Source organism: Ambystoma mexicanum, chromosome 11, assembly GCF_040938575.1.
Source record: "Ambystoma mexicanum isolate Mex_15411 chromosome 11, UKY_AmexF1_1, whole genome shotgun sequence".
In the NCBI taxonomy this organism is placed as follows: Eukaryota; Metazoa; Chordata; class Amphibia; order Caudata; family Ambystomatidae; genus Ambystoma; species Ambystoma mexicanum.
Genome location: NC_090934.1, coordinates 1,486,923,957 through 1,487,945,437, shown reverse-complemented (window position 1 = coordinate 1,487,945,437; position 1,021,481 = coordinate 1,486,923,957). Strand labels below are relative to the sequence as shown.

At 48.8% G+C, this 1,021,481-nt stretch overlaps 2 protein-coding genes and 1 non-coding gene across 4 annotated transcripts; 2 read left to right on the top strand and 1 right to left on the bottom strand.

The window, feature by feature from the left end:
* Window positions 1–214,040: 214,040 nt before the first annotated feature.
* Window positions 214,041–214,202, top strand: LOC138505298 (U1 spliceosomal RNA). Its single transcript, XR_011280112.1, has one exon. It is a non-coding gene; the product is annotated as a U1 spliceosomal RNA (small nuclear RNA).
* A 24,597-nt stretch (window positions 214,203–238,799) lies between these two features.
* Window positions 238,800–879,292, top strand: LOC138504634 (uncharacterized). Of its 2 annotated transcripts, XR_011279879.1 has the most exons (7): window positions 238,800–239,906; window positions 304,499–304,708; window positions 305,119–305,295; window positions 666,488–667,203; window positions 822,074–833,647; window positions 875,778–875,863; window positions 877,842–879,292. XR_011279879.1 is itself a non-coding variant. In XM_069625235.1 (6 exons), the coding sequence occupies exons 1-6, from the start codon at window positions 239,052–239,054 to the stop codon at window positions 877,843–877,845; spliced, it is 13,536 nt and encodes a 4,511-aa protein (XP_069481336.1). In that variant the 5' UTR covers window positions 238,801–239,051; the 3' UTR covers window positions 877,846–879,292. The 2 variants fall into 2 exon arrangements, 1 of the variants encoding a protein (XP_069481336.1); XM_069625235.1 differs by lacking the exon at window positions 875,778–875,863 and having other exon boundaries at window positions 238,801–239,906.
* Window positions 879,293–966,998: 87,706 nt separating this feature from the next.
* Window positions 966,999–993,030, bottom strand: LOC138504632 (zinc finger protein 271-like). Its single transcript, XM_069625231.1, has 3 exons — window positions 992,904–993,030; window positions 986,805–986,908; window positions 966,999–969,892 (listed from the first exon to the last, which is right to left on the bottom strand). Exons 2-3 carry the CDS (start codon window positions 986,821–986,823, stop codon window positions 968,169–968,171), a joined length of 1,743 nt encoding a protein of 580 aa, XP_069481332.1. The 5' UTR covers window positions 986,824–986,908; window positions 992,904–993,030; the 3' UTR covers window positions 966,999–968,168.
* Window positions 993,031–1,021,481: the final 28,451 nt, after the last annotated feature.

The following is a 1,021,481-nucleotide window of genomic DNA, read 5'->3' as shown; positions in this document are numbered from 1 at the left end:
CTCACCTGTCCTGTGTTCCTCGTGCCTGGCCTGTCCTGTGTTACTCGTGCCTGGCCTGTTCTTCGTGCCTCACCTGTCCTGTGTTCCTCGTGCCTCGCCTGTCCTGTGTTCCTCGTGCCTCGCCTGTCCTGTGTTCCTCGTGCCTGGCCTGTCATGTGTTACTCGTGCCTGGCCTGTCCTGTGTTCCTCGTGCCTGGCCTGTTCTTTGTGCCTCACCTGTCCTGTGTTCCTCATGCCTGGCCTGTTCTTCGTGCCTCACCTGTCCTGTGTTCCTCATGCCTGGCCTGTTCTTCGTGCCTCACCTGTCCTGTGTTCCTCGTGCCTGGCCTGTTCTTCGTGCCTCACCTGTCCTGTGTTCCTCGTGCCTGGCCTGTCCTGTGTTACTCGTGCCTGGCCTGTTCTTCGTGCCTCACCTGTCCTGTGTTCCTCGTGCCTCGCCTGTCCTGTGTTCCTCGTGCCTCGCCTGTCCTGTGTTCCTCGTGCCTGGCCTGTCATGTGTTACTCGTGCCTGGCCTGTCCTGTGTTCCTCGTGCCTGGCCTGTTCCTCGTGCCTTGCCTGTCCTGTGTTCCTTGTGCCTGGCCTGTCATGTGTTACTCGTGCCTGGCCTGTCCTGTGTTCCTCGTGCCTGGCCTGTTCCTCGTGCCTTGCCTGTCCTGTGTTCCTCGTGCCTGGCCTGTCATGTGTTACTCGTACCTGGCCTGTCCTGTGTTCCTCGTGCCTGGCATGTCCTGTTCCTCGTGCCTGACTTGTCCTGTTCCTCGTGCCTGACTTGTCCTGTTCCTCGTGCCTGGCCTGTCCTGTGTTCCTCGTGCCTGGCCTGTCCTGTTCCTCGTGCCTGACTTGTCCTGTTCCTCGTGCCTGGCCTGTCCTGTGTTCCTCGTGCCTGGCCTGTCCTTTGTTCCTTGTGCCTGACCTGTCCTGTTCCTCATGCCTGGCCTGTCCTGTGTTCCTCATGCCTGGCCTGCCCTGTGTTCCTCGTGCCTGGCCTGTCATGTGTTACTCGTGCCTGGCCTGTCCTGTGTTACTCGTGCCTGGCCTGTTCCTCGTGCCTGGCCTGTTCCTCGTGCCTTGCCTGTCCTGTGTTCCTCGTGCCTGGCCTGTCATGTGTTACTCGTGCCTGGCCTGTCCTGTGTTCCTCATGCCTGGCCTGTCCTGTGTTCCTCGTGCCTGGCCTGTCATGTGTTACTCGTGCCTGGCCTGTCCTGTGTTCCTCGTGCCTGGCCTGTTCCTCGTGCCTGGCCTGGCCTGTTCCTCGTGCCTTGCCTGTCCTGTGTTCCTCGTGCCTGGCCTGTCCTTTGTTGCTTGTGCCTGACCTGTCCTGTTCCTCATGCCTGGCCTGTCCTGTGTTCCTCATGCCTGGCCTGTCCTGTGTTCCTCGTGCCTGGCCTGTCCTGTGTTCCTCGTGCCTGGCCTTTCATGTGTTCCTCGTGCCTGGCCTGTCCTGTGTTCCTGGTGCCTGGCCTGTCCTGTGTTCCTCGTGCCTGGCCTGTCCTGTGTTCCTCATGCCTGGTCTGTCCTGTGTTCCTCGTGCCTGGCCTGTCATGTGTTACTCGTGCCTGGCCTGTCCTGTGTTCCCCGTGCCTGGCCTGTTCCTCGTGCCTGGCCTGGCCTGTTCCTCGTGCCTTGCTTGTCCTGTGTTCCTCGTGCCTGGCCTGTCCTTTGTTGCTTGTGCCTGACCTGTCCTGTTCCTCATGCCTCTCCTGTGTTCCTCGTGCCTGGCCTGTCCTGTGTTCCTCGTGCCTGGCCTGTCATGTGTTACTCGTGCCTGGCCTGTCCTGTGTTCCTCGTGCCTGGCCTGTTCCTCTGGCCTGGCCTGTTCCTCGTGCCTGGCCTGGCTTGTGTTCCTCGTGCCTGGCCTGTCATGTGTTACTCGTGCCTGGCCTGTCCTGTGTTCCTCGTGCCTGGCCTGTTCCTCGTGCCTGGCCTGGCCTGTTCCTCGTGCCTTGCCTGTCCTGTGTTCCTCGAGCCTGGCCTGTCCTGTGTTCCTCGTGCCTGGTCTGTCATGTGTTCCTCGTGCCTGGCCTGTTCCTCGTGCCTGTCGTGTTCTGTTCCTCATGCCTGGCCTGTTCATTGTGCATGGCCTGGCCTGTCCCTCGTGCCTGGCCTGTCCTGTCCCTCGTGCCTGGCCTGTCCCGTTCCTCGTGACACTCGCCAGTGTGTTCATAACCAGGGCTCTGGTCACGCAGGGCCTCAAGACTCGCCAGAGTCACTCAGAGTGACTGGGGGCCCAGGAGGCACGTGTGTCCTGCCCTGTGCTGTTCCTCGTGCCGGTCCTGTTCCTCGTGACGCTTGCCAGTGTGTTCATAACCAGGGCTCTGGTCACGCAGGGCTTCAAGACTCGCCAGAGTCACTCAGAGTGACTGGGGGCCCAGGAGGCGCATGTGTCCTGGCCTGTCATGTTCCTCGTGCCTGGCCTGTCCTGTGTTCCTCTTGCCTGGCCTGTCCTGTGTTCCTCGTGGCGCTTGCCAGTGTGTTCATAACCAGGGCTCTGATCACGCATGGCCTCAAGACTTGCCAGAGTCAACCAGAGTGAATAGGGGCCCAGGATGCGCGCGTGGCCTTGTTTCATTTACATAAGTTAATTGGTTTACAAGCATTAGGCCTTATGGGCTGCTAATATGACATTCTCTTAATTTCAGTGGAGCCCTTCATATTGAATTGAAAATTGGATATATTACTAACAATGAATTAGTAAGTGGTAATATTATTAAGGTATAGCCACTTATACCTTATGGAACGCTTGCTAGTTCAATTGATATATTTGACTATCATGCTTAATTCCTCCTTTTTAGCACTAATGGCGAATGACAAGGATTCTAAAGGTACATATCTTTTTAGTACCAAAATGTCTAACTATGTATTGCGTGCATCCTTTGTGTGATCACATGTTGAACCGCCTTGGGTTTCGTATTAACAATGCTCTGTTTCTTTTCTTCTGTGCTCATCGTACCTACGATCTGCGGCATACAATTGATGACCAATATCCTTTTTCTTTCCGCTTTCTTAGGCAAAAATTGATGGTTTTTCCTTTACAAATTGGTGGCATATGTTCCAATGCGGGGATATTTAATTTGCCTTGGTTACTGTTTATACATTGTATGTCATGACCATTGATTAACTACCCATTATCTGTGTCCCTTTTTGGTTGGTGGGAAAATATTGCATTGGATATTATCTATGCTGGAATATTGAATTACTGATGTATATGTTTTCTACAGCCTCAGAGGAAGAGCTTTACAGCTCGAAATACATGTCGGGCTGTTCCTGAAACTAATTAAATACATGCAAATTCTGCATTGACTCTTGTGATGAAGCAAACTTCTTCTTTGCAAATGTAACTTTTGACTGTGGGGAACTTGGCAGGCAACCCACACTGTGCTTTCATCTGCTGCCTATCAACAATTAAACTTACTGGGTCAAGCGCTGGATTCTCATCTTGTCTCTCTCTGCCAGCCCTCTTCTTAGCTTATGGATATCTATGTGTTACAACAATACAGCACAAGTGTTAAGCAATTACCTTTCTCATGGATAGCAAAGGTAGCGGGCGCCCCTCTCTCGATAAAACAAGGCTTGATAACCTGTTCAGTGCTTATTAACCACTTGAGAGTTCGCAGCTACTGCTTTTTCTCACTGTGCCTTTCACAGATGGGAAATATCCATTTGCATATCAGTCTTTGTCCTGCCCAGGGGCAGTCCAGCACCGAAATGCAATGGCAATTCCAACCTGAACGAGAGTACCACCAGCAACCCCATACACGTGTTTCACCCTTGTTGGGGATCATCAGTGAGGTGAAGCTGATGCCTCTCTAAGCACAGTGAGAGGGAGACCACGTCTGGTTGTCCCCAGGAGACCTAGGGTTACCAATCCCAGGTTCCTTGAAATTTGGTTTGCAAAGGTAGCGGGCGCCCCTCTCTCGATAGAACAAGGCTTGATAACCTGTTCAGTGGTTATTAACCACTTGAGAGTTAGCAGCCACAACAAGGGTGAAACACGTGTATGGGGTTGCTGGTGGTACTCTCGTTCAGGTTGGAATTGCCATTGCATTTCGGTGCTGGACTGCCCCTGGGCAGGACAAAGACTGATATGCAAATGGATATTTCCCATCTGTGAAAAGCACAGTGAGAAAAAGCAGTGGCTGCAAACTCTCAAGTGGTTAATAACCACTGAACAGGTTATCAAGCCTTGTTCTATCGAGAGAGGGGTGCCCGCTACCTTTGCAAACCAAATTTCAAGGAACCTGGGAACCTAGGTCTCCTGGGGGCAACCAGACGTGGTCTCCCTCTCACTGTGCTTAGAGAGGCATCAGCTTTACCTCACTGATGATCCCCAACAAGGGTGAAACACGTGTATGGGGTTGCTGGTGGTACTCTCGTTCAGGTTGGAATTGCCATTGCATTTCGGTGCTGGACTGCCCATGGGCAGGACAAAGACTGATATGCAAATGGATATTTCCCATCTGTGAAAAGCACAGTGAGAAAAAGCAGTGGCTGCAAACTCTCAAGTGGTTAATAACCACTGAACAGGTTATCAAGCCTTGTTCTATCAAGAGAGGGGCGCCCGCTACCTTTGCAAACCAACTTTCTCATGGATACCCACGTTTTAAATACATCGGAGCTCAATATGTAATAATGCAATACGCTTTCTAAAGGAAACCTGGAATTGAGCGCAATGTAAGCTGATGTCTTTTCATAGGGAGGTGCAATATGAACCAAGGCAATGTACCCTCTCGCTATAACTTAGTGTGGCAAGGAAATGTGAACACATCATAACACAATAAACAGACATTAAGTAAAAAGGAGCATTTGAGTACCTCTAGGTGACATTGAAAGAATCCCATATGCAAGTTAGAATTGTGGCACGTCATCTAAAAGCTATTGGTTCCCAGTAAGTAGCTCCTGGTTACCGATTGATGCCAGAAAATGCGTTTATCACCTACTAATCGAATCCTTATTTTGATCCCTGCATGGGATGTCCGTGAAATGCAAAAAGAGGACACACAATCAATGGAACACATAGGTTGGAGAGAGTAACAGTACATTCTAGGTATGCCTGTAGAACCAGTTGTTTGCCACTTGCCTGCCCACAAGCAAAGGGGCTTTTTGGAATGTAATAAACTATTAATTGAATTGATGTTTTATTTATATCGCGCTTAACACCAAAAGGACCAGTGGGGGGTCTCATACCTGAGTATACCCTTTTGTATTCACACATTAGAAGACTCAGGTTGGTCTATTTTGTGGGGGGATATTTGGGATTTTTTATTTTTAATTAAGATTCGCCCTCCTGTGAGATACCTAAGATTTCTTTAAAACTGCTTCATAGATGAAAAAACTTTCTTTATTTTGTTTCTCTATCCACAGGGTTTAAAAAAAGGAGAAAAGACGATATATATATATATATATATGTAACTTGGCTGGTGTGATGCTGGAAATGCATCGGAGGGACAGGACCTCCGTATCCTTGTCCTTTACTGCCTTTTTATCGTGTGTTCTGTCGTGTTTTCCATGCAGGTGTTCATGTGGGACTCCTGGCGGTGCAGCTCTCTCTCTTTTGGTTTGGTGAACAGACCCATGGGAAACCCTTATGGCACCCATGGGTGGGGGTACAACCCTGTGCCCCTAATGTATGTTTTTGGGCACCTCTGGGTGGCCCGCAGAGCAGGGTATGGGCTGGTGGCAGCTCCATGCTGAATTTGACAGGTGCTCTGAGTATCCTCCATTTTGGGATACCCAGGCCCTGCCACTGGAATCAGTTGATTCCTGATAGAAAACAAGATGGCCCCTGTGGCCTCTTGCTTTCTATTGCCAGTTACCTTGTTTTCCCAAAGTCCTGGGAAGCCCTGACTCTGTCCCTTCCCCCTGACTGGCTGTTGGGTGGAAGTTCCATATATGGTGTTGTTGTGAAGTCCAGACTGGCTGGAGCCTTCCCAGTGATTGTATGCTGTGGGTACACCCTGTGGGTGGGACCTGGGTGAATGGAGTGTGTGACCAATATGCACTTCTTGTTGTGGCTGTCTGGTTTCTGGTATGAGAGACAAAGACTGAGACAGCCCTGCCCGAAACTGGCCTGAATGCAGTGTGTTTAAAGATATGAAGGCAGGCGCTCTGTTACCAGTCTTAAGCTTCTCCTCCTAACGCATGTTTTCATGACTTCATTAATCTTCAGGTTATCAAGCCTTGTTCTATCAAGAGAGGGGCGCCCGCTACCTTTGCAAACCAACTTTCTCATGGATACTCACGTTTTAAATACATCGGAGCTCAATATGTAATAATGCAATACGCTTTCTAAAGGAAACCTGGAATTGAGCGCAATGTAAGCTGATGTCTTTTCATAGGGAGGTGCAATATGAACCAAGGCAATGTACCCTCTCGCTATAACTTAGTGTGGCACGGAAATGTGAACACATCATAACACAATAAACAGACATTAAGTAAAAAGGAGCATTTGAGTACCTCTAGGTGACATTGAAAGAATCCCATATGCAAGTTAGAATTGTGGCACGTCATCTAAAAGCTATTGGTTCCCAGTAAGTAGCTCCTGGTTACCGATTGATGCCAGAAAATGCGTTTATCACCTACTAATCGAATCCTTATTTTGATCCCTGCATGGGATGTCCGTGAAATGCAAAAAGAGGACACACAATCAATGGAACACATAGGTTGGAGAGAGTAACAGTACATTCTAGGTATGCCTGTAGAACCAGTTGTTTGCCACTTGCCTGCCCACAAGCAAAGGGGCTTTTTGGAATGTAATAAACTATTAATTGAATTGATGTTTTATTTATATCGCGCTTAACACCAAAAGGACCAGTGGGGGGTCTCATACCTGAGTATACCCTTTTGTATTCACACATTAGAAGACTCAGGTTGGTCTATTTTGTGGGGGGATATTTGGGATTTTTTATTTTTAATTAAGATTCGCCCTCCTGTGAGATACCTAAGATTTCTTTAAAACTGCTTCATAGATGAAAAAACTTTCTTTATTTTGTTTCTCTATCCACAGGGTTTAAAAAAAGGAGAAAAGACGATATATATATATATATATGTAATTTGGCTGGTGTGATGCTGGAAATGCATCGGAGGGACAGGACCTCCGTATCCTTGTCCTTTACTGCCTTTTTATCGTGTGTTCTGTCGTGTTTTCCATGCAGGTGTTCATGTGGGACTCCTGGCGGTGCAGCTCTCTCTCTTTTGGTTTGGTGAACAGACCCATGGGATACCCTTATGGCACCCATGGGTGGGGGTACAACCCTGTGCCCCTAGTGTATGTTTTTGGGCACCTCTGGGTGGCCCGCAGAGCAGGGTATGGGCTGGTGGCAGCTCCATGCTGAATTCGACAGGTGCTCTGAGTATCCTCCATTTTGGGATACCCAGGCCCTGCCACTGGAATCAGTTGATTCCTGATAGAAAATAAGATGGCCCCTGTGGCCTCTTGCTTTCTATTGCCAGTTACCTTGTTTTCCCAAAGTCCTGGGAAGCCCTGACTCTGTCCCTTCCCCCTGACTGGCTGTTGGGTGGAAGTTCCATATATGGTGTTGTTGTGAAGTCCAGACTGGCTGGAGCCTTCCCAGTGATTGTATGTTGTGGGTACACCCTGTGGGTGGGACCTGGGTGAATGGAGTGTGTGACCAATATGCACTTCTTGTTGTGGCTGTCTGGTTTCTGGTATGAGAGACAAAGACTGAGACAGCCCTGCCCGAAACTGGCCTGAATGCAGTGTGTTTAAAGATATGAAGGCAGGCGCTCTGTTACCAGTCTTAAGCTTCTCCTCCTAACGCATGTTTTCATGACTTCATTAATCTTCAGGGAGGCTGAGTTTCTTTGTTTTTTCAGGCGGGTCTGCATTTCTGTTTCAAGTGTGACAAGTTAATTAACTCTGAGGATTCTGGTACTTATATTTTTCGCGCTTGATTTTGCTGGCAGGTGACTGGAAACAACTCCCTCCATAGCACAAATCTTCGTCCTTGATGTGGGGGAGGGGGAAAGCCATGGTTGTGGTTCTCCAATGTAAAGCATGATGGCCCTGCTGCACTGCCTTGTGAGCCCGGGACTCCTGGAACAATGTTTAAAGATGCTTTCCCCCTCCCCCCATCAAGGGGAAGATTTGTGTTATGGAGGGAGTTTTTTCCAGTCACCTGCCAGCAAAATCAAGTGCGAAAAATACAAGTACCAGAATCCTCAGAGCTAATTAACTTGTCACACCTGAAACAGAAATGCAGACCCGCCTGAAAAAACAAAGAAACTTAGCCTCCCTGAAGATTGATGAAGTCATGAAAACGTGCATTAGGAGGAGAAGCTAAAGACTGGTAACAGAGCGCCTGCCTTCACATCTTTAAACATTGTTCCAGGAGTCCCAGGCTCACAAGGCAGTGCAGCAGGGCCATCATGCTTTACATTGGAGAGCCACAACCATGGCTTTCCCCCTCCCCCCATCAAGGGGAAGATTTGTGCTATGGAGGGAGTTGTTTCCAGTCACCTGCCAGCAAAATCAAGTCGAAAAATACAAGTACCAGAATCCTCAGAGCTAATTAACTTGTCACACCTGAAACAGAAATGCAGACCCGCCTGAAAAAACAAAGAAACTCAGCCTCCCTGAAGATTGATGAAGTCATGAAAACCTGAATGCAGTGTGTAGTGTTGAATGGCTGGGTACTTGTCCCAATGCACATTCCTTGTTGTGAGTGGCTGAGAGGGAGGAGGATGGCCTGAATGCACTGAGTGCCTTATTGGCTGACTGACTGCATGAATGCCCTTCTGTATGATTGGCTGCTGCGTGTGACCCAGCAGTGTGGATGAGAGACAGGATAGTATATCTGGGGACCTCTCACCACTGGCAATTGTTCAGAAGCTGTGTCTACACTTGAAGAGTAACTGGAACTGCTGATCCTCGATGCCCAGCTGGAAGAAGAAGACTTGCTGTTGCATTTGCTTCGACCTGATCTGAAAGCTGCCGAATTCGTCAAGGACTGATCCGAGAGAGGACCTGGTAAGGCGCCCTCTTCCCGTGCTCCAAGGGACCATCGAGCACCGCTAACCTTCGCCAAAGCTCCCTGGAAGTCAGACCCTCGAAAGGCTGCCGACCCGAGACGGGACCGCTGAGGAGAACGAAGCAAAGCACCCGGACTTAACAGCTGTCGAAGTCTATTGCCGTCGACCAGGGTTCGCAGGTTTGTGTAACCGCTGGAGGCCCGTCGAAGTTGTGTTGCTCAGTCGTGGGGACCACTTGACGCCATGCCGCCGACAACCGGAGCCGCCCGCTCCTTTGCCTAAGAACATTTGAATCGAAGAACTCCCTTGTCTGCAACGTCGACCGCTTTGTCCCGCCGGAGAAAGTCGAGGACGACCAACGCGCCGAGGAGAATCCGCCGGTGGGTTTCCCGCCACCCGAAGGCCACAAAGACTTCGACGACTCAACGCCCTTGCTGGGCCACAGTCCTTCTGAAACTCTTTGCGGTCCTGAACAATCAATCGCCGAGGTGCCCCGCACACCTCATCCTCGCAGGACATCGCTGACGAGCACCACCTGGATCGACGCTGTGGTCTCGGCACCCTTGAACTTCTCATCGCCGCCGTCAACGACAAGTTCACCATCTTCGACGCCTCTCGACGATCCGTGGCTCCTGCTTTAAAGGGAGTCACTCAAGACGGATCCTTCGACGCGTCTTCGAAGAACTCTACTCCACCAGGTACATTGGGGGGGTAAAACATTAGAGGAGGAAATAAGACTATTGAACAATATATGGACTGGGCTTGTGCTATATATCTTTATTTTACAGGTTGCCCAGGTGGGGGGTTCTCCACACAGAACTGTGTCTATTGTTAGGGGCCAGAAATCTGCCTAATGTTTCAACCATCTTGCGTTCTTTCCTATCTCTATTGCTGGTGTCCTTGTTATTGATCTGTGTGACATTTTAACCGTACATTTGATGCACTTTAATGAGATTTGATAACACTGGTGGTACCACTTTAGGATTGTAAATATTTATCATTGTTGATTTCCAAGTACAAAGTGCGTTATTGTGATCGTGTACATACCTTTGAATATTAATTATATAAAGACTGTGTTTTCAGTAATACAGTGTGTGGACATTCCTTTGTGGGGGTTCGGGGACTACACTGTACTTAAGAACCAGCCCGCATCACTTCCTGAGAAGCTAGATCTTCATTGCTCGTCCATTGCTACCACAATAGAGAATCTTGGCTGGGGTCCTCTGTGCCTCTCCTCTACCATATAGAGAGCGTAAGTACAGGCACCCCCCACCAGTATCTTTACAGCTGGATAGTAGGCTTGTTTGACTTGAGACATAGTATCAGGTGGTTTTACAGTTCTTCTGGAAAGACAGTTCTCCACGTCTTTTCTGTACTGGTCTCTTTCGGTATTTCTCCAGAATCCAGTTTCAGATTTGGATGGTTCCCATCTTATTCTGGGGGATCTTAGTCCAAAAAACACACCCACCGAGTTTTAGACAGATTCTCTACTCGTCTGTGTTGTTTTAGGTGAAAAATCTGCAAAACGCCTACCGGTTTCAGTGGCACTATCAAGTATGGGCCACATTCATCAGGGCTGGGCAGACACTCAGGATATGATGTGTCATCAAGAAGGTTGCTGGTCAAGAAGTGGATTTTGATAGGAGATCCCACCCAGCTGTAGGGGTCCCCCGAAAAATCTTTGTGGTCAGGAAGAGTAGATTTCACAATTCCTGAAGGAGCATGGAAAAGATGTCATGCTCTAGGATCTTCTCGGATTGAGTCAAAGTCCCAGGCACGTAGGCTCGTAAGTAGAGCCGTCCCGTGCACGCACAGATACCTGCGATCAGTACCGGTTTGGGAGGAGGCTACCACCATACTCGGAATGACCCCATCTGACCCTTATGTTCAGTGTTCTTTGATATGTAGTTACCGAGGATGGGGTGCTCTCCGTGATTTTCAAATTGATACATAAGATGGCCTAGAATCTGATTGTTCTGGGGAGTCCTGTTATACTTTCACAAATGAGTACCCAAGACATTTGTGGGGCAAGGGCGGACTTCAACCTTCTGCTGATCTTTCAAATGCTATTCAAAAGGGAGATCTGTTTTTTGCCTCCATGCTGGTAGATGTTCTGATGTTTGGGTAAATAAGGACATTCATTTAAAATGGGTAGGGTATCAACCCCCACAGCCAAGCTTTACTCTTTGGTATATTTATGCATGTGTGCAGGGGTTTTGTGTGAAGTGCATTGCTGTGACTTTTGTGGATGTCCTCCATCCTACTCTGGCACACCGATTTGGTTAAGTAACACAGCTTTGACGTCTTCCTTTGGCTTCACATTTGCTATTATGATCATTCTGCAGCACTGATCTCTTATGGGTGCTACTGTGAGTAGTTGATCTATGGCTAGTTCATTTAAGATCGTATAATGGATTATTAAATGTGTGAATAGCACTTTTGAAAGGACGAGGATCTTGTTCAAAACTAACAAAGGTGATTTTTTTCTGAAGAAATTGACCTGGTAGAGCATACCAATGGATATGGTTTAAATTAAAAGTACGACTTTGAGACATTTCATCCTTCAGTCGCTACCAACATGGATCCACAAATGTAATTTCAGGAGGTTAAATAGGATTCTGCCTGGATAACCTGTACACATTATCTGAGCTGTGTATTGGGGTGCAGCAACTTCCCACTGCCACCAAAGCCAGTTGGGTATGGGCAGCCAAGCTAAAGTGGAAGATTCATGTACATTATGTACATTAGGGGTCTTCTCTTTCACATTAAATGCCAATCTTCCCCCTATCCAACTTCTCTCCCCATCTTCCCTTCTTTTGAATACTTGTACAAATCCTTCACCTCTCCCCACGCTATATCCTTTCTAATTATTTACCGACGACCTGGCCCCCTCACCTCCTTCTATGATGACCTTGACCACCTCCTTTCCCTCATCTCACCCACCCCGTCACCCCTTCCTGTACTTGGTGACTTTAATCTTCATCTCCCCACCTCCCACCAAACATCCTCTCTTCTTTTTATTCTCCACTCCTACCTTCTCACCCCCCTCGCTACTTCTCCTAGACACTCTTCTGGCTCCACTCTTGATCTCATCTTTGTCTCCTCCTTCTCCTCCCCAGTCTCCACCCTTCCCAACTATCCTTCCGACCACGCTTTACTCTCATTCTCCCTCTCTCCCCCTCCTTCGCCCACCTCCTCCCTCTTCCTCATCTCTTTCTCTCAACGGAATCTCCATAACTTTAACCCTTCTCACTTCTGATACCTGTACCTCCACCCTCCCCCTCTTCCTCACTTTTCCTCTCTCTCGGCTAATAAAGCATTATCCACTCTATCTTCCTCCCTCTCCTCTAGTCTTGAACAACTTCACCCTCTCTCCTCCTTCCGCCCCTCCCGCAAACCCACCCAACCCTGGCTTTCTACTCACCTTCTGTCAATGCGCCGCTTTCTCCGTTGCCTTGAGAGACGTTGGCTTAAACATCGCTCACCTGCAATCCAAGCCTCCTACTTCTCTTACCACTCTCTTTATGGCTCCTGCCTTACTTCAGCCAAGCGTTTCTACTTCTCTAACCTTCTCCACTCTCAAACCTCTCACCCCCATCGTATCTTACAAACCCTAACTTGTCTTCTTTCCCTTCCTACTCCGGACCACTCAACTACTTCTTCTTTCTCCCTCCCACTTTGCTGGCTTTTTCTCTTCTAAGATACTCACCCTACGCCAAAACATTCTACGCCCCCCTCTTACTCCCCTCTTTCTCCATCTCATACCACCCCATCCTCCTATATGTCTAATTTCTCCCCTGTCACTCACTCTCTTTCCCTCCTGTCCAAAACTCACCCTAATGCTGCCCCCTCTGATCCTCTCCCCACCCCCCTGATTCCCAAAATCTACCCTCTCCTCATACCTTAACTCACCTCTTTCTTCAACAAATGCCTCACCACCTCTACCTTTCCTTCAGCCTTCAAACACGCTACTATCATCCCTAGCCTGAAAAAAACCCTCTGCTAACCACCTCCTGGCTTACAACTTTCGTCCCATCTCTTTTCTACCATTCCTCTCTAAGCTCCTAGAACGCCTAGTCTACTCTCAACTCTCAGCATTTGTCTCCAACCTCTGTCTCCTCCCCTCTACTCGATCTGGATTCCGCCCTAAACATTCCACTGAACCTGCTCTCACCTCTGATCTCAACTCCCTCCTCGCTGCTTGCTACTCCAAGCAATCCTGTGTTCTCTTTCTCCTAGACCTCTCTGCTGCCTTTGATACCGTTGATCACTCCTTACTCCTCAATACTCTTTCCTCCTTTGGTCTCAAAGGCTCAGTTCTCAACTGGTTCTCCTCCTAGCTTTCCAACCGTGCCTTTGCCGTCTCTTGGGGCAGCCGTTCTTCCCCTACACACTCCCTTGACTTTGGTGCTCCCCAAGGCTCTGTGCTTGGCCCTTTCCTCTTCTCATTTGACACCTCCTTTCTTGCCCCAATCATCTCTTCCTTTGGTATCTCTTACCATTTCTAAACCGATGACACCCAGCTTTTCCTCTCCTTCTCTTCCTTCACTCCTGACATCCACATCCACCTCAAACTCTCTTCCTGCCTCACAGCTATTAAAAACTGGAGGCCTTCCCACTTTCTCACCCTAAACAGTGACAAAACTGAAGTCTTTTTCCTTCCTGCCAACACCCTTCCTCCTCCCTCTCCCCCTCCTTTTATCCTCTTTCCCCCTGCTCATCTCCCCATTTCTGCCTCTGCCCGCAATCTAGGCCTCCACTTCGACTTCAACCTCTCCTTCAATCACCATATCTCTCTTACCTCACGAGCTTGTTGCTACCACCTCTACAATGTTTGCGAAATCCGATCCTCCCTCACCTTCCACACTAGCAAACTCTTCCCTTATCTTTTCACATCTATTCTAATGTCCTTTGGTCTCCCTGCCTCTCATCTTGCCCCCCTCAAATTCCTCCACCACTCTGCAATCCGCACTCTCTGCTCCCTCTCTCCTCATGGCTCCATCTCCTCTTCGCTTTCCTCTCTTGGCTGGCTTCCCTTTCACTCACAACTTAAATTCAACTTCCTCTATCTTGTTTTTAAATCTCTTCATGATCTTGCCCCTCCCTACCTTTCCTTCCTCCTCTCTTTCTACTCTCCCTCTCGCCCCCTCCGTTCTGCTGACCTCTTCCTTCTCACTGTTCCACCCTCACCTTGTGCCCCTTCCCGCTTCCGATCCTTTCAGCTCCTTGCCCCTCTACATTGGAACTCTCTACTTCTCCCGATCCGCTCTAGCTCCTCCTACTCTTCCAGGGTAAATAATACCGGACAATCAATACATATCATTCAGCGAGTTCAGCTGGACATGAGAGGGTGGATGGTAACCCTATTGGGGAACATCCTCTAGCTTGCAGATTGATCAAAGGGATACAAATCGTAAAACCCCCAGCACTGAAATACTCTCATCTGTGGGATGTTAGTGAAGTGCTGAAGTTATTCTAAACATGGCCGGACAATGAGAATGTGTCCAGGAAGGCTTTATGTGCAAAGTTGTCTACCCTGCTTTGTTTCATCGCGTGCAAAAGAGCTACCGATGTCAGAGAACTAGAGGTTGACAGGAGAACCTTTTTGCAGACAGGCGTCACATTTTATATTTGAAAAAGGACAAAAATCGGGCAAAAACAGCCAAATATGCAGCCTTTCTTGACAAGCCTAAGCTTTGTCCGGTTTGATGTCTGAAGGCCTATTAAATCATGTCAGCACAGCTCAGAATCTCAGTTATTAATTGCTGTGAGGAAACCATTTACTGTAGTCTCACCATCTACTTTAGCCAGATGTAGATGATTTTACCAAAAATAATAGATCGAAAAGTGCAAAGTGTCCTAAAATGACTATGGATAAGAGATCGAAAAGGTGATATTTTCGAAATTCCATTATGTGGAAAAAATGTATGTATACCTATTTTTTAAATACAGAAATAATATGAATACTATTTTATTTGCAACAGTTGGTGTGCAGGAAGTTAAACTGCAATAACGGTTTTAGTGAAGTCAAAACGTACCCACTGGCTAACGCGAAAACCATTAACACATTCCACAAAGGACGCAGAACAGCAAATAATGTTTGTGGGGGGTTGGTTACAGAGCCATGGAATAGGACATGCTTCTATGGTGCTCCTGCTGATCCTTCATAATCCGGATAAAAAATATGTGGTATATGCCGTACACAGCACTTTATTTCGACACTACGGATGTATGAAGGAGCAGGGAACACTATGACTGCATTTCCACAGAAGACCAACACATAATTCACGAAGGGTGGTCCAATGAAAGGAGACAGAGTCCTGTCGGCCGAAAATCAAGATGGAAGTGGAGTGAGAACAAAGGACTATGTCGACAGGCCCGGACACGGAGAGCAGAGGGGCTGTAACGCACAATGGCGGGCGAACGCGCCAGCGAAGGTGGCATGGCGGGCGCCGCCCCTTAGTGGGGGTTGCCCAGCCTACCTCCTCCCCCCACGACTCAAACAGGTCAGGGGGCGGGGATGGGGGGGAGGAACACGTTAGTACGCCCCCAGAAGCGGACGGGAGCGCATGAAACGTGAGGGGCGGGGCAGGGAACCGAGGGAGATGCAGGCCCCATAAAGGCACGGTCTTTTCTAGACACCATCACATTCTCCCTCGGTTTCCTGCCTCACCGGATCGTGGTTTTGTTTACTTTGGAATTTCCTCATTCCTGCCCCCAGAAGGAAGATGGGTTTGGTCCAGTGTTCCGGTCCTAAGAGTCCAGCGTTCCTGCAGTCCTGCGAATCCAAGTTCCAGTCCCTCGAGTCTGGTAAGGGTAGAAGAGAAAGGAGGGAGCGGGTTCAAAGGTGGCGAGTAGTCGGGCGTTACAGGGAGCCTATGCGCTGTATAGGTGTGGGGGAGGCCGGTATTCGGCATGCGTGTAAGGTGGGGGGTCTGAGTTGTGGCGAGCGAAGGGCAGGGGGAACGCGGCAGAAGTGGGAAAGGCAGGGTCGCGGTAGAGAGGCCAAGAGTTGGTATGGGCGGCCGCGTGGGTAATGGCGGCATGCCAACGACATAGGGAAAAGGCTGGGGGAAGGAAAAATGCGATGTAAAGGAATGAGGGAGAAATAAGATGCAGCCCTGCGTCATGCGAGGTAAGTTTAAACTTGTTACCAAGACGTGGGGGAAATAACGTCCAAAAGAGGGATGCGTGTTTTCCAGAGACAGCATAACGGGACACGGTTAGTTGGTGGGACATGAAGGAGACAGGTTGGCTCGGTGAGGGGACAGGAGTTAGCAGCATGAACATGGCGTGGACGACGGTGGGCCGAGTAATACAGCTCAGGGGAGGTGGGGGGGGGGAGGCGGCAGGGACCAGGGTGTTAGAGTAGGTTTTGCAAGGAGGTGCGGGGAACACCAAAATGCTAAGGCCCAATGCTGATGCTGCAGGGGCGGTGAAACTGGATGTTGAATAAGCTCAGGGATACACGGTACAGGGCTGCTATCTGGGCTATCGCATTTACTGAAGGGGTTTTTCAGGAGGCATTATTTGGAAAGTAGATAGTTGGCAGCCATCACAATTACCAGGAGTTACCGGAATTTGAAGTGATGGTCGGTTAATTGCTTGTCTTTACAGAAAAATGTGAAGCGATGGAATTGCATTTGAAATGCTTTGTTTGTTCCGTCGCCGGTTTTCGGCGCATGGCCATGTTGTGTTACAGGGGTTAGTATGGCGCGATGAACAAAGGGCAGAGTCTCAGGGTGAGTCTAAGTTCTTTTCAACTATGCACCATATTGTGTTGGGAATCCAGTATGGCGTGCTCGTTGCTTTGTTAGACATGGTTGTCCCGGTTAATGTGTGAGGTAGTAAGGGGGCAGCGAAGTAGGGGAAGGGGTTTGTTGGGGTACCCAGTGTGAGTGGTGGAATGCAGCATGTTGTTTCTATTTCGATGGCCGCCACGCCACGTGTTGTTTAAGCAAAGGCAGTATGTTTGTGTTGGAGGAATGCAGCATGCTGTTTCTATTGCAATGGCCGCCGCGGCACGTGAATTGTTTAAGCAAAGGCAGGTGGTTTCCCAAAACCGATGGCCGCCGCGCCACGTGTAGTAATGTCGAGTAGGGGCGGCCTGCTTTTCTTTGTTTTACGGCTGCTGCGCCACGTTTTCATAGGCTTGAGTAAAAGCAGCATGTTTGTATCTAATGTAAGAAAGGAAGACAGCATGTGGGTTCTATGGCTGCCGCGCCACATGTTAGTAAGTTCAACGATAGGCAGAAGGTTTTCCTCAAATGTAAAAATGCAATGCAGCAGGTTTTTCCGTGTATTCATGGCCGCCGCGCCACGGGTAGGGAACGGGGCAAGGAAAGGAGAGGACCGTGGGATGCAAGGGTCAACAAAGCCCACCCGCAACAAACCTCGTGTCCGATGGCTGCACGTTCAAGGTAAAGGGGTGAAGGAGGGAGTTTGGGTTGGTCGGTTTAGGCAGCGTTATGGCATTCACAACGCTCCCCGAGGCACGAAGGTGTTATGGGTGGCAGCGCGCCTTTTGGTAAAACGAAACATGGTGGGTGCACAGCAGCCGGTCTGCAAGCATGAGGTGTAACTGGGGGTTGCTACTTACATCATGCACCGCTACCAATGCTGAGCTCTACGGCTCGTAAAGTAGTAGGTCACCATTATGCACACACGAAAGAGGCCAAGCTTTGTATGGGCAGCGATTGCCAGGTTCAGTTATAAAGTTGCGGAAATCGGCATGCATGGGATAAGTTTAGGTGGGATAGTAGTGCATGCAGTTCCCTTACCACTGTTAGGGTTTCCAAGTTTCGTTGAACAAGGCGATTGGTGGTGCATTACCACAGCTATGGAGCGGCACATTTCAAACGGCTCCGGGTTTAGTAGGAACGGTATGGTGGATATCGAATGCATGGGCTTGCTAAATGGTGTTTACACGTGGCAACGTAGAGAGTTGGAGTATCATGTCACAAGTCTAAGAAATGTCTAATGGGTCACTCTGGATGGGCAAATCAGATACTGAAGTGCAGGGGGACGTTAAGGCTTTATTAGGAGTTTTGCTTTATGCCTTGCTCTGGCTGGGCACCACGTTGGGCCAAACCATGTTATAGCATTCACCCTTTTGCCCGCTGGCCATAGCGCTGCCCCCATGCAACAAATACAGGGAATGCGACATCGCCATTAATTAGCACCTCAATGTGAAATATGCACATTTCATTGAATTGAAATAGCATGATAAACCCAAAATGGCACGGGCTATGGGGGAAGGTGAACATGTTGCCCTCTTGGTAACCTATATACCACAGATCAATGGAGGCTGATGATGGTACACGCTTGCGTGCATACACACACACACACATGCAGTCTCTCTTTACGTTACAGGCTTTAGTTTACTTACGGGACATAAGGTGTTCAGTAATCATGAACATGTTACCCTTTGGTATGGCAGCAGGGAATACCCACAGAGATGAGTGATTTTCGTGGTGTGACTTATTACATGTAAATTCAATGATAGAACCAGGGAAATCCCCCATTTCTATGTTTAAAAAAACATTATCCATTACAAATATATAACCCCCAAAGCCGCCAACCCAAAGAAAAAACATTTTCCTTCTTGGCACAGTATTTATTCTTCCTATTGCTAACATATTGATTTTGTGTCCGGCACGGGTGGTGTATGGAATGGCATTATAAACTGCGCCAACTGAAACTACTTGGCAGACGGCACATCCAACAGGGGAAGACAAGACTGGGCAGCACTTGCTTACTGCAGCCTTTCCAAATCAGATTGAAAAGCTCACTTAACGGTATGAACGGTATAATCAACGTGACGGTTATTATTGTTCAATTAAGGGGTTCACGGTATCTTTAACGTTATACCGTTACATCCCGACGAGGGACCTGGGTAGCAGGCCCCGGATGGTAACACAAAGCATCACACATTCGCTTAGAGCCCCCCCACCCTGTGCAGAGAGTGGCTGGGGAGTGGGGTGCTCGGTCCGGTGCAACGGGGAGAAAGGGAGGCAGTACCGGACACCGCCAATTGGGGATTGCAAGGGTTAGAGCGCAAATGATGCACGTGATGGGGTACAGATCGAAAGGGCGTGGGGGGTAGGGGGTAAAGGGGAGGCAATTCCTCCTCTTACCACCCCCCATCTCCCAAACATCCACACGAATGAGCAGAAGTGGAGGCGCGGGGGCATGCTAAAGAGAGTCTTGGAGGTGTCACAGGTCAATCCCTTTAACGAAGCACTGGCAGACCCATAGGGGAATGATCAGCCAACAGATTATATTTACGGTGCCCCAAGAGTAATAGGCTCGGGGGAGGCCCTGGGAAAAAGGGGAGGGACGTAGGGGACTTGGGAGCCAATTCCAAGCCCAAAATTGCGCAGGGGGGGGACGAATAACAAACTCACAAACAAGGCCATCAAGGGAAGTTGGTCGGGGGGGAACAAGAGGAGACTACAGGGGGGTCAGGTAGCGGTGACAAAATAACAACAAGGGGAATTCTTCAACGAAGGATGGGGGCATGTGGGGGAAAAAAGGGGTTAGATCCAAGACAGGGCGGCAAGGCGAATAGAGGGAACAGGGGGGAGGAAGCCAGTCCCAAGGAAAGGGGGGGGGCAAGGACCAAAAGCTGGGGGGACAGGAGACGGGGTACTGAAGAACAGGGCTGGGAAGTCTGCCTCTGGGGGGAAATGGAGCTAGGATATGGAGGGGCAGAAACGACAGGGAGGGTTTTTTTTGGCGGGACCCAAAAAACTGGGGACCTGGTGAGTCGAGGAGCAAGCTTGGGAAAGGAAGGAAGGAGAAGGGAGGGATAGGGTACCCGGAATAGATATTACGCTGGCAGGGGAGCACTGGGTCAGACTTCACAGGGAGGCCTTGGGGGAGAGGGACTGGGAAGTTCTTAGGGGCTCGGCAAGATGGAAGGGAGACATGGTGGGCAGCATTGATAGGATTGGGCTTCCAGTACAAGTAGCAATTGGGGGACGAAGGGGGGGACAGAGTAGAGTAGAAACGACTCAAAACAGACGGGCATCGCAAAGCGATGACAATATAGGCAGGCAGAAAGGTGTGGGCCGGCACCGGAGGGCGGTGTCGGCCTTAACAACGGATGTGGGATATGTGTAATGTTGGGGCACTTGTGGCGGTGCCGGTATAGGAACCTGAACACTAGCGAGGCACCGCGTGGCTGCCGGTTTTATCTAGACCCAGACCCAGGACACGGGGTAAGTGTCAGGGTAGGAGGGGGGGGGGGCAGGGCATTCCCAACAAAGACCTAGAGCAAAAGAGGGGGCATATGAAAAAACTTGGTCATGGGAAATCTACAAACGGCCGGGGGTAGAGAGAGGTTATTAGCAAGGGCCGGGCTCAACCTGAGGCGTCCACCGGACGAGGACGGTAAGGGAGAGGGGGGGAGGGCAAGGGATACCTAGGTTGCCGCACACAGATTAGTATACCTGTGGTGGTGAATTACGGATCGCCTGTAAGATAACTCTTTATGCAAAATAAAGCTGCTGAGGCATTTTAATCTTCCAACTTTACAAAGTGTCTGAGTTGTTTTTTCCAACATGTGATGTATGACATATGCCGGGTTGCATGAGGGGAGGAGAGGGGGGGAGTGAGGGGCCAGGGCATGGAGGAGGGGGGAGGACAAGGCACTGGGATGCCCATGCTATGGCGGGCGAACGCGCCAGCGAAGGTGGCATGGCAGGCGCCGCCCCTAAGTGGGGGTTGCCCAGCCTGCCTCCTCCCCCGACGACTCAAACAGGTCAGGGGGCGGGGATGGGGGGGAGGAACACATTAGCCCGCCCCCGGAAGCGGACGGGAGCGTGCGAAACGTGAGGGGCGGGGCAGGGAACCGAGGGAGAAGCAGGCCCCATAAAGGCACAGTCTTTTCTAGACACCATCACATTCTCCCTCGGTTTCCTGCCTCACCGGATTGTGGTTTTGTTTCCCACCCACCCTCCCAAAAAACAAAATGTTTTTAATGAATTGTCTTTTGTTTTACAGGTCACTCAGCGGAGTTACATTGCGATCCCTTTAACGAAGCACTGGCAGACCCCTAGTGGAATGATCAGCCAACAGATTAGATTTACGGCGCCCCAAGAGTAATAGGCTCGGGGGAGGCCCTGGGAAAAAGGGGAGGGACGTAGGGGACTTGGGAGCCAATTCCAAGCCCAAAATTGCGGGTGGGAGGGGCCGAATAACAAACTCACAAACAAGGCCATCAAGGGAAGTCGGTCGGGGGGGATCAAGAGGAGACTACGGGGGGGGTCAGGAAACGGTGACAAAATAACAGCAAGGGGAAGTCTTCACGGAAGGAGGGGGGCATGAGGGGGAGGGAGGTGGCTGATCCAAGACAGGGCGGCAAGGCGAATAGAGGGAACAGGGGGGAGGAAGCCAGTCCCAAGGAAAGGGGGGGCAAGGACCAAAAGCTGGGGTGGCAGGAGACGGGGTACGGAAGAACAGAGCTGGGAAGTCTGCCTCTGGGGGGAAATGGAGCTAGGATATGGAGGGGCAGAAACGACAGGGAGGGGGGGTTTTGGCAGGACCCAAAAAACTGGGAACCTGGTCAGTCGATGAGCAAGCTTGGGCATGGAAGGGAGGGATAGGGTACCCGGAAGAGATATTACGCTGGCAGGGAGGCACTGGGAGGCCTTGAGGGAGAGGGGCTAGGCAAGACGGAAGGGAGACATGGGGGGCAGCATCGATAGGATTGGGCTTCCAGTACAAGCGGCAATTGGGGGACGAAGGGGGGGACAGAGTAGAGTAGAAACGACTCAAAATAGACGGGCATCGCAAAGCGATGACCATATAGGCAGGCAGAAAGGTGTGGGCCGGCACCGGAGGGCGGTGTCGGCCTTAACAACGGATGTGGGAAATGTGTAATGTTGGGGCACTTGTGGCGGTGCCGGTATAGGAACCTGAACACTAGCGAGGCACCGCGTGGCTGCCGGTTTTATCTAGACCCAGACCCAGGACACGGGGTAAGTGTCAGGGTAGGAGGGGGGGGGCAGGGCATTCCCAACAAAGACCTAGAGCAAAAGAGGGGGCATATGAAAAAACTTGGTCATGGGAAATCTACAAACGGCCGGGGGTAGAGAGAGGTTATTAGCAAGGGCCGGGCTCAACCTGAGGCGTCCACCGGACGAGGACGGTAAGGGAGAGGGGGGGAGGGCAAGGGATACCTAGGTAGCCGCACACAGAGTAGTATACCTGTGGTGGTGAATTACGGATCGCCTGTAAAATAACTCCAAGACTTTATGCAAAATAAAGCTGCTGAGGCATTTTAATCTTCCAACTTTACAAAGTGTCTGAGTTGTTTTTTCCAACATGTGATGTATGACATATGTCGGGTTGGATGAGGGGAGGAGAGAAGGGGGAGTGAGGGGTCAGGGCATGGAGGAGGGGGGAGGACAAGGCACTGGGATGCCCACGCTAAGAGCTGAGCAAGACATCGACCGGCTAGCGCGGCAGGAACAGAAAGGAGCAGTATGCAGATTAACAGATCTGCGCAGCGCTGACAAGTACAGAAGCCCCAGCCGAGACAACAAAGTGGACTGGTGGCCTACAACAGAGAGGAAGGACACACCGAACACTCTGGGTTGCAAGACCCTGACACCGCGGGACCTATATTTGTGACATGTAGACATAATAGTGTGAGCCCGTAATTGCTTCGCTCCGCTCATTTCACTCGAGCGAGGAGAGTGAAAAGAATCAACACTTAAAGGGCCGCTGGCAGGCCGGGACACTGTGAGGACCTAGATAAAAGGTAACAAGACAAGACGAATGAACTTGTGCCATCGCAGATCACTTGATTTCGGTGACGACATTGAGCTACACAACAGAAACCTGTGGGACAATTCAAAGTAATTATATTGGATACTTCGTGCTAGCTACTTTTGCCGCCACAGCACTTTATTTCGATACTACGGATGTATGACGGAACAAGGAAAACTGTCACCGCATTTCCGCAGAAGATTGTAACACAGTTCATGAATGGTGCGCCATAGTAGTGAGACTGAGTTCCATTGGCGAAAAATCAAGATGGCGGTGGAGTGAGAACAATGGACTGCACCAACGGGCCCGGACAAGAAGAGCAGAGTGGCCATAATGCTCAAAGTGGTGAGCAGGACGTTGACCGGCTAGCGAGGCAGGAACGGAAAGGAACAGAATGCAGATCTGCACCGAGCTGACATGTACAAAACCCCAGACGAGATGAAGAAGCAGAATGGGGGCCTACAATGGGTAAGCAAGACACACTGAAAATTCTGGGTTGCACGACCCTTACACTGGAGCTCCTGACACTGCGGGACCTATATGTATAACTTGCGGACATAATAGTGTGAGCCTGTAATTGCCTAGCTCCGCTCATTCCTTTTGAGCAGGGAGAATGAAAATAATAAACACATAAGTGCCTGCTGGCAGGACGGAATACTGCGAGGACCTAAATATTCATTGATTGATTGATATTTTATTTCTATCGCGCTCGTACACAAGTGTTTCAGAGCACGACAAGACAAGGGAGGGGAACAGGGGAGAACAGAACAGCAACCTTACTAGGCCCAGTGACATTTAGAACGCGCAAGTGCATGGGAGAGGGGGGGGGTAGTGCATGGAAGGGGGGAGAAGTGGAAAGTGCGAAGCAGAGGAGAAACAGATAAATAACAATAAATAAATAATAAAGGCAACAAACAGTGGTAATGCAGCCAGCAATTTGCAAGTGCTAGGTTTAAGGCAGAAGACAGGGTAGGTCTGATAAGTGCAGGAAGAAAAAGGGGGGGGCTGTATGGGTACATATACAGACCCCAGTGCAAGGGGTGGCCCTGAGGCAGTGCGGGAGGGTGGCAGGGTGAGCAGGTACCTGGGCCTGAAGGACAGAGGGTGGCCAGGTGCACGGTGCCAAGAGAGAACAGATCAGCAGGAGAGAGGGGGAGCGAAGGCAGAAGAAAAGAGGAAGGGCTTGAGGTGCTTCCGGAACCGGAGATGGTTTTCCTCAAGTTTTAGAGTGGCAGGGAGGCTGTTCCAGAGGGAGGCCCCAGCCGAAGACAGAGATCTACCCCCAGCTCGTTTCTTCAAAAAACGACTGACCCTGAGGGAGTTGGAGGTAGAGGAGCGAAGAGCACGAGAGGGGAGGTATTTGCAGAGGGATAGCTGAAGGTATTTTGGACCCAGGCCCCAGAAATCCTTGTGGACAATGCAGAGGGTTTTGAATTTAATCCTTGCATCCACTGGGAGCCAGTGGAGAGATTTCAGAGCTGGAGAGATACGATCCTATGGCTTGAGGCCAAGGACAAATCTCGCAGTCCTGTTCTGGATTAGTTGCAGAGGGCGGAGAGTAGAGGCAGGTAGATTTTGAAAGAGGCTGTTACAATAGTCCAAGCTAGAGAGAACCAGAGCTTGGGATACCATGAGTTTCTGGGGGAAGGAGATGAAAGGCAGAGTACCTCTGAGGAGGTGCAGTCGGAAATGTGACTTTTTAGAGACCTCAAAGATGTGGGCGGAGAAGGAAGGGGTGGAGTCAAAGATGACCACGAGGTTCTTAGCCTCGCAAGTGGGGGTAGGAGGAGGGCCAAGGGAGGCCAGCCAGAGAGTGAGGGGAAAGGATGCTGAAGGTGTGCCGATGAGGAGGATCTCCGACTTGCTGGCATTCAGACAAAGATCATTGGCGGCACACCAATCTTGAATGGCAGTTAGGCAATCAGAGATAAGAGAGGGAGAGGAGGTGGCAGAGGGCAGCCTGAAAATGAGTTGAGTGACGTCAGTGTAGCACTGGAAATTTGAGAAGAAAGTGGCAATGCGGTGGGCGAGAGTTTCCAGGTATTGGTTGAAAAACCAGGGCGAGAGGTTAGACCCCTGGGGAACACCACAGGTAGAGAGGAAGAAAGATGAAAGGAAGGACCCAAGTTGGACCTGGGAGGGTCGATCTGAGAGGAAGGCCAGAGCCTGATCAGTGATACCCAGGTTTTCACAGAGACGGTTTAGCAGGATGGTATGGTTGACCGTGTCGAAGGCAGAAGAGAGATCGAGGAGGATGAGGACAGAGGGAATGTTAGAGTCAAGGTTGGAGAGCAGATCTTCACAGATGTTCAGGAGAGCAGTTTCCATGCTTCTGGCAGCTCTGAAGCCAGACTGGTGGTCATGGAGACAGTCAATGGAATTGGAATGAAGGTTAAGCTGAGAGATGGCTAACTTTTCCAGGAGTTTGCCAAGAAAGGGAGTAATGGAAATTGGATGATAGTTAGCTGGACAAGAAGGATCAGCTGTGGTTTCTTGAGAAGAGGATGCACAAAGGAGTGCTTCAGAGGGGAGGGGAAGGATCCCGAGGCAAAGGAGTGGTTGCAAAAATCAGCAAGGGCCAGAGCGAGGGTGTCAATGTGGTCCTTGATGGTTTTAGAGGAAAAGGGATGAACCGGTTTTGACAAGGCTTTCATAGATCGGACTTGTCTAGCGACCTCGTCAGGGGTGAAAAGAGGAAAGGATGAGAAGGATGGTGGGAGGGTGGATAAAGGAGCGTCAGCAAGCACAGATGGAGAGGGGAGAGTAGGGGTGTGGGTGGAGAGGGTGGACAGGATGTCCTGGTTTTTTTTAATGAAGTGAGTGGCAAGGGCATTGCAAAGAGCCTGGGAGGCAACAGGAGGGGTAAAGACTGCAGCAGGGTTGGCCAGCTCCTTGCAGATTTTAAAGAGTTCGGCCGAGTTGTTAGATGCCGCAGAGACACAAGCTTGAATGTGGACTCTCTTCTTGGTGAGGACAGAGAGTCGGTATTGCCTTTGTAGCAGGCGATAGGCCAGTTTGTCAGAGGATGAACAGGAAGTCCTCCATTTCCTCTCAGCTGCCCTACACTTACGTTTAAGTGTAGCTAGGTCAGAGTCATACCAGGAATTTCACTTGGCTTTGGACTTCAAATGGGTCCTCATGACAGGGGCAAGATCATCAAGGGTATCAGAAATTGAAGAATAGAGCAGAGACAGGGTTGTGTCAGGATTGGGGCAGCCAAAGGTAGAGGGGGGAGAGAAAGTGGCGGCAAAAGCCTCAACTGACACACGCTTCATGGGCCGGATGTCCGAGAAGGTAGGTGGCAGTGTTGGGGTAGGCTTGGCTTGGGGGGAAGAGAGGGAGAGATGAGATGAGAGGAGGGCGTGATCGCTCCAGGAGAGAGGAGTGGTCAGAGGGATGGAGAGGGGGAGGTCAGAGGAGATCAAGATATCGAGTGTGTGCCCTGCAGAGTGAGTCGGGCCAGAGAGGAGGATGGGCAGGGAGAGGGAGTCACAGAGGTCACACAACAGTACACAGGAGGAGCAAGGAGTGTCTAAATGTATATTTAGGTCACCAAGGAGGAGGAGTTGAGTGGTAGTGTCCAGGAGGGAGGAGGAGAGGTCTGCCCACTCGGAAAGAAATGAGGTGATTTGACCAGGAGGCCGGTAGATGGTAACCACAGTAAGAGAATGGGTAGGCGAGAGAGAAAGCCCACAGACAAGGCATTCAAAAGAGGAGTAGATCTGAGTGGGAATGATAGAGGCAGGAATCGACTCAGGAAAGATCAGGGCTACCGCCCCACCGGACCAGGAGGATCTGGGTGCTGAGAGGATCTTGTAGCCATCAGGGAGGAGAGTGTCAAATCTCGGGACAGAGCTGGCCGTGAACCATGTCTCAGTAAGACCAAGGACATCAAGGTCTAGTTCTTCAAGTAGGTGGCAGATGTCAGAGGAGTGTTTGATGGCAGAGCGAGAGTTGAGAGTGGCAATATGAAGAAGGTTGCCAGCCTTAAAGACCTTCCGGGGAGGGGTACAGATCAGAGGTACGCCCTGCGGAGAAGAAAGAGCCGTAGGCGGGGCAGAGGAGGAAGAGAGAGAGGGCAAGGTAGCCAAGGGGGGAGAGGAGGGGACAGCAGTAGATGAGAGGAAATTGATGAGGCGAGGGAAGCGCCTATCAAAGAGGAGGAGATTGGCCTGAGGGCCTTGGACCATGACAGTGCCATTTAGGTAGACATTAATGATGACTTTAGAGGAGTCGAAGGAAGCCATCAGAACTTCCCAGCGAGTGCCACCATTAATGGGAGAGGAGGAGATAGGGCAGAGCACAGTGCCCATATGAGGAGTCCATAGATCTGGTGAAGGAATGACAAAGAGGATGTCGGGAAGGGTCTGTCTGGCAGAAGCATTGGAGTAGGTGTCGGCAATAGGAAGACCAGGGTTAGAAGCCAAGATATCCTTTTTGAACTTCTTCCTACCAGACATACTGAGAAGGGAAGGATAGTGTTGTAATAGGTTCTACATGTGGCGCGTGTGGAATGTTGTTCCGTGTTCAGGAACCAACATTCCACATGGGCCAGTTGGATTTCTGCTGTCTCCGGTGGCGGTGCCTGCTCCGGGGGTCCAGTGAATAAAGAAGTTATACACTTACCTTGTGTCAACTTACTTCACTGGCGACGAGGATGGACCCCCATCCCCACGCGTGCGGGTGTTAGAGTTCTGGCAGCCGCAATCCTGGTAGCAGCAGCAGCATGGAAACGCTTCGGAGCCTGATCGGGTCAGCGATCATCCGAGGCCCGGGACCGCGCCAGTCCTCCAGGTCCGTGTGGTGTGCTGCCCCCAGGAAGGGGGTGGGGGCAGCAGCTCTGTGCGGCGCAAACCTTTCCTGCCGTGTTGTACGAGTAGACCGCTGCAACCCGCCAGGTCTGTGTGGGCGGGCAGCCCCTGGGAAGGGGTGGACGCACTTGGACTGCGGCCACAGACGCGACCATTGCTACCGCAGGGTGCATCTGCCCTTGCTACAAGTGGTCCGCAGGTGTGGCAGCAGGCTGTCTCTGGGAGCGCTATTGGTTCCGGAGGCCCCAGTGACTTGTAGGGCAATCCCGGCGGCGTGGCCGGCGGAGGCCCGGAAGGAAGCCTTTATAAAGTTTATTCGTCTCGGCACAGTGCAGCGGACGGGACCAGGGGAGGTCCCACTGACGCGTAGTGTGGCCCTAGGGGGCGTGGCTGATGGAGGCTTGAGGGGAAGCCTTTGAACGTTGCCCACGCCTCTGCATGACAGTGGGTGGGGCCGGCATCAACGTTTGGACGTGGACTCATTCCTCCCTATGGGAGAGGGTGTCAGTGGCAAACGTTGCTTTAACTCTGGTGTCTCGGTTCTTGTGTGAACGAACTTGACACACATGGTTGATTGTTCTTGGGTGAGCCATGCACGACCTCGGGTGCAATCCATATTCCAGCAGGTGAGCGGATTTGTGTTTGCTGCAAAGTGACAGCTGCTGAACAAGAGAGGGTGCACATTGTGTAATTGTGCACTGCTATTGACCTCGTGAATTCTGTGCCATAAACATGCTGCATACGGCAGCCAGGCCCCCACCTGCCTTCTTGCCGACTCCAGGTGAGCCGACCGCTCCTTGGAACCAGTGGGTTGACTCGTTTAAGGTGTATTTGAGGGCGGCTGGTGGTGCCAAGTTCAATGATGATGAGAAGGAGGCAGCCTTGCTGAACTGCATTGACACTGAAGGATTAAGGGTATTCCGACACTTGCCTGGTGAGGATGTGACAGTTCCTGGCAGCGGGGAAGGAGAAAGAATAGTGAGTGCGTATGAGACTGCGTTAAGAAAGCTGGAAGTTTGCTTTGGAAAAAGGATTCATGTGATACTGGAGCGATACAAGTTTTTTTCCGGGGCACAAGGTTCAGGGGAGTGTATTGATGCTTATGTGACTGCATTACGTGCTCTAATGGCTACTTGTAGGTTTTTGGGGAACTTGGATGAATACATTAGAGACCAAATAATTATGAAAACTAGCAACCAGAAGATTAGGGAAAGACTCTGGATAGAAAGTGATCCGTCATTGGAAAAAGTGCTGGGGATTGCCAGAGCGATTGAAGCCTCCAGGACAAGTGTGCAAATTGTCACTGAAGGAGAGAATTCCAGGGATGGAGTTCAAGCTGTTTTGCCTCGGAATAGGGGTGGGGGAGTGGAAAATAAAAAAAGTGGGGAGAAGAATGGTAATCAAAGGGGAAGATGGCCTAAGGGGAAAGAATTTTGCAAGAAATGTGGTTGGTCAAGCCATTCTTCTGACTCGATGGTGTGCCCTGCGGGTAGCGTAGAATGTAGAAGCGCAAGCGCTTTGGACATTATGCCCGCATGTGTAAATTTAATGTGGTGGCCAATGTGGCATCTGAAGAGTGTGCTTTACTGCGAGAAGTTCCATCTGTCAACAAGCCCGAGCAAGCTGTGATTCTGCATGTTGAGGGGATGGCTGGCAAGGGCCCGTGGGTTTCTGTGCTGGTGGATGATCGTCCTTTGGAAATGTTGGTTGACTCTGGGTCACCATATACTTTGGTGGCTCCAGAGGTGTATGTGGAGAAACTGGGTAAAGAGATTTCGACTTTGCACGCGTCTGATATCAGCCCCACTGCCTACGGACAGAATCCCATTGAAGTTCTGGGTTATGATTGGTCCATTTTCAAATTCAAGGGCCGACAGGCCACTGGCAAATTATATGTGGCGCGCAGGGGTACGAGTATCTTGGTTTGGAATGAACAAGTGGCTTTGGGCATAGAGATACGCCCGGGGAAGGAGGTTCCTGTACTTGGCATTATGGACATGGGGGAGGAATGCAGTCATTTGACAGCTGATTCGCTCAAGGCAGAGTTCCCTGAAGTGTTTTCCAATGCCTTGGGTAAACTCAAAGGGTTCTCTCATCGCATTATTTTGAAGAGGGGTGCTGTACCCATAGTGCACAGAGTGAGGGGTGTTCCAGTTTCGGCAAGGGAGGGCTTAAAAGGGTAGTTGAACAAACTGGAGAATGCAGGGATCATTGAACCCATTGAGTCTTCGGAGTGGTTATTTCCAGCAGTTTTGGTTAGAAAGGTGGATGGGAATATCAGGATGTGTGTGGACCTCCGAGAATTGAATTAAAGTATTTGGGTTGATCGCCATCCATTGCCAAATATTAACAAACTGCTGTTGACCCTGGGTAGGGCTATGTGTTTTTCCAGGTTTGACTTGTCAGCAGCATACCACCAGATTGATTTGCACGTTGATTCCAGAACGCTTACTTCATTCGTGACTCCTTTTGGGGCGTATCGCTTTTGTCGCATGCCGTTTGGGCTGGCATCGGCATCAGCTGTGTTTCAACGTTTGATGCAAGAGCTGTTTGGTGGTTTGCCCGGGGTGTGTTACTTTCAAGATGACATTTTGGTGTGGGGTGGTTGTAGGGAGGAGCAAGATGTCAGGGTTCGGGGTGTGATGAAAATTTTGAAGGAAAAAGGTCTTACTGTGAAATTGTCAAAGTGTCAGGTTGGGGTGGATAAAGTGACATATCTAGGTCACACTCTTAGTGCGGAAGATGTCAGTCCAAAGGTTGGATTGGTTCAGGTGATAAAAGATGCCCTGGTTCCCATCAACAAGGATCAGTTGCTGGCATTTCTAGGTTTAGCGGAATATTACGTTAAATTCATACCTAATTATTCTGAGAAGACTGTGGCCATGAGGGCTTTGATGAAGAAATACGCCAGGTTTGTGTGGTCTCATAAATGTGGTGAGGAGTTCGATGCAGTGAAGAGTGATGTGGAGAATGTCCCATGTTTAAGGTCTTTTGATCCTAAATGCAAAACCATGCTTACCGTGGATGCCAGCGAGGTAGGTTTAGGGGCGGTTTTGAAGCAAAGGTGTGAAGGGGAGCGGAACCCTGTGGCATTTGCGTCCAGGACGTTGAAAGAAGATGAAAGTAGATTCTCTGTGATAGAGACGGAGGCTTTGGCTGTGGCTTGGGTCTCAAAACATTTCAGAACGTTCCTGTGGGGCATCCCATATGTTGTAAGGACAGACCATAAGCCTTTGGTACAGGTGTTTTCCACTTGGGTGTTGTGGCCGTATCTCTAAGCATAGCCAGGTGGTCTGTCGAGCTGCAAGAATACAACTTCACTATGCAATATGTTCCGGGGAAACAGAATGTTGTAGCGGACTGTCTGTCCTGTTTGTCTGCGTGTGAGCGTGCTGGGTGCTATGAAGATGAGGTTAAGAAGGAGCTTGAGTTGCAGGAGTATCAGGTTGCTTGTATTGTTCCTGCTGTTGATAAGTCTGTTTGGGACACAGAAAGCGACGCTGATGAAAAATTTAGATGGATCAAAGAAGGTCTCAGCAAGGGTTGGGAGGCGGTTAAGAATAGAGCGGAAGGCAGAGGTTATGCCCAAGTGCTAGATGAGTTAGCCGAAGGCCCATGGGGTATATCTAGAGGAGCTAAGCTGGTGCCACTGGTCAGTTTAAGAGATAGAATTGTGGAATTGGCCCATGTGGGACATCTAGGCCGTTCTTTGACCAAGAGGAGATTGCGGGAGGAGTATTGGTGGCCCTCCATGGATCGTGATGTTGAGGCAGTGGTGAAGGAGTGTCATGCATGTGCCACCAGTGATAAGAGCAAGGTGGTACATCCCCAGCCAGTACATCCTGTCGAAATTCCTAGGGAGGTCTGGTCTAAGGTGGCTTTAGATATCATGGGTCCCTTTGAGTGTTTGCAGCCAGAGTGCAGGTTTTTGTTAGTTCTGGTAGATTACACATCCAGGTGGATTGAGGTGGCGGCATTTGGGAGAGTTATCACCGATTGTGTCATTGCTTTCTTAAAAAAGGTTTTTGACAGGGAAGGGATACCGGCTAGTTTGGTCACTGATAATGGCGTGCAGTTTACCTCTAGGGCCATGAAGGAATTTCTGGGACAGTGTGGGGTAGAGCACCATCGCACGGCTTTGTATAATCCTAATGCTAATGGCCTGGTGGAAAGGGCGAATGGCACCATCAAGGGTGCCATACAATTGGCTCTGGCTAATGGACTGGATTGGCAGAAGGTTGTTTCTGAGTATTTGGCAGCATATCGTAGAACCCCGTCGGTTTCCACGGCAAGGTCACCCTTTGAACTCATGAGGGGAAGAAAACCTGGCACCACTCTCAGAACATTGGCGTTGGGGGGTGGCGGTCCATGTGAGTTGGACCTGGAAAATATTCATCGCAAGGTTTTGGCATGCCAGGAGGCTGTGAGATCCTCTCAAGGGAATAGGAAGGAGTTGAAAGTGGTGGTAGGTGACATGGTGTGCATAAAAAAATCCCAGATTTGTTCAGAAAGGTGGGAGCGCATTTTTATCTGCCAGGAGGGTGGTCAAAGTTGGCAAGGGTCATGTACGGTTGGAAGATGGCTTGACCTGGAGCAACAGACGGGTACTAGTCTCTGGTGGGAGATAGGATGATGACAAGGAAGTTGAGTAAGGTGATGTGTTTGATTTTGATCCTGTGAGAGTAGATGATGATGGGGTCAGAGAACTTGGCAGAGGTGTGAGTGAGGTAACTGTGGACCAGGATGTGGATTGTCAGTATCCACTGGAGGGAGAGTGTGTTGATGTGGGAGGTCCAATTAAACATTGTGGACCTCCTGTAAAACGTAAAGACTATGGGCCTCATTACGACCCTGGCGCTAATGGGTTAACGGTGCCGTAAAAGGCTGCGGCGCTGTTAACCCATTAGCGCCTAATTACGAGGTCCCTTTACGGGACCCAACCTTAACGGCTGATCTAGACCAGCCGTTAAAGTAGGGACCCGCAAAGGGACCTTCGCGGTAAGTATGGTACGGCAATTTGAGGTACCGTACTTAGCGCCTTCCCCATTCCCATTATGCCCTATGGGGAAAAAATGGGAATGGGGAAGGGCCATGGGGAAATGGGGAAATACCGCCCCGCCAACCTTGGAATGGGGCGGTATTTCCCCATTTCACCATGGCGGACACGTTACGATACCGGCACCAACCATGGTGCTAATAGCGCCAAGGTTTAGCGCCGGTATCGTAATGAGGGCCTATGTGTGTTAGTGCGTTTCTTGATTTATGTTATTCATTTGTCAGGTGTTGCCAGGGCAACACCCTTTAATTATCAACAGCTTATTTCTATTGGTGATTCCAATGCTGTGCTGCTTTTACTTTTATGCTCATTGCATTTCGCTTTCACATTGCATTTGGTTTTATTTGCATTGTTATTAATATCCTACTTTGCATCAAAATGTTATTTCTTTTCTTTGCATTATTGTGTAAGGGAAGAGGATATGTTGTAATAGGTTCTACATGTGGCGCGTGTGGAATGTTGTTCCATGTTCAGCTATCAACATTCCACGCGGGCCAGTTGGATTTCTGCTGTCTCCGGTGGCGGTGCCTGCTCCGGGGTTCCAGTGAATAAAGAAGTTATACACTTACCTTGTGTCAACTTACTTCAGATAGTCAATGGAGAAGCAGTTGGAAAAGATAGGAGAAACAGAAAGCGCCATTGGGGTGGAAGTGAGGAGAGGATGGAGATACTGGGGGGGCTAAGGCAGGTAGGTGTGGGACAAAAGAGAGTGGTGAGGTCACTGGGCTGGTAAGTTACAGAGAAGAAACAGTATACAACCAAAATACAGAGCATTTCGCAGTGGGCAGCAAGATTTGACTTTTTAGGGCAAAGCAAAAACAGCAAGATTTGACTTTTTCAGTCTTGAAATCGGATGTTAGCAAAGGGTTTAGGAAGCACTGCGCAGCAGGATGACAACATGGGAGTAACAAGCAGAAAGAACAGTGATAGTCAAAGGCAGTAGAAGTGAGTCCATACAGAGGGAACTAACCCATAGTTCTGGAGGTGGCAAAGTCAAGGCAGTCCGGATTTCTTAGAGGAGTGAGGTGGCAGCATCATTCCTTCCTCCTGTGTCATCCCTGCCAAACCAGAGAAGAAACAGTATACAACCAAAATACATACAAGGTAACAAGACGAGAGGAGTGAACTTGTTCCATCGCAGATCACTCGATTTTGGTTACGACATTGGGCTACACAGCAGAACCCTGCGTGACAATCCAAGTAATTATATTGGATACTTTTTATGGGCTACTGCTGCAGACACGGAAGGAGCGTATGAACCGGGCTGGCCGCAAAGAGGAAATTGACGAACATTAAGAAACTGCAGATTCTTATACACACTGGAAGCACTATCAGTGTACAACACTATAAGAAACAGACACAGGAAAAGACAACCACACATGGAGGAATATACTGCATACCCCTAAGAACAAATTGATATAAGGCTGCTATAATGCGCACGTATAAAGTGCAGGGGTGCCCTCACACCAACGAACGCTGCAACTAAAACATAGAAGAGGTATGGTGGCTCGGCCCAGCAAGTACGCAGGCCCAATACAGCACAATGGAGGAGCAGATGATGCCCTAGAGCTGGCCGGCATGGTTTGGCAGGGATGAGACAGGAGGAAGGAATGCTACGAATTGGCAGATGATATGGAAGCGGATGAGCTCAGACGGTTCAGTACAACGGAAGGAAGAGACTGTACACCTGACACAGCCATAAATCACAATCGTACTAATCCAGCTGCAGATGCCACGCAACATGCTGTGGCAACACTAAGACTCCAGAAAGGGAGACGACAAGAGCCAAAGCAGTATCCGGAGTGCTCCTAACACCTGGGAGAGACCTTCTGCAACCAGTCCATCAGGTGAGAGGTACTATACCTGTAAAGGGGCATCTGAGGGAGTGGAGCTGAGCATGGACCCTGTAATAGAGCCGCAGACCCTGGAAAGAGACACAGAAGGCAAGCACAGTATGAGGGACATTGGCCTCCCCGGAGCAGGGTAGCTCCAACCAGGCAAGGGTACATATTTACAGCTGCCAGCATTGAGACACGGAGTGCAAGCAGACATTGGCACCGAACACAGCATAGGGGTATCAGCGGTGGTGTCCTAGAATCAATGGCAAATACTAGTATAGAACTGCGAGGGCTTCTGGGGGAGTATGAGTGATGGAGCAAGTTAAAGGACAGAGCAGAATGGAACACTGCCAACAGACTCTGGAGATATACACCGAAGTGCCAGCAGACGTGAAGGCGATTGGAGGGGCGCTGGTGCGATAAAACAATAGGGCAGACCCTGCTATACTTTGACCTATATGGGGACGCCGTAGTGGGAAACAGGCTTAGCGATGGGTCCAAACCCCGATACAACACTAATAACAACAGGCTGTGTGGAACAACAGTACACGAATCCCACAACACAATACAACAGCGAACAATTACTGCCACCATGTTGATCCTAGTAGAGAAGAACGCGGCAGAACAAGTGAATGCAACAATGACATCCAAGGCAAACAAGGGCAAAGGGAAACAGTCATCGATTGACTCATTCGCCAAACCCGCACAAATGTCAGACAGTGCGAGATCGACAATGCTAAAGGCTCGAGGAGAGGAGGCTCCTGAGCGAAGTGACCAACAGATTCTGGACGCCATAGTGCAGCTGAAATCTGCATTGGAATTTAAAATCGAGGCCAGCAGCATCAATGTGAACCTCTTGAGAAAGGATGTCAGAGAATTAACGGAATACACAGGAGTGCTAGAGAAGGAGGTGAAAGCTAACACAAGCAGTTGCAATGAAAACTTCCAGGAAGTCTCTATTCTGCGAGAATAGGTGTGGAATCTTGAAAATAGGGCAGAAGAGGCGGAAGGTCGGGCACAGAGGAACAATGTACAGCTTGTTGGGCTACTGGAAGGCGAGGAAGGCTCAAACCCGACAGACTTCATTGAAAACATGCTCCTGCTAGAAATAGGAGCTGAGACGCTCACCCAGGGGTTCACTGTTGAGAGAGAGCACAGGGCCCTGACAAGGAAGCTGCCACCCGGCGCCCCGCCCCGGCTGATAATAGCCAAGACAAGGAGAGAATCCTGGAACACTTTCGGAAAGGAGGAACAATCAGCTGAGCATCAGCGACAATCACGGCATATCCTGACTATACTTTCCTGGTCCAAAAACAAAGAATGAGCCATGTTGCAGTCAAGAGGCGATTGTGCACAGCTAACCTCAAATATATGCTGTTGTACTCAGCAAAGATGAGGATCCTATATAAAGATCGTGCTGTCTTTTTCGAGACTCCTGAGGATGTAGACAAATGGATGGACACAGTGAACATGCCAACGGAGAAGGAAGACCAGGCGGGAGGCGGAAGTGATAAGTGAATTTAAGTTGGTTAAAAAAGTACTCTTGAACAGCACAAGGGCCATTACGTAATGATCAGACATTGACATTTAAATAGAAGGGCAAATACCACTCTTACTGTTAGCTAAATGCAGGAATCACTGGTGCAGCTCTGACGAGAGGCACCTGGAAGCACACTATCACCCACATTAGTTTAGATTAGTTGGGATACTATTAGCGTAGTATCCTCCTCCTGCTGCACTCCGAATACCGGCACTAAGCCGGGATAGGAGCAAGCTGCAGGGATGCCTGAGACTCAGATTTGAAGCTGGGCACGAGTTGGGAACTGGGGTGGGTGGGGAGTTGAGGGAGTTAGAGGGAAGTTGGCCTACAGACACGCACGGGGAAAGAAGGGTGAATGTAATAAGGAGGAAATGAGAGCGGGAACTGATAGAGAGAATGGGTAAACTCAAAATAACAACCTGGAATGTTAGAGGCCTGAACAGCTATATTAAAAGGAACCGGGTTATGACATATTTGACAAGCCAAAAAATAGACCTAGCTCTCCTACAGGAAACACACCTAACTAAGGATAGACAAGATACATTGGCACAGAAATCGAGGGGACCTTCCGAGACGGTAGGATGGTAATACTCCGGGGAATGGTGGAAAATAAAGAAGTGTGTGTTATCTATATGTATGCCCCGAATCAGGACACGACAGCCTACTTCAGATCTTTGTATCCTAAGATTAGCCCATACGGAGATTGCGCACCGATATGGGGGGTGGGGGGATTTTAATTGTATGGTGGACCTGATGAAGGATAGATCACCTATCCAACCCCCTCAGCTAAAGACCTAAATACATTACTGTGTACATTTAAGTTAGTTGATGTATGGAGTACTATGCACCTGCAGGACCATGTATACTCTCACTACACCGCCCGACAAATTTGTATACAAGGTTACACTATGTGTTTGTGGGGGAGGAAACGCTGGGGGAAGTCACACAGGCTGAATATAAAGCAAAGGTCCTTTCAGACCATGCCCCTCTGGTTGTTACATGGCAGATCCCCCCCCCCAAGCCAGAATCCCGACATGGAGACTTAGGGCCGAGGCACTGAGAGATACAGGGTTCCAAGAACATCTGAGGGAAGAGGTGAAAGAGTATTTTACGCACAACACAGGCAGCGTCACATCTGCAGGCATATTGTGGGAGGCCTTCAATGAGAGGGGCGGCCATTGCAAAACCGAAAGGAATGCAAGATGTGATTGTACAGGACTTGCAAAAAACGGAAAGTAGGATGGAAATTATAAAGCAGATAGGAAGCAGGTCCAAACAAGAGGCCCAGGAGGTGTCCTGCCTGCAACAGGAATGGAGGGAACACTGGAACAGGTTAAGCAAACTAAACTACAGAAAATACATTGAGAGACAACAAGCAGAGGGGGATAAACTGGGTCGCTTTCTAGCCTGGTTGTATAAGAGTGAAACCAAACGGGAGACAATTAGAGCAGTGCAGGGTAAGGAAGTGGAGCTGAAGAAGACACAAGAGGAAGTTAACAAGTGTTTTTATAAATATTATAAACATATGTACAGGCAAACCTCGAAGAGTGATATGTCCGAGATACACGAAGCATTGACCTAGATCTGTCTCACCAAACTAAATACAGAGGACAGGGGCAGCCTAGAGATACCATCACGATAGAGTAACTAGAGTATTCGATAGATGAACTACCGACCGGTAAAGTCCCAGGCGCAGATGGGCTTCCAAGTGAATTTTACAAAGAATATAAGACAGAAATCCTCACCCCACTACTAGAAATGCTAAACGAAGCCCTAGACATGGGCAAATTACCCTGGTCCGTGAGTGGGTCGGTAATTGTACCCCCTCTCAAACCAAATAAGGCAGATACCGACTGTGGCTCATACAGACCCCTCTCGTTATTGAACCAAGATGGGAAGATCTTCACAGCAGTCTAGGCGCATAGACTCAAACCGGTTATAGCTAAGCTTATACATACAGATCAGATGGGATATGTGCCACATATAAATATTACCAATAACCTGAGAAGATTGCACAATATTATTGATTACACCCAAGGAGGAACAAAGGAAGTGGCAGTGGCGTTACTTGATGCAGTGAAGGCATTTGACTCAGTCAGATGGCCTTGGCTGCTTGCGGTACTAGAGAAGTTTGGAATTGAACTCACATACATTGAATGGGTGTGGTTGTACAATGAACCGATAGCAAGGGTCAAGACGGGCTAGAGTATCTCAGAACAGTGGCAGATGAGTAAAGGCATGAGGCAGGGATGTCCATGGTCCCCGATGCTTTTCATCCTGGCGTTAGACCCACTAGAATCCTACCTAAGGGAAGAATACAGAGAGGCGGGCATCAGCACACCGGGAGGGAGGCATTTGATCTTGTTGTATGCGGATGATATGTTTCTTTACTTGCAGCACCCTCAGACGAATTTACAATACATTTTGGACGTGATGGAGTGGTATGCTGCACTGTCAGGCATAACTATTAACCCACAAAAGTCCAGTCTGTTCCTTTGGGGGGATATGCAGGGAAGCCTATGCGTGAACTGCTGGTGTTACCAATTAAATGGGGAATAGACACGTTTAGGTACTTGGGGGTAGACATCTACCATGACCCCAAGTTAGAATATGTACTGAACACAGTGAGGGCAGTTAGTAAAACTGAAAACAGCATGTCTTTTTCGGCTAGATTGCCATTGTCCATGATGGGACGTGCAGCATTACAGAAGATGGTGGTTCTACCAAGACTCCTACACTATTTTGCAAACATTCTGTTTGCGATACCGAAATCAATTTTCAGGAAATTGAATAGTATATGTAGGAGCTTCTTATGGCAGAACTCAAGATGTAGAGTGGCCCTGTCACAGCTCCAGGATCCATACGAACAAGGAGGTATAAAAGTGCCCAATTTCAAAGTATAGCACCCAAATATTCGGTGTACCGTGGTGAGAAGTAGCAGACTCGGGCACAAAATAAACGGATACAAAGAAAGTAGTACTGCTACTGAGAAAGGTTCATCTTGATTATTTGTCATTGAATAAAGCGTGACCAATTTGTAATATCAAGGTACCTTAGCTGATTTTACTAATAGAATATATCTTAAAAAGATAAACCCAAAGAAAATGTCCAGAAGGAAAGCCCACATACACACGAGGGGCTGTGAAACTAAATGACTTGTATTGAAAACGCACACTTACAAATATGTACAAAACATGTTTCATTGATTACAAACAAAAACAAATCATAATGTTTTCGAAAAACAATAATACAACTTAAACATAGTGTTGTAGAGAGAAATTCTAAAATTGAACATATAACAAGAAAAAAGCAAAAAAGTGTTTAGAATATGCAAGTAATATAGCACATATCTATGTTAATCAACAACTTGTATTCTTTAGGAATATTTGTGTGGAAAAGAATTCCTGAGTCGTTCCAGTAATCTTCAAACTGTCTAATTGAGTGGGTTCTATCTGATTCCCAATGTTTGGATGTCTGTTCTGGTAAGTTCTATTGGGACAAGGTGATCCCAACTAGTTATATGCCAACGTCGCAGGGGGTATATTGGTGGGGGTTCCACATGAAAGTGTAACAATCAACATGCAGTATTGTCTCACTGAACCTCGATAAGTCCCCTTTGCTTGAAAAATGACATTTCGGAGGCCATGGCGTCCATCTTGTAACTAAATTAGAGGGACGTGGAAGTCACCTTCTTCAGGGCGATTGAGTGACCCCACAGAAACCCTGTGGACACACTCTTGATCGTGCAGGCTCTCTGGACTGGGCGTAGCAGGATGCAGGACTGGTTGCTGTGCTCGAAGGGAGGGGGGAAGAAACAATGTCGACCACCCTGGTCTGAAGTGTGCTGATCACGCTCCAGAAGTAAATGGTGAAACTCTGGGTACGGAGGTTTGTTTGGAAATCTGTACGTTCCTCTGTGATGAAGAACCAAAAGTGGGGGGGTTCAATCGTATATTGCTGTGAGTCCTTCGTCATGCGTTTCTGAGGTTAATCTTCGCTGTGTGCAGAATCTAATCTGTATTGTCTGCCTGCTGCCGAAAGTCATTCGAAGTATATTTTGTAGTGAGCCAACTGCAATTTGTGTCCAATTGCCGGAATCAAGGTTACTGTGAGCTGAAAGTACTCCATTCTTTTTTGAACAAAGTGATATGGACAGCTGATATAAGTGCAATTCACTCACCTTTTTGCTATTAGAGAACCCGACACTGTATTGTCTGCTGATCCCGCTCGTTAAACTTGAAGAGGTGGACGAACAATCGAGGTTAAACTTGAGGAAGTTCCGGGAACCAAAGGAAGTAGCGATGGTGGAAGATGTACTGCAGGAGGGGAAGCCCAAAGATTTTGAGGAAATGTAAAATATACAGGAGTGCACAGAGAGAAACACCTAAAAAAAACACACGCCTCCAGAAGAGTCTTCGGCACAGATGGCCAGAAACCTCAATGTCCTTACAAGCAGACAAGACCATATCACCATTTATGATGTGGCAGAAGGAGGGCACGAAGTCTCGTGGATATATGAACTAATAATGTCTAAGATAGGAGGGGAATTAAGATGGACAAGGCAGAAATGGGAAGCGGGCTTACCAGAACCAATGTCGGACAGCAGGTGGTGCGGAGTCATGGGTTATCATAAAAAGGTGTTGTGGAATAAATGACTACAACAGATCCAATTTTATGTTACTCACAGGGCATATCTGATCACGAGCGTAATTGCCAAATTTAGCCAGGCAGCAACACAAGCATGCCCGAAATGCGGGGAGATAAACGTAGGCCTAGTGCATATGTTTTGGACATGTATAGAAATTAGTAGATTCTGGGGAGAAGTAGCCCAGGCATTGGCAAAGGTAGATATCACCCTAGACAGTGGATCCCCCATGGCTTGTCTGCTACACAGATTCCCAAGGCCCAAAAGGGCTAGACATGTAAGCAAGCTCAAGGACCTGGCATGCATACATACTGGCAAAACACAGGATAGCGATGGGGTGGAAAGCACAGACAAGGCCAGCTATACCGACGTGGTGGAGGGACTTTCTGTAATGGGCAAACGCAGAGACGATGGTGTGGCAAGAAGCTACAGGTCCGAACACGGAACAGCGAGGGGGGTGGGGGATGGATGTTTGGAGACAATTGGTAGCGGATTTGGTCATCTTTGAACAGAGAGACAAAAGATCGGGAAGAAAGTGTCATACAAGAATCTATCCGGACTAGAGGGGGGATGAGGAACAAAATAGGAATCTAGGAGTATGGGTGTGGAGTAGGCCAGGGGGAAGGGCAGGGGTTTGGGGGCAGACTCTCAATATTTGATGTGAAATGTTGAACAATGATGTAACATGTCTGCAAGTTGCCATGGTAATGTAAAACCCAATAGAAATTGTTTTTTAAAAAAAGAAAAACAGCAAGTAATGTTTGATCATAATAGATCAGGGCCAGAAGGGAACCAGCAAACTAGGAATTAATGCGTGTCTATTCCAGATCCAAATGGTTACCCAGTTTCCCCAATACACACATCCGGGGCCCCAAAGAGTATTATTGCATTTTTTTTCTCATTGGAAAAAAAGCCCAATTTCTAAAACAAAAAAGACAAAAAATGTTTGCTATGTGACGAAATCTTTCTTGGTGTAGAGTTTCCTTGCAGCCACCAACAGGAATGCATAATTCCAGTCTTAATATTTCAACAAGTGGTTCACAAGGGTTATCAACCACAATGAACAAAACAGGAAAGTAGTTTTAAGCTTCAGTTCTGAAAACCTATTGAATGTCTGTTGCATTGTTGGAGTATATCCTCTTTCTTCCAGTTATTTGATTATTTGGTAGCAGAAAGAAATCAACAGAAAACATACATGTTCTCCAGGTCTAGATATAAAACTGATGAAAGGCAAGTTGATCCATGAAAAGCTGCACTAAGATGTCTGTAGCAAAGTAGAACACAAGGCCAAAAGTAATCAAAATTGGGAGAGCTGGTAATGCCTTTTTGAAGATGGCAAGAAGCAGCAAATGGCTACAAAACATGCCAGGTGTTCCAGTCTCCACTGGCGGTGGCTGAGGATTTCCATACAAGAACATTGTAGAAGATGAAGTCTCCAAGTCTTCAATAAACCTGGATACACAACCTGGATACACAACCCCATGTTTGCAAGCTAGAGTCCTCGAAAAGCACTGCCAAACAAAAGTGCACATATCACAGACTTGGAATATAAGATCCGGTGACTATTCAAAAACAATGTATATTTTGAATAAATCGTTTTCGAAAAAGTGGGATTTGGTCAAATTGCATTCGGTTTCTGATACGGAAAGGACTTTAGACCAGCAGGCATTGACATTGAACAGCATGGCGCTCATTCGATCAGAGGCGCCATAGCATTCAAAGGCATTTAGGATGGCAGCACGATTGGAGGACATTTTGAAAGCAGCTGACTGGTGGAGCGAGTTGATTTTTAATGGAATGGCATGGAGTGAATGAATAATATAAGTGGAAGGAACAAATTATACAGTTGATGTATTATTTATGTGATTGCCCGTACAGTGAATGGTTGGTCTCAAAAAGGTTTACATATGTTTCGACAGGTACAGATCCCAAAACTTCAGGATCACGAAGGATAGGAGAGGATAAAAGTTCACGTTGTGGCGTTAACTGGTTGGGACGCAAGTTACAAGTTTGGTGAAACAGCTAAAGAAAAAGGAAGATGTAAGGAAGTCAAAGGAAGTTGTAGGTGATTAAAGACTGTGATTGGATACAAAAAGTCACATAGAAAACATGTACCAATTAAGACCAAGCTACAAAATCACTAAATGTTCGAAGGGAACTGTAGTTCTTTGAAGTTTGTACTTAATGTTATGATTTTTTTTCAATTTGCTGCTCGAGAAGTAAAGTGTTGAGTTGGGCATAATCCTTCATCTCTGTGTCTTTAATAGAATCAGTTATGGTCACTAATGAGGACAAAAATAGAAACAGAATCAGTTGAAATGGACAGCGACAGTGAAAAAATTCAAACAGGTCCGGCGAAAAGAGAATCATTAGAAAAGCAGATAACTGATGAAAAATCTGCACAATTGAGACAGACTGGGCCTCATTACTATTTTGGCGGTAGCTTTGCCGGTAAAACTTGCAATTTCTTCCGGCACCCGCAAATGGGCAATTACTGGTTCATTACGGCCTCGCCGGACCCAGTAATTGCCCTTTCGCGGGTGCCAGAATGAAATGCTCCCCATTCCCATTGAGCCCTATAGGGCTCAATGGGAATGGGGAGCATGCTAGCACTGGCACCGTTAATAACGGTGCCGGTGCTACCGTCAAGTTCTGCTCGTGGGTGCCGGTATGGCCGCCAGGTCAGACCTGGCACCCGTAATGGCACCCACGAACAGAACTCATAGTTTGCCGGTCCGGGACCTTACGGTACCTGCAAGCTTACCGGTACTGTAGTTCCTGGACCGGCAAACTTATAATGAGGCCCAGAGGCAACCAGTTTTGAAGTTACAACCTAGGTCCATGTACTCTAAAATTCAGCATCGAGATACAGACAAAAGTAAAGGGGTTGCTTGATTAAGTCATGATGTTAAGAAACAACTTTGTGCTGAAGAAGGCCCGAAAAAGGTTTATCAGTAAGCATTAGAGGTAAAGCCTAAAAGACATAAGGGCCGAAACATATGTAGACCATACTCAAGGCCATACTCAAGAGCCTGAACCATCTCGGAGGCCAGATTTAAAGGGCCACCGATAACACCAACCACTCTGACTTTAATGGACCTCTGACATCACTATCTGTAAATAAGAAGTGTTTTGGAAAGTAAGGCTTAAGCCTATTTTTTCGTTCTGTATGACCAATGAGAAAATATTGTATACTTTGTACAAGAACTAATGTCACGTACTAACCCCCCACACAGATATATCTTTGATGTATGTGAAAAATCAGAAGTGAAACAGTATCATTTGGTGGTTTTCGCAACTTATAATCAAAGCAACTGTGTTTTTTTTAGAAAATGTAAAAATGTGTCTTTTGTTTTTAGAATTGAATGAAAAATGTGTGGCATGTAAGCACTTGTTGGAATACAGTGTTATAATTATACAGAGTATTAAGGTGCCGGCCGACACCAAGAAAGTGGGTCTAAGGGAGGGGTAACCCGTCCACTCTTTTGTTTTATATATTTTGAAATCTTCTCACAATTGTACTGTCCCCTGACAACAAAAAATAGAGAAGTACCCAATACCAGACCACTTTAATAGAATCATGACTTTTTATTATGTTAGTACTGAAAATCTGTATTTTTTACTTTCTCCTGCCTAAAATAATTCTAACCCCAATGTAATTGAATGTCTCCTGCTTTCTCTGATGAAATCTCCCTCCCTGGTGCTTCATAATCTTGATGGAACATTAAAAGTTGTGTTGCCCACTGACACATACGTACAAGAGGTAGCAAGATGCGCAGAACACTGTTCTAGTAAAATGTTGGTGTCTCTGTAGCTGCTGCGCGCAACATTCAAAATAGCCACGAAATTCAGCAGGGGTGTTTAACGACAAGTCTTGCTTTGAGGGCCAGCTAAACTGTCTGCATCCATTAAGACATGTGTGTCAATGTATGTAACAACGAAAATTAGTTGACTTTTCCCTGCGAGCACTATAGGAAATCCTATTTCACAAACGGAATGTAAATTGAGGACATGCAGTACAACATGGCAGCCAGTGTGTTCTAACCACAAAAGAATGCACAACAGTTGAAAAGGAAGACAGACTGGAAATACTGTTCCAGGATGAACTCCCTCTCTTCGGCCGTCCACAGCCCATACCAACAACCAATGTAGGGAGAAGTCATATGAATCCCAACAGAAAAATGTATTACACTATATCAGTAAACAGTCGCCGTTTACAAAGCATACACATATTTCATTTGGTTAAATACATTATCCATGTTGTATGTTGCAATATATTGCCTATTTGAAAATGTAGCAAGTGTTTGTCCCACACTATCGATACCTATGTGTAAAATGTCCACCAAAAATCCTCCTGACCACCTAAGGTCACATTGTTGGCAATAAGCATTATATTTGAGGATTTTGCCAGCGTTTAACATAAATTCTCTTGTGAAACAGTTAACTGCAAACATTATTTAAATAGCTTCAGCCTGGAAACAGACAGAATGTCCTTTCCCAGTCGCAGCTGTTGGGCTTGGGGTTCTTGGACCACGTACAGGATTAACCAGGTTACTCACCGTAGTGACCACCTTACTCCTAGCCCATAGTCCCATTTCCTCCATACTTATGGGACATTCCTCTGTCCTGTGGGATGGGACCAGAGCACTTTGTAAAAGCATAAAAATTTTGCAAATATTTTAGTCCTTCCTCTCTTTTACGCGGGGTACTGCACACGGCCGTAACCCCGCCCATCTTAGCTCCACCCCGCGCATCGCCCATCAGTCCTTTTCTATCGCCAGGTCAGAGACCTTTAAGCAATAATAGAGGAACCTTATTAGAGGGGACGGCGGGCGTTTGGAGGAAAGGGGACTATAGACTAGGAGTAAGGTGGTCACTACGGTGAGTAACCTGGTTGTACTCCTACGTCCCGTCCCCTTTACTCCATACTTATGGGAGATTCCCAAGCACTCATCACAGGGACTACAGATGGATGGAAAATCCCTTATTGAAAAAGGTTCTTCAGCACAGCCTGGCCAAACTGAGCATCAGATCTGGAGCTCAGGTCTAGACAATAATGTTTACAAAAAGCCGATGGGGGGGCCCATGTAGCCGCCTTTGCGATGGTCTCCCAGGGGACATATTTCTGAAAGGCAACTGCAGCTGCATTGCCCCGCACCAGGTGCACATGAATTCCTTTAGGAGACTGCAGATCTTGGACAGTGTAAGACTCTGTAATACAAGCCGCAATCCATCTGGAGATAGTCGCCTTAGAGGCCTGCCTACCTTGTGGATTACCAAAGGTCACCAATAGTGGAGAAGAGCTCCTAAATTCAGATGTTCTGTCCAGATAGAACTTAAGAGCCCTTCTAACATCCAAGCAATGTAGAACCCTTTCCGCTTCTGGAGGTGGGTTTGGAAAGAAGACCGGCAGGGAGATTGACGGATTCAGATGGAAATCAGAGACCACCTTTGGCAGGAAAGAAGGATTTGTCCGTAGGACCACCTTATTCGTGTGGAAAACCAAGAAGGGATGCTCCACCGACAGAGCTTGGAGCTCACTCACACGCCTTGCTGAAGTAACGGCAACCAAAACAGGCACCTTCCACGAAAGGTGCTTAAAGTCCACTGTGGCCATAGGTTTAGAACGGTTTATGGTAAAATGTCGTAAGGACCACATTCAGATCCCACGTCGGGTACGGTTTGTAAACCGGAGGATAAAGACGTGTCAAACCCGTGAAGTGCCTCCTAATCACCGGATTTGACAGTGAGTAAGAGCACTGGTCCGTGGATTGGTAGGCGCCTACCGCCGAAAGATAAGTTTTGCATGACAGAACATGAATGCCCAATTCTGCTAGATGACACACGAAGGACAGCACTGTGTCAATCATAGCCACTTTGGGGTCCAGCTGTTTGGCTAAGCACCAGTGACAGAATCAAAGCCACTTGCTCTTATACTGAGACCTCGTCGAGGGCTTCCTGGCTGCCTGAATTATTCGCATGTTATCAGCAGACAGGTTGAGATGCTCTAAAGACCTGAACTAAGGCACCATGCGGCCAAGCTGAATGATTGTGGGGAGGTGTGTCACAGCTGTTGATCCCTCTGGTGAAGCAGATCGGGACTCACTGGTAGCCTGATCGGTGCACACACCGACAGATGCTGAAGTTCTGAGAACCAGAACCTGGCCGGCACCCACGGGGCTATGAGCAGAAGAGAACAGTTCACCGTGTTCCTCAGCATGCAAATTGTCTGATGAATCAGAGGCAGAGGTGGGGAAGCATAGGCCCTCATGTTGTGCCAAGGGATCTCAAGAACATCCCCCAGAGAGTAGGCCCCCCAGCCCATTTCTGGAGACATACACAGGAAGTTTCTTGTTTGCCGATGTTGCGAAGAAGTCCACTTCCGGAGTGCCCCAACACAGGAATATCCGTGAGAGGATCCCCGCTTTCAATTCCCACTCGTAGCTGACCATTGTCTGCCGACTGAGGGCATCCGCCGTGACGTTCACCTGGCCCGGGATGTGTACTGCTACCAGCCAGACACCATGACGAACCGCCCACTCCCAAATTTGGATGGTCAGATCCACAAGAGGAGGAGACTTGGTGCCCCCCTGCTTGTTGATGTAATACATTGACAAAACATTGTCCGTGCAGATACGGATCACCTTGTTGACAATGACTGGCCTTAAAGCCTTGAGTGCTAGGAAAATTGCCAGAAGCTCCAGATGATTTATGTGAAGAAGCTTGTCCTGGGGCGACCAAAGGTCTGAGACCTGAAGAAGATCCAACGTCGCACCCCACCCTAGGAGGGAGGAGTCCGTCATGACCGTCACCATCGGGTCGGGGTCTTGAAACCCTGCACCCGCTGACAGGTTGCTGAGAGACGACCACCACACCAGGTCCGCCCTCATGGAAGCCGGAATCAAAATCATTTTGGAGTCCGGATCCACCGCCTGACGCCAAGAGCTCCGAAGAGCCATTTGAGTCTGCCTCATCTTGAGTTGAGCAAGAGGAAGAGCCAATACGCATGAGGCCATGAGGCCCAGAAGCCTCTGGAACTACCAGGCCAACATGCTCTCCGACTGCGCAAACATCTGACACGTGGCCAGCAGATCCGCCATTCTGTCCACGGTCAGGTAAACTCTGCAGTCTATCGTGTTCCAGCGAAACCCAGGAAGATCAAGTCCTGAGAGACAGTCAAGGAAGATTTCTGCCAGTTCACCGACAGCCCAAGGTGGAGCAGGAGCTGGAGGAGAGACTGAAGATTGCACGGGGCTTTCAGCGGGCAAGGGCTGCGCAACAGCCAATCATCCAACTAAGGAGACACATGGATACCCTGCAGACGAAGATAAGCTGCAATCACCGACATCATCTTGGTTAAGACATGCAGTGCCAAGCTGAGGCCAAAGGGAAGCACTCGGAAGTTGAAATGCTCCTCTCCCACAGAGAAATGCAGGTATCTCCGGTGTGGATTCCAGATCAGAATATGCATGTACGCATCCTGAAGGTCCACCACGCTGAGCCAATCGCCCATCTGTAAAGAGGACTTTAATTGACCAGGTGTGATCATCTTGAATTTCTCTTGGGGTAGGAAAATATTGAACTGGGAAAGGTCTAGAATGGTGCGCAGGCCAGCCTGGTTGGATTTGGGCACCGTAAACAGTCGGGAGTAGAAGCCCTCCCCTCGTTCCCCTAGCGGAACGGGTTCCACTGCTCTGAGATCCAGTAACATCTGGATCTCGGCCCTGAGGGAAGGCGACCCCAACTGCTGGAAAGGAGGATTGATGGGTGGAGTAGGGGGAAGGGGTAAGCGGAAGCCCGCCCGAGTGACTGAAAAGACCCACCGGTCCCCGGTGATAGTCTGCCACGCCTCCCAATGAGATACAATGCATCCTCCCACCGGGGTCTCGTGCGAGCGCAGAGAACCCTCATTTGGCTGGTTTTTCAGTGGCAGCCCCACCTGAACCTGAGGAGGAGGCTGAGGAGCGGGAGAAATATCAACTCCGTTGCTGTCATGCCCGCGCCGCTGGCACACACATTGGCAACCATCATGGACTACTTGGTACTCATTTATCCTCCTAATACTCCTTGAACAACTCCTTTTCACGCCTTGGACTTTTATTTCCATTTGCTCAACTTTGGTTCTTTCTTATTTTATTCAATTAACTACATTTACCATAATGCACCTGGCTACAGTCCTCAATTCCTGGCTATTCTCATTCATCGTTATTGGGACCACAATCCCCAGAAGCCCTAGCGGCCAGTGCTGCTTCCACCTGCTCAGGACCAGAGAGGGAGGAGGCAGATTGTCATCAGGTGTGCTGCCCCAGGTGCTGTCAATTAGACTGCCTCAGAACAGGGCAGGGCTGTATATAAGCAGCTGCCTGCAGGAGCACAGTGTCTTGCATCTTGAGATCTCCCCGCTCCTGTTTGCCTTGACCCGCTATTTTGTATGCTGTTCCTGTTGCTGCATTACCTTGTTTTGGTCCAGTGCCCTTTCCGGGCTCCCTGCCTTGCAGCCGATCACGCTCCGCTGCCTTCTACCTACAGCCCTTGTCCTCTGGGCTGCTTCCTGCCTTGCAGCCTATTACAGTCCTCTGCAGCCCTCTACAGTCAGCGGCCCTGCTCCTCCGGGCTCACTCCTTGCCCTGAAGCCTGCCTCACTCCGGCTGCCTACCGTCCTTGTCCTCTGGGCTCTTTGCCCTGCAGCCTGCCTCACTCCGGCTGCCTACAGTCCTTGTCCTCTGGGTTCCCTGCCCTGCAGCCTACCTCACTCCGGCTGCCTACAATCCTAGTCCTCTGCAGCCCGCCTTGCAGCCTGCCTCACTCTGGCTGCCTACAATCCTTGTCCTCTGGGCTCCCTGCCATGCAGCCTGCCTCACTCCGGCTGCCTACTGTCCTTGTCCTCTGGGCTCCCTGCCCTGCAGCCTGCCTCACTCCGGCTGCCTACAGCCCTTGTCCTCTGGGCTCCCTACCGTGCAGCTTGCAACCTTCTGCTGTCTCCAAGCCCTTGTTCCCTGGGCTCCCTACCTTGCAGCCTGCACCTCTTCGCTGCCTACAGCCCTGCTCCTCTGGGCTCACTACCTAGTGGCCCTATTCTTTTGGGCTCTTTCTGTCACCTACTACTAATCTCTCTATCCTGTTCTTCTGGACTCCCTGCCTTGCAGCCTACTACAGTCCTCCGCAGTCCAATACAGTTTGCCTGCACCTAGGGCCACTCTTGACTGCAGACCTGCTTCCTACTTTGCAGCCTTCTGTTTTCCTGACGGCTGCTCCTTGTTCTCTTCCTTGAGTCCTCTGTACTCCACCTTCGGTTATCTATTTCAGTCTAACTGCCGTTCCTTCATTTCCTTCTGCTAGATTGCTCATTGACTTCCTTTTCGCTGGATATTTCTGTTCTTGTCTTCTCATGTGTCTTATGTAATCCCTTTGTACAGAGCTTGCCTGTTGGTTTCCGGCAGGCAATCTCTGCCCCTTCCTTTGTCGCGTTTTCAGTGTTACAGACACCCACTGCTGTTGTTCCCAGCCATGAGCATACAGCGTGGGCCTCTGTTATAGCAATCTGTGCAGAAGGCTGGAGTTTCCTAAGGTTCGTGGAACGCTCTTTCCCATTTCAGCATACACCCCAAGAGGGAATCCAGTTTGTTTGTACCTTTGTATCTTTTGCCCCTTTTGGCTCACAGCTACAGTTTCCTACTCTTCTTTCTTGTTGAACTTCCTGCTGTGTGTGCTTATCTGCTACCTTACTTCAGCACAGCCACCCAAACCCTACCTGAGTACCCTGTGCCACTCTTGACAGAGTGCCATTCCTGACAGAATGCAAGACCAAAAAGATTCTTGTTCCATAGGCAGGAAGGGCACACACAGACCAAAGATGCTTTCTTTTCGGTTCAAGAAACCTCTGCAAAAATCTAAAGTTTTCTTAAGGACTGCAAACAAAAACCATAGTTTAAAAGACAGACTCGCCCTAGTAAACAAAGGTTTACAAGCACAGTACTACACTCACTGGCTCGCTGACCCTTCCATGTGTAACTACTATGACATTTGCAACTATGATCCGCGGTCTCTATCTATAGAAGAGCTACAGCAAGAAAATGAATTCCTGCAGATTTTGTTAGCCCAACCAGTGGAAAACACTCATGCGGTTTCTGGCATTTCTTCTGAAACTACATTCGACATTCAGACGGTACACGAACCTTGTATTCCTTTATCCCAGGCTACCCTGTCTCAGGACCAATGTCGTAACACTGCTACAGCCAAGGATATTGCACTCATTGTGGCAGACTCTCAACCTGAGTACGCTGTTGCCAAAGTGATATGCTCAAGATCAGCTTGGCAAGCTACACAACCTCCCCTGACTGCTGTAAACACTCATTTAACCGGACAAGGCATTCAGTATCCTGAGGTTAGTGCAGCAGGTTCTGGGTACAAAAGACCAATACTGACCATCGGTTGTCTTAATGCTTCCCCAGTAACTACTAACCATGATAACTCTAAGCTCAGTCTGCCTATTGCAACACCCAAATTTTCTGCTACACCAGATTCTGAAGCTGTAGAACAGGCTAATGGAACATACCTGTTACAAGAACAACCTTAAGCCTTAAAAGAGAAACCGAAGACCTCTATGATGAATTTCTCTACGTGTATTATAAGAATCTAGCTAAAGGACACAATCTACCAGACCATCTGACACTATGTCCAACACCCGACATTCTGTCTTTAGAGTTTAACAGATTAAGGCCTGTACTGGTAACACAGAAGAGGATACAGACTTATACAGAGCAGTTGGAAGACCTGAACTTGGCATATACATACCAGTTAAAGCTGGACACCGCTCAGTCACTTACTAGCCACAGTAACACAGGCTGTCGTTCAGATAGTGAAGAATGGACTCATCCAGTGGGCCAGATCGCTCACACGGCCATTACACCAAAGATCAAGTGTTATCATCTGACTGGACATTCCGCTGAGTCAAAGGATTGTTCCATTCTTGCCCTTGATGTCAGTCCTTTACTCCCACTTACAGCCTCTACTGAAGTGACCAGATCTGAGATGTACTCTGCTTCCATGAACATTGGCACTCCTGACCATGAGTCAGATCCTGAAACATACCCAGTACCTGTCTGGAATCCAACTTTGCCTACTGTCAATACCCCAGATCCATGTATAAACTTGGGCACACAAGACTTTGCAGGCCAGCCTTCGGAAGGCTTACCCTTTCCTGGTCCTACATCCACCATGCTACTTGTTACAAGATCTGCTAGCCCAATCTCTGCTGCTCCCCCTACTAGTACTCCTGAATCTGCTACTGATGCCTCGTCTCAGATCACTCCTACTGCAGGCGAAGCACCCCCTTCCTCTCTGCCTGCAAGGACAGTACCTGTTGCAAAGCCAGTTAAAAGTTCTCCTATTAAGGCTACAGCTCCGGTAGATCCTGCTGGTGCCTCTGCAGCACCAAAATTACCAGTCACGACGCCATCAGTCTCAGGTGCGTCCCTGTCGGCTGGTGCTCCTGTGACACCTATACTTCCAGCTGTTACAGCATCTGAACTTCCTACTGCCATTCCTGATCTTCCTGCAACTCATGGTGTTCCTGCAACTTTTGTTACTCCTGAAGTCTCTGTCGCAAATCTTCATGTTGCCATTGCTGATTCTGACAATTTGGACGACCGGCTTAGAGCAACCAATTCAGCTGAATCTCTGGTTCCACCTTTCAGCACTGTACCATTGCCAGTCCTAAGGAAGACCACTTCTTTCAAAGCAATATATACCATGGAGCCTGCAGCACATCTCCACAGTTCCTCAGTTCATGAACGCACTGTTGGATTTTGGGTCCCTAAGAAGTTGTCTTTTCTGAATTCTACCTCAAAGGTCCGAAACATTGGTAATGTCTCCTCCCTCCAAGACTCTCACCTTGCAGCATTAAACAGTTTTTGGTGCTTTGTGATGTGCCTTTTCGATATAAGACTCTCTCGCGGTGTGACAGGCCTTGGACGTGCTCTTCTTGTTGGTCAGTCTTCAGGGGGCCTGGAGAGGGGCATGGAGAGGGGCATACTGTCATACCCGCACCGCTGGCACACACATTGGCAACCATCATGGACTACTTGGTACTCATTTATCCTCCTAATACTCATTGAACAACTCCTTTTCACGCCTTGGTCTTTTATTTCCATTTGCTCAACTTTGGTTCTTTCTTATTTTATTCAATTAACTACATTTACCATAATGCATCTGGCTACAGTCCTCAATTCCTGGCTATTCTCATTCATCGTTATTGGGACCACAATCCCCAGAAGCCCTAGCGGCCAGTGCTGCTTCCACCTGCTCAGGACCAGAGAGGGAGGAGGCAGATTGTCATCAGGTGTGCTGCCACAGGTCTTGTCAATTCGCCTGCCTCAGAACAGTGCAGGGCTGTATATAAGCACCTGCCTGCAGGAGCACAGTGTCTTGCATCTTGAGATCTCCCCGCTCCTGTTTGCCTTGACCCGCTATCTTGTATGCTGTTCCTGTTGCTGCATTATCTTGTTTGGATCCAGTGCCCTTTCCGGGCTCCCTGCCTTGCAGCCGATCACGCTCCGCTGCCTTCTACCTACAGCCCTTGTCCTCTGGGCTGCTTCCTGGCTTGCAGCCTATTACAGTCCTCTGCAGCCCTCTACAGTCAGCGGCCCTGCTCCTCTGGGCTCACTCCTTGCCCTGCAGCCTGCCTCACTCCGGCTGCCTACCATCCTTGTCCTCTGGGCTCCTTGCCCTGCAGCCTGCCTCACTTCGGCTGCCTACAGTCCTTGTCCTCTGGGTTCCCTGCCCTGCAGCCTACCTCACTCCGGCTGCCTACAATCATAGTCCTCTGCAGCCCGCCTTGCAGCCTGCCTCACTCCAGCTGCCTACAATCCTTGTCCTCTGGGCTCCCTGCCCTGCAGCCTGCCTCACTCCAGCTGCCTACCGTCCTTGTCCTCTGGGCTCCCTGCTCTGCAGCCTGCTTCACTCCGGCTGCCTACAGTCCTAGTCCTCTGCTGCCCGCCTTGCAGCCTGCCTCACTCCGGCTGCCTACAATCCTTGTCCTCTGGGCTCCCTGCCCTGCAGCCTGCCCTACTCCGGCTGCCTACCGTCCTTGTCCTCTGGGCTCCCTGCCCTGCAGCCTGCCTCACTCCGGCTGCCTACAGCCCTTGTCCTCTGGGCTCCCTACCGTGCAGCTTGCACCCTTCTGCTGTCTCCAAGCCCTTGTTCCCTGGGCTCCCTACCTTGCAGCCTGCACCTCTTCGCTGCCTACAGCCCTGCTCCTCTGGGCTCCCTACCTAGCGGCCCTATTCTTTTGGGCTCTCTGTCTGTCGCCTACTACTAATCTCTCGCTGTCCTGTTCTTCTGGACTCCCTGCCTTTCAGCCTACTACAGTCCTCCGCAGTCCACTACAGTTTGCCTGCACCTAGTGCCACTCTTGACTGCAGACCTGCTTCCTACTTTGCAGTCCTGTTTTCCTGACTGCTGCTCCCTTGTTCTCTTCCCTGAGTCCTCTGTACTCCACCTTAGGTTATCTATTTCAGTCTAACTGCCGTTCCTTCATTTCCTTCTGCTAGATTGCTCATTGACTTCCTTTTCACTGGATATTTCTGTTCTTGTCTTCTCATGTGTCTTATGTAATCCCTTTGTACAGAGCTTGCCTGTTGGTTTCCGGCAGGCAACCTCTGCCCCTTCCTTTATCGCGTTTTCAGTGTTACAGACACCCACTGCTGTTGTTCCCAGCCATGAGCATACAGCGTGGGCCTCTGTTATAGCAATCTGTGCAGAAGGCTGGAGTTTCCTAAGGTTCGTGGAACACTCTTTCCCATTTCAGCATACACCCCAAGAGAGAATCCAGTTTGTTTGTACCTTTGTATCTTTTGCCCCTTTTGGCTCACAGCTACAGTTTCCTACTCTTCTTTCTTGTTGAACTTCCTGCTGTGTGTGCTTATCTGCTACCTTACTTCAGCACAGCCACCCAAACCCTACCTGGGTACCCTGTGCCACTCTTGACAGAGTGCCATTCCTGACAGTTGCTGCCTCCGGCGGCAATTTCCGAAGGGGTATCGACTCTGCGGGATTTTCGGTCCAAAAAACCCCTAAAGCCAGAGGAGGGCCGGGGCTGTGACAACGGTCTCTGTGTCCTAAAAGGTGGTTTAACCAGGACAGACAAGGACTTGGCGGTCTGGGTGCTGTCCTTCGTTTTGGTCAGCTCCACATCTGTTGTGGAATGAAAAAGCTCCTTGGCGTCAAACGGCAGATCCAAAACCTTACCCTGCACCTCCTTAGAGAACTTGGTGGCGTGCAGCCAAGCCTGACGAGAAGTATCCACTCCAAGCATAAGGGCTCGGGCCGAAGTGTCGACATGATGAACCGCCGCCTCCAGCAGATCCTGAGCCAAGCCCCTGGCATCTGACAAACCCGCCTTGAAGTCCTCAAGCTTTTCAGCAGGGATGAATTCCTCAAACTCCAACAGACCTTTCCACATTTTCATATTCGCCCCCGCTAACACTAGTTCTGCATTGGCCTGACGCAATTCCAGGGCCGAGTTAGCATAAATCTTCCTCCCAAGGGAGTCAAGAAGCTTATCCTCCTTGCCCAGGACCTGTGTAACCGTCGTAGAGGAGGATGCCGCAGGTCTGGACTGCAAAGTGGCTGCAGCCACCACCGTGGAGGAGGGTGGTGGACATGACGCTAAGGCCACCTCTTCCGAAGAATGAAGCCAGTAGCGCACGTCAATTTTCTTATTGACGAACAGTCCAGATTGTGGTTTTTCCCAGACGCTACGGACCTCGACCAAAATGTCCTTCTGCAAGAACAAGCCGGTATGCTCCTAAGGAGGCAAGGTGAATGCCCCCAATAGCACGCCCTCCTGCGGAGCGGGTGCCTCGGGTACTGGAACATCCAACAGACACAACATGTCCAGCACCCGGTCGTGAAAGGCTCTGATAGAGCGGGGCTGGTCTTCGCTGTCCTGATCGCCCAGTGCATCATCCGATAGATCTGGATCAGGCTGAGTCACATCTGGCACCACAATCGCCCTGTCCACTGGGGACAATGGAGGCGGGGGTGGAAGAGTAGGGGGAGGCCCAGCCGGTAAAGGCGGCGCTGGCAGAGGCACAGGCACCGTAGCCGGGACCTTTGGCACAGGCGGGCATATTTCCCTCAACAGGCCCCTAAAGTACTCCTTCATGGGGTCGGAACTCATACGTTTCTGTAACTTGCCGAAAAAGGCGTCCTCCGCCGATGACTTAGGCGTGACAAGAGGAGGCCTCTCATGAGGAGGGTAATTCCAAGGGCGCAGGGGAGAGGGTTGCCAAGAGGGCCCTTCCCCACTGTTGTCTACATAAATCAAGGGCGCCGATGCCGCCGGCAGCGAGACATTGTGCGGTAGAGGCATCTGAGCGTTCCAGTCATAAACTGGATGAAACGGATGTGCACAAGGAAACCGATGTTCACCTGAAAGAGCACCCCCTACACCTAAGGCCGATGGCGCAGTTGTAAGGGTTGTATCCAAAATGGCCGCTGTGGTCTTGGCGGGAACGGCCGCCATTTTGTTGGCACCTGAGGAGAACTGCGACACGTGTGGAAGTGAGGCAGGGGTCCCCACAAGTGGGTCAGGGGTCTTCATTTTAGCCTTAACAAAAGGAACCTCGGCCGAGCCGGTACTGTGTGGCCTAGGATGTTTTTGTGACATGCTAATAGCCAAACTAGCCTTTGCAGGAAGGACCTCAGCACTGCCGGTAAAGGAGGAATTACGGTTCGAAACCTCACTCCTTGCCCCCTCAACAGTTCTGGGGTCACTGCAAGAGCGGGAACGATGAGGAACACCTTTCAGAGACAAGGCCTTAACAGGCCTCTCCGAACTGTTGGTCACCTTAGCCTCTAAACGAGGGGTCTCGGACCCGAGTCCGGTAGAAGCCTCTTCATGCAAGGCCTTGAGCTTCTGTTCGGTACCGACAAGCCCACCGGAGGCCTCGGGGCGCACCCTGGTACAAATGAGGGAAGCTCCAATCAAGGAGGCCTTGGAGCGAGCTCCGGTACCCCACGGCTCAGTAGAACTAGGTCTACAAACATCCCCCACAGGAGGGGCCTCGGATTGTGATCCGGTGTCAACAGGCCCCTTACGGAGACCCTCAGAAAAAACTCTGGTACACTTTTTAGGCCCAGATGGCACCTCAGGGCAAGCCTCGGTAACAGAGCCCTTGATGCTCCTCCCAGACCGGGAAGACCCTGGAAAGGAGTGCCCGGCCGGGGTGCCCTAAAAAGTAAAGAACTTACCAGGCGTTTCTTCTTCTCATCGATGAAGGATTGTAAATGCGTAGGGGGAGTGCGCTGAAACACCTCCTCCCACCTCTCTAACCGACGTTGAAGAGCCCGGACTGAAAGGGAATCGCAATAAAAACACAAGTTCCTCCAGTGGTCAGGACCCAAACACTCTAAACAAAGAGGATGGGGATCTGCCCTAGTGAAGCATCGCTGACAGGAAGAACAATTTGGGAAGTCAAGCTGAAAAGGCATAGAGAGAGTATCACGCGATGGGAAGCGAGAGCCAGAGAGGAGGAAATTGGAAGAAAAAACCTTCCGCAGATGCAAGTGCGTCCAGCCTCGAACGAGTGGAGAAAAGGACTGATGGGCGATGCGCGAGGCAGAGCTAAGATGGGCGGGGTTATGGCCACGTGCGGTACCCCGCCTAAAAGAGAGGAAGGACTAAAATGTTAGCAACATTTTTAGCTTTTACAAAGGGCTCCGGGCCCATCCCACAGGACGGAGGAATGTCCCATAAGTATGGAGGAAAGGGAACGGGACGTAGGAGTAAATGTTAAAATAGCTCGGAGCAGCTGTAGCGGGTAATGTGAGACCCTGGCTTCAGTTTAATTATAGCAAAGTGAATAGCTGTTGAAATGTAATCTGCATTCCAACTTGTATTTAAATGCTTTGTGACTGGACGGACTGAACAAGAGTTCAGCTCAGAGGGTGACTTTACAGCGAACTGACTAAATAGCTGCAGCTGTTAAAATAAAACTCTCACTCACTGAACATAAATATTCTGTTTGGGTGCTTCATTATTTGTTAGACTCAACCAGAAGAATTTTCAGCGAACATCTGGGCTTCAACCCAGATGGAAGGGCCCGGCACAGGTGCTACTGACCACTCAGACTGCTGTGAAGGGCAGTGGCCATAATCTCTTAATCCACACCAGTCATGTGAAGCGTGCACCCTGTACATTGATACCTGCCCTTGTGGATATTACATTGCCCAGTAAGTGAGTGGTGGTGAGACTAGTGACCATTATTATAAATAAGGTGTGCCTGAGGACATTAGTGGACTAACAGAAGAACGATGATACAACCTGAGACCCAGGAAGCTGTAAGCGGAACTACAAACTGGGAAAAAACGAATAGCGGGCAGGTGGCAAGCCCACCATCTTTTGAACTATCTAAGGAGTGAGATAGAAAAGAAAAAAGAGACACTCCATAAAAATTGCAGTATTATTGCAGCAGCTTCCTTTGCCTCACCTATGAAGTGGTTGACAATATGCTACTTCAAGAGAATGCCGTTATATCACTACATAACAGTTCATCCAACGAGGAAACAAAAAAATGATACACAACCAAATTATGTGATGTTGATTTTCATCACACTATGGGCCTCATCACGAGTTGGGCGGTATCCCCGGCGGTACTACCACCGGGGCTATTAGCGTTACTGCCAGCCCCCCGGCGCCATTAGCGCCGGATCACGGGTTTGGCAGAACGGTAAGTCCCCATTCCCCATTGGGCCCATTTGGGAATTCCCCATTGGGCCTAATAGGGAATTTTCCACTGTATTACTGCTGGTGGTAACAGTGCTGAAATTTGCCAAAATCAGTTATTGGGGGGTGGTTATTGGTAGAATATATTGTGGATCCAGCTGTCTCCAATACCACTATTGTCATGGCTACTTTATCCACTGTGAAAAAATATCACATGGAGAAATTAATGGAGAAAAATACTTTTGTTTCACTGCTACATAACACACATGAAATCTTCAACAGAAGTAATTGTTATATCGGTTTAAATTACCCAGCCTATGCTGGTGAACGCCTACCATTGCAGCAGCTCCCACTACCATTCTCCACGTCATGTTATGCTCTGCATATAGCTGTGACCAAGAGAGGACCCCTTTTGCTAGCAGATATGCAAAAATAGGTGGCAGCAAGCAGGACATGCCAGAAATCCCATATCAGTATCTTAATGAGAATCTTCTTAAAAAGGAAGGTGTGAGGGTGTCACTATGCCTCATGGAGTTTTCCCCATTAATGGACCTATTTCCAAGGGAGTGGCAGCAATGGCGTTTTCTTATGAATGTTTTAACATATAGCAATCAAGCCTCCCATGCACCTACTCTCCATATAAGAAACAATACTGTCTTAGGCAGTGTGTGCATCTCCAGCGATGGTACAAGGGATATGGGGTTTACCTTGAATTGTAACTATACATTGCACCTGCCAGCTAAAGTGTTCCATGACACTCTCTATATAGGGGAATCAGTGGGCTTCATTATAACTATGATGGTACGGTATCAATGGTGCCGGTAAGTTATTGTACCGCCATAGTACGAGTTGTACTCGCGGGTGCCTGACAGCCCACCAGGTCTGACCTGGCGGGCTGTGTGGCAGTAGCGAGCACAACTCGTCAGATGCACCGGCACCGTTGTAAACGGTGCCGGTGCTTCCAACGCCCCCATTCCCATTGAGTCCTTTTGGACTCAATGGGAATGGGGATGTACCGAGCCCGGCACCTGTGAAAGGGCAATTACCCGATCCGGCTGGGCCTGGAATAGCCCGGTAATTGCCCATTCGTGGGTGCCGGACTCGGATGCAGTTTGGAGGTAGCCTTGCCGGTTTTACCAGCAAGGCTACCTCCAACCTTGTAATGAGGCCCAGTGTATTTTATTTGCGCTACTAATGCATATTCTTGGTTAACCGCCAACTGGGCAGGCCGATGTCATATGGGCTTTGTGCTGCCTGCTCTGATAGTGAAAGATAGCCAATGGTCTTCTCCCCCACGGCAAAACTGTTATGTAATACAGGATGATACTGGACTACAGGTAATGGCAGATATCCTTAAAGCAATAGTTCCAAGGTATGGCACGTCTGTTAATTCCAGAGATGTACGCAGATTGTCATGACTGCTAGAAGCCACTATAAATGAAACATCAGATGCCCTTATCAATATCACTATTGAGTTCAAAGCTGTACACCCGGTAGCATTACAGAACAGGGCAGCACTCAATATGATTTTGTCAGAGAAAGGAGGCATTTGTCAGAATTTTTAAGAGAAATGCTGTTCATTTATACCAGACTCTTCTGTCTCATTGTGGCAGGCCATTAATGATCTCCACAGCACTGCAGGTCATGCACATGTCCCCACTGGTACATTGGATATCAGTGGATCTTTATGCACCTTAATAACTATATTTGGGTGGAAACTATTTTCTGTTATTTTTGTTCTATTATCTATGTTTCTTTTTACATGCTTATGTGTTAATTGTTTGCCTGCCTTGTGCCATGCATTAGCCTCGAACCTCAGATCACAAGTAATTCAAAGACCCACCTCAAATGATGTGTTTCAGGAGATGTTAGCGATAGATCTGGAAGATTAAGTTAAATGATTAAAATGAGTTCATCGAGAATTATGTTAAAAAGGATAGATTGGAAGCAATAAGCATTATATTTGAAGTTTTTGCCAGTGTTTAACATAAATTCTCTTGTGAAACAGTTAACTGTGAACATGTTTTAAATAGCTTCAGCCTGGAGACACACAGAATGTCCTTGCCATGTCGCAGCGGTTAGGCTTGAGGTTCTTAGAGCAGATACAGGATAATGTTAAAATAGCTAGGAGTCGCTGTATCGGGGAATGTGAGACCCTGGCTTCAGTTTAATTATAGCAAAGTGAATAGCTGTTGAAATGTAATCTGTGTTCCAACTTGTATTTAAATGCTTTGTGAATGGACAGACTGAACGAGCTCAGAGAGTGTCTTTACACCAAACTAACTATAGCTGCATCTGTTAAAATATAAGTCTTGCTCGCTGAGCATGAATCCTCTGTTTGGGTGCTCATTATTTGTTGGGGATTATTTAACCGATGACCGCCCGCGTTCGGGTGTGGCTTATTAACAATGATGAGGCACGGGCAGTACTCAGCGGTCACGGCGGTTGCCATGAGGAATTCTGAGCAGCAGTAGGATGCCGGAGGAATGTTTCAGCATCTTCATCCCGGGCAGTGGCGGTGAGCGCAGAGCCAGTCCGGTGAATTCAACGATCTGCAGCGTCTGGTCCGGGTCGTCCCTCGGGAGGCCCGGGCCCTCAGTTAAGTGCTTGGGGAAAATGCTACTGTGATTAGTGTAGGCATATCTGCATCATGTTAACCCGCACCGATAGCCCAGTGTGGGAAAAAAGGACGACAGCAGGGATAAGCAAGAAGCCAATTACGAACTTAATTGATGGAATGGGAGTGCATAATGTGCTTATTTGCTCACGAGGAAATGCCGTTCATACTTGCTGTGAGTGAAAAGCGAACGGACTTCACCTCCCATTGAAAGACTACAAGTTCCATATTTAGTTAGGCAGCATTACATGAATCCAAGGGATGTCCTTTCAATGTCATGCTTGTCAAATTTGTTTTTGCGTGCCCAATGGACCATGTGTTTATGTCTATCATGAAGGGGATATCCCTGTGTGTGTTACATCCTGCTTGCTCTTGTGCTAAAATGTGCTTCATGTGCTACAGCTCAATCTCTGTTTTATATTCAAGTCAACAGGAATGCAAGTAATACATGCTGTTATGTGCTATGGGTTCTGGTGGCAGGCTTCATGTTCTGTATGCTTTATTTGTCAAGTCCTTTTTGGGGGAATACCACGCTGCCATGGGTTACATGGTGGAGTTTCCACACTGGAATAGGTAGGATGCCGGTTAAAGTAGGAGGCTATAAGAAGTTAAGAGCTAGAATGAACAGGTTGTCAGGCAGGACTGTGATAAGATATTTATTGCTATGTGTGTTTTGTGTTTCCCAGAAAGTCCCCAACACCCATCCAAGTTATGTTTCCCTAACCCTCTTTCCAGTGTTTCTATTACCCCCCTTTTCAAAACCATTCCCTAATCCCTCTTCCCCCCATTGGCTGCCATGTGGTCATCTCTGATTCTAACCTCAGGAGCCCGTGCTAACCACGGTGGGAGGGGTCGATCTATTTGGCTTCCATGGTTCAGGGGAGGGTGTCGAACCCTGACCCTTGTGTGATTCTGACAGAATAAGCCACCGCTGATTTTGGGGAATTTGAACCACCCATGCCAAATGGATTTGAATCCTCGAATCCTCCCCCTTAAGCTGAGGTGCTAAAGGCCTTGCAGGAAATTCAGGTGGAATTAGCGCACGCAAGACAGGAATCTAGTACATTGAGGGCCAGATACAGGGGTTGGTGGCTCAAGGTACTCCTTTGGAGACAGCCACTGCAAACTCTTCAGGCACAACCTCTACCGTCATTGTACAAGCACCTACATGTGTACCCTTAGCAGCGCCAGAAAGGTTTGCAGGAGACCAGCGAAAATATGTGATGTTCTTGACTCAATGTAGATTACATTTTGTATGTAAACAAGCTGCCTTTCATACCATTCAGGCCCGGACGACATTTGTGATTTCTTATCTGACCGGGGATATGATATGATAGGTTATTTATAAGGTGCTTAATACCTAGAGGTTTCTAAGCGCTGACCCAGGGATCGAACCTGGGTTGCTCCGTGTCGTCTTGCTTCCAAGACAAGCATGTTGCCCCTAAGCTATCCTCCCTAGAGCTTGGGCTAGGCCCCTGGTTCAAAAGGACAACCATTGCTGTACAACCTGGAGGTTTTTTGGTTGAGTTTGGGAGGTTATTTGATCGATGGTCGGTATCTCTGGCGCAGGACAAGGAATTACTGGCATTAAGACAGGGGACACAAAATTTGGTGTCATATGTGACTCAGTTCAATAGGCTGGTGATTGAGACAAACTGGCCAGAGAATAAACAGATGGTTCTGTTTTACCAGAGGTTTAGGGAGGAATTGAAAGATGCCATTGCGCAAGTGGAGCCCCAGCCTAGTAGTTGCACGGCTATGATAGATTTGGCTTTAAGATTAGACCATTGCATGAATGAAAGGAGACAAAAAGAAACCAGAAGGGGAACCCTTTGTAAGGTTGGACAAGGGGAGAGGGAGTAGGATTGGAGAGGGTGAGCCTATGCAAATTGGGAGTGTGAGAGGCCCCTTGTCGGTAGCAGAAAAGGAATTGCGAAACAGCAATAATCTGTGCCTGTATTGTGGGCAACCAGGACCTTAGATTCGAACATGCCCTAATACTCTAAAGAAAGTATCAGGAGGGGTCCGAAACAAGGAGGAGATGAGAAATGGGATGGGCCGGCCTTAGGGGGGAACTCAGGACAGTTCCCAGGCTGGGTAGCCAATACAGTTGGAAACAAGAATTCTAATTTGTGTATTTTGGTGACATTGATCTTTGCAGTATCTAAACAGGTGGCGGCAGCCATTATAGACTCTGGGGCTACAGGGAATTGTATTGACATCACTCTGGCCAGACAATTGGGGTTGCCTTCACAGGGCAAGCCACAGGTGGAGGGAGTGCAATCCATGGATGGGGCACCACTAATTTCAGGGCTGATTTGCCAAAAAACATCCCTACAGATGAAGTGTGGATCAGGGCATGTGGAGGAGATAGTTGTTTGATTTAATAGCGGCTCCACAGTTTGGTCTCATTCTAGGTATGCCATGGCTGGTTCAGCACAACCCTCGGATTGATTGGGTCCCTCAGGAGGTTTTTGTCGAGACACAGGATTGTGGGGGGCATATGGAGGGAGAAACAGGTCCCGCCATGTTCTTGGTTGACAGGGATACACTTATCACAGGTGGCTGGAGCAGTAGGAATGGAGGTTCCACCTCAGTACTCTGAGTTTATGGGGGTATTTGACAAAGGCGGGGCTGAGAGGTTGCCCCCTCACTGGCCCTATGATTGTGTAATTGATTTGGATCCTGGGGCAAAGTTGCCATGTAGCAGAATTTACACTTTGACTGCGGCCGAGAATGAGCATTTGAAAGAGTATTTGGACGAGATGTTGGAAAAGGGGTTTATTAGGCATTCCACTTCCCCGTATCCTCCCCTTATTTTTCGTGCCTAAGAAGGAAGGAACACTCATGACATGCGGGCATTGAATAAAGTGACAGTGAAAAATAGGTACCCATTACCGTTCATTTCTGGGATATTGGACCAAATGAAGGCAGCCGTGGTCTATACCAAACTGGACTTGAGGGGTGCTCATCATTTGATACAGGTGAAGGAGGGGAATGAATGTAAAATGGTTTTTAAAACTAAATTTGGTTTGTTTGAATATTTAGTTATGCCCTTCGTATTGTGTAATGCTCCGGCTGCATTCCAATATTTTATGCAGGAGGTGTTGAGTGAATTCATTGATGTATTAGCCATTGAGTATATTGATGGTATTTTGATGTATTCATCTTCAAAGGAACAGGAGGGCAGTGTTGAAAAGGTTGCAGGAATACCAACTGTATGTAACACTTGAGAAATGTGCATTTCACACAGTGCAGGTTGAGTTTTTGGGGTTCATTTTGACCCCCACAGGCATTGTTATGGACAAGGCAAAAGTACAGGCAGTCACAGAACAGCCTGTTCATCTATGTATCAAAGACATCCAGTCGTTCCTGGGGTTTGCCAACTTTTACCAAAGATTAATTTCTAATTTCTCACAAATTGTTGCTCCCATAACTAGGTTATTGAGAAAGGCCACACATTTTAGGTGGAGTCAGGAAGCGGGAGGAGCCTCCGAGGAGCTAAAGGAAGCTGTTACTTCAGCCCCTGTGTTGAGACACCTCAACCTGGGAAAACCGTGTCAGATGGAAATGGACGCATCAAACCTGGCAGTGGGAGCAGTGTTGTCACAGAAAGATGAGGAGGGGGTTTGGCATCCTGTGGCATTTTAATCTCGCAAACTTACCAGCTGCGAGCTGTATTATTCAATCACAGACAAAGAATGTTGTTGGCAGTCAGAGCAGCCTTGCTGGAATGGAGGCATTATTTATTGCGAGCAATGCATCAGGTAGTGGTAGTGACAGACCATAAAACTTGCAGTACTTTAAGACAGCCCAAACTCTCAGTCCACAGCAATTACGGTGGCCACAATATTTCAACGAGTTTGATTTTGTGGTGACTTCCCGACCAGGAAAGAAAAATGGGAAGGCTGCTACGTTGACAAGGCAACAAAATCTAGAGCTGCTAAGGGACCAGCGGGCCTGCTATTAGCGGGCCCGTTATTAGCTCCTTCCCCATTCCCATTGAGCCCTATGGGGGTTCGAATGGAAATGGGGAATGGTTCTTAGAATGGGGACTTACCGGGTCCTCCAAGGTTGGAATGACCCAGTAAGTACCCATTCCGAGAACCCAGACCTGGTATGCGGTAAGGTGAGGCTAATAGAACCATGGCTACCTCCTACCTCGTAATGAGGCCCATAGAGTGAGATATAATGCTACAGTATGCAGCAGTGAACCCCCACAGCGTACAGTAGCACCTCCTCCTTGTGAGATTATTTTTTGAGTACCCTCTTGTGAATGCAGAAATTACAAGTACCAGAATGTAAACTTAAGGAATCATAAAATCCAGTAGTGGCTCGTCATTTCATACCTGCAATTGGACAGGTTGCATTTTTGATAGCCGTTAAGACCCTCTGCAAAAGAGTATGTAAAAAATCCCCCTATATGTTCTAATCATTATTTGATGTAGCATTGTTATGTAGTTGAAGAAAATGAACAGTATAAGAAGGAAATTTGTTTTTTTTTACTTTTGAAACAAGCATATATCCTTGAAATGGGTGAGTCAGTGCAGAATGTTTATGAAACAGGCTTTCTGTGAAGTGAAGATTTTGGCTTTGAGAAGCTAATGTCTCCACCATGGGGTTAATGGCTCAAACATTAACACCCTTTTGTCTCCACTCTCTGTTCTGCCTGTTACAGTGCACGGCTGAGCCAGAATTCTTAGACCAGCCTTACACTGTAAAAGACACAACAGGAAGTGGAGACAAAAGGGTCTTAGTGGTGGGGACGCTGTGTTTCCTGCGTTGTGACTAACACAAGTGCCAGCCAGTCACAGCTGCACAATGCTGTGGCTGGCTGGTACATCTGTCAGTAACAGCTGCTGACTTCATGACGGCTGGCTCATCTCCCATCGCGCTGGGGCGGGACAATCACCCACCGTTAAGTGGTGGGACTGAGGCGCCCTGGCTCAGCCCCTCTTTTTGGAGACTGCTGGGGCTCACTTAAAGCATTGGCTACAGGTAGGCAGGAGGAGACACACCATATGAATGAAATGCATGGAATGATGAGGATAAGACATCATTGACATTAATTGATCAGTGATAGACTCTGTTACATGCTGTTAGTAAGGATAGTACAGATTTTCAACACATTCGTTATAGAAAGTCATGATTCTATTAAAGACTCGGAGACAAAAGATTATGCTCAATTCTCCTCTTTACTTCTCGAGCAGCAACAAAAATAAACATATTGTGCCTCATTCCGAGTTGGGCGCAAAGGGATTACCGGCACCGGTAAGGACACTGGTGCCGGTAATCCCTTTGCGCTCTATTCCGAGGTTCCTTAGTGGGTCCCTCCTTTAACGCCTGTTCTGACCAGGTGTTCAGGACGCGACCCGTTAAGGCACTTTGGGGCTTATAACGGTACCGCAATTTGCGGTACCATTATTAGCTACTTCCCCATTCCCATTGAGCCCTATGGGGGCTCAAATGGGAATGGGGAATGGTTTGGTGAATGGGGACTTACCAGTTCCGCCAAGGTCGGACTAGACCGGTAAGTCCCCCTTTCACCAAACCGGAGTCAGAACCGGTATGGGAGTTAGTCATGACGCAAATAGCGCCATGACTACCACCATACTCGAAATGAGGCCCATTGAAACAACAAACTAACAATGAACTACAAATCCCAAGAATAAAAGGTGAAACTGTAGTTTGTTTTTCATAGGTTTGATTCAACACATGTTTTTCTAGTCCAATCACGTTCAACCTTTCCACATAAACCCTGACAACCTCCGTGATTCCTCCTCTTTCTACCGCTGATCGACCTCTGAATAACTTGCGCCCCAACCGCTAGACGTCTTCTGTCATTTTAATAACCTGAAAATTCCTCACAAGGTCGCTGGCTTATTCTCTGCCCCTGTCAAAAGATATAAACCTCAATGAAACAACTCTTCCTGAATGGGTGGGCAATTGCATATAATAACAATACATGACATTTCCAATTTCTCAACAATGTATTGATAAACGTCTTGTTATAATTCATACACTAATAGCAATTGAAAGGGTGGAATAATCTTTCGCCTCTGAGTCTTTAATAGAATCATGACTTTCTATAAAGAATGTGCTGAAATCTGTATTCTCTGTCAAGACGTGGAGGATCTGATTATGCTTGTTTAAAGCAAATTTACCACCAACAAAGCTATCTGGTCTACTGGTCTAAAATAAACATTCTTAAAAGTCATTTCATTTGAACAGTATGCTGCCTTCCAAATATCCTCTAGGCGAGCCCCTAGTATAAAAGCCGTAGACACCATAGCACCTCTAGTCGTATGTGCTCCGAACTGACCCAAGTCAATGCTATGCACCATTCACCCATCTTGCTAATGTAGCTGACGCTACTGCCTTAAACGGCTTTCTCACCGCTATCAACAGCTGAGGTTCTCCTGCGGGTGTCACCCGATCTGCCATGGCCTCATAAGCCTTCAGACACCTAACCGGGCATAATCCGGGCCGTTCAGGCAAAGCAATATACTCTACGATCTTAATCCTTATCTTCATCCTCCTTTCTATGTAAAATATAACTCCTGTGGGAGAAAAAGATTTCCTGTCTACCTTTAAGGCTCTGATCTCCGACACTTTCTTACAAGAGATTAAACACAATAATGTAGTCAGTTTTGCCCAAAGAGCTTTCCTAGATAGATTTTCATTGTCCGGCCAGGACTCAAACATCCTCAACTCCACACTCAAGTCCCAGAGGCGTGATAATCTTGGTGCCGGTGGTCTCATGCATTTAACTCCCTTCAGTAATCTACAAATCAATGGGTGCTCCCACACCAGTTTTCCTTCTATATAATCGTGACAGGCAGATATCGCTGATCTGTAAGTGTATATTTTTCAATATGGCTTAGCGTGCGCTGCCTGGGCTGCTAAATAATTCACCATGTGAATCACATCCGTTCGTATGGAATGAAATTCCCTCTCCAAGCACCAATTACTCCATTTGCGCCATGCCATTCTATAAGCCTTCCCAGTCCCCGAGGCACTTAATTCTCTGATAAATTCTTGAGCTGTTCCCGAAAGACCTTGCTTGGCACAGGATCTCCTGAAATCACCCATTCTATCAGGTTCAGGTTCCCTGTTTGAGCCAGAGTGTGAAGTTCTCCAGCTGGACCCAGCACTATGTCCTGTCTGTGTGGCAATAGAATTGTAATGTCGTAAAACATCTCCAGCAGATCTGGGAACCATGCTTGCCACCTCCAGTTGGGTGTCGCTAAAATCACTGTCGCTCCCTGCCTCCTGATCTGCAACAGAGTTTGTACTATCATTGTAAATGGCGGCAACGCGTATTCCTTCGCTGGTCCCCAAACCTGGAGAGATGCGTCTGTTGCTGCTGCTTCTGGGTCTGGGCTCCAGCTGAAAAATCTGAAGATCTTTCTGTCCAACCTCGAAGCAAACAGATTCGTCTGACATGGACCTCTCCGATGCATGATCTCCTCGAATGCTGACTCCTCCAGATGCCAATCGCTGGTGTCCCTCTGGTGTCTCGAGTTCCAGTCTGCAACTTGGTTCTGTTCCCACACAGCTGCTCCGCCGTCAAGCTGACTCCCCTCTGGAGACATAGGTGCCGACATTCTTTGGCTATCACCGCCAGCATCTTGGATCTCGTCCCTCCTAGTCGGTTTATGTACCTGAATGCTGAGACATTGGGCCTCATTCCGAGGTTGGTGCTAGTCATGGTGCTATTAGCGCCATGACTAGCACCATTACCGGTACCGTGTTCGCCCTGGTTCAGTGGGGACTTACCGGTCTAGTCCGACCTTTGCGGGACCGGTAGGTCCCCATTGAAAATGTCAATCCCCATTTCCATTTGAGCCCCGATAGGGCTCAATGGGAATGGGGAGGGTGCTAATAACGGTACCGTAAATTACGGTACCGTTACTAGCTCTCAAGTCCCTTGGCGGGTCCCGTCCTTAACGCCTGCTAAAACCACATGTTAAGGAAGGACCTGCAAAGGGACCTCGGAATAGGGCGCAAAGGGATTACCGGCACCGGTGTCATTACCCGTGCACGGTATCCCTTTGCGCCCTACTTGTAATGAGGCCCATTGTCCATCTTGAGCAGGATGGCGCATCTCGCTCCTTCCTGAGTTAAGAAACAGACTGCAAAGGATCCCGCTAACAGTTTGAGAGAGTTGATATGGAGACCCAATTCCTCGCTCGACCATCTCCCCCCGATCGACTGTTCGCTGCACCTGGCCCCCCAGCCCCAGCGGCTGGCGTCCGATTCTATTACCAGGTCCGGGGAGGATCCAAATATCGCCCTGCCATTCCATGCCTCCATGTGGTGGTACCACCATTCTAGTTCCGTTCTTGTTTCCTGAGAAATGGGCACTTTCTGTTCGTAAAATAGACCTTTCCTGATATGTTCTATTTTGAAAAGCTGCAACGCTCTGTAATGCAGCAGGCCTGGAAAAATTGCCTGAATCGAAGATGACAGTCAGCCTACCAGCCTCGCTATCTCAGAGAAATAATTTGCCTTGTCATCAAGCTCTTTATCGCTCTCTTGATCGAGTTCACCTTCCTCAGTGGTAATCTGAGTGTGCCCTACACTGTCTCCAGGATGAACCCCAAAAATTCCATTGACTGGGCTGTATCTAATTCTGACGTCTCCCAGTTTATTAGGAATCCTAACTGCTGCAATAATTCTGTCATTATCCGGATTTGCTCTACTAAAGTCTTCTTGTCCTGGAACATTATGCAGATATCATCCAGGTATATAATCAGTCTGATTCCCTGCTCTCTGAGGTGTCCTACCACTGGTTTCAACAGTTTGGTGAAGCACCAGGGCGCTGACACTAGTCCGAACGGCAAGCTCGTGAATTCCCATTTCTCTCCTTTCCAGAGGACCTGTAACAACCTCCTCTGACTCTGATTGATCGGTATCGTCAGGTAGGCGTCCCTGAGATCTATCCACACTAGCCAATCCCCTCTCTGTAAGATGTCCTTCAGTAGATTAATTCCTTCCATTTTGAAGTGTCTGTATATCAAAAACAAATTCAGTTCTCTGAGGTTTATCACTGGTCTGAATTTGTGTTTGCCTTTCACTAAAAACAAGTTGCTTACAAAAACGTTCTGTCCCTCTCTGGCCGGGCTGATAGCCTTTTTTATTTTTAGCTGATCTACTTCTCTGTCTAGCAGTGCTTCGTCTTCCCCGCTGAATCTTATCTATTTGGGTCTGACTTCCTATATTAGTTCTTTCCAGAATTCTAACCGGAAACCCTGAACCGTTTGAAGTCCCCATACATCTGAGGATATTTCCTCCCAGCTTTGCGCGTGCAGCCTCACTCTCCCTCCTACTGGAGGTATGCCCGCTTTTAATTCTTTCGCTAGTGCTTTTTCTTCTCACCTGTGGCATTTTAATGCTGCTGTCTACTTGTTAAAACGGATTTCTGAACTCTGACCTGGTGGGCAGAGGTTCAGGAGGCCAACCTAGTTTCTTGGAACAGGATAACCTTCTGGACAAGCCATACCAATCAAGGTAGCATTGGCGGCCATCAAGACTAGGTCTCAGGAGGGGGGAGGGTGACTGAAAGACCTAAATGAGCACACAGAGTAAAGGACACTTACAAATCACTACTAGTCAGGTGTAGTTATAAAAAATACAATCACATTTATTTCAAGGCCTTTGAAATGTCAACACACAATAATAATCACAGTGAAACTAATCAACCAACACACTCCTATCAAAATACATACATACAAGACCAATGGGCCTAAAGGGTTAAATGCACGAAATGGATCCTCAACCTAGAATAGGGAAGGATGCAGGCAGTGCATAGAGTCTTTAGGCAATTTGACATCAATCACAGTCCTAACTGAAAGGCAGTCCAGTCCCTAAGATAAGGGGAGCCTATTGCTCAAAAGTACAGTTAGGGAGAATTCTCAAAAATGTGCTAATTCCCTCCACCTTAGAGACCCCCAGCGACTTTGCTGGATTTTGAGGACTTGATTTTTTAACCTGGAGAGAGTGTGACCCTTTTTCCCACTTTCTCGTGTGTTGTAATGTGATTGTCTACACTTTGTTTTCTTTGGTTATGGAGTCTGACAAACTCCATAGGCATCATCTTTTACATTGTGTCACCGAGCACCTTCAGTGCAGTGGCACAGGGAAGCCTTTCAGACTTTTCAAAGGTTTAACTACCTTCTCTGGGATAAACTACTGTTTCCCAGAGCAGTAAAGTGAAATGGACTTTACTTACCATTGTAACTTGCTAGACCCAGCACACACTATCTTACAATAGAGTACTGGAGGGGTTACTTAGTATCCCTGTGACAATAAGACTGCCAGCCGATGTTGAAAAAAAAATAAAATGGGTCTTTATTCAGACTTACAAAAATTTGGATGAAAAGAAAATAAGCTTTTGTTCAGAATTGTTCAACAATCTCTTTCTCTGTGCTGAGTCTGGATTTTTCCAATTTCCTTGCAGGGAGAGGGTAAGGACTTCTGGCCAGGCTTCTCCTCCTAGTCCTCACACGCCCACCAGCCTTCAGTGCTTCCTGGTGTCCTGACTGGTTCGACCTGCAACAAAGCCAAGAATGAGCACACTCTAGCCTTCCACTGCCGTCTTTAAATAGGTAAAACTCAACAGGCCAATCAGTTTTCACTTCCTTTTTGAGTCTATGTAAACCTTCCCAAGCCCCGCCCCTTTTTCCCTGGATGCATTGCACAGTATCACCATCCTCAACCTCCAGTCGCTCCCGGTCCCAGTCTCCTTTGGCTAGGTAAGTGTTTAATAATATTTCCCTGGAGGGTTTTGTGTGTGTCTCTTGTATCCTCGTTTTTGCTAGATTGTCAGGATCCTTGTTTACAAAATCCGCGGCTCTGTGGCACTCAATGCCGCGGAGCCCCCGCGGTTCTCCCTGGTCGGTATAACCCCTCCTGTCCCTGTTCGCAGCCCCTTGACTACTGCTGGTTGAGTCAAACGTCCGCGGTCTTGCTAATCTGCAAGCCGGTGACGTTCCGAATCACGTGGGTCCACTTGGCGTTTCTTTTCTTTCGCGACCGCCGCCCGAATCGAATGTCCGCGGGTCTGCTAATACGCAGACCCGCAGCGTCCCGACTCGTGGAAGGCCGCCGAAGATCTCCAACACTTTCTGATTAACGCCGGAGTCGGGCGCTGGCGTCTCTGTTAACCTGCAGAGAGGCGTTCCCATGCGGACATGTCGTCCGTGTAGTTTCAACCCAGAATTCTCATTTTGCTTACCTCCAGGATATCGCGTCTCCGGTCCCCACCATTCACCCACCACGTGGTCTTCGGTGTCCTGAGTTCCCCCAAGGTGGAATTGTCCATCTTGCTTGTTACAATCCCCTTTGCCTAGCTACTCATGTAACATGTTTTATGTTATCCTTTCCTCACTGAATGGCTGCTGGCAGCGGTTTAGTTTGAACTGCCATGGTTGTCTTTACCGCGGGCTGCGTTTGCAGATAAAGTAAAGCAACCGCAGGAGCCATCTTTGTCGAAATGGCGCCCAGTCGTATTTTTTTGCCATCTCTTTGTGGAAAGGTCCTTCTTGAGATTTTCTCTGCGTGCCAAACCAGGTTTGGTCTCTTTGCTCATTTGTGCCTTTGGCTGGGTTCGGGAGTGAAACCAGCCTCTGGCTGCAGAGTGTCTGGCTTAGGCAGGAAGTGAGGGAGGTGGCCCTAACTCCCTGTGCTTAGTCTCACAGGAGACCAAAATGCACTCTGCAGTGATTGGCTGGCTGACTGTCCGGCAAGGGCAGCCACCCTGCTGGGTGAGTGACAGCTAGGCTGGAATGAATGGGAGAGAACTGAATAAAAGGCGAGTCTTTTGGCTTGGAAGGCAGAGTCCACCACTGGACGAAGGAACCAAACAAGAGCTTGAAGAGGACGTCTGCTGCAACTCCTGGAACGTTGGTTTGCCCGGTGAAGCCCTGCTGCAGTGCCGAAACGCCAAGTTCGTATCGACAGAGAAGCCCCTGCGAGGACAACTTCTCCCCTTGAGTTGGTGGGACCAATCAACTCCAAAGTAAGCCACCTGGACATCCATCTCGGAGCTGGTTGAATTTCAACAGAGGTGCTGCTGAAAACTGTATAGCCAAGGAGAGGAACCCCAGATTGTGTGTGTTGCTTTTAAGCTGACCTAGAGCTTTTGGAAGATCCTCCGGACTCCCACAAAGCAGGACTGACCAAGCCTGAGCCCCCCACACCGAGTGTGGGATCCCAGAAGCCAGTGAGGTCCATTTCGACAGTCAGGAACTGTGGTGGTGCTACTTGCTGTAGTCCCGAGAAGCCAAAACACGAAACAGCCACTGCAAGTGAAGTTTGCCGGTTTCGGGCTTTGACCATCTCAGTGCATTGCAGGAGTCCCCCGACATCCTCCCTCTTGTCCCCATGACTGAGGACCAGGTGCAGAGAGATCTGCAGGAACTGCCAGGAACAGGAGTCATCAGCTGCATCTTTTTCTTCATTACTAAGGTACTGCAAAAAGCCTGAGAAAGTTTACCTATTACCTGTAAAGTGCTTGAAACTTCCACAACTCACAAGTCTAATCAGCTTGTGGCCCATAATTTGATTCTTCTTTTTTATCAAAGACCTAAGAACTTGTGCCAAGACTTTTTTTTACTTACCAGAAGTGCTTTATTCAATACAAGACTTTCGCCTATTGACTTTGGCTTAGCCTTCTGCATTTAATGACTCTTCTGGGGGAATCTGAAAGTATTTGCCTTCTTATGACTATTTGTGGTCTCTTGTTGTTCTAGCAACCTTTTCCTTTTACCAACTTCTAAAAGTATTCTGAATGCCAACAGTAAGATATCAGTGTCCCCAGCTCCCTTGTTACTGAAGTCACCTGTGGGTGTAGGTTATCTCTGTGGGTCATCCCAAGAGGGTCTTTACTAATTCAGAAACTAAGAGTATAAAGTATTGAAATTTATTTGTGTGTTACTATTCTATTGCTCCCTTCTAGGGAAGGCTTTATAACTGACTGATACTCATTACGAGGTTGGAGATAGCCCTGCCGGTTTTACCTCCAAACTCGCATCCGGGTCCGGCACCCATGAATGGGCATTTACCGGTCTATTCCAGGCCAGCCAGACCCTGTAATTGCTCTTTCGCGGGTGCCGGGCCCGTACATCCCCATTCCCATTTGTGCATCCGACGAGTTGTGCTCGCGGGTGCTGCACAGCCTGCCAGGTCAGACCTGGCGGGCTATCGTGCACCCGAGACCGCAACTCGTACTAAGGCAGTATGGTAGCAATGGTGCCGGTAGCTTACCGGCACCGTTGTTACCGTACCGCCATAGTTATAATGAGGCCCCTTGAGTATAAGAGTTTATTTGAATACTTGTAACTGTGAACCTCTGTGTAACTCCCTTACTGCTCACATTTCCCCTCTTGAGATAAGCCTGGCTGCTCAACACGCTACCAAAACTGTGTAGTACAAGTTTATACCAAAGGTTGGTTTGCCTATACCTGTAGTCATAGTTGTTTGTAGTGTTCCCAGAGGGTACTGCATACAAACTTTGCCTAACACTGGTGGTAGGCAGTGAGGATAAATTGTAGAGTTGTTACACTGAGAGTTTGCTTTACCTTTGTTCAACTAAAAACTTCACAAGGCTAAGCTCCAGTAGAAAAGCAATTGTAACATGCCAGATATGTATAACTTCAGGCAGGAAGCCCTGATCATTTTGACAGTAGAGCAACTGAAAGAAATGTGTAAGGTCAGGAATCTCCCCGTTAAAGGAAAGAAAAATGAACTAATTGGAAGATTGTTGAATAATCAAAGTCTGGGTAGTAGGCCTGCCACACCTACTTGCCCTGGAATGTGGAAAATGATGATTACGATGATAATACAGAGTCTAGCTCTAATATTGTTGAAGAGTCAGAAGAGTTAGAGGAGTGTCAGGAAGAGAGCCCCTCTTTACCTCAACAGGCCCTTATGCCTCAACCTTTAGCCACAGGGACCCTCCCAGGTCCAGTACTGAGTCCAGAATGTGTCTCTCTTGAAAGAATGAGACTTGAGTTAGAGTTCAAAAGATTACAACTCCAAGCTGAAAGCAAACATCAAGACATCAAACTAAGGGAAATGGAAGTGCAACATGCTCTTGAAGAAATTGTCTCTTGAAAATGTTTCTATCCCAGAGTCTTCTAGGTCTTCCAGTCCAAAGAGACCGTGCATGCCTAAAAAAGCACTGTGTATGTATGATGTGAAACTTGACATTCTGGATTGGTTTGGTGCTTTCGAATATAATTATGGGATTCAGAGTTTCACAGGGAATCAGTTGATTCTTTGGCTTTTGTCTAGGCTCCCCCAGGTTGCAACTGATGCTGTAATGGAGCTGGGGGAACTTGAAAGATTGGAGTATGAAAATGTGAAGCTAGCTTTAATAGCTAGATTTGGGAAATCTCCTTCCCAGTACCTTAAGAGGTTTAGGACCCTCAAAAAGACTGATGGTACCCCTTGGGCTACCCGGGTTTGTGAATGCTTGAAAAACTTTGATGGTTGGGTTAAGGGTTACAGAGTGAACTCTTTTGAAGAAATGAGAAATCTGTTTTTGTTGGAATCAATTTTTGATGCCTGCTCTCCTGAGCTGAGACAGCACTTGGCTGACCCTAAAGAGATTGATCCCAAGAAGTTAGCAAAGGCTGCGACTTGTGGGTAGCCAATAGTGCCACTCGCAAAAAGGATGAGGAGAAGCAGCACAAGAAAGATGCCAAAGAGAATTCTAAAACCGTGCATCCAAAAGAGGGCCACAAACATAAGAAGGGTAAGACATTTGGGAAATCAGGTCAGTCTAGTGAAACCTCTGGTGTCAAACCAGAGGGTGGTCAGTAGAAGCCCCCATTTGTCAAACATTTTGGAAAATGTTATACTTGTGGGTAAACTGACCATGTGAAAGGGGATCCCAGATGCAAGGGTAAACCTTTAGGGGTCCACACTGCCTCCTTAGCCTTGATCCCTGAGGGAGAAGTTCATATGGCAAGTGGAAACATTCAACTATTGGCTGAAGACCCCATTGGAGTTGCTGCCAGTGTTTTTCTAGTGTCCCTGGGTCTGTGGGAACAGCAGAATGTAGATGTGCATAACTCTATAACAGATAACACAAAATAATACTACAAGGACAGTGTACTTGTAAATGGTCAGGAGACCCCTGCCATTAGAGACACTGAGGCCAGCATCACATTGGTTTATGAAACCTTTTTCAAACCTGAGGATGTTGCTAAGGCACCCAAAGGACCCACTAAGCTTGCTGTAGGCCCTATCCAGATGGTACCAATATTACCAGCTCTCATCCAGTGCAACAATATGACTGTAAGAATACCTGTCAGTGTACAAAGTGAGGCGCCTGGGGGAGTCCTGCTGGGGAATGACTTTAAAACTCTTGGAGTTGTATTAAGCACCCCCAGGCCTCCCAGTAAAAGGAAGCAGGAGCAGACTAGGAAGGCCATAGAGCTCACTTTAAATGACTCTCAGTGGGTTGTTACAGAAGAACCTATAACACCCAGTCCACAGGAAGAGCCAACTTCTATTTCCAGGAAGAAAGAGACAAAGGGGAACCCCAAGGTTGTCGTGACTTGAGTGTCGTGAAGATATTAGAGACCTCCGTCCCCAAGTGCCGCACAGAAAGAAACCAAAGCCACTCTCTGCACAGCCCTTGAGGCCACAGGTAGGAGATGTTGAACTCCGGAACCATGGAACTCTGGAGACCCCGAAACCGCTGCAAAGGAAACAGCAATAACTACCAGGCAATGACAGTATTATTAGTATGCAAAGAAGTGGAGAATGGCTTACCAGGGAAGGGCAGTAAGGGCACTGCTAACCCTATGGGGCAGGGATCAGGAGGTTCCGGGACTCTACGTGGGCAGCAGCTCCAGATGACAAGGTTGACGGTGGAAAAAACCCACTGAGGTGTTGTGAGAAAAAGCCCACCTGAAAGGAAGCTAAGAGCCAGGTATCCGTGAAAAATTTCCCAGAAAGTCAGGATAACAAGATGCCAAAACAAGAGGGAGTCCGAAGAAGTCCAGAAGGCAATCCAAGGTCCGTTACCAGTGAAAACGAGTACCAATAACCAGTAAGGGCAATCCAAAGGAATCCGTGAAGTCAAATCCAAGGTTGAGTTTTCCAGAAGAGCAATACAGGTACGTGACGCCAAACAGAGTTTCGGAGAACAGCTGTGAAGCGGTGTTACTCACCACTCCGAAGTAGGCCCAAGACGTGGATGAGTGACCTTGGAGATGATGGTTGTACAAGAATCAATATTCAGCCTTCCATCCCAGCTCCCCTGAGTACAAGACTCCGGCTTCCTCAAAGAGGGGCTCTTTTCTACAATGTACCTCTCCGCTGTTTCGATTGGGACAGACAGAGGTGTCAATTGAATAAAAGAGCGGGGAGAACACACACCGCCAATACCAATGCTGCAAAAGAATACAAAGATATTATACAGTGTTTGGAACAAACCAAGCAATCAGAACAGCAGTATAATACAGAAAATACCTAGGTAAGTATTGTAGTGGAGCTTCCCTGGGGTGAATCTACTAAATATGAATAAGCACAGTGAGTGGAAATAATTCTAAAGAGACTTCCTAAAGTATTCAACCAATGACAACCAACCTGAAATATGGGTATTTTGAGGATGGATATTAGTCCAGGAAACAGAAGACAACGATAGGAGAAAACAACAAACAGGAATGTTAGTATAGGGAAATAAACCCGAGCGGCACGAGGGTCGCACTAGTGCCGGGTTGGTGCAGAATCAGCAAAGCGTTTATATGCACTTGAAGACAAGTTCACAAGACAGTCACTCAATGTCCCAAAATCCAACAAAAGGAAAAATCCAATCAAGGCCGTGGAGAAATGATTACAAATAGCAGAGATGGAGTTGCCAACTACAAATATGTACCTGAGCACACACGCATCCAGATAAGGCGTGGAAGAGTTCCGGATGGTTGATAGCAAGTCACCTGCGAGGAGGGCAAGTCGTACCGTGTCTGGTAGCAGCTAGCTGGGATGAGGTACCGCAAGAGATAGCAGGAAGCAGGAAGAATAATCCAATAAGGTTCCGTGTCAAAAGCCAGGTGAGCACGACAGGAATAAAGGAGGCGGCAAGCCAATCCAGAAGCCAGGCAAAGGTCGGAACCAGGTAAGCAGATTAGGAATTTGTGCGAAGGAAACACAAAGGAGTAAACGGACGTAACCTCTGTAGCTTGTAACGCTAATTAGCAGCAACGAGCCCCTTGAAAGACGGCGGTTTTAAAGCCGTATGGGGGCATGTCTTGCCGTACGTCTTCCACATACAGGACGTGTCAGCTGACACGGACTCCGTCATAGTTTGTACAGGCGCCATGGCAACCTGTATCTGCTCCACAGAGGAGCTTGTAAAGGAGTCGTGTTCTGCAAGGAAGCCCGCAGGGAAGCCCGAAGTGTAACAGCAGCGACCGTACTTTAATACTCGCTGCTTCCTGGTCACGTGCCACGTAACTTCATCACGTGAACTGGGTCCCGGATCATGTGAGTGGGAGCAGGCCGACACGCAAAGCGAAAGCGCTCGTGTGATTCTGCCGTCTCTCAAGCGCCAAGGCAATTGCCAATGAAGAAAGGGGCGCAATCTGGACTGTGCAATGCTGTTGGCCTGGGGCGCACGTCCTTGAGAGGCAACCAGATGCGATCGTGAGTCCAGAACCTTATGAGGGAAATGTGGAGCGGGTGAGGATCATGGTCGAGCTAGGGGAACCCTAAGGTTGCTAGTGGTGTGGGCCCCGTGTGTGGCAGCAGAATGCGTGACAGAGCCCCCCCCCCAAAGGCCCACGACCCCGTGGGCAGGACGGATTGTCCCGATGAAAACGGGCCACCAACCGGGGAGTGTGAACATCAGCAGCAGGGACCCAAGAGCGCTCCTCCGGGTCGTAACCTGACCAATCCACCAAATACTGCAAATGACCCCTACAGACACGGGAGCCCAAAATGACAGCGACCTCAAACATATCAGGGGCATCCAGGGAAATGGGGTGGCCGGGGCACAGAGACGGGAGGGGCCGGGTCATGGCTTGAGCAGGGAGGTGTGGAAGACGGGGTGAATCCGCCAAGAACTCAGGAGCACGAGGCGATACGTCACCGGATTGATCACCTGGGAAACCGCATAGGATACAACAAAACGGGGCAGTAGTTTACAACAACCCACCAAACGAAGATGTCGGGTGGGCAACCAGACACGGGAACCCACAGAATGGATCGGGTCCGTCACCCGCTTATGGTCCGCCAGGTACTTCATGGACGCCTGTGCTTCCCGAAGGTGAGTGATGGTCTGAGCATGGACAGAGGACAGGAATCCGTGAAGTCAAATCCAAGATCGAGTTTTCCAGAACAGCAATACAGGTACGTGACGCCAAAGAGAGTTTCGGAGAACAGCTGTGAAGCGGCGACCGTACGGTAATTCAGCGCTTTAATATTCACTGCTTTCTGGTCACGTGCTGTGTAACCGCATCACGTGAACAGGGTCCTGGATCACGTGAGCGGGAGCCGGCGGTCACGCAGTGTTAGGGAGAATTCTCTCATAAGGCTAATTTCCCAAACCTAGTGAGTCCCCCAGCAGCTTCGCTGGATTTTTGGGGTTTGTTTTTTCTCCTGCTAAGAGTGAGACTCTTTTACTCCCACTCTTAGGCATGATTTGAGGTATGTTGTTAACTTGTTATGTGCTTATGGGCTATGGGGTTTCTTTTTACTCCATAGGGTATCATCTGTTTTTCTGTATGTGTGGTACACAGCACCCTCAGTGCAGTACCACAGGGGTGTCACAGTGACCCCCAAACATAGACTCCATACCCTGAGACTGACTACTGTCACCCAGGGCATGTAAAGTCACCATTGGCTTTACTAGTCCAAAATTGTGAACAGAACCAGTACAAATCATCATATTGTGGAAGTACTGGTAAGGGGTAATTCGATTGCCACTGTGTCTGTTTTCGAGGGGGCACTGTCCCGTCCCCCCTCGTTGAGTTTCTGGCTGGTGGCAGTGGTTACCACGTGAAATATTCCACCGGATATTCTCTATGGGATTTTCCCATTCATTTTAAACGCACCACTTTTTGGTGCAATGTTAAAGATACCACTGGTTTATTTATTTAATATTAAATCAACGGTTGGGTATTTTTGCCAGAACTCGGTTCTAAAATGGCGGTTGTGTCCGCCTCTGTAACTCTGACCAAGGTCGAGCCCTTTGTTCCACTATTTTGGCGGGCTTCTCCACAGAAGCCCTCCAAGTGGTGCCACTCTGTCTGGGTTCCATAGGAGGGGCGGAGGGGGGGGAATAGGCACCCTGGACTGCGTTGCCTTAGCAACCCAAGTCACACTCTACTCTGATTGGCCCAGTGGTGAGCCGCCCAGCTCACCACTTAGCATGTGTGCTTGACAGCTAGGCTGATGAATGTTTTTTTTTTCTGCATAAAAGCAGGGCCTTTGGGACTGGAACCTCAGAAGTCGCCACAGGACCTAAGAATCCGAAGAGGGATGAAGCTGAGCCATCTGCAATGACGACACCACTGGTGAAGCCTTGCTGCAGCTACCTCACCACTTTCACGACGACAAGAGAAGATCTTCTGCTGGATGAGTCTTCTTCCTCTGAGCTGGTGGGACCAACCAGTTCACCCTTTTCGCCTTCCAAAGACGGCCCTTGGTCGAATCGCCCGTGCCAAGCACCCCGGCGGCTGGATAGCCAAGCTCACCACTTTTGACCATGAATAAAAGGACTGCACCTTTTAATCGGGAACTCCGCGGCTTGTTTCATCCCTGTGCAGTGCAACAACTCCAGGTTTCCTCCTAGACGAGATCCTCTCTTCCCCTGGTCGGAACGATGAACTGCAACCACTGCCAGGAACAACTGCCCCCACTGGAGCTTCCTTTCTCTTTAAGGTACTGTGTCCTGCCTGGCCTCCCCTTTCTATAGATTGCTAAAGGTGACCCTTAAATCCTTGACTTCTATACTGGGTTGGCTCTAGACCTCTAACTATATCTTTTGAACCACCCCAACCTCTTTTGAACACTCTGCAAAGACTTTCAGTGCACTTTAAACCGTGTGATCCTGGGCACATTTCGCTTTTCTCCATTTAAAGTGGGCCTGGCCTATGAACTTTGACTCTACAGTATAACCTGCCTTTCTCCACTTGCTCTGAACCCTTAAAAGTGTTGGGAACTGTTTTATTTTATGCTCTGCCTTTTATCTCCCTTTTTAACCTAAACTATTGGAGTACCATCTAGGTTAAGCACTCACTCCTGTCTTAACAAATAGTTGTGCTTTAACCCTGACTTGGCTGATAGTTATCAAGGGAGGTGTATATACTTACCTGACTGTGTTTTAGATTACTTTTCATTGAGAGTGCTAGTGTATTACCTAAAGCGTGTTTTAAATAAATAACTATCTACTTTTTATACAACGCTCTGGTCAGTGTTTGTTTGCTCTACTGTGTTTTGGCCCTATTGTGTATACTCTGCATACTGCCCTACTCTTCTTGAGAGAAGTCTGACTGCTCAGCCACAGCTACCAGGTAAATCTGGGTGGTGCAGACTGCTACCAATTGGGTTTACTGCTGCTCCTGTAGTCTTAATCTTTTTGCAGTGTTCCCCAAGGGAACTGCACAGGATTCTGCCTAACACGTGACGCGGAAGCGCTCGTGTGATTCTGCCGTCTCTCAAGCACCAAGGCAATTGCCAATGAAGAAAGGGGCGCAATCGGGACAGTGCAATGCCGGTGGCCTGGCGTGCACGTCCTTGAGGGGCAACCAGCTGCGAACGTGAGTCCCGAACTTTATGAGGGGAATGTGGAGCGGGTGAGGAACATGGTCGGGCTAGAGGAACCCTAAGGTTGTTAGTGGTGTGTGCCCCGTGTGTGGCAGCAGAATGCGTGACAAAGGTCTCAGGAAGCAAGAAAGATAGCACTCCTGTGCATCAAACCAGGACATCCCTGAGCGTACTGTCCAAAGTCACACCTGTGACTACTGCACCAGCTGAGGCTGAGTGTGAGATCCAACCAGAAGAGGTTGAGTCAGCTACTGATGACACAGAGCAGGAAGAAGACCTTCCCCCAGTTGGAGATCTGGATCCTAAAGACCATCCTGAGCTGTAGTCTTTACTGGCAGAAGGTGGCCTCTGTAGGGCAGACTTCAGCAGAGGTCAAAGAGAGTGTCCTACTCTTGAAGGTCTTCGCCAACAGGCAGCTTCCCAGCTGGAGGCTTGTAGTGCCCCAGGAGGTGAGACACCAGTTTCTACAGTTAGCCCATGAGATTCCTTTGGCTGGTCACTTAAGTTTTAAGAAGACCAAGGAAAGGATGTCTCTTTATTTTTACTGGCCTAAGTTGGGGTCTGATGTAGATACATTCTGTAGAAGCTGTCACACTTGTCAGACATCTGGCAAGAGTGGAGCCAAGAATGTGGCACCTTTGGTGCCTCTCCCAGTGGTGGGAGTTCCTTTTGAGAGAGTAGGAATTGACCCTACAACATCTTCAGGCAACCAATTTATATTGGTTGTGGTAGACCATGCTACCAGATATCCTGAAGCAATACCTATGAGAACTATTATAGCTCAGGCCGTGGCTAAGCCCCTACTTGGTATTTTTACCAGGGTAGGTTTTCCTAAGAAGGTTATCTCTGACAGGGGATCACATTTTATGTCCCACTACATGCAAGCCATGTGGAAAAACTGTGGAGTGACTTTCAAGTTCTCAACACCCTACCATCCCCAGACCAATGGATTGGTAGAGAGGTTTAATAGAGCATGATAGGTGCTTTCGAAGAACCCCTTAGAAGAAAGTGGGACCTTCTACTGCCATGCCTTCTCTTTGCTTATAGAGAAGTCCCTCAGGAAGGGGGGATTCAGTTCCTTTGAGCTTCTCTATGGTCGTCCGGTTAGAGGTCCAATGGCCCCAATGAAGGAGGAGTTGGAGAATGCTCCTTCCCCCAAGCCAGTGAGAGTCACTGACTATGTGTTAGGTCTCAGATGGAAAATGACATACATGATGACAGACGCTTCATACAACTTGAAAGCAGGTCAGGCTCTGGTGAAGCATTGGCATGACCAGAAGGCCAACATGGTTGAGTTTACTCAAAACCAGCTAGTTCTAGTTATGGTGGACCCTTCAAGGTTGTGGGAAAACTTGGAGAGGTCCATTATTTGGTGGACTTAGGCAATCCTAAGTAGGACCCCAGGGCCTTTCACACCAACCATCTAAAAGCCTATGTCTCTAGACCAGAACTGGGAGCTTTGCTTCTAGCCTCTGATCAGGAGGAGGAGGGGAGTGAACCTCTACCTGACCTCCTCAGGGGACAACCTTTAGATGAGAAGATACAAGGGGTTAATCTCTCTTCTGACACTGGAACAACAGGAGGAGTGCAAATCTCTGTTAAATCATTTTGTCCCTGTTTTCACAATCACCAGGCTTGACCCCTTCGGGCCAACATGAGATCAGCAGAGCTTACAGAATGTCAGACTATGTAAGAACCCACATAAAGGAAGAGGTCAAGAAGATGCTTGATCTTGGGGTAATAGAGCCATCTACAAGTACATGATCTATTCCAGTTGTACTAGTACCAAAGGCAGGATCCAAAGAGTTGAGATTCTGTGTGGACTTCAGAGCCCTTAATGCAGTCACCATGACTGACGCCCATCCTTTACCTAGGACAGATGAGCTGGTGGACAAACTTGGTTCAGCCAAGTACCTCAGTACATTTGACCTAACCTCAGGCTATTGGCAAATAGCCCTTACAGACCATGCCAAGGAGAAAAATGTATTTTCAACCCCTGGAGGTCTCTACCAGTTTAAGGTTATGCCTTTTGAATTAAAGAATGCACCTGCTACATTCCAAAGGATGGTGGATCCTGTTCTGAATGGAATGGAGGACATCTGCATGGCATACTTTGGATGACATTGCAGTGTTCAGCCCTACATGGAAAGAACATATTGACCAACTAGGATATGTATTGCAGGCTCTTGAGCAGGCCAATCTGGCCATAAATGCAAGTAAATGTCAAATTGGTCAGAGTAAAGTGGTCTACCTTGGACATGGGGTAGGAGGAGGTGAAATAAGGCCATTGCCTAGCAAAGTACAGGCTGTACAAGACTGGGCCACCCCTACTACTCAAACCCAAGTGAGCGCCTTTCTAGGTCTCAGAGGTTACTACAGGAACTTCATTGAGAACTATGGGTCCATAACTTCTCTCCTCACCCAAATTCCTCAAGAAGGTCAGGTGGAATGAGGAGTGCACTAAGGCATTTGAAGGACTTAAACAAGCCCTTTGTTAAGCTCCAGTCTTAAGAGCTCCTGACTACGGTGTCACGACCTTAACCCCTGGCCGGGGAACTCAGGGCCTCTGGCCCTCGCCACAGTATTCCTGCAAGGCACCACGGGCCCATTCATGCCCCTCTTGGCTGTCCTGGAGCCAGTCCTGGCGCCGTTGGCGCCAGGCTCATATGGCTGGTGGAGTTTCCATTGGGCAATGGACCAACATGGCTGCACCCACAAGGATCAACGTGGAACTGCATCATGCAGTCTAGCATCCAGGGCGTGGTCCGCCCTGAAGGCACCTGGGATACCTGCTGGCTATTTAAGCCACACCCGAGCTGAGGCACGCGCTTCGCGTTGTTCTGCACTTGCAGCGTGACGTTCTCCGAGACCTGCTTGCAGCATCCTTGGCCTGCATCTCCGGGGAGAAGAAGAAGAAGAACACTGTTATTCATCCTTACCTATTCTACCTCCAGTTCCTCGATTAATCCAGAACCTTCCCTGGAACTCGTCTTCTTCCACCAGTAATATCCTAGAGAGGAGAAACAAGAAGAGGACAGTTAATAAGCCGGACATCTTCCATTCTACGCTCCGCTTCCATCTGGCCACATTTCTTCCAGGAACTTCTTGGCGACCTGCAAGGAAGGATATCACAGGTTAGCCTTATTCAAGGATGCTCATAGCGCCGCGCTTCGTGCATTCTCTTACCTAATCGAGCACTGCCCTCTCCATCAGTTCATCGTCTCCATTACCCCTTCTGCATCTACGAGAGAAGGAGAAGGTCAACAGGGCAACAACTATTGCGGACACTCATTCTTTAAAAAGACTAAAGACTTACCTCAAGAGTGGAGTCACAGCCGGTCTGGACTCCCGGCCCACGCCAGTGAAGTAACTCGGCGGAAAGGTGCCCAGCCACGACACGCCCCTGCACAGAACGGCAGGACGGAGAGCACACCTTATCGAAATACAAAGTGAGAGAGGCTCCAAGGGGGTTGCAAGGGGACACTTGGGAGGTGGACCCCAAGAGAAGGTGTCTGTGGCTAAAACTGAACTCCTGTCTTCCAGACTAAGCCCACGGCAGCGTGAGTCCCCGTGTGAGGTGCATCCGTCCCAGAAGCGCTCCAGACCAGTCGGGTGGCATCCCTGTGGATACAAGGTGAGCATTACATACTGCCAATCCTTTATTGCACAGACATATGCTTCCAATACAGATATAGGTGCAGTTATGAGTCAGCTGGATGAGAAAGGCAGGGAAAACCCAATCTGCTTCATCAGTAGAAAACTGAAGGAACCTGAGACAAAGTGGGACACCATAGAAAGAGAATGTTTTGCCATTGTGTGGTCTTTGAAGAAGTTTAGACCATACTTACATGGATCTACTTTTGTGATTCAGACAGACCACCAACCCTTGAGATGGTTAATGCAGATGAAGGGGGAGAATCCTAAATTGTTAAGATGGTCAAGCAGCCTACAGGGGTTTGATTTTACCATTGAACAAAGGTCAGGGTGTAATCACCAAAATGCTGATGGTCTCTCCAGAAAGTATGACCGACTGGACTAAGGAGATTCATCCAGGGGTGGATTAAATCCTCCTGTCCCTCAGTCTGGGGGGACGAGTGTTAGGGAAAATTCTCAAAAATATGCTAATTCCCTCCACCTTAGAGACCCCCAGCAATCTTGCTGGATTTTGAGGACTTGGTGTTTTAACCTGCAGAGAGTGTGAGCCTTTTCCCTCTCTCATGTGTTTTAATGTGATGTTGTACACTGTGTTTTCTTTGGTTATGCAGCCTGACAAAATCCATAGGCATTGGGGGTCATTCCGAGTAGGGCGGTAAGGGTTAACGGCCACCGTTAACGAGACCGGTGCCGTTAACCCTTACCGCCCTATTCCGAGATCCCTTTGCGGGTTGGTACTTAACGCCTGCTTTTTGCAGGCGTTAAAAAACCAACCCGCAAAGGGACCTAGGAGCTAATTACGGCACCGTAATTTACGGTGCCGTAATTAGCGCCTTCCCCATTCCCATTGAGCCCTATGGGGCAAAAATGGGAATGGGGAAGGGCCCTTGGTGAATGGGAAATTACCGATCCCGCCAACCTTGGAATGGGGCGGTAATTCCGCCATTCACCATGGCGGAGTCGGAAAGATAACGGTGTCAACCAAGGCGCTAATAGCGCCTTGGTTAACGCCAGGATCGGAATGAGGCCCATTATCTTTTACATTGTGTCACACAGCACCGTGCAGTGACACAGGGAAGTCTTTCAGATCCATCCCTGTATTCTATCATATATTGTGCCAAGGGTTACCAGAACCGGTGCAAAAACAGCTCAAGAAATTGTTGGGAATAGAAGCTAAACAATGGGCTGAAATACAATTGACAATCGCGCACTATTGTAGATTGCTACAGGAAAAGAATCGGAAAAAGGAGGCAACGCATAAGGGGGAGGAGGCAAAGCTTGTGCAAAGGAAGCTCTCGAAGTATGCTCTCGAGGGAGCAATGCTCACCAGCCCAGCCAAACCAAGCATACAGCAAGCGACTAACCCCTCGCAGAATAATCAAGGTAGCACAGGATTTTACCCGAGGGGAAGAGGATTTGGAAATAGAGGATGGCAGAGTAATCAGGGAGGGTTTCGAGGTAACCAAGGAGGGTTTCAGAATGTTCAAGGTGACTTCCAGAACACACAAATGGGCAATCCAACTATGCCAGATGGACAGATGGCCCGACCACCGCCCGTATGTTGGTTGTGTGGAATGACTGGACACATGGCGCGCATGTGCAGAAGCCATGGCATGTGGCAAAATAACCAAGGGATGGGGGCAGGCATGGCGAATCAATCTGTCATCCCGCAACAGGGCGGTGCCCAAAATTACACCGTGCAGCAGCAGGCGGCAGGCTTGCAGCAAGGTGCACAGCAAGTGGTTCAACCACTGAACATGGGGAATATGCCACAAGGACAACCCCAGCAGGTACCGCCGCAGATGTCTCAGGGCAATAATCCCGGAGGGGGAATTAACCCTGGAAATGGGGGAAACCCACAAATGTACAGTGGACCGAACCTATATATAAAATAGGACAGCTCACGGGAGACCCTGATGTGTTCTATCCTATCAGTGACACCAGGCCCTAATAGGGAACCTAGGGTGAATGTCACCATAGGGGGTAAAGAATATTCCTTCCTAGTTGACACGGGTGCAACGCGTTCATGCATACGAGAAGGCACATTTTCCTTGTCCGGCGAGGCCATAGATACCCAGAGTTTCACTGGAGCTCATAGTAGAGTTCCCTTTACAGATGCACTCCCAGTCTCAGTGGGAGAGCACAAAATGAATGTACCTCTATTATATTCATGCCAGACCCCAGTAAATATTCTGGGTCGGTACCTGATGACTAAACTAAACGTTTACCGAGGATGGTATAGTATGCTCCACTCCAGGAATGCATTATTCAAACGTGTGCGAAATGATCAGAGCATACTCAGGACGTATAGCTATCAGAGCTATACCGTTAGAACCAGAAGTCTTAGCTTAAGGCATGCGGGTGCTTATGGCGGGACTGCCAGGCCTCGCAGACAAATCTATGAGGACACCTGATGAGTTTCTATTCAGGTCAAGAATACCCATGCATGAAGAGGAGGGACAAGTATTTCCCTTGGTAACACAATCTGCCGCAGTGCGAGTAAAAGTGGTATTGGTTGAAGGATATGACGATGAAGGCAGACAATGGTGTGCGATTATTGCCATTGAAGAAGGGTATCGAGTGACTGACGTCACTGATGACAATCTGTTCGAAGAACACCCTGACCTAGAAGAGACAAGGGTGGAGGTGAGTCTCATATTTTGGGTCAGAATGATCAAACGAGAGGTGCCACAGAGAATGATGTTGGCACTAGTACGCCCAGAATACTTTGAGGACGGCATAGCCCAAGTGCCTGCCGCAGTATGGACTACAGGGCCCTATGATGTAGGTCTCCTGAAAGGGGCGGGAGAAGTGAAAATCAAACTGAAACCAGGAGCAATTTTACCACGAGCGCGACAATATCCCATATCCAGAGAGGCAGATGAAGGAATAGCGAAGACAATCTCTGCCATGATGGAGCAGGGTATCCTAGTGACGTCAGAATCACCTTGCAACACAGTGATTTACCCTGTCAAAAAATCAAAAGGAGGGTCTTGGCGTTTAATCCAAGATTTACAAGCATTAAACGATATAGTTGAAGCCGAATTCCCTCTAGTCCCTAATCCATCCACAATTCTGTGCAACATACCAACTGAGGCAAAATATTTCACGGTGATCGATTTGAAAAATACACTCCTCTCAATCCCGTTGCACCGTGACTCTCAAGACCTGACGTCACTTACTTTCAGACAAATGCGCCTGAAAAGTACGAGGCTGCCACAGGGGTACTTTGAGTCTCCATCCATTTTCAACAGAGTCCTGCAGATCGACCTAAGCAATATTGCGGTGGACAGTGTTGTTTTGCAGTATGTAGATGACATTCTGATCTGCAGCACCACTGAAGAGCAATGCAGGCATGACTCTGTGCAGCTATTGACTATACTGGCTGAGAAGGGATACAAGGTTGATAAAGAGAAGTTGCAGTACTGTCAGCCAGAAGTGTTATAAATAGGCCAACTGATCTCTCATGAAGGGAAAAAGGTAACCCCAGAAAGGGCTGAAGCTATCATGAACACGGCCAAGCTGCGCACAAAAAAACAGATGCAAAGCTTTTTAGGCCTGTGCAATTATGTCAGAGCGTGGGTCTTTGACTACAGCTCTTACACCAAGCCCTTGCTTCAGGCCCTAAAAAAGGCCCAGTCAACAAGGGAAAATATTGAATGGAATGCAGCAATGGAGAAAGGGTTTACAGAACTCAAAGGGGCAATTTGTAAGGCCCCAGTTCTCAGGATTCCTAATTACGCAGAGGAATTCTACTTGTTCTCACATACCGATGGCAGTTTTATGACGGCAGTGCTCGCAAAGCGAACCTCGCTGGGGTACAAGCCCCTAGCATATTACAGCAGGAATCTGGACCCAGTCATGAAGGGCCACTTCCCATGCGGAATAAACCTAGCTGCTGCCGCATTCGCTATCGAAAAGGCATCGTCCATTGTGATGGGATGCTCCATGACATTGTATTTTGAGCACTCACTGTTTGCCATACTAGAGAGGCCAAAGGGCACGCTGACATCTCAAAGAGCATCCGCCTATGAGGTGATTACCTCCAACCCATCAATCAAAATAGTGCGATGTAAAACTGTGAACCCTGCTACATTCATAGCTGAACCAGTCACAGAGGGAGAACCTATAAACGACTGTGCAAACTATGAGGAATTCTATGATGAGATCCCCAGGGTAAAAGAGAATGCCTTGGCGAGTGGGGAGATCGTCTTTATTGATGGGTCTTCATGAATCGACCAAGAAGACGGACAAAGGTATACAGGCGTTGCCGTGATAAAACACCTAGCGATTGGGGAGTTTCGAGTACTCGTTAGTGCACGAATACCATCTCATTATTCAGCACAAGCTGCAGAGCTGTTGGCACTGATACTCGCCATTGAGAATCATGCAGACCAGGAAGTGACGGTGTACAGTGACTCCGCCTATGTGACATCCACAGTGCACGCAGGCCTAGCACCCTGGAAAAGGAGGGGCTACCTCCGAGCAGGTGGCACACCAGTGCAACATGCAGCCTTATTGGACAGGCTGATAAAAGCACTACAGCTCCCAGTGAGCATAGCGGTCGTGAAATGCGCCGCTCATACCAAGGGGACAGATTTCGTGTCACATGGAAATCATGAAGCAGACATGGAAGCCAAGCGCATGGCATCCAAAACTGAAAAAATCTTGGACGTGGAGGTGGCACGTACCCATGAACGAATGATGGTAGCGCGAGCCACACTGGAGGCCTATAGCAATATGGGACAGACCCAGCTAATGGAGCACCAAGGAGAGACACCACAAGAGGAGAAGAATTTATGGAAGCGTCAAGGGTGTTCTTTAAACCCCTCTGACGGCTGTGGAGGCAAGACAGCACTGGTAAACCAGTAATGCCTGTCGCCCTCCTGAAGGTAGCATTAGAACAACTGCACTACCCCATCCACATGACAAAAGAGAATCTTGCTGCAACGCTCGCAGAAGACTGGTTCAAGCCGAATTTAGTGGAGCATGTTGCATTTTTATGGTGAACTGCATTATCTGCCAGCAATTCACCGCTGGGCACACATTAAAAGCAGTGAGAGGAATCATTCCCAGACCAAATGGACCATTCCAGCACTTAGATATCGACTACGTCGACATGATTCAAGTGTGCAACGGGTACAGGTATTTAATTGTGGTGGTGTGTCCCTTCTCTAGATGGATAGAAGCAGGCCCCTGTACACACCCCGACACTGCCTGTGCTGCTAAGTTCCTGGTAAGGGCAGTCTTCCCTAGATGGGGGGTGTGCGAGGTAATGAGATCAAATAATAGGGCCCACTTTGTAAATTCAGTGTTTGAACAGATTAGTTAATTGCTTGGTATAAAGCACAAGTTCTCATCGGAGTATCATCCAGAGGGGAATGGGATATGTGAACGGATCAACGGCTTGCTTAAAGAGAGGATAGCTAAATTGAAGCTCACATTAAAGAAGGGATAGCTGCACTGTCTACCATTGGCATTATATGCACTTCAGAACCAACCAGGCTCTGACCATCACCTCATGCCGCACAAGATAGTTACAGGCAGAAGGATGAGGACCCCTCTAACCCCCAGTGATAGAACTAGTTGTGATGCCCAGCCGACTAGGGAGATTCTGGGAACAGAGATGGAAAGGTACCAGGACTGTTTGACATCCAGTTCCTCTGTCATTTCAGGCCAACTGCAGCAACGACGAAAAGGAGGTGACGCAGCACAGGGCGCAGCAGGAAATGCTGAAGCAGACACCGAACAAGGTGTACATGTGCCCCTCGTCTTCCCTCGTGACAGCGTTTTGGTGAAGAACTTTACCAGGAAAAGGTGGGACGAGCCAAGATTTAATGGCCCTTTCATTGTAGAAGACTGCACCCCCTCCGCCGTCAGGCTCCAGGGCAGAAGGGCATGGATCTTCATAAATTATATTAAACCCTACATAGGAGAGATCCCTCCTGCTGCATCCAACTGCGAAGAAACCACAGACAACAGGGAAGAACCTCAACACGTGCAGACAAGATCCATGGCGAGGAAGAAGGATGCATGAGCAGCACAATAAAGGCAAAAGGAACACTGATTTGAATTGAGGCTTATAAACTAGACAAAGGTCATAAAACGAACACTCTGTGCATCCCAGTTGCAGGGTAACGTTAATAGGATGAACTGTTGAAAGCACGACATACCCAAAGTGATACAAAGAATCAAGACTCTGATAGACTACAAACAAAATATTTCTGAGAGTGTAACACAGTATCCTGAAGCAACCAGTATCAAGACTTTGATCATAGAATTCATGGTACATTCCAGCAGAAATTTCAAGTGGGATGTGCTAACCTACTTTCAACTGGTGGTGTTGTCATACCCATCACTCATAGGGAGAGAAGACAGTGTCACAGACTTTATCCAAGATCCGGCCAACAAGAAAATAATCTGGCAATTACTGACTGTCATCACGGAAGCCTTCATTGTACTACCAGAGTACAGTGATAAGGGTACAGATGCTCGCACCTGAAGTGATTATTGATGACCTTACATATACCCTATTTTTCCACATCATTGAGGAATGCCCAGGACTCGTCGGGAGAACCACAGATACCCTAACCCTAATCAGGGATCCAAGAAACAACAAGTTCCTGAACCAAGTGTGGTACAAATTAAATTACGTGGTTGCAATCCACGCAGCAGGAAAGTGTAAAAACTGTGTGAATCAAAAGAAAAGCTCGTGATCAGGACATAACCAAACAGGGCAAATGTCCCTATCACCCGAGGACACCCGGCTGGCGCACAATGTCCTGTTTAGACTAGTCACAGGCTACCCGGAAATGGTGGGGAGGCCTGCAGATGTTGATGTCATCACCTTTCTTAGAGATCCGGCCAACACCCCACACATGGGCACACTCCTCCAAGGCATAATGCTCCAGGTGGAGCTGTCCAACTGCCAGCGAGAATTCCTAAGGAGATTCCAGTGAGACCTTTAGCCGAGGGACAGATCGAGGAGACAAAGACTTTTCACGCTGCAAGTAAGGCCTGAGATCTAGAGGCTAGAGCAGGGGTCTCCAAACAGTTGATCGCGAGCTACCAGTAGCTCGCCAGAGCCTCTGAAGTAGCTCACGTTCGACTTTCAGAAAGAAAAAAAAAAGGATTCAAGGAAGTGCTCTGACCAATCACAGGCCTGCAAATTTGTAAAGCATATGAAATGCGTCCTGTGATTGGCCACAGCAAGTTCCTTTGGGCTGTGTGAGAAAGCCCGGGCTTTCTCTTTTAAAAGCACCGTGGCGCATGTATTATTTTTTCTATTTTGGAGCTGCCCTGGTGCTTGGAAGTATGCCTGAAGTGGATTTTGAGGTAAGGTGAGGTCGGGTGGGTCGGGGGAGGTGAATTGTGATGTGTTTCTTTGCTTTCTGTGTCTGTGCACGCCGAACTGCGGCCCATCCTCTCATGTGTGCACATGTTTATGCTGTCGGAGGAGGGGTGGGCAGCTTGGCAGAAAGGAGCCCAAGGTGAAACAAAGCATTCAGCTATGCTGATTACTGTCTCCGCTCGCCCTGGGCTCCTTTCCAGTCATGTAAGTTATTTTTAGAAGGCAGGGCTCTGGTGAGCAAGCCCCCCTCGGGACTTCCTCACCAGAGCCCTGCGTTTCTAAACGTACTTCATATGACTGACACAGAGCCCAGGGGGAAATGGAGACATTCAGCATGCTAGCTGCATGTCTCCGTTTCGACCCTGGCCTCATTTTCAATCATCAGAACTATTGAGCAAGTCTAACATCAGAATAACTCAATACTGTTGTGGTTATACAAGAGCTAATATATTTGACGGTATGGAATTACTCAGAATGTAACAGTGGTATTCAATAACCCAAAGTGCTTAAGCATAGTTAATGTGAAAATACTACATTTCTCACCATTGGGACAGTACTACCACTTCTCACAGAGGCTTCTACACCTTTTATGGGGCAGCACTGATCCAGCCTATTGGACAGTTTCACTTTTAATTGCACTTCTCAATAGGGCTGCTATATTTCAATAGGAAATTACCAACACTACCCTGCAGGGAATTGCATACTCTTGATGCCACTGAAGCAGCTCCTCCACACACCAGAGCTTCTTTATTTTTAATGGCACAGTGCGTGTACTTCTCAGCCACTCTGCTTTACATTTAAGCAGACCGAATTGTCATTTCTCAGCAGGACTGCAACACTATACCATTGTGTTCTGTATGTTGAGTGCTTCTTCACCACCAATGTGAGTTCATGACACTGGCCCCATGTCTAAATAGTAGATCTGGCTGCATTCAATTGGCAACAGGCATGTCCCGAGCTGCCTGCTGTCCATAAGCTGCCACTCAGGATGTTGGAAGCCGTGATTGGGCAAGGGATAGAAGGCTCAAGTCTGTAGGATAGCAGAAACAGCAGGGTTTTAAAACCTGCTCACTCATTCTGCAGTGAGGGACCATGGGGCAAAAAGAGCCTCATCCCACATAACCCTTTATCACTCCTGAATGAAAGAATCAGCTCTCTCAGACACAAGTTATCACCCCTGCACACACAATGAATGAATATGGTATGGATCTATAGATTGAGAAAACTGGAGTGAGAATTTAGAGTGTTTTAACAGAAATATAATTGTCTTCCCAGATGGGAGACTGACTCCATTAATATACATGGGGTCACTGAGATGACCAAGAGTGAACCTGCACGTTTGCAGTTATGTATCGGCTGGCGCAATATTTGCTGAGGAATTGCATGCATCATTTGCCCACATTCAAGTATTGAATTGATGAAACGGTTGTGCATTTATTTATAAATGTCGGGACTTTCAAATGTAGTTTAAAGAAATTCATATATTTCCATAAAATGGAATTGTTCTCTAATACCAATAAAAAAAGATTGCAATAAAGAGGTTTTTGAACTTTATTAACGTAATCATGAAGTATATGTTATTCCCTCTATTTATGAAGAGAATATTAGCAGCTAAAAAAGAAGTTCCAATGTTTATGAACATCCCCCACCCCGATCGCTGGCAAGTAGCTCTCCACTGTTGGCCCTCCACTGAAAGTAGCTCACGCCAATGAAAAGGTTGGAGACCCCTGGGCTAGAGGATCAGAGCAAATGTCATTAACGCCAGAAGACAGCCAATATGCATAATGTGTTTTCTTCCACCTCATTGAAAACTTTCCAGAACTAGTGGGTAGGCCCAGCAATGTTGACATACCCGCATTCCTCCGAGATCCAGCAAAAAACATGCAATTAAATAGGCTCCTGAGGGCTATCATAGCGCAAATAAGAAGCAATTATGGACATCCACTACTGAGAAGAGCCTTAGAAGGAGAAAATCCAAAATAGAACTTTGTCGTCATTGTTTCACCGTGGAGCAGATAGAGAAAAGAGACACTGTTCCTCAACTTGTCGCAGAGAGACCAGACGAAAGGAGCAGACACAAGAACTTCACCATCGTATTTTCCTGTTCTGCATCCTTCTCATTTTTTCCTATTTTTTCATATATTGACTTCTGCTTTCATTTTTTGTTCCCGTTGGTATGACATCCTATTTTTGCGATTTTGACTCATTTGCTATTTTTTCATATTTTTATTTGTATTTTTGTTCCTATTTTTACAACTTTATTTTTGTACGATTAGCGCATTCTTTCCTATTTTAGCCACACGCTCATTTTTATTTTTATTTTTATTTTCATTTTTGTTTTTTTTCATGTTCGCTTTTATTTTTATTTTTACTTTTATTTTTACAACATTTTATTTTAGTGTGATTTTTAGCAGTTCCATCTTTTCATTCCTTTGCATTGAACAGGTTCCAGCATGTCCTCAGGACCAAAACAAATTTGAGGAGTGCACTGGGACCTTACCTACTACAGATATGCATAATAAATGTGATGTATCAGAACTGCTATCCTAGCCCTTTTCCTTAGTCTAGCACAGGAAATGTACTAAGGACCCAAAGACTTCCCACGTCACTTACGCAAGGGGGGACATTGGAGAAGCACTCGTCCCTCTGATAGTAACAAACTCTCGAAATACGAGACCAGAGCAAAAGAAGGAATAAATAACTGACTATGAACTAATTTGAAATGGGGGCCCAGAAGAGTCACTTGGTTTTACGCCCAACAGAAGGGTGCCCCCGCTTTCCTGGAAGGAAATGCTGCAAACTTTCACTCAGAACGATTATTTGCATATGTACAGTGATCATAATTGTTTTTCTATTATTAACAATCAGAACTGCTTTCTTTATTGGTGCACAAAGTGTCCCCCTATCAGTACACCCACTGGATAACGAACGTCAGGGGCCTACAAGAGCACCCAGACCCTATATAGTAATTCCAGTTCCAAGAAAAGCTAATGATGAAGCAAATGTCTTAAATTTGAATGTAATTAGCAGCGATACGTATACACATGAGGTGATGAATGAGAGAAAAAGCTGGAGACAGGGTCAGCACGGAATGAATGATAATGTAGCACTGGCCACGGCACGCACACACACACAGAATGCACGCAAACAAGGGCAAGTGTCAATGGCTACAAGGCCTCCAACGAAGGCAGCAGAGAAGGAGAGACTGCCTGCCGAACTTTCAATTCCAGAGAATAGTGGAGATAACCAAGAAAAGCCAAGTGAAATGCCAAAGAAGTGGCCACAAAAGAACTCACAGAGAAGACCCACATGAAATAGAGTATTTGTTCCCATTCATAGTCCAAGCAAAGAAACTAGACGAGGAGCTGAAAAACAGAACTAAAGAAACTATAACTGCAAGCACACCTGCTCCAACGAAAGTAACAAGCTGCAGGCCTACAACACAGCCACAAGTTGGGAGGTTGATGAACCAATAGTGGTTACGGGAAGTTTATGGCAGACTGCAAAAGGGAAGGAAAGGAAGCACAAATCCTCCCCCTACTACAGCAATGCAGTCGAGGCAGCCTGCTCCATCGAGATACCCGAAGTGGAAAAGCAGCACAGATGCACTACAGAAGAACGCTGAGAATCAAGAGAAGCCTGCATGAAGATAACAATAAACTTAATGACTACCTGGACAGCATAGCCCATCTCGGAAACAACATATGGTATCAACACATGAAGGAAGTAGGACGAAGGCAGTCAGAAGGAGAATGCTTCGTCTGTGCACTCCTACCATACAGCATGGGAAAGTCCAAGATCTTTGTGGCTGTAGAAATTGATGTCCCTACAGCACACTGTATGTCGCATGTAGCAATGTGCAACACCAGAGGACAATTTATGGGAAGAGATGCCTCGTTGATATGGGCCAACGAAAAGGATTACCCGGATGAAGATGGCTACATCTAGGACATTAAAACAAGAAACCAAGCACACACCAGAAATCATGTGATCAGGTACGAGAACCCTGGCGTCAAAGGATCTAGGATAAGATGGGAAATAAACCCAAGACTGAACGTTCAAGGGAAAACTGCAGAGGAGGCTCACATCTGGAAGAACAGAGGCCAAATGCAGATCTGGGGGAAAGTGGTCTCCCCAGATGGATGGGAAGATGGAGTAGTAATCTGCAGAGCGTGATGGTCCTTGGCGCATGCAAGGAAGCAATAGAGAATTCACAGAGGTTATGCAAACCTCTGTGGCCAAAGCTAGTAAAGTTGCTAACATGGGTCGAAGATAGAGGGGGACCCCTACAGATAGTGCCACTGGAGAGCCCGAAACTATGCTTCAGAAACACTGGCACAAGGAAGATGGGAGAGAATCAAAACTGCGGACGAATCTTTGAAGCTCCGGGAATGACACAAGGAACCACAGTTGTTATGGACCATTACTGGGCGTGTGGATCCAAGGCATAGATAAGGCCGCCGGAAAACTGGGGAGGCATATGCACACTAGTGAACGTCCACGTTCCCGCACTAGTGATCCCTAAGAATGACCTGAAGTTGGACAGTTTCCCGAAAACAGATGCTCATCTAAGAAGAAGAAGATCTGTGGAACTGATGTCCAGGATGAAGAGGGAAAATTACTTTTCTCCCAACTCATAAGAGGCATTCCATGCAATCCCATATGAACATAGGCTGTTCAGCCTCACCTCAACAGTATTCACAACACTACTCCTGCCCCACATCCAAGTTGGAGTGAATGCTAAATGGTTACAGATAACCAGATGGGAGTTATTGCAGACACACAATACCACTATAAAAGGATTCAACGCGATCAAAGAAGAGCTCAGAACAATCAGACTGATGACCCTCCAAAACAGGTATGAATGAAGGTGTTTGTGCAAAAATCGGAGAATCATATTGCAGATTCGTACCATCACACGATGAAGAAAATGGAACCCTAACAGAGGCTATAAGCATGCTGACAAGCCTGAAAAACCAGATGATCGATGAAAGTGACGAAGTAGACGATGACAGCTGGTTTGGAGACCTATTCTCATGGGTCCCACAATGGATGGCAGATATATTTCAGTTTCTGGGAGCTCTACTAGCAATGGTATTGCTAGGATTCTGTGTTATCAAAATAATCATGACACAGTGCCAGAAAACTGCGAAGAAAACCATAGGGATGAAAATAATGGTTGATGTCGAACCAGGATGGAAGCCCAGAGACCTGACTGATGAAGAAATAAGAGACTTTGTGAAGGCCAGCGAATTTGCGCCAGAGGGAACAAAGTTCACATACCCTAAGAAACAAAGAAGGTATGAAGGAACATGGATCTACTGCAGCCCAAAATGGACAATGTCAGCTAATGACATGGAACAAAGATGAACATGTGAAGACAGCAGGGAGTTTGAAGGGAGTGATAAAAATATGGACTACCAACGCAGAGGACGATGAGCATAACACTGAAGAAGCAAAAGAAATGAATGCAAAGGAGGTTGCAGAAGTGGTCGATGAACCGACCAGAGTAAAGGAGGTCCCAGACATGGCCTGCACCCTTTCCCCTCATTTCGAGGTACCAGGAACGCGCTTGCCAAGGTATGTGACGTATGAAGAGCAAATGAACCTTCAAAGAGCTGCAGTGGGACTCTGCCCAGGATATATCAGAAGATCCATACCGGTTGAGGCACCCATAACCAGACAACCCTGGGCAGCACAGTACCCTATCAGATAGCCATTCCAGCCGCTGATACGAAATGAGGAGTACCTACACATAGTCCACGAAGAGACCCCAAAAGCCTTAAGGGAAGGCCAGTGGAAATGACACAAGGGCCTGAACAGATTCGAGAATGAACAAGAGCAGCTATCGAAGATAATGTGCCAGTGCGAGTAACTACGAAATTGAATGGAATAGGCACAGAGAGGAGACAATGTTACAACGTGAGGAAACAGTGTTACGAGACAAGATGGAAGCAACCATCCTGTTAAACGTGTGTAAATAGGCTTGAAACGCAAGATGCTAAGAAATCGATATTGCTTGCAATGCTTAGTAGAAGATAGAGCGGCAAGCGCCAACCGTATATCTACCTCAATAAGGCACATTATACAAGTGCAACTCCATTTTGTAAAAGCAGAAAGTTACCGAGGCGGCCAGAGGTGTGCCAGGCCAAGTTTCGAAACCCAGCCAAAGGCAAGAGAAGGAACCGAATCGAAACTCAACAAAGAGCGGATCATGCCTAAGAAATCGAGGTCAACCGGAGAAGGGGAGGAGAGCGTCAGCTCACAAGACTCCAACTTCAGAGCATACCAGCCTGCCTCATGAAGATCAAGATAAGGGGGCCCATGCAGGTGGCTAGGCCGACACAGAATTAAATGCACTAAAAGCTGGAAACTGAAGCAGATTCATGGTGAACTAACACGTGACCAGCCAGGCGCGAAGAAGTACCATCGCCTGATGTCATCCAGGACCCGAGGATGCCATAACTTTTCCTGATAAGAGGCTACAGTTTCGAGGTCATCCTTAGCCAACTAATTGACACGTCGCCCTAAAACACTGATTGATGGAAGGGAGGCAGGGTGAAACTTGGGACACCAGGCACAGGGGTGTCCATTATGCATGCTGCTAATTAAAAGTGGAAATTTATTTCTAGGGGTGTAACCTGCCCAATCACAATGGGCCAAGTTATCTTAAGTCCTATAGATATTGTAACCAATAGGATGTCGTAGTTGTAGTGACGTCTATCACGCGTGATGTAGAGGGATGGGTGTAGACGCCCACCCGATAAGAGTCATCCAATCCGTATGCCCTATTATCATATACAGATATAACACCTATACTTAAGTTACCTTTCCTAACCAATTATATTGCATGTCGAGTTTTAGACGTCAATGTGTCAGGTACTGTCAGGTTGGAGCGACATATTCTTTTACATACAGTGTCATATACTCATTTACATTGGGTCAGGGGAGACACATATTTAGTATAGAAAGGTTTTGGGAAGTTATTATGGGTTATATTTTTAAACAGCCAATTTTGCCCTTAACCTTCATTGCAGTCTATGGAAAATGCCCCAAGCCAAGATGGAGGTTCTCAGTCTAAATTCTAATTGGCTGGAGATTGTTTATAGGGAGGACAGTGAACATTCTAAACTGCCTTTCATCGTCTTTGCCCAGCTGAGAGGTTGTGTGCTTTGCTGCTCCTGCTTAACTTGTTCAAGGGTGTCAAGTTTCAAGCAGTCGAGCGGCATCTTTGAAAATATAACAGGAGTCGTGTATGGAGTTTGGTGGAGACACAGGACAGGAGTGAGAAATTTCTAATTTTCTGAGAAAAGAAGTTTTCAAGTCTCAATCACAAGATAAGTGACTTTCCATGTTTTGATGAACTTAGTAAAAAGGTTATATCAATTTAAAAGGATTGAAATCCCAAATCTGTATCTAAAAACTGAAGCGCGTACGTTTGTTTTCTTTCCTACGTATCATTTCAAACTAGCGCGTGATTTTTTTCCCGTTACCTTGAGCCTGCGCGTGTGACTCTGCGCGTGAGAGTGAAGCGTGAGCGTGAACTTTGGACTCGAGTTTACTGTTCATATACGCGAGGGTTTTTTCTATGTAAGTTCGCGTGTGTGTTATATTACGCGTTTCGTATCTGCGCGTGCGCAAGAACAAATCTATGTGGAGCTTTCGCGTGAGCTCTCATAAGTGTCACGTGATAAAATAAAAGCGCGTGTGCTTTTTTCCCGCGATTTGGTTTTTGCGCATATGCGTATTTTTCCGTGGGTTGGACTTTAGCGCGAGTGAGTTTTACTCGCGTCTTGGACTTTAGCGCGTGTGAGTCTTACCCGCTATTTGGATTTTCAGCGCGTGTGCGTATTTCCCGCGGCTTGGATTAAAGCGCGTGTGTTTTATCCTGCGATTTGGATTTTCAGCGCGTATGCGTTTTACCCGCGGTTTGGATTTTAGCGCGTGTGCTAGATTTTCCACGTGAAGATTTCATCGCAAGTTTAAAATTCGTTCCGGAGTAAAAGACACTCTAAAAAGAAAATATAAAAATAAATACAAGAACTTAAAAGAACTTCCTTAAACTTATTTGAAGAACTTTAGACCTTGTTCAAGAATCTTGAGGTTGAGAAGACGAACTACAAAGTTAAATATTACATTCATGGACCTGCTAAAAAGGCTGAATGATCTTTAAGATTCTGGTCAACAAGTAAGGAAGTCTTGTCTGCTTATCACTTCTCTGGGCATACTGAAGAGAAGTACCAGGTATGGTTTTTTGACTATTTTGGTAAAGGATATAGAGTTTTAAGGTTAGTATAGTAACCCATTGAGTAATGAGGTGTATTACATGTTTATGTTTTAACTACAGGTGAAGAACCAGCGAGTTGATAGCTTCCAGCCTGGTGTTTGTTTATTTGTCCCTTCCCCCTTTCCCCTGGAAGTGAGGTAAACAGAGCGGTTATATATATTATCAACTCAGAGTGCCACATTTTGGGTGGATTGTCGGAGGTTCAGCAGCTTCCGCAGACACCAGGATCTCAGCCTGACAGAATGAAAGGCCTATAAAAAAAGTGTCTGCCCAAGCTGTCATGAACCCCGACGAGACAGCCATGGAGGCATTGGGAGTAATGGTTAGGGAAATGAGAGAAGAGTTACGGGTGGCTCATCAGGAATATTCAAGTCTTTGTCAAAGAATGGATCAAGAAGTTGAAGTTTCGGAAGGTGCAGGAAACCCACCTGAGTTGGTGAGAGTAGGAGAAGAACAAGAACCTAGACTTCCCAGAGGGGCAATGGAAGGTTTAGGAACTTTAGTTATGCCTGTTCCTTTGGCCGCTCCCGAACGTTTTTTAGGAGATTCAAGAAAGTTTCAAATTTTTCAGACTCAGTGTGAATTGCATTTTTTAAGTCGTCCAGAGTTGTTTTCCACAGATGCTTCAAAGGTAACATTCACCTTATCATATTTATCTGGAGAAGCTTCTGCGTGGGGAAGTCTTTTGGTGAGTCAAAAGAGTTTGGCTTTGAATAATTATTCCCTTTTCCAGACCAAATTTAAGAAAATGTTTGATAAGAGACAGTTATCTTTAGAGGTTGATGGAGAATTACTGGAACTGCGCCAGGGAGGAAAGGAGTTGATTTCTTATATCACTCAATTTAGAACTTTAATTTTAGAAAGTAAATGGCCAAAGGAGAAGAGGGCTTCCTTATTTTATAGGGGCTTAAAGGATGAGTTAAAAGATGCTCTGGCTGGAGTTTTGGAGCGACCAAATACTTTAGATGCCTTAATTGATTTGGTAGTTCAGTTGGATTTTCGTTTAACAGAAAGACGTTTAGAGCGTATACGTTCTCAGGGAGAGGTTAGGTTTCCAGGAAGAATGGAGAGGCCTAAAGTTGAGGTGGTGAACAGAGAAGTGAAGTCAAAGATAATTGACCAGCAGAGCCGGGTGAGAGGTCCGTTGTCCAAGGAAGAAAAGGCAAGAAGAAGGGAGAATAATTTGTGCTTATACTGTGGTAGGAGTGGCCATTTTCTTGAAAACTGTCCTTTTACCTCCAAGAAGATCTCCAAATCTTCAGGCAGAGTACAACAAGTGGCTAACACAATACAGACAGCGGTTCCTCACATAACTGTGAATGTATCCTTGATGTTTGAAAAAGTAATTTTAGGTTCTGGGCCAATTATTATTGATTCAGGAGCTACGGGTAATTTCATGGATAGGGGATTGGCAAAAACTCTAGGTGTTCCTTTAGTTGCAAAGAAAGAAATGGAGCAGGTCAGGGCAGTTGATGGGACATCTCTTTCTTCAGGTCCAATCACTTATAATACAGAGTTACTTGAGATGGAGATGACTGGAGGTCATAAAGAAAATATCTCTTTTGAGTTAATTGACGCGCCAATCTTGAAAATTATTTTGGGCATGGCCTGGCTTACACTTCATAATCCCAGAATTGATTGGAGTGCATGAATTATATCCTTAGAATCAACCTTTTGTCTGGAACATTGTTTTTCAGGAAAATCTTTTGAAGAGAAAGAAAAAGTTGTGAATTCCGTTTCATTTTCGCTTGCAGAAAGAGGGGCTATAGGTTTTGACGTTGGAGCAGTTGTGGGTGAACTTCCAACTTGTTATCAGGATTTTTGGGATGTATTTGATGAAAAGGAAGCTGGAGAGTTGCCTCCTCATAGACCTTTTGACTGCAAGATAGAGTTGGAGCCTGGAGCTATTTTACCTAGCAGTAGGGTTTATGCCTTGACAGAAAAAGAGAATGATTATTTGAAAGAATATTTAAAGGAAAATTTGGCTAAGGGATTTATTCGGCACTCTCAATCGCCGGCAGCCTCACCATTGTTCTTTGTGCCTAAAGCTGATGGTTCTCTCAGAACTTGTATAGATTACAGGGCGGTAAATAGAATGACAGTGGAAAATCGGTATCCTCTCCCTCTCATTTCAGAAATGTTAAATCAAATCCAAGGTGCTACCATATTTTCTAAGTTGGATTTACGTGGAGCTTATCATCTTGTAAGGGTCCAAGAGGGGGATGAGTGGAAGACGGCATTTAAGACCAGATTTGGCCTGTACGAGTACCAAGTGATGCCTTTCGGTCTTTGCAATGCCCCAGCGGATTTTCAATTTTTTATCGATGAGGTTCTTCGGGAATTTCTTGATGTTTTTGATATCGTCTATATTGACGACATTTTGATTTTTTTCCCAGAATTTGGAGAAACACAAAATTCACGGTCGACAGGTCTTAAGAAAATTAAGAGAGAATAATCTTTACGTTAAATTGGAGAAGAGTCAGTTCCATACGGATTCGGTAGAATTTTTAGGATTTGTGATCACTCCTTGTGGCCTGGAAATGAATCCAAAAAAGGTGGAAGCGGTTCGTGATTGGCCTACTCCAACTAAGGTGAAGGAGATCAAGAGCTTTTTGGGATTTGCCAATTTTTACCGAAGATTCATTGAAGGCTTCTCCAGTTTAGTAGCTCCAATTACTCAACTTTTAAAAAAAGGAGTTCCATTTGTTTGGGAAGCTAAGGCTGATGAGGCTTTTCAAATTTTGAAGGAGAAATTCATTACCTCTCCTATCTTGATTCATCCTGATACTTCCAAACCATTTTTTGTAGAGGCTGATGCTTCCAATGTGGCAATGGGAGCAGTGTTGTCTCAGAGGCATAATGTTACAGGACAATTGCATCCAGTGGCCTACTTTTCTAAGAGATTTTCACCTGTGGAAGAAAATTACACCATTTCAGACCGAGAGCTTCTTGCTATCAAAGCAGCATTTGAAGAATGGCGACATTTTTTAAAAGGAGCACGTCACACTGTGACAGTATTAACTGACCACCGAAATTTACTTTTTTTGAAGACAGCAAAAACTCTGACCCCTCGACAATTTAGGTGGTCCTTATTTTTTGCGGATTATGACTTTATAGTTACTTTTAAGCCAGGTAATCAAAATAAAAAAGCAGATGCTCTGTCACGGCAGTTTCCAGAAAGTGAGGTGAAGTCGGTCTGTGAGCCTCTTCCATTGATCGATCCAGAACGTTTTGTTCTTGCTGGGATTGAAAAGGAGAACGAAATCTTCAAGAAAGTACGGGAATCCATTTCTGAGACACAACTTGAAGATTGGGTTTGTTTGGATACAGCTCGCAAAATTAAAGATGGTTTACCTTATTTAGATGACAGACTCTATTTACCATCAATTGAACTTAGAGAAAAAATGTTGAAGGAGTGTCACAAATCAGTTTTGGCAGGACATCCAGGGTATCGGAAGACTCTTGAGTTGGTCAGAAGAAATTTTTGGTGGGAAAGAATTCGACAAGATACCCTTAATTTTGTTAAGACCTGTGAAGTTTGTGCTACATCTAAGAATCTCATCGGAAAGCCTTCTGGGTTATTTCTAGCCGTTACCACTTCCACCGCGGCCTTGGTACTCAGTGTCCTTAGATTTAATTACGGATCTTCCCCAAGATAAAGGGTGTACATCGGTATTGGTTGTAGTTGATTTACTCACTAAAGAAGCACATTTCATTCCAATGAAGGGAGAGGTTACCGCTGATAGTTTAGCTCACAGTTTCTTGCAAGAAGTGGTAAGATTACATGGAATTCCCAGTCAGGTCATCTCAGATAGAGGGTCTCAATTTATTTCTAAGTTTTGGAGAGCTTTTTGTAAGAGATTGGGAGTTGAGGTATGTCTATCATCAGGTTACCACCCCGAAACCAATGGGCAGGTAGAAAGGATAAATCAGGAGTTGGAAAAATATTTGAGGTGTTATCTGCAGACAGGTGTAGAGTGGGTAGATTTGTTGTGGGTTGCAGAATTCGCATATAACAACTGTAGTAAGGATGCCACCTCTATGTCTCCGTTTTATTTGGGACAAGGTTTTCATCCTCGTTTTCTTAGTATTGAGATCAATAATGATTCAGGAAACCCAGAAGTCAAAAGGAGACTAGAAGTCATGAAAAGAAACTTGGAAAAGGCAAAAGGGGTGTTGGTGGAGAGTAAACAAAAATACAAAGGGTTTGCTGACCGTAAAAGAAAGATTAGTCCTCAATATAGTGAGGGAGATTTGGTGTGGTTATCAACCAAGTTTTTGAGAATTAAAAGAAGAAATAAGTTTTGTCCTCGTTTCGTAGGACCGTTTGTTGTCGAAAAGGTGATTAATCCAGTGGCTGTTCGTCTTAGATTACCCAGACATATGAAAACTCATCCAACTTTCCATGTTAGTTTATTAAAACCTGTAGTTAAAGGAACTAGATTGACACCTACTCCTTCAGCAGTTGTGATTGAGGAAGATGCTTCAGAAGAATTTCTGGTTAAGAGAATTCTGGACTCTAGAAGAGTAAGAGGAAAGCTACAGTCAGGGTAATTCATAGAATTTCGCAGAAAAGTGTCGCAAGCGGCTGGCGCAGAGTGTCCGCGTGCGATTGTCTGCGCCAGGCACGTGCGCTAAAACCGATTTCCGCGCACAGCGTATTCATGGATTTTAGGCTCCCAAACCAGCCGTGGCGCAGAGAATCGCAGCAACCCTGCAGCAGCGCCAGTAACACCCCCAAGAACGCCCTCGCGCAAGGAAAAGCCATCAAAATCGCTAAATCATCGCAAAGGGCTGCGCTAACCCTGGACCAGTTCACCGGGCTGGCAAACAGCAAACGCCAAACGGGGAACGTGTATTTCAGGGGTGCGCGGGAAGTTCCACACGCATTTGGCCCCGTGCAAGCAGGGTACGTGTATTCCATGGGTGCGCGGGAAGTTCCACACGCGATTTCAGCAGGGTACGTGTATTCCAGGAGTGCGCGGGAAGTTCCACACGCGATTTCAGCAGGGTACGTGTATTTCAGGGGTGCGCGGGAAGTTCCACACGCGATTTCAGCAGGGTACGTGTATTCCAGGGGTGCGCGGGAAGTTCCACACGCGATTGGGCCAGTGTACGTGTATTCCAGGGGTGCGCGGGAAGTTCCACACGCAATTCCAGCAGGGTACGTGTATTTCAGGGGTGCGCGGGAAGTTCCACACGCGATTGGCCCAGTGCGAGCAGGGTACGTGTATTCCATGGGTGCGCGGGAAGTTCCACACGCGATTCCAGCAGGGTACGTGTATTTCAGGGGTGCGCGGGAAGTTCCAAACGCGATTTCAGCAGGGTACGTGTATTTCAGGGGTGCGCGGGAAGTTCCACACGCGATTGGCCCAGTGCGAGCAGGGTACGTGTATTCCATGGGTGCGCGGGAAGTTCCACATGCGATTTCAGCAGGGTACGTGTATTTCAGGGGTGCGCGGGAAGTTCCACACGCGATTTCAGCAGGGTATGTGTATTTCAGGGGTTCTGGGGAGTACTACACGTGAATTGGCCGTGTGGGTCCTCCCAGGTGTACGCTCCACAACCTCCACGGCCCCTGCAGGCAGCCCACACCACGGGGGACTACCCTGCACCCCTGCTCATGTCCCGCAGGCAGCCCATCCACCATGGGCATGCCCCCCAGCCAACCCACATGTCACCTTGCACTACTGATCAACAATGCATGTCTCCCACCACCCCCACCCCCCAGCAGTGCAGGGGCAGCCTCCACCAGGCCCCCACTCATGTCTCCCACCACCCCCACCCCCCAGCCACCAGGGGCACCCTCCACCAGGCCCCCACTCATGTCTCCCACCACCCCCACCCCCCAGCAGTGCAGGGGCACCCTCCACCAGGCCCACACTCATGTCTCCCACCACCCCCACCCCCAGCAGTGCAGGGGCACCCTCCACCAGGCCCCCACTCATGTCTCCCACCACCCCCAGCAGTGCAGGGGCACCCTCCACCAGGCCCCCACTCATGACTCCCACCACCCCCACCCCCCAGCAGTGCAGGGGCAGCCTCCACCAGGCCCCCACTCATGTCTCCCACCACCCCCACCCCCCAGCAGTGCAGGGGCATCCTCCACCAGGCCCCCACTCATGTCTCCCACCACCCCCACCACCCAGCCACCAGGGGCACCCTCCACCAGGCCCCCACCCATGTCTCCCACCACCCCCACCCCCCAGCAGTGCAGGGGCACCCTCCACCAGGCCCCCACTCATGTCTCCCACCATCCCCACCCCCCAGCAGTGCAGGGGCAGCCTCCACCAGGCCCCCACTCATGTCTCCCACCACCCCCACCCCCCAGCCACCATGGGCAGCCTCCACCAGGTCCTCACAATCCCCAATCATGTGCGTTATGGTCAGCCTCCACAGCCAAAAAGCCCTACCAAGTAACCCATTCACCCACATGGAAATGGAAATTACATGTTACACCCCCAATGTTCATAAAGCTAATGAACCCATGTCCGTCACAAACAATGGTTGCAATTGAATGGGAAAACACCCAACATGACATGCATGAAACCAATGAGATGATACCACACAGTGAAGTATGAAAACAAAATTGTATTAAAAAAAATAAGAATGCAAAAGAAGTGAAACAAACTACAATGGCAATGAAAAAAAGATAAGCTGCATGTCCGTTTAAAAAAATAAAAACACCAAATCCTAATCCAAAAAAATGCTGTCCAAAGTCAAATGAAAAATAAAATCAATCCAATCAAGAACTATGTACAATACTTCCAAGGGTCCATGAGCCAAACTGAACAAAGCAAACCTACAAAAAACCCTAACTAAAATGCAACTATATACAAAAAGTGGAGCAGTGTCCGTCGACTCCAAATCATAAGAACAAACAAAGGAAACCTAAAACTAAAGAACTATATACAAAGGCGGCGGGCAAGTCCAGCGGCTCATTCCGTGGTGTTCCGGGCCAGGGCACCATCGAACTCCTGTTCGATGTCCCGGAGGCGGTCCTGTTCCATGGCCCCGAGGGTCCGCAGGGACGACGCCGTGTCCTCCTCCAACCCCCTGCGGATTGCCTCGAGGCACTCGGCCCGCCTCAGGGCCCTCCGCATGGAGTTCTCCGCCCTGACCATTGTGAGCCGCGCCTCTTCCGCCCGCCGCCGCTCCGCATCTATGGCGTGGCCCAACCGCTGCCACACGGAAGACACTCTCTGTCCTGGGTCCTCCTGCCCTCCGGCCGATGCCTGCCCCTCCGATGTCGAAGGCCCCGAGCCTTCATGGCTCCCACCATGTTGCTGCTGCTGCTCTGCCTCTGCCCGTGCACTGCCTCCTGCTGCCTGCACATCCTCCGCCGGCTGGGGTGCAGTCGTAGATGTGGCCACCCCTGCTGGACGTCCGACTCCCGACTGTGGCAGGGATGCCTCCTCCACCAGCCTGGCCGCACCGTCAGAGGCAGCTCCACAGGGCACCCAGGTGACTGATGGGTGGGAAGATGACACAGAGGACGACTGGCGGGTAGGGGGTCCAATTGAAGAGGGGGTCGGAGCAAGCCCCATCAGACGGAGGAATCCAGCCTGGGTGACCTGTCCCAGCAGGCTGACGTGGTCAACGAGCCATTCGAGATGACGTGCAGTCTCTCCATGAAAAGACTGCAGGTCACCTCGCATGGCCCGTTGACGCAACGCCACACCAGCCAGGACAGGCTCAACCCGGACCTGGATAGCCACGTCCGCAGGCAGAGGAAGGCCAGTTGATGTCAGCTCATCTCCTCCCTGAAAACGGGTCTGGACATAGGCATCCCTGCTGGTGCAAGATGATGCAGGGACAGGATCGGGGACAGGATTGCACACAGGCACCTCCGCGGTGGCCTGTGCTGCCTCCTGTCCCTGGTCCTGCACTGCACCACTAGCACCAGTGGGATCCCCACCTCCAGACCCCGTCTCTGGTGCTTGCACGGCCTCCTCCTCCACCAAACCCCCCACCAACCTGGATGACTCTGTGCCATCTTCCCCTGTAGGGCCCTGTGGGGTCCCAGCTGCCCCTTCTGCTGCCGAGGAGTCCAACTCCAACCTCCGCCTCTTGGACCTCCCCACGGCAGCTGCGGCCTGGGACGCGGCACTGGCTCCTCACTCCCCGACGAGATGACAACATGGGAGGGGAGCCGGGCCTTGCGTCTCCGGCTGGCGGTGGGATCCCCGCCGCTGTGCTCCACAGCACCTTCTCCGCCCTCTTCATCAGTTGACGCTGCAGACAGGGAGAAACAAAACACAGGCATCAGGGCACTGTACAATGGACACATACACACATGACAGTTGCACATGAGTGGCATTGGCAAACCTCAGACATGTCATCACAATCCCCAACAAACATGTCATTACAACTCGCACACATGAGCCATACCACAGCCATATTGCAACTGCCACCACCATCCCTACACATACAACAGCATGAGCAGCCAAAGGTGAGCCCGACATCACATGCAACACAGGAAGTGCACCACACATGTACACACACCACCACACTTGCATGCATGTGTACACCTCTGCCAAGTGTCGCACTGTTCAGACGGGCATCCATGTCACATCTGCCAATCAGGCTTCCACATACCGCTGTCACATGCATCCATGTTGCATCACTGTTGCACCCTTGTCAAATACACACACATGCACATGTACACAGTGCTGATACATGCAGCCGAAAACAACATACATGCGTGACATCACGGACATGTCTACTTACATACACATTCATCCAAACATGTGTGCCCACACAACTGCATTTGGCATGCAAGCCTACACACACAAGCACCATCCATGTCTCACACATTACAGCCCTCGCATGTGTCAGCCCCACGGCCCTGTACACCCCCAGCCATTCTCGACCCCATACAAACAGATGTGCAACCTGCACACTACCGAATAATCACCACACACACTGCTCACAATCAGGATGCATGTACACTCACCGCTCGACTCCAGACGGGTCTGCTTCTCTAGGACCTGGACGTGGAGCGCTGGGGATATGCGTTCCAGGACCCTCATCTGTTCTTCCGACAAGTGGCCCCTGCGCCCCTTGGCATCCGCTGCCTTCAAGAGGCGCCGGGCCTTGTTCAGGGTCCTGGACCTGATGTCCCCCCAGCGCTTCCTGACATGTTGTAAGTCGCGGACTGCCACCCCCTCCGCGTTGATGGCAGTCACGATGTCAGTCCAGATCCGAGTCCGTCCTTCCTTGTCGGCGCGGGAACTTCCGAAGAGGGCATCATACTGCCCCAGGACTTGCTCCACCAGGACACCAACTTCGGAGGCACTGAAGCTGGTGCCCCTCTGCCTCTCTGGCCGGGGGTTGTCAGTGATCACAGATGGTGTTTGCCCCGACATGACAACCCCAGAGGCAGGAGTGGGTGGGCAACTGGGTCCTGGGGCTGGGCTGTGGAGCGATGGAATCCCAGTCGGGAGTCTTCGGTTCCAGCAGAGGTGGTCAAAGCAACAGCACCCCTGGCTGATGTGCAGGCAGCAAATGGCAGTGCACGTGGGCAGCAGGCAGTCAGGCAGCAGCAGATGACAGGTGGGAGCGTGCTCTGGGCTCTGGGGGGCAGTAGTTCGGCCTTCTGGGCAGGAGCGTGGTCTTCCGTGTGCATACGCGTGGCCAGCTTGATACAGAGTGATTTGGCACGTGAAAAATCTGCACGTCAGCGTGTAATTCGAGGAAAGGCCCTTAGCGCGTAAGCGCGTCTGCACGCATACGCATTTTCATTGGACAGAAGGCCCCTGAAGCGCAAGCGCCCCTGTGACGTGACGCTTACAGACGTGCATGCGCATTTCAGCGCGCGTGAAAAAATGCACGTCCGCGTGTAATACGAGGAAAGGGCCATGCGCGTATGCACGGCAGCACGCATATGCGATGTCATTGGACCAAAGGCCCTTAGCGCGTAAAGGCGTCGCCAGCGTATGCGCGTCTATGAAGTCACGTGCACGTTGAATTGGGCACACGTTTGAAAATGTTGCGTGTTAAAAAAATGAAAGACACGTCCGAGTGTCAAAGCGTGTAATTGGTGGGAATGGGCCTAGCACGTACACGCGGCAGTGACAAAGCGTGTAATTGGTGGAAATGGCCCTAGCGCGTACACGCCGCGTAAGTGACGCTGGACGTGTGGGCCTGTATAAAAGGTACGTGTAGAACACCATTTCCTCGTACGTGCTTTTCGTGGAGAGCGAGTGGGTGAATTCTGTACTTCTTGTCGTTTCACACGCGATTTACTTCACGGCGTTTCAAGTTCGTATTCCCTGTTGCCTCTGACAGCTTTTTCTCTTTTTTCTCTTTTACTGGTTTACCTTGGCCTGTTCCCTCAAACAGTGTTCCCTTCTACTGTTGTCCTGTCTCCTCAGACAGCGTACAAATCTTCTTTTGGCGGGGGTGTTGCCAACCAAACGCGCTCCTTTTTCACGCTCTTTTACCTGGCAGACGGTGAGTCACGCACATATCTAACATCTGTGCTTGCCCCGTGTGTAGCCTACCCCTTCAGAGGTCATTCTAGGCTGCGTGTGACACGCATATGTTCATTCTTGTGTTACTGGGTGCCACAGCGTAGTGCAGGTTTTTCTTTCTGCACACGTGGTCTAGGAGGGGTTGCGTGCACGTCATCTCCCTTTTTTGGGGCTCCTGTGCGTAGCGTGACCCGTCATCTTTCCCCAGGGGTTACATTCAGCCTTGCTAGAGCACTAGGGTACAATTAGCATCTGGTACCCAACCCCTTTGACCCCCAATTGCCCAGGTTTACAGCCACTCCCATACGCACATTAACATCAGTGCCATGGCTGGGAGGCGAGGATTCTGTAAGGGTGGTAAAGGTGGAAGAGCCACAAGTGGTGGCCGTGGTGGATCCGGTAGGGGACGTGGTCGTTACTTGCAGGGTGAGCCTGTCCCCCCATGTGTGGAGGACCGGTCAAGGGCACCCATAATCCCCCCCCTCTCCCGTTGAGGCTGATGTGGCTGACACCATCCATGCTCAGCCCTTGTTGGACCAGCCCATTGTGGCACCAGACCTGGCTGACTCCATGGCTGACTTCCAGGTCAGCAGGCCTATGACACGTGCGCTGGTGCACCTTGATGTCATCATGCCACGTGCATCTGGGGCAGCAAGGTCATCTGCTGCCCCAAGTAGGCAGGGCGGAGAGGCTGCAGGGCCAGCTGCGGCTCCATCCACCCCAGCTCTCAAACACCCAGCCAGGACAGTGTTGGTCCTAGTCCATCCTGCTGACATTCCCCCTGACACCATTACACTTGAGCCAATGCCTGCACCAACTCACATGCTGAGTGTGCAATCCCACACTCCTGATACAGAGTCCACCAGGGCTCCTGCCCCTAGTGTCCAGAGCGGAGCAGGACACTCAGGATCACCACCACCTTCCAAGCGGAAGAGGAAGAGTGCTCGTCCGGCACAGGCTGATGCCCCAGACATGGCTACACAGTCCGGCCCGTCGAGGAAGCCCAGCTTCACGGATGACGAACTGAATGCACTTGTCGAGTATGTGTCCGCACATGATAACGAGATGGTCATTGTTGCAGGATCCAAGACCACACCTGCACAACGCCAGGCACACTGGCAGACCGTTGCGGACATCGTAAGTGCCCTTGGAATCGTGAGGCGCACAGCCAATGATTGCTATAAGCGCTGGAATGACCTAAAGCGCAGGGCAAAGAGTAAGCTGGCCTCAAGTCATGCCGCAACTCTAGTGACTGGAGGTGGGTCTCCAGTAGTAGACATGGAACTCACTCCACATGAGTCAGTCGCTGGGACCTACGTCACGGAGGAACAGATCCAAGGCGTGGGAGATCTGCCTGATTACGAGGCATTGTCCGGTGAGTGCACATGCATGTGTGTGTCATCCATGTGCATGGTGTGTGTGTGAGGGCTTCTGTTTGTGTGCCAGGTGAGAGTGTGTGCGCCTGAGTCATATGGGTCAGCCATGTGCTTCATGCAATACATCCTGCGCAGCTGCATTTAGCCATAGCAGTATCCCTTCTGCCAACAGTAGACATCTAGCCCAACTGCACGCCAGTTGCCCTTGAAGTGTCACCTTGCCACAACATTGTTGCTTATTTTTCACTGTTCATTCACTCAGATTGTTTGCATTCCACCACTTTTACTAGGCATTTCGCAGTCCTCTAGTCACATGTCTGACATGGCTATGGTAAAGTGGAGTGACTTTGTTACCTGGATATCATTTGTTCACACATGTCCCTGTGCAATTGGACCATTTTGGACTGGCAGCTCCAGGTGAAAAATCTGACCTGTTAGAATTAGAAAAGCAATTACATGCGGGAACTGGACTGAATGAATAGGTGCTGCCCTCCTCTCCATCTTCACTCAATAGCAATGGTACATGCCATCTGTGTGATGGCATGTGTGTTTCACCTGGCAATCACAGGCCAATGTGTGATGCCACTGCCAGGCAGCATGCAGAAAATGTGTTCATCTTCCATCTTGGTGTCATCAATGTGTGCCATTTGCCTCCCCTTCATACGCAGTGAGGGTGCATGCATGGGAGGGTTTTAGTCATGTGGGACATGTGTCAATCAAGTACTGGTTCTCTTGCTTCTCAGCCCTCATTGTGTGCCATGGTGCTAATGCCTGTTTCCATTTCTTTGTTTTTATGTCTTTGCAGGGGAAGACGCACCTGATACTGCTGGGGTTGTGGAGATGGTGCAGACCCAGGAGGGGTCCGAGGGCCGACCAACCACCAGTGAGGGACGTGGTGTGGTGGTGGGTGAGAACCCACAAGTGCTGCAGGTCGTGCTCTCAAGGGGTGTCTCTGGCTGCACCTCCCCCGAGCTGTACTCAGGTGTTGATTCGGATGATGAGACCTACGTGCCGTCGCAGGTGAGTGTTCCAGGGAGGGATTCTGTTCTGTCCCACCCACCTGCACCAGGGTCAGAACCCTCAATGGGGATGTCAGTGTTGGCAGCTACGCCTTTGGTGGTTACGGATGCAGGGTCACACTCCGCGACATCTGATCCTGTTCCTGGGCCAGCAGATCAGAGGGGCAATGCAGTCCTGCAGCCTCAGGCAGTGCCGGCACAACAAGGCGCAGTTCGCCTTGCCCCAGACAGGTGTGGTGCCCGCCGACGTGGTGGCCGTACGCCACCTGGCAATACCGCATGGGAGCAATCCATTTACGGTATGGCAACCCAACAGGCAGCATCATCCGAGATGATGGCTCAGGCCATGGATAGGGTGGCCACTTCCATTGTCCCCCCTGAAAGGCTGATGGAGTGACTACAGCAGGCAACCGACTCCATCTGCCAGTCACACAGGGAGGACATGCTGGCGTCCAACAGGGACAGGCGGGCGGCACTGGCGACTCTGCAGGAGTCCATCTCCATAGAGTCCCAGGGCCACAGGGAAGCCCTGAGGCAGGAGCTCCTTCACCTCAGGACGACTCTTGTTGAGCTTGAGGCTTCAACACACCAAAGGACAGAACAGCAGCTGGAGCGTCTCACCCGTACGCTCTCAGCTGAGATGCAGGCAACGAGGGCGGAGGTCCGGGCATCCCGTGAGTTGTTGCATGGGGACCTCCGCACACTCATCCTCCAGAACGAGACCTACCACACCCGCATCCTTGCAGCCATGGAGGAGCAGACTAGGGCCTTGCGTGGGCTGCCTCCCATAGTGCAACCACCTCCGGATGCAGCTGCACAGGGTGATAATAGCGACAGCAGTGATACTCCCACAATAGGGTAGCCGTGTGGGCCATCAGCCCATGGAGGTGTTTTTTTTCCCAGGATCCACACAGGTGGGTTTTGGTGTGCACCCTGTCCTCGGACCTCCTGGGTGGCCTCCCCAACCCCCCCGGGCCCATCAATGGCCATTTTTTATTTTTTTTTATTTTTATTTTTATTTTTATTTTTCCCAATTTTTTTGGGACAATTTGTTGCCTTCCGTGGTTCCTGTGGGCATACGCTGCATTGTGGCTGGGCACATGCAGGCTTGTCATGTATTTGGTTCAGATGCTTGGGTTTGAGTCACACACACCCCTCCTGCTTCCCGTTTCCATGGGCTTGCAAAGGGTGTGCCCAAGTGACATTGACGTACATGGTGACATTGGACTCCCACTACATGTGTGGGTAGTCTAGTCAATACTGTGTATACATTCCTAGTGCATATTGCTGTTGTGTTGTACACTGCATGTTGCATTGATGTGTAACTCATCATCTGTGTCTACCTCCCAATTTGCAGGTCCCTTCCTCATGTCTACACAAGGCCCTCTAGTTTGGAGATGGGGTCCATGTTGGCAGCAGTGCACCTACAACTCTACATGGCACCAACACTGCACAGTTGGTAGTGGTGGGAGTGCAGGCATTTCCAGGTGGTGCGACTACTAATTTATTACATTTGTGATGTCATGTTAATGGTAGTACCTGCTCAAGTTTGTTGTTGGTCCTGCATTACTGTGAGCATTTCAGGTGTTGCAAGTTTCAATTAGGGACACTGTACATTGTGACACTAGTGTCATGTTGTGGGGATTACTTTGTTTACCTGCAAATAGCATGACATGGCACGGTGTGTCGTGTGGTGGTGCTGGGGATGGGTTGGCTGACATGGCACTGTCCTCTTGTTGCATTTTGCAAGTGGGTATTCATTTTAGCTGCTTGAATGTGTTTCTTCGCAAAACTGCATTGGTGGTGTCTGTGTGGGTAGGGATGCACACATTGTAACACTTCCAGGTGAACAATCTCAGGCTGATATGGTTTTCACGGTTGATTCTCCAGACATTCAGGATCAGTGTCAGGTTGAGTCATCATTGATTGTCAGATGGAATGTGCCAGGGCAGTGTGCACTCCACAGGGGTGTGATTTCTATGTGAAGTAATTAGTCACTAGCTGTGTACGGGCTGCCTCCCCCTGTGCCCTTTCCCCTCCCATGCGCAGCGGCTGTGCATGTGGTTGGGGATGTGGGGCCACCACCATGTCCACGGCCAGGCCCCGGCGTGTTGCAACGTTGTGCAGGACACATGCTGCCACTATGATCCTGCACACTACTGGGGGAGCGTACAACAGCTGCCCGCCAGAACGGTCAAGGGAGCGAAAACGTGACTTTAGCACTCCGAATGTGCGCTCCACTATGCCCCGGGTTGAAATGTGGGCTGTGTTATATCTTACCTGGGGTGGCGTGGTGGGGTTCCGAATTGGCGTCATCGTGTGGGGGCTGAGAGGGTAGGCACTGTCCCCTGTGGAGGTGGTGATTGGTATCATTGGTGGGGTTGTGACCTCGCTCAGTATCTGACATGCATGCAGGTGCAGTGGCATTCATACTCACCAAGCAGCCATGTATCGCCATGCCGCCCAGCTTCTAGGTCCCGGCTTAGGGTGGACATTCGGTAAATGAAGCTGTCGTGGGTGGAGCCGGGATAGTTGGCATATACTGAGGTGATGATTCCCTTGGCATTACATACTACCTGCACGTTGATGGAATGCCAGTTCTTGCGGTTCCTATAGATGTGCTCTGATGCCCTGGGGGGACGTAGAGCCACATGGGTGCAGTCGATGGCACCTAGCACTTTGGGGAATCGTGCCACACCGTAAAAATCCAGGGCGGCAGCATGCCTTTCTGCAGGTGTTCTGGGCAGGTATATGTGCCTGCGGACTGATGGGCGTGCAGTGATGATGTTCAAGACCTGGTGTAGGCAGCGTGACTGGGTGGCCTGTGATACCCCACCCACTATGGCACTTGTCCGCTGAAATGATCCAGTGGCTAAGAAGTGCAGTACATTGAGGACCTTCTCCAGGGGGCTGAGTGCTTGGGAGCACAGGGTGGGTGATGTGAGGTCATCCTCCCACTCACTCACCAGGTCCAGTATTATGTGTGGTGGAAACCTGTACCTCCCATACACCTGGTCATCAGGCATCCCAAAAAGGCTGGTTCTGGGTGTGAATATTCTGGCCCTGACTATCCTCCTCCTCCTCCTTTGGTAGCCCACGCCCACTGCTGCTAGGAACGGTATGTTCATCCTGGGTCTGAGCTTGTTATTTTGTTAGCGCGCAAATTTATGCGTTGCGCGTGTTTTAGGCGAGCGTGTGACCCGCGCACCCCTGAAATCCAGTACCCAGTCCAATAGCGTGTGGTAATTCCCGCGCACCCCGGGATACAGGTGTGCTGACGTACTTGCGTGTGTAAGTGCCCGCGGTACCCCTGATATACACGTACATAGGTCAATCGCGTGTACGCGCACTTTTGTCCAATTACACGCGATGACACTCTGACGTGCTGTCCAATTACACGCGATGACACTCTGACGTGCAGTCTTTCCACGTGTGCTCTGTCATCACGTGCTGTGTGGGAAACACCCGTGCGGGTCACGTCACAGATGCGCTTACGCGCTGAGGGCCTTTGGTCCAATAGAATCGCGTATGCGTGCTGACGCGCTTACGCGCTAAGGGCCTTTCCTAGAATTTCACGCTGACGTGCAGGATTTTCACGTGCCAAATCACTCCGTATCAAGCTGGCCACGCGAAAACACACGGAAGACCACGCTCCTGCCCAGAAGGCCGAATTACTGCCCCCCAGTGCCCCGAGCAGCCTCCCACGTGCCATCTGCTGCTGCCTGCCAGCCTGCCTGCCTGCTGCCACCGTGCCCTGCCATTTGGTGCCTGCACATCAGCCATCTGCAGGGGTCCAGTTGCTGTGTCCACCCCTGCTGGAACTGAAGACTCCCGACTGGGATTACATGGCTCCACAGCCCAGCCACAGGACCCAGTTGCCCACCCACACCTGCCTCTGGGGTTGCCATGTCGGGCACTTCCACATCTGGCACCAGTGGCAACCCCAGGCCAGAGGGGCAGAGGGGGACGAGCTTCACTGCCACCGAAGTTGGTGTCCTGGTGGAGCATGTCCTGGGGCAGTATGATGCCCTCTTTGGATCGTCCCGCGCCAGCAAGGAAGGACGGGAGAGGATCTGGGCCGACTGTGTGGTTGCCATCAACGCGGAGGGGGTGGCAACCCGCGACGTCCAGAAGATCAAGAAGCGCTGGGAGGACTTGAGGTCCAGGACCCTCGTGAAGGCCCGGCGCCTCGTGGAGGGGGGCCGGGGCCGCATAAGTTCCATCCAGATGAGGGTCCTGGAACGCGTACGCCCAGCGCTCCACGCCCAGATCCTTGAGAGGGAGACCCGTATGGAGTTGAGCGGTAAGTGTCCAAGCATTGCTGTGTGAGACAGGGCATGTTGCGGTGTGCTGGTTCTCTGATACTTGCCTGTATGTGTGACATAGGCCATGTATGCACGTATGTGTGCAGGGACATCATGCTAATGCATGTGCGACCAGTGATGTGTGAACCACATGGTTGTTGCATGTGTTTAAATGCCACATGGGGAGCCCTATGCAGATTTTAGACATGAGAGCATGCCAGTCTCTGTTCCTGGACATGGGTGGGGGTGAGGGATGGGTGCTGATGGCAGGTACATATATGGTAGCCATGTCTGTGTGCCTGACCTGCGTGTCTGTGTCTTGTGCATGCCATGGATGCATGACACATGTGTGTGACAATGCACAGATTCACTGATGCAGCCTAGTTACCCTTGTATCCGCTGTGTTTGGGGTGTATGGGGCCAGATGGATGTGACTGAGGTGAAGTGTGTGCATGTGATAGGCATGACCCATGATGCATGTGAGTTCCATATCATTGTATGTTTCAAGAGTCCATTGGACATGTACGGAAATGTCCATGGCATGCGCCATGCCTGTTACTGTGTGTGTGTTTGCCTGGACTGACCCATGTGTTGTGGAGGGACATGATGGAAGTGTACTTTGACAGTGGTACTCATCTGCTATTGCTTCCTGTCTAGGGGACCATTGTACAGTACCCTGATGCTTGTGTTCTTTGTCTCCCTCTACGCAGCGGCTAGTGAAGAAGAGGGCGGAGACGGCGCTGTGGAGCAAGGCGGCGGGGATGCCCCCACGGCTGTAGCGGAAGGGGTGGGTGAGCCCCCACAGGGGCCTGCAACGGCGATGAGGAGCCATCCAGGTTGGTGGTTTCCACAGAGGAGGAGGAGGCCGCCACAGGGGCACACATGGGGCCTGGTGGGGGCATCCCTGCTGGTGCAAGTGGTGCAGTCCAGGGCCAGGAGGCAGCACAGGTCACCATGGAGGGGCCTGTGCATGTCGCTGTCCCTGACCCTGTGAGTGCACCACCATGCACCAGCAGGGTTGCCCCGTCCCAGGCCCGTCCGCAGGTAGAGGGGATGTCCATGTCACCTGACTCCCCTCCACCTGCGGACGAGGGGACCCGTGTCCGTATGGAGAAGGTCCTGATTGGGGTTGCGATGCACGCGGGTGCAATTTGTGATGACGTGCGTGCTTCCCGGGAGGAGCGCGCACATCATCACGAAGAGCACCGTGCCGACGTGGCCCAATTGGGATCTTCCATGTTCGGGGGTTTCCTGCATGTGTCGGCCAATCTGGCGGCCCTCTCCTCCTCTGTGGAGGCTATACACCAGTTGTTCTCCTTGCCGTCTTCCGGCCCAGATGCCACCAGGGCCCCCTGTGGACCTGCCCTGACCTATGCAGCCAGCTCGGTGGGGATCCCATCCCTGCCACAGTCGGGAGTCGGAGGTCAAGCAGGGGTGGACACCACAGCAACTGTACACCAGCAGATGGAGGATGTGCTGGCATCATCAGGCAGGGCACGTGCACGACGGCGTCGGTGGATTCCATCAGCCTGGATGCCGTCGTGCTGGCAGAGGCAGTTGCGTCGGAGGCAGCAGCAGAGTCAACGTGGGAGGCAACATGGCTCGGGGCCATCAACATCGGAGGGGCAGGCATCGGCCGGAGGGCAGGAGGACCCTGGACAGGAAGTGTCTTCCGTGTGGCTGCGGTTGGGCCAGCAGATAGGTGCGGAGCGGCGGCGGGCGGAAGAGGAGCGGCTCACGATGGTCAGGGCGGAGAACTCCATGCGGATGGCCCTGAGGCGGGTCGAGTGCCTCGAGGCAATCCGCAGGGGGTTGGAGGAGCAGATGGCGTCGTCCCTGCGGACCCTCGGGGCCATGGAACAGGACCGCCTCCGGGACATAGACGAGGAGTTTGATGATGCCCTGGCCCGGAACACTACGGAGTGAGCCGCTGGACTTGCCCGCTGCCTTTGTATATAGTTCTTTAGTTTTAGGTTTCCTTTGTTTATTCTTATGATTTGGAGTCGACGGACACAGCTCCACTTTTTGTATATAGTTGCTTTTTTGTTAGTGTTTTTAGTAGGTTTCCTTTGTTCAGTTGGGCTCATGGACCCTTGGATATTGTGTACATAGTTCTTCATTGGATTGTTTTATTTTTTAATTTTATTTTTTCTTCTCCATGGAGCAATGGTGTTTGGATTTTATTTTTTTTTCTGTCGGATTGATTTCATTTTTAATGTGACTTTGAAGTACATTTTTTTTGGATTTTGTGTTTTTCATTTTTTGGGACGGACATGCACCTTTTCTTTTTTTCATTGGCATTGTAGTTTGTTTCATTTCATTTGCATTCATATTTTTAAAATACATTTTCGTTTTCATACTTCACTGTGTGGTATCATCTCATTGGTTTCATGCATGTCAAGTTGGGTGTTTTCTAATTCATTTGCAACCATTGTGTGTGACAGACATGGGTTCATTTGCTTTATGTACGTTGGGGGTGTTACATGTTATTTTCATTTCCATGTGGGTGAATGGGTTACTTGGTAGGGCCTTTTGGCTGTGGAGGCTGACCATTACGCACATGGTTGGTGATTGTGAGGACCTGGGTGATAGGGGCCATGTGTGGGGGCCTGGTGGAGGCTGCCCCTGGATGCTGGGGGGTGGGGTGCAGGGGGACATGAGTGGGGGCCTGGTGGAGGGTGCCCCTGGTGGCTGGGGGGTGGGGGTGGTGGGAGACATGAGTGGGAGCCTGGTGGAGGGTGCCCCTGCAGTGCTGGGGGGTGGGGGTGGTGGGAGACATGAGTGGGGGCCTGGTGGAGGGTGCCTCTGGTGGCTGGGGGGTGGGGGTGGTGGGAGACATGAGTGGGGGCCTGGTGGAGGGTGCCCCTGCAGTGCTGGGGGGTGGGGGTGGTGGGAGACATGAGTGGGTGCCTGGTGGAGGCTGCCCCTGGTGGCGGGGGGTGGGGGTGATAGGGGCCATGAGTGGGGGCCATGAGTGGGGGCCTGGTGGAGGGTGCCCCTGGATGCTGGGGGGTGGGGGTGCAGGGGGACATGAGTGGGGGCCTGGTGGAGGGTGCCCCTGCACTGCTGGGGGGTGGGGGTGGTGGGAGACATGAGTGGGGGCCTGGTGGGGGCTGCCCATGGTGGCTGGGGGGTGGGGGTGGGTGGGAGACATGAGTGGGGGCCTGGTGGGGGCTGCCCATGGTGGCTGAGGGGTGGGGGTGGTGGGAGACATGAGTGGGGGCCTGGTGGGGGCTGCCCATGGTGGCTGGGGGGTGGGGGTGGGTGGGAGACATGAGTGGGGGCCTGGTGGGGGCTGCCCATGGTGGCTGGGGGGTGGGGGTGGGTGGGAGACATGAGTGGGGGCCTGGTGGGGGCTGCCCATGGTGGCTGGGGGGTGGGGGTGGGTGGGAGACATGAGTGGGGGCCTGGTGGAGGCTGTCCCTGCACTGCTGGGGGGTGGGGGTGGTGGGAGACATGATTGGGGGCCTGGTGGAGGGTGCCCCTGGATGCTGGGGGGTGGAGGTGCAGGGGGACATGAGTGGGGGCCTGGTGGAGGCTGCCCCTGGTGGCTGGGGGGTGGGGGTGGGTGGGAGACATGAGTGGGTGCCTGGTGGAGGCAGCCCCTGGTGGCGGGGGGTGGGGGTGATAGGGGCCATGAGTGGGGGCCTGGTGGAGGGTGCCCCTGCACTGCTGGGGTGTGGGGGTGGTGGGAGACATGAGTGGGGGCCTGGTGGAGGCTGTCCCTGCACTGCTGGGGGGTGGGGGTGGTGGGAGACATGAGTGGGGGCCTGGTGGAGGGTGCCCCTGCACTGCTGGGGGGTGGGGGTGGTGGGAGACATGAGTGGGTGCCTGGTGGAGGCTGCCCCTGGTGGCGGGGGGGTGGGGGTGATAGGGGCCATGAGTGGGGGCCTGGTGGAGGGTGCCCCTGGATGCTGGGGGGTGGGGGTGCAGGGGGACATGAGTGGGGGCCTGGTGGAGGGTGCCCCTGCACTGCTGGGGGGTGGGGGTGGTGGGAGACATGAGTGGGGGCCTGGTGGAGGCTGTCCCTGCACTGCTGGGGGGTGGGGGTGGTGGGAGACATGAGTGGGGGCCTGGTGGAGGGTGCCCCTGGATGCTGGGGGGTGGGGGTGCAGGGGGACATGAGTGGGGGCCTGGTGGAGGCTGCCCCTGGTGGCTGGGGGGTGGGGTTGGGTGGGAGACATGAGTGGGGGCCTGGTGGAGGGTGCCCCTGGATGCTGGGGGCTGGGGGTGGTGGGAGACATGAGTGGGGGCCTGGTGGAGGCTGTCCCTGCACTGCTGGGGGGTGGGGGTGGTGGGAGACATGAGTGGGGGCCTGGTGGAGGGTGCCCCTGGTGGCTGGGGGGTGGGGGTGGTGGGAGACATGAGTGGGGGCCTGGTGGAGGGTGCCCCTGGTGGCTGGGGGGTGGTGGTGGTGGGAGACATGAGTGGGGGCCTGGTGGAGGGTGCCCCTGCAGTGCTGGGGGGTGGGGGTGGTGGGAAACATGAGTGGGGGCCTGGTGGAGGGTGCCCCTGCACTGCTGGGGGGTGGGGGTGGTGGGAGACATGAGTGGGTGCCTGGTGGAGGCTGCCCCTGGTGGCGGGGGGTGGGGGTGATAGGGGCCATGAGTGGGGGCCTGGTGGAGGGTGCCCCTGGATGCTGGGGGGTGGGGGTGCAGGGGGACATGAGTGGGGGCCTGGTGGAGGGTGCCCCTGCACTGCTTGGGGGTGGGGGTGGTGGGAGACATGAGTGGGGGCCTGGTGGAGGCTGTCCCTGCACTGCTGGGGGGTGGGGGTGGTGGGAGACATGAGTGGGGGCCTGGTGGAGGGTGCCCCTGGTGGCTGGGGGGTGGGGGTGGTGGGAGACATGAGTGGGGGCCTGGTGGAGGGTGCCCCTGGTGGCTGGGGGGTGGGGGTGGTGGGAGACATGAGTGGGGGCCTGGTGGAGGGTGCCCCTGCAGTGCTGGGGGGTGGGGGTGGTGGGAGACATGAGTGGGGGCCTGGTGGAGGGTGCCCCTGCACTGCTGGGGGGTGGGGGTGGTGGGAGACATGAGTGGGTGCCTGGTGGAGGCTGCCCCTGGTGGCGGGGGGTGGGGGTGATAGGGGCCATGAGTGGGGGCCTGGTGGAGGGTGCCCCTGGATGCTGGGGGGTGGGGGTGCAGGGGGACATGAGTGGGGGCCTGGTGGAGGGTGCCCCTGCACTGCTTGGGGGTGGGGTGGTGGGAGACATGAGTGGGGGCCTGGTGGGGGCTGCCCATGGTGGCTGGGGGTGGGTGGGAGACATGAGTGGGGGCCTGGTGGGGGCTGGCCATGGTGGCTGGGGGGTGGGGGTGGTGGGAGACATGAGTGGGGGCCTGGTGGGGGCTGCCCATGGTGGCTGGGGGGTGGGGGTGGTGGGAGATATGAGTGGGGGCCTGGTGGGGGCTGCCCATGGTGGCTGGGGGTGGGGGTGGGTGGGAGACATGAGTGGGGGCCTGGTGGAGGCTGTCCCTGCCCTGCTGGGGGGTGGGGGTGGTGGGAGATATGAGTGGGTGCCTGGTGGAGGGTGCCCCTGGTGGCGGGGGGGTGGGGGTGATAGGGGCCATGAGTGGGGGCCTGGTGGAGGGTGCCCCTGGATGCTGGGGGGTGGGGGTGCAGGGGGACATGAGTGGGGGCCTGGTGGAGGGTGCCCCTGCACTGCTGGGGGGTGGGGGTGGTGGGAGACATGAGTGGGGGCCTGGTGGGGGCTGCCCATGGTGGCTGGGGGGGGTGGGTGGGAGACATGAGTGGGGGCCTGGTGGGGGCTGCCCATGGTGGCTGGGGGGTGGGGGTGGTGGGAGACATGAGTGGGGGCCTGGTGGGGGCTGCCCATGGTGGCTGGGGGGTGGGGGTGGTGGGAGACATGAGTGGGGGCCTGGTGGGGGCTGCCCATGGTGGCTGGGGGGTGGGGGTGGGTGGGAGACATGAGTGGGGGCCTGGTGGAGGCTGTCCCTGCACTGCTGGGGGGTGGGGGTGGTGGGAGACATGAGTGGGGGCCTGGTGGAGGGTGCCCCTGGTTGCTGGGGGGTGGGGGTGCAGGGGGACATGAGTGGGGGCCTGGTGGAGGCTGCCCCTGGTGGCCGGGGGGTGGGGGTGGGTGGGCGACATGGGTGGGGGCCTGGTGGAGGGTGCCCCTGGATGCTGGGGGGTGGGGGTGGTGGGAGACATGAGTGGGGGCCTGGTGGAGGCTGTCCCTGCACTGCTGGGGGGTGGGGGTGGTGGGAGACATGAGTGGGGGCCTGGTGGAGGGTGCCCCTGGTGGCTGGGGGGTGGGGTGGTGGGCGACATGAGTGGGGGCCTGGTGGAGGGTGCCCCTGGTGGCTGGGGGGTGGGGGTGGTGGGAGACATGAGTGGGGGCCTGGTGGAGGCTGCCCCTGGTGGCGGGGGGGTGGGGGTGATAGGGGACATGAGTGGGGGCCTGGTGGAGGCTGCCCCTGGTGGTTGGGGGGTGGGGGTGGGTGGGAGACATGAGTGGGGGGCTGGTGGAGGGTGCCCCTGGATGCTGGGGTGTGGGGATGCAGGGGGACATGAGTGGGGGCCTGGTGGAGGCTGCCCCTGCACTGCTGGGGGGTGGGGGTGGTGGGAGACATGAGTGGGGGCCTGGTGGAGGGTGCCCCTGGATGCTGGGGGTTGGGGGTGGTGGGAGACATGAGTGGGGGCCTGGTGGAGGGTGCCCCTGGTGGCGGGGGGGTGGGGGTGATAGGGGCCATGAGTGGGGGCCTGGTGGAGGGTGCCCCTGGATGCTGGGGGGTGGGGGTGCTGGGTGACATGAGCAGGTGTGCAGGGTAGTCCCCTGTGGTGTGTGCTGCCTGCAGGGGCCGTGGAGGGTGTACAGGGAATACCTGGGAGCACACAGCCAAATCGCGTGTGGAATTTCCCGCGCACAACTGAAATCCACGTACACTGACAAATCGCGTGTGGAACTTCCCGCGCACACCTGAAATCCACTTACCCGGCCAAATCGCGTGTGGGACTTCCCGCGCACCCCTGAAATCCACATACCCTGACAAATCGCGTGTGGAACTTCCCGCGCACCCCTGAAATCCACATACCCGGCCAAATCGCGTGTCGTACTTCCCGCGCACCCCTGAAATCCACGTACACGGCCAAATCGCGTGTGGAACTTCCCGCGCACCACTGAAATCCACGTACCCTGACAAATCGCGTGTGGAACTTCCCGCGCACCCCTGAAATCCACGTACCCGGCCAAATCGCGTGTGGAACTTCCCGCGCACCCCTGGAATCCACGTACACGGCCAAATCGCGTGTGGAACTTCCCGCGCACCCCTGTAATACACGTACCCTGACAAATCGCGTGTGGAACTTCCCACAAACCCCTGGAATTCACATGCCCTGCCAATTCACGTGTGAGACTTCCCGCGCACCCCGGTATACACGCACACCTATTTTTTGTCAGCGGGTGTCCGTGTTTGTGGATACCCCTTTGCACGTCATTTGTCCTGGAGGGCCACAGTATGGGACATTCATCATGGCAGTATATAGGTGCTATTTTTTGCCGCACCTTTTGGCGCACATTTCTTACAGGCGCAGAGACGCTACCGCCTGCTTTCTTGTGGCGGTCGTGTTTGTGCCTGTGCGCTGGTTTGAGCGTGCGCTTTTTTGCCCTATTCTATTCCATGAATATGTGTTGTAGGCGAGCGTGTGGCCGTTCCGCGCACTTGTACCCTGTACTTCCCCCGTGAGGCCCACATTTTGGCAAGTTGTTCCCCATTCCGAGTGTTACGCCCCGTGTTCCGCCTACTTTTGTAGCGTGCGCCGCGCTATGTGCGATTTTCGCTGTGGCCTGTGCGATTTTCGCTGTGACCTGGCGCACGCAGTTAGATGGCCTGTGCGCCAACGTGCGCCGCGCACTTTATTATCGCACATCCAATGGTTTTCTCGCGCACGGCCTTCCATGAATCGATGTGCGCTGCTTTTCGTGCGATTTTCGCACTTGCACTGCGATTTTCGCTATTCCACTGCGATTCGCACGTTTTTGGCCACTTGCGCCGCGCTAATTATTCCATGAATCGGCCTGAGTATCTCATTGATTGGGAGGGTTTTGGTCCTGAAGAGCGCACTTGGGAGAAAGCAAGTGATGTGCATGCTCCTCGTTTGGTTGAAAGATTCCATAAAAAAATTCCATTGAAAAGTGGCCCAGGGACTGGGTGTTAGGAGGGGGGTACTGTCAGGTACTGTCAGGTTGGAGCGACATATTCTTTTACATACAGTATGATATACTCATTTACATTGGGTCAGGGGAGACACATATTTAGTATAGAAAGGTTTTGGGAAGTTATTATGGGTTATATTTTTAAACAGCCAATTTTGCCCTTAACCTTCATTGCAGTCTATGGAAAATGCCCCAAGCCAAGATGGAGGTTCTCAGTCTAAATTCTAATTGGCTGGAGATTGTTTATAGGGAGGACAGTGAACATTCTAAACTGCCTTTCATTGTCTTTGCCCAGCTGAGAGGTTGTGTGCTTTGCTGCTCCTGCTTAACTTGTTCAAGGGTGTCAAGTTTCAAGCAGTTGAGCGGCATCTTTGAAAATATAACAGGAGTCGTGTATGGAGTTTGGTGGAGACACAGGACAGGAGTGAGAAATTTCCAATTTTCTGAGAAAATAAGTTTTCAAGTCTCAATCACAAGATAAGTGACTTTCCATGTTTTGATGAACTAAGTAAAAAGGTTATATTAATTTAAAAGGATTGAAATTGCAAATCTGTATCTAAAAACTGAAGCGCGTACGTTTGTTTTCTTTCCTACGTATCATTTCAAACTAGCGCGTGATTTTTTTCCCGTTACCTTGAGCCTGCGCGTGAGAGTGAAGCATGAGCGTGAACTTTGGACTCGCGTTTACTGTTCATATACGCAAGGGTTTTTTTCTACGTGAGTTCGCGTGTGTGTTATATTACGCGTTTCGTATCTGCACGTGCGCAAGAACAAATCTATGTGGAGCTTTCGCGCGAGCTCTCAGAAGTGTCACGTGATAAAATAAAAGCGCGTGTGCTTTTTTCCCGCGATTTGGTTTTTGCGCGTATGCGTATTTTTTCGTGGGTTGGACTTTAGCGCGAGTGAGTTTTTCTCGCGTCTTGGACTTTAGCGCGTGTGCGTCTTACCCGCTATTTGGATTTTCAGCGCGTGTGCGTATTTCCCGCGACTTGAAGTAGAGCCTGTGTTTTTTCCCGAGGTTTGGATTTTCAGTGCGTGTGCGTATTTCCCGCGACTTGGAGTAAAGCGCGTGTGTTTTTTCCCGCGGTTTGGATTTTCAGCGCGTGTGCGTATTTCCCGCGGCTTGGATTAAAGCGCGTGTGTTTTATCCCGCGTTTTGGATTTTCAGTGCGTATGCGTTTTACCTGCGGTTTGGATTTTAGCACGTGTGCTGGATTTTCCACGTGAAGATTTCATTGCAAGTTTAAAATTCGTTCCGGAGTAAAAGACACTCTAAAAAGAAAATATAAAAATAAATACAAGAACTTAAAAGAACTTCCTTAAACTTATTTGAAGAACTTTAGACCTTGTTCAAGAATCTTGAGGTTGAGAAGACGAACTACAAAGTTAAATATTACATTCATGGACCTGCTAAAAAGGCTGAATGATCTTTAAGATTCTGGTCAACAAGTAAGGAAGTCTTGTCTGCTTATCACTTCTCTGGGCATACTGAAGAGAAGTACCAGGTATGGTTTTTTGACTATTTTGGTAAAGGATATAGGCCCTCATTACGACCCTTGCGGAATTCGACCGACCGGACCGCCATAGCGTAAATAGCGTTTCCGCCATTGCACGACGGAGCAAAGTGCGGCTCATTCCGACCCATCGGGCACGAGCACCACGCCATGGCGAAAGTGCAAAGTCCGCGATGGCGGAAATGTCCCCAAAACGCCCCTCACCGCCGTCGTACGGCGACCTAGGTGCAATACCGCCACCGGACATAGCGGTCACCGCAAAGAGCGGCAATCGGAAAATACGGTGACCGTAAATATACGGAAACGGAAGCAAAAACATGGACCCGGAACGGGAAGCAGCACGCCATACACCTATAAAACCAGAACATACACACAACCATTAAAAATACTACCCTGAGAGACATCCCAACCCGACATCCACCCTCGTGAAACCAAAACAATGGGAAAAGTAGCGAAAAAAGCGTGCGACCGCAAGCGGCAGGTCCACTTCTCACGTGAGGAACTCACGGTGCTCACAGAGACCCTCCAGGAGAATGCTGCCGTCGTCTTCTCGACGCAAATGACCAGGACGGCACTTACGAACAAGAAGGCCATATGGGCCCTTGTGGCACAGCGGGTAAGTGCGGTGGGGACCGCACCCCGCAACCCACAGCAATGCAGAAAGCGATGGGATGACCTGCAGATCCGCGTCCGTAGCATACTTTCTGCAAACCGAAACATTGCCACAGCTACCGGGGGAGGATCGGAATCACCCATCAAGCTGACCCCCTGGGAAGAAATCTGTGCCTCCACCATTGGAATGGAGACCATAGAGGGAGTCGGAGGGATGGAGAAAGGAGTGCAGACATCCGAAGAATCAGGTAGGTGGCCCGAATAAAACTATGCTAAAACCACAATGTCCAATCATGTGAAGTACCATGTGTCCACATAGTGCAACAGAAACACATGTCCAGGAGAACGTCCACTTACATTGGCCTGATATCGGACATTAAAAGTCACATTAAATAAATAAATAATTAAAATCCCTAAAAACACCCTCTACACGTGCAGCAGGCACCCCCTAACTGCAGGCTGCAATACAACTGCACCCTCAATCCACACAAAAATGAAACTACCTCCAAGGCCCTGACCCAAATCACCCTCAGGTACCACCCCAATGCATGTGATACATTGCCATTCCAATTTCCACAGACCCATTAATAACGCTCGCCCTCCTTTACTCCACCACAGGGTCCGATTCAAACGACGAGCACCAGGACACCCCTACCAGCACACCTGCAAAGAGGGCCAAGACCAACGGCCAAAGACCCTTCACCTCAGCCGCATGCATCAAGACACGGCTGCAGCACAAATCAAGTGGCAGCACACAGGAGGGGACTTCAACAGGCACCCCAGCAGCCAGCATGGCCACAACACCACCACCACCACAGGCCCCCCAATGGATGCCACAGAAGGCACTGCTTCTGGTGGCAGCAGCACCATAGGTGACACTGCATTAATGGCAGCATGCTCCGACACAGAAAACGGTGATGTCGATGTACGATCCATCCATGACCTGTCTCAATCCCCCTGTTTGTTTCATCCCGTACAACATGAGGATACCACGCAGGGGCACTCACAAGACGACGACTGGCCATCCCCCACAAGCCCTGTGGCAAGGCAACATCAGGTGATCAGCCCCTCTGTGACACCACCGCAAATGGCCATGGCCCAGCAGAGGCAACAGTCCCTCGACCAGGTGATCGAGCAATAGCAGCAACTGGTCACGCTCCTCAAGGAGCATGCTGATGAATGTGGGGGTACCAAGGCAGCCATAGAAACATGTACAGAGACACTAAGGGCAGAAATTGAGAGAAGCACCGAGAGCCTGAGAGAACAAATGGAGAGAAGCACCGAGAGCCTGAGAGTACAAATGGAGAGAAGCACCGAGAGCCTGAGGGGGAACTGCATGCAACGTCCAAAGACGTATGTGCTGAACTTGCCGCTGTGCGCCGAGTGCTCACTGAGCTCTCACAAACCCTTAGGGACATGCATGGACGTGAGCAGGCAGAGACATCATCCGTTGCAAGTTCCGTCCAGGGCAGCCCCCAACGTAGATCTGGGAGGAACCTGCGCTCCACAGGCAGGGGTGCCCCTGATACCCGCAGAGGGGGCTTGCAATAGCGACAGGCCACTGACAATGAGCATCCTTGGACACTGGTGTTCGGGGGGGAGGTAGGAGGGTGGAGGGGGTGTGTTGGGCTCACTTGGGTGGCGGGTCGATGGGGTGTGTAACACAATTTCACATATGCTATAAACATTTCACAATCATCCAATGAGAAGTGTGGACATTGATCTTTGTGTACGAGGCCATCATAGGCGTACTGTCCATATTGTGCATGTTCCGGACACACACAGTGCCACAACTCCCGTGTCCATGTATCAGCCACCAGGCGTGAGTGCTAGAAGCATGAATCGATGATAATCTGACGAATTTCACGGCCCTCCTGTGCCTCGCGGACTCCTTCAGGTTCTGCCACATCCCCACCCACATCATGACCATAATCTGGTGGTTGCAGTTCTGCGTCAGGGGGCATGGGCACATTTCTACGTATGCACATGTTGTGTAGCATGACACATGCCATGACTGTGATGCTGGAAATGTATCAGAGGGACAGGGCCTCTGAATCCTTGTCCTCTTCTGCCTTTTATCGTGTGTTCTGTTATGTTTTCTGCCCAGGAATCCATTTGGGACTCCTGGCAGTGCAGCTCTCTCTTTTGGTTTGGTGAACAGACCCCTGGGATACCCTTATGGCACCCATGGGTGGGGGGGTACAACCCTGTGCCCCTAGTGTATGTTTTTGGGCACCTGTGGGTGGCCCACAGAGCAGGGTATGGGCTGGTGGCAGCTCCATGCTGAATTGGACAGGTGCTCTGGGTGTCCTCCATTTTGGGATACCCAGGCCCTGCCATTGGGATCAGTTGATTCCTGATAGAAACAAGATGGCCCCTGTGGCCTCTTGCTTTCTATTGCCTGTTGTCTTGTTTTCCCAAAGTCCTGGGATGCCCTGACTCTGTCCCTTCCCCCTGACTGGCTGTTGGGTGGAAGTTCCATATATGGTGTTGTTGTGAAGGCCCAGCTAGACTGACTGGAGCCTTCCCAGTGACTGTATGTTGTGGGTACCTCCTGTGGGTGGGACCTGGGTGAATGGAGTGTGTGACCAATATACACTCCTTGTTGTGGTTGTCTGGTTTCTGGCATGAGAGACAAAGACTGAGACAGCCCTGCCCGCAACTGGCCTGAATGCAGTGTGTAGTGTTGAATGGCTGGGTACTTGTCCCAATCCACATTCCTTGTTGTGAGTGTCTGAAAGGGAGGAGTGTGGCCTGAATGCACTGTGTGCCTGATTGGCTGACTGACTGCATGAATGCCCTTCTGTGTGATTGGCTGCTGTGTGTGTGCCAGCAGTGTGGATGAGAGACAGAATAGTATATCTGGGGACCTCTCACCACTGGAAATTGTTCAGAAGCATTCAGAAGCTGAGTCTCCACTCAAGAGTAACTGGATTTGCTGATCCTCGACGTCCAGCTGGAAGAAGAAGACTTGCTGTGGCATTTGCTTCGACGGAACTGAAGGTTGTCGAAATCGTCGAGGACTGACCCGAGAGAGGACCTGGTAAGGCGCCCTCTTCCCGTGCTCCGAGGGACCATCGAGCACCGCTGAATCTTCGCCGAAGCGCCCTGGAAGTCAGACCCTCGAAAGGCTGCCGACCCGAGACGGGACCGCCGAGGAGATCGAAGTGAAGCACCCGGACATCGACGCTGTCGAAGTCCATTGCCGTCGACCAGGGTTCGCAGGTCTGTGTAACCGCTGGAGGCCCGTCGAAGTTGTGTTGCCCAGCCGTGGGAACCACTTGACGCCGTGCCGCCGACGATCGGAGCCGTCCGCTCCATTGCCTAAGAACATTCAATCGAAGGACTCTCTCGACCGCATCGTCGACCGCTTATCCTGCCGGAGAAAGTCGAGGACGACCAACGCGCCGAGGAGAAACCTGCCGGTGGGTTTCCCGCCACCCGACGACCCCAAAGACTCGGACGACTCGACGCCCTTGCTGGGCTCCCGTCTCTACAATCTTTGCGGTCCAGAACTATTGTCATCGAGGTGCCCCGCACACCTCCGCCTTGCAGGACGCCGACGCCCCGACGCCGACGAGCACCGCTCGGACGGAGCTGCCGCCTCTTCGACAACGTTCGGCCTCGTTCGTCGACGGACGTTCGACGCCCCGTGCCTCCCGCCTGAAAAGGAAGGCATTCAAGAAGGGCCGTCGATTCCCCGTCGCCGAACAGCGAGTCCCTCGACGCTTGTCGACGCCTTTTCGAGGAACTCGACTCCACCAGGTACATTGGGGGGGTAAAAACATTATAGGAGAAAAATAGACTATTGAACAATATCTGGACTGGGCTGGGGTTATATCTCTTTATTTTGCAGGTTGCCCAGGTGGGGGGATCTCCACACAGAACTGTGTCCAGTAGCAAGGGCCAGTATTCTGCCTATTGTTTCAACCCTCTGTTATCTCTCCTCTCTCTATTGCTGGTTTCCTTCTTATTGATCTGTGTGCCATTTCTACAGTATTGTGAATGCACTTTAATGAGGTCTAATATTAGTGGTACCACTTTAGAATTGTAGATATTTACCATTGCTGATTTTCCTGAGCACAAAGTGCGTTATTGTGATAAGTGTACATAACCCTTGAATATTAATTATATAAAGACTGTGTTTTCAGTAATACAGTGTGTGGACATTCCTTTGTGGGGGCTTGGGGATACACTGTACTTAAGAACCAGCCTGCATCACCTCCTGAGAAGCTAGGCCTTGATTGCTCGTCCATCGCTACCGTATTAGAGAATCTTGGCTGGGGTCCTCTGTGCCTCCCCTCTACCATATAGAGAGCAGAAGTACAGACCCCCCCACCGGTCTTCTTTACAAAGCTGGTGGCAGCGGTGGGATGCTTATGGTTTTAAGACTCAGTGTATAACCGTGCCACTTACAAAATATCCGCACTTTTATTAGATTAAGGTTTGGGTGTGTACCAAATAACTGCATTACAAGCAATGGAGGCCATTGCAAATGGTAAATTGACTCGGATGAGCTTAGAGGCTCTCCAGAGTGCTTGTGAAGCCAGGGAGTTAGACTTTGTGGATAAGTCTAGGGCTGAGCTGATAGCTGCCCTGGTGGATTACCAGACTGATGGTGAAACTCTTGAGGAAGGGGGGGATGCAACCAGTGAGGACTCTGCCCCTGGGGTTGTCGCTGAATCTGTTTCTGGGAATGCCACCATTCCTGCTGCCTCTGTTCCAAACCCCAGCAATTCCATGGAACTTGAGTTATTGAGGATGAAGTTAGCCTTTGAATATCGCAAGTTGGAAATAGAAGCTGAGCTTAAGAAAGAGGAGCTGGCACAGCAAGTGGAACTCAAGAATAGGGATCTTGAACTCAGAAATAAGGACCTTGAACTCAAAAGCCAGGACACTGAATGTCAGAGAATCCAGCTAGAGAAAGCCAGAGTGGAGACTTCAGCTAGATCCAGTGAGAGTGTCAGGTCCCCAGCCACCAAGTTTATGAAAGATTTGGTTGGTGTGTTTGTGGAGGGTTCAGATATCCTCCAATGGATTGAAGCGTTTGAAATGGCTTGTGCAATTCATGATGTAGATAAAAGAGATTGGGCTAAGTGTTTGTTAAGCAGAGTGCCTCAAACTGGATATGACTGTATTCTGAAGCTGAGTGTGGAAGAAAGGGGTCAGTATGAGTGTATGAAGTCTGCTTTGATTGCCAAGTTTGGCAAGACACCTGCCCAATACCTTAAAAGGTTCAGGGAATTTAAGAAAAGAGAGAATGTGTCTTGGGTTGACTGGGTGAGTACTGCGCACATGAACATGATGGGGTGGATTGATGGATACAAGGTGAAAACTTTTGTTGAGTTGTCCCACCTCTTGTTTTTTGAGCATTTTTCTGAAGCCTGTTCACCAGAGCTGCGTCAGTATGTGGCTGACCAGAACATTTTGGACCCCTTTAAGCTGGCTAGGTTGGCTGACAAGTGGGTCTCCCACCGGGTGTCCCCTAAGGACTCCAGTGGGAAGGACAAGGACAAAGAAAAGGGGGCCTCTCAGAAAGCTGAGGAGTCCCAAAAGCAGTCACAGTCGGGTAAACCAAAACCTTCCTCTCCTAAGACCCAAAAATCTAGTGGGGATAAGTCCTCTGTGGGTGGGAATAAGAGTAGTGGTCCACCTGCTGCAAAGCAGGCTCCCAGTGGTTCCAGTACCGTACCCCGCACTCCTGGCACTTGTTGGGATTGTGGGGCTCTGGATCACAAAAGGGGTGACCCCAAGTGTAAAGGTAAGGCACTTGGAGTACAGGCTGTCAGCCTGACCTACCCTTACCCCGTGTCTGAGGTGGAGGCCACTGTCCTCCCCTCCTCTACAGGAATCACATTTGGTGCTCCAGTAGAGATTTCCTTAGTGTCCCTTGGGGCCTGGGACCAGTACGCAGAAGTACTGGCGACTATCCCGCAGAACACCCGTAGGTTTTTGAGAAGTGTCCTCTTGAATGGCCAGCCTTCTACTGGTTTGAGAGACACTGGGGCAAGCATGACAGTGGTGGACAGGACCCTGCTCAAGCCAGAGGACTATGTAGGTGCTCCTCTGAGAACCACCAGGTTAGCTGGTGGGCCTCCCAAATTATCGCCTGTAACCCTAGTCACACTCATGATTGGAGACAAGACAGCAAAGCTTCCTGTCCTGGTTCAGGACAATGTCCCTGCTAACATTCTGTTAGGAAACGATCTAGTAGAGTTGGGGTTGATCTCGGATGGTCTTCCCATGACTGCTGCTGCAGTCACTAGGTCACAGGTGACACCGGGTCTGGCTGTGAGTCAGGTATCCGAGCCAAAGGCGAGGCCTAAGGCAAGAAGAAGGAAGACCAAGAAGGCCACCTCTGTGGAGGGAACACCTTCTCTTCCTGCTGTTCCGACAGCACCCAATGGGATCCATGCTCCGGACGGGCTGGGTCCAGCGGAAAACCCAAACTCAACTCCTGTGGGAGAAGAGACAGAAGACTCTCCTGTGGGAGAGGTTCTCAACCCGGAGGATCATCCCGACCTTCAATGCTTGTTAGCTGAAGGGGGACCCTCCCGGGCAGACTTCTGTAAGGGACAGAGAGAGTGCCACTCTCTCGAGGGCCTGAGGAAACAGGCCCTGTCCCAGGCACAAGGTGAAGTGCCTAGGACATTCAAGATTTATTGGGAGGGTGAGCTCCTTGTTAGTGAGCCCACTAAGCCCGAACCTGGTGCCCGCAAGAGGTTGGTGGTACCCCAGGTTTACAGGCCCTTCCTACTGCAGTTGGCGCATGAGGTGCCCTTGGCTGGTCATCTTGGGACCAAGAAGACTAAGCAGAGGCTCTCTGCCCATTTCTACTGGCCACGGATGGGAGTAGAGGTGGAGTCCCACTGCAGGACCTGCCCAACTTGTCAGTTGTCTGGCAAGACTGGAGGCAGGGTCATTGCCCCACTGCAGCCATTACCAGTGGTTGGCACCCCATTTGAGAGGGTGGGCATCGACATCGTCGGTCCCCTTGACCCTCCCACTTCAGGTGGACATCGGTTCATCCTGGTCTTGGTAGATCATGCCACCAGGTACCCTGAGGCAATACCCCTTCGGACTGTTACTGCCAAGGTGGTTGCCAGGGCTCTCCTGGGCATTTTCACCCGTGTTGGATTCCCCAAGGAGGTTGTCTCTGACCGAGGATCCAACTTCATGTCTAGTTACATGAAAACCATGTGGAAAGAGTGCGGGGTAACCTACAAGTTCTCCACCTCTTACCACCCCCAGACCAATGGTCTGGTTGAGAGATTTAACAAAACTCTCAAGGGCATGCTAGGTGCTTTGGAAGAGCCCCTAAGGAGGAAATGGGATCTCCTCCTGCCATGCCTGCTGTTTGCTTACAGAGAGGTACCTCAAGAGGGTGTTGGTTTCAGCCCCTTTGAGTTACTCTTTGGACATCCCGTGAGGGGGCCCCTCGCCTTGATCCGAGAAGGCTTGGAAGCCACCCCTCCAGGTCCCGCCAAGCAAGTGGGGGACTATGTGTTAGGCCTCAGGCGGAGGATGACACAAATGATGGGACAGGCAACAGCAAATCTCAAGGCCAGCCAGGAATTGAATAAGTACTGGCATGACCTGAAAGCTTCGCAAGTGGATTGGACTCCGGGACAGGAAATCCTTGTGATGGAGCCTACCAAGCCTAGAGCTTTGGCAGACAAGTGGACTGGACCCTTCAGGATCATCTCCAAGATGGGCGAAGTCAATTATCTGGTGGACATGGGAGCCTCTGGGGTAGCCCCCCAGGTATTCCATGTCAACAGGCTCAAGCCTTTCCACAGGCGAGCAGAAGTCTCATGTCTCTTGCTAGCTTCAGGGCAAGAAGAGGATGAGAGTGAGCCCCTTCCTGATTTGCTGCATAGCAACCCTCAGGATGGCTCAGTGGAGGGAGTACAACTCTCTCCCGATTTGACAACAGAGCAGCAGAGGGCCTGCCGGGCTTTGCTCCAGCAGTATGCCCCTCTGTTTTCACTGACACCGGGCCTTACACCGTGGTGTAAGCACGAAATTGACACTGGTGACAGTGTGCCTGTCAAAAGCAGGAGCTATCGTATGTCAGATACCGTCAAAAACCACATCCAGGCTGAGGTCGCCAAGATGTTGGATCTGGGTGTTATTGAACCCTCCACCAGTCCCTGGTCCAGTCCAGTGGTCCTTGTCCCCAAGGCAAGTTCCCCGGCGGGTACCAAGGATTGGAGGTTCTGTGGGGACTACCGAGGAGTCAATGCCGTCACCAAAACTGACGCGCACCCATTGCCCAGGGCTGATGAGCTCGTGGACACTATAGGTGCTGCCAAATTTGTGAGCACCTTTGACCTTACCTCAGGCTATTGGCAAATAGCTCTGACGGACCATGCCAAGGAAAAGACGGCATTCTCCACACCTGAGGGACTCTACCAGTTTAGGGTCATGCCCTTTGGGTTGAAGAATGCCCCTGCCACCTTCCAGAGATTGGTCAACCATGCGCTCAGTGGGCTGGAAGCCTTTTGTGTGGCTTACTTAGACGACATTGCCGTCTACAGTTCCACCTGGGAAGAGCATTTGACACATCTGGATAAGGTGTTGCAGGCCTTGAAAAGGGCTAACCTCACTATCAAGGCCACCAAGTGCCAGATAGCTCAGGGGAAAGTTACCTATCTTGGTCATGAGGTAGGAGGGGGTCAAATCCAACCTCTCTCCAGTAAAGTACAGGACGTACAGAACTGGGAGACTCCCACTACTCAAACCCAGGTGAGAGCCTTTTTGGGCCTCACTGGGTACTATCGCAATTTCATGGCAGACTATGGAACCATAGCTGCACCCCTGACAGCTCTAACTTCACCCAAACAGCCTAGGAAGGTTAATTGGACTGAAGACTGTCAGAGGGCCTTTGATGGCTTGAAAGAAAGTCTGTGTAGGGCACCTGTGTTGAGTGCGCCTGACTACAGCCGACCCTTTATCGTCCAGACGGATGCCTGCGACACCGGAATTGGAGCTGTCTTGTCCCAGTTAGATGACAAAGGGAGAGAACATCCTATCATATTCATCAGTAGACAACTCAAGGGTAGAGAACTTAGGTGGGCTACTGTTGAAAAGGAATGTTTTAGTATAGTTTGGAGCCTTAGGCGTTTTAGGCCCTACCTTACGGGGTCCACCTTCAAGGTCCAAACAGATCATAAGCCCCTGAAGTGGCTTATGCAGATGAAGGGTGAGAATCCGAAATTGCTCAGGTGGTCGATTAGCCTACAAGGGCTAGACTTCACCATAGAGCACAGACCAGGGAAGAGTCACGATAATGCAGATGGCCTTTCCAGAAGGTATGTTGACCGTCTGGATGAGGGTGTCTATCCCGTGGGAGATTAGGCACCCTCCACCTCAGTCTGGGGGGGGCGACTGTGATGCTGGAAATGTATCAGAGGGACAGGGCCTCTGAATCCTTGTCCTCTTCTGCCTTTTATCGTGTGTTCTGTTATGTTTTCTGCCCAGGAATCCATTTGGGACTCCTGGCAGTGCAGCTCTCTCTTTTGGTTTGGTGAACAGACCCCTGGGATACCCTTATGGCACCCATGGGTGGGGGGGTACAACCCTGTGCCCCTAGTGTATGTTTTTGGGCACCTGTGGGTGGCCCACAGAGCAGGGTATGGGCTGGTGGCAGCTCCATGCTGAATTGGACAGGTGCTCTGGGTGTCCTCCATTTTGGGATACCCAGGCCCTGCCATTGGGATCAGTTGATTCCTGATAGAAACAAGATGGCCCCTGTGGCCTCTTGCTTTCTATTGCCTGTTGTCTTGTTTTCCCAAAGTCCTGGGATGCCCTGACTCTGTCCCTTCCCCCTGACTGGCTGTTGGGTGGAAGTTCCATATATGGTGTTGTTGTGAAGGCCCAGCTAGACTGACTGGAGCCTTCCCAGTGACTGTATGTTGTGGGTACCTCCTGTGGGTGGGACCTGGGTGAATGGAGTGTGTGACCAATATACACTCCTTGTTGTGGTTGTCTGGTTTCTGGCATGAGAGACAAAGACTGAGACAGCCCTGCCCGCAACTGGCCTGAATGCAGTGTGTAGTGTTGAATGGCTGGGTACTTGTCCCAATCCACATTCCTTGTTGTGAGTGTCTGAAAGGGAGGAGTGTGGCCTGAATGCACTGTGTGCCTGATTGGCTGACTGACTGCATGAATGCCCTTCTGTGTGATTGGCTGCTGTGTGTGTGCCAGCAGTGTGGATGAGAGACAGAATAGTATATCTGGGGACCTCTCACCACTGGAAATTGTTCAGAAGCATTCAGAAGCTGAGTCTCCACTCAAGAGTAACTGGATTTGCTGATCCTCGACGTCCAGCTGGAAGAAGAAGACTTGCTGTGGCATTTGCTTCGACGGAACTGAAGGTTGTCGAAATCGTCGAGGACTGACCCGAGAGAGGACCTGGTAAGGCGCCCTCTTCCCGTGCTCCGAGGGACCATCGAGCACCGCTGAATCTTCGCCGAAGCGCCCTGGAAGTCAGACCCTCGAAAGGCTGCCGACCCGAGACGGGACCGCCGAGGAGATCGAAGTGAAGCACCCGGACATCGACGCTGTCGAAGTCCATTGCCGTCGACCAGGGTTCGCAGGTCTGTGTAACCGCTGGAGGCCCGTCGAAGTTGTGTTGCCCAGCCGTGGGAACCACTTGACGCCGTGCCGCCGACGATCGGAGCCGTCCGCTCCATTGCCTAAGAACATTCAATCGAAGGACTCTCTCGACCGCATCGTCGACCGCTTATCCTGCCGGAGAAAGTCGAGGACGACCAACGCGCCGAGGAGAAACCTGCCGGTGGGTTTCCCGCCACCCGACGACCCCAAAGACTCGGACGACTCGACGCCCTTGCTGGGCTCCCGTCTCTACAATCTTTGCGGTCCAGAACTATTGTCATCGAGGTGCCCCGCACACCTCCGCCTTGCAGGACGCCGACGCCCCGACGCCGACGAGCACCGCTCGGACGGAGCTGCCGCCTCTTCGACAACGTTCGGCCTCGTTCGTCGACGGACGTTCGACGCCCCGTGCCTCCCGCCTGAAAAGGAAGGCATTCAAGAAGGGCCGTCGATTCCCCGTCGCCGAACAGCGAGTCCCTCGACGCTTGTCGACGCCTTTTCGAGGAACTCGACTCCACCAGGTACATTGGGGGGGTAAAAACATTATAGGAGAAAAATAGACTATTGAACAATATCTGGACTGGGCTGGGGTTATATCTCTTTATTTTGCAGGTTGCCCAGGTGGGGGGATCTCCACACAGAACTGTGTCCAGTAGCAAGGGCCAGTATTCTGCCTATTGTTTCAACCCTCTGTTATCTCTCCTCTCTCTATTGCTGGTTTCCTTCTTATTGATCTGTGTGCCATTTCTACAGTATTGTGAATGCACTTTAATGAGGTCTAATATTAGTGGTACCACTTTAGAATTGTAGATATTTACCATTGCTGATTTTCCTGAGCACAAAGTGCGTTATTGTGATAAGTGTACATAACCCTTGAATATTAATTATATAAAGACTGTGTTTTCAGTAATACAGTGTGTGGACATTCCTTTGTGGGGGCTTGGGGATACACTGTACTTAAGAACCAGCCTGCATCACCTCCTGAGAAGCTAGGCCTTGATTGCTCGTCCATCGCTACCGTATTAGAGAATCTTGGCTGGGGTCCTCTGTGCCTCCCCTCTACCATATAGAGAGCAGAAGTACAGACCCCCCCACCGGTCTTCTTTACAATGACCATTTTAGCAACCTTCTCATGGCGGTACAGGAGTGCCCCGCCAGACCTGCTGAGGCAGCGGAAACGAGCCTTCAGTAGGCCGAATGCCTGTTCTATGACTACACGGGGACGTGAGTGGGCATGGTTGTAGTTCTCCTCATGCTGGTCCTGTGGGTTCCGGAGTGGTGTAAGGAGCCATCTCTTCAGTGGATACCCGGCATCACCTGTATGTGGACAATAAAGGATGTTTGAGGAATGACATTGCTACGTAAGCACCCCCCCCCCTCCTGGCAGGTCATTGCCGCATCACATACCCCACATTATCATGCATGAAATGAGACTCACCGAGTAGCCAGGATCTGTTCCCTGCATGTCGCTCCATGTAGCGTGGTATTGTAGAGTTCCGTAAGACCATGGAATCATGGGTTGATCCAGGAAATCGGGCACAACAATGTGTAATGATCCCGTTTTAGTCACTCACCATTTGTACATTAAGTGAATGATATTGTTTTCGGTTGCGGTACTGGGCCTCCATGGCATGTGGGACAACCAATTCCACAGGGGTGCAGTCGATGGCACCAATGCAACCCGGTATGCCGGCAAGTGCATGGAATCCCACTTTTGTGTTGGTAATTTCCTGCTCCGAGCGTGGTAGAGAGATGTAGTCGTCTGCGTGCTTCAGGAGGGCATCGGGCACTTGCAATAGTGTCCGTGAGAACAGTGGCTGTGATATGCCATGCAACTGTCCGACTGTGTGCTGGTAGGTGCCTGTGGCCAGGAAGTGGAGTACAGACACCACCTTCAGTAGGGGTGGGATGGCGGTTGGGCTATCTATCATGCTGACAAGGTCAGCCTGTGTCATGTCCACAATGGCGGTTATGGTGTCCCGGTCCAAACGGTAGAGGGTGTGGATCTGCTCATCAGTGAGGTTGGACGGATGTGCTCGGAGGCGTGGGATTGCGGGATGCCTGCGTGGTGGTAGTGGCTGTGCTGGTGGGCCTTGCTGGCCCTGCCTTGCCATCCTTCTCCTCCTGCGTCTCCTCTGTGCGGCCGGTTGTTGTAGTAGTTGGTGTTCGTCTTCTTCTTGAAGTTGGAGTACTTGCAGTGCTATCAGGTCCCCCAGGGCCAACATCGCAAGTCCTGCCGGCAGCATTTTGGAGTGGGTGTGGTTGTGGGAGGGGTTTGGGTGTGCAATTTATGTGTTTCCAAGCTGTATAGCCTCCACCTGTGGTGATTCATTCCACCTGTGCAAGCTGCTCTCCCCTTTGGGCGAGCACGTCCCGCACACAACGCTGCAAATCGACGCATGGCATCTTGCTATTACAATCATGTATTTCATCCCGAAGGCAGTGAGATATCGCTTCATATGTTGATTCTGCTATGCTCCCATTGTTTCACATACTATATTCGCTGTCGGGTACAAACTTGTGAGGGGTCAGTGGAATGTAGTACTCGATTGACGGTGGACCCTCATGCAGCTCTGTACCGCGGTTCACCGACGGGCGGGGCGTCCCATTTGTGAGTGTAGCCAGTTGCCATTTTCACACACAGCCGCACTAGATGGATTATTTTGTGATTTCAAGCGGCCACAGATGCCTTTTCGACGTGATGTTGCAAATGAGGAATTCGAAGGGCGGCGCTTTCGGTTTTCAGCTAGCGGCGAGGAGATGGCCACAGGTCTGACTGCGAATATTACGTTCTATTGTTCAATGTCCTTGGGACAGGGGCCATGGCGAGGATGCAATGATTGATATTAATAGTATGGGATGCGCAATAGCGAAGTGGGCGATAAGGCCGGACGTTCCCAATTACATATTGCTTCACAACACTGGAATTACGGGCTGGGGCACAGTGGATTTTGCAGGCTGCATTACGCACAGTCTCAATGGAAGTTTCACATGTCATGTGAGTATGGAAGCTGGCGTTTGTGATAGTGTTTTCACCTCGATATAGATAGTTATGATTCGCTAGTGGGTTTTGGTTGGTGATGATCCTTTGGAGTGGGCTAGCATGCATATGGCTGTGGATTTGGTGTGATCATTGAAGTGGGTAATTCAAATGTAGTTCTGATGGCCATACTATTCTTTTTCATTTCGTTTGGGTGACAGGTGTCTCCTCCCCTTTTGCCACTGCCATCTGTATGCCACTCCTGCAGATGGATTTTACTCCCGACACCTGCTGCTTCGTGTTAATCAGTGGAGCAGCATTACGATCTTATGGGACGATCGCCAATGGGCCACATGCCCTAACGCTGTACTAGTGGCGAGGAGCAACATTTCGGCCTTTCAGCTGGACTAGTGCCTCCCTATTGGGACGGCCCTGCGGGTCGAGGCGCTTCCATGTTGCCTTTTCGTACGAGAATGTAGCCCCTGTGTGCCATGAGGGTACAGGGCGTCACACAAGAAGTAGCTGGTCATTTCTTGCGGATGCAGCCCACAATGGTGAAATGTATTTTGGAGTTCATGGCCTGATGGCTGTATGGGCTTGGTGAATTTGTTGTGCATTTATTCCTATTCTGATATGAACCGTGTAGCGTTCTTCTTTGCAGGTGGTGTGTCATATTCCTATTTGGGGAGCGATGTATTGTGAGGAGATCTGCATTGGGTTCCAGCTTCGGAGTATAGTTGCGTGGTACTGTGCTGGGCGCGTTTGCCTACGAAGCCCAGTGAGGTCAGGGATGAGGGCTGCCAATGTGACTGTTTTGGTGATGTGATGCTCAGGGGCGGGGGAATGGCTTTTGTGTAACAGATGCCGGTCAGCCAGTTGGATTGGTGGTATGATGTGATTATCAGAATATGGCTGGTCACAGGTGCCTGTGTTTGCGTGCGTTTCTTGGAGGGTGACTGAGGTCATGTCCATTTGTGTGGCTTCTGTATTCGTGCCATCTGTGCCCTGCAGCTTCCATTGGCCCCTCTTGAGATTCATTTGTTCGTTGGCAGGCATGGATGACTTGTACATTTCACTGGTTGCATTGTGTGGCTTCATTGCACCTACGGGGAGTTGTACTATGTGGCCAGGGAGCGGTGTACAGGCACTCAATAGGGCCGTTTACGGTTGGTTCACGATGCCGTACTTCTCACCATGGCGGAATGGTGCTTTCCGCCGTGCTTGATGGCGTTAGGTGCATGTCCGCTGGGGTCAGAATTCGCGTACCGTTGCGCCATGGTGGTAATTGCGGTTTGGCATGGCGCGCACGCGCGTACTTGGTGCAGTTAGCGTTGGCGTTCACTGCGGTGTCGCTAATGGCATCGTACTTTGCGGTGGCGGGTCATAATCGCACCGAGCGCTATTCGATGGCGGTATTGCATTTCCGCCATCGTTTTTCCATTTCCGCAAGGGTCGTAATGAGGGCCATAGAGTTTTAAGATTACTATAGTACCCCATTGAGTTATGAGATGTATCACATGTTTATGTTTTTTTTTTTATTTGTTTATAGTTCAAAGAACCTTTACAAAATAGCACATTAATAAAAAAAAAAAAAAACAGAGAAAAAAAAAAAAATTCAAAAGACCAAACAGAATACAGAACATCTCATTAAAATTATAAAAGTAGCACAAAGCATTAACACAATTTCTATATGAAAACAACCCAATAAAAACAAAATTTTAACACTGAAATAACAAAATCTCTTTCTCAATTACTTTCAAAAACTCAACCAAGGCGAAGATTAATGCTCTCTCATTTCCTTGCATCAATCGAGTCCAAAGAGATATCATACAATCTTCGTAATTCATATTTATGAAACGTAGAAAATGCTTTGTACGTACATCTCTAAAATGTGGGCATTCTAAAATTAAATGTTTTAGAGTTTCCTTCTGTTCGGTACACCTCGAAAAGCGACACTTAGTGACGCCTAGATTAGTTCCTGCTGTTCGCCAGAATTTTGTTCGTTCAAGGGTATGAAATTGATTTAATCTAAATCTCATGTAATACATTCTGATTTTATTACACGGAAACAACGCTATATAATCACAACAATCATCTCTTTTGTGAAGGAATTTTGCATATTCCTTATAGGTACTCAAAGTTGATATTTCATCTAGAGTTTTACACCAGTCGTTCGCAAACAATTTATGTTTAACATAGTTAGGACGTATAAGCAAATCATCATTATCGGTGCCCAAGTTATTTAAAGTTTTAGCCATGGTTTCAAGGTAGCTGGTGAATGAACTGGATGAGCAACCCTTTGTAAATTCAAAAAGATCCTGATATAAAGAATTATCAGGATAGTTAAGAATTTTGGAATAGTTTGAGAGAGCCCGCCAGGTAAACCTAGTGGACAAGGAAATCAGTCCCAACTCATGTCTAATAACACAGTTCGGGATTGATATAGATAAACATAAAGCTCTCTTCACTAAAGTACCCTGTATGGAATCAAGTTGCCTATGCAAATTACTGACACAAATATCCATGGCATATAGAAGAATAGGCTCAACCTTCAATGTAAAAAACTCTAATAGCGGAGTCATTGAAAACTTACACAGCTTATGAAAGATAAATTTCATCTGGCTTAATAGTGGTCTAGCTTTCATCTTTATATATTCCACCCATAAGTTTATGCTATTCGCACTGCTCAGGCGATATCCTAAATAAGTAGATTCTTGTAGTTCACACAGACGAGTCCCCCCGATATTCCTGTTGAACTTTTTGAGTTTCTTATTTGATTTAAAAATCATTATACATGTCTTGGATGGGTTAGGTCGAAGATTATGTTCATACGCAAAATCTATGAATATATTTAACTTAGCCTGAAGACCAGCAGGAGTTAAATCGAAAAAAATGAGGTCATCTGCAAAGGCTAACCAGTGTATTCTTAGTGAGCAAAGCCTTGCTGGTATCATGAGTGTGGATTCCCAAAGTTTATCTATGTCAGAGAGATAAAGATTGAACAGCAGGGCTGCAAAATTGCAGCCCTGTTTTAAACCAAGATGAAGTTGCACTGGTTCAGTTAAAGAACCGCCCTGAGTTAGACGAATTCTACAAGATGTATTGGTATGAAATTTCTTGATCCAATAGATCAAATATTCCGGAATTCCAGACTTACGCATTTTGGTCCATAAAACATTGCGCACAACGGTGTCGAACGCAGAAGACATATCAATGGATGCAATGTAAATTGTGCTCAGTTCATTATTATTCACTCCGGCAATCAGATGTTTCATTATAGTTGCATTTAGTGTTGTTCCCATTTGACGTCTAAATCCCACTTGGCATTTCTAATATATCTTATCAGTTGCTAGATGTTTATTAAGCTCATAGATAACTAGTATATCGAACACTTTTGCCGCCGCATCTGTTAGCGATATCGGTCTATAATTCTCGGGCAATCGAGGGTCACCCTTTTTATACAATGGAATAAGAATGGAAGTAACCCATGAAGACGGGATAGTGCCACTCACTAAGATACTATCAAACTTAATTTTTAGGATCATACTCCAAAAAGTAGGATCGGACCTATATACGCAAGATGGAATCCCATCGGGGCCAGGGGCACGAGAATTAGATAGTTTTTTGATGGCCCACATAATATCAAAAGTAGTCCATACAAATTGTATGTCAGTAAATGATAACTCTACTTCATCTTGGTTTATTGCAAAGCGTTCTGGTAATTCATATTTTTGTTTAACATAAGCTATCCAAGTTTCAGCGTTGATTAAAGATTCATTACATAAATCCGCCGTATCCCCTTTTTTTAGGGCAGCCAGATATCTCGGGAATTTCTACTACAAATAGCTTTGATCATCTCACAATTTTCTTTGTTATATTGCTCTATATGTACTCCCTTTACATTAAATTTGTATTCTTGGATTATATTCTTCTTTTTTAGTGAGTAAAGTTTAGCAGGTAGCTTAGCTAATTCTAGCTTTCGTATATCACGATTTTTATTTCTTTTCAGAATTTTAATCTTATAATTAAATCTATGTTTGTGATTTGTCGCAATAGAAGCTTGTTTTATTCCAAGTTTTATAAGAGTTTCTCTGATACACTCATTTATCATCTGATTTAAACATTCTATAGAGTATAATTCCGGCATTAAAGGATTGACCTCATGTTTTAGATGGTTTGAAACATTCTCCACTAATCTCTTACATAAGGTAGGATTCCATCTAAGTGATATATTTTCTCTTTTCGTCTCTAAGGCTTGCAAGCACTGATTAGCATGCCATTGATTCGTAACCATGGAAGTGTTAAGAGTAATGGAGGCATGATCACTATAAATAATGTCCCCAATTATAACAGATTCAATGCATGGTAACAACAAATCAGAGACGCAGAAGAAATTAATCATTGATGTAGTATCGCCCCTTTTCCAAGTATAATTGTTAGAATCCATAGCGAACTTCACAAACGACATACCCCAGTCATCAAAATAATTCCGAAATGTAGTTCCTCTCTTAAAGCTATTTGAATTTGCCTGTTTGTGGTCTTTATAATACACTGGCGTTCCAATACAATGTGAATTAAAATCTCCACCCATAATAATGTCATATTCGGGGTAAAGTGTTGACGCTTGGTCAAAACAACAATCTATGTCATCAAGTATCTCCAACAATTTATACTTCAAATGATTACAATATACATTCATAACTAGAATAATCGTGTTTATGTTTTAACTACATGTGAAGAACCAGCGAGTTGATAGCTTCCAGCCTGGTGTTTGTTTATTTGTCCCTTCCCACTTTCCCCTGTAAGTGAGGTAAACTGAGCGATTATATATATTATCAGATCAGAGTGTCACATTTTGGGTGGATTGTCGGGGGTTCAGCAGCTTCCGCAGACACCAGGATCTCAGCCTGACACAATGATGACGAACATTGCCTATAAGAATCTCTGTTCAATTGAAGTTCGAGGAAGTCGGAGCGAGACCGGTGATCGCACTACAGCTGATTCCCATTTGTTTCCCTGTTTGATATATGTATCATTAAACAGACTTCCCTTTGCCAAACTACTGAGTCCTCGTTATTGAGTCGTGTTGGAGTAAGTGAATCCTGCACCCCCTGTCCTCACATGGAGCCTCTATCTTGTCTTACATGTTCTAGAGGGTGAGTGCTGACCAATGGGCCCATCAGCGAATTCCTCTCCTCGTGAACAACGCTATTTGTCGAACAAGCATTATTTGTGATTTTAGAGAAACCAAAAGGCACATTGACTTCAGAGAGGGCTTCTGCCTATGAGGTAGTCATAGCAAACCCAGCTATCAAAATAGTTTGAAGTAAGATTGTGAACCCAGCTATGTTTATAGTCGAGCCAGTTACTGAACGAGAGCCAATACATGATTGCATGAATTATGTAGAGTTCTATGATGAAATTGCTAGAATAAAAGAAAATGCACTGGCAGAGGGAGAGGCTGTCTTCATTGATGGGTCTTCGAGAATCGATCAAAATGACGGACAAAGATATACAGGCACCGCTGTGGTAAAGCACACGCAGATGGGGAATTTCGAGTGCTTATCAGTGCACGTTTACCGTCTCATTATTCAGCACAAGCTGCAGAGTTAGAAGCGTTGATACTCGCGATTGAGAGGCACAAACACCAGGAAGTAATGGGGTACAGTGACTCTGCCTATGTGATGTTTACAGTACATGCAGGCTTAGCGGGCTGGAAAAGGAGGGGCTATCTCTGAGCGGACGGCACACCAGTACATCACGCCGCTTTATTGGACAGGCTCATTAAAGCACTAATACTCCCAATGGGCATACCAGTCGTGAAATGCACAGCTCACACGAAAGGGACAGATTTGATCTTGCGTGGAAATCAAGCAGCAGATGCTGAGGCCAAGCGTGTGGCAACTGAAGATGATATAATGATGGATGTGGAAATGCCTGATGTGCATGAGAAAATGGTTGTTATGAGAAATGGGACAGAATGTTACAGTAATTTGTCTAACATGCAGTTGATGGAGCTCCAGGGAGAGGCACTGCAGGAGGAAAAGAATCTTTGGAAGCGAAGAGGGTGTTCTTGAAACCCCTCTGAGGCTTTGTGGTGACAAGACAGCACTGGTAAACCGGTGATACCTATAGCCTTATTAAAAATAGCACTGGAACAGTTACACTACCCAGCGCATGTAACAAGAGAGAACCTAGCAGCAACTATTGCTGAAGATTGGTTTGTACCAAACCTAGCGGAGCATGTTGCATTTTTTATGATAAATTGTACAGTCTGTCAGGTGTTCACGGCTGGGCATATACTATGTGTAATCAGGGGAGTCATTCCAAGGCTTAACAATCTTTTCAGCACTTGCATATCGACTATGTCGACATGATACAAGTGTGTAACAGGTACAGGTATTTAATTATTGTGGTGTGTCCATTCTCTAGATGGATAGAAGCATGCCCATGTACACACCCAGACTCTACTTCTGCAGTCACATTTTTTGGTAAGGGAAGTGTTTCCTAGATGGGGAGTTTGTGAAGTGATGAGATCAGACAATGGTCCTCATTTTGTTAACACAGTATTTGAACAGATCAGCTTGTTGCTTGGTATAAAGCACAAGTTTTCTTCAGCATATCATCCGCAAGGGAATGGGATCTGTGAGAAGTTCAACGGCTTGTTAAAGGAAAGGATAGCCAAGCTGAAGCTTACTCTGAAAAAAGGTTGGTTGCATTGCCTTCCATTGGCATTATTTTTTTATTTGTAACAATTAGTTTTATAACAAAACTTTAATTAAAGAAACATTGGCAATCACGTATACGTCAATCACTGTACTAAACTCATTTCAAATCAACTCTGATGTAGACAACTCCATTTAGTTTCCCAATTGTAGTTCATGATCTAAGATCTTATCAAGAAAATAAACCACTGCACATACGAGTTGGGGTTTATGTCCAGACAGTAATGTAAACCACCATTCCTCAATATTTGCATAACCTGGAATAAATCTTCCCAAAAAGAGTGAACGATGAGCAGATAATAAGCTGCACTCTGTGATCAAATGTTTTAGTGATTCTGTGGTGTTTGTACAGAACCTACAAAATGTGTCTTTTGTATCACTGTCATGTTTCATCATTAACATCTCTTTTGTTTTGTATGCATTCAGGCAAATTCTGAGAAATTTGTTGCGATGTGGTGTGGACGGAAATCTTTCAGGATATTTTGGCAATTTGTCCAAACTGTTGCATACCGGACCGGTATACAGGGAAGTCGGCATAGACTCCCTAATTTCGTCATTCTTTATCAAGTTCCACTGTCGTAGTTTTTTTTGGCTAATTGAGGTGTGTCCATAACCATGTCCCAGTGGATGTCTGCCACTTCTAGGATCTTGCTGATTTTGGTGGCCCAACTCAGCAGAATTCCAGAATGGGGATTATTGACTGACGATTTTAATATTCTACATGGTGGGGCAGCCATGGGCAATTGCATTTTGCGCAACACAGCTATTGATTTCCATTGAATGATCCCATGTAGAGGCTCTAACCCCAGTTCATGTCTGATAGCTACTGTGGAAATACTTAAAGGCAATCTCAACACACCTCTCCAAAACTGGCCTTCTAATGTCGCCCAAATAAGATGGTCGACATTTAGGCCGGCCTCTCCTCCATGTGTTAATGCCGGGATGACTTTCTGTACATAGAATGTCCGTAGTGGAGACAGAGTACATTTGCCGTATTCAGAATGTAGTTTTCGACCTTGAATAGTAAATGTTGCCATACGGTGCTTCATATCTGCTACACAATCCCATTCTCTGATAGATGTATTGATTTGCACTCCCAGATAACATACCGATGAAACAGACTCGATTGTTTCTCCTGCTACGGTCCATCTGAAGGAATTCCTGGAGTGTTGATCGTTCATTCCAAATGATATAATTTTTGATTTACCAGCGTTAATTACGAGATCGTTGTCTTGTAGGTAGGAAGCCAATTTGGACAGTAGTCATTGTAACCCAATCTCAGTTTGATCCAATAACACAATATCATCAGCATAAAGCTCTAACTGATCTGATGGCCATTTAACTTAGGTGGAAAGCAGTGGGCACTGCTGATGGCTCCAGAGATATCTGAGATATAAAGGTTAAACAATAAAGCTGCCAGAGGTAACCTTGTTTGACACTATATACACTTAGGAACCAGCCAGGTTCTGACCACCATCTTACGCCGCACAAGATTGTGACTGGCTGAACAATGAGAATACCTTCAATGCCTCCAACTAGAGCTAGATGTGATGCTCAGACTAGTGCAGAAGTTTAAGGCTTGGAATTGCAAAAATACCTGAACTGTATGACATCTAGTTCTTCCGTAATTTCAGGAAAGTAGCAGAGACGCGGGTGCAGGGCAGTACAGAACACAGAAGAAGATGCTCCAACAGACAAGCTTCCGGAACTACGTGTACCCCAATTATATCCTGGGGATAGAGTCCTAGTAAGGAACCACACAAGGAAAAGGTGGGACGAACCTCGGTTCAACTGACCTTTTATTGTGGAGGATATCACGCCATCTGCTGTCAAATTGCAGGGTAGGCGAGCCAGGATTTTCCTCCGCGACGTGAAACTGTTCACTGGAGAGACCCCTCTGCCCTCACCCAACATGAAGAGACTACAGACAACGGGGAAGAACCACAGCACGTGCAGATAAGATCTATGGCGAGGAAGAAGGACGCATAACAAGACAAGTGGAAAGTGTGATGCTGGAAATGCATTTGAGGGACAGGGCCTCCCTGTCCTTGTCCTGTAGTCCTTTTTCATTTGTGTTCTGTATTGTTTTCTGCCCAGGAGTCCATGTGGGACTCCTGGCAGTGCAGCTCTTCCTGTTTTTTGGTTTGGTGTACAGACCCATGGGATACCCTTATGGCACCCATGTGTGGGGGTGCAACCCTGTGCCCCTAGTGTATGTTTTTGGGCACCTGTGTGCGGCCCACAGAGCAGGGTATGGGCTGGTGGCAGGTCCATGCTGAATTTGACAGGTGCTCCGAGTATCCTCTATTTTGGGATACCCAGGCCCTGCCATTGGAATCAGTTGATTCCTGATAGGAAGCAAGATGGCCCCTGTGGCCTCTTGCTTTCTATTGCCTGTTACCTTGTTTTTCCAAAGTCCTACGAAGCCCTGACTCTGTCCCTTCCCCCTGACTGGCTGTTGGGTGGAAGTTCCATTTATGGTGTTGTTGTGAAAGCCCAGGCCAGACTGGCTGGAGCCTTCGCAGTGACTGTATGTTGTGGGTACACCCTGTGGGTGGGACCTGGGTGAATGGAATGTGTGACCAATATGCACTTCTTGTTTTGGATGTCTGGATCCTGGTGTTAGACACAATGAATGAGACAGCCCTGCCCGAAACTGGTATAAATGCAGTGTGGAGTGTTGAATGGCTGGGTACTTGTCCCAATACACATAACTTGTTGTGAGTGTCTGGAGAGAAGTGAATGGCCTGAATGCACTACGCACCTGATTTGCTCCCTGCCTGCATGAATGCCCTTCTGGCCGATTGGTTGCCTGAGTGTGACCCAGCAGAATGAATGGGAGATCAACTAGTATATCTGGGGGCTTCTCACTGCTAGAATTCGTGTTCGGAAGCTGAAGTCCACTAAGAAGAGTAACTGAAGTAAAACTGAAGCTTAACCTTGAAGCCGTGCTGGAAGAGAAGTCTTGCTGCTCCTCTACTTCGTCGATACTTCGTCGATCTGAAAGCTGCTATGTCTCCAAGGACTGACCCAGAGAGGACCTGGTTAGGCGCCCTCTTCCCAAAGTATGAGGGACCATCGTGCACCAAAGCTCCCTGGTAGACAGACCTACGACAGGCTGCCGACCGGAGACGGGAACTGCCGCAGAATCACAAGGAGAAGTGCCCGGACACTGTTGTCCATCACCATCAACGACCAATGTCGCTGACCGGAGCCACCGTGCTCCCTTTGCCTAAGTAACATTTGATCCAAAGACGCTCTCGCCTGCACTGTCAACCGCTTTGTTCAGCCGTAGAAAGTCGAGGCCGCCGACACACTGAGGAGCATCCGCCGGCGGGTTTCCCGCCACCTGACGATCGTAAAGACGCCGGACGACTCAACGCCCTTTCTGGGCCACAGTTCTAAACAATCTCTTTGTGGTCCTGAACTATCATCACTGAGGTGCCCCGCACGCCTCTTCCTTGCAGAACGCCAACGCTCCACCATCGACAAGCACCGCTAGGAACAAAGCTGCCACCTCACCGACGTCGTTCAACCATTTTTCCTCGTGGGATCTCGACGATCCGTGGCTCCTGCCTTAAAGGCCGCCACTCAAGAAGGATCCATCGACGACAAACTCTGCTATTCCAGGAACATTGCGGCTGTAGAACTATCCTAGAAGGAAATAAGACTTCTAGAACAATATATGGACTGGGCTTGTGATATTCTTTTCTTTACAGGTTGCCCAGGTGGCGGGAACTCCACACAGAACTGTCAGGTGAGGACAAAGGCAGTGAATATGGCAAGGGAAGTGTGCACAAGATCACACAGTGAATAGCTTTGAGTCAAACAACATGCCCACAGTAACCAAAACACATGTATACTAAAACCCAGGAGTGAAAATAGAGTGTGACAACAATACAAATATATGAAAGGGGATGTGGGGTAAGCACTTAGAAGCTCCTTATGATTACAAGGAAAGTCGGCAAGCTCCTTACCCACAATTGCTGTTACAGGTAATGACAGTGCTAAGCCCACATACAGGGCAAGCAACGACAGGATCTGTGAGCTAACACTCTGGATGGTATTGAATAAGATAACTTAAAAACAGTACTCACAAAGACAAGAAATACCACTTGAATGTCAGCAAAGCCCGCGGACCCTGGTGATCAAACAGGGACCCAGAAAGGCTATAACAGCAATGGGAGGATAACTAAATACATAAAACTCAAGACAAAGGGCAAGTAGGAATAGTGATTACAGAACAGCGAGTAAAACATAGGCATTCACACAGGAGCTAACTACACCAGCACACCACACCTAATAATCAATGGGAAATAAATGCAGAAGTGCAAGGAATAACCTGGAATGGATTCCAAGAGAAAGTAAAGGAACAGGAGCAGAGAAAACGAAATTACAAAGGCAAACCTCCCCCACCCATCCAAGAAAAAAGGCAGGAAGCTAAATCTATAAAGAGGAAAGACTAAAGCATCAAGGTTTACAGCCGCAAAGGACAAAGGGCCTCATTACGACCCTGGCGGTAAGGGGTTAACGCCAGCGTTAGCTGCGCCGACCCCTTACCGCCAATTACGAGGTCCCTTAGCGCCATGGCGCTTTTAACACCTGCTTTTAGCAGGTGTTAAAATCCATGGCGCTAAGGGACCATGGAGTTAATTACGCCACCGTAATTTACGGTGGCGTAATTAACGCCTTCCCCACTCCCATTATGCCCTATGGGGCAAAAATGGGAATGGGGAAGGGTAAATGGGGATTGGGGACTTACCGCCCCGCCGACCTCGGAATGGGGCGGTAAGTCCGCCAACCACCATGGCGTAAACGTAGTTTACGCCATGGTGGTAAAGTCACGGCCCAGGCGGTAACTTAGCGCCTGGGTCGTAATGAGGCCCAAAGTCAAAGGAATATAGAACACAGGCAAACTGGGCTGCACCTAAAGGGAAAGCACTGAGAAATGCTGCCTGCAAACAGAGGAAGACAGAAAGGGAATCTAGGAAGCAGAAATCAATTAAGCACATCAATTCGAAATCCAGGGATAAGGAACAAGAAATAGAAACTTGGAACTAGGCACAAAGCGAAGAACCAGGAACAAGGGACCAGTTACAAACAGGAACACTGCATCAATGACCAGCGCTGTACTGAAGCAAACTGAGGCTTTTAAAGCTGCTTAACGAGCACACGCCTCAGGTGTGCTGCTTGCTGCACCTGCAGCCACAGGTGTTGCCTATCCTCCACCCAACCTTGCCCTGCAGGGCTGAAGATGAAGCAGTGGCCCAGACATTCTGGGAAGCATAGTCATTTCATTAAAGCAGCATGCTGGCTGCCAAAAACCTGGAATGGATCCGGAAGGGAAGTAGCTTGGAAAATAAGGATTTAGCGCTCCCAATTCATCACAGCACTGTAGCATAAGGTTCAGAACGAAAGTCCAGTAGGGAGTAAACCCCAAATCATGCCCCCAACTGGTGGGAATGGGAGCGATGGGAGCAAATCGTGACAGTATACCCCCTCCCACAACATTCTTCAGGTGCCCGCCACCTGCATGAGGAATCTTCTTTCCATGATAGGAGTGCTTTTTCTTTGGAGGTGGCACTGATGGAAATGGTGGCATGTGGGCAAAGGCAGATGGACTGTAATACATAGAATCAGGCTGCAGTCTAGAAGAGTCATATGCAGGTTTCTGGTGAGGAAGATACTCATGAGTCGAAGAAAGACATGAAGGACTTGCAGGATCTGAAGCTGAGTTGGAAGGCCCAGGAAACTCACTCACTGGGACTGGACACTCATAAGTCCTTGAGGAGGAAGGCAGGTTATTGCAACATGCATTAGACAATGGTAGATGATCTGTTAGCCTTTCTGTCGCGAGCGGACATGCAGGAAGTGAGGAAATTGCAGACATGCTGGCAAAAGTCACAAACTCTGATGCTGCATATTCGGGAGGCTCTGATGCTAAAGTCAAGCAGTTGGGAGAATCATCTTGTGTAAAAGGCAGGCATTCTGGTGATCCCCCTGAAGCATAAGAAGGGCAGGCTGACGTTCATCGGCAGTAAATGGTTGGGATTCAGGAGGAATCTTTGGAGCAGAAGAAAATGCAGCAGGATCTGACGGTGTAGACAGGTATACCCCTGATATTGGCAGCGAGGCTAAGCAGGATACAGGTGTCTCATGAACTGAAGGCAAACAAGCAGTAGGCTCTGGGACTGAAGACATGCACTTATGATGGACTACCAGAGGCTCTATGGCTGAAGGATGATCTGCTGAATGAGTCACTGTAGCTGAAGACAGGCATGCCAGAGGAAACTTTGAGGCTGAAGGCATGCAAGCTGGAGCAATCTCGGTAGCTGGAGACAAACATATCAAGGTATTTGGGACTGACCATGTGCATGGTAGAGGCTCTTGAGTAAATGGCAGACATGGCAGTGGTCCATTGATTCAAGACACGTGTGCCAAAGATGAATGCAGAGCTGTGGACTGGATCATAGAAGAGTCAATGGGCCTCATTATAACATTTGCGGAATGGGTTAACAGGTGCCGCTAATGGAGGCGGACCCGTTAAACCCATTCCGCAAGATTACGAGGTTCAGTCGCGGGACACGGCAAGGACGCCTGGTGAAACAAGATGTCATTACCGGGTCCCGCGAGGGGACCAGGGAGCTAACAACGGGCCGGTTGTAATCAGCCCGTTGTTAGCTCCCACTCCCATTCCCATTGAGCCCTGTGGGGGCTCAAATGGGAATGGGGAAGGTCCGGGCCCAGGTTCCCTGAGGGAGGAATTACTGGGCCCTCCAAAACTGGAATGGCCCGGTACTTCCCCATTCAGGGAACCCGGACATAGTTTTGGAGGCAGCCATGCCCTTACTAAGGGCATGGCTACCGCCAAACCGTAATGAGGCCCAATGGCTGTAGGAGGACAGACTGAAGTCTCAGAAATCGACAGACACATTGATGGCTCAGGAATGTAAGGCACCTTTAGAGCAGTAGACTCCTTGGCACCAGTAACCAAAGACTCAGCTGTACCCTTGCAGTCCCTTTCCTTAGTGGACGACTCAGAGTCTCTTTCTTTGTAGAAGTCAAAAACAATCAGAGGAATCACCATAGTAAGGTCTCTGTTAATCAGGATTTCGTCAATTGTCCATTATTCTGTCTTAGCTTCTGAAAGTGGCAGATTAACAATCAACAGTTCAGGAATCGCATGCCAGGTTTTTGGTTCTGTATGCTGTGGAATGAGTTCATCATAACATGGAATCTGTACTGTCTCTGACTGTTCTTTGTGACCAAAATTGGCAGAAGGAATAGTGAACTCAGAGGTAGCATCGTTTTCCACATCAGCTTGAACATCTACATCAGTCTCAGCAGCTGGATCAAGAGCAGAGCCTAAGCCTACTGTAGTCACTGATTCTATGTAGGCCACCATTGTGGATTGTGTTCGGAAATCAGAAGCTTGCATGTGTGCTAGCTTGGGGTTATGACGAGCTGCTACAGTGGAATTCTTAGGTAAAGGAGTGCCTAGTAACTCTTCAGCTGACTGCAATCCCTGACAAACAGTAAGACGATTGTCAGAAACTGTGCCCTGATTAAGCGCTGCGCTAGAAGAAAGATTTACACTCCCAGTAGATCTTACATATATACAAATATCATGGTTTACTAAGTCTCTGCACTCAGGGACTGAACAGTGTTCACCTCATCAACATAAACGGATAAAGTCTGAGGTGTAGTCAGTAAAGACTGCAAGGTTTTATTCTCCTCTTGTAAAGAAATAAATTCTTGCCTTAACTCCTCAAGCTTAGCTTTTGGCATGCCCTGCATTAACTGTACATCACTATCAGAGGCACAGTGGGAGGCATGGTGGCATCAGGGCTGGATCCTGCACTAGCAATCTGGATGTGCACCGATTGTACATTGTCATTTACTGCTTGCAGGTTCTGTGACTTATTCTTTCTCTTACCAACTTGGTCCGTGTTTCCCTTAAGAAAACTACTGACATCAGACCTCTTGGCATTAGGGACTACAGTATGTACTTGTGCAGAGGCGTATGCAATAGACTGAGGGTAGAAAACAGAAGTTATGCAAGAAACCCCCTCCACCCCCCATTCTTTATGTTTGTATCATGAAACTGTTCAATCTGAGGTGAAGCATAACTGGAATCATGGGGTTCAACAACAGAGGGACGCTTTTGTAATAAGCCTTATAGTGTTGAAAGGGGCCCCTAGGGGTCCCTTACGTCTATGGAAACAAGGCGAGTCACCACACACGATAGATACGCCAGACACGAGGTTGTATTCCCAAAGCTAGGGTTTATTGCAAAGCAAAAAGTCTCAGTTAGCCAACTCGGTCTCACGCCTCGCGACGTGTATCTCTAGACCTCGAGGGACGCAAGAGAGTGAATTACGTACATCAGTTACATATATACAAAATGCATATCAAACAATCAGCTATGACATGTTTAACACCCCCGTTTATTGGGTTTCTTTGAACTCGGTGTGATGATGGACACTTTCGACAATTATGACACCTTCAAATATCTATTCTAGTAACAATATGCAATTTGTAAGTGTGGAGGCATCTTTCAGTTGTTGAACAGAACGCAGTGCTTCTTTTCTTGGAAGCGAGCTACAAACGGGGAAGAGTCGCATTCCAGACCTTGCTATCTATGAGGTGCTATTCGTGTCCTGGAAGCCGACACGCTCTAACAGGGCTCAGTAAAGGGGGGCCGTAAGAAGAGCATAATTCAAGCCTTTAGCTGCTTTATTCTAAACATATTCTACCATATAACGAGACTGGCTGGCAACTGCAAAATGATTAAATGCCCTGCAGCTCTGCTTCAAGGCTACATTCGGGAGGGAGCCGGGCATTCTTCCTGGCGCTGCCTACGTTGTGTTTCAACAAACTCTTGTTATCCTTGCAGCTCTGCGGCCTTGTCTTTTTACGTGCAGACAACAATGTTTTACAGTCGAGCAGTGTAAGCAGAAAATGTACTGCGAAGCAATAAGAACAGAAAGCAATGAGCAATGGTTAGAAAACAAAATGGCGATTCTTGTTACATCAAAATGGCCGTTCATTGGCAAACTCGGAAACCTATATGTCTGTCATATCGTGCATGAGACGGTTGGACCACGGCCATCAAAATACGTTTGCCGTTACATATGAGAGGTATCCATTTTTCTAGACTGACAGTGAATTGTTTTCGGCTGCTAAGGCTTGTGCTGACATAGAATCTGGATCAGAATAAAAGACAGAACTAGGATCTGGCAATGTAAGATGGGCCATCCTGTGGGAAAAATACTCTGCACGTAAATGCCCATTCGTGACAAGGAGTTCATTTATGTCAGGACTAGTGATTTGATCGTCACAGGTAAATGTAGGGGAAACTTTCTGTACAAACTTGTTAGAGGCCTTGCTGCCTGTCTTTCTTAAATTTGCCATATTTAATGGGAATAGTGGGCTGGTCATTCTGTCAGGTGAGGACAAAGGCAGAGAGTATGGCAAGGGAAATGTGCACAAGATCACACAGTGAATAGCTTTGAGTCAAACAACATGCTCACAGGAACCAAGACACATGTATTCTAAACCCCAGGAGTACAAATAGAGTGACAACAATACAAATATGTGAAAAGGGATATGGGGTAAGCACTTAGAAGCTCCTTATGACTGCAAGGAAAGTCGGCAAGCTCCTTACCCACAATTGCTGTTACAGGTACTGACAGCGCTAAGCCCATGTAGAGGGCAAGCAAGGACAGGATCTGTGAGCTAACACTCTTGATGGTATTAAATAAGGAAACTTAAAAACAGTACTCACGAAGACGAGAAATAACACTTAAATGTCAGCAAAGCCCACGAACCCTGTTGATCAAACAGAGACCCAGAAAGGCTATAACAGCAATAGGAGGATAACTAAATACATAAGACTCAAGACAAGTGGCAAGTAGGAATATTGATTACAGAACAGCGAGGAAAACATAGGCATTCACACAGGAGCTAGCTACAACAGCACACCACACCTAATAATCAATGGGAAATAAATGCAGAAGTGCAAGGAAAAACCTGGAATGGATTCCAAGAGAAAGTAAAGGAACAGGAGAAGAGAAAACAAAATTACAAAGGCAAACCCCCACCACCCCCCACCCATCAAAGGAAAAAGGCAGAAAGCTAAGTCTATAAAGAGGAAGGACTAAAGCATCAAGGATTACATCAGCAAAGGACAAAGTCAAATAAATATAGAACACGGTCAAACTGGGCTGCACCTAAAGGGAAAGCACTGAGAAATGCTGCTTGCAAACAGAGGAAGACAAAAAGGGAATCTAGGAAGAAGAAATCAATTAAGCACATAAATTCGAAATCCAGGGATAAGGAACAAGAAACAGAGACTAGGAACTAGGCACAAAGCTAAGAATCAGGAACAAGGGACCAGTCACAAACAGGAACACTGCATCAATGACCAGTGCTGGACTGAAGCAAACTGAGGCTTTTAAAGCTGCTAAACGAGCACACACCTCAGTTGTACTGCTTGCTGCACCTGCAGCCACAGGTGGTGCCTATCCTCCACCCAACCTTGTCTTGCAAGGGTGGAGATAAAGCAGTGGGCCAGGCATTCTGGGAAGCATAGTCATTTGATTAAAGAAGCATGCTGGCTGCCAAAAACCTGGAATAAATCCGGAAGGGAAGTAGCTTGGAAAATAAGGATTTATCGCTCCCAATTCATCACAGCACTGTAGCATTAGGTTCGGAGGGAAAGTCCAGTAGGGAACAAACCCCAAATCATACCCCCAAGTGGTGGGAATGGGAGCGAAGGGAGCGAATTGTGACAAGAACTGTGTCTAGTTGGTAGGGGCCAGTATTCTGCCAATTTTTTTAACCAACTGCTTTCCTCCTATGTCTAATGTTGGTTGCCTTTATTAAGTGATCTGTGTGCCATTTGACCAGAGTATAGGTGATACACTTTAATGAGATATGATAATAATTGTGGAACCACTTTAGAACTGTATATATTTGCCATTGTAGATTTTCTGAGCACAAAGTGAGTTATTGGAATAGTGTACATAATCTTGAACTTAATTATACAAAGACTGTGTTTTAACTAATACAAGGTGTGGACATTCCTTTGTGGGAGTTTGGGGACTATACTGTACTTAAGAACCAGCCTGCATCACCTCCTGAGAAGCTAGGCCTTGATTGCTCGACCACGTACCAATAATAGAGAATCTTGGCTGGGGTCCTCTGTGCCTCTCCTCTACCATATAGAGAGCAGGAGTACAGACCCCCCCCCCCAAGTCTTTACACTAGTGGCAGCAGTGGGATGCTTATGGTTTTAAGAATCAGTGTATAACCGTGCCACTTACAAAATATCTGCACTTTGTTAAATTGAGGTTTAGTTGTGTACAAGATAACTGCATTACAAGCAATGGAATCTATTGCGAATGGTAAATTGACTAGGATGAGCTTAGAGGCTCTCCAGAGTGCTTGTGAATCCAGGGAGTTAGACTTTGTGGATAAGTCTAGGGCTGAGCTGATAGCTGCCCTGGTGGACTACCAGACCGATGGTGAAACTCTTAAAGGGGGGATGCAACCAATGAGGACTCTGCCCCTAGGGTTGTTGCTGAATCTGATTCTGGGAATGCCACCATTCCTGCTGCCTCTGTTCCAAACCCCAGCACTGCTCTTCAGGGGGAAGCCCTGAAGATTGAACTTTTACAATTGGAGCTACAACAGGAACAGTTAGGCTTTCAATACAAAAAGTTGGCAACAGAAACTGAGTTGAAGAAAAAGTAGTTGGCACAGCAAGTGATACTCAAAGATAGGGACACTGAGCACCAAAGAATCCAGCTAGAGAAAGCTAGAGTGGAGACTTAAGCTAAACCGGTTGAGAGTGGCAGGTCCCCAGCCACCAAATTAATGAAATATTTGGTTGGTGTGTTTGTGGAGGGTTCTGATATCCTGGATTGAAGCATTTGAAATGGCTTGTGCAATTCATGATGTTGATAAGAGAGATTGGGCTAAGTGTTTGTTAAGCAGAGTGCCTCAGGCTGGATATGACTGTATTCTGAAACTGAGTGTGGAAGAAAGGGGTCAGTATGAGTGCATGAAGTCTGCTTTGATTGCCAAGTTTGGCAAGACACCTACCCAATACCTTAAAAGGTTCAGGGATTTTAAGAAAAGAGAGAATGAATCTTGGGTTGACTGGGTGAGTGCTGCGCACATGAACATGATGAGGTGGATTGATGGTTACAAGGTGAAAACCTTTGTTGAATTGTCCCACATGTTGTTTTTTGAGCATTTTTCTGAAGCCTGTTCACCAGAGCTGCGTCAGTATGTTGTTGACCAGAACATTTTGGATCCCTTTAAGCTGGCTAGGCTGGCTGACAAGTGGGTTTCCCACCGGGTGTCCCCTAAGGACTCCAGTGGGAAGGACAAGGACAAGGACAAAGAAAAGGGGACCTCTCAGAAAGCTGAGGAGTCCCAGAAGCAATCACAGTCGGGTAAACCAAAACCTTCCTCTTCTAAGACCCATAAATCTAGTGGGGATAAGTCATCTGTGGGTGGGAATAAGAGTAGTGGTCCACCTGCTGCAAAGCAGGCTCCCAGTGGTTCCAGTACCGTACCCCGCATTCCTGGCACTTGTTGGGAATGTGGGGCTCTGGATCACAAGAAGGGTGACTCCAAGTGTAAAGGTAAGGCACTTGGAGTACAGGATGTCAGCCTCAGCTACCCTTACCCCATGTCTGAGGTGGAGGCCACTGTCCTCCCCTCCTCTACAGGGATCACATTTGGTGCTGCTGTAGAGATTTCCTTAGTGCCCCTTGGGGCCTGAGACCAGTGCGTAAAAGTACTGGTGACTATCCCACAGAACACCCGTAGGTTTTTCAGAAGTGACCTCTTGAATGGCTAGCCTTCTATTGGCTTGAGAGACACTGGGGCAAGCATGACAGTGGTGGACAGGACCCTGCTCAAGCCAGAGGACTATGTAGGTGCTCCTCTGATAACCACCAGGTTAGCTGGTGGGCCTCCTAAATTATCGCCGGTAGCCTTATTCACACTTCCTGTCCTGGTTCAGGCCAATGTCCCTGCTAACATTTTGTTAGATAATGATCTAGTAGAGTTGGGGTTGATCTTGGATGGTCTACCCCTGACTGCTACTGCAGTCACTAGGTCACAGGTGACACAGGGTCTGGCTGTGAGTCAGGTACCCGAGCCAAAGGCGAGGCCTAAGGCAAGAAGACGGAAGAGCCAGAAGGCCACCTGCGTGAATGGGGCTCCTTCTCGTCCTGCTGTTCCTACAGCACCCATTGGGATCCATGCTCCGGACGGGCTGGGTCCAGTGGAAAACCCAAACTCAACTCCTGAGGGAGAAGAGACAGAAGACTCTCCTGTGGGAGAGGTTCTCAACCCGGAGGACCACCCCAACCTTCAATGCCTGTTGGCTGAAGGGGGAGCTCCCTGGCAGACTTCTGTAAGGGACAGAGAGAGTGCCACTCTCTCGAGGGTCTGAGGAAACAGGCCTTGTCCCAGGCACAAGGAGAAGCGCCTAGGACATTCTGGATTTATTGGGAGGGTGAGCTCCTTGTTAGTGAGCCCACTAAGCCTGAACCTGGTGCCCTCAAGAGGTTGGTGGTACCCCAGATTTACAGGCCCTTCCTGCTGCAGTTGGCGCATGAGGTGCCCTTAGCTGGTCATCTTGGTACCAAGAAGACTAATCTGAGGCTCTCTGCCCATTTCTACTGGCCCCAGATGGGAGTACGATTGGAGTCCCACTGCAGGACCTGCCGAACTTGTCAGTTGTCTGGCAAGACTGGTGGCAGTGTCATTGCCTCACTGCAGCCATTGCCAGTAGTTGGCACACCGTTTGAGAGGGTGGGCATCGATATTGTCGGTCCCCTTGTCCCTCCCACTTCAGGTGGACATCGGTTCATCCTGGTCTTGGTTGATCATGCCACCAGGTACCCTGAGGCTATACCCCTTCGGACTGTTACTGCTAAGGTGGTTGCCAGGGCTCTCCTGGACATTTTCACCCGTGTTGGATTCCCTAAGGAGGTTGTCTTTGACAGAGGATCCAACTTCATGTCTAGTTACATGAAATCCCTATGGAAAGAGTGTGGGGTAACCTATAAGTTCTTCACCTCTTACCATCCCCAGACCAATGGTCTGGTTGAGAGATTTAATGAAACTCTCAAGGGCATGATAGGCGCTTTGGAAGAGCCCCTAAGGAGGAAATGGGATCTCCTCCTGACATGCCTGCTGTTTGCCTACAGAGAGGTACCTCAAGAGGGTGTTGGGTCTGGGGGAAATAAATCCTTGCCGGATTAAAAAAAAACCTTTCTTTGCTATGCTACAAACTATTACTTTGTTTCCTTTGAGTATTCACTTGCTGTTTCTGATTAATGTTCTCTATGTTGGCATGTTGCAGATTTCTTAAACAGTTAGATACCTGTTGGCGTAGTCTAACTGTATATGTTTTGTTACAAATCTGTGGTATTCATTTATCTGTGTGGTTGGTATACAATCTTGGGCAGTTAGATACCTGTTGGCGTATTCTAACTGTTTATAGTCTTTTACTTGAATTTTGTTAATGTTGAAGTACACATTAGTTATTAAATTTTGGCTTTAACCCTTTAAGTGCCAAGGACGAGGTATCTCGTCCTTGGAAGTGCACACGCAGTGCCAAGGACGAGATAGCTCGTCCTTTTTGGCACCTTGTTTTGAGCGATCCCTGCAAAGCAGGGATCGCTCAAAACTGTAATCCAACCCCCGGGCTATGCGAGGGGGAGGTCCCCCCTCACTGCCCGGGGGTTGGATTTCCTTCAGTTTCACGCCGACGTGCGTTACGCACGTCGGCGTGAAACGGAAAGTATTTCCAACGCAGCAGCCATTTTCGGCTGCTGCGTTGGAGAGAGAAGGTGAGTGCCCTTCTTGTTCCGCCTCGATCTCCGGCTGTATTTCAAGCCGGAGATCGAGGCGGGTACCGTTGGAAAGGGGAGATTCTCCCCTTTCCAACGGTACCCATTGTGTGACTTTGCTGCCCGCGGATCGGGCGCAGGGCGCCTCGATCCGCGGGCAGCAACGTCACGGATCAAACGAAGATCCTTTTGTGACGCGTGGGGGAGGGGGGGCTGCTTACTAGGTAAGCGGCCCCCTTCCCCCGTGGCCCCAAAGCATGGGGCCACAGCGCCAGGGACCCCTGGGGGCAGATGATCACTGCCCCCGGGGGTGGGGGGGAAAAAAAAAAAAAAAAAAAAAAATCGAGGGAAGGAGGGAGGTGGGAGGGGGTTTTGGGCCCTGGGGCCCACTGGGCCACCAGCGATTGACCTAAAAGTGGTGTCCCTGGAAAGGGGACTTTCTCCCCTTTCCAGGGACACCACTCATATGCCGCATTGCTGGTCACGGATCAGCGCAGAGCGCTGATCCGTGACCAGCAACCCACTGAACCACCATGGATCTGTTTGCGAGTTGGGGGGGAGGGGGGCTGCTTCAGGTAAGCAGCCCTCTCCCCCCCCCCCCGGCCCCCAAAGCATGGGGACACATGAAAATGTACCCTGGGGGCAGATGGCTGGCCATCTGCCCCCAGGGAAATATATCTAAAAAAAATAATAATAATCTGAGGGATGGGGGGAGGTGGGAGGGGGTTTGGGGTCCTGGGGCCCACTAGGCCACCAGGGATTGAACAGAAAGTGGTGTCCCTGGAAAGGGGACTTTCTCCCCTTTCCAAGGACACCACATATGAGGCATTGCTGGTCACGGATCGGCGCAGAGCGCTCGATCCGTGACCAGCAACCCACTAGACCACCATGGATCTCTTTGTGAGGTGGGGGGTGGGAAGGGGGCTGCTTCAAGTAAGCAGCCCTCTCCCCCCTCCCGACCCCAAAGCATGGGGGCACGTGTATGTGAACCCTGGGGCAGATGGCTGACCATCTGCCCCAAGGGAATGTAAAATAAAAAACAAAAATGAAATGATGGGAAACAGGGTTGGGGGAAGGGGTGGGGGCCACTAGCCACCATGGATTTTTTACTGAATGAAAGGGAGGGGGTGTCCCCCCATAGGGGCGGGTGCCCCCCCAACCAAAGTAGAAAGGGGGCACCCCTTGTAACCCTCCCTGGGGGCAGATATCTGTTCCTAGGGAGGGCCATCTGACCCCAGGGAGGGATGCATGAGGTGGGGCCCCCCCTATCTGCCCCCAGGGAGGGTTGCATGAGGTGGGGCCCTCCATTTGGGGTGGGGGGGGGTTGAGGGCCACCCCCCGTTGCGGTACATCATGCGCTGCCAATTTAGGGTGGCCCTCAGCCCCCCCTAAAAAGCAGCCTGTGGTTTTGTAATTTTTTTTTTGTTTACCCAACTTTGCTTGGTGCAGATGGCCACATTAGTGTGGCTATCTGCCCCCAGGGTGCCCAAACCCTACTGCCCCATCTATTGGGGGTCCAGCCCCACCTTTTGGGGTGGCCCTCTCCCCCCTCACCCCAAATGGAGGTGGGGTGTACCTCACGCAGCCGTTTGGAGGAGGCCCAGGGAGGCCTGCATGAGGTGTGTCCCCCAGCCATTGGGGGTGGGGTGGGGGGGGGCACCCCAAAAGCTGGGGCAGGACCCCCAATAGATGGGGCAGTAAGGTTTGGGCACCCTGGGGGCAGATAGCCACACTAATGGGCCCATCTGCACCAAGCCAAGTTGGGTAAACAAAAAAAAATATACAAAAACACAGGCTGCTTTTTAGGGGGGGCTGAGGGGCACCCTAAATTGGCAGCGCATGATGTACCGCAACGGGGGGTGGCCCTCAACCCCCCCCCACCCCAAATGGAGGGCCCCACCTCATGCAACCCTCCCTGGGGGCAGATATCTGCTCCTAGGAAGGGGCATCTGACCCCAGGGAGGGATGCATGAGGTGGCCCCCCCCCTATCTGCCCCCAGGGAGGGTTGCATGAGGTGGGGCCCTCCATTTGGGGTGGGGGGGGGTTGAGGGCCACCCCCCGTTGCGGTACATCATGCGCTGCCAATTTAGGGTGGCCCTCAGCCCCCCCTAAAAAGCAGCCTGTGGTTTTGTAATTTTTTTTTTGTTTACCCAACTTTGCTTGGTGCAGATGGCCACATTAGTGTGGCTATCTGCCCCCAGGGTGCCCAAACCCTACTGCCCCATCTATTGGGGGTCCAGCCCCACCTTTTGGGGTGGCCCTCTCCCCCCTCACCCCAAATGGAGGTGGGGTGTACCTCACGCAGCCGTTTGGAGGAGGCCCAGGGAGGCCTGCATGAGGTGTGTCCCCCAGCCATTGGGGGTGGGGTGGGGGGGGGGCACCCCAAAAGCTGGGGCAGGACCCCCAATAGATGGGGCAGTAAGGTTTGGGCACCCTGGGGGCAGATAGCCACACTAATGGGCCCATCTGCACCAAGCCAAGTTGGGTAAACAAAAAAAAATATACAAAAACACAGGCTGCTTTTTAGGGGGGGCTGAGGGGCACCCTAAATTGGCAGCGCATGATGTACCGCAACGGGGGGTGGCCCTCAACCCCCCCCCACCCCAAATGGAGGGCCCCACCTCATGCAACCCTCCCTGGGGGCAGATATCTGCTCCTAGGAAGGGGCATCTGACCCCAGGGAGGGATGCATGAGGTGGCCCCCCCCCTATCTGCCCCCAGGGAGGGTTGCATGAGGTGGGGCCCTCCATTTGGGGTGGGGGGGGGTTGAGGGCCACCCCCCGTTGCGGTACATCATGCGCTGCCAATTTAGGGTGGCCCTCAGCCCCCCCTAAAAAGCAGCCTGTGGTTTTGTAATTTTTTTTTTGTTTACCCAACTTTGCTTGGTGCAGATGGCCACATTAGTGTGGCTATCTGCCCCCAGGGTGCCCAAACCCTACTGCCCCATCTATTGGGGGTCCAGCCCCACCTTTTGGGGTGGCCCTCTCCCCCCTCACCCCAAATGGAGGTGGGGTGTACCTCACGCAGCCGTTTGGAGGAGGCCCAGGGAGGCCTGCATGAGGTGTGTCCCCCAGCCATTGGGGGTGGGGTGGGGGGGGCACCCCAAAAGCTGGGGCAGGACCCCCAATAGATGGGGCAGTAAGGTTTGGGCACCCTGGGGGCAGATAGCCACACTAATGGGCCCATCTGCACCAAGCCAAGTTGGGTAAACAAAAAAAAATATACAAAAACACAGGCTGCTTTTTAGGGGGGGCTGAGGGGCACCCTAAATTGGCAGCGCATGATGTACCGCAACGGGGGGTGGCCCTCAACCCCCCCCCACCCCAAATGGAGGGCCCCACCTCATGCAACCCTCCCTGGGGGCAGATATCTGCTCCTAGGAAGGGGCATCTGACCCCAGGGAGGGATGCATGAGGTGGCCCCCCCCCTATCTGCCCCCAGGGAGGGTTGCATGAGGTGGGGCCCTCCATTTGGGGTGGGGGGGGGGGTTGAGGGCCACCCCCCGTTGCGGTACATCATGCGCTGCCAATTTAGGGTGGCCCTCAGCCCCCCCTAAAAAGCAGCCTGTGGTTTTGTAATTTTTTTTTTGTTTACCCAACTTTGCTTGGTGCAGATGGCCACATTAGTGTGGCTATCTGCCCCCAGGGTGCCCAAACCCTACTGCCCCATCTATTGGGGGTCCAGCCCCACCTTTTGGGGTGGCCCTCTCCCCCCTCACCCCAAATGGAGGTGGGGTGTACCTCACGCAGCCGTTTGGAGGAGGCCCAGGGAGGCCTGCATGAGGTGTGTCCCCCAGCCATTGGGGGTGGGGTGGGGGGGGGGCACCCCAAAAGCTGGGGCAGGACCCCCAATAGATGGGGCAGTAAGGTTTGGGCACCCTGGGGGCAGATAGCCACACTAATGGGCCCATCTGCACCAAGCCAAGTTGGGTAAACAAAAAAAAATATACAAAAACACAGGCTGCTTTTTAGGGGGGGCTGAGGGGCACCCTAAATTGGCAGCGCATGATGTACCGCAACGGGGGGTGGCCCTCAACCCCCCCCCACCCCAAATGGAGGGCCCCACCTCATGCAACCCTCCCTGGGGGCAGATATCTGCTCCTAGGAAGGGGCATCTGACCCCAGGGAGGGATGCATGAGGTGGCCCCCCCCCTATCTGCCCCCAGGGAGGGTTGCATGAGGTGGGGCCCTCCATTTGGGGTGGGGGGGGGTTGAGGGCCACCCCCCGTTGCGGTACATCATGCGCTGCCAATTTAGGGTGGCCCTCAGCCCCCCCTAAAAAGCAGCCTGTGGTTTTGTAATTTTTTTTTTGTTTACCCAACTTTGCTTGGTGCAGATGGCCAACTTAGTGTGGCTATCTGCCCCCAGGGTGCCCAAACCCTACTGCCCCATCTATTGGGGGTCCAGCCCCACCTTTTGGGGTGGCCCTCTCCCCCCTCACCCCAAATGGAGGTGGGGTGTACCTCACGCAGCCGTTTGGAGGAGGCCCAGGGAGGCCTGCATGAGGTGTGTCCCCCAGCCATTGGGGGTGGGGCGGGGGAGGGCACCCCAAAAGGTGGGGCAGGACCCCCAATAGATGGGGCAGTAAGGTTTGGGCACCCTGGGGGCAGATAGCCACACTAATGGGCCCATCTGCACCAAGCCAAGTTGGGTAAACAAAAAAAAATATACAAAAACACAGGCTGCTTTTTAGGGGGGGCTGAGGGGCACCCTAAATTGGCAGCGCATGATGTACCGCAACGGGGGGTGGCCCTCAACCCCCCCCCCCCACCCCAAATGGAGGGCCCCACCTCATGCAACCCTCCCTGGGGGCAGATATCTGCTCCTAGGAAGGGGCATCTGACCCCAGGGAGGGATGCATGAGGTGGGCCCCCCCCTATCTGCCCCCAGGGAGGGTTGCATGAGGTGGGGCCCTCCATTTGGGGTGGGGGGGGGTTGAGGGCCACCCCCCGTTGCGGTACATCATGCGCTGCCAATTTAGGGTGGCCCTCAGCCCCCCCTAAAAAGCAGCCTGTGGTTTTGTAATTTTTTTTTTGTTTACCCAACTTTGCTTGGTGCAGATGGCCACATTAGTGTGGCTATCTGCCCCCAGGGTGCCCAAACCCTACTGCCCCATCTATTGGGGGTCCAGCCCCACCTTTTGGGGTGGCCCTCTCCCCCCTCACCCCAAATGGAGGTGGGGTGTACCTCACGCAGCCGTTTGGAGGAGGCCCAGGGAGGCCTGCATGAGGTGTGTCCCCCAGCCATTGGGGGTGGGGTGGGGGGGGGCACCCCAAAAGCTGGGGCAGGACCCCCAATAGATGGGGCAGTAAGGTTTGGGCACCCTGGGGGCAGATAGCCACACTAATGGGCCCATCTGCACCAAGCCAAGTTGGGTAAACAAAAAAAAATATACAAAAACACAGGCTGCTTTTTAGGGGGGGCTGAGGGGCACCCTAAATTGGCAGCGCATGATGTACCGCAACGGGGGGTGGCCCTCAACCCCCCCCCACCCCAAATGGAGGGCCCCACCTCATGCAACCCTCCCTGGGGGCAGATATCTGCTCCTAGGAAGGGGCATCTGACCCCAGGGAGGGATGCATGAGGTGGGCCCCCCCTATCTGCCCCCAGGGAGGGTTGCATGAGGTGGGGCCCTCCATTTGGGGTGGGGGGGGGTTGAGGGCCACCCCCCGTTGCGGTACATCATGCGCTGCCAATTTAGGGTGGCCCTCAGCCCCCCCTAAAAAGCAGCCTGTGGTTTTGTAATTTTTTTTTTGTTTACCCAACTTTGCTTGGTGCAGATGGCCACATTAGTGTGGCTATCTGCCCCCAGGGTGCCCAAACCCTACTGCCCCATCTATTGGGGGTCCAGCCCCACCTTTTGGGGTGGCCCTCTCCCCCCTCACCCCAAATGGAGGTGGGGTGTACCTCACGCAGCCGTTTGGAGGAGGCCCAGGGAGGCCTGCATGAGGTGTGTCCCCCAGCCATTGGGGGTGGGGTGGGGGGGGGCACCCCAAAAGCTGGGGCAGGACCCCCAATAGATGGGGCAGTAAGGTTTGGGCACCCTGGGGGCAGATAGCCACACTAATGGGCCCATCTGCACCAAGCCAAGTTGGGTAAACAAAAAAAAATATACAAAAACACAGGCTGCTTTTTAGGGGGGGCTGAGGGGCACCCTAAATTGGCAGCGCATGATGTACCGCAACGGGGGGTGGCCCTCAACCCCCCCCACCCCAAATGGAGGGCCCCACCTCATGCAACCCTCCCTGGGGGCAGATATCTGCTCCTAGGAAGGGGCATCTGACCCCAGGGAGGGATGCATGAGGTGGGGCCCCCCCTATCTGCCCCCAGGGAGGGTTGCATGAGGTGGGGCCCTCCATTTGGGGTGGGGGGGGGTTGAGGGTCACCCCCCGTTGCGGTACATCAGGCGCTGCCAATTTAGGGTGGCCCTCAGCCCCCCCTAAAAAGCAGCCTGTGATTTTGCATTTTGTTTTTTGTTTACCCAACTTTGCTTGCTGCAGATGGGCCCATTAGTGTGGCTATCTGCCCCCAGGGTGCCCAAACCCTACTGGCCCATCTATTGGGGGTCCTGCCCCACCTTTTGGGGTGGCCCTCTCCCCCCTCACCCCAAATGGAGGTGGGGTGTACCTCACGCAGCCGTTTGGAGGAGGCCCAGGGAGGCCTGCATGAGGTGTGTCCCCCAGCCATTGGGGGTGGGGCGGGGGAGGGCACCCCAAAAGGTGGGGCAGGACCCCCAATAGATGGGGCAGTAAGGTTTGGGCACCCTGGGGGCAGATAGCCACACTAATGGGCCCATCTGCACCAAGCCAAGTTGGGTAAACAAAAAAAAATATACAAAATCACAGGCTGCTTTTTAGGGGGGGCTGAGGGCCACCCTAAATTGGCAGCGCATGATGTACCGCAACGGGGGGTGGCCCTCAACCCCCCCCACCCCAAATGGAGGGCCCCACCTCATGCAACCCTCCCTGGGGGCAGATAGGGGGGGCACCACCTCATGCATCCCTCCCTGGGGTCAGATGCCCCTTCCTAGGAGCAGATATCTGCCCCCAGGGAGGGTTGCATGAGGTGGGGCCCTCCATTTGGGGTGGGGGGGGGTTGAGGGTCACCCCCCGTTGCGGTACATCAGGCGCTGCCAATTTAGGGTGGCCCCCAGCCCCCCCTAAAAAGCAGCCTGTGATTTAGCATTTTGTTTTTTGTTTACCCAACTTTGCTTGCTGCAGATGGGCCCATTAGTGTGGCTATCTGCCCCCAGGGTGCCCAAACCCTACTGGCCCATCTATTGGGGGTCCTGCCCCACCTTTTGGGGTGGCCCTCTCCCCCCTCACCCCAAATGGAGGTGGGGTGTACCTCACGCAGCCGTTTGGAGGAGGCCCAGGGAGGCCTGCATGAGGTGTGTCCCCCAGCCATTGGGGGTGGGGCGGGGGGGGGCACCCCAAAAGGTGGGGCAGGACCCCCAATAGATGGGGCAGTAAGGTTTGGGCACCCTGGGGGCAGATAGCCACACTAATGGGCCCATCTGCACCAAGCCAAGTTGGGTAAACAAAAAAAAATATACAAAATCACAGGCTGCTTTTTAGGGGGGGCTGAGGGCCACCCTAAATTGGCAGCGCCTGATGTACCGCAACGGGGGGTGACCCTCAACCCCCCCCCACCCCAAATGGAGGGCCCCACCTCATGCAACCCTCCCTGGGGGCAGATAGGGGGGGCACCACCTCATGCATCCCTCCCTGGGGTCAGATGCCCCTTCCTAGGAGCAGATATCTGCCCCCAGGGAGGGTTGCATGAGGTGGGGCCCTCCATTTGGGGTGGGGGGGTTGAGGGCCACCCCCCGTTGCGGTACATCAGGCGCTGCCAATTTAGGGTGGCCCCCAGCCCCCCCTAAAAAGCAGCCTGTGAATTTGCATTTTGTTTTTTGTTTACCCAACTTTGCTTGCTGCAGATGGGCCCATTAGTGTGGCTATCTGCCCCCAGGGTGCCCAAACCCTACTGGCCCATCTATTGGGGGTCCTGCCTCACCTTTTGGGGTGGCCCTCTCCCCCCTCACCCCAAATGGAGGTGGAGTGTACCTCACGCAGCCGTTTGGAGGAGGCCCAGGGAGGCCTGCATGAGGTGTGTCCCCCAGCCATTGGGGGTGGGGCGGGGGGGGGCACCCCAAAAGGTGGGGCAGGACCCCCAATAGAGGGGGCAGTAGTGTTTGGGCACTCCGGCGCCAGATTGGCACACCAATGTGCCCCTGTGCACAAAGGGGAGTTGGGTTACCAAAGGAAAACAGTGAAATTGTTGGAAGGTTTTTTAGGGGGGGCGGTGGAGCACCCCAAAGGGTTGGGAAAGCTGAATGGGGTGTTAACCCCCCCCCTGCCCACAATGGAGTGGGTGCCATGTCATGCAGCCCTCCCTGGGACCAGATATCTGCTCCTAGGAACGGACGCCTGAGCCCAGGGAGGAGTGCAGGACAGCCTTCCCCCTTATCTGCCCCTTGGGAGGGCTACATGAGATGGGCCGCCCCTCAAATTGGGGTGGTGGTGGAGAGGTGCAACCCCCCTCACGTTAGAAAATTCCACAGCGGTGTAGGGGGCCCCTCCGCCCTCACAAAAGGGCAGCCTGCCATTTTGAATTGGGTTCTTCGTTTACTATACCTGCCTTTGCGTAGAGGGGCACATTGGTGTGCCAGTCTGGCGCCGGGGTGCCCAAAACGTACAGGCCAATGCTACAGTGGGGCCAATATGGGTGGTCTGGTATGTGGGTGGGCTGACACAGATAATATATGTTTTGTTCTTCCCTTTACAGGTCTTGAGCAGTTCAAGCTTCTCCCTTGTTATGTACGTATGAAATTTTGCTTATTCCAACATTTGATAGTGGGTGGAGGGCACATTGCTATTGGGGTGGGGGTGAACAGGGCCTGTAGTGTTCTGTTGTGAAGGAAGTGGGTGCTCTGGGGAGGTATTGGGGTGGCCAGGAACACACTTGTCCAGGTTGCGGACAAAACGCCCCCCAGTGCAGCTGAACAGTGCTGTTTCCCTGGGAGGGAAGTTTGCCAATTAGCCATCTGTGCAATGTTTGTTTTGTGTGCTGGGGGTTGCCATACACCCATTGGTCTTAGGCCAGTTTGCTATCACTGTGCAGTCCAGCCTTCTGTGGAGGTAGATGACAGAGAAGTTTCATGTATGTGGTGGAAGGAGCTGAAAAATGTACAGATATATGCCAGACAGTTCGGATGTGTTATTGGTAGGCAAAGCACTGAATGTAAATCTTTTATGTTTCTGTTGCAGTTGTGGCTACAGAAAAGCTTATGCTGACTTATGTAAGTACCACATATATTACTTGGTAATGTGCGGGTGGAGGGTTACTGTGGTGGAAGAAACTGTGGCTGCAGTGTCAGTGGTATGGGGGAGAAAGGGTAGGAGGGCGGTTCGGGGGCCAGTGATGGGAGTGCCTTGCATTGAGGAAGGTGGCTGCTTTGCAGAAGGAAAAACTGGGCAACATAAGTAGCAGCTCCTTTTCAAAAATGTTGCCGGTAGTAATGCAGATGGTCATTTTGTTATGAGCATGGTACGCGTACTTGATACAGAGAACACTACTTTTACTGCAACGATCACCATTTCTGTGGTCCTTTTCCAGCAGTCGTCCCAGTGAGCCCCGCCTGGCTCCCCATCCTTTTGCAGGGGGAAAACCTGTAACGCAGGGTAGCTAGAGGGGCAGGAGGGGTGGGGGATTAAGTCATTGCCCTTGGGCGTCCATCTCCCAGATGGATATTTTGTCCCTCAAAAGCAGCAGTGGGTGCAGGGTGCCCCGGCACGGTCCCCATCCCGTCCTAGAGGGGAAAGCTGCAGTGCTGGCCAGGCAGAGATGTAGTGTGGTGGTGGTTGATGTGTGTGACCTTGGCTGCCTCTCGGCCTTGGTAGTTGAATGGCCCCAAGTTCACCAGTACTTTAGGAGCTGCGCCCCAATTTCTCACAATCAAAGAGTCCAAATGTGCATGCATGTGTAATGAAAGGGGCACATTCTGTCAGAGGAACTATATTCGGAGAGGTTACAAAACACCCTTGCTGCACAGGTCATATCCTCTGTCAGACTAGTCACCCTGCCAAAGTGTAATGGTGTAGCATGTGGAAGTCACTTTACTACCGTGCAGTGCAGGCGGTGGGCCACAGGAGCAGACAACCTTTACTGATTACAATTGCCCCAGCAGAACTGTGTTATTGGCACAAGGTGACATACTGTCTTCCTCACCTCCTTCCCCTAAAACACAAGTGCCAATTACGTAATGACCTACTGTAAATTCACATGAGAGGTGCATGTCCGAATAGGTGAAGTGTGTGTCTGGGAGTGTTACAAGAGCCATGTGTTCACACAATCATTCAGCTAGTTGGTAAACTGTATGTATAGGCATATTCATGGGGGTTCACTTGTTTCCATATCATAGTGACGATGAGGGTTGTGTAGATAATTGCCTACTCTTTCACCCAAAGGGCTGCACGATTTTCCGAGGGCCAACCACATCTGGCTCTCAAAGGGATGCCCTCCTGGTACATTGGTTTGGGGTTAGGGGGAAGTGCTTTCACCAGCTCAGAGGAGCCATCAGCGATGTCCATGCAAAAGGAGATGCAAACCCAACACCCTACAGTGGTGCACCTGGGAGGAAAAGATTTAGCGTCTGTGGGAGGGGAAGGGATACATGAGCTGCTAATGGAGGAACTGGAATGGATAGCACAGATGTTTCCAAACAGTGATGGGTTGGTGCCAGATTTCCGGGATTTATTTATTTTTATGTTTTTTCTGCAGGATGCCATATGCCCACTTGTCTTATTTCCATTTCCAATCCGTCTGCAGTCTAGCCTTCCGTAGTGGTAGATGACTGAGAAGTGTCATGGAAGTGGTGGAAGGAAGTGAAAAATGTACAGATAGTTGCCAGACAGTTTGGATGTGTAATTGGTAGGCAAAGCATTGAATTTTAATCTTTTATGTTTCCTTTGCAGTTTCGGCTACTGAAAAGCTATTGCTGACTTATGTAAGTACAACATTTATTACTTGGTAATGTGGGGGTGGAGGGTTACTGTGGTGGAAGGAATTGTGGGTGCATTGTCAGTGATAAGGGTGGGAAAGGGTAGTGGGGAGGGTCGGGGGCCAGTGATGGGTGTGCCTTGCATTGAGTAAGGCAGCTGCTTTGCAGAAGGAAAGGTTTGGCAGCAAATTTTAAACATTTTTTTCCAGTAGTTATATAGATGGTCATTTTTTCTGAGCATGCTATGCACACTTGTTACAGAGCTCATTCCTTTCACTGCAAAGTTCACCATTTCTGTGGTCCAATTTCAGCAGTGGTCGCAGTGTGCCCTGTCAGGGTCCCCATCCTTTTGCAGGGGGAAAAAACTGTAACGCAAGGTAGCTAGAGAGGGGGGTGTCATTGGCCTTGGTCGTCCGTCCCCCAGGTGGATATTTTGCCTCCAAATTCAGCAGTGTGTGCAGGGTCCAATCCCTTCCAGGAGAGGAAAGCTGTAGTGCTGACCAGGAAGCTATGTAGGGTAGTGGTGGGTGATGGGTGTGACCTTGTCCACCTCCCTTCCTTGGTAGTGAAGTGGCCCCAAGGTCACTAGTGGTCCTGGAGCTATGGCCGAAACACTCACATTGAAAGTGTCTGAAGGTGCACCCATTTGTGGTAAATGTGGCACATTCTGTCAGGGTACCTATATTCACAGAGCGTACAAAGCACACTTCCTGTGGACTTCATATCCTCCGTGAGACTAGTCACCCTGCCAAATTGTAACGATGTAGCATGTGGACGTCACCTTACCACCGTGCTGGGCAGGCGGTGGGCCACAGGAGCAGACAACTTTTACTGATTACAATTGCGCCAGCACAACTGTGTTATTGGCACAAGGTGACATACTATCTTCTTCACCTCCTTCCCCTGAAAATAACGTGGCAATTATGTGTCGACCTACTGTTATCTCAAATGAGAGGTGGTTTCCGAATGGGTGAAGTGTGTGTCTGGGATTGTTACAAGAGTCATGTGTTGGTGCAAATGTTGTGTAATGTGGTAAAATGTATGTGTAGCCATAATCATGGGGGTTTTCCTGTTTCCATTTCCTAGTGAGGATGAGGGTTGTGTGGATTTTCGGCCACTCTTATATCCAAAGGGCTGCACGACTTTTCCGAGGGCCACCTACATCTGGGTCTGGAAGGGATGGCCTTGCGGTGCATTGGTTTGGGGTGGGGGGGATGCGCCTTCACCAGCTCCGAGGAGCCATCGTCGCTGCCCAAGAAAAAGGAAAGGCCCCCCCCCCTGACCTTATAGTGGTTCACCTGGGAGGAAATGATTTTGCGTCTGTGGGACGGAAGGGGGTACGCGAGCAGCTCATGGCAGACCTTGAATGGATTGCAGAGAGGTTTCCAAACACTGTGGTGGCCTGGTCCCAGATGATTCCCAGGATGGATTGGAGAACTGAAGGGAATAGAAGGGCCATCAACCGCTCGGTGTGGAAAATGAATGGCGAGTTCACTAAACTGACAGAGGGCAACACCAGAATACGGACCATTCACCATGGCAATATCAAAGGTGCTGTGATGTTTCACAGAGATGGGGTGCACCTTTCCAAAACAGGCATGGAGCTGTTCATTGGAAACATAATGGATTTTGCCCAGACGCTATTTTAGGGGGAGTTTGCCCAGTGACTGATGGACACACTGGAAGATCTGAAAGGTGAATAGAAGTGGTAGTAAGTATGTTGGCAGTGAGACTTCCACTTTCTAGCAATTGTTTGCATTCATGGCATGTCAAAGCATTTAGTATGTTTCTGCTACTTATTTCTTTGGTACCCATCACTACTTGCTTCAGCCTACATCAATTTGCTTGGCCTTGCAATAATTTTGTCCATGTGAGCTTTCCCCTTACAATAGACACCCCTATATGAATGAGCAGGTGTTATTGTCAAAAGTGTGCCAGCAGTTGGCCGGAAGGGCCAGCCGTGTACTGTATTTATCTTCCCTCTCTGCTTCTTCATTGCCTATGGCTTTTCAACTCACCCAATCACTAATACGTTGCATGGTTCCTTCTCACCTCGATTTCCCATCCACAAGCATCCCATGGGGGAGGGCATGGTGCAAAGCATGTTGGCTGTTTCTGAATAGGTAGTGTGGCTGAAATCCTCGTCCCCACGCTTGTATTTCTGTACAGTTTAGCGGAATAGTACATTGGCCATAGATTTTTTGTTCTCTTTCTTTTAGGTGCAGGTGTGTTGTAGCTGTCTACACACTTGTAGGAAAGCAGTCAGCTGGTCCTTAGCATTTCACGTGAGTGTTTGCAAAGTACTACTCTGTTTATTGTAGCGTGCAGGGAGTACGTCATATTGCAGAGGGCTGCTACTGTTAGTGAGCAAAGTCTGGACCTTTTGGTGTACCTGTGTGGAGTAGGTTTGTGGCACTGAATACCACTTACTGTGCTACGTTCCATACTTTCAGAAGCACACATACTTCTTGTTTCAGTCTTCATCTGGTCTTTGGGCATTGAAGGGTTCCATAGCGAAGGTACTCATGGCTTCTCGGCGATCAATGTCTGGTGCGGAGGCATTAGCTGTAGTGATGGAATCTGGCTCAGAGCAAGGCACAGATGTGTACATGCATTCTGAAACAGATAGTGCTTCTGAGGGGCAGGAGGGAAGTGATTGGGGAAGTGAGATGGCCATTGACGAAAGTCCCTCCTCCCACTCATCATCGTCATCATCTGATGATGAAGAGGAAGGAAGAGTGCGTCCACCTTTTCGCACACTTCCCACACGCAGGGGACCTGTAAGGGGGAGGGGACGTGCAAGACTGCCACGCAATGTGGCAGTTCCTGACATGACTCAAGAGTCGCTCTGGGTGCCTCCAGCAATGGCTCAGCCTGTTGTGCCCCCTTTCACTGGTATATCAGGGTGCACAGTGAATACAGAAGGGTTTCAGCCTATTGATTTTTTCAACCTTTTTGTTGATGATGGGTTCATTGCAGACGTGGTTGAGCAAACCAATTTATACGCTGCACAGTTCATGAGGTCTAGGGGTCCCACTCTGAAACCCCACTCCAGAGCACAAGCATGGGTACCCACAAACGATGTTGAAATGAGACAGTTTTGGGGTCTCATTTTGCTCATGGGAATTGGACACAAGCCGTCTGTCGCAATGTACTGGACTACTGTAGCACCACTTTATTGCCCGTTTTTTTCAGCTACAATGAGCAGAAATCGCTTTCAAGCACTGCACCGTATGTTGCACTTCAATGACAACTCGGCAGCATTACCCAAAACGGACCCAAACTTTGATAGGCTGTTCAAACTTAAGCCATTTCTGGACCATTTCACTCACCGATTTGCAGAGGTGTATGTTCCTAGCCAGAACATATCCATTGATGAATCGTTGGTGTTGTTCAAAGGTCGCCTTGTATTCAGGCAATACATTCCTAGCAAGAGATCACGATATGGGATTAAAATGTACATGTTGTGTGAAAGTACCACTGGGTATGTCAGCAGCATGAGAGTCTACACCGGTAAAGACTCTACCCTAAACCCTCCGGGCTGCCCAGCCCATTTAGGGACAAGTGAGAAGATTGTTTGGGATCTTCTCACACCATGGCTCCACAAGGGACATCATTTGTATGTAGACAATTTCTACACCGGAATTCCACTGTTCAAGGAATTGTTCAATGTGGGCACACTCGCATGCGGTACAATCCGCAGTAACCGCAAACGCTTCCCCAGACAACTTGTGTGTAAGAAGTTGGCTAAGGGACAATGTATGGCATTGCGGCAGGATGAATTGTTAGCAGTGAAATTCTGCGACAAAAGGGATGTGTACATGCTAAGTACTATTCATGATGAAAGTACTTCAGCTGTCCCTCTGCGCAGGCAGACTCAGCAAGTGTTGAAACCCAATTGCATTCTGGATTACAACAAGTACATGGGTGGAGTAGACAAAAATGACCAAGTGCTTGAGTCATACCACGCTGAACGCAAGTCGCGTTTCTGGTACAAAAAGTTAGCCACACACATTGTGCATATGGCAACGTACAATGCTTATGTGGTGTACCGTGCAGCTACTCCACAAAACAAGCTCTCCTTTTTGGATTTTGAATTAGAAATTGTTCAATCTCTGGCTAATGTTCATGTACAAATTCCCTCCTTTCCAGAGGTCGAAGATGTAGCCAGATTGCAAGAGCGACACTTTGGTGATTATGTTCCTCCCACTGCCACGAAGGCACAACCGTACCGAAAATGTAAGGTGTGTACAAAACAAGGAAAGAGGAAGGATACTCGGGTGTACTGTCCCCAATGCCCTTCCCAGCCTGCCCTCTGCTTTCAGCCTTGTTTCCTTTTGTATCATACAAAGGAAAAATATTGGGAGATCGACTGATTTCCGAAAATGCCCATCATTCCTTGAAAGGGACCCTTAGCCCCTGAAATCGTGCATGTCTTGTAAAGGAATGGCACTCTTGCACCCTGCCCTGGAGGAGTACCTTCAATGAAAATGCAACAGGATGTCAACTCACTTCACTTGATTTAGCGTGCATTCACGAGCATCGCTAGTCCTGCTTCCTCCACTCGAGGCCTGCCTTGGAAAGGCAACCACAGCCGTAGCTTTCCCTTGAGGCCTGCCAAGAAAATGTACATCAGTCTAGATCCCTCAGCTCAAAGCGTGACTTGCAAAGGAACGCTAATCAGGCTCCTTCCATTGGAGGCGTGCCTACGAAATAGTAATCATTATGAGTCCCTGTACTTGAGTTGTGCCATGCGGGTCTTTCCCCTTTGGCGTGCTTTGGCAAGCAATGCTAGTCCTGCCCCCTCCACTTGAGGCCTGCCTGGGAAAGAGACATCACCCCCGGTACCTTTCCCTTCAGGTCTGCCTCCTAAGGAAAAGGCAGTCTAGCTCCCTCTGCGCGTGGTGTGCCTTGCAAAGTAACGCAATGCTTGTTACGTCCAAAGCAGGCGCATCTTTGAAAGAAATGCCACTCTAGCTCCCTCCACTTGAGGTGTGCCTTGGAGTAGGTGGGGACAGCACTCTGCTTTACTCCCCTTTGGCGTGCTTTGGCAAGCAATGCTTGTCCTGCCCCCTCCACTTGAGGCCTGCCTGGGAAAGAGACATCACCCCCGGTACCTTTCCCTTCAGGTCTGCCTCCTAAGGAAAAGGCAGTCTAGCTCCCTCTGCGCGTGGTGTGCCTTGCAAAGTAACGCAATGCTTGTTACGTCCAAAGCAGGCGCATCTTTGAAAGAAATGCCACTCTAGCTCCCTCCACTTGAGGTGTGCCTTGGAGTAGGTGGGGACAGCACTCTGCTTTACTCCCCTTTGGCGTGCTTTGGCAAGCAATGCTTGTCCTGCCCCCTCCACTTGAGGCCTGCCTGGGAAAGAGACATCACCCCCGGTACCTTTCCCTTCAGGTCTGCCTCCTAAGGAAAAGGCAGTCTAGCTCCCTCTGCGCGTGGTGTGCCTTGCAAAGTAACGCAATGCTTGTTACGTCCAAAGCAGGCGCATCTTTGAAAGAAATGCCACTCTAGCTCCCTCCACTTGAGGTGTGCCTTGGAGTAGGTGGGGACAGCACTCTGCTTTACTCCCCTTTGGCGTGCTTTGGCAAGCAATGCTAGTCCTGCCCCCTCCACTTGAGGCCTGCCTGGGAAAGAGACATCACCCCCGGTACCTTTCCCTTCAGGTCTGCCTCCTAAGGAAAAGGCAGTCTAGCTCCCTCTGCGCGTGGTGTGCCTTGCAAAGTAACGCAATGCTTGTTACGTCCAAAGCAGGCGCATCTTTGAAAGAAATGCCACTCTAGCTCCCTCCACTTGAGGTGTGCCTTGGAGTAGGTGGGGACAGCACTCTGCTTTACTCCCCTTTGGCGTGCTTTGGCAAGCAATGCTAGTCCTGCCCCCTCCACTTGAGGCCTGCCTGGGAAAGAGACATCACCCCCGGTACCTTTCCCTTCAGGTCTGCCTCCTAAGGAAAAGGCAGTCTAGCTCCCTCTGCGCGTGGTGTGCCTTGCAAAGTAACGCAATGCTTGTTACGTCCAAAGCAGGCGCATCTTTGAAAGAAATGCCACTCTAGCTCCCTCCACTTGAGGTGTGCCTTGGAGTAGGTGGGGACAGCACTCTGCTTTACTCCCCTTTGGCGTGCTTTGGCAAGCAATGCTAGTCCTGCCCCCTCCACTTGAGGCCTGCCTGGGAAAGAGACATCACCCCCGGTACCTTTCCCTTCAGGTCTGCCTCCTAAGGAAAAGGCAGTCTAGCTCCCTCTGCGCGTGGTGTGCCTTGCAAAGTAACGCAATGCTTGTTACGTCCAAAGAAGGCGCATCTTGGAAAGGAATGCCACTCCACCGCCTCTAGTTGAGGCGGGCCATGGAGAAGAAGGGTGGAGCACTGTGGGTCACTCCCCTATGGGAGTGCAGCTTGCTCCTGTTCGGGATTGCCTTACAAAAAAAAAACGTCTGGAAAACCCCATCCGCTTCTGGCGTACTTTGGACAGGAACCCAAATCTGGCTCCTTCCACTTAAGGTTTGGCAAGCAAAGAAAGGCCAGTCCCGCTCCCTCTACTCAAGCCGTGCGTTGTGGAAGACCAGAACGGCATTCAGGTTCCCTCCACTCAAGGGGTGTTTTTTCAAAATATTACACGCCACTTTGGCTCCTACCCTTGAGGTCTAAGTGTCATGAAAGTGGTACTTGGACACCAACTATATGGCAGCGGTGTCTTGCGTACCTCGTAAGATCCTGCCTTGTTTATTGTTTTACCTCGAGTAATGTTATGTGTGGTGTAAGTGACACGTCATCTGTAGGAATGCATTGGATATGATTGGTGTGTGAATTAGGTAAAGATACAAAGAACATGCAGTTGCAATTTCTGTGAATGGACTTTTCCAGCAGTGACGAAATGATTGTCATTTTGCAGGATGGCTGTTTTGTGTGGGTACGGTGGGACATAAGAATGTTTGGCCATAGTTGCTATGGGCATACTGAAAGCTGGTGTGGAAGATAGCGCCTGTAGGGCAGGGTAGTGAAGTCAGGCAGTATGCACTTGCTATCACTGTCCACATGTGATTGCCAGCACATAAAGTTTGCATGCAGACACAGTTGCTATGAAATTGATGCCAAATGATAGTTAAGATATTGCTAGAGACACAGTTGCATTGTACACAGATGTCCATGTGGTATAAGTGTGTAGATATGCTCATGTGTAGATACACTTGCTCTGGTGCTAGTGATTTCGTAGAAGTGCAACTGCTGAAATGGATGCCAACTGACTGCAGACACGAAAGGGATACGAATGGCCAGTGATCCGGTGGGTGCCTTGACGTGGCATCACTGCTCACAAGGACAAACCTTCTTGTGCAATACAAGGAGGTTGGTCCTTGTGCTAAATCCCACCTTGCGTGTCTAACTGCATTGCGTCTGCTATGTATGGGAAGTGTGAGGAAAGGTGCATGTGAAATGGCTTACTGGCAGTACTTTACTGTTTCCTAAGCGCACTACAGCGAAGTTACTATACTAAAGATGTGCCCATTGTCACTCAGGTACCACACCTGCACACAAAGAGGTCAGCCTCTCATTGGGACACGTGTGGCGATGCGGGAAGGTAGGCCACGTGTTGTTGGCGGTGTGTTTCGTTGAGTGGCCAGAGGGAAATGTCTGAGATTTGTCTTCATTTCCGGCCAATTTCAGAGACATTTCCCTGTGTCCACTCACCGAAACACGTCGCCAACAGCAGATGTCATACCTTCTCGTGTTCCCACAGGTGTTCCGACGAAAAAGGTACCTCGCATGTGTGGGTGCACCTACCGGGGTCGCAAAAGGAAAAGGGTAACCCGCTGGTAACCCCAAGCCTTTCGCCACAGCACAATTTGTTCATGTGGGCAACCTACAGATTTGGGCCTAGGGTGTCGAAGCCAGCAAGGAAAACAGGGAACCCCATGCATTTCCCAAAAGAGGACACCCGTGGGAAAGCACAGAGGTCTGATTTGCGCACATCGCCCCAGATTTTTTTACCCAGACAGCCCTGCAAAGTCGGAAATGTGGGGAAAAAACCGCATTTTCCGCACATTTCGCTCGCCGCACCCATCGAAACGCGCCCCCCACAACACATGGCCTACCGTCCAGCGTTCCCACAGGTGTCCCGATGAAAACGGTACCTCACATGTGTGGGTGCACCTACCTGGCCGCCAAGGGGAAAGCCTAAAACACAAGTAACCCCAAGTCTGTTGTCAGAGGGAAATCTCAGACATTCTGCCGACCGGCGCAACTTACAGATATGGGCCTCGGGTGTCCAAGCCACCGAGGAAAACAGGGAACCCCATGCATTTTCGAAAAGAGGACACCCGTGGGAATCCGCACAGGTGTGATTTGCGCCCATCGCCCCAGATTTTTTTACCCAGACACCCCCGCAAAGCGTGCCCCGGCCTTTGCGGGGGTGTCTGGGTAAAAAAATCTGGGGCGATGGGCGCAAATCACACCTGTGCGGATTCCCACGGGTGTCCTCTTTTCGAAAATGCATGGGGTTCCCTGTTTTCCTCGGTGGCTTGGACACCCGAGGCCCATATCTGTAAGTTGCGCCGGTCGGCAGAATGGACAACAGACTTGGGGTTACTTGTGTTTTAGGCTTTCCCCTTGGCGGCCAGGTAGGTGCACCCACACATGTGAGGTACCGTTTTCATCGGGACACCTGTGGGAACGCGGGACGGTAGGCCATGTGTTGTGGGGGGCGCGTTTCGATGGGTGCGGCGAGCGAAATGTGCGGAAAAAGCGTTTTTTTCCCCACATTTCCGACTTTGCAGGGCTGTCTGGGTAAAAAAATCTGGGGCGATGGGCGCAAATCACACCTCTGCGGATTCCCACGGGTGTCCTCTTTTCGAAAATGCATGGGGTTCCCTGTTTTCCTCGGTGGCTTGGACACCCGAGGCCCATATCTGTAAGTTGCGCCGGTCGGCAGAATGTCTGAGATTTCCCTCTGACAACAGACTTGGGGTTACTTGTGTTTTAGGCTTTCCCCTTGGCGGCCAGGTAGGTGCACCCACACATGTGAGGTACCGTTTTCATCGGGACACCTGTGGGAACGCGGGACGGTAGGCCACGTGTTGTGGGGGGCGTGTTTCGATGGGTGCGGCGAGTGAAATGTGCGGAAAAAGCGGTTTTTTCCCCACATTTCCGACTTTGCAGGGCTGTCTGGGTAAAAAAATCTGGGGCGATGGGCGCAAATCACACCTGTGCGGATTCCCACGGGTGTCCTCTTTTCGAAAATGCATGGGGTTCCCTGTTTTCCTCGGTGGCTTGGACACCCGAGGCCCATATCTGTAAGTTGCGCCGGTCGGCAGAATGGACAACAGACTTGGGGTTACTTGTGTTTTAGGCTTTCCCCTTGGCGGCCAGGTAGGTGCACCCACACATGTGAGGTACCGTTTTCATCGGGACACCTGTGGGAACGCGGGACGGTAGGCCATGTGTTGTGGGGGGCGCGTTTCGATGGGTGCGGCGAGCGAAATGTGCGGAAAAAGCGTTTTTTTCCCCACATTTCCGACTTTGCAGGGCTGTCTGGGTAAAAAAATCTGGGGCGATGGGCGCAAATCACACCTCTGCGGATTCCCACGGGTGTCCTCTTTTCGAAAATGCATGGGGTTCCCTGTTTTCCTCGGTGGCTTGGACACCCGAGGCCCATATCTGTAAGTTGCGCCGGTCGGCAGAATGTCTGAGATTTCCCTCTGACAACAGACTTGGGGTTACTTGTGTTTTAGGCTTTCCCCTTGGCGGCCAGGTAGGTGCACCCACACATGTGAGGTACCGTTTTCATCGGGACACCTGTGGGAACGCGGGACGGTAGGCCACGTGTTGTGGGGGGCGTGTTTCGATGGGTGCGGCGAGTGAAATGTGCGGAAAAAGCGGTTTTTTCCCCACATTTCCGACTTTGCAGGGCTGTCTGGGTAAAAAAATCTGGGGCGATGGGCGCAAATCACACCTGTGCGGATTCCCACGGGTGTCCTCTTTTCGAAAATGCATGGGGTTCCCTGTTTTCCTCGGTGGCTTGGACACCCGAGGCCCATATCTGTAAGTTGCGCCGGTCGGCAGAATGGACAACAGACTTGGGGTTACTTGTGTTTTAGGCTTTCCCCTTGGCGGCCAGGTAGGTGCACCCACACATGTGAGGTACCGTTTTCATCGGGACACCTGTGGGAACGCGGGACGGTAGGCCATGTGTTGTGGGGGGCGCGTTTCGATGGGTGCGGCGAGCGAAATGTGCGGAAAAAGCGTTTTTTTCCCCACATTTCCGACTTTGCAGGGCTGTCTGGGTAAAAAAATCTGGGGCGATGGGCGCAAATCACACCTCTGCGGATTCCCACGGGTGTCCTCTTTTCGAAAATGCATGGGGTTCCCTGTTTTCCTCGGTGGCTTGGACACCCGAGGCCCATATCTGTAAGTTGCGCCGGTCGGCAGAATGTCTGAGATTTCCCTCTGACAACAGACTTGGGGTTACTTGTGTTTTAGGCTTTCCCCTTGGCGGCCAGGTAGGTGCACCCACACATGTGAGGTACCGTTTTCATCGGGACACCTGTGGGAACGCGGGACGGTAGGCCACGTGTTGTGGGGGGCGTGTTTCGATGGGTGCGGCGAGTGAAATGTGCGGAAAAAGCGGTTTTTTCCCCACATTTCCGACTTTGCAGGGCTGTCTGGGTAAAAAAATCTGGGGCGATGGGCGCAAATCACACCTGTGCGGATTCCCACGGGTGTCCTCTTTTCGAAAATGCATGGGGTTCCCTGTTTTCCTCGGTGGCTTGGACACCCGAGGCCCATATCTGTAAGTTGCGCCGGTCGGCAGAATGGACAACAGACTTGGGGTTACTTGTGTTTTAGGCTTTCCCCTTGGCGGCCAGGTAGGTGCACCCACACATGTGAGGTACCGTTTTCATCGGGACACCTGTGGGAACGCGGGACGGTAGGCCATGTGTTGTGGGGGGCGCGTTTCGATGGGTGCGGCGAGCGAAATGTGCGGAAAAAGCGTTTTTTTCCCCACATTTCCGACTTTGCAGGGCTGTCTGGGTAAAAAAATCTGGGGCGATGGGCGCAAATCACACCTCTGCGGATTCCCACGGGTGTCCTCTTTTCGAAAATGCATGGGGTTCCCTGTTTTCCTCGGTGGCTTGGACACCCGAGGCCCATATCTGTAAGTTGCGCCGGTCGGCAGAATGTCTGAGATTTCCCTCTGACAACAGACTTGGGGTTACTTGTGTTTTAGGCTTTCCCCTTGGCGGCCAGGTAGGTGCACCCACACATGTGAGGTACCGTTTTCATCGGGACACCTGTGGGAACGCGGGACGGTAGGCCACGTGTTGTGGGGGGCGTGTTTCGATGGGTGCGGCGAGTGAAATGTGCGGAAAAAGCGGTTTTTTCCCCACATTTCCGACTTTGCAGGGCTGTCTGGGTAAAAAAATCTGGGGCGATGGGCGCAAATCACACCTGTGCGGATTCCCACGGGTGTCCTCTTTTCGAAAATGCATGGGGTTCCCTGTTTTCCTCGGTGGCTTGGACACCCGAGGCCCATATCTGTAAGTTGCGCCGGTCGGCAGAATGGACAACAGACTTGGGGTTACTTGTGTTTTAGGCTTTCCCCTTGGCGGCCAGGTAGGTGCACCCACACATGTGAGGTACCGTTTTCATCGGGACACCTGTGGGAACGCGGGACGGTAGGCCATGTGTTGTGGGGGGCGCGTTTCGATGGGTGCGGCGAGCGAAATGTGCGGAAAAAGCGTTTTTTTCCCCACATTTCCGACTTTGCAGGGCTGTCTGGGTAAAAAAATCTGGGGCGATGGGCGCAAATCACACCTCTGCAGATTCCCACGGGTGTCCTCTTTTCGAAAATGCATGGGGTTCCCTGTTTTCCTCGGTGGCTTGGACACCCGAGGCCCATATCTGTAAGTTGCGCCGGTCGGCAGAATGTCTGAGATTTCCCTCTGACAACAGACTTGGGGTTACTTGTGTTTTAGGCTTTCCCCTTGGCGGCCAGGTAGGTGCACCCACACATGTGAGGTACCGTTTTCATCGGGACACCTGTGGGAACGCGGGACGGTAGGCCACGTGTTGTGGGGGGCGTGTTTCGATGGGTGCGGCGAGTGAAATGTGCGGAAAAAGCGGTTTTTTCCCCACATTTCCGACTTTGCAGGGCTGTCTGGGTAAAAAAATCTGGGGCGATGGGCGCAAATCACACCTGTGCGGATTCCCACGGGTGTCCTCTTTTCGAAAATGCATGGGGTTCCCTGTTTTCCTCGGTGGCTTGGACACCCGAGGCCCATATCTGTAAGTTGCGCCGGTCGGCAGAATGGACAACAGACTTGGGGTTACTTGTGTTTTAGGCTTTCCCCTTGGCGGCCAGGTAGGTGCACCCACACATGTGAGGTACCGTTTTCATCGGGACACCTGTGGGAACGCGGGACGGTAGGCCATGTGTTGTGGGGGGCGCGTTTCGATGGGTGCGGCGAGCGAAATGTGCGGAAAAAGCGTTTTTTTCCCCACATTTCCGACTTTGCAGGGCTGTCTGGGTAAAAAAATCTGGGGCGATGGGCGCAAATCACACCTCTGCGGATTCCCACGGGTGTCCTCTTTTCGAAAATGCATGGGGTTCCCTGTTTTCCTCGGTGGCTTGGACACCCGAGGCCCATATCTGTAAGTTGCGCCGGTCGGCAGAATGTCTGAGATTTCCCTCTGACAACAGACTTGGGGTTACTTGTGTTTTAGGCTTTCCCCTTGGCGGCCAGGTAGGTGCACCCACACATGTGAGGTACCGTTTTCATCGGGACACCTGTGGGAACGCAGGACGGTAGGCCACGTGTTGTGGGGGGCGTGTTTCGATGGGTGCGGCGAGTGAAATGTGCGGAAAAAGCGGTTTTTTCCCCACATTTCCGACTTTGCAGGGCTGTCTGGGTAAAAAAATCTGGGGCGATGGGCGCAAATCACACCTGTGCGGATTCCCACGGGTGTCCTCTTTTCGAAAATGCATGGGGTTCCCTGTTTTCCTCGGTGGCTTGGACACCCGAGGCCCATATCTGTAAGTTGCGCCGGTCGGCAGAATGGACAACAGACTTGGGGTTACTTGTGTTTTAGGCTTTCCCCTTGGCGGCCAGGTAGGTGCACCCACACATGTGAGGTACCGTTTTCATCGGGACACCTGTGGGAACGCGGGACGGTAGGCCATGTGTTGTGGGGGGCGCGTTTCGATGGGTGCGGCGAGCGAAATGTGCGGAAAAAGCGTTTTTTTCCCCACATTTCCGACTTTGCAGGGCTGTCTGGGTAAAAAAATCTGGGGCGATGGGCGCAAATCACACCTCTGCGGATTCCCACGGGTGTCCTCTTTTCGAAAATGCATGGGGTTCCCTGTTTTCCTCGGTGGCTTGGACACCCGAGGCCCATATCTGTAAGTTGCGCCGGTCGGCAGAATGTCTGAGATTTCCCTCTGACAACAGACTTGGGGTTACTTGTGTTTTAGGCTTTCCCCTTGGCGGCCAGGTAGGTGCACCCACACATGTGAGGTACCGTTTTCATCGGGACACCTGTGGGAACGCGGGACGGTAGGCCACGTGTTGTGGGGGGCGTGTTTCGATGGGTGCGGCGAGTGAAATGTGCGGAAAAAGCGGTTTTTTCCCCACATTTCCGACTTTGCAGGGCTGTCTGGGTAAAAAAATCTGGGGCGATGGGCGCAAATCACACCTGTGCGGATTCCCACGGGTGTCCTCTTTTCGAAAATGCATGGGGTTCCCTGTTTTCCTCGGTGGCTTGGACACCCGAGGCCCATATCTGTAAGTTGCGCCGGTCGGCAGAATGGACAACAGACTTGGGGTTACTTGTGTTTTAGGCTTTCCCCTTGGCGGCCAGGTAGGTGCACCCACACATGTGAGGTACCGTTTTCATCGGGACACCTGTGGGAACGCGGGACGGTAGGCCATGTGTTGTGGGGGGCGCGTTTCGATGGGTGCGGCGAGCGAAATGTGCGGAAAAAGCGTTTTTTTCCCCACATTTCCGACTTTGCAGGGCTGTCTGGGTAAAAAAATCTGGGGCGATGGGCGCAAATCACACCTCTGCGGATTCCCACGGGTGTCCTCTTTTCGAAAATGCATGGGGTTCCCTGTTTTCCTCGGTGGCTTGGACACCCGAGGCCCATATCTGTAAGTTGCGCCGGTCGGCAGAATGTCTGAGATTTCCCTCTGACAACAGACTTGGGGTTACTTGTGTTTTAGGCTTTCCCCTTGGCGGCCAGGTAGGTGCACCCACACATGTGAGGTACCGTTTTCATCGGGACACCTGTGGGAACGCGGGACGGTAGGCCACGTGTTGTGGGGGGCGTGTTTCGATGGGTGCGGCGAGTGAAATGTGCGGAAAAAGCGGTTTTTTCCCCACATTTCCGACTTTGCAGGGCTGTCTGGGTAAAAAAATCTGGGGCGATGGGCGCAAATCACACCTGTGCGGATTCCCACGGGTGTCCTCTTTTCGAAAATGCATGGGGTTCCCTGTTTTCCTCGGTGGCTTGGACACCCGAGGCCCATATCTGTAAGTTGCGCCGGTCGGCAGAATGGACAACAGACTTGGGGTTACTTGTGTTTTAGGCTTTCCCCTTGGCGGCCAGGTAGGTGCACCCACACATGTGAGGTACCGTTTTCATCGGGACACCTGTGGGAACGCGGGACGGTAGGCCATGTGTTGTGGGGGGCGCGTTTCGATGGGTGCGGCGAGCGAAATGTGCGGAAAAAGCGTTTTTTTCCCCACATTTCCGACTTTGCAGGGCTGTCTGGGTAAAAAAATCTGGGGCGATGGGCGCAAATCACACCTCTGCGGATTCCCACGGGTGTCCTCTTTTCGAAAATGCATGGGGTTCCCTGTTTTCCTCGGTGGCTTGGACACCCGAGGCCCATATCTGTAAGTTGCGCCGGTCGGCAGAATGTCTGAGATTTCCCTCTGACAACAGACTTGGGGTTACTTGTGTTTTAGGCTTTCCCCTTGGCGGCCAGGTAGGTGCACCCACACATGTGAGGTACCGTTTTCATCGGGACACCTGTGGGAACGCGGGACGGTAGGCCACGTGTTGTGGGGGGCGTGTTTCGATGGGTGCGGCGAGTGAAATGTGCGGAAAAAGCGGTTTTTTCCCCACATTTCCGACTTTGCAGGGCTGTCTGGGTAAAAAAATCTGGGGCGATGGGCGCAAATCACACCTGTGCGGATTCCCACGGGTGTCCTCTTTTCGAAAATGCATGGGGTTCCCTGTTTTCCTCGGTGGCTTGGACACCCGAGGCCCATATCTGTAAGTTGCGCCGGTCGGCAGAATGGACAACAGACTTGGGGTTACTTGTGTTTTAGGCTTTCCCCTTGGCGGCCAGGTAGGTGCACCCACACATGTGAGGTACCGTTTTCATCGGGACACCTGTGGGAACGCGGGACGGTAGGCCATGTGTTGTGGGGGGCGCGTTTCGATGGGTGCGGCGAGCGAAATGTGCGGAAAAAGCGTTTTTTTCCCCACATTTCCGACTTTGCAGGGCTGTCTGGGTAAAAAAATCTGGGGCGATGGGCGCAAATCACACCTCTGCGGATTCCCACGGGTGTCCTCTTTTCGAAAATGCATGGGGTTCCCTGTTTTCCTCGGTGGCTTGGACACCCGAGGCCCATATCTGTAAGTTGCGCCGGTCGGCAGAATGTCTGAGATTTCCCTCTGACAACAGACTTGGGGTTACTTGTGTTTTAGGCTTTCCCCTTGGCGGCCAGGTAGGTGCACCCACACATGTGAGGTACCGTTTTCATCGGGACACCTGTGGGAACGCGGGACGGTAGGCCACGTGTTGTGGGGGGCGTGTTTCGATGGGTGCGGCGAGTGAAATGTGCGGAAAAAGCGGTTTTTTCCCCACATTTCCGACTTTGCAGGGCTGTCTGGGTAAAAAAATCTGGGGCGATGGGCGCAAATCACACCTGTGCGGATTCCCACGGGTGTCCTCTTTTCGAAAATGCATGGGGTTCCCTGTTTTCCTCGGTGGCTTGGACACCCGAGGCCCATATCTGTAAGTTGCGCCGGTCGGCAGAATGGACAACAGACTTGGGGTTACTTGTGTTTTAGGCTTTCCCCTTGGCGGCCAGGTAGGTGCACCCACACATGTGAGGTACCGTTTTCATCGGGACACCTGTGGGAACGCGGGACGGTAGGCCATGTGTTGTGGGGGGCGCGTTTCGATGGGTGCGGCGAGCGAAATGTGCGGAAAAAGCGTTTTTTTCCCCACATTTCCGACTTTGCAGGGCTGTCTGGGTAAAAAAATCTGGGGCGATGGGCGCAAATCACACCTCTGCAGATTCCCACGGGTGTCCTCTTTTCGAAAATGCATGGGGTTCCCTGTTTTCCTCGGTGGCTTGGACACCCGAGGCCCATATCTGTAAGTTGCGCCGGTCGGCAGAATGTCTGAGATTTCCCTCTGACAACAGACTTGGGGTTACTTGTGTTTTAGGCTTTCCCCTTGGCGGCCAGGTAGGTGCACCCACACATGTGAGGTACCGTTTTCATCGGGACACCTGTGGGAACGCGGGACGGTAGGCCACGTGTTGTGGGGGGCGTGTTTCGATGGGTGCGGCGAGTGAAATGTGCGGAAAAAGCGGTTTTTTCCCCACATTTCCGACTTTGCAGGGCTGTCTGGGTAAAAAAATCTGGGGCGATGGGCGCAAATCACACCTGTGCGGATTCCCACGGGTGTCCTCTTTTCGAAAATGCATGGGGTTCCCTGTTTTCCTCGGTGGCTTGGACACCCGAGGCCCATATCTGTAAGTTGCGCCGGTCGGCAGAATGGACAACAGACTTGGGGTTACTTGTGTTTTAGGCTTTCCCCTTGGCGGCCAGGTAGGTGCACCCACACATGTGAGGTACCGTTTTCATCGGGACACCTGTGGGAACGCGGGACGGTAGGCCATGTGTTGTGGGGGGCGCGTTTCGATGGGTGCGGCGAGCGAAATGTGCGGAAAAAGCGTTTTTTTCCCCACATTTCCGACTTTGCAGGGCTGTCTGGGTAAAAAAATCTGGGGCGATGGGCGCAAATCACACCTCTGCGGATTCCCACGGGTGTCCTCTTTTCGAAAATGCATGGGGTTCCCTGTTTTCCTCGGTGGCTTGGACACCCGAGGCCCATATCTGTAAGTTGCGCCGGTCGGCAGAATGTCTGAGATTTCCCTCTGACAACAGACTTGGGGTTACTTGTGTTTTAGGCTTTCCCCTTGGCGGCCAGGTAGGTGCACCCACACATGTGAGGTACCGTTTTCATCGGGACACCTGTGGGAACGCAGGACGGTAGGCCACGTGTTGTGGGGGGCGTGTTTCGATGGGTGCGGCGAGTGAAATGTGCGGAAAAAGCGGTTTTTTCCCCACATTTCCGACTTTGCAGGGCTGTCTGGGTAAAAAAATCTGGGGCGATGGGCGCAAATCACACCTGTGCGGATTCCCACGGGTGTCCTCTTTTCGAAAATGCATGGGGTTCCCTGTTTTCCTCGGTGGCTTGGACACCCGAGGCCCATATCTGTAAGTTGCGCCGGTCGGCAGAATGGACAACAGACTTGGGGTTACTTGTGTTTTAGGCTTTCCCCTTGGCGGCCAGGTAGGTGCACCCACACATGTGAGGTACCGTTTTCATCGGGACACCTGTGGGAACGCGGGACGGTAGGCCATGTGTTGTGGGGGGCGCGTTTCGATGGGTGCGGCGAGCGAAATGTGCGGAAAAAGCGTTTTTTTCCCCACATTTCCGACTTTGCAGGGCTGTCTGGGTAAAAAAATCTGGGGCGATGGGCGCAAATCACACCTCTGCGGATTCCCACGGGTGTCCTCTTTTCGAAAATGCATGGGGTTCCCTGTTTTCCTCGGTGGCTTGGACACCCGAGGCCCATATCTGTAAGTTGCGCCGGTCGGCAGAATGTCTGAGATTTCCCTCTGACAACAGACTTGGGGTTACTTGTGTTTTAGGCTTTCCCCTTGGCGGCCAGGTAGGTGCACCCACACATGTGAGGTACCGTTTTCATCGGGACACCTGTGGGAACGCGGGACGGTAGGCCACGTGTTGTGGGGGGCGTGTTTCGATGGGTGCGGCGAGTGAAATGTGCGGAAAAAGCGGTTTTTTCCCCACATTTCCGACTTTGCAGGGCTGTCTGGGTAAAAAAATCTGGGGCGATGGGCGCAAATCACACCTGTGCGGATTCCCACGGGTGTCCTCTTTTCGAAAATGCATGGGGTTCCCTGTTTTCCTCGGTGGCTTGGACACCCGAGGCCCATATCTGTAAGTTGCGCCGGTCGGCAGAATGGACAACAGACTTGGGGTTACTTGTGTTTTAGGCTTTCCCCTTGGCGGCCAGGTAGGTGCACCCACACATGTGAGGTACCGTTTTCATCGGGACACCTGTGGGAACGCGGGACGGTAGGCCATGTGTTGTGGGGGGCGCGTTTCGATGGGTGCGGCGAGCGAAATGTGCGGAAAAAGCGTTTTTTTCCCCACATTTCCGACTTTGCAGGGCTGTCTGGGTAAAAAAATCTGGGGCGATGGGCGCAAATCACACCTCTGCGGATTCCCACGGGTGTCCTCTTTTCGAAAATGCATGGGGTTCCCTGTTTTCCTCGGTGGCTTGGACACCCGAGGCCCATATCTGTAAGTTGCGCCGGTCGGCAGAATGTCTGAGATTTCCCTCTGACAACAGACTTGGGGTTACTTGTGTTTTAGGCTTTCCCCTTGGCGGCCAGGTAGGTGCACCCACACATGTGAGGTACCGTTTTCATCGGGACACCTGTGGGAACGCGGGACGGTAGGCCACGTGTTGTGGGGGGCGTGTTTCGATGGGTGCGGCGAGTGAAATGTGCGGAAAAAGCGGTTTTTTCCCCACATTTCCGACTTTGCAGGGCTGTCTGGGTAAAAAAATCTGGGGCGATGGGCGCAAATCACACCTGTGCGGATTCCCACGGGTGTCCTCTTTTCGAAAATGCATGGGGTTCCCTGTTTTCCTCGGTGGCTTGGACACCCGAGGCCCATATCTGTAAGTTGCGCCGGTCGGCAGAATGGACAACAGACTTGGGGTTACTTGTGTTTTAGGCTTTCCCCTTGGCGGCCAGGTAGGTGCACCCACACATGTGAGGTACCGTTTTCATCGGGACACCTGTGGGAACGCGGGACGGTAGGCCATGTGTTGTGGGGGGCGCGTTTCGATGGGTGCGGCGAGCGAAATGTGCGGAAAAAGCGTTTTTTTCCCCACATTTCCGACTTTGCAGGGCTGTCTGGGTAAAAAAATCTGGGGCGATGGGCGCAAATCACACCTCTGCGGATTCCCACGGGTGTCCTCTTTTCGAAAATGCATGGGGTTCCCTGTTTTCCTCGGTGGCTTGGACACCCGAGGCCCATATCTGTAAGTTGCGCCGGTCGGCAGAATGTCTGAGATTTCCCTCTGACAACAGACTTGGGGTTACTTGTGTTTTAGGCTTTCCCCTTGGCGGCCAGGTAGGTGCACCCACACATGTGAGGTACCGTTTTCATCGGGACACCTGTGGGAACGCGGGACGGTAGGCCACGTGTTGTGGGGGGCGTGTTTCGATGGGTGCGGCGAGTGAAATGTGCGGAAAAAGCGGTTTTTTCCCCACATTTCCGACTTTGCAGGGCTGTCTGGGTAAAAAAATCTGGGGCGATGGGCGCAAATCACACCTGTGCGGATTCCCACGGGTGTCCTCTTTTCGAAAATGCATGGGGTTCCCTGTTTTCCTCGGTGGCTTGGACACCCGAGGCCCATATCTGTAAGTTGCGCCGGTCGGCAGAATGGACAACAGACTTGGGGTTACTTGTGTTTTAGGCTTTCCCCTTGGCGGCCAGGTAGGTGCACCCACACATGTGAGGTACCGTTTTCATCGGGACACCTGTGGGAACGCGGGACGGTAGGCCATGTGTTGTGGGGGGCGCGTTTCGATGGGTGCGGCGAGCGAAATGTGCGGAAAAAGCGTTTTTTTCCCCACATTTCCGACTTTGCAGGGCTGTCTGGGTAAAAAAATCTGGGGCGATGGGCGCAAATCACACCTCTGCGGATTCCCACGGGTGTCCTCTTTTCGAAAATGCATGGGGTTCCCTGTTTTCCTCGGTGGCTTGGACACCCGAGGCCCATATCTGTAAGTTGCGCCGGTCGGCAGAATGTCTGAGATTTCCCTCTGACAACAGACTTGGGGTTACTTGTGTTTTAGGCTTTCCCCTTGGCGGCCAGGTAGGTGCACCCACACATGTGAGGTACCGTTTTCATCGGGACACCTGTGGGAACGCGGGACGGTAGGCCACGTGTTGTGGGGGGCGTGTTTCGATGGGTGCGGCGAGTGAAATGTGCGGAAAAAGCGGTTTTTTCCCCACATTTCCGACTTTGCAGGGCTGTCTGGGTAAAAAAATCTGGGGCGATGGGCGCAAATCACACCTGTGCGGATTCCCACGGGTGTCCTCTTTTCGAAAATGCATGGGGTTCCCTGTTTTCCTCGGTGGCTTGGACACCCGAGGCCCATATCTGTAAGTTGCGCCGGTCGGCAGAATGGACAACAGACTTGGGGTTACTTGTGTTTTAGGCTTTCCCCTTGGCGGCCAGGTAGGTGCACCCACACATGTGAGGTACCGTTTTCATCGGGACACCTGTGGGAACGCGGGACGGTAGGCCATGTGTTGTGGGGGGCGTGTTTCGATGGGTGCGTCGAGCGAAATGTGCAGAAAAAGCGTTTTTTTCCCCACATTTCGGACTTTGCAGGGTGTCTGGGTAATAAATTCTGGGGCAATTTGGGCATATCATACCTCTGCGGATTCCCACGGGTGTCCTCTTTTCGGAAATGCATGGGGTTCCCTGTTTTCCTCGGTGGCTTGGACACCCGAGGCCCATATCTGTACATTGTGCCGGTCGGCAGAATGTCTGAGTTTTCCCTCTGAAAACAGACTTGGGGTTACTTGTGTTTTAGGCTTTCCCCTTGGCGGCCAGGTAGGTGCACCCACACATGTGAGGTACCGTTTTCATCGGGACACCTGTGGGAACGCGGGACGGTAGGCCATGTGTTGTTGGGGGCGTGTTTCGATGGGTGAGTCGAGCGAAATGTGAGGAAAATGCGTATTTTTTCCCACATTTCGGACTTTGCGGGGGTGTCTGGGTAATAAATTCTGGGGCGATTTGGGCATATCATACCTCTGCGGATTCCCACGGATGTCCTCTTTCCGGATATGCATGGGGTTCCCTGTTTTCCTTGGTGGCTTGGACACCCGAGGCCCATATCTGTATGATGTGAGAGTGTGACATTTCCGGTGTGAAAACAGACTTGGGGTTACTTGTGTTTTAGGCTTTCCCCTTGGCGGCCAGGTAGGTGCACCCACACATGTGAGGTACCGTTTTCATCGGGACACCTGTGGGAACGCGTGACGGTAGGCCATGTGTTGTGGGGGGCGTGTTTCGATGGGTGCGTCGAGCGAAATGTGCGGAAAAAGCGTTTTTTTCCCCACATTTCGGACTTTGCAGGGGTGTCTGGGTAATAAATTCTGGGGCAATTTGGGCATATCATACCTCTGCGGATTCCCACGGGTGTCCTCTTTTCGGAAATGCATGGGGTTCCCTGTTTTCCTCGGTGGCTTGGACACCCGAGGCCCATATCTGTACCTTGTGCCGGTCGGCAGAATGTCTGAGTTTTCCCTCTGAAAACAGACTTGGGGTTACTTGTGTTTTAGGCTTTCCCCTTGGCGGCCAGGTAGGTGCACCCACACATGTGAGGTACCGTTTTCATCGGGACACCTGTGGGAACGCGGGACGGTAGGCCATGTGTTGTTGGGGGCGTGTTTCGATGGGTGAGTCGAGCGAAATGTGAGGAAAATGCGTATTTTTTCCCACATTTCGGACTTTGCGGGGGTGTCTGGGTAATAAATTCTGGGGCGATTTGGGCATATCATACCTCTGCGGATTCCCACGGGTGTCCTCTTTCCGGAAATGCATGGGGTTCCCTGTTTTCCTTGGTGGCTTGGACACCCGAGGCCCATATCTGTATGATGTGAGAGTGTGACATTTCCGGTGTGAAAACAGACTTGGGGTTACTTGTGTTTTAGGCTTTCCCCTTGGCGGCCAGGTAGGTGCACCCACACATGTGAGGTACCGTTTTCATCGGGACACCTGTGGTAACGCGTGACGGTAGGCCATGTGTTGTGGGGGGCGTGTTTCGATGGGTGCGTCGAGCGAAATGTGCGGAAAAAGCGTTTTTTTCCCCACATTTCGGACTTTGCAGGGGTGTCTGGGTAATAAATTCTGGGGCAATTTGGGCATATCATACCTCTGCGGATTCCCACGGGTGTCCTCTTTTCGGAAATGCATGGGTTTCCCTGTTTTCCTCGGTGGCTTGGACACCCGAGGCCCATATCTGTACATTGTGCCGGTCGGCAGAATGTCTGAGTTTTCCCTCTGAAAACAGACTTGGGGTTACTTGTGTTTTAGGCTTTCCCCTTGGCGGCCAGGTAGATGCACCCACACATGTGAGGTACCGTTTTCATCGGGACACCTGTGGGAACGCGGGACGGTAGGCCATGTGTTGTGGGGGGCGTGTTTCGATGGGTGAGTCGAGCGAAATGTGTGGAAAATGCATATTTTTTCCCACATTTCGGACTTTGCGGGGGTGTCTGGGTAATAAATTCTGGGGCGATTTGGGCATATCATACCTCTGCGGATTCCCACGGATGTCCTCTTTCCGGAAATGCATGGGGTTCCCTGTTTTCCTTGGTGGCTTGGACACCCGAGGCCCATATCTGTATGATGTGAGAGTGTGACATTTCCGGTGTGAAAACAGACTTGGGGTTACTTGTGTTTTAGGCTTTCCCCTTGGCGGCCAGGTAGGTGCACCCACACATGTGAGGTACCGTTTTCATCGGGACACCTGTGGGAACGCGGGACGGTAGGCCATGTGTTGTTGGGGGCGTGTTTCGATGGGTGCATCGAGCGAAATGTGCAGAAAAAGCGTTTTTTTCACCACATTTCGGACTTTGCAGGGGTGTCTGGGTAAAAAATTCTGGGGCAATTTGGGCATATCATACCTCTGCGGATTCCCACGGGTGTCCTCTTTTCGGAAATGCATGGGGTTCCCTGTTTTCCTCGGTGCCTTGGACACCCGAGGCCCATATCTGTACATTGTGCCGGTCGGCAGAATGTCTGAGTTTTCCCTCTGAAAACAGACTTGGAGTTACTTGTGTTTTAGGCTTTCCCCTTGGCGGCCAGGTAGGTGCACCCACACATGTGAGGTACCGTTTTCATCGGGACACCTGTGGGAACGCGGGACGGTAGGCCATGTGTTGTTGGGGGCGTGTTTCGATGGGTGAGTCGAGCGAAATGTGAGGAAAATGCGTATTTTTTCCCACATTTCGGACTTTGCGGGGGTGTCTGGGTAATAAATTCTGGGGCGATTTGGGCATATCATACCTCTGCGGATTCCCACGGGTGTCCTCTTTCCGGAAATGCATGGGGTTCCCTGTTTTCCTTGGTGGCTTGGACACCCAAGGCCCATATCTGTATGATGTGAGAGTGTGACATTTCCGGTGTGAAAACAGACTTGGGGTTACTTGTGTTTTAGGCTTTCCCCTTGGCGGCCAGGTAGGTGCACCCACACATGTGAGGTACCGTTTTCATCGGGACACCTGTGGGAACGCGTGACGGTAGGCCATGTGTTGTTGGGGGCGTGTTTCGATGGGTGCGTCGAGCGAAATGTGCGGAAAAAGCGTTTTTTTCCCCACATTTCGGACTTTGCAGGGGTGTCTGGGTAATAACTTCTGGGGCAATTTGGGCATATCATACCTCTGCGGATTCCCACGGGTGTCCTCTTTTCGGAAATGCATGGGGTTCCCTGTTTTCCTCGGTGGCTTGGACACCCGAGGCCCATATCTGTACATTGTGCCGGTCGGCAGAATGTCTGAGTTTTCCCTCTGAAAACAGACTTGGAGTTACTTGTGTTTTAGGCTTTCCCCTTGGCGGCCAGGTAGGTGCACCCACACATGTGAGGTACCGTTTTCATCGGGACACCTGTGGGAACGCGGGACGGTAGGCCATGTGTTGTTGGGGGCGTGTTTCGATGGGTGAGTCGAGCGAAATGTGAGGAAAAAGCGTATTTTTTCCCACATTTCGGACTTTGCGGGGGTGTCTGGGTAATAAATTCTGGGGCGATTTGGGCATATCATACCTCTGCGGATTCCCACGGGTGTCCTCTTTCCGGAAATGCATGGGGTTCCCTGCTTTCCTTGGTGGCTTGGACACCCGAGGCCCATATCTGTATGATGTGAGAGTGTGACATTTCCGGTGTGAAAACAGACTTGGGGTTACTTGTGTTTTAGGCTTTCCCCTTGGCGGCCAGGTAGGTGCACCCACACATGTGAGGTACCGTTTTCATCGGGACACCTGTGGGAATGCGTGACGGTAGGCCATGTGTTGTTGGGGGCGTGTTTCGATGGGTGCGTCGAGCGAAATGTGCAGAAAAAGCGTTTTTTTCCCCACATTTCGGACTTTGCAGGGGTGTCTGGGTAATAAATTCTGGGGCAATTTGGGCATATCATACCTCTGCGGATTCCCACGGGTGTCCTCTTTTCGGAAATGCATGGGGTTCCCTGTTTTCCTCGGTGGCTTGGACACCCGAGGCCCATATCTGTACCTTGTGCCGGTCGGCAGAATGTCTGAGTTTTCCCTCTGAAAACAGACTTGGGGTTACTTGTGTTTTAGGCTTTCCCCTTGGCGGCCAGGTAGGTGCACCCACACATGTGAGGTACCGTTTTCATCGGGACACCTGTGGGAACGCGGGACGGTAGGCCATGTGTTGTTGGGGGCGTGTTTCGATGGGTGAGTCGAGCGAAATGTGAGGAAAAAGCGTATTTTTTCCCACATTTCGGACTTTGCGGGGGTGTCTGGGTAATAAATTCTGGGGCGATTTGGGCATATCATACCTCTGCGGATTCCCACGGGTGTCCTCTTTCCGGAAATGCATGGGGTTCCCTGTTTTCCTTGGTGGCTTGGACACCCGAGGCCCATATCTGTATGATGTGAGAGTGTGACATTTCCGGTGTGAAAACAGACTTGGGGTTACTTGTGTTTTAGGCTTTCCCCTTGGCGGCCAGGTAGGTGCACCCACACATGTGAGGTACCGTTTTCATCGGGACACCTGTGGGAACGCGTGACGGTAGGCCATGTGTTGTGGGGGGCGTGTTTCGATGGGTGCGTCGAGCGAAATGTGCAGAAAAAGCGTTTTTTTCCCCACATTTCGGACTTTGCAGGGGTGTCTGGGTAATAAATTCTGGGGCAATTTGGGCATATCATACCTCTGCGGATTCCCACGGGTGTCCTCTTTTCGGAAATGCATGGGGTTCCCTGTTTTCCTCGGTGGCTTGGACACCCGAGGCCCATATCTGTACCTTGTGCCGGTCGGCAGAATGTCTGAGTTTTCCCTCTGAAAACAGACTTGGGGTTACTTGTGTTTTAGGCTTTCCCCTTGGCGGCCAGGTAGGTGCACCCACACATGTGAGGTACCGTTTTCATCGGGACACCTGTGGGAACGCGGGACGGTAGGCCATGTGTTGTTGGGGGCGTGTTTCGATGGGTGAGTCGAGCGAAATGTGAGGAAAATGCGTATTTTTTCCCACATTTCGGACTTTGCGGGGGTGTCTGGGTAATAAATTCTGGGGCGATTTGGGCATATCATACCTCTGCGGATTCCCACGGGTGTCCTCTTTCCGGAAATGCATGGGGTTCCCTGTTTTCCTTGGTGGCTTGGACACCCGAGGCCCATATCTGTATGATGTGAGAGTGTGACATTTCCGGTGTGAAAACAGACTTGGGGTTACTTGTGTTTTAGGCTTTCCCCTTGGCGGCCAGGTAGGTGCACCCACACATGTGAGGTACCGTTTTCATCGGGACACCTGTGGGAACGCGTGACGGTAGGCCATGTGTTGTGGGGGGCGTGTTTCGATGGGTGCGTCGAGCGAAATGTGCAGAAAAAGCGTTTTTTTTCCCCACATTTCGGACTTTGCAGGGGTGTCTGGGTAATAAATTCTGGGGCAATTTGGGCATATCATACCTCTGCGGATTCCCACGGGTGTCCTCTTTTCGGAAATGCATGGGGTTCCCTGTTTTCCTCGGTGGCTTGGACACCCGAGGCCCATATCTGTACCTTGTGCCGGTCGGCAGAATGTCTGAGTTTTCCCTCTGAAAACAGACTTGGGGTTACTTGTGTTTTAGGCTTTCCCCTTGGCGGCCAGGTAGGTGCACCCACACATGTGAGGTACCATTTTCATCGGGACACCTGTGGGAACGCGGGACGGTAGGCCATGTGTTGTTGGGGGCGTGTTTCGATGGGTGAGTCGAGCGAAATGTGAGGAAAATGCGTATTTTTTCCCACATTTCGGACTTTGCGGGGGTGTCTGGGTAATAAATTCTGGGGCGATTTGGGCATATCATACCTCTGCGGATTCCCACGGGTGTCCTCTTTCCGGAAATGCATGGGGTTCCCTGTTTTCCTTGGTGGCTTGGACACCCGAGGCCCATATCAGTATGATGTGAGAGTGTGACATTTCCGGTGTGAAAACAGACTTGGGGTTACTTGTGTTTTAGGCTTTCCCCTTGGCGGCCAGGTAGGTGCACCCACACATGTGAGGTACCGTTTTCATCGGGACACCTGTGGGAACGCGTGACGGTAGGCCATGTGTTGTGGGGGGCGTGTTTCGATGGGTGCGTCGAGCGAAATGTGCGGAAAAAGCGTTTTTTTCCCCACATTTCGGACTTTGCAGGGGTGTCTGGGTAATAAATTCTGGGGCAATTTGGGCATATCATACCTCTGCGGATTCCCACGGGTGTCCTCTTTTCGGAAATGCATGGGGTTCCCTGTTTTCCTCGGTGGCTTGGACACCCGAGGCCCATATCTGTACCTTGTGCCGGTCGGCAGAATGTCTGAGTTTTCCCTCTGAAAACAGACTTGGGGTTACTTGTGTTTTAGGCTTTCCCCTTGGCGGCCAGGTAGGTGCACCCACACATGTGAGGTACCGTTTTCATCGGGACACCTGTGGGAACGCGGGACGGTAGGCCATGTGTTGTTGGGGGCGTGTTTCGATGGGTGAGTCGAGCGAAATGTGAGGAAAATGCGTATTTTTTCCCACATTTCGGACTTTGCGGGGGTGTCTGGGTAATAAATTCTGGGGCGATTTGGGCATATCATACCTCTGCGGATTCCCACGGGTGTCCTCTTTCCGGAAATGCATGGGGTTCCCTGTTTTCCTTGGTGGCTTGGACACCCGAGGCCCATATCTGTATGATGTGAGAGTGTGACATTTCCGGTGTGAAAACAGACTTGGGGTTACTTGTGTTTTAGGCTTTCCCCTTGGCGGCCAGGTAGGTGCACCCACACATGTGAGGTACCGTTTTCATCGGGACACCTGTGGGAACGCGGGACGGTAGGCCATGTGTTGTTGGGGGCGTGTTTCGATGGGTGCGTCGAGCGAAATGTACGGAAAAAGCGTTTTTTTCCCCACATTTCCGACTTTGCAGGGGTGTCTGGGTAATAAATTCTGGGGCAATTTGGGCATATCATACCTCTGCGGATTCCCACGGGTGTCCTCTTTTCGGAAATGCATGGGGTTCCCTGTTTTCCTCGGTGGCTTGGACACCCGAGGCCCATATCTGTATGATGGGAGAGTGTGACATTTCCGGTGTGAAAACAGACTTGGGGTTACTTGTGTTTTGGGCTTTCCCCTTGGCGGCCAGGTAGGTGCACCCACACATGTGAGGTACCGTTTTCATCGGGACACCTGTGGGAACGCGGGACGGTAGGCCATGTGTTGTGTTTGTGTGGTTTTCATAACGTTTTGACCCATTTGCTGGAGCCCTTTGTCTCACAACCCTTTCTTTTCCCAAATGTGACCTACATTTAGTCGCTGCTTTAGCCACCATACACTTTTGTAACCTGCACAAGTCACCTACCCTTGAAAAGGTCTGCCTGTGCTCTTTCAAAAAATGTATGGCTGCCGTTCCTCACCACATTGGTTTTCCCAATTTACACATGCTAAGTGCGTCTGGTCAGACCGTGAGCGTAAAACTCCTGTGTACCATGGCTCAGTGTTTGGCTTGTGGTATTGCTTGTTTTGTACAAACACTACAAAAATGGTATGCTCTCCTAACTGCAAGAGTCGGGGGAATGTAGCGGAGCATTGCTTTTCTCAAAATTCATAGAAGCCATTGCCGTACCAAGCCAACCATGTCCAACACATACCTTTTTTTTCAGTCATTTTCCCGCTTTTCCCCCATTCGATGGCAGTTTCCCCTACCTAGTTGTTGCCTGACCTATACAAATCACCCCTTCCTAAACTTGGAATTTTGTCTACTTTTCAGAAATATATGCCTTTCTGTCCTCCAATTTGGCTTTCCTGCCCTTTTCTTCCATTCCGTCCATGCATGTCCAATTGGCAAAAATGGCAAAAATCGCCTACCTCTCACAAAACGGTTGATATCCCCATCAAAATAATTTTTTTCCATTTCCACTCAACCTGTTCCTGAAAGCCAACACATTGGGGAACTCAGCACAGCAAACCATTTGTTCCTAGCTCTTACAAGGAAAAAACCACTGGCTTCTTTGTGCATCATTTTATTGGCATTTTTTGAAAAAACCCAAAATTTTCGCACATTTTCCTTATTTTCTCTCACCCCCCTACAGCAACCTGGGATTCCTGGGTGGCGTTACGACCGCCTACATGTGGGAAGAAAAGGAGCCAAATTTGGCCGAGATATCTCATGTAACAAAAAAGTTACAAGCCATTGAATGGCCACATACCAAAATCACCAAAAAAGGCTCTGGCACTGGGGAGAAATACCCATGGCACTTAAAGGGTTAAGAAGATTAAGTACGCGTTTGTAAGATTTGCTGGTAATCTCTGCTTTAGAGTAATGCTACTATCATTACATTCAAACCATCCACATTTCTTTTTAATATATGCAGTGTAGTGACCTGCATTGGTTGTGGCTCCTGCGTGGTAGATTATACCTATTGTTGTGAAGGTTTTCTTACCAAGTGACACTTGACCATGCGTGAATCCAGTCAGCTTGCAGTTGTTTTTGGTACCATCTGCATTGTAACGTAGAAGCATTAGTATTATGTAGTTACTATGTGTTTGTATTAGTAAGGTGGAGCGATTATCTGAATTGCAGATAGTAGATAATCTGCCATGGTTTACATTTTGTAGAAGTTGCTGAAATGGAATGGATTCACAATAAGGTATGGATACATACACAAATCGCTCATTAGGGATTTCTTCCTGTGTCACATTGTTACAGAGAGTGCATGTATGTTTCCCCATGTATGAAATCTGGAAGATTTCATTTATAGGTATGTTTTTGTTTTCGAGTACTTGCAGTAAGTACATTAGAAATTCTTGTGGATCTTCTTGTCGGTTTATAGTGCATCTCACCATTACAGCACAGTAGTCCAATTCTTGTCTTATTCCGTGACCACTATACGTGTTGTCAGTATTGTTTGTTGCGTTTCTATGAAGGACTAACATTTGCAAACACAATTGGTCTGTACTGTGTCGGAAAATGTTGTTCACAATTGGTGGCAATTGAAATAGAATATTCATTTCTACATTTGCGTAGCAACTTACACCAGTTTCATTAGAAAATTTGAATGGACCAGATAGTTCTGTCTCCGAGTGATTTTTTCAGAGTTTCTGTTCCTTCTTTGAAGAAGTACCTGATTTACTTTCCCTAATAGGTTCTTCTTTGCTTGTGGTAATTGATGAAGTATTAGCTTCTTTTTTTTGAAGGATTTGCAGTTAGATCCTGTTGCATTTCTATTAGACCTAGTTTTCTTTTACGTTTTCCTTTCTCTGCAACAGGATATGATTTCAGATGGGGGGTGTACAGTGAACGCAGTCGATTGTATTCTAAGATGCAAGGAATATCAGCGTTCACTTTACTTGCATCAAAGTTGATTAGAAATAGACTGTCAAGTATATGTAATCGTGATAGTGCTACGTAGCTCATGCCTTCTTTAAGGACTGTGTTTCCTACATCCATCAATGCTTTGTCTAGGGTAAGACCTTGGGATTTATGAATGGTGACTGCATATGCAACAGTTAGAGAAAATTGTTCTCTACGTACATACATGTCTTTGAAGAGAAGGAATCGAGCTGTTGAGCGCCCTATCCTTTTTACTTCTGAACGTTTGTCAAAGAGAATATTGACAAACTGAATGTTGTTGTCACATGGGTATGTTTGAAAACCAACAACTGTACCCAGTGCCCCATTAACTAGTCCTTGCTCCACATCAAGGTTACGTTTAAGCATTACTCTACAGTTTAAAGATAATTTACTTATAATATTTTCTCCAAACCAGCTGTTGGAGATTGAATTTTCTAAGTTATTTAGTCTTGTTGTGGCCTGCTGACACATAGGTAGTGTCATACCATGTATGTCCAGTTTGTCTGCGGAGCAAATTTAATTATTGGTTGCATTTCTTTTTTTAACATTGTTTCATTGAATTTGAAACAGCTTGCAAGAGTTGGCATTAAGGCCATACAATTGACATTTTTCTGCGCTAATTTTTCCATAACATCAGTAGCACATGCGTTACCACCATAAAGTGCATGGATGTGCCGGTTTTTCAATATTGCTTGTGCTTCTTGAGATAGTATACCAATTCTAATACTTTTTAAAATGTTGGCATAAGTGAGGTCTGCAGATTGACGCATGTTTTCTGTCAATTCTCTGTATTGGAAATGTTGCCACAGGTTGACATTTCCTATGCTGCCAACAGTTTTACGAAGAGTTTGTGTCCTAAGGTTTTAAAAATAGGTTCACCTTTCACTGGTGTCAATTGTAGAAGATCTCCAAAAACGATAATGTGTTTTCCTGCAAAGAGTTCTTCGTAGTTTGTTTTAAGTACTTCTTGCAATCTGGGGTGAATCAAAGCCAACATTAGGTTAGAAACCATCCTCACTTCATCTATTGGTAGCATTTTCATTTGTTTTAATACTCTGTGTAGCTCCATTGCAGCTTCTGCAGAAAGTTTGTAATAGTCTAATTTGTTTTGGTGTTCTACTGGAAGGAGTAGTAATCAGTGTAAAGTGACACCGCCTATGTTGTAGGCAGCTAAACCTGTGGGGGCAGTTACAACAGCTGACAGTTTATTGTTTGTCAATTGTTGAAGGAACTTGCTGATGATTTCGATTAAGAATGGCTTTCCTGAACCAGCTTCACCAGTGACGTACAGCAGTATAGGTTTGTAATTTTGGCAGGTACATTCTTTATTTTCGTGTTGTACTAGGCCACCAGGGATAGAGGAAAAAGTGGTGTCCTTGGAAAGGGGAGGTTCTCCGCTTTCCGAGTACACCTCATATATGAGGCATTGCTGGTCACGGATCAGGGCAGAGCGCACGATCCGTGAGCAGCAACCCACTGGACCACCATGGATCCGTTTGTGACTTGGGGGTAGGGGGGCTGTTTCAAATAAGCAGCCCTCTCCCCCCCTGCTCCCCATAGCAGGGGTGAGGCGGGAGAGGGCCCCCAAAAATGATGGGACAGGCCCCCCAGTGGGTGGGGCAGTAACGTTTGGGCACCCCGGGGCCAGATTGGCACACCAATGTGCCCCTCTGCGCCAAGGCAAGTTTTGTAAACAAAGAAAAAAATGGAAAATGATGGAACGCATTTTAGGGGGGCTGTGGGGCACCCCAAAGGGACGGGGAATTTTCTTTTTTTAAAACTTTTATTTATTTAGCTTGGCAGCACAACATAGGCGAGCAACATAAAAGGCAAGTACAGTGTAATTACAGTTGAAATAATACAGGCGTACAGCAACTGCTTCAATGTGGATGTGTTCTTCAAGCACACATGCAGAGTAGGTGTGAGGTAGGGGGAACTGTGATTCAGGATGGGGAACTGGGGCTAGTAGGGGTAACAGCTGGGGAAGATGCATCCGATGCCGCATTTAAATCGAACATATAGGATCAGAATTTAAGCCAGACATCTCTGGGTCTTGAATGAGTGGCTTGTAGAGAAGACTAGGTTTCCTCAGTGTCTGAGGCCCAAGTGATAGCCTTGAGCCACTGTGCGTGAGTGGGGGGGTGTGCGGCATAGCCAACAAAGTATAATGGATCGCACTGCGAGAAGCATGCAAAGGCCAGCCAGTTTTTTGGAATCCCGGGGGAGTTTGGGGAAGTCGTGGAAGAGGTACTTTACTGGGGAAGGGTTGATAGGATGTCCAAGGACAGCGGATACAGTTGAGCACACCATACCCCAGAATTGGGTAAGGCGGGGGCAGGACCAAATCATGTGAATATAGTCTGCAGTATCCTGGCCACATCTCGGGCATCTTGGGGAGTGATCACTAAGCATAAGATACAATCTGCTCGGGGTATAATGAAACCTATGTAGTACCTTAAGATGAATCAATTTGAAGCCAGAGTTAAAGGATGCCCCATGTATACGAGCGCACATGTGAGCCAAGCATTCGTCAGTCACCTCCACCCCGAGGTCGTCTTCCCATGCTCGCCTCAGTTTAGTGAATTCCGGGGTAGATCTGGATTGCGCCATGGTGTACAGTCTAGATATTTTACCTCTAGTGGGTGTAGAGGAAGTCAGTTCTTTAATAGCGGGATCGTCTGGCGGTATCGCTGGGAAAATGGGGTATTTTTGTTTGAGGGTTTTTCGGAGGGACGAATACTGGAGCCATGCACACGGGCCTCGTCTCAGGGACAATGGGAGGTCCAGTCATTCAATAAAGCTGCCCTGCTCAAAGACGTCCCGAATCACCTCATATCCCGCATCAGCCCAACGGCGCACTATTGGCGGCGGTACTCGTGGGACCCCCCGGGAGAAAGTTCCAGAGCGGGAGGTTGCCATGGAACGGGTGGGCAGTGTCAAACAGTTTCCACTTTTTCGTTAATGCCAGGGACCTGCAAGCCACCGGGTCCAGTGAGTCCAGTGCTGAGGGGATGGGTTGTATCACCAGGAAGCGGATATCCCGGTCACTAACCGTTAGTTTTTCGAGTCTGACATGTGGAGCGGGGTCTGTCGTCTTAAACCAGTATGATGAGTTTTTGATTTGGGAAACCAGCCAGTATTTAAGAAAATCAGGGGCTCCAAAACTGCCACTAGCCATAGGGGTAGACAAGGTTCCAAATTTAAGTCAGACCGCACCCGAGTGCCACAAGAAGGAGTTGATAGTGCGAGTCAGTGTTCGAAAGAAGCCCTCGCCTGGCCATAGGGTGATGTTGGTGAACCTGTAGAGTAGTTGGGGCAATACTATCATCTTCAATAGCCCTATTCTGCCTGCAAGGGAGATCGGTAACTTGCATGTCGGCAGAAGGCTCTATTGCTATAACGAAGATCAGGGGAGAGAATGGACAACCCTGCCTCATCCCCCTAGCGATCTTAAAGAGGGGGGAGCATCGGTCTTCAGTGCGAACCCTGGCCACTGGATCTGAGTAAAGGAGTCTGACCCAGGAGAGAAAGGTGGGTCTAAATTTGCATTTTTCGAGGACCCGCCAGAGGTATTTCCACGAAACCGAATCAAACGCTTTTTGCATGTCGAGTGTGGCGGCCACCGCGTGTACATTGGGACTTATCCTGCTAATTATGTTAAAGAGGCGCCTCAGGTTCAAGGAGGTGGAGTGTCCTGGGATGAAGCCCGCTTGATCTGGGTGGATAACGGATGGCATACAGGGGGAAAGTCTTATCGCTAACAATTTGGCATATATTTTGACATCACAATTTATGAGCGAGAGTGGGTGGTACGAGCCGCATTGTGTGGGGGATTTACCAGGTTTAAGTAATACAGTTATCGTAGCTTCTCGGAGTGATGGGGGAAATTTGCCTGTCTCCACTGATTCCTCCCAGAGAGCTATTAGGTGAGGGAGTAGAAGAGATTTATAGCATTTGTAAAATTCAATCGGGATGCCATCAGAGCCAGGAGTCTTCCCAGAGGAGAGGGAGTCTACAGCATCCGAGAACTCCTCAGTGGTGAGTGGAGAGTCGAGGGACCCGACGGTCTCAGGGGAGAAGCCGATAGGGGGAGGGCATCAAGATAGAAGTCGACTTCCGCCATCGAGGCATCATCTGCGTTGGAGTACAGGGCTTCATAAAATGTAAACAATTCTGAGTTGATATCCTGTGATGAGACAGCCAAAAGAGCCATCGGGCCTCTCGACCCCGGGGATATGCGGAGCTACCAGCTCACGGCGGATGAGCCTAGCAAGGAAGCGGCCAGGACGCTCGCCCTCTCCATATTTCCTTGCCAGACCAGGGTTATCCAAGAATTCTTGCTCACGATCCGCCAGGGACCGGAATGTGTCAAGTTCCACTCCTATAGATGCCTGGGTCTCAGGAGTTGAGAGTAGTGAGCATTGGGCCTCCAGGATCGATAGTTTGGATTTGCTTTCAGCAATGTCCTCCGGATTGTTCTGAGAATGCCATTTTCCTTGGACAGCGCTATACCCCTAATGTAAGCATTAAAGGATTCCCATAGAATGGCCTTTGAAGACCCCAAATCTGTATTTATTTCAAAGAACTCTTCCATAGCCACCTCGAGTTCAGAGCTAAACAGGGGGTCGAGGAGAGAGTGGGTTTTCATCCTCCAGTGTCTAGTACGGTCGCGGTCCGGGCCCCAACCCATGGTAATGGTCACTGGCGAGTGGTCAGATAGGGTTCTAGGAAGAATCATTAGTTGTGTCACATTTTTTATCAGTACATCGGAGATTACCCATCTATCAATTCGGGAATAGGAGTCGTGCACCGAGGAGTAGAAGGAGTAGGAGCGGGAGTCAGGGTAGAGGAGTCTCCATGCGGCAATCATAGCGATGACAGTGTGGTGTAGGCTGCCTTGGTGAGTTGGCGGGGCCTGGACCCAGATCTGTCGAGATTTACATCGGAAATTGTGTTGAAGTCACCCCCCCAAAGGGTTGGAACTAGAGGGAAGCCATCGAGAAGGGATGTGAGATGTGTATAAAATTCAGGGTCATCTATGTTAGGGCCATAGATATTCAGTAGGACCACCTCTCTGCCCTGAAGCGTGGCATGGAGTAGCACATATCTGCCCTGTGGGTCTATCTGTGAGGATATAAGAATGAATTTAAGACTCTTGTGGATAAAAGTCATGACCCCGCGGCTTTGGGTAGAGAAGTCGGTAAAGTATCTTTGGGGGCCCCACATTTTGGCAAATCTCACACATTGTTCGGCACAGGCATGTGTCTCTTGCAAAAAGAGTATCTTGGTCCCATGACGTTTGGCCTGTAGCTGGAGTTGTCTCATTTTCTTAAAATTGCCTAATCCCCGCACATTCCAGCTCATGAAAGTCAGGTTATTTTCAGTCAACGATGTAGCAGTGTTCGTATCAAGAGAGTGTTGATATCTGATGGGCCGGTTTAGCAGCCCTGCAGCCCCAATCGTTCAATGTTACCCTGTGATCCGCCCCTGCTGCCAATGCCAAGCTTTTTATAACATAACACCCAACGTATCCCACCACCACCCATATCCCTCCCCCAACTAGAGGAATGACAATCCCAAAACCCCTTAACCACATCCAAACCAGTGGCATCAACGCCAGGGGGCCTGTGGGCCGGACTGGTGGTGCCGCTCTGGGCAATGGCAGATCAGGATAAAACATAGTGCCTAAAATGAAGCTTCGTACGTAGCTTGAAAAAAGGTTTTTGCACGTATTAGTGTGGCACAGACGTGTAAAGGTGAACCAAACTGAACTTGTTGAGGAGTAAAAGACTAATATATTCCTGGCACAGAGAGGTAGTCGGTGTTGGCGACCTCTCAGCGGGACAGCTTCATAGTTGTAGGAACATGGTTGGAGAGGAGGTTCAGCCTGGGAAGTGTTTGTCGATGAATCTGGAGGCTTCCTCTGGGATCGTGAAAAAAACACCTGGTTGGCGTGCTCTATGCGCAGTTTGGTGGGATATAGCATGGAATATTTAATTCCATGGTCTCTGAGCCTTCTCTTTACCGCCAGGAAAGTCTTGCGCTCCCGTTGGACAGCCACCGAGAAGTCGGGGTAGAGGTGTATCCTTGCTCCACCCAACAGAAGTTCTCCCTTAATTCTTGCGGCTCTGAGGAGGGCATCTCAATCCCGGAAGTACAGACCCCTAGCTATAATGGGTTGTGGAGGCGCGCCCGGCTTAGGTTTAGCTGTCAGGGCTCGGTGCGCCCGCTCTATAGCAAACTGTGGGGAGAGCTTCGGTGAGTCGAGGAGCGACAGTAATGTATGTTCGGCATAGTCCTCCATCGGTTCATTGATACCATCCTTGGGAACACCAATAATGCGGAGGTTGTTACGCCTCGATCGGGATTCCAGGTCCTCATTTTTCTTCTCCACCTCGATGACTCCGTTGGAAAGGGCAGAGACCTCCGCACGTAGAGCACCCAGACCGTCCTCGGCAGAGCTCACCCTTGTCTCGACCTCCAACACCCGACTGTCGGTCCTCTCGATATGGGCCTTGATGGAGGATATGGTGCCATTCATGTCGTCTAGTTTCGAGTGGAGTGTGGTAAAGCCCTCGCTGATGAATTCCATCATGTTCTGGGAGTCCAAGGGGACAAGGGATGATGAGTTAGTGGGGACCTGCTCAGGGACTTCTTCAGATGATCTCAGCTGAGTCTTTGCAAACATGTTAATGGAGCACTGCTTTTTCCCGGCTCCTTTGGTCATTGTGTCGATTACAAGGGTCGAGAGGAGTGAGGAAGGACTGATGGCACCTCAGTCAATGTGGGAGGGAGTCCAGGAGGATACAGCACTCTGGAGGACCAAGCCGCGCACCTCCGCAGAAGGCGGTCGCCCAGGATGACAGTAGGATATTGTGTTTGCCCCTTTAATGAGACGGGGGTCTCCCGAATTGTGCAAAAGGTTGAATTGGTGTGCCACAGTAGGCAGCCCTATTTGCTTGAAGGATCGAGCAGGTGATCGGGGGGGTCTGATGACCGCACTCTCGTCTACACAATAGATGTGACTACCAATGTAGCCTGTAGGATCTCGGTCTATAACGGGTGAGCTGGGGATGAAGCCTTCAATCCACCTGTGTGTGAGTAGATAGGGCAGGGTTGTCCAACATACGGCCTGCGGGCCACAATGCGGCCCTCCAAGCCATTTTATGTGGCCCGCGAGGCCGTATGTTGAACAACTCTTGAGTAAAAAAAAAAAAAAAATTTTAAAAATGTGCCTGTGCGTAAAACTGTAACTTCCTCTGGTGACCCCAAGGGGTCAACAGAGGTAGTTACAGTCCTCAGCCATGACGTGTTAATTTGTTTATTTATGCAATGTTTGTCGGATAGCCGACAAACATTGCATAAATAAATAAATTTGTCAACCCCGCTGGCACATCAAAATGCTGGGCGCTTCTGCCAGCTGCGACCAGGGAGGCTGCAAAAGGAGCACCAGCGTACTGGCGCCTGCAGAAAAGGGAAATGGAATCTCATAAGGCCAGAGGGGGTGAGGAAACCACGGAAGCCTGGAGGGCCCGCGCAGATGACTGCCTTCCTAAAATCAACGTGGGCTTCATTTGGAAGCAGGAACACAAGGGGCCACAACACATTGGGAGATAAGCAGCCGCAGGCAGAAACTGCAAAGTATTGATGCCGCCAGGCGCATTGTGTGTTGGAACAGCAGAGGGAAAGCAGGCGTGACCCCTCGACACGGCAGGTCGTAAATTATACGACAACCACATTTTAAAGCGCATAGCCATCTGAAAAGAAGAAAGAGGAATACCGTGTGTACACAGCAAGCTGAAACGTCACTGGAATACCAGTTTCACGGGGGCATACCCCATAGAGTTTTCTGGCACCTGAGCCAGCACAAAGGGTGACTGAAAGACCCTACCCTTTTGGACATACTACGGTTGAGCAGCAAACTACACTTAACTATGGCAGATGGGGGAAAAATGTATAGAAATAAACACACGCATGCGGAACAAATGCATTTTCTGTATCAGCTCAGGCACAATTGGAAGCAGGACGACACAGAGCTGAAAACATTGGGCGCAAGTTGGTGCACAGTTCATAACGGAGATCTGAATAAGAATAACAATGTGACCAACACATTTTTTTAACAAAACGCGGAGGAAGAATGCTGCCCCGACTCAAAGCACAAGCGGCGGGGAAAAGGAACACCAAGGGCTAGCGCACAATATGTTACCCTAGTAGTGCCCCAATAACACACTGCAACCTGCAAATGGGCCTCAGTGGACCACCTGCCAATGTTTCTGTAAATTGCTTATGAAGGTTACATATATTTTATTCAGATCCACATGGGGGGTGGGGTGGGAGCTTGACATATCGCAGATGGGAGCCCCAGTCCCTTTGCCAATTCAGTCCTACACCTTGCTGTGATGTATGATATGATAGTTTATTTATAACGTGCTTAATACCCATGCAGCAGTGATCCCAATCATAAAAGTAAAACAGGCAAGCCCAACAGGTATAACTTATTTTCACTCTTTTGGTAGCGCAGTCTGAGGGCAGCCTATACCCTTCAGGAGAGGTGTGAGCTGATACAGTTGCAACACAAAAAACAATAGTACTATGTTCCCAAAATACCTTAGTTCTTGTCTTTCGGATCTCAGCAGAGCCAGGATTGTCAGCATCACACCAGGAGCATAGGTGCCTTTGCACTGGGCTGGGGTCAAGTCGGAGAGCAGCAGCCAGGGGCCCCAATGAATGGGCCCCAATGATGCAGTTCTGTTTGGCAGTGTTGCTGATTTGCGGGTAGAAAACGCTGGGGACAGTAGGCCGTGCCAAGTGGATGGCACTGGAAGACTCAGTGACCTCTGGGCCCGGACAAGCGAATACTTGCCTTTGGCGCTGTGCAGGCTCGGCTGACACAACATGGCATATGGTTACGGCAAAGATGTCAAAGTTTCAGCATTGTCATTGAGCAGAACTCTGAGATTCAGGGGTGGTGGAGCGTCAAGGTCCAGGATGATTATGATGGTGTCAATGGGCCCAGCGCTGAGTAGCTCCGCTCAGGAGGGCCATGGGCCCATGTGAGGCCGTCAGACCAGTGGGCAGACTGCAACAGACCTGCTCGAGCCATCCTGCTATTTATACAAATCTCGGGCCGAGCAGGGCCTGATGGGAGAAAGGAACTGCGCTACAATCTGCTCTTCTGCTGTGCTCTGCCTGCTGGAGCTTCCCCCTGCACACGGGACAGGCAGCTCTGCAGACGCTCAGAGCTTCCGGGGGTGGAGGGGCTGGGTCAGGGCCTGCCTTCTCACCCTCGCTTAGCGGGGCTTCCAGAACTGGCACAACCCCTGCCCTCTTGCATGGAACTCATACTTAGCTGGCAGGGGAGAATCTGATCTCAAGGGCAGATCTCCCAGGGTGAGGCTTACCCATTGCACATCGGATTTGCTGACCCCTGCTATGTTCCCAAATGCGGGATACACGACTGCATTATTTCTGGTACTGGGGGACTGCGTTCGCGCTCTCCCCCTGATTTATTGGTGAAAGAAAAGGTAAGGTGTGCACTAGGCCTGCTAGGTTGCATACTTTAAGATTGTGCTCACATTGCGTTTCTTCAATTAGGTTCACCTTTGGGTGATCGCTTTTCCGCATTTCATCTGTTGAATTGAATTATGCTTCTTTCATCACCACAGAAGTAATGTGTATTACAGAGATAAGCTGCCATATGTATTGGGCACACTGCACATGCTCAGGCAGCATCAATCATGCTTTGTACAGGACAATGCTGGCCTAAATTGGGAACGGCCAGCATAGACAAGTTGCTTCAGAGGCATATTTTGGGTACAACCAGCATGCCAATGTGTTACATCAGTGACAGTGCTGTTTTACACTGTGGACACATTGATCATTAAAATGTGTTGTGCTGTAAAATGTTCTTTTCTGCTGTTGGTGACATGGAATTTTCATGTTCCCCTTTAGAAATGATTGTAAACTTATGGCTTTTTGGTCACCTTTTCTGTTGTAAAATGCACCATTTCAACCCCATATTTGAAAAAAAATTCTTGGGTGGAAACCCCCCAAACCCTCCCTAGATCCTTGTAGCTCCCTCGCTACACTCGGTCGCCCCCACCATTTCAGAAAAATATGAACACATAGACACTGAAAGAAATCACAAGCAACTAACCTTTGATCACTGCCCATGACACCAAAAGCTATCTTTGGGACTGCATGGCTATCACTGCCTGTGATGCTATTGTGTCAAAGGTCACAGAATATCGCTTTTTAATATACTGCTTTGGGTGAGGTTGTTGACTTTTGGCTCGCCGGCCCACTGGGTGACAAAAAGTTAATACTTCGGCCCCACATTAAAAAAGGTTGGACAAGCCTGCGATAGGAGTACCCGCTGTTGGTCACCGAGGGTCTAGGCGAGGTGTCCCAGCTCCACCTCTCTGGAGGTCAGCAACTCAAGAGCAGGCGTCCAGTTGCATTTGCTGGTGGGGCGAGGAAGACTACCTCTCCGCTTTGTAGTATTATCTATAGGAAGGTCGGGATGTGCATTCAATTGTTAGTGGATCCCATGATGTTATCTCAGGAAGAGATGATATGGTCTGCGGGAGGTTCCAGCCAATGTATGGGGCGTACAGCCAGGGTGGACAGGAGGCCGCAACGATGCAACCAGGGACCAGGACCCCTCCAGGCACAATGCAAGAGTCTAATGCGGTCTAAGCCGCGTGTAGATGGAACGGGAGGATTTAGGCAAAATTACGCCACAGGGGGCACCTTGAAGGGAGGAGGAGCGGAGCCGGGACAGGGTCTGGGCCACAGCACATTATCAGGCGCGAGCTACAGTGTCACAAGGCGTCCTTTATCGAGTGTGGACAGGCGGTGTCTCCCCCAGGGTGGCGCAGCCCAGTGTTATTATCTTGCCTTGCGGCAGGGAACTGCTGGCAGTCAATCTGTGGAACACTTTAGGGTGTAAATGAGGTAGTGTCCATCCATGGGGGTGTTTGGGGGCTCTTATCCCCCACGTACCTTATGACCACAAGGATCTGGTTGCTTAGCCAACGTTGCCAGGGGAGCGCAGCACCTGGTGTCCGTTGTTGTGCCGCAGCTCTACCCCGAGTGTTGAAGTCTGGCTGACGGTGGGGGGAGGCCCACCACCGAATCGCTCATCCGATAAAATGCAGCCACCGAGGGGGAGGGCCGGACAGGGCCGATGCAGGAGCAACCCACTTCCCCAAGCGGGCGCCGGCCCAGCACCCAAGGATCAGAGCCCGCCTCAGGCCGTACAGCTCCGATGGCCGCGTCCGCCTGCACCGGTGATGCGCAGCCTCAGTGCCCGCATAGTCCGCTCCTGGTCCCTGCTCCTATGCGTAACTGCGGGGGTGTGCCATCGCCCGACGGGCCTCCGTGAGGGTGGCGAGGTGTGTGGGACGGATCAATTCGTCTCTCCTGCGGCGCGGGATTTTGGCATGTACGTGCACTGCCGTTGGGGGATGGTCGTGGCGGTACCCGATTACAGGGTTCCGGACACCGTTTTCAGTCGGGATTTGGACCGGGTGGTCCCTGGGCCAGCAGCTCGCAAATCGTGACAGCTTGGTTCAAGTCGTTGGTCGCAGAGGCACAAGATCAGGATTGTGTGGTCTGCCTGCCGCAGAGCTCGCAATTCAGGCGGGCATCGTGTTCGGCGAACAACAGCACCCCTGACGGGGAATTTTCTAATGGGATGGGGTCGTGAACCCATCACCCCCACCCGCAATGGAGTGGATGCCATGTCATGCAGCCTCCCTGGGACCAAATATCTGCTCCTAGGAAGGGACGCCGAGCCCAGGGAGGAGTGAAGGACAGCCCCCTCCACTTATCTGCGCCCCCGGGGAGGGCTACATGAGATGCACCACCCCTCCAATTGGGGTGGGGGTGGAGAGGTGCACCCCCCTCCACAGTAGAAAATTCCACAGCGGTGTAGGGGGCCCCTCCGCCCCCGCTAAAGGGCAGCCTGCCATTTTAAATTGTGTTCTTTGTTTACTATACCTGCCTTGGCGCAGAGGGGCACATTGGTGTGCCAATCTGGCGCCGTGGTGCCCAAACCTTACTGCCCCACCCACTGGGGGCCTGTCCCACACTTTTTGGGGACCCTCTCCCCCCCACCCCAAATGGAGGGGGTGTACCTCACACAGCCGTTTGTAGGAGGCCCAGAGAGGCCTGCATGAGGTGCCCCCGCCACCCATTTGGGGTGAGGGAGAGAGGCCCCCCAAAAATGGTGGGACAGGCCCCCCAGTGGGTGGGGCAGTAAGGTTTGGGCACCCCAGGGCCAGATTGGCACATCAATGTGCCTCTCTGCACCAAGGGGAGTTGGGTTGCCAAAGGAAAAAAGTGAAAATGACGGAACGCTTTTTAGGGGGGGGGCTGTGGGACACCCCAAAGGGTCGGGGAATTTTCCAATGGGATGGGGCGTTGACCCCCTCCCCCCAATGCAATGGAGTGGGTGCGATGTCATGCAGCCCTCCCTGGGACCAGATATCTGCTCCTAGGAACGGACGCCTGAGCCCAGGGAGGAGTGCAGGACAGCACCCCCCCTTATCTGCCCCTGGGGAGGGCTACATGAGATGGGCCGTCCCTTCAATTGGGGTGTGGGTGGAGAGGTGCACCCCCCTTCACATTAGAAAATTCCGCAGCGGTGTAGGGGGCCCCTCTGTCCCTGCTAAAGGGCAGCCTGCCATTTTGAATTGTGTTCTTTGTTTACTATACCTGCCTTGGCGCAGAGGGGCACATTGGTGTGCCAGTATGGCGCCAGGGTGCCCAAACCTTACTGCCCCTCCCACTGGGGGCCTGTCTGACCATTTTTGGGAACTCTCTCCCCCTCACCCCAAATGGAGGGGGGTGAACCTCACGCAGCCGTTTGTAGGAGGCCCAGGGAGGCCTGCATGAAGTGCCCCCACCACCCATTTGGGGCGAGGGGGAGAGGGCCCCCAAAAATGGTGGGACAGGTGTAAAGACTGGAGGGGGGTGCCTGTACTTCCGCTCTCTATATGGTAGAGGAGAGGCACAGAGGACCCCAGCCAAGATTCTCTATTATTGGTAACGTAGTTGAGCAATCAAGGCCTAGCTTCTCAGGAGGTGATGCAGGCTGGTTCTTAAGTATAGTGTAGACCCCGAACCCCCATAAAGGAATGTCCACACACTGTATTACTGAAAACACAGTCTTTATATAATTAATATTCCAAGGTATGTACACGATCACAATAACGCACTTTGTACTCGGAGATCAACAATGATAAATATATACAATTCTAATGCAGTACCACCAATGTTATCAAATCTCATTAAAGTGCATCAACTGTACGGTTAAAATGTCACACAGATCAATAACGAGGAAACCAGCAATAGAGATAGGAAGGAAAGTAAGATGGTTGAAACAATAGGCAGAATGCTGGCCTATAACGATAGAGACAGTTCTGTGTGGCGATCCCCCCACCTGGGCAACCTGTAAAATAAAGATAGATAGCACAAGCCCAGTCCATATATTGTTCAATAGCCTTATTTCCTCCTATTAAGGTTTTACCCCCCCCAATGTAGCTGGTGGAGTAGAGTTCTTCGAAGACGCGTCGAAGGATCCTTCTTGAGTGACTCCCTTTAAAGCAGATCGTCGAGAGACGTCAAAGATGGTGAACTTGTCGTCGACTGCGGCGATGAGAAGTTCAAGGGTGCCGAGACCCCGATGTCGATCCAGGCGGTGCTCGTCAGCGATGCCCTGCGAGGATGAGGTGTGCGGGGCACCTCAGCGATGGATTGTTCAGGACCGCAAAGAGTTTCAGAAGAACTGTGGCCCAACAAGGGCGTCGAGTTGTCGAAGTCTTTGTGGCCTTCAGGTGGTGGGAAACCCACCGGCGGATTCTCCTCGGCGCGTGGGCCGTCCTCGACTTTCTCCGGTGGGACAAAGCGGGCGACGTTGCAGACAAGGGAGTCCTTGGATTCAAATGTTCTTAGGCAAAGGAGTGGGTGGCTCCGGTCATCGGCGGCACGGCATCAAGTGGTCCCCACGGCTGGGCAACACAACTTCGACGGGCCTCCAGCGGTTACACAAACCTGCGAACCCTGGTCGACGGCAATAAACTTCGACAGCGGTGAAGTCTGGGTGCTTTGCTTCATTCATCTCAGCGGTCCCATCTCGGGTCGGCAGACTTTCGAGGGTCTGACTTCCAGGGAGCTTCGGCGAAGGTTAGCGGTGCTCGATTGTCCCTCGGAGCACGGGAAGAGGGCGCCTTAAAAGGTCCTCTCTCGGATCAGTCCTTGACGAGTTCGGCAGCTTTCAGATCAGGTCGAAGCAAATGCAACAGCAAGTCTTCGTCTTCTAGCTGGGCGTCGAGGATCAGCAGTTCCAGTTACTCTTCAAGTGTAGACACAGCTTCTGAACAATTTCCAGTGGTGTGAGGTCCCCAGATATACTATCTTGTCTCTCATCCACACTGCTGGGTCACTCTCAGCAGCCAATCATACAGAAGGGCATTCATGCAGTCAGTCAGCCAATCAGGCACACGGTGCATTCAGGCCATCCTCCTCCCTTTCAGACACTCACAACAAGGAATGTGGATTGGGAAGAGTACCCATCTATTCAACACTACACACTGCATTCAGGCCAGTTTCGGGCAGGGCTGTCTCAGTCTTTGTCTCTCATAACAGAAACCAGACAGCCACAACAAGAAGTGCATATTGGTCACACACTCCATTCACCCAGGTCCCACCCACAGGGCGTACCCACAGCATACAATCACTGGGAAGGCTCCAGTCAGTCTGGACTGGACTTCACAACACCATATATGGAACTTCCACCCAACAGCCAGTCAGGGGGAAGGGACAGAGTCAGGGCTTCCCAGGACTTTGGGAAAACAAGGTAATAGGTAATAGAAAGCAAGAGGCCACAGGGGCCATCTTATTTTCCATCAGGAATCAACTGATTCCAATGGCATGGCCTGGGGATCCCCAAAATAGAGGATACTCAGTGCACCTGTCAAAGTCAGCATGGAGCTGCCACCAGCCCATATCCTGCTCTGCGGGCCACCCACAGGTGCCCAAAAACATACACTAGGGACACAGGGTTGTACCCCCACCCATGGGTGCCGTAAGGATATCCCACGGGTCTGTTCACCAAACCAAAAGAGAGAGAGTTGCACCACCAGGAGTCCCACATGAACTCCTGCGCGGAAAATACGACAGAACACACAATAAGAAGGCAGTAAAGGACAAGGATACGGAGGCCCTGTCCCTCCAATGCATTTCTAGCATCACAGTCGCCCCCCCCCCAGACTGAGGTGTAGGGTGCCTGACACCCTCATCCAGATGGTCAACGTACCTTCTGGAAAGGCCATCTGCATTATCGTGACTCTTCCCTGGTCTGTGATCTATGGTGAAGTCTAGCCCTTGCAGGCTAATGGACCACCTCAGCAGTTTCGAATTTTCACCCTTCATCTGCATATGCCACTTCAGGGGCTTATGATCTGTTTGGACCTTGAAGGTAGACCCCATAAGGTAGGGCCTAAAACGCCTAAGGCTCCAAACTATACTGAAACGCTCCTTCTCAACAGCAGCCCACCTAAATTCTCTACCCTTAAGTTGTCTACTGATGAAGATGATAGGATGTTCCCTCCCTTTGTCATCTAACTGGGAAAAGACAGCTCCAATTCCGGTGTCGCAGGCATCCGTCTGGACGATAAAGGTTCGGCTGTAGTCAGGCGCACACAACACAGGTGCCCTACACAGACTTTCTTTCAAGCCATCAAAGGCCCTCTGAGAGTCTTCCGTCCAATTAACCTTCCTAGGTTCTTTGGGGGAAGTCAGAGCGGTCAGTGGTGCAGCTATGGTTCCATAGTCCGCCATGAAATTGCGATAATACCCAGTGAGGCCCAAAAAGGCTCTCACCTGGGTTTGAGTAGTGGGAGTCTCCCAGTCCTGTACATTCTGTACCCTACTGGGGAGAGGTTGGATTTGACCCCCTCTTACCTCCTGACCAAGATAGGTGACTTTCCCCTGAGCTATCTGGCACTTGGTGGCCTTGATAGTGAGGTTAGCCCTTTTCAAGGCCTGCAACACCTTATCCAGATGTTTCAAATGCTCTTCCCAGGTGGAACTGTAGACGGCAATATCGTCTAAGTAAGCCACACAAAAGGCTTCCAGCCCACTGAGCGCATGGTTGACCAATCTCTGGAAGGTGGCAGGGGCATTCTTCAACCCAAAAGGCATGACCCTAAACTGGTAGAGTCCCTCTGGTGTTGAGAACGCCGTCTTTTCCTCGGCATGGTCCGTCAGAGCTATTTGCCAATAGCCTGAGGTGAGGACAAAGGTGCTCACAAATTTGGCAGCACCTATGGTGTCCACAAGCTCATCAGCCCTGGGCACTGGGTGCGCGTCAGTTTTGGTGATGGCATTAACTCCTCGGTAGTCCACACAGAACCTCCAATCCTTGGTACCTGCCTGGGAACTTGCCTTGGGGCAAGGCAAGGACCACGGGATGGACCAGGGACTGGTTGAGGGTTCAATAACACCAGATCCAACATCTTGGCAACCTTAGCCTGGATGTGGTTCTTAACGGTGTCTGACATACAGTAGCTCCTGCTTTTGACAGGTACGCTGTCACCGGTGTCAATCTCGTGCTTACACCATGGTGTAAGGCCTGGCGTCAGCGAAAACAGAAAGGCATACTGCTGGAGAAAAGTCCTGCAGGCCCTCTGCTGCTCTGTTGTCAAATCTGGAGAGAGATGCACTCCCTCCACTGAGCCATCCTGAGGGTTGCTATATAGCAAATCAGGAAGGGGCTCACTCTCATCCTCTTCTTGCTCTGAAGCTAGCAAGAGACATGAGACTTCTGCTCGCCTGTGGAAAGGCTTGAGCCGATTAACATGGAATACCTGAGGGGCTACCCCTGGGATTCCCATGTTAACTAGGAGATTATCCTGAAGGGTCCAGTCCATTTATCTGCCAATGCCGAGGCTTGGTAGGCTCCATCACGAGGACCTCCTGTCCCGGAGTCCAATCCACTTGCGATGCTTTAAGGTCATGCCAGTATTTGTTCAATTCCTGGCTGGCCTTGAGATTCGCTGTTGCCTGACCCATCATTTGTGTCATCCTCCGTCTGAGGCCTAACACATAGTCCCCCACATGCTTGGCGGGACCTGGAGGGGTGGCTTCCAAACCTTCTCTGATCAAGGCAAGGGGCCCCCTCACGGGATGTCCAAAGAATAACTCAAAGGGGCTGAAACCAACACCCTCTTGAGGTACCTCTCTGTAAGCAAACAGCAGGCATGGCAGGAGGAGATCCCATTTCCTCCTTAGGGTCTCTTCCAAAGCACCTATCATGATCTTGAGAGTTTTATTAAATCTCTCAACCAGACCATTGGTCTGGGGTGGTAAGAGGTGGAGAACTTATAGGTTACTCCGCAGTCTTTCCACATGGTCTTCATGTAACTAGACATGAAGTTGGATCCTCTGTCAGAGACAACCTCCTTGGGGAATCCGACACGGGTGAAAATGCCCAGGAGAGCCCTGGCAACCACCTTGGCAGTTACAGTCCGAAGGGGTATAGCCTCAGGGTACCTGGTGGCATGATCTACCAAAACCAGGATGAACCGATGTCCACCTGAAGTGGGAGGGTCCAGGGGACCGGCAATGTCGATGCCCACCGTCTCAAATGGTGTGCCAACCACTGGCAATGGCTGCAGTGCGGCAATGACACTGCCTCCAGTCTTGCCAGACAACTGACAAGTTGGGCAGGTCCTGCAGTGGGACTCCACTTCTACTCCTATCCGAGGCCAGTAGAAATGGGCAGAGAGCATCTGCTTAGTCTTCTTGGTACCAAGGTGACCAGCTAAGGGCACCTCATGCGCCAACTGCAGTAGGAAGGGCCTGTAAACCTGGGGTACCACCAACCTCTTGAGGGCACCAGGTTCAGGCTTAGTGGGTTCACTAACAAGGAGCTCACCCTCCCAATAAATCCTGAATGTCCTAGGCACTTCTTCTTGTGCCTGGACAGGTCCTGGTTCCTCAGACCGTCGAGAGAGTGGCACTCTCTCTGCCCTTTACAGAAGTCTGCCCGGGAGGGTCCCCCTTCAGCTAACAAGCATTGAAGATCGGGATGATCCTCCGGGTTGAGAACCTCTCCCACAGGAGAGTCTTCTGGCTCTTCTCCCACAGGAGTTGAGACGGGGTTTACCACTGGACCCAGCCCGTCCAGAGCATGGATCCCAATGGGCGCTGTAGGAACAGCAGGAAGAGAAGGAGCTCCCTCCACAGAGGTGGCCTTCTTGTTCTTCCTTTGTCTTGCCTTAGGCCGCGCCTTTGGCTCGGGTACCTGACTCACAGCCAGACCCGGGGTCAACTGTGACCTAGTGACCGCAGCAGCAGTCATGGGAAGACCATCCGAGATCAATCCCAACTCTACTACATCATTACCTAACAGAATGCTAGCAGGGACGTTGTCCTGAACCAGGACAGGAAGCTTTGCTGTCTTGTCTCCAATTACGAGTGTGACTAAGGCTACAGGCGATAATTTGGGAGGCCCACCAGCTAACCTGGTGGTTCTCAGAGGAGCACCTACATAGTCCTTTGGCTTGAGCAGGGTCCTGTCCACCACTGTCATGCTCGCCCCAGTGTCTCTCTAACCAGTAAAAGGTTGGCCATTCAGGAGGACACTTCTCAAAAATCTACGGGTGTTCTGTGGGATAGTCGCCAGTACTTCCGCGTACTGGTCCTAGGCCCCAAGGCAAACTAAGGAAATCTCTACCGGAGCACCAAATGTGATCCCTGTAGAGGAGGGGAGGACAGTGGCCTCCACCTCAGGCATGGGGTAAGGGTAGGTCAGGCTGACAGCCTGTACTCCAAGTGCCTTACCTTTACACCTGGAGTCACCCCTTTTGTGATCCAGAGCCCCACAGTCCCAATAGGTGCCGGGAGTGTGGGGTACGGTACTGGAACCACCGGGAGCCTGCTTTGCAGCAGGTGGACCACTGCTCTTATTCCCACCCACAGATGACTTATCCCCACTAGATTTTTGGGTCTTAGGAGAGGAGGGTTTAGGTTTACCCGACTGTGACTGCTTTTGGGACTGCTCAGCTTTCTGAGAGGCCCCCTTTTCTTTGTCCTTGTCCTTCCCACTGGAGTCCTTAGGAGACACCCGGTGGGAGACCCACTAGTCAGCCATCCTAGCCAGCTTAAAGGGATCCAAAATGTTCTGGTCAGCAACATACTGACGCAGCTCAGGTGAACAGGCTTCAGAAAAATGCTCAGAAAACAACAGGTGGGACAATTCAGCAAACGTTTTCACCTTGTAACCATCAATCCACCCCATCATGTTCATGTGCGCAGCACTCACCCAGTCAACCCAAGGCACATTCTCTCTTTTCTTAAAATCCCTGAACCTTTTAAGGTATTGGGTAGGTGTCTTGCCAAACCTGGCAATCAAAGCAGATTTCATACACTCGTACTGACCCCTGTCTTCCACACTCAGCTTCAGAATACAGTCATACCCAGTCTGAGGCACTCTCCTTAACAAACACTTAGCCCAATCTCTTTTGTCAACATCATGAATTGCACAAGCCATTTCAAACGCTTCAATCCATTGGAGGATATCAGAACCCTCCACAAACCAAATCTTTCATAAACTTGGGGACCTGCCACTCTCAACTGGTTTAGCTGAAGTCTCCACTCTAGCTTTCTCTAGCTGGATTCTTTGACATTCAGTGTCCTTGTCTTTGAGTTCAAGATCCCTATTCTTGAGTTCCACTTGCTGTGCCAGCTCCTCTTTCTTAAGCTCAGCTTCTATCTCCAACTTGCGTTATTCAAAGGCCAATTTCATCCTTAATAACTCAAGTTCTATAGAATTGCTGGGGTTCGGATCAGAGGCAGCAGGAATGGTGGCATTCCCAGAAACAGATTCAGCAGAAACCCCAGGGGCAGAGTCCTCATTGGTTGCATTCCCCCCCTCATCAAGAGTTTCACCATAAGTCTGGTAGTCCACCAGGGCAGCTATCGGCTCAGCCCTAGACGTATCCACAAAGTCTAACTGCCTGGTTTCACAAGCACTCTGGAGAGCCTCTAAGCTCATCCTAGTCAATTTACCATTTGCAATAGACTCCATTGCTTGTAATGCAGTTATTTTGTACACAACCAAACCTTAATTTAAAAAAGTGCAGATATTTTGTAAGTGGCACGGTTATACACTGATTCTTAAAACCATAAGCATCCCACCGCTGCCACCAGTGTAAAGACTGGAGGGGGTGTCTGTACTTCCGCTCTCTATATGGTAGAGGAGAGGCACAGAGGACCCCAGCCAAGATTCTCTATTATTGGTAACGTAGTCGAGCAATCAAGGCCTAGCTTCTCAGGAGGTGATGCAGGCTGGTTCTTAAGTACAGTGTAGCCCCCGAACCCCCGCAAAGGAATGTCCACACACTGTATTACTGAAAACACAGTCTTTATATAATTAATATTCAAAGGTATGTACACGCTCACAATAACGCACTTTGTACTCGGAAATAAACAATGATAAATATATACAATTCTAAAGTGGTACCACCAATGTTATCGAATCTCATTAAAGTGCATCAACTGTACGGTTAAAATGTCACACAGATCAATAACGAGGACACCAGCAATAGAGATAGGAAGGAACGTAAAATGGTTGAAACAATAGGCAGAATGATGGCCTATACCGATAGACACAGTTCTGTGTGGAGATCCCCCCACCTGGGCAACCTGTAAAATAAAGATATATAGCACAAGCCCAGTCCATATATTGTTCAATAGCCTTATTTCCTCCTATTAAGATTTTACCCCCCCCAATGTACCTGGTGGAGTAGAGTTCTTCGAAGATGCGTCGAAGGATCCTTCTTGATTGACTCCCTTTAAAGCAGGTGCCACGGATCGTCGAGAGGCATCGAAGATGGTGAACTTGTCGTCGACGGCGGCAATGAGAAGTTCAAGGGTGCCGAGACCCCAATGTCAATCCAGGCGGTGCTCGTCAGCGACGTCCTGCGAGGATGAGGTGTGCGGGGCACATCGGCGATGGATTGTTCAGGACCACAAAGAGTTTCAGAAGAACTGTGGCCCAACAAGGGCGTCGAGTCGTCGAAGTCTTTGTGGCCTTCAGGTGGCAGGAAACCCACCGGCGGATTCTCCTCGTCGCGTAGGTCGTCCTCGACTTTCTCCGGCAAGACAAAGCGGGCGACGTTGTGGACAAGGGAGTCCTTGGATTCAAATGTTCTTAGGCAAAGGAGCGGGCGGCTCCGGTCGTCTGCGGCACGGCATCAAGTGGTCCCTATGGCTGGGCAACACAATTTGGACGGGCCTCCAGCGGTTACACAAACCTGCGAACCCTGGCTGACGGCAATAGACTTCGACAGCGGTGAAGTCCGGGTGCTTTGCTTCGTTCTCCTCAGCGGTCCCGTCTCGGGTCAGCAGCCTTTCGAGGGTCTGACTTCCCGGGAGCTTTGGCGAAGGTTAGCGGTGCTCGATGGTCCCTCGGAGCACGGGAAGAGGGCGCCTTACCAGGTCCTCTCTCGGATCAGTCCTTGACGAGTTCGGCAGCTTTCAGATCAGGTCGAAGCAAATGCAACAGCAAGTCTTCGTCTTCTAGCTGGGCGTCGAGGATCAGCAGTTCTAGTTACTCTTCAAGTGTAGACACAGCTTCTGAACAATTTCCAGTGGTGAGAGGTCCCCAGACTACCTTGTCTCTCATCCACACTGCTGGGTCACTCTCAGCAGCCAATCATACAGAAGGGCATTCATGCAGTCAGTCAGCCAATCAGGCACACAGTGCATTCAGGCCATCCTCCTCCCTCTCAGACACTCACAACAAGGAATGTGGATTGGGACGAGTACCCAGCCATTCAACACTACACACTGCATTCAGGCCAGTTTCGGCCAGGGCTGTCTCAGTCTTTGTCTCTCATACCAGAAACCAGACAGCCACAACAAGAAGTGCATATTGGTCACACACTCCATTCACCCAGGTCCCACCCACAGGGCGTACCCACAACATACAGTCATTGGGAAGGCTCCAGTCAGTCTGGACTGGACTTCACAACAACACCATACATGGAACTTCCACCCAACAGCCAGTCAGGGGGAAGGGACAGAGTCAGGGCTTCCCAGGACTTTCGGAAAACAAGGTAATAGGTAATAGAAAGCAAGAGGCCACAGGGGCCATCTTGTTTTCCATCAGGAATCAACTGTTTCCAATGGCAGGGCCTGGGGATCCCCAAAATGGAGGATACTCAGCGCACCTGTCAAAGTCAGCATGGAGCTGCCACCAGCCCATACCCTGCTCTGCGGGCCACCCACAGGTGCCCAAAAACATATACTAGGGGCCCAGGGTTGTACCCCCACCCATGGGTGCCGTAAAGGTATCCCACGGGTCTGTTCACCAAACCAAAAGAGAGAGAGCTGCACCGCCAGGAGTCCCACATGAACTCCTGTGCGGAAAATAAGACAGAACACACTATAAAAAGGCAGTAAAGGACAAGGATACAGAGGCCCTGTCCCTCCAATGCATTTCCAGCATCACAGTTTTGCACTATGGTGCTTGCCATTTGGGCTACGTGAGTTCCCCTACTTTGTTGGGAGAATTTTGACATTTGGTTCAAGCAGTCATCTCCATCTTTCCAAGTGGGAAAGTAATTTTTTCTGGCTTACTCCAGTTCTGTGTTTTGTCCTGATCAAAGTATTGGTAGGTTTGCAATCAATCGCGGCATGCATGCTTTCATGTTAAGAGCTTGTATGTTTTTCTGCAGCCACGAGAACATCGTTTCCAGTAATGCGACTTTTTTTGAAGCAGATGGTGTTTCTTTATCTTTTTTGGGAAATGCCATGTTCTTTTTGAATGTAAGACTTGCTTTGGAGAAGGTTATGTAATGATTGTAGGAGTAAACTAATAAGAGAAAATCCCCCAAAAAATACAAAATAACACATGTCTGTCAGGCATCTGCAAAAAAAACCAAAAAAACAGCTATTTTCAGAAACCACTTTAAAGGGGAAAAGGGGAACACTATTTAAATGTACAGTCGTCACGCTCAGATCCTCTACATTTCCGCGGACATGGCGGTAGTCTGCAGGCAGCGCATACTACATACAGGGATTCTGGGGTGAAGAGGCATGCAAATGAGAATGAGCGGAGCTAGGGATTGGTCAGTAAAGTTCAGTGGGTGTGTTGTGAACTGAGAGATTTAGTGAGAACGTCTTTTCCCTGAGAGGAGAACAGACAGCTATGGCTGTGTGTGCTCGAAAACCAATTATCTGGATTTTGGGAGACTCATGGATACATTGGTTGAAGGTGCATGCAGAACATTGCGGTATATCTACAAATCTTGGATTTCCGCATGTGTAAGTGCACTGGCATGGAGTGCGTGCTACTTTACAGACAGAGCGTCATCCTGATATAATTATCATTCATTGTGGCGGAAACAGTTTAGGGCATGTGTCTGGAATTTCTTTGCAATTTGCAATGAAGAGGGGTCTTGAGAAGGTCATGGACATGTTTCCAAATTGTCAAGTAATTTTTTCACGTATTGCACAAAGACAAATGTGGCTGCGTTCTTCTTTATATGGTCCACAAATCGAGAAAGCGAGGCACAATGTGAATAAGGTTGTGCATGCCTTTCTAAGAGATGTTGGTATGTCCTCTTTCCACAATGAAAATATTATGTTTCGTAGCACATTCATTTTTCGCAGAGATGGAGTCCATCTTACATATGCTAGCAATCAGATTTTTCTTCAAAATGTACAAAATGCATTGCAACCTTTTTTGCCGTTATAGTCACCTATTTTGCATTTCATGTTGAGGAATCCAAGTTTTTCAAACACACACAACACCACCAAAAGGCTCTTTTCAGAGTCACCACTTACTGCCAGAGAAAAGTGCATTGGTTTTGCTACCGTTGCACCCTAACATTTTGTGTGTCCTAGGACTGTCTGCAGACTTTTAAAAAAATGCACAGAGGCCTACACCGTTTACTTGATAGTTCCTTTTTTAAACTGAGAAAGGCGGCTCTGAAAAGAGCCTTTTTTTAAAACGTTTGTTGTTTTATCTTTTTTTGGGGATATTTTACACACAAGAGGAGGGGAAAGGAGGGTAAGGAAGGGACACCAACCACGGTGATAAGAAAGGGCAGATGGAGAGAGAAAGATGTAGCGTGGCCCTTATTTAGGTAGGTAGCAGGCCTTCTGGTGCTCCGAGACCGAAGTCTCAAAAGCACTTTGAAGACTCTCCCCTCTGCAGAGTACTGCGTCGTGGTACATACACAATATTGTGACATTTGAAAGATAAGGGTCAACAGCATTGCGAATAGCCTGTGAGGCAGCTGGAGGGATGCGCTCTCCCACAGGAGTGTCTCTTGTGGAGAGAGGATCGGACACGAAGGATGCTGCGGAGGAACTCAACCTACTACGTTCCTTACATGGTACCCCTTGCGAATGTCCGCAACGTGGAACGAAGTTAGCTGTCGCTTCATGGTTGTCGTACCAAAGCTGTACGCACCAGGTCTCCCACGACTCAGCACCAAATTGCACTTTTTACATGCGACCAGGTTCGCACGTGCTTTTGGGACGTTACAAAACAGTAAACAACCGACACACCCACGACTCCCGGCGAGTGGTGGTAGTAGGGAGTTCCCCCACCTCATTCTTTTCATCCTCTTCTTCCTCGCTCTCTACATCCTCACGCGTATTTCCCTCTGCAGGCCCTTGAGGATGTGGTGGCTGGGGAGGGTTTGCGGGTGGTGCTGAGGCTGATGTAGCAACAGCAGCCATGGATGCCATTAGGGTTGGTGAGATAATCTCCACTAGAGCACTAAAGGCAGCAAAACTCAATCTACAATCGCCAGAACTACAATGAAGATAAGCTCGGGTTGTGCCCTTTTATAGGGGTGGAGGGGTGCGCCTCGTGACCATATCGATCACTCAAAAGCATTCAAAAAGTTCCAAACAATATGTGGAAAGCTAGGGCTATTGTATGGGATATGTGAAATGGTGATTTTGTATTGTAAAATAACTTTGGCTTGTCTGCATAAGTTCTTTTGGGATGTTGCGGAAGCAGACAAAGTGCTCAAATTAGGGCACAGGCTCAGCGTGGGTGCGGTCACATGATGACGTCGTGAACACATCCGCGAATCAATAGGTGCCCGCAGGAGACCAAATGCACAGGAACGGTGGTGCACATGCGCGTGGGTGTTCAACGGACAGTGTTCGGGTCCTGAAACTAATTAAAAGTGCGACACAAGTGAGAAGGACAGTTACGGACAGGTGCGATGTTCGCAGGACTTACAGGTGTGGTGCGCATGTGCGTAGATGTTCTGCTCACTGTATGGCTAGGTACAGTGTCCTTAGGACACCTCCATTTTGTTTGACTACGGAAATGCCAGACACCACCCCTGTTCCACGGACAGTTCCATCTTCGCTGCGGAGGGTACGGACAGGTATAGTGTTCTTAGGACATCCATATTTTATTAATTACGGACAGGCAGAGCAGGCACTCTGTCCGCTGACATTTTAACTATTTTTTTTTAAAAAATGTGATGTACAAAATTCCATTAAAAATAACATTTTTTTTATTAAACACATAGACAGCAATTAAGACAGAGAGGGGGAGGCAGACACTGAAACAAATATAGGGGAATGAGGGGTTTCCAGGGGCTGGTTGTGAGGGGATGAAGGGATGGAAGTTTCGTCGAAACGTTTATATTGTTCTTTAGGGTTTGGGGATAGTTCACTGGGAAATGGAGAAGGGGACAGGTAGGGCAGTGGTACCTTATTTTTCCTTTGATGTGGTCCTCCACAAATTGCCTTAACCCGTTAAAATTCTCTTTTAGCACGTCCACTTTGCCTTCTATGCGTTTCAAGGTGTCTACTACTGTGTCTTTTGACTTTGTTCATTTTTTACCTGATCTGTTAAAAATAAATATATATATAAATATGTTAAGTATCCATAAAGTACTGACTACTAATTTGCTTATACAGAGAAGTGTGCACCATTATTATCGCTATCTTCCGACATTTCACCATGTGTAAAATTCTCCTCCAGCCAGTCCAAAGTACTGCACATTTCTGTGTGAAAACAACAGAAATACATTATTTGTTCTGCACCACATACAAAAAGTGTACCAACATACACAAAAAATGAAGTTCACTTACTAATTTCTTGTAATTTGTATTCGTTGTATTCATCTACTGTCGCTCCTAGCTGTAGTTTCTGTAAGGTAATTACGTTGGAGGCATCTCTTTTTTTGGTATGGTATAATCCATTTCATTACACATGGTATTTATATGGCTGGGTTATGGGTGAGACGTGTAGGATCCAATGGTTATTTATTACTACTTACAATGTGTTTATGTGCTGCTTTTTAACCTTGTGCAGTTTTTATATGGCATGATAGAACAATTTCAAATACCCCCTGACTGTTTGGGTAGTGTTGCTCTCGTCCACGCCCGTCCGCGGACAGACGCTCAGTCCGTGCCCTTCAAATATCATTAGCAAAGGAGGTTCAGTATGTTCTACGTTACATGTACACAAAGTAAAGGAATCCTAGCAATTATCTTCCAATTTCACATGATGAATGTGTATATTCAGTAAAAAAAACTTTGTTAACGGGACGTTAGGGTTAAGTTACCCTACTAAAAACCTGTGAATTTCAGTGAAACAAACTTTGTTAACAGGACATTATGGTTAAGTTGCCCTACTAAAAACCTGTGAAATTCAGTAAAAAAACGTTGTTAACAGGATATTATGGTTCCAAGTAAAACCGAAAAAACCCTGAAATTCGCCAGTTATGGTAAGCTAAGCAACGATAACTCGCGCCACCACTGTGCACTGCTAACACTAACACCTAGGACATCAAAGATGACATCAGAATTGTCATTGATGACATAACTCATGATATCACATGTCTGGCTCCCCCTTCTTTCCTTTACTGACATATCTAGGCCACATGGTTTTCTTCAGTAACAGTCAGGAATTAAAAATTGAAAAGGTACTATATTTTTAGACTTATCCTTTAAGTATTTTCTTACAGTAATTCCCTTAGAGTCCAGTCAAATCATGTGATACATATGCATAGGGTAAGTAGCACCTTTGAAACAGAGCAATCATTTCTCTGCATAAAGATAATCAGTTAGGTTATGGACACTTTCTGCTACTACCGCTGTTTATTTTCTTACTTCAATTTTTGTGTAGATACTCATATTTGTATCTGATGATGTCTCTTTGTGTTGTGTCTATGATAATGGCATTTTGTAGTAAGTTGTTTTCATTACCTACTTATCACATGTTACACAGTAGCCAAAACTCTAATAAGAAAACAGTTAGCAATTTACTGTTCAACATGGCAAGCTTATGAATATTGCACCTCCATCATGTATGCTGCACACAATGCTTATATTCCTACAGGAGTACCTTAGTATACTGCATAGAATTTCATAATAGAATGTTACGTATATCAACACATTGCTTAATGCAATTAGCACTTGATAGTTATTCCAATGATCCTTGACACTTTTTGGTCAACATTATAATAAGAATACCTTCTACAGAGTTTTCATTGAAAGTAAATGTGCATGTGATGTCATCAGTGATGTCATCAATGACATTTCTGATGTCATCTTTGATGTCCCGGGTGTTAGTGTTAGCAGTGCACAATGGTGGCATGAGTTATGGTTGCTTAGCTTACCATAACTGGCAAATTTCAGGTGTTTTTCGGTTTTACTTGGCACCATAACATCCCGTTGACAGTTTTTTTGACTGAATTTCACAGGTTTTTAGTAGGGCAATTTAACCATAACGTCCCATTAACAAAGTCCTTGGAGATGTTTCTCACAGATGGGTAATCACCTCTATTCCTTTGATTATTTTCTGATATAGAACATGGATTTGTTCCTGGTGCACTGGCCACAGTGGGTACCCCTTATTGGGGAGCAACGTTTATGAATACCTCAGATAGTTACATTTGAACTACTCCAGTTAGGATATACCTATATATGTGAATTCGATGTGGGTTCAATAAGGACCACTATGTTTGGCACTTTACATGCGTATGTTATGTTTGTTTAAATGTTGTTTTTCATGTCTGTTTAGGTTTTGCAGTCCAAACCCAATAGGCTCAAGAAGAAGGGATGAAGATCCCGAAACGCGTCAGCCACGAATTGTATAAATGGACTATCATTGTTTACTGTTTTCATGTTTTTTTGTAGACAGTCATTTTGGCTTTTTCACTTCAAATCTGTATGGTGAATTTACTGTGACATTAATTAAAAACCTCCCCCTGTTTTTGGGTTTTTTTACAAAATCACTGAGTGTTCAGTCTTACTACTAACTTGATCAGAATATTATTAATTAACTACAACAAATGCATTTAAAATTGCTGAACCATCAATTGATGGACTTATGATAGAGTGCAGGGGACGGGAGGGTTCCTAATTTTGGATCCTCGTCTTTTGTTCCCACTGGAAGAATCCTCACCAAACTTTGCAAAAAAAAGTATATGGGCCACTCTGAATTTCTTTGCAAAGTTCGGTGATGTTTGGTCCGGGGGGGGGAGTTATAGGGGGGTCCCAAAACGTCTTTTTTTCCCATAGACTGAATGGGGTAAAACTTTGCGCACGCTTACAGCCCAAACCGCTGGACGGATTTTCACCAAATTTGCGGCAGGAGCAGCGGCTTGGTCCTAAAAGTGTGCTTTTGTACATTTGGTGAAAATCCGTCCAGTAGTTTTCTTTAAAACGATGAAAAAGAAGGTCTCAAAAAATATGTGATATCTATGTCCGCTCTGCGGTCACACTTCCCTATTCGCTTCGCGGACAAAAAATCGATTGGCTAATCTGTAGCGTCATGTCTGCGGACATGTGGCGCTTTCACTGATTGGTTGTGGAACAGCGTGAAGTGCGTCACATTTCTACGCTGCCTCTGCCATCTTTCGTTCATGTTGTGGTGTACAAGGACATCGCCGGTAACACATACAAAACAAGACACCTATGCACTTGTTATACTTGTGAAAAACAGTTTCCGAAGGTGAGCTTTAATTAGCTTGGGATGGAATGTGGCAGCGCAAACTCAAAAAGTGGTGTTTTCTTGCCACCAAATTCATACTGTAAAGTGGAAGTTGGTGCTCAATGTACGCCGACCAATGCCTGCGTCTGTGTTACAATGTTTTCAGATTAATATTGAAGTCGGACTGGCGTCCTTTATTTTGAAATCTGAGCCCGCCACCTGGACTGTTTGTTGGAGACAGTGGTTCTGGAGGTGTATGGGAGTAGAGGATCTCATGATTGCATTGTCATATGTTGTTGCAAAGTGAGAATGTATTTGCCTTCTGAGTGAAGGTCAGTTGATTTGCTTTTTTGGTTGCAAGCTGAGTAGGCCCACGCATCCAAGTCAATCCATAAGGGCCTATTGTTTTTTGACCTTCAGCGAAAGGGAAACTTCAAAAGCTATGCAAGGAATGAGAGCTTGGAAAAACATACCATTTGATAAGGTTATGTTTTAAAATCGTTTGTAAGAAACATGAAATATCAGTTCACAAAGATTCTTTGATGCAACCACATTGCTGTCTGACTTTGCGAAAAGCAATGGAGGCTGTCAAGATCATGTAAGTTTAATTTTGACAACTAAACACCGGCCCGCGTTTTAATTGTATATTACCAAACACTAATTGTGACAATGTAACTGAAGTATTATCTTTTTGCGCAGTTGTATTTTTCCTTCAATAACAGAGATTGCACATTGTTCGCGTTTGCAGGCTATGAGTAGAGTCTCACTTGTTGACCGTTATTTCTTGTTCTTTCAAATGTTATGCTTCCCCCATAGCTTTGTGTATCAGTTTGCACGTACTTTTGGTCTTGTGTAACATCAAGACATGTAATTTTTTCTTGCTTGTCCATTCATGTTGGCTTCATAACTGAATTACCGTCTCACTGTGTAGTTGCCATTTTTTAACCCTTACGGCGACTGCTGTTTCGCGGCCTTTGTAGGCTTGCACTATATGTACCCATGGTCAACGCCAAAAATTCTTTAAAATGTCATGTTTGCCCACTTCCAATTGTGTACTACTTTCCACAATCTTTGTGTCTGTTTTGAAATTTTTTCCTAAAGGTTGGGTAATGACACAGATTTTCTCTTATGTTTTCCGCCTAGCTACATATTGCCGTACTGTGTGTGCCATGGTTTCCAGATGCCAAGTGACGGCTTCTTTCAACGCCAGATGTAACTGCTCGCAACCGGCTGCCTGTCCATTATAATGTTGTGGGATGACAGGCCTGGCCCCCCCTGTCCCTACGCTGAACTAGCTATTAGGAGTGACATGACATCATTTATGGTGGTGTAAGGCAACGGTCATGGCGCCGTATTGCAAGTACCTGTGCAAACAAAGCGGGTGCTTTAACAGAAACGCATACTTTGTGTATGCGAAAACAACAGCGTGTGTCTCACCATGAACATTTTCAATCTCGCCCGTAGAACCATTGTTACAATGTAATTGGAAATGGAATTAGTCTGTTGGTCTGACAGTTTGTTAAATAAAAGTACTTTACAAATTCTTAAATGTTAACGTTTTCTTTTAAAATCCTGTGTATCATTTCGAAATGTAAGGTACCACATTATACGTCGCTGTATATTTATTTACAGGTTCTCCGTCACGGCACATACTTTTGTTTTTTGGAGGCAGTCATGGAAAGCGAAGAGGGGCAATCTATGTAACAAACACTTTCCCTTTCTATGGTGGCCATCTTGTTTTGGAATCGCTGTATGTTTATGTACAGGTTCTGTGTCTCGGCACGTACTTTTGCTTTTAACTTGCTGCAATGGAAAGTGAAGAAGGCCATGTATGGAACAACCGCCTTTCCTTTCGATGGTGGCCATCTTGAAAAGGATTTTGTTTTGGAATCTCTGTATGTTTATGTACAGATTCTGCGTCTCGGCACGTACTTTTGCTTTTAGCTTGCTGCCATGGAAAGTGAAGACGGGCCATGTATGGAACAACCGCCTTTCCTTTCGATGGTGGCAATCTTGAAAAAGGATTTTTTTTGTAATCGGGCCGGATTATAATCAGAAATCCTATTTTTCCGTAGCACACGTTACTTCTTTGCACATCTATACTATTACTGATAACTCCTATAGCGTCTATATCCTTAACTAAGAAATATAAAGTACATGGAGTGAATGCGATTTTTTTTTATACATTTACTCTGTGAAAGGTCTTAACGCAACAGTTACTTTGTTAACAGATGGCTTTGTTTTTTGGTAGGACAGCTAATAAGGCCATTTGCGAACGGAAATGAGGAAAGACGCATAAAACAGTGATATGGGGGGGTGGGTGCCCGGTGCAAAAATATTGTGCGTTCGTTATTTCTAAGGTAGGGGCAGTGTTTGTCATGCTCCTTTATTACAGTAGTGCTATTGTTTCTTGGGGAGGAGGGCTGGCCTTAGCTGATGTCATTTTCAGATAACTAAAACTTTTGCTAAAAGTATGTAATGTGTACTATATTGTTAATGGCTGACTACCAATACGTGTTGGCGCTGTGCAAGGCAAATGTTGCAGGTGGACGTGCCTACATCAATATAAAATCTGTTTCCACATTGTCCATGAGGGAAACATCTTACTGTTAAGTGTTTACGGATTCTGGGACACGTTACCGTGCTGTACATGAGCATATTGTCAAGTGCTATTCTCCGCAAGGTGTTTAAATAAGTCAGAAGTTGCTTTACATTATGGTTACGTAGCACTACTATAAACCAATCTTCTTTACAAAAAAACTTTGTAAAAGGGACGGTATGGGTAAGTTGTTCTACTGAAAACCTGTCAAATTGAGTAAACAAAACTTTGTTAGACAGACGTTATGGTTAAGTTGCACTACTAAAAAGCTGTAAAATTCACTAAAAAAACTTTATAAACGTGACCTTATAGTTCAAAGTAAAACCGAAAAACCCCTGAAATTCGCCAATTATGGTAGGCTAAGCAACCATAACTGCCCGCACCACTGTGCACTGCTAACACTAACACCCAGGACATCAAAGATGACATCACAAATGTCATTCATGACATCACTGATGACATCACATGTGCATTTACTTTTCAGACAATGGGTTGTGAATGTAATTTTAGCAAAACAATATCAGGGATTATCGGGACATGTGTAATAAACTATATACTTCATCACGCAAAGTAGTGTTCTAAAGAAAATTCCATTGCAGTGTTCTTTGTAGTACAGGAACCCACTCATACAAAAATGTCAGTATTGGCTGCAGCATACACCACAGAGGTGCCAAGTTTGTACTTTCCAAAGTTGTATAATAAAAAGGTGACTGTTTCTGAAGCACACTTTTCTGGTCTGTGAAACATGTACTAAGTCGCTAATAATGCATCACTTACTACATATTTCTAGTAATACACACAAAACATAAATAGACTACAATACATACAAAGATGGGGCTTATATGTTGAGAGTAAAGTAAGCATACAAGAGGCAGTATCATTAGTAACTGTATATAATCTACATGGTATGATATTTTATTTATATCGCGCTCTTACACAGGTGTTTCAGAACGCGACCAGGCAAAGGGAGGGGAACAGGGGAGAAACAAAAACAACGATCTTACTAGGCCCAGTGACAATGAGAACGCGCAAGTGCATGGGGAATGGAAAAAGGGGTAAAGTGCATGGGGAAGGGAAAAAAGGGGAAAGTGCAGAGCATAGGAGAGAACCAAAATAAATAGTAAGTACATAAATAATTAAATAGAGTGTTAGCAGTGGTAGTGCAGCCTGTAAGAGGCAAAGGTGCTAGGTTAGTCAGATAGGGAGTATCTGATAAGTGCAGAAGAAGAGTGGGTGGATAACTGTATGGGTACAGACACAGGCCCCAGTGCAAGGGGTGGCCCTTTGGCAGTGCAGGAGGATGGCAGGGTGAGCAGGTACCTGGGCCCGAAGGGCAGAAGGTGGCCAGGTGCAGAGTGCCGAGGGAAAAAGGTAGATCAGCAGGGGAGAAGCGGGGCGATTGGACATGATTGGATTCACGCACCAAAATGATTGCTGTGTTTCAGGCCTGCTTTTTCCGCTATATATGTACATCAAACAATGCTATTAAATTGTAAGGAAAGTAGTGTAAGAACATGTGAGAATAGCAATATCTATGAATGTAAAACCTTTTGAAAGTTAAGTTTCTGACTGTTAGTAATTAAACACAACTGGCCTAGATATGGCAGTGAACAAAAACGAAGGGGCGACACATGTGATGTCATCAGTGATGTCATCAATGACATCATCATTAATGACATTTGTGATGTCATCTTTGATGTCCTGGGTGTTAATGTTAGCAGTGCACAGTGGTGTGGGCAGTTATTTGCTTAGCCTAACATTACTGGCGAATTTCAGGGTTTTTTGGTTTTACTTTGAACTATAAGGTCACGTTTATAAAGTTTTTTTAGTGAATTTTACAGCTTTTTAGTAGTGCAACTTAACCATAACGTCCGTCTAACAAAGTTTTTTTTAGTGAATATATATATATATATAATTTATATGTTCGCGTGTGTGAACTACCTAACTCTCTGCCCACGGAAGTTCTCAATGGTGCTGGAACCCCTGCACTCCTGTCGCACCCGGTACAAAGTTCTGTGTGGCAGTGCCTCCTATCGAGGCTTTGGAACACAGGATCTTGAACGCCCTGTCGCTTTCCGTATTACTAATGCAGATATGCTCCGCCACAAGTTTTGTCCTGGTCACAAGCATCACGTTAAATATATAAACATAATCCTAAACGTTCTGTCACCATCACACAATAAGTTGTAAAAAAAAAAAAAAAATGTAAACTTAGCTCTGCTGCTCCAGCAGCAAAGAAAGAGGAGGTATCAAGGAAGTTGTCAGGGTTTATATGGAAAGGTTGTCCATGATTGGACTAGAAAAACACGTCGAGTCAACCCTAAGAAAAGCAAACTACAATTTCCCCTTTTATTCTTGGGATTTGTAGTTCATTGTTAGTTTAGAGGAATTGAGCATAATCAGAGCCTCGGGGGTCTTGACACAGAATACAGGTAGAAGAGTGCTGTACTATGCGTCCCAACCAGGTAGGCCCTGCGTGGCGCCTTGACGTCACGGGAACCGCGCGTCACGCACGCTGTCTTCCGGCGGCGGTGTGGCACGCATTCAAGTGAGAACCGTGTGCGAGTGCTGTAATACTGTCTGGTTCCAGGTAGGCCCTGCGTGGCGCCGTGACGTCACGGAAACCGCGACGTCACGCACGCGGACTTCCGGCAGACAGTGTGGCGCGCATTCAAGTGGTTACCGCGTGCGACTAGTGCCTGGAACCTTCCAGCCCCCCCCCCCCCCCCCCCCCCCCCCCCCCCCGCCGCTACACTTACCATGTACCCGGCCTGGGGCATATACGCGGCGCCCCCCACAGGGGCCTCGCCGTATCCCTCGGTCGCTCCCACCTACCCGGCAATGTCCGCGTGTCCAGCCGACACCGCGGCCCCCGTGTACCCTGGGGTGGCCGAGGCAGTAGCGCCCGCTGCCGGCACAGGCGACGGCCTCCGCGAGGAGCAGCAGCAGCAGCAGCAGGCCGCGCCTGCAGCGGGGGCGCCTGGGGGCCCTCCGCCCCCCCTGCCGCCTCCCGCTGCGCCGCCGCCCCCTCTGCCCCCCAGCGGCGCGCACCCCCCGCCCCCTCCTGCAGCAGCAGCGCCTTATCAGGTGCCCCCGCAATACATGTGTGCGGCTTACGGCGGGTACCCCCCCTCCTATGAGCAGCCTCAGGCCGCCTACATGGGCGGCTACTACCCCCACTACTCCCAGGCCGCCTACCCCCCGCCTGACTACCCCCCTCCTGCATACCCGCCAGTGTATCCGCCTGCAGCTGCCGAGGCCTGCGCTGCAGCGCCGCCCCCCTACCCGCACCCCCAGGCTCCACCCCCGCAGCCTGACGCCTGGGCAGCAGCAGCAGCACCACCGCCTGGGGGGGCTGCCCCTGCCAGTGCGGAGCCCCCACAGGCAGCTGCCCAGCCTGCAATAGACTATTCCTCCCATTCCGGCTACACGCCGCCCCAGCCCCCCTGCACTTCCTCACTCCAGGTGGCGTGCGCGTCTTCAGAGCCAGTCACGGCTGCCCCCCCGGCGGGCTCTGCCCACCCCACAGAGCCTGAAGATTCCCAACAGAGTGGAGTACACGCCCCCGGGACCGAGCAGGAGGGGCATTCCAAGCCTGCGCCCCCCGAGGCACAGGTACGGACCTAAAGCCTATTCTTATTTTTAACGCAAGTTGTTTGGAATAGTGCAGCGAAAACGTGCTTGTAAATGCACACGTTTGGTCTAAATGCACTTGTGTATTCTCGACAAGTTGGTAGGTACTAATTATTTCCAATATGTATATGGATTCCAAGGGGTGTGCGTTTGTAAGTATGAACGCTTGCATAAAGTCACTCAATGTGGTTACCGTGGCCTTTTATCTGCAATCGTATTGGGCCATAGCTGTTCAGCATTTCCACTGTGCTTCCTTGTGTGTAGCATGGCACTACATGGCTTTTGCAAAGACGTGTTTATTCTGCAATTCTTGGAAAATTAGACCATCGGCGCCCGCTGCCTATTTTTTTGCAAGCGTTGCTTGTGCCACCTATAAACCAGAAACCATTGCTTTGGCAGCCTGCAAAACCCTATGAACATATTACCACAAGCCCTTTTTTTTCGCCTTTCAAACCTATCCTACCTTCGAATAACTTTACCACATAGCCGGTCCCAGGTAGACATATCCACTTTAACACAAAGCGGTCATGGCCAGTAGCCAGATTGTCTGTCATAACCTTATGCCATTACCCAGACAATCTGGCTACTGCCCACGTCCGCCGGCTATACCTCAGTCACCAAAGGTATCACACATTTTTTTTTTTTTTTTTTTTTTTACTTACATAGTTACACTTGTCAAAAAATAAAACACTGGCACATTTGCAAAACCATGCTTTAATGTCCTTGCCAATGCTCCTCACGAGCTTGCTCGAAATCTGCCCATGTTTTATATTTTTAAGTGTCAACATGTATGTACATGCAGTAGTCCCCACTTGACAAAATCCATTCAGTCTTTACACAAACATTGAAGGTTGGGTCTATAATCTGTCTCGAAACTTTTGTCCACATTCGTCAAATAGCAACAAAGTTAAAGCCATCAAAAAAATGTTGAGACCCCCCTCTAATTTGGCCCCCTCTTGAGAAAAGCCCACCAAACTTCTGAAAACCATTTATATCTGGATCCAAAACGTTCCCAAATGTTGTACAGATTCGTCAAATGACACCACATATATATCCCTTTACAATATTTTGGGACCCCCCTCTAATTTTGCCTCCTCTTGACAGAATCCCCAAAAATGTTGCACAACCATTCAGGATTAGTTCTAGAAGAAAATTTCAAAATTACATGCAGTTTCGTTGAGTGGCGCAAAAGTTATAAGCCATCCAAAAACTGCTTTTTCGCAATACTGTAATGCAGAAATAGGTACAGATGTCTTATTTCCATAGCTGGAAATGCATTTCCTTTCATGGGAGGACGCAATAGTCCAGCATAGAGAGAACCAGGGCTTTGGAGACAATGAGGCAATTTTGAGGGCTGGGGGGGTTGAGAAAAGGTAGAGTACCTCTGAGGAGGTGCAGCTGACTTTTTAGAAATGTGAGATAAGGAGAGGGTGGAGTCAAAGATGACCCCAAGGTTTCTTGCCTCACCCGTGGGTCCAGGTGCAGGGATAAAGGAGGCCAGCCAGAGTGAAAGTGGGAGCAGGGGTCCCAATTAGAACGATCTCAGTCTGGCTGTTGAGGCAGAGGTCGTTTACAGCACACCATGACTGAATAGTGGACAGTAGGGTATGAGCGAGGAGGAGGCGGCTGAGACGAGCCTGAAAGATAGTTGTATGTCATCCGCATAACATTGGAAGTTGGAGGAGAAAGTGGCAAATCGCACGTGCCAGGGCAGCCATATAGACATTGAAGAACCAGGGGGATAGGTTAGGTCCCTGGGGAATGCCATAGGTTGATATCCAACATTTTTGATATTGGATTTCAAAATGGAAAAAAAAAATCTATTTATCAAAATAAAAGTTTTATCAACATGAAACATTTTTTTAATACACAAATGCTGCAATTTTTTTACTCAATTACAAACCTTTGATATCAAAATTATATCTGTTTTTTATTTAAAAAAAAACAAATCAATTATTTTAATAACCCTTTGAATAATTTTATATAAACTTTAATTTTTAAATTTGATTGAAAGGGCTAGGGTGACACAGGAGTGGACTTCAGTTTTTGCGACGGGTGGAAAACAGCTCTTTCTGGGTTAACCAAGAGCTGTTCAGAAAATGGCTACTATGGTCCGCTATAGCTACGACGCGGGGAGAACACCGCCAGGAATTCCTGGGGGATCAGAGGATACTTATTGTTTTATGGATAATGATGATCTGGAGATTGAGCAGGACTTGCAGAGAGAGCGTGAGAACGGGAAGCTCTGAAAACCATGGATACACTTTCTGTTGACAGCCAGCCACCGCTGCTTACTGTTATGCCTGTGAGGGAGTCTGTTGAGCATGTGCCCATAACAATCGCTAATCTGGGGATGGTGACCTGGAATGGCGATGGAGCGCTTTATGGTACAACGTTCGATGCGGGTGCCGAAGACGCTGGATATGAATCTATGGTTTTACAGGCTGCCGTGGTGACGCCGCCAGAGACTGCTAATGCTGTACTGCCCCATCAGAAAAAACGGGGCCACGCGCCCAGGATATCGGACGGCATGCTACCTGGTATGTTTTAAAGTGATCATGTTTTATTTCTTTTTTTAGGGCGTGAGAAGCAGCCGTAGGTAAAACTGTGCATATGTTTTCAGCCTTCAACCTATGAAGTGGATGGCATTGAGAACCAAGATGTAGCAGAGACCATCAATGATACTGTTGTCTTCATATGTATTTGCAGGAGATAAAAAAAATGATCTGCTGAGAAGTGATCAATTTAATGTGAAACCAGCCGTTGGCTGTTGAAGGCGAGCGTCCCCCAGCCAGCACGATCCTCCCCGCAATGAGAGACAATGAAGGATTCTCCCAAGTCGGGAATAAGGCCAAGACAGAGTGCGGGTGAGCTTAAAGGGGAGTTTATCAATCAGAATATGGCATGCAAAGAACTCTGCAAACTCCGAGAGCGCTCTGTCTGACAATAGCAAAGACAGGCGTATATATTTACAAAAAACGTCATAAGAACCTACATACTATAGGGGGCACAAGTTCAATGGGATTGGGTGGCGATGACTAACTATAGGTGCTGCTGCGATGTGGTTGGCCGTGGCTGGAGAACGTCACTGGTCAGCCTCGTGGGTTGGGCTGGGCCTGGCAGGTTGGCAGAGTTCATCCGGGCGGTGTTGTTGTGCCATCGCGGCCAATGTCGGAGATGAATGTCTTTTCCTGACTTATTTGCCCTAGGCCATGCACACCGCAGTCATTCAGTCATTGCAATATTATCTTCTTTAGTAAATCTTCCAATAGGTTATTCTACAGGTTAATGCAACACAGGAGGAATGCACCTTGTGAGGGGTCTGATGGTCATTCGTCAGGGCATGGTTACCAGTGTCCTGTTGACCGGAGCCATGGGTTGAGGGGCTAAGCTTCAGGGCATGGGACGGACGGTACAAGCCTCCCTGTCTTGTTAGATGTGGTTATAAATGTGCCGCTGTGTGTTGCCACAGTGTTGGGTGTCCTGATTGCACAGGGCCATAAGTCTAAGATAATCTGGTGGGTTGTGGGGTTTACGAGGGGGCGCCTTTGGAAGTGTGGGTTCAGGCAGAGGTTTACTGCTGTGCTGTAAATAATGCAGGTGGCGGCCCGTGGCCTTGGGTGCTGCAGAGGGGGCTACACATCTTCGAAGCGGCTCCAGTCTAGTTGGGGGAGGTGGGGCAGCGCAGCGCGGGCCTCTGCTCTTATGTTTGGCAGTCTCCGCAGGGTGGGAGGGGAAATGGCCTTGCACATATTTACAAAGGTATCTTCCTCGCGTGTTGCCGGTTTTTGGAGGCGAGAACATCACAATCATTAGAACACTTTATAATATTTGTTTGAATTACTTAAAAACATACATTTCACTTCGCTGGAGGCGTTTCAATTATATTAAGTCTGAGCACCTTATTCGTACACTATGTTTCAACAACTACAGTATTTAGCTATATGCATATACATTTGCAGTAAGTGAGGTAGTATTGAGGTTGGTGGAGTACATAGAAAATGACCCGCCACCGTATGTGACGGTGGTGACATATAAGGGGCTTAGACATACAAGCGTGACAAGTGCATTCTCGCACACCCTTCACATGTGCCCCTGTATGGTTACATTCGCTTTCATGTGTACTCTAGCAGCATTAGTTCAGTTATGGCGCGGGACCGCGGGGTGTACGGTTTTCAATGATACATATAAGGAACACTCCCCCGGAATTCTTTTATCATTTGCACACCCCTGCAGGGGTGTGGGTCCTTCATGGCTGGTGTCATGTACAATAATTACACAATTTTACAGGTTTCTTTAGTATAAGTGGTTGTATGGAAAGGATACGCGTATTAAAAGTGGTTTTTGACATTCATATTTGGGTACCTTTCTGCTTTCATCGGATGACCATTCTACAGATCTTCCCATCACCCAGGCCTCGCTGACCGGGTCACTCTGGGAGCAGTGATACACTGCGGACGGTGAATTGTTAGTGTTAGTATCTTATGCTAGCTCATGTCCGTTCTGTTCGTGGGAACGTGCTCACAGCGGATCTGCCAGGGTGCTGCGGTGACAGGGATAATTGAAACTCTCTGAGGGTGGGGGCCGCGTTGCAGTGCGCTACGCTCACACCATCTTTATTAGACAAAATGGTTTCTGAGGCCTAGCTAAATTCAATACGTGTGTACGTGTGGGCAATGTCTTCAGCAGGTGAGCCATCCACCACCTGGGCCCGGGTGGTAAGGAGGGGATGCCCGATGAGCCATGGCCCTCACCTGGGGTGGAGATGTAGGCCAGGGGGGTCTTTTGGACCACTCCTCCCCTGCATTTCCCCCCTTTCGTTAAAGTAACGAATACTTTAACTCCTCCAGCCTTCTGCATTCTGCTTCGTCCATCACTGCCTCATCCCATGCAGGTGTGCCTTTTATGGGCATCCATGCTCTACACACCCCCCCGTAAGCTTTCCCCTCTTCTGGCATATTCATCTGGGGTACAAGTCAGGTATATACATCCGCCAGATCTACCCACACCTCTTGGTACCATTCTAGTACACGGGGCTCTCTAATGGTGGTGTGCCATGCTTTATCTACGATATCCTTGTCGTGATAGATAGGCACCAGCTGATTTCTTGGTGTTATCTGTTCCTGTTTGTACCTGCACTTCCTGCGTGTTATGCATTGTTCCACGGGTGTTGCCCATTGTCACCATCATCATTGCACCATTAGGTACTGCGTTAGCACAACATCGAAGACCCACCTGGCACAGGCAAAAAATAAAAAGGAGGAACACCACAGCTGGCATCAAAAATTTCACAGTTGTTCCAAGCCATGAGGGGACCGAGGAGAAAATGTTATCGAACCACGTACTGTCTTCTGCTCCACCTTCCATTTTCATTTTTTCTCCTAGGTTGTGGACTGCTTCGATCACATGGGACAGGGAGCCGTTTTCTGCATCTTCGGAAGGTACGAAAGTGCAACAGGCACTTCCAATTTTTCGGCAAACACCTCCATCCATCGCCGTCAACAGGTCCAAGACATACCTGTTTTGCATTGTCATCAGCCGTAAAGCCCTTAGTTCCACTCTTATTACGTTGAACCCTTCTTCAGTGTCATTGGCCAGCTGAATCGGTTCCCAACGTGTTATCTGGAGCCATTTTGCGTTTGCCCTTGCTTGGACACTTGAGATGAGTGAGGCGAAGAATGTTTCTGCTGAGCTGAATAATCGATATCTGTCTGGGATCTGAGCCAACAGTTCTGATGATGCCTTTGATATGTAATTTGATGCTCTTCTGTTACGGATCAGCACCTCTCCCTTGTTTCCGGAAGACAGGACATACATTTGTGACTCCGCAGTCGGCTGGGCTGCACTCTGTTGTCTGCGTTCCTGTGTCCTTTTGCTTCCGTCGATGTGGCTTTCTGGTATTACCATTAGGGCTGAGTGCAGAGTGGCCATTGAGCAGCTGCCACTCCATGACGGGGGAAGGTGCAGGTATGCCTGATTGCCGCATACCCAGTACGTGTCCATTAGGGCCGCTGTCCTTTTTCTCAGATCTGGGATGGTGAGGGTCTTGTTACAGTTCTTGTTTGTTCCCATGGCTGTTTTCCCCTCTCCTTTGAAACATAGTTCATAGTCTACTTCGCTCTGTAGTTTGAAGGGTTTTTCAATGGCGGGGACCCAGGTTAGTTTTGAAATGTGTTCCTTCCATACTGGTGTGCATGTTTCTTCTATCCACTGCAGTTTCTCTGGTGCCACACCTCTCAGTGCTTCAGCTTTACACATTACTTCTTCATCCTTCCACTTGTTGTCTGAAAAAAAGTGTCCCTTGTATTACAAAAAATGGTTCCTCCAGACACACCACCCCTGCCGTCTTTGGATAGCAAGTTTTCTCGTCCTGCAGCATTTTAAAAGTAACTTCATGTGCCTGGAAGGTGTTCTTAATCCTGCATAACGTGAGATGAAGGAGACATTGGGCATCTATAATTGGCAACTCTTTGGGTAGCAATACTTTGGGTGTACCTGAAGCATGAGGAATGAGGGAGCAGACATAACAGCTCTCATTTGTTGTTTGTTTTGCGGTGGCACTCATATCTGCATACCACTTATTTGTCTGGTGGGGGTGTCGTGGGTCTTCCATTTTATCTAATCCTAACCCATAGTACTCATCATACTTCCTCCTCCCGGTTTCCCTTTTCCGTCTGTTGTTCTTGTTCCTTATGTACTTCCCAGCCTCCTGGGCGAGGGAAAAAATAGACCCCCCTTTCTCATTCCCGCCCCCCTTGGCCCATTCATCGTATAAGATTTCGTGTGCTGCTAGCATCTTTTCCTTTTCGTCCCTGAGTCTATCTTGCAGGTTGTTTTTTAAGATGGGGGCAGGTTGACTGGTGGGGGTATCATACAACCACGATATGGCAGACGGGTTTCGGTCATTTAAACTGCGAGCATTATACCTATACATCACTGGTGGAGACACTGTGTTGTTTTGCATTCCACCCTGTGGCTCTTTCTTTTCTGATATGACAGCATTGGATGGTGTGGTGTGATAACCCCATACAAGTTTAGTTCCATCCCATACCAGAAAATCACCTTCCCTCATATTGACACTTGCAGTTACATTGGTCCCAGTGGTGCTGTTAATCCCAGTGCTGTTAATCCCTCCCCCCTCGTTCATCTCGATAGAGATGAACGCTACAAACCAATATGTCACCAGACCAAACATTAGCATAAAAAACATCGTAATGCACACAGATAATCCGCACTCATACGAATATCTGCATCTCTCATTTAATAATTCTCTCATTCTACTAATTCTATCCGTTGCAGGCTGCCTGTTAGATGCCATGGTAGTTCCTGTTTGAGATATAAAAGTGCATTAAGTGCATGCATGTAAACATTTTGTTATATTGACGGTTAATGGAAGCGGGTAGGGTTGTAGGGAAGGGTATTCACAGACAAGGGTGTAAACATGTCATAATTTGATCACTTCATTAATTACATATAAGTCCAAAAAAAACCTTTTTTTTTTCCAGTAATATATAAAAAGAGAATGCAGGAATACTTCATCAGTCACTTTCCCATTCACGTTCATTGCTGACGCACAAACACAAGTTAATATTCAGACATTCTGTTCAGTTGAGTCGGTTACTGTTGTCTGTGCCTCCTCATCTACCTCCTCTTGCACATTACTATATGCTTTTCGTACATCTGTCAAGTGTACCCAGTACCTCAAGCCCTTTACTTTTACAGCTGTGGGCGTGCAGAACACTACCTCGTATGGGCCGTGGAACCGTGGTGCATTCCATCGACGCACAAAACTTCTGACATAAATTAATTCGCCCGGCATCAGCTGTAGCTGTTGCTCAGGCTCTGTGACAGACCCTGTTATGTTTCCCTCCTCTCTAGTGAAGGGTGGGGAGAGCTGCTTTGATATTGCGCGCGCTGCCCTTGTTAATTTTTTCAAATAGTCTGTGAATTCTTCCCCCAATATCGCGGCGCTCCTGTGTGCATCTGAGTGTTCGCGCAGTGGAGAGTGTGCTGTGTGCATTCGTCTCCCAGTCACGATTTCGTGCGGGGACAAATGGTGATCTTTACTTGGCTGATTTCTCAGTTCAAATAGCGCAAGGGGCAGACAGTAGATCCAATTCTTTTTCAATGAAAAACATAGTTTTGATAATCTGCCCTTTAACAGTCCGTTCATCTTTTCCACTACGCCATTACTTTGAGGATGATAAATCGAACACAATTTATGTTTTATTCCCAATAATGTAGTGACTTCCTTGAAAAGTTCATTCACAAAGTGAGTGCCGTTGTCTGAGCGAATCACGTCACAAATTCCCCAGCGCGGGAACACTTCCCTCACTAGGAACTTTGCAGCGCTTTTGGCATCAGGTCGTGCACATGGTCCTGCTTCCACCCACCTTGAGAATGGGTACACAACCATGATCATGTACTGTGCGCCATTACACCTTTCCCCCATGTCCGCGTAATCGATATGCAGTTCTCGGAATGGGCCAATGGGTTTAGGAATTGTTCCCCGGAGCGTGCGTAATGTCATTCCTGAATTGTAGATCTGACATGTTGTGCATTCCATCGCTAATCGAGATACGTGCTCCTGGAGACAGGGCACAAACCATTCTTCCTGTATTTCTGCTGCAATGTGCTGTTTGGTATTATGTGCAGGGAAGTGTAGTTGGAACGCAATTTCTAGTAACTTGATTGGCATTACCACTTTCCCTGAGTTATTTTGCCGCCACAGTAAGTCTGTTCCCGACTTGCTGCACCCTCGTTTTGTCCACATCAATTTTTCGTCTGCACTAGCTCCTTCCTGTAATTCTAGTATTTGTGATATGGGCATCATGTTGTACCCTTCTGGGGGCTCTTCGTTTGTCTTGTGCTGCAGCATGTACTCACCTGCTTCATATTTCTGAAAATAGGAAGCTTCCTTGGCGGCAGCGTCCGCTGCCGCGTTCCCCAAAGACACAACGTCTGTGTTGGATGTGTGTGCTTGGCACTTAGCTATTGCTACTGCAGTAGGGTTTTGTAGGGCCTCAACTCTTTCAACAATTCTGCATGCTGTACTGGTGTTCCGTCTGCCCGTCGGAATCCCCTCCGCCCCCATCTCGCTAGACCTCCATGTACTGTCGTCATGTAAGCTGAGTCTGTGTATATTGTCACTGCGCAACCCTTTGCTGCATGTAGTGCTTCTATGAGCGCAATAAGTTCTGCTGCTTGTGCAGAGTAATGTGAGGGGAGGCGGTACTGTACTAATGTTTCATACTCGCCGTCTTCTAACCTCACCACCGCCATACCAACATGCTTTTCTCCCGTGTCCACTGCAATGGATGCAGACCCATCCACGAAGTACAATTCCCCCTCGCTCAGAGCGTTCTCACACACCACTGTGTCCTCCCCTTTTTCTCCTGTGTAGGTTGCGCAATCGTGGTCCTGCATGTCCTCCAGTGTGCTTGCTTCTGTAATGAATGTCGCAGGGTTTACTGTTTTGCATCTCACCACATGGATGTTGGTGCTGGACAATATGATTTCATAAGCTGTTGCCCGCGGTGTTGTCAGTGTGCTTTTTGACCTCTCAAGTATTGCAAATAATGAATGTTCCACAAACAATGTTACAGGGCAACCCATTACTATTGTGGCACTTTTCTCAATCGCGAACGTGGCTGCAGCGAGTGATTGCTCGCACGCGAAATGGCCTTGCATTACGGCATCCAAAGTACCACTATAGTAAGCCAAAGGCTTGTGTCCTAGGGATGTCTTTTGTGTCAGAACAGCTGTCATGAGTGTTCCCTTGCAGTGTGAAAATAGGTAAAATTCACGTCCATAATCAGGGTTGGCTAGCACTGGAGCGCTTGAAATTAACCTTTTTAATGATTTGAATGACGTGCTCATTTCTTCTGACCATTCGATCTTTTTATTTTCCTGTTGTGCTTCTTTGAGTGCTTGTAGTAGGGGTCTCGTTTATGCTGCATAATCTAATATCCATGCTCGGCAATAGTTGCACATTCCCAAGAATTTCTGCATCTCTTTCACTGTTGTGGGTTCTGCTACTGATCTTATTGCTTCTACCCTGTCGGGGATTATTCTTTTTCCATCTTTTGATATCAGCTGTCCTAAGTATAAGACCTCTGTCAGGCAGTACTGTAGTTTCTCCTTGTCTACCTTGTACCCCTTATTGGCCAATAGAGTCAGGAGCGTTGTTGAATCCTTTCTACATGTTTCTTCGTCTTGTGCACACACTAGCAAATCGTCTACGTACTGAATGATTGTACTCACAACTGATAGGTTTCCCAAGTCTTCATGCAATATGCGGTTGAATATGCTTGGGCTCTCACAGTATCCCTGTGGTAGTCTGCAGTGTTCATATCTTTTTCCCCCCAGTGTGAATGCTGTCGGGTATCTACTCTCTTCAGCCAGGGGTATTGAGAAAAATGCGTTTTTCAAGTCTACTACTGTGAAATGTGATGCCAGTTTCGGGATGCTGCATAATATTGATGCAGGGTTCGGGACCAAAGGGAACTCTTTCTGAATTACATCATTTAGGGGGCGTAAGTCCTGTATCATCCTCCAAGACCCTCCTTTTGCTTTTTTTTTTTGATTGGATAAATACATGTGTTACATGGGGAGGTTGAAGGCACTATTATCCCTTGTGCTAGTAGTGCATTTATGGTCTCTTTTATCCCGTCTTCAGCCTCACGGGACAATGGATACTGTTTCACTTGGGGTAAAATTGCTCCTTGCTTTAGCTTTATTACCACAGGTTGTACTCCATGCAACAGCCCTACATCATGGGGGCCTGTCGTCCACAAATTATTTGGTACGAGCCTCATGTCGTCATCAAAAAATGACGGCGGTGCTCCTACCACTGCCATCAATTGGACGGGGGTTTCCCTGGCTTGAATCAAAATGTCACAGGGCATCGCTATTTCCATTACTATCTCACCATCCCCTTCTGTGTCTGAAAAGAGATCCTCATCTGTTAACTCTCGTAGGGCGATGTTGGCATTTGTACACAGCACTGTACGCCACTCACATCCTTCCCTATCCACTCCAATCACAGCAATCCTTTTCGCTGATACCTGTACAGCTTGCAAGTCTAATGATACCACTGATCCTGGTGCTGTGTCGGGGCACACTATGGGGCGGAAGAGGAACTCCGCTGGAATCCTCCAGTCCATTCTTCTTAGCTCTGGAATTATGAGGGCCAATGTCTTTAGCCCTTCAATAAACATTTCCTCATTTTCCGGCAACCCTCGTACTTCTTGTGTGGTTGTGTAGGCTTGCACTACCAACATTGCACGCAAGGGGCATATCCCGGGTGTAGAACACACTATTCCTCTCTCGGTAAATGATATGGTCATGTTAAGTTTACTCGGGAGATCCCTCCCTAATAAATTTATTGGTGAGTGTTCATAATACAGTAAGGGTGTCTTTACAGTTTTACCCCCCACTGTTACATCCAATGCTTCTGTGTAAGGAACTTCAATTACAGCCCCAGAGAACCACTGCGTCTCTAACTTCCTGTTAGATAACGGTAACCGGCCCTCCCGGATACATGATTTCTCTGCTCCCGAATCAACCATGAATATGAACTGCTTGTCTCCTATCTGCGCCCCTACCAATGGTTCCTCTGCTGCATTGTAGGTTGTAGATAGAACTGGACACGCTGTGGGCTGTCCTATGCGTGGTGTCTCATCGCCCCCCCCCTGATTAAAGACATTTCCTGAAACCACTGACATGCCGTTGTAGGGTGCTGGTGCGGGGGCCCCGTTTGCTGTTGTTGCGAAAGGGTTGCCTGGCGTGTTCTGCATATTGTCATTATTTTGTGGTTGGTTCTGTGTTCTATACTGGTGCCCCTGTTGCTGCTCATTATTACCCTGGCCTGGGTTTCTCAGTTGTTGTTGTCCCATTGGAAGGCCATATGGGCTCCCCGGGTGGGGGTGGCCATACTGTTCTACCTCTTGGAACCCGTTGCTGGGTCTGGCTCTGCACTCCCTAGAGTAATGCCTCCATTTTCCACAGTTCCAGCAACTCCCTTGTGCACCTCTAGGGCCCTGCCATCCATTTCCTCCCATTCCTCCATATCCCGGTCCACCTCCTCTTCGGCCCCTGTACCCACCTCGTCCCCCTCGAGGGGTCCACTCTTGCCACTGCGGACCTCCGCCTTGCTCCTGCTCATTCCACTGCCGCTGTCCTGCTCCAACCCAATTAGTTGCCACCCTTCCTTGTATTGCTATTGGCCCCTCCTCCTCATCTCCCTCCCTGCTGTGGGGGAGTGCAGCTATAGCCGCTGCGACCTTCACCAACTTTGTCTGCACTAGTTTTGCTTCGTCTGCCAATCTCTTCTGCGCCACCTCCTTCTCCCTTTCCTTCTCTTACAATGGTGTACTATTATACTCTGAATTTCAGGCCATCCCTTCGCTTCAATACCAGCTATCTTGTCGAGCGCCTTTTTGCACTTCTTTGGGGAGCCCTCTTTTTATAATGAAGTAAAATAAAGATGTCGATTGATACCAGGGCGTGCCCGTTTCTGCTCTCCACATCTCTTGGACCCGGAAAATGTAATCCATAGCCTCCTCCCCATCATTCATTGTGCACTGCATTACTGACTGTAAGTCTGGCGTATCTGGAAACGTTTCTCGCAAGGCATCCCACACCCTTGCACGCACTGTGTTAAAGGAGGCCCCGTCATGGCGGTCGCAGTCTGTTACTCCTGGGAAACCAGCCTTGACCCATACTCTATCAGCCTGATCCCCCACTGCTGATGCAAGCTCTTCACATCTCCTATCGCTAGGGGTACCCCGGCAGTGTGTTTCTCAAAGGCGTATATCCACTTACTTGGATAACGGGGGCAATAGCTTTAATAAATTGGCTTTATCCATCTGGGCCCATGGGATATAATTCGGCCTCCCTCCTCCCCTATGTATCAATGGGAACTGTAGCCTTCCTTTTGTCGCATCTGGACCCGTTTTGGCTGCTGAGGTCCCCAGTGATGCCATTTTCCCCACCCTGTTCCTTAATCGCCCCGTCCACTCATCCAGTGTTCTCATTGAACATGTACCATCCACCCCTTCACTTCCCCCTCCCATTGCCATGCTCAACCTGTCGCTTTCTTCTAAATCGTCCCTTATATCACATAGTAGTTCCTCTGTCCCCTATAGGCCTTTCTTCATTATCAATACCTCCCTCTCGTGTCCCTACTTTGATTATTCGTGTTGGTTCTTCCTCAATTCTGAACAGTATCTCACCTTTATTCCACCCGTCTTCAAGTGTTCTATTCTCACTCGGCGCTCTAGACGTGCGCCCTGATCTAGTTGTATTAAGTGCTATTTGTTCACATATGTCTTTTATCCTTGAGAGCTCATCTTTTGCTATTGAGAGTCTTGATTGTAAATCATGTGTGAGCTTCTCTATGTCCACCCTTTGTGTACTTGCCTGGGCTCGCTCCCTTGTACTTTCATATGGCGGGGGTGCCGTAGGCCGGCCGGGTGTAGTAGTTGTCGGGGGAGGCACGTAAGTGGGGTCACTGTACCCTTCTGCGGGCACAGGCTTGTTTAATATCGGGTACAAACTTATTACCTCTATTGGTGGCGCTACACTTGACAATTCTTTAACATCTTTCTGTATCATCAGTGGATTGTCGGTGGTGGACGGGAGGTCAGGATTTAATGCTGGTGCTTTAGGCGGTGGTATCTCTTCAAATAACCTCCAGATATCTAATACTTCTCTCCTATTTTGCAACTGCTTCCCCTTGTACTTCAAACAAATGCATGTGGCCACCATATCCAGAACGCTTTTATCAAATGACCCTCCCTCGGGCCATATCTGGGGTAACCCTTCTCCCTTCAACTCGGTTATCCATTGGTCGTGATATTTCTTAATTCGCTCCGCGTAGCCTGGTAGGTTTTTAAAAATATGTGATAAGGGTGTTTCGGCCCCCATCTTTGTATTTTCCTAGTACTTGTTTCTGTGTGTGTCCACAATTACAATGTAAACCTCTTACCAATAAGGGTTTCGTCTTTTACTTCACATTCAATAATGGGCTCCTTTGTGCTCTGCCCCCTGCCTGCGCAATACAAAACTGGCTGTACACAGTCTCTATTGTATTCTCTTTGGGGGGGCACATACAAGAGCAAACCATCAGTTATTACGACAACATTAACCCGGGAATCAAATAGGTACACACTCACTCCACCTTGTCGTTTTTCTCTTCAAAAAGTTCTATCCGGTCACACTTACCATGACCATTCGATTTCTATACATTTATAGCCATTTTACACACTCGCAACATCAAATTGTGGTCTGACACATACGAGGTGCACACACCTCCCGGTAAAACTCTATTCACAATTCAAGCTGCCCTCCCTTTCCTCCCTAGCCGGCTGTCCCTGTCCGTCTTATTCGGTTATATGGATGCGCATATATATATATATATATATATATATATATATTGGTCTGCTCTTCCCTCTTATAGTAGGTCTCTCTCTCTCGCTCTCGCTCTCGCTCTCTCTCTCGCGCTCTCTCTCGCGCTCTCTCTCGCGCTCTCTCTCGCGCTCTCTCTCGCGCTCTCTCTCGCGCTCTCTCTCGCGCTCTCTCTCGCGCTCTCTCTCGCGCTCTCTCTCGCGCTCTCTCTCGCGCTCTCTCGCGCTCTCTCTCGCGCTCTCTCGCGCTCTCTCTCTCTCGCGCTCTCTCGCGCTCTCTCGCGCTCTCTCTCGCGCTCTCTCTCGCGCTCTCTCTCGCGCTCTCTCTCGCGCTCTCTCTCGCGCTCTCTCTCTCGCTCTCGCGCTCTCTCTCTCTCTCGCGCTCTCTCTCGCTCTCGCTCTCTCTCTCTCGCGCTCTCTCTCTCTCTCGCGCTCTCGCGCTCTCTCTCTCTCTCACTTTCTCCCTACGTTTGGTACTAATCTCACTTTTATTTTCCCCCTAAAGAAAGAAGTAATAGCGGTCACTAATATATTCTCAGTGCCCCCTTTTGCTGGACACTTTTATCTTATATTCCACTTCTTCATATATTCCCAGTACTAGTCAAGATAGCACTATGCGGCGCCGCCTTCCACCCCCTTTCGGAGCTAGGTTCCCGTCACTTTTATCTCTTATTCACCTCTTAATCCTAATGGCCATATGCAAAGAAAAAGCAAGGAAATTTTAGGATGATCCTTAGTAGATCTGCGTACCCCCTCTTCGTTCCCTGTCCTACACTTCTTCCCCCACTCCCTTTACAATCGCTCGCACTCAATACTCACGTGCCCGTCTTGAACCGATAGTCTCCGAAACTGGGTCCGTCCAGGCAGTGTTGCCGTCAGCTCAACAGTCAGCCCCGGCTCCGGCGTGCAGTACTCAAAGGGGATTTTTCAACTGGGATCCCGTACCCTCTCTCTTTTGAGTGCGCACTTCTTAGTGTACCGGTCGCCGTTGGCGGCCAGCCTCCCGGAGCCGGCTCACCGTGCGTATCCCTTTTCGACCGGAGATTCTTGTGCCAAAAGGGGACGGTAATGTTAAATCGGGAAAAAATAATAGTAACGATCACGCTTTCGGGGTCACCACTGAAGGCGAGCGTCCCCCAGCCAGCACGATCCTCCCCGCAATGAGAGACAATGAAGGACTCTCCCAAGTCGGGAATAAGGCCAAGACAGAGTGCGGGTGAGCTTAAAGGGGAGTTTATCAATCAGAATATGGCATGCAAAGAACTCTGCAAACTCCGAGAGCGCTCTGTCTGACAATAGCAAAGACAGGCGTATATATTTACAAAAAAACGTCATAAGAACCTACATACTATAGGGGGCACAAGTTCAATGGGATTGGGTGGCGATGACTAACTATAGGTGCTGCTGCGATGTGGTTGGCCGTGGCTGGAGAACGTCACTGGTCAGCCTCGTGGGTTGGGCTGGGCCTGGCAGGTTGGCAGAGTTCATCCGGGCGGTGTTGTTGTGCCATCGCGGCCAGTGTAAGAGATGAATGTCTTTTCCTGACTTATTTGCCCTAGACCATGCACACCGCAGTCATTCGGTCATTGCAATATTATCTTCTTTAGTAAATCTTCCAATAGGTTATTCTACAGGTTAATGCAACACAGGAGGAATGCACCTTGTGAGGGGTCTGATGGTCATTCGTCAGGGCATGGTTACCAGTGTCCTGTTGACCGGAGCCATAGGTTGAGGGGCTAAGCTTCAGGGCATGGGACGGACGGTACAAGCCTCCCTGTCTTGTTAGATGTGGTTATAAATGTGCCGCTGTGTGTTGCCACAGTGTTGGGTGTCCTGATTGCACAGGGCCATAAGTCTAAGATAATCTGGTGGGTTGTGGGGTTTACGAGGGGGCGCCTTTGGAAGTGTGGGTTCAGGCAGAGGTTTACTGCTGTGCTGTAAATAATGCAGGTGGCGGCCCGTGGCCTTGGGTGCTGCAGAGGGGGCTACACATCTTTGAAGCGGCTCCAGTCTAGTTGGGGGAGGTGGGGCAGCGCGGCGCGGGCCTCTGCTCTTATGTTTGGCAGTCTCCGCAGGGTGGGAGGGGAAATGGCCTTGCACATATTTACAAAGGTATCTTCCTCGCGTGTTGCCGGTTTTTGGAGGCGAGAACATCACAATCATTAGAACACTTTATAATATTTGTTTGAATTACTTAAAAACATACATTTCACTTCGCTGGAGGCGTTTCAATTATATTCAGTCTGAGCACCTTATTCGTACACTATGTTTCAACAACTACAGTATTTAGCTATATGCATATACATTTGCAGTAAGTGAGGTAGTATTGAGGTTGGTGAAGTACATAGAAAATGACCCGCCACCGTATGTGACGGTGGTGACATATAAGGGGCTTAGACATACATGCGTGACGAGTGCATTCTCGCACACCCTTCACATGTGCCCCCTGTATGGTTACATTCGCTTTCATGTGTACTCTAGCAGCATTAGTTCAGTTATGGCGCGGGACCGCGGGGTGTACGGTTTTCAATGATACATATAAGGAACACTCCCCCGGAATTCTTTTATCATTTGCACACCCCTGCAGGGGTGTGGGTCCTTCATGGCTGGTGTCATGTACAATAATTACACAATTTTACAGGTTTCTTTAGTATAAGTGGTTGTATGGAAAGGATACACATATTAAAAGTGGTTTTTGACATTCATATTTGGGTACCTTTCTGCTTTCATCGGATGACCATTCTACAGATCTTCCCATCACCCAGGCCTCGCTGACCGGGTCACTCTGGGAGCAGTGATACACTGCGGACGGTGAAATGTTAGTGTTAGTATCTTATGCTAGCTCATGTCCGTTCTGTTCGTGGGAACGTGCTCACAGCGGATCTGCCAGGGTGCTGCGGTGACAGGGATAATTGAAACTCTCCGAGGGTGGGTGCCGCGCTGCAGTGCGCTACGCTCACACCATCTTTATTAGACAAAATGGTTTCTGAGGCCTAGCTAAATTCAATACGTGTGGGCAATGTCTTCAGCAGGTGAGCCATCCACCACCTGGGCCCGGGTGGTAAGGAGGGGACGCCCGATGAGCCATGGCCCTCACCTGGGGTGGAGATGTAGGCCAGGGGGGTCTTTTGGACCACTCCTCCCCTACACTGTGTACAGCGGTTATTGATGGATGTACTTAAAGAGCGGCTGGCTACTATATGTCCAAGTCTGCTGTTATCTGGAAGCTCCAACGATGATGCACAGAAGGAAATATATTCATCTTTTATGCATCACAAGCATATGCGTCAACAGCAATCACCACTAATGAACAACTACTGGCAAAAGCATCACAAAGGAGGTCACAGCGATTTAGGGTTGTCGGTCGTGCCCTCATTGCGAGTAAATGTGGCCAACCTGCAACAAAGTTTTCAATGTGTTAATGGCCACTGGTTGTTAGACAGAAATCCCTAAAGTACCCTGTCAAACGTCTCTATTATGTATATCTGCTTATCGACACGGTGAGGCAGGCTGTCTAAGAAGTAATTGATGCATCGAAAATTGTATCGGAGGATTGTTGTGCAACAGTTATTCTAAAAACACATGTTTTAAATATGAATAAAATCTGCTGTTTTATAAAACCTCGTTTATTTTTATTTTAACAGTTACGGAGGGCAAACACGCCCTGTATACAAATGGTAGAGATATCTGATGACATAAAGATGTCGAGCGTTTATAACCACTCAATAAAAATTAAAAAAAGTAAACCTATGAAAACAGAATTCTATAGCAAGCTTAACCAGTCTCTCTAAAAGTTGATGTCCTCAAGCACAACATAGCTGATGGCATGTAATTGACAAGTGATGTGTAGTAAAAAGGACAATGCAATAAAGAACCAGACCAGTTTTGTGAATTGTAAAAAGTTTATTTATATAAAAAAGATAGTATTAATACTGAAAGGAAAAATACATGTGTAAAAACATTTACTGTGATCGAGAGGGGGTGGGGGGACATGTTGCTGCAAATATCCAAACTGACACTCCTTTGTGAATTGTAAAAACATTTAACTTCTAAAAAATAAACTTAAGGGAAAAATACATGTGTTTCAAAAAAAAAAAGTTTTACTGTAGAAAAAATAAACCTGCAGATGCAAACAGTCAAAAGCTCAGAAACTTAACTCGAAGGGATGCGCCACAATTAAATAAGCGGCATGAAAAAGTGAGAGGGGTTGGTAGAGGTACTTGTTAAAATATTTAATAGCCATAGGGGTGGGTCAACCCATCTGCTGTCTGTGTTCTTTTATCAAACAACCACCCTGAGCGTCTTTTGTACAGTGACGGTGTTAATTTCCCACTGTTTATAGCGCACTATATACGGACGTGTAACTACGATAGACTGTGGTGTCTCGCATCTCCCTGCACAAAGGATTGCACCAGATCTTTGAAACTGTCAAAGTGTATCTGGGCCGTGTTCACATTGACATTATACGTTTTTACTTTCATGTTGACCATTCCTAGTGATGGGCGTGTGTTTTGTACCCCGCAGAAAGGGACTCCACAATCTATTCTTCAGGAGCTAGCTCAGAATAGTGCAAGTGGGTTGATATCCCCAAGGCGGCTGACAAAAAAATGTGTGTCTGAACTTGTTTGGTATTCCACGGCAGTGCACCAGCCGTTTAATCATCTATGAACCCGCATCTGCACACGTCAGAAGAATTTTCAAATAGCTAGGCGTGAAGCATTTCAGGGTCTGATGATGGCTGTGTTGGGAAAATAACTCTTTGCGCAAACTTAGCACACAAAGAATTAAGATTTTAATTTTGCCAACTGCAGCAGAGTGGGGTTGTCCTCAATGTGTTCAATATGCGAGCGCATGCCCTGATGTTTATAGTATCAATGTAAGCCCACTTCTGAACCACCACATAGCCGTCCAACCAAGACTGTCCACCTCGTTTTTCACCACCGCCAGTTAGGGCGTGCTGTATAGAGATGTAATCTGTTTTTGAGATGTATAAGAGCCGTGGAATAGTGTTTTTGCATGGGGCAACAGCGCGATTGTTTTGGGTTTTAGATAGTTGTCTGTAGAAATGCATACAACTACTAGCCAGCGTGAAAAGGGTCTATGTATGACACATGTATTCCACCCTTTTTAGGTGTTTCATGGCGAGTCGTTTGAATGATGCCGCCCTAAAGAAATTACAAGCTTGTCTTAAAATGTTCACGTCTTCTTTACAGTAGGTCCTTAACGCTTGTCAAACAGTGTTTATTCGCCTTGTACTAGGCCATAAACTAGTCTTTCTCTCTAGGCATCATATATTGAACCCCGTATTGATCTTGGGGTGGGAATGGGCCTAGGTAGTTTTGGTTAGCGGCTGTGTTAAAAAGTTGGGGCAATAAACCTTTCGAACCTGGAAAGCTAAATGTTTTTGGAAGCTTGCTGAGTTTCATGGGCAAAAAGTTAAAGGAATCAATGAAGCATATTTGTAGATGCACCCCAAAGATGGTAATTAGCTAAGCACCTTGGGTGATATGTTTTATTTAAAAAAAAAAAATCCAAACTGCCACAAGAGTATGAATCATATCCTTTGGCATTATGGGCTGGAAGGGTACAACCCGTGAATTAGCTTGTTACAAAGGTGCTTATAAAGGTAGCTACATAGGTGTCCTCTGTAAATTTTCAACTATCCGTCATCGGATATATATATAGTTAGGTTGGTGTTATATTTTCTTGGCGGCCCTTCATGTTGTGTATATAATGTAGTTCTCGGTTTTATTTTGCAGTCTGCCGGCCGTCATGTAGCATAGGTGTTCCGATGTGTTGACAATGTAAACTTTGCACACTCTGCAAATCATCATGACAGTTGTGACTCTAGGGAAGACATTTTTGACGTGCTGGACAATCCGTGCGCGGCTCGCACACGACTGACCCCAGTGCTGCCTTTTGAATGTGTTCTAGACCGGGTTGAGACCTTGTGAACGCGTGACACTGAGGGAATTTGGCAGGCTTTTTCCTCTCCTAGACATGAGACAGTGGTATTGGCAACTGTCTGTTTTTGGAAATGTGGTGACGATGCCGACAGATGTTTGGCAACCAGAAAACCTTTTTAGGTTCAATAACTGTGGAACTGGTTGTCGTGGTGTAAAACATATATAAAGTGGTTTTGGCTGTTTTAGCCGTTGGTGGGAAATACCACCACACACCGTTATTAAAGAGTATCTTGATGGGTCTATTGAGATGCTCTTTAAAGAGATTCAGCTACCAACTTGTCTGGTAGTCCCAACTCGGTGTGCACTCGCAGAGCTTTCGCACATATGGCAGCATCCGTTATGCTTCGTGGCTTGATTGAACCTGAGACTAGATGCCAGGCGGGGATTTAGGGGGCCGTGATCAAAATTTAGCTGCCATCTGCCTTTGGATTTTATGATGTGGCCGGGCAGAATCTTGCTCAGGGGATTATAAGCACTGCTTGAAAGGGGAAACTAACACAACTATTTTCCAAGGCACAAAACACAAATTGTCAGTTTTACTCTGCAGAAGTCTTTGTAAACATTTACAGGGTATCACAATTTGCCTTTTTAAACAAGTGTCTATATATACATAATCAGCCTCTGTTCTTTTTTGCCCAATATCATTGGGCCTACATCTACCGGGCTAAGGTTTTCACAGCATCCGTTATGTCTGCTATTCTGTGCCCCAAAGGAGCGTAAGTGATCAAGTTTATGACTCTAAATTCCTCGTAATGCTCAATGGCTGCAAATGTTTTATACATTTTTTGATCAGTTTGCACCATTTCCAAATGCAATGGGGCATCCCGTGTCTGGGGCATTGATATCTGCGGCATCGTAGCTCCATTGCCTCTGGCTATAACCAGTCATGCCTTTTAAGATTTTAAATGGGCAACGCCTCTGAACTCGAGATCCAGCCCATTTTAAGTTTTTTTTCCGCCTGTTTTTAGAGCGCTGTCAAACAGATAAATCAGCCTCCGCTTTGAACAATTAGCCGATCTGTAAGGATGGGTTTGTTAGCGGTTGTGTTTTAATTTTACTAGATCTCCTGGCGCAACAGGCGCTGTGAACTTGTTCTTGAGTGGTTTGAGGGGGCTCACTAATTGCTAGTCATCACTTCACGGTGGCCCTCTGATATGTTTAATATTTGGGATATTTCTAGATCTGGTGCAGGCAGAGATCCGATTGGGTCCCGTGAATGTTTGTGGAATATCTGCTAAACAATCGGCTGAAAAATCACTGATGGCTGGTGCTCTGTGTTCAACAGCACGGGCCTTATTTAGCACTGTAGTGAGATGTGTCTCTATGAATCTTTCATGAAATGCATTATAAGACCCTATACCGATGGTGAATCTGACCATCATCGAGCGTAAGATCTGCCTGCAAACCTATAGCTAATTCACAAGCCTCTACTGCTAAGGCGCTAGTATCGACACCCATGTGCTCTAGTCACGTCAAACAGCCCCGTCTGCATTTTCAAAAGCGCTCTGAACAATCTAGTATAATCTGCTTCTTTTTACAGTAGGGTTTTAAACTTTACACAATGGTCAGTTGTTTCCTATATTTTTTTTACATTGGGATTCCACATCTGATTTTTGTGACTTTTTGCCATTCTGTTGGGCGTCTATTTGAGCTATGCTGTGTGTTAACTCGATGGTTGCCCCGACTGGTCTTATACATAGAACCACCGCCCGCAAAACACATTTTTACTCTTACTCAAAGATCGCCAGTCACAAACAACATAGAATGCATTTTTATTAGCCTCTAGCCGAGTTGGTTTTGTATGATGCCTCTGTAAAACACTTAGTCACCAAATGCTATGATGTAAGTCAACATTTCAGCTTTAAAGTGTGATAATTCCATGAGTTGCTGCCAACGGATGTTAAGAAAAATAGCTGTTTAATAACTGCACATAAGTATATTCAGACAATTTCAATATTGAAAACAAACTCCCTTCAGCAGTAGTTGCACCGCAACCACGCTGTGACTCAATTTTGCTAAACACACCAGAACCTGCCTTAAATCACATTTTCCCTACCGACCATGAACTACATACAGGTTGTACATTTTAACCGTTTGATTTGCTGTCTCATAAGCAAAAGTGTTTCATAAATAAAAGGCCCTATAGCGGCAGGTATTTATTTTACCTGTTGTCATGTAGGCAGTGCTAAAAAGTTGCATACTTTAACACTCTAGTGTTCATCTCTACACTGGGCCATCTAAATGTCACTCTTGGCTACTTTGGCCAGATACGCTTAAAATAAATTCAACATGTTTACCTGCTGTGTTAATAGCGAACAGGGCTCTACAAGTCTTTAGACTTTTCATAGTGACACAATATTTGAGCATTAACGAAACATGTACTCTACACGCTTCTCAGGTGAGTTTAAATCACTGCAGGTGGATAGCCTTTCAAGCTTCTAAAAGTTGATAAAAACCAACATTACTATATCTTTACATTTCTTTTTACTGTTTGAGCGCTACATGGAAACGTACACTAAATAGTAAATCTGTAAATAAAAAAAACATGATGCAGTATGTAGCTTAAACTATAAAACACATGTGTATATATCACACACAACATAGCTTTAGAAGTTATAATAAATCATTCAGTAGATAGCGCTCAGTCACACTTGTAAAAAAAATACTAATCAATCCTGTACAAAACACTGGGTTGGTATTGGCGTCATGACAGAATTCTACTCGTTGGGGCCTCGGAGCCCCTCTGGATGAATCAAAAACAAAAAAACTCCCGCAGACATTCATCGGGCCCCTGGGGAGGAACCAAAACAACAAAAACCAACTCCAATGGGTGCAAGCTGTAATCTAGGCATGCCTACTGATGAGATTACAAAACTGCTTAGCTTCAGGATCCATCGGCCTTTTGCCGATGCACCAAAAACATTGGACCACTCGTCCTTGGGGCGTTTAAAACTTTCATGATTTGTTGATCCCAAGAGAGCCTGGCGGGCCGATTGATGAATTCACAAGAGAACTCTGCGGCACATGCCCCCCACATCCATTGGGCTTTATTGCTGTAACCTTCAGAATATGCTCATCCACACAAAGCACTCCACCTCATGGAGATTTTTTGATAACTCGTTGGGCCCAGACTATTCCGGTCGGTGTTACAAAAACTCCAGAACCAAGCGGGCCCAGTGATGATTTCACAAGAGATTTGTCCTGTCGCAGCAGGCCCCCAAATCCATAGACCCTTGCTGCTGTAAAAAAACTATTAGACCTTGTCCTGGGTCGTTAAAACATGCAAGGTTTGTTGATCCAGAAACAGGCTGCCCCATTCCAACATCCCTGAGTTGTCCATCGCTGCAGGCTGTTTTCCAGAAGTGCCCTGTTGCAACATCCAATTTTTCTGTAAAAAATAGTCTGCATCAACATGTTAAACCCGTATAACAGCCAAACGCAGGATCCTGAAAATTAAAATCCATACATATACCCAAGACTCTAGGCCCTGGCCACAACCACTGCTGCATATGACACTTATAGATACACCCATAGAATTGAATATATATCGGGTGGTTGTTGGCAGGGTCTAGAGTCTTGGGTGCATGGTCGAAGGCCATGCAGCCATGACCGAAGTTATAAGCAAAGAGTTATAAGCCACAATGGGTGTGATATGTTGCGGTGGTTTTGATGAGGACCTACAGTCTGATACATGGCTGAAGGCCTTGCACACGAGCAAAGTTATAAGCAGTGAAGTTGGGTGCATGGCCGAGACCAAAGTTATAAGCCCTGAAGTTATAAGCGATCATGGATTTCATAAACTGTAGTGGTTGTGTCCAGGATCTAGAGTCTTGGGTGCATGGCTGAAGGCCGTAGGCTATACATCCAAGACTATAAGCCCAGGCCACAACCACCGTACCATATTACAGCCATAGATCACACGTATAGATTCGAATATGTACGAAATGTTTGAAAATGTACTTACTGTTTCATTGATTGAGATTCAATATTTTTTTTACATGACTTTAGTACTTGGAGGAAATATTCTTTCAATTTCTGTGATGAAAAGAGCATGTTGGTGTGTGTATTTCATAAAGACTTATTACATTGCATAATAGACATTTTAGCTTTTTGTCGACCCTCATATTTAGTTTACAAACCAGTGTATTGTGCATTTTGCTCAGTTTCTGTGTTTTTCAAATCATTGGGTCTGGGGGGGGGGGAAATCCTTGTCGGATTAAAAAAAAACAACCTTTTTTTTGTTTTGCTACACACTATTTGTTTTGAGTATTCACTTGTTTCTGGTTAATGTTCTATCTGTTGGCTTGTTGCACATTTTTGAAGCAGTTGGATACCTGTTGGCGTATTCTAACTGTTTATTGTCTTTTAATTGCACTTTTGTTAATGTTGAAGTACAGTTATTAGTTATTAAATTTTGGCTTTAAGAAGATTAAATAAGCGATTGTAAGATTTGCTGGTAATCTCTGCTTTAGAGTAATGCTACTATCATTACATTCGGACCATCCACATTTCTTTTTAATGTATGCAGTGTAGTGACCTTCATTGGTTGTGGCTCCTGCGTGGTAGATTATACCTATTGTTGTGACACTTGACCGTGTGTGAATCATCTGCATTGTAACGTAGAAGCCTTAGTATTATGTAGTTACTATGTGTTTGTATCAGTAAGGTTGTGCGATTATCTGAATTGCAGATAGTACGCAATTTGCCATGGTTTACATTTTGTACAAGTTAATGGAATGGATTCACAATTGGGTATGGATACATACACAAATCGCTCATTAGGGATTTCTTCCTGTGTCACATTGTTGCAGAGTGCATGTATGTTTCCACATGTATGAAATCTAGTTCATTTATAGGTATGTTTTTGTTTTCAAGTACTTGTAGTAAGTATATTAGAAATTCTTGTGGATCTTCTTAGTAAGTACATTAGAAATTCTTGTGGATCTTCTTGTGAGTTTATAGTGAACCTCACCATTCCAGCACAGTAGTCCAATTCTTGTCTTATTCTGTGAACACTAACGTGTTGTCAGGATTGTTTGTTGTGTTTCTATGAAGGACTAACATTTGCAAACACAATTGGTCTGTACTGTGTTAAATGTTGTTAACAATTGGTGGGAATTGAAATAGAATATTTTTTGCTACATTACACCGGTTATGTTTGAATGGACCAGATAGTTCTATGTCCGAGTGATTTATTTTTTTTTTTTTAAAGTTTTCCCTCAGTTTCCTTCTTTGAAGAAGTACCTGATTTACTTTCACTAATAGGTTCTTCTTTGTGGTAATTGATGAAGTGTTAGCTTCTTTTACTCTCTTTGAAGGATTTGCCATCAAATTCTGTTGCATTTCTGTTTGAATTATTTTTTTTACATTTTCCTTTTTGTGGAACAGGGTATGATTTCAGATGGGGGGGTGTGTGTACAGTGAACGTAGTCTATTGTATTCTAAAATGCAAGGATTATCAGCGTTCACTTTACTTGCATCAAAGTTGATTAGAAATAGACCGTCAAGTGTACGTAAGCGTGATAGTGCTACGTAGATCATGCCTTCTTTAAAGACTATTCCCAATATCTATCAATGCTTTGTCTAGGGTAAGACCTTGGGATTTATGAATGGTGACGGCATATGCAAGAGTTAGAGAAAACTGTTCTCTAAGTACATACATGTCTTTGAAGAGGAGGAATCGAACCGTTGAACGCCCTATCCTTTTTACTTCTGAAAGTTTGTCAAAGAGAATATTGACAAACTGTTGTCACGTGGGTATATTTGAAAGCCAACAAATGTACCCAGTGCCCCATTAACTAGTCCTTGCTCCACGTCAGGGTTACGTTTATGCATTACTCTACAATTTAAGGATAATTTTAATATTTTTTTTCCAACCCAGTGGTGTTGGAGAATGAATTTTCTAAGGTATTTAGTCTTGTTGTGGCTTGTTGACACATGGGTAGTGTCATACCATGTACGTCCAGTTTGTCTGTTCAAATTTCAATTATTGGTTGCATTTCTTTTTTTAACATTGGTTCATTGAATTTGAAACAGCTTGCAAGAGTTGGCATTAAGGCCGTACAATTGACATTTTTCTGCGCTCATTTTTCCATAACAGTAGCACGTGCGTTATCACCATAAAGTGCATTGATGTGCCAGTTTTTCAATATTGCTTGTGCTTCTTGAGATAGTATGCCAATTCTAATATTTTTTTAAAATGTTGGCGTAAGGTCTGCAGATTGACGCACGTTGAATTCTCTGTATTGGAAATGTTGCCAAAGGTTGACATTTCCTATGCTGCCAACAGTTTTACGGCAGAGTTTGTGTCCTAAGGTTAAAAAATAGGTTCACCTTTCACTGGTGTCAATTGTAGAAGATCTCCGAAAACAATGGGTTTTCCTGCAAAGAGTTCTTCGTAGTTTGTTTGAAGTACTTCTTGCAATCTGAGGTGAATCAAAGCCAACATTAGGTTGGAGACCATGCTCACTTATTAGTATTTTCATTTGTTTTAATATTCTGCGTAGTTCCATTGCAGCTTCTGTAGAAAGTTTGTAAAAGTCTTTGTTTTGGTGTTCTACTGGAAGGAGTAGTGATCGGTGTAAAGTGACTCCGCCTATGTTTTAGGCAGCTAAACCTGTGGGGGCAGTTGCAACAGCTGACAGTTTGTCAATTGTTGAAGGAACTTGCTGATTTTGATTAAGAATGTTTTGGCTGAACCAGCTTCACCACTGACGTACAGCAGTATAGGTTTGTAATTTTGGCAGGTACATTCTATATTTTCGTGTTGTACACCATGTGCAATTTCCTTGGTTACTTCAAAAATGGTGCGCTGGTCTTTAAGTTTTGATTGTAGTACAGTTAAGCCTTCTGTATCTTCTTCATAGTGACACATGCTGTTTTCTACTTCAGTCATAGCTCATTCTGCCTCATTTGGTATTAGTGGCTGTCCCAGTGGTTCTTGGCTTCCTGTTAGAGAAGGTTGACTACTGTCGGGAGTGTCCTTCTCTAGTTGGGCGTGGAGTTCTTCTTCGTGTTGCTGTTCATTGTGCAACATTGTTTTGTACTGCGTAAAGTTCACATCGGTGATGGTGGTTTCATTTGCTTTGAAAACGTCTTCATAGCAGTCAGTTATCTAGTATCTCCTTTTCTCCATGGTTTAAAAAGTTGTAGCAGGGACATGTAATATAGTTTCTGTTGGAGTTGACAATTTGACATGATTGATTAAGCTTCGTTTGGTAAATTTCACTAAGCTGCCTCCACAATCTGTCAATCTATATCTACCTTTTTGCTTTCATCGGGTTTTATATTTTTGTATGCAAGTTTTGGGCTATGTGGTATGGTTTCCAAAGTGGTACTCCTGTTCGGGTAGTATGTGTCTAGTAAATTGTTTTTCAAAATGTCTTGATGTTGGGGTCATTTTTGGCTATTGTTTCTATGTCCTCATATGATTTGAAAACTCTTTTTCTAGATTTAGCAGGACCAAGACTTAGCCATAGTATATTCAGATTTTCCATACAAAGCAGCACCGGTTAAACGATCTGCAGCTTCGTAGGCGACACATTCTCAGAGCGTTTTTATGCCTAGACTGTACAATTTCTGAGTGTTTTGTCTGATAGGTCATTCCAGAGGTCAACTGCAGTGGAATTGTCTGCAATGTACTGCACATCTGTTTGCATTCCATAAGAGGGCACTGATTGCATTGTAATCATTGATATATTTTGATTCTTCTGTTCTTTTTATGTAATACGTGTTCTTGGGTGATTTACCTTTAACACTTTGTCGAACTGAGGACATGAAGTTGTTCACTTCACCTGTTTCTGTAACTGGTCTAGGGAAACCAAAGCGGCATTTGGTGTAGTATTTCCCTTTGTTTTTGTATTTGCGACGACATATTTGCCACATTTGTGTCTTTGAAATTGTACTTTGTCTATGAAGGTCACTGTCGTTTGTGAAGGGATTTCACAAGTGACATATTTTTGGATGAACTGCAAAACAGTGGCATCAGTGTCCTGACCAAATGTAGGTGCAACTTTAATCCATAAAAGGGGGGGGGGAACAGTTTTATTACAAAAAGTGTAGCATAGCAATGAAACGATGGTGGAAATATCTTAAAACATTAACAGGATCTAGAGAGCAAAGTTCTCCAGGTGTTAGTATATCTAAGTTGGTTTTGTTGTTGTTTGATATGCGTAGGAAATCATGTAAATCTTCCCATGCATATTTTGCACAACTTAATGTAACAAACCAAGTGGGCGGTCCAAGGTTTCTGATCATAAAACGTACATCTCTGTGACGTTGGAACCAGTATTCTTTCGTTCCGCACATGTTTGCAAACAGATTAGTTATGCTTGATTGTAAAACGTCATCTTTTTCTTGCACTTTTTGTATTAACCCTTTCAAGGACGAGTATACTCGTCCTTTTTACATCGACTTCAATAATAGCCTGGCACTTAAGAGGTTAATTGAGTAGCTGACATATTTTGAAGTGGGTTGCAGATTTCAATGTGTGCAACTCCCTAACATAGGGTTGCTAGTTCACTTTCAAAGAGTAGGTGGAATGTGTTGTCCCAGATTTAGACAAAATGTGGATCTTCAGAATACATTCGTAGTGAGCGGTTTTCTGATATCTGAGTGGGTCTATCATCGTATCTTCCTCCTTTGCCAGTAGGAAAAAGTAGTGGAAAAGCATGTGCTTCTATATTTTTTTCCCATATGCTCATTGGTGAACCTTTGGTTTGTCGCATTTGTTAAGTTTCTAGTGCATCATCTATGCTCTCATTAGAGTGCAGTGGATGAATTGTATAATGGTCCAAAAGAGTGGATACTGCAGCAGGATCCGGAAGTTCAAATTGACCAGTTTCTGATGACTCTTGAATTATTTCAGTTGTTTCCCTTAAGCTTTCTTCAATATTTATTTCTTCGTAGTATTCATTGTCTCAGATATTGCAAGGCTTGTCTAACTTTATGTAAGTCCACGAGTTGTTGCCAATTCTTTTTCTTTTGTTGGTACACCATTTACTAAGGCAATTAAAGATTGCTCTATTGGACGTTGCACTCCTAGAGTGTGCACATTTTCTGTCAGATCTAATGGCAAATTAACTACTTTGCCACATTCAGAGGGAGGTAATGTTGCTGTTTTTGGTTGAAGGTGTATTGCTTGAAATGGGTGTACTGTTTTGAATTATGATGCTCTCATACAAATTGAGTTGTTGCAGGGGTTTTAGTAGTGGGAATACTTCCAAGCGATTTGTGATGGCACGTGAAGGAGTTTGGTTAAGTTTTGTAGTGCAGTAACTGCAACATATTAGGGGTTCACTTTTCTGCTATAAGGTAGAGAGCTAATTCAAACCATTTGGAATCTTCATTGTCTTCTATTTTGTATGTTACATCTATAGTTTGTTAATTTTGTAAAAAGTTCTGCAGCCACACACACACATGGTTTGGTACTTCAGCGGATGTACTTTACATTTTGTTCTTTTTTGTATATGTGTGATAGAAGGTTGCCATGTTTGTTGCTAGTCTGTTCTAAAGCTATTGCATTTTGTAAGTGGCTTTCACTTCCAAAATATTTTCTCTTGATAGTCGATTTCTTCCTGTAGGTATTTGGGTGTACCATGCAGAAGAGTGTTATTTAAATTGGCTAGTTCTATAGCTGGACTTTTAGCACAGTACAGTTTATACACTAGATTTCTTACATTTGAATGATGTGTTGATATCATTTTGATATCGAAGGTGCTTTTGCAAATAGGTCCTGAAATGCAGGCTAATGAATGTCCTTGTAGTCCTGTGTATTTGCGCACTGGACAGGTATCCATATTTTGCAGCACTTTCATTTTGATTGTCTTTACCTTTCACATACTGATTGAGGAACTGGCGTCAAGATTTGTTGGGAATGTTACACATTGACGTGCACGGCCATTTGTATATTGGACGTTCTGGTTCCGTCGAATGGAGAGGTAATTCTGAGTTTTCTGGGGATACTTTTGTAAGCAGTGTTTCTTGTTCAATGATGGTATTGATTTTTTTCATATCCTTGTCCACTGCTATGGATGGCAATTGTTTTTGTTTGTATGCTTCTTCATTAAAATATGGTTCTGTGGTCGTCGTGACTCCATTCACCCCCACAATTATTTAAGAAGTTATTTTTCGTTGACATTCCGTTTATTGAGAAGTTTCTTTTGTAATTTAGTACTTAGTTTTGTTAGTGGTTTCATCCTGTTTAAAACTAAAATTTCCTTTTGAGAAGGATTGCACTGTCTACGAGAGCTTCTAGAATACATTTTCTATGGTAGGTTTTAAGGGTTGTGGATGATTTCGCTCCTCTTATTAGATACTGAAGGACTCTGTGGCAGAACATTTTTGCTAAAATACTTTTAATTTTTATTTTTTTAACTATTTTTTTTTTTTACTATGGTTTCTTGCTAACATATGAGGATGTATAGGAGCAGTGTTGGCAGTAGTGGTAGCCAAATTCTTAAGCATTTTCTGTTTCGTGCCACATTTTGATAGAGGAGGCAAAGTTTCTGTAGTTGAAGATTTTTTTGTTTCGCTAAATGACTGCAGTAGTTTTGGTTCAAGGTTTTGTACAAAATCTGGTAGAGATGGATGCTTACTTTGGACACTTTTATTTTCATTTGCTCTATTTCTGTGTTCCTTTCTACGGACTTGCTTTTGGTAGGCATTCTTTGGGGTCTGTTACAATGTATGTGTGCTGTGTGTATGCGTGTATGAATTTGATGGGGGAAGATGTTTGTGGTGGTGTGTGAATGTGCATTGGTTAGTCCCAATGAGTTGGGAAGGCTATTTTTCTGTTTGTATGTTTCTACACTGTGCTTCAGGTGAGAGTAGAAAGTGAGCTAGTGGTGAGGAGAAGCATTAATAGTAAACGTAATGGTATAAAATTAAAACCGGTATTTGTTTTGTAGTACTAACATTCTAAGGCTTGGGAATGAAACAAAAAAAACAGGGATTTGTGTGCCGTTCTGCCTGTTAATCTTTGTTTAATAAATGGGGATTTGTGGGCAGAATTGTTCAGAAATCAATGTTTTTTTGGTGCGCAAATAACATAAATGACCCACAGTGTCTTTGAGGAACAGTAAGAATATAAAGGTAGTATTGTACTTACTTTCTTTTGTGGAATGAGCAGGTGTCTTCGGATATGTTTGTAGTGTAGATGCTGTTGATTTTCAGAAGAGTGGTCTTCATTTCACTGCAATTGTAAAAGGAAGAAGTTAGTAATTTGTGTTTATATCAGTGATAATGTAGACGTTCATTTTTATTCTTTCGTGGAAGTATTCAGTGTATGCGTGCATTTCATTTGACTATGTGCAGCATTTATATGTTTGCAGTATGTTCAACCTGCTTCGCAGATGATTACAACTTGAAATTCCCTTGTTTTTTGGAGCTGTGTTTTAGATGGCAGAGAGGTTTGGAAGTGATGGGTCATAGATATGGGGGGGGGGGGGGAAATGTGCCTACTTTCATATTGTAGGTAGGCATGCAAAAAATCGGGAGCACCTGAGAGGTAGATGTGACCACAGCAATCGGGAACCTTTATTTTTCTCATACGATCGCATTGGGAGTAGCATTAATTTAGGAGGAAGACAGTAAAAAAAAGTTTTGCGCATAAATTTGGGAGTGTTGGTACGTATAGGTTATGCGGGAGATAAAATCATGAGTCTCGCGTTTAAAGCGGGAGCGTTCGTATGTATGTTTTGGCTATGTAGATTGTTGTACATGTACTCTGAATAAAATATGCATACCTGTACTTTGTAATCATGCATGTGGGTATGCATGGGGCTGTAAGTAGAAATCCTCAAGACTTGCACAATAGTTTTTGTAGTAGGTGCTTTGCAATGATATGAGACTTGTATTCAGAGTGATCAACAGTGCATTTAAAGTGCGGAACTCTGATGATGGAGGTAGATGTAGATGTCTTGGATGTGATTGGTGGATGGTTGTGATTGCTTAGCTGTGTCCAATGATGGAATGGATACGCGAGGGTAGAAGGACTGCCTAAGAGTTACGTGCCACGCGGACACCGCGGGTAGGGCGTGCCACATACAGGGTTTTACAGCAAATCCAGCATGGAAAGGGGACTGTAGGGATTAGCCAATCCGATGTTTGATTTGTGTAGAAAGAGTGTGTAGTGAAGATGGCAGATGTGGAGACAGTCAGGGTGTTGGTGCTCAGATGTTTTGTCCATGGTTTACAGCACTTCTCAATGTAGGCATGTGGCAAACAATTTTGAGGAGTGGAGGTGGTGTGGAGTGCTGCGACTGACTGCAATGTAGAGGCAATTCTCCAAGTTTGCAGAGATATGCGTAGGATGAACAGTCCCCATGTGGTAGTTTTGCACTATGGTGCTTTCCGTTTGGGCTACAGGAGTTCACCTACTTTTTTACGAGATTTGGAACAGTTGGTTCAAGCAGTCATAAACCTCTTTCCAACTGCGAAGTAATTTTTCCTGGATTACTTCCTAGAGCAAAATGGGACAACAGTTCAGTTTTTTTTTGTTGTCCTGATCAAAGTATTGGTAGGCGTGCAATCAGTCGCGGCATGCGTGCTTTCATGTTAAGAGCTGGTATGTTTTTCTGTAGCCACGAGAACATTGTTTCCAGTAATGCAGCTTATTTTGAAGCAGATGGTGTTTATCTTTTTTGGGAAATGCCATGTTCTTTTGGAATGTAAGGCTTGCTTTGGAGTAGGTTGTGATGATTGTAGGAGTAAAGTAAGAAGAACCCACCCCCCAAAAAAATACAAAATAACAGGTGTCTGTCAAGCATCTGCAAAAAAAAGCTCTTTTCAGAGCCCACCTTAAAGGGGAAATGGGGAACACTATTTAAATGTACAATCGTCACGCTTAGATCCTCCACATGTCCGCGGACATGGCGGTAGTCTGCAGGCAGCGTGTATTACATATGGGGATTCTGGGGTGGAGAAGCATGCAAATGAGAATGAGCGAAGCTAGGGATTGGTCAGTAAAGTTCAGTGGGTGTGTTGTGAACGGAGAGATTTAGTGAGAAGGTCTTTTTCCTAGGAGGAGAACAGACAGCTCTGTGTGCTCAAACAGATTATCTGGATTTTGGGAGACTCATGGATACATTGGTTGAAGGTGCATGCAGAAAGTTGCGGTATATCTGCAGATCTTGGATTCCCTCATGTGGAAGTGCACTGGCATGGAGTGCGTGAAATGAAGTGGCAGGACTTGGTACCTCTCTGTGCTACTTTACAGACAGAGCGTCATCCTGATATAATTATCATTAGTTGTGGAGGAAACAGTTTAGGGCATGTGTCTTGGAATTTCTTATGAAGGAAGGACTTGAGAAGGTCATGGATATGTTTCCAAATTGCCACATTTTGTTCACGTATTGCGCAAAGACATATGTGGCTCCATTCTTCATTTGGTCCACAAATGGAGAAAGCGAGGCGCAATGTCAATAAGGCTGTTTGTGCCTTTCTGAGAGATGGTGGCATGTCCTCTTTCCACAATGAAAATATGTTTCGTAGCACGTTCATTTTTCGCAGAGATGGAGTCCTTACAAAAGCTGGGAATCGGATGTTTCTTCGAAATGTACAAAATGCATTGCAACCTTTTTTGGAATTCTAGTTGCCTATTTTGCATTACATGTTGACGAATCCAAGTTTTTCAAATGCACATCAACAAAAGGCTCTTTTCAGAGCCACCACTTCCTGAGAAAAGTGCATTGGTTTTGCTACAGTTGCACCCTAACATTTTCTGTCCTAGGACTGTCCGCAGACTTTTGGAAAAATTCACAGGGGCCTACACAGTTTACTTTATAGTTCCATTTTTAGAGAAGGGCAGCTCTGAAAAGAGCTTTTTTAACAAAAAAAGTTTTAGACACACTAAGAGGGGAAATGAGTATAAGGAAGGGACACCAACCACGGGATAAGAAAGGGCAGGTGGAGAGAGAAAGATATAGGGTGGGCCTTATTTAGGTAGGTAGCAGCTCTTCCGGTGCTCCGTGAGCGCAGTCTCGAAAGCACTTCAGACTCTCCTCCCTGCAGAGTACTGTGTCGCAGTACATACACAATATTGTGACCCTCGAAGGTAAGGGTCAACAGCATCTCGAATGGCCTGTGAAGCAGCTGGAGGGATGCGCTCTTCCACAGTCTCTTGTGGTGAGAGGATCGGAAACGGAGGATGCTGCGGAGGAACTCCACCTACTACGTTCTTTACATGGTACAACCTTGCGAATGCCGGCACCGTGGAGTGAAGTTGGGTGTCGCTTCATGGTTGTCGTACCAAAGCTGTACACACCAGGTCCCCCCCCCCCACCCATGATTCAGCACCAACTTGCACTGTTTACAGGTGACCTGGTTCGCACATGCTTTTGGTACGTTACCATAAACGGTAAACGACCGCCACACCCACGACTCCCGGGCGAGTGCTGGTAGCAGGGAGTACCTCCACCTCATTCTCTTCATCCTCGCTCTCTACATCCTCACACGTATTCCCCTCTGCAGGCCTTTGGGGGTGGTGCTGAGGTTCATGTAGCAGCAGCAGCTATGGATGCCATCACTTGTGGGACATCTCTCCGTCCTAAGGGCCGGGACCGGAGAGGACCTCTCTCCATCCTGTGCGACAGGACCGGAGCACTTTGTAAAAAGCATCCACCCTTTTTTCAAAAATGTGTCCCTCTTTCCTGCGCGGGGCCTGGCAAGCGGCCGTAACCCAACCCACCTTGGCTCCGCATCGCCCATTAGTCCTTTTCTCCGCTCGATCGGGGCCGGACGCACTTGCATCCTTGGAAGATTTTCTTCCCTTTTTTCCTCTCTGGCTCTCGCTGGCGTTGGTTTACTAGTCTGTCTTTCAAATTAGACTTTCCAGATTGTTCATCGTGTCACCGTCGCTTCGCGAGGGCGGGTCCCCATCCTCTTTGTTTAGAGTGTTTGGGTCCGGAGCACTGTTGCGACTCCTGTTTTTACTGACCTGTCAGGACTGGCTGGGTTAGTAACAGGAAGAGTAACAAGATTAACATTGTGCCTTCGGAACTGGCTGGGTTAGTAACAGGAAGAGTTTGTACATAGAATTAACATTGTGCTTGCCCAAGTCAAGATGGAGCGAAAGACTTAATCTGATTGGTTAAAGGAACAATGATATGTTTGGTTTGCCTGATTGGTGGAGAGGACAATGGGTTTGATTCTTGGGAGGTGAGCAAGATTCTAAACTGCCTTTCATCCAGAGAAATTCAGTGGCTGGTTGTACATTAGTTAAGCTCCTTAAGTAAGGCCTTTTCAGAGCTCAGAAAATCTACCAAAGAAGTAAGAATATCGTTTGCTGATCCAGTTTGAACAAGAAGTCATCAGGTGGGATCGTTCTTTTTAAGATTGTCACAGTGAACTTTCATTTTCTTTTATAAGAAAACAGTTAACAAGTTTCAAATTCATTTGAGAAAAGAGACATTTACAGTTAAAGTTATTATAAGGAAAACAAGCTTGAAGATAGTGTGTAGGAGTTTAAAGTTAATTAACTGCGTGTAATGTTCTTCTGTTTAATGTGTGCGCGAGCTCGCAAGTCATTTACGTGTTTTTGAAAGCGCGCGGGTATTCAGAGCGATAGAGCGCGTGCCCAAAAGAATTGCGCGAGTGAATTTTAGCGCGTGTACATTTTTTACGTGAAAGACGTCTCATGAGAAAGCGCGTGTTGGTTTGCGATAGAGCGAGAGTCCATTTTGATGAAGCGCGAGTTGTTTTAAACGCGTAAACTGTTTATCATGAAATACGTTTCGTTTCTCCACGTGAGTTCGGTAGCGATAGAGCGCGAGTCCATTTTAACCAGCGTGTTATTTTTTTATCGCGTTTACGTATTTTTTTCACGCGCGCGGGTTTTGTAAAGAATCGCGTGTGTATTTTAAACGCGAGGACAATTCTTCACGTCTTCTGATTTCACATGTTTTATCGCACACGCTTATTAAGGAAGAAACTATACGTTCTTTGTGTAAATAAGGAAACAATTCACACGCAGAAGGAAAGCAGTATTCCAGGAAGTTAAAGAATATCATTTAATGTAATTTATGCAAATGGAATTCAATACTTCAGAGAAAGACTGCAATTTATGAAAGCATTGAAAACTACATAAGGTTAAAAGAACTTTGAAGCAAGAAGAATATCTAGTTCTGAAAAGGTGTTTGCAAAGGCCATCACTTTAGTATCCTAAAGAGACTTGAGTGGCTTGAACTATATGCACAACACCAGATATATTTACAAGATATTCCACACAGATTACTAGCCTCTAAGTCTTTTACTGAGGTTTAAGAGGTAAAGAGTTTAGAGTTTATTTAGAATAATTTTAGAAAAGTTGTTTTTCTTATCATATAAGTAACCAGGTGTATTTGTTTACCACAGATACCAGAGCCTACCAGACGGTTGCAGGGCTGCAGTGTCTCCGTTATTTTCTCCAAATTCCCCTTTCCCTTAATTGGGGTTTTCAGCTCAGCTTATATTTAAGGGTTGAGAGGTGAACTCCTGGTGAGGGCCTGTGGGGCCAGCATCAGCTCCTGTGGAATTCAGTCAAGCCGGACCCTGACAGACTCCCTTTCGGTCCGGGCACTTCAACGTCGGTGGGAGGAGGTGTTCCGACTAACTCCTTTGCATTTTCAGGCATTCATCGAAGGGAAGAAAAAACGCCCGGTAAGTGCTTTACTTTTCAGAGCACCCTGACCGGGGGATACCTTCCCGGGTTCCTCTCGGTCCGGGAGGGGCGTTGATCGCTCTGTTACCGGGGTTCGCCCTGAGGTGCCCTTTGGGCCTAATAAGTCTATCGTTTTCTCTGAGGTTCTCCGTAAGGGGCCTGTGAACACCGGAGTACGCTCCGAGGCCCCTCCTTTGGGGGCGGTTTGTAGACCCAGTTCTACTGAGTCGTGGGGTACCGGAGTTCGGTCTGAGGCCTGTCGGCTTCCCTCAAAAACAAAACCGCGGTGCGCCCGAGGCCTTGGCTGGGCTTGTAGTTACCGAACGGATGTTCGAGGCCCGCGCAGAAAAGGCCGTTACCGGGCCTGGGTCTGGGTCTGAGGTCCCTCGTACAGAGGCTAAAGGTACCAACCGTTCTGAGAGGCCGGTCAAGGCTTTGTCGGTGAAAGCGCACCGTTCCCGCTCTTGTGGTGACACCAGATCTGTTGAGGGGGCAAAGAAGCAAGGGTCTTCTTTTACCGGCAGTGCCAAGGTCCTTCCTTTGAAGGCTCAGTTGGCGGTTGGTATGTCACAAAAACATTCCAGGCCTCATAGTACCGGCTCGGCCGAGGTTCCTTATGCTAAGACTAAGACCCCTGATCCATCGACAGGGACCCCTGCCTCACTTCCTCACGTGCCGCATTTCCCCTCAGATGAGGACAAAATGGTGCCCGTTCCCGACACGACCACGGTGGCCATTTTAGGTGCTACCCCTACAACTACGCCATCGGCCTCTGGTGTAGGGCTCGGCCTCTTTGGTGAACCGAAGGTCCCTTGTGCGCATCCTTACCGGCCGGTTTATGATTGGAACGCCCGGATGCCTCTTCCTCACAATGTTTTGTTGCCCGCGAGGGCGGCACCTTTGATTTTATGTGGATACGTCAGTGGAGGGGCCGGTGTGGCACCCTTCCCGTTACGTCCCAGGATTTGTCCACCTCATGGGAGGTCGCCTCAGGTTCCGAAACAGTCTCCTGAGGATGCCTTTTTCGGTAAATTTCAGGCGCTTATGCGCACCGACCCCATGAGGGAATATTTCAAAGGGCTTTTCAAGGAGATGTCCACCTGCGTCTCCGGCTCCACCCATTCCTCCGGTGGTGCCTCCCTTGCCCGTGGTGCCTCCCCCGGCTCTTCCGCCTCCGTTGTCCCCAGTGGACAAGGCAGGACAACTCGGCCTTGCAGCTCAGGCAGGCCAACGCCAAATTGATATTGGCGGGAGCTAACATGTGGATCCTGATCTGTCAGATGACCCTCAAGGCGATCAGGACAATGAGGACCTCCCCCGCTCTATCAGAGCCTTTCATGACCGGGTACTGGACATGATGAGTTTCTTAGATGTTCCGGTGCCCAAGGCACCCGCTCCGCAGGAGGTCGTGTTTTCTGGGGCGTTCACCCCGTCTCCTTTGGAGCGTATCGGCCTGTTCCTGCAGAAGGACGTTCTGGCTGAGGTCTGAAGAATCTGGGAAAAGCCACACTCGGGACTCTTTGTCAATAAGAAGATTGCCGCGAGGTACAGGCTACATTCCTCGGAAGAGGTGGCTCTGTCGTGTTGTCCGCCTCCCTCTTCCACAGTGGTATCTGCGGTCACTTTGCAATCCGGGCCTGCAGCATCCATTTCCAGGACGCCTACACGGGTCCTGGGTAAAGACAAGCTCCTTGACTCCCTAGGGAGGAAAATCTTGGCCTGCCTGAGCTGCAAGGCCGAGTTGGCAAACGCCAAATTGATATTGGCGGGAGCTAACATGCGGATGTGAAAAGGTCTGTCAGAGTTTGAGGAGCACATCCCGGTCGAGAAGCTGGAAGACTTCAAAGGAGGCCTTTCCGATGGCAGGGTCTTGGCCCAGGATCTCCTGGAGGCTGCGGCTCACCACGTAACACCTCAGCTCGCGGCCTGATGCTTGGGGTTGATACCTCACAATTTTCTATGGAAGTGCAAGACAAGGTGTTGGACCTTCCATTCGATGATAAGGAGCTTTTTTCATTCTTCTACTGATGTAGAGCTCACCAAAACCAAGGATAGCACTTAGACGGCGAAATCATTGTCTGTTCTGGTTAAGGCTCCTTTCAAATCCCAGAGACCGTTGTTGCAAAGTCGACCTTCCTCTGGTTTTAGGGGCTTCCTCGACCGCAAATCTCAGAGTGGATACTCCTGCGGAGAATAACTGCCGTAGACCACAGCGTACGCGGTTTTCTCCCGCTCCTCAGCCTCATCAGGTTCAGGTGGCACCGCCACCGATAAGTCTGCCAAATGAGGGTTTTCCGCGCTCGCTCGAGACCCCGCTGGGAGGTTGCATTGCGTCTCATTGGGAGGCGTGGCAGACCATCACAGAAGACAGATGTGTCTTGTCAGTCGCTCGAGCGGGCTTCCGCTTACCTTTACCCCCTACCCCACCGCTCAACCCTCTTTTTCAGCTGTCGGGCTCACCCTCCCTCGAGGCCGAGGTTCAGAAACTTCTGGACCTCGGGAGCTGTGGAACCCGTTCCCCTTGGGGAGCGAGGTGAAGGCTTCTACTCCCGGCTGTTTACGGTGCCCAAACCCAACCAGGCTGGCCTGCGCACCATCCTAGACCTTTCCCAGTTCAATCTTTCCCTACCCCAAGAGAAATTCAAGATGATCAAGCCCGGCCATATACGCTCCCCTTTGCAGATGGGCGATTGGCTCAACGTGGTGGATCTTCAGGATTCGTACATCCATATCCTGATTTGGAATCCACACAGATACCTCCGCTTCTCTTTGGGAGAGGAGCACTTCCAGTTTTCGGTGCTTCCTTTTGGCCTCAGCTTGGCGCAGCGTGTCTTCACGAAGATGATGTTGGTGATTGCGGCATATCTTCGTCTCCAGGGTATCCATGTGTATCCTTATTTTGACAGCTGGCTCTTACGCAGCCCTTGTCCGTTGGCAGCAGCGGGCAACCTCCGGTCTCTCCTTCAGCTCCTGTTCCATCTTGGGCTGTGGGTGAACTGGCGGAAATCCTCTGACGGTCTCACAGGACCTGATCTTCCTGAGTTTTCGTTGGAACACGATCGACTGCAGAGTGTATCTGACCGGGGAAAGAATGACGGATCTGTTGGCCACGTGTCAGATGTTTGCGCAGTCGGAGAGCATGTTGGCCTGGTGGTTCCAGAGGGTTCTGGGCCTCATGGCCTCGTGTGTACTGGCTCTTCCTCTTGTCTGTCTCAAAAAGAGACAGACCAGATGGCTCTTGGGAATTCATGGCGTCAGGCAGTGGATCCGGATTCCATGCGGATAATGATTCCGGATTTCAGGACCCATCCCCCATGGTGACGATCACAACCGACTCCTCCCTTCTGGGGTGGGTGCGACGTTAGATCTTTTTCAGGTCTCGGACCTCTGGTCGCCTCAGGACAAGCTCCTGCACATAAATCATTTGGAGCTTCTGGCGATCTTTCTGGCGCTCAAGGCGTTCAAACCGCTCATTTTCAAGTAGGTGGTTCGCATAAGAACGGACAATGTGGTATCAATGTATTACATAAACAAGCAAGGGGGAACCCAGTGGTGAAGAGGCATTTTGCTGGCTTGACATGCCTCTACCCTCCAGTTCGTAATCCGCACCCGCCATGGGACCTAAATGTAGTCCTGACGGCGCTGTGCCATAAACCCTTTGAACCAATGGCTATGGTAGACCTCAAGTGTCCTTTCTGGTCGCCGTTGCTTCAGCGAGGAGAGTGGGTGAGCTCCAGGCATTGTCGGTGGAGCATCCTTCCTTGGTCTTTCACAAGGACAAGGTAGCCCTTCGGACAAACTCAGCTTTTCTACCGAAGGTGGTGACCGAATTCCATCTGAATCAGTCTATCTCCCTTCCGGTCTTTTTTCCGAACCCTGCCTCAGAGGCTGAAAGGGTTCTACACTGTCTTGATGTCCGAAGAGCTCTTAAGTTCTACCTGGACAGGACTTCCGAGCTTAGGAGTTAACTTTTTGTGACCTTCGGTAACCCTCGGGGCAAGCCGGTGTCTAAGGCAACTATTTCTAGGTGGATCGCCGCCTGCATCAGTCTTTCACCGTCCAAGGGCTGAAACCTCCTAAGGGTATCCATGCACACGGGGCAAGGCAGCCGCGGTTGCTTTTCAGAAATGTCCCCTGGGAGTCCATCGCTAGGGCAGCTACTTGGGCCTCCTCATCTGCTTTCTGTAAGCATTAGTGGCTGGACATGAGCTCAAGAGCTGATGCTAAATTTGGTCAGGCTGTGCTGAAGAACCTGTTTCAGTAAGGGGTATTTCCATCCACCCGTAGTTCCTGTAAGGAGTGCTTGGGAATCTCCCACAAGTATGGAGGAAAGGGGACGGGTCACCACCTTACTCCTAGTCCATAGTCCCCTTTCCTCCATACGCCCGCCGTCCCCTCTAATAAGGTTCCTCTGTTATTGCTAATGGGTCTTTGACCTGGCGATAGAAAAGGACGCGACCCAAACACTCTAAACAAAGAGGATGGGGATCCGCCCTCGCGAGGCGACGTTGACACGAACAATCTGGAAAGTCTAAATTGAAAGACACAGACTAGTAAACTAACGCCAGCGAGTGCCAGAGAGGAAAAAAGGGAAGAAAATCTTCGAGGATGCATGTGCATCCGGCCCCGATCGAGCAGAGAAAAGGACTGATGAGCGATGCGCAGGGCGGAGCCAAGGTGGGCGGGGTTACGGCCGCGTGCCGGGCCCCGCACAGGAAAGAGGGACACATTTTTGAAAAAAATGTGGATGCTTTTTACAAAGTGCTCCGGTTCCGTCCCACAAGTATGGAGGAATGGGGACTATGGACTGGAGTAAGGTGGTCACTACGGTGAGTAACCTGGTAAATCTGCTGGAGCATTAAAGGCAGCAAAACTCAAACTGCAATCGCCATAAGTACAATGAAGATGAGCTTGGGGAGTGGCCTTTTATAGTGGTGCAGCGGTGCGCCCCGTGACCATATCGATCACTCAAGTGTTCAAAAGGTTCCAAACAATATGTGGAAAGCTAGAGCGATTGTATGGGACGTGTGAAATGGTTATTTTTTTATTGTAAAATAATTTGGCTTGTCTGCAGAAGTTCTTTTGAAATGTTGGGGAAGCGGAAAAAGTGCGCAAATTAGGACACCCGCTCAGCGTGGGTGCGGTCACATGATGACGTAGTGAACACATCCGCGAAGGAAATGGGTGCCCGCAGGACACCAAATGCACAGGAACGGTCGTGCGCATGCGCGCGGGTGTTCTACGGACAGTGTTCGGGTCCTGAAACTAAGTGCGACACTAGTGAGACAGACAGTTGCGAACATGCGCGATGTTTGCAGGATTTACGGGTCTGGTGCGTATGTGCGTAGATGTTCTGCTGACTGTACGGACAGGTATAGTGTCCTTAGGACATCCATATTTTATTAATTACGGACAGGCCGAACAGGTGCACTGTCCGCAGACATTTTCTCTTTAAAAAAATAAATGTACGCAAACAATTCCATTAAAACTAACATCTTTTTTTATTAAACGCATACACAGCAATTAAGAGGTACAGGTAGTACCGTGGTATCTAATTTTTCCTTTGTCGGGGTCCTCCACACGTTGCTGTAAACTATTGAAATGATCTTTGAGCATGTCCTATTATATATATATATATATATATATATATATATATATATATATATATAATATTTTGCTTATGCAGAGAAGTGTGTACCATTATTGCTATCTTCTGGCATTTCGTCATGTGGAAAATTCTCCTCCAGCCACTCAAGTACTGCACATTTCTGTGTGAAAACAGATACTTTGCTTAGCACCTCATACAAAAAGTATACAAACATATAAGAAAAATGAAGTTCACTTACTACTTTCTTGTACCTTGTATTCGTTGTGTTCGTCTGTTGCTCCTAGCTGTGCAGTTTCTGTGAGGTAATTAAGTTGGAGGCATATCTTTTTTTTGTTATGGTATCCTTTTCATTATATATGGTATTTAAATGGATGAGGGATGTGTTAGACGTGTAGGTTCCCCTGCTTATTTATTAATACTTGTGTGTTTATGTACTGCTTTTTAAACTTGTGAAGTTTTTATATGGCATGATAGAACAATTTCAGATGCCCCCCTGAGTGTTTGGATAGTGTTGATCTCGTCCGCGGACATACTCTCAGTCCGTGGCCTTCAAATATCATTACCGGGGGGGGGGGGGGTCACTGTTCTATGTTACATGTATATAAAGTAAGGAAATCCTAAATTCACATGATGAAAGTGTATATTCGTGAAAAAACTTTGATAAAGGGATGTTATGATTAAGTTGCGCTACTAAAAAACTATGCAATTTAGTAAAAAAACTTTGTTTAAGGGATGTTACGGCTCCAAGTAAAACCGAAAAAAAAACTGATTCGTCAGTCATGGTAAGCTAAGCAACCTTAACTCGCGCCACCACCGCGCACTGCTAAGACTAACACCCAGGACATCAAAGATGACATCACAAATGTCATTGATGACATCACTGACATTTGTCTGGCTCACTTTTTTCCTTTACTGATATATCTAGGCCAGTAACAGTCAGGAACTAAACATTCACTATACTATAGTACAAAGTACTATATTTGTAGACTTGTACTTCAAATATGTTCTTACAGTGATTCACTTAGGGTCCACTCAAAGCATATGAAACATATACAAAGGGGGAAAACCGACTTGGAAGACAGCAATGCTTTCTATGTATGAAGATGATTAGTAAGGTTATCAACACTGTCTTATAGTTCTGTTTTTTTTTTATTACTGTACTTTTCCTGGATATGCTCATATTTGTACACGTTGCACTTACAGTACATTCTTTAGGGTCTATTCATAATATGTGATAGTTATACATAGAGAAGTAGTAGCTTTGAAGCAGAGCAATCATTTCTGTGCATGAAGATAATCAGTTTATGAAGATTGTCGGGTAATACTAAGTTTTCTTTTTTTTTTGTTTACCTCATTTTCCCTGTATATGCTCTATTTGTATGTGTTTTGTGTGTAATGCAATTATGTAATAAGTGGGTTTTATTATTTACTTATTACATGTTTCACAGTACGCAAAACTCTAATAAGAAAACAGTTATCATTTCACTATTCAACTTGGCAAGATTATGAATATTGTACCTCCATGTATGCTGCACACAATGCATGTTTCTACATAAGTAGCTTAGTATTCTGGATACAACTTCATAATGGAATGCTATTTATATCAATGCATTGCTTAATGCGCTAAGTAGCTCATGATATTTATTCCAATGATCCTTGACACTTTTTTGTCAACATTATAATAATCCTTTGTACAGACTTTTCATGAAAAGTAAATGCACATGTGATGTCATCGGTGATGTCATCAATGACATTTGTGTTATCTTTGTCCTGGGTGTTAGTCTTAGCAGTGCACGGTGGTGGCACAAGTTATAGTTGCTTAGCTTACCATAACTGGTGAATTTCAGGGGTTTTTTGGTTTTACTTGAACCATAACGTCCCTTAAAGTTTTTTTTTACTGAATATATATATTTTAGTCGGGGCTCACCACAGCCATTTGCTTTGTCACAGGTCCACAATTAAAAACCACAGCACACAAAGTGCCTGTAGCATGTGTGCACAGCTATTTTCCCAGAGTCAAAAGTGTTGTGCCCTTTCTAAATACTGAGGTCTAATACCCGCTCCACAACCAAAAAAGAGATGGTTGAAAGGTTGTGAATGAATCTGAACCACTGGCACTGCTCTCGGCAACCTTCCACACCTGGTTTATTTTTATTTTTTTTTTGCCCGGCTGCACCATTGCAAAAAGGGGTCCAGCCATATATCGGTCAAGTACTGCCACCAATGGTAGCAGCCCAGACCGAACTGCTAGGCCAGGTCCCCTCTGCACAGCAACACAAGCAACCCCAGACATGTTTCGGCCTTGTTGGACGTCCTCAGTGAGGTGAAGCTTGGCTCCCTGTGGTGCAGCGAGCAAGGGCCCCACGTCTGGGCATACCCTCTTTCACATAGTGAGACAAACTATAAACAAAAAAGTAATGGGTGGAAGGTTTTGAATTAATCTCAACCACTGGCACCCTCTCCAAGTTTTATTTTTTTTTTTAACATGTGTTATAATAAAACTGTGGCTGCTCTAAGCAATATTCCCTGTGTCTATATAAAGGCCCTGTCAGTTGGGTTTGTCAATGTTTGTTTTTCCTTCTAAAAATTTGCCAATTTGCAATACTGTTTAAATCAGCATTTTTGTTTTTTAGGGCTGTCATAAAGTGGGATTTCCTTCAAAATGGAGGCCTATTCAGACACGTGCTGTGTTCTAGTTCACAATGCCTCATGTTGCTTGTGTGCATAGTCGGAGCTCAGCATTTAAAAAGCCTAATTGAATAACCCCACCTGGCTTGTCACAATATTGTGCGCTCTGTGAGCGATGTGTGTGTGTCGGTAGACCCTAGCCCCAAGGCTTTCATTTTACACAAAGAAGGTCCTCTCTGCTGGAAGTTTCGTAAACCAGCTCGACTGTGTCAAGACCCTCTCCAGCAAAACATAAAATGCGGATTACAAAATTACCTTACTTAGATTCCAGAGACACTTTTTCCATTTCAGGTGCACTTTACCTCAAATATATAAAAATGCAGGCTGGTGGTTAATCCTGCCTGCAGCTAAAGAATACACACCTTGTTTTAAAAGCTGTTTGAACCGTTAAATAAAAATACACAGGGCTAGAATCTAGAACATACACTTTTAAAATGTTTTCACATCTTATTTAAATATTTTACACTTTTAAAACCCATGCTATTTATTTACAAGCTAGCAGTAAATACACAGAATCCACTCACTTTTTAAAAGTAGAATGCCTCTTTCATCACCAGGCTTTAGATGTCCTTGGGTCTTCAGTTTCAGCCAGGGCTTGCAAATGTCCCAAAATCTGCAACAATGTTCTGGCAGGCTTACAAAGCATGGGTTTTAAAGACATCCATCCCCCCCCCCCCCCCACCACCCCTCAGCAGAACACCCCACATTCAGCTTATTCCTGTGCAGGCTGCTGGTGTCCTTTGAAAATCACTGGGAGCTTAGAATGCAATTGGTCATTCCCATGTCCTTTAGGCATAGCAGTCACTTACCGACAATTTATTCAGGCAAGCTTTATAGAACATCGTGACGTCATACAAGGCCACAACATACTCCCGCTTCATCAAAGAGTCACCAACACTTGCTGGCTAACTCCTCACAACGACCTCGACCAAGCAACAGCGCACATGCTCCCCATATTAAACATTTGAATATAAACTTTATATAAAACTGATACAATTATACTGTGTTCATAATACTCTTCATATCAAATTTCCTATAAAAATACACATTTAATAAGTTTGTCTTTTTGATTTCAAACATTTTGTAAATGAAAATTCATATCAAAAGGTGTTGAGACTAGACAAAAAAGGGGGCAGTCCTACCTGTAAATTTACTTGAAGAGCAAAGGCCCCGCCCCCCAATCTACTACTTGGGCTCAATCAGCTTTTGATTTTTGTATAGGGGTTTGAAACCTTACTTCTAACGGTTGCCAGTGTAAATGGCTATTTCTGTAGACTGTTACTCGTAGCAGGTTTGCAGCCTCACACAGGTATCTCACTAAAGCATGCTGTGCTGCTTCGGAAACTTTTTTCGGCGTCGATGCGCCGTCGTCGAGGGCCTCCTCCGACGTCATCCGATGTGATAAGTAGGACGCACGACGCCCGTAGCCTCAGTTCCGTTTTTTCCGCGAACGTGTTGCTTCGTGAATCTCGGTTAACGCCTTGACTCTATGGAGTTCTGTTCTTCGAACCTGTTCGTTTTGTGAAAATCCTTCGTGTGAAGATGTCTTCTACTTCGTCTTCGACCCCGCGTCCGGGTTTCAAGAAGTGCGGGGTGTGTGGGTCCAAGATGTCAGTGACGCCTGCCTCTGGTGCCTCGGGGAGGCCCACGACACGGATGACTATCGACTGCCAGTCGCTCACGTCCAGAGCCTTACGTGAACGTAAGAAGAAGTTGTCGGTAGGTCGGGTGTCCAAGCCCAGGAAGTCGAAGTCTGCGGGGCTTTCGACGGATGATTTGAGGGGTAACTCTCCGCGTCATCGTCGGAAGTCTCGTGGGTCTCCTTCTAGGAGTCGGTCTCGCCACTCATCAGCCTCTTCGAGGCATTCTCGGAAGCGCCGACACCGGTCGTCTTCCAGGTCCTCTTCGGAGGACTCTGCCCGGCACGCCGCTTACCCCACCAGCCGTGCGACGCCGGAGGAATGGGCTTCCTTTGGGAAGAAAATGCTGGCGATTCTTGAGTCGCAGGGTACTAAGCCGTCTGCGCCCCCGAGTGGGGTCGGTCGTGAGAGGTCGAGAGACACCGCTCGCAAGAGTGGTCGGCACGAGTCACGGGAGAGGTCCCGTTCGGACAAGGAGACTCATTCTCGACGTACCCGTACCCGTTCCAGGTCCCGGTCCTCGACGCGTTCGAGACCGCATGCACCTGTGAGGTCTTCGAGGAAGACATCGACGTCTGAGGCGTTGAGGGCGTCGACAGGCTTTTTCGAGGCTCCGGCTCCGAGGAAGTCGTCGAAGCCGTCGACGCTCAGGTCGTCGAGGGACACGCTCGGGGGCTCCGGCTTCGAGGGCTGTGTCTACGCCGCCGATGCTGGAGGCGCTGCATCTGACGTCGACGCCGATTCTCTCGGCGCCGATGCCGGTTCTCTCGACGCCGATTCGCTCGACGCCTTTCGTGTCGGAGGTACCCCGTGGCATGGGAGAACCCCCTAGGAAGGCTCTGGTTAAGAGCAAGCACTCTCGGGTGCCTTCTTTTCGCCACCTGGACTATATTTCAGAGGAGGATGAGGATTCTGATGGCCTGGTTCCTAGTCAGGTTCCAAATGAAATTGTCTCGGGCCATAGTCAGTTTGACGATTTGAGAGTCACTGCATGATGCCAGTGGTCTCGACACCTCTCCGGAGGTGGAGTTTTGTAGGCCTGAGCCTGGCTCTCATGCCGATTCCTCGTACCGGCGCCTTATGGCTAGGGTTTCTGAGTACTTGGGATGGTCTGCTCCCCCAGGGGAGTTTGTGCAGGATGATCTGACGGACATCCTTGATGTTGGTCCCCCAACTGATCCGGTACTGCCGTTCCATATGGCTTTACAGAGAAGGGTGGCGGCGGCTTGGACTGTTCCGGAGAGTCTCCCGGCGGTGGGCAGATCCTTGTCGCGAAAATACCGTCCAGCCAGTAGCGACCCCTGCTACTTGACCAGGCACCCCACTCCGGAGAGTTTGGTGGTGCAGGCGGCCACGGCCCCGGCAAAGCAGGCGTCGTACCCTACCATCCCTCCTGATAGGGACGACAAACGTTTTGATGGCTGGGCGAAGAAAGTGTTTTCTTCTGGTGGTATGGCGCTTCAGGCGGCCAACTCCATTTGTGCCTTGTCTCGTTTCACACACACTCTGTGGAACTGTTGCATTAGCGGCTGAACATATTCCCGAAGGGGACGAACGGGATGGTTTCCTTGCTATGGTCCAGGATGGTAAGGATGCCATGTGTGAGTCCGTTCAGTCGGGTTTGGACTTAGCTGAATGCATCAGTAGGTCCATGGCGGCGAGCACTGTAATACGCAGGTTTGCCTGGTTGCGGAAGTCGGGGTTTGCTCCTGATGTGCAGTCCCGGCTCCTCAACATGCCCTTTGACGGTGAACACCTTTTTGGCAGCAAGGCTGACGAGAGCCTTGAGAGGTTGCAGACCTCAAAAGCTGCAGAGAAGTCGTTGGGCGCTGCAGTTCGCCAACCTCCGCCTTTTCGTCCTAGGGGACAGCAGTGGAGGGGTGGTTCCTTTCGCTATTACTCCTTCAGTAAAGCGAGAGGAGCTGGCAGTCAAAGGGGCCAACGCAGGGGTACCAGAGGTGGACGACAGGGTACCCGTGGTGCCAAGGCCGCTCGGGCAGTTTCTTTGCCCTCAGGTAACGCCGCAGCCGCTCCCATTCAGTCATGAGGCCATGTCCCATGGTTCGCCGGTTCGGGGAAGGCTGGCGCAGCATCTTGTAGAGTGGCAAGCCATTACTTCAGATGTGTGGGTTCTGGAGATCATAACCCACGGCTACTGTCTTCCCTTTCGGCACAGGCCTCGCGACAATCCACCGGGGAACCTCTTTGCAGAGTCCGGATCCGCTCCTTGCGCAGGAAATTCAAGCCCTGCTGGAGAAAGGCGCCATAGAACTGGTGCCTGTAGCGGAGAAGAACAAGGGATGGTATTCCCCTTATTTTTTTATTTCGAAGAAAGACGGGGGATTGAGACCCATCATGGACTTGCGCGGTTTGAACAAACTCCTCAGGAAGGACAAGTTCAAGATGGTTACTCTCTCTCAAGTCCTCCAGGCCCTTCAGCTTCAGGACTGGTTGGTGTCGCTCGACCTCAAGGATGCTTACTTCCATGTGCCGATCCATCCCAAGCACAAGAAGTACCTGAGGTTCGCGGTTGGCGACTCGCACTTTCAGTTTCGGGTCCTGCTGTTCGGATTGACCTCCGCCCCGAGGGTTTTCACCAAGCTCATGGTGGTGGTGGCAGCGCATCTCAGGCAAGGGGGATTCACGTCTACCCCTACCTGGACGATTGGTTGATCAGGGGGAGCTCTCCCGAGCAAGTCCTGGATCATCTGTCCGTCACCTGCCACTCCCTTCACAGGCTGGGCTTCTCCCTCAATTTAAAGAAGTCCCATTTGACGCCAACACAGCGGCTCCAGTACATCGGAGCAGTGCTCGACACTTCCCTGGGGCAGTGTTTTCCTCCCCAGGTGAGGGCTCTTCACATTCAGCAGATGGTGCACAAGTTTCAGCATGCCCAGACGCTCCCAGCGTTCGAGTTCTTGAGGTTGCTCGGCCTCATGGCATCCTGCATTCTTCTGGTGCCAGAGGCTCGCCTGCGGATGAGATCTTTGCAGTGGGCGCTCAAGATGCAATGGTGGCAGTCCTCCGGCAGGATGTCGGACCCGGTTCAGGTGCCGCCCGGGTCCTTCTGTGGTGGGCCGTCGAAGGCAACTTGATGAAGGGGGCTCCATTTTGGCTTCCCTGGCCGGATGTGACTATCGTGACGGATGCATCCCTCACGGGTTGGGGAGCTCATGCCAACGGGCTGACAGTCAGCGGTCGTCGGTCTCCGTCGGAGTCCAGACTCCATATCAATCTGTTGGAGCTGAGGGCCGTCAGGCTAGCCCTGAAGGCTTTTCTGCCGACTGTGCGAGGAAAGAGTGTCCTGATCCTGACGGACAACACAGTGGCCATGCACTACCTCAACAAAAAGGGGGGGGGCAGGGTCACTTCCTCTGTGCAGGGAGGCGATGCAGCTCGAGTTCTGGGCCATCCAGCAGGAAGTTTCGATCTCGGCAGTTCATCTGGCCGGAGACGAAAACGTGACGGCGGACGCTCTGAGCAGGCAGAGCACGATCTCTCAAGAGTGGGAGTTGGCTCAGGAGATTCTCCTGGAGACCTTCGCCCTTTGGGGGACCCCTCAAGTGGATCTCTTCGCCTCCAGTGTCAACCGGAAGTGCGAAAGGTTTTTCTCGCGGGAATTTCCTCCAAAAGGAGCCTTAGGAGACGCGTTCATGGTGGAATGGTCATTCCCGCTGCTGTACGCGTTTCCTCCAGTCCCCGTCATCCCGCAAGTGCTGCGGAGGTTACGGAAGTTCGGTTCCCGGATGATCCTCATTGCTCCGGCGTGGGCTCGGAGGACGTGGTACCCGGACCTTCTCGACTTGTCCATCTGCTCTCCGCGTCGTCTTCCCTACCGAGACGATCTGCTCTCACGGGAGGGGGGTCAGGTTCTCCATCCAGAGGTCCGATCCCTCAACCTTCACGCTTGGCTTCTGAAAGGTTGAGGTATAGGGATTGGGACCTCCCTGAAGACGTGATGGAGGTGTTGCTTTTGGCCTGAAGGCCAGCAACAAAGTCTCTGTACCGTTGGCGTAAGTTCTGCGACTGGTGCAGAGTTCAGAATGTGGATCCTTTTGCATGTGACATCCCCATGGTTCTGTCCTTTTTACTTTCTTTGGCCCACAGGGGCTTGCAAGTGGGTACCATTAAAGGTTACCTGGCGGCGCTGTCCATCTTTAAGCGCTCGTCTGAAGAGTGTTCTTACTTTAAAATCCCTTTAATTTTTCAGTTTCTGAAAGGGCTCACTAATGTGTTCCCTCTGTCACCTTTCCTGTTGCCCGGTTGGGATTTAAACCTTGTTCTTGAAGTTTCTTATGGGTGCTCCGTTTGAGCCTTTGCATTCTTGCCCTTTGAGGCTGTTAACGCTGAAAACTGTGTTTTTAGTTGCGGTTACTTCCGCTCGCAGAGTGAGGGAGTTACAGGCACTTTCAGTTAAGCCACCCTTCACTGTATTTCACAAGGACAGGGTTGTCCTTAGAGTTCGTCCTTCTTTTCTTCCGAAGGTAGTGACGGGATTTCATTTGGCCCAGAAGTTTGTTCTTCCGGCATTCTATCCTCCTCCGCATCCTGGTACGGAAGAGGAGAGGCTCCATAGGCTTGATCCTAGGAGAGCTTTAAGCTTTTATGTTTCACGCATGTACGGGTCAGAGTGGACGATCAACTCTTTATTGGTTACGCTGGAAAGCGTTTGGGGCAAGCTGTGACAAAACAGACTTTGCCTCGCTGGATTATTTTGGCCATCTCGGAGTGCTACCGCTTGGCGGGTAAGGACCCACCGGCTGGCTTGCGGGCCCATTCTACCAGGGGTATGGCTGCGTCTACTGCCCTGCAGAGGGGTGTTCCTATTCGCAACATCCATGATGCAGCCACCTGGGCTTCAGTACATACATTTGTACGTCACTATTCCCTCGATTCCATCCGAGCACAGGATCTGGCCTTTGGCAAGGCGGTCCTTTGCTCTGCTATTTGATTGGCTATTCTAAATTTTGATTCTAAATTCTTTCCCTCCTCCTTGCTCTGGTACTGCTTTGGGAGTCTGTCATAGATATGGAATACGTCGGAACTTTCTTACCTTGTAACGTTCTTTCGATGGGATGGTCCGACGTATTCCATATCGCTCCCGCCCTGCCTTCCCCGCTGCAGAATTTCTTTTGCGATTGCAGCTTACGTTCCGCAAGGCTTTGTCTGACTGGCAGTTGACTAGTGTCACACGTTCTGGGGGAAAAAACTACAACTGAGGCTACGTGCGTCCTACTTATCACATCGGATGACGTCGGACGTCAGAGGAGGCCCTCGACGACGGCGCATCGACGTCATCGACGCAGGACGCAGAACGCAGACGCCGAAAAAAGTTTCCGAAGCAGCACAGCTGTGGTGATTACATGTCATAGATATGGAATACGTCGTCGGACCATCCCATCGAAAGAACGTTACCAGGTAAGAAAGTAACTTGTTCTTCTCGGTCAATGTTACTTATGGTGCAACTATCCTCTTCCGTGTCTTGCTGGGTTTCTAATTTAGGTTACTTCTATTAGATTACAATGATGTGCACCGATGTGGTGTCTTGCTTGATGCTGTTAATCCTGTTTAGTAAATGGTTGCCCAAGTAAGAACTGGCAAGGTAGACTGAGAAAGTGATAATGGCCTGAATGGTTTATTATTCAAACACGTTTTTCGGAACTCCTGTCCCCTGCACACCTGTATACACGAACAAATTTATAATAAAAAAATTGCAATATTCTAGTAAATATAACAATTTGAAAAAAGTGTGAAAGTCTCTCATATATATATATATATATATATATTTTTTTTTTTTTTCAGGTGATTGTTTTATTTTACACAATTCAATCTCGTGGAGTTACAAAATCAAACTAATAAGTTTGATACATAGCTCTACGTGTTTCGAGTGTAAGCTTCTCTTCAGGAGCAAAAGTAAGATTTCATATTCAAAACACTTTTTGTACTACTTTTTAAACAGCTTATTCAAACATGATCACAAATAATTTTATCTTCAATGTTCCTCAATTTTGTTGTGCCTTAATGCAAGCTTCATCTACTGTTGTCACAATTTGAATCAGTGGTTTAATTTACAGCTGGTGCTGTACACCTGTGGATTATATATTGAGTATACATTAGTGATTGTGAATAGAACAATCAAATAGATCCACGGCTAACGAGTCCTGTTACCTGTCGGTGAATTAAATCTTCTCTTTTATGAACGGGACGATAGCCCATGTTGATTGGATGCAAATTCCTGTTACCTAAAATACATTCGTGAAAAACCATTACTCTGTCTAATTCTAGTATTAAGTGGAGTAGGATACATGGTAATGCATTACTCACCCTATGGGTTGCCAGTATGTAGATGCAACTTCAGACGTTATCTCGCGTGTATGAGATCGTGCATATTCTAGAAACTTCTTTCCAGTGTTGACCTGTTGTAGCAATAATATATATTTTAAATGAGTGACTTTATATTTCACTATTGGTACATCTGTCTATCGCTGTGATGGGCGAGGATATGCACCATTCCATCAACAATTGAGGAGATGGTAGCTACCGTCCGTATAAGAGTACCCATTGACTATGGGTACTCTGCTGTTTTTCATTATTGTACTGATTTTTGATGCCGGTCCTTGTTTTCTCCCCCGCACCCTTAACATTCATTAAACTACAGGGAGCCTTAGGAGCTCTAAATTAATGAAAACCATCACTTAGGGTGCGTTTTCTCTCATAGCTTTGTGTAGGTTTGTACAAACATGTCTTTAGTCATTCGTACCTTCCTCGCACTGATTCATTTGCATACTTCCAGCGATTGGGTTTAAAAGGTTTGGGTTTAAAAGATTTGGGGATATCTGCCACGTGCAGTGTTACATTTGTTATTTTGTATTTATATAGCGCCTTATGTACCATTGGTATGGTCTCAAGGCGCTGGTAGGTTGAACGCCTTCGGGAACCGAAGTTCATGTCGGTAGTGGGGTTAGAGGGAGTCCAAAGGTGCGTGTGAGCACCTTATGTGTGCAGCTGGTGTGGCATTCAAAAGTGATAGCTGCCTCATAGCGGTAGGTGTGGTGGTTGAGAGATCAAGCGTATGTTTCTTCAAGCTGGTTGTTATCCAGACCGAAACTGGCTGCGTTAGGCCCGAGGAGAACGCCTAGGCTGGAAGGTGCGTAACCAGCAGTGATTAGTTAAGGTGATGGGCGGTATGGGACAAGTGATGGTATGAGAACAGTTATACCAAATGGTGACATAGTATAGCTGTATTCTATTTGAGTGGTGGTGTAAAGATGAGTAAGCGTGGGGTGTGATATGGTGGTTTATTTTGGTGGTAGAGATTGCTTCCATTCCGCTCCATGCCCTCATCCATTCTGCGCACCCATTTGCTCCACGCACCCATTTGCTCCAGGCACCCATACGTAATTACTCGGTTTTAACCACGCTACCGACTTCTTCCCCTCCATTTACTTAGTTTATTCATCATGCATTATCGGTTGGCATACGCTAATCAGTGGGGTGGTTAGTCTGCTCCATACACATAGGTCATCTGCTCCATACACATACGTCATCTGCTCCATACACAATTCACCCTGTTTATCCGTTGCACCCTCCTCATACATCGTCTGTATACTCCACACTCGACACCTGATCCGCTCTCTACACCCGTTCCTTGCTCCGCATTCTATAACCACTCTTCGCATTCTACATCCGCTCCGCAGTCTACACCCGCACCATACCTCCGTTCAGCACACTGCACCATAGATCTGCTCAACACCCTACATCTGTTCAACACTGTCACACGCTACATCTCCTCAGCACCCTACACCCACTCTATTCTATTATCCGCTCTTACCCTGCATCTACACCACAACCTTTATCTGCGCCACGCCCTCATCCACTCTACGCATTGGTCCGCCCCCCTTTTTTTCTCAATTTTTTTTTTTTTATTTTTTTCATTCATTTTAATGTTTGTCCATTTTACCTAGCCAATAAGTTATTAGTTTCTGCTTTCTCACTCTGATCATGATGCTGATTTTCTATTTATGCTCAAGCATTTGGTAAAGTAATTGCGGTGCAGTTATCAGGATGGAGTTATTTTTAGTTGGTGGTTGGTTTATTTTTTTTATTTTTTTATGGGAAGAGCCAAGTTGTAAGTAATTTGCGGAAAGACCAGAGGTCTTCAGTGAGTCTGATGTGGGGTGGGAGTGCGTTGCACAGCGTGGGGGCCAAGGCTGAGAATGATGATCCGCCTAGCCTGGCGGAGTTTGTTTTTGGTATGACTAGGAGGCCAGCTGAGCATGATCTTAGAGTATGTGCACGGTGATAAGGTTTTAGTTTGTCTTGAAGATATTGAGGTCCGGTTTTATGCAGTGCTCGGTGAGCAATGCATAAGGTTTTGAAAGTCATCCTTTGGGCAACCGGGAGCCAGTGCAGAGTTTTGAGGGCTGGTGAGATGTGGTCTCTCGGGCCAAGCGCCATTAGCAATTTGGCTGCAGCTTTTAGCGTTCTCCTTCCATAGGGAGGATATTGAGCACACTTCCAAATCCAACTTTGCACAGGGAGGATATTAGGTTACCAAATTCACTTTGCACAGGGAGGATATTAGGTTACCAAATTCACTTTGCACAGGGAGGATATTAGGCAACACTTTTAAATTCAACTTTGGACAGCGTGGATAATTAGGCACACTGCTAAATTCAACTTTCCACAGGGACGGTATTATGCACACTTCAAATATTTCACTTTCCACAGGGAGGATATTAGGCACACTTCTAAATTCAGCTTTTTACAGGGAGGATATTAGGCGCACTTCTAGATTCAACTTTGCACAGAGGATATTGGACACACCTCTAAAGTTGGCCAGGCTATTTTGCACACTTCTAAATTCAACTTTCTACAGGGAGGATATTATGCACACTTTTTTAAATTCAACTTTGCACAGAGCGGATAATAGGCACACTTGTAAACAACTTTTCAACAGCGAGGATAATGGGCACACTTCTAAAGGGGACCAAACCAGGCCAGGCTATTAGGCACACTTCTAAATTCAACTTTCTAAAGGGAGGATATTGGGCACACTTCTAAATTCAATTTAGAGGAAGTGGAGAAGCAAGTGGTCTGTCGTGGTTTGTTAATTTCTCTGTGTGAGCAAACGATCGACGTGGCTACGACATAACATCTAGTGACCTCCATACTTATGCAGTGATTTGAACGCAGTCTGCAAAACACAGAAGCACGATCGAGCAACAAATTCAAAATCTGCCGCAGAACGAGGCAAAGTATGGCTCAATTTTACCAACTCACGCGAGCTACACAATTTGAGGCGTTGCCACAAACAAATACAATGCCAACCTGGGAGCAAGCAAATTCCGCATCGATTGATTACATCTTCGTCTCCCAGCCGCTCCTATGTATCACAAACTCGTTCAAGGTACGGCGCACATCAGCAAGTGACCATAATCTGCTAGAGACATCCTGGCAATTGCCAAACAGCAACAAAAACTACACAAATCTACAAATTGAACCAAATGCTCAAGGTACCTGGCTAAAACTAAGTGCCGCTGCCATTAATGACTTGACGTCAAAATACAAAGCAAAAGTAGAACTAGAAACAAGTAGTGCAATTGACTATCAGCCCTTGCTAATGTCACATGCAAGCAAATAAAAACCTGAATGTAACAAGACCCAACACAAATCGCACAAACAAAGAACTAGTCGAAAAAAGACGTGATTACAGAAGTGCTGAGAGCGGCAAAAAACAACCCTCAACAGACGTGCACGCAAAAATTGAAGGCTTGAAATCCGACTATAAAGCATGGTCGAGATTCCATAGACAAATTAGTCAGACGTGGCACAGATCACAAAAGCGCTCGTAACGAACAGACTTTTGGTCCCTATTGAGAGCTATAGACAAACCGCTGGATAACCAAATTTTGAACATCAACTCCCATGGGAAAACCACTTTGCAGGGGTGTTACTTTGCAGGGGTGTTCAAAGCGGTAATCGCGGGAAACACCAGTGACCAACGGGGAACCTCGAATTGGGTCAATCTAGAAAACGGAGATGATATCCTGGACATAATCAAAAAAATTAAATTCAAGAGCACCGGCCTGGACGACATTACCAACTTTGAACTCAAGACTCATCCAAACGAGTGGGCAGACCTTGAGTGTCATCTTTCGGCGCTGTGCTGAAACAAGATCCATACCAACATCATGGACAAAAGCCACCATCATACCAATTTACAAAAAAGGCGACCTTACGGATCCCTCTAACTTCCGTTAGATAGCCCTACTGGATGCCGTGGGCAAGGTATAAGCCACACTAATCTTGAGGAAATTCCAATCGTGGGCAGCAACTGCAAAATGCAATGACTAGCTCCAAGCAGGCTTTAAAAACAAATGCAGGCACCACGTGTAACATCATGGTCTATAGCATCCTAAAGAGCAAAGCCCTACAACGCAATCCACGCCTGTTTGCAGTGTTCATAGACTTCACACAAGCATTCAACCGCGTCGAAAGATCTCTCTTGTGGGGAAAATTAAAATCCTGGAACTGTCCAATCCAAGCCCTTCATCGTAACACTACGATGAGGGTGCGCCTGAGTCGCAAAGGTGAATTGTCAGCAGAAATTCCCAGTACACGTGGAGTAAAGCAGGGGTGTCCGCTAGCTACATCCCTTTTTCTTGTTTACACCGGAGATCTCCAAGAAATCGAGGACAAGAGCACTCCCCACCCCCCCCCCACCTCCTAAAATAGGAAACGCAACAATCGGATGGCTCCTTTACGTGGACGACCTCACGTTGTTTAATCAGACATCAATAGGGCTGCAACACCAACTAAATGGCCTCCAACAGTACGCAAACAGTCATCTTGAAATCAATAAAGACAAAACCAAAATCATGATTATACATAAACACGAAAGAAAAAAGATTAACTGGCATCTGGGTCAAACAAAAATTGAGATCGTCAAAACTTTCAAATATCTAGGAGTCTACCTGGACAGCTTGCGGCACAATACCACCATGCAAGCAGAGCTGCAAGCAAAAACCGACAAGTTAGTGGCCCAAGCAAAGGCCATAGACAGCAAATTTGGGAACTATTCCCTCATTCCAACCATTAACTTCTATAAAGTGAAGTTTGTGTCCGCTGTCACATATGGCACCGAAGCAATGCCGACCATCCCCAAGTCATTTTGTTCCAAACTCGAAGCCTTGTTCTGGCGACGGGTACTGAAGTTACCCAACTCAACATCGGGAGTGGCTATAAGACGCGAATTAAGCCTCCAGTCCCTAGAATGTACTGTGACCTTTAACACCATCATGCAGTTCAGGAAATGTAGAATGGACGACAGCAATGAAACGTTCAGGATGATCAAACTGGAGATGGACACATGCAAATCCGACATGCTGGCAAATTGGCAAAGAGAAAATCAAGCCCTACTTGCATCCGATGAAGAACTCGTCCGTAACCCATGTAGAGTCTTATGTAAAATCAAAGATGCTGATTGGGCAAATAAACTAGACACTGCAGCTAAACTACAGCTTACCTCACATCTGCCAAGCAACACCCTGAAACGACAAACTGCAACACCTAATAAAGCAATTTCCGAACAGACAGGCTCTTAATCTAATTTTACGCATTCGTCTAAACCTATTAAAAACAAATGAAATACTCCATATCGGAGGTTTTGCACAATCGGCCAGCTGTCGATTCTGTCATGAAATCGCATCACCGGTAAAGGAAACAGTACAGCGTCTACTGATGTTCTGTCCAGCAACCGAGGCAATCGGACCTCGATCTCTTCCACTTATGGTGGGCTTCGACATCTTACAAGAGGAAGAATCATGGTGGTGCAGGCTCATTGGCGGCGATGGAACAGCCTGGCAAATTGCCACAGCAAAAATCTTAGAATACATCGTAAACAATTTACTCAGTCAATTTGTGATCACAAGTAAAAGACTTGCTGGTGACAGGATGTACAACATAAGATGGAGAGAAAAAGCCGAACGATCAAACATTATTGTAAAAATCTTCTTTTTTGATTTAACAAAAAAATTCAATTTTCCGCAGGGAGAATATTTAGGCACACTTCTAAATTCAACTTTGCACAGAAGGGATAATAGGCACACTTCTAAATTCAATTTTTCAGAGGATAATGGGCACACTTCTAAAGTTGACCTGACCAGGGAAGGCTGTTAGGCACACTTCTAAATTCAACTTTGCACAGACGGGATAATAGCCACACTTCTAAAAACAACTTTCCACAGTGAGGGTATTAAGCACACTTCTAAAGTCAACAATGAATTCACGCTTTATAAGGGCAACTGTACCACAGACATGCTGCAAGGAGAGCTTCTTAATGCAATGGTACCATAGTATGGAGATTTTTACAATAGTTTAGCATCTAAAGGTGAGTGGTAGGGTAGTATGGCTTGAAGTAATTGCTTCTGTCCCTGCCCTTGCCACACTTATTTATTGATGGCTTCTTGCTTCTCCTGCAGATACGGTCAGTAGGTGTCGAAAAGGAGCCATCATTTGCCTTGGGTCCTTAGCTGATGGGCTGCCAGGCAGAGGGCTGCCCTGGGAGGCCTGGCAATGAGGGGGGTGGGGGGGGGGAAGATCTCCTTGCCAGGACCAATCAGAATGGGGAGGCGTGTTGGGATGGATTTACCAATGGAAGCTGGGTGCGTGGGAATGGGAGGCAGGAGGGCCGGGGAATTGGGAAGTGGGTGCGGGGAGGGAGTAGGGGAAAAGGGGGATACCTGGGGTGCAGGGGGACCGCAGATGCCACCAAAAGGTGGAAAACAGGCAGCAAAGCGTCTGGGCGCACTCACCGAGCTCCGACGGAGGAATTATGAAAATGATGGTTATGTTGTCGATTCAGTGTATGTTCTATGTACAATTATCATCATCTAATGTGTCTTTTGGAGTTGGCGCTACAGGTTAGTAAGGACTTAAACAAACCAACTAATTGGTCAATGAAGCAAATTGGGCATAGGTGGGATTTAGCTAGTCATGTATGATATGGCATTTATAACGTGTCTATACACAAGTGTTTCAAGGTGCGACAAGGCAAGGGAGGGAAGACGAGATAACCATCCTACTAGGCCAGGTGGCCTTCAGATCGTGCAAGTGCATGGGAAGGGTGAAGGGTTAAGTGCGGGCGGGGAAGGACAGTGCAGTACATGGGATAAATGGAATGAATAAACAAAATTACGGCCAGCTGGTGGCAAGTGCAAGGCTAAGTGCAGCCATCAGGCGTCAGGTAGTGGCACTGTAGGGATACAGAAAACAGTCCCTCTAGGTGTGGGGGTTGCATGGAAGGCAGTGCAGGTGTGACTGGTGGGGAGGGGACCTGGGCCCGAAATCAGCAGGGGCAAGGGGTGCAGGTAACCGGTGCCTTTTCAGTTGGAAAATCAGCAGGCGGGAGGAGGAGAGAAAGCAGAAGCAAAGAAAGGTTTTGAGGTGCTTCTGGAACCAGAGATGATTCTCCTCAAGTTTCAGGGAGGCTGTTCCAGAGGTAGGCCCCAGCCGAAGAACTACCACCAACTTGTTGCTTGCGGAAGTGACTGACCCTGAGGGAGTTGGAGGCGGATGAGCGGAGAGCTCGAGAAGAAAGATATTTAGGAATAGAGAGTTGCAGGTATTGAGGCCCCAGAAGACCTTGTGGACAATGCAGAGGGTTTTGAACTTAATCCTCGCAGCCACTGGGAGCCAGTGCAGGGATTTCAGTCCTGGAGAGATACGATCACTGGGCTTGAGGCCAAGGTTCAACTCATCCATGTCAGTCTCTCAGTCCTGTTCTGGATGAGTTGCAGAGGGCGGAGAGTAGAAGCAGACAGATTTAGAAAGAGGCTGTTGCAATAATCCAGTTTAGAGAACTAGAGCTCTAGAGACATTGAGCTTCTGGAGGAAGGAGAGGAACAGAAGAATACCTCTGAGGTGCAGCTGGTAGTGTGACTTCTTAGAGACGTCAGATGTGAGGAGAGCCTGTCGTCAAAGATGACCCAGAGGTTTTGGCCTCGCAGGTGGGAGCAGAGAGAGGCCGGCCAGAGAGTGACGGGAAAGGAGGGAGTGGGTGTGCCGATGAGGAGAATCTGCCTATTGGCATTAAGGCAGAGATCATTGGCGGCACACCACTCCTGGATGGCGGACAGTCGGAGATGAGGGGGAGAAGAGGTGGCTGAAGGTAGCCTGGAAATGAGCAGTGTCATCGGCATAGCGCTGGAAGTTGGGGCAGAGTGTGGCAATGCGGTGGGCAAGGAGTGCCAGATATTGGTTGAACAGCCAGGGAGAGGGGGGTAGACCCCTGGGGAACAACACATGTAGAGATGGAGGAGAGGAAGGACCCAAGTTGGACCTGGGAGGGTTGATCAGAGAGGAAAGAGATCAGCCACGCCAGGGCCTAACCAGTGATACTCGGGTTATCAGACTGTTGAGCAGGATGGCATGGTTGACCATGTCAAAGGCAGAAGAGAGATCAAGTAAGATGAGGACACATGGGGTGTTGGAATCCAGGTTGGAGAGCAGGTCCTCACGGATGTTCAGGAACAGTTTCCGTGCTTCTGGCAGCTCTGAAGCCAGACTGATGATCATGGAGACAACCAACACATTCAGTGTGAAGATTGAGCTGGGAGATGGCCAGTTCTTCCAGGAGTTTGCCCAGGAAAGGAGTGATGGAGTTTGGGCGATATTTAGCTTGGCAGGACTGGTCGGCCGAGGGTTTCTTAAGACGGGGGTTTCTTAAGAGGGTGCACAAGGGAGTGCATCGGTGGGGGATGGGAAGACACCAGTGGCGAAGGAGTGGTTGCAGAAGTCATCCAGAGCAGGAGCCAGGGAGTCAATGTGGTCCTTGATGGTTTTGGAGGAACAGGGATGAACCTGTTTTGACGAGACTTTCATAGATCTGACTTGTCTAGAAACCTCATTTGGGGAGAACAGGAAGAGAAGGAAGGAAGGAAGGAAGGGAGGAGAGGTGGCCGAAGAAGGGCCAGAGGAAGAGCAGGGAGTAGAGAGAAGACAGGATGTCCTGAGTTGTAGAGATGAAATGAGAAGCCAGTGCTGTGCAGAGGGCCTAGGAAGGCACAGGAGAGGTAGATTGCAGCAGCATTGGCCAGTTCCTTGCAGATTTTAGAGTTCAGCCGAGTTGTTAGATGCCGCAGAGACGCGGGCTTGGATGTGAGCTCTCTTCTTGGTGAGGACAGTCAGTAATGCCTTTGGAGCAGGCGGCAGGCCAGTTTGTCAGAGGGTGTACCAGAAGCATGCCCTTTCCTCTCAGCCACCCTGCACTTGCGTTTGAGGCTAGCAAGGTCCGAGTCGTACCAGGAGTTGCACTTGGCTTTGGGCTTCAGGCGGATCCTCATGACTGGGGCAAGAACATAGAGTATCAGCTAAACAGAGTGAAGCGTGGAAAGGACTGTCAGGGTGTGAGTCAGCCAAAGGGAGGGTGGGGTGGGGGTGAGAAAGTGGTGGCGCAAGCCTCAAGTGACCTGCATTTCAGGGGTCGGATAACAGAGTAGGTGGGTGGCTGTTTACATTTGTTTTGCGCTCCCGACCCGCGGGTATCGGGGCGCTTAGTTACACAATAGATTATATATACATACATGTGTTACACAGTACAGATACATTTCAGATATAGAATGACGGTACGGTTAAAATTACATACATTACAGATACTATATACATTGCAGATTCATACATATGTTAGCTTCGAAGGGGAATGATGCTGTGCAGATGACGGCTTTGGGCCCCCGTGGGGATGGTTGAGAGAGCAAGGTGGCCCCATTATGGAGGATGGCAAGCTGGTGTTGATCAGAAACAACTGTATTAATTGGCTGAAATCCTCTGAAGTTCTGATTGAGTTTCCAGGATTGCAGGTGGCAGAGGGTTCCAGAGCTGGACCGCTTTGATGGGGAAAGCTGTTGCCTCCCACATTGGATAGTTTGAATCTGGGACATGGAGGCAGTTAGTGTATGCTTGTCTGGAAGATCTATTAGAGGTTCTTCTGTGGAATCTCTCCGATAGGTAGCTGGGGGCAGCGTTATTCAGAGATTTATGCATAAGATGCGGTTTTTAGCTTGATTTTTGTCATCAGTGGAGAGCCAATTGTTTTGTTGTCTAAGCTCGGAAATGTGAGCTCTCCTAGCCACTCCAATTTAAAGGGCGTTACAATAGTCAAGTCTAGACAAAATTAAGGCTCTGGCCAGGATGATGCAGCTGTTATTGGAAAGGAAGGGTTTGCCGGTTCTGATACGTTTGCAGTTGTGGAGGCCAGGGTGTTACTTGCTTAGTAAAGGAGAGGGTTGAGTCGAGGTAAAATCCCAGGGTTTTAACCTCGTTGGCCACTTTAATATGGTGTCCATCGATTGTGAAAAGTGTATTCAGAGCCTAGTTTATTAAGGTTAGTTGGGGTACCCAGGATGATCGGTTTATCGTCAGCCAGGCATAGACCATGAGTGGCCATCCATTCATGGATGATGAGAGACTCTATTCACCAAGACCAAATCCTTAGCATAATCCCCTGAAAGTAGGAGGAGAATCTGTGATCGTTGCTGGGCTTGGCTTCAGGCGTAGAGAGGGTGAGCTCGGAGGAAAGGAGAAAGTGATCACTCAAGGAGAGAGAAGTGGTGAGCGGGATGGGAAGGTCTGAGGAGATCAGAACATCCAGAGCGAGTCTGGCCAGATGGGAGAATGGAGAGCGAGAGAGTTGCAGAGGCCGCGAAAGAGTTGAGGAAGGACAGGAAGCATCCAGATGTTGGAAGTTTACGAGAAGTAGTTGAGTGGTCGAGACCAGGAGGGAAGAGGAGAGGTCTGCCCACTCAGAGGAAGGAGATGTGACCAGGTGGCCGATAGATAGTAGCTACAATAAGGGAATGGCTAGGAGAGAGCCTGCAGACGAGGCATTCGAAAGAGTAGGCCTGTGTAGGCATGACAGACGCAGGAATCCACTCGGGGAAGATAGAGCCACACCCCCTCGAACGGTTGGACATGGGTGCGGAGAGGATGTTGTAGCCGTCATGGAGAGTGTCAAAGTTCATGGCTGTGAACCATGTCTGTCACTGAGGACTTTGAGGTAAAGTTCCTGCAGAAGACAGCAGGTGTCTGAGGACTGTTTAACAGCTGAGTGAGAGTTTAGAGTGGCAATATGGAGAAGGTTGCCATCCTTGAAAGATTTCCAGGGAGGGGTACAAATCAGAGGTACGCCTGTCGTACTAGCACCAATCTGATTTAACACCCATCTGGCAGATTTAGCAGTGATTCTTGTGCTGTGCTAATATTGTTAGCACTTGTGAAGCCTCTAAAATGTGTTCTGACAATATCTCATCGAGTGGCCTCGAAAAATAATTATTGGTCTGTACTTAACTGTTTGGGTAACACTTGTCTTGATTTGGTACACTAAGTAGCCTAAAATTGGGTTCCGCAGTAAACCTTGTTGTACATGTACCACAATTCCCCCCCTAACCGGAATGTTTGCATTTTCAGGTTTGTTTTTTCATTTATTGTTTAAAGGATGGGCCTAGCTCTAGAGCAGCAGAGCGCTGTATATAGTGTGGGTAGCCGGTATTAGGGCTGGCATCTTGACAGTAACGCAGTATTGTCATGGTTTTCTTTTGGTAATGCTTACAAACGAGTCTGTTTTTGTATCAGGAACAGCCACAGAATCTGTTGAACCTGCAGCATCAAACGAGTAATACTCCGGCATTGGAGACGGGTTTGGGAGATTTGAAGAGCGCAGCTGAACAGACGCAAGCAGACGACCAAGGGTTGGCATCTGCTCCCCTTCCGTCCCCTCATGGGCCGCCTCCTTTACCGCCGCTGGATGTGCTTCCACCACCACTCCCACCTGATGACGCTATGGTATGATTATAGAAACCATGTTTTCGATATAAATGATTCTCCCTGGTCATGAGTTTGCTCCTTTATGGAACTTCAGTGTGAAGTTGTTCATGCTGCTGTAAAAAAAAAAACTCCAACTGGGCCTGTTGCATACATTAGAGGGGTGCTGGTGTGTATCATTTCATTACATTTTATGATGGTGCTGTTGGATTCAAAACCCGTCCTGTGCTTTCATGCGGAAAACAGATTTTATAGTACTGTTTTCTAATGTTAATGCAGACTTTGCATATTTTTTTTGGTGGATATGATTGCAGAGATCTAGAAGGTAATGTTTCTGAAGTGAAGCCGTGCTGCTTAGATGTGCCATAGACAAATACTCGATGCTTTTTTTCAGTTTATTTTAAATGGAGCAACTGCTTTATTCTTTGTAGGTGGGTGACCCTATGGAGCAGCATAGATTGCAGCAGTTGCAAGCAGCAGCACACTGGCAGCAGCACCAACATCACTGGGTTAGCTACCAGTACCAGGGAATAATGCATAAACATGGTCAGCTGCAGCAACTTCTACACCAGTATCAGCAAATAATTCAGCAGCCTCCTCACATACAGGTGAGGCCCTCTAATGATGAATGAAACTATTCAAAGATGTTAATGCTATTGACAAAAAGGAAATGTGTGCTTCAAGTCTGAAGCACATATATTGCAATCCACTCGTTACAGAAATACGAATATTGGCCGGAGGATAAGTTTCTAGGTCTGGAGCTTAAGGTAGGCTACGACTGTCAGAGCTAATGCAATGCTCTCATTGTTTGATTTGAGCACACTTTGCTTCACCGGATGGTGGAGGTGTGACTAAGCTAGCGAGGCAAAGTAGTTGGCGTGATATGAAAGCCTCATCCTACCACGCTTGCACAAGAAACAAGTCTACACAGGTTGGTGGTAGGTATCCTTTTTGTACCGGGGATGAGGCCTGCTGTATCACTAGAGTATCCCCACTGGAAACGCAATGAGAAATCAAATATCCAATAGCTACAACCTGTTCTATAAGGCACCAGGCAAGCTACATATGTGGACATATATGGTCCTGGTTGATCCCTTCTTGGGTCTCCTTTTGGAAGAACCAGGTATGGCCTCTTTGTGAATGGTGTTTTCCTGCATTGAAGCTTGACTACATTTGAGTCTGGGCACAAGTCTTCAAAGATTGAATGTGTTCATCACTGATAGGGTAGCATTTGGGACACCATAGAAAGGCCACCTAAATAATGTGATGTATGTAATTGTAGTTTGTATAGCGCCTTTCACCATTGGTATGGTCTCAGCGCTGTAGGTGAATGCCCTCTGGGAACCGAAGTCCAGGTACAGGAAATTCGTCAGGGGTTTAGAATGCGTGTGTGCATTTTAGCCAATATGAAGATGGGTGGGTGTGGCCAAGTCTCTATCAGCCCATGTCGAGCTGGCATGTGAATGGGTGCTGTGTGGTCGTCTGAGGAGTATGCAAGAGCAGGACACTCATGTGCGCAGCTAGACTGATTTTTGTTATGGGTAGCTGCATTCTATGGCAGTGCTGTTGTGGGTTGCGACTTAGAGTAGCGTATGGTAGAAGAACTGTGGGGGGGGTTGGCAGGGGCTGCCTTCAGCCTTCTCCAAAATCCTGGCGCGTGTCCTGGACGGTTTCTTGTTTTCGTAGATGCATCTGAATTTAGAAGGGGCAAACGCAAAGCGCACGACTGAATTCTACACAGTGGCTGTATTCGGATCAGCGAACTATAATACAGGGGCTATACTCCAAAGAATGCAGATAAATGTAATGCAGAGGTTTTACACAAAGAATGAATCGAAAGAATGCAGCTAAACATACAACCGTGGCTGTACTAAAAATGCAGCTAGATGCAACGCAGGTTATACATAAAGGCGGCTAAATGTACCACAGTGGATGTATGCAAAATTGCAGCAAAATTGCTGCTAAGTATGACACAATGGCTATACTCAAATGCAGCTAAATAGGATGTACACTTGAGTACATCCTATTTAGCGGCATTTGAGTGTAGCCACTGTCCTACTGAGCTGCATTTTTGAGTACATCCGAAGTATGACACGGTGGCTGTACTCCAAAAGAATCCTGATAAATATGACACGGTGGCTGTACATGGGAATGCAAGGACTCGCCAGGAGGCAGGGTGGTCCTTGATGCGTCGTATATTAAGGGGCAATGGGGTCCAGATAGGGGACTTGGACGGAGACGGCTCCCCCCGCCCCCCAATCTTGATTTGAAATGATGGATCACGAGTGTAGTGCCTGAGAGCAGGTTTGTGATGGGTTGGTAGAGGGTGTGTTTGAAGGTATTCTGGTCCTGTTTTGTGGGTGATGCACATGGCTTTAAAATTGACCCTTCACCCGAGGGTGAGTCTGTGGAAGACAAGTGTGATGTACTCAACTTTCTAGGGGAAGGTGAGCCTGAACACATAGAGGGTGTTAATGTGAGTGTCAAGTCGGTGTCCATGGTACATCCTAGGTTCTTTACTGAGTTTGATGCAGTGGGGATGGGGGGAGGCTAGGGAGGATGGCCATGAGGTGGGTTGGGGGAAGAGGGCAGTCATGGTTGAGCAGGTGGTGTTTGGCTGTCATAATGTCAGGGTGGGGCAGGGAGACACTTGCACATCTTAAAGATGTTCTGGGTATCGTCAGCGTAGTTGTTGCAGGTAAGGTTGTGTGAGCGGATAATGGCTGTTAAAGGGCTCGGGTAGGGGAGAAAGTGAGACCACATGAAGACTGGGCAGGGGGCTGAGGGGAAGATTTGTGATTAGCCAGGAAAGGAAATCCACCAAAGAGTTGTCTCCCTTATGCCCAGTCAGTGGAGTCTTGTTAACGAGGATGTCAAAGGTCTAGGAGATTGTGCGGCACAGGCTTCAGTGTTTTTGAGGTCATCCCAGATGGAGACATGGGGTGATTCTGTTACGGATTGGTCTGAAGCTGGACTGGGCAGGGTCGATGAGGATGGTTGGATTATGCGAAGAGGTAAAGCTGGGAGTAGGCTTTTCAGTCATTCAGCTAAGAAGCGGTTGCTGGAGGTGGGTCTGTGGTTGGCTGGAAAGACGGGGCTCAGGGAGGGTTTTTTCCACAACCAGGCTTGAGTCGGCCAGTGTGAGGACTGTCAACGTCCAGCCTGGTTGTGGAATACCCACCATTGCTATCCATTGGAGACCCCTCCTCCCCCATCTACCACAGAATAAGCCACAAGAGCTTAGAAGAATTCATGGCTTTGAAGATGACCTGGAAGGTTGAAACATGTCGGCAAATACAAGGAAAGCAAATCTTTTGATAAATAATATATGGTTTTTGAGTGTGACTAAAAAGAATAAATTTGAACAATACAAGAAATTATTCAAGAACTGTTGGTCTCAAATCATTGCCTACCGACAATAGGATGTGCCCAATGCAGCAGAATATATAACCTTTTTACTAATGAGCGCGGTGCTCCCACGGTTCTATTGCTCCCATTCTTTAACACTGACCACCGCGGCTCATGCCCAACCTCCACAATTCCCTCCGCTATGGAATAAAGTCGTTATCACCCCAGATCTAGCCAATTCCCTCCTCTCTCCCCCAACACTATCCCTCCAGAAAGGGCCGCCGCCCCCTCCCCCCCCCTCCCCCCCTCCCCCCTCAAACTCTTCGACCTCTGGCTCTCAAAAGGCCTCATACCCCTCACACCAACTAAAAGGACCTCTCGGAGATCAGGACCCACACCCAGATGGTACACCCAACTTAAAATTGCTAAAAACCTTAAAGCAGAGTCTGAAACGGACCTGGAAAACCATCCATACAGCCCAGATAAAAACGCCTTTGCAAGAATAACCAGAGCATATAGACTGGAAAGGCATTCTATGGGAACAGAATCGTAAACTCCTGCAGCCCGAGCAAGGAGCTGCCTAGAATATTTCCGAATTCAAATTTCCGGCCGCCTCTAACCTCCCAGCCCCCATGGGCGCAAAGTCCTAACAGGTTCTGGATTTCTCCCTTGTAGACCTGAATCTGACGGGGGTGTGGCTAATGGAGGTTGGCCCACCCACAATGGGCAAATTTAGAAGGTTGGAAAGCGGAATTTGCCAGGTCTGGGGATACTGTGACCATGTTCTACAGCAGGAAACAGGTGGACGTTCTGGTCCTGACCAAGCGGGGAGTTGAAAGCGAGAAGATGACTGCTTGGTCCGCCCATATGAGTAGTCGGTGGGATTGGGGGGGCAATTGTGGATATAAGGCAGGTGGTAATGAAGATTGCGTCAAGGGTACGTGTGCAGGGTTTGTGGCACTGGCTGTTGTCATGTTATGGGTTTCCAGGTTGTCTAGAAGAGGTGGTGTTTTGTGGGGTATCGAACCATATGTTGAAGTCTCAAAGCATGGTGGGAGAGGGGTGGGTGACTAGGATGGCCAATAGGCCGTAGCTTGGAGCGTAAGAAGCTTGGGAAAGGGGGTTTGATGCAAGACGTCATTAGCAGGGATTTACAGTCCGCGTTGCAGGCTTGTTCCTCAGTGTGATATAGAGAGGTGTGCTTTGTGGAGGATGGCTATGCCGCCTGCTCGGTCTGACGATCACTGTATAACCTCAGGAATGCTTAGAGTGCGATGGGTCAAAAGTAATCAGAATCCGGTTTCTGTGATGAAAAGGATGTCTGGGCTTTCATTGGAGAATTGGTCAAATGTGTTGTTGGTTCTTGGAGATCGATTTAGTGTTGATGAGGATGCAAGAGTAAGGAGGGTTGGCTGGGCCTGAAGGCCCTCTGAGAGGTGTGTGGCAGGGGGACGGAATAGGAGGGGAGGGAAGGTGTTGGAGAGGTGCCCCTGGTGGATGCAGTGTGGAGTTGAGGTATAGGAGTGTATGATGGGTGGAGGCAGCCCCACAGATAAGGGGTGTATAGGCCACTTTTACTCCCTAAAAGTAGTTAAATACTCCAAAAAATTAAATAACAGGAGTACAAAGACCAACCACAAAAAAAGGGACATGGACACTTGATAGCTTTTACGTTGTGCTGGAACATTAGACATGTAACAAAGGCAAACGTCTTTCCTTGGTAAGATGGTTTGGACTTTATTTGTATCATAAATAAGAAATTGCTTTGTACTAAAGGAGCTCAACAAGCTGTAAGGAATTCATGGTGGCAACAGTCAAGACAGACGCAAGTGATCACAGTTCAAACTTTACAATGGGTGAGAAACGCCTAATCTAAACCTAAGATGGGAGCAAGCTACGACCATCAAATAATAAGGCAATCCTAGTGGTATCTTGTCAAATAAAAAGGGCCTATACTATTAAAAAAAATTGCCAATCCTTGCTTCTAAATTACATGTGTCGGATAATGTTCACCAGAAAAGAAGTGTTGACAAATAAGTCGGGATGGTATGGCTGGGGTCTCCCTTCCCCATGTTTTAAACACGGTACAAGGGGGGGGACTCCTGGGCTTCATCAGCGAGGTTCACAGTTCCAGTTCAACGATTTCAAAGACCTTCAGAGGCGAAGTGTCTTTCCTGCAAAAGTCTCTTGCCTGTAGAAGGCCTGCTGATTCACGACGACGAAACAAAAGTTCTCTGATCTTGCACCTTGGCCGATTGCTCTACGCCCCCAGCATCTCCCTCTGCCAGGCTTGAATCCTTCTTGCAAAAATGGGCCTCACTCAGTTTGGTTCGGTATGGCCTTCTCGAACACAGTTCATGTATTTTCAGCACAGTTCATGTTTAACTCCATTTCATCAGAAAGCGTTGGTTTCCTTCTATCTTTCTTTTGTATCTCCATCCGCCGGGCTTGGATCCTTTATTGCAAAAATGGGCCTGCCTCCGTCTGGTTCATTCTTGCCTCACTCCACAGTTCAGTCTAATCGGAAAGCGGGGTTCCTTTCCACTACCTTTTCTCTTGCATCAGGTCAGACTCTCAATTGTACAAGGGATGATGCCTCTCGCCACTCTTTCCTATGGCATTCTGGTTCTTGCAGTTTCAAAAACATGTCCCTGTCAGTATTTCAAAGGAGCACCTACGTGGCACCGGACCCCCCTGTACCTCAACTGGGCTTTCTTTAAAGTTCAAACACCTACACAAGTTCTTTCTCTTACAGATTCCTTGCATTCAAAAATGTTGCCACTTGCAACCTTGGGCTCAACACAGTTTGGTTTACTATCGGCTTCCTCCGACTCATCGGCTGTGCTGAACCAGTTGGCTTCTTTGTTCTCTGGAGTCAAGGATAGTACCACGGTAGCCAGCATGCCTCTCCGCCTGCGTTATCAAAGCGGGAGGCCCCTGTGTAGCTCCCGGTCTTACGATTTCCCTTTCGGAGGCTTTGTGGGTCTGAGGTGAAAAGGGCATCTCCCTTTGTCATCCTTCCAGGTCTCAACGTCCGTCTTCTCTGTTTGAACTGCCTGTTTAGTATAACTGTCTTCTCGAGCGTTCGACCTAGCTCAACGTGTGCTTCCGTGCACCGCCTTATATCCCTGTGGGTATAGTAAAGGGCCGTCGGATGTGTGAGATTTGGGTTAATTGTCTGACTCTGCCAGATCCTTGTGTCTGGACACGTCGGGTGAACAACTAAAGTGTTTTGTTGGAAAGGGGTGGGGGTGGGGGGGGGGAGGAGTAAAAGTTTAAAGTATCCTACTGGGTAGGATGGGGAAAAGGTGTCATGAGGAATCCTATTCTTAGTCCTAGGGCGGTAGGTGAATTCGGAAGGGTAAGTTTGGTAGGGTTTGTGAAATTAATGGGGGGGGGGGGGGAACGGTGGTGTTTTTTCAAAGCAGATCGTGAGTTTCAGAAATAATTTTCTGATGCTTGTTAATCTGCTTAGAATCACATGCTGTGCATATGGTCAGACATCCAGTGGTAACTGCTGAGTATTGCATCTTCCCTTTCGGGGACCGAAAGGGGACGTCGGTACAGGCGTGTCTGTAACACGATCCCTACCGTGACGTGTAGTGTACCCAAAATGCCTCACGCGCCGAAGTTCCTACCGATTCTTTTTTTCCACCCAGATAACTGGTCGCCCCATTGCAGAGCTCTTCATAAGAGACATTGTTTCTCCTTGTTTACTGACTTTGTCGGTTATTTTCCTTAAGTCATTTCGACGGTGCTTCAAGATACTATGATGAAGACTGCGGGAACTTTCGACGGCCGTGGACCTTGACGCCTAAGATCCAGTGGCAGTCTTCCATGTGGCCGGCCTACACAGTAGGGAGAGTAGGGTCGGGGTGGTCGTATCTTCCGCTATGTCTCTCCTCTTCCCCATCTAGGTCTAGTCATCATTTTCATTACCTTGTGCTTTGGAAAGGACACCATGTAGGTTTTGCCCCTCTTGCAGGGTCGGATACCTGTGGAAAGACGAGCATGAGAAGTGCAATAATTGTCTGCCCTTTGACCACACCAAAGCGCAGTGCGCGACTTGTATACTCCTTCGACCCAAAACTCTTAAGGAGTGCTGCATTAAGCAGTGGGCTGCCTACGTCATGTCGTGGGCTGGATCTTCCCCCACCGCCGCACCTGCAGAAAGTGACCGGGGGGGTACCAGTGATGACCAAGCACCCGTATCTAATGCGATTGACCTGACGGACCCTCCTAGGTCCGCCTCACCCGTCTCCGACCCTTCCAGGCCTGACGCAAGTCACGCTACAGGGGCAACACCCGGCGACGGGCGTTCATATAACCCACACTAAACACACAACCACTTCCCCAAATTTCAACGGGTTCGTCAACTGGTGAAAGCGGCAACGGGGCCCCTGGAAAATTTCAACAATTCCTCTGATCTGGCAGATCAACAGCCTTCCCCGCATCAGCAGCAGCGTCTTGCGACTGGGCCTTTGAAAATTAAGAGCGCTACCTCAAAATCATGTTTGGTCGGCGAAGCATGCTCATCCGACGCCCCTTAAGGCCTGGTATACAAAAATCTACCGATAGGTGAAATACCTACCGCTAGGCCTACGGCATGCCCCGATTTGCCAGCCATCACCGATAGTATCGCGAGGATCACTTTGGCAGTGGGCTTGATGCCTAAGGAACCATCGAAACGCAAGGAGCGTGCCGCGGACACGTCTGAAGATGCGCCACAACACCCCAATGCTCGCGAAGACTGAGGATAGTCTGGAGCATTTGTCTAGCACTATTGCTAATAAATTTCAGCACCAAAGGCGGGAACATTTACTTCCATCTAAATGGACAAGGGAAACATGTGAAGGGTGCATGGACCGCCTGGAAAGGATTGTCGCGCTCAGAGCACCCTACACTTAAGAGACCTTGTGAGGATTCTCTTTCTATGTCAACCCTAAGATTTCCTGGAAATTTTAGAATCTTCTCAGGGCCATTTAATGTCTACTCACCCTGAGGAGGAAATTCAAATGGACACATACCAAGATATCTATGATGAGGAAGAAGACAATACCTTCCTACAAGACTATACTGCAGATGTCACGGACAACTGGGAGGACTCTCACCAAGTTGACACAGAATTTTGATAGGCCCTGAAGACCCTTGTGCATGGAAACAAGGCACAAACACCATACACAAACTGATACGCCAGACACGAGGTTCAATTCCCAAAATCTAGGGATTAGCAAACTGTGTTCGTAGGAGAGACATTCCAAGGCATGCTATCTTTTAGTTTCTATTTGTGAGCTAGAGGTCAGCTTGATCTAAGAGGGCACAGAAAGGGGGGCCGTGAGCAGAGTATGATTCATGCCTTTAACAGCCTATTTCTACAGTTTCAGCAAGACCAGCTGGCACCTGGCTTGGTGATTTAATGCCTCTGTGCTCCCCTTCAAGGACGTGCGAGGGAGGAAAACAATGTATTTCTGTCTGGGCTGGTCTCTTAACATGTAACTTGTGGCCTTGCTCTGTGCAGGAGCGGAACGAAATATAATTAATTTTTGCAAAGCGTTTGAACAGAAAAGCAAGAGAAAGCAAAATGGCGGATTCTGTGGGCACAAAATGGACGCTCTTTGGTTATGCTGACGATTCTGTACTGGTGATGCTGGGCATATGTGATTGGTTTTTGGCCAACATAATATACCATCTATGCTATGGTAGGGTATTTTCTGGACTAACAAACCCTCCTTTTGGCCGTAAACCAATCGCATCAACCATACATCGCATCTTCCTCTGACCATGTATCTAATTCTGAACTATGCATACTACTGTAATCGTCATCAATGTCAATTGACGTAAACTTTCATAGTTTGTTTCGTTATTTGCATTCATAGCAACTTTGGGAGTCCTTTCCACTTTGGGAGTCCTTTCCTCTGTTACCATGTGTATGCATTCATCACTTATTTCAGAGCAAATAATTGGCAGGCAGTGTATGCAAAAACATGTCATGAAGATTCAGAGTACCGTTTCCAAAAGTGCAACTAGTTTCCATCCCCATGAGTGTGGTACCTCCCAAAACCAAGAACTTATAGTTTCCAACCACCTGTCGGGGGATGTAGGTCAGAACTCGGAGTGTAACTTCCTTTATTGCCTCAAAAATGGTGAGGGAGGAGTCACTTACAAATGCACAGGCCGCTGACCCCACTATTTTGTAAACGCCTCCACTGTCGGCCAGAACTATATCAAGAGCCATTCTATTCTGAAGTGTCATTAATCTAATTGCCTTCTCTTCTAGGGTCATATTATACAATATATCAGTCGTTCCATTTATCGTTTTTCTAAAATTCTTGACAATCTTCTTGTATTATGCGAGTTCATTGCTTGGCCCCAATATGGTATAAATGATTTTGCTATGTCTCCCGCAATAAATCCAAATATGTCTGATGTTCGGGAAAGGAATACCCCGGGGAAGAGGATCCCCAACTAACAGGTTCCACCCCAACTAACAGGTTCCACCCCAACTTCTAGGTAACCAGGGATAAGCTTTTGTTACACATACAAAATAAACAGGGTCACCTACATATATCGGTGGTTCTTCTCTCTCAAGTACTGCAATATTCATACATCTATCGGATGTCCCTACTGAATAGGAACCTTTCTTTCATAAGCAAAATGCAACAGTGCGAAGATTGTAAATTATTGTATACGAGGGGGGCACTACATCTTGGTTCCCTACTAGGTTCATGTGAAACATGATTACAGATGACTTGTAAGGCGCATACAGTCTGTCTACAGGCGTTACTACTTGTTTTATTACTCTTGCTCTGTTAAATATGGAACAACCTACAGGTTCCATTACCAATTTCTCAAATTCATCTGTTTGTCTTGTCTAATTGACCTGTGTCACTCTTATTCCACTTTCCATAAAAGAGTGCACTTATTTATTTTTGGATTTGTAAAGTGCACTGCAGCCCTCTAGGCAACGAGGTGCTATAAGTAGACTTAAGAAGGCTTGCTTGTGGGTTACAGTAAGCGGCCCAATGTGTGAAGCTTAACATAGTTATTTATACAGTTGAGTTACTGAATACAGTGTTCTACAATACAGAGTAAGTCGCGTTCAGGTTATAGCGAGAGTAGAGACATTATACATGAGGAATAGACTCTTTAGACAAAGCCTTGTTTTTAGGGCCTTGCGGAAGGCAGCATGGGACTCGATAGATCTAATCTGGTCTGGGAGTTTGTTCCAGAGAGTGGCGGCCATAGTTGGGAAGCTCGATCCTCCAGCACACACTCTGCGTGAGTGAGGTACTGTGATGCGTTTGGCAAAGGCAGATCTGGCAGGTCTGGAGACTGTTTGTCTGGAGATCCTTTGCGTAAGGTATCTGGGGCGCGAGGTCGTGAATACATTTGTGGGTTAGGGCTAGTGTTTTGAGGACAACCCCTTTACTTGATAAGTAGCCAATGTTCCTGTCTTCTGATCGTGGAGATGTGATCCTTGCGTGAGGTTTGGTTCAAGGTACACGCCTAGTGTTTTAATGGTTTGTGATACTGTGATGGGGATGTTATCAATTGTGAATGTTTGATATACTTTGGCAAGTTTATTTGGGGTGAAGGCTGATCCTATCAGCAGGAGTTCCGTTTTGTCACTGTTTAAACAAAGCCAATTATCTGCCATCCAAGATTGTATGGTGGAGTAGATGAGGTTGAAGGTGTTAGTCATCTAGATAGTCTCCTGTGAGAGGTATGAGCACCTGGGTGTCATCTGCATAATTGGTATGAGATGCCCAGCGAGTCTAAGATTTTGAATAAGGGTCTGGTAAATAGGTTATACAGCGTAGGGGCTATGCACGAGTCCTGTGGGACTTCACATTTTGATAGGACTTGGGGTGGCATTAGCTGATTCAGAAAATACCTTCATTACTCTCTCCTGAAGGAAAGAGTTGATCCAGTCGCAAGCCTTTGGAGAGAAGTTTGCCGTGGAGGTGAGCTGGTGACATAGGGTTTTGTGCTCAACGAGGTCGAAGGCAGCAGAGTGGTCTAGTAGCAAGAGGAGCGCAGGTTTGCCTGCATCTCTGAAGTCATGTATTTGTTTTTTTAAATCTAGTAGTGCAGTTTCTGTGCCATGGTGAGGACGAAAGCCAGACTGGCGTAGTTCAAGCAGGTGATTGTCCTCCATGTATTTTTGAACTTGCAGGCAGGCTGCTTTGTCCAAGATTTGTAATAAGAATGGAACCGTGATGATGGGTCTATAGTTCCCCGGTGTCATTGGATCGAGAGAGGGTTTTTTAGTAGGGGTCTGACCCAGGCTTCTTTAAGGGAAGTGGGTACATGAGCTGTTTGGAAGGACGAATTGATGAAGGCAGTAACAAACGAGAGCTGGTGCACATTCTTTGATAATGTGAGCCGGGCATGCGTCCCCCTTGCAGTTGGAGGGCTTAATGAGGGCCGTGACATCTGTTTCGCTCATGGCAGTGAATTCGAATTTAGGTGTCTGGTAGTCTGCATTGCATGTGTGGGGGGTGCTGTGTGGGAGGCTATAAGGGAGGCAAGTGCTTCTTGCTGGGCAAGAATTTTGGTGTGCAGGGTGTCAAGCTTGTTAAGCAAGGCAGATTTAATTTGGCTGCACCACGTCTTGTCTTTAACAATTGTGGAAGGTGGAGATGATGGTGATTCTAGTTCCCTAAAAATCGCGAAGATTTCTTTGGTACCTGAGTTAACATCGTTGGTCATAGTATTGTAAGAATCAACTTTGGCATGAATGATGGCTGTTTTATATTCCCTCGCAATCGTCTTGAATGCGGTTTTGTTCAGTTCAGTAGGGTTTCTTTTCCATGTGGCAAGCGATAGCCTTTTTTTTGTTTTTTGGCTCGAAGATCCATGAGTGCTTAGGAAAACCAGGCATTAGAGTGCTTGTTTTTTTTTGGCTGTAAGAGGGGCAATGATGTCTATAGCTGTTGTGATCACCTGGTTGAAGGTGTTGGCTAGGATAACAGGATCATTTGGAAAGGGAGGTTGCAGTGCTGCAACTAGAAGGTGCGGTAGGAGAGTGTCTTTTGCCAGCTTTTTGGAGCTCCTGGAGAGAGTAGCAGGGAGAAGGATAGAGGGTTTGAATGGAGCTGGGGACGTGTCAATGTGAAAGTTGATATAGTAATTATCTGACCAGGGTAAGGGGGTGGTGGAGGAGAATGGGATGGGCCAGTTGTGATGTGCAATCCAGTCCAGTGTACATCCTTTGTGAATGGGCTCGGTAATGCTTTGAAGAAATCCAAGGGTGGCTAGTCCTTTCTGAAGTGTGGAGGCATTGGAATTGTGGGGGTCGCCTAGGCTGTGATTGAGGTTGCCGCGTAATACTAATTTAGATGTAGTTTTCAGGTTGTGAGAGAGTGGATGATGGATTCTTGGAAATCACCTAGTGGGCCTGGCGGGCGATATACGAGGTGGAAGGCAATGGAGAAATTGGGGGTACTCTTAAGTTTAATGAGGAGGTGTTCAGCATTATGACAATATCATTCTGAATTCTTTTAATGTCAAGAGTGTCCTTAGCTATGATGGCCACACCTCCCCCACCCTTTGATCTAGCTGGACTTGCCTGAATATGGTGTATCCTATTGGGATAGCCAGCGACAGGGCGGGTCCAGAGGTGTCTTGCAACCAGGTTTCGCACACAAAGAGAATGTCTAGCTTATCTTTGGAGATGAGATCATGCACATCAAGTGTGTGTGTTTGGATGGAGCGGGCGTTGAACAAGGCGCATATGAGGAGTTTAGAGTTGGGACTGCAGTGTTTGGTTGGTGTGGTAGATGTGGGCTTGGGGGCAGCAGAATCTAGCAAGGCATCATTCAAAGCATTTACTGGCATGGTGCTGGGGGCAACAAAAGCTAGCAAGGCATCATTCAAGGCATTTACTGTCATGGTGCTGGCGGCAACAAAATCTAGCAAGGCATCATTCAAAGCATTTACTGGCATGGTGCTGGGGGCAACAAAATCTAGCAAGGCATCATTGCCGGATGGGGCATATGATAAGGCAGATATAGTTGCGCAAGTAGCACTTACATGATGTGCTGGAGGAGCGTCAGTGCGTGTATCCGCACGGTTGCCATGGGGGGGGGGGATATGGTGGCTTGGGCCGAGAGCACCCGCAGCTAGTGGAGGCGAGTCAGGTGTGAATGTCTGGCGATGCGTTGGATGAGGAGCAGTCTTCTTGTCACAGTCCGGAGCAACATGCGCTCGGTTTAAATGTTTGCTGGTCGTGTGGGCGGGATCCTTTTTAGTTCCGGCAACGCAGGTAATTCGTGTGATGGTGCAGTAAGCGAGGCGGTGTCATGACCACAGGCCAGTCTAGGGGTAAGGATCACCGTAGCTCTAGAAGGGTTAATAGTTATTAGTAAAGTGCACTGAGGCAGTCTAATAGATTCCCCTCGAGTTATTTAGGATTGCCTGTTTCCAGGTAATGGCCGCAGCTTAGTGCCATAGAAAGACAATCCTCACCGGTCTAGTCTTTCTCAATGTATCCCTATATTAAGCGAACTCTCCTGAGACGTGCGCTTCGCGTTGTTGACTGAAGTTCATTACTGACGCTTACCACGTTCTTTCCAAGATTTCCTCTCAGTTCCCTTTTCATTGCCCGCTGCCTGTGCCCTTGCCAAAGCGTATTCTTGTCCTTCCTTAGCTCCGTTTTGTAGTTTCCCTTCCTATTTATGTATTTCCTCATTTCCCCGTTCTGTCACGGAATGTTCGTTTCTCCTCCGTGAACTACGAGGAAATTCCACGCACCCGCAAGTATTCCTCAGAATTGTTTGGCGCAGTTCTTTTTGGTCATGTGCACGTTGTATTCATGCCGCCGTGCAGAGGAGTATTTCGAATTTAGTTTGGTATTTTAATGACGGGAACACATGTTGTTGTTGTTGCTTAACGTTACTGTGGTGTCGGGGTTTTCTTCAAAGAACCACGCATTCACAGGGCTTTGAGTGCTGTCATATTTGTCAAAGCCACACTCGTATTTCTGTCAAGTGAATTAACTTGTATCTGTGAGGTACTTTATTAGCCTTGTTGCAATTTTGAGAGTTTTTTCTCCTCCGCCTAGTTTACAGAAATCATTTCAGTACTTCCCGGAGTGATAGCATATTTAGTTTTCTTAGGCATTTCATTAGTTTTATTGTGACTATTTATACCCGCAGGTCATTTAGGGTTTCCCCTTAGTCACTGACACAGCTCATAGGTTTTTAGGCTAAGTATAAGAGAGGAAGTTTCAGATTGTTCTTTTCAATTACATCATTTTAAGAATCCATTTTCCCTAGTCACATAAGCCCCCATATTGTTGCAGAATCCATTGTATCAACTTTCTTCAGAACTAGCGCCCCTGTGTTAAGAAGCAGGATGGAGAGCTCACCCAAATAATCAGGTTATTCTGAGTGGGCAAGTACGAAGTAGCGGAGGTGCTGACATTTGCTTTGGATAGGGCATGAAGTCCTGCATCGAGCAGTGGAGAGCTGCAGAGAGGGGCGACGGCCTTTCCTGTTGGCCTTCCCTCGTCGGCTGTTCCTCGCGGCATGCCTCCCCTCCATTTAAAGCAGGAGGGGAGGTCGGCGCGAGGTGTGCGACCCTATCGGGTTGGACTTGGAATACTTGTTTATGCCTGGTCTCCATGGCGACGATCTCGGCGGTGGCCATCTTTAGTTGAACCACGCTCTTCGTGGTGTGCAATGGGTGCAATGAATGCTAGCACAGGCTTCAGCAACAATGAAGCAGAGATTGCAGGCATGGTGGATGTGACTCCTGTTGAGTCCCCTTGCAGCGGAGCTGCAGAGAGGGGCGATAGCCTTTCCTGTTGGCCTTCCCTCGGCAGCTTCTTAGTGATGCATAGCATGCTGTATTAAGGGGTAATGGCTGTACATACCAACTCATTCCTTTTCCGCCATGCTGGGGTAAATGGGTGCAGACCCAGCAGTTAGTCTTGTTCAAGATTGTGAGTCATTCATAATTAAAAGCAACGTGTTATTACCATAACCTTCCCTGTGTCTTTCTTCTATTGGAGGGAGAGTATAAGAGTACATGGACTGGCCTGTCTGTCACAGGTGCTTTCGTGGCAGACAAAAGTGAACTCCATGGATGCACGCTCTCCAAATACCATAATACTGGGATAATGGTACACAGAATACACAGAAGTGTTGTAATCATTAGCACTAATTTCTTACACCAACTCTTTCTAGACTTTTTTTTTATAGTCTCTATCTATTACATCCTCAGCATTGGTGCAGGAGGGGACAGAAGCAAGTATGGGCATTGTGTGCGATTCTTCTCCAATGTTCGTCATGAATACTTCTCACAGCAGCGCTCGTTGAAACACCAATATGTTCAGAGGTTCAGTTCTCAGCAGCCTGGATTGCTAAATGTGTGGCAAGGTTATTGTGCCTCTGCACATTGCTCAAAAGACTCCAGAGCAAACATCAATTGCCTTTGTACCATAAGCACCCCGCTTGTTTGCACGGGGTGATCAACAAATTGATTTTTAACTTCAAAGATAGCACCGGGAAGCGGCTTCCAGAGCTCCCGGATTGGTACAGCACCCACGCTCCTTCCCTAGGCCTCCGATTCCCAATGAATCAGTGATGGGAATAGAGGCAACAACAAACGCAAAGATCAGATTACTGTAGTTTTTTTTGAGAACGTAGGTTGTACCTTATTGCTCCAGGTACTGTGATCAATGAACAGTGCAGATGCACTTCGAGATGCAGGCTTTGTCAGCCTGTGATGATTCAGATTCAGCTGGGCATAGTTGGGGGCACATTTAGCCCTCCTCCTTTTTAGCAATCTTCTCAGGCTTTCTCTTAGGCAGAATTTGTGGCAGAGAACTGGCAATGGTGTCTTTCGAGTCGGGGGCAACTGTTTCTTTCTGGTCGTCTGGATCGGGCAGTTCTTTCAATGGCAATGGAATTCTTTTTGTGTGGGTGACATGGATCCACGCTTTACGACCATCCACACGGACTGCAGTCTGTGTTGCCAGGAGTATCTGATAAAGGCCCCGCCACCTCGGTGCAAGTGAAAACTTCCTCTTAATTTTTCACCAGGATCCACTCGCCTGGCTACAGACAATGCCCCAGGCATGTATATCTGACCGGAAGAGCCTCTTGCACCTGCTGATGAATCAAACAGAGCTTCTGCATTAAAATGTCACAGTATGTACTAAGCACAGGGTATTCTACTTCACTCGGGCGCCTAGGTTGTAGTGCACACCAAACATTAGCGGGTCTCCCCATGACAATCTCGTATGGGGAGAATCCAGTCCTTGCTTGCACAGACGTGTGCATGCACAACAAAGCTAAAAGAAGCGCGTCTGTCCCTTTTAATTGACTCCCTGAACAGATATCACTTTTTTGTTCTTTAAAATGCCGTTTTGATGCTCAACAAGACCGGCACTCATCGGGTGCCTGGAAGAATGGAATGGAATGGTTTATCGATCTGAAGGCCTGCACAAATCTGTAATATCACGGCAGCAACAAAATGTCGGCCGTTGTCTGACCATATGACCCGTGGCAGGCCGAATCTGGAGAAATACTTTAGCATCACTTGCTGTGCAGTCTTTGAGCGGGTATGCTTCCACCCATTTACTGAATGCATATACTAACACCAAGATGTATTTAAGATTCTGGCATCTTTCCATTTTATGTCATCAAAATGGATGACTTCAAAGGGCATAGAAAGGGGGGGGAGGAGGGCTAAACTACCTGTTGGAGTGGCTGTTCCTTTTCTAATATTATGTTGCAAACAGGTCATACAATTCTGAACTAGCCTCTCAGCATTTTTTCTAATGTGTGGGTTGTGCCATACTGTAGCCAGATGCTGAATCATTTTTGTGTGTGGTGCCGTGGCCCATGATGACCGTTGCAGTTATGAGTTGGGCAGCATCCACCTTCTACTTTCTTTGTCCACCCAGCAACCTTCTACGTCTACTTCTGTGGAGCCCTCAGCCCACCCTTTTAATCAGCAGTTGCTTCCGCCTGCATCTCTGACTGTGGCAATCCCATTCTCTATCATGCAGGGCACTTCTGACTGTGAACTAACAACATGTGTGTGTGTGTAATCAGTGGCTGCAAATGCGTTTCCTTTTCCAACGTTACATGTTATTTTCTTATGCGCCTCGCATTTCATTATTGCTAGTCGCTTTGGACACTTGAGTGCAGACAACAATCTTGCTATCAAAGGGCCATGTTGAATTTTAGTTCAATGTGATGTTGGGAAACCCCTCTCAGCCCAGAGTCGACCAATTGTGCACCACCCCAAATGCATACTGACTGTCAGTATATATGTTTACATTCAAATTTTCAGAAATTTCACATGCTCTTGTCAATGCTATTCTCTCTGCGGCCTGCACTGAATTGTATGGAATTCTTTTGCTCTACAATACTCTTCAGTGTCGTGATGGCATAGGCAGCAGTGGACATGCCATCAGGTAATTTAAAACGGGAACGGTCACAAAACCGTTCTCCGTCTGGCTTTTTCTGTGGGTGTCTGTTAGGTCAATTCTCCCTTTCGTTTCTTGTTCAGAAACCATTATACAATCATGGGGTGGTGATTTCTTCTCACCCGTATCTTCATTGGGAGGGGGCATTAACTCTGCATGATTCAAAGCGCAACTTCTCTGAATTTGGATATGTGGTGCAAAAAGGACAATTTCGTATCTAGTCAATCTAGCTGACGGAAGATGTTGCGTTATATTTAAAAGAACGTCTCCTGTGTGAGGCACCATTTAAGGTTAGGGCGTGACCCAAAACCATTCCCTCGGTTTGTTTTACTGACGCGGCAGCCGCAGCAACAGCTCGCAAGCAGCGCAGCAGAGCGCATGCAACAGGATCAGCACTTAAGAAAAATAACTGCATGGTCTATTTCTTCCTCCTTGTTCCCGAGTCAAAAACAGCCAGCGTACAACCATCACTCTCATGCACAAATAACTTAAAATCCTTTTCATAATTTGGTGTGCCCAAAACTGGAGCTGAGCACAACGCAACTTTGAGCAGATCAAATGCATTCTGACATCCACTGCCGGCAATATGAAGCCATGCCTATTATGGTTCTGACTCCTTTGTGTCTTTGGAATAGGCATACCAGGGATGCTTTCTATCCTTTCTGGTCTGTCTTCTTCCCTCTTTCGAGTAGGTAGCCCAAATAGGCCACCTCCTTTCGACAATACTGGAATTTTTCAACAAAGCTTTGTCCATGCACTGCTAGATGTGTCAATATAGCTGTACCTTTGCAAATGTCTTCTGAGTCAGCAGCAATCAACAGGTCATCAATATACTGCAATAGTACACAAACCCAATGGTAGCTCTAGCATGTCAAGTTCTTTTAATGCTCTGCTATAAATACTTGGGCTCTCAGTGTAACCGTGTGGAATTCGTGTGAATGTGAAGGAACGCCCACCTAGCGTGAAAGCAAATATCTGCTATCTGGATGTACTGGGATGCTAAAAAATGAATTTGTAAGATCAAGAACACTAAAATGTGAAGCAGAGGCTGAAATCATTGTCAAAATGGGAGTGACATCTGGGACCAACGGAAATTGGGCATCAACTACTTTATTCAACGCGCGTAAATCAATTATGAAACGATATGGTATTTCATTACCTGCTTTTTTATAAACTGGGAGAATCGGACTATTGCAAGTGCTACCAGTAATCTCTTCAAGCACGTTTCTTTTAACCAAATCCAAAACCATGCATTTCAAAGCTTTCTCACCTTCCACCAAAATTGTATACTGGGGGATACGCGGCAATGTCACTCCCTCTTTCAAAACAACTTTCACCGGCTCCATTTTCAAACAACCAACATCGCTATCATTCATCGCCCATATGCAAGTCAGTACCTTACTTAACTTTGTTGGCGGCTGTTTGGACAGGAATTGGGACACTGGCATTTTTTTGTGGTGAAATCGTCAAACACTCCATCAGGAGAACAATGAATAACCACTCTTAGTTTCTTTAATAGATTTAAACCCAATAGATTCTCGCCACAATTTTGTGTCAAAAGGAACGTGCAAGACTCAGTGAATGGACCTAGTGTTATAGGCACTGACTGTGACATTGGACTAATTACTGGAGTGCTTGCGAACCCTACTGAAACCTTCTTTTGCCCTGACAGTGGTAGATCTGGAACCAAGTGATGGTCTATTGAGCATTTCTGTGCACCTGTGTCCACTAGTAAAGTGTTTGCCTTATTCCCAATTTTCATTTTTACGTAGGGTCTTTTCTGATCAACGGGAATAGACCCTAGTTCTGACCCCAGTGTTGGCCTGTCCTAGCGGAACAATACATCATTCGATGTGAAGTCACCAGAATAGTATGTATTGGACTGAGTATCAAAAATATTTCCATCCCCTGTTCCATTCTGCTGGTTCTGGTTATTTCCCTGGTGATTCTGATTTTGTGGCATACTAGTGTTTCTATTTTGCCCTTGTGTTCCTGGGGGACCTCTGTTCTGTCTTCTCGGGGCAGTCCCATTTTTATTCTGCAAATGTGGGCACTGTGCTCGCCAGTGACCCTCTTCTTTACAATATGCACATTGCGTTACTCCAATTGGACCTCTGTGCATGTTGGAGTAATTACCTCTCCCTTGTGCATTCCATCTGCCCCGTTATTCGCTACCTGCTGTAGTAACACTCTTGTTTTTAGATTCACTCTATCCCTCCTCTTTCTCTGAATTTACTCTATTCTTGTAGTATTGTGCCATATGTAACACTTCACTCTGACTTTGCTTGCCACACACTTTCAGACGTAATTTGGGTTTTCGGTAACAACCCTCGCACACATTTGTCAACAAATAGTCCTTTACCCGGGTTCAGTGCTTAAATCTCGACCGCTATAATCTGCAAATACTACTTCAAATCTATTGAAATAGTCAGTAGCCAATTCATCTTTGCCTTGCACACATGCAGTTAGTTTGTCCCATATAATTCTCCTTTCAGGTACTATAACCTTTCATTTCTGTACTATTCGTGCAGGTAATGCTAACCTATTAGACAATGGCTTTTCGCCAGCTTTTCTGTGTCTATCCTCTTTTTTTTTTATTAAATTTTCCCAAGTAGCACCCAACGCTTCATGATCATCTACATTCCTAATTTGTTTCCATATAGCTGCTGGGAAAATTACAGGGAATAGGTCAATATCGCTCATTAAAAATTGACCATTTTAAATAAGATTAAATTTCTTTATAGAATCCCGCTGGATTCTTTCTTGTATCAGGGATTGTTTTATATTATTCATCTCTTGTCTAGAAAAAGGGACATGTACATATTGTGCTGTATAATGTGCTTCAGTTACCTGCGGTGGTTGTCCATTAATACCAGGAACTTCTACTTTTGGCACAAAAGTGGGAGGGACTTCTCTCATTGGCAATATATCGCGCTGGCCCTTCCTCCTTCCTCTTATTAAGCACTATAGCTAGATCAAGGGATAGAGCAGTCTTTCCAGTTTCAGTTAAACCCACTCTTGTATACTGTCATTAATTTAGAGGGACAGCAATCATTTCCCTCAACATATTTATCCTGCAAATATTCAACCATTACTTGCAATACTTTCCTTTGCATCTCTATCCTATACAGTTCAAACATATCATACACCTCCATTATAGGAATAGTAGCATCCATAATCCATCTAAGCGCTTCTCGCGTACACTTTCATTTCTTCATTAACAGGTTTTGATGGTGGGAAAAATCGCCGCTCGACATATGTTGCCGTCTCTTGCCTCCCTCTTTTTACCGCTTTATACCGAAACCCAGGAGCAGACAACATCTCTGAATATAATTCATCAAGTTCACCTTTTAAACTCAAATAGCCTGTCCATGTGCTCCTTCATCTCGGACTCACTTTCCCTCAAATGTGAAAAGGCATTCAAACCCTGTAACTTCTGCGGCGGTACCATACCAGTTAATTGCTTCCATCTATCCATAAGATACTCTCCCATGCATTCCAACAGTACCTGTTTTTTACTGAGCAGCTTGTAGTCCTACATTGAACTCGGCATCGATTCCTCGTCATTGCCTTCAATGTACATTTCTGCCTGTTCTTTCAGCTCTTTCTCACCCTGCTAATTGTACTATGGTGTATTCTAGTGCTTCCTCTCTGGACAGGCCCCGCCTCCGCAGCGCTGCCTGCTCGGATAGCTGCTGATTCAAGCTTGGTAGGTGGAGGGGGAAATGGGATCACGTGTTCAGGAGCGGCTGGTGCAGATGGAACAACTGGAAGGGGGGTGACAACTGACGTTGAGCAATGGGCACTGGTGCAATTGTGTCAATTATACTTTTAGGGCGTTCTTGCCTTTTTTCATTTAAAATCTTATTGATTAGTTCATCTTGTTTTATGCATGCAACTCTTGTTGTGGATATATTTTTTTGTATGCCTAATAAGACTCCTATCCCCCCTTCTGATATCCTCTTCCCATTGCTTTTCTTCCAGTTCTAGCGCTCTGTCTGCATTTGATTTGTGCCTCTGCATGTTTCTCTACTTAAACGGAGGTTAGCTTCCTTCCTCCAGTCTCTAATGACGTCAAATGCCGCAGAGCGTGCTTACTTATGCAGCAATACTGATTCCAAATGTTCTATTTGAGGCACCTCAAAACTACTATCCTTTGGCCATTGCAAATCTTCTACGTGTCTGGTTTGCCTATGCCAAATTTCATTAAACATTATTACCCCTACTCCATAATTCACATACATCTCGAACGCTGGCGACCCTGGCCAGTTTCCAAAAATTGTCTACCGCAGTGGAAAATTCCCACTAGACAGGAAGACAATTTCCCAGGCATGTTTGATGTTATTCGTACCTTACACTGGGCGTTTGATGTTGCAAGAGCAACTCTCAACCAATATCAGGGCTGTTAAGAATTGGGGGCACGACTCACCTGATCAGCTTGTCTCTCAAGACGCAATTCGTCCGTATACAGACGCAACCAAGGATGATCGTGACTGCATATCTGGCTCAATCTGCCTAGTTTCGGGACCCTCGCCTTCTTGCTCTCTGGCCGGACGCATCGATCAGGGACCGGTTGTGTACAGATCTGCAAAGGAGTCATCACTTTCACAGGGGCGCCCCGAACACCACTCGATCCAGGCTAGACGGCCTCGTCCTCGATTCGTTTGTTCTGCTTTCTTCAAATTCAACGTACACGATGGAGCAATATAGGGGAGGGTCCCTATTCGGGCGCCATTATTTGATAGGCCCTGAAGACCCTCGCGCATGGAAACAAGGCACAATCACCATACACAAACTGATACGCTAGACACGAGGTTCAATTCCCAAAATCTAGGGTTTATTGTAAAGCAAATAGTCTCAGTCGGCAGACTGGATCTCACGTCTCGCAACGTGTCACCCAGACCTTGTGAGATGCAAGAGAGCGAGCATTCTACAACAGTGACATATATACAAAAGGACCATCAGTTTGACACGCATCAAAACCGCCCATAATGTATCTTCCTGAACAATTATGATGAATATGACACCTTCTAAGATGTTTCTTTCTTAATCTATATTACTAGATTCAGTAACAGTTGCAATTTGCAAAGGCACAGACAGGATTCTGTTAAAGACAACATAATGCTATTGTTCAGTGAGCAAACTGTGTTCGTAGGCGACACATTCCAAGGCATGCTATCTTCTAGTTTCTATTCATGAGCTAGAGGTCAGCTTGATCTAAGAGGGCCCAGAAAGGGGGGCCGTGAGGAGAGTATAATTCATGCCTTTAATGGCCTATTTCTACAGTTTTTGCAGTTTCAGCGAGACCAGCTGGCACCTGGCTTGGTGATTAAATGCCTCTGCTCGCCTTCAAGGACTTGTGAGGGAGGAAAACAATGTATTTCTTTCTGGGCTGGTCTGGTCTCTTAACATGTAACTTGTGGCCTTGCTCTGTGCAAGAGCAGAACGATATATAATTCATTTTTGCAAAGCGTTTGAACAGAAAAGCAAGAGAAAGCAAAATGGCGAATTCTGTGGGCACAAAATGGACATTCTTTGGTTATGCTGACGATTCTGTACTGGCAATGCTGGGCATATGATGCAATTGGTTTTTCGGCCAAAATAATATACCATATATGCTATGGTAGGGTTTTTTCTGGACTAACACCATGGGCACTCTCTACTCACAATCGAGACACAGAAGTCCTATGTGTGGACTCCCCTCCTTCCGGCCCGCCAAGCGTCACCAATAGACGATCAGATGGGCTTTAATGCAATCTTAAGGAAGGCAGCCAATCGCTTTCAGATCGCCACCCAAGAAGCCATACCTGAACAAGATTTTGTGGAGGACATTCTTAAAGAAAACAATTCCCCCCCCCCCCCACCCCAACACCCCTCCTCCAGTCAAGCCATCGCTCTCCGTAATTCCATTAAGAGGAGGCTGCCGACCAGGGCAGTCCAAGGGTGGAGAAATTATTTCGGCTATCGCCTACGGACCCTCAATATATTAAAGGCCGCGCCACCCACCAATTCCATAGTGGTCACCACCACCCGGAAACTGGCGGGAGTACCTCTTGCTATGGGAGAAGCAGCACCAGCCGGCCCCGATAAGGAATCAAAGATTATATGCCTTGGGTAAACTTGTTACCACGGCAGCAGCATTTACCCACACGCATAGCAAATAACACGACTTTGCTTGACAGTTATGCTGATGCGCAATGGAACCTTATACAAGGTCTCCAGGAGGTGCCTGAACCTGCAAAATCCAGATTACTCACCATCGGCTGAGGGCAGACAAGTCAATCAGAATGTCTTAAAGAACACTCTGGATACTGCAGAGACAGCAGGAAGATCCCTGGCACAAGGCACTCTGCTTAAACGACACGCTTTGGTATGAAACTTGGGCTTCAAATCGGAAACCCAGGCTGCTCTCATAAAGGAGCCCGTCGAAGAATCGAATCTCTTTGGTAAAGCAGTCGACAATGCTTTGGAGACTGCCAAAAAAAGAGCATGAGACTCCCCTGCAACAGATCACACAGAACCCCCTCCCAAAGGGGAAGTGGTTCCCGCCAGTCCTTTCAAGGCCAATCCCGTTCCGCCCAGAATAGCTACAACACGGGGAAACTGGGATGCGAATAAAGCATCCAGCACCCCCGCCAACTATCCACCTAGGGGTCAGCGACACAGGAAGGGCAGAGGCCCCAACTCCAGTGGTATGGCAGCCTCCAGTCAGAAATGACCTACGGATCCAGGTCCCCTCCCATGTCATCTCACTAGGGGTGGGGGGGTGGCGCATAACATCTTTCCTTTTGGCATGGGAGGAGATTACTTCATACCAGTGGGTTCTACAGACTGTCGCCCACGGGTACTGCGTGGAATTCGCCCGGCCGCCACAGTTCTGACCGCCCAAGACTATGCCTGACGCCAGATCATCTGAGAATCCTGAAGCAAGAGGTGGAAGTAAGATGAAGCCGTCCCTACTCTGCACGTTAACAGCATTTATTCAGTGTACTTCCTTGTACCCAAAAGGACCTCACCATGCGCCCTGTACTAGACTTGCGCCCAGCGAACAAATTTTGTATGGGAACACTGCAGGAAGTAATTCCACTGCTGATGCAGGGGATTACATGGCAACATTGGACATGAAAGTGCATACTTTTCATATTTCAATGTAGCCGGCGCACAGAAAATACTTAAGGTTCGTGATGGTGCTTGTCCTCTATCAGTTCAAAGTACTCCCCTTCGGCATTGCCTCAGCGCCATGGGTGTTTAAGGAGGTACTGGCAGTGGCAGCAGCACACTGGCTCATAACTGGACACTCTTACGAGACATGCCTAAGAAATACACAGAAGATAATAGACCTCCTATTCACGCTAGGATTCTCCATAGAGACGAAATCCAGCTCAGACCCCTGTCAAGCCAAACAATTCCTGGGTGCTATGATTCAGACAAAGGAGGGTCTCCTTCCCCTCTAACGAGAGGGGTTCAGAACATGCTTTCTCAGATCCCTCAATATGTAGCCAGTTGTGAAGTGACGGTACACAAGGCTACGCGCCTGCGAGGTATGATGGCGTCATGCATTTAGCTGCACATGCATCCTATGCAAGGGTGGCTCAACAGCCAGTGTTGTCAGGCCAGCGGACAATGGGAAGATCTGGTAGTTGTCTCGCCAGCCCTCGTTCTCTCGGCAGTGGTGGTCGAGGGGAAAACCTCTTAGAGGGGAAGACCTTCTCCACCCCCGCAGTGGAAGCCACTCTCATGACAGATGCATCCATCACAGGGTGGGGGGGGGGGGGGTGGCTCACCTACTTCAGCAGACTGCGCATGGAGTGTGGTCCCCACAAGTAGCGTCCAACCATATAAATCTGTTAGGAGCTACTAGCAGTACTCAAGGCATTGAAGGCCTTTCAGACTCCACTACAAGGGAAGACAGTTCTAGTCCTGACAGACCGCACCACAGCCATGTATTACCTGAACAAACAAGGGGGTACCCACTCTCCAGGGCTTTCCAAGCTGTCCCAAAACATTTGGATGTGGGCTCTCAAACGCAAGATGTTCCTGTTGTCCCAACACGTTCCAGGGGAACTCAATCTTCTGGCAGACATGCTCCGCAGAGATTTCCCACTGCCCTTGGAATACAAATGGCGTCTACACGAAGACATCGTCTTCGCAGATTTGGGTTTCCCAGAGATTGATCTGTTTGCTACTCGGGAGAATGCCCAATGCCAAGATTACGCCTCCAGGTATCCCCAAAACAGCTCCAAGGGGAACGGACTCTGGATAGCGTGGTCAGGGAATCCTCCACCCCCCGACTCCCCTTCTCAACAAGATACACCAGGAAGCAGTTATCATACTGGTGGCCCCGCCAACCCTGGTTTGCTCATCTAATGGAGATGTCATATACCCCCCTACCCTGCCTGTACAACGTGTCTCAGGATGAGGGGGGGAGGGGGTGAGACCCAACACCCGTGCCCACAAACTCTGAACTTAGCAGTCTGGCTCCTGAGGTTATAGTTTGGACACCTACAGCTCCCTCAGAGATGCATGGACATACTCGGGGAAGCTAGGACCCCTAACGCGCGTTTTTCTATTCTAGTAAATGGAAACGCTTTGTCATCTGGTGTAATACCAAGGGCGTCAATCCTATTGATTCCTCAGACACAAATTGTGCTGCACCCAACCCATTTGTTAGACTCGGGACTGGTCTTCAATTCCCTAAAGGTTCATCTAGCTGCTGCCCTCAGTCTACACTACGTCACAACAGAGTGTTGTGGTGGAAAATACCTGTTAAGGCTTTTATGGAATTGGTGATGAAAATCCATCCCCCAATTCTCATCCAGCTCCTGGATGGGATCTAAATGTGGTTTTAACCAGACTCGTGAGATCTCCCTTTGAGCCAGTGCATAAAGCAAGTCTAAAAGACCTTACTTGCAAGACGGCCTTCCTAGTGGCTATCACTTCTATTAGAAGGGTTAGCGAACTACAGGCCCTTTTAGTCCTAGACCCTTTTGTTACAGTCCACAGGGATAAGGTGGTTCTGCGCACTCATCCCAGATTTGCTCTGAGTTCATCTCGAAGTTCCATGTGAACCAATCGATCTACCCTCTTTCTTCCAGAATCCCACTAGCATGGCCGAAAGAAGCATACACACATTAGATGTGCGCAGGGCAGTCCTGTTTTATCTGGAAAGAACGAAACCACTGAGGAAGACCAACCAGTTTTTCATTCAGTGGCAGCTTGTAGAGAAGGAGATCCTGTCTCTAAATCAGCCATCTCAAGGTGGATTGTCAAATGCATCACACGGTTTCTCTTTCTGAGAGAACTGCCCTTCAAGCCTAGAGCACACTCCTCGGGGCACTGGGGCTTCCGTAGCATTCATGGCAAATGTTCCCCTAGAGTCCATTTGCAAGGCGGCAACCTGGAGTTCTGTACACACCTTTACAAAACCCTATTGCCTAGACACACATTTATTTTAATTTTTGTAACGTGCCAACATGCCCGTGGGCCTCAGGGCGCACAAAGAACAAGACAAACAAGCATAAGAGGCAGATGGAGAAGCGAGTCAGGAGATTATTCCAAGTTAAATAAGTGAGTCTTTACAGCACGTTTGAACGCTGTATAGCTCTGGATCTGCCATATACCAGCTGGAAGTGTGTTCCATAAAAGGGGACCCTGAGCATCCAATGTACTACCTCCAAATTTTGCTGTCCTAAATTTAGGATAATTGAGAGTGACCACAGAAGAAGAGCGAAGGTTCCTCACGTTAGGTTTGATGCCTATACGGGATGACCGATAGGTTGGGCCGCTGGGACTGAGGCATTTATGGGTCGTAGTAAGCATCTTATGCGTTATGCAGTGTTTGACGGGTAGCCAGTGGAGTTTTTTCCTAAAAGTAGAGATGTGTGCGACATTCTACATCTGATTCTCAGGTGGGACAAGCAGTATTAAGACATCTTATCTACTGTTCCTTCTCACAACCCAACTCTGGGTACTGCTCGCTAGCCTATGCACAACATGTGATTCTAAGCAGATTAACAAGCATCAGAAGACATGCATTACTCACCATAATAGCTTTCTGATGATTGTATATGCTTAGATTCACATGCTCCCTCCCAGCTCTGGGTGGAAGGAACACTCTTTATGTACTCACAAATAATAGCCTGGGGCTTCCTCATGGCAGGAATAAATACAATCGGAGGGACCTCGACGTGTGAGGGATTTTGGGTACACTACACGTCATGATGGGGATAGTGTTAGACATGCCTATGCTGACGTCCCCTTTCGGTCCCCGAAAGACAACATGCAATACTCTGCGGTTACCACTGGATGTCGGACCATATGCACAGCATGTGCATCTAAGCAGATACAATCATGAGTAATGCATGTCATCAAAGGGACGTGGAGAACGACGGAGTATTCAAGTAGGATGCATGTAAATGGGGATTCTGGGAGAGGGAGCTTGGTTACTAGGGGATTTGTCATATTGAGAGTTTGTTATATCTGGGAAAGAGTTTCCTCTTGAGGATGGGAGACAGATGTGGTACAGCCTACAAAGGTTTCTGGGATCTTGTCCTCTCCTTCTGCGGTATAGTACAGCATCTCACCTAGGGTATATCCCCGAGCCTCCACCGTGCTCCCCTACCCAGGTGATCCTCCCTTGCCGGTCCATCCCCAGGGCTGGGAGCGCCAGCCCTTCCCTGGCCACTTGGATAAGGGATTCTCGAGGTATACGTGGGAGAATACCCTTAGGTTTCACAAAGCATTACAATTGTATAAAAAAGAAAACCAATGATTTTTCTTTTTCACTTGGAAAATTGAGCACTGCTATTAAATAATTTTCTTCAAAGAAGTGGGTAGGAGAAGCTTTGTGGACAGAACCTTGTGGTTTAGCTTCTTCAGTGTCCAACGTAGGCACGTGGGTGCTCTGAATAAGGGTAAAAGTATTCAGTGCCTCTAGTGGCAGTCCGTCTGGGGATGCACAACTACGGGGATGGAAGGTGTAGCTGGGGGTCCAAGGACTGCAGTTGGAATTTGAATGCTTGGGTTCACTTGTGGTAGTGTTCTTTGGGGGCTGGTTCTGCATTTTAAGGGCTCCTGTTTGCTGGTGTGCCTCTAAAGCTTGCCTGAAGTGCTTCCTGTGGGCTGGCACTGGGAGGACAAACGTTGAGTGCAGGTTTGTGGTAGGGTTGGTTTAGTTTCATGGTCCCCATCTTCTACACTGTTATGTAACTAACTTGGGGCATGCTTGCATCCAGGGCTCCAGGTAAGATTTCAGAATGGTAGTATTTTGCTCCCTATTTTTGTGATGATTTAAAATGCCTTTTAGTTGGGAGTATTGTAAAAAAAATCTAAAGTGTGTACCTTGAACTTGATTAAATCAAATTCATTGTAGTGTTTCATATTGAAAAGCACCCAGGCGGGCAGTGTTGTGTTCGGGATTTGGTTGAAATAAGGCAATCCAAAAGGGCCATGAAAGGTTGTTTTGTAAAATCCGTACAGGTGAAGGCCATCAATTTTTCTGGGGTACAAGATATAAGCAGTCTAGATTCACTCAGGCTAGCGATTTCATGAGTTTCTCTCGGAGAGGGGAGGGAATGGGGGGGACGTTCCAATTTGAGTTTCATTAAGTTGATGATGAATCCCAGGGAATACACTCCTTTCCAACACGTGGAAAAAAAGGTTTCATTTGCTTAGTACTGAACCTAGTTTTACCATGGCAATGCATTCATGAAGCATTACCAGCAAGGTCATGGAAAATTTTCTATAGACAGCGAGTACAAGAGGCCCCACATTTGCTTTAGGTGGTCATGCGAAATCACAGGTGGCTTAGGCAAGCCATAAATACATCACCAAGCCCTGCAAACATACCAGGGGCAACACAGCCTTCAGATTATCGAGTATGCAGACTGAACACAACCTAGAAGTACAATTTCCTCTGGTTTAGTTTCTAAATGAACTGCTGTCTGTAATTTCCCTTTCTGACTCTGCAATATTAAGCGTTCAATCAAGTAAATCACCTTCAATCTTTAAATAAATGACCCAGGCCCACCCATAGTACCAGATGAGGTCACCAAGACAGTCTGCTATATGAAAGTCTCCTCCAAACCGGTGCTTCCCTTCTCCAGAACTTCAAGGACAACATTGCCCATCACGCCGCTGTTAGGAGCATCAGGAGCCAGGGGCCACGGACCCTGCCCTCACCATTCCGGCCGCAACAGCACACAACGGACTAGCCCCTGAGCCGAGGAGCATCTTCTGCTACACACGGTTCGGCCGTGCTTAGATCACCCTGCCTCATCGAACTCCCTCAAAGGCGAGGGTTGACATCATCTCACAGCCAGGTATGCCCATCGTGCACACTCATTATTGCCAGCTGTACGGCGAGTTCTGAGGCGTAACGCTTCTTGAGTCTCGCCCGACCTCCTCAGATTCTTCTGCCTGGCCCAGCAATGGCGGGCGCATAGCGGCACCAGAGCGAGGCTCTGGCGCCCAGAGACCACTGTATTATTGCGTAGTGCCTTATGGTCGCCCAGAGACCACTGTATTATTGCGTAGTGCCTTATGGTCGCCCAGAGACCACTGTATTATTGCGTAGTGCCCTATGGTCGCCCAGAGACCACTGTATTATTGCGTAGTGCCTTATGGTCGCCCAGAGACCACTGTAGTATTGTGTAGTGCCTTATGGTCGCCCAGAGACCACTGTATTATTGCGTAGTGCCTTATGGTCGCCCAGAGACCACTGTATTATTGCGTAGTGCCTTTTGGTCGCCCAGAGACCACTGCATTATTGCGTAGTGCCTTATGGTCGCCCAGAGACCACTGTATTATTGCGTAGTGCCTTATGGTCGCCCAGAGACCACTGTAGTATTGTGTAGTGCCTTATGGTCGCCCAGAGACCACTGTATTATTGCGTAGTGCCTTATGGTCGCCCAGAGACCACTGTAGTATTGTGTAGTGCCTTATGGTCGCCCAGAGACCACTGTATTATTGCGTAGTGCCTTATGGTCGCCCATAGACCACTGTATTATTGCGTAGTGCCTTTATGGTCGCCCAGAGACCACTATATTCTGACATCCTCTAGGCAACTAGCGCCTTGCACTACTAGAACCATCGCTGCTCAGTCTCGCCTCCCTCCACGTGCACTACAGAGTATTCCAGCATGCTACCAGGGCTGCACCACCAGATTAGCACACTACTACTCATAGGCGCACTCCTCGCCAATGCAATATATGAACGACACTATCTACACTCGTGCTTACCTAGCCCCAGCATCATGATGCAGTCCAACACAAATTCAACACCTCACCCCAGCCCCAACACCGCGCATCCTCACACCTCTACACCTAATAGCTGCACCAGACTGTGCAGACTGAGGACACGCACACTACCTAGGTCCTTCTCATCGCAACACATCCCAGCATCACTCAGAAACTATAGATTAGGTTCTCGCACATCTGTCTCTCACAACTTTGTGGGTAGGATTCCCCACATCCCCACACCGTGTTCCAACCTCACACCCACCACTATACCATCCACCCCACCCAACTTCAAGCTGAAAAAACAAACAAAACAGCGGCCTCCCAACAGAAGTCAGGTAGCACCTACACTCAAATGCGCATTACTTAACACTCGATCGCTCACTGCCCATGCCTTAGAAATCAACGAGCTCATCTCCAGCTTCGACCTAGATCTGCTAGCCATCACAGAGACTTGGCTGCATGAAGCCTCAGGCCCCGCCATTACCCTAGCTGTACCAGTAGGCTACTCCATCCTTAGACAAGACAGACCTACAAAATCAGGGGGAGGGGTTGCCATAATCTATAAAGACATCCACCATATCAGGCCCACACCCCACACATGGGAAGGGAATGCAGACATACTATCGGCCAAACTATCCCTCTCTCACAACAACACCATTAACATTCACGTCATCTACCGGCCTCCAGGACTCCCAACCGATTTTCAAGGGCAAATCACGCATATTCTCAGCGAAAACCTAAAAAAATCCACCAAAACCTTACTCCTAGGTGACCTTAACCTAGGCTATAATGACCCAAAGGACAAAACAGCAACCTCCTTCCTCAAGGACCTCTCCAACCTAGACTTCACACAAAAAATCCTGTCACCCACCCACTCCAAAGGCAGAACTCTTGACTGGCTGGCCGACCATAACTGTAACTCCTCTATCACATCCAACACATTCCTCCCTTGGACAGATCACAGCTGCATACAATTCTCTATCCCTACATTACCTACCAGAAAAACACCAGTACATAAATCCGCCACCCTAGCCAGAAGCTCCAAAAAGTTAACTGCAGACAATCTACTCCCCCTTCTCAACACCCCATGCCTCGCCCCTCCTTTCCCTCAAGATCCTAACATCCTAGCAGACATACTCAAGGATACGCTCACCAATGCTATAAACTCCATCGCTCCTCTAGAAGAGAAAAAAGAAAAAAAATCCTTCCACTCAAACGCATGGTTCACAGAGGACCTCCAAGCTCTGCGTGACAAAAAGCGCCAAGCACTTAAAAACTGGCAGGCCAACCCATGCGACATCACCAAAGACTTATTCAAAGTCACTGCAAAAAAATACAAAACCGCCATCTTCAATGCCAAATCTGAATCATACAACCGTCGAATACTAGACTCAAAGTGCCACTCAAGAGAACTCTTCTCTATCTTTAAAGAGCTCACAGTGCCTCCCACTTCCTCTGACGAGATCATCAAGGATGAAGGCTGGTGCAACAGTATCCAAGCCGCCATGCTCAACAAAATAGACCTCTTACAAAACAAAATCCGCGACCACTACAATACCTTGCCAAAACAGAGTCGACACTTAGATTCCCAATCCCATAGCAAAACCACTAACATTCCCAAATTTGCCTTTAAAGAAGTTTCAGAACTAGAAGTCCTGGACATACTGAAACATCTGAAACCATCGACTTGCAAAGCCGATACATGCCCCCCTAAATTAATCAAGGACTGCGCTGAACCACTTGCCCCAATCATTACCGCATTCATTAATGCCTCATTCAAGTCCTGCTCTGTCCCAGACAGTCTTAAAGAAGCCTGGGTGCGCCCACTTCTAAAAAAGCCCACTCTCGACCCCACGATGCCCAACAATTACAGACCTATAACAACTGTCCCCTTCCTTCTCAAGATTCTAGATAAAGTGGCACACAGCCAAATCCAACTATACCTCGAATCTAACTCCATCCTAGGCACCAGACAGTCAGGCTTCCGCAAAGGTCATGGAACAGAGACTGCTTTGCTGGACCTAAAAAACCAAATAACCAAGATATTGGACAAAGGTAAACCCGCCCTTTTACTTCTCCTCGACCTCTCTGCGGCATTCGACCTAGTGGACCACAAGACCCTCACCTCACACCTCTCCCACTCCGCACATTTCTCTGACCAAGCCACCTCCTGGATAACCTCATTTCTTGAAGGGAGGGCCATGAAAGTCTTTTCAAACATTTCGAGCGCAACACCATCCATAATACACTGCGGTGTCCCTCAAGGCTCCTGTACAGCACCTACGCTTTACAATCTATTCACTAAGCCCCTATTCGAGAAACTTGATGCACTTGGGATTGCCTACACCAACTACGCCGACGACACCCAAGTGCTCCTCCCTCTATCAGGCTCATACCACAAAGACGCCCTAGCTCTAAAACTCATATATGCCACCATTCAAGCCTGGATGGCCACTAACGGCCTATGTCTTAACGGGGATAAGACTGAAATCCTTATCCTCGGCCAAAAATCCACACTGGCCAGGCTAGACAGCTGCTATGCCAATTTCAACATCGACAACTGCACTATCCCAGTCCTATCCTCTGTGAAAACGCTAGGGGTCTACATTGATGCAACCCTGTCCATGGACAAACAAGTTAGTGCCATTGTCTCCGCATCTGCACTAAGCACTAAACTCATCAACGCCATTAAACCATTCCTTTCCAAAGAAAACTGCCTTTCAATAGCAAGAGCTACCATAGGCGCTAAACTTGACTATTGCAATGCACTTCTAGCCGGCACCTCTGAAAAAAACCTAAACAAACTCCAGGTCACCCAAAATAACGCTCTAAGAGCAGCATTAAACATCTCCAAAAGGGACCACATCTCACTGGCAAGGCAATCAGTTCACTGGCTCCCTGTCAAAGAACGCATCACCTTCAAGGTACTGACTACTACCCACAAATGTATCCACCACACTGCACCATCATATCTCTCAGACACCATTCTCAGACAGACCTCATCCAGACCTACCAGACTCTGCTACACTAACCAACTCACTGTACCACGCATCCACAAGATTACAGCCGGGGGGCTGGGTTTCCCCTACATAGCACCAAAACTTTGGAATAATCTCCCCCACGCTCTAAGAGCAGAAGGCTCCCTCACAGCGTTTAGAAAAAAACTCAAAACCTCTCTCTTTAACTAAAATTCCTCTACCTACTGCCATTCAGGCACACACTGCTAACTATTGCTACTGCCCAAACTGTATGCATGTATGCCTCTGTATGCTGTAACTAAGACGCGCTTTCCCTGTAACCAGCGCTATTCTGTAACCAGCGCCACAATGCCTCAGGGCTGATTCTGTGCGCTTAACAAATGCGAATAAATAAAATAATAAAATAAATTGCCCTTGCTTTCTCATTGGCTGAGTTCTGGAACCCCTCTTTTGTTACTGGCTCCTTCCCTTTACCCCTCAAGCACTCCCTTGTGCACCCCCTCCAAAAAAGTCTGCTGCAGACCCTTGCTGCCCGATTACTATTCCCTTGTAGCCACTACCCCATTCATGGGTAAACTCCTGGATATCTTGGTCATCTAAAAACCTGCATGTCCGCTTCGACTCCTTTCCTTCTTACCTCATATTACGGACCTTGCCAAGAAGGCCCACTATCAGCTTCACTTCCAGTCTCATGCTCCTTTTCCTCCCCTTCTCCCAGGAACTCCATGTCTCCAGAGCTCTGGCTTTCTCAAGACTTGATTACTGCAACACCCTCTTCCTTAATCTGCCTCTTTCTCACGTTGCCCGCTTCAACTATTCCAGAGTAGGACTACAAGATTTAATCATGGCCTTGTAGATAAGCCCCTGAACACTCGTATCAGAAGAAATACAATCCTCTAGTGAAAAAGGCTGCGCACACCTCTTGCTAAGACGTTTTACTTCCAAAAATACCAAGTATGTGCCAGCAAAGAACTCTGCTGCCACGGAGTGCTCTGACTAAAACGGCATGAACACAGGATTATAGGGATACTGTGTCGTCAATGATGTAGGGTACAAATCCAGGTAGCTGGTTGGCAAGACCCTATACATGTACTACCTGCTCCATTCCATCATCTTCCACGTGGGGATCTTCGGTGGATGTCATCCAGCTCAGCGCTCCAACTGTTACTTATTAAACAAAGCAGCACATTCTATCTAACTAGGGCCTAATGTGCACCTGGTACTGCGGACATGGGCTCAAGGGGATACATTTATGCACTTGAGGTCATATTCTCCTTCCCAGCTCTTCCCACCCTCGTTTTGGATGTTACTTTTTTCCCCCTTGGCACCTAGCATCACAAATCGCAGGGACTATTGCTATGATTTTATCGATAAGTTGGTGCTGTAAAAGGTTTGTGGTCTGGTTGGGCTTAGAAATGCTGAGGTCTTGGGATGGGGGTATCGGGGTGCTGTAACTTGGGGTTTATCCAGAGTGAGGCCGGAGGCCCATGCCCTCCCCTTCAAGGGATTACTTTGCCCAAGGAGCCCTCAGTCCTTGCGTGGCCTTGCAGGGGGCATTCTTTCTGGGATACGAAATGCTAGTTCTCTAAGACCATAGGTTTATGGATCCTGGACCTATTGTCTCTTCTGCAGTGATGAGCCTAGATTTCAAAATGGCTGCTGTTCCCCAAAATGCCACCTCGCTTCCACTACACCGATGTAAGCCCACCCAACTGCTACCCTTTCCATAACTTCTACTTGCCACCCATCTACCCCATGCAAAACCTCTTGGGAGGGTTGGGGGAGGGGGGCCTCAGACGATCAAAAATATGGCCACATTCCTGGCTTGGGTACCCACGCTCTACATAAAAATCCTGAGCTGGCCCCCCACTTTGCATACTACTCTGGAGTACATGTCATGTATATGAACCCTCCGTCCCCTGCTAAATCGATAAAGTGCTCCTCGTCCTTCTCTGGGGTGTGCAGGGGTATGGTGGTAGTACCATTGGGGTGGAGTGGTCGCTGTAAGCGAACTGTGCAGGGCCTACAGGGCTCATCAGTTCGGTACCCCAATTGAAACCTCATCATTGCACTGCCTCGAAGTCCAGTCTGGCATGTGCAGAAGAGATCACCAACACGAACACCATCACTGGCACCAGTATTTTCACGATGGCCCATGTCCAGGAAGGTGCTCGGGTGAAAGGGTTGTCAACCCAGTCACTTTTCTGAATGCTGACCTCTGTTTACATGCGAGTGCCGAATGTGTGCAGGGCATGTATTTGAGTTGGATCTGTTCTCCGTGTCATTTGGAGGGCTGTATGTACAGCAGGATTCAATCTTCTTGCAAACGCCTCCCTCCAAGGCAGTAAGTATGTCCAGTACATGATGGTTCTGCAGTGTCATCAAGCGGATGGCTCTCATTTCATCCTTTGTGTTCAGGCCCTGCTCGGTATCATTAACTGTATCCCTTCCAGTGCACGATCTGGAGCCACTTGCCATTAGTAGCTGCCTGTATCCATGGCACTAACAAGGATGCAAAAAAGTCTCTTCCTTGCTGTTCAATTTATATTGGTCTGGTATTTCTTTCAGCAAATGTTGAAGCACAGGTCATGTGCTGCATGTTTACTGGCTTCTCCATCGCCTCAATCAACGTGAGGTTTGTCACTTGTTCGCTCCAATACTTTTGGCACGCGCCACTCACTCTTTGAATCACTTTTTCCCCAAAGCCGATGAGGCCTCCTGCCATACAGCTCCTAGTAGTTTCCTGCCATCTGCTTGCCACAAATGTTACTCCTTCCTGCTTCAAGTATGGCCTCTATATGCATTGCACGCTTTTGGGATTCCAAGCACACTGCAGTTTATCTGGTTCCATCATAACGAGTTTGCCTGGAACATGCTTCACAGCCTGCACAATGCATTGGGCCTCCAAAAGCAGAGTTTCTTGTGGCAATAACACATGGGGGGAGCCCCCGAAGCGTGTGTTAGCAAGGAGCAGATGTAGCAACTCCCATTAACCATCTTCCATCCCACGGCGTCCATATCATCAGCTTTTGCATAATTCGGGATGATGCGAGAAACCAGAAGGTCTCACTAGTCCCTGTGGATCTGTCATCCAGGTGGCCAGGAAACCACCATCGTTTTTTTAATATAGATATATTTTTTTATCCACTTCCTGGGGGTGGACCAGTGCAGGAGGATCACCTCGGTGGGGCGTCTTTGGGGATTGGGATGCTGGATGGTTAGAAACAGTATCCCCTTCCCTTTACCCTCCTTCCCCCGCCCCATCCTACCCGGTAGGATATTTAGGAACTCTGGGATCCCCCCCTCTCCCAGTTGACAACATTAACACTTTCTTACGGACAGCCCGCTATAGGGGAAAACAGAACAACACCCGAACCATATACTACCGGACCTGTCCCAATACTGAGGTCAGGCAATTATTGACTCACTCACACCCGATTTCCATTACACTTCACCACACGGATAAAAGGCGGAGCACAAGAGCACACTCTGAGCAAGGCAAATCCACAAGTGGAAACGGCAGTTTCGAGACGGCAGCTGAGCACGAAGGGAAAGACCGCAAAACCATAGGGGATCGCAAGGAGGGAAATTCCATTTTCTCCAGCATGGGGTCTGGCATGGATTCACATGCTTGTGAATATTCCCAGTCAAGCTGTGAATCCTCAGTACTGAAATCAGTTTCAGTTTCACTTCTGAACTGTCCCTCCTAACAACCAATCACTGGTCTCTGGGTCATACTGCCCCCATCAATGACTGCCCTCTACCCCAGCTCCTCCTCTTGCAGCCATCTTCCGATTTTTAGCACACGTTCATGTGGTGGGAGTCCTCGTTCTTAGCGCTCCTGGCTTTTTGCTGCTTTTTGCACTTTTTCGAAGAGTTTCAATTTGTTTCGATCAATTGAGCCTCAAGCTCCATCGATCCATCATCCGAATTACGGGGACCCGTTTTCGGATTCTTCAGCGCCCCTCAAGTACAGATTTCGTTCAACTTTTTGAGGATTCCGGAAGCTCAAGGACTACGCCACGCGATGTTAGGGAGAATTCTCATTCTATGGCTAATTTCCCTTACCTATGGAGTCCCCCCAGCAGCTTTGCTGGATTTGAAGGGTTTGTTTCTTTTCTCTGTGACTTTTTCCCACTCTTAGCCTAGAACACACATAGCAAAAAGGCCTATTTTTGTGTTTAATGTCTATGGGATTTTCCATAGACATTAAACACAAGCACCCTCAGTGCAGTGACACAGGGGTGTCGTAGCGACCCCCAAACATAGACTCCATGCCCTGGTACTGACTACGGTCTCCGAGGGCATGTAAAGGCCCCATTGACTTTACTAGTCAATTTTTATGAACTAAACCAGTACAAACCATCTTACTATGGAGGTACTGGAAAGGGTTAATAGTTGTTACCTTATGTTCATTTTCGAGAGGGTACCGTACAGTCCCTCAAAGTTTCTGGCTGGTGGCAGTGGTTACTACGTAAATATTCGACCACAAATATTTCCCTATGGGATTTTCCCATTGTTCGATGTTTCTACCACATTTTCTGACAGCCTCTAACATACCGCCGGTGTATTTTAATAACTTTACTCCGGTAGGTTTTTATTGCCAGAACTTTAATATAACTTCTCTCGTGTCTTTCGCTATACTCCTAACTCAGGTTGAGGATCCTTTGTTCGTCCTTTTGGCGGGCTTCTGCCGAGAAGCCCTCCTTTCGGCGCCACTGAATCTGGGGTGGGTCCATTGTGTGGGAGGGGGAGTAGGACCCATGGACAGGGTTGCCTCAGCAACCCATGTCGCACTCTATCCTGATAGACTGGAGGGTCTCCCGCCAAGATGACCACTCCACTGTGTGACAGCTAGGCTGAATGAATGGGGATCTTTTTTGCATAAAAGCAGGGTCCTGAGGACTGGAAGAGCAAGACGTCGGTACTGGAACTAAGAAGCTGAAGAGGAGAGAAGCTAAAGACATCTGCAATGACTGACCACCGGTGAAGCCCTGCTGCAGCGTCTCACCACTTTTCTCCACACGACGATAGAAGATCTTCATCTGCAAGAGCCTTCTTCCCTTGAGCTGGTGGGGCCAACCAGTATCGCCTTCCCGGACCTCCCTTGGTCGAATCTCCCGTAACCTGTACTCGGAGGCCGGATAGCCAGGCACCAATCCACCCGGACCGTGATTTTAAAGGAGCATAACTTTTATTCGTCGGGCAGCACCGCGGCTTGTTTCATCCCTGGGTAGTGCAGTAACTCGAACCTTCCTCCACAACGAGAGCCTCTCTTCCTCTGCTGGATCACCCAAGCTGCAGGAACTACCAGGAACAACCGCCACCGCAGGAGCCACTTCATATTAAGGTACATTGTTCTGCCAGGCCGCCCTTTCTTCGCGGTAGCGCTAAAGGTGTTTTAAATCCTTTACCTACCTGTTGGGTTGGCCACCCCTCTCTCAACCTTGTCTTTTCAACGTCTGCATCCACCTTTTCAAAATCGTTAACCAAAGACTTAACTGCAGCTACGAGGAACATTTTGCCCCTGGGCCCTTTCCCTGTACCAACTGACTTCGGCACAGGCCTACTGACTCTGGTCACATTTGTTAGATCTGCCTTCTTTAGACTGATTCTTAGCGAGAACTGTGTGGTGCACCTATTTTCTTTAACTACCCTTTCCTTCCCATTTCTTAACCTTGTGAAATGCCATTTTGCTCAGCTTTCATTTTGCTTATACTGATACACTGACTTGCTTAAAATGGTTTACAAACTGACGGGAAGTGTTGCTACGGTGTGTAAGAACCTATTTCTTTAACTTGTGCTTTCCCTCTCTTGTGAGGAATTGTTAGAGGATCCCTTGTGTTTAGTTGTCACACTGCCGTTTTGCTCAGTTTTCACTCTGGTTCACTTGGTCTACAATTTATAACTTGGGAGTGTGTATATTTTTCCCTTGACTTAATTTAACTTGCTTGATGACTGTTACATGTGTTTTAGAAGTGTGTAAAATATATAACTACTTTTTAAATACAAGCTTTGATCAGTGTTTCCTTGTTCCATAGTCCAGTGGGCCTATTGTGTAAACCCTAAATACTGCTCATCTCTCGAGATAAGTCTGACTGCTCAGCCACAGCTACCAACTAAATTTTTGTGGTACAGACTGATACCAAAGGGGATTTATTGCTCTCACCTGTAGTCTTAATCTTGTGTAGTGCTCCCTAAGGGAACTGCACAGGATTCTGCTTAACACGCGAACATGGCGGAGGAGAAAAAGGACTCTGCGCCTTTGTTCAAGATTTTCCCAGGTTGCGGCCTGTGGAACATCTTTTCGGACGACTGGCACTCCCTGTGCCTTTACTGCCTACACTCGGACCCAACGCACATGGAGGAAGGCTGTGTGTTTTGTCGGGACATGGTACCCCGCACTCTGAGTGACCGACGCAGGCGACTCAGTGAGTGGCTGCAGGCCAAGGCCCCTGCTATCGGTGAGTCCCGGCAGCATGCCTCTGCTGCCCAGAAGAAGAAAGTTGAGCGGTCTAAGACCTTTGAGGGCACCCCAACATAACGCTATGCACCACAGTCCACTGCCACTGGGAGCGCTTTTGCGGCAGGCTCCTCTGTAGCCAGGACGAGTGCAGCATCTCAGCACCTTTGACCACGAGCCAACGCTCCGGATCTTGAAAAGTTGGACCACCCGGGCAAGCTCTTGAAGAAGACCCAGGCGGGCCCTACAGAGAAGGCCAAGGGGGACCATCCCCTGAAGGTGAAGACCGCAGGCTTGACCAAGGCCGTGAAGGCCCAGGTGAATAAGGTCCAACCTTCCATTGAAGGGGTGGTGGCGTCCCTCGCGAAGACGGGATGCGGCCCCGAAGGCGAGTGCCCCTGCCTGTCAGGAGGGAGTCCTCTTTTCAACCCATTGAGAGGACACCGGAGAAAGTGATGCCTATCACTTCACCGAAACCGTCTCACTTGATCGCAGAGAAGGTGGTGTGGGGGGGGGGGGGCGCAGTAAGGTATGGACATCTCCTCTGAGGAGTTTAACATTCCGTTCCAGGAGGAATGATGCATCGAGAGAAGGCTCTACGGGAAGGATCCTGACAAAGGTGACGAGGAAACCTAGGAACAGCAGGGCAGTGAGGGCGTAGAGGACCAACCTCAGCCGCAGATGCCCTCTGCCCTGTCGCCGCATCCCCCTCAGCAACCACCTGGAGATATCTCGGACAGTCTCACGGCTTTGCACACCCTGTGCTCGGAAATCCAGACGAGGATGCCGCTTACACCGGCGGCCGCTCCCGCTGTGCCGGGATCTTCAGGGGAGCCACCAGTCAAGAGGCGGGTCCACCTTCAGCCTCCCTTCCACCTCTCACCTCCCTCTCTGAGGGATGAGACTGAACCGGACACATCGATGACGGGAACATGGGCGACGGCAGGTTGGGAGAGATCCCGTCCCGCTCCGCCCCCCCCCCACCCCAGATCTTTGCCACCCGACGAGATGGGCTCCTTCCAAACCCATGATCTCTGGCCTCGGAACTGTTCCAGCTTGTCCCAGAGGAGAACAAAGAAGGGTTCCTATATCGGCGCAGTGAGGCCAAGAGGAAAACCATGCTTTCTATCCCCCTCTTGGTTGACATTTGGATGAGCGGTTGTCCCTCATGAAGAACCCATCCTCGGCCCCGGTACAAGAAGAAATACAGGGTGCCGGACACTGCGCCCGATTTCAACCGTTGCTGGACTCTGGTTCCAGCGGCAGCGAAGAAGTCTTCTTCGGGTTCTTCTGCGTCAGCTGCCGTCTCCCCTCCACTCCTGCCCCAGACAGTGAGGGGGAAAAAGTTGGATGCCAAGGGACGAAGAGTGATCTTGTCAGCGGCAACGACCAAGGCTCCTAACACCCTTGCAATAGTGGCGCGTTACGACCGGGAGCTCTGGTTTAAAATCGCTCCCTCCTGGACTTCCTTCCAGACGACAAAAGCAGAAGCCCTGGACATCTTACAGCAAGGCGAAGTGGCTTCGGACCACGCCATTAGTGGCGACGGACATCGCCGACACAGGGCTCTGCAAAATTGGCAACAGCATTTGACTTTGTCTGCGGGGTTAGCTGCGGGCCACTAATTTTTGTCAGGATGTGCAGTCTAAAGTATTAGACATGCCCTTCGACAGAGGATTTGTTTGGTAAGACGGATGATTCGCTGCAAGCCATTAAGGCGGGCACTGATGTGGCTCGTGCCTTGGGCACGCTTCAACAGCGACTGCAGTTATTTCGGACCTCAGCGGAAAATTCCAAGGTTCTTCCAAAGGACTCCGTGGAGGTACTTCATTCTACCAGCAACCCTCCCGTTCGTCGGGCCAGGAGACCTACAGAGGCCGTGCCAAGTCTGGAGGACGTCGTAGTCAAGGCCCCCAAGGCAGCGCCTCGTCGGCAAAGCAGGATTGAACGGGCCGTGGCATCCACGTGCACCCCGGTGGGAGGCCGGCTGGCAAACTTCGTCACTGTGTGGAAGGTCTTGCCCAAATATAGACCCTGGAATTTCAACGAAAGTGTCCGCGTATACCTCCGGTGGCCCGCAGGAAAACCGGGTCCCTCAGCTGTTGTTGGCGGTGCGGGCCATGCTAACAAAAGGTGCGATAGAGCTCGTCCCAAAGAGGCTCCGGAGTGTACTCTGGCTACTTCCCAGTCAAGAAGAAGACAGCGGTTGGAGGACCATTCTGGACCTCGTCTGAATAAGTATTTCAGGTCCCAAAAGTGACTATTCAGCACGTTCTAGGACTGCTGGAAGTGGGTGGGATGTCCTGTTGTCGCTGGACCTGGAGGATGTCTACATTCACATCCCCATCCACAAGGGGCATCGTAAGTTTCTTCGCTTTGTGGTTCAAGGGCAATATTACCATTTCTAGGCCCTTCCCTTCGGATTGTCAGCGCCAAGGGTTTTCACAAAGTGCCTGGCCCTGGTGGCGGCACAGCTGCATCTACGAGGGATCCACATGTACCCTTATCTGGACTGGCTTATCCGGGCCAGCTCGAAGGACATCGCCGTCGACTACACGGCGAGGACCGTCTGGCTCATCAAGGACCTGGTGTTCTCGATAAACTAGGCAAAGTCCTACTTGATTCCATTGCAGGACGTGCTGTTCCTGGGAGCCCGACTCAACAGTGTCGTGCCTGCAGTCGGTCAGGGGAGATAGCAGCCATCTTGGGCAAGGTACAATGGCTTTTGGCCATGGGGGTCGTAAGAGAAAGGTCCCGGCTCGGCATGATGTCGTCATGCATATACCTCATTCGATTGTGCAGGCTGCAAATGCTTCCACTGCAGGAATTCCTCGACGCCGGCCGATACAAGTGTCGGGAAGCTTTGAGGATCACGCTGAGTTTCCGTCGAGCGATATGGTGGTGGGGAGTTTGTGCACATCTAGCCGGAGGTGCAGATTTCCAGACCCCGCCGCACCAGGACACTGTTAGGATGGGCGCCTCCCTGGAAGGATGGGGAGCTCAAACCGGAAGTCTCCATGCAAGTGGCCTGTGGCTACCGGAGGAGAAGACTTTGCACATCAACCTGTTGGAGCTCCGGGCAGTGTTTTGGGCCCTTGAGGAGTCCTTCCTTGCCTCAAGGGCAAGGGGGTACAGGTGTTCACAGACACCACCACAAAGTTCTACATCAGGAAGCAGGGGGGCACCAGGAGGTGCACAAGCTTTGGCACGGAGCTGTCGCCCAGGGGATGTTTCTCCTTCCGTTCCATCTGGTGGGAGTGAAAAAACACCATTGCCGACTCTCCGCAGGGAGCTAAGAGCTTGCCACCATTGGGAACTTCTGCAGGACCAAGTAAGTCTCCTGTTTTGCGAATGGGTCAATCCCCACATCGATCTATTTGCGACAAACGCCAAGTGCCGGAGGTTCGCCAGCAGGTTTCCCCAGCCGTGGAGTATGGGAGACATATCATTCCCCTGGGATGGCCTGTTTCTGTGTATCCCCCCCCCATTGCCATTGCTTCTTCAACAAGTCAATCAACTCAGACGGTCCCAGTGCAGGATGAGGCTCATCGCAACAGCATGGCTGAGACAGATCTTCTCGCCAGGGAAGGAGGCACAATCCTGCCCCACAACCCGGGATTGCTGAACCTGCAGGCTTGGCTCCTGCATCGTTAGAATTCGGTGGCTGCGATCTCCCAGCGGACTGCAAGGAAGTGCTTGCCAAGGCCTGATCGTCTCCTCTTAAATGCTCTGGCCACAAGTGGAGGTTCGCCGTCTGGTGCTGTGCACTGAAGATCGATCTTGCTGTCGTTGGCCAAGGCTGGACTGGCCCATGCATCCATAAAAGTTCATCTGGCTGCTATCTCCCGCTACACCAGATCTCTGGGACGGTCGTCGTTATGGTCACACCGTCTGGTTAAGTAGTTTATTAAACGACTGTTCAGTTCGTTCGCGCTGGTTAAGGCCCCCTGCCAAGGCGTGTGAACTCAATGTGGTGCTGACTAGGCTCAGGGGTCTGCCGTTTGAGCCTATGCATTTGGCGCAGCTGAGGTTTGTTAGCTTTTCTTGTGGCCGAGTGTTAGGCAGAAACCTGTGCAGTTCCCTTAGGGACCACTGCAAAAGGCTTAAGACTACAGGTGTTGGCAGTAAACCCAATTGGTAGCAGTCTGTACCACCCAGATTTACTTGGTAGCTGTGGCTGAGCAGCCAGACTTCTCTCAAGAAGAGTTGGACAGTATATAGAGTATACAAGATGGGTACCAAAATACATTAGCACAAGCAAACACTGACCAGAGGTTTGGTATCAAAGTATATAATTATTTATTTAAAGACACACTTATAGAAACACTCCAGCACTATTATTGTAAGCAAGTTCAAAAACAGTCACTTTTAATATATATACATCCCTTATTCCTTATTAGACAAGTATTAGTGAACACCACTTATTTTCAGAAAGAGGTGAGCGCTTAACTCAAGATGGCACTCCAATAAGTTATTAAAAAAAGGGAGGGAAAAGGCAGAAATTAGAAAAGCACACAACACAATACTTTAGAAGCACTCAGCAAGGCAGGAAAGTCAAAGTCTACTTGTGAGCAAAAAGTTCAGAGGCCCGGCTCCCTCTTAGAGAGAGTAGAACACCAATGCGCCCAAGATCACACAGTTTAAAAGGCTTGAAGTCTTGCAGAGAGTTTAAAAAGGAATCAGTTCAGCTCAGAAAAGTTCAGTTAGCTAACCTAGGGCCAACCCAAGTGGTAAGTTGAGGATTTACGAGACACCCCACACAGACGTTGCGAGGGATGCCAGGCGGACAAAGCACCTTGAAAGTGGAGAGGAACCTCCAGCGGGGGCAGTTGTTCCTGGCAGTGGGTGCAAGTCGTGGCGTCTTCCAGAGGAACAGAAGATCTCGACGTGGAGGAAATCTGAAGGTCGTTGCACTGCCAGGGAAGAAACCAGCCGCGGAGTTCTCTGATTAAAAGGTACTACCCTTTTATTCGCGGTAGTGGTAAAACGTGGTATCCCGGTTGCCGGGGTGCTTGGCACAGGCAAGGCGGCCACGAGATGATCCGGGAAGGCGAAAAGGCAGGCAAACTGGTTATCCCCACCAGTCAAAGGAAGAAGACTCTTCGGGATGAAGATCTCCTCTGCCGTTGGAAGAAGTGGTGAGTCGGTTCAGCAGAGCTTCACCGGTGGTGTCGTCGTTGCAGGTCGGCTCAGCTTCTCCCTTTTCGGATTCTTTGGTCCTGTGGCAACGTCTGAAGTCGCAGTCCCCCAAAGTCCTGCTTTTATGCAGAAAACCCCCATTCATCAGTCCTAGCTGTCACTCAAACATGCTAAGTGGTGAGCCGGGCGGCTCACCACTCGGCCAATCGCACAAGAGTGTGACTTGAGTTGCCGAGGCAACTCAGTCCAGGGTGCCTAAACCCCCCCCCCCCCCCCCACATCCTGTAGACCCAGACAGAGTGGCACCACTTTTGGAGGCTTCTGTGGAGAAGCCCGCCAAAAAGTGGAACAAAGGGCTCGACTTGGAGTTACAGAGGCGAACACAAACACCATTTTAAAACCGAGTCCTGGCGAAAAGACCCAAAATAAATAAATAACCCGGCGGTATCTTTAACATTGCACCAAAAAGTGGTGCGTTTTAAAATGAATGGGAAAATCCCATAGTAAATTTTCTTAAGGAAAATTTCGTTTGGTAACCACTGCCACCAGCCAGAAACTCGACGAGGGGGGGGACTGCACAGTGCCCCCTCGAAAAACAGACCCAGGGGCAATCTAATTACCCCTACCAGTACTTCCACAATATGGTTTGTACTGGTTCTGTTCCCAATTTAAGACTAGTAAAGTCAATGGTGACTTTACATGCCCTGGGAGACAGTAGTCAGTCCCAGGGTATGGAGTCTGTTTGGGGGTCACTAGGACACCCCTGTGTTACTGCACTGAGGGTGCTGTGTAACACACTTACCAAAAACCACATGAAACCCTATGGAGTAAAAGACCACATAGCCCATAAAACACATTCCAAAGACAAAGGATATCTCAAATCATGTCTAAGAGTGGGAGAAAGAGTCTCACTCTTAGGAGAAAAAAATAAACCCCAAAAATCCAGCAAAGCTGCTGGACTCACTAGGTTTGGGAAATTAGCCTTAACAGAGAATTCTCCCTAACGAGTGAGAGATCCAGGCCCTCTCATGTAAACCACTTTCTCCAGCATGGGGTCTGGCATGGATTCACATGCTCATGAATGTTCCCCGTCGTCCGGCTGGGAATCCTCGGTAAAGAGAATCGGCTTCAGTTTAGTTTCTGAACTGTCTTTCTACTAGTAACCAATCACTGGTCTCTGGGTCATACTGCACCCAGCCAATGACTGGCCTCTACCTAAGCCCCTCCTCTGGCAGCCATCTTCAGATTTTTACCACATGTTCAGGTGTTGGGATCCTCGTGCTATAGCTCTCGAGCTTTTACTGGGTTTTGTGATTTATTTTTTTTCGAAGAGAACTTTTTTTTTTCTTTCCCCAGTCAATCAAGCCTCAAGCTCCACCGATTCTACTTCTGATCAACGGGGACCCGTTTCGGAATTTCTATGCTCCAGGGTGAATTTTCGTTGAGTATTCGCTTCTTGGACAACTACAAGATCTTTGAGGCCTACCCCGCGTGGATATGGCCCAGGACAAAGGAGAAACACCGCCTGGATCCAAGCTGTTCAGGAGCTGCCCTGGATGCGGATTGCAGAATGTCTTCAAGGAAAATGAGCACTCTCTGTGCCTCTACTGCCTTCACGATGACGAATCGCACGTGGAGAAGGACTGTGCGTTTTGTAAGAATGTCTGAACGGACAATGAAGGAGCGTCGCGTTCGACTAACCAACTGGCTGGAGGGGAAAAGCCCAGCAGCAGGTGAGAAGAGGAGGAAGTCAGAGCGGTCTTCTAAGACCTTTTGAGGGCGCTCCGGCGATGGGGGTCCAAAAAAAGGCAAAGCACCGCAGGCACCGGAAGCACCGATGGTTCGGGTTCCTTGGCTGCCAGGCAAGGCGCGATGTCAGACGCCATTCCTCGGTGAAGAGTAAGTCTGAGAACCCGGTCGATCCCGACGGCGGCAGAGAGGCAGTGACCACCCCCCACATCCCCAGGTGAAGGCCTCGGGCGCGCCCAAAGTCGCAAAGGGCCTGATTCACCCGACTAACGCCTCGATCGAAGGAGTCGTGACGGCCCTGGAGAAGCCTGTTGAGGTACTACGACCCCCCCGCCCCTCCCCCTGCCTCCGCCTAGAGTTTCCCTGCCACCCCAGAGGGAATCATCTTCAGCCTATCAATAAGACCCCCATGAGACCCCAGGTGGAGAAAGGGGAGGCGTGGGGGGGGGCACGGTAGCCATAACGGACACTGATACCTCCTGAAGATGAGCTGGTTGGTGTCACAAAGATCCTGGACAAGAAGTTCAAGGAAGTCTGGTCCTACGGGAGGGATCCTGACAAGGCGGATGTAGAAAGCGATAAGGACAAGGCTGCCCTTAACCCCAGCGGATGATCCAGCAGCGCCTGGACCGTCGGGAAGCCCACTGAACAAGCAAAGGCGAATCCATCCCCCCCTCCCCCTTCCTCTCCCCCAATGGCGGGAACTGGAACGGAGACAGTGACCACCGGGACAGACGAGGACGGTCAGGACGACGGGATTGATCTCCCAGCACCTCCTAGCCCCCCTCCCCCTGTCAAAATTGGCTCTTTGAACGCCATGATCGCCAGGGCTTCAGAGCTCTTCCAACTTTGTCCCGAAGAACAGGAGGAGGGTTTCCTCTACCAGCGACGGGAGGCCAAGAGGAAGACCGTCCTCTCAGTACCGTTATAGACTACATCTGGGACAAAGGACTGGCGCTACTCGAGAACCATCCATGGCGCCTGCAAAGAGGGGCCGGTATGAGACGTAATGGGTCCCAGATTCCGCCCCGATGTGCCTTAGAGCTCAGCCGTCCCCAGATTCGGTGGTCTCCGCAGTGGCCAAGAAGAAATCGGCAGGGGTGACTGATCAACTTCTACTTCTCCACCTGACAGCGAGGGGAAGAAGCTGGATGCCATGGAGCGACTATTCATCTCGTCGTCGGCGGCGATGACCGTCAAAGGGCGGAAGCCCTTGAAATCCTGCAGGAAGTCGATGTTAGGGTGAATTCTCTTCTATGGCTAATTTCCCTTACCTATAGTGTCACCCAGCAGCTTTGCTGGATTTGAAGCGTTTGTGTTTTTACTCCTGCTAAGAGACTCGATAGGAAGATCCGTATTTTCCTATGGGATCTTCCCATTGTTCGAGGCTACCAATTTTACTGACAGCTTCGAACATACTGCTGGTTTATTGTTGGGGAGAATTCTCCTTCTAGGGCTAATTTCCCTCACCTGGTGAGTCCCCCAGCAGCTTTGCTGGATTTCTGGAGTTTATTTTTTCCACCTGGTAAGAGTGTACATCCTTTTTCCACTCTTACATGTGTTTTTACTCATTGTGTGATCTTGGGCACTGGAGCACACCACTCCAGGTGCCCCTGTTCTTGTATGGGGTTACACCGCGCCCTCAGTGTAGTAACCCAGGGGTGTCTTTAAGACTTCCCTCTGACTCCATTTCGCTGGGGCTGACTACTGTCCCCCAGAGAAAGGTAAAGTTGCCATTTACTTTACATATTCAATTTTTACCACAGACCCAGTACACCCCATCTTACATGGAGTACTGGAAAGGGCTAATCTGTACCCCTTTTCTGTCTGTACCTCCCTGAGCATTGTTTCGCTCTTTTAACATTTAGACTTAGCTGGTGGCAGTGGTATCTACCCTAACTTTTCTACCGTGATTATATTAGATAAACGTCGTACTGTTCTTGGCTATTATATTAGCCTCGAACATAAACCCGCTTGACCAAATCGTCTTTCTTTTGGCTCTGGTTGGGTTTATTCACCATTTCTTTTTGTTAAAGTCCTTGTGTTTTACTTTGCGCGGCAAACTAGGTTTGCCTTCTTTGTTCACCGTCTTTTGGCGGGCTTCTGCAGAGAAGCCCTTCTCTGGGCTCCTGGGTGTCTCGGTGGGCTGAGTGAGGGAGGGGTGTAGTCACCCACTGCACAGGGTATCCTAGGAAACCCAAGTCGCACTTTGCCATGATTGGCTGAGGTGGTTTTAACGGCTGGACAACTCCCCCAACAGAAACAACTGCCAGGGCACCAGCTGCATCACTGGAATAAGGTACTGTGCTCTACTCGAGGAAACTGGGTGAACCCCTTTTTTCTTCATCAAGGCTCACCCTTGTCTTCCCTCCTTCTTATAACTTTTTCTTCCGAACATTGACAATATCAAATATCAAAGTACTTTTGAGCTACACTGAATAGTGAACTGTCTAACAGTGTGATCTTTGGCAACAGGTCTCTGGTGTCACTTAACCCTGGCTCCGACCCTTTGACTTTTGAACTCCTGTTTCTGAGTGTTTCTCAATGCTGTCTGCCTAACCTAAATATTTCCTGTGATTTTTGCCTCCAATGCCCTCTGGGTATCTCAGGCGCTAAGTGTGTTTTTGCCCCGGGAGCATTTCATGTCACGGATACACGTTTATTGAGTAGACCGAACTGTCAAAGTGATCGCAACCGTGTCCGTGGTATCATGTATTGTTCATAACACCGGTTCATTCAAACACAGAGTACTTACCTTGAGACATACTCTACAAAGTGAATTGGTTAGCTGTATTATATTTAACATGTGGTTTTGTTGAAAGTTTAATAGAAGTGTTGTGTTCATAACTGATGGTTTAAAAATAAATGTACTTATATTTTTTACTTGAAACCTTGAGTCCGTGTTTGCTTGAGCCACAGTAATTGTGGTCCCTTTGTGTAATATCTGCTACTGCTCATATACTCTTGATGAGCCTTGCTGCTCTGCTACCACTATAACTTAGTAGTACAGGCTTGTAACAAAGATCTAACTTGTATTGCCACCTGTGGTCTTAAATGTGTGTAGTGGTCCCTAAGGGCACTGCACAGGATTCTGCCTAACATTTATCTTTTTATTAACTTTACTCTGTAGGTTTTTATTGCCAGATCTTTGATAATATTTCTTTCTCGTGTCCTTCTCTGTAATCCTAACCCAGGTCGGGATCCTTTGTTCGTCCTTTTGGCAGGCTTCTGCACAGAAGCCCTCCTCTCGGCGCCACCGAGTCTGGGGTAGACAGGATGTGTGGGAGGGGAATAGGCACCCTGGACAGGGTTGCCTAAGCAACCCAAGTCGCACTGTGCCCTGATAGATTGGGGGGGGGTTTATCCCACCAGGATAACCACCCCGCTGTGAGTGACAGCTAGGCTGTTTGAATGGGGGTTTTTCTGCATAAAAGCAGGGCTCTGAGGACAAGAAGTCGCCACTGGACCTAAGAAACCCGAAGAGGAGAGAAGCTGAAGACACATGCAACGACTGAACCACCGGTGAAGCCTTGCTGTAGAGCCTCACCACTTTTCTCCAACGACCCGAGAAGATCTTCACCTGCAAGAGTCCCTTGAGCTTGTGGGGCCAACCAGTTTGCCAATCGCCTTCCAGGACCTGCCTTGGTCGAATCGCCAGTGCCAAGCACTTGGAGACCGGATAGCCAAGTACCCGTCCACCACGACCCCGATTTATTAGTTTTGGCAGCGCTGCGGCTGGTTTCATCCCTGGGCAGTGCAGTAACTCGAACCTTCCTCCACGATGAGAGCCTCTCTTCCTCTGCTGGATCTCCCGAACTACTGCCACCGCAGGAGCCTCTTCCACTTTTAAGGTACATTGTTCAGCCAGGTCTCCCGTTTCGCTGGGTACTGCTAAAGGTGTTTTAAATCCTTTACATTCTGGGTTTGCCGCCCCTATCGTCTAACATTGTCTTCTTTACATTCTGCAACCGCCTTTTCAATCGTTAAACAAAGACTTGACAGCTGCTACTAGAACCATTTGATCCTGGCACTTTGCTTTGTACCACTGACTCTGGCACAGGCCTATTGACTTTGGCTTACTCCTACGTCCCGTCCCCTTTCCCTCCATACTTATGGGATATTCCTCCGTCCTGTGGGACGGGACCGGAGCACTTTGTAAAAAGCATCACAAAAATTTGCAAACATTTTGTCCTTCCTCTTTCTTGCGCGTGGCCCGGCACGCGGCCGCAACCCCGCCCATCTCCGCTCCACATCGCCCATCAGTCCTTTTCTCCACTTGTTCGGGACTGGACGCACTTGCATCCGCGGAAGATTTTCTTCCCTTTTTTTTTCTCTGGCTCTTGCTAGCGATCATGTACTACTAGTTTGTCGTTCAAACTAGACTTTCCAGATTGTTCATTGTGTCACCGACGCTTCGCAAGGGCGGACCCCCATCCTCTGTCTCGAGTGTTTGGGTCCGGATCACCGGTGGGACTCCTGTTTTTACTGTGATTCCCTTTCGGTCCGGGCACTTCAACGTCGGTTGGAGCGGTCGGAGGAGGTGTTTCAACTGATGACTCCTTCGCATTTGCAAGCGTTTATCAACGAAAAGAAAAGACGCCCGGTGAGTGCTTTACTTTTCAGAGCACCCCAGCCGGGAGACCTTCCTGGGTCCTTCCCGAGCCGGGAGGAGCGTTGATCGCTCTCACCGGGGATTGCCCCGAGGTGCCTTGTGGCCCTAATAATTGTACCAGAATTTTCTGAGGGTCTCCGTAAGGGGCCTGTGGATACCAGAGTGTACACCGAGGCCCCTCCTGTGGGGGCAGCTTGTAGACCCAGTTCTGAGTCGTGGGGTACTGGAGCTTGCTCTGAGGCCTCTTTATCGGCTTCCCTCAAAAATAAAACCGGGGTGCGCCCCAATGCCTTTGTTGGGTTTGGTGTTACCGAACGGATGTTCGAGGACCGCGCTAGTAAGGCTGTTACAGGACCTGGGCCCCCGAGGTCCCTCGTACAGAGGCTAAGGTTACCAACATTTCTGAGAGGCCAGGCAAGGCCTTAACGGTGAAGGTCGTTTCTCACCGTTCCCGCTCTTGTGGCGACACCAGAACTGTTGAGGGGGCAAAGAAGGAAAGTTCTTCCTTTACCGGCAGCGCCGAGGTCCTTCATGGGAAGGCTAATTTGGCTATTGGTATGTTGCAGAAACATTCCAGGCCTCCCAGTACCGGCTCAGCTGAAGTTCCTTATGTTAAGGCTAAAGTTAAGACTCCCTGATCCATTGATGAGGACCCTTGCCTCACATCCTCACGTGCGGCAGTTCACCTCAGGTGATGATAAAAAGGCAGCCGTTCCCGCCACGACCACGGCAGCCATTTTGGGTGCTACCCCTACAACTACGCCATCGGCCTCAGATGTAGGGCTTGGTTCTGTGGGTGAACATAGAATTCCTTGTGCGCATCCTTTTTTTCCAGTTTACGACTGGAAAGCTCGGATGCCCCTTCCGCACAATGTTTCGTTGCCTGCAGGGTTGGCACCTTTGATTTTTGTCGATACATCGGGAGATGGGCCTGCGTGGCAACCCTCCCCATTGCGTCCCTGGAATTATCCTCATGAGAGGCCTTCTCCGGTACCAAAACAGTCCCAGGAGGACGCCGCCTTCGGCAAATTTCAGACTCTCATGCATACCGACCCCATGAGGGAATATTTCAAAGGGCTTTTTAGGGAGATATGTCCACCCGCTCCTCTGTTGGCTCCTCCGGCACCGCCCTTGCCTACGGTGCCTTGCCCGACCCTTCCGCCATTGCCCCCATTGTCCCCTGTGGACAAGGCAGTGCCAGACACGGTTCAGCAAGATCCTGACCTGCCGGATGAGGGGTGCAGGGCGATCAGGACAACAAGGACCTGCCCCGCTCTATTAGAGCTTTTCATGACCGGGTACTGGACAGGATGTGCTTTTTGGATGTTCTGGTGCCTGAGGCACCTGCTCTGCAGGAGGGCGTGCTTTTTCACCCTGTCTCCTTTGGAGCATACCGGCCTGTTCTTTCAGGACGTTCTGGCAGAGGTCCGTAGGGTCTGGGAAAAGCCATACTCTGGACTTTTAGTCAATAAAATTGAAGTGCCGTCTTGTCTCCCCTCGCCTACCCCACCCACCCTCCTCCACAGTGGTGGCTGTGGCTACTTTACAGTCCAGGCCTGCAGCATCCTCTTCTACGACGGCTACTTAGGTTCTGGGGAAGGAGGCCACGCTCCTCGACTCCCTTGGGAGGAAGATTCTAACTCTGCCTTGCAGCTCCGGCAGGCCAATGCTGAACTAGTGTTAGCGGGGTCGAATATGAGGATGTGGAAAGGTCTGTCTGAGTTTGAGGAGTTCATTCTGGTCGAGAAGCTGGAAGACTAGAAGGCGGGATTATACGATGCCAGGGTCTTGGCCCAGGATCTGCTGGAGGCTGCGGCTCACCACGTAGACTCTTCGGCTCGGGGCCTTATGCTGGGGGTTGATACTTCCAGACAGGCGTGGCTGCATGCCACCAAATTTTCAAAGTAAGTGCAGGACAAGGTGTTGGACCTTCCTTTTGATGGTAAGGAGCTGTTCCATTCTACAATGGATGTGGAGCTGACCAAGATGGACAGCACCCAGACAGTTAAGTCCTTGTCGGTCCTAGTTAAAACTCCCTTTAAGACCCGGAGGCCGTTATTGCAAAGTCGGGCCTCCTCTGGTTTCAGGAGCTTCCTAGACCAGAAATCTCGTAGAGTGGATACCCCTTCGGGTAATAACCGCCGGAGGCAACAACTGTTTTTCTCCCGCTCCTCAGCCTCCTCCTCAGGTGGCAATACCACTGAAAATCCTACAAAATGAGGGTTCTCCGTGCTCGCACGAGACCCCGGTGGGGAGGACGCATTGCGTCTCATTGGGAGGCGTGGCAGACCATCACTGAAGACAGGTGGGTCTTGTCAGTCGCTCGGACGGGCTTCCGCTTAACTTTACCCCCTACCCCACCCTTCAACCCTCTTTTCCAACCGTTAGTAGTCCTCCTAAAAGCCGAGGTTCAGAAACTGCTGGAACTCAGAGCTGTGGAACTCGTTCTCCTCAGGGAACGAGGGGAGGGCTTCTAAACCCCGGTGTTTACGGTGCCCAAACCCAACCAGGCTGGTCTGCACACCATCCTAGACCTTTCCCAGTTCAATCTTTTCCTACCCCAAGAGAAATTCAAGATGATCACGCCCGGCCAGATACGGTCCTCCTTGCAGATGGGCGATTGGCTCAGCGTGGTGGACCTTCAGGATGCGTACATGCATATTCTGATCTGGAATCCACACAGGAGATATCTCTGTTTCTCTGTGGGAGGGGAGCACTTCCAGTTTCGAGTGCTTCCTTTTGGCCCCAGCTTGGCGCCGCGTGTCTTTACGAGGATGTCAGTGATCGCGGCTTATCTTCGTTTGCAGGGTATCCATGTGTATCCGTATTTGGACGACTGGCTCTTACGCAGCCCTTGCCCGTTGTCAGCAGTGGGCAATCTTCAGTCTCTCCTTCAGCTCCTGTTCCATCTTGGGTTGTCGGTGAACTGGCGGAAATCTTCCATGACGGTCTCGCAGGACTTGATTTTCCTGGGTTTTTGCTGGAAACCGATCGACTGCAGTGTGTACCTGACCGGGGACAGAATGGCGGATCTGTTGGCCACGTGTCAGATGTTTGCGCAGTCGGAGAGCATGTTGGCCTGGTGGTTCCAGAGGCTCCTGGGCCTCATGGCCTTGAGCGTATTGGCTCTTCCTCTTCTCAAGATGGCTCTTCGGAGTTCTTGGCGTCAGGCTGTGGATCCAGACTCCAAGCTGATGATTCCGGCTTCCATGAGAGTGGACGTGGAGTGGTGGTCGTCTCGCAGTAACCTGTCAGTGGGTGCGGAGTGTTGGGCAGAAACCTGTGCAGTTCCCTAAGGGACCACTGCAAAAGGCTTAGGACTACAGGTGTTGGCAGTAAACCCAATTGGTAGCAGTCTGTACCACCCAGATTTACCTGGTAGCTGTGGCTGAGCAGCCAGACTTATCTCAAGAAGAGTTAGACAGTATATAGAGTATACAAGATAGGTACCAAAATACAGTAGCACAAGCAAACACTGACCAGAGCTTTGGTATCAAAGTATATAATTATTTTTTTAAAGACACACTTATAGAAACACTCCAGCACTATTTTTGTAAGCAAGCTCAAAACAGTCACTTTTAATATATATACATCCCTTATTCCTTATTAGACCAGTCTTAGGTAACGCCACTTATTTTCAGATGGAGGTGAGCGCTTAACTAAAGATGGCACTCCAATAAGTTATCACAAAAAGGGAGGGAAAAGGCAGAAATTAGGAAAGCACACAACACAAATACTTTAGGAGCACCCAGCAAGGCAGGAAAGTCAAAGTCTACTAGTGAGCAAAAAGTTCAGAGGTCAGGCTCCCTCTTCAAGAGAACAGAACACCAATGCACCCAAGATCACAGTTTAAGAGGCTGTGAAAGTCTTGCAGAGTTCAAAAAGGAATTAGTTCAGCTCAAAGTTCAGTTAGCCAGCCTAGGGGGTAAGTCGAGGATTTAACGGTCACCCCGTACAGACCGTTGCAAGGGAGGCTAGGCGGACTCAGTACCTTTTAAAATGGCGTGGATCCTCCAGCGGGGGCAGTTGTTCCTGGCAGCGGGTGCAAGTCGCGGTGTCGTCCAGAGGAAGAGAAGATCTCGACGTGGAGGAAAGCTGAAGGTCGTTGCACTGCCAGGGAAGAAACCAGCCGCAGAGTTCTCCGGTTAAAAGGTACTACCCTTTTATTCGCGGTAGTGATAAATCATGGTATCCTGGTTTCCGGGGTGCTTGGCACAGACGAGGCGGCCACGAGATGATCCGGGAAGGCGAAAAGGCAGGCAAACTGGTTATCCCCACCAGTCAAAGGAAGGAGACTCCTCGGAATGAAGATCTCCTCGTCGGGGGGGAAGTGGTGAGGCGGTTTAGCAGGGCTCCACCAGTGGTGTCGTCGTTGCAGGTCGGCTCAGCTTCTCCCTCTTCGGATTCTTTGGTCCTGTGGCGACTTCTGAAGTTCCAGTCCCCAAAGCCCTGCTTTTATGCAGAAAACGCCCATTCATCAGTCCTAGCTGTCACTCAAACATTCTAAGTGGTGAGGCGGGCGGCTCACCACTGGGCTAATCGCACAAGAGTGTGACTTGAGTTGCCGAGGCAACTCTGTCCAGGGTGCCTAAACCCCCCCTCCCACAAATCCTGTAGACCCAGAGTGGCACCACTTTTGGAGTCTTCTGTGTAGAAGCCCGCCAAAAAGTGGAACAAAGGGCTGGACTTGGGTTGGAGTTGGAGGCAAACACAAACGCCATTTTAAAGCCGAGTTCCGGCAAAAAAGACCCAACCGGGGAATAAATATTAAATAACCCGGCGGTATCTTTAACATTTCACCAAAAAGTGGTGCGTTAAAAATGAATGGGAAAATCCCATAGAAAATATTCCGAGTGGTAACCACTGCCACCAGCCAGAAACTCGACGAGGGGGGACTGCTGGTGCCCCCTCGAAAAACAGACACAGGGGCAATCTAATTACCCCGACCAGTACTTCCACAATATGATTTTGTATTGGTTCTGTTCCCAATTTAAGACTAGTAAAGTCAATGGTGACTTTACATGCCCTGGGAGACAGTAGCCCATCCCAGGGTATGGAGTCTATGTTTGGGGGTCACTATGACACCCCTGTGTCACTGCACTGAGGGTGCTGTGTAACACTTACCAAAAACCACATGACTCCCTATGGAGTAAAAGACCCCATAGCCCATAAAACGCATTACAAAGTCAAAGGATATCTCGAATCATGTCTAAGAGTGGGAGAAAGAGTCTCACACTTAGCAGGAGAAAAAAAATAAACCCCAGAAATCCAGCAAAGCTGCTGGGGGGACTCGCAGGTTTGGGAAATTAGCCTTAACAGAGAATTCTCCCTAACACTGGGTTTCAGGACCCAGCCCCTATGGTGACGGTCACGAGGGACTCCTCCCTTCTAGGGTGGTGTGCAACGTTGGATCTTCAGGTCTCGGATCTCTGGTCGCGTCAGGACAAGCTCCTCCACATAAATCTTGAGCTTCTGGCGATCTTCCTAGTGCTAAAGGCGTTCAGACCGATCATTGCCAACAAAGTGGTCTGTATCTGCACGGACAATGTGGTGTCGATGTGTTACATCAACAAGCAAGGGGGGAACCAAGTCTGCCCCCCTCGTGGACCTGTCAGCCAGATTTGGGAGTGGGCTGTTCTTCATGGTGTCTGGCTGCTTGCAGTACACATCCCGGGCCAGCTGAATGTCACGGCAGATGCCCTCAGCCGGCGGACAATGGTCAGCTACGAGTGGGAATTGAAGGCAGAGGTCCTCTCATGGATTTTCCTGCGTTGGGGCACACCGGAAGTGGACCTCTTCGCTACGACAGCAAACAAGAAGCTTCCTTTGTATGCCTTCAGAAGCGGGCTGGGAGATGCTCTCGAGATTCCATGGCACAACATGAGGGTTTATGCTTTCCTTCCTCTGCCTCTAGTTCACCGGACAATTTGCAAATTGAAGAACTCGGTGAACTGTTCTCTTCTAATCATAGCCCCGTGGTGGCCGGCCAGGTTTTGGTTCTCAGAACTTCAACACCTGTTGGTGTATCCGCCGATCAGGTTACCGGTGACCCCGATCTTCACCAGGGGGAACAGCAGCTGTGGCACCTCTCCCCACAATCGCTCAGCTTGGAGGCATGGTGCCCGAGTTCAAGTCTTAGAAAATCTTAATTTGTCTGCAGATAACATGCGTATTATCCAGGCAGCCAGAAAACCCTCGACTATTTTTATGTATTTATTACATTTGTTATACGCCCAGACCCGGGGGTATCACGGCGTAGTTACAGACAATGGGGGAATGCAATCTTAGAAAGTATACAGAGGAAAACGCAGGAATAACAGTCAGTAATATACAATAATATGCGAGGCAGTCAAGAATATACAGCAAAATGCAAAGCAGTCAGATATGTACAGTTGGAGCGGATTAGTGCTCTAGTTCAGTTAGAACTTATTGAAGAGCCAAGTCTTCAGGAAGCTTTTGAATTTAGGGAAGGAGGTTTCGTTCATAATGTGGGTAGGTAGCGCATTCCAGTGTCTAGGTGCCAGTGTTTTGAAGCTACTACCCCCTGCTTTCTCTCTTTTGTATCTGGGGGTTTCGAGGTATGCGTTTTTGTTGGACCTGAGAAGTCTGGTCTGGGGCTTCATCGTGACTGTATTGTTGAGGTATTTGGGTGCTTTGTTAGCCCTGCATTTGTGGGTGATGCTCAGGGTTTTAAATAGAATTCTGGCTTGGATGGGGAGCCAGTGGTGGTCTCTTCTGGTGTTGGAGATATGTTCAGATTTTTTGATGCCTAAGGCTGCTCTGAGGGCTTTGTTCTGCATGAGTTGGAGTTTGGCTAAGTTGGCTTTGGACGTGCCCAGGAAAAGGATATTACAATAGTCTAGCTTAGACAGTATGAGTGCTCTGGCTAGAGTAACACAATTTTTGGCTGAGAGGAATTTACGGCTGAGGCAGATGAGTTTGGAGGTGTAGGAGGTGGACGAGGCTAATGTTTACTTGTTTGGACATGGATAGTGTTGCGTCTAAGTAGACGCCAAGGGTCTTGACTTGTTTAAAACAGGGATTGTGGTTCCATTGATGAATGATTTGAAGGCGGGCTCAAGGGTGTTGATTTTGCTGGAAGAGCCTAGTATGAGGAGCTCCGTTTTAGGTCCCAGTACAGAAGCAAATGGCTCAGGTTCTGTCATTGGAGTTTAAGCAAGCAGTTGGACCGAAGGGGGGGGGGGCTACAATTGACACAGTACTGTCCTTTGTAACCTTCTTAGCAGAGTCGGGCGTCCACGTTGTGTCATGCAGAGAACTTCTTTCAGCGGTTTGCTCTTACTCTGTGTGACCCAGTGGTTAAGAGGCATTTTGCAGGCTTGATGCGCCTTTATCCTCCGATTCGTAGTCTGCACCCGAAGTGGGATCTAAATGGGGTCCTGACGGCGCTGTGCCATAAACCTTTCGAACCGATGGCCACGGTGGACCTCAAGCACCTGTCATGGAAGGTGTCCTTTTTGGTCGCTGTTACTTCAGCAAGGCGGGTGAGTGAGCTCCAGGCTTTGTCCGTGGAGCATCCCTTCTTGGTTTTTCACAAGGATAAGGTGGTTTTACGGACAAATCCTGCTTTCCTGTCGAAGGTGGTATCGGAGTTCCATCTGAACCTCGATCTCCCTGCCAGTCTTTTTTCCGAACCCTGCCTCAGAGGCAGAAAGGGTTCTGCATTGTCTTGATGTCAGAAGGGCCTCTTAAGTTCTATCTGGACAGAACATCCGAGCTTACTTAACCGTTTGTGAACTTTGGTAACCCGCAAGGTCAGAAGGCGTCTAAGGCGACTATTTCTCGGTGGATCGCCGCCTGCATTGCGGAGTCTTGCACCGTCCAAGGGCTGAAGCCTCCTAAAGGTATTCATGCACACCTGGTGCGGGGCAAGGGAGCCGCTGTTGCCTTTCAAGAATGTCCCCTGGGAGACCATCGCGAAGGCGGCTGCTTGGGCCTCCCCCATCTGCTTTTTGTAAGCATTATTATCTAGACATGAGCTCAAGATCTGATGCTCAGTTTGGTCAGGCTGTGCTGAAGAACCTTTCAGTGAGGGTTTTTTCCATCCACCCATAGTTCCTGTAAGGAGTGCTTGGGAATCTCCCATAAGTATGGAGGAAAGGGGACGGGGCGTAGGAGTGTAACCAAGTTACTCACCGTAGTGACCGCCTTACTCCTAGTCCATAGTCTCCTTTCCTCCATACGCCTGCCCGCCGTCCCCTCTAATAAGGTTCCTCTGTTATTGCTAAGAGGTCTTGGACCTGGCGATAGAAAAGGAATGGGCGATGCGGAGCCGAGATGGGAAGGGTTGCGGCCACGTGCCGAGCCCCGCGCAAGAAAGAGGAAGGACAACATTTGTGGATTCTTTTTACAAAGTGCTCCGGTCCCGTCCCACAGGACTGAGGAATGTCCCATAAGTATGGAGGAAAGGGGAATATGGACTAGGAGTAAGGTTGTCACTACGGTGAGTAACCTAGTTAATTTCAGTTACCACTGCCTTCTCTAGATTGCTTTTCATCAAGAAATGTGTTGGTGTACCTAAAACTCTTATAACCAGCTTTCCTTCCCCTTTATATATTGTTGAAGTGCCATTTTGCTCGGTTTTCATCTGTACTGCCTTGCTTAACTTGTTCACAATCCATTTGGGAAGTGTTGCTGGTGTGTTTAGGAGTCTAGCCCTGTATAACTTGACCTTTCCCTCCCTCTGAGGAAATTGTTAGTGTGCTTGGTTTACACTGTTTGCTCAGTTGTCACTCTTGCTCAAACTTGTCTACAATTTAATTAGGCAGTTGTGTATTATTTATTGACTGTTTTAACATGCTTTTAATACTAGTGACTTGTGTGTTGAATTGAGTGTGTAAAATATATATACTTGTTGATAGAAAGCTTTGGTCAGGGTTTCTCTGTTCCATAGTACTTTAGCCCTATTGTGTAAACCCTGAATACTGCTCATCGCCCTCTTGAGATCAGTCTGACTGCTCAGCCACAGCTACCAACTAAATCTTTGTGGTACAGGGGATTTATTGCATATACCTGTAGTCTTAATCTTCTGTAGTGCTCCCTAAGGGAACTACAGGGGATTCCGCCTAACGGGCGAGGTGGCTTCAGACCATGCCATCACGGTGGCCACAGACCTCGCCTACACTGGCTTTTGCAAGATGGGCAACAGCATTTGCCTTCGCTGGCGCGGTTGGCTTAAGGCCACCAATTTTCCATCAGGACGTGCAGACCTGGGTGCTGGACATGCCTTTCGACGGGAACAACCTGTTCGGCGAGGCAGTGGACAAGTCACTGCAGGCCATCAAGGCAGACACCAAGACGGCCCCGGCCTTGTGTTCTCTGAATCAGCGACGGACGCCCTTTCGGACCTCCGGAGGCAAGTCTCAAGGTGCCTCCAAAGGATTTGGCGGCGGTTCCTCCTCGTACCGCCAAGCAGCCCGTTCTTCGTCGCAGGAGGCCTACAGAGGCCGCAGCAAGGCTGGAGGACGTCATCGTCAAGGCCTCGGCGAAGCAGGATAGAACCGGCTGCGGCATCAGGCCCCCACCAAAGCACCCCAGTGGGAGGCCGGCTGGCAAAATTAGTCAGCGTGTGGGAGTCCATCTCAATCGATCGCTGGGTGCTTGACTCGCTGGCCCAAGTCTCCCAGTGTACCACCTGTGACCAGGAAGGAAAACCACGTCCCACAGCTACTTCTGGAGGTATGAGCAATGCTGAAAAAGGGCGCGATAGAACTAGTCCTGAAGAGGCTCCGGGGCTCCGAGTGTACTCGCGGTACTTCCTCGTCCGAAAGAAGACGGGTGGTTGGCGACGCATCCTGGACCTTTGTCGTCTAAACAAGTACATCAAGTCCCAAAAATTCCGGATGGTCACACTCCAGCACGTGCTGGGACAGCTGGAGGAAGGCCACTTCCTATTGTCGCGGGACTTGCGGGATGCCCACTTCCACATCCCCATTCTCAAAGGACATCGAAAGTTCATACGATTCATGGTACAAGGGCGACACTATCAGTTCAAGGCTCTTCCCTTTCGACTGAAGTCGGCACCCAGGGTCTTCATGAAGTGCCTGGCACCAGTGGTGGCACGGCTGCACCTGCAGGAGATGCACTTCTACCCCTACCTGGGCAATTGGCTCAGCCGAGCAAAGTCAAGGGAACTTGCCGTTGATCACACAGCAAAGACCATCCAACTGCTCACGGATCTGGGATTCTCGATCAACTTTGCGAAATCCCACTTGGTACCATCGCAAGACGCCCTGTTCCTGGGAGCCAGACTCGACAGTGGCGCAATTGGCTTCGCCGTCGGAGGAAAGGACGAAAGCCATCCTGGGCAAGGTACAACGGCTGTTGGACGTGGCCAGGGTGAGGTCCCTACTCGACATGTCCTTGTGCGCCTATGCAGGTTGCGGATGCGCCAACTGCAGGAGTTCCTCGACGCCCGTTGGATGCAAGCAGCGGGCAGCTCTCACTCAACGAGTCTTTCTGCCAATCGATAGTGGTGGGGCACCCGCGCACATCTAGAGGCGGGCATGGACTTCCAGACCCCAGCACATCAGGAAATGGTGACGATGGACACCTCCCTGGAAGGATGGGGCACACACCAGAGATCTCCACGCAAGAGGTCTTTGGCTACCGGAGGAGCAGTCGCTACACCAATGTCCTGGAGCTCTGAGCCGTGTTCTGGGCCCTCGGATCGTTCCTTCCGTCTCCAAGGGCAAGGTGGTGAGGGTCTTCACCGACAACACCACCACAATGTTCTACATCAGGAAGCAGAGGTCCAGATCCCCAGCCCTATCCAAGGAAGCGCAGGATCTGTGGCTCTGGGCTGTTGCCCAAGGGATGTTACTGGTGCCCTTCCATCTGGCAGGAATGAAGAACACCATCGCCAACTCACTCAGCAGGGAGCTGCACTCGTGCCACGAGTGGGAACTTCGGCAAGATCAAGTGGATCTCCTATTCCGATGATGGGGCAATCCCCAGATTGACCTATTGGCGACGAATGTCAAGTGCCAGAGGTTCGCCAGCAGGTTTCCCCAGCTGGGGAGTATGGGTGATGCCTTCTCATTACCCTAGTCCAGCCTGTTCCTGTATGCGTTTCCCCCCCCCCCCCCCCGTTGCCTGATGAGTCGCAGCAGCAACTCAGACAGTCCCGGTGCAGGATGATCTTCGCACTGGCGTGGCCGAGGCAGATCTGGTTCCCGGACCTCAGTGTCTGCCAAACACCCCCTCCCAGCCCCCCCCCCCCTGGCTCCTAGCACCCTCCCCGCCAGTCAAACTTCTGACAGACACGGATCTTCTCGCCAGAGAAGGAGGCACCATCCTCCGTTACAACCCAGGATCGCTGAACCTGTAGGCCTGGCTCCTGCAGCACTAGAGTTTGGAGGGTACGATATCCTGGCGGAATGCAAGGAGGTGCTTGCAAAGGCCTGGGTGTCCTCGACTCTCGTGCTATGGACACAAATGGAAGAGGTTCTGTGTCTGGTGCCGTGCACAGAAGATTAACCATCTGCAGATTACGGCCCCTCAAGTGCTGCCGTACTTGCTATCACTGGCCAAGGCCTCCATCGAGATCCGTCTAGCGGCTATCTCCCGCTACAGCAGACCTCCGGGGCTTTCATCCCTGTGGTCTCATCGCCTGGTGAAGGAGTTCATGAAAGGACTGTTCTGAAAGTTCCCGCCGGTGAAGGCTCCGGCCCCGACGGAGCTCATCGTGGTGCTGACCAGGCTGATGGGGCCGCCATTCGAGCCTTTGCATTCGGCACCGTTTAAGTTCCTGTCGTGGAAGACGCCGTTTCTTGTGGCCATCACCTCTGCACGACGAGTGGGAGAGATCAGGCCCTCTCCTGTAAACCTCCATACCTGACATTCCACGAGACGAGGGTAGTGCTGAGGACGCACCCCTCCTTCATGCCCAAGGTGCCATCGGACTGCCATCTCAACGAGCCCTTGGTGTTACCTTTTTTCTTCCCTTCGTCGCTGGCTAAGAGGACTTTGCACTCGCTGGATGTGGCTAAAGCCCTGAAGTTCTACGTGGACCGCACGAAGAGTCTTCGGAAGACATCACAGCTGTTTGTAAACTTTGGACCTGTGAACCAAGGGAAGGCCCTTGCAAAGGCTTCTATTTCCAGATGGCTCTCCGGCTGCATCATGCACTGTCACCGGTTGGCAAACCGACTGTTGCCTGGCCGTCCGAGAGCCCGTTCAACCAGAGCGATCACAGCTACCACGGCATTCTTGTCTGGTGTGCCCCTACTAAACATCTGCAGGGCTGCTACATGGAGGTCGACGCACACCTTCACGAGGTTCTACTGCGTCCACCGGGATTCCAGGGAGGAGTAGAGTTGGCCAGGCAGTGCTGCGCAACCTGTTCGCTTGAAGGTGAGCCCGGTGAGGAGGTAAGAAATGCTTTAATGTTGAGCCTTGCCACCTCCCGTGGTTGTGCATGTGTGTACTGCTATGTATTCTTGTATTCATGAGCATGTGAATCCATGCCAGACCCCATGCTGGAGAAGGAACAAGTTACTTACCTGTAACTGTTCTCCAGCATGGATGCACATGCAAACCCTGCCCCTCTGCGGCTCTTCTGGTTCCACTGCTACTTTACTTGCTACCAAATCTGTAGATTGGCTGCTAGAGGAGGGGCATGGGTAGAGGGCAGTCATTGGCTGGGGGCAGTATGACTCAGACCAGTGATTGGTTGTTAGGAGAAAGACAGTTCAGAAATGAAACTGATTTTTTTTGTTAGAGGATTCCCAGCCTGACAGGGAATATTCATGAGCATGTGAATCCATGCCGGACCCATGCTTGTCAACAGTTACAGGTAAGTAACTTGTTCCTGCTCCAGCATGGGGTCTGGCATGGATTTGCATGCTCATGAATATTCCCTGTCAGGCTGGCAATCATCGGTAACAGAAAAAAATCAGTTTCATTTCTGAACTGTAATTTTCCCACAACCAATCACTGGGCTCTGGGCCATACTGCCCCCAGCCAATGACTGCCCTCTACCTAAGCCCCTCTTCTGGCAGCCATCTTCAGATTTTCTTACTGCACGTTAAACTGTTGGGAGTCCGCTCTAGTGCTTTTACTGTGTTTTTTCGCTTTTTGGAAGAGTTTACTCTACTCTATTTTTCGGTCAATCAAGCCCTTGTGCTCCATCGATCATCCTTCCGATTAACAGAGAACCGTTTTCAGATTCTTCTGTGCCCCTCAACGTGGAGGCTTCCTGAAGATTTTTCAGGGCCTACACCACGTGAATCATGGCAAACAAGGTTTCGCCCTCTTTTTAAGCTTTGTAACGACTGCGGTTTGCAGAATGTTTATATGGACGATAAACACACCCAGTGCATCTACTGCCTGCAACCGGAGCACAGGGAAGATTTTGCCGTGACCATTTGTCGCGCACGGTCTGCGTAAATGGCTCGAAGAGCGGCTACAGGCCAAGACCTCTGCCCTGGGTAATACCCAGGGTCATGCCTCTCCCTGTTCCGGGAAAGCTGAGCGGTCTTCTTCAGGGCGCCCCTCCCACGGGGGTCCGACAGAAGGCCAAGAACTGCGGGTCTGCTACCGTCAGGAGCACTGTTGAGGTGGGCTCCTCGGCGGCTAGGGTGCATTCTACATCTCAAACTGCTTCGGTCGCTAGTCAACGCTCTGGATCTTCATCCAAGAGGAAGTAAGACCACCCAGGCAAGCTCAAGGTGGTACCATACGTGACCAGAAAGACCAAATAGGGTGTGGCGTCCGGCCTACCCTCGACGGAGCAGGCTAAAGGGGGACAGAGCCTCCGGCCTATACCCTAAGGAGAAGGCCAAGCAGGATAAGGTGCCTGGCCTGACTGAAGACCAATGTGCCCCCTCCGAGGGCGCTGCCTTCCATACAGCTGGTGGTGGTAGCGTCCCTCTCTAAAGCCGTGGGGCGGACCCGCAGGCTAAGGCAAGAGTGTTCCTCCCTCCCATTTGAGAGGCTACGTTCCAGCCGATTCAGAAAGCCCCCAGAGAAGGGGATGCTGATCTTCCCCTTGCCGTGAAGAAGAGGGTGGGTGGTGCAAAAGTCCTCCAGGGCACGGATATCCTAAGAGAAGGAGCTCGTCTACCTACAGCCCGTCCAGGAGGGCTAGGACGACGAAAGAAACTGTGTTGCGCCCTTCAACGAGGAAGGCAACGAGCCTCAGGACGGCGAGGGCCTTGTCTCAGCCCCTGTGCCCCAGCTTCCCAGGGGCCCGCCACCTCAGCTGCCACCTAGAGACCTTGCAGTGGAGATTTTCTCTACTCTGCATATGCTGGTCTCCAAGATGCAGAGGATGATACCGGTTACGCCAATGGCCCCTCCCCCTGGCTCTGGCCACGGCCGACCCGCATCAGCCAAGAGGAAGAGGCACCCCTTGCCTTCCTTCACTGCCATCAACCCCCCAAGATTAGACTGAACCAGACACAGCATTGACGTCTGGCACAGACGACAGCGGGATAGGGGACCTCCTGTCTCCTCCGCCCAGATCTTCTCCGCCAGAGGAGGTAGGATTGTTCCATGCGATCTCCAGAGCATTGGAGCAAACGCTGCAAGGCGAAGAGGAAGACCATCCTTTCAGTCCCTCGCTAGGATGACATTTGAGATAAGGGGCTGGCGCTCATGAGGACAGCCCTGGCGAAGAGGGACAGGCTGGAGAAAAGTACAGGGTGCCAGACTCTGCATCTAAGTGCTTGCGGGCCCAACCGGCGCCAGACTTGGTGGTTTCAGCGGCGGCCAAGAAGTCGTCATCTGGCTGTACTTGTTTTGCTGCGTCCACCACTCCCGACAACGAGGGGAAGAAGTGGGATGGGAAGGCGAGTGATCTCCTCTACAGCGACGACCATCAAATCCGCCAATGCTTTCGCTAGTTTAGCTCGATACGACCGGAAGCTATGGTTTAAGTTCACACCCTTGCTGGACTTCCTTCCCGACAACAAGAGGGCAGAAGCCTTGGAGATTTTGCAGGAGGGCGAAGTGGTGTCGGACCACGCCATCAGTGGCCACAGACATGGCTGACTCTGGTTTCCGCTAGATGGGCAAAGGCGTTGTTGGCTCAAGGCCACTAACTTTCGTCAAGAGGTCCAGACCAGGGTGTTGGACATGCCTTTCGACAGTGACAGCCTCTTCGGGAAAGCTGTGGATGAGTGCCTGCAGGCCATCATGGCAGACACAGAGACGGCTCGTGCCTTGGGCACGCTACAACAGCATCGTCCATCCTTTTGGTCCTAGGGAGGCAAGTCTGCCCGCTCTGCGAAAGGCAGGGGCTCATCGTCGTCTTCCCGCCAACCTCACTGTTTCTCGGCTCAGGGGAATGATGCTGTTCCAAGTCCTTCGTAGGAGAACTCTCATCGCCACGGTACCCAAGACGGCCGGTCTACCTCCAAACCTGAATGAACCGGCCGGGACGTCGGGCCCCCACACATTCACCCCGGTGGGAGGCCGGCTGGCGAACTTCATCGGTGCGTGCAAGACCATCTCCAACGACTGGGTGCTGAATTCTCTCGCCCACGGGCAGTCAGGCACACTTTGGAGTGCCACTGAAAGTGTGCGTGAATAACTCCAGTGGCCCAGCAGGAAAACCACTTCCCTCAGCTGCTGCTGGAAGTCCCGGGCATGTTAAGGGGATTAAGGGGATGATGGAGCTAGTTCCGAAGAGTCTCTGGGGCTCTGTGTTCTTCTTCTTCTTCTTCGTACGAAAAGACTGGGTGCTGCAGGCCCATTCTAGATCTGCGACGACTGAACAAATGCATAGTCTCAGAAGTTCCGAATGGTCACTCTTCAGGTGCTTGGACAGCTGGAAGAGGGGGACTTTCTGTTGTCGTTGGACCTGGAGGATGCGTACGTCAACATCCCTATCCACAATGGACACCAACTTTCTGGGCTTCGTCCAAGTGAAGCATTACCAATTCAAGGCCCTTCCCTTCGGACTGAAGACGGCACCCAGAGTCTTTACCAAGTGCCTGGCGCCGTTGGCAGCACATCTACGACTGCAAGGGATCCATGTCTACCCTTAGACTGGCTCATCTGGGCCAGGTCAAGAGAAGTTGCCGTCGACCACACGGCAAGGACCATTCGCCTTCTGATGGATCTGGGGTTCTCAGTGAACTATGCAAAGTCCTGCTTGACTCAATAACAGGACGCACTGTTTCTGGGATCCCGACTCAGCACTGTTCTGCCTGGTGTCCCCTTCTGAGGAGAGGATGGCGGCGATCCTGGGCAAGGTGCAGCCGCTGCTAGCACTGAAGATTGCCACAGTGGGGACCATCTCTCTGCTCGGCATGATGTTGTGCATCTATCTTATCCGGCTCTGCAGGCTGCGGATGCGACAACTGCAGGAGTTCCTCGACGCCCATTGGATCCAAGTGTCAAATTTTCCAGGACAAGATTGCGCTCGACGAGAGCTTCCGTCTGGCGAGAAGGTGGTGGGGCGTGTGTGCTCATCTGGCCAGAGGCACAGATTTCCAGACCCTGCCGTACCAGGAGACGGTCACAACGGACGCATCCCTGGAAGGATGGGGAGCTCACACCGGAAGTCTTCACGTCAGAGGGCTGTGGCTGCCGCAGGAGAAGACGTTGCACATCAACGTTCTGGAGTTAAGGGCAGTGTTTTGAGCCCTCAAATCGTTCATTCCGTCCGTCCCTCAAGGGCAAGGTGGCGCGGGGGGTTTCACAGACAATACCACGACAATGGTTTACATCCGGAAGTTGGGGGCCACCAGATACCCAGTGTTCTCCAAAGAGGCGCAGGACCTATGGCACTGGACCGTCACCCAGGAAACGTTCCTCATTCCGTTACTCCTGGCAGGAGTAAAGAATAGTCGTTGACTCTCAACAGGGAGCTATGCTCTTGCCACAAGTGGGAGTTTCAGCAGGGCCAAGTGGACCACCTGTTCTGCCAATGGGGCAATCCCCAAATGCACCTATTTGTGATGGCGACCAACATCAAGTGCCGGAGGTTCGCCAGCAGGCTTCCCCAGCCGGGGAACATGGGGCACGCATTCTCATTCCCCTGCGATGGCCTGTTTCTGTATGCATTCCCTCTTTTGCCGTTGCTTCTTCGAGTCATCAATCAACTGACAATCCCGGTGCAGGATGATCCTCGTCGCACCAGTGTGGCTGAGGCAGATCTGATAACCGGACCTTGTCGGCATCCCCTCCAGTCAAGCTTCCAGTGGTCGTGGATCTTCTCGCCAGGGAAGGAGGTGCAATACTGCACCACGACCAGGATTGCTGAACCAGAAGGTCTGGCTCCTGCAGCTTTAAAGTTTGGGGGTGTACGATCTCCCGGCAGACTGCAAAAAGGCGCTTGCCAGGGCATAGTCTCATTTAAAATGCTATGGGACAGAAGTGGAAGAGATTTGCTATTTGGTGCTGTGCTCAGATCGACCCTCTTGAGGTCACGGCTCCTCACGTGCTACTGTATTGCTGTCTTTGGTCAAGGCAGGGCTCGCTTACGCCTCATCAAAGTTCACCTGGTGGCTTTCTCCCGCTGCACCAGATCTCCGGGACGGTCACCGTTGTGGTCTCACCATCTGGTTAAGGAATTTGTCAAGGAACGATTTTTTGTTCCCACTGGTAAAGGTTCCGGCCCTGGCGTGGGAACTCTATGTGCTACTGACTAGGCTCATTTGCCCTCCCTTCGAACCTATGCAAACAGTTGCGATGAAGATTTTTGTCGTGGAAGACAGCGTTCCTCGTTCTCATCAACTCTGCACGACTGGTGGGTGAGATTCTGGCCCTGTCCTGTAAGCCACCTTACTTAACATTCCATGAGACATTTGTGGTGCCGACGCACCCCTCCTTCATGCTCAAGGTGCCGTCTGACTTTCATCTAAACGAGCCCTTGGTGTTGCCTTTATTTTTTCAAGCTCCTTAGTTGCCGGCTGAAAGGACTTTTCCCTCGCTGGATGTTGCTAGAGAGCTGGAGTTCTACCGCGTGAGTTTCTGGAAGACGTCTCCACTCTTTGTGAACTTTGCCCCTGTGAACCATGGGAAGGCTCTATCCAAGGTTTCCGTTTCCAGGTGGCTCTCCGGCTGCTTCACTCACTCAACGGTTGGCAAACTGGCCATTGCCTGGCTGTCCGAGAGCTCATTGTACCAGAGCGATCGCTGCCACAACAGCATTCCTGTCTGGTGTGCCCCTGCTGGACATCTGCAGGGTGTTATACTGCATCGATCAGGATTCCAGGGAGGAGTCCAGAGTCGGCCAAGCAGTGCTGCGCAACCTGCACTCTAAGGCAAGAGATGCTTATGTTGAGCCTTGCCACCTCCCGTGGTTGTGCATGTTTGTACTGCTATGTATTTATTCATGAGCATGTGAATCCATGCCAGACCCCATGCTGGAGAAGTAACAAGTTACTTACCTGTAACTGTTGTGCTTCGGCATGGGTTTCGCACAGGTTCACTTGCGAACCCTCACCCCTGCCCCTCTGCGGCTCTGTTCTTGGGCCTACTGCCACTTTAAGTGCTACCAAATCTGAAGATGGCTGCCAGAGGAGGGTCTTAAGTAGACGGCAGTCATTGGTTGGGGGCAGTAAGACCCAGAGCTCAATGATGTTTCATTTCTGAACTTTCATTTTCCAACAACCAATCTTTTTTCTTTTTTTTTTCTCCTTCTGTTACTGAGGATTCCCAGTCTGACGACGGAATACTCTGGAGCATGTGAAGCCATGCCAGACCCATGCTGGAGAACAACAGTTATAGGTAAGTAACTTGTTGTCCTTTTCGAGAAGGAACCATTACTTTCCAGAGACCATGAGAATAGAAAGCCTAATACCAGACTGAAGAATCCTGCATTCTGTCTGAGATACCTAGGGCCCCTCCTGCGTCAGTAATCAAGGTGGGGAGAATCGCCAGCTACTGTGGACTGTCCTTGGCGCCAAGAACAAAGCGGCATCAGTGAAGTCAATACAGCCGGTGAATTGGGGAGACCTATGCAAAACTGTTGAAGCCAAGGTTGCCAGCAGCAATATTGTAAGGCGAGCGCTCGAGTGAACATTGCTAAAACTCATGTGATAAGAGTCGCGTGTGAAGTTTAACTGTGAGTGAACATTAAAGGGCTCAATCGAAGGTCTCTGTAAGATATCCAGCTGAGAAATAATAATAAATAAATAAAATCCAAGCCGGGCGGAGGGAGACCAATTGAAAGGAAACTAATAAAATGTGAATTGAAGTGGTCCTGCGACGGGACAAGCAAAATCCTGCACACAATCGAAAATCTTAGATTTTGATCAAATAGCGAAAGTTCCGAAAAGTGTGTGAATTTGGTCTGAGCCCAGCAGAGGGGCACCCGGGGTGAATTGAAAATCACCCAAGAAGTTGTACATGAGAATCCAGAGGAGAAAGGAACTTTTGATGTTTGTCGTGTTGCATCAGGCCCTCTGGAAAAGACTTTGAATGGCAAACAGACTTTTCTGCCCAGATAACTGGTCGCTCTAATGCGGAGCTCTTACATAGAGATAGCGTTATTGTCATATTTCTCCAGCATGGGGTCTGGCATGGATTCACATGCTCATGAATATTCCCCGTCGTCAGGCTGGGAATCCTCGGTAAAGAAAAACCAGTATCAGTTTCGTTTCTGATCTGTCTTTCGTAGTAATAACCAATCACTGGTCTCTGCGTCATACTGACCACAGCCAATGACTGCCCTCTACCTAAGCACCGCCTCTGGCAGCCATCTTCAGATTTTTACCGCACGTTCATGTGTTGGGATCCTCGTGCTATTGCTCTCGAGCGTTAGTGCTATTTTTTCGCGCTTTTTCACAAAAACTTCGATTCTTTCGGTCAAAAGAGCCTCAAGCTCCACCGATCCTACATCCGATCAACGGGGACCCGTGTCGGATTCATCTGTGCCCCTCAAGGGTGAAGATTTCGTCGAGCTACGCTTCGGAGGACTCCAGAAGCTTCTCAGGCCCGGTCTCGGAGATGGCCCAGGAGAAGGGAAGCTCGACGCCCGGAAAGCTGTTCAGGGCCTGCCCTGGATGCCAGCTGCAGAACGTCTTCAAGGAGGACGAACACTCTTTCTGCCTTTACTGCCTTCATGGGGACAAGACGCACGTGGAGAAGGACTGTGCGTTTTGCGGCAACATGTCGGAACGGACCATGAAGGACCGCCATCAACGTCTCGCCAGCTGGCTGGAGGGTAAGAGCCCGTCTGGCGAGAAGAAGAAGAAATCTGAGCGGTCTTCTAAGACCTTTGAGGGCGCCCCGGCGACGGGGGCCCAACATAAGGCCAAGCACCGCGAGTCCGCTGGCACCGGGAGCGCCGAACGGTCGGGCTCTACGGGCGCCAGGCAGGGCGCACCCTCCCCGGCACCATCAACCACGAGCCAACGCTCTGGGTCGGGTAAGAGGAAGGCCGAGCACCCGGCGAAGCTCCTGGAGAGACCCCGGTCGAGCTCTAAGGCAGAGGAGGAGCGTGGCAGTGCCCCCTCCCTCAAGGATAAGGCGGTGAGCGCACCTAAGGTGGTGAAGGCCTTGATCCATTCGACCAAGCCCTCTATCGAAACGGTCGCGGCGGCCCTGGCCCAGCCTGTGGAGGCTGCACCAGTGGTGGCGGCCTCGGGGCCCAGAATCTCCCTGCCTCCTCGGAGGGAGTCTTCTTTCGTGCCCATCGATAGGACCCCCGTGAAACCCTCCGTGGGGAAGAAGGGGGGGCAGGGCGTCGGCGTAGATTCGGCCTCAACCTCAGAAGAGGAACTGATCGAGGTCTTAAGCCACGGCCTAGGCGTGGAACAAGACCAGCCCGTCGGAATGGGCCCCGACGCAGGTGACGACGACGACATCGTCGAGGATACCGACGGGGCCCCTGCTCGCCCGTCGGATTCCCCTCTGCCAGCGCCGCAAGACAACTCAGCGGCCATTTTGTTGGCTATACAGTCCTTATGCTCCGAGATAAGGACGAGACTACCGTTACCGACGGAGGAACCTCTCCCGTCGGGGGATCCAGAACCGGGACCTTCTGGTGTTCCCCCTACCAAGAAAAGGATTCATCCACCGCCTCCTTTTCAACCGTCGCGCCCCGTCCAGCCCTCCTCCCCGTCCACCCGAGGGGATGATACGGGGACTGACACGGCAGCGACGGGTACGGACGAGGCATACGACGAGGATTTTCCGTCGTCGCCTCCCACCAGGGCTTCTCCGCCCGACGAGATTGGATCGTTCCACTCAATGATCGCCAGGGCATCCGAGCTTTTCCAACTCTGCCCTGAGGAGAAGAAAAAGGAAGGCTTCCTTTACCAACGGCGCGAGACCAAGAGGAAGACGGTCCTCGCAGTGCCTCTGTTGGACGACATTTGGGATGAGGGCCTTTCCCTCCTCAAGAACCCTTCCACGACGCCAGCGAAAAGAGACCGGTACGAGAAAAAGTACCGGGTCCCGGACTCAGCCCCCCTATGCCTCCGGGCGCAGCCTACCCCGGACTCCGTCGTCTCCGCGGCAGCCAGGAAGAAAGCGGGGGGGGGGGTGCGGCCTCCACGTCGACTTCCCCGCCGGACGGCGAGGGAAAGAAATTGGATGCCATGGGGCGCAGAGTCATCTCGTCGGCGGCGACGACGATTAAAGCGGCCAACGCCTTGGCTATCGTGGCCCGCTACGACAGGGAACTCTGGTACAAGATAGCTCCCCTGCTGGATTTTCTGCCGGACGACAAGAGGGCGGAGGCCCTTGAGATCCTGCAGGAAGGTGAGGTGGCCTCGGACCACGCCATCACCGTGGCGACGGACATCGCCGACACTGGGTTCCGCCAGATGGGCAACGGCGTTTGCCTTCGACGTCGCGGATGGCTCAAGGCTACGGACTTTCGGCAGGACGTCCAGACCAGGGTCCTGGACATGCCCTTCGACGGGAACAACCTGTTTGGGAAGACAGTGGACGATTCCCTTCAGGCCATCAAGGCGGATACTGAGACGGCCCGGGCCCTTGGAGTACTCAGCAACGGCGGACGCCCTTTCGGAGCGGCGGAGGCAAGGGCGCCTCCAAAGGTTCCGGCGGCGGTTTCGCTTCCTACCGTCAAGCGGCCCGCTCGTCGTCGCAAGAGGCCTACAGAGGACGAGGCAAGTCTGGCGGACCCCGCCGTCGTCGCCAAGGAGGCCAAGGCGGCAAGGCCGCGTCCAAGCAGGATTGAACCGGCCGTGGGGTCGGGCCCCCACCGAAGCACCCCGGTGGGAGGCCGGCTGGCGGGCTTCGTCAGCGTGTGGGAGTCCATCTCCACCGACCGTTGGGTGCTGGACGCCCTGGCCCGGGGCCACGCGCTCGAGTTTCAAAGAAGGTGCCCGCGCGTCCCCCCCGTGGCCAGGAAAGAACTTCACGTCCCTCAACTTCTCCTGGAGGTAAAGGCGATGCTCAGAAAGGGCGCCATCTAACTCGTCCCAAAGAGGCTTCGGGGCTCCGGAGTCTACTCGCGTTACTTCCTAGTGAAGAAGAAGACGGGAGGATGGCGCCCCATCCTGGACCTGCGACGCCTGAACAAGTTCATCAAGGCGCAGAAGTTCCGGATGGTCACCCTCCAGCACGTCCTGGGTCAGCTGGAGGAAGGAGACTTCCTATCGTCGTTGGATTTGGAGGATGCCTACTTCCACATTCCCATCCTAAAGGGGCACCGAAAATTCCTCAGATTCGTGGTCCAAGGGCGTCATTACCAGTTCAAAGCCCTTCCCTTCGGACTGCGGTCGGCACCCAGGGTTTTCACCAAGTGCCTCGCACCGGTGGCGGCGCAGCTGCGCCGCGAGGGGATTCACGTCTACCCCTACCTGGACGACTGGCTCATCCGCGCCAAGACGAGGGAGCTCGCCGTGGTCCACACGGCAAGGACCGTCCAACTCCTCACGGACCTGGGATTCTCCGTGAACTACGCCAAATCCCACCTGGTGCCCGCGCAAGTCGCACTGTTTCTGGGAGCGAGGCTCGACACAGTGTCCCTTCTGGCCTCCCCGTCGGAGGAGAGGACCAGGACCATCCTGGGCAAGGTGCAACGGATGTTGGTGGCCGACGCGGCCAAGGTGAGGTCCATCAAGTCCCTCCTCGGGATGATGTCTTCCTGCATCTACCTCATTCCCATGTGCAGGCTCCGGATGCGCCCGTTGCAAGAGTTCCTGGATGCGCGCTGGATCCAGACGACGGGCAGCTTCGAGGAAAGGATCAAGCTCGACGAGGGTTTCCGACGAGCGATACGGTGGTGGGGCACCCGCGCGCATCTGACGGCGGGCATGGACTTCCAGACCCCAGCCCACCAGGTGACTGTGACCACGGATGCCTCCCTAGAAGGGTGGGGAGCGCACACCGAAAACCTGCACGCAAGGGGACTCTGGCTCCCGACGGAGAAGTCCCTGCATATCAACGTCCTGGAGCTCCGTGCAGTGTTTTGGGCCCTCAGGTCCTTCCTTCCGTCCCTCAAGGGCAAGGTGGTGAGGATCTTCACCGACAACACCACCACCATGTTTTACATCAGGAAACAGGGCGGAACCAGGTCCCCAGCGCTGTCCAAGGAGGCGCAGGACCTGTGGCATTGGGCCGTCGCCCAAGGGATTCTTCTGGTGCCGTTTCATCTGGCAGGGATAAAAAACACCATCGCCGACTCACTCAGCAGGGAGCTGCGCTCGTGCCACGAGTGGGAACTACGGCAGGATCTGGTGGATCGCCTCTTCCGACGGTGGGGCACACCCCAGATCGACCTGTTCGCGACGGCGACGAACACCAAGTGCCGGAGGTTCGCCAGCAGGTTTCCCCAGACGAGGAGCATGGGCGATGCTTTCTCGTTCCCCTGGGAGGGCCTGTTCCTCTACGCGTTCCCTCCCTTGCCTCTGCTAATCCGGCTCGTCAACCAGCTCAAGAGGTCACGGTGCAGGATGATCCTCGTCGCACCTGCGTGGCCGAGGCAGATATGGTTCCCGGACCTTCTGGACTTGTCGGCGTCCCCGCCAATCAAGCTGCCGGCGGACGCGGATCTACTCTCCAGGGAAGGAGGCGCCATCCTCCACCACGACCCGAAGTCGCTGAACTTGCAGGCCTGGCTCCTGCAGCGCTAGAGTTTGGAGGATACGACATACCGGCCGATTGCAGAGAGGTTCTTGCAAAGGCCAGGGCGTCCTCGACTCTTAAATGCTACGGACACAAATGGAAGAGGTTTTCTGTCTGGTGCCACGCACAGAAGATTAACCCTCTACGGATTACGGCTCCCCAAGTGCTGCCGTACCTGCTGACGCTGGCCAAAGCTGGTCTGGCACACGCGTCCATCAAGATTCATCTTGCTGCGATCTCCCGATACACCAGAACCACGGGCCGGACGTCCTTGTGGTCTCATCGTCTGGTGAAAGAGTTCATGAAGGGACTGTTCAGATCGTTCCCGCCGGTGAAGGCTCCGGCCCCGGCGTGGGAGCTCAACGTGGTGCTGACCAAACTTATGGGACCTCCGTTCGAGCCTCTGCACTCGGCCCCGTTGAAGTTTCTATCGTGGAAAACAGCTTTTCTCGTGGCCATCACCTCCGCACGACGAGTGGGAGAGATCCAGGCCCTTTCCTGCAAGGCCCCGTACTTGACTTTCCACGACACGAGGGTAGTGCTCAGGACGCACCCCTCCTTCATGCCCAAGGTACCGTCGGACTTTCATCTCAACGAACCCTTGGTGTTACCTGTGTTCTTCCCGTCGCCTTCGTCGCCGGCTGAGAGGACTTTGCACTCGCTGGATGTAGCTAGAGCGCTGAAGTTCTACGTGGACCGCACGAAAGGTTTTCGGAAGACGTCACAACTCTTTGTGAACTTTGGACCTGTCAATCAGGGGAAGGCTCTCTCGAAGGCTTCCATCTCCAGATGGCTCTCCGGCTGTATCATGTACTGTCACCGGTTGGCAAACCGACCGCTGCCTGGCCGTCCGAGAGCCCATTCCACCAGAGCGATCGCAGCTACCACGGCGTTCCTATCTGGTGTGCCCCTGCTGGACATATGCAGGGCTGCTACGTGGAGGTCGACGCACACCTTCACGAAATTCTACTGCGTCGACCGGGATTCCAGGGAGGAGTCCAGGGTCGGCCAAGCAGTGCTGCGCAACCTGTTCGCCTGAGGTGAGCCTGGTGAGGAGGTAAGATGCTTAATGTTGAGTTGATGTGATGCTTAATGTTGAGCCTTTGCCACCTCCCGTGGTTGTGCATGTGTGTACTGCTATGTATTCTTTATTCATGAGCATGTGAATCCATGCCAGACCCCATGCTGGAGAAGGAACAAGTTACTTACCTGTAACTGTTGTTCTCCAGCATGGGTCTGGCATGGATTCACATGCGAACCCTCCCGCCTACCCCTCTGCGGCTCTTCACTTGGTCATACTGCCACTTCACGTGCTTCCAAATCTGAAGATGGCTGCCAGAGGCGGTGCTTAGGTAGAGGGCAGTCATTGGCTGTGGTCAGTATGACGCAGAGACCAGTGATTGGTTATTACTACGAAAGACAGATCAGAAACGAAACTGATACTGGTTTTTTCTTTACCGAGGATTCCCAGCCTGACGACGGGGAATATTCATGAGCATGTGAATCCATGCCAGACCCATGCTGGAGAACAACAGTTACAGGTAAGTAACTTGTTCCTTATCGACTGTCGTTATTCCTGTTAAGTCACTTCGATAGTTGAATCCTGTGCAACAACGCGAAGACTGCTGCAGACTTTCAACGCCCGATTGATCCTAGCGGCGTTGCCGCCACGTGGCCGGGCCTTCTGGCCGGCCTACACAGTAGGGAGAGTGGGGTCGGGGTGGCCATATCCTTTACAAGTATGTCTTTCCTCTTTTACCCTCTCTGCTCCCTGGGTTTTGTCATCGCTGTACCTGTCTTTCGCTATGGAAAATGCGCCATTTAGATTTTGTCCCTTGTGTAGGGCCAAATATCCTTGGAAAGACCAGCACTCTTGGTGCAACAATTGTCTTCCCCTCAACCACAAAAAAGTGGGTTGCACGGCCTGTAGACTCCTGCGCCCTAAGATGCTTAAGGAGCGCCGTTAGATCAATGGCTTCCGACAGGGAGGCCTGGTCATCGCTAGTTCCTCATGCCCCAATTCAGGCACATACAAAGAGAGGGCCTTACTTTTGCCCCCTAACCACAAGAGATGCACTAGTGCCCATATTCAGGCACCTACCAAAGAGAGGGGCTCACCTCTGCCCCTAACCATAAGAGATGTACAGGCACCCCGGTTCAGGCACCTACCAGAGAGAGCGGCGCCCGTCCCCACCAACACCCGGCGACACCCAACACCCGGCGATGGGCGCACACGATCATAGCACCAAACGCACAACTCAAGGTTCTGCTTCGACAGCATTGTCGAAGCATACCAAAGCGCCAACGGAACCGTCAAACTTCGACGGGATCCTCTGATCAGCAGCCTTCCCCCATAGCCGCGGCCTTCGACTGGGCAATCCAAAGTAAAGGACGCTAATGCTAATGAACATGTAGTCGAAGCGCACCAGGACGATGCGCAGATGCCACTAAAGGCCCCGGTGGCGCCAAAATCCACCGTTCAGCCGGTAGATCGACCAGATTCCCTGAGTATCGCAAGGATTGTTTCGGCAGTTCGACCAAAGGAACGTCGAAGGAGGCGGCGAAGCAGAAAGAATGGCCTAGAGACGTGCCGAAAGTCACGCCACAGTGCCCTGGACCCTGCCAGGACTACACTGAGTTCTATGCCTTTGTCTAGTACTTTAGGGGACAAATCTCGACGTCATAGAAGAAAATGAACCCTTTCCTCCCCTGGACCCCTCTGGTTCATCCTCATGGACCAGGGAGAAATTTGAGGGATGTATGGACAGATTTTTAAAAATGTCTCATCTGAGATGCTTGCTCCCAAGTGACCTTGAGGACCTTCCTTTTACGCCTTTATCCAAGTTCCAGAGGACCTTGGAAGATCCACATGAGTATACCTGTGTCCTCACAGATGTTATGGACACATACGAGCAGGTTGAGGATGCCACCTTTCTGGAGAACTATGTGGATGAGCAGGCAGATCTTATAGACAACACAGTAGTCGGGTTGATGCTCAACCTTGGGCGTCCCCTTCTTCCACACAGGACCCCGATGTCCTGTGCATTGATTCCCCCCCCCCCCCCTCCACTCCGGCCCGCCAGGTCTCCCCAGTGGACGATCAAATGGCATTGAACGCCATCTTGAAAAAGGCTGTCCATTTTCAGATAGCCACTCAAGAAGCTTTACCAGATTATGCTTTTGTGGAGGATGTACTCCAAGAAAAACCTCCGGCCTGCTATGCCATCCCTTTGTTAGACTCTAAGAGGAGATGCCAAACCAGGGCGGTGAACCCTAGAATTGAAAGTTGTTCCGTCTGACTCAAGATTCTCTAGTGGTTACCACTACTAGAAAACTGGCTGGTGTTCCACTGTCTACAAGAGAGGCACCACCCGATAAGGAGTCCAAGAGACTATATGCACTGGGAGAGTTACAACTGCTGCATTTTCCACACAAATAGCTAATGACACCACGCTCTTGGCCAGCTATGCAGACGCCCAGTGGAACCTTAGGCCTTCAGGAAGTGCCAGAATACACGGACCAAGTTGCTCGCCATCGTTTCGGAAGGCAGGCAAGTCAACCAGAATGTGCTTGCTTTCCCTCCCCGACTCCCTTACTCAACAAGATTGTGCACAAGATGCACCAGGAACCAGTCACCATGATATTGGTGGCCCAGCCAACCCTGGTTCTCACGATGGTGATGTTTCTCTCCTGTCCTATGAAACTACCCTGCCCGTTCAACATTTTATCTCCGGACAGTGGGAAAAACATTGCACCCATGCCCGCAAACTCTGAACTTAGCGGCCCGGCTCCTAAGGTCATGGAGTTCGGACACTTTCAACTCCCTCAGATGTATGGACCTACTCAGGGAAGCGAGGAAACCCAACACCTGATATTGCTATTCCAGTAAATGGAAACATTTTGTTATCTGATGTAAGGCCAAGTGACTCACTAGATTCAGGCCTGGATTTTAATTCCTTGATGGTGCACTTGGCTGCTCTCTCAGCCTACACTACGTCACAACAAAAGGTGTTGTGGTAAAACATACCAGTTATCAAGGCTTTCATGGAAGGGCTTAAGAGGATTCACCCCCCCCTCCCCACCCCCCCATTTCAAACCCAGCTGCCGGATGGGACTTAAATAAGGTTTTGACTAGACTCATGGGGGGGGGGGGGGAGTTGTTCCTTTTGAGCCTATGCACAAGGCACGTCTTAAAGACCTTACCTATAAGACAGCCTTCCTAGTGGCTGTCACTTCTATAAGGGTTAGTGAACTACAAGCCCTTTCAGTAATGGATCCCTTCGTTGCTGTTCAGAGAAGGTGTTTCTGCGCACTCGCCCTTGATTTTGCGCCCACATTTATTTCTGAGTTCCATGTGAACCAGTCAATAGAATTGCCCACTTTGTTCCAGAACCCCTCTAACATGGCCGAAAGAAGCCTACACACGTTAGATGTGCGCAGGGCAGTCATGTTTTATCTGCAAAGAACTAAACCACTGAGAAAGACAAACCAATTTTTCGTTTCAATGGCGGCTGGCAGAGAAGTAGATCCTTTCTCCAAGTCGGCAATCTCAAGGTGGATAGTCAAATGCATCACAATTTGTTTCTCTTGCTAAGAGAGAACTTCCCTTCAAGCCTAGAGCAGATTCTACTCGAGGCACTAAGGCTTCCATAGAATTTTATTGAAAATGTTCCCCTAGAGTCAATTTGCAAAGTGGCAACCTGGAGTTCTGTACACACCTTTACAAAACACTATTGCCTAGACCCTCATTCTAGTTCTGATTCTCAAGTGGGACAGGCAGTACTAAGACATATTTTCACTACTGTTCATTCTCACAACCCACCTCCAACTCCGGATACTGCTCGCTAGTCTCTGCACAGCATGTGATTCTAAGCAGATTAACAAGCATCAGAAGACATGCCATTACTCACCGTAATAGCATTTCTGATGATTGTATCTGCTTGGATTCACATGCGCCCACCCTTCCTCCCCGCTCGGGTGGAAGGTACATAGCTGTCTTACTACTTTCTCTTTTATGTACTCTCGGTAGTCCTTGGGCTCCCTCATGGCGGAAAAAATACAATTGGCGGGACCTCGGCGCGTGAGGAATTTTGGTTACACTAAACATCACGTTGGGGATAGTTGGACACACCTATGCCAACGTCCCCTTTTGATCCTTGAAAGACGAGATGCAATACTCTGCACTTTCATTGGATGTTGGACCATATGCACATCATGTGAATCTAAGCAGATACAATCATCAGAAATGCTGTTACGGTGAGTAAGAGGATTGGCAATAGGTTTACTAGTATGGAACCTTTTTTATTTTGTCAAGACGACACTAGTACTGCGTTACTATTCGATGGTTGTAGCTTGCTTCCATCTTTAGATCTAGGATTAGATAGGTGTTTTTTCAAATCCAGTTGAAGTTCAATAAACACCCTTGGACTGTGATCACTTGCGTCTGTCTTACTGTTTGATGCCATGCCTTCCTTACAACGTCGTCTGACATCTAACCCCAACCCCGGTATTCATCATGCTTGGCTCTTTGCAGTTGTCTTTTAAAGCGGTTTACTGTATTGGTGTGGGCAACAGTAGATTGGAAAAAAGTAACTTGTTCCATTTGTTGTTTTACTGAATACCAGGTTAAGAAATACGATTGCCATATCCGGCTTAATATACTTTCCCAATTCTGTTTGAGCAGCATTTATATTTACATTTGTATGGGTTGTGATGTGAATAATGATGGTGGTGTCCTTCTGATTCCAAAATCCATGAACACTGTATCCTAACTCATTACTTGCATTTCCCTCCCCCCCCTTTTCATATGCTCCATCCATATAAAAGACAGCACTAATAATAAATCCCTAACGCTAGTGTGAGCAATGCACAGTCCAGCTATGTAGTGCCTGCCCCAATCCTGGGTGGGATGGAATGTAGACCATTTTGCATTTCGATGCATGCTATATGCTTGATTATTGGGGGTGTTAACCTCTAATTGCATTTGAACACATACTTGGTCATCGGGGGCATTCATGTGTACTGTCCTTTGCATATACTCTGGGTCAACGGGGCATTCACATTTAGTTGCATATACATTTTAAAAGAGAATAGAGAAAATAACAAACTGAAAAGAGAAAAAAACAATGTAAAGCGTGCAAATTGTGCATAGCAGCTTTGGAAAGGTAAGATGTAAATGCATTGTTAACCAACATAAAACAAGTTAATGTATGTTCAAAGATGGGAACTGGATGACATTTGCATGTTTCTCTTTTGCACTTCCTGTCAGTTTATTTGCATTATTCTGCAACAATTATTCACCCTGTGCAGTGGGTGCGGCATCGGGCCCTACGAACATCCGAAAGGTACACCCAATGCCCCAGATCCTTAACTTTTACCGCCAGGGGAGTAGCATAGATGACTGAATGGGCCGTTATCTAGGCTCTCCACCGAGCCACAACATTCCTAATAAAAAGGTAATACGCCAGGAAGAGCTGGGGAGGTGTTGGCGTTTACATGTTCGTTGCAGCACTGCGTGTCTTTAGATCTTAGTGGCACTATCTGTTGAGAAATACATTTTATGGCTTTGGTTAGCGCAGAAAGATAGGCCCCAAAATGGACACATCCCTATGCGCATCTTTTGCCTACCTGATGGGCAGCAGGGGCGTGTGCATCTGCCGCCTCGTTATCACCTCATGTGACAAATGGTGATCCTTGCAGGGCTGCATGCGCATGCTGAAGAGTGTCAATGGCAAGCAGTGCACCCAGTTCTTCAATGTGGTGCACAGCTTGGACTTTGCTTTTTTATTCTGCTGATCCTCTCCACAACTCTGTTGGCCTCAGGGTGGTAAATTGTGCACACCTGATGCTTAATGCCCAATAATACTGCTATCCCTTTGAACAGCTCATTAAAAAGTGCATGCCATTGTCTGATCTTAATACTTCACACATCTCAACAAGGGGAAAAGCTTGCGCACCAGGAACCTGGCAGCAGACTTGGTGTCTGCATGTGCACAATGGCCCGCCTCAACCCATTGTGAAAGGAACATACAGCGGTCATGTACTCATTCCGTTGCACCTCTCGCCCATGTTGACATAATCAATGTGCAACTCCCTGAACGGGCCAGTAGGGCGGGGGCACAGTACTGCTGGTTGTTCTTAGCATGAGGCTAGTACAGTGATGCAGGGGAAGGGGGCTAGCTCAGGGGCAACGTGTTTGTCTTGCAAGCAAGACAACATCGCACAACACGGATTTGAATCCCATTCCTGCGCTTAGAAACCCATCTCTGGTATTACGCATGATATAAAACGGTTAGAATTACAATTACTTTAAAATTTACTACCATTTTATTTGACTTTTATTGCAGATTTGGGACAAACCTGTCCTTGTGTACATTTGCAGCAATATGTTTTGATAGGTGCGCGGGGTGGTCAGAAGCAATCAGCAGTTTGTGTGGCATAACCACCATGCCAGATGTTTTGTCGCCATAAGTCGGTGGGTGACTGCACACACCCTCTCCTTAGCCAGTTCCTTCTCTTCCCTCAGGGCTGCGACTGCAGTTCAATCATCTGCTCAATGGGCAGTGTGTTAAATGATTTTTGCAATTTTGCTTGCCCCATGCTACAACAGGGTACCCGGCAACCTGGGGTACCGGAGGCTAGACTGCTTGTTTTGCGCCCGCATCCACATCGGAGTTCCTGAGTGACGCCTCATCAGTGGCATTTGTGTGGGCGGTGCATTTCACCACTGCCGTCATGGTGGGCGGGCTGGAGCTTCAATTGGTCTGTTAACAGGCCACATGTATAAAGACTGGAGGGGTGGCGGGAGGGGGGTCTGTACTCCTGCGCGCTCTATGGCAGAGTCGAAGCACAGGGTGCCCCAACCAAGATTCTGTGGTAGCTATGGTTGAGCAATCCAGGCTTAAGATCTCAGGAGGCGATGCGGCTGGTTCTTAAGTACAGTGTAGTCCCCTAGCACCCACAAAGGAATGTCCACACACGGTTTGTGATAACACAGCTCTTTATAAAAATAAGGCTAGCGTTGTTACCACGCTGTTCAACTAACCCTGCCTCACCTGTATTCTCACCACTGTATGTTTGGAAATAACAGCAATTGTATGAAAATATGCTTCTATGCAAATCTGTGTATCAGTATATTCACTATGTATGCCTGTAACAAATAAGACTTCTTTAGCGCCACGATGCCCCCGGGCAGATGTGCGCTCTGTAAATCCAAATAAATAAAAATAAATAAATATGTACACAATCAAAATAGCACAATTTGTTTGTACTCTTGTATAGCCTTGCCATTATAGATTTACCAGTCTACGTGGTACCATTCTCTTTAACAATCGATTCCTGTGAAATGCATCAACTGCTAACAATTCGAGTGACATACAAATCAGATTGTAAGATGAATCCACGATGGACACAGAAAGAAGGCAAGGTGAATCAAGTAATGGCATAAGTCTCCCGTCTACCTAGAGACAGTTCGGTGGGAGGATTCCCACCACCTGGGCAACCTGTATATAGAGAGTCGACAAGCCCAGTCCAATTATACTTCATTTAGTCTCAGATCTATCTAAAGGTTCTACGACCCCAATGTACCTGCTTTCGTAGAGTTCTTCGGACCGTCAACAGGCCCTTCTTGAGCGCACTCCCTATGGAAAAGTGACACATCTACCTTTGGCCTACCCCTAGTGGTCGACCATGCATCAGTCTTGGACAATCTCCTAGGGGGGTGTGGATCACTATGGACCCCCTGCTCTTACATCTCAGGGCCTTTGTGCACTGTTACTCCATTACTCCGATCTTCTAATGGACACATTGACATAAAACGCAACACATGAATCTATTTAACAATAGAAACACTTTTATTCACACATAGCAATGGATGATGCAAACACTATTATAAGGCAAATCTCGAATTTGCACCTTTTTATGCTTTCGGTGCAAATCTACCAGCAATGCAATTATAAGCCTTAAGGCTTCTAATGCAAGCGATCTAATAAGCACACATTCCTCTCCATTCCACACCATACTTCACACTCTGACAAACCCTGCCTGATTACCCCATCTATAGCTCTGTGTGAGTGTCTGTTCTAAGACACATGCACGTCTTATTCAGCAATACTCCCCTTTTTCCGTTGTTTTGCTATGTCTCTCCTCTCCCGCTAACTGCAGCCAGTCAGGGCCAGGCCTCTCTCTGCTAGGTCCCTGCCAGGTCGATCTCATCAGCTCGGCATAGAATGTTTCCCCAAGCTTCCGAACTCCCAAAGCCATCCAAACATCCCTCCTATGCCACTGCCAAACATCTCTCTTCCATCTCAGTGTCGGCTCCCTCGATCTCAAAACTCCATCTCCAACAACTAGAATCTCAACTACCAACTCCCTCTCTCCTCAGAGCAGACCAGCAGAGAGTAGCAACTACTTCAAAAATCTCAGCCTCACCTCTCATTATACTGTTCAATGACGTATACATATCCATGGTTACACTCGTTCTCTCCAAGCTAAAATGCCTCTTTCTCTGTCAGAAATTCTAAATGAGCAGTGCCTAAATGTCTGTTGCATGTACTTGTACTTTTTCAATCACTGCGTGTTCTGGTCAACGTGACATTTTCTAAATCTATGCCATATCTATCTTCTGTCTGCCTGCACCATCTCCTCATATTTCTCCATTTAAATCCCTCTATCCTCCTGCCTGCAAAGCTCTGCCTTCACAAGCTCTTCTCCATGGTGCTGCGTACCCCCACCGTCCCTGTCTGCGCGAAGCACCAGCCATGCTGAAAAGGCCAGCATCCCGCTCCACTCGGACAAGGGTCGTTAGGCAGAATCCTGTGCAGTTCCCTTAGGAAGCACTACAGAAGATTAAGTCTACAGGTATGAGCAATAAATCCCCCTTGGTATCAGTCCGTACCACAAAGATTTAGTTGGTAGCTGTGGCTAAACAGTCAGACTTATCTCAAGAGGGAGATGAGCAGTATTCAGGGTTTACACAATAGGGCTATAATACTATGGCACAAGGAAACAAGCTTTGTATTAAAGAATATATACATTTATTTTACACACTTCTAAGATAACACATTAATAATTTATTAAAGCAAGCTAAACTCAGTCAAGAAAAGTATACACAACTCCCTAGTTAAATTGTAGACAAGTTTGAGCAAGACTGAAAACTGAGCAAAACGGCACAGTGAAAACCAAACACAAATGGCACTCTAGCAATTTCTCACAAGGGAGGGAAAGCACAAGTTATACAGGAATATATTCTTAGACACCCTAGCAATACTTCCCATAAGTTTGTGAACAAGTTTAGGCAAGGCAGTACTTTAGCATGTATAATACTTAAATGAAAACCGAGCAAAATGGCACTTCACAAGTTTGAAAAGGGGGAAGGAAAAGGTGGTTATAAGAAGTGGGTGCACCAACACAGTTCTAGTTAAGAAGCAATCTAGCGAAGACAGTTCTAACTAATTCAGCCAGAGTTAATAGGCCTGTGCCAGAGGTACAGGTCAAAGAGTCCAGGAGCAAAATGTTCTTGTAGCTGCCGTAAAGTCTTTGTTAACGATTCGAAAAGGTGGATGCAGAAGGTAGGGCGGCCAACCCAACAGGTAGGTAAAGGATTTAAAACACCTTTAATACTACCACACGAAAAGGGAGGCCTGGCGGAACAAAGTACCTTAAAATGTAGAAGAGGCACCTGCAGTGGTGGTTGTAGTTCAGAAGATCCAGCAGAGGAAGGGAGATTCTCGTGGAGGAAGGTTCAAGTTACTGCACTGTCCAGGGATGAAACCAGCCACGGTGCTGCCCAGCGAATAAAAGGTATGCTCCTTTAAATCGCGGTTCGGGTGGACGGGTGCCTGGCTATCCGGTCTCCAAGTGCAGGGCACGGGCGATCGACCAAGGCGGGTCCAGGAAGGCCATTGGAAAACTGGTTGGCCCCACCAGCTCAAGGGAAGAAGGCTCTTGCAGATGAAGATCTTCTCTCGTCGTGTGGAGACAAGTGGTGAGACGCTGCAGCAGGGCTTCACCGGTGGTTCAGTCGTTGCAGAGGTCTTTGGCTTCTCTCCTCTTCGGCTTCTTAGTGGCGCCGTCTTGCTCTTCCAGTTCTCAGGACCCTGCTTTTATGCAAAAAGATCCCCATTCATACAGCGTAGCTGTCACTCGCACAATGGAGTGGTCATCGTGGCGGGAGACCCTCAGCTTATCGGGGCAGAGTGCGACTTGGATTGCTGAGGCACCCCTGTCCAGGGGTCCTACTCCCACACCATGGATCCACCTCAGACTCTGTGGCTTCGAAGCCTGCCAAAAGGACGAACAAAGGATCCCCAACCTGGGTTAGGAGTTTAGAGAAAGACACGAGAGAATTTATATAAAAGTTCTGACGAATAAAACCTACAGAGTAAAGTTAATATAAAAATAAACCGGCAGTATGTTGGAGGTTGTCAGTTAATGTGGTAGCCTCGGACAATAGGAAAATCCCATAGGGAAATATTTGCGGTCTAATATTTTTGGTAGTAACCACTGCCACCAGCCAGAAACTTTTGAGGGACTGTACAGTACCCTCTCGAAAATGAACATGAGGGAAAAATTAACCCTTGCCAGTACCTCCATAATAAGATGGGTTGTACTGGTTTTGTTCTTAAAGATTGACTAGTAAAGTCAAGTGGGACCTTGTATGCCCTGGGAGACAGTCAGTCCCAGGGTATGGAGTCTGTTTGGGTGTCGCTACGACACCCCTGTCACTGCACGGAGGGTTCAGTGTAACACGTGGATAAAGATGGTTCCTGTGGAGGTGAGATAAACCCCATTGACATTAAACACAAGAATAGCCTGGAACACACATAGCAAGTATGCCTAAGAGTGGGAAAAAGAGTCGCATTCTTAGCAGGAGAAAAAACAAACCCTTCAAATCCAGCAAAGCTGCTGGGGGACCTATAGGTAAGGGAAATTAGCCATAGAATGAGAATTCTCCCTAACAGTCGTGTTCTCTCGCTGCCAAGCAAACTGTTTACGAATACTTGTACACTGTAACTCATAACAATCTCACTGCACTGCGCAGTGCTTCTGAGACCCATTGGAATGGCTTCATAAGCCATAGGCCTCATGCTTTCTATTCTCGAATGTAGTGCCCAACACATTCATACCAAGCACTATAATCAAAGCTCAATGCATATTCTAAATGCACTCAATGTGTCTCTACATGCATACCTAATACATAACATATCTCTACATGTGTAACGTGTCTCTAAATGGCACTTCAAATATAAAAGGCCTCATTCTATTGCAAATGGCTACATGCATGTGGCAGAATAATGTGGATAGTCTAATGATGTCACTACTAATCAGAATGTATGATGGATAACTAAACAGGATGCTATGATGGATAACTAATCCCTAAATGGGTAATGATTCTCTAATAAACCAGGCTTCTCCATGCTATCAGGTTTCACATCCCTTTTAAAGCAGAAGCTGTGGGTCGTCGAGTTTCCTTGATTAAGGAAAAGGTGAACTCTGTTGTCGAGGGAGCAGCTTCGATCCTCGCGGTGCTCGTTGATGAATGTTCGTGAACCTGCTGGAAAGATGAGGTGTGCGGTGCACCTCCACGACGATCGCCGCAAAGAGTCAATTAAGAACTTGGCCCAGCAAGGACATTGGGTTGTTGACATCTGCTGTCGCGATCGGGACGTAACCATGGCTGGCGTCTATCTTCGCTGGCGTCTTTGAGGTCTTCGGGTGGCGGGAAACCCACTGGTGGTTTCTCCTCAGTCAGCGATGACCTTGACTTTGTCCGGCAGGACGAAAGTGGTCAACAGTGATGAGCAAGGGAGTTGTTGGTGCAAAGTGTTTATGGGCAAAGGAGCGTTGCGGATCCGGTCGACAAGATCACTGCAGTACCTTGGTCGACGGACTTCAGTGTCCTCAGCAATTTTTTTTTTTTTAATTTATTTCTTTTTTTCCTCTCCCCTCCCCCCACCCCCCCCTTCTCCAGTCGGCAGCCTTTTGAGGGTCTGCCTTCCAGGGAGCCTTGGTGAAGATTAGCTGGTGCACGATGGTCGCTCGTAGCTCGGGAAGATGTCTGCTAGCCAGGTCCTCTCTTGGATCAGTTACTTGACAGTCACGCAGGTTTCAGATTAGCAAAGGACAGCAGCAGCAATGCTTCTTCTTCCAGCGTGTCTCGGTTAAGCATTAAGTATCTACTTCAGCTTCTGAACGATTTCCATAGTGAGAGGACCCCAGATATACTGTTTGGTCTCACCCTGCTGGGTCACATTTGGGCAACCAATCGCTCAGAAGGGCATTCAGGCAGGCAGCCACCCAATCAGGCTCGCAGTGCATTCGGGCAATTCACTTCCCGCCAGACACTCATAACAAGGAATGTGTATTGGGACAAGTACCCAGCCATTCAGCACTCCACACTGCATTCATACCAGTTTTGGGCAGGGCTGTCTCATTCATTGTGTTTCATACCAGAAACCAGACACCCATACCATGAAGTGCATATTGGTCACACTCATTCACCCAGGTCCCACCTCAGGGGTGTACCCACAACATGCAGTCACTGACTGCTCCAGCCAGTCTGGCCTGGACTTCCGCACAATAGGGACTGTGTCGGGGCGTCTCGGAACTTCGGGAAAACAAGATAACGGGCGATGGAAAGCAAGAGGCCACAGGGGCCATCTTGTCCATCAGGAATCCAGATTCCGCTGCCCAGGCCTGGGCATCCCAAAATGGAGGATACTCGGGGCACTTGTCAATTAGGCATGGAGCTGCCACCCGACCGCACCCTGCTGTGGGCCACACAGGTGCCCAAAAACATACACTAGGGGTTCAGGATTGTACCCCCACCTATGGGTGCCATAAGGGTATCCCAAGGGTCGGTTCACCATGACCAAAAAGAGGAAGAGCTGCCCTGCCAGGAGAAAACCATACAGAACACACAGGAAAAAGGACTACAGGACAGGGAGGTCCTGTTCCTCCAATGCATTTCCAGCATCACATGTTGCACCAGGGATCATTCAGCCCTCTGCAATCAACCCTCGCTCCACCTCTCACCCCTCACCGTTGCGGGCCCCTCATCGGCTGTCCCCAGCTTGGACCCCCAGTGCGGCCTCTTCCCGCTCACATCTGTGCCTGCCAGCCCAGTCGGACTCTCCTTCATCTAGTCCTGGCTCGGCCCCTCGTTGGGGCCTCTTCCCGCTCCGTTGTTGGTGAGCCCGCCCTCCACCACGGGTCGGGGCTTCCTACGGCAGGAGCCGCCGCTTCCTACCCGACCCCGTCTGGGCTCTACAGCTGAGCCACTGCCCGCCTCCATACCGTTGAGGGCCCCACATCGGCTGATCGCAGCTCGGCCCCCGAGTGCGGCCTCTTCCCACTGATTTACCTGCGCGGGCACTCCGGACCTCTGTGCCTACCAGCCCTCTTCAACGGCCGGTTCTCCGGACCAGAGTGACACTGCCCGGCCTCCTCCACGAGCCGGGACATCCATCGTCCTGTCCGCCATCCTGGTCCCAGGTCGGGACTGCTGCTGGGCCTCCACCTGCTTCCTCATCAGCGCAGGTCAGTCAGGGTCACCCTCACGGCTCATGTTTGTGCTCTGTCTCCACGGGCCGGGGTCCATCGACCTGTCCCACCATCCTGGACCCGGGTCGGGTTTGCTGCTGGGCCTCCACCCACTTCCTCTCCAGCGCGGGTTCAACCAGGAACACGCTCACGGCACCTGATCAGGCCCTGCCTGGATCCTAGCTCACCATCTGTCGCACAGTCTCGCTGCTGAGCCTACTCCCGCTTACTCATCAGCGCGGGTCAGTCAGGATCACACTCGCGGCTCCTGATCGTGCCTGCCTGGCTCCTTGCCTACCACCTGCTGACTGCTCCCGATTGAACCCCGCCCCGTCACTTAAGCCACTACCACTACTTCGCTGATACAGGCCTCTGACCTGGCTGGCTCCCTTCCCCTGCTTGCCAACCCAGCTTAACTCGGCGCTGGCCCTTCTGTCTGTCCTTGCCTCCAACCCCAGCTAAACGGACACCACATACCGCCTGACTCCTTCAGCAGTGTTTGTCTCTGTCCGATTCCTCCAATGTATCTCCGACCTCCGTTCCCGGCCTCTGTCCTCCTTGCTACCTCCCAGCTCCAACTGCACAGGAGCAGTGCGCCTCCACAACTACTCCTGAATGACCCCGGCTCCCTTCCCTTCGCCGACCAGTTCTCCTCCAGTGCCCTATCGCTGTTCTTCGCCACTCCTAGCCCACATCGTGCTAACGTTCTACTCACGGACGCGTTGCAGCTGCGGTCTTCCTACCCGGTCTTCCTTTCTGAGCCTATCCACCATTTGGCCACATCCACCCATCATACTCCCCACCATCTCCTTGACTGTGCTGCCTACGTTGGACCCTGGTCTCACCAGCCTAAAGATTCAACTGTGGCGGATCATCTCAGCTCTTCGTTCCTCCTGATCCCTCCACCTGTCCCTAGCTGCCTGCCTCTCTCTAGGCCCTCCACACCCTGCTTCAGTTCCCAACCTGCCTCCTGTGTCACTCACCCTTTCTGCTCTAAGACCTTCTGTTGCCTACTTTGTCACTTAATCTCTCCATCCTAAAAAAATCAACTACCTCTAACTTCTCCTCTTGCTCTGCTACTCCCTCCTGCGCTATTCCTAGTTTCTTTCTCACCCTCCTGTTTGACTCCCCTTTACACCTTCTCCCTCTCCTCCTTCCTTCTTCCTCTACACCCACCTTTCCTTCCCTACCACTTTATTCCCTCACCTTACCATTCTCTTTCCCCCTGTTATGCGTTCTTCCAAAACTTTCTCACCATCCTTATTACCTTCCCCCCTTTTGCCCTCACCCCACCTTCCCCTTACTCTCCTACTCTCCTTCTCCCTCCTCCTCATGTCATTCCCCTCCTCAATCCCCTCCCCCACTCTTACTGTTCTACACCTACCCTCTCACCGTCCTAATCTTCTCTACCCCCTACTGCTCAACCCTCCAGCCTCATGAACATTGCCCTCTGGAATGCCAGATCCCTCTGCTATAAGACTGCAGCAGTTTTTGACATGTTCTTTCGTCTCAACCTTCATTTCCTATGTGTATCTGAAACCTGGATCCCCCTCAACACTACTGTCCCCGCTTCCCTAACCACTTCTACTTCTTACTTCTCTCATATCTCTTGCGCTACTGGCTGTGGCGGAGGTATTGGCCTCCTCTTCCACCCTAAATACCTTTCTTCTACCTCCTCTCCATCTCTTCCTTCCTTCGAATGTCTTTACAAATCCTTTTCCTCTCCTCACCCATCTGCTGAAATTCCTGGCTGAAACTGCACTGGTTACCTGGCCACCCTTTCTGATCTTGGTTCCAGGCCAGGCCCCGCTTTCTGCACACTTGCCCTGCCCCCCTGGCAACCCATCGCACCTGGGGACTGTTTTCTGTATCCCTACAGTCCCCTACAGCACTTATTCTGCTCTTACCCTGCACTTGCCACCATCTGGCCTCTTTTATTATCTTATTTATTCTTCTATCCCTTGCACTGCACTTCCCCCTCTCCCTTCCCCCAGGCACTTGCCCTTTCTCCCCACCCATGCACTTGCGCGATCTGAATGACACCTGGCCTAGTAGGATCGTTGTCCGTTCCCCTCCCTTGCCTCGTCGCGCCCTGAAACACTTGTGTATGGGCGCTTTATAAATTCCATATCATATATCATATCTCCTTTCTAATCATATATCAACCCCCCTGGCCCTCTTTCTTCCTTCGACCTCGATCACCTACTCTCTCTCTCCCTCCCTCTCTCCTCTAACAGTTCTTGGCGACTTTAATCTTCACCTCCCTTCTTCCCCTCATTCCGCTCCCCTTTTCTCCATCCTCAACTCTTACCTCCTTTCCCCTCTTCCTTCCTCTCCTACTCACTCTTCTGGCTCCACTCTTGACCTTATCTTCAACTCTTCCTATCACTCTTCTACTGTCTCTACACTACCTATCTCTCTGATTATGCTTTACTCTCCTTCTCCCTTACTCCCCTTCCCCATCCTTCTCCTATGCCCTCCCCTTCCATCTTTTCACGAAGTGATCTTCGCAACTTTGACCCCTCCCTCTTTCTTGACACTTGCTCTTCTCTTCCCTCTCCAAGATTTCTCTTCACTATCAGCCAATGACGCAGTTTCCACACTCTCCTCTTCTATCTCCTCCTCGCTTGATCTACTTCACCCACTTTCCTTTTTCCGTCCAAGCCGGAAAGACTCAACCGTGGCTCTCTCCTCAATTTCTCTCCATGCAGCGTCTCCTCTGACGTCTTGAGAGACTCTGGCTCAAATCTCCTTTGCTCTCCAACCATTTCTCTTACCACTCTGACTCGTCTCTCCTCAGCGAAACGCTCCTACTACTCTAACCTTCTCCAATCCCCGAGCTGCATCTTCCAAACTCTCTCGTCTTCTCTCCCCTCCTACCCCTGATCCCTCAACCTCTTCCACCTTTTCTCCCTCTGACTTTGCAAACTTCCTCTTCCAAGATTTTTGCCCTTCGGCAAAAAATCAATTGCTCTTCTTACTCCCTTCCCCTTCTCCCTTCTGCCCCTCAACCTGCATGTCCGACTTCTCCCCTGTCTCCCCTTCTGACGTTTACATCCTCTTCTCCAAAGCCCACCCCTCGTCTGCTCCAACTGACCCTCTACCCTCCCTTCTTATCCCTACGGTCTACCCTCTTCTTTTTCCCTACTTAACTTCCTTCTTCAACACTTGCTTTTCCTCAGCTACCTTCCCCTCTGCTTTCAAGCATGCCACTATCATTCCGATTTTTGAAGAAACCTTCTGCTGATCCCCTGCTCACCCCTAACTTCCGGCTTCTCTCTTCTCCCATTCCTCTCTAAGCTACTCGAGCGCCTTGCCCGCTCGCAGCTCTTTGTCACCAATCTCTCCTCCCCCCACCCTCTCAATATGGCTTCCGTCCTAAACCTTCTCCTGAAACGGCCCTCACCTACATCCTTAACTCCCTCCTCTCGACACTCTAAGCAATCCTTTGTCCTTATTCTTCTTGACCTCTCTGCTGCCTTCGACACTGTCGATCACCCCTTCTCAACACTTTCATCCGTTGGATTCCAAGGCTCTGTTAACTGGCTATCCTCCTACCTCGCCTCCCGCTCTTTTACGGTTTCCTGGGGAGGCCGTTCCTCACCTTCCCAGCCTCTGGAATACAGAGTGCCCCAAGGTCCAGTGCTTGGGCCTTTCCTTTTCTCACTCTACACCTCCCTCCTTGCCCCTGTTATCTCCTCATTTGGCATTTCTCACCGCCAGTGGGCTGGACACCTCTCCGGAAGTGGTTCTGTAGGCCTGAGCTTGGAACCCATGTCGAGTCCTCGTACCAGCGCCTTATGTCAAGGGTCACGGAATACTTGGGGGTGGTCTGCGCCCCCAGTGGATTTTCTGCAGGATGACCTGACTGATATCTTCGACCAAGGTCCACCAACTGACCCGGTACTGCCATTACATATGGCCTTGCAGAGAAGGGTGGCAGCAGCTTGGACTGCTCCGGAGAGTCTCCCGGCTGTGAGCAAGTCATTGCTGCGAAAATACCACCCAGCCAGAAGCGACCCCTGCTACTCGACCACGCACTCCACTCCGGAGAGTTTGGTGGTGCAGGCGGCTAGGGCCCCAGCAAAGCAGGCGTCGTACTCTACCATCCCTCCTGATAGGGACGACCAGCGTTTTGATGGCTGGGCGAAGAAAGTGTTTTCTTCAGGGGGTATGGCTTCACAGGCAGCCAACTCTGTGTGTCTCGTCACGTTTCACGCACACTCTGTGGAACTGTATTTAGTTAGCGGCTGAACATATTCCCGAAGGGGAAGAACGGGATGGTTTTCTTGCTATTGTGCAGGATGGCAAGGATGCAATGTGTGAGTCCGTTCAGTCGGGTTTGGACATGGCAGATTGTGTCAGCTGGTCTATGGCGGCGAGCACCGTAATACGCAGGTTTGCGTGGTTGCGGAAGTCGGGGATTGCTCCGGATGTGCAAGCCAGGCTCCTCAACATGCCCTTTGATGGTGAACATCTTTTTGGCAGCAAGGCTGACGAGAACTTTGAGAGGTTGCAGACCTCCAAAGCTGCAGCTAAGTCGTTGAGTGCTGCAGTTCGCCAACCTCTGCTTTTTTTGTCCTAGGACAGCAATGGAGGGGAGGTTCCTTTCGATATTACTCATCCTTTGGTAAATCGAGAGGAGCTGCAAGTCAAAGGGGCCACCGTAGGAGTACCAGAGGTGAAAAACTGGGTCCTCGAGGTGCCAAAGTCGCTCAGGCTGTTGCCTCTTTGCCCTCAGGCACTGCCGCATCAGCTCAGTCATGAGGCCCTGCCGCAGCCGCTTCAGCTCAGTCATGAGGCCATGTCCCATGGTTCGCGGTTGGGGGAAGGCTGGCGCAGCATCTGGTAGAATGGCATGCCATTACTTCAGATGTGTGGGTTCTGGAGATCATAGCCCACTGCTAATGTCTTCCTTTCCGGCAGAGGCCTCACGACAATCGACCAGGGAATCTCTCTTTAAAGAGTCCGGATGCGCTCTTTGCCCAGGAAATACAATCCCTGCTGGAGAAAGGCGCCATAGAACTGGTGCCTGCAGCGGAGAGGAACAAGGGATGGTATTCACCTTATTTTTTGATTTCGAAGAAAGACTGGGGATTGAGACCCATCATGGACTTGCGAGATTTGAACAAGCTCCTCAGGAAGGCCAAGTTCAAGATGGTTAATCTTTCTCAAGTCCTCCAGGCCCTTCACCTTCAGGACTGGTTGGTGTCTTGACCTCAAGGACGCTTACTTCCATGTGACGATCCATTCCAGGGACAAGAAGTACCTGAGGTTCGCGGTTGGCGACTCACACTTTCAATTTCGGGTCCTGCCGTTCGGATTGACCTCCGCCTCAAGGGTCTTCACCAAGCTCATGGTAGTCGTGGCAGCAGATCTCTGGAAAGGGGGATTCACGTCTACCCCAACCTGGACGATTGGTTGATCAGGGCGTGCTCTCCAGAGCAAGTCCTGGATCATCTGTCTGTCTGTCACCTGCCACTGCCTTCACAAGGTGGGCTTCTCCCTCAACTTGAAGTCCCACTTGACGCCAACTCAGCAGCTCCATTACATCGGAGCAGTGCTTGACACGTCCCTGGGGCAGTGCTTTCCTCCCTAGGTGAGGGCTCATCACATTCAGCAGATGGTGCACAAGTTTCAGCATGCCCAGAGTCTCCCAGCATTCGACTTCTTGAGGTTTCTCTGCTTCATGGCATCCTGCATTCTTCTGGTGCCAGAGGCCAGGTTGCGGATGAGATCTCTGCAATGGGCTCTCAAGATGCAGTGGTCAGTCCTACGGCAGGATGTCGGACCCCGTTCAGGTGCTGCCCTCGGTCGCCCAGGACCTCCTGTGGTGGGCCGTCGAAGGCAATCTGATGGGGGGGGGGGCTCCATTTTGACTGCCCTGGTCGGAGGCGACTATCGTGACGGACGCATCCCTCACGGGATGGGGAGCTCATGCCAACGAGTTGGCAGTCAGCGGTCGTTGGTCTCCGTTGGAGTCCAAACTTCATATCAATCTGTTGGAGCTGAGGGCCGTCAGGCTTGCCCTAAAGGCTTTTCTGCCGACCGTGCGAGGGAAGAATGTCCTGATTCTGACGGACAACACAGTGGCCGTGCACTACCTCAACAAAAAGGGGGGCAGGGTCACTTCCTCTGTGCAGGGAGGCGATGCAGCTCTGGTTCTGGGCCATCCAGCAGGAAATTTCGATCTCGGCAGTTCATCTGGCCATAGACTAAAACGAGACGGCGGACGCTCTGAGCAGGCAGAGCGCAATCTCTCACGAGTGGGAGCTGGCTCAGGAGATTCTCCTGGAGATCTTCGCTCTTTGGGGGACCCCTCAAGTGGAATTCTTCGCCTCCAGTGTCAACCAGAAGTGCGAAAGGTTCTGTTCGTGGGAATTTCCTGCAAGAGGAGCCTTGGGAGCGTTCGGGTGGAGTGGTCATTCCCACAGCTGTACGTTTCCTCCAGTCCCCGTCATCCCGCAAGTGCTACAGAGGTTCAGTTCCCGGATGATCCTCATTGCTCCGGCATGGGCCCAGAGAACGCGGTACCCGGACCTTCTCCACTTGTCCTTCTGCTCTCCACGTTGTCTTCCCTACCGAGACGATTTGCTCTCAAGGGAGGGGAGTCAGGTTCTCCATCCAGAGGTCAGATCCTCAACCTTCACGCTTGGCTTCTGAAAGGTTGAGGTATAAGGATTGGGACCTCCCTGAAGACGTGATGGAGGTGTTGCTTTCGGCCAGACGGCCTGCAACCAAGTCCCTGTACTGTTGCCGTTGGAGAAAGTTCTGCGACTGGTGGAGGGTTAATAAAGTGGATCCTTTTTCATGTGGCATTCCTGTGGTTCTCTTTTGCTTTCGTTAGCCCACAAGGGCCTGCAAGTGGGTACCATTAAAGGTTGCCTGGCGGCGTTGTCCATATTTAAAGGAATGGTTTGGTCAACATGTTTACTGTCCCTACGTGTCGGCCATGTGTTTTTAAGCCTAAGTAGCTCGATTTTCGAAAAATTTCCTTTGGGCCTTACCCGAGTTTCCATCCATTAAACGCACACGAAAACAGGCACCAGGGCGCTGCCATTTTGTGATTATCCTATCACTTGCCCCATCACCCTGGCTGAACTGCTCTTGCGGCACTAAATCATATCCCCTGCCCCTGACGACATAAAAACATTCATAGTCCCCGCCTCTCCCTGTGACGTTTCTGTGCTGCGTAGGCAAACGCGCCCAGTCGTCTTCTACGTGACTTCACACAGAACCCGGAAACCAACAAAGATCAACTCCCAACACAGCGCGCCACAATTCGGAATATGAAACTGTACTTTAAAATCCAACAGCAATACGGTACATTTGGTAAAGCACATTTATTTGACATTAAATGTTTAGAGAATACTCGGCAATTGGCATATTAAATCGGAATGGAATTTTTTTTCTTTTCTCTCGATCCGCAAATCCAGAAAAGTTTATCGTGAGTCACGCGCTGTTCCTTTATGGTACACAGGGTGTTTTTTTTTTGTTAAAAGAAGCACTTTGGACACACGGTGAACTGCAAGGCTGTTCCATCAACTGGGCACTAGACCACCGTAAAGGTCGATATGTTGCTTCTAGCCGCTAGTACCGCATAAGGGCATATGGCCCCTTGGCGATCGTCCCATAAAATGGTCAACATTGTGCAGTTGTTTACAAGAAGCTGCAGCTGGCGGTTGAAAAATCTGTCTGCTGGGGTGTGGAATAGGTGGCAGTACGGTAGGATGTACCTGTTTAGAAAACATAAAAATTGAAATTAGTCTCGCCAGCCGATCTTTATTACTATTATTCATTTTATTAATTACGGGCGAGCTGAAACTATTTGCTTGCGAGGATAGTGCAATGGAGTATGTTCGGCTCTAAAAGCAATGCGAAAACTAACGAAATAAATCGAGGGAAACACACAACACTGTTGAACCACTGAGAAACGACTGTCTACATGCGTGTCGAATGGGCACATGCATGCCCATGTGCCCGGTAGAAAGACGATCCCACAAATGTTGGACTTGATCTTTATTCATTCCGGTATAAAAGCGTCTAAAGAGTTACTTACATTATATTTGCCATTTCCATTGTTTCTCTGCATAATGCAGTCCGTAAATACCACTGTGTTCGTGCCAACGATTTTTCATATACTGAACTAACCTGAAACTCAGTCTAGTTTCAGAATTTTGAGCCTCATCGTCTCTTATGTTATTGTCCCCCTCCTTCAAATGAAGTCCTTTCGGCATGGTCCCTGTCTCTCAAGATAAAAAAACAATAGAACCTTATACTGCCAGTGCAATTCGCGGGCCTCTTAAGCCCGTGAGCAAAAAAATCAAAGCCGCTGACCTTCACTCTGAATGAGCGTTCATTCTTACTTTGCAACATCCCGCCTAAAGCCATCTGTGAGAACTTGAATTTTCGACTCTTTGTACTAGGCCTCAATGTGCAAATGCGAACTGGCTTCTCTACCATCTGCAACGCCTCGCTTGGTGCATTCTAAGGCCCCCAATTTTGTCCTGGTTGTCCGCGAGCTTTGCAGCCCTAGAGAACAATAACTATGGAGACATTATACTTTCCCTGACCTTCCCCCAAAAAGTCAAAGTACCCGAGGCGTTGAGTTGAAAGTGAGATTTATTGTTTGTTTTATTATTTGCAATACGCAAGCCTCCCCTCGGTTAACAGTGCGCAGCATTTACATGAGATTGTGAAAATGAGTTACATCAACAAAAATATATACATACACATATAGACAAGGTCAGCAATATGAGGTGAATAGATGGAGAATTCAAAGATGACACCCAGGTTGTTCGCCACCCAGGATGGTGAAGGTAGGGGTTAGGGTTAGCATACTTTGTATGTACACTGTACAATAACATTTATTTACAAAAAGACAATCGTATTACAATTATTTAAACCGGGATTTGTTCTTCACAACCAGCTCTCCTTTGGGTGGACATGGCACAGTGGTAATGTTTGGTGGCAATGGATCAGTACTCTGCACAGAAACATTCAAAATTCCATATCTGTGCTTCTCTAATACAGCAACAATAAGGCTTTTGACAAAGTCGAACTCCATTTCCTTATAGACTGGTTTGATCACCCATTGCTTACTTCTTTTTGAAAAGGCCTTAGTGTAGCGAGGCATCCTTACATTACCCGTAGTCCTAGATTGTTTGCGGCCGAGATTCTCGTTATGGGCCAAGACGGCAAGTAGAGTCCTATGTCTCATGCCCTGTATGCTGAAATGCAAGCGCTTTGGCCTGTACTTTAGGCACATATTGTGGAACACCTCCAAACCTCCTGTGTGACAGAATTCTGTCAGTCCCCTCAAATCTCTTGATAGTTTTATCAAACAATCTTCTCAATGGCTTTGTGTGTCGGTGAAGATGGAATCAACCACTTCTTCTTCCGTGCCTCCACTGGGGACAAAGGGCCATGTTCACATTGGTGGAAATGTAGGTTTTCTGACCAGTGGTGCACGTTGGTACAGTGGTGCATCAGTGACCGCCATTTTTCAAGTAATATTTCCACTGACCCTTCACAAGTTTTGGAGCTCCACCAAAGATGGTTGCTGATAGACTGGGACCACTCTGAAATACTTTCCAAAACTTTTGTTTTCCCTGCCGCCGAGATTTTCTTATTTGATTTAGCAAGATGCCATACGTCAAATTGATGTTTAATATGTGGGAACTGCTCTCTCATTGTCTTGGCAATTGAAACGTGTCTGTCCGTGGCTATGAGGTCGATGTGCATTCCCCTCGATTGTAGATATTGCAATGATTTTATAAATCCTAGTTTCTCCATGGCCACTGAGGATTTACATTGGGACACCTGCATGACCACCAAACCCACAATTTTCTTACTATCCATGTCCTGAAAGTGGTAGGTGCAGTACTTGGCAGAAAATCCAGGGCTGTCGCACTGTCCATCGGCTAGCCTGAATGGTTTCCCTTCGAATGTACTTGCTAGATCTAAAAACCCAAATTGAGGTATTGAAGGACAAGAGTAAACTAGCAATGCTGCTACTCCTCAACCTCTCTGCCGCATTTGATTTGGTCAACCACCAGATCCTATTCAGGCACCTCCACTCTGCTGCCAACTTCTCGTCCTCTGCTGCGGCCTGGATCAAATCATTTTTGAGCAGCAGATCCATGAGGGTCTTTGCCCCATCCGCAGCTGCGGACCTCTCCCCTATTCACTGCGGCATACCTCGGGGATCTTGCGTGTCACCTACACTTTATAACATTTTCACGAAACCACTCTGATGTGCTTGACTATCTGGGTGTCTCGTACACCAACTATGCGGATGACGCCCAGATACATTTTCCCATCACAGGTGATTATCTAGCTGACACCAAGGCCCTTAACGAGGTCTACCTGGTCATCCAAGCCTGGATGGCCCAACACCAGTTATGCCTAAATGACAATACAGAGCTCCTCATCCTGGGCACCTCAACGCCTGAGCAAACTAGAGCCGTCCTGTCAGTCATTTACCATAGACGGTAATACCATACGAGTCTCGAAAGATACCAAAACGTTAGGTTTTTACCTTGACGCCACCCTATCCTTATCTCGACAAATAAATGCAGTCAGATCTGCCTCTGCATACACGTGTAAACTTATTGCAGCTTGCACACCGTGCCTTACCACCCCCTTACAATGTCACACTTGCTAGAACTCTCATTATGGCCAAAATTGATTATTGTAGTGCTCTTTACTTGGGTACTAGCCAAGAGAACCTGAATAAAATTCAAACTGCACAGAACAATGCCATTCGAGCTGCCCTAAACATCCCCCGCAAACACCACATTTCAGAATCCAGAACCAACCTAAAGTGGCTACCTGTTAAGCAGAGAATCTCACTAAAACACTTGCCCTCACGCACAAATGCTTGGCTAACAAGGTCCCGATCTACCTCTGCAGTCGGCTCTCGCCACGCGACCTCCCGACCTCTAAGAACTGCGCAGACCCACTGTCTATCGATCCCTAGGTTTAAACTTCAAAAAGCGGGGGGCACCAGCTTTCCTGTCCTATCCTCTAAGCTATGGAACTCCCTCCCTGCTGCAATCAGAGCTGAAGACCCATTCAACACAGTCAAGGCCAAAACCAAATCTTGTCTTTTTGACCAGCACTAAGACATGTTCTGCGCCCTTGACTTGCATACTCTGGCCCGCTGACCTCCGTTACTATTCTCTGTACACCCTAGGGGTATATCTACTGTTAAGCATAGCGGCATTGTAATTACTGTAATGTTTGTAGATCAAAACACTGTGTATTCTGTTAATGTAATTTTTATGTCTGAATATATGCATTATTGTAACTTTGTGCAAATTGCGCCCTGTTGCCTCCGGGCCTAATGGCTTGCGCGTTATAAATAAAACAAATACAAATAGACAATTGTTCAATTTTCCAAGCATCACTAATGGCCGGAAACAGATAATCATGTTGGTATTTGTAGTACTGCGTTTTAGAAATTAAATGGAGTCCCACAAACTGAAAGAAAGACTCACTTTCTAAAACTGGACCCACTAAAAAGTGAGGCAGCTGCACACAGATTGCCTGCTGGCAGCTTCCCCAGCATCGCTTGTGCAGAACATGAGAACGCGTGATTTAATCTACAGGCGGCATGTATTTTGAAGTTACTGCCTTGTTTTTGACGAGTCACATGAATCAATGGCTTCCCACATACTTCCCCCTCCAACTGAATGCCCACATTTCAGCATACTTATAATATCCATCAAACTGTCAAATACTATGTATTTGCCCTCTCATTAGACTGTCATCCGGCGTGAAAGTTGTTTCGGACTGTGCCGTTGAGGACATAACAAATATGAAAGAAATATCGCCGATATCAAGTTCTGATGCGTCGTTGGGTGCTGCTGGTTCATTCTGTCATTTCAACATCTGTTACTTCAGCATTGATGGGAGAACACAACAATGTCGACATCTTTTTGGGTGGCATTTTTTTGGCGGGTGTAGATTGTGTGAATTGATCTGCGACTACTTCAGAGCTATCTTCAATACATTCAGTATCCTCTTCTTTTGGTGGTGCGGTCGAACTGTAGCAATGGTCCAATAAAACTTTAATGGATTCTCAGGACAGTCAATTCATGTTCTGGCCATTGGACATGAGCATCTTGAGTCTCAACACACCGCATCTGAATTAATAGTTCCTCCATAGTGTAAATGGTCTGGCAAGCAACATCTCTCATTTGCTTCACTGTCTGCGTATGTATAGTGCGTACACCCACGGGTAACTAGAGGACAGATTGGAAAAGGGATGCTCATTTTAAACACAATATAAAGTATAGTACAATTAACAGGAAAAAAACAATGTAGTCCCCAACACAATTCCTAAAATTATGGACTGTTTGTAACTAACCTTATTTTTGTTTCTTTTCTTTGCAACTTTCTTGACTCGAACTTCAACATCTGCACGCTGTTGCTCCGATTCGTTTCTGCATGTCTTCCCTTCCTCTTGCACTGCAACGACTATATTTTCTGGATCCGCATAGACAGCACGGAATGACGCTCCATCGACTCCCTGAAACACAGTACTTTCATTACTATGTATCACAATATTGAAAACCTAAAACACGTGAGGACGAACACACAGGTACATCTCAATAGCTAAACACGAATTAAACATTCTGTAGAACAATCAAACAAGTATTCAAGCTCTGATGATCTAGTTCGATGGAACTGTCAGTATCCATACCTCTGGCTCCGCATGGACTGCCATGAATGGTTGTATTGGAGAGGAGGCATCAGCAACTCCCTGAAACACAGTACTTGCATTAGTATGGTTTTAAATATTGGAAACAACGCACACTTGGGGTTGACGGCACAGGTACATATAAAGAGGTAACCACAAATGATGCATTGTCTAAAAGAATCAAGGAATATCTAAATATGATCAGATTTCATCGACTTATTTCTCCGATTTATTTACATCTGCATCATCTAAATGGGATGTTATTGTAGTGGAAGCTCTGTCTCCCTGAAACACAGTACTTGCGTTAATAGGGAAGAAAGTATAGGAAATGGAATCATGTTATATGATGCTCGATGGAGCTGTCAGTATCCATACCTCGTGCTGCCGAAGAATATGTGGGGATGTTGTAAATGTAGTGCACACTTCCGAAATCTGTTGCGCCGATTCGTATACGCAAGGTCCCGCTTCTACTTCCCCTGGAATACTTGAATGTCAGGCTCCGCATCAAGTGCAGGGGTTGACGCTCCAACTGCTTGAAAGATAGTACTTGCATTAGTAAGGATTACAATATTGAAAACATAACACACACTTGGGGTCGACTGCACAGGTACATATCAATGGCTAACCACAAATGAAACATTGTGTAGAACAATCAAACGACAAGTATTCCAGCTCTGATCTAGTTCGATGGAGCTGTCAGTATCCATACCTCGTGCTGCTGAAGAACATCTAGGGATGTTGTCAATGTGGTGGACGCTTCAGCATCTCCCTGAAAGACAGTACTTGCATTACTATGGATAACACTAATCATAACTGAAAACAAACGCCAGTGGACGATAACTTAGGTGTATATCAATTGGAAAGCACTAACCAAACATTCGGTAAAATAATTACACGATACAATAAAAATATTACTTGACATGCATAAAATAAGTCTGTAGCGGAATAGCCAAGTAAGATTACCTGATACGCGTTAGAAGTGGTTGATAACTGCGAGCACGTCACGGATGTAGAATGTTCTTGCTTCAGATTCAAGGGATAGTCAAGCAGTTGTAAAGGTAAATTATTGATTGATGATGAAATGCCAATATTAAAAATTGCCATCTAAGGAGACAGAATACGAGAGTAATGCTATTGAAAATGCGCAATATAGCAGTTACCTGTGCCATATATAGATTTTGTTTGTGGGTTATGAAATCGAAAAAGAATATATCGATAAATATTATTCAAAAAGCTATACACTCATATCAATGTCGAAAGTATTACAAGGGACACAACACCTAAAATATCAATAAATCCATTCGACTACCTACACACTACCGCAAGGCCTAAAGCTAAATCCGGACACTTGACTCACCAGTGGCGGAATGTGGACGAATAGAGTGGGAATAGCGTTCGCGAGCAATTTTTCGTGTCGTTCGCCGTTTATTCTTCTTTGTTACCCAAGATGTTCTGCACATGTTCGAGGAAAAGTGCCGGCTGCAGAGGCGGTATCGATCACCCCTCTTGTCCTCTAAGACTTGTTGGACTCTACTTTCCAGCTCATCCAGTGGATATCCGCAATGTCTGACCCATTCTCTTATTCGATCAACAGTTTTCGGGAATACATGCATTGTAGTGCATTCAGATTTAGCATGGGTCTTCGAAGGGCAACCACTAATCGAACAGGCAGGTATTGTTGAAAATTCTGAAAAGTAAATATCGACATTATACAATCTTGATGAATAAGAATGTGATACAAAAGTAAATGAACCATACAATGTTCAATGCAAGCTTTGTTTTGGTCGCAGGAACTATACCAGTTCATCATGTGCGGCTTAGTATTTGCATAAATTGCAGAAATTTTATAAATGATGTGACTAAACTCTGAACATGTGACTCGTCCCTTGGATGTTCTGTCTTGCACGAGAAGGAAACATGCTTACATTATAGACTGGACCCCCGAAGGATGCAATTCGATGACAATTGACACAGATGAAAATAAATAGATCTATGGATAGCATAACAATGGAAACTCAAGTCAATATGAATGAGACCAATGAACCTAGCACTATTGAGTACTCTCGTCGCAAATAGATAGAAATTTAAAAATCAATGAAATATGACTAGGATTCATGGCCTTACCTTGACCAACAAACAGTTGGATTCAGCATGCAGAGCAGAATGTTGCAGGAGAACAGGTAGATGGCCACAGGTAGCACACTGACGAGTTTGCTCGAAGCGGTCACAGAAGTTCACGGATAGCACGACGACGAGCAGATTAGCATAGATTTCAGTGGTTCTCAGGTAGCACGTTCAGGAGTTGACTTGCAAAGCACAATGATGTTCTCATGAGACATCAAGTGGTTTATAAAGTATTACAAACAGGGGTGTGTTTGTGAATGAATGAATGACATGCATGTCATGGTATGTGGTTTTCCCGGGGGCCGGCCAGCGTGAGGGGGGGGTCCTGGCTGGACACACAGGGTCTGAGGAGGCCATGGGAGCGATGGGCCCTTGGCGTGGGATGCCTTTTGAAGTGTACATGCTGTTTGGCACCTTGCCCGTTCGCGCTCCTGACAGCCCCCCATGGCAGCGCGCATCCACTGGCACGAACCGCCTTTGTTAGAGGGGGGTGGGATGGATGGGCCTGAGGCGTGCATATAAGGCACAGGAAGACTGCTGAATGGAGACACACTTATGTGGATTGCAGGGGGGCGGCTTGCTTCAAGGGAATCCCTGCCTGGAGACAGTCTGAGGAGGCCATGTGAGCGATGGGCCTTTGGCGTGGGATACCTTTTGAAGTGTACATGCGGTTTGGCACCTTGGCCGTTCACGTCCCTGACCGCCCCCCATGGCAGTGCGCACCTACTGGACTTGTTATGGACTTCTGTTTTTGTTAAACTAACCACTTTTTTATACTTTTATATAGTTATACTTCGCCTTTGATAGGGGAGGGGGGTGGATGGATGGGCTGGTGGGCGTGCAGACAAGGCACAGGAAGACTGCTGAATGGAGACACTTGATTCATTTAAAAAATAGAAACTGTTAAAATATATGTGGGGTTTTATTTTGTTTCTTTTTTTGATGGCACAAAAATACAAAACTTTACACATTCTACAGGTCAGGTGTCAGCACAGTGAGGGAAAATCCCCTGTACAGACCGCTGTCACTCGGGAAAGTTTCTCTTATGGCACGAACGGCACAGGCGGGTATTACTCTTCGAATGCGGTGTCCAAGCCTCCCGTGAAGCCACCATGTAAAGGAACGATAGGCCACCAGCCGGTACCACCTGTGAAAAATGATACAAACTGTTTTAAAATGACCAAGATAAGTTGATTAAACGTTTGTTGTCAATGACCATTCGTATAACTAATGGCATTCTGCTCGGACCAATGCTATCTAGACACTGCACACTATTGAATGACTTTCATGCGTTACAATGATATGTAGATGTAATTTTGGATATAGGAGACAACATGAAATAGTTGTGGCATCACAAGCAGATTATACTTACTCGTTACTCGGATTACGAGAACGAAGAGTTGCGCGAAGTTCGTGCATACGCACCATCATTCTCCTCAACACGGACCGTGTGAGGCAGGCTGCCCTGAAGTCTGGCAGCTCGGTGATGCATTGTGGTCGTGGCTCGCCTTCCCATATGTAGGCCACGCATCCCGAGTTTTCACAGCAGAAGCAGTTCTCCTCGGTTGGCATTAGCTTGCACCGATTGCATGTGCACCAGGTGGAAACACCGTCCATGCGACTAGGTCCAGTGTCTTCATCAATTGATTCGTCCTGCCAACTGCTGTCCGAAGCCCCATCGTTTTCGCGTGTTTCCCTTTCCAGTAGTTCCTCCTCGGTATACTCTGGCTTGTACATGTAGGGCATTATTGTAGCCATTGTGTGGTAAACAAACTAAAATAATTTATAGCGATGGTACAGGGGTTCACACGGGCTACAAGCGGCAAAGGTAGCTGACCAGAGTAAAGAAGTAAAAAAAGAAGGAATGGAATCGAAAATCTGCAGCTGTGTGTTGTGAAACGGTCTGCTTATACTTATTGAGGAAAGAGGCGTCTTGCCATTTCCATGGCGACACGTCATTAGCTGAAGCGCAGCGATTGTCGCGAGACGTGCTTTGGTGTTGTGAAATGGGCGGTACGCGTCTACTGATGACAGGTTCAGAGGCGGGGGATATGATTTAGTGCCGCAAAAGCAGGTCAGCCAGGGCGATGGGGCAAGTGATAGGATTATCACAAAATGGCAGCGCCCTAGTGCCTGTTTTTGCGTGTGTTTAATGGACAAACTCGGGTAAGGTCCATAGGAAATTTTTCTAAAATCGAGCGACTTAGGCTTAAAAACACATGGCCCACCCGTAGGGACAAACATTTTTGACCAAACCATTCCTTTAAGCACTCATCTGAGTGCTCTGATTTCAAAATTCCTTTAATTTCTCAGTTTCTCAAAGGGCTCACTAATGTGTTTCTGCCGTCACCTTTCCAGGTGCCTGGTTGGGATTTGAACCTTGTTCTAAAATTCCTAATGGGTGCTCCATTTGAGCCTTTACATTCTTGTCCTTTGAGACTTAACACTTAAAACTGTATTTTGTTGCGGTTACTTCTGCTCGCAGAGTGAGTTGCAGGCACTTTCAGTTAAGCCACCCTTCACTGTGTTTCATAAGGACAGGGTTGTCCTTCCTTTCTTCCGAAAGTGGTGTCGGAATTTCATTTAAGCCAGGTTATTCTTCCGGCATTTTATCCTCCTCCGCATCCTGGTAAGGAAGAAGAGGGGATCCATAGGTTGGATCCTAGGAGAGCTTTAAGTTTCTTCATTTCACGCATGTCCCGGGTCAGAGTGGACGATCGGCTCTTTATAGGTTACGCTGGAAGGCGTTTGGGACAAACTGTTACTAAGCATATTTTGTCTAGATGGATTATCTTGGCAATTTCAGAATATTACCGCTTGGCGGGTAAGGACCCTCCGGTTGGCTTGCGGGCCCATTCTACTAGGGGTATGGCTGCCTCTAGTGCCCTGCAGAGGGGAGTTCCTATTTGAAACATCTGTGAAGCAGCCACTTGGGCTTCGGTCCATACTTTTGTACAACACTAATCCCTACATTCTATCCATGAACTGGATCTGGCCTTTGGCAAAGTGGTCCTTTACTCTGCAATTTGATTGGACATTCTAAAATTCTATTTTCTCAATTTCAAATTGATGGAAAATGTACCACATGAAAAACGAGCATATAACAAAATCCCAAACTACCTAAAATTATTTCCAGAGACAAGGCGACGTGATTTATACTTTAAATTCAAATTGAATCTATTTAAGACACAAGAGCGAAAAAGCTTATTGCAGAAAAATAAAAACATGACAAAGATCTGCAGATTCTGTGGGCTACGTGAGGAGACGTTAAAACATCTTACTTTGCTATGCACAGCCCTCACAAGGGAACGAACAAGAGGTCTCGGAGACTTGATCAACAAAAGACCCTTCCTAAATGCTGACGAGTGGTGGCAAATCCTGTTTGATGAGACAGATAGGAAATTAACTTTTGCCCTTACCTTTTTTATAGATATTGTGGAAATTAAATTAAATAGCTTTGAAAAGGAAACTGCTTAAGCAAAAGGCCGGAAAAAACTGCTGAGTAAAACTGCAACAAGCTGTTGAATGAACATTTTTATGATATGCTGTGTGGATTCGATTATGTAATCATATTTTAAAGGTTTGTAATAAACCGTATAAAATAAAAAAATCTATTTTCTATATTCTTTTTTCGTCCTCCATACTTTGGTACTGCTTTGGGAGTCTGTCATAGATATGTAATACATCGGAGGACCCAATCCCCTCGAAGAACAAGTTACTCTCTTACCTGGTAACGTTCTTTCGATGGGATGGTCCGACGACGTATTCCATATTGCTCCCTCCGTACCTGCCCCGCTACAGAATTTCTTAAGCGATTGCAGTTTACGTTTCCGTAAGGCTTTCTGTGGTCATACTGGCAGTAGTTTGGTGCCACACGTTCTGGGGAAAAAACTACAACTGAGGCTACGGGCATCGTGCGTCCTACTTATAACATCCAGTGACGTCTGCTCGACGGAAGCCCTTGAGGACAGCGTATCGACGTCATTGACGCAGGACGCTGAATATTTTCCGAAGCAGCACAGCTGTGGTGATTACTGTCATAGATATGGAATACGTCGTCTGACCATCCCATCGAAAGAACGTTACCAGGTAAGAGTAACTTGTTCATCCTAGGAATTTTTGCATGTGTAACTGTTTTTGGGCTGGAAAGTGCTGCGCTCGTCTGTGGCGCATGTTAGGGAGAATTCTCATAAATGGCTGATTTCCCCTATCTACTGAGTCCCTCAGCAGTTTTGCTGGATTTCTAGGGTTTATTTTTTGCACCTGGTAAGAGTGAGCCTTTTTCCCACTCTTACATGTGTTTTGCTGTGTGTGGTTTTACCATTTGTGTGATCTTGGGCACTGGAGCCTCACCTACTCTATGGCCTCACATTTTCATGTGTTACACAGCACCTTCAGTGCAGTGACAAAGGGTTGTCTTTCAGACTTCCCACTGACTCCATTTTTCTGGGACTAACTACTGTCTCCCAGAAACATGTAAAGTTACCATTAACTTTATGTAGTCTCTTTAAACCACAGACCCAGTACAGCCCATCTTACATGGAGTATTGGAAAGGGTTAATTCCTATCCCTTTTTGTCCGTGTTTCTTGGAGCAGTGTTTTGCTCCCTTTACATCAAGACTTGGCTGGTGACAGTGGTAACTACCTTAACTTTTCTACCGCGGTTATCTTATATAACCATGGTATTGTTTTAGGCTATTATATTAGCCTCAAACCGAAACCCGCTCGACCAAATACATTTTATTTTGGCTCCGGCTGGGTTTATTTGCCGTTTCTTTTTGTTAGTCTTTCTCGTGTTTTACTCTGCGTGCCAAACCGGGGATGATACCTTTGTTCGCGGGCTTCTGCACAGAAGCCCTCTTTAAGGTGCCTGAAAGTCTGGGTAGGCAGGATGTGAGGGAGGCATCTTCGGACCCCTGCTATGGGTTCCCTTGGTAACCCAAGTCGCACTCCTGTTTGGCTGAGGGGATTGTCCTTGCTAGGACAGCCACCCTGCTGTGATTGACAGCCAGGCTGTATGAATGGGGGAAAACTGCATAACAAAAGAACTAACGAGGAGCTGATGGAAGAGGACCCCTACAACCAATGAACCACCCAGTGAAGCTCTGCTTCAGGTCCGAAGCTTCAGAATCCGACGACAGAGAAGATCCTCCAGGAAACTTCTTCCCTTGAGCTAGTTGGACCAACCAGTTCACCCAAACTGCAAGCCAGGACCCCTCTTTGGTCAAATTCGCTATACAGAGCTACAGTGGGCCGGATAGCCAGGAAGGTCAGACCCTGCTTGAGTTTTAAGGAGCGCACCTTTTATTTGTTGCTTTGCTCTGCTGCTGGTTTCTTCCCTGGGTAGTGCAGGACCATCCAGTCTTCCTACTTGTCAGTCCGACAGTCGCTTCAGGAACCATGAGCCTGCAGGAACTACCAGGAAAATCCGCCTCAGCTTCCTCTCCGTTTTAAGGTACTGTGCAAATCCGGTTGTTAGTTTCGTTCAACCGCGGTGAAAGTGTTTGAAATTTTTCTCCAACCCGAGGGCTTGTCCTTCTCTTCTCTTTGAACTAACTTTTCTGCCAAACCACCTCGTCTGGAATCCGTGGCACAAACTTTCCCGCGAACTATCCTGAACCATGTGATCTTGAGCAAGACCTTTGACCCATTGACTTTGGCCGTAAGCCTTTTCTACCTGATTCTATCATTGTAGTCCCTCTTGTTCAATTGCCCCGAGTACTTACCTGTTGGTGTGATTTAATTTCTATTAACTTTGTCTTTCCCTCCCTTTTAAATAGCTCGAGTGCCATTTTGCTCCCACTTCATTTTGTGAGCTTAACTTGTCTGGAATTTAAGGGAAGTGGTGTGGTCTTAAGAGTGATTTTTAAACTGCTTATAATAGTGTAATGTTATACAACTGAAGAGTAAAATAAATGTATATGCTTTTACTTGAAAACCTTGAGTGCGTGTTTGCCTGAATCATAGTAATTGCTGTCCTTTGTGTAACTATCTGATACTAAGGCCCAAAAACTACAGCTAGGCCTCTAGTTGAGAATCCAACCGCTAGACCCTCTAGCGCTGCGGAAGGTAATACACCTACCGATATACCATCGGTGCAACTATCTCACGCCGATTCCGTGACTATCAAAGACAGCATCGAAAGAATTACAGCGGCAGTGGGTCTTACCCCGGTTCCGCCTAAAATCATGGGACAAGCCGTGGAAAAATCTTAGGATGTGGTTTGGGATCCTTGCAATACGTATAGTCAAGAGCCTCTTTCCGACACCCTAAGACTCTTTTCAGCGCCGTAGGGTGGAAAATAACACTTTTCCACCCGTAGGTCAGCCTCGGTCCTTTAAATGGACTAGAGAGAAGCTCGAAGGGTGTATGGATCGGCTGGAGAAGATTATCTGTTTTTCTGATCATCCATCCCCGAAAAGGTCTCGTGTAGAGCCTAAACTCCGTTTTTCTTATTTTCAAGATCGGCCTTCTGTCCCCGTCCAGCAGGAAGACATTGTCCACATGGACACATATAGGGACATTTATAATAAAGAGGAAGAAGCTTAACTTCTGCAGAATTGAGGAGGAACAGCATGGTACCACAGACAACTGGGAAGAAACCCAGCAGGAAGGAACAGACCCATGGCCACATCAAGATCAGGACACTGATGTTTTGTGCCTAGATTCTCCGCCCAGTCCGGCTCGCCAGGCATCACCTGTAGATGACCAAATGGCCTTCAACTCCATGTTGAAAAAAAGCAGGTAAACAGTTTCAAATCTCCACTGAAGAGGCTGTGCCTGAGCAGGAGTTTGTAGAGGATATCCTTAAGGAGAAGCCTCGATCTAGCCAAGCCCTCCCCCTCCTTAATTCTATCAATAGAAGGTTGGCCCCCTCATTGGTATCACCAGCTCAAACTCTGGCAGTGAACCCAAGAGTGGAAAAACTATTTCGCCCTTCTCCTTCCGACCCTCTATACATTAGAGGGCAGGCCATCCCAGATTTGTTGGTAGTGACTACCACCCGAAAAAGGGCAGGGGTACCCCTTGCCACGGGAGAAGCACCTCCGGACAAGGAATCCAAAAGACTGTATGCTCTAGGCAAATGAGTCACTTCGGCTGCCGCATACACCACGCTGATTGCTAATACCACACTATTGGCAAGCTATGCTGACGCTCAGTGGAACCTGCTCCAGGAAGCCCTCCAAGAGGTTCCTGAACCCACCAAATCCAACCCCCTCAACACAGCTGAAACAGCAGGCAGGTCTCTGGCCCAAGGGACCCTACTTAAAAGACACGCTTGGCTGCGTACTTCAGGTTTTAAACGGGAGACACAAGCCTCCCTCATCAATAAGCCCATTGAGGAATCTAACCTCTTCGGGAAAGCAGTTGATGAGGCCTTGGAAACAGCTAAAAAAGAGCATTAGACTTCTACGTTTCTGCAACAATTTCAACACAGGACAAACTTTGGGAAGCCCTGCATACTACCCTTCAAGGGGTCAGACGCGACAGAGGTAGAGGCCCCAATCCCAGAGGAGCCGCTGCCTCTGGTCAGAAATGACCACCAGATTCTGGTCCTTTGCCATGTCACCCCAGTCGGGGGGGGGGGGGGGGGGGGAGGGGCGATTAACATCTTTCCTCATGGCATGGGGCGGATAACTTCAGACCAGTGGGTCATAAAGACGGTCGCCCACAGGTACTGCGTGGAATTCGCCCGACCTCCACAATTCGGACTGCCGCGCTCACGGCGCCTTTCACCGGACCATCTGGAGATCCTGAATAAAGAGGTGGAAGCACTGCTGGGAAAGGACGCCATAGAAGCTGTCCCTAGTCTGCAGGTAAACAAGGGTATTTATTCAGTGTAATTCCTTGTACCCGAAAAGGACCTCCATGCGCCCTATTCTAGACCTGCGCCCAGCGAACAAGTTCATAAAACCCCAGAAGTTTCGCATGGTAACACTACAGGAGGTGATCCCCATTGCTGAAACATGGGGACTACATGGCAACATTGTACATGAAAGATGCATACTTTCATATTTCAATGTTGCCAGCGCACAGAAAATATCAAGGACAGGCATTACCAATTCAAGGTACTCCCCTTCGGCATCGCCTCAGCACCAAGGGTGTTTACGGCAGTGGCTGCAGCACACCTGCGCAGACAATCTGTCCCAGTTTACCCTTACCTCGACGACTGGCTTATCACAGGGGACTCGTAAAACGCATGTTTTTCGAACACCCAAAAAACAGTAGATCTTCTCTTCAGGCTGGGTTTCTCAATCAACGAGAAGAAATCAGTCTGGTCCCCAGTCAAACAAAACAATTTCTGGGAGCCCTAATTCGGACGGAAGACTGTCCCGTCTTCCCCTCCAACGAGAGGGTTCAGAAAATGCTTTTTCAGATCCCTCACTATGTGGCCAGTCGAGAGGTGACTGTGCGCAAAGCCATGCGCTTGCTAGGAGTGATGGCCTTGTGCATATACTTGGGTCCCCTGCAAGAGTGGCTCAACAGCCAGTGGTGTCAGGCCAGCGGACAATGGGAAGATCTGGTAGTTGTCTCGCCAGCCCTCCTTCTCTCTCTGCAGTGGTGGTCAAGACAAAACCTCTTGAAGGGGAAGACCTTCACCACCCCTGCAGTGGAAGCCACTCCCACGACGGACTCATCTCTCGCGGGGGGGAGGGGATCTCACCTGCTTCAGCAGACAGCGCACGGAGTGTGGTCCTCTCAAGTAGCGTCCAACCATATAAACTTTCTGGAGCTATTAGTGGTGTTCAAGGCTTTGAAGGCCTTTCAGGTGCAACCACAAGGGAAGACGGTTCTGATTCTAACAGACAGCACTACAGCCTTGTATTACCTGAACAAACGGGGCACTCGCTCTCCAGGGCTATCCAAGCTGTCCCAAAACATTTGGATATGGGCTCTCGGAAACAAGATGTTTCTGCTGGCCCAACATGTTCCAGGGGAACTCAATCTTCTGGCAGACATGCTCAGCAGAGATTTTCATCTGCCCGAAGAATACGAATGGCGGCTACACAAAGACATTGTGTCCAACGTCTTCGCAGAATGGGGTTTCGCAGAGATCTACCTGTTCGCTACTCAGAACGCCCAGTGCAAAGACTACGCCGCCAGGTACCCCCAGAACCGATCCAAGGGGAACTGTCTCTGGATAACATGGTCAGGGAAATTTGTCTATGCTCAATCCCCCCCCCCCCCTCGACTCCCCTTCTCAACAAGATAGTGCACAAGATGCACCAGGAACCAGTTACCATGATACTGGTGGCTCCCATGTGGGCCCGCCAACCCTGTTTCGCTCACCTGATGGAAATGGCCCTCTCCCCACCAGTGAAACTACCCTGCCCGTACAGCATGTCTCAGGACAGGGGGGGGGTGACCCTACACCCATGCCCACAAACTCTGAATTTAGCAGCTTGGCTCCTGAGGTCAGAGTTTGGACACCTACAACTCCCTCAGAGGTGCATGGACATGGTGTCCAGTCAACTGGTCGACAACAAACTGGTCGACTGCAATTTGGTCGACACCATTTGGTCGAATGCCAAATGGTCGAATTTTTTTTTTTTATATATATGTGTTTTGTGGGTTTTCGTGTGGGGAAAAAAAAAGAAAAGAAAAAAAAGGGGGTGGGGGGGGGGACCCCCCCAAAAAAAACCAAAAAATGGGTAAAAAAAAAAATTCGACCATTTGGCATTCGACCAAATGGTGTCGACCAATTGTCCTGTCGACCAAATGTTTTCGACCATTTGACTGGTAACCCATGGACATACTCTGGGAAACTAGGAAACCGAACGCACGTTATTGCTATGCCAGCAAATGGAAACCTTTTGTCATCTGGTACAATTCCAAGGGCGTCAATCCCATAGATTGCTCAACCGCACACATTGTGCTGTACCTAACCCATCTGTTGGACACTGGGTTAGTCTTCAATTCCCTAAAAGTTCATCTGGCTGCACTGTCAGCCTACACCACATCACAACAAAGTGTGGTGGAAAATACCGGTGATCAAGGCCTTTATGAAAGGGGTTAAGAGGATTTATCCTCCCATTTCTCACCCACCTCCTGGATGGGACCTAAATGTGGTTTTGACCAGGCTCATGGGAGCTCCCTTTGAGCCTATGCATAAAGCAAGTCTGAAAGTCCTAATTTATAAAACGGCCTTCCTAGTGGCTATCACTTCTATCAGAAGGGTTAGCAAACTAGAGGCACTTTCTGTTCTAGACCCCTTTGTTACAGTCCACAAAGATAAGGTAGTTCTGCACACGCACCCCATATTTGCGCCTAAATTCATATCGAAGTTCCATGTGAATCAGTCCATTGAACTATCTACATTTTTTCCAGAATTCCACAAGCATGGCCGAAAGAACCCTACACACGTTAGATGTGCGCAGCGCAGTCATGTTCTACCTGGAAAAAACTAAACCACTGGGGAAAACAAACCAATTTTTTGGTTCACTGGCAGCTGGTAGAGAAGCTGATCCTGTCTCTAAATCAGCTATCTCAAGGTGGATTGTCAACTGCATCACACTGTCTCTTGCTAAGAGAACTGCCGTTCTAGCCTAGAGCACATTCTACTCGAGGCACTGGGGCATCCATAGCATTCATTGCAAATGTTCCCCTCGAGTCCATTTGCGAAGTGGCAACCTGGAGTTCTGTACACCTTTACAAAACACTATTGCCTAGACACTCATTCTAGGTCTGATTCTCAGGTGGGACAAGCAGTACCAAGACATCTTTTCTCTACTGTTCCTTCTCACAACCCACCTCCTACTCCGGGTACTGCTCGCTAGTCTATGCACAGCATGTGAATCTAAGCAGATACAAGCATCAGAAATGCATTACGCTAAGTAATGCATGTCTTTCTTCCCATGCACTGATATCCGCTGTCCCATGTAAAGCACTTCCAGGACACCGTACTGTAATTTTGCCTTGTCCACCATGTACCCCTTGTGTGCCAACATCTGTAGAATTGCTTTGGCACTGATGTTGTTTTTCACAGATCATTGACTTATTGAATAATGTTACTGGGTAGGATTGTTTACCAAATCTGCGTGCATCACTCTTGTTAAAGATACTGGGGGGTTCACAGTACCCCTGCGGTAGTTTCTTGTGTTCGAATCGCATCCCGACATGAATAAAGGCGATGAGATATTGCGAGTCAGGGTTTAACGGTACAGAAAAGAAGACGTTCTTCAAAATCTACCACCGTGAAGTGTGTGGCCTTCTTTGGGAATACTGCGCAAAAGGATTGCAGGGTTAGGTATAACAGAAAACTCTGCCTGCACAATATCATTCAAAGGGCGGAGATCCTGGCTCATTTTCCAACTGCCCTCTTTGCCGCCTTTGCGGGGTATATCGCTGTGTTGCACAGGGAGGTAGACGGCACAATTATGCCTTGATTGAGGAGTGCACCGACTGACTCAAATGCCCTCCTCCACCTCTCTGTAAAGCAGGTATTGCTTTAACCTGGGCAACACTGCACCTGGCTTCATTGTAATGCACACAGGTGCCACTCCCTGCAACAGCCCCACATGTGCGCGTTGGTTGTCCACAGCCCCTCGGATCTGTTGTAAATCCACCTCCATAAAGGAGGGTGGGGCAACCAGAGCCGTCAAAGAGCCGTCAAAGAGCATTGAACCTTTTGATGCGGCACCATTAGTTCACAAGGGAATCAAATGGCCAACACTATTTCAGTCATCAGGCTTGTCCTCAAGCAGCTGTCTGTCAATTCTCTAGGGGGCGCTGTGGGGTTAATGCATAACACGGTTGTCGGGGAGAATTCTGGAGTTTATTTTTCCACCTGGTAAGAGTGTGGACCTTTTCCCACTCTTGCATGTGTTTTGCCATGTGTACATTTACTTGTGTGATCTTGGGCCCTGGAGCACACCGCTCCATGAGCCCAACTTGTTGTGTGTTGCACAGCACCTTCAGTGCAGTAACACAGGGTTGTCTCTAAGACTTCCCAATGACTCCCTTTTTCTGGGGCAGACTACTGTCCCCCAGAAACATGTAAAGTTGCCATTGACTCTATATAGTCACTTTAAAACTGCAGACCCAGTACACCCCATCTTACATGGAGTACTGGAAAGAGTTTATTCTTGCCCCTTTTTGTCTGTGCCTCTGAGCTTAGTTTTGCTCTTAACATCTCCGAAGAAGCCCTCCTTTGGCGCCTGGGTGTCTAGGCGGGCAGAATGTGAGGGAGGAGTGTAGTCCCCCCCCTGCACAGGGTCACCATGGAGACACAAGTCTCAATTTGCGTCCATTGGCTGGAGGGGTTGTCCGCCCCCCCCGCTGTGTGATTGACAGCCAGGCTGTGTGAATGGGGTATTTTCGCATAAAAGTCAGGACTCTTGGGCTAGAAGTCAGTTGCCACTGGAACTGCAAGGAACCGAAGAGAAGCGGAGAAGACGGCTGCTGCAACTCCGAGTCCCAGTGAAGCCCTGCTGCAGTCCTGAGCTATCTACCCTTTGACAAGAGAAGATCCAGTCCGGAGTCGTCTTCCCTTGTTCCTGGTGGGATCAACCAGCTCACCTTCCAGTCAGAGGATCCTCTTCTTGGTCGAAATAGCTGCACACAGCTGTAGTGGTCCAGATAGCCACCTGAAGAGCCGCTCTTGTTTTAAAGGAGCGCACCTTTTATTCACCGTTGCTTTGCTGCTGCTGGCTTCATCCCTGGGTTGTGCAGATCGCTCCAGACGTCATCCTTTTTGTCCCCATGACTGAAGCTCCAGTAACCGTGAGCCTGCAGGAACAACTGCCATAGCAACAGCTCTTAAGTTTAAATAAGGTACTGTCCAGCTTTGAGGAATTGGGGTGAACCCTTTTCCCTCTACCAAGGCTTGCCCATGTCTTCCTTCCCTCTTATAACCTTTGCTTCCCTTTTGACAATATCTTAGTACTCCTGGCAATCTCGAATTGTGAACTGTTTAACCTTGTGATCCTCCACAACAGGACCCCTGTCCCATTGACACTGGTGCAGGCCTATTGATTTTTATCTAAGGTTTAGAAAGTGCCTTTTGATTCTTTCTGCCTTGATTGCCTATGATTTTAACCCCAATTTTCTTGTGCTAATTCATGTGCTAAGTGTGTTTGACTACGGTAACATTTCTTCTCGCGGTACGATTTTCTTTCGTAAGACCGAACTGTCATTACTGTCAAAGTGATTGCGTAACAACCCCGGTAACGTCTTTGTTTCACATCACCGGTCTGTCAAAACCAAAGGTACTTACCTTGAATTGTTCTACACAAGGGGAATTGGTTGTAAGTGTGGTTTTAATATTAATAGAAGTGAAGTGTTTTGTGAGCAGATGATTTAAAATAAATGTACTTTTACTTTTTACCAAAAACCTTGAGTCAGTGTTTGCTTGAGTCACCGTAATTTTAGTCCTTTGTCTAACCTCTACTACTGCTCATTTGCTCTGGAGATAAGACTGGCTGCTCCGCTACTGCTATCACTTTAACAGTGTAGTACGGGCTTGTACCAAAGGTGAACTTGTATTACCACTTGTAGTCTTAATTGTGTGTAGTGGTCCCTAAGGGCACTGCACAGGATTCTGCCTAACGGTGCACCACTCTCATCCATGTGTGTCCATCCTGACCACAACTATTTTTGTTGACGCCACCAGCGCCTGCATATAGTAATGTCCCTACCACAAGCTCTGAGGTCACAACAGGCCTAAAAATAAAATAAGAGCGCACCCGCTATCATGTCTTCCCTATCTGGGGCACTGCATCAAGTAAAACCGTGATCCAGTACCCACACCTGTCTGGATGAACAGGGATGCCGCGAACCCCCACCTCCCATGGCTTGCATAATCATCATTGCCCTCATAATGCACATTTCTGGGGTGGCACACACCACTCTGTATGTGAAAGAGATGGTCATGTTGAGCTTGCTCAACAGATCACGCCCTAACAAATTTACTGGGGAGGTCTCCGACGATGACAGCAGTGCTTGCACCCTTTCCTCCTATTTTGATGGCCAAATTCTTTGTATTGCTTATTTCCAATCTCTGCCCCCACCAAGGGTTCCTCAAGGATTCCTCTGTGAGTTGTCCTAGTCTGGATAGGTGTTGGTGCTTTGAAATGTGAAGGGGTTCCCTTCCATTATGCTCGCTCCCTGGTAGGGTGCTACTGTACTGTTTGGGGGCTGGGTGGGTGTGGTCATGGGACTCCCATATGGGTTGGCTGGTGTGCTTGAGCCCCTGACTGGGTTGGCGGTTGTGCCCCTGGGTGTTGTGGGAGCAATGGTGTATAGTCCTGAGGTATTTCATAGGGTATGGTGCTGGGAGATATTGCGGCTGTTGCTGCTGGCGAGCGTATTGATTATATCCTGCACCCATTCTGCTTCTGCATTACCTTGCGAAGTGACCTCACTTTTCACACACCCAACACTGCGCTGGTCCCCCTCTACCTCTTTGCACCATGCTTCAAACCACCACTTAATCCTCTCCCCCTTGAAACTCCCCTCTGCCCTGCTGCTGACCTCATTTGTATCACTCCGCCTGTTGCTGGGACCCACCATTCCATTGTTCCTGTGTTATACTGCGCCACATCACGGCTATGCGTGCATCTATCCGCCCTGCTGTTTGTTGCGTCAAGTCTGTGTGCTACCACCCCCACAGTCCCTTCTACCCCAATCTTAGCCAGTTTTTTCTGAACTAGTTTTGCTTCCTCTGCTGTAACCTCTGAGCTGCTTCCTTCTTTTGCTTGTTAATTCACCTGCAATGATGAATAATTATTGCTTGTATCTCTGCCCATCCCTTCGTTTCAATGACTACTTTTTTGTCGGGGGCTTGGATTTCTGAACTCTGACCTGATGGGTAGAGGTTCAGAAGGCCAGTCTAGTTTCTTGGAACAGGGTAACCTTCTGGACAAGCCAGACCAAACAAGGTAGCATTGGTGGCAGTCAAGACTAGGTCTTCAGAGGGTTGTAGGTGACTGAAAGCCCACAATGAGCACACACAGTAAAGGACATTCCAAATCACTCGGAGTCAGGTGTACATGTGTTAAAAATACAAAAACATGTATTCAAGGCCTTGGGTTTCAACACACAGGAATACTCAAAAGCAATACCTTTTAAACCAATGCAATCCTTCTAAAATGCATATATACAATACTAAGTGTCCTAAACGGTTAATGCACGAATGGGTCCACAACCTGAAAGGGAACAAGTAGTGCAAATAGTCTTTAGGCAATTCTGCAGTGATTAAATCCTAACTGAAAGGTAGTCCAGCCCCTACGAAGAGTGGAGCCTATTGCTCAAATGTCCTTTTAAATGCTAGTGCACGCGATAGTGCAGAAGGGTGAAAACAAGGTCTCTTGTAGGGTCTGTAGCAGCTCAGGAAGGTGGGTGAGGTGAAGTACAGATTATTCGTGGAGGTTCTCCCCAAGAGGGCCGAACGGGTTCCAGGAGTTGGGAATGGGGTGGTAGCTTGGACTACCTGTGGAAAGATGAGTGGCCCTTGTGCATAAAAATTGGATGCGTTAGGGGCCACCGGTAAGGGTTACAAGTACTCACCGACCCCTGGTGCACTCTGGACCAGTCGCGTCCACTTGGGCTGCAGGTTCAAATGCGGCAATTATGCAGCTTTCAGCAGCGAAGTGACAGCGTTGACTCCCTGGCGGGACAGTGGCGATTTCTCAGCTCCTTGTGGATGGATCAGGCCAGTTTCTCTGTAGCAGGCTTCAGGGCAACGAGGGCGTTAGGCAGAAACCTGTGCAGTTCACTTAGGGAGCACTACAGAAGATTAGGACTACAGGTGAGAGCAATAAATCCCCTTTGCTATCAGTCTGTACCACAAAGATTTAGTTGGTAGCTGTGGCTGAGCAGTCACTTATCTCAAGAGGGAGATGAGCAGTATTCAGGGTTTACACCATAGGCCTTCAGTACTATGGAACATGGAAACAGACCAAAGCTTTGTAGTAAAATGAATATATATTTATTTTAATGACTTCTAGTTAAACACATATATCGCAGTTCTTTAGCAAGTTAAATTCGGTCAAAGTGTACAGAACTCCCTAGTTAAATTGTAGACAAGTTTGAGCGTAAACTGACCAAAACAGCACAGTGAAAACCAAACACAAATGGCACTCTAGCAATTTCTCACAAGGGAGGGAAAGTACAAGTTATACAGAAATATCTTCTTACACACCCTAGCAACACTTCCCATAAGTTTGAACCAGTTTAAGCAAGGAAGTACATCAGTATTGAAAATACTTAAATGGAAAACTGAGCAAAATGGCACTTCACAAGGTTAAAAAGTGGGGAGAAAAGGGTGGTTATAAGAAGTAGGTGCACCAACACTGTTTTAGTTGAGAAGCAATCTAGAGAAGGTAGTTCTATCAAATTTAGCCAGAGTCAGTAGGCCTGTGCCAGAGTCAGTGGTACAGGGCAAGGGCCCAGGAGCAAAATGTTCTTGTAGCTGCAGTCAAGTCTTCGGTTAACGATTTTGAAAAGGTGGATGCAGAAGGTGGAAGACAATGTTCAGAGAGGGGCGGCCAACCCAACAGGTAGGTAAAGGATTTAAAACACATTTAGCACTACCACGCAGAAAGGGCGGCCTGGTGGAACAATGTAACTTTAAAATGAAGAAGTGGCTCCTGCTGTGGTGGTTGTTCCTGGTAGTTCCTGCAGTTTGGGGGAATCCAGCAGAGGAAGAGAGGCTCTCGTTGTGGAGGAAGGTTTGAGTTGCGGCACTACCCAGGGATGAAACCAGCTGCGGTGCTGCCGACGTATAAAAGGTACGTTCCTTTAAATCGCGGTCCAGGTGGACTGGTGCCTGTCTATCCGGCCTCAGAGTACAGGGTACTGACGATTCGACCCAGGCAGGTCCGGGAAGGCGATTGGCAAACTGGTTGGCCCCACCAGCTTAAGGGAAGAAGGCTCTTGCAGGTGAAGATCTTCTCTCGTTATGTGGAGAAAAGTGGTGAGACGCTGCAGCAGGGCTTCACCGGTGGTTCAGTTGTTGCAGATGTCTTTGGCTTCTTCTTCGGCTCCTTAGTTCCAGTGGCAACGTCTTGCTCTTCCAGTCCTCAGGACCCTGCTTTTATGCAAAAAGATCCCCATTCATACAGCCTAGCTGTAACTCACACAGTGGAGTGGTCATCTTGGAGGGAGACCCTCCAGCCTAGGGGTCCTACCCCCCCCCCCCCCTCCCTCCCACACAAAGGACCCACCCCAGACTCAATGGCGCTGAAAGGAGGGCTTCTTGGGAGAAGCCCGCCAAAAAGAAAAAGGATCCCAGACCTGGGTTAGGAGTTTTGAGAAAGACACGAGATAGAATTTGTATTAAAGTTCTGGCAAATAAAACCTACCGGAGTAATGTTAATATGAAAATAAACCGGCATTATGTTAGAGGCTGTCAGAAAATGTGGTACCCTCGAACAATGGGGAAAATCCCATAGGGAAATATTTACGGTAGTAACCACTGCCACCAGCCAGAAACTTTGGAGAGAGGGACTGTGCGGTACCCTCTCGAAAATGAACCTAAGGGAAAAACTATAACCCTTCCCAGTACCTCCTTAGTAAGATGGGTTGTACTGGTTTAGTTCATGACATTTGACTAGTAAAGTCAGTGGGGACTTTACATGCCCTGGGAGAAGTCAGTCCCAGGGTATGGAGTCTGTTTGGGGGTCGCTATGACACCCCTGGGTCACTGCCCATAGGGTGCTGTGTAACCCATGTGAATAAAGATAGTTCCTATGGAGGTGAGAAAAACCCCATAGACATTAAACACAAAAATAGCCTAGGAGACGCATAGCAAAAATGCCTAAGAGTGGGAAAAAGAGTCTCACTCTTAGCAGGAGAAAAAAACCAACCCTTCAAATCCAGCAAAGCTGCTCGGGGACTCTAGGTAAGGGAAACTAGCCATAGAATGAGAATTCTCCCTAACAGAGGGGCACCACAGCAAGGCACCTGCAAAGGTCGTCACCACGGCTGGGCAATGCAGTAATCGCGTGTACTCCAGTTTGGGCGGTCTTTACTTCACACCTGGGAATGCCAAGTGTATGAAATTCAGCATGAGTGCTGTGAATAGAGCGTGTGATGTAGCAAATTCCAAGGGTCTACTCGAAACGGTGGCGGTGTCAGAGCAAAGGTCCTGCGCAAGCTGGTCAGCCCACTGGTTGGCCCAGGGACATGTCCGAGAAGGCTTACTTGCAGGGTTTGATGAAGGTGCCGAGAATAGTTGGTCCCACTATTGTAATGGGTCGAAGCGTCTTTGCAGACCTAGTGTGATCAGATGCAAAGGGGTCCAGCAGGACGATAGCGGGCTCAGGGTGCCAAACCTTTCAGCGGGTCACCAGCGGTTCCTCGACTCTGCTTCTTAATTTCAGGATACTTTGATCCTATCCTAGGTTCAGTGAGAACTCGAGAGATGGACCTGGTATGGGTGTTTGGAGCCTTCTCTTATCCAGAATCTCCATGGCGCCAAAATGGAGAGGATCCAATGGGAGATCTGCTCGCTTAAAGGCACACCAGATGTTGATTAATCATGGACCACAGTGGTCCCAGTCATTCACAGCACACCAGACTCTGGCACCCAGGATGTGTATTGGAACTAGACAGTCCAGCCCACATCCTGGGGGGGGCACATACAAGGCATGTAGAAGCCCGCAAAAGCTTGCCATTTCGCGGGAGAATGCATGTCCAAATAAGGACTGACCTGGGTCGGCTCGACCTACTGAAGGTGAAGGAGCAAGATGGCCAAAGGACAGGACAAAGAACCTTGTGGCATGGCCATTTTGGAGCCAGGCCACCTTCCAGTGCCAAACGCGGTTTGCATGGCAAGAAGGGGTAAATGTGTGAAAAGATAAGCCGCCACCAGCCCTGTAAAAGGCACATCTGCACTTATCCTAATTACTCCTACGTCCCGTCCCCTTTCCTCCATACTTATGGGACATCTCTCCGTCCTGTGGGACGGGACCGGAGCACTTTGTAAAAAGCATCCACATTTTTTTCAAAAATGTCCCTCTTTCCTGCGCGGGGCCCGGCACGCAGCCGTAACCCCGCCCACCTTGGCTCTGCATCGCCCATCAGTCCTTTTCTCCGCACGATCGGGGCCGGACGCACTTGCATCCTCGGAAGTTTTTCTTCCGTTTTTCCCTCTCTAGCTCTCGCTAGCGTTCGTTTACTGGTCTGTCTTTTAAACTAGATTTTCCAGACTGTTCATTGTGTCACTGTCACTTCACGAGGGCGGAGTGTTTGGGTCTGGACGTTGGGACTCCTGTTTTTACTGTGACTCCCTTTTCGGTCCGGGCTCTTCAACATCGGTTGGAGCGTTGGGAGGTGGTGTTCGGTCGGACTCCTTTGCATTTTCAGGTGTTCATCGACGAGAAGAAAAAACGCCCAATAAGTTCTTTGATTTTCAGAGCACCCTGGCCGGGGGATACCTTCCCGGGTTCCTCTCGAGCCGGGAGGGGCGTTGATCGCTCTGTTACCGGGGTTCGCCCTGAGGTGCCTGTCGGGCCTAATAATTCTACCAGAGTTTTCTCCGAGGGTCTCCGTAAGGGGCCTGTGTTCACCGGAGCGCACTCCGAGGCCCCTCCTGTGGGGGCTGTGTAGACCCAGTTCTACTGAGTCGTGGGGTACCGGAGCTTGCTCTGAGGCCGTTTTTCAGCTTCCCTCAAAAACAAAACCGGGGGACGCCCCGAGGTCTTGGCTGGGCTTGAGGTTACCGAATGCATGTTCGAGGCCCGTGCCGCTAGGGCTTCTACCGGGCCTAGGTCCGAGGTCCCTCGTACAGAGGCAAAGGCTACCAACAGTTCTGAGGGGCCGGGCAAGGCCCTGTCGGTGACAGCACACCGTTCCCGCTCTTGTGGTGACACCAGATCTGTTGAGGGGGCACAGGTTTCTTTTACCGCCAGTGCCGAGGCTCTTCCTTCGAAGGCTCAGTTGGCGGTTGGTATGTCGCAGAAACATTCCAGGCCTCATAGTACCGGCTCTGCCGAGGTTCCTTACGTGAAGGCTAACATTAAGACCCCTGATCAATCGACTGGGACCCCTGCCTCACTTACTCACATGCCGCAGTTCCCCTCAGATGAGGACAAAATGGCGCCCGTTCCCACCACGGCGGCCATTTTAGGTACTACCCCCCCCCCCCCACCCCCCTACAACTACGCCATCAGCCCCTGGTGTAGGGTTCGGTCCTTTGGGTGAACCTAAGGTCCCTTGTGCGCATCCTTACCAGCCAGTTTTTGATTGGAACGCCCGGATGCCTCTTCCGCACAATGTTTCTTTGCCCGCGGGGGCGGCTCCCTTGATTTATGTGGATATGTCGGCAGAGGGGCCTGTGTGGCACCTGTCCCCGTTGCGTCCCTGGATTTGTCCACCTCATGAGAGGCCTCCTCAGGTTCCGAAACAATCTCCTGAGTATGCCTTTTTCGGTACGTTTCAAGCGCTTATGCGCACCGACCCCATGAGGGAATATTTCAAGGGGGTTTTCAAGGAGATATATCCACCTGCGCCTCCAACCGTCCCGTCGGTGGTTCCGCCGGCACCTCCCTTGCCCATGGTGCCTCCCACTGCTCTTCCGCTTGTGCCGCCATTGTCCCCAGTGGACAAGGCAGTGTCTCACTCGGCTCAGCAGGAGCCGGACCTGTCAGATGACCCTCAAGCCGATCAGGACAAAGAGGACCTGCCCTGCTCTACCAGAGCTTTCCATGACCGGGTACTGGACATGATGAGCAGCTTGGATGTTTCGGTGCCCGAGGCACCTGCTCCGCAGGAGGGCGTGCTTTCTGGGGCGTTCACCTTGTCTCCTTTGGAGCGTACCGGCCTGTTCTTGCAGAAGGACGTTCTGGCCGAGGTCCGAAGAGTTTGGGAAAAGCCACACTCAGGACTTTTTGTCAATAAAAAGATTGACGCAAGGTACAGGCTACATTCCTCGGAAGAAGTGGCCTTGTCGTCTTGTCCGCCTCCCTCCTCCACAGTGGTGGCTGCGGCCACGTTGCAATCCAGACCTGCAGCTTCCTCCTCCGTGACGGCGACTCAGGTCTTGGGGAAGGAGGACAAGCTCCTGGACTCCCTATGGAGGAAAAGCTTTGCCAATTCGGCCTTGCAGCTCAGGCAGGCCAATGCAGAATTGATTTTGGCGGGAGCTAACATGCGGATGCGGAGAGGTCTGTTGGAGTTTGAGGAGCATATCCCGGTCGAGAAGCTGGAGGATTTCAGAGGAGGACTTTCCGATGCCAGGGTCTTGGCCCAGGATCTCCTGGAGGCTGCGGCTCATCACGTAGACACCTCGGCTCGGGGTCTGATGTTAGGGGTTGATACCTCGCGGCAAGCATAGCTGGATGCCACTAAGTTCTCGAAGGAGGTGCAAAACAAGGTCCTGGACCTTCCATTTGATAAGGAGCTTTTTTACTCTTCTACTGACGAAGAGCTCACCAAAACCAAAGACAGCACTCAGACGGCTAAATCTTTGTCTGTTCTGGTTAAACTTCCCTTCAAGACTCAAAGGCTGTTGTCGCAAGGTCGACCTTCCTCTGGTTTTAGGCGCTTCCTCGACCGCAAAAATCAGAGTGGATACTCCTGCGGGGAATACCCGCGGTAGACACCAGCGTACGCAGTGTTTCTCCCGCTCCTCAGCCTCATCAGGTTCAGGTGGCACCGCCACCGATAAAACCTGCCAAATGAGGGTTTTCCGTGCTCGCACGAGACCCTGGTGGGAGGACGTATTGCGTCTCATTGGGAGGTGTGGCAGACCATCACAGAAGACAGATGGGTCTTGTCAGCCGCGCGAGCGGGCTTCCGCTTACCTTTACCACCTACCCCACCTTTTCAGCTGTCGGGCCAACCCTCCCTCAAGGCCGAGGTTCAGAAACTTCTGCTCCTCAGAGCTGTGGAACCCGTTCCCCTTGGGGAGCGAGGGGAGGGCTTCTACTCCCGGCTGTTTACAGTGCCCAAACCCAACCAGGCTGGCCTGCGCACCATCCTAGACCTTTCCTAGTTCAATCTTTCCCTACCCCAAGAGAAATTCAAGATGATCACGCCCGGCCAAATTCGCTCCTCTTTGCAGGCCGGCGATTGGCTCAGCGTGGTGGACCTTCAGGATGCGTACATGCATATCCTGATTTGGAACCCACACAGGAGATCTGTTTCTCTCTGGGAGAGGAGCACTTCCGGTTCTCCAGCATGGGGTCTGGCATGGATTCACATGCTTATGAATATTCCCCGTCGTCAGGCCGGGAATCCTCGGTATAGAAAAAAAAATCAATATCAGTTTCGTTTCTGATCTGTCTTTCTTAGTAACCAATCGCTGGTCTCTGGGTCATACTGCCCCTAGCCAATGACTGCCCCCTCCCTAAGCCCCGCCTCCGGCAGCCATCCTCAGATTTTCACCGCACGTTCAAGTGTTGGGAGTCCTCGTGCTGTAGCTCTCGAGCTTTTGCTGCATTTTCGCGCTTTTTCAGGAGATTTTTCTCATTTTTCGGTTAAATAGAGCGTCAAGCTCCACCGTTTCTACATCCGATCAACGGGGATCGGTTTCGGAGTTTTCTACGCCCCTCAAGGGTGAAGATTTCGTCGAGTTACGCTTTTGGAGGATTCCAGAAATTCCGAGGCCTACCCCGGACATGGCCCAGGAGAAAGGAAGCTCGACGCCCAGGGAGCTGTTCAGGACCTGCCCTGGATGCCAGCTTCAGAATGTTTTCAAGGAGGACGAGCATTCGTTATGCCTCTGTCTCCATGAGGACAAGACGCACAAGGAGAAGGACTGTGCGTTTTGTGGGAACATGTCGGAGCGGACCATGAAGGATCGCCACCTCCGTCTCGCCAACTAGCTGGAAGGGAAGAGCCTGTCAGGCGAGGAAGAAAAAGAAGTCTGAGTGGTCTTCTAAGTCCTGTGAGGGCGCCCCGGCGACGGGGGCCCAACAAAAGGCTAAGCGCCGCGCGTTCGCGGGCACCGGGAGCGCCGAACGGTCGGGCTCCTTGGCTGCCAGGCAGGGCGCATCCTCCCCAGCGCCATCAACCACGCGCCAACGCTCTGGCTCGGGTAAGAGGAAGTCCGAGAAACCGGCGAAGCTTCTGGAGAGTCCCCGGTCGATCTCGGAAGATTCCGGCAGAGGGGGAGCGAGGCTCAGACCCTCCCCCCAAGGTGAAGGCCCCAGGCGTCCAGAAAGTGACGATGGCCTTAATTCACCCTGCTAAGAACTCGATTGAGGATGTCGCCGCGGCCCTGGCTCAGCCTGTGGAGGCTACACCAGTGGAGGCGCCCTCAGGACCCAGAGTCCCCCTGCCACCGCAGAGGGAGTTGTCTTTCAGGCCCATTGAGAAGATCCCCGCAAAGTCCTCGTTGGAAAAGGTGGGGGAGGAGCTGGTGGCCATCATGGTTACGGACACGACCTCTGAAGAAGAGCTCATCGGAGTCGTGGAATAGGCCCAGCCCATCGGGAGGGATCCCGACGAGGGCTACGAGAGAGCGACGGTGTCGCTGACGAGGCTCCTCAAGAGCCCTCGCGCCCGTCGTTTCCGGCGCCGCAGGACACCTCGGCAGCCATTTTGTCAGCGATTCAGTCCTTATGTTCGGAGATAAGGACAAGGTTGCCCCTCCCCCCGACGGAGGTACCTGAGCCAGACCCGACGGGGGAACCGGAGCCAGGACCCTCAGAGTCCACCGCATAGGAGGACGCATCCTACGCCACTTCTCCCACCTCTGCGGCCTGCTCTGCCTTCCCCGGTCTACTACCCACAGGGATGATACAGGCACGGACACGGCTACGACAGGTACAGATGACGACGGAAGCGACGTGTCCCCCGTCGCCCCCTGCTCGGGCGTCCCCACCCGACGAGATTGGATCCTTTCATGCCATGATTTCCAGGGAATCCGAGCTTTTTCAGCTCTGCCCAGAAGAAAAGAAGGGTTCCTTTACCAACGGCGCAAGGCTAAAAGGAAGACGGTCCTCACCGTACCGCTTCTTGAAGACCTCTGGGATGAGGGGCACGCCCTCCGCAAGAACCCTGCGAGGGCGCCGGCAAAGAGGGACCGGTACGAGAAGTACCGGGTCCCCGACGCTGCCCCCTTGTGCCTTCGGGCACAACCTACCCCAGATTTGGTCGTCTCGGCGGCGGCAAAGAAGAAAGCTGGGGGGCATCGGCCTCGACATCAACTTCCCCGCTGGACGGCGAGGGCAGGAAGTTGGACACGATGGGACGACGGATCATCTCATCCGCAGCGACGACTATTAAGGCGGCCAACGCCCTGGCTATCTTAGCCCGCTACGACAGGGAGTTGTGGTTCAAAATCGCCCCTCTGTTAGACTTCCTTCCGGACGCCAAAAGGGCTGAGGCCCTTGAAATCCTACAGGAGGGGGAGATTGCTTCGGACCATGCCATCACGGTGGCAACTGACATCACCGACACCGGTTTCCGTCAGTTGGGCAACAGCGTTTGCTTGAGACGACGAGGATGGCTCAAGGCCACGGATTTCCGCCAGGACGTACAAACCAAGGTTTTGGACATGCCCTTCGACGGGAACAACCTGTCTGGGAAGGCGGTTGATGAGTCCCTTCAGGCCATCAAGACATACTGCCCGGGCACTGGGAGTGCTTCAACGACGACGGCCGTCCTTTCGGAGCTCCGGAGGCAGACAAGGTGCCTCCAAGGGATCCGGCAGTGGCTCCTCCACTTACCGCCAAGCGGCAAGATCTTTGTCCCAGGAAGCCTACAGGGGACGCGGCAAGTCAGGTGGTGCCTGTCGTCGTCAAGGAGGCAAGGCGGCCTCCAAACAAGATTGAACCGAAGCACCCTGGTGGGAGGCCGGCTGGCGAGATTCGTCAGCGTGTGGGAGTCCATCTCCACCGACCGTTGGGTGCTGGACGCCCTGGCCCAAGAGCACGCCCTCGAGTTTCAGAAGAAGTGCCCTCGCGTTCCACCTGTGGCCAGGAAGGAAAATCGCGTCCCTCAACTACTGTTGGAAGGTAAGGGCGATGCTCAAGAAGGGTGCCATTGAGCTCGTCCCAAAGAGGCTTTGGGGCTCTTGAGTTTACTCAAGGTACTTCCTCGTAAAAAAGAAGACAGGAGGATGGCGCCCCATCCTGGACCTACGACGACTGAACAAGTACATCAAGGCACAGAAGTTCCGTATGGTCACCCTCCAGCATGTGCTGGGACAGCTGGAGGAGGGCGATTTCCTGTCGTCGTTGGACTTGGAGGATGCCTACTTCCACGTCCCCATTCTAAAAAGACACCGAAAGTTCCTCAGGTTCGTGGTCCAAGGGCGGCACTACCAGTTCAAGACCCTCCCGTTCGGATTGAAGTCGGCACCCAGGGTGTTCACCAAGTTCCTCGCACCGGTGGCGGCGCGGCTGCGCCTACAGGGGATCCACATCTACCCCTACCTGGACGACTGGCTCGTCCGGACAAGGGAGCTTGCCGTGGAGCACACTGCGAAGACCGTCCAGCTGCTCACGGACCTGGGATTCTCCATCCACTTTCCAAAATCCCACCTGGTTCCGTCGCAAGTCGCCCTGTTTCTGGGAGCCAAGCTCGACAGTGGCGCGGCTGGCCTCGCCGTCGGAGGAAAGGACCAGGACCATTCTGGGCAAGGTGCAGCGTCTGCTGGCCACGGACATGGCCTGGGTAAGATCTATCAAGTCCCTCCTCCGGATGATGTCCTCCTGCATTTATCTGGTGCGCCTTTGCAGGCTTCGATTGAGACCCTTACAGGAGTTCCTCGACGCCCGCTGGATCCAGTCGACGGGCAGCTTAGAGGACAGGATACCTCAACGAGACGTTCCGTCAGGCGATCCGGTGGTGGGGTACCCGCTCCCATCTGTCGGCGGGCACGGACTTTCAGACCCCAGCTCACCAGGTGACGGCGGGCGCCTCCCTGGAAGGTTGGGCAGCACACTCCGGAGACTTCACGCGAGAGGCCTTTGGCTCCTGGAGGAGAAGTCTCTCCACATCAACATCTTGGAGCTCCGCGCGGTGTTCTGGGCCTTCAGGTCTTTTCTTCCGTCCCTCAAGGGCAAGGTGGTGAGGATCTTCACCGACAACACCACCACGATGTTCTACATCCGGAAGCAGGGCGGAACCAGGTCCCCGGCCCTATCCAAGGAAGCCCAAGATCTGTGGCATTGGGCCGTTGCCCAAGGGATGTTTCTGGTGCCTCTTCATCTGGCAGGAATAAAAAACATGATCGCCGACTCACTCAGCAGGGAGCTGCGCTCGTGCCACGAGTGGGAACTACGCCAGGATCAGGTGGATCGACTCATCCGACGATGGGGCGAACCCCAAATCGATCTCTTTGCGACGGCGACAAATTCCAAGTGCCGGAGGTTGGCCAGCAGGTTCCCCCAGCCGAGGAGCATGGGCGATGCTTTCTCGTTCCCCTGGGACAGCCTACTTCTTTATGCGTTCCCTCCGCTGCCGTTGCTGCTCCGGCTCATCAACCAGCTCAAGAGGTCCCGGTGCAGGATGATCCTCGTCGCACCGGCGTGGCCGAGACAGATCTGGTTCCCGGACCTTCTGGACTTGTCCACGTCCCCACCAGTCAAGCTGCCGACGGACGCAGACCTTCTCTCCAGAGAAGGAGGCGCCATTCTTCACCACAACCCGGAGTCGCTGAACTTGCAGGCCTGGCTCCTGCAGCACTAGTTTGGAGGGTACGACATCCCAGCCGACTGCAGAGGTTCTTGCAAAGGCCAGGGCGTCCTCAACTCTCAAGTGCTACGGACATAAATGGAAGAGGTTCTCCGTCTGGTGCCGTGCACAGAAGATTAACCCTCTGTGGATTACGGCCCCTCAAGTACTGCTGTACCTACTGTCGCTGGCCAAAGCTGGACTGGCTCACGCCTCCATCAAAATACATCTGGCTGCAATCTCCCGATATACCAGGAAGACGGGACGGGCGTCCTTGTGGTCTCATTGCCTGGTGAAAGAATTTATGAAGGGACTATTCCGATCATTCCCGCCGGTGAAGGCTCCTGCCCCGGTGTGGGAGCTTAATGTGGTGCTGACCAAGCTCATGGGGGGGCCCCATTCAAGCTTATGCATTCGGCGCCTTTGAAGTTCCTGTCATCGAAGACGGCTTTCCTCGTGGCCATCACCTCCGCACGACGAGTGGGTGAGATCCAGGCCCTATCTTGCAAGCCTCCATACTTGACTTTTCATGACACGAGGGGGTGGTGCTGAGGACACACCCATCCTTTATGCCCAAGGTGCCGTCGGACTTCTACCTCAACGAGCCCTTGGTGTTGCCAGTTTTCTTCCCGTTGCCTTCGTCGCCGGCCGAGAGGACTTTGCACTCGCTGGATGTAGCTAGAGCTCTGAAGTTCTACGTGGACCGCACGAAGAATTTTCGGAAGACGTCACAGCTGTTTGTGAACTTTGGGACTGTGAATCAAGGGAAGGCTCTCTCGAAGACTTCCATTTCCAGATGGCTCTTCGGCTGCATCATGCACTGTCACTGGTTGGCAAACCGACAGCTGCCCGGCCATCCGAGAGCCCATTCGACCAGAGCGATCGCTGCTACCACGGCGTTCCTGTCTGGTGTGCCCCTGCTGGACATCTGCAGGGCTGCGACGTGGAGGTCGACGCACAACTTCACAAGATTCTACTGCGTCGATCGGGACTCCAGGGTCGGCCAAGCAGTGCTGCGCAACTTGTTCGCCTAAGGTGAGCCTGGTGAGGAGGTAAGAGTTGCTTAATGTTGAGTTGTTGTATTGCTTAATGTTGAGCCTGTTGCCACCTCCCGTGGTTGTGCATGTGTGTACTGCTATATATTCTCATTCATGAGCATGTGAATCCATGCCAGACCCCATGCTGGAGAAGGAACAACTTACTTACCTGTAACTGTTGTTCTCCAGTATGGGTCTGGCATGGATTCACATGCGAACTCTCCCGCCTACTGCCACTTTACGTGCTACCAAATCTGAGGATGTCTGCCGGAGGCGGGGCTTAGGGAGAGGGCAGTCATTGGCTGGGGGCAGTATGACCCAGAGACCAGTGATTGGTTACTACTAAGAAAGCCAGCTCAGAAACGAAACTGATACTGATTTTTTTTTTTCTATACCGAGGATTCCCGGCCTGACGACGGGGAATATTCATGAGCATGTAAATCAATGCCAGACCCATGCTGGAGAACAGTTACAGGTAAGTAACTTGTTCCATGTTGCAGGAAAGTTACAACATTGCAAAGGACTAAGGGAAACAGTCTCCTTGTACTGTCGGTCTTAAAGGGCATGTCTGTTTCCCTATAATAAAGTGAGCGAAAAGCCCAGTGGAGTACAGCTGAAGGCTGCGCTCCATTGACAAAGTCGGACTGTGGTGTTCAAACAGCAGCAAAAAGTTGGGGTGGGGGGGTGGGGTTACACAACTAAAGGGATAATTGCACATAAATGGGAATGTTTCCTAACAAGCTTTCTGCACTTTCCGGGATAATCCCCTTCTGATAAAGTAAAAAAGTGCAACTGATTGTTCCGACTGCTCCCCCGTCTCCACCCTCAACATCACCTGAACCCTCAAAATATACTAGGTGGGGTCATCCTCTCATCGTATGTTGCATTATCGATTGTAAGTCTTCAGTGTCGGGATACACCAGCTGGAGCACATCCTGCACCTGTGCTCTGATATCATTGAGGTGGGCTCTGTCATGAGTGTCATTGTCTATTTTAACTCCAGGTTACCCGGCCTTAACCCAAATATTTGCTGTTTTTCAAGCATGTATTTCCATTTACCCACACTGGCAGTAAGGGTGGGAGTGCCTTATAGGTTATTTGTATCCATCTGTGCCCAAGGGAAGGTATTGCGCTCGCCCCGGCCCCTTATACAATAATGGTAATTGCGTGCTCACTCCCTTCCTGTGCTTCTTTCCTTCACTCGCTTTCCTTCACTCGCCTTCTTCCTCACCACCGCCACCTGTCTGACTCTAGTCCTCCATTGCGGAGCCCACAAGCACTCTATCCTCAGACACTTCAGGTGTCTCCTGACTTGCCACACTCCATAGAATCCCACTCTTCTTCCTGAAGCTCTCTACTTGATTTTCCCATCTGACCTCACTGTTGGTTCCCCACACTCTCGCTCGGGTCCCTGTCAAGTTTTATCTTTATGTGCATGCCCTTAATCGCTGTACTATCCAATGTAAACAAACTATCTCCATATAGGGGCATTCCCCCCTTGTCTCCTCCACCCACTGTCTGTGGTATTTCACTCTTGTCCCTATACAATGGTATGGCCCCACACATGTACTCGAATGGAGTCTCCACCCCATGTCACCAATCGTATTAATAAATCATAATTTCGAATGGATTGTGTCCTCCCACGTATTCCTCATCTTGTGATAAATCGTTATCTCCAGCTTTGCTGCTTCAGAAAAAAAATTTCTCGGCAGAGGGCGTTGTGCTCGAGGTCATGGCGTCGATTGTCCCTCGACGTACTGTCGACGTCACCGATGGTATAAGTAGCTCGAGCCGCGCCCGTTGGTTCAGTTCCGTTTTTCCGATCGCTTCGCTGTCGAACGGCGCGCTTCTATTTTCTGTGAAGAAAATGTCATCTTCGACACCCAGAACTGGGTAGATTGTGGATCTAAGATGTCGATTACCGATCCCCACCGGATTTGTCTCTGGTGTCTCGGTTCCAGTCACCGAACCGACGACTGCGGCTCCTGCCAATCGATGACCGAAAAAGCTCTTCGTGAGAGGAGAGGTAAACTGTCGGTGGGGAGGGAGGCCTCAAAAAAGATTTCGTCAAAAAAACATATGAAAGCGACCGATTCTAAGGGATCGGATCGCCATCGGCACCCGAAGAGATCTAGAAGTAGATCGAGACATTCTTCGTCATCGAAAAAAATGAAGAGGAGACATAGATCTCCTTCATCAGGGTCGACCGAAGAAATTCGTTGTCCGACTAAATCGGATTCTCCCAGTAAGTGGGAAGAATTCCGCAAAAAGGTGATGGAGGTTTTCGAGAATGCGGCCTCGACCCCCTCGAAAGAACCTTGAAAAAGCCATACCCCTAAGGTCGCTCCGTTGGACGACAAAGGAAGTCCAAGGCTACTGTGGCTAAGACCAGTAGCGTCGAGGAATACAAAAAAACCTCGAGTCGACGTAAAATCGTCAAAGAAACCTCGAGAGTCGAGCACCTCTCCAGTGCCGGCCAAGAAACACAAATCGTCTTCGACTTCGTCGACGCCCTCGACGTCGATAATTTCGACACCAAAACCACATGCGTCATCAACGCCATTATCAAAGTCATCTTCGAAGACTTCGAAGACACCCTCAAACTTCGAGGGATTTGCCATTTCCTTCGAAGCAGATGGAAGAGGAAGAAAGGAGATTCACTCCTTTGCCCAGATTAGACTTTTTCAAGTCTATATCTGCAATTTATGAAGTCTGCTTCAGTAGAAGAAGACTAAGTTACTCCTTTGGGAGTTACTTATGGGACAAGACAAGTTACTGAAGAACTTATTGACCAGGAATCCAGAATGAGACCCGAGTGATGCTCTACATTCTGCCAGTGGAGTTGACACATACCCAGAATTAGAGTTCGCCAAACCTGATCCTGCTGAGCATGCAGATGCTGGGTACAGGGATCTTATGACCAGGGTAGTTGAATACATGGGTTGGGGTAATACTTCACCCATTTTTTAACAAGATGACATGATGGATATTATCGTCAAGGGACCTCAGAAGGATCCTGTTCTCCCTTTTCACAGGGCCCTTCAAAGGACTGTGGAGAAAAACTGGGAGAAACCAGAAACCATTGCTGCTGCAGACAGCACTTTTCCAAGAAAATACAGACCAGCTGGATCAGATCCTGAATATTTGAATAAACATCTGACTCCAGAGAGTTAATCATTCAAGCAGCATCCACTTCAAAACAAACTGCTTATCCAACTATCCCTCCAGATAGAGAGGATAAAAAAAATTGACGCCTGGGCACGTAAAGTTTTCACATCAGGCAGTATGGCACTTAAGTCGGCAAATGTCACCTGTACCCTAGCCAGGTTTACCCATACCCTGTGGGACTGTATTTCGGCGGCGGCTGATCATATTCCGGAAGGCGAGGAAAGGGAAGGCTTCTTGAATATAGTCAAAGACGGGAAGGAGGCAATGGGGGAATGCCTCCAGTCTGGACTGGATACTGCTGATAGTATCAGCAGATCCATGGCTGCAAGTGTTGTGCTACGCAAATTTGCGTGGTTGAGGAAGTCAGGATTTGCACCGGATGTGCAAGCTAGACTCCTCAACATGCCCTTTGATGGCTCGAGGCTCTTTGGCAGAAAGGCTGATGAAAGCCTTGAAAAACTTCAGACCTCGAAAGCGGCAGCTAAATCACTTAGCGCCTCTTTGCGCCACCCTCTTAAACCCTATTCCGGCTCATCTTCCTGGGGGGTCGTTCTTTTCGATACTACTCCTCTTTTGGTAGAGGAAGAGGACAGGCCTCTCAAAGGGGCAAAAGGAACTTCCCTCGTGGAACACTGAAGAGGTGCAAAATCAGCCTCAGGAGCGGCATCTGTACCCTCAGCCGCTCCTGCAGCCGCCTCCAAATCCCTCTGAGACCTTGTTACACAAAACACCAGTGGGAGGCAGGATCTCTCCATCTGAAGGAATGGCGGGGCATTACCTCAGATGCTTGGGCACTGGAAACAGTAGCCCAAGGTTACTGTCTCCCCTTTCTAAAAAGGCCTCAATCATCCACCGGGAGCCAATTCCGTTAAAATTCCGGATCCGCTCCTGTTAAAGGAAATGTTAACCCTGCTAGAGAAAGGTGCCATAGAACTGGTAGCGGAGAGGAACAGGGGATGGTACTCCCCATATTTTCTCATCCCAAAAAAGGACGGAGGACTGAGACCTATCTTGGACTTGAGAAACTTGAACAAGTTCCTCAGGAAGGACCAGTTCAAGATGGTGACTTTCTCAGATCCTTCAGGCTCTCCAACTCCAAGATTGGTTGGTATCATTGGACCTTCAGGATGCTTACTTTCATGTGCCAATCCATCCAAAGCACAAAGTACCTGAGGTTCGCGATTGGCAATTCTCATTATCAGTTTCGAGTTCTGCCATTCGGGTTGACCTCCGCCCCGAGGGTTTTCACCAAACTGTTGGCGGTTGTGGCAGCAAGTCTCAGGAAAGGCGGTATTCACATATATCCCTACCTGGACGACTGGTTGATCAGAGCAAGTTCTCCAGAACAAGCTCAGGAACCTCTTTCGATCACCTGCCATTTCCTCCACAAACTGGGCTTCTCCCTCAATTTCAAGAAGTCCCACATGATATCATCCCAGAAACTCCAGTTTATCGGAGCAGTCTTGGACACTTCATCGGGAAACGCCTCGCCTCCCGAAGTGAGAGCTCTCCACATCCAGCAGATGGTAACAAAATTCCAGAATGCCCAACGTCTACTGGCCTTCGATTTTCTCAGGTTGCTCGGCCTCATGGCATCCTGCATTTTTCTAGTACCAGAGGTCAGATTGAGAATGAGATCCCTTCAATGGGCACTCAGAACTCAGTGGTCCCAGTTCTCAGGGAATATGTCGGATTTTCTGCAAGTCCCGAGCGCAGTTGCTCAGGATCTACTATGGTGGGCTTGCAATGACAACATTCTCAAGTGAGTCTTTTTGGCAACCATGGCCGGAGATAACGGTAGTGACGGACGCCTCACTCACGGGGTGGGGAGCACACACCAATGATCTGACAATCAGCGGTTGTTGGTCTCCATCGGAGTCCAAACTACACATCAACCTATTAGAGCTGAGGGCAATCAGACTAGCTCTGAAGGCCTTTCTGCCCTCTGTACAGGGAAAGAATGTTCTGATAATGACGGACAACAGTGGCCATGTACTATCTCAACAAGAGGGGAGGAGTAAGGTCACTGCCACTGTGCAGAGAGGCAATGCCGCTCTGGTTCTGGGCAATACGAGAAGGAATCTGTCGGCAATTCACCTAGCTGGAGAGAAGAACACGGCGGCAGACGCTCTGAGCAGGCAGAGCACGGTCTCTCACGTGGAAGCTGGCTCAGGAAATCCTTCTGGAGATCTTCGCCCTTTGGGGAACCCCTCAAGTGGATCTGTTCGCCACCGCGATCAACCGGAAGTGCGATCAGTACTGCTCAAGGGAATTTCCTCAGAGGAGCTCTGGGAGACGTATTTGTAGTGGAGTGGAAGTTTCCACTACTGTATGTGTTTCCCCCAGTCCCCTTGATTCCTCAAGTAATCAGGAGGTTAAGAAAGTTCAGGAAAACCATGATCGTAATTGCTCCGGATTGGGCCAGGAGGACGTGGTACCCGGACCTTCTAGACATGTCCATCTGCCCTCCAATACGTCTTCCGCAAAGAGGATCTTCTCTCGCAAGAGGAAGGTCGGGTTCTCCATCCAGAGATCAAAACACTCAACCTTCACTCATGGTTTCTGAGAGGTTGAGATACAAGGATTGGGATCTTCCGGATGACTTGATGGAAATCTTGCTTTCGGCCAGAAGACCAGCAACAAAGTCTTTGTACCAATGTCGCTGGAATAGGTTTAGTAACTGGTGCCAAGACAAGGATGTGGACCCTTTTCAGTGTGGCACCCCAATGGTGCTTTCCTTTCTGCTACATCTAGCTAATCTGGGGCTCCAGATAGGAACAATAAAAGGATACCTTGCTGCGCTATCCATTTTCAAGCGCTCCTCGGAAGAGGTTTCATATTTCAAAATACTGTTAATAGTTCAATTCTTAAAGGGGCTCACTAATGTATACCCTCCAGTCCCTTTTTATGTACCAGCCTGGGACTTAAATTTAGTATTAAAATTCTTGACTTGCATACCTTTTGAGCCTCTGCACTCAGGTCCATTGAGGCTTTTGACTCTAAAAACTGTCCTACTTGTGGCCCTACCATCAGCCCGCAGGGTTAGTGAACTTCAGGCTCACTCATGCAAACCACCATATACTATTTTTTTTATAAAGAAAAGGTAGTCCTTAAAGTTAAACCTTCATTTTTGCGAAAAGTAGTCTCAGACTTCCATTTGTCTCGAAAAATAGTACTTCCTACGTTTTATCCTCCTCATCTGGGCAAAGAAGAGGAGAGATTACACAGATTAGATCCCAAGAGGGCTCTTAGTTTTTACATATCTAGGATGGCTAAATTGAGACAAGATGACCAACTGTTTGTGGGTTACACTGGTCAAAAATTAGGCTTATCTGTAACAAAACAGACCATTTTCCGCTGGATCCTATTAGCCATAGTTGAATGCTACAGATTAGCGGGAAAAGAACCACCAGATGGGATTCGTGCCCATTCTACAAGGGGAATGGCTACTTATGCGGCTCTAAAGAGGGGAGTCCCGGCAGCAGACATTTGTGCAGCTGCAACCTGGAAAATACATACCTTTGTTAAACATTAGTGTTTGGACACTGCCTCCTCTGAGGGTTTATTTGCAAGGGCAGTTCTGCATTCTGTCCACAAACTGAAATGGTACTCCCACCTCCAAAAATTGATACTGCTATGGGAGCCTATCACAAGATGAGGAATACGTGGGGGGACACAATCCATTCGAAGAACAAGTTACTTACCAACTGTAACGTTCTTTCAACTGGATGTTCCTCCCACATATTCCTCATCGACCCTCCCATCCAACCCCACAGTACAGTTTACGTGTTCTTACACTTTCCTCTCACGAAGAATGTATCGGTCATGGGACACGCCTGGGTGTTCCTCCTATATATATTTCATCGAAAAAAGAGAACTGAAGCAACGGGCGCGGCTCGAGCTACTTCTACCATCAGTGACGTTGACAGAGTATGGAGTACGTCGAGGGACAATCGACGCCACGACCTCGAGCACAGCGCCCTCTGCCGAGAAATTTTTTCCGAAGCAGCGAAGCTGGAGATAACGATTTATCACAAGATTAGGAATACGTGGGAGGAACATCCAGTCGAAAGAACGTTACAGTTGGTAAGTAACTTGTTCATTGTAACAAGTCTTCTCATAATAAACGTCCCTACCCATCCACCGTCTCCGCCACCCAATCAGTCGGCCTTTACCCACACCCTCACAATATACTTTCACGTACCCACACATGTACGCACCACACAGGCACCCACGCTGCTTTATACACCGGCCCTCCCTTGGCCTCCACCACAATGCAATAAATGAATACACAAACACAAGCTAAAACAACCAACACTATTTCACCTTATTCCCCCATCCGGCTACATTGGGCACAGTAATCCAAGATCACTGCTTATACGGAGCTCCTATTTTCTGTATTCTCTTTATCCTCATTAAAAAGTTATGGCGCCATCTTCTCTATTGTTACGGAAGGTTCCCAATCCTCGGTTTCCCCTCTTAATCCTTATGATGATTAAAAAGCTGCCATGTGGGCTTTTACACCCTACACACCTCTCTGCACATCAAATCAATCTCATTCCCTTCACTTTATAACACTCCCACCATTCCCATTCTCCCACTTACCGTCAATGCCAACCCCGATTGTTGTCTCCAAGAGGTGTACTCACTTCAGTGTGTCCAGCTGAGCTCCTCCATCGCGGTGTCTCAATAACGGCCTGCACCATCCTAAGAGCCGCGCCACGCTCCAAGGAGCAGACAGGAATTCTGTGAAAAAAAAGGCTCCTGCCGCTACGGGTTGCACACTTGAGACTGGTCACTGCAGGTGGGCGAAACCCCCCCCAGATATACGCCCTGGAAGCCTGTCCTCACGGAAAATTTGGGATCACATCCGGGTCATCAAATGTGGATAAGCCCCCGAGAGCTCACACCATAAGAAAATGCAATACTCTAGGGGAAAAAGGCCCAGCACTGCTTTCCTTCCCACCTCATATTACAGACCTTGCCAAGAAGGCCCACTATCGGCTTCACCTCCTCAGATGCTTTCTCAACTTCCTCCCAGAGCTCTGGTTTGCTCAAGACTTGATTATTGCAACAGCCTCTTCCTTAAATTGCCTCTCGCCTCACTGTGCCCTCTTCAACTAATCCGTAATAGGGCTGCAAGACTTATCCATGGCCTTGTGGATAAGCCCCTGAACACGCACCTCAGAAAAATATAATTCTCTAGGTGAAAAAGGCTGAGCACACCGCTTTAAAGGAGAACACTTTATTTCCAAAAATACCAAGTAGGTGCTGGCGAAGAACTCTGCTGCCACGCAGCACTCCGACCAAAACGGCATGAACACAGGATTAGAAGGATGGTGTCGTCAATGACGTAGGTTACAAATCCAGGTAGCTGGTTGGCAAGACCTTATATATGTACTTCCTGCTCCATACAGGATCCTAGGCCATTGGTCCCAGCTTCTTCAGTCCATCTTCCACGTGGGGATCTTTGGTGGACGTCATTCAGCGCAGCGCTCCTAATTGGTATTGATAAAACACAATAACGCATTCTCTAACTAGGGCCAAATGTGCACCTGGTACTGCAGACCTGGGCGCATGGGGATACATTAGAGGTCATAATGATCTCACAACCTCCTGCTCGATCTCGGACGCGTCGGTGCCTTCCCAGCTCTTCCCACCCTTGTTTTTGGAGAAGTTCCTTTTTCCGCTTAGCACCACGCAGCACAAATCACAGGGACCATTGCTCTGATCTTGTCGATAAGTTAGTGATCTAACAAGTTTATGGTCAGTGGTCTGGCCGGGTTTAAGAATGCTGCGGTGTTCGGACAGTGTTATCTGTGTGCTGTAACTTGGGGTTTGTCCTGACAGAGGCCCATGCCCTCCCCTTCATGGGATTACTTTGCCCAAGGAGCGCTCGGCACCTGTGTGGCTTTGCAGGGTGCATTCTTTCTGGTATACAAAATGCTAGTGCTCCAAGACAATGGAAGGTTTATGAATCCTGCAGGTTCACTCTTACCACCCTGCAGCTCAATTCTACATGCGCTCATTTATCTCTGGGCAACGGCCCTGGACCTCATTTCTCTTCAGTGCTAGGGCTCGATTTCAAAATTGCTGCTGTTACCCCCCCCCCCCCCCCCCCCCCCAAATGGCACCTTGCTCCCACTAATGTAAGCCCAGACTACTGCCATTTCCATAATGCGACTTGTACTAGCGCCCCACCCCATATAACCTCTGTGAACGTCTACAGCGCGCTCTTGGGCTTTCGCCTCATGAGAAACCCCTTGGGCGAGGGAGGGGGAGTTGCAGGGGGACAGGGGGTGGCTTTGGGACAATCGCCTGCCACTTCCGAACAGCATAAGCCTAGGGACTGCATCTCTCCAGCCCTTAAAGCTGATATCTGCTACTTTAGGTGCGTTTGTGTGTGATTGAATTGTAAATCTGCTGGGAATTGACTTTGTTGCTTCCGGCGAGCTTGTCCGCTTCAGAGCGGCCACTGTGTTCAGCAATTACTTTTGCATATTGCATCTGGCAGAGAGGGCACTCTCGCCCCTAGCTCTCATTTAAATGTGAATCCATTGTTTCGAATCTTGTGAGCATTATGCTCTGTTGGAGGACTACATCTCCCAGGTACCCCTGGGCCTCATTTACTGATATGTTGGGTGCTTCAGTAACAAGTCGGTCTTCGCCAGTCATCAGTGTCTCGGGGCCAAGAACCCTAGTAAGTTATTCAAACTGATTCCTTCCCCACTGTTCTCACTTGAGCTGTTCCCCTTAGAATCCACGGTAGCCAAGATGGGTCACCCACCGAGGGAATCGCCATCAGCGGCGGTGTTGAGAGCTAACCGGTTAGCCCTCATAAATAAATTTGCCTAAATTGGACGGTCTCTCTGAGCCCTAATGGAGAATAACCGATCATATACCGATCATGTACTGATAATGGGACAACAAAAGAACCTTTTAGTGCCATGAAACCATCACAGCTTGATGTCAATACATCCAGTTTCCACACTGTGTCCTTCTTGCATGAGGCTCTCTAGCTAAAAACCTGTTAATAGACCCAACAAAAGCCACAGCCCAAATGACAAATGTTTGGCTTTAGATGAACCCACTCATAACTCCACCAACCAGGGTGCAATGATCAAGGGATCCTTTAGCAAGCACGGTAAGGGAGATCAAAACCTCCCCTCTTCATAAAGAGACTAAACTAAAAATTGCCCTCCTGAATACAAGATCCCTAAATAAAAATGCTCTATTGTCACGACATTTGGTGGATTGTAACCTTGATTGTTAATCTGCTTAGAATCACATGCTGTGCATATAGTCCGACATCCAGTGGTAACCGCGGAGTATTGCATATGGTCTTTCTGGGACCGAAAGGGGACGTCGGCATAGGCCTGTCTGTAACCCTATCCCCATCGTGACATGTAGTGTACCCAAAATCCCTCACGCGCCAAGGTCCCTCGGATGTTTTTTTTTTTCCGCCCAGATAACTGGTTGCCCTATAGCAGAGCTCTTACAGAAAGACATTGTTTATCTTATACCGACTTGTCGGTTATTCCCAGTCAAGTCACTTCAGTCACAAGCAAATAACAAGGGGGGGTCCTGGGAGACTCTCTGCCAAACATGAGTCCTGGTTACAAGAGCCTTACCCAGAGTCTTTAGCTCACCATCTTTAACAGAGAAGAAATATCCCAAACAAAAGTTATTAGGGGAACCCAGATGTGGACCCCTTGCTCACTATTCTTAGAGAGGCACAGCTACACCCTACTGATGAGGTTCAACCAGACCGAAACACGTGCCTGGGGTTGCTGTTGGTACCCTTGTTCAGAGGCGAATTGCTTAGCATTTCGGTGCTGTCCTGCCCTAGGGCAGGACAAAGACTGATATGTTTGGGATATTTCTTCTCTGTGAAAGATGGTGAGCTAAAGACTGGGTAAGTCTCTCACTGCCAGACATTAGTCCTGGTTATGAGACTCCCAGGACCCCCCCTTGACAATTTGCATATTTAAGTAACTTTGGGTCTCACCCTAAGTTACTAGGTGAATCCAGACGTGGACCCCTTGCTCACTATTCTTAGAGGCACAGCTCCTCCCTACTGATGAGGTCCAACCAGACCGAAACACGTGTCTGGGGATGCTGTTGGCACTTTTGTTCAGAGGAGAATTGCCTAGCATTTTGGTGCTGGACTGCCCCAGGGCAGGACAAAGACTGATGTTTGGGATATTTCTTCTCTTTGAAAGATAGTGAGCTAAAGACTCTGGATAAGTCTCTCATAACCAGGACTAATGTCTGGCAGAGAGATTCCCAGAACCCTCCTTGACACTCCTGTAGATGACCAGATGGCCTTCAACTCTATGTTGAAAAAGGCAGCTGAACACTTTAAAATCTCTACTCAAGAGGCTGTGCCTGAACAGGATTTTGTAGAGGATATCCTTAAGGAAAAGCCTCCATCTAGCCAGGCTATTCCCCTACTTAATTCCATCAAGAGAAGGTTGGCTCCCTCCTTGGTGTCACCAGCTCAAACCCGAGCAGTGAACCCAAGAGTGGAACAATTGTTTCGACAGTCTCCTTCCAACCCTCTATACATTAGGAGGCACTTCATCCCAGACTCTCTGGTAGTGACTTCCCGAAAAATTTGCCAGTGCACAGGAAATATCGAAGGTTCATGATAGAGGACAGGCATTACCAATTCAAGGTACTCCCCTTCGGCATCGCCTCAGCGCCAAGGGTGTTTACAAAGGTCCTGGCAGTGGCTGCAGCACACCTGCGCAGACAATCCGTCCCAGTTTACCCTTACCTCAATGACTGGCTCATCACAGGGGGCTCATACAATGTATGTGTTTCGAACACCCAAAAAACATATCGGTCCCCAGTCAAACAAAACTATTTCTGGGAGCTCTAATTCCGACGGACCTCTAACGAGAGGGTTCAGAACATGCTTTTTCAGATTCTTCAATATGTAGCCAGTCGGGAGGTGACAGTGCGCAAGGCCATGCGCCTGCTAGGAATGATGGCGTTGTGCATATACTTGGTTCCCCACGCGCGTCTGCGCATGTGTCCCATACAAGAGTGGCTCAACAGCCAGTGGTGTCAGGCCAGCGGACAATGGGAAGATCTGGAAGTTGTCTCGCAAGCCCTCGTTCTCTCTGCAGTGGTGGTCAAGAGAAAACCTCTTGAAGGGGAAAACCTTCACCACCCCTTCAGTGGAAGCCATTTTCACGACACTCATCTCACGGGGTGGGGGGGAGGGGGGGCCCTCACCTGCTTCAGCAGACAGCACATGGAGTGTGGTCCCCTCAAGTAGCATCCAACCATATAAATGTACTGGAGCTATTAGCTTTGTTCAAAGCACTAAAGGCCTTTCAGATGCAAGTGAAGATGGTGCTGATTCTAACGGACAGCACTACAGCCATGTATTACCTGAACAAACAGGGGGCACTCACTCTCCAGGGCTATCCAAGCTGTCCCAAAACATTTGGATATGGGCTCTCGGACACAAGATGTTTGTTGTCGTCCTCACATGTTCCATGGGAACTCTATCTTCTTTCAGACGTGCTTAGCAGAGATTTTCCTCTGCCCGAAGAATACGACTGGCGTCTGCACCGAGACATTGTGTCCAATGTCTTCGTAGAATGGGGCTTCCCAGAGATTGGCCTGTTCGCGACTCAGGAGACCGCCCAATGCCAAGACTACGCCTCCAGGTACCCCCAGAACCGCTCCAAGGGGAACGATCTCTGGATAACCTGGTCAGGGAAATGTCTATGCCTCCCCCCCCCCCCCCCCCCCGCCGCCCCCCGTCTCAACAAGATGGTGCACAAGATGCACCAAGAACCAGTTAACCAGTTACCATGATACTGGTGGCCCACCTGTGGGCCACCAGTTAACCAGTTACCATGATACTGGTGGCCCACCTGTGGGCCCGCCAACCCTGGTTCGCTCACCTGATGGACAAATGTCCCTCTCCCCACCAGTGAAACTACCCTGCCCGTACAGCATGTCTCGGGACAGCGGTGGGGAGACCCTACACCCATCCCCACAAACTCTGAACTTAGCAGCTTAGCTCCTGAAGCCATCGAGTTTGGACACCTACAGCTCCCTCAGAGGTGCATGGACATACTCGGGGAAGCTAGGAAACAGAACACGCGTTATTGCTATGCCAGCAAATGGAAACGTTTTGTCATTTGGTGTAATTCCAACAGTGTCAATACCATGCCTAACCCATCTGTTGGACACTGGGTTAGTCTAAGTTCATCTGGCTGCACTGTCAGCCTACACCACATCACAAAGTGTTGTGGTGGAAGATACCGGTGATTAAGGCCTTTATGGAAGGGGTTAAGAGGATTTAGCCTCTAATTTCTCGCCGTACTCCTGGGTGGGACCTAAATGTGGTTTTGACCAGGCTCATGGGAGCTCCCTTTGAGCCTATGCATAAAGCAAGTCTAAAAGACCTGACTTATAAAACAGCCTTCCTAGTGGCTATCACTTCTATAAGAAGGGTTAGCTAACTACAGGCACTTTCTGTTCTAGGCCCTTTTGTTACAGTCCACAGGGATAAGGTAGTTCTGCGCACGCACCCCAGATTTGCACCTAAATTCATATCGAAGTTCCATTTGAACCAGTCCATTGAACTCCCTACCTTTTTTCCAGAATCCTACTAGCATGGCCGAAAGAAGCCTACACTAGATGTGTGCAGGGCAGTCATGTTCTACCTGGAAAGAACTAAACCACTGAGGAAAACAAACCAATTTTTTGTTTCAGTGGCAGCTGGTAGAGAAGGGGATCCTGTCTCTAAATCAGCTTTCTCAAGGTGGATTGTCAAATGCATCGCACTGTCTCTTGCTAAGAGAGAACTGCCCTTCAAGCCTGGAGCACATTCTACTCTAGGCACTGGGGCATTCATTGCAAATGTTCCCCTCGAGTCCATTTGCAAAGCAGCAACCTGGAGTTCTGTACACACCTTTACAAAACACTATTGCCTAGACAGTAATTCTAGGTCTGATTCTCAGTTGGGACAAGCAGTACTAAGACATCTTTTCTCTACTGTTCCTTCTCACAGCCCACCTCAACTCAGGGTACTGCTCGCTAGTCTATGCACAGCATGTGATTCTAAGCAGATTAACAAGCATCAGAAGACATGCATTACTTACCGTTATAGCATTTCTGATGATTGTATCTGCTTGGATTCACATGCGCCCTCCCTGCATCCCCACTCGGGTGGAAGGAACATGGATGTCTTACTACTTTCTCTCTTTATGTACTCACTCACTATAGCCTTGGGCTCCCTCACGGCAGAAAACATACAATTGGAGGGACCTCAACGCGTGAGGGATTTTGGGTACACTACACGTCATGATGGGGATAGTTTTAGACACGCCTATGCTGACGTCCACTTTCAGTCCCCAAAAGACAAGATGCAATACTCTGCGGTTACCACTGGATGTCGGACAATAAATACAGCATGTGAATCTAAGCGGTGTCCAGTCAAATGGTCAAAAATAAAAGATCAAATGACCATTTGATCGACAATCAAATGGTCGAAAAAAGTCGATTTTTTATTTTTATATTTTTTTAGTTTTGGTTGGTTAAATATTTTTAATAAAGAAAACGGGAGGTTGGGGGGAACCCCCCGCCCCAATAAAAAACAAACAAAAAAAATCAACCCTTTTTTTCGACCATTTGACTGTTGATCAAATGGCATTCGATCCTTTGGTTTTCGACCAAATGACTGGTAACCAATCTAAGCAGATCGAATCATCAGAAATGCTATTACGGTAAGTAATGCATGTCATACTATGCATTACCGAAACTTGGATTCGGGACACAAGTGACCCTACAATCAGCTTGGCAGTGCCAACAGGTTTCTCCTTTTTTGCCAATCACAGCCAAGGAATTTGGCATTGGAGTGGCAATTACTGCCAAAACAGAGTTGGGACTTTTTCTGGCCTCTAACATGTTTCTGCTGTGAAATCCTACATGTCAAAATGACCCGGACTATCATAACTGTATTAACATTGTTCTAATCTATAGACCACCCACCTCAATGTCTGACTTCAATGAAGAAGTCTCTTTACAGTCTGACCACCGCCACTCTCTTCTTGGGGGACTTGAACTGCTGGAGAGAAAGCAAACTGGATAAAGAAGCCATCAAGTTAAAATCCGCCCTGATAATCCTAGACCACGAGGTCCAGAACAGTGAACCAACTACAGCCAAAAGCATACTGGACTGGATAGTGACAAAGCTCATTGTCAATATCCGACCATTCCATCTATATGGTCAGACCATTATTTCATTGACTTTACTATACTAACTGTAGATCCCCTGTCCAAACCGAACAACCGGACGAAAACAGCAATTTGTTGGAAATTTAAAAAAGGTACTCCGGCAAGATTTCCAGTTTTATCTAGATACCTTCATGACCAATACACGTGCATATGACCTAGCGGACAACATGGGTGGCCTTTTTCAGACTCCTCACTGAAATGCTGCACTCAACGGCACCCCTTAAAGCCAAATTGGTTGGGGATAACCCAGGACACAAAACCAAAGCCAAACATGCACTAGAATCACGATGGCTGAAACATAAATCTGAGGAAACAGGAAAAGCCTGGAAGGAGGTAGACAAACTATATAAATCACTAATACTGGACACTAAAAAAACTTCAAAGCCCAAATCCAGCAATCCTTCAATTGTACAGGAAAGCTTTTCGAAATTACTTGAAAAACCAAAGGTATCTGTTAAAACTTTTGAGGTGCGAGTAAGACAACTCACTCAGTTTCAAACAGTAACCTTTATTAATATAACGGTAAAAGGATACGTTTTTCTGGTCTCCAGTCTTGCTCTTCTCTGAAGTGGAATAAACAGTCTGCACTAAAGGGGTGAACTGTCTCTTGTTTTCTTGAGATTCACCCAAAAATAACTGTTTCTGCTGATCAAGTATTCAAGCCTTTCAAAGTACTTTTTCCCCTTACAGCGGAATTAAAACCAGCTTTAATAGCCTTTATTTCAGTTTCTCAGTTCAAGTGTTCAGTGCCTTTACCCTGTGACATTCTTTATTATTCATCTCATTCAGGGCTACCCTTTCTGCCAACTCGCTGTTTCTGTTGCAAATGTGTAACGTTCTCCCCACTGGCTGGACGTTATATGCTCTACAGAAAGTCTCTTCTCTTTTACCTTACGAACTTTCTCCCTCTCGTATCCGGTGTCCGTAACACAGCTCAGCTGTATGACCTTCATCTGCCAGCCTTGGCGGCAGGGACGACTGTTGCTCTGCATTGAAATCAGCTGATCCAGAAGCGGCCGGCCCGTCAAGACACACCTCCCTCAGCTGATCAGGTTGGGTTCATTGCTTCGACTTGGGGCTGCTCAGCTGATCGTGCGTCGGCTTACCGCCTACAGCCATGCCCCTTCATGACTTCCTCGGCTTAGGATATGACTGTGCACGTCTATTTTGGAGCTGCGGAACGGCTTCTTGTAACTAGCAACAAACGTCACTTCCTTTAAAAAAAAAAAAAAATATATATATATATATATATATATAGCGCTGCTGTCTACGCCCGACCACGGGTTAATGCCATCCTTGTTCACCGCAAGCTTTCACTAATACGCCCATTCATAACGGACATCTTCACACGCATCAGCTGTTGCCTGTCAATGACATCATTCATTAAAGAAAAGCACCCAGTCTTATGAATACACATCTTATTGGAGTAATGGTTTGTCCATCGGCATAAGCCCCTCCCCCATGATGTCCCCCCTTCAGGTTCTCCCTGCCATGAAGCCTGATATTGCTGGAGACCTCCTTATTACTTAACCCCTTGGCATTAACCCCTTCACAGTATCCCAGACTGCTGTCTTGCCCACAAGCCTAGACTGCTCTACAGTGCAGGCCAGCTTTGAAGCTAAAATTATCAATGCAAGAAACAAAATAACTGCTCGGAGCTGGGCCTCCATACAGAGGGATCAGACAACCACTAAACCTAAGGGTCACGAACACACAGCCTCACACTCGCGCAAATCTGGCTCAGATATGCTCAGAATGTTATCCTGCATGCACCCACTTTATGCTCATATAATAATCTCCCCCAAAATTGATTCTAGAGCAGAAGGACCCATTTGCCCCATTTTTGACTAGATTTGTTAATGCCTCGTTTAGTGATGGCCAAGTACCCAATTTAGTCAGTTATCCCCTTCCAGAAAAAAAGAACATTGACCCTAGAGAACCAAGTAACTTGAAACCAATTACGAATTGCCAGTTCCTTTTCAAAATAATAATTTGCTACTTCCAGGCTCCAAGCCTTTGTAGAGTCTTATAACATCCTTCATAACCGACAATCGGGCTTCCGACCATCTTTCATCACTGAGACCACTCTGGACCTCCAGTCCCACATATAAAAAATTATGTATGAGGGAAAGCCGGGATGTTGATTTTGTTGGCTCACTCTGTGGCTTTTGATTTCATGGACCATGAATGTCTTGATTTTTCTGAGTGATATTGGCCAATGTTCCAAGGAGGCTGTGGGTTGGTTCCACTCTTTCCTCTCAAATAGAGTCCAGAATTCAGTGGGGACCAGCCTTTTCTTTAGCTCCTCTCAAATGTGGGGTGGCCTAAGGCGCATCCATCTCACCCGTACTCTTCAATCCTTACATTAAATCACTCTGCACTCGCCTTGACAATTTGGACACATTTCTTTTTACAAACTATGCAGACAACACCCAAGTGGTCATGGAAGTAAGTGGTGATCACGCCAAAGAATCGAACACCTTATCTAACATTTACTGTCAAATCAAAAGATGGATGTCAGAAAACTGGCTATGTCTGAATGGCAGCAAAGCAGAACTTCTAATCTTTGGCTCCAAACAGGCCCGGGACAAACTTAGCGCAGACTGCAGTGGTTTCCACATAAGCGAAAATGAAATCCAAGTCCAACAAAAGGTAAAAACCATGGTGATAAAATTGGATGCCTCTCTAAATGCAGATGCCCACGCAAAATACGTAAATCAAACCTGCAGCTACTGTCTGCGTCTACTAAGGAATATCCTCCAATACCTTAAAGGAAAGAATTGCGCCAACCATCGCCTGAGCAGCTATCCTAACCAGACTGATTACTGTAACTCTATGTGGAGCCTCAACTTCCAATCTCAAGAAATGGTGGGTCATTCAAAACGATGCTGTGCGTATTGTCAAAAATATCGCCAGCAGAATCCACATATCGTACCACAGAAGAGAACTTCACTGGCTACCTATACAGGAATGGATTTGTTTTAAAAAGGGCACCCTAGTTAATCGTGTCATCTTTGGCACAACCCCTGAATACCTTAAAACATTGGTTCCCCTGTATCTTTCCACCAGAACCATCCGCTCCTCCAACCAAGGTCAAATATAGGCCAGAGGGCCAAATGCACAAAAGGTCTAGGAAGATCACTTCCACTCGAACCTGATGTAAAATCATTTCGGAGATCACTGAAAACCTTTATTTTAACGTGACTTAAGCTCCTAACACAGCCAGCCACTTCAAGCCAACCGTCCTGTCTGTGTTTTTGTCCCATTGCGTTATGGTTTGCGCCCCAATGCCTGCGGGCAGCCGGCGCGGTAAAATTAGATGAAACAAAATCTCTCCACTGGCTCCCGGTGGTTAGAAGGATCAAATTCAAGACCCTCAAGTATCCACAAGGCTTTCTGGGGCCTGGGACCTTCATACATTCAATTCTCTCCCTAAATACCTCCCTGCTAGAGTCCCTTCGGTCCTCCAGCTCTCTGCAGATCAGTTCTCCAAGCAGAGAGTGGGGGTGGTAGAGCTCTCTCCAGCAGGAGGACCCCCCTCAAACGCCTCCCTGCCCCTCAGACTTGAGCCGGACCTCCTTAACTTCCAGAAGCTTCCCAAGACCTTCCTTTTCTCCTCCTTCCTCCTTCCCTCTTCCTCTCCTCCTGCCTCTACGACTAGATTCCTGTCTCTCCTTATGAATCTGTATAGGCCCCATACAGAAGCTCAATAAATGTAATGAATAAATATTAATAGCTCATGAGTACTCTTTTAGTGGTTTCCGCTCACCTGTGGTCTGCCTGTCATATTCCCTAAGGAGCCACCATTCGTATCAAACTAAAGGCTGTCACTTTGAATGTACTTTTGCTGTCCAATGACAGACCTGGGTGTTAAATTAACCCAGACATCTTCAGCCAGACCTTAATTCACCCAGGACAGCACCCCCTGAAAAGGTTGAGGACAGATACGTGCTGAGTAGTCGCAGGCAGACTACTTCCCATCACGTATTTCACTGTTTGTTTTAATTTCTCTGTTCCTACTGCAAGTCCAAATTGTGCCACTGCTTACTCATGTTCTATGGCATTTATAACGCACCTGTACACCAGTGTTTCTAGGCGCCACAATACTAGGGAGTGAAGACATAGGGAGGACAAGACAAACAATCCTCCTAGGCCATGTTGGGGTTGTGTAAGTGCGACAATAGAAGTGAAATGGGAAGGTGAAGAGGGGCGGGGGGAGAAGTGCAAGGGAGAGTTAAAGGGGGGGGAAATCTAGGTGGGGGGATGGGCGTGCGGCCGGGGCAGCTGCGCTCTGGTTAAGTGCATGGAGGCAGTGGGGCTGTGGGGGTTACATTTACAGCCCCTAAGTGTGAGGTAGGCCAGGAGGCAGTGCAAAGGAAGACTGGTCGTGGAGGAGCCTGGTACCCAGTGAGACTGGGGGGGACCAAGCAACCAGTTGCTGCAGCAGAGGGTTTAGGTGGCAAGGGAGCGAGAGGGGGGCAGAGCAGAAAAGGAGGGTCTTTAGCTGCTTGTGGAACTTCAGCTGGTCCTGGCCAAGTCTAAAGGGGGGGGGACAGGGAGGTCATTCAGAGGGGTAGCATCTGCAGAAGAGATGGACCCCCCCATCCCTCCTCTGCCTGGAATGTCTGACCCTCAGAATTGGAGGTAGCTGAGCAAAGGGCTCAAGCAGGAAGTTTTTGTAAAAGAGGTGGATGTAGTGCAGGCTCCATTCACAAAAATCCTTGTGGACGATGCAAAGGGTCTTGAACTTCATCCTTGTGCCAGTGAAAAGATTTCAGGGCTGAAGAGATACGGTCCCTGTGCAACTAATCCTGTTTGGGATTAGTTGCATGGGGCGAAGAGTAGAGGTAAGCAGATTTGAGAGAGGCTGTTGCAGTAGTCCAGCCTGGAGAGAACCAGGGCTCTGGAGACAGTGAGCTTCTGGGGGAAAGTGAGAAAAGGTAGCCTACCTCTGGTGATGTGCTGCTGGAAGTGGGCCTTTTTGGCAAGGTCCATGATGGCACCAAGGTTATTTGCGGGAGCAGGGATCCCGATGACCAGGAGCTCCGTTTTACTGGCATTAAGGCAAAGATCGTTGGAGGCGCACCAATCTTGATTCGTAGATGCAGTCTGGAATGAGTGAGGAGAGGAGGCTGAGGGAAGCCTGAAAAAGCAGTCATACGCATAACACTAAGTTGAAAAGTGAAGGTGGAGATCAATGGGGCCAGATGGGCGTTGAAGAGTCAGAGTGAGCGGGTAGAGCACTGGGGGGGGGGGGGAGGCACTGCATGCAGATAGGTGCGGTGGAGAGGAAGGACCCAAGTTGGAGCTGGGAGGGACGGTTCAGGAGGAATGAGGCCAGCCATGCCGGGGCCTGATCTGTGATGCCCAGGTTCATGCGGAGTCGGTTGATCAGGGTGGCGTGATTGACTGTGTCCTAAGCAGTGGAAAGGTCAAGGATGAGGACAGAGAGCTGGAGTCGAGGTTAGAGAGCAGATCTTCACTGATATTTCAGGAGAGCAGTTCCTGTGTCTCTGGCTGCTCTGAAGCCAGACTGATGGTCATGGAGGCAACCAACAGATTCAGTGTGGAGGGTCAGCTGGTAGATGGCCAGCTTTTCCAGGAGTTTGCCCAGGAAAGGAGTGATAGTAATTGGGCGATAGTTTGCCAGACAGGTCGGATCAACAGAAGGCTTTTTTAGGAGGCAGTGCACACGGGAGTGCTTGAGGAGAGGGGAAAGATTCGGTGGCAAGAGTGATTGCAAAAATTGGCCAAGGCTGGAGCGAGGGTGACAACGTGGTCCTTGATGGTTCTCGAGGAGCAGGAGAGCCTTGTTTAGACGGCACTTTTGTGGTAAAAATGCAAGTTAGTGCTGTAAAAAGGCGCAACCTTATCAGCCTTCGGGATAAGCCCACTAACGGGGTAGGTAACTTTGTTAGCCACACAGTATGCAATAGGCTGGAGAATGCCCTGAATAATTGTTTCAAGCAAATAACTGGACGGCGACAAGGTTTGGGTCAAATTAAAGGGAGATCTCCAGCAAAAATGGGAACTTGGAGAGACAATGTACACACAAGTGGGGGGGTGTTCCCATTGGGTATGAGTTATAAAGAGCAGATCGCAACAAATTCAACATTAAAAGATGTTCAGTGACAGTAAATCGCATTATTAGAGGTATACAAGTGCCTGAATTATTGGGGGCTAAATAATGTGAGCATACAACCAATGATTTTCTGAAAAATTCAATAATTTATTCAGATGTGAAATTGAGCAAAAACTAAGATAAAACAATAGATGTATACATAGTAAGAAAAAATCAATTGCAACATAAATTGCCTATGTACATTGTATGTATACCTTCTCACATCAGACTGAGACAATGTTTACTTGTACTCTTTAGGGTCCAGTAGTGGTTTTTCGGTCCTGAAGAAGGTGGCCTGAACTCACCCATTCCGCTGAAACGCCAGTGTTTTCTTCTGATACGAATGTCTTTTTTGACGTATGGTGTTGACCCTAACCATCACAATTGATCAACTATGTTAATGTGTATTGTCACTGTATTTTGATCTATGTATAAATCCACTCTATTTACGTTCTGTCTAAATCAACTTGACATGTTTATGGAATTAAGTTATTAAAACTCAGGCATTCTGTTTTTGTAATCTAGCTGTTTAGGTTAAGAATATATTAGTGGGTTTCTTTTCCTGTCCCTGTCTGCTTGTTTGATTTTTGCCTTATGGACATTTTCATGTATGCACTACCATCTGACACTGTCCTCCTTCCCCCCCAATTCATCTGTGTATATAGGCAATGTTGTAATTTATTTGTTCATACTATGTATATATCTATGGTTTGTCTTAGTTTATGCTCAATTTCATGTCTGAATAAATCATTGAATTTTTTATTAAATCATTGGTTGTATGCTCACATTACTTGTTTATGGAGAAGCCCAGACTGAAAAAAAGGTTGACCATCTTTTGAGTATATGATGGGCCTGTTTCGTAGGAGTCCCCTGTTATGAGCCAGTCGTCGAGGTAAGGATAAACTGGGATGGATTGCCTGCGCAGGTTAGCCACTACCAGTATCTTTGTAAATACCCTTGGCGCTGAGGCAGTGCCGAAGGGAAGGACTTTGAACTGATAGTGCTTGCCCTCTATCATGAACCTTGGGTACTTTGTGTGCCAGCAACATTGAAATATGAATGTATGCATATTTTAATGTCCAATGTTGCCATGTAATCCCCCTTCATGAGAAGAGGAATTACTTCCTGCAGCGTCACCATACAAAACGTTTGGGGTTTGACAAAATTGTTCGCTGGGCGCAAGTCTAGAACATGGCGTATGGTTGGATCCTTTTTGGGTACAAAGAAAGGCACTGAATAAATACCCATGTTTACCTTGTTTACCTGTAGAACGGGGATAATTTCGACAGTGCCCTTTTCCTTCAGGATCTTGACTTGTAGCAGGTTTTTGAGGTGTTCTGGTGATAGGTGCCGGAATCTTGGGGGGAGGAGGGGGTCTGTATCGAGGTGGCTGGCTGAACTCGATACAGTACCCATGGGTGACAGTCTTGAGCACCCACTGGTCTGATGTAATCCAGATTTGTGAGTCTTTTTTGACTAGTGGCCGGGGAGCGTCTAGAGGTGGCATTACAACTCATTCCCTTTCTCCGATGTGGTCCTCTGGGTGGATAATTATTGGGGGTGTTAGACCCTTTTCCCGAGGACCAATTGTTCCCCACATAATCAATATGGCTCAGGGAACGCAGATAGGCTTGGCCACAAAAGGAGCGGCAAGAACTCCCCCCACCTCCCTGTTGTAAAGGCCTTTGAGTAATCCGATTCAAAGATCGGAGCCTCTCATGTTCATTCTTTGCGGTCTCTAGTGCCTCGTCAACCGCCTTTCCAAATAGATTGCAATCTTCCACAGGTTTGTTTATCAATGACACCGGAGTCTCGGGTTTGAACCCGGAGTTCCTTAACCAGGCATGGCGCGTTATGGTATCAAAAGCTGTTTCAGCAGCATCCGAGGTGTTCTTGAGTATGTTGTGATTGACTTGTTTACCCTATGATACGATTGCCAGTAGGCGGGAAGTGTACTGGTTCTGCAACCTCCTGCAGTAGGTTCCATTGGACATCCTAATAACTTGCCAAGCGTGTAGTCTTATTGGCTATGCGCTTGGTGTAAGCCGCGGCAGTGGTGATTCTTTTACCCAAAGCATTGTTTTTTACACTTTGTCAGCGATTTGCCTGTAGACCAGGGGACCCCTGCCATTTTTCTGGTTGTTGTGACCACCAGAGAATCTGGGGTGGCATGGCCCCTAATATATATAGGGGGAGGGGGGTCAGTCGGTGAGGGTCAAAAGTTTTTCTTCCCTAGTGGTTACAGCCCTGGTCTGAGAAAGTGTCAATAAGGAGGGAGCAATGATCCTCTTGATGGAGTTGATTGGAGGAATAGCTTGGCTAGCAGGGACATTTTCGTTTAAGATGTCCTCCACAAAATCGGAGTCTACCACTGCCTCCTGTGTAGCTATCGAAGTGATCAGCCGCCTTCCTAATAATGGCGTTGAACGCCATTTGGTCGTTCACAGGCGAGGCCTGACGCAGAGAACGATACAAGGGAGGGTCATGGCAAATTGCATCTGGGTCCGGGGTATGGGTAGAGGATAGCCAAGGTAGGTTCTCATCAACTTGCTGGTCCTCTCCCCAATCTGGGGTGTGATCAACCTCTTCTGGATCTGAAAGACCGAAGACGACCTCCTGGAGAGGGTCTAAGGTTCTCTGATATTTAGTAAGAGTAGGTACATCATGAGGGATCTCCTCACGGGGCCTTTTTGGAGTGAACCTGAGAAATGTACACATTTCTCTAGCCTGTTCATACAACCCTCAAATTTCGCTGTAGTCCATATAGATGACCCAGAGGTGTCTAAAGGGGGAAAGGGTTACTCTAGAGGATCCTGCAGCCCAGAACGTCGATTTTTCACTGAGCATCTTAGATAAAGACAGGGGACTCTCTGTAAAGTCCTGGCACTCTTTAGGGTGTTCTGACGTCTTTCGATGTATCCTTGGGCCTATTCCTGTGTTTACTAGCTGCCGAAACAATCTTTGCAAGGCTTTCGCTGATGCTCTGCGTTATGGGGAGGAGTTTAGACTGGGAGGGCGGTTGCATCGAAGATTTTGGCGCAACTGTAGCTTTTATAAGCATCGGCGCGCTCTTGGAAGGCACGTCGATGGCCTTGAGGGATTTAGTGCTTGCACCTTAGAGTGCCTGGAGGGATGCCGTTGGTGCAGTTGCAGGGAGGGCTGCCTATCATGTGAATTGGTGGGTGTCGTCAAAGGAACCCGACTCACCCGTTGGTGCTTTGTACCGCTTCGACTGAGAGGCAGTGGCAGTACCGGGGGTTGTGGATTTATTCCCATATGAAGTGGGTGTGTCCTTGTTGCCGGGGTGTAACTTCCCTATAGCAGGACTTGGGTTGTGCCTATCTGAGCTGGGGACGGACGTCTTGGAGTGAGTCTGCTCCGTCGTAAGGTCAATGGCGTCTGTGCCGGAGCCATGGTCGTTGCTATGGGCCTCATCACTTTCGCCAGCTGTTGTGGCAGGGGAGCTACCCTCGGCTTGTGACATCGGCCGCCCACCGTTTCACACAATGCTCCTTTATGATCTTGGGACATAGGAGCTTACAGTGCTGACAGGACGCCTCGTTATGATTGAGGGGAGACACTTATTGCACTGAGGGTGCTTGTCTTTCCAGTGAAATGCTCCCTTACAGGAAGGGCAAAATTTAAATGTAAATAAAGGCGACAAAACCAAAGGGGTAAAGATAGGGGAGAAGGAAAGTCTTTCTTATTAAGAAAGGAAACCCTTAGATCCTACTATGTAGGCTGGCCAGACGGCCTGGCCACGCAGTTGACGGCGTTGACCGGAACACCAGCCGTCGAAGTCTGTTCTGTCTTCGGCGGTGGTTCAGCAATCGTCGGAGAGGGGACGAATATTCAAACTACCAAAGGTCAGGATTTTAACAAATTTGCAATTTAGGTGGAGCTCCACATAAGGCGACCTGCTAGCTGGGCAGAAGAAAACAATCAGAGGGACCTTGACGTGTGAGGATTTCAAGGTACACTACATGTCACGTTAGGGATAGTGTTACAGACACACCTATGCCGACGTCCCCTTTCGATCCTCGAAAGACAAGATGCAATATTCTGCGGTTACCACTAGATTTCGGCCTATATGCACAGCATGTGAATCTAAGCAGATCATCAAATGCTAATACGGTGAGTAATGCATGTCTTGCTGTCACTGAACATTTTTGTTATATTTGTCCTGATAAAGTTTGGGTACCGGCCTCAGAGCTTGCTTTATTACTAGAAAAAAAATTCACATTTTATTTGCTTGGTAGCCACAGAAGCTGACGGCACACGGCAAACTGCACATTCACAGGATCATACGCTTAGACACTTTCGGGGACACGAAGCGAGGCCTGTGTTGTGGGGGGGGGCAGTGAATGCACAATCCTTTTATAAGTCTGTATATAAGTTTATGAAACTGGTCTGTTTCAAAATGTCCCATGGTGGTTTCAAATTGCCCCTTTGCCCATGTGAGCCTGGGAAGAGGTTCAGAGTTCCTAGGTGCAACATCAAAACGCTAACTTGTCAATGGTTCAAGGCTCCACTAGTGGTATGATCGGCTGCATTTCCATGAGAAACTGATGGAGATGATTGGCGGCAGATGAATAAAGATAAGCTGGTTATCTCAAATGTCTAAATGTTTTGGCACTAAATGGGAATTGTGGGTTGGACTGTAGAGTCGCAGGTGGTCGAGGATGGTGTGGCAAGGTTTACTGGACCCAATCATTCCAGGATCATGTATGTCCTGCTATAAGGCAATGACGTAGCTCTACCAATTAGCCTCACATGGAGGACTAATATGTGGTTTGATGTGAATTAGTTTGTATGATTCTAAAAGCTCTTGTTTTAGGGGTGTCTGACATCGCCTTTCATGCACTTTTGTTCCGCATTCTGTCCATTTTGCTTTCCCAGCTGCGCCTGGACCCAGAATAAATGGCGTTACTGCTTGCTTGGTGTACACTGCTTTTTTGGATTACTTTTGTAATTTTGATGAGTTCTGAGTCAACCCGCTGTACACTTTCATAGATTGTACATGTGTAGAGACACTCAGGTGTTTGAGCAAAGGAAGGGGGGGTGGTCTAAAGGGGGCCTGAGCGAGGTAGAGGGATGGGAAGAGGAAAGCAAGGGCAGGATGTCCTCAGTTTGTGATGAAATGAGGCCAGAGCCATACAGAGGGCCTGGGAGGGAACCAGAGAGGTGTAGAGGTTGCAGTTGGACTGGCCAGCTCCTTGCAGATTTTAGAGTTTTGCCATGTTGGAGGATAAAGGCTTGGATATGGACCTTCTTGGAGAGGAGAGTCTGTATTGTCTTTGGAGCAGGCAGTGGCCAGTTTGTCAGAGGCTGCTTCGGAACCCCTCCACTTCCTTTGACCCACCCTGCACTTGCGTTTCAGGGCGGCTAGGTCAGAGTCCTACCAAGAGTTGCACTTGAAGGTAGGCTTCAGACGGATTCCCATCAGTGGCAAGGATGTCCAGAGTGTTGGAGATAGAAAGGTGCAGGTTACAGTTGGCTGCATCTGGATGCAAGTCAGCTGCAGGAGTAGGAGCAGAGAAAGTAGAGGCTAAGGCGTCTATTGACACACTCCTCACGGGCCGAATGACCGAGAAGGAAGATGGCGGTGTGGAGTATGCTTTGCTCGAAGGGCAAAAAGTATCAAGTGGGAAGAGCAGCAAGTGGTCAGTCCAAGAGGAGTGGTGAGAGGGTTAGAAAGGGATGTCTGCGATGAGAGCAAATTATAGGGGGTAGAGTCAAAAGCTTCCCTAGCCTAATGGGGGGTCAAGAAACCTTGCAAAAAGAACTGTGATTAATAGTTCTGAAGAAAAGGGGTCACCGTGGGGTACATAGAAAACAATGAGGATTTATTTTGACATCTTCTTTGTGCCGTAGCACAATACAAACAACATAGAAACGTGCATGTGTATTCTGCACAGTAGTTGGTTAGTATCTTTGTGACCGTCTAAACAATGTCTTATTACTGCACAGTTAGCATTCTCGTAGTGGTAACATTCTATTAATATATATTGTTCATAATCAAAATACATAGAAAACGTTGTCGACACTTTGATGTGTGTTTCTGGTTCGGTATTTGAAAGGGTGCAGTGGCTGATGGAAATGGAGCAGCGCTGCACAGTGGGTACCGAACCGTCTTCAGGACATGTAGGTCAAAAGTCAGACTGGATTAAAGGTGCGTCATCCTAAGGTAAGAAGGAAGGCTGTGTTTAAAAACGCTGACCTGGTTTGAGTACAAAAATTGTGGAAGTATGCAAGGAACTAAGACCTACCAAGGAGGAGTTTGTTCGACGCTCTGGCTATGGTCTTGGAGTAGTGCAGCTGCTTGTAATGCGGCTACCATGGCTATCTGCAGAAGTCAGAAGCCCAGATCTAAGTAAAAAGGTTCAATAAATGACTATTGGAGATGGAAATGCTAATTTTAAAACTGTCATTGAGACTGTGATATAAACAGGTTGAAGAAGGGGTGAGTTCCATGCGTTACCTAGCGTGCTTATTAATTAGCCTTATTGTGCTAAACGTGTAGGAACAATGACTGCCGTGGGGGAGGATGGCCCCATTTGTGCACGGTGACAAGTGTGCACAGTGACATAGTTGCAGGTATCAAATGTGCAGATTCACTGAGCAAGTAATCGTAGGCAGTGGTCCTAATCATATGGTGTCGGAGACGTGACTAGGTCAAAAACATCAAAAATGCGGTGCGTGGCATGCTTATTGGTCGTTTACCACGGATTACTGAGAGAAGGGTTTGCGTGTTGTGGGGGGCTGCTTAGTGCATGGGATCGTGAATCTGTCGTCTGAGGAGGCTCAGAGCAAGCGATCGTGTATGGTGAGCGTGTGGCCGCTGCTCGTTGGGAGATCGAGGGCAGAAGAGCGCGAGTAATGCACTATCGGAGTGCTGGGCTTGGATCGTGCATCAAGCCAGGGGGCGGAGTAGCGACTAGAGTCTTACCTTAGTCTGAGTCGGCGGGGTACTGTTGGAATCAGTCTATTGCGCATGTGCAGTGGTGGGTACTCAGTTTAAATCAGATCACGGCTGCTGAGACTGCATGCGTTAGGGAATAGTGCTGTGGATGCGAGCCGGAAGGTCATAATGGAGGCGGCCACTAATGCTGAGCGTGCGTAAAGGGAGTAGTGTCATCAAATGAGGGAAGAGTACTCATGGATACAGAATGATTGCCAAAAAGAGCGTGACCAAGAGCAGTAGTGAGCACAGGTGTATTTTCATTGTCACATCCAACTGTGCCTTACTGTAGGTGAAAAAACAAACTGCCAATGCACAATGCAAATTACAATTATTAACCTGAGTAGGCTGCAGTACAGAAAGAGGAAAAGTTTACATCTTTGTTTAAAAAGTGTAAAAAATGCATTTAATAACAATTGTACAAACATTTGGTATTAGTGTGCGAAGAGGCTGCTACTAGCTGAATTGGGGCGCCAGGATGTGAACCAATAGAGGTAATGTCAGTTATTGGTTGGGTAAGTTATCTGTTGAAAAAGAGGTTCCACTCGATTGAGATATTGAGGCTGTGTTTGACAGAGTGGAGGCAGTAAATCCATTTTTGCTCGAGTCTGCGTGGGGCCAGGTCTCTATTACCTCCACGGAAAGGGTTAGGCACTGTTTGTAATATTGCCCAGAAAATGTCATTGTGGGTGTGATTAATTTTCTTATAATGGGCTACTAGAAGTTTATCTTCAACTTGATTTCTTACGCACGACCAATGTTCGCAAATGCGTAATCTAATTTCTCTTTTGGATTTGCCTATGTATATGAGGTCACACGGACATTTTATAATGTAGACCGACCACTTGCAATTGGTGAAGGAGCTGAATGTCCATAGGTTCCCTTTTAGGTCAATACTCTTGAGGTTGGTTATTAGGTTGCAGACAGAGCAGTTGCCGCACTTGAAATGGCCTTTGACAGGCGGTAATCGCCAGAGTGTGGTTTGGATGTTGCTGGTGACCTCAGACTCTGTAGGTGTGTACGAGAAGGTCCTTGAGATTGCGATTCCGTTTGAATGCAAATCTTGGTTTCTCTGATTTGAAGCAGTCTGAAGTTTTTCCCAGTGTTTCAAAATCACTTTTTTCAAAGAGTTGCTCATGGGGGTAAAGTTGGTTACGCAAGTCATTTTATTCTCTGATCGGTCTCTGGTGGTTTGAGTGAGGCAGGCATCTCGATTGGTGTTTCAATCTTACGGGTTTGGCGAACAATATGGCTTGGGTATCCTTTCTTTTAGCTTTGTTGCTAGTTCTTTGCTTTTCGATTCATTTTCCCTTAAAGTGGAGCAATTTCGTCTGATGGCTAGAAATTGGCCGAAAGGCAAGTTAATCTTGAGGCCTGAAGGATGAAAACTGGAGTATTCCAGTAGCGTGTTTTTGGATGTAGGTTTACGATATAGAGTGGTACTGAGGGTCTGGTTGTTGTTTTTCGAGATTTCCAGGTCCAGAAAAGGAATCTGCTTCTTGCTGTAGTCCATAAGTGAACTTTATGCAGTCATTATGTACTTGAGTTTAACCATTGCAGGAAAATATGGAGGTTATCTTCAATGTCTTTCCAGATCATAAAAACATCGTCGATATATCGCAACCAACATCCAATTGAATCTCTGAAGGTGTTGTGTTCGTCATAGATGGAATTCTAAGTGTCCATGAATAGGTTCGCTATGTCAGGGGCGAAGGTTGCGCCCATGCTGGTCCCATGGCATTGTTGATAGGTTTGTTTGAAAATAAAGTAATTTTCCATTAAGGCAAGTAGAGTACACTCGAGGAGGAAGGCAGTCGGAGGATCCAGTGTACTCCGGTAATCTAGATAGGTTTTAAGTACTTGTTGTGGAATGCTTGTATATAGAGATTCGACGTCTAGGGTCACTAGTAGGTGGTCTTGGTTTGTTTGTACTGTATCTAATTTTTTTATCATGGATGTAGTATCTTGGACAAATGAAGGCATTTTACAGATGAATGGTCTTAAAAAATGGTCTATGTAGATGGACAAAGGCTCCAGGACTGATCCAATGCCTGCAACAATGGGTCTTCCCGGTGGGTTTGATGTACTTTTATGGATTTTGGGAAGTAAGTAAAAAGTTGGGATGATGGGGTGGGTGTTGACTAGGAACATTTTCTCGTCATCTATCCAGCCTTCATCATGGGCATGGCGCATCAGACTAGTCACTTCGGATAGAATCCGGGACGTTGGGTCCAGAGGTATTGGTCGATAGAATTTAGTATTGGACAGTTGTCTGTTGACTTCGGTGTCGTAAAGGATGTTGCTCCAGAGAACGATTCCTCCACCCTTGTCTGCTGGTTTGATCAAAAAAGTTGTTTTGCAAGGATTTTAGGGCCAGCCTTTGTTGTGAAGATAGATTGTTTTTGAAGCTAGTTTGTTTATCAAACATGTTGTGCATTTCTAAAAGAATGCGATTCTCGAAAGATAGAATTTCTGGACAAACTATTGAAGAGAGTGGGGTAAATGTTGATGGTGGTTTTAAGCCTGTTGATTTCGGTGGTTCTTTTTCTGGGCTCTGTGAAAAAGTATCGTAACCAGATGGTGCGAAAGAATTTTCGTAACTCGACTTCTGTATTGAACCTGTCAGAGCTAGTGCTCGGAATAAAACTTAGGCCTTTACTTAGAACATCAATTTCATTTGAGGACAGGACATGGTTACTAAGATTTTCTCGACAACCCCCGTTTTATGACCAAATTTAGTGGTGTCGGCAACAAATGTTCCCGGGACTGGGTCATTCTGGGTCATTCTAGTTATCGAAACAGCCGAGGAGGAAACCAAGAAACAAAACGAAGAACTCAAAACCTTTGAAGACAAAATCAAAACTGATTCCCTAATACCAGAAATAAAGACACATCTGGACAAAATTGAAGAGGAAATAAAGATCTTCAAAAAATTCACGATTGATAAACTGTGGAAGTTAAAGAACGACATAAAAAAACTACAAAGAGGAAAAAACCTACCCATACTTGGTCCCAGGATTCTACAACCAGGTGAATTCGCAAGCCTCCAACAGACAAAACCCACGAAGACTACAAAGAAAGAAATTAGTCACAATTTCAAATAGCTCTAACAGCAGTGACTCTGATTCTACCACTGGTGGACAAGGCAACGCACCACAGGCCTCAAGTTTTTAGGGGAGAGGACAACGGGGGAGACCATGCTACCAAGGCCAACAACCCATGCGCACCCGCAATTGGGTGCCACGACCACAACAAACATGGTGATCCCCATTTTCAATCTTAGTAACTATGTCCTGTCCTCAAATGAAACTGATGTTCTAAGTAAAGGCCTAAGTTTTATTCCGAGCACTAGCGCCGACAGGTTCAATACAGAAGTCGAGTTAGGAAAAAATGTTTGCACCATCCGGTTACGATACTTTTTCAGAGAGCCCAGAAAAAGAACAACCAAAATCAACAGGCTTAAAACCACCAACATTTACCCCATTCTATTCAATGGTTTGTGCAGAAATTCTATCTTTCGAGAATCGCATTCTTTTAGAAATGCACAACATATTAGATTGCTTTTGAAGCTAGTTTATCAATCTTCACAACAAAGGCTGGCCCTAAAATCCTTGCAAAACAACAAACTTTTTTGGATCAAACCAGCAGACAAGGGTGGAGGAATCGTTCTCTGGAGCAACATCCTTTACGACACCGAAGTCAACAGACAACTGTCCAATACCAAATTCTATCGACCAATACCTCTGGACCCAACGTCCCGGATTCTATCCGAAGTGACTAGTCTGATGCGCCATGCCCATGATGGAGGCTGGATAGATGACGATGAGAAAATGTTCCTAGTCAACATCCACCCCATCATCCCGTTTTTTTTTTACTTATCAAAATCCATAAAAGTACATCAAACCCACCGGGAAGACCCATTGTTGCAGGCATTGGATCAGTCCTGTATCAGGCATTTAAGACCATTCATCTGTAAAATGCCTTCATTTGTCCAAGATACTACATCCATGATAAAAAAATTAGATGCAGTACAAACAAACCAAGAAGACCTACTGGTGACCCTAGACGTCGAATCTCTATATACAAGCATTCCACGAAGGGAATGCATACAAGTACTTAAAACCTATCTAGATGACCGAACTACACTGGATCCTCCAACTGCCTTCCTCCTTGAGTGTACTCGACTGGCCTTAATGGAAAATTACTTTATTTTCAAACAAACCTTCTATCAACAATGCCATGGGACCAGCATGGGCGCAACCTTCGCCCCTGACGTAGCGAACCTATTCATGGACACTTTCAAAAGAATTCTATCTATGACGAACACAACACCTTCAGAGATTCAATTGGATGTTGGTTGCGATATATTGACGATGTTTTTATGATCTGGAAAGACACTGAAGAGAACCTCCATATTTTCCTGCCATGGTTAAACTCGAGTACGTAATGACTGCATAAAGTTCACTATGGACTACAGCAAGAAGCGGATTCCTTTTCTGGACCTGGAAATCTCTAAAAACGGCAACCAGACTCAGTACCACTCTATCGTAAACCTACATCCAAAAACACGCTACTGGAATACTCCAGTTTTCATCCTTCAGGCCTCAAGACTAACTTGCCTTTCGGCTAATTTCTACGCATCAGACGAAATTGCTCCACTTTAAGTGAATATGAATCGAAAAGCAAAGAACTAGCAACAAGGCTAAAAGAAAGAGGATACCCAAGCCATATTGTTCGCCAAGCCCGTAAAAGAGTGAAACACACCAATCGAGATGCCTGCCTCACTCCAACCACCAGAGACTGATCAGAGAATAAAATGACTTGCGTAACCACCTTTACCCCCATGAGCAACTCTTTGAAAAAAGTGATTTTGAAACACTGGGAAAAACTTCACACAGACTGCTTCAAACCAGAGAAACCAAGATTTGCATTCAAACGGAATCGCAATCTCAAGGACCTTCTCGTACACACATGCAGAGTCTGAGGTCACCAGCAACATCCAAACCACACTGGCGATTACCGCCTGTCAAAGGCCATTTCAAGTGCGGCAACTGCTCTGTCTGCAACCTAACAACCAACCTCAAGAGTACTGACTTAAAAAGGAACCCATGGACATTCAACTCCTTCACCAATTGCAAAACAAAGTGGTCTGTCTACATTATAAAATGTCCGTGTGACCTCATATACATAGGCAAATCCAAAAGAGAAATTAGATTACTACGCATTTGCGAACATCGGTCGTGCGTAAGAAATCAAGTTGAAGACAAACCTCTAGTAGCCCACTATAAGAAAATGAATCGCACCCACAATGACATTTTCTGGGCAATATTACAAACAGTGCCTAACCCTTTCCGTGGAGGTAATAGAGACCTGGCCCTCCGCAGACTCGAGCAGAAATGGATTTACCGCCTCGACTCTGTCAAACACGGCCTCAATATCTCAAACGAGTGGAACCTCTTTTTCAACAGATAACTTACCCAGCCAATAACTGACATTACCTCTATTAGTTCACATCCTGGCGCCCCAACTCAGCTAGTAGCAGCCTCTTCGCACACTAATACCAAATGTTTGTACAATTGTTATTAAATGCATTTTTTTATACTTTTTAAACAAAAATGTAAACTTTTCCTCGTTCTGTACTGCAGCCTACTCGGGTTAATAATTGTAATTTGCATTGTGCATTGGCTGTTTGTTTTTTCACCTACAGTAAGGCAGTTGGATGTTACACAATGAAAATACACCTGTGCTCACTACTGCTCTTGGTCACGCTCTTTTTGTCAATCATTCGGTACCCATAAGTACTCTTCTCTCATTTGATGACACTACTCCCTTTACGCACGCGCAACATTAGTGGCCGCCTCCATTATGACCTTCCGGTTTGCATCCACAACACTATTCCCTAACGCATGCGCAGTCTCAGCGGCCTTGATCTGATTTAAACCGAGTACCTGCCACTGCACATGCGCAATAGACTGATTCCGACAGTACCCTGCCGACTCAGACTAAGGTAAGACTCTAGTCGCTACTCCGCCCCTGGCTTGATGCACGGTCCAAGCCCAGCACTCCGATAGTGCATTACTCTCGCTCTTCTGCCCTCGATCTCCCAACGAGCAGCGGCCACACGCTCACCATACACGATCGCTTGCTCTGAGCCTCCTCAGACGACAGATTCGCGATCCCGTGCACTACGCGGCCCCCCACAACACGCAAACCCTTCTCTCAGTAATCCGTGGTAAACGACCAATAAGCACGCCACGCACCGTATTTTTGATGTTTTTGACCTAGTCACGTCTCCGACACCATATGATTAGGACCACTGCCTACGATTACTTGCTCAGTGAATCTGCACATTTGATACCGGCAACTGTCGCTGTGCACACTTGTCACTGTGTACAAATGGGGCCATCCTCCCCCACGGCAGTCATTGTTCCTACACGTTTAGCACAATAAGGCTAATTAATAAGCACGCTAGGTAACGCATGGAACTCACCCCTTCTTCAACCTGTTTTTATCACAGTCTCAATGACAGTTTTAAAATTAGCATTTCCATCTCTAATAGTCATTTATTGAACCTTTTTACTTAGATCTGGGCTTCTGACTTCTGCATATAGCCACGGTAGCCGCATTGGAAGCAGCTGCACTACTCCAAGACCATAGCCAGCGCGTCGAACAAACGCCTCCTTGGTAGGTCTTAGTTCCTTGCATACTTCCACAATTTTTGTACTCAAACCAGGTCACTGTTTTTAAACAGTCTTCCTTCTTACCTTAGGATGACGCACCTCCTTTAATCCAGTTTGACTTTTGACCTACATGTCCTGAAGACGGTTCGGTACCCACTGTGCAGCGCTGCTCCATTTCCATCAGCCACCGCCCCCTGTCAATTACCGAACCAGAAACACACATCAAAGTGTCGACAACGTTTTTTATGTATTGTGATTATGAGCAATATATATTAATAGAATGTTGCCACTACGAGAATGCTAACTGTGCAGTAATAAGACATTGTTTAGACTGTCACAAAGATACTAACCCACTACTGTGCAGAATACACATGCACGTTTGTTTGTATTGTGCTAAGGCACAAAGAAGATGTCAAAATAAATCCTCATTGTTTTCTATGTACCCCACGGTGACACCTTTTCTTCACAACTATTAATCACAGTTCTTTTTGCAAGGTTTCTTGACCCCCCCATTACGCATTAGGCTAGGGAAGCTTTTGACTCTACCCCCTATAATTTTGCTACTGCTACCAGCCACCCTCAAGAGTCAGGCCCCCCAAAAAAGAGGGTTTCGCCCATTTATATTTTATCCTGCGATGAGAGCATCCAAGGTTTGTCCCGTGGGGTGTCTCACCAGAGGGTATAATGGAAAGAGTTGCGTAGGTTATAAAGAGCCCAGAGGAAGGATGGTGGATGTTGAAGTCTCAGTGGAGACCTGTAGATGGTGGCCAGTCAGAGGCCAGGAGCGATTGAGAGCCTGCAGACTAGGCATTCAAAAGAGTAGGCCGGTGTAGGAATGACAGAAGCTGGGACCCACTCTGGAAAGATCAGGGCCCCTCCACTTCTGGGCTGGTTGGTTCTGGGCTTGGCGAGAATGGTGTAGCCCTCGGGGAGGAGGGTGTCAAAACTCGTGACTGAGCTGGCCGTGAACCATGTCTTGGTGAGAGCGAGGACATCGAGGTCCAGGTCTTCCAGGAGGTGGCATATGTCGGAGGTATGTTTGACAGCAGAGTGAGAGTTGAGAGTAGCTACTTCGAGCAGGTTGCTACATTTGAAAGACTTCCGGAGTGAGGTGCACTCAGCAGGAGGAAGGTCCCCAAGTGGGCAGAAGCAGTAGACTGAGGTGGCATAGGGACCAGAGCGCAGGAAGAGGTGGGCACCAGAGGCAGTGGAGGAAGGAGGTGGTGGCAGAGGGGCCAGTGAGGCCTTAAGAGTGGCAGGAGAAGGGAGGAAATTGAGACGCAGGAGACGCCTATCAAGGAGATTAGTCCTGGACCACGACGGTACCATTTAGATAGACCTTGATGTTAGTCTTGGATGATTGGAAGGGAGCCATGTGGACCGCCCACTGTGTGCCGCCATTAATCGGAGAGGATGAGAAAGAGAACTGAGCCCATCTAAGGGGTCATAGGTCTGGAGAGGGAACAACAAAGAGGATGTGGGTCTCCACGATGGGGAAGCCTGGGCTGGAGACAAGGATATCACTCTTGAACCTTTTCCTTCCAGACTTGGTAAGAGGGATAGAATAGGAGATAGAGTAGCAGTTTGAGTAGATGGGAGGGATTGAGAGCACCATTGGGGGTGCGTGGAGGCAAGCTGGGGGATTGCGGGAGGAAAAAGCACAGCACACACCACAGGAAGCACCAGGGCATTTTTTTTAGCATTTCTAAAGCGCTCACACAGCCCGCAGGCATCGAGGCGCTGTTACAGGATTTTTTTTTTCATAATTGTTTTTTTTTCATCTTAGTTGCATATTTATAACATGCTTAAATACCCAGAGGAACCTGTGTTGCTTTGTGTCGTCCTAAAAGGAGGGAAAAAAGCCTTGTTTCAACATGGAGGGCTAAGGGAGCCCTGACTCGAGGACGACCATCTTTAAGGCACTGCCCTCTCAAAGAGCTGGTATAGTAAGTTTAGTTTGCAGTAGCTTGTTAGTTCTAGTGGGGTTAAAATAATTTTAAATACTCCTACGTCCTGTCCCCTTTCTACGTCCTGTTCCCTTTCTTCCATACTTGTGGGGATATCCCGTCCTTCGGGACGGGACCGGAGCACTTTTTGTTAAAAAGCATCCCAAATGTAAAATGTTTGTCCTCTCTTCATACGGAGTACCGCACGCGGCCGTAACCCCGCCCTCCTGAGTTCCACCCCACGCATCGCCCTTCAGTCCTTTCCTCCGCACGGTCGGGGCAGGATGCACTTGCATCACCGGGAAAAGTTATTTTTCTTATTCCCGTTCTGTGGTCGTGTGTCTATGCCGGAGCGTCTGGGATTTGTGTCCTGTTCTTCATGCGTACGTAGTTTCCATATGGCGGATCCCCATTCTCTCTGCTTGGAGTGTCTCGGGCCAAACCATTCCTGGGATTCGTGCTTCTACTGCGATTGCCTTTCTGTCCGTGCACTCCAACGCAGTCTTCTTCGGTGGGAGGGCGTCTCTCTGCGTGTTACTCATCTTCAGCTTTTCATTGACAAAAAGGGACTCCCTGTGAGTTCCTTACTTTTTAGGGCAGCTCTAGCACCAGGGTTTCCCCTGAGGTGCCTCACTGGCCCAATTGGCGTACCAGAGTTTTCTGAGTTCCCACGACGGGCCTGCCAATACCGGATCACGGTCCGAGGTTCAACGGTCAGGTGCTAAACATCTGCCCAGTACATCTGTGGCTTTGGACACCGGAGTACACTTTGAGGTCTCAGTTTCTGGAGCTTTCTGTACCAAGCCACTGCTTGAGCTCCCTCATGAGGGAGCTACACATACTGGGTTGAAGCCCTAGGTTCCTCTTCGTGAGGCTAAGGTTTGTACCAACAAAACCGAGACCTGTTCTTAAGGTCTTGTCTATAAGGGTGATCCCTCAGCCTTCCTGCATTCAAGGTCGCGGTGATGGCGGTTCTGTCGAGGGGGCAAAGACGGTGGTAATGCACTGTAACTCCTGTCACCGGCTCTGCCGAGGTTCCTACTCTGGAGGCTATTTTGGGGGCCATGTCGAAAACGTCAAGTAAACGTCAGACTCCCCAGTACCGGCTCGGCCGAGGATCCTTGTGTCAAGGCTAAGGTTTTACTTGAGTCCCTTGACCAGCCTGAGTAGACGGTTGCCTCATATGCACATGTGACGTTCTCTTCAGGCATTGACATAATGGGCGCCCACCCCTCATGTACCATGGCGCCCATTTTGGATTCTTCCCTTACACCTACGTTAGTTTTGGGGCTGAGCAGCCTTTTTCACCTCTGGTGGAAGGTAAAAATCTGTTCCGCCCTTATGACTGGCGTGCTCGGATGCCGTTGCGACATACCGTCTTGCTTCCGCCTACTTCTGCTCTGCATTGGTGGTGGGCCTTCCTGGCAACCATCCTCATTGCATTTGTGGGGCCCCTTATGAGAAGCCTCTGCCTACCCCAGCGCCTAAAACCTTAATCCGAGGATGTAGTTTTCGGGAAATTTCAGAGGCTCCTGCATTCTGACCCTTTAAGGGTCTTCAAGGAAATCTATCCTGAACTTCCGGCTCCACCTTCCGCTCCAGCAGTTGTACCACCTCTTCCTATCAGTCTGCATCCAGCTTCCTCCCCTACCCCCTTTGTCTCCCATAGAGAAGGCACCGGTAGAGCGGGATAGCACTTTAAAACCTGTAGCGGCCCAGCAGTCTGCAACCGATCCGCTGGGTGACCCTCAAATAGATCAGGATAGCGATGAGCAGCCCCGCTCTGTTGGAGCATTCCATGACTGGGTGCTGGATATGATGGCCCTTATTGACATGTCAGTACCTGAAGCCCCTGCTCCGCAGGAAGGGGTGCTTTCGGGAGTGTTCACCTTGTCCCCACGAGCGCACTGGCCTGTTCCTCCAGAAGGATGTTTTGGCTCAGGCCCGTAAGGCCTGGGATAAAACCCACACTGGGCTGCATTTTAAGAGAATCGACGCCCGTTAGAGGCTTCCCTCCTCCGAAGAGATGGCCTTAGCGTCTTCTGCTCCCTTACTCAACGGTGGTAGCTGCGGCCACGCTTCAAACCAAGCCGGCCTCTGCAACCTTTACGGTTGCAACTGATTCTCGCCAAGGAGGACAACATTTTAGACTCCTGGTGCAAGAAAGTCTTTGCTTGGTGAAGTTGCGGTGCTAAGTTGGCAAATACCGAGCTGATCCTAGCAGCAGTTAATGTGAAACTGTGGCACGAGTTTGCGGAGTTCCAGGAGTGCATTCCTGGGGATAGGCTAGATGACTTCAAGGCCGGTTTGTTGAACGCCAGGGTGTTGGCACAAAATCTTCTGGAAGCCGCGGAACATCATGTGGATACCTCAGCTCGAGGCCTGATGGTGGGAATTGACACTTCCCGCCAAGCGTGGCTCCATGCGGCAGTTTTCGAAGGAGGTGCAAGAGAACGTTCTAAACCTTCCCTCCGATGGCAAGGAATTGTTTCATTAATCTAAGGATGACGAGCTTACAAAGACCAAGGCGAGCACCCAAACCGCCAAATCTTTGTTGGTCCTGGCAAAGGTCCCAGCTAAGGTCCCTTCTATGCAGAGGTCGGGGGTCTCAGTCTCAATCCTTCTCTGGCTTCAAGGGGTTCCTGGACCGCAGGGCACGTAGGACTGAACCCCCGGTTGGCGGCACCTGTCAAACTGCAACGTGGTCAGTCTTTCTCTCCGCCCTCAGCCTCCTCTCCGGGAGCAGTTAGTCTCCCTGCTGACAAGTCTGCAAAATTATATTTGTGTCGGTCGCACGAGACTCCGGTGGGAGGACGAATTTAGTCTCATCTGGAGGGCAGACCATCACCGAAGATAGGTGGGTTTTGTCCATTGGGTGGGCTTTCGCTTTCCCCCACCCTTCAATCTCCTCTTCAACTCCCCTTATCTCTCCTCCCTCTTCTTTCTACACTCTCTCCCGCGCCCTTCGTTCTGCTGACCACTTTTTTCTTACTGTTCCTCCATCCCCTTATGCCCCTCCCGTTTCTGCTCCTTCCAGCTCCTAGCCCCCCAGCTCTGGAACTCCTTTTCTCTCTCAATCTGCTCTATACCTACCTTCTCCTTCCGCACCTCCCTTAAATCTCTCCTTCTCCATCCCCCACCATGAAACCCTTCCCCCTCTCCCTCCTTCCTTTATCGTTTCCCCATGATCTCCCTCCCCCCTCCCACCCCATTCCGCCCTTATACCCCCTTCCGTTTCCCTCCTTCTCATCCTCACTCCTCCCTCTCAGTTCTACTGCCCTACTCTCCGTCTTCCCTTCAGTTTAATTGCTCTACTTACTGTTTTGTTGGTCTGATTCATAATTGTAAATTGCTTCTACTGTTATATGTATCCGGTTAAAATTGTACAGCGTTTTGGAGTAAAGAGCTATATAAACATAATAAATACAAGTACAAATCCTCCCTTCCAACAGACCGGGACTCCCTCCCTCAAAGCCGAGGTTCAGAAGCTTCTAGACCTCAGTGCGGTGAAACCCTCCCTACCCCCCCATAGGAGCAAGGGGAGGGCTTCTACTCTCGATTGTTCACGGTGCCCCAACCAGGCTGGCCTGCGCACCATCCTCTACCTTTCCCAGTTCAACCTTTCTCTTCCCCAAGAAAAATTCAAGATGATCACACCCTTCCAAATTAAGTCTTCTCTTCAGAAAGGGCGACTGGCTCAGTGTAGTGGACGCATACATGCACATCCTGACATGGAGGCCGCATCGAAAATATCTGCGGTTCTCCCTGGGAGGGGAGCACTTCAGTTCTGCATGCTCCTGTTTGATCTCAGCTCGGTGCTGCGTGTCTTTACGAAGATGATGTTGGTCATCACAGCTTTCCTTCGGCTACAGGGTGTTCATGTATATCTGTATTTGGACGATTGGCTCCTACGCAGCCCTTGTCCTCTGACGGCTTTGAGCAATTTTCAGTCTCCTCCAGCTCCTGTTCCATCTTGGGCTGTCGGTGAATTGGTGGGAGTCTTCCACGACGGTCTCCCAATACCTGATCTTCCAGGTTTTCCGTTGGAACACGATCGACTCCAGGTTAGATTTGACACCGGACAAGATTGTGGATCTCTTTACCACGTGTCAACTCTTTAGTCAGTACATGATGGCTTGGTGGGTCCAGAGACTTCTGGGCCTCGTGCGTGCATGCTCTTCCTCTGGCGCGTCTCAAAATGAGGCATATGCTGCGGAACTCCTTGTGTCAGGCTTTGGACTCTGATTCCAAGATGATCCCAGTTCCATCCTGCATTATGGTGGACCTCGACCAACAATGTTAGCGGGGACCCCCTTTCAGGAGCCCTGCCCACAAGTGACGATTACCACGTGGGGTGGGGCGTGACGCTGGGTCATCTCCAGGTCTCCGATCTATGGACTCCGCAGGACAGGTGGTTTCATATAAATTATTTGGAACTCCTTGCTGTTTTTCTGGCACTGAAAGCTTTCCATCCATCTTGAACCGGGTGGTCCACGTCTGCACAGACAACTGTGTTGATGTTTTATATCAACAAGCAGGGTGGTACCAAGTCGCCACCTCTTGTGGACCTTGCCATTCAGATTTGGGATTGGGCCATCCAGCACGGCATTTGGCTGCTGGCAGTTCACATTTTGGGGCAATTCAATGCGACTGCAGACTTGCTCAACCGACAGCGGTCTGCTACGAGTGGGAACTGATGCCTTCCAACATCTTTCGCCAATGGGGTGCTCCAGATGTGGACTTTTTTTTGCGAACGCCACAAACGGCAAACTTCCTCTCTGCATCAAGCAATGATCTCGCGGCCTCCTCTAGGGGATGCTCTTGAGATTCTGTGGCACAACATTAGGGCATATGCCTTCCCTGCCTCTTCCTCTGATTCATTGGTAACTCTGCAAGCTCAGGAATGCGTCAAATTGCACTCTCCCGTTCATAGCTCTTTGGTGGCCAGCCAGATTCTGGTTTTCAGAACTTCAGCATCTGTCGATTTGTCCTCTGATCAGACTGCTGTTGATTCTCAACCTGCTTCACCGGTGCGATCAGCAGATGTTGCACCCCTGCACAATCATTCAGCTTGGCAGCCTGGTGCCTGAATTCAAATCCCTAGCGCAGTTTAACCTGTCAGACAGTATGCGCATTATGCAAGCGGCCAGTAATCCTTCTACGAGGTCTCAGTATAGGAGCAAATGGTTCCGTTTTTGTCACTGGTGTTTTGCTAAGCAATTAGACCCCAGACATGCTACGATTGACACTGTCCTTTTGTTCATTTCTCATCCGGTTGCTTCGGGCATTCATGTCTTGTCCTGTAGGACTTACTTGTCGGCTATTGCCTCCTACCTGTCCACTGACGCCTGTTCCTTTTCTTTGACGAACCCAGGCATTAAAAGGCATTTTGCAGGTCTATTGCATCTTTTTCCACCTGTGCGCAATCCTCATCCAAAGTGGGATTTAAGCCTTATGCCATAAACCATTTGAACCCATGGCTACGACAGATCTGAAGTACCTTTCTTGGAAGGTTGCCTTTTTGATCGCAGTGACTTCGGCAAGGCGTGTAAGTGAGCTTCAAGCTCTGTCCGTGGAACATCCGTTCCTTCTCTTCCAGAAGAATAAGGTTGTGCTCCGTACTCCTTTCTTTCCTAAATTAGTGACTGATTTTTATTTGAATCAATCTATATCATTACCTGTCTTTTTTCCGAACCCAGCCTCAGATACCGAGCGCATTACACAATTTAGATTTGTGTTGGGGGGGAGGGCTCCTCAACTTTGTTACGTTCGGAGACCTAAAAGGGAAACCTGCTTCAAATGCTACTATCTCCTGATGGATTGCCTCCTGTATTTCAGAAGCATATACCATTCAGGGCATTCAACCTCCAAAGGGCATTCATGCCCATCTTGTACATGGCAAAGCGGCTGCTGTTGCCTTCCAAAAATATGTTCCCTGGGCAATCGTTGCCAAGGCAGCTACATGGGCTTCCGCATCAGCTTTTTGTAAGCATTACTGCTTGGACTTGAGCTCTAGGGCCGATGCTCAATTCGGCCAGGCTGTCCTCCAAAAACCCCTTTTCAGTAGGTAAGTTCCATCCACTCGTATTACCTGTGAGGAGTACTTTGGTATTTCCCACAATTATGGAGGAAAGGGGACGATGGACTAGGAGTACAGTAGTCACCCTGGTGAGTAGCTTTGTTAATTTAGGATACAAGTTGGGATTTGATTATCGCATACAGTAGCCCATAAGCCAAGTCCCAGGAAAGAGTCAATGTCCGTTATGTTGGCCATGAATTACAAGAACTATATACCATTGGACTGCGTTTCAAGAGAATGCAAGGCTTTGGCTTTTTCTGCATTCAGCCACCGGGTCTTCAGAACCACAGGCTCCTTGTGCATGAGGTAGGCATGCAACTGCTAGTCCCTGGAGCCCGGGACAGAGCATAGCTCTAGCTGCGTTCCGGCAAGTCCAGCTTTGCCAGAGCTTCTTTTTTGTTCCGAACCATTTCCTACACTACAAACTGGTCTAACTAAATGTCCACTCACAAGCTGTAGTCAACAAAACAATTTCATACTGTTGGCACCATATTCACTCAAATGGCGATCTGGTCCATTACTGTATGTAATTAAGCCAGGAATTTGCATCTTCAAGCTGCCAATATTGGAAGGGCAACATCTTAACCTGGTTTGGGGTGAGACATTGGATACCCCTCCACCCCAAATCCCTCCCACAGCAACATCTGGTTGTTTTGGGGCTGCAGCAGCCACTGATGGCTCAGGCACTGGTCGCAATGCAGCTGCCACCTCCTCCCCATCCCCTCGCCCAACTAATTTAGCCTGTCAGGAATGTACTAAACGGAGCCCATATGTCTGTCTTTGCCATTTCCTCAGAATTCCCATCCTTTCCATGACTCAGCTAGGCTCTGCTCTGTTCTTGCTCCCCACAATCTGTAGAGGCAAGTCTGGTACTTGCTGCTAAAGGTCTGAGCTTGGAGCCTAGGGAATCTATTGTCATGTCCTGCTCTGTCTGGTGTTGGATGATGCCTAGACTGCTGCTGGATGTTTGGCAATATTCTGCCCCTGTGGACACCAACTCCAACCTGATCCTTCCCTTCGGCCTCATCCCAGCTCAGTGCTCCACAATTAGAACATTACCAGGCAATGTTAATTTTCCAAGCCTTTTGCCATGCTTTTCCTTAACACCAGAGCATGGGTTGAGCCTGCTACACTTGGGTTCACCTTTATAATTTGGAAATGCACATGCATTGATAATCGTTTTGCAGACTAATTACACACGTCATTTACCAAATCATATTAATTCTGTGCAGCCTTCATCGCATAACCAAACATGTCAACAAGAAAGCTGCTATGTGGACACATGTGGGGTGGGGGGGGGGGAATCCTGATGTGGTGTATTTTGACATACTGACAGGTATAATGCAAGATCTCCATTCTGCTGCACCCGTTCCAGGCCATATGGATTCCTTTTTGTGCTAGCTATGTACATGTCTAAGTGATCACACCACTGTGATCTCCTCTTGGAGAAGGCATGCAGACACCTTGGCAGCAGATCGCCCCCCTCCCCACACGCATGCCCAAACACTTGACCCTTCACCAGGTTTGAATGGCAAACTGCCACTGATTGACGTCAATTGGGATTAACAGGTGCATCACCTAAATTTGAAATAATTGCTGTGCAATGTGGATGTTCCCTTGGAGCTGCAGCGTTTGGATGTTCGTTTCCTTTTCTGCCTTCCTGGCACTTTTGGCGTTCTTTTGCCCTGCCTCTTTGTTCTGCTTTGCCTTCCCAACATAGCTGCAGCATTCCCCCCCCCCCCTGCTGCCTCGGCTCCCCCTTCCCATTGGTTGCATTTGGCCCTATCTGAGCAACTGGGAGATGGGAGCCGACCCACAAACAAAACCTGTCTGCCACCTGAACGCTGCTTGATGGCCCCCCCCGTGCTGTCCTTTGTGCCCCCCACCCTGGTCCCCCATGCTGTCCTTTGTACCCCCGCCCCCTCCCTAGTTCCCTGTACTGTCCTTTGTGCACCCCCTTCTTCTCTGGGCCCTCATCCTGCTTTGCCCCCCAACTCTGCTTGCTGGATCTCCTTTCCTGCCTTCCTATTCTCCCCCTCCCCCTTTTCTCCTTAACTACCATGGGAGGAGTCTTGATTCACTATGGTTTCGCCATCACTGAATTTTTGCCACCGCTTGGATTTGACTGTGGACACTTTGACTTTGTTGCTTCGCCTTCTCAACTCTCATGCCGGACCTCCCCTGGATCTCGTACTCTGGGTGGGTCTGAACCACGCTCTGCCCATCGTCCTCTTGAATCCTTGCTCACATTTTCTATTCCCTGCAACATTGTGTTTTACTGACCTCTGCAACTGTATTCGCTTTCCCCTTTGCTTCTCAGCTCTTTCACTGTTTTATTCTCCTATCCCTCCTTTTACCTCTCCTCCCTCCCTTTTTTCTATGCACTTACTCTTTGAGAATTGTCCCTTGACCTAGTCCTTGACAGAGTACGATAGCATCAAATGTTTGTCTCCTCCCCTTACTCCCCGCCTCGCCGCAACCCAAGTCGCACTCTTGTCTGATTGGCTAAGGGGACTGGCCTTGCCAGGCCAGCCACCCTGCTGTGCGATTCACAGCCAGGCTGTATGAATGGGGGAAAACTGCATAAAAAGCAGGTCTCTGGGACTAGAAAGAGTCTCGCCACTGGAATGAGAACCAATGAGGAACTGGAAGAAGAGAACCCCTACCACGACTGAACCGCCTGGTGAAGCCTGCTTCAGGTCCTAATCTCCAAATCGGACGACAGAAGATCCTCCAGGAAACTTCTTGCCTTGAGCTGGTGGGACCAACCAGTTTGCCCAAACTACAATCTAGGACCCCTCTGGTCGAATTCGCTATACAGAGCTACAGTGGGCCGGATAGCCAGGAAGGTCGGACCCTGCTTGGGTTTTAAGGAGCGCACCTTTTATTTGTTTTGCTCTGCTGCTGGTTTCTTCCCTGGGTGGCGCAGGACCCTCCAGTCTTCATACTTTGCGTCAGTCCGACAGTCGCTTCAGGAACGTCCGTCTCAGCTACAACTCCCTCTCCGTTTTAAGGTACTGTGCAAATCGTTCAGCCGCTGTGAAAAGAGTTTGAAATCTTTCTCCAATCCGAGGGCTTGTCCTTCTCTTCTCTTCTCTTTGAACTAACTTTTCTACCAACCAACCTCGTCCGGAATCTGTGCCACGAACTTTACCGCAAACTAACCTGAACTGTGTAATCTTGAGCAAAAGGCTTTTGACCCATTGACTTTGGCCCCAAGCCTTTTCTAGCTGATCGCCTCACTGTAGTCTCTTGTTCAATTGCCCCGAGTACTTACCTGTTGGTTTTGCCTAATTTCTAATAACTTTCTTTTTCCCTCCCTTTTAAATTGCTGGAGTGCCATTTTGCTCCCACAAGGTGATAATACTGTCCCTATACTAACACAAAGTAACTCCGAGGAACTGTTAAAATTAAAGAAGAAGGGATTTAGAACAGAATTTACATGGGCATTTCTTGAGAGAGTACTTGAGAGCAAGCATCATACCAGCAGGACTGGTGATACGCAATGAGCCAGGCCTATTTTTGGAGGATGAGGAATATAAAACTGGCTTTAGTAAAATTGCCACAAAATGCAGCAGAGACCTCATGGCCCTAACGATCTCAACAGCACAGAGACTAGCAGTAAAAGTACAAAAAGAAATTGAGATAGATGAACTGAAATTTAAATCCAATCCTTTAATTGTTAACCCGGAGGATAAATTAAGAGAAATCGAAAAACTTTTTGAAGAATTTAAAATATCTACACTATCAAAAAAACTAAAAAACTCAAAGATATCCAAGAATTTAGATTATAGAGAATATATCCATATCTGAGTGCAGAATATCTACAACTAAAAAACCAGGAAAGAACGCAACAGACAGGACGAAATAGGAGAGGCCCTAGAAGGTGGGTCACATTTTCTGAGACTAGCAGCGACTCTACAGGGGAAGACCAATATCAATCGGGAGTCCAACAACACTTTAGACCTCATGGCCAAAGACCTTTTTTAGGGAGAGGCCCCTTTCAAGGCTACCAAGGGGACCCCTACAGTCAGCCATGGGACACACGGGGAGGTCTGAGATGGCAACGATCATGCAGGAGAGGCTACAACCAATAGTAGCCCCTGTCACTCCTCTGGCCACTATCTCGGAAGATCAAACTATTCCAGTTTTTAATTTATCAGATGTAATACTATCTGACGAACAACTTTTGCTCCTTACAAAAGGTCTTTCCTTCGTCCCCACCCACAGGACGGATTGGTACTCCACGGAAATCGAAATGAAACAATTCTTCAGAAAAATTAGATTAAGTAACTTTTTCTGCGAACAGGGGGAAAGTGAAACTACAGCAGACACAGGATTGAGGGTGCCATTTACCTTTACTCCATCAGACAATCAGGTGGCTGAGGAAATTGTCCTATTTGAGAAATGTGTTCTAAATGATCTTAAAAGACTTCAGAGCACAAATCATCAGGTTAGAAATAAACTTTCTAATAAAGAGCAGAAAGCCCTGGAAGAATTAACATCTAATCCCAATCTGATTATTAAACCTGCAGACAAGGTGGGAGGGATTGTCCTTTTCTCTTGGGCACGCTACAATCGCATGACGCTGGACCTCTTGGAGGATACCCAAAGCTATTGGCCGCTGAGGAAGGACCCCTCATTAGACATCGAAAAAGAGATTAGGGACGCCACCCAATATGCAGCAGATCGATCATGGATAACTAAGGAAGAATTTGAATATCTGAATAATTCAGAGAAAAGGACTCCCTCCTTTTACAGTCTACCTAAGATACATAAAGATCAAACACAGCCACCAGGTAGGCCGATTGTGTCTGGCTGTGGCTCCATTTTGGAACCCTTGTGCAAGTTCATAGATCTATTCTTGCAACCAATCAGTAAACAAACTGACACATATCTAAAAGATACTACAGCAACTATAAAAATCTTTGAGGGAGAACCATTTGATATAGTCCAGGACTTTTTAGTCACAATGGACATCACTGCCCTCTATACGAATATCCCACAGGAGGAGGCAATAGAGATAGTTCATCTCTTTCTTATCCACCAGGCAACCCAACATAGGGTCCCAGCGGCATTCATAGTCGAACTAATGACCATTGCATTACAAAGAAACTTTTTTGTCTACTCAGGACAGTTCTATTTACAAAAACGAGGAACTGCCATGGGGGCAGCCTTTGCCCCGAGCCTTGCGATTCTATTCATGGCCGCTTTTGAGATGAAACATGTTCTCTCCGAAAATAACATCTATAATCCACATATCGGAAAGTGGTATAGATACATTGATGACGTTATTTTTCTCTGGAGAGGAAATATCGAGTTCCTACAGGAATTTTTTGCCTATTTGAATTGCCAACATACTATCAAATTCACGATGCAATATTCCAAATCGACTATCAATTTTTTGGACCTATGCATTAATGTGAAAGTTGGACATTTGGCCTGTAATTTACATAAAAAGACCACAGACAGAAACACTTTTCTACACTTTAAGAGTTTCCACCCCAGATCTCTCAGAGAATTTGCCTTTCAGTCAATTTCTTAGACTCCGAAGAAATTGCACTGAGGTTGCTGACTATTATATACATGCTAATAAATTGGCCGGTGAGTTAAAGGAACGAGGATACCCCAAGAAATTGGTATCCCATGCATTAAAAAGAGCAAGATTTACGCCTCGTGAAAACCTATTGGAACCCTACCCGAAAACACAAAATCAGGATCGCATAACATGCGTTACGACCTACAGTACACAATCATTTGCTATTAAGAAAATCCTTTTGAAGTATTGGCCAATGGTCAAACTGTCTTCAAGACAAAGGCAAACCTCTGTTTGCATTTAAAAGATCGAGAAACCTGAGAGACAAATTGGTGCATTCTACTAGCCATGGCAAACCCAACATAAGTCATAGAATTCTTAGACCCCTGTTGGGACATTTCCCGTGTGGAAACTGCCGGGCATGCAAATACACAAAACGTCCAACTTTAAAATTGAGGAGAGAATATGGGACATACGTTTCTTGTCTAACTGCAAAACAACGAATGCAATTTATTGCATCCAATGTCCATGTGGACTGAGATATGTGGGCCAAACCACAAGACCAGTTCACATAAGGATCAATGAACATCGATCCAGGATTAAGTGCAAGAATCACCAAGCACCAATGGTGTCACACTATGTGGCTTTTGCCCATAGTTCTGAGGACTTACACTGGTGGGTTCTGGACACTGTCAAAAACAGTTCCAATCCAAAGAGCACTGAATGATCAGGAATCTAGATGGATCCATCGTTTGCAAACTTTGGATAAACGGAGAGGTCTGAATGAGGAAACTCCGCCATGTCAATTTCTACACTGACCTTGGGGACCCTCAGAGTTAAACATGGTTTTTGCTGTAGACCATTCTGGAGCACAGCTTTACTTTCTCTTCCCCACCTCTCTTGTCTCTAGCCACCCTCATTTTGGGACACTGCTGTTTAGACAAACTTCGGCTTTCCATTTGCCCTCCTGTGGCCCCAGAAGTCCCCTTTTCCACCTTCTGCACTCAGATGGATCAATAGCTGGAGTTTCTTAAGCTGCACAAACAGGACAAGCCACTGCCAATTGTCTCCACATGTATCATATGCCTTAATATACCTCAGACCTCTCTAATTTCCGCCTTAACTCATAGGATTTGAATATTGGCACTGATCCCCTTTCCATTTTCTGTTGAGACATCAGATAAGTTTTTTTCCTTCTCCCCCACAGCTACTATCAGCATGAGATTAGACTATACTCGCCGCATATGGGCAGTTTTTGTCTTCCAGAATTAAGCTGAGTGTTATTCCCTTTTCTGGCCACCATCATAACAATGGCGCACCCCCGGCTACCCGGACATTATTTCAAGTTCCGGGCTACGTTATTAACGTGGCCGCTCAAGCTGCACGTCTCTACACTCGCTGGTTCCACAGCCACTCGATTACAACTAGGATACATTCTGCCTGATAGAGGCTGCGCCCCTTACGTGTGGCGAGCACTACTGAGTCGCTTGCCGGTCGCAAATGAACCCAGCAGACCGACAGCGGCTACGAAGACGGCATTTGCCGTTTCTTGTTTCCATTTGACCTGTATGCCCGCCCTGCAGAGAAGACCTGAGTTCCCTCGTCTCATCTGCCCAAGGGAATCGGGTGAGTACAGGTTTACTTTTTCTTTCATCACCACGTGCTGGATTAGCTCTATATTAATACCGCTGGTGCCACACAGCGAACATGGCGCTTTAATACGCCTCTTTTGGCCTTTGTGTTACTCCTATTGTAGAGACACATAGCTTAGACGAGTAACCAGCAATTGAACTGCGGCATGCTGACTTTGACATGTGCTGACTTCAGTGCCCAGATAAGCTCATGATTTCAGGTACAGACCTATATTTTTTCACTTCTGCTATGTATTCCAAGTACATTTGTCACTATTTGGAACTCTGGATGCGGATTTCAGAGAGACACCTATTTTATGTGGCATGCATTTGTGTTTCCCTCTAGATAAGTGAAGTGTGTACACACGTTACTGGGCCCTCTGGTTATCAATACCTTCCAGAATACAGATACTATTCAATCTGGTAACACTGCATGTGACTCCAGACCTTTGTTCTATCGCCCCATTTGAGGTAAAGATACCCCCTCGATACTGAGCACAAGATTCTAACTCAAGGGTGATTTCTCACCAGCGGGTGTCACAAAAATGTTCCCATATCTGACTCTACTCAGATCATTTGGCTTTAATATTCATATTTATTTATTATCTCGGCCTACTCTGACAGACGATTGTTTCTTGCTTGATTCATTATTCACACATTGTAATATTTCCTCACGGTACTGGACTATGCACACTTATTGTATCTTGCTATGAACAACATTGTTTATTATTTGGCTCTTTACCCTGTGATGGGTTTGGGTGTTTTCTTTTTTCTGCCTTTTCTTTTCATGTCCGGCTTTTTCCCTTTACATTTATTATTTGAATAGAAACTGGCACGCCTCTAGTTTTTTAGCAGTCGTTTTTGGTTGGACTTTTAATCTTCCCAAAACTCTCTTTAACGTTATTTTTTGTTCCACTTTCTTGCCCTCTCTGTTTCTGCTTGTTTTTATAGGGGCTATAATTCTTACACATCTGACTTTTGGTCCTGAGGAAGGCGTTTTCTGTCCAGATCTCTACGCCGAAACGTATTTCAACTACATCTGCCTGACCCTCTTTGGCTGACAGTGCTGACCACTGGACTTACATCAGCTAGGCCAGTTTGCATATACGTAGACCTGAGCAGTACTGTAAGAAGCAGTAGTCTAGTGTGAATGCATAAGTCAAGTTGACACTAGTCATCTATTCCTAAACCCCATAAGGAACAATAATTGGCTCTTGTTTTCCTTTGTCTGGGGTTTCTTGGCGAACACATATGTGGATTTCCAGAACCAAAATAGGGTGAAAACTAAGCAATGCCAAACCAAAATAGGGTGAAAACTAAGTAATGTCATAATATCCCTCTGCCATAGGAATAGAATTTATTCTGTGTTGTTCATAGTTCTTGTCCAAATGAAAACTGTTTCTTATTGTTTTTTTTGTTTTTTTGTGAAAAATGTTTGTACGGTCTCTTTGTTTTACTTGTACTTAACTTTTATTGCTTTCTATGGTGCATGATTATTTCAAATGCTGACACTTTGATCGAAAGATTATATTCGAATTAATGTATATTTTGAAAAACAATAATTTTTATGTAAAATGTCAGAGGCTCTTGCACCAAAAGTTGTTTTATGTTTTCTATTAAAATAATGAGAATTATAGCCAAGACTTTGGTCAATATTCAAGTGTTAAATTTATAGCAATGATCCTCTGAAAACAGCTATGATATGACCACATGCTAACCAGAGGTAAAATACATAGAGCCAGAGTTAATTAGGACACTCTTTGGAACTAGAAAGTAGTATGCCCAATTAAGAGTGATCCTTTAAGGGAACCTTGTGCTAGACCTGTCTACTAGTCTGTGGCATTTTCTTGTATGCTACAGTGTTGTACATTAGTTGTTTGCTGTTTGAGGTTAGAAAAAGTGAGGTGAGTATCGGTAATTGGTATACCGCATCACCTGTATTTTACACCCTGTGGGGTCATTATTTGTTAATATAATAGCCTAAAACATTACCATGTTTATATAATCGCGGTAGAAAGGTTAGGGTAGATACCACTGCCACCAGCCAAGTCTTAATGTTAAAGGAGCGAAACAAGGCTCCAAGAGGCACAGACAAAAAGGGATAAGAGTTGACCCTTTCCAATGCTCCATGTACTGGGTCTGTGTTTTAAAGTGACTATATAAAGTTAATGGCAACTTTACCTGTTTCTGAGGGACAGTAGTCCGCCCCAGAAAAATGGAGTCGGTGGGAAGTCTCAAAGACAACCCTGTGTCACTGCACTGAAGGTGCTGTGTAACACACAAAAAGTGGGGCACATGGAGTAGGTGAGGCTCCAGTGCCCAAGATCACACACAGTGAAAATGCACACAGCAAAACATGTGTAAGAGTGGGGAAAAAAGGCTCACACTCTTAGCAGGTGAAAAAAATAAATCTCAGAAATCCAGCAAAGCTGCTGAGGGACTCAGTAGGTAAGGGAAATTATCCATTTATGAGAATTCCCCCTAACACCAGCGCACAGAAAATACCTCAGATTTATGAATCAAGACAAGCATTATCAGTTTTGGTACTACCCTTCGGCATAGCATCAGCACCAAGGGAATTTACAAAGGTACTAGCGGTGGCAGTAGCACATCTGCGCAGGCAGTCCATCCTGGTCTATCCTTACCTCGACGACTGGCTCATAACAGGGGACTCTTACGAAACCTTTGTCAAATACCCAAAAGACGATGGATCTTTTATTCAGTCTGAGATTCTCTATCAACAATAAAAAATCCAGCCTAGACCCCAGTCAGGTCAAGCAGTTCCTAGGGGCTCTAATTCGAACAAAGTACGGCCTTGTCTTCCCCCTCCGAGAGGGTCCAAAACATGTTTCAAACCCTTCAGTATGTAGCCAGTCTGTAGGTGATGGTACGCAAGGCCATGCGACTGCCACAAATGATGGCGTCATGTATCTACTTGGTTCCTCACGCGCGCTTGCGCCCAATGCAGGAGTGGCTCAACAGCCAGTGGTGTCAGGCCAGCGGACAGTGGGACGATCTAGTGGTTGTCGCGCCGACTCTCGTTGCAGTGGTGGTCAAGGGACAACCTCAACGGGAAATCCTTCACCACCGCCACAGTGGAAGCCACTCTTAACTAAAGGTACTTCTCTGACAGGGTGGGGAGCTCACCTGCTTCAACAAACAGCACACAGAGTTTGGTCGTCAGACATTGCATCCACCCACATAAACCTGTTGGAACTGTTGGCAGTGTTCAAAGCACTAAAAGCTTTCCAGACACAACTGCAGGGAAAGGCGGTCCTAATCCTCACAGACAGCACCACTGCCATGTACTATCTGAACAAACAAGGGGGCACTCACTCTCCAGGGGTGTCCAAACTGTCCCAGAACATTTGGAAGTGGGGTCTCAAACGCAACATGTTCCAGGGGAACTCCATCTTCTAGCAGATGTACATCAGTAGATCTTTCCCGTTGCCCATGGAGTACGAAGTGGAGTACACAAAGGCTTAGTCTCCATCGTTTTCGCAGAATGGGGCTTCTAGAGATGGATTTGTTTGCAACTCTGGAGAACGCTCAATGCCAAGATTATCCCTCCAGGTACCCCCAGAACCGTTCAAAGGGGAACAGACTCTGGATAACATGGTCAGGGACATTTGTTTACGCTCCCTCCCCTGACTCCCCTTCTCAACAAGAGTGCACAAGATGCACCAGGAACCCGTCATGATGATACTGGTGGCCCCCATGTGGGCCTGCCAACCCTGGTTTGCTCATCTGATGGAGATGTCCCTATCTCCTCCAGTCAAACTGCCTTGCCCGTACAACATGTCTGAAGACAAAGGGGAGACGCTTCACCCATGCCCGCAGACATTGAATTCAGCAGCCTGGCTCCTGAGGGCATAGTTTGGGCACATGCAGCTCCCTCAGATGTATGAAGCTCCAGTGGGGGCAGTTGTTCCTGGCAGCGGGTGCAAGTCGGGGTTTCGTCCAGGGGAAGAGAATCTCGACGTGGAGGGAAGCTGGAGGTCGTTGCACTGCCAGGGAAGAAACCAGCCACTCAGTTTCCCGGTTAAAAGATACTACCCTTATATTCGCTGTAGTGGTGCAGCGTGGCTATCCGGCGGCTGGGGTGTATGGCACGGGCGATTCGACCACAAGACTTTCCAGGAAGGCGAAAAAGGCGAACTGGTTGGTCCCACCAGCTCAAAGGGAAGAAGACTCTCCTGGAAGAAGATCTTCTCTGTCGTCGGGAAAGTGGTGAGTTTCGTACAGCAGGGCTCCACCGTTGGTGTCGTAGATGGCTCAGCTTCTCCCCTCTTCGGATTCTTTAGGTCCTGTGGCGACTTCTGAAGTTCCAGTCCCCAAAGCCCTGCTTTTATGCAGCAAAAGCCCCATTCATCAGCCTAGCTGTCAATCAAACATGGTAAGTGGTGAACCGGGCGGCTCACCACTGGGCCAATCAAACAAGAGTGTGACTTGAGTTGCCAAGGCAACTCAGTCCAGGGTGCCTTTTCGCTCCCCCCCCCCCCTCCCACACATCCTGTAGACCCAGGCAGAGTGGCACCACTTTTGGAGGCTTCTGTGCAGAAGCCCGCCAAAAGTGGAACAAAGGGCTCGACTTGGGTTGGAGTTTCAGAGGCTGAACACAAACACCATTTTAAAACAGAGTCCTGGCAAAAAAAAAACAACCGGGGAATAAATATTCAATAAATAACCCGGCGGTATCTTTAACATGGCACCAAAAAAGTGGTGTGTTTAAAATTAATGGGAAAAATCCCATAGGAAATATTCCGGTGGAATATTTTGCGTGGTATCCACTGCCACCAGCCAGAAACTCGACAAGGGGGGCCTGAGTAGTGCCCCCTTGAAAAACAGACCCAGGGGCAATCGAATTACCGCTACCAGTACTTCCACAATATGATGGTCTGTACTGGTTCTGTTCACAATTTAAGACTAGTAAAGCCAATGGTGACTTTACATGCCTTGGGAGACAGTAGTCAGTCCCAGGGTATGTTTGGGGGTCACTATGACACCCCTGTGTTACTGCACTGAGGGTGCTGTGTGACACACTTGCCAAAAACACATGAAGCCCTATGGAGTAAAATACCCCATAGCCCATAAAACATATTACAAAGTCAGAGTGGGAGAAAGGGTTTCACTCTTAGCAGGAGAAAAGATTAAACCCCAAAAATCCAGCAAATCTGCTGGGGGACTCACTAGGTTTGGGAAATTAGCCTTTACAGAGAATTCTCCCTAACACGTCACGTTGCAGGCATGCCCATGTCGACGTCCCCTTCCGATTCTCGAAAGACAAGATGCAATACTCTGCGGTTACCACTGGATGTCGAACCATATGCACAGCATGTGAATCTAAGAAGATGCAATCATCAGAAATGCTTTTACGGTAAGTAATGCATGTCTTCCCTTCGTCCCTCCCCTGACTTGAAACGCTTTGAAACAGTTTATTTATATAGCGCCTATACACAATCATATCATATGCTGCAATCTAGAGGGCAGCTGCAGACAGTGCAAACCGTGAAGTGATGCTCTACGACAAGGTAGAGTACCATTTTAATGGTACCCAGACAGATTGACATCTGGCAACGATGTGGAAGCCATGTCTTTTCTGATTTGTATTAAATAAGACAATTATGCGGGTAATTCCATCTCTGAAAGGTCGCAGTTGCCCATTTGACCACTGCCGTGACAGCGACGTCTCTGCAGAACACAGGGTTCATTTAAGATCTGCAGCCCTCTACTAAAACTGATGATCATAAATAGCCAAAGATGGTGGCAGGTTAATAAAGCGATGCATGAGATGAGGCATGGTGCATGGCGCTAATGATAAATGCAGCCACATCCAATTTGATATCATAGTTTAGCTCCTGTGAACTAACTCAGCTGTGGAAGGAGATGTGTATTCTGGCCAGACAGGCTGAACCTGCTAAATGACAGGAACCTGAATAGCCTTTGGAATTAGTGAGGGTAGGTAAAACACTGCGCCAGAGGCAGCTGCACACCAGGCAGCTGCTGTGGGTTTAGGCATCCAAGGAGCACACCCATTCAAAGGGTGTAGCCTCAAACCAGGCTGCTGTATTTCTAAATGCCTTCGGTCCTCGTGAGAAGGGACGGGGCAGGGTTAGAGTAGTCAAGCAGGCTCTGTACAGTGGAAAGATTTCTTTTCCAAGGCAGAGGAGACCTTACCTCCTACCCAGGGCATTTTGAGGGTGAACCTTGCTTTGGAGCAGGACCTGCCACTTTGCACCAGAAGCCCCCAAAGTTGGTAGGACATACCCTGAAAGGACTCGCCATATCCTCGAGCCCTTGAATTGGGTCTCGGAGCACCTAGAGGACCATATCTACAAAGTCTGCCTGTTCATCACTGTGAAACCTGTCACACAGCCATCAGAACAAACTGTGCCATAAACACTGGTGGATCCTGCTGGTTTTACTTTCTTGTACTCAGTATCTTCGAATAATTTCTTGTATATTGACCCTGCTCAACGCTTTATCTTGCTGTTGCTGCACCAGTCACCTTTTGGGCTCAAATCGACCGCTCGACACTGGCACCTAACTCGAGTGCCTGGAGTCATTTGCTGACTTGTAACAGGGGTTACACTATGACCCACCACTTGCAACTGCTGCTTTGTCAAACCGCGCGTTAGAGCAACAGGATCACTGCTTCGATCACACCGACTCGAATCGCATAAGCATCACATTGATCCTCCTGCCGTTACAACCCGACTGCAAAGAGATCCCAATGAACGCGCTGACCTGCATTGTTGAAAGCCACCTTTTGAGCCGCACAGAGCTGCCACATTTGAACCTTCTCGATACCTGCTGTGAAGGCATCAAGCAGACAGACCACTGAATAAAGTTTGGGCTATAAACATTTCTTAAAGAGAAACTAGGGTTGGTAAAAAGGCTTAACTTGCTCTAAGCTAAGGTGGGATTTCCCTACCTAACAAACTATTAATTGGTCTGTGTCAGGAAGTCCAAAGCAAATATGTGTCCAAAACCTATACTTGCCCTCACATCTAACTGTACACACTGTGTAATATGTTGGCATCAAAATGAAGTTTTAGAATAAAAGTTCAGCGCTTCTTCCAGCTCTTGATTGGAAAAAGTCTTCCGTTCTCCATGAATCAAAATGGTTCATGATACAAAAAATAGGGGTTCCCTTCTGTTAGGCAGAATCCTGTGCAGTTCCCTTAGGGAGCACTACACAAGATTAGGACTAGAGGTGAGAGCAATAAATCCCCTTTGGTATCAGTCTGTACCACAAAGGTTTAGTTGGCAGCTGTGGCTGAGCAGTCAGACTAATCTCAAGAGGGAGATGAGCAGTATTCAGGGTTTACACAATAGGCCCACTACACTATGGAACAAGGAAACACTGACCAAAGCTTTGTATTTAAAAAGTAGATGTATCTTTATTGTATACACTTCTAATAAAACACATGTATCACAGTCATCAAGCAAGTTAAATTAAGTCAAAGGAAAGCTATACACACTCACAAGTTAAATTGTAGACCAAGTGAACCAGAGTGAAAACTGAGCAAAACGGCAGTGGAAATCACACACGAGGGATACTGTTAACAATTTCTCACAAGGGAGGGAAAGCACAAGTTATATAGAAAGAGTGCCTTACACACCCTAGCAACACTTCCCATCAGTTTGTCAACCAGCTTAAGCAAGGCAGTGCATCAGTATGAGCAATACTTAAATGAAAACTGAGTAAAATGGCATTTCACAAGGTTAGACAATGGGAAGGAAAGGGTAGTTAGAAGAAATAGGTGCACCAACACAGTTCTCAGTGAAAATCTATCTAAAGACGGCAGATCTAACAAATGTGACCAGAGTCAGTAGGCCTGTGCCAGAGTCGGTGGTACAGGGCAAGGGCCCAGGAGCAAAATGTTCTTGTAGCTGCAGTCGAGTCTTTGGTTAACGAATTTGAAAAGGTGGTTGCAGAAGTTGAAAAGACCATGTTGAGAGCGGGGCGGCCAACCCAACAGGTAGGTAAAGGATTTAAAACCTCTTTAGTGCTACCACCAAGAAAGGGCAGCCTGGTGGAACAATGTACCTTTAAATGAAGAAGTGGCTCCTGCGGTGGCGGTTGTTCCTGCAGTTCGGGTGATCCAACAGAGGAAGAGGCTCTCGTCGTGGAGGAAGGTTCGAGTTACGGCACTACCCAGGGATGAAACCAGCCGCGGTGCTGCCCGACGAATAAAAGGTACGCTCCTTTAAATCGCGGTCCGAGTGGACTGGTGCCTGGCTATCCGGCCTCAGAGTACAGGGTACGAGAGATTTGACCAAGGCTGGTCCGGGAAGGCGATTGGCAACTGGTTGGCCCCACCAGCTCAAGGGAAGAACGCTCTTGCAGGTGAAGATCTTCTCTCGTCGTGTGGAGAAAAGTGGTGAGACGCTGCAGCAGTGCTTCACCGGTGGTTCAGTCGTTACAGATGTCTTTGGTTTCTCTCCTCTTCGGCTTCTTCGTTCCAGTGGCAACGTCTTGCTCTTCCAGTCCTCGGGACCCTGCTTTTATGCAAAAAAATCCCCATTCATATAGCCTAGCTGTCACTCACACAGTGGAGTGGTCATCTTGGCGGGAGACCCTCTAGCCTATCAGGATAGAGTGCGACATGGGTTGCCGAGACAACCCTGTCCAGGGGTCCTACTCCCCTTCCCACACAATGGACCCATCCCAGACTCGGTGGCTCCGAAAGGAGGGCTTCTCGGCAGAAGCCCGCCAAAAGGACAAATAAAGGATCCCCGACCTGGGTTAGGAGTTTAGAGAAACACGAGAAAGGTTATATTAAAGTTCTGGCAAATAAAACCTACTGGAGTAAAGTTAATATTAAAATGCACCGGCGGTATGTTAGAGGCTGTCAGAAAAAGTGGTAGCCTCGAACAATGGGAAAATCCCATAGGGAAATATTTGCGGTCGTATATTTATGGTAGTAACCACTGCCACCAGCCAGAAACCTTTGAGACCGGGACTGTACGGTACCCTTTCGAAAATTAACATATGCGGGGGAGGGGGAGACACACCCCTGTGTCACTGCACTATGGGTGCTGTGTAACACATGTGAATAAAGATGGTTCCTATGGGGTTGAGAAAGATCCCATAGGCATTAAACACAAAAATAGCCTACAACACACTTAGCAAAAATGCCCAAGAGTGGGAAAAAGAGTCTCACTCTTACCATTTAAAAAGAAACAAACCCTTCAAATCCAGCAAAGCTGCTGGGGGACTCTGTAGGTAAGGGAAATTAGCCATAGAATGAGAATGCTCCCTAACACCATCCCCAAGCTTTCAAGTTTCAAAAAAACCATTCCTTGGGATTTTCCCTAGCTCCGCTGGCTTGCTTGCCATTCATCAATTTCACCAATATCAAGTTCAGTTTCTTACTTTCAAATAATGTTTTCCTTTATGTTCAATCACAAGTTAGGTGGCTTTTCACTGGGTGGGTGTACTCGCTCTAGGGGCAAAAGTCGGACCGCAACGTCCACCCATTACAGGTCCCGCAACAGACGCACCTTACTTGCTGCTTATTTAGAGGCACACACCCACTGTTTCAGCTTCACTGTTATTTGACTTCTTATTTCACAGCCGGTTTATGCTTTACTACTTGTTTTGCCACCAGTCACTTGTACTTTCAAACTCTTCTCAGGACTTTTGCCAATGCTTTGAAATTAAACAGTTCCTTATATCTTTAGGGCGCTTCCCAATGCTTGTTCTCTCAGGTTATGCAGTTCATTTTTATCGGGGTGTTGTAACAAACTGTTTTCCACCCAACTACCTACAACCAAACCATCCTATAAGCACTAAATATCATAGCCCCATTGAAACGGAGGAAACCCAAACCCCATGCTCATCTTAAACTCGTGGTTCACACCACACCTGAGAGATTTACTTAAAGCTAAAAAACGCTAAGGCACGCTGGAAAAGTCTTTCTACGGATGACAACGAAAGCTCTCAGTTTATAGCCTCTTCCAATTACAGAGAAGCGATACTCCTAGCAAAAAAAGACACAACAAGTGTATCCTACAGGCAGAATCTAACACTAAAGAGCTCTTCAAGATTCTTAAAGAACTTTAATCTCCCGTAGCCCCTCAACAACTGCAACTCTGACACCACATGGTGTACTAATGTCCAAAAAGCACTCCTTGATAACATGTCCACACTGCAAAGTAAAATAAATGCCAAAAAATGAAGCCGCCTCATGGATTCGCTACCCAACACCACCTGTAACAAAACTCCCCCAACTGCAAACTCCTTCAAACCATTCAGCTTTTCACCTCTGTCCATCATGGAAGTGGAAAACATAATTAAAAAACTTAAACCATCTAACTGGCCCTTCTACTTCTGCTTGACCTGTTGGCAGCATTTGATTTGGTCAACCCCCAAATTCTCTGCCACCACCTCAAAATCGCTGCCCACTTCTCTGAAGCTACCCCCTGGATCAGATCCTTTCTGGCAAACAACCACAAGGGTTCCCCCCAATCCGCTTCTGCCGAACAATCGCCAGTCCTGTGTGGGGTCCCGCAAGGGTACTGTCTCACCCACACTGTATAACGTGTTCACAAAGCCACTCTTTGATATTCTTAACTATCTGGGTGTTGCCTATACCAATTTGCAGATGACACCCAGATACTCATCCCCATCACTGGTGACTATGAATGACTTGAAATCCTTCAACGAGGTTTACCTAGTAATTCAGGCCTGCAGGGCGCATCACGGCCTCTGTTTAAATGATGAAATAAGTTACTTATTCTAGGTTCACACCTTAGACTCAATAAATTGGATTCTGCCTTCAAATCATTTTATTGACGCCAATACCATCAAGGTATCCAGTGATAGAAAAACTAGGTATCTATCTCGATTCCACCTTTATCTCTTACGAGATAAACCAACGGTGTGGTCTTGGCTTCAGCCTATACATGCAAACTTATCACTGCATGCAGACCATTCTTCACTGCTGCTAACTGCATCATCCTTGCCAGAACTCTCATTATGGCTAAAATTGATTAATGTTATTTAGGGACTAGTCAAAGGAACATTAACAAGCTATAACTAACACAGAATAATGCCATCAGGGGTGCTCTCAATATTCCCAGGAAACTTCATATCTCTGACACTAGGCGCAGCCTACACTGGCTCCCTGTTGCTCACAGAATATCCCTCAAAACCCTTGCACTTACAAGTGCCAGTGTAACCATGCCCCTGTATATCTAGCCAACTGGTTTACCCCCCATTCCTCTACCCGCCCCCTTAGATCTGCCCAAGCCCACTCCCTATCCATGCCCAGATTTAAGCTGCAGAAAGCAGGTGGGTCGAGCTTCCTAGTCTTCGCCGCCAAATTATGGAACACATTTCCTAACCCACTCAGAGCTGAACCGTCTTATCATTAATTTAAGAGCAAAGCCAAAATCTGGCTCTTTGCACAGGATCACGCTCCTACATGTCCATAACCACCCACACCTTGCGCTGGTATTAGGTCCAAATTTGGTCACCCGAAATTGGACCTATACCTTTAATATGTATCACCTTGTAAATCTTGAGAATATTCTGCATACCTATCTGTAATTTTTTGCATTGTTTCCTATTTCACCTCTTGGAGGTGATTGTGTCCTCCGACGTATTCCACATCTATGACAGGTAATGTCCACAGCTGTGCTGCTTCGGAAGATTTTCGGCAGAGGGCGTCCTGCGTCGATCTGTTGTCCCTCGAGGGCCTCCGTCGGGTCGACGTCACCGGATGTTCTATATAGGACGCACGGCACCCGTAACCTCGGTTCTGTTTTTCCCGCAAACGTGTTTGCTTCGGAATCTCGGCACAGATTCTTCTCTTCGAAAGCAATGTCTTTGTCTTTTACTACCCCGAAGTCGGGCTTTAAAAAATGTTGCGACTGCGGTTCGAAGATGTCCATCACGGACCCGCATGACATCTGGCTCTAGTGCCTTGGCGAAAGCCACGCCACCGACGACTGAACGGATTGCTGGTCCCTGACGTCCAAGGCCTTGCGGGAACGAAAGAAGAAATTGAAGGTAGATAGGGTGTCTAAGCCCCATAAATCGAAGGTCGCTGGGCTTTCAACCGGTGACTCCGTGCTGGTGAAAATCCAGGGGGTCTCGGTCTAGGAGTGGTTCCCGCCATTCCTTTGCCTCGTCGAGGCATTCTAGGAAGCGCCTTCACCAGTCGCCTTCCCCGTCCTTGTCGGAGGAGTCCGCCAGACAGTTGACTTGTCCCACCAAGTCTTTGTCGCCGGCTGAATGGGATTCATTTTGCCGGCAGATGTTAGCGATTTTCGAGTCGCAAGGCACAGTTCCATCCGCGCCTTCGAAAGAAACGGGCAAGGAACGGGCTCTGTCCACCACTCGCACGCCTTCGGGCTGGAGCAGTCAGCGCGATCATCGGGAGCTCTTGCGGTCCCACTCGGATAAGGGAGATCGGCATAGACGCGCCAGATCCAGGTCCTGGCTCTCGACACCATCGAGACTGTCGGAACCTGTGAAGCCTTCGAAGAAGGTGTCGACGCCATCGGCGCAGTGTCCGTCGAGGGGCTCTCTCGAGGCTCCACCCTCGAAGATTTCGACGCCGATGCCCTCGACGCAGTTTGTGGCGGATTTGCCGGAGGTGCCCCTGAGGGCTGTGGAACCTCTGAGGACTTTCAGTAAGTCTGAGAGGCCTGTTTTTGAGCCCTGATCTGTTCTTCCTCCTAGATTGAAATTTTTCCAACCGTTACAGGATATTTCAGAGGTTGAGGAACTGTCTGAGGACATGGCTGTGCCTCCTGATGTCCCTGATGACCTTTTGTCTGGGTATAGTCAGATGGAGGAACTCCGTCAGTCATTGCATGACGCTAGTGGCCTTGACACCTCTCCAGACGTGGAGTTTGGCCGGCCTGGGGCGCATGTGGGTTCCTCCTATAGGCATCAAGTCAAGGGTAACCGAATACTTGGGGTGGTTTGCTCCACCTGTTTTTGCTCAGGATGATTTGACGGACATCCTGGATCAAGGTCCACCCACTGACCCGGTGTTGCCGTTTCACATGGCTTTGCAAAGGAGGGTGGCGGCGGCTTGGATTGCTCCGGAGAGTCCACCGGCAATTAAATCGCTTCTGAAGAAATACCGCCCATCCAGTGGTGATCCTTGCTACTTATCGACGCACCCTACTCGGGAGAGTTTGGTGCAGGCGACTACGGCCTCCTCGAAGCAGGCTGCGTACTCTACCTTCCCTCCTGATAGGGACGATAAGCGCTTTGATGGTTGGGCAGAGAAGGTATTTTTGGTTGGGGGTATGGCGTTGAAGTTGGCCAACTCCACTTGTGCCTTAGCAACATTTACACGCTTTCTGTGGAACTGTGTCTTTGGCGGCTGATCCTATTCCCTAAGGGGAGGAACGGAATGGTTTTCTAGCTCTCGTGCAAGACGGCAAGGATGCCATGCGAATCCGTTCAGTCAGGTTTGGACACGGCAGACTGTCAGCCAGTCCATGGCTGCGAGCACCGTGATCTGCTGGTTTGAGTGGTTGCGGAAGTCAGTGTTTGCTCCTGATGTGCAATCCCATCTTCTGAACAAACCCTTTGATGGTGTTCATCTGTTTGGCAGCAAGGCTGACGAGAGCCTTGAGAGGTTGCAGACCTCCAAAGCTGCAGCGAAGTCTAAGTGCTGCAGTTCGTCAAACTCCGCCTTTTCGTCCTAGGGGACAGCAATGGAGGGCAGGTTACTTTCAGTACTACTTTTCCTCTGGTAGATCGAGAGGAGCTGCCAGTCAAAAGGGCCACCGTAGGAGTAATTGGGGTGGAAAACAAGGTTCTTGGGGTGCCAAAGTCGCTCGGGCAGTTGCCTCTTTGCCTTCAGGCACTGCTGCAGCCGCGTCCGCTCAGTCATGAGGCAATGTCCCATGGTTCGCCGGTTGGGGGCAGACTTGCGCAGCATCTTGGAGAATGGCGGGCCATTACTTCAGATGTGTGGGTTCTGGAGATCATAGCCCATGGCTACTGTCTTCCCTTCCGTCAGAGGCCTCGCGACAATCCACTGCTGGAGAAAGGCGCCATAGAACTGGTGCCTGTAGCGGAGAGGAACAAGGGATGGTATTCCTTATTTTTTGATCCCGAAAAGACTGGGGATTGAGACCCATCATGGACTTAAGTTTGTTGAACAAGCTCCTCAGGAAGGACAAGTTCAAGATGGTAACTTTCTCAAGTCCTTTCGGCCCTTCAATTTCAGGATTGGTTGGTGTCTCTGGACCTCAAGGATGCTGACTTCCATGTGCCGATTCATCCAAAGCACAGGAAGTACCTGAGGTTCGCAGTTGGTTACTCACATTTTCAGTTTCGGGTCCTGCTCTTCAGATTGGCCTCCGCCCAGAAGGTCTTCACCATGGTGGTGGTGGTGGCAGCGTATCTCAGGAAAGGGGATTCAAGTCTACCCCTACCTGGATGATTGATCAGGGCGCGCTCTTCCGAACAAGCCCTGGATCATTTGTCCGTCACCTGCCGCTCCCTTCACAAGCTGGGTTTCTCCCTCAATTTAAAGATGTCACATTTGACACCTACCCAGCGGCTCCAATACTTCGGAGCAGTGCTCGACCCATCCCTGGGGCAGTGTCCGCCTCCCCAGGTGAGGGCTCATCACATCCTGCAGATGGTGGACAAGTTTCAACGTGCCAAGAGTCTCCCGGCGTTCGAATTCTTGAGGTTGCTCGGCCTTATGGCATCCTGCATTTTCCTGGTGCCAGAGGCCAGGCTGCGGATGGGAGCTCTGCAGTGGGCTCTCAAGATGCAGTGGTCAGTTCTCCGGCAGGATGTCGGATCCCGTTCAGATTCCGACCTCGGTCACCCAGGATCTTCTATGGTGGGCCGACTAAGGCAATCTGATGAAGGGAGCACCATTTTGGCAACCATGGCCAGAGGTGACGGACGCATCCCTCACAGGTTGGGGCGCTCATGCCAATGAATTGACAGCCAGCGGACGTTGGTCCCTGTCGGAGTCCAGACTCCGCATCAATCTTAGAGCTCAGGGCCGTCAGGCTAGCCCTAAAGGCTTTTGTGCCGTCTGTGCGGAGGCAGAATGCCCTGATTATGACAGACAATACAGTGGCCATGCAATAAAAAAAGGGTGGGGGGCAGGGTCACTCCCGTTGTGCAGGGAGGTTATGCAGCTCTTGTTCTGAGCCATCCAGCAGGAAATTTCAATCTCGGCAGTTCATCTGGCCGGAGACAAATGCGGCGGCGGAAGCTCTGAGCGGGCAGAGCAGTCTCTCGAGTGGGAGCTGGCTCAGGAAGTTCATTTGCAGATCTTCGCCCTTTGGGGAACCCCACAAGTGGATCTCTTCGCCACCAGTGTCAACCGGAAGTGCGAAATATTCTGCTTGCGGGAATTTCCCCCAAGAGGAGCCTTGGGGGACGCGTTCATAGTGGAGTGGTCCTTCCCCCTGCTGTACGCCTTTCCTCCACTCCCCATCATTCCGCAAGTGTTGTGGAGGTTCGGTTCCCGAATGATCCTCATTGCTCTGGCATGGGCAAGGAGAGCGTGGTACCCGGACCTTCTCGACATGTCCATCTGCCCTCCACGCCGTCTTCCCTACCGAGACGATCTACTCTCACGGGAGAGTTCTCCATCCAGAGGTGAAGTCTCTCAGCCTTCATGCTTGGTATCTGAAAGGTTGAGGTATAAGGCTTGGGACCTCCCCGAAGACGTGATGGAGGTGTTGCTTTCGGGCAGAAGGCCCGCAACGAAATCCCTGTTCCGTTGCTGTTAGAGAAAGTTATGTGACTGGTGCAGGGTACAGAATGTGGATCCTTTTCCATGTTCCATTCCTTTGGTTTTCTCTTTTGCTTTCTTAAGCCCACAGGGGCCTGCAAGTGGGCAACATTAAGGGTTACGTGGCGGCACTGTCCATGTTTAAGCGCTTGTCTGAGGAATGTTCTTATTTTAAGATCCCTTTTGATTTCCCATTTTCTAAAAGGGCTAACTAATGTGTTTCCACCGTCGCCTTTCCAGGTGCCGTGATGGGAGTTGAATTTGGTTTTAAAGTTCCTAATGGGAGCTCGGTTTGAGCCCTTACATTCTTGTCCGTTGCGACTGTTGTCCTTTTAAAACTGATTTTAGTTGCGGTTACTTCGTCACAGATTGAGTTGCAGGCACTTTCAGCCAAGCCACCCTTTACTGTTTTCCATAAGGACAGGGTTGTCCTCAGAGTGCGGCCTTTTCTTCCGAAGGCTGTCGGAATTCCATTTGAGCCATACAGTGAGTGATCTGGCGTTTTATCCTCCTCCACATCCTGGTAAGGAAGAGGAGCGGCTCCATAGGTTAGATCCTAGGAGAGCTTTGAGTTTCTATCTCTCATGGATGTCCCGGGTCAGAGTGGACGATCAGCTCTTTGTTGGTTATGCTGAAAGGTGCCTGGGTCAGGCTGTTTCCAAGCAGACCTTGTCCAGATGGATCATTTTGACGATCTGAGTGTTACCGTTTGGCGGGAAAGGACCCTCCAGTAGACTTACGGGCTCATTCTACTAGGGGTGTGGCTGCCTCCACTGCTCTACAGAGGGGCGTTCCTATTCACAATATTTGCGAAGCAGCCACATGGGCCTCTGTTCATACTTTTGTGAGACACTATTCCTTGGACTCCATCCATGGGCTGTATTTGGCCTTTGGTAAGGCAGTCCTTTATTCAGCTTTTGATTGGGCTTTCTAAAATAGTAAATTCTGTTCCCACCTCCATAAATTGGTACTGCTTTGGATTCTGTCATAGATGTGGACTATGTCGGAGGACACAATCCCCTCGAAGAACAAGTTACTTACCATATCTGGTAACGTTCTTTCGATGGGATGCTCCTCTGACATATTCCACATCGCCCCCCCAGCCTGCCCCTCTACTGAATTTCCTATGCAATTGCAGCTTATGTTTCCGCAAGGCTTTCTGCAGTCATACTGGCAGGTGATTGCTGCCACACGTTCTGGGAAAAACTATAACTGAGGCTACAGGCGCTGTGCATCCTATATATAACATCTGGTGACGTCCACTCTCTACGGACAACAGATCGACGCCATTGATGCAGGACGCCCTCTGCCAAATATCTTCCGAATCGGCACAGCTGGGACATTACCTGTCATAGATGTGGAATGCGTCGGAGGAACATCCCATCGAAAGAACATCCCATCGAAAGAACTTAACCAGATATGGTAAGTAACTTGTTCTTTCCTTGCAATTGAGCTGCACTTTATGCTTCGTGGTACTCTATGCGCTTTACATATTCTACCATGCATTGCTTTTATCTGTAACCTCAAGAAATTCACCCAGATGCCCTTGGGCCAGGGTGCACAATACAAATGAAATGAATACAAATGCACAAACTAGTATTCAACCACACTTGCTTTCTTTCAGTTCTGTATGCAAATCTTTGAATAAACCAACAAATTCCCAGTTTACTCTCGTGCTGGGAACTTGTACCCTGTTCACAGGCCTATTGACAAGTTCAGTTTCCCTGGCCCTCTCTTGGCATTGTCAATTTCGTCTTTAAGTTTATTTCCTACAAAAATCTTCCCTTTTCTCAGCCGCTTCGGGTTATCATGCTCATCGAGTATTAAGTTCAATCTTGACCGGCATTCATATTGCTCAAACGGTCTCTCGCGAGCGACCCGACCTGCAGAAACCACACGGTCCACACCTCAGCATCCCGGAGTCATTCAGGCTTCTTTGACTGTCTCCAGGTGCTGTTCTCTGTGGCTGCAGGCTTGATGTGGCTTTTGCTGCTCCCGTTTGGCACCTCTCCTCCAGGATCTCTTGTGTACAGAAGGGGGGGGGGGGTGTCTCAGTCACCAGGAAGTATGCAGACCAGCTCTGCTACCGGAGACCTTCCAAGTGCTCACGCCACAACGACTGCAGCTCATTGGCGCTTCTAGCAAGTTTCTCCCTGGTTCCACCTCCAGCCTCTCCTGCAAGCGTTCCAAAGGAGATCTCATTGGCCTCACCTGAGCGGCTCATTTATACTGCCCCCTTGGCCTCGGGTGCAGGCAATGTTAATCAGCTACATAACTGTTGGGGTAATCGGCATCCCTCTTCCTCGCCCCAGTGCTTGACTGGTGTGTACTGGAAAAATAGGGAAGTGACTGATAATACCCTACAAAGGCATAGAGTCTGACTCCTTATCAAAGGGAAATGGGGGCGGAGGGATACCATGTCTCACCCAAGGGTGCCTCATCCCCACTCCACAAGTCTCCTCCACCCAGATGATCCTCCCTCGCATATCCACCCCCAGGGTCAGGATCCGATGGCGACTGCTTTTTCCTGGCCACCTGGGAGGAGGATATATTTGAGAAAGAAATTAGGATGCCCTCGGATTCCTCACACTGCTTGCTGCTTGGGTGCACACATGATCCACTGTGCCAGAACTGAGCTCTATCCACTTGTGTTGGGCAGAATCCTGTGCAGTGCCCTTAGGGACAACTATACACAATTAAGGCTACAGGTGGCAATACAAGTTTTACGTTTGGTACACGCCTGTACTACTAAGTTATAGTGGTAGCAGAGCAGCCAGGCTTATCTCAAGAGTATGAGCAGTAGCAGAGATTACACAAAGGGACCACAATTACTGTGGCTCAAGCAAACGCTGACTATATTTTTCAGATAGAAAAATATAAGTACATTTATTTTTAAACCATTAGTTATAAACACAACACTTCCAATAAACTTTAAACAAAACCACACGTTAAATATACTACAACTAACCAATTCACTTTGTACAGTATGTCTCAAGGTAAGTACCCTGTGTTTGAATGAAACTGTTATGAACAAAACACGATACCGCGGATATGGTTGCAATCACTTTTTGACAGTTTGGTCTACTCAATAAACGCGTATCTGTGACATGAAATGCTACCGGGGCAAAAACACACTTGGCACCTGAGATACCCAGAGGGAGTTGGAGGCAAAAATCACAGGCAATATTTAGGTTAGGCAGACAGTATCGAGAAACACTCAGAAAAAGGAGTTCAAAAGTCAAAGGGTCGGAGCCAGGGTGAAGTGACACCAGAGACCTGTTGAAGATCACACCGTTGGACAGTTCACGATTCAGCGTAGCCCAAAAGTACTTTGATATTGTCACTGTTCGGAAGCAAAAGTTATAAGTAGGGAAGACCAGGGCGAGCCTCGAGGATGAAGGAAAAAGGGGGTTCACCCAGTTTCCTCGAGTAGAGCACAGTACCTTATTCCAATGATGCAGCTGGTGCCCTGGCAGTTGTTCCTGTTGGTTTCCCGCAGACCCACGATTCCTGGAGCTTCGTTGGGAAGGAGGATGCACCACATAGGGATGAAGCTGGCATCAGCGACAACGAATACAAAGTGCTCTCCTTAAAAACAGGAGAGACTCGGCAGGCGGCTATCCGGACCACTACAGCAGTGTGCAGCGATTTCGACCACAGCGGAGATCTCTGGCTGAAGATGAGCTGGTTATCCCCACCAGGCTCAAGCGAAGAAGACTCCGGACTGGATCTCGTCTTAGTCGTCGAAGGGTATATAGCTCAGGACTGCAGCAGGGCTTCACCGGGACGGGGTAGTTGCAGCAGCCGCCGTTCTCTTCGGTTCCTTGTAGTTCCAGAGGCGACTGACTTCTAGCCCAAGAGACCTGCCTTTTATGCGCAAAACCCTCATTCACACAGCCTGGCTGTCAATCACGCAGAAGGGGTGGTTGTCCAGGCGGGACAACCACCTCAGCCAATCATGGCAAAGTGCGACTTGGGTTTCCTAGGATACCCTTTGCAGGGGGTGACTACACCGCTCCCTCACATTCAGCCCACCTAGACACCCAGGCGCCTTGAGGAGGGCTTCTCTGCAGAAGCCCGCCAAAAGACGGTGATCAAAGAAGGCGAACCTAGTTTGCCACGCAAAGTAAAACACAAGAAGGACTTTAACAAAAAGAAATGGCGAATGAACCCAACCAGAGCCAAAAGAAAGACGATTTGGTCAAGCGGGTTTATGTTCGAGGCTAATATAATGGCCAATAACAGTACCACGTTTATCTAATATAATCGCGGTAGAAAAGTTAGGGTAGATACCACTGCCACCAGCTAAGTCTAAATGTTAAAAGAGCGAAACAATGCTCAAGGAGGTACAGACAGAAAAGGGGTACAGATTAGCCCTTTCCAGTACTCCATGTAAGATGGGGTGTACTGGGTCTGTGGTTAAAAATTACTATGTAAAGTAAATGGCAACTTTACCTTTCTCTGGGGGACAGTAGTCGGGCCCCAGCGAAATGGAGTCGGAGGGAAGTCTTAAAGACAACCCGAGGGTTGTCACTGTTACGTTGTTACGACACTGAGGGTGCGGTGTAACCCATACAAGAACAGGGGCACCTGGAGTGGTGTGCTCCAGTGCCCACGATCACACAATGAGTAAAAACACATAGGCCAAAACACATGCAAGAGTGGAAAAAATAAACTCCAGAAATCCAGCAAAACTGCTGGGGGACTCACTAGGTGAGGGGAAATTAGGGGGTGGGGGTGGCCTGCGCACGATGAGACATCCCTTCTCGGAGACAGCTGTCAAAGGGAGGCTGGAGAAGAAATTTAAGGCCCCGGACTCTACACCAAAGTGCTTAGTGTCGCAGCCTACTCATGAGTTGGCGGCGGCTAGCCATAAAGCCCAGAGTCAGCACAAGAGTGTTACCGCTCCGGACAGTGATGCCAGGAGACGGGATGCCTTCGGGAAGAAGGTTTTGACTGTTGTGGCGACGACGGTGAAAGCGGTCAATTCCTTAGCGATCATAGTTCCTCTGTTGGAACTTCTGCCAGAGGAACACCGTAAAGCTGCCATGCTGTTGGTACGCGAAGGGGATGAGGCGTCCAATCATAGTATTAACATTGCTGTTGACTTGGCAGAGTCTGGTTTTAAACAGATTAACACCGGAGTTGTGCTGCATCGATCAGCCTGGCTGAAGTACACAGACTTTTGCCTGGAGGTGCATTATAAGGTTCTGGACATGCTCTGTGAGGGGGAGCAGTTGTTTGGAGAGAAAATTGATGAGGCCCTCAAGGGTATGAAGGAGGACTCTGAGACTGCTAAATCGTTTGGAGCTTTACAGAGTGGGTGCTCTTTTCGTCCGTTCTGAGGGTCGTCAGGAAATGCCCCGTTTGCTTCTTCCAGAGACCGGGGTTACGGTCAGTCTGGTTACCCCTCCCAGGGGTATAGGTCGGCGCAGAAGATTCTGGACTTTCAGGCCTCCAGGAAAAGAGGTGCGCAGGCCTCCTCCAAGGGAGACCGGCTAAGCCACAGCAATGACTGTCTTCAGGGAAATCTGCTGGGGGGCAAGATAGCACTGCCCCCCTCTCGTCTATTGTTGCCCTCATTCTTTGATTCAGCCTCCACGCCTGCAGAACGGGCTTTGCACTCGCTGGATGTGAAGAGGGCGTGCAAGGTTTTTTTGCATCGTACTCAAGATTTCAGACTTCTAAACAGCTGTTTGTGGCTTATGGACCGTCCGTCAAGGGACGGGCAATCTCCAAGCAAGGACGTTCTCATTGGGTGTCATCTGCTATCTCATTCTGCCACACTAAAGCTGGGAAGCCTTTGGAGAGAAATCCAAGGGCACACTAGATGAGGTCTGACTTTGTCGGCGGCATTATGGTCAGGGATTCCGCTTGTGGACATTTGCCAAGCGGCCTCCTGGGCGGTGCCGCATACCTTTACTCTACATTACTGTCTGGAGCAGCAGCATTGTGAGGATGTACAGGTGGGACGGGCGGTCCTGCAACGCCTGTTTCAATAAGGTAAGCCCCGCAGCTTCGGGTTATTTGTTTGACCTTGATCACTGGATGGGTTTCTTTGTCTCATGTATGCGATTCTGTTTCTATATTGGTTTGCGTTTACACTCTGCCATGCATGATGGGTACTGCTATGTAATCTATTCACAGCATGTGAATCCAGGAAAGAGCAATGCTGGAGAAGGGAGTAGTTTCTTACCTGTAACTCCATTTCTCCAGCATTGGTATCTTTCATGGATTCACATGTGCCCGCGGGCTGCCCCTGCATGCAAACCTGGTTTGGGTTGCCTCTACTTTGGAGGTTAAAATCTGAAGGGAAGCTGCGGGGTGGGGTTATTTATAACCTCCGTCCTATTGGTGGGGACTAAAGCACCCAAAAAGGACAAAGATAGGACACTAAAGTGTCGAAGTTTTCCATAGGAAAACACTAGGTTAAAATGACCGAGGTTTCCAGCCTGACGGGGAATATTCAGAGCATGTGAATCCATGAAAGATGCCAACGCTGGAGAAATGAGTTACAGGAAAGAAACTACTCCTTTGTACTGAGTCACTGTACAACTGGTAGGGTCTACTGCCCTTGCATTACTGAATGTAATTGTGAAAGTAACCGTTGGTTTTTAATCCCCAAGAATGTGTGACCTATACTGAATGTGTATGAAAGGGTTTGACTTTACTAGAACTACTGTTAAGGTTTATGCTTTGGTCTGTGCACCTTCAAGCGTAGTGTTTTATAATTGTGATTGCATATACTGTGTGATAGTACTTATTTACCCCTAGATTTATCTGGGCCGACTTGTATTTAAATCATTTATTTTTACATACGAGTGCCAGGGGACCACTCGGTGATAGTGCGCGGTACAAATGTCCTTTAACATTAACATTGTGTTTCAGTGTTTCTTTGGACCATTTGTATTACAATTTCATTTGTACTGATTCTACAGCCCTCTCTCCCTCCTAAGGTAAGCCTGGCTGCTCTGTCTACACTACCATGTTCTCTGGTGGTACAGCCTTATACTAAGAGTGGAGTCTTGTACTGCCTCAGTTGAATGGTTACTAAGCTCTTAAGTGGACTTCAGAAAAAACTGTCCTAACAGTACAGATGCAGAGTTTTATCAATAAGACTTGTGCTGTTTTTTTAAAGATTTTTTCCTGCTGAAGTGTCACTTGTGAGTAATGAAGTTTTACTTTTGTTTCCATGGTGGGATGCAAGTTGGGATATGAATCCCAGCAATTCTGGTCCTTCGGTATCCAGAGAAGATGTATGGCAATTGTACAAAAAATAATTAGGTTAATTCTTAAAATGCTTAGGTAGTTTTGCCTACAGTGAACTACTTACCCCCTTCACCTGGTTAGTTATTTAGTGATGTACTGTAGGTGCACCTATCAGTGAATGTATATATGGCTTTGTGTGTAATTTCCTGCTAGTTTCATTTCCTAGTTTGTTGTAAACCCCAAATAAATAACTCGTTTTATAACTGTTTAAGTTGATTCATTGTTCTGTTGGGCCTCATTGGGACCCCTGCCCACTGTAACACACTCCTGAGACGAAGCCTCGACTGCTCTCCACTCTACCATGATTGATTGGGTTATGCCGAAACTTCACCAACGACCAGGAGTAGACTTTGTGCCCAAAGGTCGTATATAGTAGTCGGTCTGCACAAATTTGTGTTTGGAAGGCCTGGGTGCATGCATTGCATTCTGGATAGGAATGTTGAGTGCTTGGTGAATGTTATGTTGGATGTCCCTGGTGGATAGCTTAGCGGCAACATGCTCTCCTTGGAAGCAAGACACAAAGCAACACAGGTTCGATGCCCGTGTCCGCATATTAAGAACGTTCTAAATAACGATCATATCATGATAGCTGGTGAGTGAGCTGGCTGGGTGTGGATGTTATCAGCTGCTTTTCTCTTATATACTTAGCTGATGTATCCTAAGTAACCACCTGTATATGTACTATAAACTTCCAATTACATTGAGAATCCAGTGAGGAATCACCTAAAAAAAAGAACCAGATAAATTCACTGGTCTTCTGAAGGGGTGCCGAGGTGGAAAGTTGTGGTGAAGGGAGCAGCGAGGATCTTGGCAGGGCTCCTCTTCCTCACCAACCCAACAAGTAGGGGGTCAGATTTGAGGGGCAGGGATGTCCGCTGAGCTGCTGGGGGCAGTGCATGTGGCGCACAGCTCAAAAAGATATTGGCTCTAGGGCATTGCCTGTCTGTTGTTTTTGTCTAAAAGTTCTTTATTCTGAATGATATACCACTCATATCACGCCCTTCTCCTGGAACCCCCCCGCCCCCCCCCAGTCACACTGAACCGGGAATCAGGCTGGTTCGCAAAGGCAAATATTTATTTATATATTTAAATTTTAATCATGTGTTTTAATAGGTACACGACAATCGCCAATGGGGTGAATCTCTTTAATACACAAGGAGTAAGTAGTGAGAAAAACAATTCAGCACAGAAAATACTTGTTGGTTCAGATCAGATAGCACTGTGGTTAGAGGTTCCCCGTGCACTCCCCTCAACAGGTAATGTAAAGTGATAGGAGGAGAGAGCAGGTATTCAGGAATGGCAAAACTCTACAGAATATCAATCCCACTTCCCCCCAGCAAACACAAGAGAATTGACTGTCAAGCTGTCAGAATGGCTTTTAAGGTTGTCTTTAGAATGGACTGGGAAACACCAAATATGGTCAAAATGGCTGAAATTGTTATAAATTCTTATGGGTGCCGCTTTGCACAGTTGCACACAAATGCAAGCAATGATTTAATCCAAAGAAAACATTTGAAATCTTAAAATTAAGTCGGAAGCAATTAAAAGCTGTTTACACGTGTAAACATTTCCCAAAACGAAAATTTGCGACAAACTTTTCACTGCGCGATATTCGCGATAGAATCGCATTGATTTGGAGTGCGGTGGAAAGCTGTGGATGTTAGCTACAAGCAGGAGTTGAAATTTTGTTTATCACAAAAACTGAGGGAGTTAGATGTTTTAGTAGAGGTCGTTTTTCGAGATGGGCGTGAGAATGAAAAACGGGAATGCACTTTTAAAATGACAAATGGGTTGCTTAATGCTAGAGGATGACTATGAACAGAACAAATACCACACAGGAACAGTCACTTGATCAGGGTGACTGCCTGCTAAGGAAACTCGCCGCCTTTAGATGAGAAAAGGATCAGCGCAGAGATAGTTTTAACACTACTGGTTCTGGAGGAAAGATAGGATGGTTTGGGGAGAGGGTTCAGACAATGCAAAGATACTCCTAAAAATACAGGTTCTGAATACAAGATAGGATGGGTCTATGATAGGGCTAAGACTATGCAAAGTACATATGCTAGTGACACAATTCTTCCTATTTTCATACTCGCTGGATAATTTTTTTTAATGGGACTGTCAATTCTGGTCAGGGGATTGGATCTGGTTTAGGAAAGACGGCTGGGCACATCGGACTGGGCAGGGTCAGCAATGCGCTCTGGTCACAGCACGGGACAGGACTGGACTGGATCTGCAAGGCACTCTGGTCACAGGACTGGACTGGATCTGCCCTTCTTGGTTCTGAGGATATTTATTTTCAGCAGGCAAGCAGTAACTGCGCAGCCCGGCTGTATTATGATGCTTCCCCTTAGGCTTGTGGGGTTCTGTTCTGGAATTTGAGGCCTATCTGAAAATGGTTCAGCTATGCAGTGGGCCTTTTTCTTTGCCAAGTTTGTTTGTGGAGTCTGGAGCAAGGAAGATGTAGAGTTCAGCAGCAGGGTGCACCGCCAGCATCAGGATAGTGAGTGAATCGGTTTGTCCTTGTGTGTGGTGAGCTCTCTCTATGCTATGGAATGACATCATAATGGGGGTGTGTGGGCCGGGAGCAGTGTCATCCCCCTCTTTTGGAGGGGAGCACGGTGTGTAAGTGATGCTGGCTGAAATTGTGCACACACAAGACACCCCTTTAAGTATTGGTCGAGGTCCTGCCCCATGTGTGCCCAGTATGCAACCTCTTGCAAGATTTCCAGTGTGGTATGAAACCCCTGATGACTGGCTGTGGCCGCATCATGGGCGTGACTTAGCATCAGAATGAGGTAAGGACCACCCACTGGTCATGGCCAGATATGGATTTCCTCACCAACAAACTGTCTTGGATTCGGAAAATATTTGGACATTTCATCAACACTCTGAGGTCCTCGTTCCCAATATAATCAGTATCCGTCAGGGGAAAGTTCTCTGGGGTCCTCAATGTGTTGATAAAACGTACCAATTATTGGATCCCCTTTTTGAGCCGTAATCAAATCAGCTTCTGTGGTCTCCTTACTCTATTGTGCAGTTGAGTTCATTGTGAGCATGTGTCTGGGACCTAGTGATAGCAGTGACCTGGATTTCCCCAACAGGGACTCGACCTCAAGTAGATACTCTTGGATGGCTCTGGTTTTGGCCAGCTGACCAGCTAGGTCATTTCCAGTTTTGTCTGGTCCCTCTACTTTAGAATGACCCTTGATCTTTTTCCAGTAGATGGTCATCCCATTTGAGGTGACCAGATCATTATTTTGTATTAATTTTCCATGTTTCAATGGTTTATTATTAGCACATAGCATGCCTCTGGTTTTCCAGTTAACCAGGTGCTCCACGCACCCGTTCTGTACATAATCTGAATCGGTGATTATGACCAGTTCGTGGAGTTGGTGTTGGACAGCAGTGAGGATGGCTTGATGCCCAGCCATCAGCTCTGGCACTGGACTACTTCGAGGACTTATTATTATTATTTTTTATTTTTATTTTATTTTTTTACCCAGTGGAGGGTTCTGGGGCATCATTCACCCATGCATTCCCTACGCCGGCCACAAGTTCCTTTTCCCTGTTAACATGGTAGGAGCACCCATCCACATAGAGTGGGCATTCCCTCACACTGGTCTTCTTCATAGACTTTGTATGAGGAATTAAGGTAGGCCTCCATGTTGTCCTTGATTTTAAGACTTTCGTCCTCGAGACAGTTTTCTCTGGCACATTCATGCATGTCAGCCACACCTTGTGTGAGGGGACTCTTCTTGTTCTGGCCATATCTGACCTCCACAGGTAAGCCTTGCATTGACAGAATCCAGGAAGTAATTCGGGAATTACTCACATTTCCGGCCCGGATTCTGTCACTTTGAAGATATTTCAAAGATTGGTGTGGAGTCTCCACTATGATGTGTCCCCCCTGGATAAACTGGCAGTAATTCTTCAATGCCCACACCATTGCCAGAAGTGCCTTCTCACAATCGTTGAATTTTTCCTCCAGAGGATAAAGTCTTACTCGCATAGATTACTTTATTGATCTTGTCATGCTTTTGATATAATACTGCGGTCAAGCATGTATTTGAAAACCCTGTCTCCAAGAAGAACTCCTTGTTTTTGACAGGGTAAGCTAGGCAAGGCGCTTGTGAGAGGCTTCTTTTGAGTTGTCTTCTCCAGCATGGGTCTGGCATGGATTCACATGCTCATGAATATTCCCCGTCGTCAGGCTGGGAATCCTCGGTGAAGAAAAAATCAGTTTCAGTTTAGTTTCTGAACTGTCTTTCTACTAATAACCAATCACTGGTCTCTGGGTCATACTGCCCCAGCCAATGACTGCCCTCTACCTAAGCCCCTCCTCTGGCAGCCATCTTCAGATTTTTACCGCACGTTCAAGTGTTGGGAGTCCTCGTGCTATAGCCCTCGAGTTTTTGCTGCGTTTTCATGCTTTTTCAAGGAGATTTTCTAATTTTTCGGTTTAATCGAGCCTCAAGCTCCACTGTTTCTTCTTCCGATCAACGGGGACCCGTTTCGGAATTTTCAACGCCCCTCAAGGGTGAAGTTTTTCCTTGCGTGACACTACTTGGAGGATTCCAGAAGATCTGAGGCCTACCATGGACGCGGCCCAGGACAAGGGTAGCTCGACTCCCGAATCCAAGCTGTTCAGGAACTGCCCTGGATGCGGTTTACAGAATGTTTTCAAGGAGGACGAGCATTTGAGATGTCTCTACTGCCTTCATGAGGACAAGACGCACGTAGCAGACTGTGCGTTCTGCAAGAACCTGTTGGAACGGACCATGAGGGATCGTTGTTCCCGCCTCGCCAGCTGGCTGGAGAAGGGCCCAGCAGGTGAGAAGAAAAGGTCTGAGTGGTCTTCTTAGTCCTGTGAGGGCGCCCCGGCGACAGGGGCCCAACAGAAGGCTAAGCACCGTGAGTCTGCGGGCACCGGGAGCGCCCCCCCCGGGTGAAGGCTTCAAGTGCGCCCAAGGTGGTGAAGGCCTTGATTCACCCGGCTAAGGCCTCTATCGAGGGAGTCGCGGTGACCCTGGCGAAGCCTGTGGAGGCGACATCGGGGCCCAGAGTTTCCCTGCCACCGCAGAGGGAATCCTCTTTCCAGCCCATCAACGAGACCCCTGTGAAGACCCTGGTGGAAAAAGAGGGGGGGGGGAGCGGTGGCCATTACGGACACGGATTCAGCCTCTGAGGAGCAGCTTCTGGAGGTCGTGAAGAGCTTCAACGAGAGGTTCGAGAAGGTACGATCCAACGGGAGAGATCCCGAAGATGGCGCCGACGGCGCCGACGAGGCCCCTGTGGAGGAGCAGCCAGCCCTCTCGTCGCAGCCATTGCCCGAGCCTCAGGACAACTTGGCGTCCATTTTGGTGGTGATCCAAACCTTATGCACGGAGTTGAGGAAGAGATTACCACGAACCCCGGCGGACGATCCAGAACCGGGCCCGTCAGGAAGCCCTCCGAACAAGCGTAGGAGGGTTCATCCCCCCCCCCCCACCCCTCATGCCCTCGCGGCCCATGGAGCCTTCATCCCCCTCTCCGGATCCCAGGGATGACACGGCGACGGACACGACGATGGGGACGGATGACAGTGGTGACGGGATGGACCTTCCATCACCACCCCCTCGGGCTTCCCCGCCTGATGAAATTGGCTCCTTTCACGCCATTATCGCCAGGGCGTCCAAGCTCTTCCAGCTCTGCCCTGAGGAACAGAAGGAAGGTTTCCTCTATCAACAGCGAGAGGCCAAGAGAAAGACGGTACTCGCGGTACCGTTACTCGACGATATCTGGGACGAGGGACTTGCGGTCCTGAAGAACCCGTCCACGGAGCCTGCCAAGAGGGACCTGTACGAGAAGTAGTACCGGGTCCCCGACGCCGCCCCCTTGTGCCTCAGGGCTCAGCTGACGCCGGATTCGGTCGTCTCGGCGGCGGCCAAGAAGGCGGCAGGGGCGACAGCTTCGAGCTCCACTTCCCCACCTGACGGCGAGGGAAAGAAATTGGATGCCATGGGGCAACGGGTCATCTCGTCGGCGGTGACGGCAATTAAAGCGGCCAACGCCTTAGCGATTGTGGCCCGTTACGACAGGGAGCTATGGTACAAGATGGCTCCCCTACTGGACTTCCTGCCAGACGCAAGAGGGCGGAGGCCCTAGAGATTCTGCAGGAAGGTGAGGTGGTGTCGGACCATGCCATAAGGTTGGCAACAGACATTGCTGACACCGGGGTTTGCCAGTTAGTCAACTGTTTGCCTTCGACGAGGCTGGCTCAAGGCGACAGACTTCCGTCAGGACGTGCAGACCAGGTTGTTGGACCTGCCGTTCGACGGCAACAACCTGTTTGGGGAAAAAGGTGGATGAGTCTCTGCAGGCCATCAAGGCCGACAGACGGCCCGAGCCCTGGGAGTCCTTCAGCAACGACGGCCCTTTCGGAGCACCGGAGGCAGACAGGGGGCCTCCAAGAGATCAGGCGGTGGTTCCTCTACGTACCGCCAGGCGGCCCGCACCTCGTCCCAGGAGGCCTACAGAGGTCGCGGCAAACACGGAGGATCTCGTTGTCACCAAGCCCGCCTCCAAGCAAGATTGAACCGGCCGTAGCGTCGGGCCCCCACCAAAGCACCCCAGTGGGAGGCCGGCTGGCGAAGTTCGTCAGCGTGTGGGAGTCCATCTCCGACCGTTGGGTGCTGGATACCCTGGCCCACGGGCCATCTTAGGCTTAGTGCAGTGCCTGCTAGCCACTGACATGGCCAGGGTGAGATCCATCAAGTCCCTCCTCGGAATGATGTCCTCATGCATCTACCTAATGCGTCTCTCCACATCAACATCTTGGAGCTCCGCGCTGTGTTCTGGGCGCTCTAGTCGTTCCTCCCGTCCCTCAAGGGCAAGCTCGTGAGGATCTTCACCGACAACACCACCACAATGTACTACATCCGGAAGCAGGGTGGCACCAGATCCCCAGCCCTATCCAAGGAGGCCCAGGATCTGTGGCACTGGGCCGTCGCCCAGGGGATGTTTCTGGTTCCCTTCCATCTGGCAGGAATAAAAAACACCATTTCCGACTCACTCAGCAGGGAGCTGCGCTCGTGCCACGAGTGGGAACTACGCCAGGATCAAGTGGATCGGCTCTTCCAACGATGGGGCAAACCCCAAATCGACCTGTTCGTGACGGCGACGAACTCTAAGTGCCAGAGGTTCTACAGCAGGTTTCCCCAGCCGAGGAGCATGGGCGACGCTTTCTCGTTCCCCTGGGACGGCCTGTTCCTGTATGCGTTTCCTCCGTTGCTGCTGCTGCTTCAACTCATCCGCCAGCTCAAGAGGTCCCAGTGCAGGATGATCCTCATTGCACCGGCGTGGCCGAGACAGATCTGGTTCCCGGACCTTCTGGACCTCTCAGCGTCCCCACCAGTCAAGCTGTCGACGGACGCAGATCTTCTCTCCAGAGAGGAAGGCGCCATTCTTAATCACGACCCAGAGTCGCTGAACTTGCAGGCCTGGCTCCTGCAGCACTAGAGTTTGGAGGGTACGATATCCCGGCTGACTGCAGAGAGGTTCTTGCAAAGGCCAGGGCGTCCTCAACTCTCAAGTGCTATGGACACAAGTGGAAGAGGTTCTCTGTCTGGTGCCGTGCACAGAAGATTAACCCTCTACGGATTACGGCACCAAGTGCTACCATACCTACTGTCGCTGGCCAAAGCTGGACTAGCTCACGCTTCCATCAAGATACATCTGGCAGCGATCTCCCGATACACCAGAACTACAGGACGGCTGTCCTTGTGGTCTCATCGACTGGTGAAGGAATTTATGAAGGGACTGTTCCGATCGTTCCCGCCGGTGAAGGCTCCAGCCCCGGCGTGGGAGCTCAACGTGGTGCTGACCAGGCTCATAGGGCTACCATTCGAGCCCTTGCATTCGGCTCCGTTGAAGTTCCTGTTGTGGAAGACAGCGTTCCTTGTGGCCATCACCTCCGCACGACGCGTGGGAGATATTCAGGCCCTATCCTGCAAGCCTCCATACTTGGCTTTTCACGATACGAGTGTGGTGCTGAGGACGCACCTCTCTTTCATGCCCAAGGTGCCGTCGGACTTCCATCTTGACAAGCCCTTGGTGTTGCCAGTTTTCTTTCCGTCGCCTTCGTCGCCGGCCGAGAGGACTTTGAACTCGCTGGATGTTGCTACAGCGCTGAAGTTCTACGTGGACCCAACGCAGAGTTTTCGGAAGACATCACAGCTGTTTGTGAACTTTGGACCTGTGAACCAAGGGAAGGCTCTCTCGAAGGCTTCCATTTCCAGATGGCTCTCCGGCTGCATCATGCACTGTCATCGGTTGGCCAACCGACCGTTGCCCGGCTGTCTGAGAGCCCATTCGACCAAAGCGATCGCTGCTACCACGGCATTCTTGTCTGGTGTGCCCCTGCTGGACATCTGCTACGTGGAGGTCGACGCACACCTTCACGAGATTCTACTGCGTTGACCGGGATTCCAGGGAGGAGTCCAGAGTCGGCCAAGCAGTGCTGCGCAACCTGTTCGCCTGAAGGTGGGCCTGGTGAGGAGGCAAGAGTTGCTTAATGTTGAGTTTATGTAATGCTTAATGTATAGCCTTTTGCCACCTCCCGTGGTTGTGCATGTGTGTACTGCTATGTATTCTTCAGGAGCATGTGAATCCATGCCAGACCCCATGCTGGAGAAGGAACAAGTTACTTACCTGTAACTGTTCTCCAACATGGGTCTGGCATGGATTCACATGCAAACCCTCCTTCCTTCCCCTCTGCGGCTCTTCACTTGGTCATATTGCCACTTTACCTGCTACCATATCTGAAGATGACTGCCAGAGGAGGGGCTTAGGTAGAGGGCAGTCATTGGCTGGGGGCAGAATGACCCAGAGACCAGTGATTGGTTATGATTGGTTATTAGTAGAAAGACAGTTCAGAAACACACTGATTTTTTCCTTACCGAGGATTCCCAGCCTGACGGGAATATTCACGAGCATGTGAATCCATGCCAGAGCCATGCTGGAGAACAATTGCAGGTAAGTAACTTGTTCCTGCTTCGGCTTGTTCTGGACCCCACTCCCACTTGCCCCCCCCACCCCTTCAAAAGATGGATCAGGGGTCTTGTGATCTCTGCGTAATCCTCAATGAACTTTCTGCTGTAATTAGTCCAAGGAGGCTCCTTAGTTCCCGTAGAGTTGTGGGGTCTTTTATTTTCTGGAGGGCTTCTATCTTTTCCTGGGGACCGAGACCCTGAGGAGTTCTCATGCCCCAAGAAATTGACACTGGTTCTGCACCACTGCCTTTTTCAAAATTGCTCCGGCATAAACATCTCCGCTATCTGTCCCTCCACAGTTGAGCTTTTGACTAGAACATAGTCTACATAGGCCAGGTTACCCCTTTCACCCAGGTTGGGCATGGCCTTATGTAGAAAGATGTTAACTTAATTGCCGGAGTTGATGTATCCGAAGGGACTCCGGTTCCAAGTGTACTGCTGCCCCACCCCACCCACCCCCCCGAAGGTAAAGGCCAGCTTGTATTGGCATTCCCTACTGACAGGTACAGTTCAGTAACCATTGGCCAGGTCAATGGCAGTTAATACCTGTGACCCTTGGATCCAGATCAGCCCTTGGTCAATGTAGGGAAGAGGCCATCGGGAAGTATGGACCCGTTTGTTGAGCTCCCTTAGGTCAGCACAGTCTCTCCACTGGCCGTTTGGTTTGAAAATCCCCAGCACCGGATTATTGAAGGTGCTGTGGACTGGACAAATTATCCCACGGGACTCAAGGTACTTAATTATTTCAGTAAGGGACTCCATTGATGCGAGAGGCAAGCAATATTGCTTCACAAACACTGGAGACATGGCAGGGTCCGTGGGAATTGTTGTGTGGATGTCGGTGCGACCAGTCATGAGCCCACCGCAAAGATCTTGAAAATCTAAGAAAACTTGTTTCAATTTTTGCTTTGGCTCCAGAGTCTCGCAGGCATCAGCTAGGTTGACTATCTTCAACCATCTGCCTGAAGCCTAGAAAGACTTCTGGTTTGGCTATCCAGGCGGCCTCCTCCAGTTGGGTGGAGAAGTTCCTGGTCAAAGTGCTGATTTGGACTGATGACTTCAAGTGGGGAAGGCAGTCCTTGTGGACTTGAGTCACAGGTCACATCTTCCTTACCCTAAGTGCAGGAAGAGTACACCAGGAAATTCCCCCATGCCGTGTGAAGATCCTGTCTGGTGTGTCATCGTCGCCATCACTGTCAAAACAGTCCTTTGGGATTGGTCCTAAAAGTTTGTTACCTAAATCTATGGAAAAATGTCGGTTATCAACCGGCATTCCAATAATGGTGCCTGCACCTAGAGTGATACTCTTTAGGTCGCTGTTATCCACCTCTATTGGAATGGTGTTGTGTTCTATGTTGACTAGTGGTGTTGGGTTTACCCCCAACCCTTGCTGTTGGAAATGGGCATTGAGATGAACATAGGTGTCAGGATTTTTCAGTTTCTGTCCATTTAATTTTTACTTCCAGTGAGAATTGTCGGGTCCGTTCTGGGATGGCGACTTCCTCTCCAATCTGAATTTCAACTGCATATGGCAGCAGTTGAGCTGACTGAAATGCTTTCTCAGTGTCATCAAAGTACATGGGATTACTCGCTAATCGGGATCAAGGTTTGAAGTTTATTAGGTCCAAACTAATGGCAAAGCGATTGAGAATGTTGCTGCCTAAATAAAATGCAGCAGGGACATCTCGCACAACCCAACAATTATGGACTATGCTCTTGTTGCCTATGGAAATGTTGAGCATACACCTCCTAGGCAGTGATGTTTGGAATTGGGTGTTTCCAGGTCCATTTCCCATTTGTCTAACAGTTTAAATGTGGGAATGGCTTGGTCTTTTGGGAGTTTGCGTAACATGGCCTTGCTGATGAAGCTCTTACCGTTGTTCACACATACTCGGGCGAGAACAGTCCTTCCCCCTCATTTCACTGAATAGGGATGAACTGCTCTCCAATTTTCTGAATATCAGCCAAGCTTTGAGCTTATTTCTCATATTTTTGGACTATAGGAATGGGATTTCCTGATTGTGAATTTGTATAGAATTTCCGAGTCTTTCCATCGAGTGTGGAATGCCACCTTAGACTGGGAGGAAGGTTGATTTTCAGAAATGGAGAGGACTCCCCATCACCAGTTTGTTGTCCTACTGCAATTAGTCACGTCTGGGATTTGGTTATTCTGGAAGTGGAATTCAATTTGGTCAGGTTTTTGTTCAACCATGTGGCATGTGCCATTTAAACTCACATGGTTGACACTGTTTTAATTTTATCGTTTGGTTAGTCCGGGTCCAGAGGACCTTGTTTACACAATCTGAGGGGAGACAATCTACGCAGGATGTAATTCCCTAGTAAACATGGTGTGCCATCTGGAGTCACAACTATGACCGGGTGCTTCACCTTGTCGCCCAATTTTAATGTCTAAATCCGCAGTCCCCTCGACAGGAATTACCTTCCCATCGAAGTTCTGAAGTTGTCCAGGAAGAGGGGTGAGAGGAATTAGGTATTTCTTCCCCATCCCTAATTCAGCTGCTCAAAGGCCCTTTTTGACAGAAGGGTGGCTTGGGATCCAGTGTCCACCAGTGCCAAACTTGTACATTTCCCCTGTATTTGGACCAGGGCATAAAATCTTCCCTCCTTTTCCTCAAGGGGGCAAAGATAATGCACATTGTTGGCCAATTGGTGGGTTAATTTCTTTGCTTTGGATACTGACAGATGATGTGGGCAGGATTATGTGTGGGATCTTGGGAACCTGCAAGAAAAGTTGACAGCTAGATATGGGGGGAAGTTTTGGACTCCCCTGGTTCCGATTCTGGGCTGCCCCCCCTTTTGGAGGCAATCACCAGGATGGATTTGAACAAGGATTTTCGTGTTGGTCATTCTGGGGTTTGATGATGGGCGGTTTTAACTTGGTCCCCCCATCTACCCAGTCTTGATTGGGATCCTTTGGGAACCATTTTTCTTTGGGAGGAGTCCCCCTTCCCCCCCATCACTTAAGATCTTTTGCCCAGAATCCTCTGAGGACCCCTCTTTCAAACTGGAAGATTTGCACCTCCTCCACAAAATGGGCCCTTTTAGGTTCTTTATTTCTCCTACCCACATTCTGTTCCTTGGGTTGCAGACTTTCGGGGGCTGGAGATTTTGGTTCTGGTTCCTGGGTTTCCTGGGGCTTTCCACAAGTGGGGAAGGAAGCTTCCTCGAAGGATTTACACCTCCCCCTTCCCCTTGTGCCTCCTCCCTGGCAACCAGTGGGTTGTCAGGAGTTCTTCCCACATCATTTTTCTGGATCACCAGACCCCGGATTCGAGGAGTTCTGAGCCGCCATGCTCATCTGAGGGTTCTGTTGAGGCCTCAGCATGTGACCCAGATCCTGTGCCATGTTCTAAACTTGGTGCTCCAGTTGGGACACCTGCTCTGGCAGGTACGGGGTCCTTTGGTCTACCCTGGGTTGATCCTGGGAACAGTAACTATCCCTTCTCGCATAACCCTTGTTAGGACAGTTTGGGTACCCCTCCATCCTTGGCCTCCCAAGGATTGGGCTGTCTGGGCTCAGGAAAGTGGGGCAAGAAGGATGGGTGGTTTTGGGGGTTGAAGTTTGGCGGGTACCGGGGGAAAGAAATTTGGTCTGGCATTTGGGGTTTACTGCCCTCCTGGGGAAAGTGAGGAGGGAAGTTTCCTGGGTTTCCAGCTGTCTGGTTCGTCGTCCCCTTGGGCTGGAGGAGTCCACACAGCCCAGGATTGGTCTGTTGCCCTTGTAGCATGGGCTGATGTAGTCAGGGGAGTTAGGGGTCCCATTTGTGGGGTTACCTCTCCCTGATTCCCTGTTGGGGATTGGCCCGAGGGCCGTCTGGGGTTGGTCTGATTCTGCACGGGTAGGTTTTTAGGCCCCCCATCTCCAGATCTAAAATGGGGGCAACCTTCGCCACCTTAGCAGCAACAGGGGTGTTGGTTGATTTGGGGCTTTTGGTAATATTTTTACTTTCTAGTGGCTTCTGCACTTTTAGATGTGCCTCGCTTGTTCAATGACCCAGTCCAGTGATCTTTTCTCATGAAAGTCCCTCACTAGCTGCGTCATAATGTATTTAGGGAGAGCATGAAAGAAGGTGTTCACAAATTCCTTGCTGTCAGTGCGCTCCCTTCTAGTGGTCTGCGCAACAGCGCGTTTCAATTCCTGGACAAATTCTTGTGGGGCCTGGTCTTCCCCACATTGTAGGTTGTAGGCTGCCTTGGGGGCCTCTTGAGGGGGTTCCTATGAATAGAATTTTTTTTCAGGGTGGCTGCCCTATAGGTGGACCATCTGGAATGGTTCTGATCCTCCAGCCCCGCAAAGAAGCTGGAGTACTCGGGTGAAAATGTCCACTTTACATACTGAATACAGCTTTGGCTGTCCTTCAGGTGGAAAGTCTCCATCTGCTCAAACAATTCCAGGTGCTCCCAAACAGAATATTTGGCATTTTTGTGGTACGGCGTGATGATGCTCCTAATAGCTTTTATTTGCTTCAGGGGATCCTGGAGTAAAGCTCTCTTAACTTTGTTAGCCTTTTTAGTTCTGGTCACCCTGGTCCACTCATCCTCTGACTCAGAAGTACTGCTACTAGAGGTGGCTGTCTGATCATCTAGGCTCTCCCGGATTCTGCGAGCTTGGGAATGGCTGGCAGAATGTGGGGGCCTAGTCTCTTGGGACCTGTGGCACTCTGTCTTCTGACTCTTCCTTGCTCCCAGGATTGGTTGAGTACCTCCCCCCCACCCCCCAACTGTAATGGTTGGGAATAGGTTTTTAGTATGCTCTTAGTGGGCCTAGTCTCATGATATTCCCCACCAAATTTCACTGACTGATCCCTATGTATGTGATATTTCTGAGGTTCCAGTTCTCTGATTCTCCCCTCACTGGAGTCTCCCAGATCAGAGGAGATGGCCCTAGCACTTGGGATCCTGTACATAGACACCGGCCCATCCATTTCTGGGAGGCACTGACCTATTAGCCCCATATTTCCCATTGTGTTGAAGTCTACCATCCCGTGGCCCTTGGCTCATATGAGCCAGTGGACACTGGGGTGGCAGTCTCCATGGAATTGAAGGGATTAAAGTCCCTGATGCCAGGGTTCCTGAGGTTATGCTCAGTGGTTTCCCTCTCCCATCTGACCTAATCTTTCCGCCCCTACTCCCTGATGACGTGCAATAATCTGACCCTTTTGTTCCTCTAAGGCCTTACTGGTCTGAGTTGTTACTGCATGGCTATCTGTCTATGGAGCCTGTCATTCTTTTCACAGAGAGCCTCATTGTCTCAGTGCTTCCTGCCTGCGTTGGGAGTATTGGGCCAAAATCTCCTCGGGAGACTCACCTCCTGAGTTTGGTCCTTACTGGCCTGATTATTCTTTGCCAGAGCATCTTTCACCCTCTTGGTATGCTCTAACAGCTTTTCATAGTCCATTTTGAGTTCACCCAGTCCCTGAAGGGCCAGGTGATTTTCTTCTAACTTGGTTGTTAAATGGCTGACTTCCTGGCCTAAGGCATCCCTTTCCTGTGTTGGAGTGCTCCTCTGTGCAGCCAGGTCGTCACTTTGTTTTCTAATGGCATATCATTTCTGGCGCTCCTCATCAAATCTGTGAGTGTGGAGATCCTTCACTATTTTATTATTTTCCTCATTTAGTTCATCAGTCTGACTTTCTAGGGCAATTATCTGCCCTGTGCAGGCTCTATTATAATTTAATTGCTGCTCCAGCTTTTGTTGGCTCTGTTGTAGAGAATCCAACCTTTCTTGGCACTCTTTTTGCAGTGTCAGTAATTTGGTATCTTGCTCTGCCTTCTCTTGCGGCAGGAGATCCAGATCTTCCTTTACTTTTGTCAGGTACTGTCCGGTTTCTCTCTGATTCTCGGCTCTTTTGTAGCCTTTGCTCTGCAGAGTCCAGATCAGTTTGGGGTTTCTCTAGGGATTGTACTTGCCTCTTTGCCAGATCTAGGCTTTCGGCATATTTATCCTGTATTACTCCAATGTGGAGGTACAGGTAAGCCACTATTTTGGCAATTTTATGTTGCTCTTTTTATATTTGGGGCCATATATAATTCACTAAGTGCCTGGTGTAATGGACCCTGGCCCTACCATGCATCTAATTCTGTGGTAGTGACTTGTTGTTTGATTTCCTGCAGCCAGACTTTACCATCCTGCTCTACCCATTCACCCCTGACAATTTGTGCAGTAGGTGTTCCCTTGCAATATTGATTGCCACTGGGGTCGCCATTCCGGAAATATTCATTTCCTTCTGACTTATCTCTGGGTTACTTTACCTTTTTCAAAACAGGCCCAACTCCTTGGAGTATTTCTATTCAAGGGTGTGTTTACAGTGTTGCACAGTATGGTAGCCCAACAAGGTGTATGCACGCTGTGTTAGACTGTCGCAAGTGGTATGTCTAATTCAGGATCCCGGACGAGCCCCCAAGCTGTAAGTAATTTCAATCCGGCACACACCCAAGTCAACGCCTAGCATGTAGTGCACAACTGAAATCCTTATTTATTTTTGTCTAAAAGTTCTTTATTCTGAACGATATACAACTCAAATCACGCCCTTCTCCTGGAACCCCCCGGTCACACTGAACCGGGAATCAGGCTGGTTTGCAAAGGTAAACATTTATGTATTTAATTTAATCACAATATTTTTTAATAGGTACACAACGATCACCAATGGGGTGATGTAACACTGAATAATCTCTTTAATACATGAGGAGTAAGTAGTGAGCAAAACAATTCAGCACAGAAAATAATACTTTTGTGTTGGTTCTGATCAGATAGCACTGTGGTTAGAGGTTCCCCCTGCACACCCCTCAACCCCCAATAGTTAATGTAAAGAGATGGGAGAGAGCAGGTATTCAGGAATGGCAAAACTCTACAGAATATCAATCCCACTTTCCCTCAGCAAACACAAGAGAAAACTGAATTGACTGTCAAGATGTCAGAATGGCTTTTAAGGTTGTCTTTAAAATGGACTGGGCAAAAACACCAAATATGGTCAACATTGCTTAAATTGTTATAAATTCCTATGGGAGCCGCTTTGCACAGTTGCACACAAGCAATGATTTAATCCAAAGAAAACATTTGAAATCTTAAAATTCAAGTCGGAAGCAATTAAAAGCTGTTTTACACGTGTAAAAATTTCACAAAATGAAAATTCGCTGCAAACTTTTCACTGCGCGATATACGCGATAACTGAAGAATCGCATTGATTTGGAGTGCGGTTTTAGGTGCGATGGAAAGCTGTGGATGTTGGCTACAAGCAGGAGTTGAAATTTTGTTCTAAGATAGGGCTAAGACTATGCATAGTACATATGCTAGTGACACAATTCTTCCTATTTATACTCGCTGGATAATTTTTTTAATGAGACCGTCCATTCTGGTCAGGATTTGATCTGGTTTAGGAAAGACGGCTGGGCACATCGGACTGGGCAGGGTCAGCAAGGTGCTCTGGTCACAGCACGGCACAGGACTGGACTGGATCTACCCTTTTTGGTTCTGAGGATATTTATTTTCAGCAGGTAAGCAGTAACAGCACAGCCCGGCTGTATTATGCGTCCCCTTAGGCTTGTGGGGTTCTGTTCTAGAATTTGAGGCCTAGCTGAAAATGATTCAGCTATGCAGTGGGCCTTTTTCTTTGCCAAGTTTCTGGAGTCTGGAGCAAGGAAGATGTAGAGTTCAGCAGCAGGATGCACGCCAGCATCAGGATAGTGAGTGAATCTGTCTCACCTTGTGTGTGGTGAGCTGTCTCTATGCTATGGAATCACATCATAAAGGGGGTGTGTGGGCCGGTTTATCCTAAGCTTGCCCCTTTGAAAGGTGATTGGGTTAGAGTCTACTCTGTCTTGATAGGAGGAGAGAAACAGTGTCACCTTTATGGTGTGATTTTATGAGGCTGAGAATCCACCCCTAGCCCCTGGAACACAATCTACTTTTGGTAAAATACATATTTCCACATGTGCAACCTCTATAAAAATCACATATACAGATTACATATTTTACATAGCAGCTATTCCTCAAAACCCCGTAGCTGTGGGATCTTGACTTTGCCTTCCACATACTTTGTTCCTTTTCACTAGGAACACCATGTCCAATTTTTAAGCACATTTCTACAAGTGTGCGTGCTTGACATGGGAATGAGTGTATAAAGTTTCACAATCCTAGCGAATTACATTTAGTTTAAAATCACATTTCTTGCCATTGCTGTCCAGAACATGTCACACGGTTCTGGGGCCTCTTCACCCGTGCCCCAGAAATTACATTAACAATTTATTTTTATATTTTTCACAATTTTAAATAGTAAATTATCAGTCTTTTTAAAATGTGTTCTTTGTCCATGTTAAGCAACAAATGGTTGTTTGGCTCCACCCCTTGGTCTCTCCCTGGAAGCCCAGGCCCCATCCCCCATGTTTGTTCCTTGCAGAGGCCTTTTACGACTGTCTTCACACTTCGAATTTCCTAAGCTGCAGCTTGTCATTGTTCCTTTTGCCTCTGTAGACCAGGTTCTTTCCTAACCTGTAATTAACGCCTCTGCGTGATTTCCTGCTGGGGGGAAAAGACCTTCCTTCTGTGAGAAAAAGACCTGCTATTCCAGTTTGGCAGCTTCAGCCAGGTTTAATTTAATGAACTGACTTTTCCTTAGCACAAAACAACTTGTATCAAATAACAGCTAGAGCTCTCATTCAAGATTTTAAACCCATGGGATCAAAACAATTGCAATATGGGTTACTATCAGTAACGGGCCTCTTAGATTGCAAACATTTGATTTTCAGTTTATACATGTTAAAGTTTAATCATGCAGGCCCCTGACAGCTCTCATCCCAGCAGCCCTCTGCTGCACAGATTTTTGACAGATCCACAGACATGCCACTTTTGCTTTGAAAATCTCTATGCTTTCAGCCTTTCAGGACCTTGTAAGTTCACAATGATTTCTTAAACTAAGTGAATTGTAGCACCCAGCAAGAATTTTGAATATTTGAAAGGTGTTCTGTACCGACATTCTGAAGTTTCACCATCAAAGAAAAGGTGATTTTAAAGCAAGAATTGGAGTTCCATTTAGCAAAGCATTGCTTTTTCCTTCTGCACTCCACTTTCAATTGTTGTGGAGCCCAGTGACGCATTTCAGGAGTGAGCTCTGTTCCACCACTGACAACATGCGTGGCAGATTGGGCAGCCATCTTTTTGTGCGTTGAAAAGCGCGATTTTCAGTGGTTTTGGCGCCCACAAGGGTTTTGAAGCCATGTAGCTGTTTCTGGCACCACTATAACAGAGTGATGCTGCATAGCAGAGCAGAAGTGGTTCAATACATCCCACATGTACTACACACGCCCAAAGGGCTAGTGAAACAACTTACCAAAAAACTTGCACTCCCTTCTCTAATACTACAAACCCAATACCCGCAAACAACTAATAACTGGACCCCAGCGATATGTGCACAAGTCCCGTGCAAATCCAAAAGGCTCACACGGATAGGCACTATTTCCTCCTGGTTCTGCACAAATTCTATTCTATTCCCCCCCCGCTCTCCCTCAAGACCATACAAATGGCAGTGGTGTGCATAGAGGTGGGCTGGGAGGCAAGAGGTCCTGGAAACAAATTCCAAAGTGGCCCCATATTACGCATTTTCAGCAAGCCCAGCCCTTTTCCTGTGGGAAAGTTTGCAAATACTATGCAACAGAGGCCCAGGGTGCAGAGGCCTACCGGGAAATCGCCAGAGTTCCCTATATGCCAGTCCACCCCTGGGTGTGCAGTATAAATCAACATGAAAGATGCATACAATCATATGTCGGTGTTTCCATGTCACTAAAAGTATAGTCGAGCATTGCGTGAGCGTACATGAACTAGAGATTCTTTTTCCTACTTCTTTTTTGTCATTTGGAAGTATCAGTGCCTCAAACTAGATATGGCTTTTCCAGTTCAAAGGATTTCCTTTTGTAATTGCCTTGCTAGCTCGTGTATTCACCTAGATGATTGCAATCGTGGAACCCCACCTATGCAACAAAGGAATGCTATAAACCCACACAGACTGTCTCCTACACAAGTTTGGCAGGGACGTCATTGCACCAAAATGCCAAGGGTAGCAAGTGACACCACACAACCCTTGACCTGTCATCACAGGAAGAGATGTCATTTGACCCCACCTTGAAGTAATATCACGGGAAGTGATGGAACATGACCTTTCACCCCTCGACAAAACAGGAAGTGGCATCTGTTGGGCAGAAACCTGTGCAGTTCCCTTAGGGACCACTGCAAAAGATTTAGGACTACAGGTGGTTGGCAGTAAACCCAATTGGTAGCAGTCTGTACCACCCAGGTTTACCTGGTAGCTGTGGCTAAGCAGTCAGATCTCTCTCAAGATGAGTTAGGCAGTATATAGAGTATACACAATATGTACAGAGATACAGTAGCACAAGCAAACACTGACCAGAGCTTTGGTGTAAAAGTATATAATTATTTAAAGACACACTTGTAAATTACACTAGCACAAAAAGAGGTACGTAAATTCAACACAGTCACTATTATATATACAACCCTGATTATTTATTAGACAAGTCTTAGTGAGAAACACCACTTATTTTCAGACAGAGGTGAGCGCTTAACCTAAGATGGCACTCTAATAAGTTATTAAAAAAAAAGGGAGGGAAAAGGCAGAGTTATGAAAGCACACAATTTCAATACTTTTAAAAGAACCACAGTGAGGCAGGTTAGGCAGTCTACTGGAGAGCAAGGAAGTTCAAATGCCAGGCCCACTCTTAGAGAGAGCAAACGAAATGTGTCCAGGATCACACAGTGGGGTTATGCCCAAAGAGTCTTTGTAGATAGTTCACAAGAGATTGAGATCAAGTCAGGAAAAGTTAGTTAACAGGCCCCAGGCTAACCCAGGTTAGAAAGTCGAGGATTTACTGTCACCCCGAACGATCTGTTGCAAGGGAAGCCAGGCGGGACACAGTACCTGAAATGGGAAGGACGCTCCAGCGGGGGCAGTTGTTCCTGGCAGCGGGTGCAAGTCGGTGTTTCGTCCAGAGGAAGAGGAGGTCACGACGTGGAGGTAAGGTGAAGGTCATTGCACTGCCAGGGAAGAAACCATCCGCAGAGTTTTCCGGTTACAAGGTACTACCCTTTTCTTCGCGGTAGTGGTAAACCGTGGCATTCAGGTTGCCGGGGTGCTTGGCACAGGCAAGGCGGCCACGAGATGATCCAGGAAGGCGAAAAGACGGGCAAACTGGTTATCCCCACCAGTCAAAGGAAGACTCTCCGGACTGGAGATCTCCTCTGTCATCGGGAAAAGTGGTGAGAAGGTTCAGCAGTGCTCCACCGGTGGTGTCGTTGCAGGTCGGCTCGGCTTCTCCCTCCTCGGATTCTTTAGGTCCTGTGGCGACTTCTGAAGTTCCAGTCCCCAAAGCCCTGCTTTTATGCAGAAAACCCCCATTCATCAGTCCTAGCTGTCACTCAAACATGCTAAATGGTGAGCCGGGCGGCTCACCACTGGGCCAATCACACCAGAGTGCGACTTGAGTTGCCAAGGCAACTCAGTCCAGGGTGCCTAAACCCCCCCCCCCTCCTTGGTACCCAGACAGAGTGGCACCACTTTTGGAGGCTTCCGTGGAGAAGCCCGCCAAAAAGTGGAACAAAGGGCTCGACTTGGGTTGGAGTCACAGAAGCGAACACAAACGCCATTTTGGAACAGTTTCGGCAAAAAATACCAACCGGTGAATTTATATTAATTTAATAAACCGGCGGTATGTTCGAGGCTATATTAAAAAGTGGTAGCCTCGAACAATGGGAAAATCCCATAGGAATATTTGTGGCCGAATATAAAAAGTAGTATCCACTGCCACCAGCCAAAACTCAGTTGGGGGGGACTGGACAGTGCCCCCTCGAACAACAGACCCCGGGGCAATCGAATTGCCCCGACCAGTACATCCACAATATGATGGTTTGTACTGGTTCTGGTCACAATTTAAGACTTGTAAAGCCAATGGTGACTTTACAGCCCTGGGAGACAGTAGTCCGTCCCAGGGTATGGAGTCTGTGTGGGGGTCGCTACAACACCCCTGGGTTATTGCACGGAGAGTGCTGTGTAACCCACATACCAAAAACACATGAAACCCTATGGGGTAAAGGACCCCATAGCCCATAAAACACATACAAAGTCAAAGGAACACCTCAAATCATGTCTAACAGTGGGAGAAAGAGTCTCACTCTTAGCAGGAGAAAAAAAATAAAACCCCAAAAATCCAGCAAAGCTGCTGGGGGACTCGCTAGGTTTAGGAAATTAGCCTTTACAGAGAATTCTCCCTAACAGCATCACAAAGCATTGTTTCTAAGTACACTACAAAAAATATGGTTTAAGATATCACTGTGAAGTGATAAACATTTCATACAAGAATGGATAACCATATGTATCGTTAATATCAGTGCATATAAGGTCATATTAGAGGGAGGATAGCTCAGCGGCAGCGTGCGTGTCTTGGAAGCAAGACGACACGAAGCAACAACAGGTTCGATCCCCGGGTCCGCGCTTAGAAACCTCTGGGTGTTAAAGCGCGTTATAAATAGGTAACTAAGCCAATTACGCAACTAAGAAAAACAAACCATTCCTGTAACAGCGCCTCGATGCCTGCGGGCTGTGTGAGCGCTTTATAAATGTTAAATAAATAAATAAATATTACCAAATCACTGTGACTGCAAGCAGATGTCCAATGCCAAACGATAATGTGGTGTTATAGCACTTACGCTTAAGTGCTTCATCTAGAACAAATATACAGATCATATAATTGAACCTGTGTTGGTACTCATGTATTAACCTCAGTAGGATGAAAGGCTAAGTTAACCTTGCTGGGAGTCGAACCTGCAACGTGCAGATCACACACGCCCTGCAGCAGCCAGCGCTCAACCCACTTAGCTATCTTACTGGCTATAGCGATCCAAAAATGAGCCACTCAAAAACAAGTTTTTTTTTTTTTTTTTGGTAGAAAGGGAGAGCTCGGGGGTCGCAGATGCGACACATAAATTACGTCCATGACGTTTGTTTTTTTCCCATCAACCAAAAGAAATCCAGCCTCTTCCAGTCAAACCAGTTTCTAATGGATTGTGTCCTCCCACAGATTCCTCATCTTTGATATACCAGATATCCTGCTTGTCTGCTTCAGAAACTTTTCGACAGCAGAGGGCAACCTGCGTTGTTGACTCGATAACCCTTTGTGACTTCCATTCCTGCCCTCGGCCGTGAAGTTGACGCTGGTAGAAAAGGCAATCGCTGCTCCCATTGCCTCATATCTATTTTCCAGATAGAGCACACTTCGAACGGTTCGATCGCCTCAGTGAATTTTTCTACTGCGTTTTACCCATCTTTGAGGATGTCCACTCCAAAGACAGGTTTCAGGTGTGCGGACTGTGATTCAAAAATGTTGATCGGAAATCCCCTATTGTCTTGTACGGAGCACAGGGTCGACTATAGCGGGTCATATCAATCGATGACTTGTAAGGACTTAGAAGAGAGGAAGGTGAAACTAGTCTTAGGTCGGTTGGCTATTCCCTCCCAAAGGTGTCGTCTGAAGACCGTCCTGGGGGTGTTTCTCTGCAACAACCGAAAGTGCTTGATGGAGGAGCAACTCTCGCCATGCTTCATGGTCTCGAAGAGACGTCATCTTCGGTATCCTTGCCCGACAGGAAGAAGGTAAGGTTTACTCACATATCCTGCTTCTAAAGCAGAGTAGGAGGAGTTTCGACTTCAGATGGAGGTGTTTTCAAAGGTGGTTATTACCGGCCCCTCGAAGAAAGAAAGCTTCCGACCACAACACTCCTCAGCAGGCCAACAGGGATTAGTCAAAGGCTCCCCCCCCCCTTGTGCGCCCCAGGGTGGGGACGTATGCTGGAGGATCTTCGAGAGGTGTCGACGCTGTCTTTGTCTCAAAAGTCGGAGTGTCTGGCTACCTCTGCCTCGTCCTCCAAGGTTTCGACACTAGCACCTTCATCGACGCCAGAGACGTCTACCATCGACTGCTTTCAAGCCTTTGTTGAAGGACTTTTTCCAAGTCCATGGGGTGTCTATATTTGAGGAAGAGTATTTGTTTCTCATTTTGGCTATGCGTATGGCATCCAAAGGTGTCAGAGGAGCATTTGTCTGAAGCCAAACTGGAAGATTTGACAAGCTTGAGGAGGCTAGTGGACTTGAATTGCAGTTTGCCACACCAGATCCTTCTGCTCACTCTAGTTGGACTGGGAGATCTGTTACGAGTAAGGCTACAGAGTACTTTAGGTGGGGCCATCCTAGACAAGGGACCCTCAAGGAGCCCATTTTATTCATTAAGCCCTAAATAATAGAGTTGAGAACTGGCAAAAAAACAGATGCCATGCCTGCTGTGTACAAGGATCTGGCCAGACAATAGACCCAGAATTTCTCTCCAGGCACCCTACGCCTGAGAGCTTTGTAGTGCAGGCTGCTACCTCCTACATCAAACTCAGCTGCCTACCCTAAAATTCAGCATGACTGACCGACAAGAGGCTTGACTTCTGTGGTACAAGTCCTTTCTGCCAGTAGCATAACTCTGAAAGCCTTCAATGCTTCTTGTGCTTTAGCAAGATATTCTCACACGTTATGGGTTGTTGTGGCACAGGCAGCAGAACATGTCCCTGAAGGGGAAACGAGATGAGGCTTTCTCAGCATTATTCAGGTTGGCAAAGAAGCGGCGTGCCAATCTTTACAGTCCTGGGTGGATGCATCTGAACTGTGTTGGACGGTCTATGGATGTCCGCACAGTAACTAGATTTGCGTGGCTGCATAAAGAGGGCTTTGCCCTGGATGTGCAGTCTAGGTTACTTGACATGACTTTTTGATACAAAAGCTCATGAAAGCCCAGAAAATCTTCAGGCTTTCAAGGCAGCTGCTAAGTCTTAGTGTGGTTATTCGTCAGCCCCAACAGACTGTCAACTTCTCAAATTTTCGGGGGGGGGTGCGGCGAGTCAGTTCTTTCATTTTTATTCTTAATTTGGGAGAATTGGAGGACACATTTCTCAGAAAAGATTTCCACTATGAGCAAGAGGGCGTGGAGGTAGGACTTGCCCAGACAGTCTACCTTTCTCCATCTGCTACAGCCACAACTCCAAAAATACACAACACGTTGGTGGGAGGCAGACTGACCCAGCACTACGAAGAATGGTTAAAGATTACTTTTTATTACTTTGACACTGCAGACAGTGGCCCAGGGTTACTGCCGTCCTTTCATGAAAGGCCTCCAGATTGATCCCTGAGCAAACAATCTCTTCAGGAACCAGACCAGCTCCTCCTGCAAGCCATTTTCCCTGTTGGAGAAAGGTGCTGAACAAAGGGTACCCGTAACGGACCAATACCAAGGTTGTTACTCCACCTACTTTCTGGTTCCCTAGAAAGACTGACAACTGCAACCCATCTTGGACCCGAGACGCTTGAACAAGTCTGTCAGAGTCAAAATGGGCACTTGTTCGCATATCCTCCAGGCCCTTAAGCTTCAGGATTGGATGGTGTTGATCTTCTGGATGCTGAGCCCATACATCCCAAGCACAGGAAGTACCCGAGGTTCACCATTGGCAGTTTTCTTTTTCAGTTTTGGGTTCTTCTTTTTGGGCTCACCACCACCCTAAAGGTTTTCACCAAGTTGATGGTGGTAGTGGTAACAAATCTAAGGAGGGGACACACATCCTTTCCTATCTAGACAATTGGCTGATCAGAGCTTGCTACTTCGAAACAAGCTCTGGAACATCTCAGCAGTACTTGCCACTCTCTCCACAAACTGAGCTTCTTCAACTTCAAGAAGTCTCAGGTGACCCCTTCCCAAAATTTCAATTCATTGGAGCGCCCCTGGATTCTTCCTCTGGGAAAGCTTTCCCACCCCAGTTGAGGGCTCATATTTTGCATATAAGCTCAGCATCGGCCAGCCTTCCATTTTCTGAGATTGCTAGGCCTCATGCCATCCTGCATGTTTCTGGTTCGAGGCCAATCCGAGGATGAGGTCTCTCCAGTGGGCCCTCAGATCCCAATGGTTATATGATACTGCATTTATGACGCGCCTAAACACAAGTGTTTCAAGGCGCAACGAGGTGCGGGTGGGGGGGGGCGGGAAACAGAGGGAAGACTGACAATGATCTTATTAGGCCAGGTGAAATTGAGATTGCGCAAATGCTGGGGAAGGGGGGACCAGTGCAGTTTCAGTTTCATCCAGGAGTTTAGCAAGGGATAGGAGAGAGAGCAGAAGCAAAGAGGAAGGTTTTGAGGTGCTTCCGGAACCGGATATGGTTCGCAAGTTGCAGGGAGGCTGTTCCAGAGGGAGGCCCCAGCTGAAGAAAGATCTACCACCAACTTGTTGCTTGGAGAAGCGACTGACCCAGAGGGAGTTGGAGGCGGGTGAGCGAAGAGCTTGAGAATGAAGATATTTAGGAAAAGCGAGTTGGAGGTATTGTGGCCCAAGGCCCCAGAAGGCCTTGTGGACAATGCAGAGGGTTTTGAACTTAATCCTCGCAGCCACAGGGAGCCAGTGCAGAGATCAGTCCTGGAGATGTATGCAGTCTCTGGGCTTGAGGCCAAGGACAAATCTTGCAGTCCTGTTCTAGATAAGTTGCAGAGGGTGGAGAGTAGAAGCAGGCAGATTTAACAAGAGACTGTTGCAGTAGTCCAGCCTAGTGAAAACCAAAGCCCTGGAGATGGTGAGCTTCTGGGGGAAGGAGAGGGAGGGAAGAATACCTCGGAGGAGATGCAGCTGGTTGTATGACTTCTTAGAGAGGTCAGAGATGTGAGGAGAGTGTAGAGTTGAAGATGACCCAAAGGTTTTTAGCCTCACAGGTGGGAGGAGGAAGAGGGCCGAGCGAGGCCGGCCTGAGTGTGACAGGAAAGGAGGAAGCAGGTGTGCTGATGAGTAGAATCTGTCTTCTACAGCATGGATTCACATGCCCATTCCTCAGGCTGGGAATCCTTGGTAAAGAGAAAATCTGTTACATTTTCACTTCTGAACTGTCTTTCTCCTAACAACCAATCACTCGGCTCTAGGTCATACTGCCCCCAGCCAATGACTGCCCTCTACCCAAGCCCCTCCTCTGGCAGCCATCTTGAGAATTTTACTGCACGTTAGAGTGGTGGGAGTCATTGTGATAAGCTCTCAGGCTTTATACTGCGTTTTGTGCTTTTTCTGAGTTTACTCTATTTTTCCGGTCAATGGAGCCTCAAGCTCCATCGATCCATCATCCGACTAACAGGGATCCGTTTTTCAGAACTTTCTACGCCCCTCAAGGGCGATTTTTCGACGAGTTCCCTTCTTGGAGGTTTCCAGAAGATTCTTTGAGGCCTACGCAGCGTAGACATGGCTGAAGATAAAGGAGACTCGATGCCTCTGTTCAGGATTTGCTCTGGATGTGGCCTACAGAACATTTTCTTGGACGATGGGGACTCCCTGTGCCTCTACTGCCTACATTCAGACCAAACTCACGTGGAGGAGGCCTGTGCGTTCTGCAAGGATCTGGTGCCCGCAATATGAAGGACCGTCTGAAGCGGCTCTCCGAGTGGCTCCAGTCAAAGGCCCTGCTACAGGTGAGTCCCGGCAACATGCTTTACCCAGCCACAAGAGGAAATCTGAGCGGTCTTCTAAGACATTTGGAGGACGGTCCAGCGACATGGGCCCAACATAAGGCAAAGCACTGAAAGTCCACGGGCACAGGGAGCGCCGTTGAGACGGGCTCCTCAGTGGCCAGGTTGGGTGCAGCATCTCTGGCACCTTCGTCCACGAGCCAACGGTCCGGTTCAGGGAAGAGGAAGTCGGACCACCCGGTTAAGCTTCTGGAGAAGTCCCAGTCGGCTCTGACTGAGAAGGCCAAAGGGGAGTGTGGCGCTGACCCTCCTCCCGCGGTGAAGGCCTCGGGCACGACCAATGTCATAGGCCCAGGTTCACCTGGCAAAAACTTAAATTGAAGGTGTGGTGGCGTCCCTAGCGAAGGCTGCTGATGCGGGTTCTCGAGAGACGGCCTCCAAGGCGAGAGGTTCCCTGCCTGCCAGGAGGGAATCATGTTTTCTGCCCCTATAGAAGACACTGTTGAAGAGTGTTAGGGAGAATTCTCCTTCTAGGGCTAATTTCCCTCACCTAGTGAGCCCCCCAGCAGCTTTGCTGGATTTCTGGAGTTTATTTTTTCCACCTGTTAAGAGTGTACATCTTTTTTTCCACTCTTACATGTGTTTTGGCCTATGTGTTACTCATTGTGTGATCTTGGGCACTGGAGCACACCACTCCAAGTGCCCCTGTTCTTGTATGGCTTACACCACACCTTTAGTGTAGTAACCCAGGGTTGCCTTTAAGACTCCCCCCCCCCCCCCCCCCCCCCGACTCCATTTCGCTGGGGCTGACTACTGTCCGTCCCCCAGAGAAAGGTAAAGTTGCCATTAACTTTACATAGTCATTTTTACCACAGACCCAGTACACCCCATCTTACATGGAGTACTGGAAAGGGCTAACCTGTACCCCTTTTCTGTCTGTACCTCCCTGAGCATTGTTTCGCTCTTTTAACATTTAGACTTAGCTGGTGGCAGTGGTATCTACCCTAACTTTTCTACCGTGATTATATTAAACGTGGTACTGTTCTTGGCTATTATATTAGCCTCGAACATAAACCCGCTTGAACAAATTCTTTCTTTTGGTGCCGGTTGGGTTTATTCACCATTTCTTTTTGTTAAAGTCCTTCTTGTGTTTTACATAGTGCGGCAAACTAGGTTTGCCTTCTTTGTTCACTGTCTTTTTGGCGGGCTTCTGCAGAGAAGCCCTCCTCAAGGTGCCTGGGTGTCCAGGTGGGCTGAATGTGACAGAGGTGTAGTCACCCCCTGCACAGGGTATCCTAGGAAACCCAAGTTGCACTTTGCCATGATTGGCTGAGGTGGTTGTCCCGGCTGGACAACCCCCCGCTGCGTGATTGACAGCCAGGCTGTGTGAATGGGGGTTTTGCGCATAAAACGCAGGTCTCTTGGGCTAGAAGTCAGTCGCCTCTGGACCTACAAGGAACCGAAGAGAAGCGGAGAGAACGATGGCTGCTACAACTATCCCGTCCCGGTGAAGCACTGGTGCAGTCCTGAGCTATCTACCCTTCGACTAAGAGAAGATCCAGTCCGGAGTCTTCTTAACTTAAGCCTGGTGGGGATAACCAGCTCACCTTCAGCCAGAGATCTGCGCCGTGGTCTAAATCGCTGCACACTGCTGTAGTGGTCCGGATAGCCGCCTGCTGAGCCTCTCCTGTTTTTAATGAGCACACCTTTTCGTTGTCGCTGCTGCTGGCTTCATTCCTGTGTGGTGCAGACACCCTTCAGACGTCCTCCATCTCAACAAAGCTCCAGAAATCGTTGGTCTGCGGGAAACCAACAGGAACAACTGCCAGGATGCCAGCTGCATCGTGGAAATAAGGTACTGCGTTCTACTCGAGGAAACTGGGTGAACCCCTTTTCTTCTCCAAGGCTCGTCCTTGTCTTCCCTCCTTATAACTTTTGCTTCCGAACATAGACAGTTCACGATTCTGTATAGCCCAAGAGTACTTTAATATTGTCAAACGGTGTTATCTTCGGCACAGGCCTCCGGTGTCATCTAAACCTGGCTCCGACCCTTTGACTTTTGAACTCCTGTTTGAGTGTTTCTCGATACTGTCAGCCTAACCTAAATATTGCCTGTGATTTTTGCCTCCAACTCCCTCTGGGTATCTCAGGTCCTAAGTGTGTTTTTGCCCCGGTAGCATTTCATGTCACGGATACGCGTTTATTTAGTAGACCGAACTGTCAAAAAGTGATCGCAACCGTATCCGCGGTATCGTGTTTTATTCATAACACCCGTTCATTCAAACACAGGGTACTTACCTTGAGAAATATTGTACAAAGTGAATTGGTTAGTGGTAGTATATTTAACGTGTGTTTTTGTTTAAAGTTTCATAGAGGTGTTGTGTTTATAACTGATGGTTTAAAAAATAAATGTACTTATATTTTTTTACCTGAAACCTTGAGTTAGTGTTTGCTTGAGTCACAGTAATTGTGGTCCCTTTGTGTAATCTCTGCTACTGCTCATATACTCTTGAGATAAGCCTGGCTGCTCTGCTACCGCTACCACTATAACTTAGTAGTACAGGCTTGTACCAAAGGTAAAACTTGTATTGCTACCTGTGGTCTTAATTGTGTGTAGTGGTCCCTAAGGGCACTGCACAGGATTCTGCCAAACAAGGACTATGACTGTCATCTTCTCGACCAGGGTAGAAGGTTTCGGGGAGAAGGGAGGGGGGGTCACGGTAGTCCTGCAGGGCACAGACATCTCTGAGGAGGAGCTTTCTGCTCTTAAGACTGTACTGGATAAGAAATTCGTCTAGGCCAGGTCCTACAGGGACCCCGACGAGGCTGATGTAGAGAGTGGTGAAGAAACAGACAAGGAGGAGCAGTGCGTTGAGGATCCGGAGGTCATTACGCCACTGCCACCGTCGCTTCCACTGCAGCCACCAGCGGACATTTCAGTGGATATTCTTCAGGCCTTGCACACCTTGGGCTCAGATTCGGACAAGGATGCCCCTGTCGCCAGCGGGAGACCCTGCGGCATCTGGGCCGTCAGGAGAACCTCCGGCCAAGAAAAGGAGAGCTCATCCTCCACCTCCATGCCATCCATCGCCTCCCTTCCCTCCGCTGAGGTACGAGGCGGAGCTGGATACAGCGACGACTGGCACAGGTACGCACGATGACTGAGCAGATCTCCTGTCCCCGCTGCCCAGAGGCTCGCCTCCCGATGAGATTGGTTAGTTTCATGCCATGATATCTAGGGCCTCGGAACTGTTTCAACTGACCCCTGAGGAAAAGAAAGAATAAGGCTTCCTATACCGGCGCCGAGAGGCTAAGGGGAAGACCGTGCTTTCTATCCCGCCATTGGACGACATTTGGGACGAGGGACTGTCACTTATGAAGAACCCGTCCTCGAGCCCCGGCGAAGAGGGATTGGTACGAGAAAAAGTACAGGGTGCCAGACTATGCACCCAAGTGCTTGAGATCTCAGCCATCTCTGTATTCGGTGGTCTCGGCGGCGGCTAGGAAGAAGTCTGTGGGATTGTCTGCATCCGTTACGACGGAGCTCTGGTTCAAGATCGCTCCCCTACTGGACTTCCTTCCCGACGACAAGAGAGCAGAAGGTCTGGAGATCCTGCAGGAATTTTCATTGAATTTCACTTCTTGGAGGATTCCAGAAGATCTTGGAGGTCTACCCCTTGTGGTCATGGCCGAAGACAAAGACTCAACGCCTCTGTTTGGGATTTGCTCAGGATGTGGACTACAGAATGTCTTTGAGGATGGGCACTCCCAGTGCCTCTACTGCCTGCTCGCAGATAAATCGCACGGCGAGGAGGCCTGTGCGTTCTGAAAGGACATGTCCTCCCGGACCATGAAGGACCGTCACAAGCGACTTGCTGACTGCCTGGAGTCGAAGAGCCCGGCGGCAGGTGAGCCCTCCCAATGTACGTCTCCCAAGAGGAAATCCGAGTGGTCTTCTAAGACCTTTGAGGGCATTCTGGTGATGTGGGCCCAACATAAGGCAAAGCACAGCAAGTCCGTGGGCACCGGGAGTGCCGTTGGTACGGGCTCCTCAGTTGCCAGGGTGGGCGCAGCATCACCGACGCCGTCAACCATGAGCCAACGCTCCGGCTCAATGAAAAGGAATTCGGACAACCTGGGTAAGCTTCTGGAGAAGGCCCGATCGGTTCCGATCGGGAAAGCCAAGGGGGAGCGAGGCGGTGTCCCTCCCCCACGGTGAGGCCTCAGACGCGCCTAAGGTTGTGAAGGCCCAGATTCACCAGGCTAAGGTTTCGATTGAGGGAGTGGCAGCGTCCCTGACGAAGACCGCAGAGGTGGCCCCAGTGGAGACGGCCCCCGTGCTCTTCCCCTCCACCCTCCCTGGCGATATTTGCTCCTTTTACGGCATGATCGCTAGGGCCTCTGAGCTTTTTCAGCTATGCCCCGAAGAGCAGGAGGGATTCCTTTACCAGCAACGAGAGGCCAAAGAGGAAGTCTGTGCTCTCGGTCCCGCTGTTGGACGACATCTGGGATGAAGGGCTAGCCCTTCTGAAGAACCCAGCTTCGGCGAAGAGACCGGTACGAGAAGTAGTTCCGGGTTCCAGACTCTGCACCTGTGTGCCTCAGGACACAGCCGTCCCAGGACTCAGTGGTGTCCGCGGCGGCCAAGAAGAAATTTGCTGGGGCGACTGCATTGACCTCCACTTCCCTGCCGGAAGGCGAGGGGCAGAAGCTGGATAGCATGGAACGTCGGGTCATGGCGGCGGCGACGACCATTAAGGCGGCCAGCGCTCTCGCTATCGTGCTGCGCTACAGTAGGGAGCTTTGGTTTAAAATCGCCCCCCCTCCTAGACTTCATCCCAGACGGCAAGCGGGCGGAAGCCCTTGAGATCGGGCAAGAAGGTGAGGTGGCATCGGGCCATGCCATCACGGTGGCCAAACATCACCGACACCGGCTTCCGCCAGTTGGGCAACAGCTTTTGCCCTCATGGGCGTGGCTGGCTCAGGGCCACCAATTTCTGTCAGGATGTACAGTCTAGGGTACTGGACATGCCCTTCGACGGGAACAACTTGTTCCGCAAGGCAGTGGACAAATTACTGCAGGCCATCAAGGCAGACATTGAGACGGCCCGTGCCTTGGGGACGCTCCATCAACAACGGCTGCCCTTTGGGCCCTGCGGAGGCAAGTCGCAAGGTGCCTCCAAAGGATTCGGCGGCAGCTCTTCTTACCGTCAGGCGGCCCGCTCGTCGTCCCAGGAAGCCTACAGAGGCCGCAACAAGGCCAGAGGACATTGTCGTCGCCAAGGAGCCTAAGGTGGTAAGGCCTCGGCCAAGCTGACTGAACAGGCTGCGACTTCAGGCCCCCTCCCAAGCACCCCGGTGGGAGGCCGGCTGGCGAACTACGTCGGCGTGTGGAAGTCCATCTCCACCGACCGTTTGGTGCTGGATGCGCTGGCCCACGAACACACTCTGGAGTTTCAGGGGAAGTGTCAGTTTTCCACCTGTGGCCAGGAAAGAGAACCACATTCCACAGCTTCTGCTGGAGGTACGGCAATGCTAAACAAGGGTGCAGTAGAACTCGTCCCAAAGAAGCTCTGGAGTTTACTCACGGTGATTCCTCGTCCGAAAGAAGGCGGCGGTTGGTGGCCCATTCTAGATCTTCGCCGCCTCAACAAGTACATAAAATCCCAGAGGTTCCGGATAGTCGCCCTCCAGCACGTGCTGGGACAGCTAGAGGAAGAGGACTTCCTGTTGTCGCCTGACTTGGAGGATGCCTATTTCCACATCCCCATTCACAAAGGACATCGAAAGTCTCTGCGCTTCGTGGTCCAAGGACAGCACTACCAGTTCAAGGCCCTCCCCTTCGGTCTGAAGTCGGCTCCAAGGGTCTTCACCACGTGCCTGGCACCGGTGGCTGCGACTGCAGGGGATCCACGTCTACCCCTATTTGGACGATTGGCTCATCCGAGCGAAGTCAAAGGAACTCGCTGTCAGGCACACAGCGAGGACCGTCCGCTTGCTCACGGACCTGGGGTTCTCGATAAACTATGCAAAGTCCTGCTTGGGACAATCTCGGGACGCCCAGTTCCTGGGAGCCAGACTCAACACCGTGGCACGCTTAGCCGCACTGTCGGAGGACAGGATAAAGGCCATCCTGGGCAAGGGGCCACGGCTGTTGTCCATGAAGGTTGCCAGGATGAGGTCCATCAAGTCCCTGCTCGGCATGTGGTCATGCATCTACCTCATTCGGCTGTGCAGACTTTGGATGCGGCCGCTGCAGGAGTTCCTCGATGCCTGTTGGTTGCAGGCGACGGGAAGCTTCGAGGACGAGATCACCCTCAACGAGACATTCTGTTAGGCGATTCAATGGTGGGGGGTCTGCACGCATTTGGCGGCGGGCACAGACTTCCAGACCCCGGCTCATCAGGAGACGGTGACAACGGAGGCCTCCCTGGAGGGATGGGGTGCACACACCGGAAATCTCCACGCAAGAGGCCTTTGGCTCCCAGATGAGAGGTCGTTGCACATCAACGTCCTGGAGCTATGGCCCGTGCTTTGGGCCCTGAAGTCATTCCTTCCGTCCCTCAAGGGCAAGGTGGTTCGGGTCTTCACCGACAACACCACAACGATGTTCTATATTCGCAAGCAAGGGGGCACCAGATCCCCAGCTCTCCAAGGAAGCGCAGGCCCTATGGCACTGGGCCGTCGCCCAAAGGATGTTTCTGGTAACCTTCCACCTGGCAGGAGGGAAACACTGTTGCTGACTCACTCAGCAGGGAGCTGTGCTCTTGCCATGTGTGGGAACTTTGGCAGGATCAGGTGGAGCTACTGTTTCTACGTTGGGACAATCCACAGATTGATCTATTTGCGACGGTGACGAACACCAAGTGCTGGAGGTTCGCCAGTAGGTTTCCCCAGCCGGGTAGCTTGGGAGGGATGCATTCTCGTTCCCCTGGGATGGCCTGTTTCTCTATGCGTTGCTGTTGCTCCTACGACACATCAGTCAACTCAGACGGTCCCGGGGCAGGATGATACTCATCACACCGGCGTGGCCGAGGCAGATATGGTACCCGGACCTTCTGGACATGTTGGTGTCCCCTCGCCCCCAGTCAAGCTTCTGGCGGACTCGGATCTTTTCGCCAGCGAAGGAGGCGTGATTCTGCACCACGACCCGTCGTCGCTGCACCTGCAGGCCTGGCGCCAGCATCGCTCGAGTTTGGAGGATATGAGATCCCGGCAGACTGCAAGGAGGTGCTTGCCAAGGCCAGGGCTTCTTCGACTCTTAAGTGCTACGGACATAAATGGAAGAGGTTCACCATCTGGTGCCGTGCACAGAAGATAAACCCTCTACGGATTACGGCCCCCAAGTGCTGCTGTACTTGCTGTCGCTGGCCAAAGCGGGGCTGGCGCACGCCTCTATCAAGATCAATCTGGCGGCTATTTCCCGCTACACCAGTACTCCGGGGCAGTCATCGCTGTGGTCGCATCGCCTGGTTAAGGAGTTCATGAATGGACTTTTCCGCTCGTTCCTGCCGGTGAAGGCCCCGGCCCCAGCATGGGAGCTCAATGTGGTGCTGACTAGGCTCATGGGTTCCCCGTTTGAGCCTCTGCATCCGGCACCTCTGAAATTCCTGTCACGGAAGACTGCGTTCCTGGTGGCCATCACCTCGCACAACGGATGGGAGAGATCCAGGCCCTCTTCTGTAAGCCTCCGCACTTTACTTTCCACGCAACGAGGGTCGTGCTGAGGACGCACCCCTCCTTCATGCTCAAAGTGCCGTTGGACTTCCATTTCAACGAGCCCTTGGTGTTACCTGTTTTCTTCCTGTCTCCTTCGTTGCCTGCTGAGAGGACTTTGCACTCGCTGGATGTGGCTAGAGTGCTGAAGTTCTACGTGGACCACACAAAGTTTTCGGTAGACGTCACAGCTGTTTGTGAACTTTGGCCCTGTCAACCAGTGGAAGGCCCTCTCCAAGGCCTCCATTTCCAGGTGGCTCTCCGGCTGCATCACACACTCACTGGTTGGCAAACTGACGTTGCCTGGCCGTCCGAGAGCCCATTCGACCAGAGGGATCACAGCAACTACGGCATTCCTGTCTGGTGTGCCCCTGCTGGACATCTGCAGGGCTGCTACGCAGAGGTTGACACACACCTGCATGAAATTCTACTGAGTCGACCAGGATTCCAGGGAGGAGTCGAGAGTCGGCGAAGCAGTGCTGCGCAACCTGTTTGCTTGAAGGTCAGCCTGGTGAGGAGGTAAGAGATGCTTAATGTTGAGACTTTGCCACTTCCTGTGGCTGTGCATGTGTGTACTGCTATGTATTCATGAGCATGTGAATCCATGCCAGACCACATGCTGGAGAAGGAACAAGTTACTTACCTGTAACTGTTGCTCGAAGGGATTGGGTCCTCCGACGTATTCCATATCTGACTAATCGCCACAGCTGTGCTGCTTCGGAAAATCGTCTGCGTCCTGCGTCGATGACGTCGATACGCTGCACTCGAGGACCTCCTCCGATGGCGGTCGTCACTGGACGTTATAAGTAGGACCCATGACGCCCGTAGCCTCAGTTCCTTTTTTTCCGCAAACGTGTTCGTTTCGGGAATCTCGGCGTGCCTCGACTCTTTGGAGTTTCTGTTGCTTTCTCGGTTCTTCGAACCTGTTTGTGAAATATTTCTTCGTGAAGATGTCTACCTCGTCTTCCACAACGCGTCCGGGCTTTAAGAAGTGCGGGGACTGTGGGTCCAAGATGTCGGTCACAGACTCGCACGACGCCTGCCTCTGGTGCCTCGGGGAGGCCCATGACACAGATGACTGTGTCGACTGCCAGTCGCTCACGTCGAAAGCCTTGCGGGAGCGCAAGAAGTTATCGGTAGGTAAGATGTCCAAGCCCCGCAAGTCGATGACTGTGGGGCTTTCGACGGACGACTCGAGGGGCGACTGTCGTCGGAAGTCCAGTGGGTCTCGGTCCCAGAGTCGGTCTCGCCACTCCTCTGCCTCTTTGAGGCACTCCCGGAAGCACCATCATCGGTCGCCTTCCCAGTCCTCATCCGAGGACTCCGCCCGTCGGCGGGCCGCTTACTCCACCAAGCATGCAACACCAGAGGAATGGGCTTCCTTCGGGAAGAAAATGTTGGCGATTCTCAAATCGCAGGGCACTGGTCCGTCCACGCCTCTGAGTGGGGTCGGTCGTGATCAGCCGAGAGACACCGCTCGCATGCCTTCGGGCTCGGGTGGTCGTCACGATTCGCGGGAAAGGTCCCGCTCGGACAAGGAGAATCGTTCACGGCATGCCTGGTCCAGGTCCCGGTCCTTGACACGCTCGAGACCGAGTTAGCCTGTGAAGTCTTCGAGGAAGACATCGACGCCTGTGGCGCCGAGGTCGTCGACGGACTCTCTCGAGGCTCCGCCTCCAAGGAAGTCGTCGGCACCCAGGATGTCGAGGGACACGCTCGGGGCTCCGCCCTCGAGGCCTATGTCGACGCCGTTGATGCTGTCGGCGCCGTGTCGGTCATCGACGCCGATTCTCTCGACAACCTTAACACCTTTCGGGGCTGTGTCGACGGGGCTACCCCATGGCTCGGGGGAACCACCTAGAAAGGCTCTGGCCAAGGTCAAGCATGGCTTTGGTTCCAGTTCTGTGCCTTCTTACCACCATCTGGAATTCATTTCAGAGGTGGATGAAGGCTCTGATGATGGCATGGTGCCAGACACTGTGCCTGACGAGATTCTTTCGCGCCATAGCCAGTTTGAGGACCTGAGGCAGTCCCTGCATGATGCTAGTGGGCTGGACACCTCTCCGGAGGTGGAGTTTTGTAGGCCTGAGCCTGGCTCTCATGCCGATTTTTCGTACCGGCGCCTTAGGTCACGAGTCACTGAGTACTTAGGATGGTCTGCTCCCCCAGGGGAGTTTGTTCAGGATGACCTTACGGAGATCCTCGACATTGGTCCATCAACTGACCCGGTACTGCCGTTTCATATGGCTCTACAGAGGAGGATGGCGGCGGCTTGGACTGCTCCGGAGAGTCTCCCAGCAGTGACCAAGTCTTTGCCGCGAAAATACCGCCCAGCCAGTATTGACCCCTGCTACTTGTCCAAGTACCCTACTCCGGAGAGTTTGGTGGTGCAGGCGGCTACAGCCCCGGCAAAACAAGCGTTGTACCCTACCATCCCTCCTGATAGGGATGACCAGCGTTTTGACGGCTGGGCGAAGAAAGTGTTTTCTGCAGGGGGTATGGCGCTTCAGGCGGCCAACTCCATTTGTGCCTGGTCTCGTTTCACACACTCTCTGTGGAACTGTTTCCTTGGCGGCTGAACATATTCCCGAAGGGGATGAACGGGATGGTTTCCTTGCCATGGTTCAGGATGGCAAGGATGCTATGTGTGAGGCCGTTCAGTCGGGTTTGGACATGGCAGATTGCATCAGCCGGTCCATGGCGGCAAGCACCGTGATACGCAGGTTTGCGTGGTTGCGGAAGTCAAGGTTTGCTCCTGATGTGCAAGCCCGGCTCCTCCAACATGCCCTTTGACGGGGAACATCTTTTTGGCAGCAAGGCTGACTAGAGCCTTGAGAGGTTGCAGACCTCAAAAGCTGCAGTGAAGTCGTTGCGCGCTGCAGTCCGACAACCTCCGCCTTTTCGTCCTAGGGGACAGCAATGGAGGGGAGGTTCCTTTCGTTATTACTCATCCTTTGGTAAAGCGAGAGGAGCTGCCAGTCAAAGGGACCACCGTAGGAGTGCCAGAGGTGGAAAACAAGGTACTCGAGGTGCCAAGGCCGCTTGGGCTGTTGCCTCTTTGCTCTCAGGCAACGCCGCAGCCGCTTCTGCTCAGTCATGAGGCCATGTCCCATGGTTCGCCAGTTGGGGGAAGGCTGGCGCAGCATCTTGCAGAGTGGCGCGCCATTACTTCAGATGTGTGGGTTCCGGAGATCATAACCCACGGCTACTATCTTCCTTTCCAGCAGAGGCCTCAAGACAATCCACCGGGGAATCTCTTTGAAGAGTCCGGATCCGCTCCTTGAACAGGAAATTCAATCCCTGCTGGAGAAAGGCGCCATAGAACTGGTGCCTGTAGCGGAGAGGAACAAGGGATGGTATTCCCCTTATTTTTTGATTTCCAAGAAAGACGGGGGATTGAGACCATCATGGACTTGCGCGGTTTGAACAAACTCCTCAGGAAGGACATGTTCAAGATGGTTACTCTTTCTCAAGTCTTCCAGGCCCTTCAACTTCAGGACTGGTTGGTGTCTCGACCTCAAGGATGCTTATTTTCATGTGCCGATCCATCTGAAGAACAAGAAGTACCTGAGGTTTGCGGTTTGCGACTCGCACTTTCAGTTTCGGGTCCTGCCGTTCGGATTGACCTCCGCCCGAGGGTCCTCACCAATCTCATGGTAGTGGTGGCAGTGCACCTCAGGAAAGGGCGGATTCACGTCTACCCCCTACCTGGACGATTGGTTGATCAGGGCGCGCTCTCCCGAGCAAGTCCTGGATCATCTGTCAGTCACCTGCCACTCCCTCCACAAGCTGGGCTTCTCCCTCAACTTGAAGTCCCATTTGACACCTACTTAGAGGTTCCAGTACATCAGAGCGGTGCTCAACACGTCCCTGGCGCAGTGTTTTCCTCCCCAGGTGAGGGCTCATCACATTCAGCAGATGGTGCACAAGTTTCAACTTGCCCAGACTCTACCAGCGTTCGAGTTCTTGTGACTGCTCGGCCTCATGGCATCCTGCATTCTTCTGGTGCCAGAGGCCAGGTTGCGGATGAGATCTTTGCAATGGGCACTCAAGCTCCAGTGGTCTGTCCTCCGGCAGGATGTCGGACCCTGTTCAGGTGCCGTCTTCGGTCGCCCGGGACCTTCTGTGGTGGGCCGACGAAGGCAATCTGATGAGGGGGGGGGCTCCATTTTGGCTGCCCTGGCCGGAGGTGACGATCGTGATGGACGCATCCCTCATGGGATGGGGAGCTCATGCCAACGAGTTGACAGTCAGCAGTCGTTGGTCTCCGTCGGAGTCCAGGCTCCATATCAATCTGTTGGAGCTGAGGGCCGTCAGGCTAGCCCTGAAGGCTTTTCTGCCGACTGTGCGAGGAAAGAATGTCTTGATCCTGACGGACAAGGTGGCCTTGCACTACCTCAACAAAAAGGGAGGGAGGCAGGGTCACTTCCTCTGTGCAGGGAGGCGAAGCAGCTCTGGTTCTGGGCAATCCAGCAGGAAGTTTCGATCTCAGCAGTTCATCTGGCAGGAGACGAAAAAAAGACGGTGTACGCTCTGAGCAGGCAGAGCGCGATCTCTCACGAGTGGGAGTTGGTTTAGGAGATTCTCCTGGAGATCTTTGCCCTTTAGGGGACCCCTCAAGTGGATTTCTTTGTCTCCAGTGTAAACCGAAAGTGCGAGAGGCTCTGCTCGTGGGAATTTCCTCCAAACAGAGCCTTATGAGACGCGTTCGTGGTGGAGTGGTCATTCCCACTGCTGTACGCGTTTCCTCCAGTCCCCGTCATCCCTCAAGTACTGCGGAGGTTCGGTTCCCGGATGATCCTCATTGCTCTGGCGTGGGCCAGGAGGACGTGGTACCCGGACCATCTCGACTTGTACATCTGCCCTCCACGTCGTCTTCCCTACCGAGACAATCTGCTCTCACGGGAGGGGGGGGGGGGGTCAGGTTCTCCATCCAGAGGTCCGGTCCCTCAACCTTCACGCTTGGTTTCTGAAAGGTTGAGGTATAAGGATTGGGAGCTCCCTGAAGACTTGATGGAGGTTTTGCTTTCTGCCAGAAGGCCCGCAACTGAGTCCCTGTACTGTTGTCGTTGGAGGAAGTTCTGCAACTGGTGCAGGATTAGGAATGTGTATCCTTTTGCATGTGAAATTCCCATGGTTCTGTCTTTTTTGCTTTCTTTGGCCCACAGGGGCCTTCAAGTGGGTACCATTAAAGGTTACCTGGCGGCGCTGTCCATCTTTAAGCGCTTGTCTGAAGAGTGTTCCTATTTTAAAATTCCTTTAATTTCTCAGTTTCTGAAAGGGCTCATTAATGTGTTCCCTCCGTCAGCTTTCCAGGTGCCCGGTTGGGATTTGAACCTTGCTATCAAGTTTCTGATGGGTGCTCCGTTTCAGCCTTTGCATTCATGCCCTTTGAAACTGTTGACTCTGAAAACTGTATTATTAGTTGCGGTCACTTCCGCTTGCAGAGTGAGCGAGTTACAGGCACTTTCAGTTAAGCCACCCTTCACTGTTTCATAAGGATAGGGTTGTCCTTAGATTTCGTCCTTTTCTTCCGAAGGTGGTGTCGGAATTTCATTTAGGCCAGAAGGTTGTTCTTCCAGCATTTTATCCTCCTCCACATCCTGTTAAGGAAGAAGAGAGGCTCCATAGGCTTGATCCTAGGAGAGCGTTAAGCTTTTATATTTCGCGCATGTCCCGGGTCAGAGTGGACGATCAGCTCTTTATTGGTTACGCTGGAAAGCGTTTGGGACAGGCTGTGACGAAACAGACTGTCTCGCTGGATTATTTTGGCTACCTCTGAGTGTTACCGCTTAGCGGATAAGCACCCACCGGTCGGCTTACGGGCCCATTCTACCAGGGGTATGGCTGCCTCTACTGCCCTGCAGAAGGGTGTTCCTATACGCAACATCTGTGATTCAGCCACCTGGGCTTCGGTACATACTTTTGTACGTCACTATTCCCTCGATTCCATCCGGGGGCAGGATCTGGCCTTTGGCAAGGCGGTCCTGTACTCCGCAATTTGATTGGGCATGCTAAATTTGTTTTCTAAAATTCTTTTTCCCACCTCCTTGCATGGGTACTGCTTGGGGAGTCTGTCATAGATATGGAATACCTCGGAGAACCCAATCCCTTCGAAGAACAAGTTACTCTCTTACCTGGTAACGTTCTTTCGATGGGATGGTCCGACGACGTATTCCATATCGCTCCCTCCCTGCCTTCCCTGCTGCAGAATTTCTTATGCGATTGCAGCTTACGTTTCCGCAAAGCTTTGTGTGTCAGACTGGCAGAAGACTGGAGGCACACGTTCTGGGAAAAAAATACAACTGAGGCTGCGTGCGTCCTACTTATAACGTCCATTGACGTTGGCCGTCGGAGGAGGTCCTCGAGGGCGGTGTATCGACGCAGACGCCGAAGATTTTCTGAAGCAGCACAGCTGTGGTGATTACTGTCATAGATATGGAATACATAGTCGGACCATCCTATCGAAAGAAGGTTACCAGGTAAGAGTAACTTGTTCTTCTCCAGCATGGGTCTGGCATGGATTCACATGCAAAACCTCCCATCTACCCCTCTGTGGCTCTTCGCTTGGTCCTACTGCCACTTTACGTGCTACCAAATCTGAAGATGGCTGCCATAGGGGTCTGGGTAGAGGGCAGTCATTGGCTGGGAGCAGTATGACCCAGAGACCAGTGATTGGTTGTTAGGAGAAAGACCGTTCAGAAGTGAAACTGATTTTTTTCTTTACCGAGGATTCCCAGCCTGACAACGGGGAATGAGCATGTGAATCCATGCCAGACCCATGTTGGAGAACAGTTACAGGTAAGTAACTTGTTCCTTACTGGCATTAAAGCAGAGATCATTGGCATAACACTTCTGGTTGCAGTTCCCTGGCAGGATGACTGGTCTTCTCAGGTCCCGAGCATGGTTGCACAGGTTCTGCTGTGGTTGGCCTGCAAGGAGAATGTGTGAAAGGGGAACCTTTTGGCAACCTTGGCTGGAGATGAGTGGTCGGACTCCTTCATGGGATGGAGCGCCCACTTGAATGATTAGCAGTTGTTTCCATCGGAGTCCAAACTAAACATACTGTTTACACCTGAGGGCAATTGGACTAGCGCTGATGGCCTTTTTGCTAGCTGTACTGGGGGAAGAACGTCCCGGTGACTGACTTAGTGGCGTTGCATTACATCAACCAGCGGGGGTGTAGGCAGTGGCAGACTTAAGGCAAAGGGACTGTGGGCAAAAATGAGAGGGCCCCAAATGGGTGGGCCATGGAGGTGGAGGCTAGAGTGGGCGGAGTTGTACAATGATGAACTTTATGTATATATTTTTGTAATTATTTTAATTTTCCATCTAGCTAGAGACAGCTGGGCCTCCTCAGCAGGTTTTGCTGTGATTGATGGCAATATTGAAAAATCAAGCCTGAAGCCAATGTTGGAAATGATGAGCTCAAGCAATGGGCAATGGGAGAGGACATTACAGGAGAATTCCTACAGCATGCAGATCAATGTTGTGCATGTCGCCAGTGTCCTTACTTCACACAGTTAAATATCATTAAACATAGATGTAATTAAGGAGTGCGCCCAAACTATAGAGTTGTTACATATTAATAATAGTGTCCATTCATATATTGCGCACCACAAAATTCTCTTGGTTTACACAGGAAATCCTGGCATCCAGGATAGGGAAACTAAATGTGTAATTCTTTTGCATGATCTGTTTCTATAATGTGTGTATATATGTCAGTTTAATTTGTGTTTTGTGTACTATGTTTTGTGTTTTATTTTTAAAGCGCACATCGGCCCAAGGGCATCCTGGCGCTGTTACTTATAAAGGACATTGCTGGTTACAAAGGAAGGCTTAGTAGTTAAACTTGTACTTGCATTCATGGCTCATTTTGGAATTGCATATTACAGAAGATAGTATATATTTGCATTTACAGTTCATCTTGGGGTTGCAGAGTACATAGAGGATAGGATATAGCATGATTATAGAGCAGCTAGTGGGTTCGTCGTGCAAGGAGAATGCTGTGGCAAATCCGAATGGGTGACTCTGCATGGCTGAGTACTGCTATGCCCTGTAACAATCAAACTGGTGGTGGTACGTACAGTGTACCAGTTATTTATATTGCATTTCTAACTCTGGATTAAAGTACATCTGCTGAATGTGGGGGTAGGCCAGGGCACAGGGGCCCGCTAGCCATTTGTCTGCATGGCAATCATTAAATCCGCCTCTGGGTGTAGGGTCACTACCACTGTGCAAAGAGGCAATGCAGCCCTGGTTCTGGCACTTAAACATGGAATCTCTCTCGGCTGTTCATCCTTGGTGTAGAGAACAGAACTGCGGACGCTCTGAGCAGGCGAAGCAGTCTCCCACAAGTTGGAGTTGTAATTGTCTTTTACATAGCGCCCTTTCCCCATTTGTATGGCCTCCATGTGCTCTATGGTTGGAATGCCCCTGGTGGCCAAAGCCCAGGTGTTGTGGAGATTGTAAGAATTAACTATAAGATTTGTGTGTATGTTGCTAGGTTAGGACTTAGGAGGGCTGGCCGACTGGGCCCCAGTAAGTAGCCCTGAGGTCATGCACATGGGTGGGTGGTGTTGGTGGATTAGGCTAGAGTGCTAATGCAGGAGATATGATGCATGCCCAGCTAGACAACATTTATTTTCATAGGTTGTCGCTGTATATTAATTGTGAGGTGTTGCAGTACGTTGGGGGTTTCAGTGTGGGCGGCTAAGCTAGAAGCGGGTCCGATTTGCATAGCCATAGCTGCATTCTAGAGTGCATGGATGGGGAGCCATGCCTGCGGCGTTTCTACGTTATTTCGCCGCGGTATTTTTCATTGCGGGTTTTTTCATCGTTGTTTTTTTTCCAAAAAACTCGTTTTTTGTTTTTGGGGGGGTTTAGCCCCCCCCCCCGAGCTCCCCTTTTTTAAATTGTTTTATTCCTTTACACCCACAACCATATATTTAATTTTTTAACCCCCCCCCCCCAAAAACAAAAAACATTGAGTTATTTTTTTTCGAAATAAAAACAGCAATGAAAAATACCGCGGTGAAATGCGTGTATACCCCTGCGGCATGTGTCCACAGACTTGGTGCGAGTTATACATACCTTGGTTTTGGGCGGATTCAGTGTAGTTTTCTTAGGTCTCTCAGGATAGATAGTTGGAGTGCTTCTTTGGTGCTGTTAGCATGCTACCTTTTGTGTGGAGGACCTGGCTGGTGTCTTTCTTTGAGTGCAATAGGAAATAGTATTTTTCCCATCCCTGACGGAAAGAACAGTCCTAAATGTTACTTAGTGCGTCTCTGTTCCTACCCCCTCAGCCAAGTATGTTCGTGCCCAATAGCCCCGGTTGAAGGGGAGCGCACTCCTCACTCCCGTAGTGGGTTTAATGTTCTGTGTGCTTGGGTAAGCACTTTGATAATTAGACCGGGACCTCACGCTGAGTGTGCAACCATAGCTGTCCCCTGTTCAAAATGATCCTGCAACAGTTACTATCTCTAGTGGTCAGTCTGAACGAGCATTCTGTCCCTGCATCTTTTTTTAACATTAAAATTTGTATTCAAAAGGATACATGGCTTCGTCAATACAGAGTTAACAGACAGGTATGCAATAGCAATACAACATGAAGGAACATGGACCATCAACGCAAAGCATCATAAAAACATATGTGGAGGGAAAACACATAGCTTCCTGTTACAGCACAGGAAGTGCGATCGCACAAAAGGAAAAAAAGAAATAATGAATCGTAACAAAAACACAAATCATGGAGCGCTGGGGGGAATAGTCCAAGAAACATGATTGTTCAGTAAATCATTATTTATTTTTAATTCTTAACGCGCCACACACCCGCAGTCCTCAGGGCGCACAACTACACAACGGGACAAAACGAGAACAGAGTGGTCAGTAGGGGGTCAGATCAGGAGGAGACCAGAAGCTAGCCCAGTGCAAGATTGAAGAGGTAGGCCTTGATGGTTCTCAGATCCAGCGGGAGGGCATTCCAGGCTGCAGGGGCCATAACTTCAAAGCTAGTGCCATCAAATTTCACCAACTTAAACTGCAGCTGGAAGAGCAGCGATAGATCTTGGGACCGGAGGGCGTGGGATGGCTGTGATAGGCCATGATACGGTCAGAGAGGTATGAAGGTGCCTCAAGGTTCCTGCATTTAAGAGTGATGGCAAGCAGTGTGTGGTTGAAGCACTGCTTGACCGGCAGCCAGTGATGATTCCTTCTCGCAGTGGTGATATTGTGGATGGTAAGGCCATGATTTGCACGTACTGCCCCATTCTGGAAAACCTGCAAGTACACAATATTGGCCTTGGAGGTGCCCAGCAGCAGACTGTTATTGTAGTCCATGCGGGAGTTAATCAGGGCTGAGGCTAAGGAGGATCTATTTCTGAGGGAGATGAATGGGCGAATGTGATTGAGTAATTTGTTAATATAACCACAAGAGGCCTGGATATGTGCAACCTGGCATTTTATTTTGAGCTTGGCGTCTAGCACGACGCCCAGTGTCTTCACTCTTGGCTACAGTGATTTTGCTGTTAGTGATGATAAAGCTTTGAAAGTTAAAGGCCAGTTTCTTTAGCTTTGTAGAGCAACAATCAAAAGCTCAGTTTTTTCTGTATTCAGTGCAAGGGAGTTAGGGGACACCCAGGCCTGGATGGCATTCTAGATGGAATTAATGGCCAGGGAGTCCTGGATGTACGAGCCTGAAAGTTCCAGGACGACCTGGGGATCGTCCGCATAATTGGTGTATTGGACACACAGGTAATGAGCTTACAAGGGCCAAGTGTCATAACAGTGTGAAGGACATCATATCGTGTGGTTTATGGTGGAGTCCAGGGTTATCATTCTGAGCAACAAACTGAATGAAGGGTTCCCATTCAACAAATAGACCTTTCACCTTTCAGGGTGGTTTCGATTCTACACATGGCTGGAATAAAATGCATTTTAACCAACCATTCCTTTCTCTGGTGCGGTGGGAGACCTCGAATTTCATGCTATGACTAGCCTAGTGGCAACTAAAAAATGTGTGAGCACTGGGGCAGCTTTGGTGACAGCTTGTAATGTACCTCTTTCCTCATCCCGTAGGAGCCACACCAAAGGTTCCAGGGGGAGGTCTACCCCAGTAATCCCCTGAGTGTCAGCCAAGACCTCCTCCCAGTAGGTTTGAATTAATGCATAAGCCCACCAGATATGATGGTCCCGGGGCCTGTGCACAGCGCCAACAACTATCCAGGACAATGGGATCCCCCTTATGAAGTCGTGAGAGGGTGGGATACCAACGAAATAGCAATTTATATCGGTTTTCCTTCAACACACATCTGGAGGACTGTGTGACCCTGCTACATACATTGTATGATGTAAGGTCTCCTATTGGAGTATTCAGCTCCTCCCCCCAGCATGACATATATGCATGCGGGGGCTTAAAGCGGCAATCATTAAGAACATGATACAATGAGAACCCTACAAGAAGGGCGATGTCCAATTAAAAAGGTCTTCAAATGGTGTTTTAGCCCGCTTAGCATGTTGGGACACCTTTGCATTAGAGATCCAATGGCGAAGTTGTATATAGGCGAACTTATCAATGTCCCGAACCATAAAAACATTCTTGCATTTGTCAAAGGTTGTTGAGATTCAAAGAGCTGTTGCAAGCCTCCTGCACACCGTCTAGTAAACCTAGTCTGCTGACAGCCTGGTGGACCTTCTGGGGTATTCCATATGCGAGTGAGAGGGGAGGGAAATGTAGTCCCCTGGTACTAACAGGCTCCTTTGTCCCAATATTCAATCAACACTCTGGTTGATTGGAGAAGATCAGATGTTTTTCTGTGAACCTCCGGCGGTCTTCAGCACCACTCATGTAAGGGAACTTGAATCCTAGACTGTTGTATATCCAACCTGTGCTTGGGGTTTTGGCCCACATTCATTCACACTACCAAACAAGGGGGCTAGCTGCGCTGCATAAAGAGAACTCTACATCGGGGACCCCTAAGCCCGCTTTATCCTTTGCTGCCATCAACGTATGCCGGGGAACCCTCAGATTTCTTAGCCCAGATAAACTTAAAGATGGAAGTCTGCAAATCTCGAAGGGCCTGCTTGGGAATCCAAACCGGAGGGCTTGAAAAGCATATAATCATGATACTAGCACCATCTTAAGAGCTGCGACCCACCCCAGCCATGAGATATCAGACTGCACCCATCCGAGCGTGTCCACCCTGGAAGAAGAGAAAAGGTCTGGAATATTCTGCACATATAACTGAGAAAGCAAGGGTGTAATCCAAACTCTCAAATATTTAAGGGAAGTCTGTCTCAGAATCTGAACAACCTCTAAAGTTCCTGCTTCGTTTCAGGGCCCTCAAACATTCAGAATAGTGTATATGGAATAATTTATTTTGAAGCCCGAGACCTGATAAAAGTATAGTAAGGAAGCTATCTGGGGTAAGGTGCTCCAAGAGTGGTGCATATAGAAGAGAAGGTCATCGGCATACCTTGCAACCCTACGCTGATCCTCTGCAAATCTAATTTTATTTGCATACTGTTCCATCAATGATGCAAACAGTAAGGGGGACAACATACACCCCTGTTGAGTTCCCCTGGACAAAGCGAGCAGCTCAGACAAAGCCCTGTTCAATTTTGAATAGTTCTGGTGGCCAAAATTAGCCTCCCTGCATCTTTAAGTTGCCACATCTAAGGTGCATCAGATTTACTGGCATTGTATAGTGACCAGATTGCACTGGTTACAGAGTTGGTGGTTTGGACATGGGTGAGGTAGGGCTTGGAGGGACGGGATGAAATGTGATAGTCTGGAAAGGGGGGGGGGGGGTAGCTCAGGAAGTCCTTCTAGAGATCTTTGCCCTTTAGGGAACCCATAAGTGGATCGGTTTGTGTCTAGTATCTACAGGAAGTGCAACCTGTTCTGCTCCAGGGAATTTCCTCAGAAGCGCTCTGGCGGGCACGTTTGTTGGATTGAGATTTTCCACTCCTGTCCACGTTCCCACCAGTTTCGGTCATTCCTAATGTCATCAGAAGGTTGTGGAAGTTCGGGAAGTCCATGATTCTGATTGTTCCGGATTGGGCCATGAAAACATGGTACCCAGACCTTCTGGAGTTGTCCATCTGCCCTCCGAATTCGTCTTCACCAGAACAAATCTGCTCAGCCCAAGAGTGAAGCAATCTTTGCCAACCAGAGATCATGACACTGAACAGTCATGTATGGTTTGACAGGATAAGATACAAAGATTGGGACCTTTCCGGAAGAATTTGGGGAGCTGTTGCTTTCTGCTAAGAGGCTAATAACAAAAGCTTTACACCACTGCTGTTGGAACAAGTTTGACTACTGGTGTAGAGCTAAAGATATTGATCCTTTCATTTGACAGACTACCACTGTATAATCTTTTGTTAAATCTAGCCAACCAGGGACTTCAGGTGTCTCCTGGCTGTGCTGTCTATTTTTAAGCTAACGCGAGAACTGGGCTCTTAATTTTAGGTTCCCATTGTTATTCAGTTCCTTGAGGGACTTGCGAATATCTTCCCTCCGGTTCCATTCATAGTCTGGCTTGGGACCTCAATTTGGTTTTGAGTGTATTAAATGGAGCTCCATGTGAGCTTCTCCATTCTTGTCCACTCGGGTCAGTGACTCTAAAAACATTTTTTCTAGTAATTCCCTGCTCACTGTGTTGGTGAGCTTCACACATTGCCATGCATGCCTCCCTTCTCCATTTTCCCCAAGGAGAAGGTTCTTCTGAGGGTACGCCCTTCCTTTCTCCCCAAGGTGGTGTTGGAATTTCATCCATCTCAGGAAATGGTTTTACTGGCTTTTTACACACCTCCTTCCAGGGATGAAGAGGTTACACTGTCAAGATCCTAGAAAAGTGTTAAGCTTTTACATGAGCAGACTAGCATATGTCAGACAAGATAAACGTTTTGTTGATTATACTGGACATAAATTGTGACAAAGCAGACCTTGTCACGGTGGATCATTTTGTGTTCACAGAATGCTATTCCATGGCTGGTAAGGGTGTTCCGGATAATCTAACAGCACATTCTACCACTAGGGTGGTTACCACTTCAGCACTAGAAAAAGGTGTACTGGTGTAGGATATTTGCAATTCTGCAAACTGGTCTTTTTTTGCACACCTTCGCAAAGTATTACTCCCTAGGGTCGTTTTCGGGTCAGGATGCTAAATTTGGAAAGGCTGTTCTTCACAGCATTAATCAATGTCAAAATTATGTAGTCCTTTCTTGGTTTGCAAACTGATATGAGAGTCTTATCAAAGATGTGGAATCTGTGGGATGACCCAATCCATTAGAGCAAATTACTTACTCCTGGTAATGTTTCTGATGGATGTGCCTCTCATCGATTCTTCATGGCCCTCAGAGCCTACCTTGCTGGCCAGAAGTCAGTTTTGCTGTATTAGACTGTCCTCTCAATGCCTAGAGTTTTCTTTGTATGCTCAAGCTGGCTGTACAGGAAGAGGGGGAAAAACTGTAACTGAGGCAACGGGCGCAGTGTATGGTATTTATACCAGAGTTGATGTCACGGCCAAGGGCCGGAAAGGAAGCCACTGAGGGATATCCAGTCGACGCACAGCGCCATCTTCTCTCAAACTTCCAGAGCTGCAAACAGGATATCTGGTATATCAAAGATGAGGAATCTGTGGGAGGAACATCCATTAGAATATCTTCTAGGAGCCTTACTGGACACAATTTGCCACGGCTTAGCCTTCTCACGCAAGAATGCAAGCTCTACTAGCTGAAATCTCAGGTTTCATAGCTGGTCACCTGAGTAAAGCTACTTAGCAGGATGGCGTTCTGCATTTACATGAGCCCACATGCAAAGTATGTGTCCCAAACAGCAGTGACTAATATACTTGTGGTCTGAAGGTATTGGTGAGTCAGACTGTCTAGTGGTGGTCTTATAAAAACCAATGCTGGATCTCAATTGGTAGCTAAAGGGGAACTACATTCAACATCACAACAGACACATCCATGAACAGGTTGCTGGGGGGGGGGGGATATTGCCAATACCTCACCACAATGAAGGTGCTTGGCTCGACAAGCCCAACACAAACGTGCTCAAACTTAAGTGGTGGTTTCCTCTTTTCAGAAAGTTCTGAAGGCAAGAACGTTCTCCCTCCTCAGACAATACAACATGCATGTTTTTATCAACATGCAATGCAGAATGCACTCCATTGTTGTCTGGGCTTGCTCAGAAAATTTGGCAGTGATGTCTCAAGAGACGTGCACATTCAAGCGCAGCATGTACAAGGGGCGCCCAATTCTTTCAGACATCCTATGCAGAGTTTCAGTTGAAATATAGTGGTGGGTGAGGATCTTCAAAAAGGAATAGGCGATGGCTTTTAATAGGAAATATATGCATTTATGGCATCTGGGGATCTCAGCAACAAGGTTTCTACGAAAGGGGACAGCGTGCTGACAATATTTTTCCCCATGGCGGGATCAGCATAAAAGTTTGAATATCAATGCTGTAAGGTGAAGTGCGCTAAATTAAAACTGGAATCTTACAAGGGGACAGTATTCCCTGCACTCTTAACCATATGGAATGACTAGTGCTTCCAAATTAGGTGTGTTCAAGTAAAGTAATAAGACTTGCCTCGGTTTCCTTAATCTCTGATCGAGTTCCATTGATGTTGATGGAAGGAAAGTTGTAAATAAAATCACCACTGAGTGCCAGTGAACCAATATAAGCATTCTCCAGCATGAGGTCTGGAATGGATTCACATGCTCATGTATATTCCCCGTCATCATGCTGGGAATCCTCAGTAAAAAACGTTTTCACTTATGAACTGTCTTTCTCCTATAAACCAATCACTGAGCTCTGGGTCATACTGTCCCCAGCCAATGACTGCCCTCTCCCTAAGCCTCTCCTCCACCAGCCATCTTCAGATTTTTACCACAAGTCTAAGTGTAGAGAGCCCGTGTGTGCTCCATCTCTTCATCTGAGTAACGGGGATCAGTTTGACGGCATCTTTCATCGCCCCTCAAGGGCAGAATAATTGAGTGTTTTTTCTTCAAAGATTCCAGAAGGCCATCAGGCCAACACTGCACGCTGGACCATTTCAAGCTCTGTACCAGCTACGGTTTGAGGAATGTTTTCGTGGTAGGACCAGCATTTCCAGTGCCTTTCTTGTCGTCATCCGATGTACAAGGAGGATTGCGATATCTGCTGTGGCTTTACCAAGCGCACAATCAAGGATCCGCACAGCAGATTGGTGGCGTGACAACGCCATGGCCTCTACTCTGTGTGGTTCACAGGGGCAAGTCTTTTGAGGAAGCGCCATCAGTGGGGGCCCAAGACAATGCCAAGAATTGCAAGTCAGTTTCCGTCGGGGTCGCCGTGCAAGCGGTCCCGCGACGGGCTGGGCGCGTTCATCCTCATCAGCCTCAGTCTCGAGCCATTGCTCCAGTTCTTCGTTGAAGAGTCTGCTACCCCGGGGAAGCTGTGGTTGAAACGGGAGAAGGCCAAACCACAGGGTAAGGCTCTTGAACTACCCATGAAGGCTTAGGTGATCCTAGCTAAATCGTCCTAAATTATCGAGTTGGTGGCCGCTGTCCTTTCCAAAGCGAAAGGGGCTGACCCGGCTCAGGGTGCCCCGGTGGCAGCCAGAGTGGCTCTTCCTCCCAGGCAGGAGGCTTCGACCAAGCAAGTGGGAACAAACCCAGTGAAAATTATGTATTCCATGAGCTTGAGACCTCAGGATGCCAAAAGGCTGGGAGGGGGTAGTGGAAGTACTCCAAGGCACGGATATTTCTTCTTATGACGGAGAGGACATGGTTTCCGTCCACATGGTCCAGGAGGACCTTGGGGATGACGATAACGTCTAGGAGGAAATCGTTGAATGGGGCGCCTATGGTGAGGACGCCGACAACGCAGGCACTGGACACAGCAAGCCTGCGCCCCCTCCCCCCGCTCCCGACACCTCCAAGGGATTTGTCTTAAGCTATTCTTTTTACTCTCCATGTGCTGGTGTCGGAGATTAAAAAAAAGAGGCTGCTGATTGCATCACTGACACCGGGTCCACCACCGACACACGTACCTCCCCCATCGCCCCCCCCCACCGTTCTCCCCCACAGGGATACAGAGATGGACACAATGACACTGATGGTGGTAGTGGCATCTCTTCGCCTCCAAGGGCTCGCCCCCCAGCACACCCTACCCTCCTGGATGAGGTGGGTTCATTACACTGTATGGTCGCACACGCATCCGATCTCTTCCATGCTCACAGCGGAGGAGACTAAGGAGGGCTTCCTTTATCAATGCTGGGAGGCAGAACAGAAGAGAATCCTGGCGGGCCTCTCCTGGATGACATCTGGGATGACGGCTTGGCGCAGCTGAAAAATCCCACCTCGGCCCCAGCGAAAAGAGACCAGCTGGAGATGAAATACTGGGTGCCGGAGTCCGCACCACAAGTGCCTACGGTCCCAGCCATCACCTGTGTCGGCGGCTGCTTGGAAGAAGTCCTCCAGCCTGGCCTCCTCTGCCTCTATTCCCCCGGACAGCGAGGGGAAGAAATTGGATGCCGTCGGTAGAAAAGTCATTACTCAGTGGCTACGACGGTCAAGGCAGCAAACGCTTTAGCAATCCTGGCCAGGTACGACCGGGAGTTATGGTACAAGATGGCCACACTATTGGACAAAAACGTCCAGGCGTTGGAGATCCTCCAGGCGGGCGAGGTGGCGTCGGTCCATGCCATTACCCTGGCCCTGGATATTGCGGACACAGGGTTCCACCAAATGGGGAACAGGGTTTGCCTCCGCCGTCGTGGCTGGCAGGCCACCAAGTTTAGGCGAGATTTTCGGACGAGGGTCCTGGACATGCCGTTCAGGGACAATCTTTAAGGCCGTCGATGAATCACTACAGGCCATCAAGACAGGAGGCCTGTGTCCTGGGCACTCTGTAGCAGCTCCGTCCTTTCGTTCCTCTGGAGGGAAGTCTGGCAGATCAGTGAAAGGTTTTGGCGGAGTAACGTCCTCGTACTGACCCCTCCCGTTCCTCGGCCCAAGACCTTCGGAGGTTGCTGTTGGGGTAACCAAGGAAGCTCGCCGGATTCCAAGCAGGATTGAACTGGCCAATACGTTGGGCCCCCACCCCTGTACCCCAGTGGGAGGCTGGCTGGCAAACTTCATCAGCATGTGGGAAAACCTCTCCACCGATACATGGGTGCTGGATGCTCTTGCACACGGACACACTTTGGAGTTTCAGCAAAAGTTTCTGCGAATACAACCGGTGGCCTGGCAGGAACAACACATCCCTCAGCTGCCGCTGGAGGTTCGAGGCATGTTAAAAAAGGGGGGTGATAGAGCTGGTTCTAAAGCTGCTCCGGAGTTTACTCCAGATACTACTTAGTAAGAAAGAGAACCAGGGGCTCGAGGCCTGTTCTCGATCTATGACGACTCAACAAGAACATCAAGTCCCAAAAATTCAGGATGGTCACTTTGCAGCACGTGCTCGGCCAACTAAAGGAGGGAAACTTCCTGTTGTCGCTGGATCTGGAGGACGCATACTTCCACATCCCCATTCACGAAAAACATTGCAAGTTCCTGCGCTTCGTAGTGCAAGGGAAGCACTACCAGTTCAAGGCCCTCCCCTTCGGACTGAAGTCGGTGCCCAGAGTCTTTACAAAGTGGCTGGCACCAGTGGCGGCCCTTCCGCAACTACAGGGGGAAAATGTGTACCCATACCTCGCCGACTGGCTCATCTGTGCCAAGTCAAGGGAGATTGTGGTCGATCACACAGAGGACCGTCTGGCTGCTCACGGATCTGGGGGTTCTCCATAAACTTTGAGGTCCTGCTTGATTTCATCACAAGATGCTCTGTACCTGGGGTCCAGACTCAACACTGTCTCTTGCCTGGCGGCTCTGTCGGAGGACAGGATAGCATCCATTCTGGGTAAAGTGCGATGGCTGTTGGCACTGAAGATTGCCACAGTGAGGACCATCAAGTCGCTGTTCGGCATGATGTTGTTGTGCATCTACCTGATCAGACTGTGCAAATTGCGGATACAACCAGGAGTTCCGGACGCTCATTGGTTCCAGGTGTCGAGAAGCTTCCCCCACAAGATTGTCCTTGCTGGCGTTCCGTCGAGCAATAAGGTGGTGGGGGCGTGCACTCCAAAATCGCCAGGGGCATGGATTTCCAGAGCCCCCCGTACCAGGAGACTGTCACCACGGACACTTTCCTGGAGGGCTGGGGAGCTCACACCAGACGTCTCCACGCCAGAGGCCTGTGGCTGCCAGAGAAGGAGGTATGCATCAATATCCTGGAGCTGTGGGCGGTGTTCTGGGCCCTCAAGGCTTTCCTTCCGTCCCTCAAGGGCAAAGTGGTCATGGACAATACCGCCACAATGTTCTACATCTGGAAGCAGGGGGCCACCAGATCCCCAGTGCTCTCCAGAGAGGAGCAAGACTTGTGGCACTCTCCCAGGGGATGTTTCTCATTCAGTTTCACCTGGCCGGAGTCAAAACGTCACTGACACACTCAGCAGGGAGCTGCGCTGTTGCACGAGTGGGATCTCCGGCAGGATCAAGTGGACAACCTCTTCCTCAGCTGGGGCATACCTCAGATCCATCTATTTGATATGGCAGCGAACACCAAGTGCCAGAGGTTCACCAGCAGGTACGAGCAGCCGCGGAGCATAAGGGACGCGTTCTCCTCCCCGTGGGAAGGCCTGTTCCTGTACGCGTTCTGCCGTTGCATCTGCTATGTGTAATCAGTCAACTCAAACGTTGCTGGTGCAGGATGACCCTCGTCGCCCTGGCGTGGCTGAGGCAGATTTGGTACCAGGACCTTCTCAGCCTGTCAACGTCACGTCCAGTCAATCTACCATTGGTCGCGGATCTAGTTGCCAAAGGAGGCACAATCCTGCACCACGACCCAGGATCGCGGAACCTGAATGCCTGGCTCCTGCAGCTTTAGAGTTCGGTGGGTACGAGCTACCGGCAGACTGCAGGGATGTCCTTGCCAGGGCCAGAGCATCGTCAAGTGCAACGGGCGCAAGTGGAAGCGGTTCGCGACTTGGTGCTGGTCGCAGAAGATCAACCCTCTGAGGGCAATGGCCCCTCTGATCGATCCTTATTTGTTGTCGTTGACGAAAGCGGGGCTGGCACACTCCTCCAAAGTGCATCTGGCAGTCCTCGCTTTGGTCACACATTCTACTCCAGGAGTTCCACCAAGGACTGTTCCGATCGTTCCCGCCGGTGAAGGTGCCTGCCCCGGCTTGGAAACTCAACATGCGACTGACCAGACTCATGGGGGGGCCCCCTTCGAGCCTATGCATCAAGCTCCTCTCAAGTTCCTTTCGTGGAAGCCTGCATTTCTCGTGGCCATCACCTCTGCCAGGAGGGTGGGATAGATGCAGGCCCTGTCCTGCAAGCAGCCTTATTAGACTTTCCATGAAACTAGGCTGGTGCTGCAGACGCACTCCTCCTTCATGCTTAAGGTTCCGTCGGAATTCCATCTAAACAAACCTCTACTGTTGCCTGTGTTTTTTCCGACTTCCTCATCGTCGGCTGAAAGCACTTTGCACTCACTGAATGTGGCTTGAGTGCTGAAGTTCTGTGTGGCTTACACAAAGAGTTTCCGGAAGACGTCACAACTTTTTGTGACCTTTGGTCCTGTGAACCATGGAAAAGCTTTGTCCAAGGCATCCATTTCCAGGTGGCTCTCCAACTGTAACTTCAACTGTCACCGGTTGGCAAACAGACTGCTGCCTGGCCGTCCGAGGGTCCACTCCCCAGAGCGATCGCTGCAACAACGGCGTTCCTGTCTGGTGTGCCCCTGCTGGATATCTGCAGGGCTGCTACGTGGAGGACTACGTGCACCTTCACAAGATTATACTGCATCAACAGGGATTTCAGAGAGGAGTCCAGGGTTGGCTAAGCCGTGCTACGCAACCTGTTCCCTTGAAGGCGAGCCCAGTGAGGAGGTAAGAGTAATTGCTTCTGTTGAGCCTTGCCACCTCCCGTGGTTGCGTATGCATATACTGATATGTAGTCTTTATTCATGAGCATGTGAATCCATGCCAGACCCCATGCTGGGGAATGAACAAGTTACTTACCTGTAACTGTTGTTCTCCAGCATGGGTCTGGCATGGATTCACATGCAAACCCTCCCTCCTGCCCCTCTATGGCTCATCTTGGTCACACTGCCACTTTGTGCTACCAAATCTGAAGATGGCTGCCAGAGGAGGGGCTTAGGGAGAGGGCAGTCATTGGCTGGGAGCAGTATGACCCTGAGTACAGTGATTGGTTTAGAGGAGAAAACAGTTTTTAAGTGAATCTGTTTTTTCTTTAACTGAGGATTCCCGGCCTGACGGGGAATATTCATGAGCATGTGAATCCATGGCAGACCCATGTTTGAGCTCCATAGTTACAGGTAAGTAACTGTTACTTATTCCACCCTGTGCCTTGTGTGACAGTGTTATCATGGGATAAGGTGAAATGGTTGTGTTCTTTCAGATCTTTTATTGCCACTGGTTTTATGGTTGGTGATCTGAGGTCACCTACTATCGTGGAATTCAGGGGTCTGGGTTGGTTGTGGTTGCAATAATTAATAGTGGGTTGGAGGTCTTCTGGTGGCCGGGCTGTGATGAATGTGCGCAGCAAGGAGCCTGGTGCTGTCTCGTGACCTTACAGGGTGCATTACACTTCGGGATAACAAGTAGTTGCAACAGTTAGGGAACACAGGGAAGTGTCTTTGAGAATTAGCAGCACAGGTCCTTCTACCATCAGCTCTTGGGGCCTGCTCAGGTTTCTTCATCGGGCCGGTGTTTACCGTGTGGCCATGCAGGACTGAATGCATCTACCATAACTACAAAATGGCATCTCTATGTGCTCACTACGTCGAAACATCTGTTTCGTGCAATATTGTGTTCGTGCAGGGTTCCTTAGCGCGGCCCTCTCCCCCCTTGTACATTGCACGTCTTTATTTATGGGACTCGGCTCACTCTAAAGCGCCTAGGGGGTTGGGAAAGGTTATTTTCCTTACCAGCACCCACTCTGTCACAAGATTCGACTTCTAGCTAAAAGTACAGTCATCCATACTGTGTGTTACTGCCTCTCAAGATCATGTTGATCATTGGGGATAGCGCCAGATGATTGCCATGGTGTCACCAGTGAGGATACCCTTCTGTTAAATCATCCCCTAGAGAAGATAACTTCCAAAAAAGACCTGCTTAGCAGGGCTATAAAACGTTGGAAATAATCACCCAGGATTTAGAGTATAGTGTAGATTTTATTGGGACATTTTAAGAGAAACCGATTTCACACTGTATGCTCTTATTGGCATGCATAAATAACAATCACTCCCTCGTTGGCTCTTGAGCGCCTGATCCATGCTGGGTTTTCAGTTTACCCCTCAATCGTGAGAAATTGGCATAGAATGATTCCAAATGTATTCACATTTTTCCTCATGAATATTAATGAGGTTTATCCTGAAAACCTATCAGGGTTCCAGCCCTCGAGGCAGAGTTATACAACCCGGACTTTAGTCACTACTAAACCAATAAATCCCAGGCTGGAGAAAATAGTCAACAAAAGTGCTTTGCTCTAGAGGAAGGACAGGAGCAGAGAGAAACACAATGGTGGCTATCTCCTTCCAGTGCACACAGCCCCCCCGATCATTCTAACCCACCATCTTTGTTTCTCTCTAGGATCAAAGGACTTTAGAAATGCAGCACCCTGGTGAGAGGCTTTTCCTTTAGAATCCTTTGTATGTGCCCAAGGCAGCTGCTTGCTGGGCGTATGTCTCTGGCCGAAGGTGTTACCCTCATAAAGAGGTCACGTAGGGGCATGGGCTTCAAGTTCCTGTCATTTGGCAGTCTGGCCACAATACTCATCACCTTCCACAGCAGAGTGGACACGTGATATCAAATTGGATGGATCTGCAATGATCATATGTAGTGTCATGCACCGTGGCTTTGTTTACCCTGCCACCATCCAGGAGCTATTTATGATCATAATTTCAGTACAAGGGATGCATATCTTAAATGCAGCACCTGCGCTGCTGAGACTTGGCTATCACTGCAGCTGTAAAATGGTCAACTGTGACCTCTGAACCTGCTCTGCCACTGGTAGAGTAGGTGCTGCGGAACACGATTTTGATGCAGCAGGACCCAGATCCACACTGCTTTTTTAATTTCCCAGGCCTGCCATGTGGGCAAGACACACTTGGTACTGTTAACCGCTACAGTTCAGTACCACCAAACAAACTGACCACTTCGGCATCTAGTTGAGCAAGAACAGAAATTACAACTTTTCAATTTCCCCAATCTAGCAGCCTAGATCCTGAAGTCCTAATGGAGTTTGCCAACGAGATGCATGGATATGTAGGAAGAATGCAAGCCAAATGATGCTACTTAATTTTGTGGACCCATGTCCAAGGTGCCTCACCATTCTGTAGGTGCAGAGAGCAATTTCTATCCCATGGCACTGCAGACTAGTGGTTGGGGACCTGCTGCCTCCCACACAAACCCCTTAGGAATGCAGTCTACCAGCACTCTCACCCATGCATGTCCGGGAATGTATTAAGATGACAGTTTTTGTAAAATGAAATCCAAAGGGCACAAAACCTCAACAGCCTTTTCCAGTTGAAGAGCTTGGTAAGCTCACACCATTTGGACAGCTGGGCCACCTAGTCGGATGTCTCTGCTTTCTTTTGAGCTTCCTCCCACAGGCTCCATGTGTGCTCAGACCTGGCCTTAACCACAGTGTTAGGAATGTTTTTCTGGAGTCCTACCCAGACTTAAAAACAATCTGAGGCAATACAGTACTCCACTCTCAGTATAAGGCTGTACCACCTGAGATTGTGGTAGCATGGACAGAGTAGCCAGGCTTATTTTAAGTGGGAGAGAGGGGCTGTAGCTAAGTACAAAGAACCTGTAGCATTCAATTAGTTCAAAAGAAACACACCCAAAAGTATTGTAAAAATACATTGTTTATTTTAAATACAAGTAGACCAAGATAAATGTTGGGCAAAGTAAGTACTATAATATAAGCAAAAATCACACCTATAAAAAACAATATACTCATACGTCCCGTCCCCTTTCCTCTATACTTATGGGACATTCCGTCCATCTGGAAGGGACCAGAGTACTTTTTTTAAGCATCACAAATAAAATGTTTGTCCTTTTATTTTTTCGCGGGGGCCACCGCACGTGACCGTAGCCTCGCCCTCCTGAGCTTCACATCACCTTCAGTCCTTTTCTCAGCGTGGTGGGGGTTGGACGTGCTTGCATCACAGGGAATATTTTTATTTTTGTTTCCTTGTCCTTCATTCCTGCTCGGGTTCCACGATCATCTCTTCCTCTGTGCCGTAGCGTCTGGGATTCGTGTCCTGTTCCTCATGCAAACGTCACTTCATTAGGTGGATCCCCACTCTTTGCCTGGAGTGCTTAGGCCTGGAACACCATTGGGACTTGTGCTTCTACTGCGACTGCCTTTCCGTACGGGCACTCCAGCGTCACCTTGTCAGGTGGGAGGAGGTGTTCCAACACAGTCCTCCACAAAATTTACAACAGTTATTCGAAGAAAAAAGATAACTGGTAAGTCCATTCCTTTTCAGGGCACCCTGGCCAGGGGACTTCTTCCTGGGGTCTTCGGGGTCAAGGAGGTGCTCAAGTGGCCCTATTACCAGTGATTCCCCTGAAGTGTCCCGAAAGGCATCTAACAATCACTCTGGAGTTTCCTCCGAGGTCCCCTGCAAAGGGGCTGCCAAAACTGGATCTTCTGAGGTTCCCCTTTTAGGGGCTGAAGCTAGGCCCAGTACTTCAGTGGCTATTCTCACTGGGGTCGGCCCGAGGTTTCCACATCTGGAACTAAGTGTACCGAGCCTCGGCTTGAGGTCCCTGACAAGGTGACTAAACGTACCAGGGTTATCCCTGAGGTTCCCCTTTGTGGGGCTATATTTAAGACAAGCAAGATTGAGGGGGCCCACTTTCAGGGCTCTGGATTCAGGGGGTGACGCCAAGCCTTTCCACACTCAGACCTGTGGTGGAACCAATCCTGCTGAGGGGCAAAGAAGCTGGTCAAGCACCATAAGTCTTCTGATACTGGCTGTGCTGAGGTTCCCTCATTTGGGGCTAATTCATCAGCAGTCCCTAAGGTGTCTCAAACACTCTAGATCTGCTAGCACCGGCTCTGCTGAGGTTCCTTGTCACAAGGCTAAAATGGAGCATAAAACCCCTGACTCCCCTGTGGTGACATGGCCTCACTTACACCTGTTACGCAGACAAAATGGCGTTCCAATCCCTACGGTCCACGGCAGCCATTTTGACTACCTCTTACACCACCATTCACTACGGCTGGTGCTGAGGCACTTGTTTTTGGGGCTGAGCAGCCTTTTACGTGGTTTGTGGACAAGAACCCGTTCTGCCCTGCAATGGAATAGCGTGCTCGGACACCACTGCTGCATACAGTCTCGCTTCCTCCTACAGCTGCGCCTTTGATCTATGTTGATCCAGTTGGTGGGCGACCATCTTGGCAAGCATCCTCCTTGCAGTCCTGGTGGTCTGCCCCTTCCGAGCGGTCTCTGCCCACTCCAGGTCCTAGACCTTCATCTGAGGATGCGTTTTTTGGCTAGTTTCAGACGCTAATGGATTCTGATCCCATGAAGGCGTACTTTATTATTTTTCTTAAAGGAAATGCAGCCTAAACTGCCTGAACCAGCCCCTGCTCCGACAATCCTTATGCAGGTTTCGGTAGTGCCACCACCTCCTCCATTCCCTTTCAGGCCTCCTTCACTAACTCCTCTGCTTCCACATTCCCTTGTGGAAAAGACTCTGGTTTCTCTGACAACCACGCCCTCTGGCCCTGAGGCGCCACGTGCGGCGGGTCAGACTTATGCTCCCGCCTCAGTGGAGGAGGACCAGGACAGCGACGCCCCACTCTATTGGAGCCTTTCACAACTGGGTGCTTGATAGGATGGCATTGCTAGACATCTCGATACTCGAGCCCCCAGCTCCACAAGAGGGGGTGCTTTCTATTCTTCACTCTGACGACACAGGAGCGCACCGGCCTGTTACTCCAGGACAATGTCCTGGCTGAGGCCCGTAAGGTCTGGGAAAAACCTCATTCCGGGCAGCACCTAAAGAAGAAAATTGACGCTTGCTACAAGCTTCACACTTCTGAGGACGTATCCTTGTTGGCATGCCCGCTCCCCTCTTTGGTGGTGGCAGTAGCTATGCCCCAGTCAAAGCCGGCACATACATCCTCCACAGCAGCGTCTCGGATCCTTTCCAATGAGGACGAGCTTCTTGACTCCATTGGGAAAATGTTTTTTTCCATTTCGGCTCTTCAGCTGCGTCAGGGTAATACTGAGCTTATCCCGGCAGCTGCTAATGTCAAATTGGAAGGAGCTCGCTGAGTTTCAGGAATGTATTCCTCCTGATGGGCTTGAAGTCTTAAAGGGCGGCTTATCTGACACCAAGGTTCTGGCCCAGGATCTACTTGAGGCTGCGGCCCATCACGTAGACACTTAAGCTTGGTGGCCTTACGGTCGGAGTAGACCTCTCCCGCCAAGCGTGGCTGCATACTACAAAGTTTTCGAAGGGGATTCAGGACAAGGTGCTTGATCTCCCCTTCGAGGGTAAAGAACTGTTCCACTCCTTTAGGGATGAGGAACATGCAAAGACCAAGACAAGCACTCAAACTGCCATGTCATTGTTGGTCCTTGCGAAAACCACAAAGGCACCTTATACTCAGAGGTCGGGGTCTCAAACTAGGGCCTTCTCTGCTTTCAGAGGCTTTCAGGACCGCTGTGCGCATTGCGCTGAAGCTCCAGTTGGCGGCCCCTGGCGTAAGCAGCAACGGCAAGGTGGCTGGTTTTTCTCTTGGCCAGCAGTCTCCTCTTCACAAATTGGTGGTCTTTCTGCCGATAAAACCTCTAAATATTTTCAATTGGTCGACTCCGGTGGGATGACGAATTTAGTCTAATCTGGAGGCGTGCCAGACAATAGCAGAGGACCGATGGGTTTTGTCAGTCGTTTGGGTGGGCTTCTCTCACCTACCTCTCAAGCAGACTGGGTCACCCTCCCTCAGTACAGTGAAACCGGTTCCCTTGAAGGAGCAACGGGAGGGATATTACTCCTGTCCCCAAACCCAACCAGGCTGGCCTGCTCACTATCCTTGGCCTCTCCCAGTTCAGTCGCTTTCTACCCAAAGAGAAATTCAAAATGATTATGCCCTGGCCGATGATAGTCCTCTGTCTGGAAGGGCGATTGCCTCAGTGTGGTAGACCTTCAGGATGCATATTCTGATTTGGAGTTTGCATCGGAAATAGCTGCGGTTCTCCCTGGGAATGGAGCACTTCCAGGATTGTGTGCTTACGTTCGGTCTCAGATCGGAACTGCATGTCTTTACAAAGATGTGTCATTGCAGCATTCCTCAGACTGCAGGGAGTTCATGTGTATCCTAACTTGGACAATTGGCTCCTGCGCAGTCCTTGTTCACAGGCTGCTGCAACCAATCTTCAGTCGCTGCTTCTGCTCCTGTTCCATCTCGGGGTGTCGGTGAACTTGCAGAAAATTGTCTCTCCGGACCTGATATTTCTGGGTTTCCGTTGGGATACTGTCAGCACAAGAGTGTTCCTGCAGTCCTCCCATAGGTGGGCCTGGTGGTTCCAGAGACTTCTGGGCCTCATGGCCCCTTTCTTGCTTAGCTCTTCCTCTTGCATTTCTGAAATTAGACCCACTCATCTTGCTCTTCGGAGCTGCTGGTCGCAGGCTACGCATCTGGATTCCAAGATGATTACAGTTCCATCCTGCATGATGGTTGGATCTTCAATGGTGCTCATCCGCCAGCAACCTTTCAGCGGGAACCTCCTTCCAAGTGCCCTGCCCACAAGTAACGGTTACTACAGCCTCCTCCCTTGTGGAGTGGGGTGCGACACTGCGTCACCTTGAGGTGTACGATTTGTGGATGCCTCAAGACAGGCGGTTCCATATCAGTTAACTGGAGCTCCTACCAGTTTTTTGGCGCTCAAGGCTTTTCAACCCTCTATCAACAACACTGTGGTTCGAATTTGCAGTCATAATTCCGTAGCAATGTTCTACATCAAAAAATAGGGGTGCACCAAGCATGGGGTCTGGCATGGATTCACATGCTCATGAATATTCCCTGTCAGGCTGGTAATTCTCAGTAAAAAGAAAGTTTCACTTACTGTCCTCTAAACCAATCACTGCCGTCTGGGTCATACTCTCCCCATCCAATGACAGTCCTCTCCCTAAGCCCCTCCTCCGGCAGCCATCTGCAGAGATTTTCTGCACGCTTCAGTTTTGAGTACTTGAGTTTGCTCAGCGAGTGCAGGCTGTGGAACGTGTTTGTGGAGGACAAGCACCTGCAATGCCTCTACTGTCTTCATCTGGACCACAAGGAAGGAGTGCGAGATCTGCCTCAGCTTCTCCAAGGAGACTTTGAAGGATAGGCACAGTAGACTGACGGTGTGGCTGAACGGCAAGGCCTCTGCCCTGTGCTGTGCAACTCCGGTTCCATCGCGGTCGCTCTGCAAGCAGGTCCTGCGATGGACAGGGCGCCATTGACATCACCATCGGCCTCCATCGCCAGCTAGCGATCGAGCTCTTACTCAAAGGTAATCGTCTAACCCAGCTAAACTGCTGGAGATGCCTGAGAAGCCATAGACGGAGTAGAAGACAGCCAAACTGCCCAAGAAAGCCCAATCGGTTTAGGAGACGTCTTTGACGATGGAGCTGGTGGCGGCACCTCTCACAAAGGCTAAAGGGGCTGACCTGTGAAGGTAACCCCCACAGCGCAGAAAGTTTCCCTGCCTCCGAGGAGGAAATCACTGCAGTGACTGTGACGGTCTGCTGGCATGCCAGAGAAGAGAATGCAGTATGAGCCTCGTCCCGACCCTTCAGGTTGGAAAAAACTGGGGGCAGGGTAATAAGGGCCAGTACCAGCTGTGAGAAACCTGAAGGGTCTCACTCGCTTGTCCCCAGGTATCTGTCATCCAGGTGGTCAGGACATGGCCATCGCTGTTGGATCCAGTTCCTGGGGGTGGACCAGTGCAGGAGGGTACTTTGGGAAGTGGGACACCGAAGGGTGAGACGCGGTACCTTCCTTCCTTATGACCCCTTTTCCCCATCTGTTATCTAGAAACTCACCCCCCCCTTTAGACATGAACACTTTCTCACAGACGATTACCATGAAAGACAACGGACTAACACCAGAGCTGTATCCCAAAACAAGGGTCGGGGAATTGCCGATAATTACACACACCGGACTTCCCTTTTGTTTCCCTATAGGGATAAAAGGCGAAGCACGAAAGCACACTCTGAGCAAGGGCAAACACAAGAGGAAGCATCTATTCCTGGATGGCAGTTCAAACGGAGGAGAAAGGTGGCAAGACCTGAAAGGACGACTAGGAGGGAATTGCCCATGCCTTTTTCAACCCAGACCAGTAGAGCCTCTGAGAAGGGAAACGTAAGACCGGGAATTGCAGCTGGCGAATGGTGCAAAGGATGTCAGTGGTAAATGGGACCCTCCTGCACTGATAGCCAGGGCGAGAAGCGGTTGCCATTGTGGTACCATCCTTGACTCCAGAGGTGGGAGACGCCAACAGTTTGGCACAGCCGGTGAGTTGGAAAGAGCTAATAGATCAGACTGTGTTGGGCTCAAGGTTGTGAAGAGCAACATTGTATGACAAAAGAAGACTAATGTACAAAGGTCTTTTGGAAAGCCAATTTGGTATCAATTAGTGGCCTAGCGCCACATGGGCACTCAATCGAAGGACTCTGACTGGTGCCCTGCACCTGGACAAGGAGAATGTATTGAACTAAGAAATCTAAGTAGTCCTGCAGCAGGTTGTTAAATCCTGTGCATAGTCAAGTCTTCGGTTGTTTAGAAACTACAAGTACCAAGATGCCGTTGGGGAGGCTGGCGTAAGGTCAGTGGTCATACGAGGGTGAAGACAAACAGGTTGTACAGTTGAAAGTTTGTGGCACGTTGTGGAGGCAAATGTGAACCCGACTGAGGGATGCTTGTGAATTAGTGTTGGCAATAATACACCCGGGACTATTGTGATGGCAAGTATGAACCTGACGGAGGGAGGCTAATGTTGAGGGAAGGATCGGAGCCTGGCTGAAGGAGATCCAAGGATAAAGAGTAATCCCTCAACGTGAAGATTAACAGAAGGAACTTTTGTTTTGTTAATGGCAAATCGGGCCCTCTGAAGCAAGAGAATTTGCATGAAAGAGACTGGGACACAGAAGGTCCCGATATTGAGAAAAGGAAATGTGACTTCATGCCGGAGAAGCCCAGGATTGTTCTGTGCTCAAGAGTCTTGCCTTGTCGCATGCTAAAAACACGGGGAAGAGACACCTCGGCCAAAACATATATATTTATTTATATTTAAACAATGTGGTTGATGCACTTTTTTTACTCGCCACATGAAAACGTTTATATATTTTAAACAATGCGTTTGACACACATTTTCATTTGCCTCACGAACACCTTTTATTAATACACGCAAGTCTGTTTTCCATACGTGTTTAAACAGTCTCTTCATTTCCAGGCTTTTTCAAAGTTAAACGTTGGTGTTTAATGCTGACCTGGCGAGAAACATGAATGAACTAACTGCTCGGCATTTAGATTGCCACTTTCCCTTAAACCAATTTAGAATACGATTTTTCCGCGTTCACTGAATCGCAAATATCCATATTTTTCAACTATCTTGCAGCTGACAGAACGGCAACGCTCTTTGAGGCTCGTCAAATGCAGCAGTGAGACGAACGTCAAGACTGGATGCCTTGTTTTTATATTAAGTTAATTCATTACTTTCATGATTTCCAATCAGATGTATATTGATTTACATTTTTATTACAAATCTGACATGTCATGCTCACCTTTAAAAGGAAATAGTTGCCAATTCTCTGCTAAACTCGCTGCTCATAACTTTCTTCCCTTCAACACCAGTACAGATATGAACTTACACAGCAGCTGTTTTCTTTCACAGTTGGCTGGTTTCCTTGTACTTGAGACGCAAGTCCTTTGTAGATTTCCTACTAATGGACAAGCTGCTCCCTCAGTTTTTCAATTTCACTTTAAACACTTAAGTATAGCACAGATTGTATTTCAGTTCCATTTTAACTGCCTACAACCACTTTATTATTGCACAGATTGCTGTTAAGCAAGCATTTCAAAGGACCATTTTTTTTTGTAATGGCGATATGTCTGGGATATTTTTACATATAACTATTATTTGATGGTTGTAGCTCGATTCCATCTTAGATTTAGGTTTAGATTAGGCGTGTCTCACCCATTTTTACTGTTTATTAAACATCCTTGAATTGTGATCACTTGTGCGTCTTACTTTGATACCATGCCTTCCTTACAGAGCCCAAGGCTTTGTCCCAGGCCATTGCAGTTTTGTCCACGGAGGACTAGGACCTAAAGTCCTTGTACACGGTTCACGAGGATGTGGAGGACGATGACTGCGCGGGCCTAGCGTTCTGATCACGCCAGCTCAGCCGAGGGATGCATCTCTGGACATCCTGTCCACCCTCCACACTCTTGTATTGGAGATCCAGAAGAGGATGACTGGGCCTGTTCCAGCGATTTTCCCCAGGCCCCTTACCAACCAGAGAGGAAGTGCCATCTGACTCCATTTCAAACTACACATATGCGTCAGGCCCCCCCATCAGGCCCCGGCACAGGTACGTCCATGATGACTGACTGCATCGGAGCGGGCAGCGGGTACGCACAGCCTAGGGCGTCCCCACCAGATGAGGTGGGGTTGTTCCATTCCATGATCGCCAGAGCCTCCGAGCTGTTTCAGCTTGTTCCTGAAGAAACCAGAAAGGATGGTTTCCTGTACCAGTGGTGTGAGGCCAAAAGGAAGACTATCATGGCGGTGCCCCTCCTGGACGATGTGTGGGTGGGGAGGGCCTGGCCCTCTTGAAAAACCCTTGCATCGCTCCAAGCAGGATAGGCTGGAGAAGTACAGGGTACTGGATTCCGCACCCAAGTGCCTGAGGTCGCAACCATCACCGGATTCAGTGGTTTCGGTGGCTGCAAGGAAACAGTCATCTAACCAGTCCTCAACGTCTTCAATTTCTCCGGACAGCGAAGGTAAGAAGATGGGGAGGAAAGGGATTTACACTGCAGCGTCCACCATCCAGGTGGCCAACGCACTGGCGATCCTTGCCAGGTACCACATGGAGCTGTTCTGAGCGGCATCTGATTTTGGAGTTCCTCCCAGAGGACAAGAGGATGGAGGCCGTTGCCCTCTTCCAGGAGGGAGCAGTAGTGTCAGATCACGCCATCACTGTGGTGCTGGATGTTGCCGACACAGGGTTCCGACAGATGGGGAACAGTGTCTGCCTTCGTCACCAAGGCTGGTTGAAGGCAACAAATTTCCACAGGTTTAGAGGAGAAATACAGTTTGTAAGTAACTTGTTCTGTACTTTTAGATTACATTCAGTAATACAAGGGCAGTAGACCCTGTGCGTTTATGGCACAAAAATGGGTTCTAAGCAACTACTTGAATAGTAGTGACTTGCATCAACAATTGTGATATTTCTCTGAATAGTGGACACAAATTCATGGAACAGTATGAACCTACAACTCCATTTGGGATAACTACAAGTGGTGAGTAAAATCTAATGCTGTATATTACAGTTGCTTTTCAGATTGTGAAACACAGCCTAAGGTAAGCAATGGATGCACAAGGCAGACCAAGGTAAGCAAGACTTCAGTAAAATTATTTTAGATATGTTCTGAAAGCACATCAGGGAAAGCAAAAACCCACAGTACACTTATTTCTGGAGCTTGTGGATCTGCTTGGATCACATCCTCTGTAAAGTTCAACATCTAGTGGAAGTTGCAGAGTAGTACAAGATTTGTTTTTGAAACTCAAACTGACGTCGACAGGGCATGATTAGTGATGCTACCCCTAGTGTGACGTGTACTGTACCCATGGTCCTCCATGCGATCTGGTCCCTCTGATTGTTGTTTTCGCCATCGAAGTCTGCCGCAAAGTTATCTTCCAGGCTGTGGCCTTTGATTAACTGAAGTTCTCTCTAAGTTTTACTGTAGTATTCCTTCCTTTCCTTTATTGTTCGCCTCGCTGCACGACTGCACATCCACAGCGTGGACGATGCCCAGACGTAGCCTACGGGCCATTACAGTAGGGAGGGGGGGGGGAGGTGGAGTCTCTCAATACTGACTCCTTTTAGAGAATGTTTATTCCATTATCCCCTTTCTTTTATTTTCACCCAACTGCCCTGTAAAACATAATGGACAAAACCCCATTTAAATGTCCCTCCTACCTTCGTAAATTCCCGTGGAAGGACACGCACTGAGTGTGCAACCACTGTCTCCTGAGGAATCGCGCAGAAAAGCACTAAATTCTTTCTGCTTTTCCAGCCAAAAAAACGTAAAGGATTGGTGGACAAAACGCTGGACCGCTCCGGCCATGTAGGCCAAGTCTTCCATAGACATGACTGAAGACTCCAGCAAGGGCAGTTATTGACTCTTAGTGACGCTGAGGGCGATCGGGATCCGTCTGGACCCAAATTCCAGGCCAGTGGTCCTGTGAAGAAGAAACCCGGCGGCCACGGCACACAAGTGGCTGACTCTTGACGACACAGTTTAGCGTCGAGGTCCATGCTGTGACCGGGGATAAAGCCTTAGACTCCTCACTGTCCTCTAGGCCATCGCCCATGCTTTTGCCTAATGACAGCTCCTGAAAACCGAAAGCAAAGGTTGGTTCGGACACCGCATATAAATAGGCCCTACTTTTGCACACAGAACAGGCGTGGGAAGGCATCTCGACGTCTGCTAAAAAAAAGCGCCAAAAATTCAAGCATTAATTAAAAAAACATGTTCGTGCTTCACCACTAAAAGCAAGGTCGCCGAAAAAAAACATTTCGATGCCCTTTACCCCCATGGTCAACCAGAAAGATGGCTTCTCCAACATGGGGTCTGGCAAGGGTTCACATGCTCATGAATAGTCCCAGTCGTTGGGCCGGGAATCCTTGGTGAAAGTTTCACTTTTGTTTACAAACTGTATCTCCTATGAACCAATCACTGAGCTCTGGGTCATACTGCCCCCAGCTAATGGCTGCCTGCTCCCTAAGCCCCTCCTCTGGCAGCCATCTTCAGATTTCTACCGCACATCCAAGTGTTGGGAGTCCTCGTGTTTCACTTAGAGCTTTTGTGTTTTCGCTTTTTTGCTAGGAAATTCCTATTTTTGTTCGATAGAGCCTCTGTGCTCTTTTGTTTCTTCATCCGGCTAATGGAGATCTGTTGGTCAGGGTCTTTCAACGCCCCTGAAGGGCAGAATCGGCGAGTGTTTTTTCTTCGAAGATTCCAGGCGGCCATCGGGCCTACACCACACGCCGGACCATGTTGGAGGACAGTGGTTCTCTCTTTAAGCTCTGCGCCAGCTGCAGTTTGAGGAATGTTTTCATGAAGGACAAGCATTCCCAGTGCTTTTGTCTTCATCTGATGCACAAGGAGGAGCTAATGCGAGATCTGTTGTGGCTTTACCAAGTGCACCATCAAGGATCGGGACAGCAGACTGGCAGCGTGGCTCAACACCAAGGCGTCTACCCACTGTAGTTCAGGGGAATGCCTCACCCAGATCCAGCCAGTCTGAGCGGGCTTCTAAGTCCTTTGAGAGCACTTCATCCATGGGGGCCCAAGACCAGGCCAAGCACTGAGTCGGTTTCCATCGGGGTTATTAGGGAGAATTCTCATTTCATGGCTAATTTCCCTTACCTATTGAGTCCCTCAGCAGCTTAGCTGGATCCCTGGAGCTGTTTCTTTCCACTTGGTAAGAGTGATTGTTTTTCCCCCCACTCTTACTTGTGTTTTGCTATGTGTTTCGACCTGTTTTTTTGTGATTGTGGGCTCTGGAGTACACCACTTCAGTAGACCCCTTCTTTGTGTGTGTCACCCAGCACCTTCTGTGCAGTGGCACAGGGTTGTTTAGACTCCCCCCGACTACCGTCCCCCAGAAAAGGGTAAAGTTACCATTAACTGTACTTGGTCAAATTTAACCACAGATCCAGTACACACCATCTTACATGGAGTGCTGGAAGGGTTAACTCTTAACATCTGTACCTCACAGAGCATTGTTTTGCTCTTAACATTTAGACATGGCTGGTGGCAGTGGTATCTACCCTAACTTTCTACCGCGGTTATCTTATATAACCGTGCTAATATTGTAGGCTATTGTATTAGCCTCAAACTTGAACCCGCTTGACCAAATGCTTTTTCTTTTGGCTCCGGTACGGTTTATTCGCCATTTCTTTTTGTTAAAACCCTTCTTGCGTTTTACTTTGCGCGGCAAACCAGGTTTGCCTTCTTTGTTCACTGTCTTTTGGCGGGCTTCTGCTAAGAAGCCCCCCCTCCAGGCGCCTGGGTGCCTAGGTGGGCTGAATGTGAGGGAGGGGTGTAGTCACCCCCTGCACAGGGTATCCTAGGAAACCCAAGTCGCACTTTGCCATGATTGGGCAGGTGATTGTCTGGGCTGGACAACCCCTCTGCTGGGTGATTGACAGCCAGGCTGTGGGAATGGGGTGTTTTTGTGGATAAAAGGCAGGTCTCTTGTGCTGGAAGTCAGTCTCACCACTGGAACTACAAGGAACCGACGAGAAGTGGAGGAGAGGTTGACTGCTGCAACTACCCGTACCGGTGAACCCCTGCTGCAGTCCTGAGCTATCTACCCTTCAACGACTAAGAGGAGATCAAGTTCAGTCTTCTTCCCTTGAGCCTGGTGGGTATAACCAGCTCATCTTCAGCCACAGGTCACCTTCGTGGTCGAAATCACTGCAAACTGCTGTAGTGGTCCGGATAGCCACCTGAAGAACCTCTCCTGTTTTTAAGGAGTGCACCTTTTATTCATTGTCGCTGCTGCCGGCCTCATCCCTGTGTGGTGCGGACCCCCTGATCGTCCTTCGTGCTGAAGCTGCAGGAAAGCGTGGGTCTGCGGGAAACCAACAGGAACAACTGCCGTGGCACCAGCTTCGTTCTTTGAGAAAGGTACTTTGTCCTGTTTGAGGAATTTTGGGTGAAATCCCTAATTCTCTATTTTAAGGCTTGTCCTTACTTTCCCCTCCTTATAACTTTTGCTTCCGGACATTGACAATATCAAAGTACTCTTGGCAACGTTGAATCTCGAACTGTCCGACTGTGATCCTCGACAACAGGCACCCGGTGTCATTTGACTTTGGCTCTGGCCCCTTGACTCTTGAATTCCTGTCTGTGTTCTTCGGTTCTGTCTGCCTAACCAACATATTGCCTGTGATTCTTGCCCCCAACTCTCTCTGGGTATTTTGGGTGCGAAGTGTGTTTTTACCCCGGTAGCATTTCTTGCCACGGATACGCGTTTATCTAGTAGACAGAGCTGTCAAAAAGTGATTGCAGTTGTATTCACGGTAACGTGTTCTGTTTCATAACACCGGTCCATTCAAAGACAGGGTACTTACCTCGATTAATACTGTAAAAAAGTGAATTAGTTAGTTGTAGTATATTTAACGTGTGGTTCTTGAATTAATACAAGTGTTGTGTCGTTAACAATTGATTTAAAAATAAATGTACTTATATTTTTTACCTGAAACCTTGAGTCAGTGTTTGCTTGAGCCACAGTAATTGTGGTCCCTTTGTGTAATCTCTGCTACAGCTCATATACTCTTGAGATAAGCCTGGCTGCTCTGCTACTGCTACCACTATAACCTAGTAGTACAGGCTTGTACCAAAGGTAAAACTTGTACTGCCACCTGTAGTCTTAATTGTGTGTAGTGGTCCCTAAGGGCACTGCACAGGATTCTGCCCAACAGGGGTCGCCGCACAAGAGGGGTTAGCGACGGCAGGGCGCGCTCATCTTCTCCATTGGCCTCAGTCTCCAGCCATCGCTCCAGTTCTTTGAAGAGGAAGTCGGCTAACCCTGGGAAGCTGTGTGAGAAACCAGAGAAGGCCAAGCCGCACGGTAAGGTGTCCGACCTGGCCGTGAAGGCTCAGGTGATGCAAGCTAATTCGTTGTAAACTATCGAGTTGGTGGTGGCCGTCCGTTCTAAGGTCTAGGGTGCCCCGGTGGCGGCCCGAGTGACTCTACCTCCATAGTGGGAGGTTTCGGCCAAACCAGTGGAAAAGACCCCAAAGAAGAGGATGCCGTCCCTAAGTCAGATCAAGTCCTTGGGACACCAAAAAGGAGGGCGGGGTGGAAGTACTGCAGGGCACAGATATTACTACTTCCGACGAAGAGGACATAGTTTCCGTCCATACGGTCCCGGAGGATGTTGGGGATGATGGGAACGTAGAGGAAAAAAATAATTGAAGGATGCCGACGACGAGGTAGGCGCTGGGCCCAGCAAGCCTGCTCCCCCGACACCTCCCAGAGACTTTTCCCAGGACATTCTTTCGACTCTCCTCATGCTTGTGTCAGAGATATAGAAGAGGATGCCAATGGCACCACCAGCCCCATTGACATCGGGTCCACCACCGCTGAAGAAAAGGAAGCAGCACCCTAGGCCGCCTCACCAGACGCCACATGTATCCTCACCCTTATGGATACGGGGACAGACACTGGTAGGGAGAATTATCATAAATGGCTGATTTCCCTTACCTAATGAGTCCCTCAGCAGCTTTGCTGGATTTCTAGGGTTTATTTTTTTCACCTGGTAAGAGTGTGAGCCTTTTTCCCACTCTTACATGTGTTTTGCTTTGTGTGCTCTTGGGCACTGGAGCCTCACCTACTCCAGGGCACCACTTTTTGTTTGTTACACAGCACCTTCAGTGCAGTGACACAGGGTTGTCTTTGAGACTTCCCACTGACTCCATTTTTCTGGGGCTGACTACTGTCCCCCAGAAAAGTGTAAAGTTGCCATTAACTTTATTTTAGTCACTTTAAACCACAGACCCACTACACCCCTTGTTACATGGAGTATTGGAAAGGGTTAACTCTTATCCCTTTTTTTCTGTGCCTCTTGGAGCCTTGTTTCGCTCCCTTAACATTAAGACTTGGCTGGTGGCAGTGGTATCTACCCTAACTTTTCTACCGCAATTATATTACATAAATGTGGTACTGTTTTTGGCTAATATATTAGTCTCGAACATAAACCCGCTTGACCAAATACATTTTATTTTGGTTCTGGCTGGGTTTATTCACGATTTCTTTTTGTTAGTCTTTCTCGTGTTTTTCTCTGCGCGCCAAACCGGGGATGACTCCTTTGTTCGCCGTCTTTTCGCAGGCTTCTGCACAGAAGCCCTCCTTAAGGTGCCTGATAGTCTAGGTAGGCAGGATGTGAGGGAGGGATCTTCGGAACCCTGCCATGGGTTCCCTTGGTAACCCAAGTCGCACTCTTGTCTGATTGGCCAACTGATGAGGTCCAACCAGACCAAAACACGTGTCTGGGGTTTCTGTTGGTACTCTTGTTCAGAGGAGAATTGCCTAGCATTTCGGTGCTGGACTGCCCCAGGGCAGGACAAAGACTGATATGTTTGGGAAATTTCTTCTCTGTGAAAGATAGTGAGCTAAAGACTCTGGCTAAGTCTCTCGTAACCAGGACTAATGTCTGGCAGAGGGACTCCCAGGACCCCCTTGTTAATTTTTATTGGCTAAGGGGACTGGCCTGGCCAGGTCAGCCACCCTGCTGTGCGATTGACAGCCAGGGTGTATGAATGGGGGAAAACTGCATAAAAAGCAGGTCTCTGGGACTGGAAAGTCAGTCGCCACTGGAACGAAAGAACCAACAAGGAACTGGAAGAAGAGGACCCCTACCACGACTGAACCGCCCGGTGAAGCCCTGCTGCAGGTCCGAATCACCAGAATCCGACAGATGATCCTCCAGGAAACTTCTTCCCTTGAGCTGGTGGGACCAACCAGTTCCCTCAAACTACTAGCCAGGACCCCTCCTCTGGTCGAATTCGCTGTACAGAGCTACAGTGGGCCGGATAGCCAGGAAGGTCGGACCCTGCTTGGGTTTTAAGGAGTGCACCTTTTATTAGTTTTGCTCTGCTGCTGGCTTCTTCCCTGGGTGGCGCAGGACCCTCCAGTCTTCCTACTTCGTGTCAGTCCGACAGTCGCTTCATGAACAGTGAGCCTGCAGGAACCACCAGCAACGTCCACCTCAGCTACAGCTCCCTCTCCGTTTTAAGGTACTGCGCAAATCCGGTTGTCCGTTTCGGTCAGCCGCGGTGAAAGTGTTTGAAATCTTTCTCCAATCCGAGGGCTTGTCCTGCTCTTCGCTTTGAACTAACTTTTCTACCAACCAACCTCGTCTGGAATCTGTGCCACAAACTTTACAGTGAACTACCCTGAACTGTGTGATCTTGAGCAACAGACTTTGGCCCGAAGCCTTTTCTAGCTGATCTCCTCGCTGTAGTCTCTCTTGTTCAATTGCCCTGAGTACTTACCTGTTGGTTTTGCCTAATTTCTAATAACCGTCTTTCCCTTCCTTTTAAATTGCTGGAGTGCCATTTTGCTCCCACTTAATTTTGTGAGCTTAACTTGTCTGGAATTTAAGGGAAGTGGTGTGGTGTATTTATGATTGTGATTTTTAACTTGCTTAGAATAGTGAAATGTTATACAACTGTTGAATAAATATATATTCTTTTACTTAGAAACCTTGAGTCAGTGTTTGCCTGAATCATAGTAATTGCTGTCCTTTGTGTAACTATACTGCTCACTTACTCTTGAAATAAGTCTGGCTGCTCCGCTAGTGCTACCACTATAACTGTGTAGTACAGGCTTGTACCAAAGTTGAAAAATTACTGTCACTTGTAGTCTTAATTGTGTGTAGTGCCTAACAGACACGGCGGCGACAGACACGGACGTCTCCGCCCCAAGGGTTTCTCCCTGGATGAAGTGGGTTAATTCCACTCTATGGTCACTTGCGGAACTCTTCAGCTCTTGCCAGAGGAGATGAAGGTGGGTTTCTTTTATCAATGCCGGGAGGGGAAATGGAATTTGGGATGAAATCTGGGATGAGGGCCTGGCGCTACTGAAAAACCCTGCCTCGGCCCCAGCAGAAAGAGACGGGCTGAAGAAGAAATACCGGGTGCCGGAGTCCGCAACCAAATATCTGTGGTCACAGCCATCACCAAACTCTGTGGTGTTGGCGGCTGGCAGAAGAAGTCATCCAACCCGCAGTCCTCGGCCTCCGTTCCCCCGGACAGTGAAGGGAAGAAATTGAATGCTGTGGGTAGGAAGGTAATCTGACAGTCAAAGAGGCGACTGCTTTAGCGATCCTGGCCAGGTATGACCGGTAGTTATGGTACAAGATGGCCCTGCTACTGGAATTCCTCCCTGAGGACAAACTGGTCGAGGCATTGGAGATCCTCCAGGAGGGTGAGGTGGCGCCGGACCATGCCATCACCGTGGCCCTGGACATTGCAGACACAGGCTTCTGCCAAATGGGGAACAGGGTTTGCCTCGGTCGTCGTGGCTGGTTGAAGGCCACCAACTTTAGGCATGATGTTCAGGCGAGGGTCCTGGACATGCCGTTCGGGGATGATCTCTTTGGAAAGGCCATCGATGAATTGCTACAGGACATCAAGACCGACGGACGGCCTGTGCCCTGGGCATGCTGCAACAGCACCGTCCGTTCTTTCGTTCCACTGGAGGGAAGTCTGGCAGATCAACGAAAGTTTACTCCAAATACTTCTTAGTAAGAAAGAAGACTGGGGACTTGAGGCCTATTCTCGATCTACGATGACTCGCCAAGTGCATAAAGTCCCAAAAATTCAGTATGGTCACGCTGCAGTACATGCTTGTCCAACTGGAGGAGGGAGACTTCTTGTTGTTGCTGGATCTAGAGTACGCATACTTCCACCTCCCCATTCATGAAAAACATGGCAAGTTCCTATGCTTCGATGTACAGGGGAAGCACTCCCAGTTCAAGGCCCTCCCATTTGGACTGAATTCCGCGCCCAGAGTCTTTACGAAGTGCCTGGCACCAGTGGTGGCCCATCTGCAACTACAAGGGATACATGTGTACCCATACCTTGACAACTGGCTCATCCGTGCCAAGTCGAGGGAGATCGCCATCGATCACACGGAGAGTACCGCCCGGCTGTCCACGGATCTGGGGTTCCCCATACATTTTCCAAAGTCCTGCTTCATTCCATCGCAAGATGCTCTGTTCCTGGGGTCCAGGCTCACCATGGTCTCTTGACTGACGGCTCAATTGGAGAACAGGATTGCGTCCATTCTGGGCAAAGTGTGACCGCTGTTACCACTTTAGTTCGCCACAGTGAGGACCATCAAGTCGCTGGTCGGCATGATATTGTCATGTATGTACCTGATCAGACTTTGCAGGTTGTGGGTGCTGTCCCTTCAGGATTTCCTGGATGTTTGTTGGATGTGTGTCCGGAAGCTTTGCCGACACATTTGTCCTTGACAAGGAGTTCTGTTGTGCGATAAAGGGGGTTGGCTGTGTGCACTAACATTGCTGGGGACACAGATTTCCAGAGCCCCCCTTATCAAGAGATGGTCACCACGGACGCTTCCCTGGAGAGTTGGGGAGCTCACATCAGACGTCTCCACGCCAGAGGCCTGTTGCTTCCAGAGGAGGAGGATCTACACATCAATGTACTGGAATTGCGGGCAGTGTTATGGGCTCTCGCGTCTTTCCTTTTGTCCCTCAAGGGCAAAGTTGTGAGGGTCTTCATGGACAATACCACCACAATGTTCTACATCAAGAAGCAGGGGGCACCCAGTGCTCGCAAGAGAGGTGCAGGACTTGTGGCACTGGGCCGTCACCCAGGGTATGCATGTTCGTTCCATTTCACCTGCTGGGAGTCAAAAACAGTCGCTGATTCTCAGCCGGGAGCTGTGGTCTTGCCCCAAGTGGGAGCTTTGACAACTCTTCTGCAGGTGGGGCAGACCCCAGATCGATCTATTTGCGATGGTGGTGAACACCAAGTGCCAGGGGTTCGCCAGCAGGTTCCACCAGCCGGGGAGACTAGTTCTCCTTTCCGCGGGAAGACCTGTTCCTGTACGAGTTACTGCTGTTGCCTCTGCTACCACGAGTTATCAGTCAACTCAAACGGTGCTGGTGCAGGATGATCCTAGTCACCCTGGTGTTCCTGAGGCAGATTTGGTACACAGCCCTGCTCAGCCTGTCAATGTCACCCCCCCCCCCCCCCCCCCCCCCGGTCAATCTACCAGTGGTCACTGATTTGCTCGCCAGAGGACGTGCAATCCTGAAACCACGACCCAGGATCGCTGAACCTAAAGGCTTGGCTCCTGCATCCTCAGAGTTCGGTGGGTATGAAGTACCAGTGAACTGCCCAGAGCTGCTTGCTAAGGCTAGAGTCGTTGACTCTTAAGTGCTATGGGCACAAGTGGAAGCAGTTCAAAACTTGGTGCTGGTTGCAGAAGATCAACCCTGAGGGCCACGACACATCAGATTCTTTTGTATTTGTTGTCTTTGGCTAAGGCGGGGCTGGCGCACGCCTCCAAAGTGCATCTGGCGGCTGTCTCTAACTACACCAGGTCTCCGGGATGGTCTTTGCTTTGGTCACATCTAGTCAAGGAGTTCCTCAAAGGACTGTTTCGATAGTTCCTGCCGGTGTTCCTGCCCCGGTGTGTGAACTCCACATGGTACTGACAAGGGGGCCTTTTGAGCTTATGTATCAAGCTCATCTCAAGTTCCTTTAGTGGAAGACCACGTTTCTCGTGGCCATCACCTCTGCCAGGATGGTAGGAGAGATCCAGGCCCTGTCCTGCAATCAGCCGCTTTTGACTTTCCACAAGACTAGGGTGGTGCTGCAGACGCACCCCTCCTTCATGCCAAAGGTTGTCGGAATTCCATCTCAACACTTAGCTTTGCCTGTGTTTTTATCCGATGCCTTCGTCGGCGCGTGAAAGGACTTTGCGCTTTCTGGATGTGGCTCCAGCGCTGATGTTCTATGTGGCATGCACGAAGAGTTTCCGCAACACTTCTCAGCTTTTTGTGAACTTTGGTCCTGTGAACCATGGGAAAGCTTTGTCCAAGGCTTCCATTTCCAGGTGGCTCTCCAGCTGTATCTCTCACTGTCACCGGTTGGCAAACTGACCGGTGCCTGGCTGTCAGAGCCCACTCCACCAGAGCGATCACTGTGACTGGGTTCCTGTCTGGTGTGCCCCTGCTGGACATCGGCAGGGCTGCTACGTGGAGATCTATGCACACCTTCACGAGATTCTACTGCGTTAACAGGGATTCCAGAGAGGAGTCCAGGGTTGGCCAAGCAGTGCTACACAAACTGTTCGCTTGAAGGTGAGCCCGGTGAGGTAAGAGTAATTGCTTCTGTTCAGCCTTACTACCTCCTGTGGTTGTGTATGCATGTAGTGCTATGTATTCTTTATTCATGAGCATGTGAATCCATGCTATACCCATGCCAGAGAACTGTTACAGGTAAGTACATTTTTCAATTTCCTCAAAGCCCACCCCTACTAAAAATGTCCCTCCCAGGGCCCCGTCATCTCTGGCGTCCCACCAGAATGTCATTTTACTCCAGAACAATATAATAACATTTTAGGGAGAATATCCTGTTTCGTGAACTGAATGGAAAAACACCACAAGCAATTTACATTTCTTAGAGATGCCTCACAGTCGGGGGCATCAGCAGAGCCACCCCCCCTGCCAAGAAGTACCTCTACTCTATGTATTCCGGCGTCGGCATCCCAAGACATCACTCAATAACAAGACACATCTCAGGACTTCTATTATGAAGACCAAGCAGGGTCTCTAGGACCTCAATAGCCAGTACCAAAACCAGTACTACGATGACGATAACATTTACAGTTACCAGACCATCAGGACCAGCCGGTTGCAGACTCGCCAGTTGACAACCAACTCCAGTACAACAATTGTTACTGAAGGTGGGACGAGCTTGAACAATTATTGCAGGCCATCCCAGAACCATTGAAGGCCCAACTGCTTAAAACTGTTTAAGAAGACAAGCCAGTATCGAGCTGCATCCTAAAGAGCAATGTTTGATGCAGCGGACAACTCATGACGCATCTTAGCCGAAGGGACCCTCATTAAGCGGCATGCCTGGCTTAGGCAGTCAGGGTTTAAGTTGGAGACCCAAGCAACCCTCCTGAACATGCCAGTAGAACCAAATGTCCTATTTGGTAAGGCCAGAGGATGCCCTAAAGAGTGCCAAGGACAAGTATGACCCTCTTAAGTCCCTTGGGCAACTGACCAACAGACTTTATTCCCAACAGGGCTCCCCAAATTCAAAAAGGTTTCGGTACAGAGCAGTCAACTATCCTTGGGCTACTCTCCGTAAGGACAGTCCTTGTCTTGAACCAGTCTCAAAGCCAAGGTTCCTCAAGCTGCTTTCAGAGATGGAATAAAAGAGGTAGAGGCAGAACCTCACCTGGGAGAGGCTCAGCACCTCCCAAACAATGACACTGTTTCAGGTCCGCTCCCAAGCAACTCCAGTACAAGGCTGAATCTCTCAATTCACCCACGTGTGGGAGGGTATAACATTGGACAAATGGGTGTTGTCCACCTTAGCAGGCGGGTACTACATTGAGTTGATTCAGAAACCACATACCCAGAGGTTTCCAAGCGCAGACCCGGGGATAGAACCTGGGTCGCTCCGTGTCGTCTTGCTTCCAAGGCGAGCATGTTGCTGCTGAGCTATCCTCCCGGGACACCCCCCATTAGACTTGTTCGCAACAAAGCTAAACGCTCACTGCCCAGACTTGGTGCCCAGGTTTCCCCAGCCAGGGGAACGCCCTGTGGATGAACTGGTCAGGGAATTTGGCTTACGCCCACCGACCCCCGACACCACTCCTGAGCAGGCTAGTGCACAAGATGCATCAAGAGCAAGTAACCCTAATCCTGGTTGCTCCCATGTGGTGAGACAGCCTTGGTTTCCAAATCTGCTCAAACTGGCGATGTGCGACCCGATCAAGCTCCCTTGCCCCTAAAACATGTTGACACAACACAAAGGGGCATCCCTCCACCCACGCCCATAATCCATGAACTTGGCAACTTGGCTCCTGAAGTCCTCGTTTGGCCACTTAAACCTTCCACAAAGGCGTGTGGATATCCTCAAGGAGGACAAACCCAACACCAGGCATTGTTATTTTAAGAAGTGGAAAAGATTTGTGATATGCTGTACATCACAATCACTAAATCCATTACAATGTTCTCCATCTAACATTCTACATTACATGCTTGACTTACTAGACTCCGGCCTAGTATTCAACTCCTTAAAGATACATCTGGCGGCCCTATCGGCTTACACCACTTCATAGAAAAAGGTGTCCTGGTGGAAAGTCCTTGTCATCAAGGCATTCATGGAAGGGGTAAAGAGGCTATACCCCCCACCCCCCAATTTCCAACCCTCCCCCTGGTTGGGATCTCAATGTTGTGCTCTCCCAGCTCATGGTGCCACCGTTTGAGCCTATGCACAAGGCCAGCCTAAAGCATCTTGCCTATAGAACTGCATTGCTGGTAGCGATCACCTCCAGAAGACGAGTCAGTGAGCTACAGGCTTTGTCTGTACAAGACCCCTTTTTATTATAAACAAGGACAGAGTTGTCCTCCAAACATATCCTAGGTTCTCACCTAGGTTCATTTCAAAGTTCCATGTAAACCAATCCATAGAACTTCCCACCTTCTTTCAGAATCCATCAAACTCAGCAGAAAGAAGCCTCGATACACTTGATGTGCGCAGGGCGGTGTTAGGAGAATTCTCTGTTAAGGCTAATTTCCCAAACCTAGTGAGTCCCCCAGCAGCTTTGCTGGATTTTGGGGGTTTATTTTTTTTCTCCTGCTAAGAGTGAGACTCTTTTTCTCCCACTCTTAGACATGATTTGAGATATCCTTTGACTTTGTGGTGTGTTTTATGGGCTATGGGGTCTTTTACTCCATAGGGTTTCATGTGGTTTTTGGTAAGACTTACACAGCACCCTCAGTGCAGTAGCACAGGGGTGTCATAGTGACCCCCAAACATAGACTCCATACCCTGGGACTGACTACTGTCTCCCAGGGCATGTAAAGTCACCATTGACTTTACTAGTCTTAAATTGGGAACAGAACCAGTACAAACCATCATATTGTGGAAGTACTGGTCGGGGTAATTAGATTGCCTCTGGGTCTGTTTTTCAAAGGGGGAACTGTGCAGTCCCCCCTCGTCGAGTTTCTGGCTGGTGGCAGTGGTTACCATGCAAAATATTCCTTAAGAATATTTACTATGGGATTTTCCCATTCATTTTAAACACACCACTTTTTGGTGCAATGTTAAAGATACCGCCGGGTTATTTATTTAATATTTATTCCCCGGTTGGGTCTTTTCGCCAGGACTCGGTTTTAAAATGTAGTTTGTGTTGGCCTCTGTAACTCCAACCCAAGTCGAGCCCTTTGTTCCACATTTCGGCGGGCTTCTACACAGAAGCCTCCAAAAGTGGTGCCACTCTGGGTCTACAGGATGTGTGGGAGGGGGGGTTTAGCACCCTGGACTGAGTTGCCTCGGCAACTCAAGTCGCACACTTGTGTGATTGGCCCAGTGGTGAACTGCCCGGCTCGCCACTTAGCATGTTTGAGTGACAGCTAGGACTGATGAATGGGGGTTTTCTGCATAAAAGCAGGGCTTTGGGGACTGGGACTTCAGACGTCGCCACAGGACCAAAGAATCCGAAGAGGGAGAAGCTGAGCTGACCAGCAACGACGACACCACCGGTGGAGCCCTGCTGAACCGACTCGCCACTTCTTCCAACGACAGAGGAGATCTTCATCTAGAAGAGTCTTCTTCCCCTGACTGGTGGGGATAACCAGTTTGCCCGCCTTTTCGCCTTCCTGGATCATCTCGTGGCCGCCTTGCCTGTGCCAAGCACCCCAGCAACCGGGATACCACGTTTTACCACTACCGCGAATAAAAGGGTAGTACCTTTTAACCGGAGAACTCCGCGGCTGGTTTCTTCCCTGGCAGTGCAACGACCTTCAGCTTTCCTCCACGTCGAGATCTTCTTTTCCTCTGGACAACGCCGCAACTTGCACCCACTGCCAGGAACAACTGCCCCCGCTGGAGGATCCTCTCCACTTTCAAGGTACTGTGTCCGCCTGGCCTCCCTCGCAACGGTCTGTGTGGGGTGTCTAGTAAATCCTCAACTTACCACTTGGGTTGGCCCTAGGCTGGCTAACTAAACTTTTCTGAGCTGAACTGATTCCTTTTTAAACTCTCTGCAAGACTTTCCAAGCTTTTTATACTGTGATCTTGGGCGCATTGGTGTTCTACTCTCTCCAAGAGGGAGCCTGGCCTCTGAATTTTTTGCTCACAAGTAGACTTTGACTTTCCTGCCTTGCTGAGTGCTTCTAAAGTATTGTGTTGTGTGCTGTTCCTAATTTCTGCCTTTTCCCTCCCTTTTTCTTAACTTATTGGAGTGCCATCTTTAGCTAAGCGCTCACCTCTGTCTGGAAATAAGTGGTGTTCACTAAGACTTGCCTAATCAGGAATAAGGGATGTATATATATTAATAGTGACTGTGTTTTTAAACTTGCTTACAATAATAGTGCTGGAGTGTTTCTATAAGTGTCTTTAAATAAATAATTATATACTTGATCCCAAAGCTCTGGTCAGTTTTTGCTTGTGCTACTGTATTTTGGTACCTATCTTGTATACTCTATAAACTGTTTAACTCTTCTTGAGAGAAGTCTGGCTGCTCAGCCACAGCTAACAGGTAAATCTGGGTGGTACAGACTGCTACCAATTGGGTTTACTGCCAACGCCTGTAGTCTTAAGCCTTTTGCAGTGGTCCCTAAGGGAACTGCACAGGTTTCTGCCCTACAGGCGGTCTTGTACTATGTGAACAAAACCCCACCCCTAAGGCAAACAGACCAACTCTTTGTTTCCATAGCACCTGGTAGAGAAGGCGATCACTGTAACGCTTACCTGGACTCTGCGGGGACACTCTGGAGCTCTTAATATCTACTACCCTCTTTTATCTGAAGTGGCAACATATTCTGTGGAAAAAACTGTAATCGCCGCCTTAGTAAGTTTTCCGTGGCAACTAAGTTAAGGAAATAACTCTCGTATTTTTAAGCTCACCTTAGAATTTAATTTGTTGAGCTGTCCATCCTGTTCTTACAGGGGCGCATGTCCTGAAAAAGTTGGAACCAAGGTGGAAACAATATTAACGAGGGAACAAGGGTCCTAGCTGAATGAATGGAAGGGTAATTATGGAAGCTAAAAAAAAGGGGAATGAAAGGCAGTCTGAAGTCTGAACCTCTAGCCAAGTGAGCCTATGAGAAAAGAATAAGGCACACACCCATTTCAGACGGTACTAATCACAGTATAACCTCTCTCTCTCTCCCTAAACCTCAGTATTGCAGTGCTTCTGAGGAAAACTATCCCTGCAAACTGCAGAGAAAATTCCTTCAAAGGAATAGGAAACTAAAGGGTTAATTTCCTAAGGACTAATGGTAGACAGTGGAATTTTAGTGCAACAATAATGAAAAGGAAAAAATTTCAGGCACGCAAACTACCGCCTGTTTTTCTCCTCAAAACATGCTCAAGGCACTAATGGCAGTGTCCGTGTAATTATAAAGGTGAATGTAATACCGGCAGGGCACACCAACACACTACGTGTTTTATTTTCTCTCAAAATGTCAAGGCAATAAAGCTGTAAGCGCAACCAAAATAAAAAGGGAACGTGTCACTCAGGAAGCGCATGCGACCCAACAAGTCATGGAATTCACACCACTAAGATGCCACACACATCAATGAGCAACACTTCCGACAAAAACATGACTGGAAGGCAATTCAGAACTGAAACGCTTATGACTAAAGTGGTACTTGCGTGTGACAGGACTCCTCATAACTCGGAGGCGAAACGTTCGTGACGGGAAAGATTCACTGAATGAAAACGGAACTACGAGCAATGAACCAGGACGGGAGAGGGCTGCGGAGGGATAAACAAAAAGGGGTAGGAATATGGGAACTGTGAATTATTCTATGACATGGAATAAATCGTAAGATGAGGAATTCGCGGTAAGCGTTCTCTCTGCAATGCAGACTGAGACGCGAAGCGCGAGCCCCCAGGTGGGCGGGGCCTAAATTGGCTGACAGACAACTAAACCAGTAAGGCTAATTCCCTAAGGCACAAACAGGCGGCCATTTAGGAACCCCCGGGGCCGCTATTCTTCCATTAAGAATCTACAGTAATAGAATAGCTAAGGCAACAACAAAACCCAGTTTGAGAAAAGAAACCCCCTGAACCAGAATAGAGCCCTATCCTGTGATCATGACAATCACATATCAAAGGGAGCCATCTCCAGGTGGATAGTCGGATGCTTACAACTCTGCTATTCCGTATCCAAGAGAGTTCTACCTTTCACCCCAAGGGCACTGTACCAGAGGTACATGTGCTACCTTTGCTTTCATTGCAAATGCCCCTCTAGACGCCCTATGCAAAGCTGCTACGCACATTCTTAAAGCAGATGCACAGGTAGAACAAGCGGCCCTAAAACATCTTTGCTGCTGGACCTTCTAACTTCCCACCTCCTTCTCCAGATAATGCTCGCTAATCTCTGCAGAGCATGTGATCTATGCGGATCCACAAGCTCCAGAAGGGATACATCACTCTCCGTAATCATATTTCGAATTAATTGTCCTCCAACCTATTCCACATCTTTGACATGTAATGTCCGCAGCTGTGCACTACAGAAACTTTTTCAGCAGAGGACTTACTGCGTTGATGACGTCGGGTCAATGTCCCTTGAAGGCCTCCATCGACGGCTATGTCACCAGATGTTTTATCGGATGCACGGCGCCTGTAGCCTCCGTTCCGTTTTTTCCGCAAACCTGTTGCTTCGTGAAACTCAGCGTTCCTCGTGTGTTCACCGTTACGATGTCTTTTTCTTTGACCCCTCAGACTCTGCGGTCTGGCTTCAAGACCTGCCGGGACTGCAAGTCGAAAATGTCGATCACCGACCCGCATTGCATTTGTTTGTGGTGCTTGGCCGAGTCGCACGACTCCGATGACTGTTTGAAATGCCAGTCGCTGACTGCCAAGGCCGTGCAGGAGCAGAAGGGGACGCTCCAGGTAGGGTCTCTAAGCCTAGTAAGTCCTGAAAATCTAAATCGGTCAAGGGGGGTTTCCACCAACGACTCTGTGTCAGGAGGTGGCCCGGGGATCTCGGTCCTGGAGTGGTTCCTGTCATTCTTCCTCATCCCGGCACTCTAGGAAGCACCATCACCAGTCGCCTTCCCCGTCCTCCTCGGAGGATGGTGCCTCGAGGAAAGTGGCATGCCCGACGAAGACCTCGACTCCGGAGGAATGGGCTGCCTTTAAGGAGCAGATGTTGGCGATATTTCAATCGCAAGGCATGGTTTTGGTCGCGCCTTCTATTGAAGCCAGCAAGGAATGGTCTCGTACCGCGGCTCGCACGCCTTTGGGCTCGGGTCTGCGACTCGCACCGGGAACCGCAAGAGACGTGCCTCCAGGTCTCGGTCCTAGTCTCCGGCGAGACCACTGCAACCTGCAATGGGCTCGAAGCCGGCGTCGACTAGGTCGGTGCCGTGTCTGACTCAGACATCAATGCTTTGCCGTCTTATCAGCCCACAGCGCTGTCTGCACCAGTGTCGACGCCGAAGCCTTCGGCGCTCACCGCCGAGGTTGTCGACGCTCTCGACGTCGCAGCCTTCGGTGCCCTCGACACCTTCCGGTATTTTTGCCCGCAATTTGCAATTGCCGTACCTCCTAAGAAGGCTATTAAGTCTGTGAGGCCAGTATTGGACTTCAGGCCCTCTTCTGTCCCCAGGACAGGGTTTCAACTCCCTCTGGACGACATTTATGAAGAGGAAGAAAGGTCTGATTTTGAGGACCCTGGTGAACTTGATGTGGCTCCAGTTTTTTCTAGTGACAGTCAATTGGAGGAGTTGAGGCAAACCCTGCATGATGCCAGTGTGTTGGACACTTCTCCAGAAGTGGAATTTGGTAGGCCTGAGCCTGGGGCTCATGCTGAGTCTTCATACATGCGGCTCATGGCTAAGGTCTCGTAGTATCAGGGCTGGTCCAGTCCTCCTGAAGACTTTGTACAGGATGATCTAACAGATATCTTAGCTCAAGGTCCATCCTCTGACCTGGTGTTAATGTTTCATCTCACCTTACAGAAAAGGGTGGCAGATGCTTGGCAGTACCCGGAATCTCTTCCGGCTGTTAATAAATCTTTGAACAAAAAGTACCACCCTTCCGTTAGCGACCCTAGCTATTTATCCACTCACCCCACTCCCGAGAGTTTGGCGAGGCAGGCGGCGTACCCTACCACCCCTCCGGATAGGGACGACAAGCGATTAGACGGTAGGGCTCTGAAAGGTATTTTCTGCAGGGAGCATGGCATTGAAATCGGCCAACTCCACTCGTGCCTTGGCAAGGTTCTCACACACTCTGGAATTGTTTCTTTAGTGGCTGAGCATATTCCCGAGGGGGAAGAAAGGGATGGGTTCCTTGCTCTTGTGCAGGACGGCAAGGATGCCATGTGCGAATCCCTTGAGTCGGGTTTGGATACGGCTGGCAGTGTTAGCCGATCCATGGCTGCGAGCACCGTTAAACGCAGATATGCGTGGTTGCGGAAGTCGGGTTTTGCTCCGGATGTGCAGACCCGTCTTCTGAACATGCCCTTTGATGGCGCACATTTGTTTGGCAGCAAGGCTGACGAGAGCCTTGAGAGGTTGCAGACCTCGAAAGCTGCAGCTAAATCTTAAAGCGCAGCTATTCGTCAACCTCTGCCTTTTCATCCTAGAGGACAGCAGTGGAGGGGAGGTTCTTTTCGTTACTACTCCTCCTTTGGTAGAACGAGAGGGGCCGCCAGTCGAAGGGGCCAGCGTAAAAGTACCCGTGGTGGTCGGGGAAATCGTGGTGTCAAAGCCGCTCAGGCAGCTTCCTCTCTGCTTTCAGGCACTGCCGCAGCCACTTCCAAACAGTCATGAGGCCATGTGCCATGGTTCGCCGGTTGCAGGCAGACTGTCTCGGCATCTTGAAGAGTGACGAGCCATTACTTCAGATGCGTGGGTCCTGGATACCATAGCCCACGGCTACTAGCTTCCCTTCCTTCAGCGGCCTCACGACAATCCACTGGGGAACCTCCTTTGAAGCTTCCGCATCTGCTCCTTGCACAGGAAATCCTAACCCTGCTAGAGAAAGGCGCTATAGACCTGGTGCTTGTAGCGGAGAGGAACAAGGGATGGTATTCCACTTATTTTTTGATCCTGAAGAAAGACAGGGAATTGAGACCCATCATGGACTTGCGTTGGTTGAACAAACTTCTCAGGAAGGACAAGTTCAAGATGGTTACTCTTTCTCAAGTCCTCCAGGCCCCTCAACTTCAGGATTGGTTGGTGTCTCTGGTCTTACAGGATGCTTACTTTCATGTGCCGATTCATCCCAAGCACAGAAAGTACCTGAGGTTTGCGGCTGGCGACTCGCACTTCCAGTTTCGGGTACTGCCATTCAGATTGACCTCTGCCCTTGGGTCTTCACCAAGCTAATGGTGGTGGTGGCAGCGAGGAGGGATTCACGTCTACCACTACCTGGACGACTGGCTGATCCGTGCACGCTCTCCCGAGCAAGCGTTGGATCACCTCGATCTCACCTGTCGCACCCTCCACAGGCTGGGCTTCTCCCTGAATTTCAAGAAGTCGCATATGACAACTTCCCAACAGCTCCAGTACATCAGGGTTGTTGGACACGTCCTTGGGGAAGTGCTTGCCTCCCAAGGTGAGGGCTCATCACATTGTGCAGATGGTGGTCAAGTTTCAACATGGCCAGTCTCCAGGCTTTCAAGTTCTAACGGTCGCTCGGCCTCATGTCATGCTACATTTTTCTAGTGCCAGAGGCCAGGCTGCAGATGAGATCCCTGCAATGGGTCCTCAAGATGCAGTAGTCCGTGTTCTCATGCAAGATGTCGGATCCCGTTCAGATTCCACTCTGTCTCACAGGATCTTCTGTGGCAGGCCAATGAAGGGAACCTGATGAGGGGGGGAACCGTTTTGGCAACCGTGGCCGGAGTTGACTGTAGGGACGGATGCTTCCCTCACAGGGTGGGGTGCTCATGCCAACGATTTGACAGCCAGCGGTCGTTTGTCTCTGTCTCCGGAGTCCAAACTCCACATCAATCTGTTAGAGCTGAGGGGGAAGAGTGTCCTGATCATGAAGGACAACACAGCGGCCATGCATTACCTCAACAAAAAAGGGGGGTAGGGTCACTCCCGTTGTGCAGAGGCAATGCAGCTCTGGTTCTGGGCCATCCAGCAGGGAATTTCGATCTCGGCAGTTCATCTGTCCGGAGACTAAAATGCGGCGGCGGAAGTTCTGAGCAGGTAGAGCACGATCTCTCACGAGTGAGAGTTGGCTCAGAAAGTCCTTCAGGAGATCTTCGCCCTTTGGGGAACCCTGCAAGTGGATCTCTTCGCCACCAGTGTCAACCCGAAGTGTGAGAGATTCTGCTCCAGGGAATTTCCTCCAAGAGGAGCCTTAAGAGACGCGTTTGTGGTGGATTGGTCATTCCCACTGCTGTACGCTTTTCCGCCAGACCCCGTCATTCCTCGAGTGTTAACGAGGTTACGGAGGTTCGATTCCCACATGATCCTCTTTGCTCCGGATCGGGCCTGCAGAGCGTGGTACCCGGACCTTCTAGAAATGTCCATCTGCCCGCCACGCCGTCTTACCTACCGAGAGGATCTGTGCACGTGCTCTCTCTCGTGTGTGTGTGTGTTTGTGTGTGTGTTTGTGTGTGTGTTTGTGTGTGTGTTTGTGTGTGTGGGGGTGGGTGGGATGGGTGTTAGGGGGGTATGGAGTCAGGGGGTGTCAGGAGGGGAGTGGGTTCCGGGGGCAGGGTGGTGGTCTGCGGGGGTCGGGTCAGGTTCTCCATCCAGAGGTCAAGACTCTCAACCTTCACGCTTGGTATCTGAAAGGTTGAGGTATAAGGATTGGGACGTGATGGAGGTGTTGCTTTCGACCTGGTGGCCAGCAACAAAATCCCTGTACTTTTCAGTGCTCCATTCCTATGGTTTTGTCTTTCTTACTTTCTTTGGCCCACAGGGGCCTTCAAGTGGGTACCATTAAGGATTACCTGGCGGCGCTTTCTATCTTTAAGCGCTAGTCTGAAGAATGTTTTTTCCATAAGATTCCTTTGATTTCTTAAAGGACTGACTAATGTGTTCCCACCGTCCCCTTTCCAGGTGCCGGTTTGGGATTTGAATTTGGTTTTGAAATTTCTCATGGGTGCTCCGTTTGAACCTTTGCACTCTTGTTGTTTGAGATTGTCCTTCAAGACTGTTCTTGGTTGCGGTTACTTCCGCTCTTAGTGAGGGAATTGCAGGCACTATCCTCTAAGCCACCCTTTACTGTGTTCCACAAGGTCAGGGTTGTACTGCTGGTACGTCCTTACTTTCTACCTAGGATAGTATCTGAATTTCATTTGAGTCAGAAGGTGGTTCTTCCATCTTTCTATCCTCCTCCTCATCCTGGTAAGGAAAAGAAGCAACTCAATTGTTTGGATCCTAGGAGAGCTCTGAGCTTTTACATTTCTAGGATGTCTAGGGTCAAAGTGGACGATCAACTTTTTGTAGGATATGCTGGACACTGATTGGGCCAGGTGGTTACCAAACAGACCTTGTCCAGGTGGATTATCCTCACCATTACGGATTGGTGGGTAAGGAGCCTCCTGAAGGCCTGCAAGCTCATTCCACTAGGGGCCTGGCTACTTCCACCGCTCTCCAGCGGGGAGATTCTATTAGGAATATTTGTGATGCCGCTGCATGGGCTAATGGCCTTTGGGAAGGCGGTTCTTTATTCCGCAATCTGATTGTGTACTCTAAATACTTTTCCCTCCTCCATTTACTGGTACTGCCTTGGGAGTCTGTCAAAGATGTGGAATACGTTCGAGGACACAATCCATTTGAAGAACTAGTTACTTACCAACTGGTAAAGTTCTTTCGACTGGATGTTCCTCCAACGTATTCCACATTGCCCTCCCAGCCTGCCCCTCCGGAGAATTTCCTATGCGATTGCAGCTTACGTTTCCGCAAGGCTATGCGCAGTCGAGCAGGCATGAGACTGGTGGCACACGTTCTGAGGGAAGAAACTTAAATTGAGACTACGGGCACCGTGCATCCTATTTATAACATCGGTTGATGTCGCCCTCGACGAAGGCCTTCGAGGGACATCGACCCGATGTCATAGACGCAGAACGCCCTCTACTGAAAAAGTTTCCGAAGTGCATAGCTGTGGACATTACATGTCAAAGATGTGGAATATGTTGGAGGAACATCCAGTCGAAAGAACGTTACCAGTTGGTAAGTAACTTGTTCTCCTGGTGCTTGTATCTGCTTAGTTTCACATGCGCCGACCCTTCCTCCCCTACCGGAGTAGAAGGGACATAGATGTTGTCTGGGTTTTATGTTTCTGCTTTACAACATCTGTACTCGCGCTATACTGCATGCCACCTCCTATCAGAAAGAATCGGAGGGACCTCGATGCATGAAGTACCATGGGTACAGTACACGTCGCACTAGGGATAGAATTGCTAATCGTGCCTTGTCAACGACCGTTTTCAAGTTTCGAAAACAAATCTTGTAATACTCTGCGACTTCCACGAGATGTTGGACTATGAAGAGTTTGTGAATCTAAGCAGATACAAGCACCAGAAATACGGTTATGGAGAGTAAAGTATCCCATATTTCTGAGGCTTGTGGATCTGCTTAGATCGCATGCTGTGCACAGACTGACATCTAGTGGTAGCCACGGAGTACATTTTTTGTTTTCAAAACTCAAAAAGGGACGTTGACAGGGCATATCAGTAACACTGTCCTTAGTGTGACGTGTACTGTACCCATGGTTCATGCGTCGAGGTCCCTAAGATTGTTTTTTTCCACCATCAGTTGGACAAGAGTTGCAGAGTTCCTTCTTCTGGCTAACACCATTACTTAACTTTATTTAAAGTTTAAAAGTTGGACTTTCTGTCCTTTCGACGACTGTACACCGCAAGAACTCCAGCGACAGCTTTTGAGGACAAGACCATTTGTCGATGACTCCTGTCCCGACTACCTTTGTCTGCGGCCTACCTAGACCCCACTGGGCCTCTGCCTGAACTTTAGGGAGAGTAGGGGGAGGTCATAATTCTTCTCAATTAAAGAATGCCTATTCCCTTTTACTTCCTTTTATTCCACCAGGCTGCCATCTTTCCGTACTATGGAAAACGCACCATTTAAATTCTGTCCTTTCTGTAACAGGAAGTTTCCCTGGAAGGATTCACAGTGTGTAACCTTTGCCTCCCTACGGATCATTCCGAAAAATGATGGAAGTCCTGCACACTGTTTTGGCCAACAACTTTGAAGGACCAGAAAAGTAAACCCTGGGCTCACCAGGCCATGCAGGCTGATTCAACCATGGATGTCGAGGGAGTCTCCAGCGATGGCAGCATCAACTTTCTAAGTGACGCCGATCTGGACCCGATGGATTCCCCCATGCAACCCCCTTATCCCCTGACTCCAACAGGCAGGCCGGCGGTTCTGCTACGGAGACTACACCAGGCAGCTCAGGCACTCACTGCACGCCACACTTAACACACCCCCCATGACCGACATACGACTGCGTCGTCATCCGATAAGCCACGCGCCGTGTAGAATGGAAGGTCCGAAAAATACATGTCATCTATTCCATCGTGTTCACCACATGACATGCCCCTGAAACAGACTCCAAAGTCTGTGTCCGACACAGCAAACAAATCCGGAGAGCCCTCGGGCCCTGGCGAACATGCGTCGAAAAAAAAAACGACGGCACCCCTCCTTTTTTCTGTTGGTCTTAACTTTAGAAGTAACCAACATTGCTTTGTCTAGTTAGCTGCGGCGGTTCTTCTATTGTTAAATGTGGCCGTAGCCTCTGACCGCCAGCTGGATGATCCCCTTCAACCGGCATGACGTTCAGACTGCTTGGCTACATTAAGTTAGTGTTTACTGAATTATCAGTCGTGTTTTTAGAAAAGTACTGTGTTTTTCAATTTTCTAATTAAATGGTATTTAGATAATGAGCTCGAAACATGATTTAATATGTATATTTTAAACATACAATGAAATACAAATAAAATATTCATGGTTTCTAATTTCTCTGTTTTTGTTTTTGGCATGGTTTGATCTGTGGTTCCGAATTTGGGTGCCCCTCTCTGTTCTATAGACGGGTTCCTCCCTAATTTGTTTTTTTTCCGCTGACACACTTTGCGTATATTATGAACATGCGTCAAAAGACGCGCCGACGGTCCATGATAAAAATTCTAAAATTAGTGAACTTATTAAAAAACACGTCTTAGACACACTCAAAGCAAAGATGTCAAAAGTCAATCTTCAACACCCCTATACTCAATCACAGGTTTCAAAGGTTAAGGAATACTCTGGCCCTAGGGGCACCCTCTCGGGGGCAATGCAACACAAACCGCCCCCTGCTCCAGAGCGTTTGTCTGCACCTGCTCCCACAGTGTTACCAAGCTCCTCACAATGAACCCTGGAACAGTTTGATAGGGTTATGAGGAAAATGTCTAGTTTTGTTGATTTTCTTAATCAACAGCCTGATCAACTTGGGGCCCCCTCAAGGCGAAGCAGCTAACGAGCAGCCCAACGCCAAAAGAGCCTGCCTGGACCCAACACAACCTGGTACATCTACCTATCAAGACGTGTCTGATGACCTGTACTATTATGACACTCGAGGTTCCCAACACTCTGGCTCATTAGCAGACCAAGGTGACATGGAGGATACAGATCAATACAATGAAGATGACGACGATTTTTACATCACCCACTCCCCAGACCATATTGAACAACCAGTGGCTCAATCCCCTGTGGACAACCAGCTGCTAAATAATGATCTTTTAAAAGCTGCAGAACACTTTAAAATCGATACCCAGGAGGCACACGTTGATAGACTTTGTAGAGGACAGCCTCTGGGATAAATGATCTGCAGCACAGTTCATGCCACTGCTCCAATCTGTCCAAAGGCACATTTAGCCTTCTCTACTTACTCCCAGTCTGATAAGGGCAGTCAACCTTCGCATTGAGAAAATGTTTAGACTGCCACGTCAGACCCCTTGTACGTCGGGGGGCAGCTAAAGCCCAACTCTCTCATGGTGACCACCACAAGGAAAAGAGCGGGCACACCGTGAAACGATTTGCAGCCTAGGCAGGAAAGTAGCTTCCTCGGCCACTTACCAAGTGAGGATGGCTAACACTACGCTACTGGCAAGTTAAAATTGCCACAAGTGGGATGACTTATCACAACAAATAGACTTGGTCCCAGAGCCTCTAAAGAGACAGCTTTTACAAACAGCAGCTGAAGGTAAACGGGTGGCAAGCTATATTCTGAAAAACAAGATGCAGCAGACCATGCAGGCCGCATAGTAGCTGAGGGTACCCTCATCAAACGCCATGCATGGCTACGCCAATCAGGTTTCAAGCCGGAAACCCAAGCTACCCTTTTAAATATGCCAATTGTGCCGAACGCCTTGTTTGGCAAAGCGGTCAAGGATGCACTGAAGAGTGCTAAAGCAGAGTATGATGCCCTCAAATCCCTGGGATAACACAAACCCTTTGTGCAGAGAGGTGGGTTCAACACGTGTCGTTTTAGAGAACAAATCTCCCAGCGGTCTTCCAACTACAACCAAGGTGGGCAAAATTCATCTTGGGGTTCCTCTCAGGGGCAGTCCTACCAACAAAATGTTCAAAGTGGGCAAAGAAGATCCAGAAGTAGGGGCAGATCTACCTCTTCCAGAGGAGGCTCCACCGCACCAAAGCAATGACCACCCACTACAGGTCCTCTCCCATGCCTCTCCATCAGGTCGCATTTTCTATGAATGGGCGGGGATCTGTTGGGCAAGAATTGATGTAGTAACCCTGTGGGAGACTACACAACCCTTGTCCTCTTGGTATTAGGTAACCCACCTATTGGTTTAGGTCTGTACTACACAAGTTGGTAGAGTGACTGAGCAGCTAGACTTGCTTCAAAGGGGGTAAATGTGAGCTGTAGCATTGAAATTCACCAGTACAAGTATCCAAATAACACTTAAACTCAAGGTTTTCTAGTAAAATAATTATTTATTTACTGGTCAGTTTTAAGTAAGCATTCTTTAAAAAGGGCAATTTGAAACAATAAAAATACACTTCAAAATACTTTCTCGGAATTAAGGCAAAGCAATCAGTTACTCTTTAGAGATGCTTCATACACACTTCCCACACCCGGAGGTGACTGCACTAACTAGGACAGTATTTGCATTTATATATCACGTTTGCACTTTGTAAAATTCTGAGGTACGTAAAAAGGGAATAGTTAAAGGAAGGAAAAAGGTTAAACAGTTTCTCAGAGCATGTGAGCACTTTTAAATCTCCCAATGAAGTCTAGATAAAAAACTTTCCTAATAATACTAGTTGAAAACCAATGCATCACCTATGAAGGACAGTAAGAATCAAAGTCAATGGACCAGAAGAATCTGCAGGGAGCCAGAAAAGCCAGTCAATTGGAGCAAAGTCTATGGAGCTGAGGCACTTCTTAGATGGCAAAATGTCTTGCACAAAGCTGGTTTGTTGTAGAAAATCACTGTTTGGCCACAAGCTGTTGACCTTGTGAAAGTTAGAGTTGGACTCAACACTAGAAAAGCAGCTACTGCAAGTCTAACACTAAGTACCTCTTAGTCGGGACAGTACCTTAGGTTAGAAGAGGAGGATCCAGCTGTTTTCTGTCTTGGTTGCAGTGTTGCAGATGCTGTGTTCCTGGGCCTTCGTTGGGGGGAAAAGAGGGAGGACACCTTGAGGACTCCTGCACAGCAGTTCAGAGGTCGGCAGCAGCTACTGCTCTTTTCAATTACGCGGCACTGCGCAGTTTCAGTGCGCCGTAAACCGCACCACCGCGGATCCTGGCCACAGATTGGGCTCCTTTACTCCTTGAGTCCAGCACTCTGGTGAGGTGACTCGTGCTTGGGTTCTGCTTCGGCAGGGTCCTCAGGAGACTCTTGGAGCTTTTGGCGGGCTTAGATGTTGCAATCGACTACAATTTCCTCGACACTTGGCACTCGGTTCCAGCAGCAGCATAGATGTACATCCAGTCGGGGAAGGTCTTCCAGCAGAGTTAATCTTTGGGTTAGTTGGTCCCACTAACTCAAGGGAAGAAGTCATACTTTCCGGAGCTTCTCTTGTCGAGCAAAAAGGAGTTTCAGCACAGCAGAAGGGCTTCACCGGGCGATTCAAAGGTCCTGGAGGATGCAGCACGCGTCTGTCACGGGTTTGTCAGATCTTTCTTCCCAGTGTTAGACAGTCTTCAGTCCAAGAAGCCTCACCTTTTGTGCAGGTTTCTCCCATTCATGCACAGCCTAGCTGTCACTCACACAGCCCGCCAGCCAATCAGGACTGGGTGCTTTCAGGTTACCCTGGAGACAAAGGACAGGGAAGTTTCGGGCACCTCGCTCACTTATTGCCCTGCCAGAGACACTGGAGCCAGAGATGGGTTTCAGTACTGAAGCCTGCCAAAGGCAAAACAAAGGGGTTAAGCCTGGTTTGGTGCGCAGAGTAAAACCCAAGAAAGACCTCACACACAAATGTCTAAAAAAAGACAATGGTCACCCATGCGTGCTATACTGCAGTTGAGGATTTAGCCTGCGGTAGGGACGCACAATGGTAGGAAACTTAAACCAATGCCACCAGCCATTTAAAGTTGTGAGGGTAAGATACAAAAATATTAAGTAGGAAAAGGGGCTACTAAGTCACACCCCCAGCACTCCACATAAAATGGGGTGTGCTGAACCTACAGTGAGAAAAGGTAAGTGAAGTCAATTTCACTTCACTATTCTTGAGAACTGTAGTTGACCCAACAAAAGGTATTGAACCTTATGAGAAATCTAAAGGATTTCTCTGACACTGCACTGAAGGTGCTATGTGTCACCATGCAAAAAGTAGATGCCTATGGAGTTTGTCAGACACAAAAAACGGTTCTATGTAATAATGTCGCCACAAAAATCTCGCCATGCAAAAATATCGCTGAAAAATGCAGTTTTTGGTGCCGACATTATTGCATGGAACATGCAGGGGACAACCCCGCAACCCCCAAATTTTTTTATTTTTTATTTTTTGTATTTTTTTTTTTTGCCCGTTCCCATATATATGGTCACCCTTATAATATCGCCATGACCTTTTCCCGGCGACATTATTTACGGCGACCATATGGGGATAATATTACCTGATACCCAAAAAACAAAGGAAACACATAATCCAAAACTGATCAAAAATACATGAGAGAGTGAGAAAAAGGTCTCACTCCAGGATAAAATTAGTGTCCCAAAATCCAACAAAAGAGCTGGGGTCTCTAAGGTTGAAGGGAATTAGCACAGAAATGAGAATTCTCCCCAACAGGATCAAGTTGGACAAGTGGGTACTTTCCACTGTGGCGGGAAGCTATTACATAGAACTCGTACAAACATCACCAACCACCTGCCAAGACAAAGACAATGCAAGAGGAACAGCACATTCTGCTGCAAGAGGTCAAAGTACTGCTACTAAAGGACACCATAGTAATCGTCCAGGCAAACCAGGTAAACAAGGGTATCTATTCAATGTACTTGTGCCAAAGATCCAACAATGCATCTGCTACTAGACCTGCACCCTCTGAACACTTATTTCAAGCCTCAGAAATTTTGCATGACAACGCTACAAGAAGTAATCCCACTGCTAAAACAGGGGCACTACATGGCAACCTTGGACATGAAAGATGCTTACTTTCATATTTCAATGTTCCCAACGCACATAAGTCCTGCGCTTCAGAATAGCGAATCAACACTACCAGTTCAAGGTGCTACCCTTCGGCATAGCCTCTGCTCCAAGGGTATTCACCAAGATGGTGGTGGCGCACCTACCCAGAGAATCAATCCCTGTGCACCCTTATCTGGACTTCTGGCTGATAACAGGAATTGCCTCACATTTGGAAGCAGAATACCCAAAGAACAATCAGTCTTCTTTTCCAAGTGGGATTCTCAATGAGAAAATATCAAGTCTCGTTCCAAGCAAAACCAAACGGTTCTTAGGAGCTATCATAAAGACTGTAGAGGGCCTAGTCTTCCTGTCAAACGAAAGAGTACAAAACATACTACTGCAAATACCTCCGTATCTAGCCGTTCGCCAAATAATCATACGCAAAGCAATGTGCTTGCTCGGGATGATGGCTTCATGCTTTTACTTGGTTCTGCATGCACAGTTGCGCATGCGTCCAATGCAAGAGTGGTTATCGAAACAGTGGCCCCAGGCAAGTGGTCAGTGTGTCAATCTAGTGGTTGTTTCGGTAACCCTAGCTCAAGCGGTATGCTTGTGGACAAAGGAAAATCTGTTAAAGGGAAAACCATTTCATAACCCTACAATGCAAGCGATTATTATAACAGACGCATCACTTTCCGGATGGGGATCCAATTACCTTCACCACACAGCACATGGCCTGTGGACACAGATCACAGCCCAGAATCGTATATCCGTTTTTGGAACTGGTACTAGTGCTCAAAGCCCTACAAACCTTTCAAGTGCATCTAACGGGTCCAACAGTACAAGGAACATGTTCCTAGTGTCAACACCTTCCAGGGGGAACTCAATTCTCTAGCAGACTTGCTATGCAGAGATCTCTCTACCCAAAGAGCACGAGTGGGAGCTCAGCAGATACATTTTAGACAATATTTGTCCCCTCTGGGGCTATCCTCCTTTGGACTTGTTCGCCACAAGCCTAAACAAACGATGCCCAGATTTGATCTTGGTTTCCCCAACCCAGATCTAAGGGTAATGCCCTGTGGATGAGCTATTCAGGAAACTTTGCTTACACTCCCCCAACCCCACCCGTGACACCGCTCCTGAGCAGGATAGTGCACAAAATGTACCAGGAACAAGTAACTTTAATCCTGGTTGCTCCTATATTGGCGAGACAACCTTGGTGTCTGCATCTGCGCAAACTGGCTGTGCGATCCATTCAAGCTCCCATGCCCCTTAAACATGCTCACTCAACACCCACATCCTCAATCTATGAACTTGGCAGCTTAGCTCCTGAAGTCCTGACGTTTGGTCATTTAAAACTACCTCAAAGGTGTCTGGAAATCGCCAGAGACATGTAAACCAAACACCAGACACTGTTACTTTAGCAAATGGAATAGATTTGTGATATGGTGCCAGTCAAAAGATGCAAACCCGATCAATGTACCCCATTACACATTCTTCATTATATTCTCCACTTACTAGACTCTGGACTGGTATTTTACTCCATCAAAATTCACCTAGCTGCTCTATCCGCGTACACCACTTCTCAAAGTAAGGTGTCCTGGTGGAAAGTCAAACTCGCCTGCAGTGTGGGATCTCTGTGTGATACTCGCAAAGCTCATATGTCCTCCCTTTGTGCCTATGAACAAATCCAGCCTTAACACCTAACATACATAACAGCTTTTCTGGTGACCATCACCTCCATAAGAAGAGTCTGTGAACTACAAGCTTTGCCAGTGCAAGACCCTTTCTTTGTTGTTCACAAAGACAGGTTGGTACTAAGAACACACCGCAGGTTTTCACCTACGTTCATATACAAGTTCCATGTTAACCAGTCCATTGAACTACCCGCTTTCTTTCAAAACCCTTCAAACTCGGCTAAGAAAAACCTCCATAGACACTATGTAAGGAGGGCAGATCTTTACTATGTAAACAAGACAAAACCGCTAAGAAAAACAAACTGTCTCCATAGCACCTGGGAGGGAAGATCATGTTTAAAAAAAAAATACACCATCTCCAAGTGGATAGTGAAATGCATACACCTCTGCTACTGCCTATCAAACAAAACTCTACATTCCACACCAAGAGCTCTCTACCAGGGGTACAGGAGCTACTTTGGCCTTTATTGCAAACGTCCCGCTCGTCGCCATTTGCCAAGTAGCTACATGGAGTTCCATGCATACTTTTATTCCGCATTACTGCATTGACCCACATTCTAAAGCAGATTCACAGGTGGGACAAGCGGTACTAAAAAATCTATTTACCGCTGTACCTTCTCGCAGCCCACCACCTTCTCCAGATACTGCTCGCTAATATGCATAGCATGTGATCTAAGCAGATTCCACAAGCCTCAGAAGGCATACATTACTCACTGTAGTAGTAATTCTGATGCTTGTAATTTCTTAGATTCACATGCACCCACCCTTCCTCCCCTGTGGAGTAGGTGCACAAATATTTTCTCTGATCTGCTTTTACATCTGTACTCGTGCTACACTTCATGCTACCTCATGTCAGAAAGAAAACAATCCTGGGGGACCTCGTTGCGTGAAGGACCATGAGTACAGTAGTCTTCACACTATGGGTACTATTACTGGCACACCCTGTCAAAGTCCCTTTTTGAGTTTCTAAAACAAAAAACGTAGTACTCCGCGGCTACCACTAGACGTCGGCCTATGCATAGCATTTGAATGTAAGCAGATACAAGCATCAGTAATATAATTACGGTGATTAATGTATCATATATTTGTGTGCTCACATAACACGCTAGTAGTAGTTTTTCATTGTTATATGGCCATAAATAAATGTATTTTTGTAGGTGATTGTTGGGGAGAATTTTCCTTTGTTATAAATTACTCCAACCTTAGAGACCCCCCAGCTCTTTTGCTGGACTTTAGGACTTTTTAATTTTAACCCTGGAGTGAGTGAACCCTTTCTAACTCATGTGTTTTGACCTGATTTGGAGTATGTTTCCTCTGTTTTTCAAGTCTGACAAACTCCATAGGCATCTACTTTTTGGATGGTGACACACAGCACCTTCAGTGCAGTGTCACAGAGAAATCCTTTAGATTTCTCATAAGGTTTAAATACCTTTTCTTGTGTCAACTACAGTTTCCAAGAATAGTGAAATTAAATTGACTTTACTTTTCTCTTTGTAGGTCAAGCACACACAATCTTATGTGGTGTGTGCCATCTTGAGTGCTGGGGGGGTATAGCTTACCATCTTGATTGCTGGCGGCTTACTTAGTAGCCCCTTTTCCTACCTACTCATGTAAAACATTTTGTTACCCTCACTACTTTAAATGGATGGTGGCAGTGGTTTAATTTTCCTACCATTTTGCTTTTCTACCGCAGGCTGAATCCTCAGCTGCAGAATAGCACCCATGGGTGACCATTTTGTCAAAATGGCCCAGTCTTTTTTTCACAATTTTCTGTTTGTGAGGTCGGTCTTAGGTTTTACTCTGTGTGCCATGCCAGGTTTGAGCCCTTTGTTCGTTTTGCCTTTTGGCAGGCTTCAGTACTGAAACCTGCCTCTGGCTCCAGTTTCTGGAAGGGCAGGAAGTGAGGGAGGTTCCGGAAAACTCCCCCGTTCTTCGTCTTTAGGAATGCCTGGATGCACCCAGTCCTGATTGGCTAGCTGGCCTTTCAGGACATCCACACTGCTGTTTGAGTGACAGCTAGGGTGTGCATGAATGGGAGAAACCTGCTTAAAAGGCGAGGGTTTTGGTATTGAAGACAGTCTACCACTGGGAAGAACTACCTGACGAAGAAACAGTCAACAAAGCTTGGTGCATCCTCCTGGACTGTTCAACTGCCTGGTGAAGTCCTGCTGCTGTGCTGAAACTCCTTTTTCTGATCGATGAGAGAAGCTCCGGAAGGAATGACTTCTTCCCTTTTGATTAGCAGGGTCAACTAACCCCAAGACGAACTCCACTGGACCACCTTCCCCGACTGGCTGTACTTGTTTGCTGTTGCAGGAACTGAGTGCCAGGGATTGAGAAATCCATAGTCTAGTGCAACGTCTGTGATCCGGCCAGAAGCTCCAGGAGTCTCCCCAGGACCCTCCAGAAGCAGGACTACCTGAGCTCGAGTCCCCTCACCAGAGTGCAGGACTCGAGTAGTGAAAGTGGCCCGACCGGTATCCAAGATCCGCGGTGGTGGGGTTTACAGAGCGCTGAAAACGCAAAGTGCTGCTAATCTGAAAAGAGCCTGTAGCTGCCACCGACCTCTGAATTGCTGAACCAGGAGTCCCCTACGTCCTCTCTTGTCCGCACGACTGAGGCCCAGGAACTCAGGATCTGCATCGCTGCAACCAGACAGAAGCCAGCTGGACCATTCTTCTAAACAAATTTACACCTCAGTGCCTTTAGCTTTGCTCTTCGCAGTTGAGTCTTGCAGTAGCTACCTTGCTAGAGTCGATTTTAGCTCTACCCTTGTGACCCTACAGTCATTTTTCTTCAACAAACTCTCTAACTTTGTGCAAGACCTTTACTATCTAAGAAGTGCCTCAGCTCCATAGACTTTGTTCCAATGGACTTTGGCTGTCCTGACTCCCTGCAGACTCTTCTATTCCATTTGACTTTGATACTTACTATCCCTCATAGGTGATGCATTGTTTTTAAACTAATATTGCTGGGAAAGGTTTTTATCTAGACTTCGTTGGAAGATTTAAAGTGCTCACATGCTCTGAGAACCTGTTTAACTTTTTTCATTCCTCCAAATTTTCCTTTCTGCCAACCTCAATCTACAAAGTGTACTAGCGGTATATAAATGCCATTACTGTCGTAGTTAGTGAAGTCAACTTGGGGTGTAGGAAGTGTGTACGAGGCATCTCTAAAGAGTATCTACTAGCTTTGTGTTGATTCTGGAAAAGTATTTTGAAGTGCATTTGATTGCTGCATATTTTGTCCTTTTTAAAGAGTGCTTATTTAAAAACTATTGTTAAATAATTATTTATAACAAAAACCTTGAGTATAAGTGTTACTTGGCTACCTCTTGAGATAATCGTGGCTGCTCAGTCTCACTACCAACTTGTGTAGTACAGAGCTATACCAAAAGGTGGGTTACCTCATAACAAGAGGTCAAATGTTGTCGTCTCACAGGATTACTACATCAATTATTGCCTAACACTGATTGTCTAAGATTGTTCCTTGACTTTTCACTGTGTACTCATTGGGGGTTGCTTCCGAAGCTCCCCCCACCCCCCTGATGCTTGACCTTGACCGCTTACCTAGCTACCATGAACTTGTTTGGCTACAGCTCCCAGCGAGTTGTCCCTGTCACTAAACTAGGGTGGCCTCCTATCCATCTGTCCCCAAGACCAGAGACCAGTCTCTAAGCCCAGGACTGGGATTCAGACTTGTTTCTCTGTGCGCTCTTGCTCTCCAGAGCAACTTGTTGCCCCTGAGCGATCCTCCCTAGCTATAGAGAACAGGGTAACTGGTTGGCCAAAAACCAATCAGGGTGGCGCTGGAGAGCAGTCAGGGCTGTTCCTGGAAGAGCAAGAGTCCACCCATTGAAACACATAATTTAATTTGGACAGGAATGTGTGGAAATATTACATTGATTCTAGGCCCAAATCTCACACTTAAAAATGAAACAATCAGGTGATATCGCACAACACTCAAACTCCATAATAAATTACTTAAATTAGTCAAATAAGACAAGTGGAACTAAGTCGCAAGAAATATGCCCTTGCTTTGGAAGTCCAAGTGGGGCTCTATGCCCAAAAGTCACAATGCTTCTCCCCAGAATGTATGGGCCGCTGGAGGTTGGATTTCCTGCCATTGATTCTGGTGAGAGGTGCCCACAAGTAGTGGGTGCAAGGATTCTTCCAGTCCGGCCCAGGAGTACAGTGCAACCCTTTGAAATGGAGAAATGCAGAAAGCAATGATGCAGACCTTCAGGACACTTCCTGAGACTGAGGTAGAAGAGTTCCAGCGACGTCCTTCCACTCATGGTTGAATGTCTTCAGAACCGGATCCCTTGATGCTGGGATAGTAAAATTAAAGGCATGGTCTAGTAAAAATTTTTATTGTCCCTACGGGTCGGCCATGTTTTTTTAAGCCTAAGTGGCTCGATTTTAGAAAACTTTCCTATGGACCTTACCCGAGTTTTCGTCCATTGAACGCACGAGAAAACGAGCACCAGGGAGCCGCCATTTTCTGATAATCCTATCTTTTCCCCGATCGCCCTGGCTGACCTGCTTTTGCGGCACTAAATCAATTGCCCCGCCCCTGAGCCTGACATTATCAAAACATTCATATTCCCCGCCTCTCCCCGTGACGTTACTGTGCTGCGTAGGCAAACGCGCCCAGTCGTCTTCTGCGCGACTCCACACAGAACCCGGAAACCAACACAGATCAACTCACAACACAGCGCGCCACAATTCAGAATATGAAACTGTACTTTAAAATGAAACAGCAACACAGTACTTTTGGTAAAGTACATTTATTTGACATTAAATGTTTAGAGAATATTCAGCAATTGACATATGAACTCCGGAAGCCATTTATTTTCTTTTATCTGTATCCGCAATAACTGTTCTGTTTCATCTTGAGTCACGCGCTGTTCCTTTATGGTACACAGGGTGTTCATTTTCGTAAAAAGAATCACTTTGGAAGCACGGTGAACCGAAAGGCTGTTCCATCAACTAGGCACTAGTCCAGCCTAAAGGTTGATAAGTTGCTTCTAGCTACTAGTACAGCGTAAGGGCATGTGGGCCCTTGGCGATCGTCCCATAATATGGTGATCGTGCTCCAGTTGTTGACAAGAAGCTGCAGGTGTCTGCTGAAGAATCCATCCGCCGGTGTCTCAAACAGGTGGCAGTGGCAGAAAGGGATCAAATACCTGTTATGAAAACAAAAAAATGATAATTAGTCTCGCTAGCCGAACTTCATTAATATTACTCATTTTATTTATTACGGCCGATCAGAAACTATTTGCTTTCAAGGATAGTTCAATGGAGTATGTTCGTCTCTAAAATCAATGCGAAAAGTAACGAGATAAATCGAGGCCAACACACAATGATAAACGACAGTCTACATGCGTGAGGAATGATATGATATGCCATTTGTAACGCGCGTATACTCAAGTGCTTCTAGGCGTGACGAGGCAGGTGGGGAACAAGGGCAGACAGACAACGATGCTACTAGGCCAGGTGTCTTTCTAATCGCGCATGGGGAAAGGCTGAACATGGTTAGTTGAATACAAATTAAATAATAGGGCCAGCTGGTGGCAAGTGCAAGGTAAATGCCGGGTGAAGTGGCTGAAGGATACAGAGACAGTCCCGTAGTGCAGGGAAAAGTGGCTTTGCCAAGGACCGAGATCGGTGAGACCAGTGGACCTGCATGCCCATGTGCCCACTACGAACAGTTTTACTTGCTTTTCCTAGCTCTTCATTCATTCATTTATTCATGCATCCATTCATTAAATCTTCATTCCGGTATAAAAGCGCGTAAAGATTTACTTACATTATATTTGAAATTTCCATTGTGTCTCTTCGTAATGCAGTCTGTAAAACGGACCGTGCTCTTGACTATGATTTTTCGTATACTGACCTAAAACTGAAACTCGGTCTAGTTTCTGAATTTTCTGCCTTCGTCTCTTACGTTCTCCAGCATGGGGTCTAGCATGGATTCACATGCTCATGAATATTCCCCGTCGTCAGGCTGGGAATCCTCGGTAAAGAAAAAAACAGTATCAGTTTCGTTTCTGATCTGTCTTTCGTAGTAGTAACCAATCACTGGTCTCTGCGTCATACTGACCGTTCATGTGTTGGGATCCTCGTGCTATTGCTCTTGAGCGTTAGTGCTATTTTTTCACGTTTTTTCTCAAAAACTTCGTTTTTTTTTCGGTCAAAAGAGCCTCAAGCTCCACCGACTCTCCATCCGATCAACGGGGACCCGTGTCGGATTCGTCCACGCCCCTCAAGGGTGAAGATTCGTCGAGCTACGCTTTTGGAGGACTCCAGAAGTTTCTCAGGCCCATCTCGGTCATGGCCCAGGAGAAGGGAAGCTCGACGCCCGGAAAGCTGTTCAGGGTCTGCCCTGGATGTCAGCTGCGGAATGTCTTTAAGGAAGACGAACACTCCTTTTGTCTTTACTGCCTACATGAGGACAAGACGCACGTGGAGAAGGACTGTGCGTTTTGCGGCAACATGTCGGAGCGGACCATGAAGGACCGCCATCAACGTCTCGCCAACTGGCTGGAAGGGAAGAGCCCGTCCGGCGAGAAGAAGAAATCCGAGCGGTCTTCTAAGACCTTTGAGGACGCCCCGGCGACGGGGGTCCAACATAAGTCCAAGCACCGCGAGTCCGCTGGCACCGGGAGCGCCGAACGGTCGGGCTCTACGGGCGCCAGGCAGGGCGCACCCTCCCCGGCACCATCAACCACGAGCCAACGCTCTGGGTCGGGTAAGAGGAAGGCCGAGCACCCGGCGAAGCTCCTGGAGAGGCCCCGGTCGAGCTCGAAGGCGGAGGGGGAGCGAGGCAGTGTACCCCCCCTCAAGGAGAAGGCGGTGAGCGCACCTAAGGTGGTGAAAGCCTTAATCCATCCGGCCAAGGCCTCTATCGAGACAGTCGCGGCGGCCCTGGCTCAGCCTGTGGAGGCTTCACCAGTGGTGGCGATCTCGGGGCTCAGAGTCTCCCTGCCACCGCGGAGGGAGTCCTCTTTTATGCCCATCGACAGGACCCCCGTGAAACCTCCGACGGAGAAGAAAAAGGGGGGGCAGGAGGTCGTCGTGGATTCGGCCTCAACCTCTGAGGAAGAACTGATCGAGGTCTTAAGCCACGGCGTTGGAGTGGAAGAAGACCAGCCCGTCGGGAGGGATCCAGACGCAGGAGACGACATCGTCGAGGGTACCGACGGGGCCCCTGACCGCCCGTCGGATTCCCCTCTGCCAGTGCCGCAAGACAACTCGGCGGCCATTTTGTTGGCTATACAGTCCTTCTGCTCGGAGATGAGGACGAGACTGCCGTTACCAGTGGAGGAACCACTCCCGTCGGGGGACCCGGAACCATGCCCTTCGGGCAGCCCTCCTCCTAAGAAAAGGATTCACCCTCCACCTCCTTTTCAGCCGTCGCGCCCCGTTCAGCCCTCCTCCCCGTCCACGACTCGAGGGGATGATACGGGGACTGACACGGCCGCGACGGGTACGGACGACGAGGTGTACGACGAGGATCTACCGTCGTCTCCTCCCACCCGGGCTTCCCCGCCCGACGAGATTGGATCTTTTCACTCCATGATCGCCAGGGCATCCGAGCTCTTCCAGCTCTGCCCGGAGGAGAAGAAGGAAGGTTTCCTTTATCAGCAGCGCGAGGCCAAGAGGAAGACGGTCCTCGCGGTACCTCTACTGGACGATATTTGGGATGAGGGCCTAGCCCTCCTCAAGAACCCATCCACGACGCCGGCTAGAAGAGACCGGTACGAGAAGAAGTACCGGGTCCCGGACGCGGCCCCCTTGTGCCTCAGGGCACAGCCTACCCCGGACTCAGTCGTCTCCGCGGCGGCCAGGAAGAAAGCGGGGGGGGGGGTGCGGCCTCCACGTCGACTTCCCCGCCGGACGGCGAGGGAAAGAAATTGGACACGATGGGGTGCAGGGTCATCTCGTCTGCAGCGACGACGATTAAGGCGGCTAATGCCTTGGCTATCGTAGCCCGCTACGACAGGGAGCTGTGGTACAAACTGGCTCCCCTGCTGGACTTCCTACCGGACGACAAGAGGGCGGATGCCCTGGAGATCTTGCAGGAAGGTGAGGTGGCGTCGGACCACGCCATCATGATTGCGACGGACATCGCCGACGCTGGATTTCACCAGTTGGGCAACGGCGTGTGCCTTAGGCGGCGTGGATGGCTCAAGGCTACTGACTTCCATCAAGACGTACAGACCAGAGTCCTGGACATGCCGTTCGATGGGAACAACCTGTTTGGGAAAACAGTGGACGATTCCCTTCAAGCCATTAAAGCGGACACTGAGACGGCCCGGGCGCTCGGGGTTCTCCAGCAACGGCGGCCGCCCTTTCGGAGCGGCGGAGGCAAGGGCGCCTCCAAAGGTTCCGGCGGCGGATTTTCCACCTACCGTCAAGCGGCCCGTTCGTCGTCTCAGGAAGCTTACAGGGGACGAGGCAAGTCAGGCGGACCCCGCCGTCGTCGCCAAGGAGGTCAAGGCGGCAAAGCCTCGTCTAAGCAGGATTGAACCGGCCGTGGGGTCGGGGCCCCACCGAAGCACCCCGGTGGGAGGCCGGCTGGCGAGCTTCGTCAGCGTGTGGGAGTCCATCTCCACCGACCGTTGGGTGCTGGACGCCCTAGCCCAGGGCCACGCACTCGAGTTTCAAAGAAGGTGCCTGCGCGTCCCCCCTGTGGCCAGGAAAGAGCTTCACGTCCCTCAGCTTCTCCGGGAGGTAAAGGCGATGCTCAGGAAGGGCGCCATCGAACTCGTCCCAAAGAGGCTTCGGGGCTCTGGAGTTTATTCAAGATACTTCCTCGTGAAGAAGACGGGAGGATGGCGCCCCATCCTAGACCTACGACGGCTGAACAAGTTCATCAAGGCACAGAAGTTCCGGATGGTCACCCTCCAGCACGTCCTGGGGCAGCTGGAGGAGGACGACTTCCTGTCGTCGTTGGATTTGGAGGATGCCTACTTCCATATTCCCCATCCTAAAGGGGCACCGAAAATTTCTCAGGTTCGTGGTCCAAGGGCGTCACTATCAGTTCCGAGCCCTTCCCTTCGGTCTACAGTCGGCACCCAGGGTATTCACCAAGTGCCTTGCACCAGTGGCGGCGCAGCTGCGCCGAGAGGGGATCCACGACTACCCCTACCTGGACGACTGGCTCATCCGAGCCAAGACGAGGGAGCTCGCCGTGGAGCACACGGCAAGGACCGTCCAACTTCTCACGGACCTGGGATTCTCCGTGAACTACGCCAAGTCCCACCTGGTACCCGCGCAAGACGCACTGTTTCTGGGAGCGAAGCTCGACAGTGTCCCTTCTGGCCTCCCCGTCGGAGGAAAGGACCAGGGCCATCCTGGGCAAGGTACAGCGGATGTTGGTTGCCGACGCGGCCAAGGTGAGGTCCATCAAGTCCCTCCTCGGAATGATGTCTTCTTGCATCTACCTCATTCCCATGTGCAGGCTCCGGATACGCCCGTTGCAGGAGTTCCTGGACGCGCGCTGGATCCAAACGACGGGCGACTTCGAGGAGAGGATCACACTCGACGAGAGTTTCCGACGAGCGATCCGGTGGTGGGGCACCCGCGCGCATCTTACGGCGGGCATGGACTTCCAGACCCCAGGCCACTAGGAGACAGTGACCACGGATGCCTCCCTGGAAGGGTGGGGAGCGCACACCGAAAATCTGCACGCAAGAGGCCTTTGGCTCCCGACGGAGAAGTCCCTCCATATCAACGTCCTGGAGCTCCGTGCAGTGTTTTGGGCCCTCAGGTCCTTCCTTCCGTCCCTCAAGGGCAAGGTGGTGAGGATCTTCACCGACACCACCACCACCATGTTTTACATCAGGAAACAGGGCGGAACCAGGTCCCCAGCACTGTCCAAGGAGACGCAGGACCTGTGGCATTGGGCCGTCGCCCAAAGGATGTTTCTGGTGCCGTTTCATCTGGCAGGGATAAAAAACACCATCGCCGACTCACTCAGCAGGGAGCTGCGCTCGTGCCACGAGTGGGAACTACGGCAGGATCTAGTGGATCGCCTCTTCCGACGGTGGGGCACACCCCAGATCGACCTGTTCGCGACGGCGACGAACTCCAAGTGCCGGAGGTTCGCCAGCAGGTTTCCCCAGCCGAGGAGCATGGGCGATGCTTTCTCGTTCCCCTGGGAAGGCCTGTTCCTATACGCGTTCCCTCCACTGCCACTGCTGATCCGGCTCATCAACCAGCTCAAGAGGTCACGGTGCAGGATGATCCTCGTCGCACCTGCGTGGCCGAGGCAGATATGGTTCCCGGACCTTCTGGACTTGTCAGCGTCCCCGTCAATCAAGCTGCCAGTGGACGCGGATCTGCTCTCCAGGGAAGGAGGCGCCATCCTCCACCACGACCCGAAGTCGCTGAACTTGCAGGCCTGGCTCCTGCAGCGCTAGAGTTTGGAGGATACGACATACTGGCCGACTGCAGAGAGGTTCTTGCAAAGGCCAGGGCGTCCTCGACTCTTAAATGCTACGGACACAAATGGAAGAGGTTCTCTGTCTGGTGCCACGCACAGAAGATTAACCCTCTAAGGATTACGGCTCCCCAAGTACTGCCGTACCTGTTGACGCTGGCCAAGGCTGGACTGGCACACGTGTCCATCAAGATTCATCTTGCTGCGATCTCCCGATACACCAGAACCACGGGGCGTACGTCCTTGTGGTCTCATCGTCTGGTGAAAGAGTTCATGAAGGGACTGTTCAGATCGTTCCCGCCGGTGAAGGCTCCGGCCCCGGCGTGGGAGCTCAACGTGGTGCTGACCAAGCTCATGGGACCTCCGTTCGAGCCTCTGCACTCGGCCCCGTTGAAGTTCCTGTCGTGGAAAACAGCGTTTCTTGTGGCCATCACCTCCGCACGACGAGTGGGAGAGATCCAGGCCCTATCTTGCAAGCCACCATACTTGACTTTTCACGACACGAGGGTGGTGCTCAGGACGCACCCCTCCTTCATGCCCAAGGTGCCGTCGGACTTCCACCTCAACGAACCCTTGGTGTTGCCTGTGTTTTTCCCGTCACCTTCGTCGCCGGCTGAGAGGACTTTGCACTCGCTTGATGTGGCTAGAGCGCTGAAGTTCTACGTGGACCGCACAAAGTGTTTTCGGAAGACGTCACAACTCTTTGTGAACTTTGGACCTGTCAATCAGGGGAAGGCTCTCTCGAAGGCTTCCATTTCCAGATGGCTCTCCGGCTGTATCATGTACTGTCATCGGTTGGCAAACCGACCGCTGCCTGGCCGTCCGAGAGCCCATTCCACCAGAGCGATCGCAGCTACCACGGCGTTCCTATCTGGTGTGCCCTTGCTGGACATATGCAGGGCTGCTACGTGGAGGTCGACGCACACCTTCACGAAATTCTACTGCGTCGATCGGGATTCCAGGGAGGAGTCCAGGGTCGGCCAAGCAGTGCTGCGCAACCTGTTCGCCTGAGGTGAGCCTGGTGAGGAGGTAAGATTGCTTAATGTTGAGTTTGATGTAATGCTTAATGTTGAGCCTTTGCCACCTCCCGTGGTTGTGCATGTGTGTACTGCTATGTATTCTTTATTCATGAGCATGTGAATCCATGCCAGACCCCATGCTGGAGAAGGGGAGAAGGAACAAGTTACTTACCTGTAACAGTTGTTCTCCAGCATGGGTCTGGCATGGATTCACATGCGAACCCTCCCGCCTACCCCTCTGCGGCTCTTCACTTGGTCATACTGCCACTTCACGTGCTTCCAAATCTGAAGATGGCTGCCAGAGGCAGGGCTTAGGTAGAGGGCAGTCATTGGCTGTGGTCAGTATGACGCAGAGACCAGTGATTGGTTACTACTACGAAAGACAGATCAGAAACGAAACTGATACTGGTTTTTTCTTTACCGAGGATTCCCAGCCTGACGACGGGGAATATTCATGAGCATGTGAATCCATGCCAGACCCATGCTGGAGAACAGTTACAGGTAAGTAACTTGTTCCTTGTTGCGCACTCCCTTCAAATGTAGTTCTTTCGTCATGGTCCCCGTCTCAAGGTCAAAAAACAATAGACCCTTATACTTCCAGTGCGACTTGTGGGCCTCATCTGGGCGCTGTCCTTCGCATTCTTTATTTGCAACATCACGTAGTATAGGCATCTGTGAACTTGAAGTTTAGAATCCGTCTATGTAGTGCGCCTCAATGTGCAAATGCGAACTGGCTTCTCTCCCAAATGCCACGGGCCGCTTGGCTGGCGCGTTCTAAGTGCCCCAATTTTGTCCCCGTTGTCTGCAAGCTTTGCAGCCCAAATTGAGATTTAATTTTTGGCGGAAGGTCAGGGAAAGTATTAAGTACCACAGGAGTGGAGTTAAAAGTGAGATTTATTGTTTGTTTTATTATTTGCAATACGCAAGCCTCCACTCCGTTAACAGTGCGCAGCATTTACATTTACATGAGATGAGACATGAGAAAAATATATACATACACATATATGAGGTGAATAGAGAGAATTCAAAGCTGACACCCAGCTTGTTCGCCACCCATGATGGTGAAGGTAGGGGTTAGGGTTACAGGTACACTGTACAATAACATTTATTTACAAAAAGACAATCGTATTGCAATTATTTAAACCGGGATTTGTACTTCACAATCAGCTGTGCTTCGGGTGGGCATGGCACAGTCGCAATGTTCGGTGGCATTGGATCACTGCTCTGCACAGAAACGTCCAAAATTCCATATCTGTGCTTCTCTAACACAGCAACAATAAGGCCTTTCACAAAGTCGAACTGCATTTCATCATAGACTGGTTTGATCACCCATTGCTTACTTCGTTTTGAAAACACCTTAGTGTAGCGAGGCATCCTTACTTTACCCCTAGTCCTAGATTGTTCACGTCCGACATTGCTGTTATGGGCCAAGACCGCTAGTAGAGTGCGATGTTTCATGCCCCGAAAGCTAAAATGCAAGCACTTTGGCCTGTACTTTAGGCACATATTGTGGAACACCTCCAAATCTCCTGTGACAGAATTCTGTCAGTCCTCTCAAATCTCTTGATAGAGTTTTGTCGAAAACAATCTTCTCAATGGCTTTGTGTGTCGGTGAAGATGGAATCAACCACTTCTTCTTCCGTGCCTCCTCTGGGGACAAAGGGCCATGTTCACATTGGTGGAAATGTTCATTTGCTGTCCAGCGGTGAACGTTGGTACAGTGGTGCATCAGTGACCGCCATTTTTCAAGTAGTATTTCCACTCACCCCTCACAAGTTTTTGAGCTCCACCAAAGATGGTTGGTGATAGAATGTGACCACTGCAAAATACTTTCAAAACCTTTTTTTTTCCCTGCAGCCGAGATTTTCTTATTGATTGATTTAGCAAGATGCCATAAGTCAAATTGATGTTTAATATGTGGGAACTGCTCTCTCATTGTCTTGGCAATTGAAACGTGTCTATCCGTGGCTATGAGGTCGATGTGCATTCCCCTCGATTGTAGATATTCCACTGATTTTATAAAACCTAGTTTCTCCATGGCCACTGAGGATGTACATTGTGTTACCTGCACGACACCGAACTCACAATTTTCTTACTATCCATGTCCTGAAAGTGGTAGGTGCAGTACTTGGCAGAAAATCCAGGGCTGTCGCACTGTCCATCGCCGGCTAGCCTGAATCGTTTGCCTTCGAATGTACTTGCTAGAGACAATTGTTCAATTTTCCAAGCATCACTAATGGCCGGAAACAGATAATCACGTTGGTATGTGTAGTACAGCGCTTTAGAAATGAAATGGAGTCCCACAAACTGAAAGAAAGCCTCTAACTTTCTAAAACTGGAGCCACTAAAAAGTGATGCAGCTGCACACAGTAGATTGCCTGCTGGCAGCTTCCCCAGCATCGGTTGTGCAGACCATGAGAACCTATGATTTAATCTACAGGCAGCATTTATTTTGACGTTACTGCCTTTTATTCGATGAGTCACATTAATCAATGGCTTACCACATACTTTCCCTCTAATGGAATGCACACATTTCAGCATACTTATAATTTCCATCAAACAACTGTCGAATACAATGTATTTGCTCTCTTTCATTAGACTGTCATCCTGCATCAACGTTGTTTCGGCCTTTGACGTTGTGGAGATTTCAACACATTGGTAAGTAATATCGCTGATATCAAGTTCTGATGCGTCTATGGATGCTGCGGCTCGTTCATTCTGTCATTTCAACATCTATTGCTTCGACATTGATGGGAGAACACAACAATGTCGACAGGTTTTTTGGTGGCAAATTTTTGGCGGGTGTAGATTGTGTAAATTGATCTGCAACTACTTCAGAGCTATCTTCAATACATTCAATAACATCTTCTTATGGTGGTGAGGTCGCACTGTAGCTATGGTCCAATGCAACTTTGCTGTAGTCTCCAAACACAATTAATTCATGTTCTGGCCATTGGACATGAGCATCTCGAGCCTGAACACGCCTCGCCTGAATTAATAGTTCCTCCATAGTGTACATGGTCTGGCAAGCCACATCTCTCATTCGCTTCACTGTCTGTGTGTGTATAGTTCTGACACCCACGGGTAACTGGAGGAGAAATTGGAAAAGGGATGTTCAGTTTAAACACAAGATGGAGTGTAGTAGAATTGACTGGAAAAAAACATAAAGTAGTCCCCAGCACAAACATTTTTTTAAAGTTATGAACTGTTTGCAACTAACCTTTTTTTGTTTTTTTTTCTTTGCAACTTTTTTGACTGGACCTTCAACATCTGCACGCTGTAGCTCCGATTCGTTTCCGCATGTCCTCCCTTCCTCTTACGCTGCAACGACTATTTTCTGTATCCGCATAGACAGCACGTAATGAGGCTCCATCGTCTCCCTGAAACATATACTTTCATTACTATGTATCAAAATATTGTTAGCATAAAACACACGTGAGGACGAACACACAGGTACATCTCAATAGCCAAATACAATTTAAACATTGTGTGCAACAATTAAACGACAAGTATTCGACCAGTGATGATCTATTTCGATGGAAATGTCAGTATCCATACCTCTGGCTCTGCATGGACTGCCATGAATGGTTGTATTGGAGAGGAGGCATCCGCATCTCCCTGAAACACAGTACTTGCATTAGTATGCTTTTCAATATTGGAAACCCAACACACACTTGGGGTCGACGGCACAGGTACATATAAAGAGATAACCGCAAATGATGCATTGTCCAAAAGAATCAAGGAAAATCCAAATATGATCACATTTCATCGACTTATTTCAACGATTCCTTTACATCTGCATCATCTAAATGAGATGTTGCGAGTACTTGGATTAGTATGGTTTTCAATATTGGAAAAATAACACACACTTGGGGTCGAACGCACAGGTACATATAAAGAGATAACTGCGAAAGATGCATTGTCCAAAAGAATCAAGGAAAATCCAAATATGATCACATTTCGACTTATTTCAACGATTCCTTTACATCTGCATCATCTAAATGAGATGTTGTGATTGTGGTGGAAGCTTCGTCGTCTCCCTGAAACACAGCACTTGCGTTAATAGGGAAGAAAGTATAGCAAATGGAATCACGTTATATGATCACGCATGATGGAGCTGTCATTATCCATACCTCGTGCTGCTGAAGAATATCTATGGATGTTGCAAATGTAGTGCGCACTTCCGAAAGCTGTTGCGCCGATTCGTATACTTGAATGTCAGGCTCTGCATCAAGTGCAGGGGTTGACGCTCCAACTGCCTGAAACATAGTACTTGCATTAGTGAGGATTACAATTGTGAAAACATAACACACACCTGGGGTCGACAGCACAGGTACATATCAACGGCTAACCACGAATTAAACATTGTGTAGAACAATCAAACGACAAGAATTCCAGCTCTGATGATGACGCTCGATGGAGCTGTCAGTATCCATACCTCCTGATGTTGAAAAACATCTAGAAATGTTGTAGATGTGGCGGACGCTTCAGCATCTCCCTGAAAGACACTACTTGCATTAGTATGGATAACACTAATTATAACTGAAAACAAACACCAGTGGACAATAACTAAGGTGTATATCAATTGGAAAGCAGTAACCAAACATTCGGTAAAATAATTACACGATAGAATAAAACTATTACTTGACATGCATAAAACAAGTATGTAGCGGATTAGCCTAGTAAGATTACCTGATACGCGCTAGAAGTGGTTGATAACTGCGACCACGTCAAGGATGTAGAATGTTCTTGCTTCAGATTCAAGGGATAGTCAAGAAGTTGTTAAGGTCAATTAATGATTGATAATGAAATGCCAATATTAAAAATAGCCAAGTAAGCCGACAGAATACTTGAAAAATGCTCAATACAGCACAGTTGCCTGTCCCCATATATATATACATTGCGTCTGTGGGTTATGAAATCGAAAAAGAATATATTGATAAATGTCATTATTCAAAAAACTATACACTCATATCAATATCGAAATTATTACAAGAGATAGAACATCTACAATATCTATTAATCCATTCGGCTACACACTACCGCAAGGCCGAAAGCTAAATCCGAACACTTGACTCACCGGTGGCGGAATGTGGACGAATAGAGTGGGAATAGCGTTTTCGCGCAATTTCCGTGTCGTTCGCCGTTTATTCTTCTTTGTTACCCAAGAAGTTGTGTACATGTCCAAGGAAAAGTGCCGGCTGCAGATGCGGTATCGATCACCCCTCTTGTCCTCTAAGACTTGTTGGACTCTACTTTCCAGCTCATCCAGTGGATATCCGCAATGTCTGACCCATTCTCTTATTCGATCAACAGTTTTCGGGAATACATGCATTGTAGTTCCTTCAGATTTCGCATGGGTCTTCGAAGGGCAACCGCTAACCGAACAGGCAGGCATTGTTGATAAATCTGAAAAGTAAATATCGACATTATTATACAATTTTCAAGAGTAAAGATTTGATACAAAAGTAAATGAATCATACAATGATCAATGCAAGGTTTGTTTTGGTCACAGGAACTATACCAGTTCATTATGTGCTGCTTAGTATTTGCATAAGTTGCAGAAATGTATAATTGATGTGACTGAAATCTGAACATGTGACTCGTCCCTTGGATGTATGTCTTGCATGAGAAGGAAACATGCTTACATTATTGACTGGACCCCCGAAGGATGCAATTCAATCACAATAGTCACAGATGAAAATAAATAGATCTATTGATAGCATAGCAATGGAAACTCAAGTCAATACCAATGAGACCAATGAACATGGCACTATTGTGTACTCTACTCGAAAATAGATAGAAATTTAAAAATCTGCGAAATATGACCAGGATACATGGCCTTACCTTGACCAACAAACAGTTGGATTCAGCAGGCCGAGCAGTATGTTGCAGGAGAACAGGTAGATGGCTACAGGTAGCACACTGACGAGTTTGCTCGAAGCGGTCACAGATAGCACGACGACGAGCAGATTAGCATAGATCTCAGTGGTTCCCAGGTAGCACGTTCAAGAGTTGACTTGCAAAGCACAAAGATGTTCTCATGAGACATATCGAGTGGTTTTTAAAGTATTAGAAACTGGGGTGTGTTTGTGAATGAATGACGTATGTATGTCGTGGTATTAGGGGGGAGGCCTGCTTGAAGGGGAGGCCTGCCTGGAGACACGGGGTCTGAGGAGGCCATGTGACCGATGGCCCCTTGGCGTGGGACACCTTTTGAAGTGTACATGCAGTGTGGCACCTTGGCCTATCGCGCCCCTGACAGCCCCCCATGCCAGCGCTCATCCCCGGGTGTGAACCGCCTTTGATAGAGGGGGGTGGGATGGATGGGCCTGGGGCGTGCAGATAAGGCGCAGGAAGACTGCTGAATGGAGACACACTTATGTGGATTGCAGGGGGGCGGCCTGCCTCAGGGGAGGCCTGCCTCAGGGGAGGCCTGCCTGGAGACACGGGGTCTGAGGAGACCATGTGACCAATGGCCCCTTGGCGTGGGACACCTTTTGAAGTGTACATGCAGTTTGGCACCTTGGCCGTTTGCGCCTATCACAGCCCCCCATGCCAGCGCGCATCCACCGGCGCGAACCGCCTTTATATCAATATACAGTATATCAATGATAGTATATCGTTGCTTATCATTAACAAATGCCACATACCGGAGATTCTTGTGAGCACAGACCCACACTTCAACCGCTGTACTGACCGCTGTCACTCGGGAACGTTTCTCTAATGGCACGAACGGCACAGGCGGGTATCACTCTTTGGACGCGGTGTCCAAGCCTCCCGTGAAGCCACCATGTAAAGGAACGATAGGCCACCAGCCTGTACCACCTGTGAAAAGGAATGAAACAAACTGTTTTTAAATTACCAAGATAAGTTTAATAAACGTTTGTTGTCAATGACAATTCTTGTAACTAATGGCATTTTACACGGACAAATGCTATCTAGACAATGCACACTATTCAACGACTTACATGCGTTACAATGATATGTAGATGTAATTTTGGATATAGTAGAAGACCATGAAATAGGAGTGGCATGACAAGCAGAGTATACTTACTCGTTACTCGGATTACGAGGACGAACAGTTGCTCGAAGTTCGTGCATAAGCACCATCATTATTCTCAACACGGCCCGTGTGAGGCAGGCTGCCCTGAAGTCTGGCAGCTCGGTGATGCATTGCGGTCGTGGCTCGCCTTCCGAAATGTAGGCCAGGCATCCCGAGTTTTCTCGGCAGCAGCAGTTCTCGTCCTCGGTTGGCATTAGCTCGCACGGGTGCACCAGGTGGAGACGCCGTCCATTCGACTAGGCCCAGGCTCTTCATCTGTTGATTCGTCCTGCCAACTGCCGTCCGAATCCCCATCGTTTTCGCGTGCTTCCCTTTCCAGTAGTTCCTCCTTGGTATACTCGGGCTCGTACCGGTAGGGCATTATTGTAGCCATTGTGTGTTAAACAAACTAAAATAATTTATAGCAATGGTACTGGTATCTGTTCACACGGGCTACAAGCGGCGATGGTAGCTGACCAGAGCACAGAAACGGGTCACAGAATACTCAAAGTAACACAGAGAGAGGAATGGAATCGAAAATCGGCTGCTGTGTTGTGAAACGGTCTGTTTATACTTATTGAGGAGAGAGGTGTCCTGCCATTTCTATGGCGACACGTCATTAGCTGAAGCGCAGCGAATGTTGACACGAGATGTGCTTTGGCGTCTGCTGATGACAGCTCAGGGGCGGGGGAATTGATTTAGTGGCGCAAAAGCAGGTCAGCCAGGGCGATCGGGGAAAAGATAGGATTATCAGAAAATGGCGGCTCCCTGGTGCTTGTTTTCGCGTGCGTTCAATGGACGAAAACTCGGGTAAGGTCCATAGGAAAGTTTTCTAAAATCGAGCCACTTAGGCTTAAAAAAACATGGCCGACCCGTAGGGACAATAAGAAATTTTACTAGACCATGCCTTTAAGCAGGTGGGCGACTTGCACCACGAGCTGGCTACCACAGAAGTTCCAGCTGCAGACATGGAATGGCGACTGTTCCAGCGAGGTAGGCCACTGGAGAGCTGGCCAGTCTAGGGACCCTTCTGAAGGCTCAGGATGGCTGGATCTACACGGGATTCTTGTCTCCAGTGCTGAGCTCAAGAGGACTCCGGCAGACATTTCTTACTAAAATCCTCGCTGGACGCAAGTCCAAATCCTCCCTCCCTGTTAGGGAGAATTCTCTCTTTAGGCTGAATTTCCTAACCTAGTGAGTCCCCCAGCAGCTTTGCTGGATTTCTGGAGTTTGTTTTTTTCCTCCTGCCAAGAGTGAGACTCTTTTTCTCCCACTCTTGGACATGATTTATGGTATTCCTTTGACTGGTGATGTGTTTTATGGGCTATGGGGCCTTTACTCCATAGGGTCTCATGTGTTTTTACTATGTGTGTTACACAGCACCCTCCGTGCAGTAACACAGGGGTGTCATAGTGACACCCCACCATAGACTCCATACCCTGGGACTGACTATTGTCTCCCAGGGCATGTAAAGTCACCATTGGCTTTACTAGTCCCAAATTATTAACAGAAACCAGTACAAACCATCATATTGTGGACGTACTGGTCGGGGCAATTCGATTGCCCCGGGGTCTGTTAGTCGAGAGGGCACGTCTCCGTCCCCCCTGATCGAGTTTTGGCTGGTGGCAGTGGAAACTACTTTTTATATTCGACCGCAAATATTTCCCTATGGGATTTTCCCATTGTTCGAGGCTACCAACTTTAATTATTTAATTCTCATAGCCTCGAACATACCGCCGGTTTATTTAATTAATATTAATTCTCCGGTTGGTATTTTTTGCCAAGACTCGATTCTAAAATGGCGTTTGTGTTCTCTTCTGTGACTCCAACCCAAGTCGAGCCCTTTGTTCCACTTTTTGGCGGGCTTCTCCACAGAAGCCTCCAAAAGTGGTGCCACTCTGTCTGGGTACCACAGGGGGTGTGGGAGGGGGTTTAGGCACCCTGGACTGAGTTACCTTGGTAACTCAAGTCGCACTCTTGTGTGATTGGCCCAAGTGGTGAGCCGGCCGGCTCACCACTTGGCATGTTTGATTGACAGCTAGGCTGAGTGAATGGGGGTATGCTGCATAAAAGCAGGGCTTTGGGGACTGGAACTTCAGAAGACACCACAGAACCTGAGAATCCGACGAGGGAGAAGCTGAGCCGACCCGCCTCGATGACACCACCGGTGGAGCCCTGCGGAACCAACTCACTTCCCGACGACAGAGAAGATCTCCCGGCTGGAGAGCCTTCTTCCCCTGACTGGTGGGCACAACCAGTTTACCTTTCTTTCTTCGCACCCCAGACCGCTTTGTGGTCGAACTGCCCGTGCCAAGCACCCCGGCGGCTGGATAGCCACTCACCACTGAACCGCGAATCAACGGACCGCTCCTTGTACCTGAGAAACTCTGCGGCTGGTTTCTTCCCTGGCAGTGCAACAGACTCCTGTCTTCCTCCACGACGAGATCCTCCCCTCCCCCGGACGAAGCACCGACTTGCATCCACTGCCAGGAACAACTGCCCCCGCTGGAGTGTTCTCACCACTTTAATAAGTGTAATAATAACTCCTTAACCTTCTGGACTGGGCTGGCCGCCTTGACCCTCTAACTGGTCCCTTCCTTTGGTCAAACTCCTTTTTGAACCATTACAAGACTTTTGTGCACTGCAACCGTGTGACCTTGGACACATTTCGTTTCGATCCTCTTAAAGCGGATCCGGCCTACTGACTCTGAATTCACGGTTTTACTTTGCCTTCCTCTCTTGTTATGTTCTTGTAAAAGTGTTGGGATCTGTTTCAATTTGTTCTCTGCTTTTCTCTCCCTTTTTAAAACGAACTATTAGAGTGTCATCTACGTTAAGCGCTCACCGCTGTCTGAAAATAAGTGGGGCTTTACTTAAGACTTGTCTAATATTCTTTTAAGGGAGTGTATATCTTTTAGTGACCGTGTTTTTGAATTGCTTACTATTAGTACCTGTGTGTTTTTCTAGATGTGGTTTTAAATAAATAATTATATCTTTTACACCAAGCCCTGGTCAGTGTTTACTTGTTCTATTGTGTGCTCTTGACCTATTGTGAATACTCTGTATACTGCCTAACTCTTCTTGAGGGAAGTCCGACTGCTCAGCCACAGCTACCAAGTGAATCTGTATGGTACAGACTGCTACCAAGTGGGTTTACTGCCAAACACCTGTAGTCTTAAATCTTTTGCAGTGGTCCCAGAGGGAACTGCACAGGTTTCTGCCTAACACTCCCTCCCAATGGTAAGGATCTTCACCATTAAAACAGCTAGCAGTGTTCCAATCAGGGATCACTGGGTTTCACTCATCTCCTGCACCACAGATGTGGAGTGGGACCATATCCTCCCACCTCCTGAGTGCCACATACCAAGGCATTACTGGCCCTCGAAAGCTGGGTTTTTCCCAAGCAAGTGCATGACCTTGTATGGGATTTCCTGACCTGGCAAGGCAGGAAGAAGGCAAAACAATATGCCAAAGAACAAGTGAAAATTGTGCGGCTGTTTTAAGGCACTAGCCGCACACTAGAAATAACACACAAATGGTTCAAATAGAATTGTTGCCACCAGCTCGTCTTTATGCACATATAAAAGTAACCCAAAATCCCAAAGGTGAAAGACTAGGGTGTTTCAAAAGTATCCCCAATGCACTGCATTTTAAGGGCTGGGTGCAAGGTTAAAAAGTTACAAAATGTAAAAAGTCAAAAGGTAAACCTTGTTTCCCTATACTGATAGTCTGATGGTCCGGTCAGTTTCTCCACAACCAAATGAGCAAAATACCAGGGCAGTCAAGCTGAAGGCTTTACTTCCCTGTAAAATACCTAACCTCAATTATCTCAGACATCTACAGCTTCGATGAGAACAAACATGCAAAACAAGAGATAATGGCTGAAAGGGTTGGAATTAATCATAACCTCTGGCATTGTTTTGGGCAACCCTCCAGACCATAGTTCTTCGCTTGTCAAGCCATTACATAAGGGAAAAGACCATATGCGTATCTGGCTTGGTACAACCCCAAAAGGGTCTGTGCAGGCTGAGCCGCTTGGTCACATCCCTTCTGCACGAGACCACAAGCATCGCCAAACACGTTTTGGCCTTGTTCGGCCTCAACAGTGAGAAGTAGCTTGGGTCTCTAGGCCCAGCAGGCACAGGACCCTCGTCTGGGCATACCCATCCCACTTGGGGTGAATTATGCAAAACAAAAGGTGATGGCTGGAAGGTTTGAAATTAATCCTAACCTCTGGCATTGCTCTGGGCAACCCTCCACACCATCTTGCTTCACCTGCCAAGCCATTACAAAAGGCGAAAGACAATATGACCATGAAAAAACTCAAATTAAACCAGGCCATAACTGAAATAATAGTGTCCCCGCAGAAGGCAACTCAACCAATCCACACCTAGACTGCCCGCCAGCCATGGGAACCCAAGCGAAAACTTCAAACATGATGAATAACCTAGGGATACTGCTGGACAATGGACTATCCCTGGAAATGCAAGGCAGTGCCATCACAAAGAAGTGTTTCGAGGGGATTGGTTCCTCCAACGTATTCCACAACATTGACAGTAATTACCACAACTGTGCTGCTTCGGAAAACATTCGGCGTAGGCGTCCTGCGTCGATGACGTCCATACGTTCCCTCGAGGACCTCCTCCGACGGCCGACGTCACTGGATGTTATAAGTAGGACGCACAACGCATGTAGCCTCAGTTCCGTTTTTTCCACAATCGTGTTCGCTTCGAAATCTCGGCGCACCTCGGTTCTCTTGTGAATCGGTTCTTCGAATATCGTTGTGTTTACCGAAGTTATGTCTTCGTCTTCTGCTACCCCGAAGTCAGGTTTTAAGAAGTGTCGGGACTGCGGTTCCAAGAAGTCTGACAGACCTGTACAACGTCTGCCTTTGGTGCCTCGGTGAGAGCCATGCCACGGATGACTGTGACAAATGCCAGTCTTTGACGTCGAAGGCCTTGCGGGAGAGGAAGAAACTGCTGTCGGCGGGTAGGGCTTCAAAACCCTGTAAGTCGAAGTCTGCTGCACTCTCAACCGACGATTCGAGGGGCGACTCCGCATTGGCATAAGTCCGGGGGGGGGTCTCGTTCCAGGAGTGGGTCCCGCCATACCTTGGCCTCTTCGAGGCATGCACGGGAGAGTCGTCATCGATCGCCTTCCTCGTCTGAGGACTCGGCAAACTGTGGGTTGCTTGTTCCACCAAGCATTCATCTCCGGCGGAATGGGACGCCTTCCTTAACGAGATGATGGCGATTTTCGAGTCGCAGGGCACCATTCCGACAGCGCCTTTGAGAGAAGCCAGTACAGAATGCTCTAGAGCCACCGTTCGCACGCCTTCGGGCTCGTGCGGTTGGCGCGATCACCGGGAACCATCGAGGTCCCGGTCGGACAAGGAGGATCGCCATCGTGCCCGCTCGAGGTCCCAGTCCTTGACGCTGTCAAGACCGTTGGAGCCTGTGAGGGACTTTCCAGGGGCTCCGACTCCGAGGAAGCCATCGACGCCGAGGCCGTCGAAGGATGCGCTCGGGGCTCCGGCCTCGAAGCCGCTGTCAAAGTTGTTGGTGCCTCGGTCAACATCGACGCCACTCATATCGCCTCCCTTGATGCCTTTTGAGGATTTTTTGCCGGAGGTACCCCGGAGAGCTGTGGAAGCTCCTAGAAAGGCGCTCAGCAAGTCTGTGCGGCCTGTTCTCAACCCAAGCTCTGTTCCTCCTCCCAGGGTGGACTTGTTCCAACCCTTGGAGTACATTTCAGAGGTTAAGGTTCCTCTTGACTTGTCTGGATATAGCCAGCTGGAAGACCTGCGTCAGCCTTTGCATAACGGCAGTGGTCTTGATACCTCCCCGGAGGTTGAGTTTGGCAGGCCTGAGTCTGGTACGCATGCTGAATCATCATAAAGGTGCCTCGTATCGAGGGTGACAGAGTATTTGGGGTGGTCTGCTCCACCTGTGGATTTTCTGCAGGATGACCTGACAGATATCCTTGACCAAGATCCACCCACTGACCCGGTGTTGCCAAAGCTATATACCTGGGCTACAATGCAAGTCCGATTTGATCCAAGACAAACCGGATTTAGTAAGAATATTGGGACACATTTAAATATTCTACTACTAAACTGTTTGAAACAGGAAGCATTGAAGAATAACATCGCAACATTTGCAGTATTCGTGGACTTGAAATTAGCATTCGACATGGTCAACAGATTCAAGCTAAGGGAGAAACTCACAAAGTGGAAGTGTCCACTTAACATCTTGGAGCCTATTAAGGTGTTGTACTCCCAAACATCCATTAAGATCCGTTTATCATTAGATTGCTTGATGTCTGAATCCATTCCAACAAACAACGGATTGAAGCAAGGTTGCCCTTTGGCAGCAACACTTTTTGTCCTATACATCTTGGATCTACAAAGAACGGAGGTAGCAAATGTCGGTAATCCGTCTGTTTTGAATTCTATTAAAATTCCATATATATTTGCGGATGATGTCTTATTTTATAAGACTGAAAATGGTCTTCAGCAAAGAATGATGGCTTTCTTCAATATACAGAAATCTATAATCTAAAAATTAACATCAGTAAAACTGAAATGATGGCCCTTACAACATGAGCAAATCCTGCAAAAAGACCATTGACGATATTTATTAAAGGAGAGAGATTGCAACCAGTAAGAACAGTAAAATACTTAGGAATATGGGTAAATCAATCCTCAATTATAGATATCCAATAGGCGGAACACCTAAAAATGAAAACCACTTCTCTTGCACGTCCAGGCCTAGCTATCCAGAAAAAATATGGCAAATTTTCTTATACCGGTATGGACTTTTTATAAACAAAAAGTAACCCTGCTTATAAGATATGGTAGCGAATGATAAACATCTCAAAGCAACTATGGATGAAATTAGAATCTGTATTTTGGAGAAAAGTTCCTGGGCTGCCGAAATCGTATCCAATGCCAAAGATTCGAGCTGGGACTACAATCTTTAGCTGCCATAGTTCAGTGGAAATACTTGGATCTTAATAGAAAAACCTTGACAAACTAGAATAATCCATCGATTAAGATACTGCATGAAAATCCAGTAGCAATAAATGTGAAAGTGATAAACACCTGGAAATTATATTGCAAGCACATTCTACAAATGATGGATACTATGGAGGAAATGCTCATAAATAGGCCTCAGAAATTGAAAATAAAGAGGTGATTAGATTAAAACACAACAAACCAAATCAGAATATAAAATGAACATGCATTTGTTTATAGATGTAAGAGCAGTGAATGAATTGCCTCAATACCGAAAACAATTTCTAGATCGACGGATAAGGGATACATTCCTAAAACGGAGACTTAATGTGTTACCAACGAGGGACTATAAGGTGCAGATTCAGCAAATTGGCAAATAGTGTGTGTAGATTTTGTAAGGATGAAAAACAATTTGAATCTTCATTTCATCTGATTATGCAATGCAATGCGCTGGCTGATAAACGGCAAATATTTGCCAAGATGCTCCTGCAAACAGACATGGATATTAATGAACGTTGGGCATTGTTGGGCAAGATTTGTATGCAGTTCCCTCTCGGACCACTACACACAATTCTGTCTACAGGTGTAAGCAAAAACCAACCCTTAGTATAAGTCTGTACCACACACTTTTGGTAGCAAGCTGAGCAGCCAGGCTTATCTTAACAGGTAATGTGAGCAGTAAATGATGTTACACAGATGTCTTTAATTACAATTACTCAGACTCTTACTCAAGGTTTCTTGGTAAAACACTTAGTTAGTTCCAAAACATTAACTAGAAGGACGCAATTAATATCACACTACAGTACTGTACTCAAATAAGGTTCGGAGGCATTTACACTACTTTGAAGTAGGAGCAAAATGGCATTCAGGTTATTTAGATAGGGCAGTAAAAATGAAAAGGTTATTCAGAAAATGTACAGAAAGGATCACAAGTATTCTTAGACAGTTCAGCGTCTTTGAGTTCACCAGAAGGGTCAATGCAATTCAATAGGATAGGCCAAAGTCAATGGGCTAAAAGTCTTGTATAGGATAAAACAGTTCTGGATTTCAAATGTTAAAGTATCTGTAAAAGTTCTCAGAAGTAGTTTGCGAACAAAAGAATCATATTAGGGGTCACAAGCTGATCAGGCCTGAAAGTTGCAAAAGTTGTATGAACTTTTGTCACGGGAGATAAATTATCTCGATCAGGTTTTCACAGTACCTTTAAAATGAAGAAAAGATGCTGCTGAGATGTTTGTTCCTGGCAGCTCCTGCAGATCTCGCTGTTCCTGGGCCCCAGTCGTGGGGACAAGAGGGAGGAAGTTGGGGGACTCCTGCACTGCACGGGGACTGGTCCGTAAACTGACAAAACTTCGATACTGGGTAGCTGTTCCTTCAACCACACAAGCTGGTGTCCTTCTCCCTGGTTAAACCTAACCAGCTCAGAGAATGGTATCCAGGTGGCGTACAAGTTGATTGGTCCTAACAACTCAAAGGAAGAAGTCGTCCTTGAAGGGGCTTCTCTGTCGATGAGTTTGTGATTCGGACCTGCAGCAGAGCTTCACTGGGCAAACCATCAGTCCAGGAGTTGCAGCAGTCGTCTTCCTTCAACTCGTCTTCGGTTCTCTCGTTCCAGTGGTTGACTCTGCCTTCCAAGCCCAGAGACTTGCCTTTTATCCAGTTTCCTCCCATTCATTCCTGCCTAATTGCCACTCACCCAGCAGGGTGGCTGTACTTGTTGAACAGTCAGGCAGCCAATCACGCCAGAGTGCATTCGGGTCTCCTAGGAGACTAAGCACAGGGAGTTTCGGGCACCACCCTCACTGCCCACCCCAGACACTCGGGCGCCAGAGGCGGTCTTCAGTCCTGTAGCCCGCCAAAGGCGATGGAACAAAGGGACCAAACCTGGTTTGGCGCGCGGAGACAGACTAGAAGTACCTTTACCGAAAGAAATGGCAAAAAAGACCGGGCCCTGTTTTTACATAGGGGGCTCAGACACCATCTTGAAAAACATGGCTCTGGTGGATTTTAGCTACCGGAGCTACGAATAGGTTGCGGTCGGAAAAAATCATGGTAATACCACTGCCACCAGCTATTCATTTGACTGCTACATGAGTTGCTAGACTCGTGGGACACTAGGTATCCCCTCCAGCACTCTGTTGTAAGACAGGGTGTGCTGGGTCTAGGAATTTAAAAACACTAGTAAAGCCAATTTAACTTTGCATTCTCTGGGAAACAGTAGTTTATCCCAGAGAAGGTATTTAAACCTGAGGGTGCTGTGTGACACACATGAAAAGATGATGCCTATGGAGTTGTCTAAAACTCCACAATCAAAAGAAACAAACACAGAAAACACATTGAAATGAAAGTTCAAAGTCCCAAAGTTTAGCAAAAGAGCTGAGGGGCTCTAAGGTAGAGGGAATTGGCACATTTATGAGAATTCTCCCTAAGATTCGTACATCATGATGGGACATCACACTACACTGGTATGGAATTCTGAACTTTAGCTTGTGTCGCATCTAGATAGAAATATGATTCTTAGCATGCACCACACTTGGAATTATGAACATAGCTTGCGTCGAATCTAGATAGAAATGTGACTGTTGGCATGTACCGCATCTAGATGGAATCTCGCAATTGCAAGGACAGCAATGCCAACTAACCAACCGACAAACAATTTCATTCCTCTGCAGACACCTCTCAAACTATAACCAAACACAACCACAAGCCTAAAACGCAGCAACCCGCACAAACTTCACAACAATGCAACAACAAAACAAACCACACAAAGACTACGGACCATGAAACACCCCAAGCCCAGCCAACGGACCCACCGGGCTGAGGCTGCCAACAGCACATCACTGCTCTCTTGCACTTTTCCAGCTTATTCCCACTAACCCACTCCTCTCCTCCCCTTTTTCAGAGCCGCCAGAGCGCCAGGGACCACTTCGGTGGTGATAGTGCGCGGTACAAATGTCCTATAACATTAACATTCATATGGCCTTACAAAGAAGGGTGGCAGCAGCTTGGACTGCTCCGGAGAGTCTTCCGGCAGTCAAGTCGTTGCCGAAAAAATACCATCCATCCAGTGGCGACCCATGCTACTTGTCCACGCACCCCACTCCGAAGAGTTTGGTGGTACAGGCGGCTACGGCCCCAGCAAAGCAGGCGGCGTACCCTACAATCCCTCCTGATGGGGGACGACAAACGCTTTGACGGTTGGGCGAAGAAGGTATTTACTTCTGGGGGTATGGCTTTACAAGCAGCCAACTCCGGTTGTGCCCTTGCAAGATTCACGCACACTCTGTGGAGTGGAATTGTGGGTCTTTGGCTGCTGAACATATTGCCGAAGGGGAGGAACGGGATGGTTTTCTTGCCCTTGTTCAGGATGGCAAGGATGCCATGTGTGAATCTGTTCAGTCGGGTCTGGACATGGCAGACTGTGTCAGCCGGTCCATGGCGGCGAGCACCGTGATGCACAGGTTTGCGTGGTTGCGGAAGTCGGGGTTTGCTCCTGATGTACAAGTCCGGCTTCTCAACATGTCCTTTGATGGTGTCCATCTTTTTGGCAGCGAGGCTGACGAGACCCTTGAGAGGTTGCAGACCTCCAAAGCTGCAACAAAGTCATTGAGCGCTGCAGTACGTCAACCTCTGCTCTTTCGTCCTAGGGGACCGCTATGGAGGGGAGGTTCCTTTCGATACTACACTTCCTTTAGTAGATCGAGGGGGGCTGCCAGTCAAAAGGGCCAACGGGGTACCAGAGGTGGAAAACAAGGTACTCGAGATGCCAAAGCCGCCCCGGCAGTTGCCTCTTTGCCCTCAGGCACTGCCGCAGCCGCTTCTGCTCAGTCATGAGGCCATGTCCCATGGTTCCCCGGTTGGGGGAAGGCTGGATTAGCATCTTGTAGAATGGCGTGCCATTACTTCAGATGTGTGGGTTCTGGAGATCATAGCCCAAAGCTACTGTCTTCCTTTCCGGCACAGGCCTCACGACAACCCACCGGGGAAGCTCTTTTTGAGTCCGGATCCGCTCCTTGCACAGGAAATCAAATCCCTGCTGGAGAAAGATGCCATAGAACTGGTGCCTGTAGCGGAGAGGAACAAGGGATGGTATTCACCATATTTTTTTTAGCCCGAAAAAGGACGGGGGATTGAGACCCATCACGGACTTGCGTGGCTTGAACAAGCTCCTCAGGAAGGAAAAGTTCAAGATGGTTACTCTTTCAAATCCTCCAGGCCCTTCAGGTTCAGGATTGGTTGGTGTCTCTCGACCTCAAGGATGCTTACTTTCATGTGCCCATTCATCCCAAGCACAAGAAGTTCCTGAGGTTCGCGACTCTCATTTTCAGTTTCGGGTCCTGCCGTTCAGATTGACCTCCGCCCCAAGGGTCTTCACCAAGCTGATGATGGTGGTGGTGGCAGCGTATCTCAGGAATGGGGGGGTATTCACGTCTACCCCTACCCGGACGATTGGTTGATCAGGGCACGTTCTCCTGAGCAAGCCCTAGATCATCTGTCCGTCACCTGCCACTCCCTTCTCAAGCTGGGCTTCTCCATCAACTTAAAGAAGTCTCATTTGACACCTTCCCAGTGGCTCTAGTACATCGGAGCAGTGCTCGACAGGTCCCTGGGGCACTGTTACCCTCCCTAGGTGAGGGCTCACCACATTCTGCAGATGGAGGACAAATTTCAACACGCCCAGAGTCTCCCGGCGTTCGAGTTCTTGAGATTGCTCGGCCTCATGGCATCCTGCATTCTACTGGTGCCAGAGGCCAGACTGCGGATGAGATCTTTGCAGTGGGCTCTCAAGATGCAGTGGTTGCAGTTCTCTGGCAGGATGTCGGACCCAGTTCAGATTCCACCCTCAGTCGCCCAGGACCTTCTGTGGTGGGCCGTCCAAGGAAATCTGTTCAAAGGGGCTCCGTTTTGGCAACCATGGCAGAGGTGACGCATCGCTCACGGGTCGGGGGAGCTCATGCCAGCGAGCTGACAGTCGGCAGTCGTTGGTCTCCGTCGGAGTCCAGACTCCACACCAATCTGTTATAGCTGTGGGCTGTCAGGCTGTGCGGGGGAGGAATGTCCTGGTTATGACGGACAATAAAGTGGCCATGCACTACCTCAACAAAAAGGGGGGGGCTAGGTCACTCCCACTGTGCAGGGAGGCGATGCAGCTCTGGTTCTGGGCCATCCAGCAGGAAATTTAGATCTCGGCAGTTCATCTGGCCGGAGACGAAAACGCGGCGGCGGATGATCTGAGCAGGAAGAGCACGGTCTCTCACGAGTGGGAGCTGGCTCAGGAAGTTCTTTTGGAGATCTTCGCCCATTGGGGAATCCCACAGGTGAATCTCTTCGCCACCAGTGTCAACCGGAAGTGCGAAAGAATCTGCTTGCGGGAATTTCCTTCAAGAGGAGCCTTAGGGGATGCGTTGGTAGTGGAGTGGTCCTTCCCACTGCTGTACGCGTTTCCTCCAGTCCCTGTCATTCCGCAGGTGTTGCAGAGTTTTGGTTCCCGGATGATCCTCATTTCGAAGGGATTGTGTCCTCCGATGTATTCCTTATCTTAGATATCTCTTTCCAGGTTTGCTGGCCTCGGAAATGTTTTCTCTCTAGAGGGCGCTGCTCGTCGACGTCCGCCGAGTCGAAGTCCCTCGACAGCCGCCGTGTCGACGTCATCCTGCCTATAAAGGCCGCGCGCAGCGTCTGTTGCTCAGTTATGTTTTTCCGCGCTTACTCAGTGCCTCGGAATATCGTTGCTCAGTTTCGTAGAGATATTATTCCATTTTCCTCGAGATATTCGAGCCATACTCGATGGCTTCCTCGTCTGAACCGACGACCCCTCGGTCCGGCTTTAAAAAATGCCGAGACTGTGGAAAAAAGATGTTGCTGATGGACCCTCACAGGGTCTGTCTGTGGTGTTTGGGAGCTAAACACTATTGTTCGGAGTGCGAGGACTATATGTCCATGACAGCTAAGGCCCTGAAGGAGCGTAGGGGGAAGCTGGAAAAAGGTAAGACTTCTAAAGCTTCTTCTTCCTCGACGAAGTTGAGACATTCGTCTCCTTGTCGCCATTCGCGCTCCAGGTCTCGAAGCGGGTCCCATCACTCCTCGAGATCGAAGCACTCAAAGGAGACGCCGAAGATCCCCTTCTTCGTCCTCCTCTTCCTCTGTTTCACCTAAGAGAATCTCTTGCCCCACGAAACATAGTTCCCGGGCTGAATGGGAGGAATTCCGAAAAAATATGATGAGCGTCTTCGAGAAAGTGGCCTCGACCCCCTCGAAGACTGCCGAGAGCGATGCTCTGGTCGAAAGACCCGAAGGTCCAAAACGCAGCGAGTCGCAGCACCCAGCGAAGGAAGCTTCTCAAGCGTGTCACCAAACCCTCGAGTAAAGCAAAGACCTCGAATCCTTCTTCGAAGGTTCCGTCGACGCCGTCGACGAAGGTTCCGTCGGTGTCTTCGACGCCGTTGTCGACGGGACCTTCGACACATGGGTCTGTCGACTCGACGCCATCCTCAACACCGGCGTCGACGCCAAGGAAAGTCACGGTTGCGGCGCACCCAGTGGCTATTCCCAGGTCTTCGATGACTATGTCGTCGAGATTGTCGATATCCTCAAGACGAATCCCGATTCTATCGAGGACCTCGAGGCGTCCACCTTTGTTTTCAACGCCACGTTCGACGCCTTCGGCGTCGACGACATCGACGTTTCCTGGGCCGATTACGACAAGTTTGGCACCCTCTGCCTTGGAGATGGGTTTTACACCCTTTGTGAGTTCAGACCAATTGAGAACAATGTCCTCAATTATGGAAGAGGGAGAACTGTCTGACCAAGAAGAGACATTTGAGTTGCAGGGATCTGCAACCCCAGTTCAAGAGGAGTTCTGCTCAGAGGAACGCAGATTAAAGGAACTCCATGATTCCTTACATGAAGCAAGTGGTTTAGACACTTCCCCAGAGGTGGAGTTCGCTAGGCCAGGCCCGGGGGAGCATGCTGAAACCCCTTATAGAGCCTTAATGGCCAGGATTACAGAATTTATGGGGTGGTCAACACCTTCACAGGCTTTCCAACAGGATGACTTCACGGTTATTCTTGATAAAGGTCCACAGGAGGATCCTGTAGTACCTTTTCATAAAGCTCTTCAAAGAAAAATAATGACGAACTGGGAAACCCCAGATGTCGTCCCGGCAGTAAATAAAAAACGGTCTACTAAATACAGGGTATCTTCTGCAGACCCTGAGTTTTTGTCCAAACACCCATCCCCAGAAAGTCTGGTGGTACAGGCAGCATCTTCTACTGACATCAAGACTGCTTACCCTACCGTCCCACAGGACAGGGACGATAAAAAATACGATGCTATGGCTAAGAAAGTCTTTTCGGCATGTAGTATGGCGTTAAAATCCATTAATGCTACTTGCACCCTTGCTAGATTTAGCCATACACTTTGGGAGTGTGCTTCTACAGCGGCTGACTGCATCCCGGAGGGAGAAGAAAGGGAGGCGTTCCTAAATATCAAGGACGGTAAACACGCTATGTGCGAATCCCTCCAGACGGGCATTGATTCGGCTGACAGTATCAGCAGAGCAATGGCGGCAAGTACAACAACCAGGAGATTTGCTTGGTTGAGAAAGTCTGGTTTTGCCCCAGATGTGCAAGCCAGGCTCTTGAACATGCCATTTGATGGCTCTTCTTTGTTTGAGAAAAAGGCGGATGACAGTTTAGAAAAACTGCAAACATCAAAGGCAGCAGCAAAATCCCTAGGCGCTGCAATCCGTCCCACAGGAATCTCTGCGAGAGGCAAGTCCTTTTGCTTCTACTCCGCATTCGGAAGAGGTAGAGGACGACCGGCTCAAAGGGGACAAAGAAGAACTACCCGAGGTGGATGGGGTAGATATTCAAAAGCCGCAGCAACAACAGGTGCCTCTTTACCATCGGCATCTGCATCAACGCCCCAAAACCACTCTGAGGACTTCCCTCACAAGACATCTGTAGGAGGCATGTTAACTCAACATCTGGCGGAATGGCAGGCTATCACGTCAGATGCTTGGGCATTGAAGACAGTTGCACAAGGTTACTGCCTGCCTCTCCTACGCATACCTCAGTCATCCACCGGGGATCAGTTCTCAAAAAGCTCCAGATCCGCTCCTCTTGCAGGAAATTTTAGACCTGCTAGAGAAAGGTGCCATAGAACCGGTACCTGTAGCGGAGAGGAACAAGGGCTGGTACTCCCCTTACTTTCTCATACCAAAGAAAGACGGAGGACTGAGACCCATCTTGGACTTGCGAGTATTGAACAAATTCCTCAGGAAAGACAAATTCAAGCTGGTAACTCTCTCTCAGATCCTTCAGGCCCTTCAGTTCCAGGACTGGTTGGTATCTCTGGACCTTCAGGACGCTTATTTCCATGTGCCAATCCATCTCAAACACAGGAAATACCTGAGGTTCGCAATTGGCAACTCTCATTATCAATTTCGAGTGCTGCCATTTGGGCTGACCTCCGCCCCGAGGGTCTTCAAGTTAATGTCGGTAGTGGCTGCAAGTCTAAGGAGGGAAGGGATTCACGTCTACCCCTACCTGGACGATTGGTTGATCAGAGCTGTATCTTCGGAACAAGCTCAGATCCAGCTACATCATGTTTGCCACTCCCTTCAGAGACTGGGCTTCTCCCTCAATTTAAAGAAGTCACAAATGATACCATCGCAGAGACTCCAGTTCATCGGAGCGATCCTGGACACTTCCCTGGGAAAAGCCTCACCACCAGAGGTGAGGGCTCAAGATATTCTACAGATGGTCACCAAGTTTCAAAATGCCCAACGTCTCCCAGCCTTTGACTTTTTGAGGTTGCTAGGCCTCATGGCATCCTGCATTTTCCTAGTGCCAGAGGCTCGCCTGAGAATGAGATCTCTCCAGTGGGCACTGAGAACGCAGTGGTCACAATTCTCAGGGAGAATGACAGATCTTCTTCAGGTTCCCGACAGGGTGGCTCGAGACCTTCAGTGGTGGGCCAGTCAGGAGAACATTCTGAAAGGAGAGCAGTTTTGGCAACCTTGGCCGGAGATAACAGTAGTCACGGATGCCTCACTCACGGGGTGGGGAGCCGACGCCAACGACTTGACCATCAGCGGTCGTTGGTCTCCATCGGAGTCCAGACTACATATCAACCTGTTAGAGCTGAGGGCCATCAGACTTGCGCTGAAGGCTTTTCTGCCATCTGTACAAGGAAAGAATGTCCTGATAATGACGGACAACACAGTGGCCATGCATTACCTCAACAAAAGAGGAGGCGTAGGATCACTACCTCTGTGCAGAGAGGCGATGCAGCTCTGGTTTTGGGCAATCCAAGAAGGAATCTCTCTATAGGCAGTTCACCTAGCCGGAGAGAAGAACTTGAGCAGGCAGAGCAGTCTCCCACGAGTGGGAACTAGCTCAGGAAGTCCTTCAAGAGATCTTCGCCCTTTGGGGAACCCCTCAGGTGGATCTGTTCGCCACCAGTGTCAACAGGAAGTGCGATCTGTTCTGTTCAAGGGAATTTCCCCCGAGAGGAGCTCTGGGAGACGCGTTCATAGTGGACTGGGAGTTTCCACTCCTGTACGCGTTTCCACCGGTCCCTGTCATTCCTCAAATGATCAGGAGGTTGAGAAGATTCCGGAAAACCATGATCCTAATTGCCCCGGTTTGGGCCAGGAGAAAGTGGTACCCAGACCTTCTAGACTTGTCCATCTGCCCTCCAATTCGACTTCCACTCGGAGAGAATCTGCTCTCACAGAAGGGAGGTCAGGTTCTTCATCCAGACATCAAAACCCTCAACCTTCACGCTTGGCTTCTAAAAGGCTAAGGTACAAGGATTGGGACCTCCCTGATGACGTTATGGAGGTGTTGCTTTCGGCAAGAAGGCCAGCAACAAAATCTTTATACCGCTGCCGTTGGAACAGATTTTGCAGCTGGTGTAGGGAAAAGAATATCGATCCCTTTTCATGTGGTACACCAATGGTTTTGTCCTTCCTACTTTACTTAGCGAATTCAGGCCTTCAAGTTGGCACCATCAAGGGCTATCTCGCAGCGCTATCCATCTTTAAGGGCAATGCGGAAGAACCATCCTATTTCAAGTTACCCTTGGTAATACAGTTTCTAAAGGGGTTAACTAACGTTTATCCCCCAAGACCCCAAAGGTGGTTTCTGAATTTCATATCACACAGAAGATTACCCTTCCATCTTTCTATCCTCCTCCCCATCCGGGGAAAGAGGAAGAGAGGTTACACAGGCTGGACCCAAGAAGGGCTTTAAGTTTTTACATTAGTAGACTGGCTAGGATAAGACAAGCAGACCAGCTGTTTGTAGGCTACGCAGGTCACAAGCTGGGGCTACCGATAACTAAGCAGACCATTTCCAGATGGATTATTTTAGCCATTTTGGAATGTTATAAACTGGCAGGAAAAGAGCCCCCTCAAAATCTTAGGGCTCATTCTACCAGAGGTATCGCAGCTTCATCGGCCCTCAAAAGAGGAGTGCCGGTTCGAGACATTTGTGCGGCTGCCACATGGTCGTCCGTCCATACCTTTACACGGTTTTACAACTTGGATTCCTCCTCCAGTCAGGAGACTAGGTTTGGAAGGGCAGTATTGCACTCTATTCATCAATAAGAGGAAGCATGAAGTCAGTACTCCCACCTCCAATAACAGAATACTGTTATGGGAGCCTATCTAAGATAAGGAATACGTCGGAGGACACAATCCCTTCGAAGAACAAGTTACTTCTTACCTTGTAACGTTCTTTCGATGGGATGTTCCTCCGACGTATTCCTTATCGACCCTCCCATCCATCCCCGCAGTACTACTTCCCTTGTTGTTGCAGCTTACGCTCCTTCAGGGTGATTAGTTGAGTCCAGAAAGAATTATTGTGAGCTACAAAACGGAACTGAGCAACGGTCGCTGCGCGCGGCCTTTATAGGCAGGATGACGTCGATACGGCGGCTGTCGAGGGACATCGACTCGGCGGACGTCGACGCGCAGCGCCCTCTAGAGAGAACAAATTTCCGAGGCCAGCAAAGCTGGAAAGAGATATCTAAGATAAGGAATACGTCGGAGGAACATCCCATCGAAAGAACGTTACAAGGTAAGAAGTAACTTGTTCTTCTCCGGCATGGGCCAGGAGAGCGTGGTACCCGGACATTCTAGACATGTCAATCTGCCCTCCACGTAGTCTTCCCTACCAAGACGATCTGCTCTCATGGGAGGGGGTCGAGTTCTCCATCCAGAGGTCAGTTCTCTCAGCCTTCATGCTTGGTATCTGAAAGGCCGAGATATAAGCATTGGGACCTCCCTGAAGACATGATGGAGGTGTTGCTTTCGGCCAGAAGGCCCACTACGAAATCCCTGTACCGTTGCCGTTGGAAGAAGTTCTGCTACTGGTGCAGGGTGCAGAATGTGGATCCTTTCCAATGTTCCATTCCTTTGGTTTGGTCTTTTTTGCTTTCTTTAGCCCACAAGGACCTGTAAGTGGGGTACCATTAAGGGTTACCTGGTGGCGCTGTCCATATTTAAGCGCTCGTCTGAGGAATGTTCTTATTTCAAAATTCCTTTGATTTCTCAGTTCTTGAAAGGGCTAACTCGTGTTTCCACCGTCACCTTTCCAGGTGCCGGGATGGGATTTGAATTTGGTTTTAAAGTTCCTAATGGGAGCTCCGTTTGAGCCCTTACATTCTTGTCCATTGAGACTGTTGTCCTTTAAAACTGTATTTTTAGTTGCGGTTACTTCCGCACACAGAGTGAGTTGCAGGCACTTTCCACCAAACCACCCTTCACTGTGTTACATAAGGACAGGGTTGTCCTTAAGGTACGGCCTTCCTTTCTCCCGAAGGTTGTGTCGGAATTCCGTCTCTGCCAGAAGGTAACTTTTCCGGCATTCTATCCTCCTCCACATCTTGGTAAGGAAGAGAAGAGGCTCAAGAGGTTGGATCCTAGGAGAGCTTGAGTTTCTCTATCCTCCTCCACATCTTGGTAAGGAAGAGAAGAGGCTCAAGAGGTTGGATCCTAGGAGAGCTTGAGTTTCTATCTGTCACTGATGTCCCGGGTCAGAGTGGACGATCAGCTCTTTATTGGTTACGCTGGAAGGCGTTTAGGTCAAGCTGTTTCTAAGAAGACCTTGTCTAGATGGATAATTTTGGCGATCTCTGAATGTTATCGTTTGGCGGAGAAGGACCCTCCTGTAGGTTTATGGGGCCATTTTACTAGGGGTATGGCTGCCTCCACTGCACTGCAGAGGGGTGTACCGATTCGCAATATTTGCGAAGCGGCCACATGGGCCTCTGTCCATACTTTTGTGAAACATTATTCCCTGGACTCTATCCAGGGGCAAGATTTGGCCTTTTGCAAGGCAGTCCTCTATTCCGCAATTTGATTGGGCATTCTAAAATTTCTATATTCTTTTCCCACCTCTTTGTTGTTACTGCTTTGGGAGTCTGTCAATGATGTAGAATACGTCGGAGGAACCAATCCCCTCGAAGAACAAGTTACTTTCTTACCTGTTGACGTTCTTTCGATGGGATGTTCCGACGACATATTCCACATCGAACCCTCCCTACCTGCCCCTCTACAGAATTTCTTATGCGATTGCAGCTTCTGTTTCCGCAAGGCTTTCTGTAGTCCTAATGGCAGAAGATTGGTGCCACACGTTCTGGGGGAAAAAACTACAAGTGAGGCTACGGGCATCGTGCGTCCTACTTATAACGTCGGCCGTCGGTGGAGGTTTTCGAGGGAGCGTATCGACGTCATCGACACAGGACGCCTATGCCGAAAAAGTTTTCCGAAGCAGCACAGCTGTGGTAATTACTGTCAATGATGGGGAATACGTCGTCAGAACATCCCATCGAAAGAACGTTACCAGGTAAGAAAGTAACTTGTTCTTCTAGCTCCTGAGACTCTTCGTGGGGGGGTTGGGGGAGGGGGTTGCTCCCGTACCTCTTTCAACACAACCTTTAAATCATACACCTGATATACTATCAAGAATTGACTATTCAAACAGCCTCTACCTCGGAATGCCTGAAAGACTCCGTGAAAAACATCAACGCGTTCATAACACTGCAGCTAGGATACTCCTGAGATTAAACAGAAGAGACCATCACCCCATCTCTGAGAAGCCTACATTGGCTACCAGTGAAAAAAAAGCATTAAATACAAGGCCCTCTGCATTACCCATAAATCCTTAAACAGACAAGGAGCTGAATCTCTTCAGGCCAAGATCGGCCGCTACCAACCAAGAAAAGAACTAAGATCAAGTGACATCCTCCAAATGGAGAAAACTATTTCAAAAAAAGGAAATTTGGAGGAACTGCTTTCTCAAGCTTCATTGGTAACTTATGGAACACCATGCCCGAGGAAATTAGAACCAAAGGTCACCTTCAGGAAATGACTAAAAACATGGTTATTCATCTGTCAATGACAAGCACAAAGCAGCGAAATAGCAACGAAAGTGACGTGGACCAAAAGAGATGTTGAAAAGTACAATAACACAGACAAGGGACAACAGCGTTGCCAGTTTTTTTTCAAATGTAGCAAAGTCTCTGCAAACATAGGTTCTTCAGAGGTGATGTTTTACATTTGCAGGGCCAAAGGTCATAAAGGTCATGCATTTGCACTAGACATTGGCTAGTGATAAATGACACATGGAGAGTGAGAATTTGGGTAGAATTTAGATGGCAAGTGACTTTGACTGGCTAGTAGCTTGAACGTTGAAATTGTTAGCCCTGGGCATGCCAATTCTTGTTTGCATTTTGACGACTCGCAGAAAGACAGCCCAGTTAGCAAAGCTGGCCTTGCTAAATGCTATGCATACTAGATTTCTACCCAACAAAGAATTACCAGGTACCCAGAGCATACAAGGGCAACAGTAACAACCCTTGGCGTTCTTGCAAATGTTGTGTTAAACACTTGAGGCAAAGCAGCTACAGAGACTGCAGTGCTTGCTTTCACCAAATATTCTACTAGTGTCAAAGCCTGCGTGCACTTTGGCCCGTGTACAAGGCATATTTTCAGAGTGTTCTGTTTCTAAGGCAACTGTTCCTCTAGCGGGGGGCAACAGGCGAAGCAGGCAGTCTACTGTGCATGACTGCATAGGACAAACGTACATCTGACTTTTTATTATATTGTATGATTTGTACTTTTTAGAGCAGAGCCAAGGTGGACAGGCAGTTTAAGGAAATAATGTACCCAAGTGCATATGCCTCACCCTCCCCTGGAAGGAGAACTTACTGCTCAGTAGTCTGTACACAGTATGATATGCTGAAAACGGCAGAAGGAAAGCAGTTCTGTAGTTCCACAGACTGGTATTCTTTTTAGGCCCATTTATCCCCCACCCTCAATTAGGGGCGGGGGCAGTAGAGAATGTAAAATACTTCAGCTGAAACTTACTTCTAAATAGTACCTTGAATGTAGTAGTTCATTAAGTGGAACATTATGTTAACTTACTAGAATGGATATTTTGCAGTAAGGTCATTGTGTACATCAGCAGCAGCAGTGACGTTGGCAGTCAAGTCATACTGTTTTAAAAAGAATGCTTGAAATGCATTGGAGGCACAGGGCTTCCATGCCCTTGTCCTGTACTCCATTGTGTGTTCTGTGTTTTCTGCACAGGAACCCAGTTGGGACTCCTGGCAGTACAGCTTCCTCTTTTTGGTCATGGTGAACATAGACCCTTGGGATACCCTATGGCACCCATGGGTGGGGATACAAGGCTGTAACCCTAGTGTATGTTATTGGACACGTGTGTTGCCCACAGAGCAGGGTATGGGTTGGTGTTGGCTCTATGCTGAATTTGACAGGTACTGTGGGGATCCTCCATTTTGCGATACCCGGGCCCTGCCCATAGGAATCAGTGGATTCCTGATAGAAGGCACAATGGCACCTTTGACCTCTTGGTTTCTATTTCCTGTTAGCTTGTTTTCCCAAAGTCCTGTGAAGCCCCGACTGTCCCTTCCCCTGACTGGCTGTTGGGTGGAAGAACCATTTATGGTATTGTGGGGAAGTCCAGGCCAGATTGGCTGGAGCCTTCCCAGTGACTGTATGTTGTGGGTACACCCTTGGGTGGGACCTAGGTGAATAGTGTGTGACCAATACACATTCTATGTAATGCTTGTTTGGCTTCTCTGTGTGTGACACAATGAATGTGACAGCCTTGTCTGAAAATGACATGAATGCAGTATGATGTGCTGAAAGGCTAGGTGCTTGCCCCAATCCACATTCCTTGTTATGGATGTCTGGATGGAAGCGAATAGCCTCAATGCATGCAAGCCTGATTGGCTGCCTACCTGCATGAGCCTGGCTCAGCCAGAGTGAATGAGTGACAGATGTGTATATCTGCGGACCTCTCACTTACCAATTTGTTCAGAAGCTGATGTCGAAATTTGAAGCGCATCCTTGAAGCCCAGCTGGAAGAATTGCTGCTGCATTACCTTCGATGAAATCTAAAAGCTATTGAGTTTGTCGATGACTGATCAGAGAGAGGATCTCGCTTGGAGACCTCTCCCTGAGCTACGAGGGAACATAGCGCAAAAGCAGTTCTCCATCGAGGTACCCTGGAAGCCACTCCTGAAAAGCTGTTGACCAGAGAAGGGGTCCGCTGAGTGTCTTCAAGTAAAGTGCCAGGACATCAAGGCCATCAAAGTCCATTTCCATTGATGTGGTTTGGAGGATTTCCGTAAATGCTAGAAGCCAGTTGAGTCGTGTCGGACAGAAGCAGGGACAGCTTGACGCTGTGCTGCTCGACGACCAGAGCCGCAAAGCTCCACCTTGCCTAAGAACATTTGAACCAAGGACTCCCTTGCTATCACAGTCAACAGCTTTGTCCAGCTGGAGAAAGTTGAGGTTGTCTGCTACCGAGGAAAGTCTGCCAGTGGGTTACTGTTAGGCAGAAACCTATGCAGTTCCCTCTGGGACCACTGCAAAAGATTTAGGACTACAGGTGTTTGGCAGTAAACCCACTTGGTAGCAGTCTGTACCACACAGATTCACTTAGTAGCTGTGGCTGAGCAGTCAGACTTCCCTCAAGAAGAGTTAAGCAGTATACAGAGTATTCACAATAGGTCAAGAGAACGCAATAGAACAAGTAAACACTGACCAGGGCTTGGTGTAAAAGAGATATAAATATTTATTTAAAACCACATCTAGAAAAACACACAGGCACTAATAGTAAGCAATTCAAAAACATGGTCACTAAAAGATATACACTTGCTTAAAAGAATATTAGATAAGTCTTAAGTAAAGCCCCACTTATTTTCAGACGGCGGTGAGCGCTTAACGTAGATGGCACTCTAATAGTTCTTTTTTTAAAAGGGAGAGAAAAGCAGAGAACAAAGTGAAACAGATCCCAACACTTTTTCACGAACACAACGAGAGGAAGGCAAAGTAACACTGTGAATTCAGAGTCAGTAGGCTGGATCCGCTTTAAGGGGATCGAAATGAAATGTGTCCAAGGTCACACGGTTGCAGTGCACAAGAGTCTTGTAATGGTTCAAAAAGGAGTTGGACCAAAGAAAGGGACCAGTTGGAGGGTCAAGGCGGCCAGCCCAGTCCAGAAGGTTAAGGAGTTATTATTACCTTGTTGCAATCTTTAGAAAGGGAGGCCTGGCAGACACGGTACCTTAAAGTGGTGAGAACGCTCCAGCGGGGGCAGTTGTTCCTGGCAGCGGGTGCAAGTCGGTGCTTCGTCCGGGGGAAGAGTAGATCTCGTCGTGGAGGAAGACAGGGGTCCGTTGCACTACCAGGGAAGAGACCAGCCGCAGAGTTTCTCAGGTACAAGGAGCAGTCCGTTGATTCGCAGTTCAGTGGTGAGTGGCTATCCGGCCGCCGGGATGCTTGGCACGGACAGTTCGACCACAAACCGGTCTGGGGTGTGAAGAAAAGAAGGTAAACTGGTTGTGCCCACCAGTCAGGGGAAGAAGCCTCTCCAGCCGGAAGATCTTCTCTGTCGTCGGGAAGTGGTGAGTCGGTTCTGCAGGGCTCCACCGGTGGTGTCGTGGTAGGTCGGCTCAGCTTCTCCCTCGTCGGATTCTCAGGTCCCCTGGCGACTTCTGAAGTTCCAGTCCCCAAAGCCCTGCTTTTATGCAGCAAACCCCCATTCACTCAGCCTAGCTGTCACTCAAACATGCTGAGTGGTGAGCCGGCCGGCTCACCACTTGGGCCAATCACACAAGAGTGCGACTTGAGTTACCAAGGTAACTCAGTCCAGGGTGCCTAAACTCCCACACCCCCTGTGGTACCCAGACAGAGTGGCACCACTTTTGGAGGCTTCTGTGGAGAAGCCCACCAAAAAGTGGAACAAAGGGCTCGACTTGGGTTGGAGTCACAGAAGAGAACACAAACGCCATTTTGGAATAGAGTCTTGGCAAAAAATACCAACCTGAGAATTAATATTAATTAAATAAACCGGCGGTATGTTCGAGGCTATGAGAATTAAATAATTAAAGTTGGTAGCCTCGAACAATGGGAAAATCCCATTGGAAAATATTCGCAGTCGAATATAAAAAGTAGTTTCCACTGCCACCAGCCAAAACTCGATCAGGGGTGACGGAGACGTGCCCCCTCGACTAACAGACCCCAGGAAAATTGAATTGCCCCGACCAGTACGTCCACAATATGATGGTTTGTACTGGTTTCTGTTAATAATTTGGGACTAGTAAAGCCAATGGTGACTTTACATGCCCTGGGAGACAGTAGTCAGTCCCGGGGTATGGAGTCTATGGTGGGGTGTCACTATGACACCCCTGTGTTACTGCACGTAGGGTGCTGTGTAACACGCATAGTAAAAACACACAAGACCCTATGGAGTAAAGGACCCCATAGCCCATAAAGCACATAAGCAGTCAAAGGAACACCATAAATCATGTCCAAGAGTGGGAGAAAGAGTCTCACTCTTGGCAGGAGGAAAAAACATACCCCAGAAATCCAGCAAAGCTGCTAGGGGACTCACTAGGTTAGGAAATTCAGCCTAAAGAGAGAATTCTCCCTAAGACTCGCCCCCCCTGACACTAAGGGACCAGGAGGATTTAATCCACTCCTGGATGAACCTCATACCTCTAGTCGATGACATACATCCTAGAGAGTCCATCAGCATTTTGATGGTGACACCCTGACCTGTGCTCAATGGTGAAATCAAACCCTTGAAGGCAGATTGACCATCTCAATAGTTTTGGATTTTCCCCTTTCATTTGCATTAACCATCTCAAGGGTTGGTGGTCCGTCTGAATGACAAAAGTAGAACCATACAAGTATGGCCAAAACTACTTCAGTGCCCACACAATAGCAAAGCATTCTTTCGATGGTTTCCCACCTTGTCTCAGGATCCTTCAGCTTTCGGCTGATGAAGCAAATGGGGTGCTCCCTACCTTTCCCATCCAGTTGACTGAGGACTGCACCTATTCCTACATTTGAAGCATCTGTTTGCACAATGAAAGTTTGGTGATAGTCAGGAGCTCTGAATACTGGGGCTTGGCAAAGAGCCTTTTTCAGGGTTTCAAAGGCCTGATTGCATTCCTCATTCCACCTAACCTTTTTAGGGAATTTAGGGGAGGAGATGACATTCAGTGGAGAAGCTTTTGACCCATAGTTCTCAATGAAATTCCTGTAATACCCAGTGAGACCTAAGAAGGCTCTCACCTGGGTCTGAGAAATAGGTGTTGTCCAGTTTTGCACAACTTCAATCTTACTGGGCAAATGCCTTATTTCTCCACCTCCTACCTCATGTCGAAGGTAGACCACTTTACTCTGTCCAATCTGGCATTTACTTGCCTTTATGGTCAGATTGGCCTTTCCAAGAGCCTGCAAAACATCTCAGGTGGTCCACATGCTCTTCCCAGGAATTGCAGCCCACTGCTATTTCATCCAAGTATGCCATGCAGAAGTCCTCCATCCCATTCAGAACCTGGTTTACCATCCTTTGAAACGTAGCAGGTGCATTTTTCAATCCAAAAGGCATAACCCTAAACTGGTATAAGCCAACTGGGGTAGAAAATGCAGTTTTCTCCTTGGCATAGTCTGTCAGGGCTATTTGCCAATAGCCTGACGTCAAGTCAAATGTGCTGAGGAACTTGGCTGCACCAAGTCTATCCACCAATTCATCTGTCCTTAGCAAAGGGTGGGCATCAGTCTTAGTGACTGCATTAAGAGCTCTATAATCCACACAGAATCTAAGTTCTTTAGATCCTGCCGTTGGTACTAACACAACTGGGCTAGACCATGGACTAGTAGAGGGCTCTATTACCCCGAGATCAAGCATCTTGTTGACCTCTGATGTGGGTTCTTACATTTTCTGACATTCGATATCCTCTCATTTTGACTGGCAGACAGTCACCAGTGAGTATGTCATTCTGTCCCCATGGGGTCAAGCCTGGTGAAAGTGAGAACAGAGAGGCAAACTGATTCAACATAGATTTGCACTCTTCCTGTTGCTCAGGTGTCAGATTTGAAGAGAGATTTACTCCTTCAATTTTTTCGTCTAAAGGTAAGTCTCTGAGGAAATCAGGAAGAGCTTCACCCTCTTCTTCCTCTGATGATGCTAGAAGCAAAGCTCCTACATCAGGTCTGGAGACATACGCTTTTAGTCTGTTGGTGTGGAAGACTGTTGGAGCCTCCTTGGGGTTGTCCAAGTCCACCAGATAGTTGACCTCTCTGAGTTTACCCGCAACTTTGAAGGGTCTCATCCATTTGTCTTGCAAGGCCCTCTGCCTTGTTGGAATGATGACGAGAACTAGCTGGTCCTGAGTAAACTCAACCATGTTAGCCTTTTGGTCATGCCAGTGCTTGACCAATGCCTGTCCAGCTTTCAAGTTATCACTTGCTTCTGCCATCATTTGTGACATTCTCCTTCGGAGACCTATCACATAGTCAGTCACTCTGACTGGCTTGGGGGAAGGAGCACTCTCCAACCCCTCCTTGATCAGGGCCAATGGACCTCTGACCGGATGACCATAGAGAAGTTCAAAGGGAGAATAACCTACTCCCTCCTGAGGGACTGCTCTATAAGCAAAGAGAAGGCATGGCAGTAGAAGGTCCCACTTTCTTTTAAGGGGGTCCTCTAAAGCACCCATCATGTTCTTCATGGTTCTGTTGAACCTTCCAACCAGCCCATTTGTCTGAGGGTGGTATGCGGTTGAGAACTTGTAAGTAACTCCGCAGGTTTTCCACATAGCTTTCATGTAGTGGGACATAAAATTTGACCCCCTGTCAGAGATTACTTCCTTAGGAAACCCAACCCTGGTAAAAATACCAAGGAGGGCCTTAACCACAGCCGGGGCTGTAACAGACCTCATAGGAACTGCCTCGGGGTATCTAGTAGCATGGTCTACTACAACAAGTATAAACCTGTTGCCTGAGGAAGTTGCAGGATCAAGGGGACCAACAATGTCAATCCCTACTCTCTCAAATGTGACTCCCACAACTGGGAGAGGCACTAAAGGTGCCACATTCTTGGAGCCAACCTTACCAGAAGTCTGGCAGGTGTGGCAGCTCCTGCAGCGTTTATCTACTTCGGCCCCCATCTTTGGCCAATAAAAGTAGAGTGAGAGTGTTTCCTTAGTCTTCTTGAAACTCAAGTGACCAGCCAAAGTAATCTCATGGGCTAGCTGCAAGAACTGTGGTCTGTTCTCTTGGGGTACTACAAGTCGTTTGTTGTCCCCAGGTGCAGACTCGGTTGGTTCACTGTAGAAGAGGCCATCTTCCCAGTGTAACCTATATTTCCCAGGCTCTTGCCCTTCAGCCTGAGCATCTGCCTGGTGGCGAAGACCTTCCAGTTGGACATTCTCTGTCCCTTACTGAAGTCTGCCCTGTTGGGTCCGCCTTCTGCCAGTAAAGACTGCAGCTCAGGATGGTCAACAGGATCCAGATCTCCAATGAGTTCCTGGCCTTCTACTAGCTCTCCTTCAGAGTCTAGTTCAACCACACAGGGTTGTACCTCCCTCTCAGCCTCAGCTGGAGGGGGAGTTACTGGTGTATCTTTGGACAACCTAGGGGAAGTCCTTGTTGGCTGCACTGGACTGCTGGCTGTGAGGTTCTTTTTAGAAGTCTTAGGTTTCCCTTTTTCTTCTCTTTTCTTAGAGACCACAGCTGACATTTCCAGTGGAACAGGAGTGATCTCTTTCTTCATCATCTCCTTGGGAATACCTCTCATGGTTCTCTCCCTTGCAGGTCTGGTTAGCTCCTGTAACCTTTTACTAGGAGTTCGGGGGTATGTGACACTACTCAAAGTTTTCAAGTCATTACCCAGCAGAACCCTTCCTGGCACCTCACTTTGTATGCTGACGGGTATCTTCACAGTCATGTCATTACACTGGATGAGAACTGGTAATTGGGGAAGCATCTGCACAGGCCCTCCAGCTAACTTGGTGAGACGTTTGGGTGCCTTAGCAACATCCTCAGCCTGAAAAAACGATTTGTCCTCCACAGTTATTCTGGCCCCAGTGTCCCTAATGGCAGGAGTCTCCTGACCATTCACCTCTCCTGACCATTCACCTGGACACTGTCCTTATAATACTCTTTAGTATCATCTGGGATTGAATTATAGACATCTAAGTTCTGTTGTTCCCACAGACCCAGAGACACTAAAGAAACACTAGCTGAGACTCCAATGGGTTCATCGGCCAGTAATAGAAAGTTTCCACTTGCCATTTGTACTTCCTCCTCTGGAGCGAAGGCTAAGGAGACAAGCTGGACCCCTGAAGGTTTACCCTTACATCTGGGATCTCCTTTCACATGGTCAGTAGGGCCACAGACAAAGCATTTACCAAATGCTTTCTGGAATGGTGGCTTGTTCTGACCTCCCTCTGGTTTGGCACCAGGAGGTACACTAGCCTGATTTGGTTTCCCTGATGGCTTACCCTTTTGGTTCTGTTTGGGGCCCTCTTTGGGATTAGAATTCTCTTTGGAGTCCTTTTATGGCCGTTTTCCTTCATCCTTTTTCTGAGTAGCACCAGAACCCTTGTGAGTGGCCCTGTTGGCAACCCACAAGTCAGCAGCCTTGGCTAACTTCCTGGAATCTAATTCCTTTGAATCAGCCAAGTGCTGTCTGAGCTCAGGACAGCAGGCATCATAAATTGACTCCAACATTGCAAGCTTCTTCATTCCTTCATAAGTGTTAACTGTGTAACCCTTTATCCATCCCTCTAGGTTTTTCAAACTTTCACTCGCCCAGGTAGCCCAAGGGGTACCATCATGCTTTTTGAGGGTTCTAAACCTCTTAAGGTACTGGGAAGGGGTCTTCCCAAATCTAGCTATCAGAGCTAGTTTCACACATTCATAATCCTTCTTATCCACCTCCCACAACTCCATTACCACATCAGTTGCAACAGGGGGAAGCCTAGAGAACAACCTGGGAAGTAACTCATTCCCTGTGATGTCCTGGAGCCCATGATTATATTCAAACATTTTTAACCAATCCAACACATCCAATCTAGGTTCATATATACCCACTAATTCTTTAGGCATCCGGGGTCATTTGGGACTGGAACTCCTAGAAGAACCAGAGGAGAGAGAAGCATTTTCCACAGACAACTTTTTCATTTCTAAATCATGATTAAGCTCCATTTCTCTGAGTCTTAACTCAGCTTGCTTCTGCTCAGCCTAGGCATTCATCCTTCTGAACTCTAGCTCTTGGTTTCTTTCAGATTGAGCTAAAAAAGGTTTGTACTCTAATTCAAGCTTCATTTTTTCAAGTTCAAAATAAGCAGGGTTACATGTGGGACCTGGTATAGGCCCAGTAGGTACAGTAGGTAAGGCAGACAGAGGCTCAGAGTGGCTAACTTCATTAGGTTCACTTTCCTCTTCTGACTCATTCTATGACAAGACCGGAGGCGAGCATTATGCTTAACTTCTTTAATTACTGCTAACCACAGCTTTTTAAATCTTTCTTTTGTTTCAATGTATATTTTCATTTTTTTGTTTTTAATAACTCGTATAAACAGAAAAAATGAAACCTCTTAGCCTTAACTCGGCTAAACTACATCCCCCATGAGGCTCTTCAATATGGTAGTCCAATAGCCTCTCTCTCACTGTCCAATCAGGCAATCCCTTCTACTATAAGTCCCTGCCTCTCTGGGTCCCTTCCTCTTCTTTTTTGCTGCACCACAGATAAGTGACATCAATTCTAACAGTACCTTACTATGCTGTGTTTTTAGGATACTTAATTGTCGAAACGTTAAGTTTATATATTTGTAAAGCGCGCGCATATCATTAGCGCGAACGTATTAGTATTCGAGTTCGAAACGCACACGTTCATTTCGCGGACAAGCTAGACTTTCAGGGCGGTTGACTGCCGAGCCCGCGAGTGTTCTCACTCGCTCTAGGGTTCGGCCAGTCAGCCGCGAACGAACTCACACGAAAATAAAGAGTATCACAGGCAACGCGTAGTACGCGGTAAACCCCACTCCCCTTAGAAACAAGGGAAGCGCGCGCACGTGCATTACTGTATTCTTCTCACAGAGTTTTGTTCTCGCACGGAGAAAGCCAACGGCAATTCTACGCTCCAGTCCTTCGTTCCCGAACGCGCGAAACTTGTTATTTTGTTAGCGGGTCCCTTGCGCACATCAGAGGCATTCAAGGCAAAGAGAAACATTTTTTAAAAAAAGAATGAAAATATATTTTTTGTTGCCAGCAACAAAAGAGGAGCTGCAGTTCTCAACCCGATAGCCATCCTCTGTGAGGCACACACACACTACCATGGCATACAGCATGAATAACGAGGCTTGGAGTGAAGGGAGTGACAGAGAACCAGAGCAAGAAGTGGAATAAATAGGAGAAGATATAGACCTCTCCTACAGCTTCAAGAGAGTGCTAGGCGACTCATTGGTTCAAGCTGTAGCACTAGGAGTCAAGCCTCTACAAGACCGGTTATTGGTCCTGGAAGAAATACTGGGCAAAAAAGCTGGCACGCTCGACGACCCCGGCGAGGGAACCTCCACACAAGAGCCACCGAGACAAGTTGCGAAGGGGAAGAAAGTGGCCCGGAAGAGGAAACACTCTTCTACTCCCCCGGGCGCAGATACAGGGAAGGATAAGTCCCTAGAGGTGGCTGATGCTTTCAATAGGCTGAAAAGCGCCTTTCTTACTAAGACAGCCGTGCCCAACCTCGTACCCCCTACCCCAGGGGCGACAAATATAGGGGATACCTAATCATCCTCAGAGCATTCGGACCAGGAAAGGGGAGAGGATGATGGTCAGAGCATAAGCAAAGTGAGCGTAGTCTCGCAGAAAACTACAAGCGAGCCTAAAGCCAGCGGTGTGGAGGCCCCTCTGGACGAAGAAGACATGTCAGACATGTTTGAACCCGACACAATAAGGCACCCCAGATCAACGGACTGGATCCCATCGCCAAGAGTAGCCCTATATATGTCCCAGAAATTAAGAAATGGAGAAAGACATTAGATTCAGACTTAAAGCCGAGTGTCCGAGACCAGAGCTGACAGGGAAAGTAGCAGACTCCTGAACTCGACGCAAAAATGCTAACATTCATAACGAAGGCAGGAAAGGACACCAGGAAAGGCCATGGATAGGGCATGGAATACGTGCCAGGATAAACTGTTAGACCTAGCCGGCCCCATAGCGAAGATAATGGATTTAGCCGAGATAGCTAAGGACACTGGGGAGCCAGTCGACCCTCTCATATTGGCAGGATGGGCGCAAAGAGCAGTCTGCATGCTGGGCAACGCAAACTGCGCAATATCTTCAGAGCGACGCAGATCGGCTTTACGTAAGATTGATAAACTAGGAGACCTGGCGTCTTACGAAGCCGGGGGAAGCGCCCAAGGGCTCCTGTTCGGTGCCACTTTTGTGAAAGAAATGAACAGATTCGTCGGGACATACACAGCGCTGGAGAAAGCACAAGCCTCCATTAGGAAGGTATTCCCGGGGAGAGTTTTTTTAGGGGCAGGTCGATATAGAGGCCGCTCGACCGGCCGATTCAATAACAGAAGAGCACAAGGCCCCAGAGCCCAGTATTGGGAGACCCGGCAACAAGACGCCTTTTTCCCGAACAGAGGACGAGGTTCTCGGGGACGTCGGGGACGCGGATATTACCGACACCAGAACAATAACTCAGGTGAGAGAATGCGCAGCGACCTATCCCCCTGTGGGAGGCAGGACATTGCTTTATTTGCACAACTGGCACGATCTATCGTCAGATGCATGGGTTATTCAGACCGTACAATGCTTCATTCTAGAATTCCTAGGTCATCCGGTGCAAGATCGCCCCCTCACAGAATTCAAATGACACAGGCCGAAGAAGATTTACTAGACGCAGAGATCCAGGATCTTGCGTGGAAAAACGCGACAGAGGGCTACAGGGAGCGGCCAATCCTTCCTAAGCAATATGTTCCTAGTCCGTCGCAAGGACAAAGTTCGTCCAGTAATCAATCTGAAAGAACTCAACAGCTGGTTAGTGTACAAGCACTTCAAGATGGAGGGAATCCATCTGCTAGGGGACTTACTCAGAAAGGGGGACTGGCTCGCGCGCCTAGACCTGAAAGACGCTTATCTCACAGTTCCGATAGCTCCCCACTGTCGACCCTTTCTAAGATTCAGGTGGAGAAACGAACTCTGGCAGTTCAGATGCCTACTGTTCGGTCTAGCGTCAGCACCATGGGCGTTCACCAAGCTTATGAAGCCCATTGCGACAGCACTTCGGGAACAAGGGTGCCGGATGATTGTCTACCTGGATGACATCCTATTTATGGCCGAGAACAAAGATCGCTTACAGAAGCAGATTCAATGGGCGATAGAGCTAATTTCCAGCCTAGGATTCCTAGTGAACGAAGACAAATCAGAGCTTACGCCGACCAAGCGGCTAGAGTTCTTGGGTTTCACTATAGATACAAAGAAAGCTACCTTGGAGTTACCAACTCACAAAATGAGAGCTATCAAGAAAGATCTGAGAACAGCACTCAAGAAACCACTGATCTCTCTCCGTTATCTAGCCAGGATAGTAGGTCTTTTAGCAGCATCCATACAAGCAATATTTCCCGGTCCGTTACATTATCGAGCTCTTCAGAGGCTGAAGATCAAGTACCTAAGGAAAGGCTGGAGATACCATCGACTAGTTCCCCTAGACGAAGAAAGCAGATCAGAACTCACCTGGTGGCTCCACAATATGGAAGCCTGGAACGGCCGCGCCATCTTCGGAGACATACCAGGGTTAGTTATAGAGTCAGACGCCAGCAGGTCCGGCTGGGGAGCGCGATGCGGCGACATAGAAACAGGCGGGAAATGGTCAAAAGAAGAATTGGAACTACATATCAATTGCCTAGAATTACTAGCAGGGTCTTTCGCAGTAAAAGCGTTTACCAGAGACAAAGCGCACTGCAGCATCCTCCTCAAGATGGACAATATATCTGCAGTAAGGTATATAAACAAGCTGGGAGGTACCAGGTCCAGGATGTTAGCGGAATTGGCAAAGGATTTCTGGCACGACTGCCTACAGAAGAAAATTACAGTCAAGGCAGAGTATCTCCCAGGGGCCCTGAACTCAGTGGCGGACTGGAACTCCCGACACCTAGTAGATTTCAGCGACTGGAAACTGCACAGAGACATATTCAAGAAATTAGATGCAAGATGGGGGCTATTGCACATGGACCTGTTCGCCTCGAGGCTAAACACACAGCTTCCGGATTACTTCAGATGGAAGCTGGACCCGGAAGCCCAGGGAACGGATGCATTCATGCATCATTGGGGGTCGCAGAGACACTATGCCTTTCCCCCCTTTGCGATGCTGCCGAGGGTACTAGCAAAAGTGCGCAGAGACGAAGCTCAGATAGTGATAGTGACGCCAGAGTGGAAGTCGCACGCCTGGTTTCCAGTTCTGATGGAACTTTCTACGGATTTTCCACAGATGATTGCATACAGACAAGACCTGCTGACCGATCCAGCAGGAGCCCCTCACCCTCTGATAGTGGACCAATCCTTAACACTGATAGCGTGCAGAATTTCAGGCATAGATGGCGCTTGCCGGGCCTTTCAGAAGACGCTACAAGACTTATCAATCTATCATGGGCTCCATCTACGATCAGGAGCTATAATTCCGCGTGGCAAGCCTGGGACTTATGGTGCAGGGGGAGGAGTATATCTCCCATTTCAGCACCTGTAGTCCAAGTAGTGAATTTCCTAGCCAGCCTCCCGCCTGCAGGGAGGGTGTTCAGAACTGTAGGAGTATATAGGTCAGCGATCTCTGCTGGACACAAGCTAGTGGACGGAGTACCAGTAGGGGAACACCCAGCAGTGTCCCGATTGCTAAAGGGTGTAAAGATGAGCAAACCTCCTACGCCCAAGTACTCCTCGTTATGGGATGTCCAAAAAGTCATACATCTGTTCGAGCAGTGGCCGAGTAACAACCTTCTGTCAGATAAACAGCTTTCAGGCAAGCTAGCTACACTCCTTTGTTTAGTGTCCTGTAGAAGAGTTTCACTAGAGATAGACAGGAAGATGTACTACCTGGAAGAGATAGCCTTTACCATAGCGCAGCGTACAAAGACCAATTCTAAAGTGATCTCATACCCATACTGGCCGAATAACGAGAAATTGTATGTGGCGAATTGTATAAAGTGTTATGAAGCAGCGGTTAGACCGAGAGGGGTTACCCAGTTGCTTATACGGCTTATTAAACCATACAAATCAGTTACGTCAGCCACTATTGCTAGATGGGTGAAGGAAGTGATGGAGTTAGCAGGTATAGACACGTCTAAATTTGGAGCGCACTCTACCAGGGGTGCCATGGCTTCACAAGCTTTTGCAGTCGGAGTTCCGCTGCAAGAGATCATCAAAGCAGCAGACTGGTCGAGCGATTCAGTATTTAAAACATTTTACTTCAAACCAGTATCTAACCAGTAGCTGCTGTTGAAAGCTTTGAACAAGCATAATGCTCGCCTCCGGTCTTGTCATAGAATAAAGATTGCCCATGCGACTAGCGCAGGAAGTCTTGATTCTATTAAAGACACAGAGGCAAGCATTATCCCACCCTAAGGGAATACAGCTGTAAGGGGCATGGGATGAACTGTAAGACATATCGCAGCAAATCTATGTAAATGCCTGATTATAACATGTGATAAATCGTATTCCCCTCCCTAACGTGCACATTTCTCTTTTTGCATAGCAGAGGAGCAAAAGAATCACCGAGATTAGAGTGTACGAAAGCAGCAGAGCTGCAGAGTTAGAATACAGAGATCCTACCAAGAGTAGAAAGGACAGACTCAGTTGGATTATACGAGAGGCAGTTGGATTTTAGACATTTGTTCAGTAAAAGCGAGCTGCAAAAGAAGAGGAAGGGGCCCAGAGAGGCAATGACTTATAGTAGAAGGGATTGCCTGATTGGACAGTGAGAGAGAGGCTATTGGACTACCATATTGAAGAGCCTCATGGGGGATGTAGTTTAGCTGAGTTAAGGCTAAGATGTTTCATTTTTTCTGTTTATACGAGTTATGAAAAAAAAGAAAATATACATTGAAACAAAAGAAAGATTTAAAAAGCTGTGGTTAGCAGTAATTAAAGAAGTTAAGCATAATGCTCACCTCCGTGTCTTTAATAGAATCAAGACTTCCTGCGCTAGTCGCATGGGCAATCTTTATTCTCAAGACTTTGATTCAGATCAATACCATCACTATTTTCTACATTTGCTGGGGGGTAGATTCATCTGTACCACCCAGACTTTGGTTTGGTTTCTAACAATCTTTCTATAAGTTCCATTTTCTTGCCCTTCTCAGAGAGATTCTTATGTCTACACAATACTTTTAAGCAATCAGCAGTTTTGGCAGACAATGATTCTAGGGTATAACTCTCCATAGCAGACAGTTAGAAAATCGGCTTTTCAGTGCTAAGCTCTGTGGTTAGTTGTCCTAACGTGTTCAACAAGCACTCTAAAGTGTATACTCAATACAAATCCCACCGCTGTACACCAGTGTTAGGCAGAAACCTGTGCAGTTCCCTCTGGGACCACTGCAAAAGATTTAGGACTACAGGTGTTTGGCAGTAAACCCACTTGGTAGCAGACTGTACCACACAGATTCACTTGGTAGCTGTGGCTGAGCAGTCAGACTTCCCTCAAGAAGAGTTAGGCAGTATACAGAGTATTCACAATAGGTCAAGAGAACGCAATAGAACAAGTAAACACTGACCAGGGCTTGGTGTAAAAGAGAGATAATTATTTAAAACCACATCTAGAAATACACACAGGCACTAATAGTAAGCAATTCAAAAACACGGTCACTAAAAGATATACACTCCCTTAAAAGAATATTAGACAAGTCTTAAGTAAAGCCCCACTTATTTTCAGAAAGCGGTGAGCGCTTAACGTAGATGGCACTCTAATAGTTCTTTTCTTAAAAGGGAGAGAAAAGCAGAGAACAAAGTGAAACAGATCCCAACACTTTTTCACGAACACAACAAGAGAGGAAGGCAAAGTAACACCGTGAATTCAGAGTCAATAGGCTGGATCCGCTTTAAGGGGATCGAAACGAAGTGTGTCCAAGGTCACACGGTTGCAGTGCAAAAAAGTCTTGTAATGGTTCAAAAAGGAGTTGGACCAAAGAAAGGGACCCGTTAGAGGGTCAAGGCGGCCAGCCCAGTCCAGAAGGTTAAGGAGTTATTACCTTGTTGCAATCTTTAGAAAGGGAGAACGCTCCAGCGGGGGCAGTTGGCCTGGCGGACACGGTACCTTCAAGTGGTGAGAACGCTCCAGCGGGGGCAGTTGTTCCTGGCAGCGGGTGCAAGTCAGTGCTTCGTCCGGGGGAAGAGTAGATCTCGTCGTGGAGGAAGACAGGGGTCCGTTGCACTGCCAGGGAAGAGATCAGCCGCAGAGTTTCTCAGGTACAAGGAGCGGTCCGTTGATTCGCGGTTCAGTGGTGAGTGGCTATCCAGCCGCTGGGGTGCTTGGCACGGGCAGTTCGACCACAAACCGGTCTGGGGTGCGAAGAAAAGAAGGTAAACTGGTTGTGCCCACCAGTCAGGGGAAGAAGCCTCTCCAGCCTGGAGATCTTCTGTCGTCGGGAAGTGGTGAGTCGGTTCTGCAGGGCTCCACCGGTGGTGTCGTTGTGGTAGGTCGGCTCAGCTTCTCCCTCGTCGGATTCTCAGGTCCTGTGGCGACTTCTGAAGTTCCAGTCCCCAAAGCCCTGCTTTTATGCAGCAAACCCCCATTGACTCAGCCTAGCTGTCACTCAAACATGCTAAGTGGTGGGCCAATCACACAAGAGTGTGACTTGAGTTACCAAGGTAACTCAGTCCAGGTTGCCTAAACCCCCCTCTCACACCCCCTGTGGTACCCAGACAGAGTGGCACCACTTTTGGAGGCTTTTGTGGAGAAGCCTGCCAAAAAGTGGAACAAAGGGCTCGACTTGGGTTGGAGTCACAGAAGAGAACACAAATGCCATTTTGGAATCGAGTCTTGGCAAAAAATACCAACCAGAGAATTAATATTAATTAAATAAACCGGTGGTATGTCCGAGGCTATGAGAATTAAATAATTAAAGTTGGTAGCCTCGAGCAATGGGAAAATCCCATTGGAAAATATTCGCGGTCGAATATAAAAAGTAGTTTCCACTGCCACCAGCCAAAACTCGATCAGGGGGGACAGAAGTGCCCCCTCGACGAACAGACCCCGGGGCAATCGAATTGCCCCGACCAGTACGTCCACAATATGATGGTTTGTACTGGTTTCTGTTAATAATTTGGGACTAGTAAAGCCAATGGTGACTTTACATGTCCTGGGAGACAGTAGCCAGTCCCAGGGTATGGAGTCTATGGTGGGGTGTCACTGCACGGAGGGTGCTGTGTAACACACATAGTAAAAACACACGAGACCCTATGGAGTAAAGGACCCCATAAGCCCATAAAACACATAAGCAGTCAAAGGAACACCATAAATCATGTCCAAGAGTGGGAGAAAGAGTCTCACTCTTGGCAGGAGGAAAAAACAAACCCCAGAAATCCAGCAAAGCTGCTGCGGGACTCACTAGGTTAGGAAATTCAGCCTAAAGAGAGAATTCTCCCTAACAGTTACCTGCCACCCGAAGCTGACAGACGTCCCGAGGACACTGACTGAGAAGATCTGAAGTCCAGCCCCATGGTCGAGTCCCGATCATCGAAGCTATCCTGAGGTACGTGCTGCGGCTGAGAGGACTGCCGAAGCATCTCCAGACACCTGACCCCCGCTGCTGGGTCTACATCCATCATTCGTCTTTGCAGCACCCAACACATTGCATTGAGGTGGACCGCATGCCTCATCTTCCCAGGACTTTCTCAACTGATAGTTGAAGAGCACCACGACGATCGAAGCTGCTGTCTTGACACCAGTGTTCACTTCATCGAGGATCTCCACGTCCTGTGGCTTTTACTTTAAAGGGAGTCCACTCTTGATGGATCTGTCGACGAACCGCCGAAGAAAAACTCTCTGGTACATTGGGGTAGTTCAACATTTTGATTGGGAAACAAGATTGACTAAACATTGACTGTGGACTGGGCTTGTTAACACGTATTACAGGTTGCCCAGGTGGGGGGGTATCCTCACTCCACTAACCTGCTTTCCTTCCTATGATCTATGCTGTTACACGTTGCTGCATGAGTTGTATGCCATTATAACTGTCAGCAGTTCATGCATTTTAAAGCAATCTATAGCTCAGTGTGGTACCACATACTTTGTATAGATTTGCCATATTAGAATTACCAGAGTAGAAAGTGTTATTAATTGTGTATATATCTCTGAACCTTATTTTTATATAAAGAACTGCGTTAGCGCATAACATAGTGTGTGGACATTTCTTTGTGGGGGATTGGGGGCTCACTGCACTTGGAACCAGCCTGCATGACTTCCTGAGAGCTCAAGCCTTGGTTGCTCCTCCATTGCTACCACAATAGAGAACATTGGCTGGTGGGCTCTGTGTCTCTGCTCTGCCATATAGAGGGCAGAAGTACAGATGCCCCCCGTCCAGTCTCTCCAATTGTAATACCCTGAACCTGACCCTAAATGCCGATCAGTGCCCAGCATATAACTCTAAAACAGAACAGGTTGTAGAAATACTTCTACTGGTCGGTTTATTTTGTGTGTTGTTGCCACAGTCTTTTCACTTCTTGTCATGTCCAATAGATACCAAATATCTACGAAATAATAGATTCCCCATACATTTGATTTAAGCTGCCATAGATGCTCTCTTGTGTTCCAGCAATTGTAAACAATTAAGTTGACTTGTTGATGTGTTGAGTGCTCCAGGCAGTTAACTTCTTTTCATCCTTTTTTTGTTTTGTTTAAGACCATGTCGATAGATGTACAGATCCAACACCTCGATATGCAGCAGGGCCAGTTCATTGGTCTTTTCCGGGAATGGGGAAATCAGTTTGCACAGTGGCAAGAGCTCCTTCACTGCTATCCGCACAAGGACCAACTCCAGGAGTATGAGAAACAGTGGAAAATCTGGCATGAGCAGATGAAAGTCACTCAATCCCATCTACAGGAGAAGGCAAACTCGCTGCGGGCTATGCAGAACCCTTACATGAGTAATCCATATCTGTCTATAATGCCTCCATTTCCTGCATACCTGCCACCAACTCACATAATGCCCCCATCTTGTCTACCAATGCCCCCAGTTGCACATGCTCCTCCTATCCCTCCAGTAGTTATAGCATCGGTGCCACCGCCAGAACCAATAGCTGCACCCCCATCAACTGCCCCACCTACAGATCTTACTACTACTACTCAAGTAAGCAATGCGCTACCAGCATCTGCACCTGTGAGTTCCCATTCGATTGAAGGTGGCAGAGTATCATTATTTCCAACTCCAGATATGCCGCACCATCCAGGTTCTCTTCCATTGCCCCCTCCGCCACTTCCTGCTTCTGGCCAAAGAGAGCAGACACCATCAATTCCTCCAGCTATCCCTACAACCACTCTACTGCCACCACCTTATGGCGAAGCAGAATCATTGAGGATGACTGGCCCACCTCCTGGCTTCTTCAGACCTCCCCCAAGGTAAGCGGGCATACATTTAATGTGTTGTTCATTATAACCATTTTGTTCTTTCCTATTTACAGAATGGGTAGATTTGTGGTTTGTGTTCCACTGTGTTGGTAGATTTTCTAAAGCCCTGTAGACGGGATCTTTAGGTGTAGGTTCCTGAATTAGGTGCTGCTGGGGTTTCCTTCCAGCTGACCAGGTTCTGTGGGTTGCTAGGAAAGATTCCTCTTTATTGCACCTTTCTTTCCATTTTTATGGACCACCAAACCTTTTGCTTTTATGTGTATCTGACCTGCCCTTTTGACAGTGCAGTGAAGCCTTAAGCTTCATCACATTGACTTTTTGATCATCTGTTATGGGGAAACTGACATGTCCTTCAGGCTGTCAGTACTGCGAAACATGGTTTCCCTTGGTCTTGTTACTTGTACTTTTAGTAACGTATTATTGCTTGTAACTTTTATCATTGTACAATGCAGCTTACACTGCAGTACAATGGGGTACACGTTTTGTTTCGCCCTAGACTAACTCAGGATTTGTGGTTACTCTAGGTGTGTAAATGGACAAGCTGCTGGCAGCAGTTACTTTTTACCATTTATTTGGTGTATTTTGGTTTTAGCCTTACTGTGTTTACTACGTTTGGCTACTAACGGTGGCTAGTGGTCAAATATGAACAATAGAGAAAGCCGTATTGTTGCCAGTAGGTAACCCACATGCACTCCTGACGGACGTAGTCCTTCAACAAATATTGAGGAAATTGTCAAACAGATGCCTACATTCCTCAAAACAAAATGTAATCACATTATCAAAAAAATGCTGAACATTAATTTTAACACCTAATCCCTGGGTCAAAGTAAATGTCATGCGGTAAGTACCATAAATAAATTTGGAACTCATACAGCAATCAAAATTAGACAATCGGTACAGCTTAATCACAAAATAATGAAATCAGGTTCAATTTTAAATGCCAATGCGTTTCGGATATGCCCTTATAGCTATCTTCAGAGCTATTGGCTGTCTTTCACTGTTGAATAATAAGCTTGAGTTTTCATCTGTTATCCTATAAGTAGTACAGTGTTATAAATCTATGTTGCCGTTCATGAAATTGCAATCTATATACTATATAATATGAGAAGGGACTAAGCTCCAAAGTGCCTTGGTTTTCAGAGATGGAATCTGACCTGTAATGCACTATTTCCTATTACTAAAAACAATCGTATACAAGTAGTCTATACACTCTATCACCACAAGAAAATTGAGACTTGACCAGCAATTATCCTTGCTGGTAGGCTGGGTCTCTGAAGGTACTCGCTCTTCCACACTGTGAGTTACTGTCACTCTGTAATAGTACAGAGAAATGGACAAAGTTATCCTGTTATTTGAGTGGCCCGCTGGCAATTACCACCTTCACCCCTAGTTGTGACATCAACATGGCATAAAAAATGCGGCTTTACCTACCCTCGATGGGGATAGGTAGTGGTCAAACATGACCATGCCTTGAGGTTTTCACTTGTCCCTTGGCTATCTTGTTTTTCAGCCTCCTACCGCCCTGAGAGGCCAGGAACATCATTGTATGGGCTTTCAGTGCCCGGGAAAGCAGAGGCTTTTGCGGGCTACTGGAGGGCTATGTGTGTTTGGTGCCAGGAAGTGGCTGGTACTGCCTGGTCCCAATCCACATCCTGATGCCGGTATGTCTGGGTGCAATGAATTAGTTTTGCCACCAGTGGTCCTGATTGGACCACTGTTTGGGTGTGTATGGGGGGCTTGATCTGTCATTGGCTAGTAGGGCTGCTGCTCTTACCTGGCTTTTGTTATAAGAGGACCCCTGCACCCACCCTGGAGAGATCCTGAAAGAAACTGAGGAAGCCAAGTTTCCTGATTTGCGAGGAGACCGTAATCCTGTCAGAAGAAGGCTTGGTGACCAACTTCTGCTGCTGCCCTGGTAGATCCCAGTTCTGTGGAAGATCTCCAGCAGTCCTGCGAAGGAGCTGCGACCCTTGAAGTGGAGGGAACATCCATTCTCAACATCAGTTCGTAGTCCTGCAAAGAGCCTTCGGAAGTGCCCCAGGACTGTCCTGTGGCTGACAAGCTCTGAGTTTGGGTTACTGCGCTGCAGATGTCGCCGTTTCGTGTAGTTGCCTGGAACGTCTGAGGATCTTCAGTTTATCCTCTAAGATTTTACCTCTGTGAAATGGCGTGGTCCTAACATCAATGGGACCCCACATAGGAGGGAAGGTCTGACTGTGACAAGTGATTACCTTTGTGTTGCCGTGCATCATTGGCTGTCGTCCGAAATTGCTTACCTGCATCCATTATTGTCCTGAGGGGCCCTACATCACGTTTTGCTGCATTCATCCACTGAGAGACCTTGCACCAGACACCAACTGGAGATAAGCTCAAGCATGCAACCCCTGGGAATCCAGGGCTGAGGCTGATGGCAGGAAAAGCGACTTTGGACCTTTTTCCAACCGACCTGCCAAGTCTCATTAAGAATCTGAGTTTGGGGGGTGAGTTATAGTGATACTTGCACCCCTAACTCCCTTTAAAAGTTTTGATAACTTTTAGAAACTTTTGTCTTGCATTGGCTTTACCATTGCTTGTTCATACAAGCACTCTGAACATTGCGAATATGATTGTTAGATGAACTTGTCCCCTACCCATTGGAACTGTTCATTGGACCCCAAAGACCATACCTTCTTTTTTTTTTTTCCAGCTTCTCAAACTGTACGGAACTTTGCTGAACTTCCTAGGGGTGGACTTGGGAAGTTGGGGTTTGTTCTCTGTGGACCTGTAGTGCTAATACCAATCTGTACTGTCCTTTTCAGGGGTTTGATATGTATTTTGCCCTACCCTAATGATTGTGTATATGTATCATATTTTAGTATTGTGATATTACCTGTTAGTAGTCATTTTGTCACTGTTATTTTGGCCAGAAGTAAAGAAGTTTCTGATGTTTGTTAATCTGCTTAGAATCACATGCTGTGCATAGGTCCGACATCCAGTGGTCACTGCGGAGTATTGCATTTTGTCTTACGTAGTCGAAAAGGGGACGTCGACAAGGCATGTCTGAAACACTATCCCTATAGTGACGTGCGTTGTACCCACAATCCCTCACGCGTCAAGGTCCCTCAGATTGTTTTTTTCTGCCCAGCTACTGGTTGGCTTTACGCAGAGCTCCTCGAGAGACATTGCAGATTTGATCTCCTCGACCTTTGGTCGTTTTCTTATTAATATATAACACATAGATCCCTCCCTCGACGCAGTTGTGAAGCTGTTTCTCCGCCGAGCAAGATCTTCGACGGAGGGGACGAGCGGAGGAGATCCTTCGGCGTTGCCGAACACGTGGCCTGGCCTCACAGGCCAAATACAGTAGGGAGAGTGGGGTCGTGGGACATCTGTTTCCTTTCTGAGAATGCCTTTCCCTTTCCCCTTCCTTTCCCTTGGTCGTTATCACGATTTACTGCCTCAGCTATGGAGAGGACACCCTTTAGGTTTTGCCCGCGTTGCAAGGGCAAGTTCACTTGGAAGGACAAGCATTCACGGTGTAACCGCTGCTTGCCCCTCGATCACAAGGAGGAGGGTTGCACGGCTTGTCGGCTTCTTAAGCCAAAGACTCTAAAAGACAGTAGGGTCAAGAGGTGGGCGGCCTACGCTATGTCGAAGGCCGATTCCTCACCCGCCGCTGCTACCACCGACAGTGACGAGGAACGTGATAACACGACCTCCGCTACGGAAGTCGTAGACCCCTCTAAAGAGCACTTGCGCTCTTCGTCGTCTGTCCCCGGCCCCGACGGGCTCGGCTCACGCCCTGCTTATGGGGATGAACACCCCGGCGACACTGACGCACACGATACCACCCATAAGCACACAACCCACGGCTCTTCGTCGAAGACGAAGAAAGCATAAGCGCCCAAGGAGACGCAGGTTCCACCGGCGGCCTCCTCGGACCGTTCAGGTTCGAAGCCCCTCTCGCAACCGCGACCAGCGACTGGGCTTTCGGCAAATAAGGGCGCCGCCCCCAAACTCTCGGCCGGCGCGCACCAGCAGAGAGCGTACGCCGCCGTAGAACGATCGACACCTGTAACGTCGAAACCACAGCCCTCCTCTGACAAACTAGTCGCAGAGAGCTTGGCGAGGATCGTTGTAGCCGACGCCCACAAGCGTACGCCGAAAGACACGTCGAGCGCTACGCAAAGGTCGAAAGACACGCCGAAAAGGCCCGAAGAACGACAGGGACTACCCCCTTCAGTCGGGGGTACCCCCAGCACACCGGAAGGCTTTTCGGAGGGCGACGGGACACTTTCCTCGACGTTGTGGGAGAGGTCGAGCCGTTTTCAGGCGGAAGACACTAATTTTCCCCCGCTAGAACGCTCAGGGGTACCCCATGAGACCATGGAAAGGCTCCATCTCTGCATGGAGAGGATGGAGAGATTTATGAAGACCCAGAACCCTCCCACTCCCAAGAGAACAAGAGAAGGGCCTCAGGAGGACCCCAGGGCTAAATATCCGAGACTATTCAACCCCTCCCAGCAGGACACAGCCTCAGATTTCCATAATGTGTATGACCTCACTGTTGAGGAGCAATACTTGGAGGAGGAGGATGAATTTGTGGACGATGAAGAGGGACAGAACCAGGAGGAAGGTCTGGAAGACAGCCCAGACATGGTAGGAGAAGGCTTCGGAGAAAATCCAGAAGAAGGGCCTTCACATCCCTGGCAATCCCCATCAGTATATTCGGACACTGATGTCCTGAACCTAAATCCTCCTGACAATTCACCTGTTAGGAACACGTCTCCCATAGACAATCAGCCCACATTCAATGCCCTGTTGCGCAGAGCAGCAGCACATTTCGAACTGGACACTGGGGAGATCTCTCCTGAAATAGACTTTGTGGAAAGAGTAATTAAGGAGAAACCCCTGGTCAGCCAGACCATTCCCCTCCTCGCTTCAGTGAAGAGAAGAATCATCCCTTCGCTATCCACGCCCGCACTAATCAGAGGAGTTAATCCAAGAATTGAAAAACTTTTCACTCCTTCACCCTCAGACCCGCTGTACATCAGGGGACATTCTATTCCTGACTCCCTTGTAGTAACTAATACAAGGAAGAGGGCAGGGGTGCCGCTGTCCACCAGTGAGGCACCACCTGACAAGGAGGGCAAGAGATTATATGCCCTTGGAAAGAGAGTCACATCCTCGGCTGCCTTTTCTGCAAGAATTGCGAACAACAATTCCTTGCTAGCTAGCTACGCGGACGCGCAGTGGGCCAAACTGCGCAAAGACGCCGAAGAAGCGCCGGAACCGCTACGGACACGCCTGCTATCAACTATTGCCGAAGGAACCCAGGTCAACCAGAGCATTGTGGAGAACTCTCTGGATGCTGCAGAGACAGCGGGACGTTCCCTGGTTCAGGGAATACTCCTAAAACGCCATCTATGGCTGCGTAACTCAGGGTTCAAACCGGAGACACAGGCGTCTTTAATAAATAAACCTATTGAAGACTCAAACCTCTTCGGGAAAGCGGTGGATGAGGCTCTGGAGATGGCTAAAAGAGTTTGATACTATCAAAACTCTTGACCAGATCTCTAAGCCCACTACCAGACGCGGCTATGGCAACAAACGCTTTTTTCGTGGTCAACGCCAACAACAGAATCAGCAGTAACAGTACCCTGCCACCAATTACCATACCAATAGTGGGCAGTACAGCCAAAGAGGCCAGCTCCGTGGCAAAGGGAGAGGTCGGGGGTCCACCCCCAGAGGCTCCCAAGCCCCCAACAACACCAAGTGACGCGAAGATTCGCGTCCCCTCCCATGCAACACCGGTCGGGGGCCGGCTAACATCCTTTCTTCCAGCATGGGAGGGAATAACGTCAGACCGCTGGGTACTTTCCACCGTAGCCCACGGATACTGCATCGAATTCAACGGTTCCCCAACATACAGACCCCCGAGGGGACGACGCATGACACCAGAACACCTTGCCATCCTTCTCCAAGAAGTAGAACCACTGCTGGAAAAAGGAGCCATAGAGGTCGTGCCTCTATCTCAGGTAACGGAAGGTATTTATTCAGTGTACTTCCTTGTACCCAAAAAGGATCTAACCATGCGCCCTGTATTAGATCTGCGCCCAGCGAACAAGTTTGTCAAACCCCAGAAGTTTCGTATGGTGACCTTACAGGAAGTGATCAACCTGCTATCACAAGCAGATTACATGACAACACTAGACATGAAAGGTGCATACTTTCATATTTTAATGTTGCCAGCGCACAGAAAATACCTCAGGTTCATGATAGAGGGCAAACACTACCAGTTCAGAGTGCTACCCTTCGGCATAGCATCTGCACCAAGGGTATTCACGAAGGTAGTGGCAGCGGCCAACCTGCGCAGGTTGTCCATCCCAGTTTACCCTTACCTCGACGACTGGCTCATAACAGGGGATTCTTACGAAACATGCTTCTGCAATACCCAAAAGACTGTAGACCTTTTGTTCCAGCTGGGCTTCTCCATCGAAAAGAAGTCCAGCCTAGACCCCAGCCAGATCAAACAATTCCTAGGGGCTGTAATTCAAACAAAGGACGGCCTCGTCTTCCCCTCCAACGAGAGGGTCCAAAACATGCTGTTTCAGATCCCTCAATATGTGGCCGGTCGAGAGGTGACGGTACGCAAAGCAATGCGCTTGCTAGGAATGATGGCGTCGTGTATTTATTTGGTACCTCACGCGCGCCTGCGCATGCGCCCAATGCAAGAGTGGCTCAACAGCCAGTGGTGTCAGGCCAGCGGACTATGGGATGATCTAGTGGTGGTCTCGCAGGCCTTGGTTCTCTCGCTACGGTGGTGGACAAAGGAAAACCTGGTAAGAGGGAAACCCTTTGCCACACCCGCGGCGGAAGCCACTCTAACCACAGACGCATCCCTCACAGGATGGGGGGGGCTCACCTATCCCATCAGACTGCTCACGGAGTGTGGACTCCGAGCGTAGCATCCAAACACATACATCTACTGGAGCTACTAGCTGTGTTCAAGGCGCTAAAAGCCTTCCAGGAACACAACACCTACAAGGCAAAACAGTGATGGTCCTTACAGACAGCACCACAGCCATGTACTACACCAACAAGCAGGGGGGCACCCACTCTCCAGGACTGTCCAAACTGGCCCAAAATATATGGAAGTGGGCTCTCAAACAAAACATGTTCCTACTGTCACAACATGTACCAGGGGAACTCAATCTGCTGGCAGACAAACTCAGCAGAGATTTCCCCCTGCCCGAAGAGTACGAATGGCGACTGCACGAAGACATCGTCTTCGACGTCTTCACGCAATGGGGATTCCCAGAAATAGACCTGTTCGCAACCCTGGAGAACTCACAATGCCAAAGTTACGCCTCCAGGTACCCCCAGAACCAATCCAAGGGGAACGGTCTGTCGATTCAATGGTCAGGGAAATTTGTTTACGCTTTTCCCCCCCGACTCCCCTTCTCAACAAGGTGGTGCACAAGATGCACCAGGAATAAGTGACCATGATACTGGTGGCCCCAATGTGGGCCCGACAGCCATGGTTCGCTCACTTGATGGAGATGTCTCTATCTCCCCCAGTGAAACTCCCCTGCCCGTACAACATGCTGTCACAAGACAAGGGCAGGACTCTGCATCCATGCCCCCAGAACATGAACTAAGCAGCCTGGCACCTGAGATCATAGAATTTGGACATCTACAGCTCCCGCAGAGATGCATGGACATCCTCAGGGAAGCCAGAAAACCTAACACTCGCCACTGCTATTCTAGCAAGTGGAAGAGATTTGTCATCTGGTGCAGAGGAACGAGCATCAACCCGATTGACTGCTCTCCCACACATATTGTTCTATACCTGACCCATTTATTGGATTCAGGTCTAGTGTTCAATTCCATTAAAGTCCACCTAGCGGCACTTTCTGCATACACCACTTCCCAACTCAGTGTCGTGGTGGAAGATCTCTGTTATAAAGGCCTTCATGGAGGGAGTAAAGAGAATACACCCCCCGATAGCTGACCCAGCTCCTGGATGGGACCTTAACGTGGTACTTACCAGACTCATGGGCTCACCATTTGAACCCATGCACAAAGCATCTCTTAAAGACCTCACTCTTAAGACTGCTTTTTTAATAGCTATCACCTCCATCAGGAGAGTAAGTGAACTACAGGCTCTTTCTGTTATAGACCCCTTCGTTACAGTTCACTGAGATAAGGTGGTTCTACGCACGCACCCAAGGTTTGCACCAAAATTCATCTCGAAATTCCACTTAAACCAGTCTATAGAACTACCAACGTTCTTTTAAAATCCTTCCAACTTGGGAGAAAAAAGTCTGCACACACTAGATGTGCGGAGAGCGGTCATGTTCTACATGGAAAGAACCAGACCACTGAGGAAGACTAATCAGTTCTTCGTCTCGGTGGCAGCAGGAAGAGAAGGGGATGCAGTTTCAAAGTCCACTATTTCTAGATGGATTGTTCAATGCATCACTCTCTGCTATACTCTTGCTAAGAGAGAACTGCCCTTTAAGCCAAGAGCACACTCTACTCGAGGCACGGGGGCGTCCATAGCATTCATTGCAAATGTTCCCCTTGAGTCCATCTGCAAAGCGGCTACCTGGAGTTCTGTGCACACCTTTACGAAACACTACTGTCTAGATGCACACTCGAGATCTGACTCCCAGATGGGACAGGCAGTATTAAGACATCTTTTCTCTACTGTTCCTTCTCATAACCCACCGCCAACTCCGGGTACTGCTCGCTAGTCTATGCACAGCATGTGATTCTAAGCAGATTAACAAACATCAGAAGACGATGCATTACTTACCGTAAAAGCATTTCTGATGGTTGTATCTGCTTAGATTCACATGCGCCCACCCTTCCTCCCCGCTCGGATGGAAGGAACATAGACTTCCTTTTATATCTCTTTTCTGTACTCACTCACGTCTAGAAGGCTCCCTCAGGGCAGAAAAATACAAACAGAGGGACCTCGACGCGTATGGGATTGTGGGTACAACGCACCTCACTATAGGGATAGCGTTTCAGACACGCCTTGTCGACGTCCCCTTTTCGACTACGAAAGACAAAATGCAATACTCCGCAGTGACCACTGGATGTCGGACCTATGCACAGCATGTGAATCTAAGCAGATACAACCATCAGAAATGCTTTTACGGTAAGTAATGCATTGTCATTTTCGTTATACTTGTTTGTGTGTTCCTTGAGTGCTTCACTCTGTGTGCTCATTATGGACACCTTACCAGCTCACCACCTCTCGACATATCCTAGACCACTCACCTTGCTACCTTGCACTGGTTTGGCTACAGCTCCCCAGAGTTGTCCCTGTCACGATATGGGTTGGCCTTCTATACATCTGTCCACCAGGCCAGAATATAGAAAATCAGTCCTAACCGTAGTTCTGATAGAACAGCCCAAGCCTATCTTGCAGGAGGTGGAGTTTGGGTCAATAGGTTACGGTATACGTCATTTATACTCAGGAGTGGCCACACTAGGCTGCAAACATTTGTCCTTTAGGATCTATATTTCGAGGGGATTGCGTCCTCCGACGTATTCCATATCTATGACGGGTAATGTCCACAGCTGTGCTGCTCCGGAAAATCTTTGGCGTCTGCGTCGATGCGCCGCTCCCGAGGACCTCCGACGGCCGACGTCACCGATGTGAAAAGTAGGACGCACGACGCCCATAGCCTCAGTTCCGTTTATTCCGCGAACGTGTTCGCTTCATGAATTTCGGTACGCCTCGACTCGTTGGAGTTTGCTGTTTTCGAATTCTCGGTTCGTTGAACCTGTTCGGTTTTTTGTGTAGACCTGTTCGTGTCGATGTCTACTTCGTCTTCAACCCCGCGTCCAGGCTTCAAGAAATGCAGGGATGTCGGTCACGGACTCGCACAACGCCTGCCTCTGGTGTCTCGGGGAGGCCCACGATACGGACGACTGTGTCGACTGCCAGTCGCTCACGGCAAAGGCCTTGCGGGAACGCAAGAAGAAGCTGTCGGTAGGCCGGGTGTCTAAGCCCCGGAAGTCGAGGTCTGCGGGGCTTTGGATGGATGACTCGAGGGGCGACTCTCCGCGTCATCGTCGGAAGTCCAGTGGGTCTCCTTCCAGGAGTCGGTCTCGCCACTCCTCCGCCTCTTCGAGGCATTCCCGGAAGTGCCGGCATAGGTCGCCTTCCCCATCCTCTTCCGAGGACTCCGCCCGTCGGCGGGTAACTTATCCCTCCATGCAAGCGACACTGGAGAATGGGCTTCCTTCGGGAAGCAGATGCTAGCAATTCTTGAATCGCAGGGCACCGGTCCGTCCGCGCCTCCGAGTGGGGTCGGTCGGCACCGGTCGAGAGACACCGCTCGTACGCCTTTGGGCTCGGGTGGTCGGCACGGCTCGCGGGAGAGGTCCCGCTCTGACAAGGGTAGCCGTTCTCGCCATGCCCGTTCCAGGTCCCGGTCCTCGACGCGCTCGAGACCGCGTGATCCTGTGCCGTCTTCGAAGAAGACGTCGACGCCTGTGGCGCCGAGGTCGTCGACGATTTCTCTCGAGGCTCTGCCTCCGAGGGGGTCGTCGACGCCGTCAGCGCTTAGGTCGTCGAGACACGCTCGAAGCTCCGGCTTCGAGGCCTGTGTCGACGCCACCGATGCTGGCGGCGCTGCAGCTGACGTCAACGCCGATTCGCTCGACGCCGGCGCCGACTCGACGCCTGTCAAGGCGGTGGTGTCGGAGGGGCCCCGTGGCACGGGGTTTGCCCCTAGAAAGGCTCTGGCTAAGGTCAGGCACTGCTTTGGTCCCCAGAGGTCTTCCTCTCCACGTCTGGAGTACATTTCAGAGGGTGATGAAGGCTCTGATGTCGGCTTGGTTCCGGTTCCGGTTCCAGATGAGCTTATCTCGGGCCATAGCCAGTTTGATGACCTGAGGCAGTCACTGCATGATGCCAGTGGATTGGACACACCTCTCCGGAGGTGGAGTTTTGTAGGCCGTAGCCTGTCACTCATGCCGATTCTTCATATCGGCGCCTTATCTCTCGGGTCACCGAGTATTTGGGTTGGTCAGCTCCCCCAGGGGAGTTCGTTCAGGATGATCTCACGGACATCCTTGATCTCGGTCCCCCCACTGACCCGGTTTTGCCATTTCATATGGCTCTGCAGAGAAGGGTGGCGGCGGCTTGGACTGCTCCGGAGAGTCTCCCGGCAGTGGGCAAGTCTTTGTCGCGAAAATACCGTCCAGCCAGTAGCGACCCCTGCTACTTGTCCAGGCACCCAACTCCGAAGAGTTTGGTTGTGCAGGCGGCTACGGCCCCGGCAAAGCAGGCGTCGTATCCTACCATCCCTCCGGATAGGGACGACAAACGTTTTGACAGCTGGGCAAAGAAAGTGTTTTCTTCGGGGGGTATGGCGCTTCAGGCGGCCAACTCCATATGTGCTTTGTCTCGTTTCACACACACTCTGTGGAACTGTGTTGCATTAGCGGCTGAACATATTCCCGAAGGGGACGAACAGGATGGTTTCCTTGCTATGGTTCAGTATGGCAAGGATGCCCTGTATGAGGCCGTTCAGTCGGGTTTGGACTAGGCAGATTGTGTCAGCCGGTCCATGGCGGCGAGCACCGTAATGCGCAGGTTTGCGTGGTTGCGGAAGTCTGGGTTCGCTCCTGATGTGCAGTCCCGGCTCCTCAACATGCCCTTTGACGGTGAACACCTTTTTGGCAGCAAGGCGGACGAGAGCCTTGAGAGGTTGCAGACCTCCAAAGCTGCAGCGAAGTCGTTGGGCGCTGTAGTTCGCCAACCTCCGCCTTTTCGTCCTAGGGGACAGCAATGGAGGGGAGGTTCCTTTCGCTATTACTCGCCCTTCAGTAAAGCGAGGGGAGCTAGCAGTCAGAGGCCATCGTAAGAGTGCCAGAGGTGGAAACAAAGGTACTTGAGGTGCCAAGGCCGCTCGGGCAGTTGCCTCTTTGCCCTCCGGCAACGCCGCAGCCGCTACCACTCAGTCATGAGGCCAGGTTGGGGGGTTGGGGGAAGGCTGGCGCAGCATTTTGTAGAGTGGCTAGCCATTACTTCGGATGTGTGGGTTCTGGAGATCATAACTCACGGCTACTGTCTTCCTTTTCGGCAGAGGCCTCACGACAATCCACTAGGGAACCTCTCTTTGAAGTGTCCGGATCCGCTCCTTGCGCAGGAAATTCAAGCCCTGCTGGAGAAAGGCGCCATAAAACTGGTGCCTTTAGCGGAGAGGAACAAGGGATGGTATTCTCCTTATTTTTTGATTTCGAAGAAAGACTGGGGATTGAGACCCATCATGGACTTGAGCGGTTTGAACAAACTCCTCAGGAAGGACAAGTTCAAGATGGTGACTCTTTCTCAAGTCCTCCAGGCCCTTCAACTTCAGGACTGGTTGGTGTTTCTCGACCTCAAGGATGCTTACTTCCATGTGCTGACCCATCCCAAGCACAAGAAGTACCTGAGGTTCGCGGTTGGCGACTCGCACTTTCAGTTTCGGTTCCTGCCGTTCGGATTGACCTCCGCCCCGAGGGTTTTCAACAAGCTCATGGTGGTGGTGGCAGCGCATCTCAGGAAAGGGGGGATTCATATCAACCCCTACCTGGACGATTGGTTGATCAGGGGGAGCTCTCCCGAGCAAGTCCTGGATCATCTGTCCATCATCTGCCACTCCCTTCACAGGCTGGGCTTCTCCCTCAATTTAAAGAAGTCCCATTTGACACTAACGCAGCGGCTCCAGTACATCGGAGCAGTGCTCGACACGTCCCTGGGGCAGTGTTTTCCTCCTCAGGTGAGGGCTCTTCACATTCAGCAGATGGTGAACAAGTTTCAATTTGCCCAGGATCTCCCAGAGTCCGAGTTCTTGAGACTGCTCGGCCTTATAGCATCCTGCATTCTTCTGGTGCCAGAGGCTCGTCTGCGGATGAGATCTTTGCAGTGGGCACTCAAGCTCCAGTAGTCTCAGTCCTCCGGCAGGCTGTCGGACCCTGTTCAGGTGCTACCCTCGGTAGCCCGGGACCTTCTGTGGTGGGCGGTCGAGGGCAATCTGATGAAGGGGGCCACATTTTGGCTGCCCTAGCCGGAGGTGACGATCGTGACGGACGCATCCCTCACGGGATGGTGAGCTCATGCCAACGAGTTGACAGTCAGCGGTCGTTGGTCTCCGTCAGAGTCCAGACTCTATATCAATCTGTTGGAGCTGAGGGCCGTCAGGCTAGCCCTGAAGGCTTTTCTGCCGACTGTGCGTGGAAAGAGTGTCCTGATTCTAACGGACAACACGGTGGCCATGCACTACCTCAACAAAAATGGGGGGCAGGGTCACTTCTGCTGTGCAGGGAGGCGATGCAGCTCGAGTTCTGTGCCATCCAGCAGGAAGTTTCGATCTAGGCTGTTCATCTGGTCGGAGACAACGAGACGGCGGACGCTCTGAGCAGGCAGAGCACGATCTCTCACAAGTGGGAGCTGGCTTAGGAGATTCTCCTGGAGATCTTCGCCCTTTGGTGGACCTCTCAAGTGGATCTCTTCGCCTCCAGTGTCAACCGGAAGTGCGAAATGTTTTGCTCGCAGGAATTTCCTCCAAAAGGAGCCTTAGGAGACGCGTTCGTGGTGGAGTGGTCATTCCCACTGCTGTACGCGTTTCCTCCAGTCCCCGTCATCCCGCAAGTGCTGCGGAGGTTACGGAGGTTCAGTTCCCGGATGATCCTCATTGCTCCGGCGTGGGCCCCGAGGATGTGGTACCCGGACCTTCTCGACTTGTCCATCTGCCCTTCACGTCGTCTTCCCTACCGAGACGATCTGCTCTCACGGGAGGTGGGGGTCAGGTTCTCCATCCAGAGGTCAGATCCCTCAACCTTCACGCTTGGCGTCTGAAGGGTTGAGGTATAAGGATTGGGACCTCCCTGAAGACGTGATGGAGGTGTTGCTCTCGGCCAGGCGTCCGGCAACAAAGTCTCTGTACCGTTGCCGTTGGAGAAAGTTCTGCGACTGGTGCAGAGTTAAGAATGTGGATCCTTTTGAATGTGACATTCCCATGGTTCTGTTTTTTTTGCTTTCCTTAGCCCGCAGGGGCTTGCAAGTGGTAACCATTAAAGGTTACCTGGCGGCGCTGTCCATATTTAAGCGCTCGTCTGAAGTGTTCCTATTTTAAGATTCCTTTAATTTCGCAGTTTTTGAAAGGGCTCACTAATGTGTTCCCTCTGTCACCTTTTGTGGTGTCCGGTTGGGATTTGAACCTTGTTCTTAAGTTTCTTATGGGTGCTCCGTTTGAGCCTTTACATTCTTGCCATTTGAGGCTGTTAACTCTGAAAACTGTGTTTTTGGTTGCGGTTACTTCCGCTCGCAGAGTGAGTGAGTTACATGCACTTTCAGTTAAGCCACCCTTCACTGTGTTGCATAAGGACAGGGTTGTCCTTAGAGTTCGTCCTTTTCTTCCGAAGGTGGTTTCGGAATTTCATTTGAGCCAGAAGGTGGTTCTTCCGGCGTTCTATCCCCCTCCACATCTTGGTAAGGAAGAGGAGCGGCTCCATAGGCTTGATCCTAGGAGAGCGTTGAGCTTTTATATTTCGTGCATGTCCCGGGTCAGAGTGGACGATCAACTTTTCATTGGCAATGCTGGAAAGCGTTTGGGACAAGCTGTGACGAAACACTTTGTCTCGTTGGATTATTTTAGCTATCTCCAAGTGTTACCGCTTGGCGGGTAAGGATCCTCCGGCTGGCTTGTGGGCCCATTCTACCAGGGGAGTGGCTGCGTCTACTGCCCTGCAGCGGGGGGTTCCTATTCGTCACATCTGTGATGCAGCCACCTGGGCTCAGTGCATACTTTTGTACGTCACTACTCCCTCGATTCCATCAGAGGGCAAGATCTGGCCTTTGGCAAGGCAGTTCTCTATTCCTCAATTTGATTGGGCATACTAAATTTGTATTCTAAATTCTTTCCCACCTCCTTGTTTGGTACTGCTTTGGGAGTCTGTCATAGATATCGAATACGTTGGAGGACCCAATCCCCTTGAAGAATAAGTTACTTTCTTACCTGGTAACGTTCTTTCGATGGGATGGTCCGACGACGTATTCCATATCGCTCCCTCCCTGCCTTCCCTGCTGCAGAATTTCTTTTGCGATTGCAGCTTGCGTTCTGCAAGGCCTTGTGTGTCTGACTGGCAGAAAACTGGTGGCACGCGTTATGGGAAAAAACTATAACTGAGGCTATGGGCGTCGTGCGTCCTACTTATCACATCGGGTGACGTCAGCCGTCGAAGGAAGTCCTCGGGGATGGCACATCGACGCAGACGCCAAAGATTTTCCCGAGCAGCACAGCTGTCATAGATATGGAATACGTCGTCGGACCATCCCATTGAAAGAACGTTACCAGGTAAGAAAGTAACTTGTTCTTCTCCAGCATGGGGTCTGGCCTGGATTCACATGCTCATGAATTTTCCCCATCAGGCCGGGAATCCTCAGTAAAAAACACTGTTTCACTTTCACTTACAAACTGTATTTTTCCTCTAAACTAATCACTGCACTCTGGGTCATACTGCCCCCAGCCATTGACTGCCCTTACCCAAGCCCCCCCCCCCCTCTGGCAGCCCTCTTTAGATTTTTACTGCACGTTCAAGTGCTGGGAGTCCTCCAGTTTTGCTCCATGAGCGATTCTACGTTTTTTTCGTGGAAATAGTCCTATTTTTGACAATGGAGCCCATGTGCTCTTCTCTCCATTGGCTGACAAGCAGGGATCCATTTTTCGGTGAATTTTTCAGAAGGCCATCAGGCCTACTCCGCACCTCCCGACCATGTTGGAAGAGAGGGAAAGAAGCTCCCTTTTCAGGCTCTGCTCCAGATTCCGGATTGCGTAACGTGTTGTGGAGGACAAACACATTCAGTGCCTCTGTCTTCACCCGGATCACCGAGAAGGACATAGCGAAATCTGCCTCGGGTGCTCGAAGAGAACGATCAAAGATCGTCACAGTAGACTGGCGACGTGGCTCAGCGCAATGGCCTCTGGGTCAAAGCAGGGTCATGCCTCACCCAGGATCGGTCGGTCAAAGCTTCTAAATCCTTTGAGGACGCTTCACCCGTGGGGGCCCAAGATAAGGCGAAGCATTGCGAGTCTGTATGTCGGGGCACCGCGCAAGCCGGTCCCGCGATCGACAAGGGGACGATCAACCTCACCATCTGCCTCCATCTCCAGCCATCGATCCAGCTCCTCCTCAGAGGAAACTCGCCCAACCCGGCTAAATTACGGGAGAGGTCCAAGAAGCCTGGGGTGGAAGAAAAGGCGTCTGGCCTGCCCAAGAAGGCCCAGGCGGCACAAGAATTATCGTCGACTGTCGATTGGGGCAGCAGCTCTAAGGAAGGCCAAAGGGGCTGACCCAGTAAAGGTACCCCCGACTGCGCCCATGGTATTGCTACAAGAGGATGCCGTCGTTGAGTCTGACTCTGACCCTCAGAATACAAAAAAGGGGTGGGGTGGTATGAGGCGGCCTTGGGCCTGCCACAGTCCGTGCCCCAAGGCAGATGTTTCTTCCTCGGAGGAGGACCAGGAGTCAACATACACGATCCACGAGGACGTAGGGGACGATGATGGCGGAAACGCTGACGGCGACGACAGCGCTGGGCCTAGTAGGCATACCGCTCCAACTCCGACAAGAGATGTTACTCTGGACATCTTTCAACCCTACACATGTTTGAGTCAGAAATCCTGGAAAGGATGCCCCAGCCCCGGTGACCCCAGTCCGGGTAGCCCCGGATCAGGCTCTGACGAAAAAGAGTAAATCCATCCGATGCCTCTGCATCAACCTCCACACCCGCGTCAGGTACCCTCCCCCAGAGGGACCCAGACACTGGGACAGAAACAGTCACAGCGATGACGGACATCGTCATGGCGGGCAGATCGCCGCAGCCGAGGGCATCCCCACCGGATGAAGTATGGTGTTTCCATGCCATGGTCGCCAGAGCGTCCATGCTCTTCCGGCTGACCACTGAGAAGACCAATAAGGAAGGTTTGCTCTACCAGTGTCATGGCCACAGGCCCCAGAACACAAAAACCACACCATCTAGTGATGGGGACACTGGGTCACTTGACTCACTTATGTCCCTTTGGGACACACAAACACGGGCCCTGGCTGGACTCAGTCCTGGCGCCTTTGGCACCAGGTTCATATAGAGATGTGAGCAGGAACTCTTATTTCAGTGCAGGAGTGCTTTTATTTTACAAGAACTTTCCAGGAGCTGAAAGCCTTTATTCCAGAGAACAGCCTCATGTGCTCACTCATCGGGTGGGGCAGGCAGGCTGAACCTGGTGGGCGTGGCTTCAGAAGCTCAGCTATATAAGCTGCTCCATCCTTAAAGCCGGTGCTTTGTGACGCTCACCGCCGCTTGGACCAGCTTACTTACCTTTGAAACCAGGCGTTCTCCTGCATACTCACCTCCAGGAAACCGGTGCTTCATCGCTTCATCTGCAGACTCATCTCCTGACATCCAGTGATCTTGATCCTGACGCCGCAGCACCGCGCTCCGCATCCACAAACTCGCACCCTGTGAAGAAGAAAGACCAGGTTAGAACATCCGTCCTAGGGCTGCGCCGCATTTGAACCCCACGTGCCCCCTAGTTAACAACTTACCAGCTACTGTACCGCTGCAGCTTAGTTCCTCATTCCCCCCAGCTGCCGCCTCGAGCTCCGCAGCTTCTGCCGGGTCGGCAACATCACCTGCAATGGAAGAAAGCAAAAGAGCAAACATCAAAAGTGGAACGGACAGCAATACAACAAAAACAGACGAGGAAAGACAAAGGCAAACAGGAACACTTACCTGAAGTATAGTGGCTTCGTCGCAGCAGGACTGGACTACCACGTGCAAGGGACAAGTGAAGGAACTCGGTCCAGATCATACAAGCGCCCCTGCCAGAAGCAGCAGGATGGAGTGCTCACCAAAACTAATCAACAGGTGAGCTTTCCAGGGACAGCGCATCCCACGGGTACCACGGTTTGGGAGAAGGGGTCTGGAAGGGGGATCAGGCGCACAAGCTGGCATACTCGCGCCCCCTATTTTCCACGCAGGAGCAGTCCCGAGCAGCATCACCTATTACCACCAGTCACCACATAAGCGCAGAGGGCTAAGTCTGACCCGAGCAACCTCACCCCAGGAGGGCTGCAACCATGCCCCAACGCCTCTGCAGAGACAAGGTGAGCGTAACACAGAGGCGTGAGGCAAACAGGAAGACAATCATTGCGGTGCCCCGCGTGGCACTATTGAAGAATCTGGTCCCGGCCAAGCGGGACAGTGTAGAGAAAGTACCGGTGATGGAGTCCACACCCAAGTGCCTATGGTCGCAACCTTCACCAGACTCGGTGGCTGCAAGGAAGAGTTAGTTTAACCCCTTGTCATTGTCCTCAGTCCCTCCGGACAGCGAGGGAAAGAAGTTGGACGCCATGGGGAGAAAGGTCATCCACACCGCGGCATCTGCCATCAAGGAGGCCAACACACTGGCGATCCTGGCCAGATATGACAGGGAACTGTGGTACAAACTGGCCCCAATTCTGGAGTTCTTACCCGACGACAAGCGGGTGGAGGCAATAGCATTCCTTTAGGAGGGGGAAGTGGCTTTGGACCAGGCCCTCACGGTGGCCCTGGACATCGCTGACACAGGTTTCCGACAGATGGGGAACAGTGTTTGCCGCCATCGTCTGGGCTGGCTGAAGCCCACCAATTTCCACCAGGTAGGTCCCGACGTGGGTGCTGGACATGCCCTTCGGGGACAACTTCTTTGGGAAGGCCGTTGACTAATCCTTGCAGGCCATCAACACGGACATGGAGACGGCCCGTGCCCTGGGCACTCTCCAGCAGCACTGACCATCCTTTTGCACCTCTGGCCGAAAGTTGGGCAGATCGAAATGTTTTGGTGGAAGCTCCTTGTACTGTCCCGTCAATCCTCCCAGTTCATGACCCAGGAGGCCTACAGAGGCTGTTCTAAGGCTTTTGGTGGAGGTGGTCACTGCATTTGTTGCCCCCCAGGCAGAATGCAGGTGCCGAAGCAGGACTGAACAGGCCATGATGTTGGGGCCCCCCACCCATGCACCCTGGTTGCAGGCCAGCTGACAGGATCCACTGACAGATGGGTGCTGGATGCTCTCACCCACGGACATACCCTTGAGTTTCAGCAATTGTCCGCGGGTCCCCCTGGTGACCTGGCAGGAGCAGCACAGTCCTTAGGTCCTGCAGTAGCTATGGGCCATGCTATAAAAAGTGGTGCTAGAGCTAGTTCCAAGACAACTTCGGGGCTCCAGAGTCTGCGAGTGGCTGTATATCACCTGGTCCCCCATCATATGCGAGGGGCTGTATATCACCTGGTCCCCATCATATGCGAGGGGCTGTATATCACCTGGTCCCCCATCATATGCGAGGGGCTGTATATCACCTGGTCCCCCATCATATGCGAGGGGCTGTATGTCACCTGGTCCCCATCATATGCGAGGGGCTGTATGTCAACTGGTCCCCATCATATGCGAGGGGCTGTATATCACCTAGTCCCCCATCATATGGGAGGGGCTGTATATCACCTAGTCCCCCATCATATGGAAGGGGCTGTATGTCACCTGGTCCCCCATCATATGGAAGGGGCTGTATGTCACCTGGTCCCCCATATGGAAGGGGCTGTATGTCACCTGGACCCCATCATATGCGAGGGGATGTATGTCACATGGTCCCCCATCATATGGAAGGGGCTGTATGTCACCTAGTCCATCATATGGAAGGGGCTGTATGTCACCTGGTCCCCCATCATATGCGAGGGGCTGTATGTCGCCTGGTCCCCCATCGTATGCAAGGGGCTATGTCGCCTGGTCCCCCATCATATGCAAGGGGCTATGTCGCCTGGTCCCCCACCATATGCGAGGGGCTGTATGTCACCTAGTCCCCCACCATATGCGAGGGGCTGTATGTCACCTAGTCCCCCACCATATGCGAGGGGCTGTATGTCACCTAGTCCCCCACCATATGCGAGGGGCTGTATGTCACCTAGTCCCCCACCATATGCGAGGGGCTGGATGTCACCTAGTCCCACCATATGCGAGGGGCTGTATGTCACCTAGTCCCACCATATGCGAGGGGCTGTATGTCACCTAGTCCCACCATATGCAGAGGGCTGTATGTCACCTAGTCCCCCACCATATGCAGAGGGGCTGTATGTCACCTAGTCCCCCACCATATGCGAGGGGCTGTATGTCACCTAGTCCCACCATATGCGAGGGGCTGTATGTCACCTAGTCCCACCATATGCGAGGGGCTGTATGTCACCTAGTCCCACCATATGCAGAGGGCTGTATGTCACCTAGTCCACCATCAGATGCGAGGGCCTGTATGTCACCTGTTCCCCCCATCACATGGAAGGGGCTGTGTCACCTGGTCCCATCATATGTGAGGGGATGTATGCCAGAAATCTGAATTTCAGATTTTGCAAAAGCTGCAGTTTCAGGATTTGAATTTTACAGAATTCTTTTAGGAAAAACCCCTACAAATAATGCAGATGCAGCCGACGTTCTCTTTTTGCATTCTTGGACGTGCAGTTCTGAATTTATAATGCATAAAGGAAACCCAACGTGAAAAAAAGAAAAAAATAATCAAGTAAAGAGTTGAAGGGCCCAGTGCCAGACGCGGGTCAGTTCAAATACATTTTGCAGGGAACCCCAAGACATGCAATACACCATCTTAAAAAAGATAGTGCAGCACATTAAAAGAAGGGAAAAGGTGCCTGGGGACAGGTATAGGTTTAGCTGTATATTTTCAGATCTTGCAGGACTATGAACTAAGCCCACTTTAAAAAGCCGCTTGAAGAAGGTAGTTTTTCTTTGTTCCATTGGGCCAATAGAATGGCGAATAAGTGGAATACAAGGGGTCTCTATTCAGATCTTCCCTTTCTAGTGGATAACTGATTTAAGCACTGTAGCTTTGGTAATTAAATAAATTCAAAATGCTATTAATGGCTGCACCAGATCATTTTCAGGTATGAAAATGTCTGAAGAATGTCCACTAGATTCTACCTAGAGGACATTTTCGGGTAATGCACTACAAGATCGCATCATTTCCAGCGGCAGAAATTTTGCGAATCAGATTCCAAAAAGAACAATGTGACCTCTAAGCCAGCCCTGGCCAATGGGCTTCTCCCGCCGGATCCGAGATGCAGCACCAGACGTGTAGCTAGATCTCGGGATTCGGCCATCCTCAGCGCCAAATAGCCTATCCCAAAAATAGGGGTTTTGAAGAAAGAATGAAAAAAAGAATGCACTTTCCGCGATATGGTACGGAGTGGGGGGCGCAGTAGCACACAGCACACTGGCGCCATGAGTGCTTCTGGCTCTGCCCCCCACCTAGGCCACAGGCAGCAGGAGCCAAACAAACCCTCAGCAAACCTGGGAGCTTACCTCTGTGACCCATACTTGCCAACCCTACCGATTTAGGCGGTAGGATACCACTTTTTAAACAGTCCTACCGCCTACCGATTCATTGGCACCAAATACTGAGTCTTTCAAGGGCTAACTGGAGAAAGCGCGGCATGCAGGCTTTTGATGTCAAAGGCACCCAAGGCGGTGGGCTAAATGCGCCCCTCCACCGCGGGTGCCTTTCACAAAAGGCGCCATTAGCCCCCCACCGCGCCAACTCGGGGGAGTCTTTCAAGGGCTCCCCCGAGCTGGCGTGGTGGCAGAAGGCTTGGCAGGTGCCTCATTGTCATTGAATGCACCGGCGGCGGCGGGCTCATTCAATGACAATGGGCTGCTGACGTGCCCTATTCCTATCATTACCTCCTCGCCTGACTATTTTTGAAACTTTGATTCCTACAGATTTGTGTGACCCAATCTGCTCTGTGCGAGCGCACTGTGCACAGCATGCTCGCACGGAGCAGATTACATCACTGAGGCGAGCACCCAGGTTCGCAGTGGGTCAAAGACCCTGCGATTTAGCGGAAAGCAGAATCCAATTAAAAAAACACAAAGATCACCGAGCCCCAAGCTTCGCCGGCTCGGTGACAGTTGCCTTTCCCAAATGAATTCTGGTATTTGTATTTTGGAATGTGAATACATTTTGACACGGATGGTGCTGACTTGAAAAGTACACAAACCATAGCAAGTTACACTTACTATGGTTTGTGTACTTTCATTTAATTAAAGAAATTGCGCCATTTTGAAAACATTAACATTTCCTTTGTTCAGAGTTCAACTGGCAGCTCTGCCCCTTCTGAACTCTGCCTCCTCGGAACTCCGCCCCCCTCCTCCAAATCCCCATACCCACACGGCCCTTGTCGATCCCCTCCCATTTTTTCAATTTCCAACACTGCTCTAAGCCTAGTGAATTAATACTCTAAGAAAGGTTTGAGCTTGGCTTTAGCCGTATTCCCTCCCTTTACTTCAGCATACTGTAGCTTATATATTTACAATATCCCATGTACTGCACTGTCCCCTCTCCACCCCGTACTTCCCCATTTTCCCGCGTCCCATGCACTTGCGCGATCTGAAGGACACCTGGCCTTGTAGGCTCGTCTATCTGCCCTCTGTTCCCCCTCCCTTACCTTCGTCGCACCTTTAAACACTTGTGTATGGACGCGTTATAAATACATTATCATATTCATTTTGGCTAGTAGGACATTCCCTAAATGAGTGGGAATAAAGCAGGTGGTCGCCTCGATTGCCCCTCAAAAGATGCATACACTGTCGAATGGTGTCCTAAAAAGCAAGAAAGCCCCACTGATGGGACTCGGTGACATACAGCCCCTCGCATACGGTGGGGGACTAGGTGACATACAGCCCCTCGCATACGGTGGGGGACTAGGTGACATACAGCCCCTCGCATACGGTGGGGGACTAGGTGACATACAGCCCCTCGCATACGGTGGGGGACTAGGTGACATACAGCCCCTCGCATACGGTGGGGGACTAGGTGACATACAGCCCCTCGCATACGATGGGGGACCAGGTGACATACAGCCCCTCGCATACGATGGGGGACTAGGTGACATACAGCCCCCCCGCATATGGTGGGGGACTAGGTGACATACAGCCCCCCGCATATGGTGGGGGACTAGGTGACATACAGCCCCCCGCATATGGTGGGGGACTAGGTGACATACAGCCCCCCGCATATGGTGGGGGACTAGGTGACATACAGCCCCCCGCATATGGTGGGGGACTAGGTGACATACAGCCCCCCGCATATGGTGGGGGACTAGGTGACATACAGCCCCCCGCATACGGTGGGGGACTAGGTGACATACAGCCCCTTGCATACGGTGGGGGACTAGGTGACATACAGCCCCTTGCATACGGTGGGGGACTAGGTGACATACAGCCCCTTGCATACGGTGGGGGACTAGGTGACATACAGCCCCTTGCATACGGTGGGGGACTAGGTGACCTACAGCCCCTCGCATACGATGGGGGACCAGGTGACCTACAGCCCCTCGCATATGATGGGGAACTAGGTGACATACAGCCCCTCGCATACGATGGGGGACCAGGTGACATACAGCCCCTCTCATACGATGGAGGACCAGGTGACATACAGCCCCTCTCATACGATGGGGGAACTAGGTGACATACAGCCCCTCGCATACGATGGGGGAACTAGGTGACATACAGCCCCTCGCATACGATGGGGGAACTAGGTGACATACAGCCCCTCGCATACGATGGGGGAACTAGGTGACATACAGCCCCTCGCATATGATGGGGGAACTAGGTGACATACAGCCCCTCGCATACGATGGGGGAACTAGGTGACATACAGCCCCTCGCATACGATGGGGGAACTAGGTGACATACAGCCCCTCGCATACGATGGGGGAACTAGGTGACATACAGCCCCTCGCATACGATGGGGGAACTAGGTGACATACAGCCCCTCGCATACGATGGGGGAACTAGGTGACATACAGCCCCTCGCATACGATGGGGGAACTAGGTGACATACAGCCCCTCGCATACGATGGGGGAACTAGGTGACATACAGCCCCTCGCATACGATGGGGGACCAGGTGACATACAGCCCCCTCCATATGATGGGGGGCCAGGTGACATACAGCCCCCTTGCATATGATGGGGGACCAGGTGACATACAGCCCCCTTGCATATGGTGGGGGGACCAGGTGACATACAGTCCCTTGCATATGGTGGGGGACCAGGTGACATATAGTCCCTCGCATATGGTGAGGGACCAGGTGACATACAGCCCCTCGCATATGATGGGGGACCAGGTGACATACTGCCCCTCGAATACGGTGGGGGGACTGTGACATACAGCCCCTCGCATACGGTGGGGGACTAGGTGCAGTGGAGTAACTTTGCTGAAAATATTGGGGGGGACGGACATGACATCTGAAGAAAAGGTGCCCCAGCCAAATGAATGGGGACAAAATTGTGTGCCATGATAGTTGGGGGGACAAACACCCCCTGTCCACCCCCTAAAATTACGCCCATCACTAGGTAACATACAGCCCCTCGCATATGGTGGGGGACTAGGTGACACACTGCCCCTTGCGTATGATGGGGGAATAGGTGACATACAGCCCCCTTGCATATGATTGGGGACTAGGGAAGTAAGCATTAGGGCTTTGCTGTCTGTATTTTCTTGGCCATGACTTCAACATGCTCACCAGAAGGTGAGTACATTCCAGATGCATACCCCCTGGTGCAGCAAACACCTCTCCAGCGATTGTTAGGGAGAATTCTCTTCTTAGGCTAATTTCCCTTACCTATAGAGTCCCCCAGCAGCTTTGCTGGATTTGAAGGGTTTATTTTTTTCTCCTGCTAAGAGTGAGACCCTTTTTTCCCCACTCTTAGACAGATTGCTAGTGTATGTTTTAGGCTATTGAAAGGGAGCGTCCCCAGCCAGCACGACCCTCCCCGCAATGAGAGACAATGATGGACTCTCCCAGGTAGGGAATAAAGCCAAGACAGAGTGCGGGTGAGCTTAAATGGGAGTTTATCAATCAGAATAGGGCATGCAAAGAACTCTGCAAAACTCCGAGAGCGCTCTGTCTGACAATCGCAAAGACAGCCGTATATAATTACAAAAAACGTCATCAAAACCTACATACTATAGGGGGCACAAGTTCAATGGGATTGGGTGGCGATGACTAACTATAGGTGCTGCTGCGAGGTGGTTGGTGGTGGCAGAAGAACGTCACTGGTCAGCCTCGTTGGTAGGGCTGGGCCTGACGAGTTGGCAGAGGTCATCCGGGCGGTGTCGGTGTGCCTCCGCGGCCAGTGTCAGAGATGAATGTCTTTTCCTGACTTCTTTGCCCTAGGCCATGCACACCGCAGTCATTCAGTCATTGTGTTATTATCTTTTTTCAGTAAATCTTCCAATAGGTTATTCTACAGGTCAATGCAACACAGGAGGGAATGCACCTTGTAAGAGGCCTGATGGTCATTCATCAGGGCATGGTTACCAGCGTCCTGTTGACCGGTATCATAGGCTGAGGGGCTAAGCTTCGGGGCATGGGACGGATGGTACAAGTCTCCCTATCTTGTTAGATGTGTTTATAAATGTGTCTCTGTGTGTTGCCACAGTGTTGGGTGTCCTCATTGCACAGGGCCAGAAGTCTAGGGTGATCTGGTGGGTTGTGGGGTTTACGAGGGGGCGCCTGTGGATGGGTGGGTTCAGACCGAGGTTTACTGCTAGGCTGTAAATAGTTAAGGTGACGGCCCATGGCCTTCGGTGCTGCTAAGGGGGGCTGCGCATCTGTGGAGCGGTTCCAGTCTGGTAGGGGGAGGTGGGGCAGCGCGGCGCGGCCCTCTGTTCTCATGCTTTTGGCAGTCTTCGCGGGGTGGGAGGGGAATGGCCTTACATATTTCTTCAAAGGTATCTTCCTCCCGTGTTGCCGGTCCTTTGGAGGTGCAACCATTTACAATCGTTAAAACACTGTATAATATTTGTATGGATTACTTGAGAATGCACATTTTAACTTTACAGAACGTGTTCCAGTAATATTCAGTCGGAGTGCCTTATTAGTACACTATATTTCAATAATCACAACATTTAACTATATGCATAAACATCTTGCAATAAATGAGGTAGCATTACGGTTGGTGCAGCACACAAAGAATGGGCCGCCGCCGTATTGTGACGGTGGCGGTTATGCAAGGGGCATTTGAACAAACACATGGTGAGTACATTCTTGCACACCTCTCACAGGTGCCCCCTGCATGGTTACGCTCGTCTTCTTGTGTACTGTAGCAGCATTAGTTCAGGCATGGCGCAGGACCGCGGGGTGTGCGGGTCCCTGAATGCTGGTGTTATGTACACTAACTACACAATTCTACAGGTATCTTTGGCATGCATGGTGTGTATGGGGAGAATACAACAAGTAGTTTCTTTTACATGTATATCTGGGTACTTTTCCTCTTCCATCCGAGACCCGGTCTGCAGACCTTCCCTTCACCCAATACCTGCCAACCGGGTCATCCTGGGAGCAGTGATGTCCTGCGGACGGTGAAATGTTACAATGTCAGTATATTGTGTTAGCTCATGTCCGCCCTTCTCGTGGGAACATGCTTGCAGCGGATCTGCCAGGGAGCTGCGGCAACAGGGATAGTTGAAATCCTCCGAGGGCGGGGTCCGCGCTACATTGCGCTGAGCTCTCCTCATCCTTGGTGGGCGAAATTGGTTTCTAGGCCTAACTAATTTTAATACATATGTGGGTAATCGATACGTGTGAGCCATGTCGTCAGCAGGTGGACCCTCCACCACCTGGGCCCGGGTGGTATGAGGGGACGCCCAGTGAGCCAGGGCCCTCACCTGGGGAGGAGACGCGGGTGAGGAGGGTCTTTTGGACCAGTCCTCCCCTACATTTCCCCCCTTTCGTTACTAAAGTAACAAATTCTTCAACTCATTCAGTCTCCTGCACTCTTCTGCGTTCATAACTGCCTCATCCCATGCTGGGGTGCCTTTTATGGGCATCCAGGCTCTGCACACCCCCCTTAAGCTCTCACCCCTCCTGGCATACTCATCTGGGGTACAGGTCAGGTATATACACCCGCTGTCCCCTTCCAAGTCTACCCATACTTCCTCATACCATTCTAGTATGCGTGGTTCTCTGATGGTGGTGTGCCATAGTTTGTCTATGATGTCCTTATCGTGGTACCTAGGCACTAGTTGATACCTAGGTGCGTCATCATTTCCCGTTTGTACCTGTACTTCTTGTGTGGCTTGCATGGTACCCCTGGTGTTGCCCATTGTCACCATCATCATTGCTCCATTAGGCACTACGTTAGCACAACATCGAAGACCCACCTGACACAGGCAAAAAATGACGAGGAGGAACACCACCGCTGGCATCAAAAATTTCATAGTTACTCCAAGCCATGAGGGGACCCAGGAAAAATGATCATTGAATCATTTACTGTCTTCTGCTCCTCCTTCCATCTTCATTTTTTCTCCTAGGTTATGCACTGCTTCGATCACATGGGACAGGGAGCCGTTTTCCGCATCTTCGGAAGGTACGAAAGTGCAACATGCACTTCCGATTTTTCGGCAAACGCCACCGTCCATCGCCGTCAACAGGTCCAAGACATACCGGTTCTGCATTGTCATCAGCCGTAAAGCCCTTAGTTCCACTTTAATAACATTAAACCCCTCTTCAGTGTCATTGGCCAGTTGTATGAGTTCCCATCTCGTTATCTGGAGCCATTTTGCGTTTGCCCTTGCTTGGACACTTGAGACGAGTGAAGCGAAGAATGTTTCTGCTGAGCTGAATAATCGATATCTGTCTGGGATCTGAGCCAACAGTTCGGATGATGCCTTTGATATGTAATTCGATGCTCTTTTGTTACGGGTCAGCACCCCTCCCTGGTTTCCGGAAGACAAGACATACATGTGTTCTTCTGTAGTCGGCTGGGCTACACTTGGTTGCATGCGTTCCTGTGCCCTGTTGCTTCCATCAATGTGGCTTTCTGGTATTACCATTAGGGCTGAGTGCAGAGTGGCCATTGAGCAGCTTCCACTCCAAGACGGGGGGAGATGCAGGTACGCCTGGTTGCCGCATACCCAGTACATATCCATCAGGGCCGCTGTTCCTTTTCTCAGATCTGGGATAGTGAGGGTCTTGTTGCAGTTCTTATTTGTTCCCATTGCGGTTTTCCCCTCTCCTTTGAAACATAGTTCATAGTCTATTTCGCTTTGGAGTTTGAAGGGTTTTTCGATGGCAGTTACCCAGGTTAGTTTTGAAATGTGTTCCTTCCATACTGGTGTGCACGTTTCTTCTATCCACTGTAGTTTTTCTGGCGCCACACCTCTCAATGCTTCAACTTTACACATCACTTCTTCATCCTTCCATTTGTTGTCTGAAAAAAGTGTCCCTTGTATCACAAAAAATGGTTCCTCCAGGCATACCACCCCTACGGGTTTGGAGTAGCAGGTTTTTTCGTTCTGTATCATTTTAAAAATAACTTCATGTGCCTGGAAGGTGTTCTTAATCCTGCATAACGTTAGATGAAGGAGACATTGGGCGTTCACCATTGGCAATTCTTTGGGCAATAGTACTTTGGGTGTACCTGAAGCATGGGGAATGAGGGAGCACACATAACTTTCATTTGTTGTTTGTTTTGCGGTGGCACTCATATCTGCATACCACTTATTTGTCTGGTGGGGGTGTCGTGGGTCTTCCATTTTGTCTAATCCTAACCCATGATACTCATCATATCTCCCCCTCCCGGTGTCCCTTCTCCGTCTGTTGTTCTTATTCCTCATGTACTTCCCAGTCTCCTGGGCGAGGGAAAGAATAGACCCCCCTTTCTCATTCCCACCCCCCTTGGCCCAATCCTCGTATAATATTTCGTGTGCTGCTAGCATTTTTTCATTTTCGTCTTTTACTTTATCTTGCAGGTTGTCTTTTAAAACGGGGGCTGGTTGACTGGTAGGTGTATTGTACAGCCATGATATAGCAGATGGGTTTCTGTCATTTAAACTGCCAGTATTATACTTTGGCATCCCAGGTGGGGACATTGTGTTGTCTTGCACTTCACCCTGTGGCCCTTTCTTTTCAGATATGACAGTATTGGATGGTGTGGTGTAGTAGCCCCATACAAGTTTAGTACCATCCCATACCAGAAAATCACCTTCCCTTATATTGGCACTTGCAGTTACATTGGTCCCAGTGGTGCTGTTAATACCAGTGCTGTTAATCCCTCCCCCCTCGTTCATCTCGATAGAGATGAACGCTATAAACCAATATGTAACCAGACCAAACAGTATCATAAAAAACGTAATACACACAGATAATCCGCACTCATACGAATACATGCATCTCTCAGTTATTAATTCTCTCATTCTACTAATTCTATCCGTTGCAGGCTGCCTGTTAGATGCCATGGTAGTTCTTGTTTGAGATATAAAAGTGCATTAAGTGCATTTGTGTAAACATTGTGGTTGGCACCGTTGGTACCGTTGGTACCAGTAAACACGTTGACGGGGAAGGGAAGCGGGGAGGGTTGCAGGGGAGGGCTTTGACAGATAAAGGTATCAACATATTTTGATCACTTCATTAATTACCTCTAATTTCAAACAAAGACCCCCCTTATTATCATTTCATTATATATTGTTTTTTTTTAATATATATATATATATATATATATATAACCAAAAAAAACCAAAACAAAAAAAACCCCACAGGTATATTTTATCAATCACTTTCCCATTTACGTCCATTGCTGACGCACATACACATATGGTAAAAGTCATTCATTTCATTCAGTTGCATCTGTTGCCGTTGTTTGTGCCTCCTCATCTACCTCCTCTCGCACATTGCTATATGCTCTTCGCACATCTGTCAAGTGGATCCAGTACCGCAATCCCTTAACTTTTACAGCGGTGGGCGTGCAGAAAACTACTTCGTATGGGCCGTGGAACCGTGGAGCATTCCATCGACGCACAAAACTCCTGACATATATTCTCCCGGCATTAGCTGTAGCTGTTGCTCGGGCTCTGTTGCAGACCCTGGTATGTTTTCCTCCTCTCTAGTGATGGGTGGGGAGAGCTGCTTTGATATTGCGCGCGCTGCCCTTGTCAATTTTTTCAAATAGTCTGTGAATTCTTCTCCCAATATCGCTGCGCTCCTGTGTGCATCTGAGTGTTCGCGCAGTGGGGAGTGTGCTGTGTGCATTCGTCTCCCAGTCACGATTTCGTGCGGGGACAAATGGTGATCCTTACTTGGCTGATTTCTCAGTTCAAATAGTGCAAGGGGCAGACAGTATATCCAATTTTTCTTCAATGAGAAGCATAGTTTTGACAGCCTGCCCTTCAACAGTCCGTTAATCTTTTCCACTACGCCATTACTTTGGGGATGATAAATCGAACACAATTTATGCTTTATTCCCAATAATGTTGTCACCTCCTTGAATAGTTCATTCACAAAATGTGTGCCGTTGTCCGAGCGGATTACGTCACAAATCCCCCAGCGCGGGAAAACTTCCCTCACTAAAAATTTTGCTGCGCTCTTGGCATCCGGTCGTGCGCACGGGCCTGCTTCCACCCACCTTGAAAATGGGCACACAACCACGATCATGTACCGCGCGCCGTTACACCTTTCCCCCATGTCTGCATAATCAATATGCAGCTCTCTGAATGGGCCAATGGGTTTTGGGGATAGTTCCTCGCAGTGTGCGTAATGTCATTCCTGAATTGTAAATCTGACATGTTGTGCATTCCATTGCTAATCGAGACACGTGTTCCTGGAGACAGGGTACGTACCATTCTTCTTGTATTTCAGCTGCAATGTGCTGTTTTGTATTGTGCGCAGGGAAGTGTAGTTGCTGGAACGCAATTTCTAGTAGCTTCATTGGCATTACTACCTTTCCTGAGTTATTTTGCCGCCACAATAAGTCTGTTCCCGACTTGCTGCACCCTCGTTTTGTCCACATCAACTTTTCGTCCTCACTAGCCCCGTCCTGCAATTCTAGTATTTGGGATATGGGCATCATATTGTACCCTTCTGGGGGCTCTTCGTTTGTTTTGTGCTGCATCATATACTCACCTGTTTCATGTTTCTGAAAATAGGAAGCCTCCTTGGCGGCAGCGTCCGCTGCCGCGTTCCCCAAAGACACGACGTCTGTGTTGATGTATGTGCTTGGCACTTAACTATTGCTACTGCAGTAGGATTTTGTAGGGCCTCAATTAATTCTTTCAACAAATCTGCATGCTGTACTGGTGTTCCGTCTGCCCGCCGAAATCCCCTCCGCCCCCACCTTGCTAGACCTCCATGCACTGTTGTTGTCATGTAAGCTGAGTCCGTGTATATGGTTACTGCGCAACCTTTTGCTGCATGCAACGCTTCTATGAGCGCGATCAATTCAGCGGCTTGTGTGGAGTAATGTGATGGGAGGCGGTACTGCACTAGTGTTTCATACTCACCGTCTTCTAATCTCACCACCGCCATCCCAACATGCTTTTCTCCTGTATCTACATCAATTGATGCAGACCCATCCACGAAGTACACTTCCCCCTCGCTCAGAGCGTTCTCACATACCACTGTGTCCCCCTCTCTTTCTCCTGTGTAGGTTGCGCAATCGTGGTCTTGCATGTCTTCTAATGTGCAGGTCTCTGAAATGAATGTCGCGGGATTTACTGTTTTGCATCGTACCACATGGATGTTGGTACTGGACAATATTATTTCATATGCTGTTGCCCGCTGTGTTGTTAGTGTGCTTTTTGACCTCTCAAGTATTGCGAACAATGAATGTTCCACAAACAATGTTACTGGGCAACCCATCACTATTGTGGCGCTTTTTTCAATCGCGAATGCGGCTGCAGCGAGCGATTGCTCGCACGCGAAATGGCCTTGCATTACGGCGTCCAAAGTGCCACTATAGTAAGCCAAAGGCTTGTGTCCTAAGGACGTCTTTTGTGTCAGAACAGCTGTCATGAGTGTTCCCTTGCAGTGTGAGAATAGGTAAAATTCGCGTCCATAATCAGGGTTGGCTAGCACTGGAGCGCTTGAAATTAACTCTTTTAATGACTGAAATGACGTACTCATTTCTCCTGACCATTCGATCTTTTTATTGTCCTGTTGCGCTTCTTTAAGTGCTTGCAGTAGGGGTCTGGTGTATGCTGCATAATCTAATATCCATGCTCGGCAATAGTTGCACATTCCCAAAAATTTCTGCATCTCTTTTACTGTTGTGGGTTCCGCTACTGACCTTATTGCTTCTGCCCGGTCGGGAATTATTCTCTTTCCATCTTTGGATATCAACTGACCCAGGTATAAGACCTCTGTCAGGCAATACTGTAGTTTCTCCTGATCTACCTTGTACCCCTTATTGGCCAATAGTGTCAGGAGCGTTGTTGAATCCTTCCTACATTCTTCTTCATCTTGTGCACATACTAACAAATAGTCTACGTATTGAATGATTGTACTCGCAACTGATAGGTTTCCCAAGTCTTCATGCATTATGCGGTTGAATATGCTCGGGCTCTCACAGTATCCCTGTGGTAGTCTGCAGTGTTCATACCTCTTCCCCCCTAGTGTGAATGCTGTAAGGTATCTACTCTCTTCAGCAAGGGGTATTGAGAAAAATGCATTTTTCAAATCCACTACTGTGAAATGTGATGCCGTTTTCGGAATGCTGCATAATATGGATGCAGGGTTCGGGACCAAAGGAAACTCTTTCTGAATTACATCGTTTAGGGGGCGTAAGTCCTGTATCATCCTCCAAGACCCCCCTTTAGCTTTTTTAATTGGATAAATGCATGTGTTACATGGGGAGGTCGAGGGCACTATGATTCCTTGGGCTAATAGTGCATTGATGGTCTCTTTTATCCCTTCTTCAGCCTCACGGGACAATGGATACTGTTTGACTCGGGGTAAAATCGCTCCCTGCTTTAGTTTTATCACCACAGGTTGTACTCCATGCAACAGTCCTACATCATGGGGGCCTGTTGTCCACAAATTATTTGGTACGAGCCTCATGTCATCGTCAAAGAATGACGGTGGTGCTCCTACCACTGCCATCAGTTGGACGGGGGTTTCCCTGGCTTGAATCAAGATGTCACAGGGCATCGCTATTTCCATTACTATCTCACCATCCCCTTCTGCATCGGAGAAGAGATCCTCATCTGTTACCTCTCGTAGGGCGATGTTGGCATTTGTACGTAGTACTGTGCGCCATTCACATCCTTCCTTATCCATTCCAATCACAGCAATTCTTTTTGCTGACACCTGTACAGCGTGCAGGTCTAACGGTACCACTGTTCCGGGTGCGGTATCAGGGTACACTATGGGGCGGAAGAGGAATTCCGCTGGAATCCTCCAGTTCATTCTTCTCAGCTCTGGACTTATGAGGGCCAATGTCTTTAGCCCTTCAATAAACATTTCCTTATTTTCTGGTACTCCTCGTACTTCCAGTGTGGTCGTGTAGGCTTGCACTACCAGCATTGCCCGCAAGGGGCATATCCCGGGTGTAGAGCACACTATCCCTCTCTCAGTGAACGATATGGTCATATTGAGTTTACTTAGGAGATCCCTCCCTAATAAATTTATGGGTGAATGCTCATAATACAGTAAGGGTGCCTTTACAGTTTTACCCCCCACTGTTACATCCAAAGCTTCTGTGTAAGGAACTTCAATTACAGCCCCAGAGAACCCCTGCGTCTCTAACTTCCTGTTAGATAACGGGAACCGGCCCTCCCTAATAGATGATTTTTCCGCTCCCGAATCAACCATGAATATGAACTGCTTGTCTCCTATCTGCGCCCCAACCAATGGTTCCTCTGCGGCATTGTAGGTTGTAGATGGAACTGGACACGCAAGTGTTCTCTGTGGGCCGTCCTATGCGGGATGTCTCATCGTCCCCCCCTGGTTGAAGACACTCCCTGAAACCACTGACATGCTGTTGTAGGGTGCTGGAGCAGGGGCTCCGTTTGCTGTTATTGCGAAAGGGTTGCCTGGCGTATATTCCATATTGTCATTATTTTGTGGGTGGGCCTGTGTTCTGTACTGGGGACCCTGCTGCTGTTCAGTGTTACCTTGTCCTGGGTTTCTCGGCTGTTGCTGTCCCATAGGAAGACCGTATGGGCTCCCGGGGTGGGGGTGGCCATATTGTCCTCCTTCTTGGAACCCATTGTTGGGCCTGGTTCTGCACTCCCTAGAATAATGCCCCCACCTTCCGCAGTTCCAGCAACTCCCTTGCGCACCTCTAGGGCCCTGCCATCCACTTCCTCCCATTCCTCCATATCCCGCTCCACCTCCCCTTCGGCCCCTGTACCCACCTCGTCCCCCTCGAGGGGTCCACTCTTGCCACTGCTCGTTCCACTGCCGCTGTCCTGCTCCTGCTCAATTAGTTGCCACTCTCCCTTGTATTGCTGTCAGCCCCTCCTCTTCCTCATCTCCCTCCCTGCAGTGGGGGAGTGCGGCTACAGTCGCTGCGACCTTCACCAACTTTGTCTGCACTAGTTTTGCTTCATCTGCCAATCTCTTCTGTGCCACTTCCTTCTCCCGTTCCTTTATTCTTTTACAATGGTGTACTATTATGCTTTGAATCTCAGGCCACCCCTTTGCTTCAATACCAGCTATTTTATCAAGCGCCTTTTGCACTTCTTTGGGGAGCCCTCTTTTTATAATAAAATAGAATAAGGATGTTGATTGATATCAGGGCGTACCCGTTTCAGCTCTCCACATCTCTTGGACCCGAAAAATGTAATCCATAGCCTCCTCTCCATCATTCATTGTGCACTGCATTACTGACTGTAAGTCTGGCGTGTCCGGGAATGTTTCCCGCAAGGCATCCCACACCCTTGCCTGTACTGTGTTAAAGGAGGCTCCGTCATGGCAGTCGCAGTCTAGTGTTACTCCCGGGAAACCAGCCTTAACCCATACTCTCTCAGCCTGATCCCCCACCGCTGATACGAGCAAGCTCTTCACGTCTCCTATTGCTAGGGGTACCCCGGCAGTGTGCTTCTCAAAGGCGTATATCCACTTGCTTGCCCCTCCTGACAGCGGGGGCAATAACTTTAGTAGATTGGCTTTATCCATCTGAGCCCATGGGATATAGTTGGGCCTCCCTCCTCCCCTATGTATCAATGGGAGCTGCAGCCTTCCTCTTGTTGTTCCATCTGGACCCGGTTTGACCACTGATGTACCCAGTGATGCCATTTTCCCCACCCTGTTCCTCAATCGCCCCGTCCACTCATCGTCTAATGTTCTCATCGAACATGTCCCTTCCTCTCCTTCGCTTCCCCCTCCCAATGCCATGCTCAACCTGTCACTTTCTTCTAACTCGTCCCTTATGTCACATAGTAATTCCTCCCTAATCCCCCCAAGCCTGTCTCCGCTATCAACATCTCCTTCTCGTGCCCCTATTTCTATTATTCGTGTCGGTTCTTCCTCAATTCTGAACAGGATCTCGCCCTTTTTCCACCCCTCTTCGGGCTTTCTATTTTCACCTGGCGCTCTAGACGTACGCCCTGCTCTAGTTGCATCTAATGCTGTTCGTTCGCATATGTCTTTTATCCTTGAGAGCTCATCTTTGGCTATCGAAAGTCTTGATTGTAAATCATCTGTAAGCTTCTCTATGTCTACCCTTTGTGTGCCTGCCTGGGCTCGCTCCCTTGTGCTTTAATATGGCGGGGGTGCCGTTGGCCGGTGGGGTGTATCATTTGTAGGGGGAGGTATGTAAGTGGGGTTGCTGTATCCTTCTGCGGGTACAGGCTTGTTTAATATCGGGTACAAACTTATTATCTCTATTGGTGGTACTACACCTGACGTTTCGTTGACATCTTTCTGTATCATCAATGGATTGTCGGTGGTGGACGGGAGGTCAGAATTTAACGCTGGTGCTTTAGGAGGAGGTATCTCCTCAAATAACCTCCAGAAATCTAATACTTCTCTCCTGTTCTGCAACTGCTTCCCCTTGTACTTCATGAAAATGCATGTGGCCACCATGTCCAGAACGCTTTTATCAAAAGACCCTCCCTCTGGCCAAATCTGAGGTAACCCCTCCCCCTTTAACTCGGTCACCCATTGGTCATGATATTTCTTAATCCGCTCCGCGTGGCCTGGTAAACTCTTACAAATGTGCGACAAGGGTGTCTCGGCCCCCATCTTATGTGTTCCCCTAACGCTTGTTTCTATCTGTGTGTCTATAATTACAATGTAAACCTCTTACCAATATTGCTTTCGTTTTTTACCTCCTAGTCAAAAATGGGCTCCTCTGTGCTCTATGCCCTCCCTGCGCACTGCACAACTGGGTGTATACAGTAGCTATTCTCTTCTCTTTTTTGGGGGGGGGCACATACAAGAGCAAACCATCAGTTATTTTGTCAACATTTACCCGGAAACCAAAATAGGCACACACTCACTCCCCCTTGTCGTTTTGTCTCTCCAACAGAACTCTTATCCGGTCACACTTATCCTGACCATTCCATTTCTGTAGCCAGTTTACACACTTACAACATCAACTTGTCGTCTGACCCACACGAGGTGCACACACCTCCCAGTAGCATTCCGTTCACAATTCACGCTGCCCTCCCTTTCCTCCCTAGCCGGCTGTCCCTAACCTTTTTATTCCGATATATATTGATGCGCATAGGTATAAATATATGTATTGGTCTCCTCTTCCCTCTTGTAGTAGGACTCTCTCTCTCTTACTTTCCCCCTAACTCTAAAGAAAAAGAAAAGAAGTAATAGCGGTCTCTAATATATTCTCAGTGCCCCCTTTTGCTGGACACTTTTTCGTATGTTCCACTTATTTATATATTCCCAGTACTAGTCAAGATGGCACTATGCGGCGCCGCCTTCCACCCCCTTTCGGAGCTAGGTTCCCGTCACGTTTATCTCTTCTTCACCTCTTAATCCTAATGGCCATATGCAAAGAAAAAGCAAGGAAATTTTAGAATGATCCTTAGTAGATCTGCGTACCCTCTCTTCGTTCCCTGTCCTACACTTCTTTCCCCACTCCCTTTACAGTCGCTCGCACTCGGTACTCACGTGCCCGTCTTGAACCGATAGTCTCCGAAACTGGGTCCGTCCAGGCAGTGTCGCCGTCAGCTCAACAGTCAGTCCCGGCTCCGGCGAGCGGTACTCAAAGGGGATTTTGCAACTGGGATCCCGTACCCCCTCTCTTTTGAGTGCGCACTTCTTAGTGTACCGGTCGCCGTTGGCGGCCAGCCTTCCGGAGCCGGCTCACCGTGCGTATCCCTTTTTGACCGGAGATTCTTGTGCCAAAAGGGGACGGTAACGTTAGATCGGAAAGAAATAATAGAAAAAATCACGCTTTCGGGGTCACCACTGAAAGGGAGCGTCCCCAGCCAGCACGACCCTCCCCGCAATGAGAGACAATGATTGGACTCTCCCAGGTAGGGAATAAAGCCAAGACAGAGTGCGGGTGAGCTTAAATGGGAGTTTATCAATCAGAATAGGGCATGCAAAGAACTCTGCAAAACTCCGAGAGCGCTCTGTCTGACAATCGCAAAGACAGGCGTATATAATTACAAAAAACGTCATCAAAACCTACATACTATAGGGGGCACAAGTTCAATGGGATTGGGTGGCGATGACTAACTATAGGTGCTGCTGCGAGGTGGTTGGTCGTGGCAGAAGAACGTCACTGGTCAGCCTCGTTGGTAGGGCTGGGCCTGACGAGTTGGCAGAGGTCATCCGGGCGGTGTCGGTGTGCCTCCGCGGCCAGTGTCAGAGATGAATGTCTTTTCCTGACTTCTTTGCCCTAGGCCATGCACACCGCAGTCATTCAGTCATTGTGTTATTATCTTTTTTCAGTAAATCTTCCAATAGGTTATTCTACAGGTCAATGCAACACAGGAGGAATGCACCTTGTAAGAGGCCTGATGGTCATTCATCAGGGCATGGTTACCAGCGTCCTGTTGACCGGTATCATAGGTTGAGGGGCTAAGCTTCGGGGCATGGGACGGATGGTACAAGTCTCCCTATCTTGTTAGATGTGTTTATAAATGTGTCTCTGTGTGTTGCCACAGTGTTGGGTGTCCTCATTGCACAGGGCCATAAGTCTAGGGTGATCTGGTGGGTTGTGGGGTTTACGAGGGGGCGCCTGTGGATGGGTGGGTTCAGACCGAGGTTTACTGCTAGGCTGTAAATAGTTAAGGTGACGGCCCATGGCCTTCGGTGCTGCTAAGGGGGGGCTGCGCATCTGTGGAGCGGTTCCAGTCTGGTAGGGGGAGGTGGGGCAGCGCGGCGCGGCCCTCTGTTCTCATGCTTTTGGCAGTCTTCGCGGGGTGGGAGGGGAATGGCCTTGCATATTTCTTCAAAGGTATCTTCCTCCCGTGTTGCCGGTCCTTTGGAGGTGCAACCATTTACAATCGTTAAAACACTGTATAATATTTGTATGGATTACTTGAGAATGCACATTTTAACTTTACAGAACGTGTTCCAGTAATATTCAGTCGGAGTGCCTTATTAGTACACTATATTTCAATAATCACAACATTTAACTATATGCATAAACATCTTGCAATAAATGAGGTAGCATTACGGTTGGTGCAGCACACAAAGAATGGGCCGCCGCCGTATTGTGACGGTGGCGGTTATGCAAGGGGCATTTGAACAAACACACGTGGTGAGTACATTCTTGCACACCTCTCACAGGTGCCCCCTGCATGGTTACGCTCGTCTTCTTGTGTACTGTAGCAGCATTAGTTCAGGCATGGCGCAGGACCGCGGGGTGTGCGGGTCCCTGAATGCTGGTGTTATGTACACTAACTACACAATTCTACAGGTATCTTTGGCATGCATGGTGTGTATGGGGAGAATACAACAAGTAGTTTCTTTTACATGTATATCTGGGTACTTTTCCTCTTCCATCCGAGACCCGTTCTGCAGACCTTCCCTTCACCCAAGCCCTGCCAACCGGGTCATCCTGGGAGCAGTGATGTCCTGCGGACGGTGAAATGTTACAATGTCAGTATATTGTGTTAGCTCATGCCCGCCCTTCTCGTGGGAACATGCTTGCAGCGGATCTGCCAGGGAGCTGCGGCAACAGGGATAGTTGAAATCCTCCGAGGGCGGGGGCCGCGCTACATTGCGCTGAGCTCTCCTCATCCTTGGTGGGCGAAATTGGTTTCTAGGCCTAACTAATTTCAATACATATGTGGGTAATCGATACGTGTGAGCCATGTCGTCAGCAGGTGGACCCTCCACCACCTGGGCCCGGGTGGTATGAGGGGACGCCCAGTGAGCCAGGGCCCTCAGCTGGGGAGGAGACGCGGGTGAGGAGGGTCTTTTGGACCAGTCCTCCCCTACACTATCTTGTGTGCTTATGGTCTATGGGGTTTTTCTCACCCTCTTAGGAAACCCCTTCTTAACGTGTGTGATACAAAGCACCCTCCGTGCGGTACCACAGGGGTGTCGTAGTGACCCCCCAAACATAGACTCCATTCCTTGGGACTGACTACTGTCTCCCAGGGCATGTCAAGTCCCCATTGACTTTACTAGTCAATAATTATGAACTCAATCAGTACAACCCATCTTAAAATGGAAGTAATGGAAAGGGTTCATAGTTTTTCCCTAGTGTTCATTTTTCGAGGGGGTACCGTATGGTGCCTCTCGTTTCTGGCTGGTGTCAGTGGTTACTACCATAAATATTCGACTGCAAATATTTTCCTATGGGATTTTCCTATTGTTCGAGGCTACCACTTTTACCGACAGCCTCTAACATACTGCCGGTTTATATTAATAACTTTAATCCGGTGTTTGTTTTTTTTGCCAGAACTTTAATATTTCTTTCTTGTGTCTTTCTCTATAATTCTAACCCAGGTCGGCGATCCTTTGTTCGTCCTTTTGGCAGGCTTCTGCACAGAAGCCCTCCTCTCGGCGCCACTGAGTCTGGGGTAGACAGGATGTGTGGGAGGGGGAATAGGCACCCTGGACAGGGTTGCCTATGCGACTCAAGTTGCACTCTGCCCTGATAGGGTGGGGGGTTCTCCCGCCAGGAGAGCCACCCCACTGTATGAGTGACAGCTAGGCTGTATGAATGGGGGTCTTGCTGCATAAAAGCAGGGTCCTCAAGACTGGAGGACAAGACGTCGCCACTGGAACTAAGAAACCGAAGAGGAGAGAAGCTGAAGACATCTGCAACGACAACCACTGGTGAACCCTGCTGCAGATCCTCACCACTTTTCTCCAACAACTTGAGAAGATCTTCCTCTGTAAGAGTTTTCTTCCCTTGAGCTGGTGGGGCCAGCCAGTTCACCAATCGCCTTCCAGGACCTGCCTTGGTCGAATCGCCAGTGCCCTGCACTCGGAGACCGGATAGTCAGGCACCCGTCCACCATGACCGCGATTTAAAGGAGCATACCTTTTATTCATTTTGGCAGCACCGCAGCTGGTTTCATCCCTGGGCAGTGCAGTAACTCGAACCTTCCTCCACAACGAGAATCTCTCTTCCTCTGCTGGATCTCCCGAACTGCAGGAACTACTGCCACCGCAGGATCCTCTTCCACTTTTAGTACATTGTTCCGCCAGGCCTCCCGTTTCGTTGGGTATAAAGGTGTTAAATCCTTTACTTACCTACTGGGTTGGCCGCCCCTATCATCTAACATTGTCTTTCACCTTCTGCAACCGCCTTTTCAAATGGTTAAACAAAGACTTGACTGCAGCTACTAGACCAGTTTGATCCTGGGCACTTTGCCTTGTGCCACTGACTCTGGCACAGGCCTATTGACTCTGGCTAAATCTGTTACAACTGCCTTCTCTAGATTGCTTCTCACCTAGAAATGTGTTGGTGCACCTAACTCTTATAACCACCTTTTCCTTCCCTCTTTTTTAAACTTGTGAAGTGCCATTTTGCTCAGTTTTCACCTCCTGTATTGCATATACAAAAGTACTGCCTTGCCTAACTTGTTCACAATCTACTTGGGAAGTGTTGCTGGTGTGTTCGAGAGTCTAAACCAGTAAAACTTGTACTTTCCCTCCCTTTTGAGAAATTGATAGCATTTCTGCTTGGTTTTCACTGTGCCGTTTTACTCAGTTTTCACTCTTGCTCAAACTGGCCTACAATTTAAATAGGGAGTTGTGTGTACTTTTCTCGACTGATTTTAACTTGCTTTAATAGTGATTTGTGTGTGAACATCAGATTGTGTAAAATAAATATATATATTCTTTTTGATACAAATCGTTGGTCAGTGTTTCCTTGTTACATAGTACTGTAGCTCTAATGTGCAAACCCTGAATACTGCTCATCTCCCTCTTGAGATAAGTCTGACTGCTTAGCCACAGCTACCAACTAAATCTTTGTGGTACAGACTGATACCAAAGGGGATTTATTGCATATACCTGTAGTAGTGCTCCCTAAGGGAACTGCACAGGATTCTGCCTAACAGCGATCTCTTCTTTCGGTGGTATCCCCTATAGAATACGAGTACCACGATAAACGCAGTACAATTGTATGCATGGCTCCTGCATCTTTTCTTTCTCATGCCTTCCTAGCACTACTGCATGTTCCATCATACTCCAGGCCCTGCACCCTAGGCCTTCTCTTCTTGCACCCGGGGAGCGGGTGCCACCTGAGTCCAGGGCCCCCTGGCAGGAATAGGACAACCCCAGGTATGGCTATGGTGTAGGGTGAGGGCGCCTCAGGCTTTCCACGGGGGCGTGTGCCTGCTGCACCACAGCAGCAAAGGGGAGAGGTGACTGGACCTGCATTGACATGGGGCCCCTAATTCGTGAAGAGATGATACAGGAGGAATATAGAAGGACGTAGATGTGGGACAACTTCAGCAGTAGAGGAGGAATGTACAGGGGGGGGGTCCTTTCCACAGGGGCATGTGCCCGCCGCACCACAGCAGCAAAGGGGAGAGGTGACTGGACCTGCATTGACATGGGGCCCCTAATTCGTGAAGAGATACCGGAGGAATAGAGGACGCAGATGTGGGTCACCTTCAGCAGCAGAGGAGGAATGTACAGGGGGGGGCACTGCCTGCAGTGAAGGAGTCCGTCGGAAGGAGAAACAGGACTGCAAGTTCGTGCGTGGAGGTGTGGGCCCCCTGGGACAGTCCCCAGCCGCAGTCGGCTGGGGAGCCTGCAGGTGTGCAGGAGCTACATAGAGATGCCATCAGGCCTGGGGGGCATGCCAATTTCAGCCCAAGGCCCTTACAGCACAGGAGGGGAGTGGCAGTACATGGATGTGAAGAAGAAATTGCCCCCCTTTGAGTACACCCCACGAACCCCAATGAGGAGAACGCCCATCTGGGGCTAAGGGTCGACGATGGGGGAAGACTCCGGCGCCACCAAAAAGGAGCAGCCCTCCTTGAAGAGATTAGAAGCATGATGGTGGACATTGGGGGGGGGGGGGGGTCAGTCAATAAGATCATGAACAGAATTGACAAGATGGAGGAAAGATTGATGGAGGTGGAAGACAATCAGTCCTCCCTGGCACGTTGGAAACTCAGATTGATGTGAGGCTCTCAGAGGTTGAAAGAAGGGAGGAGGAAATCCTCCTGAAGGTGGATGACCTAGAGAACCACCAGAGAACGGGAGAGACGTGATAACCTTTGTTTGTTCCGGGTTCCAGAGAAAGCTGGGGAAACCATAGCTAAAATCATATTTGACAACAACGCCATTGATGAGGTCAAGATGGAGAGGATACACAGGGCTGGGGGGCCAGCCAACGGCCCCAGATCCGTGCTGGTTTGCTTACACAACTATAGTGATAGGCTCCAGATCCTCTAACAGTCAAGAAGGAAGGGTTCCATAATGTATGGTGCGGCAAAGGTGACAGTTTTCCAGGACCTATCGTCTCTCACCCTCTCCAAGAGAAGGCCTTTCACCTCCCTTACAAGGTGGCTAAGCAGAAAGAGAATCGGGTACAGATAGGGGTTCCCTTTCTCCATATCGTTCGAGAAAGAGGAGTATAAACACACTCACTTCTGACAGGAGATTAAGAGAGCTATGAGCGATTTGATGGGAGTAGAGGCCAACCATACCTCGAGGGAGAGTAAGTTGGACGCTGGGAAACACCGGGGGCGAGGAGGAGGCGAATCAAGGGTTCTCGGAAGTTCAAGAAGCTGAATACACCCTATCCCCCAACCCCCCTATACCCGCAGCAGAGGGGAACAAAGGCGACATGTAAAGGCAGGCCACTATGGGGTGGCACAGTGATTGATGAAGGCCCCAACAGGCCCAGACCGGCAGGCCAGGGTAACTTTTGCAGCCCCCATTTATGAGGGGCACTATGTTGGTGTATCTGCTGTCTCTGGGGGGCAGTTCATTTTAAGGTTCAGTTGGATGGGAGGGTGGGGGAGGTGTGGATTGTGTGAGCCAATTTTGGGGGAGTGACTGTCAATTTGTATGAGGGTGAGCTCAAGCACACGAGACGTGGAAAGATGGGGCCCTCCCAAGGAGGGGGTTCCCTGCAGGTGGTTCGGTTTTCACCCGGTGATGTCTACAGGGCAGAGCGGCGTGCTGGAGGGGGGAGTAGGAGGGCTGGTGATATGGTAAGGGGGGCAGGGGGGGAACCCAACTGGTACTGGGTGTCTCAGAGTTTGTCATGTTTGGGCAAGGTTCGGGCAAATAAACGGATGTCCAAGAGGCGGAGGGTAGACCACCCCCGGACGGGGATAACTTGAATGTCATTGGGAAATAGACCGGGGAACGATTGCCTACGGATCAGCACCCTGAATGTGAAGGGTCTGAACACACCCACCAAATGCTCCATGGTGGCAAGGGAATTCCGGAGGTCGGAGTTGGATGTTCTGTTTTTCCAGGAAACCAGGTACTCTAAAGGGGAGCAAAGAACGGTCCCTTGCGGGTGTTTGGGACGGAAATTCTGGGGCTCCGGCCCTCTGCGGAAGGCAGGGGTGTGTATTATGTTACAGGAAAGTTTGAGGATGGAGGTCACTAAGGTGTGGTCTGATGTAAATGGGAGAGCCTTACTGGTCTCGGTGGACATTGGGAAGACTAGGTTTACATTTGCCACTGTGTACGCACCCAACCAGGGACAGATTGTTTCTTGAAGGACACATTGGCTAAAGTAGCTGGTAGAGAGATCAGGGCACCTGATCACAGGGCAGTGACCTTAATACATGGGCAGATCCAGCCATGGTTAGGCAGGTCCTTGAGGAAAGGGCACAGGAGCCACTGGGTCCCAGACACTGCAAGTGCCACGTCTCGGTGTGGGAGTGGGGGTTGAGGGACATCTGGCACCAGCTCCACCCGGGTATAAGGGGTTGTATGTTTTACTCCCCACCCGATGGGACCTATACGAGGATCGATTATCTGACCATCTCGCGACATGTATGGGAGGAGGCTCGGAGCTCAGAGATCATCCTGATCTGGTGACACTGGGCGGGTATCTCCCCAAAAGGATCGAAATGGAGGTGCAATCTCTCTTTGGAGGGACCCTGTGTTCTCATCCGAGACGAGTGAGGAAATAAAGGAATACTTTAAGGTCAATGATGACGGGGAGGTGGACATGAGGACTGTATGGAGGCGGGGAAGGCTAAGTGTAGAGGCTTCCTAATCCTGGAAGGGGCACGTAAAAAGAGGGAAATGGCGGTATTTGAGAGGAGACTGCGAGAGGAGATGAGACACCTGGACGCAAAGGCCCACAACCCATCTGGGAGTTAGGAGGAGTGCATACAGGAGGCGTGGGGTAAGAGGGATGAACTGAGATTACTGAAGGAAAGGAAAATCACCCATAGCCTGCTCTTCCTGAAACAGAAGTTCGAAGGGATTGGGTACTCCGACGTATTCCATATCTATGACAGTAATCGCCACAGCTGTGCTGCTTCGGAAAATCTTTCGGCGTCTGCATCCTGCATCGATGACGTCGATACGCCGCCCTCGAGGACCTCCTCCGATGGCTGACGTCACTGGATGTTACAAGTAGGACACACGATGCCCGTAGCCTCAGTTCCGTTTTTTCCGCGAACGTGTTCGCTTTGGGAATCTCGGCGCGCCTCGACTCTTTGGAGTTTTTGTTGCTTTCTCGGTTCTTCGAACATGTTTGTGAAATATTTCTTCATGAAGATGTCTACCTCGTCTTATACACCGCGTCCGGGCTTTAAGAAGTGCGAGGACTGTGGGTCCAAGATGTCGGTCACGGACTCGCACGACGCCTGCCTCTGGTGCCTCGGGGAGGCCCATGACACGGATGACTGTGTCGACTGCCAGTCGCTCATGTTGAAAGTCTTGCGGGAGCGCAAGAAGTTATCGGTAGGTAAGGTGTCCAAGCCCCGGAAGTAGAGGTCTGCGGGGCTTTTGACAGACGACTCGAGGGGCGACTCTCCGCATCGTCGTCGGAAGTCCAGTGGGTCTCGGTCCCGGAGTCAGTGTCGCCACTCCTCTGCCTCTTCGCGGCACTCCCGGAACCACCGTCATCGGTCGCCTTCCCCGTCCTCATCCGAGGACTCTGCCCGTCGGCGGGTCGCTTACCCCAACAAGCATGCAACACCGGATGAATGGGCTTCATTCGGGAAGAAAATGTTGGTGATTCTCGAATCGCAGGGCACTGGTGCGTCCGCACCTCTGAGTGGGGTCGGTCGTGATCAGCCGAGAGACACCGCTCGCACGTCTTCGGGCTCGGGTGGTCGTCACGATTTGCGGGAAAGGTCCCGCTTGGACAAGGGGAATCGTTCTCGCCAGGGCCCGGTCCTCGACGCGCTCGAGACCGAGTGAGCCTGTGAAGTCTTCGAGGAAGACATCGACGCCTGTGACGCCGAGTTCGTCGACGGACTCTCTCGAGGCTCCGCCTCCGAGGAAGTCATAGACGCCGTCGGCACCCAGGATGTCGAGGGACACGCTCGGGGCTCCACCCTCAAGGCCTGTGTCGACGCTGTCGATGCTGTCGGCGCCGCGTCTGTCATTGACACCGATTCTTTCGGCGCACTCAACGCCTTTCGGGGCTGTGTTGACGGAGGTACCACCTAGAAAGGCTCTGGCCAAGGTCAAGCATGGCTTTGGTTCCAGTTCTGTGCCTTCTTACCGCCATCTGGAATTCATTTCAGAGGTGGATGAAGGCTCTGATGATGGCATGGTGCCAGACACGGTGCCCGACTAGATTCTCTCGGGCCATAGCCAGTTTGAGGACCTCAGGCAGTAACTGCATGATGCTAGTGGGCTGGACACCTCTCCGGAGGTGGAGTTTTGTAGGCCTGAGCCTGGCTCTCATGCCGATTCTTCGTACCGGCGCCTTATGTCACGGGTCACCGAGTGCTTAGGATGGTCTGCTCCCCCAGGGGAGTTTGTTCAGGATGACCTTACGGATATCCTCAACATTGGTCCACCAACTGACCCGGTACTGACGTTTCATATGGCTCTACAGAGGGTGGTGGCGGCTTGGACTGCTCCGGAGAGTCTCCCGGCAGTGAGCAATTCTTTGCAGCGAAAATACCGCCCAACCAGTAGTGACCCCTGCTACTTTTCCAAGCACCCTACTCCAGAGAGTTTGGTGGTGCAGGCGGCTACGGCCCCGGCAAAGCAGGTGTCGTACCCTACCATCCCTCCTGATAGGGACGATAAGCGTTTTGACGGCTGGGCGAAGAGTGTTTTCTGCAGGGGGTATGCCGCTTCAGGCGGCCAGCTCCATTTGTGCCTTGTCTCGTTTCACGCACTCTCTGTGGAACTGTTTCCTTGGCGGCTGAACATATTCCCGAAGGGGATGAACGGGATGGTTTCCTTGCCATGGTTCAGAATGGCAAGGATGCTATGTGTGAGGCCGTTCAGTCGGGTTTGGACATGGCAGATTGCGTCAGCCGGTCCATGGCGGCGAGCAGCGTGATACGGAGGTTTGCGGAAGTTGGGGTTTGCTCCTGATGTGCAGGCCCGGCTCCTCAACATGCCCTTTGACGGGGAACATCTGTTTGGCAGCAAGGCTGACGAGAGCCTTGAGAGGTTGCAGACCTCAAAAGCAGCAGCGAAGTCGTTGGGCGTTGCAGCTTGACAACCTCCACCTTTTCGTCCTAGGGGACAGCAATGGAGGGGAGGTTCCTTTCATTATTACTCATCCTTTTGTAAAGCGAGAGGAGCTGCCAGTCAAAGGGGCCACCGTAGGAGTGCCAGAGGTGGAAAACAAGGTACTCGAGGTGCCAAGGCCACTCGGGCTGTTGCCTCTTTGCCCTCAGGCAACGCCGCAGCCGCTTCAGCTCAGTCATGAGGCCATGTCCCATGGTTCGCCGGTTGGTGGAAGGCTGGCGCAGCATCTTGCAGAGTGGCGTGCCATTACTTCAGATGAGTGGGTTCTGGAGATCATAACCGACGGCTACTGTCTTCCTTTCCGGCAGAGGCCTCAAGACAATCCACCGGGGAATCTTTGTCCGGATCCGCTCCTTGCGCAGGAAATTCAATCCCTGCTGGAGAAAGGCGCCATAGAACTGGTGCCTGTAGTGGAGAGGAACAAGGGATGGTATTCCCCTTATTTTTTGATTTCCAAGAAAGACTGGGGCTTGAGACCCATCATGGACTTGCGCGGTTTGAACAAACTCCTCAGGAAGGACAAGTTCAAGATGGTTACTCTTTCTCAAGTCCTCCAGGCCCTTCAACTTCAGGACTGGTTGGTGTCTCTGGACCTCAAGGACGCTTATTTTCATGTGCCGATCCATCCGAAGCACAAGAAGTACCTGAGGTTTGCGGTTGGCGACTCGCACTTTCAGTTTCGGTTCCTGCCGTTCGGATTGACCTCCGCCCCGAGGGTTTTCACCAAGCTCATGGTAGTCGTGGCAGCGCATCTCTGGAAAGGGGGGATTCACGTCTACCCCTACCTGGACGATTGGTTGATCATGGCGCGCTCTCCCGAGCAAGTCCTGGATCATCTGTCAGTCACCTGCCACTCCCTCCACAAGCTGGGCTTCTCCCTCAACTTAAAGAAGTCCCATTTGACACCTACTCAGAGGCTCCAGTACATCAGAGCAGTGCTCGACACGTCCCTGGGGCAGTGTTTTCCACCCCAGATGAGGGCTCATCACATTCAGCAGATGGTGCACAAGTTTCAACTTGCCCAGACTCTCCCAGCGTTAGAGTTCTTGAGACTGCTCGACCTCATGGCATCCTGCATTCTTCTGGTGCCAGAGGCCAAGTTGCGGGTGATCTTTTATTTATTTATTTATTTATTCACATTTGTATAGCGCACTTGCAGCCCATGGGCATCGAGGCGCTGTTACAAGTAAGTGTTGGATTCTTAATTCAGCAGATATGCATGAGACGAGAGGTCTTATGGATACATAATTACAGGCATAGTTACAAGTGAAGAATGATAATCATAATACAGTGACAGAATGCAGTCAGATACTTTTCATACAAAGAGCTTGGTTTTAACAGCTTTGCGGAAGGCTTGGTGGGATTCAATCATTCTGATGTGAGGTGGCAGTGCGTTCCAGTGGGTGGCGGCCCGCGTGGGAAAGCTGGCACCACCGGCGCGCACCTTGCGTGATTTGGGCGTGACAATCGTGTTGGAATAGCACGTTCTTAATGGTCTGGTGGCAGAGTGCTTGGTGATTCTTTGGGTCAGGTAGGGTGGAGCAAGTTCATGGAGGCATTTGTGGGTGAGGGCAAGTGTTTTGAAAACAATCCTCTCTTTCACCGGAAGCCAGTGTGCCTGTCTTCTGACTTCTGATATGTGGTCTTTTCTCGCGGTGCCTGTGGCAGCCCTAAGTGCATTATTTTGAACTAGCTGAAGTTTGGCCAGGTTCTTATTGGAGGTCCCAACGAGTAGGGCATTACAGTAGTCCAGCCTAGATCCAATTATTGCCCTGGCAATGGTGAGGCAATTCTGGCGTGACAGGAGAGGTCTGGCAGCATTGAGGACTTTCGAGTAATAGGCTGAGGAGGAGGCAATGGCATTGACCTGTCTATCCATTGACAAGTCGGAGTCTAGGTAGACTCCGAGTGTCTTCACATGATTGGAGACCTTGATGGGAATGTTGTCAATAGTGAAGGAAGAGTACTGTACACCGAGGTTCCCCAGCGTGGAAGGTGCTCCTATGAGGAGGAGTTCGGTTTTTTCACTATTGAGGCATAGCCAGTTGTCTGCCATCCATGATTGGATAGTGGAGTAGATGGTGGTAAGAGTTTTAGTATCCGCCAGGTAGTCGCCTGTGAGTGGGATGAGGACCTGGGTGTCATCCGCATAGTTGGTATACGAGATGCCCAGGGAGTCAAGGATGCTGAACAGTGGCCTCGTGAAGAGGTTGTAGAGCGTGGGCGCGATACATGAGCCCTGAGGCACACCGCAGGTGATGTGGCTAGGGGTGGCACAGGCTGAGTCGGAGAAGACTTTCATGGCCCTTTCTTGGAGGAAGGAGGAAATCCATTCACAAGCTTTGGGGGAAAAGTTAGCTTGGGTAGCTAGATGGTGACACAAGGTGTTGTGGTCCACCAGGTCAAAGGCGGCGGATAGATCCAGGAGCAGAAGGAGAGCAGGTTTCCCTGCGTCTCTTAGATCGTCCATTTGGTTCTTTAGGTCCAAGAGAGCCGTTTCGGTGCCGTGTCGTGGGCGGAAGCCAGATTGCCGCAGGCCAAGGAGACGGTTTTCTTCAAGGAACATTTGGACTTGCAGGTAAGCTGCTTTGTCCAAGATTTTCAGCAGGAAGGGTACAGTGGTGATGTGCAATGGGCACTCAAGCTCCAGTGGTCTCAGTCCTCCGGCAGGATGTCGGGCCCTGTTCAGGTGCTGTCTTCGGTCGCCCGGGACCTTCTGTGTTGGGCCGACGAAGGCAATCTGATATAGGGGGGGGGGCTCTATTTTGGCTGCCCTGGCCAGAGGTGGTGATCGTGACGGACGTTTCCATCACGGGATGGGGAGCTCATGCCAACAAGTTGACAGTCAGCGGTCGTTGGTCTCCGTCGGAGTCCAGACTCCATATCAATCTGTTGGAGATGAGGGCCGTCAGGCTAGCCCTGAAGGCTTTTCTGCCGACTGTGCGAGGAAAGAATGTCCTGATCCTGACGGACAACACAGTGGCCATGCACTACCTCAACAAAAAGGGGGGGGGCAGGGTCACTTCCTCTGTACAGGGAGGCGATGCAGCTCTGGCTCTGGGCAATCCAGCAGGAAGTTTCGATCTCGGCAGTTCATCTGGCAGGAGGCGAAAACGAGACGGCGGACGCTCTGAGCAGGCAGAGCGATCTCTCACGAGTGGGAGTTGGCTCAGGAGATTCTCCTGGAGATCTTCGCCCTTTGGGGGACCCCTCAAGTGGATCTCTTCGCCTCCAGTGTCAACCGGAAGTACGAGAGGTTCTGCTCGTGGGAATTTCCTCCAAACGGAGACGCGTTCGTAGTGGAGTGGTCCTTCCCACTGCTGTGTACGTGTTTCCTCCAGTCCCCGTCATCCCTCAAGTACTGCGGAGGTTACGGAGGTTCGGTTCCCGGATGATCCTCATTGCTCCGGTGTGGGCCCGGAGGATGTGGTACCCGGACCTTCTCGATTTGTCCATCTGCCCTCCACGTTGTCTTCCCTACCGAGACAATCTGCTCTCACGGGAGGGGGGTCAGGTTCTCCATCCAGAGGTCAGGTCCCTCAACCTTCATGCTTGGTTTCTGAAAGGTTGAGGTATAAGGATTGGGACCTCCCTGAAGACGTGATGGAGGTGTTGCTTTCGGCCAGAAGGCCCGCAACGAAGTCCCTGTACCGTTGCCGTTGGAGGAAGTTCTGCGACTGATGCAGGGTTAGGAATGTGGATCCTTTTGCATGTGAAATTCCCATGGTTCTGTCTTTTTTGCTTTCTTTGGCCCACAGGGGCCTTCAAGTGGGTACCATTAAAGGTTACCTGGCTGCGCTGTCCATCTTTAAGCGCTCGTCTGAAGAGTGTTCCTATTTTAAAATTCCTTTAATTTCTCAGTTTCTGAAAGGGCTCATTAATGTGTTCCCTCCGTCACCTTTCCAGGTGCCCGGTTGGGATTTGAACCTTGTTCTCAAGTTTCTGATGGGTGCTCCGTTTGAGCCTTTGCATTCATGCCCTTTGAGGCTGTTAACTCTGAAAACTGTATTTTTAGTTGCGGTCACTTCCACTCTCAGAGTGAGTTACAGGCACTTTCAGTTAAGCCACCCTTCACTGTGTTTCATAAGGACAGGGTTGTCCTTAGAGTTTGTCCTTTTCTTCCGAAGGTGGTGTTGGAATTTCATTTAGGCCAGAAGGTTGTTCTTCCGGCATTTTATCCTCCTCATCCTGGTAAGGAACAGGAGAGGCTCCATAGGCTTGATCCAGGAGAGCATTGAGCTTTTATATTTCACGCATGTCCCGGGTCAGAGTGGACGATCAGCTCTTTATTGGTTACGCTGGAAAGCATTTGGGACAGGCTGTGAAGAAACAGACTTTGTCTCGCTGGATTATTTTGGCTATCTCGGAGTGTTACCGCTTGGCGGGTAAGGACCCACCGGTCGGCTTACGGGCCCATTCTACCAGGGGTATAGCTGCCTCTACTGCCCTGCAGAGGGGTGTTCCTATTTGCAATATCTGTGATGCAGCCACCTGGGCTTCGGTACATACTTTTGTACGTCACTTTTCCCTCGATTCCATTCGGGGGTAGGATCTGGCCTTTGGTAAGGCGGTCCTTTACTCCACAATTTGATTGGGCATGCTAAATTTCTGTTTTCTAAAATTCTTTTTCCCACCTCCTTGCATTGGTACCGCTTTGGGAGTCTGTCATAGATATGGAATACGTCGGAGGACCCAATCCCATCGAAGAACAAGTTACTCTCTTACCTGGTAACGTTCTTTCGATGGGATGGTCCGACGACTTATTCCATATCGCTCCCTCCCTACCTTGCCCGCTACAGAATTTCTTATGCGATTGCATCTTAAGTTTCCGCAAGGCTTTGTGTGTCAGACTGGCAGAAGACTGGTGGCACACGTTCTGGGAAAAAACTACAACTGAGGCTACGGGCGTCGTGCATCCTACCTGTAAAATCGGCCGTCGGAGGAGGTCCTCGAGGGCGGTGTATCGACGACGCAGACGCCAAAGGATTTTCCGAAACAGCACAGCTGTGGTGATTACTGTCATAGATATGGAATACGTCGATGGACCATCCCATCGAAAGAACGTTACCAGGTAAGAGAGTAACTTGTTCTATGAAAAAGGGGATAACGCAGACTACTTATTGGCCGCACAATTGAGAAGCCAGCGCGAGGATCAGTTGGTCACAGAAATAGGAGGGAATGACTGGTCTGCATGTCTAACAGGAGAGGGAATTCCAGAAGCTTTCGCAGCCTTCTATGAGAAACTATATGCATCAGAGGTCCCCCGAAGCACAGGACATTGGCACCTACCTGGAGGTCATTGACCTGCCTAAACTTTCTGCGGAGGAGTCCTCTGTACTGGAAGCCCCCATAATGGAGGTGGTGGTAAAAAAGACGGTGGCAAGGTTACCGGTGGGGAGGCGCCGGTTGAGGACGGCTTCACTTCTGGCCTCTAAAAAATATTCCTCCCTGCCCTACTCCCTTTCTTGACTAAGCTGTTTAACTATATACTTGATACAGGCAGGGCGCCGGGATCGTTAGCCCGCACTCTAATCACAGTGATTCCCAAGGAGTGTAGAGACCACAGCAGCTATGGCGCATATCGGCCAATCTCTCTCCTCAACAGACGCCAAGTTGTATACCAGGGTGATGGCCACTAGGCTAGAAGGGTACATGCCGCACCTGATTCACTGGGACCAGGTGGAGTTCATTCAAGTTTGACAGGGAGCGGATACAATGAGGAAGACCTTCCATCTCATACATGCATCCCGGGAAATGGGGGGGGGGGGCATCTATGCTCTCAATGAACACGGAGAAGGTCTTTGATTGGGTGGGATGGGGTTTTCTCAGGGCTGTCCTGGTTAAGTTTGGCATAGGGATACGGTTACTCCGGGGGGTCTTGGCAGTATATATATCCCCCATGGCATTGGTGATGGTGAATGGGGGGTTCTTGAGGTGGTTTGCGCTTGGAAAGGATACCAGGCAGGGATGCCCATCTCCCCAACACTATGTGCTCTGTTGATCGAGCCCCTTGCCCAGTTGATCAGGAGCAACCCAGGGGTGCGGGGCATCCAAATGGGAGGGGTGGAATACAAGGTTGCCTTGACGATATGTTGCTGCACTTGAGCGAACCCCTGATCTCTGTACCGGCTGCTCTCCGGCTGATTGAGCACTATGGCACTGTTGCCGGGCTAAAGGGAGAAATGGGTGGTCTTTCCCCTGGGCAGTGGCAGGGACGGGGATATTGGCCGGTTCGGCCCACTTGAGTTGGAGAATAACGTGTCCGTGATGTGTTGTTTGGGTGTAGATCTCACTGGAGACCTGGATAGCTTATATGGAGCCAACTTCCCCCCACTGATGCAGAAAATACATAAAGATATAGAAAAATGGCAAAAACGAATGATTTCCTGGTTGGGTCTCCTGAACGCATTGAAGATGGTGGTCCTCCCGAGGGTGCCTTATCTTTTTCAAATGCTGCTGGTACGTATAACCGAGGGGTTCTTTCGGGAGGTACAAGAGGTGCTTCACAGGTTCCTCTGTCAAGGGAAGAAGGCCAGAATCCCCAGTTCTGCCCTAACGTTACCACAGGAGAATGGGGGGTTGGCCTCCCAGATGTCCAGCTCTACTATAAGGCAACGCACCGAAGAGTCTTGATTCCCCCCCACTCCCCCTCCCTTGCGGTCCCAGACAGATCACCAATGTGTGGCGGTGGATAACTTCCACCTGAGCCCGGCCACGGTCAGAGAATGGTTGTGGGTCCCCAGGGACAAATTGCTAAGGCAAATACAGGATCACCCCAGCCTGTGAACTATATGGGAAATCTGGAGACTGGGTGGATATGAAGGGGGTCACGACATGGCCCTCACCTTTGAGACACCTGTGGGTATCCTGTATTAGAGACGACGTTCCCAACCCAGGAAGGATTCAGGAGTGGTTTGTAGCGGATAGTGCAGCTCTTCATGGGGGGGGGGGGACTTTCATCTCGATAGCGGGATTAGAAGAGGCACTGGGCATAGGCAAACGCCCCGGTTTCTTGTTCCTGCAACTCAAAGGGGCACTTTACAGACACAACGGTACAGGATAAGACTAGCGGGGAGCTCATCCCATTTGAGAAGCTGCTTGACAGGGGCACGGGGATGCAAGGGTTAATCTCTGCCAGGTATGGAGCGTTGGTTGGGGCGGGGGTGGCTCCACAGAGAACCTGAGGACGATGGGAAAAGGACATGGGGGTGGAGATTGAGTATCTCTGGAATAGGCTGTGCAGGGGCATCCAAAAGACATCTATATCATGCCAATAATATCCAGCCACGATCCAGCTCTTCCATAGATGGCAGTATGACCCGGCCAGACTGTCTAAGATGTTTCCCGATGTTAGCCCACAGTGTTGGAGGGGCTGTGAATGGAGGGCTGATTGACACATGTGGTGGGCTTGCCCTAGTATACAGGTGTACTGGGATGAGGTCTTTAGCTGGATCAGAGACCTTGAGGGCATACCTAGAGACAAAAATCCTCTTTTGGTGTTCGTGATGGAGGGGGAGGGGGAAATACTTCAGGCTTCCGAAAATGGCAGCAGCATTTCTCCTGGCCGCCAGGGCGTGCATCACCATCAAATGGAAAAACAAACTCGTACCCTCTGAGAGAAATTGGGTCAATATGGCTAAGAGCATTTATTTGATGGAAAGAAACACGGCAGGACTCCATGGTAGGATGGGGCCGAAAGATGGAATGGTACCCCTTTACGGCCAGATACTTGACACCGGATGGTCAGATGGGGTGAAGGGAGGTAGATCCCATGGGGAATGGAGTTGGTGTGGTATGCTTGGAATGAGTTGGAACAATGATGAATCACTGGGGACACCTAACCGTGTGCAATGCAATGGCCGCGGGACCGTAACCAGAACAGTAAAGGAGCACACAGTAACAATGGGTGGGGGGGGGAATTTGGGGGGGTGGTCCTTTTTTCGTTGGTTGATGTTTGATGTTTTCTGTTTCTTGAAACGACAAAGTTTTAACACTGTAACATTACGTTCTCCTGCAAAACAAAATAACGTTAAATGTGCAAAAAAAGGTGAAAAAGCAGTTTCCTGGCCTACAAAGCCTGAAACTGAAGGATTGCTATTAGATTGTATTTGGGGCAATCTCTAACCGGAAAGTTAGCTTTTGTGCGAAAAAGGGGTTCCTGAAGTTCTGGTGGGAGTGAGTCCCACAAGAGACTTTTGGTTATGTAGAGGCCCAGGAATAAGGAATTCAACGAAGAGACTATGCAGCAGCACTAGAGTCCGAGCAATACCCTGGGACCGAGATTGAAAAAGCAGGACAGGCTGTTTCTGGAGGTACCTTGCTGTGCATGTTGTTCAGTGACAACACTGGTGCGGCAAGGACATCAAAACCCTTGGGCGGAGGGAGGCCTGTTATTGAAGATTTTCTGATTTGGAGATTGAAGCTAGGAAGACAATTTAGCAGTCCTAGTCCATGCAGGGTTCCAGTATCTGGCTTGTGAGGATTGGGTCGGCTAGCATCATTGAGGATGGTGAATTGCATTTTGATTCACCTTGTTTGGAGTGAAGTCTCATTGGAAATTGAAACTGGCATCCCCTTTGATTTGACTCCTGACCTCACAGTGGCAATGCAGTCTCCAATTAAAAAGATGGAGGATGTCATTTCTGAAGTTGTGGGGAAAGCTGCATCAGTGAAAAGGGGGCTTGGTGATTGTTCACTTAATGTACTCTAATGGCAGTGCATTAAGGACCCCATTATATAGGGCCTTAATGCTTGCACAAATGTAGCTGAATTTAGTGCTTGGGTGGAGTCACTGGACACTACAGTCCATTTGGTACGCAAGCTAAGATTGGCTAAATCCTGTCAAACTGATCGGGCCCATGTAAAGGTTCATCAGATTTATCAAACAAATTCTGTTGAAGTTGCTGATATTAAATTGCTTATTGGGGAACCCAAGATCACTGTGATAAAGAAGGCTGACCAACTGATTCCTGTTAGAACATTGGCAGAAGTTGATAGTGGAGGGTCTCCCTCCCTTAGAAAAACTGTTGGTACTAAGGCTAATGCTAACATCACCTCTGAACCCTTTACCTTTTAAAGGATATCCGTATCGGAAAATCACATATGCTGATGAGTGACGATCCCTCTTTAAAGAGTTTTATTTTGGACTTGCAGAATGTTAGCCTTACCATTGTTGAGAAGTCCAAGGAGCTGGAATTAATAGAATCTCTCAAACAGTCTTGGCCTGGTTACATCTAATAGTTGGCCAAAGCTGTATTCGAAACTCAGGACTTGAGTCCTTCTTAGGGTGCATATTAATGGTTGGTGCTCCATGGCCAACACAGATTGCCTAGTTATTGGGTGTGGTCGCAGTAATTTACTTTTGTTTCTGAGTAAATGTATTTCTGATGTTTGTTAATCTGCTTAGAATCACATGCTGTGCATATGGTCCGACATCCAGTGGTAACCGCAGAGTGTATTGCATCTTGTCTTTCGAGAATCGAAAGGGGACGTCGACATGGGCGTCCCTGTAACACTATCCCTACGTGATGTGTAGTGTACCCAAGGTCCATCACGCGTCGAGGTCCCTCAGCATACTGGTCGCAATGATGTGGAGCTCGTCCGACATTACTTATTGTCCCCTCGACCTTTGGTTGAATAGTTATATAAAATCAGATCACCCTATCCGTCCCTTATTTTGACGGCTGTTCCAGACCTCCGCCGAAGACCTTCAGAGCTCAACGGACGGTGATCCAGTCGGCGCTGCTGACCACATGGCCGGGCCTTCCGCCGGCCTATACAGTATGGAGATTGGGGTCTGGGTGGACATTTCTATATAAACTGAGAATGCCTTTCCCTTTCCTTTCTTTCCTTTTTGGTCTTCGTCACTCTACACATCCTCAGCTATGGCGAGGACTCCATGTAGTGTTTGCCCGATTTGTAAGAGCAAATTCCCTTGGATAGATAAGCACAGAGAGTGTAACCGGTGCTTGCCCCTCGATCACAAGGAAGGATGCGCTGCTTGTGAGTTCCTCCATCCTAAGACATTAAAGGAGCGTAAAGTCAAACTGTGGGCGGCCTACGGTATGTCGAAGGCCGAATTTTCTCCCGCTGCCGCAGCCACCAAATGTGACGACGGCGAGAGTGACGATCAGACCTCCAAAACGGAGATTGTTGACCTTTCGACGGAACGCTCGCGTTCCGCATCGTCTGTCCCCAGCCCTGCTAGGCACAGCTTAGGCACTGCTATGGGGAAGTCACACCCCGGCGACAAAGACAAACATTTACACAGCACAAAACACACAACCCCAAGTCAGTCTTCTGCCAGGTTGAAGAATATTTAAGCGCCAACGGGTACACTGGAAGTTCCATCGGCACCCGCCTGCCGTCAGAATCGGCAGCCCTCCCTGCAGCCGCATATGCGCCCAGTGACTGGGCCATCGAAAACAAAGGGCGTTACCCCTAATGTACCAGGTTCCGTCGAGATGCATCACAAGAAGGCGTCCGGCGACAATAGGATTCCGGTTCCGCCGAAGGCGGCATCGCCAAAAAAGGCTGCCGTCGAAGACAAGGCCCCACTCTGACGAAAAGTACTCCCTCGCAATTGCAGGCTGAAGCTATGCGCCTCCCCACTGCAGAGGACGTCGCTGACAGCTTAGCTAGGATTGTTTCTGCCGATTCTCAAATAGCAGTCCAGGGATGCTCCGAGGCCTACGGAAAACGCCAAGGATCCACCGAGGTCCAAGGATGGCCTAAGAGGGGTACCGGAACCCACCCATAAGTCGAAAGAGAGGCACAGAGACGTCACACCCCTGTAGGTCCCTCGGGAGGAGTTCTCTGAGGGCGAAGAAGGGCCATCTTCGACATTGAGACTAAAATCTCGACTTCTTATGACAGATGAACATATTCGGGACCCTTTTCCACCTCTAGACCATTCTAGGTCTTCGGTTTGGACTAGAGAGAAATTTGGGAACTGCATGGAAAGGCTAGACAGGTTTGGCCCCGTTCAGAAAAACCCATGCCAAGGAGGCCACTGGATGAGAGCCCCGTGGATCCCAAAGCAAAATTTCTTAGGCTTTTTGACCCCTCTTTGGAAGAGGATATATACAACTACGACCTAACTGAAGAGGACATTCCTGCAGACACTCGGGATGAGGATTTCATCAACCCTGAGGACATTCATGATCCGATAGAGAGCTGGGAAGAGAACCCAGATGTGGGTGACCCTCAACCATGGTAGTCTCCAGATCCTCAAGGTCCTGATGCCCTGTCTCTGGATTCTCCCCAGTCCACCCCCACTAGGCAACAACCCTAGTCAGTGGATGATCAATTGACTTTCAACGTAATGTTTCATAAAGCAGCTGATCACTTTAAGATTGCTACAGATGAAGCTGTCCCGAAGCGGACTTCGTGGAGGACATCCTCAAGGAGAAGCCGCTGGCTAGCCAGGCTATTCCTCTCCTTAATTCAATTAAGAAACGTCTGGTGCCCTCCTTATCAACACCTGCTCTCACAAGAGGTGTCAACCCACGAATAGAAAAACTCTTTCGTCCTTCTCCCTCAGATCCTCTGTATATCAGAGGTTACTCCACCGCAGACTCTCTGGTGGTGACTACTACACGAAAGAGGGCAGGGGTCCCTTTGTCAACCGGCGAGGCACCCCCTGATAGGGAAGGTAAACGACACTACGCCCTTGGGAAGAGGATCAGTCGCAGCAGCGTTTTCAACACGTATTGCCAACAACATGACCTTGTTGGCCAGCTACACCGATGCCCAGTGGGCCTTACTACCGGAAGGCATAAAGGAGGTTCCCAAACCTCTACGTACTAGTCTCCTCACCACTGTCACTGAGGGCAGACAAGTGAACCAAAGCCTACTTAAGAACACTTTGGATTCTGCCGAAACGGCTGGTCCATCCCTGGCTCAGGGCACACTCCTGAAGTCTGGATTGAAGCCCGAGACGCAAGCGTCACTGATAAATACACCAGTCGAAGATTCCAACCTGTTTGGGAACGCGGTCGATGAGGACCTCGAGACTGCAAAAAAGGAGCATGACACCCTGAAAACACTGGCTCAAATTACACAATCCCTCTACAAGACGAGGATCTGGGTCCAAACAGCTTTTTTGTGGTCAACGCTTCCTTCAACAACAATATTCCTCGGGAAACAATTGGAACTCTCCACGGGAAATAGCAGATGCACCAACCTGTATCCCCAAAGGGGTCAGCATCGTGGCAAAGGAAGGGGCCGGGTCTCTACCCCTAGAGGCTCCCCGGCCTCAGGTTCGAAATGACCCAAAGATTCGGGTCCCCCCCCCATGCCTCCCCGGTGGGGGGCCAGCTAACATCGTTCTTTCAGGCATGGGAGGGGATAACTACAGACCAGTGGGTGCTAAAGACCGTGGCCCATGGGTAATGTATAGAGTTCAAGCGGTCCCCAACATTCACACCAGACCATCTTCGCATACTTCAAGAAGTCGAGACACTACAAGAGAAAGGAGCCATAGAAATCATATATCTGTCACAGGTAAAAGGTATTTATTCATTGTACTTCCTTTCACCCAAAAGGATCTTACCATGCGCCCTGTTTTAGATCTGCGCCCAGCGAACACATTTGTAAAGCCACAAAAGTTCTGCATGGTCACTCTGCAGGAAGTAATTCCACTGCTATCACAGGGGGATTACATGGCAACACTGGACATGAAAGATGCATACTTTCATATTTCAATGTTGCCAGCACACAGAAAATACTTCAGATTTATGATACAAGACGAGCATTATCAGTTCAAGGTACTACCCTTCGGCATATCATCTGCACCAGGGGTATTTACAAAGGTGCTAGCTGTGGCAGCAGCACATCTGCGCAGGCAATCTTTCCTGGTCTATCCTTACCTCGACGACTGGCTCATAACAGGGGACTATTATGAAACATGTCTGTCAAATACCCAAAAGACGATAGATCTTTTATTCAGTCTGGGATTCTCTATCCAGGAGAAAAAATCCAGCCGAGACCCCAGTCAGGTCAAACAGTTCCTAGAGGCTCTAATTCGAACAAAGGACAGCCTTGTCTTCCCCCTCCAACGAGAGGGTTCAAAACATGTTGTTTCAAATCCCTCAGTATGTAGCCAGTGGAGAGGTGATGGTACGCAAGGCTATCCGACTGCTAGGAATGATGGCGTCCTGTATCTACTTGGTTCCTCATGCGCGCCTGCGCCCAATGCAAGAGTGGCTCATCAGCCAGTGGTGTCAGGCCAGCGGACAGTGGGATGATCTAGTGGTTGTCTCGCCGGCCCTCGTTCTCTCGCTGCAGTGGTCGAGGGAGAACCTCTTGAAGGGAAAATCCTTCACCACCCCTGCAGTGGAAGCCACTCTAACCACAGACGCGTCTCTGGCAGGGTGGGGAGCACACCTGCTTAAACAGCGCATGGAGTTTGGTCGTCAGACTTCGCATCCAACCACATAAAGCCGTTGGAACTGTTGGCGGTGTTCAAAGCACTAAAAGCTTTCTAGACACAACTGCAGGGGAAGACTATCCTGATCCTCACAGACAGCACCACGGCCATGTACTAGCTGAACAAACAAGGGGGCACTCATTCTCCAGGGCTGTCCCGACTGTCACAGAACATTTGGAAGTGGGCTCTCAAACGCAACATGTTGCTGTTATCACAACATGTTCCAGGGGAACTCATTCTTCTGGCAGACGTACTTAGCAGAGACTTTCCGTTGCCCATGGAGTACGAATGGCGATTACACAGAGACGTCTCCAACGTTTTCGCAGAATGGGGCTTCCCAGAGATCGATTTGTTAGCAACTCTGGAGAACGCTTAATGCCAAGATTACGCCTCCAGGTACCCCCAGAACCGCCCCAAGGGGAATGGACTCTGGATAACATGGTCAGGGATATTTGTCTGCTCCCCTCCCCCGTGGCCCCCCCACCCTCCTGACTCCCCTTCTCAACAAGATCATGCACAAGATGCACCAGGAACCAGTCACGATGATACTGGTGGCCCACATGTGGGCCGCCAACCCTGGTTCGCTCGATGGAAATGTCCCTATCCCCTCCAGTCAAACTGCCTTGCCCGTACAAAATGTGGTCGCAAGACAGAGAGGAGACGCTTCACCCATGCCCGCAGACATTGAACATAGCGGCCTGGCTCCTGAGGTCATATAGTTTGGGCACCTGCTACTCCCTCCGATGTATGGGCATTCTCAGGGAGGCAAGAAAACCGAACACCAGGTATTGCTATTCCAGTACATGGAAACGGTTTGTCATCTGGTGCGACTCAAAGAGCATTAACCCGATTAACTGCTCTCCCACACGCATTGTTTTATACCCAACTCATTTACTTGACTCAGGCCCAGTCTTTAACTCCATAAAGGTGCACTTAGCTGCGCTTTCAGCCTACACTACATCACAACAGAAAGTGTCATGGTGGAAGATGCCAGTTATTAAATCTTTCATGGAGGGAGTGAAGAGAATTCACCCTCCCATTTCTAACCTGGCTCCCGGATGGGACCTAAACGTGGTGTTGACTAGGCTTATGGGGGCTCCTTTCGAGCCCATGCACAAAGCAAGTCTTAAAGACCTCACCTATAAGACTGCTTTTTTACTAGCCATTACCTCCATTAGGAGAGTAAGTGAACTACAAGCGCTCTCAATCCTAGATCCCTTTGTAACAGTTCACAAAGATAAGGTGGTTCTGCGCACACACTCTAGGTTTGCGCCTAAATTGATTTCCAAGTTCCATGTGAACCAGTCGATGGAACTACCAACGTTCTTTCAAGCCTGGGAGAAGGAACCCTGCACACACTGTTTGTACGCAGAGCTGTCATGTTCTACATGGATAGAACTCGACCACTAAGAAAGACTAATCTGTTTTTCGTTTCGGTGGCGGCAGGAAAAGGAGACGCAGTCTCCAAATCCACTATCTCTAGGTGGATTGTCAAATGCATCACACTCTGCTACACTCTTGCTAAGAGAGAGCTGCCCTTCAAGCCTAGAGCACATTCTACTCGAGGCACTGGGGTGTCCATAGCAAATGTTCCCCTTGAGTCCAGGTTGCCGCTTTGCACATGGAGTTCTGTACACACGTTTACAAAACACTATTGCCTAGACACTCATTCTAGGTCTGATTCTCAGGTGGGAAAAGCAGTACTAAGACATCTTTTCACTACTGTTCCTTCTCACAACCCACCTCCAACTCCGGGTACTGCTTGCTAGTCTATGCACAGCATGTGATTCTAAGCAGATTAACAAACTTTAGAAGATATGCATTACTTACCGTAAAAGCATTTCTGATGGTTCTATCTGCTTAGATTCACATGCGCCCACCCTTTCTCCCCGCTCGGATGGAAGGAACATAGACGTCTTACCACTTTCTCTCTTTTCTGTACTCGCTCGCGATAGTCATAATGCTCCCTCTAGGCAGAAAAAAACAATCTGAGTGACCCCGACACGTAAGGGATCTTGGGTACACTATACGTCACGTAGGGATAGTGTTACAGGCACACCCATGTCGACGTTCCCTTTCGATTCTCGAAAGACAAGATGCAATACTATGCGGTTACCACTGGATGTCGGACCATATGCACAGCATGTGAATCTAAGCAGATACAACCATCAGAAATGCTTTTACGGTAAGTAATGCATATCATGGAAGTTCTAAGTCATTTTTGAAAACATTTCTTCTCATATTATCTTGATCATAGTCTTAGCATCCTGTTATGATTGTTCTAGGTTTGTTCTTGTCTTTGTGCTTCAGTGCCCATGGGCTTGGTTCCAGCGCTCTATTTATAAAATAAAGACCACTAAAGGAAGCACTAATATAGAAAAATTACTGTAGAGGAGTCTGTCGTGGGAGGACATGGCAGGAGAGTGTGGCTTTGCATTTGCTGGAACAAAGGCAGTGCAGGCGGGCCCCTGAAGCATCCCAGTCATGGGAGATGCAGTCAGATTGTCAGTCCTGGGATGACGATTCACAGCACATTTTTAAGTCTTGGCTGAAAAAAGGCACTATTCTGGATCTTGGTATACAGGCACAGTCAGGAGCTGGTGTCCACTTGTCTCCACCGGATCTTGGAAAAGGGGACACAGAGTTCTTTCTGGTTTGCCTGGAGAAGCAGAGCTTTGCAGTCTGGTTCTTCTGAGTGGTAAAGGATGCTGGGGCAGAACTTTGGTTCTTCTCTAGAAGTTGGCCTTGCAAGAATGCAAATGTCGACAAAGGAGAGTGGGTAACCATCGGTTTTTATTCCGCTTGGGAGTCTGTGGACACAATGTCTGATTGCTCATCAACAAACATCCAACCAAAGGGGTTGGTAGCCAATGGCAGAGCATCTTTACAAGCTAACCCAGGCATTTTGGAAAGGCTCCTCTTACAAAGGAATGAATCGACAGTCCCAGAAATGCATCTGCCTATAACGTTCGAAACGGCCCCTAATTTTACGTAGACATTCAATGGCTCAAGATGTTCCATTCTCTCACACAAAGGCAAGAGTCATGTGATAATCAGTTGAAGGCAAAGCAAGACCACCTTCATTTTCTATAGATGAAATTAAGTGGTTGAGATTTAGAAGTTAAAATGGATTGCACCATGTAAAACCATTATTTCTTTTACAAACGACTAAGCCAACACCAGCCTAGGCTCATAACTAAGAGGGTACCTACTCTGGTATTGTAGGGGCGTGGCAGAATCTTCAGGCAGTGTACAAAAAAGACTCCCTGTCAGGCTTTGGATTAAGCCTGGCTAGAAGAAAATCAAAAACACCTAGTAAAAAGTATATGGGAGTACAGGGGGTGGAGGGGGTTAGTGACCTTTCTACCCAGCACACCTTCTGGGCGATGTTCTTTGTGATGGGGGAGTTTGATCTAAATATGAAACAGTTAGCCTCAAAGGTGTTCCTTTAATTCTGTCTGATAAGATTATATTGAAGGTAATTTTTCATTTGTCGTCCTGCTCACCCTCGAGACCAGACTAAAAAAGCCTTAATCATAGTAAGGGTAGACAAGCCTGCATATGATACAAATTGCGAAGCACCTCTTGGACAAAAGTAGCATCCTTCCTTGAAGACGTGTCTAGAGTGCACTGCTTGCAGAAAGCAAGAAGTATAGCCCATGTCGCAGCCCTACAAATTTCTGTAATAGGCACGTGCCTTATAAAGCTACTGATGTTGCTTTGCCTCTTGTGGAATTAACCCAAAGTCTCAGTGGAGTCGAAAGCCCCATAAATATAAATGTGGTCTGGGATGGAAAATTGGAAGGAACATCTCTTGGTAGAGCTGAAATTCTGATACTACCTTCGATACGGAAGGCACTGTACCCGTACGAAAGACCACCCTATCCCTGTGAAAAATCTGATCTGGTTCCTTTTGACAGAGCCTGATGCTCCCATACTCTTCTCGCTGATGGTAATGGCCACCAACAATGAAGTCTCCACATTGGGTCAATATCACAAGAGGCCATAGGCTCAAATGGTGTTTGCATTTATACGGACAACCAAATTTAGATGCCACTGAGGTGGTGGATCACGATTAGGTGGATGTAATCGAAGAAAGCCTTCAAATGCCTTCCGTATCTTGTTTGCAGCTTCTGAAATTTCTCAGATTGTTGCAGCGCGTTGACTCGATGTCCCTCAGCGGCGTCCATTGCACTCGCCACCATGACGTTGACACTGGTTGCACACCCCCCAGCCATTGCCTCAGTTTTGTTTTCCCCTTGCTCAGCATGCTTGGAACGGTTTAAAGTAGCCTCAGTGATTTTGTTTTTCGTATCGCGTTATCCTTTCTCAAGATGTCCACTCCTACTCTGATGACCGGGTTTAAAAGATGGATTAACTGCATGTAGAAGTTCTTTATTGCTGATCCTCATTGGATATGTCTTCAGTGTGTTGGCACTGATAACAAGGTCAATGATTCCGGCTCTTGCCACTCAATGGCTCTTGAGGCCTTAAAGGAGAGGAAGGGGAAGCTTGTCCTGGGTAGCCCCGCATCAAAGTCTCCCTCAACTACTCCCTCCAAGAAAAGGTTTTCTGTCAAAAGAAGCTCAACAGGTATTTTGGCTCAGCGAGAGAGGAAAAAAGCACTCAAAATATGGTAAGTGTACTTGGTTGAGAAGCGGTTCTCGACACTCATCCTCCCATTGAAAAGTTGAAGAGGCCATGTTATTTTGCATTTATATGGCGCCTTATGTACCATTGGTATGGTCTGAAGACGATGGTAGGTTGTACGCCCTCGGGAACCGAAGTTCAGGTCAGTCGAGAGAGTCAAAAGGTGCATGTGAGCACTGGATATGTGTGCAGCTGGTGTGGCATTCGTGGGATAGCTGCTTCTTAGCTGTAGGTGTGGAGGTTGAGAGATCAAGAGTATGTGTTCGTTCTGGCAGGTTATCTGTTAGGGAGAATTCTCCTTCTAGGGCTAATTTCCCTCACCTAAGTGAGTCCCCCAGCAGCTTTGCTGGATTTCTGGAGTTTATTTTTTCCACCTGGTAAGAATGTACATCCTTTTTCCACTCTTACATGTGTTTTGGCCTATGTGTTTTTACTCATTGTGTGATCTTGGACACTGGAGCACACCACTCCAAGTGCCCCTGTTCTTGTATGGGTTACACTGCACCTTTAGTGCAGTAACCCAGGGTTGTCTTTAAGACTTCCCTCCGACTCCATTTCGCTGGGGCTGACTACTGTCCCCCAGCGAAAGGTAAAGTTGCCCTTTACTTTACATAGTCATTTTTACCACAGACCCAGTACACCCCATCTTAAATGGAGTACTGGGAAGGGCTAATCTGTACCCCTTTTCTGTCTGTACCTCACTGAGCATTGTTTTGCTCTTTTAACATTTAGACTTGGCTGGTGATAGTGGTATCTCCCCTAACATTTCTACCGCGATTATATTAGATAAACATGGTACTGTTCTTGGCTATTATATTTTCCTCGAACATGAACCCGCTTGACCAAATCGTCTTTCTTTTGGCTCTGGTTGGGTTTATTCGCCATTTCTTTTTGCTAAAGTCCTTCTTGTGTTTTACTTTGCTCGGCAAACTATGTTCGCCTTTTTTGTTTACCGTCTTTTGGCAGGCTTCTGCAGAGAAGCCCTCCTCTTGGCGCCTGGGTGTCTAGGTGGGCTGAATGTGAGGGAGGGGTGTAGTCACCCCCTGCACAGGGTATCCTAGGAAACCCAAGTCGTACTTTGCCATGATTGGCTGAGGTGGTTGTCCCAGCTGGACAACCCCCCTGCTGCGTGATTGACAGCCAGGCTGTGTGAATGGGGGTTTTGCGCATAAAAGGCAGGTCTCTTGGGCTAAAAGTCAGTCGCCTCTGGAACTACAAGGAACCGAAGAGAAGCGGAGAGAACAATGGCTGCTGCAACTACCCCGTCCTGGTGAAGCCCTGCTGCAGTCCTGAGCTATCTACCCTTCAACCACTAAGGGAAGATCCAGTCCGGAGTCGTCTTCCCTTGAGCCTGGTGGGGATAACCAGCTCATCTTCTTCAGTCGGAGATCTCCGCCGTGGTTGAAATGGCTGCACACTGCTGTAGTGGTCCGGATAGTCACCTGCCGAGCCTCTCCTGTTTTTAAGGAGCGCACCTTTTATTCGTTGTCGCTGCTGCTGGCTTCATCCCTGTGTGCTGCAGACCCCCTTCAGACGTCCTCCTTCACAACGAAGCTCCAGGAATCGTGGGTCTGCGGGAAACCAACAGGAACAACTGCCAGGGCACCAGCTGCATCATTGGAATAAGGTACTGTGCTCTACTCGAGGAAACTGGGTGAATCCCTTGTCTTCCCTCCTTATAACTTTTGCTTACGAACATTGACAATATCAAAGTACTTTTGGGCTACGCTGAATCCTGAACTGTCTAACGGTGTGATCTTTGGCAACAGGTCTCCGGTGTCGCTCAACCCTGGCTCCGACCCTTTGACTTTTGAACTCCTGTTTCTGAGTGTTTCTCGATGCTGTCTGTCTAACCTAAATATTGCCTGTGATTTATGCCTCCAACTCCCTCTGGGTATCTCGGGCGCTAAGTGTGTCTTTGCCCCGGTAGCATTTCATGTCAGATACGCGTTTGAGTAGACTGAACTGTCAAAAAGTGATTGCAACCGTATCCGCCGTATCGCGTTTTGTTCATAACACTGGTTCATTCAAACACAGGGTACTTACCTTGAGACGTACTGTACAAAGTGAATTGGTTAGTTGTAGTATATTTAACGTGTGTTTTTTTTTAAAGTTTAATAGAGATGTTGCGTTTATAACTGATGGTTTAAAAATAAATGTTCTTATATTTTTTACCTGAACCCTCAGTGTTTGCTTGAGCCACAGTAATTGTGGTCCCTTTGTGTAATCTCTGCTACTGCTCATACTCTTGAGATAAGCCTGGCTGCTCTGCTAATGCTACTGCTACCACTATAACTTAGTAATATGGGCTTGTACCAAATGTAAAACTTGTATTGCCACCTGTGGTCTTAATTGTGTGTAGTGGTCCCTAAGGGCACTGCACAGGATTCTGCCTAACATTATCCAGACCTATTTTGGCTGTGTTAGGCCTGAGGAGAAACGCCTAGGCTGGAGGGTGTCTAACCAGCAGTGTTTAGTTGGAGTGATGGGGAGTATGCAGCAAATGATGGTATGATTACAGCTATACCGAATGGTGTCATAGTATCGCTGTGTTCTATTTGAGTGGTGGTGTAAAGAAGAGATTAAGCGTGGAGATGAGAATTTGGTGGTTTACTTTTGGTGCTTCACATCAACAGTTCCAAGTACTCAGATTGTTTCGAGTACTTCAAATCGTTCCTTTCAGTGCTCTTTCAAAACGTTCCATGTTCTCAAAACCATTCCATGTGCGCTCCAATCTGTTCCGTGCACTCGCATCCGTTCCGTGCACACCAACCCGTTACAAGCACTTCAGCCATTTCATGCACTCCAACCAATTTATCAGAAAAAACGTACAAGTCCTTCAGGCTGCCAGTACTGAGAAACATTGTTTCCCATAGTTTAGTTACTTTGTTACTACCTTTGGTAACATTTTACCACTTGTGGTAGTTTTCATAATTGTACAATGCAATACTATGGGGGTACACTTTGTTTTGCCCTAGACTAGCACTGGGGATTGTTGGGTACTCTAGGTGTGCTAAATGGACAAGCTGGTGGCAGCAGTGATTTTTGCCATTTTTTTTGGTGCATTTTGTTGTACCCTTACCACGTTTGGCTACCAACTGTGGCTAGTGGCCAAGCCACGAGAGGTTTTGCTTGTCCTTTGGCCATCTTGTCTTTTAGCCGCCTTCCTGGCCTGTGAGGCTAGGAAAATCCTCATAATGATTTCCAGTGCCTGGGAAAGCATAGGCCTTTTGCAGGCTACTGGAGGGCTATGTGCTTTGGCTGCTAAGAAGTGTGCTGGGTCCATCGGGTCCCAGTCCACAAAATGGCGCCAGTGAGTACCGGTGGCAGCACCACAGCTACGGTAATGCACAGAAGGGTCACCATTGACCGAAAATGGTGACTATACAGTTGTGCGCTTGCTCTTTCATGGTCCCTCCGCTATGCGAGGAGTCCTAGTTTGTCTGGGGCAGGAATCCTGTGCAACGCCTGCCAAGACTCTCAGGTGGCTGTTAAGACAGGCAACTAGGGAGGAGTCTGAAAATCTGCAGTTCTTGGTTTTCTGGCATGCCTGCCTGGAACCAGTTCCTTTGGGAGGGGGGCTGTCCTTTTAACCCCGCCACCCACCCAAGTTTGCATGTAGCAGGAGTCCCGATTGGCTAGTTTCCTGAATAAATGGCTTGGATCCGCAAAATGAAGAGGCAGCCATTGGAGCTGAATCCCAAGAAGAAAGACGCTTGCAACTACTTCCAGCGACCAGAGATGCACGCTGAGTGACTGCTGCTTTGCTGACTGTTTCTTCCATGCAACATCTCCTTCTCTTGGACTGGTGGGACCAATCAGTCTCGAGCCATCCCACGACAAGCTGTGACCTCCCTGGGCTGCAAAACGCCAATAACCTGGGACAGCAAGCCTGAGTGCAGTGCATAGTCTTTGGAAGAACAAAACTATGAAACTTGGATGGGCTCCTTCCGGGGCTCCAGAGGCAAGATTCCACTCATCAGGTATGCAGAATAAGTTACAAGAGTTACAAAGTCCTTACTGGCAATTGTATTGTCTACTTTTCTAGAAAGTATATGCCAGAGTGTTTTTACTGTTTCTTTGGACCATATGTATACTACAAGTTCTTTTTTGCCTCCTGCAGCCCTCTCTCCACCCTAATAAGATAAGCCTGGCTGCTTTGCCAGTGCAACTTACCTTGAGTGGTACAGACGTATACTACAAGTTGGAGCTCTGTGTTGCCAAGTAGTCTTCTAAAGTCCTTTGGGTGGACTTAAGGAAAAACTCCCCAAAAAGGCCATCCCTGAAAAAGTGGGCATAGTGCCAGAAAGTCACAAATCCCAGGTAGTTTTTCCACAGGGAGTCAGTCTTTGGAGGCATATAAACATGCTGTGACAAAGAATACAGGTAGGTAAGTGTTCCTACAGAAACAGGTCTAGGAACCAAATATGAAGAGCCCTATCTCAAACCAACCAAAGATGGGGATGGACAGGGGTGGGATACCTAACCAGAACTCCTATCAAGGCCAGGCAAGGTAAAGTCATTTTGTGGGCACAATCCTATTTGAGGGTTAAGATGTTTCCTAAATCACCATAGGGTGGATTTTGGCAGGCCACCATATTAAAAACGTCACTAAGAGAAAAAAAGGTTTTCAAATTTCCCACCACACTTCAAAGTGTACGTGCAGCTTAAAAACAAGGAATTTCATTGTCGGCCTTCGGGACTGACTAGTGCCCCTAATATGGATAACCAAAGAAAATAAAGCAAAAAGGCTTTTTTTTTTTTTACTTCAAAAAGTCAGGACAGGAATCAAATAGCAAAAGTTCAGGGTGTGGGGTGCATTTTCAGACTCGTCACCCGATACAGAACGGTTGGTTTCCCAGGTAAATTTGCCTCAAAGCCGAATAGGAGGATTTTTGCCACCAAATGATTGATTGAGAAGGCCGCCCCTTCCATCCCCTTAAAAAAAGCCAAAGGCAGATTAAGACCCCATCTTCAGAGTTGTCGAAGGATTACAGACCTCTCGATTTTTAAGGCAATGCAGATAGTCTCCTCTTGGAGCTTGGGAATGTACCCGAGGAGTTAATCTCAGAAGAGTTCAGATTAGAGCACCTTGTAGATTCCTTGAAGGATGCTAGTGAGCTGGATACCTCTCATGAGGTTGATTTTGCCACCCCAGATCCTTCTACACATGCAGGTGCTTCATACAGGTCTGTTTTGGGTTAGCTAACACAATATCTGTGCTGGCTAAGACCTGTTGCTGTATATGAACAGGATGACCCGACAGATACATTAAAGGTCCTCCAAACAACCCTGTCCTTCCTTTTCATGTGGTTTATAGTCATTTGGTCGAAAACAAAAATGTCGAAAGTCATAATGTAGAAAAAAAATGTCGAAAAAAGTCGCATTTTTTTAATACGTTTATTTTTTTCATTTTACCCATTTTTTATACTTACCAAACCCAAAAAAGACACATAAATAAAAAAATAGATTCCACTTTATTTTTCGACATTTTTGTCATTCGACTTTTTATTTTCGACGTTATGACTGCACACCTTTTCATGCAGCCCTGAGGAACAGGTGCTGGAGAATTGGAAGAAACCAGGCACTGCGCCAGCTGTTAATAAGGACTTTGCAAGTAAGTATATGCCCTCTGCTGTGCATCCCGATTTCTTATCAAAACCCCCACTCCCTACTAGTGGTTAAGGCAGCTACTTACCCCACGATTCCTCCGGATAGGGATGACAAAAAAATGACTCCTTAAGGAAGAGGGTGTTTTATTTGGTAAGCAGAATGGGTTTAAAGTCAATTTATGCCGCATATGCTTTAGCAATGTGCATGTTTACTTCGTGGGAGGTGGCAGCAATGGCTAGCAGATCACCATCCTGAAAGTGAAGAAAGGGAAGTTTTCCTGAACATGGTCAAAGATGAAAGGGATGTGTTGTGCCAGTCGTTAGTCTGGTTTGGACTCTGCAGATTGTGTCATTTGGGTGATGACAGCAAGCACTGTCTTTCGAACATTTGCTTGGTTGCATAGGTCTGGATTTGCTCCACATGTTCAAGCAAGACTTGTAGATATGCCCTTTGGCTCCCAACTATTTGACCCCAAGGCTGATGAGAGCTTAGAGAAGCTTCAGTTCTCTAAAGCAGTGGCTAAGTCGCTGAGTGCAGCGATAAGTCAACCGCAGCCAGCACTGGCGACCTCCTAGATTTTAAGTCGTTGTTGTTTTCGTTACTATTCGTCTGTTGGAAGGACAAGAGGCCAAAGCTCACAAAGGGGCCAGAGGAGATTTCCTTATGGTGGACAAAGACTAGGGGGTAAGCCCACTTTCACAGCTGCAACCTCTTTGCCATCCGTGACACTGCAGCACCAAAACCTTTGAGGCCTTAGTCCACAGGACAGAAGTGGGGGGCAGATTAACACAGTATGTGGAAGAATGAGAAGCATAACTTCCGATGCTTGGGCACTACAACCTGTAGCCCAGGTTCACTGCCCCCTATTCATAAAGTCTCCGGGTCACCCACCAGGGGATTCGCTCCTTTCCGGATCTGCTTGGTGCAATAGAGTAGGTACCTGTGGCGGAGAGGAACCAAGCATGGTACACTCCTTCCAAAAAAGGGCAGTGGGACTGTGACCCACCTTGGACTTGAAATGCATGAACAAGTTCCTCAGGAAGGACACGTTGAAGATGGTTACTCGTTTTGCAGATCCTCCAGCTCCTTCAGCTCCAGGATTGGATGGTATCACTCGATCCTCGGAATGTTTACTTTCATGTGCCTATACATCCCAAAAACAGAGTTCCTGAGGTTCGCCATTAGCATTTCTAATTTTCAATTCCAGGTTCTTCCTTTCGGCTCACCTCCGTCCCTCCCAAGGATCTTCACCAAGTTAATAGCGGTGGTGGCAGCAAGCCGAGCAGGAGAGTATTCGGTTCCACCACTAGCTGGACATTTGGCTGATCATAGCTGCTTCTCCCTTACAGGTGCTGGAACATCTCAGCGTCACTTGCCACTCCCTCCACAAGCTGGGCTTCTCTCTCTGTTTCAATAAATCCCACATGTTACCTTCCCAAAAGCTTGAATTTATTGGGGCGGCTTGGGTGCTTTCTCAGGGAAAGCTTTGCCACTCGAGATGAGGGTTCAGCACATTGTGCAGATGGGCATGAAGTTATCGGCATACTATTTTCCGAGGTTGCTCAACCTCATGACATCCTACAGTTTCTTGGTACCAGAGGCCTGTCTGAGCATCATATCCCTTCAGTGGGCCCTCCGATCCCGATGGCCGTAGTTCTTTGGCAGGATGACGGACCATGCCCCAAACAAGGTCATGCAGGATTGGGACCTCCCAGAAGATGTAATGGAGGTGTTGCTTTCGGCTGGAAGGCCAGCAACTAAATCTCTGACCACTGCCGTTGGAATAAGTGTTGCAGCTGCTGCAGAGATGAGGATATTGACCCTTTTTCTTGTGATACTTTTGTTGTTGTACTTTTTACTGCACTTAGCCCATCAAGGGTTGCAGGTTTCTATTGCAAAAGGATATCTGCAAGCATTATTCATCTTTAAGTGCTCGCCGGAACAGCGTTCTTATTTTAAAGTTCTCATTTTCATTCAGTTACTGACGTTGAATCTTACTGTCTTTTTTACGGTGATCACTTCAGCCCACAGAGTCACTGCGCTTAAGGCCTTGTCTAGAAAACCTCCTTTTACGACCTTCTACAAAGAAAAAGTGGTTTTGAGGGTTCGCCCCTCTCTTCTGCCTAAGATGGTTTCTTAATTTCACCTGTCACAGAAGATTGTTCTGCCTACTTTTTATCAGCCGCCCCATTTTTCTAAGGCGGAAGAGGCTCGCTTTGATCCCAAAAGGGTGTTGAGCTTGCTAAAATTGCAGGATGACCAGCTCTCTGTTGGGTATACTGGTCACAGGTTGGGATGGGCGGTTTCCAAACGGACCTTATCCCATTGGATTATCTTATGTATCAATGAATGCTACAATTTAGCGGGCAAAGATGTCCCTATTGATTTGAGAGCACATTCCACTAGAGGAGTGGCTGCTGCTTTGGCTCTTCAAAGGGGAGTACCAGTGCAGGACATCTGTAGTGCTGCAACTTGGTTTTCACTTCATTCCTTTACCAAGCATTGCAGCCTTGTCAGGAGGGTTCAGTTTGGAAAGGCTGTAACACACAGCATAAATCAAAAATAAATTCTCCTTTCCCACCTCCATCTTACATACTACTATGGGAATCTATCAAAGATGAGGACTATGTGGGAGGACACAATCCATTAGAAGAACAAATTACCTACCCCAGGTAATGTTTTTATCTGATGGATAACCCTCCCTCTTATTCCTCATCGCCCTCCCCACCTACCCTTCTATCTTTGGGCAAATATTACATTTTCTTCAGACATACTCTTTCAATGTCTGGGTTGCTGTTAACCTTCAATACAGCTGTGCATGGGGGGTGGAGGGGAAGAACTGAGGCAACTGTCGCAGTGTGTATTCATACCAGTATCATTGTCATGGTGGTGAGCATGATGGAAGCTTCTGAGGGACTTCTAGTCGACAACACACTACACTTTCTGCTGAGAAATTTCCGAAGATGCAAGCAGGATATCAGAGAATATCAAAGATGAGAAATGTCCTCCTTCAGAAAGATGATTAACGGGGGTAAATTAGTTGTATTCTGCGGATCCAATAGTTGGTTCCAGCAGCTGGCGGGGTGCCATTGAATGGTTCTTATCTGAAGTCTTGCATATGGGGCTAAATGGATGCAAGAATTCAACAGTCTTTAATACCACCAGGCTGCCTGCTTGACGAACATGAAAACTGAGATTACTTGTATTGCCAAAACCTGATCTAAAGGCGGTAAGTAGAGTAGTATCCATCACTGCTCGAAATAAACAAAATTCTCAAGGATTAATTTTGATTTGGCTACATTTATCGTGAATCCTAGATCTGACATTATTGCATGTCATCTGCACCACTTCTTTCCGGAGATTGGGCCTTTATCAGCAATTTTAGTTATGGGTAGTGATGTACCATTTTCAACCACAGGTGGGCTGCCCTTGGATCCGAAACTTTGGTGAATACGGAGTCGAATTTACTAAAAATAAGAAGTCTACTGGTAAAGTACTTTTCCTATAGTAAACCTCAGGTACTGACGGTGATCCTTCAGTATAGGTATATTGAAAATATGCGCCCTGAAGATCTAGACGTCGTCCCTCCTTTGTGTTGGAGTACAGCTAGAATCTGATGTACTGTTACCATGTGAACTGTCTTCACTGGGAGGAATTGGTTTGGTTCTGAAAGATCTAAGATTTGCCGTAATGTGACATTCTTTTTTGGAATGATGAACTACCGGGAGTAAAAAGCCAGACCTTTTCAATTTTTCTGGAACCAATTCTATCGCCCCAAAGTCGATGTTAATGAATCTTTGAGAAGGTATGGAGACGTTTTTGGAGCTTTGGCGGTCAACATGGTGATGTAGCAGAAAGGACCAAAGTAGCCCTGAAGAATGTTCAATGCCAAGTCCTCTTGCATGTTTTCCCACTGATGTAGGAATTTCGCTATCCTTTCTGCTACCGGGGGTGTGTTCTCCTCGATGTAGATCGGAGCACATGGTTTGTACATCCCCGTATTGAACAAACTGACTTATTTGAATCCTTTGATGTAGATGTTAAAGGTGTACTGCTTGATTTTACTTTCGATATGTAGCTTTTTTCAAAGCTGAGTAATCAAGCTTGATCGTAGAAGAGGAAGCGTTACTACTTCTTGTAGTATATGTTTTAAACTACCAGAAATGTTGATGGTAAGGTTGTCTCATTGAAATAGAACTTTAAGATGTAGCTGTCATTACACTTGCCTTACATTTTTACGAAGCCCTGTCAGTTGAAGATTCAAACAAGGTTTTTCCATCAAAGAGCAAGTCTGAACACCTTCTTTTGAATGTCCTGGTGCACAGAAGTAGTAGACAGACATGTCTGCACATGTAAACTGCCTCCGTCAGCCCTTGTTGTGGTGTCAGTCAAGTATTTTATGACTTGTAGCTGTTGTATAGCAGTCTCTCTCCCCTTTGAGACTTAGGTGAACTTGTCTGCCACTTCTTGTGGGAGAAATTCTGCCAAGCGACGTAATTTAGAATGTTCTGCCAAGCGATCCAGTTTAGAATGTTGAAACCCGAAGTACCGTTGCTGCATTGATCTGTCTCAGTTGTAGTGAAGCATTAGCATAGGACTTTTCCCCTTGTGCCTCCCAGACTTTAGCATTCATGCCCAACTCTGTGGTGTTGGTGCTGCCCCTTTGCCTTTTGATCCTAACTCTGCGGGTACCACTGAAGACTGAGTCTGTAAGTTCCACATTGGTACAAATGGTGCTTCCTTTGGAACCTTAAATTTGCCGTCCAGTGCTTTGGAGACATGTGGGCTTTATCCAAATGACTTAATGCTTGTTCTAGCACTGATGTTTCTACCAATAATGACGACTTTGCCTGCTGAGAAAGCACTTTCCTGAACATACTAGAAGGCTCCTGTTTGTGGTTTGGCACAATCGCCAGAGCCTGCATGGCCTCTGCCAAAATCTTAATCATTAAGAAGGTGAATAGAGGAATGTTCGTCTGAATCAGCGTCTGCCTCTCGAGACTTTCTGCTTGTTCGAAGGAGCAGCTTCCCCTTCAACAGTGATTTCAGGTGCTGGTTTAGGTAATATTGGTGTTTCAGTAAAACCCACCTTTTGTGGGACCTCCGGAAGCCCCATCTTCTCTTAAATCCTTTGTGCTAAAATCTCTAGGAAAGGTTCGAACACATGGTTTCAAGTACTGTAGCTGTGTTGTCTTTTGCCATTTCAGAGGGTTTGCCTTGACCTCACTCTGTTCTCATAGGCTATGTAGAAGAATCTACTTCATCCAGCTGGTCTATCATATTTGAGGGGTTTCAAAAGTTAAATACCACAGGTCTCAGCACCTGAATATTTGTCAACACCATTTGTGGTGTTTATTGATTAAGTTCAGCCAGAATTCCCCGAGTTTCAGGAGAAAACTGTGGCAAAATCTCGAGGGTCTTGCAACTAGTGCCAAAACATTTCCTCTGGTTGTAGTGTAAAGAGTTTTGATGCATTAAATTCCTGAATCAGAAATGAAGCCTGTGCCAATCTTGAACGCTCAGTACAGATGCATTTTCTTTGCATCTCACCTTTGAGGGTACTGACCAAGAATACCTTGTTCCTCCTGTGAGGTTTTTTCGCTTTTTTGGTACTGAAGATTTGTCTGTTGGGGCATTTTTTCTGGAGACCACTTAAGGCCTTCTTAAAAACAACTGAGGCAATACAAAACTGCACTCTTAGTATAAGACTGTACCACCTGAGAATGTGGGTAGCATGGACAGAGCAGCCAGGCTTATTTTAGGAGCGAGAGAGGACTGTAGGTAAGTACAAAGAACCTGTAGCATTCAATTAGTTTGTATGAAACACTTATATCCTGAAGTATTGTAAACATAAAAGGTTTATTTTAAATACAAGTAGGTCAATATAAATCTTGTGGAAAGTAAGTACTATAATATACACAATAAACAGCTCTAAAAACCAATAGAATAACACTGTTAGAATAGCATCCCCATTCATAGAGAGTTAAACCATACATTACTTTTAGAGTACGTACAGTAATACAAGGGCAGTAAACTCTGAGTTTATAACACAAAACTGGGTTCTAAGCAATTGCTTCAATAGTAGGGACTTGTGCCAGCAATTGTTAAACTGACAGTAGCGACAGGTCCACTGCTTAACTAATAGTGGTTTGCAACAACCATTTTTACAGTTACAGGTTTCTGAATAGCGGAACACAAATTCATGACACAGTATGAACTGACAACTACTTTTGGGATAATCACAAGTTCTACCAGGTGAGTAAAACCTAATGCTGTAACAATCTATTACAGTTGCTTTTCAGATTGTGAAACACAGCCTAAGGTAAGCAATAACTCTTTACACTCTTTTCGGGATGCTCAAGGCAGACCAAGGTAAGCAAGACCTTCAGTAAAACAATTTTAGATATATTCTAAAAACACCAGGGAACGCAAAAACCCACAGTACATTTATATGGCGAACATACGCACGCTGAGCGCTTCAATTATCAGGGTACCCTTAAGTAAAAAGAAGGGCCAAGGGAATTATCCCATAGATTTTCAATGGAGTAACTCTAACGAAGGAGGTCTACAATTATATAAGAATAACAAGCCCAGGTATGAAAAAGGGCCAAGTAAGGCCGGAACACATCACTTATGGGCAATGTTGAATGGACATTGTGCAAAATAAAATGTCCACCTCCAAATACGTCCTTTGATTTTAGTGCTTTTCATCTAATCAACAATTTATTGATCATATTAGAATGCCTTGCACACTATTGGGGTACATCATTATGTGTTACCTGTAAGGGCCGGTTATACCTTAAGGCACCCGCAAGGAGTGACGGGCAACTGGAGCAGAACTATTTAAAGGCCAGGTGGCGTAGAGCGACAAGTTATACCCAGCGTCTCTTCCCTTTTTTTAACACTTATTTAGAGTAGCACACAACTTTTCAAGGTCCGTAAAACCCAATGTAGACTATTTTAGAAATGCTCTAAAGCAAGTCAGGGAAAGCAGAACCTAAGTTGGTGAACTGTCACACTTATTTTCTGAAAGAAATAGTAAAGTGAAGCCAACAGTATTCCTTTTGAGAAATGTGGAACAGAATTCCAGGCTAGCCTAAATAACCTAATTACTTTTAAGAATGACAGAACACATTCTAGGGTAAATAAGAACTCTTGTAACTAATCATATTTTAGAAACCGTTACCAAGCCAACTCATAAGTACTTTATTTCAAGGCAAAGGCCCAAACCTTGTACGTCCTTCACTAATCTTGAAGCCATGAGTGTTCTCAGTGGCAGAAGGGGACACTAGTGGTTAGCTTTTGACAGGGTCAGGATAGACTGAGAATGCTGAAAAGTCAGAGTTCCTGAGGAAACTCATCAAACAAGTAAACACTTTACTTCAGAGTTGCAGAAAGTGTCCAGGGACTTTACAGAAGACACCCTAGAGGGATTCCAGCGTTGGTCCTTTGCGAACTGGATGAGCGTACTCCCAATCACAGAAATCACCTCAGCGCTTCACAGGAATCACACAAGACTTAAGGTAACTAATACGCAAGCCAACACAGTACCTCTGCAGTGACTGAGTTGGCAGGTGGAATCCTTCAGGATATGCAGCACAGGACTCGGTCCTTGAATTCTTGGTCATGGAGACTGAAGACAGGACTTGCAGCAGGGATCAACAGGGAAGATGCCAGGCAAGAGTTGTTTCACTGCTTCTAACGCCTCTGCAGTTTTGGCACCCTTTTTCAGGAGCCAGCTGAAGAACTAATATCGATGGTCAGATTCCCGTTGCTAATCTGGTCCAGCACTCTGGTGAGGGGATTTCAAGGAGTTGAATCAAGTCTCTGGAGGTCCAGCAGGATTCCACCAAAGTTTCTGTGAGATTCAGAATTGTGAAGACCATGTACTGCACGGTGGCTCGAGGTCTGCTGGTATTGGCGTTCTGCAGCCCAGCAAGGTCACAGCACGTTGAGGGATAACTTGTTCTGCAGATGTTCCTGAGACTAGTGGGTCTCACCAGCCTCTAGGTACTCGTTTTTGAGACCCCCAGGTCACTTGGAAGGAAGGTTGCCAGCAGGCACCAGTTACACAGCAGGCTCGCCAGTCCCTGGAAATCGACTTAGCTGGCGTTTCTTCATCTTCCTCTTTTTCATTCTAGTGCTCAACTAACCCTTCAGCTCCCAGGATCAGAACATTATACAGGAGCCCATTCAATCCGCAGGCTTAAAACATTCAAACCTGAGGAGCTGGATGCCATTTTAGGACAGCCAGCCTCTCAGTTGGAACTAGTTCCAGGCCGGCACTCTGGAAGACAAAGGGCTGCAGAGTTTGACTCCTCCCCAATTTCCTGATTCTCAAACACTCTGGAGCCTTAGCAGGCTTCTCGTGGAATTCCCGTCGAAGACCAACATTGCACAAATGCCTTTCTCGCCCTGAAGGGTAGGGGAAGGACCATGAAATCCTATTCCACTACTTTGGAACAGTAGTTCACCCAAGTATAGCAAGGGAAGTGCAAAAGCAACCCAGCAACACTGCCCATATGGAGCTGTGTGCTGCCATAGAAAAAGACATCAAGCCCAAAAGTTAAAGGAAAGCACAAAATCACACTGTGGAGAGACATGGACAGGTCACCCATAAAGAGTAAAAGACAGGTGGGGTGGGGGGAGGGGGTTCCACTCACCCAGGGACAAGGTAAAATAAATACTAAGTCCAAGCAAAAGGTTCTGGGGACAACACAGGTGAGTGAGATTTTCCCAAAGAGTGAAAATCTTACCTAACAGTAGCCAATTCGGGTACCGATGGTTATAGGGGAGCCAGTCCGTACTGATTTGACCTTGGAAGATCTTGACTCTTTAAGGCTAGTCTTGCGTGTTCTATGGTTATACAAGGCCGATGATCTCCTCCGCGATACTGTAACGATGGTCCGGAACAAATCCTCCAGTACTGTGTGGATCCTTTCAGAGCATTTTGCTCCTGGAGGTTCTTGTTTTTCCACCAAGAGGTAGTAACTGTTTTCCATCAAGGGGTTAATCACAGATGTAGATGCCTGGAGTTTCCGCCTAAACAGTCCTGTCAAGATCCCAGAATTGGGGTTGCAGTCTTCATCTGGGTATAGGGGGCCGGTACTGCAATACGTACCCAAACTGCAGATAATGTCTCCCTCTTACCAATGTCTCCATTTTACCAATATCTACCTCCTTTCTGGTCCTTATGAAGTCCTTGGTCGCCTTTGGTACCGGTCCTAGCGCTGACCTTAAAAGAAAATTACTTTGCAGACAACTTAGGTGAATGGCACAGCAACATATGCATGAATTTACCATATGATAGATCTGCCAGGCATCCGACACAGGCATGGTGAGGATCGGCTGCTGGGATCTGCTGCCTACAACTGATGCATTGCTTGAATCACGTGGTATACAGCATGTGTCAGAGGGAGGCAGCATGCTGAAGAAAAATAAACTTAACAATCTGGATAAAAAGGAGTGGACAGCCAAAAAGTTACATCCCCAAAAATGGTGTTGCCAGCAATTCTGACCCACCGAGTTGGCAGAAAAAACAGGAACTGGGTGTGGCTGTTGGTGACCATATACTCAAAATGGGTGGGCCACACTTTCTTTCGCCATATTGTCCTTTGGCCTTTTCACTTCAGAAAATGCTATATCAGGTCAGCCCTTTCCCGGGTTCTGTAACCTCTCATACCAGATGTAGTCTTAATGTGCCTCACTTGGTACATAAAACCAGTCCAGGTAATACAAAATGCTAAATGCAGTATAAAATTACCCACAGCTTCCATTTTACATCGGTTAATGCTGCATCAGCTAAGCACGGTCTGTCAGCAGAAATAAGGTACATTCTCCAGCATGGGGTCTGGCATGGATTCACATGCTCATGAATATTCCCCCTTGTCAGGCCGGGAATCCTCGGTAAAAGAAAAAAGTTTAACTTTCACAACTGTATTTCTCCTCTAACCCAATCACTGAGCTCTAGGTCATACTGCCTCCAGCCAATGACTGCCCTCTCCCTAAGATCCTCCTCTAGCAGTCCTATTCAGATCTTTACCGCCCGTTCAAGTGTTGGGAGTCCTCGTGTTTTGCTCTGTGAGCTGATCTACGTTTTTTCATGCTTTTTCAGTAAACATTTGATTCTTTTTCTCCACTAGAGCCCATGTGCTCTTGCCGACAAGCAGATACTTTCAACGCCCCTCAAGGGAAGAATCGACAAAGATTCAAGAAGGCCATCTGGCCTTCTCCACACTCCGGACCATGTCGGAGGAGAAGGAGGGAAGCTCCCTTTTCAAGCTGTGCTCCAACTGAGGAACGAGTTTGTGGAGGACAAACGCCTTCAAGGCTTCTACTGACTCCATCGGGATTGCAAGGAAGCGGGTTGCGAAATCTGCCTTGGGTTCTCCAAGCGAACCGTGAAGGATCGTCACAGTAGGCTTGTGGTGTGGCTCAACGCCAAGGCCTCTAACCTATGGGGGAATCTGGGCGCATGCCTCACCCAGGACCGGCCAGTCCCAAGTCCTTTGAGGGCACTCCATTCGTGGGGGCCCAAGACCAGGCCAAGCACAGAGTCAGTTTCAGGCGGGTCCTGCGACAGGTGGGGCACGTTCATCTTCACAGTCTGCCTCCATCGCTTGCCATCGCTCCAGCTCCTTCTCAGAGGAAATCGGCTAACCCAGTTGAAGCTGTGGGAAAAGCCAGAGAATACGAAGGCGCAGGAAAAGACGAACAACCTGCCCCAGAAGGCCCAGGTGAAGGCGTTGGCGATAGTTGGCGGTGGCTGCCCTCTCGAAGGCCAAGGGGGCTGATCCAGACAATGTAGCCCAGGCAGTGGGGGGGGGGGGGGGGGGACTGTGGTGGACGCAGACTGCGAAATTCCCAATGGGGGACGGCGACAACGGAGGTGACTATGGCGAACCTGCCGCCGACGGAGCAGGGCCCAGTAGGTACCGCTCAACCTAACCCCCCTCTTCCCCCCCCCCCCCCTGAGTTTCAGGTCCCAGTGCCGAAATTCCTGCAGGAGCAGACAAATAGCCCACCATATCCCCCTAACCAGTACACCCAACAGTTAATGGAACAACTATTGAGTTGACCAGCTAGGGGGAAAAGGGGAAGTGGAGAAAATAACGAACTGACAGGATTCTTCTGGTTCCCTTCAATTTCCTGACGACTCGGAACACTGGAACCCCTGCAAATAATAGTGATGATTAGCATAACCATACTATTCTTGCCTTCAATAAATATATATTCTTTTCCCTTTAACCACCTTTACCGGTCCGCCTCTGCTAACTGCCTAGAGGCAATCTTTGACGTGGAATTGCTTTATACTTCAATTGCTTGATGAACTTGTACTGAGATGCCAACTGTGACTTCCGTTTCCTATATTCTTAGACTTTGTTACTGAAACTATACACAGCTTGCTACTTTTGACATAAGACTAGACAATACTAATGTTCCTACTTGCTGCTTCTGGCACTAAGATTCACAAACTTGGCTTTGCTTCATAGTTATTGGGCTGCTTTCTTTCTGTATTTTTCTTTCTTTCCACTCAGACTCATGAAACTATTTAATATCACCTTAAACTTAACATTTACTTTTTATTCAGAAATTATTTTAAAACAAATCTATTGTCTTTCTTTTTTCCCCAAAAGTGTTGTTTATATCAGTACTACTCACTTTTTTCTGCTGCTTCAAAATTATCGAACGAAGAAACGTGCACTCATGCTGCTCGCCACGCTTGCCCACGCAGATAAATGGATTGCGTTGATCTGATCAAAAATTTCAGTGCGCGCTGTTAGGCAGAATTCTCATTTTATGGCTAATTTCCCTCACCTAGTGAGTCCCCCAGCAGCTTTGCTGGACTTCTGGAGTTTTCTTTCACTTGGTAAGAGTGCAAGCTTTTCCCCCACTCTTACCCCTGTTTTGCCATGTGTATTTTACCTATTTTATGATTGTGGACTCTGAAGTACACCACTTCAGTAGCCCCCTTCTTTTGTGCGTTACACAGCACCTTCAGTGCAGTGACACAGGGTTTTCTTTTAGGCTTCCCACCGACTCCATTTCTGGGGCTGACTACAGTCCCCCAGAAAAGGGTAAAGTTGCCATTAACTTTACTTAGTCAATTTACCACAGATCCAGTACACCCCATCTTCCATGGAGTACTGGAAAGGGTTACTTCATATCCCTTTGTATCTGTACCTCCTAGAGCATTGTTTCTCTCTTTTAATATCTAGACTTGGCTGGTGGCAGTGGTATCTACCCTAACTTTTCTACCGCTATTATACTATATAAACGTGGTATTGTTCTGGGTTATTATATTAGCCTCGAACTTAAACCCGCTTGACCAAATACTTCCTTTTGGCTCCGGTCGGGTTTATTCACCATTTCTTTTTGTTAAAGTCCTTTTGTTTTACTTTGCGTGGCAAACCAGGTTTGCCTCCTTTGTTCCTCTAGGCGCCTGGGTGTCTAGGTGGGCTGAATGTGAGGGAAGGATGTAGTCACCCCCTGCACAGGGTATCCTAGGAAACCAAGGCATAAAATAAGCAGTGGTGTGGAGCTGTTTGCTACGCAATTCTGTAGGTTTATTAATTAAATTGGCACTTGTGTAGCAAAGTTTAGCTATTTAAGTTACCCTGTTCAATGAAAGCACAACCCTGCCTTCAGAGCTCTCTCCACCCTCTTTTCCCTGTTCATTGAAGTTCAAAGGGGCTAATGGAGAGAGAGAGAGAGTGCAGCAGTAATCATCCACTTCTCTTATGTGCCAAAAAGCCTGTGCGGGAGTGCTATGCACATTATATTTTTATTTTACAAATAATTAACCAGAAATAATCGGGATAATACTGTTATTAAGCTTAACTGTATCCTGTCTGCCAAAGACCAGTATGTGTTAGTTATTTTTTTTTAGTTTTTTTTTTAAAGGCTTTCAATTCGGTTTCTAAAAATGTAATAGGTTACATAATTACAGAATTGTTACGGTAAAACACTAATTGTTTCCATGCTTTACAGTGAAGTGCATCTAAATCTCAGTGTCAACTAGATTTCATTTTGTTGGGGAAGATGCATCATATTGACGAGTGAACACCTTTGAAAATGTTCATGACCACGCGGCCAAATGCTTTGATGGCAAACCTAGTCCTGTGGCCTGCTGGTTACCTATAGCTTGCAACTGGTGCTCAACCCATGAGCTGATGCCATACTCCTTGACATTCTAGCTTACCATGTCGATTTATATCCGCTACCCTGAAAGTGACATGGTCGCAAACTATAATATTCTGCCTAGTTTGCCCAGTTCTCTGCCTATGCCACCCACTCTGCTTAGTCTTTTACATAATGAATACACAAAGCTAACTTGATATTTACTTAAATTAGCGATCAATAGTTTCATCCAGTCTGTACATCTCCAGACCTACTGAAAAACTGTACACTGTAGTTGGCTTCCAGCGCTCACTTTGCTCTAGGATTATGACTGTATTATATATTTGCTCCTGCAGTAGTGGGAGCTCGCCAAACTGTTTTGAGAGCATTTTTATCATATCTATTTATTTGTGTCCATTCATGCATCTAACCTTTTTACAGACACTCATCCAGGGCTCGCAAAGTATTTTCACCCACTCGCATAGTCTAGTCTAGTAGATTTTAAGAATGGCCAGTACCATTTACAGGGGATGTTGTAAACTTTTATTTAAACTTTACTTTGCTGTAAATGTCAAATAAAAGTTTTGCTGGGCATGGCTGTCCTCTGGGTGGCAGCAGTGTGCCAAACTAAAGTGGGTTTGTGGTGACATGCACCATTTTACAGAAAGAATTTGCAAGGCCTGATTTATCTCAGTACTATCTTACTTCAGCACTATACAAAACTGCTGTATTGTTGCTCCTTTTATATCTTGGTTACAAGTATCTTCTGGTGGCATTAAAAACATTAGTACAGAATTGCTAATCAAATCGGTTTGTTTGCTAATCAAGAACATTTTAATTAGCAAACTCTACTAATCAATTTTTGAAAACTAATTTTATGCCTTGGAAACCCAAGTCGCACTTTGCCATGATTATTGGCTGAGGTGGTTGTCCGGACCGGACAACCCCCCTGCTGCGTGATTGAAAGCCAGGCTGTGTGAATGGGGTATTTTCGCATTAAAAGGCAGGTCTCTTGGGCTAGAAGTGAGTGGCCACTGGAACTACAAGGAACCAAAGAGAAGCGGAGAAGAAGTCGGCTGCTGCAACTATCCCGTCCCGGTGAAGCCCTGCTGCAGTCCTGAGCTATGTACCCTTCAACGACCAGAGAAGATACAGTCCGGAGTCGTCTTCCCTTGAGCTTGGTGGGGATAACCAGCTCATCTTCTACAGCCAGAGGATCCCTTTCGTGGTCGAAATCGCTGCACACTGCTGTAATGGTCCGGATAGCCATCTGAAGAGCCTCTCCTGTTTTTTTATTTTTTAAAATTTAGTTTTATTCACATTTTCTTAATATAACGGGCCCATTGTAGATACAGATTTAACACCTTCATCAGACTCTTGAACCCAAACCCTTCCTCCCCAACTCCATCCCTCCCCCCAATTGGAGTATCCAATCAGAACTTTAACCGTAGGAGCTTCCATATGTCCACTTCTTCTCAGTTCCTGGAAGCTGAAATATGTGACATCTTTGTCGGCTTATTGCGTCTGCTCTCCCCCGGCCCGTAAGTCGCCCAATACACTTTAGATACCTCACATTCCCCTTCCCACCCTTCCCGAACCAGAGCATCCTCCTGGTGTCAATGAGCCTCCCATCCCCATGCCTGTCGCACACCGTACCAATTCGCTTGAAATGTGCCAGAATCATTGTTAACCATAGCGGTCAGTTTGTCCATGAGGAACATGTTCTTTAATTTTTTCAGCCAATCATCTTTGGAAGGGGTCACCGGACTCTTCATTTCTGCACCAGGGCCACCCTACCAGCCCTCAACATTGTTTCCCACATTCTTGGGTACCTGTATATTTCCGTTTCCTCCGGGGGGTGGCCCAACAGCATCGTCAGCAGATTTTGTGGGAGTAATTCTTCAGTGACCTCCGCGATCCATCCCCTTACATTCTCCCAAAACTTCTGAACTTTTGGGCAGTACCACCACATGTGGGACCTCGTTCCCACCTGGCCACATCCCCTTGGACATCTAGGTGACACCCCTGGGAACATCTTTGACAGTTTCAATGGGTCCCTATACCACCCCTGCAGGATCTTAAAATTGTGCTCCATATCTGATGTAAATAAGTTCCCGTGGAATACTATTTTGAATATCCTAGACCATGCGTCCTCCGAGAGGGCCTCCCCTGCTAATTCATTCCAGAACGTGCGGAATCCCCTCCTCACCTCTAAGTTGTTGGTGTTCAATATTTTGTACATCTTGGACACTGTCCCCTTCCTTCTTGTCGCCGTGTCCAATAGTTTTTCAAAGGGAGTCAACTGTCTCCTCAGGTTTTGGCCCCATGACTGATTGCAGGGAATGCCCTTCAGACGAAGGTATTCGAAAACGGAGAGAGACCCCCGCCCTAGAGCCTCCCTCATTTCCTCATACGCGAGGAACGCGCCCTCTTTAAACATTTGCCCCGCCCATTCCATTCCCATGTCCGACCAGGATCGGGCATTCCTGAACCCTTACTACCAAGTTTGAGAGGGTGACCCCAGAGTGAGGACATCGGAAAGGGCCATGAAGTGAGGTGTGCGGTCGGGGGCTCCTCTTTCCAAATCGCCCAGAGTACTCCCAAGGTTGGATGGGCTTTCAACCTGCTCGGGATGAACTTGCGTGGAATCCACAGGAGGTCACATACTTTAAGAGGGTGGGCGTCCATATCTTCTAGGTAGGACCAGTAGGTTCCCATCCCCTCTTTAATATGCTCCAGTAGAACACGCAACTGGGCGGCCCGGTAATAGAGAAGAAAATCTGGTAACCCGAAACCCCCCCCCCCCCTCCTCCCTAGGTAGAGTTAGAGTAGCCCCCCCAATCCTCAGGGTTCTCCCCTGCCATATGAACTCTCACACTCGGCAGGATATTCATTTTTACCGCAGCCATGCAACCATACTAGGACAGGATCATCCCACCCCATCTCCTCAGATCTGATGTAATCCCTACCATTATGGGGCCATAGTTAGTTGGAGCTAGCTTTGAAAGGTCCCTGGTGAGGAGACCGCCCAGGTATCGAATGGAGTCTTTCCCCACTACAATCCCCTTATACCTGCCCAAGGGATCCAGCCTCGGGTACCGAGCCTTCATGGGAATTAGTACTGACTTTGACGTGTTAATTTCTAACCCCGAAAATTGCCCAAAGGTGGTCATCAAGGACAGGAGGTGGGGGGGGGGGAGCGAGGAACTGGGCTCCACCAAGTATGCCAGGATGTCATCTGCGAACACGGAGAATTTGAACTCCACATCGCCTCTTATAATCCCTTTTATATCCGGGTGGGCTCTCACTGCTATAGCAAGGGGTTCCATCGTGAGGACATATATCAAGGGGGCGAGTTGGCATCCCTGCATTGTGTTAGGGAGAATTCTCTGTAAGGGCTAATTTCCCAAACCTAGTGAGTCCCGCAGCAGCTTTCCTGGATTTTTGGGGTTTATTTTTTTCTCCTGCTAAGAGTGAGATTCTTTTTCTCCCACTCTTAGGCATGATTTGAGAATGTCCTTTGAATTTGTAATGTGTTTTATGGGCTATGGGGTCTTTTACTCCATAGGGCTTCATGTGTTTTTGGTAAGTGTGTTACACAGCACCCTCAGTGCAGTAACACAGGGGTGTTATAGTGACCCCCAAACATTGACTCCATACCCTGGGACTGACTACTGTCTCCCAGGGCATGTAAAGTCACCATTGACTTTACTAGTCTTAAATTGTGAACAGAACCAGTACAAACCATCATATTGTGGAGGTACTGATAGGGGTAATTTGATTGCCCCGGGGTCTGTTTTTCAAGGGGGCACTGTCCAGTCCCCCCTTGTCGAGTTTCTGGCTGGTGGCAGTGGTTACCACGTGAAATATGGGATTTTCCCATTCATTTTAAACGCACCACTTTTTGGTGCAATGTTAAAGATACCGCCGGGTTATTTATTTAATATTTATCCCCGGTTGGGTCTTTTTGCCAGGACTCGGTTTTAAAATGGCGTTTGTGTTCGCATCTAACTCCCAACCCAAGTCGAGCCCTTTGTTCCACTTTTGGCAGGCTTCTGCACAGAAGCCTCCAAAAGTGGTGCCACTCTGGGTCTACAGGATGTGTGGGAGGGGGGAAATAGGCACCCTGGACTGAGTTGCCTTGGCAACTCAAGTCGCACTCTTGTGTGATTGGCCCAGTGGTGAGCTGCCCGGCTCACCACTTAGCATGTTTGATTGACAGCTAGGCTGATGAATGGGGGTTTTGCTGCATAAAAGCAGGGCTTTGGGGACTGGAACTTCAGAAATCGCCACAGGACCTAAAGAATCCGAAGAGGGGAGAAGCTGAGCCATCTACACCGACAACATCACCGGTGGAGCCCTGCTGTACGAAACTCACCACTTTCCCGACGACAGAGAAGATCTTCTTCCATGAGTCTTCTTCCCTTTGAGCTAGTGGGACCAACCAGTTCGCCTTTTTCGCCTTCCTGGATCGTGTCGTGGTCGAATCGCCTGTGCCAAGCACCCCGGCGGCCGGATAGCCACGCTTCACCACTAACGCGAATAAAAGGGTAGTACCTTTTAACCGGGAAACTCTGCGGCTGGTTTCTTCCCTGGCAGTGCAACGATCTCCAGCTTTCCTCCACGTCAAGATCTTCTCTTCCCCTGGACGAAGCACCGACTTGCACCTGCTGCCAGGAACAACTGCCCCCGCTGGAGCTTTCTCACCATTTCAGGTAGTGTGTCCCGCCTGGTCTCCCTTGCAACAGACTGTCCAAGGTGTCCCGTAAATCCTTGACTCTATCCTGGGGTGACCTCGGACCTGTTAACATTACCTTTCTATCTTGATCCAATCTCTTTTTGACTTTCCTGCAAAGACTTTTAGTGCATTTCCATTGTGTGATCTTGGGCACATTCCGCCTTGCTCTCTCCAAAAGTGGGCCTGGCCTATGAACTTTTTGCTCTACAGTAGACCCTGCCTTTCTTGACTTGTTGTGGTTCTTTAAAAGTGTTGGTATTGTGCGTTTTTCCTATTTCTGCCGTTTCTCTCCCTTTTAAAAAGTAATTATTGGAGTGCCATCTATGGTTACGCGCTCACCTCTGTTTTGCTAAATAAGTGGTGTCTTAACCTAGACTTGTCAAATAATTAATTAGGGAGGTGTATATATTTCTAGTGACTGTTTGAACTTGCTTGACATATTAGTGCCAGTGTATTTTTACAAGTGTGTTCTTAAATAATTATATACTTTTATACCAAAGCTCTGATCAGCGTTTGCTTGTACTACTGTATTTCTAGCCCTATTGTGTACACTCTATATACTGCCTAACTCTTCTTGAGAGAAGTCTGACTGCTCAGCCACAGCTACCAGGTAAATCTGGGTGGTACAGACTGCTACCAATTGGGTTTACTGCTAACACCTGTAGTCTTAAACTTTTTGCAGTGGTCCCTAAGGGAACTGCACAGGTTTCTGCCTAACACCTTGTCCCCCGCGACTTCCCTCAAGAAGAGTTAGGCAGTATACAGAGTATTCACAATAGGTCAAGAGAACACAATAGAACAAGTAAATACTGACCAGGGCTTGGTGTAAAAGAGATATAATTATTTAAAACCACATCTAGAAAAACACACAGGCACTAATAGTAAGTAATTCAAAAACACGGTCACTAAAACATATACACTCCCCTTAAAAGAATATTAGACAAGTCTTAAGTAAAGCCCCACTTATTTTCAGACAGCGGTGAGCACTTAACGTAGATGGCACTCTAATAGTTCGTTTTTAAAAGGGAGAGAAAAGCAGAGAATAAATTGAAACCGATCCCAACACTTTTACAAGAACATAACAAGAGAGGAAGGCAAAGTAAAACCGTGAAGTTAGAGTTCAATAGGCCGGATCCACTTTAAGAGGCTCAAAACGAAATGTGTCCAAGGTCACACGGTTGCAATGCACAAAAGTCTTGTAACGGTTCAAAAAGGAGTTGGACCAAAGAAAGGGACCAGTTAGAGGGTCAATGCGACCAGCCCAATCCAGAAGGTTAAGGGGTTATTATTACCTTGTAGCAATCTTTAGAAAGGGATGCCTGGCGGACATGGTACCTTAAAGTAGTGAGAACACTCCAGCGGGGGCAGTTGTTCCTGGCAGCGGATGCAAGTCGGTGCTTCGTCCGGGGGAAGAGAGGATCTCGGGGAGGAAGACAGGAGTCCGTTGCACTGCCAGGGAAGAAACCAGCCGCGGAGTTTCTCAGGTACAAGGAGCGGTCCGTTGATTCGCGGTTCAGTGGTGAGTGGCTATCCGGCTGCCGGGGTGCTTGGCACGGGCAGTTCGACCACAAACCGATCTGGGGTGCAAAGAAAGAAGGTAAACTGGTTGTGCCCACCAGTCAGGGGAAGAAGCCTCTCCAGCCGGGAGATCTTCTCTGTCGTCGGGAAGTGGTGAGTCGGTTCCGCAGGGCTCCACCGGTGGTGTCGTCGTGGTAGGGCGGCTCAGCTTCTCCCTTGTCGGATTCTCAGGTCCTGTGGCGACTTCTGAAGTTCCAGTCCCCAAAGCCCTCCTTTTATGCAGCATACCCCCATTCACTCAGCCTAGCTGTCAATCAAACATGCTAAGTGGTGAGCCGGCCGGCTCACCACTTGGGCCAATCACACAAAATTGAGACTTGAATTACCAAGGTAACTCAGTCCAGGTTGCCTAAACCCCCTCCCACACTCCCTGTGGTACCCAGACAGAGTGGCACCACTTTTCGACGCTTCTGTGGAAAAGCCCGCCAAAAAGTGGAACAAAGGGCTTGACTTGGGTTGGAGTCACAGAAGAGAACACAAACGCCATTTTAGAATAGAGTCCTGGCAAAAAATACCAACCGGTGAATTAATATTAATTAAATAAACCGGCAGTATGTTCGAGGCTATGAGAATTAAATAATTAAAGTTGGTAGCCTCGAATAATGGGAAAATCCCATAGGGAAATATTCGCGGTCGAATATAAAAAGTAGTTTCCACTGCCACCAGCCAAAACTCGATCAGGGGGCGCGGAGACGTGCCCCCTCGACTAACAGACCCCGGGACAATCGAATTGCCCCGACCAGTACGTCCACAATATGATGGTTTGTACTGGTTTCTGTTAATAATTTGGGACTAGTAAAGCCAATGGTGACTTTACATGCCCTGGGAGACAGTAGTCAGTCCCAGGGTATGGAGTCTATGGTGGGTTGTCACTATGACACCCCTGTGTTACTGCACGGAGGGTGCTGTGTAACACACATAGTAAAACACATGAGACCCTGTGGAGTAAAGGACCCCATAGCCCATAAAACACTAACAGTCAAAGGGACACCACAAACATGTCCAAGAGTGGGAGAAAGAGTCTCACTCTTGGCAGGAGAAAAAAACAAACTCCAGAAATCCAGCAAAGCTGCTGGGGGACTCACTAGGTTAGGAATTTCTGCCTAAAGAGAGAATTCTCCCTAACAACCACGGCAAGGGTTAGAGGGGAACCCTGTAGGGTACCCCTCACTAGCAGATATCGGCCCACCAGATCCCTCAGTATGGCCTCCTTGTCAAAGCTCACATCCCTTGCCAATAATATGGCCACCCCCCTTTTTTTCGTCTTGTGCGATGCACAGAATACCTCTCCGATCTCTCCCCCCCGCATTTTTGGTTCCCTCCCCCGTGACCAGTGTGTCTCTTGTAGAAAGAGTAAGTCAAGTTTAGCCCTTCTAAATTCCCTACAGACCAAGCCCTCTTGGTAGGGGTGTTCAGACCCCGCACATTGAGGGAACCCACTCCCAGGGCAGGCAGACATTCAGCCATTATATAGGTTTCCTTTTCTCTCCGTCAGCATCCTCACAGCACCACTCCCTTCCAGCTCTGTTGATCTTTTACTATACTCCCGCTCACCCCTCCTCCCTCCCCCCGGGTGGGCCTTAAACTTTTCCCCAACTGCCCCCCGTACCCAACCCCAAATTTAACAACCCCAACCTTCCCCATTTCCCCACTCCCCGGCGTCCAGCCAAATAGTTCCACCATTGCTGGCACTTGGCCGGACCACCAGCCTGCCCTCCTCTGCTAGGCTGTCATAGAAATTTGCTCCTCTTTGAGCCCCCCCCCCCAATCATGTCGCTCCCTCAGTAATCCCCTTATACTTGCTGTTCAAGGGGACCCCATGATCTTCAACTCCCACTCCCTTATAGGTCGGATTGGCTGCTCCTCATCCATCGGGGTCGTTTCGCTCTGTCCTTCGTCAGTGACGGCGTGTTCAATTTTTTGAATTTTCTTGAGCTTGTCTTCCTTCACCTGTCTCCCAGTGGCCTGTGTCCGCCTGCGCCCTCCGCAGCCATCCCTGTGGGTCCCCTCCGGCGGATTGGATCCGTCACATAGTCTTGGATGGCTCCCCTTATGTCCTCCTCTGTGATCAGTCTATGCTGACCCATATACTCAAAAGCAATGGAGAAGGGGTAGCCCCATCTGTAGCGCACTCCCTTCTCCCTTAGCTGCGTTAGGGGGGGGGCGGCACATTCTGCGTTTGTCCAGTGTATACGAAGAGAGATCTTGGAAAATTGACACCTGAGCGTTTTATGTGATCACCTGAGTCTTCCTGGCCTTCTCCAGCACCTTCGCCTTTTCAGTGTAATAGTGGAACCGGACCAAGATAGACAGGGGGCCCCCCCGCTCTGTACCCGATCGAACATTGGTTCTGTCGTCATCTCATCAGCAAAAAGGAGGGTAATAATTTCTCTCACCGTCTGGACTATATCCTCTCTGTTTCTCCCTCCGTCTCTGGAACCCCAAAAAATGAGGTTATTCCTCCTTTCCCTGTTTTCAAAATCGTCCATTTGCCTGGCCCTTGCCTCATCCCTCTTTTCCAGGGCCGATTGCCTCATTCCTATTTGCATCTCTTGGGTCGCTGATGACGATTGGTTGGTCTCTAGCTGTAGCAGCCTGTCCTCAACCTTGTCCACCCTTTGGTCCATTTTTTCCAATTTCTGGGCAATATCGGATCGCATGTCCCTAATTTCCTGCAGGACTGAGGCAAAGCCCTTTTCCATTGCTGTGGTGGACGACAGGGCCTCTGACTGGGCCATTCCACTCTCGGTCCAGGCCGCTATTTTCGCTTCTTGCCTCCAGGTAGCGGTATTCTTGAAGGGTTTTCCGCCAGCTCATCTGGTCACCCCTTACGCCCCACCGTAGGATCGGCCACAGTCCGGGGGATGTCAGGGTGTCCCTCCCAGGCTCCGTTTTCTGTTCTCTAGATGGATCTAGCCAGGGGAGCACGGGGGGGGGGAACCAGATTGGAGTTTTACCCCTTTTAATTTCTGTCTTGTCCGCCTCTTAAAGACCACCTCCGGGCGGGCACACGCCCCACCAAACTCGGGCGGGGGCCTCACACCCTGTCCGTTCTCTGTGTCCGTCTGGATCCTCCTTGCACTCCTAAGGGGAGGTGATATAGTCGATGGGGTCCGTGTAGGCAGTACCACGGGGCGTTTACTCAATGGGGGGGGTCCAACGGTCGTGCCTCCGAGTCATTTCCAGATGTCAATGCTCCCCACTCGATTGCTTGTAGGCGGGCACACGCCCTGGGCTCGGGTCCAGGGGCCACCACCTACGTGGAGTCTGGGCGCAGGGTCCCTGCACCTCCACTTTATATCACCCGTCGATTTCGGTCCTCTCGTCCCACCAAGTGCCCCACGGGGAGGGTGGGCTGCGGACCTGTTAACCAAAGAGCCGTGATTCAGTCCCTCGTGTTCTTTTCAGAACACTGAACGCCCCGGGCGTCCTCTGTTGGGGTCGTACTAGTGTGGGAGTTGATGGTTAATCCCCCACCCCATCCGGGGCGAGGAACGCCCTAATGGGCTTGCACGCCTAGGCCCGCGGCGCCTCCGTTCTTTAGGCCTGGCAAGATTCTATGGGCTGGGGCCCCGGCGCTCCCGCCGCTCGTCTCTGCGTCCCGGCACAGGGACTAGGCGTCCTCGCCACCATCACGCCTGGACCTCAGGAGCGGCTTTCGTCTGTGAGGGGAGGGACTCTCACCTCGCTCCAACGTTGTCCTCCAGTGTTGTGAGCCTCGGTGACTGGTCTCCCCATTAATCCTCCGACATCCACAAGATGAGGGCTCGGGAGGAGGGATGGCTTTGCTGGCGGGCTTTCCCGGCCCTGGCGTTCAACGGCTCCCCTCGTTGCACTGCGGCCGCTCTGGTCTCTCGCGGCTCCCCTCCCAAGGCAACGGGTCCCGTATTTCGTCACCCAGAGGTCCGCAGATGTCGTTCTTTCGACCGGGGGTCCCTGGGGGTTCACCGCCTCATCGGACTGCAGTAATCCCGTTGGTGGTATCCAGGGGGGGCTCAATCCCCCGTTTAAGCCCAGCTTTGGCGGGAGCTCGGAACTCAGGCTGCCATAGCCTGTGCGCCCCCTGATGGCCTCCAGCGCCTCTCCTGTTTTTAAGGAGCGCACCTTTTATTCACTGTCGCTACTGCCGGCTTCAGCCCTGTGTGATGCAGACCCCTCCAGACGTCCTACGGATCGAAGCTCCAGGAACCGAGGGTCTGCAGGAAACTACCAGGAACTGCTGCCGTGGCACCAGCTTCTTCCTTGAATAAGGTACTGTGTTCTGCTCAAGGAATTTGGGTGAATCCCTTTTCTTCGCCTCCAAGGCTTGCCCTTGTCTTCCCTCCTTATAACTTTTGCTTCCTCTGTTGACAATATCTAAGTACTCCTGGCTACGTTGAATCGTGAACTATCTGACTCTGTGATCCTCGACAACAGGAACCCGGTTCCACTTGACCTTGGCTCCGGCCTTTTGACTTTTGAATTTCTGTCTAAGAGTGTTTTCTGATTCTGTCTGCCTTGACAAAAGTTGTGCCTATGATTTTTGCCCCCAACTCTCTCTGGGTATCTCAGGTGCTAAGTGTTCTTTTGCCCCGGTAACATTTCTTGCCGCGGATACGCGTTTCTGATACGCGTTTCTTTAGTAAGACCGAACTGTCATTACTGTCAAAAAGTGATCGCAAGTGTATTCCCGGTAACGTCTTTTGTTTCATAACACCGGTCCGCTAAAACACAGGGTACTTAGCTTGAAGTATAACGTACAAAGTGAATTGGTTAGTTGTAGTATATTTTACGTGTGGTTTTCGAATTAATAGAAGTGTCGTGTTTATAACAAATGGTTTAAAAATAAATGTACTTATATTTTTTACCTGAAACCTTGAGTCAGTGTTTGCTTGAGTGCCAGTAATTGTGGTCCCTTTGTGTAATCTCTGCTACTGCTCATATACTCTTGAGATAAGCCTGGCTGTTCCGCTACTGCTACCACTTTAACATAGTAGTACAGGCTTGTACCAAAGGGAAAACTTGTATTGCCACCTGTAGTCTTAATTGTGTGTAGGGGTCCCTAAGGGCACTGCACAGGATTATGCCTAACACGCGCGCATGCACAGCTGACTTGCCGACAGATGACTCGCCGTCCGCTTATATGCTTCTCACACGAACCGCGCACAGCTGTTGGTTTCTTCTACGCCACAGCTGATCGCCTCAGGAATATGAACGTGACTTCCTTGATGCGAACCGTAACACGTAGGCCTACGCCGCTAGGTCCTTTCCTTTAGTGCTGACGCGGCCTTCAACACCACATCCTCTACTTGCATTGCAATGCTAAACTCACGCGCGTCACATATTCTGTTCCTGTACAACGAATTCTAGCACACGCTTTACAATTAACCAACTTTAAATATATTTCACAGTATTTACAGTTCCAGTGAAATAAGCAATGAATGCTCAACAAATACAGATACTCTTCCAAGACTTCTGCTTAACTTGTTATCCTCAACAAATTGTTTTTGCAATTTTCACTTGGTTTAAGACGGATCAAGTTTTCTTTTACAGTCACTTATGTGAATGAAGTCTCTAGCATTTTCAGATGTCTTTTCCTCTTGTAGTGTGATTCTTTTACTCTGGTTTCTATAGTCTTCTAAGGAGCTCCTGTGCGTTGTGAACACTTCACATCAGGTCTCGAATGAAAGGCAGTTTAGAACCTCTCCAGAGGTTCCAAACTGCATCACAGTGGACAGTAGCCAATTATTGCTGAGCAGGAAGTTCACCATCTTGGACTGGGATAATCACAGCTGGCTAACCTAAGGTCAAGGAAGCAATTGTGAACACAACCCAAACCTCACCTAAAATAGCAATAGAAAGGCCTCCAGAACCCAGGAACCTGACACTGAGGGATGTATCGCTGGACATCCTTTCGACCCTGCACATCCTGGTGTCAGATTCTGAAATGGATGCCGATGACCCCGCCGGCCACCGTGGCCCCAGACAAACCTCTGCCGCATCAACCCCCGCACATGCCTCCCTCTCCACCTCCTGAGACACGGGGACGGACACGACGACTGACACTGATGACATGGGCACGGCGGCAGTTTGCCACAGCCAAGGGCCTCGCCCCAGACAAGTTTGGGTCATTCCATGCCATGGTCGCCAGGGCGTCAAACTCTTCCAACTGACACCAGAGGAGACCATGAAGGAATGGTTCCTCTGTCAACGGCACGAGACCCAAAGGAAGACCATCTTGCCGGTGCCTCTCCTGGACGACGTTTGGGAGGAAGGCCTGGCTTTGATGAGGAATCCAGCCACGGCCCCGGTCAAGAGATATCGGCTGGAAAAGAAATACTGGCCACCTGAGTCCGCACCCAGACTCGGTGATCTCTAACCCTTCGTCTTCATCCTCTGTCCTTCCGGATAGCGAGGGGAAGATGTTGGATGCCATGGGAAGGAAAGTAATCTACTTGGCAGCGTCCAGTCAAGGTGGCCAATGCCCTTGTCATCCTGGCCAGATACGACAGGGGGCTGTGGGGTCGAAGCACTTTCCGTCCTCCAGGAGAGGAAGGTGGCATCGGACCATGCCATCACGGTGGCCCTGGACATCGCGGACAAAGGATTCCAACAGATTGGGAATAGTGTCTGCTTCTGTCATTGTGGCTGGCTGAAAGCCACCAACTTTTGTCAGGAGGTCCAGATGAGGGTTCTGGGCATGCCCTCGGGGACAACCATTTTGGGAAGGCTGTCGATGAGTCGTTGCAGGCCATTAAGACAGACACTGAGACGGCCCATGCCTTGGGCACTTCAACACCACCAGTCCTTTGGTGCATCCGGTGGGAAATCTGGCAGATCGTTGAAGGGTTTTGGCGGAGGGTTCTCTTCATACCGTCCACCCTCCTGATCCAGGAGGCCTACAGAGGCTGTTCCAAGGCTTTGGGTGGAGGTGGCAGATGTCTTCCCCCCCCCCCCAAGGCGGCACGCCGGCCCCGACCCGGTAGCAAGATTGGACCAGCCAGGATGTCAGGTCACCACACATGCAACCTGGTGGGAGGCCAGCTGGCAGGCTTCGTCAGTGAGTGGGAGATGATCTCCACCGACCGATGGTTGCTGGACGCTCTCGCCCACGGGCACACCCTAGAGTTCCAACAGAAGTGTCCACGGATGCCTCCGGTAGCCTGGCAGGAGCAGCACATCACTCCGCTCCTGCAGGAAGTACCGGCCATGATCGAAAAAGGAGCAATAGATCTAGTTGCAAAGCGGCTCTGGGGCTCTGGAGTTTACTCCAGATACTTCTTTGTAAAGTAGACGACCAGGGGCTGGAGGCCCATTGTAGACCTGCAGCGTCTCAACAAATGCCTCAATTCCCAAAAATTCAGGATCGTCACATGCTCGGCCAACTGGAAGGAGGAGACTTCATGACATCACTGGATCGGGAAGATGCCTACTTCCACATCCCATCCTCGAAGCACTGAAAGTTCCCTTCGGCCTTAAGTCAGCCCCCAGGGTGTTCACTAAGTGCCTGGCACCACTGGTGGCCCATCTGCGACTACGAGGGTTACACTTGTACCCACCCATGCCTCGACTTGCACATCCGAGCCGTTGGTCACATGGAGACGACCGTCCAGCTGCTGACGGATCTGGGATTCTCTATCAATTATCCAAAGTCTTGATTGACACCATCGCAGAATGTTCCTACGAGCCATACTCAATACAGTTTCCTGCCTAGTGTTCTGAGCCCTCAAGTCATTCCTCCGGTCTCTGAAGGGCAAAGAAGTGAGGATCTTCACGGTCACCACCACCACCACGACATTCTACAGCAGGAAGCAGGGGGGCATTTGATCCCCAGCGCTCTCCAAAGAGGCGCAGGACTTGTGGCACTGGGCCATTGGACAAAAGATGTTCCTTGTTCCCTTCCACCTGGCGGGAGTCAAGAACATAATTGCAGACTCCCTCAGCAGGGTGTTGCGCTCCTGCCACGAGTGAGAACTTCAGCAGCACCAAGCGGACCACATCGTCGTCAAGTGGCGCAGGCCCCAGATCAATCTGTTTGCAACAGCGACAAACTCCAAATGCCAGAAGTTTACCAGCAGATCCACCAACCAGGAGCATAGGGGACGCATTCTCCTTCCTGTGGTAAGGCCTGTTTCTGTACGCATTTCCATCGTTTCCTCCCGTGCTACGAGTCATCAGCACACTCGAACAGTGACTATGTCAGATGATACTCGTCGCCCCGGTGTGGCCGAGGCAGATTTGGTACGTGGACCTTCTCAACCTGTCAGCCTCGCCCTGGTCAAACTGCCAGTAGTACATATCTTCTCACCAGAGATGGAGGCACAATCCTGCATCGCGACCCAGGATCGCTGAACCCTGTGGGCTTGGCTCCTGCAATCCTAGAGTTTGACGAAAATGAATTGCCAACGGACTGCAGGGAGGTCCTTGCCAACGCCAGAGCATAGTCGACTTTGAAGTGCTATGGTCACAAGTGGAAGCATTTTTCTACGTGGTCCGCAGAAGATCACCCCTCTGAGGGTCACATCCCCACAGATTTTTCCTTACTTGTTATAATTGGCCAAGGCCGGACCGGCACACGCCTCTGTCAAGGTGCATCTGGAGGATATCTCTCGCTACACCAGGTCTACAGGAAGATCTTTGGTCTTACTGTCTCGTCAAGGAGTTAATTTTGATCTTTCCCTCCGGTGAAGACTCCAGGCCTGGCGTGGGAACTCAGCGTGGTGCTGGTGAGGCTAATGGGGGGGGGGGGCCTTTGAGCCCATGCATCGTCCCCCCCCTCAAGAAACTCTCGTGGAAAACTGCTTTACTTGTAGACATCACCTCTGCCAGGAGGTTAGGTGAGATCTAGGCCCTATCCTGCAAACACCCATATCTGACTTTCCATGAGCCGAGGGTGGTGCTGCGGACACACCCCCTCCTTCATGCCGAAGGTTCAGTCGGAATTCCACCTCAACAAGTCTTTGGTGTTACTGTGTTTTTTCCGAAGCCTTTGTCGCTGTCTGAAAGGGCCTTGTACTCGCTGGACATTGCTTGTGCCCTGAAGTTCTATGTGACATGCACAAAGAATTTCCGGGAGACTTCGCAGCTTTTTGTGAACTTTGGTCCTGTGAACCATGGGAAGGCATTTTCCAAGGCTTCCATCTCTAGGTGGCTCTCCGGATGTATCATGCAATGTCATCGGTTGGCGAACTGACGGCTGCCCGGCGGTCTGAGATCCCACTCCACCAGAGCGATCGCTACAACAGCGTTCCGGTCTGGTGTGCCCTTGCTTGGATATCTGAAGGGCTCCTACGTGGAGGTCCACGCACACCTTCACGAAGTTCTACTGCGTGAACAGGAATTCCAGGGAGGAGTCCACAGTCTGCCATCCAGTGCTATACAACCTGTCCGCTTGTGGTGAGTCTGTTCCAGAGGTAAGAATTGAATGCTTCTGTGGAGATTTGCCACCTCCTGTGTTTTTGTTAATTTATTTCTAATGCGCACCAGACCCAAGGGTAATAGGGCGCAGCAATAAGAAAATGCAAACCTTACATAGTTACAGGTATGGTCACAGTGAGACATATATACAAGTTATGAACAGGAAGGATAAATAAGCACAGAAAACAAATGTTACAATATGATTAGAAGGAATAGGCAGAAGCATCCTGGGTGTGAATAATGCAGTTGTTTAATGTTGGACTGCTATGTATTCTTTATTCATGAGCATGTCAATCCATGCCAGACCCCATGCTGGAGAAGGAACAAGTTACTTACCTGTAAATCCGGTTCTCCAGCATGGGTCTGACATGGATTCACATGCAAACACTCCCTCCTGCCCCTCTGCGGTTCATCTTGGTCATACTGCCACTTTACGTGCTTACCAAATCTGAAGATGGCTACCAGAGGAGGGGCTTAGGGAGAGGACTGTCATTGGAGGGGAACAGTATGACTGTTATGCTACGGCAGCAACAAAGAACATTACCAAAAAGATCGTTCCCACTGAGTATCTCGCAATCAGGGAATTCGTTCTGGCAGCGTTACAAGTTGCCTTGGAAACTGTTTGGGTCACGTAGATCTCCTAGTCAGCTGACCAGACATGCCTCGCTTTCACAGAAGCCACGATTCCTTGTTCCTTAAAAGCAGTCAGCCGCGGGAGCTTCGTTGCTGCTAATTGATCGTTACGGCGTTCCTTTTCGTAGCCTTCCTACGGCTTGTTCCATTCGGATCACCCTCCGAGTGTCCTGCTTTGTAATTGATCTACCGTTACCAGACCTTGGCTTCTGTCTCCTGTTTTGCTTCTTGGATATGTCCTTCGGTATATATTGCCTTGGTTTTGAATCCGCTCGCAGTCTCCTTACACTGCCGAGCTCATGTTGAGCTCCCCGCTCAACCTGTTCTTCTGCCAGGTTTTCAGCACATCATTCCCCGCTGAGAACGGATTTCCAGTCTTCAGTTTTCTTCTTACAGCAAGAGCCTTGTTTCCAGCGGAATTCAGTCTTCTATCAGTTTAGTCCTATTTCCAGCCCTGCTTAATAAATTAAGGATTTACTTCTACCTCACCTACTTATTTGACTGTTACATCCTGTGAAGATGTGTATTTGCCACTAAAGTGCAGTACGAACGCTTTCCAGTCTTGCACCAACCCGGTCCTAGTGCGTCCCTCGTGCCGTTCGGGTTATCCTACCTATACTAACCATCCCATTTGTTATTTTATCCTTTCGTTGTCATCCCTCATTTGGAACTCTGAACATTCTTCTGAACTGATACGGGACTTCCTCTCAAGGCCTTCATTTCCACTACCTCAGGTACCAGTGATTCTATTGTGTTCAATAATTGTATACCCTTCACACCAGGTTGGCGTTATACTCAAAACAGTTTTTGTATTTTTTGCAGCATTGCTTGGTGGTGCGCTCAATTCCGCTCTTTTACATTAGACTACTGTCTTGTTTTACATAATAGCAGAGTGGTACGTCGTGAAAAAGAGCCCCTCTCTAAGAGGAAGCCCGATTCTTTTGAAATCAGGGGATCTGGGTTTTCTGAAGACCTCCACGGCTCGCCTCACATCTCGATCCAGGTTGGAATCAAGTACTCCTTCCGGTTCTGTGAGTAACAATGACCCACAGGACAGTGATTTGTTTAGTGAAGAAATAGTTTGTAAGTGGAAGTGAACCTTTTTTTTTTTTACCGAGGATTCTCGGCCTGATGATGGGGAATATTCATGAGCATGTGAATCAATGCAATACCCATGCTGAAGAACAATAGTTAAAGGTAAGTAACTTGTACCATATTCGCAACTGTTCTTTAAATATTGACCACACATTTGCACCCAACTGGCTGTGGTGTGTATCCATCACTAGACTACTAGCTGATAATTAAATATGGCAAGTCAGTGTGCATGCACAGTGCGATTAATGCACTAATTAGGGTGCACTATAAGTCGCCCATGGTGCCACCAGTCAAATAGGTAATGTTGATTTCAGAAGACATTTTCCCCTTGTGGCGAAGTATACAAGTTTCGAGGGGATTGTGTCCTCCAACGTATTCTACATCTGACTTTGATTACCACAGCTGTGCTGCTTTGGAAAACTTTTTCGGCGTAGGAGTCCTGCGTCGATGACGTCGATATGCTCCCTCGAGGACCTCCTCCTACGGTCGACATCACCGGATGTTATATGTAGGACGCACGACGCCCGTAGCCTCAGTTCCGTTTTTTCCGCGAACCTGTTCGCTTCGGAATCTCGGCGCACCTTGGTTCTCTCTTGTTGAATCGGTTCTTCTATCGAGTTGTATTGTGAATATGTCTTCGTCTTCTGCTACCCCAAAGTCAGGGTTCAAGAAGTGTCGGGACTGCGGTTCCAAGATGTCTCTTACGGACCCGCACAACGTCTGCCTCTGGTGCCTCGGTGAGAGCCACGCCACCGATGACTGCGATGAATGCCAGTCTTTGACGTCGAAGGTCTTGCGGGAGCGGAAGAAGTTGTTGGTAGTTAGGGTTTCCAAACCCCGTAAATCGAAGTCCGCTGGACTTTCGACCAACGATTCGAGGGGCGACTCTCCAAGTTGGTGTAAGTCCAGGGGGTCTCGTTCCAGGAGGACTCCGGCAGGTGGCTTGTCCCATGAAACGGCCATCGCCGGTTGAATGGGAAGACTTCCGCCGGCAGATGATGGTGGTTTTTATGATATGATATGGTATTTGTAACGCGCCTATACACACCGTGTACCGTTCCGTCTGCACCTCCGAGTGAATCCGGCAAGGAACGCGCTAGAGCCACCGCTCGCACGCCTTCAGGCTCGGGCAGTCGGCACGATCATCGGGCACCGTCGCGGTCCCGTTCGGACAAGGATGATCGCCACCGTGACTGTTCCCGGTCCTCGACGCCGTTGAGGCTGTTGGACCCTGTAAGGCCTTCGGCGCCATGTCCGTCGAGGGACTTGCTCCGAGGAAGTCGTCGACGCCATCGGCGCCAAGACCGTCGAAGGACACGCTCGGGGCTCCGGCCTCAACAACATTGTCGAAGTCGTCAGCGCCTCGGTCGACGTTGACGCCACTCCCATCGGCGTCCTCGACGCCTTTTGCTGAGAACTTGCCGGAGGTGCCCTGGAGAGCTGTGGAAGCTCCGAAAAAGGCGCTCAGCAAGTCTGTGCGGCCTGTTTTTGACCCGTACTCTGTTCCTCCTCCCAGGGTGGACTTGTTCCATCCCTTGGAGTACATTTCGGAGGTAGAGGAAGGGTCTGAGTAAGAGGGGATTGTGCCTTCTCAGGTTCCGGATGACCTGTTATCTGGTCATAGCCAATTGGAAGACCTTCGTCAATCTTTACATGACGCCAGTGGTCTTGATACCTCCCTGGAGGTTGAGTTTGGCAGGCCTGAGCCTGGTACACATGCTGACTCCTCGCACAGGCGCCTCATGTCGAGGGTGACGGAGTATCTGGAGTGGTCTGCTACACCTGTGGATTTTCTGCAGGACGAACTGACAGATATCCTGGACCAAGGTCCACCCACTGACCCGGTGTTGCCATTCCATATGGCCTTACAAAGAAGGGTGGCGGTGGCTTGGATTGCTCCAGAGAGGCTCCCGGCAGTGAATAAGTCGTTACCGAAAAAATACTGTCCTGCCAGTGGTGACCCCTGCTACTTGTCCACGCACCCCACTCCGGAGAGTTTGGTGGTGCAGGCGGCTACGGCCTCAGCAAAGCAGGCGGCGTACCCTACAATCCCTCCTGATGGGGACGACAAACGCTTTGACGGTTGGGCGAAGAAGGTATTTTCTTCTGGGGGGTATGGCTTCAAAAGCAGCCAACTCCATTTGTGCCCTTGCAAGATTCACACACACTCTGTGGAATTGTGTATCTTTGGCAGCTGAACATATTCCCGAAGGGGAGGAACGGGATGGTTTTCTTGCACTCGTTCAGGATGGCAAGTATGCCATGTGTGAATCCGTTCAGTTGGGTCTGGACGTGGCAGACTGTCAGCCGGTCCATGGCGGCGAGCACCATGATGCGCAGTTTTGCGTGGTTGCGGATGTCGGGGTTTGCTCATGATGTACAGTCCTGGCTTCTCAACATGCCCTTTGATGGTGTCCATCTTTTTGGCAGCAAGGTTGACGAGAGCTTTGAGAGGTTGCAGACCTCCAATGATGCAGCAAAGTCGTTGAGCGCTGCAGTACGTCAATTTCTGCCTTTTTGTCCTAGGGGACAGCAATGGAGGGGAGGTTCCTTCTGATACTATTCTTTTGGTAGTTTGAGGGGAGCTGCCAGTCAAAGGGGCCAACGTAAGAGTACCAGCCATGGAAAACAAGGTACTCGAGGTGCCAAAGCCGCTCGGGCAGTTGCATCTTTGCCCTCAGGCACTGCCGCAGCCGCTTCAGCTCAGTCATGAGCCCATGGCCCACCAGTTGGGGGGAAGGCTGGCGCAGCATCTGGTAGAATGGCATGCCATTACTTCAGATGTGTGGGTTCTGGAGATCATAGCCCACGGGTACTGTCATGCTTTCCGGCAGAGGCCTTGCGACAATCCACCGAGGAAGCTCTTTGAAGAGTCCGGATCCGCTCCTTGCGCAGGAAATTCTATCCATGCTGGAGAAAGGCGCCATAGAACTGGGATGGTGTCCCTGCTGGAGAAAGGAACCATAGAACAAGGGATGGTATTCCCCATATTTTTTGATCCCTAAAAAAGACGGGGGAATTGAGACCCATCATGGACTTGCGTGGTTTGAACAAGCTCCTCAGGAAGGACAAGTTCAAGATGGTTACCCTTTCTCAAGTCCTACAGGCCCTTCAACTTCAGGATTGGTTGGAGTCTCTCGACCTCAAGGATGCTTACTTTCATGTGCTGATTCATTCCAAGCACAGGAGGTACCTGAGGTTCGTGGTTGGTGACTCGCATTTTCAGTTTCGGGTCCTGCCGTTCGGATTGACCTCCGCCCCGAGGGTATTCACCAAGCTGATGGTGGTGGTGGCAGCGTATCTCAAGAAAGGGGATATTCACATCTACCCCTACCTGGCCAATTGGTTTATCAGGGTGCGCTCTCCAGAGCAAGCCCTGGATCATCTGTCCGTCACCTGCCACTCCCTTCACAAGCTGGGCTTCTCCCTCAACTTAGTCGTCTCATTTGACACCTACCCAGCGGCTTCAGTACATCGGAGCAGTGCTCGACACATCCCTGGGGCAGTGTTCGTCTCCCCAGGTGAGGGCTCATCACATCTGCAGATGGTGGACAGGTTTCAACGTGCCCAGTGTCTCCCGGCGTTAGAGTTCTTGAGGTTGCGTGGTCTCATGGCATCCTGCATTCTACTGGTGCCAGAGGCCAGGCTGCGGATGAGATCTCTGCAGTGGGCTCTCAAGATGTAGTGGTCGCAGTCCACCGGCAGGATGTCGGATCCCATTCAGGTGCCCCCCTCGGTCGCCCAGGATCTTCTGTGGTGGGCCGTCAAAGGCAATCTGTTGAGGGGTGCTCCATTTTGGCTACCCAGGCCGGAGGTGACGATCGTGACGGACGCATCCCTCACGGGATGGGGAGCTCATGCCAACGAGTTGACAGTCAGCGGTCGTTGGTCTCAGTCGGAGTCCAGACTCCACATCAATCTGTTAGTGCTGCAAGCTGTCAGGCTAGCTCTGAAGGCTTTTCTGCCGTCAATGCAGGGGAAAAATGTCCTGATTATGATGGACAATACAGTGACAATGCACTACCTCAACAAAAAGGGGGGGGGGCAGGGTAACTCCAACTGTGCAGAGAGGCGATGCAGCTCTGGTTCTGGGCAAACCAGCAGGAAATTTCGATCTCAGCAGTTCATCTGGCCAGAGACGAAAACACGGCGGCGGACGCTCTTAGCAGGCAGAGCACAGTCTCTCACAAGTGGGAGCTGGCTCAGGAAGTTCTTTTGGAGATCTTCGCCCTTTGGGGGACCCCACAAGTGGATCTATTCGCCACCAGTGTTAACCGGAAGTGCAAAAGATTCTGCTCGTGGGAATTTCCTCTAAGAGGAGCCTTAGGGTAGTGGAGTGGTCCTTCCCACTGCTGTACGCGTTTCCTCCAGTCCCCGTCATTCCGCAAGTGTTGCGGAGGTTGCGGAGGTTCGGTTCCCAAATGATCCTAATTGCTCCGGCATGGGCCAGGAGAGCGTGGTACCTGGACCTTCTATACATGTCCATCTGCCCTCCACGCCCTCTTCCCTACCGAGACGATCTGCTCTCACGGGATGGGGGGGGGGGGTTGGGTTCTCCATCCAGAGCTCGTCACTCAAACTTCATGCTTGGTATCTGAAAGGTTGAGGTACAAGGATTGGGACCTCCCCGAAGACGTGATGGAGGTGTTGCTTTCGGCCAGAAGGCCGGCAACAAAATCCCTCTACTGTTGCCGTTGGAGAAAGTTCTGCGATTGGTGCAGGGTACAGAATTTGGATCCTTTTCAGTGTTCAATTCCTATGGTTCTGTCTTTTTTGCTTTCATTAGCCCACAAGGGCCTGCAAGTGGGTACCATTAAGGGTTACCTGGTGGCGCTGTCAATATTTAAGCGCTCGTCTGAGGAGTGTTCTTATTTTAAGATTCATTTGATTTCTCAGTTTCTAAACTGACTAACTAATGTGTTTCCACCGTCACCTTTCCAGGTGCCGGAATGGGATTTGAACTTGGTTCTAAAATTCCTAATGGGAGCTCCATTTGAGCCCTTGCATTCTTGTCCATTGAGACTGTTGTCCTTAAGACTGTATTTTTAGTTGTGGTTACTTCCGCTCGCAGAGTGAGTTGCAGGCACTATCCGCCAAGCCACCTTTCATGGTGTTCCATAAGGACAGGGTTGTCCTTAGGGTTCGCCCTTCTTTTCTTCCGAAGGTTGTCGGAATTTCATTTGAGCCAGGAGGTAGTTCTTCTGGCATTCTATCCTCCTCCGCATCCTGGTAAGGAAGAGGAGAGGCTCCATTGGTTGGATCCTAGGACAGCTTTAAGTTTCTACATCTCACGCATGTCCCGGGTCAGAGTGGACAATCAGCTATTTGAAGGATACGCTGGAAGGCATTTGGGTTAAGCTGTTTCTAAGCAGACCTTGTCCCGTTGGATCATCTTGACAATCTCTGAATGCTACCGTCTGGCGGGTAAGGACCCTCCGGTGGGCTTACGGGCTCATTTTACTAGGGGTGTGGCTGCCTCCACTGCTCTGCAGAGGGGTGTTCCCATTCATAATATTTGTGAAGCAGCCACACGGGCCTCTGTCCATACTTTTGTATAACACTACTCCCTGGATTCTATGCATGGGCAAGATTTGGCCTTTGGTAAGGCGGTCCTCTTCTGCAATTTGATTGGGCATTCTAAAATTCTAAATTCTTTTCCCACCTCCATACGTTGGTACTGCTTTGGCAGTCTGTCATAGATGTGGAATACGTCGGAGGACACAATCCCCTCGAAGAACAAGTTACTTTCTTACCTGGTAACTTTCTTTCGATGTGATGTTCCGACGATGTATTCCACATCGCACCCTCCCGGCCTGCCCCTCTACAGAATTTCTTATGCAATTGCAGCTTACGTTTCCACAAGGCTTTCTGTAGTCATACTGGCAGAAGATTGGTGCCACATGTTCTGGGAAAAAACTACAACTGAGGCTACGGGCGTCACGCGTCCTACATATAACATCTGGTGACTTCGACCGTCGGAGGAGGTCCACGAGGGAGCGTATCGACGCAGGACGCCTACGCCAAACGTTTTCCGAAGCAGCACAGCTGTGGTAATCAATATAGATGTGGAATACGTCGGAGGAACATCCCATTGAAAGAACGTTACCAGGTAAGAAATTAACTTGTTCTTCTGATGCTTGATAATCTGCTTAGAATTACATGCTGTGCATATAGTCCGACACGATGGAGGTCAAAAACATGAGAAGGTGAAAGGGTGAGATTATAAATTCCAACTGTCGATTTTGTAACCATGAAAATGAGACGTTAAAACGTCTTGTGATCTCATGCCTGAACCTGAGAGACTTGAGAACTAAATTTTTGGGAGACGAAATAAGGACATTTTCGACCTATAGTGCTGATGAATGGTGGAAAAAAATGAAGTAGAAACCGGGAAGCTAACCTTTGCAATGATATTTTTCCTGGAAGAATTGGACTCCTTGTTGAGTAAGATGGAGAAATAAAAATCTTAGGTTGAAGATGCAATGTGTTTGGAAAATGTGAGATTCTTTTTATAAAGTTTGTAACAAACTGTAAAAAAAAAAAAAAAATAGTCCGACATCTAGTGGTAATCAGAGTATTGCATCTTTTTTTGAAGATCAAAAAGGGACATCGACCTGGGCGTGTCTGTAACACTATCCCCACTGTGATGTGTAGTGTACTCCTGATCCTCCAGGCGTCGAGGTCCCACAGATTGTTTTTGCCGTCATGCTGGTCAGTAGCTTTTTAACAAGATGTATTGCTTTTTTCTCTGTGTCTTTGACGCATCCTTTTGACTATTTCATCAACAACGGTTTCCTGTTGGCTTTCCTGTGTATCTCAAATTAAAATCTCGATGGCTTGCGACAACCTTAAACATCAAGCTTCAGCCTTTAACAGTTGGCAGAGTGGGGACCCTTAAAACTCAATATTTCTCCTTATAGAATGCCTTTTCTTTCTTTCCTCTCTTCTTCCTTCCCTTGTCTGGCTGCTCATTTTCCTCTTCATGACGGAGGGGACTCATTTAAATTATTCTCTTCCTGTAATAGGAAGTTTCTGTAGAGGGACACTCATAGGGAGTGTAATAACTGAAAACTATATGGTTGCAGCCAACAAAGCTCTCCTTTGGCACCAGCTGTTTATCTTAGCAGGAGTCTGGTGTTGGATCGTTTTTAAGAAAAAAACAAAGTTGTCAGCATGAGTCCTTCCCAAGGATTTTGTGGCTGCTACACAAATACAAAATGAGTAAATAGGAAGTTGGGAAACTCTAATGCTCCAACCTGATTCATAAAGGTATTCCGCTGTGAGTCAAAGAAAAATTCAATTGATACTGTTTCCTTGAAGTTGAATTCAAAAGAAAAAAAGTCCAGATCAATGTTGATGGTATTCTCAAAAAACTCTTTAATGTTGTACTTTAATTGTTAAAGCAAATCAAATCTCACGTGGTGTTTAGCATCACACCTTGTGATCTTCAAATCAGTTGTCAAGCTCAGATCCTTATTGTGGTTCAGTTTATATAACCTTTTACTCGACATGTGTTTCCCCATTGAGTCTGTTAATGGTTCATCAGGAGAAGGAGTGATTTCCTATTGCGATTCAGTTTTAAAGTATAAACTCTTCCAGTCGGTATTATTCAGATGGCATCTGGAAAATGCCCAGCATTTATTTTGTCCAAGTGATCTTAAATTTTGGCTTCAAAATTGCCTGTTCCTTATCTTAGAATCCAGAATATCAGAATTAGTCATTATTCCAAAGAATCCAAATGTTCCGTGTGTGTTAGTACAGTACAGCCATGATAAGCTGTAAACGGATTGCCGGGCCCAAGCCTGACAATTGATTTGAAGATCACAAGGTGTGATGCTAAACGCCATGTGAGATTTGATTTGCTTTAACAATTAAAGTACAACATTAATGAGTTTTTTGAGAACACTATCAACATTGATCTGGACTTCTTTTCTTTTGAATTCAACTTTAAGGAAACGGTGCCAATTGAATTTTTCTTTGACTCACCGCGGAATACCTTTATGAATCAGGTTGCCGCATTAGTTTCCCAACTTCCTATTTACTCGGAGTGTAATAACTGCTTACCTCAGGACCACTGTTAGGGGAGTTTTCCTAAACTCCACTTGGAGGCAAGTCTATAAAACTATCCCTTGCTATACAGGTCCCCTACTCTTAGTGCAAGTCTGTACTAACCAAAGTATCTGGTAGAATGGCAGAGCAGCCAGGCTTATCTTATGAGGAGGATGTGAGCTGTAGCCAAGTACACTCAACCCAAGTTAATACAATAATAGCCCAAAGAAACTTACACACTGAAAGCTATAATAAAATATGCTTTTATTTTATATACACAAGGCAGGCAAGTAAATACTCTTTTAGACTAACCAATACACATAGGAAGTATCAACAATACTTTCTGTGGGAAGGAAAAGGAGTTATTCAACACTATTGGAGGTATTCTATTTCACAGCAACTCTTTTCAAGGCTTCTAATGCCTTGGCAGTCCAATCTTAAACTATCCAAGAGTTCTTCAAAGACGGTGTAGGAGTAGAGTAAGTCTTATGCAGCAGCAGAAAAAGCAAAGATCTTCTGGATGCTTTAGCCACTCAAATAAAAATGCTGTACTAGATAACACAAGTTATTGCGGCCCTGCAAAGGACTCTCAGTAGGACACAAGCTGCTAAGCCTTGACCCGAGGTATGGGTGGACACCCAAACACATTGTAACGCACTCAAGTCACACTGGAACGACTCTTCGGCTTAATGAAAGTTTGACCTTGAGCCCCAACAGTACATTAGGTTAGATGAAGCAAATGCACTTGGATTCTTTCCTGTGCAGCATGGACGGACCCGGTCTCCTGATTCCTCAGTCAGGTTAATGGATGTCACAGCAGCAGTCGCAAGAAAGAACCTTCAGCAAGGATTAATTCGGTCTCACACGTCAGTCTTCCGTTTTGGCACCTTTTAATCTGCTACAACAAAAGACGGTTATCGCCCGGTCTGAAGGGGCTCCTAGGGGATCCTTGCGTATGGAAACCAGGCACAATCGCCACACACAAACTGATACGAAAGACACGAGGTTGTATTCCCAAAAGCTAGGGTTTATTGCAAAGCAAATAGTCTGTTGGCCAACTGGGTCGGACGCCCCGCAACGTGTTTCCAGACCCCAGGGTACACGAGAGTGAGAATCGTACAACAGTTACATATATACAAAGCAAGCATCTTCCAATCAGTGGTGACACATTCAATACCGCCCATAATGTATTTCCTTTGAATTGGGTTCGATGATTGACAATTGTGACTAGTATGACACCTTCAGACATTTATTTAGCAACAGTTTGCAATTTCATGAGCCTGCAGACACAATTCTTCGTTTTAAGAACACACTGCTTCTGTTTTCTGCAAGCAAGCTGTGTGCAAGGGAGAGACACATTCCAGGCCTCGCTATCTCCTAGTTTCTATTAGTGTACTGAGAGTCAACTCGCTCGCCAGGGCTCTACAGGGCTCAGGGAAGGGGGGGCCGTAAAGGAGAGCATAATTCAAGCCATTAAATGTTCGTTTCTAACATTTCTGCTGCATTAGCGAGTCTGGCTGGCACCTGTGTAATGATTAAATGCCTTCTTGCTTACTTCCAAGGATTTGTGAGGGAGGAGACCGGGCATTTCTGTCTGGGTCGCTGCGTTATGTTTCAACAAGTCTCTTGCGCCTTTGCTCTATGCATGAACAATAATGTACTAGTGGAGCAGAAAGTTTTCAGCAAAGCAATGTTAACAGGAGGCAAAGGTTGGAAAACAAAATGGCGATTTCAATCACTTCAAAATGGCCGCACTTTAGTCAAGCTTATGGCTTTGTATTTCTAATTCTAAACACATGAGGCGGTTGGTCTTCGGCCACCAAAATACATTGCCTCCATCATTGAGGCGTGTCTACTTTTTCTGGACTGACAAACCCTCCTTCTGGCCGTATGCCAAACGCCTCATCCGTACATTGCATCCTCTTCCAACCAAGTATCTGATTCTGAATCTTGCATACTACTAGTTTCCTTTTCGTTGTCATGGTCATCAATATTGATTGACATGAATTCTTTCACTGTCTTCAATTCATAATTTTCCGGAGTACCTGATTTAGTAGTGCTCTTTTTTGCTACCATCTGTACACACTCCTCACTTATTTCAGTACACACTATAGGTAAGCAGTGTATACAACATGTTATGAATATTCCTAGCACTGCTACTAGGATCGCACATAATTTGCATCCCCATGAGCATATTACTTCCCAGAACCAGGAGCTTATGTTCAATTCCCAACTTCCCTCTGGGGGGTGTAGGTCAGAGCTCAAAATGTGCAACTTTCTTGTAGCTTCAAAAATCGTAGGGGAGGAGTCGCTTACAAATACCCAACACGCTGATCCCACAATTTTACAAACTCCCCCACGATCAACCAAGATTACATCAAGAGCCTTCCTATTTTGGAGTGTCCTTAATCTAATTCCTTTTTCCTCTAATGTCATATTGTATAATATATCTGTTCCATTTATTGTTTTCTCTAATATTCGGGTCAGTTGCCTTATATTATAGGAGTTTATTGCTTGGCCCCAAAATGGTATGAATGATTTTGCTATGTCTTCCGCGATCAAACCTCCTTCCTCATTTCGCCGTGGTCTTGACCTGGCCAATTTGGCTATATCTGCTGTTTTTGAAAGGAATACCCCTGGGTACAAAAGTCCCAAGTAACAAGTACCTCCCCAGTTTCTAGGTAACCAGGGATACGCTTTTTCTCCACATATGAAATAAACGGGGTCACCTACATAAACTGGCTCTACCTCTCTATCAAGGAATGCTATGTTCATGCATATAGTGAATGGCCCCACCAAATAGGAACCCTTTTTCCTCAAGCAAAAGGGGACAGAGTGTGGACTGTAATGTACTGTATAGGAGGTGGGCACTGTATCTTTGTTTCCTTCTGGGTTCATATGAAACGTGATTACAGATGATTTATAGGGCACAAATAATCTGTTTTGTGGCATCACTACTGGTGTGATCAGTCATGTTTTGTGAAATATAGAACCTACAGGTTTCATTATCTCTTCGAATTCATTCATATTTGTTCTATCTAATTGAACAGTTTCACTTTCGTTCCATTTCCCATAATATAATGCACTCAAGGATGCGTAACATGCAGAACTCAATGACAACGGCTGCACATACCAACCAATTCCCTTACCACCATGCTGCAGCAAATGGGCACATACCCAGCAATTATTTTTTCTCAATATTGAGTGAGTCATATACATTATTAGCAGTAATGTGTTATTCCCATAACCTTCCCTGTGTCTTTCTTCCATCTTGGACAGAGTGTAAGTAATCACATGGACCGGGCTTTCAGTAGTGGAGATGTTTCCAACAGGCAAGAGTACCTCCAAGGGGAGTATTTCTTCTAAGTACCATAATACCAGTACTGTCATAATTGGGGCTAATATACTCATTACACACATGACTGTCATTAAAATCAGCATACAATTTTTTCGGCAGTTTCTTTTTTGTAACCTTCCAGTCTCTATAGTTAACTCATTATCAGCAGTGGTGCAGGAGGGGGCAAAAGCTGGTTCCGGCATTTTTTTTTTTCGCTGTTGTTCTTCTCCAACAATGTTCACCGTGAATGTCTCTTATCGTTGCACTCGTTAGAATGTCAATAAGTCCGGAAAATGTCAACAGTTTGTTCTGCCAGTTCTCAGCAGCCTGGATTGCTATACGTTGGGCAGGATTTCTGTGCATCTGCACATTGCTCAAAGAACTCCAGAGCAGTTATCAATTGCCTTCGTACCATGTGAGCCCCTCTTGTCCTTAAGGGGTGATCTACACATGGATTTTTTTTTAGCACCGAGGAGCCTCGCTCTTGGGCTGTCCGATTTGCACAACCCTCACACTGCTCTCCTCTAGGCCTCTGGTTCCTACTTCATCCGTGATAGGAAACAGAGGCAACAAAGATCAATAGAAATGAAGATTTGATCACTCCTTCTTCCGAGGCCGTAAATTATACCGGTATCCTGGTATCGTGTGATCAATGAATAGTGCGGAAGCACTGCCAGACTGAAGCTCTGAGTCAGCCTGCGGCGCAACGGCAGATGGTGGGCGCCAAAGTGGTACACGTTTTGTGTCAGCCAGCAATGATGCAGATTCTGCTGGACAATGTTGGGGCACTCTTTGCCCTTCCTCCTTTATAGCAATTTTTCCACGCTTAGTTTCAAGCTTTATTTCGAGATCAGGCAGATTTTGTGGCAAAGAACTGGCAACAGCTTCTTTTGTTTCTGAGGCCGCTCTCTTTTTCTGGTCGTTTCGATAGGCAGTTTTTCAGACGGCGATGGGACCTTTTTGGCATGCGTTGCGTGTATCCACGCTTTCCTTCCGTCCACGCGGATTGCAGTTTGTGTTGTCAAAAGTATTTGGTAGGGTCCACGCCATCTAGGTGCAAGTGATGTTTTTCTCTAAAAATTCTTGACCAGAACCCATTCTCTGGGTTCCAGAGAATGCCCCGGACCAGTGTATCTGATGGGTAGAGCCTCCTGCACCTGCTGATGAATCAAACGCAATTTTTGAATTAACAGATTACAGTAAATGCTGAGCACAGAATATTCTATCTCATTTAGCCGATTTGGCTGCGGTGCACACCAAACATTCGCCGGCCTCCCCATCACTATCTCGTATGGGGAGAGCCCAGTTCTTGCCTGCACAGATGTGCGCATGCACAGTAACACTAGAGGTAATGCGTCCACCCAGCTCAACTTGTTTCCTGCACAAATTTTACTTATTTTGGCCTTAAAATGCCATTGTGACGTTCAATAAGACCGGCACTCATGGGGTGCCTTGAACAATGGAATCTCTTGTCAATCTGTAAACCTGCGCAAATCTGTAATCTCACTGCGCCCACAAAATGTGGGCCATTATCTGACCATATGACACGGGGCAGACCAAACCGGGAGAAATACTCCTTCAACGTTACTTTTGCAGTGCTCATCGCAGTGCAGTCTTTTAATGGATATGCTTCCACCCACTTACTGAATGCACATATAACCACTAAAACGTACTTCAAGTTTTGGCACCTCTCCATCTCTATGAAATCAAAATGGATTACCTCAAATGGCATAGAGGGAGGGCCGAAACTGCCTGTTGGAGTCACTGTTCCCTTCCCCACATTGTGTTGTAGGCACGTGATACAATTTTGGACCAGCCTCTCAGCATTTTTCTTTGTGTTCTCCCATACTGTGGCTAGATGCTGAACTATCTTTTTGGCACAAATGTGAGTAGGGATGTGGGCCATCGTGAGCATTGCAGTTACATAAGAGTTGGACAGCATCCAGTTTTCACTTTTCTTGTCTACCCAGCAACCTTCTAGATCTAATTCAGCAGAGCCCTCAACCCACCCTTGTATCATCAGCAGTGGCTTCTGCCTGCATCTCTTTGACAGTTGCAATTCCATTTTCTATCATGCAGGGCACTTCCTCAGACTGTACTGTCAACATTTTGGTATTCTAATCAGTGGTAGTTTGCTTCGCAATTCTGTCTGAAAATGCGTTTCCCTCTCCCACGTTACATGTTACTTTTTTATGCGCCTCGCATTTCACTATTGCTAGGCGTTTTGGACACGTAAGTGCAGACAGTAATCGTACAATCAAAGGGCCATGGCGAATCCTGGCCCCATGTGATGTCAAGAAACCCCTTTCAGTCCAGAGTCGGCCAAAGTTATGAACCACGCCAAAGGCGTATTGGCTGTCAGTATATATGTTTACACTCAGTCTCAGAAATCTCACAGGCTCTCGTTAAAGCTATTATCTCTGCGGCGTTGTAGTTGTAGGGGATTCATTTGGTTTCCACAATTCTTTGCAGTGTAGTGATAGCATAGGCAGCAGTTGATGTGCCATCAGGTAATTTAAAACCGGAGCCGTCACAAAACGGCTCTCCATCTGGCTCTTTTTGTGGGGTATCGGTTAAATCAATTCTTCCTTTAGTTTCTTCCTCGGTAACCATTAAACAATCATGGGGAGGTGATTCATTCTCACCTAATTCTCCAGTGGGCAGTGGCATTAATTCTGCAGGATTCAAAGCGCTACACCTCATAATTTGGATGTGTGGCGCAAACAGGACAATTTTGTATCTAGTCAATCTAGCAGATGTGAGGTGTTGCGTCTGCGTTCTATTTAATAGAACGTCTATGGCATGTGGCACCATCAAAATCAAGCTGTGCCCCAACACCATTCCTTCAGATTGTTTCACTGACGCAGCAGCCGCTGCAAAAGCTCGCAAACAATGTGGTAGTGCGTGCGCTACAGGGCCCAGTGCAGAAGAAAAATAGCCGCATGGCCTCTTTCTTCCACCTTGTTCCTGTGTCAAAACAGCCAACGCGCAGCCCTCACTTTCATGTACAAACAACCTGAAAACAAATTCATAATTTGGTGTGCCCAAAACTGGAGCAGAACACAATGCAGTTTTGAGCAGATCAAATGCTCTCTGACATTCTTCATTCCACTGCAAAGGCATCACAGCATCCTTTTTTGTCAATGCCACCATTGGCTTCACAATCAATGCAAAGTTCACAATCCACTGCCGGCAATAGGAAGCCATGCCTATTATAGCTCTGAGTCCTTTCTGTGTTTTTGGAATAGGCATACCAGAAATACTCTCTATCCTTTCCGGGGTCAGTCTTCTCCCCTCTCTCACAAAAGTAGGTAGCCCAAATAAGCCACTACCTTTCGACAATATTGGAATTTCTTTAAGCTCGCTTTGTGGCCTTGCACTGGTAAATGTGACAATAATAAAACATTACTTTTTTTTTACAAATCTCTTCTGTATCAGCAGCAATTAATAGATCTATATATTGAAACACACATCCAGTCGGTAATTCTAGCATATCTAGTTGTTTCAATGCCCTGCTGTAAATACTCTTGGCTGTGTAGCCCTGTGGAATGCGCATGAATGTAAATGATCGTCCTCCTAATGTGAAGGCAAACAGATATCTACTTTCCTTGTGTACTGGAATACTGAAGAAGGCATTCTTCAAGTCTATAACACTAAAGTACTCTGCCGAGGCGGGTATCATTGTCAAAATTGTGGTAACGTCTGTAACCAATGGGAATTGAGGATCTACTACTTTGTTTAGTGCGCGCAGATCAATTATGAAACAATATGGTACCTCATTACCTCCTTTCTTGTATACCGGGAGAATGGGGCTGCTACATGTACTGCCAGTAATCTCTTCGATTACCCCCAGTTTTACCAAATCTGAAACAATACTCTTCAATCCTTTCTCTCCTTCTGCTGAAATTTTATACTGTGGAATACGTGGCAATGTTACTCCCTCTTTTTGAATAATTTTTACTGGCTCTATTTTCAACATCCCACATCATTGTCATTCATTGCCCATATGTAAGTTGGCACCTTACTCAGTTCTCCTTGCAAAGGTTTGGACACAAATTCAGACACTGGTACATTCTGTGGTGACATTGTCAAGAACACTCCATCAGGCGTGCAATGGATAACTGCACTCAGTTTTTTCAATAGATTTAAACCCAAAAGGTTTTCCCCACAATTTTCTGTTAAAAGAAATTGACAATATTCAGTAAATGGACCTAATGTCACTGCTACTGGTTGGAACACTGGATTGATCACTGGGGTACCTGTGAACCCTACTGAAATATTTCTTTTCCCTGACAGTGGTATTTCCGGAACCAAGTGATGGTCTATCGACCACTTTTGCGCTCCTGTATCTACGAGAAAGCTATGCTCTCTATTCCCGACTTTCATTTCTACATAGGGTCCTTTTTGATTCACGGGAATAGGCACTGGTTCCGACCCCTGTTTTGGGCTGTCCTATTGAGGGAACAATACATCATCCGATGTGTAATCATTACTATAATACGTATTTGGTTGTGTATCAAAAATGTTCCCGCCCCTCCCTCTATTTCCATTTTGCATGTCTGTTGGCTCTGATTTTGGCTAAAAGCAGTCTGATCTTGAGCTTGGTTCTGATTCTGGGTAACATTGCCTTGATTATTTTGGTGCTGCTGCATATTGTTTCTATTCTGCCCATTTGTTCCTGGGTGCCCCCTATATGCTGTCTTCTCTGTCCATATCCATTTCTATTTTGCAAATGTGGACATTGCGCTCGCCAGTGACCTTCCTCTCTGCAATATGCACACTGATTTAATCCCAGAGGCCCTCCATGCATGTTCGAATTACTTCTGCCTTGTGCGTTTCCTCTCCCTCTATTGTGTCCCATCAATTGCTGAAGTAACACTTCAACCATTGTCTGTAGCGCTTTTCTTTTCATTGGCAAGGGGTATTCATCAAATACCTCATGTATTTCCATTGTGGGAATACTAGGATCTGTAATCCATTTTAACACCTCTCGTATACATACTTTTAGTTTATCGCCCGTTTGTCTTGACGACGAAAAAAATCGCCGCTGTACATGTGGTACCGCCACCTCCCCCCTGTCTCTCCTTATGTCCTTTCCCTTATACCCTGGCATGCTAAACATTTCAGCATATTCATCATCAAGTTCATTCTTAAATTCAAAAAGCCTGTCTTCATGTTCCTTTATTTCTTCATCTCTCTCTCTACAATGTGCCAATGCATTCAAATCCAACAACTGCTGCGGCGGTACCCTCCCAATTAACTGCTTCCATTTCCCCTTTAAATATTCCCCCATGCATTCCAACACTACCTGTCTTTCATTGCTCCTCCTGAAATCATACATTGAAGCCAACTTCGACGTTTCATCATTCCCGTCTATAAACGTCTCTGCCTGTTCTTGCAGCTCCCTCTCTCTCATTGGTAATCACGCTTCGGGTTACTCTAGTGCATTCACTTTGTCCCGGCCCCTCTCTTCTTTCAGTGAGTTTGAGTTCAATAATCGACGGTGCGGATGGGACAACAATCTCTTTTGAGGGAGGTGCGGATGAGACAACGGGAACGGGAAGTAACTGCTGCGGCACTTGCTGGCTAATAGGAGGCGCTGATTGTATGATTGTGGCTGTGCTGGGATCTGAACAATAGGGAGGGGCTAAGCAGCTGGAGGGGGCTGAGCAATAGTCACTGGTGCGGTCTTCTTAGACTCTCTTGTTGGGCGCTCTCGCCTTGTTTCAGTTAGTATCTTGCTTATTTACTCATCTGATGAATGCAACTCTTGTTGTGGGTATATCTTATCTATACTCAACTGACCACGTCTAATTTTCTCAAGCTAGCATCCCACCACTCCTCCTGCTTTTCTTTCACTCTTTCTGCTTCCGATTTATGCCTGCGCGAGCTCTTCTCTCTACTTTTCCAACGAAGCATAGCTTCCTTTCTCCAGTCCCTAAGGATATCAAATGCCGCAGGACATGTTTTATTTTTCAACAACACCTTCTCCAAATCTATTCTCAGAATCTCAAAACTCCCGTGATTCGGCCATTGCAAATCTTCCTCTTTTCTGGTTTGCCTATGCCAAATCTCACAAAACATTATCGCCCTTACACCATACTTCACATACATCGGCGACCCCACGGGTGGCGCGACGTGGCCAGTTTCCAAAGATTGTCTACCGCAGTGGAAAAATCCTTTTAAGGTGGACAATACCCCAGGCATATTTTAACCTTACCCTCGGCTAATCAACCTTACACTGGGCGTTTGATTTTGCAAAATCAACTCTCAACCAATATCAGGGTTACTTTGAATCGGGGCACGACTCACCTGATCAATCAAGTTGTCTTTCAAGACACGATTCGTCCGTATACTGACGCAACCAATAATTGTTGAGTCTGCGAATCTTGGCTCACTCTGCCTCGTTTCGGGACCCTCACCTCCTTGTTCTCTGGCCGGGCACGTCGATCAGGGATCAGTTGTCTGCAGATCTGCAAAGGAGTCATCACTTTCACAGGAGTGCCCCAAACACCTCTTGATCCCGGCTCGATAGTCCCGTCCTTGCCGTTCTCTCCGCCTTCCTTATTTTATAACGTACACGATGGAACAAGTGGGGGAGGGTCCCTATTCGGGTGCCATCTTGAAGGGGCCCCTAGGGGACCCTCGCGTATGGAAACAAGGCACAATCACCACACAAACTGATACGACAGACACGAGGTTGTATTCCCAAAAGCTAGGGTTTATTGCAAAGCAAATAGTCTGTTTGCCAACTGGGTCTCACGTCCCGCAACGTGTGTTTCCAGACCCCAGGGGACGCAAGAGAGTGAGAATCGTACACCAGTTACATGTATACAAAGCAAGCATCTTACAATCAGTGGTGAAACATTCAATACCGCCCATAATGTATTTCCTTTGAATTGGGTTCACTGATTGACAATTGTGACGAGTATGACACCTTCAGACATTTATTTAGCAACCGTTTGCAATTTCATGAGCCTGCAGACACAATTCTTTGTTTTAAGAACACACTGCTTCTGTTCTCTGCAAGCAAGCTGCGTGCAGGGGAGAGACACATTCCAGGCCTCGCTATCGCCTAGTTTCTATTTGTGTACTGAGGGTCAACTCGCTCTACAGGGCTCAGAAGGGGAGCCGTAAAGGAGAGCATAATTCAAGCCATTAAATGTTCGTTTCTAACATTTCTACTGCATTAGCGAGACTAGCTGGCACATGTTTAATGATTAAATGCCTTATTGGTTACTTCCAAGGATTTGTGAGGGAGGAGACCGGGCATTTCTGTCTGGGTCGCTACGTTATGTTTCAACCAGTCTCTCGCGGCCTTGCTCTATTCATGAACAATAATGTACTAGTGGAGCAGAATAAGTTTGCAGCAAAGCAGTGTTAACAGAAGGCAAGGGGCAAAGGTTAGAAAACAAAATGGCGATTTCAATCACTTCAAAATGGCCGCACTTTAGTCAAGTTTATGGCTATGTATTTCTGATTCTAAACACATGAGGCGGTTGGTCTTCGGCCAACAAAATACATTGCCTCCATCATTGAGGGGTGTCTACTTTTTCTTGACTTCTAGGTCATCCTCGGTTCTTCAGTCCTGCACTCTGGTGAGGGGACCTGGATAAGTAGGATCTTGCCTCTGGAGATCCAACTAGATCTCATGAAAGTTCTGGGTCGATTCGTCCATGCAAAGACGCACTGCAAATGGGTCGGTGGTCCCCCAGGATTCACGGTTTGCAGCCCTGGAAGGTCACAGCACCTCGGGGATAGCTCCATCTGCAGTTCGTATTGGGACTGGTTGGTCCCACCAGCCAAAGGAAGGAGTCATCTTCAGAGCTCTGTCGTTAAGAAAACGGGGTTAGGACAGAAGTCGTTGCTTCACTGTTACTTGGAAGTGTCTGCAGGCGTTTCTGATAGTCTTCAGCTTTGAATCTTCTGTTCCAGTGGTTGACTTGCCTTCTGCCTCGGGTACGGTACCTCACCTTTTATTTGGATTTCCCATTCACTCCTCTGGAAACTCTCCCAGCAGTTTACAGAAAGGGGCGGGTGGCTGTCCAATCAGGACAGCCAGCTTCCCAGTGGGAACTAGTTCTATTCAGGCACTCTGGCAGACAAAGGACAGGGAGAGTTCACCTCCTCCCTTGCTTCCTGCCTTCACAGACACACTGGAGCGTAGGCAGGGACACCCAATGGTTCGTGCCAGAGGCAGAACTCACATTCAGACCTTCCACTCCCAGAATGGTAGAAGAATGGCTAAAAAAGAACCATGCAAGAAATGGCAAAAATAGAAAGCAGCCACCATGTAAGAACATAAGTGACCTTTGGTGCATAGCCGAGGATGTGAATACAGTCTGCCGTAAAGAAAAGCACAAACTTTGGTAGAATGTCCACTGCCACCAGCCATAACTTAAGGGTTGTCGCTGTGGCTAGAAAGCCACAGGAGCACAGAGAAAGGGGAAGGATTCAAAGTATCAATCTATCCCTATAAACAGTTTTTAAGGATTGCCAACAAATATAAAAAGGAGAACCCAAAGGGTTCCCAACAAGTGTACCTCAGATGCCTGGAGGAAAGCAAACTCCATAGAATAAGGTAATACAAAATAACAGAGTTCCCAAAAGTCAGAGCAAATAAGAATGAATGAGGGGCTGGGGGGGGGGGGGGGGCTCCCCTCATTCAGGAGGGAAAGAAAAAGGACCAGAAATCCAGCAAAAAGTGCCAGGGGGTCTCAATGGGAGATGGGATTAGGCATAACACTGACCTCCCTAACAACCATGAGCGGCTTTGCAAGGCCTGTCGACTCTAAGCCTAAAACGCTTAGGAAAGGCCCACAAAGTGGTGGGCTGCCTGCGCCATGCAGGCCAAGTTCCATTCCCCCCACTGTCGCCTCGGACTAGGATCCCTCCAGCAGCCGCAGCTCCAGTTTGGAGGCCAAAGACGTTGTTGTGGAGCCCGCCGACACCCATGTGCCTGTCCCCAGCCCCAGTAATGATGCTACAGGGAGACCACCCACTGGCGACAGGGACGCAAGGCTAAACACACAACCCCTCGGCCTCCTTCATTACTGTCAAAGATGCCTCCGGCACCCGCAGGCAAGTTGAAGGTTTCGGTGGGGCTTGGTGAACCTGATTGTTCTTGGCCTGCTACGCCTCTGCTGCCGTGTGTGATGCATGGTACCAAGTCTTCTACATTCCAGGGTCCCTCTACTAAAGATTTGGCGCCTGTTTCTGACACGTTAAAAGACACATTGAAACGTGTTTCTTTAAGCCAAACGCACCCTACATTGAAGGAAAAACACACCAAAGCCTTTCCCACTGGGACTCCCATGGTTCTGGTCCCCAAATACCCTATTCTTTGCCTCCAGGCCTCCTCCATTATTAGTCCTTACAGGGTCCCAAAGGCCCGCTTCATGAAGATTTAGCTTTCCCACTTCCAGAAACCCAACTACCAGCTCCAGGACTAGGGAAAGATTTGAGGAGTGTATGGACAAAGTCTCTTGAATTTATTGGCTTTTCAGCTAGATTTGATGAGATTCTTCACAAAAGATCACATTCCTTCGAGGAGGACCCTAGGCGCTGCAAGTCTCCTAGGCTTCAGTCCCTTGTGGTCCGCCCTACCTCTCCTGTGCTCAAACTACCTGATCTCTCTGAAGATATGTTTGAGGGCGATCGGTATGATCTAGTTGCAGACGTGTTCTATGTCCCAGACTATGAGTGTTGGGTAAGATTTTCACTTTTAGGGAACATTTTCCTCACCTGTGTAATCCCCAGAACCTTTTACTTGGACTTGGTATTTATTTTACCCTGTCACTGGATGAGTGAGAACCCTTTTCCTTTCTCACCCTGTCTTTTGCTCTTTTTATTAGTGACCTATTTGTCTCTCCATGGTGCGTGTGATTTTGTGGATTTAACATCTGGGCATCGTGTGTTTTTCTATGGCAGCACACGGCTCCTTATGGGCAGTGTTGCTGGGTTGCCTTTGGGCTTCCCTTTTTATTTTCTCCTCCTATACTTGGGTGAACTACTGTTCCCAAGTAGTAGGGGGATTTACATCCCCTTTACGTGTTACATAGTGAGCCAGCACACCCTACCTTATGTGGAGTGCTGGGGAGCTAGTGTATCCCCTTTCTCACTTGCTTGGTAAAATGTTTGTTACAATTACAAGTTAACCCAAATGGCTGCTGGCAGTGATTATACTTCAATGACTTTTAGTCCATTTTATTTGCAGGCTGTCAGATCAGCTGTGGTAATGCACAGGAGGGCCACGATTCTGCTAGAATGGTGGGCTCCTTCTTTTGACGCCATTTTAAGGTTCCTTGCAGTCTCTTGGTCCTGCCCCTACCCTTCAAGGCAGGAATGGCCTTTGCGTGATTTATTTATCTTAAGTTTGGCAGGAATTCTGTAAGAAGCCCATCAAGGCTCCAGAATGTCTGGGAATACAAAAAATGGGGGAAGAGGCTGAAACTCTGCAGCACTGTCTTCCAGGATGCCTGCTTGGAACTAGTTCCAACGGGGAGGCTGGCTGTCATGAATGTTGCAAGCCTGCTGATTGGATGGGTTCCTGTATAAAGTTCTGATTCTGGAAGTTGACAAGGTAGTCTACCACTGGAATGAAATCCAAAGATGAAGATACACCAGCTGAGAGAGTTTCCAGTGACCGGAGAGCCTGCTGAATAACCTGAGCCTACTATTGGCCTTCCTTCCAAGTGACCTGCGGGTTCTGAAAACGACAACCCTAACCCAGAGGCTGTTGAGACGCACTAGTCTCAAGAAGACCTACAAAACAAGCCGTCCCTCGACATGCTGTGACATTGCTGGGCTGCCAAACGCCAATACACCAGCACCTCGAGCCATTGTGCAATGCATGGTCTTCCAAATCTCTCTGAAACTTTGTTGGCATCCTGCTGGACCTCCAGACTTGATTCGAATCCCAGAAGTCCCCTCCCCAGAGGGCTGGACCCAAGTGAGTGAAGACCATCTGACCGGTGATATTTATTCTTATGTTGGCTCCTGAAAAAGGGCACCAAAAAGGCAGAGCTACGACCAGGCTTCAACAATCTGTTGCCTGGAGTCTTCCCCTTTGATCCCTGCTGCAAATTTCCTTTTTGTCCTTTCTTCAGTCACCACGACGAAGAATCCAAGGACTGGATTTTGGGCTGCAGATCGTGAAGACGTCCAGGTGCAATCTCTTCTACTCTGCTGAGGTACTGTGTGGGCGTGGGTATTACTTACCTTAAGTCTTCTGTGATTCCTGTGAAGTGTTGGGGGTTATTTGTGTGATTGGGAGTGCGCTCATCCAGTTCGCCTAACCCTAACACTGGAATCCCTCTAGTGTCTTCTGTGATGTCCCTGGACCCTTTCTGCAACTCTGAAGTAAAGTACTTACTTGTTTGAAGAGCTTACCTCAGGAACTCTGACTTTTCAGCATTTTGTGCCTATCGTGACCCTTTCAAAAGCTGACCTCTAGTGTCCCTTTGTGCCACTGAGAACACTCATGCTTCAAGATTAGCGAAGGACTTACAAGGTTTGGCCTTTGACTTGAAATGTAACAACTGTTTGAAGTCTTTACTGGTGTATGAGTTGTGTTGGTAACTGTCCGTCTGAAATATGAGCCGTTGCAAAATCTTACCTTTTTGAATGTTACATTATTCTGAAAAGTATATAAAGTTATTTTACTCCACTGTGGATGTGCTCTGCCATTCTGAAAAGCAATTGGGTCATTTTAAGAGCCTGGAATTGTGTTCCACATTTCTAAAAAGTAACACTGTTGGCTTCACTTTACTATTTCTTTCAGAGAATACATGTACCAGTTCACCAACTTGGGTTTTGCATTCCCTGCCTTGCTTTAGAGCATTTGTAAAATAGTCTTACTTCAGGTTTTACTGGCCTTAAATACCTGTGCCATTATGAATAGGTTTCTGATGTGTGTGGAATATGCTTAGATCACATGCTGTGCATAGGCCGATATCTAGTGGAAGCTGCGGATTATTAGTTTTCGAAACTCGAAAAGGGACGTCGAATAGGGCGTGCCAGTAATGCTATCCCTAGTGTGACATCCCCAGTACTCATGATCCCTCACGCGTGTAGGTCCCTCAGATTGTTTTCCGCCATACTAGTCGGACGCATGTGTGCGGAGTTCCTTTTGACGTACAGCCTTTATCTATTTTACAATTACTGTTAGATCTCTTCCTATCCTTTGTCCACCGAAAGTCGAATGATGCCGGTGACGATCGGAGAGACTTCTGTCGGAGACTGCCGCAACGGACCCTGGGCCTTGGAAGGCCACCTTGGGCCTCGGCCCAGTCAGTAGGGCGAGTGGGGGGAGGTCATGCAGGATCTAGTCTCCCCTTTCCTACATATTATTCGCTCCTTTGCCATACCCTGACCATATGGACTTTTATGAAAAAATCCCCATTATTTTGAGAGTTATAGGAACACCCCTCCCACCTCTGCTCCATCTGGGTCTAGAGCCACACCTGTCTCTCCTCAACCCCCTCCTAAGAGGTCTCGCTTTGATAACCCTTTTCAGGGTTTAGTCATGAACCCCTTTGTGGTAGAGCCTTATGAACCCGATGCTTACTATGAGAAACCTGAACCTCAATATGATGAGGAACAGGCTGCAGACCCCTATTACGATGGGGATGAGGACCAGGAGGCTGAAAAGAAAGCTGCCGCTTACGCCTTAGACTCCCCAATTCCTAAGGATCCTCCTATAAATGATTCTCCAGTCGATAACCAACCCCTCCTTAATGAGGTGTTGGCCAAGGCTGCTGAACGCTACTAAATTGAGACTCAGGAAGTCCAGGACAAGGATTTCACAGAGAAACCCCTAGGGGACAAGAAGGCGGTGCACAATTTATCCCGCTACTAAGATCAGTTCAGCGCAAGATACAGCCATCCTTACAGACCCCTAACCTCTCACGTGCAGTTAATCCAAGTGTTGAGAAGTTATTACGGACCACAACTTCCGACCCTTTATATATCAGGGGACAAATAAAACCAGATTCCCTGGTTGTCACCACCACGAGGAAGAGAGTGGGTGCCTCACTTGCTTCCTCAGAGGCTCCCCCAGATAAGGAAAGCAACCAAATTCATGGCCTAGGCAGGAAAGTCACCCTGTCTGCGGCTTACCAAGCTAGGATAGCTAAGTGCCACCCTCTTGGTGAGTTATAATTGCCACAAATGGTAGGAAGTATCTGCTTTACTCTCCTCTGCATCTGAGCCTTTAAAGACCCAGTTGGCAGAAGTGGCAGCCGAGGGGAGGGCAGTGTCTAGCTGCCTCCTTAAAAGTAACTTTGACGCGGCTGATAATGCCAGCAGGATAATTGCTGAGGGTATGATCATTGAGAGGAAAGCATGGTTAAGACAATAGAGTTTTAAGCCAGAAACACAGGCGACACTGATACATGCCGGTCGAGCCTAACGTATTATTCGGCAAAGCCGTTGAAGACGCACTCAAAACGGCGAAAGAAGAGTATGACACCTTAAAATCACTGGGTCAACTCACCAACAAGCCCTCAGGACAGAGGGGAAACAGTGATTTTTCGCCGCTTTCGAGACCAAAATTCCCAGAGAAGTTTTAGCTATATCCAGAATCAGGGCTCATCGTGGCGGAATAACCAGTCAGTCTTCCCAGGGTTACCTGAGAGGGCAGCGCAAGGGTCGTGGGCGTGGTAGGGGCAGTCCTGTTAGAGGTGGTACACCATCTGCCAATCAGTGACGTTCTTCTTCAGGTCCCCTCCCATGCATCCCCAGTAGCGGGGGGGGGGGCGGCTATTACCAACTTCACCCACGCATGGGAGGCAATCACCTCGGACAGCTGGGTGCTGTCCACTGTATCCAGCGGCTACTGCATCGAATTACTCAAGCGCCCCCACGACCATTACTCAAGCGCCCAGTATTAGATTTGCGCCCTGCAAACTAGTATGTCAAGCCACGAAAGTTCTGCGTGACTACGCTACAAGAGGCAATCCCCCTACTAAAAAAGGGTGATTACATGGCAACACTGGATATGAAAGATGCCTATTTTCATATTTCAATGTTCCCAGCGCACAGAAGATTCTTGCGTTTCAAGATAGTGAACCAGCACTACCAATTCAAGATGCTTCCCTTCGGAATAGACTCGGCTCCAAGGGTTTTCACCAAGGTACTGGCAGTGGTGGCAGCGCACCTGCGCAGGGAGGCAATCCCAGTGTACCCTTACCTGGACTGGCTCATTATAGGGGAGTGCCCCCTGATTTGCAGACAAAACATCCAAAGAACCATCAACCTCCTTTCAATTGGGCTTCTCAATCAACGAGAAAAAGTCAAGCCTGGTGCCAAGAACCTCGAAACAGTTCTTAGGAGCTGTCCTAAATACTCAAGAGGGGTTGGCCTTTCCATCAGAGGAAAGAATTCGAAATTTGTTACTGCAAAGTCCTCTATCAAGCTGTTCGCCAAATAAGGGTGTGCAAAGCTATGCGGTTGCTAGGCATGATGGTGTCTTGCATTTACCTGGTTCCCCACGCATTCCTGTGACCCATGCAGGAGTGATTGGCGAAACAGTGGTCTCAGGCAGGTGGTCAGTGGGACAATCTAGTGGTCGTTTCGCCAACACTAGTACAGAAACTTCGCTGGTGGACAAGAGAGAATCTAACGAAAGGGAAACCTTTCTACGATCCAGAAGTCCAGGCTGTCACGATGGACGCCTCCTTGGCAGGGTGGGGAGCTCACTACCTGCACCACACATCTCGGGGTCTCTGCTCTTGCACGGTGGCGCAGAACCACATCAATCTGCTGGAACTTCTGGCAGTATTCAGAGTGCTTCGGGCATTCAAACCCCTCTTATAAAACCAGTCAAAGCAGATCCTTACAGACAGCACGACTGCAATGTTTTACATAAACGGGGGGACACTCATTCTCAAAATCTGTCCAGGCTTGCCCAACAAATTTGGAGATGGGCACTCAAACTGAAGATTTACCTGTTGTTCCAACATGTTCCGGGGGAGCTCAACTCGCTTGCAAACTCTCTGAACAGGGATCCCCTCCTAGAAGAACACGAATGGTGACTACACGAAGAAGTCGTAGAACACCTCTTCTCTCAGGGGGTTTCCCCACAATAGACCTTTTCGCCACAAGCGAAAACAGGCAATGCCCAGACTTCGTGTCCAGGTTCCCCCAGCCAGGCTCCAAGGAGAACGCCCTATGGATGAACTGGTCAGGGACATTTGCCTACGCTTTTCCACCAACTCCGCTCATGAGGAAGGTGGTGAACAAGATCCAGATGACCGATGACGCTTATCCTAGTTGCTCCTATGTGGGCCAGGCAACCTTGGTATCAACACCTGCGCAAACTGGCGGTGTGTGACCCCCTTCAAACTTCTGTGCCGGTACAACCTACTCTCCCAGCATGAGACTAACCGTGCACCCGCAGCCCCACTCTATGAACTTTGCAGCATGGCTCCTGGAGTCAGAGTTCGGCCACCTCAACCTTCCACAGAGATGCATGGACATCTTGAAAGAAGCTAGAAAGCCCAATACCTAGGCACTGTTACTTTCACAAATGGAAGCGCTTTATCTGGTTCCAGTCTAAACTCATTAACCCCTTAGAATGTACTCCATCTCACATTCTAACCTATATGCTCCATTTGTTAGATGCCGGGTTAGTATTTACCTCCCTAAAGGTCCATTTGTCAGCTTACACCACTTCACAGAGTAAACTCTTGTGGTGGAAAATACCGTCCTCAAGGCATTCATGGTAGGGTTCAAATCCGCCGCCAGGTTGGGATCTCAATGTGGTACTTGCTAAGCTCATGGGTCCCCCGTTTGAGCCTATGCACAAGTCTAGTCTTAAACACCTGACTTATAAAACTGCCTTCTTAGTGGTGTCACAACCACTGGCTCTGTTGGCTCTATGGTAGACACCTACTCCAATCCCTGCATAAATGCACACATCCATTTGGCCACACGGACCTCACAAGTGTTATTTGGGGGTCCGTGCCAATTCACGTGGAGTTACTGGGAAGCACAGTTGGGTACAGGCTTGGCGTGTCTGGCACTGCATCCATTGTCCAATAGGTGAGGGTTGAGAAGCTAATCACTTCCTATTTCCCCCAACATGGAAGAAGACTAAACCAAGCAGCACTGGGGTGCTGCAGGCCAGCTTTTGGGTGTGTCTGGGAGGCTTTGGGCATGGTTGGGTGTGTGTTAGGTAGAAAACTGTGCAGTTCCCTTAGGGACCACTGCAAAAGATTTAGGAATACAGGTTTTTGTCAGTAAACCCACTTGGTAGCAGTCTGTACCACACAGATTCACTTGGTAGCTGTGGCTGAGCAGTCAGACTTCCCTCAAGAAGAGTTAGGCAATATGTAGAGTATACACAATAGGTACAGAGATACAGTAGCACAAGCTAACACTGACCAGAGCTTTGGTGTAAAAGTACATATTTATTTAAAGACACACTTGTAAATTACACTAGCACAAGAGGTAAGTAAATTCAGCACACAGTCACTATTATATATATACAACCCTAATTACTTATTAGACAAGTCTTAGTGAGAAACACCACTTATTTTCAGACAGAGGCGAGCGCTTAACATAAGATGGAACTCTAACACCACAGTAAGGCAGGATAGGCAGAGTTCTAGTGGAGAGCAAGGAAGTCAATTGCAAGGCCCACTCTTGGAGAGAGCAAGCGGAAGGGGTCCAGGTTCACACAGTGGGGTTATGCCCAAAGAGTCTTGTAGATAGTTTGCACAAAAAGGATGAAATTAAAGTCAGGAATGTTAGCCAGGTTGTCCCAGGCCAGCCCAGGTTAGAAAGTCGAGGCTTTACTGTCACCCCGAACGATCTGTCGCAAGGGAAGCCAGGCGGGACACAGTACCTTAAGTGTGAAGGAAGCTCCAGCGGGGACAGTTGTTCCTGGCAGCGGGTGCAAGTCGGTGTTTCGTCCAAAGGAAGAGGAGTTCTTGCCGTGGAGGAAAGAAGAATGTCGTTGCACTGCCAGGGAAGAAACCAGTCACGGAGTTCGTTCGGTTAAAAGGTACTACCCTTCTCTTCGCGGTAATGGTAAGCCGTGGTATTCCGGTTGCCGGGGTGCTTGGCACGGGCAAGGCGGCCACGAGATGCTCCAGGAAGGTGAAAAGAAGGCAAAACTGGTTATCCCCACCAGTCAAAGGAAGAAGACTCTCCGGACTGGAGATCTCCTCTGTCGTGGGGAAAAGTGGAGAGATGGTTCATCAGGGCTCCACCGGTGGTGTCGTCGTTGCAGGTTGGCTCAGCTTCTCCCTCCTCGGATTCTTAGGTCCTGTGGCGACTTCTGAAGTTACAGTCCCCAAAGCCCTGCTTTTATGCAGAAAACCCCCATTCATTCAGCCTAGCTGTCAATCAAACATGCTAAGTGGTGAGCCGGGCAGCTCACCACTTGGGCCAATCACACAAGAGTGCGACTTGCGTTGCCGAGGCAACTCAGTCCAGGGTGCCTAAACCCCCCCCCCCCTCCCCACACCCTCTGTGGTACCCAGACAGTGGCACCACTTTTGGAGGCTTCTGTGGAGAAGCCCGCCAGAAAGTGGACAAAGGCCTCGACTTGGGGTGGAGTCACAGAAGCGAACACAAACGCCCTTTTGGAACCAAGTTTCGGCAAAAAATACCAACCAGTGAATTTATATTAATTTAATAACCCGGCAGTATGTTCGAGGCTATATTAAAAAGTGGTAGCCTCGAACAATGGGAAAATCCCATAGGAATATATTTGCGGTCGAATATAAAAAGTAGTATCCACTGCCGCCAGCCAAAACTCGGTCGGGGGGACTGGACAGTGCCCCCTCGAACAGACCCCGGGGCAATCGAATTGCCCCAACCAGTACATCCACAATATGATGGTTTGTACTGGTTCTGTTCACAATTTGAGACTAGTAAAGCCAATGGTGACTTTACATGCCCTGGGAGACGGTAGTCAGTCCCAGGGTATGGAGTCTGTTTGGGGGTCGCTACGACACCCCTGGGTTACGGCACGGAGGGTGCTGTGTAACCCACATACCAAAAAAGCACATGAAGCCCTATGGGGTAAAGGACCCCATAGAACACATACAAAGTCAAAGGAACACCTCAAATCATGTCTAAGAGTGGGAGGAAAAGAGTCTCACTCTCAGCAGGAGAAAAAAATAAACCCCAAAAATCCAGCAAAGCTGCTGGGGGACTCACTAGGTTTGGGAAATTAGCCTTTACAGAGAATTCTCCCTAACACTGTGGCTGACTATATAAGCCACACCCAGACCAGCTATCCTCGCTTCGCGTTACTCTGCTTTGCAGCGTGAGGCTCACCAGCTCCAGCAAGAAAAGAGAAGAAGCGTTATTCAAAGGACCTAATCATAGATTCTGCATACTTACCTGTGAATCAATCCTGCAAGCAATACTGGAGACTCCAAATACTGCAATTCTTCCGCTGCAGCTCTGGTCTAGGACAACCCATTATGATGGTCTGAACCTGCAGAGAAACAAGAAAGAAAGAACAGTAAGTGCTGCGCACACGAAAAGCAGCGCATATTAAGCCTAAAACATTGTGTGCATACAAGACTGCACCTAAAAAGGCACGGAATCACGAACAGAACACAGCAGAAAAGGCCCAGAAGCTGCGCACAAGGAAAGAAAAGCACAGAAGCTGTGCGCAAAAACTACAAGAGAAAAGCCACACGCAAAGGAGGAGAAAGACACAAAGGGAAGACAGTCAAGGAAGCAGCGTGCTCCACGCATAAGCACGCATTAAGACATTGGCACATCAATCAGCATTGAGGCAGAAGGAACAACTGGACATTGAAGGGAGCAGCGTGCACAGCGCAGAAGCACACATTAAGACATTGGCAAGGACCAGTTGGAACTACCACGTTGCCAGCTAACAGAAATCCACGCCGCTGCAGGTCTGGGCTGGAGCCAAGTCTTCAACCAGTGACGTAACTGGTTTTCTACATGCGCCCCTGCTTGGAGAAGAGGCAGGATGGAGAGCTCCCTTATCATATAAAGGTGAGCACAGTCCCTAGGGTCTTGGGTGCCAGGTAGGGTGTGGTGGCAATCTGTTACTGTTGCCTAATTCTAGTATATGTTCTTAACAGAGGCAGTTCCAGTGCACCAACCACAGTCCCAGGAGGTCCCTGTCCAGATCCTTGAGGGAAGAGGTTCCAGGTGCTCCTGCAGAGCTAAGGTGAGCGGAACAGTGGCTATTACTTCCATAAGAAGAGTGAGTGAAATTCAAGCTTTGTCAGTGCAGGATCCTTTCTTTTCAATACATCAGGATAAGCTGGTTTTACAAACTCACCCTAGGTTCTCACCTAAATTAATTTCCATGTTTCATGTAAACCAGTCTATCGAGCTACCGGCTTTCTTCCGAGGACCTAAAAGCTCGACTGAGATAAAACTCCACACACTGGATGGAAAGAGAGCAGTCCTCTACTACGTAGACAAGACCAGACCTAAGGTTTAAGGAAAACTGATCAATTGTTTGTCTCCATAGTGCCAGGCAGAGACGGCGACTGCATTTCCGAGACTATCTCCAGGTGGATAGTCGGCTGTATCCAACTGTGCTATTCCGTGTCAGATAAAACTCTGCCTTTTAATCCCAGGGCTCACTCTACAAGAGGCACAGGAGCCCCTCTGGCGTTCCTCGCAAATGTCCTGCTGGAGAGCATTTGCAAGGCAGCTACATGGAGCTCTGTTTACACCTTCACTCAGCACTACTGCATTGACACCCATTCCAAGACAGATACACAAGTGGGACAAGCGGTTCCAAGACATTTGTTCGCTCATGACCCTTCTCACATCCCACCTCCTAGCACTGCTTGCTAATCTATGCACAGCATGTGATCTAAACAGATTCCACAAACATCAGAAGGGATACATTACTCACTGTAATCTGCTTAGATTCTCATACGCCCGCCCTTCCTACCCTCTGAGAGAAGGCGCATGGATGCTTGTGGTCTTGCCTATCGTATTTGCGTGGCTAATTCTGTACTCGGGCTACTCCTTATGCTACCTCATGTCAGAAAAAATACAATCTGAGGGACCTACAAGCGTGAGGGATCTTGGGTACAGGGGATGTCACACCACGGATAGTATTACTGGCACCCCCTATTCGACGTCCCTTTTTCGGGTTTAGAAAACTGTAATACTCCACAGCTTCCACTAGATGGCGGCGTATGCACAGCATGTCAATCTAAGCAGATACAAGCATCAGAAATACGATTACGGTGAGTAATGTATCCCATACTGTGGGTTATGCTTTCCCTGGTGTGTTTTTAGAACATATCTAAACGTTTTACTGAAGGATTTGCTTACTTTGGTCTGCCTTGTGCATCCCAAAGAGTGGAAAGAGTTATTGCTTACCTTAGGCTGTGTTTCACAATCTGAAAAGCAACTGTAATAGATTGCAGCATTAGGTTTTACTCATCTGGTATAACTTGTGGTTATCCAAAATGTAGTTGTAGGTTCATACTGTTCCATTATTCAGAAAGGTATCACTAACAATTGTTGGTGCAAGCCACTACTGGTTAAACAGTGGTTCTGTCATTCTCCAGCATGGGGTCTGGCATGGACTCACATGTTCATGAATATTCCACATCAGGCTGGGAATCTGCGGTAAAAGAAAAATCAGTTGAAGTTTTGTTTCTGAACTTTCTTTCTCCCATAAACCAATCACTGAGCAGTGGGTCATAATGCCCCCAGCCAATGACTGCCCTCTACCTAAACCCCTCCTCTGGCAGCCATCTTCAGATTTTTACTGCACGTTCAAGTGTTGGAAGTCTTCGTGCTTAGCTCAAGCTTTTACTGAGTTTTTGCACTTTTTGGAAGTTTACTCTATTTTTCGGTCAATTGAGCACCTGTGCTCCATCGATCAACTTTATGACTAAGAGGGACCTGTTTTTCAGATTCTTCAGCGCCCCTCAAGGGCGAATTTCGTCGAGTTTCTTTGTGGAGATTTCCAGGAGATTCTTCAAGGCCTACACCGTGTGGAGCATGGCGGAGGAGATGGATTCCCCTCTTTTCAAGCTTTGTGCAGAGTGCGGAATGTTTATATGGACGATCAACTTTCCTAGTGCCTTTACTGCCTGTATCCGACGCACAAGGAGGAAGATTGTGCATTTTGCTGTGAACTCTCGACTCGGACGATGAAGGATCGGCGTAGATGGCTGAAGGAGTGGCTACATGCGAAGACCTCCGCTCTGGGGGGGGGTCCCCCAGGAACATGCCTCTCCTGGGATCTGGGAATGCTGAGCGGGCTTCAAAGTCCTTTTGAGGGTGCCCCTCCTGTGGGAGTCCAACAAAAGCATAAGCACTGCAAGTCTACTGCCACCCCGGAGCGCCGTTGTGGCGGGCTCCTCGGTGGCCAGGGCGCGTCCGTCTCCAGCGACTTCAGTCACCAGCCAACGCTCAGGATCTTCCTCAGAGAGGAAGTCAGACCATCCGGGCAAACTCAAGGTGGCCCCATAGACGGCCAACGAGAAGTCCAAAGCCATCCTGCCCTTGCCAGAGAAGGCCAAGGGGGATTGAGGCTCCGACCCTCCCCCTAAGGAAAAGGCCAAGAGGGCCAAGCAGGACAAGGGATCAGTCTGACCGTGAAGCCCGAGGTACCCCCGACGAAGGCTCTGCCTTCTGACACAGTGGTAGTGGCATCCCTGTCCAAGGCCGCGGAGACAGACCTGCAGGGCACACTTACGAAGGAAAGTGTCCCTCCCTGCAAGGAGTGAGTCTTCATTTCAGCCCATTGAGAAGAACCCGGAAAGGAAGATGAGTCATCTCCCTGAGACCATCCTGTCTGGGCGCGAAGAAAAGGGAGGAGGCGAAGAGGTCCTCCAGGGCCCAGGTATCTCCTTAGAGGAGGAGTTCACCTACCTTCAGACCATCTAGGAAGGGGATGGCAACGACTGAAACATCAGGGTCACACCCTACGAGGGTGCCGACGAGGGTGATGATGAAGGTGACGAGTATACCATCGAGGAAGGTGACGGAGAGCCTCAGGGCGATGAGGGCATTGGCCTTCTTCCTGTGTCCCAGCCTCCTAATTGCCCCCGCCTCAACTGCTCCCTACTCCTTAGCTGCCCCCTCGAGACCACTCAGACATTCTTTCAACTCTGCACACGCTGGTCTCGGAGATGCAGAAGAGGAATCCGACTCGGCCGCCGGTACTGGCTGACCCTCTGGCTACGGGGGAACTACCGGCCATGAAGAGGAAGAGGCACCCGTTACGTCCTTACCACCTTTCTCCTCCCTCTCCCCCTCCAGGGGAAGAGACCGATCCTGACCGTGACCAACGGCACTGACAGTGGAGTGGACCTCTAGTCGCCCCTGCCCAAAACCTCCCCACCGGACGAAATAGGCTTGTTCCGTGCGATGATCTCCAGAGCGTCAGAGCTGTTCCAACTCGCTCCAGAGGAAAAGAAGGGCCTTTTTTATACCAGAGTCACGAGGCAAAGAGGAAGACCATCCTGTTTGTCCCACTTTTGGATGACCTCTGGGAAGAGGGTCTGTAGCTCATGAAGAACCCCCCCCCCTACGGCTCCACCTAAAAGGGACCGCCTAGAGAAGAAATACAGGGTGCCGGACTCCGCACCCAAGTTATGTTATGTTATTTTGCACTTATATAGCGCCTTATATACCATTGGTATGGTCTGAAGGCGCTGGTAGGTTGAACGCCCTTGGGAACCGAAGTTCAGATCAGTAGAGAGAGAACGGAGAGTCAAAAAGGTGCGTGTGAGCACCGGGTATGTGTGCAGCTCGTGCGGTACTCGTGTAATAGCTGCTTCTTAGCGGTAGATGTGGTGGTTTAGAGATCAGGAGAATGTGTTCGTTCTGGCAGGATTTATCCGGAACGGATGTGGCTGCGTTAGGCCTGAGGAAAACGCCTGGCTGGGGGTGTGATACCAGCAGTGTTTACATAGAATGATGTGGAGTAAGCGGCGGATGTTGGTATGAGAACAGTTATACCGAATGGTGTCATAGTATCTCTGTGTTCTAGTTGAGTGGTGATGTAAGGAGAGAGTAAGCGTGGTGGTGTGATATGATGGGTTATATGCTCTTTCAATGAGCACACTTCTAAATGCAACTTTCCCAGAGAGGGTACTGGGCGAACTTCTAAATACAATTTTCCACAGAGAGGTTTATTGGGCACACTTCTAAATTCAATTTACCAGAGAGGCTATTGGGCAGAGGGCTATTGGGTACACTTCTAAATGCAATTTTCACAGAGCGTCTACTGGGCATACTTCTAAATTCAATTTTCCAGAGAGGCTATTGGGCACACTTCTAGATTCAATTTTCTAGAGAGGCTATTGGGCACACTTCTAAATGCAGCTTTCCAGAGTGTCTATTGGATACACTTCTATAATCAACTTTCACCGATGCTATTGGGAACACTTCTAAATGCAACTTTCACAGCGTGGCTATTGGGAACACTTCTAAAGCAGCTTTCCAGAGTGTCTATTGGATACACTTCTATAATCAACTTTCACCGATGCTATTGGGAACACTTCTAAATGCAACTTTCACAGCGTGGCTATTGGGCACACTTCTAAAGCAGCTTTCATAGAGGTTATTGGGCACACTTTTAAATTCAATTTTCCACAGAGAGGCTTCTGGGCGCACTTGTATAATCAATTTTCAAAAGGCTATTGGGAGCAGCTCTAAATTCAATTTACCAGAGAGGCTATTGGGCACACTTCTGAAATCACAGCGAGGTTATTGGGCACACTTCTAAATGCAACTTTCCAGAGTGTCTATTGGGCACACTTCTAAATGCAACTTTCACAGAGGGTCTTGGGCACACTTCTAAATTCGATTTACCAGCGAGGCTGTTGGGCACATTTCTAAATTCACGGAGAGGCTATAGGGCACAGTTTCTAAATGCAACTTTCACGTGCTAACAATCACAGTTCCATCTAGATGCGACGCAGGCCAATATTCACAATTCCATCTAAGAGTGGACATGCTAACATTCACAATTCCATCTAAGTGTGGACATGCTAACATTCACAATTCCATCTAAGTGTGGACATGCTAACATTCACAATTCCATCTAAGTGTGGACATGCTAACATTCACAGTTCCATCTAGATGCGACGCAGGCCAATATTCACAATTCCATCTAAGAGTGGACATGCTAACATTCACAATTCCAACTAAGTGTGGACATGCTAACATTCACAATTCCAACTAAGTGTGGACATGCTAACATTCACAATTCCATCTAAGAGTGGACATGCTAACATTACCAATTCTATCTTAGAGTGGACATGCTAACATTCACAATTCCATCTAAGAGCGGACATGCTGACATTCACAATTCTATCTAAGAGTGGACATGCTGACATTCACAATTCCATCTAGATCCGACGCAGGCCAATATTCACAATTCCATCTAGGAGTGGACATGCTAACATTCACAATTCCATCTAAGAGTGGACATGCTGACATTCACAATTCCATCTAGATCCGACGCAGGCCAATATTCACAATTCCATCTAGGAGTGGACATGCTAACATTCATACTTCCATCTAAGTGTGGACATGCTAGTATTATGGCACTCTATGTTATTGGTAGGTAAGATAGAGTGACAGAGGTTTTCTGGAGTAGAGTGATTGCTCTATTCCCCACCCATGCCACACTCACGGTTTTTGTTGGTGTCTGGCTTCCTTGGCGTCCCCTGCGGACACCTGCAGACACATCTTGGAGCCGCCAATGTAGGAGCCGCCCTTGGCCTTCGGGCCCTTAGCCGCAGGGGGCTGCCGGGCAGAGGGCTGCCCTGGGGATTTCGGATTTGTCTGTCAAGTGGCCAATCACGGTGGGGGGTGGGAAAATAACAATCGGAAAGCTGGTCGGGATCAAGGCAGCCTATCAGGGATGGTGGGAGGGAGCGAGGGCGGGCGCAAGGGGAGGCAGGAAAGACACAGGGAAAGACGTGGCCTGCGCTGGGGAGTCTGGTGGGGCTGGGGTCTCTAAAGGGTAACAGACAGTGGATTCAAGGCCTAAGGAGGCTGGGGGGCTCACCCACTCACCTGCACGGCCCGGATGGAAGTGGCGTGCAGGTCGAGGTGGGAGCAACACACGGAAATCAAGGCAGCCTATCAGGGATGGTGGGAGGGAGCGAGGGCGGGCGCAAGGGAGGCAGGAAAGACGCGGGGAAAGACGCGGCCTGCGCTGGGGGGTATGGAGGGGCTGGGGGGCTCTAAAGTGGTAACAGGCAGTGGATTCAAGGCCTAAGGAGGCTGGGGGGCTCACCCACTCACCTGCACGGCCCGGATGGAAGTGCTTGCAGGCCCAACCTTCACCAAACTCTGTCTCTGCAGTGGCCAAGAAGTAGTTGTCAGGTGCTTCGTCGGCAGCTTCCACCTCCCCGGACAGCGAGGGGAAGAAGTTGGATCCTATGGGACGACCAGTTATCTACTCAGCGACTATGACCATCGAGGCTGACCACGCCCTAGCTATTGTTGCACGCTACGACCGAGAGCTCCTTCCAGACAAGAGGTTGGAAATTCTGCAAGAAGGCGAGGTGGCGTCGGACCACGCCATCACAGTGGCCATGGAAATCGCTGACTCGGGCTTACACCAGATGGGCAACAGCGTTTGCCTTCGTCGCCGTGGCTGGCTCAAGGCCGCCAACTTTCGACAGGAGGTTCAGGCAAGGGTTTTGGACATGCCCTTTGATGGAGAGAATCTTTTTGGGAAGGCTGTAGATTAGTCTCTGCAAGCCATTAAGGTGGACACTAAGACGGTGCGTGCCCTGAGCACACTATAGCAGTGACGGCCATCTTTTCGACCAGGAGGCAAGTCTCCCCTTTCTTCGAATGGTTACGGTGGTGGCCCGGCAGGAAAACCACATCCCTCAACTGCTGTTGGAGGTTCAGGACATGCTAAAAAAAAAATGAGCGATAGAGCTAGTTCCAAAGCGGCTCCGGGGCTCCGAGTATACTCAAGGTACTTCCTCATACGAAAGAAGACCGGGGGCTGGAGGCCCATTCTCGACCTGCGACGACTGAAAAAATACATAGTCCCAAAAATTCTGAATGGTCACTCTTCAACACGTTCTCGGACAGCTGGAAGAGGGGGACTTTCTGTCTTCGCTGGACCTGGAGGATGCATACTTTCACATCCCCATTCACAAGGGACACCAAGTTTTTGCGCTTCGTCAAGGGGTGCGTTACCAGTTCAAGGCCCTTCCCTTTGGGCTGAAACCGGCACACAGAATCTTCACAAAGTGCCTGTCTCTGGTGGCAGCACACCTACGACTGCAACGGATTCACGTCTACCCCTACCTGGACGGGAAGTCACTGTCGACCACACGGCGAGGACCGTTCGATGTCTGACGGATCTAGGGTTCTTGGTGAACTATGCAAAGTCCTGCTTGACTCCATCGCAGGACGCGCTGTTCCTGGGGTCCTGTCTCAACACGGTGTCGTCTGGCGGCACTGTCTGAGGAGAGGATTGTGGCCATCCTGGGCAAGGTGCAACAGCTGCTGGCATTGAAAATCGCCACAGTGAGGACATCCAGTCTCTTCTCGGCATGATGTCGGCGTGCGTCTACCTCATCCGGCTCTGCAGTCTGTGGATGCACCCACTGCAGGAGTTCCTCAACGCCCGTTGGATCTAAGTGTCAGGAAGCTTCCAGGACAGGATCACGCTTGATGAGAGCTTCAGTCAAGTGACAAGGTGGTGGGGTGTGCGCTCTCATCTGTCCGGAGGCATGGATTTCCAGACCCCACCACACCAGGAGACAGTCACGACGGAGGACTCCCTGGAAGGATGGGGAGCTCACACCAGAAGTCTTCACGCCAGAGGCCTGTGGTTGCCGGAGGAGAAGACGTTGCACATCAACTTTGTGGAACTATGGGCAGTGATTTGGTCCCTGAAATCGTTCCTTCCGTCCCTCAAGGGCAAGGTGGTGGGGCTCCTCACAGACAATAACACCACAATGTTTTACATCCGGAAGCAGGGGGGCACCAGATCCCCAGCGCTCTCCAAAGAGGCGCAGGACCTATGGCACTGAGCTGTTGCCCCCTGGGGATGTTCCTCGTTCCTTTTCACCTGGCAGGATTAAAGAGCACCATCGCTGACTCAGCAGGCAGCTTCGCTCTTGCCACGATTGGGAACTTGGGAAGGACCAAGTGGACCACCTATTCCGCAGATGGGGGCATTCCCCAATCGATCAGTTTGCCTTGGCAACAAACACCAATTTCCGGAGGTTCGCCAGCAGGTTTCCCCAATCGGGGAGCTTGGGGGGATGCATTCTCATTCCCCTGGGACGGCCTGTTTCTGTATGCATTACCTCCATTGCTGTTGCTTTTACGACTCAATCAACTCAGTCCCAGTGCAGGTTGATCCTCATTGTACCAGCATGGCCAAGGCAGATCTGGTACCCGGACCTTCTCAGCATGTCAGCTTCCCCTCCAGTCAAGCTTCCAGTGGTAACAGATCTTCTCACTAGGGAAGGAGGCGCAATTCTTCACCACGACCCAGGATCTCTGAACTGAAAGCCTGGCTCCTGCAGAGTTAGCAATTGAGGGTTATGATCTACCGGCGGACTGCAAGGAGGTGCTTGCCAAAGCCAGAGCATTGTCTATTCTAAAATGCTACAGACCTAAATGGAAGAGGTTCGCTGTGTGATGCTATGCACCGAAGATCAAACCTCAGTCACAGCTCTGCAGGTGCTGTTGCCATATTTGCTGTCCTTTGCCAAGGCGGGACTGGCTCATGCTTCCATCAAGGTTCATCTGGTGGCTATCTACCACCACATCAGATCTCTGGGACAGTCGTCGTTATGGTCACACCGTCTGGTTAAGGAGTTAACGCACGTTCCAGCCAGGGAAGGCTCCAGCCCCGGCGTGGGAGCTCAATGTAGTACTGACTAGGCTCATGGGGGGGCCCCTCCATTCGAACCTTTGCGTTCAGTTCGACTGAAGGTCTTGTGGTGGAAGACAGTGTTCCTTACGGCCATCACTTATGCATGATGGGTGGGTGAGATTCAGGCCCTGTCCTGTAAGCCACCTTACTTGACTTTTCACGAGACGAGGGTGGTGCTGCGGATGCACCCCTCATTCATGCCCAAGGTGCCGTCGGACCTTCATCTCAACGAGCCCTTGGTGTTGCCTGTGTTTTTTCAGACGCCTTTGTCGATGGCTGAAAGGACTTTGCACTCACTGGATGTGGCTAGAGTGCTGAATTTCTATGCAGACCGCACGAAGAGTTTCCGGAAGATGTCCCAGCTCTTTGTGAACTTTGGCCCTGTGAACCAGGGGAAGGCCCTGTCCAAGGCTTCCATTTCCAGGTGGCTCTCCTGCTGCATTACCCATTGTCACCGGTTGGCAAACAGATCGTTGGCTGGCCGTCGGAGAGCCCAGTCGACCAGAGCGATCGCTGCTACTACGGAGTGCCTGTCTGGTGTGCCCCTGCTGGACATCTGCAGGGCTGCTACGTGGAGGTCGATGCATACCTTCACGAGATTCGACTGCAGACAAGGAATCCAGGGAGGAGTCCAGCATTGGCAAAGCAGTGCTGCGCAAACTGTTGGCTTGAAGGTGGGCCTGGTGAGGAGGTAAGAGATGCTTATGTTGAGCCTTGCCACCTCCCGTGGTTGTGCATGTGTGTACTGCTATGTATTCTTTATTCATGAGCATGTGAATCCATGCCAGACCCCATGCTGGAGAAGGAACAAGTTACTTACCTGTAAATCTTGTTCTCCAGCATAGGCCTAGCATGGATTCACATGCGAACCCTCTCGCCTGCCCCTCTGCGGCTCTTCTGTTGGTCCTGCTGCCACTTTATGTGCTACAAAATCTGCAGCTGGCTGCCAGAGGAGGGGCTTAGGTAGAGGGCAGTCTTTGGCTGGGGGCAGTATGACCCAGAGCTGAGTGATTGGTTTGTGGGAGAAAGACAGTTCAGAAACTAAACTGAAACTGATTTTTTATTTTACGGAGGATTCCCAGCCTTACGACGGAATATTCATGAGCGTGTGAATCCATCCCAGACCCATGCTGGAGAAAAGTTAGGTAAGTAACTTGTTCAATACTGTCATTCTATAACAATTGCTGGCACAAGTTACTACTATTGAAGCAGTTGCCTATAACCCATTTTTGTGTCAGAAACGTGTAATGTCTACTGCCCTCGATTTACTGACGTTTTAACTAAAACTAATGTATGGTTTTACTCCACATCAATAGGTGTGCGGTTCTTAATGTGTATTGTATTGGTTTATATAGGTGTTTATTACATGTATTACTTAATTTTACCGAGATTTATCGTTGCCTATTATTTCATATAAACCATTTATTTTTACAATACTTATGGGTGTGTTGCTTTTGAACCATTTGTATGGCACCAGTTCTTTGTACTTACCTACACCCCTCGCTCCTTCCTAAAATAAGCCTGGCAGCTCTAGCCATGCTATCCACATTCTCAGGTGGTACAGCCTTACACTAAGATTGGAGTTCTGTATTGCCTCAGGGATAGTTTTTATGAAGTTTTAAAAACTGCCCTAACAATGATGGGTCCTAGGACTCTTCCTCCTATGACCCAAATGCATTGGTTAATACAGATGACAAGGGAACTGGCCCACCACTACCTCTGCTCATGAGGCAGACCCTGACTATTGTTTTGGACACTACTCCTGTGACCCAGCCCAGGGAGACTTCTATTGATAATCAGCTGCTCTTCAATAGCATTCTTGGGAAGGCAGCAGACCATTTCAAAATTGTCCCTCAGGCGGCAGTGCCTCACTCAGATTTTGTGCAAGACATCCTCAAAGAAAAGGTTCCCCTTCCCAACTCCATTATGAAGTGTATTGCCCCCTCTTTGCTTACGCCCGCCCTTACTCAGGCAGTGAATCCACACATGCAGATGGAAACATTCACCCCTTTATGTTCAGGGAAACTCCATTCTGTACTCCCTGGTGTTCACTGCAACTAGAAAGTGTGCAGGCGTTCCCATGTCTTCAGCTGAGGCTCCTCTCGATAAGGAGGGTAAGAAACTCTACTCCTTGGGCAAAATATCGACTTTGTTTGCGGCCTATAATACCTGCATTGCCGATAACATCACTCTGCTTACCAGCTTCATTGATGTCCTGTGGGTTTGCTCTGCTCTTGAGATGAGTCTGGCTGCTCCGCTACTGCTACCACTTTAACAGTGTAGTACAGGCTTGTACCAAAGGTGAACTTGTATTACCACTTGTAGTCTTAATTGTGTGTAGTGGTCCCTAAGGGCACTGCACAGGATTCTGCCTAACAGCACCCCAGCGCAAATGGGTGCTGGACCATGTTCAGCAGGGGCACGCTTTAGAATTTTAAAGCCCGGTGCCCCTGCATTCCTCCTGTCACACGCCAAGAACTTCACATGGCCCGACTGCTACAGGAGGGTCAGGCCATGTTATGAAAATGGTTAATAGAACCGGTTCCTCAGCAACTTTGGAGTGTACTCCAGATACTTTCTGGTAAGGAAGAAAAGGGGGGTGGTGACAGATCCTAGACGTGACGCCTGAACAAGAACATAAAGTCCCAATAATTCAGGATGGTCACGTTGCAGCATGTGCTCTACCAGCTGGAAGAAGGAGATTTTCTGGCAACTCTCGACCTGGAAGACTCCTACTTCTACATCCCCATTATTTGCAAACACTGAAGTTCCTGCGTTTTGTCGTCCAGGGACCAATTCAAGGCCTGTTCCTTTGGCCTGAAATCGGCTCTGGGGGTATTCACCAAATGCTTGGCTCCGGTAGCAGTGCATCCACGACGCAAGAGCATCCAATTCTACCCTTACCTTGACAATTGGCTCATCCGGTCCCTCCCACACACTGGCGACCCAGCACACAGCGCAGACCATACACCTTGTGGCTTCACTTGGATTCTCCATCAATTATCCGAAGTCCTGCATTGTACCATCTCAGAACGCACTGTCTAGGGCACCCCTGGCTCAACAAGATCTTGTGTGGCGACCCCCTTGTAGGAGAGGGTGAAAGCCATCCCGCAGAAGGTTCAGCGGCTGTTCAGAGTCCATCGCAACAGTCTGGTCCATTAAATCAATCTGCTTCCATTTTGCAGGCTCAAAATGTGGCCCCTCCAAGAATCCTACGTATGGCATCGGGTGGCAGCAAGTCAGAGGCACAAAGGCATGATTGCCCTCAGCTCTTCAATGGTGGTCGTTTTGGCCACACCTCATTCAAGGAGCCCCCATCCAGATCCCTCTGTACCAGGCTATAGTCCCTTCTGATGCCTCTCTGGAGGGTTGAGGGGCTGACGCAACACAATCTTGTACCAGAGGCCTCTGGCTCCCGGAGGACGACTTAAACATAAACGTCCTGGAACTATGGGTGGTCTTTTGGGCCCTCAAGCCGTTCCAGCCTCAGCTACAGGAGAAGGTGGTGCATATCTTAACGGCACCATCATGTTTGACATCAGGAACCAGCGTGGGACGTGCTCTGCCAGGTTCAGGTCCAGTCTTTCATGGAGGCAGCACGAACACCTACCTCCCCGTTGGGTTGTGATACCTGGGAATAGTGATTACCACAGGCCTCTGTAACCCGCCGGGGAGAGTGGGTTGGAGCCTGCTGAGTGGATAGATAAGGGGTTGAGGGTAACCGGAAAAAGGGTTAGGTAGGGGTTATGGATGGGAAGGGGATTTTGGGGAAACGCATGCTCCTCGGCGCTGGCCTCTCCTTCTGGGGTTGATCTCTGCCCTTTCACACCATTCACACTCTCAACCTTAGTGGCCCAAACCTTCTGCCTGAAGCTTAAATAACACCTCTCAACTGAGTCTAAAACACTGAGGTTCTCTGCATCGGCATTGCTTCATGCCAGCTCACCATGTTATATTGTGCTCATTGTCTAACCGAACTCTACATGCCCACATTTCTTGCACATTCAGGATTTTTAAAACACTTCAGCATATGAGTTTGTGAAACACATTAGCACAACTGTAAAGAAATACACTACTTAGTTGCAAGTTGCTTTCACCACTGCTTGCTGTTGTGTAGGAGTTTGTGTCCAGCGGGGGTGATTCCACAAATTATGAGAGTGAGCAGCAGAAGCTGCCCGTTATCTCTTTGCGGCAGAGCTGCGCATCACTTAAACAGTTGCAGCACACGGCTGCAAAATTTCACGACCAACAGAGTACTTATGTGACCCTTATATTTCACTGTTCAACTATGCAGTCACAACGTCCTCACTGGCTCCCAATCAAGCAGGCTTTCTTTTCCCCTGATGAGCACACGTTAGCAGTTTCCCCCGGTACAGTGCTCTGTGCGCGTTATCACATTCTGTCCAAAGCATTTTTCGTAATTGTACAACAATGCCAAACGTGTATTCAAGAAGATCACTTAACTGCACTGTGGAGCGGGGCCTGCAGCGGGTATAGGCGGGGATTGGCCCCGCAATGGCTTGCCTGGAGGAGATCCTTGGAAGCATGTCCGTTCACCTCGAGAGCCAGTAGCGCGAGCGGGGCGTCGCGAGCGTGGCATGTGCATGCACGGAATCAAAGGAGTCTCCCTGGCGGCATTAGCAGGCTCATGCCTACACCGGCCTGCTGGGAAATGTAGCCGGGAGTTTCCCCGTGTCTCCTTGGCCTTTTCCTTCAATAAATACAGATCAGCCACCTAGTATACTTGATTCTAGGACTTTTCCTCACAATGCACATAACCCTGATATTATTTACATCACTTGTGCTGCCAGTTACATGCCTTTTCCTGACATGCTTTTGCTTTCTCTCCTTGGAAGCCCAGTCACTGTGGCGCTGGGCCATTCTTGAAGATCTGTTCCTCTCCTTTCACCTGGCAGGCATCACGAACACCATTGTGGACGAGCTCATCAGGGAGCTGCGGTCCTGTCACAAGTGCCTCAAAGTGTCCTGATAGTGTCAGAAGATTGCGAGCAGCTATCTTCAGCAGAGGATTCTAGAGGATGCCTTCTCATTCCCCTGGGATGTGCTCTTCCTTGAACGCCTTTACTCCCATTCCTCTTCTGTTACGTGTGATCAACACACTCGTACGTTGCCACTGCAGGATGATCCTCATCACACCAGTGTGGCCACGGCAGATCTGATATGCCGACCTTCTCAATCTGTTAGTGTTTTCGGCCATCCAGCTGCCTCCACTTCCGGACTTCTCCAGAGAAGGATCAATCCTGCACCACAGCCCAGCATCACTGAGCCTCCTGGCCTGGCTCCTGCAGCCCTAGAATTTGGACACTAATACCTGCTGTTGGAATGCTAGAAGATCCTGGCCAGGGCTCCCTCTACATTGTCTTGCCACAGACACAAGTGGAAGCGCATCAGTGTGGTGCCGGTGTAGAAGATCACACAGCCAGGGGTAACATCTCCGCAGCTCCTCCTTTACCTGCTCTCCCTGGCCTTGCTCATGGCTCTGTCAAGGTTTATATGACTGCCATATACCGGTACACAAAGGCTCCAGGCAAGCCCTCCCTGTGTTAGCACAGGCTTGTCAAAGAGTTCCTCAAGGGTTGTTAGGCAGAATTATATGCATTACCCTTTGGCAACACCACACACGATTAAGAATACAAGTGACAGTACAAATTCACCTTTGGTACAAGCCTGTACTACACAGCAAAGTGGTAGCGATGGCTGAGGCCCAGACTTATCTCAAGAGTAAAGTGAGCAGTATCAATAGTTAAACAAAGGACAGCCATTACTTTGATTCAAACAAACACGGACTCAAGGTTTCTGAGTAAAAGAATATACATTTATTTACACATCAGTTGTATAACATTTCACTAAAGTAAAGCAGTTCAAAAATTACACTCTTAATACACCACACCACTCCCAATAGTTTCCAGACAAGTTAAGCTCACAAAATTAAGTGGGAGCAAAATGGCACTGTAGTAATTTAAAAAGGGAGGGAAAGACAGTTGGGCAGAAATTGAGCAGCACCAACAGGTAAGTAAGCAGGGCAATCTAGAAAGAGGAACTACAGTGATGGAATCAAATCAAATAGGTTTGGGGCCAAAGTCAATAGGACAAGTCTTTTGCTCAAGGTCACACAGTTCAGAGTAGTTCACGGTTAAGTCTTTGCCAAGAGCTCTGGACGAAGTTGGTCGGCGGAAAAGTTAGTTTAAAGAGTAGAGAAGGACAAGCCCTAGACTGGAGAAAGATTTCATACACTTTCACCGCGGCTGAATGAAATGAATAACTGGATTTGCACAGTACCTTTAAATGGAGAAGCTGTAGCTGAGGCGGACGGTTCTGGCAGTTCCTGCAGGCTCACGGTTCCTGAAGCTACTGTCGGACTGACATGAAGTAGGAAGACTGGAGGGTCCTGCACTGTCCAGGGAAGAAACCAGCAGCAGAGCAAACCAACAAAATAAAAGGTGCACTCCTTAAAACCCAAGCAGGGTCCAACCTTCCTGGCTATCCGGCCCACTGCAGCTCTGTACAGCGAATTCGACCAGAGGAGGGTTGGTCCCACCAGCTCAGGGGAAGATTATTCCTGGAGGATCTTCTCTGCCGCTGGAGTTCGAGGATTCGGACCTGCAGCAGGGCTTCACCGGGCAGTTCAGTCATGGTAGGGGTCCTCTTCCATCAGCTCCTTGTCCGTTCTTTCGTTCCAGTGGCGACTGCCTTTCCAGACCCAGACACCTGCTTTTTATGCAGTTTTATCCATTCAACACAGCAGGGTGACTGTCCTGGCCGGACAGTCACCTAGCCAATCAAGCAGGAGTTGCGACTTGGGTTGCCAAGGGAACCCATGTCAGGGGTCCTAAAACCCCCTCTCTCACATCCTGCCTACCCAGACTTTCAGGCGCCTAAGGAGGGCTTCTGTGTAGAAGCCCGTGAAGAGACGGTGAACAAAGGAACCAAATCTGGTTTGGCGCACAGAGAAAAACACGAGAGACATTTAAAAAAAAAAAATGGCGAATAAACCCAGCCGGAACCGTATAAAAATGTATATGGTCTAGCAGTTTAAGTTCGAAGCTACCAAGATAGCCTAAAACAATACCAAGGTTATTTAAGATAACTGCGGTACGAAAAATAGGGTAGTTACCACTGCCACCAGCCAAGTCTTGATGAAAGGGGAGTAAAACAATGCTCCAAGAGAAGCAGACAAAAAAGGGATAAGTATTAACCCTTTCCAGTACTCCATGTAAGATGGTTTCTTCTGGGTCTGTGGATTTAAAAAGACTAATAAAGTCAATGGCAACTTTACATGTTCTGGGAGACAGTAGTCGGTCCCAGAAAATGGAGTCTGAGTTGGAAAATCTAAAAGACAACCCTTTGTCACTGCACTGAAGGTTCTGTGTAACACACAGTAAAATGATGCCTGTGGAGTAGGTGAGGCTCCACAGTCTGTGAACACAAAAATGTTAAACACACACAGAAAAACACATGTAAGAGTGGGGAAAAAGGGCTCACACTCTTACCAGGTGAAATAAATAAATCCTAGAAATCCAGCAAAGCTGCTGAGGGACTCAGTAGGTAAGGGAAATTAGCCATTCTTGAGAATTCTCCCTAACAAGGGTCTCTTCAGGACTTTCCTGCTGGTGATGGCTCCTGCCCCGGCTTGGGAACTGAGCGTGGTACTGTCTAAGCTTATGGGGCCTCAGTTTGAACCAGTGCATTTGTGCCCCTTTGAAGTTTCCATTGTGGAAGACGGCTTTTCTAATGGCGTTCACCGAAGCCAGGTGGGTCCGGGGGATTCAGGCCATCTCCTGTAAGCAGCCGTATTTGTCCAACACGCTACTAAGTTGGTGGTGCAAACTCATCCCACCTTGATGCCAAAGGTCCCATCGGACTTTCATCTGAACGAGGTTTTGGCTCTGCCAGCTTTCTTCCCAAGCCCTCCTACTCCTGCTAAAACGGCATTGTATTTGCTGGATGTTGCCCGTGCCCTCAAGTTCTACGTGGCACACACTAAAGACTTTCAGAAAATGTCTCTGCATTTTTGTCAATTTTGGATCTGTGGGACATGCAAGGCCCTGTATAAGGCTTCCATATCCAGGTGGCTCCCAGGCTTCATCATGCATTGTTCATCTGGCCAACAGACCACTTCCGGGCCAGCCAAGAGCCCATTCCACCAGAGCCATCTCTGCAGACACAGCGTTTTTCTGGTGTTCCTACTGCTCAACATCAACAGGGCTGGTACTTGGAGGTCTACCCACACCTTAACGAAATTCTACTGTTGACAAAGATTCCAGGGAGGAGTCCCTGGTCGGCCAAGCACTGCTACGCAACCTGTTTTGTTTGAGGTGAGTCTGTTCCAGGGGTTAAGTGGATTGCTTCTGTGAGCCTTGCCACCTCCTGTGGTTGTGTAGACCTCCTGTTTATTCGTATTCATGAGTGTTAGGAAAGGTTTCTCTTTACTGCACCTTTCCTTCCATCTTTATGGAAACCCCAAACTTTTTGCTTTTATTTTTTAATCTGACCTGTACTTATTGCAGTACATTGAAACTAGTTGTTTCCCCTTAGTCGTGTTTCTATATTACTACCTTTGGTTACTTTAGTATCACTTGTGGTAACTTTTTATCATTGTACAATGCAGCTTACACTGTATTGCAATGCAGACTAACCCTAGACTAACACTCAGAGGATTTTTGGTTAATCTAGGTGTGCTGAAAGGATAGGCTAGTGGCAGCAGTGACTTTTCACCACTTTTTGGAGATTTTCATTTTAGTTTTACCGCGTTTGGCTACTAACTGTGGCTACTGGTCAAACATGGCTGTGCCACGAGATTTTTCACCTGTTCTTTTGCCATCTTGTTGTTTAGCCTTCTTCCTGGCCTGAGAGTCCAGGAAAATCCTTATAAGTACTTCCAGCGCTTGGGAAAGCAGGTGCTTTTGGCGGGCTAATGGAGGGCTGTGTGTGTTTGCTGGCAGGATGTGGGCTGGGTCAGTCTGACTCCAATGCACAAACTGGTGTCAGTGTGTCTGAGTAATATGCATGAATGTTCCCGCCAGTGCTCCTGATTGGTCCACTGTTGGGTTGAATGTGTGGGTTAGTCCTGCTATTGGCTAGTGGGAGTTTCAGCTCTTACCTGGCTTTCAGCATAAGATATATGGCATTTATAACGCCCCTATACACAAGTGTGTCAAGGCGCAACGAGGCAAGAGAGGGGATCAGAGGGAAGACCGAGACCACAATATTACTAGGCCAGGTGACATTGAGATCACGCAAGTGCAGGGGAAGGGGAAAAGCCTGTGGGGAGTAGGGGGAGGGTGCAGTGCAGTACATGGGAACGCCAGTAAAAATAAATAGAATAAATAAAACAATAAGTAAAAGTGCGGCCAGCTCGTGGCAAGTGCAAGGGTAAGTGCAGACATCATGTGCCAAGTGCTGGTAGGGGGCTGTAGGGATACAGAAAACAGTCCCCAAGTGTGGGGCATGCCAGGGAGCAGTGCAGGGGTGCAACTGACTGTGGAGGGGACCTGGGCCCGAGATCAGAGGGTAGCCAGGTGACCAGTGCAGTTTCAGTTTCAGCCAGGAGTTCAGCAGGGGAGAGGAGGAGAGAAAGAAGCAAAGAGGAAGGTTTTGGATGCTTCCGGAACCGGAGATGGTTCTCCTCAAGTTTCAGGGAGGCAGGTAGGCTGGTGGGCTGTTCCAGAGGGAGGCTCCAGCCGAAGAGAAAGATCTACCACCAACTTGTTTCTTGGAGAAGCGACCAACCCTGAGGGAGTTGGAGGCGGATCAACGAAGAGCTTGAGAAGGAAGATATTTAGGAAGAGATAGATGAAGGTATTGAGGCCCCAGAAGACCTTGTGGACAATGCAGAGGGTTTTGAACTTCATCCTCGCAGCCACTGGAACCAGTGCAGAGATATCAGTCCTGGAGAGATACGATACCTGGGCTTGAAGCCAAGGACAAGTCTCGCAGTCCTGTTCTAGATGAGCTGCAGAGGGCAGAGAGTGGAAGCAGACAGATTTAGAAAGAGGCTGTTGCAGTAGTCCAGCCTAGAGAGAACCAGTGCTCTGGAGACGGTGAGCTTCTGCGGGAAGGAGAGGAAGGGAAGAATACCTACGAGGAGGTGCAGCTGTTAGTGTGACTTCTTAGAGATGTCAGAGATGTGAGGAGAGTGCCTCACAGGTGGGAGCAGGGAGAGGGCCAAGAGAGGCTGGCCAGAGAGTGACAGGAAAGGAGGGAGCAGATGTGCCCATAAGGAGAATCTCGATCTTACTGATATTAAGGCAGATTTAAGATTTGTGTCACTACTGCTACAATTGAGAAGCCGCCAATGCCTCCATCCTGTGAAGCATCCTCTACATAGCAATACCTCCCGGAAATATGATACCACCCTTAACAGGCAGAATATTACCAACCGGAGCACGATTGGGTCATTTCGATCTCGTGTATCCTATTGGTCCTGAGGAAGGCAGTCATCACATCATACCGCCGAAACGTAATACACCCCTGCGTCAACATCCAGTTACGCAAGAGTTGTGCGCTGTTCAGGAATAATACTGGCGCAAAACGTAGACCCTGAGTTGACTCAACAGACATTCAGATCTACCAATAAGCAGCATCTTAAATTGCTTTGTTCACTAAAGCGGATTCCTTATTGGACTAGAATATCCTATTGGCTAAGCAAAATCTCTCATCTCCACATGAATAATTTGTACAGACGTAATGAGAGATTAGCTGTTTAGACTAGGGGACTGGTCACAAGATGTATCATTTATGCAGACTATGCTATACAATTTGCTTCTTGTTTTGTTAATGATTTGCTTTGAACATTAGCCTTTTCTATTTTGAACTTTCAAATTCTTTTCCTTCTGCTTTTTCTACTTCTAGACCTTTATTTTCAGGTCCTTTCTATTTATTATGGTTCATAAACAATTTGTTTAGTTTGATTTTGCCATTTAAACATTTGTTATAAAGAATAAATGTGAAATGTACACAAATGCTAAATATCCAGTGCAGTGTATTTTAGCTCCTGCATGTCTCCGAGCAAATGCAAGGACATACCACTATGTGTTATTGAATAACACAAAGTGCAGGCTCTCCCCACCTGAAGAGAGTCAACACAAGGACACCACACCAGGTGCAAGTTATACACACTATACAGGGTGATCCTTCCTCAGTAGCCATTTAATGACCGTTTACAGAGACTTCTTTCCACTTTTATACCACAGTGTTTTCCTGTTGGGACACACACCCTCCCATTTGTTAGCCAAGGAGGAGAAAGCAAGGGGAGGCAAGGAAGCCGTGGAGGGAAGAGAGGGGACAGCAGGAGAAGGAAGGAAATTGATGAGACGCAGCCTGTGTCTATCAAAGAGAAGATTGGCCTGAGGGCCTTAGACCAAGCAAGACGGCACCATTCAGGTCAACATTTATGATGACCTTGGAGGAGTTGAAGGAAGCCAGGCGGGCCTCCCACCGGGTGCCACCATTAATGGGAGAAGAAGAGCGAGGAGAAAGCACAGAGAGCATATGAAGAGTCCACAGGTCTGGTGAGGGAAAGACAAAGAGGATGTTGGTGAGGGTTTGCCTAGAGGAGGCACTGGTATAGGTGTCGGCGATAGGGAGGCCTGGGTTGGAGGCCAGGATGTCCTTTTTAAACTGCTTCCTACCAGATTTAGTGAGGAGAGCAGGATAGTCGATAGAAAAGCAGTTAGAAAAGATAGGAGAGACAGAGAGCACCATAGTGTAGGTGGGGAGAGGAGAGGAGAGAAGAGGGAGATAAAGGGGGGATAGGTGCGGGGAGAACACTAGGGAAGGTTGCAGGGAGGGGCGCAAGCAGACGAGACAGACGAAACAGTAGTAGTCAATTGGACAAGACAACAGGTGCTCAGACAATGGTAGAAAGTTTGCTAGATGAATGCTTTACTAAGAAGTCAAAACTACAGAATGGCACTACTTTCACAATGTTTAGATACTGGAGAAAAACACACACCTAAGTCTGAGAGTCCTGTATAAGGGGAAAAAGGCCTAGGTTTCACAATGCAATTTTAAATACTTTCATAATGCAATTTTTAAAATACCGGAGAAAACACACCAGAGTCTGAGAGTCTGCGAGTCTGCAATGTGGCAGGGTTGTCAGGGTAAAGTGCAGGCTCTATTCCTAGCTTGCTTAGTCGCTGCTGGTTGACGGCTTCCCCTGCTGACACCTGCGGACACTAGCTGGGACCCGCCTCTGTAGGAGCTGCCCTTTGCCTGTGGGCACTTGGCCATAGGGCTGCCCTGGAAAGGTCAGTTAAGATCAGTGCTATAGCCTATCAGGCGAGGAGGGCGGGCTGGGAGAAGGGAGGGGAGGGAGCTTTTACGCTAAGAGGGTTTGGGAGAACAAGAGTGGACGCCGGGCCCAGTGGGGCTCAGGAATTGAACTTTTACAAAAAAAAAAGCAAGGCCCAAGAGGGTCAAGGAAACAAATACCTTTGCAACGCCAGATAGGAAAGGTGACCCATACACCCATTCTTCAGAGATCCTGGAGAAATCTGAAGGAGCCAAGTATCCTATCCAGCTGTGAGACCCACGAAGAGACCTGAGACCCGACTGAAGGAGGCCTGGCAACCAACTTCTGCTGCTGTCTTGGAGGAGCCCTGTCTTCCTCTTGATATTTAGTAGTCCTACGAAGGAGCTACGACCCTTGGATTGGAGGGACCATCCATTCCTGATGTCTTCTCGTGCCCTGCCAAAGGAAGCCTTCGGAAGTGCCCTGGAACCTTCATGCGGTTGACCAGCTTTGTTTTAGGGCTACCATGCTGCTGGCATCACCATACCGAGTCTCGGCCTGAAACGTGGGGGATCCTCAGCTGGCCCTGCAAGACTACATCCTGCGAGATTTCAGCATCCTGGCATCAGGGGACCCGAGATAAAAGGGAAAGTCTGACCGCAGCTGCATAGTCAATTTGCGTTGCTGTGCGCAGTGACAACCATCAGAAAATTGCTTACCTGACCAGAGTCAAGTCCTGAGAGGGGTGCTGCATTGAGTTTTTCTGCATTCTTTGACCGAGAGTCCTTGCAGCAGTAAAAGACACCAATCAGAGAGCAACTCGAACCTTCAACCCCTGGGAATCAAGGACTGCGGCTTTTGGTAGGAAAAGCAATGTTGGACACTCTTCCTTTGTTCTGCCAAGTCTGGGAAAGAATCTGAGTACAGGGGTTGGGGGTAAATTAGTTTCTAACCTACCCTATATGCCCATTATAAGTCAATGGGCTTATAATAAACCCTATTTCTAACACTTTTGGCTTTGCCATAACGTGCTTTTGCAAGACATCTGACGGTTGAGGCTACTTTTGGGCATTAGTCTAACTTGAACCCTAAGACCCCTTCAGTGGACTCCAGAGAACCTACCTGCATTTTTTCATACATCCTAAGTTCTGTGGAACTGTATCTTGAACTATTGGGCCCAAGGCCCCAGGCAACTTGGGGCTGGGCAATTTTAGATGGTGATCATCTCTGTGGATCTTTTTGTGCGTAATACGTGTCTAACCTTTCCTTTGCAGGAGATTCTGATTTGTATTATGCCCTGTAACCAAGTGAATGTATATATGTATTTAGTATGATAGTGTTGTGTGATAAGTCTATTTGCTTGTAGTCATTTTTCTATAGTGTTTTGGCCATAATTAAATAACTGTATTTATTATGCATCCAGTCTGTGTAATCTGTGATTCCTATTGTGTGACCTAATTGTGGACCCTTTACAAGCTCACCCCCTCTGAACAACTTAGCCTAGACCGCTTGTCACTGCTACCTAAACTGCTTCCCAGAGTTGTTCCTGTCACAATATAGGATGCTCTTCTATACATTTTTCCACCAAGCTAGAGTATAGAAAATCGGTCCTACCAATGAGCATGTGAATCCATGCATGACCCCATCTTGGAGAAGGAACAAGTTACTTACCAATAACGCTTGTTCTCCAGCATGGATCTTGCATGGATTCACATGCAAACCCTTCCATCTTGCCCGCTCTGGCTCTTCTTGGTTCATACTGCCACTTTACTTGCGCTACCAAATCTGAAAATGGCCCGCTGGGGTGGAGCTTAGGAGGACGAGAGTCATTGGCTGGGGGCAGTATGACCCAAAGGATACTGTTTGGCTGTAGAGGAGACTAGCGGTTTAAAGTTTAAAGCTAAACTGTACCCACCACTGCTGGAGAACAAGGTAAGTAAACTTGTTCCTTTTAGAGAAGGGTCGTATCCTGTTCTGAAATGGAAAGCGAAAGAGAGAAAGTCTGCATGGTTGAGTTTAGTTTGGATCAAAAGTAGAATGGGATAAAAGTTGCTTTTTTGACTGTTAACAATGCATGGACTATATACTAGTTACTTAATAGGTTGAACTTGTACTTGTGTGTGGCTACTAAATTAACTTTGCATAGGACCATACATGGACCTCAAATGGAATTTTAATTTGAATTTTTACGGAAATGTTGGTTCTTGACTCTAAAAGTTTTCTTCTCTTTTACAGACTTGATGGACCCCTTGTTGGAAGTTTACATCCGCTGGGAAGGTTTGAAGCCCCAGGTTCCAAAGGACCTCGTTTAGATGTCCCACCTCCTACTATACCAGGCCCCCCACCTAGGGGCCCAATGCAAGAACAGTGGTCAACCCGATTCAGCAATATGCCAAGTAACATGCAACGCTCCTCTTTCACGTCGGTTAGTTTGTGGAGAGGTCCTGAAACAGCTGTAGAAAAAGATTTTCAAGCTGAACCCATGGAAACCCAAGATCATCCTAGTGAATACTCTGACATTCATACGCATGTGCCAGCGCCACCCTTTTTAGGCCCGAACTCTGCAACCAAACCACCCCTTTTTCAATCACAAGATGATTCAAAGAGCTCTCAATCAGAAACAAAAATGGAAATGGATATCGCTAGAGTACCAAGCTGGGGCAAGAACCCAAAACATGTCGACAATGTACCCAAGTCAAGTCCACCATTTCTAACTCCAAATCAAATGTCTTTCTCCGCTAACACTGCCGGGTTTTCTTCTATAGGAGTAGCTGGAGCCCCACCTATGGGAACTGCAACTAAATCCATACCTGTTGATCCCAAGCTTCTTCAAAGAGACACTCCACGCCAGGGCCCTACAAGACAATTTAGCAACTGGGATAAGAGCCCAGCACCACCTGCTGGTGCCTGGGACCAGGCCCCGAGACAGCTAGATGGTGCCTGGGACCAGGGTTCGAGGCGGCTGGATGGTGCCTGGGAGCAGGATTCTAGGCGGCTAGATGGTGCCTGGGACCAGGGTTCTAGGCGGCTGGATGGTGCCGGGGACCAGGCCCCGAGGCTGCTGGAAGGTGCCTCGGACCAGGGCCTGAGGGGACCGGAGGGTGCCTGGGGCAAGGGGCAGATGGGACCGGAGGGTGCCTGGGGCAAGGGGCAGATGGGACCGGAGGGTGCCTGGGACAAGGGGCAGAGGGGACCGGAGGGTGCCTGGGACAAGGGGCAGAGGGGACCGGAGGGTGCCTGGGACAAGGGGCAGAGGGGACAGGAGGGTGCCTGGGACAAGGGGCAGAGGGGACCAGAGGGTGCCTGGGACAAGGGGCAGAAGGGACCAGAGATTGCCTGGGACGAGGGCCATAGGGGACCAGAGGGTGCCTGGGACAAGGGCCAGAGAGGACCAGAGGGTGCCTGGGACGAGGGCCAGAGGGGACCAAAGGGTGCCTGGGACGAGGGCCAGAGGGCACCAGAGGATGCCTGGGACAAGGGCCAGAGGGGACCAGAGGGTGTCTGGGACAAGGGCCCGAGGGGACCGGAAGGTGCCTGGGACAAGGGCCCAAGGGGACCGGAGGGTGCCTGGGACAAGGGCCCAAGGGGACCGGAGGGTGCCTGGGACAAGGGCCCGAAGGGACCGGAGGGTGCCTGGGACAAGGGCCCGAGGGGACCGGAGGGTGCCTGGGACAAGGGCCCGAGGGGACCGGAGGGTGCCTGGGACAAGGGCCCGAGGGGACCGGTTGGTGCATGGGACAAGGGCCCGAGGGGACCGGAGGGTGCCTGGGACGAGGGCCCGAGGGGACCGGAGGGTGCCTGGGACAAGGGCCCGAGGGGACCGGAGGGTGCCTGGGACGAGGGCCCGAGGGGACCGGAGGGTGCCTGGGACGAGGGCCCGAGGGGACCGGAGGGTGCCTGGGACGAGGGCCCGAGGGGACCGGAGGGTGCCTGGGACGAGGGCCCGAGGGGACCGGAGGGTGCCTGGGACAAGGGCCCGAGGGGACCGGAGGGTGCCTGGGACAAGGGCCCGAGGGGACCGGAGGGTGCCTGGGACAAGGGCCCGAGGGGACCGGAGGGTGCCTGGGACAAGGGCCCGAGGGGACCGGAGGGTGCCTGGGACAAGGGCCAGAGGGGACCGGAGGGTGCCTGGGACAAGGGCCAGAGGGGACCGGAGGGTGCCTGGGACACGGGCCCGAGGGGACCGGAGGGTGCCTGGGACACGGGCCCGAGGGGACCGGAGGGTGCCTGGGACACGGGCCCGAGGGGACCGGAGGGTGCCTGGGACAAGGGCCCGAGGGGACCGCAGGGTGCCTGGGACAAGGGCCAGAGTGGACCGCAGGGTGCCTGGGACAAGGGCCAGAGGGGACCGCAGGGTGCCTGGGACAAGGGCCAGAGGGGACCGGAGGGTGCCTGGGACAAGGGCCAGAGGGGACCGGAGGGTGCCTGGGACAAGGGCCCGAGGGGACCGGAGGGTGCCTGGGACAAGGGCCCGAGGGGACCGGAGGGTGCCTGGGACAAGGGCCCGAGGGGACCGGAGGGTGCCTGGGACAAGGGCCCGAGGGGACCGGAGGGTGCCTGGGACAAGGGCCCGAGGGGACCGGAGGGTGCCTGGGACAAGGGCCCAAGCGGACCGGAGGGTGGCGTTTGGGACAAGGGCCTGAGGGGACCAGAGAGCGGCGTTTGGGACAAGGGCCCAAAAGGACCTGAAAGTGCTTGGAACAGGGGCCCGAGGGATCCTTGGGATCAGGAACCAATGCAAACAGATGATTGGGATGAAGGACCGGATCAGCCAGGTGATTGGAATCAGGGACAAGAAGACAGTTGGGGCACAGATCCTTCACAGACCGATCGCTTTGACAGGGGCACGATGAGACCAGGCTGCAATGTAGAAAAAGATCTAGCAAGATCAGGCAACACTTGGGGCAAAGGTCCAATGTCACAGGGCGGTAATTTAGATAGGGGCCTCATACGATTGGATAGCAGTTTAGATAGAGGTCCAGTGCGCCCAGAAGGTGGCTTTGATCGGGAAACACAGGGCCCTAATTGGGACAGAATTCCAGAGAGAGCAAGCAGTTTGGATGTAAGCCATGGAAGACCTCTTTTAAATATAGAAAGTGGACCTATAAGACAAGGAAGTAATTTTCTTGACAAGGGCCCTGAAAGACAAGGCATGGACTTTGACAAGGGTGCAACACGACCAGCCAGCCTTTTTGGTAAGCCCATGGAGAGGCCCAGGGGCCTTTTTGACAAGCCCATGGACCGTCCGGGCGGCCTTTTTGACAAGCCCATGGACCGCCCGGGCGGCCTTTTTGACAAGCCCATGGACCGCCCGGGCGGCCTTTTTGACAAGCCCATGGACCGCCCGGGCGGCCTTTTTGACAAGCCCATGGACCGCCCGGGCGGCCTTTTTGACAAGCCCATGGACCGCCCGGGCGGCCTTTTTGACAAGCCCATCGACCGTCCGGGTAGCCGCTTTGACAAGCCCGGCAGCCTTTTGGACAGGCCCATGGACCGGCCCGGAAGCCTTTTGGACCGGCCCGGAAGCCTTTTGGACCGGCCCGGAAGCCTTTTGGACCGGCCCGGAAGCCTTTTGGACCGGCCCGGAAGCCTTTTGGACCGGCCCGGAAGCCTTTTGGACCGGCCCGGCAGCCTTTTGGACAGGCCCATGGACCGGCCCGGCAGCCTTTTGGACAGGCCCATGGACCGGCCCGGCAGCCTTTTGGACAGGCCCATGGACCGGCCCGGCAGCCTTTTGGACAGGCCCACGGACCGGCCCGGCAGCCTTTTGGACAGGCCCACGGACCGGCCCGGCAGCCTTTTGGACAGGCCCACGGACCGGTCCGGCAGCCTTTTGGACAGGCCCACGGACCGGCCCGGCAGCCTTTTGGACAGGCCCACGGACCTGCCCGGCAGCCTTTTGGACCAGCCCCCCACCCAGGCCTGCAGCATTTTTGACAAGCCTCCTGCCCCGGACCGGCCCGGCAGCATTTTCGACAAGCCTCCTGCCCCGGACCGGCCCGGCAGCATTTTCGACAAGCCTCCTGCCCCGGACCGGCCCGGCAGCATTTTCGACAAGCCTCCTGCCCCGGACCGGCCCGGCAGCATTTTTGACAAGCCTCCTGCCCCGGACCGGCCCGGCAGCATTTTTGACAAGCCTCCTGCCCCGGATCGGCCCGGCAGCATTTTTGACAAGCCTCCTGCTCCCGACCGGCCCGGCAGCATTTTTGACAAGCCTCCTGCTCCCGACCGGCCCGGCAGCATTTTTGACAAGCCTCCTGCCCCGGACCGGCCCGGCAGCATTTTTGACAAGCCTCCTGCCCCGGACCGGCCCGGCAGCATTTTTGACAAGCCTCCTGCCCCGGACCGGCCCGGCAGCATTTTTGACAAGCCTCCTGCCCCGGACCGGCCCGGCAGCATTTTTGACAAGCCTCCTGCCCCGGACCGGCCTGGCAGCACTTTGGACAAGCCTTCCATTCTGGACCGGCCTGGCAGTATTTTTGACGAGCCTCCTGCCCCGGACCGGCCACGCAGCATTTTTGACAAGCCCCCTACCCCCAACCGGCCTGGCATCACTTTGGAAAAGCCTCCTGTCCCCGACTGCCCTGGCAGCATTTTTGACAAGCCTCCTGCCCCGGACCGGCCCGGCAGCATTTTTGACAAGCCTCCTGCCCTGGACCGGCCCGGCAGCACTTTGGGCAAGCCTTCCATTCCTGACCACCCTGGCAGTATTTTTGACGAGCCTCCTGCCCCGGACCGGCCACACAGCATTTTTGACAAGCCCCCTACCCCCAACTGGCCTGGCAGCATTTTTGACAAGCCTCCCACCCCAGACTGCCCCGGCAGCATTTTGGACAAGCTTCCCACCCCAGACTGCCCCGGCAGCATTCTGGACAAGCCTCCCGCGCCAGACTGCCCCGGCAGCATTTTGGACAAGCCTCCCGCCCCAGACAAGCCCGGCAGCTTTTTTGACAAGCCTCCCACCCCGGACCGGCCCGGCAGCATTTTTGACAAGCCTCCCACCCCGGACCGGCCCGGCAGCATTTTTGACAAGCCTCCCGCCCCGGACCGGCCCGGCAGCATTTTTGACAAGCCTCCCGCCCCGGACCGGCCCGGCAGCATTTTTGACAAGCCTCCCGCCCCGGACCGGCCCGGCAGCATTTTTGACAAGCCTCCCGCCCCTGACCAGCCCGGCAGCATTTTGGATAAACTTCCCGGCCCTGACCGCCCCTGCAGCATTTTTGACAAGCCTCCCACCCCGGACCGGCCCGGCAGCATTTTTGACAAGCCTCCCACCCCAGACCGGCCCGGCAGCATTTTTGACAAGCCTCCCACCCCAGACTGCCCCGGCAGCATTTTGGATAAACCTCCCGGCCCTGACCGCCCCTGCAGCATTTTTGACAAGCCCCCTGCCCCCGACAAGCCTGGCAGCACTTTGGACAAGCCTCCTGTCCCCGACTGCCCCGCTAGTACTTTGGACACGCCTCCTGCCCCAGACCGCCCCGGCACCATTTTGGACAAGCCTCCTGCTCCTGACCAACCCGGCAGCATCTTTGACAAGCCTTCCATCCCTGACCGGCCCGGCAGCATTTTTGACAAGCCTCCCATCCCTGACAGGCCTGGCAGCACTCTGGACACGCCTCCCAACCCCAACCGCCCTGGCAGCATTTTTGGCAAGCCTCCCACCCCTGACCGGCCCAGCAGCTTTTTGGACATGCCTCCCAACCGCCCTGGCAGCATTTTTGACAAGACTCCCGTCCCTGACTGGCCTGGCAGCACTTTGGACAAGCCTCCCACCCCAGACCGCCCTGGCAGAAGTTTTGAAAAAGGGCTGGACATGTCAGGAAGTGTGTTAAATGTGTGTTCTGACATATCTGGCACGGTTTCGTCTAACAAAGATTTTGAAAAAACTGAAAAGAATTTTGACAAATGTCCTGCTAGAATATGCAGCCTATTTGAGCAAAAGTCTTTAAAAGCTGATAGTAACTTGGAAAATGACTCTACCAAACAAGACAACAGTTTTAACAAAGGTACTGATGGCAACGTTGATGAGGGCAGTGAAAAACTAAGAAGCAGTTTTGAAAAGAACGTAAGATACACTTCGAAAAAGGACACAGAAACTGGCAACAATCTAGATAAGGGACACCCGGGCGTAAAACTAGAACTGGCATCTGGGACAACACAAAGCAATATGACAAAGTGTTCCCCAACAAGAGGTAGTGCTCCGAGCCAGGGCCTGGCCACAGCTGGCGGCTCTGCAAGCCAGGGCCCGGCCACAGCGGGCAATTTAAGACCAAACTCTGCAGAAGCCAACAATTTGAATAAGGGCATCGTGACTAAGGCTGGATTGGAAAGAGGCCTTGCCACAGGAAGCAATTCTAATAAGGGACTGACTTTAGGCAGCAGTTCAGATAAGGACCTAGTGATTGCAGCAAGCGGTGTGAGCAAGGATTTGGTTCAGTCAGGCAGAAATGTGGATACGGTCCTAGGAACTTGCAGCAATGTGGACAAGGGGCAGGATATGAGTAGCAATTCAAGCAATGTTCCATTGATTGGAAGCATAGATAAGGGCACATCCCTTGCATACAGAGACTTGAACAAGGGCTTAGTTACTATGGACAAAAATGTGAACATGAGCCCAATGACGGGAAGTGATATAAACAAAGCCCTATCTGGAGCTGGAAGCAACTTGAAAGGCAGTCAGTTGAGCACAGTGAATGTGGGCTCCCTAAACACAACCCGAACCACTGTTGGCAGTGACATGAACAATAGCCTGGCCCCTGTAAGCAGCAGCACGAGCAAGGGCCCATCCACTATAGGCAGCAACATAAACAAGAGCCTTGCCCCCGGAATCGGCAGTATGAGCAAGGGCGCATCCAGTACAGACAGTGATGTGAAGAGGCTAGCCCCTGTAAGCAGTAGCCCGAGCAAGGGCCCATCCACTATAGGCAGTGATGTGAAGAGGCTGGCCCTTGGAATAAGCAGCATGAGCAAGGTCGTGTCCACTACAGACAGTGATGTGAAGAGGCTGGCCCCTCGAAGCAGCAGCCAGAGCAAGGGCCCATCCACTATAAGCAGTGATGTGAAGAGTCTGGCCCCTCGAAGCAGCAGCCAGAGCAAGAGCCCATCCACTATAGGCAGTGATGTGAAGAGTCTGGGCCCTGTAAGCAGCAGCATGAGCAAGGAGATATCCACTACAGGCAGCAACATAAACAAGAGCCTTGCCCCCGGAATCAGCAGTATCAGCAAAGGCACATCCACTACAGGCAGTGATGTGAAGAGTCTGGCCCCTGTAAGCAGCAGCCCGAGCAAGGACCCATCCACTATAAGCAGTGATGTGAAGAGTCTGGGCCCTGTAAGCAGCAGCACGAGCAAGAACCCATCCAATATAGGCAGTGATGTGAAGAGTCTGGCCCCTCTAAGCAGCAGCCCGAGCAAGGGCCCATCCACTATAGGCAGTGATGTGAAGGGGCTTGCCCCTCTAAGCAGCAGCATGAGAAAGGACATACCCACTACAGGCAGCAACATAAACAGGAGCCTTGCCCCCCGAATCAGCAGTATGAGCAAGGGCGCATACACTACAGGCAGTGATGTGAAGAGTCTGGCCCCTGTAACCAGCAGCACGAACAAGGACCCATTCACTATAGGCAGTGATGTGAAGAGTCTGGCCCCTGTAACCAGCAGCACGAACAAGGACCCATCCACTATAGGCAGTGATGTGAAGAGTCTGGCCCCTGTAAGCAGCAGCATGAGCAAGGACATATCCACTACAGGCAGCAAAATAAACAGGAGCCTTGCCCCCATAATCAGCAGTATGAGCAAGGGCGCATCCACTACAGACAGTGATGTGAAGAGTCTGGCCCCTGTAACCAGCAGCACGAACAAGGACCCATCCACTATAGGGAGTGATGTGAAGAGTCTGGCCCCTGTAAGCAGCAGCACGAGCAAGGACCCATCCACTATAGGCAGTGATGTGAAGAGTCTGTCCCCTCTAAGCAGCAGCCCGAGCAGGGGCCCATCCACTATAGGCAGTGATGTGAAGAAGCTTGCCCCTCTAAGCAGCAGCATGAGCAAGGACATATCCACTACAGGCAGCAACATAAACAAGAGCCTTGCCCCCGGAATCAGCAGTATGAGCAAGGACCCATCCACTATAGGCAGTGATGTGAAGAGTCTGACCCCTGTAAGCAGCAGCATGAGCAAGGGCCCACCCATTAAAGTCAGCGACATAAACAAGAGCCTTGCCCCTGGAATCGGCAGCATGAGCAAGGACATATCCACTACAGGCAGCAACATAAACAAGAGCCTTGCCCCCGGAATCAGCAGTATGAGCAAGGGCGCACCCACTACAGGGGGCCCATCCACTATAGGCAGTGATGTGAAGAGTCTGGGCCCTGTAAGCAGCAGCATGAGCAAGGACATATCCACTACAGGCAGCAACATAAACAAGAGCCTTGCCCCCGGAATCAGCAGTATGAGCAAGGGCACATCCACTACAGGCAGTGATGTGAAGAGTCTGGGCCCTGTAAGCAGCAGCACGAGCAAGGACCCATCCACTATAGACAGTGATGTGAATAGTCTGGCCCCTCTAAGCAGCAGCCCGAGCAAGAGCCCATCCACTATAGGCAGTGATGTGAAGAAGCTTGCACCTGTAAGCAGCAGCATGAGCAAGGGCGCACCTACTACAGAGGGCGCATCCACTACAGACAGTGATGTGAAGAGGCTGACCCCTGTAAGCAGCGGCATGAGCAAGGAAGTATCCACTACAGGCAGCAACATCAACAAGAGTCTTGCCCCCGGAATCAGCAGTATGAGCAAAGGCGCATCCACTACAGGCAGTGATGTGAAGAGTCTGGCCCCTGTAAGTAGCAGCACGAGCAAGGACCCATCCACTATAAGCAGTGATGTGAAGAGTCTGGCCCCTCTAAGCAGCAGCCCGAGCAAGAGCCCATCCACTATAGGCAGTGATGTGAAGAGCCTTGCCCCTGGAATCGGCAGCATGAGCAAGGACATATCCACTACAGGCAGCAACATCAACAAGAGCCTTGCACCTGGAATCAGCAGTATGAGCAAGGGCGCACCTACTACAGAGGGCGCATCCACTACAGACAGTGATGTGAAGAGGCTGACCCCTGTAAGCAGCGGCATGAGCAAGGACGTATCCACTACAGGCAGCAACATCAACAAGAGTCTTGCCCCCGGAATCAGCAGTATGAGCAAAGGCGCATCCACTACAGGCAGTGATGTGAAGAGTCTGGCCCCTGTAAGTAGCAGCACGAGCAAGGACCCATCCACTATAGGCAGTGATGTGAAGAGGCTTGCCCCTGTAAGCAGCAGCATGAGCAAGGACATATCCACTACAGGCAGCAACATAAACAAGAGCCTTGCCCCCGGAATCAGCAGTATCAGCAAGGGTGCATCCACTACAGGCAGTGATATGAAGAGGCTGGCCCCTGCAAGCAGCAGCATGAGCAAGGGCACATCCCCTACAGGCAGTGATGCGAAGAGGCTGGCCACTTTAAGCAGTATGAGCAAGGGCCCACCCACTAAGGGAAGTGACATAAACAAGAGCCCTGCCCCTACAAGCAGCGGCATGAACAAAGACGCATCCACTGCAGTCAGTGACATGAACAAGACTTGGGCCCCTGTAAGTGTCAACATGGGCCCAATGGTGGACAGCAGCGTGGACAGGGGCCCTATGATGGGCATCAACATGGACAGGGGCCCTATGGTGGGCAGCAACCTGGACATGGGCCCTATGGTGGGCAGCAACATGGACAGGGGCCCTATGGTGGGCAGCAACATGGACAGGGGGCCTATGATGGGCAGCAGCATGGACAGGGGCCCTATGGTGGGCAGCAGCATGGGCCCTAGGGCGGGCAGCAGCATGGACAGGGGGCCTATGATGGGCAGCAGCATGGACAGGGGGCCTATGATGGGCAGCAACATGGACAGGGGCCCTATGATGGGCAGCAGCATGAACAGGGTCCCTATGGTGGGCAGCAGCATGGACAGGGGGACTATGATTGGCAGCAGCATGGACAGGGGGTCTAAGATGGGCAGCAGCATGGACAGGGGGCCTATGGTGGGCAGCAACATGGACAGGGGGGCTATGGTGGGCAGCAACATGGACAGGGGGCCTATGATGGGCAGCAGCATGGACAGGGGGCCTATGATGGGCAGCAGCATGGACAGGGGGCCTATGATGGGCAGCAGCATGGACAGGGGGCCTATGATGGGCAGCAGCATGGACAGGGGGCCTATGATGGGCAGCAACATGGACAAGGGGCCTATGATGGGCAGCAACATGGACAAGGGGCCTATGATGGGCAGCAGCATGGCCAGGGGGCCTATGATGGGCAGCAACATGGACAGGGGGCCTATGATGGGCAGCAGCATGGACAGGGGGCCTATGATGGGCAGCAGCATGGACAGGGGGCCTATGATGGGCAGCAACATGGACAGGGGGCCTATGATGGGCAGCAGCATGGACAGGGGGCCTATGATGAGCAGCAGCATGGACAGGGGGCCTATGATGGGCAGAATCATGGACAGGGGGCCTATGATGGGCAGCAGCATGGACAGGGGCCCAATGACAACAGCTGGCTTGGGCATTGCAAGGTCAGACTTCTGTGACCGAAAACCAGAAAACAGTCTTGGCAGTGGCCTAAAGAGAGCCGAAATACGAGACCGCAGCCCTCTGAGGCTTGGGAATCGAAGTAGGAGCCCCTTGAGTACAGGCAGTCGTGGTAGAAGTCCTGTGAGACTTGGAAATCGTGACAGGAGCCCTTTGAAATCCGGTATTCATGAAATTAGCCACTTGATGCATGGTACTCATGACAAGAGAGCGGATCTCACCAGGGAACTGCTTCCTTTGGCACAGTCAAATGAACTGGATAACAGACTCCTAAGTGATGATGAGGCCACCAGAGTTTCCAGAGCGCCATGGCTTCTTGGAGAAGAAAAAGGAGTGGAAGATATGCGAAGAAGAAGAGACTTTCCATCAGCGCAGGAGGGGATGACCGATTGGAAGAAAAAGTCCTACTGGAAAGAAAAAGAACATTTCCTGCATGGGCCCCCTGATCCATACAGCAGGCAAGAGAGAGTGCCACTTCGTCATTCTGCACCATCTGCACCTCATGACCTTGATAGAGATACATGGTGGGATGATAGGGAGCAAGAGCGTGATTCGGGACGGGACTTCGACAGGTTTGAAAGACCATTTGATAGAGTCAATCAGAATCCAAATCGAGATTACCACGGATCTCGAGACGGAAACTTCCTGCCTCATGATAGGAATTATCCCCTCCGACCTTTATCACCTTGTCCACCCCTTCCGCATCTTCCACCTTTTCATTCTGTTTCACCTCTTCGATCCCGTTCGGCAATTAGATCTGTATCACCTCTCCCTCCCCTTCCGCTTTTGGACAAGTTCCGTGAAGATCGATGGGGAGAAGGTAGTGACAGAGGCATATTGTATGAAAGAGACCGCCAGGAAAGAGATCTGAGGGTGCGCGAGTTCTCTGATAGACCCTGGCAAGAGATGACAAATCCAGATTACCCCCCAGTGAGGCCCTGGGACAAAGACCGGTTGGGGGAGAGATGGTATCCACCAGAAGCCAGAGATCGATTTCTAAATGATCAGCTGGATCCACTTCCTCCAGTACCAATGCATCCTCCACCAGGCCCTGCTGTGCACCCTTCAACAATACCTGGAGCAGAGATGAACCTGGACCCTGAGCAGTCGTCCGCCATGGCGGGGCCAATGGTCCTCAGCCAAAGGCAGCATGAGATAATCTTGAAGGCTGCACAGGAGTTGAAAAAGCTACGGTGAGATGTGTGCTCTGCTCCTTCTCTTACAGCAGACTGACTTGCCTGTGTTTTTGAAATTTTGAGTGGATCTAAAACAGTACAGGTGTTTCTTGAGATTATGCAGGCTTTTTGGATCAGCAGCAAGCCTACCTGTCTGTTGCTACAGCTCATTACAGTTAGTGCCACTTCAGCTCTCTGCGTACATGTCCAAGTTAATGCAGACTGAGTTACAGGAGAGCAGCATTACTACAATGTGTACTTTGCAAAAGCACCTTTTTTCTTGGAAGGAAACAAGTGGGGATGTGAGGAGAATATATAGCGTCAACGTAACTTCAATTTTAAAGACTTGAATCTAGTGATGTTGTATTGTTACTGGTAAATAACACTTTAGAGAACTGTCGTCTACTGAAGGGAGAGGGAAGGCTGTAACCCCCCAAAATAGCTTAAAAAGACACCTGAAAAAAACACATTTCCCGAATAGTGCGATCATGTGAACTGTAGAAATACAATACAGCCGAAAGAGTAATTCCTTATTTATTGATGATATGACATTGCTTTCCTGAGATTGCGTATTACACAGACCTAGGGCAATGAACGATTTGAAGAAACGCATGCCATTAACATGCCTTATTCCAACATCAACCTTTGGTCCACGTGCATATGTTTCGCCATAAGAGGCTTTGTCTAGGCCAAGTAAAACAATTCCCGAACATAGAAATTATATACAAAAGTGATTCTGTACAATTATGGAATGGTGCATAATTCATGGTCCGTTCAAACCATCAGAAAGCACATGGGAGAAAAGAGGGAAATGAGAACAACAATTAGTTGTTGTTCTCATTCCCCTCTTTTCTCCCATGTGCTCTCCTTGTTTCCTGCACACCAATGGACCAGTTTCAGATTTTATAATTTGCTGAAAGCTTGGCAGTTGCTTAGCAATTAAAATTCTGCCGTATAGCCAGAGGAATTAACTGCTAAGCAACTGGTGAGCTTTCAGCAAATTACAAAATCTGAAACTTGCCCATTGGTGTGCAGGAAAAAAGGTTACTTTTTCAAGGGACACATTTTAGTAATTCCACTCTCCTGCCTGTAACTCAGTCTGCATAAACTTGGACATGAGCACAGAGCTAAAGTAGCACTAACTGTAATGATCACCTTGCTTCTGATCCTGGAAAGTGAAGGACAACCGTTGATTTAAGAAACTCCTGACTTCTGTTGCACAACAAATAATTTTTATGTTTTACCTGCATTAGTTCTAAATGTTCATACTGTTAAATGGAAGCCTGGAATACTCAATCTACTGTTCCATTCTCCTTCAAAGGAGAAATGGGTGTAAATATGTTTTAAGTGTGATGTGGAGAGAATCAAGACCCTTCATTTTGCTGTGCAGGTTATTTGATTTGCTGTTTGCAGAAGATTCTTAACTCTTTTGTTTCATTACTGAAGTTAGCAGTAGGAGGTATGCTGTTCTAAGTCCATTTATTTTCTATTGCCTAATGGTGTTGACAGCAATGGGAATTAGACCATTACACCCCTGAATGGTACAGAGGAGTAAAACCTGCAGAATGTCATTTTTTGTTTTGTCTGTTTTCACAAAATCTGACTGTAGTACTTTATTTCATGAAAATAAACAGTCTTGGTTCAAAACTAAGTCTGGTTTATTGGATCCTCCGTTGCTTGCCTGATCAGCCAGCTCGCTGTTTGCCTTATTGGAATGCACTAGCGCTGGCATGGGCACTTGCATATCTTGTAACCCAGACACCACTGATGTTCTTGGAGAGATGGACCATTCTTTGCCACAGGGTCACATTTAATACCACCAGCTTCCACTTTGGGGACCTGAAACTTTGCCATTAACGTTTTCTGGTCATTCCACAATCTGATCTGGTGGCATTTTCATTCTCAAAATGGCCCTATGTGATGACACGTGTTTCGGCGGCCACACCACCTTTCTCAGATCAGGGCTAATCTTCTATCCAAACAGTTTTTTTTATTTTTTTTGGGTTCATTAATTCTAATTGTTTTTCAGAAAAAAATAATGTAGCATCTTTAACCAGTTGCAAGGCATTGATAGTAGCCGTAGAAATAAACCGTAAAAATGAACACAAAATAACATTTCATATTGTTATTGCAGTTTCATCAAATAATGGTAAGTAAATAATCCAAATGGTATTAAGAATTAATTTCGAATTGCTTTGTTCATACCATCGCAGACATAAGGGATGGGGAAAGGGAAGGATGATTGGGAAAAGAAAAAACACAATTGTACAAGAATAGAAATGAGAAAAGTGAAAAAAGAAGAAAGAACCGCAAGTTTCCTTCATTTGTACAAATGTAATTAACATACACAATGTGTGTATATATGTTATATACTATCGCTTTGGTGGGTGTCCACCTCTTATTCAATATTATCTGTCAGTGTTTCCAAAGTCTCAAAAAATTGGAATAGTCATGGGTTAAATCCCTGCCTGATGAGTAGAAACGTAATTGTTAATTTATATTACCTTTAGTTGCAGTATTTGAATTTGCTAACTCCGATTTTTATATATCAACAGTTAGATTTGTGTTTAACCTGTCTGATTCTTAATGAGAGCATTTTATTAATTTTTACAAAGTCACTCGGCTTATTGCGTGCGTTCGCCAATTCTCTTGTTGGCCTACTTGCATCCTTGTCAAATAGTACCATTTAGTTCACGTCTCTAAACATCCCTTATTATTGAAAGACATTCCCCCAGTGCCATCCGAAGTCCCGGCATTTAAGGACTTAGCTCACAAGTCCTAGGCGTTTGCCGTCACTGTGTTCGTTTCCGCGTTCCTTCGCGGTACGATGCCTACTGAATTTTGTTTCTTGAATGGAGTCATGGAAACTGCAGTGGTCCTAACTCTGTTTCCATTTTGGCCGCCATGTTTTGGGAAATTTACCATAGCATGATTATGCAGTACAGGTTTCTAGTCTGGTCTTACACTTACATTTACATTATCCTGATTTGGATTTGGAAAACCAATGATTTTAACACATACGTCTTGATGCTCCTAGGTTTACAAAATTAAAATAAGAAAATGAAAATTAAGAAAGCTAAGGTTCGGCCTAAAATCTACTGATGCAAAATTAAAGGAAAATAAAGAATATTGCAGCACACGGTCGGAAAGCTCATTAAAGATGCTTGCATCCCAAAATATAGTTAGTTAATATGTAAACTGTATCTAGTTAAATTCCACCTTCCTAATGTATTTACTAGATGGAGACACGCATGCTTACTCCAAGCAAAAGTATCGACCATTTTAGCCACTTGGCTTGCAACAATATTGAATCATGATGTAAGAAATTCAGGCAATTGGCATACATTACTTGTTTTAGACATTCTATGCATTGTATTTTTTACAGATAGGTTTATCTCTTCTAAGAGTTCAGTATGTTTGTCTGATTCATAAAAAAGAGGACATCTCATTATCCGAATTCAGGCCCCTCTCTACTGTTCTATGTTTACAGATGAGTTTGGCTTCCTCCTGCCTGAGTCTTAGTTCTTGGTTGCCCCCTCTGGGTCCTAGAGTGTAACGCTCACCTGGTATCCACGGGGACGTCACTCAGCCTGTTCTGACCTCTTACAACCTCAAACCCTTCCCTGAAGTCTACTCGACTGGAGACTGGGCCTGAAACACAGGATTGGTAGAGTTTAACTCCCTATTGTCTGTGTGCTTGAACCCCTTCTTCCCCGGTGTCCAACCCTTCCCTTTGATCCACAGCTCACCTTGTTTTCTTGGAAAGTGTGCTCTCCGTCCTGCTTTCAGCGCAGGGGCGCGTTGATGCGGGCTCGTTGCTGCCTAGTTACTTCACTGGCAAGAGTCCGACAGGTAAGTATGAGTCTTTTGAACAGTTCTCTAACTTCGTTCCTTTCCTTCCTTAGATGATGGCTGGCGTCCGGGGATGGCGATGTGCTGCTGAGATGAGTCGCGCTGAAGGTGAGTGAGCGCGTGGTACGACCCTTTCGTATTGAACTGAGTTCTTTTTCTGTGTCTTTTAGGTGCCGCAACGTTTTCAGTGTGGATGCCGGTTATGAAGAAGAAATGCGGTGAGTAAGCGTGGTATGCGGCGCCTCTAGATGTTTCCACGCTAACCTGGAGTGTCTTTTCCCTCTTGCAGATGGATGAGAAGTTCCGGAGACAGAGTTCCCCCAGAGCGGCTGGGATTCAGGTAAGCGTTTGAAGCTCGTACAGTCTTTAAAAATAAGCGAAGATTTGCTGAATGCTTACTAATGCCTTTATTCTGTTCTTTTCCCATTTCTTTAGGAAGCGGCGTGCCGGGATGGGAATGACACCGCCGAAGATGCCCGCAGAACAGAAGGAGCGATGAATGATGGGCAGAAGCGCCGCAAGGTAAGGCTGTTCCTAATGGTGTTCTTGTTTTTGCAGGAGCTGAGCGCAGAAGAAAGATGCAGGCCTACTAGAGACCGATCTGAACACGGTGAGAGTCACGCTGAGGTGAGGTGCAGAAAACACAAAGCATGTTTCTCAGCCTGGGCGTGGCTTAAATAGTCTCTGGGTATCCCAGGTGTCTCAGGGCTGAACCACGCCCAAAAGACTAGACTGCACATGCAGTTCTGGGAACCGAAATATGTGGGGGCATCCATCTTGTCCCCATCAATGCACTACAAGTCCAATCCCCAATGTTATCCTATGGGAGTGAGTGAGTCTGGTGCCACAAGCGCCAAGTCTGACTCCAAGTGGGTCTTTGGAGGGATGGAGAGGCCCTTGAGGGCCATGTAGGTGATCGTGGCTTGGCTCCAGCCTAACATCTTGGAGGGCTGGGGACATGAGGGGCAGGAATCATGACATAGAGTAACTTTTTGAGACCAGCAAACTGTCTTTTTTTATCACACAATTGATGGTTTTTACTGCCAGTGTTGGGCTAAAGGCAATGTTATATCTGGACTCCCAATGAACGACGTGTTCCCATATCCTTATTCTAAGTTCTCTGATAGTACTGCCTATGTATACAAGTTCACATTTGCATTTAATGGCATAAATCACAAATTTAGACCGACAGTTTGTTTTCAGCAATTTTGATCTTGGTTCCATACGAGTCTTGAAATAGTCCAGTATTGTCTAGTGAGTATTGGCACATGGAGCAAGTGCCGCACTTTCTGAATCCTGCAGTGGGTTGTGGCAACCATGTTGTTGATATCTGTTTGGTATCCTGAAGAAAAGATGGACTTGGATTAATTTTTAGTGTTTTGGCCCGCTTAAATATATCAAGTTTTTACAAATGCCAATTTCTTTTCAAAATCCTCCATAATTGAGCATTATTAGCACAATATGTTATAAATTGAACTTTATCGGGCTATTGGTCCATCTTCCTTCTTGGTATTAGTGTTGATTCTCTGTCTAGTTTTTGTGCTTTAGCTTGTGCTATACATTTATTTGAATAACCTCTGGCTTTGAAGTGAGTTGATAGCAGAGCACATTCGCCCTCAAAAGCCATTTGCTCCGAACAGTTTCTTCGTGCCCTAATATATTCACCTTTAGGGATGTTCCTTATGACAGGGTTATGGTGACAGCTGGTTGCATAGAGTGTCGAATTCACTTCCGTTTCCTTCCTGTATCTGTTAGTCATCAATTTGTTACCTTGTTATTTGTTGATCAAGCAACCTGTTACATACCATGTACTTTTTGCCAAAAGTGCACACAGCTTTTTTTAAAGATTCCGGAAGGAAGACCTATCCTAAGTGGTATCGGGTGGGCAACATAAAACATGGCAGAGTATATAGACCACATTCTGAGACCCAGAGTATCTCAAATCAAATCTTACCTTAAAGATACAACATCAGTAATTGTAAAATTGTCGCAAGTCAATTGGAAACAAGAGTATTCACTAGTAACATAGGACGTCAAAGCTCTTTACACTTCCATCAGACATGAAACAGCACTTGAAACAATTCATTATATTTTTCAGCAAGACTCAGCATCCGACTACCAGTCAGTCAATATGTTAAGAGATGCTTCTAATAACACTGCAGAATAATGTATTCTTTAACAGTGAGTTTTTCAAGCAAACCAGAGGTGTAGCGATGGGCATTAAATATGCCCCTGCTCTTGCAAATTTAGTCAAGTCAATGTTTGAGGACAAGTACATCTACACAGATAAAGGATATGAAACTAACATCATTAAATGGATGAGATAAATTGACGTTTTGATGATTTGGCAAGGTACACAAGATGAACTAGATCAATTCATGTCAAGAGCCAATTCAAAACCACTAGGCATAGAATTTATTGGAACAAACAGCGCAAATAGTTTCAACTTCTTGGACTTAACTACATATCCATCAGGTAACAAATTGATGACTAAAACATACAGGAAGGAAACAGAAGTGAAATAGACACTCTATGCAACCAGCTGTCACCATAACCCCGTCATAAGGAACATCCATAAAGGTGAATACATTAGGGCACGAAGAAACTGTTCGGAGCAAATGGCTTTTGAGGATGAATGTGCTCTTCTATCAACTCGCTTCAAAGCCAGAGGGTATTCAAATGTATAGCAAAAGCACACGCTAAAGCACAAAAACTAGACAGAGAATCAACACTAATACCAAGAAGGAAGACGGACCAATATCCCGATCAAGTTCAATTTATAACAACATATTGTGCTAATAATGCTAAATTACGGAGGATTTTGAAAAGAAATTGGCATTTGTTAAAACTTGATCCAAACAAGACTTTGTGGAAGACTTGCCAACATTTATATTCAAGCGGGCCAAAACACTAAAAATTAATCTAAGTCCATCATTTCTTCAGGATACCAAACAGATATCAACAACTACACGGTTGCCATAACTGACTGCAGGATTCAGAAAGTACGGCACTTGCTCCATGTGCCAATACTCACTAGACAATACTGAACTATTTAAAGACTCTTATGGAACCAAGATCAAAATTGCTGAAAACAAACTCGGTCTAAATTTGTGATTCATGCCATTAAATGCAAATGTGAATTTGTATACATAGGCAGTACTATCAGAGAACTTAGAATAAGGAAACGGGAACACATGTCCATTGGGAGTCAGGATATAACATTGCCTTCAGCCCAACATTGGCAGTTAAATCATCAATTGTGTGATTAAAAAAGACATAAGGTTTGTTGGTCTCAAAAAAGTTACACTAGGACCCAGAGGGGGCAACCAAGAACTAAGACTCAGGCAGGGAGAAGCCAAACTCATCTGTACACTTGGAACAGTAGAGAGGGGCCTGAATTGGGATAATGAGATGTCTTCTTTTTTATGAATCAGACAAACATACTGAACTCTTAAAAGAGATAAACCTATCTGTAAAAAATATAATGCATAGAATGTCTAAAACAAGTCATGTATGCCAATTGACTGAATTTCTTAAATCGTGAATCAATATTGTTGCAAACCAAGCAGCTAAGATGGTCAATATTTTTGCCTGGAGTAAGCATGCGTGTCTCCATCTAGTAAATACATTAGGAAGGTGGAATTTAACTAAATACAGTTCACATATTAACTAACTATATTCTGGGATGCAAGCATCTTTAATGAGCTTTCCAACCGACTTGTGCAATATTCTTTATTTTCCTTTAATTTTGCATCGGTAGATTTTAGGCCGAACATTAGCTTTCTTAATTTTCATTTTCTTATTTTAATTTTGTAAACCTAGGAGCATCAAGACGTATGTGTTAAAATAATTGGTTTTCCAAATCAGGATAATGAAAATGTAAGTGTAAGACCAGACTAGAAACCCGTGCTGCATAATCATGCTATGGTAAATTTCCCAAAACATGGTGGCCAAAATGGAAACAGAGATAGGACCACTCCAGTTTCCATGACTCCATTCAGTAAACAAAATTCACTAGGCATCGGACTGCGAAGGAACGCGGAAACGAGCACAGTGACGGCAAAAGCCTAGGACTTGTGAGGTAAGCCCTTAAATGCCGGGACTTCGGACGGCACTGGGGGAATGTCTTTCAATAATAAGCGATGTTTAGAGACGTGAACTAAATGATACTATTTGACAAGGATGCAAGTAGGCCAACAAGAGAATTGGCGAACGCACGCGATAAGCCGAGTGACTGCAACCATTAATAAAATGCTTTCATTAAGAATCAGAAAGGTTAAACATAAATTTAACTGTTGATATATAAAAATCAGAGTTATCAAATTCAAGCACTGCAAACACAATACAAGGTAATATAAATTAACAATTCCGTTTTTACTTATCAGGCAGGGATTTAACCCATGAGTATTCCAATTTTTCGAGCCTCTGCAAACACTGACAGATAATATAGGTAAGAGGTGGACACCAACCAAAGAGATGGTAGTACTATGGTGCTTATATATATATATATATATATATATTTATTTATTTAGTAAAAAAACTTTGTTAAAGGGACGTTATGGTTCCAAGTAAAACCAAAAAACCCTTGAAATTCGCCAGTTATGGTAAGCTAAGCAACCATAACTCGCACCACCACTGTGCACTGCTGAGACCAACACCCAGGCCATAAAAGATGACAAAACAAATGTCATTGATGACATCACTGATGACATTACATTTCTGGCTCCTTTTTTCCTTTACTGACATATCTAGGGCATTAAGAGTCGGGAACTAAGAAATCATAGTCATTATTTATATTCAAGTAATATATTTGTTGAGTTCTACTTCAAATATGTTCTTACAGTAATTCACTTGGGTTTCACTCACAGAATATGAAACATATACATAGGGGGAAACACAGATTTGGAAAACAGCAAAGCTTTGTGTGTATGAAGATCATCAGTGAGGGTATGAACACTTTTTTTTTATAGTTCTGCCTTTTTTTAATTACAGTACTTTCCTGGATATGCTCATATTTGGATACGTTGTATGCACACCACTCTCCTTAGGGTCCAGTCACATTACATGATATTTATACATAGCGAATTAGTAGGTTTGAAGCACAGCGGGCATTTCTGTGTATAAAGTTAATCAGTTAGGGTATGAAGAATGGCTGCTAGTACTGTTGTTTACTTCATTTTCCCCGTATATGCTCATATTTCTGTTATTTGTGTTTTGTTTGAATAATGCAATTGTGTAGTAAGTGGGTTTTATTAGCTAGTTATTAAATGTAGCCCAGTAGACAAAACTGTAATAAGAAGCATGTATCATTTTAACATGGTAAGATTATTCATATTGCACATCCAACATATATGTTCCACACAGAGCCTATTTTCTACATGAGTAGCTTAGTATACTGGAAAGAACCCGATAATAAAAAGAAATTGGTGTCAATGCATTACTTAATGCACTACGTACCTTATGAAATGTATTCCTATAACCCTTCACACTTTTTGATGAACATTACTATGAGAATCCCTTGTACAGACTTTTTATGAAAATAAATGTACATGTGATGTCATCAGTGACATTTGTGATGTCATCTTTTATGTCCTGGGTGTTAGTCTTAGCAGTGCACAGTGGTGGTGCGAGTTATGGTTGCTTAGCTTACCCTAACTGGTGATTATCAAGGGTTTTTCGTTTTTACTTGGAACCATAACGCACCTTTAACAAAGTTTTTTTTTACTGAATTTCATAGGTTTCTAGTAGTACCCCGTAACCATAATGTAAACGAACATTTGACTTCATTGCACACCTTCCGGAGAATGCCACATGACCATATGCTGGCGCACAGCACGGTGACGTGTCCGAGAATCCGTACACACTTAACAGTAAGATCTATGCCTCGTAGACAGTGTGGACCTACATTTTTTACTGATGTAGGAACTTCAACATTTCCCTTGCACAGCTCCAACACCTATTCATACTCGGCCATTAACAATGTAGTACACAATACATCATTTTAGCAAAAGTACTATTTATCTGAAAACGACATGAGCTAAGACCATCCCTCCTCCCCAAGAAACAGCACCACTGCTGTAATGAAGGAGCATGAGAAACACTGCCCGTACCTTACAAATAACACGCACAACATTTTCCTCTGTCCACCTACACCTCCATATTACTGTTTGGTGCCTTTTTGCTCATTTCCGTCCACAACTTTCCTTCTTAGCTCTCCTTCCAAAAAAAAAAAAATCTGTAAAAAAATTAAATGTTCCTTTACGAACCACCTTTCACAGTTTAAAAATATAAATAAAAAAAAATCGCATAGACTCCATCTACTTTGTATTTCTCAGTAGGGCCAGCAGGCCAAGTTATCAGCCCAATCGAAGCCAGAGTGCATAACGCGATCTCTGGAGCATTACCCCCCCTTCAATCCCTAAAATGGGGGATGAATGCCATTAACAATCTAGAGTTCCAAAGCAGTAACCCGTTCTACTAAAAAAGAGGGTTTTTCGTTCTAACCCGGTGTGAAGACTGGAGGGGGGGTGTCTGTACTTCTGCTCTCTATATGGTAGAGGAGAGGCACAGAGGACCCCAGCCAAGATTCTCTATTGTGGTAGCAATGGACGCGCAATCAAGGCCTAGCTTCTCAGGAGGTGATGCGGGCTGGTTCTTAAGTACAGTGTAGTCCCTGAACCCCCACAAAGAAATGTCCACACACTGTATTACTGAAAACAGTCTTTATATAATTAATATTCAAAGGTATGTACACGATCACAATAACGCACTTTGTACTCGGAAATCAACAATGATAAATATATACAATTCTAAAGTGATACCACCAAGGTTAGCAAATCTCATTAAAGTGCATCAACTGTACGGTTAAAATGTCACACAGATCAATAATGAGGAAACCAGCAATAGAGATAGGCAGGAACGTAAGATGGTTGAAACAATAGGCAGAATGCTGGCCTCTACCGATGCACAGTTCTGTGTGGAGATACCCCCACCTGGGCAACCTGTAAAATAGATATATAGCACAAGCCCAGTCCATATATTGTTCAATAGCCTTATTTCCTCCTATAATGTTCCCCCCCCCCCCCAATGTACCTGGTGGAGTAGAGTGCTTCGAAGACACGTCAGCGGATCCTTCTTCAGTGACTCCCTTTAAAGCAGGAGCCACGGATCGTCGAGAGGCGTCGAAGATGGTGAACTTGTCGTCGACGGCGGCGATGAACAGTTCAAGGGTGCCGAGACCCCGATGTCGATCCAGGCGGTGCTCGTCAGCGACGTCCTGCAAGGATGAGGTGTGCGGGGCACCTCGGCGATAGATTGTTCAGGACCGCAAAGAGTTTTGGAAGAACTGTGGCCCAACAAGGGCGTCGAGTCGTCGAAGTCTTTGTGGCCTTCAGGTGGCGGGAAACCCACTGGCGGATTCTCCTCGGCGCGTTGGTCGTCCTCGACTTTCTCCGGCGGGACAAAGTGGTCGATGTTGCGGGCAAGGGAGTCCTTGGATTCAAATGTTCTTAGGCAAAGGAGCGGGCGGCTCCGGTCGTCGGCGGCACAGCGTCAAGTGGTTCCCACGGCTGGGCAACACAACTTCGACGGGCCTCCAGCAGTTACACAAACCTGTGAACCCTGGTCGACTGCAATGGACCTCGACAGCGGCGAAGTCCGGGTTCTTTGCTTCGTTCTCGTCAGCGGTCCCGTCTCGGGTCAGCAGCCTTTCGAGGGTCTGACTTCCAGGGAGCTTTGGCAAAGGTTTTAGCAGTGCTCGATGGTCCCTCGGAACACGGGAAGAGGGCGCCTTATCAGGTCCTCTCTCGGATCAGTCTTCGACAGATTCGGCAGCTTTCAGATCGGTTGAAGCAAATGCAACAGCAAGACTTCTTCTTCCAGCTGGGCATCGAGGATCAGCAGTTCCAGTTACTCTTAGTGAAGGCACAGCATCTGAATGCTCCTGAACAATTTCCAGTGGTGAGAGGCCCCCAGATATACTATCTTGTCTCATCCAGACTGCTGGATCACTCTCAGCAGCCAATCATACAGAAGGGCATTCATGCAGTCAGTCAGCCAATCAGGCACACAGTGCATTCAAGTCATCCTCCTCCCTCTCAGACACTCGCAACAAGGATTGTGGATTGGGACAAGTACCCAGCCATTCAACACTACACACTGCATTCAGGCCAGTTTCGGGCAGGGCTGTCCCAGTCTGTCTCTCTCATTCCAGAAACCAGATAACCACAACAAGAAGTGCATATTGGTCGCACACTCCATTCACCCAGGTCCCACCCACAGGAGGTACCCACAACATACAGTCACTGGGAAGGGTCCAGTCAGTCTGGACTGGACTTCACAGCACCACCATATATGGAACTTCCACCCAACAGCCGGTCAGGGGGAAGGGACAGTCAGGGCTTCCCAGGACTTTGGGAAAACAAGGTAATAGGTAATAAAAAGCAAGAGGCCACAGGGGCCATCTTGTTTTCCATCAGGAATCAACGGATTCCAATGGCAGGGCCTGGGGATCCCCAAAATGGAGGATACTCAGCGCACCGGTCAAAGTCAGCATGGAGCTGCCACCAGCCCATACCCTGCTCTGCGGGCCACCCACAGGTGCCCAAAAACATAAACTAGGGGCACAGGGTTGTACCCCCACCCATGGGTTGCCGTAAGGGTATCCCACGGGTCTGTTCACCAAACCAAAAGAGAGCTGCACCGCCAAGAGTCCCACATGAACTCCTGCGCAGAAAATACGACAGAACACACAATAAAAAGGCAGTAAAGGACAAGGATACGGAGGCCCTGTCCCGATGCATTTCCAGCATCAGTCGCTTCCCCCCCCTCCCCAGACTGAGGTGGAGGGTGCCTAATCTCCCACGGCATAGACACCCTCATCCAGACGGTCAACATACCTTCTGGAAAGGCCATCTGCATTATCGTGACTCTTCCCTGGTCTGTGCTCTATGGTGAAGTCTAGCCCTTGCAGGCTAATGGACCAACTGAGCAGTTTTGGGTTTTCACCCTTCATTTGCATAAGCCACTTCAGGGGCTTATGATCTGTTTGTACCTTGAAGGTGGACCACATAAGGTAGGGCCTAAAACGCCTAAGGCTCCAAACTATACTGAAACATTCCTTCTCAACAGTAGCCCACCTACGTTCTCTACCCTTGAGTTGTCTACTGATGAAGATGATGGGATGTTCCCTCCCTTTGTCATCTAACTGGGACTAGACCGCTCCAATTCCGGTGTCGCAGGCATCCGTCTGGACAATAAAGGGTCGGCTGTAGTCAGGCGCACACAACACAGGTGCCCTACACAGACTTTCATTCAAGCCATCAAAGGCCCTCTGACAGTCTTCCGTCCAATTAACCTTCCTAGGTTGTTTGGGGGAAGTCAGAGCTGTCAGTGGTGCAGCTATGGTCCCATAGTCTGCCATGAAATTGTGATAATACCCAGTGAGGCCCAAAAAGGCTCTCACCTGGATTTGAGTAGTGGGAGTCTCCCAGTCCTGCACATCCTGTACCTTACTGGGGAGAGGTTTGATTTGACCCCCTCCTACCTCATGACCAAGATATGTGACTTTCCCCTGAGCTACCTGGCACTTGGTGGCCTTGATAGTGAGGTTAGTCCTTTTCAAGGCCTGCAACACTTTACCCAGATGTGTCAAATGCTCTCCCCAAGTGGAACTGTAGACGGCAATGTCTAAATAAGCCACACAAAAGGCTTCCAGCCCACTGAGAGCATGATTGACCAATCTCTGGAAGGTGGCAGGGGCATTCTTCAACCCAAAAGGCATGACCCTAAACTGGTAGAGTCCCTCTGGTGTTGAGAATGCTGTCTTTTCCTTGGCATGGTCCGTCAGAGCTATTTGCCAATAGCCTGAGGTGAGGTCAAAGGTGCTCACAAATTTGGCAGCACCTATGGTGTCCACAAGCTCATCAGCCCGGGGTAGTGGGTGCGCGTCAGTTTTGGTGACGGCATTGACTCCTCGGTAGTCCACACAGAACCTCCAATCCTTGGTACCTGCCTGGGAACTTGCCTTGGGGACAAGGACCACGGGACTGGACCAGGGACTGGTTGAGGGTTCAATAACACCCAGATCCAACATCTTGGCGACCTCAGCCTGGATGTGGTTCTTAACAGTATCTGACATACGGAAGCTCCTGCTTTTGACAGTATGCTGTCACAAGTGTCAATCTCGTGCTTGCACCACGGTGTAGGGCCTGGCGTCAGCGAAAACAGAGAGGCATACTGCTGGAGCAAAGTCCTGCAGGCCCTCTGCTGCTCTGTTGTCAAATCTGGAGAGAGATGCACTCCCTCTACTGAGCCATCCTGAGGGTTGCTATGCAGCAAATCAGGAAGGGGCTCACTCTCATCCTCTTCTTGCTCTGAAGCTAGCAAGAGACATGAGACTTCTGGTCGCCTGTGGAAAGGCTTGAGCCGATTAACATGGAATACCTGAGGGGCTACCCCTCGGATTCCCATGTCAACCAGATAATTGACCTCGCCCATCTTGGAGATTATCCTGTAGGGTCCAGTCCATTTATCTGCCAATGCCCGAGGCTTGGTAGGCTCCATCACGAGGACCTCCTGTCCCATCCAGAGTCCAATCCACTTGCGATGCTTTAAGGTCATGCCAGTATTTGTTCAATTCCTGGCTGGCCTTGAGATTCGCTGTTGCCTGACCCATCATTTGTGTCATCCTCCGTCTGAGGCCTAACACATAGTCCCTCACTTGCTTGGCGAGACCTGGAGCGGTGGCTTCCAAACCTTCTCTGATCAAGTCAAGGGGCCCCCTCACGGGATGTCCAAAGAGTAACTCAAAGGGGCTGAAACCAACACCCTCTTGAGGTACCTTTCTGTAAGCAAACAGCAGGCATGGCAGGCGGAGATCCCATTTCCTCCTTAGGGGCTCTTCCAAAGCACCTATCATGCCCTTGAGAGTTTTATTAAATCTCTCAACCAGACCATTGGTCTGGGGATGGTAAGAGGTGGAGAACTTATAGGTCACTCCGCACTCTTTCCACATGGTCTTCATGTAACTAGACATGAAGTTGGATCCTCTGTCAGAGACAACCTCCATGGGGAATCCAACACGGGTGAAAATGCCCAGGAGAGCCCTGGCAACCACCTTGGCAGTTACAGTCCGAAAGGGTATAGCCTCAGGGTACCTGGTGGCATGATCTACCACAACCAGGATGAACCAATGTCCACCTTAAGTGGGAGGGTCCAGGGGACCAATGATGTCGATCCCACCCTCTCAAATGGTGTGCCAACCAATGGCAATGGCTGCAGTGGGGCAATGACACTGCCTCCAGTCTTGCCAGACAACTGACAAGTTGGGCAGGTCCTGCAGTGGGACTCCACTTCTACTCCCATCCGAGGCCAGTAGAAATGGGCAGAGAGCCTCTGCTTAGTCTTCTTGGTACCAAGATAACCAGCTAAGGGCACCTCATGCGCCAACTGCAGTAGGAAGGGCCTGTAATCCTGGGGTACCACCAACCTCTTGAGGGCACCAGGTTCAGGCTTAGTGGGCTCACTAACAAGGAGCTCACCCTCCCAATAAATCCGGAATGTCCTAGGCACTTCTCCTTGTGCCTGGGACAGGGCCTGTTTCCTCACACCCTCGAGAGAGTGGCACTCTCTCTGTCCTTTACAGAAGTCTGCCCGGGAGGGCCCCCCTTCAGCTAACAAGCATTGAAGATCGGGATGATCCTCAGGGTTGAGAACCTCTCCCACAGGAGAGTCTTCTGGCTCTTCTCCCACAGGAGTTGAGACAGGGTTTACCACTGGACCCAGCCCGTCCGGAGCATGGATCCCAATGGGTGCTGTAGAAACAGCAGGAAGAGAAGGAGCTCCCTCCACAGAGGTGGCCGCCTTGTTCTTCCTTCGTCTTGCCTTAGGCTGCGCCTTTGGCTCGGGTACCTGACTCACAACCAGACCCGGGGTCACCTGTGACCTAGTGACCGCAGCAGCAGTCAAGGGAAGACCATCCGAGATCAATCCCAACTCGACTAGATCATTACCTAACAGAATGTTAGCAGGGACATTGTCCTGAACCAGGACAGGAAGCTTTGCTGTCTTGTCTTCAATTACGAGTGTGACTAAGGCTACAGGCGATAATTTGGGGAGGCCCACCAGCTAACCTGGTGGTTCGCAGAGGAGCACCTACACAGTCCTCTGGCTTGAGCAGGGTCCTGTCCACCACTGTCATGCTTGCCCCAGTGTCTCTCAAACCAGTAGAAGGCTGGCTATTCAGGAGAACACTTCTCAAAAATCTACGGGTGTTCTGTGGGATAGTCGCCAGTACTTACGCGTACTGGTCCCGGGCCCCAAGGAACACTAAGGAAATCTCTACAGGAGCACCAAAGGTGATCCCTGTAGAGGAGGGGAGGACAGTGGCCTCCACCTCAGACATTGGGTAAGGGTAGGTCAGGCTGACAGCTTGTACTCAAAGTGCCTTACCTTTACACTTTGAGTCACCCCTCTTGTGATCCACAGCCCCACAATCCCAACAAGTGCCAGGAGTGCGGGATACGGTACTGGAACCACTGGGAGCCTGTTTTGCAGCAGGTGGACCACTACTCTTATTCCCACCCACAGATGACTTATCCCCACTAGGTTTTTGGGTCTTAGGAGAGGAGGGTTTAGGTTTACCCGACTGACTGCTTTTGGGACTCCTCAGCTTTCTGATAGGCCCCCTTTTCTTTGTCCTTCCCACTGGAGTCCTTAGGGGCCACCCGGTGGGAGACCCACTTGTCAGCCAACCTAGCCAGCTTAAAGGGATCCAAAATGTTCTGGTCAGCAACATACTGACGCAGCTCCGGTGAACAGGCTTCAGAAAAATGCTCAAAAAACAGGTGGGACAATTCAACAAAAGTTTTCACCTTGTAACCATCAATCCACCCCATCACCCGCAGCACTCACCCAGTCAACCCAAGACAGATTCTCTCTTCTTAAAATCCCTGAACCTTTTAAGGTATTGGGTAGGTGTCTTGCCAAACTTGGCAATTAAAGCAGACTTCATACACTCATACTGACCCCTGTCTTCCACACTCAGTTTCAGAATACAGTCATACCCAGTCTGAGGCACACTGCTTAGCAAACACTTAGCCCAATCTCTTTTGTCAACATCATGAATTGTACAAGCCATTTCAAACGCTTCAATCCATTGGAGGATATCAGAACCCTCCACAAACACACCAACCAAATCTTTCATAAACTTAGTTGCTGGGGTCCTGACACTCTCACTGGGTTTCGAAGTTTCCACTCTAGCTGAATTCTCTTGACATTCAGTGTCCTGGTTCTTGAGTTCAAGATCCTTATTTTTGAGCTCCACTTGTTGAGCCAACTCCTCCTCCTTAAGCTCAGCATCTATTTCCAACTTACGATATTCAATGGCTAATTTCATCCTTAATAACTCAAGCTCCAAGGAACTGCTGGGGTTCGGAACGGAGGCAGCAGGAATGGTGGCATTCCCAGAAACAGATTCAGTAGAACCCCCCCAGGGGCAGAGTCCTCATTGGTTGCATTCCCCCCTTCATCAAGAGTTTCACCATCAGTCTGGTAGTCCACCGGGGCAGCTATCAGCTCAGCCCTAGACTTATCAACAAAGTCTAACTCCCTGGCTTCACAAGCACTCTGGAGAGCCTCTAAGCTCATCCTAGTCAATTTACCATTTGCAATAGACTCCATTGCTTGTAATGCAGTTATTTTGTACACAACCAAACCTTAATTTAATAAAGTGCAGATATTTTGTAAGTGGCACGGTTATACATGGATTCTTAAAACCATAAGCATCCCACCGCTGCCACCAGTAAAGACTGGAGGGGGGTGTCTGTACTTCTGCTCTCTATATGGTAGAGGAGAGGCACAGAGGACCCCAGCCAAGATTCTCTATTGTGGTAGCAGTGGACAAGCAATCAAGTCCTAGCTTCTCAGGAGGCAATGCGGGCTGGTTCTTAAGTACAGTGTAGTCCCCGAACTCCCACAAAGGAATGTCCACACATTGTATTACTGAAAACAGTCTTTATATAATTAATATTCAAAGGTATGTACACGATCACAATAACGCACTTTGTACTCGGAAATCAACAATGATAAATGTATACAATTCTAAAGTGGTACCACCAAGGTTATCAAATCTCATTAAAGTGCATCAACTGTACGGTTAAAATGTCACACAGATCAGTAACGAGGAAACCAGCAATAGAGATAGGCAGGAACGTAAGATGGTTGAAACAATAGGCAGAATGCTGGGCTCTACCGATAGGCACAGTTCTGTGTTGAGATCCCCCCCCCCCACCTGGGCAACCTGTAAAATAAAGATATATAGCACAAGCCCAGTCCATATATTGTTCAATAGCCTTATTTCCTCCTATAATGTTTTACCACCCCCAATGTACCTGGTGGCGTAGAGTTCTTCGAAGACGCGTCGGCGGATCCTTCTTGAGTGACTCCCTTTAAAGCAGGAGCCACGGATCGTCGAGAGGCGTCGATGATGGTGAACTTGTCATCGGCGGCGATGAGCAGTTCAAGGGTGCCGAGACCCCGATGTCGATCCCGGCGGTGCTCGTCAGCGACGTCCTACGAGGATGAGGTGTGCGGGGCACCTCGGCGATAAATTGTTCAGGACCGCAAAGAGTTTCGGAAGAACTGTGGCCCAACAAGGGCGTCGAGTCGTTGAAGTCTTTGGCCTTCAGGTGGTGGGAAACCCACCGGCGGATTCTCCTCGGCGCGTTGGTCGTCCTTGACTTTCTCCGGTGGGACAAAGCGGTCGACGTTGCGGGCAAGGGAGTCCTTGGATTCAAATGTTTTTAGGCAAAGGAGCGGGTGGCTCCGGTCGTCGGCGGCACAGCCTCAAGTGGTCCCCACGGCTGGGCAACACAACTTCGATGGGCCTCCAGCGGTTACACAAATCTGCGAACCCTGGTCGACGGCAATGGACCTCGACAGCGGCGAAGTCCGGGTGCTTTGCTTCGTTCTCCTCAGTAGTCCCGTCTCGGGTCGGCAGCCTTTCGGGGGTCTGACTTCCAGGGGGTTTCGGCAAAGGTTTTAGCGGTGCTCTATGGTCCTTGGGAGCACGGGAAGAGGGCGCCTTACCAGGTCCTCTCTCGGATCTGTCTTCGACTGATTCGGCAGCTTTCAGATCGGTGGAAGCAAATGCAACAGCAAGTCTTCTTCCAGCTGGGCGTCGATGATCAGCAGTTCCAGTTACTCTTAAAGTGAAGACACAGCTTCTGAACGCTTCTGAACAATTTCCAGTAGTGAGAGGTCCCCAGATATACTATCCTGTCTCTCATCCACACTGCTGGGTCACTCTCAGCAGCCAATCATACAGAAGGGCATTCATGCAGTCAGTCAGCCAATCAGGCACACAGTGCATTCAGGCCATCCTCCTCCCTCTCAGACACTCACAACAAGGAATGTGGATTGGGACAAGTACCCAGCCATTCAACACTACACACTGCATTCAGGCCAGTTTCGGGCAGGGCTGTCCCGGTCTTTGTCTCTCATACCAGAAACCAGACAACCACAACAAGAAGTGCATATTGGTCACACACTCCATTCACCCAGGTCCCACCCACAGGAGGTACCCACAACATACAGTCACTGGGAAGGCTCCAGTCAGTCTGGAATGGACTTCACAACAACACCATATATGGAACTTCCACCCAACAGCCGGACAGGGGGAAGGGACAGAGTCCGGGCTTCCCAGGACTTTGGGAAAACAAGGTAATAGGTAATAGAAAGCAAGAGGCCACAGGAGCCATCTTGTTTTCCATCAGGAATCAACTGATTCCAATGGCAGGGCCTGGGGATCCCCAAAATGGAGGATACTCAGCGCACCTGTCAAAGTCAGCATGGAGCTGCCACCAGCCCATACCCTGCTCTGCGGGCCACCCACAGGTGCCCAAAAACATATACTAGGGGCACAGGGTTGTACCCCCACCCATGGGTGCCATAAGGGTATCCCACGGGTCTGTTCACCAAACCAAAAGAGAGCTGCACCACCAGGAGTCCCACATGAACTCCTGCGCAGAAAATACGACGGAACATACGATAAAAAGACAGTAAAGGACAAGGATACGGAGGTCCTGTCCCTCTGATGCATTTCCAGCATCACACCCGGGCCGCCTGTGGCGTCCTGGATTAGAAAACAATATCCTTTTCCAAGATGGCCACCATAGAAAGGGAAGGCGGGTGTTCCATACAGGGCCCCTCTTCGCTTTCCATGGCAGCCTGCAAAAAGCAAAAACGAAACCCTGTTAACATATTACCACAAGCACTTTTTTCCTCCCTTTCAAATGTATCCTAATGTCTAACAACTTTACCACAAAGCCAGTACCAGGTGGATATGGCCACTTCAATCCTATCTTTTCGCCCTTCTGGACATGGCCAGTAGCCACATTGTGCGGATTATGACCTTATACCATAACCCCGACATTCTGCCCACTCCCCATGGCTACAGCCTACCCCTCAGTCAGTAAAGGTGTACTGCTATTTTTTTTTTAACAACATTACAACACTTGTCAAATAAGAAAACACTCCCACATCTCATCACCAACCCTAATGATAGTCTACACCTTTCCAAGATGGCCACCATTGAAAGGGAAGGCGGGTGTTCCATACAGGCCCCTCTTCGCTTTCCATGGCAGCCTGCAAAAACAAAACCCTGTTTACATATTACCACGAGCACTTTTTTCCTCCCTTTCCAATGTATCCTAATGTCGAACAACTTTACCACAAAGCCAGTCCCAGGTGGACATGGTCACTGTAATCCTATCTTTTCTCCCTTCTGGTCATGGCCAGTAGCCACATTGTGTGGATCATGACCTTATACCATGACCCCGACATTCTGCCCACTCCACATGGCTGCAGCATACCCCTCGGTCAATAAACGTATACCGCTACGTTTTTTAACTACATTACGACACTTGTGTAATAAGAAAATACTCCCCTATCTCGTCACATAACCAACCCTAATGATATTGTACACCTTTTTGGATGAAGTTCCTCCCCAGCGTAGCCAACTGCACCCACAAGCACCTACGTGCTGTGACGCAGAACCTGAAAATGAATACACAGCAATGTACAATGTAGCACGTTACATTTTGAAGAAATAAACTGGTTTTTAAAAGAAAACATTAGCATTTTAGAATTTGTAAAGTACTTTTATTTCACAAACTCTGTGAGACCATCGGACTATACCCATTTTCAATCAAATAGTAACTTTGTTTCTTCGGTCGTCATCAAAAATGTTATTTGTGAGGCACATGTTTTTCTTTTCACATACACAAAGTATTTGCTTTCGATAAAGCAACCACTTCGGTCGCACAGTGATTTCCAAGACGCCGGCATGAACTTTGGCCTACACCACCATAAAAGATGTGATGTTACTCCTAATGGCCACTGTAGCGTATGGACATATAGGTCCGGGCTGGTCGTCCCACAAAACAGTGACGGTTAGGTAACTGGTCACGAGTACGTGCATCTGGTGTGCAAAGAAGCCATCACTTGGCATCTGGAATCCATGACAATCACAGTACGGCAGAATTTAGCTGTTCGGAGAAAATGTAACAGAAAATACGTATCAATACCCAACCTTTACCAAACAATTTAAAAAAAGACAAAGAACGTGGAAACTGATACACAAATCGATGTGTTCATACATGACATTTTAAAGAAATATTAGCGTTGAACATGGGTGAAGCTGGTGATAGCCTACAAACGACGAGAATCTGCACTCTCCATAAGTAAAAAAAAAATAAATAAATAACTACACAGAAAGATAGTACCTCAGTTACATCGCCAAAATTATTGTTCTGGTAATAAAAAATTAGAACTTGTTCCGGTCTAGAGTCGTCAAAAGTAAACTTACACGATATTTACCGTCTCCATTGTCTTCGTTAAACTCAGACAGCAATGTACTTGCACCAAAGAATCTTCTTGAACTGATATTACATGTCTTACAAACGTTTTGAATACATAACCTTATCAAATGATATTTTTTCCACACTTTCACTCCCTGCATTCTTACTGAATTTTCCCTTTCGTGCAAGGTCAAAAAACAATTGACCCTTATGGGTTCAGTCGGATGCGTTGGCCTACTGAGCTCGCAACCAAAAAAGCAAAGCAACTGACCTTCACTCAGAATGAAAATACATTCTGACTTTGCAACAACATATCTGAAAGCATTCATGAGAACTGCTACTCCCATACACTTGCAGACCCGCTGTTTCCATCAAACAGTGCAGGTGGCTGCCTCAGATTTCAAACTCTAGGACGCCAGTCTGACAGCAACATTATTTTAAATACATTCTAACACAGACGCAGTAAATCTTCGCCTGTACTTAATGGACACTATACTGATCAGCAACTTCCAATTTACCGTATGACTTTGGTGACAAAAAAACACCACTTGTTGACTTCCTGCTGCCACATCCCATCCCAGCCTCATTAACCCTCAGCTTCCGAAACAGTATTTCATAAGTTTAACAAGTGCAATGGTGTTGTTTTATATGTGTTAGCGGCGATGTCCGCGTACACCAAAACACGAATGAAAGATGGCGGGCGCAGCGACGATGTTCAACATCCAATCAGTGAACGTGTCACATGTCCGCGAACATGACGCTACGGATTAGCCAATCGATATCTTGTCCGCGGAGCGAACAGGGAAGTGTCTGCGGAGCGGACTCAGATATCATTAATTTTTTGAGACACACTTTTTGGTCATTTTAAAGAAAACTACTGGACGGATTGGCACCAAATTTACAAAAGCACGCTTTCGGGACCAAGGTCCTGCCGCAAATTTGGTGAAAATCCGTCTAGCGGTTTGGGCTGTAGGCGTGCGCATAGTTTTTCCCCCATTCAGTCTATGGGAAAAAAGACGTTTTGGGACCCCCCTATAACTTCCCCCCCCCCTGGACCAAACATCACCAAACTTTGCAAAAAAATTCACAGTGGCCCATATACTTTTTTTGTGCAAAGTTTGGTGTGGATTCGTCCAGGGGGAGCGGAGTTATAAGCCGCCCAAAAAGTACTTTTCCTATGGAAACAGCAACTTAACCATAACTACACGGCCACTGCCGTGGCCGTGTAATATATATATATTTTGTGTTTTTTAATTAAATTTGTACAAATCAAGGAAACTTGCGGTTCTTTCTTCTTTTTTCACTTCTCATTTCTATTCTTGTACAATTGTGTTTTTTTCTTTTTCCCAATCATCCTTCCCTTTCCCCATCCCTTATGTCTGCGATGGTATGAACAAAGCAATTCAAAATGAATTCTTAATACCATTTTGATTTACTTGCCATTATTTGATGAAACTGCAATAACAATATGAAATTATATTTTGTTAATTTTTTAGGTATATTTCTACGGCTACTAACAATGCCTTGCAACTGGTTAAAGATGCTAGATTATTTTTTTCTGAAAAACAATTAGAATTGATGAACTTAACAAAAGAAAACCTCTCTTTTGGATAGAAGATTAGCCCTGATCTGAGAAAGGTGGTATGGCCGCCGAAACATGTGTCATCACATAGGGCCTTTTTGAGAATGAAAATTGCCACTCAATAAATACTTGAGTGGTTTTCAAGATAATTACTGTGTGGTATCTCTACTTTTTTGTGGCGCATGTACAAATATGAATCAACCTTGCATTTAAAGAACATATTACATTAAGGAGATGTATATAGTACAAACCACACCGTTTAGACTTAAGGTGTGCATGTTGCTTTTGTGTAGCCTTGCATAATACTATAACCCCCAAGAAATGAAACTGTTTAATTCCAAACATCCACATATTTGGAGAGCCTTCCCCCTCATGTGTCTCTTATTGCTATCTTACATGCTCTTGTTTTAGCAGGGTGTTTGTCATACAATTTATGCCAGCCTTAAAGTGCTACATTATGCGTAAGTATGTTCTATTGTTAAACTCTATTCCGTCTCTCTCCAATGCTTACACTTGCTTTATCCTGTATGGTTGTCTGGTGGAGTCTGATAGTCACCTAAAGGGATCAGCATGCGCTAAAACTGAGTTCTTGATGGGCATCTCTTGTGACTCTTAGTATCTGTACCAATATGGTGTACAGCCTGCATACATGCCCTGTGCCTTTTGGATCCAGGTGTGTCTTTGGACCCTGTGGTCATAAGACTCTCTGGTTTTCATGCATGTGCCCTCACATTTACAGTGCTCCATATTGAGTAGTTGCATCCCTTACACCAATCCAGGCAACTTTTACTCCCCCCTTCTCCCTACACCCCCACCATGTAGCATCCTGGAGAAGTAGTAGTTATTCCGTTGGGTTTTTGTAGATGCTGCTCTGTGATGTCCAAAAGGATCTGCCCATTGCCATTTAGGATTGGCTCTTGCTTGCAAAAAATCTGCATTTAGGAAGCTATTCGGCAGGGTTTTACAACAGTTGAATTCAAATAGTAAAATCTTCAACACATTCTTCACGTGACTTAACCACATTTTGACTTAACCAAATTTGAGAGTCGATGCCTGCTTGCCTTTGACAGTTATCCCCCCCACCCCCAAGTGCCACAGTAAATGGGGGGGTACACCTTCTTCCTTCAATTCTTGGGAGGTCTCTTGTTGTCTTCAGCAAGGTCATGAAATCACAAATAAATATTGCAATCTGAAGTCTGCCACCTACAGTTATGTCTTAATAATGGAAAATGTGTGCTTGTATTCCACCCCATTGCTGAATTATTGGTAGTGCTTGATACATTGACTAAAAAAATACATTCAAATGGATTGTGTCCTCCAACGTATTCCACATCTTTGACATGTAATGTCCACAGCTCTGCACTTCGGAAACCTTTTCAGCAGAGGACTTCCTCCGTCGATGACGTCGGGTCGATGGCCTCAAAGGCCTCAGATGACGTCACCGGATGTTATAAATAGGACGCACGGCACCCGCAGCCTCAGTTCCGTTTTTTCCGCGAACGTGTTGCTTCGTAAAACTCGGCGCGCCTTGTGTGTTCATCGTTGAGACTTCTTTTTCTTCGACCCCTCCGACTCCGCGGTCTGGCTTCAAGACCTGCCGGGACTGCAAGTCGAAAATGTCGATCACCGACCTGCATCGCATTTGTTTGTGGTGCTTGGGCGAGTCGCATGACACTGACGACTGTTTGAAATGCCAGTCGCTGACTGCCAAGGCCTTGCGGAAGGGGAAGCTCCAGGTAGGTATTGGTTCTAAGCCCAGTAAGTCCCAACAATCCAAGTCCAAAGGGGTGTCCACCGATGACTCGAGGGGCGACTGTGTGTCGGGTGGAGGCCCGGATTCTCTGTCCTAGAGTGGTTCCAGCAATTCTTTTTTGTCGCAGCATTTGTGTAAGCGCAGTCGCCGGTCGCCTTCCCCGTCCTCCTCGGAGGAGGGAGCAGCGAGGAAAGTGGCATGCCCAACGAAGTCCTAGACTCCGGAGGAATGGCCTGCCTTTATGGAGCAAATGTTAGCGATCTTTCAATCGCAGGGCACAGGACTGGTCGTGCCTTCTAACGAAGCCGGCCAGGATCGATCTTCTACCGTGGCTCGCACGCCTTCTGGCTTGCTTCTCGGTCCTCGCCCCCAGCGAGACAGCTACAACCTACTAAGAGCTTGATGCCGGTGTCGACCCAGTCGGCGCTGTGTCCGTCTGACTCGGACGTCGACGCTTTGCCATCTTATCCGCCCACGGCGCCGTCAGCACCAGTGTCGAGACACTCGGCGTCGAAGCCGTCGGCGCTCTCTGCGCCTTTGGGAGTATTTTTGCCCGGAATTTGCCATTGGAGTACCCTGATGTGGTGGATCCTCCTAGGAAGGCTACAGCAAAGTCTGTGAGGCCAGTTTTGGACTCACCAGGTCTGGGTTTCAACTCCCTCTGGCTGACATATATGAAGAGGAAGAAAGGTCTGAGTTTGAGGACCCTGGTGAACTTGATGAAGCTCCACTTTTTTCTGGAGACAGTCAGTTGGAGGAGTTGAGGCAGACCCTCCATGATGCCAGTTGGTTGGACACTTCTGCGGAAGTGGAATTTGGTAGGCTTGAGCCTGTGGCTCATGCAGAGTCTTCATACAGGAGGCTCATGGCCTCTGCCTTTTCGTCCTAGGGGACAGCAATGGAGGGGAGGTTCTTTTTGTTACTCCTCTTTTGGTAGAACGTGAGGGGCCGCTAGTCAAAGGGGCCAGCAAAAAGGTACCCGTGGTGGTCAGGGAAATCGTGGTGCCAAAGCCGCTCATACAGCTGCCTCTTTGCCTTCAGGCACTGCCGCTGCCACTTCCAAACAGTCATGAAGCCATGCCCAGGGTTCGCCCGTTGGGGGCAGACTGTCTCTGCATCTTGAAGAATGGCGAGCCATTACTTCAGATGCGTGGGTTCTGGATACCATAATCCACGGCTACTGCCTTCCCTTCCTTCAGCGGCCTCACGACAATCCACCGTGGAAACTCTTTGAAGCTACCAGATCCGCTCCTTGCACAGGAAACCCTAACCCTGCTGGAGAAAGGCGCTATAGAACTGGTGCCTGTAGCGGAGAGGAACAAGGGATGTTATTCCTCTTATTTCTTTGATTCCGAAGAAAGACGGGGGATTGAGACCCATCATGGACTTGCGTTGGTTGAACAAACTTCTCAGGAAGGACAATTTCAAGATGGTTACTATTTCTCAAGTCCTCCAGGCCCTTCAACTTCAGGATTGGTTGGTGTCTCTGGACCTACATGATGCCTACTTTCATGTGCCTATTCATCCCAAGCACAGAAAGTACCTGAGGTTTGCGACTTGCGACTCGCACTTTCAGTTTCAGGTCCTGCCATTCGGATTGACATTCGCCCCGATGGTCTTCACCAAGCTAATGGTGGTGGTGGCAGCGTACCTCAGGCTAGGGGTGGGGATTCGAGTCTACCCCTACCTGGACGACTGGCTGACCCGGGTGCGCTCTCCTGAGCAAGCATTGGAACACCTCGCTCTCACCTGCCGCACCCTTCACAGGCTGGGTTTCTCCAAGAAGTCGCATCTGACACCTTCCCAAGAGCTCCAGTATATCGGGGCTGTGTTAGACACGTCCTTGGGGAAGTGCTCGCCTCCCAAGGTGAGGGCTCATCACATTGTGCAGATGGTGGACAAGTTTTAACATGCCCAGTGTCTCCCGGCTTTCAAATTCTTAAGGTTGCTCGGCCTCATGGCTTCCTGCATTTTTCTGGTGCCAGAGGCCAGGCTGCGGATGAGATCCCTGCCATGGGTCCTCAAGATGCAGTGGTCCCAGTTCTCAGGCAAGATGTCGGATCCCGTTCAGATTCCAGTGTCGGTCTCCCAGGATCAAAATGAAGGGAACCTGCTGAGGAGGGAGCGGGGAGGAACTGTTTTGGCAACCATGGCCGGAGGTGACTGTAGTGACGGATGCTTCCCTCCCAGGATGGGGCGCTCATGCCAATGATTTGACAGCCAGCGGTCATTGGTCTCCGTTGGAGTCCAAACTCCACATCAATATGTTGGCGCTGAGGGCCATCAGACTGTACGGGGGAAGAGTGTCCTGATCATGATGGACAACACAGTGGCCATACATCACCTCAACAAAAAAGGGGTGGGGGTGTAGGGTCACTCCTGTTGTGCAGAGAGGCAATGCAGCTCTGTTTCTGGGCCATCTAGCAGGGAATTTCGATCTTGGTGGTTTATCTGGCCGGAGACGAAAATGCGGCGGCGGACACTCTGAGCAGGCAGAGCACGCTCTCTCACGAGTGGGAGTTGGCTCAGGAAGTCCTTCAGGACATCTTCACCCTTTGGGGAACCCAGCAAGTGGATCCCTTCGCCACTAGTGTCAACCGGAAGTGCGAGAGGGTCTGCTCAAGGGAATTTCCTCCAAGAGGAGCCTTAGGAGACGCGTTTGTGGTGGATTGGTCATTCCCACTGCTGTATGCGTTTCCTCCAGTCCCCGTCATTCCTCAAGTGTTGTGGAGATTAAGGAGGTTTGGTTCCCACTTGATCCTCATTGCTCTGGATTGGCCCAGGACACCGTGGTACCCGGACCTTCTAGAAATATCCAGGGGGTCAGGTTCACCATCCAGAGGTCAAGACTCTCAGCCTTCACGCTTGGTATCTGAAAGGTTGAGGTATAAGGATTGGGACCTCCCGGATGACGTGATGGAGGTGTTGATTTCGGCCAGGCGGCCTGCAACAAAATCCCTGTACCGTTGCCGTAAGTTCTGCGATTGGTGTAGAGCTCACAATGTTGATCCTTTTCAGTGCTCCATACCTATGGTTTTGTCCTTCTTACTTTCTTTGGCCCACAGGGGCCTTCAAGTTGGTACCATTAAGGGTTACCTGGCAGCGCTGTCTATCTTTAAGCGCTCGTCTTGAAGAATGTTCTTACTTTAGTATTCCTTTGATTTCGCAGTTTCTTAAAGGACTGACTAATGTATTCCCGCCGTCCCCTTTCCAGGTGCCGTTTTGGGATTTGAATTTGGTTTTGAAATTTCTCACGGGTGCTCCGTTTGAACCTTTGCACTCCTGTCCTTTGAGACTACTGTCCTTCAAGACTGTGTTCTTGGTTGCGGTTACTTCCACTCGCAGAGTGAGTGAATTGTAGGCACTTTAATCTAAGCCGCCCTTTACTGCATTTCACAAGGACAGGGTTGTACTGTGGGTACGTCCCTCTTTTATTCCTAAGGCAGTATCTGAATATCATTTGAGTCAAAAGGTGGTTCTTCCATCTTTCTACCCTCCTCCTCATCCTGGAAAGGAAGAGGAACAACTCCATTGGTTGGATCCTAAGAGAGCTCTGAGCTTTTACATTTCTAGGATGTCCAGGGTCAGAGTGGACGATCAGCTCTTTGTAGGATATTCAGGACATCGATTGGGCCATGCTGTTACCAAACAGACCTTGTCCAGGTGGATTATCCTCACAATTACGGAGTGTTACCGATTGGCGGGTAAGGACCCTACTGAAGGGTTGCGAGCTCATTCAAATAGGGGCATGGCTACTCCCACAGCCCTCCAGCAGGGGGGGGGGGGGTTCTATTAGGAATATTTGTGATGCAGCCACATGGGCTTCAATCGACACCTTTGTTAAACATTACTCCCTGGATACAATCCACGGTCCGGATATGGCCTTTAAAAAGGCGGTTCGTTATTCCGCAATCTGATTGGGTACTCTAAATTATTTTCCCACCTCCATTTACTGGTACTGCTTTGGGAGTCTGTCAAAGATGTGGAATACGTTGGAGGACACAATCCATTCGAAGAACAACTTACTAACTGGTAACGTTCTTTCGACTGGATGTTCCTCCAACATATTCCACATCGCCCTCCCAGCCTGCCCCTCTGAATAATTTCCAATGCGATTGCAGTTTACGTTTCTGCAAGGCTATGTGCAGTCAAGCAGGCATGAGACTGGTGCCACACGTTCTAAGGGAAAAAAACTTAAACTGAGGCTGCTGGCGCCGTGCGGCCTATTTATACCATCCGGTGACGTCGCCCTTGACGGAGGCCTTAGAGGCACATCGACCCGATGTCATCGACGCAGGACACCCTCTGCTGAAAAAGTTTCTGAAGTGCACAGATGTAGACATTACATGTCAAAGATGTGTAATACGTTAGAGGAACATCCAGTCGAAAGAATGTTACCAGTTGGTAAGTAACTTGTTCCTCCCATTTCACACCGACAAGAGATCCTGTATCCAAGCCTTGGGTTGTAAATTGTAAAAGTGTGAAAAACTTACCAATCAGATCTCCTCAATTACATTATATTCCTCTGAAACTTGAATTTGCTATTAATGAGATGCTGCCAGAAAATTACTAGAGCGTTGTTTGACTCTTCATCGCAGGAGAGTGGCTGCTTGTATTTGGCTGCCATATTGAATACCCTTCCAGCTAAAAATCGGAACAGCTCTCCTCCCGCTAGTTTTACCTGCCGGTCTGATTGCTGTATCCCTTATGAGCCTTGATATGATATGATAGTTTATTTATATAGCGCAATGTGTTTCAAAGTGCTTCAAGGGAAAATACAATGACATTCTTACAGGCTTTGAACAGTAAGGATGTGAAATTAACCCCTTAAGTGCCACTGCCGAGCCGGCTCGTCAGTGGAAACTGCTCGAGGTTGCCACCGACGAGCCGGCATGTCGGTTTTGGCACCTTGTTTTGAGCGATCCCTGCAAAGCAGGGATCGCTGAAAACTGTAATCCAACCCCCGGGCTATGCGAGGGGGAGGACCCCCCTCACTGCCAGGGGGCTGGATTACCTTCAGTTTCACGTCGGTGTGCGTAAAGCACGTCGACGTGAAACAAAGTAAAATTCACTGCAGCAGCCATTTTCGGCTGCTGCGGTGAAGAAAGAAGGTGAGTGCCCTTCTTTCTCCGCATCGATCTCCGGCTGTATTTCAAGCCGGAGATCAGGGTGGGTATCGTTGGAAAGGGGAGATTCTCCCCTTTCCAACGATACCCATTCTGTGGCATTGCCGCCCACGGATCGGGCGCAGGGAGCACGATCCGTGGGCAGCAAGGTCACCGGATCAATACAGGTCCGTTTGTGATGCGTGGGGAGGGGGGGCTGCTTACTAGGTAAGCGGCCCCCTTCCCCCCCCATGGCCCCAAAGCATGGGTCACAGTGCCAGAGAAACCTGGGGGCAGATGATCACTGCCCCCAGGGGTGAAAAAGAAAAAATGAAAAAATAAAAGGCGAGGGGAGGTGGGAGGGGGTTTGGGGCCCACTAGGCCACCAGGGATGTTAGGGAGAATTCTCTGTTGAGGCTAATTTCCCAAACCTAGTGAGTCCCCCAGCAGCTTTGCTGGATTTTTGGGGTTTATTTTTTTCTCCTGCTAAGAGAGAGACTTTTTCTCTCACTATTAGACATGATTTGAGGTGTTCCTTTGACTTTGTATGTGTTTTATGGGCTATGGGGTCCTTTACCCCATAGGGCTTCATGTGTTTTTGGTATGTGGGTTACACAGCACCCTCCGTGCAGTAACCCAGGGGTGTCATAGCAACCCCCCAACATAGACTCCATACCCTGGGACTGACTACTGTCTCCCAGGGCATGTAAAGTAACCATTGGCTTTACTAGTCTTAAATTGTGAACAGCACCAGTACAAACCATCATATTGTGGACGTACTGGTCGGGGCAATTCGATTGCCCCGGGGTCTGTTGTTCGAGGGGGCACTGTCCAGTCCCCCCCCGACCGAGGTTTGGCTGGTGGCAGTGGATACTACTTTTTATATTCGACCGCAAATATATTCCTATGGGATTTTCCCATTGTTCAAGGCTACCACGTTTTAAAATAGCCTCGAACATACCGCTGGTTTATTAAATTAATATAAATTCACTGGTTGGTATTTTTTGCCGAAACTTGGTTCCAAAATGGCATTTGTGTTCGCTTCTGTGACTCCAACCCAAGTCAAGCCCTTTGTTCCACTTTTTGGCGGGCTTCTCCACAGAAGCCTCCAAAAGTGGTGCCACTCTGTCTGGGTACCACAGGGGGTGTGGGAGGGGGTTTAGGCACCCTGGACTGAGTTGCCTCGGCAACTCAAGTCGCACTCTTGTGTGATTGGCCCAAGTGGTGAGCCGCCCGCATCACCACTTGGCATGTTTGAGTGACAGCTAGGCTGAATGAATGGGGGTTTTCTGCATAAAAGCAGGGCTTTGGGGTCTGGAACTTCAGAAGTCGCCACAGGACCTAAACAATCCGAAGAGGGAGGAGCCGAGCCGACCTGCAACGACACCACCGGTGGAGCCCTGCTGAACCGTCTCGCCACTTTTCCCGACGAAAGAGGAGATCTCCAGCCCGGAGAGTCTTCTTCCTTTGACTGGTGGGGATAACCAGTTTGCCCGTCTTTTCACCTTCCAGGACCATCTCGTGGCCGCCTTGCCTGTGCCATGCACCCCAGCAACCGGAATACCATGGTTTACCACTACCGCGAAAAGGGTAGTACCTTGTAACTGGGAAACTCCGTGGCTGGTTTCTTCCCTGGCAGTGCAACGACCTTCAGCTTTCCTCCACGTCGAGACCTCCTCTTCCTCTGGACGAAACACCGACTTGCAACCACTGCCAGGAACAACTGCCCCCCCCCCCGGAGCGTTCTTCCCATTTTCAGGTACTGTGTCCCGCCTGGCTTCCCTTGCGACAGATCGTTCGGGGTGACAGTAAATCCTCGACTTTCTAACCTGGGTTAGCCTGGGGCCTATTAACTAACTTTTCCTGACTTGATCTCAATCTTTGGTGAACTATCTACAAAGACTCTTTGGGCATAACCCCACTGTGTGATCCTGGACACATTTCGCTTGCTCTCTCTAAGAGTGGGCCTGGCATTTGAACTTCCTTGCTCTCCAGTAGACTTTGCCTAACCTGCCTCACTGTGGTTCTTTGAAAGGTATTGAAATTGTGTGCTTTTATAACTTTGCCTTTTCCCTCCCTTTTTCTATAACTTATTAGAGTGCCATCTTATGTTAAGCGCTCACCTCTGTCTGAAAATAAGTGGTGTTTCTCACTAAGACTTGTCTAATAAGTAATTAGGCTTATATATATATATATATATATATATATATATATATATATATATATATATATATATATATATATATATATATATATATATATATAGTGACTGTGTGTTGAATTTACTTGCCTCTTTTTGTGCTAGTGTAATTTACAAGTGTGTCTTTAAATAAATAATTATATACTTTTACACCAAAGCTCTGGTCAGTGTTTGCTTGTGCTACTGTATCATGTGTATACTCTATATACTGCCTAACTCCTCTTGAGAGAGGTCTGACTGCTCAGCCACAGCTACCAGGTAAATCTGGGGTCGTACAGACTGCTACCAATTGGGTTTACTGCCAACCACCTGTAGTCCTAAATCTTTTGCAGTGGTCCCTAAGGGAACTGCACAGGTTTCTGCCTAACAAGGTATATAGGAAAAAGTGGTGTCACTGGAAAGGGGAGGTTCTCCCCTTTCCAAGGACACCACTTATATGACGCATTGCTGGTCACGGATCAGCGCAGAGCGCTCGATCTGTGACCAGCAACCACTGGACCACAATGGAAACGTTTCTGACGTGGGGACGGGGGGGTAGGGCTGCTTCAAGTAAGCAGCCCCCCCCCCCCCGCCCCCCAAAGCATGGTGGCACATATGTGCACAACCCTGGGGGCAGATGGCTGATCATCTGTCCCCCAGGGAAGGGGGGGGGGCGAAAAAATAATAATATATAGAACGGGGTGGGGGGTCTGGCATTTTTTTGCCCCCAAGAAATGGTGGTGGCCCACCCCATCCAATTGGGGGGTGGGGTGGAGGGCTACCAGGAATTAGTGTGCAGGCTTCCCAAAGGATGGGGCTTGCAGGTTAGCCCCCCCCAAGGGCAGATGGCTGATCTGCACCAGGGAAGGGGGCAAAACCAAAAAACATTTCAAAAGGGAATTTTGGGTGGGTTTGGGGGGCCACTAGCCACCAGGGATAGATTTTACAGCCCTCCCTGGGGGCAGATATCTGCTCCTAGGAAAGGGCATCTGACCCCAGGGAGGGCTGAATGAGATGCCCCCCCTGCATTTGGTGTGGGGGGGGGGGGTAGAGGGTCACCCCCATTACATTAGAAAATTACCTGGCGGTTTAGGGTGCCCCTCAGCCCTCCCTAAAGTGTAGTGTACCATTTTCTTCTTTGTTTACTAAACTTGCATTGGCGCAGAGGGTCACATTGGTGTGCCAATCTGGTGCCGGGGGGCCCAAACCTAACTGCCCCGCCCACTGGGGGGCCTGTCCCACCATTTTTGGGGGCCCTCTCCCCCACCCCAAATTGAGGGGGGTGTACCTCATGCAGCTGTTTGTAGGAGGCCCAGGGAGGCATGCATGAGGAACCACAAGTCCTCAGGTTCGTGGTCCAAGGACGGCACTACCAGTTCAAAGCCCTCCCATTCGGATTGAAGTCGGCGCCCAGGGCGCGGCTGCGCCTACAGGGGATCCACGTCTACCCCTACCTGGACGATTGGCTCATCTGGGCAAGAACAAGGGATCTCGCCGTTGAACACACAACAAAGACCGTCCAGCTGCTCACGGACCTGGGATTCTCCATCAACTTCCCCAAATCCCACCTGGTACCATCGCAGGTCGCACTGTTTCAGGGAGCGACGCTCGATACAGTTGCACGACTAGCTTCACCGTCGGAGGAAAGGACAAAGGCCATCCTGGGCAAGGTGCAGCGTCTGCTGGCCACGGACGTGGCCAGAGTGAGGTCCATCAAGTCCCTTCTCGGGATGATGTCTTCATGCATATATCTAGTGCGCCTGTGCAGGCTTCAGATGCGTCCTCTGCAGGAGTTCCTCGACGCCCGTTGGATGCAAGCGACGGGCAGCTTCGAAGACAGGATCTCTCTCAACGAGACATTCCGCCAGGCGATCCGGTGGTGGGGCTCCCGCGAGCATCTTGCGGCGGGCATGGACTTTCAGACCCCAGCTCACCAGGTGACGGTGACCACAGATGCCTCCCTGGAGGGGTGGGGAGCGCACACGGGAGATCTACACACGAGAGGCCTTTGGCTCCCGGAGGAGAAGCTGCTCCACATCAACATCCTGGAACTCCAAGCGGTCTTCTGGGCCCTCAGATCTTTTCTCCCGTCCCCCAGGGGCAAGGTGGTGACGATCTTCACCGAAAACACCACCACTATGTTCTACATCCTGAAGCAGGGAGGAACCAGATCCCCAGCCCTATCCAAGGAAGCACAGGACCTGTGGCATTTGGCCGTTGCCCAGGGGATGTTTCTGGTACCCTTTCATCTGGCAGGGATAAAGAACACCATCGCCGACTCACTCAGCAGGGAGCTGCACTCGTGCCACAAGTGGGAACTATGCCAGGATCAAGTGGATCAACTCTTCCGGCGATGGGGCAAACCCCAAGTTGACCTGTTCGCGATGGCGACGAACTCCAAGTGCCAGAGGTTCGCCAGCAGGTTCCCCCAGCCGAGGAGCATGGGCAATGCTTTCTCGTTCTCCTGGGACGGCCTGTTCCTGTATGCGTTCCCGCCGTTGCTGCTCAGGCTCATCAACCAACTCGAGGTCCTGGTGCAGGATGATCCTCGTCGCACCGAGGTGGCCGAGACAGATCTGGTTCCCGGACCTTCTGGACTTGTCAGCGTCCCCACCAGTCAAACTGTCGACTGACGCAAATCTTCTCTCCAGAGAAGGTGGTGCCATTCTTCATCACGACCCGTAGTCCCTGAACTTGCAGACCTGGCTCCTGCAGCACTAGAGTTTGGAGGGTACGATATACCGGCTGACTGCAGAGAGGTTCTTGCAAAGGCCAGGGCGTCCTCAACTCTCAAGTGCTATGGACACAAGTGGAAGAGGTTCTCTGTCTGGTGCCGTGCACAGAAGATTAACCCTCTACGGATTACAGCCCCTCAAGTGCTACCATACTTACTGTCGCTGGCCAAAGCTGGACTAGCTCACGCTTCCATCAAGATACACCAGAACTACAGGACGGTCGTCCCTGTGGTCTCATCGCCTGGTGAAGGAGTTTATGAAAGGACTGCTCCGATCGTTCCTGCCGGTGAAGGCTCCAGCCCCGCCGTGGGAGCTCAACGTGGTGCTGACCAGGCTCATGGGCCCGTCATTTGAGCCTTTGCATTTGGCTCTGTTGAAGTTCCTGTCGTGGAAGACAGCGTTCCTTGTGGCCATCACCTCTGCACGACACGTGGGAGAGATTCAGGCCCTTTCCTGCAAGCCTCCGTACTTGACTTGACATCACAGCTGTTTGTGAACTTTGGACATGTGAACCAAGGGAAGGCTCTCACAAAGGCTTCCATTTCCAGATGGCTCTCCGGCTGCATCATGCACTGTCATCGGTTGGCAAACCGACCGTTGCCCGGACGTCCGAGAGCCCATTCGACCACGGCGTTCTTGTCTGGTGTGCCCTTGCTGGACATCTGCAGGGCTGCTACGTGGAGGTCGACGCACACCTTCACGAGATTCTACTGAGTGGACCGGGATTCCAGGGAGGAGTCCAGAGTCGGCCAGGCAGTGCTGCGCAACCTGTTCGCTTAAGGTGAGCCTGGTGAGGAGGTAAGAGATGCTTAATGTTGAGTTTTATGTAATGCTTAATGTTGAGCCTTGCCGCCTCCCGTGGTTGTGCATGTGTATACTGCTATGTATTCTTATATTCATGAGCATGTGAATCGATGCCAGACCCCATGCTGGAGAAGGAACAAGTTACTTACCTGTAACTGTTCTCCAGCATGGGTCTGGCGTGGATTCACATGCGAACCCTCCCTCTGTCCCCTCTGCGGCTCTTCACTTGGTCATACTGGTCATACTGCCACTTTACGTGCTACCAAATCTGAGGATGGCTGCCAGGGGCGGGGCTTAGGGGGAGGGCAGTCATTGGCTGCGGGCAGTATTACCCAGAGACCAGTGATTGGTTACTACTAAGAAAGACCGATCAGAAACGAAACTGATACTGATTTTTTCTTTACGACTGGGAATATTCATGAGCATGTGAATCCATGCCAGACCCGTTTCAATCACGGAACTGAAACAGCTCTATTGGCACTCAAGTCTCATCTCTCACAGAGAATGGATGGTGGTCATATGTCCCTTCTCATGATATTAGATTTGTCGGTTGCCTTTGACCTGGTGGACCATAACATTCTGTCCACCAGCTAAGACAGAATGCCAATTTCTCTGATGAAGCAGTTAATTGGGTCATATCTTTTTTGAAGAATAGGCTAAATAGAGTGGCCAGCGACATTGAAGAAGCTGAACCGACCATACTTATGTATGGTGTCCCTCAAGGTGCTTGCGTGTCGCCTTGATTCTATAATATATTTGATTCCCTTTTTCCAGATGCTCCAGAACGAGGGGATTGCATTTGCAAACTATGCAGATGACACCCAATGTGTCATCCCCATATCTGGTTCCCTTGTTGAAGATGAGGCAAGAATTAACAATATTTATAAGAAAATTCAGGACTGGATGGTACTCAATGGCCTAGCCTTGAATAGCGCAAAGACCGAGCTTCTAATCATCGGCTCAGAGGCCAAATTAGACAAACTAGGGCCTAGCTATAAATCGCTCATTATCGATGACTGCCGCATTGAGGTCATGAGCAAGGTGAAAACCTTAGGCATTTACTTAGACAAAAACCTTAGCATGAACGCCCAAGTGAATAACTTGGTCTCTTCCGCTTCCTATTTTCTCAAATTGTTTCGATGTTTGAGACCTTTAATATCGGAAGCCAACGCAGAAACATTGGCAAGGGCCATAATCGGCTCTAAGATCGACTATTGCTGCAGCCTTCTCATAGGGCTGCCGGTATCTGACATCCACCAGTTGCAAGTCATTCAGAATGGAGCAGTTACGGTAGTGAAAGGCTTAGCAAGAAGAGACCATGTGTCGGAGGCCCGGCGCAGCCTCCACTGGTTGCCGGTTAAGGCCATAATTATGTTTAGATTGCTTATCCCCCAGAAATGCATACATGGAGTAATGCCACTATATCTAAAAGAACTAGTTTCAGTAAAAAACAACATCCGTTCCCTTCGTTCTGATGAAACAAACATGTTGGCCATCCCACGGGTGAAAATGAAAAAATCCAGAGATTCAGCCTTCTTCTCAGCAGCTCCCCTTAATTGGAATTCATTGTCTGTTACATTGAGGAATACCACCTCGGTAGAAATCTTTAAAAAAGGGCTTAAAACTGCGCTTTTCTCATAGGTCGGATTCGCCTCCTGATTACTCTCCCCGCTTATGAACCTTTTTGCGTCCAACTGGGTTTGTCTCTCCTGTCTGTTCTTTTGTTTTTTGAGTGTTTCGTTTTGAAGCGCCCTTAAACCCTCGGGTACCTGGTGCGCTATATTAATGTTAAACATAAACACATAAACATGCTGGAGAACAACAGTTACAGGTAAGTAACTTGTTCCTTACCTGTGTTTTAGGCATTCCGCTTGGCGCCCAGGAAGGGGCACCCACACATGTGAGGTACCGGTTTCATCGGGACACCTGTAGGAACGCGGGACGGTAGGCCATGTGTTGTTGGCAGCGTGTTTCGATGGGTGGGCCGAGTGAAATGTGCAGAAAATTGGGTTTTTTCCCCACATTTTGGACTTTGCGGGGGTGCCTGGGTAATAAATTCTGGGTCGATGTGCACAAATCATACCTCTGTGGATTCCCACGGGTGTCCTCTTTTTGGAAATGCATGGGGTTCTCTGTTTTCCTTGGTGGCTTGGACACCCGAGGCCCATATCTGTGTGTTGCGCTTGTCTGGAGAAAGTGTCAAACTCAGGTGTGAAAACATACTTGGGGTTACCTGTGTTTTAGGCTTTGCCCTTGGCGCCCAGGTATGTGCACCCACACATGTGAGGTACTGTTTTCATCGGCACACCTGTGGGAATGCGGGAAGGTATAACATTTGTTGTGTTTGTGTGGTTTTCATAACGTTTTGACCCATTTGCTGGTGCCCTTTGTCACACAACCCTTTCATTTCACAAATGTGACCTACATTTAGTCGCTGCTTTAGGCGCCATACCGTTTGTAACCTGCACAAGTCACCTACCCTTGAAAAGGTCTGCCTGTGCTCTTTCAAAAAATGTGTGCTTGCCGTTCCTCACCACATTGGTTTTCCCGATTTACACATGCAAAGTGCATCTGTTCAGGCCGTGAGCGTAAAACTCCTGTGTACCATGGCTCACTGTTTGGCTTGTGGTATTGCTTGTTTTGTAAAACACTACAAAAAATGTGTGCTTTCCTAACTGCAAGAGTCGGGGGGAATGTAGCGGAGCATTGCTTTTCTCAAAATTCATAGAAGCCATTGCTGTACCAAGCCAACCATGTCCAACACATACCTTTTTTTTTGGTCATTGTCCTGCTTTTCCCCCAATCTATGGCATTTTCCCCTACCTAGTGTTTGCCTGACCTACGCAAATCACCCCTTCCTAAACTTGGAATTTTGTCTACTTTTCAGAAATATATACCTTTGTCTTCCAATTCGGCTTTCCTACCCTTTTCTCCCATTCTGTCCTTGCATGTCCAATTGGCAAAAATGGCCAAAATCGCCTACCTCTCACAAAACAGTTGATAAACCTCATCAAAATAATTTTCTTTCGTTTCCACTCAACCTGTTCCTGAAAGCTAGGAAATTGGGGAACTCAGCATAGCAAACCATTTGTTCCTAGCTCTTACAGGGAAAAAACCACAGGCTTCTTTGTACATCATTTTATTGGTTTTTGTTTTTAAAAACCCAACATTTTTGCCCTTTTTTGCTTATTTTCGCTCACCCCCCCCCCACAGCAACTTAGGATTCCTGGGTGACGTTACGCCCGCCTACATGTGGGGGAAAAAAGGAGCCAAATTTGGCCGCGATATCTCGTGTAACAAAAAAGTTACAAGCCATTGAATGGCCACATACCAAAATCACCAAAAAAGGCCCTGGCACTGGGGGGGAAATACCCATGGCACTTAAAGGGTTAACTATTGTACTCGGCTTAACAACATTTCGGATAATGAAAAAGCTAAGACATAGATAAGGAAGAGAGGGGGAGAGTGGGAAGGAAATGGAAACAGACATGTGACTACCATACTAGGCCTGACAACATTTCTGGTAGAGCCAGAGAAAAACAAAAGGTTAGGGAGAGGGGTTCAGAAAGGGAGGGGAGGAACAAAACAAGCCACTATCGTACTAGGCCTGACGACATTTCAGATAGTGCTGGGGTTGGGGGGGGGGAGTAAGGGAAGGGCAGAGGAGACAGATGAGGTTGCTATCATACTAGTTCCAGGGACAATTCTGATAGAGTAAGTGCATAGAAGAAAGTAAGGGGAGGAGGGGAGGAGATAGAAAAAAGGAGAGGAGGAGAGAACAGAGTAAGCAGTCAAAAACAGTGGAGAAACAAGCGGGGAGACCGAATACCATTGCAGAAGTCAGTATTAACACATAATGTTGCATGTCAGGATATAAGATAAAGATGGCAACAGCATGATTGAGGGCCACCATGAGTACTAGATGCAAAGGAAGTCCAACATGAGAGTTGAGAAAGTGTGACACATTGTGAATCAATAAAGTCCATAAAAGTCAAATCCAGAATTGCCCACAAGATGGTGAAACCGGAATGTATCTGGACAGACTTCTGCAGAAGTAGTCTGCAGGGAGTGGAGGGAGGAGCAGGGTAGAAGAATCGAGCAAAACATGCAACACCTGTGTGCGAGAAGGGGGGCACAAGGGAAGATCACGGCAGACCAGAGGGTGTGTAGATGGCATGTGGGGACAGAGGGAGTAAACACATGTTGGCGCATGCTTAATGCTGTCTGAGCAGGGGGTCGGACCCTGGATCCTCCTGGTCCGAAGAGGAACAAACAGGAATTGCCCTTTTCTTTGTCTGCCCCTCGCTTCAGACACCCGGGCGAGAGACGCCCTTGATCTAAAAGTTAAGGGCAGGATGGAAGAGGCAGGGCTAGGAACGTGGATGGAGCTTAGGCCAGGTGACCTAGATCCACTTGCACCTGCTCCCCATCTGCAAAGGAAAAGAAGCTGGAGGGCTCCTTAAGTAGGGAAAAAGAGCGGCAACCTGGAAGGCACCAGGTGGGTGGGGCTTAGGCCAGGTGACCTAGACCCACTTGCACCTGCTTCCCATCTGCAAAGGAAAAGAAGCTGGAGGGCTCCTTAAGTAGGGAAAAAGAGCGACAACCTGGAAGGCACCAGGTGGGTGGGGCTTAGGCCAGGTGACCTAGACCCACTTGCACCTGCTTCCCATCTGCAAAGGAAAAGAAGCTGGAGGGCTCCTTAAGTAGGGAAAAAGAGCAGCAACCTGGAAGGCCCCAGGTGGGCAGTGCTTGCTAAGTGGGGAAAAAGGTGCAACCTGGAAGGTGCCAGGTGGGCGGGGCTTAGGCCAGGTGACCTAGACCCACTTGCACCTGCTTCCCATCTGCAAAGGAAAAGAAGCTGGAGGGCTCCTTAAGTAGGGAAAAAGAGCGGCAACCAGGTAGGCACCAGGTGGGCGGGGCTTGCTAAGTGGGGGGGGAGAGCGGCAACCAGGGAGGCACCAGGTGGGAGGGGCTTGCTTACTAGGGCTAGGCCCTCCTTCAACCAGTCTCGCCCTCTACCAGCACTTGCCCTTTGGCACCCTTCCTCGACTAGCCTTCTCAGTCTGATCCACCACCGTGCATCACTTTAGTTTATCCCTTCCTTTGTTCCCTGAGCACCAGCCCTCCTGGTCCTCCCTTAGCACTTGCCCTGCCCTTTGGCTCCCTTCCCCCTGCACTTCTCCTGCCTCTCCCTGTCACTTCCTGTTATTGCAGTTGCATGATCTGAATGTCCCAAGGCTTAGTCAGACCGTTACTGTTATTTTCTCCTCTGTACTACTCACTCTTCCATTCCCCCCTTGTCTTGTGATGCCTGGAAATACTTTAATGTAGAGGCACCATACACATGTTCAATAAATACAATTAAAATAAATACCACTCACACTTATCTGTCATGTCAAACGTCTCCTCACACCTCTGAGAGAGACCCATTTTCAAACACTGATAATGCAAGTGCTCTTACCACAATCAAACCCACCCATAGTCCCCTCTTTCTTTCATAACTGCACACATTAACAAATGCATCTTCTGCTCTTCCTAAACCCCACCACTCATCTTTTCAAGATGCACCAGAGCGCCAAGAGACCATGCAAATCAGAACCAGCATATAACCCAGTAATATACTTGTCAAAGCAGGTCCATTTTAGGTTTTCTTCAGAGTGGAGGTAACGCTGGTGGATGACTTTTTCAGTCCACTGGCTGGGAGCTATCCTGCAGCATTGACTCATTGATGGTTCTCGCCAGTTTAACCTGTGTCCTGACCTGTTGGATTTTCATTCCATTTCTTCATGAATCAGCATATTTTCTTTTCAAATGAATGTATTTGGTGTCCTGATAAAACGTGCCCTCTTCGAAGGAATTGACAAGAGGCAGTTTGACTGCTAGGGGCTATGACTTCTGCAACGTGTGCATGTTCTGGAGATGACTGCTTGTTCTACGGAACTTGGTCTTCTGAGCAGTCAATCAACTCCTATTCTGTTCATCGCCTTAGCTTGCACTTATCGTTGCCCCAGCTGGATCCCTCAAAGCAGCTTAAACTTTATAGACTCCCTCGTAAGTGGGTTCTGAGGTATGATGAAAGCTATTCATTGTGTTGTCTACAAATACTCTGAATGTTTTAGCAAACGTGTGTCTTGGATCAGGCTAGTATGGGTTTTGCTAAAGTCAATATGAGCAAAATGTGTGCACGTTTTTCATAATTCTGAGTAACCTCAGTGTTTATGTATATATGACCCAAAAACTGTTTTTTGCCACTTGGCCTATAATGAAGTCTTCATTTCAGGGCTTGCAAAATCTACTAGCCCGCTTGCATTGGCAAGGAGATTTTATGATGGGCGAGTACCATTTGCATGGTACTCTACATTGCTGGTGAGTATGGGAAATGTTTGTTTGCAGTAAATGCGAAATAAATGTTTCAAACTGTTTTCTGTGAATGGCAAATTAGTTTTATTGTACATGGATGGCCTTTGGGTGGCAGTGTTGCACCAAATATGAAGTGTGCTTTTGGGTGACACCCTTTTACAGAAAGCACTAGTAAATATTTTGCCATCTGTCACCAATGGGCGAGTGCAATTCTCTGTGGTTGAGTGTGTAAAGTAAGGAGCTCTCACTGCAGGTCTAATGCGATTTTTAAGAATATGCGGGGCCTGCAATTTAGGAGGGATGAGGGTGGTTGTAATCATGTATTCTTTCAGATTTGTTTTTTGTCCTGCCATTCTTGTTCCCGGTTGGTCTGGCATTTAACGTTTTAAGACCAATCTTTTTTCGGCACTTCTTTGGGCTTTGGTTGTACTTCCTGCCACTTCAGCTAAGAGCACCATCACCTGAGTTCAAGACAGCTGTTTTCTGCTAGACTGTGTAACTTGTTTTGCCTGTAAGCACCATGAGAAATTGACCTGTTGATTGATCACCCTGCAAGAGTGCATCTTCTGTTCATTATGGGCCTTATGTTTGTACTTAGCCCAGCCCTTGATTGTCCAATATATCAGCTGTTGCTGGTCCAGTATATATTTTAGTGGTTGGTGGGCAAACCGTGTTGGTAGTGGCGCTGGTTTATGGTGGTAACCATTGATGGAATTGTTTGTTGAAGAATGTCAATAGACCTTGTTTGTGGTTTACACTTTCATTCTTTATTTGTTGGTTTTTGTAACCATTGTCCTGGCATAGTGTGCTAGGTGCATGTATGTGTTTCGACCGAAGTCTTTGTCAAGGCAGAGGTGTGATGATTGAGGATCCATAAGGATGTAGGCGGACGCTGTGGACGGACGCAGTACTCGCTGGTATCCAGACACACAGTGGCTATACAGCCGATCCTAAGCGGATCCAGTTCCTCAAAGAATCTCCAGGTCGCCTACATCCTTATTCACGAAAAACTCATGAAAAGTGCATAACCTTAATAATTTACAGGTTAGGATACCAACCACCTTGAGACTTTCTAGTTATGTTTAGGAAGTAGGAAACCTCTGAGTTTCACAGTAAATTATTTGTTTTGGCACAATTTGGTGCTCTGAGAAAAGTGCTTTACATGCAGGTTAGGCAACCAAATACTAAGCAGCTTTTCAGTTATGTTTAGAAAGTAGAGCACTTAATGTTCTGTATATTGGCTCAACGTGGCACCTTCAGTAACATTGGGTGATCTAAGGAAAGCTTGTATGTACATCATTAGGAGGCTTTCCGGTTATGTGTAGGGAATAAATAGCAAACATGTCATATGCAAACTTTCCGGTTAATAATGTATGTTTTGTTACAATTTGGCAAATTAAGCATCATTAAGTATTCAAAGGAAAGTGCTTAACATGCATAATTTTGAGGTCAAGCCACCAAAAGCCATAGAACTTTCCAGTTATGTCTAGGAAGTAGAAAACATGTAATGTGTAGATGTTCTGGGTAAATGATGTATGTTTTGGCAAACTTCAGCACATTCATGTGAAAAAACCTCAATGTTGCTTAAAATTTTGAAAAAGTAAGAAAAGTGATTAACATGAATAATGTGCAGGTTTGCCCAAAAAACACCATGGACCTTTCCAGTTATGTTTAGGCAGTAAGACGCATGTAATATGCAGAGGTTATCACTAAATAGTGTTTTATCACAATTTGGCATATTAAGCGACATTAGGTGCACTAAGAAAAGTGCTTACCATGAATAGTTTGCTGGTTGGGCTAACAAAAACCATGGAACATTGCAGTTAGTTGTGTGTAGGAAGTAGAAACCGTTGAATGTTCCGAGTTTCTTGGTAAATGATCTGTGTTTTGCATATTAAGCAAAATAAATTGGTTTTCGCATGAAGCATTTTGGAATGCCCCGTTACCATTTTGTGAAATCTGAACACTGTTTTTCTCTTTGCAGTTGACAAAGAAAGTAAACAATGCGGAGACAAGGTGGCAAAGTGAGCCACATTTCACCTACTGCAGTCCATTAATGTCTCCCACGGAAACAGGACTTTCACTCCCAGGCCAGCAGGCCCCACCGAAAACCAGATGTTTCCAGTCCGACACCTGTTCAGCCACATGGGGAGAAGCTATTCTGTTGCGTACATGCTGCTTGGCAAAAACTGAAATCACTGGAAGGGACGTTTAGAGAATCCCAATCCTGCACTCCTAAATTAAGTACCTGAAACACTGCTCACAATGGATTCCAGACATGATTCACACCACAGTCCGAACCACTGAGAGGAGCTTGCACAGTTTAGATCCTCCGATCTAGGCCCTGTTCAGTGATCACCTGGTGGCCCCAGGGCGAAGGTCCGGCTGCATGAAACCGGCGTGTTTTATGTTTCAGCCGCATTTGAGGCCATGCTCTGGGATTGTTTGAGGATCTCTTCTGTGGGATCAGCAGGCCAGTATGAATGATCCCAGAGTTAGTCTTGCTGTGTGCTCACCTTGTGGGTGCAAACAACCTCTGGACTAACGTAATGCTGCTCGTGAGGAAACTTGGGGTGAAGCCCTTCATCCTAATTGGCCACGCTATACTTGCTATCTTGATATGGTTGGTTATACTGTGCTCATGAAGGACCTAAGATCTACTTGTTTCTAATATAACGGATGCAGCGCTGTTCACCAATACAAATGATTCTGGCGTACAAGCCACCTGCACTGCTACAAGGCATTTATTTTGTGGAGCGGTCTAAAACCAGTCAATACTTGATTCAAAGCATCCGTATAGGATACATGAAATGTCTAAACCGAAAGCTAAGAAGATAACCTTATTGCACTACTTTTTCAGGGACATTTGGCGCAGTCTGCTATTGTCTCTAGTGAAACCATTGGGCTCTTTGGAGGACTTAACTATACCTGCATTTCTGGAGCTACTCGATGCCAACTTTGGGTCCTGTAAACATGTGCATTTCTGTACTTTCTTGCCGCACACCAAAGACTTTGCACAATATGGCTCTTGTTGCTGCTCTAGTAACTAGCAATGGAGCAAATAGATTGTGCTCCTGCTCATACACAATGTGGGTTTGCACCCTGGTAAAAATGGAGAAGTAGAACTGTGCAACCAGTGCAATATGAAGCATTTGTTGTCTATACACATTTCTACTTGTGTGTTGAAAATAATTTCAACTAAAATGTTTCATGTTTCTTTGCTAAAAAAGATTAAACTAATTTTCATTTTAGGTTTATGTTGCTACATAATCAGGATTAAAGCAAACTGATTTTACCTTGAGTTATTTGAAAAGCAAAGAAAATGTTGATTGCACCATTGCTTTTTATTCTAAAATGGTAGAAATCGAAGAAAATCTGCTTGTTTGATTATTATTCTCCTGGAGCCAAAAATAAAATGCATTTGGATCTGGTTAATTTTGAAGCAAAATCTGTTTTCTCCATTCCCAGAATCTATCCTAGATAGAAGACTAGGCGGAAGAAATAACGTTAAATGGATTCGCTCCATGTTATGCACTGGTACAAAACTTGGTGATCTCACCCTTTACGTTCTGTAGATGCATTTATTTCTAGGATCTTGGGTTTTGTGGGTGACTAAGATTTATATATTGTCAGTCCCTTTATGTTGTGTACACATCTTGATCTCTGCCTATAGGTACTCCTTGATGCCTTAATTTCTAGTCTATTTAGTTATGTGCATGCCTGACCTTTTGGTGGTTTTTTTTATTTTTCATTTAATACTTCTGGTTAACAATCTAGCTTTTTGCATACATATTACATTTTTAAATCAACTTTTATAGAACAATAAAATGTTTCAAAATGTTAAAAATGTACATTGAACAGTACCCAGTTACGAGATTACGCACACTATGGAGAGTCGTCATGCAATTCTAAAAACATTGGCTAGCCCTTATACACTGGTAGATTTACTACAGGATTACTACGGGATATGTCTGCTTTATTAGCCATATTGTGGCCACAGGTTAGCCGAAAAAAAGTAATGTTAACGCAACACAAGTGTCCTCTACCTATATGGCAATACATACACTGAAGACGATAAAGCAAAGATTAAAAGAGATGCAACTATATCTTTGGCAGGTTTGAAATCCAAAATGACAGACAATACCAGAAGCATTCTGGTATCTATATTGCTCTCATCTTTCAGTTCACATGCCTCTAGAATTATGTAGCATCTCAGAACTGGCTTGGACGACCCACATTAAGAAATATCATGATCCAGCCAGCTCTCATGAGGCGGTCAAGCTGCCAAAATTGGTTGCTAGCCTGGATGCACTACATTTCAACATATCGGACATACTGGTAATTATAGCCAAACTAAAAGTTTCTAGAGCACCTGGCCCGATGGGTTAGCAAACAGTCATAAAGGGCAAACCTAGTTTCTGGGGACTGTATTGCTGCTCACGTTTAATGACATCACTAGACCTGCTATTATAGCTAGCAGTTGTAGATGGTCTATTTTTTATCCCAGTACCCAAGAGGGGAAACGACACTGACCCCACACATTATCAACTACTAGCTAGGTTAGATACCAGCAGCAAAATATTTGCCACCCTTCCCCTGAGACTGCTTACTAAATGGGCAGACACAGACATATTGTTAAAATCTAAACAGGCTACAGAAAGGGAAGAACCACTAGCCCATGCCATGTGGGTTTATGGAGGGAAATACCCTACAATCATCTTGCACGTTGGTCCCAATATAGACATACTCCTATGCTGAACAAACCCAGCTTGTCCCCCCACCATTTCCGCAATCTACTTCACACAATCATCCCAGTTTGGTGGAGGACACAAGACGGCTTCAGTCTGAGTACCTATGTGATATGAAATAGTAGAGGTCCGAGCCTTGGACATGGTCACAATCATCATGGCAGCTGCTTTTGCTACCTGGGCGAAGCAGCATTGTTAAACCTTTTTTACAGGAACACAAATCATTTGTGATTCTTGCTTCACTCTCCATGACTACCCTAAGCTTGTGCAGAGCAGCAATTGTCTGAGTTAGAGTTCCAATCATTAGCAGGCACAAATGTACAGCATGTGCGCCCTATTTTCTGGTAACCCCCACTCCCCCATAGCTGTTAGGTGGTCGGGATGTATCTGTTCTGCAAGCCAATGAGCCTCAGTGCCCGTAGTTGTTTTTTGATTGCACCAAAAGCTGAATTTACAAACAACAAATGTTCATAGTGGGCCACCTGGAACCACTTCGCATTTGTGGCAGCTTGGACATCAGGGGCCATGAAAGAGGTAACAATTGTTTCAGTCCGGCTGAACAGACGATACTGCTCTGGAATATTCAGCAGAGCTTTTGAAGAAGTCGCTGAGATGTAATTAGACAGCTTGGTCCGTTGCAATGGTTCCTCCTTTCCACGATCGGGCAAATCCATTGGGGCATCTATATATGATACAGGGGACAAAAGGGGCACAGGAGGAAAAGGGGGCACAGATGTGACTTTGAGCATCGGGGGGGGGGGGGAAATTACAGAGTGTTCTTCTGGAATAACGAGGACAGGCACATGTAGCATAGTGAGACTGCACACACCTTGCCAGGATGGAGGCAATTGTCAATAACTGTATTGTCAACGAGACCAAAACATATCAAGAAGGTCTGCTGTACCTCCAGCAAGATTAGTGATGCAAAGTGTGCCGCTGCAGTTCCCATTGTGCCATCGCCCTAAAAACACAGAAATGTGAGTGTCTGTAGCTTAACAGGTTTTCCTGGCTCTTTGAGCCATGTCCGATCTTTTAAATACTTCTGGCCATACATTACTTGTGCCACCCCTTCTTCTGAGAATACTCTCATCCCTCCAGCTCTGCAACTATTCACCCTTTTCTCCCATTGATTGTTTATGATGATGTACCCTTTTAAATTCAACTGGACTCTGCGTGCGCACAATGCACATTCTTAGGCTCCTCGCGATCTAGAACTGAAAATTCTTCGTCTGCAGGTAAAATAGATGCTGTGACTCATTGATCTTGAAACTGCCCTCAGACCCTGCACAGGTGCACTTGACGCTCTGCCTCCGCTAACTCTATCTCATCTGGGATAAACACCCTAGGGACACGAGAAGCATTGTGGATGAGGGAGCAGATGTAGCAAAATCCTACAGAATTCGGTCTCCAGATGGCTATACCAGAAATTATCTGCTGCAAAAACCATGTGCATCCATTGATTCTGAATTTACATCATCCTGCTACATGAAGACAGAATCATTACTTGTTAGTGATCTCAATAATTTTTGATCAAATTCTATAATACTAGATACATTTCAAACATTCATATCCATACTGTTTGCCATCTTTGAACATAATAACAAGAAAAACGAGAAAGACATAGTCATCCTAATATTTATTTTAAATCCGAAGTTTCCATTTATCTTTAAAAAATAACAATTACTGAGCTTCCATCACTCCCCCCTTTTCTACTAGAGTGAACTACAAATCCTTAGGGCACACTTATTTTTGAGCCTGCTCCTGTGCTGGTAGAGGGGTGCTGGCATCCCTTCATATGTCACTGAGTTAGACCCAGCTCTTGCTGTCCTCCACCTTCACAGCATATAGAGTTGTGAACATCATGCAGTGAGGACCATGGAAACGCAGCGTATTCCAGTGCCGAACGAAGGTGCGGACGGACACCAGGCCCCTGGGGAGCAGTTGTGGCTGGTGTGGTTTTTGCTCCTGTTGTCCTTCATTCTTGCTCCGGTTCCACAGGCGTCTAGTCCTCTATGCCGGAGCGTCTGGGATTTGTGTCCTGTTCTTCGTGCAAACGTTATTTCGCAGGGTCGGATCCTCATCCTGTTTGTCTGGAGTGTCTATGCCCGGAACATCGTTGGGACTCGTTTCTTTATTGCGACTCCCTCTACGTCTGGGCATTCCAGCGTCGTCTTCAGTGGGAGGTTGTGTTCCAGCGTGTTCCTCCACATTTTCAGCTCTTCATCGATGAGAAAAAGAAACGCCCCATAAGTTGTTTGCTTTTTAGGGCGCCCCTGCCAGGGGACTCCTTCCTGGGATCTTATAGGTCCGGGAGTGGCTCTTGTAGCTCTTACCAGGGGTGCTCCAGGGGCCTAATAGGTGTTCCGGAGAGTTCTCCGAGGGTTCCTGCGGCAGACCTGCCAGTACCGGACACCGTCGGAGGGTCACCATTTGGGTGCTAAGGTAAAGCCCTGCTAGTCGGTGGCTCCGGATACTAGGGTACTCCCTGAGGTCTCCTTTTCTGGAGCTTTCCACGTGGATACCGGGTTACGCCCTGAGGTTTCCTCTTCTGGAGCTTTACGTACCGAGTTACGGCTTGAGGCCCCTCTTGAGGGAGCTTTACGTACCAGGTTGAAACCTGATGTTCCTCTTGTAGAGGCTAAAGTCTGCACCGAGAGACCCTCTTTGAAGGTCTTGTCAGTGAGGTATATTCCTCAACTGTTCCATTCTCAGGGTCGTGGTGGTGTCACGACCCTTACCCCGAAGCCCCCCTGGCCTACCCATGGGCCAGGGGGAGCCTTGACCCCAGTCGTCTCTAAATCCCAACCAAGGCCTTCTTGGGGCCAGGCTCATACTTAATGAGTTTGTGCATAGGAACTACTTTTTGTTACTGTCATTCAATGTGGAAGCATCCACAGAATTGGGCTTCTTGGAACCTGGCTTGCAGAAGGATGGTTTGGATGTGGCACCTTGGAACTCTTTTACCTGGACTTCTTTCTTGAAGCTATTTAAACCACGCCCGACTGGACTGACATGCTTCGCGTTAGTTTGCAATACTGCAACGTGACGCTCACCGTGTTCAGCTTCAGCCACGAACCTCGGATAAACAGCATCTGCAGAAAAAGAAAGAAGACATTGTTGGAAAAGGTTGCAGCTTACCTGAATTCCATCAGCGGTTCTCAGCTCTTCTGACCAGCATCCAGGAACCAGCGCTCCTTTGGATCAACGGACCTGCAGAAGGCTTTAGACATTTTACACAGTAACGAACTCCGCCAAAAGGCTTACCTTCCCACTCGCACTTCATTCTGCAACATCTCTGGAATTCTACACTCCGGCGGAACACTGTGACCTATGAAGACAAAAGATAACAGGTTAGCAAAGGCAAGGCACCTTAGCGTTGCTTTAAGCGCCAACTCGCCGCGTCTAGGCGCTCCAAAAACGCTAATACTTGCCAGCGAACCCCGAATCCAATCTTCGGCACGAATTGGACTTCCACGTACCTAAGGAAGAGAAAAAATACATTGTTAATTCCAGAAAGGCATGCTAGGACAGCAAAACATCATAGCAATAAGACCTACCTGAAAGACTCACGTCGGGCCGGCATCAGTGAAGTAACTCGATCGCCATTGCCCGCAAAGCACCACGCGCCCCTGCCGAGACCGCAGGACGGAGAACCCGCCAACATCAAGAACAAGGTGAGAGGAAGCCCAGAGGGACCGCAGACATGCCGGGTGGTGGGAGGCTGTTAATCCCAGTTACCTGGTCCTAAACATTGTTTACCTGTATTTCTGGCAGGATTCTTCCGCTGGTCACTACTGGGCATCGCAGGGAGGGATACCTGGACACCGATTGCTGGGTGGTGCCCCCGTGGAACCAGGTGAGCGTAACGGGTGGTACCGGATCTGTCGAGGTGGCAAAGAGGGAGGTCACAGACCAGTATCTCTCCACTAGCGGCTCTGCCGAGGTCCCTCCGTCAGAGATTGTGTGGAGTTGGTTCGAAGATGTCCAGTAAACATCCGAGACCATCCAGTACAGGCTCTGCCGAGGATCCTTGTAAGGCTAAGGTGTTACTCAAGTCCCCTGGCTCCCCTGAGGAGACAATTGCCTCATCCTCACAAGTGACACAGTTCTCTTCAGGTGAGGCCAAAATGGTGGCCGAACCCCCAAGCGACCATTTTGGATGCCTCCCTTGCATCTATGTTCACATTGTCTGGTGCTGGGAGCATTCCTTTTGTGGCTGAGCAGCTTTTTCCACGTCAAGTGGACAATAAAAACCTGTTCTGCCCTTCTTTCGACTGCCGTGCGTGGGCTCAGCTGCCTCATACTGTCTTGCTCCCTCCTGCTATCGCGTTGCTGGTCTATGTGGACCCGGCTGCTGGGGGACCCTCCTGGCAAGCATCCTCTTTGTGTTCATGGGGGTATGCCCCTTACGAGCGGCCTCTTGGCTGAGGACGAGTTCTTTGGGAGGTTTCAGATGCTCATGACCTCTCTGACCCTATGAAGACTTATTTCAAGCATCTGTTCAGGGAGATGTACCCAGAGCCTCCTGTTCGCCTCTGGCCCTAGCTGTTCCGCAGCTGTTCAGGTGGTTCCACTGCTTCCTTCTGGACCTCATCCTCCTCTGCCTCCATTGTCTCCTATTGAAAAGACTGGTGGACCGGGACAACACTTTAAACGCTGAGGTGGTATGCAAGGGGGGGAAGGGATCAGCCTTCTGTTCCGACCTCACTGGATGAGCCTCAAGCGCATCAGGGCAGCGATGAGCAGCCATGCTTGTTGAGAGCATTCCATGACGGGGTCCTGGAAATGATGGCCCTCCTTGACATTCCAGTACCTGAGGTCCCCACTACTCAGAAGAATGTGCTTTCGGGAGCCTTCATCCTGTCACTTCAAGAACGCACCAGCTTGTTCCTCCAGAAGGACGTGTTAGCTGAGGCTCGCAAAGTCTGGGATAACCCCACACTGGGCTACATATCAACAAGAGAATTGACGCTCGATACAAGCTTCACGCTTCTGAGGAGATCGCCTTATCAGCGTGCCTGCTCCCGTCCTCAACAGTGGTGGCTGCGGCCACCCTCCAGTCCAAGCTGGCTTCTGCATCTTCAACGGCAGTGGCCCATATCCTATCCAGGGAGGATAAACTTCTGGACTCCTTGGGCAAGAAGGTCTTTGCCAATTCGGCGCTCCAGCTTCGTCAAGCGAACAGAGCTCATCCTGGCAGCAGCCAACCAGAGGCTTTGGAAAGAGTTAGCCGATTTCCAGGAGTGCATTCCTGCGGATAGGCTAGATGACTTTAAAGCCGGTTTGTCGGATGCCAGAGTGTTGGCACAGGATCTACTGGAAGCTGCAGCTCACCATGTAGATGCCCCAGCTCGAGGCCTTATGGTAGGGGTTGACACCTTCAAAGGAAGTGCACAACAAAGTACTGGACCTTCCTTTTGACGACAAGGAATTGTTTAATTGTTCTGATGAGGAGCTCACAAAGACCAAAGAGAGTACCCAGACCGCCAAATCTTTATCGGTCTTGGCGAAACCTCCAGCGAATGCACCTTACACACAGAGATCTGGGTCTCGGACTCTATCCTTCTCGGGATTCATGGGGTTTCAAGATCGTCATGTGCACTGATCTGAAGCTCCGGTTGGTGGCACCCGCCGAAAATAGTGGCAAGGCGGTCTGTTTTCTCTCGCCCATCAGCCGCCTCCGGGACAGGTAGTTTCCCTGCCGACAAATCAGCTAAATGATATTTTTTGCCGGTCGCACGAGACTCCTATGGGAGGAAGAATCTCGTCTCATCTGGAGGTGTGGCAGACCATCACTGAAGACCGGTGGGTTTTGTCCATCGCTTGGTTTTGCTTGCCCCTCCCCCTACCCCACTCTTAAACCCTCCCTTCCAACAGTTCGGGACACCCTCCCTCATAGCCGAGGTATAGAAGCTTCTGGACCTCGGGCGGTGGAACCTGTTCCCCTTGGGGAGCAAGGGGAGGGATTCTACTCTCATCTGTTCAGTGCCCAAACCCAACCAGGCTGGCCTGCACACTATCTTCGATCTTTCCCAGTTCAATCTTTCTCTTCCCCGAGAGAAATTCAAGATGATCATGCCTTGCCAAATCAAGTCCTCTCTTCTGGTTCAGTGTAGTGGACCTTCAGGACGCTTACATGCATATCCTGATATGGAGACCGCATCGGAAATGTATGCAATTCTCTCTGTGGGAGGAGCATTTTCAGTTCCGTGTCCTCCCGTTTGGTCTAAGATCGGCGATGCGTGTATTTACGAAGATGTCAGTCATTGCAGCTTTCCTCCAGCTAGGGGGCATTCATGTATACCCATATTTGGGCGACTGGCTTCTACGCACTCCTTGTCTACTGACGGCGTTGAACAATCTCCAGTCTCTCCTCCAGCTCTTGTTCCACCTTGAGCTGTCGGTGAACTGGCAGAAATCTTCCAAGACGGTTTCCCAAGACCTGATTTTCCTGGGTTTTCGTTGGAAGACGATTGATACCAGGATCTTGCTCACAGCGGACAGGATTGCAGATCTATCCACCACGTGTCAGCTCTTCCTCCAATCCTTGCACATGACAATTTGGTGGTTTCAGAGACTTTTAGGCCTCCTGCCTTCCTGTGTGCTCGCTCTGCCTTTGGCGCGTTTGAAAATGAAAGGCACTTAGCTAGTTCTTCGGAGCTCTTGGTCCCATTCTTCAGACTCAGATTCCAACATGATTCAGATTCCGTCCTGCATGACGGCAGATCTGCTATGGTGGTCCTGGACCAACAACCTTTCTGTGGTGGCCTCCTTGCAGGCACCCTTTTCACAAGTGACGGTCACCACAGACTTCTGAGGTGAGGCGCGACACTCGATTATCTCCAGGAATTCCATCTGTGGACGCTTCAAGACAGGCAGTTTCATATCAATTATCTGGAACTCTTGGCTGTTTTTCTGGCGTTAGAGGCTTTTCAACCGTCCATCTCGAGCAAGGTGGTAGGAATTTGTACGGACAATTCTGAGGGGATGTTTTATATGAACAAGCAGGGTGGCACCAAGTCACCCCTCCTTCTGGACCTTGCGATTCAGATATGGGAATGGGCCACTCGACACAACATTTGGCTACTGGCTGTGCACATTCTGGTCCTTATCAATGTAACGGCAGGCTCACTCAGCCGCCAGGCATGACCAGCTACGAGTGGGAACTGAACACAGATGTTCTTGACTTCATTTTTCGCCTATGGGACACTCCAGAAGTGGACCTTTTTGCGACCTTCGCTCTCGAGATTCCATGGCACTCGAGATTCCATGGCACATGAAGGCCTATGCGTTCCCGCCAGTGCCTCTGATTCATCGGTCACTCTACAAGCTCAGGAATACATTGAATTACACTCTCCTGTTCATTGTTCCTTGGTGGCCAGCCAGATTCTGGTTCTCGGAACTTCAGCATCTGTCGGTTCTTCCTCGGATCAGATTGCCGTTGATTCCCATCCTGCTTCACCATTGCGATCATCAGACGTGGCACCCCTCCCCACATTCGTTCAGCTTGGCGGCCTGGTGCCTGAGTTCAGATCATTAGCGCAGTTTAACTTGTCCAAGGACAATATGTGCATTATCCAGGCGGCCAGAAAGCCTTCTATGAGGTCTCAATATAGGAGCAAGTAGCTCGGTTTTTGCCACTTGTGTTTAGCTAGGCAGCTCGATACTAGATGTGCCATGATTGACTGTTCTTTCGTTCATATCTCATCTCGCAGCTTCAGGCATCCATGTCCTGTTTTACAGGACTTACTTGTCGGCTAATGCTGCCCACCTGTCCACTGACAGTTGTTCTTTCGTTTTGACTAATCTTGTCATTAAGAGACATGTTGTAGGGTTGTTGCATCTGTTTCCACCGGTACGTAATCCTCATCCCAAATGGGATTTGAATGTGGTGTTCACCGCCTTATGCCATAAGCCATTTGAACCAATGGCCACTACTGATCTCAAATACTTTTCTTAGAAGGTTGCTTTTTTGATCGCAGTGACATCGGCGAGACGAGATAGCAAGCTTCAGGCTCTATCTGTAGAACACCCGTCCCTCACCTTCCATAAGGACATGGTTGTGCTCTGCACTCATCCTTTGTTCCTGCCAAAAGTGGTCAATGATTTTCACATGAATCAATGAATTTCATTACCTGTCTTTTTTCCAAATCTGGCGTCAGATGCCGAGAGAGTCTTGCACAATCTGGATGTCAGGCGAGCCCTGAAGTTTTATCTTGATAGAACGAGTGAGCTCAGGGGCTCTTCTCAACTGTGACTTTCAGAGCCACAAAAGGGAAAGTGACTTCAAAGGAGACTCTCTCCCGCTGGATTGCCTCCTGCATTTCTGAAGCCAATACTGTTCAGGGCTTTCAACCCCCCCGAGGGGCATCCACGGCCATCTTGTTCGTGGCAAAGTGGCTGCTTTTGCTTTTCAAAAGTATGTTCCTTGGGAAACCATCGCCAAGGCCGCTACGTGGGCTTCCCCATCTGCTTTTTGTAAGCATTACTGTTTGGACCTCAGTTCCAGAGCTGAGGCTCAGTTTGGTCAAGCGGTCCTTAAGAATTTATTCCAGTAAAGGCTGGTTTTCCATCCACCCGTGCTCGCTGTGTGCGTGCTTGGGGAATCTCCCACAAGTATGGAAGAAAGGGGACGGGATGTAGGCGTATAACAAAGTTACTCACTGTATTGACTATCTTACTCCTAGTCCCCTCTAAAAAGTATTCTCTAGTATTGCAAAAAGGGTCTCGGAGCTGATGATAGAAAAGGGCTGAAGGGTGATGTGTGGGGCAGAGCTCAGGAGGGTGGGATTATGACCACGTGCAGTACCCCGCGTAAAAATAAAAGGACAAAAATCTTCATTTTTTTTATGCTTTTTGACAGTGCTCCGGTCCAGACCCGAAGGACAGAATGTCCCCACAAGTATGGAGGAAAGGGGATTATGGACCAGGAGTAACATGGTCAATGCGGAGAGTAACTTTGCTAAGGACCTCTGCTGATTTATGTGCATCTGATGCTGTGCATACATGTCAAAGTGGAGTGGGTAACCTACACTCAGTCACAATCTCATGAGGACTAAGGTGGTGGTCTTTCCCTGGCTGATTCTTCAAATTTAACAGAACAATTGGTAAGCAATAGTGCCGGTTCTCATGCAAATCACTACATAGTTTAGAGAGACAGACCTTACAAACTCCATTGAGCCTCTCTACGAGCAGTTGGCCTGAGGGTGGTACACTGAACACAACCTCTGATCCCCCAAGAACAAAGTAATTTCTATGAACCGGGCATTAAAGAAGTTGTTTCCATTGTCAGAATTCAGGACCTCAAATTCCCTACCATGGAAATACTTCACTCACCAAACATTTTGGTGCAGGCTTAGCATCAAGGTGTATGCAAGGACCAACCTCAAGCCATCAGGAAAATAGGCAAACAACTATGAGGTAACAAAAACTATTACATCTCTGAACCACATCTATGAAATCAATACGGAGTTCACAAAATGGCAAGAACCCCTTACCAACCACATGGTGCTTCCAGGAGTGAATTCCCTACAAACTATACAGTTCCCTACAAATCTACTTACCTGTTCTTGGAGGTTTGGTATAAACCATTCCTCCTAGAGCTCTGTTGCAATTTGTCGCAGAGAAGTGTACGATGAGTATTGTAGTTGCTCTAGAGCCACAAGAAGCAACTCTACAGGCATTACTACCTTTCAGGTAAGCTCCTGTTTCCACGGCACATGCGTGAGTGAGAGGGCACAGCCTCTTTTCCCAGAGTTCCTTTCCATCCTTCGGAGCTCTCGCAAGCATTTCAATGATCTGAAGCAAAGGGACCATAATTTACGGGACTGGAAATTGTACCTGGTGGAACGCAGTTTCCATTTATTTCCGGGGCTCTGTTAATGGCAGATATGCATCTTTTTCCCCCCGCCCTCTCTGCACCCCATTTCCAAGTGCTATTGGGTCAGTATGGTTAGTATGCGCAGCGCATTTAACAATCCCTACCTCTGTGAACAGTTAGCAGTGCAGCATGCTGCACAGGGTTCCCGTGGGATCTCCTAAACCCTCTGCAACCTTTACAGTCCTCAATGTACAGTGGCGGTTACATACAGAGTCAGAATAAATAGTGACTGCTGTCCCCTCACTCATTTCCAGAACCTCTGTAATTGCCACTAGTCTCCAGGGATCGGTCATCCAGGTGGCTAGGACATGGCCATCACATTTGGATCCAGTTCCTGGGTGGACCAGTGTAGAAGGATCACCTGGGTGAGGGGTCTTACCCAGTAGGCTATTTAGGAACTTTACCATCACCCTTTTACAACATGAACACTTTCTCACTGACAGCCCGCTGTAAGGGACAACAGACAAATACCTGAGTGGTTAGGTGAGGTCAGGCAATTGACAATCACTCACACCTGACTTCTGTTACACTTCCCACACGGCTAAAAGGTGGAGCATGAGAGCAAACTCTGGGAGGGAAAGCACATGAGAAAATGGTTCCAAGATGGCAGTTTAACAAGAGAAGAAAGATGTTGAAACAGAAGGGGGTTGCAAGGAGGGAAGATCCCTTGACCTCTTTGACAAGGAACCGTTATTGCCACAAAAGAGACGAAAGCATAAGACCAGGAAACCATGCTGAATAATACTGCATTGCGTGTCGGATTTCTGGCGCCATCCCACGTCAGTAATCAAGGTGGAGAGAATCTCCAGCCACCGTGGTGCTGTCCTTGGCGCCAAGAACAAAGCCACTGCAGTAAAAGCAACACAGCAGCCAGTGAGTTGGAGAGAAGGATAAAAAAAAACGGTCTGTGTCGAAAGCCAAGATTGCAAGAAGCAACATTGTATGGCAAGCGCTGGAATGAACATTGTTAAAACATGTGATGAGACGCGAATGAAGTTAAACTGCTGATGAGTGATTGAACTTTAAAGCAAGCTACACTACCTTTGACAGAGTGGTCCGGCTGGATTTGCTCCGAGTCCGTCAGAGGGAGATCAAACGGATAAAGGTGAATTGAAGTGGTCCTGCGACAGGGTTAAGTAAAAACCTCTGCGCAGTTCAAAGTCTTTGATTTCAATCAAGTAGAGAACGTTTGGAAAAGTACATAAATTGGGTCTGAGCCTGGCAGAGGGAGATTCATTTAAAGCTTTTCTGTTAAAGTGGGTCTGAGCCTGATGGAGGGGGGCCCGGGGTGAATCAAAAATCACCCAAAAAGTTATACATGAGAATCCTGAGTAGAAAGGGACATTTGAATGTTTGTTGCATCAGGCCCTCTGAAGTGAGAGACTTTAAATTTCGAAAGAGACTTTGACATAGAAGGCCCAAAACTGAGATTTGACCTGCATCCTCGTGCTAGAGAAGCCAGAGACTGTGCTAAACTCAAGTGTGCTGCCTTGTCCCATGCTGAAAACGTGGGGAAAGGAGGCCAACAGCTTGAATATCCTGACATGTCATTTCTTGCATACTTTTCTTTTGCCTAACATGTTTTCCCACACTATTTGTATTTAGAAGTGAGGATTGGCAATAGGTTTATTAGTATAGGCCCCTTTATTTTGACAAGCCACCACTAGGACTGTGTTATTATTTGATGGTCGTAGCTTGCTCCCATCTTTAGAATTAGGATTAGATGGGTGTTTTTCAAACCCAATTAAAGTTCAATAAACAACCTTGAACTGTGATCACTTGTGTCTGCCTCACTGTTTGATACCATGCCTTCCTTACAGAAGGCAACCGCTTCTTCACCCGGACCTGGTATTCCCATCCACAAGGCCAACAACGGCTGCCCCTGTATGCCTCACACAATTGTCCTGATTAATTGTTGAGGACCCATCAACGAAGAGTACCTCACCTCCCTCCAAGGCATCCTCCTTAACATTTGTCCTCTCTTCCTCTTCTCCTTCATAAATTGCACAATCATGGACAATGTTGTAAGTTTGCACTGGTTCACAGGATTGACTAGGTGACACCATACTGAATGTATGGAAGCATTTGATAAGATAACCTCATACCGGGACACACTGGGTCATCAAAGTTGCCTTGGACTTTTACAAGATTACAAAGACTGCATGCGCCACATACAATGTCACTGGGTAACCCATGGTAATGATTGTAGACTTTTGAATTGCAAAAGCAACTGCAGCTAAAGCCTGTTCACAAAGAAACTGTCCTTGCATCACTGGGTGTAGGAGTCTGCTGTAGAACACCAAAGGTTTATGGCCTAGCAATGTTTGCTGGACCAGGACCACTGTCCTCAATTGCCCATTTGAATGAGAAAATAGATGAGATGGTTTCTTGCAATTCGGGGCCGCCAAGACTGGAGCATTACTAATTGTGGGCTTGAGTTGCCGAAAGCCAGTCAACATCTCTTCAGACCATTATATCGGACCCTTCACTTTGTGTGCTCCCTTAAGTCCATGCAGTAAGGACCTCCTGTAACTAGAGTAGTCAAATATCCATGATCTACAAAGTTACAGAGTCCCAAAAACTGATGCATTTGTTTCACCATGACTGGATGGGGCGTATTCTGGACTGCGATGGCTCTCTCTGCATCATCTTCCTTCATGCAGGCAAAATCACTTGTCCCAAATATCTGTCTGGCAGTATTGTAATTTTTCTTTTTCCACTTTGTACCCCTTCTCCACAAGCAGGGTGAGGAGCATTATTGAATCTCCTCTACACTACTCTTCTGAAGTGCTACAGACTAGCAAATCGTCCACATGCTGGATTCCTGTTCTACACATGTACATTTTCCAAATCCATTTGAACGACCCTGTTGAAAACACTTGGAGATTCACAGTGCCCCTGGGGCAACTTGTGTGCTCGAATCTCTGACCATGATAGGTGAACACTGTGAGGTACTGAAAATCGGCGTGTAAGGGGACTGAGAAAAATGCATTTTTTAAAGCAATCACTGTGAAGTGAGTGAACCCAGTAGGGATATTACAGAAAAAGGTAGCCGGATTTGATACCACCGGGAACTCCGCCTGTTATTGAGGGGGTGCAAATCCTGGACCATTCTCCAGCTGGATACTTTCACTTTCTTTACAGGGGAGATGGCAGTGTTACGTGGGGACAAAGAAGGTTGTATTATGCCTTCCTTCAACAATGCCATAATGGTCACATAAATCCCTTTGTCAGCCTCTCTAGACATGGGGCACTGCGTAAGCCGTGGTAGTATTGCACCGTGTTTTAATTTTGTTCATGTTTTTGTTAAAGGTATTTGTACCATGCGCCCGGCACCATCGGCGTGGTACCCAGGCGCTCTGGCAGATCTGAAAAGGGGATAGGTAGGAAGGTTAGGAGGAATGAGCGGGATAAAGGCAAGAGAACAGTGATGTGCTGTTGGCAGCCTCCGTTCAGTTTGTATGTTTCGCTGAGCCTTAGGTGTGCTTTTCGGTTGGGAGCCATTGTGTTCTGTTGTGTTACGCTCACCTGGCTCCCACAGAGGCGTCGATCGGAACTGGACAGCTGCGGTCTCCACCAATGTGACGCGTAGGGCTGAGATGATGGACTGGACTGACCCACCTAGCTTCGTTTGCCTGGCCCGTAGGAATATTCTTCTGCAAATGGAGAAAGGGAATTAACCACTTGTGGAGTTGAGCGTAAATCCCCCCACCCCCGCTGTTCTCCCCACAGATCACCTTTGATGTCCCCTCTTATAGTCTCACCTGATGGTTTGAAAAGATGCGTTGATAACCAGTTGCTTCACTGGCTCGAAGGAATTGAATTGGTGAGTTCCAGAACAATATTGACTCCGAGATTCCCGGCAAGATGCCGTAAGTATAAAGTTCGTAAGAGTTCAAATGCCTGACTTTCACTCTTGTCCGATTTCTTGCAGGTTGCAGCTTGACCCTAATGAAGAGTTCCTCGTGGCACCCGGTAGTATTCTGGTAAGGATTTGTATTTTCCGACACAGTTCGATAAAATGTCAATATGTAACCTGTTGCTTTCTCCCTTATTCAGGCGCTGAGAGAAAGTATGAAGTCTTGGGGAATAATACCTCCGGCGATAAAATCAGGTAAGTCTATTGTGGTGAGGAGGGTTACCCTTGTTAGTCCCTTTGTTTCACCTTATTGTCCTTTTGTTTCCCCTTAGGGGCCGGGGTTCGACGAAGATGCAGTGGAAGCTGCGCCGACCCGTGAAGAGGAATAGTACCCCTGGTGGTAAAATCAGGTAAGTCTATGGGGGGTAACTAATATTCCTCTGTGTATTCCCTTGGCTCACCTTGCTGTTCTTGTCTTCTCCTTAGGTGCTGGAGTGTGGCAGGAACATGCAGGAGGATGTGGTGGAATGTGAAGATGCTGCGAAGGCCGGTGAGTTCAGCGCGGCACTGCAGCCGGCGAGGCGACACGCATAAAATAACTTCTTTCTTCCAGCTCGAAGGCGCGATGGATCGGGAATTCAGGTAAGGATTAAAGATATTGCTCTTGTTCTAACCTTTTCTCCTTCTTTCTCCTTTTTTCTAGGAGCTCCAAACTTGAGGCAGGCGTGGCAGAAGGCTGGATGCAGACTTGCAGGTACGGTGAGCGTTACGATGCTGGATGCAGAATAACGCGAAGCGTGTGCTGCTCTTCGGGCGTGGTTTGAATAGTCTCCAAAGTAGTCCCAGGTAAGTATTCCTCCCCAGCCCCGCCCCAGTAAAAAATAGTCGCTAAGTAAAGTAGTCCCTTCCAAGCCTCTTTTGGCTTGGAGCTCTTGCAGCATGGTCTGCAACAGGTAAGTTTGCAGCATGGTCTGCATCAGGTAAGTTTTAATCTATGAGCCTGGCGCCAGGACTGGACCCAAATAGCCCCTAGCCGGGGTTGTTGGGCTTGCTTAGGATAACTTGATGCCTGCTTCCGGGGTTGCTGGACATGGTCTAAGTCCCCGGGGGTAGGCATCATGACATGTTGTGTGAGGCTATGTGTAGTATATTTTGTGGTTGCAGTGTGGTGAAGTGTGTGCGGTTTGTTGTGCATTAGAGGTATGGTTGTGTTTAGAGTTTGAGATATGCATGCAGAGGGGTGAGATTGTTTAGTGGGTTGGTTAGTGGCATCGCTGTTTAGAGGTGATGCATGCTAATCCTCACAATCCTAGGTTAATCTTCAGTTATGTCTAGATATGATGCAATGCTAGTCTTCACAATTCTGTCTGGATGTGACGCAATGCTAGTCTTTGCAATTCTGTCTAGATGTGACGCAAGCTAGTATTACAATTCTGTCTAGATTTGACATGCTAATCTTCACAATTCTGTCTAATTGTGATGCCTGCTCATATATGCAGTTTTTTCTGGACTAGCAAGCACAGAGTATAGTCTACCTAGTTGCGAGATATTGCTCACTAATACTTACCTTGATGTGAGAGATGGCTGGGCAACACAGTTCACAACTCAGTGAGTCTATGTGGGGTGACAGTTGCAGAATGGAAGCGGGTACATGCATGTTACCTTCATTTTGGTTTTAATTAGCTAGGTGAGAGGCGGGCCCGTTTTGTGGTTGCAGAGATAGCTGTGCCCCTGTTATGTTAAGTTATGGGCATTCTCCAGGCGCTCACATGGCTCTGCAAGAAAGATAATGTGTGTGCTTAGTGAGGGAAGAATGATCTGATGGTTCCGCAACCAGGACAGACTGGCATCTGTGTGTGCTGGTTTACAGATGGTAGGTTGCACGTACTAGCTTATTGTATCCCTATGGGTAAGGTCCAGTGGTCAGGGTAGTTTGTTGTGTGTGTTGCTTGTGTTGGTTTTATGTTGGGGTATACGTTTGCTAGACCAGTGGGCATGTATAGTGTTTGGGTGGTGTGTTTGAAGTGGTAGAAACAGGTGGTTAGTGCTTTGGCTGCTTGCTAAATTCTTCTATGTGGATAATCTAGACAGTCCTATTTGATGTGGCAAATGACTAACATCCAGGGTAAGCCCTGTGGAGAAAGGGCTTGGAGCTGCTGTTGTGCTGTTTGGCGAGTGGGCGCCCTGCGCTCCCACAAGTGCTAATCGCGGAGTTGATGCCTGGTGTATGGCGAGAGCGCGAGCGGGATTTAATGGCAAATACCCCGTTAAGAACCCGCGCCCAGCGCAAACGTGATTTGGCAGAAGTCGCAAAAGCTTGTGAATGCCCCTGTCAAGCACAAGTGAGTTATTAATCATGTGCATCTGAATCGGAAGAGCCGACTACGGCTGTGTCATGTCCTGTAGCGCAAATACATGTGCCTGCAACTTCATACGAGGCTATACACCCCACCCCCCCCCTTGAAAGCTCAGCTCGAGGCTGCAATGGTGTTCGGAGGCATTGACATTAATGATATTAACAACCCGGCGCAGTCGTTGTACAGCCATGTCAGGCTTTAAGTTTACTGTCATGCACGGCAAATCCACAAGGGACGATGGGTGGAGCATGGCAGCATGTCCTGTGTCTGTGTTCAGGATGCGAGCTGCACTACTGTTGAACTAAGGCAGCAGCAACCCCCACCTCTGCGCATACTGGCACGGCGTGCCAATCAAGGGAGACACGCCGACACCAGTGAAAATGACGTAGTGGCGGGCTCGGCTAATGACTAGCAAAAGTATCCCCCGGCGGGGTGTGAGGATCAATCTCTGTTTGTTATTGAGCCAGCCAAATGTGTAGACGGTTCTGCCTTGGTCAATAATTCTCCGTACCCCTCGGGTCAAATTCATCCACTTTCTCAAATTGTATCAAATATGACGTTGATGATGAACTCTCAGGCGTATACCGACAATATTGGTGATAATCACCTTAACTCGGACCTTACATTACGCCTTTTAACCGCTGAATCGACAAATGACAAGGTTTTTTGTGCATCAACCGCCGTCTACTATGTCGATACAACAGCTGAGCCACGTCTATTTACGAAGGCTGTAAGTGAACAGGCCTGTACCAATGATGTAGGATGCGGATTGGAAGTCTGTGTCGGCACTGATAGGTGCAACTCACTTGATGTAGTAAATAAAATGCTTCAAAACCTGGTACATATTAATAAGGAACGCATTTCAAAACATTAGCAAATGCGTAATGCTGAAGATGCTGATCAATAAAAAGCAAACCTAAAGAGGAACAATTACCAACTGTCAGACACAAGTAAAGATATTTTGGAGAGTGTGGGATACAAGCGAAGAAGGCTGGAGGAAGCAAAGCGCAAAAGTAATCTTGCACTTACTACCGACTTCCCAAAAAAGAATGTCCGACAAATTAAGAGGTGCGAGAGAAGAAGGCTATTGGGTGCAGAGAAGGATGTCATCACATGAGGATGAGGTCTTAAACTCTGAGGATAGCCTGACATTGGATTCCTCCTTCATGGATAGACCTTTTCCCAAGATTAGAAGAGACCAGGCTGACAAGGTAAAGAGCAATCGTCTGATGAGAGATCAGCCGTCTAACATGGACGCATGTGCGACGGTCGCTGAGCATGTTCGAATAAGCGATTTGCAATCTGTTTTAATTTCTTCTATGGCAATATCACTTATACCTTTTACAAAATTATACGAACAGATCAATGAAAACTCGAAGGACCAGACTACATTAATGAACTCCAAATTATTGCATTTGGAGGATCTATTTGGTCGGTCTAACAACAAACAAGAAGAGTCGATCAAAAGGATTGGGGCAACTCTGACTCTTTTGAGTGAACAAAGGCGCAATGACAGCATGGACAAAAAATTGCTGGCAGAAGTGGCAAAAGAGGCTTTATTACTATTTAAAAATGTAAAGCCAGAGATGTGAACTATTTCCTTACAGCATCATGCCTCGGCTAACTTTGTGTCAACGAATAATCCAGCGACTGGCCCCTATGTGACAAATGTCAATCCTGTGGAAAACAAATGCTCTGAGACAGCTAAAGAGCAAACATCTTTAGCTACAGCATGTGTTGTAACAATCAGTCAATCAAGCGAGAGGGGACAGAAGCGAGGATTTACCTCATCTGACACAAGTCCTAGGCAGTCCCCCGATCGGAGTTGTATAAACGGAGAATCCCTGCCAACCGCTTATAATGTTGAATTTATATCTGAAGTTTCCCCATTTTATAATGTGGATGAGGTTTCTTTTAATACGGCTTTCGAACAAGCACAAAGCCAAGAAAATTGGGCACTTTTGAACGTTCAAACAGCTACGTCTTCAAGCAACCAAGATCGAGAATTGGATAAGAGTGGCGAGGAGCCACTGCCTACATACTCTTCAACTAAGGCAGCTGGTGTTTTCCCAATCTTCAAGAGTGGTGCTCCAATTTTAGAGAAAGTAATGAATGCTAAACTACTACTCGCAAATCGTGTAAAGAAACCTAAAAATCTGCCTGGATGCAAAAACTCTAAAATAACCGGCTCGAGAAAATTCTTGAGGAACATTAAAGTTGTACACATATTGGCAAAAGAAAATTAGTCAAATCTATCCTCAATACTGCAGAATTTCGCAGGTAAAACTAAAGGAAAGGTCTCCACGGTGACCCCAGTTGGCGAAGTGGTACAGATTATCGATTCCTCACACGAGATTTCAGAGGAGCTCATGAATATGTCAACCTATTACGACATCGAAGCTGACAACCCGAGCAAGATCGTTATTCCTTCTGGACCAGAGGTGGTAATGGACCCTAAATTGACTCCTGAGGTCCAGTTTGATGGTAACCGCAATAAAGCAACAAAGAAGTAAGGTGTCCAGGCCCAAGCTGAGGAGCAGGAGTGTCTGAAGCTTGGCGGCAGAGGTGGGTCTGCCACTGGAAGTAAGGCTACGGTCGGAAGATCATGTGCTATTATTCATAGCATGGATCCCAGTCGTTCAGAGAGTACGGTCACTAGGAGTCCTGTTTGTTACGCTACACGAGAAACGGGAAAAGTTATGTGAAAAACTTATACTGACTCTCGTAGTAGCTGGAGTAAAAACCAAACTTTGACTAAGTTTAACTTGGAAAAAGAAAGGGGTAACTGTGGAACGTTACAGGCGGTAACAAAACAAAAGCAACCACATTTGCGTGATGATTCTTCACTTACAAAATCTTTGAGAATTGGAAAAAATACATCAAACCAGATGGAACGGAGAAGACTTTATTGAAAGCAGCCTGTATTTAAGCTCGTAATTGAGCGTGTGGATTCTTGGGAGAAACTGATCTTAAATAGATACAACGTGATAAAATTATTGCATCATGTCCCAGGTTTACGCCTAATTGATTCAAATGATGTACAGATAGTGGAATTCCTAGAAGAACGGACTGATTAAGTGGTGTTGCATCTGACATCAAATATAATTTTGTCAGTAATTTTGGAAGCTTATGAAGCATTACTATCATTGGGCTTTGATGTTTATAAATATCAAGATGATCTGCCAACTGGATCGGTAAATGAGACCGTTGAAAACTCATCCCCACTGATGCTGGATATGGTACCACAGCTGTTATAAGTTGTGATCGACAGCCTATGAGCTCGAGGCAAGAAACAGTCTTTAAGAGTAGGCAACGAAAAGTCGAATGCAAGAGTATGAGAACCATAAGGTCTTGTTTGTTGGAAACGAATTAGAGCGAAACAATGGTCCAAAAGATAAAATTCAAATAACTATTCAAGGTGTAAAAAAATGGTGACCTCACTAATGACAGAGGTAATAAAAACATTTCCAAGACCGTTCACATTTCTGAGTGGCAATGGTTGGCAACTTCCTTGAATTCAAATAGGCTTAAATAATGCCAGAAGGAGAAATTGGATAATGGGTGCCTGATTGTATCCTAATAAAGGGCCAACTGCACCTTTGGATAAAAGAAATATTAGCTGGGCTTTATCCTTCTCAAAAGAAGACATTGAGGGGGTAATCGGAAAAGCGAAAAATTCCAGAGCACCAGGCCCGGACGGTTTAACCAACTTCACCATCAAACAACATCCAGAAATCTGGGCTGAGGGTTGGTCGGCATTATTTGAAAGAATAAAGTTACAACGCCAAACAACGAGGTCTTGGAAAACTGCTGTGATAGTGCCTATTTTTTTAAAAAGAGACAGAGCGTATCCAAAAAACTAAAAATGCACGCTACTTTATTACATCACAAACTAGTCGATTGGGCTACAAAATCACATTGTTTGTACATGCGTCAATCAGGCTTTGTTAAAAATGTAGGATGCTCTTTGAATTTGATGATTCTAAATCTAATCAAAATGGAAGCTCTAAGAACACACAGACAAGTTTATTTGGCATTCATTGATTTTTCTTATGCTTTTGATACCATCGACCTGGAGATGTTATGGGGAAAGGTACAAGCGTGGGGCTGCCCAGAAAATTTGATGGCTGCAATTTGAGAGTTGCATACTGGAACTTTCATTAGAATTCGGTTAGATCAGTCTGGGCTTTTGTCCGCGGGATTAAAACATTTAAGGGAGTGAAACAAGGCTGCCCCTTAGCTCCGGCAATTTTCAGCCTTTTCATATTAGATATTGGAGCCAGTATAGATGCTGTGAAATCTTTCCCACCTAAACTACATAAATCACATCTCAGTTGGCTGTTATACACAGATGATCTGATCTTGATGGACGTAACGCTGGTCGGTCTACAGAGAAAACTCAATGCTGTCCAGGAATACGTGAACTCTAACCATTTGAAGATCAACATAAATAAATGTGAGATTCTTTTGCTTAAAAACTTGAAATCCGCAAAAACATCCATTTGTACAAAACCCACCTGGTACTTGGCACATGAACCATTCAACATTCTTAACTGTGTAAAATACTTGGGAATAGCAATAAGTGCAAGTATATATGACGGTCCCTGGATCCTAGAAATCAAAAGCAAATGCAAACAACTTGCAAGCCAAGCTTGTGTGTTAAACAAGTTCGGCAAATTTTCCTTAAAACCGGCATTAACATTTTACCAACAGAAAGTAATGCCGGTTTTAATTTATGGTGCAGAAAACGCGCTTGGATGCCCCCATGAATTGTGGTCTACCCTCGAGAACATCTACTGGTCGAAAGTTTTGGGTTTGCCAAAGGGGACGTCCACCGCATTTATGAGATATGAACTATCTTTGATATCATTACATGCCAGAATTTGCTGGAAGCTACTGTCTTTATTTCAAAAAACTAGATAAAGAGAACAAATTCCTCAATTTGAACTTTTTCACAGTGCTACATCAGATGGAAATTACATCACTTCATTGTGGATAAAGCGCTATGAAAATTTGCTGACAGAGTATGGCATCACTCCAGAACAGTTCCACAGGAATCCAAATGCGGCAAAGCTCAAGATTTGGCGGGCGGATTGGGATTGGACCTCGACACAGAGAGCTGCTTCAAAGATGATGGTAGACGTACCAGCGGAAGCAAGGGGCTTCACTAACATCCAATGATACATTGCCCCATTCCCCGACTCGTCTTCATGCTGTTCCGCTTGAATGCCTTCAGAACTAAAGAACGCCTCTGCGCATGGTCAGGGAATGTAGGCAAAGGTGGATTGTGTAGACTGTAAAAGCGAAAGGGAGACCCTTAAACATTTGGTGGTGTTTTGCGGCGAATTACGAGGGAACACATTTGGGTCCCTGGTCGATGAATCAGCCCTCTGTGTGCTGACGATTGTTGGCAGAAAATGTATATTGGAATGGACATGAAACTGTTAATTCCTCTAACTTTTCTGCTAGCTGAAATAGAAAATTGGCTACAGTTGGAACCAATGTAGGCTAATGAGATCCAATATATATGAGGTGGCGAAGAGAGGGATGGAATATGAAGGAAGTTGAGGACTAAGTTGGAAAATGTTGGTAAAGATATGTGTTGTCTTGTTTGTTGTCATTTTAAAGGTTTTTCATTGTGAAAACTAATAACATTATTTAAAAAAAATAATAATAATTCTTCTAAGTGTGACGCATGGTGAAACTTCACCTGGACAGTGTGTGAACTCCTAAATTGTAGGCACAACAGTAAGTGCAAAACACCTAGATTTGAGGTATCTGAATAGAGGGAGAATGCCTATGCATGGGACACAACAGTAAATAACACCACTGAACGGTTGGTACACAGCAGTGATAGGGGTATTCTTAACTAGCTAGCTGATTTTGGTATGCTATGCAGGGAATAAGAGAATCGGGGCTTTTTGGAGATTGCTGTACTCCCTACTCAGACCACACTTATCTTGTCAGTTGCTGCTGGTCGATGGCTGGCTACTGGCTTCTCTTGCAAACACAGGCAAACATGGTCTAGAGCTGCTTCTTTAGGAGCTGCCCTTTTCCTTGGGGCCCTTAGGGAAAGAGGCTGCACGGGCAGTGGGCTGCCCTAGGGGCTATGGTTAAGAGCCTACTTCCTGGAGGGAAACAGCCAATCACAGGGCTGGGGGAGAGAGGGGACAGGTGCGGCAGAAAAATTGAAAAAAGACCGCAAAATAACAGGCAGCAAAGCCGGGGAAAGGAATAAAAAAAAAACGAGTTTTGGAAAGAAGGGGAAAGGATGAAACAATTAGCATGGGAAAGAAGGGGAAAGGATGAAAAAACAAGCAGGGGAAAGGATAAACAAATTAGCATGGAGAAAAAAGGGAAAGGATGGAAAAAAATGAGCAAGGGAGGGGAGTGGAGGAAAGGAAGGGCAAGAAATCAGGGGGAAGATTACAAAATGGAAGAGGGGCCACAGGGGAAAAAGTACACCTACCATTTCAAGGCCAGGATGCTGGATGGGAAGAGCATCCTGGTCTCCAGATGAGGCTTTTGATTCCCTAGGGGAAACAGCCAATGGCGGGCATGGGGCAGGGGAGAGGTCACAGGTACGGCAGAAAAAATGGTGGAACGGTGACAAAACAGGCAGAAAATCAGGGGAAAGGATGAAAAAAACAAACAAGAGAAAGGATAGAAAAGGATGAATAAAATGAGCAGAGGAAGGCAGGGGAAAAAATGAAGAAAACAGGCATGGGAAAGGCTGAAAAAAACAAGCAGGGGAAAGTATGAGAAAAAAACAAGCAGGGGAGGGGAGGGGAGTGGAGGAAAGGAAGGTCACAAAATCAGGGGAAAGATTACAAAATGGATGCGGGGCCACAGGGGCGAAAGTACAATACCCAACTCCTCAAGGCCAGGATGCTGAATGACGTTATCTGTACTGCTCCAACACTCTGTAACCGCCCCACATCATGAGGAATACTGGACCGGCACTTTCTCCACATCCTCCTTCCTATGCAGCAATGAGCATGGTCTGTGGTACTTCCCTTTGCAGTATCGCTATCTGACAAGGCACCCCAATCTCAAAAACCAACTCTCCTGTGTCTTTCGGTGTCCTTGAGCAATTGCTCGTCAGACACGTTCCTTAGCGATAAGGTTGGCTTCATGTATAGAACTGTGTACCACTCTCCACCTTCCTTGTCAGTGCCTGAGAGAACCACCCTGTTGTTCTTGATGATTACTGCTTCCAGGCGAACCATAACAATAGTGCCTGGTGTTACCTCCTGCAGCTCAGCAGGCCGAAACAAAAATTCAATTGGTACCCGCCATGTCTGATTCCTGGGACCCAACTCAGCACAACCATAACTCCATAAAGAAAAAAAGCTGAGTTTACAGGTAGTCCATTATTTCACTATCAGTACAACATGCATGCGAACTTGCAGTTTCTATTACCGGATACAACCCTGGAGTCAAACATACTATAACTTCCTCCGTGAAGGCAATGAACATGTGGAGTTAGCTAAGAAGATCTCTGATCAAAAGATTCACCAGGGTATCTGTGAGCTACAAGGGAACAGATAAACTTTGTGCACCTACCTTAATACGTAGATCCTCAGGGTATGGAACCAACAGGATAACACTAAAGAATCCCTGTGTGTCCATTGTTCTGCCTGACAAGGAGAACTCATCTTCCGTGATGCAAGATTATGTAGCCCCTGTATCGACAATAAATAAAAATGTTCTATCATCTACCTGTACACCTTACGGGGTTCCTCTTCTGGATCGGCAGTAACAGACTGGACTGGACACATCAGAGATACCTGTGGGCTGGCCTTATTCAGGTACATATTAACACCAGGAAGCGGGAAAGGCATCATTTAAAAAAACGCTTGCTCCAGTGTATTGAGTGACCGTTCCTTGGGGAAAGGATTTTTCTCCCATGCCTGTACCGGTGCCTGTGCTGGCATGGTCGGTTGAAACGCATAGGTCTGTGCAGCCCCAGACACCGGTTTCTGTTCAACCCATACCTGCTGCGATTGCACGGAACCTGAAGAATATGCCATGGTTGGGGTTGCAATTGCAAGACGACTATACTAAAAATACTGTGGCCTGCTTCAACAATCTCGTGGCACATGTTGCACAAGACCAGCACTGGATCCCATACAAGCCTCCATAGTTATGTGCCATTGGCCCATCAAACTGGGACCCCATTCCTCTAAACCCACCAAATAACCCATTTCCTTGTGAAAATCGTCCCCTATGCCTTAGAAGCGTTCTCATTTGCCTTGGACCTGGAGCATACCCATCCATCCAACCTGAGAGAGTGGATTCCAGGATTCAGATAAAGCGACCCAACATCTTCAACCAGGCCCTTGCCGACAGCCTGCAATGTCCTCTTCACCATCCGATGGAATTCCATCAGTATGATTGCATGGTAGTGGGCCTCTTGAAAATGCCTGCCACCTTTGTCTACATTGCAGCATTGACATGGCTGTTTGTGTACTGCCCTTGGCTGATTGGACCAATCCTGGGGAGCTGTCTGCTGAAACCGGTCGCTCACTAAGGATCACGCCAAGGCCTTTGCCCCTGTCTGGCCTGTGTATTGAGAGGAAAGCAGCGAGGCGGGTCGCAGGCTGTCAGCCGTTAGGGTGACCCAACATCTTCAACCATGCCCTTGCCGACAGCCTGCAAAGCACTCTTCACCATCCACTGAAATTCACATTTTCAACACATTCGTTCCAGAAAGTCATAATTCTATTAAAGACACGGAGGCGAAGGATTATGCTTCTCTTTCATTTTACTAACTCAGCAGCTAATGTACAAACCAATAAAACATAAACAAAAGACTCATAAAAAACTACAATAACCATTGCCTTGAGTCTTTTTGTAGTTCTGTTCTTATTGGTCCTCCAAACTGACATGATAGAAACCTCCAATCAGCATAGTCCATAACACTAAACCATAATGTCCCTCAACTTCACTTCCTCTTTCTTTGCCCAGTCAAGACTGCGTCCAGTGAATTTTGCAGTCCCGCCCATTCCATGCCGATACAATCTCAATTTCTGAATTGTTTGTTGTCCGCCACCGTACCTAATAGAAAACATAAAGTAACTGGTGACTATAAATTGAAAGAGTGTGGGACAATTGTAAAATCAACCACAATTTCTATCTATTATCCTTTGTGCATTTAACAAATCTGTAACACTTTAATGCATTCATCTACACCATTTAAATAATTGTAGTAAAGACCTGTGAACAGTCCCGTACATTTCATTGCATATATTACGATTGATGGGGTGGGATAATCCTTCACATCTGTGTCTTTAATAGAATTATGACTTTCTGGAACGAATGTGTTGAAAATCTGAATCTGAATTCCATGTCCAGACCGGAGTCTCGGATTATGCTTGCTCAAAGCTTACTCACCACTAACGATGTCACAGTTTCTGCTGGTTTAAAATAGAATGTTTTAAAAGTCGATTAATACGACCAATCTGCTGAACCCATGATGTCCTCTACTCTGGCTTCTATGTTGAATTCCTTGGTAGCCATCGCTCCTCTAGCCGAGTGAGCCCAATATTTTACTACATCAATGCCTGCCTGTTCCATCACCCATCTAAGCCATCTGGCTATGGTAGCTGGTGTTATGGCCTTAAAAGGTTTACAAATTGCTATTAGCAATTGAGATACTCCTGGTGGTCTTGCTTCCCTTGTCATATCCACATATGCTGCTAAGCATCTGACCGGGCATAGTTTTGGTTGTCCTGGAAAAGATTCGTAAAATATGGATCTCAAACCTGTCTTAGTCCTGCTCGTTATGAGGAAGGTCAATCCATTCAGTGACACACTCTTCCTGTTAATCTCTAGTGCTCTGACGTCTGATGACCTTTTACAAGCCAATAGGCATTGTAACATGGCTAGCTTGCCTGAAATAGCCTTTCTGGATAGCTTCTGATTATCTGTCCATGATAGAAATAACTTCAACACTGTGTCGACATCCCACAATTGAGTGCATTTTTCACTGGGGAGGGGGGGGGGGGTTCAAGCATTTTTACTCCCCTTACTAGTCTACAGATCAGGGGATGTTTACCTATCGCTATCCCTTCGATCCTAGGGTGACCGGCCGATATCGCTGATCTGGCCGTATTGATTGTTCTGTATGCCTTCCCTTGGGCTGCCAACTGTGCTAAGAAATTTGCCACATCTACTACATCCGTTCCATCAGGATGAATGTTCCTCTCCAAACACCAGCTACTTCATCTAGCCCATGCAGATTTATAGGCCCTGTGTCTCTCTGGTGCCCAGGATTCGTTAATGATGCATTCAGCCTCATTTGATAGTCCTGGCCTAACCCAAGATCTCCTGAAATCACCCATGTGATTAGGTTGAGTCTGCCTGACCTCACTAGTGGATGGCTGAGGTCCCTGGGGTCTCGCACGATGAATTTGTGACTGGGTAGCGCCACTGGGCTGTGGTGTGATAACTCTAGTAGACTGGGGAACCACACCTGGCCCCTCCAATCTGGTGTGATTAGTACTAGCGATGCTTTCTGCCGGCTCACTTGGGCTAGCGTCCTCGCTATCATGGAGAAAGGAGGAAACGCATCGTTTCTGTTCTCCCCATGTTTGCAGGAAGATGTCTGTCGCTTCCGCCTCTGGGTCCGGTCAACAGCTGAAGACCCGGGTTAACTATTCAGTCTCGATGCAAATAGGTCGACCTGGCATGGTCCCCATCGAGCCATTTGTTCTTGAAATACCTCCTCGTTCAGCTTCCAATCGCTGGCTTCCCTAAGGTATCTGAAGTTCCAATCGGCCACCTCGTTCTGATGGCCCGGTAGGTACTCCACTGTCACTTTCCTCTGAAGACAGAGTTCCCAGAAATCTTTTGCTAATTCTGCCAGTAATCTGGATCTTGTCCCGCCCAATCTGTTTATGTACCTGACTGCCGAGACATTGTCCATCTTTAACAGGACACAACATTGTGCCCTCTCCTGGTCCAGCATTTCACTGTGAAGGACCCTGCCAGTAACTCCAGACAGTTGATATGGAGAGACGTCTCCTGATCCGACCACCTGTACCCCTGTCGACAGGTTCCTGCATTGGGCTCCTCAGCCCTATCTGCTGGCGTCGGATTCGATGACCAGGTCCGGGGATGAGACAAAAATGGCCCTCCCATTCCATGCATCCATGTGGTGCAGCCACCATTCCAACTCTTCCCTCACTGCTTGGGAGATGGTGACATTCGTTTTGTATGAAGCGCCCCCCTTGAAGTGTCTGATCTTTAACCTCTGGAGTGCCCTGTAATGTCGTGATCCTGGAAATATCGCCTGGATCGATGACGCTAGTCAGCCCACTAACCTTGCAATGTCCTTCAGTGACAGTTCCCCTCTCGTTAGGGTGTGTCTTAACTGTTTTTATTTTTATATCATTCACCTTGCAATAGGTAACCTGAGAGATCCATGAATGGAGTCCACTATGAAACCCAGAAATTCCATTGACTGTTCCGGTACTATTTTGGATTTCTCCCAATTTATCAGGAAACCCAGGTCTTCTAACAATTTTATTGTTGTCTGTATTTTGTACGTGTAGTGTTTCTTTCTCCTGACACATCAGACATATATCGTCTAGGTATATTATGAGTCTTATTCCCTGACTCCTGAGGTGCACCACCACTGGCTTCTTTATCTTGGTGAAACACCATGGCGCGGATGCCAGGCCGAAGGGCAGACATTGAAACTCCCATGTCGACTCTCACCAGATGAACCTTAGGAATCTGCAATGTTCCTCTGCTATGGGTATGGTTAGATAAACATCCTTTAAATCTATCACGGCTAGCCAATCCCCTTGAATCAAAGTATCTCCTAACAGGTGCATCCCTTCCATCTTGAAGTGTCTGTACACCACATATTCATTTAAACTCTTCAGGTTTATAATTGGTCTTACCTTGTGTTTTCCTTTCACCAGAAACATGTTGCTTATATAACCCCTTGAGGAATCGGTTACTAATCTTATTGCATTTTTGCTTTCTAGCCCTCTCAGCTCTTCCTCTAGCAATTATTTGTCTTCTCTGTTTAGCTCTAAGCTCCGTTGAGGATTCCTCTGATGAGGTGTCTCTACAAAGTCTATGTGAAAACCTTGTACGGCTTCTATTATCCAAAAATCCCCAGATATAGTGTGCCAATTTTGTGTTAACTCTGCAATTCTTCCCCCTACTGCTGGGGTAATTAATCGTGGGCTGATCGCTCTCACCTGAATTGTTTTGTTGACTCTCCATGTCACCAACTTCTACCCCTTCCTCGGCCCCTTGATGGGAAGAAGGGGTCTGTCTTTGATCCTCCCGATCTCGCCACTGCGTTCTGTCCTGGTAGGATCTGTTAAAGTGGAATCAGCCAGCCGAGCGACCCCTGCCTCTGCTGGCCCTTCCAAAAATCTGTCTCTCAAACACACTTTTGAGTGAGGCATGCACCTTGTCCAGCGCTGTATAGGAGTTGGCAAACTTTGTTAGCTCTGAAGAAGCTAGTTCACTTAGCTTCGGGTCTATCTTTACCAGAAGAGACCTCCTTCTCTCCGTGGTGATTGTGTGGTTGGCGTTGCCCAACATGCATATTGCCCTCTGGGCCCACCCGATTAGGATCGTCGGGTCCACTGGCTCCCCTTCTCTGGCCTCTTCGCCAATCTGAAGAATCTTAGTGAGGGCCCCTGTCATATCCAGAATTTTGTCCTGGCAGGACCGCCAGGACCCATCTAGTCCTTTTCTCACATCCTTGGTGTACTTTCCCATGAAAGTGATCATTTTGTCATTGATCTCGGGTGTATCCGCTGCACCCTCTGGGAGATGAGGTCTAGGGCATTCTGCCCTCATTTTACTCCTAGCCTCTTTAGCTAGGTGCGACCTCAGACGCTTTGTGAGGTAGGCCGCCATTCTCTTTGGCGGTTCCCAATCGGAACCCCTTGGCTGGATTAATGCCTCAGGATCAAAATCATCCCCTGCACCATCCTCTTGGGTCTCCTGCTTCCTCTTTTTCATTGGTGCTTTGTGGCCTCCTTCTTCTGAGGAAGATATGGAATATACCTCTTCCTCTGAGCATTCCTCCTCCTTATTCTGCCACCTGCTAGGCCCCGCCTTTGCTCTTACTCTCCTTCTCTTACCACCCTTCTTGGGGTGGTGTGCCTGGGGGGTGTGGGTTTCTTCTGTTTTTCCCTGCGGGCTGCTTTTCTGCCCTCTTTGGATTTCCCCTGTGCTTTCAGCCCTTTGATCTCCTCCAGGCCCCCAGGGCTTTTTGGAGGACCCGAGTCCTCTCTGCATGGCTCCTCTTCTGGCTAATGCTAGCCTTTCCCTCATCACTAGAGGAGCTCATGTCTGCTCAAAAACAATGGGGATTTCAACTATAAGCCATGAGCTTTATAATCTCTTGGAGGTTGCAAATATATTTTTTTATAATGTAATCATTACCTGGCCTGTTCTGGATATATATATATATATATATATATATCAGGTTTTACCTGGGACTGTGCCTGTCACTGTTTTGTTGCAGTATCAATTTCTGGCCTGCAGGGGCGCTGTGATCAGTATTCGCGTAGCACAATCAAATGAAACGTCCTGTTCCGAAGCGAACGCGTGTATTATATCTCCTGATTTCAGGGGTTCAAAGAATATAATGAATATGCTCTCAGAGCACTCCTAATACTTCTCTCACTCTCCCAATGGTCTTTGGAATGGTGGGAATGCCGGAACTACGTGGTCCCATCGCGCTCCCCCTTCCGTGACCGTGGTGCCCTCTGTGGCTCTACTCAGAGGTTGCAATTGCCGGAGCACTAGCCCTGTCGCGACCGCAACTTCCAAACCTTCCACACTCAATGCGGTTATGCTCCGCCGACTAACTAGATTGTGCACGTGCGTGCGTGCGTGTGAGATTGCCTAAGTAAACACACTCACATAAATGCACGCATTCTCAAGAGTAATGAAAAAGGCACTTGAGTCGCTGCCGAGCAGCAAAGAAAGAAGAAGTGAAGTTGAGGGACAGTATGGTTTAAGGTTATGGACTATGCTGATTGGATGTTTATATCATGTGGTCAGTTTGGAGGACCAATAAGAACAGAACTACAAAAAGACTCGAGACAATGGTTATTGTAGTTTTTTTTTGTCTTTTGTTTGTTTTATTGGTTTGTACATTTGCTGCTGAGTTAGTAAAATGAAAGAGAAGCATAATCCGAGCCTCCGGTCTTGACCTAGAATTACATCCAAGAGGGCTTATGATTGCATTGTAGTGTGCCTCTTAAAAATGGCTGCCGACTTTGTCTACATTGCAGCATCACTGTTGCTGCTCGCATACTGCCCTTGACTGATCGGCTGTCTCTTCCATCGTTGGGCCAAGCACGGGGAGCCGGCAGGCAAAGCCAGCCCCAATGCCTTTGCCCCTTTCTGGCCCGTGCATTGAGAGGAAGGCAGCGAGGAGGGACACAGGCTGTCTCCCGTGAGGGTGATCCCACATCTTCAACCAAGCACTTGCCGACAGCCTGCAATGCCCTCTTCACCATTCACTGGAATTTAATCCGGGAGGTTAGTCCTGCCGAACTTCATCATTATGATTGCATGGTAGTGTGCCTCTTGAAAATTGCTGCCGCCTTCTTTTTTTTTTCGTTTTTTCTTTTGTTGTTTTTTTAGTTTGATTTACAAACTTTTACATTACTTCAATTAATTTTTCATTCATACATTGCTTTTTACAGAACACATTTTATACTTAATGACACATTTCATTGAATTAAACATTCTAAAATATTGTTCGTTAAAAGCAACACAAAACTGTTAAAAAGAACAAACACTTTTTTACCATAAACAAAATCTTTAAATTTCTTTTTGAAAAAGAACTATCTACAATTTGGGTAAATGTGTTTTTAGTTAATCCAAACACTTAGTAATCTGGTTAACTTTTGTTCTCACTTTAATAGACATAGTCAAAGTAATTAAGCCTTTAGTTTATCTCACATATCTTTTAGGTAAAGGGATACTAATTAGTGAGTAACTAAGTTATCGCCAATGCGTCCTACAATACACCATAACACATTGAGGATACTGTTTTTACTGCTTTAAGTAATTTAAAGAATTACTTCTCGCTAAAATCACTAGGGACCTCCTTTACTCCAAATTCAGTATATTTTGCTCACAACCCAAGGGGATGGCAGAAATAAGAAAATCGCCTTTAAAGAGCAGACACTTCCCCAAGTATTTTTTATGAAGATTCCCCCTCGCTATAACATACCCAATAGATAGATGTTAATGACAGTCGGGTAGCTGCATCAATTTAAGTTCAATCTCACTTATAATGATTGACAATAACCAAGTGAGAGAGTACTCATTTTGTACTTGAGCTCCACATACAGCGAGTCCAAAGCAGTTCCCGCCCAAAGACCGTAGTACTAATATTCATGGGCCCCAGAATCCTGCTGCTATGTGTCTCAAAGAAGATGCAATATATAGTTAAAGTTTCCTTTTGCGATTCATTCCCACAAAATCTGCACATCCCACTGTTAGCAACCCTTGGTCCGCTAGACCAATATTGCGTTTCTTCATTTGTTTGCAGCTGGGTCAGTTTGAATTGGAGAAATAAATCTTGTTTCTTGAGACTGGGGAAAAGTATAAGATATTTATGTTAGGGACACGCTTTTACGAAAAAGCGAGTGGCTTCGCTATAAGAGTTTGTAATTTCTCAGACTCAATAGTTAGTATCCAGTCATGTTCAAACAGCTTTTTCTTTACATATAATGGTCTCACCTGCAAATCAATGGGTTTTAGGTTCACACTATCCAAGAGATCAATCATCTTATAATAGTATTTCTTAATCAAGGGAGAATGCTTTTCCTCTATCAACGTAAGAAGATTCTCATAAAGGGAATTGCTCTGAGGATTAAGCATCTTCTAGAAATTATTTAGAAGTCTCCATTTGTGTTGCGCTGCCAAAGATACTAGCCCCAGCTCATGTCGTAGTACCGCATTCGGCAGGGCCATGGCTAACCTGAGAGTATACTTCCATAGCATGCCCTTGATTTGGTTTAAAGTGCTCTCTAGATCTAAAAGGCACATGTCCAGGCTGTAAAGAATAATTGCCTCCACTTTTAATGTGTAGTATTCAAAAAGCAGTGACATCGAAAATTCACAGTACTTCGCATAGATTATTTTCATCTGTGAACCAAGGGGCGTTGCTTTCGCTAGAAGGGCTTTTTTTCCACATAGTGGCAGAATTTGTGTTAAACAGGTTATATCCCAAATATTTCACAGATGGAACCTGTTCAATTAGTAATCCTTCCAGCCTCCATTTATATTTTGTTTTTCCTTTTCCGGTTTTTGAAGATGATAATATTAGATTTTGCAATATTAGGCTGAAGATTTAGCTGTTTAGCGAAGGATGAACATAGTTCTAACTTTGCCTGAAGACCAAAAGGGGAAGTGTCAAACAACAAAATGTCATCGGCAAAAGCTAACCAATGAATGGAAAATGAGTCTAATCTTGCCGGGAAGCTGTTAGATGTAACCCATAACGAGTATGTGCCTAATAAATAGAGATTAAATGAAGTGGCTGTACATTGCAGCCCTGTTTTAAACCTACGTATGTGTTGATAGATTCAGTTAGAGCTCCTTGTTGGTTAATTCTCATTTTAAGATAGGTGTTTTCAGGGAGCATCGCTAGCAGCATAACAGTGTGTGGTGAGAAGCCTAATGTCAACATCTTCCTCCAGAGCGTGTGCCGAATAACACAATCAAAAGCTGCTGTAAGGTCTATTGACGCCATATAAATGGGGCTGGAATAAGATTTCTTTGTTTTTTTCGAGCAAATGTGCTAGTATGGTGGCATTACATGTAGACCCCATTTGTCGTCGGAAGCCTACTTGAAATCGAGAAAGGATGTTTTTCGATTTTATGTAAGATTCTAATTCATGCAGTAATAGAATGGAAAATATCTTCTCTGAGGTATCTAATAAGGTGATAACCCGATAGTTTGCAGGATCTTCAGCGTTACCTTTTTTTTAATAGGGGTATAATAGAGTTGTGCCAAGAATCTGGAATGGTATTAGAAATGTAGATATTATAAAATTTTACTTTGGGAATTGGGGCCCAAAAGGCTGGGTCATGTTTGAGCATGCACGCTGGTATTATATCGGGCCCAGGGGCCTTAGAATAATTTTGCCGCGAGATTGCCCAGACTATATCACTAATTGACCAAGAACAATCCTCAAGTTTTAAATCTGTCGAAATTGGGGACGGTATGTCTTTAACTCTTGAAGGAAGTTGATATTTTAGTGTCAAAAAGGTGGACCATTTTTCAGATGATATGGGAGTTGCAAGAGTATTCATTTGTTTGAGGTCGGTAGATCTTATGGTTGCCCATAGGGATCCTCTCTTATTGGAGCATAGATTAGATATAATTCTTTGATTATCATCAATTTGCATGTGGTGTTTAATGCTATGACATTTGTTAGTATAAACATTAACAATAGCTCTTTTTCTCATAATGTATTCATTGATCGTGTCACATGTTTTTTTTAGTTCTCTAAGGGATTTGTTCTTTGTCTGTTTGAGCATATGAATCTCAGGGTTATACATTTTAACAGTCCATTTCAATTATGTTTTTTCCCCAATTTGCCTAACATAGATGATATCACTTGGTTGTATGTGGCTTCAGCCAAGTGTTTGGACTAAGACAAAATTATTAGATATTTAGGTTTGTTCATCTCCTTAGAGATCATATCGATCAATTGTCCACACAGATGATTGTTCCATCTGATGGACAGTAAGGGGCGATCAACCTCCAATAAAGCCTGGGAAGGTTCTACAGGGCACAAGGATCCCCTCATCTGAATCTGGGTGAAAAGGAAAAGGTGGTGCCCTAAAAGGGGGTCCACTCTCGTTACAAAAGTACAGAATGGGAGGAGATGGTGAGAGACTGCTAGATAATCGATACGCGAGGATTTGTTTCCGCTGTAAGAACTAAAAGCATGAGCTTTGTCACGAAATTCAAGGTATTGTATATCCCAGCTATCGAAAAAGTTTTTCCATCTTTCCCCATCCTAGATTGCTGTTCTTAAATGAGATGAACAGGCTTTATCTATCATCGAGCATGGATGTATGTTTGTTTATTGAATTTCTAATGCGCACCAGACCCGGAGATAGCAGAGCGTAGCAAAGGTTGTGCAAGGCTTACAAGGTTCCATAATGACAAATAGTATAAATTGACATGTGAAATATAAAATAGGAAGGGCACAGAGTATGCAAGTAGTAGATTTCAAAAGGTAATTTACATCATAGTGCACATTCATATACAATAGCTTGCAATAAAGGGGCTACAAGTGTACTATTGTGCAGTAATTTCAGTAGAGCCTAATCTTCAGACAGGTTGAGGTGGGTGATGAGGTTCTTTCTGAAGTGTGTGTAAGGTTGATAAGATCTCAGCTCGTGAGGCAGGGAGTTCCATAGTTTAGCGGCCTTTACAGGGAAGCTATTGCCGCCAATCTTTGAAGATTTGCATCTTGGTACCACCAGGGAGTTTGTATTGACAGCTCTGCTAAGCCTACTGGAAGTTCTTCTTGACAATGTGTCAATTAGGTAGCTGGGGGCAGCATTATGTAATGATTTGTGTGTCAGGAAGGCAATTTTTAGTTGTATTTTGTTATGGGTAGATAGCCATTTATGTTGGCGTCTGATTATGGTCATGTGCTCTCTTTTATTAATGCCTAGTGTGGCTCTAAGAGCGTTGTTTTGTAGTACTTGTAGTTTATGGCTACTGGCTTTGTTAGCGCTACTGTAGAGAGCATTGCAGTAGTCTAATCTGGAGAGAATTAATGCTCTGGCCAGTATAATACAACTATCGTTGGAGAGGAAGAGTTTACCGGCTCTGATGAGCTTGCACGTGTAGGCTGTCGCAGAGGCCAGGGATTTTAGTTTATTGAAAGACCTAGTGGAGTCAAGGTAAAAACCTAGGGTTTTTACCTCCTTTGAGACTATGGTATTGTTGCCATCAATGATGAAAGAGGTGTATTCGTGACCTAATTTAGAGATGTTGAAGGGGGTACCAAGAATTATCAGCTCTCTTATCGTCATTCAGGCATAGACCGTGTGTGGCCATCAATGCCTGAATGATGAAGTAGATCCTATTCACCAAGTCCTTGCCATGATCCCCGGAAAGTGGGAGGAGAATCTGTGTATCATCTGCGTAATTAGTGTAGGTGATACCCAGAAGGTCCAAATCATCGAACAATGGTTTGGTGAATATGTTGTAAAGAGTTGGAGACACGCATGAGCCTTGAGGGACCCCGCATACGATTGGGGTAGGATCAGCTGCCGCTCATGGGGAGAAAACTGATGGGTCCGTCGCTCAGGAATGATTCTACCCACTTTACAGCATCTGTGGAGAAGTGGGCTGCTGAGTCCAGGTGCCTGCAGAGGACCTTATGATCCACCAGATCGGATACAGCTGAGAGGTCAAGTACCAGCAGTAGTGCTGTCTTCCCTTTGTGTTTCAGCTCATCGATTTGTGTTTTCAGATCTATCAGTGCTGTAAGTAACATGCATTAAAGTCTCCACCAATTAACGCTGGATTGTCCAAGTAGGCGTTCTCAAGAATAAAGTTAAGTTCATCAAGGAACAGAATCAAAGATTTTTTTATGGGGTTCCAATACAAAGATATAAGTAAGTAGTGGATGTGGCAAGCCTTGATGCAATAGAATTCAACAGCAAGAATATCTTCCCTTTTGTCTCTGACTTTCGATGATATGTTAAGTTGTTATTAAAAGAAATGGCAAGGAGCCACCAGGGGGCGCTGAGATGAGCTGAAGTCTCTCAGCCGATGATCTCACCTGGGCGGGTAATTTTTTGAATTTGAGCCCCCCCAGCCCGGTGTGTGTGGAAACTTGCCCCCCCTGGTGCTGTCCGATGCTGCAGGGAGTCTGGAGAGTGAGACCCCGGTCCTCGGGAGTGCCGAGAAGGAACCACTTGCAGCCCGCTTCATTTGTGGCGATCGAGGCCTGGTGGGCAGCCCCGCGGAGGGAACCGTTTGCCACTGGTCCTGCGAGCGGTGGGGGAGGGGCGGAGGCCTGTGGAGTGCCCACGTCTCTTCTGCAGAGCTGGTGGCCCTGCGGGCCCCCCGTGCCAGCGACCCCCCCCAGCTCTGGAGGTGATCAAGATGGTCGCTGGGCCTGAGCGGTCCTGAGGTGCCCCGAGGTGAGAAATCCTGTGTGGCCTGGCGGCCACCCGCTCCGGGACCGCGCTACCTGGTGAGCCTTGAGAGGAGCGGCCGCCCATTGGAGGGGGCGGCCGTTAGAGCCCGTTGGAGGAGGCATGGAGCTGGAGCGTCCCAGCCCGCAGTGGAGACTCGCTGCAGGGGACAGGGGAGCCGGGAGCGGTGGCCAGGAGGTGTTCTCTGTCCTCCTGTCTTCCCGGGAAGCTGGTGCTCGGCTGCGACAGCATCGTGGGACCCGGAGGACGGGTGAGTCCTCTGCCTGCTGTCGTGTGCGGCGGGGAGTGCATTCAGCCCCTCCTCCCTCCTCCCCTGCTGACTTGGACCCCTGACCTGGGGAAGCTTCCCACTGCACCCTGCCGTCCTGCATTGGGACCCAGATTCCTGCGACTTCTTTCTTCTTCTGGTGCCTGGCTGCAGCTGCTTCTGGGGGGTTTTTGATTCCCTGGCTTCCTGGTGAGGGTCTGGGGTCCCCATCACCTGTGACTCAGGATCCGAGGGTGGGCCTTTTTTCTTGTACTTTCCTGCCTCCCCCCACAGTTGACTTGCCCCTGCCTTGGGGGTCTCTGCAGGGACATTGCTGGTTGGTCCCCCTGCATGGATGGCGTCCTGACAACAGCATTAGGGGCCTTTGTAACTCTCTCACTCCACTGGAGCAGTCCCCTGGTCGGTACTTAGGGGAGGAGGGAATTGAGCTGTTCCACAACTGCCCCAGCCTGTGTCTTTTTTGTATAGGAGTGCCGCTTGAGACAGGGGGCGGAAGTCGGCTCCTTAACTGGGGATCCACAGTGGGACTGACCGGGGGGGAGTGCAGGGCTCTCAGGGAGCTGGAGAAGAGAGGGGGGCTGTGCACTACTTCCGCCCCGGAGGCCACGCAGTCTGGGTGGTCACGGAGTACGGTTGTTGATGCGGGGAGTGCAGGCTCTGCAACGGTTTAGAAGGTCGCCCCAGCGGCTAGAGGGAGATTTTGCCATGCAGGAGGCCAGTCAGCGTGAGACAGCAGACACAATGTCAATGAATCGGAACATGGCGGCACTACTTGAGGAGATTTGAGGATTTAAAGCTGACATGGGGAGGAGGCTTGACTCCCTTGATAAAAAGGTGGTTGATGTGGAGGACCGTGTTCAGGCACTGGAAGCAAACCAATCTTCAGCCAACCTTTTGAGACCCAGTTTGATATGCGTCTGGTGGATTTATAGAGGAGGGAGGAGAAGATCATGCTCAAGCTGGACGATTTGAAGAATCGTGAACGCCGCTCTAACTTGAGATGTTTTGGTATTCCGGAGCAGGAGGGGGAGACGCAGGTGGATATTATCAGAAAGATCAAGGAAATTGTCAGTGCCCTGTTTGGTGGGGAAAATACCAGCGTCCCCACCATTGACAGGGCTCACAGAGCGGGGAGGAGGGCTGGAGGTCCCCGCTCAGTCCTGGTCAAGTTTCACTACTTTGGGGAAAAGACCAAGATATTGGAGTTGGCTTGTCGAAGTGGTCCCACCGAGTGGAACGGAGCTAAGACTTTTATATATCAGGACCTCTCCGCCCTTACGCTTGCCCGCCGGAGACTTTGCAGGCTGTTGACGACATGGTTGCAAGCTAAGGGTGTGCGCTACAGGTGGGGCCACCTGTTCTCGCTCTTTTGAATTTAATGGTGACAAGTACTCCCTTTCCTCTGAAGCAGACATACAGAGAGTGATGGGGGAGCTGCTCGGTGACCCACCTGTGGGGCATGATCTGTCGAGGAAGGTCTTGGAGAGTAACCCTCGGAGTGGTCCTTCAGAGGCCCCAGGGAGGCGACGGGTCTGAGGATCATAGGAAGTATAGAAAGATGAATCCGCCCTCCCCGAAACAGTCAACCTCTTGAGGCAGGGACGGGGATCTATCTGAGAGGGACGATGGCATGTCCTTGGTACTTGGCTGATGAGGGGGGGTTTTCTTGGAATTAATGATTGCATATCCGTTAAAACTCTGTTAATATTTTCACCTGTAGGTACCTTTATTGCAGGGAGGGCTCAGAACACTGGTTTGTTATGAGGGGGTTTCCGCCCAGGTGGGGGCGATCCAAGGTGGTCTGGGGACTCGCTGGTTGGATGTCGAAGTCCTTACAGGCGCTCACTAGTTGGGGGGGGTTTGGGGGGAGGGTTGGATGTGTTGGGGAGGGGGGTGTAGCGCTGCTTGTTTCACATGGTTCAATGGCTTCTTCTTTGGTTTTCTTATGCGCACAGTGGGTATGGAGCCAGGGAGCCTTGGGGGGGTGATCGAGCTATCTGACTTTTCTAATGGGTGATTCGATTCAGTGCCTGTCGGTGAGATCCCTGAACGGACGGGGATTAAATTCACCGACCAAGAGGTCTTTGGTGTTGAGGGAATTCGTAAGACTTAAACTCCACTTTCTCTTTGTGCAGGAATCTCACTGGGTAAGGGGGAAAGAGCCTGCCCTAAAGTCCAAGGCTGTCCAACAGGGGTTCCGATCCTCATATGGGTTGAAAAAGCGAGGGGTTGTCCTTTTGGTGTCTCCTAAGGCGCATTTTTCCCCGAGGGCCCATAAGAGTTGACCCAGAAGGGCGCTTCATCATGTTTAAGGGAGATGTGAAGGGGCGAGACTTCACCTTTGTGGCGGTGTATGCCCCGAATGAAGGGCATGACACTTTTTGGCAGGTGATGGGGGGGAAAATTAGAAAATTTGCAGAGGGTGCTTTGGTGGTTGGGGGAGACTTTAATATGGTCCTGGATCCTAGCAGACAGAAAATCCTCCAAACCCTGTCCAGATCTCAGGTCCCAGTCAAAATGTGCAGAGGTATTCCACCGAGTTAATGAGGAGCTGGGTCTAGTTGATGCGCACCCCGTTGGGTGTAATCGAGAGTCCCTTTACACTTATTATTCTGCGGTGCTCCAATCCTTCTCCAAGATTGACTATGTGCTTTTAGACTCTTCCATCCGTGACTACATCTCTGAATTTAAAGTGGAGGTCGTCCCCTGGTCCGACCACAATCTTGTTAGAGTAACATTGGGTGTTCCACTGTTGGCCCGAGGTAAATCAAGACGGGTGTGTAATGATTCCCTGCTAATGGATGGGGAGATGAGGAAATCCCTATTGGCCTCTATCACTGAATTTTTTTCCTTGAACGACAATGGAGAAGTGGAACTTAAAAATGTGTGGGATGCATTCAATGCCACGATGAGAGGTATCCTGATAGAGATGGGAGCGAGGAGGAAGAAAGAAAGGACTAGAGAAGAGTTTAAGTTGAGGGAGCAGATTTTTGCCATTCAACCAGGGAGGTAAGTTGAAGTCACAGATGGGTCCAGGCAGGCGTGAGAAACTCCAAAATCTTAGAGCGAGGTTGTCCGCCCTCCTTGTAGGCCAGACTGAGAGAAAACTTGCATTCTTAAAACAGCGCTATATGGAGAAGGGTGAGAAAGCGGACAAGCTTTTGGCCTGGAGGCTGAGGGAGCTACGTAAACGTAGGCGAGTCAACTTTCTTTCCAATCGGGAGGGTGAGAGGCTTCTTGGAGATGAGCAAATAGCGGTGCAGTTTAGGCATTATGGAAATCTCTATGCCTCTGAATATACCGGGGACGGGGCTGAGGTGGACCGATTCTTTGACTCTCCCAATTCCGCATCTTACTCAAGAGAGTTCGGCCTCCCTGGAGCTTCCCATCTCTTCTCAGGAGGTGATTGATGCGATTGCGTCCCTGAAGAGTGGCACACCTCCGGGAGATGATGGGTTCACTGTCCGATTCTTCAAGGTATTCCGATCCGCGCTGGCACCCTTCTTGGTGAAGGTATTTAATGTGGCCCTGGATGCGGGTTGCCTTCCCCCCCCTCCATGATGTCAGCTCTAATTGTGGTCATCCCGAAAGAAGGGAAAGACCCCTCCCTATGTCAGTCGTACAGACCCATATCGTTCCTCAACACCGATGTTAAGATATTAGCCAAGATTTTGGCGACTAGGCTCTCCAGGTTCCTCCCTTCGTTGGTCCATGGGGACCAGGTCAGCTTTATCCCAGGGCGTCAAGGATCTGATAACATCTGGAAAACGTTGGGCCTTATGCATGCGGTGTCCTTGCGAGAGACTGAGGCTTACCTCCTCTCGCTGGACTCCGAAAAGGCCTTTGATCACGTGGAGTGGCCATAAATGGGAAAAGTGCTCCGTAAAATGGGGTTTGGTGACTGTTTTGTGGGTGGGTCTCGGCCCTGTACAATGGTCCCAAGGCACGGGTGTTAGTTAACGGTAGTACATCTCAGAGCTTTATGCTATCTAGAGGAACTCGCCAGGAATGCCCTCTTTCCCCCCTTATGTATGCTCTGGCAATGGAGCCATTTGCCACTGCGATTAGAGGTGACATGGGGATCACAGGGGTACGGTGTGGGGATTGTGAATTCAAGCTGTCTCTATTCGCAGATGATATCTTGGTGTACCTAACTGGGCTTTGCGAATCCCTCCCCCGGTTGCTAGATTTGACTCAGTGTTTCGGGGTGTTCTCGGGGCTAAAGATCAATGTGTCTAAGTCCTGCATTATGCCGATGGGTAAGGTGGACGGGGAGATTGGCGAAATGACAGAAGTTCTGGGAATGAGGGTTGAGAGAGTTAGTTCTAAATACCTGGGAACTAATATCCCTAGGGATCTGGGGAAGATATATGAGCTGAACTATCTCCCCCTGCAGACCCAGATCTTCAGGGATTTCAATAGATGGGCCCCACTCACCCTTTCTAGGTTTGGACGTATGACCTCTGTGAAAATGAATGTCCTTCCTCGGCTTCTCTATCTTTTTTCATCTCTCCCTTGCACCATACCAAACTCTTTCTTTGACTCTCTCCGTCTGCGCCTTTTACGCTTTGTCTGGAGAGGTAAGCGGGCCAGAGTGAGATGCAACACCTTGACTCTTCCAAAGGCGTATGGAGGTTTTGGCTTTCCCAACTGTAAACAGTACTACAAGACAGCTCAGCTTCGGGTCATTTTGGAACACCTCAGGGATGACCTTAGAATGTATTGGACATACGTAGAGGATGTGCAGGTTCATCCTTATAAGGTTAGGGACCTGCTCTGGACCCCTTCAGGTGCGTTACCGGTGATGGCCAAGTCACATCCAATCCTTTCAGCTCTCTGGGCACTGTGGAAGCCCAATAGAGTTAACAGGTTCCTTTCTTCGTGACCCTCCCCATTGTCATCCTTGTGGGGCCCCCTGTTAAACCTGGGGACTAGAGGATTTCGAGGGACTCGGGGGTGGTCGGACCGGGGGCTGGAGAGGGCTGCGCAACTGTTTAATCAGGGATGCTTTATTGACAACGCCCAGGTTTTGGAGGTTATCCCGGAGAAGGCATTCTCAATTTTCGATTATCTACGAATCAAGGGTATTTTAACTCAAAAGGATTGGGTGGACCCCTCTCTCGTCCTCTAACTCCCTTTGAGAGGATCTTTGTGGAGGCCAGATCCAGGAAGGGATCTCTCTAAAATGTACAATGTTCTCATTACCGCAGACTTAGAGGGCAGACAAGCCTTTAAACAGGTGTGGGAGAGGAGGTTGGGGGAGCCCTCGATGAGTATACTTGGGAGCGTGTTTTTCGGGCTATCTACAAGGGGTGGCTGTATACTGCAGCCATGGAGCATAACTTTAAGATTCTACATTCCTGGCACCGGCGCACTGTCCAAGATGTTTCCTAATGTTTCTCCCATGTGTCCCAGGGCTTGCTCTGGCCGGGGTACATGGTTCTACATGTGGTGGGAGTGTCCAATTATTCAGACATTTTGGGCGGAGCTGCTCAGCTGGATTAAGGATATTTTGGGGACAAGAACCTCCCTACATCCGATGGAGATCCTCCTAGGTGTCCCCAAGCCTGAGAGTGAGGTGGTGCCATTCTCTACAGTGACATGTGCTATGTTGAGGGCGGGTAGGTTGGCCCTAGCACAGAACTGGAAAAGTTCTCAGGCTCCAACGAGAACGGAATGGCTAAATAAACTTTTGACAATCTTTACGTATGAGAAACTTGCGGCAATGGCCAATGACACTATGTCCTCTTTTTTACAGGAATGGATGTCTGTGCTGTTATGTGAGAAATGTGAAGCCCTACGGCTCTAATATATTCGAATCATGCTTTGGGCTCAAGGGCACGGGGGGAGGGGGGTGGTCTGTGGTTCAATGTGCCTCATTCAGAAGGCTGTTTCCCAGGGTCCTTATCGAGGGATATGGGTTGTGGGAAAGTCTTAATTGTGCAACTCCTTTGCTCTACCCTTTTTGCAAGTTTTTGTGTTTTGCTCATTGAACCCTATGTAGCTCGTGGTTGGGGGGGGGGTTGGGGAGTTGGGAATGCATTGCATTATTAGTGTGTACTGTTTGTGATTGTTGGATTTTTAATTGCTTAATAAACGCAAAGTGAAAAAAATAAAAATAAAGAAATGGCAAGCCCCTCAGAAGGTCTACCTTGGCATCCACTTATTGCCATGGACAAATAGGACGTAAATCCATTAATTTCTAACTTTGACAATTTCATGGTTTCTTGTACCATGATAATAGACAGTTGATCACTAATAGGTGAGTTATTTAGCCAGGTAGATAGATTTCTAACCCCACATGAGTTCCAAGTTACACAGACAATATTTTGGTTACTACGTGGATGAAGCAGTAGTTTTGGAGGCCTTTATGCTGTTAACTAAGGGTTTCAGCCAAGACCAATCCTTAATAAGCGAAGTTAGTGCGGCAATTTGATAGAAAGCCGTGACGTCAATGGAATTAGAGGGCAAGGATGCTGACATAGCTGGCTGCAGAGGCTCTATAAATTCAATAAAACTAACCACCGCCTCCAGTGACCCGAATAGTCTGAGGCTAAGGCCCAGACGTTCGATGTCCTCTCGGCGCTCCCACAACATCATTGTTGTTTAATTGGCAAGCCATACGATTATTATTTGTATTGCTTAACCTAATCCAATCAATGTCCTCCGAGCAGAGGAGTCTCAGTGGAGGTATAAAGTTAAAGGTCTTCACCATATAGGAATGGTTGAGTCTGGCCCCACCATTTCTGGCAGGATCGCTCACCCATCCCGATATGTTAACAGCCCTTTCATCATTCATTGGAGCAGACAATATTTCAACGTTGTCAACATGTTCACTTATTTGGGGTTGACTTAAATCTAATGGAATTTATTCAAAAGACATTGTCGACTCTTTATTGGCAGCCCTCTTCCCCACCTGTCGTGGAGAGAGGGTTACTCCTGCATTATTATCACTGACACTCATTGGCATATCTGGATTGCAGGGATCAGCTGCTCCGTTCGCCATAGATTCACTTATCCCAACACTGCCTTCGTGTTTTTTTTAAAGATTTTTACAAGGGGATAAAGGAAAGGATAGTTGAGACTGCTTGATGTTTTTAGTTTCTATCTGTAGACCAGTTTGTGAAAATTGTGCCCCTAATGCAGAAACCTGAGCAAGTCCGCTTTGTGGTTCAACTCCCAACTCTACCGAGGGGGGCGCTATTGAGCAGCCCAAAGATGGCTGCTTAGCCCTCGAGCTCCATGCCGAGCCAGATGAGATCCTTTGTAGTTGCGGCCCCTCCGTACCCCACGCCCTCAAGATTGGCCTAATTGTGGAGGAGGGTGGCATGCTGCTGTGGACCGAACACTGGGGGGAACAGACCATCGGCAGAGCTGATTGCAGGGCCTGGCTCACGCCTGTTACTTGCCCACACATCCCTGCTTGTCTGCTGTGGTGAGGAAGGGAGCTGAGCTCCGCGCCCGCCTCTCCTGGGCGCCACGACTTGCTCTTCTCATCAATCCTCCCCTACGAGCTGCCCAGCGCCACCCGTGGATCGGGGGTGCCCGCCTAGCCTGCTGTCTTCACCCTGTCTGGCACCCGCCCCTTCGGTGAGTCGGCACAGAGGTTTGATGTGGCCCCTGCGCACCTATGCCTGCTTGGTGTGTGGCCCCATGGAACGCTGGGCACAACACTGTGCTGGTGCTGGGCCACGGCTGCACCCGCGCTCAGCGGCCTCTTGATCCGGTGCCCAGGCCATTGGTGGGGCCCAGGCCATTGGACCTATCAGGGATCGTACCAGCTTCATGGCGCTGCATTGCAGCGGGACACCGTCCCCTGGACCTGCCTGTCAGTGGGGGTGGCGCTCCATTGTCGGGGTGTGCGGCCAAGGCTCCCCACTATATTCAGTCTCCCTGCAGGAGGAGCCCGGGAGCTGGGTCCGCTGGAGCGCGACCCCCCCAGGGGACGCACCTGTGGGGGCAGCTGCAGTGCAGCGGGAGCAGGTTCCATCATCCTAAGGTTACGGATTGAGCTCCGGTGTGGGCTAGTTACATGTTTTAACGTGCACATCTCTTTGCAAAACTGGTACCTAATCTCCTGTGCTGGGTACTGACCCTACCTTGGTGTGCCGCTCCTGGTGGACACTGTTGCTGCTGGGCATCGGCCCCTGATCCTATACCAAGCGATTGTTGGATTGTTCCCAGTGCTAGCGGATGGCTTCACCTGGCCTCATGAACTGCTGCAGCCACCCCTGCTAGATTTGACTTTACCCTCTGGTCATCACTGCTTTATCCAGCAGTAGGGCACTCAACATATAGGCCCTACGTGTGTTCGCCTGGGCGGGCTTATCTGGACCCAGGCCCCTCAGTAGCCACTCCTGGTTGCTGGGCACTGCATGTCTCATTCTCCTCCTGCACATCCGGTCCTGGCAGCTCGCTTCGACGCACGTGGCGGCAGAAGTGAGTGGGGTAATCCTTACCCTGCCCTATCTGATATTTCATCTCCGGGCTTGTCACCGCTGAAGGCACACCGCACCCCTGAACGCACTCTACGGCTAGAGGCAGACGAGCCATACGTGACATCTGGCTGCTGGCCCCACGTCTGGATTAGCTCGCCATCCCGGGCACTGTGACCCTGCACAAAGCACAGTGCCACTAGCACCACCTAGCGCACCAGCCTAGACTTCCGGCTTTGGATCCCTACTCCAACCACCTTTGAACTACACCACGACAGGCTCATCTGCCGTCCCTCGGGGCTGTGGACTGAATAACTCTGCACGCGTGCTTCTCATCACAAGGGTCGTACAGGCCCAGCTTTATTCTGAAAGGGACACTTGTCCTCATATTGTCCGGCAGACCCCGTGGCACGGGCAAGACAGGCACCATGGACAAGTTCACTAAACTAACATCCAGGCCTGAGCAGGAACCGGCCGCCTCAAGCCATGCAAACGCGAATGCACACATGGACACTCCTGGCACTTACCTCACAGCTATGATGGAGTCCAGGGCCAAGAACTTTGCCTCCTTCCATGAAAAACTGGACGACATAAACGCCAATGTTGCGTCACTCAAGTTCAAGCTGGATCAACAAGGTTCCAGGATCACGGAGGCGGAGACTAGGATCAGCACCAACGAAGATGGATCGCTGTGCTGCAGGACACTGTCAACTCTAGTCCAAGACATGAAGTCCGTCAAAGCCAAATGCAATGATTTGGAGACCAGATCATGAAGAAATAATATACGAATCGTCGGGGTACCCGAAAAGGCACTCAAGGGCCGTCTTGAGCTGGCAACGGAAGACCCCATCTTGTCCCCCTTCTTCGCTGTTGAGCGTGCTCATCGGGCGCTAGCCCCACACCCTTAACCTGCAACTTTCCGAGTCCAATAATAGCGAAAATCCTCAGCTACAGAGACAAGGACCAAATTCTCTGGCTTGCACGCGAAAAGGGCGAACTCCGATTCGAGGCACAGATCATCAGGATATTCCCGGATTTCTCCACGGGAGTGCAACAAGAGTGTCGCCAATTCACTGGAGTTAAAAAACTCCTGAGGGACAGGAACATCGCCTATGCCATATTGTTTGCTGCTCGCTTGAAGTTCACCTTTAACAACAAGCTATCATTTTTTACAGTGCCGGATGAGGCGGTGAAATTCATTGAGGCGTACATCCCCCTGCATGCTCCAGCTGATGACTTGATGGAGAACGACTGAACCCAGCGGAGCCCCTAGACATGACGGCTGCCTCACTTTCAGGTTTAGATAAGTTTATGCCCCATGAGCAATTAGTACCTCTGACGATATTTCATTATTTGCTGTATTGCTTGTGAACCGTCAGGTTGGTCCAGCCGCCCTACCTAAGGCGCCCTGAATCATCCTCTTCAATATGATTGTATACCAGCTGTGTTGTGTTGGTGTCCACTGACCCTTCGTCAATCACTTCCTCCTCCTGATTGGGACTACCCTTTTAACATTTTGCTCATGTATGCAATTCCACAATTCGGCCACCTCGGTCCCATTTCATGCGAGGTGGGGGGGGAGGCCCGTTCGCCAAGTTCACTGTGAGAATGGTATTGGCACCGGTTGGGTTCCCAAATAAGTTGGCCTTACGGCAGCGGTGCACCCCCTTGCAGCTGCAATGTTGGTTATGGTGTTTATGTTGCATGCGAGCCCCTGTTGGGCCAGTGCGATGGTTAAGTTAAGTTTGGGGGCCCCACCCTCAGGTGGGCTGGGTGGGGGGACAGTTACACTGCCAGTTTGGGATGGGCGGTGAGGGAGGTGGTGAGGCTGGGGGTATTCCAGAAAAGGGCAGAGAAGTTGAGGCATGGCACCCGATGAGCGTAGCACTACATTGCATTACTAAGGAAGCGCGACACATGAGCAGTCGAGCTCACTGGGATGTTCCATGAAACAAAGATATGGCTATCCAGTTGATGTCTTGGAATGTCCGGGGGATATGCAACTTTACTAAGGCCAGCAAGATCACTGCATATGCGCATAGGCATGGGGTGAAGATGCTCCTCCTGCAGGAGACACATGCCCTTGGCCGCTTCGCTTCCATCTTAGCGCCCTCCTGGGGACCCAATAGATTTTACACCACGTACTCCACACAGTCCAGAGGCGCGCTGACACTACTTCACAAATCTGTTAGATTTGTATTAAAGAAAAGCTTCATAGACCCTGAGGGGAGATATGTTATACTTCATTGACTATTAACTGGAAGGGAGTGTCTGCTTGTGAACACTTATGCCCCAAATGTTGACACACCCGAATTCTTTGATAAGTTGATCTCGCTACTGATGGGGTATATTGGAGTCCCAATAGTCACACTCACGGGCAGTCAGAAGATTGCATGCACACATGACAACACTTGGACTGCGGGATGTGTGGAGGACAATCCACCCTCAATCGCGCGAATATACTTTTTATTCCTCTGTCCACGACAGCTCATCTAGAATTGACCTGTTCCTGGCCACGGGCGACGTGGTTGGCAGAGTTGTTGACGCTCGCATACTGACTCGCACCCTATCCGACCATGCGCTGGTGACGATGAATGTGGAGCTAGGGTCCTCCCCGCAATGCATGGCGCTTTAAATCAGAAGCACTTCTCGACGTAGTATTCAAGGCTCAAATCCTTGCGGATATACAGACCTTTTTTGAGTGTAACTCACAACAAGATGCCACCCTCGGGGTTCGCTGGAAAACCTTTAAGGTTTATATTAGGGGTATGGCCATCTCGAGGGAGGCAGGGATTTTGAAAACCATTGGGAATGATTTACAGCGTTCCAAAGCTAAACTTAAAGATCTGGAACAGGACAGCGCGAGAGGGACATCGCCCTCCAGGTTGGCTCAGATCGGAGTTGGAGACGTTTGAATTTCATGCCATGCGAGAGATAAAATATCTGGCACGACCTACCACAGCGAGGAAATATTTGGGAGGGCAAAAGACCGGAGAGGACACTTACAAGGTTGGTGCGCGCTGAAGGGTGTAGAGCGCATATCGAATGCATCAGGGATGCAGAGGGAGGTCAGCACTGGTCAGACCAGCAAATCCTCTCAGTATTTTCAGAATTCTACACCGAATTATATACTCCAGTACATGAACATAATATGCAGGATATCTTAGACTTGCTTGATGAAATCTCTATGACCGTTATATCCCAGTCCACTCGTGAGCAGCTAGAGTCCCCTATAACATTGGATGAAATAGTTCAAGCTATTACTGACCTTCCCCGGGGCAAAGCCCCGGGTCCCGATGGGAATACTTCAGAATTTTACCAAGAACATGCCGCAATCCTTGCACCCTGATTGCTGGAGGTCTGGTCCGAAGCACTGCGCAATTCTATTCTTCCTCCTTCAATGCGTGAAGCAATTATCGCAGTCCTTCTCAAGCCGGATAAGCCCAGCGACGAGTGTGGGTACTACAGGCCCCTCTCGCTCATGAATCTAGATACTAAAATGCTGGCCAAGGCCCTGGCTAACAGATTCCTACCAATCATGCTGCACCTTGTCCATGGCGACCAATGTGGTTTTGCCCCTGGACGCTCAACTACTCTTAAAAATCAGAAGACTTTTCAATGTCCTATCGAGAATAGACCAGGGGTCGCAGGCAGTCACAGTTACATTAGATGCACAGAAGGCCTTTGATATGGTCTTGTGGCAATATATGTGGGCCGTTCTGGAGAAAATGGGGCTGGGCCCAAATATGATTCAATATATCAGATTACTATACATGATCCCCAGCCAGGGTGTTAATCAACTCTTTGCCATCTCAATCCTTTGAGCTACTGAGGGGTACATGCCAGGGCTGTCCCTTTTCTCCCATTCTTTTTGCATTAGTTATTGAGCCGATGGAAGACTGTCAGGTCACGACATTCCCGTAAGGGCTCCCGCCTGGCAGATCCCCCTGATATAATATTGTTGTATGCGGATGACGTTCTGTTATTCATAAGGGACCCATATACCCATTTGGACCCCATATTGAGAGACATAATCAAGATAGGTACCTTCTCTGGCTTCACTATAAATTATACCAAATCTGAGATATTCCCCCTTACCCGTGCAACCCAACAACCGACCTGTGAATATCCCCTCTGCTGGTCCCCTGACGGTATCAGATATCTGGGGGTCTGAGTAGCACTATCCAGATCTGCCCTGATCGCTGACAACTATACCTCCGGTGCAGAGTACTTTGAGTCGAAGCTGACAAGATGGCGCGCCCTGCCACTCTCCTTGGCGGGTAATCGCTGCCTGATCAAGATGATTCTGGTCCCCAACTCCTATACATTTTCGTAAATGTACCAATTTGGCCAGGGCAGAAATATTTTGATGGGTTCTCAGTGCCTATGGCATGCTGGCGCTGTCCGAAAAAAAAATGGCAACATATGGCCTTACCTTATGAGAATGGGGGGTTCACAGCTCCTGAATTGACCCTCTATTGCTGGGGTGCACAACATACGGCCCATGGGCCATATGCGGCCCAGCCTATTGTGCTTTGCGGCCCCCCAATGGGTAGAGCTTTCATGATGAAGTGCGTCCCACTTCAAGCCACGTAAAAAAAACAGAGCGGGCCACACTTCATTACGGAAGTCTTTCTTGTCTGAGATGCTGCTGACAAAAGCATCCCTACGGGGCTCTAATTGCCCCCCTAATTGATGGCCTGACGCCCCACCCCACACTCAAATCTCCCTCTCCAGCAAAGAATTCTTTCCAGGAGCATCAAAGGTGCTCCTGTGTCCAGCTGTCATTCGCGCGCATTAGCAGGCTGATTTGCACAGCCTGTGTTCTTTCTTCTGGCCAGAAAGGGATAACTCTGGAAGCAATGGGCCATGAATATCAATTGCAGTGGAGGCCATCAGTGATAAAAGCAGGCTACCTCCATGGTGGACACACTATTGTTTTCCAACTGTGCAGCTTACACTTGTTTAGAACAAAAACACATTTTTCAAACTTAAAGATGCTTCTTGAACTTTCTTTGAAATCAGTTTCTTTTTTTTGTCGAATGCCACAGAAATACCCCGTGATTTGTGTGTCCCTTTCTTTGTGCTTTTTCACAAGTTATATTTCTAAAGCTGTCATATGCTTGTCAAACTGCTTAATCACAAATAAATGCATGTGTGTGGGCAAACACATTTTATAGGGGGGGGTGTGTGTTTTTGGTTGAGGGTCGTGGGGAATGGTGTCTGGTTGAGGGCTGGGGGCCGTGGGTCATGGTGTCGCACTCCAAGTGTGAACCCAAAAATAAAGCTAAAACAAGCACAGTTAGGAGATGTACCTCCTTTGCTTTTTGTGGAAACCCGACTTAACGAAGGCTATACTCCTCTTGGGCAACCCAAACAGCAAAGTATACCAGTCCAAAATAACGGAATGTCCAATCAAGGGTCAATAAAATATATATATATATTTTAATTAAACAGACTATATGCAATAGCTAATTAGAAATAAATGATAACAATGGAAAATGTGTAGTACAAAATGTAAGTTTGAAATACAAATAAACACTGTTACACCTCAAAAACGTATTCTTTTTCCATGTGTTTAATAAAAAGGGGGGTTGAAAAGGCCTCCTGCCACGCCATGCCCTGCCGCGCCTATCGTCTCGCCCACATTTACTTTTCGGCCCACTAAGAGGCATCATATCATGTAAGGTAGTTTCGGCCCTCTGTCAAAATCAGTTGTGCACCCCTGCTCTATTAGATAGCAGCTCAGCCCCAATTTGCTACGTGCTGGTATAAACATCCCACGGCTCCCCCCCATGTAAGGTTGGAAAAACTGGCTACGACTGATGTGACTCTGACCCTCATCCTTCACCACAAATACATGACTGATGCCCCAGCTGACCCCATTGCGTCCACCCTGATGGCGTGGCGCCGCCTTATCGATTTTACATCCACTCCGCGCCCATATTACAAATGGCTTCCCATATGGAGCTTCCCCGGTGTCGAACCTACTCATGACAAACTTCTTTCCCAACACTGGCTCGACCTGGGGTATCATGCATTAACAGATCTGTTCCCAGAAGGGAAATGTATCACCCCACAGACATGGCGACCTGACCACACCAGCTCAGCACTGGAAATGCTACAGTACTATGGACTCCGGGCTGCAGTTTGTGGTAGGTGGGCAACATTTCCAGATGAACCCCCAGACACCCCAGAACTGCTCTCCTCCAGCAACAGTCGAAGTATATTCTCCTCCTTATATAAATCTCTACTGACAAAACTTCCAGATATGGCCCCCAAAGCTCGGAATGCATGGGCCGACGAGCTCGGCCTTGATATCCCGGACGACATGTGGTGGAAGATGTGCTCTCATACATGTAGGGTCTCCCTAAATTCCAGATACCGCTGTATGCAGTACAAAATACTGAATGGAGTGTACTATACCCCACATCATTTGACTGGGTTCCAACGAGACCATGTCCATGTCTGCCCTAGATGCCGCATCGAGGGTGCAGATCATGCGCATATGTTCTGGTCGTGCACTGCGCTACAAGCATACTGGGGTTGTATTTTTGATGCACTCTCTGAAATTGTGGGCACTGTACTCTACCCAGACCCGTTGGCGGTCTTTGGTATATGGAGGGGGGGAAAGGGCTAAGAAAACGACAAGATTTCTGAATGTAGGCTGTATGCTCGCTAAGAAATGTATTTTACAGAATTGGAAATGCCCCTCCCCACCCACCTTTAAGAAGTGTCTATCGGCCCTCACTTGGAAACAGACATGCGAAGAGGACTATATTGCCTCCCTGCCAGCGCATTCCCGCCCCAGAAATGTTTGGACCGCCTTCTGCAGCTGCTATCTCGATAAAAAGACGGATGAGGACTCGACCCCACCCATGTTGCCCCTCATGAATGAAATATGAACTGCCGCTAGAAATATCTGACCCTCATACAGCGAGAACGATGCCCGCAATTGTTCCTGTGTCTACCGTAATATGCATGTATATGACTATGCTGAAGTGCTCAGTGTGGAACTGCCTTAACTCTGCCAATAAAATAAAAATGTTAAAAAATTTTTAAAAAAACTCCCAACTCTACCGTATTCCCCTTAGTTAAAGTACTTTTGTTTTTTTAGATAGATTTGTTTTATCTCCATCCAAGATCAGATTTGCGGAGTGCTCGTGCAGTTGTAAGGCTTTCCTGCTGTCCTCGTCCAACTGCTCCAGATCAAGATGTCCATCCTCATTCGATAGATTACGTACCTTGGTATCAGCAATCTTAGAGGCTGCGAAGTCCACGGGCCGAGGATTGTTGGATTTTTTGTTCTCAGCTTTCAATGGGGATTTCTTTACTGCTCTTTTTTTTAGAGCTCTTTGGTGAAGAGGTGTTTGCTTTCGTGAGGGAAACTCAATCGGAGTTATGCCTGTAGTAGGAGTTTCCGCGCTTCCTTCCCCCTCAGGGGACATGGCCACGGTTGCCTGTGCTCTCCGCTCTGCTTCATCTTGTTCAATTACATGTGTTCGCCTAGACGGACTATCGGGCATTTCGGTACTTCCTATGCCAACTGTGTCACTACTGTGCAAACCAACATGATTGGCTAATTGGGTTAATTTAGTCAAGACCTGAGACACCATACTTTCTAGCCCAACTACTTTCCCATTAGCCAGGTCATTTTGGGATATAAATACATTCACTTCGTTATCCATGTGTTCCACTTCTGATTGAGAGCATGCGACAACAGTTTGAGCATATGATTGAGGGAGGGGAAAAGCAATATTCCCTACAATATCGGACAGAGAGTTTGGAGCATAAAAGCAGCTCATCAGTTTGAGTGTGTTGTATTTGTAAATCCTTGTGTGGAGTGTCTAGGCCGTGTGATCTATGCTCGGGTTTCATTGACATCTGCCCACACAAGAAAGCTTCCATCTTACTCATTCTGGAGCGCAATCCTTGAGATCTCTGTTTTAGTCTTCTAATCTCAAGATGCGTCAGCTCCTGTCCTCTATCTAATAAATGAAGTATTCTTGTTCTAACTGGGTATGACTGCTCTGCCAATTCCATTTCATGATGAAGGGTTGAAGACGGCAATTTGAGATTCTTTGTGTGTCGCTAGGGGAGGATGTTTGGGGTTCACCGGACTGGAGCAGGTCCGAGATGTTTCCTCTATATCGATTAGGCTGAACATTATGTAAATGAACATTATCTATTCCTCCCCTTGTTCCAGAGGCTGGTGTTGACGGGCCCAGTGATAGGCGAGAGCGTTTCCCCAACTCCACAACCACCAGTGGCGCCATCGCCATGACAGATACTTCTGAGAGACCTAAAATGTGGTTCTCCGGTGCATCCAACAGTGGTTGGGTTCCGGGAGATGGTTTGCACATGCTAAGGAAACTGTTTGGTATGGACGTTTCACAATCGTACATTTCCTTATTAGGGAAGGTAAACGCTTCATTTACTTTATCAGCAACAGGCTGTGGGGGTATAAGGGGCGGAGCCATCTCATGAGCAGCATCAACATTACTCGGAAGGGAAGGAGGCTTGAGGTGGAGTGTGCGCTGTAATATCAAGTCTTACCTCCTCCAATCACCATCATAACACCTGTGCTGTCGCCTCCTACATTGTTACTACCTCTCCCCCCACGGTCCCATTCCATTCATACCATAGTGTTCATGTAAATTGTTCTAATTACTGTTTTCTGATACTTGATTCATTGCTAATGCTTGTTATGTACTCTTTTTGTCCTTATGTAAAGCGCTTCGGATTAAAGCGCTATATAAACCCTAATAAAATACAAGTATCGTTGCCAATGGGTTTCAGCAGGCTAAGCCCTTCCAATACGTTTTTTTTGTCTAGAACTGGATTGGTTTGCTGCTTTGCCGAACTTGCCACTGTGCAAGCTATGTGCCATGATTGCAATGACCAGTTATCACCCCATCAACAGTGTAAAGAAACAAGCAATACAGTCCCACAAGTCAACGTGACTTGGCAGACAAAACACGTGAAAGCAGTCGTAAGCGGTGATGGCCACACGTCACCAGTTCCCCGCGCTCGAAGGTAGTTCAAAAGAGCGGGAAGCGCTGTTAATTGCGAGTCACTCATTTCACGCGTGCGCAGACTCAGAAATGAGCAAAGTTGCCTTTCCACTAAGAGTTGTGTGGGGACAATGGACGAAATAAGAGCGTTAACTCATAGCTCTCAACTCACACGCTTTTGGCGGGTGACACCCGCCTTGCAAACAGCTGACTCACCCGCCAAGCCACCTTCACCCCCATTCGTTTCAATGGGCCTCTCACCCGCCAAAAATAAAATCGGGTGTTTTCACCCGCCTTTGCAACATAAATGGTTGAGAGCTATGGTTAACTATATACACACCCGCATTTCACTGTATAGATCGTAACGTCCACTTCGCCTAGAAGTGGGAATTAAAGAGCTACGCACGAGGGAACTAAATCAAGTGTTGAATATCAGAGTATTATACATATGATCCTGTACCTTCACCCTTGCAGCCCCAGCAGCAGCCCACCACCCCAGCAGCCCACCAGGCCAGCAGCCCTTGCAGACCCTGCAGCCCAGCAGCCCGGCAGCCCAGCATCCCCAGCAGGCCAGCAGCCCCAGCAGCAGCCCAGCAGTCCACCAGGCCAGCAGCCCACCACCCCACCAGGCCAGCAGCCCAGCAGGCCACCAGGCCAGCAGCCCACCAGCCCCAGCAGCAGCCCAGCAGCCCCAGCAGCCCAGCAGCCCAGCAGCCCAGCAGCCCAGCAGCCCCTGCAGCCCCTGCAGCCCCAGCAGCAGCCCAACAGCCCCAGCAGCAGTCCAGCAGCCCAGCAGCCCCTGCAGCCCCAGCAGGCCAGCAGCCCCTGCAGCCCCAGCAGCAGCCCAACAGCCCAGCAGTCCACCAGGCCAGCAGCCCACCAGGCCAGCAGCCCTTGCAGACCCTGCAGCCCAGCAGCCCGGCAGCCCGGCAGCCCAGCAGCCCCAGCAGGCCAGCAGCCCCAGCAGCAGCCCAACAGGCCAGCAGCCCACCAGGCCAGCAGCCCCTGCAGCCCACCAGGCCAGCAGCCCACCAGCCCAGCAGCCCACCAGGCCAGCAGCCCCTGCAGCCCAGCAGGCCAGCAGCCCACCAGGCCAGCAGCCCACCAGGCTAGCAGCCCCTGCAGCCCAGCAGCCCGGCAGCCCAGGCCCTTGTAAGCACTTCTAGTGCGCCGCCTTTGTCTACATTGCGGCATTGCTGTTGCTGCCTGTGTACTGCCCTTGACTGATTGACAGTCTCTTCCAACTTTGGGCCAATCCTGGGAGCCGGCAGGTGAAGCAGACCCCCCACTAATGACTACACCAAGGCCTTTGCCCCTGTCTGGCCGTAGCCAGAGTGCCGTGCCGGCGACCCCCGTTCACCCTCCTCTTTGCTTTACCCGTGGCCGTCCCGGATTGCTTATCCACAGCTTTTCTGCTCCTTCTTCTTCTACAAGGTAAGCGCTGCCAGCCTCTCTCTAGTCTGCTTGCTCGCCTGTATCCTCCTCCTTCCATCCTCCTACCTTCCCAGCCATTCCTATGGCCCCCACTTGATAGCCCTGTGGCAATGTTATTTTACTCTGCTCGTCCAGCGTTTCTGCTCTCGTTGCAGTCCTACCCCCATCCTTTCTCTACCTACCACTTGGCGTTCTTCCTCAGCCTGCCTCCCCCTTTCCATGTGCCCTCCCTTGTTTACTACCTTGCCCCCTGCATCTTTTCAGATTTCATCACCCATTTCCTTTATGGGTCTCCGGGTCCCCCTCCTTCTGATCCTTTTCCGCTGGGTGCTGCCTTCCCCCATTGCTTCCTCCAAATGTTGCCTCCTTCACCCTTTGCTTCCACTAGTGGCGATCTGTAACCTATAGCTTAATCCCTTCTCTCCCCTGTGCTGTGCTCGGCTTCTAATCTATGCTTTTCTAATCTACCTGCTAACACGAATGACTTGATACCTCGCTGTGTTGGGGCATTTGAACTACCTGCCAACAATGAATGGGCCTCATTATGAGATTGGAAGTCCGGAAATAAGGGTGCAGGTAGCAATGTACTTGCAGCCTTTCCAGACCGCCAAACTACAAGTTTGCCGGTATTGGCACTGTACTACTGGCATGTCTGACCTGCCGGGAGTACCGACACCTACCGCCACAGTTTTCACTAAAGCACCAGCACCCTTCACAATAGTGCTGGTGCTTCAGTGTCCCCATTCCCAGGATTTAACGAACCGCCGCCACTCATGATATCCCGGTAGCACCAGGATATCAGGTGGTGATAACAGTGTTACAGGGTTGCCGATAACCCCACCGGCTACCGCAGGGTTTTACCAGCAACCTCGAAATGAGGCCCAATGTCTTGTTACCTCTCTGTTTTGGTGCATTTGATCTCCCTGCTAACACCGAATGACTTGATCCCCCTCTGTATTGATGAATTTGACCTACCTGCTATCACTTAATGACCCGATACCTCGCTGTTCTGGTGCTTATGACTTACCTGTGTATGGGAAGACAGGTCGTTAGGACCCCCTCCCCAACATTCCCCACCTCCGTGAGGCTCATGGCTCGTCAGCAGCCCCCCAGGCACGTGGCCCAGGAGGCAGGATGGCTGCTGATCGACACATAAGGCCACACGACCCGTACTGTAACACCACAGACACCGTTTTGAGAAAGCCAAGACTCAATTTTAGATGTACAGGCCAGAATTCAAGCGAAATAGCCTGTATGTGGAAGCTGCAGCTGTGCCTCCGCTTACTGCGCACAGGGAGCCGTGCACGTCCCCTCTCGCCTCCACCCCATGGCAGGTCCACTGAACGCTCGTTCTCACGAGCAATCAGACACGAACAAGTATCGGAATAAACACTATCATTTACCTTCCGCAGTACATCACTGTCCCAGAAGTGACCTGACTCGCAGCTCGAGTCTGGAAAATAACAAGAACCATTCCAATCAAACAAGTCTTGACCCTGCATCTAACCCCCAACATTTAAAATGTATGGTGTCAATAACCTTCTCCAGCATTGGATCTTTCATGGATTCACATGCTTAGAATATTCCCCGTCGTCAGACTGGGAACCCTCGGTACACATATATAGTCGTTTACTATAGGAAAAAACTTCCGACACTTGTGTGTCCTATCCACATCTACGTCCTCTCTGGGGCCGTTCACGCATGCCCCGTAGGACGTAGCGGTATAAAAGCCCCGCCCCCGCGGGTCCCGTCAGATTTCAACCGTCTCCAAAGATAGTGGGATCTCCTCGCGTAGTCTCTACTGCTAGATTTTTCGAATCGTCAAACTCCTGTGAGTTTTATTAATTTTTTCGGAATGTCGGGAAAACCTCTTTTTCGCCCGTGTGCCACGTGCGGATTGAAGAAGGTTTACCAGGGGGATGGCCATTTAGACTGTATTTATTGCCTCCACCCTCACCACTCGGCAGACCAGTGCGAAATATGTAAAGGTTTCTCCTAGAAAACCTTGAAGGATCGAAATCGACGGCTGGTATCCTGGTTAAATGACGGTGCGGGAGCGTACCCTCAGTCAGAAGTGGGCTCTGTGCGCAGCGTGGCCTCTGCGAAAACATCAGGAGCCCCTCGACGCCCAACTTCGTCGGAACCTCCGGCTAAGAAGTCACGACCTGTGGAAAAGGACGTTCCACGAAGTCACTCTTCTAAGGACTCTTCTAAAGACTCTGCAAGAAAGACATCGTCGTCAACTTCGTCGAAGAAAGGAAAGGAAAGGCCTAAATCCTCCTCGGGCGATCAACACAGATCAGCCACGAGTAGAGAGTTGGATAAACGCAGGGAGAGCGCTGTGAAGGCGGGACCGCCTAAACCACCTGCAGGCCCAACGTCGACGACGACGAACCAGTCGGTGTCCTCACTGTTCTGACGCAGTCGATTTCACCGGTCATCAACCCAGCGACGACCTCGGCGACGATGTCCTCGTCGACGGAAGTTCTGGCCTGGAGACCAGAGGTATTCGATATGGGGCTGCCTGACACATTGCTACAGGAACAGGCAGCGTCAATTGCCTCGAAAGAAGATGACGGCTTCAGAATTGTGAGCCCAGAGGACCTCGGTCTACGAGCCAGGTTTCCATCAGGAGCAACCTGCTCTCAGGTTTTTACTCAACCTCCAACCTCTCAGGCAACCCTGTCCATGGAGGTACTGTCCTCCTTGCACTCGCTGCTGAAATCGCTGGACGAAAGGCTACCACCTATACCGTCGACACCCCCCGTCGACGAGCCCGGCCCTTCACACCGCCCGACTGGGGTTCCAACTATTCCAGCAGTCCAGGAGGAAGGTGAGCTTTCGGACTCCCTATCTGACCACGGGTCAGCGTCAGATATATCCCTCTCACCATCTAGGGATCCATCCTGGGTGTCGGATGTGGAAATGGAAACACCGAAGAGTCCCACTCACCCGTCACCACCGGACGATATAGGTGCCTTTCATTCCATGATGGAAAAAGCGTGCAAGGAGTTTGGCCTGGTCCAACAGGAGGAGAAAAAGGACTGTTTTCTTTTTGACCATATGGGCAAGAGTAGACGCTCAATATTCTCAATACCCATTTTAGACCATGTCTGGAAAGAAGGTGTTCAAACCATGCGTCACCCATTTTCTGAGCCTGCTGTCAAAGGCCGCATTGAAAAGAAATTTAAGGTACCAGACTCTACACCGAAGTGTCTTTCGGCTCAGCCTACACCGAACTCGGTGGTGTCGTTGGCGGCGACGAGAAAAGCAAAGGCCCAACATAAATGCTCTACCCCTCCAGATAATGAGGCGAGGTGCCAAGACGTGTTTGGTAAGAAGGTTCTTTCTGTGGGGGCCTCAACGGTGAAAGCAGCTAACTCCCTGGCGATTGTGGCCAGATATGACAGGGAGATGTGGCACCGACTGGCACCTATTCTGGACCACCTCCCGGAAGAACATAGAAGAACGGCTATGTCCCTGGTTCGAGAAGGCGAAGAAGCATCTAATCATGCTATTAACATAGCGGTGGACCTGGCAGATTCGGGTTTTAAACAAATAAATAACGGAGTTGTTCTAAGACGCCAGGCTTGGCTTAAGTGCACCAACTTCAGACCCGAAGTACAGTATAAAGTTTTGGACATGCCCTTCGAAGGTGATCTTCTTTTCGGAGAAAAGGTGGACGAGGCCTTGAAGGGCATGAAGGAGGACTCAGATACAGCACGCTCGTTGGGTTCTCTCCAGAGTGGTAAGCCCTTTCGTTCTTTTCGTCCCTTTAGAGGAGCATCTGGAAACTCAAGATTCTCAGCAACCAGGGATAGATCTTTTGGTAGATCAGCGTATCCTTCTCAAGGATATAGACGCGCCTCTCAGACCTCAAGCAGGCGCAGAAACTTCAAGTCTGCCAAGAGACGACCAACTTATTCGTCGTCGACGAGCAAGCAGAAAGACCAACAATGACGGGAAGCGTACCGTTCTGGGAGGAAGAGTGTCAAGCTGCATTGAGGAATGGGAGACCATCACAACAGATCAGTGGGTTTTGGACACGGTGAGGTACGGACATTCCCTACTGTTCAATTGCAAACCTCCAAAATGTCCACCAATACACCTATCCCAGCCACATCTAAACATCTTGCGGCAGGAAGTAACACTCATGTTACAGAAGGGCGCCATCGAATTAGTCCCTGCATCGCAGAAAGGCCTAGGGGTATACTCACGGTGTTTTGTGGTAAAGAAACCAAACGGAAAATGGCGCCCTATTCTCGATCTGCGAGACCTCAACAAGACCCTACAGAGTCAAAAATTCAAAATGCTTACACTGCAGGAGGTGCTCAGATCCGTCCAAAGGGACGATTTTTTGGCGTCACTGGATCTACAGGACGTGTACTTCCACATTCCGGTGTGTCAAAAACACAGGAGGTTTCTGAGGTTCATGGTAGGTCAGACACACTACCAATTTGCAGTGCTCCCATTTGGTCTAAAGTCCTCCCCAAGAACGTTTACAAAATGTTTGGCACCTGTGGCAGCCTGGCTGCGAAAGGGAGGGCATCGTGTATACCCGTACCTCGACGACTGGCTTGTGAAGGGATCCTCCCCAGCGTCGACCAACGACAGCGTACAAGCCACCTTACAGCTTCTGCAACGACTGGGGTTCGCAGTGAACTTCGAAAAGTCTTCTCTAAAGCCCTCAAGGAGCTTGAAATTCTTGGGAGCTCAATTCGAAACCCACTCGGGAATAGTGAAACCGTCCCTAGACAGGATACTGAAGATCGAACAACTGACGAGTCGACTTCGCCTACAGAGCACGTTTTCCGTGAGAAAATATGTGGCAATCCTGGGTTCCATGGCTTCATGCATCCACCTAGTAGCAAACTGCCGATTGTTCATGAGGCCTCTACAGGAGTTCCTGTCGGACAGATGGAAGCAGGCCACGGGCCGGTGGTCAGACAGGATAGCCGTCGACGACGAGGGTGTCATCAGATCCCTCCAATGGTGGAAAATCTTTCACGACCTGGACAGAGGGGTTCCTCTACAAGAGCCGGAATTTCAGAACACCATCATCACGGACGCCTGCCTGACAGGTTGGGGAGCACACATGAACGATCATCAAACCCAGGGCAGATGGTCTTCGACCGAATCGCACCTACACATCAACGTGCTGGAACTGAGGGCAGTGAGATGGGCCTTGAAATCATTCCTTCCACATATCAAAGGATCAAAAGTAAGACTGCTGACAGACAACACGACAGCCATGTTCTACTTGATAAAGCAAGGCGGCACCAGATCCAGGACTCTTTCGGCGGAAGCTCAAAAGATCTGGCACTGGGCGTTGAAACACAACATATCCTTAGTGGCTTACCATCTCCCGGGTGTGAAGAATGTGCAAGCGGATTCCCTGAGCAGGACAATGGCTCAAATACACGAGTGGGTGCTGGACACCGGTCAGCTACAAATAATCTTCGAAAGGTGGGGGACCCCATCAATCGACCTCTTCGCAACGAAAGAAAACAAGAAATGCGAACAGTTCGCGAGCAGGTGGCCTCAAAAAGGATCCCTGGGGGGAAGCGTTCTCGTTTCCTTGGACGGACAAATTCCTGTACGCTTTCCCCCCGCTCCCCCTTATACGGAGGACAATCCAGGGGATTCGCAGGTACAAATGCCGGGTCATCCTAGTGGCACCGTATTGGCCGAGACAACCATGGTTTTCCGACCTCCTACATCTGTCGTTGGAACAGCCTATAACTCTCCAGAAAGTGCCGAACCTACTGTCCAGGGACAAGGGAACGGTGTGGCACCACAATCCGGACAACCTCAACTTAACAGCATGGCTCCTGACTTTTCAGAGTTCGGCAGCTTGAAAGTCTCGTCGGATTGCCGGAGAATTCTGCAGGCGGCTAGGGCCCCTTCGACTAACAAATCATACATATGCAAATGGCGAAGGTTCTGTACGTGGTGTCAAACACAGCACGAAATTCAGCCTTTAGAAGTAACCCCTGAGCAAATTCTTCCGTATCTTCTTCTCCTAGCTGAGAGTGGGCTGTCATCGTCGTCCATCAAAGTGCACTTGGCGGCCATTTCAAGGTTTACGAGGAGGAGGCAGTCTTCACCATTATTCAGTGACAGACTGGTGAAACATTTCATGAGGGGTCTCTTTAGAACTTTCCCCCCTACGAAACGGTTCCCACCGTCGTGGAGCTTAAATGTGGTGTTGGCTGCCTTAATGAAGCCTCCATTTGAGCCAATGTCCTCTTCATCCATGCAGTTCCTATCTTGGAAACTGGCTTTCTTAATTGCCATTACATCGGCTAGAAGAATGTCGGAATTACAGGCATTGGTCATAGATCCTCCATATATGAGATTCTTTAAGGACAAAGTAATTTTATCAACTAACCCTACTTTTATCCCGAAAGTACCGACAGTCTATCACAAGCACTCGACCCTGGTCCTCCCTACTTTCTTTGCGTCCCCGTCGTCGGCGGCGGAAAAAGCCCTTCATACTCTGGACGTCAAAAGGGCGTTAAAATTTTACCTGCAAAGGACGCAAGATATCCGAACTACCAGACAGTTGTTCATTGCCTATGGTCCGTCGGCGAGAGGAAGGGCAATCTCCAAACAAGGCCTGGCTCGTTGGGTCTCTTCGGCAATTACTTTTAGTCACTCCAAGGCTGGGAGACCCCTACAAGGACGCCCTAGAGCCCATTCCACGAGATCGACAACCTCCTCCGCGGCTCTATGGGCAGGAATTCCTCTGATAGACATCTGCCAGGCGGCGGCATGGTCTGTCCCACACACGTTTACACGGCATTACTGCCTGGAAAGGCAGCACGCGGATGAGGTACAGATGGGAAGGGCAGTCCTGCGCCAGCTGTTTCAATGAGGTAAGCCAAAAACGGTTAAGCTTTGTCTTTTGCCTTGCCTATTCTGGTTCGTTAGTGTGCTTGTTTTGAGCAATATGTATTATGAATATGTATATATCGGAAAATATGTTGCTGCCTACGTGCATATATATATATATATATATATATTAGGTTTTGGGGTGTTTTTTGTGGTGTATGTTACATTGCATTCTCACCTCCTTCTTTTAGGATACTGCTATACAATCTATTCTAAGCATGTGAATCCATGAAAGATCCAATGCTGGAGAAGGGAGTAGTTTCTTACCTGTAACTCCATTTCTCCAGCGTTGGTATCTTTCATGGATTCACATGCGCCCGCCAGCCTCCCCGGAATGCAATGTGCAAGATATGTGCATAAGCAGGTTCCCCTTTCTACTTTGGAGGGGCCGAAATCTGACGGGACCCGCGGGGGCGGGGCTTTTATAATGCTACGTCCTACGGGGCATGCGTGAACGGCCCCAGAGAGGACGTAGACGTGGATAGGACACACAAGTGTCGGAAGTTTTTTCCTATAGGAAACGACTATATAAGTGTACTGAGGGTTCCCAGTCTGACGACGGGGAATATTCTAAGCATGTGAATCCATGAAAGATACCAACGCTGGAGAAATGGAGTTACAGGTAAGAAACTACTCCCTTCCTCCATGAACCCCCTGCCACTGCAAAATACCATGCGCTCTTAAGGTCTAATGAAGGGTTTGTTTGATTCTGCCTTAATCAACTAATAATTGCTGCTAATGTACAAAGGATAAGATGAAAAAGCGTTACAGAAAATGCTTGTGTGCAATGTAGTGAAACGCGGTTTAAAGAGTGTAACAGCCGTCAAGGGCTTTGAGCTGGTTTATGCTATGAACAAGAATGTAAACTAACATATTGCCTCTCTTATCCTGCGTACAAAATCCAACCTGACGCTACCTCACGTTATTTGTTTATATGTTCTATGAATTACCAGTATGTGGTCAACTAACATTATATAGTACATGTGCCATTGCCAAACCCCCATTGTTACGTATGAAGCAGTGAACACATTTTGTAAATGATAAAACATGTAATCACCCTAATGCTATTAACTGTCACAACTGTCTCCCCATGTGGTATATTGTTTAGTCCAGGAACAGATAATCGTTTAGAGCTACAAGGCCATCTCCCCACCCTCCTCCTGCCAAGGCCTGCCAGGGATTGCTGGTATTCGAGCAGCACAGCCTCACCTCCCCCACATTCCTGCTGGATCTGCTTCAAGTATTTACCTCCCCCATGTTAGAGACCACCATAGATTGGCCAAATGAATTATGCACAACCTGGTCCTAAATCCCACCGCCTAGAGGGGCCAGAAACGTGCCCCTACTGACTCAATAGTACTCCAGTCCACCCCAAGTTAATGGGCCATTAAGACAGTTATCCACTCCTGTACCAACATATCATAAAGTGATCCCTCACCACTTCTAACAGAATAAAGTGACAAGACAGCTCACCCCGTGCCCTCTCACACGATACCTGGACTTATGACACTCGGTCGAGAAGTCAAAAGCAAGTTTCACATTGCATGTTGTTTCCCTTGTCTCTCATGTGATCATAGATTAACCTGTGTAGGATTTGCAGGACAACTGGCAGCTCATCAATGCACCACCTATAGCTTAGTCAACGCCACCCAATCCCCGAGACTTTTGTGCCCCCTATAGCTACAGGATTTATGACGTAGTTTTGTAATAAATATGACTGTCTTTGCTATTGTCAGACAGAGCGCTCTCGGAGCTTGCAGAGTCCTTTGCATGCCCTATATTGATTAGATAAAAACCCTTTACATCACCCGCACTTGGTCATGGTCTCATTCCCTCCTGGGGTGTGTCCTTTATTGCCTCTCATTGTGGGGAGGGTACTGCCTTTTGGGGACGTTTGCTTTCACCTGCTATCACTTAATGACCCGATACCTTGCTGTTCTGGTGCTTATGACTTACCTGCTATCCCTTAATGACCCAATACTTCCTTTTTTTGGTGCTTATGACTTACCTGCTATCACTTAATGACCAGATACCTTGCTGTTCTGGTGCTTAGGACCTACCTTCTAACAATGAATGACTTGATACCTTGCTGTGTTGGTGCATTTCCTTTACTTCCCCTCCTCCCCCTGCCCTCTTGCTTTAGCACTTGCACGTTCCGAATGTTTCAAGAATGCTATTGTTTTAAACTTCCTTCCCCCCTTGTCTTGATGCAACTTGAAACACAAATGTTGCTGTATAGTGCACATTACAAATAACCAATAAATAAAAATAAAACCTTGTGTCATACCCGATTCACTACATCCCAGTTGTTCTGATTGTCCCTGCTGTCCCTCCATGGAGCTGATAAACACTGCTCCTTCCAAGCGGATTTTAGCTCATTTTTAATGCGCAAACTTGGCCTCTGCCTTGTGTGCCTGCTCTATGCTCTCCTTTTCATTCTCCTGTCTCCTTTTGGGAAAATGAACAGTATGTGTCGGAATGTTTGGCCAATTCTGGCCTCCATCCCCACTACTTTGTCTAGATCATGAGGGACTTAGGGACTTAGCATGTGGTAAAATCAATCACCACATTCTTATCCCATGCTTCTCCTGTCTCTACTCTTCACATCTCCTGAACTAACTGGATATGTGCGGCAGGATCATCATCATCCAATTTCATTGTCTTGGCCAGAATCAAATTTCTATCTGGTGTATCAGGGTACGTAACCCGCAGGCCCCCCATAGCTGTGCCCTGTAATTATTGAATGCAGCTCCATCATGGGTGTTCATGTCAAACTGAACTCCCAGATACCCTGCTCATCTTCAAAGCTCATTTGACCCCATCAGAGCCGTGAATAAGCTTTTCATGCCCTTATGGCCAACATGACACCGGCAGTATGTTTCTCTAATGCATAAATCCACTTCCCCACCCCTGCAGTGAGCAAAGGGAGTGTTCCGGTCCATGTGTGACCGCGGGACATAATACGCCCCTTCCTGACCCTTCTGGAGCAATGAAAATTGAGTCACACCCACCTTTACTGGGGCTTTCCCTGTCTCTCCCTTGATGCTCACTATGGCCATACAAGTACCATGGCATGTCCTAAGACCCCATGGTGTGATCTCTGTCACTTCTACTGAAGTGGGAGGTGGGGCTGCTGCACCCCGTTCTCCCTCCTCAACATCTTATTCCCATTCATCCTCATCTCCTACTCCTGTTTCCACATCCCCTGGTGTGTCAGGAACATACTCCGTACTACCATAGAGTGCCGGTTACCAATCTCTCCACTCAAATTCTGTACCCATAGCAACATTTCCATCCTCAAAGTACACGTTGACCTCCCGGATAAATGACCTACCCCATCTAACAAGAACTTGTCCATGCCTCCATCTTCCTTCTATGTCCTCTACCTGTTTATTCACTTCTTCCGGCTCTTTCCTTCTCTGCTGTCGTAACTCCCTCTTCCTCCGCTGGCCTCAATGCTTGTTGCAATTTTTCCCACTTCTGCTTTTCCACTGCCATTCGCAGCCTTTCCTCTATCCTAACAGTCTCCCCTTTTTGACTCATTCCCAACCCTTCATCTAGTCTTCTAGTCTTCTTGCTGACTGTACTCTCTCTCACTCCCCCACCCTTAATCTCTCTGCTTACCTAGCAGTTGGAGGATTTATTCCGCCCAACCCGCTGTCCGTTCTGAACCTCTCTGTGGCCCTAACCATTGAAGGAGTTACCCTTACACTTTCCTCAGTAGCCCATTTTTTAGGAATTATAGCCAATGGAGGCATTACCTGTGACCGTCTTGAAATCACTGGAGACAATGGGGGTTCGCGAGTCGGAATACTCTTCTGCGGGTGATTAAGGATAGCATCCATATTGCGGGCGGTGTGGAAGGATTTCATGCACCCTCCTTTCTCGGCCCTTCCTCTAAGACTTTAATATTATGGCACTTCCTGTCTTTCTGATACATCCTCCATAACTCTAAGATATTTAAACAATTCTCTAACTTCGAACCCTTCTGCCTAGTGACTAAGAAAGCCTACAGGTTTTCCAACATAACCTTATCATAGGTCCCCCTCAGTAGGCAAAAAAATGATAATTTTCCCCTTATTTTCCCGCAGCCATTTTCAATGGTACTTTAAAATCTTTACCTTTATAGCCAGGAAGTACCTGGCACAAATGATTCAATGAAGTCGCCATACTCCAAACCCGGTCTAACTTTTAACAATATTACTTCAAACTATATGACTTAAAACACTGATGCTGAACAAACGGCCCAAAATTTCAACCCAAGCAACCCTTTTTTCCTCCTTCCTGGTTTCTTAATCTTTCCCCACACTCACTCACCTTGGTCGCTTTCACCACAATCACCTCGCTTAGCTATTCACTTTAATTACACTCCTCACACTTACACAAAAGACAGTGGTCCTGATTCACAGAAGCGTTTTATAATGGTGCAATCCCATTGAAAAATGATCTGTTAATCAGGCCCAGCATCTTTTTCAGAAAACATATGCTGTCCAAAGTCTCAGAGATATCTCCTTCACTCGAGCATAGAAGGAGCGCACATTTTTCCACACCACCACCACTGCTCATGCTCTCTTCATCACTAGTACAGCATTTTCTACTACAATACTGTCTTTCCCTGACTACAGGAAGATTCCCTGCACTACTTCAAGTAACGAAGAAAAGCAAGGCAATGACTGTATTCACACAGTCAATACAAAATAAAGGATACCATGGGTATACTCCAGAAAGGTATCTACGGGTGGACTTACAACAGGATGCCACCTCACTCCTAGGTGAGGGCTCCAGCTAACTAGACAAGCAAACTGAAGGGTATCAGGACAAACCTCACAATGGACGTGCTAGTGAGGACACCACCTCACAACTCTAAAATAACAAACTAGGTAAAAATATATACAAAGGACTTATGACATAAAACAGTTCATCCACTTTCCAAAGCACTCCCCCCGTTAATCCACGTAACCTTGTCTACCTCCACACATGCATGCTTACCTTACCAATCCCCTTAAATCAAAGAAAAAAACTTCTCCCCCCCCCATTACGATCTTGCTTTACCCACCAAATATGCTCTCACGTGAAACTGGTCCCCAGAGCCCTCCAAAGTGGTGCTCCTTCAATTCGCCCTGCACAGCTGGACCACGGCACTACACCTCCGGGTGCAGACAGTCCACTAACCAATATGTTGATTGTAGACCTCTCCTTTTACTGTGTATGGAAGACTTGTCTTCGCAGAGAAGTGCCACAGCCGAGTTGTGAAGACAAAACACCCCCAATGTCTCGAAAAGCCTGGGGGTCTCTTCATGGTCACCAAAATGTGGGAGCAGACCTCCAATCACTTTAACCCACAGTAGACCGACTGCTTAAGAAGCGAGTACACGTTTGTCTAAAAAGCAAGTTTATTGTACAAATGGCTGGGAGGACTAGATGACGCTAACCCTAAGTCTCCCTGAACCACACAAGTTTACATATTACATACATTTTGCAACAGTTAAAACACTCCCACATATTTTATTACAAATCATCCCCCCACACATGAGTGGTCAAACCTGTACAAAGGGATGTAATCGCCTTAAATTTCCTCATTCTCATTGGACACATTTATTTAACTACCATCCCCTTACAACGCTGCTCAGCATGAGCTCATATTTACAGCACACCCCTTTTTGGGATCTGTCCATGGTAGGTCATGATGTCATCACATAGTTGCACATTTAAACAGAAACATAATTTCCAGCTGGACTAGGACCTTCTAACCCCAGACGTGTTGTACATGGTTAGAAAGAACACTTTAATCAATATGAGGAGGGGGAAAATAAACATGTTCCCTTTGAACTGGTGATCATTATCTCACCGCCCTGACTTGTTGGTGTCCTTGTTTCACTCTAAATGACTATCAATTCAACAAACATGGCCTCCGGACACAACCTCAGAAAATAATCGAAACCCATAAAGTATTTGTGAACTCTGCCCTTCGGTGTCCCTTCACCCCAGGTTTATTACTCAGTCTTAAACAGATGGCCGGACTCCTGTGGACAATGAATAACAAACTCCCATGTCTTAAAAATATTGCATCCCCCTTTCCACAATTGTGCTAAATTGAAAAAACTTTGAGCCTGCCTGTAACTGACCAACTGACATTATTGCAGCTGCTCACTGCCCTCCAACCTTGCTAAACCAATTTCCCAGTCTCGCAGAGTTCACCTCCCAACCCAGGTTGCAGGGCCTGTACAATTGCTAGCTTATGAGAGGACTTTGCGGTCTACAAATTCGTACTCACCATGTAACCCAGCTGCCCCAAACATATGTCCCTTTAGACCGCCACGTTTGTATGTTGGTGAATGCATGTTTAAAACTACTGGGTCCTCTTTCCAGTGGTTTCTTCATTGAAACTCTCCTTTCTTGCATGCATATACGGAGCTCCTCACTGCTCAACTTCTGTGTGTTACGTGGCACGCCATACCTACATTATGTTTATATGTTATGAATGGTTATTTATAACACGCTTAATACCAAGAGGTTTCTAAGCGCGGACCCGGGGATCGAACCTGTGTTGCTTTGTGTTGTCTTGGTTCCAAGGCGAGCACATTGCCGCTGAGCTATCCTCCCATCAGCAGTTTTGACATGAATTGTGCTTAAGAGCACATGGGTCATTTCAGGTCACGGCCTTTAGGAGACGGGGGTATTATTTATGGCATCTACTCTTCATTCAATCCAACTAACAGTTCACATTCACAAAAATTGATTTGTGCCATCAACATTAAATTAATTTGGAACTCCAAGACACCAATACAATACCAAAACTACTCAGATAAATTCACTAAAACGCATGCAGACAAACTTTCAACACAAAGGGCATATGACTGACGTAATCTTTGGGTCCCAGTGGCCAAAAATCCCAATGGACGTATATATGCCTTAACAGGAAGAGGACGTGGAGCTTAGGAAACACCTGTCTGAACATTTGAAAAGGGACTTTATTAGGCCTTCTTTGTCACCAGCCAGGACAGTCCTATTTTCCATCCCTATACCAGGGAGGGTAAATGAGGCTCCTGTCGATTACACCTCTACCAGGGAGGGTAAATGAGGCTCATGTGGATTACACCTATACCAGGGAGGGTAAATGAGGCTCCTGTCGATTACACCTCTACCAGGGAGGGTAAATGAGGCTCATGTGGATTATATCTATACCAGGGAGGGTAAATGAGGCTCCTGTCGATTACACCTCTACCAGGGAGGGTAAATGAGGCTCATGTGGATTACACCTATACCAGGGAGGGTAAATGAGGCTCCTGTCGATTACACCTATACCAGGGAGGGTAAATGAGGCTCATGTGGATTACACCTATACCAGGGAGGGTAAATGAGGCTCCTGTCGATTACACCTCTACCAGGGAGGGTAAATGAGGCTCATGTGGATTACATCTATACCAGGGAGGGTAAATGAGGCTCCTGTCGATTACACCTCTACCAGGGAGGGTAAATGAGGCTCCTGTGGATTACACCTATACCAGGGAGGGTAAATGAGGCTCATGTGGATTACACCTATACCAGGGAGGGTAAATGAGGCTCCTGTCGATTACACCTCTACCAGGGAGGGTAAATGAGGCTCATGTGGATTATATCTATACCAGGGAGGGTAAATGAGGCTCCTGTCGATTACACCTCTACCAGGGAGGGTAAATGAGGCTCCTGTGGATTACACCTATACCAGGGAGGGTAAATGAGGCTCATGTGGATTACACCTATACCAGGGAGGGTAAATGAGGCTCCTGTCGATTACACCTCTACCAGGGAGGGTAAATGAGGCTCATGTGGATTATATCTATACCAGGGAGGGTAAATGAGGCTCCTGTCGATTACACCTCTACCAGGGAGGGTAAATGAGGCTCCTGTGGATTACACCTATACCAGGGAGGGTAAATGAGGCTCCTGTGGATTACACTATACCAGGGAGGGTAAATGAGGCTCCTGTCGATTACACCTCTACCACGGAGGGTAAATGAGGCTCCTGTGGATTACACCTATACCAGGGAGGGTAAATGAGGCTCATGTGGATTACACTATACCAGGGAGGGTAAATGAGGCTCCTGTCGATTACACCTCCACCAGGGAGGGTAAATGAGGCTCCTGTGGATTACACCTATACCAGGGAGGGTAAATGAGGCTCCTGTGGATTACACCTCTACCAGGGAGGGTAAATGAGGCTCATGTGGATTATACCTATACCAGGGAGGGTAAATGAGGCTCCTTTGGATTACACCTCTACCAGGGAGGGTAAATGAGGCTCCTGTGGATTACACGAGGTACCAGGGAGGGTAAATGAGGCTCCTGTGGATTACACCTATACCAGGGAGGGTAAATGAGGCTCCTTTGGATTACACCTATACCAGGGAGGGTAAATGAGGCTCCTGTGGATTACACCTATACCAGGGAGGGTAAATGAGGCTCCTGTGGATTACAAGGAATTAAATGGCATTACCATTTATGGACATTATCCTTTACCTCTAACTAGGGGCGCTAGATCATTGGGGTTGACCTGGGATATACTCTAAATTGGCTCGCGTGTGGGGTTTCAATGTTATAAGGAGAAAACAAGGGTGCAAATGGAAGGCAGGGTTCAATACCAGATATGGGCATTATGAGCAAATGCCGATAATGCCCTCTGGACTGTGTAATGCCTCAACAACTCTCCAACCTCTCTGGACTGTGCAATGCCTCAGCAACTCTCCAACCTCTCTGGACTGTGCAATGCCTCAGCAACTCTCCAACCTCTCTGGACTGTGCAATGCCTCAGCAACTCTCCAACCTCTCTGGACTGTGCAATGCCTCAGCAACTCTCCAACCTCTCTGGACTGTGCAATGCCTCAGAAACTCTCCAATCTCTCTGGACTGTGCAATGCCTCAGCAACTCTCCAACCTCTCTGGACTGTGCAATGCCTCAGCAACTCTCCAACCTCTCTGGACTGTGCAATGCCTCAGCAACTCTCCAACCTCTCTGGACTGTGCAATGCCTCAGCAACTCTCCAACCTCTCTGGACTGTGCAATGCCTCAGCAACTCTCCAACCTCTGCTAGATTAGATTTTCTAGGATGAGCTCGCGACATTCACCATCATTCACTTGGATTATATGATAGTGTCTTTAAAGTTTCTCAAATGACATAGGCAGGACATGAAGGAGGTTTTAACTGATTATGAAAGGATTGTCTAGCTACAGGAGTGCGTGCATTTTTAAAACCACCTCAGTAGATTGTTTGGGCGTTCACATTTCCACAGAAGGCATCAGCATGGACTAAAGTAAAGTTAAATGAGTCATTGAGTGACCCACCCCCAAGTTATGTTATGTGAATTTATTTAGTGCAGCAAAGACCCGGAGTATCTTGGCATTGGAGGACCATACGTTAGCCAGAAGAAGGCCGTAAGGGAAGAAGGGAAGCAGCCAACTCTACACTACTGAGCAAAGAGAAAAGTGTTAAGATTCTTCCTAAAAGCCAAATGATCCAGGGTGGCCCTTAAAGGCAACGGAAGGGAGTTCCAAAAAAGTGCAGCCGCCACTGAAAATGCCCAACCACCTATTGTGCATCTATTCACGCGCGGTACCTGAAGAAGCAGTAGATCAGCAGAGCAAAGATTGCGCAGAGGGACATATTTCATAAACCTTTCCTGGAGAAACACTGCTCCTAAGCCACAATAAGCCGGCGGACCAGGCATAGAGACTTAGGGCCTCATTACGACTGAGGCGGAATGGGTGAACGGGCTCTGCTAAAGCAGGCGGACCCTTTAACCCGTTCCGCCTCATTACAAGCTCCCCTCGCGGGACACGGTATGTAACGCCTGGTCAAACCAGGCATCCTTACCAGGTCCCGCGAGGGGAAGAGGGAGCAAACAACGGGCCGCTTGTAATCGGCCCGTTGTTTGCACCCTCTCCCATTCCCATTGAGCCCTATGTGGGCTCAGATGGGAATGGGGAAGGTCCGGGTTCCTGGAGGGAGGAATTACCGAGCCCTCCGAACTTGGAATGGCCCAGTAATTCCCCATTCTGGGAACCCGGACCTTAATCTTGACTCTAGCATCCACAGCTAGCCAATGCAGATCCCGAAGTACCACAGAAGTGTGGGAAAACTTAGGAAATCCCACATCCAGCCTGGCTGCAGAATTGTGTAAGACCTGCCAGGGATGGGTCAGAATTGCTCGATGCACAAGAAAGGGAGAATTGCAATAGTCCAGCGAATTTTAGATGGTAGCAGAAACCACCAGACTTCTCAGGTTTTCAGGAATAAAGGGCATCATTTTCTTGAAGATTTTCAATTTAAAAGGGTCAGAGCTGCATCCTGCGCTAATTTCAGATGACGTAGAGAGCGAGGATGTAATCTTAAACCCCAAGTTCTTAACTGTAGAGACCAAAGTAGGCAAGGGGCCCCAATAACTGGGACAGAAATCTGTCACCCAAATAGCCTTGGCTGCTGGCGATCTCCCCAGAACCATCACTTCCATCTTCTCAGAACTAAGGTTGAGCCAGTTCGCATTCATGCAACTGCCTATTCAGGGTCATGGTCGATGCGGATAATCAGTTGAGTGTCATCCGCGTATACATAGCAACGACAACCGTGAGCATGAGTACGTTTGGCCAGGGGAAGAACGTAAATATTGAACAGTAAAGCCAAGCCCTGTGGGAGCCCACAGCAAAGAGAACATGGGGCAGAATAGAAGGAGGGAACGGAAAGCACCTCTGTCCGGTCAGCGAGAAAAGGCATAAATCAACCAAGGGCTGTTCCGCCCACACCTATCTCCTCAAGGTGCTGACACAGTATGGCATGGCCAATGGTCTCAAATGCTGCCGAGACGTCCAACAGTATTAGCAGTATGACACCACCGTGGTCAAGGAACAGAGACAAGTGATCAATAACAGAGACTAGCACTGACTCTCTTCTCATCGCAGTGCGAAAGCCGGACTGATAAACATCCAAAGCAGCAGACTGTTCAAGGAAGTCTCTCAGCTGAGGGGTCACTATTGCTTCCAATACTTTCATAAAGAGACTCAACAAAGAAATTGGTTGAAAATTGGCGAACACAGTGGGATCCAGGCTGGGCTTCTTCAAAAGAGGAGACACCACAGCACACTTCACTGCCTGAGGAACAGAACCAGAGGACAGGGAATAATTCAATGCATTATTGCGGATTGGAGCAAATTCACTACCACACTTTTTTACTATCTTCAGTGGGTTAGGACCCTTAGGAGAAGATGTTTTAAGCTGCATTATAGTTTTCAGAACCTGAGTCTCATTGGTGAAACAAAGCTAAAAAAGAGGGATCCGCTCCTACAGGAGCATGAATAAGAATCGCAGGACCAACCGGGGATGTAGAAATGTCCTCACGAATCTTGGCTATCTTATCATTAGGAAAAGTCAACAGTAAGTGGAACAAAGCTTCCGAAGCCATAATGTTGGAGGCTGTTAGACAATGATTTCATGCAGCAGAAATCCAATTGGAAAGATGAGAGATTTTGGGTTCCTTGAAAGCTCTATGATATTTGAGGCGAGCTGTTCTAAGAAGTCCTTTATTGCTGTCTAGAAAAGCACAGCGCCAGTGGGGTTGAGGATACACAAGTGTGGAGAAAACCAGGGGACTGACCTTCTAAAAGACTTGGCCAAAACTTTGAGTGATATGATATATGATATGATATGGTATTTGTAACGCGCCTATACACAAGTGTTTCAAGGCGCGACAAGGTGGAGCCAAATCCTCTGCAGCTCCTTCGAACGCAGTCTGACGAGCAGAGAGCGGGTCCACATCAGGCTCCAAGCCAGTAAAGAAGAAACAGAATTTCTTGGGATTGGTGCATTTCTACAAACATTTCATAGACAACGTCTCAGAGAATCGCAGGCCTACTTATGCTTTAAACAAGAAGGGAATCACATTTCTATGAGAACAGCAACACAGAGAAGCCTGTATTGAGAATACTTTCACTTCAGCCCCAGTTTTATGCATCCGAGTTTTTAAGGCAACATTTATAGTCAAAATGCATGCATCAGCAGTTGCTTTTGATCTGATCACGCCTCAAAGTAATGATACCTCCATTAAATTGTATCCTGCAGCATTTACCTGTCTTTGATAGGGAGTTACTTGCCATTATGGAAGCATTTGCACAAGGGAGTCATTACTGGAACCTCTCTGGCGGGGCCCTCTATCCTCCGGGGATCAAACATGAACTTAAATACCTCTGGTAGGGTCCACGATGCTCGGAAGACTTAAGGTTTCCCCTTCGCCATGTCAGAAACTCTGGTAACACTACCTTGCTTTTCAGTATAGCCACAGGCTGCCAGCTGACTTTGGCCTGTTAAAGTCCACAGAAAACATTTGAAGACTTTCTAAACTAACTTTAAGAAACTTTTAAATTGACTTGTCTTTGAGATTGTATCAAATGCTTGTTTCGATAGGGGGTTGGGAGTTCTAATTTCACTACTTACTTTCTACTTTTTAAGTACCTGGTTGCTTTTACAAAGTTCATAACAATTGTCACGTGCACGTATGTGTGTTGCTCTTTATATATATGCTATGTGTCTCTTTTTAGGTACTTTGCTGCTTTTCTAATATATAATACTGCTAACTATCTGTGCATACTATCACAGATGGCCTCAAAAATACCCAGATACCAAAGTGTGGGCATGGGTTTTTATTTCACATGACTCAAAAAGTTCAGTGTTTTGTTGACTATAGGCTGCTGGGCTGTGAAATACTAATGGGAATCCCTCTCTTGGTTCCCCATGTGTCTCCCCTCCCGAACCCCAGCTTCCCCAAACCCCAGGTTGTCACCTAGAGGTTAGTAAGCCCTACTATCTAAAATCTGAGATGATGGCCTCAAGACCATGCCCTTATCCATCTTATTCCCTCTGGGGCAACCTAACAGTGCTACTGGGCCAGGTTCAATCACTTGCTTCTTTGGTTTGGTGCCTCTCCAAGTAACCAGCTCCTTTTGCTTGGAGCGCTTGCTCCATTTGTTTTTCCCCTGATGTTCCCTCTCCTTGCTTTTTCTCCCTGGTGTCCACGTGCTCTCCTGGTCCCTCTCCCTTACTCCTCTCCCTCGTTGTCCATTCTTACTTCCCTCTTCTGTCCCTCCAACATTCACACAGTCTTCTGGCCACTCTACTCTGCTCTCCCTCTCTGCTCCACTTCCTCTCCCCCCTTTCCACTCTACTCTACTCAATCCTCGTCTCCCTCTCTCACTCACCCCTTTTCATTCCTTCAGTCACTTCATGCTCTCAGTGTTAAACTAATCTTCACGAGATCGTGAGTTACCTCTGCTTCCTGTAGACCGTGGAGTTGAAGTTGCCAGTATGTCGATGTATGATGGCCGATGAATGGGTAACGCAAGAAATTAGCCCAATCCCCTCCTGGTGAGTTAACACAGGACGGCACTGAACCAACTCCCAACGCCACGGGTGGCACTTCTCAGAATTTGCGTGACGTCGGGACAGTGTTTCCACTGGCTGAGAAGGCTTGATGAAATCACCGATGATAACAGGACTGAACTCAGGAACTTCCAAAAGGCAGTAAGGCACAGGTACCGGCAGGACACAAGACAGGCAAAGGAAGGCAAACTGCAAGAAGGGCAGTACTGACAGGAGAGTCCCCACTACAACTAGGAACCCAGAGAGATCCTACTCTACCATAAACCAGGAAGGGACAAGGTATCAGAATTAAGGAGCAGAAAGAGTAGGAGGACCAGGAAGCAAGACTGGAATAAGGAAATGAGGCAGAATTAGGCAGAAAAGGTTAGAACAGGAAACTGGAGGGCTGGACAACAAGCGCCAGGACTCCAGCAGCGCATACACAGTAACAACCGCGTTGAGACGCGTTGTCCCTGTGTATGCGGTGCCCTTTTATGGCCCGGGGTCAAAGCGAGGCTTGGAACGCATGTTCCGACACTGCGCATGCGCGGGACGTCGAAACACTGACGATCCGCGCATGCGCAGATCCTCGCAAGATGGCGGCGTCCACGGCGCCCATCCGAACCGCGGGTCGGCGTGAGGAGAGACGCCACCGCGGGTACAGTCTCCATGAAGGAGGAGACCGCTGCGGCCGTGGACCAGGGACCCCAGGACAGGTAAGTGGCGCCCGCGAGCGAGCGCGCGGCGTGACACCATACCCCCTCCCGGACAACCCCGGAGCACCGGGTTTCCAAGCGTAGCGGAGATAGAAGTCCCGAACCAGGCGCAGTGCATGCACGAAGGAGCGCGGTTCCCAAGTACGGTCACAAGCAGGATAACCCTTCCAGCTGACTAGAAGCTGCAGAGCACCTCGCCAAATCCGTGAATCACATATCTCTTGCACCTCGAATTCAGGGACCCCCCGAACCAAGACCGGGGCAGGACGGGAACAGGTATGACCCATAACATCGGGCACGTAGGGCTTCAAAAGGGAAACATGAAAGACAGGATGGATCCTCCAAGAGCGGGGCAAAGATAAACGAAAGGCAACAGGCGAAATACGCCCTGTGATGCGAAAGGGACCAAAAAAGCGGGGGGCTAGTTTCACAGGTAAGTTGCGTACCGGTAGATTCTTGGAGGACAGCCAAACCATGTCCCCAACATGAAGGACAGGCTCAGGGCTCCGTCTCCTGTCAGCCTGCTCCTTCATATGTGCTTGTGCCGCTGCCAAGGTACCGGCCGCCAGACGATGTTGATTGCGGATCAGGGACACCAGGGCATCTGCAGATGGAACGGCGCTGGAAGATGTTGGATGAATAGGCAGCAGTCTAGGATGAAGACCGGTAGAGCAATAAAAAGGGCTGAGTCCGGTAGCGGAATGAACAGCGTTGTTGTAAGCTGCTTCTGCAGTGTCCAACCATTCCGACCAGTTGTCTTGGGTAGCATTGGCATAACAACGTAGGTATTGCTCAAGGGTCTGATTGGTACGTTCCGTCTGTCCATTAGTCTGCGGATGATAGCCGGAACTCAGGGCTCGCTGGATGTCCAAATGCCGACACAGTTGGCCCCAAAAGGAAGAGATGTATTGAGACCCCCGGTCTGACAATATCTTCTCCGGAAGACCATGAAGACGATACACCTCGTGTAGAAAACATCGTGCCATCTGGGATGCAGTGGGCAGCTTAGGAAAGGGCAAGAAATGAGCTGTCTTGGTGAAACAATCCACCACCACCATTATACACGTGAAACCACCAGACAGGGGCAGATCAACGATGAAATCCGTGGCGATGGTATGCCAAGGGTACGGAGACGTTGGCGTGGGTTTTAGAAGACCAATGGGTCTTTTGCGAGGAATCTTGGTCTGGGCACATACTGGGCAAGAGTCCACGTAGTGCTTTACCATTGTAGCCCATCCAGGCCACCAGTACTGTCGTGCAACCAGTTCTTGTGTTGTACGGACTCCACGGTGACCGCAAACGACGGAATCATGACAATTCTGTAAAACGATTTTCTGGAGTTCCAATGTGGGAACGTACAGACGATCCTTGAAGAACAACAAGCCATCACGTTCCCTGATGTCAGCACGTTGTAGTATCTGTGTTCTTGAGGGATCCGTTCGTGTGGCCTCAGTCAACTGTTGGAGCTGGGGAGTCACCATCGATAGGAAATGTTTGGACGCTATCAGAGGTTCCGGTTCCTTGACACCTTCAACGTTGTTTTCCAGAGACCGAGACAAGGCATCAGCCTTAGTGTTCTGGGAACAAGGAATGTACGTGACGGTGAAATCGAACTGTGAAAAGAAGAAGGCCCAACGAGCATGACGGGAGGTTCTGCATTGTAAAGAGCGCAGGAACTGTAGATTACGGTGATCCGTGCGAACCACCACCGGGTACCTCCCACCCAGCAAGTGATGTCGCCATTCCTCGAAGGCAGCCTTTATCGCCAGTAATTCTTTTTCTATCACTGCATAGTTTCTCTCACTCACTGACAATTTCCTCGAGTAATACGCCACCGGGTGCTCTATTCCCGTGACTGTATCTTGCTGTAGTAGGACCGCCCCAATTGCGTAGTCCGAGGCGTCTGTTTCAACCACAAATGGTTTTACATCATCTGGATGTCTAAGAACAGGAGCCGACATGAATGACCTTTTTAATTCCTGGAATGCCTCCTCGGCCTGCGTGTCCCAGAGAAACGGCACCTTGGTACTGGTCAGGTGGGTTAGACTGTTGGCCAGTTGAGAGAAGCGTGGAATGAAACGCCGATAAAAGTTGGCAAAGCCCAAGAACCTTTGAAGTGACTTCACGCCATGTGGCGATTTCCATTCTTGAATAGCTTGCAGTTTTGCGGGATCCATCTGTACTCCTGTGTTGCTGATCACGTAACCCAGAAACTCCATGCTCTCCCTATGAAATTGGCACTTCTCAATTTTGGCATACAGACCGTTGTGTATCAATCTACGGAGGACTTCCTGTACATGCGCTACGTGTGCAGTATGAGTGTCAGAAAAAAACAGAATGTCGTCAAGGTAAACCCAGACAGATATTCCGATAAGGTCAGAAAAGACATGGTCCATGAACCGTTGGAAGACTGCCGGGGCGTTGCAGAGGCCAAACGGCATCACCCTGTATTCGAAGTGACCAATAGGTGTTTTGAAGGCCGTCTTCCACTCATCTCCCTTCTTAATTCGCACCAAGTGATAGGCCCCTCTTAGATCCAGCTTGGTGAAGATCTGTGCTGATTTCAGAGATTCGATGATGTCCCGGATGAGTGGTAACGGGTACCTGTCCTTCCTCGTGATCTCGTTTAGTTGACGGTAGTCGATACAAGGACGCAAAGTGCCCTCTTTCTTCTTGACGAAGAACAACGGGAATCCTGCAGGGGATTTGGACGGCACTATGTAGCCCTTGTTGAGGCAATCCGTAATGTACTCCTGTAGTATGCCCTTCTCGAAGTGAGTCAACGAATAGATCTTGCCGTGGGGAATGATCGCACCAGGCAGGACGTCAATGGAACAATCAAAGTGCAGATGGGGTGGTAGTGGTATGTCCTCAGGCTTGGAGAACGCCTTGTGGTATCCGGCATATTCATGAGGAACCGATTGAGTGGCACATAAACGAGCAGATAAATCAGCAGGATTGAGGGACTCCAAAATTGAAGGAAAGGTTTCGTGAATTACACAGTCACTAGGACAACGTGTCGAAGAGAACACCAGGGAGTGAGCGGTCCAGTCGACCTGGGGATTGTGATACAACAGCCATGGTAAACCCAACACCACCGGAAATGAAGGAGACTTGATGACGTCCAATGAGATACATTCGAGATGCCCTTCCACAGAGAGCCACAAGGGATCGGAGTGTTGGCAAACCGGACCAGAAGACAAAGTAGAACCATCGATCACCTCAACCACCGTTGGTCGTTCCTTGTTGTGTAAACGGATCCCATTGGCAATCGCGAACGAAGCATCGATGTAGTTGCCAGATGCTCCGCAGTCCAAAAGGGCCCAGGTCTTCACACACTTTCCAATCCAAGCAACACCGACTTTCAGGATCAACAAGGGTACTGAGTTCATGGGGGGAAGGACGGATTCAGAAGGGCGGCCCGCTGCTGCCTTCGCCTCAAACAACGGGCCTGTTAGTTTTCCTGTTTCTTCAGAGGACGTAACGGACAGGTACCTAGAAAATGGCCAGAACCACCGCAATACATGCACAAGTTCTTCTGTCGTCTTCTTTTCTTTTCAGTCTCGGATAACGGACCTCTGACGGCACCCAACTGCATGGGTTCTGGACCTACATCGATAGAAACAGCCGGTCCAGGGTTCTGTGCTGGAAGAATTGGTTGATACCTGTCAGATCTGCGGCGTTCACTCCGTCGTTCGGTTAACCTGTGGTCAATGCGTAAGACTTGTTCCACCAATGCTGGCAGCGTTTCTGGCTCCGGAATGTGCAGCAATTCGTCTTTGTACTCCTCTCGTAGTCCCCGACGAAACAAGGTTTTTTGAGTGATTTCGGGCCATTGTGAATCAGTTGCTAGTTGTCGAAACCGACTGATGTAGTGGATTATGTCACCTGACCCTTGCTTGATCTCCATTAATTGATTCTGGGCCATGGCTGCCAAATTAGGCGGTTTGAAGACGTCCAAAAAGGCTTTCTCGAAGGCAGCGAAATCACCCAACAGAGGACTGTTGGTAGAGACCAAAGGTGTGGCCCAGGCGAGTGCATTGCCAGTTAGATTTCCAAGGATATACCCGATCTTAGCCTTGTCTTGAGAAAAATGTGTAGACCTGAATTGGAAATGGATCCGACAGTGAGTACAGAACTCTGCCACTCGACGCGGATCACCATCATACTTCATCGGAGTGGTGTAAGCCATGGAGTTCTCAGGCGGTGTGACAGGTTGTGCGGGATTAGCCAAACACCGATCCAATGCTTGTCTGAGAGTGTTGTTTTCCTGGCGGAGAGTGGTCATTTCCAGGCGCATGGCACGCATTTCTTCACGTAGTTCCTGCATGTCGTCCATGTCGGGACTGAGGGATAGGCGTCTCAATCTGTTAAACGAATCTTCACGAGATCGTGAGTTACCTCTGCTTCCTGTAGACCGTGGAGTTGAAGTTGCCAGTATGTCGATGTATGATGGCCGATGAATGGGTAACGCAAGAAATTAGCCCAATCCCCTCCTGGTGAGTTAACACAGGACGGCACTGAACCAACTCCCAACGCCACGGGTGGCACTTCTCAGAATTTGCGTGACGTCGGGACAGTGTTTCCACTGGCTGAGAAGGCTTGATGAAATCACCGATGATAACAGGACTGAACTCAGGAACTTCCAAAAGGCAGTAAGGCACAGGTACCGGCAGGACACAAGACAGGCAAAGGAAGGCAAACTGCAAGAAGGGCAGTACTGACAGGAGAGTCCCCACTACAACTAGGAACCCAGAGAGATTCTACTCTACCATAAACCAGGAAGGGACAAGGTATCAGAATTAAGGAGCAGAAAGAGTAGGAGGACCAGGAAGCAAGACTGGAATAAGGAAATGAGGCAGAATTAGGCAGAAAAGGTTAGAACAGGAAACTGGAGGGCTGGACAACAAGCGCCAGGACTCCAGCAGCGCATACACAGTAACAACCGCGTTGAGACGCGTTGTCCCTGTGTATGCGGTGCCCTTTTATGGCCCGGGGTCAAAGCGAGGCTTGGAACGCATGTTCCGACACTGCGCATGCGCGGGACGTCGAAACACTGACGATCCGCGCATGCGCAGATCCTCGCAAGATGGCGGCGTCCACGGCGCCCATCCGAACCGCGGGTCGGCGTGAGGAGAGACGCCACCGCGGGTACAGTCTCCATGAAGGAGGAGACCGCTGCGGCCGTGGACCAGGGACCCCAGGACAGGTAAGTGGCGCCCGCGAGCGAGCGCGCGGCGTGACACCCAGTCAATTTATTCAACACATACCATCTCTCAGATCATCAATGAAACAGCCCCTAACTCACAGCCTTACTCTCATAATCAGGTAACACTATCTCACTGTGAATACCTCACCTGTAACAATCTCCAACACAATCTCCTTAATGCTCTGCTGCACCGTCCTTCCCCCACCTGGTCTCTCGGTCTGCCTCCACTCCACCTGTCGTCACTCAAACACCTTTCACAGTGGCCTTTGTGGTTGACATTGTATAGTCATGTTCAAAGACCTTGGCTGTATGGCCCTCCCTCTCTGTTCTGGCCTTTCCCCCACCCCGCTATGGGTCTAGTTCCCCATCTAAAGCTATTATTTTGCCCAGGGGTGGGTTTCCTCAGATAAAGTCTTCGTATGCCCCTCTTGGCCCTGCCCCCGTTTGTCACATGCCATTCACTTGTGTTTACTGTGTTCTGCTCCTCCCGCAGGTCTTGGTGAGCATAGCCGATTCAATGCGAGGGGCGGTTGGGTCAGTGCACTTCTCACAAAGTCAAGGGTTGGGATTGCCGGCTGGTGTCTCTTTCTTGCAGCGTTCTGTCGCCAGTACTGGAACTGGCGGTCCTGTAATAAAACAGAGATAACTCAAGACAGCACCACGATGGCAAGGTATTGGGTGGTTGACAATGGCGCCATCCTTACATGCCATGATACAGATGGGGGGCAGAGACTTGGGCCCTCCTAACACCCTCACCCCACCTCTGAAGTAGGAATGGCACCGGTGAAAGCCCTAGAAGGCTTCATGCCCCCGGTGAGGGGGTCCCTGTTACCACCCAATGGGATAATGCCCCTGATCCTGTAACGCACCTCCGCCACTTCATCTGAGTCCCTTTCTTCCGCAGGATCTCTAGCTACCTAAGGGTATCTTGAGAGGAAGTCTATGTTGGTTTGTTCTGACCCAGCCCAGTGTTCCATAGTGAATGTGTAGTGCTGGAGGGTTAAGGACCACCTTAGAATTCTGGGGTCTTAGCTATGGTCCATTCAAACCAGAGGGACATAGCATGTGAAGAAACTCAATTGTCATCCTATTGGATAGTACTTCATGTTGTGGAAGGTCGGTTTCACCACCAGCCATTCCAGCTCTTCTATTGGGTAATTCTTCTCTCCAGGAAAGAATTGTCCTGCTGATATAAAGGATTGGTTTCTCTTCTTCATTCTGAACTTGGGGTAGGGTTGCCCCTAAGTCTGCAAGGGAGGGGTCTGTTTGCAGTATAACTTCCCCAGAGACGTCAAGCGTTGCCAATTCCAGACTTTGACCATCACCTTTTCAAAAGCAACTTGGGCTTACTGATCCTAGCACACAGGGTCTGAGTGGTACTGTGTAAGCTTGTCCACTAAGAGTGCCGGCAGTGAGAAGAATTGTGGATGAAAAATGTATAGTACCCCACCAACCCCAGGAAAGCCCAGATATCCTTAGTGCTTGGGTGGGGGTACACTTACAAGCTACAACCTTGCTATTATGTGGTACAGATCATTTCTGTCACAACCCCTGCTGTGTTGTGTGCATATGATATGATACAATACCCAGAGGTTTCTAAGCGCGGACCTGGGGATCGAACCTGTGTTGCTCTGTGTCGTCTTGTTTCCAAGGCGAGCACGTTGAGTATCGGCTATGCGGCTGTAGGCTGTAGGCTTTCATGGTGAATCCGGGATCGATGCCAGACCTACATTGTCTAGGAGGCTCTGTCACAATCATGTCACGCCAAACAGTGACGACCCTGACACTGAGCAGCACTGCTACTCAATGCAGTCTTTCTGTCTGCGAGGAGCGTTCGGTCAAATGTATACTAGGTTTCTTTGGCTACGGCAAAGCTTACTGGTATTGGGCTGGGCTATTCCCTTAATTGGCTTTGGTTGCTTTTGCAAACTGTTTCAGCTTCCATGATTTCTGTATTTGGCTACCTTCACGGATTGACTTTACGGATTGGCTTCTGGACTTCCCTTTTGGCTTTAGTAACTGTCTGTTTGGTCTCTTTTTTTCCGTTCTAGGTGAAAAGATCTTTACATCTTTTGACTAAAACAAGATTTAGAAAGACTGCTCCTTGATCGCTCAGAGCAGTCTTTCTAAATGGAACTGTTGCGCCCCTGCCGCAGGGGCTGACAGGCATCTCGGGACCTAGAAACGCAGGACGTGGAGAACAGGTGGGTGTGTGTATGCAAGTGTTTTGGTTTGGGGAAGTGGGAGGAGGGTGAGGGGGCTGGGTCTGTGAGATGGGGGTTCGGGTGGCAAAATGCTCAATTTAAGGGAAAGCTTGCAGGAGACGGTGGAGTTGGAAGGTTGTGAGGGATGGGAAGGAATAATGTGGGTTCAGGGGGTAAAATCCCCATAATGTTTTTTTTTAAAGTCATTTTAAAGGTCTCAAGAGAAAAATACCTTGACAATGCTGGTTTTCCGATCAATATAAAATCGGGCAATGTAAATCTCTTTTTTCGCTTGAGACCTTTAAAATGCGGTATTTTCACATAGAACCCTTGGAGATGGTTACCTTCCTTGTGTGGTCTTACTTTTATAACCTTCGGGGTTCGATCTTCAAGGAGATTTTCCCCAGGGATCTGGTACGACCTGTTCTCATTGGACCAAGCATCTCTACATCTCCCTTAGGTTCTGCCGCCAGGGTCAGGCTTTTAATCTATGTTTTCTTTTCTAGTTCCAAATCAGGGAACGGGTTGTCTTGCCTATGGACACTTGTGTGTTACCCCTTTTCTGTTTTCTGGCACAAGCTGGTAAGAGTGGGACAAGGGAGGGGGAGGCCGTACCCACTGGCTGTGGATAGGAGAGCACATATTTATCTTATCTCCTTTCTTTTGCAGCTTTCAGGAGGTCCATTTGCCCTTTCCACTCCTCGTCCTCTCCGCAGGCTGTTCCTTTAGGTCTCCATGGAGGGTTGGGGAGGAAAGTCTACCCCCTTCCAGGAGCCTACTTGCTATAGACACGACAATTTCCACCTTGGGAGCCTGGATATTTAACAGAGGCCTGGGCCAAGAGACATGTAGGTGGGGTCATAGTTAGAGTTGCTTTTTTGAGGGTGTCACAGATGGTGCAGAGGTGTTTGAGGTGGTCTGCCTAGGTATTTAGTGATTGACAGCTGTATCGTCCTTGCATGTCATGGCACGGATGGGGGGGGACTAGGTTTAGCTATCCCAACTACCTTACCCCACATCTTGAAAAGGAGTGGCTCTAGTCATAACCCTTGTGGGCCTCCTGCCCCAGATCGAGAGGGGTACTTCTTGCTCCATAAAGGGGTCAAGTCCCTGAACCTATCACAATAATTACACTGCACATTTTTCTCACTGCTTAACTGGCAAATTGACTATATATTTTCATTAAATATACTGAGCAGTCCTGTGACTGTTGTACACTCTTGTGTGACTTACTGGAACTTAATAGCACCCTTCTCCACTACTAAGAGTAAAGCAGGACCTTAGCTACAGCTGAGAGTCAGGACTAGGTGGAAACCCTGCATTTAGACTCCAGGTGGGTCTTCACAATAAGCCCTCACCAGAGGACATGCAGATAAATCCCCTAAAGCATCCAGGTGATCCTCCCTCACTGGCCCACCCCCAGGAACTGGATCCAATAGCGATGGTGTGTCCTGGCCACCTGGATGACAGATCCCCGGGGACTCGCTAGGATGACACCTTCAGGTTTCTCACAACGGACATAGGGAAATACCAGTAGAAGGGGTTGGCAGGGGCTAAGGTCACTCCCTCATCCTTTCTAGCTTTCGCTACTGTCTATGGCAGTCCTTTTGTTAGAATTTATCTGTGGACTTGCTCCAAAAAAGCAAGTTTGACAAAGCACTCCTGGATCCCCACATTCTCTCTTTTTTTACCACATTTCATAGTTCTGAGCAGTGCAGCAACAGAACCATTTCTTCCACACCACAAACAAGACATTTGAACCCATTCTGAATTCATGAAACTATACTCCATAGGTCTGATGCAGGCCATCTTCAATGAGGTCCAAGTCTGGAGAGGCAACCAGTGCAGTTCCAGGATGTTGGCCATAATGTGACTGAATGCCTTTCTTCCATTGAGGAAAGGGTCTTTAGTATGCTGGATGGCTTTTGGCCGGGGCAAGGTGGAGGGCCCCATACACACAAGTAGGGCATTTCCACTAATCTGGTGGAACATGATAAGGGCTTGAATCATAGTTCATATGCCTGAGGCTGGGATGAAGTATTTAATCTTACGCAGGAGAACAGTGAAGATCTGGAACTCAACAGTAAGTGCGTTCTTGGAGACATACGACTCGAGGGAGTTGTCATTACTTGGGAATGAACCCAAAAGACTTGCCACTGAGGGTTAACTGGCGGTTCCTAAAATGAGAAATCCACAAGTCTTTATCCGCTCCCAATCTCAAAGAACATACCAATGCATATCAGACGGCTGTCCCACCTCTCCTGAGCGAGACCACTTCAACGAATAATGACCGATTGCACTGGCACAGACCCTTCTTTGCACTGTCCCATTCTGAATAATATTCCCACTTGGTTCTGTCACCTACCTCTCCCCTGTACAGTGATCCACTGCTTTTCAGCAGGTTGCTGATATACTACTCCCTAAACATGCATACATACATGCATACATACACACATACATGCATACGCATGTAATATATGCTCAAAAGCTGTTTTCTGATCTAAAAGGCTAATAAATGTCTGATAGCAAGACTCTTTGAGTCATTCTTTTATGTTTAATAAACATTTTACTGGCATCATAGCATTCAGTCTCTGTGTCTTGATGCTTTAGTCTATAAGGGTCTACTCATCTTTCTTTAAGCATAATTTAACAATGTTGTTTTACATATAAATAAATCTATTAAAATCAATGTAGAGCATAAATATTTGTCCTGCAGTGATTACTTCACCAGCGTAGATTTTACGAGTAAAATAGTCCACTTGAAATTAGTTCATTAAATTTGTCTCCCAACTTATGCCGAATTTTTCCTAAATGTTGTCTTCATTCATTATTGACTAGGCAAAGGCTCCATACAATTGTCTTATGTTGCCTGTCTGTTCTATTGCCATGATGTGTTTCCATTCTATACGGATATGTATGTATCTAGTCCACTCCAGGGTACATCCTCTAGGCTGCAGGATGACCGGTACTGGGCAGGGGTTTCACAAGAAGCAGTAGGTTCCTAAGGACTAGAAACAGAATTCCTATTAGTGTTGTTGACTCACAGTGTTGGCAGAGATATTTGCTGGATTAAGCTAGGTGCTTGCGCATCCATACTGGCAGCTGTCAAAGAATCACAGCCTGGCCTTTTCATGTCGGCTTTTAGGCTAATTCTTTTTTCGTTCCCATTTCATTTTGTGATTTGCTTGGGATGTCTTTTTTCATTGATAACAGATGAGGAAAATGAGAACATTATAAGCAATGTACCTGATAGATTATTTCCATTAATTGTTCTGTTTCAGGGATATCCCATGTTGTTTTCCTGATGCTCCAAAGAACCTTATAAATTTCTCTACTTTTGGAAAGATCTTTATTTTAGTCTGTTTTAGGACTTTGGATATCTTCTGTTCCATTTTCTGTAGATATTAGAGTACAGTCCTCACTTATTCTCCCCATTATGCCATGTTTTGTGCAGGAGACTGCCTAAAGGCTTCTCACCATTAATCACTCACATGAACACATGTACAACAGCCTTCTATGTGGCACCACAAGAACAGCAGAATCTTCAAAGATATCCTAAGGAGTATGTGGTCCTCCAGCCTTTGTAAAATAATAATTCTGAATGTGCATCAGAGGAACCAAGGAGTTAGTGGTGCATTTCTTACTTCCTGTGCACGTCTAGAGATTCTCCCAGGATGGATCTTTTGGTGCCTTTTCAGATGAGAAGTGATTGAAGCTATTCTTGCACTCTGCGCACTTGTATGGCTTCACCACACGAAGGGTCCTCGGATTGATTATCCGAGCTCAACAATGACTGAAGCTTTTCTTGCACTGTGCACACAATGGGCTTCCCCCTAGTGTGGGCCCTCTGGTGGCTTCTCAGCGCTGAGGGATCGCTGAACCTTTTGTTACACTCTGTGCACTTGTAGGGCTTCACCCCAGTATGTATCCTCTGATGGCTTCTCAGAGCTGAGGGGTCACTGAAGCTTTTGTTACACTCTGTGCACTTGTAGGGCTTCTCTCCAGTATGGATCCTCTGATGGCTTCTCAGAGCTGAGGACTGACTGAAGCTTTTCTTGCACTCTGTGCACTTGTAGGGCTTCTCCCCAGTATGGGTTCTCTGATGAGTTCTCAGAGCCGAGGAATGACTGAAGCTTTTGTTGCACTCTGTGCACTTGTAGGGCTTCTCACCAGTATGGGTCTTCTGATGGATGATCAGAGCAGAAGAATGACTGAAGCTTTTCCTGCACTCTGTGCACTCGATAGGCTTCTCACCAGTATGGGCCCGCTGATGGCTTTTTAGGTGTGAGGATTGACTGAAGCCCTTCGCGCACTCTGTGCACTTGTAGGGCTTCACCCCAGTATGGGTCCTCTGATGGATTTTCAGAACTGAGGAATGACTGAAGCTTTTCTTGCACTCAGTGCACTTGTAGGGCTTCTCCCTGGTATGGAGCCTGAGATGGCTTATTAGACCTGAGGGCTGACTAAAGCTTTTCTTACACTCTGTGCACTTGAAGGGCTTCTCACCAGTATGGATCCTTAGATGGATTCTCAGACCTGACGACTGACTAAAGCTTTTCTTGCACTCTGTGCACTTGTAGAGCTTTTCACCAGTATGGATCGTCTGGTGGCTTCTCAGAGTTGAGGGGTCACTGAAGCTTTTCATGCATTCTGAGCACTTGTAGGGCTTCTCCCCAGTATGGATCTTCTGATGGTTTCTCAGACCTGAGGATTGACTAAAGCTTTTCTTGCACTCTGTGCACTTGAAGGGCTTCTCACCAGTATGTGTCCTGAAATGGCTTCTCAGACCAGAGGATTGACTAAAGCTTTTCTTGCATTCTGTGCACTTGAAGAGCTTCTCGCCAGTATGGATCCTCTGGTGGCTTCTCAGAGATGAGGGGTCACTGAAGCTTTTGTTGCACTCTGTGCATTTGAAGGGCTTCTCACCAAAATGGATCCTCAGATGGGCACTCAGGATTGAAGGTTTACTAAAGCTTTTATTGCACTCTGTGCACTTGTATGGCTTCCCCCCAGTATGGAACTTATGATGGATTCTCCCAGTTGAGCGGTGACTCAAGCTTTCTTTAAACTCTGAGCACTTGTATGGTGTCTCGCCAGGATAGATCCTCTGATGCTTGTACAGGCTTGAGATATGTGTGAAGCTTTGGTCAAGCTTGGCACACATATAGGGTCTCTCACCTCTGTGACATTTCATGTGTAGAATTAGGTTGTACCCAGAAGTGAAGTCAATCCCACAAAATCTGCATGCAAATGCCTCCTCCTTTGTATGGATAGCCATAGATGTAAAGGGCATTAGGCTCTCCCGACAGGATATCAAGTTCTTTACGGGTTCAGTGGAATCACGCTGCCCATCTTCTGTAGTGCTTGTCTGATTCCTTTGTGTATGCCATCTTCTGATTTTCTTTTCTCGACTTTTGGGTTCAGTAATGGCATCACTCTCTGTTGAAAAAAACGAAGATTTCAGATTCTATTTTATGCCGCTGTACACCCTGCAGGACACTGCCCGGGTTTCTTTCCAGTAATCTTCATTAATCTCAGTCATACTCTTTCATGACACAATACTTAACAATGAATAAAACCGCCTTCAGATAGGCGTCTATTGCTAAAAAGGGGTTTTGATATTTTTTATTCTCCTCCGTCATCCATGATATGAGATTTCCTAGCACCTATGAACCATCCTGTATGATACACAGTGCGGACAAGTATTTCTACAGAGTGGGAGAGGTGGGTATAAGCAGTGAGCAGGGAATACTAGTAGTAATGTATATTACTTTGGGTAATTTTGTATTTTATTGGTCATTTGTAAGGCCTTATACGTCAATAAATCGTGTTTCAAAGTGCCCACAGGGCAAAGGGAAGGGAACAGCAGGAAATGGAATATGATAACAGAAGACGAACAAAACGTAGAAGTGGTCCTACTAGGCCTTGTGAACCTTTGGATCGTGCAGAGAGAGAGAAGGGGAAGGGGAAGGGGGGGGGTGCTAGAGGTTCCACAGAGGGGTGAAGTGCCAGGGAGTCAGTTGCAAATGCAACAGGTGCCAGGCAGTGACCACTAGTTGGACGAGGGGTCACCAGCCCATACAAAAATTGCACGCTTGTGAGACAACACAGGCCACGTGGGGCCTGTAGACAAGTGCATAGCACTATCAGTAGAGCCCTCTTCCCAGTATTTAATGACGTGTACTAAGACCAAAGGACCAGACAGTCAGATATTCCAGAAAGTCACTGATCCTTGAATGCTGCAAACCCCTGTGACTTCGTGTACAATACTAAGTGTTTGAAAGTGCAGCCCGTAGAAGTACAGCCCAAAGCAATTTTTATCAGACCCCAGACTGTGGACCTGGTAGTGATGCATGAATGCCAACAGGTTAAACCCAACTTGCTTCAATGCAAATCTCATGAAACCTCTTTTGGCCCTTCCCATGATGCAGCCGTGCCTCGTGCGCACATGGTTCTCTCCTGGGAGTGGAGTTTCTGAAATGGTGTAGGCCAGGGAGTCAACTTCTGATGCAGAATCGGGATACCTTTCTGCACCTGGCCAAAGCACGAAAGGTCATGAATAGGCTGTTAGATGATTGGATGAGAGCTGTTCTGTAAAGGTATGCAAGAATCACCTATTTCACACCTAAGGATCCGGGAAACCCTTTGATTCCCGTAGGTTGTGCTGGGACGTGCGGAAGGATGATCACCTGTGACACATTTTATTTATTTATTGAGAATTTGTAAGACGCCTGTACAACAAAATAGTGCTTCAAGGTGCCACAAGGCAAAGTGGGGAGGGAACAAGGGGAGAAAAAATATGTAATGGCAAAAGACAGAAAATATACAATCGTGGTCCTACTAGGCCTTGTGGCATTCAGACCTGCAAGTGCTGTGAAAAGAAGTGCAGGAGCTAAAGGGGGGGGGGCATGTGCAAGTGTTGGCGAGTCCCTGGGGGGGGTGGGGAGTGCCGAGGGTGCCAGGGGAGGAACCGCTGGCTAAGTGAGTGCTAGGGCAGGGGAATCCCATGTGTGGCATGCATAGCCGTCCAGTAGGGGGCCCACCAGGGCAGTTCTGGGGTGTGCTGGTATTGACTGGGCATAGGCCTGGTACCTGTGAGATTCATGAGGACCAGGTCTCCGGTCTCAGCTGCAGGGGGGTGAATTAGCAGGGCAGGGAAAGAAGGAAGGAGCTAGAGAAAAGCAGAGTTTTTAGAGGTTTGTGGAACCTAAGGAGCTACGGCTCAGGTCCCAGAGGGGCAGGGAGGCTGTTCCAAAGAAAAGAGAGGCCCCAGCTGAAGAGAGACCTGCCCCTCGCTCTCTGTTTGACAAGCAGAGAGTTGGAGTTAGAGGAGGGAAGGGCTCTTGCATGGAAGTATTTAGGGAGAGAAAGTTGGAGATGGCACAGTCCCAGGCCCCGGAAAGTCTTGTGGATGGTGCAGAGGGTCTTTAATTTGAGCCTTTCAGCCACTGGGAGCCAGTGGAGAGATTTTGGGGCTGGAGAGATACAGTCCCTGGGCTTGAGACAAGACTCTGCAGCCCTATTCTGGATTAGCTGAAGGGGACGTATAGAGAAAAGGGGGAGATTGAGGAGGAGTCTGTTGCAGTAATCCAGCCTTGAGAGGACCAGAGCAAGCTCTGGAAACGTTTGGCTTCTGGGGAAAGGTGAGGAAAGGAAGAATGCCTCTAAGGAGATTATGCTGGAAGCGGACCTTCTTGGCAAGGTCCAAGATGTGAGGAGTGACAGAAATGGAGGAGTCAAAAGTTTTTGGCCTCAAAGGAAGGTGGAGGTAGAGTTCATAAGGACGGTGACCATAGGGTAGGAGGGGAACAGACCCAGGTGTCCCAATAAGAAGGATCTGTGTCTTACTGGCATTAAGATGGGTCGTTAGCCGGACACCATACCTGAATAGCGGTCAGACAATCAGGGATGAGGGGAGAGGAAGAGTAGGTGGTAGGGGGAATTCAGAAGGAAAGCTGTGTGTCATCAGCGCAACACTGGAAATAAGGAGAGAAGGTGGGGATCAGGTGAGCAAGTGGCCAAGATAGATATTGAAGTGCCATGGGGATATGATAGAGCCCTGGGGGATGCTGCAGGTAGAGAGTGAAGTGGTGGAGGAGTAAGGGCCCAGCTGCGACTGGGAGGGACGGTTAGTGAGGAAAGAGGTCAGGCAGACCAGTGCCTGATCCGTGGTGCCGAGGGTATCACGGAGCCATATAATGAGGATAGAGTGGTTGACCATGTCAAAGGCAGAGGAGAGATCGAGGAGAATGAGAAAAGCAGGAGAGTTGGAGTCAAGTTTACGAGCATGTCTTCACGGTTGTTCAGGAGAGCAGTTTCCAAGCCTCTGGATGACCCAAATCCAGATTGATGGTCATGGAGGCAACCAACAAGTTCAGTTTGAAGGGTCAGTTGGGGGAGGACCAGTTTTTCCAGGAGTTTTCCCAGGATGGGGGTGGTGGAAATACGGCAATAGTTAGCCGGGCAGGAAGGGTCAGCAGACAGCTTTTTAAGGAGACGGGACACAAGGGAGTGCTTGAGGGGTAGAGGGAAAGAGCCAGTGGCGAAGGAGTGGTTACAGAAATCGGAAAGCAGCAGGGCGAGAGAGGAGATGTTTTCTTTAATGGTTCTAGAAGAGCAGGGGAGCACCTGTTTTGATGAGACCTTCATAGAGTAGCAGACAACTTTAGAGACCTCATCAGGTGCTATGGACAGGAGGGAGGAGAGTGCAGCGGTGAAGGGAAGTGAGCCACGGCTGGCAGGAGGGGGTAGCGGAGGTGGGCGTGGTGCAGAGTGAGGACAGGAAGAACTGAGTTTTAGATGAGAAATGGGAGGCCAATGCGATACAGAGAGCCTGGGAAGGAAGAAGAGAGGTGGAGACTGCATTTGGATTGGCGAGTTTTTTGCAGAATTTGAAAAGTTCAGCCATATTATTAGAGGCTCCAGTGATCCGGGATTTGATGTGGGCCCTCCTCTTGGAGTGGATAGAAAAATGATATTGTCTTTGGAGCAGGCAACAGGCCAGTTAGCCAGAAGATGAATCCGAGGTCTGCCACTCCCATTCAGCAGCTCTGCACTTAAGTTTCAGAGATGCTAGATTGGAGCCATACGAGCTGTTGTACTTGGACGCAGATTTCAGGTGGATCTGCTTGATGCGGACAAGGATGTCGAGGCTGTTACAGATGGCGAGGTGCAGGTTGGACAGGATAGAGTCAATGGCAGAAATTTGGAGCAGGGCTCAGAAGTGGGATGAAAGTGGAAGCAGAAGCAGCAACTGACACTTGCTTCATCGGTCGAGAGACAGCGAAGCAGGCTGGCAGTGCAGGGGGTCAGACAGAGGGCTGAGGGTCCCCAAGCGAGAAGAGAGGAGAGAGTGGTCAGACCAGGAGAGAGGGGAGTTATCGAGTTAGAGAGCGAGATGTTTCCATAGATGAGGGCATCCAGAGTGTGTCCCGCTGAGTGTGTAGGACCGGAAGGAAGAATAGTGAGAGAGAGGGAGTCACAGAGGTCATGGAACAGTAAGGGGCTGATACAGGGGAGTCTAGGTGAATGTTGAAGTCACTGAGGAGGAGGAGTTTGGAAGAAGAGGTCAAGAGGGAGGAGGTGCGGTCAGCTCATTCAGAGAGGAAGAGAGGGATAGGGCCGGGGGTCCTGTAGATGGTAGCAAGGGTGAGTGAGAGACTAGGAGAGACCCTGAGCCTACAGATGAGGCATTCGAAAGAGGGGTAGGATTGAGTAGGTATGATAGAAGCAGGGACCCATTCAGGGAAAATCAAGGCCATTCCACCTCCAGGCTGGTTGGGCCTGGTTTAGAGAGGATTTTGTAGCTCTCAGGAAGGAAAGTGTCAAGAGCAGTGACAGAGCTGCCATTGAACCACATCTCGGTAAGGGCAAGGACATTGAGATCAAAGTCTTCAAGAAGGAGACAGATGTCTGAGGAGTGTTTGACAGCAGACCGAGTGTTAAGAGTAGCTAAGTGAAGCTGATTACCACCTTTGAATGTTTTCAGAGGAGGGGTACAGGGGCATGGTACTTCCATCGGTAGTGGTGGTGGAGAGGATAGAGGAGGAAGGAGGAGTAGCAGAAGTGAGAAAGTTAATGAGAGAAGGCAGACGCTGGTTAAGGAGGAGAAGAGTAGGTTGAGAACCTTGTGCCATGATGGTGCCATTGTGATAGACATTAATGATGCACCTAGAGGATGAGAAGTATGCCACGAGTACTCCCCCCATCTAGTACCACCATTGATGGGTAATGAGGAGAAAGGGGAGAGAGTAGAGACCAAGTTGGGGAGTCCATAGGCCTGGGAAGGGGACAGAGAAGAGGATGGCAGTAATAGTCTGCCTGCAAGTAGCGCTGACATAGGTGTCAGCAATAGGTAGGCCTGAATTAGAGGCCAGGATGGCTTTTTAAAGCTTTTTTCTTCCAGACTTCATGATACGATATGATATGATAGTTTATTTATATAGCGCCTATACACAATGTGTTTCAAAGCGATTCAAGACAGGGGAGGGAACAAGGGAAAATACAACTACATTCTTACATGGCCATGAACAACAAGAATGTGAAAATAACTATCGTACTCAGCCTGGTGACATTTGAGATAGTGCAAGAGCTAAGACACAGATAGGGAAGGACGGGGTTGGTAGGGAAGTGGGAACAGACCGGCAACTACTGTACGAGGCCTGATGACATTTCTGGTATAGCCGGAGATTAACGAGAGGAGAGGGGGAAAGGGAGCAGAAGGAGGGAGAGGAACAAAACAAGTGACTATCGTACCAGGCCTGACGACATTTCAGATAGTGCTGGAGGGGGTGCGGGGAGAAACAAGTAAGTGAAGGGGGAGGAGATGAACATTTGATGCTATCATACTAGGTCATGGGACAATTCTGATAGAGTAAGTGCATAGAAAAAAGTAAGGGAGGGAGAAGGGAGAAGAGAGCAGAGAATAAAACAGTGAAAAAGAGCAGAGAAGCAGAGGAAAGACGGAATACAGTTGCAGAGGTCAGTCAAACACATAATGTTTCAGGGAACAGAAAATGTGAGCAAGGATTCAAGAGGACATTGGGCACAGCATGGTTCAGGGCTACCCTGAGTACGAGATCCAGGGGAGGTCCATCGTGAGAGTTGAGAAGGTGAAGCAACAAAGTCAATGTGTCCACAAAGTCAAATCCAAGCGATGGCATAACATAGGTGATAGAGTAGCAGTTAGAGTAGATAGGGAAGATAGAGAATGCAATGTAGTGGGTGTGTGGTGGGCTGCACAGTGCACAAATAAACTCCCCAGGCGGACCAGCAGCCAAGCAGGCACAGATGACTGGGGTGCTTTAAACAAGCTATGCACAGGGAAGCAGAGTTTTAAGTACCCAGACTGGGTGGGTGCTATAATGCAGCAAAAACTGTGATTGCACACGTTTAAAGACATATCTAAATTCGATTTTTCAGGAAAGCACTAAAACGCAGCAAAAACATTCAATGCACAGGTTTAAACAAGATTCAAGTTTCAGGCGAAGAAACAGCAGAAGTAGGGAAGGAGCATACAGGGCATAGCATTTTGGCATATAGATTCCAGAGAATACAGACATAAGGTGGAGATTAGTCCAGTGTGGGCAAGATGGAATTTGAGGAGTTAAAAGTTCCCGGTGCAGTTTGAATTTGGATGGTGGCAGGCTGCATGTTGTAGGAGGCCCAGAGAGCAGTGAGAAGGCTGGCAGCATGCTGTGAGGCAGGATGGTCAGAGGAGGTGCGCAGTGAGGGAGGTGAAGAAAGAGGCATTAGAGGCCCGACCCAGCCCAAGTGATGAAAACAGGAGTGGAGGCAGTCCAGGGAAATGGGAAGGCCCTCTTACCTCAAAGGCTTCTGCTAGGACACACAAGTAGAGAGCTCTGGCGAGGTGGGTGACCGGACCGCCCTGGCCGGTCAGGGACCGACCGGGGCCTTAGGAGAGGACTTTGGATTGGGGGTCGGTTTTCACCTGCCGGCTCCCCTGATTGGTCCTAAAGTTGCATCCTGGGCCAATCGGTGCTGAGGCTTGGAGACTAGGACAGGCACTTCAGTGCCTGTTGATACGACGGCGGCCATGATGGAAAGTTAAACAGAGTCTAATTTTGTTACCGCACAACTCAGCTCTGCCAGGAGGTGCGCGCGTAAATACCCAGATCAGCAGTGTAGCACTGCAATAAGTAAATTAAGGCTGATCAGGCATTTACAGGCAAATTCAATATTTGTAGAGCTCTCAATGCTCCGTTCAAAACAATAGAGCTGCCACGACTCACAAAGCCCTCCAGGGCTTAAAACGCTGCTCCTGCATCCTCAGGAGGGTGGTATTTGGACCACTGGTGGTTCCTCTGGGCTGGCGTGATGAATGGAAGGCAAAGGCGGCCAGATAGGGGCCTTAGGAGAGAGTGTTGCAGAGGGGCTGGCATTCGCCTGCCAGCTCCCCTTTGTGATCCTAAAGTTGCAGGCAGGGCCAATCGGTGCTGAGGCTAGGAGGATATGAATGTCATGAAGACCAATGGCCTGAAGGAGGTGTCATAATTCAATGTGATCGCATCCAGACTCACCATGAGGAAAAGCAGGGAGCAGAGCAGGACATGTAACACAGCGGTCCTATGGGCATATCTGATTCTCATAAGCCCAAACTGTTTTCATTGAAGAGCCTTTCATATCCGAAAGAACCAAGGATTCCAAGGGAGGACACTGAAGATTGCTCTCTACCAGTGGGATGACCAAGGTGGGTGTCGGGGACCACACAACTAGACCGGAAACAGCAGAGCTCGTGGGAGAGAGTGCAAGTGGGGGAAAAGGGTCAGGGCGCATCAGCTGTTTAAGCAGGAGGAGCTCCTGAACCAAAATGAGACTAGCCTGAATGTCCCTCCATTTCAGCAGCACTTTTGGAATGAAGAGATTAGGGGGGAAACAATAAAGGAGTGTCCTCGGCTAAAGGGGTCATCATGGCATTCATCCCTCCATGTGCTTGGATGACAGAATCTTGTGGCATAAAGAGGAAGAAGACTTTTCTAGAGAGAGGAAAAAGGTTGACATAAATTGGAGTATCATTTTTCTGACTATTTATCCATCCTATAAGAAGAAACATTAACACAAAATGTATTTGCTTACCCAAAAACATCCAGCAAGTTGTAGTGTGGACTTTGGGGAACATAATGACTGGTGTAATTAATAGAGCTTTTGGTGTATTACATCAGTTCTAGGCCAAATTGATATTTTGTGTGGTCTACTATACAATTCAAATGCTTCCATGACGTACCATTATCTACCAAAACAGTAAGAGCAGTAGAAATATCCAGTAGTCCCATAGTGCACAAGGTCACTGAACCCCTGACTGTCCCATAACAGATACACAAGCCTTTCTCTTTAACCCCTCAGCACCTGGTAATTTGCTAGGCAGAGATCAGTTGTGTAAACAGAGGTGTGTACTTGAGTGCTCCTATCAACAATGCTGAGCCTGTTCTAGCCACCCAACAGGTTGCACCGGACAACTCCTCATCAGAAAAAAGAGAATGGTCTGCTGATTTACTGGACTTGATTGACTATATCGCGCTCTTAATCCCAATTGGCCTCAAACGAGGGATTTTGCATGGGAAATGCGCTTAGAATCAATGTACAAGAGACTGAAGTTATGGTATTTAAGAAAAGTAAAACTAGAGGGAAAAGCAAATTGGTGTTGAAGGTAAATGTGGAGTCTGTTGAGCAGGTTGAATAATTTGATTATTTAGGTCTTAGATTCTCTGAATAATGCAAATGGTCAGCGGGGGTTTCCAAAACTGAAGTTACTCTGACCCGATCTATAGAGGGGCTATTGCCAAAGTGCCCGTGATTTTGAAACGGGGCAGTAAAAGTGTCTCTGGACGCAGACGCTCTTCAGGCAAGGCAAGCTGCTTTGCATGGGGCAGAATTGTGGGGAGGAACAAACTGTGGGCAACTCATAATAACTGAAAATACATTTGTGAAGAATATTGTAGGTCTACCCAGTAATGCGCCCAACTTACCCATCGTCTTAGAGGTGGACCTACAGAGAATTGTTTCCCTATGTAAATCGAAGCCGCTTCTTTACTGGATCAGGCTCTGGTCAGCACCGAGATTAGCTAAGTACAGGCTGGCCCTGAAGGACGTCTTGTCTCAAGAGGGCGGCCGCTCATTAGTTTGGCTGGCACATATTAAGAACTCAGTGAATGTTGGAGAGATCCTTGCCACATTGACCCTAGTTTCAAACAGCTTGCCAATAAGGCTTTGTCCGTAAGTGAGGAACGCAAGTTATTGGAAACTGTTGTCAGCACTGATGGTCTCAGGAGATATTGGGAGGATATTGGGAGGTCAAACAATCTGTGGGTTATGAAAGATATCAAAGATACCAAGTCTACAAGAGGGTTGTACCATAAATTACGTATGGGTATATTATCACTTGGGGATGTGCTACATCAATGGAATAGTGAAGCTTCTACATAATGTTCCTTTAGTGAGGATACGATTGAGAATGTGGTGCATTTCTTGCTTATATAACGATACCTGAAGCCACTGTTCTGGGTGAGATCTATCAGAACTACTCAGCAAGCAACTGGCCTCAGTTTTAATTCTAGAGATGAACTGGCAGTTGAGTCTGCAGCCAGTTTTCCCACATGGGCTTGGTGGAAAAGGCTATTTATAATCAAATGATGTTTTTTTGTTTCCTGGCTATTTGCACTGACTGTATATCATACCATGCATTTTCTGTTGTATTTTTCTGTCTGTATTGGGTGTATCTCTCCCAAGCCAACTTTGTTTCTTCTCACCCCAGCATGTTACTACCGTTCACACGTTCTGAGGCATAGAAACATGGGAACGTTTCTTTTTTTTAGCCACTGTATACAATTGAATTTGTAGTCTGTCTTGTATGAACATTACCCACAATTCCACAGGGATCTGAAGGAAAGGTCACGCATTACGTATTACTCTGAAAATCCTCACCATCACTCACAGGTGCATCAACAAAACCGCTCCAGCATACCTATCTGAAGCAATATCAAGGACCCACCAGAGCTCAGTACACCAACCAGCTACACATACCACGCATAAAGAGAGCCACAGCGGGAGGTCTAGGCTTCTCCTATATTGCACCGAAACTCTGGAACTCACACCCTGCCACCCTTAGAGCTGAAACTTCCATCTCTGTCTCCCGCAACAACCTCAAGGCCACTCTCCTCAACTAGCAGGTGGAGGACTGCCTCCTCCACTTCTGCCATGTATATTGCAATATAACACAAATGTAATATAACTATATTGTAACCTGTATATATACTGCTAATGACTATGTAAATATATTGCAACCTTTATATATATTGCTAATGACCATGTAACTTAGTAACTAAGCTTTGTACTGTAACCAGTGCCACGATGTCCTCGGGCTGTTGTGCGCTACATAAATACGAATATAACAAATAAAGCAAGACCAATAACTGTTTTAGTTCCCTGTGTAGCTGCGCTAATCCATTGTATAGTATGTGTCACATGTTACATTTTAACTGCAGGGTTGAGTGGAATGGTACTAAGTCAAAACCTTTTGTTGTGTTTTTATTGTTTTTAAGGTTGTTTTTTATATTTTGGAATGTATGTTTAATATAACATGTCTGCAAATTTTGCGTTTATGGTCTTTTGACCGAAATAAAGCTACATCGAATCAAATCGATGTTGTGCTCTTTATGGTCTGCCCATGATAACGAAGCAGGTAACATTCATAATCCTGAGCCTATCGGGATCACTGTTGACCCCTTTGAGAAACTGCTTCACCCCCCAGTAGCCTTTGAAACTAGAAGCCGCAGAAGGTAGCCCCAGTTATTGAATATCTTCTGAAACAAGGTATCATTATCCCTACCTACAGCGCCTGCAACACTGCGATTTGGCCTGTCAAAAAGCCTAGTAAGAATACTTACCATTTTATAGAAGACCTGAGGGCACTGAGTTCCACCTGTTCCTGTTGTGCCCAAATCATGATTCTGGCACACATACCACCAATAGCGGCATACTTTATAGTGGTAGATCTGTGTTTTGCTATTTTCTATATTCTCATACATTATTATAGTGAGTACCTATTGCATTTGCACACAGGGAAATTCAATACACACGCACTAGGCTGCCCCCGGGGTACACTAAGTCCCCTACTCTGATTTCACAGCAGCTGAAGAAGGATCTTGATAGTATCAAGTTGCCAGGGAAACAGTTCATTCAATATGAGGACAACTTGTTGATATCTTCCCCCTCATATTAGGCTTGTAAACAGACTACCACGATGATACTGACGACATCAGCTAATAGGGGCCATACTGCATCTCAGCAGAAAATACAGGATGAGGGTATTTGACCTGGGGCATGACATTGTGCTGGGACATTGGGCCATAACATCCTCCAGGAAAGAGGCAGTATATAAAACCCCTGTACCTCAGCCCGTTACCCAAATGAGAGCATTTTGTGGAATGGTGGGCTACTGTAGGCAGTGGACTTTGGAATATGGAACAGGTGGCTGTCCTGCAGAGGAGCTTTCTAGAACTGACTGGTCACGAATTTGTGTGAGGGAGATTTGTGTGGAACGACATACTGATCTGCCTGTGCTTTTGAGATGGACAGTGCTGACAGACCTCCTCCCCTAATTATAACACGTGACTTTCATTTCTGGATTCTGTTGGGGTAGTTTTGCACAGGTAATGCAGGCGCGACCTTTAAAGGTGGACCTCTGGAGGGTGGGTCAGGTTGTGGGTTTTTCCCGGTGGTACACACATAGCTTCATGGCGTGTGTCTTGCCAGACAGTGGAAGAGGTCTCTGACTCTGCAGCTGTCGGAGAATAATGTTGTGAATCTAGTTTCTCCGACAGTAGGATCTGCAAAAACGAGGAACTGCAGCAGAACAAGGTTGATTTGGAGTTCTAAGTTTAGAAACTTAAGTATTTGCCGAGCGGCGCTCCGCTTTAATCCTTGCATAACACATTTCACCTGAAATTATAGCTCAGTTAGTGAACTACTAAAGGACAGCATATGTTTGTTAGTACAAGGTTCATTATTTCAAAATTTCACAAGTTAAAATAAAGTAAGAAGTGCTTACATTCGATAGGCATAGGTTTTATTTACTATGGAATTTGCAATTAAAAACGCAAATGAAGTTTCATAATATGAATATGTACAGTTTTGCTGCAGCACGGACTTCATAGTAAACATTGCTATGATCATGTTTTTAGGCTGGATAATATTTCTCAAAAGAAACCTTGCAAATTAAAATCCAACCATGAATAACGGAAAGGCTGAAGAGCTTCGGCGGTGGCCGTCTCGATGGCATGAATCCTACATGCTACGAGCCGCAGACAAAATGGCACAATGCACATTATTCCTCTAATGGCGCTTTCTGATGATGTAATATCAGTCTTCCATCTTGGAAGGTTGATTTTTGGGCTCTATGGCTGCTGGGATTCACTGATCCCACCCTCTCACATTTCCCGAGGGACCAACCCAAGACTAAGTCCTTCAAATTAAAAATGCGCACCCCCAAAGTGAGATGCTAGCTTGTAGCGATTACCCCTTAGTGCTTGAGTCTACACCCCTGATCTGTGTAAAGACTGGAGGGGGGTGTCTGTACTTCTGCTCTCCATATGGTAGAGGAGAGGTACAGAGGACCCCAGCCAAGATTCTTTATTATTAGTACGTGGTCGAGCAATCAAGGCCTAGCTTCTCAGGAGGTGATGCAGGCTGGTTCTTAAGTACAGTGCAGTCCCCAAACACCCACAAAGGAATGTCCGCACACTGTATCGGTTAAAACACAGTCTTTATATAATTAATATTCAAGGTTATGTACACTATCACAATAACTCACTTTGTGCTCAGAAAATCCACAATGGTAAATATATATAGTTCTACAGTGGTACGACAAATATTATCAGATCTCATTAAAGTGCATCAACTATACTGTCAAAATGTCACACAGATCAATAAAGAGGAAACCAGCAATAGAGAGAGGAAAGTAAGCAAGACGGTTGAACAATTGGCAGAATACTGGTCGCTACCGTTAAACACAGCTCTGTGTGGAGATCCTCCCCACCTGGGCAACCTGTAAAGCAAAGATGTATCACAAGCCCAGTCCATATATTGTTCTACAAGTCTTATTTCCCTCTACAATAGTTCTACTGCCCCAATGTACCTGGAATTGTAGCGTTTGTCGTCAGGGAATAGACGGCCCTTCTTGAGTGCAGGAGTCACGGGTCGAACATCCGACGAAGAACAGGGTGAACTATGGCTGTGAAGTGGCAGCTTCGTTCCTAGCGGTGCTTGTCGATGACAGAGCGTGGCGTCCTGCAAGGAAGAGGCGTCCGGGGCACCTCGGTGATGGTAGTTCTGGACCGCAAAGAGATGTTGACGAACTGTGGACCAGCAAGGGCATCGAGTCGTCTGCGTCTCTGTGGTCCTTGGGTGGCGGGAAACCCACTGGCGGATGCTCCTCGGTGCGTCGACGGTCAGACCATCTCCAGCAGGATACAGCGGCAGCGATGCAGACGAGAGCGTCCTTGGAACAAATGCAGTTCTTAGGCAAACGGGAGCACGGCGGCGGTCGTCGACAGTGGCGGACAACAGTCCGGGCGCTTCTCCTTGGGATTCCGCAGCAGTCCCTGTCTCGGGTCGGCAGCCTGTCGAAGGTCTGTCTACCAGGGAGCATTGGCAAAGATCAGCTGGTGCACGATGATCCCTCGTAGCTCGGGAAGAGGGTGCCTTACCAGATCCTCTCTGGGTCAGTCCTTGGAGACACAGCAGCTTTCAGATTGTGAAGGAGAGCAACAGCAATTCTTCTCTTCCAGAAGGGCTTCAAGGTTAAGCTTCAGTTTCAACTCCAGTTTCTCTTCAGCTTCTGAATACAAATTCTAGCAGTGAGAGGCCCCCAGATATACTAGTTGGTCTCCCATTCATTCTGCTGGGTCACACTCAGGCAACCAATCGGTCAGAAGGGCATTCATGCAGGCAGGCAGCCAATCAGGTGCATAGTGCATTCAGGCCATTCACTCCTCTCCAGACACTCACAACAAGTTATGTGTATTGGGACAAGTACCCAGCCATTCCACACTGCATTCATACCAGTTTTGGGCAAGGCTGTCTTAGTCATTGTGTCAAACACCAGATACTAGACATCCACAACACAGAATGCGTATTCGTCACACACTCCATTCACCCAGGTCCCACCCACAGGGTGTACCCACAACATACAGTCACTGGGAAGGCTCCAGCCAGTCTGGCCTGGACTTCACAACAACACCATATATGGAATTTCCACCCAACAGCTGGTCAGGGGGAAGGGACAGAGTCAGGGCTTCCCAGGACTTTGGGAAAACAAGGTAAAAGGCAATAGAAAGCAAGAGGCCACAGGGGCCATCTTGTTTCCTATCAGGAATCAACTGATTCCAATGGCAGGGCCTGGGTACCCCAAAATGGAGGATACTCAGAGCACCTGTTAAATTCAGCATGGAGCTGCCACCAGCCCATACCCTGCTCCATGGGCCACACACAGGTGCCCAAAAACATACACTAGGGGCACAGGGTTGTACCCCCACCCATGGGTGCCATAAGGGTATCCCATGGGTCTGTTCACCAAACCAAAAGAGAGAGCTGCACCACCAGGAGTCCCACATGAACTCCTGTGCGGAAAACACGACAGAACACACAATAAAAAGTGGTAAAGGACAAGGATACGGAGGCCCTGTCCCTCTGATGCATTTCCAGCATCACAATCTGCTCAGACGTGACCCAAGTCTTCCACCCCCAAATCAGTAAAAGGAAGTCTGGAAAGCTGTACGTAGCCTGGCTGGCTAGCGGGCAAGTCTTGCCCCCGCCATGGGCAGGCCAGGCATATGGGGCTCTGGTTACCTTTCTTGGGTTTGCATTGCTGTTCTCTGATGTCAGAACACACCATGGTGTGGTTTGTAGTATTTATTTTGTGGCTGTTTGGGAATGGATCGTGCAGGTCAGATGTGCTGCACTGTCTTTGGGTCGTTCATGGCAGGGCACCCGCTTCACCATGCATGGGCATACCAGGGACACGTTGGCATGTCATGTGTCTTCCTGTGAGCAGGAACCACGGCGCATTCTGGTCATGAGAACGTCTTGCGGTTGGGGGGGGTGCAGGGATTACAGCACGTGCTGGAGTGTGCACGCCAGTCCATGACTGCTTCTCCCCCCTTTCTGTTTCCTAAATGCATTCACTTTTTGTGCACTCTGCTCAGCACATTCCCACGCTTGGCCTGTAGGTTTGGTAGGTCTTGCGTTGCGAAGCCAAAGTATCTGGCGTTGGAGAAATGCAGGGTTAGTCCCATGGTGTTATACTGGGCGACTAGAGGGCCTCTCGGGCCCATAACACAGTCTGACACTTTTGGGGCTCCCTCACATCGACGGTCTGTGTTGGAGTGCACCCTGATCTTTTTTCCACAGAGGTGGGTCTACATGCATGGAAGCAGTCAAATGGCATCTGTTCCCCTTTTGCATCACCCCTTCCCTAGATCTGGGGAATTGCACCCCGTTTCCCATCTTTTATTCTCCTCTGCAGAGAGGTGTCTGTATGCCCTTGAGTGGCGGCACAGTGCAGCAGATTCCAGACGGTCCAGGCTGCTGTGGGACTGCTGCGGTGGTGATATTATAGAACTGCCCTGCGCACACAGCCGGTCCTAGATATACAAGAGCAGGGTCACTGCTCAGAAGGACACAGAGACATGTCCAACATGATGCAGTGATATCATGGAAATCCCACATCTACCACAGCTCGCATTCCGGAATTCTCCTTCATATAGAGGCTGTGCATGAATGGTCCTTTCAGAGGACGTTCCCTTCCTCTTCCCCATTCCTTCTGTCCCAAAGAGCAAGGCCATTGCTCAGGAGGACACTGAAACATGTCCAACATGATGCAGTGGTATCATGGAAATCCCTCATCTCCCAGATCTCCCACAGCTCACATTCTGGAATTCTCCCTCATATAGAGGCTGTGCATGAATGGTCCTTTCAGAGGACATTCCCTTCCTCTTCCCCATTCCTTCTTTCCCAAAGAGCAAGGCCATTGCTCAGGAGGACACTGAGACATGTCCAACATGATGCAGTGCTATCATGGAAATCCCACATCCCCTACAGCTCGCATTCCGCTCCCTCATATAGAGGCTGTGCATGAATGGTCCTTCCAGAGGACATTCCCTTCCTCTTCCCCATTCCTTCTTTCCCAAAGAGCAGGGCCATTGCTCAGGAGGACACTGAGACATGTCCAACATGATGCAGTGCTATCATGGAAATCCCACATCTCCCAAAGCTCGCATTCCGCTCCCTAATATAGACGCTGTGCATGAATGGTCCTTCCAGAGGACATTCCCTTCCTCTTCCCCATTCCTTCTTTCCCAAAGAGCAAGGCCACTACTCAGAAGGACACTGAGACATGTCCAACATGATGCAGTGGTATCATGGAAATCCCACATCTCCTCCAGCTCACATTCTGGAAATCTCCCTCATATAGAGGCTGTGCATGAATGGTCCTTCCAGAGGACATGCCCTTCCTCTTCCCCATCCCTTCTTTCCCACTGTGCCGCCCTGCAATCACCCTTTATACAGCTAGTCCTTGACTCTGTCACCTCTTGGCAATTGGTTTGGCAGTCTCAGTGTATACACATGGGGCTTGCAGAGGGCACCTAAACAGGACTTCCTGACAATTCCAGCCCCCACAATCCTAGAGCTTCTGGAGAACATCTTGGGACCATCACAAAGACATGCTTTCACTAATTCTAGCAATTCCTTCCAAGGTGCTAAAACCTACCATCCCTAGAAAAGGCTTGTGTCCACAAAGACATTTAGTGTTACCTCTTTCTTGATCAACATTCCGTGTAATGCACTACCTACCATTACCCCCCCAACCCCTGCAATGATGCAATCACATTCCCTTCTCATTGGCTAGTACCGTGTGCCCCTATTCCTGGCGGCTATTTTCAGGCTCTTGGTGCAGTTCGTCGTCATCTTTGTTGCGGATCGTCTCTGTTCCTTGATGGCGGACTAGGGGCCTCTACGCCCCTGGATGAATATGTCAGTCAAGAAAATGCTTCTGAAACTGCAACACAGAACCAAGAAGCAGTCCAAACATTGAACTCATCAACCACCTCCCAGCGCGTACCCATTGCCACCAGTCCAGACCAATCCACATGTGCCTGCAATACAATACTAATGAAGGTGTAAGGTCGTTACTTGCCTGCGATGTTGCCATTACTTGCACATGCTTGTCATTATGATGCAAGGTACAGCAGTGTTTACTGGTCTACTTTCTGCATGCAGTGCTCCTGGCTGTAAGGGTATTCATATCAAGATTAAAGAAGAAATGGTTCTTTCTCACCTAAAGCAGACTCTTCCATGCTTCCCCCCTCGGCGAGCTTTGCTGGTTGCTAAGCAGTGCCACGTCTGCCGTAAACGGTGAAATACATTCAGATTACAAAGTCCCTGGACACAGGAAGGAAAAGAGACACTGTTGGTTTACCTCAAACCACAAGGCCCATAATGTTTGTATGCTTACAATACCACATTTACAGAGTGCAGAGGCATTCCCAAGCAAGGTGCCAGGGAGCAGTGGAGTAAATGTTGGGGGGGACATGACATCTAAATGAAAGGGGCCCCTGCCAAATGAGTGGGACAAAATGGTGTGCCACAAAAGTTGGGGGGAGAAACACTCTTGCCTCCGCCCTAAAATTATACCCAAAAACACGAGACCAAGTGATAAGCCCATTTATGAGGTTGTGAACACAGTGGTAGATAGACCAGGAGCAACACAAGAAACAGGGGACTCATAAAGGTAACATTAACCTATGGGGAGAGTGCGGAAAACCACAGAGGAGTATGGGGGGGTGGGGAGGGGCGGGTGCTCCCTCTTTGGCCAAAAGGTCAAGTTTAACGGGAGCTTTCAAGATGTCGACAGTTGGGCGAGCTTCAATTGTGATGCGCAGTGGGTTTCAATTGGGAGGCGTGAGTAAGGAAAAGAAGAAGACGGAGGAACAGGGGTGTGAATGTAGCAGTGACGTAGAGTACAGAAGATGAGCAGAGAATGAGGTGGGGAGTAGAGAGGGCTACAGTCAGCCAGGTGCTGCAGAGCAAGACTATGGATAGCTTCCAAGACCACATTTGAAAATAGGGTAATTATGCACAAAGTGTAGTCTAAAATGGTGTTCATAGGTAGAAAGGGGGGAGAATCTGGGTAGGTGGAACAACGTGCTGGTAGTGATGTTAAGGTCTTTGTCTGTGGAGAGGAAGGAGTAGACAGGGAGGCCAAGGTGTAGGCACAAGCAGGAGTCTAGTTTGCTGAGCACGAGAGTGGAGACCAGAGTTTTTTAGAGTGGCGAATAAGAAATGGCTCAATTCTGGAGAGTTAGGGGGAGAGAGGAGTGTCAGGGAGTGTTGAAAGTGTCAGAGGGTGAAAGGGGACGGGCAGAGGTGGGAGTTTGGAGTGGTGAGCGTCAGAGAGAAAGTTGGAGACATGAATGAGTCCACTTTGGCATTTGTCTGGATTACTGCTGGTGATTCTGCATGTGATTCTGCATGAATCATGTTTCAAAGGTCTCTGTAACATGTCCACCCTGATCTCGAGGATGGAAACAGTTACGCACGGAAACCGCTCCTACTGTTAGTTTACAATATTAATAATGCACAAAAGGGTCACCTTATCCATATGTCTGCTTCCCATTTCTACAGAAAAAGTTAACTTCCAATTTTGATCCCCACCTCTTGGGCGATGGTAAAAAGGAGGGGTCTGTCCAAGCAGTATTTCACCGGTAGTCAGGTGGTATTTACTTAGACTACCACTGGTGGGAAATGTCTCCAAACCTGTAATGTTGCTGGTGGCAAAACAAGCAGTACCTTTATAGGACCGCCTGTTTTAGAGAAGGCTTTCCAAGAATGCAATGACTGCCAAAGTTGTATCTGTACAAGCAAGGGTGGTGTAAAGGAGAATTTAGCCCCACAAACCCTGAGAGAGTCGATATAGAGTCACTAAAAGGTGTCGCTACATTACATCATACAGAACTAAGGACTTGTATCTATTATAATATGGCTCCATGACACCTTACATGATCTCGTGTAAAACTCTGTGGGCCTACATTTATAGGGTCCTTGAGGTGTCAGTGGAAACTCCGAACGAAGCTTCTAGGAAACTGACGAAATACTGTGCGCCTAGAACGTGTGCTACAGTATAGTGTCACTTTACAGTGCTCGCCAAAGCAACTCCAGTAGCAAAACAACAAAGGTTACACAATGAAGCTTACACCACCCGAAGACAAACATCCACACTACATTTCCCTAAACACCACAATAACCCACCAGAGATACACCAAAAACATTCTCCACACCCCTTAAACACACTCTGTTTGTGTGGTTGAATGTGATATCTGCCAATGTTCGTTAGCAACCTAGAGCACACATTAACCACTGTTCTAGACAAGACACACAATATCTAAAAGGGCCACAATACAGACAGCCTTATCTTTTCAGATCACACTGCAACAACACAAACTTGCCCGCTCCTGTGTTAGTGCCCTACGTCCCTAGCAACAGCTGCCTGATTCCTGTTGTGCTGAGTGGAGGAGAAACCTTGCCACTTCCGCGTTTGCTCGAATTTCGAACTGCAGGGTTTGACTTGCACTCCAGACCAACAACATCAGTACTGAAATCATGACTGTATGTCACGACAAATGAAGGGCCAACCCAATCGAGAATGATATCCTAAGGATTCCCCCAGGCACTGCGACACTAAGAATTTATGCAGTACCTGAGAATTATTTACCGACAGTAAGAGACGGTTTGGCCTGGATCTACTCTCTTGTACCAAGCATAAGATTGTGTGGGCATACACCCCTTTGAATTGCCCAATAGGAAATCATTACCAAGGACTGCACACTGCCACGATAGGCTCAACTTGTTAAATTCTGCCAAGTTACCATCGCAACTTGGGCTGCGGGTGGTTTTTGTTGCCCTAGCCCCCACAGTCCCATGAAGAAGTTCCTAATACCAACACTAAGGACTATAGGAACGAAACCCGTAGGGCTGCTACAGATACTAATGTGAAGTATTTGATTAAGGATTGGTGTACTTTGAGGTATGCTCTGACCAGACCCCCTGCTTAGAGACATTTAAGAATAATGAAGGTCTCGTCCTTTATATTTTGTGTGGTTTTTGCTCACTAAAAGTTGAAGGTTGAATTTATTTGAAGATTGTACAACTGTATAATTGTTTACATGCACACTTGGAGACTTTTTTGTATCTAAGGAAGAGATACAGTCTAATTGCGTATTTTGCACTTTTTAGTCATCTGGTGACTAGCACACAGCACTTTTGAGGAAGCACTAGTCACTTTGTTAGTTTTGTATGTATTACCTTTTTTGTATAAGTTTTTAACATTGTTTGTTTTATATTAAATTTAATTTTAACAGAATCAGTATTGAAGTCAGGGTGTATTTTCCATGAACTTCTATGCATCGCTGTGTAGAATATTTCAGTGGGATAATTTCCAATCATCCAGTGAATCGTGTGTCCAAACCTATACTAGGTGCGGGAGCCTTTTTGTTGTGTTTACTTACAAGATATGCCAGGTTTGCTCCCTTGAAACCTATTGATATACCAGATTTCCCTCTAGCTGTCTTTAGTGCCCTACCTCCCTCCTTACAGCTGTTGAAGCTCCATGAAACAGAGACAAAGGGAGACGGTGTGCTATACAAGACTCAATAACATAGCATAACTGGACATAGCAAGAGCTTCACTCATCCTCATGAGGGGTAGTATTCTGAAAGCTGAGGTCCTACGACGTTCCATCAGGGCTTATTTCTCTATGTGTGAAGAATGTGGCATGTGTAAGAACAGGGCCGGAGGGTCATTGTACGCCATGGTTCCCAATCCAGGACAGGGTTAGGCAAGAGTGTGTGCTTGCCCTGATCCTGTTTTCTCTGTACATTAACAAGTTGTACCAGGTCCTGGTAGGTTTGCAAGTGGACGTTCCTAAGATAGGGGCTATGTCATTTCCAGTTTTAGTTTATGCAGGCGATTCCGTTCTTATTGCCCAGTCCCCAAGAGCCTTGCAATGCTTGATTAACAGATATGTAACATTTATGGGAGATTTAAAATAATCTGCAGTCATGCATTGCGGTGCGACTAGGAGGAAGGGGAAGTTTAGGACCATGTGGTGTAAGGCAGACCCAACTCCACGGTCGACTCATTTGATTATTTGGGGGTCTGCTATTCAGAGGCTTTTTCTCTAGAGGATCATTCAAAAAAATTATTGTGTGCATGGTACAGTCTATAGGGGGCAGCACAGGCAGCAGCCACTAAAGATAATTAGAATGATCTACGCGGGTAGGACTAGAGGAACAGTAAAATATGGTGCTGCTATTTGGAGACACGTAAACCAAAAGGTTACTCAATATGAAGAAAATGCCTTTTTTTTAAAGCTGTTGGCCCTACCACTATCGGACCTGAACTTTGCACCCCATAACAAGGTTGGTCTGACTTATATTGCAGATGAGGTAGCGAGGGAACCAATTTTACTATGGCTCAGGGCTTGGGCAAATCCCAATGCTTCCTTATCTCAGCATTTAATATGGCGTTAATCCCCTGTTACTAAGGGCTGGAACGGGGGTAACAGCATGGCAGCCCAAATTATTGGCCCGAGCGAAGCAAGGGCAGATAACGAGAGCACCCGGCAGTCTCCAAAAAGTGGGGCTGAGCCAGGGGCCCCCGGTCCCACCAAAACATTGGGGGGGCACATTATCCCGCTGCAGCCGCAACGGGAGATGCACCCGCCATTTTTTAATCAGGCAAGCTTACAGAAGTGCCAGCCAGCGGCAGCTGTGGCTGGCTGTCACTTCTGTCTCTGTAACTTCCTCTTGTGACCCCTGGCGCGAGGGGTCACAAGAGGAAGTTACTGTCCTTTTGTTTCCCCACGCACTCCATTTTTTAAATTTTATTTTATTACATTTGTTATACGCCCAAACCCGGGGGTAACACGGCGTAGTTACAGACAATGGGAGAATGCAATCTTAGAGAGAACAAAGTAGTACACAGGAATAGCAGTCGAAAATATACAATAATATACAAAGCAGTCAGATATGTACAGTTAATTGGAGCGGAGTAGTGCTCTGGTTCAGTTAGAACTTATTGAAGAGCCAAGTCTTCAAGAAGCTTTTGAATTTGGGGAAGGAGGTTTCGTTCATAATGTGGGTAGGTAGCACAATCCAATGTCTGGGGGCCAGCGTTTTGAAGCTACTACCCCCTGCTTTCTCTCTTTTGTACCTGGGGGTTTCAAGGTATGCGTTTTTGTTGGACCTGAGGAGTCTGGTTTGGGGCTTCATCATGATTGTGTTGTTGAGGTATTTAGGTGCTTTGTTGGCCCTGCATTTGTGGGTGATGCTCAGGGTTTTAAATAGAATTCTGGCTTGGATGGGGAGCCAGTGTTGGACTTCTGGTATTAGAGATATGTTCAGATTTTTTGATACCTAAAGCTGCTCTGAGGGCTTTGTTCTGCATAAGTTGAAGTTTGGCTATGTTGGCTTTGGAGGTGCCAAGGAAGAGGATATTACAATAGTCTAGTTTAGACAGTATGAGTGCTCTGGCTAGAGTAACACAGTTGTTGGCTGAGAGGAATTTACGGCTGAGGGAGATGAGTTTGAAGGTGTAGGAAGTGGACGAGGCTAATGTGTTAACTTGTTTAGACATGGATAGTGTTGCATCTAAGTAGACGCCAAGGGTCTTGACTTGTTTAAGAACAGGGATTATGGTTCCATCGATGGTGAATGAATTGAAAGCGGGCTCGAGGGAGTTGATTTTGCTGGAGGAGCCTAGTATGAGGAGCTCGGTTTTGTCATCGTTGAGACAAAGGCTGTTATTAGGCATGGCTCACCGAGGCGTCTTTGACCTTCGGCGAACCTGGGGAGTCCGTGCTAATTTCTATGTTTATAAAAGATGGATTGAAAAGTAGACAATTCAATCCATCTTTTATAAAGCTTTGCCGACAGACTGAGACGCCTCAGACTTTGTCCGTCGTCAAAGCTTCATAAAAGATGGATTGAATTGTGTACTTTTCAAGCCATCTTTTATAAACCTAGAAATGTTTAAAAAGGATGGCTTGTAAAGTACGCAAACCATAAGGTACGCACACAAATATATAAATGTAAGCATTTATATATTTATATGCGTACCAACATATGTCTATGTTTATAAAAGATGGCTTGACTAATACACAAACCATAGTGGTTTGTGTACTCTGTTAGGCCACTCCCATTCCGCAAGCCACGCCCCAAATAAGCTCCCCCCACCCCCCATTTCTTAGCCCACTTCAGCCCTGTCCAGCACTTGCAGCAGCTGCCCGGCAAGATGCGCCTTGAGGCTGGGTGCAGTGATGTGTGGCTTGCACACACCCTCCCCTTTCACATGCTACAGAGGGGCTCGCAACGCTTCTCACCGTCCGTACGTGGGCATCAGTTCCTGATATTCCTGATATGGGGGGGGGGGGGGGGATTCAGAGCCTTGGATTTACGGACAAAGAAATGCCCACAATGCTGCAGGTAAACGAACAGACCCCAGCCCAGGCCCTGATTGCGCATGTGCAGATGCACAGTGTCTTTGCAAAGCCCCCGTGAGAAGCTCACAGTTCTCACACTCACAGGCGCGTGCAGAGGAGAAGTGTTTCTGCAGCGCACCTGGGCACGACGTCATACTTTTATTTTCTCTGCGCATGCTCGGTTATTTCTCACTCCTTTTTCATCTTTTAGATGAGTGTTTTGTCTGCCTGAGATCTTTTTTGCACCGCCTTTTGTGTAGAGGCACCAGTAGCCACACACACGTTCCAGAGAAATTCACTCTGGGCTTTATTCTGAGCTCCACGCAAAATGTAAACAGTGTCATTCCCTAATGGAAGGACACTTATCTTATTTGCTGCAGAACGGCAGCTATATAAATATAGGCACATAATATGTAGCAAATAAGAAACGTGTTGTTCGCTCATGGAGTCACGAGGTGGGCTGTGTGCCTCGATGAGCACCAGACCGTGCTTGGGGGGGAGAGCTGGGTGCCCATATGTGCACCAGCCTATGCTCAGGGAGGGAATAACTGTGCCTTTATGTGCACCAGACTGTGCTCAGGATGGGAGCTCTGTGATTCTCCGTGCACCAGACCTTGCACGGTGGTGGGAGCTGTGTACCTTGATGTGCACGGGAGCTGTGTGCCTTTATGTGCACCAGACTGCTCAGGATGGGAGCTCTGTGCCACTATGTACACCGGACCGTGCTCAGGGTGGGAGCTCTCTGCTTCTCCGTGCACCAGACTGTGCTCGATGGGGGAGCTGTGTGCCTCTATGTGCACCAGACCGTGCTTGGGGTGAGAGCTGTGTGCCTCTATGTGCACCAGGCCGTGCTCAGGGTGGGAGGTCTATGTGCACCAGACCGTGCTCAGCGGTGAGAGCTGTGTGCCCGTATGTGCACCAGAGCATGCTCGGGGGGTGGGAACTGTGTGCCTCCATGCACACCAGACAGTGCACAGGGGTGGAAGTTGTTTCTCTCCATGTGCACCAGACCATGCTTTGGGGTGGGAGCTTTGTGCCTCTATGTGCACCAGACCGTGCTTTGGGGTAAGGGCTGGGTGCCCGTATGTGCGCCAGCCTATGCTCAGGGAGGGAACTGTGTGCTTCTATGTGCACCAGACTGCTCGGGAGGTGGGGGGCGGGAGATGTCTGGCACTATGTGCACCAGACCGTGTTCAGTGATGGAGCTGTGTGCCTCTATGTGCACCAAACCGTGCTCGGTGGTGGGAGCTGTGTGCCTCTATGTGAACCAGACCGTGCTCGGCGGTGGGAGCTGTCTGCATCTATGTGCATTAGACCGCGCACAGCGGTGGGAGATGTCTGCATCTATGTGCACTAGACCGCGCACAGCGGTGGGAGCTGTGTGCCTCTATGTGGACCAGACTGTGCTCAGTGGTGGAAGCTGTGTGCCCGTATGTGCACCAGACCGTGCTCGGGGGTGGGAGCTGTGCACCTCTATGTGCACCAGACCGTGCTCAGCGGTGAGAGCTGTGTGCCTCTAAGCGCACCAGACAGTGCACAGGGGTGGAAGTTGTTTCCCTCCATGTGCACCAGACCGTGCTTTGGGGGTGGGAGCTTTGTGCCTCTATGTGCACCAGACCGTGCTTTGGGGTAAGGGCTGGGTGCCCGTATGTGCACCAGCCTATGCTCAGGGACGGAACTGTGTGCATCAGACTGTGGTCATGAGGTGAGGGTGAGGCGAGCGGGATCTGTCTGCAAATATGTGCACCAGACCGTGCTCGGGGTTGGGAGCTTTGTGCCTCTATGTGCACCAGACCGTGCTTTGGAGTAAGGGCTGGGTACCCGTATGTGCACCAGCCTATGCTCAGGGAGGGAACTGTGTGCTTCTATGTGCACCAGACTGTGCTCGGGAGGTGGGGGGCGGGAGATGTCTGGCACTATGTGCACCAGACCGTGTTCAGTGATGGAGCTGTGTGCCTCTATGTGCACCAAACCGTGCTCGGTGGTGGGAGCTGTGTGCCTCTATGTGAACCAGACCGTGCTCGGCGGTGGGAGCTGTCTGCACCTATGTGCATTAGACCGCGCACAGCGGTGGGAGCTGTCTGCATCTATGTGCACTATACCGCGCACAGCGGTGGGAGCTGTGTGCCTCTATGTGGACCAGACTGTGCTCAGTGGTGGAAGCTGTGTGCCCGCATGTGCAGCAGACCGTGCTCGGGGGTGGGAGCTGTGCACCTCTATGTGCACCAGGGCGTGCTTGGGGTGAAAGCTATGTGCCTTTATGTGCACCAGACCGTGCTCAGTGGTGGAAGCTTTGTATCTCTACATGCACCAGACCATGCTCGGGGGTGGGAGCTGTGTTCCAGTATGGTCACAGGGAGGGAGCTGTGTGCACTGGGCTATTACCAAGGGAGGGGTTGTTATATAAATATACTGTTCACAAGTGCACATGTTCATTGACGCCTGCCTAATGTCCATGGGGTGGTGCCCTGCCAAGCGCTGCACCCACTGTCAACATCTCAGTGGAAGTTACGTGGATCAAAAAGGACATGCACAGATAGTGCACAAGCACGAGTAAGTCACATACTGTTTGTTTGTTTGTTTTATTCATTTATAATGCGCACCAGACCCGAAGGTAGCCGGGCGCAGCAGTACAGAAAATGCGAAGCTTAGGTTACAGGGTACACAGTAAAAATACAGATACAAAATACAATAAATCACCTGTGTGTGGCGATAGCAAAATGCACACAAGTACACGCAAAATGAATACAAAATACAATAAGGATAGTATCTATAAGGCACTCGGACGTTAGCTCAGTGGCCAGATGGGCAATGTGAGAAGGTCCATAAGATTAAAGATTAAAGGGGCAGGATCGAGATGTGTGTAAGTTGGGGTTGAGTGAGGATAAGTGGATGCCAAAGGGGTTAAACATTGGCAGACCTCAACAGATTAATGTAGTTACTTCTGAATTTCGGAAAGGGCTGCTCCTCCCGTAGAGAGGTAGGTTTGGCAGTGAGTTCCATAATTGGGCAGCTTGGACCTGGAAGCTGCTGCCCCCCGCCTTGGTGAGTCTGAATCTTGGAATGATGAGGCTATTGGCATTTGAAGATCTGGAAGATCTGGATACTGGAAACATCTAACTGTTGTGTATAGTCATACAGAGCCACAGAGTGATTGTAGTGCACATCTCTTCTCTTTAATAATAGGTGCAAACTGCCATGACTCCGCCCTGCAGCAGCAAAGATCCCTCTGACATAGACACAGGACAGGGAAACAGTTTGCACAACAATAGAAATAGGACATTTCATCTCCCCCACATAAGATAATACGGTATCAGGTAATATTATCCCCATATATATGGTTGCCGTACATAATAGCGCCGGGAAAAGGTTGTGGCGATATTATATGGGTGACCATATATATGGGGATAGGGGCAGCAATAATGTCCCCACAAAAAACGGCCATTTTTCGGCGACATTTTTGCATGGCGATATTTTTGAGGGGACATTATTACATGGAACCGATAAAACATGGTCCCATTACGCCATCTCCTCAATACATTTTACAGGTCTTCGAGTTACTCTTCTTGATGGACGCCGAGATATGGTTGCCCTGCTTTCTGCTCTCTGCTATCTGTGTCGTCAGAGCCAGATTCTTGTGCCGATACAGCATTATCTAGTTCCTCAACATCATGCATGTCAGTCATATGTTCTTTGAAGAAAGAGGAATTTCTGTTGATGCTACGACCTTCAGCAGACCCCAGGGATCCTTTGATGGCTGTTAAAGGCAGTGACTTGGCTTCCTTCTGCCCTTGAGATTGGCGCAATAAAGCTACATCCCCCACTTGCAGCTCCGACTCTTTGGCGCTTCTCCTCTTATCCTCATACCTCTTCATTGTGTCTTGCTTGCAGCATCCTTGGTTCGTGCTCTTAGATCTGGATCAGGTCCTGATACTGAGTCTGCACTATGTGGTAATTGAGTTTTTATCACCTTGCCAAACATCAAGGGGACACTCCCGTTGAGCTGTGCAGGGTGTTCCGGTAGTCTCGTAGCAGCGTGCAAATGGCTTGCATGAATGATCCTCATGTGATGGAACACACTTGAAGCATGCGCTTCAGATTAGCCATAAAGCGTTCAACAGTGCCATTGGCCTGAGGCCACATGGGTGTAACTTTTATTTGTTGGAACCCGAGATTTTCAGCAAACATTGCAAACTCATGCCCACTGAAAGCGAGGCCGTTGTCCGATTTCACTATTGTTGGAATGCCATAGTCACCGAAGATCTTGTCAAGGGCTGGGATGACTGCATGTTCTGCCGTTGAATGAACCATGTTTCTGTGGAAAGCGAGACATCTCGTCCATGGCTTCCAACACATGTTTGCCATTTGCTAGTCATCAAAACATGTCGACCACAACTTTATCCCATATCTTCAATGGCACTGGTGTCATTTTTAAAGGTTCCGGGGATGTGCGAGGGGCTACAGCCTTGCAGATAACACAGGTTTCAAGAGTCTCCTGCACTTTGATGTCCATTTGCAGGAACCACACCTTCGTTAGAAGCTGTCGTTTGGTAGAGACAATCCCCAGTGTCCTGTATGGGCTTAATTAATCACACGATCTTGCAGAGACTCAGGGATGACAATTCTGTTCTCCTTCAGAAGTAGTCCTAGTGGGGTGACTGATAACACATCCTTTATTAGGTGAAATGTCTTCAACAGTTGTTGCTCTCCTTCTAACAAGCTGATGTCATCCTTACATGATTCACGCCATCTTCCTGACACTACCTTGTCCTTGACTGGCGTCAATACTTGATCGTGATATATCTCTATTATGATTTTGGGTACGATCAAGCCCTTTGGAAGTGTATTGTGTACGATGTAGTTGATCTATTGATCGGCCTTGGCTGACTGTGTTTCTTCCTTCGCAGGCAGAGGCTATCTGGATAAGAAATCCGCTGGATTGTTGTCTTTTCCAGGCTGATGAATAATGTCAAATTAGTATTCCTGCAACCGAAGCCCCCAGCGCGCAGTTCGTGGAGGCTTCCTGGCATTTGGCTTGCAATAGATAAGTGCTTGCTGATCAGTGATGATGGTACATATTCTTCCATTTAAAAATAGATGAGAATGTTTGCAAGCCCAAGCTACAGCTTGGCTTTTCTTCTCGGGTTGAGAATATACACATTCTGTCATTGATAAGCTCCAACTAGCGTATGCCACAATCCAGCGGTGGTGAGGAGGAACCTGGCTTGAATTGCGCCAAGATGGCACCTAAACCTACAGCACTTGCGTCCACAGTTAGTTCTGTTTCTAAGTCTGGGTTGTAATAGGTCATGCAGGAAGCTGATGCGATGCGCGATTTAATTTCCTTGAATGCATCCTCACATTCAGTTGACCACATGAATCCTTGCTCCTTTCCAGTGAGAAGTCTTAGTGGTGTGCTGACTGATGCAAAGTCTCGAATATATCTGGTGCGGTAAGTGGCCATGCCCAGGAATTATCATACTGCTGATGTTGATGTGGGTGTGTGTGTGGGTGGCAATAAGAGCTTGCATTTTGGCTGGGTCAGGTTGTAGACCTTGAATCGAAAATATTTGACCAAAGAATTTCAGTGTGATTTGCTGAATTTACACTTGGCTGCCTTAATGTCAGATTAGCATCTTCCAGTGCCATGCACACTCGATGCAGCGTGTCGTCATGCGCCTCCTGTGTTGCCCCAAATATTAAGATGTCACTGTAATTAAGACATTGAGGTATGGGCCGAATTACCTGATGAACTTCATTTTCAAAAATCTCAGCTGCCGATGAGACACCAAAGCGGAGTCTTTTATATCAGAATAATCCTAAATGTGTCATGAAAGTAGCAATGTAGCAAGATTCGGGATGCAGTCCCAATTGGTGATAACCTTTATTTAAATCTAATTTTGACTTTCGACCCATGCAGAAGATGCATCATGACTGTCATTCTTGGGGATAAGTGTTACTCACCGGACGGAGAGTAGTCAAGACAGGAGACCTGGGCTTTTGGAACTAGGAGTTGATTGAAGAGCTTGGGTTGGAGCCTCCACCAGAGCTGCCTCTCTATGAGGGAAATAACCCTTTTTGATGATATGACTCTCTGCTGTATATTGCACAGGCAGACAGACCGATCACCCAAAAGAGTGGGTAGAACGCACCGCCACGGACCCAGCTGAAAGAAAAGACAAGCGGTCAGAAAGCGAAGACAACAGGGAGGATCATTATGCATCAACAAGCAAAGGAAGTACCTGAAAGCCCTCTACCCTGATATCAATGGAACACGCACTGGAACCTTCCTGGATTGCAGAAAGGAGATTATAGACTACCCTGGCAATTAGAATAGGTGCAAGAAAGAACAGTGTATGTCTTACCCATGGGAAGTTTGTTACTACAAGATAGGATACAATGAAGGTACAAAACAACAAACAGGGATGTTAGTTAGGTAGCTAATCCCGGGTGGCATGAGGGGCGCACTAGGTACGGGTAGGTGCACTAACAGCGAGGAGTCCTTATGTGCACTATTGGAGATGGAGTGGACTAGGTAGATGCAATACCAGCAAAGCTGTCCTGATTGTACTTGTAGAACCAAGAGGTAATAAGGTTGAAACGGGGGAAAAAAAGAGTCCAATGCAGAGCACACTAGATGGCAGGTGCTAGTACTGGGTTGTGAATAATACCAACCGGCTCAAAATGATCAATAAAGAGGCGTTCAGAACACCCCAACAACAGGTAGGCAGGCTTCACAAGAACTGTACATGAAGTGTTCCACTGCATACCGTGGACGGAACTCAGGCAGGCAGAAGACACAGTGAAAGCAGTCCTTTGTAAGGATATCTGGTCCGGTACACGGGTGGGCGTAGAACACAAGGCAAGTGGTAGCAAGGCAGTCCTTTAAACAAATGAAGGTTCGGTACACAATATAGCTTCAGAAGTAAAACCGGCAGTGAAGACGGAACTTCTTAAACGCCGGCTGTAACTGACAAACAGAAGCAGCGTTCCCCAGGCTGCCGCAGACTATATCAATGAGGAGATGGAGCCAATTGAGACTAGGCTCAGATGACCGTCATTGCATAAAACTACACACGGTAATCAAGCTTCATGGGAAATGTAGTCTGAAGTTGAACTGGCTGGTGCTGCACTAGCCAGTCTCCTCGGTAGTCGCCACCGTGACAGAAACGGCGCTGCAAAAACTCTGAACACCACGGCGGAGCGCAATGGTCCTATCGCAATGCACTTTTGAAGGAGTCCATCTGCCCTGGTGGGGATACACAGGATGGGTGGTGGACCGGGGCTGAGGTGTGACAGCATCCACCCCCAAAGGCGGCGCCAAACTCCTGCGGGCATGAAAATGGCATAGAAGCCTAGGAGAATGAATATTGAGTAGCGGCTCCCATGACCTGTCCTCAGGGCCGTAACCCTTCCAATCAACAAGATAGAAAGGGCTACCCCTGCGCAGCCGGGAAATCCAGGATATCCGCCAATTCAAACTCTGCATCGCCCTCCACCCGAACAGGGGAAAGATGGACGGGTAAGAGAGTAGAAGGTGGACATGGTTTTAGGAGACAAACATGAAAGACCGGATGCAACTTCCATGGGGACGGTAGAGAAAGACGCATCGCCAGAGGACTAATCACCTTTGTGATGGAGTAAGGACCCACATATTTGGGCAGGAGCATGCGTTAACCAGGTATTTTCAGGATGCGGGTAGACAGTCAGACCTTCATGCCTACTTTGTACCCAGGTGCAGGAGCTCTATGCTGGTCAGCATACTTCTTGGCCCTTTTCTGGACACAGAGGAGATGCAACTGAACAGCCCTGTGAACGGTTTTGATGTCTCAAACACATGCCTGAGCAGCCGGGTTGTCAATGGGAAGAGCAGGATCCAAGGGCAATGACTGCGGATGCTGTCCGTACATCGTGTAGAAGAGTGATACATCAGAAGCCGAATGCAAGGAAATGTAGGCAAATTCAGCTGACGGAAGCATCGCTAACCAGAAAGATTGGAAACTGAGGCAGAGACAACGTAAGTATTGTTCAAACATTGCGTTGACCCTCTCGGTCTGCCCATCTGTCTGTGGATGATAAGCAGTACTGTATCTGTCGTCGATACATAAGGATGCCATCAAAGCCCTCCAGAAACGGGACGTGAACTGCGGGCCACGATCAGACACTACAATGGATGGCAGGCCAAAAAACTGGAAAACATTCTTGAGGAACAGAGATGCTAGGATGGGTGCTGAAGGCAGTCCTGAACAAGGGATGAAAAGTGCCATCTTAGTGAAATAGTCAATGACTACCCAGACGGTATCGAAACCGTCCACAGAAGGCAGATTTACTATGAAGTCCATAGAGACCATATACCATGGCTTGTGTGGCACTGGAAGCGGCTGCAACAAGCCCACTGGTTTGGAACGTGATATCTTGCACTGGGAACATACAGAACAAGAGGCCAAATAGTCGATGACGTCCCTAGACATAGAGGGCCACCAGGCCCAGCGGCGTAGGGAGTCCAAAGTTTTTTGCTGGCCCAGATGGGCTGCCATCAATGGGGGTCATTCCGAGTTGGGCGGTAAGGGTTAACGGGCACCGGTAAGGATGCCGGTGCCGGTAAACCCTTACCAACCAATTCCGACATCGCTTAGTGGGAACCGCAAAGGACGTCTGGTCAGACCACACGTCCTTAGCGGGTCCCGCTAAGGGACCAGTGTGCTAATTACGGTACCACAATTTTAGGGCTCAAATGGGAATGGGGAATGGTTTACTGAATGGGGACTTACCGGGTCCTCCAGGGTCGAAATGACCCGGTAAGTCCCCATTCAACCAGACCGGATACGGATCCGGTATTGGAGGCAGCCATGGTGCTAATAGCACAATGGCTACCTCCAATCTCGGAATGACCCCCATTGAGTCATGAGACCACACCAGTGCGCGAAGATGCGCCTCCTCAGGAGGTAAGTACAAACGGACTTGAATGTATGGCAGACCCTGCACCACATCGAGATTGAGGGCCTCGCAATCCTTTGCATCTGAGGAAACCCAATCAGAGACCAGTGAACGAAGTGTGGGCTGAGGAGTGCACCCACAGACCACCCTGCAAGGCAATAATAGAGATTGGTCAGGTGCGGTACTAGCTCGGTTGTGTGCCAGACGCAACAAGGCGTCTGCACAAGTATTGAACCGGGCGGTATCTGATGGTGAAGCTGAATTGGGAAAAGAAGAGATGCCATCGGGCCTGCCGGACTGTGAGGCATTTCATAGACTTCAACGCCAGCAGGCTCTGATGGTCCGAGAACACTGTGACTAGATGACGCGCCCCCAAGTGATGCCTTCATTCCGAAAAGGCATCCTTGATGGCCAGTAATTCTCTTTCCGTGACGGATAATTGCGCTAATACTGAGTTAATTTCTTGGAATAATACGCAACCGGGATCCCTCCTGAATTGGGACAACGCTGAGAAAGAACCGCCTCTACGGCCGAACCGGAGGCATCAGCTTCCACCAGGAATGGCAAAAGCGGATTAGGGTGCTGTAACACCGGCTCGGTTGAGAATGCAGCTTTCAAGGCCTCAAATGCACGCTGTGCCTCCAGATTCCATTGGTATGATTGCTTTGAGCTGGTTAGACCAGTGAGGGGAGCCGGAATGGACGAGAATTAGTGGATGAAGCACCTGTAAAAATTCAAAAACCCTAAAAAGGACTGTAAGGCTTTGGTTGAGGTGGGGACAGGCCAGTCAAGTACTGCCTTGACCTTGGAACGACTCATTCTGATGCCCTGGTTGGTAAGGTCATACCCAAGGAATTCTACTTCGGTGGAGTTGAATACACATTTCTCTCCCTTGACGTACACGTGGTTTTCTCTGAGTCTTTAGATGACAAAACGTATGTGTTCAGTGTGCGCTTCTCTGGAAGACGGTAATATAAAAATGTCGTCCAGGTAGACAACCACAAATTTGTCAAGACAGTCATGAAAGATATCATTCATAAACACCTGAAACGTGGCTGGGGCATTGCAGAACCCAAAGGGAATCACTAGATATTTGAATAACCCATACCGGGTTTTGAAGGCTATTTTCCACTCGTCCCCTTTTTGTATTCGAACTAGATTGTAGGCACCCCGGAGATCCAGCTTGGTGAACACTACAGAAGAACCAAGCTGATCCAAAAGGACCGAAATCAGCAGGAGGGGGTACTGATTTTTTACAGTAATCGTGTTCAATGCCCTGTAAGCGATGCAAGGGCGAAGATCGCCTTCCTTCTTTGGGACAAAAAAGAGAGGGGACGCTGCAGGAGACCTTGACGGTCTGATGAACCCAGTGGCCAAGGCTTTGTCGATGTACTCCTTCAGTACCTTGTCCTCTGGCAGAGTCAGTGAATATACCCTTCCAGCAGGTATTTTAGGCCCTGGCACCAAGTCAATTAGGCAGTCGTAGGGTCTATGAGGCGGTAATTCTTCTGCAACCCCTTTGTCAAACACATCCCGGAAGGAGTTGTATTCAGTATGAATGTGTGTTGTGTTTGTTATGGCCCCAATGACTGCCATGGAGGCTACTAAAGCCTGACATGAGGATTCCGGACACACACTTGTGTTCTGAATGCACTTTTCATTACAAACCGGAGAAGGAAACTGAACGACCCTGTTTGCCCAGTCAATAGCAGGATTGTGGTATTGCAACCAGGGAACACCCAATATGACCCAAAACTGTGGAGCATTAATCAAGCCAAATGTTATGGTCTCTACATGGCCTTCCTCTGTCTGCATCCAGATGAGAGAAGTGTTTTGGGTGACTAAACCGGAGACCAGAGAGGTACCATCCACTGCGTGGACTGTCTCAGGTTGGGCTTTAGTCAGCACAGGTACGTTGTTACTGACAGCATAGTCGTAGTCCATGTAATTTCTGGTCACCCGGGGTCAATGATGGCCAAGGAGGAAAAAGAGGTGTCAGTAGTTGTGGTAAAAACCACTCGCAAACTTACAGGAGGGGAGGCTGCCTCATGTGAGTCCAAGGAAAGTACCCCCGGTGTAGGGACTCTGTCTATCGCCGGGTTCTGGTGTTTCCTGCATTTTTAACAGGTTTCTTTGGACAGTCCTTCAGTTGGTGTTCGGCCAAACCACAATACATACATAAAATGTGAGATTGCCGATGTTCACGTTGTGCAGGAGTCAAAGAACTTTGCACAGCCACTACCTGCATGGGTTCCGGAGCTGATGTATGAGACTGGTTGAGTCAAGGGGAGGAGGCACCTGTTTAGTTGGCTTACATTCACTCTTTCTTTCAGCTCTTCTAACGTCTATCTGTAATACTACATCCAGTAGCTCACCAAATACAGTAGAAACAATTGGAACTGTGGCTAGGGTGTCCTTCAGCTTCTCGGACCAGCCTTTGTAGAACACAGCTGATTTCTTTTCTTGAGGCTAGTCCGTCTCAGCGGCGAGCTGGTTGAAGCAGGTTAGATAGGTAAACAGGGAAGACGTGCCTTGTCGCAAGTTCAGGAATTCCACGTGTGTTGCCTGTGATTTGTAACGGGTATCAAATACCCTGTTCATGGCTGTGATGAGTCCATCACAGTTGTATAGGACGTAACTGTTTGCTTCGAGCAAAGGATTGCCCCAAGCTGCTGCCGTTCCACCGAGATGTGAAAGGACAAAGCTGCTTTTCTAGTAGAGTTAGGAAAGGCTGAGGGCCGACAAAGGAAGTGCAATTTGCACTGATTGATAAAAGTCTGGTATTGTTTTGGGTCACTGGTGAAGCATTCCGGAGGGGCCAACGGGAACTGCGTAGCCATGAGAACAGAGGCCACAGTTAACCCGGACGTGGAGGCCGCAGAGGTACCGGAACCAGAGGCGCCTGATGTATCAATACCCAATGCCTGAGGAGAATCCTATGATGTAAGGCGTCATGTTCTGCCGTCATATCCGAATGAAGTTCGGATACCAAGCGGACCAAGGTGGTCAAGGGGTTCGCCTCTTCCATGGCTTCTGTTTTTGTTACTCACCGGACGGAGAGTAGTCAAGACAGGAGACCCGGGCTGTTGGAGCTGGGAGTTGATTGAAGAGCTGGGTTGGAGCCTCCACCCGAGCCTCCTCTCTATGTGGGAAAGAACCCTTTTTGATGATATGACTCTCTGCTGTATACTGCACGGGCAGAGAGACCGATCACCCAAAGAGCGGGGAGTACGCACCTCCACGGACCCAGCTGAAAGAAAAGACAAGCGGTCAGTAAACGAAGACAACAGGGAGGATCATTATGCATCAACAAGCAAAGGAAGTACCTGATAGCCCTCTACCCTGATATCAATGGAACACACACTGGAACCTTCCTGCAATTGCAGAAAGGAGTTTATAGACTACCCTGGCTATTAGAATAGGTGCAAGAAAGAACAGTGTATGTCTTACCCATGGGAAGTTTAGGGAAGTTTGTTACTCCAAGATAGGATACAACGAAGGTACAAAACAACAAACAGGGATGTTAGTTAGGTAGCTAATCCCGGGCGGCATGAGGGGCGCACTAGGTACGGGTAGGTGCACTAACAGCGAGGAGTCCTTATGTGCACTATTGGAGATGGAGTGGACTAGGTAGAAGCAATACCAGCAAAGCGGTCCTGATTGTACTTGTAGAACCAAGAGGTAGTAAGGTCGAAACAGGAAAAAAAGAGTCCAATACAGAGCACACTAGATGGCAGGTGCTAATACTGGGTTCTGAATAATACCAACCGGCTCAAAATGATCAATAAAGAGGCGTTCAGAACACCCCAACAACAGGTAGGCAGGCTTACCAAGAACTGTACATGAAGTGTTCCACTGCATACGGTGGACGGAACTCAGGCAGGCAGAAGACACAGTGAAAACAGTCCTTTGGAAGGATATCTGGTCTGGTACATGGGTGGGCGTAGAACACAAGGCAAGCGGTAGCAAGGCAGTCCTTTAAACAAATGAAGGATCGTTACACGGGGAGGCGTAGCACACAAGGCAAGCGGTAGCAAGGCAGTCCTTTAAACAAATGAAGGATCGGTACACGGGCAGGCGTAGCACACAAGGCAAGCAGTAACAAGGCAGTCCTTTAAACAAATGAAGGTTTGGTACACAATATAGCTTTTGAAGTAAAGCGGGGAGTGAAGATGGAACTTCTTAGATGCCGGCTGTAACTGACAAACAGAAGTGGCGTTCCCCAGGCTGCCGCAGACTATATCAATGAGGAGGCAGAGCCAATTGAGACTAGGCTCACATGACCGTCATTGCATAAAACTACAGATGGTAATCAAGCTTCATGGGAAATGTAGTCTAAAGCTGAACTGGCTGGTGCTGCACTAGCCAGTCAACACGGTAATCGGCACCAGCGTCGGATTGGCCCCTCTGCCTTTCGGCCCATGGCTGGGACAAAATCATCCCTGGGGAGTGGGGGACGGTTTCTGGCCATTCCTGGGCCAATTTAGAAGAAAAAAAAATTGAAATTTATTTTATTTTTTTTCCAACATTTTTTTTTTCTTCAAAAAGCCTTTCATCCTTCTTAGGTCGATAAATGAGTACTAACACAGTGGGTGATATTGTATGCATATTTGTTCCTTAAAAAAGAGCTTAAGAGTAAGTTCTATACAATAACATATTATCATTTGGCCTTGGACGTCTGCTTGGATTCACAGTAATTTAGTGTTCTTAGGGACAATGCTATTTGATGGCACTTCCTGTTTTGTCAAGGGGTGAAAGGTCGTGGTTCATCTCTTCCCAGGATGTCACTTTGAGGTGAGGGTCAAATGGCATCACTTCCGGTGATGTCATCAAAGGTCCAGGGTCGTGGCGAGGGGTGGGCCACTTTTTCGAGGCGAGGGGTGGGCCACTTTTTTTGGGTGACCAGGCCTATTTCTTATCCCAGTCCAACCCTGGTCGCCACTGTGACCGAAACAGCGCTGCAAAATGCCGAACACCATGGCAGAGCGCAATGGTCCTATCAGAATGCACTGTTGAAGGAGTCCATCTCCCCTGGTGGGGATACACAGGATGGGTGGTGGACCGGGGCCGAGGTGTGACAATAAGTGCCTTTCTCTTTCAATGGCCAGATTTAGTGCTGTCATGTCCACACAAATTCTGATTTTGTTCCCATTTTCTTTTTTAGGGGTAACCCATTGGGTAGGTCCTGTTGCGTGTTCAGTGATGTCTTGGTTCAGGAATACTTGTATTTCATCTTCGACCCGTTTCTGAATTTGTAGGGTAATTCCCCAATAGTGTTGTGCTGCTGGTTTGACGTCAGGATTGATGTGCAGCTTCATCGGTTATCCTTTGAGCTTTCCTAATCCTGTAAATAGCAAAGGAAACATCTTTACTACCATGTCTTTGGGGTATGTGGTGTAATCCGTCATTATTTGATACATTATATGAACCAGCCCCATTTGCATAGCTGATTTGAAGCTGAGAATACTGCCTCCTGGTACCTCTCCTTTTACCACATATATGACCAATTTTGCGGACTTGTCTTTGTATGTGCATGTGGCTTTGAACATACCTTTGCACTCTAGTGGCTTGTCAGATCCATATGGATATATGTCTATGTCAGCTGGCTGCAGTGTCCCATTGTATTTGAGCCCTCAATATGTGTCCTCATTTCCTACATTTACTGTGGCTTCAGTGTCAATTAGGAACTCTTGTGGATCACCATTAACTTGGAGCAATACGGTCGGACTATATTCCACTGCTTTCCTGCTCCCAATGGCATGGATAGACCCACGTTTGCGATAGCCGCTTGATGAGGAATCAGTCTCCTTGATATCTGGAAGAAGCTGCTACATATCTCAGTTTTCGGCATGTGGATCTCTTCGGTTCTTCTGGAGTAGACACTCCATGGTAATTCTCTTCTCTTTCAGCTCTTCTTCTGATCTGCCGCGGGGATCCTAGCATCTGCCTGGTGAGCTTTTCCGCCTGGCGGTTGGAGACCTCCACTATAGAAGCTAGGATAGAATTCAAAATTAACATCATGACCCCCAAGTTTCTCTATGGCGATGCCCTTAGTTATTTGAAAACACGCATCACCGTCCTGGACTCTATCAGAAATAACAGATCCAAGGGTTCCATGCAACTGATCTGCCCCAGATCCCGACGGGCAAAGGGAAAAGAGAGGTCATATCCCATACAAGCAGCTGTCGCATGGAACAAACTGCCACGCAACTTAATAACAATAATTTAGCATTTATATAGCGCTACAAGCCCTCTGGCATCTGAGCGCTGCTTATTATTACTGTTAGGGAGAATTCTCATTTCATGGCTAATTTCCCTTACCTATAGAGTCCCCCAGCAGCTTTGCTGGATTTGAAGAGTTTGTTTCTTTTTACCTGCTAAGAGTGAGACTCTTTCCCACTCTTAGGCATTTTTGCCATGTGTGTTCTAGGCTATTTTTGTGTTTAATGTCTATGGGATCTTTTCTCTCACCCATAGGAACCATCTTTATGCACATGTGTAACACAGCACCCTCCGTGCCGTGACACAGGGGTGTCGTAGCGACCCCCAAACATAGACTCCATACCCTGGGACTGACAACTATCTCCCAGGGCATGTAAAGGCCCCATTGACTTTACTAGTAATTTTTTATGAACTTAACCAGTACACCCCATCTTAATATGGAAGTACTGGAAGGGGTTAATAGTTTTTCCCCTATGTTCATTTTCGAGAGGGTACCTTAAAGTCCCCCTCTACAAAGTTTCTGGCTGGTGGCAGTGGTTACTACCTTTTATATTCGACCGCAGATATTTCTCTATGGGATTTTCCCATTGTTCGAGGCTACCACTTTTACTGACAGCCTCTAACAAACCGCCGGTCTATTTTATTATTAACTTTACTCCGGTAGGTTTTATTTGCCAGAACTTTGATAAAACTTCTTTCTCGAGTCTTACTCCATTTTCCTAACCCAGGTTGGGGATCCTTTGTTCGTCCTTTTGGCGGGCTTCTGCCGAGAAGCCCTCCTTTCGGCGCCACTTAGTCTGGGGTGGGTCTGTTGTTTGGGAGGAGGAGTAGAACCCCTGGACAGAGTTGCCAAAGCAACTCAGGTCGCACTCTAACCTGATAGGCTGGAGGGTCTCCTGCCAAGATGACCACTCCACTGTGTGAGTGACAGCTAGGCTGTGTGAATGGGTCTCTTTCTGCATAAAAGCAGGGTCCTGAGGACTGGAAGAGCAAGATGTCGCCACTGGAACTACGGAACCGAAGGGGAGAGAAGCCAGAGACATCTTCAGCATCTACACCACCGGTGAAGCCCTGCCGGATCATCTCACCACTTTTCTTCCACACGACGAGAGGAGATCTTCAGCGAAGTGCCTCCTTCCCTTGAGCTGGTGGGGTCAACCAGTTCACCCATCGCATCCTCGGACCTGCCTTGGTCGAATCGACAGTGCCCCGCACTTGGAGACCGGATAGCCAGGCAGCTACCAACACGGACCGCAATTAAAAGGAGCGTACCTTTTAAACTTCGTTTGGCAGCACGGCGGCTGGTTTCATCCCTGGGTATTGCAGCGACTCGAACCTTCCTCCACGGCGAGAGCCTCTCTTCCCCTGTTGGATCCCTCGACCTGCAGGAACTACCAGGAACAACCGCCAAGGCAGGAGCCACTTCTCCACGTTTAAGGTACATTGTTCCACCAGGCCTCCCTTTCTCCGTGGTAGTCCTAAAGGTGTTTGAAATCCTTTAACTACTTGTGGGGTCGGCCGCCCTCTCTTTTAACATTGTCTTTCGCCTTACATCTACCTCTTCAAAAGTTTTCTACTAAAGACTTGACGGCAGCTACAAGATTATTTTTGCTCCTAAGCTCTTGGTCCTGTACCACTGACTCTGGCTCAGGCCTATTGACTCTGGCTGATTTGTTAGATCTGCTCTCACTAGATTAGTTTTCAATGAGAAGTGTGTTGATGCACTGAAATCTTCTAAACCCCTCTTCCTACTGTTTTAACCTGTGGAGTGCCAGTTTGCTCAGTTTTCATTCACTTATCTTTTGGTTAAAGTGTTACTGTGCATTACTTGTCCACCAAACTTCAGGGAAGTGTTGCTAGGGGGTGTCTGAGGATATTTTGACTTAACTTGTACTTTCCCTCCCTTTCGTTGAATTGTTAGAGTGCCATTTGTAGTTGGTTTTCACTGTGCCGTGTTGCTCAGTTTTCTTTATACCGCAAACTTGTCTACAATTGAATAGGGAGTTGTATATGCTTTTCTTTTGACTAAACTTAACATACTTTATTAACTGTGATCTATGTGTTGACTTAGAAGTATATAAAATAAATATATATTCTCTTTTTAAAACAAAACTTTGGTCAATGTTTCCTTGCTCCATAGTACTGTGTTACCTATTGTGTCAACCCTGAATACTGCTCATCTCCCTCTTGAGATAAGCCTGACTGCTCAGCCACAGCTACCAACTAAATATTTGTGGTACAGACTGATACCAAAGGGGATTTATTGCTCTCACCTGTAGTCCTAATCTGGGGTTGTGCTCCCTAAGGGAACTGCCCTGGATTCTGCCTTACACTGGTGTACAGCGGTGAGGATAAAAGTATTGGATTGACATTTTAGTGTGTTACTAGTGCCTTGGTCCAACTAACCACAAGGCTAACAATCACAAAAAGTTATTTTAACAAAAATCAAAATTATGGAAAGTTATCGCCAGGAGACCCTTCTTACTAATACTGCTGATTATTTAAGGGATCTGTGTAGACAGAAAGGTCTTCCTGTCAAAGGCAAGAAATCAGAAATGATTGATAGACTGTTAGAGAAACAAAGTCTGGATAGTGGTGCTGTAGTGCCCACTGCCCCAGCAAATGTAGCAAACAGTAATGAGGATAATGTTGAAGATGTTATTGTTGAGACAGATGAGGAAGAGGAGGATAACTATGTCAACCCCTCTGGTCCTCTGCCTGCTCAAAGGCCCCAGCCTGTAGCTACTGGACCTTCAACTGGTCCCACATTAAGTCCTGAATTTATCTCCCTAGAAAAAATGAGACCTGCACTTGAATTCAAATGAATTAGTGCCCAAGCTGAACAGAGACACCAAGAACTAAGGCTCCAAGAAATGGAGCTCAACCATGAGCTTGAGATGAAGAAATTGTCTTTGGAAAATGCCTCTCCCCCCTGAATCCTCTAGATCTTCCAGTCCAAAAAGACCCCAGATGCCTAAAGAGATTGTGGGTATGTATGAACCTAAGTTGGATGTATTAGATTGGTTGGTTATGTTTGAATATAATCATGGGCTCCAGGATATCACAGGGAATCAGTTGATCCCCTGGTTATTCTCTAGGCTCCCCCCTGTTGCATCTGATGTGGTAATGGAGTTGGGGGAGGTGGATAGGATGGATTATGAATGTGTAAATCTAGCTTTAATAGCGAGATTTGGGAAGACTCCTTCCCAGTACCTTAAGAGGTTTAGGACCCTCAAAAAGCATGATAGTACCCCTTGGGCTACCTGGGTGAATGATTGTTTGAAGAACTTAGAAGGATGGATTAAGGGTTATAGAGTTAACACTTATGAGGGAATGAGAAATCTTGTAATGTTGGAGTCTATCTATGATGCCTGCTCTTCTGAGCTCAGACAGCACTTGGCTGATTCTATCATATCAAGGAGCTAGATCCCAAGAAGCTAGCTAAGGCTGCTGACTTGTGGGTTGCCAACAGGGCCCCTCACAAGGATTCAGGGGTAACTCAGAAAAAGGATGAGGGAAAGCAGCCAAAGAAAAACAACAAAGAGAATTCAAATAATTCCAATTCTAAAGAGGGCCACAAACAAAATCCTAAGGGTAAGCCACCAGGGAAACCTACTCAGGCTAGTGTACCTTCTGGTCCCAGACCAGAAGGAGGTCAGAACAAGCCACCATTCATAAAGACATTTGGAAAATGTTATGTTTGTGGCTCAACTGACCATGTGAAAGGGGATCCCAGCTGCAAGGGTAAACCTTCAGGGGTCCGCACTGTCTCCCTAGCCTTCGCTCCAGAGGAGGAAGTCCAGATGGCCAGTGGAAACTTTCAACTACTAGCTGATGATCCCATTGGAGTCTCAGCTAGTGTATCTTTAGTATCACTAGGGTTGTGGGAACAACAGAATTTAGATGTGTATAATTCTATCCCTCCTAATACTAAAGAGCATTATAAAGACAGTGGGCCTCTGTCAAGAATGGCACTCTGTCAAGAGTGGCACAGGGTACCCAGGTAGGTTTTGGGTGGCTGTGCTGAAGTAAGGTAGCAGATAAGCACACACAGCAGGAAGTTCAACAAGAAAGAAGAGTAGGAAACTGTAGCTGTGAGCCAAAAGGGGCAAAAGATACAAAGGTACAAACAAACTGGATTCCCTCTTGGGGTGTATGCTGAAATGGGAAAGAGTGTTCCACGAACCTTAGGAAACTCCAGCCTTTTGCACAGATTGCTATAACAGAGGCCCACGCTGTAGGCTCATGGCTGGGAACAACAGCAGTGGGTGTCTGTAACAATGAAAACGCGACAAGGGAAGGGGCAGAGGTTGCCTGCCGGAAACCAACAGGCAAGCTCTATACGAAGGGATTACATAAGACACATGAGAAGACAAGAACAGATATATCCAGCGAAAAGGAAGTCAATGAGCAATCTAGCAGAAGGAAAAGAAGGAAAGGCAGTTAGACTGAAGTAGATAACCAAAGGTGGAGTACAGAGGACTCAGGGAAGAGAACAAGGGAGCAGCAGTCAGGAAAACAGAAGGACTGCAAAGTAGGGAGCAGGTCTGCAGTCAAGAGTGGCACTAGGTGCAGGCAAACTGCGGAGGACTGTAGTAGGCTGCAAGGCAGGCAGTCCAGAATAACAGGACCGAGAGAGATTAGTAGTAGGCGACAGACAGGGAGCCCAAAAGAATAGGGCCGCGAGGTAGGGAGCCCAGAGGAGCAGGGCCGTAGGCAGCTAAGTGTAAAACAGGCTGTAAGGCAGAGGAGTGTAGCTGTAACGCTCACCTGATTCCCACGGAGGCGCAGGTCTGGCTTCGAGTGCTGATGCTTCTTCAATGGTGAAGCGCAGGACTCTGAAGATGGACAGGAAGGGCCCTCTACTCCGGCTCGCAGGAATATTCCCCTGTGCGTGAAAAGGGAGTATTACCTACTGACTGAGTTATGCTCAAGCCTCCCACTCTCTTCCAACCCTCCACGATACCCTTCCACGATTCCCCGTGAAGTCTCACCTTAGGGTCTGAAAGGACGAGCTCTCCATCCTGCTTCTGACGCAGGGGCGCGTTGAACCCAGTTACTTCACTGGATTGAGGTTGGATGGGAGTTCAGGTAAGCTTGATTATACTGGTAAGGCGCTGTAAAGGTTCTGTTGCAAGTTCAAAAGTTCAAGCTTTAAATAATAATGTTCATTGTCTTTTTTCAGGTGATGAATAATGATTCCTTTGGAGACTTCGTGCAACAAAGCGCTGATGTTGATGTCTTTTCCCCATAGGGGCCGGGGTTCGGAATGCCGGAGATATGGCGCCGACCCGAAGTGAAACGTGCAGTTCCAGTAAAGATCTGGTAAGTCCTAGATGAGCGCTCAGGTAATGTTTTTGCATTCGCTCATCTAATGTCTTTGGGCCTCATTACGACCCTGGCGGAGTGGGTTTACGCCAGCGGTATTCGCGGCGGACCCGTCCGCCCCACTACGAGTTCTCGTAGCGCCATAGAGCGTTTTCCGCCTGGTTTTTCCGGGCGGAGAAATCCATGGCGCTACGGGACCTTGTTGTTAATTACGCCACCGTATTTTACGGTGGCGTAATTAACGCCTTCCCCACTCCCATTATACCCTATGGGGCAAAAATGGGAATGGGGAAGGGTAAAATGGGGAATGGGGATTTACCGCCCCGCCAACCTCGGAATGGGGCGGTAAATCCGCCAACCCCCATGGCGCTATCGGCAGCTTTCCGCCGTGCTCCATGGTGCATTTGGCGCCACGATTTCCGCCAGGGTCGTAATGAGGGCCTTTGTCTTTTTTCCCAATAGGGGCCGGGGTCCTGCTTGGAAGCAGCAAGACCCGAAATGAAATGGGAATGACCCAACAGGTAAGTCTTAGAAGGAAACTGAGCTTTTCCTATTCCCTTCCTTCTCTCACCTCTTATTCTTGTCTTTTTCTCTAGGCTCTGGGAAGTGGCTGTGTATCCGGATGATCGCTGCTGAAGATGGAGGAACCCAGGAAAGGTGAGTGAAATGCAGCGCTGCAGCGATCGTAACGAAATGCTTTTAAAAATGATGTCTTCCCTTTCAGGATCGTCGGTGATGTCTCCGTGGTGCAGATTAGCTGGTAGGTCTCTTGTCTCCCTTTGCAGGTGACCCAGGATGCTGACAGGCGTGGCTGAAGTCCAGATGCAGGAGCTGACACGGTGAGCATCCAGCTGCGAGGAGCAGAACAACGCGAAGCGTGAGTTGCTGATCGGGTGTGGTTTAAATAGCTTTGGAAGAAGTTCCAAGTGTGTATCCTTCCTCCGATCAGGTATGTATCCTTCCCCGACCACACCCGGGTGGAAAGTAGTCCCATAGGTAAAGTAGTCCCTATTCAGGCCTCAAGAGGGCCTGGATGTGGCAGCATGGTCTGCATCAGGTAAGTGCACATTAAAACACTTGAACACATGTCTTAGCTTTATGAGCCTGGCGCCTAAGGCGCCAGGACAGAGGTCCAACATGAGCCTGGCGCCTAAGGCGCCAGGACTGCGTCCAAAGGGCCCCAGCTTGGGCCCGTTGGCACTCCTCTGGGGGAAATGATGCCTGCCTCTGGGGTTGCTGGGTCGGACCTGGCTCCTTGGAGGTAGGCATCATGACAGTAGCAAGCCACAAGGCAGGGAGCCCAGAGGACAAGGGCTGTAGGCAGCGGAGGGAGACAGGCTGCAAGTAAGGAGCCCAGAGGACAAGGGCTGTAGTCAGTGAAGAGGTGCAGGCTGCAAGGTAGGGAGGCCAGAGGACAAGGGCTTGGAGACAGCAGAGGGTTGCAAGTTGCAAGGTAGGGAGCCCAGAGGACAAGGGCTGTAGGCAGTCGGAGTGAGGCAGGCTGTAGCCAGGGAGCCCAGAGGACAAGGACTGTAGGCAGCCGGAGTGAGGCAGGCTGCAGGGCAGGGAGCCCAGAGGACAAGGACTGTAGGCAGCCGGAGTGAGGCAGGCTGCAGGGCAGGGAGCCCAGAGGACAAGGACTGTAGGCAGCCGGAGTGAGTCAGGCGGCAGAGCAGGGAGCCCAGAGGACAAGGACTGTAGGCAGCTGGAGTGAGGCAGGCTGCAAGGCAAGGAGCCCAGAGGAGCAGGGCAGCAAGCAGTGAGCCCAGAGGAGCAGGGCCACTGACTGTAGAGGGCTGCAGAGGACTGTAGTAGGCTGCAAGGCTGGAAGCCCGGAAAGGGCACTGGATCAAAACAGGATAATGCAGCAACAGGAACAGCATACAAAGTAGAGGGTCAAGGCAAACAGGAGCGGGGAGATCTCAAGATGCAAGACACTGTGCTCCTGCAGGCAGCTGCTTATATACAGCCCTGCCCTGTTCTGAGGCAGGCTAATTGACAGCACCTGGAGCAGCACACCTGAAGACAATCTGCCTCCTCCCTCTCTGGTCCTGAGCAGGGGGAAGCAGCACTGGCCGCTAGGGCTTCTGGGGATTGTGATCCCAATAACGATGAATGAGAATAGCCAGGAATTGAGGACTGTAGCCAGGTGCATTATGGTAAATGTAGTTAATTGAATAAAATAAGAAAGAACCAAAGTTGAGCAAATGGAAATAAAAGACCAAGGCGTGAATAGGAGTTGTTCAAAGAGTATTAGAAGGATCAATGAGTACCAAGTAGTCCATGATGGTTGCCAATGCGTGCGCCAGCGGTGCGGGCATGACAGCCTCATTACAAGGTTGGCGGTAAGGCAAAAACGATGCCGGTATGGTAATACCGGCATCGTTTACCACTCCGGTGTATTCTGACCCGGCAACCCGATATTAGTGGCACCCTAAATAACGGCACTGCTAATAGCGGCAGGGGCGCGTACACGCGCCCCTTCGGGAGCAAATACCGGCATGCCGGTAATAGGGAGGCATCCCAACCCACGCAGACATGCAAATACCGGCATTGCGAAGCCGGTAATCACGGGCTGCACGATGCCGGCCATACAGGCCTCGCGGACCACCCGCAAACAGCAATCAGGAAACAAGCCAACTGCCACAGGTGCACACAATCCCCACAGGTCGAGGCAATGGAGGCTGGGCCTGTATAAAATGAGCACACCCACACACCACACCCCTTCCAACACCAAAATGGCACTACTAGCTGTTGCAATCATGGCGCTGGAGGACATGCCAATACTGCTACAACTACAGCAACAACACCAACTAAAACAACAACTACAGCAGCAACAACAGGCAGCACAGAGGAGACGCAGGAGGAGAAGGAGGGTGAGACAGGCCCAGCAAATACCACCAGCACAGCCAGTAGTGCCTCGTAGGCAGCCACCAATCCCTCGCACCAGACCCAGCCCATTCAACCTAACCCCTGAGCAGATCCACACCCTGTACCGGTTGGACCGGGACACCATCACCACCATTGTGGACATGATACACAACGACATAGGCAGCCTCATAGAAATACGCACTGCCATCCCCCTGCTACTAAAGGTGGTGTCCGTGCTCCACTTCCTGGCCACAGGCACCTATCAACACACAGTGGGGCAGCTGCATGGCATTTCCCAACCACTTTTTTCACGCATATTGAACCAAGTGCTGGATGCCCTCCTGAAGCACGCAAGCACCCACATATCCCTACCACGGACTGGCCAGGAGATAGCCGACACCAAAGTAGGCTTCCATGCACTGACAGGCATGCCCATTTGTGTTGGTACCCTGGACTGCACCCATGTTGAATTGGTAGTCCCCCATGCCATAGAGGTGGTGTACCGCAATCGCAAGCAATACCACTCCATCAATGTGCAGATGGCATGTGACTCCAGCAAGATCATCACACATTGCTTCGCCCGATATCCCGGATCAACACATGATGCCATGGTACTGCGCAACTCCACCCTACCCCGTCACATGGAGCTACATGCTGGCCCACGTGCCTGGCTGCTTGGTGAGTTGCACAACTGGGCCATGACAGTGCTCTGGGGTACTGATGTGTAGGGATGCATACTCCACCTGGTTGGGAAAGGGGTGGGGGGATGCATACCCCACCTGGGTGGCAATTGTAGGTGATTGGAGAATGCATGCAGAGCTAAACACTCCAGACCTGAACCTCACAAACGGAACATGACACATCACTGGCACAAATTAAACAAATAATGCATATCGATGACAACAAGTAAGAGGCACAACCAGGCCACCATGGTGATGGCAAGCAATGCATGACTGTACAGGATGGCAACTGGGCCAATGTGGCTAGTGTGACCATGCATAGAACTAACTGCTTGAATGGGAGGCTAAACATTGTCGTACTACCACAGTACATCCGCCTCAGCATGCATGATTACACCCTGCATCATCTATTGAACGCAATCCAGACTACCACACCTCATAACAGTTTAGAATGCATCTAGGTGTCAATTTTGCATACGTACAGGGACATGTGCATGTCCACACCAAATTGCTGCCACCATGACTGTGCTTCCTGAAGGTGCCAGCTCAGAGTGACACACACCTATTTGTATTTGCTTGCAGGTGACGGAGGATATCCCTTGAAGCTGTGGCAACTTACCCCTGTGCGGAACCCACAGAACAGCCACAATGTGGAGTACATTTTTGTGCACACCCGCACCCGTGTTGTGATAAAGCAGACCTTTGGCCTATTGAAGGTGCGTTTCTGCTGCCTAAGCAGGTCTGGTGGGGCACTCCTATATAGGCCTGAGAAGGTGGCAAAGATCACCATGGCCTATGTCATGCTGCATAACATGTGCGTCCGGAGAAATGTACCACTGCCACCTGACATTGACATGCATGCCCCGGGTGAGGATGATGAGGATGGAGACGGAGGTGAAGTAGCCCCCCTGCTAGTACATGATGCATGGAATGGCCATGCGGTACGTCAAGCACAGATTCACGAATACTCCTGACCCACAGGGACTATGAAAGACATGTGTCAGTCAGACAGTGGGCCAATGTGGACATGCACACAGGGAATGTTGGGAGTTGGGCACTGAACACCGTAACACATTAAATGGATGCACACAAAAATAACAATGTCCAGCCATGGATTGTTCCTATCACAACGTGTGTATTATTTACAACAGCAAAAATGTGCCCACTCCCCCCTCCCTAACCCCCCAACAAACTCCCAGACCCCCAACAAACTCCCAGACCCCCCAACAAACTCTCAAACCCCCGACAAACTCCAAAACCCCCACAACAAACTCCAAAACCCCCCAACCAATACCAATACCCTTGATAGACTCCACAAGATGCACCCCTTCACCCCTAACCTTGTGTCCCACTCCAATTGTCCGCCCACACTACGTCCGGGACTTCTTCCTGTCCGGAGGCGGCATTTCAGTGTGCTTTGCACTCCTACGTGTCTGGCGCACTGGGCTGGTGGGGACAGATGAAGCTGGTGTGAAGGTAGAAGGTGAGTCGCTGGCAGGTTCCACACCCCCTGCAAGCCGTGGCCGCTGCATATGGAGCAGCATTGAAGTCAGCACCCTTGTCACCGCCCCCAGGCAGTCCCTCATTAGCCGAGCCGATGCATTAACAGCGGCTGTGTTGGCTACGATGGCCGCTGTGGTCCCCGCAATTGCTGTGGCAATACCCCGCCTGGTTTCCTCCCCATCCGCTATGTACTTGCGGAGTAGGTCTAACATGGCCTCCTGTTGGGCCTCCACCGTCGACAATCGTGTCTCCAGGGTTTTGGAGGGGGCTGGAGTGGTGGGTTGTGCAGTCAAGTGGACGGCATTTTCGGGACTGCACTCATCAGAGGTGGGTAGGTCACAATCACGGAGGCAGGGATCACCTTCACCGCAGGTGGGTGACTGCAGGTGTTGGGGCGAGGGGATGGGCACAGGGCGAGGGGTGGCCGGGCATGTCACCTCGGTGTCTCCCTCAGGCTCCACACTGGCATCAAGTTCTTCTCCAGTGGAGGCAGGTGCTTCCAGGTACTCCCCTTCGACAGGTGTGGGTGTGGCCTGCTGGGTCAGTAGTGTGTCAGGTACACTGGCAGCAGGTGTTGCTGGCTGTGTCCCAGCTCACGCAGGCACACTGGCAGTGGCTGTGGCCTGCTTGCCTCCAGCAGAGGTGGTGGTGGTAGCCCTCTTCTTAGGGTGTGAGGTGTATGCCCTCGCGGTGGTCTCCTGGGTTGCTTCTTCCTCATCGGTGCCTGGGGGGTAGAAGAGATGCAGGGCATCAGTGATGGTATGGCATGGCAGAGGCATACGATGGTGCTGTTCGTTATTAATTTGATCATGCATTCATGTCTTACAGGTGCGTCACACAGGGTATTCAGAGGGGGCATGTTAGCATTCACTGCATGGCAGGTGGCATGCCGTTGATATGGGGTTTGTGTGTTTGGTTACATGTGCACGGTCCTGGTATGTTGCCCATGTGTAGGTTATGGGATTGGCACTCAGCATGCATTTCTGTGTGGCAGGGTTTGGGCAGCAATCTTGACTTGGATATGTTGATGTGGGTGTAGGGACATGCATTGCCTTGCCTAGTCTCACATCCACGTCACTAGTGCTAAGTCATGTTTTCCCCTACAGGGATGTGCAGGGTCACTCACCTCTTTCTGTCGATGATGCTGCACCCATCTCCATCTCTCCGAATCCCTCTATTGACTCAGGATCAATAAAAGTGCTGGCAGTCTCCTCCCAGGGCATCAGCTTAGCAGATGAATGTGGACCCCCACCTGTCTCCATGGCCGCCCTCCTGTTGCTCGATAGGATGTTTCGCACCCTCAAGCGGAGGTTGTCCCACCTCTTGAGGCAGTCACGCACGATGCGTGGGGCAACCTCCTGCCAGATTTCCTTTCTCCTCATCTGGGCTTCTCGCTTCATATCATTGCTTTTCATTATGGCTGCATGTGCAGCCAGAGTGTCAGCAAGCATATTGAGCTCAGCGTCTAAAAAACGCTTCTTCCGCTGCCAGGTGGTCGTCTTCCGGGTGGCCTTGGACCTCCTCAGGGTTTTCCAATACAGCACGACACGAAAAGACTAGTGGTTAGGGAGGATGGCAATGGATTGTGTTTTTAAAGATGGCCGCCGGCCCATTTCCCGTTCCTGCACGATGACGTAATTTCCGGGTCCGGTTTTGCGAACACGGTATTAGCATGGTGGTATTACCAGGCCGGTATTTAGGGGTTGCTCTGAGGCAGTGCCGGTATCGGCGGGTCCCGTGATGCCGCTATCGGGGGGTTGGAGGGCCTTTAGCGGCATGCCGGTATTACCATTACCGGCATGGGGGTTTGCGCGTGCTCGCGCACTCGTAATCACCCGCTATTAGCGGGTTCATACGAGCACGGACCTGCTCTTACCGGCATGCCGGTAATGAACCCGTTTTTACCGGGATACTCGTAAGGAGGCCCAGTGTCCTAGTCAATGGTCAGGAGACCCCTGCCATTAGAGACACTCGGGCCAGCATAACTGTGGTGGACAAATCTTTTTTCAAGGTGGAGGATGTTGCTAAGGCACCCAAACGCCTCACCAAGTTAGCTGGAGGGCCTGTTCAGATGCTTCCCCAATTACCAGCTCTCATCCAGTGCAATGAAATGACTATCAGGATACCTGTGAGTGTACAATCTGAAGTACCAGGAAGGGTGCTGTTGGGCAATGATCTGAAAGACCTGGGAGTAGTGTCAAGTACTCCCAGACCTCCTAATAAGAGATTACAGGATCTTACCAGACCTGCAAGGGAGAGGACCTTAAGAGGCTCTCCTGAGGAGATGATGGAAATCACTCCTACTCCACTGGAGTTACTTACTGCTATCTCTAAGGAACCAGAAGCAAAGGGGAACCCAAGACTTCCAAAAAGAAACCAGCAGAAAACACTCCAGTGCTGCCAACCAGGAGATCTCCTAGGTTAGCAAAAATCACACCTGTGATTCCTCCTCCAGCTGAGGCTGAGAGTGAGGTACAACCCTGTGTGGTTGAACTAGAGCCTGAGGATTCAGAACTAGTAGGAGGCCAGGAACTCATTGGAGATCTTGACCCTGTGGACCATCCTGAGCTGCAGTCGTTACTGGCAGAAGGTGGACCCCAAAGGGCAGACTTCAGTAAGGAGAGGTGAACTATCTGGTGGACTTAGTCAATCCTAAGGTGACTCCTAGAGTCTATCACATCAACCGTCTAAAAACTTATGTCTCGAGACCAGAACTGGGAGCTTTGCTAATAGCTTCAGCTCAAGAGGAGGAGGAGAGTGAACCTCTGCCTGACCTCTTCAGAGGCAAGCTTTTAGATGAGAAAATGGAAGGATTAAATCTCTCTTCTAACCTGACACCTGAGCAACAGGAGGAGTGTAAACTTTTGTTAAATCAATTTGCCCCCGTGTTCTCACTGACACCAGGTTTGACTCCTTGGGGCCAACATGATATCCAAAC

Coding starts and splice junctions, on each gene's coding strand:
- LOC138504634 (XM_069625235.1), top strand. CDS start 239,052: ATGTACCCGGCCTGGGGCATATACGCGGCGCCCCCCACAGGGGCCTCG. Junction 239,907..304,498: donor CTGCGCCCCCCGAGGCACAG/GTACGGACCTAA, acceptor TTTTTGTATCAG/GAACAGCCACAGAATCTGTT. Junction 667,204..822,073: donor TTCTTCAGACCTCCCCCAAG/GTAAGCGGGCAT, acceptor TCTCTTTTACAG/ACTTGATGGACCCCTTGTTG.